Source organism: Rhinatrema bivittatum, chromosome 1 (genome assembly GCF_901001135.1).
Source record: "Rhinatrema bivittatum chromosome 1, aRhiBiv1.1, whole genome shotgun sequence".
In the NCBI taxonomy this organism is placed as follows: Eukaryota; Metazoa; Chordata; class Amphibia; order Gymnophiona; family Rhinatrematidae; genus Rhinatrema; species Rhinatrema bivittatum.
The window spans coordinates 529,759,851-530,852,324 of record NC_042615.1 but is presented as its reverse complement, the minus strand read 5'-3'; the positions used below and the strand labels follow the sequence as shown (position 1 = coordinate 530,852,324).

The window sequence follows — 1,092,474 nt, the reverse complement described above, 5'->3', positions numbered from 1 at the left end:
GCGTACAAACTCTGGCATTTGCTGTCATACCTCCACCACCTTTCTCAATCCAGACTCTCAACACCTGAGTTAAGAGAACACCTGAGCGCCTAGGTGGCACACCATCATCAAGAAAATGGAGCTCAAATCTCCACACGCCGCTAATCTCCTGCTTCACCTTCAGCACCCGGTGAAGGACCCCCGGTTCCTTGGGATATCAGTATAGTATTAGCATCTCTAATGAAGCCTCCATTCAAACCCTTGGAGTCAGTTTCATTGAAGTTCCTCACATGAAGGTGATCTTAGTAGTAGTAACCTCTTCATGAAGAATAAGCAAAATCCAGGCTCTGGTCCATTTTCCACCCTATCTTTAGTTCATTCACAAAAAAGGTGGCCCTCCATCCCTCCCAAAATTCTTTCCAAAGGTGGTATCACCATTCCACTTGAATCACAGCATCCCGCTTCTAGTGTATTTCCCTAATCCACAAAAACATGAAAGGGAAAAACTGCTCCATATACTAGATTTCAAACAGGCCCTGGCTTATTATAAAAGACAGACTCAGACTCTCAGAAAAGGATCCCAGCTGTTCATTTCCTATGATCCAAACAGATTAAGGGTGCCAGTGATGAAGCAGACACTCTCTACCTGGATCATAGCCTACATTAAGCACTGCTACGCATGCACTCCACCTTCTGGACTCTGTGAGAGCACATCAGGTATGTTCAACAGCTGCTTCTATTGCTCACTTGAATAATATTGCAATCGAGGACATATGCAGAGGTGCCACCTGGTCATCCAAACGCACTTTCACATCACACTGTTGCTTGGAGGAAGCAGCTGCAGCTGACAGTTCAGTTGGAACAGCAGTCCTCAATTGCATCACCACATCTTAGTTGGTTGTCCACAAAGAAGACCGAGTTGCACAAAAAAAAAACAAAAAAACTACATACTCATGTAGCAACCTTCAGGTTGGGACTCCCATTGAGCATGGCTAATTCAGCCTGCTTATCAAAGGAAAAAAGTAAGTTTTGCTTATCATATTTTCCCTAGATAGCAGGATGAATTAGCCATGCAAAACCGAACCTCCTCCCTGGACAGCAACTACTGCAAAGAAATCAACTAGCTTTGTTGTAAACTGAAGAAAGTTCTGCAGCTGTCATTCGCACAGGAAGACCCACACTTGCTCAGTACTCAAAAGCTTTAACTGAGAGACAGCTCTGCAATGTGCCACTTGATGAAGTCACCCATTGAGTATGGCTAATTCATCCTGCTATATACGGAAAACACTATTCACAGTAAGCAAAACTTGATTTTCTTCTTGTAACTCCCTTGTAAGTCTTCTATGCTCCATTCTTAGGTCCCATCAAGAGAATCACTGCTATGGCCTCTTGTGACTATGAAAATACTGTTTGCTGGTTAAAATAAGACAGAAGATAATGTTCCCTCTTTTTAAAAAAAAATGGGAACTAAGTTTTCTGTAATTTCACCTAAGTTCTGTTTCTCTATTTTAGCATGCGTTATATAGGAAAACAGATACCAGTTTGCAGAAGCATTCTTCCATGTTTTCTAAATGCTTTGTAAAAGTTTGAGGAAGATTTCTCCAAGAACAATTATCTTGAATGGAGTTTAATTTTTTCCAGAAAAGAATCATGGTCTTCTAACCCATTTTACCTATTAGCATATTCTAATTGAAATAAAGCAAGTCTACTGAAAAGTACAGGACTTTACATGCAATTTGAACTATCAGGGCCCCAGCGCTGCCCATACTGTACCTTAAATGCCAATTCAATTGCTTTTAAAAGATTTATTTAAAGAAATGATTGCATCTACAGGTAGTAAATCATTAGGAGGCCGCATCTCTCTTGTCACAATAGTAAACTATGAGGATGCAGGCATGTTTGGTATCATAAAATGAAACTGAGGGACGTAACTTTCAAAATCAATTTTGAAAACGGGAGTTATGATTCCTGGCTGACTTTCAGACCACAGATAAATGTCAGGGGAAAAAAAAATCAGAAAGCTTAACTGTAGACTTGATGAATTAAATTAATCAGAAGTAAAAGCATTTAGGCTTGCAGGATGTGGAACCGAGGAGCATAGACATTCAGTACTTCACGCCTAAGAGATTGCTGCAGGTAAACTCCAGTCTACATCTGGTAGATTGAAATCAACCACAAGCAGAGTGCCACCTTTGCATGGTATCCTGATGGTATCTATTATTATGTCTGACTCCTCCTTTCCCTGGGCTGGGGATCTGTAAAATACTCCTATGTACATAGAATTTCTTTTAGGTTTTTCCAGGGCAACCCACTGTAATTCAGCATCTCCCTACACTACTTTTATTTCAGTGCCTACTTTTGTGTTCTTAACATAAAGAGCTATTCCTCCCTCACCTCCCCCATCCTTTCCCTTCTCTCTACTCTGTCTCTTCTGAAGAGATTATAGCCTAGAATGGTCATATCCCAATCTTGCTTTCCATTGCACTAAGACTGAGTGATTGCAACTATATCCATCCTCCTATGTATTGTTGGCCTCCATGTCTGTTATTTTATTAACAAAACTTTGAGCATTTGTACACAATGTCATCATTGTTTATTTATTTCATGCTTTTCCCATAACTGAGCTCAGGCAATTTACAGCAGGTCAGTGTTTATATGCATGATGTGTCAAATAATATAAAAGCACAGTGTTACTGCAGGTCAATGTTAACTGTTCAGCGCAGGAGGTATACTGCAGGGGCAACCCCGGGAGGCAGAGCTGCATAGCAAGAGAGATACTGATGCGATGACGTAGGCTACCTTGCGGAGCGGGGAAGCCTGAGTCGGGACTCCATGTAATGATGAAGATAACCCAGAGAAGAGGGGGGGTGTCAGCTATCACCGGCATTGAACGTAGGCACTGCCCCGAGGAGCGGGGAAGCACAGAGATAGGGTCTCCCAAGTGGTGAGGGCGTCTCAGAGGCAACCTGAGGAGCGGGGAGCTGGCGGGTAGAGTTCCTGGAAGTCGCAGGGCTAGCCCGAGGAGCGGGGGAAGCCAGGAGACCAAGTCTCCTGAGAGTGCAAACACAGGCCCCCGAGGAGCGGGTACCTGAGCCAGGTACCCAGGGTCCAAGAAAGCCACCACAGGTCTGAGGAGACAGGAGCTAGTAGAGTAGCGATGGAACTCGTTGTCAAGTTGGCTAGCAGGGGGCGAAGGTGGTGTTTAAGAACCCTGACCCATTGATGTCATCAGTCAGGGCCGCCCCTAAGGTTCCCACCATAGCAACTTCAAAAGAGGATGCGGTGGCGCGCATGCGCACCTAGGAAGGCCCAGAGTCAGTGTAGATGGTGGTGACATCCTGGCTGCCACGAGGGGCCATGGGATACACGGCAGTAGAGGCTGGCTCCTGCTGCGAGCAGGCCAGGAGAGGGAAGCAGAACAGCACAAGACGTGAGTAGATGCGGTCGCAGCCATCTGCGACCGACGGTCATAACAGGCACACTGCAGAGGTATTAAGGCACTACAAGGTAGACCAAAAGAAATAGGAATTTGTGAGGTAGAGCAAATTAAGGAACATATATAGTTACAGTTTTAGTATGATAGAATGATTGATTTGTGTGTTCAGCAAGCTCTTAAAGGTCTAATATCCTGCCTTATTTTAAGGATCCGGGAGAATGACTTGGGAAATGGGCGGGATTAGGTATGTGGCCCAAAAGCCATCTCAAATAACCAGGTTTTAGTAGTTTTCTGACACTAGTAGATTTGGGCTACTCTAGTGTTGGATTGTAAAGTATTCCAAAAGTTTGTGACAAAGCCATAAAAGGTTCTCTGTCTGGTGATTGTGAGGTACAGTTCATTGGGTGTAGGTATTCATAGAAGGGCTTGTGACTGGGAGCTTGGAGAGCCAGAGGGCACATGTGGGGTGAGATGGAAACTAAGGTAAGAGGTGCACAGTCATTTAAGGCTTGAAGGTCGGAACCAAGCTTTGAAATTGGACCTTCTAGAGTATTGGGAAGTAGTCCATAAAGCATAAGATAGGAGTGATGCTTTCAAATTTATGTGCTTTCAGCATCAGTTGAGCAGCAGCATGTTGCATGAGTTGCATGTGCCAGTTAAAATTTTTGGAATTCCAATACAGAGCGAGTTTCAGTAATTTAGGTGGCAGATCACACAGTCCTGAATGACTGTGGCGAATGCAGGGCCATCAAATAAGCGGTGAAGGTGGTGGAGTTGGCATAGATGAAAGAAAGCTGATTTGGATACTGCCAAGGTTTGAGTTTCAATGGGGAGCTTGGAGTCTAGCACAAATGCTAGATTGCTAACATGAAGAACTGTCCCTTTGAGGATCACTTTTGAGTTCAAATTTTCCAGGACATTTTTCCCTAACCAGAGAACTGTCTTTTGTGGATTTAATCTCAGTTTATTTTAGTATATCCAGTCAGATGTGTTTCCCATACATCTGTTCAAGTTTGCTATTGCTTTGGCAGTGTCTGGGCAAGAGGAGCCAGTAGTTGAATGTCATCAATATATAAATAGTAAGGAATTTGGAAACCACCTAGAAGTTCTGATATGTGGGAAATACATTTTGAATGGATGAATAAATAAATCTGGTAGTCTCTGATGATCTTGCCTAGGGGTGCAATGTATATGTTGAATAGTGTTGGCTGATAGCTTAGATCCCTGAAGCACTTTACCAGAGAGAGTAAGGGTGGGATTGTGCTGACCCCAGTGAAACAACCTGGAGTGACTGTGGAGGAAGGAGTTGATCCAGGTTAGTTCCAGGCCTGCTTGCCCCAGGTCTTTTAAAGCAGGTGATTAGGATGTCATAGTCAACATTGTTGAACGCTGCAGAGAGGTCAAGGAGTACCAGTAAGGAAGGCTCCCTGTGATCAGTCCATGCATAGTTGCACTTCATCAAGTAGGCTGCTGGCACAGTGTCTGTGCTAGAATGTGGTCTGAAGCCTGATTGAAATGAGCTCAGACCCTTTGTAGTCTGCAGTAAGTCACATAGCTATACTAGTTTAGATTTCTCAATGATTTCACCTAGAAATGGCAGGTTTGAGACTGGCCGGTAAGTAACTCAGCTCATTTGTGTCCGGCTTGAGTTACTTTAGAGTTAATCTAACTATTGCTCTTTTCTGGCTTTCTGGTAAGTGACCTTCTGTTAGTGATTCATTTACAATGTGCAGGGGATGGTCAAGTAGCCTGAATTTGGCTTTCTTGATTAACTAAAAAGGGCAAGGATCTTCAAGATGCGTTGTAGCTTTACAGTTCAAGAGAAGAGTATCTGTTTTTTCTCTAGTAGAGGGCGAAAGGTAATGAGATTGTGGGAGGGCACAAGCTAGTTTTCCTGAGGTCGAAGCATTTCATGGAATACAGTTCACTAATTCTACATTCATTTGTTTTCAGAGAATACATTATCACCAAAAGCTGACAATTAAAGAATTGCCTTTCAGTTTTGGAGTGTGGTTAATCATTCCATCTTCTAAAAAAAGAACATAAGCTCCTTTGAATGAGCAGACTGGTACTGGCATGCCTTTCTAATGTCTTTACAATCTGATCTTCTTAATGAAAGAGAGTAAAACAAAGCAGAAAAGAAATATTAGCAAAGATTTTCTAGGTTATGCCAATCATTGTTTGTGATAGCTAATAAAAGGTGCTAAATTGACTGTTGTGATTTGCATCAGTTTTGACATTTGCTAAGTATATACAAACTAAAAAGAGACTCAAGATCAATATGACATACATATAGATATAGATATATATATGGCGTTATTTGCCTGCATGTGGAGTGAATTATTTTAGTTGTATCTAGCTCTGGTGTTTGTTAATATTTTTATTATCTTTATACTACAGCTAATCATTTATTTTTTAAAATATGTATTTTGGAATTGTGTTTGTGGGAAAAAAAAACAAACTTTTGTATAATAAATTGTGACTCCTGGCATTTTTGTACCTGTTGATACATTTTCAGATTTACAAAGGTTAATGCCTACATGGAAACCCCATATTCCAAGGCATTTTGGACCACATTTATGAAGCTCTAAGAGCAACACCCAGATCTCTCTTAGCGACTTGACATTAGACACATGCATACAAATTAAGGCTGATTTTGAACCAGCAGGATTTCAGCTTGGTTTGAATTTGTCAGATTTTTTTTTTTTTTTAGGAATATTCCCAGTTTTGCTAAGTAAATTTGTCAAAATGGAGGCATCGCATTCTCCTATAGATTTAACAGATTTTAGTGGAATTTTGATGCCCTGGATGGAAATTCAACATTTGAAAAACTAATTCTTCAACCGGGTTAAATTATTCATTGCTCAATAGCTTTGGACAATGAAAATTGACCACATAAACAGTTTCTGCTCAGTCCTGAGAGAATTTAAGTAGGTGTGATTTAGCTTGTCTGCTGCCAGTGTGTGCAGGGAGAAAAAGAAGAAAAAGATTCTGCAGTCAGTAACTGAGCAAAAGCCTCAGGCTTGTTTGCAGGAACATAAGAACATAAGGCTTGCCATACTGGGTCAGACCAAAGGTCCATCAAGCCCAGTATCCTGTTTCCAACAGTGGCCAAGTCAGGTTACAAGTACCTGGCAGGATCCCAAGGGGTAGATAGATTCCAAGTTGCTTTTCCCAAGATTAAGTAGTGGATTTCTGCAACTCTACCTTAATAATGATTAATGGACTTTTCCTCCAGGAACTTGTCCAAATCTTTTTAAACGCAGCTAAGCCAGAGATTAGGCAACATATGTGTGGTATTGCAACAAGAAAGGAGAATGGACACATTAGATGGACCTTGCAGTTTTTATTTCCTTCATAGGCTATATTGGATAACTTACCTGATAATTTTGTTTTCCTTAGTGTAGACAGATGGTGGCCCAGCAGGAGGGACTAGGCGCGATCTACTGCTCCCGGGTGGTCGGCTGCCAGTAATCAAAATGGGGCCAGTGGCCCTTTGCCCTTACCATGTGACAGGGGCTACTGATGCCATTGACTGGCCCCTGTCACATGGTAGGAGCAATGGACGGCCCCTATCATATGACACAGGCCAGCCAATGGCAACAGTATCCCCTGTCACATGGTAAGGGCAAAGGGCCACCGGTGCCATTTTGATTGCTGGCAGCCGAGGGCCTGGGAGTGGGGGATCACGCCTGAGCCCCTGGCTGGACCACCAGGGAGTTCGGTGAGTCTGGGGGGGTTCGGGAGGGAGGAAGGGAGGGATTTACTGGCAGCCAGCCTGGGAGCAGGAGATTGTTTGCAGGCCCCTTGCTGGACCACCACAGACCTTTTGTCAGTGGGTTGGGAGGATGGGAGGCTGTGCACAACACATGTATAGTATGTGTGTATAAGTCGAGCCAGCTAATTTATGCCGATTTTTTGGCATAAATTTTCTCGACTTATACACGAGTATATACAGTACTCCTGCAGTGATTCCAGCCTGCTAGTATTCTCTTTAAAAGCAATTGTGGACAGGCTAGTGATTAAAAACAGTCAACCATAACTGTACTCAACCAACAATAAACACTGAACTCAAGAAAGATCATAGGTACCCCAAGCTAGGGACTGGATGAACACTTACCAGTAATCCCTTAGGACCCATATCCCCACAGGAGGACTATTGATACAATCACTTGGCAGCCGAGGGTGGGAAGCTGTAGGGATGTGCAGAGGGACCGCATATGTTACATTCGGTATTCGTATTTCCGGGGGGGCAGATACGTTGCATTCGGCAAGGGGGGGCCCCCGATCCGTTCATGCGTTCCATTCTTATTCATTTCCCGGCTAACATTTAATTAACTACAACCCCCCACCCTCCTGACCCCCCAAGACTTGCCAAAACTCCCTGGTGGTCCAGCGGGGGTCCAGGAGCCATCTACTGCACTCACGCCGTCGGCTGCTGGTATTCAAAATGGCGCCTTACTACATCACAGGGGTTACTATGTCACAGGGGTTACCGGTGCCATTGGTTGGCCCCTGTCACATGGTAGGAGCAATGGACGGTCGGCGCAGGTAAGTCTTGGGGGTGTCAGAAGGGTGGGGGTTTTGTTTAAATTCGCTCCTTTATACGGCCGAATAATTCGGTGAAGATTCATTGTATTCGTGGTTATCGCGATACGTTTCACTTCCCCACGAATACAACGAATATGGCCCTATACGTTGTGGATTGCCAATACGTTGCAAATGAATGCACACCCTTAGGAAGCTGACTCCATCTGTCTACACCAAGGAAAACGAATTTATCAGGTAAGTAATTTCTCCATTTCCTAACATGTAGACAGATGGACTCAGGACCAGTGGGATGTACCAAAGCTACTCCCGAACAGGGCAGGAGGCTGCCTGTGGTCCAGTCAACACCGCACATGGAAAAGCTGCATCCTTCCAGGCCTGCACATCCAGACGATAAAACCTGGAAAAGGTAGGTAAGGAGGACCACGGCGCAGCTTGGCAAATGTCAATGGAATATAACAACCTAACCTCCGCCCATGACACTGCCTGAGCTCTAGTGGAATGAGCCCTATCCTGAGTAGGCAACGGATTTTCAGCATCCACATATGCGGACATGACCATCTCCTTAACCCAGCAAGCTATTGTAGCCCATGAAGCTGGTTCATCCTGCTTCCTTGCACCATGAAGGACAAACAGATGATCCGACTATCTGAAAGGTTCAGAAACTTCCAGAAACTGCACAACAAGTCTCTTGACATCAAGGGAACACAGAAGGCGATTCTCCTCCACGTCCTTAACATTATCCAGGGATGGCAAAGAAATGGACTGATTCAAATGGAACTCCGAGACCACCTTAGGCAAGAAGGAGAGAACAGTACGCAACTGTCACACAAAGGTACGGCTCCCAGCAAGACAGGGCCTGCAACTCAGAAACGTGATGCGCATAACATATAGCCACCAGAAACACTGTCTTCAAGGTCAATAACTGCAAGGAAAGGCTATAGAGCAGTCAAAACATAGAGCCCGCTAAATAATCCAGCACCAGGTTAAGACTCCACAAAGGAACTGGCAATTGCAAGGGAAGCCGAAGGTGCTTCATTCCCTTCAAAAAACGGGTCATATCAGGATGGGACGATAGGGAGACACTGCTTACCATGCCTCTGAAACATTTAAGAGCCGCAACCTGAACCTTCAAGGAATTAAGGGCCAGTTCCTTATTCAATCATCCTACAAAAAATTCAGAATATGTGGGATCTTAACTAAATGAGGAAAAACACTGCACTCCTCACCCTAGGCCTCAAACACTCTCCAAATTCGCACATATACTAGAGAAGTGGAGAACTTTTGAGCGTGGTGTAAGGTAGAAATCACTGCAGAAGAATATCCACGCTTCAATAGGCAAGCCCTCTCAAGGGTCAAACAGTAAGACAGAACCGAGCTGGATCCCTGTAAAGAACAGGCTCCTGCTGCAACAGATCCATGCGGAAGATGAAGGGGGTCCTCCACCAGGGGTCTCTGCAAATCCACATACCACAGATGCCTGGGCCAATCCGGAACCACCAGGAGTACTAGGCCCCTGTGGCTGTCAATTCTCTGAATGCCTCTGTCCAGCAAGGGCCATGGATGAAAGGCATAAAGCAGCTCGTCTTCCAACCAGACCTGTACGAGAGCATCGATGCCCAGGGACCATGGATCTCTCCTGTGACTGAAGAATCGAGGAACCTTCGCAATGCGAGAAGTTACCAACAGGTCTAGGGACGGAAGGCCCCAGCGATCCACTGAAACGTCTCGGCAGATAACATCCATTCTTCAGGGTCCAGATCCTCCCTGCTGATAAAGTCTGCTCGAATGTTGTCTTTTCCTGTGATGTGAGAGGCAGAGATCTTCTGAAGATGTCCTTCTGCCCATTCCATAAGTTGGTCTATTTCTTGTGACACTTGCTGAGTCTTGGTTCCTCCCTGGCAATTGATGTGGGCCACCATCAATGCATTGTCCGACATCTCGTGGACCGCTCAACCCAATAGTCTGGCTGAACTGCAAGCACGCCAACCTGACCGCCTGGGCTTCCAAGCGATTGATGTTCCAGAGAGCCTCTTCAGCTGTCCAATGTCCCTGAGCTGTAAGTTCCTAACAGTGAGCCCCCCCAACCCTGCAGACTCGCATCTGTCGTGAGCAATAACCAGTTCAGGAAGGACAAAGAAACTTCTTTTCTCAGATGAGTCTCCTGCAACCACCACTGGAGGCGAGAGCTGATTTCCATCGGCAGGTGGAGCTGAACCGAATAGTCCTGAGACTGCAGGTTCCAAAAAGATAGCAGTGAGCGCTGAAGAGGGACGCATATGCGCCCTCACCTATGGCACCACTTCCAGGGTTGCTGCCATCAAACTGAGCACCTGTAGATAGCTCTACACCGTTGGGTAAATAGTGTTCACAAACTGACGCACCTGAAACATCATCTTTTGGATCTGTGCGTCTGATAGAAAAACCTTGCCCAGCTTCATGTCAAAGTGAATTACCAGATACTGGAATGGATAGGCCCTCGAGGAGCGAGTACCTAGTTCCAGGGAAAGCTCTGAGAGAGTGATGGTAACTCACAGATATAGTAGGCAGCGATGACTTCCAGGAAGAAGTGAATACTGAGCAAGTCTGAGAATGAGGGCGCTTGAGGCGCGAGTACCGGTTCCAGACTGTCACCTGAAAAACAAAGAGGAGAGCGAGGCCCCCGAGGAGCGGGTACCCCTGGTAAGTCCAAGGAGGCAGTGTAGCTTAGGTAGAGTAACCCGAACCCATTCCCTAGCTAATTCGATGTGTTATAGAAACATAGAAACATAGAAATGACGGCAGAAGAAGAAGACCAAACGGCCCATCCAGTCTGCCCAGCAAGCTTCACACATTTTTTCTCTCATACTTATCTGTTTCTCTTAGCTCTTGGTTCTATTTCCCTTCCACCCCCATCATTAATGTAGAGAGCAGTGATGGAGCTGCATCCAAGTGAAATATCTAGCTTGATTAGTTAGGGGTAGTAGGGGTAGTAACTGCCGCAATAAGCAAGCTACACCCATGCTTATTTGTTTTACCCAGACTATGTTATACAGCCCTTATTGGTTGTTTTTCTTCTCCCCTGCCGTTGAAGCAGGGAGCTATGCTGGATATGCGTGAAGTATCAGGTTTTTTTCTCCCCTGCCGTTGAAGCAGAGAGCTATGCTGGATATGCGTGAAGTATCAGTTTTTCTTCTCTCCTGCCGTTGAAGCAGAGAGCTATGCTGGATATGCGTGAAGTATCAGTTTTTCTCCCATGTCGTTGAAGCAGAGAGCCATGCTGGATATGCATCGAAAGTGAAGTATCAGGCACATTTGGTTTGGGGTAGTAACCGCCGTAACAAGCCAATTCTAAGACCTTATATATCCATCGCGGGTGACATCATCTCAGGGGGACGCCCCTGAGGTTCGTGCCATCGCCGGTACTTCAGTCGGGGCTGTGCTGCGCGCGCACCCCTAAGCCTCCAGAAAACTTGGCAGGTTGCAGCGTCTAGCCGGTCCGGGGACGCCAGAGGACTTCGGCAGAAGGACGTCGCAGCAACCAATCTTCCCACAGGCGAAGAGAGAGGCGCCAAAGAGGTAAGGAGGGCGGAGAGAGGGCGTTGGGAACCGACAGACACAACAGTACCCCCCTTCAAAGGGCAATTTCCTCTTCGGGTACCAGGCTTAGGTTTTGAAGGATGCGCAAGGTGGAACTGACAAAGCATCTCTTTGTCCAGGATATTGGTCTGAGGCTCCCAAGAGTTTTCTTCGGGGCCAAAACCTTCCCATTTTAGAAGGTATTCAAAAGTCTTGCCTCTTTTACGAAAGTCCGGGACTTCTTCGACTTTATATTCTAAGTCTTCTTCTGCATTGATGACAGGAAGATCTTGAGTCTTGGAAGAAAATTCACTGAGTATGTTGTTGTAGATGTTAGCAGCGATGGATGATGCTGGGGACGTCACTGAGATCTTCAGTGGAAATGGCGAAGTTGGGGAACGTCCAAAGCCCACTTCAAGTTGTAACACAGTAGTGGATATTCTAATTTGATGAGGGGACTTCTCAGGTCTTCCATTAGACGTCTGAGAATGAAGTTGCCTCCTGCCCCTGAGTCCACCAGGGCAGGAGTCTGAACAGAGATCTGTCCATAGGTCAAAGAGACTGGGAGAGAGAGCGGAGGAAATGTTGCGGTATGGCCTAAGTACAGTCCTCCTGCAGAACTTAGGCCCGCCCGTTTTCCGGACGAATGGAGCATGTAGAGACATTATGACCAGGCTGACCACAATACATGCAAAGGCCGTGCTTCTTCCGAAATCTTCTCTCTTTGGAGGTCAAGCGTCCATGACCAAGTTTCATAGGTTCATCTGTATCAGCAGCAGGGATTACTGGAACCATCTGAGGTGCACAGACAGCACTAGCCTGTTTCAACCCAGGTAACACCTTAGGCCGGAGATCCTTCACCTTGTCCCGGAGCCGGTGATCAATCCGAGTGGCCAAGGCTATTAATTTATCCGGCAAGTCAGGTGTTTGGCGAGCGGCCAGCTAGTCCTTCAAACGGTTATCCAGGCCTCTGCAAAAGAGAGTCTTGAGACATCTGGGGTCCCAGCGGAGTTCTGCCGCAAGAGTTTTGAACTTGATTGCAAATTCAGCCAATGATCTGCTGCCTTGCTTCAATTCCACCAAAGTAGAACCGGCTACAGCAGTTTGAGCAGGGTCATCGAAAACGGATTTAAACAAGTCCATAAATCCTTCTATGTCCTGCAAAATGGAGTCCTTGCGTTCCCACAAGGTAGATGCCCAAGACAAGGCCCTACCATCCAGGTGGGAAAGGATGTAGTTAGTCTTGGAGAGAGCTGTAGGAAATAGAGACGGCTGTAAGGCAAAGTGCATGCAGCACTGGTTCAAAAGCCCCGGGTCTTCTTGATTTCTCCGGAAAAGCAGATAGGAGCCACCAGTGGTACAGCAGTCTTCAAAGTTACCCCTGGTGACTGACCTTCTTGGTTGGAGGCTGTGCCTTGAATCTTCTGTGTGTGTAGCTGATGAAATGCTGCAGTAAGTTTCTCCAAGGCATCTTGCTGCTCCGTAATGCGCTGGGCCAGGCCTGGTATGGCCTGCAAGGCATTGAGTTGTGCCGGATCCATGGAGTTAGCAATCTGTTGTTATTTAAGAGAGTTGTGGGTGGATCCTTGGACCAGTGGCAGATGACCACGCCCCTGGGGGAAGATCCCGAGAGGGACCACTGGTCAGGCTCAGAGTTAGGAGACAGACACACACTAGTTCTTTTATTAGACAGTATACTGAACCACCAGAAGTGGCAGTAGTGAGCTGGAATGCCCAGCTGGGCTGTAGTCCCTCAGATACTGGAACAGCTATCCCTGGAGCCTGAGCTGTAGAGAAACTGAAATATAGTGAGTAGGCAGGGTATGCAGGGTTCATGGATAGAACCTGAAGGTAACACTCACACAATGTCTCATAGAAGCCCAGGAGCTGGAATGGATAGGCCCTTGAGGAGCGAGTACCTGGTTCCAGGGAAAGCTCTGAGAGAGCGATGGTAACTCACAGATGTAGTAGGCAGCGATGACTTCCAGGCAGAAGTGAATACTGAGCAAGTCTGAGAACGAGGGCCCTCATGGAGCGAATACTGGTTCCAGACTGTCACCTGAAAAACAAAGGAGATAGCGAGGCCCCCGAGGAGCGGGTACCCCTGGTAAGTCCGAGGAGGCAGAGTAGCTTAGGTAGAGTAAGATCTAAGTTCTAAGACCTTATATATCCGTCGTGGGTGATGTCATCTCAGGGGGACGCCCCTGAGGTTCTCACCATCGCTGGTACTTCAGTCGGGGCCGCACCACACGCGCGCCTGTAAGCCTCCAGGAAACATGGTAGGTTGCAGCGTCTAGCCGGTCCGGGGACGCCGGAGGATTTCGGCAGAAGGACGCCGCGGCAACCAATCTTCCCATGGGCGAAGAGAGAGGCGCCAAAGAGGTAAGGAGGGCGGAGAGAGGGCATCGGGAACCAATGGACACAACAATTTACTACTCTTTAGTTTGTCAATCTGCTTTATTACATCTTCCAATTTCACAGTGATTTGTATCAGTTCTTCTGAATTATCACCACTGAATACAGTTTCTGGCAAAGTTGTCTCTCCAATATCCTCTTCAGTAAACACTGAAGTAAAGAATTCATTCAGTCTTTACATAATGGCCTTGTCTTCCCTATGTGGTTGCAGAGATGGTATGATGGTTCAGCAGTTTATACAACTTGACAATCTAGTCATAGTGGCATTTATGTAGGCATTAAATGGTTTGGTGTTGCAACAATATGAAGATTTATTTATTTTATCTGTGTGTTTGTATGTCTTATATGTTATTGTTATTTGTTTTACTTGGAGTCTGCTTAGCATGGCAGAGTTATTCTAGGCGGAATACAAATGTCTTAAATAAATAAATAAGGTCCCCTTTAACCCCTCAATCATCTATCAGTCCAATTAACTCCCTCACAGACTTCCTGCTTTGGATATATTAAATGTTTTTATAATGAGTTCTTGCCTCTAAGTACACATTCTTTTCAAATTCTCTTTTAGCTCACCTTATTCGTGTTTTATATCTGATTTGCCAAGATTGACTTTATTTAGAATGGCAACATAAGAATAATATCCTGGCTAACATATTTTAAGTTTCAACATAATCAAGTCCAGTTACTGTGAGGACTTTCATACAAGGGTTTCAGTTCCAAGCAGACATATAAGAGTCCAGTTCACATTACTCAGACAGGTCCCATCCAGGGTCAGAATCTACAGAGCATCAGTTCCTTTGCTTCAGCAAACATACAGAAAACTTACTTCATTAACAAAGACTTCACAGTCCCACCCAACCCAAGCTCATCCCCCAGTCTCCACCCCCTCTTCCCACAATCCATCCACACTCAGTCTTCCCCAGGGCCAAAGTCTGAGAGGGGCCCAGTTTGATCCCCCCAAAAAAACTAAAGAAAGAATAAAATAGTAAAAAACAAAAAGAAAAATGAACGAGAAGGTAAAATTAGATAGGTAACTAACATGCCATATTATTTTCTTTAGGTCTTAACAAGGATCAGCTGAGTCTATGGTTTGTAAATTGCACAAGAAGTTTATATAGTGAGTGGTGGGGAGGGGCCCATTCTAGTGAGGTTTGCCTAGGGCTTCATAGAGGCTTAAAATAGCCCTGGTTCCCCCCTTGCTTCTTTCCACCACTCTCTCTCTCTCTCTCACCCTCCCTGTTTTCTCACATTCTCCTAAACTCTTCTTCCCCCTCTCTCCACCTTATCCTCTTCTTCTACTCCCTTTTCATTTTTTTAATTAATCCCCCCCCCCCCCCCCCCCCCACACACACATGGGCATACTTTGACTTTCATATTTGAGAACATGGGGTTTAATATTCCTCTGCTGGTTCTGCTTTCTGTCCCTCCTTAGCTTGTTCTGCTCCCCTTTCCCCATTGATCCATCCTTCTCTATTTCTCTACAAGTTCCTCTTCCCAGCCCTCTGCTCTCTAGCAGGTTCCTCCTCACCCTTGCTTAGCCAGCTCCCCTCCCCTCCTCTGCAGTCATGGATTGCCCATCCCTTCACTGCTTCCACCCCTCGCCCCTCCTCACCACGTTCAACTTCTCCTCTTTGGCAGGCACAGCTCACCTCTCAATTTGTGATCACCTCTTATTTAAAGATGCGTAGTCCGCCTATCTACATTACCAGGCAGGCTGCAATCAAATACCCATAAAAGCACATAAAAACACAATACAAAATCGATACGTAGTAAGACAATAAACATAAAAACATACAGCTTAGATCACTTTCCTGCTCTGCCCTCCTTGAGTCCAGGTACATTTTTGTTTTTTTCTGGAACTGATCTTGCCTCCCCATCCCCTGCAGCACTTCTCCCAGCACTCAAATCCTAGGCCTGAGCCCATTCCCCTACCTGCAGAATCCACACAAGGCACTCCACCGCCTGCATGCCCTGAGCCCTGGCAGCTCAGCAGTTGGCATCTCCCCAGCTCAACTGCATGTGGTGATTCCTGCCATCAGCTTGGAAACCACAGAGATAATTGCTATCTCCTGTGAGATATAACAGGGGAATGTTTTTTTTTCATTTTTGTGAATAAGGGGAATGATGTTCCCCTCCATTCAGACCCTGAGCGCAGCCCCTCTCAATATTAGAGCTGCTAAGGGGGAGCAATTTTTAAGAGAGAGATTTTCAGCCCATGGCATCGTATGCCACAATCTGCTCCCCTTTTCCCCCTCCTCCTCTGCATCTCTCAGAGCTGCTTTCTCAACCCTCTTCATTTCTCTCTTCCTATCAGCCCCTTCCTCTCTGCCCCACGTAGCTCCTTTCTCAGTCCTCTTCTCTCTCCTTTTTAAGTTCCCTTTGCCTAACCCCTCACCCCAGCTCCTCTTCTTCTCACAGTCCATGTCCCCTTTCAGCTCTCACAGCTACTCTCTTAACCCTCTCACCTTCACAGACTGTGTCTAGTCCTATCCCTTAGCTCTGCTCTCAGCCCCTCGCCTCCTCACCTAGCCAGGATTCTTTTTTCAGTTTCTCTCCCAGACCTTCACAGCAGTAGTCTGTGTTCACCTGTCAGTATCTCCTTTTATAACCAATCTTCCTATCTACCAGCCAGCATTTCCTCTCACCTTCTCCTGGCAGTTCTCTTAGCCCCACTGTCCCTTCCCCAGTCCCTCTCTTGGCAATCCTCCCCATTTCCGTTTCACCTTGTGGCAGACGAAACGCAGCAAAGCCTGTCTGTCCCCACTCTGTTGCTGCTCTCTGGTTTCCCTGCAGCCCATTGGTTATAGATTCCAAAGCCCAGCCCACAGGCTGCGGGAGGAGGCCAGAGCGGTGGCAGGGAGACAGAAGCACTTCCTTTTTGTCCTCCCTTGTAACCCTGCAGCAAGGAGCAGGAGTTCAGGAGACAATGTTGGGGATGCTCAAGCACCCAGAGAACTGGCACCTATGAACTTTCCTGCCTTGCTCAGTGTTAAACTTACTAGAGCCACCCAATGGTCAGTCAGAGCACCAGCCTCCCATCCCAGCAGACTTCTAGTTTGAGGCCAGCCAGAGCATCTGTGCCCTTATAAAGGGGCATTCTGTTGATACCTTGTATGGTTTACCAAACCTGTTCTTTCGTTTTAATAAAAAACTTTCAATTACAAAAAAAATAAAGGGGCATTCTTGTGGGCATGTTTAGAAAGAAGAAGTAAAGTTCACATGCGGAATGGCATTTTCAAATCTGCATGTATACTTTTTCTCCCTTTCATCTGCCGATAGAAAAAGGAGATGCAGTTTGCAGTGACATTTGTATCCATTCACCCATGTAAGCACATTTTGAAAAGAAAAACTATGCATGTCATTTTCTTCGAAAATTGCCCACCAAGTTCACAGGTACAAAAACCACTGGTAGACTTCACACCTAGGTTTTCTACTAAAAATTTCCTTTATGATGTACTCTTTAATGTGGATGTTTTGATAATGAAAAAGCCAATAAAAAATTATTTAAAAAGGTACATTTGAACTTGATTTATATTTATTTTTGTAGACCATCACGTGTGATTTAAAATAATACATATTCAAAGTAGAAAGTGTACAGTAGAAACTATTTCTCCCTCCCCATGGCAGCATGTGAGAATGTGAAGAATGGTAACCTGAGGACTTCAATCAGGGAACTCATTTTCTTGGATCTGTAAAGAGCATATCCCTGGTACTTATGCAAAATATGCCTAATTGCAATTACACAGAAAAATTAGTGTGCGTATTTTTTACACATGGTAACAGACATATAAAAGAGTTGAATTAGTACAAGCTTGAAAATGATGAGCCTTAGCTACTATTCAGTTGTCTGCCTTTCATAAGCAGTTTTATTTCAATTACCTTAAAAATTACAAATAAAAGTATATCATATTCACCTTATTCTTGAAGTGATAAAAAAAAAAAAAAGGATACTAAGCATGCTGGATAGAGTAATTACTTGTAGGAGCTGCATAATATCTTTCATCCAAACTAGACCCCAGCACTTTTTACAATCATGTCCCTTTGAAAGTATACATTTTGGGAAGCTTGCCACAGCAGCTTGCGTAGCTGAAGGACACTGTGTGACAGCTCCTGAAGGGCGAAAGGCAGATGAAACAATTTGTTACGTGGTTTAGAGTCTAAGACTGAAAGGTTCCATTTCAAGATACCACAAATAAGAGCCATTAATTTGAAACTGGAACATTTTGCAACCATAAAATTGAGAAAGTTATTTAAATCCTGTGTTGTCATCGGAAAATTGCACGAAGAAGCATTTCCTGGTTTGCGTTATCCTGAAGAAGCACAACCATGGTTTGAGTATTTCCTCTGTTTTAAATGGGCTTGTATGATGTATTTGAAAATGGGGAGTGGGGAAAAATAATTAATTGTTATTTAGTGGTTAGATGCACTACTGTACTTGTATCTATCTCAGTTTACTTTGTTAAAGGATTGAGCCCTAAGGGTTTTACCATAGGCATCAAGAGATCTATGTATTAACTAGTGTTAAAAGAAAACAGTAACTTTCCACTGATAAGCATGCTGAATTAGCCATGACATGTGGGTAACTTCATCTGGTGTACCAAATGGACTCATCTCTCCTAGCTAGTATTGCTTTTAGTTCTACAGAGCATATGTGGGAATTCCCATGTGAGCATGACCTCGAAAGCCTCTTCACATTTTTTGTCCGAACACAGCATGGATGTGTACTCAGTATTTCTGTTATTTTTCTCAGAATTCTTCAACTTTTTCTCCCTTTTCTTTAGTATATTCAATTTTTTCAGTTGCTTCGCTGCCTCTGCAGCACCCACAACAGCAGTCTTCAGTGCTATTAAAAAAAAAAAAAAAAAGAATTGCCTCCTCAATATGAACCTGCCGCGGAGTAACCAAACCTCGATTCCCCACCAGACAAGAACTTCAACTATCAAATATATAGGGAACTTCTCAATATGTGGTTTTGTGCAGAAGCCCTATACTTGGAATAATCACCATGTGCGTTATCCCTTTGTATAGCTGCCGTTTTTATTCTCAATATAATCTTTTTAAATAAATTTCTTATTTTCTGTTTTTTTGTTTTTTAATTTAAATCAATGCTCAATGTCCACTCCCCTTGGCGGTCTCCTCGACTCCCATGCAACATTCCTGCTTCTTCTGATGAGTACTTATCTCTCTCTAAATGGTGGATCAAAGCCTACTTCACTTTCGTTGACTTTCTCATGAGTCAAGGCCATCTGGGGGAGAAAGTCAATGCCGCCTTGTCCCAATGGGCTGGTTGCGGACCACCCTGTCCCACTGTGCGCCCTATACAGCCCGAGGAGGCTGGTCACGGACCACGCGGAGAGTGGGACAAGCGCAGGGAAGAGTCCAGTTGAGGTGGGACATTGGCGGCGGCTTTGGTCGCACAGAAGGCAGGCAGCAGTCCGCGACTCCTGCCGCATGAAGGGAGGAACAGATGGAGGGCCTCCGGGTCACAGCAGGAAGGCAAGTCTGCAGTTTCGGCCGTGCTGAAGGCCTGACTCCGGCGGCACCAGCCACGTCGGGCAGAAGAAAGCAGCATGGGGTGAGGGAAGCAGGGCCTGCTCGCGGGGGTTAGCTCCGCAGCAGGTTCATAACAGTACCCCCTCCCCAAAGACCCCCTCCTCAAACCTCCTGTCAACAGTCTGAGGAAAAGGGTATCAGTCCATACCAGAAGGAGATATTCGAGGGTCCAAAAAATGGAAGCTGGTATATCCGGGGACAGCATGAAACAGACAAGAACAGCAGAAACACAGGAAGGCAGCAGGAAACTACAAAACACAAAAAGACAACGACGAGAGACCAAGGAGCACGAGACCGAGGGAACACGAGACTGAGGGAACACGAGACCGAGCGAGCGGTGACTGAGCAAACGGTGACCGCGCGACCGACAATACAAAAAACACAAAAGAGGGAGCAAGGGAATGGAGATCAAGGGAACAGAGAGCAAGGGAGCGGAGAGCAAGGGAGAGGAGAGCGAGAGAGCAAAGAGCGAGAGAGCGGAAAGCGAAGGAGCGAAGAGCAAGGGAAAGAAGAACGAGGGAACGAAACACAGGAACGAGGAGGATGGGAAAAACATAACCAGGAAGCAACAAGCGGGAAACAAAACAAACAAGGAACAGAGAACAGGACAAACAAGAAACAACAAAGACCAAAGGCATAAACAAGCAACAAGCAAGACCAAGACAAGAAGCACCAAGAAACACCAAGAAGACCTGGGGGAGGGAACCCAGGGTGGGCAAAAAAAAAAACAAAAAACCAGCAAACCAGTAAGGGTGCAGGTGCCTCCTGCAGGTCGTAAAAACCCCAAACTGGCCAACATGACAAAAAGTCTGGATGCAGGCGCCTCCTGCGGGTCGTAAAAAATCCAGACAACTGGCACCTCCAGCAGGTCGTAACAGTGGCAAAGCTGGTGCCTCCAGCAGGTCATAGCAATGGCAAAGCTGGCGCCTCCAGCAGGTCACAACACAAAGTCCTGAAAAAAAATTTTTTCGGTCCCATAACCAGTCCAGGAACAAAACAAGACTCAGGAACAAGGTGGATCCATCACCAGTACACGGTCGTTGGGCACATGGCCTTGCATTCTGTTGAGAAGGGGGTGTTTTCGTGTGCCCTTGGGCCTCAGCCTGACCCCAGACGGATCCAGGGCCGAACCGAGGGTTGACGGCGTGCTCCAGCATGGCTGACGGTCTTACCCTCTGCCAGGCCTGCAAGCTCCCAAGGCCAACAACATGATGATGTTGGAAGTTGATTGGTCCTCCGACCATTCCGAGCCCTTTCGGACCTGCCGCTTAGATCAGCATGGAGCAGTAGGCCTGGCCTGAGGACGAGGGCAGACGGGCCTTGACATGAAGACATGACACCAAGGTTGATGCAACGGCATCGCAGATGAAGACATGACACCAAGGCTGATGCAGACGGCATCAGAGATGAGGGCTGGAACAAGACATGACACCAAGGTAGTTGAAGACATGACACCAAGGCTGATGCGAAGACATCACGGATCGGGGTCAATGCGACGACATCAGGAACAAGACATTGAAGCGAAGACATGACACCAAGACTGATGCAACGGAATCCAGGACGAGACGAGGAACTTGACGAAGTCCAGACGAGACGAGAAGCTGGGAGGGTAAACATTAGCACTGTCTCTCAGGGCGCCCTACTCAGCCCACCTTCACGGGTGGACTCAATGGGCTGGTCATGGACCACCCTGTCCCACTGTGTGCCCTACACAGCCCGAGGCTGGTCACGGCCCACGCGGAGAGCGGGACAAGCGCAGGGAAGAGTCCAGTCGAGGTGGGACTCTGACGACGGAGCCAGATGTCGTCCGAAGCACCACAAAGGCTGGCAGGACATGACGGCTCAGGAGCCCAGGACAGTCTACCTGCAGGCCACTCCATGCTCGGGAAAGACGTCATCTGAGGGAGCCGGGCCTGACAGGACCAGAAGGCTCGGGAGCGATGAAGACACAGGAACAAGACACCAAGGAACCTGGAACATCAGGAAGCAGAAGATCAAGACGAGACACCAGGACGAGGACCTCAGGCACGAAGACATGACATGACATGACATGAAGACGAAACGATGAGGAGCTCCACGAAGAAGACCTGACGGAGCTCTGGCAGGCAGGAGCCTCCAGAGTGAAGTAACTCCGATGCAAGGCAAGGAACAATGACGAAGACAGCCCTTTTATAGGGCTAGGCAGGAAATCAGTCCAAAGGTGGGGCCAGCACATTTCCTGTGTCTGGCCCTTTAAATTCTGTAGAGAGGCGCGGCCACGCGCCTAGGAGGAAGGAAGCAGGAACTGTGCAGGACCGTGGACAGCGTACGAGCAGGGCTGGGCCTGGAGGCAGGCCCCGATGACGGCAGCAGCTCCAGCCACTAATCCAGGCCAGGGCTTGCAGCCTTCGTGCCGCGAAGATGTAGCAGACGTCGGCGGCGGTTTTGGCCACACAGAAGGCAGGCAACAGTCCTGCCGCATGAAGGGAGGAACAGATGGAGGGCCTCCGGGCCGCAGCAGGAAGGCAAGTCCGCGGCTTTGGCTGCGCTGAAGGCCCGACTCCGGCGGCACCAGCCGCGTCGGGCAGAAGAAAGCAGCATGGGGTGAGGTAAGCAGGGCCTGCTTGCGGGGGTTAGCTCCGCGGCTGGTTCATAACACTATGCATATCTCCTGGCTTTGGCGCGCGCTGGACTTTTAAAATTCACCCCATGGTGTTGTAAATTGGACCAGGAGACTCAGTTTAATCTTTTGGTTTTTTTGTTTACTGTGTATGTTATTTGTAGATCACTTACAGGTCTATCCAGTAAAGTGCGGCCGTGTTTACCCCGCTCCTAACCCGCATTCTACTCGCTTTCCGGCCGTGTTAACCCTTCCTGCAATCCACAACCCCCTTTAACCTACCCTTACCACGTCCTAAAATCCCCGGGCAACCCCTTCCGCACGCGGCATGTATATTGCATGCAAACGAGCGAATTAGCTATTCCCTAGCATCCAGTAACCCGCGCCCCGACTATCGCTATTTTACCCTGTTGTTTTGCCGCGCGTTTAACCTGCTAACTTACCGCCTACCCTTACCCCTGCGTTAGAGGCAGGGGTAAGGGTAGGCGGCAAGCTTTCCCCCAGCCCCTGCTCACCTGCCCTGGCCGCGTCCATGGATACTGGTCTCCGGGGCAGCCCCAGTCCTCTCCCCTCCTCCCGAAGCAAAAAAAAAGCGAAAAAAAAAGTTGCAAGAGAGAGAGGGGAGAGTTGCAAGAGAGAAAGGGCAGTGTGATTAATGTCTAGAAATACTTGTCAGGCCAGTATGTAATCAGTTAAAGCAACAAATTTATATTTTTCAATATACAAAAAATGTGGGGACATACTGTGAAGCTACAATAAAGGGAAAGTGAATCTGATGTATTTAAGACAGCAGTATTTTACTGTTCGTGGAGTAAGGTGTAGAATCTTCCGCCTAGTGAACTTGTTCCTGCCTCATCAGTGGACTCATTGTAAAAGAAATTTAGATGATTTTATGAATACACAAGGTATTATGGATGTGGTTAGGGAGTACCCTCACTGAGCAGAACTGGCGGCATAGACAGCTAGAAGGCTAACCTTGTGGGCACAACTTTTTTTTTTTTCTTTCAATCTAAAAAAATCTATAAATTCAGAGGTATACAGAAATAACATATAGGAGAATAGCTCTGCAAGACAGTTGAATATCCCCCAAGCCAATCTAAATATCTCTTTTTGAAGCATACGGAAAAAATGCTATGGGTTGGGTATCTTTAGATGTTTGCTAAATTCTTCACTTGCACAAATGGCCAAACTTGAGGCCTGTATAATTATGCATAGCCTCTGTTGCACCAGGCTCACTTGGGAATGCTGGGACCCCATTCTGACCCATGCTCTCAATTTCTTTTCTGATATGAGGGGGGGGAGGTAAAGCGGCGAAGCAACTTACTTTTTGCAGCCCCCTCCGGACATCGGACGACCTCTCCTGACTCCAGCTGCTCGCGAAGATGGACGCCTGCATGGCCGCTGAAGACGTGACTTCACATGCCGTGACGCCAAACGTCGTGACGTCACGTCTTCAGCGGCCGTGCAGGCGTCCATCTTCGCGAGCAGCTGGAGTCAGGAGAGGTCGTCCGATGTCCGGAGGGGCTGCAAAAAGTAAGTCGCTTCGCCGCTTTACACTGCCAGTCCCTTCTTCCCTCCTCCCGGAGCAAGGCTGCTTTTCGCGCCCTGCTTCGGGAGGAGGGAAGAAGGGATTGGCAGTGTAAAGCGACCTCTCCTGCCTCCAGCTGCTCGCGAAGATGGACGCCTGCACGGCCGCTGAAGACGTGGCGTCACGGCATGTGATGCCACGTCTTCAGCGGCCGTGCAGGCGTCCATCTTCGCGAGCAGCTGGAGGCAGGAGAGGTCGTCCGATGTCCAGAGGGGGGTGCAAAAAGTAAGTCGCTTCGCCCTGCCAATCCCTTCTTCCCTCCTCCCGGAGCAAGGCTGCTTTTCGCGCCCTGCTTCGGGAGGAGGGGAGAGGAGACTGGCACAGGGGAAGCCACAATGTCCGGAGGGGAGCTGGCAATCCCGACTTCCTGGTATCTGTCAATTCAAATGACATTTGAAATGACAGATACCAGCGTGGCCGTGAAGCGTTAGGCCCGCGCACCCAGGATACTGTATAGGCGCTCTATCCAGTAAAATGGGTTGCGCGGGCCTAACGCTTCACGGTCGCTTCTTAGACGCAGCTTGCATTTGCAAGCTATTTACATACAGGATCGAGCGGTAGGTGAGCTGCACAGTGCGTGCGGCAACCGCGGGTGCGCCGGGCACTAACGCAGCTCTTCCTACCGCTCTTTACTGGATAGACCTGTTAGCTATCTGTAGGTGATTAATAAATAAGTAAATTACTATTTGACAGTTGACAGTAACCCTTCTCAACTCACCCATTGGTTTTGAGATATCTGTAAGGATTATGGCACATTAAACCTCAGGTACAGAAACCTCCAGTACAATGGGACCTGAATGCTATCCTCTCAAGTGATGAAGTCACCTTTTGCACCATTAGAATTGGCTTCTCTTAAATTTTTGACATGGGAAGTAGTGTATGCAGTGACATCAGCCTGAAGAGTCCACGAACTCCCAGTTTTGGTTCCACTATCCACCAGACATGCGTAACCCCCACTTTCCCTGAGCATCACCTTCCCAGCCTTGGGAAGCACTAGGGTAGCTCCTCCTAAGGTACATTAAGAGATCAATATCCAGCGCTATATAGCCGAATAACTACGGACTTATCTGACTAAGTGGTGGCAGCTGAATATCCGGACTTGTTCAGTGGCCACCATTTAGTCAGATACCTACTTATCCAGCTAAGCAGTTAGTTGGCTTAAGTGGTGGACGGAATAGGATGTATCTGGATTACTAAGCTGGATAAGTAGTGAAATTCAAAGTTATCCAGATATGCTATCCGGCTAATTTTAGACCTGCTTTAAACTTATCCAGGTATATTCAGTGGTGCAGCCACACTGCTATATATCCCAGCTACATTAACTAACTATGTTAATCCAGCTATCTAGCTGGATAATATTTGAATAACTACCCCTTAGTCTCTAAGCATGAGCTGGGGACAGGTTTCCTTGTAACACTAAACAGGGCTGAGGACCTTAAGAACATAATAACATAAGACATACCATACTGGGTCAGACCAACGGTCCATCAAGCCCAGTATCCTGTTTCCAACAGTGGCTAATCCAAGTCACAAGTACCTGGCAAGTCCCCAAACATTAAATAGATCCCAAGCTTCTATTCCAGTTTATGGACTTCTCCTCTAGCAATTTATCCAAACCTTTTTTAAACCCAGTTACACTAACTGCCAGAACCACATCCTCTGGCAATGAATTCCAGAGCTTAATTATGCATTGAATGAAAAAGAATTTTCTCCAATTTGTTTTAAATGAGCTACTTGCTAACTACAAGGAGTGCCCCCTAGTCCTTTTATTGTCTGAGAGGGTAAATAACTGATTTACATTTACCTGTTCAAGTCCATTCATGATTTTGTAGACCTCTATCATATCCCCCCGCCCCCCCCCCCCCCCCCCCCAGCTGTCTCTTCTCCAAGCTGACTAGCCCTAATCTCTTTAGCCTTTCTTCATAGGGGAGCCATTCCATGCCTTTCATCATTTTGGTCGCCCTTCTCTGTTCTTTCTGCAATGCAACTGTATCTTTTATGAGATGTGGCGACAAGAATTACACTGTCGTACCCCTTTCCAGATCATTTAAAATATATTAACAAGCACCGGTCCAAGTACAGATCCCTAAGGCACTCTACTGTTTACCTTTTTCCACTGTGAAAACAGACCATTTAATCCTACTCTCTGTTTCCTGTCTTTTAACCAGTTTACAATACACAAAAGGACATCATCTCCTATCCCATGACTTTTTAGATTTCTTAGCAGCCTCTCATGAAGGACTTTGTTGAACAACTTCTGTAAATCCAAATACACCACATCAGCTGGTTAATCCTTGCCCACATGTTTATTTCCCCCTTCAAAAAAAATGTAGATCTGTGAGGCAAGATTTTCCTTGGGTAAATCCATGCTGGCTGTGTGCCATTAAACCATGTGTATCTAAATGTTCTGTGATTTTAATCTTTGTAGCAGTTTCCATGATTTTTCCCACCACTGAAGTTAGGCTCATTGGTCTATAGTTTCCTGGATCACCCCTGGAGCCATTTTTTAATATTGGGGTTACATTGACTACCTTCCAGTAGTCAGTTACAATGGATGAATTTAATGATAGGTTACAAATTAATTGTAATAGGTCTGACATTTCACTTTTGCATTCTTTTCGAACCCTTGGGGTGTATACCATCTGGTCCAGGTGATTTACTACTCTTTAGTTTGTCAATCTGGCCTATTTCATCTTCCAGGTTCACCGTGATTTGGTTCAGTTCATCTGAATCGTCACCCTTGAAAACTGTATCCGGAATAGGAATCTCCCCAACATCCTCTTCAGTAATACCGAAGCAAAAAATGTGTTTAGTCTTTTCGCAATGGCCTTATAGAAACATAGAAACATAGAAATGACGGCAGAAGAAGACCAAACGGCCCATCCAGTCTGCCCAGCAAGCCTCACACGTTTTTTTCTCTCATACTTATCTGTTTCTCTTAGCTCTTGGTTCTATTTCCCTTCCACCCCCACCATTGAAATATCTAGCTTGATTAGTTAGGGGTAGTAGGGGTAGTAACCGCCGCAATAAGCAAGCTACACCCATGCTTATTTGTTTTACCCAGACTATGTTATACAGTCCTTATTGGTTGTTTTTCTTCTCCCCTGCTGTTGAAGCAGGGAGCTATGCTGGAAATGCGTGATGTATCAGTCTTCTCCCATGCTGTTGAAGCAGAGAGCCATGCTGGATATGCATCGAAAGTGAAGTATCGGACACAATTGGTTTGGGGTAGTAACCGCCGTAACAAGCCAGCTACTCCCCACTTTGTGAGTGCGAACCCTTTTTTCTTCTCCCCTGCCGTTGAAGCAGAGAACTATGCTGTATATGCATTGAAGGTGAAGCATCAGGCTTATTTGGTTTGGGGTAGTAACCGCCGTAACAAGCCAGCTACTCCCCTCTTTGTGAGTGTGAATCCATTTTTCCACATTTCCTCTTGCTGTTGAAGCTTAGAGCGATGTTGGAGTCACAGTAAGCATGTGTATGTTTATTGAATAAGGGTATTGTCTCCAGGCAGTAGCCGTCATTCTGGCGAGTCACCCACTCTTCATTGGCGGCCTCTTGACTTTATGGATCCACAGTGTTTATCCCACGCCCCTTTGAAGTCCTTCACAGTTCTGGTCTTCACCACATCCTCCGGAAGGGCATTCCAGGCGTCCACCACCCTCTCCGTGAAGAAATACTTCCTGACATTGGTTCTGAATCTTCCTCCCTGGAGCTTCAAATCGTGACCCCTGGTTCTGCTGATTTTTTTCCTATGGAACAGGTTTGTCGTTGTCTTTGGATCATTAAAACCTTTCAAGTATCTGAAAGTCTGTATCATATCACCTCTGCTCCTCCTTTCCTCCAGGGTGTACATATTTAGATTCTTCAATCTCTCCTCGTACGTCATGCGATGAAGATCCTCCACCTTCTTGGTCGCCCTTCTCTGTACCGCTTCCATCTTGTCTTTGTCTTTTTGTAGATACGGTCTCCAGAACTGAACACAGTACTCCAGGTGAGGCCTCACCAAGGACCTGTACAAGGGAATAATCACTTCCCTTTTCTTACTCGATATTCCTCTCTCTATGCAGCCCAGCATTCGTCTGGCTTTTGCTATCGCCTTGTCGCATTGTTTCGCAGACTTCATATCATTAGACACTATCACCCCAAGGTCCCTCTCCTGCTCCGTGCACATCAGCTTTTCCCCCCCCATCGAATACAGTTCATTCGGATTTCCACTCCCCATATGCATGACTTTGCACTTCTTGGCATTGAATCTCAGCTGCCATATCTTCGACCACTCTTCCAGTTTCCTTAGATCCCGTCTCATTCTCTCCACTCCTTCCGGCGTGTCCACTCTGTTGCTGATCTTTGTGTCATCCGCAAAGAGACAAACCTTACCTTCTATCCCGTCCGCAATGTCGCTCACAAAGATATTGAACAGGACCGGTCCCAACACCGATCCTTGCGGTACACCACTTAAAACCGCTCTCTCTTCAGAGAAGGTTCCATTTACCATCACACATTGTCTTCTGTCCGTCAGCTAATTTGCAATCCAGGTCACCACCTCGGCCCTCACTCCTAAGCTTCTCGTTTTATTCACCAGTCTCCTGTGCGGAACCGTATCAAAAGCTTTGCTGAAATCCAAGTATATGATATCAAGTGCTCTTCCTCGATCCAATTCCTTGGTTACCCAGTCAAAAAAGTTAATCAGATTTGTCTGACAGGATCTTCCCCTGGTGAATCCATGTTGCCTCTGGTCCATCAATTCTCCGGACTGTAGATAGTTCACTATTCTCTCTTTCAGCAGTGACTCCATTACTTTTCCCACCACCGAAGTGAGGCTAACCGGTCTGTAGTTGCCAGCTTCCTCCCTGTTCCCACTCTTGTGAAGCGGGACCACCACCGCTCTTCTCCAATCACTCGGCACCACTCCCGTTTCTAGGGATCTATTGAACAGGTTACACAGCGGAGCCGCCAGAACATCTCTGAGCTCCCTCAATATCCTTGGATGAATCCCATCAGGCCCCATGGCTTTGTCCACTTTCAGGTTCTTTAGCTCTTCCCACACATTATCTACTGTAAAAGGATTTTCATCCATTCCACTTCCCTCCAGTTTCTTGTTTTGTAGAGATGGTCCTTCTCCAGGGTCTTCTTTAGTGAACACAGAGCTGAAGTATTTGTTTAATATTTCTGCCATTTCTTCGTCTCTCTCCACACATTGATCATTACCACCTTTCAATTTCACTATACCACTTTGGACCTTCTCTTTTCGCTGATGTATCTGAAAAATGTTTTGTCACAATTTTTTATCTCCTTGGCAATCCTCTCTTCTGCTTGACTTTTGCCAACTTGATTAATTTCTTTGTCTCCCTCAGTTGATACAAATATTCTTCTTTGTGCTCCTTCCTTTGGGATCTTTTATATTTCTTGAATGCTATTCTTTTAGCTTTAATTTTGTCAGCCACCTCCTTTGAGAACCAGATAGGTTTCAATTTTCTTTTGCTTTTCTTTACATTTCTAACATATAGAGCAGTTGCCTTGGTGATTGCTCCTTTTAGATTGGTCCACTGTTGATCCACATCTCTCTCGTTCTCCCATCCTTTAAGTTCTTCCTCCAGGTACTTCCCCATTTCCTCGAAGTCTGTGTTTTTGAACTGTAAAACTCGGGTCTTTGTGGTTCTTTTCCCTATTCTTTTAGTGATATTAAACCATACCGTTTGATGATCACTACTGCTGAGGTGGGCGCCCACCTGGACATCTGAGACATTATCTGCATTAGTGAGCACTAAGTCGAGTATAGCTCCTTCTCTCGTGGGTTCCAACACCATTTGTTTGAACAAAGATACTTGCATGGCATCCACTATCGCTCTACTATTTTTAGTTTCTGCAGATGGGATTTTCCAGTCTACATCTGGCATATTAAAGTCACCCACGATCACCACTTCTCCCTTCTTACCTATCTTATGGATGTCTTCAACCAGATCTCTGTCCAGCTCTTCCTTTTGGTTTGGAGGCCTGTAAACCACTCCAATATAAATGGACGCTCCGTCATCTTTTTTTAGGTCGAGCCATAGAGCTTCTTCCTTACCCCAACTTCCTTGTAGCTCAGATGCTTGGATGTTGTTTCTAACATAAAGAGCCACACCTCCCCCTTTTCTATCCTCTCTGTCCTTCCTTAACAAGTTGTAGCCTGGTATTGTTGTATCCCATTCATGAGATTCTGTGAACCATGTTTCTGTGATAGCAACAATGTCCAATTCTGCCTCAGTCATTAGGGCCTGCAGATCTGGGATTTTATTTCCCAAACTATGAGCATTTGTGGTCATAGCCTTCCAGGTACTCTCTTTAAGATTATTGCTTTTCCTGGACTCCTTATAAGATATTAGTTGAGATTTGTTATTCACTTCACTCTTTCTTTTTGTAGATGTGCCACTGTTGACAGAGTTATTCATCTCAATTAGATTTTTCTTTTGGTTATGGATCTTGAAATACTGCATGCATTGTATTTCTCTCTCTTTGCTGGTAACACTTCAATGTTTTTCTCAAGAACTTCTTCAGTTTTTAATATAGAGAAGGCTTGTTGTTCTTTTTGCATTTGGTACATTGTGTGTCTCCTCATCACAGGTCTAATTCTACCAGAGCCCACTGTAATCCTGGATTGTAAAGAATTTCTTAATGACCTGTTTGAGTGGGGGGGTGTACCTCTTGGCTGCCCATCTGTCAAGAATGGGTGACTGTGGGGCCTACCTGAGCCTACTGAATCTCCTTTTCTTGACTCCTGGCTTTTTCTGTGATATTGGGGAATTATTTTCTGAGTAATGCAATGTGGGTGTATTACCTTTAATTGAAGCTAATTGATCTTTAATCTCAGTCAGCTCCTTTTTCAAGGAAGAGAGTTGTGCACAAATTGGGCAAGCCCTAAGTTTCCAGATGACTTCCCTGACAATAAATGCTCCACAATGGTTACATTGGATAGTCCTCATTTTGATAAATTTATCTGATGGATAACACCTAAGGAACAACTAAATTACCAATTTATCCTGTTTCCAATTGTGGTTAGGTAGACTATATTAGAACAACCAACCTAGGGGTGTTCCTTTAACCCCTCTATCATGTAACAGTCCAACCAACTCCCTCTCAGGCTTTCTGCTTCCAATATATTTTTTTAAAGTTTTTATTATGAGTTTTTGCTTCTTGGCCAACTTCTTTTCAAATTCTCTCTTAGCCTGTCTTATCAATGTCTTACATTTAACTTGCCAATGCTTATGCTTTAACTTATTTTATTCTGATGGATCCTTCTTCCAATTTTGAATGAAGATCTTTCGGCTAAAATAGTCTCTTTCACCTCACTTTTTAACCATGCTGGCAATCATTTGGCCTTCCTTCCACCATTCTTTATGCGTGGAATACATCTGGACTGCACTTCTAATCTGGTATTTTTTAACAATGTCTATTCCCGTTGCATACTCTTAACCTTTGTAGATACCCCTTTCAGTTTTTTTGACTATTTTTCTCATTTTATCAGTTTCCCTTTTGAAAGTTTAGTGCTAGAGCCATGGATTTATTTACTGTCCCCCTTCCAGGCATTAATTCAAATTTGATCATGTTATGATCACTATTGCCAATCATTCCCACCACCATTACCTCTCTCACTAAATCCTGTGCTCCAATGAGAATTAGATCTAATAATTCTACCTCTCTTGTCAGTTCCTGAACCAACTGCTCTATAAAGCTGTCATTTATTCCATCCAGGAACTTTATCTAGCATGGACCGATGTTACATTTACCCAGTCAATATCGGGGAAATTGAAATCTCCCATTATTACTGCACTACCAATTTGGTTAGCTTCCCTAATTTCTCAAAGCACTTCACTGTCGGTCTCATCATTCTGGCCAGGTGGATGGTAGTATACTCCTATCGCTTTACTTTTCCCCAACACACAAGGGATTTCTACCCATAACGATTCAATTGTGAATTTAGTCTCTTGCAGGATCTTTATCCTGTTGGACTCTATGCCATCCCGGACATAAAGCGCCATCCTGCCACCAAGATGCTCCTCTCTATCATTGCGATATAATTTGGACCCTGGTATTGCCCTGTCCCATTTAAGTCTATGTCATCATTCACTGTTATACAATCTAACTCTCCCATATTCCTTATTAGACTTCTAGCATTACCATACAAACATTTCAAAGTGTGTTTTTTAAAAATTGTTTTAAAACGAAATTTGGGAGTTAGAAGAGTCCCCTGATGCAGGCGGCAGGATAGCCGCTGAAACGCCATGTTGTCGGGCATATTATAATGGCATTAACCATATGAACTACATTGAGGTGTAAATTAATGTGCGGCTTTCTTTGAGGTTGGGCATACTATAGCGGTATCACTTTATGAATTACATTGAGGTGTAAATTCATAGTGCAGCCTTCTTTGAAATGGCAAGACTCTTTGTGATCTGGTACATGAGAATTATAAAAGTAGAGTCAACGCGTCATTTACTAAAGAACAGACATCATTAAAATTGGAACAGGATGATAATGACACTCCATCAGGAATAGGCAAAATTGCTTGGCCAATCGCCAATTAGAGAATATATACAATTGAAAGATGTTTAATATTATGTAGTTTGATATTTTGTATAAGTTTTATATTTTAACGTGTAGCATTGGGGAATGTGGTGAGAATGAAATAGAGGTATGAGTGTTGTGTGTGAGGGGTAACTGATGATTGATTAAATATTTCTAAATTGTATTTAAGATAGTATTTATAATAAATGATAAAAAATGATTTTGAATAAATAAATGATAAAGATTTCATCTTGCATGTAGAAGTTTGAATATATGGTGACTGGGTGAGCATTAGCGTATGGCCTGTTGTTGCTTTACAATTATTTGCATTTCCATCAGCCTAACAACTGCCTATCACCCTCAGGCCAATGGCCAAGTCGAGTGGACCAACCGCTCGCTCAAGAGCTTTCTGCGTGCTTACACCGACGACCGGCAGGATAACTGGTTGGAGTTACGTCTATGGGCGGAGTTTTCCCACAACTCCCACATCACCGCAGCTACTGGAGTCTCGTCTTTCTCCATCGTCTATGGCAGGCAACCCCAGCTTCCATTACCAATTCCACTATCTGTACCCTCACCAGCAGCCCAGGCCACCGCTGATGCCCTCAAGACACTCTGGACTCAAACCAATCTCCGTTTGCATCAGGCTGTGGCTCGGGCCAAGAGATCTACAGATGCTCATTGGTGCCCCGCTCCAGAATTCCAACCTGGTCAAAAGGGCTGGCTGAGTACACACTATATTCGCCTCAAACTTCCTTCTCAGAGATTTGCACCCAGATACATTGGTCCATTCCCGGTCACTCGAGTATTGGACCAGTTACCTATCAGCTACGACTACCTCCAAATCTTGGTATTCATAATTCCTTCCACGTATCCCTGTTGAAACCTGTGGTTCTTACTTGGTCTTCTCGTAAGGCACCTGTGGCATCCCAAGTGGTTGCGGAAACAGATACGTGTATAAAGTCCAAGAAGTCCTTGATGTTTGTCAAAGAGGTCGCAGTTGGGAGTACCTCCTGTCATGGGAGAGCTACGGCCCTGAGGAGAATTCGTGGGAGCCTGCACATAACATCTTGGGCAAAGGGCTTCTCCTCCGTTTTCATCATGCCCATCCAGGCAAACCCAGGCTTCCAAGAGGGGGCATAAGGGGGGGTGGTACTGTTGCGTGTGCCGCCCGTGGCAGGCCCACATCCAGGCCCACTTACCCCGACTGCCAGCTCCTGCTCCCGGTTCGACCTCCCTCGCAGCTGTGAGCAGCCGCCTGCGCACCCGAGCTTCCTCTGTTGTCCCCGGCTCCTCCGCGGACACCCCAGCTCCACAGCAGGCCTCCCCGCGTAATCCGAGGGGAGACGCCGCCATCCAGCGCCATGCTGCTCCTTAGGTGCGCGTGCCTGTTTGACTTTTAAAGCGGTCGTGGCGGGAATCCACCCCGCAGCCCCAAATGATGATGTCACTGGGTCCCGGTATATAAGGCCAGGCCCAGTCAGTGCTTCCTTGCCTTGGCAACAGATCTCCATGCTTGTCGTGTATTCGTTGATTGTTCCTGATCCTGTCTATGTTCCTGGTTCTTGTTCCTGTCTACATTCCTAGTTCCTGCTCCTACCCAGTCCTAGTCCTTTGCCTTCAGATTGACTTCTGGCTTGACCTCTGCTTTGCCTGACCACGCTTCAGATTGACTTCTGGCTTGACCCCCTACTTTGCCTGACCACACTTCTAATTGACTTCCGGCTTGACCCCTGCTTTGCCTGACCACACTTCTGGTTGACTTCCGGCTTGACCCCTGCTTTGCCTGACCCTGCTTCTGATTGGCTTCTGGTTTGACCCCTGCTCTGCCTGACCACCTTTGGATTGACTTCTGGCTTGACCTCTGCTTCGCTTGACCATTCTCGGACTGACTCCTGGTTTTGACCCTTTGCTTGTTTGACTGCCTGTCCTTGTCTGCCGCCTGTTCCAACCACAGCCTGCTCTCCAACACCTCTACTGGTTGTACCCTGGACTTGGCCTTTCAGGCTTTGGCCTTCTACTATTCGGGCGCCACCTCTCTTGCCTCTTGTTCTCCATTGGTGCCCTGGTCTCTGGAACCCTGCCTCATCTGGACTCATCTTCCTCTTCCAGCTACCACTACTGACCTCTGGCTGATCCTGACATTGTACTCTGGGAGTCCTCAGACGGAGGCCCACCTAAGACCAGCTGGCCCTGGCACCCAACGGCTCAACCTGCAGTGGAACGAGGGCTGGTATTGGCGAAGCTCCAGCCGGTCTCCGTCACTCAGCCAGCTCCGCCTACCAATGGTGGGGACCCGTAGTGCTTGCCCTGCGTGTAGTGTCAACCCCACCTTGGGCCAAGGGTCCACCTCCGGGGCAACAGCTATATGGCCTCTTGCACAGCTTACCTCCAGGAGGAACTACTCAAAGATATCTGCAAAGCTGCAGTGTGGTCGTCACTACACACTTGTACATCCAACTAATATCTAGACATCTCTTGAGGACTGACAGTAAATTCTGACAAGCTATTTTGTGTAACCTACTCTCAATGGTGGAGTCTGAATTGCTTACACAGTAAATTCTGACAAGCTATTTTGTGTAGTCTACTCTCAATGGTGGAGTCTGAATTGCTTACACAGTAAACGCCCCATTGCAACTCTCAGCTTGGGACTCCCACATGTCATTGCTAATTCGGCCAGTTTATCAACAGAAAAAGCAAGTTTCCTTGCAATAAACAGTGTTTTCTGTAGATAACAGAATGAATTAGCCATCCCAAAAACCCATCCACCTCCCTAGAGAGTTGACTGGCTAAAAATTAACTCTGATATCAACTGAGGAGGCTCACAAGGCAACGCTCACATGGGAATTGCTGAACATGCTCAGTAGCATTAAAAGCTCTACTAGCTAGGAGAGACAAGTCTGTTTGATGCCACCAGATGATGAACCCACATGTCTTGGCTAATTCATTCTGCTATCTATGGAAAGCACTGTTTATGGTAAGCAAACTTGCTATCCCTACTTAACTCTATAAGGGCAATTTTTCAGAGTGATTTTCACAGGTAAAAATAATTCTATCCATGTAAACCTCCTGTCTAAAATCTGCCCTCCCTGTATGGGGAGAAAATTACATGCATAGCTCCACTGGGCTGAAACATTTTCCCTGCATTGTAATGAAGGCATTCTCGGGGTAGAGTTAGATTAGGGGAGAAAATTGTGTGGGTTTTCCAAACTATATCCCTAGTTTTGTTTGGAAACAATATCCACTTAGAAAGGAAAATCTGTTCTCTGCGAGTACTTTATCCTGGTGTGATTTCCAAAAAAAATGTACTAAAGTTGCAAATCAAACCATTGTTATAATGGCTACATTAAAATGACATAAGAACATAAAAAGTGCCATGTTGGGTCAGACCAAGGTCATTTGAGCTCAGTATTCTGTCTCCAACAGTGGCCAGTCCAGGTCACAAGTTCTCAGCAGATCCACAATAGTTTTTCTATTTTTTTGTATCTCACTCCCAGGGATAAGCGCTGACTTTCCTGGCTAATAATTGTTTATTGACTATTCCTTTAGTAACTTGTCCAATATTCTTTTGAAACTCACTATGTTAGTTGCCTTGATCATGTCCTCTGGCAACAGATTCCACAGCTTTCCACATGGCACTGAGGGAGAAAATGCTTCCTATGATTTGTTTTACATCTGCTGGTAGCTAGTTTCACTAGTCATAGCGTTATTTGTTCTGTATACACCTGTTCCACCCAACTCATGTATTTATAAATCTCAATCATATCCCCTCTCAGTCGTCTCTTTTCCAATTCCACTTTAAATACTCCACTCCTTGTTCCCTGTGCTATCAGAATCAAAGTTAGTTAGTATGGTTAGTATGAGGAATAAACCCTCTACTCCCTGATGTGAACACCCTAATCTCAGAAGTGTAAGTCACTGCACCTGCCAACACCCCCTCTGCCGAAGATAGACAGGAGATGTGGAACCAGGAACCCCTCTTTCTTCAAAGGAGAGGAGCAGTGGGAAAAACATCATGAAACCGGGAGGGAAGGGTGGGCGTGGACAGAGGAGAGATGAGCAGAACTGAGGAGGGAGGAAGGAGAGGAAAGTGATGGGTGAGAACCCTATTATTACTCACCCTCTAATTCTAAAAAGGTTCTTTTTGCCTGTCCCAAACCAAGTAATGGACCTCCTGACACATTCCACCCCCTGATGTAGAGTAAAAGGTCTCTGGGTCCCATGACCATCATTCCCCTAGCAAAACAATCTCTGTAGCAGCAAAGCCACAGACCCTCTGCCCAGACTAAGAATGGGCATCCAACCCTGTCTTCTTCCCTCATTCACCCACCTCACAAAAAAAAAGGGCAGCGATGGTAGTGGCGTCCGTGCCTGCTCACCTCTCCCCACACCGTCCCACCAATGATTCTGGCACGAGGAGGCCTGGGAGACGTGAGGAATGGGAGTTCATGGGCCCAAAGGGTGTTTAACTCTAAATTTGGGGTGAGGGGCAGGAGGAGCATGGATTCGGAGGCCTTTTACTTGGCTCAGGGTAGTAGAAGGTCCTCTTTAAAGCTTGTAGCAAGATATGCAAGTGACCGACCTGAGGAATATTTTCAAAGGTGTTCACCAGCCACAGGACCTATCAGGTGCAAGGATATATAAGTCACTTTGTATGCGTGTACATGTTAGACAGATCGTCTGTAAGGAGTATGTACAGAAGTGCATGCAGACCTTGCAAGAAAGAACATATGCTATTGAATATTTCTCCCCTCATGGAAGAAAGTTAATTCCACCTCAGGAGGTTTAGTTAATTTTTCTACATTTAGTGGACTGCATTAACACTTGTAGTTATTAATGCTAGATAGTGTTAATACCTAACAATGGCATTATAATCTTTTTATCATGCCCTCATCTACATGCGTGATAAAGATACTATTGGGGAATGACAGTAATGCAAATGCACATGTAATTAATGCCCAGTACTAGTTTTGGTGCATAGGTGATAGCAGACACTGTGTAAATATGAACTAAATGTGGCAGTTAAAGCTAGCATGCATTAATATAATACATCTCTAGATTAAAAGGAAAAAGCCCTTAGATTAGCAAAAGAAAAAATAACTTAAGTTTCATGAAAGCTAGAACATCAAGTAGAGCTTATTTCAAGTGTATGGTTAAAATATAAGCATCTCAGTATACTGCTTCTCTGTATCATCTTAAAGTACAAAATGATTTCATCAAGAGCATCATTGCATTCCATGTTACAGGTCAATATTCAAAACTAAATATTTAAATGGATAACGTGGAGTTAGATGGCTAATTTGTGGGCTATCCATCTTAATGGCTTTAAATACTGACCTCTTAATGGAGAAGAAATAGAAAATGATGCATATCTTTATAAACTGAGAAGATGAAGGTCAATATTCGACAGGATTTGTCTGGGTAACTTTTGAGTTACCTGATCAAATTCAGAGCTTTAAATTTCTCGCCCCTCTCATGAGTAAATCATTACAAGGCAAACATTTAGCCAGACAGAAAGATGCAGGATTGGTGAGGGGAGCCTTCTGGGGTCATGGTTAAAATGTATGCAGCTAGAGTCAGAATTCAACCTCAGTCAGATGAACTTGGCTGGGTAAAGTCTGTTCAGGAAAATCACTGTCCTATAGTTAACCTGGGCAAGTTTAGCACCTCCAATGTCTTACTTACACTTCCTGCCACATAATGCTGTGCCCTCGTATAGTTTCAGATTCCATACGAGATATAGATTGAGGTAAAAAAAAATACTCATCCTTTATTAAATGATGATTAGAGGCTTAGCTGTACTAAGCATTGTTTCCTGTAGACACCGGGAGCACAGTTTTGATAATGCCTGCAATGCTTGCATACCTGTGGGTACTTTGCAGGTGCAGGTACAAAGTATGAGCCTGGAAGTGCGGGCGGTGAGTTGACCCAGCCTGGCTGACTTATTTCTGCTGGTGAAAATATGCACACTGTCTCACAGCACAGTTACTTTTACCCAAATATGGGGTGGAGGATGGTAATTTTCAAATCATGGCTTTCCACGGGCAAACATGCATTTCCCATGTAAAGAATGTTTGACCATGGCCCCCAAAATAGGCAAAACCCTTCAGTACATCCGACTCTTCGTCTATTAACTATAAAGGTGACAACAGAGTCCATTCCCCCCCCCCCCCCCCTTTGGTTGTTTTTCATGCATCTCTGCATAAAGAAAAATGTTTTGCACTGTCCAGGCATGCCATAAATAAAATATGGATGGATACAATTGCACCTTGTTTGGGATCATTTCTTGTTATCTCTCTGTTAGAATATTTTAATTGTTGTCATTTTGTTCTCTCTTGCACCTTTGCAAATAAAGAAAGAAGTTGTGATACAAAAAATATTGGCATTTTCAGATGGGAGAAAGGCGAGTGAATCAGTGTATCTTAGAGAGAGGGGTGAGGATCGACGTGAAGGGACTCATCTTCCCTGCTACTGGAGGAGACAGTTGTGCACCAGAGGATGAGTATTACCCTCCATAGACTGCCCAGGTTTTCTTAAGACTGTTATTTCCCTGCTAACTCAGGAATTCATGAGGGAGGAGAAGTTCTGTTTCAGGGCTGCTTTCTGGTTAACCTTGCACTGGTCATTCATTTATTGCATTTGCAAAGTTGAAACTGGATGACCTTGGAAACTCCTGTTGTGTTTCCACATAATCATTAGGTGAAAATTACGTGTAAATTGTTGGAAGACCAAAGTAATCTTGCCTGAAAATTGCTGCTTTGAATGATTGCCTGCTACCATCCCGCTGTGTAAAGTGATTTATAGAAATGAAGCGCTTAGTGCTGTGGTAGAATGCTTTTCACTTCGATGCTCCACACTGCACATCCACTCAAGTGTAGTCTTCCTTTTATTCAGCAATATTCTTACTTAACCTTGGAGTGGGTACAATTCCACCATGCCTACTGTTCAGATACCGACTAAGAGGAAAAGTATGTTACTCTTCTCCTCCAAGCTGAATCAGTAATGCACAAAAGAGCCTTCAATTATTAATGTTAGGTTCAGCTTTGAAATTAAATGCTGCTGTGAATAGTGGGCCACGTAATCCTCAAGGGTTCCAAGACACAAGGTTCACACACATTCAGAACAGCAAGAAGTTATTTCTTAATTAGCTAATTCATAATAAATAAGTTAAACATTACTCAACTGTACATGAGGTAAGCAGGCTATAATAGGCATCAAGGATTTCTGGTGATATTACGAATTACCAGGCCAAAAGCTGATTGGCATGAGAATGCCACAGAAGACAGAGGTGCCTACTATAGCTTGATTATATTTTGAAGCTGATTTTATTATTTATATTGTTGGTAGCCTAACAGTGACTGCATATATTTACTATATATTATATTCTAGTAATAATCATTTGGATTTTTTACAGTGCCTTCCATGTTTCAAACCAGGACCTTTATATATATATATCAGTTTTCCCACTCAAACAGTAGTAGTCGTAGTTCCTAATTACATTTAATTAAACTGAGATCCATGGGAATACAGACAGAGCAAGAAGCAAAATCATAATTCAAACCCAGAAGTTCTTAATCTCTTTTTTTCCCCCGAACTTTCTCTACTAGAATATGCTTCTCTGTCCATCATGTTAATGGTTGCTGCAAATATTTGGTGAAGCATGAGCCATGTTAAACAGTTCTAATTAATCAAACACAACATTAACATTTGGAAATTGTAAACTATTGCATAACTGATACCATTAATTCACAGGCCATTTCAATTGACTGAGATTATTGCCAGCCAAAACAAGCGTGTACATCTAGGCAGCTTTAATAGCTAGATGCCCTTTTATTGAAAGCTTTAATTAAAGCAAACTGATACCAAGGAAACTTATACTAGCTATTCAAAATAACTGTTCTTGTGCAGCTGAACTGAGAGATTTATTGTAGATTAATGTTCCCTATTTTGAGCATATGACAAAAAACAGGTTCTCAAGCTAACCAATAAATACATAAATAAATCTTCTTCCAAATTGCTGCCCCGTTTAATAAAGGGCACCTTTGTATCTCTGCCACATCCCTTCTACTTGAAACAGAGACACAAGTGGCCATGCCTATGAAAGACTATATGAAATGATTGCAGCCTACAGGCAATGGAACATGGGAGGATGGATTATGGAGCTACTACTACTACTACCAAGTATCATGTCTATAGCACTACGAGATGTACACAGCACTGTACTGATACACTTAGGAGAAAGACACTGCTTCGTGGAGATCACAGTCTAAGTAAGATACATAGATAACACAAATAAGAGGCTTCAGGAAATGTATTTATTACAGTGAACATAGTTAAAATTGAGAAGGCTAAGATCTGGAAAGGCCACATTTTAAAATGTGAAAGCAACCTCATAAAAGCAGGTTTAGAAATATATTTTGATTTGACTATCAGAACCACTCAAAACAGTTACAGAACACAACCAATCCCCCACCCCCACCCCATATCACACCTTCCCCACAGGTTAAAATCCTACCCTATCAATCCCCTCTCCGCTCCTCAGCCTCTATCAAAACAGTAATATCAAACCTAAACAACTCAGAACTTGAAACCAAAACCAACAGACCATATCAATATCATCATTTCAGAGGGGACACCTGATCACTTATCCAACTGGGAATGCTTGTTTGAATAGCCCAGATTTGCTTTTTTTTTTTCTGTAACTTAAGTAGGAGGATTCAACATGAATATCATAAGGGATCACCTTCCATAGACCAGAGACAACATTAATAAATGCTGTTTTGCTAGAAATGTCCAACTTCAGCTGTGAAGGAATGCGAAGCAAACCTTGTTGTGATGGACACAAATTCCTGGAAGGTTTATACCAAGACAAAAATTTGTAAAGATATAACAGGCCCAACAAAATGAATGTTCTTAATATAACTTGAAACAACTCTCAAAAAGGGAGTCACATGATCTCTGGCCTGAGCACACATAAGAATTTTACATTTGAGATTTTGAAAATGTTGTAATCGTATTAATCTCTGGGGTAAGCCTGATAGAAGGAATTACAGTAATCAAGTCTACTGGTCACCACAGCATGGGTGACAGGAGCCATTTTTTTTTTTTAGGAAGATATGGACGCAGTTGACAAATTTTCTGTAAGCTGTAGAAAGTAGCTTTCACAACAGCAGAAATTTGTGGTTCCTTAGAAAGTTTATTATCTAATTATACTCCAAGGCTATGAAACACTTTCTTTGACAATAACATCTACTTCTTCAACTTTTACATGACTAACCCACTGTCTATCTGATCGACTAATCCATGGTATCTCAGGTTTAGCTGGATTTAGTTTCCAGCTATGGCCCTTTAACCAACTGGCTACTTCAGTTAAGTAGTTATTAAACCAAGTTACTACCAGGATGTCTTCAGATATGATTTTTCCAGAAAAGGCAGGTTAAACTTGAATTCTCAAGGACTCTAACATCCAGATGTCCTTTTTTAAAACAGGACTGTGGTAACTTGGGTGGTTGTGGCTTGGGAACCAACCAGTGGGATAAAAGGATGAAGACTCTGGCTGTTTCCGTATGTACAATTTTATTACGAAAACAGACAAAATAAACAACTTTCAAAGGCTGTTTACCTCAGCAGTCCTTCCTTGCAGTTACAAAAGCATCAAATATAAGTCATCTGGCAGTACTCTGGTTTCCTGTCTGTCCCTTCTAGGCCCTGACTCCTTACAGTATAGTGAGGGGAGTCTCCCTTCACCCAGAATCCCTTGCAGGGCTAATCCTTAAGGAGAACTGGGCTATATAGCTGTGGCTGGTTCCTTAAGGTGGTTTGAGGGAGTTTCCTGTATAATCCCTCACAAGGAAGAATAATCGCTTGTTTCAGTAAGGGGGAAAATCGCATTGTTGTAAAGTAGTGTAATAATCAGGACTAACCGAGAGTTTATTTACCAATTCCTCCTTATAATAGGTTAGAAGGGATGAGGTCTAATGGAAAAAAAATGAGCACTCAATGAATGAAGACCTGGCATGTCCTGGAGCCGGGGGGTACCTTGGGGGTCAGCCTTATCACCTGTTCTTTTTAATCTATTTTTTAGGGATGTGAATCGTTTTTCAACGATTAAAATTATCGTCCGATAATGTTTATATCGTCTTAAATCGTTATAGAACATGATACAATAGAAATTCTAACGATTTATCGTTAAAAATCGTTAAATCGTGTTAGTGCGCACTAACTCGAGTTAGTGCGCACTAACTCCCCATTAGTGCGCACTAACTCGATTTAGTGCGCACTAACTGAAAATGATACAAATAAACACTTTCCAGGTCACTGAAGGTCAGTTAGGAATGAATATGTGTTCCTATTGGCTGGCTGCCCTCTTATCTATTGATGTTACCAAGGTTACCACTGAGGTGATGGTTGGGGGGATGGGAAATGGAACTGGAAACTAACGAACACCAACAGAAAATGAAACAAAGTGTTCACACTTCCCAGGTCAGTAAAGGTCACTTAGGAATGAATATGTATGTATGTATTCCTATTGGCTGGCTGTGCTCTTATCTATTGATGTTACCAATATGGTTGGGGGGATGTGAAATGGAAACAGTTGGAAGCTTGACAAAAAAAAGTAATGTAATGATCAGCACTCACGTGACTAGAACTTGTTTGTTTATTATTTTTGTTAGCAGGCACCTGAAATGCTAGTGCATGTTGAATTTGCCAATCACTGTGCATTTTAGAAAGGTGGTCCTGGCTGGAACTGTACACAGTTCAAATATATGTAATTGATTGTTGGTAAGTGTATTTTTTAAGTAGCCACACTGGCACCAGTATGTTTACTTTTCCTCCTACTTAACTCACTAGCTCAGCTTTGTAAGAAGGGCTTCTCTGCTTGTGTGTTGTTTTTGTTTGGTGTGAGGAGAGCAGAAACATCAGATCTTTATTCAATCTACTACAGTCATCTCTTACAGTGCCCTATCCCTATTAATACCAGGAGTGTTGTGATCTTCCTGCACACAGTGCCCTAACCCTGATACCAGTCTGAGACAGCTCCCTCTCTGCATTACTAGTGAGAGGCTGGCTTCACAGACAGGGGGGAGCTGCCTGACCCTCACTCCTGACTTCCCCCATGTCCCAGCTAGTGAATGGTGTGTGGGTGAGGGGGGGGGGGGGGAGGATGGTGAAGTCTGAGACAGCTCCCTCCCTGCATTACTAGTGAGAGGCTGGCTTCACAGACAGTGGGGAGCTGCCTGACCCTCACTCCTGACTTCCCCCATGTCCCAGCTAGTGAATGGTGTGTGGGTGAGGGGGGGGGGGAGGATGGTGAAGTCTGAGACAGCTCCCTCCCTGCATTACTAGTGAGAGGCTGGCTTCACAGACAGGGGGGAGCTGCCTGACCCTCACTCCTGACTTCCCCCATGTCCCAGCTAGTGAATGGTGTGTGGGTGAGGGGGGGGGGGGGGGAGGATGGTGAAGTCTGAGACAGCTCCCTCCCTGCATTACTAGTGAGAGGCTGGCTTCACAGACAGGGGGGAGCTGCCTGACCCTCACTCCTGACTTCCCCCATGTCCCAGCTAGTGAATGGTGTGTGGGTGAGGGGGGGGGGGGAGGATGGTGAAGTCTGAGACAGCTCCCTCCCTGCATTACTAGTGAGAGGCTGGCTTCACAGACAGGGGGGAGCTGCCTGACCCTCACTCCTGACTTCCCCCATGTCCCAGCTAGTGAATGGTGTGTGGGTGAGGGGGGGGGGAGGATGGTGAAGTCTGAGACAGCTCCCTCCCTGCATTACTAGTGAGAGGCTGGCTTCACAGACAGGGGGGAGCTGCCTGACCCTCACTCCTGACTTCCCCCATGTCCCAGCTAGTGAATGGTGTGTGGGTGAGGGGGGGGGGGGGATGGTGAAGTCTGAGACAGCTCCCTCCCTGCATTACTAGTGAGAGGCTGGCTTCGCAGACAGGGGGGAGCTGCCTGACCCTCACTCCTGACTTCCCCCATGTCCCAGCTAGTGAATGGTGTGTGGGTGAGGGGGGGGGGGAGGATGGTGAAGTCTGAGACAGCTCCCTCCCTGCATTACTAGTGAGAGGCTGGCTTCACAGACAGGGGGGGAGCTGCCTGACCCTCACTCCTCCGGGGTATTGTGATCTTCCTGCACACAGTGCCCTATCCCTGATACCAGGGGTGTTGTGATCTTCCTGCATGCAGTGCCCTATCCCTATTAATACCAGGAGTGTTGTGATCTTCCTGCATGCAGTGCCCTATCCCTATTAATACCAGGAGTGTTGTGATCTTCCTGCATGCAGTGCCCTATCCCTGATATCGGGATGTGTGCAAGAAGATCACAACACCCCCGGTATCAGGAATAGGGCACTGTGTGCAGGAAGATCACAACACCCCCAGTATCAGGAATAGGGCACTGTGTGCAGGAAGATCACAACACCCCTGGTATTAGGGATAGGGCACTGTGTGCAGGAAGATCACAACACTCCTGGTATTAATAGGGATAGGGCACTGTGTGCAGGAAGATCACAATACCCCTGGTATCAGGGTTAGGGCACAAGTTCTAGTCACATTGACTGATCACATTACTTGTTTTGTCAAGCTACCAACTGTTTCCATTTCCCATCCCCCATATACTGTCAGTAGGAAACTTGGTAACATGAATAAATAAGAGGGCAGCCAATAGGAATACATATTCATTCCTAAACTGACCTTAACTGACCTGAAAAGTGTCAAATTGTATCATTTTCAGTTAGTGCGCACTAACTCCCAGTTAGTGCGCACTAATCGGAAAAAACGATTTTTAAACGATTTTTTAACTAAAAAATCGTGCCTAAGACGATTTTCTTGCCCTGCCACACGATTTCTATCGTTAAGACGATATGGAAAACGATTCACATCCCTACTATTTTTATCGCCATTAGGTCAGAAATTGCAAGAACTTGGGTTGGAGTATTTCATATATGCAAATGATGTTCAGATATTCATCCCAAGTTCAGGTGATGGGGTGGGGGGGTGTGGTTCTATAACAGCTATAGAGAACTGCATGACCGAAACAAAGGACTGGCTAGCCACTAATGGCCTATCATTAAATGTAGCAAAAACAAAGTTAATAGGAATTAGTAACTTCTCCTTTTATGTGCCGGAAATGCTAACAAATATATTGGGGACGACATTATAGGTGCTTCTGGAAATATGTAGCCTAGGGGGTAATGTTAGATTCCCATTCAATCCTAAAAGCACACATGCATCATGTGGCAAAGCTAGCATTTTATAAGTTGAAAATGCTTAAGCCATTGAGACTTTTAATTCCAACAGTCATTTTGCTCTCTCTTGTGATCTCTAGTGTTAGAGCATCTGGATTAGTGTGGCAGTCTCTGTAATGGACTCCTAGAGGTATTGTTGAGGGTGCTGCTGTTGGTTCAACATGCGGAAGCACGAGTTTTGTTCGGTTTGGGGAAAAGAGATCACATTACCTAGCCGCTGAAAGAGTTACATTGGCTTCCTGTAAGATGGAAATTTAAATTCAGGCTTCTAGTTTTAACTCATACATTGTTATATTCAGATAATGCATGTTCACTACAACCAAGAATACAATGGTTTGGGCCAGAAAGAACCTTGCACTCTTGTAATAAGAAATTTCTTAATATTCCAGCTACAAAGGTGTACAATCGTGAAGTGACAAGGTCACGTGCATTTTCATATGCTGCATCTGTACTGTGGAATTCATTGCCTGTAGACTTGTGAGAAGAGAAAGATATAAAAATTTTTAGGAAAGGTCTGAAAACCTTATTTTTTACTGAAGCTTTTAAAATATGAAAGTTGATATTTTAGGTGGTGAAGATTATGCTGGATTGTTTAATTTTTATATGTATAATGTAAAAGTTATGTTGGAATTTGAAGTTGAAATTTTATGAATGTAATTATGTTATCCGCATTGAACTATTTCAGGAAATTGTGGCATGTAAGATTTTAAAATAAATAAATAAGAAGTTTCACCACTTCTATCTCTGTGACCAGTCTAAACTCCATCCTAGTATTAGTATCTGGGAGAACTTGATGTTGGGGTAATCATTATATTGGTATTTGATAATTGCTCATGGACCAAATGGGTCCCAAAGGTTGACATCCTCTGACCTGATACCAATAGATTTCCACTTACCAATCTCATTCATTACATACAGGAAGGTCAATATAATGTACCTATTGTTCCTTATACTCTAACAAGTACATTTTTAAAACCCAGCATGTGGAAATCCCAGGAGATACATGCGTGGCTGCGCCAAGCACATTTTCAAAATGGCCTGGCCACACACGTATCTCCCGGTTCGCATGGAAGGGGCGGAGTTTTGAAAAGGGGCGGGCTGTGGGCAGGGCTTGGGTGGGGTGGGGGCCGGCACATGGAACTTACTTCATCTCTTCACATGGTGTGTCCACGTGCGTGTGCCGGAAACCTTGTACACATGGATGTGTGCGCGGCTTTAAAAATTTACCCCTAACTCTGTCATTTATCCCCTAGGAATCCTTCCTACTTTCTTTAAAAACAGGTGGATAAATCAATCTTTCCTGAAAATGTAAGATATTGTGCTGCAAATATTTAAACTTGGCCATTTTACAATCTATGAAGACAAAAAAGAAACTAGTATAAAATTCAAAGTATTAAAATGTTGGACAATAATATATTTTATAGTGAGGAAATGACTAAGCAATTTGTCTTCTACTACTTGAAACTGTATACATCAGATGTAAGGGTTAATTCACTTGATATTAAAACATTTTTTGGAATCTCAGTATTATAAAGAAACATTGTTTGAATATTTCTATAATGGAAAAATAAATTTAGCTGGCTATCAAATATTTGCACATTCAGAAAACTCCAGCAATGGATAGTTTTTCTGTTGAATTTATATCAAGCTTTAAGCAATCAACTCACTCCTAATCTTAAGCAATAATTTCAGGAGTATTTTTCTAAAAGGTAGGGCAGAAGTATTGGAAAAACCTGGAAGAGACGACCTTAGTTACTTATAATTATAGAAATGTTGATTGCGAAATGTGTGCAAACATTTTAACTCCTAGACTAATGGTTACTGAGGATTTAGCTCACAATGATCAATCAGGCGTTCTAAAGGGCTGATATTCTACACAGTATGCAAGGTTAGCATATAATTTACTATACTTCTCTAAATCACTAGCTTCCAAAAAGACTTTATGAAGATGAATCAGATATTATATGGTGTCCCTAGAGCGTGTTTATTTGGCTACTTGTGAACAATTTATTATCAGATTAATTTGAAGGACATAGAGAAATGAGTCAATGTTGCACAGTGTCAGCTCTTCTTTCAATTTAGGATTAGAGTCTTTAGCTACTAAAATCAATCAGAATAAACTAACTCAAGGTATTCATCTTTAGAATATTGACTGTAAATTGTCCATATATATAGTGATTATTTTATAGTCAAATGTTTTTTTATTGAATAGTAAAAATCACAATAGTAACATGGATACGGCTGCTAATGCGGTAAAGTGTGCCTAGCCTAGCGCACAAGTTTACCCTCATTTGGATGTGCATTTTGGAAGCGCTAGAGTAACAGCTGATGCAATAAGGGGATTAGCATATCCAAAATGCATGCCCAAGCAAACACATAGCTAATAGCACTCATCACGTGTAAATTCCATGTAGATGAGACTATTAGCTATCACCCTGCCATGCAGAAAATTGCCGGTCGCCCAACATGCCATTTTTAACCCAGCTAATATATCACCAGCTCCAGGGCTGGCATTAAGTCATATGGCAAGTCAAGGGCACATGAAAAAAACAAAAAATACTACTCTTTGTAGTTCCTCATAATTAGTATCCTTGCGATACTAAAATCTACTGCTTTGGTGATTAAAAATTAAGGAAAAACGTAAGGGCTTAAGGAAAAAAAAAATTTCTGGCAGCAAAATGTACATGCATATTCTACATGCTCCAGGCTGATTTCACTGCGTGTATATTGTGCATGTAAATTATCTGTGGCGGGATAAAATGGACACTTATATTGAGCACCCGTTTTCCTTATAGGTGCACAGCTATGTCTCCTAGGCGCCCAATGCATTTGAGCGCTAAGGACGCACAATTTTTCCTAGCATATCCTTTTTAACGCAGCAGCTCATTTAAATATTGTATCAGGCATCCAGGAGAGGTGGATCTGCACGCATTAACAAAACAGGTGTTCAATACGAGCTCCAATTTTACTGCATGTGAAATTCTATCTGCCTCACTGTGTTGGGACCCATTACACACCTAATCAATGAAAATAAATATATATCAGCAGATTAACACCACCAAAACAATAACTACCCCTGGTATCAGCATGATAAACAACATGTACATTACATTTAATAAAGTACTATCCACAGGATATGAAAACAAATAACAAAGATCATCTTAAGTTAATTAAAAGTTGGCTCCTCAATCTGTGGGCGAAGAGTCTACATATGCAGGCCAAATACACAGGTATTCAGCCTTCCATCTGGGAGAGTTAAACTATAAACCTTGAAAAAGTAAAACTTAAGAGTTTGGATCCCTATTAAAAAACATTTCATAACCAAAGTTTAACATATTTATTTCCAGGGGAAAAAGAAAAAAAATTGTAAAACAATTCTAATAATGGATTACAAGGAATGTCAATACTCATAATTCTTTTCACATAGGTTACTACCTTCCGCCAAAAGATGGACCACTGCCTAGGCCCAGCCTCGACAGCGGGATTTCAGCCGAGGCCCCTACAAATTTAAAAAAAAAAAAAAAAAAAAAAGAACTTTCTTGATCCGTTGGATTCTGTCTAAGGCCATGTCTCAAGGCCCAGGCTCAACACCGTAACCCAATCCAGAGGATAGGTCTCGGCACCAGGGCCTTGTTCCAAACCCAGTCCCAACACTGCAACCTATCCTGGAGGTCGGATCCCGGCGCTGGGATCTTAGCCCTGACACAGGCCCAATGCTGCGACCTGACCTGGAGGCCGGTTTCCGATGCTGAAGCCTCAACCCAGACCCAGGCCCAACACCACAACTTGACCCGGAGGCTGGGTCCCAATGCTGGGGCCTAGGTCAGTAACAAGGCCTGACAGTGGAGCCTCAGCAGGAGGCCAGGACCCGATGCCTGCACCTCCCTGGTCTGGGAGCTCCTGCTTCTGACATCTTCTTTCTTCAGCTTTTCACTGCCAAGTGATGGCATCCACTGGGATTGTGCCGGAGTAAATTAACTCTGGCATATTCACCCATGCGGAAAGTGCCATGTTGATGTACGGGATGTGCACTGCAATGTTGTACATCAACATGGCATCATCTGCAGGGGTGAATACACTGGAATTAATTCACTCCTGCACAACCCCAATGGACTCCGTCATTTGGCAGTGAAGAGCGGAAGGAAGAAGATGTCAGATGGGAGAGCTCCCAGGCCTGAACAGCGAGTCCTTGGCCTGACCTGAGATGAGGCAAAGGCATCAGGACTCAGCCTCCGGTTCGGGTCTTGGTGATGGGCCTGGGTCTGGGCCTCAGCCTAGGTCTGGACCGAGGCCCTGGCATCGGGATCTAGTCTTCAGGCTGGGTCACTGTGTCAGGCCTGGGTCCAGGCCTAAGCTAAGTCTAGGCCGAGGCCACAGTGTCAGGAACCTGCCTCTGGGTCGGGTCGTGGCATCAGACCTGGGTCCGGGCCAAGGCCTCAGCATTGGGACCTGGCCTCCAAGCCAAGGTTGCAGCATTGGGCCTCGTTCTGAGTCCCAGCCTAGGTCTAAGCTGAGAACAAGATATTGGGACCCATCCTCCAGGTCAGGTCATGGCGTCAAGCCTGGGAACAGGCTGAGGCCCCCACATTGGGACCCAGCCTTCGAGTCTCAGCATTGAGTAGGCCAAGGTAGTGACGAGCTACCGCATCTTTAGCCTATCCAAGGCTGATGCTTCAGCCTGGGCCGAGGTCAAAGCCAGCGGATCCTCACCAGAGCGGATAAGTGGGGTCCAGAGGGGATCCTAGTTCCGGCATTTTTTGTGGGTGAGAGGCTCTGCGTGGCCTTGTTTTCACTTTTTTGCTGGTTTTGAGGGTCTTTTTTAATTGATTGATTCGTATTTTTCTCATGAATAAAAATGAATCAAACAATCCACGAACCAAAATTCGTGGGGGAAAAAACCTCCCAAAAACGAACAGATTAACGAAAATGAAAATTTTTTTTTTCTCTGCACATCCCTAGTAAGGAATTTGTATTGCATTTCCTGCAGTGACATGCTTTTTTAAATTACATGGACATTTAAAACATGGTAAAATTTGTTTCTATTTATTTAATAAAGATGGATAATAAAATTCGTCATCTGACTTAGTCAAAAAACATTTGGAGAAAGGAAAGAGAAAAGTGTGATGGATCCTGGACAACAAAATAATCCATGATAGGAGTCCACCTAGTATCAGTCAGTTTATTGATGTCCAAGCTATGTATGTAATGTCTCAATTTCAAGTATCTATTTATTTATTTATTTATAATCTTTTCTATACCGTCGCTAAGTTATATACCATCGCAATGGTTTACATGTAGGCACATATTTAATGTAGGTAAAAGCGTACTATAGTACATTCTAACAGGTGCCGTCAAAGGTTCGGTTACAATATATCATTAGACAAAATAATTTTTAGAGAAGTGGGTCATGACCGAGTATACTGAAAGTACTTTTACGGGTAAATTTATCATACATAGTGTTATCAATATGCTAGTTGTGATGTGGGGTTCATAGACTACTCTACTGTATCGTCCTAAGTACTGTGTGTCGGTGCTTATCTGCTTATTCCTGAATAATTTCTATTCTCCCGTCTCCTTGTAAAATGCCTGTTTAAAAAGCCATGTTTTTAAACTTTTCTTAAATGCCTTGAGATCACTTTGTAATCTGATCACTGGAGGCATTGTGTTCCAAATTGTGGGTCCTGCTAATGATAAAAAAAATCCATCTGTCATAGCTGGAATTCCTCTTTAAGCTTAGAAAAGGTGAAAATCGATCTATCAGAATCTAGCAGCTGGGACAGTACAAGCAGACCCTTGGTTTCCCAGTTATGAAACACCACTTGAAAGATACCTGGAGGAAAGTGATGGATACCCACAATCAAAAGAAAATGTATACAATAATATGATAAATATAATAATAATAATTACAAAACAATTGCCATGTCTTGATCATCGGCAGTACCAATATAATATTCTTACAGACAGCAGAGAAACAAACTCAGTAACCGACAATCCAGTGGGAGCATTGGAGAAGAGGATCATCATGATGGTGGCTGAAGAGAATCAGTAAGTACTGCTTGGGGAAATTCTAGACCTTAAACGTTTTGGGGAGGAGTAAACTATTGGGGGTATATTCTTTAGTGTGTTTGAGTGTTGTATTAAAAGCTAGTCAGAAAGGCAGGCAAAAACCAGGAGTTTGGGTGTTTGTCTTTCCCTCCCTGCCACCCCTAGCTCACCCTTTGATTTATAGCCAGGTGACACTTTTACATAAAAAAACAACAACAATTTAATAAGCCTTTTAACTTACACTCAGGAATGCCCCAGGCCTCTACTAGAAAAATAGTGAATACACTAATACATTTAAAGGACCCAATTGTATGCATTACCATAGCAACCTAAACCTAACTAGGAACTGAACAAAATTAAGATGAAGGCAGCAGTAAAGCAGCAAAAGGGGGGGGGGGGGGAGGGGGAGGCTTTTAGTCTTTTTCATCGAGTGTCACATGAATGATTTTTTACCCTCCAGTGAGAGGTTGTATGTGTGCACCCGGTGCAAGGAGCTCCTGTCTCTCAAGGAATGAGTCCGATCTCTGGAGGCTAGAGTGGCAGACCTGGAGGAGCTGAGGCAGACGGAGAGGTATATAGATGAGACCTTCAGGGACATAGTAGTCAAGTCCCAACTCCAGTCTGGCAGCCCTGGTGCTGCCTTGGAGGAGAAGGGTTTCCTGGATGGAGAGAATCAACCTGGTACAGCAGGAAATTATCCTGTAGCTAGGACCTGCTCTCCAGGTGGTGCATTGTCCTTTCAAACCGAGGATGTGTCTCCCAGGCCTACTGCCCAGGAGGGAAGGGTTAGGTCGGCCGTCATAGCTGGTGATTCGATTATTAGGAATGTAGATAGCTGGGTGGCTGATGGGCGTGAGGATCGCCTGGTAACATGCCTACCTGGTGTGAAGGTGGCGGACCTCACGCGTCACCTAGATAGGATTTTAGACAGTGCTGGGGAGGAGCCAGCTGTCGTGGTACATGTAGGCAGCAACGACATAGGAAAATGTGGGAGGGAGGTTCTGGAAGCCAAATTTAGGCTCTTAGGTAGAAAGCTGAAATCCAGAACCTCCAGGGTAGCGTTCTCTGAAATGCTCCCTGTTCCACGCGCAGGTCACCAGAGGCAGGCAGAGCTCCGGAGTCTCAATGCGTGGATGAGACGATGGTGCAAGGAAGAGGGATTCAGTTTTGTAAGGAACTGGGGAATCTTTCAGGGAAGGGGGAGACTTTTCCAAAGGGGTGGGCTCCACATTAACCAGGGTTGAACCAGGCTGTTTGTGCTAAACTTTAAAAAGGAGGTAGAGCAACATTTTAAATGAAATCAAAAGGGAAAGCCTACAGCCACTCAGCAGTGCATGGTTCGGAGGAAGGTATCTTCGAAGGATACTAATGAAGCATTAGAGTTAGGGAATCTCAACAGAGAAGTTCCAATAATAAGAAAAGTAGTCCATGTGTCTATAAGTAAAGAATCACCTGAGCTAAAAGATTCCAATTTATCCCTGTCAACTGAAAAGCAGAATTTTAATACAAAGAAAAAACACACTTTGAAATGTTTGGAAGCTCGGCTGGAACTTGTTTCCGGGCGGGCTGGGTAATGTGGGCCCGTGCCGCGGCGAGCAGGGAACAGGGAAAAGGGGGGGGTTAGCGGGGGCCCCGCTTAGGGAGGGTCAACGCGCGGTCAGATAAGGAGGGGGGGGGTTTAGGAGAGGACGCTCAGGAGGGGCTGGCGATTGGGCGGTGGGGGGGGTTACCAGGGGAACGAGGGACTGGGCCGGCAGGGGGGGGGGGGGGGGGGGCGGAGTCGCGGGAGAGGACGAGCTGGGGTTAGGAGGGCGTGCGGGCGACGGGCAGACTTGGCGGCGGCGGAGTGCGGCTGGGGAATTTTGTTGTTTGGTTATTGAGCGGGCCGAAGTGCGAATCGGGCGGCGTTGGGGGGCGCGGTGGTCGAGAGTCGGCAGTGCGCGTGCAATGGCGGCCCGGGAGCGGGTGGAAGACGACCCGAGCGGCGCGGATTCGGAGGAGGCGGCGTGGGTACCTGGCGGCGAGGAGGACAGTGCGGAGTCGGACGGGGAGCCCGTCGGCGTGGCAATCTACAGGCGCGGCATGGCGTCACTGGATCGGGTGAGCAGCGGTGCGGCGGCCTGGGGTGCCGGTGGGGCGCCGGATGGGCCTTCGAGCGGGCTGGGGGGCGGCGCCATTAGCGCTGGTGGGGGCTTGGGGCTGTGGGGCGATGCAGAGTCGGGCCGGCGAGGCTGGGGGCCGGGTTCGCGGGTCTCGCGCTCGCGGGGGCGGGGCCGGGCCCGGAGGCGTTGGGGATTTGGGGGACAGGGGGGCCGTCGGGCGCGGAGAGCCGCGCGGCCGTGGGTTGGGGCAGGCGTGTTTGGGGGCGGGGCCCGGGCGGCGTGCAGGTCGAGAGCGGCGTGTTCTTGGGGCTGCGGATGGTGGGGGGCCGGGGGGGGGCCGGGGGCGTGGGACCCAGGGTGGTGAGAGTGCGGCGGCCGGCTCAGAGGAGCGGGCTGCGGCGGCCGTGGGAGGGGGTAAGGGGAAGAGAGCAGTAGCTCGGCGGGGGAGGGGTGGTCGGAGCAGGCTGGAGGCTGCAGAGGCGGACCCTGGGGCCTTGGGATGGTCGGGGCTGCCAAGGGGGGTCAGTGGGGAGGTGTGGGGGGGCCTTGGGGGGGGTGGCCAGGTAGGCAGGGGAAAGGGGGGGCAGGTCGTGGTCCGGCGGAGGAGTGGGGTGATGGGGCGGGTTGGGCGCCCTCCCCTTCGCTGGCTGTACTGTCATTGCAGGGGACAGCTGCGGAGGAGGACCTCGCGGAGGCGGGGTCGTCCAGTCGCGAGGCTTGGAGGAACGTGGAGCCTGGTGTCGGGCGGCCGGGACAGGAGGTGCGGACCCCTGAGCCAAGAGCAGGCCTGGGGGACCCTGGAGCGGCAGGTGAGTCTGTTCTTTTTCCGCGTCCGCTTGGGGGTGCGGGAGTAGGGGCGACTATCGGCGGGGTGGGGGTTGGAGGAGCGTTGGGGGTAGTGCAGGGTGGTGATGAGGTGCGGGGGTCGGATGTGGCGGCGGTGGGGGGGGCCTCGGGGAGGGGGGGCAGGAAGGGTAGGGGTCGGAAGCGCCGGAGACGGGACAGGGGGAGTTCTACGGACTCCTCGTCGTCCAGCTCCTCTTCATCGTCCTCTTCGTCCTCCTCGCGCGAGCGGGCGGCGGTGGTAGTGGGGGACAAGGGGCCGGCGGTGCCGGGCGCTCCTGCGCTCGTGGCCCTTACGGAGTTGTGGGAGGAGGTGCCCCGGTCGTTGCGGCGTCGTATCCGGCGGCGCCAATTCATAGATATTTTCCAGTTACTGGAGGGGCGTAGGGGGCGCCGGAAGGGGAAGAAGCGGCGCAAGAAGAGCGCCCAGGCGGGGGGGGGGGGTTCGCAGATGGTGGCGCGCAATATCCATAATTGGATGCGCTCGTTCCTACGTTTGGCTAGTGTAGTGGGGCATCGGGATCCTGCGCAGTACGGGCCGCTGCTGGCGTACGCGGATGGGATCTTGGCGGCAAGTAAGACGTACGAGGGCTGGTCGTGGTTAAACTAGGAGGAAAACAGGTTCATGTCCTGGGGTTCCCAGGATGTGGGGCTGTGGTTAACGCAGATGGCTGCCAAGGTGTCGCCGGGGGCTTCCGGTCTGGGAGTGGTGGTGGGAGGGGGAGGTGGGACGCGGTCCTTTCGGAGTGGGACGCCCGCGGCGGGGGGGGGGGCGCGGCCGAGCGCGGGCCGCAGCGATGTCTGCTGGCGTTACAATCGTGCCAATTGCCTCTTCCCGGATTGCAAGTTCCGACACGCGTGTTCCGCCTATGGAGCGAGTCATCCAGCGGTGCGGTGCGGTAAGCGGCCAGCGGAGGGCACGGGAGTCACTCCAGCTGCTAAAGGCTCCGGAAAGTAGCCTGTCGAGACTAGCCGCCACGCCTGTGCGGGTGGCGGCTATGCTTCCCTGGCTTCGGTCGTATCCGGACGGGCGGGTGGCTGCACTTTTGAGGCAGGGGTTCACAGTGGGTTTCCAGATTCCGTGTTCAGAGGGGGGGGTGGAGGGCGGGGGGGCGAATTGTCTGTCGGTCCGGCGGTTGGTGCAGGAGGTGCGGGACAAGTTACGGGGGGAGATCGAGTTGGGTCGGATCGCGGGGCCGTTCGCGGTGGCGCCGTTTCCTAACTTGGTGCTGTCCCCGTTGGCAGTCATCCCTAAGAAGGAGGTAGGGAAGTTTCGGCTGATCCACAACCTTTCCTTCCCTGAGGGGCGCTCGGTGAATGACGGTATTCCGCGGGAGCGCTGTGCGGTACGGTACGCTTCTTTCGACTCGGCAGTGCAGGTGGTGCGGCGTTGCGGTCGGGGGGCTTTGATGGCAAAGGCGGACGTGGAGGCGGCGTTTCGGTTGTTGCCGGTGCACCCGGAGTGTTTTCATCTGCTGGGTTTTCGCTTTCAAGGTGAGTTTTATTTTGATAAGTGCATGCCGATGGGCTGCTCAATTGCGTGCGCGTATTTTGAGGCGTTCAGTACCTTCCTTCATTGGGTGGTGGCGCAGTGGACGGGTTCGGCGGATATTGTCCACTATTTGGACGACTTCCTTTTCGTAGGGGGGGCGTCATCGGGCGTGTGTCAGGAGAGTTTGGGCTGTTTTCAAGCGGTGGCACGGGAGTTCGGGGTTCCGCTTTCAGCGGACAAGACCGAGGGGCCTAGGACCAGGCTGGTGTTCCTCGGGATAGAACTGGACTCGGAGGCGATGGTGTCACGGTTACCTCGGGATAAGGTGGAGAAGTTGCGTGGGGCGGTGCGAGCAGCGATGGAACGGCCTAAGACGACGTTGGTAGGACTTCAGTCCTTGGTGGGCAGTCTCAATTTCGCGTGTCGGGTGATCCCGATGGGACGGGCGTTCCTGCGGCGTCTCTCACACGCGATGTCCGGGGTGCGTCGGAGGCACTATCGGATTCGAATGACGGCGCCGATGCGCGTGGATTTGAGACTGTGGGATACGTTTCTCCAAGGGTTCAACGGGGAAGCCATTTGGCAGTCGAGCCCACTGGCCAATCACGCGCTAGAGTTGTGGACTGACGCAGCGGGTTCGGTGGGGTTTGGGGCGTACTTTCAAGGGGCATGGTGTGCGGCCCAATGGCCGGAGGATTGGGCGAGGGCGGGGGTCACGAGTAATATCACGTTCCTGGAATTGTTTCCTATAGTGGTGGCCCTGCATGTTTGGGGGGAGCGGCTTAGGGGCATGCGGGTGGTGTTCTGGTGCGATAATCGGGGAGTGGTAGAGGTCATTAACAAACGGGCGGCTCGGTGTCTGTTGGTGTCCGAATTGTTACGGGAACTGGTTTTACGTTGCATGATGATTAACGTGACTGTTTGGGCCCGGCATGTGTCGGGGGTGGACAATAGTGTGGCTGACTCCCTTTCTCGTTTCAAGTGGGAGTTGTTTCGAGAACTGGCGCCGGAGGCGGACCTGAATGGAGCTCCAGTGCCTCCTTCCCTTTGGAGGTTTGGTGCCCTGAAGCATGGGAACTGCTGCGGGCCTCGCTAGCCCCGTCGACTTGGTCAGGTTATGTGGGGGGCGCCAGAACGGTGGCGGGGTTCTTTGCTGCCTTGGGGTGGCAGGGGGGACCAGTATCAGACGAGGCGTTGGTGCGCTATGTGGTATGGGCCAGGAGGGGGGGGGTCGCACACGGGCGGCTGTGGGGAGACAGTTGGCGGGCTTCTCCTTTTTTATGAGGGCCCACGGGTGGGGTTCCCCTTCCGGGCGTTTCGTAGTGCGGCGGTTGCTGGCGGGCTGGCTGCACATGGCGGGTCGCCCGAGGGATGGTAGATTACCTATTACACATGACATTTTGGAGCGGCTCTGGGATGCGCTGGCGGGTTTGTGTGTGTCGGAGTATGAATCATTGCTATTCCGAGTAGCGTTTGTGTTCGCTTTTTTCGGCGCCTTTCGAGTTAGCGAGTTGGTGGCCAGGGCAGCGGGGAGTGCGGACAGCCCGGGTCTGCTGGCTTGTCACGTGGTGGTGACCAGCAGCTCGGTGGTGATCCGGATTCCGCGGTCTAAAACGGACCAGCTAGGTAGGGGGATGGCGGTGGCGCTTACAGCGGTTCCCGGCTTACGGACTTGTCCGGTGGTGAACGCGGTGAGTTATTGCCAGGTGCGGCCGGATGCACAGGCAGCATTTTTTGTGCACAGGGATCGGCGCCCGTTGACGCGATATCAGTTTGCGGCGTTAATGCGCCGGGCGTTGGGAGCTGTAGGGCTGGATGCGAGCAGGTTTGGGACTCATTCCTTCCGGATTGGAGCAGCGACTGCGGCGGCGCACGCAGGGCTGGAGGAGGGGGTAATCCGGCGGATTGGGAGGTGGAGGTCGCAGGCGTTCCAGGGGTATATTCGCCCGGGGCCCGGGCCCTCCTGGAGGTAGACTAACGCTTGTTTCCTTGCAGGTGCGGCGGCCGAGGGGACGTCCGTATGGATCTTGGGGCACTCGTATGTGCACTGGGCCTACCGACATGCCTGCGGACGACCTTACGGGCCACACTTGGACTTGACATGCAGAGGGGTGCGGGTGTACTGGTTGGGGCGGCGGGGCATGAGTTGGGGGGAGTTGATTCCTTGTGTTCTTCGGGAGCGCGCGCAACTGGGGTCGCCGCGGGCCCTGGTGGTGCATTTGGGAGGCAACGATTGGGGTTCCGTGTCGGGGAAGCACTTCATCAGTATAGTCCGGAGGGACTTGATGACGGTGTCCATCCTGCTGCCGACCACGGTGTTGTGTTGGTCGGACATCATTGTGCGACCGGCGCTTGGGGACCAGGTTATGTGGCGCAGGAGCCGGTCGAAGGCCAACCAGCAGATAGGGTCCTGGGTGGCCCGGCTGGGGGGCCGGCATATCAGGCATGCGTGGTCGTGGGAGCAGGTCTCAGGGTTGTTCCGGGAGGATGGTGTTCACCTATCCTTTCTGGGGACGGACCTCTTTCTGATCACCATTCAGGAGGTTCTTGAGGACCTGTTCCCGCGTTAGGTGGTGGCCGCATCTTTGGGGGGCACGGGCATGGTATGCCCGTGTCTATGGCGGATGGCCCGAGCCGTAATGTTGTTGTTGTCAGACTATGGGGTTTCAGCTGGTACGTGACGGAGGTTGACAACGAGGGGGCTGTTGTCAACGATGGGGGCTCCTTGCTAGCAAGGTGGCGGGAGACCCCGGGGCCTGGCTCCTTGCAAGTGGGCGGCGGGAGCCCACCCGGGTTCGGCTCCTTGCAAGGAAGTGGCGGGAGTGCGAATCGGGGTGTGAGGCCGGATCAGTGAGCCGGACGGCTGGTAATGACCATCCTGCCGGGAGCGGCGGATGGTCGGGGTGTGGGGATGCTGAAACCTGGATGTAATGTATATTGTTAAATGACGGCTCGGGCCGGTGTATCAATAAAGCTGCGGCCTTATTTAACCCAACTATGTCTATTGGAAATTATTGAGATGTGAATGAAGGGAGACGAGCGAGTGCGGTCACGAGTGCCCATATTATGTATACTAATACTAGAAGTCTAAGAAGGAAGATGGGAGAGTTAGAGTATAAAGCAGTGAAAGATGACATGGACTTAATTGGCATCGTAGAGACATAATGGAAAGGGATAACTAATGGGATAGTGCTATACCAGGATACAAATAATATCACAATGTTAGAGAGGAGCAACTCAGTGGTGGGTGATGCTTTATGTCCAGAATGACATAGAGCCAAGATGAGGAGATGGACAGTGAAATGCTAAGAGAAATTAGGGAAGCTAACAAAACTGGTAGTGCTGTAATAATGGGAGATTTCAATTACCCCAAGTGTAACATCAGGATATGCTAGAAAGATAATGTTCCTGGATGGAATATATGAAAGTTTTATTGAGCAATTGATTCAGGAACGGATGAGAGCGGGAGCAATTTTAGATCTAATTCTCAGTGGAGCACAGGATTTGGTGAGAGAGGTAACAGTGGCGGGGCCTATTGAATATGGAGACAAAGAAGACACATCAGGCAGGTTTCATGGCAGGCAGGAAAAAGAAGGACTGAGCAGTCCCAAGGGTCCTCTTTTTATTGTGCATACATTCAAAAGCAGATGATGTGTCATCAAATGATTGGCTCCTCTCCACATAGCAACAGACGTATCACCACACTATTGGCTTGGCTCAGGGGGTGTGTACGGATCATTTCATTGGCTGCTGAATCCTATACCTCCTGTCTTTGTCCTGCCCCTGACTAGGGACAACTAGCCCTTCTTTCAGGCTATCAGGGTTAATTATAAGCCAGAGAAATACATGATAGTCAGGTATCCTCTCCTAGGCAGAGAGGCTTAAGCACAAGTGATGCTTTATTCAGCGCAAAGGTCAGGGAGAAGGGAAGTTAGTGTTAAACCCTGAAATGGCTTACTGGCAAAGCTTATAATTCCCACAGGGCCAATTAGCAATAGTGATCATAATATGATCAAATATGAATTAATGACTGGATGGAGGACAGTAAATCTACAGCTATAGAATTAAACTTTCAAAATGGAAACTTTGCTAAAATGAGAAAAATGGTTAAAATACTGAAAGATGCAGGTGCACAAAGATTAGATAAGAGTGTGCGATAGGCATGGACATTGTTAAAAATTACTATTTTAGAAGCGTAGTCCAGATGTATTCCACGCATTAAGAAAGGTGGAAGGAAGACCAAACAATTGCCAGAATAGTTAAAAAGTGAGGTGAGCGAGGCTATTTTAGCCAAAAGATCAGGTTATGTGCGTAATTTTATGTCCATTGAGCATGGGACTATTTTATAAGAGCCATTTAAATGTATAAAATCCAATTTCATGTACATAAATGATTTTGATAAATTAGCCTATAGAGTACAAAATCCTTGTTCCTGCCAACCAGGCCAATTAATGTATGAATTATTATTTTGAAAAGATGGATCAAACCATATTGACATCTCTATTTCTTATTCAGAGTCTTTCAAGCTTTGAAATGCTTAACATAAGACCATGAGATTTACCATACTGGGTCAGACCAAAGGTCCATCAAGTCCAGTATCCTATTTCCAGCAGTGGCCAATCCAGGTCACCAATAACTGGCAGGATCTCAGGGATAAGCACTGGATTTTTCAAGTTCATCTTAATAATGGTTTATGGACTTTTCCTCCAGGAACTTGTCCAAACCTTAATTAAACGCAGCTGCACTAACACATTTTACCATATCCTCTGGCAACAAAATCCAGAGTTGAATTATGTGTTACTTCATTTGTTTCCATCTCTAAGTCATTTATAAATATGTTAAAAGGCAGTGGTCCCAGTACAAATCCCCGGGGCACTGTTCACCTTTCTCCACTGAAAATTTTTTTTCTGGGGGCCACTAATAAACGGATGCGTCATAATTGCTTATTTATTTATTTAAAGCTTTTTTTTTTGTACCGACATTCGAAGGACATCACATCGCTTTACATGTAACATTTGGGGAAACATTACAAATGCTTATCATTAAACGTTTCAAGAACAGAGATCATAATGTTGCCTCGGACCGAGGATACACCAGAAACAAAGAATGGATTTGGTGAACACAACATACTTATTGCTGCAACAGTTTGTGACGCAGGGGTCATTCTTCAGCCAAACCTCTCGATGAAGGCTCATATTTAAAATATAATCCGTTCAGGATACATAAAGCGATGGGGCAGATTTTAAAACTGACGCGCGCGGCCTACATTTGTGGGCGCCACCCAGTGCCCACAAATGTAGGCCCGATTTTATAACATGCGTGCGCAGCTGTTTCTCAGAGATTTAAATGGTTTCAATGAAAGCATTGTCTTAGGTCCTGGAAGGCTGATTTTACTGGTTTGCTTCAAGAACAAAACTAGAGGCAACAAATCAGATTCTGGGTTTTATAGGTTATTGAAAACTAAATATGTGCCTAATCAGTGACAGGTTAAGGGGGAGGGTGGATGGGACAGCTGCCTGGTGGGGCATAAGCCTAGCGGAGACCCATGCCAGGTCAAATTAAAGGAAAGGGTTCTGGCACTAGGAAGGATTCGTGGCCAGGATACTGCCTGGGGCTCAAGGCACTTTTAATCCATCCTTGCCCCTCATTGCAAGGGTTCAGTAAATAATTGGTAAATGAAATGAGCTAAAGGATAATTTAGAGCCTGTGCAATGGGATTACTTCTGTGAAAAATGTATGAGTCTCCTTATCAGCACCTTACACAAACTCTATACTTTATTGCGCATAGGGTAATTTGGACATCAGTCAAATCAACTTTGAATTCAAGCAATAAAATCTAATAAATGTTGGTTTTGTTGGTCTGCAGTTGTCGGGCAGCATTTCTGCCACAAAGCAAGAAGCAGAAATGATGTTCTCTTTTAGGGTTTTTTTTTCAGCTTCTACTTTGAAGGTTATCTCTGATGCAGCTATTTTAGTGAAACATGGCCCACATCGGGTTAAGGCTGTATGGATTTCTTAGGGACAGCACATTTTGACATCTGTGCATTTTTGAAATTTGGAAGCTGAGTTCACTTATATTATTAAAACCTAGGAATGAAACGAGTCATCAAGATTGTAGTTCTTTCTCAGACTTCATGATAAGATAAATTATTTTGTCCTTTATAAAATTATTTTGGGTCAATATCGCTCATAGTTATTGCACTTGAATTGTTTCCCCTTAAAGCACAGCAACTATTGAAGGGTGTTTTTGACCAACGATTGGAAGTAACTGCCTTTAAAAATTAAATTGTAGCCTGTCTTTCTGAGGTTTTCTTTTCCCTTCTATATGTTTAATAGAGAATTATTAATAAATTGACAGTAAATGTTCTGTTAGTATGGATTTTTTCTTTCACTGAAAAGACCTTTTTGCTTTTTGGATTTACCTCTGGTAGAATACAGTTTGTCTTATGTATAAACGGAATGGCAATTGCAGAGAAGTATAATAGAATGTGATGTTTTGATGAACTCTGGAACTCAATAAATAGACTTATGTAGAGAACCTAAAGGATCTCTACCAGCAGTAGGGTCCATTTAGTATGGGGGCAACATAGCTAGGTTAGAATGGATTTCTGGCTCCCCCATGCTCTTTATTAATTTCACCTGTTTGTAGAAAGCTGTTTTGAATGTTATTGCTGAAAATGTTTTTCATACAGAAGAGGACCAGAAGGCAAATCTGCATAAAATTTCCAGCCCCCCCCCCCCCAGGAGAGAACTTCAGAGGTCACAGCAAATGATCTAGGCTTTGAACTCCTCAGCCCCAGCTTCCAGAGGTCCTGCAACCCATGCAGCGGAAGAGGACCGGAAGTCTCGTCTGCATACCATTCTCAGCAACCCCCAGGAAAGGTCTCCAGAAGTTGCAGCAAATGATCCAGGCTTTGAACTCTACAGTCCCAGCTTCCAAAGGCTGCATACCCCTTGCAGTAGAAGAGGACCGGAAGCACGCGCCACACCTCAAACTTCCTTACTATATTCTATCCATTTACCTTGCTATACCTTATCTGTTTACTAGACCTTATGCATTTTTATTTGGTTTATATATTTTGATCTGGGTGATGAAGGCAAGGAGGATCTTGGCAGGGTTGATGATTTTCCCAGGAGTTTCTGCAATGTCCTCTGTCTGGAAAAAGAGTGAGAGGGCATCTTCCCAGAGATTCTTGAGAGCTCGACGATACCTGAGTTCAAAATCAAAATGAGCGAAGAATAGGGACCAGTGAGCTTGTCTTGCATTTAGTTGTTGAGCATGGTGAAGGTGTTCAAGATTTTTATGATGTGTGTGGTGTTCAGCACCTTCCAACAAATGGTGCCACTCTTCTAGAGCTAGTTTGACAGCTAGAAGTTCCTTGTCTCTGATGCCATAGTTACACTCTGCAGGTGAAAACTTCTTCAACAAGAATGAGCAAGGATGGAGCACTTCCTTAGCCGAATGCTGGCTGAGTATGGCCCCCTACACACAAGGTGGAAGCGTCCACTTCAAGGATGAATGGGCGTGTCGTATACGGGTAATGAAGACAAGGCTTTTTCAAGAAGGCATATTTTAACTCTTGGAAGGCTGTGATAGTGTTGGTAGGGAGCCAATCCTTTATGTTAGCTCTCTTACGAGTAAGGGCCATGAGTGGTGCTGCTATAGCAGAGTAATATAGAATAAATTGATGATAATAGTTGACAAACCCCAAAAACCTCTCCAGGGCTCAAAGACCTACTGGACGGGGCCAATCCTGGATGCTTTTGATTTTCATGGGGTCCATATGGAAGCCTTTCCTGGAAATAAAGGGTAAACTCTCTTTTCAAATAGGCACTTCTCAAGTTTAACGAACAAGTTGTTTTCTCACAGGTGCTATAGCACTAGACATACATCCTGATGGTGGGTACTGAGATCCTGAGTGAATATGAGGAGGTTATCAAGGTATATGACTACGCAGACATAGAGAAGATTTCATTCGTCATTTTTTGGAAGATGGCCGGGGCATTTCACAGCCTGAAGGGCATCACTAAATACTCATAATGTCCATCACATGTATTGAACGCTGTCTTCCATTCATCACGAGGTTTAATCTGGATCAAATTATAGGCTCCTCAGAGATCTTATTTTGTAAAGATCCTAGCCCCTTGGAGATTAATGGCAGAGGGTACCAGTCTTTCTTGGTGATCGAGTTTAATTTGCGGTTGTCAATACAGGGCCTGCAGATCTTAGGCAGGGGCCTCTGCTGATGAGCTGCATGTCTGTGGAGATGGTCGGGTCACAAGCCAGAGTCCAAGGCAGGCAGATTCAGGCGTAGTTGGAGGCAGGTGGTGGTTGAGGCGGGCAGTGTTCAGACATATTTGTGAGTCAGGCAGTGGTCAATAGCAGGCAGAGTTCAGGCGTAATCATGAGTCAGGCAGTGGAAAGTGGCAGCCAGAATTTGGGCATAGTCATGTGTCAAACAGGCCAAAGTCATAACCAGAGATCCATCCAAGGGAAGGTCAGATGTATAGGCAGACAGGGAGGCAAGGAACAGCACAGGTGGGCAGGTGATGATACCGAAGACACTGAAGAACTAAAGACTGACCATAAGACTGTCTTATGCAGGTTTTTTATTAAAAAAAACAAACCACTCTGTATTTTATTATTTTGTAGTTTGTTTACTTAGATGACATACCTATTTTTAGTATTTTTATTGGGCAATTTTTATTTTATTTTATCTTATTACTCTGATAATTTACAAGTTTTAATGTTTTATCTTTCATATGATTTGTTTTACAATTTTAGTTTCTTAATTTTATTTTTACTTGTTTATTGGACCAGGATTAAAACTTGGTCCTACTTACAATGTAAATGTTCGGTATATAAAAATGTTAAAGAAAGAAAGAAAGACAAGGAGCTGACAAAGAACTGAAAACTGACCATGGGATGAAGACAAAGACAAGGCACTGAAGAATGAAGACCAGGGACTGAAGAGATGAAGACCAGGAACACACTGAGGCAACTTGCTCTACTAAAGTAGTGGATCTTTTGCCGAGGCATGGGTTGCAGGGAAGAAAGCCTTTTTTATGGGACAGAGGCTGTAATGTCATCAGTGGATGCCATGGGGGATTTCCGGCTGCAAGCACTTTAAATTGGCGGAAGTCAGGCGCGCGCGCGCGCCTAGGAGATATACAGGAGAGTTGGCACCATCCAGCCACGTAGCATCAGGCTAAATGTAGCAGCCTGCTGCATCATGGTTTGCCGCATCCGGAGCAGCATCAGAAGCTGAGAAACCTGGCTCGGGGCTGGAGGCAAACATGGCGGTCCGTGGCCTTGCTCCGCAGACCGCCAGATGCAGCACTAATCAATGATTGCATCTGCTGCAATGTGACCTTTTTGGCTGTTCTGATCCTGGAGGGAAAGACAGATTCAGAATGAACCTATATTAGCCAGCCTCTTTATTGGGCACTACCACCAATGTTTTCCTGAAAAGGAAGAGCATGAAACAGACCAGCGATCCTACCCTTTTCCAATTCAGATGATAACAGATGATGTTGCAAAATCTGTGTGATGACCCAGTATTTGACTCCAACCCCCTGAACCTGGGCCCTGAATAAGAAATTGTAATACCCAAATCAAAACCCTCATTCAGAACCACTGCTGTCTCCTTATCGGGGTACCTTTCCAACCAAAAAAGCATACCATTAATTTGAATAGGAGTTGGGGCCCTTGTATTAAGGCATCATTATTTATTCTCCTTTCCATCTTCACTGGGGAAGTGTCTGATGCACTTGGAAGTCAGATAACCTCCTCTACAGAGGAACAAACATGTCTGAACTTGCAATCCAGGAACAAAGAGATAGACTTGTTGAATCTCCAACAAACATCTTGCCTGCCTCCCTAACCTATGGACTGATTTCCTGATTTCTCTGTCTCACATGCTTCTAATGAGGGATGAAAGTAACTTATCAGACCCTGCATTCCTGCCTTAGAAGAATAACCCTTGTTAGTCATCTGGATCAACCACAGATTGATATCTTGTCTATTTCAGGACATAAAATGGTTCTCCTCCATCTTATCCTTAAACCTTTCATCATAATTCAACCATGCTCAGCTCTCATAATCCTTATATACTTTGAGTAGACTGTCCGCATAAACCAACAATGAACCATACTGTGAGAAGCTGTAGTGTCCAACAACAATTGCTGATCTCAAGAAACACCTAACCTAATTTAGTATATTTCTTGGCAGTTTCTCTATGGACTCAGCTTCATAAGAACATGCCATACTGGGTCAGACAAAGGGTCCATCAAGCCCAGCATCCTGTTTCTAACAGTGGCCAATCCAGGCCATAGGAACCTGGCAAGTACCCAAATACTAAGTCTATTCCATGTTACTGTTGCTAGCAATAGCAGTGGCTATTTTCTAAGTCAACTTAATTAATAGCAGGTAATGGACTTCTCCTCCAATAATTTATCCAATCCTTTTTTAAACACAGCTACACTAACTGCACTAACCACATCCTCTGGCAACAAATTCCAGAGTTTAATTGTGCGTTGAGTGAAAAAGAACTTTCTCAGATTAGTTTTAAATGTGCCGTATATTAACTTCATGGAGTACTCCCTAGTCTTTCTATTATCTGAAAGAGTAAATAACTGATTCACATTAACCCGCTCTCATGATTTTAAACACCTCTATCATATCCCCCCTCAGCCATCTCTTCTCCAAGCTGAAAAGTCCTAACCTCTTTAGTCTTTCCTCATAGGGGAGCTGTTCCATTCCCTTTATCATTTTGGTCACCCTTCTCTGTACCTTCTCCATCGTAACTGTATCTTTTTTGAGATGCGGCGACCAGAAATTGAACCCAGTATTCAAGATGCAGTCTCACCATGGAGCGATACAGAGGCATTATGACATTTTCTGTTTTATTCACCATTCCCTTTCTAATAATTCCCAACATTCTGTTTGCTTTTTTGGCTGCCACAGCACACTGAACCGACGATTTCAATGTTTTATCCACTAGGACGCCTAGATCTCTTTCTTGGGTGGTAGCACCTAATATGGAACCTATTGTGTAATTATAGCATGGGTTATTTTTCCCTATATGTATCTTATCCACATTAGATTTCATCTGCCATTTGGATGCCCAATTTTCCAGTCTCAGAAGATCTTCCTGCAATTTATCACAATCTGCTTGTGAATTAACTACTCTGAACAATTTTGTATCATCTGCAAATTTGATTACCTCACTTGTCGTATTTCTTTACAGATCATTTATAAATATATTGATCTTTATCTTACACTTTATCTTTATCTTATCTTTACGCTTCTTCCTCTTCCTCATCCCTTCTTTTGCCCCTCTTGCCCTCCAACAACTTGAAAATATCAGTATAAGTTTTCTTAATTTTCCACTGCAGCCTTCTTGGCACCCCTTCCCACAGTTCCGTGACAGATGCTAAAACTGGGTGGCACAAGTCCTGCTTAAGGCTGGCTACCTGCAACCCATCCAGTCAGCTTGAGACATCATGGGAGATGAAGAGGAAGATGAAGACCAAGAAGAAACAGAAGAAGAACTCTGAGTACTAGCCCTCTTCCTTTTTGCATTCCTATCCCCTCGTTTAGGATTATTACGTCCTGAAATGGCTGTAGTCCTGGCGTTCTTGACCATCCGCTTGGACCTCCTGCCGGCCTATGCTTAGCATTCTCCTGGGCCAGTATGTGCTCCCTCCATGCTCCTGGCATGACATTCCAAGACAATCCATAAAAACCAGGCTCACCTGCAACATAAGGAACACCAGCCCTGCCCTTGCTCCCAGCCTGCTCACTCACATCCAAAATACACTCTCCCCCCTCCTTGCATCATCCCTCAAAAACCCTTAACAATCCCTTGCCTGGGGCCCAGAACATTTATTTAACTCCTCACTCCAAGATTGTACATCTCCCATCCCCTCCCACCCGTACCCACCAGTCCACACTGGCCACTAGCCCACCCAGCCCAGCCCCACCACTGCACCAGGCAGGCCGACCCCATGACCTCTGCCATATCCATTCCTGGCTGGCATGTCCCACCCTGATAACACCAGCAGCCATCTCACTGCTGGTGTTATCAGGGAAACTGCTCCAACCCAAATCCTCTTCAGTTATAGGGTCCTAAGCTGCCGAGTAATCATGGCCCAGGACTCCCTCCTCTACTGCCCTTAGTTGCTCTGCACTAGTCCCAAGGTTCTGTGCACCTGCAACAGGCAAGTACTCTGCACACAAGCTGTAACTACATTCATCACTGCATCCAACACCAACAATCGCCCCATTCCTGACCTGCGCAATTGAGCCTCTGCTCTTACCTCTGTTTCCTTGCTGGGAACCTCTCTCCCATCCCTTCCCTCTCTCACTAGCTATCGCAGACAGATGGCATCTCGAGCCTCTGGGAATGCAGCCAAGCCATACCTTATGCCTTGGCAATGGGCCAAATTGTTGCTTTTCCCTGGTTCCCAACCCTTGTATCTGAAGTTGAAGGAAGATCTGCCGAGACCAGTGGCACCTGCCCAGAATGCCGACCATGCATGACTCCAAGCATGTGGTGATGTCTGATTTGGAGATGGCAGAGACAGATTGAGTTCTATGGCAGAGGCAACACCAATGCAGCATTGATGGTTATGCCATTAGGACGAATCTCTTGAGCCCCTTTGCAGCTATCATCAACACCCTAACTGAAATCACTTGCCTGTTGATCCAGGCCCAGAAGCTAACCTGGAGGCGGGCCAATCCAACAATCCCATGCTAGCTGACTCAGGATCCTGAGATGTCGCCATCGAAACCTACCCCATCTGTGCAGAGCATCTTTCGGACCCCCTCGGCTGCTGCTTTCTGCTGCGCTGCTCTGCAACAAGGTCTGGCCATGAGATGAGCTGACCATTGAAAACCTGAGTGAAAAAATAACTGATGTGGGAGGGAGGGAGGCTTATAAGTCAAAAAAATTTGAAAATCCCTACTTGGCTTGAATTTCCACAAGGAATATGGTGGGAGGGGTCTCTGTGGAGAATGTGTGTGGAATCTATCACCACCCACAGAAAGGCACAGTCCTCTTCAGAACAGAGGTCTGAATGGGTGGGAGGGAGCCCAGCGCCATGCTATTTTAATAATGGTAGGCTGGGGCTCTGCCCGTCCATCCTCACACTTTCAGGCTGATACTGTAAGAATCGCAGGAGAGTGAGCGCTCCATGTTGAGCAAAATGATGGATTTGATTGTCAAGAACAGATTTTAAATGGGCCGTTGTAAATATGGCTTAATGGGAAAGATCCAACATGGATTTAAGAAAGGGAAATCATGCCTTGGTAATCTGTTAGAATTATGTGAGAGTGTAAAGAAGCATGTGAATAAGATTAAGCTGGTAGGGCTATGCATTCATTTAAAATAAATGTACATTCCAAACCAAATGTTCATTGAATACAAAACCATTTGAAAGTGCCTAAACATTTTTGTATGTTTATTTTGGCAAATAGCATGCACTATTTGTAAATAGTCTGCTCTATTTGTTGAAATAAAAAATATGAAAGCCCCCCCCCCCCCACCCTTGCCAACCCTTCCCCTTTGAAACAAACATTATCCAAAAAGCAGACAGAAAACTAATGAAATGAACTGAAAATATTTTGCCTGCATATCCTTACAAGTCAGTCAATATGATAGAATCCTCAGGAAATGAAAGTCATGTGGATTTGTAACTGGTTAAAATACAAGAAACAAAGATTAGAATTAAATGATTAGTTCTCCAAATGGAGAAAGGCCATTAGTGGATTACTACAAGGATCTATACTGGAACCTGGGCTGTTTAACATATTCATAAATGATCTAGAAACAGGAACGACAAGTGAGGTAATCAATTGTACAGGTAAGACAAAAAGTATTCAAAGTTGTTAAAACATCAGCAGATTGAGAGGAACTATAAAAAGATCTTGTGAGGCTAGGAAACTGGCATCTGAATGGCAGATGAAAATTAATGTAGAAAAGTGCAACGTGATGCACATAGGGATTGCTTTCTTGTTCAGTAGTGGCTGCAAGTACTGTTAAAAATTTTCATTTCATATATCAAAGTAAAAAAACATTGTTTTGAAAAGTAAAAATCAGGCTATGCTTAGCTGGGTGTCACTGTAAAAGTCTCAGTTGAGGGTGAATAGACATGTCTGCCCTGTTAATAATGTCCACAATTACACCTTCATATGTGAAAACAGGAAGAAGTAGTCTAGTTATTTTGTATACAGTAAAGATTTGGCAAACTGCAATTAAATTATTGGGATACAGTCCAGAGGGGATTTCTCCTGTCTCATCACTAACAGAAAATCCCTCAGTGTCCACAGTTACGTTGTCTGTACATACATATAAGCGATTAGTATGAGAAGGGCTTTACATTATTAGATCAATTCTGGCGGGGAGGTTAATTTAAATCTTCTGAACCTCTTAAAGAAGAATTTGACATCTTAGATCATACTTGCTATATATACCTGCAATTGCATAGAGATATCAACAGGTCCTGAGGGAATAACAAACTACTGAGATCCCAAACAGGTTTAGAAACACTATGGATGCAAGCCAGTGCCACTTCTAAAAATGATTTCCCGTTTATATAAATATTTGCAGGATGGGACCCAAATTCCCAAGACTACTTACTCCCTTGTAGAGAAGTGAAACACTGATTTATCCTTAAATATGGATGAGGATGACTGGAGGGATATATGGAACTCCATAGGTTATCTAAGTGTAATAAGATTAGAGAATTACACCGGACATATAGATATCCTCTTTACTTTGCTAAATTCAGTGTGGCCAGTCCACTATGCTGGAGGAAATGTGAGATTTCTATTTCTCATTTGCATATGTGTGTTATACGCCCCACTTGTGGTTGTCCCGCGCTCAGGACCGTTCACCTTTGGGGTCACACAACGGGTCCTGGTCCTGACTCCCTCACGGACCTTGCGAGCCCAGCTAGGCCACGGCGTTCCGTGGCAGCAGTCGCTGGGCCTTCGGTCACACGCCAGCCCCATGCCGGGCCTCGGCGTCCTAGCAGCTAGCCACGCCCCTACGCATATGCGCGCGGACCAGCCGCCCTCATAGGGTTCTAGGGTGGGGCCTAGTTCCGCGGCACACCCTGATTGAATGGATGTTAAAAGGAAGTTCCTGGCCTCACTTCCTTGCCTTGGCAATCGGGTCGGTTTGTTCCTGAGATTGCCCTTGCTCGTGTTCCTGCTTGCTTGTTCCTAGTCTCGTTCCAGGATCCTTCTGTTCCAGTTCCGTTCCTGCTTGTTACTGCTTCCTTGCCCTGCTTGTTCCTGTCTTCGTTGTTCGTCTTCCTGGTCTTACCTCGGACTGCCTTTCTGGTAAAGACCTCAGCTGGTTCCTGACCTGCCTGCCTGCCACCTGCCAAAGACCTCAGCTTGTTCCTGACCTGCCTGCCTGCCTGTTGCCTGCCAAAGACCTCGGTTTGTTCCTGACTCGTCTGCCTGCCTGCCCCCTGCCCAAGACCTCTGCCTGTTCTTCGACCCTGCCTGACCTCTTGATCTTGACCCTTGCTTCATTGACCACTCCTTGGACTGATTCTTGGACTTGACCTTGCTCGCCTGACCTTGCTTGATTCTGGCTCTGTCCCTAGCCTTGTCGTCACCAACACTCTTCTGGTTCACTTATCTCCAACCTGTTTCCAGCCTCGAACCTGATAGCACTCTTCCAGTCCCTGTGGGCTCGCCGGGTTCAGACTCTCCCAGGAGACCCTGCGAGGTCCACCTAAGTCCCAGCGGCCCGGGTCCCTACTGGCTCCTCCCGGGGGGACCTCGGGCTTCCAGTGGTGAAGATGTACACTGCCTCTGTCTCCTTCAGTGCTCCGCCCCCTGTGATCAGTTCCTGTACTGCCTCAGGCCAGGGGTCCACCCCCGAGCGCAACAGGTTGCCAAGGCCATGGACTCGGCGGAGTCTCCCGCCTCCAGGGCCCTACCAGGACTGGCCGTTACAGTAAAGCAACACCATCAAGTACTGGAGATGCTGGCTTCCTCAGTGGAGGAACTACACTCCCAGGTACAAGAGACTGCTATGGCCAACTCTGTGGGCCTCCCGACCACTATGGTTCCTAGAGCAGCTTTGGCATTTCCTGCACCTCCTAGATACAATGGAGACCCACGCTCATGTCGTGGCTTCCTTAATCAGTGCTTTATGCAATTTGCCCTCCAGCCTTCCTTGTTTTTGAAGGAGATCACGAAGGTCACCTTCATCCTATTGGAAGGGAAGGCCCTGGCATGGACCTCTCCCTTATGGGAACGCTCTGATCCTATCCTCTCCAAGATGTCCGACTTCCTTACTCTCTTCAAGCAGACCTTTGGGGATCCTGGTCGGATGGCTATCGCTAGTCACAATCTACTCCACCTTCGTCAAGGGGCAAGAACCCTCTTGGAATATACAGTGGAGTTCCGAACCCTAGCCACAAAACTTGAGTGGCAAGAGAATTGCCTACAAGCCATCTTCTAGATTGGACTCTGTTTGGCTCTAAAGGATGAGCTCTCCATCCGTGAGACTCCCACATCTCTAGAGGACTTGATCTCTCTTGCCGGCAAAGAGTAAAGTAAAGGCTCCATGCCCTTCTCCAGTTCGACCTGCAAGATGGTGGGCTCTGCCCTTGCATTGACTATCGGGGTCTTAACGCTATAATGCGTAAGGACCGTAACCCACTACCTCTTCTCAGTGAATTATTTGATTACCTCGAGGGTGCCAAAGTATTTACCAAGTTGGACTTGAGAGGTGCATACAACTTAGTCCGCATTCAACCTGATGACATCTGGAAGACAGCATTTAATACTAGGGATGGTCATTATGAATACGTGGTCATGCCCTTTGGGCTATGTAATGCCCCGGCCATCTTTCAGCATCTCATGAATGAGATCTTCAGGGACCTCCTCTACAAGTTTGTTGTCATCTACCTTGACGATATTCTAATATTCTCCAAGGACATCGAAAGTCACCATGAACATGTTCGTATTGTCCTCCAATGATTACAAGAAAATCATCTCTATATTAAGCTAGAAAAATGTATGTTTAAACGCACTAGTCTACCCTTCCTAGGGTATATCATATCTGACCGTGGTTTTTCCATGGACCCCGAGAAGGTCCAAGGAATTCATGACTGGCCCCAGCCAGTTGGGCTTTGAGCCTTACAACAGTTCCTAGGCTTCACTAACTATTATCAAACTTCATTGCTAACTACTCCTCCATGGTCGCCCCACTTATATTGATGACTAAGAAGGGGGCCAATACCCGAGTCTGGACACCGAAAGCCATTGCGGCCTTCCAGAAACTTAAAGATGCCTTTAGTTCTGGCCCGTGTCTCCATCACCCGGACCCTAAATGTCTATTCATAGTCGAGGTAGATGCCTCAGCTATCGGAGCCGGGGCTGTCTTAAGCCAGCACTCGTCCACAGGCAAATTAACTCCGTGCTCCTTCTACTCGCACAAGTTCACTCCCACAGAACAATGCTATACAGTTGGTGATCATGAACTATTGGCAGTGAAGTTGGCCCTTCAGGAATGGCGCCCCTGGTCGGAAGGGGCACAGTACAAATTCACTATATTCACGGATCACAAGAACTTAGAGCACCTCAAGGAGGCCCAGCTTCTAACCCCCCGGCAGGCCCACTGGGCCTTATTCTTCAAGAGATTCGATTTAAATCTTTGTTTTCAGCCTCGTTCCAAAAATCATTGAGCTGACATGCTGTCTCGTTCCTTTGAACCCGAAAACCTACCAGAGAGTCCCAGTTATATTATCGATCCTCCCTGTATATCCATAGCAGCAACCACTACTGTTCCAATCGGGAAGACTGTCGTCCCTCGCCGACTCCGAGAGCGGGTCTTAAGATGGGCCCATGATTCAAAACTAGCAGGCCATCCTGACCGTGCCAGGACACTAGAGATGCTACGCCGCCATTACTAGTGGTCCACTATGGTACAGGACTCCCAGAGTTATGTAGACTTCTGTCCCACCTGATGCAACAAATACCACCCACAGGGAAGCCCTGGGGCTTGCTACAGCCTCTCCCAGTGCCAACAGAACCTTGGTCCAGTATTTCAACTGATTTCATCACAGATCTTCCTCCATCACAAGGCAACATGGTGATTTGGGCCATAATCGACCGCTTCTCAAAGATGGGGCATTTCATTCCGTTAACGGGTCTCCTGTCCGCCCCAGAACTTGCAAAACTGTTCTTAAAAAATATTTTTCAACTTCACGGGCTCCCCAAGGAGATTGTCTCTGATCGGGGACCACAGTTTGCCACTAAGTACTGGTGCTCCCTATGTTAGAAATTCAATATTTCCTTGAGTTACACATCGGCTTACCACCCTCAAGCCAATGGGCAGGCCGAGAGGACGAATCGGACTTTGAAAGTGTTCCTACGCTCATATGTCAATGACCAACAGAATGATTGGTCAGATCTCCTTCCAATGTAACCCCAATATTTAAAAAAGGCTCCAGGGGCAATCTGGATAACTATAGACCAGTGAGCCTGAGTTCAGTGCCGGGAAAAATAGTGGAAACTATTCTCAAGATCAAAATCGTAGAGCATATAGAAAGACATGGTTTAATGGAACACAGTCAACATGGATTTACCCAAGGGAAGACTTGCCTAACAAATCTGCTTCATTTTTTTTAAGGGGTTAATAAACATGTGGATAAAGGTGAACCGTAGATATAGTGTATTTGGATTTTCAGAAGGCGTTTGACAAAGTCCCTCATGAGAGGCTTCTAGGAAAAGAAAAAAGTCATGGGATAGGTGGCGATGTCCTTTCGTGGATTGCAAACTGACTAAAAGACAGGAAACAGAGAGTAGGATTAAATGGACAATTTTCTCAGTGGAAGGGAGTGGGCAGTGGAGTGCCTCAGGGATCTGTATTGGGACCCTTACTTTTCAATCTACCTTATAAATGGGCTCTGACCGACGGCCCGCAAATGCGCAGTAGAGCACAGCTCTACTGTGCATGTGCGGGCAAGGACGTCAATCTCAGCCAGCGTCAGAAAAAAAAAACCATGGCGGCGTCGAGTGGCGGCGGCGGTAGCGGCCAGTAGCGAGGGAGGGAGGAGAGAGAGGGAGGGAGGGAGGGACTGAGTGAGAGGGAGGGACAGACTGAGTGAGAGGGAGGGAGGGAGTGGGAGGGACGGAGGGAGAGGGAGGGACTGAGTGGGAGGGAGGGACTGAGTGAGGGGGGAGGGAGGGACTGAGTGAGAGGGAGGGAGGGATTGAGTGAGGGGGAGGGACTCAGGGAGGGGGAGGGAGGGACTGAGTGAGAGGGAGGGAGGGGGAGAGACTGAGGGAGGGAGGGACTGAGTGAGAGTGAGGGAGGGGGTGGGGAAGAGTGAGGGGAGACAGGGATGTGAGGGGAGACAGGGATGTGAGTAAGTGGAAGGGTAAGAAGTTGTGGAGCAGAGAAAAAGGGATTGGAGGAGGGCTGAGGGAGAGGGGATGGGATTGAGACAGGGTGGGGAGTGACTGAGGGAAGGGGAGAGAGGTGGGAGTGATTGAGGGAAGGGGAGGGAGGTGAGAGTGAGGGGAAGGAGGCAGTGGGAGACAGAGAGTGAGTAAGACTGAGGGGTGGGAAGGGGGTGAGTGACTGAGGGGAAGGGGGAATGAGGGAGAAAAAGTGTAGGAGGGTGCTGTTTTCGAAAATGGACCGAAAACAAAAATGTAATGTAGCCCGTTGTGACGGGCTTAACGGCTTGTATATTTAAAAATGATCTGGAAAGAAATACGACAAGTGAGGTAATCAGATTTGCAGATGATACAAAATTGTTCAGAATAGTTAAATCACAAGCAGGAAGCCATGAGTGTGGCAGTCTTGATAAGTATATGAGTTTAAAAATGGATGAGTGGGTCGGATAAGCAGCCAGGGAGAAGGGATATTATAAGTAAAAAGTAAAAAGAAAAGAAAAAAAAAAGAAAAAGTAAAAAAGATGAATACAAAGTGTGAATAATAAAGAGCAATATACGGGGCTAGTGAGAGGGATAACTAAAAAGTGGTAATCCTTGAACAGAGCCACCATACAAAAAAATCCACCGAGCAAGGTTTTCCTTGAATTAGGAGGTGTTGTAGAATTAATTGCATCAGTAGCATGGGATCTTCTTAGTGTTTGGGTAATTGCCAGGTTCTTGTGGCCTGGTTTGGCCTCTGTTGGAAAAAGGATGCTGGGCTTGATGGATCCTTGGTCTGACCCAGCATGCAATTTCTTATGTTCTTATGTTCTTGGGCTGAGCTGTCACATAACACGCATCTCGCAGCAGCCACCAATGTGTCTCCTTTCTCAGTAGTCTTTGGAAGGCAGCCCCCATCTGCCTCTTCCTGAAATGGTTCCGTCTCCTGCAGCACAATCTATGGCTCAAACCATTCGCCAAGTATGGACCCAAGTAAGAGAACGTCTCTCACAGGCTGCTGAGCGCGCTAAACGCACCTCGGATCTTCATCGAAGACCTGCTCCACTCTTCCGACCTGGCCAGAAAGTTTGGTTGAGTGCCCGCTATATTCATCTCCGATTTCCATCTCATCGGCTGGCTCCGAAGTATATCGGTCCTTTCCCAATCCTCAGAAGAGTGGGAGCCGTTTCCTATCAGCTCCAGCTACCCTGGTCCATGGGCATCCATAACACGTTTCACGTGTCCCTGCTGAAGACTATTGTCTTGTCATGGCCCTCTCGCAAAGATCCTCCAGCTCCACGCATCTCGGCAGAACCTGATACTTCTCTGCAGGTAAGAGATGTCCTAGATGTCTGACGACGTTGGGTAAATGGGAGAATCTCCTCGCTTGGGAGGGCTATGGGGCCGAGGAGAACTCGTGGGAACTCTCTCAGAATATCCTTGACAAGGATCTCCTGAAAACCTCCCATAGACAGCATCCTGAGAGACCCCAGCCGCGAAGGGGGAGGCCTAGAAAGGGGGGGTACTGTTACATGCCCCACCCGAGGTCGTCCCACACTCGGGACCACTCACCTTTGGGGTCACACAGCGGGTCCCAGTCCTGTCTCCCTCGTGGCCCTCACGAGCCCAGCTAGGCCCCAGCGTTCTGCGGCGGCGGTCGCCGGGCCTTCGGTCACATGCCAGGCCCCCACGCTGGGCCTAGGCGTCCCAGCAGCTAGCCACGCCCCTACACGCATTCGAACATGGACCAACCACCCTGATATGGGTTCTAGGGCAGGGTCTAGTTCCGCGGCGCACCCTGATTGAATGGATGTTAAAAGGAAGTTCCTGGCCTCACTTCCTTGCCTTGGCAATCGGGTCGGTTTGTTCCTGAGATTGCCCTTGCTTGTGTTCCTGCTTGCCTGTTCCTAGTCTCAATCCAGGACCTTCTGTTTGAGTTCCATTCCTGCTTGTTCCTGTCTTCGATGTTTGTCTTCCTGGTCTTACCTCGGACTGCCTTTCTGGTAAAGACCTCAGCTTGTTCCTGACCTGCCTGCCTGTCTGCCACCTACCAAAGACCTCACCTTGTTCCTGACCTGCCTGCCTGCCTGCTGCCTGCCAAAGACCTCAGCTTGTTCCTTACCGGCCTGCCTGCTGCCTGCCAAAGACCTCAGCTTGTTCCTGACCTGCCTGTCTTCCTGCTGCCTGCCAAAGACCTCAGCTTGTTCCTGACCTGCCTGCCTGCCGCCTGCCAAAAGCCTCAGCTTGTTCCTGACCTGCCTGCCTGCCTGCCGCCTGCCAAAGACCTCAGCTTGTTCCTGACCTACCTGCCTGCCACCTGCCAAAGACCTCAGCTTGTTCCTGACCTATCTGCCTGCCGCCTGCCAAAGACCTCAGCTTGTTCCTGACCTGCCTGTCTGTCTGCCACCTGCCAAAGACCTCAGCTTGTTCCTGACCTGCCTGCCTGCCTGCCGCCTGCCAAAGACCTCAGCTTGTTCCTGACCTGCCTGCCTGCCGCCTCCCAAAGACCTCAGCTTGTTCCTGACCTGCCTGCCTGCCGCCTGCCAAAGACCTCAGCTTGTTCCTGACTCGTCTGCCTGCCTGCTGCCTGCCCAAGACCTTTGCCTGTTCTTCGACCCTGCCTAACTTTCTGGATCTTGACCCTTGCTTTGTTGACCACTCCTCAGACTGATTCTAGGACTTGACCTTGCTCGCCTAACCTTGTTTGATTCTGGCTCTGTCCCTAGCCTTGTCGTCACCAACACTCTTCTGGTTCGCTTATCTCCAACCTGTTTCCAGCCTCGAACCCCATAGCGCTCTTCCAGGCCCTGTGGGCACGCCGGACTCAGACTCTCCCAGGAGACCCTGCGAGGCCCACCTAAGTCCCAGCAGCCTGGGTCCCTACGGGCTTCCAGTGGTGAAGATCTACACTGCCTCTGTCTCCTTCAGTGCACCGCCCCCTGTGGTCAGTTCCCGTACTGCCTCAGGCCAGGGGTCCACCCCCGAGTGCAACAATGTGGTGGGATTAGATGACACTTAAAGACTTCTGGGAACAAACACAAATAGAAATACAGGCTATAATCAGCTCAAATATACAGTTAACAACCCCTTTATGCGTGTTAGGTATATGAGGGAACCAGAATCTAATTTAGGTGTTAAAACAATTGATAATACACCTAATTCATGCAGCTCGTTTACCATTGCCTATTACTGGATGGCTACCCCACACCTTAGCCACTGGAGAATGGTGATAGCTGATATTACAGTAATGGAGAGAATAGCTTTTACTCTTAGGGATAATAGGGAGGGCTATGAAAAAATATGGGAAATGTACTGACGTTAGAAACGTTCACATACATAACTGGCTTCAAAGAACAGCTGTTTTTCTGTAGGTGTTTTTTCTCTTTCATTTTAGTATTATAAAAAGATTATTTTCCATTTGTATATTTTGAGATCTGATCCACTGTTGATTGTTGTATGTTGTGATGTTTTAAAATAAAGATATATATATATATATATATATATATATATATATATATCAACCTAATAAATGAAGGTTGACCGACGTGCCGCAAATGCGCAGTAGAGAGCAGCTCTACCGCGCATGTGCGGGCTAGCACGTCGGTCAGAGAGGAGCGTCAGCTCTTAAAAAACATGGTGGCGAGGCGAAGTATCGGCGGCGGCGGCGGCACGTCGGTCAGAGAGGAGTAGCGCCAGGAGGAAATGGAGCCATGTGAGAGCTGTGGTGAGGCGCACACACGAGAGAGAGAGAGAGAGACCCGTGGCTCTGACGGACAGCGAGAGAGCACATCGGTCCGCGGCGCTGGGACGAAATGGAGCTGTGTGAGGGCTGCGATGAGGCACGCACACGAGAGAGAGAGGGAGAGAGAGAGACCCGCGGCTCTGACGGACAGCGAGAGAGCACGTCGGTCTGCGGCGCCGGGAGGAAATGGAGCCATGTGAGGGCTTCGGTGACGCGCGCGTGCACAAGAGAGAGAGAGAGAGAGAGACCCGCGGCTCTGATGGACGTGCATGCAAGGGGAGTGCAAAGGGACAGAGGGTGGAGGGGGAAGAGGATAGTAAGAAGAAAGGGGAGGGCCAGAGGAGGAGAAGTGGGAGAATAAGGAAGAGAAGGGTGCTGGACAGGTGAGGAGCAGTGAGGGAAAGTGGAGTGTAATGGAAGAATGAGGGGAGAGGGGGGCTGCAGGGGCAGACCAGCGGGTGATAGAATGGGAAGGGGCTGAAGGAGAGGACCTGTGGAAGAAAGGAGGAACATTGGGAGAATGAGAGATGAGGAGAAGGGAAGGTGGGAGGGGGTTGGGGAGATGGGGCAGCAGGACAGTAAGAGGGGAGGGGAGCTGGAGGAGGGAGCATTGGGTGCAAAGGGAGAGAGGATGGAGGGGGAAGAGGATAGTAAGAGGAAAGGGGAGGGCCAGAGGAGGAGGAGTGGGAGAATAAGGAAGAGTGAGGAGCAGTGAGGGAAAGGGGAGTGTAATGGAAGAATGAGGGGAGAGGGGGGCTGCAGGGGGCAGACCAGCGGGTGATAGAATGGGAAGGGGCTGCAGGAGAGGACCTGTGGAAGAAAGGAGGAACACTGGGAGGTGAGGAGGAGCAGTGGGAAAGTGAGAGGGGAAGGGGTTGGGGAGACGGGACAGCAGAAGAGGAGAGGGGAGCTGGAGGAGGGAGCATTGGGTGCAAGGGGAGGGCAAAGGGAGAGAGGGTGGAGGGGGAAGAGTACACATCCTGACACCTCCACACACAACACTTGGCTGGCATTTGGAGCAAACATCTCGCCCGTTTTAACGGCCTTAACGGCTTGTATATATATAAAATAAAAATCTATCTAGTTTAAAAAATATTTTAATTACTTTTTTGGTTTATTCTACTGAAAGAGTTATCTCATTTTTTTCCAGCAGTTTCATCCTGATCCTTTGGACTTTCAACTCAGTAGGAATTGACTTGGGGTATGGTACCGTGAGCCTTCATTCACAACTAGGCAGGGATTTCCCCCTTTTTTATCCCCTCCCACATTAGCCTAGTCATTGCACTGACAGGCCTCAACTAGGGGCCATAGACTGGGGCTCCCTCTGGACCCTGATTAGCATGGACCCTAAGTCTGGCCATTAGGTGTTATCATTTTGCAATGGCTGAAACTCCCTTCCTCTAGGAGCTATGGACATTGCCTGCATAGTATCCCTAGCCTAGCTGGCCCAGGGAGAAGAAGCCAAGTTCAGGAATTTTCTGCATGGCAGTATGCATGCAGCACTGTCACTAGTCACTGGATCCACCCCTTTGTTTTTTATTGACATCAGAATTAAAATCAACATCAAGGTACTTCACCTGCTACCATCTAGTGATAGCACAGGTAACCTTAAAAAACAACAGAGAAACTTGTTCTAAGCTGATCCTAATCACTGTTCAGTCCTGCAGATTTGTCTTTGAATGGTTGTGTTATGTGACATTAAAGTTTCATGGTTTGCTGATCCCAAATAGTAATGCCAGAGAATAAATAGAAGACATTTATCATGTCAATTTTTATGGCTTGAAATAACTTATCACAACCTCTGTGGTACATTCTGTTACACTTGGGGCTGTATTTGCAAAAACTGTGCACACTTGTTCCACGTGAAATCAGGGATTTGCTATGACCTGTATAATTAAAGGTCAACGTCCCATTTCTCTCTACTTATATTATTCTATAACACTGAGAAAAAACTGTTTCCTTTTGACTCATTGCTGGGATATGCAACTACAAAAATGTGGGTATTGAAAGAATTCATCATGCACATTTCTTTTTTCCAAAACAGAGCCTTAAATAAAAATGAAGGCTATCTAAAACACCTTTAACTAGGAGGAGAAATATTGTTTGCAGAATTCCTCTCTTCTTCACCTTCCCTGCACATAAACTTTCTTAAAAAAAAAAAAAAAAGAACTTGTTGCATTCATCATATCCCCATAATATCTTTTATATCGCTTAAGATCACTGAATCTATTATATAAGTAAGAAATAGTACATGACAGGGAGTTTGGCAACAATATATTGAAGGAGAGTTTTCAGGGCGAAAGAGAAGCTGGATAATTTCATCTTTTAGAGTACTGTGGTGGTTTGAAGCAAAATAAGTATTGCCCAAAAAGAAATAACATCTTAAAGATATTTCTCATTGGCTGAAGCAGTTTTTCCTACATAAGATGGCTAAAATTATGATTAGATTTGAGCCAACTTGACATCGCTCACCAGCATCATAGCCAGTCATGATGCAACTTTGACTCTGAATTTTGGTCTTAAAGAAATTATCAAAACCCATAAAAGAAAAAACAGTCAGATTTCCAAATCCACTGATTCAAGCATTGGCTGACCAATTGGGTCTTCCAAATTGCAAACCCCCAAAATGGCTTTAAGGAACAACAAATATCACAGTCTTAATACACATCTGTATCAAGATTTAAAAGTGCCAGTTTTTAATGTGCATAAACAGAAAATAAATATTGTTGTTCTCTGTAACATTTTTGCATGGGAATAAACTGCACAAAATGGCAGTTACTACCATAAGCAATTTTCCGGGCAGACTGGATGGAGCATTTGCTCTATATCTGCTGTCATTTACTATGGATGTTATGATTTTGTTCAGATGAAGCATTGTCAAGTGGTTGAAAGAAAAGGATATCCCTGTACACTAAATTCTACACATCGGGTCATGGTTGCTATGACTTCAGAATCCCTCCTTCAGAGATATGCTGGGTGCCTAGGTATCAAAGTGTAAGGAAACTACACCGACAAATGCATAAATACTCTATGTGTGGATTTTGGTGCCTCACAATGATATTGGATATCCCACTTGTAAATACAGTCTTTAAGGAAGCATTTGAAAGAGGAGGTACGTTTCATCTCATCATCCCATTGCACAGCAGTTGACTAATATTTGGTATGATAGCTTTACACATTCATTCCTTATCTGCTGTAAGGCAGCTGACTTTTCCAGGGTTTTGTAAATTACATTCTTGTATACCAGTTGTGAAAATAAACTGTACTAAAGCTTTCCCAGAACTATACACTAAATCATGCGGGAAGGACACCAGGGTACTAAAGCTTCTGTTACACCAATAATTAATCTCTGATAAATGCATCGAGCCTCTAAGAAGACATTAGGGTAACCTGCACTGAGTGACCATTGCTAAAACCTAAACTGTATATTCAATCAGCATGGAGAATCCAGATGTTTTGGACAATGGCTTCACTGGTTTTGCTATCTGTGGGGAAGGGGACCTGAGGGTTGGATTTTGCTCTTGTAAGAATCACAGAGGCTGAAATGGCCTAAAAGTGGAAGAAGAGGGGGCCAGTACTTTAACAGATTCTGGATATGTAAGGGACTGATATGAAAAGCAGCAGTAGGAAAAGGGTTGAAACTTCAGGTGACAGACACTGGGGTGGGAAAGTTGGGGAGAGGGGCACGAGGATGGAAATCTGCATTAACTGCATGTGGCAATCTTCAACGTGAAAGCACACACGCTACTTTTGCTTTGAGAGCTATTGCAAAGCCCACAGGTAGAGTATGTGCAGGTGTTTGTTCCAATGCACTTTGAAATCAGAAATAAAAAGATTGTCAAAATATATACAATTAAGCGTAAAACAAATGAGATAATCAAATAATGGAGATATAAATTATGCTACCACACCTTACTGATAGCATTATAAAAGTTTGCCATTTTTCTTTTGACCAATGGAAAAGTTAAAAAACGGGAAAAGACAGACAATTTTCAGAGGTAGAAAATTAGAAAAGCAAACAAGGTTGAGACATTAAAATTTCAAATGCATCTTTCAGGGCACCCAGAAAATGAGTAAGGCATGCGACTTCTTTGCTACATGGGTGTGAGGTCAGTATTATTTGGACACCGCTGTATCAAATGGTTGTGCCTTTTTCACTTAAGTGGTACGCTAGTATGCAGGGAGAAAATATTTAGTCCTCAGAGCAGCTTTATCAGTGCCTCTCACAAGAGTTTGCCACAACTCCCAAAGGTAATCTCCCATGCTGACATATAATTGCCTGATTTCCTTTCTGACTACGGCCCCCTATGGCTCACTCTCGCCCAGTCAGTAGTCAGGAACTGACTGACATTTCTCTCTTGTTATAAGTACACGTGTTTGTAGAAAAAATAAAATTGTGAGGTGCCCCCCTCTCCCCCCAGTGTTGGAAACACGTCTTCTGTCATTTACAAAGAATATGGTATAGATTGAAGGATTGTTTTAGTTACTGCAATGGATATTGTATCACTATCAAAGTAAAGCAAATTCAGTAGATAAAATGTGGAATTTTGTGATATCCATCTTACATAATAAATTGTTTCTGGTATACAGAAAATGGAATATTTTAAAATAACAGTACTGGAGAAAATGGTGATAATTTAGTTGATAATTAAACAAAATAAGAGCCCTCTTTTTGTTCTAAGCTTTGTTTTGTTTCAGAGGTGATACTGCTGGAACCACTGGGCTGATGGTCCTAGATAGAAGGTTCCAGAAGCCAATTCTCAAATGCATTCATATGATGGCACACTTCCATTAATGTTAAATCAGGTTAATCTCCAGGATTCCCCGAGCGGGGAGAAGATAAATCTTCTAGGCCCTTTTTGCATTTGCAATTACATCTCTTCTCTCACATTCTCCAATTGTGGGAAAAGAGCTTTGAGTGTCCATCCAAACTCCTTTCTCCCGTCTCCTCTTCTTCTCTGGATGGCTGTAAGTTATCCTTCCTCATTTAAGCTGATGATCTTAGGTTCCTTCTCAGTGAAGGGGCCTCTCCCTGATTGATGGATAGAAGACAACAGGTTATGGTAAATGGAACCTACTCTGAAGAGAGAATGGTATTAAGTGGAGTGCCACAGGGATCGGTTTGGGACTGGTTCTGTTCAACATCTTCGTGAGCGACATTGCAGAAGGTATAGAAGGTAAAGTTTGTCTATTTGCGAATGATACTAAGATCTGCAACAGAGTGGACACGCTAGAAGGAATAGAGAGAATGAGATGGGATTTAAGGAAGCTGGAAGAGTGGTCGAAGATATGGCAGTGGGATTCAATGCCAAGAAATGCAGAGTCATGCATTTGGGGTGTGGTAATCCAAAAGAACTGTATGCCTTGGGGGGTGAAGGGCTGATTTGCATGGAGCAGGAGAGAGACCTTGGGGTGATAGTGTCTAATGACCTGAAGTCGACAAAGCAATGTGACACAGCGATAGCCAAAACCAGAAGAATGCTAAGCTGCAAAGAGAGGAATATCTAGTAAGAAAAGGGAGTGATAATCTTCTTGTACAGGTACTTTGTGAGGCCTCATCTGGAGTACTGCGTTCAGTTCTGGAGACCGTATCTCAAAGGAGACAGAGACAGGATAGAGGCGGTCCAGAGAAGGGCGACCAAAATGGTGGGTGATCTCCATCAAATGACTTATGAGGAGAGGTTAAAGAACCTGAATATGTATACCCTGGAGGAGAGGAGGAGCAGGCGTGATATGTTACAGACCTTCAGATACTTGAAAGGTTTAAATGATCCATGTTCGTCAACAAACCTTCTCCATTGAAAACAATTTAGTAGAACTAGGGGTCACTCCAGGGAGGAAGACCTAGAATCAATGTCAGGAAATATTTCTTTACGGAGAGGGCGGTGGATGCCTGGAATGCCCTTCCAGAGGATGTGGTGAAGACTAAAACTGTGAAGGATTTCAATGGGGCATGGGATAAACACTGTGGGGTAGATTTTAAGAAAATGCGCGTTCGCGTACTTTTGTTGGCGCACCAGTCGCAAACAAAAGTACGCTGGATTTTAGCAGATACGCGCGTAGCCACGCGTATCTGCTAAAATCCAGGATCGGCACGCGCAAGGCTGCCGATTTTGGGCAGCCGGCGCACGCCGAGCCGCGCAGCCTGCCTCCATTCCCTCCAAGGCCGCTCCGAAATCGGAGTGGCCTCGGAGGGAACTCTCTTTCGCCCTCCCCTCACCTTCCCCTCCCTTCCTCTACCTAACCCACCCCCCCGGCCCTATCTAAACCCCCCCCCCTACCTTTGTCCGTGGATTTACACCTCCCGGAGGGAGAAGTAAATCCGCGCACACCAGCGGGCCGCTGGCGCGCCGAGACGCGACCCGGGGGTGGTTCCGGAGGGCGCGGCCACGCCCCCGGGCCCGCCCCCGAAACGCCGCATCCCGCCCCCAAAACGCCACGTCGATCGGCCCTGCCCCCCGACACGCCCCCGCCCCGCCCCCGACAAAAAACCCCGGGACTTACGCGAGTCCCGGGGCTCTGCGCGCGCCGGCAGACCTATGGAAAATAGGCACGCTGGCGCGCAAGGCCCTGCTCGCGTAAATCCAGGTGGATTTACGCGAGCAGGGCTTTTAAAATCCACCCCTGTGGATCCCTAAAGGCCTGAGGATGGGAATAAATAAAAAAGCTTGGGGGTAACCTGCACACAGCGGCAGTTACTATCTTGGGAATCTTGCTGGGAAGACTAGATGGACCATTTTAGTCTTTTTCTGCCTTCATTATGTTACTATGATGTTGAAACATAAGACTGAGCCTCTAGATAATGGGGAAACCCAGTAAAAGGTAAAATAAAAGTCCTTTCACAAACAAAAAGGGAAAAATGCATGAACTCAGGAGGGTGGAAAATGCTCCTTGCTCAGCTAAAGAATGACCTTAAAAATGGTTCTTCAAACATAAAATAAGGCTCCCTGACTCCTTATCTGTCCTTGGTCTCATTATTGAGAATCACAGAGGCTTCTCCCTTTCAATATAATCCAAAACAGGGAACAACCATGACATATTGCCTCTAGGAAGGGTAACTAAAATATCCACACAGTAACATGGTGGTCAGTGTATTTATATCAAAGGAACTCACCATGTGCCCTCTCCCACATGAGGGAGCTTCCTCCCCACACAAATGGAATTTTCCAGATGGATACTGGTAGACATCTAACAGGATCTCTACGCTACTATTTAAATTAACATTATAGCTGCCATGCTGATCATTCTGACAGTCCCACCATGCAGGCATCACGATGATACAGCCATTTAAATGGCACAAATAGCTGAAGAAATGAGATTTTAAAATAATGCACTATAACTAAATTAAAAGTAAAAGCTTATTAATCTGAAAAGCGAATGTGAACTTAGTCCTGTTTTTGCCTTTTATCCTATTAAAACAATATCTAAAAGGTGCGTGCAGGAATGTTTCCTTTCGGACACTGCAAACCTGACTTTGTAAAAGATTCATTTTTGCTGGTTAAGATAAGCCTGACTGCTCTCCCCTAACCCTGAAGAAGGAATGATGTGTACAAGTAACCAATCAGGAAGTTGCTTGCTGTCCAGAACCAATCTGGAGGAGAAACAGGCCACACCTGCAGAAGTCCCTGATGTGTGTGAGGGGGTGGGACCAAAGCTGTAGAGAGCCAGGAGAAATGGCACGGTGAGGAAGAAGAAATCCCTTTGCAGTACCTGCCTGACAGGGCCGGTGCAAGGGGATTTGGCGCCCTAGGCGAGCCTTCTTCCTTGCGCCCCCCCCCCGGTCTCGGCCCCGACTCCTTCCTCATTCTCAATCACGCCCGCTGACTGGGGTTTTCTGGGTCGCGAGCAGATTGGGCACTGCTTGCGGCCCGCCAAATCTCCACTCCTCTTTGCCACCACTTGCGGCCCCATATGGCTCGCACCCAGTGGCGCACCAAGGGTCTCCAGCGCCCAGGGGCCAATGCATTTGTGTGCCACAGAAAATCAGTGGCATCTCTAGACAGAAGAATTTGTTTTGGGTGGGGGGGAGCCAAAATGACATTTCTTCATCACACCCACCTCTATAGCATGGATCCTGCTTTAAAATTGGTTATAAAAAAAGTGTTGTTAAAAAAAGTCCAAAGGGTCCTCTGCATTATTTTAAAAAGCTGGCCAGTTTCACACTTCTAGTAAAACTACTATAAAATTATTTGATAGCCTCATTCAACTAATTCTATATGGATTATGAGAGTGAAGTCTGGAATATATAGGAAGGGACAGAATGTCAATATAAATCCTGCACCTCCAGTTCTGTATCTCTGTGCATCCACTGAAATTCCCCCAAACAATGGAGCTTGGATGTTTCCCTTACAGCTCATCATACTAAAAGATATTTTCAAATTCTGGTGTCACCTCACAGTAACAGCAGCACAAACACCTTCCACTGCCAGACACATTGTGAACTAACACAAAGCACCGCAAAAAAGACACCCAAAATCTATACTGCAATCCCATCATAACATAACAGTAATAACACCAAGACTCAAACAACAATAACCCTACCTTTGAAAAAACAAGGGTAAATATTACACTGGGTCCTAGAATACCAATACACCACCTACTGAGGAAACAAAACAAACCCAATTGCTATAGATCTCTATACAGACACTATATGATAGCAGAATCTCTCATCATGGTCACACACCCTCACCAAATACAGAATACAAAATAAAGGAGCACAAATTAGAAAAAACTGAAATGGAAACCCCAAGAAGCCAGACTCTGTGTATTAGCAATGGAAAAACAGAACAACCATTCCTCATAAAACAAATAAAATCAAGAAACAAAGCATCAGTTATAATAGTAAAACGATACTAATAAAATATTTTAAAACTACTGATAAATAGAATTTCTATTAATTAAAATCATATACATTTTTTACAATTTCCCAAACACCAATAAAATATTTCAAAACAGTACATATATCAAATAACACACAATAATTAAAATTAATAAGGATTTTAAAAAGCCCCTGCTGTCCATACATGGGAGCTCTTGATTTCCAGTCACCCTGATATTGTCGAGGATTAGGAGGTTATCCTCTCTCTCTCACACATACTCACATATCCATTCTCTCTCACACATACACTGTCACATACATACACATTCATGCTCTTATACCCAACCATAACCTCTCGCTCTCACAGACACTGACACACTCAGGCTCTAAGGCACTCTCTCCCCCTCCACACACACCCCCACACAAACTCTTACTCCCCTGGATTTTCTCATACACACTCATGCTCTCACTCTCACTGGCTCCCTCACATACACACAAACACACACTCCCAGGCAAGCTCCCACTCGTTCTCACACAGACACAGACACACACAGACAAGCTCCTAGTCATTCTCACACTGAACCCCAGGCAGGCTCCCATTCATTTTCACACCACTCCCTCCCCATCCCCCAGGCATGCACACATTCATTCTCACACACACAGACCCCCAGGCAGGCACCAATTTATTCTCACACACACCCATACACCACAAACAGGCAGGCACCTATTCTCACACATACAAACCCCAGGAAGACACCCATACATTCTCATTCACAGACACACCCTCAGGCAGGCACCCATGCATTCACACACATACACCGCCAGGCAGACTCCCATTCATACACATGCACACACTAAAGGCAGAGACCCCCTCTCTTTCTTTTGCCAGCAACCTCAGAGCCTCTCTCATTCTTCTGCTGCCACTGTCACTGCCGCTGTATGGCTATTGCGGAGGTGCTGGTTGCTGCTATTGGCACTGAAGCCCATTCTGCTGCCTCCTCTGTGCAGGCCCCATGGGCTTCCAGTTCCTCTATGCTGATCTCGTACATTGTGAGATCCGCATAGAGAAAGTGCTACTCTTGCACATTCCCAAAGATTACATGTTCCAATCAGTAAAAAGTAATTTATTTCTTTTTACATTTGCTGTCTGATCTTAGTTTTCTAATCGGTTGGTCACAGGCTTTTTTTTTCCACCTTCCCTTTCTTATTTTTTTGCCAATTCCTTTTATAACATATTTATTTTCTCTCCATCTGTCTGCTTCCCTCAAACACATGGTCAGGTTCTCATTCTCACATGCTTTCTCTCTCTCACATACACAGGCACTCATTCTCACATGCTGTCCCTCATACAATCATTTATACACAGTCTCTCTCTTGCACATGCTGTCTAACTCTCACTCCCACATGCTGTCTTGCTCAAGCACAGGTTCTCACTGTCACATGCTCTCTCTCATACAATCATTCCTACACACAGGCTCTCACTGTCACATGCTGACTCACACACACACAGGCTCTCTCTCACTCCCACATGCTGTCCTGCTCAAGCACAGGCTCTCACTGTCACATGCTCTCTCTCATACAATCATTCCTACACACGGGCTCTCACTGTCACATGCTGACTCACACACACACAAAGGCTCTCCCATGCTGTCTCTGCAAACATTCAGGTCTTCACTCCCACACACACACACAGTCTCTCAACTCATCTCATACACGCACACATACACACTGTACAAACCCTTAGTCTCTCTCTCTCACCTCTGGGCCTCCTCTTCACGGGCCACTGCAGGATGGGCTCTGCAGCGGCCCGGTCTTCTCGAGCCGCGCTGATCCTCTTCTGAACGTGGCAGATGCTCCTCCTCCTTCCGGCAGGCGGCTGATGCTCCTCCTCTTTCCTGCCCGCGCGGCTCCGGCAACATTTTTCTTCCGGGGCCGCGCGGGCAGGAAGGAGGAGGAGCACCAGCATGTTTAGACGCAACTGTACCACGGCCCTGCGATCTTCTTGCTGTGTGTATCTGCCATTGGGATGACGTCCACCGTCGGCCATTGGCCGTCAGCGGCTCGGCGCCCCCTAATGCTCAGCGCCCTAGGCGATCGCCTAGTTCGCCTAGTGCTTCCGCCGGCCCTGCTGCCTGACAAAGGCCAAAAGAGAGCAGAAAAGTATGAAGCTTTCAATGCAGGGCCATCCTTGGGAGGGAGAGGGGCAAATGGGGGGAGAGGGTCCCACGCTGCAACAGTAGCCCCCATCTCAGCACTATAAATTTCTGTCAACTTGGGGAAAGAGCCACACACATTAGCATTTTGAGGCCCCACCGTGACCGATTTGGCCCAGGCCCACATTCCCTAAGCTCAGCCCTGCTCCCATGCCCAAGAGGAGAGGTTTCCCTTTTTGTTGCTTTGAGAAAAGGAGGTCTGCACCAGTTAGTTACCCACCTGGGAGCTGAGAGTCGCAAGGAAGCGTTAAGATCCAGTGGTGAGTCACGCTGCATCTGTCTCCTCCGCCTCACCCCACACACACACACACTCACTAAGTGAAAACAGTTCATAGCTCTAAAAACAGCAAGTTTTAACCCCCTGCTGATTGTTAAAACAGCAGGAGCTGTTCCAGCCTCCATAACTGAGTAATACTAAAGAATGTGTCAGAAACTATTCTGTAAAAAAAGAAGTAAAGTGCTTCAGTCAAGGGAATATCATGAGTCCAATATTTAGTCAGGAGTTTCATCTCTTTCACTTCCCAAGGGGCCGAGACATTGTTGTTTTTTTTATCTACCTAATACACACAGATCTGTTTCTTGTTTCACTTCATTCCTGTAGCAGATTGTCACTAACCTTTTTTCATATTCCTCTTTTGAACATGTTTGGTAAAGAAAGAGGAGAAACATTCATCTAAAGTTTACTGAACTGCTTGTCTTAATTCATTTTATGCTTTATGGTGTTTTGTTTATGTCTGTACTGTGTCATACGTTGTTTTTGTTTTCCCTCTTTTGTGGTTAATGCCCTGTTTCTAACTGTGGATTTGTGAGTTTATTGACTACTAGTGACTGCAGGAATGGAGACACTGAGGACCAGGGTCCTGGCTTATGTATAGGGACCTTCCTTTTTGAGGTTTTTCATTTTTATTTTTCCTTGGAATTTGTCAAGGTCTATTTTCACAAGAATAAAAACGGGAGAAACTCAGTGGAAAAAAATTGTTCATCGTTTTTCCTGGTGAATATCTGAGCTTAGTTTGGTGGACAGAAAAGTGAGGACAGGGAAGTGGAGGTGGGGAAGGGATGTGGGGTGCTGAAGGGAGGATAAGGGGGGATGGAGGAGAGATATGGGGTGCTAAAGAGGGAGATGGAGTGAAAACAAGAAGGAGTGGAGAGAGGGAGAGAGGTGGGATGCTTAGAGAGCAGGGGGATGGGGATAGAGGTGGGATGCTGAAAAGAAAGAGAAAGAGTCTGAAGGGGAGGCAGGAGAGAAAGAGGAGAAAGAAAAGCAATGAAGGCTCTGTGACCCCAACATAATTTATGGTACTATATTGGGCCCTCTGAGCCTTTGTTGTTTTTCTTGTGGACGGTAGGGGGGGTGTGGGTGTGGGTATGGAAAGGAGTGGAGGAAGAAGGGAGAAGAGAGAACAAGAGCAAGAGGAGAGGGTTGGGAGCAAGGGAGCAGGAGGAGGTGGAGAAGGGAGATCCACCCCTAACAAAAACAATGACCAAGCCTCTCTTCTCAGCCCCTTCCTCTTTCTTCCTGCCCCAGCCCCCCCCCCCCCAACACCCCACCTCTCTCCCTGCCCCCTCTTCTTTATTTATTTATTTAAAAACTTTTCTATACCGTCGCTAAGTTATATACCATCGCAACGGTTTACACGTAGGCACATAGACTAAGGTAAGTAAATGTAGGTTATCGTACATTCTAACAGGTGCCAATAAAGTTCGGTTACAATTTCATCAATAAAATTAATATTTGAGTAATGTTGGTCTAGTCCAGGTATATTATTGAGTTACTATCTCTTTGAAGTATTACTTCTTAGATGTGGGATTGAATAAATTCATTCTCATCTGCATTACTCTGTACTTTCATTCTCTACCCTCCAGACTCTTTAGTGAAGGCTTTTTTAAAGAGCCATGTTTTTAAATTTTTCTTAAAAGTTTTGAGATCACTCTGTAGTCTGATTTCAGGGGGCATCGTGTTCCATAGTATGGGCCCAGCCAATGATAAGGCCCTTTCTCTCACTTGGGTTAGTTTTGCTGACTTTACTGAAGGGATTGCTAGTAGTGCTTTGTTTGCCGAGCGGAGGTTTCTTTGTGGAACGTGTACTCGTAAGGCTGTATTTAGCCAGTCTGCTTCTTCATCATATATTAGTTTGTGTATGGTACATAAGGCCTTGTATTTTATCCTGTATTCGATGGGCAACCAATGTAAGTCTGCTAGCGTTTCAGTTATATGGTCCCTCCTCTTTTTTCCCGTCAGTATTCTGGCTGCAGTATTTTGAAGTATCTGGAGTGGTCTTATCGATGTGCTTGGGAGTCCTAGTAAAAGTGCGTTGCAGTAGTCAGTGCTGGAAAAAATAAGTGTTTGTAATACTGTTCTGAAGTGGGCAGGTGTGAGTAATGGTTTCAATCTTCTGAGGATCATTAGTTTTGCGTAGCCTTCTCTTACTGTTATAGATATGTGTTGCTTCAGGTTGATTTCTGGGTCCATTATTACTCCCAGATTCCTTACTTTTTCGGCTAGCTTAATTGTCTGGTTATTTCTTAGAGTTATCAGTGTTTGAATGATTTCAGTATGTTTTCTCTCAAGGTGAAGGAATTCAGTTTTGTCAATGTTGATAACCAGTTCCATTCTGCCCCTCCTCTCTCCACCTAATCCCACATCCGCTTGCTCTCATCCCCTGTCCCATCCTCTCCCCACCTTGTTTTCTCCCTTTGCCCCACCTCCCTTCCCCCAATACCTTCACCTGCACCCTGATTCACGCCCTCCTACACAATCCCCACTCCTTCATTCTGCTCCCCCACACATCTCCTTCACTCCTGCGCCCAACAATCCCCTTACTCTTTTATTTCCACAACCCCTTCACCACTCTCCCCACAATCCCAGAGACAGCTTCCCTCATAATCTGTCTAAATGCAACTTGCTCTCAGAGACCACATAAATCTGATTCTAATCACAGATTACCCTCTTTTTACCCCCATCCAGCATGTACTTAGAGACAAGATCCCTTTTAATCTACATCCAATCTGAGTCGCAGAGAAAGTTTAAACCAAAAATGAATGTCCCTAATTATGAGGAAGGAGGAGCCATGGAAAATTTCTCTTTTCTCCCCATTTTAAGAAATCATTGATACACAATATCTTAAGGAGTGTTGTTTCTTCTTATGCTGATTCCCACCTCCAGGCAGACCTCTTTCATACCCTGAGGGACCTTTGTTTTCAGTTTATATTTTATTTTACCGAGGAATTTATCAGAGTTATACTGAACAAAAGTGGGAGAACTTCAGTGAAAAATACAGGTCATTTTTTTCCAATGATTTTTCTCCCATTTTTCTTCATGAAAATATACCCTGATAAATTCCAAGGAAAAATAAAATAAAAAAGGTGCTACACTCCTGCTCGCGGTTCCAGCTGCGAGCAGGCACTTACCTTCATGGCCCGGAGGCTGCTGATGTATCCTCCTCTTCACCGCGGCAGGGAACCGTGGACTTCGGTACTCTTCTTCGCGGCTTGGATGCCGCCTCTCTCCACCGGGGCCTACTTCCTGCTTTCAGCCCTGCTTCAGCGTCTCAGCAGCGGCATTGCCGCTGTCCAAGATCCTGCTTCCTCTTCCTGTTACCCAGCAGCAGGTCCGAAAGGGCTTGGAGTGGTTGGAGGACTGCTCAGAGACCAACCTTGCATGGTTGGCCTCACTGAGGCTGTGCAGGTCGGTGGGGACGTGAGCTCCTGGTCTCAGCCCAGACGGGACTTCGTCTCGCCTGCCTCAGTACTGCCTTGGAGTTCTCTGGGGTCGTGCTGTGTTCCAAGGGCACACAATCCCATTGGAAATAGGACCGCTCTCCTAGTGCTCCCCAACAAAAGGTCCTAATGTATAATATATCTTCAGCTTCTTCTTGATCTCCTTTGTATTTCTTTTCTTTTGACTTTTCTCATTCTCACTATTGTGTCCATTTTTAATTTAAGCCCTACTTCTTTCTGTGTCTTCTCAAAGATCCACTTTCTTTTTTTGTCATCATCTTTTTTGTGATAACTTCATTCCATAGTCTTAGCAGTTTGTAGATTTTAACTCTAGGAACTTATCTAAATCTTTTTTAAACCCAGTTACACTAACTGCCGTAACCACATCCTCAGGCAATGAATTCCAGAACTTAACTATGCGCTGAGTGAAAAAGAATTTTCTTCGATTTGTTTTAAATGAGCTACTTGTTAACTTCATGGAGTGCCCGCTAGTCCTATTATCTGAGAGAATAAATAACCGATTTACATTAATCTGTTCAAGTCCTTTTATGATTTGTAGATCTCGATCATATTCCATCTCAGCCGTCTCTTCTCCAAACTGAACAGCCCTATCTTTTTTAGCATTTCCTTATAGGGGAGCCGTTCCATCCCCTTTATCATTTTGGTCGCATTTCTCTGTACTTTCTCCAGTGCAGCTATATCTTTTTTGAGATGTGGTGACCAGAATTGTACACAGTATTCAAGGTGTGGTCTCACCATGAAGTGATACAGAGGCATTATGACATCTACCGTTTTATTCAAAATTCTCTTCCTAATAATTCTTAACTTTCTGTTTGCTTTTTTGACCGCCACAGTACACTGAGCCAACAATTTTAATGTATTATCCACTATGTTACGTAGATCTCTTTCCTGGGTGGTAGCTCCTAAGATGGAATCTAACATTGTGTAACTATAGCAAGGGTTATTTTTTTCACGTATGCATCACTTTGTTCTTGTCCACATTAAATTTCATCTGCCTGTTGGAAGCCCAATCTTACAGACTCACAAGGTCCTCCTGCAAATTATCGCTATCTGCTTGAGATTTAACTACTCTGCATAATTAAGTGTCATCTGCAAATTTGATTACCTCACTCATCATACCCCTTTCCAGATCATTTAAAATATATTAAAAAGCACCGGTCCAAGTACAGATCCCTGAAGCACTCCACTGTTTAGTTTTTTCCACTGAGAAAGCAGACCATTTAATCCTACACTCTGTTTCCTGTCTTTTAACCAGTTTGCTGTTGCACTGGAGGTGAAACCTTGGCCTGGCGCAGGATTGGTACGGCCCTCTGGTTGGACCCAGAGAGCGCCTGCCACCAGGAGGCAGAGCACACAAGGAGACAGAGGCTAACTGGAGCTTAAGAACATAAGAAATTGCCAGGCTGGGTCAGACCAAGGGTCCATCAAGCCCAGCTTCCTCTTTCCAACAGAGGCCAAACCAGGCCACAAGAACCTGGCAATTACCCAAACACTAAGAAGATCCCATGCTACTGATGCAATTAATAGCAGTGGCTATTCCCTAAATAAACTAGATTAATAGCCGTTAATGGACTTCTCTTCCAAGAACTTATCCAAACCTTTTTTGAACCCAGCTACACTAACTGCACTAACCACATCCTCTGGCAACAAATTCCAGAGCTTTATTGTGCGCTGAGTGAAAAATAATTTTCTCTGATTAGTCTTAAATGTGCTACTTGCTAACTTCATGGAGTGCCCCCTAGTCCTTCTATTATTGGAAAGACTAAATAACCGATTCACATCTACTCGTTCAAGACCTCTCATGATCTTAAAGACCTCTATCATATCCCCCTCAGCTGTCTCTTCTCCAAGCTGAACAGCCCTAACCTCTTCAGCCTTTCCTCATAGGGGAGCTGTTCCATCCCAATAACAGACCGGTGTTTCCGCAAGTTGAGCCCTTGGGTACCTGGACCTCCTGGACTTGGGTGGGCCTCTGGTGGTCTCCCAGAGAGGTAACGGAGAGGTAGTAGAGGGGTGTGCCCACCATGTGCAAGGGTGCGTGGCTGATGCAGAATGGATGGACTAGACCCAAACTGGAAGCTCCAGAGTCCTCAGGGAGGTAGCAGTGTGAAACTCAGTTTGGGGAGGCTCTCCGGGCGAGACAGGCAGTGCCTGCAGGTCTAGTCAAGCGGAAGCCACGGTTGCTTTCCAAGCAGGTTGGTCTGTTAGTCACAATAGGCCAAAAGAGAGTATCCGAGTGAAGCGCAAGGGTCAAAGCCAGAGTATCAGTCCAGGAATAGTCAGCCAAAGCAGGGGTCAATACAGGGTCAGTTCCAGATGGCAGGCAGGAGAATGGTCAGGCAGGCAGTAGTCGGTTCCAGGTGGCAGACAGAAGAATGGTCAGGTAGACAGTGGTCAGTTCCCGGCAGCAGACAGAAGAATGGTCAGGCAGGCAGAGGTTAGTACCAGAGGTCAGTCCAAAGAGCTACTACCTGAGAAGGCTTCAGGAACACACGGAGACACAGGGAACGAAGAGACGCTGGAACAGGAGACACTGGAACACACGAGGCAAACTAGAGCACCAAAAGTGTCGACCCGATTGCCATATACTGCTATCGTGTGAGGTCATCAGCGGGCGCCACGGACTGACTTCCCGCACTGGGCCCTTTAAAGGGCCGTGCGGTCCGCGCGCGCCTAGGGGTGGGGCTGACACCATGGAGAACGCCGAGCCCCGACACGAAAAGTGCCATGAGACTGAAGGCCCTGATGGACCTGGAGATGCCCGGGGGTGCTGTGGACGCAAGGCACTGGCAGTGACTGCGAGTGAAGGGGAGCAGGAGCTGGTAGACGGAAGTGCTAGGTGAGCAAGCCCAGCCTCAGCGTCAACGCGGCCGGGATGCATAACATTTGCAATCCACAAAAGCCTTTTATACCATGACGTTTTAGTTTTCTTAGAAGCCTTTCATGTGGGACTTTGTCAAACGCCTTCTGAAAATTCAAATACATCAATTTGGTTAGCTTCCTTAATTTCTCTTAGCATTTCACTGCCCTGCTCATCATCTTGGCCAGGTGAATGGTAGTATACTCCTATCACTTTACTCTTCCCCAACACACAAGGAATTTCTACTCTTAAAGTTTTGATTGTCCATTTAGTCTCTTGCAAAATCTTTATCCTGTTGGAATCTATGCTATCCCGGACATAAAGTGCCACCCTGCCACCAAGTTGCTCCTCTTTCTTTGCAATAAAATTTTTACCCTGGTATGGCACTATCCCATTGGTTATCCTCTTTCCACCATGTCTCTGAGATGCCAATTAAGTCTATGTCAACATTCACTGCTATACACTTTCCCATCTTATTTCTTAGACTGCTGGCATTAGCATACGAACATTTCAAAGTGTGTTTTTGTTTGTATTAACATACTGCTTTTCAGTTGACAGGGATAAATTTGAATCTTTCAGGTGAGTCTTTAATTATAGGCACTTGGATTACTTTTCTTATTATTGGAATCTCTCTTTTAGGATGCCCTAACTCCAATGCTTCATTAGTATCCTTCAAAGATACCTCCTTCCGAACCATGTATTGCTGAGCAACTATCAGCTTTCCCCTTTGATTTAGTTTAAAAGATGCTATATCTCCTTTTTCAAGGTTAGTGCCTGAATCCTGGTTTCACCTTGGTTAAGCTTGGATTCCATCCCTTCCCCAAAAGGTTTCCCAGTTCCTTACAAAACTGAATCCCTCTTCCTTGCACCATCATCTCATCCACGCATTGAGACTCCAGAGCTCTGCCTGCCTCTGGGAACCTGTGCATGGAACATGGAGCATTTCAGAGAATACCACCCTGGAGGTTCTGGATTTCAGCTTGGAGAAGAGACGGCTGAGGGGGGATATGATAGAGGTCTTTAAGATCATGAGAGGTCTTGAACGAGTAGATGTGAATCGGTTATTTAGTCTTTCGGATAATAGAAGGACTAGGGGGCACTCCATGAAGTTAGCAAGTAGCACATTTAAGACTAATCGGAGAAAATTCTTTTTCACTCAACGCACAATAAAGCTTTGGAATTTGTTGCCAGAGGATGTGGTTAGTGCAGTTAGTGTAGCTGGGTTCAAAAAAACTTGGCAATGAGTTCCTTCGCTACTCTACGAGCTCCTGTCCTCCTGGACCTGTGGTGACCTTCGGACCCTTCTTGAACTCTGGACCGTGACAGGTACCTGCAACTCGGGGGCCTGCAAGGGTTTCATCAGAGACCTGGTCTCCTGGCTTCCCCCACTCCTCAGGCTAGCCTGCGCCTTCTTGAGGTCCCCCTGGTTTGTTGGCCTTCATTCCTCCCAGTTAGCCCCGGCCCTTAAAATCCTGCAGATCTGCCTAGTTTCCTTTAAATTTGAACTTATACGGCATCCATAGCAGAAGTAAAGTTATGTGGCAGAGGAAATAGGCCCGTCTCAAGGAGCTTGTGGTAATGTGGCCAATTGGTGTATAGGTCAGGAATCAGCCAAGAGGAAAAAGGAGGCAGATTTAGATACCTACAGTTCCTGAATGTAACTCACCTTGAGCTTATAATGAAAAGGCATGAGCTAAATACACTAACTAACTAACTAACTAAATAACTAAATAAATAAATAAATAAATAAATAAATACATACATTGTTCCTTAGGTGCAGTTTATTTACGGTGCACAATCCAAAAACAAATAGTGCAGCTCACCTTAACTTCAGGTAACTCACATTCCTTAAATGTACCAGGTCTGGGCAAACAGTGGGTCTCTGCCTGCTCCCTGGGGCCTGTTTAAACCTTCCAGACCCTGAGTTCTTAAACTCTGGTGAGGGGGGGCTCCTCCCTTCCCCCAGGATTCCCTGTGGATCTGGATCTCAAGGAGGATTGAGCGAGACGGCTGTGCCTGGTCCCTTAAGGAAGTCTGAGGTAGTTTTCTTTTTTTAAACTTTAGTTTAATGGTTTGGGAGGCTGGAGAGAGGTCAGGCGCTATACCAGCAATTATTTTCAAGTGTTTTCTGAGGTAGGAGGCTCGGAGATTGATCCTCAATGCCCCAAAGTTTCAATTTTACGTTCCATTTTGCAGCCACTTAACCAACCAGATTTTGAAAATAGCCAGTGTGGCATTATTGGCCACTAGATGACATTTGGTATCAGAGTTTATCAAAAGAATTAAGCCTAAGTATACAATGTAGACCTTTACAGTCTGTGGATGTCATCTGGAGTGCAAGTAGGTGTGATTGCAGTGTGAGTGACAGGGAGATCCAGTCCAATAAGGAAAGATGTTTATAAGAGTATAAAAGGTAGTGTTCCAGGAAGGTTAAGGATTGGTCACTGAAGAAGGGGTCTCTGGAAGGGATGTGCAAAATAAAAAAATTAATTTCGGTTCGTTCATTCATTTCATTGGGATCCAAATTTGTTTCATTAGTTTCAAAATGAAAAAAAAATTGTGTTTATTTGTTTCTTGAGTTTATTTGTTTTCTATTAAAGTCAATAGGAGAAATATTGCAATCTATTATGGGCATTTTCATTTAAGGAAGAATGTGTGATAGCAAGTTAAGCTGCTCAATAGAATCAAAATAAAGTTGCTCATTCAGAATAGTTGTTTATTCATATTGCTTGGTAATACCAGTTACAGTAAACTATACAGATCCTCGACACAGCCGTGTTTCGCCAAGGGGCTGCGTCGGGAGGTATCAACAGGGAATTCTCACATCTATGAAAGGAAGAGGATTCTAATCAGAAAAGTGGCAATTACGGTAACCAAAATACAGCACTTAATGCAAAATAGGTATACATACCAGTTTTAGAGAAGTTTAACAAGCAGAAGTACAGTTTCATACAGCTATGAGAAGAAGGGTGATTCTAATCAGACCAGCGGCAAATGCAGAAACAAATGAACAATACTAAATAATGCATGAAAAATTCTTAGAAAATTATTTTCATGCAATGCAGCAACATTTTCTGCACTAATGTATGTGAACAGGGCTCAGCAGTGGCATCTTATAGATCAAAAACTGAGCCAAAAGGTTTCAACTACTTAGAGGGGATCACATGAATGAAACAAACCTAAAGAGCAAAAAGAGGACACCAGCAATAGAGACAGGAATGCTTGATGGCATCCCGAGAGGCAAAGTCGCACCAAAAGTGGAAAGAGCAGCCTAACGCACCATGAAGGGGGAACAATGCAGAAAAGGTGGCAGGAAAAATCCCAAGGCACTGATAAAGGGATCAAGAATGAGAAACATTGGTATCAGGTATTCAAAAGCACATGAGAAGTACACAGCAGCCCCCCAGACTGGCAATATCACCTCAGGCTGTAAGCGCTAGAGTATGCCAGGAAGGCACAATGGCAGAAACCCCTAAGGTATAAAATCGGGGCATGGCAGCAAGGCCGAGTCACACAAGCACCATGAAAGTATAACATGAGGGGCACAGCAGAAAGGCAGAATAGCATGGGAGCTGCCAGTCATTCTCTTCAAGCACATTTGCCAAATGTCAGAATCATGCATGTAGGTCCCAGTAGTGGTTGGAGCATTTGAGGCTGAAGCAGGACGTATCTAGCCCCAGTGGTGATGGTTGGAGAATGGCAGGCTGATGGATTCAGTGCATGTAGGCCCTAGTGTGGTGCTTGGAGCATGGCAGGCTGAAGTAGGATGCGTCTGGCACCATTGGCGGTGGAAGGAGCATGGCAGGCTGATGGAGTAAGTGAATGTGGGCCCCAGTGGTGGTGGTTGGAGCATGGCAGGCTGGAGCAGGATGAATCCAGAAACTGTGGTGGTATGAAGGACATGGCAGTCTGAAGCAGGATGTATCTGGCCACTGGTGGTGGTTGGAGCATGGCAGGTTAAAGCCGGATGAATCTGGTTCTTACGTTGTAGTTAGTGACAAGGCAGGCTGAAGCAGGATTTGTCTGACCCCAGTGGTGGTGGTTGGAGCATGGCACACTGATGGATTCAGTGCATAAAGGCTCTAGTTGTGGTGGTTGGAAAGTGGCAGGTTGAAACAAGATGTATATGGACCCAGTGATGGTGCTTGGAGCATGGCAGGTGGAAGCAGGATGTCTAGCAACTGTGGTGGTGTGAGGGGCATGGAAGGCTGAAACAGGATATGTGTGGCCCTAGTGGTGGTTGAAGCATGACAAATTGATGGAATCAGTGCATGTAGGCCCCAGTGGTGAGGGTTGGAGGATGGCAGGCTGAAGCAGGATGAGTCTGTCCCATGTGATGATGTGAGGAACATTGCATGCTGAAGCAGTGTCTAGCACCAGTGGTGATGATTGAAGCATGGCAGGCTGATGGAGTTAGTGCAGGTAGTTCCAAGTTGTAGAGGTTGGAGCTTTGCAGATTGAACCAGGATGTGTCTGGCCCCACTGATGGTGGTTGGATATGGTAGTCTGATGGAATCAGTGATTGGCAGTCTCGGTGGTGTTTGGAGCATGGCAAGCTGAAACAGAATGTGTCTGACTCCACTGGTGTTTGTTGGAGCATGGCAGGCTGATGGCATCAGTGAATATAGGTGTGGGGTGGTTCTTGGAGCAAGGGAGGCTGAAATAGGATGTGTCTGGCCCCAGTGGCAGTGGTTGGTGTATTTCAGGCTGAAGCAGGATAAATCTAGTCAATGTGCTGGTGTGAGGGACATGGCAGGCTGATGGAGTCAGTGCATGTAGGACCAAGGGTGGTGCTTGGAGCATGGAAGGCTGAAGCAGGAAGAGTCTGGCCCCTGTGATGATATGAGGGATATGGAATGCTGAAGCAGTGTCTGGCACCAGTGGTGATGGTTGGAGCATAGGAGTCTGATGGAGTTAGTGAATGTAGTTCTAAGTGGTGGAGGTTGGAGCTTTGCAGGCTGAACCGGGATTTGTCTGGCCCCAGTGATGATGGTTGGACATGGCAGTGAATGTAGGCCTCGGTGGTGGTGGTTGGAGCATGGCAAGCTGAAACATAATGTGTCTGGCTCCAGTGGTGTTAGTTGGAGCATAGTATGCTGATGAAGTCAGTGAATGTAGGACCCAGGGGTGGTGGTTGGTTGTGGTTGAAACATCTTAGAGTGAGATTACTGCCCCAGCTTCAGACACTATTATGAAGCATAAATTCTTCTTGTGTAGATTTCAGCCCAAGGGACAGCAATATACTACTGACATTAAATTGGGTGTGTTCCCATGTGAGCCCTTGTGGACTCAGCTTCAGAAGTCACACCAATTACCCACAGCCTCTTTCAGAGATTGAATGCTGCAGAGGGGGGCAGGGGCAGTTGCCAGCAAAGTAACCCCTTCTGACCAAACCTTAGCAGGTTATCGAGGAAAGTCTATTAAAGCCTCTGGAAACGTATGGCTCACCACCCAGTTAGGAAAAATGACATTGAAGCATTCAGTGACCATTGCCTGGAGTTCAGGAGAAAAATTCTGACTGGGAAATGAACTTCTGAAAAGATTCTCTCCTATCATGGATTATGTCAAAGAAGTCATTTGGACTTGGGACAAACACCCGACTCCTTGTGCTGAGGTTCAGCAAGCAGGGAAGGTCGAAAGTTCTTGATCTGGAGAACGTAAAGACATCTCAATCAGAATTAATTTTCAGAGGTCAGCGGATCCCAATCTCCTAGAGCGCCCATGCAAAGGAGCTGGAGAGAAAGTAAAGGAAACTGAGAATGTTATCACTTACACTTACCGTAGCAGGCCCGAGCCTTGCTACTTTTTCGTTTGTTTTTTTTTTTGCTTCGGGAGGAGGGGACCGGACGGGACCAGGGCGGGTAAGCAATGTTTTTAAACTACACTACACTACACTACACTAACTCCTACTAGGGGGAGGCGGTAAACTAGCAGGTTAAGGCCGCGGCAGAAGAGCGGGTTACGGAGGAGATAATATTAGCGCCCGTTACAGTATCGCGGGGGAATAGCTAATTCCTTCATTATACAGCTTTTTCGTTCATTTACATGCTGGGTGCGGAAAGGGTTTAGGAAAGGGTTTAGGAAGCGCTAAGGACGCGTGAAACTGGAGACTGTATGGCTGGATGGCCTTACTCGTCTGTATTGTGCGCTCCCAGCACGTTACAGACGGGGAATCTTTAACTCAACGTTACTGTATCGACCTGTTAGTAAACAAAGAGCTAATATGTGATATTTTTATTTGTGATGAAAGCCTGAAAATCCTCTGGAAGGAGCCACCGACAAAGAGTGACCAGAGAAAAAAGGCACCAGAGGTCCGCCATGTTATGTTATGAGTAAAGTCAATAGTGGACCCTTGGGCCGGCTGAGGTGGACAGCGTCCACAGGAGTTAGTAAGCCGGGAGGCGGCACTCAGCTGGAGCGGACTGATGGCGTCTTCACCCTGGAAACCCAAGACCCCCCCAGGAGGAGCCCGTAGGGGTCCGAGTCGCTGGGACTTAGGAGAATCGTGAATGAGTCCAAGGTCTGTGGCTGGCTGAAGACAAAGGAGAATCGTGAAGAAGACCAAGGTTCGAGGCTGGCAGAAGACAAAGGAGAATCGTGAAGAAGACCAAGGTTCGTGGCTGGCTGAAGACAAAGGAGAATCGTGAAGAAGACCAAGGTTCGTGGCTGGCTGAAGACAAAGGAGAATCGTGAAGAAGACCAAGGTTTGTGGCTGGCTGAAGACAAAGGAGAATCGTGAAGAAGACCAAGGTTCGTGGCTGGCTGAAGACAAGGAGAATCAGGAACCGGAGCTGGAGTCAGGATATGTAGACAGCAAGTAGAGCCCAGAGCTGGAGCCAAGGCACAGCAGGACCAAACAGAACCTGACCTGGAAGCAAGGCACGGCTGGGACAAGCTGGAACCGGAGCTGGAAGCAAGGCACGGCTGGAACAAGCAGGAACCAGGGCTGGAAGCAAGGCACGGCTGGAACAAGCTGGAACCGGAGCTGGAAGCAAGGCACGGCTGGAACAAGCAGGAACCAGGGCTGGAAGCAAGGCACGGCTGGAACAAGCAGGAACCAAGGCTGAAAGCAACGCTGGGAAGCAACTAAGCACACAGTAGAGTGACCTCGTTGCAAAGGCAAAGCAAGGAAGTCAGACGCTGGTTTAAATAGCCGGCCAGCGTCTGACGTCAGGAACGGGGCGGTTCAGCACTTCCGGGTGCTGGACCTTTAAGAGCCCCCTGCTCGCGCGCGCGCGTTGCCTGGCAGTGGGAGGAGTCTGAGTCGTCCCTCGGCAGCGTCTCCACGTGGAGAGAGATGCTGCCATGCGGCCCTGCAGGCCCCAGGAGCAACGGAACGCGGCGAGACCGGGAGAGGCAGCAGAAAGGTAAGGACCCGGTCGCTAGCCTAGCGACCGGGACAGTACCCCCCCTTTTACGCCCCCTCTTCAGAGGACTAGGCCTGTCAGGATGGTCCAGATGATATTGCTGTAGGAGAGTCTTGTCCAAGATGTTGCGGGCAGGCTCCCACGTATTGTCTTCGTCTCCACAACCTTCCCAGGCCAGCAAATACTCCCAACGTCTGTTGGCGAAACGAGCATCCAGGACCTCTCGTACCTGAAACGTAGGATCCCCATCCGTGGTGGTGGAAGCGTCGTCAAGAGGCCTGGGGTGGAATCTGGAAAGAATTACTGGTTTTAAGAGAGAGACGTGAAAGACATCATGAATGCGTAAAGTGGTTGGGAGTCGTAGACGGTAAGAGACCAACCCTACTCTTTCTGCTACGCGGAAGGGACCACAGAACTTGGGAGAGAGTTTCTTGGAAGGTTGCCTCAAATGAATGTTCTTTGCACTCGATCGCCTGGAAGGAAGGTGAATGCAGGTTTTCGGTGTCGATCATAGTAGCGTTTAGCAGTGCGTGCGACCTTCTGAAGACGGTGTTGAGTTGAGGACCACAATTTACTCAATTGGTCCGCGGACAATTGAGCAGCGGGTGAGGAGGTTGGTACAGGTAGAGGTAACGGTGGTTTGAGCTGTTTACCGTACACAATTTGAAAAGGGGATTTCCCCGTCGCCGTATGTATCTGATTATTATAGGCGAATTCAGCCCAAGGCAAAAGCTCCACCCAATTATCTTGTTTGTGGTTGATGAACGCTCGTAGGAACAACTTTAAAGAACGATTCATGCGTTCAGTTTGCCCATTACTTTGCGGGTGAAAAGCGGAAGAGAAACTCAACTGGATCTTAAATTTTTTGCATAAGGCTTTCCAATACCTGGCTGTGAATTGAGGACCTCTGTCTGAAACAATGTCCTGAGGCAGACCATGAATACGGAATACATGGTGTGTGAACAGAGAAGCCAGTTCAGTGGCGGAAGGTAATTTGGGTAAAGGCACAAAGTGAGCCATTTTAGAGAAGCGGTCCACCGTGACCCATACCACAGTCTTGCCTTGTGAAGGCGGGAGTTCCATCATAAAGTCAGTGGCAATATGTGTCCAGGGTTCCGTGGGTATAGGTAACGGTTGTAGTAACCCTCTCGGGGGGCCATTAAGCGGTTTCTGCAGAGCGCAAGTGGGGCAAGAACTCACGTAAAGGGAAACATCACGTCGAAGACCTGGCCACCAATAGAAACGATTTATAAGATCCAAAGTTCTTAGTCTACCAGCGTGCCCCCCGGTCAAGGAGTCGTGGCCCCAAGACAGGACTTCCCTCCGAAGCCTTTTAGGAACCGTAGTCTTACTTGAGGAACAAATGGAAGTAGTAGTTAGTTGAACACAGGCAGGATCCAGGATGGTTCGTGGAGAGTCGTCCTCTTCCTCCGGCTGACAGGTACGAGATAGAGCATCGGCTCGAACGTTCTTCTCCGCTGGTCGAAACTTGAGGATGAAATTGAAACGACTGAAGAAGAGTGACCATCTTGCTTGCCGCGAGTTTAGTCGTTGAGCTCGGGCCAAGTACAATAAATTTTTGTGGTCAGTGTACACTGTCACCGGATGATTAGCCCCCTCCAGCCATTGCCTCCACTCCTCGAAGGCTAACTTAATGGCTAGGAGTTCCTTGTCTCCGATGCCATAGTTACATTCAGCAGGCGAAAACTTTTTAGAGAAGTAAGAACATGGCATCAATTTGCCCGAAGTATCGTGTTGACTGAGCACCGCTCCAACAGCCAGATTCGAGGCATCGACCTCCAAGATGAAGGGTCGTTGTGGATCTGGGTGTCGTAGACAGGAAGCGGCTAGGAATGCATGTTTTAAGTCTTCAAAGGCAGCCGAGGCGGTAGTGGACCAATCGTGAGCGTTAACCCCTTTGCGAGTAAGCGCCGTGAGAGGAGCTACCTTCTGGGAGTAATGTGGTATAAAATGCCTGTAAAAATTGGCGAATCCAAGGAATCGCTGTAGCGCCTTCAGGCCAGACGGGCGAGGCCAATTGACAATGGCCGCCACCTTCTCTGGGTCCATCTGGAAACCGGACGAGGAAACAATATATCCCAAGAACGGAAGCGACTCGCGCTCAAACTGACATTTTTCAAATTTAGCGTATAGATGATTGTCCCTTAGAGCCTGTAAGACTTGTTTGACGTGTTGGCGATGGGAAGAAAGATCTTGGGAATAGATCAGAACGTCATCAAGGTACACTATGACGAAGGAATGAAGCATCTCCCGGAGTACCTCATTCATCAGATTCTGGAAGACAGCAGGGGCATTACATAAGCCGAAAGGCATTACTAAGTATTCGTAATGTCCATCTCGCGTGTTGAACGCTGTCTTCCACTCGTCACCGGGACGAATACGAACCAAATTGTATGCTCCACATAAATCCAATTTTGTAAAGATCTTGGCCCCCTGAAGTCTATCGAGCAGCTCTGGGATCAGAGGCAAGGGATAGCGATCTTTCTTAGTGATGGAGTTCAGACCTCGATAGTCTATGCACGGCCGGAGGGAGCCATCTTTTTTGGACACAAAAAAGAATCCTGCTCCTGCAGGGGAGTGCGAAGGACGAATGAACCCTTTGGCAAGATTCTCTGTAATGTAGTCTGACATTGCATGGGTTTCTGGCAGAGAAAGAGGGTATACCCTACCCCGCGGAGGAGTGGAACCAGGTAGTAAATCAATGGCACAGTCGAAGGGCCGATGGCATGGAAGCAGTTCAGCCTTTTGTTTGGAGAACACGTCAGCGTAATTCTGGTATGGCAAAGGAAGGTCCAGGGCAGAGTGAGAGAGTAATATCTCCGGTCTAGGAACGGGATCCAGGCAATTCTGGAAACAGGAAGGACTCCATTGCGCAATTTGGAGAGAGTCCCAATGGATCACCGGAGCATGTAGTTGCAACCAAGGGAGTCCCAGGACCACAGGGTGCACCGATTTATCAAGTAGCAAAAAGGAGATTGTCTCAGTGTGAAGCACTCCCGTCCGTAAAGTGAGAGGCATCGTAGTTTCAGAAATGGATCCAGGTAGAGGGGTTCCCTGGATAGAGGTAACCCGTAATGGAGGTATCCGGCGCTTAGTAGGTAGTCCTAATTGGTGTACCAGTTCTCTCCAGATAAAGTTCCCTCCGGCTCCGGAATCAATGAAAGCTAGAGTCTGAAAGGAGCCACCTGGATACTCCAACATTATAGGAACTGTACATTGAGGAGTAGCATTAACATAGCCTAGGGGAACCTCCTCATCTCTCCCTAGACTTGAGCTTTTCCCGGTCTCGCAGGACACTGACCCAGGAAATGACCCTTAGTGCCGCAGTATAAGCACAGGCCTTGAGTGCGGCGACGTGTCTTCTCCTCCTCGGTTAGGGGCGCCCGACCAAGCTGCATAGGTTCCTCAGAGGGGCTGTGGGAGGCTGATGATGTCTTGTGAGATAAAGTCAGAGACCTGGAGAAGGAGGGTGCCAAAGAGACAGGCCGACGAGGAACTCGACCCTCCTTAGCTCGTTGCTGCAATCGCCGGTCAATCCTCCCGGCCAAGTCTATCACCCCGTTCAGAGTGAAGGGCAGGTCGCGAGCCATCAGCTCGTCCTTGATACGGCCTGCAAGGCCTTCCAAGAAAATACCCCGCAAACAGTCATCCTGCCAGCCGAGTTCCATCGCCAGAGTACGAAATTCAATAGCGTACTCCGCCAGAGAACGGGATCCTTGTCGTAGCTGTAGAATTTCAGTGGTAGCGGTGGTAGCACGAGCTGGCTCGTCAAAAGTCTGTTTGAAGTGAGTCACGAAATCCTGTAAATTGTGCAGCATGGCGTCCTGTTTCTCCCACATGGGAGAGGCCCATAGCATAGCTCTCCCATCGAGCAGAGACAAAATATATGCTACCTTGACGGCATCAGACGGGAACTGCCCTGGTAGCAAAGTGAAGCGGATGAAACACTGATTCAAAAACGCCCTGCACGATCTGGCATCCCCGGAGTATCGAGTAGGCGCTGGAAGCTGAGTCTGCGCGGGAGCTAGAACCGCCGGTGGAGGCGGGGGTTGTGCCACCGGAGGAGGATTGGCGTCCAAGCGACTGGCTAGGCGATCCACCGTAGCAGCCAAGACTTCCAGACATTGCTGTTGCTGCTGGATTCTTTGGGCCATGCCAGGGATGGCCTGCATAGGAGCGGAGTCCGCCGAGTCCATGGCCTTTGCAAACTGTTATGTTATGAGTAAAGTCAATAGTGGACCCTTGGGCCGGCTGAGGTGGACAGCGTCCACAGGAGTTAGTAAGCCGGGAGGCGGCACTCAGCTGGAGCGGACTGATGGCGTCTTCACCCTGGAAACCCAAGACCCCCCCAGGAGGAGCCCGTAGGGGTCCGAGTCGCTGGGACTTAGGAGAATCGTGAATGAGTCCAAGGTCTGTGGCTGGCTGAAGACAAAGGAGAATCGTGAAGAAGACCAAGGTTCGAGGCTGGCAGAAGACAAAGGAGAATCGTGAAGAAGACCAAGGTTCGTGGCTGGCTGAAGACAAAGGAGAATCGTGAAGAAGACCAAGGTTTGTGGCTGGCTGAAGACAAAGGAGAATCGTGAAGAAGACCAAGGTTCGTGGCTGGCTGAAGACAAGGAGAATCAGGAACCGGAGCTGGAGTCAGGATATGTAGACAGCAAGTAGAGCCCAGAGCTGGAGCCAAGGCACAGCAGGACCAAACAGAACCTGACCTGGAAGCAAGGCACGGCTGGGACAAGCTGGAACCGGAGCTGGAAGCAAGGCACGGCTGGGACAAGCTGGAACCGGAGCTGGAAGCAAGGCACGGCTGGAACAAGCAGGAACCAGGGCTGGAAGCAAGGCACGGCTGGAACAAGCTGGAACCGGAGCTGGAAGCAAGGCACGGCTGGAACAAGCAGGAACCAGGGCTGGAAGCAAGGCACGGCTGGAACAAGCAGGAACCAAGGCTGAAAGCAACGCTGGGAAGCAACTAAGCACACAGTAGAGTGACCTCGTTGCAAAGGCAAAGCAAGGAAGTCAGACGCTGGTTTAAATAGCCGGCCAGCGTCTGACGTCAGGAACGGGGCGGTTCAGCACTTCCGGGTGCTGGACCTTTAAGAGCCCCCTGCTCGCGCGCGCGCGTTGCCTGGCAGTGGGAGGAGTCTGAGTCGTCCCTCGGCAGCGTCTCCACGTGGAGAGAGACGCTGCCATGCGGCCCTGCAGGCCCCAGGAGCAACGGAACGCGGCGAGACCGGGAGAGGCAGCAGAAAGGTAAGGACCCGGTCGCTAGCCTAGCGACCGGGACCGCAACACGCCAGGTAAAAGTACCCAAGCCTAAGGGCTGACACCTGACACCCCCCAGAGAGCTCACTGACATACACCAGGAGGGAAGACACATTCTGAGAAACACACGGTTAGAATCCAGTCAGGAGGCCCCGGCCTACCTGTTACTGGACAGTCACCATTCACTAATTAGCGAGTCCTTCTTTTGCCAGCTTGAGAGTAAAATAGCATTGGACTCCGACAAAACGAACCAATACCTGGATAAAGATACCAGGGCAAGCTGCCAAGTTACTAGTCGGAACTTGTGGCATTACATTCGAATTAGATGATAAAAGTTTCACACACAGTTTCTCTACTCTGAGAAACCTGAAATTATCACTGTGTCTTGGCTCAGATTGTCTTAATAGACTAGGGAGCCTATGTGGATTTAGTAATTGACATCTTTTGGAGTCGTATGGAAGGTAACCCTGCGGCTTCCTTGACATTTACAAGTCACTAAAATCAGGACAAACTGTTCCACCAGTTTGTGAGGTAATAAGTCCCACTGATGTTTGTGTACCAGGAAGAGTGCAAGATTACTCTCTTAGAGTTCAAATTGCAAAAGGACAACAAATGATAGACTTTTGGCCTTCTTTGTTCCTATCTTTCCTTTTAAAGAGTTAGGTTGTCTGTATGTGTCATGTCCTGCATGGAAGTTAATTGGCACAGATTTGTACCTATTAATCACAAACAAATAACCAAGAGAAATAACTGTAACCAGAGATGAATTTCTTGGGTTTTTGATTGCAGAATCATTCCCTGAACTGGAGCTGAATTTGCTTGCAATAGGCTTGTATCCTATGAACTCTGACACTCCTGCAGATAAGAAAATACCTGAAGTGGTCAGAACTTCTCCTAAAGGCCTTGTTACATTACAATACATTGGGCCTCATGATGACAAATTTCCCAAAGTCCAAATAGGAAAGGACTATAGTATCTGCTATTGTCAAGGGAACTTGACAAAACAGAGATTCCACCTGTTGAAACAGATGATTCCCTCGAAGCTGTCACAGCTATGGGGCATGACAGGTATCTCAGAAGAGGTAGAGAATGAAGTTAAGACTCCTCAGAATCAACCTTTCCCTGGGTTGAAGGAACTGATCAATAATCAGAAGCTAATGCCTGAATCACTGACAGGTGAAGCTGAGAAATCTCAGCAAATGAATTTTATACCAGTACAAAGATTTTTGTTATTGAAGATTATGACTGTGGCTTAATTGACTTAAATGGTATACAAGTGCCCTTGTAGGCCCCACTTCTGGTATTTGGAGCATGTCAGGCAGATGCAGTCAGTGGATGTCACTCAGTGCTGGATGTAGGCCTCACTGTTGGTATTTGGAGCAAAAAATAAGGAACTTAGAAAGTGAAAGAATGACTTGTAAACAATAAATCCAAGATCTCACTTCTCACAATAATCTAGGAAGCATCCATTAACTCACATACTGAAAACTTTTTTTCATGACCATCATATTAACACGGGGCTTACACAACTAAATTCCTATTTTAAATCCCTACAATGTGCTGAAGTGTGTAATCATCAATCATTGAACTATTTGTGAGCTTATACTTTTTAAAGCATTTTTTTCTTGCATGTAAAAACTAAGAAAGTCACTTTAGCATCACATAGTACAATAAAAACTCTGCACTTATCTGGATGCTTATTCTTATGGTCCCAAGAAGCAGAACAAGGTAATGGGCTTAGGGAGAAGGGTAGGGGGTACCAGCCCCCTCTCAGATCACCAAGGTCTTATTTTTAGAGATAAGGGGTGGAGGGAATGGGGCGTCACTAGACACCAGGGTATTTTTTAATTTGGAAGGGTGTTCTGATGGGGTTAGAGTGGAGTGGGGACTATCCTGGCACTTTGCAATTCGAAGGGAAGGGGGTGGAGGGTATGGGTCATTGCCATGCAGGAAGGGTTGTTTTTCCTGGGGGTCACCACATTAGGTGGTGGAGGTGCCATTTGGGAGTTGACATCAACTCATGGGGTCATTCTTGATGCATTTATGAGGTATATTGGGCAACTTGGCCCTTTAAATTTTCCAAGGGTACATCAGGGACCTGCATTAGTTGTCTGATGCTCCCAAGGGAAATTTATCTATACCTCCCTCCATAGCAGGGGCGGATTGGCCTATCGGGGAGCTGGGCATACCACGGTGAGCCGGTCGCCCTGGTCATGTAGTAATCTCAGCTCCTGCTGAGTGATTGCCACGAAACTCAAAGCGGCCTGAGGGAGCTGTTGGTGGGGCCACAACAGAGTCCAACCCGTCGCAGCACGAGGGTAGTGGCACAGCCAGGGGGAGGTTTCAGTGGAGCCACGTGGCCTGAGAGAAGTGTCAGCGTGGCCCGAGGGAGGTCTCGACCCAAATAACGTCCTACAGGCTCAGCAACAGGAAGCATCTGGCGGTTGCAGGGCCGCTTCCTCCCACTTCCCCCTCTGGCAGTAAATGAGCAGCAAGGGCTTGGCCAAGGCCCAGAAGAAAGGAGGACACCTGAGAGGAGTGTGTTTGGGTACTTGCCAGGTTCTTGTGGCCTGGTTTTGGCCTCTGTTGGAAACAGGATGTGGGCTTGATGGACCCTTGGTCTGACCCAGCATGGCAATTTCTTATGTTCTTATGTGTGTGTGTGTGTGTGTGTGTGTGTGTGTGTATGTATGTGTGTGAGAGCAAGCATCAACATGGGTGTATGAAAGAGAGAGAGCCTCAATATGTGCATGAGAGTGAGCCTGCATGTGTGTATAAAAGAGAGTCTGCAAGTGTGTATGAGAGAAAGCCTGAATATGTGCATGAGGGATTGCACCTACATGTTTGCATGAGAGAGTGAGAGCCTGCATGTGTGTATGTGAGAGCCTGCATGTGTATGAGAAGAGAATGTCTTGCTGGGCAGACTGTCTTGCTGGGCAGACTGGATGGGCCATTCGGTCTTCTTCTGCCGTCATTTCTATGTTTCTATGTTTCTATGTTTCTATGTGTGTGAAAGAGAGAGAGAGAGAGAATAAAGATTGTGTGGCCTTCTTCACCCAAATCCACAACAATCTCTGGAAAATAAAAAGATGCCAGGTATTTATTTAATGGTATGGAGAGCTGGAGATTTTTTAATTATTTAATTTTTAATTATTTTACATTTTGGGATGTTATTTCATGTGTCTGCTGTTTTGAAATATTTTATTGGTGATTGGGAAATATTAGAACAAATTTATGTGACTTTTTAAACCATTAAGGGCCCAGTATTGAAAGATGGCCGTTTAAGTAACTTGGCCGGATACAACTTATCTGGCTAAATTACACGATATATTCAATAGCATGGCCTTGTCGCTGAATATATACATATATATATTTGTACTTAACATATCAGTTATAACTGTCTAACGCAGCTGGTAAACTTTGCGGCTAAGACAAAATATCGCTGCTTAGTTGCATAAATTATGCGGCTAACTCGCTCCACCCACTGCCCGCCAACAACTTATACAGCTAACCTTTAAGTCATATAAGGGGCTTATGTGGCTAAGCAGCAGCCACTAAAAGTAAGTGCATATTCAGCGGCCGCTACTTAACCACATAAGTCCTACTTATCCAGCTGAGTAGTGCTGAACGCGCTTTGAATATTGGGCCCCCTATATTTGTCGGCTGCTTTGATATTTTTATTCTTTTCTTGGTTTTAATATTATGAATGATGTCTTATAACTCTTGATTTTAATGCTTGATTTTAATGCTTGAACATGTGCTGCGGCAGTCAAAAAAGCAAACAGAATGTTGGGAATTATTAGAAAGGGAATGGTGAATAAAACGGAAAATGTCATAATGCCTCTGTATCGCTCCATGGTGAGACCGCACCTTGAATACTGTGTACAATTATGGTCGCCGCATCTCAAAAAAGATATAATTGCGATGGAGAAGGTACAGAGAAGGGCTACCAAAATGATAAGGGGAATGGAACAACTCCCCTATGAGGAAAGACTAAAGAGGTTAGGACTTTTCAGCTTGGAGAAGAGACGACTGAGGGGGGATATGATAGAGGTCTTTAAAATCATGAGAGGTCTAGAACGGGTAGATGTGAATCGGTTATTTACTCTTTCGGATAGTAGAAAGACTAGGGGGCACTCCATGAAGTTAGCATGGGGCACATTTAAAACTAATCGGAGAAAGTTCTTTTTTACTCAACGCACAATTAAACTCTGGAATTTGTTGCCAGAGGATGTGGTTAGTGCAGTTAGTATAGCTGTGTTTAAAAAAGGATTGGATAAGTTCTTGGAGGAGAAGTCCATTACCTGCTATTAAGTTCACTTAGGGGTAGATTTTAAAAGAAGCGCGATCAGCCTACTTTTGCTTGCGCATCAGACTCAAGCAAAAGTACGCTGGATTTTAGTAGATACGCGCGGAGCCGCGCGTATCCACTAAAATCCTGGATCGGCGCGCGCAAGGCTATCGATTTTGTATAGCCTGCGCGCGCCGAGCCGCGCTGCCTCCCCCCGTTCCCTCCAAGGCCGCTCCGAAATCGGAGCGGCCTTGGAGGGAACTTTCCTTTGCCCTCCCCTCACCTTCCCCTCCCTTCCCCTACCTAACCCACCCGCCCGGCCCTGTCTAGACCCCCCCCTTACCTTTGTCGGGGGATTTACGCCTCCCGGAGGGAGACGTAAATCCCCGCGCGCCAGCGGGCCTGCTGCGCGCCGGGCCGCGACCTGGGGGCGGGTACGGAGGGCGCGGCCACGCCCCCGGGCCGTAGCCACGCCCCGTACCCGCCCCCAAAACGCTGCCAACACGCCCCCGGAACGCCGCGACAACCGGGCCCGCCCCCCGACACGCCCCCGACACGCCCCCCTCCGAGAACCCCGGGACTTACGCGAGTCCCGGGGCTCTGTGCGCGCCGGGAGGCCTATGTAAAATAGGCTTCCCGGCGCGCAGGGCCCTGCTCGCCTAAATCCGCCCGGTTTTGGGCGGATTTAGGCGAGCAGGGCTCTGAAAATCTACCCCTTAGAGAATAGCCACTGCCATTAGCAATGGTAACATGGAATAGACTTAGGTTTTGGGTACTTGCCAGGTTCTTATGGCCTGGATTGGCCACTGTTGGAAACAGGATGCTGGGCTTGATGGACCCTTGGTCTGACCCAGTATGGCATTTTCTTATGTTCTTATGTGAGTTGTGATTATGTTTCTGTTTTTCCATTGTTGCACTGCATAATACAGTTAGGCTTGTTGTGGTTACCAGAGCATGTTTGTGAGTGAGAAAGAATGAGTTAACCAATGAGTATATGTTTGAGAAAGAGGACTATTTAAGCCAGTGGGCCTGTGTGTGAGTATAAAAGAGAGCAATTGAGCCAGTGAGCATGTGTGTGAGCAAGAGCATAAGTGTGTGACACAGTGAGCATGTCTGTGACAGACAGCATGTGACCATGTACGAGAGACAATGTGTGATCTAGTGAACATGTGTGAGAGAGAATATAAGGGAATTTGTAGGAGAATGAACATGTGTGTTATAGAGAGAAGAAAGTTGTGCATATCTCCTACCCCTTACTAATCCATGCAAATCTCAGGGTGACTGGAATCAAAAGTTCCCAGATACGGAGAGCAGGGGATTTATTTTAGCTTTAATTTAAATTATTGGGGGGTGTTTGCTATGTCTGCTATTTTGAAATATTTTATTGATGTTTGGGAAATTTAAAAAAAACTATGATATATGTTTGTAATCATTGGGTGATTTTTTCATCAGCTGTTTTGAAATATTTATTCTTTTTTAGTTTCATTTTACTATTATTTTTGATGCTTTATATATCTTATTGTTATTGTTTGATGTTTAGTGAGGAATTATATTTGTTTTTCCATTCCATACAGTCTGGCTTGTTGTGGTTTCAAGTTCAGTTTTTGTCTGCATGTTTTTATTTATACTTTATTATCTCTTCATTTTGTATTTGGTGAAGTAGAGAGATAGTGGATGCCCTGCAAGGCGCTCTGTTCAAACAAATGGTAATGGAACCCACGAGGGAGGGAGTTATACTTGACCTAGTACTCACTAACGGGGATAATGTCTCTAATGTCCGGGTGGGTGCCCACCTCAGCACCAGTGATCATCAAACAGTATAGCTTTATATTACAAATAGGATCCAGAGAAGTGTCACAAAGACCCAAGTTTTGAACTTCAAAAAAACAGACTTTGTAGAAATGGGGGCAGAAATGGAGGCAGAACTTGAAGAATGGGAGAAAATGGGAGAGTTCGAACAACAGTGGGCCAAACTAAAAGGAGCAATTGTAAAAGCAACAAATCTGTATGTTAGAAAAGTAAACAAAAGTAAGAGAAATAAGAATCCAATCTGGTTCACAAAGGAGGTGGCTGATGAAATAAAAGCAAAGAAAGCAGCTTTTAAGAAATATAAAGAATCCCAAAAAATGGAACACATGGAGGATTATCTGGCGAAACTGAGGGAGATGAAAAAAGTAATCAAGAAAGCAAAAAGTCAGGCAGAGGAAAGGATTGCCAAGGAGATAAAGTGAAGTGACAAAACATTTTTCAGATATATCAGAGAAAGGAGAAAGGTACATAGTGGTATAGTGAAACTGAAAGGGATAAGGATCAATGGGTGGAGAGAGATGATGAATTAGCAGAAATATTAAACAAATACTTCAGTCCAGTGTTCACTAAAGAAGAGAATGTATGGGAAGAGCTAACAAAACTGAAAATGGACAAAGCCATGGGACCTGATGAGGTTCACCCCAGAATACTAAGGGAACTCAGAGATGTGCTGGCGGGTCCCCTGTGTGACCTGTTCAACAGATCTTTGGAAAAGGGAGTAGTGCCTAGTGACTGGATAAGAGCGGGGTGGTCCCACTTCACAAGAGTGAGAGCAGAGAAGAGGCTGGAAACTACAGGCCAGTTAGCATCACCTCAGTGGTAGGAAAATTAATGGAGACTCTGCTGAAGGAAAGGATAGTGAATTATTTACAATTCAGTGGGTTGCTCGATCAGAAGTAGCATGGATTCACCAGGGGAAGGTCCTGTCAGACAAATCTAATTGATTTCTTTGGGTGACTAGAGAACTGGATCATGGAATAGTGCTCGATGTAATTTACTTGGATTTTAATAAAGCTTTTGATACGGTCCCACACAGAAGACTCATCAACAAAATGAGAAGCTTGGAAGTCAGCTCCAAGGTGTTGGTGTAGATTACAAACTGTTTGATGGATAGATGACAATGGGTGATGGTAAATGGAACCTACTCTGAAGATAGAATGGTGTTAAGTGGAGTGCCACAGGGATCGGTGTTGGGACCGGTTCTGTTCAACATTTTCGTAAGCGATATTGCGGAAAGGATACAAGGTAAAGTTTGTCTATTTGTGGTTGATACTAAGATCTGCAACAGAGTGGACACGTCAGAAGGAGTATAGAGAATGAGATGGGATTTAAGGAAGCTGGAAGAGTGGTCGAAGATAAGGCAGCTGGGATTCAATGCCAAGAAATGCAGAGTCATGCATCTGGGGTGTGGTAATCCGCAAGAACTATATGTGTTGGGAAGTGAAAGGCTGATGTCCATGGCGCAGGAGAGAGACCTTGGGGTGATAGTGTCTAACGACCTGAAGTCGACGAAGCAGTGTGACACGGCGATAGCCAAAGCCAGATGAATGCTGGGCTGCATAGAGAGAGGAATATCTAGTAAGAAAAGGGAAGTGATAATCCCCTTGTACAGGTCCTTGGTGAGGCCTCACCTGGAGTACTGTGTTCAGTTCTGGAGACCGTATCTCAAAGGAGACAGAAACAGGATGGAGGCAGTCCAGAGAAGAGCGACCAAAATGGTGGATGGTCTCCATCGAATGACTTATGAGGAGAGGTTGAAGAACCTGAATATGTATACCCTGGAGGAGAGGAGGATCAGGGATGATATGATACAGACCTTCAAATACTTGAAAGGTTTTAATGATCCATGGTCGTCAACAAACCTTTTCCATTGGAAACAATTTAGTAGAACTAGGAGTCACGATTTGAAACTCCAGGGAGAAAGACTTATAACCAATGTCAGGTAATATTTCTTCACTGAGAGGGTGGTGGATGCCTGGAATGCCCTTCCAGAGGAAGTGGTGAAGACTAAAACTGTGAAGGATTTCAAAGGGGCATGGGATAAACTCTGTGGAGCTCTAAAAGGCTAGAGGATGGGAATAAATAAAAAGCTTAACCGGCACGGAGCGGCAGTGACTGCCTTGGGAAGCTTGCTGGGCAGGCTAGATGGACCATTTTGGGCTTTTTCTGCCGTTATTACTATGTTACTATGTATGTCTAAGGTGAGGTATTCTGCTAAGCAGACTTGTGGGGTGGCCCCAACTGATTTGCATGGATGGAAAGGAGGTCTACAGGTTTGTTTACTCACTGTTGGTCTAGAGTATGCTCTATTTCTTAGTTATTTAGAAAAAATGTGACATTTATTTTGGAGATATTTGGACTTAATTTTGTAGGGTTTCAGAGTTAATTTGGCACGTTGATGCATGTGCTTCAGAGACAATGCACAAGGGAGTAAGATACCTTGGGCTGGTTTTGAAAAAAATCCCCCAGGCTGATATTTTCCTGCAATCCACCCCTGCTCCATAGCGATAAAATAACGCAGCTGACTTTTTTCTAAGTCAGCTGTGTTTTTTTATTTGCCTTGGATTGCTTATGCATAAGACACTTTGCATGCATTAGTCAGTTTTATGCATGCAAATACATGCAAAGTAGCTTATTTCCATAAAGGGAAGATAATCTTTGTTTATATTGCACAATAAATGGTATTTAATTCATGTTAAAATGCCATTTACCGCACAATATCATATCGCAGCTTTGTAAATCTTCCTCCTTCAGGCGAATTTTAAAAACTCTGCGAGTACCAAAGCCGGGAAATACATGAACCAGTCGGGCCGGCATGTGGCAAGCGGATTTTAAAAGCCGCCTGGATCTGCAAGTACTTGCCGCTACGTGCACAAATAAAAAGTTCCCAAAAGTGGCAGGGCGTAGGTGTGCTCCAGGCAGGGAATGGGCGTTCCTGGAATTTAACTTGAAAATAGCGCGTACTTACGTGCACAGGTGAACACCGGGGTCGCCAGCTGCGTAACTTTACTTCTGCTATGGATGATATCTAAGTTAGAAAATAAAGATAAATAGATCTTTCAGCGGGGTTTTAAGGGTCAGGGCTAACAGGGGACAAGGAGGCTAATAAAATAGAGGGTTTTGGAAGTCCTATTCCTTACCTGTGCGAACTGGGAACGAACTGGGAAAACTGGTAATGGCGTCAGTGCACGTCTTTTAAAATCCTCCCACTTACGCAGTAGAAGAGGCATTTGCACGCATATATGTACTTCCACTGAAAAGTGTGCGCATATGTGCATGTGGCCAGGCTATTTTATAACATGCGTGCCAGGAAAAATAGCGAAAAGTGTTCTAAACATCAAAATCACAGAACATATAGAAAGGGGCGGATTTTAAGAGCCCTGCTCACCTAAATCCGCCCAAATCTGGGCGGATTTAGGCGAGCAGGGCCCTGCGCGCCGGTGAGCCTATTTTACATAGGCCTACCGGCGCGCGCAGAGCCCCGGGACTCGCGTAAGTCCCGGGGTTTTCTGAGAGGGGCATGTTGGGGGCGGGCCCGAACCACGCTGCATTTTCGGGGCGTGTCGGGAGCATTCCGGGGGCGGGCCTGGGGGCGTGGCTACGGCCCGGGGCGGTCCGGGGTGTGGCCGTGCCCTCCGGACCCGCCCCCAGGTCACGTCCCGGCGCGCTAGCGGCCCGCTGGCGCGCGGGGATTTACGTCTCCCTCCGGGAGGCGTAAATCCCCCGACAAAGGTAAGGGGGGGTTTAAAACAGGGCCGGGCGGGTGGGTTAGGTAGGGGAAGGGAGGGGAAGGTGAGGGGAGGGCAAAAGAAAGTTCCCTCCGAGGCCGCTCCGATTTCGGAGCGGCCTCGGAGGGAACGGGGGTAGGCTGCACGGCTCGGCGAGCGCCGGCTATACGGAATTGATAGACTTGCGCGCGACGATCCAGGATTTTAGCGGATACGCGCGGCTACGCGCGTATCTACTAAAATCCCGCATACTTTTGCTTGTGCCTGATGCGCCAGCAAAAGTACGCCAAATCGCGCGGTTTGAAAATCTACCCCAAAGACATGGTTTAATGGAACAAAGTCAGCATGGCTTTACCCAGGGCAAGTCTTGCCTCACAAATCTGCTTCACATTTTTGAAGGAGTTAATAAACATGTGGATAAAGGTGAACCGGTAGATATAGTATACTTGGATTTTCAGAAGGCGTTTGACAAAGTTCCTCATGAGAGGTTTCTAGGAAAAGTAAAAAGTCATGGGATAGGTGGCGATGTCCTTTCATGGATTGCAAACTGGCTAAAAGACAGGAAACAGAGAGTAGGATTAAATGGGCAATTTTCTCAGTGGAAGGGAGTGGACAGTGGAGTGCCTCAGGGATCTGTATTGGGACCCTTACTGTTCAATATATTTATAAATGATCTGGAAAGAAACACGACGAGTGAGATAATCAAATTTGCAGATGACACAAAATTGTTCAGAGCTTTGCAGGCTGAACCGGGATTTGTCTGGCCCCAGTGATGATGGTTGGACATGGCAGTGAATGTAGGCCTCGGTGGTGGTGGTTGGAGCATGGCAAGCTGAAACATAATGTGTCTGGCTCCAGTGGTGTTAGTTGGAGCATAGTATGCTGATGAAGTCAGTGAATGTAGGACCCAGGGGTGGTGGTTGGTTGTGGTTGAAACATCTTAGAGTGAGATTACTGCCCCAGCTTCAGACACTATTATGAAGCATAAATTCTTCTTGTGTAGATTTCAGCCCAAGGGACAGCAATATACTACTGACATTAAATTGGGTGTGTTCCCATGTGAGCCCTTGTGGACTCAGCTTCAGAAGTCACACCAATTACCCACAGCCTCTTTCAGAGATTGAATGCTGCAGAGGGGGGCAGGGGCAGTTGCCAGCAAAGTAACCCCTTCTGACCAAACCTTAGCAGGTTATCGAGGAAAGTCTATTAAAGCCTCTGGAAACGTATGGCTCACCACCCAGTTAGGAAAAATGACATTATAGCATTCAGTGACCATTGCCTGGAGTTCAGGAGAAAAATTCTGACTGGGAAATGAACTTCTGAAAAGATTCTCTCCTATCATGGATTATGTCAAAGAAGTCATTTGGACTTGGGACAAACACCCGACTCCTTGTGCTGAGGTTCAGCAAGCAGGGAAGGTCGAAAGTTCTTGATCTGGAGAACGTAAAGACATCTCAATCAGAATTAATTTTCAGAGGTCAGCGGATCCCAATCTCCTAGAGCGCCCATGCAAAGGAGCTGGAGAGAAAGTAAAGGAAACTGAGAATGTTATCACTTACACTTACCGTAGCAGGCCCGAGCCTTGCTACTTTTTCGTTTGTTTTTTTTTTTGCTTCGGGAGGAGGGGACCGGACGGGACCAGGGCGGGTAAGCAATGTTTTTAAACTACACTACACTACACTACACTAACTCCTACTAGGGGGAGGCGGTAAACTAGCAGGTTAAGGCCGCGGCAGAAGAGCGGGTTACGGAGGAGATAATATTAGCGCCCGTTACAGTATCACGGGGGAATAGCTAATTCCTTCATTATACAGCTTTTTCGTTCATTTACATGCTGGGTGCGGAAAGGGTTTAGGAAAGAGTTTAGGAAGCGCTAAGGACGCGTGAAACTGGAGACTGTATGGCTGGATGGCCTTACTCGTCTGTATTGTGCGCTCCCAGCACGTTACAGACGGGGAATCTTTAACTCAACGTTACTGTATCGACCTGTTAGTAAACAAAGAGCTAATATGTGATATTTTTATTTGTGATGAAAGCCTGAAAATCCTCTGGAAGGAGCCACCGACAAAGAGTGACCAGAGAAAAAAGGCACCAGAGGTCCGCCAGGTAAAAGTACCCAAGCCTAAGGGCTGACACCTGACACCCCACAGAGAGCTCACTGACATACACCAGGAGGGAAGACACATTCTGAGGAACACACGGTTAGAATCCAGTCAGGAGGCCCCGGCCTACCTGTTACTGGACAGTCACCATTCACTAATTAGCGAGTCCTTCTTTTGCCAGCTTGAGAGTAAAATAGCATTGGACTCCGACAAAACGAACCAATACCTGGATAAAGATACCAGGGCAAGCTGCCAAGTTACTAGTCGGAACTTGTGGCATTACATTCGAATTAGATGATAAAAGTTTCACACACAGTTTCTCTACTCTGAGAAACCTGAAATTATCACTGTGTCTTGGCTCAGATTGTCTTAATAGACTAGGGAGCCTATGTGGATTTAGTAATTGACATCTTTTGGAGTCGTATGGAAGGTAACCCTGCGGCTTCCTTGACATTTACAAGTCACTAAAATCAGGACAAACTGTTCCACCAGTTTGTGAGGTAATAAGTCCCACTGATGTTTGTGTACCAGGAAGAGTGCAAGATTACTCTCTTAGAGTTCAAATTGCAAAAGGACAACAAATGATAGACTTTTGGCCTTCTTTGTTCCTATCTTTCCTTTTAAAGAGTTAGGTTGTCTGTATGTGTCATGTCCTGCATGGAAGTTAATTGGCACAGATTTGTACCTATTAATCACAAACAAATAACCAAGAGAAATAACTGTAACCAGAGATGAATTTCTTGGGTTTTTGATTGCAGAATCATTCCCTGAACTGGAGCTGAATTTGCTTGCAATAGGCTTGTATCCTATGAACTCTGACACTCCTGCAGATAAGAAAATACCTGAAGTGGTCAGAACTTCTCCTAAAGGCCTTGTTACATTACAATACATTGGGCCTCATGATGACAAATTTCCCAAAGTCCAAATAGGAAAGGACTATAGTATCTGCTATTGTCAAGGGAACTTGACAAAACAGAGATTCCACCTGTTGAAACAGATGATTCCCTCGAAGCTGTCACAGCTATGGGGCATGACAGGTATCTCAGAAGAGGTAGAGAATGAAGTTAAGACTCCTCAGAATCAACCTTTCCCTGGGTTGAAGGAACTGATCAATAATCAGAAGCTAATGCCTGAATCACTGACAGGTGAAGCTGAGAAATCTCAGCAAATGAATTTTATACCAGTACAAAGATTTTTGTTATTGAAGATTATGACTGTGGCTTAATTGACTTAAATGGTATACAAGTGCCCTTGTAGGCCCCACTTCTGGTATTTGGAGCATGTCAGGCAGATGCAGTCAGTGGATGTCACTCAGTGCTGGATGTAGGCCTCACTGTTGGTATTTGGAGCAAAAAATAAGGAACTCAGAAAGTGAAAGAATGACTTGTAAACAATAAATCCAAGATCTCACTTCTCACAATAATCTAGGAAGCATCCATTAACTCACATACTGAAAACTTTTTTCATGACCATCATATTAACACGGGGCTTACACAACTAAATTCCTATTTTAAATCCCTACAATGTGCTGAAGTGTGTAATCATCAATCATTGAACTATTTGTGAGCTTATACTTTTTAAAGCATTTTTTTCTTGCATGTAAAAACTAAGAAAGTCACTTTAGCATCACATAGTACAATAAAAACTCTGCACTTATCTGGATGCTTATTCTTATGGTCCCAAGAAGCAGAACAAGGTAATGGGCTTAGGGAGAAGGGTAGGGGGTACCAGCCCCCTCTCAGATCACCAAGGTCTTATTTTTAGAGATAAGGGGTGGAGGGAATGGGGCGTCACTAGACACCAGGGTATTTTTTAATTTGGAAGGGTGTTCTGATGGGGTTAGAGTGGAGTTGGGACTATCCTGGCACTTTGCAATTCGAAGGGAAGGGGGTGGAGGGTATGGGTCATTGCCATGCAGGAAGGGTTGTTTTTTCCTGGGGGTCACCACATTAGGTGGTGGAGGTGCCATTTGGGAGTTGACATCAACTCATGGGGTCATTCTTGATGCATTTATGAGGTATATTGGGCAACTTGGCCCTTTAAATTTTCCAAGGGTACATCAGGGACCTGCATTAGTTGTCTGATGCTCCCAAGGGAAATTTATCTATACCTCCCTCCATAGCAGGGGCGGATTGGCCTATCGGGGAGCTGGGCATACCACGGTGAGCCGGTCGCCCTGGTCATGTAGTAATCTCAGCTCCTGCTGAGTGATTGCCACGAAACTCAAAGCGGCCTGAGGGAGCTGTTGGTGGGGCCACAACAGAGTCCAACCCGTCGCAGCACGAGGGTAGTGGCACAGCCAGGGGGAGGTTTCAGTGGAGCCACGTGGCCTGAGAGAAGTGTCAGCGTGGCCCGAGGGAGGTCTCGACCCAAATAACGTCCTACAGGCTCAGCAACAGGAAGCATCTGGCGGTTGCAGGGCCGCTTCCTCCCACTTCCCCCTCTAGCAGTAAATGAGCAGCAAGGGCTTGGCCAAGGCCCAGAAGAAAGGAGGACACCTGAGAGGAGTGTGTTTGGGTACTTGCCAGGTTCTTGTGGCCTGGTTTTGGCCTCTGTTGGAAACAGGATGTGGGCTTGATGGACCCTTGGTCTGACCCAGCATGGCAATTTCTTATGTTCTTATGTGTGTGTGTGTGTGTGTGTGTGTGTGTGTATGTATGTGTGTGAGAGCAAGCATCAACATGGGTGTATGAAAGAGAGAGAGCCTCAATATGTGCATGAGAGTGAGCCTGCATGTGTGTATAAAAGAGAGTCTGCAAGTGTGTATGAGAGAAAGCCTGAATATGTGCATGAGGGATTGCACCTACATGTTTGCATGAGAGAGTGAGAGCCTGCATGTGTGTATGTGAGAGCCTGCATGTGTATGAGAAGAGAATGTCTATGTGTGTGAAAGAGAGAGAGAGAGAGAATAAAGATTGTGTGGCCTTCTTCACCCAAATCCACAACAATCTCTGGAAAATAAAAAGATGCCAGGTATTTATTTAATGGTATGGAGAGCTGGAGATTTTTTAATTATTTAATTTTTAATTATTTTACATTTTGGGATGTTATTTCATGTGTCTGCTGTTTTGAAATATTTTATTGGTGATTGGGAAATATTAGAACAAATTTATGTGACTTTTTTAAACCATTAAGGGCCCAGTATTGAAAGATGGCCGTTTAAGTAACTTGGCCGGATACAACTTATCTGGCTAAATTACACGATATATTCAATAGCATGGCCTTGTCGCTGAATATATACATATATATATTTGTACTTAACATATCAGTTATAACTGTCTAACGCAGCTGGTAAACTTTGCGGCTAAGACAAAATATCGCTGCTTAGTTGCATAAATTATGCGGCTAACTCGCTCCACCCACTGCCCGCCAACAACTTATACAGCTAACCTTTAAGTCATATAAGGGGCTTATGTGGCTAAGCAGCAGCCACTAAAAGTAAGTGCATATTCAGCGGCCGCTACTTAACCACATAAGTCCTACTTATCCAGCTGAGTAGTGCTGAACGCGCTTTGAATATTGGGCCCCCTATATTTGTCGGCTGCTTTGATATTTTTATTCTTTTCTTGGTTTTAATATTATGAATGATGTCTTATAACTCTTGATTTTAATGCTTGATTTTAATGCTTGAACATGTGCTGCGGCAGTCAAAAAAGCAAACAGAATGTTGGGAATTATTAGAAAGGGAATGGTGAATAAAACGGAAAATGTCATAATGCCTCTGTATCGCTCCATGGTGAGACCGCACCTTGAATACTGTGTACAATTATGGTCGCCGCATCTCAAAAAAGATATAATTGCGATGGAGAAGGTACAGAGAAGGGCTACCAAAATGATAAGGGGAATGGAACAACTCCCCTATGAGGAAAGACTAAAGAGGTTAGGACTTTTCAGCTTGGAGAAGAGACGACTGAGGGGGGATATGATAGAGGTCTTTAAAATCATGAGAGGTCTAGAACGGGTAGATGTGAATCGGTTATTTACTCTTTCGGATAGTAGAAAGACTAGGGGGCACTCCATGAAGTTAGCATGGGGCACATTTAAAACTAATCGGAGAAAGTTCTTTTTTACTCAACGCACAATTAAACTCTGGAATTTGTTGCCAGAGGATGTGGTTAGTGCAGTTAGTATAGCTGTGTTTAAAAAAGGATTGGATAAGTTCTTGGAGGAGAAGTCCATTACCTGCTATTAAGTTCACTTAGAGAATAGCCACTGCCATTAGCAATGGTAACATGGAATAGACTTAGGTTTTGGGTACTTGCCAGGTTCTTATGGCCTGGATTGGCCACTGTTGGAAACAGGATGCTGGGCTTGATGGACCCTTGGTCTGACCCAGTATGGCATTTTCTTATGTTCTTATGTGAGTTGTGATTATGTTTCTGTTTTTCCATTGTTGCACTGCATAATACAGTTAGGCTTGTTGTGGTTACCAGAGCATGTTTGTGAGTGAGAAAGAATGAGTTAACCAATGAGTATATGTTTGAGAAAGAGGACTATTTAAGCCAGTGGGCCTGTGTGTGAGTATAAAAGAAAGCAATTGAGCCAGTGAGCATGTGTGTGAGCAAGAGCATAAGTGTGTGACACAGTGAGCATGTCTGTGACAGACAGCATGTGACCATGTACGAGAGACAATGTGTGATCTAGTGAACATGTGTGAGAGAGAATATAAGGGAATTTGTAGGAGAATGAACATGTGTGTTATAGAGAGAAGAAAGTTGTGCATATCTCCTACCCCTTACTAATCCATGCAAATCTCAGGGTGACTGGAATCAAAAGTTCCCAGATACGGAGAGCAGGGGATTTATTTTAGCTTTAATTTAAATTATTGGGGGGTGTTTGCTATGTCTGCTATTTTGAAATATTTTATTGATGTTTGGGAAATTTAAAAAAAAACTATGATATATGTTTGTAATCATTGGGTGATTTTTTCATCAGCTTGTTTTGAAATATTTATTCTTTTTAGTTTCATTTTACTATTATTTTTGATGCTTTATATATCTTATTGTTATTGTTTGATGTTTAGTGAGGAATGATATTTGTTTTTCCATTCCATACAGTCTGGCTTGTTGTGGTTTCAAGTTCAGTTTTGTCTGCATGTTTTTATTTATACTTTATTATCTCTTCATTTTGTATTTGGTGAAGTAGAGAGATAGTGGATGCCCTGCAAGGCGCTCTGTTCAAACAAATGGTAATGGAACCCACGAGGGAGGGAGTTATACTTGACCTAGTACTCACTAACGGGGATAATGTCTCTAATGTCCGGGTGGGTGCCCACCTCAGCACCAGTGATCATCAAACAGTATAGCTTTATATTACAAATAGGATCCAGAGAAGTGTCACAAAGACCCAAGTTTTGAACTTCAAAAAAACAGACTTTGTAGAAATGGGGGCAGAAATGGAGGCAGAACTTGAAGAATGGGAGAAAATGGGAGAGTTCGAACAACAGTGGGGCAAACTAAAAGGAGCAATTGTAAAAGCAACAAATCTGTATGTTAGAAAAGTAAACAAAAGTAAGAGAAATAAGAATCCAATCTGGTTCACAAAGGAGGTGGCTGATGAAATAAAAGCAAAGAAAGCAGCTTTTAAGAAATATAAAGAATCCCAAAAAATGGAACACATGGAGGATTATCTGGCGAAACTGAGGGAGATGAAAAAAGTAATCAAGAAAGCAAAAAGTCAGGCAGAGGAAAGGATTGCCAAGGAGATAAAGTGAAGTGACAAAACATTTTTCAGATATATCAGAGAAAGGAGAAAGGTACATAGTGGTATAGTGAAACTGAAAGGGATAAGGATCAATGGGTGGAGAGAGATGATGAATTAGCAGAAATATTAAACAAATACTTCAGTCCAGTGTTCACTAAGAAGAGAATGTATGGGAAGAGCTAACAAAACTGAAAATGGACAAAGCCATGGGACCTGATGAGGTTCACCCCAGAATACTAAGGGAACTCAGAGATGTGCTGGCGGGTCCCCTGTGTGACCTGTTCAACAGATCTTTGGAAAAGGGAGTAGTGCCTAGTGACTGGATAAGAGCGGGTGGTCCCACTTCACAAGAGTGAGAGCAGAGAAGAGGCTGGAAACTACAGGCCAGTTAGCATCACCTCAGTGGTAGGAAAATTAATGGAGACTCTGCTGAAGGAAAGGATAGTGAATTATTTACAATTCAGTGGGTTGCTCGATCAGAAGTAGCATGGATTCACCAGGGGAAGGTCCTGTCAGACAAATCTAATTGATTTCTTTGGGTGACTAGAGAACTGGATCATGGAATAGTGCTCGATGTAATTTACTTGGATTTTAATAAAGCTTTTGATACGGTCCCACACAGAAGACTCATCAACAAAATGAGAAGCTTGGAAGTCAGCTCCAAGGTGTTGGTGTAGATTACAAACTGTTTGATGGATAGATGACAATGGGTGATGGTAAATGGAACCTACTCTGAAGATAGAATGGTGTTAAGTGGAGTGCCACAGGGATCGGTGTTGGGACCGGTTCTGTTCAACATTTTCGTAAGCGATATTGCGGAAAGGATACAAGGTAAAGTTTGTCTATTTGTGGTTGATACTAAGATCTGCAACAGAGTGGACACGTCAGAAGGAGTATAGAGAATGAGATGGGATTTAAGGAAGCTGGAAGAGTGGTCGAAGATAAGGCAGCTGGGATTCAATGCCAAGAAATGCAGAGTCATGCATCTGGGGTGTGGTAATCCGCAAGAACTATATGTGTTGGGAAGTGAAAGGCTGATGTCCATGGCGCAGGAGAGAGACCTTGGGGTGATAGTGTCTAACGACCTGAAGTCGACGAAGCAGTGTGACACGGCGATAGCCAAAGCCAGATGAATGCTGGGCTGCATAGAGAGAGGATATCTAGTAAGAAAAGGGAAGTGATAATCCCCTTGTACAGGTCCTTGGTGAGGCCTCACCTGGAGTACTGTGTTCAGTTCTGGAGACCGTATCTCAAAGGAGACAGAAACAGGATGGAGGCAGTCCAGAGAAGAGCGACCAAAATGGTGGATGGTCTCCATCGAATGACTTATGAGGAGAGGTTGAAGAACCTGAATATGTATACCCTGGAGGAGAGGAGGATCAGGGATGATATGATACAGACCTTCAAATACTTGAAAGGTTTTAATGATCCATGGTCGTCAACAAACCTTTTCCATTGGAAACAATTTAGTAGAACTAGGAGTCACGATTTGAAACTCCAGGGAGAAAGACTTATAACCAATGTCAGGTAATATTTCTTCACTGAGAGGGTGGTGGGATGCCTGGAATGCCCTTCCAGAGGAAGTGGTGAAGACTAAAACTGTGAAGGATTTCAAAGGGGCATGGGATAAACTCTGTGGAGCTCTAAAAGGCTAGAGGATGGGAATAAATAAAAAAGCTTAACCGGCACGGAGCGGCAGTGACTGCCTTGGGAAGCTTGCTGGGCAGGCTAGATGGACCATTTTGGGCTTTTTCTGCCGTTATTACTATGTTACTATGTATGTCTAAGGTGAGGTATTCTGCTAAGCAGACTTGTGGGGTGGCCCCAACTGATTTGCATGGATGGAAAGGAGGTCTACAGGTTTGTTTACTCACTGTTGGTCTAGAGTATGCTCTATTTCTTAGTTATTTAGAAAAAATGTGACATTTATTTTGGAGATATTTGGACTTAATTTGTAGGGTTTCAGAGTTAATTTGGCACGTTGATGCATGTGCTTCAGAGACAATGCACAAGGGAGTAAGATACCTTGGGCTGGTTTTGAAAAAAATCCCCAGGCTGATATTTTCCTGCAAGCCACCCCTGCTCCATAGCGATAAAATAACGCAGCTGACTTTTTCTAAGTCAGCTGTGTTTTTTTATTTGCCTTGGATTGCTTATGCATAAGACACTTTGCATGCATTAGTCAGTTTTATGCATGCAAATACATGCAAAGTAGCTTATTTCCATAAAGGGAAGATATCTTTGTTTATATTGCACAATAAATGGTATTTAATTCATGTTAAAATGCCATTTACCGCACAATATCATATCGCAGCTTTGTAAATCTTCCTCCTTCAGGCGAATTTAAAAACTCTGCGAGTACCAAAGCCGGGAAATACATGAACCAGTCGGGCCGGCATGTGGCAAGCGGATTTTAAAAGCCGCCTGGATCTGCAAGTACTTGCCGCTACGTGCACAAATAAAAAGTTCCCAAAGTGGCAGGGCGTAGGTGTGCTCCAGGCAGGGAATGGGCGTTCCTGGAATTTAACTTGAAAATAGCGCGTACTTACGTGCACAGGTGAACACCGGGTCGCCAGCTGCGTAACTTTACTTCTGCTATGGATGATATCTAAGTTAGAAAATAAAGATAAATAGATCTTTCAGCGGGGTTTAAGGGTCAGGGCTAACAGGGGACAAGGAGGCTATAAAATAGAGGGTTTTGGAAGTCCTATTCCTTACCTGTGCGAACTGGGGAACGAACTGGGAAAACTGGTAATGGCGTCAGTGCACGTCTTTTAAAATCCTCCCACTTACGCAGTAGAAGAGGCATTTGCACGCATATATGTACTTCCACTGAAAAGTGTGCGCATATGTGCATGTGGCCAGGCTATTTTATAACATGCGTGCCAGGAAAAATAGCGAAAAGTGTTCTAAAACATCAAAATCACAGAACATATAGAAAGGGGGCGGATTTTAAGAGCCCTGCTCACCTAAATCCGCCCAAATCTGGGCGGATTTAGGCGAGCAGGGCCCTGCGCGCCGGTGAGCCTATTTTACATAGGCCTACCGGCGCGCGCAGAGCCCCGGGACTCGCGTAAGTCCCGGGGTTTCTGAGAGGGGCATGTTGGGGGCGGGCCCGAACCACGCTGCATTTTCGGGGCGTGTCGGGAGCATTCCGGGGGCGGGCCTGGGGGCGTGGCTACGGCCCGGGGCGGTCCCGGGGTGTGGCCGTGCCCTCCGGACCCGCCCCCAGGTCACGTCCCGGCGCGCTAGCGGCCCGCTGGCGCGCGGGGATTTACGTCTCCCTCCGGGAGGCGTAAATCCCCCGACAAAGGTAAGGGGGGGGTTTAAACAGGGCCGGGCGGGTGGGTTAGGTAGGGGAAGGGAGGGGAAGGTGAGGGGAGGGCAAAAGAAAGTTCCCTCCGAGGCCGCTTCGATTTCGGAGCGGCCTCGGAGGGAACGGGGGTAGGCTGCACGGCTCGGCGAGCGCCGGCTATACGGAATTGATAGACTTGCGCGCGACGATCCAGGATTTTAGCGGATACGCGCGGCTACGCGCGTATCTACTAAAATCCCGCATACTTTTGCTTGTGCCTGATGCGCCAGCAAAAGTACGCCAAATCGCGCGGTTTTGAAAATCTACCCCAAAGACATGGTTTAATGGAACAAAGTCAGCATGGCTTTACCCAGGGCAAGTCTTGCCTCACAAATCTGCTTCACATTTTTGAAGGAGTTAATAAACATGTGGATAAAGGTGAACCGGTAGATATAGTATACTTGGATTTTCAGAAGGCGTTTGACAAAGTTCCTCATGAGAGGTTCTAGGAAAAGTAAAAAGTCATGGGATAGGTGGCGATGTCCTTTCATGGATTGCAAACTGGCTAAAAGACAGGAAACAGAGAGTAGGATTAAATGGGCAATTTCTCAGTGGAAGGGAGTGGACAGTGGAGTGCCTCAGGGATCTGTATTGGGACCCTTACTGTTCAATATATTTATAAATGATCTGAAAGAAACACGACGAGTGAGATAATCAAATTTGCAGATGACACAAAATTGTTCAGAGCTTTGCAGGCTGAACCGGGATTTGTCTGGCCCCAGTGATGATGGTTGGACATGGCAGTGAATGTAGGCCTCGGTGGTGGTGGTTGGAGCATGGCAAGCTGAAACATAATGTGTCTGGCTCCAGTGGTGTTAGTTGGAGCATAGTATGCTGATGAAGTCAGTGAATGTAGGACCCAGGGGTGGTGGTTGGTTGTGGTTGAAACATCTTAGAGTGAGATTACTGCCCCAGCTTCAGACACTATTATGAAGCATAAATTCTTCTTGTGTAGATTTCAGCCCAAGGGACAGCAATATACTACTGACATTAAATTGGGTGTGTTCCCATGTGAGCCCTTGTGGACTCAGCTTCAGAAGTCACACCAATTACCCACAGCCTCTTTCAGAGATTGAATGCTGCAGAGGGGGGCAGGGGCAGTTGCCAGCAAAGTAACCCCTTCTGACCAAACCTTAGCAGGTTATCGAGGAAAGTCTATTAAAGCCTCTGGAAACGTATGGCTCACCACCCAGTTAGGAAAAATGACATTATAGCATTCAGTGACCATTGCCTGGAGTTCAGGAGAAAAATTCTGACTGGGAAATGAACTTCTGAAAAGATTCTCTCCTATCATGGATTATGTCAAAGAAGTCATTTGGACTTGGGACAAACACCCGACTCCTTGTGCTGAGGTTCAGCAAGCAGGGAAGGTCGAAAGTTCTTGATCTGGAGAACGTAAAGACATCTCAATCAGAATTAATTTTCAGAGGTCAGCGGATCCCAATCTCCTAGAGCGCCCATGCAAAGGAGCTGGAGAGAAGTAAAGGAAACTGAGAATGTTATCACTTACACTTACCGTAGCAGGCCCGAGCCTTGCTACTTTTTCGTTTGTTTTTTTTTTTGCTTCGGGAGGAGGGGACCGGACGGGACCAGGGCGGGTAAGCAATGTTTTTAAACTACACTACACTACACTACACTAACTCCTACTAGGGGGAGGCGGTAAACTAGCAGGTTAAGGCCGCGGCAGAAGAGCGGGTTACGGAGGAGATAATATTAGCGCCCGTTACAGTATCACGGGGGAATAGCTAATTCCTTCATTATACAGCTTTTTCGTTCATTTACATGCTGGGTGCGGAAAGGGTTTAGGAAAGAGTTTAGGAAGCGCTAAGGACGCGTGAAACTGGAGACTGTATGGCTGGATGGCCTTACTCGTCTGTATTGTGCGCTCCCAGCACGTTACAGACGGGGAATCTTTAACTCAACGTTACTGTATCGACCTGTTAGTAAACAAAGAGCTAATATGTGATATTTTTATTTGTGATGAAAGCCTGAAAATCCTCTGGAAGGAGCCACCGACAAAGAGTGACCAGAGAAAAAAAGGCACCAGAGGTCCGCCAGGTAAAAGTACCCAAGCCTAAGGGCTGACACCTGACACCCCACAGAGAGCTCACTGACATACAACCAGGAGGGAAGACACATTCTGAGGAACACACGGTTAGAATCCAGTCAGGAGGCCCCGGCCTACCTGTTACTGGACAGTCACCATTCACTAATTAGCGAGTCCTTCTTTTGCCAGCTTGAGAGTAAAATAGCATTGGACTCCGACAAAACGAACCAATACCTGGATAAAGATACCAGGGCAAGCTGCCAAGTTACTAGTCGGAACTTGTGGCATTACATTCGAATTAGATGATAAAAGTTTCACACACAGTTTCTCTACTCTGAGAAACCTGAAATTATCACTGTGTCTTGGCTCAGATTGTCTTAATAGACTAGGGAGCCTATGTGGATTTAGTAATTGACATCTTTTGGAGTCGTATGGAAGGTAACCCTGCGGCTTCCTTGACATTTACAAGTCACTAAAATCAGGACAAACTGTTCCACCAGTTTGTGAGGTAATAAGTCCCACTGATGTTTGTGTACCAGGAAGAGTGCAAGATTACTCTCTTAGAGTTCAAATTGCAAAAGGACAACAAATGATAGACTTTTGGCCTTCTTTGTTCCTATCTTTCCTTTTAAAGAGTTAGGTTGTCTGTATGTGTCATGTCCTGCATGGAAGTTAATTGGCACAGATTTGTACCTATTAATCACAAACAAATAACCAAGAGAAATAACTGTAACCAGAGATGAATTTCTTGGGTTTTTGATTGCAGAATCATTCCCTGAACTGGAGCTGAATTTGCTTGCAATAGGCTTGTATCCTATGAACTCTGACACTCCTGCAGATAAGAAAATACCTGAAGTGGTCAGAACTTCTCCTAAAGGCCTTGTTACATTACAATACATTGGGCCTCATGATGACAAATTTCCCAAAGTCCAAATAGGAAAGGACTATAGTATCTGCTATTGTCAAGGGAAACTTGACAAAACAGAGATTCCACCTGTTGAAACAGATGATTCCCTCGAAGCTGGTCACAGCTATGGGGGCATGACAGGTATCTCAGAAGAGGTAGAGAATGAAGTTAAGACTCCTCAGAATCAACCTTTCCTGGGTTGAAGGAACTGATCAATAATCAGAAGCTAATGCCTGAATCACTGACAGGTGAAGCTGAGAAATCTCAGCAAATGAATTTTATACCAGTACAAAGATTTTTGTTATTGAAGATTATGACTGTGGCTAATGGACTTAAATGGTATACAAGTGCCCTTGTAGGCCCCACTTCTGGTATTTGGAGCATGTCAGGCAGATGCAGTCAGTGGATTGTCCACTCAGTGCTGGATGTAGGCCTCACTGTTGGATTGGAGCAAAAAATAAGGAACTCAGAAAGTGAAAGAAATGACTTGTAAACAATAAATCCAAGATCTCACTTCTCACAATAATCTAGGAAGCATCCATTAACTCACATACTGAAAACTTTTTTCATGACCATCATATTAACACGGGGCTTACACAACTAAATTCCTATTTAAATCCCTACAATGTGCTGAAGTGTGTAATCATCAATCATTGAACTATTTGTGAGCTTATACTTTTTAAAGCATTTTTTTCTTGCATGTAAAAACTAAGAAAGTCACTTTAGCATCACATAGTACAATAAAAACTCTGCACTTATCTGGATGCTTATTCTTATGGTCCCAAGAAGCAGAACAAGGTAATGGGCTTAGGGAGAAGGGTAGGGGGTACCAGCCCCCTCTCAGATCACCAAGGTCTTATTTTTAGAGATAAGGGGTGGAGGGAATGGGGCGTCACTAGACACCAGGGTATTTTTTAATTTGGAAGGGTGTTCTGATGGGGTTAGAGTGGAGTTGGGGACTATCCTGGCACTTTGCAATTCGAAGGGAAGGGGGTGGAGGGTATGGGTCATTGCCATGCAGGAAGGGTTGTTTTTCCTGGGGGTCACCACATTAGGTGGTGGAGGTGCCATTTGGGAGTTGACATCAACTCATGGGGTCATTCTTGATGCATTATGAGGTATATTGGGCAACTTGGCCCTTAAATTTTCCAAGGGTACATCCGGGACCTGCATTAGTTGTCTGATGCTCCCAAGGGAAATTTATCTATACCTCCCTCCATAGCAGGGGCGGATTGGCCTATCGGGGAGCTGGGCATACCACGGTGAGCCGGTCGCCCTGGTCATGTAGTAATCTCAGCTCCTGCTGAGTGATTGCCACGAAACTCAAAGCGGCCTGAGGGAGCTGTTGGTGGGGCCACAACAGAGTCCAACCCGTCGCAGCACGAGGGTAGTGGCACAGCCAGGGGGAGGTTTCAGTGGAGCCACGTGGCCTGAGAGAAGTGTCAGCGTGGCCCGAGGGAGGTCTCGACCCAAATAACGTCCTACAGGCTCAGCAACAGGAAGCATCTGGCGGTTGCAGGGCCGCTTCCTCCCACTTCCCCTCTAGCAGTAAATGAGCAGCAAGGGCTTGGCCAAGGCCCAGAAGAAAGGAGGACACCTGAGAGGAGTGTGTTTGGGTACTTGCCAGGTTCTTGTGGCCTGGTTTTGGCCTCTGTTGGAAACAGGATGTGGGCTTGATGGACCCTTGGTCTGACCCAGCATGGCAATTTCTTATGTTCTTATGTGTGTGTGTGTGTGTGGTGTGTGTGTGTGTATGTATGTGTGTGAGAGCAAGCATCAACATGGGTGTATGAAAGAGAGAGAGCCTCAATATGTGCATGAGAGTGAGCCTGCATGTGTGTATAAAAGAGAGTCTGCAAGTGTGTATGAGAGAAAGCCTGAATATGTGCATGAGGGATTGCACCTACATGTTTGCATGAGAGAGTGAGAGCCTGCATGTGTGTATGTGAGAGCCTGCATGTGTATGAGAAGAGAATGTCTATGTGTGTGAAAGAGAGAGAGAGAGAGAATAAGATTGTGTGGCCTTCTTCACCCAATCCACAACAATCTCTGGAAAATAAAAAGATGCCAGGTATTTATTTAATGGTATGGAGAGCTGGAGATTTTTTAATTATTTAATTTTTAATTATTTTACATTTTGGGATGTTATTTCATGTGTCTGCTGTTTTGAAATATTTTATTGGTGATTGGGAAATATTAGAAACAAATTTATGTGACTTTTTAAACCATTAAGGGCCCAGTATTGAAAGATGGCCGTTTAAGTAACTTGGCCGGATACAACTTATCTGGCTAAATTACACGATATATTCAATAGCATGGCCTTGTCGCTGAATATATACATATATATATTTGTACTTAACATATCAGTTATAACTGTCTAACGCAGCTGGTAAACTTTGCGGCTAAGACAAAATATCGCTGCTTAGTTGCAATAAATTATGCGGCTAACTCGCTCCACCCACTGCCCGCCAACAACTTATACAGCTAACCTTTAAGTCATATAAGGGGCTTATGTGGCTAAGCAGCAGCCACTAAAAGTAAGTGCATATTTCAGTCGGCCGCTACTTACCACATAAGTCCTACTTATCCAGCTGAGTAGTGCTGAACGCGCTTTGAATATTGGGCCCCCTATATTTGTCGGCTGCTTGATATTTTTATTCTTTTCTTGGTTTTAATATTATGAATGATGTCTTATAACTCTTGATTTTAATGCTTGATTTTAATGCTTGAACCTGTGCTGCGGCAGTCAAAAAAAGCAAACAGAATGTTGGGATTATTAGAAAGGGAATGGTGAATAAAACGGAAAATGTCATAATGCCTCTGTATCGCTCCATGGGTGAGACCGCACCTTGAATACTGTGTACAATTATGGTCGCCGCATCTCAAAAAAGATATAATTGCGATGGAGAAGGTACAGAGAAGGGCTACCAAAATGATAGGGGAATGGAACAACTCCCCTATGAGGAAAGACTAAAGAGGTTAGGACTTTTCAGCTTGGAGAAGAGACGACTGAGGGGGGATATGATAGAGGTCTTTAAAAATCATGAGAGGTCTAGAAACGGGTAGATGTGAATCGGTTATTTACTCTTTCGGATAGTAGAAAGACTAGGGGGGCACTCCATGAAGTTAGCATGGGGCACATTTAAAACTAATCGGAGAAAGTTCTTTTTTACTCACGCACAATTAAACTCTGGAATTTGTTGCCAGAGGATGTGGTTAGTGCAGTTAGTATAGCTGTGTTTAAAAAAGGGATTGATAAGTTCTTGGAGGAGAAGTCCATTACCTGCTATTAAGTTCACTTAGAGAATAGCCACTGCCATTAGCAATGGTAACATGGAATAGACTTAGGTTTTGGGGTACTTGCCAGGTTCTTATGGCCTGGATTGGGCCACTGTTGGAAACAGGATGCTGGGCTTGATGGACCCTTGGTCTGACCAGTATGGCATTTCTTATGTTCTTATGTGAGTTGTGATTATGTTTCTGTTTTTTCCATTGTTGCACTGCATAATACAGTTAGGCTTGTTGTGGTTACCAGAGCATGTTTGTGAGTGAGAAAGAATGAGTTAACCAATGAGTATATGTTTGAGAAAGAGGACTATTTAAGCCAGTGGGCCTGTGTGTGAGTATAAAAGAAGCAATTGAGCCAGTGAGCATGTGTGTGAGCAAGAGCATAAGTGTGTGACACAGTGAGCATGTCTGTGACAGACAGCATGTGACCATGTACGAGAGACAATGTGTGATCTAGTGAACATGTGTGAGAGAGAATATAAGGGAATTTGTAGGAGAATGAACATGTGTGTTATAGAGAGAAGGAAAGTTGTGCATATCTCCTACCCCTTACTAATCCATGCAAATCTCAGGGTGACTGGAATCAAAGTTCCCAGATACGGAGAGCAGGGGATTTATTTTAGCTTTAATTTAAATTATTGGGGGGTGGTTTGCTATGTCTGCTATTTTGAATATTTTATTGATGTTGGGAAATTTAAAAAAAACTATGATATATGTTTGTAATCATTGGGTGATTTTTTCATCAGCTGTTTTGAAATATTTATTCTTTTTTAGTTTCATTTACTATTATTTTTGATGCTTTATATATCTTATGTTATTGTTTGATGTTTAGTGAGGAATGATATTTGTTTTTCCATTCCATACAGTCTGGCTTGTTGTGGTTTCAAGTTCAGTTTTGTCTGCATGTTTTTATTTATACTTTATTATCTCTTCATTTTGTATTTGGTGAAGTAGAGAGATAGTGGATGCCCTGCAAGGCGCTCTGTTCAAACAAATGGTAATGGAACCCACGAGGGAGGGAGTTATACTTGACCTAGTACTCACTAACGGGGATAATGTCTCTAATGTCCGGGTGGGTGCCCACCTCAGCACCAGTGATCATCAAACAGTATAGCTTTATATTACAAATAGGATCCAGAGAAGTGTCACAAAGACCCAAGTTTTGAACTTCAAAAAAACAGACTTTGTAGAAATGGGGGCAGAAATGGAGGCAGAACTTGAAGAATGGGAGAAAATGGGAGGTTCGAACAACAGTGGGGCAAACTAAAAGGAGCAATTGTAAAAGCAACAAATCTGTATGTTAGAAAAGTAAACAAAAGTAAGAGAAATAAGAATCCAATCTGGTTCACAAAGGAGGTGGCTGATGAAATAAAAGCAAAGAAAGCAGCTTTTAAGAAATATAAAGAATCCCAAAAAATGGAACACATGGAGGATTATCTGGCGAAACTGAGGGAGATGAAAAAAGTAATCAAGAAAGCAAAAAGTCAGGCAGAGGAAAGGATTGCCAAGGAGATAAGTGAAGTGACAAAACATTTTCAGATATATCAGAGAAAGGAGAAAGGTACATAGTGGTATAGTGAAACTGAAAGGGATAAGGATCAATGGGTGGAGAGAAGATGATGAATTAGCAGAAATATTAAACAAATACTTCAGTCCAGTGTTCACTAAAGAAGAGAATGTATGGGAAGAGCTAACAAAACTGAAAATGGACAAAGCCATGGGACCTGATGAGGTTCACCCCAGAATACTAAGGGAACTCAGAGATGTGCTGGCGGGTCCACTGTGTGACCTGTTCAACAGATCTTTGGAAAAGGGAGTAGTGCCTAGTGACTGGATAAGAGCGGGTGGTCCCACTTCACAAGAGTGAGAGCAGAGAAGAGGCTGGAAACTACAGGCCAGTTAGCATCACCTCAGTGGTAGGAAAATTAATGGAGACTCTGCTGAAGGAAAGGATAGTGAATTATTTACAATTCAGTGGGTTGCTCGATCAGAAGTAGCATGGATTCACCAGGGGAAGGTCCTGTCAGACAAATCTAATTGATTTCTTTGGGTGACTAGAGAACTGGATCATGGAATAGTGCTCGATGTAATTTACTTGGATTTTAATAAAGCTTTTGATACGGTCCCACACAGAAGACTCATCAACAAAATGAGAAGCTTGGAAGTCAGCTCCAAGGTGTTGGTGTAGATTACAAACTGTTTGATGGATAGATGACAATGGGTGATGGTAAATGGAACCTACTCTGAAGATAGAATGGTGTTAAGTGGAGTGCCACAGGGATCGGTGTTGGGACCGGTTCTGTTCAACATTTTCGTAAGCGATATTGCGGAAAGGATACAAGGTAAAGTTTGTCTATTTGTGGTTGATACTAAGATCTGCAACAGAGTGGACACGTCAGAAGGAGTATAGAGAATGAGATGGGATTTAAGGAAGCTGGAAGAGTGGTCGAAGATAAGGCAGCTGGGATTCAATGCCAAGAAATGCAGAGTCATGCATCTGGGGTGTGGTAATCCGCAAGAACTATATGTGTTGGGAAGTGAAAGGCTGATGTCCATGGCGCAGGAGAGAGACCTTGGGGTGATAGTGTCTAACGACCTGAAGTCGACGAAGCAGTGTGACACGGCGATAGCCAAAGCCAGATGAATGCTGGGCTGCATAGAGAGAGGAATATCTAGTAAGAAAAGGGAAGTGATAATCCCCTTGTACAGGTCCTTGGTGAGGCCTCACCTGGAGTACTGTGTTCAGTTCTGGAGACCGTATCTCAAAGGAGACAGAAACAGGATGGAGGCAGTCCAGAGAAGAGCGACCAAAATGGTGGATGGTCTCCATCGAATGACTTATGAGGAGAGGTTGAAGAACCTGAATATGTATACCCTGGAGGAGAGGAGGATCAGGGATGATATGATACAGACCTTCAAATACTTGAAAGGTTTTAATGATCCATGGTCGTCAACAAACCTTTCCATTGGAAACAATTTAGTAGAACTAGGAGTCACGATTTGAAACTCCAGGGAGAAAGACTTATAACCAATGTCAGGTAATATTTCTTCACTGAGAGGGTGGTGGATGCCTGGAATGCCCTTCCAGAGGAAGTGGTGAAGACTAAAACTGTGAAGGATTTCAAAGGGGCATGGGATAAACTCTGTGGAGCTCTAAAAGGCTAGAGGATGGGAATAAATAAAAAAGCTTAACCGGCACGGAGCGGCAGTGACTGCCTTGGGAAGCTTGCTGGGCAGGCTAGATGGACCATTTTGGGCTTTTTCTGCCGTTATTACTATGTTACTATGTATGTCTAAGGTGAGGTATTCTGCTAAGCAGACTTGTGGGGTGGCCCCCAACTGATTTGCATGGATGGAAAGGAGGTCTACAGGTTTGTTTACTCACTGTTGGTCTAGAGTATGCTCTATTTCTTAGTTATTTAGAAAAAATGTGACATTTATTTTGGAGATATTTGGACTTAATTTTGTAGGGTTTCAGAGTTAATTTGGCACGTTGATGCATGTGCTTCAGAGACAATGCACAAGGGAGTAAGATACCTTGGGCTGGTTTTGAAAAAAATCCCCCAGGCTGATATTTTCCTGCAATCCACCCCTGCTCCATAGCGATAAAATAACGCAGCTGACTTTTTTCTAAGTCAGCTGTGTTTTTTTATTTGCCTTGGATTGCTTATGCATAAGACACTTTGCATGCATTAGTCAGTTTTATGCATGCAAATACATGCAAAGTAGCTTATTTCCATAAAGGGAAGATAATCTTTGTTTATATTGCACAATAAATGGTATTTAATTCATGTTAAAATGCCATTTACCGCACAATATCATATCGCAGCTTTGTAAATCTTCCTCCTTCAGGCGAATTTTAAAAACTCTGCGAGTACCAAAGCCGGGAAATACATGAACCAGTCGGGCCGGCATGTGGCAAGCGGATTTTAAAAGCCGCCTGGATCTGCAAGTACTTGCCGCTACGTGCACAAATAAAAAGTTCCAAAAGTGGCAGGGCGTAGGTGTGCTCCAGGCAGGGAATGGGCGTTCCTGGAATTTAACTTGAAAATAGCGCGTACTTACGTGCACAGGTGAACACCGGGGTCGCCAGCTGCGTAACTTTACTTCTGCTATGGATGATATCTAAGTTAGAAAATAAAGATAAATAGATCTTTCAGCGGGGTTTTAAGGGTCAGGGCTAACAGGGGACAAGGAGGCTAATAAAATAGAGGGTTTTGGAAGTCCTATTCCTTACCTGTGCGAACTGGGAACGAACTGGGAAAACTGGTAATGGCGTCAGTGCACGTCTTTTAAAATCCTCCCACTTACGCAGTAGAAGAGGCATTTGCACGCATATATGTACTTCCACTGAAAAGTGTGCGCATATGTGCATGTGGCCAGGCTATTTTATAACATGCGTGCCAGGAAAATAGCGAAAAGTGTTCTAAACATCAAAATCACAGAACATATAGAAAGGGGCGGATTTTAAGAGCCCTGCTCACCTAAATCCGCCCAAATCTGGGCGGATTTAGGCGAGCAGGGCCCTGCGCGCCGGTGAGCCTATTTTACATAGGCCTACCGGCGCGCGCAGAGCCCCGGGACTCGCGTAAGTCCCGGGGTTTTCTGAGAGGGGCATGTTGGGGGCGGGCCCGAACCACGCTGCATTTTTGGGGCGTGTCGGGAGCATTCCGGGGGCGGGCCTGGGGGCGTGGCTACGGCCCGGGGCGGTCCGGGGTGTGGCCGTGCCCTCCGGACCCGCCCCCAGGTCACGTCCCGGCGCGCTAGCGGCCCGCTGGCGCGCGGGGATTTACGTCTCCCTCCGGGAGGCGTAAATCCCCCGACAAAGGTAAGGGGGGGGTTTAAAACAGGGCCGGGCGGGTGGGTTAGGTAGGGGAAGGGAGGGGAAGGTGAGGGGAGGGCAAAAGAAAAGTTCCCTCCGAGGCCGCTCCGATTTCGGAGCGGCCTCGGAGGGAACGGGGGTAGGCTGCACGGCTCGGCGAGCGCCGGCTATACGGAATTGATAGACTTGCGCGCGACGATCCAGGATTTTAGCGGGATACGCGCGGCTACGCGCGTATCTACTAAAATCCCGCATACTTTTGCTTGTGCCTGATGCGCCAGCAAAAGTACGCCAAATCGCGCGGTTTGAAAATCTACCCCAAAGACATGGTTTAATGGAACAAAGTCAGCATGGCTTTACCCAGGGCAAGTCTTGCCTCACAAATCTGCTTCACTTTTTTGAAGGAGTTAATAAACATGTGGATAAAGGTGAACCGGTAGATATAGTATACTTGGATTTTCAGAAGGCGTTTGACAAAGTTCCTCATGAGAGGTTTCTAGGAAAGTAAAAAAGTCATGGGATAGGTGGCGATGTCCTTTCATGGATTGCAAACTGGCTAAAAGACAGGAAACAGAGAGTAGGGATTAAATGGGCAATTTTCTCAGTGGAAGGGAGTGGACAGTGGAGTGCCTCAGGGATCTGTATTGGGGACCCTTACTGTTCAATATATTTATAAATGATCTGGAAAGAAACACGACGAGTGAGATAATCAAATTTGCAGATGACACAAAATTGTTCAGAGCTTTGCAGGCTGAACCGGGATTTGTCTGGCCCCAGTGATGATGGTTGGACATGGCAGTGAATGTAGGCCTCGGTGGTGGTGGTTGGAGCATGGCAAGCTGAAACATAATGTGTCTGGCTCCAGTGGTGTTAGTTGGAGCATAGTATGCTGATGAAGTCAGTGAATGTAGGACCCAGGGGTGGTGGTTGGTTGTGGTTGAAACATCTTAGAGTGAGATTACTGCCCCAGCTTCAGACACTATTATGAAGCATAAATTCTTCTTGTGTAGATTTCAGCCCAAGGGACAGCAATATACTACTGACATTAAATTGGGTGTGTTCCCATGTGAGCCCTTGTGGACTCAGCTTCAGAAGTCACACCAATTACCCACAGCCTCTTTCAGAGATTGAATGCTGCAGAGGGGGGCAGGGGCAGTTGCCAGCAAAGTAACCCCTTCTGACCAAACCTTAGCAGGTTATCGAGGAAAGTCTATTAAAGCCTCTGGAAACGTATGGCTCACCACCCAGTTAGGAAAAATGACATTGAAGCATTCAGTGACCATTGCCTGGAGTTCAGGAGAAAAATTCTGACTGGGAAATGAACTTCTGAAAAGATTCTCTCCTATCATGGATTATGTCAAAGAAGTCATTTGGACTTGGGACAAACACCCGACTCCTTGTGCTGAGGTTCAGCAAGCAGGGAAGGTCGAAAGTTCTTGATCTGGAGAACGTAAAGACATCTCAATCAGAATTAATTTTCAGAGGTCAGCGGATCCCAATCTCCTAGAGCGCCCATGCAAAGGAGCTGGAGAGAAAGTAAAGGAAACTGAGAATGTTATCACTTACACTTACCGTAGCAGGCCCGAGCCTTGCTACTTTTTCGTTTGTTTTTTTTTTTGCTTCGGGAGGAGGGGACCGGACGGGACCAGGGCGGGTAAGCAATGTTTTTAAACTACACTACACTACACTACACTAACTCCTACTAGGGGGAGGCGGTAAACTAGCAGGTTAAGGCCGCGGCAGAAGAGCGGGTTACGGAGGAGATAATATTAGCGCCCATTACAGTATCGCGGGGGAATAGCTAATTCCTTCATTATACAGCTTTTTCGTTCATTTACATGCTGGGTGCGGAAAGGGTTTAGGAAAGGGTTTAGGAAGCGCTAAGGACGCGTGAAACTGGAGACTGTATGGCTGGATGGCCTTACTCGTCTGTATTGTGCGCTCCCAGCACGTTACAGACGGGGAATCTTTAACTCAACGTTACTGTATCGACCTGTTAGTAAACAAAGAGCTAATATGTGATATTTTTATTTGTGATGAAAGCCTGAAAATCCTCTGGAAGGAGCCACCGACAAAGAGTGACCAGAGAAAAAAGGCACCAGAGGTCCGCCAGGTAAAAGTACCCAAGCCTAAGGGCTGACACCTGACACCCCACAGAGAGCTCACTGACATACACCAGGAGGGAAGACACATTCTGAGGAACACACGGTTAGAATCCAGTCAGGAGGCCCCGGCCTACCTGTTACTGGACAGTCACCATTCACTAATTAGCGAGTCCTTCTTTTGCCAGCTTGAGAGTAAAATAGCATTGGACTCCGACAAAACGAACCAATACCTGGATAAAGATACCAGGGCAAGCTGCCAAGTTACTAGTCGGAACTTGTGGCATTACATTCGAATTAGATGATAAAAGTTTCACACACAGTTTCTCTACTCTGAGAAACCTGAAATTATCACTGTGTCTTGGCTCAGATTGTCTTAATAGACTAGGGAGCCTATGTGGATTTAGTAATTGACATCTTTTGGAGTCGTATGGAAGGTAACCCTGCGGCTTCCTTGACATTTACAAGTCACTAAAATCAGGACAAACTGTTCCACCAGTTTGTGAGGTAATAAGTCCCACTGATGTTTGTGTACCAGGAAGAGTGCAAGATTACTCTCTTAGAGTTCAAATTGCAAAAGGACAACAAATGATAGACTTTTGGCCTTCTTTGTTCCTATCTTTCCTTTTAAAGAGTTAGGTTGTCTGTATGTGTCATGTCCTGCATGGAAGTTAATTGGCACAGATTTGTACCTATTAATCACAAACAAATAACCAAGAGAAATAACTGTAACCAGAGATGAATTTCTTGGGTTTTTGATTGCAGAATCATTCCCTGAACTGGAGCTGAATTTGCTTGCAATAGGCTTGTATCCTATGAACTCTGACACTCCTGCAGATAAGAAAATACCTGAAGTGGTCAGAACTTCTCCTAAAGGCCTTGTTACATTACAATACATTGGGCCTCATGATGACAAATTTCCCAAAGTCCAAATAGGAAAGGACTATAGTATCTGCTATTGTCAAGGGAACTTGACAAAACAGAGATTCCACCTGTTGAAACAGATGATTCCCTCGAAGCTGTCACAGCTATGGGGCATGACAGGTATCTCAGAAGAGGTAGAGAATGAAGTTAAGACTCCTCAGAATCAACCTTTCCCTGGGTTGAAGGAACTGATCAATAATCAGAAGCTAATGCCTGAATCACTGACAGGTGAAGCTGAGAAATCTCAGCAAATGAATTTTATACCAGTACAAAGATTTTTGTTATTGAAGATTATGACTGTGGCTTAATTGACTTAAATGGTATACAAGTGCCCTTGTAGGCCCCACTTCTGGTATTTGGAGCATGTCAGGCAGATGCAGTCAGTGGATGTCACTCAGTGCTGGATGTAGGCCTCACTGTTGGTATTTGGAGCAAAAAATAAGGAACTCAGAAAGTGAAAGAATGACTTGTAAACAATAAATCCAAGATCTCACTTCTCACAATAATCTAGGAAGCATCCATTAACTCACATACTGAAAACTTTTTTTCATGACCATCATATTAACACGGGGCTTACACAACTAAATTCCTATTTTAAATCCCTACAATGTGCTGAAGTGTGTAATCATCAATCATTGAACTATTTGTGAGCTTATACTTTTTAAAGCATTTTTTTCTTGCATGTAAAAACTAAGAAAGTCACTTTAGCATCACATAGTACAATAAAAACTCTGCACTTATCTGGATGCTTATTCTTATGGTCCCAAGAAGCAGAACAAGGTAATGGGCTTAGGGAGAAGGGTAGGGGGTACCAGCCCCCTCTCAGATCACCAAGGTCTTATTTTTAGAGATAAGGGGTGGAGGGAATGGGGCGTCACTAGACACCAGGGTATTTTTTAATTTGGAAGGGTGTTCTGATGGGGTTAGAGTGGAGTTGGGGACTATCCTGGCACTTTGCAATTCGAAGGGAAGGGGGTGGAGGGTATGGGTCATTGCCATGCAGGAAGGGTTGTTTTTCCTGGGGGTCACCACATTAGGTGGTGGAGGTGCCATTTGGGAGTTGACATCAACTCATGGGGTCATTCTTGATGCATTTATGAGGTATATTGGGCAACTTGGCCCTTTAAATTTTCCAAGGGTACATCAGGGACCTGCATTAGTTGTCTGATGCTCCCAAGGGAAATTTATCTATACCTCCCTCCATAGCAGGGGCGGATTGGCCTATCGGGGAGCTGGGCATACCACGGTGAGCCGGTCGCCCTGGTCATGTAGTAATCTCAGCTCCTGCTGAGTGATTGCCACGAAACTCAAAGCGGCCTGAGGGAGCTGTTGGTGGGGCCACAACAGAGTCCAACCCGTCGCAGCACGAGGGTAGTGGCACAGCCAGGGGGAGGTTTCAGTGGAGCCACATGGCCTGAGAGAAGTGTCAGCGTGGCCCGAGGGAGGTCTCGACCCAAATAACGTCCTACAGGCTCAGCAACAGGAAGCATCTGGCGGTTGCAGGGCCGCTTCCTCCCACTTCCCCCTCTAGCAGTAAATGAGCAGCAAGGGCTTGGCCAAGGCCCAGAAGAAAGGAGGACACCTGAGAGGAGTGTGTTTGGGTACTTGCCAGGTTCTTGTGGCCTGGTTTTGGCCTCTGTTGGAAACAGGATGTGGGCTTGATGGACCCTTGGTCTGACCCAGCATGGCAATTTCTTATGTTCTTATGTGTGTGTGTGTGTGTGTGTGTGTGTGTGTGTATGTATGTGTGTGAGAGCAAGCATCAACATGGGTGTATGAAAGAGAGAGAGCCTCAATATGTGCATGAGAGTGAGCCTGCATGTGTGTATAAAAGAGAGTCTGCAAGTGTGTATGAGAGAAAGCCTGAATATGTGCATGAGGGATTGCACCTACATGTTTGCATGAGAGAGTGAGAGCCTGCATGTGTGTATGTGAGAGCCTGCATGTGTATGAGAAGAGAATGTCTATGTGTGTGAAAGAGAGAGAGAGAGAGAATAAAGATTGTGTGGCCTTCTTCACCCAAATCCACAACAATCTCTGGAAAATAAAAAGATGCCAGGTATTTATTTAATGGTATGGAGAGCTGGAGATTTTTTAATTATTTAATTTTTAATTATTTTACATTTTGGGATGTTATTTCATGTGTCTGCTGTTTTGAAATATTTTATTGGTGATTGGGAAATATTAGAACAAATTTATGTGACTTTTTAAACCATTAAGGGCCCAGTATTGAAAGATGGCCGTTTAAGTAACTTGGCCGGATACAACTTATCTGGCTAAATTACACGATATATTCAATAGCATGGCCTTGTCGCTGAATATATACATATATATATTTGTACTTAACATATCAGTTATAACTGTCTAACGCAGCTGGTAAACTTTGCGGCTAAGACAAAATATCGCTGCTTAGTTGCATAAATTATGCGGCTAACTCGCTCCACCCACTGCCCGCCAACAACTTATACAGCTAACCTTTAAGTCATATAAGGGGCTTATGTGGCTAAGCAGCAGCCACTAAAAGTAAGTGCATATTCAGCGGCCGCTACTTAACCACATAAGTCCTACTTATCCAGCTGAGTAGTGCTGAACGCGCTTTGAATATTGGGCCCCCTATATTTGTCGGCTGCTTTGATATTTTTATTCTTTTCTTGGTTTTAATATTATGAATGATGTCTTATAACTCTTGATTTTAATGCTTGATTTTAATGCTTGAACATGTGCTGCGGCAGTCAAAAAAGCAAACAGAATGTTGGGAATTATTAGAAAGGGAATGGTGAATAAAACAGGAAAATGTCATAATGCCTCTGTATCGCTCCATGGTGAGACCGCACCTTGAATACTGTGTACAATTATGGTCGCCGCATCTCAAAAAGATATAATTGCGATGGAGAAGGTACAGAGAAGGGCTACCAAAATGATAAGGGGAATGGAACAACTCCCCTATGAGGAAAGACTAAAGAGGTTAGGACTTTTCAGCTTGGAGAAGAGACGACTGAGGGGGGATATGATAGAGGTCTTTAAAATCATGAGAGGTCTAGAACGGGTAGATGTGAATTGGTTATTTACTCTTTCGGATAGTAGAAAGACTAGGGGGCACTCCATGAAGTTAGCATGGGGCACATTTAAAACTAATCGGAGAAAGTTCTTTTTTACTCAACGCACAATTAAACTCTGGAATTTGTTGCCAGAGGATGTGGTTAGTGCAGTTAGTATAGCTGTGTTTAAAAAAGGATTGGATAAGTTCTTGGAGGAGAAGTCCATTACCTGCTATTAAGTTCACTTAGAGAATAGCCACTGCCATTACCAATGGTAACATGGAATAGACTTAGGTTTTGGGTACTTGCCAGGTTCTTATGGCCTGGATTGGCCACTGTTGGAAACAGGATGCTGGGCTTGATGGACCCTTGGTCTGACCCAGTATGGCATTTTCTTATGTTCTTATGTGAGTTGTGATTATGTTTCTGTTTTTCCATTGTTGCACTGCATAATACAGTTAGGCTTGTTGTGGTTACCAGAGCATGTTTGTGAGTGAGAAAGAATGAGTTAACCAATGAGTATATGTTTGAGAAAGAGGACTATTTAAGCCAGTGGGCCTGTGTGTGAGTATAAAAGAGAGCAATTGAGCCAGTGAGCATGTGTGTGAGCAAGAGCATAAGTGTGTGACACAATGAGCATGTCTGTGACAGACAGCATGTGACCATGTACGAGAGACAATGTGTGATCTAGTGAACATGTGTGAGAGAGAATATAAGGGAATTTGTAGGAGAATGAACATGTGTGTTATAGAGAGAAGAAAGTTGTGCATATCTCCTACCCCTTACTAATCCATACAAATCTCAGGGTGACTGGAATCAAAAGTTCCCAGATACGGAGAGCAGGGGATTTATTTTAGCTTTAATTTAAATTATTGGGGGGTGTTTGCTATGTCTGCTATTTTGAAATATTTTATTGATGTTTGGGAAATTTAAAAAAAACTATGATATATGTTTGTAATCATTGGGTGATTTTTTCATCAGCTGTTTTGAAATATTTATTCTTTTTTAGTTTCATTTTACTATTATTTTTGATGCTTTATATATCTTATTGTTATTGTTTGATGTTTAGTGAGGAATGATATTTGTTTTTCCATTCCATACAGTCTGGCTTGTTGTGGTTTCAAGTTCAGTTTTTGTCTGCATGTTTTTATTTATACTTTATTATCTCTTCATTTTGTATTTGGTGAAGTAGAGAGATAGTGGATGCCCTGCAAGGCGCTCTGTTCAAACAAATGGTAATGGAACCCACGAGGGAGGGAGTTATACTTGACCTAGTACTCACTAACGGGGATAATGTCTCTAATGTCCGGGTGGGTGCCCACCTCAGCACCAGTGATCATCAAACAGTATAGCTTTATATTACAAATAGGATCCAGAGAAGTGTCACAAAGACCCAAGTTTTGAACTTCAAAAAAACAGACTTTGTAGAAATGGGGGCAGAAATGGAGGCAGAACTTGAAGAATGGGAGAAAATGGGAGAGTTCGAACAACAGTGGGCCAAACTAAAAGGAGCAATTGTAAAAGCAACAAATCTGTATGTTAGAAAAGTAAACAAAAGTAAGAGAAATAAGAATCCAATCTGGTTCACAAAGGAGGTGGCTGATGAAATAAAAGCAAAGAAAGCAGCTTTTAAGAAATATAAAGAATCCCAAAAAATGGAACACATGGAGGATTATCTGGCGAAACTGAGGGAGATGAAAAAAGTAATCAAGAAAGCAAAAAGTCAGGCAGAGGAAAGGATTGCCAAGGAGATAAAGTGAAGTGACAAAACATTTTTCAGATATATCAGAGAAAGGAGAAAGGTACATAGTGGTATAGTGAAACTGAAAGGGATAAGGATCAATGGGTGGAGAGAGATGATGAATTAGCAGAAATATTAAACAAATACTTCAGTCCAGTGTTCACTAAAGAAGAGAATGTATGGGAAGAGCTAACAAAACTGAAAATGGACAAAGCCATGGGACCTGATGAGGTTCACCCCAGAATACTAAGGGAACTCAGAGATGTGCTGGCGGGTCCACTGTGTGACCTGTTCAACAGATCTTTGGAAAAGGGAGTAGTGCCTAGTGACTGGATAAGAGCGGGTGGTCCCACTTCACAAGAGTGAGAGCAGAGAAGAGGCTGGAAACTACAGGCCAGTTAGCATCACCTCAGTGGTAGGAAAATTAATGGAGACTCTGCTGAAGGAAAGGATAGTGAATTATTTACAATTCAGTGGGTTGCTCGATCAGAAGTAGCATGGATTCACCAGGGGAAGGTCCTGTCAGACAAATCTAATTGATTTCTTTGGGTGACTAGAGAACTGGATCATGGAATAGTGCTCGATGTAATTTACTTGGATTTTAATAAAGCTTTTGATACGGTCCCACACAGAAGACTCATCAACAAAATGAGAAGCTTGGAAGTCAGCTCCAAGGTGTTGGTGTAGATTACAAACTGTTTGATGGATAGATGACAACGGGTGATGGTAAATGGAACCTACTCTGAAGATAGAATGGTGTTAAGTGGAGTGCCACAGGGATCGGTGTTGGGACCGGTTCTGTTCAACATTTTTGTAAGCGATATTGCGGAAAGGATACAAGGTAAAGTTTGTCTATTTGTGGTTGATACTAAGATCTGCAACAGAGTGGACACGTCAGAAGGAGTATAGAGAATGAGATGGGATTTAAGGAAGCTGGAAGAGTGGTCGAAGATAAGGCAGCTGGGATTCAATGCCAAGAAATGCAGAGTCATGCATCTGGGGTGTGGTAATCCGCAAGAACTATATGTGTTGGGAAGTGAAAGGCTGATGTCCATGGCGCAGGAGAGAGACCTTGGGGTGATAGTGTCTAACGACCTGAAGTCGACGAAGCAGTGTGACACGGCGATAGCCAAAGCCAGATGAATGCTGGGCTGCATAGAGAGAGGAATATCTAGTAAGAAAAGGGAAGTGATAATCCCCTTGTACAGGTCCTTGGTGAGGCCTCACCTGGAGTACTGTGTTCAGTTCTGGAGACCGTATCTCAAAGGAGACAGAAACAGGATGGAGGCAGTCCAGAGAAGAGCGACCAAAATGGTGGATGGTCTCCATCGAATGACTTATGAGGAGAGGTTGAAGAACCTGAATATGTATACCCTGGAGGAGAGGAGGATCAGGGATGATATGATACAGACCTTCAAATACTTGAAAGGTTTTAATGATCCATGGTCGTCAACAAACCTTTTCCATTGGAAACAATTTAGTAGAACTAGGAGTCACGATTTGAAACTCCAGGGAGAAAGACTTATAACCAATGTCAGGTAATATTTCTTCACTGAGAGGGTGGTGGATGCCTGGAATGCCCTTCCAGAGGAAGTGGTGAAGACTAAAACTGTGAAGGATTTCAAAGGGGCATGGGATAAACTCTGTGGAGCTCTAAAAGGCTAGAGGATGGGAATAAATAAAAAAGCTTAACCGGCACGGAGCGGCAGTGACTGCCTTGGGAAGCTTGCTGGGCAGGCTAGATGGACCATTTTGGGCTTTTTCTGCCGTTATTACTATGTTACTATGTATGTCTAAGGTGAGGTATTCTGCTAAGCAGACTTGTGGGGTGGCCCCAACTGATTTGCATGGATGGAAAGGAGGTCTACAGGTTTGTTTACTCACTGTTGGTCTAGAGTATGCTCTATTTCTTAGTTATTTAGAAAAAATGTGACATTTATTTTGGAGATATTTGGACTTAATTTTGTAGGGTTTCAGAGTTAATTTGGCACGTTGATGCATGTGCTTCAGAGACAATGCACAAGGGAGTAAGATACCTTGGGCTGGTTTTGAAAAAAATCCCCCAGGCTGATATTTTCCTGCAATCCACCCCTGCTCCATAGCGATAAAATAACGCAGCTGACTTTTTTCTAAGTCAGCTGTGTTTTTTTATTTGCCTTGGATTGCTATGCATAAGACACTTTGCATGCATTAGTCAGTTTTATGCATGCAAATACATGCAAAGTAGCTTATTTCCATAAAGGGAAGATAATCTTTGTTTATATTGCACAATAAATGGTATTTAATTCATGTTAAAATGCCATTTACCGCACAATATCATATCGCAGCTTTGTAAATCTTCCTCCTTCAGGCGAATTTTAAAAACTCTGCGAGTACCAAAGCCGGGAAATACATGAACCAGTCGGGCCTGGCATGTGGCAAGCGGATTTTAAAAGCCGCCTGGATCTGCAAGTACTTGCCGCTACGTGCACAAATAAAAAGTTCCCAAAAGTGGCAGGGCGTAGGTGTGCTCCAGGCAGGGAATGGGCGTTCCTGGAATTTAACTTGAAAATAGCGCGTACTTACGTGCACAGGTGAACACCGGGGTCGCCAGCTGCGTAACTTTACTTCTGCTATGGATGATATCTAAGTTAGAAAATAAAGATAAATAGATCTTTCAGCGGGGTTTTAAGGGTCAGGGCTAACAGGGGACAAGGAGGCTAATAAAATAGAGGGTTTTGGAAGTCCTATTCCTTACCTGTGCGAACTGGGAACGAACTGGGAAAACTGGTAATGGCGTCAGTGCACGTCTTTTAAAATCCTCCCACTTATGCAGTAGAAGAGGCATTTGCACGCATATATGTACTTCCACTGAAAAGTGTGCGCATATGTGCATGTGGCCAGGCTATTTTATAACATGCGTGCCAGGAAAAATAGTGAAAAGTGTTCTAAACATCAAAATCACAGAACATATAGAAAGGGGCGGATTTTAAGAGCCCTGCTCACCTAAATCCGCCCAAATCTGGGCGGATTTAGGCGAGCAGGGCCCTGCGCGCCGGTGAGCCTATTTTACATAGGCCTACCGGCGCGCGCAGAGCCCCGGGACTCGCGTAAGTCCCGGGGTTTTCTGAGAGGGGCGTGTTGGGGGCGGGCCCGAACCGTGCTGCATTTTCGGGGCGTGTCGGGAGCATTCCAGGGGCGGGCCTGGGGGCGTGGCTATGGCCCGGGGCGGTCCGGGGTGTGGCCGTGCCCTCCGGACCCGCCCCCAGGTCACGTCCCGGCGCGCTAGCGGCCCGCTGGCGCGCGGGGATTTACGTCTCCCTCCGGGAGGCGTAAATCCCCCGACAAAGGTAAGGGGGGGGGTTTAAACAGGGCCGGGCGGGTGGGTTAGGTAGGGGAAGGGAGGGGAAGGTGAGGGGAGGGCAAAAGAAAGTTCCCTCCGAGGCCGCTCCGATTTCGGAGCGGCCTCAGAGGGAACGGGGGTAGGCTGCACGGCTCGGCGAGCGCCGGCTATACGGAATTGATAGACTTGCGCGCGACGATCCAGGATTTTAGCGGATACGCGCGGCTACGCGCGTATCTACTAAAATCCCGCATACTTTTGCTTGTGCCTGATGCGCCAGCAAAAGTACGCCAAATCGCGCGGTTTGAAAATCTACCCCAAAGACATGGTTTAATGGAACAAAGTCAGCATGGCTTTACCCAGGGCAAGTCTTGCCTCACAAATCTGCTTCACTTTTTTGAAGGAGTTAATAAACATGTGGATAAAGGTGAACCGGTAGATATAGTATACTTGGATTTTCAGAAGGCGTTTGACAAAGTTCCTCATGAGAGGCTTCTAGGAAAAGTAAAAAGTCATGGGATAGGTGGCGATGTCCTTTCATGGATTGCAAACTGGCTAAAAGACAGGAAACAGAGAGTAGGATTAAATGGGCAATTTTCTCAGTGGAAGGGAGTGGACAGTGGAGTGCCTCAGGGATCTGTATTGGGACCCTTACTGTTCAATATATTTATAAATGATCTGGAAAGAAACACGACGAGTGAGATAATCAAATTTGCAGATGACACAAAATTGTTCAGAGTAGTTAAATCACAAGCAGATTGTGATAAATTGCAGGAAGACCTTGTGAGACTGGAAAATTGGGCATCCAAATGGCAGATGAAATTGAATGTGGATAAGTGCAAGGTGATGCATATAGGGAAAAATAACCCATGCTATAATTACACAATGTTGGGTTCCATATTAGGTGCTACAACCCAAGAAAGAGATCTAGGTGTCATAGTGGATAACACATTGAAATCGTCGGTGCAGTGTGCTGCGGCAGTCAAAAAAGCAAACAGAATGTTGGGAATTATTAGAAAAGGAATGATGAATAAAACGGAAAATGTCATAATGCCTCTGTATCGCTCCATGGTGAGACCACACCTTGAATACTGTGTACAATTCTGGTCGCCGCAACTCAAAAAAGATATAATTGCGATTGAGAAGGTACAGGGAAGGGCTACCAAAATGATAAGGGGAATGGAACCACTCCCCTATGAGGAAAGACGAAAGAGGTTAGGACTTTTCAGCTTGGAGAAGAGACGACTGAGGGGGGGATATGATAGAGGTGTTTAAAATCATGAGAGGTCTAGAACGGGTAGATGTGAATCGGTTATTTACTCTTTCGGATAGTAGAAAGACTAGGGGGCACTCCATGAAGTTAGCATGGGGCACATTTAAAACTAATCGGAGAAAGTTCTTTTTTACTCAACGCACAATTAAACTCTGGAATTTGTTACCAGAGGATGTGGTCAGTGCAATTAATATAGCTGTGTTTAAAAAAGGATTGGATAAGTTCTTGAAGGAGAAGTCCATTACCTGCTATTAAGTTCACTTAGAGAATAGCCACTGCCATTAGCAATGGTTACATGGAATAGACTTAGTTTTTGGGTACTTGCCAGGTTCTTATGGCCTGGATTGGCCACTGTTGGAAACAGGATGCTGGGCTTGATGGACCCTTGGTCTGACCCAGTATAGCATTTTCTTATGTTCTTATGTTCTTATATGCACATATGTCATCAAATGGCCGTGTCCTTGGGTGTGGGCTGACCAAACGAGCACACGTGTGCCCGCATGCTCATTTAAAAGTTACCTCCTAATAACCCATGCTATTTGCAGAATCAAATATGTATTCAAAACTTTATGGATATATTTGGATGAATTAAAATTTTGGTTACCACAACCAAATGGAAAATCAACTCATTTGCTGCATTTTATCCATTTGGGTAAAAGAAATGCACATCCCTACCATGAAGAGTCCTTGTGGAGATCTTGGCACAGTCATGTCTAATATTATTATCCATATGTGCTTAAAGAATATTTCTTGAACTTCTACTTGCTGAACATTTTGCAAATGGAGAACTGAAGCACATTTTGCATCTTAATTGCATAATGGAAAATCATATTTCCTCCATCAAGAAGAATGGTAAGGAATCTTCACGTCAAAATTATCTGAATCTGATCTGAAGTGCCAAAAGGCAGAATATAAAATCAAATCAATAAAATGTAGAATCTATGGCAACTAAAATGTGGTCATGTATTTTGGCATTTAAGCATACAGGGCCAGATTTTCAAAGGGGTACACTCATAAGATACGCACATACCCCCCGAAAACTTGCCCGAAGTTCCCCCTGCTTGTGCCGAGCCTATGTTGAGTAGGCTTGGCGGTGCGCACAAGCCCCGGGACGAGCATAAGTCCCGGGGCTTTCCTGGGGGGCATGTCGGGGGCGTGTCGCGGCAGCATTTCATTTGGGGGCAGGACCGCGGGCGTGATTCCAGCCCGGGAGCATTTCAGGGGTATGGCCGAGGCCTCCAAAACAGCTCCAGGGCCTGGGAATTGTGCGCCGGCAGCTGGCCCAGCGCGCACAAGTTACGCCTGCCTCAGGCAGGCGTAACTTGTGCAACAAAGGTAGGGCTGGGGGGGTGGGTTAGGTAGGGGAAGGGAGGGGAAGGTGCAGAGGGGTGGAGGGAACGGAGGCAGGCTGCGCGGTTCAGCGCGCGCAGGCTGCCAATTTTGCACAGCCTTGCGCGCGCCCATCCCGGATTTTAACAGATATGCGCAGCTACGTGCGTATCTATTAAAATCTCGCCTACTCTTGTTTGCACCTGGTGCGCGAACAAAAGTACGTGTGTGCGCAAATTTGTAAAATCTATCCCTAAATGCAATGAAATGTGCAGCCCCAAAATTTTTGGTTTGGTTCATTTTTCATTGTAAGATTATTTTTTGTTTTTATTCCATTTGCTTTGTTTGCCAAACTGAAAAAAAACAAACCATTAAACAAACAAAAAAAGAAACTGAACCAATAAAGAAATGGGTCTTCTATGGAGCTTGCTGGACCTTTCTAGGCCCAAAAATTGCCCGTACCCAGTCCTAAGGCCTAGGCCCAAGGCAGAGTTGAGGCTGGGGTCCTCTCTCTCTCTCTGTAAAATTGCCAGGGCGAGGGAGTTCCCATCCCAAACCCATTTACCCCTTTCCCAGATCCTAATTGTAAAAGGACAGAAGCAATACCCAGACACTCCTTCCCATGTCCTGCTGCTTTAAAATGGTAATCCAATAAGAAGACATCATAAAAATGGAGGCAAGAAAAGATCTAAAATGCAACGGTCACAATTCCTCCAATAATTGGCACTACCGGCTCTATCAACCTTCGACTTGCCTTATATATAATCATATGGTCATAATGTTAGTCAATTATTTTTTGTTTTTAGATTTTGCAATTAAAACAATGCACTTATCTCTCTTCTGGCAGTGTGTTAATGTTCACAGGTGTTCAGCTCAAATGACATGGTACTGTGTTTCACTCAGGGGGGATATATTTCTTTATCCCCAAGTTACAAAATTACTTTAGGTTAACAACTCCACAAAACTCCATAGCTAGCTGTGCTCAGAGGTAGGCCTCGATGCCGGGCCTGGTTGGGTCTAGGTATTGGTGCTAGGCCTGACTTGGCACTAGGCCCTGGAGCTGGGCCTGGTTTAGCACTAGGTTCTGATATCAGGCCTGGCTTGGTGCCAGGGCAGGTTCAGCATTAGGCACCAGTTCTGAGCAGTTTTATGACTGGGAAGGCCCAGCCAGGGCCACCGGAGAACAGATTTAAAAAAAAATGCTACAAATATGGAAATACCTGAAAATGTTTGGTATTCTTGTAGGAGGCTATTTTCAGATCATTCTATTCAGAACAAACTGAAAATGTTCTCATGTGTTACATTTTTGGCATTTGTTAGAAACAAATGCGCATCTTTAGGGCATAGTGAAGCAGCTGTTTTAATACCGAATGATTTTTCCCTAGTAGGGTATACCTTTGGCCATTAGAGATGTGCTTCGTTTTTAGGAATCGGGTCTTGCTTCGGTCGACCGATTCGTTTAAAAGTTTAGTTTTTCACGTGTGTTTTGTGTTTTTTTACGAACGGAGTTAGTGCGCACTAACGGGGTTAGTGCGCTTAATGTTACCGTTAGTGCGCATTAACTAATGTTAGTGCGCACTGCCAAAAATTGCAACTTTTAAGTAAAACGTATCAATTTTTAAGGAGTTCGTTAGCTAAATGTACGGTTCCCTGCTCCCACTGGTTCGCACCACCTGGAAAACAGGCAATGGGAATGTAGAATCAGTATTTTAAATCATCCGTAGTTAGTGCACACTAACGGGGTTAGTGCGCTCACTGTTACCGTTAGTGCGCATTAACTAATGTTAGTGCGCACTGCCAAAAATTGCAACTTTTAAGTAAAACGTATCAATTTTTAAGGAGTTCGTTAGCTAAATGTACGGTTCCCTGCTCCCACTGGTTCGCACCACCTGGAAAACAGGCAATGGGAATGTAGAATCAGTATTTTAAATCATCCGTAGTTAGTGCGCACTAACGGGGTTAGTGCGCTCACTGTTACCGTTAGTGCGCATTAACTAATGTTAGTGCGCACTGCCAAAAATTGCAACTTTTAAGTAAAACGTATCAATTTTTAAGGAGTTCGTTAGCTAAATGTACGGTTCCCTGCTCCCACTGGTTCGCACCACCTGGAAAACAGGCAATGGGAATGTAGAATCAGTATTTTAAATCATCCGTAGTTAGTGCGCACTATCGCTGGCGAGTGCGCACTACCTAGGGTTAGTGCGCACTACCTTGAGCATGCTCTGTGAGGTCCCCGGAGGCCATTTTGCTTAAAATACACGCACTAATAATTATATTCTTACTACGTGCTGTCTCTCTGAGACAGAGCAGTGAGCTGAGTGAGCAGTGCTGCAGTGCACACACAGTGACAGTACAGTTCAACAGAACAAGAAGAACACAACATTATCGTTGATTATTATCATCAACTCTACCACTGTAAGTGTATAATATAATAAAAACATATAAGATTTTGTTTTAGTTTTTATACAGTATTACTTTAGTTAGCTACTTAGTTGGTTAAGTTAAATAGTTAATGCACTTTTTTTTTCGGTGAAGTAGCATAAAATAATATTAAAATAATATTAAATGAAGTTACTTACATTAGGGGAAATTAAAAGTTTAACACACAAAAGTACTTCATTAAATTTTATGCTAATTTAGTGAAAAAAAAGTTTAACAGAGATTGTCAGTGTCAGACAGCTCCCTCCCTGCATGAGAGGCTGGCTGGCTTCACAGACAGGGGGGGGGGAGCTCAGCTGCCTGACCCTCACTGAACTGAATAGTATATAGGCCAGCAAGCCTCTCACTACGTAATGCAGGCAGGGAGGGAGCTGTCTCAGCCCTCACCCTCACAGGGAGGGAGCTGTCTCAGCCCTCACTGTGAGGGTGAGGGCTGAGACAGCTCCCTACCTGCCTGCATTACGTAGGGGGGGGGGGAGCTCAGCTGCCTGACCCTCACTCCTCCCCTCCCCCCATGTCCCTGCCACTGAACTGAATAGTGTACTGTCACTGTGAGGGTGAGGGCTGAGACAGGGAGGGAGGGAGGGAGCTGTCTCAGCCCTCACCCTCACAGTGAGGGCTGAGACAGCCCTCACTGTGTCTGTGTCTGTGAAGCCAGCAAGCCTCTCACTACGTAATGCAGGCAGGGAGGGAGCTGTCTCAGCCCTCACTGTGAGGGTGAGGGCTGAGACAGCTCCCTCCCTGCCTGCATTACGTAGGGGGGGGGGGGAGCTCAGCTGCCTGACCCTCACTGAACTGAATAGTGTATAGGCCAGCAAGCCTCTCACTACGTAATGCAGGCAGGGAGGGAGCTGTCTCAGCCTTCACCCTCACAGGGAGGGAGCTGTCTCAGCCCTCACTGTGAGGGTGAGGGCTGAGACAGCTCCCTCCCTGCCTGCATTACGTAGGGGGGGGGGAGCTCAGCTGCCTGACCCTCACTGAACTGAATAGTGTATAGGCCAGCAAGCCTCTCACTACGTAATGCAGGCAGGGAGGGAGCTGTCTCAGCCCTCACCCTCACAGGGAGGGAGCTGTCTCAGCCCTCACTGTGAGGGTGAGGGCTGAGACAGCTCCCTCCCTGCCTGCATTACGTAGGGGGGGGGGGGAGCTCAGCTACCTGACCCTTACTCCTCCCCTCCCCCCATGTCCCTGCCACTGAACTGAATAGTGTACTGTCACTGTGAGGGTGAGGGCTGAGGGCTGGCTTCACAGACAGGGGGGAGCTGCCTAGCCCCTCCCTGCATTAGTGTGTGAGCTTCTGAACAAACAACTGTCCTATAGCACATACTTTTTTTCATCTCCTTTTTTATTTTCTCATGGTAGGATGGAACGTGAAAGGGAGTCTGGTGGTGGTGACAGGGGGAGGGAGTCTGACTCCTCCCCACCGTCCTCCTCCAAGGTGGCAGCAAGGTCCAGGAAGCCCCGCTTTACCCAGGCCGACGTGGACCTCCTAGCCCGGCTCATGCTCCTGGATGAGGGGAACCTTTACACCCCCCCAGGCAGCAGGCCTAACCTGCAAAGGGAGACTGCTGCCTGGGCCTCTCTCCAGGAGGAGTTTTGCCGGCAGGCCTCCTACCCTCGTGAGGTGGAAGACCTGAAAAAGAAAGGTGAGAAATAATAATGTTGATCATAATATTCAATTATAAATTATGTATATTATTTTGTCATTGAAAATTAAATAGAGTATGATAGTAATACTAGCTACAGTAGCTACTAGTAGCATACATTGAGTTATATAATTATAATGTAATAATTAACTACTATAAGTAATAAAAGTTATAATGTTAAGTAAATATATTTTAAAAAAACAGAAATACTAGTAGCTAGCTACTAGCTAGCTAGCTACTAGTGTACCACCCTTACCCTATACTATACTAGTATTAATACTTAATAACTAGACTACAAAGGAAATAAAATTATCTGTGGTATATTATTGATATTTATATTTATCGTTTTGAAATGGTGGTATTTGGGATTTTTTTGAAAGCCACATTGAAATATAAATAAAATAGTATTTATGTATAACTAACTTTTGTATGTTGCATAAAAAATAATCTAGTAGGTCAAGGCAAAACATGGGCATGTTGTAAAAATTAATCAATGTTATTCTTTTTCCTGTATATCCCTCTAATTTTCAGGTCGCCATCTGCGATTGCACGAGGGTAGGTGGCTCGAGGAGGTCCGCCGAACCGTGGCCCGTTCCGTGCCTGGTAAGTTGTTTTCAGAATACTACACAAGAACAACACACATTACACAAGTATTCAATTAATTGTAATGGAATTTGTGTTTAAAAATGTTTCTTTACTATAACAGTGAATGAATCATTGTGTCTGATCTCATTCTTGTTTTTAAAATTCTAACTGTTCTCTGAATTTTGATTTGTCTTGTACAGAACCACACCCAGGCAGGGACGAGGCGGGGCTTCCTGGGCCTAGTGGGAGGCAGAGCTGTCACCAGAGGAGGACGGAGGCAGCAACAAGTAGTGGTCTAGGTAGGAAATAATATATCTCTTGGCACGGCCAGTAAAGTAGTATTATCTGAGGCTGAAAAACAAAATCTTTTTTTTTTATATCAATCAGTTTTAGTGGCTGGGGATTGGGAATGGGGGGAAGTGTGTATTTATTTATTTGTATATATTAAATGACACTGAGTGGCTATGATAGTAAACTAAAGAATTGAAGGTGAAAAAAAAGAAGAGGTTTGTAGTGTATCTCCTACCATCATATTCTGTGTAACCTGAGATTGACTATTATTTCTCCTTCCAATCCTTCAAATTATGTATTCTCTCTAATCTATGTTGATAGATTTGATATCCCTCCACTCTCCCCCTCACTCCTTCTCCCCTGCAATGGACTCCTCATTTTTCTATAATCCTCAAGGTCAATAAACTAAATAAGGGGTAGATTATTTTATAAACTTGCTCGCACGCATCCAGTATTTGCTTTTTTATTTGTCATATCTGACTATGTGTAATGTATGTATAATGTATAGTTCTGTGTCTCATGTTGAATTATTATTTTTTTTTAATTTCTTTACAGGCCAAGATAAAGCTGCCACCAGCCAGCGGCCCACCACTTCCACAAGCACCACCACCAGCGCCAGCGCCAGTGCCAGCACCAGCACCAGCACTGCCGTACTTCCTCCAGGATCTCCTCCAACCTGTAAGTGCTGTTGTGCACAATATTCAAAGTTGGAGGAGATCCTGCAGGAAGTACGGCAGTTCAAGGCGAAATATGATGCCGACTTCATGATGTTGCAGCAGAGGGTCGGAGAGGTACAGGCCAGTGTCTGTAATGTGGAGAGGAGGTTGTTAGCCCTGGAGGAGGCCCCTCAGGAGCAGAGGGAAATGGCTTCTCCTCCTCATGAGATGCCTCATGAGGAGGAGGTGCCAGTTCCCTCTGCTTCAGAGCAGGTTTCTCCAGTGGCGGCACCCTCCTCTCCACATGAGCCTGACCCTGCTGCAACATCATGAAGTCAAGGCATCATATTTCGCCTTGACCTGGGCTGCTGGGCTGGTTTTTTTTATTTTAATTTTTTATTTTTGACAAAAATGTTTGTCTATTGAATGTTAATGCTAATAGTTAAATATGTTAAAAAAAATAAATGTTTTAACATTGTGCAAAATGTTTGTTTGTTCTTTTTTATATATTATTTTATTAGTCATTTAACTAATAATAATTATTCAAAAATAATATAGTATGGTACTACTAAATTACAAAGAGCAGACATGTACGGATGTATGTCTATTATAATCCAACATATTTCATTGTTTTAGTAGTAACTAAGTTAGTCATACACTTCCATACAACATTCAGTCTGGCTGAATTAGCACAAGTTGTATACTTGTGAGCAGTAGCGCCAACGTCAAGGCTTCAACCGTGGCTACTGACCATTCACACATCTTTCAACCTGGCCAATACAATATTGTGCACTGTGTGCAGTGTGTGCAGCACTCAAGCTACTGCAATGACTCACACGTCAATGCCAAAAATTGCTCCATGACCAAGACAGCCATTTGAAGCAAAAACTTTAATGCTTGTGATACTAAAGTAGGAGTAAGGACTAGGAGAAAGCAGACTCATGAACAAAAAATCCTTCAGAAATGTACAACTTCTGGGTGCTCAGTTTTCTCTTTTTATTACACTCAAGGGTGTTTGTATATATTTGGTTAATCAATATATTGTTACAGTAGTGGATATAACAGTAACAGTTTATATCCAACTAGTAGCTAGTAGTAGTAGCTACTAGTTGGATATAAACTGGATATCCAAGTAGTAGCTAGTAGTAGTAGCTAGCTAGTAGCTAGCTACTACTAGTACAACCACTAGCTACTTAGTTAGAGTATCAACCTCTCTGTGCACTGTAAGTGCAATTTTATATTGTATTGGCCTGAAATTCTTTCATACTTCATTCACACAATCATGCTGTCGGAGATGGACGCTGAGGCAGAAGAACCCAGCGAGGACTTGCCTGCCTCAGAGGTGGACACTGGGGGAAAGGAGCCTGGGAGTGAGAAGCCTGTGTTGGAGACGCAGCAGGACAGAGTGTTCATGTCTTGTGACTCCCAGACTGGCTTCTCCTGTGGGCCACAAGAGGCAGCAGCGGCAGTGTTGTGGCCGCTGCTGCCTCTTGTGGCCGGGCACCCCAGCAAGCGATGCGGGGAGCACAGCTGCATAGAGCCAAGCCTCTCTTCCACCCCTTGACCTTGGATCTCGGCCCTCGACAAGAGGCTCACTCCTCCCAGTCACAGGGAAAGTTCGGATACCCAAGCTGTGGAAAGTTTGTTTTGATAAAAACCAATTGCTCGACTAAGTCTGGAGACAAACGTGCACGGTGTGGACTCACTATGTTCCCTGTCATTGAAAATACTCTTTCACTTTGCACACTTGTTGGCGGGCAGGAAAGAAAGTGCTGTGCTAGTATTGCAAGATCAGGCCACATTGAAGCTTTCTGTGCCCAATATCTCAAGGGATCTGAGTCCATGCTCTGAATTGGCTCAGACAGAAAACTCTTAACATGCAGTTCTGAAACATTCTCCTGCAGGTAGGACTCAGTAGTAGTAACTCTTCTGCCAACAGCTGATGCGATTGCTTGTGACATGGCAGGCAGTTCATTAAATGTGGAATGACTCATATTTTGATGTGTTATGGAAGGGGTAGGGGAGCAGCTGATCATACTAGTACTTGAGCAGGATGGAGTTGGAGACTGAGAGGATAATACTAATTCTTTTTCATCGTTACCAGTGGAACAGACCCTGTTAGACATTATGTTTTCAACCATTTTAATCAACTTTTTTTTCCAATGTGTAAGAGCATTGTTCTTGAGAGCAATACTGCCTTTCACACGTGGGTCACACATCGTGGCTAACATATAGCAATCCCTTTGCATGAGAGGTTTCAATCTTTTTTCAACTTGCTCTTTTAAGCATTTAACAAGCATTAACACTTCCTTAGAGAAATCTGGATGATGCAGAAATTCCTGTAATACCTCCTCCAGATAGTTTATTACAGGGATGACACCACCCAAAGTGGCATTAGCTGAACTCAATGCATCAGTATATACTTTGAAAGGCTTGAGGACATGCACCATGTGTGCAATGTTTGTCCAGTCCTGACATCCAAGAGGATTTTCCAATCCAATTTCAGTTGCCATTGCCAAATCATGAAGAGGTGTCTGCTGTTCAGACAACCTCTCCAACATAAGATAGGTGGAATTCCATCTGGTAGGCACATCCTGAAGAAGGTTGTGCAAAGGTGCGCCAACTGCTATTTGCCTCTTTCTGAGTTGCTTCCCACTTTTTACACTACGATTGAAATGCCCAGCTATTTTGCGACACTTTTCAATCAACCGCTTCAGGAGTTGACTACTACAACTAGTAGTAGTACCACCTTCCTTGCCACTAAGCCCCAAAGCATCCCTCACTATCAGATGCAGGGTATGTGCAAAGCATCGGATGCCGCTGAATCTGCCATCAGCCAGAGCCTTAATAATATTGGAACCATTGTCAGTAATGAAAAATCCATTTAAGCATTCCATATCACTGCTTCTAAGGAGCCCATTCCATTTTTCCATCATCCCCTGAATTGCGTGTAAGATATTTTCTGAAGTATGTCTCTTGTCTAGCACTTGAGCATGCAGTAAAGCCCAATGGTATCCTGGCGAAACCTTTTTGGAGCTGCTGCCACTGCCACTGCCAATGCTGCTAGTGCTTACAGGTATTAATGCCTCATCCAGCTGCCACCAATGTGCTGTTAGAGACAAATATGCATGCATTGCATTCATACTAGTCCAAACATCAGTGGTGAGATGGATGCTCCTCCCCTTTGCCCTTGCCATCATAATCTGCATTTCAGCACGACATTTTCTGTATAGGGAAGGAAGCACCTGACGGCTAAATGTACTTCTTGAAGGAAGTTTGTAGTAAGGGGCGAAATAATGGAGCATCCGCTTAAATCCCTCATTTTCTACAATCTGCAGTGGCTGATCATCCAAAGCAATCATTAGAGCAATATGTCGTGTACCCACTTTAGACATTGCCTGCTTCCTGCTCTGTGACATTGCAGAAGAACACCACCCCATCTGCTCCATGGTAGCTTGCCGCTGCTGCTGGGGATGAGGAAGAGGAGACTGCTGCTTCTGCAGATGCACACAATCTGTATCTTCTTTAGTACTACTACTTTCCTTCTGTGGCTGCTTCCCTGTTGCTTTACTTGAAGCCTGGGCAAGCACGGTGGGACCAGCTTCTTCTGCAAGCAACAGTGCTCTATGTTCTCTTTCAAGGTGATATTTCATGTTGCTGTTAGTAAGATGTCCAATAATTCTTCCACGGCTCACCATCTTTTTACAATGGATACATTGTCCAAATCTCTGGTCAGCCACAACATGATAATGATTCCAAATCTTTGATGTCCTTGTACTGTTCCTTACTCTAGGCTGGATACTTGTCATTTTCATACTAGTAGTAGAAATAGTAGTAGTAGTAGTAGTAGTCACACGTGGATGTTCAAATGGTGTAGGGGACAGGGTACCAGCAATACTGCTGGCACTGGCAGTAGTTGTTTGTTTTGCAATCTGACTAACATTGTCATTGCTTCTGTTCTCCTCCTCCTCCTCCTTCTCCTCTGAATGTTTACTAGCCAAAAACTCCTGATCATCATCCTCCTCCTCCTCCTCCTCCTCCTCCTCCTCAATATCTGATTCTTCATCATCATCAAATATTTTCTGTATCACCATTCTTTCATCTAATCTTTTCACCTTTCCCTCAAATTTTGCTCGTTCCTTCCCTTGCAACAAGTTTCCTTGCACTTCTACATCCTCTTTCTTCTCAAAAAATCGCAGTTTTTTCCTAGGGACTGGCAGACAGCTCTTTCCAGTAGCACTATCACTAGCAACACGTTTTTTTCCAGAGGGTACTGGTAGGGGCATTATGATCCTGTGGTCAAAGAAATATATAATAAATATAGTACATTAAACAAGTTAATAAATTAGTTTGGTATTCATATTTAAAACTTTATTGAGCTAATAGCATTAGCTAGCTAGCTAGCTATTGCTTGCTAAGGCTACCCCCAGACCACAGGACAAAGAAGGATATAGTGATTATTTTTTATTAGTCAGTGAGTGACACTGACAATTGATAATTTGATATAGTATACTTACTAATATATTATATTGCAATTTATACCATGCATTGGCCAGAGCATCAAACTGCAGCAGACTGAGACTGAAACTAGGCTGCAATACTTCAGTTCACTCATTACATTAGCCTCCTGGCAGGACTGGCTAGGCTTTTCTGTTAATACTACATGCAAGCCAAGCATTGAGGTTAGAGAAGTCCTATTCTTATTTTTTCATATCCTTTTCAGGCCTATTCTGTTCTTTGGACTAAAATAACTTCTCCCTCCCACTTCAAGTCTTACCCACAAATCTCACACACAGGAGCAGAAGCCTTAAGCCAAGCACAAGAAACATAATATAGGATATTGGACAGACTATTGGCCAATTATAGGTTTAGTAGTAGAATTGATTTGATAGTAGTGACTCACTGGCTTTAATAGCTAGCCATAGCCAGTGACACTAGGCTAATAGCCAAGCTAGCTATTAGCCTAGTGTCACTGGCTATGGCTAGCTAGCTATAAACACTATTAGTGATAAATCTAGTAGATTACACATACATCTATATAATATTGATAAATATAATATTATATAATTTTATATATTTATAAATCTATTAAAACTCTACTGCTACAATGTTCAGAAAGCAGTCAAAGCACCTACCTTGTCCTTTATAAGCAAGCACTGCTGCTGGACTGGAGTGCTGGTGCCTGCCTATGCCTAGGCTAGGAATGCTGCGAACGAAGAGCTCACTCAAGAAACAGAAAAAAAGAGTAGAGCTCAGCTCAGCTCACTGGTTGTGGCTATTGGCTATTTTGGCTAGTGGTACTTGGCTGCTAGCAGTAGCTATATGCTACTGTGGCTAGTGGCAATGGCTACTGGCTGGCTGGCTGGCTGGCTAGTATCATAGGCTGATACTAGTATCAGCTAGCAGCTAAGCCAGCTAGCAGCTACCCCTTATTAATAACAATAAAGGCTGTATAATATTAGCTATCAATCAACAGCTGCAGCTAGCTATAATGACTGATTGACTGATGTTTTCTCCTCAAACCCACAAAACAAAAGCAACACATAAGCAGAGCACCCCTTATTATATAGCTATTATAGCTACCTATTGACTAAAAGTAGGAGGGAAAATAAACCTATTAATTTAAGTGGCCAATTCAAAAATGATGCAAATGAATATTATGCATAATATATCAAACAAATTCTAGTCACATGATTGATGACCTAATCACAATATCCACAGACACACTACTACAGTAGGATTAGAACTTCAAGCTAATAGCTCTATCCCCCATTCCCATTCCCCATCCCCCATATAAAACAATCTGTAAAAAACAGCACCTTGGCTGTTGGTAACCTTGGTAATGAATAAAAAACAAGAAGACACCCAATAGGAATACATATTCAACCTTCAATTTAAAAAAAAGTGTCAATTTAGTATCAATTTACGTTAGTGCGCACTAACATATATCACCGCGCACTGCCATGTACCGAGTGCGCACTAATAATCCGTTAGTGCGCAGTATGGTGAGGCGCCATGTACTGCGCACTACGTCCAGCGACTGCGCGCTAACGGATAGTCCATGCGCACTAACATCCGTTAGTGCGCAGTAATAAAAAAACCGACTTTAACCCGAAAATTCGTGGAATTTTGATTCTTTTTCCCAACTTCCCCAACAATGACGATTTAGACAATGTCGTTGGCATTGACTAAATCGTGAAAAACGATTGCACATCTCTATTGGCCATTGCTGTAGAGATCAAGGGTGAGGAGGAGGTGTAATAATCATTTATAATGACAGCTTTTGGTTGTGAAGAGTTGTTATTACAGTCTGATAGATGGTTACTTTGCCTCATTTTTCGCCCACTTAATCTAACAGGAGTCTCATTAGCTATTCTGGCTGGGATTTATATAGATCTTTATCTCTCAAACAAAAACTTAATTGTAATAGGCGATTTTAACATTCATGTGACTAAGCTTCCCCACAGCATAGGGATAAACTACTGCAGGTCATCTCCTTCCTGGGGCTTTCTCAGATAATTGACTTTCTGATCCACCTTGAAGGACATTCTCTGGATTTAATATTCATCCCTGATCCCTGGGTCACTGATGCTCACACAGAATATATGATCTACATGCCTCAGTGATGCCCTGGAATTCAGTTAAGTAGATGACCCCCATCATAAATGAACAAAATATATCATGTCATGGCACTATTGACATAAAGCAATATTTTTGCAGAATGATCCTCTGCCAACAGATAAGGGCATGAAGATAATGGTTGATGTATTCAACTCCACCTTATCTTCTGTGCTAGACAAAACTGCCTATTTAAGACCTATTCATTCTCTTACTAGTTTCCCAAAAGGCACCATTGCTCACCAAGGAAACCTTAGAATAAAAAGCAGAGAGTTTGCATCAAAAGGTGATGGAAAAAAAAACCTCTGAAATAAAATATTGGGAAGAATATCAATGTGCTGAAATACAGTATAAAAAAATCACTACGTCATGCAAAACCAATCCCTTTTTCAAGCTAAATTACAAATTGCCTGCAATAGGCCTCAAGAGCTTTTCAGAGTGACCAGACGCCTTTTTGGAAAACCCTCTTCTAGGGTACTTGCTGAATATCCTGATTGAAAACTGTTCTTGGACCATTTTATGAGGACAGCAATGATTCAAGCTACACTTCCCACTGACCCCACTCAAGAACCACAAGTACAAGCAGTAGTAAGCATTGATCTCTATTAGTGATCATTTATAGAAGTTACAAGTTCTGAGGTGTCCACAAGTTTGTCAATGTTTAAATCTTTGTTTTTTCCATTGAATCCTTGTCCATTTTGGATACTTTGAAGCTTGAGGACAATTTTCTCCACCCCCATCACCAATATAGTAAATAGCCCATTTTCAGAAGGATAATTACTGTCTACAAGATGGCTACTGTATGACTGGGTCCCAAAAAAATCCAGCTCACAAAGTATCAGAATACAGAATTAGCTAATTATCAACATATCTCCAGCCTACGATCTTTGGCTAAAGTAATTGAAAAATGTGTTTTAAAACAACTGTAGCAGTTTCTAGATGAGAAATCAGTGTTAAATGACCATCAATGCAGGTTCAGATTGGGACCCAGAACTGAGACCATATTGGTCTTGGTGATTGATTATCTTCTCCATGAATTAGATCATAAGGTTCTGTAGTGCTAGCCTTGTTAAATGTGTCAGCAGCCTTTGATGTTCTCTCATATTATCCTTCTTACTTGTCTGGAGACCATAAGAGGGGAGAAGATACTATATTAAAATGGTTCCACTCATTTCTACTTCATTGTTCACAGCAGGTAAAAGTGGGGTCAAACTTTTCAATTCCTAAGCTTATAATACCAGGAATGCCTCAGGGGCTGGTTTGTTCAGCCACTCTGTTCAACATTTAATTGCATCCATTGGGGCAAATTATTGAATCCTTTGATAAAGTATACAATATAAGATATATGTAGATGATATCCAAATCTACTGTGCATTAGGGTCCAACCACCAGGCTGTTTTTATTATGTTTAATAGAGTGTATAGATGGGATAGCGAAATGGATGGGGATCACTTGAGACCCCACTATTGTACAATCTCAAGGTGTGTATTTGCATAATCAATTTATTTATTTATTTATTTATTTTATTTATTTATTTATACAGTTTTTATATACCGTTGCACAGAACACGTTCTATCTCTACGATTTACATAGCTCATATTATAAGAACATGATAAAAAGAATAAAATGAAAAAATACAATATCAAATCAAGATCAAATTAAAATAGGAACTAAATTAATATTAAAAGATTAGAACAGATTAAGAACACGAACATACTCATACCAAAAACCCAGATTAAACATCACTGTCCATTTCAAAAGCTTGTTTAAAAAGCCATGTTTTAAGATCTTTCTTAAACCTCTTCAAATTTTCTTGCAACCGTATTTCTGAGGGCAATTTGTTCCAAAGAGTCGGCCCAGCGATCGAGATAGCTCGTGCTCTGACTTCGCTTAAATGTGCAGACCTGACTGTAGGAATTGTCAAAAATGCTTTATTTATCGACCTCAGATTGCGTTGAGGGATATGTAGTTTTAATGTGGAGTTTAACCAAGCAGACATGTCACTATATAAAATTTTATGAATAATACATAAGGCTTTATAAGTGATCCTACTTTCAACTGGTAACCAGTGTAAATCCTTTAAGACTGGTGTAATATGGTCCATTCTTCTAGTATTCGAAAGGATGCGAGCAGCTGTATTTTGAAAAACCTGTAGGGGACGAAGTGTTGCTTTTGGAAGTCCTAACAGGGTAGAATTACAATAATCCAGTCCGGTTAATAATAGAGCCTGGAGTATTGTTCTGAAATTTTCCTTAGAGAGATAATGTTTTAACCGTTTTAGCATCATCAGTTTACTATATCCTTCTTTAACTTTCTTCAAAATATGTGCCTTAAAATTCAGTTCATAGTCAAAAATAACTCCTAGATTCCTGGTCGACTCAACTAATTTATAACTAGTTATATCATTAAGGGTAACAGTTTTCAATTCTGTGTTCACTTTTTTCGGTCTAACACCATAAAAACAGATTTCTCTAGGTTTAAAATCAGTTTCATTTGAGTTAAAAGCTGTTTAATAATGTTAAGATACATGTCCACTAGTTTAAAAGTAGCCTCAATTCCATTTTCAATACGGAATAAAATTTGGATGTCATCTGCATAAATAAAATAATTTAGACTAAGACCAGTTAAAAGATGGCACAATGGGAGTACATAAATATTAAAAAGAGTCGCTGACAAAGCGGAGCCTTGAGGCACTCCTGTTTTTAATTTGATTTTCTCAGAAACTGCATCTTTAATTTATCTGTAAAAGACCGGGATTCTAAAAAGGAAGCGAACCAATTCAAGACGGTGCCCGCTATACCTATATCTTGTAGCCTATCCAGGAGAATTTGGTGATCCACCGTATCAAACGCTGCAGATAAATCTAAAAGGACAAGTAGATAACTTTGTCCATTATCGAAACCTCTAAGAATATTGTCAGTTAATGAGAGTAGTAACGTTTCGGTACTATGTAGTTTCCTAAATCTGTGCTGCGTAGGATACAGAACTTCATTCAGTTCTAAATATTCGATTAATTGTCTATTAACCACTTTTTCAATTAATTTTGCTAAAAATGGTAAATTTGAAACCGGTCTGTAATTTTTCAGATCAGTACTATCAAGATCTTTCTGTTTTAAAATTGGCTTCACAATCGCATTTTTCAACATTGGATGCAGAAAACCTTGTTCAAGGACTTGATTTACTACTGTAGTTAAAAATGAGGTAATAACTTCAGAGCATAATTTAAGAGTACTCGTGTTAATTACATCCAAAGGATGGTTAGTAGGATTTAAACTTCTTAATGTGCATTATCAGACTAAATTAAGAGATCTAGGTACAATCATTAACACTTCCTTCATGATGCAGTTACACTAGCAATTGATTTTAATGTCCACCTTCTACAAACTACAATTGGTGTGTCTTCTAAAGTTTTTATTACCTAAATTCAATTTTCATACCATAGTTCAAGCACTTGAACTAAGCACTTTAGATTATTGTAATGCTCTTTAGGTAGGCAGGCCTACTGAAGTGTAACTTAGAGGCACAAATGTTAATTTAGAAAGCGACGACTCGATTGATCACTGGATGTCAATGAAGGAAGCATGTTACCCCGTATGTGAAAGAGTTCATTGGCTTCCCATCACATTTAGAGTCCAGTTTAAGTTGTTAGTGTTGGTCTTCAAATCACAAGAAAAAGAAGGACCTCTGTATCTAAAGAACTAATTCATATGTACACCCTGGGATGTTTTTAATGCACATTATTACAATGCTTTAATGTGATATTTAAAAGGGCATAGATCTTTTACGGAATAATTTTAAAACTTCGTGGGTAGCTTGTAGGTGCACAAATAATTTGAACCCACAGACTGGACTGCTAATTTTCAATGGGAAACTTCCTGTAGAATTTTCCTTTGTAATTTCAGGGCATATATTGTATTTGAATATTGGCTTGTTATGCAACTTGCTATGCAAGTGTACACACTGCAATGGGGTAGTCCTCCATTGTGTGCAGGTGGCGGGTTATTACTCAATCCTGGATTTGTCAATAGGCACACTTTAGGCCTATGCCTAGGGCAGCAAACATTTAGTGGAAGCGGGCTGGATGATTTGCTGCCTTCCAGCTCTACTGAATCTCATTCAGCAGAGAACAGCCCTCTGCTATCCTGTAACAGCCCCTTAGAGAAGGTGGGGGAAGAGAGTGGTGACAACACCAACAGTACCTAGGGGCAGCAAAATCCTAAATCTGTCCCTGGTACTATCCCAGCAGCCATGACAAGATATAAAAAATAAAAAGCCCCAGAGCAAGGATTGTTTATGAAAGGTCTACATCTCCCAGATGTTCTTGGGAGGAGTTGGACCAATGGGGCTTTGAAGGTGGAGTTCTTAAGTATGTAACGTTAATTAGCTAAGGTCACACTTCAACTGAACTCCATTATTATGTTCGACAAATAATGAGGCAGGTATACGAATTCACCAAAGTTTATTATACAAGCAGCAAACCTTTTGTTATCCTGAATGTCACTAATTAATAGTTACCTTCCAAACTAATTAAAAGACAGAACATTAATCTCACTCAAAATTTTGGTCTGCTAAGGACTCCAATGGCCAGCTGGACTGCTCAGCAGGGTGGCTCAGGTGCTGTCTCTCTCTCTCCAATGTCTTTTGTTCTTAGTACTTCTGTTACGTCCATCGGTGCTAGACGACTTTGCCCAGATTGCCTCACCTTATTCATGGCTCCTCCCGCTTACCTAGGAAAGATGGCTACCGCCACATCTACAAGCCAACCTCTCCGGCGTCCCCGGAACAGCTATAGTGTAGCCTCCCGCCGTGCTCCTCCCAGGTACCTACTAGGGTGCGTGTGTGTGCGTCACTCACGTCTTTATTCCAACCTTGGCGAGAACCTCGGGGGCATTCCCCCTTGCTGACGTCACACCATCCGGGTATATAACCTATTCTAATTTGCTAGCTCGTTGAGTTAGCAAGGACTTGAATCCGTTCCTGTCTACGCTACTCTGCCGCTTCCGTGCTGCCGCTGGAAGCTCTCTCTCTGCTCTACGGGGTAACTGCTAACCTGGGTACCCACTCCTCAGGGGCCCTCTGCTTTATTTCAGGTACCATACAGGGAACAAGTACTCGCTTCTCGAGGGCCTGCTCTCCCTGCCTCGGTGCCTGTACTTTCTTCGACAACCTGGTGGAATCGTATAACTACAGCAAACATCTAGTGAGTACTCTAACTCTCAGTCTATCTCATCCACAGTACTTCCTTGCTGGGAAACCTGCTTCAGAACCATCCAATACCAACGAGGTGAGAAGGGCTCCCTCTGCCGAGGTCGCTGAGACTGCAACTACCAGACTGCCTCACTACTGCCACCTCTGGTGGTACTCTTCAAGCTGTATAATAAAGAACTAACTGTGTTTGTGCATTCTGAGTCTAGCCTAGTACTGTGGCTCCTCACGGGGCTCCTCCCCATGGGCGTGGTCACCTGCCACAGTACCCAAGGATCCACCCAAACACCGCTCAAACATAACAACTTCCTGTTTGTTGTCTGTTGCAAACTGAACTGCAGAGTCTTGGCATTCATATTTTAAAGTTTAAAGTTAGGATTGTCCCACCTGAGCATTTGGGTGGCGTTAAGCCCTGAGCATTGGCTAGTAACTTACTGTCAGTGTCAGGCTATGATTGGGCAGAGTCTCATTGCTGGGCTTTGATAGGCCAGAATCTTGCTGGTGGGACCCGATAGGCCAGTGGGGCACTTCATGCTCATTAGCCGAATTCTGAAGGCGGTCATCCATCGAGTGTTCGTTTGTTCAACTTTATAATTTTTCAGGTGTCTTCTGTGATTATTATGGGCCACTTTTTCAACTCTTGGTATTCTGCAGTCCAAGACTTATAATTACTAATTTTACATCTTCCTAATTAAAAGTTTCCACAAAGCTTGCAAATAAAACAAAAAAGAAAAAGAGAGCAAGGACAGTTTATGCAGGAAATAAGCCAGTTGTATGTATGTATTATATAATGCATTTATTTATATGTATTCTGTTGCTCTGTGAGAAGACTCAGAAAATCTATGAAAATATAAAACTAAGTACTTTGCCCTGACCCCTACTGATTCCTGATTGGAGCTATTAGTGGCACAGAGGAATCACAATTTACATGAGAGTTGAATGAAACAAAATTGCATAGCTATAACAGAATGTAACATACTACATGAAATTGTGAGAATAAGAATAGCTTATATCATTAATAGAACAACAATCTTATTATTAGTTACACATTAAATATATGCATTAAACTATCAAGTGTTAACAACCATTCAGTGATGGCATGTTTCCATGATCTGGGTGATATTAGAAGTGTATGTATAACAAGGAGCTTCAATATTTACTCTCAGGGAAGTTGGTAATTATCTATAAACAAAAAGCGGGTGATGGGACATCGGTACCATTTATTCTGAGAAAAAATTGAAATTATTATAAACAATAGGGAAGTGACTTGGGAATCAGTAGAACACAGAGGTCTAGAGAAAAGGGAGTGGGCCCTCCACTTGTCTGAATTGGGATATGAGACAAGGGCCCAAGACAGTTACTAAGGCAGCGTGGCATAACTATACCGGTCAGGGAAGAATGGGGAAAAGTAATATACTGTAGCACAGCCAGGGGTTACTCTTTGGGTCAGTAAGAACAGCTTCAAAGTTAATTCATATAATCAAGAACATAGGCATGCCAGAAGTATAAGAAAGCAGATTTGTGAGACATCTGATAGGGTCTGTCAGTCCACATCCATCCACAAGGACTTGTGTTACCCATCAGGAGAGGTCAGTTCTTGAAGTGTTGTAAGGGAGATGGTACTGATGATTAATGACAGTACAGTGCTTATAGTTCTCAACTCTGGTAATGAAGAGGGCAATGGAAGTGGACAAAGCATTTGTATAGGCGAAACTGATCAGGATCATCAAATTAGAGTTTGATATTCAAATGCTATTTAGATGGATAACAGAAAATGTATCCGTCCAAATGGCAAAATGGCGATATTCAATGCTGTTTGAAGCTACATTCTAGCCGGATAATGAGTTATGCAGCTAGAATGTAGCCGCATAAGTTAGAGGCAGGCCAGAGGTGTTTCTAAGAGGAGCTCAGTTAGCGACAAAACTCTGATATTCAGAGTCAGCTGCTTAACTTATGCGGCTAACTCTGGTGGGACTGTAGGGCTGAATATATCCTGCTAGTTAGCCAGATATGTTTATCTGGCTAACTAGCTGAGCCGCATAGTGGCTGAAAATGGACCCCTTAAAGAATAACAGTAACAAAGAAAGTAAAGAAACTGGGATTGACGTAACAGAAACATTGACACCTGATTTTGTTTTCTATCTTACTACATATGAAATAACAGAAATTGGTATCCATCTTAGATTACCTTCAGAAGTTCAGTTATGAACTCCTCTTAATTACAGATAGTAACAGTAATAACTAGGGGTGTGAATCATGTGATCGATCGTCTTAACGATCAATTTTGGCTGGGGGGAGAGGGAAATCTGATCGTCGTGTTTTTTGTTTTTTTTTAAATCGTTAAAAATCGTAAATCGGGGGAGGGCAGGAAAACCGGCACACCAAAAAAACCCTAAAACCCACCCCGAACCTTTAAAACAAATCCCCCACCCTCCCGAACCCCCCCCCCCAAATGTTTTAAATTACCTGGGGTCCAGTAGGGGGGGTCCCGACGCGATCTCCAGCTCTCTGGCCACGGCTGCGTTGAGAAATGGCGCCGGTGGCCCTTTGCCCTTATCATGTGACAGGGCAAAGGTAGCGCCGGCGCCATTTTGGTTCCTGGCTCCCAACGTCACGCGTGCAGGAGATCGCCCCCGGACCCCCGCTGGACCCCCAGGGACTTTTGGCCAGCTTGGGGGGGCCTCCTGACCCCCACAAGACTTGCTAAAAGTCCAGCGGGGGTCCGGGAGCGACCTCCTGCACGCGAGCCGTATTGCCAATCTTCAAAATGGCGCCGGCGCTACCTTTGCCCTCACTATGTCATATGGGCGACGGTCGCCCGTATGACATAGTGAGGGCAAAGGTAGCGCTTCTAAGTTCCCTAGAGTTTCTCTGTTCCTGCCAGCACTGGTAACATGATGCTATGTTTTTTTCTCTGCAGCCTGTCACTACCTGCACTTAAAAAACTTATAACACAGTTGCAGAGTCTCTTCCAAGCTGAACCACAACAGACACTTTCCCTCCAAGCCACATACCAGCGAGAGGAAGGGAAAACATGGTACATCCCAGCAATGTTTTCTTACAGCCCCAGGACTCTGGTCAGTAGAAAGAAATTTCTTTACCCTCTTATTTTAGATTTTAACCCAGAGTTACAGAGGGATGGAGAGAAAGAACCTCTCTCTTTCTAAAAATGTTTTGTATAGAAAACAAGTTAATTCATTAAAGCTGAATTACAGCATACATAAATTCCGGTAATGCTGGATGTCCATGAATGCACATATTATTCACACTAATTGTTGAAAACACCTGTAAACAGTTCATTTCTTTCAGAAAAGAAAGGAGTCTGAGACCTGTGCAATTTGAACTTTACAAACCTCCTAACATTGACTGGGTAAATGTAACATCAGGACTTGCTAGAGACATAAAGTTCTTGGATGTAATAAATGATTGCTTCATGGAGCAATTGGTTCAGGAACCAACAAGAGAGGGAGCTATTTTGGATTTAATTCTTAGTGGAACGCAAGATTTGGTGAAAGAAGTAACGGTGGTGGGGCCACTTGGCAACAGTGATCATAACATGATCAAATTTAAACTAATAACTGGAAGGGGGACAATAAGTAAATCTGCAGCTCTAACACTACATTTTAAAAAGGGAAACTTTGATAAGATGAGGAAAATAGTTAGAAAAAAACTGAAAGGTGCAGCTGCAAAGGTTAAAAGTGTTCAACAGGCTTGGACATTGTTTAAAAATACAATCCTAGAGGCGCAGTTCATATGTATTCCGCGCATTAAGAAAGGTGGAAGGAAGGCAAAATGATTACCGTCATGGTTAAAAGGTGAGGTGAAAGAGGCTATTTTAGCCAAAAAAACATCCTTCAAAAATTGGAAGAAGGATCCATCTGAAGAAAATAGGATAAAACATAAGCATTGTCAAGCTAAGTGTAAAACATTGATAAGACAGGCGAAGAGAGAATTTGAAATGAAGTTGGCCATAGAGGCAAAAACTCATAATAAAAACTTTTTAAAATATATCCAAAGCAAGAAACCTGTGCGGGAGTCGGTTGGACCATTAGATGACAGAGGGGTTAAAGGGGCTCTTAGGGAAGATAAGGCCATTGCATAAAGACTAAATGAATTCTTTGCCTCCGTGTTTACTAATGAGGATGTTGGGGAGATACCAGTTCCGAAGATGGTTTTCACGGGTAATGACTCAGACGAACTGAACGAGATCACTGTGAACCTGGAAGATGTAGTAGGCCAGATTGACAAACTAAAGAGTAGCAAATCACCTGGACCGGATGGTATGCATCCTAGGGTTCTGAAGGAACTCAAAAATGAAATTTCTGATCTATTAGTTAAAATTTGTAACCTATCATTAAAATCATCCATTGTACCTGAAGACTGGAGGGTGGCCATTGTAACCCCAATATTTACAAAAGGCTCCAGGGGCGATCCAGGTAATTATAGACCAGGGAGCCTGACTTCAGTGCCAGGAAAAATAGTGGAAACTATTCTCAAGATCAAAATTGTAGAGCATATAGAAAGACATGATTTAATGGGACACAGTCAACATGGATTTACCCAAGGGAAGTCTTGCCTAACAAATCTGCTTCATTTTTTTGAAGGGGTTAATAAACATGTGGATAAAGGTGAACCGGTAGATGTAGTATATTTGGATTTTCAGAAGGCGTTTGACAAAGTCCCTCATGAGAGGCTTCTACGAAAACTAAAAAGTCATGGGATAGGAGGCGATGTCCTTTCGTGGATTACAAACTGGTTAAAAGACAGAAAACAGAGAGTAGGATTAAATGGTCAATATTAGCCGCGATAGCAGCCGCGCTAACACTGCGGCTGTTTCGCCGCACACGATAGCTTTGCATATGCTCCGCCCCAACTCCGCCCCCTGACGAATTTGCATTCGCAAATCGCGATAACAGCTGTTATCGCGATTTGCGAATTTATCGCGCGCGGTAAACTCCTTTGAAAATGAGGCCCTAAGAGACTGCTGAAGCAATTCCTCTGTGCATAGATAGAAGAGAGAGAAATTCAGTTATTTTTCTATTTCACTCACTTAGCTAGCCGAGTTCAATAAGGCTTCTAGACCACAGCTTGAGGAGCGGGTACCCCTGGTAAGTCCGAGGAGGCAGAGTAGCTTAGGAATAGTAACCTTTGCTAACTCGATCTGTTAGCAAATTCTAAGACCTTATATTTCTCACAGGACAAGCAGGATGGTTGTCCTCACAAATGGGTGACATCGAAGGTGGAGCCCACCACGGAAAACTTCTGTCAAAGTTTAAGAGAACTTTGACTGGCCCCTACTGGGCATGCCCAGCACGGCACTGACCCTGCAGCCAGCAGGAGTCTCCCTTCAGTCTTCTTTTTTCCGCGCAGCAGTTGCCACGCGGTGAAAGGAGCTCTTCTACCACGTTCCTGACAGGAATTCGGTTCTTTTCTTTCCAAAGAAAATTTGCCCCTCAGGGGTCTCCCTTCGTCAAATTTTTTTCAGCTTCACGGAACCCGGTAAGTTTTTTGCCATTTTTCATCGACTTCCGTCGATTTTGGCCCTCGAGGCCTGTTGGCAATTGCCGATCCCGCAGCTAAATTTTGGCCTTAAGCCATGGCGACGGGGTTCCGTCGTTGTCCGGATTGTACCCGGACTATGTCAATCACAGACCCCCACAGGGTTTGTGTTTTGTGTTTGGGTAGTGAGCATGATGTCCTGACTTGCACTAAATGTGCCCTAATGACATCCAAAGGTCGCAAAGCCAGGATGGAGAAGATGGGGCTCCTCTTCCATGCATGAAGATTGGGCATCCAAATGGCAGATGAAATTTAATGTGGACAAGTGCAAGGTGTTGCACATAGGCTATTCCCTAAGTATAATTCTTTAATAGCCATTAATGGACTTCTGCTCCAAGAACTCATCCAAACCTTTTTTGAACCCAGCTACACTAACTGCACTAACTACCTTCTCTGGCAACAAATTCCAGAGCTTTATTGTGCGTTGAGTGAAAAAGAATTTTCTCCGATTAGTCTTAAATGTGTTACTTGCTAACTTCATGGAATGCCCCCTAGTCCTTCTATTATTCGAAAGTGTAAATAACCGAGTCACATCTACTCGTTCAAGACCTCTCATGATCTTAAAGACCTCTATCATATCCCCCCTCAGCCGTCTCTTCTCCAAGCTGAACAGCCCTAACCTCTTCAGCCTTTCCTCATAGGGGAGCTGTTCCATCCCCCTTATCATTTTGGTTGCCCTTCTCTGTACCTTCTCCATCGCAACTATATCTTTTATGAGATGCGGTGACCAGAATTGTACACCCTTGCTGTAGTTACACGATGTTAGGTTCCATATTAGGAGCTACCACCCAGGAAAAAGATCTAGGCATCATAGTGGATAATACTTTAAAATTGTCGGCTCAGTGTGCCCTTTCCCAAATTCCACCCCAGTTGTTGTGCCTGTTGCATGCCGTTGGGTGCATTTGGTGCAAGTCAGGACATCCTCAGCTCGGTACTCACCCATTTGTGAGGACAACCATCCTGCTTGTCCTGTGAGAAAGCAAATGTTGCTTACCTGATGTAACAGGTGTTCTCACAGGACAGCAGGATGTTAGTCCTCACGAAACCCGCCCGCCACCCCGCGGTGTTGGGTTCGTTTTATTTTTACTTTTTAGGCACTGCCTGTAGCTTTGAAAATCAGACTGAAGGGAGACCCCTGCTGGCTGCAGGGTCAGTGCCGTGCTGGGCATGCCCAGTAGGGGCCAGTCAAAGTTCTCTTAAACTTTGACAGAAGTTTTCCGTGGTGGGCTCCACCTTCGATGTCACCCATTTGTGAGGACTAACATCCTGCTGTCCTGTGAGAACACCTGTTACATCAGGTAAGCAACATTTGCTATCCGTCGTGGGAGATGTCATCTCAGGGGGACGCCCCTGAGGTTCGCGCCATCGCCAGTACTTCAGTCAGGGCCATGCCATGCACGCGCCCTAGGCCTCCAGGAAACATGGCAGTTTGCAGCGTCTAGCCGGTCTGGGGACGCCGGAGGACTTTGGCAGAAGGGCGCCGCGGCAGCCAATCTTCCCGCAGACGAAGAGGGAGGTGCCAAAGAGGTAAGGAGGGCAGAGAGAGGGCGTCGGGAGCCAATGGACACAACAGCATGTTTATTGAATAAGGGTATTAATCTCCAGGTAGTAGCTGTCATTCCCGCAAGCTACCCCCATGCCTCTTCTCTTCATTCACATTCTCTAGACTTTATGGATCCACAGTATTTATCCCACACCCCTTTGAAGTCCTTCACAGTTTTGGTCTTCACCACTTCCTCTGGAAGGGCGTTCCAGGCATCCACCACCCTCTCCGTGAAGAAATACTTCCTGACATTGGTTCTGAATCTTCCTCCCTGGAGTTTCAAATCGTGACCCCTGGTTCTGTGATTTTTTTCCAATGGAAAAGGTTTGTCATTGTCTTTAGATCATTAAAACCTTTCAATTATCTGAAAGTCTGAATCATATCACCTCTGCTCCTCCTTTCCTCCAGGGTGTACATATTTAGATTCCTCAATCTCTCCTCATAAGTCATTTGATGAAGACCCTCCACCTTTTTGGTCGCCCTTCTCTGGACCACCTCCATCTTGTCTCTGTCTCTTCGGAGATACGGTCTCCACAACTGTGCACAGTACTCCAGGTGAGGCCTCACCAAGGATCTGTACAAGGGGATAATCACTTCCCTTTTCTTACTCGATATTCCTCTCTCTATGCAGCCCAGCATTCTTCTGGCTTTAGCTATTGCCTTGTCACATTGTTTTGCTGACTTCAGATCATTACACTATCACCCCAAGGTCTCTCTCCTGCTCCGTGCACACCAGCCCTTGAATACAGTTCTTTTGGATTTCCACACCGCATATGCATGACTCTGCACTTCTTGGCACTCATACACTCTCTGGTGTGTACTATATTCTTTGCTTCAGTGTTTACTGAAGAGGATGTTGAAGAGATACCTGTTCAGAGACAGTTTTCAAGAGTGATGATTCAGATGAACTGAACCAAATCACGGTGAGCCTGGAAGATGTAGTAGGCCAGATTGAAAAACTGAATAGTAAATCACCTGAACCAGATGGTATACATCCCAGGGTTCTGAAAGAACTAAAAAATGAAATTTCAGACCAATTATAATTAATTTTTAACCTATCATTAAAATCATCCATTGTACCTGAAGACTGGAAGGTGATCAATGTAACCCCGATATTTAAAAAGGGCTCCAGGGGTGATCTGGGAAACCATAGACTGGTGAGCCTGACTTCAGTGCCAGGAAAATTCGTGGAAACTGTTATAAAGAATAAAATAGTCCACAAACAAAAATGGAGAACAACTCTGCACTCAGTGTTCAAGCAACTATTTGAATGCAGAGAAAGATAAGGGTCCACACACATTCCTCTTTGTATTCACAATAGTTTTTACTTGGTTTGGCAACTCCACTGTTTTGTAATACACAATAGGGATGTGAATCGTGCTTCTGACGATTGAAAATATCATACGATATTTTCAAAGTTGTCAGAAATCGGGGGCTCCCTGAAACCGATAGGAAAACCCCACGAAATTGTTTGTGGGATTCTCTTATCGTTTTGGGGGAGGGCGGGAAAAACGGCACACCAAAACAATCCCTAAACCCACCCCGACCCTTCAAAACTGATCCCTTAGCTTCTCCACCCTCCCGAACCCCCCCAAAACTTTTTACAAGTACCTGGTGGTCCAGTGGAAGTCCTGGGAGCGATCTCCCGCTCTCGGGCCGTCAGTTGCCTCTAATAAAAATGGCGCTGATGGCCCTTTGCCCTTACCATGTGACAGGGTATCCGTGCCATTGGCCAGCCCCTGTCACATGGTAGGAGCACTGGATGGCCCGCACCATTTTTAAAGCCATCCATTACTCCTACCATGTGACAGGGGCCGGCCAATGGCACGGGCCATCAGTGACATTTTGATTAGTGGCAGCCGACGGCCCGAGAGCAGGAGATCGCTCCCGGGACTCCCACTGGACCACCAGGTACTTGTAAAACGTTTTGGAGGGGTTTGGGAGGATGGGGGAAGCTAAGGGAACAGTTTTAAAGGATCGGGGTGGGTTTTTTGTTTATCGGCTTGGGCGCAGCCGATAAACAAAACCATGATCGGGCCGCACGAGAAAAAATTAACGCTGTGAATCGGAACCGGAATCGGAGCCAATTCCGGTTCCGATTCACATCTCTAATACACATAATACTTTGAAAGGGTCCCCTGACTCTGACCCCGTGTTTCGCTGCAAGGCTGCATCAGGAGGGAAGATGATAAAGAAGTGCCACATCTAAAAGTTAAATAAACAAAATTATTATAAGATGGGACCAAAAAATTATTAGGGAGGAATAGCCTAGTGGTTAGAGCAGTGGGCTATGAACCAGGAGACCAGCGTTCAAGTCCTGCTGTCGCTCCTTGTGACCTTGGGCAAGTCACTTTACCCTCCATTGCCTCAGGTACAAAACTTAGATTGTAAGCCCTCTGGGGATAGAGAAATACCTACAGTACCTGAATGTAAACCGGTGTGATATCTCAATTGAGATCAAATGTTGGTATATAAAAACAATAAATAAATAAATGATAGGACTTAGCCAATACCCTGAAAATAAGAACATACCTTAGACAGTTTCAACATTGGTAGATAGGGAGCACAAGGATTGAAGAAACAAAGCAGCCATTTAAACACACTGTCAAGGAGGTCACTTGATGCGGTGAACCTGGTGAGACGCGTCTCAGCAGAGCTCCGGGTGCTGGCCCTCCTACACCTGACAAACAAAAGAGTCAAGTCGTAAAACTAGCCTTGGGGAGGGGAGACAGCCTTGTGATACAATCCCAATTCAGTTCCCAGCTGACTGGAATGCAGTGGTGATGTCTGCAAAGCCACAACAGAAGAAGAAAGTGAAACCTGGTAGTGACTACAAAATGGCCAACGGCAGGAGAGCCTCTGACGGAGCGGGCCTCGATGAAGCAGCGTTGGTGCATAAATTTAATAGCATCACTGAGAATTTCACTGTGGTAAAAGAAACACTGGGAGATATAGGCAGGCGAATAGAGATTGCAGAGGGCAGAATCACTGCGGTGGAAGAAGATCAGCAAGCCCTTGTGACCCAGGTCTCCACCTTGGAAAAGGAGGTGAGAGTGGCAGAAGACAAACTCAAAGACCTGGAAAACAGGGCAAGAAGAAACAATTTAAAGTTCCTGGGGATCTCAGAAGCAGTGCAGGAGGGAGAGCTGCAAACTTTACTGGAGCAGTGGCTCCCTGGAGTGCTGAAACTGGAGGCCTTGGAAGGTAAGCTCGCCATTGAGCATGCGCATAGATTGGGCCCCAGGAGGGAATTGGACTGCCGCCCAAGGCTAGTGATCGCTCAGTTTTTGAACTGGGCACAAAGGTCAGAAGTACTCTCCGCTTACAGGAAAAGCAGGGAACTGCGCTATCACGATCATAACATTGTGATTTTTCAAGACTATTCAGCTGCAGTGGCAGCCAAACGGAGGCTTTTCTCCCCGACCTGTAATGATTTGTATAACAAGAACATAAGGTTCGCGCTGCAATACCCTGCAACCTTAAAAATCTGGAAAGAAGGCAAGATGTATTCTTTTGACATGCCAGAAAAGGCAGCCAGATGGCTTGACAATTCAGCTGGCTCTACCTGATATTGGAATACTGATGGATGGCTTTGAAGTTTCTCTTTCACAGGGTCCTGTGTGACATGGGCTCCGAGGATGCCTGCAAGAACTTTGCTGACTTTGCTATGTGGAGGGGACTGGTTTTAATGTATTGAAGCATCCACAGGTTAATGCTGGGGCTCGTTGTTTCGGGACATATTTCTTTCTAGGTTCTGATTTTGGACAGAGGGTGCACTATCCAGAAAGGAAGGGCTGGTACCCGAGCACACCAATTACTGACCTCTTGCCCATTTCCTTGGGCATTTGTAATTATCCCACGATAGGGAGGGATTTGGTGTGGTATTTACTATGTTTTTGGGGGGAGGGAGGGAGGGAGGAATACTGCAGGGCTGGGAACAACTAGATTGGACGGATGCAGAAGGGCTCAGGGTAGAGACACAGGGTGATGGACGGCTGATGATCCAGGCTGGGAGGTCATCGAGCTGGGTGTGGCATGGGGACTTACATTGGTACACCACTCAGATGGTAACGGGATAGATAATGTGAGATTTATATCTTGGAACGTGGGAGGAATAGGAACTCCAATCAAACGACAGAAAGTGCTTAGTGCTCTACAGAGACGTAAGGTGGGAATTGCGGGACTTCAGGAGACTCATCTGTCAGTAGAGGAAAGTAAGAAATTGAAATTGAAATTGAAAAGGCCAATGCTATTTCACACCAGCCAATGGCCGTAAGGCGGGGGTAGCCCTTTTAATTCATAAAAGCCTTAAGTTTGAAATTCATCAACAACTTTCAGACGCCCAGGGTAGGTACATTATCGTAGTGGGCTCATTGCAAGGGTGGGAAATCACGGTATGTAATCTCTATGCCCCTAATTCATATACTCATGCCTTTTTTCAAGGTCTGGTCCAACAAATTCTCCAAGTGCAAAGGGGTCCACTAATTATGATGGGGGATTTTAACTGTATTCATGAGCCCCATCTTGACAGATTCCACCCCCTAGCATCGTGCCAGATTTAACCAGAAAAGATGGGGCGTATCTCTGTGCTGAGCTGCAGTTACTAGACATTTGGCGTACCTTAAACTCGACTGAATGAGATTACACACACGTCTCCTGGGCCCACTCCACTATGTCACGCATCGACTATTTACTAGTTTCGGAGTCCCTACTTACGAAAGTGGGGCAGGTAAAAATTGGGCCAATAGAAATTTCGGATCATGCCCTGATCTGGACGGATATCGGTAGGGGGTCCGGGCATCAATCAGTGCGATTATGGCGCTTCCTCAGTCACATGATGGGAGATTGGAAATTCACAGACTTTCTACAGGAAAAATGGAAAGCCTATGAAACATGCAATTTTGAACATAAATCTGACCCATGGTTGTACGGGGAGACCACAGACCAGTAAGGCGGTCATGAAAGGGGAGATTACATTATATATGATTGCGAGATCTAAAGCAATGTCCAAAAATATACTGGAGCTAGAAAAGAAACTTGAACAGGCTAAAGCTAGGATGGCTCAGAGTAACACTAGCGTGACGCAAACAGATAATAAAGACACCCTTCAGGCCTTGAATTCAATACTTCATGAGCGGGCACAGCAAATGCTTCTCAAGGGGGCTCATAAACTATTTTTGTTTGGAAATAAATCAGGCTGATTACTTGCGAACATGGTGTGCCTAGCCAGGGGGAAAACGGTCATAGAAAAACTGAAGGATAAGTATGGTAAAATACTGCAATTAGGAGGGGAAATTTGCGCAGAATTTCGCTTCTTTTATGAGCGTTTATACATTGAGGACAGGAAAGGGGGACCCCAACAAGAGGCAGAGTTTTTTCAAGATTTGCAGATCCCACAGGTTACAAAAGCGCAGTTAGAACTTTTGAATCAGCCCATATGGCTAGACGAACTATTAAGGGAGATTAGGGGAAGTAAATCGAATAAGGTGCCTGGACCCGATGGTCTTAGCGCTGAATATTTCAAGTGTTTGAAAAATCAGGCTACTGGAGATCTTTTAAATTTTTATCAGGAAGCCCACAGTCATGGTCATTTTCCAGAGGGGGTCACTAGGGCTTACATTAAGGTCCTTGAAAAACCCAGTAAGGACTTGTCCTCTCCGGCGTCTTACAGACCAATCTCCCTACTAAATTTTGAAGCTAAATTGTATACCAAGATTCTGGCGGACAGACTTAGTAAGGTGTTCCCAACCATCATAACCAGGAATCAGGTTGGGTTCATTAAGGGGCATTCCATTAGCACCAATTTGACCAAACTATTTATAGCCATGGAGGAATGTCAGTTACGGGGCTCACCAGCATTGATAGTAGGCTTTGACTCAGAAAAAGCCTTTGACAGGGTATCATGGGATTATATGTTTTCTGCCCTGCACAGTTATGGTTTTTCTGGGGATATTATACATGCCATCTCTCTGCTGTATCAGGCACCACAGTCAGCAATACTGGCTAATGGGCACATATCTGCAGATTACCAGCTCCATAAGGGGACCAGGCAGGGTTGCCCCTTATCCCCACTCCTTTATATTCTATCTATAGATCCACTTCTTCGGAAACTGTGTTTGAGGTAGTTGTGGGTGGATCCTTGGGCCGGTGGCAGATGACCACGCCCCCGGGGAAAGATCCCAAGAGGGACCACTGGTCAGGCTCAGAGTATGGAGACAGACAAATACTAGTTCTTTTATTAAACAGTATATTGAACCAACAGAAGTGGCAGCGGTGAGCTGAGTTGCCCGGGTGGGCTGTAGTCCCTCAGATACTGGAACAGCGATCCTGGATAACTGAGCTGTAGAGAAACTGAATAAAGTGAGTAGGCAGGGTATGCAGAGTTCAGGAACAGAACCTTGATGGTAACACTCACACAATGGTTTCATGGAGGCAGCCCAGGAGCTGGAATGAAGTAGGCCCTTGAGGAGCGAGTACCTGGTTCCAGGGAACGCTCTGAGAGAGAGAAGGTAACTCACTGATGTTGTAGGCAGCGATGACTTCCTGGCAGAAGTGGTATTCAGTAGCAAGTCCGGGAAGAAGGACCCTCGAGGAGCAAGTACCGGTTCCAGACTGCAATCTGAAAAGCAAAAGAGAAAGCGAGGCCTCCGAGGAGCGGGTACCCCTGGTAAGTCCAAGGAGGCAGAGTAGCTTAGGTAGAGAAACCCGTAGTAATCGTATCCCTGATAACCTTTGCTAACTCGATACGTTAGCGATATCAGAGACCTTAAATATCCGGTGCGGATGACGTCATCTCAGGGGTCGACCCTGAGGTTCGCGCCACTGCTGGTACTTCAGTCGGGGCCGTGCCGCACGCACACCCTTCGGCTCCATGGAAACATGGCAGTGTGCAGCGTCTAGCCGGTCCGGGGATGCTGGAGGAGAACGGCAGGAGGACGCCGCGGCAGCCAAACTTCCGACAGGCAAAGACGGAATCACCAATGCGGTAAGGTGGGCTTAGTGGAGACGTCGGGCAGTGACAGTCGCAACAGAAACTCGAGGTGGACCCTCTAATCCGGGGATTCACAATGGGGACTCAGGAATTTAAGGTCTCAACTTTCGCTGATGATATCCTAGTTTTTGTAACCACACCCCAAAAGTCATTAGAGAAGATCCTGCAACACCAAATGCTTTTCAGTGCCTTTGTGGGTTTAAAAATAAATGTTGATAAGTCTGAAGCTATGGATTTGGGAGATTCGGTCCGTAAGAGGTGGGAGGGGTTTTTTCCTCTACGGTGGGTAGCCCAGGAAATGCGTTATTTAGGCATAGAGCTTACCCGGGATACTGCCAATTTACATGCGGCAAATATAGGCCCTTTGTTCAAGATTATGGAAAAAAAATTGAAAACCTGGGGCGCCCTGCCACTGTCGTTAACGAGAAAGATATTCTTGCTGAAAATGATGGAGCTTCCTCGGTGGCTTTACATTTTGCAGCAAGTGCCGTTTTGGCTATTCAAAAGGGAGATTACTAAAATTAATAGTCTGGTCCGCAGATATTTATGGGGGGGGACGTGCCGCCCGATTGGCATTGAAGACTCTACAACTGCATAAGAGCCAAGGGGGATTGGGTTGTCCAAATTGGCAAGACTATAATTTAGCTTACCTTTTAAGGCATATTCAAGATTGACTGGATGGGACAGGAAAATTCACACCTCGCGAGTTTATCCTTGAATGGTTGAAACCGAATACTCCAGAAAATATTATGCAACTCCCAGGTTCCTCAGTCCCGATTTCCTTCCACAGATTTTTGATACTCACATTGGGGAGAAGGGCATGGCGTTTTTTATGCGTTTCTAAACTACGCCTAGGTAGCCAAGTTACGCCGCTGCTGGTCCTGAGGGGGAACCCACAATTTCCGGCGGGTCTTGACAATCAGGTGTTTCAACAATGGAGTAGCAAGGATTGGAAAGAGTCTATCAGTTTTATGATCCTAGTATGGGAGTGTTCTGATGCTTTGCTGATTTCCAAGTATTATATAATCTCCCCCCGAAAGACTTCTTTGCTTTTTTATAGGTGAGACATTATATCAAGGCCTTATTTGGAACGCAACCACTGGAAATACCATAGGAGGGGTTTAGGGAGATTTTTAATCCAGGTCCCAGAAGGGGCAATTCCTTTTCCATGTTCTCGAGGGCCCTATGGAGCCTCCCAGATAAGTCCGCCATGTGGGTCATTCAAAATCAGTGGGTAATACAGGCCAATTTATATCTATCATTGGATGATATTGTCACAATTTGGGGGGAATCTTATAGGGTATTTGAAAATGAAGCAATTCGAGAGACAGGATTTAAGGTCCTTCACTTTATGTATATGCCTAGAACTAGACTGTTTGCAGCTGGATTATGCGATTCTGATCTGTGTTTGAAATGCCAGAAGGAGAGAGGTTCTTACTTTCACAGAATGTAACCAGTTAGTTCTATTCTGGGAGGAGGTGTTGAGCAGTCTGGGGCACGTACTGCGGACGCCAATCCCTAGAGATGCAAAATTATAATTATTTCGACTAATCCATGTCCTGTTGGATGAACTATTGATTCATGAGCAAAGATTTTTGAAGAAGGCTCTGCTGGTTGCCCTACAAACGATAATGCATCAATGGATTACAGGTGACCAACCGATAGGGGATCACTGGCATGCCCAATTGACTCAACTTCTACAGCATGAATACTTGTCAGCTAGGGCCGGGTCGCTGGCTGCCAGACATGACATTGTGCCATATGGAACAAATTTTGGACATCCCTACCACGCTCCAAGCAAGTCCCCATTGCAACCGTTACCAAATATATGTTCAAGAACTCAGCAATGTGTGTCTCCACACCCTGAGAGGGTGAAAGATAGACTCTGGCTCTTGCAGGGGGGGGAGGGGGAGGGTCTGGGAGAGTTCTCTCAGTTCTCATTTTTGTTACGGTTATAGGTGTCATTGTTAGACATCAATATGTTCCGGTGTAATAAAAATCAATAAAGAAAAAAAAATACTGTCAAAAAGGCACGAAAACAGCTAGCCAATCAGAGGAAATCAATAGAAACAAAGTTGGCCAATCACATCACTGCAAAGTATGTAAACAAAAGAGCAGAGTTAAGTGAAATAACTCCACTCAATTTCATTATTTAAACCATTCGGAGAAAGACTGTCAAGGATGTAGATCCATTTCTGCTCTTTCCGAATGAGCATCTCTGAAAAATTCCCTCCATGGGACGGGTGAGATAACACATTGTTCCCTGTACGTGCCCGGATCAGTCCAGATAGTGGGTTGAGCCTCTTGTCCAGCAGATGGAGATAGAGAAAAAATTAAAGGGTATCCTATATCAGGACAGTGCTCACCCTGCATCCCTTCAGTATTTCTCTATCTCCAGCAGATGCAGATGGAAGACCATGCGGCTCCCCTCTAGTCAGCTAGATTGTTTGGGAAAGTCTACGTTCTCCTTCTTTCTGTCTTATTTGGATCAAGCAAGTAATTAATTTCTAATTTCAGTTTGAAAAAAAAAAGATCTTAAAGTTTTCATTTCTTGTAGGGAGCAATAGAGATGTGAATCGGAACAGGAATTGGTTCCAATTCCGGGTTCGGGGACTATCGGGAAATGTTTTGCGTGCGGTCTGATCGTTTTTTTTTTTATCGGCTGTGCCCGAGCCGATAAACAAAAAACCCACCCGGACACTTTAAAACACATCCTTTAGCTTCCCCCACCCTCCCGACCCCCCCAGAAAACTTTTTTAAAATACCTGGTGGTCCAGTGGGGGTCCGAGAGTGATCTCCCGCTCTCGGGCCGTCGGCTGCCACTGATCAAAATGATGCCGATGGCCCTTTGCCTCCTCAGGCGAGTTTGCTGCGTCAAGATCCCCCTCCAAAATGGCCACCATTCCCGCCATTGGCGAGGAAGTGGCCGGCCCGCGCTTCCCGGGCTGGGGGGCGCTGGGAGTGATCCCGAGCCGTTCGCGGCGCCTTCTCCCTCGGGAAGGCACCGCGGGCAAACCCCCTCCCTAGAAAAACGAGACCCCGGCTCGCCGCAGGTCTCGCATCTGGCAAAGCGCGGCATCGCACTGCCGCTGTGAGAAAACGCCTCGGGGGGGGGGCAAAAGAGATTCGCACCGCGGGGGGGCCTAAGTGGCCTTTGCAACCCGCCCAACAAGTCCACAGGCGCCGGCGGGAAAATCCCCTGCCGGCGCGCCCAGGCCCGAGAAAAATTCGCCGGGCCGCGGGACCGTCAACCATCATGCACAGGAGCAGGCTCCACCGGCATACACGGAGCGCCGTTCAGAAAGAGATAGCTGCAAAGTTAAAATCACCAAATACATACACTTACCCCCAAAGTAAGGAGAGGGAACTGCAGGAGAAGGCAGAACAGAGGGAAGGCACGCCTCCTCAAAAATTAAGACTGACAAGACGTCTCCTTTTTTTTTTTTTAAACTAACTTGATCCAAAATGTTAAAGAAGAAATGACAGGGAAGAACTCAAGCAGAAAGAAAGAAAATCGAAAACCTGTCACTCTGGGGAAGCACTGATTTCCCAAACTCACATCTGCTGGAGTCAGAAAGATACTGAGCTCCAGCAGAGGGTGCGCTGGTATATGAGGTGGCGCTCTCGAGCTCTGTTCTGACTCCATCTGCTGGACGGGGGACATAACCCACCGTCTGGACTGATCCTGGTACGTACACGGAACTAGGCATCATAGTGGATAATATTTTAAAATCGTCAGCTCAGTGTGCTGCAGCAGCCAAAAAAGCAAATAGAATGTTAGGAATTATTAGGAAGGGAATGGTTAATAGAACGGAAAATGTCATAATGCCTCTATATCGCTCCATGGTGAGACCACACCTTGAATACTGTGTACAATTCTGGTCGCCGCATCTCAAAAAAGATATAGTTGCGATGGAGAAGGTACAGAGAAGAGCAACCAAAATGATAAAGGGGATGGAACAGCTTCCCTATGAGGAAAGGCTGAAGAGGTTAGGGCTGTTCAGCTTGGAGAAGAGACGGCTGAGGGGGGATATGATAGAGGTCTTTAAGATCATGAAAGGTCTTGAACGAGTAGATGTGACTCGGTTATTTTCACTTTCGAATAAAAGAAGGACTAGGGGGCATTCCATGAAGTTAGCAAGTAGCACATTTAAGACTAATCGGAGAAAATTCTTTTTCACTCAACGCACAATAAAGCTCTGGAATTTGTTGCCAGAGGATGTGGTTAGTGCAGTTAGTGTAGCTGGGTTCAAAAAAGGTTTGGATAAGTTCTTGGAGGAGAAGTCCATTAATGGCTATTAATCAATTTTACTTAGGGAATAGCCACTGCTATTAATTGCATCAGTAGCATGGGATCTTCTTAGTGTTTGGGTAATTGCCAGGTTCTTGTGGCCTGGTTTTGGCCTCTGTTGGAAACAGGATGCTGGGCTTGATGGACCCTTGGTCTGACCCAGCATGGCAATTTCTTATCTTCTTATGTTCTTAAGAGAACCCCACGAACAATTTTGTGGGGTTTTCCTATTGGTTTCGGGGAGCCCCCAATTTCTGATGAGTTTGAAAATATCGTACGATATTTTCAATCGTCAGAAAAATGATTCACATCCCTAGGGAGCAACAGTGTTTCCCCCTTGCTCTTACTGGGTGCCTAGGGGGGCTTTACCTCTTGAGATCCTCAGCCAAGCACCCTACCCGGTGACCTGCCTGGCTAAGAGTGAAACTGGTGGTCCAGTCCCTCCCCCGCGCAGACCCAGAGACGAAGCATACCTCGGGTCTGCTGAAGAGAAGTTCATTCATCCGCTTCTTCAACTTTACCAACAAGTTTAGCAAATGTTGCTTACCTGTACCAGGTGTTCTCACAGGACAGCAGGATGTTAGTCCTCACATATGGGTGACGTCAGTGGACGGAGCCCTGTTACGGAAAACATTTCTGTCAAAGTTTCTATAAAGCTTTGACTGACAGTGGCACACTGAGTGCACTGAGCATGCTCAGCCTGCAATTATCCCTGTGACCACAGGTGTCTCCCCCTCAGTCTCGTCTTAGAGCAAAAAGCGCAAGCGAAACTAAAATAATAAAACGTATGTAGATCCAACTCCATGGGGTGGCGGGTGGGTTTCATGAGGACTAACATCCTGCTGTCCTGTGAGAACACTTGTTACAGGTAAGCAACATTTGCTTTCTCACAGGACAAGCAGGATGGTAGTCCTCACATATGGGTGAATACCGAGCTGAGGATGCCCGAGAGTGCACCAAATGCACCCAAAGATGTGCAAAAGGCACAACGAAGGGGGTGGAATTTGGGAAGGAGGGCATCCTGAAACCCTTAACGGGTTGGTGGAAGGATGTTGGGTAGTTAAACCGAAAAGAAGATGAGTAGATGCACTGGCCAAACATGGAAGCATGCCGGCCAGTCTTATCTAAGCATTAATGGACTGAGAAGGTATGGAGAGAGCTCCAGGTCGCAGCCTTATAAATATGTTCAAGCGGCTCCAGCCAAAGGTGAGCTATTGAGGCTGGTACCGCCCTAACAGAGTGTGGTTACACACGATGTTGTAGTGAAATGCCTGCTTGTTGGTAGGAAAAAGAGATACAGACCGTCAATTAGGAGGAAAAGGTCTGTTTGCCCTGTGGAACTCGCAGCTTGGCTTTCGCCACAGAAGGAAAGAGTTAGATGTAATTCCTATGGAGTGTAGTGCGGTCTAGATAGAATGCAAGTGCACTTTTACAGTCCAAGGAGTGGAAAACCCTCTCGCCCTGGTTAGAGAGAGGTGTTGGGAAAAAGTGGGCAGAGTATATTCTCAGTAAGGTGAGATGCTGCGTCTACCTTAAGAAGGATATGAAATTGAATACGTAAGACCACTCGGTCACGGAGGAACGCAGGATCGGGTAAGTATGTAACAAGGTGTGGAACTCACTGACCCTGTTGGCAGAAGTGATGACTTTGAGGGAAAGAATTTCCCATGCCAGACTGTTAAGTGAGAGGAATGGAAAGGCTTGAACGGAGAACATATGAGTCTTTAAAGCACTAAATATAGGCCCCATTCCGTAACCAGTAAAAATAGAGGCGGCATAATCAGTGGATAACCCATGGTAAGCTGACACAGAAGGGGTTGAACAGTTAATCGGGTATCTCCACTCCCAAGTAGTACGCCAATTGGAACCGAGGTGTACCCAAGTGGAGGATGTCTGGGGAGCAGAATCCGAGGGAGTAAGAGAAGAGTGGTGTAGAAAAAAGGGGGTAATACTCTTTTGTATGCGCCATGTAGTAAATCATGCCATTTTGAATGGTAAGAAGAAAAACAACCAATAAGGGATGAATAACATAGTCTGGGTAAAGCAAATAAGCATGGGTGTAGCTTGCTTATCGCGGTGGTTACTTCCCCTACTACCCCTAACTAATCAAGCTTGATATTTCACTCCATCAATGCTCTCTACATTAATGGTGGGGGTGGAGGGGAAATAGAACCAAAGAGCTAAGAGAAACAGATAAGTATGAGAAGGAAATGTGTGAAGCTTGCTGGGCAGACTGGATGGGCCTTTTGGTCTTCTTCTGCCGTCATTTCTATGTTTCTATGTTTCTATGTGTGGAAGGTTTTTGTGACGCTACCAGTACCTGAGAACATCAGTGAGTCCATGATATGAGACTGACCTGTGAGAAGGTGAATTGGTTATTGGTGTGATAGATTGAGAAGTATGGGAAAGCATACTGGTCTCGGCCAGGACGTGGGTCTGAGAAACAGTGAACCCCATCCCGGTGCAGCATAATAAGAGTGCTGGCTATGAGAGGCATCGAAAGAGACACATATAAGAGGCCTTTGTTGCAGCAAAGGCGTCCAAGGGAACGCATCTGAGACATAAGAACATAAGAAAATGCCATACTGGGTCAGACCAAGGGTCCATCAAGCCCAGCATCCTGTTTCCAACAGTGGCCAATCCAGGCCATAAGAACCTGGCAAGTACCCCAAAACTAAGTCTATTCCATGTTACCATTGCTAATGGCAGTGGCTATTCTCTAAGTGAACTTAATAGCAGGTAATGGACTTCTCCTCCAAGAACTTATCCAATCCTTTTTTAAACACAGCTATCCTAACTGCACTAACCACATCTTCTGGCAACAAATTCCAGAGTTTAATTGTGCGTTGAGTAAAGAACTTTCTCCAATTAGTTTTAAATGTGCCCCATGCTAACTTCATGGAGTGCCCCCTAGTCTTTCTATTATCCGAAAGCGTAAATAACCGATTCACATCAACCGTTCTAGACCTCTCATGATTTTAAACATCTCTATCATATCCCCCCTCAGCCATCTCGTCTCCAAGCTGAAAAGTCCTAACCTCTTTAGTCTTTCTTCATAGGGGAGATGTTCCATTCCCCTTATCATTTTGGTAGCCCTTTTCTGTACCTTCTCCATCGCAATTATATCTTTTTTGAGATGCGGCGACCAGAATTGTACACAGTATTGAAGGTGCGGTCTCACCATGGTGCGGTCTCACCATGGTGCGGTCTCACCATGGAACGATACAGAGGCATTATGATATTTTCCGTTTTATTCACCTTTCTAATAATTCCCAACATTCTGTTTGCTTTTTTGACTGCCACAGCACACTGAACCGACGATTTCAATGTGTTATCCAGTATGACGCCTAGATCTCTTTCTTGGGTTGTAGCACCTAATATGGAACCCAACATTGTGTAATTATAGCATTGGTTATTTTTCCCTATATGCATCACCTTGCACTTATCCACATTAAATTTCATCTGTTATTTGGATGCCCAATTTTCCAGTCTCACAAGCTCTTGCTGCAATTTATCACAATCTGCTTGTGATTTAACTACTCTGAACAATTTTGTGTCATCTGCAAATTTGATTATCTCACTCGTCATATTTCTTTCCAGATCATTTATAAATATATTGAAAGGCACTCCACTGTCTACTCCCTTCCACTGAGAAAATTGTCCATTTAATCCTACTCTCTGTTTCCTGTCTTTTAGCCAGTTTGCAATCCATGAAAGGACATCGCCACCTATCCCATGACTTTTTAATTATCCTAGAAGCGTCTCATGAGGAACTTTGTCAAACGCCTTCTGAAAATCCAAGTATACTACATCTACCGGTACACCTTTATCCACATGTTTATTAACTCCTTCAAAAAAGTGAAGCAGATTTGTGAGGCAAGACATGCCTTCGGTAAAGCCATGCTGACTTTGTTCCGTTAAACCATGTCTTTCTATATGTTCTGTGATTTTGATGTTTAGAACACTTTCCACTATTTTTCCTGGCACTGAAATCAGACTAACTGGTCTGTAGTTTCCTGGATCGCCCCTGGAGCCCTTTTTAAATATTTGGGTTACATTTGCTATCCTCCAGTCTTCAGGTACAATGGATGATTTTAATGATAGGTTACACATTTTTACTAATAGGTCTGACATTTCAATTTTTAGTTCCTTGAGAACTCTGGGGTGTATACCATCCGGTCCAGGTGATTTACTACTCTTCAGTTTGTCAATCAGGTCTACCACATCTTCTAGGCTCACCGTAATTTGATTCAGTCCATCTGAATCATTACCCATGAAAACCTTCTCCATTACGGGTACCTCCCCAACATAACCCATGCTATAATTACACAATGTTGGGTTCCATATTAGGTGCTACAACCCAAGAAAGAGATCTAGGTGTCATAGTGGATAACAAATTGAAATCGTCGGTGCAGTGTGCTGCGGCAGTCAAAAAAGCAAACAGAATGTTGGGAATTATTAGAAAAGGAATGATGAATAAAACAGAAAATGTCATAATGCCTCTGTATCGCTCCATGGTGAGACCGCACCTTGAATACTGTGTACAATTCTGGTTGCCGCATCTCAAAAAAGATATAAGTGCGATGGGAAGGTACAGAGAAGGGCTACCAAAATAAGGGGAATGGAACAGCTCCCCTATGAGGAAAGACTAAAGAGGTTAGGACTTTTCAGCTTGGAGAAGAGACGACTGAGGGGGGATATGATAGAGGTGTTTAAAATCATGCGAGGTCTAGAACGGGTAGATGTGAATCGGTTATTTACTCTTTCAGATAGTAGAAAGACTAGGGGGCACTCCATGAAGTTAGCATGGGGCACATTTAAAACTAATCGGAGAAAGTTCTTTTTTACTCAATGCACAATTAAACTCTGGAATTTGTTGCCAGAGAATGTGGTTCGTGCAGTTAGTATAGCTGTGTTTAAAAAAGGATTGGATAAGTTCTTGGAGGAGAAGTCCATTACCTGCTATTAAGTTCACTTAGAAAATAGCCACTGCCATTAGCAATGGTAACATGGAATAGACTTAATTTTTGGGTACTTGCCAGGTTCTTATGGCCTGGATTGGCCACTGTTGGAAACAGGATGCTGGGCTTGATGGACCCTTGGTCTGACCCAGTATGGCATTTTCTTATGTTCTTATGTTCTTATCCTCTTCAGTAAACACCGAAGCAAAGAAATCATGTAATCTTTCTGCGATGGCCTTATCTTCGCTAAGTGCCCCTTTAACCCCTCGATCATCTAGTGGTCCAATTGACTCCCTCACAGGCTTTCTGCTTCGGATATATTTAAAAAAGTTTTTACTGTGAGTTTTTGCCTCTACAGCCAACTTCTTTTCAAATTCTCTCTTAGCCTGTCTTATTAATGTCTACATTTAACTTGCCAACGTTTATGTTTTATCCTATTTTCTTCTGTTGGATCCTTCTTCCAATTTTTGAACGAAGATCTTTTGGCTAAAATAGCTTCTTTCACCTCCCCTTTTAACCAAGCCGATAATCGTTTTGCCTTCTTTCCACCTTTCTTAATGTGTGGAATACATCTGGACTGTGCTTCTAGAATGGTATTTTTTAACAATGACCACCCCTCTTGGACATTTTTTACTTTTGTAGCTGCTCCTTTCAGTTTTTTTCTAACAATTTTTCTCATTTTATCAAAGTTTCCCTTTTGAAAGTTTAGCACGAGAGCCGTGGATTTGCACACTGTTCCTCTTCCAGTCATTAAATCAAATTTGATCATATTATGATCACTATTGCCAAGCAGCCCCACCACCATTACCTCTCTCACCAAGTCCTGTGCTCCACTGAGAATTAGATCTAAAATTGTTCCCTCTCTCATTGGTTCCTGAACCAATTGCTCCATAAAACTATCATGTATTCCATCCAGGAACGTTATCTCTCTAGGGTGTCCCGATGGTACATTTACCCAGTCAATATTGGGGTAATTGAAGTCTCCCATTATTACTGCACTACCAATTTGGTTAGTTCCCTAATTTCTCTTAGCATTTCACTGTCCGTCTCACCATCTTGACCAGGTGGACGGTAGTATACTCCTATCACTATAGTCTTCCCCGACATACAAGGGATTTCTACCCATAAACATTCAATTTTTTATTTAGTCTCATGCAGGATGTTTATCCTGTTGGACTCTATGCCATCCCAGACATAAAGCGCCACACCTCCTCCCGGGTGCTCTTCTCTGTCATTGCGATATAATTTGTACCCCGGTATAGCACTGTCCCATTGGTTATCCTCTTTCCACCATGTCTCTGAGATGCCAATGTCATCATTCACTGCTATACATTCTAATTCTCCCATCTTACTTCTTAGACTTCTGGCATTAGCATATAAACATTTCAAAGTTTGTTTTTTGTTTGTATTTTCATTCTGCTTTTTAATTGATAGGTATAAGTTAGAATTTTTTAGCTCAGGTGAGTTTTTAGTTACAGGCACTTGGACTATTTTTCTAATTATTGGAACCTCACTGTCGGGATGCCCTAATTCTAATGCATCATTAGTATCCTTTGAAGATACCTCTCTCCGAACCATGCGCTGCTGAGCGACTGTCGGCTTTCCCCTTTGTTCTAGTTTAAAAGCTGCTCTATCTCCTTTTTAAAGGTTAGCGCCAGCAGTCTGGTTCCACCCTGGTTAAGGTGGAGCCCATGCCTTTGGAAGAGACTCCCCCTTCTCCAAAAGGTTCCCCAGTTCTTAACAAAACTGAATCCCTCTTCCTTGCACCATCGTCTCATCCACGCATTGAGACTCCGGAGCTCTGCCTGCCTCTGGTGACCTGCGCGTGGAACAGGGAGCATTTCAGAGAATGCTACCCTGGAGGTTCTGGATTTAAGCTTGTGTAGGGAGTAGAATCTGTCTACCATATGGTTCGATTCAGAAGCAGAGGGCAAGGTCGGTTGACCTCAGAGCTAGAAGATTTTTCTCGCTACACATGTAGTCCGAGACCATCCGAGAGGATGGAAACCTATATGGATAAGGTCTGCTAGTTCGTTCAGTAAGTCTGTTAGATAAGTGGCTCGGGGATGCCTTGGTTTTGGTTCTAGATCTGCAATATGGATTAGGGACAAAAGTGGTTGAGCAGCTTAGATCCACTGATAATTGAAATTTCACTGAATCTTACTCATAGCAAATCTGGACCTATGAGTAAAGTGCATGGTGAAAAAATCCCGTGGCCCAGCAATGAAAGAATTGAGGGGCTGAGGTTATGTTGTATGCGCGTAGAGACATATAGGAATTTGTCAGAATGTCTGCGCGGTTGTTGGACAGGAAGTTCGTTGTGACTGTGGTGTCCTGAAATGTTCTGTATGGGATTTATGGTAGTTAACAGCAATCCCGGGTAGTAGATTTATAGTGAGTCGTGAAGAAGATAGAGCTCCTTGCTTTGATTGACTGTTGTTATGCAGCTGTCCATGCAAGGAAAAGCGTGAATGATGTTTTACTCCATAAAGAAACTGCAGTCACTGCTAGTGATTTAATGAAATACCCAAGTTGCCGAAGCTGGAGTAACCGGCAGAGCTTGGGATTGTAATATTGTTGACTCACCATGAAGCACATAGAAAGATTAGAGGAGAGAGGCAACCTACTTACTGCGGTATGGAAGTATGGTGACGAGAGACACCATTTTTCCTGTCCCTTCTGAAGAAAATTGTTATTTCTGAGGTCCAGGATGGGTGGAGAGTAACTACTTTCTGTTGAAAGAAAGAATAGTGAGATTAAAACTCCCCCCCCCCCCCCATTATGACTCATGAACCCGGCCCTCTTTGCAGCGGCTCGATGTATCGTGACGGCAGTGCAGAATTCCTCGGAAGTCGGTCCGGTCATTCTGGAGCATCGAGGACTGCCAGGACTGTGTGGAACAGTGATGGTGGCTGTAGCGATGTTGCTCGGCCCGGGCATTCTCCAGCACCGAGTAGGTTAGCACCGATGTCTTGGATGACGTCGGTGGCGGATGGTCACTGTGCCGGTGACAATGAGTGCTATGGTGCTCGGCTCGGTCTTTCCCCAGCGCTGAGGTGGATGCCCTCACTGTCTTGGATGGTGAATGATGATGGACTGTCAGCATGCCTGCACTGCTCCTGGCACTATGTAGTGTCATAGGCTGATACGGGGCTTTAGTTAAGAACCCAAAGCATGGAGCACTGTGTTTAGGCGAGGGCATTGCGTGTAGGTGCTATGTCAGTATTGACGGTATCGATGGCGGCATAGAAGCGGCGTCGAGGGTATCGTCAAAAATATAGATGAAAAAACGTCGATGGCCCGGGCAGAGCAACGATAACAGTGAAGGAGGCACCGACAGCATTGGCGTAGGTATCGATGGAAACAATGTGGCATGGAAGAATCGAATAGACATCAATGGCATCGGGAAATTGATACCGGCATTGACGGAATCGATGGCCGCATCGATAGGAACGACGAGGACACCAATGGAAATGGCATGGGTGTCGACGGCATCGATGGATGAAGACGGGCACCAACAGCATCGACGGCATGGCCACGGGCATCGACGGCATCAATGGCACCGACATGGGCATCGACATGGGCATCGATGGCACCGACACGGAAGTCGATGGCATCGACACGTGCATCAACGGCATCATTGATATGGGCATCGATGGCATCAATGGAACTGACCCAGGCATCGATGGCATCGATGGAATTCACCCGGGCATTGGTAGAATCGACGATGGCATCGATGGAACCGACCTGGGCATCGATGGCATCAACCTGGGCATCGATGGAATCGACGATGGAACCGATGGAATCAACCTGAGTATCGATGGAACTGACCTGGGCATTGATGGCATTGATCCAGGCATCGATGGCACCAACAACACCAAGGTGTGCATCGATGGCATCCACCCGGGCATCGATGACATCGATGGAAAAATCAGCGCCATGGATGAAGACATTGATGGCACTGAAAGAGTCGATGCAGGGATCAATGGCATCGACGGACCGCGGGGGAGGGGTGTCAATGGCATTGAGAAAGGCAGGACGGCCTGGATGGGGGTACCGATGGTAGCGATGGGGGCATCGACTGCACGAAGGTACCGAGGAATGAATTCGACAGAGGCCCTGGTGGCAACGGTAACCGTGGAAGTCCCTATCCCACTAGCGCTAATAACCAGGTAGAGGGTTACAGGAGGACATTCGCAGGCTATGTGGGACTAACTGAAAATATAGGGAGAGGGAAGGCCGCAATTCGGTTGGTAGGCCGGGGAACCATAGTGAAGTGACAAGAACCGACCAAAAAACAGGGCATAGTACTCACTGAGCGTCGATTAAATGTACACGAAGGGAGACCTGTGCAGGGAAAAAGCGTTTGTGAAATAAAAGTTTGTGTTTCTGTGTGGAAAAATTGTGAGAATTTCTGACAGAGCTTCTAACTGCTATGCTTACTGCAGAGTGGAAAAAAGAAGACTGAGGGGAGACACCTGTGGTCACAGGGATAATTGCTAGCTGAGCATGCTCAGTGCACTCAGTGTGCCAGTGTCAGTCAAAGCTTTATAGAAACTTTGACAGAAATGTTTTCCGTAACAGGGCTGCGTCTACTGACGTTACCCATATGTGAGGACTACCATCCTGTTTGTCCTGTGAGAAAAAAATACCCCCCAAAAATACCTTCCATCGGTGGAAAGAGCAGGTAGCTGAATTTTCACTTCCCTGCTCTCAGCCAGGCACCCGTGATTATTGCTGTCTCACACGCAGCAGATCTGCCCCTCCCCCTCTCTCCCTCTATGCCTCAATCAGCCTTTTGCCTCGCGTGTGGAGAGCCTGCCTCGGAGGGGACGGCTTCTCTGTGCCGGAGAGATCAACTCGTGGTTCCCGGCCCGGCAGACCCTCTGCAAGGACGGCCCTGTTCCTGCAAACCGCGGGAACGGCGGACATTTTGGCTCCAAACCTCACTGAAGATTCTGAGCATGATGGGGGCAGGGACCTGATTTTTCCTCACTCCCCCCCCCCCAATTTAAGCCCCGTGGACCCCCCCCCCCAGATGCCAGTTCTGACCCAGGCAAATCTCCAGGGCTTTTTTTCAGCTGATTGTGTCTCCTCATGCATAAGGCTTATGTTGCCAGCCTTCTACAACAGGATGACCCACCAGATCCTCAGCTGCCTGCCTGCCCTCCTCCTGCCAAGGTCCCTAGATCAGCTGCAGTGCAGGGGCCCAGGACCCCAGTCCCTCAAGGTGTGAATGGTCCCAGGGATTCCGGTCCCTCCAGCCCCCACTGATCCGCCCGCTCCAATACCGGACCCCGACCCGGATGCCGATGTCCTCGCTCTGAATCCACCAATAGAGGGGGACAACCCCAGGGTGTTGCGTCTCTTCCAGCATGAAGAGCTGGATCCGCTTATATCCCATATTCTGGCAGTTGGGCTTCGATGCCCCTCCAGAGGGCAACATGTCTGCCGCAGGTGCTAGCAATGTCGACCCAGTCCTCGCCGGCCTGAGGGCACCCCTGTGCACCTTCCCTTTCCATCCGATGCTATGCAGATACTGCTACGGGAATGGGAGATGCCGGAAGCCGGTTTGCGTGTAGGCAGAGCCATGGACAAGCTGTACCCGCTTCCAGACCTGGGTCTGAATATGCTCTGGGTCCCTAAGGTGGACGCCTTGGTCTCTGCTGTCACGAAGCACACTACTATCCCAGTCGTGGGGCTGACTGCATTGAAAGATCTTCAGGATTGCAAATTGGAGGTCTACTTCAAAAGAACTTTTGAGGTCCTAGCGCTCAGGGTCCGGGCGACAGTCTGTAGCAGTCTCATGCAGCAGGCAAGCCTTAGGTAGATTCAACAACTACTCAGCACCCAGGACCTCCCATCTGCAGAGGCGGAACAGGCAGAGTGGCTGGAAGACGCCATTGTGTATGGGGTGGATGCCTTCTACGATCTTTTCAGGGTGCAGGCCAGAGCTATGGTTTCCGAGGTGTCCGCTAGATGTCTCCTCTGGCTTCGTAATTGGGCATTGGATTCCTCTTCTAATTCACTCTCCCATTCAAGGGTAAGTTGCTCTTCGAGGAGGACCCGGAGCAGCTCATTAAATCTCTTGGGGACAATAAGGTGCCGGAAGACCGCCCTCGGCAATCCAAATCCTTTTTTCCTTCACGCTCTCGGTTCAGGGGTCAGCGCAGGTACAACAGGCCGAGAGGGGCTACCCAAAGACCCACCTCCACTAGATCCCAGACTTGGTCTCATTCCTTTCGTGGCCGACGGCTGTTCGGGGTGTTGCGACCGTCACTGTTCGACGTCCTCACTCCGCCCTCTTTACCTCTGTGGCGACTCCCTCCGGGTCTGATGGACGACTGGCTGCCATGGCATCTCCATGCCGTCTCCCTCCGGCATCCCTGGACCAGCTCGACGCTGCAGATCTGCCATGTTGCCTGAAGACTTAGGGCGCGCGCATGCGCGCTTGCTCTGATTGAAGTACCAGCAAGGGCGCGAACCTCAGGGGCGTCCCCCTGAGATGACGTCATCCGCTTCCAATATTTAAAGGTCTCTATTTCGCTATCTAACTGAGTTAGCAAGGATAAGGATTCATTCTATCCAAGCTACTCTGCCTCCTCTGCCTTACCAGAGGTACTCGCTCCTCGGGGGCCTCGCTCTTTTGCTTTACTTTCAGATTACAGATAGGAACCGGTACTCACTCCTCGAGGGCCCATGTTCCTGGACACTCTGAAGATTCTCTACTGCTTGGAAGCTATCGCTGCTAAAAACAATTGTGAGTTACCATTGCTCTCTCAGAGCTTTCCCTGGAACCAGGTACTCGCTCCTCGAGGGCCTAAACCTTTTCAACTCCTGAGCTTCTTTGAGACCTTATGTGAGTTTAGTCATCTAATTCTGTTCATGAACTCTGTCTACTCTGCCTACTCACTTTTTCTACAGTTTCTCAACAGCTCAGCCATCCTGGATCGCTGTTCCAGTACCTGAGGGACTACAGCCCTGCCGGGCATATCAGCTCACTACTGCCACCTCTGGTGGTTTAAAAAACCTGTTTAATAAAAGAACTAATGTGTGTCTGTCTCCATACTCAAACCTAGCCAGTGGTCCCTCTCGGGATATCCTCCCGGGGGCGTGGTCATCTGCCACCGGCCCAGGGATCCACCCACAACTCTACATCAGATTCATTACAGATTGCTACTTCTTAGCAAGACAATATCTGAGACACTACAAGATTGCTGACTCCTCCTTCTTTAGGAGCCAATAATAACAGATTGCTACTCCGCAGTCTAACTAACAGCAGATTTACATCAGATTGCTAACTACTATCTGCTTGCTCCTCCCACCAGACAGCAGATTTCTAACAGATTGCTAACTCCTAGCTTGTCAACTAGCTGATTTCTAACAGATTGCTAACTCCAGTGGATCCGGCTTAAACTTGGGATGTTGTTTACTCCACTGGATCTGGCTTATACTTTGGGACGTTGTTAACTCCATGGATCCAGCACATCTCTCTGCCTTGCAGGCTATACCGGGCATGGCCCAATGCATCTCAGAGCATAAAGAAACTTTGGAGAAACTTACTGCAGCATGTCATCAGCTACACACACAGAAGATACAAGGCACAGCTTCTAACCAAGAAGGTCAGTTACAGGAGGTAACTTTAAAGACTGCTGTACCACTGGCGGCTCCTATCCGCTTTTCCAGAGAAATCCAGAAGACCCAGGGCTTTCTGAACCAGTGCTGTGTTTACTTCACCTTACAGCCAACTTTTTTTTCCCACGGCTCTTTCGAAGACCACCTACATCCTGTCATACTTGGATGGAAGAGCCTTGTTGTGGGCATATACCGTGTGGGAATGCAAGGACCCTATTTTGCAGGACATAGAAGGATTTATGGACTTGTTTAAATCCATCTTTGATGACCCTGCTCGTATTTCTGTTGCTGGATTTGCTTTGGTGGACATGAAGCAAGGCAACAGATCACTGGCTGAATTCGCCATAGAGTTCAAGACTCTTGCAGCGGAACTTCGCTGGGACCCCAAATGTCTCAAGACTCTCTTCTGCAGAGGCCTGGATACCTGCTTAAAGGACGAGCTGGACGCTTGCCAGACACCTGACTCGCTGGACGAATTAATAGCCTTGGCCACTTGGATTGATAACCGGCTCCGAGACAAGGTGAAGGAACTCCAGCCTAAGGTGTTACTTGGGTTGAAACAGGCTAGTACTACCACTGTACCTCTGATGGTTCCAGTAACTTCTGCTGCTGATAATGATGAACCAATGCAACTCAGTCATGGACACTTGATCTCTAAGGAGAGAAGATTTCGGAAGAAATGCGGCCTGTGCATGTATTGTGGTCAGCCCGGCCATGATGTCTCTGCATGCCTCATTCGTCCGGGAAACGGATGGGCCTAAGTCCCGCGGGAGGACTGTTCTTGGGACATACTGCGTTTTCTCCTCCGCTCTCTCTTCCAGTCTCCGTGATCTGCGAACCGGCTACGGTTTAGACTCCTGCCCTGATGGACTCAGGGGCAGGAGGCAACTTCATTCTCAGACGTCTAGTGGAAGAAATGAGGAGTCCCTTCGTCAAATTAGAAGATCCATTATTGCATCACAACTTGAAGTGGGCTTTGGACGTTCTTTTACATTGACACTTCGCCTGAAGATCTTAGTGACGTCCATGGCAGTTCAACTCATGGCTACTGATATTCATAGCGCCTTTAACATTCACTTTGGCTCAAAGGCGTTCAACATCTATCCGTATTTACGGATTATAAACTTAGAGATATCTGTCACGTTCCATCCATTCAGAGGATGTGTCTGATGAGCCACAGCACATAATAGATCCGAAGAAGATATCTCTGGCAACCAGCTAGTCTGTTTCCGCTGGTAATACCACCATCTTTTGAAGTGGATTTGGACGTACCCCAACATCGCCACTTCCGCTGAAGCCTCAGTGACGTCCAGAGCAGCTACTTATTACTGCTGAATTCTACTTCATCTCTCATCCAGCAATTTCTACTGGAAAGTCATCTTTAGAAGTGGATTTGGACGTACCCCAACATCGCCACTTCCGCTGAAGCCTCAGTGACATCCACAGCAGTTCAACTCATGGCTGTTGATATTCATAGCGCCTTCTACATTCGCCATGGCTCGAAGGCGCTCAACATCAGATAACCGTCTTCACGGATCATAAGAACCTTGAGTATCTCCGCCACGCACAACGTTTGAATTACAGACAGGCCAGGTGGTCTTTATTCTTCAACCGTTTTGATTTTGTGCTTAAGTATCGACCTGGAGATCGAAACACCAGAGCAGACATGCTGTCTCGCTCGTTTCACTCAGAAGATGTGCCTGTTGAACCACAGAACATAATAGATCCGAAGAAGATATCTCTAGCAACCAGCCAGTCTGTTTCCGCTGGTGAAGCCATCATCTCTCATCCAGCAACTTCTACTGGAGAGTCATCTTTAGAAGTGGATTTTGGACGGACCCCAACATCTTCACTTCCACTGAAACCTTCAGTGACGTCCACAGCAGCTTAATCCATTGCTGCTGATATCATCAATAACACTCTGCAAGATTCTTCCAAATCTCAAGATCCACCTATCATCATTGCAGAAGATGACTTAGAAATTAAGATCAAAGAGATTCTGGATGTTCGTAACAGAGGCAAGACATTTGAATACCTTCTGATTTGGGAAGGCTTTGGCCCCGATTTAATCTCTTGGGAGCCTCAGACCAATATCTTGGACAAAGAGATGCTTCATCAGTTCCACCTCGCGCATCCTTCCAAACCTAAGCCTGGTACCCGAAGAGGAGATTGCCCTTTGAAGGGGGCTACTGTTGTAATCATTGCTGCTCGACGTCCTCACTCCGCTCTCTTTACCTCTGTGGCGACTCCCTCCAGGTCTGATGGACGGCTGGCTGCCGCGGCGTCTCCATGCCGTCTCCCTCCGGCGTCCCCGGACCGGCTTGAAGTTGCAGATCCGCCATGTTGCCTGAAGACCTAAGGCACGCGTTCGCGCTTGCTCTGATAGAAGTACCAGCAAGGGCGCGAACCTTAAGGGCGTCCCCCTGAGATGAAGTTATCCGCTTCCAATATTTAAATGTCTCTATTTTGCTATCTAACCGAGTTAGCAAGGATAAGGATTCATTCTATGCAAGCTACTCTGCCTCCTCGGACTTACCAGAGGTACCTGCTCCTCGGGGGTCTCGCTCTTTTTCTTTACTTTCAGATTACAGATAGGAACCGGTACTCGCTCCTTAAAGGCCCATGTTCCTGGACACTCCGAAGATTCTCTACTGCTTGGAAGCTATCGCTGCTACAAACAATTGTGAGTTACCATTGCTCTCTCAGAGCTTTCCCTGGAACCAGGTACTCGCTCTTCGAGGACCTAAACCTTTCCAGCTCCTGAGCTTCTTTGAGACCTTATGTGAGTTTAGTCATCTAGTTCTGTTCATGAACTCTGCCTACTCTGCCTCCTCACGTTTCTACAGTTTCTCAACAGCTCAGCCATACCTGGATCACTGTTCCAGTACCTGAGGGACTACAGCCCTGCCGGGCATATCAGCTCACTACTGCCACCTCTGGTGGTTTAAAAAACCTGTTTAATTAAAGAACTAATGTGTGTCTGTCTCCACACTCAAGCCTAGTTGGTGGTCCCTCTCGGGATATTCTCCCAGAGGCGTGGTCATCTGCCGCCGGCCCAGGGATCCACCCACAAATCTACATCAGATTCATTACAGATTGCTACTTCTTAGCAAGACAATATCTGAGACACTACAAAATTGCTGACTCCTCCTTCTTTAGGAGCCAATAATAACAGATTGCTACTCCGCAGTCTAACTAACAGCAGATTTACATCAGATTGCTAACTACTATCTGCTTGCTCCTCCCACCAGACAGCAGATTTCTAACAGATTGCTAACTCCTAGCTTGTCAACTAGCTGATTTCTAACACCAGGATACGAACCCTTCAGGTTCCACCTCAAAGTCCTCCCAATGAAATGTGGCTGGCCCATTCCTCCGCTCCCGCCTTAGGTGGACGTCTGTCCCTTTTTCTCGAGGAATGGGCCAACATAGAAACATAGAAACATAGAAATGACGGCAGAAGAAGACCAAATGGCCCATCCAGTCTGCCCAGCAAGCTTCACACATTTTTTTCTCTCATACTTATCTGTTTCTCTTAGCTCTTGGTTCTATTTCCCTTGCACCCCCACCATTAATGCAGAGAGCGGTGATGGAGCTGCATCCAAGTGAAATATCTAGCTTGATTAGTTAGAGGTAGTAGGGGCAGTAACCGCCGCAATAAGCAAGCTACACCCATGCCCATTTGTTTTTACCCAGATTATGTTATACTGCCCTTATTGGTTGTTTATCTTCTCCCCTGCCGTTGAAGCAGGGAGCTATGCTGGATATGCATCGAAAGTGAAGTATCAGGCACATTTGGTTTGGGGTAGTAACCGCCGTAACAAGCCAGCTACTCCCCGCTTTGTGAGTGTGAATCCTTTTTCCTTCTCCCCTGCCGTTGAAGTTATGCTGGATATGCGTGAAGTATCAGTTTTTCTTTTCCCCTGCCGTTGAAGCAGAGAGCTATGCTGGAAATTCGTGATGTATCAGTCTTTCTCCCATGCCGTTGAAGCAGAGAGCCATGCTGGATATGCGTCGAGAGTGAAGTATCAGGTACATTTGGTTTGGGGTAGTAACCGCCGTAACAAGCCAGCTACTCCCTGCTTTGTGAGTGCGAACCCTTTTTTTCTTCTCCCCTGCCGTTGAAGCAGAGAGCTCTGCTGGATGTGTGAAGTAACAGTTTTTCTTCTCCCCTGCCGTTGAAGCAGAGAACTATGCTGGATATGCATTGAAAGTGAAGTATAAGAATGGAGTGATCAAGCTAGTTGAAATGCATCAGGAATAGAGGAAGGTGGAGGTAGTAATTTGGTTATTTGGTTTGGGGTAGTAACCGCCGTAACAAGCCAGCTACTCCCGTCTTTGTGAGTGCAAATCCTTTTTTCCACATTTCCTCTTGCTGTTGAAGCTTAGAGTGATGTTGGAGTCACAGTAACCATGTGTATGTTTATTGAATAAGGGTATTGTCTCCAGGCAGTAGCCATCATTCTGGCGAGTCACCTACTCTTCATTGGCGGCCTCTTGACTTTATGGATCCACAGTGTTTATCCCACGCCCCTTTGAAGTCCTTCACAGTTCTGGTCTTCACCACTTCCTCCGGAAGGGCATTCCAGGCATCCACCACCCTCTCCGTGAAGAAATACTTCCTGACATTGGTTCTGAATCTTCTTCCCTGGAGCTTCAAATCGTGACCCCTGGTTCTGCTGATTTTTTTCTTATGGTAAAGGTTTGTCGTTGCCTTTGGATCATTAAAACCTTTCAAGTATCTGAAAGTCTGTATCATATCACTTCTGCTCCTCCTTTCCTCCAGGGTGTACATATTTAGATTCTTCAATCTCTCCTCGTACGTCATCCGATGAAGATCCTCCACCTTCCTGGTCGCCCTTCTCTGTACCGCTTCCATCTTGTCTTTGTCTTTTTGTAGATACGGTCTCCAGAACTGAACACAGTACTCCAGGTGAGGCCTCACCAAGGACCTGTACAAGGGAATAATCACTTCCCTTTTCTTACTCGATATTCCTCTCTCTATGCAGCCCAGCATTCTTCTGGCTTTTGCTATCGCCTTGTCGCATTGTTTCGCAGACTTCATATCATTTGACACTATCACCCCAAGGTCCCTCTCCTGCTCCGTGCACATCAGCCTTTCCCCCCCATCGAATACAGTTCTTTCGGATTTCCACTCCCCATATGCATGACTTTGCACTTCTTGGCATTGAATCTCAGCTGCCATATCTTCGTCGGATCATGTCGGATCAGTGGGTCCTCGATGTGATCACTAACGGCTTCGCGTTAGACTTTGCTCGGGAACTCCCCGACTGCTTTCTAATCTCTCACTGCGGCTCTCGGAAGCGTCCAGTGGTGTGCCAGACTCTGGACAGGCTACAGGAGCTTGGGGCCATAGTCCCTGTACCCCTGGAGGAACAGGAATCCATCCATCTACTTCATCATACCCAAAAAGGACGGCTCCTTCCAACCGATCCTGGACCTCAAGAGGGTCAACCGAGCTCTCTGGGTGCCCCATTTTCGGATGGAGACCCTGCGAGTGGTCATAGTGGCGGTTCGCTCAGGCGAATTTCTGGCCTCTCTCGACTTGACAGAGGCTTACCTGCATATCCCAATCCGCCACGACCATCAGAAGTATCTCTGCTTTGCCATTCTGAGACACCACTTCCAGTTTCGGGCACTTCCGTTCGGCCTGGCCACCACGCAGTGTATGTTCACCAAGGTCATGATAGTGGTGGCAGCCTCCCATCGTCGGGAGGGAGTCCTGGTCCACCCTTACCTGGACGACTGGCTCATCCGGGTCAAGTCATAGAACCTGTGCACTGCAGCGGTCCACAGGGTCGTGACTTTTCTCTCCTCCCTCAGGTGGATTATCAACTTCTCCAAGAGTCACCTCAAGCCCTCCCAGGTCCTGGAATTTCTAGGAGCTCGTTTCGACACCTGCATGGGCAAAGTCCTACTGCTCGAGCACTAGGCGCTCAAGCTCATGAACCAAGTACAACATCTCTTATCTCTTTTGGTACCCACTGCCTGGGACTATCTCCAGGTCCTGGGCTCCATGGCTTCCACCATAGATCTGGTTCCTTGGCCTTTTGCACATATGCGTCCTCTACAGAAAGCATTGCTGTCCCACTGGAAGCCGGCCTCGCAGGAGTTCCAAACACCCCTACTGCTCTCAGACTCTACCATTGCCAGCATGCAGTGGTGGCTTTCACTTGCCCATCTCTTGAAAGGCGTGCCTTTGGAGATACCCCAGTGGATCATTGTGACGATGGATGCCAGCCTCTCCAGCGGGGGAGCGGTGTGTCCGCACCAGTGTACACAAGGACGGTGGTCTCCTGTGCAATCCCGATGGCACATCAATCGTCTGGAAGCCCAAGCTGTCCATCTGGTACTCAAGACGTTCCTGTCTTTGCTCCATCACAAAGCCGTGCGGGTCCTCTCCGACAATGCCACCACAGTAGCTTACATCGATTGCCAGGGTGGCCCCAGGAGTCGTCTGGTGGGTCTGGAGGCCAGCAAGCTGCTCTCCTGGGTGGAGAGACACCTGGGTCATCTGGCAGCTTTCCACATTGTGGGACGGAGAATATGCAAGCGGACTTCCTCAGCCAACAACACCTAGACCCCGGAGAGTGGGAGTTGGCCGATGAGGCGATGAATCTTCCGGTGTGCAAGTTGGGAGTTCCTCACCTCAACCTGATGGCTACCCTGAACAATGCAAAGGCTCCCAGATTCTTCAGCCGCAGACTGGAGCACTGCTCAGCAGGGATGGATGCCCTGGTTCTTCCCTGGCCTCACGACGTCTTCTCTACGTGTTCCCACCTTGGCCTCTGGTGGGAAAGGTACTCAGAAGGATAGAACTCCACAAGGGGCCGGTCATTCTCATAGTGCCGGAATGGCCTCGGAGACTGTGGTTCGTGGACCTGGTGAACCTCACAACAGATGGTCCTCTTCGCCTCGGTCACCTCCCAAACCTGCTCCGCCAAAGACTAGTATTTTTCGATCAGGTGGATTGTTTTTGTCTATCGGCCTGGCTTTTGAGCGGCGGCGCCTGAGAAAGAAAGGGTATAAGGAGGATGTTATCTCCACTCTCTTGCGGGCACGGAAGACCTCTACCTCTCTCGCTTATGTCTGTGTATGGAGAGAGTTTGAGAATGCATGTGCTGAGTCCGGAGTCCAGACGCGCAATGCTCCAGTGTCTCAGGTCCTTTCCTTCCTGCAGTCTGGTCTCTCCAAAGGTTTGTCTTTCAATTCTCTGTGGGTGCAGGTTTCGGCCCTCGGTTCTCTCCTTGGGCGTATCGATGGTTACGCAGTGGCGACTCCTCCGGATGTCATTTGCTTCCTTAACGGGGCCAAATATTTAAACCCACCTGTCCGGCCTACTTGTCCATCCTGGAGCCTCAATTTGGTGCTTCAAGCCCTTTGCGAGGTGCCTTTCGAACCTCTCCAGCAGGCCACGCTTAACGACCTCATTCTTAAGACAGTATTTTTGGTCTCTATATGCTCAGCCAGGAGAGTGTCCAAGCTCCAAGCCTTGTCTTGTTGGGAGCCCTTTCTCCGCTTTTCTGACTCAGGTGTTTCCCTCAAGATGGTGCCATGCTTTCTTCCAAAGGTCGTGTCTTCTTTTCATGTCAATCAGTCAGTGGAGCTTCCTGCCTTTTCTCCTGAAGACATTGCATGTACGCCTGGCGGGGACCTCAGGCGTCTTGATGTAAAGAGAGTCCTACTCCAATACTTACAGGTTAATAATGAATTTCGCATCTCTGATCATCTCTTTGTCCTATAGAGCAGCCCAAATAGCGGTAACAAGGCCTCTAAGGCTACCATTGCTTGCTGGCTGAAGGAGGCCATTGCGTCGGCTTATATCTGTTGTGGCCAGTTGGTTCCGGAGGGTTTGAAGGCACATTCTTTGCGTGCGCAATCTACTTCTTGGATGGAGAGTCAATCGGTCTCTCCTCGGGAAATCTGCAGGACGGCTAATTGGAAATCTCTGCATACTTTTTGCTCGGCATTATCGCCTCGATGTCCAGGCGCCAGTGTTTGGCTCCTTCAGCAGACAAGTGCTTTGGGCGGGTTTGTCTCGATCCCACCCTCTTTAGGGAAGCTTTGGTACATCCCACTGTCTGGACTGATCCGGGTATGTACAGGGAGAGGAAAATTGGTTCTTACCTGCTAATTTTCATTCCTGTAGTACCACGGATCAGTCCAGACTCCCGCCTGGGCTGTGGTTTCTTTTTGATTCGTCCGCTCGAAGGTTTATTCCTTTTTTGTTTGGTTCTTAACAGCATTTTGGATCCAGTTACTTCCTATCAGAACTTCAAGGCACTGAAAGTCTTTCTCAACTGGATATATATGTAAGAGCGGTTCTTTCACGTGCTTATAGTTCACATTACATGTTGGTTGTAACTTGCTTGATCGTCTACTGGTTAACTTTACCTTTTCTTGCTTTGATAATGTTTATACTGAAGGGATGCAGGGTGAGCACTGTCCTGATATAGGATACCCTTTAGTTTTTTTTCTATCTCCATCTGCTGGACAGGAGGCTCAACCCACTGTCTGGACTGCTCCGTGGTACTACAGGAACGAAAATTAGAAGGTAAGAACCAATTTTCCTATAACAACAAATTTTAGATCAAGTACTGTATGAGAGCATGAAATCCAATGTGTAACCAAAGGAGCATTGTCACGATGATAAGAACATAAGAACATAAGAAATTGCCATGCTGGGTCAGACCAAGGGTCCATCAAGCCCAGCATCCTGTTTCCAACAGAGGCCAAAACCAGGCCACAAGAACCTGGCAATTACCCAAACACTAAGAAAAACCCATGCTACTGATGCAATTAATAGCAGTGGCTATTCCCTAAGTAAAATTGATTAATAGCCATTAATGGACTTCTCCTCCAAGAACTTATCCAAACCTTTTTTGAACCCAGCTACACTAACTGCACTAACCACCTCCTCTGGCAACAAATTCCAGAGCTTTATTGTGCGTTGAGTGAAAAAGAATTTTCTCCGATTAGTCTTAAATGTGTTACTTGCTAACTTCATGGAATTCCCCCTAGTCCTTCTATTATTCGAAAGTGTAAATAACCGAGTCACATCTACTCGTTCAAGACCTCTCATGATTTTAAAGACCTCTATCATATCCCCCCTCAGCCGTCTCTTCTCCAAGCTGAACAGCCCTAATCTCTTCAGCCTTTCCTCATAGGGGAGCTGTTCCATCCCCTTTATCATTTTGGTTGCTCTTTGTACCTTCTCCATCGCAACTATATCTTTTTTGAGATGCGGCGACCAGAATTGTACACAGTATTCAAGGTGCGGTCTCACCATGGAGCGATACAGAGGCATTATGACATTTTCCATTCTATTAACCATTCCCTTCCTAATAATTCCTAACATTCTATTTGCTTTTTTGACTGCTGCAGCACACTGAGCCGACGATTTTAAAGTATTATCCACTATGATGCCTAGATCTTTTTCCTGGGTGGTAGCTCCTAATATGGAACCTAACATCGTGTAACTACAGCAAGGGTTATTTTTCCCTATATGCAACACCTTGCACTTGTCCACATTAAATTTCATCTGCCATTTGGATGCCCAATCTTCCAGTCTTGCAAGGTCCTCCTGTTAGACTCGCTCCTGTTAGTACTCGCTCCTCCTGTTAGACCGATGCTCAATGAGTCGTGTCTTAATCATGTGTTGTTTTTCCAGCGTATAATTTCTGACAGGGACAGATGATGATGTAAATAACACCTGAGGATAGACAGTTGGTAGAAAAACGTAGAGGAAATATTTTTTTAGTCACTGGGTGTTCAAAAGAAGAAAGTGAGAGTGAGAGTGCGAAGACAGAACAGTGTCTGCAGGGTTTATGGCTTCCTAAAAATGTAGTTGGTGAGGAAGGTGTACATAGTTCAGAATGAACCAAGTAATCTCGGAGATTTCTGCCTCAATGGAACGTGAATCTAAGAGGACAATTAAATACTTTGTGTAAAGAAGTTGGGAAGATTCTTCAGTTGCCTCTGGTCAATCGTCTTCAGTTATTTCTTCACTAGCACTGTTACATGCTCACTCTTTGCCATCTTTTTTAGACCCTGCTCAGACTCAGAGAATTACCTGAAATTCTCAATCTTGGGGACGATGTTTACCTCCACAGGTCCTGCATGTAACTCGTACCACCCATCAACTCCAGTATTCAACCGATCCCTGGCATTGACACCACAGTCAACAGGTCTCTTCTTTAATCTATCATCACGCTGTTGTGTCCGTTGGTCTCAGACGGCTTCGACCTCTGTGCCTCACCTTTCTTCCTTCTCTCTCCTCAAGCCTTGAGAAGATGGCTGCTGCTGTGTCTTCATGCCGCTCTCTCTGGTGTCCCCAGAACAGCAACGGCGAAGGTGTTCGCCATGGATTTCCTGAGGGCCTCCTAGGGTGTGTGCGCGCACGCCACCTACGTCTTTATCCATGTCATGGCGGGAACCTCGGAGGCGTCCCCTCCGAGTGACGTCACGCCATCCGGGTATTTAGCCTGCCCTTCGTTTGCTAACAAACTGAGTTAGCAAGGATTGGATACGTACCGGTCTAAGCTGCTCTGCCGCTCCCAGCAGCTGCTGGAAACTCTCTCTGCCCTTCAGGGTTAACTCTAACCTGGGTACCCGCTCCTCGGGGGCCCTTGTGCTTTCTTTCAGGTACCATCCCTGGAGACTGAGTACTCGCTCCTCGAGGGCCTGCTCTCCTTACCTTGGTGCCTACAGTTCAACTACTTCTGCCTGCCAGGATTCTTATCAATACAACTATCTAGTTCAGTGAATAACTAACATTGTCAGCTTGTCTCATCTTCAGCTGCAGTGCTGGAGTCTGCATCCAAGACTCTCTCTTCTATCCTGCGCTGCCTACCATCTATACAAACGTGGGACTGGTCTCCTCTCCTGAGGACCCCTGGACTGACTCTACTAGGTTACCTCACTGCTGCCATCCCTGGCAGTACCACCAAGCTGCATAATAAATATGAATTCTCTTTGTCTGCATATATAGAGTCTAGCCTAGTACTGCGGTAACTCTTGGGGCTCCTCCCCATGGGAGTGGCCATCACCGCAGGACCCAAGAATCCACCTCAAAACCCTAACACATGCAGGGTTTCAGACACTGAATTTAAGGTTTTGGAAAGAGGACTTTCCTTTATACCATTGGTTCCATATGACCCTTTTGATGTCCGTATTCATTTATATCGATTCTTCCATATGTTAAAGTTAAAATGTTTTTTTCAGGGTGTCCCTCAATGCAAAATGGCTCTATTGTGTATAAGAAATCTAGGTGGGTGCCGCAAGGTCCCTTTGACCCAGTGCTTATGATGTTTGAAAAACTTATATGATTGGAGATTGATAAATTGGGGTTTTCCCCTTTCTAAATGAATTACAACATCACTAGGGGAGAAAAGTTGGCCATCAAATTTTAGCGAATGATTATAATATTGTTATCAAACCTGCTGACAAAGGGAGTGGCATTGTTATCCTTGATAGATCTAGTTACAGTGAAGAAATAACATGCCAATTACAAGATTCTAATTTTTACTGTCCTCTTTCATCCACCCTACTCCAGATCTACAAAACACTATTAAAACATTGGTACAGCGCGCTTTGGACCTCAAACAAATTATCACTCAGGAGGCACAATTCTTACTTGTTGCGTTTTATGTTAATCCCAACTTCTTTATTTTGCCTAAGATCCACAAATCTCTCCAAAATCCGGCTGGTCATCCCATTGTTTCTGGGATCGGCTCTCTTCTTGAGCCCCTTTCCAAATTTGTAGACCATTTCCTCCGTTCATTTGTTCCTCTAATCCATTCATTTGTTCATGATTCTGCATATCTTATCACCATTCTCCGCAATTCATCTATTTCATCATCCCCTTTCTTTTTGGTCACATGCGATATTGTTTCTTTATATTCCAACATACCCCAAGAGGATGCATTGTTACTTGTTGAAGAAATACTTGAACGTTGTACTGACACTATTTGTGTCCCTACAGAATATTTACTTTCACCCAGTTGGCTATAACAAAGAATTTTTTCCTATTTAATTCCACCTTTTTTCAGTAGATTAAGGAGACTGCCATGGGTGCTACCATGGCCCCGAGTTTAGCTTGCTTATACGTTACCAATTTTGAGGAAAAATTCGTATATCCGTCATCTTGGTCCTTATTTATCTACTTGTGGTTAAAGTATATAGATGATATTTTTTTGATCTGGACCAAGACAGACATACAGTTTTTTCTATTTTTGGATTGGCTTAACAATTGTAATTGACATTAACAATTTAATTTTAACATACATCAATTGTACATTTCCTTTTTGGATATTCTCATTCCCATGATAATTATGGGCCAGATTTTAATACCTACGCGTGGGCGTACATTTGTGTGCACAACCCGGCACACACAAATGTACGCCTGATTTTATAACATGTGCGTGCAGCCGCGCGTATATTATAAAATCTGGGGTTGGCGCGTGCAAGGGGGTGCACAATAGTGACCCTTGCACATGCCGACCCTTGGGGAGCCCTGCTGGCTTTCCATGTGCCCTCCAAGGCCACTCTGAAATTGGAGTGGCCTCGGAGGGAACTTTCCTTCCGCCCCCCCCACCTTCCCCTCCCTAACCCTCCCCCTAGCACTACCTACCCCCCCAACCTTTATTTTATAAGTTACACCTGCCTCCGGACAGGCGTAGGTTGCGTGCGCCGGCTGCCGGCCGGCCGGTGATCCCAGGCACAGTGGCAAATGGCCGCTGTGCCTGGAGGCTCCGGCCCTGCCCCGCTCCTTTTTTCGAGCCCCAAGACTTACACGCATCCCGGGACTTTACACACACCGCCAGGCCTTTTGAAAATAGGCCCAGCGCGCATAATCCTCCCAGATTTACATGCGTAGGCCTTTGCTCCTATGGTTTTACCACCTGTATCTTTTTGAAAGAGACAGTCTGAAATACCTCTCTGTCATTTGACAGTTATCATCCTTACACCTTAAAAAGTAATATCCCAGTGGGGCAGCTCCTTAGGCTTTGACGGCTGTGTTAGTCGAAAATGGAGTTCCTTACTCAAACTAAGCTGATGTTCACCTGGTTTAAGGAGAGAGTACCCTTATGGTATCATTAAGAAAGCTTTTAAACAAGCGTTATATATTAATCGCGATTTACTCTTTTTGCCACAGTCATGATCATCTGAGGGATATATTAATTGTATTTTACCTTTTTCATCCCACAGTCGTGAGATCACTGCCATCATATGCCGTTATTGGTCTTTAATCTTTTTACATGAAGTATTTAATTGTCCTCTTAAATTCACATTCCATCGAGGCAGAAATCTCCGAAATTACTTGGTTCATTCTGAAGTACGTATGCCTCCCTCACCAAATACATCTTTAGGAAGCCATAAACCCTGCGGACACTGTTCTGTCTACCCCCTCTCACTCTCACTTTCTTCGTTTGAATACCCATTGACTAAAAAATATTTCCTCTGTTTTTCTACCAACTGTCTATCCTCAGGTATTATTTACAATTGAGCCGATACAGTAAAAGTCGCGGGAGAGCTGGTGAGTGCCCGCTCTCCCGACACGTGCACAGCCAGTGTCCTGGGTGCGCGATTCAGTATCGGCCCATATGCAAATGAGGGCCCGCGGTAAAAGGAGGCGCTAGGGACACTAGCGTGTCCCTAGCGCCTCCTTTTTGACAGAAGCGGTCGGCTGTCAGGGGGTTTGACAGCCGACGCTCAATTTTACCGGTGTCAGTTCTCGAACCTGCTGACAGCCACGAGTGTGGAAAACAGATGCTGGCAAAATTGAGCGGGAAGATTTATAATTTTTATTTTTTTTAATTTTTTTTAATTTTTGGGGCCTCCAACTTAATATCGCTATGATACACATTGCGCGGGATTGCAAATGCATGTTGATGGGCCCATCAACATGCATTTGCATGTTGCGGGCGCTATTAGTTTTGGGAGGGTTGGCCGTGTGTTTTCCACGCGCTATTACCACTTACTGTATAAGGGGTAAAAATAGCGCATCGAAAACGCGCAGCCAAATGGGGGATAACAGGGCGCTCAGCTTGAGCGCACTTTACTGCATTGGCCCAAATGTCATCTGTCTCTGTCAGAAATTATACATTGGATTAAGACATGACTCAAGGAGAACCTGTCTAATCATCGTGACAATGCTCCTTTGGTTACACATTGGATTTCATGCTCTCATACAGTACTTGATCTAAAATTCGTTGTTCTTGACGTGTTATCTCCCCCGTCCCATGAAGGGAATTTTTCAGAGCTGCTCATTCGGAAAGAGCAGAAATGGATCTACATCCTTGACAGCCTTTCTCCGAATGGTTTAAATAATGAAATTAAGTGGAGTTATTTCACTTAACTCCGCTCTTTTCTTTACATACTTTGCAGTGATATGATTGGCCAATTTTGCTTCTATTGATTTCCTCTGATTGGCTAGCTGTTTTCGTGCCTTTTTGACAGTATTTAAATGGCTGCTTTGTTTCTTCAATCCTTGTGCTCCCTATCTACCAATGTTGAAACTGTCTAAGGTATGTTCTTATTTTCAGTGTATCGGCTAAGTCCCATCGTTTTGAGTTCCCATCCTAAAATAATTTTGTTAGTTTAACTTTTAGATGTGCCACTTCTTTATCATTGTCCCTCCTGACGCAGCCTTGCAGCGAAACATGGGGTCAATGTCTGGGGACCAACAGTGGAGTTGCCATACCAAGAAAAAGCTATTAATACAAAGAGGAATGTGTGTGGACCCTTATCTTTCTCTGCACTCAAATTGTCTGTTGCATAAAGAATAAAATCACAGAACATTTAGAACGACATGGTTTAATGGGACACAGCCAGCATGGATTTATTGAAGGGAAGACTTGCCTCACAAATCTCCTACATTTTTTGAAGGGGTGAATAAACATGTGGACAAAAGTGAACTGGTAGATGGAGTGTATTTGGATTTTCAGAAGGCGTTCAAAAAAGTCCCTCATGAGAGGCTTCTAAGAAAACTAAAATGTCTTGGGATAGGAGGTGATGTCCTTTTGTGGATTACAAACTGGTCAAAAGACAAGAACCAGAGAGTAGGGTTAAAGAATGTTTTCACAGTGGAAAAAGGTAAACAGTGGAGTGCTTCAGGGATCTGTACTTGTACTGGTTTTTTTAAATATATTTATAAATGATCTGGAAAGGAGCACAACAAGTGAGGTAATCAAATTTGTGGATGACACAAAATTATGCAGTGCAAGGTGATGCATATAGGGAAAAATAACCCTTGCTATACAAGGGTTACCCTTACATGATGTTAGGCTCCATTTTAGGAGTTACCAGCCAGGAAAGAGATCTAGGCATCATAGTGGATAATACAATGAAATTGTTGGCTCAGTGTGCTGAAGCGATCAAAAAAGAAACAGAATGTTAGGAATTATTAGGAAGGGAATGGTCAATAAAACGGTGGATGTCATGCTTCTATATTGCTACATGATGAGACCGCACCTTGAATACTGTGTGCAATTCAGGTTGCCGCAACTCAAAAAACATATAGCTGCACTGGAGAAAATACAGAGAAGGGTGACCAAAATGCTATAGAGGTTGGAATGACTCCCCTATGAGGAAAGGCTAAAGAGGGTAGGGCTGTTCAGCTTGGAGAAGAGACGGCTGAGGGGGGGATATGAATGAGGTCTACAAAATCATTAAAAGACAAACAGGTAAATGTAAATTGGTTATTTACTCTCTCAAACAATAAAATGACTAGGGGGCACCCCATGAAGTTAGCAAGTAGCTCATTTAAAACAAATCAGAGACAATTCTTCTTCACTCAAAACATAATTAAGCTCTGATATTCATTGTTAAAGGATGTGGTTCTGGCAGTTAGTGTAACTGGTTTTAAAAAAGGTTTGGATAAGTTCCTAGAGAAGTCCATAAACTGCTATTAATCAATAAGTAATAGTAGTTTGGGATCTATTTAATGTTTGGGTACTTGCCTTTGGGGCTCACTGTAGATGATAACTATTGGTAGAAAAAAGGCCTGAAATTGTTCAGTTTCCCAGAGAGAGGATCATTACAGTATTTACACTTGTCAGCATTATATGATGAATGAAGTACATGCATAAGCAGCATGCCTACTGTACACACACAGTTTTGATATTAAAATGCCTGTATATAATTTCCAGCCATACCTTTGAAAAATCCCTGGAATCCATTTCTGTGAAGCCAGAAGTATGCATGTGCTTTCTGGCAGCTAAAATTCAACGTAGGTGAATATGGATGATAGGCGGGGGAAGGAGGAACCTTTTTTTTTTTTTTTCCCCCCACATAAAAGGCATCTATGCCTTTGAAAATGTAACCCTGAGAGTATACTAATTTGTAGCCTTGAAAGAGTGTCTGGGGCCCTTCTGATTTCTAGGAAGGACTCTATAATGGAATCATATGATATCAAATGGAGGAGGTCATCAGCTGGCATGAGAGCATTAGATCTTTTCTCTTGCACCTCATAAAAACGGCTCAAATGTTTTCCTCAGTCAAGATTCACTTCCTTCAGCTGGCACATACCACCACCTTGTAGAAAGGAGTTCATTTTCTGTTTTGCCTCTGCTTTTAAGATTTATGTAGGGTTTGTTTCAACTGAAGCCTCCATTAAAGCTTCACACAGTGACATGGACCATCAACATGGCTTTTTTGCAGCTGATGAAAACCCATTTTGAGCCTTGTGAGTCTCATGAACTCAAGTAACTGATCTGAAAAGTCACTTTTTTTGGTGGTTGTTACTTCGGCCTCCAGAAAGTAAACTACAGGCCTCAGTGATTTATCTACTTTGCACTAAATTTCATTAGAATGGAATAATGCTCTGTATTCATCCCAAGTTTCTGCCTAAAGCCTAGATTCATCAATAACGCACGGGTTATCCAAAAAGGGGAATTTATGGAAATTGGCATTATCACACCATACTGTGTTATTGTGTTTCATAGGTATTATTGCATGGTGTACTAACTTAGCGCTTCACATAGTGCAGTAAGCTTAGGGGCGGATTTTAAATGCCCTGCGCGCGTAAATCCGGCCGGATTTACGCACGCAGGGCCCTTGCGCGCCGGCATGCCTATTTTGCATAGGCCGCCGGCGCGCGCAGAGCCCCGGGACGAGCGTAAGTCCCGGGGCTTTGTAAAAGGGGCATGTTGGGGGCGTGTCCTATATGACGCAGTGGGCCTGGGGGCGTGGTGCCAGCCCGGGGGCGTGGTCGAGGCCTCCGGACAGGACCCAGGTTGGGTGATGGCGCGCGCAGATTTATGTCTGCTTTTAGCAGGCGTAAATCATGCAACAAAGGTAAGGGGGGTTTAGATAGGGCCGGGGGGTGGGGGGTGGGTTAGGTAGGGGAAGGTGGGGGGAGGGCGAAGGAAAGTTCCCTCCGAGGCCGCTCCGAAATCGGAGCGGCCTCGGAGGGAACAGGCAGCGCGCGCTGGGCTCGATGCGCGCAGGTTGCACAAATGTGCACCCCCTTGCGCGCGCCTGCTGCGCGAACAAAAGTACGCGCTCGCGCAATTTTATAAAATCCAGCCTTTAGTGCACACTGCAATAATCCCTATAGTTAAGTATTTATATCTCTATAGGAGGGCACCTGATGGGTCAAGGTAAGGTGTTAGTGGTGGTTTAGGGGCCAGACTCACATGTAGACGTATGAACAGCACAGTACACCTTGGTGAACATTTGGCGTCATTTGGAGTGAGGAAAGTCAACCCAATATGGTTTCCGAAAATCTTTAAGTACTGAATCACTTCTCATATCCCTGACAGACTACCTCATCATGGGCCTTGATAAAGGTCATGATTATTTACTGATCCTTCTGGACCTATCAGCAGCCTTTGATACGGTTAACCACTCCACCCTACTAACTCAATTAGCAAACATTGGAATAACAGGTACTGCACTGTCTTGGTTCAAATCATTCCTGGGGAACAGAGGCTATAAGGTCAAAATACACAATAAAGAATCTCAACACAATCCTTCCTCTTTGGGAGTTCCGCAGGGCTCCTCCCTCTCACCCACGCTCTTTAATATTTACCTGCTCCCCCTCTGCCAACTGTTAACCAAATTAAACCTTAAACACTTTTTATACGCAGATGATGTCCAGATCGTCATCCCCCTCAAAGAATCCTACACAAAAACTCTAGAATTCTGGGAAACTTGTCTTCAAAAAATCGACGGACTCCTCTCCAGTCTAAACCTAATACTAAATTCCTCAAAAAGCGAACTCCTTCTAATTTCCTCTGAAAACAGTAACATCTACACAAATCCTCCACCCAACTTACAAATCTCACAAGTAAGAGACCTAGGAGCTATCATTGATAACAGGCTAAGCTTAAAATCTTTTATAAATCAAACCACCAAGGACTGCTTCCACAAACCCCAAGTCTTAAAAAGAATAAAACCACTTTTCCACTTTCACGACTACAGAACAGTATTGCAATCAATAATCTTCGCTAAATTAGATTATTGCAACTCTATTCTACTAGGTCTCCCGTCATCCCACACTAAACCCCTGCAGATGGTTCAAAACACGGCAGCGAGAATATTAACAAACACACGGAGAAGAGACCAAATATCTCCAATCCTCAAAGACCTACATTGGCTGCCAATCCACTACAGAATCATATATAAGTCCATAACTACCATCTACAAAGCCATCCATCAATACTCTCCACTTAACCTTCAAATTCCATTCAGAAAATATACATCCGCCAGACCCATTAGAGAATCCAACAGAGAATCCCTACAAGTACCTCACACCAAAACAACTCGGCACATAACCGCCAGAGACAGGGCTTTCTCCACCGCTGGACCGACTCTATGGAACTTCATTCCACCAGACTTGCGACAAGAACCCTGCCTTCCTACATTTAGGAAAAGACTCAAAACGTGGTTATTTATGAAAGCTTTTCCAGACCCCAACTGAACCTTAATTTCTCCATTAACTAATGCTTAGACCCTTCTTTAACATGATAATTAGTAACTCTACCTCAACAGGGTAATTTCTTCAACGTTGCAAAAGCCGTACCTTATTTCACACCATTAATTGGCATACTTGTTCTCTATGTTAAATTCCTAGCCCCTTTTTCTCTGTTCCAAGTTGGGTAATTCCCTTGTTTTATTGTAACTGCAATTCGTTTTATCAACACCTGTTAATGTTTATTATTATCATTTAAATATTATTATTTTGTGTTCCTGCACCTCTTGTTAATTGTAAACCGGCATGATGCGATTCTCATCGCGAATGCCGGTATAGAAAAACTTAAAATAAATAAGTCTCACAAAGTTGAAGTTTCTACTATGTTCTCTCACCCTAGCTTGATGGACTCTATAATAGGGTACCATCAAGCTAGGAGGAGAGAACATGGTACAAAATTTCATCTTTGTGAGACTTTCCTCACTCTAAATGACATCAAATCTTCACCAAGGTGTACTGTGCTGTTCATACGTCTAACTCTACATGTGAGACTGGCCCTTAATCCCTAAACTACCAACACCTCACCTCAACTTAGCATGTGGCCCTCCTATAGAGATATAAATAGGTGCACACAGTGAGGCCCTCCCCAGAGGCTCTCTCTCTCCACTCCCTCCTCCCTCAAGCCCAGAAATGGGCAATATGCTATTCCCAAAATGTATTACAAATTGTGTTATGGCCATTTTGCACGTATCGCAGAACTTAACGCCACAAAAAAAGATGTAGTTATTTCCTGTGTTAAAACCATGCGATAGCATGCGTTATGCAAGTGGCAAAATAAAAAAGAATTGTGGCATGGAAGGAGCAGATAAATGCTACCTAAACTCGCTGTAAAAACGTACGTCTAGTTCTGGTTGGCCCTCCCAACTGAATCACCTTTCGAGTACAAGTTTGGGATCTACCTCTTCCTCAATTTTGCTCTTTAAAGTTCACATTGGAAACAAAAGCACCTTGTGTCCTGTTGTATTAGTTCAGCTGTACATGAACTGGCCATACATCTGCTGTGATAATACAGATTCTTCCCCACCTCCCAGCTGTAATTCCATGGGAGGAGAAAGAGCGAGCCAAGGAATACAAAAAAGCATCTAGACTTTGTCACCTGCCCTCATAAAGCCTGTCACCTGCCTACTTTTCATTGTTTGAACTTCAGTGCGTAAATTTACAAGATGTACTGGCCAGATCTGCTTGTTCCTTCCCCTCCCCAGCCAAAGAGGGCTGATACCAAAACACAGCAGTAACATGTGACACAGAAGAGAAATGTAAGGGAGTGGAAAGAGACGAGACACTGTGAAGACAATTGTGAGGCAACAATCATGTTATAGCCCCAATATTTACTTGTCATGTTAAGGCTAGAATATAGAGTTTTGAATTAATATGAGATATAGGAACATATGTATGTTTGATCCATTTCTCATTCACATGATTTGTGGATACTGCATGGGCACAGTTTAGTTTCTGGCACATTTGAGTCTATTGGCAAAGCAGAGACAGCCATGAAATACATCTGGATATTGTTTAATCTAATGAGGAAACTCAATTGCATTGGTCTTATGGCATAATAAACTCTCTGGAGTGCAGGGTTTCCTGAGTGCACTGTACTATTGACTTTTCATGCATGTATTTGAAGAAAGTGTGGGAATTTGGAATGTCCTGTTTTCCTTTTAGCGGACGTCTCCTGAAGATATTGAAAGTACCTATAGTACATATTTTCCCATGATACAAAAGTATGTACTTATTTTTAAGAAAACTGCATACTTTCAAGTATAGAACCTTTGGAAAATACATGAGATAGGGAGGGTAATTTTATAACTGTTAGTTGTAGTGAAGTAAGATTGCGTGAACCTTTGACATGCAGACTATATCTACGTTTTCAATGCTAATTTATATGCATAAGTTTTCTTTGAAATTTGTAATTGGCTTGTAACACACACAAACTCACCTAAAGAGTTATGCCTGCTCTGTCAAGTGTGTAACTTGTGCGGATGGACTTACTTTTTAAAATACAAATATCTGTAAGTCCCAACTCCTCCTTCCATCTCCAGACTAGTATAAAAGTCTGCAAGAGATTAGGCTATGTGTAAAAATCTGCATGAGACTGGGTTACGTGCATATGTTTATGCTCACTGAGCCCTGGGCTATTTTATAGCAGCCATTTTATACACTGAGAAAACTGGATTTTATGAACATAAATGACTGAAATTCAAGCCTATAGTGCATCTATGTGAAATAGACAGAACATGTGTGGTGCTGTACCCCACCTGGAAAATTGTGATCAGTGTGGGTTATAAACCTGTTTTAAATAAATAAATAAACAGTGACATTATGCTAGGAGACTAAGAAAAACTGAAAAATCATTAGGAAGTCTCACAAAAATCAGTCTAAAGAAAGCTGCATTGATTTCACCATTTTCATTTTATTGTTGATCAGTTTCTTCTAGAAAAATGTAATGCGTATTAAATAAAGGAATGACAGGGTGATGTTGGCTGTTCTATTCTTTCCTTATGTTTTCACCTTTCTAATCTGCACGCTACATGAGCTTAGTACCTTTTCGCCGAAACTTTCAGATGCATACACTTCTGGCTATGTGGAAGCAATAACAACCTTAAGAGAGTGTTAGACCATATGAGATGTTTGCACTGTATATTGTACATCATGTATCTCAAAAACCCAGACTCTTATTCTTAAAAAGTCAACATTTGGACAAAACAATTCAAAAACATCTTTTCCAGGCAATAAAAGAGATGAGGCAAATTTGTGAACTAATTTAAATTCAGAGGGCAAGATACTTTACTTGCCATTCCTTGTCAAAATGGATTTGAATGAGAGAATGTGCACACAAGTTGGGATTCACAGCACCAATCTTATATGCAATGCCATTTTGGCAAGACATGGCAAGAAAAATTATAGCATAAGCTTTCTTTATGGGCACCTTCAGCTGAACAGTATGGGCCAGATATCGTACCTACGCACGGGTGTAGATTTGCGGTGCACGCAAGGAGGTGCACACTTGTGCGCACCTTGCCCTAGGGGAGCCCCAATGGCTTTCCCCGTTCCCTCTGCCCCACCTTCCCCTATCTAACCTGCCCCCTAACCCTACCTAAATCCCCACCTTTATTTTTTTTTATTTATGCCTGCCTTTGGGCATGCGATCCCCAGGCCCAGTGGCAGTGGAGAGGCCTCTGGCCATGCCCACACCCTGCCCATTTTTTTCAAGCCCCGGGACTTACAAGCGTCCCGGGGCTTGCGCACACTGGCGGGCCTATGCAAAATAGGCTCGGCGTGCGCAGGAGCAGGTTTTCGGGGGTACATGTGTAATATACTCGCAAAAACCCTTTTAAAATCCACCCCCAAGCATTTTAGTGCTGTGCATTTCATTTTGGCATCCTATTCAGCTGTAGGTGCCCACCTCAGAAAGCTTATGCATTGATTTTACTTGCTATTCATTCCAAAATGGCATTGGATGTAAGAATTTGTTCTCTGGAGTGGGCACTTATAGTTAGTTAAACAAAGTATAAACTACCTGGGCATCTACAATTAAACAGTATGCCAAAGTCAGGATGTACAGTGTCAGTGTACTATTCAGCTGTAGGTGCCTGCCCCAAGAACTTATCCTCAAAATTAAACTCCTGGGTCTGACATGGAGTAAACTCACATTTCTGCTGGCCAGTTATTCTGTTGTTGTGCCCAGCCTGGTAGAAGCTGTTGACTCTACCACAGTGGGCACAGCAATAGTATAATATGGCCACCAGAAATGTGAGTTAAGTTTTATTTCTGTTTTGCCCAGGAGATAAATTTCCACCATTAAAAAAATGTGCTTTGTCTGCCCTTTAATGCACCTCTCTGCATTGCTGAGGAATAGCTAATGCCTTCTTTTAAATGGAATTTCCATGTACCTGCACTACTTTTAGTACTGGTGTTTTTACTCATTTTAATGTGCATTTTTTAGGAGTTAACCCCTGTTACAGAGTTAACTTACTATATGCTAATGTGCTAACATTAGCGCTCCTTATTACATTGGCCCCATTGAGCGCATTGTGCTTTACAAAGGAAGACTGCAGGAGAACTCTAAGTGCAAGCTTGATGGGGAGAAAGCAAATGTCGCTTACCTGGAACAGGTGCTCTCTCACAGGACAGCAGGATGTTAGTCCTCACATATGGGTGACATCACAGGATGGAACCCAATCACTGAACACTTTTGTCAAAGTTTCCAGAACTTTGACTAGCTTCTACTGGGCATGCCCAGCATGGCACTAACCCTGCAGCCAGCAGGGGTCCCCATTCAGTCTTGTTTAAAAGCTACAGGCAGTACCGAAAAAAAAAAAGTAAACGTAACGAACCCAACACCGCGGGGCGGTGGGCGGGTTTCATGAGGACAAACATCTTGCTGTTCTGTGAGAACACCTGTTACAGGTAAGCAACATTTGCTTTCTCACAGGACAAGCAGGCTGGTAGTCCTCACATATGGGTGAGAACCGAGCTGAGGATGTCCGAGAAATGCACCAAATGTACCCAGGTGTGCAAGGCACTATGACTGGGATAAAATTTGGCCAAGGGCATCCTGAACCCTAACGGGCAGGTGGAAAGGTGTTGGTACGTCACGTTGTAAATAGGTTACGAAGGACAGACTGGCCGAAGATGGAATCTTGTCGTCCGGCTTTCTCCAAGCAATAGTGGGCTGCAAAGGTGTGGAGAGAACTCCAGGTGGCAGCCCTGCAAATGTCAGGAAGCGGCACCGATCGTAGGTGTGCTACTGAAGTCCCCATGGCCCTCACAGAGTGTACTTTAACACGGTCTTGAAATGGAATGCCTGCTTCCTGATAGCAAAAGGATATGCAGTCCGCCAACCAGGAGGATAGAGTCTGCTTACTCACAGGCTTCCCTAACTTGTTAGGGTGGAAAGAGAGAAACAATTGAGTGCTTTCCCTGTGGGCAGCTGTACGGTCTAGGTAGAATGCTAGAGCCCGTTTACAATAAAGGGTATGCAGAGCCTGTTCTCTTGGATTGGAATGGGGCCTGGGAAAGAAGATAGGTAGTATAATGGATTGATTAATGTGAAACTCCGATACTACCTTAGGCAAGAACTTAGGGTGAGTGCAGAGTACCGCCCGGTCCTGCAGAAGTTTAGTGTAAGGCGGATAGGTAACTAGGGCCTGTAATTCACTAACTCTGCGAGCTGAAGTGATTGCCAGAAGGAAAATCATTTTCCATGTGAGATAGTGAAGATCACAGAAGTGATGAGGCTCGAATGGTGGTTTCATGAGCCAACCCAAAACCAGGTTAAGGTCCCAAGTAGGGGCTGGAGGACGCAGTGGAGGCTTGAGGTGAAGCAAGCCTTTCAGAAAACGTGTTACAAGGGGTTGTACTGATATAGGAACATCCCCGACACCTTTATGGAAGGCGGCTACCGCACCGACATGCATTTGATGGAAGAAGTTTTTAGACCTGACTCTGATAAGTGCCAGAGATAGTCCAAAAACTTCATGATTGGACAGGTAAAGGGGTCAAGGGACTGAGAAGGGCAGCATGACGTGAACCTGTTCCATTTGTAAGAGTAATATTTTCTCGTGGAAGGCTTCCGTGAAGCAATCAAGACACGGGAAACTGGTTCAGAAAGGTTAAGTGGCTGAAGGATTAACCTTTCAACATCCATGCTGTCAGGGACAAGGCGTGAAGTTTGAGGTGGCGGAGGCACCTGTCGTTTTGAGTGATCAGAAGCGGGTCCTTTCCCAGGGGAATGTGCCTGCGAATGGAGAGATCCTGCAGTATTGGAAACCACACTTGGTGGGGCCAGGGAGGTGCTATCAGGATCATAGTTCCCTTGTACCGCCATAACTTCACGAGAGTCTTTGAGAGAAGAGGAAGTGGAGGGAATGCATAGAGTAGACTGGTTGCCCACGATAGGGAGAATGCGCCTCTGGGCTGAGAGTGTTTGCTGCAAATGAGAGAGCAGAAGTTCTCTACTTTGCGGTTGTGAGAAGCAAAGAGGTCTATTTGAGGATAGAAGATGGAGTTCGCTACCGAGGGGTTGAGAGACCACTCGTGCGGTTGAAAGATGCGACTCAGCTTGTCTGCCAACACATTGTCCACTCCCGGCAAGTAGGTGGCCCTGAAGTACATCGAATGGGAGAGAGATTCTGCCCATATCTGTGCAGCTTCCTGACACAGAAGGAAGGAGCCCGTGCCTCCCTGTTTGTTGATGTACTACATGGCCATCTGGTTGTCCGTCTGGATCAGGATAACTTGATTTGAGAGGCAATCCTGAAATGCACTGAGAGCATATCTGATTGCTCAAAGCTCCAGGAAATTTATTTGGTGTTTGGCTTTCTCTGGAGACCAAGATTCTTGTGTCTGCAGATTGGCCACATGGGCTCCCCAGCCGAGGTTGGAAACATTGGTGGTGAGAGTTAGTTGAGGATCTGGAGCCTGGAAGGGCAAGCCTTGGAGGAGATTGACCTGATTTCTCCACCAGGCGAGAGACTGATGGAGTGAGTCGGTTACGTGGACAATGGTTGACAGGGGCTGAATGGATTGAGTCTATTGTGACCTTAAGAGTCCACTGCATGACTCATGGCCAAGCGGGCCATTGAAGTGACCTGAACTGAGGACGCCGTGTCCCAGTAGGATGAGAAAGTGGTGTGCAGTCGTGGAGTGCTGAGACTGCAGCTGGTGTGAAAGAGACACGAGAGTGAGAGCTTGCTGTCGAGGCAGAAAAGCCTTTGGGCTGCAAGGTGTCCAAGTTTGTCCCAATGAACGACAAGTTTGTAATGGGACTAAGTAGGATTTGTCATAATTGACGAGAAATCCTAGCGAGATTAGAGTGTGTAAGGTGAGATGCAGGGACGACAGAGCAGCTTGCTGAGTGGGAGCCCTGATCAACCAATCGCCTAGATAGGGGTAGACGTGAACATCTTGAGTCCTGAGGAAGGCTGCAACTATGACGAGGCATTTTGTGAAGACTCGTGGTGCAGATGCGAGGCCGAATGGAAGCACTCGGTATTGATAGTGCTTGGGGCCTACTAGAAACCTCAGGTATTTGCGATGAGATGGAATTATCGCGATATGAGTGTATGCGTCCTGGAGGTCTAGAGAGCAGAGCCAGTCTCCTGTTTGTAGAAGAGGAAGAAGAGAGCCCAAGGTTACCATTTTGAACTTCTCTCACTGGAGGTACTTGTTGAGGGCACTTAGATCCAGAATTGGACGAATGCCTCCCAATTTTTTGGGGATTAGAAAGTACCGGGAATAGAACCCTAGGCCGTGCTGAGAGTAGGGCACTGGTTCTATTGCCCTGGAATGGAGGAGGAGGGAGACCTCCTGTTCCAGAAGGATGGAGTGATCGGATGCTCTCCACGTCACTAGAGGTGGGGAGTCCGATGGAATGAAGAGAAAGTTCAGATGATAACCCTGAGAAATTATCGCCAGGACCCACTGGTCTGAGGTGATGGAGTGCCACCTGTTGGTGAAATGGCACAATCGACCTCCCACTGATATGTGGGGCAATGGAATCTGGCTGCTGCTGTCTATGCAGGAGTCAAAAACCGGAAGCAGGGCCCGGCTGAGGAGCTGCTTGCGGTTTTTGTTTTCGTGTCTGACGAGACTGGGCTTTTTGAAATGGTCTCGTAGAATGAGTTCTAGATGATGGCGGGTAGGATTTCTTCGGGCAGAAGAATGACTTCTTAGTGTCCTTCCGGAAGGGTTGTTTTGAAGAGTACTCAGAAGGTATCAGAGAGAGCTGTCTTAAGGTCTCATGATGATCCTTGAGTTTCGCCACTGTTCATTGAATCTGCTCGCCAAACAGATTATCTCCTACACAAGGCAGGTCGGATAGTCTGTCTTGTACTTCAGGGCGAAGGTCGGAAGACTTGAGCCAGGCCCATCGTCTTGCCGAGATAGCAGCTGCAGATACCCTGGTAGCAGTGTCAAAGATGCCGTAAGATGATCTGATTTCATGCTTACCTGCCTCAAAACCCCTGTTTACTAGGGTTTGGAGCTGATCTTGAAATTGCTGAGGCAGGGACTCTGTTAAGTCTTGTATCTGCTTAAATAAGACCCTATTATATTGGGTCATATAGAGCTGATAAGAGGCAATTCTAGAGATGAGCATTGCTCCCTGGAAGACATGGCGACCAATGGCATCTAGAAACTTCTGTTCCTTGCCTGGGGGGGAAGGAAGTGTGAGGTTTTGATCTCCATGCTCTTTTCTGGGCAGATTCTACAACCACAGATTGGTAATCCAATTGGAGTTTGTGAAAACCTGGAGCTGACTGGACGAGATAGGTGGTGTCAGCTTTCCTGTGGACTGGGGCCACAGAGCCAGGATGTTCCCAGTTCTTTTTGAGGAGATTCAGAAGAACCTGGTGGATAGGGATGGAGGTTATTTCCTTGGGAGCATCCAGGAATTGTAACAGCTCCATCATTTGATGCCTGTCATCTTGTTCAGTCTGTAATTGGAAGGGAACCAATTCAGACATCTCCTTCACAAAATTTATAAAGGAAAGGTCCTCTGGAGGTGAACGCTTTTTGCTTTCAGTAGGTGAAGGTGGTGAAGGCAAATCCTCCGTGTCTGGTGAAGAATCATCAGTCCAGGTATGGTAGGGATCAGCACCTGTTCCTTTAGGAGCTAGAGAGGATGGGGCAGTGGGATCCCTGAAGGTCCTGGTCTAGGCTCCGAAGGACTGAGTGGAGGCACCGATGAAGGCATCGGCGCAGGCATCAATGGATGGCTCGGTGGCGCCGACGGATGTATCGGCACCGATGGGTGGATCGGTGGCATTGAGGGACGTATCGGCATCGATGGCTGAGGCATCGGCAGAACTCCCGATGGAGGGATGCGGAACGGTGTTTCTCCTCCTGATGACAAAGCAAGCTAGGAGGGCACCGGAGCCATCAGTAACCCGGGGTCCATCGGTGGAAAAGCGGCCATGAGCGCTTCCATCCTCGAGAGCAGCAGTGCCAACGCTGCTGGAATCGGGTCGATGGTCAGTTCCGCAACCGGTACCGGTGTCAGTGCCGGAGGAACCTGGAATCGATGCATCGCCTTGTCGATGGCCTCCTGAACCATCTGGTCCAGTTCTTCTCGGAGACCTGGAGCAAGCAGCCCCGGCTCTGGAACAGAAGAAGGAGGCAGAGGCATAGCCAGAGGGACCACAATTAAAGGCTGAGTCACGGCTCCTGATACCCTGTCGGTTGAGGGTTGCCTCGGTGACCGGGTAGCCGAAAAGGTCAGTGCCTTTTCTGGATGGGATTTCTTCGACGGCGGCTCGGACGATGATTTCGCTCCCTCGATGGTCCGAGACTTTCGATGCCGGTGGCGATGTTTATCTCTACGATCCCCTCGGTCCTGAGGGGGGAGTAGAGGGTGTCGAAGGCCGAGATGTCGTCGATGCCGGACGATCACCGGCCGGTGGTTGATGCTGGTGCGAAGTTGACGGAGCCGGTTCTGATGACGTCGATGCAACAGACAGCGTAGGGGTTTGAGCACGGAAGAGAAGTTCCATCTTCTCCATTCTGGCCTTGCGACCTTTTGGTGTCATTAGGGCAAATTTGGTGGTCAAGACATCGTGCTCTCGTCCAAGGCACATTACACAGACTTTATGGGGGTCTGTGATGGACATGGCGCGATTACAGTCCGGGCACCGACTGAACCCAGACGCCATGGCCATGGAAAAAATTGAGCCACGGTATGGTCGACGGCCAGTAGGCCGCGAGGGCCAAACTCGACGGTAATTGACGGAAAAACGGGTAAAAACTTACTGGAGTACCGCGGCTTGAAAAAGTTAAAGGAGGGACCCCTGTGGGGCAAATTAACTTTTAGTAATTCTGTGAGGAAAATTCCTGTCAGGAATCTCTGCAGAGCTCCTTAACCACGAGGCTACTGCTGTGCGGAAAAAAGAAGACTGAAGGGGGACCCCTGCCGGCTGCAGAGTTAGTGCCATGCTGGGTATGCCCAGTAGAGGCCAGTCAAAGTTCTGGAAACTTTGACAAGTGGTCCGTGATTGGGCTCCATCCTGTGATGTCACCCATGTGAGGACTACCATCCTGCTTGTCCTGTGAGAAAATTATATATTTGAACCTTAATCCTGCTCCTGACTAAATGTCTGTGGAAAGGCCATTACACAGGCCTAGAAATAATTACTCAGAACTGTAGCAAACTGCCCTAATCAGATTTGCGTGAAAGAACATATAATTACTGAAATACCCAGAGAAAACACTTTAGCTGCTTTGTACTCATATTTTACCATACTACAAGGTATCATAGCCACCTAGGGGAAAGCAAAATTGCTTACCTTGTAATAGGTGTTATCCCAGGACAGCAGGATGTAGTCCTCACATATGGGTGACGTCACTCACGGAGCCCTAATGCAGGAAAACTTCTGGCAAAGTTTCTAGAAGCTTTTGACTGGCAGCCTGGGGCTACTGAACATGCCCGGCATGCCATGATATTCCCTGCCACAGGGATCTCACTTCAGTCTCGTATGTAGCAATAAGCGTTAGCAAAATAAAATAATAAAAGTCTGAGGCCCAACTCCACGGGGTGGCGGAGTTGGGCCTCAGACTTGGGGTGGGTTCTGTGAGGCCTACATCCTGCTGTCCTGGGATAACACCTATTACAAGGTAAGCAATTTTGCTTTATCCCAAGACAAGCAGGATGCTAGTCCTCACATATGGGTGATTAGCAAGCTAGAGACTGAGTCATTGTCCATGAAGTTAGCAGGGATGTGTTATTGAGGAAATGAGTCAGCCAAAGGTCACAGTAGAATGGTTGTAGTAGGAGTTGGGATTAAACTGGAAACAAGTTCTTTAAGACAGATTGCCATAGGCTGAATCTTGTCGTCCTTGTTTATCCAGACAGTAATGAGCTGCAAAGGTGTGAAGAGAACTCCATGTTGCTGCTTTACAGATGTCAATGATTGGCACTGAACGAAAATGTGCTACTGAAGTTGACATTGCTCGTACTGAATGTGCTTTTACTCGCCCTTGAAGAGGAAGGCCTGCTTCTTCATAGCAAAATTGTATGCAATCTGCTAACCAGTTGGATAGAGTATGTTTTCCCACTGCTTTACCTGGCTTATTTGGATCGTAAGAAACAAAAAGCTGATTGGATTTTCTTAGGGATGTAGTGCGATTTAAATAAAAAGACAATGCACGTTTACAGTCCAAAGTGTGTAAAGCTCTTTCCCCTTGGTGAGAGTGAGGCCTTGGAAAGAAGGTGGGTAAAACTATGGTTTGATTTAAGTGGAATTCCGTAACTACCTTAGGAAGGAATTTCGGGTGTGTACGGAGAACCACCCTGTCATGTAGAAACTTTGTATAAGGTTCATATGTGACAAGTGCTTGTAACTCACCAACTCTTCTAGCTGATGTAATGGCTATGATGAAGATAGTCTTCCATGTGAGAAATTTGAGATCACAAGAATGTATGGGTTTGAAAGGAGAACGCATTAATGCTGTTAAAACCAGATTCAGATCCCATTCTGTAACTGGAGGTCAAATTGGTGGTTTAAGGTGAGTTAGACCTCTCATAAACCTACTGACAAGAGGTTGTGTGGATATAGGTGCATCTCCCAACTTGTTATGATAAGCTGAGATTGCACTCAAATGTACTCTGATTGATGAAGTCTGAAGACCAGAGTCTGAAAGATGGTACAAATAGTCTAAAAGAGAAGTAGTGGGGCAAGTGAAAGGATCAATATGGTTCTGTCTGCACCACAGAGTGAACCTTTTCCATTTGAAAGAATAATTCTTTCTAGTGGAAGGTTTACGTGAAGCTATAAGCACTTGAGAAACATTTGTTGACAGATTGAGTGGTTGTAAGATTAAGCTTTCAACATCCATGCCGTCAGGGATAGGGATTGAAGGTTGGGATGCCGCAACCGACCTTGATCCTGAGTTATGAGATTGGGAGCTACTCCCAGGCATTTTGGATCCCTGACTGACAGGTCTAGCAGTGTTGGAAACCATACTTGTCGAGGCCAGTATGGGGCTATGAGTATCAAGGTCCCCTTGTCTTGTTGTAGCTTCTCTAGAGTTTTCGTTATAAGCGGTATTGGAGGATACGCATATAGGAGGCCTGAGTTCCAAGGGCGAGCAAAAGCGTCCTTGGCCAGCTGGTTCTGTTGTTTGTGTAGAGAACAGAAGTTGTCTACTTTGTGATTCAGATGCGACGCAAAGAGGTCTGTTGTTGGTTGTCCCCAACTTTGGAATATCTTGGTCGCTGAGGGATTCAGGGACCACTCGTGTGGTTGGAATTGACGACTGAGTCGATCTGCTAGCACATTTTGAATTCCTGCTAGATAAGTGGCCTGTAGGAACATTGAGTGGTTCAAGGCCCAGCCCCAAATTTGTGTAGCTTCTTGACAAAGGAGATACGAGCCCGTACCCCCCTGTTTGTTGATGTACCACATAGCTACTGTATTGTCTGTTTGGATCAGAACAGTCTTGTGTGAAAGGCAGTCCTTGAACGCATGAAGCGCATAACGTATAGCTCGAAGTTCCAGAAAATTGATTTGATATGTGGCTTCGAGTTTTGTCCAAGTTCCCTGAGTTTGAAGAGTGTTTATGTGAGCTCCCCACCCCAAGGTGGATGCATCTGTAGTTAATGTTATCTGAGGGACTGGTTTCTGGAAGGGTAGGCCCTTGCGTAAATTGTCCTTGGTTGTCCACCATTGTAGTGATGAGCGTAGTTGGTGGGTCACTTGGATTGGATAGTGTAATGGCTGAATGGCTTGGATCCATTGTGATCGTAGAGTCCATTGGGTTACTCTCATGGCGAGTTGTGCCATAGGAGTGACATGAACTGTTGAGGCCATGTGGCTTGTAAGGTAAGAAATTGATGGGCTGTCGCTTGTTGTAAGGAAATTGAGTGTGCCAACAGGGACAGTGTGTCTGCATGATCTTCTGGTAGAAAAGCCTGTGCAGTGTCTGTGTTTAATTCTGCTCCTATGAATTGGAGTAGATGAGAAGGAGTCATGTGGGATTTCTGATAATTGATGAGGAATCCCATTCTGTGAAGTATAGCTATTTACGATTCAGTGAAGTTATTGCTCCTTGTTGTGATTGACTTTTGATGAGCCAATCGTCCAGATAAGGAAAGACATGGACACCTTGTTTGTGTAAGTGTGCTGCTATCATTGCCAGGCATTTGGTGAATACTCTGGGAGCTGAAGCCAGGCCGAATGGTAACACTTGGTATTGGAAATGCTGATGTCCTACTGTGAATCGCAGATACTTGCGATGAGGCGGGAATATAGGAATGTGTGTATAAGCATCTTGAAGATCCAGAGAACAAAGCCAATCTCCCTTGTGTAGAAGTGGAAGCATGGTGCCTAGAGAAACCATCCTGAACTTTTCTTTTTTAAAGAATTTGTTGAGATTTCTGAGATCTAGAATGGGACGCAGGCCTCCGGTTTTCTTTGGAATGAGGAAATACCGGGAATAGAATCCTCTGCCCTTCTGACTGTGTGGTACTTGTTCCACAGCTCTTGATTGCAGAAGAGCGGATAATTCTGTTTGTAATTGAAGTATGTGATTTTGATTGAGGTAGGAATAATGTGGTGGGAACTCTTGAGGGAGTGATGTGAAGTCGAGGCGGTAGTCTTGATGGATTATCGAAAGGACCCAATGATCGGATGTTATTGATGTCCACTCCTTGTAGAAATGGGATATTCTTCCTCCAACTGGCAAGGTGGTTTGGGGATTGGAGTATAGGCCTTGTTCTCTGAAGTTCATTTCAAAAACCCGAGGCAGGTCCTGTTTGAGGAGCTGGTTGGGGCCTCGCAGACCGCTGTTGTCTTTGTTGAGGTCTTTGTTGAGACCTTGGAGGTCTTGGCCTAGAAGTGGGAGGATAGTACCTTTTTGGTCTGTAGAAAGGACGTTTTGTCTCCCTACGTGGTGGTCTGCGACTGGTGTGTGATGCAGGGTCATGAAGAAGCATGGAAAGTTGTTTTAGAGTCTCCGTGTGCTCTCGAAGCTGAGCCACGGCGTCCTGAACTTTGGTGCCAAATAAATGATCTCCCTGACAGGGAAGGTCCACCAGTTTGTCCTGGACTTCTGGCCTTAGATCAGAGGCCTTTAGCCAGGCCCACCTTCTGGCACTAATGCCTGATGCTGCTGTTCTTGAAGATGTTTCAAAAGCATCATAGGCGGCTCTGACCTCGTGCTTTCCTGCGTCTAAGCCTTTTTGAATTATGTTTTGTGTTGCCTCTTGGTGTTGCTGAGGCAGAGAAGGTACAAATTCTTCAATCTGTTTCCAGAGATTTCTCTGGTGTTGAGTCATGTAAAGTTGGTATGCTGAAATCTTTGAGTTTAGCATGGCTCCTTGATAGATTTTTCTACCCATCTGATCTAAAAATCTATTGTCCTTGCCTGGAGGGATTGAGGCATGGGTTCTGGTCCAGCGAGATTTCTTTTGTGCAGATTCAACTACAAGGGAATTGTGAGGAAGTTGAGTTTTCTCATATCCTGGTGCAGATTGTACGAGATAGGTAGAATCTACCCTTTTATTAACAGCAGGAGTTGTGCAGGGGTGTTCCCAAATCCTCTGCTGGAGTTGTAGTAGCACTTCATGGATAGGGATGGCCAGATTGTGCTTAGGGGGATCTACAAACTGTAGAATTTCCAGTGTCTGTTGCCTCTCATCTTTTTCAGCTTGCAGTTGAAAGGGTATGGACTCTGACATCTCCTGGATGAAGGAGGAAAATGACAGGTCCTCTGGAGGTGACTGTTTCTTGGACTGAGGTGGAGAGGGATCAGACAGAAAGTCTTCTGATGAGGGCTCAGATGCGGTGTCCGACCAGGTATCAGAAGTTGGTGTTTGATATGGAGCAGGTGTAGGCTTTTGAGGTGGAGGTATCCCAGAAGGGCCCTGTAATGGATCTTATGGGTCAGGTGAAATTTCCTGTTCTCCTCTTCTTGCCCTGGCATAACAGGCAAGGAAGCCAGAAGGTCTTGATATCTTTTTTGTGAGAAGGCTGTGCAATGCTGCTTCAGAGCTAGAAGTGTCTGGAGCTGCAGTAGAAGATTTTGGTAAAGAATGTTTGAATTTTCCCGATGACTTTTCATGGAAGTGGTTTTCCTTTGCAAAGGAGGCTTGGATGGTGCCATTGTATAGAGGGACATCGACTGTGTAGCAGATGGCATCGTTGATGTCATAAAGGAAAACATCGAGATAGGAATCATCGATGTTATAGGCCGAGTTGGCATCGAAGGCATCGAGAAAGGTAAAGGCACCGATGGTATCGATGGGATTAATGCCTGAACTGACTCCGTCATCGATGTTGTCATCTACATTGAGGTAGACATCAGCGGAATCGAAGGCATTGAAGATACCGCTGGCATCGGCGTATACGCCGGCATCGATGGAACCGTCGGCAACGGCTGTGAAGCAGGTATCGATGAAACTTGTATCATCGGCGAAGTCGCCGGCATCGGCTGTGAAGCCGGTATCGAAGGAACTTCAGTCATCGGCGATCCCGCCGGCATCGACATAGGTGTCGGCATCAGCGATGGCGCCGGAATTTGTTGTTTTAAGGCATCAGTGACAATTTGCTTGATTAACGTAGTCAAGTCAGGAATCGAAGTCGATGACTGCGGTAAGGTCGACGGTATTGATGCCGGAACCGAGGCAACAGAAGTCACCGTAGGTGAAGACGATTTATGCTTCTTAGCGATCGGTTCGTCCGGCGGCGGGATAGAACGATGCCGTCGGTGCTTATGCTTCGATCTCGGTTCAGATACCGACCTTGTCGATGAAGTAGAGGGTGTTGGTGAAGAGGCATCGCCCGAACCCTCTGGAAGTCGTTTTTTGAGAAGAATCTTCTTAGTAAGGCCTACCGGAGATGATTTTGTGGAAGTTGCCGGTGAAGGCCCCGATTGGATTTGAAAAATCTGTGCCATTTTTTCTTGGCGGAGTTTTCTGCCTTTTGCAGTCATCTCCTGGCATTCTGGACAGGAAGCAATGTCATGCTGTCCTCCGAGGCAACGAACGCATTCTATATGGGGGTCCGTTACGGACATCGTTCGGTTACAGGCTGGGCACTTTTTGAAGCATGATGCCATTGTGAATCGACGGCCGTCAATGGAAAATGCTAAATTTTTATAGCGGAAACAAATTTCTTTGTCACCGTCCGGTGACAATCACTGTGAGACCCCAAATGGGGCAAAAATATGAAAGTAAAGTTTGACTTTTTTAGTCAACTTGTGAGGAAAACCTCACAGGGCTCCTGTGACCGCGATGTCAATGGCAGCGCGGAAAAACGAAGACTGAAGTGAGATCCCTGTGGCAGGGAATATCATGGCATGCCGGGCATGCTCAGTAGCCCCAGGCTGCCAGTCAAAAGCTTCTAGAAACTTTGCCAGAAGTTTTCCCGCATTAGGGCTCCGTGAGTGACGTCACCCATATGTGAGGACTAGCATCCTGCTTGTCCTGGGATAAAATACTTTATCGTGTCTTTTTATCTTTTTTCCACTATCCATGTTGTCTGTGTGTTATTCAGCACTAAGGATCTATGAAACTATAAATGTTCACCCACACTAGGAGTTATTTACAGCATATTTCACCCCCATTTCTTTCTGAATTGGACTAGTTCCTCCCAGAAAATTGCTATACTACTAATAACTAAATCCTTTGAGGGGGAAGCTCTGGGACAACCACCTGCTTCCAGATAACATGGAACAGATACATTGGTCCTGGATTTTCTACTCCTGTTTCCAAGTTTTGTGGGAATTTCTCATTGTGAAAAACCACAAAAAAACTATAATAACCAGAAGCAACTCACCTAGTCCTTATGACCTGCAATCAAGTGGTGTCTTTAGTAGACATAAAAGCAAAAGAGGGGTTTGGCTGTCACCAGCCGTGCACATGCGAGGGGAAATAACGATTCCACAAAGGATCCCAAATAAGTAAATCAAAGGAGCTCTTCTTAATATAGCAGTTAAAATGCCGTCCAAACTCAATAATATATATCATATATTTATGCTATTTATTCTACAGTTTCATTACAGCCACTATTGTGCTTTGTGCTTACAATGAATGCCACATAACCTGCTATGTTGCTGGACAGTTTACAATAAAACATCCATAAGTTACAATTAAAACAGAGAGAAATGCCAGTAATAACAGTTAAAACAAAAGAAAATGGCAATAATAAAAGTTTAAAACAAACTGCATTAAAAGGCACAATCCATAAACTAAAACACAAACATAAAATTATTATTAAGAATTGCCATATATAAACCTCTTATCTGGATTCTGCGAAACTATTTACAAACTGTATTGCAACATAATAAGACCATTTGTGGTATAAACAAACTTAAAATAAAAGGATTGTTTCCTCACATAGATCTAAAACTAGCCACAGTCTAAAGCCATTCTAAGAAAGTAAGTTTTTAAAATCATTTTAAGTGTTGTTTTTTTTTAGGGAGGGGGGAAGGATTTATGTATTTAAATCCTTTCTTAAATAGTAATAATAATATATTCAATTCCCCAAAATAAAAGATATTTATATTTCACAGATCAGTGAGTTTGTCATGCATGCATGCTGGAATTTATATGTGCTGACCATTCATGTGGTCTAGTAGGGATTTTATATATATATATATATATATATATATATATATATATATAGATAGATAGATAGATAGATAGATTATAGATGTTTTAGGATACAATTTCCAAATCATTACAGTTGCAATAAACATTTCAAATACATTGCAATTATAATACAAATCTCATTAGGTTCTCAGCAAGCCTGTCATTCATCTAAGACCACAACATAACTTGCAGGTGTAGTTCTTCAGGAATATGCTTGCAACTTCTTTGGAGAAAACCAACATGGTGAAATTTTCAGTGCTAGGTGGCTACATCACATGAATGCAAGAGGGAAAAATAAACATTTATTCTTTACATTACAGAATGATTAGAAATTCAATTTTTTTTTGTTTGCCCAGAAGCTTCCTCTTATTTTTTGGGCTTCCAGCTCAATTGCAACTAGTCTGTATTAGGTCATGGTGCCATGAGCCTTCCTTTGCAATTTCCTGGTGGTGGAAGCTTCCCCTCCCAACTCACTTAGCTCAGTCATTACAACAATCCTCAGCCAAAGGTCATGCACCAGGAATTCTTCCAGAACCTTGCAACTGGGAGTGTTGAATCCAGCCATCAGCTGTCATTGTTTCATGATGATAACAGGGATTGCAACTACTGTCTCTGCATCTCCAGCCCAGGAACTTGACCCAAAAACTGAAACCAGATCCTTTGCATGGTCAAGTGCAACACTGCCACAGAACTGAGCCTGAAAAGTTATTTCTAAACGATTCGGAGGTCCATATTCAAAAGACAGATGATTAGCCAACTTGGCCATATACACTTATCTGGCTAATATAAACCCAGATAACTTCAAAGTTAGCCAGATAAGTGTATATGGCTAACTTTAGATCTGCTAAATAGCAGTCTAACTGATCCAGCTAACTTGCAGGGTTATTTATCAAACTGCAATGTGCTATTATCCCGTGTGTTAGGGCGTTATCACACGTAGTAAGGCCCTAATGCAAAGATACCGGCCGCATAACACCACCTTTTCCCGTGGTGCTATGGGAACGATAGTGTGCGGCATGGCTGCACAGCGGTGTGTGAAACTGCACTGCCGTGAAGCAGCTGGCTGTACACTATTCCCGACACCCCCCCCCCCCCCCCCCCCCGCCATCCCCTTTTCTTTTTGCAGGCCATCATTCCACTGTACTCATCCCGGAATGATAAATCCCCCTAGTATCTGGAGAAGTGTGAATACTGCCACTTATTCGGCTAAGCTGTCGCCACTTAGCTGGACAAGTCCCTATTTATCTGGCTGACAATGAATATCAACCTCCTAGTCTATAAATAGGTTGGAGTATTTTGCAAATATAGGCTTGTAGGTATGTTTATGTTCTTTGTATTAAGGCATTTTGGCTAATTTGTGTTATGTTTGTTGATCTATAGGTACAGTCTGTTAATAATTTATAGGCCTCTTCAGCTTTTCTTTCTCCTGCCAGCTTACACATTGGGAAAGGGAATTCAGCCTGCTGTTATTCATGCCTTGGCTTGGAGCAGCATCTTAAAATGAACCTATCCATCATCAGGCTACAAAATAGCATAATGTAGAAGCAAGAAGTGGTATCAAGACAACCTTTTGTTTGCCTGGAAATTAAAGATACATGGATGCTTTTAAGAATTAATTGAAAGCAAATTTAAGTGCATGTTCCCTTCCACCGTCCTTTGGCATCTTGGATTTTAAGTGGTAATCACTGCTCTTTTTCTGCCTGCACAGGCAGGGTGCATAAGAGATGGCTATCCATCTCCTACTACTGGTGAAGGAAGTTGCATAGCATTCAGTGGCGATAACCGCATTGCCTTCCTATTTGGCAGACTCTTTCTGACGGGTCACATATAACTTTACTGCAAACAGGTCAGGTTATTTATTGTTACACTAATCTCACAACATTAGATAATTATTTATCTCTTCATTGTAACACATTTGTTGCCATATTTTGAAGATTACAATTATAAATATGTGTAGTACACATGCAAGGTATAAAAATCAGAAAAGCCGAAAAAGAAAAAAAGCAAGAATAAATATGCTTTGCATACATAAGATAGTATCAGAACCCACAGAATAGGGGTAAATTACACAGTGTATTTAGAGAGGCACTTTACAAACTGACTGCAAAGGAAACGTAGACCTGTTATTCAACAGCTCAAGTAAAGTTATCGCTTCTCAGATTAGCAAAGCTCTGCACAATAACATTTTTATGCTGCATTAGTTTGACATATGGCAAATGATTAATTCACACAGTTTACGGATTATTTTATTGTGCATATAACATACCAGTAATTGTTGCACTTTAGCTTTACTGTTTATCATTCTTGATATTTTAGAGATGTCATTTAAATACAATATTTATAATACAACTTAACCTAAGGTGCATTATATAAAAATGTAAATTGTTGTTTCCTTTTTGTTCTCGCTTTGCAACATTCCCTTTTAAAATAAGATTAATATTTCTGTGTAAGATTCAAATTACAATATATACTGTAATAATCAGTTAGAGCTGTGGTTTCATCCATAAATTTAGATGGTTTCTGATGTAATTGAAGAACAAGTGCTTATTTGGAGGTCAACATAGCATGTTGATGTTCGCAGCTATGTTAACGCTAATGCACATTATGGGCCGGATTTTAAAACATACGGGCACTGCTTACATGTGTGCATGCTACCCTGCGCGTGCACATGTACGCCTGATTTTATAACATGCGTGTACATGTTATAAAATCCAGGGTCGGCGCACGCAAGGAGGTGCACAAATGTGCACCTTGCATGCGCCGAACCCTATCCGAGCCATGCTGCCTTCCCTTGATCCCTCCCAGGCCTCTCCGAAATCGGAGCGGCCTGGGAGGGAACTTCCTTATCCCCCCACCCCACCTTCCCTTCCTCACCCTCTCCCCCCTACCTTTGATGCTTTTTTTTTTTTTTTTTTTTAATTTCAAAACTTACTTCAGCCCTGGGGCTAAAATAAGTTGCGCGCACCGGCTGACTGCCAGCACTTGATCCCCGGCCCAGAGGCCATTAGAGGCCTTTGGCCACGCCCCCGCCTCTTTTGTAAAGCCCCAGGACTTACACGCATCCCGGGGCTTTATGAGCGCCGCCGGGCCTTTTGAAAATAGGCCCAGCGCGTGTAAGGCCGGTTATGCGTGTAAATCTTCTGGATTTATGTGCGTAACCTTTTGAAAATCCGGCCCTTTTATGAGCTTTTATGCACATTATTTAGCTATCACTAACATTGACGCAAAATCTATACAAAATAGGTAATGAGTTGTATAACTATGCAAAACAGCTCATTACCTAGGAACTCATACTAAAATAACACACATTAAGACATACAAACTTTAACGCAGACACATTAATGTGAAACCTCAGGGAGGTGTAGCTGAATCTCTTTTGCATTAACATCAGCGTTAATGTGCAAACTTTGGATGTGAGAAATCTATGTCCAAACTGAATTTCATGTCATTAATATGGTCTGTTAATGCAAGATAATTAACGCACATTAACAGCCCATGTTATTACACTTTAGTACATTGGCTTTCTAGGAAGGGAATGTTTTATAGAGTGAAGGTACGGCAAAAATGTCACCAACTGATTAATTAAAGGTTGGTAATATGGAATGTTTCTGTGCAGAAGCTGATGATAACCATTTTAATGGCAAAATGTATGATGCCAACCTGAATCCTTAAGTAATACCAAGCTACTATCCAGAGTAAGATGAGTTATTTGGTACTTATAATTTAAGTTTATTTTGTGAGAAAGCATTATGGCAATTGATCTTATAGTGTTTTATATTAGTAAACTGACAATATTAAACATTTTGATTATTGGCAACCAGAATGGCTCACTAAGGGCCTCATTTTTTAAAGTATCGCAGGCCTGCGATACTTTAGAAAATCGCGCTAACGGGGGGGGGCTGAAGCAGGGGGGCGGTCCGGCAGCGATCGCACCGCCGCGGTGCGATCGCTGCCGGCATCGCGCCCAATAACTACACCATAGAAGGTGTAGTTATTGGGCGCGAAATAGAGAGCGAAAAGGGCCTTACCTTTCCGCTCGGCGCGCTGTCCTCGCGGAGTCGGCCCCGGTGACGCCCCGACTCCTCCTCTTCCGGGGCCGACTCCGCCCCGATTTCAGTAGCGCAGGCCTGCGCTACTTTCGCTAGCTAGCGCAGGCTCGCACTAACAGCGCGAGCCTGCAATAGCTTTGGAAAATGAGGCTCTAAGAAAGGATTTAGTGATGCACTGCCCATTTCTTGTCAAGGGGGTCTTGCTAGCTTTGCTGCAGTTGGAAATAGTTTTTGTTAAAACATCTTAACAAGGGGGTGACTGGAGACCCAATGAACTTCCTCCAGCTCATGACTGAATGGATAATTTATAGGGTTTTTTTCAAGTAGAACAGATTTTGAAATCAAACTATATACAGAATCTGTGAATGTCTTCCTGGGTAATATTTAACATAAAGCTCAGTGGAAGCCACTGAACAACTGCTTTGCATTCAGGCTGTAATCATTCATATTGTAGATGGCAAACAATCAATCAAATTGAAAATGTTTTCATTTTTGTAAGATCTTATACTATGCTTTAATTCCATCTGACACAGAGCCAGTCACTCTGATTACTAATGATAGTCATACACTATTTCTTACTTTTGCATAAACTCATTGATGTAGACCCCTTGGTGCTAGTGCACATTATAGATGAATATTGATAGTTCAGAGGCAGCAATCAGAGTGAATGTAAAACATGAAAGGATACTTTTTCACTAAAGTTATGCTCAGACGTAATCTATATCATTGGTGAAATCACAATTTAAATAAGTAAACCCAGTTTACAAAGAATATAAAGTAATGTGGTTGCCATGTTAGTCCACTTCAATATGTATAAGATACACAATCAAGATCTAGGTGATACCTTTCAATTTAATATATTTGTGGCTAGTTTTTGAGAGCTAAACCTCCCTCCATCATAACATTGTCACCTACAGTTTGTTTGTGAACCTCTATTTTTACAAAGAGTTCAGAAAGCAATAAACTCCTTCTTAGATGGATTGGTTAGTAACACGGCTGAGAATAGATTAGTGGGAATCCCAGTTATTGTGTACCAGTAACACCCACTGGTCAAACTCAAGGTGCATGTGCACCAGGTTCTGCAGGGAGAGCCATGTGTGACACCTGGTCAAGGACTGTCACTGCAGTGGTTGAGCTAGATTGAAGATGGGGGGGATTGGGAGGTTGGAGGGGGTTAAAAATGGGGTCCTTCTCAAGTAGTTGCAAATGAAGGCGTGTGAAGATGTAGCCTCTGGAGGGCTGATTCTGATTGAGCTGGAGGTTCACAGGATCTGGAGGAAACTGCAGAACCAAAAAAAGTAGATATCATTCTCATTAAAATGATTCACTGCAGTGAAGAGGAATTTGCTAGTAATTAAAAATGCAGAACGTTCTCTATATAACTCCAATTTATAAAAAAAAAATCTGATTTTGCAGGGATGTCGATTTTTTGTGTTACACTGAAATAATTGGTTCCTTACTTGGCATTCACAAAGAAAGGAAGAAAAAGCCAAAATCAGAATATTCTGACTCTGAACATTGGAATTCCTCTTTTCTAATTTCCACAATGCATAACCTTGCCTTAAAACAACTAACAAACAGGCCAATACAGTACAGTGCACTGTTAGCCGGCATTTGGACGCACGTTTTCGACGCGCTAGCTTTACCCCTTATTCAGTAAGGGGTAATAGTGCGTCGAAAACACGCGTCCAACCCCCCCGAGACTAATAGCACCTGCAACATGCAAATGCATGTTGATGGCCCTATTAGTCATTCCCGCACGATACAGTAAGCAAAATGTGCAGCCAAGCTGCACATTTTACTTTAAGAAATTAGCGCCTACCCAAAGGTAGGCGTTAATTTCTGCCAGCGCCGGGGAAGGCGCTCCTACTTAATAACATGGCGAAATTAAGACGGAGGCCCCAAAGTTAAAAAGTTAAAAATTAAAAAAAAAAAAATTTAAAATGGGCCCACAGGTTGAAAACTGGACGCTCAATTTTGCCGGCGTCCGGTTTCCGAACCCGTGGCTGTCAGTGGGGTTTGTGAACTGACGCTGGCAAAATTGAGCATCGGCTGTCAAACTCGCTGACAGCCGCCGCTTCCGTCAAAAAAGAGGCGCTAGGGATATTAATTAGCGGGCCCTAATTTAAATAAATTAAGTTACTGAATCGCGCGCACAGGAGAGCGGGCGCTCACCCGCTCGGTTTACTGTATCGGCCTGAAAGGGAAAAATCTGGCAATTAACAAACATAGCTATTTTGAATACATTGTTGTTTTGAAAAATAAAGGCAAAAATCAGCTGAGCAGAATTATGTATACGAATTGCAAATTTCGAAAAAAGACATAAAAACACAGAGTTGGGCCTGAGAGGGGAACACAGAATATATTTCACTTTACTGGCTCTGATCTCAATGTTAAAGCTAAAACATGCTCATTCTGAATAGACTTTCCAAAGCCTCATCATTAATTAACAATTATTACATATTTTATAACTTCCACTTTTGTTAAACCTGCCCACATGGAGCAAATGTTGTGGATCCAAATAGTGAACAAAATTTGAACTTTGTGTATCAAATACATTCAAGTTATCAACATTTTTAAAATCATCCTTTAGAACGATGTCACATATAGTAGCACCGTCTTTTAATGCTCCATACTGTCCAAACTCTTATGTGTTTTTAAAATTTTGATGTTTGGGTAAAAGATACAGCATCAGATTTATCTACAGCAAAACCCCCATTAACATAGGATTTCTTAGCATCAGCATTCTCCTCTTTAAGTTCTGCTGGCTCTATAGCAAACGGATTGGCAATGTTGATTTCCGCTTGAGTGCCCATCTGTGCCAGTTCCTTTTGGGAAAGCTTCTCTATAATCCCCGTCCCAAAGGCATCACCAAGGACATTCACCATCGTTCTGAACCGGTCCCTGTAGGGAACAAAAATGTAAGGTTATAAAATCCATGAATGTCCCTACATACTAAGAAAACTCCCTTTTCTATGAATAGTGAATTAATAAGAGCATTTGGTTCCATTTAAACTGAGAATTTTTTAATTTGCTCTTTATCTGAACACACAAAGGTCCTTATTCTGAGGGATATAGTCAGATAACTCAGAAATTATATGGCTAAATTAATATTTGGGAACTTATCTGGCTAAATTTTAGCTGGATATCTTATTATCCAGCAAATATTTAGCCAGATAACTTAAGAGGGCTCTCTGGGGATGTTTCAGGGAGGAGTTACGTTTGCCTCCCTGAAATATCATCACACAGAGCTCTACTAACCAATGTGCTGAGCTGCTATAGCGAGCCAAAGAGGGTCTCTTTGGGAGATCTTGGGGAGATTATGATGATGTTTTTAATAGTTCTTACTGGGTTTTATGGAGTGTATGGGTTCATTGATTTTACCAGTTGTGGGTGATGGGTAGCAGGGTTAAAAGGGAGGAGCACCTTTTAATACTGGGATTGTTAGAGGAGGGAAGGTAGGGGAGGTAATTGGGGAGTTTAAATGCTTAAGTCCTAATTTTTAAAGGGCTATACGCGCAAATACTAGCAGTTCCGCTTGTGGCTGGACCCTGTGCGTGCTGCGCGCATTTTCTAAAGGATCCGGCCACATGCATAACCACCAATATGCACACAAGTGCCGGGTCCTTAAAAAGGGGTAGGTTGGGGGGGGCGTGGTCTGGGCAGGGAAGGACGGAGGCCGGCCAGGACCGCAGCCATTAGCCGCTGTTCTGGGTAAGGGCGCGCCAGCAGCCGCTTGGAGATTACTGCTGCTCCAGAGGAGGAGTAAGTAATAAAATAAAAAGTTTTGGGAAAGGTAGGTTAGGTTTAGGGGTGGGGAGAAGAGGAAAAGGGAGGAAGTTTAGGTAGGGGGGGTAGGGAAGTTCCCTCCCAGTCCGTTCCTTAATTGGAGTGGACTGGGAGGGAACTGGGGAAGCCGGCTGGCACGCACAAGTTGCGCCTGCCTTGGGCAGGCGTAACTTTTGGAACAAAGGTAAGGGGGGGGGGGGGGGTTAGGTAGGGCTGGGGGGCGGCAGAAGGAAAGTTCCCTCCGAGGAATGCTGCGCGACTCGGCACGCACAAGTTGCACAATTGTGCACCCCCTTGCGTGCACCGACCTCGGATTGTATAACATGCACGCGGCTGCGCGCGCATGTTATAAAATTGGGCATAGATTTGTTTGCGCTGGGTTGCGCGAACAAATCTACGCTCGCACGCAGGTTTTAAGATCTGGCCCTTTGTTTATCAAGCCAGAATCTCTTTGATATGCCTTCTCCATGCACTGTTTTTCTGACAGAGATCCACAAAGGGGCATTCTCAACAGCAGTCCCCATGTTATGGAACTCTCTACCTCCTCAGATTCGTGGTATCCAAGAATTCAAGGCTTTTAAGAAGGCAATTAAGACATTTCTTTTTAAAAAAACATTTGATACCTCCCCTAAGGCATTTTTACCTCTGCCAATTGTCTGTTTTGCCTCCTTGATTCACAGCTTCTAAAGCAATTAACCCTACTTTTGAGACTTGAATATATCTCAGCAGATTTTGTCTTCGTATGTCGTTAATGTTTTTATAGCATTTTGTATTCTTATGTATGTAATTTTGTACCTGCCCTGAACTTTTGGAGGGTGTGTGCAACAAATATTATAAATAGAATATAAGATTAAGCTGCAGAATAGAGTGGGTAAGCAGGATGATGGGGTAGCATTTATTTATTCTTTCTTTTAAGAGATTATTTTTAGAATCTGTGCAAGGTTGTGAATGTATTTTAATCAAATTGCATGTAAAGTGCCCTATGGTTATATTATTGGGGTACTGCTCTCCCTACCATTCAGCTGATATTATGGATCAGGTGTTAGAGGTTATTATAACCCTATCTTTGCAATATTTTAATTTTTTAGTTTTGGGTGATTTTAATTTATAGGTAGATTGGGATTGTAATTTGAAAACTAAACATTTCACTTTTATGTTGTTGAATAGTCATTTAGTACAAATAGTTCAAGGACCAACGTATGAGAATGGTCATACTCTTGATTTAATATTTGGTTCTAATGAGGTTAGAGAGAAGAGGAAATAGACATTTTTAGGAATAGACTATTCCTCCTGGTCTGATTATTTTTTGGTATATTTTAATTTTATGTTTTTATAATTCAAGGAAGGATACCCAGGTTCTGGAGGATGAAAAGGCATCTGGTAAGAAAATTGCTATAGAACTATTTGAGGAAAATTTGCAAGCTTTAATGGATGATTATTTAGAGATCTCTCAGAAGTTTACCTTGGAGAGTGGTATTAATGGTTGGTATAGTATGTGTTCTGTCAACAGCAGTGGGTACATGTTTGTGTCTGTATATACTGTACTTAATGGAAATACCTTTTTGTAACCCACGATAAAAACCTGTAAGCCTTGCCTTTAAGGGAGCTTGCCCTTAAAAGAAGTTCCCTTCATCCTTTGCTTTCTCTCACTAGGGAGGGGTCTGTATGCCCTCTCAATCTAGCTTGAGTCTTCTTATGTGCCTTATTGGCTCAAGGGACTGCCCTTCATGTTCCCCCCGTGTCACATGGATCCTAGGTTCGCTACCAATGGATCTCGCCCTCTAGCACCAGCTTGTGGGGACGTTTCCTGTAATCACTCTCCAAGACTGATAGTCAGTCTCAGCCATGCTGCTTCAAAGCTAGAAGTGCCTGTAATACAATTACTTTTTTACATTTCTTCTTACCGCTTTAATTCTAAAGATTAATCAGCTTCAGAATCCTTTGTCTTCTCACCCTGAATCCCAAGAAACTCCATCTTCCTTCTCCTACCTATCTCCAGCTACAAAGATCTCTGCCTGGGGCAAATACTTTGGAATGCAACAATTGCAAGTAATGGAAAATTATCTGTACAATACATAATTTCAAACTTAAAAGATCTTTGCCTGAAGACTGATTGGGAAGAGAAGTTAGCTGTGTGGAAGAGGGAAACCCAGGTATTTCTTACTGAGCCAGCACAGTATGATATCTAAGGCTTATGGGCAGTGTGAACTGGGAAGGGGAAGGAAGGGTAATAAAAAGAAAATTTCACCATTGTTTATGCTGGAGCTGGCAGATTGTAAACATAAGTTGTGTCATCTTGAGAGACAATGGAGAAAAATGGGAAAAGTAGAGGACAGAGTGCAATGTAACAAAATTATTTTAATAAGATTATGGAGGTGAAGAAAACAGATTATTCATGAATTAATAGGAAGTCTGATAATAATCTGAGAGTTATGTTTAAAATGATGTGATCTTTGTTGGGTAAGGAAATAGATATTTTGTTAACATTTGCAAATATCCCAGATTGTGGATGCCTTTTTCCAGGAAAAGGTTCTGCAGCTAAAGCATTTGGTTTTTAGTAATTTGATAGGAAGCACCCAGGGGTTGATTGTTTATATGGAAAGATTAGTAGATATATTAGTTGATGGAGGAGATGTACAGCATGTTTTATTGGGAATGTTTCAGAAAACTTTTCTGTTGGAATGAAAGTGTATTCTTAGTCAAACAAAAACCTATATGCCACTGGATCGATGCCCCACTTATTTGGTTAGGGAATTGCCTAACAATATGTTATTTTGGTTGTTGGAGGTGATAAATCTATCTCTGATAGAGGGGATGGTTCCAGCTATTTTGAAGCATGTAATGGTAACTCCTGTTTTGAAGTGTATTAGTTTGGATCTGGTTAATTGTAATCATTAAAGAACAGTTTCTAATCAACTGTTGATAGCAAAATTAATTGAGAAAATGTAACTAAATGGATATAAAATTTTGGCGACAGCAATGAGATTTTGGATGTAGCTCAAGAAGGCTTTTGGCGGATGTATTACATAGACTGCATTGGTCGCACTGTTAGACAAATTAGTACCTAGGATAGAAAGAGGGGAAACACTGTATTTGATGTTATTAGACCTGTACAGTGCATTTGATCTAGTGGATTGCCGACAATATTATTTTCTCTCTTTTAAAACCAATGGTTTCCCTGCCACGGGTGATGTCTATGATAGAGCATTACGGCAGGCTGTCTGGGTGTAGGGTAAATCCCGAAAAGTCCGAGATCCTTCCAGTGCTTGTTATGAAATTGGGCGGGTTGCACGCACAAATGTATGCCCGCACGTAAGTCTTAAAATCTGGCCCTTACTGAGTACTCACAAAAAAAAAGCGAAGAGAACAAGGATACCATTCTGTGGATTGTGAGCTCACTAAGTCCTGATTTATATGACATTTCTTCATTTTTATTTGTAGTACATAATTTTTTTTCATGCTGACAATTGTGTGTTTTTGGACCCATTTAACATACACAGTAGGGTCTTCCTGTATAGCTCACTTTTGTTTAGCTTGCACAAAAGAAAATTATTACTTACCTGCTAATTTTCGTTCCTGTAGTACCATGGATCAGTCCAGACAGTGGGTTATGTCCCCAATCCAGCAGATGGAGTCAGCACAAGCTTTGAGGGGGCGTATCCATATATACTACTACCCCCTCTGCAGGAGTTCAGTATCGAGTATATCAAAGCCAGAGTAGAAACCCCCGAAGGATCAAGTTTGTGGAAACAGATAATGAAAACAATTGTAACCGCAACAAGTAACTGCAAACATCCTACCAACTTGTAGGGAGCTGTGAAAAACAGCGAAAAGAAACGACTGTGAAGACACAGAACACTGCGAGCAAGAAATAGCGCAGAGCTGAGCAGGATCAAGAACCCAAACGCGGTGGGCGTCTGGACTGATCCATGGTACTACAGGAACGAAAATTAGCAGGTAAGTAATAATTTTCTTTTCCCTGTACGTACCTGGATCAGTCCAGACAGTGGGATGTACCCAAGCTTCCCTAAATCGGGTGGGGTCCTGCGAGGCCTGCTCGGAGAACCTGCTCGCCAAAGTGTCCAGAGACTGAAGAGGCGAGGTGCAGACGATAGTGCCTCGAGAACGTGTGTAACGATTTCCAGGTGGCTGCCCTACAAATTTCCTGCGAGGATACCGAGCGAACCTCCGCCCAGGAAGCCGCCTGAGAACGTGTAGAATGCGCTATGATTCCGGGTGGGGGAGTCCGACCCGACCCAATGTAGGAAGCAGCAATGCCGGCCTTCAGCCATCTGGCAATGGTAGTCTTCGAGGCCTGAGACCCCTTCTTAGGACCGGCCCAGAGTACGAAGAGATGGTCAGAGGTCCGGAACTCATTTGTAGCCTCCAGATAGAGGCGCAGAGTGTGCTTGACATTCAAGAGACGGAGAGACTTCGGCTCTGAGGAAGAGAAGGACGGCAACTCCACCGTCTGGTTCACATGGAATGCAGAAACCACCTTCGGAAGGAAGGAGGGAACGGTGCGAAGCGAAACTCCAGAGTCGGAGAAACGGAGATAGGGCTCTCTACACGACAGAGCCTGCAGCTCCGAGATGCGTCGAGCGGAACAGATGGCCACAAGAAATACAGTCTTGAGAGTGAGATCCTTTATCGTTGCGCTGCGCAGCGGCTCGAACGGTGGTCCCGACAGGGAGCGAAGCACAGGTTAAGACTCCAGGAGGGACAAGGGTCCCGTAACGGAGGACGCATATGCTTGACACCCTTGAGAAAACGAGCAATGTCAGGATACTGTAGAAGAGAGCCCCCATCGCTCAACAGCGAGCCAAGGGCGGCCACCTGAACCCGTAGTGAATTATAGGCGAGTCCTTTTTCACCCCCGCCTGTAGAAACTGAAGGATCTGAGGTACAGAAGCCTTAGCGGGTCTCGTGGCTTGGCTGGTACACCACAGCTCGAACATAGGCCGCCGACGTCGATGTCTTTCGTGCCCGCAATAGCATGGATACTACCGCCTCCGGGTAGCCCCGACGCCGGAGGCGGCGCCTCACAAAAGCCAGGCCGCAAGACAGAAGAGTTCTGCCTGCTCGAAAAATACCGGGCCCTGATGTAGGAGCTGGGGGAGGTGCCCCAGCCTGATTGGCCCGTCGATCACCAGCTGTAGCAGGTCCGCAAACCAGACGAAAACCACGGTCCCCTGATGGCTTTCTATTCTGCGGAGCATCCTGCCCACCAGGGGCCATGGTGGAAAAGCGTAGAGCAGAAGATGTGGCGGCCACGGGAGGACCAGGGCATCCACTCCCTCCGCGCCGCGCTCTCTCCGGCGACTGAAGAAGCGTGGAGCCTTGGCGTTGAGAGCGGACGCCATCAGATCCAAGTGGGGGGCCCCCCACCGATGGACGAGAAGTTGCATCGCTTTGTCGGAGAGAGACCACTCTCCGGGGTCCAGCAGTTGACGACTGAGGAAGTCCGCCTGGACGTTGTCCACACCGGCGATGTGCGAGGCCGCTAGCCGGACGAGATGACGCTCCGCCCATTGCATCAGCAGCGCCGCCTTGAGCGCGACCTGCGGGCTGCGCGTGCCTCCTTGTCGGTTGATGTAGGCCACGGTGGTAGCGTTGTCCGATAGGATTCTGACTTCCCGGTTCCGAAGAAGTGGGAGGAAATGTCGCAGAGCTAGCCGGACCGCTCTGGTTTCCAGACGGTTGATTGACCACTTCGCCTCCACCGTGGACCACGTCCCCTGCGTGGCGCTTCGATTGCAGACTGCACCCCAGCCTGCTAGACTGGCATCGGTGGTCACCACCACCCAATTTGGTAGATCGAGGGACACGCCACGGGCCAGGTTCGGCGGATCCAACCACCAGCCCAGCCTGTCCCTGGCATTCTGCGGGAGCGGGAGAATCATCTGGTAGTCCTGCGATACTGGTTTCCAACGGGAGAGGAGTGCCCACTGTAAGGTCCTGATGTGCGCAAAAGCCCAAGGTACAAGGTCGATGGTGGACCCCATCACTCCCAGGAGTTGCAGGTAGTCCCAGGAGGTGGGCTCTGGTAACGCAGAGAACCGTCGTGTGTGATCCCGCAAGGATTGAGCTTTGTCCTGGCGCAGAAAAACTTTGCCCAGTAGGGTTTCGAAGGTCGCCCCCAAAAAAACCCAAGCGTTGCGAGGGCATGAGGGAGCTCTTGGAGAAGTTCACTACCCATCCCAGGGAATGTAGAAACCGTACTACTCGAGTCACCGCTGAGCGTCCATGATCAAATGACTTCGCCCAGAGGAGCCAATCGTCCAGATAAGGATGAACCAGGATGCCCTCCTTCCGGAGAGCTGCCGCCACGACTACCATGATCTTGGTGAAGGTGCGCAGTGCCATCGCCAATCCGAACGGGAGAGCCGTGAACTGAAAATGCTGGTCCAGAATTTTGAAACGAAGGAAACGGTGGTGGTCCGGGCGGATGGGAATGTGCAGGTAGGCCTCCGTTAAGTCCAGGGAGGAGAGGAACTCCCCCCGATGCACCGCCGCAATCACTGACCGGAGCGTTTCCATGCGGAACCGGACGACTCGAAGGGATTTGTTGACTTCCTTGAGGTCTAGGATAGGCCGGAAGGAACCGTCCTTCTTTGGTACGACGAAATAGATGGAATAGTGGCCCGAGCCCACCTCTCCGAAGGGCACGGGCGCAATAGCGCCTATCTCCCGGAGTCTGTCCAGAGTCAGCAGCACCGCTCCTCTCTTGAGGTCCGAGCCACAGGGGGAAAAGATGAACCTTCCCTGCGGGGGGCGGACAAATTCCAATGCGTAGCCGTGTTTTATGGTATCCAGGACCCACTGGTCCGAGGTGATCCGTGCCCACTCCGCGTAGAAATACGTTAGTCGGTCCCCAATCCTGGGGACAGGGGAGTGGGCGAGACTGGCATCATTGTGAAGACTTGGTATAGGGGTTCCCGGTTCCGGGAGTAGTGCGTGCGGGCCGACGCCCGCGAAAGGAGCGCGACCAGGGCTGAGACCTGGGGGCGGATGACCGGGAGCCCGCCTGTCTGTATCCCCTGTAGCGCCGTTGCGCTCTGGCTCTGGTCCGAGAAGAAGAAAATGCTCTGGATGGTCGAAACCTATCCTCCGGCAGCCGATGAACAGTGTTCTCCCCCAGGGACTTGATGATCTGGTCCAAATCCTCCCCGAAGAGGAACTTGCCCCTGAAGGGAAGAGAGCCCAGATTCGACTTAGAGGACGTATCAGCTGCCCAATTGCGTAGCCACAGTAGTCGTCGTGCTGCCACTACCGAAACCATGGATCTTGCGAGGACCCGAAAAAGGTCGTACGAGGCGTCCGCCCCATACGCCACTGCGGCTTCTAGCCGATCTGCCTGGGCAGCCTCATCAGACGGCAGGTTCTGAGACGTGAGGGGTGAGACCTCGAAAACCCGCTTAAGGAAAACTTCCAACTTACGATCCTGTGTGTCCCGCAACGCCGCACCTCCCGTCACTGGGATAGTCGTCCTCTTCGTGACCGCCGACACTGCGGAGTCCACCTTTGGGACCTTGATGAGGTCCAGAAATCTTCGGGGAGCGGGTACAGCTTTTCCATAGCCCGGCTGCTCTTCAGGGAGGCCTCCAGGGTGTCCCATTCCCTGGTGAGAAGTTGTAAAAAACGAGTCATGAATGGGAAAAGCCCGAGCCCTCGGCTGGAGTGCCGCCAGGACAGGATCTCCCTTCCTTGAAGAAGTGACGACAGCGGGAGCTACTGGGGCAGGCGGGTCTGGTGGCGGGTCCAAATCTAATTCTTGGATGATCTGCGGGATGAGGTCGTCCAGCTCTTCCCTCTGGAAGAGGCGTAGGGTACGCGGATCATCCCCCTCCTGCGTGCCGTCCCCTTGTCCCCCGTCCGGGAGGTCAAGTCCATGTCCCGCTGGGTCTGGCACCGCCCCCACTGCCGCGGGCGTGGATTGGACCCGGGTAGGGAGGCCCCCACTCCCGGAGGGTCGGGGGGGGGGGGGCCGGCGTCGAGGGCGACATCCGAGGGATCTTAGGAGGGGGGGGGTCCCACAGGTGCTTCCAGCCCCTGCAGATAAGCGGTATGCATGAGCAGGATAAACTCCGGAGAGAACCCCGGCCTGCTCGGGTGCGCTTCGGGGGCGGCGTGGTTCCTGCTCCCTGGCTCTGGGTGCTTGGTTCCTGCACCAAAATCGGGGGAACACCCCCGCTGGTAGAGTCCTCCAGGGATCCGTTCTCCCTCGTGGCCTGCGCCTCAGGGCGCTCAGAATGTAAAATGGCCGCCGTTCCCGCCAAAAATGGCGGAGTGGCCGGCCTGCGCCGCCCGGGCAAAAAAGAGAAATCAGTCAGGGACTGTGAGGTACCTTCCCCCCCGGGAAGGCATCGTGCACAGATGCCCTCCCGGGAAATCCGGGACCCCGGGTCTCCGCAGGCCGCACAGCGGGACGGCCGCGGCATCGGGATCGCTGTAGGAGAAAAGAAAAAGCCACGGGGGGGGGGGGGGGGGGGGGGGGCACGCGCACAAAAGCGCCGCTGCGGGGGGGCCCAGTCGGCCCGCACTGCCCGCTGTCCGAAAATAGAGGAGGGTGCCGCGGGGGGGGCCTTCCCGGCCACACGACCCGCCCCAGACATCTTTCCCTAAATGGCTCAGCAGCCCATGAGGAGCTGTAAAATGGCCGCGGATGAGGGAGTAAAGAGCGAAGAGGCCGGCTCCACCGGCTTTCACAGGCACCGGGGGCTGAGCTGTGAAGGAAAAAACTACAAAGGAAAAACAAACTTACCCCTGGCTGCAACAAGAAATAAACAGCAAGGCCGCAGAGAAGAGACAAGGAAGATAAGCCACTCCCCAGAAGTTGAAAGAACTCTGCCTTTTTTTTTTTTTTTTAACTTAATACAAACTTGATACAAACTTGATCCACAGAAAAAGACAACAACAAGCCATAATCAAGCAAGAAAGTGAAGAAAAAGGAAAAGGAGGGGAAGCCTGATTCCCCTACTCGCATCTGCTGGAGTCAGAAGATACTGAACTCCTGCAGAGGGGGTAGTAGTATATATGGATACGCCCCCTCAAAGCTTGTGCTGACTCCATCTGCTGGATTGGGGACATAACCCACTGTCTGGACTGATCCAGGTACGTACAGGGAAGAGGACTTTAACATGTGCACTAAAGTTTACTGCATAGGCTCCTATCTATGCATAATACTAGGTTCCACATCAAGAGATACCACATAGGACAAGAATGTTGAGACAATACAAAGATATTCTCAGCTGTGTGCAGCAGTGGTAAAAAATGCAAATCAAATGTTAGGAATTAATCAGAAAGGAATGCAGAATAAATCCTGAGAATATCATAATGCCTCTATGTAAATCCAAGGCACTCCATCTCAAGAAAGATAAAGCAGCTCTAGAAAGGGCACAAAGGCAATAAAATAATAAAGGGGATGGTATGGTTCCTTTATGAAAAAAGTTAAATAGGTTTGGACTCTTCAGCTTGGAAAACAGACAATTGATAGGGGAATATAATAAAGATTTATAAAGTCATGAATAGTGTGGAACAGGTTAATAGGGAAAAGTTATTTATGCTTTTAAATAGTACTATGAAGCTAAGTGGTAGCAGATTTAACTTATTTACGCAAATATTTTTTCAGTCAGCACACAATTAAATTGTGGATTTGTTGCTGCACAATGGGGTAAATTTTCAAAACATAAACAGGCAGATATTAAAAGCGTTGCTTGTGCAAAAATTCCCACATATGAGTGTATATGGGCCATGTGCGAGCAACGCGGATTTTGAAAAGCCAGAAAGTGCGCTCATATGTACCTGTGCATGTGAGATTTAAGGGGGCGGGAAAAGGGGCAAGGCATGGGCATTCGGGGAAGAGCCAACACTTACACGTGTAACTCCATATTTTAAAACCATAAACTGCAGTGCGCGTATACTAGATATCCACGTAACTTTACTGTTGCTCCTACTGAGAAATTCTGTAGATCATGTTTTAGGGCTTATAGACAGGGTGAGGAGTCCAGGTCAATTGGGCATGCTGAAGAACCAGAGGGCTCTGAATGATATTAACTAGACAAACTTGTGGACTAATTGGAAAACTGGGAATGTGCCTCACGCAAGCATGTTTTAAAATCCGCTGACATTTGCGCGTAAAAGCTGACACAGTCCTATGGAAGTCACAAGCGTGCTAGCTGTGCGAATTAGAAGCATATTTGTGCACGATTGGTGTATTTTAAAACATACATGCGCAAATGCAAACACAATTTAAAATTCCAGCATTATTTATTTATTTAAGGGTTTTTATATACTGCGGCACGTTAGCAAACATCACCTCGGTTTACAATGAAACATTAAATTAGCAAAAAGCTTTACAATCCAAACAATTATGTAATGATACATAGCTGATAATGTTGAAACTATAACATAATTAATATCAACTAAATTCCGCAGGGGCGCATAAGGCTAGAGGATCAAGAGCAACAGTACAAAATTAACAGTCCAAATATTTACAATTTGGGAATATAGAACAACAAATGTAGATTTCTTGAGAGTCAGAATTAATTGACAGATAAGTTACAATATTAAGAATATTGCAAGTATAAAGGTCATAAAGGTGTGCTTAGCGTTACTGAATAGTAACTGATTGGTATAGATAGATAATATTGTATAAATGGAATATTAAATATTTTTATCTTAAGGGAAGTGTTCATAGATTGTAGGCTTGTTTAAACAGCCATGTTTTCAGGTTCTGTTTAAATTTCTTGTGGCAAGGTTCCTGGCGCAGATCTTCACTCATGCACCGATATAATGTGTATGGGTGCACACATTCTCATTTTAAAATTACCATCAAAGTGCGTAAAAATGCACGTAAGATTCTATTTTAGAAGATACATGCATAGATTTGCCAACTTAAACTCACGTATGTTGAGGAGTAGAGATACGCATATTTTATAAAACATGTGCCTATCATATGTGTGGGTTATAAAATACTAGCGTAGATCTGCTTGTGGCCATATATAAATGTATATGCAGCTGTGCAGATTTGAAAGTTATTCTCCCTGTATTCAAGGTAAGTAGTATAGCTGGGTTTAAAAAAAGTTTGGACAAGTTTCTGGAGGAGAGGTCCCATATCAACTATTTACATGGGGTTCACCATATCTAGGAATGAGCAACAAGGAATGATCTACCTATTAAAATCTGTTGGGTGCTTCCTAGTGACTTTGATTGCCCACTGTCGGAGACAGTGGGCAACCAAGCATGGCATGTCTTGTATACTTATTAATAATCTTAAAGTAGTTATAAATGAGAAGCTTTTTAAAATGTACTAGTGATATAAATTGCTAAAACAGTGGAAATATCGAAGAGTAGAGATAAACTGTGAGAAGACCTGGATAGATTAAGATACTGGGTTGAATACTGGGAAACAGAGATTAAATATAGGAAATATAAAGTTATACATCATTAGACAAAGCATACCCTATATAAAATCAAAGTAGTAAAAAAAAAAAAAAAAAAAAAATCATACAGTTGTGTACCCCTGGTTAAATTGTATGTTTCAATGAATTTGTAAGTAAACAAAAGATGATAGAACCTTTACGTAGTAAAAAGTTAAACACATCATCTTTCTGCAATTTTTAGTTCAAAATTACTATTTTAACAGATTAAAAATAATAAACAGTGAAAATGCACATGCAAAAGTTGGGGGCACCCTTCCGGTTGATTCATTAGTACTTAAAAAAAAAAAGTTATTAATAAGACCCCAAAAGTTAATTGACTCATTAGGCCTTCAATTAGTCATGCAAACACAATTCTATAGTTGAACAAATACTCTGACCTTTCTAACCTCTCAGGTTGTGATTGTCTACTTTCAATAACCATGGGTTCCTCTAAGCAACTGTCTGAGAATTTGAAAATGTAGATACTGTACTGTAATTCACTCTTACAAAAGCAGGGGAAGGCGATACAAAAATCTATACACACTTTCAGCTAGCAATTTCAATTATCAGAAACATTGTTAAGAAATGGAAGTTACAGTATCTTGAGTAGTTGTGGCTTAATTTTTTTTTTCATCTGTCAAAATCACTTTGTTCCAAAAGGTTTCAGGCTTATCACGGTTTTGTTTTGAATAATTCATATGACGACTTTTGTGATGCAGTGACAGAAAGCAGAGTTGCTTACCTGTAACAGGTGTTCTCACAGGACAGCAGGATGTTAGTCCTCACATATGGGTGACATCATCAGGATGAAGCCCAATCAAGGAATACTTTTGTCAAAGTTTCTAGAACTTTGACTGGCACACACTGGGCATGCCCAGCAATGCACTGACCCTGCATCCAGCAGGGGTCCCCCTTCACTCTTGTCTTATAGTAAAAAGTATGTGCAAAAAATAAAATAAGAAAAAGTAATGAACCCAAATCTGCGGGCTTCGTGAGGATTAACATCCTGCTGTCCTGTGAGAACGCCTGTTACAGGTAAGTAGCTCTGCTTTCTCACAGGACAAGCAGGATGGTAGACCTCACATATGGGTGAGTACCGAGCTGAGGATGCCCGAGCAAAGCACCAAATGCACCCAAAGGCGTGCAACAGGCACAACAACAGGGGTGGAAATTTGGTTAGGAGGGCATCCTGAACAGGTCGGTGGAAGGATGTTGGGAAGTTAAACTGAAAACAAGTTTCGTAGAACAGACTGGCCAAAGATGGAATCTTGCCTGCCAGCCTTATCTAAGCAATAATGGGCTCCAAAGGTATGGAGAGAACTCCAGGTAGCAGCTTTACAAATATCAGCAAGCGGCACCGAACGGAGTTGTGCCACCGATGTCCCATTGCCCTGACAGAGTGTGTTTTTACACGGTCTTGCAACAGAATGTCTGCTTGCTTGTAGCAAAAAGAAATGCAGTCCGCTAACCAGGAGGAGAGGGTCTGCTTTCCCACAGAATTTCCTAATTTGATGGTATCGAAAGAAACAAACAGCTGAGTGGATTTCCTGTGGGCCGACATGCGGTCCAGATAGAAGGCTAGAGCACGTTTGCAGTCCAAGGAATGCAGAGCCTGTTTCTCCTCGGTTTGCATGGGGCCTGGGAAAAAAGTTAGGTAGCATAATAGATTGGTTAATATGAAATTCCGACACTACCTTAAGTAAAAATTTAGGGTGAGTGCGGAGCACTACCCTGTCATGCAGAATTTTAGTGTAAGGCTGGTAGGTAACTAATGCCTGCAATTCACTAACTCTGTGAGCAGATGTGATAGCGAGAAGGAAAACTACTTTCCACGTGAGATAACGGAGATCACAGGAGTGGAGAGGCTCAAACGGAGGTTTCATGAGCCGTTCCAAAACCACATTAAGGTCCCAAGCAGGGGCTGGAGGGCGCAGTGGATGTTTTAAGTGGAGCAAGCCTCTCATAAATCGTGTTACTAAGGGTTGTGTCGAAATAGGAACATCCCCTACGCCTTTATGAAACGCGGCTACCGTGCTGACAAGCACCCTGATGGAGGAAGTTTTCAGGCCTGCCTCCGACAAGTGCCACAGCTAGTCCAGAAACTTCACCGTGGAACAAGTGAAAGGGGTCTAAGGACATAGAGGTGCACCATACTGTGAACCTCTTCCATTTGGAACGATAAGACCTTCTCGTGGAAGGCTTTCATGAAGCTACGTGGACTCGGGACATCGACTCTGAAAGGTTAAGAGGTTGGAGTATTAACCCTTCAACATCCAGGCAGTCAGAGATAGGGCCTGGAGGTTGGAGTGATGCAGGCATCCATTGTTCTGAGTTATCAGAAGCGGATCCTTCCCCAGAGGAATGTGGCGGTGTACTGAAAAATCCTGGAGGATTGGAAACCACACCTGGCGTGGCCAGTGAGGGGCTATCAGAATCATTACGTCCTTGTCCTTCCGAACTTCACGAGAGTCTTCGATATGAGTGGAAGGGGAGAGTATGCATAGAGGAGACCACTGGCCCACGAGAGGGCGAACGCGTCTCTCAGTTGCGAGTGGTGGCTGCGAGTGAGGGAGCAGAGGTTTTCTAGTTTGCGGTTGTGAACTGACGCAAAGAGGTCTATATTTATTTATTTATTTATTTATTTATTTATTTATTTATTTATTTATTTAACGCTTTTTATATACCGGCATTTGTAGGACACATCATGTCGGTTTACAGGTGACTGTGAAAGGAAATTACAATGAACGATGAAAGAAGGCTAACTAGATAATATACGAAAGTACAAAAATAGAGAGTCAACGAGCAGAAATACAACTTGGTTGAACGAAATGGATTTTGCTTATCCATATTAAAATTAGATATGCATATGAACTTATAAACAATGTTAGGGAGGCGTGTGCACTTATGAATTTAGCATATGAACTTATAAACAATATAAATATAAATATAAAGGAAGCATGTGCACTTATGTACAATTAAATGCAGGGGCGGGGGAGCAGGGAGGGAGGGAGCGAGGAGGGAAAAAGGGTGGAGGGGGTGGGGGAATGGTGCGGGGGATGAAAGTGGGGCAAGGGGAACAAGGGTACTTTAAAGCAGGGGTACTTTCGAGGATGAGTTGCTAGGGGGTGAAAGGGCGGGGTGAGGGGAGGCTACGGGGCGCTGGAAAGGGTGAAGGGGAAGGGGCAGGGAGGGTCTTAACTTTGGCGCTGGAGAGGGTGAAGGGGAAGGGGCAGGGAGGGTCTTAACTTTGCAGGGGATGAGGGTGTGGGGGATGGGGCAGAGGAGGGGATGGGGCAGCGAGGGTGCTGGGGTGGTACGGGGGGGTCAGGGAGAGGGATTGTAGGCCGGGCGGGAGCTGAGGTGGTTCAGGGGAGGTCAATGACTAGGATTGAGAGGAGTTGGGGTATGTCTGTTTAAAGAGCCATGTCTTGATTCCTTTTTTGAAATGGCTCAGGGACGGTTCTAAGCGGAGTTTGGCGGGAAGGGAGTTCCAGAGGGTGGGACCAGCAATGGAGAAGGCTCTATCTCTGGTGGTAGTAAGGTGACCAGTTTTGAGTGATGGGGTTTGGAGGGTGCCAGCAAGGGAGTTTCCAGTGGGGCGATTGGCTTGACGGAATTGTGGCATATCTTCAAGCCAGGGGGAATTGTTTTTGTATAACGTGTTATGGAGGATGGTAAGTGTTTTGTATTGGGAACGGAAGGTAATGGGGAGCCAATGGAGTAGTGGAATATTGTGTCCACTACTGTGGGGTTGAGAGACCACTCGTGCGGAAGAAACGTGCGGCTCAACTTGTCCTCCAACACATTGTCCACGTCCAGCAAGTAGGTGGCTGTGAGGTACATTGAGTGGGAAAAGGCCCATGCTTTCTCACAGGACAAGCAGGATGGTAATCCTCACATATGGGTGAGTACCGAGCTGAGGCTGCCCGAGCAATGCACCAAATGTACCCGATGACGTGCAACAGGCACAAGAACTGGGGTGGAATTTGGTAGAGGTCATCCTTAACCCTACTGGGTTGGCGGAAGGATGTTGGTACCTCAGTTCGCAAATAGGTTGCATAGCACAGACTGGCCGAAGATGGAATCTTGTCTGCCAGCCTTGTCTAAACAATAATGGGCCGCGAAGGTGTGGAGAGAGCTCCAAGTAGCAGCCTTATATATGTCAGCAAGCGGCACCGAGTGTAGGTGTGCTACTGATGTTGCCATAGCCCTGACAGAGTATGCTTTAACATGGTCTTGTTATAAATCTGCTGCTCTGAGTTAGAAATCTGTTATCGAGCTCCTTCTGTAGAGGGAGGAGTTAGCAATCTGTTATGGATCTCCTCCTGGAGAAGGAGGAGTTAACAATCTGTTATCAATCCCTGCTGCTAGGAGTAGCAATCTATAGTAACTGCTCCCCAGGGGCGGAGTTAGAATCTGTAATAAATCACCCCGCCACAGGGAGGCGTTGGCAATCTGTTATAAGTCCGCCAAGGAGTTAGCAATCTGTTATGGATCACCCTGCCAAGGGGAAGAGCTAACAATTGTAATACTCCGTAGGCGGAGTTAATGATCTATGGTGGGTTGGCTTCCCACAGAGTGGCAGTCTTACAATACCGCTCTAGTAGTGTAAGGAATGAACACTTGAGGTAAAGTGGTGAATCCCTGGGCCGATGGCAGATGACAGTGCCCCCAGGAGGATATCCTGAGAGGGACCACCAACTAGGCTGGAGTATGGAGACAAACACAGATAGTTCTTTATTAGCCAGGAAGTTGAACCACCAGAGGTGGCAGTAGTGAGCTGATGTGCCCAGCATGGGGCACATTTAAAACTAATCGGAGAAAGTTCTTTTTTACTCAACGCACAATTAAACTCTGGAATTTGTTACCAGGAGATGTGGTCAGTGCAGTTAGTATAGCTGTGTTTAAAAAAGGATTGGATACGTTCTTGGAGGAGAAGTCCATTACCTGCTATTAAGTTCACTTAGAGAATAGCCACTGCCATTAGCAACAGTAACATGGAATAGACTTAGTTTTTGGGTACTTGCCAGGTTCTTATGACCTGGATTGGCCACTGTTGGAAACAGGATGCTGGGCTTGATGGACCCTTGGTCTGACCCAGTATGGCATTTTCTTATGTTCTTAAGTCCCTCAGATACTGGAATTGGGGTCTCTGGGTTGCTGAGCTGTAGAGAGAGACTATAGGTAGTGAGTAGACAGGGTATGCTGGATACATAACCAGTAGTAGATGATACACTCATAATTGTAGATATCTGTAATGGCTTCTATGCAACAGAGAGTCTTCAGTATATTCCGGAACAGCAGCCGTAGGCGAGTGCTGGTTCCTATATGCAGTCTGGAATGAGGACTCACAATATCTGTGTATGAGATGGCTTATGGAATAGAAGAGAGTCTTTGGAGGGTTTTAGGAACATAGGCCCTCATGGAGCGAGTACCGGTTCCTATCTGCAATCTATAATAGTAATTCACAAGATATAGGTATATGATAGTTTCTGATATAGAAGAGAGTTGAGAAGAGATTTAGGAACATGGGCCCTCGTGGAGCGAGTATCTGTTCCTCTCTGCAATCTGCAAGAGCGACTCACGATCTCTGTATCGGCGATAACGTCTTAGACAGAAGGGAGTCTTCGGAGATTAGGAACATAGGCCCTCGTGGAGCAAGTACTGGTTCCTATCTGTAATAGAACTCACAGTGTTGGTTTTCTGGACGCCCACAAGATGGCCGCCTGAGCAGTCGCGTCTGTGGGAAGCTCCCGAAGTTTTACCTTCAACTGGTTTTCTTGAGGAACGTTATGCCCCATACTAAAAGAAAAGCAAGGGTACGGGGGATAGAGATGTCATCTACCCCGTTGGAGTCAAGTCAACCCCGCATCGGGAGCTTTTTCGCGGCGGTCTTGCCTGGAACACCCGGAGAGCAAGTCGCTGTGGGAGCGGATACGGAGCGTGATCTGCTCTCCTTGACTTCCGAAATATCTCTTAGCCCCGGGTCTCCGCGTAAACCGGCACCACCAGGACTCGTGGATGAGAGAGGAATGATGGAAGCTGTAGCCCCCCAGGAGAGGGAAGAAACAGCTGGACGAGAGATACCACCGGAAGGTCATGGAAATCAAGAGCAAACGGCAAAGGTACAGCCCCAGAGGGGTAATGGCGTCCTGGGACTGGAAAGTGCCGTTAGGCTGAGTAATCCGAGCCTGGATATTGGTGCCGGGGATATAGTGGGTGGAGGAGACGAGAGGAAAGATTCACCTAAGACTGAGAGTGTTATAATCCCTGCAACAGAAATTTCTTTAACAATGATTTGGAATGCTTTGCAAGCACTGGAAAAGGCAGTTGTGGGTCTCACTAAAGAAATTCGGGAAGTTAAAAATCAAGTAACAAAAAATGCAATTGAACTTACACAACAAGAAGTGAGAATACAAACAATGGATGGACGTATAAAGGAAGTGGAAAAAATACAACTAAATTTAATTCAGAGTGAATCACTTGCTAATAAGAGGCTTGAGAATATAGAAAATTCCTTGAGATCCCACAATCTGAGATTTTTGAATTTCCCGGTTTTGAAAAATATCTCTCCACTTGATTTGTTCAGACTTTACATAACTCAAATTCTGAAAATGCCTGAAGAGGTGAAACCCGTAGTGACTAAAGCATATTATCTATCAACAGCAGATTCTAATCGTGGAAATATAGATGAACATTTATTACCTGATGTTACCACTTTACTTGAATCTTCACAAGAGATGATTGTGACCCAGAGGAGAACTTTATTGATTTCTTTTGCGTTTCTTATGGATAAAAATAATGTTTCTAAATATTTCTTTAGAAATAGTCAGGAAAAAAATTTTTTTGGTCATAAACTGTGGTGTTTTCCCGATATTGTTAAAGCGACTCAAACTAGGCGTAAACTTTTTATTGATATGAGAGCTGAAGCGATTCAAAAAGGGGCTCAATTTAAACTGCATTTCCCGTGCAAATGTCACATTGTTTACCAGGAACAGAAATATATTTTCTTAGAACCCTCCCAGCTTAGGGACTTCTTGGCTTCTCGCTCCTAAGAAGTCTCACTATAAAGTGGAAATTGAAATAGGCAAGAGTTCTCTCAGTCTGTTATTTTTCATGTTGTAATAGATTACCTCAGAATCGCTCCTTATATGAGGCGTCTCCGTATTTCCTTTATTTCTTTAACATACAAATTAGTATATTGTTTCATATGATGTGATGATTATTGTGTTTCCATTTGTATTTTATAATTTTCAAACAAGTATTGACTTGGATGTATATTAAAATGAGAAATAAAAAAAAAAAAAAAGAACTCACAGTGTTCACGTCTGCGATCGCTTCCAGGTAGTAAGGAGTCTTCTGAGCATTCAGGGACAAGGCCCTCATGGAGCGCGTACCGGATCCCATTTTAGCAATCTGAAATCAAGAAGAGAGCGGGGCCCCCGAGGAGCGGGTACCCCTAGGTAAGGTTGTGGAGGCAGAGCAGCGGAGAAAGAATTCCCCTTGCTAACTCGATTCTCAGTTGCAAGCAAAGACCTTTTACGCTGGAAGCGGATGATGTCACTACGGGGGGACACCCCCGAGGTTCGCACCCTTGCTGGTACAAACTCTGGAGCGTGCGCGCACCCTTACGTCATCAAGAACATGGCGGATCCGCAGCGTCAGGCTAGCCCAGGGATTCCAGGAAGTATGGCAAGGAGAAGCCGCGGTAGCATCTGTCCATCAGACCCGAAGGGAGTCGCCACTAAGGTAGAGAGGGTGGAGCAAGGGTGAGAACATGCACGAACACAACAGGTCTTGAAGCAGAATGCCTGCCTGTTGGTAACAAAAGGAAATACATTCTGCTAACCAGGAGGAGAGAGTCTGCTTATCTACAGGTTTACCCAATTTGATGGGATCGAAGGAAACAACAACTGAGTGCATTTCCTGTGGGCAGCTGTACGGTCTAGATAAAATGCTAGATCACGTTTACAGTCAAGGTTATGCAGAGCATGTTCTCCTGGGTTTGAGTGGGGCCTGGGAAAGAAGGTGGGTAGTATAATGGATCGATTGATATGAAACTCTGATACTACCCTAGGCAAAAACCTGTCCTGTACTTCTGGTTTGAGGTCTGAAGACTTTAGCCAGGCCCATCTTCTCGCACTAATTCCTGCCGCCGAAACTCTGGAGGCAGTGTGAAGATGTCATATGCCGAACGTACTTCATGTTTGGTAGCATCTAGACCCTTTTGTGCTAGGGCATGAAGTTGGTCCTGGAATTGCAGAGGTAAGGCTTCAGCAAATTCCTGAATCTTTGTAAACAGGGCCCTATTGTACTGGGTCATGTGTAATTGATAGGAAGCAATGCGAGAGATGAGCATTGACCCATGAAATACTTGTCTTCCAAACGCATCCAGAAATTTCTGTTCCATTCCTGGGGGAATGGAAGAGTGGGGTTTGGAGCATCGTGCCCTCTTCTGGGCTGACCCCACAACTACAGAATGATGATCTAGTTGAGCTCTCTGGAAGCCAGGGGCTGGCTGAACTAGATAGGTGGCATCTGCCTTATGGTTGACAGGTGCCTCAGAGCCAGGGTGCTCCCAATTCCTCTTTAAAAGGTCCAAGAGGATGTCATGAATAGGGATAGGCATGATTTCCTTAGGAGCATAGAGAAATTGGAGAAGTTGTAACATCTGATGCCTAGAGTCCTCTTCGGTCTGAAGCTGGAATGGAACTGTTTCAGACATTTCTTTAACAAAAAGTTGATGAAGGACTTCCTTTCATCAGGAGGAGAGGGCTGTGAAGGCAAATCATCTGTATCCTGGGATGAATCATCGGTCCAGGGATTGTATGGCTCATCACCAGCTCTCATATGTTCATCAGAAGGGAGTAACAGTGTTATTCCAGAAGGTCCGGGCCTATGCATCGATGGCCTTGGAGGTGGAACTGAAAGCATCGATGGAGGCATCGAAGGCATCAATGGGGACATTGACCGCATCATCGCAGGCATCGATGGAGTCACCGATGGAATCGGTGACATCGATGGATGTGTCGGTGGTAGCACTCCGGAGGGCAGAATGGAGATCAGTGATTCTTCTTCTTCCGATGACAAGGGTATCAGTGAGGAAGGAATCAGAGCCATCGGTTCCATCGGTGGAAGGGCACCGATTAACTTATCCATTCTTGCCAATAGTGGTGCAAGCGCTATGGGTATCGGATCGGTGGCCGGAGCAGGAACCGGCACCGACATTGATGGAGGTTTGAACCCCTGGAGTGCTTTACTGATGGCCTCTTGGATCATCTAATCCAATTCCTCACGGATACCTGGGGCATGGATACCTGGTTCCGGAGTAGGAAGCAGCACTGGCTTAGCTAGAGGGTCCACCGTGAAGGTGGAATTGCGGATCCCGGCACCTGTCCAGGTGGGGAACACCTCGGTGACCCAGAGTCAGAAGAGAATGGGGCCTTTTCTGTTAGGGACTTCTTTGTCGGTGGCTCAGACGACGTCAATGCTGAGGGCTTGCCTGTAACGGTGGCCTGAGCTTTTCGATGGCGGTGTCTATGTTTTTCTCGATGTTTTCCTCGGTCTTTCTCCTGAGGAGGAACAGAGGGGGGTCGACACCCGCGGAGTTGTCGAAGCCGGTCGGGCAGCAGCGGTTTCCTAGTGCTGGAGTGAAGTAGACGGCACTGGTTCAGACGACGTCGAAGGTATCGATGGAGTCAGGGATTTTGGCCGAAAGAGAAGTCCCATCTTCTCCAGCCTAGCCTTGCGACCCTTTGGTGTCATTTGGGCACATTTGGTGCACATAGAGACATCATGGTTGGACCCCAAACACATCTCACAGACCGTGTGAGGGTCAGTGATGGACATCGTTCGAGTGCAGTCAGGGCACCGACGAAAACCCAACGCCATGGCCTTGACAAAATTTAGCTGCGGTGCGGTCGATGGCCGGTAGGCCACGAGAGAAAAACTCAACGGGAATCGACCGCAAGCAGGTAAAAAACTTACCATTCGACCACGGAGCAAAGATATCGAAAAGGGGACTCCTGTGGGGTAAAATGTTTTTGCAAATATTGATGAAGTTCCGTGAGGAAAAATTCCTGTCAGGATTCTCTGATGAGCTCCTTAACCCGCGTGGCTACTGCTGCGCGGAAAAAAGAAGACTGAAGGGGGACCCCTGCTGGCTGCAGGGTTGGTGCTATGCTGGGCATACCCAGTAGGTGCCAGTCAAAGTTCTGGAAACTTTGACAAAGTGTTCCGTGATTGGGCTCCATCCTGATGATGTCACCCATATGTGAGGACTACATCCTGCTTGTCCTGTGAGAATAATTTGCACTGAAATAGGTTGTTTTACTTTAAAGAATTTCTTTTGAAAGCACCACATGTGGCAAAGATGTGGGGAAAGCATGAATAGCAGTATAATTCTTATATAATCAATAATAACCTGTTTGCTATCCACTCATATTTTAAAGACATGCTAAAGCAATCCATTAAAGAAAAACAAGAGCTAAGATGGTGGTATGAGAGACAGCAAATCTGAAGCCATTTGCTGATTAATCTGTTTCTTGATTTTATATGAGTTTTCCTGGGTTATCATGCCATCTAAAAGAAAAGGGAAGGTCAATGTTTTTCTCCTGAAACTCAGACCGCTTCACCTTATTGATCGAGGATTAATTGTTTTGTTGCCCATGCACTTATTCAAGAGGGCTCCTTGGTTCCTATTGTTGATTCTGGAGGAGGAGTGCCAGATTTACCTGGGAAAGAGACATTGTTGATCCCTCTAGATCAATGTTTCCAGCCGTCTGAAAGACGTGCCTTGGATCAAGCTATAGGGGTGCTTTGAAGGGTTTCTTTTTATGAAGCTAGACTAGTTAAATTAAAGAACATTACTGTACTGTGAAATTGCTCTGATCAGATTTATAAAACTATCCAAACTTGCTGAAATGTCAGAATATGCTGAAATGCTAGAATGTATGCTAAAAGTCAAAAAGTATGTCAAGGGTAAGAACATAAGAACATGCCATTCTGGGTCAGACCAAGGATCCATCAAGCCCAGCATCCTGTTTCCAACAGTGGCCAATCCAGGCCATAAGAACCTGGCAAGTACCCAAAAACTAAGTCTATTCCATTTCACCATTGCTAGTAATAGCAGTGGCTATTTTCTAAGTCACCTTAATTAATAGCAGGTAATGGACTTCTCCAAGAACTTATCTAATCCTTTTTTAAACACAGCCATACTAACTGCACTAACCATATCCTCTGGCAACAAATTCCAGAGTTTAATTGTGCGTTGAGTAAAAAAGAACTTTCTCCAATTAGTTTTAAATGTGCCACATGCTAACTTGATGGAGTGCCCCCTAGTCTTTCTATTATCCGAAAGAGTAAATAACCGATTCACATCTACCCATTCTAGACCTCTCATGATTTTAAACATCTCTATCATATCCCCCCTCAGCCATCTCTTCTCCAAGCTGAAAAGTCCTAACCTTGTTAGTCTTTCCTCATAGGGGAGCTGTTCCATTCCCCTTATTTTGTTAGCCCTTCTCTGTACCTTCTCCATCGTAATTACATCTTTTTTGAGATGCGGCGACCAGAATTGTACACAGTATTGAAGGTGCGGTCTCACCATGGAGCGATACAGAGGCATTATGACATTTTCCGTTTTATTCACCATTCCCTTTCTAATAATTCCCAACTTTCAGTTTGCTTTTTTGACTGCCGCAGCACACTGAACAGACTATTTCAATGTGTTATCCACTATGACACCTAGATCTCTTTCTTGGGTTGTAGCACCTAATATTTGGAACCTAACAATGTGTAACTATAGCATGGGTTATTTTTCCCTATATTCATCACCTTGCACTTATCCACATTAAATTTCATCTGTCATTTTGATGCCCAATTTTCCAGTCTCACAAGGTCTTCCTGCAATTTATCACAATCTGCTTGTGATTTAACTACGCTGAACAATTTTGTGTCATCTGCAAATTTGATTATCTCACTCGTCATATTTCTTTCCAGATCATTTATAAATATATTGAAAGGCACTCCACTGTCTACTCCCTTCCACTGAGAAAATTGTCCATTTAATCCTACTCTGTTTCCTGTCTTTTAGCCAGTTTGCAATCCATGAAAGGACATCGCCACCTATCCCATGACTTTTTACTTTTCCTAGAAGCCTCTCATGAGGAACTTTGTCAAACGCCTTCTGAAAATCCAAGTATACTACATCTACCGGTTCACCTTTATCCACATGTTTATTAACTCCTTCAAAAAGGTGAAGCTGATTTATGAGGCAAGACTTGCCCTGGGTAAAGCCATGCTGACTTTGTTCCATTAAACCATGTCTTTCTATATGTTCTGTGATTTTGATGTTTAGAACACTTTCCACTATTTTTCCTGGCACTGAAATCAGACTAACCGATCTGTAGTTTCCCGGATCGCCCCTGGAGCCCTTTTTAAATATTGGGGTTACATTTGCTATCCTCCAGTCTTCAGGTGCAATGGATGATTTTAATGATAGGTTACAAATTTTTACCAATAGGTTTGAAATGTAGAGATTACTTACCTGATAATCTCGTTTTCCTAGTGTATGCGGATGGACTCAAAACAAGTGGGTATAGTGTGCTCGTGCTAGCAGTTGGAGATGGATCTGACGTCAGCACGGGTACATATACCCCCACAGGAAGTGCAGCAATTCAGTAATCTGAATGTAACAATGTAAACCGATATGATGTGTATTTTTTTTTTTTGGTAAATATCTTTATTGGAACAGTCAGTAAATAAACAGTATTAACAATAACAATATCAACATAGGTGGGCAGCAGGGGAGAAATATCACTGCATCAAACGTCGAACAAGTGGGCTAACCATACTCTCCACACTGACTTGCCACCATAGCATAGGTTACACGGTACAACCAACTGTCACACATTTTTGTTTTTACTATTACCCTAGGATACAATAACCCGCTAGGATCCCCTCCCTCCCCCCACCCACCCGTGTGGCACTGGTAACTGCTGTTAAAGAAAAAGAATCATACATAATAATAAAAATAAACATGTGCGATGAGACAAGACTCCCGTATCTAGTGGGTACAGGCCAAGTAGGTAAAGCTCAGACAGAAAGAAAGAAAACAATAAGACGTCAGACCCTATCATGGTAGTACTCCAGAGTCCTCGGTGGGCAGGAGAGCAATATAGGCTTGCCATAAAAAGCGTACTTTCGTATATTTTGCTTGAGAGATAGATTTCGCCATCAACAGCTCCATATGCATAAGTTTATGAAATTTGGCCCTCCACACCTTATTATACGCCGGAACTGGTTGTATCCATTGTGTTAGAATCGCATACCGGGCAATGAGGATGATCTTCCGGAAAAACCATTGTTGGCTACCGGTAAATAGAGAGCCAGTCTTTCTGGAGAACCCCAGTAGCCAAAGGAGAGGGTCCAACGGAGGATGAATTCCCCACATGGAGTGCACCAGCTGCTGCAAAGAGGACCAAAAGACCTGCACCGTGGGGCAGATCCAAAAGCAGTGGTAGAAATCTGGGTGCCCATGAGTACACCTAGTACAATTCCTGTCGACAGTGAGTCCCATATAATAAGCTTGACACTGAGAATAAAAAGCTTGATGCAAAAACTTGTAGGTCTGGTCACGGAGCGTGACATTCGCCACCAGTCGGGGTATAGAAAGAAAACAGTCCTGCAAATCCGTGAGGAATATGTCTTGGGGTAAGCTCTTATTCCATTGGGCGACGACCCTATCCAGGTTCTGTAGTTGAGGCAATTTCGACAGAGCGAGGTAATATTGCGAAGCGGACTGACGTTTCCCATCCTCCCCCAGTAGAAAGTCCCGCATTTTGTAGCCTTGAACGAAAGCCGGATTCACCTTCTGCTCTTCCAAAATAAAATGTCTGAGCTGTAGGTAGCCATAAAAGTCAGTTGTGGGAATATCAAACTTATCCATTAAATCCTGGAAACTGCAGATCTGAAATTGACCATTCACCTGTGTAAAGAATTGCAGCATGCTGTTCAGGCCTTTGGATGACCACTGCCTAAATATCAGTTGCGTCATACCCGGTGGAAACAATTTATAGCCCCTGATAGGTAAACAGGATGACGATCTCTGGGGCACCTTGAGCTGCTTACAGAGGGAGTGCCATAACTGGCGCAGAGGTCGCACCACCACACTACCACTAATTAATTTAGGAAGTAAGGAGTCTGCCAGATGCAGAGTAGCCCCCGGCGCATGCGGTGACAACCAAGCTGTGTAATGTTCAAATGGAGAGTATAGCGCCGTGTAACATACCCAGTCGCGTAGATGACGTGCTAAGCAAGTGTGATTGTAGCGTTCTATGTCCGGGCAGTTGAGTCCCCCCTGACCTTTAGGTAGCATTAACAGTTTCAGGGGTATACGGGCCTTCTTGCCAGACCAAAGATATTGCTGTAACCCCCTGTTGATGTCTTTAAGGTCCTGCTTTCGAAGCCAAACCGGTAGCATATGAAAAAGGTACAGCCATTTCGATATTTCCATCATCTTTACCAACAGGATTTTCCCTGAAAGGGAGAGTGGCAGATCCCGCCAGGTCAGGAGTTTTTTAAGCATTTTCTGTTTCATGGGAATAACATTTAACCCATATAACTGGCTAGGGGAAGCAGGGATGTTAATGCCTAAATACTTTAAAGATGTGGTGACCCACTTTAAGGGAAAAACCCCATACCAGGTGGATTGTAAGGTCCCCAATATATCCAAAGCCTCAGATTTTTCCACATTAATTTTCAACCCCGCAAATTCCCCAAACAGAGCTTGGAAGTGTAAAACCTGGGGAAGCGAAACAACTGGATTGCACAGGAAGACTAACATGTCATCGGCAAAAGCCAATTTCCGTAACAGGGGGTCCAATGTCAAGATATACAATATAGGGGACAATGGGCACCCTTGCCGCACTCCGCGTGCAATACTGAACGCTTCTGAGATGGTATCATTCGCCACAATGTGAGACATTGGCTGCCTATACAGAATTGAGATCGCTTGTATGAGCTGGGAGGGGAACCCAAAGCGACGAAGGACTGAAAACATATATTCCCAGGAGACCCTGTCAAAGGCCTTTTCTGAGTCGAACCCCACGGCCATGGATTCAATATTGTAATAGTGGGACGTTTCTATGGCCGAAAGCAATCTGATGACATGGCCTCCCGCATTTCGACCCCCCACAAAGCCCGCCTGGTAAGGGGAGACTATAGAGGGCAAAACTGAATTCATTCGCAGAGCCAAAATCCTAGCATACAATTTCAAATCGCAATTTAAGACCGATATGGGGCGATAGGACGATGCTAAAGTGGCGTCTTTCCCCGGCTTAGGTAGCACAGTAATATACGCCGTATTAAATTGTGGGGGAAAACTGTTCTGTTTGCGGGCCTGATTATAGAAAGCCGCTAGAGGGTCCACCAGGGAGGAGCTGAGAATTTTGTAATATTCTAAGGTGAACCCATCCGGTCCCGGAGATTTGTGATTCTTCCCCGCCTGAATAACCCCTCAGACCTCGCCGGCAGTAATGGGCCTACTGAGAAAATCCCATTTGTCCTCAGGGACCTGAGGCAGCGTGAGACCCTGGAAAAACGCCTCTTCCTCAGCCTGGCCCCCCTTCCTGTCTTCCATATATAATTTTTCATAGAACTTACACAAAACAGTACAAATATCCTTGCAAGAAGTGACAGAATGGCCCAAATGGTTCTTGAGACCCCCTATAAAAGTCTTCCTCCTTTTTATAGCCACCATACGAGCCAGCAATTTACTAGATTTATTCCCATAGTGAAAAAAGAATTGGTCAGAGGCCTTTAACGATTTCTGTGCCCTGAGATGGAGATGAGAATTTAGCGCAAGAAGGCACGCTTTATAGGTTTCTTTATGGGTCTGAGAGGGGGAATCTGCTAATAAGCGCTGGGCAGCTTGGAGTTGCAAGTCTAATTGCAAAATGTGAGCATTTAATTTTTTCCGCTGCGCAACAGAGTATGCAATCACTTCCCCTCTGAGAACAGCCTTGCTCGTTTCCCAAAACAGTGCGGGGTTGCTTCTATGCTGATCATTAGCCTGAGCAAAATCCTCCCACTTCTGTTGTAAATAGTTGTGGAAATCCTTATCTGCATGCAAAGACCCAGGGAAGCGCCACGTCTTCTGTCCCCCCTTAATGGTAGATAGCCAGAGGTCTACCCACACCGGGGCATGATCTGCAATCACAATAGACTCAATATTCGCTTTATCCACCCTGTCAAACACAGATCTGGAAAGTAGTATATAATCTATTCTTGACAGGTTAGCGTGCGCCCTAGAGACATGTGTATACTCTCTGTCTGTTGGATGTAGCAGACGCCAAACATCCAAGAGACCTAGGCGCATGGAAAACTGACAAACCCCAGATTCTGTATTGTGTTTAAAACTTTTTGGGATGTGGGATTTGTCTAATTCAGCTTGAAATACACTGTTAAAGTCACCAGTAAGAAGAATATCACCCTGTGCGTTAGTTAACAGCAGATTGACCACCTTAGTAACAAATAGTGGATCTGGCACATTCGGGGCGTACAGAGTACCCAGAGTTACCAGTTTACCCGCTAAGGTGCCGATGACAATTAAGAACCGACCCTCTGGGTCCTTAACTTCCCTGACAAGGGTAAAGGGCACATTCTTGTTAACTAGTATTGCCACACCACCTTTCTTTCCTTTGGCTTCGGAGTAATAGCAAGCGGCGGCCCACTCCCTGCAGTTTCCTACTTTCTGCCTCATTTAAGTGTGTTTCCTGAAGACATGCTATCCCCACCTTTAACCGCTTCAAATGCTGGAAAACTTTCTTTCTCTTAATAGGGGTACCCAGGCCGTCCACATTCCAAGATATTATCCTACACTTACTACCCATCTCTGCCAGCAAGACCCGTAAGCCATGATATCATGCTAAGAAGTAGAAGGGCAAGCTCCCAGCCTAACTCACCCTCCCAAACCTGTAGTGGAACTCGCCAAAGCAGGAAGTCCCTCGCACCAACAGACCAGAGAGAAAAAAGAAAAGGATGATTCAAAAACATACACCAAGCAATTAATACCAGTGCCCTATCCCCCACCCCCTCCCCCTTCTTCCCAGTAACAGAGTACCCTCCCAGACACATAGGTCAGGGTAATGGAGTCAAACATGAGTGCTCGGCTTCCCAGGACTCTCTCTCCTCCTCCATAAATTATTACCACCTCCGTGTGAAATTGCTGCTCAAGAGCTGGTATTTAAAGAGTCAAGAAATTTTGTAGCTTCCTCGACGGTGGCACATGTATGCCATTTGCTGTCGTGGTTGATACGCAGCTTGGCTGGGAATTGCATGGTGAAACGCAGATTCTGCTCAATTAGCTTGCTGCACACTGGAGCAAACGCCCTACGCAAGGCCGCCACTCTCGCTGAATAATCCGGCGCTAAACGGACGTTTGCGCCCTGGAACTGCAGCGTGCCGTTTTTCCTCGCAGCTTGCATGATCAGTTGCTTATGGTGGAAATTGAGAATTTTCATAATTACCACTCTGGGTCGCGAATGGTCCGAGCCCCGGGCTCCCATGCGATGTGCCCTCTCAATATCTAGCACCCCCTCCAACTCCGGTAGGCCTAAAGCCTCAGGCAGCCATTTTAGAAGGGAGGGCCGAAGTGAATGCTCTTCCACCGTTTCAGGGATACCCAGGCACCTGATATTGGACCTGCGGGCCCGATTCTCTAAATCATCAGTCTTTATAATCTGGTCCTGAAGCAATTGATCAAGGGTACTCACTTTCCCCTGTAGTGCTGTAATGTCGTCCTCCATCGCGGATGTCCGTTCCTCCACGTGGTTGAGCCGCGGAGCAAAGTCAGTAATGACTTCCCGGAGCGCCCCGATTTGGTCCGATATCCCGGTAAGTTTACAGTCCAAAGCTGCTAAAACCGCTTCTTTAATTTCAGTGACTGTGAGGGATGGCGTTGTATTAGCCTGCAAGTTTCCGTCCGTCAGTTTTTCCGTCGCCGCGAGCCCATCTTGGGATCCGGCCCCTTGCCTTTATCTTTTTCGCGTTTCGCCAGTTTGGGAGGCATGGGTGAGGGCGACTTGGACATGAAGGAGGCAATCGACATAAGCTGAGCGTTTCAGTGCGAAAGAGGCGGCTGTGAAGCGGGTTTGACCGGCTGGTGGAGGAGAAGAGGAGCCTGGTCGACCGGAGCGGGCTCAGAGACGTCCGATCCCGTTCACCACATCACGTGACTCCCATGATGTGTATTTTAATGTCGGTATAAAAAAAAAGTTAAATAAAAATAAATAAATAAATAAATAAATAATCTTCCTTGCAAAAGCTTTATGGATATATGTGTGACTGACCGATCGATTAAATGAACAGGATTACCCTGACCGATTGATAGTAGCTGGAGACCGCCAGTGTTCTCAACCCGAAGGCGTCGACACCCGGCAGGGTGGATGCCCTATATAAGAAAACATGGCTTACCGTGAGTCGGTGAATCCCCATGTATACCGGCAGCCGGGCGAGATGCTGAGTCCATCTGCATACACAAAGGAAAACGAGATTATCAGGTAAGTAATCTCTACATTTCCTAGTGTGTAGCAGATGGACTCAAAACAAGTGGGATGTACAAAAGCTACTCCCGGACTGGGCGGGAGGCTGCCCGAGGTCCGTTTAGGATTGCCCTCGCAAATGCTGTGTCCTCCCTGGCCTGGACGTCCAGACGGTAGAATCTGGAGAAGGTATGGAGGGAGGACCACGTCGCCGCTTTATATATCTCTGCAGGCGACTGCATCCTAGTTTCTGTCCAGGAGGCCGCTTGCGCTCTGGTAGAGTGAGCCTTGACCTGTAGAGGCGGTAGTTTTCCTGCCTCTACGGAGGCCGCTTTGATAACTTCTTTGATCCAGCGGGCGATAGTTGCCCGTGAGGCCGCTTCCCCTTGCTTCTTCCCGCTATGAAGTACGAACAGGTGGTCCGTCTTTCGTATTGCTTCTGACATTTCCAGGTATCTGGACAACAGCCTGCCGATGTCGAGATGGTGCAACATTCGACCTTCTTCCGATTTCTTCAAACCTTCCGTGGTTGGCAAGGATATGGTTTGGTTCAGGTGGAAGTGTGAGACTACTTTGGGTAAGAAGGAAGGGACCGTGCGAAGATGGATAGCCTCTGGAGTGATTCTGAGAAACAGATCACGACAGGACAGCGCTTGTAGTTCTGAGTTGCAGCGTGCTGAGCATACGGCTAGCAGGAACACCATCTTCAAAGTTAACAACCGGAGAGACAGGCCTCGAAGGGGCCTGAAGGCGGATCCCGCTAGAAATTCCAACACTAGGTTGAGGTTCCACAGGGGCACTGGCCACTTCAGTGGCGGGCGAATGTGTTTGACTCCTTTCAGGAAACGTGAGACATCTGGGTGTGTGGCAATGGTGTTGCCGTCCCTCCTGGGACCGTAGCAAGACAGCACTGCTACCTGAACCTTGATGGAGTTGAGGGATAGACCCTTCTGAAGTCCATCTTGTAGGAAATCCAAAATGATAGGGATCTTAGCGGCATGTGGATTGGTGCTGTGAGTGTCGCACCAGGCTTCAAAAACTCTCCAGATCCTTATATATGTTAGTGATGTGGAGGACTTGCGTGCTCGGAGGAGTGTATCTATTACCAGCTCCGAGTATCCTCTTTTCTTCAGTCTAGCCCTCTCAATGGCCAGACCGTAAGAGAGAATTGAGCTGGATCCTCGTGGAGGATGGGACCTTGCTGTAGCAGGTCCCTGTGTGGAGGCAGGGGTAGTGGATTCCCCGCCAGTAGTCTTCTCATGTCTGCGTACCAGGGTCTTCTTGGCCAGTCCGGGGCCACTAGAAGAACTAGGCCTCTGTGCCGCTGAATCTTGTGTATTATGGCGCCCAGCAGGGGCCATGGAGGAAAGGCATATAGCAGGATCCCCTGAGGCCATGGCTGTACCAGGGCATCGATCCCCTGGGATAGAGGATCCCGCCTGCGGCTGAAATATCTGGGTACTTGAGCGTTGGACCTGTCCGCTAGTAGGTCCATGCCCGGCGTCCCCCACTGATCCACAATTATCTGGAAAGCTGTGGGCGACAGCTGCCATTCCCCTGGGTTTAGGCTTTCTCTGCTGAGGAAGTCTGCCGTGGTGTTGTCCTTCCCGGCGATGTGGACGGCGGAGATGTCCTGGAGATTTGCTTCTGCCCAAGTCATCAGGGGAGTTATTTCCAGGGATACCTGTCGGCTTCTGGTTCCGCCCTGTCGGTTGATGTATGGTGGTGGCATTGTCCGAAATCACTCTGATTGCTCTGTTGCGAAGTCTGTGGGCAAATCGCAGGCATGCCAACCTGACTGCCCGTGCCTCTAGTCGGTTGATGTTCCACCCCAACTCTTCTCTGTTCCACCGCCCTTGGGCGGTTAGTTCTTCGCAGTGTGCTCCCCAGCTGCTCAGGCTGGCATCTGTAGTGAGCAGGGTCCAGGTTGGAGTGGACATTTTTGACCCCCGGCTCATGTGGCCGGGCTGCAGCCACCACCGTAACTGATGCCGTACTCTGGCCGGTAGAGGTAGATGCACGAAGTAGTTCTGTAATCGTGGGCTCCACCGAGATAGAAGGGCGCGTTGTAACGGTCTCATATGAGCTTGCGCGCCCATGGTACCACTTCTAGAGTGGAGGCCATTAGGCCGAGGACCTGTAGGTAATCCCAAGCTGTGGGCCGGGTGGCGCTCAGCAAAGTCTGCAAACGATTCCGGAGTTTTGATTTCCTCTTGGAGGTCAGGCTGACATTGTCTCCCTGGGTGTCGAATCGGACTCAGAGGTATTCCAGCGACTGCGAAGGCTGTAGGGAACTCTTGTTTGTGTTGACTACCCATCCTAGGCTTTCCAGAAAAGATATAACTCTGTTGGTTGCCTGGTGGCTCTCCTCCGGTGACTTTGCCCTGATCAGCCAATCGTCTAGGTAGGGATGGACGAGAATTCCTTCCTTCCTGAGTGACGCCGCCACCACTACTATTACCTTGGTAAAGGTCCGTGGCGCGGTGGCTAACCCGAAGGGTAGAGCCCGGAACTGAAAGTGTTGTCCCAGGACTTTGAAGCGTAAGTAGCGCTGATGATCCCGATGGATTGGGATATGCAAGTAAGCTTCTGACAGATCCAGGGATGTGAGATACTCCCCTGGCTGTATGGCACTTCGGACTGACCGCAGAGTTTCCATGCGAAATCCTGGGACCCTTAAGTGCCGGCTGACCGACTTGAGGTCCAGGACAGGTCTGAAGGCGCCCCCCTTCTTGGGCACAATAAAATAAATGGAGTAATGGCCAGAATTTATCTCCCATGCAGGCACTGGGATTATGGCTTTTAGGGACAGGAGCCTTCCCAAGGTAGCTTCCAGCGCCATCCTCTTGAGGGGCGGACAAGGAGATTCCACAAACTTGTCCGGAGGGAGATGAAGGAAGTCCAGGTAATACCCTTCCCGGACAATGGCGAGGACCCACTGGTCCGAAGTAATCTCGACCCACCTGCGGTAGAATAGGGTTAGCCTGCCCCCTATGGCTTCCTCCCCCAGATGGGTCGGCTGATTCTCATTGTGGGGTGCGGCCGGGACCCGAACCCGAGCCGGTTCTCCTCTTGTTGTGCCTGGCCCGAAAGGACTGGTTCCTGGTCTGAGAACGAGGTGCTTGGTAGCGAGCCCTGTAAGGGTTGAAGCGTTGAGAGCTTCTACCTCTGGATGGCCTAGGAAAAGGGCGCTGGTTCCTCCTTGACTTGTCTTCTGGTAGACGGGGCAATGGAGAGGCGCCCCATTTGTTAGCCAGGTTCTCGAGGTCGCTGCCGAACAGGAGGGATCCCTTAAAGGGCATTCTTGTAAGGCGCATCTTGGAGGAGGAGTCGGCTGACCAATTTCGTAGCCAGAGCTGTCTCCTGGCTGCCACTGAGGATGACACTCCCTTGGCTGCCGTACGGACTAGGTCGGAGGCAGCGTCAGTGAGGAACGAGAGGGCTGATTCCATTTCTTCTCCCAGGGTGTTGTTCCTAGCTTGTGATAAACAGGAACGCGTCACCACGGTGCAGCAGGTCGCGATTCGTAGGGACATGGCTGCCACCTCAAAGGCTTGTTTCAGAATGGCGTCCATGCGCCAGTCATGTGCATCCTTGAGGGCCGCCCCTCCCTCCACCGGAATGGTGGTGCGCTTCACAATTGCGCAAACTATGGCATCTACCTTGGGGCACGCCAGCAGCTCCTTGGTTGCCGGGTCCAGGGGGTACATGCCAGACACGGCCCGACCCCCTTTGAATGAGGCCTCCGGTGCATTCCACTCGAGATCGATTAGCTGCTGTGCTGCTTGTAGGAGGGGGAACTGGTGGGCCGTTTGACGAAGGCCTTCCAGCAGGGGGTTCATTCTAGGTTCCCCTGGGGTGCCTTGGCCCGGGATAGCCAGCTCAGACAGGCATTGAGAGACCAGGTCTGGGAGATCCTCCTTAAGAAAGAAGCGTCTCATGGTTCGATATGGCTCTATCCCCGAGGGAAGTTCTCCCTCCTCGGGGGGCTCGCCTTCTTCCTCAGAGCAATCTGAATCCCTATAAGTGGGGCTTCCGGGTGGCGAGTGGCCGTGCCTAGGTCTTGATGGTCCAGGGGCAGGGTCATCCGGTACGTACGGGTCCGTTCGGGGATCAGACTGCATCTTGACAAAGGCGTGAATCCCCTTGAATAATTCCACCCAGGAGAGCAAAGCAGGTTCTAGCCTTAGGGGCACCAGGTCTCTAGGGTTCCCTGGCTGCTCACCGCAGCCTGCTAGGTCCGGGGTGTTCCCTGCGGAACTGGGAAGTACGCTGGGCTGGGACCGGCCCTGGCCTGGAACTCCCAGGGCCTCCTCACATTGGGCACATAGGGAGTCTGCTTCCTCGCTCTGGGTGGCTCTGAGGTGGCATGCTGAATTTAGTCGTTAGAATTCGGAAAAATGCTCAGCGAGCGTGAGGAGCTCCAAACTGCTTTGGAGACGGAAATTACTGAGTTGCTGCACTTCCTGCAGGGGTATATGTACCACGTGCTGACGTCAGATCCGTCTCCAACTGCTAGCCATTTGTTCTCAGTCCATCTGCTACACGCTAGGAAATTAGCAGATGCTTGCACAAGTCAGGCTCGATCGCACCAAGCGGATTTTAAAAACTGCTCAGATATGCGCACACATCTCAAAAGCTTTCAAAATGGGTGGGGTTTGGGCATGGTCTGGGTATTTCTGGGCATGAACCAGAGATGTGTGCATAAATACTTATGTGCCTGGACATGCACCCAGAAGAATCTCTGTTGTGTAAATTTACTTCTGCTATGGAGAAAGTGTAAGTTTTAACAAAAAGAAAACTAGGCAGATCTAAGAGTCAGGGCTAACTGGGGGGAGTGAAGGCCATTAAGATAGGGGGGCTTGGAGGACCTCTCTTAACTGGGGATGAACTGGTAAAACTGGAAATGGCATTGGTGCATGACCCTTTTAAAATCCCCCGACATATGCAGTTTGTGTGACCATTTAAAATTTGGAGCACATATGCGCGCAGCCAGGCTATTTTATAACATGCAAACGTATATGAGCACAAGATATAGAATAGCTGTGTTGCTGGGTGTGGGCTGACGAATTCACGTAAATGTGCGCCTACTCCCCAGTTATTGCCGTCCCTATGTTTGCTGTAAGCTACAAAGGAAGGGATGGGAGGAGGGCAGTTGTAGGGGGGATGTTGAGGTGGGTGGCTTATGCTTACCGAAGGGTGAAAGGGCTTTTTTGCGGGGGAGGGGGGGGGGGAGGAATTGTTTTTTTATGGTATGTTTCAAAATATTATTGTTCAGAGAATTTATTATTAGGTTTTTCCAATTTTAAGGGTAGGAAGGGATGAAATAAAAAAACTGACATGTCACAAGGACTCTAACACTAATATCCATAAATGGTGGAGCACCATGTGATGAAACTTGGGCAGATATTTTTTTAATCTGAGTAGCTCTTGTGTGGTATTTGACCATTCATATTATAAAATGCAATGTTTCTTTTCAACAAAATGGTCTCCTATATGCGAAGAGGATCCAAGATGGCTGACAGCTAGGACGCTGATGTGGGTCGTCCGTCTTACTGTGTCGCTTTCAGACTCAATTCTGAAAGCGCTTACCTGAATTTCCTTTTGCATGGGTAGGAAAAGAAAACCAAGGGTGCCTTTCCCCGCGACTCCCTCGGCACAAATTACCGGACCCATGGATGCCCACATCGCCCGCAGCAGCCCGATACCGGGGAGACAGCCGCTGGCTGGAGGGGGGAGGAGAAGCAGAGCTCCCCTCCATTCTTGGCTCCATGTCACCATTAAGCCCGGTAACAGGATCGCCTCCCATTAATCCGGCTGCTGAAAGGACCCCCCCAGAAGCTGCGGAGACGCCGAGAACTCCGGAAGGTACGTCGGTGAATCTGTTGGGGAGCAGCGGGGTGGAAGAGACAGCACACAGCCCGGCAGACATCTTGAGAGGCACGGATGGGAGGAGTATGCAAGTTGGTGAAGGAAGAAACACAGAGGGAGCGGCACGGGAACCAACATGGCCTGAATTATTAATTCCAGTGCTCCCTACAGTGCAAAGACCGGGTGAGGTTTCCCTAAATTCTATATGGGATGCAATTGCAGAGTTTCGGAGTTCCATTACACAGCAGTTAACACCAATAGTAATGAGGTATAACGAACTGGGTCAAAAAGTTGCTGCGATGGAAAATTTTTCAACAGATATTAACCAGCAAGTATCAAATTTGCGGGTACAAGTAAACTCCATCCAGCAGTCTCAGCAAATACTGATTAAGGATAATGTAAATTTAGTATCAAAATTGGAAGCTTTGGAAAATGTTTCTAGAAACAAGAACTTGAGAATTATTAATTTTCCCAAAGTTCCACTAGTTCCTCCAAAGGAAATGTTTAAAAGGTATCTAGTGGAGATATTAAAGATACCAGAGAATGCTATACCGCCAATCTCTAAAGCATTCTACTTGCCACCTTTTAGGAGGGCGAGAGATATGCAGAGAGAAGGAATGGATATTATTCAGCCTATTGAAACTCCTGTATTGGACTTAACAGCTATCATTGAATCTTCTGACACGGATATTGCAGTTCTGGCTACTTTGATTGTAACCCTGGTCTTGGAACCTGATAGAGACTGGCTGCTGAAATTATTTTTCAGGCATAGAATGGAACTCTTTATGCGATGTAAAATAAATATGTTTCCAGATGTAGCACGTCAGACACAGAAGAGACGTAAACAGTTCCTGTTATTGCGAACTGGAGTACAGCAGATTGGGGGGCTATTTATTTTGAAATTCCCATGTAAATGTCTGGTAAAGTACCAGAATGTTTCCTATATTTTTTTCGATCTCCCCCCAGCTGTCCCAGTTTCTTGTAGGGAAAATTCCGCTGCCCAACTCTGTGGAAACTCCTTTAACTGAAATAACTTGATAAGAAAAAGGATCCTTTAATGTATAAAGTGCTACTGCACCTAACTGTCAATTGCTATATTCTATGTTTAAAGTTTGGAAATTTCCTAAAGTAGTGTATTGGATTCTCTCAATATTGAGGACTAAAGTTGTAAAGCTTATATGATTTCTTATTCTTTCTTCCTGATTATATTATATAAATAAGCCTTACTGTTTTCAGACAAGAATGTTCTTGTATTGTAAATTTAAAATTCAATAAATAATAAATAAAAAAAAATGGTCTCCTATTATAAGAGGACCAGACTTTTACAATTCCTTAAAAAGCAAAGGGGTTCATTTAGCAATTCTTTAGGAAACTCATGTCTAGAACTGAATATGAAAAATTACGAAGGGGTTAGGTGGGCACAGTGATAGCCTCCTCATTTAACACCAAGAGTAGGGGTACTTGTATTTTGATTCATAAAACCTTGCCACTGTCTATTTCAACATCTTTCACAGAACTGAAGGTCATTACATTATAATACAGGAGAAGCTGTATGGTGTGGAGTTACTACTGGTTAATTTATATGTCCCAAACATGGTTTAGAGGACTTTTTTGTCTTACTGGAAGGTGATTAGAATCTGTCTAGTTCCTCAGTTAGAAGATTGCACCTTGTGAGTGATTTTACACCAGTCCTGGTGGGCCTTCAAAACGTAATACAATTTAATAACCTGAAGGACATATGGAGGGAATGGTTCCCTAGTAGCTGTAATTACACTTTTTACTCCCTCAAACACTGAACATACAGCAGAATAGTTTTCTTTCTTTGCAATCTGAATATTTTGAGGAATGTTACTGATTGTGATGTTTGCCTTCTTAATTATTGATCACCGCCCTATTATAGTCACACTGAATTTATTGGGTGACAAAGTATCCTAGAATAGATGGTGTCTCAACCTTTCTTTTCTTAAAAGCCCTGTTTTTTTGTTTTTTTTAAAGTTGGTTACATAAACTATTCAAAAGTTGGTTACATAAACTATTCAAAGCCATCATCTAGAAGCTGATTAAGATTCTAGATTGTGCTGGGAAACCTGGAAAGTAGTATTACGGAGAGAAATTATTACATATGCTAATCACAAGAAAAAACAATTTTTATCTAAACAAAAAGAGCTACCGGTACTTTACACTATTGAGAATCTTCAAAATAAGCATAAAATCTGAATGTTTGTTGAAAACCTTTAGGGCTCTACAACTTGCAAAAGATGATCTTACTAAGTTGCAAACTTTACAAATAGAAAAAATACTTCACTTTACCAAGCAAAAATGCAGGGAAATAAACATGGCATCTTGTTGGCTCGTTTGATTAATACCAAGGGCTCCTCTTTTGCCATAAGTTCTGTTAAAGGGCCGTCTGATCATTTTTATATTCTACAAAGTTAATTTTAAATGCATATAAGGTGCATTTTGAGCAGTTATATAGAGAGCCTATTAGTGTGACAGATAATGAGATAACTCAATTATTGCATACCATTTAATTACCCAAAAGCCCTGAAGAAGTTAGAGATTCTTTGACAGCTCCTTTAACAGAGTTTGAAGTTATCTGGGTCATTAGATCCTTGGCTTTGTAGAAAAGTCCAGGAGCAGATTGTTTTCCTCTGGATTATTATAACCATTTTAGAGAAACTCTGGCTCCTCTTTTAACAGAATTGTTTAATTTATTAGGTAATCTTGTTGCTCAGATAAAGAATTTATTGGATGCCCTTATTACTCTGATCCCTAAACCTGGCAAAGATCCCTTACACTGGTTCATAAAGACTAATTTCTCTTAAATATGATAATTTGAAAATAATGGCAAAGGTTTTACAGCTTTAATTATTTGCCCATGCAAATTAAACCAGAGCAGACTGTCTGAGGTCCTCTATTAATACTGGGAAAAGATAATTATCATTCATTTGGCAAAAAGAATTAAGATCCCTGGAGCAATCTTATCCTTAGATGCCAATAAGGTGTCTGATGAGATTTCATGTCGATATTTATTTTTAGTGTTACAAATTTATGGTTTCCCTCCACAATGGATATAGGTTTTATAAAAGAAACCCTGAGCTCAGATAACCATGAAGAGAGCCTTCTCTGTTTCTTTTAATATTTCCAAGGGCACTAGACAGGAATGTTCTGTTGCGACCCTGCCCGCGGCAGCGCCGCGATCAGGCTCTTATCTCACAGCCCAGAGGCCACTCAAACTGCAGGAACCGCTTGTGCCTCTCCCTCGCGGTCCGGAGACCGCCCATGCCTTTTTTGGCATGGCGGCCCGTGCCGCCAGGAGAGAGCTCCCTTACTCTGCAGTCCTGAGGCCGCCACCTTTGCTGCTCCTGCGGCTGCCCGAGGCTGTGCCTGTCCCCTTAACCGCGGCAGGGAGCCACAGACTTCGGCCTGCACCACGGCCCGGAGGCCGCTGACACCACCTTCTTTCAGGCGGCCCGGAGGCCGCAGTCCCTGGGGTCTTCTTGCGGTAGAAGCCGCCCCCGGACCTTCTCTTCAGCGGCAGGACGCCGCCTTAAGCGTCGGGGCCTGCACGGCCCAGCTCCGGCTCCTCTTTCCTCAGCGGTAGTCCGAAAGGGCTTGGAACGGTCGGAGGACTGTTCAAGAGACCATCATTGCATTGATGGTCTCACCTGGACATGCAGGTTCTGTAGAGGCCCTCTGTTCCCAGTTTTGGACCGTCTCGCTGCAGGGGTACACATCTCTTGTCCTGTGCTGGGGAGTGCCCCCTGGCGCTTCCATCCATCTGCAACGTAACATGTTCTCTCCCTCCTTTGTTTAATTTAGCTCTAGAAACCCTCGCAGAACAGATAAGGAATTCCAAAGATATAGTTTGAAATCAATGTGCAGTCAGTGATGCATAAAATATCCTTTTATGTGGATATTTTGCTATATTACTCAAATGGGGAAATCTACACCTAAATTATTGTCTCTTCTTGACAGATATATTATCTTATCAGGCTATAGGGTGAAATATGGCTGGATGGAGAGATTTCCCATTATTGTTACTAGGTAGGGCTTATTTGCTTAAAATGGTAGTTCTTTCTTGCCTTTTCTATCTTTCTCAACACCTGCCTTGTAACATTCCACAGAAAGCTTTTAAAGAGATCAATGGGGTGATATCATTTCACTGGAAGAGAAATCCCCCCCCCCCCCCCCCCCCGGTATGAAGCAGTCTACTTTATAATTTCCTGCAGATTGTGGCGGTTTGCAGGTCCCTGATTAGTTTTTATATTACCTCTCTGCTCGATTAATAGGGTTAAGGGGGGTGGTTAGAATATAATGGAGCACTTAGTTGGATTTCTCTCAAAAAGCTCCAGTCCCAGATGGAAAAGAATTGATCAACCTGCTTACTATGTCCATGATATTACCTTTGCATGCAAAAACTGGAAGATCCAGTCCAGTCATTTCACATAAATTAAAAATCTGGAGATCCGGCTATATTTGACCCTTATCAGACTAAGTTCTAGCTGAATAAGATGAGGGTGTTCTGTGGGCAGGCAGTTAGCATTCTGGGAAGGAGCAGAATTAGCCAGTTAAGTTAAATGGCTAACACCAATATTTGGAGTTAGCCTGCTAACCTAACTGGCTAGCTCTGGTCGGGGCTGTAGGACTGTCCTAAAGTTAGCCAATTAGACATAACTAGCTGACTTTAAATAGTTGGGTATATTCCGACGGATATGTTTATCTGGCAAACTAGCCAAGCTGCACAGCGACTGTAAATGGACCTCCCGGTGTACTGTGAATAAATTATTTAGATTCTGCTCTGAGGGGCTCTTACCTATTTCATTTTTTAAAGAAAATCCTTCATATCTGCAGTTGCTATGTCTGTAGAGATGAGGGACTGGTATGATAAAGGTTTAAGATAGTTGAACCAAGTTTGGCGAGGAGGTCAAATTAAAACTTTTGCTCAACTCATAGCAGAATTTGGTAATTCTGACTATACATAATGGGATAGATTTTATAAAGTTGTGCGCGCGCGTCCATGTGCACATGCTACCCGGCACACACACATGGACGCATGATTTTATAACATGCGCGGGCATGTTATAAAATCGGGGGTCGGCGTGCGCGAAGAGGTGCACAATTATGCAAGCCGATGCCCACGGCCTTCCCCCATTCCCTCCCAGGCTGCCCCTAATATAACCTTACTAACCCCTTCCCCTAACCTACCCCCCCCCAGTCCTAATCTAGCCCCCCCCAAATTGTTAACTTACCGCTTGCGCCTGCCCCCCCGGAACATCGGCAAATGGCCGCTGTGCCGGAAGCCTCTGACCCTGCCCCACTCCTTTTCCGAAGCCCTGGGACTTACACGCGTCCCGGGGCTTTAAAAATAGGCCCGGTGTGCGTAGGCCTTTTAAAATCCAGGCCAATATATCTTCTTACAATTATGTAGGATCCAGAGGAAGTACTGAGATGTTAGGACCACATATAGTTTTGGAACTACTTTTGACACAGGTTAATTTTCATTCCCATATTTTTTCTCAGTTATAGTAATATTTGCAAGATGAGACTGAAGAACTTGAGATTAGCATTTCTCTTATAGAAAAATGGAACTGTGAGGACTGGCTGAACAAAATCCTCTGGGCTGGAGAGGTAACCACTAACTCCAGCCTTTTCTCTTGCAATTTCACTTTATTAATTTCACACAGCAAAATAAACTTCACAGCACTATCTACCTTTGCAGTCTTCTCTACACACAACTTCCCAGAGTGGTTCAGGAGCTCCTACTCCTAGGACAGGGCCTCTCTATCCCAGCTGGGATTACCCCCTTATTCCCCACTAACTGGTCATGTCTTCTGACCGCCTTCTTCCCTGCAGGATCCTGCCCACGAAGTATTCTCCCTTTAGGGGATTTAAGGTGTACCAGGCTCCTAGCCTGGTCCTGCACAGGTTTATAGGGGAAACTAGGGGCACTCTCTCACATATGTTCACTGGCTAAATGATGCCCTACACTTCCATACCTCGAATAGACCCACCAGATCAGCCTACAAAGGAACCATACACACACACTCACCCAAACTTTCGCATCTCATCTCTACGAAAGAACCTGCACTATTGCCGGTCCTTCAATCTGGAACTCTATGCCCTCTGACCTTCGTCAGGAACAATGCACCCAGACATTTAAGAAAAAACTAAAAACCTGGCTTTTCAAACCGGCCTTTACATAATCCTCTCCCCTTTTCATTGTCCTCGCCAAAGCACTATGGTCCTCCTCCTTAATCAACTCTTAATCATCGCTCATTTCCTCCCCGCCACTGGTCCTTTTCCTCTCCCTTTTGCATTTACACACCATGTTTATTTATTCCTTGCTTTTTTTTTTTAACTTTGTAACCTCCCTTTTACATTTACACACCATGTTTATTTATTCCTTGGGGTTTTTTTTTTTTTCATTCTTTATTTATCAACTTTTCAATTTTACAAATCAAACAAAACGTTTGTAGCAGAAATGTCAGGTCTTACATGAAAACTTTCAATATTTAAACATGAAATATGTGATGCAGTACGACCTGGCCCGGGGCAGAAACAGCTGAGACACAGCCGAGCAGAAGCTAGTGGTACCAAACTTAGCCACCGGAGGGCGCTGAGGAAGGTAGCAAAGACTACACTTCCCAGGTTCCCCGAACCAACACCTGACCCCTGGCTGGAGCCTGAGCAGGAACAGGTGGAGGAAATTGGGACTGATCCCTATGAGTCAGCATGCTCTATGGAGGCTGAAGAAGAGGGCGTGCCCCCGTGGTGGACCTGGCCACAAAAGCCCGGCTCCTCGGAGTCTCTGGAGGAGGAGATGGAGGTAAGCTGGGGAGAGGAAAGCTCCAGCTGTTCCTCTATGGAGGTGGAATAACCAGGAGGTTGGGGGATGGTAAATCCTGTATTGCTGTATGGATGTATGAGACAGGCGGGAAGGGAATTGTGTTTTAAATGCTGTGTACCCTGGGGCTTGTAAGGACAACCCCGCATTAATATAAGGCTGCAGCCGCTGAGCTACAGCACCACATTAAACTCCTTATTGATTAAGATCCTTTTTCTGTGTACTGCTTGGGAGTGCCAGGACTGGGCCTGGCACTCTGACTAGAGGCTGTGAGGAGTCCATAGCAGCGCTATGCTTGAGCTGTGCAAGGGGACAAGACGTGTCATAGGAGCGAAGCCAGAGGCCTGAAGCCCAGCAAAGCCCCACAGCACGCTGAGCGGAGGGACCTGATCGTGACAAATATAAACTTAATATATTCTTTATCTGTAGATACATAATAGTAAACTTAAATCCAATAGACTTTTGCCTGATATTTTTCTGTCAATTATTCAAGATATTTAAAAAAAAAAGAGGCAGATTCTTGGGAGTTATTTTCTAGGTAAAAATCAGAAACTTTAAAGAAAACTAAATGGCTAGCGGTAGCAATACCTGGTATCTATGATATGTTACAATACTGGGGTAGATGTGGTGGGGTTTTTTGAATCTATAAACAGCTTCAGTTGATCTGGGGAAAAAAATATATAGCATTCATCTCTCTTTTTTACAAGACATTTACATGGGGAACGTAGCATAAACGTATAGCCCAGATCAGTCACTTCTTGTCGAAATGCAAGAAAATTCTTGCGTCTCAACTGGGTAACTAAAGCCAAATCAGGAAAAAATTTTTATGGAAATATCCAGGAATGTTACAGGAAATTTTCTAAATAAACTTTCATGATTTTATTAACATCATAGGTAGACAATAGAGAGACCAAAAGCGTACCCTTATCTAACACTACCATATCTGAATTTTCAAGAAAATTAGTCAAGTTGGCTTGCAACTGTTCATTTGGCTCTCTATTTGAATTCTTGGATCTAGGCAAGAAATAGCATGTATTGATTCCTGGCATTTCCTCTTCTATAAATCCTAAGCTTTCCCGAAGAAATCTTTTTAGAGTCACAAAGGGAATTTCCCCTAAGACTCTAGGAAAATTCAATATTCGTATATTCATATTCTTTGCGTTATTCTCCAGCTGTTCTAGACGTCGAGCTAACGTCTCTCTGTCTTTAGCAACCACTGCTTTAAACTCCTGAGTCTTATTATCCTTTTTTTCCAGATCCGAAACTCTGTCCATTATATTTCCTACTTTCTTTTGAGTCTCATCCAACTCCTGTTGTTGTTTGAAGGTGGTCTGATCTAATTTCAAGTTTAAAGTCCTTACTTCAGATGATAACCCAGCCATCATATCCCACAGATTGTCAAGGGTCACGACAGATGGCCGGGGGGGTGTCCCACAAACTGAATAATCCCAGTAACCCTGTCAGTATCTGCTGCAGTCTGAGCACCCGGCTCCTCGATGTTCCCCTGGGCTGAGCGACTCGCGCTCATTATCTCCTCACCAGGCTCCACGAATACCGCAGCAGTACTCCGGGTTTGTTGGTCATCAGGGCATTCAGCATTTTGCGTCTCCCTTATTGTTCCTCCTTCTGCTTCACGATCTTGCACGGAAGTGAGGTCACTTCCTGGTCCCCCCGCAAAGCTTTCCCCGTTCTCTCTCTGTGCCGGTGGCCTCCTTAGCTCGGGACTCAGCGATGTCTCCTCTGCCGGGTCAAGTGGTTCTCCCACTCCACTTGCCACATCAGATTCCTCGGATGCCGGATTTTGCCCAGGTAGGGACATAAACTTCGTGATCTCCAATTGCGTCGGGAAGGGCAGAGTCTCAGAGGGGTATACCCTCACTTTGCCCTTCCTCTTAGCTGGCATATCAGGTAAAATCTAGAGAAATTTTTCACGGGGATCTTACAGCGTCCTGCTTAAGCCGCCATCTTAGTCACGCCTCTTCATCTTATCCTATTTATTCCTTGTTTTTAACTTTGTAACCCCCAGTTATGGTTTTTGTGATGTTGCTTTTCCTTTTTCCATATACTATTAATGTTTTTTTTACTACCTGTTCCATCTAAATCTTCTAAAGTTATTTTATATCCATTCCATGTAAACCGATGTGATGTGCAAATGAATGTCGGTATAAAAAAAGTTTAAAATAAATATCACTCCCTTCAGCTTGAATCTGTTGGGTCAAGCATCCTCACTCACCCTGGATTCTAGCCAGGGAAGTGCTTCATATCGCCAGTCCCCCCTCAACGACCCTCTTGCCCATTAGACTTCGACCCAGGGTTCTAGGGTCATGCTCAGCTCCTCCCTTCTGGGATTACCCTAGACAGCAATACCACCAGTACCCAGTGTGCCGTTTGCGCAGTATGCACCCCAGTCTTTTTTACTGAGTCCTTTGCTGGCTCTATGTTCAAATTCCATGACAGAGCTTCTTGGACTATCTGGAGGACATCAAGTGCTGGTTCTTCTGTTACCAGCTATGAGTGCTTCATAGCATCTGGTGTCTCCTTTGTAGAGCAATTCCTTGGCTCCTCTTTATTTCCAGGTGCTGGGGTCTCCACAGCGCCACCCTCTGGACGCTCCATGGTCTCCTCTGGGTTCTCTGCAGTACCTCCCTCTGGGTTCTCCATGGCTCCCTCCTCTTTAATTTTTACAGTGCCTCCCTCTGGGCTCTCCGTGATTTTCTCCTTTGGGTTGTCCATAGTGCCTCCCTCTGGTGTCCTCACCCTTATCTCCTTTGGGTTCCCTGCAGCGCCTCCCTCTGAAGTCTCTGCAGTTTTATCCTCTGTGATTTCCGATGGAGTCTTTGGTGCATCTCCCTCTAGGGCAGAGCTTTCCAAACTTTCATGTTGGTGACACACTTTTTAGACAAACATAATTTCACGACACGGTAATTCAGTCTACTAGTAAACCAGAGGTTAAAGGTTAAACGAACGAAACATATTTCGACAATTTATGTATGTTTCCTTAAATATATACATAAATAAAATGTTTCACGACACAACCTATCTCATGAAAACCTTACATTTATATTAAAAATATATATTCCAAGATTTATGTTATTGTTATAATTTATGAGAAACAATAATAAAACAAATTGTCTGTCCCCCACACACTCATCTCTCTCCTCCCCCCAGCACATGTCTGGCCCCCACACACTCATATCTCTCCCCCTCAAGCACATGTCTGTCCCCCCAGCACGTTTGCCCCCCACTCACTCATCTCTCTCCCCCCAGCACATGTCTGGCCCCCACACTCATGTACCTCGTCTTTTTGATTGTTGCCATTTAAGTGCTTCACTCCCTTCCATGATCACCAGACACTGCTGCTTGCAGTCAGTACTCCTCATGGCCAGGCCTCATCGGCAGCAGCAGCCAATGCAAGGATGGCTGGGCTCGTTCCACCCACCAAGCCCCCCAAAAAAACGCGATTGACAGCAAAAATCACCCAATAATAAGCAACCCATAAACTGAAAAAAAAAGTGAATCTCTAGAAAAAAAAAAGCCCAAACTCGCATCAGAGTTGACCGGGCTTGCGCGACACACCTGCACACTGCAGGCGACACACTAACGTGTCCCGACACACAGTTTGGAAAGCTCTGCTCTAGGGTCTCTGCCATGTCCGCACTAAGCCAATCAGCACTGCATCCCACAAGCTATTCTATGCCACTCCCTTTCTGGGCACTCTGGGTTGCTGCTTCTTGGTACGGCCTTGAAGCTCCCTCATGAGCTCTCTGTTTCTTCCAACTCAGTCATTGCCAGATCTAGCCCCTAGCATTCCTCCTGCTCAGCTGACTTCTTCATTGTGGGCTTGGGCCCCTCAGGGTTTGCCTTGACTTGAGCCGGGTTGATGCTTCCCCAAGCTCCCTGGCATGGATTCCTGCTGAAGGGTTGAACTGCAGACAGGTATCTCCCTCAGCAGCTGTGCTCCCTGGCAGCGCTGGCTCTCCTATACATCAGAGGCCAATTGGCACAGAGAGCTTCCAGTTTCTTTCGCTCCCTATCCCAGGACAGCTCGCTCTGTCTGCAGCTCTCCTGAAATTTTCTTTGTGACTCCAGCAGCTGCTTCTGCACCTCTAAGAAGCTCTGCTTCCACACTTGCAGCCGTACTTCATTTATGCTTATAGTCTGCTGCATAATGGTGCTTCTCTTTTCTTCACAGCCTGTATTTATTAGGGCCAGGCCGTTTCCCATACTGATCTCTTCAGTCTATAGAGGGACCATTCCCTGTTTCAGCCCAGTGCACAATTGTGGGCTTTTTTTTTCTCTTTTGTGTTCTGCAGTCCTAGAGCACTGCTTGGCTTCAGTGTGCTCTGTGAACTATACCCTTTTGCCTTCAGCTGCCTCTGGTAGGCATCACAGCAAACAAACTTTTCTCTTCTCTGTGCTTTGGTGCACACTACAGTAGTGCTTGCCTTCAAACTTTTGGCAGGCTATGCACACACAAACTTTTCTTCCTTCCTTCTGAAGGTTTTGGGCTTTTCTCTATACCAGGTTTAGAGAAAAAAAATCCCATGAATGACACCATATGTGAGGACCTGCCAAGCAAAATCCTCTGGGCTGGAGCAGTAAACACTCTGACACCAGCCTTTTCTCTTACAATTTCACTTTATTAACTTCACATAGCAAAATGAACTTCACAGCACCACATACCTTCGCAATCTTCTGGATACACAACTTCCCAGAGCAGTTTAGAAGCTCCTACAACTGGATGGATTGGGCCTCTCTATCCCAGCTGGGATTACTCTCTTATTTTCCACTAACTGGCCATGCCCTCTGAGCTCTTCCTGCCACATTGGGTCCCACCCACCGAGCATTCTCCCTTTAGGGGATGTAAGGTGGACCAGCTCCTAGCCTGGTCCTGCACAGCCTTAAAGGGGGAAACTAGGAGCATTCTCTAACAGGAACATTGAACTATCCATAACCGTAGATTAGGATGACTGGAGAACCATATGGAATGCCAGTCTTAAATTGTCTAGGTGTAATAAAGTACAGGAATTGATGTTAATGTCAGTTGTTTGGGGGAGGGGCCGTTATGCAGGTCTTCTCTCTGTTCATTATAAATGTCCAAATTGGGTTTTTTTAACTGAAATTAAGAAAGATGAGATTATGTTTATTATTAATATGATAGATTTTTCATTGTTCTTTATTGATGCAAAAGCTATTAAGAAAAAAAATCCTAATTATTGCCAGTTTTATTAGAGAAGAGAAACATGACGTAATGTATATTACGGAGTCTTGGTTGATGGACTCAGGTACTGTTCTGATGGGTTAATAAACATGTGGTTAAAGATGAACCGGTAGATGTAGTGTATTTGGATTTTCAGAAGGCATTTGACAAAGTCCCTCATGAGAGGCTTCTATGAAAACTAAAAAGTCATGGGTTTAGGAGGCGATGTCCTTTTGTGGATTACAAACTGGTTAAAAGACAGGAAACAGAGAGTAGGATTAAATGGTCAATTTTCTCAGTGGAAAACGGTAAACAGTGGAGTGCCTCAGGGTTCTGTACTTGGACCGGTGCTTTTCAATATATTTATAAATGATCTGGAAAGGAATACGACGAGTGAGGTTATCAAATTTGTGGATGATACAAAATTATTCAGAGTAGTTAAATCACAAGAGGATTGTGATACATGACAGGAGGACCTTGCAATACTGGAAGATTGGGCATCCAAACGGCAGAGGACATTTAATGTGGACAAGTGCAAGGTGTTGCATATAGGGAAAAATAACCCTTGCTGTAGTTACACAATGTTAGGTTCCATATTAGGAGCTACCACCCAGGAAAAAGATCTAGGCATCATAGTGGATAATATTTTGGAATTGTCAGCTCAGTGTGCTGCAGCAGTCAAAAAAGCAAACAATGTTAGGCATTATTAGGAAGGGAATGGTTAATAAAACGGAAAATGTCATAATGCCTCTGTATCGATTCATGGCGAGACCTCACCTTGAATACTGTATACAATTCTGAGAGGTCTTGAACGAGTTGATGTGAATCGGTTATTTACACTTTCAGATAATAAAAGGACCACGGGGCATTCCATGTAATTAGCAAGTAGCACATTTAAGACTAATCGGAGAAAATTCTTTTTCACTCAATGCATAATTAAGCTCTGGAATTTGTTGCCAGAGGACGTGGTTAGTGCAGTTAGTGTAGCTGGGTTCAAAAAAGGTTTGGATAAGTTATTGCAGGAGAAGTCCATTAACTGCTATTAATCAAGTTTACTTAACTAATAGCCACTGCTATTAATTGCATCAGTAGCATGGGATTTTCTTGGTGTTTGGGTACTTGCCAGGTTATTGTGACCTGGTTTGGCCTCTGCTGGAAACAGGATGCTGAGCTTGATAGACCCTTGGTCTGACCCAGCATGGCAATTTCTTATGTTATTATGAATCAACTGAAGTTGAGAATTAACATTTTTTTTTTTTTTTTTTTACCAGAATCACCTAGGTAAGAGAGGAAGGCTACTTGTTTTAGGAAAAAAAACCCTTTAACATGTCTGTAGTCGATATGAATTTAATACTGAATTTTGAAATGTTATCTATTGCAAATTATTTTTGGGGCATTAGTATAGTTTACTCCCCACCTACTAACCTAAACAAGGATCTGACTGCTATTGCTGACATGCTGTCTCCTCTTTTAAAGCTATCTAAATGATTTTTTTGATATTAAGTGATTTTAATCTCTATACTGATGTTGATCCTCCATCTGAAAGCTGTGTAATTTTTCTGAATACTATGGAAGCTTTTGGTTGGAAACAAATTGTACATCAGATAATGCATAGATTAGGGCATACTCTAGATTTAAATTTTGTGAAGATAGATTCATGTGTATTTTCTAATTATCAAGTAGATTGTTCAATGGAATCTTGGTCTGACAAATGTTTTATCTATTTTGACTCTTTGATAGCTGAATTTTGTTTAAATCAAAGAACTGCTCTTAGTTTTAGTAGGAAACATGCTCAGTAGGATATAGAATCACTTTCTGAAGCCTTCATGCCTAAATTAAATGAAGGCTTCACAAGCCGTGGAAAATCTCCTTAGAATCAGCCTTAGATGAGGTAGCTCCCCTAAAACTAAAAACCATTAATAGGATACACAAAGCTTCATGGATTTCACCTGATTTAATTAGCTTGAAGCCGAATTTAAGGCAAGCTGAACATTGATGGAGGAAATCTCTGTTAGCTATTGAAAAGACAATATATCTCACTAAGGGCCTGATTCACTAAAGCAATTTTCCCATTCTGTATCTATGGGAAAACAGCTTATTGAATCAGGCCCTAAATGAGATGAATATAGAATCAAAGTAGACTTTAAATTAGCAATGTTTTTCTGAAAAAATTCAGGCAGCTCTAAATCATCCTAGAGCACTGTCTTACATTGTAAAAAATTTGACATATAAACCAGAATCTTAGCATTCCAAACAGAGTATTGACCCTGACAAAACTGGACAGTGTTTTTATGGACAAAATCGAAACCCTTATCTTCGTTCCCTGATTCAATTTGTGACACTGATAAGAGTTCTGTCCCTCCTATTCTTTGGGACTCTTTTGAAGAAATTTCTTCTGAAGAAGGGACCTCTGTGATAAAGCAGAGTTGCTTACCTATAACAGGTGTTCTCCCAGGACAGCAGGATGTAGTTCTCACATGTGGGTGATGTCACTGGACGGAGCCCTATCACGAAAAACTTTTCTGTCAAAGTTTCTAGAACTTTTGACAGGCACACTGAGCATGCCCAGCATGCCATAATCCCTGTAGCCACAGGGGTCTCCCTTCAGTCTCGTTTGTAGCAAAAAGTGTGAGCGAAAAAATAAAATAATAAAACGTTTCGGATCTAACTCCGCGGGGTGGCAGGTGGGTTTCGTGAGGACTACATCCTGCTGTCCTGTTACAGGTAAGCAACTCTGCTTTCTCCCAGGAGGTAGGATGGTAGTCCTCACATGTGGGTGATTAGCAAGCTACAGGCTGACTCATATTTAACTTGGACCAACAACGTACAATTGTGCAACAGGCACAACAACTGGTGTACTGTTGGTAAAAATGAGGCAGCTTGAAAATCACAGCAGATTGGATGTGGAAGGAGTTGGGATTATACTGGAAATAAGTTCTTCAAGACGGATTGGCCACAGGCAGACTCTTGGCGTCCTTCCTTGTCCAGGCAGTAATGTGCTGCAAATGTGTGAAGAGAGCTCCATGTTGCAGCTTTACAGATGTCAGCAATCGGTACTGAACAATAGTGTGCTACTGAGGTTGCCATGGCTCTCACTGAGTGCAACTTCACTTGTCCCTGGAGAGGAAGGCCTGCTTTGTCATAGCAGAATTCAATACAGTCTGCTAGCCAATTGGAGAGAGTTTGTTTGCCCACTGGAACTCCTGGTTTGTTTTTATCGAAAGAAACAAAGAGTTGGATGGATTTCATATGGACTGCAGTGCGGTTTAGGTAAAATGCAAGTGCACGTTTACAGTCCAAAGTGTTTAAAACCCTCTCGCCCTGGTGAGAGTTGAGCCTTGAGTAAAATGTGGGCAAAACTATAGACTGATTCAAGTGGACGTCAGTAACCACCTTGGGAAGGAATTTAGGGTGAGTACGGAGGACCACTCGGTCATGTAGGAACTTTGTATAGGGTGAGTATGTGACAAGTGCTTGTAACTCACTAACCCTTCAAGAAGATGTAATGGCTACTAGGAAGAGGACTTTCCATGTAAGAAATTTAACATCGCAGGAGTGCAAAGGCTCAAACGGGGAGCATAGGAGCCTTGTAAGTACTACATTCAGGTCCCACTCAGTGACTGGTGGCCGTAGAGGGGGCTTGAGTTGGTTTAGGCCCCCTCTACGGGGCCTAAACCTACTCAAGGCCCCCTCTACGGGGCATAAACCTACTCACAAGGGGCTGCCCTGTTACCGGGGAATTCCCAACTCCCTTGTGGTACGCTGAGATGGCACTTAGGTGTACCCTCACCGAAGAAGTCTGGAGACCAGAGTCTGAAAGGTGTCAGAGATAGTCTAATAGAGACGGAGTGGGGCAGGAAAAGGGGTCGATACCTTTTTGTGTGCACCATATGGTAAACCTATTCCCCTTAGAATGATAAGATTTTCGTGTGGAAGGCTTTTGTGAGGCTACAAGCACTTGAAAGACATCAGTTGAAAGATTGAGCGGTTGCAGGATCAAGCTTTCAACATCCAGGCTGTGAGGGATAGGGTCTGAAGGTTTGGATGGCATAACATGCCTTAGTTCTGAGAGTGGGCACTGTGCCCAGGCAAATGGGTTGTCTGATCGAGAGGTCGAGAAGCATGGGAAACCATACTTGTCGAGGCCAATACGGGGCTATGAGTATCAATGACCCTTTGTCCTGTTGTAACTTCACCAGAGTTTTGGCTATCAGCAGTATCGGGGGATATGCATATAGGAGGCCTGTGTTTCAGGGGTGAGTGAAGGCGTCCATGGTTAACTTGTTTTGTTGCCGGGGCAGGGAGCAGAATCTGTCCACTTTGTGATTCAGTTCGGATGCAAAGAGGTCTATTGTTGGTTGACCCCAGCGTTGGAAGATTCTGGTGGTTACCACAGGATCCAGAGACCACTCGTGGGGATGGAACTGTCAGCTGAGGTGATCTGCTACTACGTTCTGTATGCCTGCTAGATAAGTGGCCCGGAGATACATGGAGTGTGCAAGGGCCCAGGCCCAGATCGGTGAGGCTTCTTGGCAGAGGAGATAAGAGCCTGTGCCGCCCTGCTTGTTCAAGTACTACATTGCAACTGTGTTGTCTGTTTGTATGAGAACAGTCTTGTGTGAAAGGCAGTCCTTGAGCACATATAGAGCATAACATGATGGGCTGAGGCAGTTACTTTTTTTGCGCAGAGACTAAGCTAGCTTGGAGAGTGTGACTGCGTGGTCGTTGGGCAGGAAGGCCTTTGTGACTGTGGTGTCCAAATCTGCTCCAATGAAAGTCAGGAGGTGAGATGGAGTCAGGTGGAATTTTTGGTAGTTGATGAGAAATCCCAAAGAGTGTAGCAGATTGATAGTGAGCTTGAGAGTGTCGAGAGCTCCTTGTTGGATTGGCTCTTGATGAGCCAGTCGTCCAGGTAAGGAAAGACGTGTATGCTATTCTTGCGTAGATGGGCCGAAGCCACTGCTAGGCACTTTGTAAATACACGGGGTGCCAAGGCAAGTCCGAAAGGCAGGACCCGGTACTTAAAGTGTTGGTGTCTCACTAGGAAACGCAGGTACTTGCGGTGATGTGGGAAGACTGGAATGTGAGTGTAAGCGTCTTGAAGATCCAGAGAACAGAGCCAATCTCCTTTTTGCAGAAGGGGAAGTAATGTGCCCAAGGACACCATCCTGAATTTTTCTTTTCGTAGAAATTTTTGAGATTGCGGAGGTCTAAGATGGGGCGGGGGCCGCCTGATTTCTTTGGAATGAGAAAATAGCAGGAATAGAACCCTCTGTCCTGCTGTGCCCAGGGCACAGGCTCCACAGCCTTGGTGCCAGAAGGGTGGACAGTTCTGACTCTAGAACACTTGTGTGATCTTTCTGCATCCACAGTGGATTGGGTGGTGAGTCCGGGGGTACCATGAGGAAGTTTAGATAGTATCCCTGGGTTAGCCAGTTGGTTATGAAATGGTGAATTCGACCTCCTACTGGCAAATCTGGATCTGGATCTGTGGAGCGGCTGCTGTTCTCTGGATAGATCACAAAATCCAGAGGCTTAGCCTGTTTGCGGATGTGGCTGAGGCCTGGATGTCTAGGGCTTTCGAGGATGTGCTCTCTGAGACGGCCTAGTTGGCCTCACACGAGATGCAGGTGGGAAGTATCTGCGTGGGCAATAAAATGGTTTTCTAGGGTCCCTTCTAGTGGATCTTCTTGCAGAAGAAGGGGCCTCGGTAGTAACTGTGGATAATTGCCGCAGGGTCTCATTATGGTCTTTTAGTTGAGCCACTGCGTCTTGTATCTTGTCTCCGAATAGGTTTTCATCGGCAAATCAGCAAGTTTGTCTTGGACTTCAGGTCTCAAGTCAGATGCTTTTAGCCAGGCCTACCTCCTGGCGCTGATTCCCGTCGCTGATATGCAAGAAGCTGTTTCAAAGGAGTCGTAAGCAGCACGAACATCATGTTTCCAAGCCTCAAGGCCTTTCTGTATTATGGCGTTGAGACTATCTTGCTGTTGTTGGGGAAGAGAGTCGGCTATTCCCTGAACCTGCTTCCAGAGATTCCTTTGGTACTGTGTCATGTAAAGTTGGTATGCAGCTATTCGTGACATTAGCATAGAATCCTGAAATATCTTGTGACCCAAGATATCAAGGAATTTTTGGTTTTTGCCAGGAGGTGTTGAAGTGTGTGGTTGTAGTCTTCTGGCCTTCTTTTGTGCAGACTCAACTACCACTGACAGATGGGGTAGTTGTGGTTTTTGGAATCCAGGAATATGTTGGTCCAGATAAGTTGCATCTGTCCTTTTATTTACTGGCTGGACAGCACAAGGATGCTCCCAGAGATGATGTTGGAGATCCACTAGCACTTCGTGTACAGGGATAGCCAAAACTTCTTTTGGAGCATCAACAAATTGGAGAACTTCCAATGTTTTATGGCATGTGTCCTCCTCTGTAATCAGATCAAAGGGGATTATCTCTGACATCTCCCTAACAAAACTGGCAAAGGAGAGATCTTCTGGGGGAGATTTTCTCCTTTCTTCCGGAGGAGATGGTTCTGATAAGATATCCTCCGTGGATGTGTCTGTGTAAACATCTTCCCATGTGTCAGAAAAGGTCTCTAGTTGAGATCCTGAAGGAGAGAAGAAGGTTGGTACTGTAGGACATGTTGGCACCAATGGATCCTTCAATAGCCTTGATTAAAGATGCGGTGGCACCGATGTGGGTTTCGGCAGCACCGGAGGCATCGAGGGAAAATGAGGGCCTCTCAGTCCTGAGAGCCCTGATGGACCAGGCATCGGTTCCGGCATTGGTGAAAGGGGACTGGAGTCCGTGCCTTCATCGTCTGAGGACCCCAGAATGGGAATCGGGGTTTTTAGAGGCTTTGTGAGTTGCTTTGGCATCGGTGGCCTGGGTTGTGTTGGAAGGGCACCGATGAGTGTATCCAGTCTGGTCAGCAACGGTGCAAATATCGATGGCTCCGGTGTCGGTGTGGGGGTCGGCATTGATGGTTGTAAATCTCTGAGAGCATCGAACACTGCCTGGTGGATGAAACTGTCTAGTTCCTCCCTGAAAGCTGGTGCAGATATCGCAGCTACAGGGGGTGGCAGACTAGGTGCTACTGGCAGCTCCACAGGGACCTGTGGGAGCTCAGTATCCGGCACTGATATCGGTGGGGATCGCCTTGGTTTTTTGGGTGGAGAGGGTGTTAAAGGCTCCTCTACCCATGTCCTCTTCACAAGCGGCTCGATAGCCATCGAAGCTGATGCGGTACCGGTGTTGGTGCTTCCCTCGGTGCTTGGTCCGCTCTTTCTCCAGCACCGAGATAGAAGATACAGATGCCTTAGAAGGAGTCAGTGACGGACTACCACCGCTGCCCTGGTGCTCACGGCGAGGTTTGATGACTAATTTCTTCGATGCTCCTACCGGTGACGATTGGGTGGATGTCGATGGAGTCAGCTTGATTTTAAACAGGGTCTCCTTCTTGTCGAGGCGAGCCCGCCTACCCTTTGGCGTCATCTGGGCATAACTTGGGCAGTGAGAAACGTGTGATGAGCCGAGGCACAGCATACAGACATCATGTGGGTCGGTAATCGACATGGTACGGGGGCATTCTGGACATTTTCATAAACTCTTTGCCATGATGGCAGAGGTTCAGGCCCAAAAACTGTTGATGGCCTGCGGACACTGAAAAAGGTAGGGGCAGGAACCAACCGGGGACAGTGAATTTAATCACCGAGCCATGAAAAACAATATTGCGATGGGAGACCCCTATGAGGGAACTTTTTAATGAAGTAATCTTCAAATTTTTTTCCGTGAAGAAAATTGTGTGAGAAAATTCTCACAGAGCTCCTAACCGCGAGGCAAACTGCAGCACGGAAAAAAAAGAGACTGAAGAGAGACCCCTGTGGCTTCAGGGATTATGGCATGCTGGGCATGCTCAGTGTGCCAGTCAAAAGTTTTAGAAACTTTGACAGAAAAGTTTTCTGTGATAGGGCTCCGTCCAGTGACGTCACCCACACGTGAGGACTACCATCCTGCTTGTCCTGGGAGAAATACATTAAAAAACAATTTTTGTCCACTTAACGAATGTTCCAATGCATCTTTCGTTTGTTTTAGGAAAGATATTGCTTTATACACTAGCAAATTAGTGAATTTTTCACTCATAGAAAGCTATATTCCTGTGCTCCTCAAAACTGCAATTGCAAAATCCATTCTAAAAAAAAAGCCAACATCTCGCCCTAGACAATTTAAAAAAACTATCAGCCCATTTCTAATTTGCCATTCACTTACAAAAATTTTGGAGGAAGTCTTCCTAAAACAGCTTTAGACATTTATTGATGATAATTCAATTTTGGATATCCAACAATACAGGTTTAGACCTGGTCATAATACTGAGACTTTGCTTTTATCCTCATTTGACATTTTTAGATGTGGATTTGATAATGGAACTGAATTTTTATTAGTGCTTTTAGATCTAACAGCAGTCTTTGATATGGTCGACCATATTATCATGCTGAGATGGTTGAGGGATACTGGAATTGGGAATGTGACCCTAAACTTGTTTTCATCATACTTAAATAACAGAAGTTATAGGATTATTGAAATGGACACCAAATCAGCTATGTATAAACAAAAAAACGGGGCTCCCTAGGGTTCAGTGCTGTCAGCCTTGTTGTGCAATATTTACCTAGCATCAACTGGTTGTGCTTTTGCCGAGCTGGATGTAGACTACCAAATCTTTCATGACAAAATTCAGTTTTTGGTTCCCTTTAGAGGAACATACAAACATGCCCTTGGTAAAGTTTTGGTATGTCTTGGCTATCTTCAAACAGACTTGTTTAAATTTATCCAAGACAGAGATTCTTTATCTATCCAGATATCCTTCAGACTTAAGATTTTCATTTCAAATGTTCTACGGCTACACATTAAACAAGTGGTCCGTAATGCATAATTCAAGATGCAAATGCTTAGGAGTCTTTGCACCTTTCTAAACAGCATTGACCTAGAAACTGTGATTCACTCATTGGTTATTTCATCAACACATTATTGTAATGTCCTTTACTTGGGCTTACCACAGAGCACTATACGTGCCCTACAGTAAGTTCAGAATTCAGCTGTCAGAATAATTGCACAAATTCCCATTCATCAACATATTTCTCCCAATTTATTGAAACTTTATTGGCTACTGGTTGCCTGGTGGCATTAAATTTAAAGTACTCGTGTCATTTTTATAGGGATTAATTGAATGACTCCTCATAAATTTAATGTGGTCCTGAAAATATACCGACAAACGAGATCTCTTAGATCTGCTTCTCAACAGCTTTTAGATGTGTCTTCTTTTAAAATGGTTTGTTTAGACGAATCACGTAAGCGTCTATTTTACATACAAGACTGAACCTTATGGAACATTCTACCTCTATGCCTCAAAGGAGAAAACACCTTGTTGTGAGTGTGGGGTTGCGGTCGCTTACTTGAGCAAGATGTGAGCCCTTGGACCACGGTGCAGCTCAGGGAGGAGCCCCAAAGCACGCACCATGGGAGGTGAACATGTCCAAGCCCAAGCTGGGGCAAAGCTGGACTTAGATCAAGACGTGGATCATCATAGAAACGAACAAGGCAGGCTCAGACCTCCACTGGACCTACACGCACAGGAGAGACCCAGCAATGCAATGCTGGTCTCAAGAGTAGCCCTCCAGCCACCTGGTAGCCTTTCCGGACCCGCTGCTTGGGGACGACGAGTGTGTGAGGCCACACGAAAGCAGAGGGCAGAAACAAGACTAGACTCGTGGAACTTGGAAGACTCAGATGAAGACTTGTGGAACTTGGGAGACTCAAATGAAGACTCAAGGAAATCAGAGGACTCAGACAAAGACTCAAGGAACTCGGAAGACGTAGGTTCAGATTCAGGATTCAGCTCGGATTCAGATACAAGTACGGGGTGAGTGCTGCCTCGCAGAGTGCCCTACACAGCCGCCCATGGCTGGTCAAGGACCATGCCGGAAGCGAAGCAGATTCCAGGCAAGAAGATGAAGACTTGAAACTGGAAACATGATGAAGATTCAGGAGAGACCTGCGCCGTAGCATGTCCTACACAGCCGTCCGTGGCTGGTTGTTGTCCACGCTGAAGCGAAGCAGGCTCTGGGCTTGGGTATGGATGGATGCAGAAACAAGGAACTCCGAAGACCAGGAACAGGGTTCAAGGATTCAAGACTCAGGATTCAGAACCCGGATTCAGGAATAGACCTCAGTGTTAACAGCAAGGACCTCCTGGAGACTTGTGCTGCAGACATGAAGACAGGCCTTGTGCCACCAAGCGCCCTACACAGCCCCCCCCCCCCCCCCCATGGGCTGGTCATGGACCACGATGGTGGCACACCAGGAAAGGTGGAGAGAAGGAAACTTGGAAGCAGGACAAAGAGCCAGAGGCTGAAACATCAGGACAAGGGCTGGAACATCAGGAACACAGAACATCGAGAATACCGGACAAGCGACGAAGGAGCTCCAATGAACAATAGGAACATCCACGAAAGCCAGGAACATCTAATGAAGAACACGAAAACATCTGGACAGGAGCAGACCATGGAAGACTTTGTTGGATGAAGAGACCATGGGCAACCATGAAGATCCAATACGAAGGCCCCGAGGAGTGGAAGCAGAGCCCTTATATAGGGCTGAAGCAGCGTGATGACATCATCAGTTGGGGCCGCAGGGTTTTTCCCGCCACTGGCCCTTTGAAAGTAAAGCAGAGGCGTGTGTGCCTAGGGGAGAGGAGCAGCAGCGGTGGCGGTGTCCCTGCTGCAAGGAGCAAGCCGAAGTCGGCGGCAGCACTCCTGCTGCAAAACGAGCGTCCCGGCAGCAGCTCAGTGCCGCGAAAAGATGGAGACAGTGGTGGCCCTCCCTGCCTCGGAGGTGAGACAATGGCGGCGGCTTCCCCTGCCGCATGAAATTGGGAGTCAGCAGCGGCTTCCCCTGCAACACGAAGACAAAGGCAGTGGCGTCACCATCCGGGCTGCATGGGGGCAGCCGCAAGGAAGAACTGACAACGGCTCCCTGCCGTGGAGAAAAACATGGGGCCGATGTCAGGCTGGAGCTGAGAGACTGCTCTCGAGCTTATCCTATAGGCAGCATCGCAACACATGTTGCTAAGAGTCAGGAAGATGTTAAAGGCCTTTTTATTCCAACGATCTTTTAACTTAAGATCATGTGTTCAGTTGAGAATTCGAGTTGCAGATTTTAACTGCTTAGCCTGTATTAAAGTCGTAATTTTAAAAAGCCTACGCGTGCAAAATTCGGTGGATATGTGTGTGTCCGGGTGTAAGCTAAGCACATTATAAAAACAACTCAGCCACACACATATCTCCTGATATGTGTAGAAGTGCCGGGCTTGATAAAAGGGGCGGGTGGGGTCTCAGTGGGGAGGGACAGACCAGGAAAACGGCCATTAGGCCCAGTCCCGTGGAGGCGTGCGTTGGCAGCTGGCCGGTGTGCCAAAGTTACTTCTGCTCTAATGAACAGGAAGTATTAAAATAAAAAAATCAGCCTAGCTAGGTAGGGGTTAGAGAGCACAGGAGAAAAGATAGGAAGGGTAGTTAGGGGGATAGGGAAGTTTCCTCCCAGTCCGCTCCTTAATTGGAGCAGACTGGGAGGGAACTGGGGAAGGCCCTATTGTGTCGCCACCCGTCCGCTCATGCGAGCATGGACATTAAAATCTGGTGCGCATGAAAATCTTATTTTATGCACGCACTGACGCGAGCATGTAATAAAATAGGTGCGTCCATGTGTGTGCACCGGGAACCACGGGCACATCGATGCCCGCGCGCATTTTTTAAAATCAACCCATTTAGACCGAATTTTCGAAGGCCCGTGCACATAAAATCTGGGGGATGCGCTCATGGCTGGGCCATGTGCGTGCCGAGTGCATTTTAGAAATGGCCTGGCCATGTGTGTTTCTCCCAATACGCGAGGAAGTACCAGGCCAGAGAAAAGGGGCGGGCTGGGGTGTGGGGTCTGGGCAGTGAGGTGTGGGTGATGAATGAATGTTTTTATGTAAATTGTCTAGCAATGTTTGTAAATTTTAAATAAATAAATAAATGTTATGTTTATTGCATAGGACATATAGATACCCTCTATATTTGCTAGATTTAGCATGGCAAGTCCATGATTTTGGAGAGGGTGTAGTACTCCAACTTATCTACACATATGGTGGGACTGTACAATTGTGCAAATTGTTTTGGGGACAAGTACAACCTGATACACAGGCAACAGTTGAGTCTACTAGTCAACTCACAGTTCCTTTATGGTGGTGAGCAAGTGGGGTGAATAGCCTCTGAATATGTAGTTAATCTTACTATACATGTTTTTCATGCCACCCGTAGCACAGTAGCCTGTTACTGGAAATCTACTCCGTAACTCAATCACTGGAGAATTGTAACAGCTGAAATAGCAGTAATGGAAAGACTGTCATTTGCTCTTAAGGATAAACTGGAGGGTTATGGCAAGATATGACAGCCATATTGGCATTGGAGACATTCTTGTTTACAATCAGTCAAGGGATCTTCAGTATTTATTTTTGTTGAATTTCTAAGTGAACAATTAATTATTCTCTGTGTAAATGGTCCAGGCTGCAACCTGATCTACTGATGAAGAATGTTACATCTTGTATCTTTAAATATAGAGATATAAAATAAATAAACACAGAGATCTGCAAGAAATTTACAGATAGGTGTTATAAAGATATTAAAAATGGTGGTGGACAAAGCTGATCCCTGAGGAACTCCAGTTATTACTGGATACCAATAGGAAACAGCCGAGCCTACTCTAATCTGTTGAGAGCAGTCATTGAGATAAAACCTAAACCACTGCAATACTGTACCTGCAATATCGCATTCTCTCAGTTGATAAATTAAAATCTGATGATCAATAGTATCAAACTGTGCCAATATGTCTAGTAACACTAATACATAACCTTGCCCCCCATCAAAACCATGTCTAAATGTATCAATACATAACAAAAAAATGTCAGTACTTAGACCTTTCTGAAAATCAAATTAAAACTGGTCCAAAATTGAATGTTCCTCAATAAAACTAGTCAATTGGTTTAATATTTCAGACTCAAGTACCTTTGTAAGGAAAGGTAATGAGGAAATGGGATAACCTTCAGTTAGTGAGAGGTTAATAATTCTTGATAATGCTCCAGAAATATTAAGGTCAATTAAAAAAGTCCGCCGTGCACCAAAATTGGGAGATGCGCGCTCACCAAATTTTAAAACCTGCTCAGGTGTGCACGTATTTTCCCACTGCACGTACATCTCACTTGATTTCAAAAAGGGGTGTGCTATGGGTGTGTGGCCAAGAGATGTGCACATAAATACCGGTACACATGCATCCTGGTCCATTGCCACATAGCTTTATTTCTGCTATGGATGAGGTGTAACTTAAAAATAAAAAAAATAAGAAAATTACTTCTTACCTGCTAATTTTCGTTCCTGTAGTACTAGGATCAGTCCAGACGGTGGGTTATGTCCCCCGTCCAGCAGATGGAGTCAGAGTAAAACTTCGAGGGTGCTGGTATATAAACTGGTGCACCCTCCTAGATCCTCAGTATCGAGAATATCAAAGCCAAGCCAGAAAACTGGACAGACCAAGGATGATGGATCAAGCATGAACTCAACCAAAAGATTGAAACTGTGAACAAATTTATGCAACATGCAATGAGAACTGCCAAACATAACAACACACAAAAGCCCACTACCCCCGAGAGGGGGGGGAGCAGCGAACAGAAGGACAGTAGAGAATAGTCGAGCAGGTTCATACCGGGTGGGCGTCTGGACTGATCCTAGTACTACAGGAACGAAAATTAGCAGGTAAGAAGTAATTTTCTTTTCCCTGTACGTACAGGATCAGTCCAGACGGTGGGATGTACCAAAGCTTCCCTACACCGGGTGGGTCCCTGAGAACCCTGCTCGAAGTACCCTGTCCCCAAATGAACCAGACTCCGTCCCCGGTACATGGAGACGGTAGTGTCTGGCAAAAGTGTGGAGAGACTTCCAAGTTGCCGCCCGGCAGATTTCTTGTATGGAGACCAGCTGAGACTCTGCATGGGAAGTGGCCTGGGCTCGCAACGAATGCGCCTTGATACCCACCGGAGGATCCTTCCCGGAACCAATGTAAGCCGCAGCCACCGCCTCCTTGAGCCAGCGTGCGATGGTAGTCTTGGACGCCTGCCGGCCCTTTCTAGCTCCAGACCAGAAGACAAAGAGATGGTCAGAGAGTCGAAAGTCATTCGTCACCTCCAAATAGCGAAGAAGCGCTCGTTTGACGTCCAGGCACCGAAGCGCCGCAGGGGCGTCCCCTGGGAAGGCTGGCAGTTCCACCACCTGGTTCATGTGAAACGAGGAGACCACCTTAGGCAAGAACGAAGGAACCGTCCGCAGGGAAACCCCGGAGTCCGTGAACCGCAGGAAGGGCTCCCTGCACGACAGCGCCTGTAGTTCCGAGATACGCCTTGCCGAGGCTATTGCAACCAGGAAAATAGTCTTTAAGGTGACGTCCTTGATGGAAGCGTGACGCAAGGGCTCGAAGGGGAGCCCCCCCAGGGCTCTCAGTACCAAGTTGAGATTCCAGGAGGAACAAAGAGGACGCACCGGCGGCCGCAAGTGCTTAACTCCCCTGAGGAACCGGGATATATCCGGATGAGATGACGGATCCGGCCTGCCGGAGGCGCGTGCCAAGGATGCGAGGGCCGACATCTGCACTCGGAGCGAATTGTAGGAAAGGCCCTTTTCCAGACCATCCTGCAAAAACGCCAGGATGTGATGGCGGGAAGCCGCGGTCGCGAGGGCTCCCCGCGCCGAGCACCAAACTTCAAAGACCTTCCAGACCCTCACGTAGGCGACCGACGTTGAAGCCTTCCGCGCCTTGAGGAGTGTGTCCACCACGGGAATAGCGTAGCCCTTGTTCAGGAGCGCCCTCCTCTCAAAAGCCACGCCGCAAGACAGAAGGGTTCCGCCTGTTCCAAAAATACTGGGCCCTGGTGCAGAAGACGTGGAAGGTGCACGAGTCGGAGTGGACCGTCCACCGACACGCCGAGCAGATCCGCAAACCACGGACGCCGCGGCCATTCCGGAGCCACTATGATGACCTGACCGTGGTGCCGCTCCACCCTTCGAACCACCTTTCCCACCAGTGGCCAGGGGGGAAAGACATAAAGTAGAATCTGAGTGGGCCAGGGGAGAGCCAGAGCATCGACGCCTTCCGCGCCGCGCTCCCTTCTGCGGCTGAAGAAGCGAGGAGCTTTTGTGTTGGCTGCGGACGCCATGAGATCCATCGCCGGCGTCCCCCACCGGCGGAAGATCAGCGACATCGCCTCGTCGGAGAGAGACCACTCCCCCGGATCCAACGCTTGACGACTCAGAAAGTCTGCTTGAATGTTGTCCACCCCGGCAATGTGGGATGCCGCCAGCTGGTCCAGAAAACGCTCCGCCCACGCCATCAGGCGCGCGGCCTCCCACGCGACAAGTCGGCTCCTGGTGCCCCCCTGTCGGTTGATGTATGCCACCGTCGTCGCATTGTCTGAGAGGACTCGAACCGCTCGCCCCCTGATCAAAGGCAGGAACTGCACTAGGGCTAGACGAACCGCTCTTGTCTCCAGGCGGTTGATTGACCAGGTAGACTGCTCCCCCGTCCACCTGCCTTGAGCCGAGCTCCGGAGACACACTGCTCCCCAACCGGACAGACTTGCATCGGTAGTGACCACCACCCAGTCCGGCATTTCCAGGGAACAGCCTTGAGCTAGGTTCCTGGGGTCCAGCCACCCCCTCAGACTGGACCGGGCGGCTGGTGGAAGTGGGAGAATCGCCTGGTAGTCCTGGGAGACTGGTTTCCATCTCGAGAGCAAGGACATTTGCAGGGGCCGTAGGTGTGCAAAGGCCCAGGGCACCAAGCTGATCGCAAACACCATGGAACCCAGAACTTGGAGATAGTCCCACGCCGTGTGTGACTGAAGAGACGCAAACCGGACGATTAGATCCCGCAGTGCTTGAGCCTTGTCCGGACGCAGGAAGACCTTGCCCAGAGCCGTGTCGAACCGTGCTCCCAGAAAATCCAACTGTTGGGCTGGCTGCAGGCTGCTCTTGCTGAAGTTCACTACCCAGCCAAGGGACTGAAGGAAAGACACCACCCTGTCGACCGCCGCCCGTCCCTGCGACAGAGACTTCGCACGAATGAGCCAATCGTCCAAGTAAGGGTGAACCAGAACGCCTTCCTTCCGGAGCGCGGCCGCTACCACCACCATAATCTTTGTGAAGGTTCTGGGCGCGGTCGCCAGGCCAAAGGGCAGCGCCTGAAACTGAAAATGTTGACCCAAGATTTTGAAACGAAGGAGTCTGTGATGGGCCGGATGAATAGGGATATGTAGATAAGCTTCCGTGAGATCTAGGGAAGCTAAGAACTCCCCTTGATGAACCGCCGCAATGACAGAGCGGAGTGTTTCCATGCGAAACTTGGAGACCCGGAGCACCTTGTTGATTTCCTTGAGGTCCAGAATGGGACGAAAGGCTCCGTCCTTTTTGGGAACCACGAAGTAAATCGAATAATGCCCCGAGCCCACCTCTCCTGAGGGGACGGGCGAGATGGCTCCTAGGGTCAGCAGCCTGTCCAGCGTGTGCTGCACCCCCTGTCGCTTGATACTTGACCCGCAGGGGGAGAAGATGAACCGATCCCTGGGGACTCGCACAAATTCCAACGCGTAACCCTCTCTTACAATATCCAGGACCCATTGGTCCGTGGTGATGTTGGTCCATTCCTCGCGAAACAAAGCGATGCGACCTCCAATCCGGGGCAGCGAGGAGTGGACTGGCCTGACATCATTGGGAAGGCTTGCCCGAGGCTCCCTGAGCCGAGGAGTCCCTGGCCGGTCTGCGACCCCGAAAGGGCCGCGTCCACGTCTGCGACCTGGTGGAAGGTGTCCTAGGGCTCTGTGTTCTGGAGCCTCGGTAACGCCTCTGGGGGCGGTAGCGGTTCCTGGAAGTTCCAGAGTACGAACGAAAACCACGCTGTCGGTCCTCAGGCAACCTGTGGACCGAATTTTCCCCCAGGGTCTTGATGATCTGATCAAGGTCTTCACCAAAGAGAAACCTGCCCTTGAAGGGCAGAGCTCCCAGACTCGCCTTGGAGGAGGCGTCCGCCGCCCAATTCCTGAGCCACAGGAGTCTTCTGGCAGAGACGGCCGATGCCATGGTCCTTGCCAGGACCCTGAGCAGGTCGTGCAGGGAATCCGCCCCATAAGCAATGACCGCCTCCAGACAGTCAGCCTGGGCTGCCTCCTCGGGCGGTAACTGTTGCGAGGTGAGGAGCTGTTGAACCCATCGAAGCCCGGCTCTCTGAGTCAGTGAACCGCAGATAGCCGCCCGGACCCCCAGCGCCGAGACTTCGAAGATCTTCTTGAGGGCGACCTCCAGCTTTCTATCCGAAATATCTCGCAGCGCGGTGCCCCCCGTGACCGGGATGGTAGTTCTCTTGGTGACGGCGGACACCGCTGAATCAACCTTGGGGACCCTGAGGAGATCCAGAAAATCCCCCGGAAGAGGGTAGAGCTTGTCCATCGCCCTGCCGACCCGAAGGGACGCCTCCGGGTTATCCCACTCCCGCACCAGAAGATGGAGAAACGAATCATGGATGGGAAATGTCTTCGCTATGGGACGCAGACCTGCCAAGACAGGGTCACCCTTGGAGGTAGCCGAGGCTACGGAGGGAGCCGGGGGTCCCGGGGGTTCCACAGGAGGGTCGAGGTCCAACTCCTTGAAAACGTGGGGAATGAGCTCCGCCAATTCTTCCTTGCGAAAAATGCGAAGGACCCTCGGATCATCGCATTCCAGGTGCGCTGCTAAGGCCAAATCGTCATCCACCTGTGACACTGGGTCGCCCCCGAGGTTCGGCGAGGGTGATGGTCCCCCCAGGGAGAGTGGTATACTCAGGGGCAACCTGTTGCCGCCCCCTCCGGTCCCCGGTACCGCAGCTGCAACGCCCGAGGGCCTGGGGACCTTGGCGGGAGGAGGAGAGAAAGCTGCCCCCCCCTGAGGGCTCAGGCTCTGTAAATACGCCTGGTGCATAAGCACCACAAAGTCCGCTGAAAAACTGAGCGGGCCCGTTGAGGGAGAGGGCAGGGGGTCCCTGGGGAGTCCGGATGTGGAAGGCAGAGGCCCCGAATCTGAGGTCGGAGGGGCGGCCGGCAAAAAATCTTCCGTGGGCTCCTCCGCGTCGGAGTCCGCGCTGCATTCCAGGTCCAAGATGGCCGCCGCTCCCGCCAAAGACGGGGGCGGGGCTAGCCCTCGAGGCCCGCGGTGCTCCTGGCGCGGCGGCGAAATTGTCGGCGGGGCGCCGCTCGTCTCCCCCCCGGGGAGACAACGATCGCAGGGACCGTCCCTCGAGGCGCCCTGGCCCGGGCCGCCGCAGGACGGACAGCGCGCGCGTTGCATCGCGCGAGGGTCAGAACGAGTGTAGCACGCCGGGAGAAGCCCCCCCCCCCCGGGAAAGCCTAAAATCGCGGCGCGGAAAGAGCGGGCTCGCCGTGCCTTCGGACACCCGCCCAAACACCCTCAACCCCGGGGACGGCAGGGGAATGGGGCCTCCTTGCCGCCTGCGGCCCTGGGGAATGAAGCGTCGCAGGGCCGCGGGGGAGGTGAGACGCCGCAACGGGAAGGAGGGGAGAGGCTGGCCCCACCAGCATCCACCTCAGAATGCGCCCAAACCTGCGCTGTAAGAATAAAAGGAACACAAACCCAAAAAGAACTACCCCTAAGCTTACCCCTGAAATCCAAAGAAGAGGTAAATAAACGAGGTAAGAGGCAGTCCTGATGGCAGGCTGAACAGGGGAGCCAAGCCACCCCGGCTCCCTTCTGACAGGAACCAAATATATATATTTTTTTTTTTTTAAACAACTTGATCCATCAGCAAAAGAAAGAAGGATAATATATATATATATATATATATATATATATATATATATATATATAGAGTAATAAACCCTAAACTTTGGGGAAACACCGAGATCCCCTCCTCACATCTGCTGGAGTCAGAGAGATACTGAGGATCTAGGAGGGTGCACCAGTTTATATACCAGCACCCTCGAAGTTTTACTCTGACTCCATCTGCTGGACGGGGGACATAACCCACCGTCTGGACTGATCCTGTACGTACAGGGAATAGCCATTTCTGCCGGGTTTAAAAGGGTCTGGGGTAACTGGGAGGAGTTCAGGCTATCAAACCGGAGGGGGTTTGGAGGACCTAGCGCTCAACTAGGTGAACTTTGGATGAACTGCACATGTGCCCGTTATAAAAACACCCTGACTTACGCCGTAGAATCGGGATTTGTGTGCCTATGCGTGCACCCACTTAAAACTGTGCACACATGTGCATGCAGCTAGGATATTTTATAATGTGTGTGCATATGTATGCACAAGTTATAAAATGGCGACATATCTGGGCGCACACCAATGCACATGCACCAAAGTGCACCCGCTCGTTGGTTTGAAAGTTACTGTCCCTGTCTCTTAAGGCTTTTGATAAGATTGTGGAACATGGGTATGGAGGGCATGATGATACCTCACTAATCTTGTTCACCTAAAACTCTGTCTCTAACCCAAAATTTCCTATTTCATCTTAATCCCTTCTATCTTTGTTTCACCTTCTCCACTACTGGAGATTGGTCATTAACTAAGTTTTTCAATTGTAAACCAGAATAGTGCAAAAGCATTACACTGAAGACTAGATGGAATTGAGTTTTTACCCAAACCAGCTTTGTTGGATACTTCTGTAAGGCTTTCAATGCCTCTAAAACCTCCTTTGGATTATTCCTAATACATTCAAATTGAGCTGCATAATAAGACTTCTTAGATTCATTTGTCATGTTCCTATATTTTTAAAGCTTTACTTTATAAACATTTAAAATCAGTGACTGACAGATTTATGCCAGCAACTTTCAAACGTATGTAGACAACATCTTGCTTCTCTCAGAGCAGCAGTGTACCAGGGACTATTCTTGGAATGGTGTTGACTAACAAGCTGTATGGGGCAAGGGGATGTGATATTTCAGGTTAAATGAAAAGGCTTGTATGTTTTATTTTTTGCTTTGTTTTTATGCTGGTTTTATTTGAATTTGTTTTCATTCTGTTGTATTATACATTAGAGATGTGCATTCGTTTTTGTGGAATTGGAAAATTACAACGAAATTGTCCAATTTGGCATGGATCGGAGGACCCGAAAAACAATTGGGCTTTCCCCGAAATTTCGGTGAAAATTATTTTTCAGGTTAGTGCAGGGGGAGGGGCACATTTATTAAAAAAAAAAAACAAACAAACCCCAAACCCATCCCAACCCTTCAAACTTACTTAATTACAACCCCCCCACCATGCTGATCCCCCCCCCCAAGACTTACTGAAAGCTCTGGTGGTCCAGCGGGGGTCCTGGGAGCGATCTTCCACTCTCGGGCCATCGAGCCTGCCAGGAATCAAAATGGTGCCGGTGGCCAATTGCCCTTACCATGTGACAGGGGCTACCGGTGCCATTGGTCAGCCACTGTCATATGGAAGGAGCAATGGACGGCCGGCGCCATCTTAGAAAATGGCGTGGGCCATCCATTGCTCCTTCCATGTGACAGTGGCTGACCAATGGCACCGGTAGCCCCTGTCACATGGTAAGGGCAAAGGGCCACCGGTGCCATTTTGATTAGTGGCAGCTGATGGCCAGAGAGGGAGAGATCTCTCCCGGGACCCCGTTGGACCACCAGGGCTTTTAGTAAGACTTGGGGGGGGGGGGGGATCAGGATGGGGGGGGGGGGTATAATTAAGTCAATTTGAAGGGTTAGGGTGATTTTTTTTCGTGGAAAATTGCCAAAAACAAAAAACGAGCCACAGGAAAACAACATTTTCCACGAGGCGCCCGAACCGCAGCCCGACCCGAAAATCTTAAACGATGCATATCTCTATTATACATGTCTATTATGTATGTTTATTGTAACCTGCTGAGGTCTGTGGATCAGCAGGCTATACATTTTTGGGCAAATTTTAAATCCCCAGCGCGCGTAAAATCCGGGGTTATGTGTGTAGATGGGCTTTGCGCGTGCTGCGCGCATTTTTTGAAGGGACTCAGCGGCGTGCGCAACTCCCATTACGTGCAGAAGTGCTGGGCCAAAGGAAAGGGGTGCTCCAGGGGGCGGGGAGGGGCAGGGTTGGAGGCGGCCGGTACAGCAGCCATTTGCCGCTGTACCGGGGAAGGGACTGACGGCGCGCGCAAGTTGCTATTGCTCCAACGGAGCAGTAAGCAGCAAAAAAAAAAGGTAGGGTAAAGGGTTTAGATGGTGGGAAGGACAGGGGAAGAGGGAAGGAGTATGGGCAGGTGGGTAGGGAAGTTCCGTCCCAGTCCACTCCTTAATTGGTGTGCACTGGGAGGGTACTGGGAGAGGCCTGTTCTCGTTGCCGCACGCAATTTTCTAAAATTAGGCCCCCTTTGCGTGCCGCCCACACATGCGTGTGTGGATTATAAAATCTGGTGCACATGTGTGTGCGGTCCACGGATTTTCTAACATGCGGGGGGGGGGGGGGGGGGGGTGTCACGTGATATGGTGAGCCATGGTAGACATGTCTATCTGGGCTCCAGGTGTCACGCTCACCTTATCTTTTTCATAATCTGCATTTTATCCCACAATTGTGAAGTAACAGCTACCAGAGCTGACAAGGCTTATGTCCATTGTCCTTTTCATGCAGAAATCTCCTCAGGGGATGGCTGCTAAAGGTTGTAGATAGCACAAAGAAAAGCCACGCAGGCCTGAGGCCAAAATGGTGTTGATGACTGAATCATCAGGAAACAAAGTGCAGCAGGATGCAATAATTACTGAAATAAAAGCGGTGGTATTGGCAGCGCTGGATGAGAAACTGTCGGGCATTGCTTCTCAGCTTATGGAGGTATAAAATACACTTACCGAACTGAATCCTCATCTCGATCAGTCGGAGGGCCGTATCTCCTTGCTAGAGGATGACTCCATAGCAGTGTCTGCAAAGATGGTGTCCTTGGAAAAACAACTCTCGGAGCAGGCTGAAAAAATAGAAGATTTAGAGAATCGTTCGAGGAGATCGAACCTCCGCTTTCAGGAAATACTGGAGTCAGTGGAAGATCAAAATCTGTGAGAATTTCTGGAGAACTGGTTACTGGAGGTTTTAAATCTTTTGGACATTAAAACTGCGCTTCAAAATTGAATGGGCGCATCGTCTTGGAGCACGAAAAGAAAAAGAGATCAGATTGAGGACAGTGTTTGCTAAAATACAGAACATCGCACACAAAAAGCTTGTGAGGCGAGCATATAGAAAGCCCGAGCTCTCCTATAATGCTCATCGGGTGCATATCTTCCAAGATTACTCAGCTCGCATTTCTACCCTGTGTAGGGGATTCTCTCAGGCTTGCGCGGTGCTGTTCAAGAAACAGATTAAGTTGTCACTGCTGTATCCAGCGAAACTTAAAGTATGGCATTATGGCCAAATAAAAATCTTTGAAACTGCAGTGGAAGCTCAGCAGTTTGTGAGCACTCTTTCACAATGTCTGCCCTGTAGGCATAGTTGGCACCATTGCTTTGGGGAAGATTCATAGCGGCGAAATGTTGTGGCACACAACTTTTGGTGTTTGTTGAACTTTGTCATGCCTGCTATGAAGGTGGTCATGGATATTGTGAGGCACCAATCGGGGGTTTCACAAATTTTGGGAGTCTGATTTATTGCTTGGTATCTCAAGACCAAGACTGCAATCACCTCATTGTGGCTGCAACATGGAGAGGAAATGTTTCTTCAGCGCTTCTAAGTTACCGACTCAAGCTCCTGCGTTTATCCGCATGCTGCTGCAGATTTCAGGGTTTTGTTTTTTTTTTTAGACTTTTGTATTGGAGATGTTATGCATGTTGGATGTCAGCTCTTCCTTATCTACAGTGGAAGCTTCCATGAATCATGAATTGCTCTGAACAGTAGGGGTGAAGGTGGAAGTATTTAAAAGGATCCAAGTGCTAGGTTGGCACTGAGACAGATAATTGGTATTGACAATGTTGGGAGCGTGGCACCCAACCACAGGACTACACATGACTCTTGTTCCTTCCATATAGAAGGGAGAGGCATGTTTTTGGGGCGAGGGGAAGAGGAGGGGAAAGGGGAGGGAAGAGAGAGTGATAGTTTTAAAATATTTTCTGGCAATGATCGATGGAGAGTTCTAGGTGGTAATGTGGAAATGGGGACGGTAGTAGGATTTATATATTGGCATGGCACGGGAGGAGAGCGGAAGAGGGAAAACCTATTTTGCATCTTACATAAGTATGTCCCTATTATATCATTGTAGATGGGTTATGGGTTTCTCTCAAGTACCATATTCAGATTTTTTTTTACTTTTTCAAGGGCTGGGACAGAGATGTGGGGTAAGCCTAGGAACCCTGCATCCAGTTAGACTAAGTTATTGTGTGAGGGGAATCTGGATTCAACATAGAGTAGATGCATAGAATCATATCCTGGAATGTCAATGGCTTAGGCTCTCCCATAAAAAGGAAAAATATTTAAAGAGGTGGAAAGCATCTGTTGCGTGCATACAGAAAACGCATTTGACAGAGTAAGCGAGTAAAAAATTACACAGGGAATGGGTGGGTTCCTGGTTTTTCTCAGCCACTAAAGGAAAAAAGGTGGGGTTGCTATTCTTATTGGTAATACAGCTAATTTCGTAATGCATGACATGATTCAGGATTGGTTTGTTATTCTTGTTGGGAATTGGAATGGGAGGGAGGTCACCATATGCAATTTATATGCGCCCAATTCCTACTCATACCAATATTTTGTAAATATTCTTCATTTATTGGTTTTCCAAATGCAAGGCATTTTGTTTCTGGTAGGCAATTTAACTTACCATGATCCCTCCCTTGATAAATTCCCACCAGTTCGGATGCACAGTACAGTTACAGATAAGGGGGTTGCCTATATTTGCCATCAATTGGGGATTTTAGATATTTGGCGAACCTTACATCCAGAAGAGAAAGATTACACTCACATAGCGAGAGTTTGGGAATAAGGCTGGGAAAATTCTAGCACCGAAATTTAAAGCCAAAGTAGTTCAGGGACAACTTCTTAAAATTAAGGATAAAAATGGAAAATTATATCTATGACTCCACTGAAATGTGGAGATTTATGCAATTTTATGAGGAATTGTACAGTACTGATACTTCAATTCAGGGAGCGGAGGTGGTTAGATATCTGGAAATGGTAGACCTCCCTAGCTTGAGTCAGGATCATCAAAGACTCTTAAATAGGCCTGTAAGCACACATTGCAAAATGCAATGAAGCCTTAACGCAACCTATTGCATGGCTTAACGCTACTGAAAATGATGTAGCTAAAATCGGCATTAAAGCCATGCGATAGAACTTCACAAAATGCTTAACCCAGCCCACTCCCGCCCCTAACTCCTCCTCTTTTTTGGATTTGCATTGCACCATACGTTATGGTGCTATCGCATGTGAAAACGCCTTATAGCATTTTGATAAATGACCCCCTTAGATGGGATATTCAGCAGCACGGCTATGCTGTTGAATATCCCCGTATACGATGTTACATAGACAGGTAAGTCTTTTTTTTTTTTACTTTATTTTTATCATATTTAAACAAAAAAAAACAACCCAAGAAAATACTTCTTGTTAGGAAAAGTGTACAATGACAGATATTAACACCAATTGTTACACATATAAATATAAGAAAAGAGGGAGGGCCACAATTCAAAGAAATTCAAAAGAAAAAGCAAGAAATAAATGGGGGAACTAGATGGGTAAGTCTAATCCGTCTAAGTTTAGACATGCTATTGAGCAGGATCTTAAGTCAAGTTTTAAAATTTCAGAATTTTTAGATATTTTGAGAATAGGGGATTTGAATCAAATAGTGAAGGGAGCAACCCATGTTAAAGGGCATGTATTGGATTTCATTTTTGGCTCGAATAAGGTTATTTCCAAAGGGGAATTGACCTTTGGTGGCATGGAAGAGGTCCCATGGACTGATCATTTTTTGATTAATTTTAGTTTTAAACTTTTAGCAAGTATGAAGGGAAATATCAAAAAGAGGAATGTTTACAATCTTCTTGTAATTTGGGGAAAGATAGTTTCTGAAAAATTTCATGAGTGTGTGGATGTTTATTGGGGGAAAGTAGTTGAGGGGAATGTAGTTGGTTTGATCTGATGGAACAGGCTATGAAAACAGAAAGAGTGGAAGTTCAAAGTGTGAACAAATAGGAAAAATGTTTTATTTCCTTGTTTTACAGCTGAGTTGGCTGAACTTAAAAGACATTGCCCTCACCCAGAGAGGAGATGGCGTAGAACGTTTAGCTTAGATCATAGGAATTCTTGGAGAAAGGCAAATGCTTATTTTAAAGAGATTTTTAGCTAAGAAAAAATATTATATGAGTAGAGTGGTTTTAGTGGAATATAACCCAAGAGCACTTTATGAGGTGGCTAAATCATTGATAGGGCCTCGATCTAAAAATAAAGTAATTTTTGATGAGGTTCCTGATTATAATACTTTTGTAAAATATTTTTAGGAAAGAGTTTACTTACTAGTGAAGGAACAGGAAGAAGTTGGGGGGGGGGGGGGGGCAATTTGTGAAGGATGAGATTGAGAATGCTCCTGGAGGAGAGATGAATTCTCTTATGGAGAACTTTGAATTGTTGTCTTTATTGGAAGTGAAGCAATTGATTGCTCAGGTTAAACCATCCTATTTTTGTTTAGATGCTTGTCCGTCATGTCTGATTAAAGGTTGTTTGGACAAAGTGATCTCGTGTCTTCAGATGCTAATTAATGCATCTTTGGAGTTGAGGACTGTCCTCACATTGTGTAAAATGTTTCTCCTTTATTGAAGAATGAAAATTTGGATTCCAGATTAAGTAACAGCTATAAACCAGTATCAAATCTTTCATTTGGAAGGGGTAGAACTTCTGAATTCAGATGAGGAAGTAGCACAAAGTCTTTGCTAGTTTCTTTGATAGACCATGCCCTCCCCTTATTATCAGGTCGATACAGTAAAGTGTGCTCCGTCGGAGCGCACTGTCAGCCTGCTCTGGACGCGTGTTTTCCCTTACCCCTTATTCAGTAAGGGGAGGAAAACACGCGGCCCACCCGTGGCACCTAATAGGGCCCTCAACATGCAAATGCATGTTGATGGCCCTATTAGGTATGCGCGCGGGATCCAGTAAGTAAAATGTGCAGCCAAGCCGCACATTTTACTCTAAGAAATTAGCGCCGACCTTTGGGTCGGCGCTAATTTCTTCCGGCGCCAGGAAAGTGCACAGAAAAGCAGTAAAAACTGCTTTTCTGTGCACCCTCCGACTTAATATCATAGCGATATTAAGTCGGAGGTCCCCAAAAGTAAAAAAAAGTAAAAAAAAAAAATAAAAAAATTTGAATTCGGCCCGCAGCTGTCGGGCCGAAAACCGGACGCTCAATTTTGCCGGCGTCCGGTTTCCGAGCCCGTGGCTGTCAGCGGGCTCGAGAACCGACGCCGGCAAAATTGAGCGTCGGCTGTCAAACCCGCTGACAGCCGCCGCTCCAGGCCAAAAGGAGGCGCTAGGGACGCGCTAGTGTCCCTAGCGCCTCCTTTCCCTCGTTTGCACCGCGTCGCCTAATTTGCATGCTGGAGCATACTGGATAGCTTGCACCGGCAAAGGGCCGGTGCGTGCGCCGGGAGAGCGGGCGTTCGTCCGCTCTCCCGCGGTTTTACAGTATCGGGCTGTATATAAGGGCGAAGGAGCATCATTAGTTTTATTAGATTTATCGAGTGCTTTTGATCTGATTGATCAACTATTGTTGAATCGATGTGAAGCAGTAAGTATAAATGGATTGGTTTTGAATGGTTGCAGTTTTCTGGATGGGAGGAAGCACATTGAGTCATTTCAAGGGAAATTTTCCAGATTTGTTGATGTTGATTGTGGGGTGCCACAATGATTTTCCTTCTCAGCAATCTTGTTTAATATTTTTATGAGCAAAGTGGGTGAGACCATTTGGGGGGCTGGCTTTTTGCCATACATTTATGCAGATGCATTATGAATGCTATCAGAAATTAGGAAACTGTTTGGATTCCTTGAAAACTTGTTTAAATCAGAATACATTGGTTTCAAATACCAGGAAAACAGAGTTTCTGTATTTAGGAAAGGGAAAGGTGGAAGCCACTTTGAAACTGATGGCTATGAAGGTTCTGCCAAAGGAAGAAGTCAGATGTTTAGGAGTACAGCTGGATTCAACACTGAGTATGGAGAAACATGTTATGTATTTGGTGAGAAGTAGTTATATAAGAATTAAAATGTTAGGCAAACTAGACTTTTTTTTGGATTCTTTTGTGTTAAGATCTGTGGTTTATGCCATGGTTCTCATCTCAATTATTGTAACATGTTATTTTTGGGACTCCCAGCAAAATTAATGCAAAAAATATAACTAATTCAGAACACAGCAGTCTGTATTGTCACCAGAAGTACTAGGAGAACTCTAGCTAGTCCACTGTTACTAAATTTTCATTGGCTTCCAGTGAATGCCAGATATAAATTTAAAAATCTTTCCCTGGCATTCAAATCTTTAAGAGAAATAGGCTCAAAGCAGTTGGAAACCATCTGAGTTGGTATAGATCTAGTAGAAATTTGAGATTAATTAAGGGACAAACGGTGAAAGCATTTATCCATTCTTGCTTGAAAGCTAGATCCTTTTCAGGGATGGTCCTATAGTTGTGGAATAGTCGTCCATTAAGTTTGAGAGAAGAGGGGGAATTTGTTAAAATTCCGGAAGGCTTAAAAAATTTGCCTCATGATTGAGATTATAGAATAAGGATAAAGTGATATGCATCTTTTCTTAAGGTATGATCTTATTGTTGATGTGTATTTTAAATTATATTTGAGCTACGTTGTACATTGCCTAGGAAGATTTTTATCTTTTAGGTGATAAATAAATGATTATAAATAAATAAATTGAGCAGGTCTAACTAAGTTGGATCAGTTATCCAGTTAAGGCTGAATATTGCTACTTATCTGGCTAAGTAGTGCCTCCTTCATCCTCCCACTGCCCGCCCAAATCTTAGTTGGCTAACTAGATAGCTGGATAAGTGACTTATCCAGCTATCTAGTGGATGCTGAGTATAACTGGATATTCAGCGGCTGCTAGATTACTAGATAAGTACTACTTATCTGGCTATATTCTGTTTGAACATCCACCTTGATTTATCTAGTGGTACTTCCTTGTGCTAATTCTTGGAAAAGCAGGAAAATAGTGTCCAAATTATATATGCAGCATACTGGAGACCTACTGATTGCCTGGGAGAGAGCTATAGGGATGTCTTTTGAAGAGCCATTTTGGCTCTTGTTTTGTCAGAGGGATGAAATTCTAGTTCTACTTTATTAGTTGAAAATGGATATAAAGTACTTTATCAGTGGTATTTAATTCTGGAACAACTTCATGAAATGTATGCACACAACACCAGATCGTTGGCACTGTGGGGATGATGTAGGCTCAATGTACCACATTTGGTGGGAATGCACTAGGATACAGAATTACTGGAATCTGATAAAGCGCAGTTGCTTACCTGTAACAAGTGTTCTCCTAGGACAGCAAGATGTTAGTCTTTACATGAGGGTGACATCATCTGATCAAGCCTGGAACAGAAAACTTTTGTCAAAGTTTCTAGAAGCTTTGACCAGCACACTGAGCATGCCCAGCATGCTGCTATCCATGGGTCCACGTGGGGTCCCCCTTCAGTCTCGTAATATAGATGAAAAATACGAGCGAAAAACAAACCAAAAGGAGAACCCAACTCCGTGGGAAGGCAGGCAGGATTCCTGAGGACTAACATCCTGCTGTCCTAGGAGAACACCTGTTACAGGTAAGCAACTGTGCTTTCTCCTAGGACAAGCAGGATGCTAGTCCTCACATATGGATGAATACCAAGCTCCAGACTTCCCCTGGGAAAGCAAATGTTGCTTACCTGATGTAACAGGTGTTCTCACAGGACAGCAGGATGTTAGTCCTCACAAATGGGTGACATCGAGGATGGAGCCCACCACGGAAAACTTCTGTCAAAGTTTAAACAGAACTTTGACTGGCCCCTACTGGGCATGCCCAGCAAGGCACTGACCCTGCAGCCAGCAGGGGTCTCCCTTCAGTCTGATTTTCAAAGCTACAGGCAGTGCCTAAAAAGTAAAAACTAAAACGAACCCAACACCGCGGGGTGGCGGGCGGGTTTCGTGAGGACTAACATCCTGCTGTCCTGTGAGAACACCTGTTACATCAGGTAAGCAACATTTGCTTTCTCACAGGACAAGCAGGATGGTTGTCCTCACAAATGGGTGAGTACCGAGCTGAGGATGTCCTGACTTGCACCAAATGCACCCAATGACGTGCAACAGGCACTACAACTGGGGTGGAATTTGGTAAAGGGCATCCGCACCCTACCGGGAAGGTGGAAGGGTGTTGGTACATCACGTTGGAAAAAGGTTACGCAAGACAGATTGGCCGAAGATGGAGTCCTGTCTTCCAGCTTTGTCCAAACAATAGTGGGCTGCAAAGGTATGGAGAGAACTCCAGGTTGCAGCCCTGCAGATGTCAGGAAGAGGCACCGATCGAAGGTGTGCCACTGACGTCGCCATGGCCCGCACAGAGTGTGCTTTCACACGGTCTTGAAAGGGAATGCCAGCTTGCTGATAGCAAAAAGAAATGCAGTCCGCCAACCAGGAGGAAAGAGCCTGCTTACCCACAGGATGTCCTAACTTGTTAGGATGAAAAGAGACAAATAATTGAGTGCTCTTCCTGTGAGCAACTGTACGGTCTAGATAAAAAGCTAGAGCTCGTTTGCAGTCTAGGGTATGCAGAGTCTGTTCCCCGGAGTTGGAGTGGGGCCTGGGAAAAAAGATAGGTAGTATGATGGATTGATTAATATGAAACTCAGAAACTACCTTAGGTAAAAATTTAGGGTGAGTGCGGAGTACCGCCCGGTCCTGCAGGAGCTTAGTGTAAGGCGGATAGGTAACTAGGGCCTGCAATTCACTAACCCTGCGAGCTGAAGTGATAGCCAAAAGGAATAACACTTTCCATGTGAGATACTTTAACTCACAGGAGTGCAGAGGTTCGAAAGGAGGTTTCATTAGACGACCAAGAACCAGGTTAAGGTCCCAAGATGGGGCCGGAGGACGTAAGGGTGGCTTCAGATGGAGCAAGCCTTTAAGAAAACGTGTTACTAGGGGTTGTACTGAAATAGGGACACCCTGTACACCTTTATGGAAGGCGGCTACCGCACTGACATGCATTCTGATAGAAGAGGTTTTAAGACCTGATTCAGAGAGATGCCATAAATAGTCCAAGAATTTGGAGATTGGACAGGAAAGGGGATCAAGGGACTGAGAAGTGCACCATGATGTGTACCTTTTCCATTTGTATGAGTGAGACTTTCTTGTGGAAGGCTTTCGTGAAGCTATCAGGACCCGAGAAACGGAATCTGAAAGGTTGAAAGGCTGAAGGACTAACCTTTCAACATCCATGCCGTCAGGGACAAGGCTTGGAGGTTGGGATGGAGGAGGCATCCGTCGTTTTGAGTGAGCAGATGCGGGTCCTTTCCCAGAGGAATGTGCCTGCGGATGGAGAGATCCTGGAGTATTGGAAACCATACTTGGCGTGGCCAATAAGGTGCTATCAGGATCATGGTTCCCCCGTCCTGGCGTAGCTTCACGAGAGTCTTTGACACAAGAGGAAGTGGAGGGAATGCATAGAGCAGACCGGTTGTCCACGTGAGGGAAAAAGCATCCCTCGGCCGAGAGTGCTGGCTCTGAATGAGAGAGCAGTAATCGTCCACTTTGTGGTTCTGAGGGGACGCAAAGAGGTCTATGCGGGGAGAACCCCACTTGTGAAACAGAGAGGTCGCTACCAGAGGATCGAGTGACCACTCGTGTGGTTGGAAGACACGGCTCAGCTGGTCTGCCAATACATTGTCTACTCCCGGCAGGTAAGTGGCCCTGAGGTACATGGAGTGGGAGAGGGCTTCCGCCCAGATCTGCGCAGCTTCCTGACACAGAAGGAAGGAGCCGGTGCCTCCCTGCTTGTTTATGTACCACATGGCCACTTGGTTGTCCGTCTGGATTAAGATTATCTGATGAAAGAGATGATCTTTGAAAGTGCGGAGCGCATAGCGGATTGCTCGAAGTTCCAGGAAATTGATCTGGTGTTCGGCTTCCTCTTTGGACCAGAACCCTTGGGTTTGAAAGTCGTCCACATGGGCTCCCCAACCGATGTGAGAAGCGTCGGTGGTTAGGATTACTTGCGGATCCGGTGGAAGAAAGGGTAAGCCCTGAAGGAGGTTGACCTGAGTCGTCCACCAGGTTAAGGATAGGCGCAGCGCTTGTGTGACTGTGACTATGGAGGACAGAGGCTGAAAAGCTTGAATCCATTGGTGTCGTAGAGTCCATTGTGTTACTCTCATGGCTAGTCGGGTCATGGGAGTGACTTGAACCGAGGATGCCATGTGCCCTAGGAGAATGAGGAACTGGCGAGCCGTGGCAGTGTTCTGAGACTGGAGCTGGCGAGCCAGGGACATTAGGGTGTGGACCCTCTGAAGAGGAAGGTAAGCCTTTGCCTGTAAGGTGTCCAAGTCTGCCCCAATGAAGGATAAGGTTTGAGAGGGGACTAAGCAAGATTTCTCGTAATTGACGAGAAACCCTAAGGAAAGGAGTGTTTGAATTGTCAATTTTAGGGAGGATTGAGCTATCTGTTGGGTGGAGGCCCTGATTAGCCAATCGTCCAGGTATGGGTAGACGTGGACACCTTCCTTCCTGAGGAATGCTGCTACCACTACGAGACATTTGGTAAAGACTCGTGGGGCAGAAGCTAGACCGAAAGGGAGGACACGGTATTGATAATGGTCGTGGCCTACTAGAAACCGCAGATATTTGCGATGGGATTGTGTGATCGCAATGTGGGTATAAGCGTCCTTGAGGTCGAGAGAGCACAGCCAATCCCCTCTTTGTAGCAGAGGGAGCAGCGCGCCTAGGGTTACCATTTTGAACTTCTCTTTTTGAAGGTATTTGTTGAGGGCTCGAAGGTCCAAAATGGGACGTAGTCCTCCCGATTTCTTTGGTATTAGGAAGTATCTGGAATAGAATCCCTTGCCTCGTTGAGAGGGAGGAACAGGTTCTATAGCATTTGATTGCAGAAGAAGGGATACTTCCTGTTGTAATTGAGCCAAATGGGTGGATAGACTCCACGCTTGAAGAGGCGGGGAGTCTGCCGGAAGAGTTATGAAGTTGAGGTGGTAACCCTGTGCGATAATTGTTAGCACCCACTGATCTGAGGTGATCTGCAACCAAGGTTGTAGAAAATGGTACAGTCGACCTCCTACAGGGATGTCCGGAAGAGGGGTTTGGCATGTGTTCCCTACAGGGGAGTCTAAGGCCAGCCGCAGGCCCAGGAGGAGGGGCTACAGTAGGCCTTTGTTTCCTAGGCTGACGCGGCTGAGGCCTAGTAGAGGATCGAGCTGGACGAGGCCTAGCCGATGGAGGGTAATAACGGCGTGGTCGAAAGAATGACTTCTTAGAGTCTTTCTTTTGCGGTTGCTTGGAGGTCAGCTCAGGTGGGACAGATGAGAGTTGTTTCAACGTCTCATGGTGGTCTTTCAACTCCGCCACAATCTGCTGAATTTGCTCTCCAAACAAATTATCACCTAAGCAGGGTAAATCAGCAAGACGATCCTGAACCTCTGGGCGAAGGTTGGATGATTTTAACCAAGCCCAACGTCTGGCTGAGATGGCTGTGGCTGAAACTTTTGTGGAAGCATCGAATATGTCGTAGGCAGTCCTAATCTCGTGCTTCCCTGCCTCAAATCCCTTGTGAAGAAGGGCTTGAAGCTGCGGTTGGTATTGGTCTGGTAACGTGTCAGCATAGTCTTGCATCTGCTTAAGGATGGCTCTGTTGTACTGAGTCATATAAAGTTGATATGAAGCTATGCGTGAAATTAACATAGCTCCATGATAGACTTTCCGTCCAACACTATCTAGGAACTTGTTGTCCCTGGTAGGTGGGGTAGAAGAGTGTGGCTTAAGACGCTTGGCCTTCTTCTGCGCGGACTCAACCACAACAGAGCGATGATCCAGTTGAGGTTTTTGGAAACCTGGTGCTGACTGGACAAGGTAGGTGGAGTCAGCTTTTTTATTAACTGGGGACACTGATGAAGGAGATTCCCAGTTTTTCTTGAGTAGATCCAAAAACACCTGGTGTATAGGGATGGAAGCGATGATTTTTGGAGCATCCAGAAATTGAAGTAGTTCCATCATCTGGTGTCTGTCATCAGCTTCAGATTGTAGTTGAAAAGGTACAACTTCTGACATCTCTTTCACGAAATTAATGAAAGATAGATCCTCAGGAGGAGATCTTTTTCTACTCTCTGTAGGAGATGGAGGCGAAGGCAAATCCGTGTCAGAAGATGTATCATCATCACCCCAGGTATCGTAGGGATCAAGTGGGGTTTGTAACCCTGATGGACCTGGCTGAGGCTCTAAAGGCATCGATGGAAACAGAGGTGGAATCGGTGCCGTAGGTGGAACCAGAAATGGCATCGATGGCTTCGGTGCTGTCGATGGAATCGGTGCCTGGCGTGGAATGGATGGAACCGAAGGATATATCGGTGGAGATATACCAGAAGGCACCGATGGAACCACCCCGGAAGGGGGAATCCGGAACGGTGTTTCTCCTGCCGATGAAAATCCAGTCGGAGACGGTGGTGTTGTCGATGGCACTGGAATCACCGATGGAAGGGCCGTCATTAGCGCCTCCATGCGGCTTAGTAGCGGTGCTAGCGCTTGTATCAACGGCTCGGTGGTCGGTTCCCTCCTCGGTGGCGAAGCCGGTGCCGGTGTCGGTGCCGGGGGCGGCACTGGAATCGGTGCCGGAGACGGTGCCGATGGAGGTTGCAATTTCTTCATCGCTTTCTCGATGGCCTCCTGGACCAGCCGGTCCAGTTCTGCCCCTAGACCAGGGGTAACCATACCCGGCTCGACGGGAGAGGGAGGCTGAGGCAGGGCCGGAGGGACCACCGTAACCGGTGGGATCACGGCCCCCGCACCCCGAGAGGGTGAGGGTTTCCTCGATGCCTGCGAACGAGACGTGGAGGGTGTCCGGTCTGTTCGCGGCTTCTTTGTCGGTGGCTCGGCTTGAGCAGAGGTCGATGGCTGTGGATCCTCGACAGGCCGAGACTTATGCCGTCGATGTCGGTGCTTTTCCTTCCGATCCCCTCGCCCATCCGGGGAAGGGACGGGAGTCGACGGCCGAGAAGCGATCGATGGCGGACGGTCACCGGAGGGTTGACGATGATGGTACAACTTCGACGGTGCCGGTTCCGATGAGGTCGATGCTATCGATGGCGTTGGGGTGGGTGCATGGAAGAGGAGCCCCATCTTCTCCATCCTGGCCTTGCGACCCTTGGGTGTCATTAAGGCACATTTGGTGCAAGTCAGGACATCATGCTCACTACCCAAACACATCACACAAACCCTGTGGGGGTCTGTGATGGACATAGTCCGGGTACAATCCGGACAACGGCGGAACCCCGTTGCCATGGCCTGAAGCCAAAATTTAGGCTGGGGATCGGTAAGTGCCAACAGGCCTCAAGGGCCAAATTCGACGGTAGTCGATGGAAAAAGGCAAAAAACTTACCGGGTTCCGTAAGATGACTAAAAATTTGTCGAAGGGAGACCCCTGAGGGGCAAATTTTCTTAGGAAATTAATTTCCAAATTCCTGTCAGGAACGTGGTTAGAGAGCTCCTTTCACCGCGTGGCAACTGCTGCGCGGAAAAAAGAAGACTGAAGGGAGACCCCTGCTGGCTGCAGGGTCAGTGCCTTGCTGGGCATGCCCAGTAGGGGCCAGTCAAAGTTCTGTTTAAACTTTGACAGAAGTTTTCCGTGGTGGGCTCCATCCTCGATGTCACCCATTTGTGAGGACAACCATCCTGCTTGTCCTGTGAGAACAGAAGAGACTAACAGCAACCAAACAAGGTGCCAACAGGCACAACACAGATGTAGTGCTGTGGAGCAGCAGGGGACTGTCTGGTTTCCACAAAGGCACGAAGAATTGGGTTCAGGCCTGAACAGGTTGCGCAGGACAGATTGACCAAAGGCACTGTCCTGACATCCATTTTCCAAGCAATAATGAGCCGCAAACATGTGAAGAGAACTCCAGGTTGTGGCCCGGCAGATCTCGATCACAGGGACTGCATGCAAATGTGTCACTGATGTCTCCATAGCCCACACAGAGTGAACCTTTACTCTGCCAGCGAGCAGAAGGCCTGCCTGTGTATAGCAGAAGCGATGCAATCCACCAGCCAGTTCGTCAAGGTCTGTTTACATACCGCCACACCCAGCCAGTTGGGATCAAAGGATACGAAGAGCTGGGTAGACTGCCTGTGGCCTGCTGTGCGATTGAGGTAGAAAGCCATGGCCTTTTTACAGTCCAAGGTATGCAGGGCCCATTCCCCCGGGTGGGAATGAGGCCTCGGAAAGAAAGAGGGTAAAATGATGGACTAATTGATATGAAAATCAGTCACAACCTTGGGCAGAAACTTTGGATGCATATGCAAGACCACATGATCGTGAAAAAAAACTTGTGAATGGTGCGTATATAACCAGAGTCTGAAGCTCACTGACCCTAGGAGCCGAAGTAATAGCCACCAGGAATATAATTTTCCAGGTGAGGAACTTCAGGTTGCAGGAGTACATCGGCTCGAATGGAGGATGCATGAGCCATGCCAGGACAACATTAAGGTCCCAAGATGCAACTAGAGGCAGAAGAGGGGGCTTCAGCTGGAGGAGGCTACGCATGAAGTGGTCCACTAAAGGTTGGACAGAAATGGGCGTGCCAGCGACACCTCGATGGTATGCGCTGATGGCGCTGAGGTGCGCTCTGAGCTAGTCTGAAGCCCAGACTCAGACAGATGCCACAGATAATCTAACAGCCAGGGGAGGGGGCATGAGAAAGGGTCCAAATCATGGCCTTGTACCAAACAGAAAACCTCTTCCACTTTAAGCTGTAGGACTTCCTGGAGGAGGGCGTTTGGGGCGCCACCAGGAACTGGGAGACACTGTCCGAGAGCTCCAGAGGCTGGAGGACTATACATTCAACATCCAAGCCGTGATGGCCAATGCCCGGAGGTTCAGATGGTGCAGGGTGCCCTGATTCTGCGAGATGAGATCGGGCACCTTCCCCAGTCAAATGGGTGTCTCCATCAAGAGGTCCTGCAGAAGCGGATACCAGACCTGTTGGGGCCAAGAAAGTGCCATGAGTATCATGGTCCTCTTGTCCTGCTGAAGCTTCAGCAGAGTCCTCAAGAAGAGCGGTACAGGGGAGTACACGTACAACAGGTCCTTCCCCAAATGGAGGGAGAAGGCATCGCAGGCCAGATGGTTGTCCCCCGACACCAGGGAGCAATACCTGCTCACCTTGTGGTTGTGAGAGGAGGCAAAGAGATCCACATCCAGCGTACCCCACTGGCAAAACAGTGCCGCCACCACCTCTGTGTTGAGGGACCACTCATGTGGCTGGAAGGAGTGGCTCAAACAGTCCGCTATCACATTGAGATGACACAATAGGTAGGTTGCTCGCAGAGACATACCCTGTGAAAGGGCCCAGGTCCACACTTGCACCGCCTCGTGGCAGAGGAGGAACGAACCCGTGCCGCCCTGCTTGTTGACATACCACATCGCAACTTTGTGTTCCGTCTGAATTAGGACGTCCTTGGACGACAACAGGTCTCTGAATGCCCACAGAGCGTATCAAATTGCTTGCAGCTCCAGGAAGTTTATCTAAGAGCTGGCTTTGGAGGCAGTCCAGAGACCTTGCAAGTGGATACCGTTCACATGGGCTCTCCAGCCTTGAGGAGAAGCATCTGTGGTGAGAATCACCTGAGGCGGAGAAGGTTGGAAGGGAAGTTCTCTTTCTAGATTGGAAAGATCGTCCCACAAGATTAGAGAGATCCTAAGAGGGTCCATGACTGAGACGGGTACCTCAAGATCCTGGGAAGCCTGCTTCCACTGATACCGTAGGGTCCATTGGGCTCTCCTCATGCAGAGGTGAGCCAGAGGGGTCACATGGACGGAGGCCGCCATGTGGCCTAGCAGGCGGAGCAGAAGGTGAGCCAGCACCCTCTGGCTGTTCTGGACAAGGGTAGCCAGAGAGGCAAGGGCGATTGCCCAGTCTCAGGGCAAAAAAGCTTTCACCTGCACCGTGTCCAGCCTGGCTCCCATGAAGTTCAGCTGAGGAGACGGGCAGAGGTGAGACTTGGGGAAATTTATAACAAACCCAACTACCTACAGCGTCTGCTCCGTCAAGGTCAGAGCATGCAAAGCTCCGGAGTGGGAGTTGCTCCTGACCAGCCAGTCGTCTAGGTAAGGGAACACATGCACTGAGCGATGCCTTAGGTAGGTGGCCACCATTGCTGGGCATTTGGTGAAAACACAGGGGGCTGATGCCAGCCCGAAGGGCAGCACTTTGTATTGGTAATGAGCTTTCCCCACCATGAAGCGGAGGTACTTCTGGTGGCTGGGGACAATTGCAATGTATGCGTAAGCCTCCTTGAGGTTGAGAGAGCAAAGCCAGTCTCCTCTTCGGAGGAGCAGGATCAGCATGCTTAGAGAGACCATCTTGAACTTTTCTCTTACAAGAAACTTGTTAAAAGCCCAGAGGTTGAGAATGGGGCACAAGTCGCCATTCCTCTTCGGAATGAGGAAATACCTTGAATAGAATCCTCAGTCCTGCTGATGGCGAGGGACTGGTTCCACCTCGCCCACCACTAGGAGGACAGCGAGTTCGGTCTGAAGTATGACCTGGTGGGCGGATAAACCCCATGATGGACATGGGGGAGAGGTCTCTGGGAGCTGGCTGAAGTTCAGATGGTAGCCCTGACGGACGATAGTGAGGACCCATCAGTCCAACGTGATTTTCTCCCAGAGATGGGCGAAGCCTAATAGTCTGCCCCCGACTGGGGGATCCAGTGTCTGGGGTACGGTCAACTGAACTTTGCTCTCTCGCCGCCAGTCAAAAGCCCGTGGCCGGGGCTGGCTGGGGTGCCGGTTGGGGCCTACGCGCTCGCTATTGACTAGGACGGCCCCTAGAACTGGTACATGGCTTACAAGCCCGGAAGGCTGGAGGATAATATTTTCTCTGCCAGTAAAAGGGTTTCTGGGAACCCGGCCTGGAAGATTTCCTAGCCGAGGACAGGCCTTCAGAGGTGCTAGTGGACAGCTGCTGAAGGGTATCATGATGGTCCTTCAATTGCGCTGCCACATCCTGGACCTTATCCCCAAAGAGGTTTTCACCTGTGCAGGGGAGATCAATCAGCCAATCCTGAACCTCTGGATGGAGGTCAGAGGTCCAGAGACATGCCATTCTCCTGGCACCGATGCCCACTGCTGCTACACAGGCTGCTGTCTCGAAAACATTGTATTTTCCCGTCTTGAGACCCAGCAAGGCAATGGCCAAGAGGGCTTCTTGTTGCTGTTAAGGCAGGCTCTCAGCAAGTCCTGGACTCTTTTCCAGAGACTCGTTATACTGGGTTATGTAAAGCTGGTAGGTGGCGATGTAAGCCACAGCATGGCACCCTGGAAGACTTTCCTGCCTAGTGGTTTCCTGTGCTCACAACCCGGAGGGGTGGAGGCATGGGTGCGGGAGCACCGGGTCTTCTTTAAGGCGGACTCTACAACCATCGACTGGTGGCGGAGGTGCTGCTTCTCAAATCCCACGGCCTGCTGCACCAAGTAGGTGGCGTCGGCCTTTCTATTGATGGGGGAGATAGAAATGGGGTGCTCCCACATGTGGAGGAGGTCCTTAAAAATATAGTGGATAGTAACTGCCACAATCTCTTTAGGAGTGTCGACAAACTGGAGGACCTCCAGCATTTTATGTAGCGCATCCTCCTCTGTAAGGAGCTGAAAGTGAATGGCTTCAGCCATTGCCCTGACAAACCCCGCAAAGGACAAATCCTCAGGGGGCGACAGGTGCTGCTGCTCCAAAGAGGGCTCCGAGAAAGGGTTGGCTGAATAATTCGAGGACGAATCCGTGGAGTCATCACCCTGAGGGTTGTAAGGGCCCTCCTCCCTCACTGGGACCAGCATGCCGAAGGCAAGGTCTGTGAGGGGTATCAACCCTGGGCTCCGATGGCTTTGGAGGCCTCAAGGGGACTGCAGGCATCGATGGTTCCCCTGGCATCGAGGGGACTGGAGGCTGCGGCAGGCCGCAGGGACCCGGCACAGGCTCGGGAAACCGTGGTCTGGGAAACTCGGTACTGGCCGTATCTTCCTCCTTGGAGAACTTGAGAATCGGGATCGCTCCAATGGGAGGGCATTGGTGGCCGCTGAGGAACTGAGGCACTTCGGGCACATTTGCATTGGGAGGACACCCAGGAGAACATCCAGATGCTCCATCAGGAGTGCTAGCATCAAGGGCAAGGGCTCGGTCACTGGTACGGGAGCCGGTGGCACCGGCAGATCAACACTCTGGAGCACTTTGAGCACCGCAGACTAAACCTTGCGGTCCAACTCCTCCTAAACGTCCAGAGTGATTAGGACTGATGGAGGGGGACATGGCATTAATGGCTCTTCCTCAGTTCTCTGAGGTGGCACAGTACCCAGCATTGGTGTCGATAGGGAGATGGGGGCTATGATGGTCTGTGTCACTTTGGAGGCAGCTTGGCAGGCGCCGATGACGTGCCGGAACTGCTGCCATGCATTGATGGCGACCGTGGTTGCCAGATCTTCTCCGGTGCTCGGCCTGGTCTTTCCCTGGCGTCAAAGAAGCAGAGGATCTCGATGTCCAGAAGAGCGGAGAGACCATCGACAATCTGCCACCGTCCCCTCGATCCTTGGAGGTAAAAGCGAGAGGAATAGACGGGAAGCGTATCCGAAGGTTCCCCGTGACCTCTCGGCATCGATGGCATCAATCAGTAGTAGAAGGAGCAGACTTTGGGGCCCCCAAAAAGTTTCTCCATCTTATCTAGGTGTGCCCGACACCCTTTGGGGGTCATCTTTGGGGGTCATCTGATCACACAGACGGCACCCACGTATGTTGTGCGAGGCCCCCAAGCAGAGGATGCAAACCTTATGCTGATCCATGATGGATCCATGATGGACATGATCCGCGGGCACTGGGGGCACCGAGAAAAACTGGTTGACGCCATAAACACACCCGGTGTGCAGTCGATGATCGACGGTCACCATAAGGCGAAAGTCTGGAATCGACCGCAAAGTTGAGAAAAGGGGTAAAAGAAAACCTACCAGGCTGGAGAGGCACTGACCGCGAAGGGGGACCCGACAAGGAAACATGGCAAGAAAACAAAACTTGTTTGAGAAAACAAGAAACTGAAGAGCTCCATAACTGCGAGGCAACTGCACCGCGTAAAAGAAGAGACTGAAGGGGGTTCCCATGTAGATGTGCGGATAGCAGCATGCTGGGCATGCTCAGTGTGCTGGTCAAAGCCTCTAGAAACTGACAAAAGTTTTCCATGCCGGGCTCCATCGGATGATGACACCCACATGTGAGGACTACCATCCTGCTTGTCCTAGCAGAATCCAGACGATTCACAACATGATAAACTGTGTGATTCCCAAAAATCCAAGTTATTTATTGCCAAGTGTTGCGACCGCTGCTGCCCGACGTCTCCATTCCGCCCACCTTACCTCTTTGGTTGATGGAAGTTTGGCTGCTGCGGTGTCATTTTGCCAACCTCCTTCAGCGTCCCTGGACCGGCTAGACGCTGCCTTCCAGCATGTTCTCCTGAGGCCTGCAGCCCCGACTCAAGTACCAGCTGTGGCGCGAACCTCAGGGGCGTCCCCCTGAGATGACGTCATCATTGCCAGATATTTAAGGTCTCTTGTTTTGCTAGCTAATCAAGTTAGCAAAGGGTTTCCTACCTAGCTGCCTCCAGGTATCGCTGCGGATGGGATTCGCTCTCCACATACCTTGCTACTCTGCCTCCTCGGATTTTACCAGGGGTACCCGCTCCTCGGGGTCCTCGCTCTCTCTCTTGCTTTTCAGATCGCAGTCTGGAACCGGTTCTCGCTCCTCGAGGGCCCACGTTCCCGGACCTGCTACTGAATATAACTTCTGCCAGGAAGTCACCGCTGCCTACAACACCAGTGAGTTACCATCTCTCTCTCAGAGCTTTCCCTGGAACCAGGAACTCGCTCCCCAAGGGCCTACTTCATTCCAGCTCCCGGGCTGTTCCAAGAGACTATTGTGTGAGTGTTACCATCAAAGTTCTGTTCCTGAACTCTGCATACTCTGCCTACTCACTATCTCAGTTTCTCTACAGCTCAGCCATCCTGGGATTGCTGTTCCAGTACCTGAGGGACTACAGCCCAGCCGGGCTCTTCCAGCTCACTACTGCCACCTCTGGTGGTTCTCTAAAACAGTTTAATAAAAGAACTAAGTGTGTGTCTGTCTCCCAACTCTGAGCCTGACCGGTGGTCCCTCTCGGGATCTTCCCCCATGGGCTTGGTCATCTGCCACTGGCCCAAGGATCCACCCACAATTATCACAAATAATAACATTAAGTATTCCAGTGCCAGATGTGCCTAAATTGCTTCACATATTAATCCTTCAGATTGCAATAGTGGTCAAGTTAGTGATGGTAGTTTGCTGGAAACAGTTGGAAAGTCCACCGTTTGAATTGATTAGAAAGAAATTATACACTTTTTTATATGGGTCAGTTTACAGCACTATCAGGGTAATTTATCATTTCGCATTAGGGCCTTAATGCATGCCATAACACCGTAATGCATGTATTAAATAGCGCAACGTGTGATAGTATGCAAATGTCACATTTACTATACAAGTGGGAGCAGTTGGGCAGAGTTAATGGTAATGAGCGGCTCGTAACGTCAAGTATGATAGAGTAATGCGGATTTTAATGCCAGAAATAACTGCACTTTGTTTTCTATGTGTTGTGGCTGTGTTCCCAGGCAAAAAGGTTTTTATTCCAGAGAGAGAGAGAGAGAGAGAGACCAATATGTCACTTTACTATTTATACCACTGTAAGAGGGGGCACTTTTAACTTGGTGTAGGGTTTTGGGGGTGGGGGGAGGTTTAGGGGAGCCGTTGTACAAACACAGTAAGAGGTACAAACAGCAAAGTTGACATTTTATGCTGTTTCCACCCCTAGGTAGAGAGTGCATTGTACAAAACAACTCCTCTTATACCTTTCAACGATTCAAACAGCAGAAAATCTTCAATGATGTCAACTTTGCTGTTTGTACCTCGTACTGTGTATCTAAAACGGCCCTCCCTAAACCTACCCCATCCCCCAAACTGAGTTAAAAGTGCCCCCTCTTACAGTGGGATAAATAGTAAAGTGATATATTGGTCTCTACGGAGTCAGTCTTTCTCTTTCCCCCATGGCACGTGCGATTAAAAACCTTGTGCTGTAACGCCTCCACGGTGGATTAATCAGCGCATGAAGTGAAAATTAGTGCAGGTGTGATAAAGGAAATAGGCCTAGCCATGCCGCTTTTTTTTTTTTTTTTTTATTGTGGATGCTGTTTCTGCTATAAATATAGCATTTTGATAAATCTAAGGGTAGGACAGGATACATTGGAGAAATTCAACAAGATATGGCAATCCAAGGGAAGTCTTGCCTAACAAATCTGCTTTCATTTTTTTGAAGGGGTTAATAAACATGTGGATAAAGGTGAACCGGTAGATATAGTGTATTTGGATTTTCAGAAGGCATTTGACAAAGTCCCTCATGAGAGGCTTCTACGAAAACAAAAAAGTCATGGGATAGGAGGCGATGTCCTTTCGTGGATTACAAACTGGTTAAAAGACAGGAAACAGAGAGTAGGATTAAATGGTCAATTTTCTCAATGGAAAAGGGTAAACAGTGGAGTGCCTCAGGGATCTGTGCTTGGACCGGTGCTTTTCAATATACATATAAATGATCTGGAAAGGAATACGACGAGTGAGGTTATCAAATTTGCGGATGATACAAAATTATTCAGAGTAGTTAAATCACAAGCAGGTGATACAAATGCGATACATTACAGGAGGACCTTGCAAGACTGGAAGATTGGGCATCCAAATGGCAGATGAAATTTAATGTGGACAAGTGTTGCATATAGGGAAAAATAACCCTTGCTGTAGTTACACGATGTTAGGTTCTATATTAGGTGCTACCACCCAGGAAAAAGATCTAGGCATCATAGTGGATAATACTTTAAAATCGTCGGCTCAGTGTGCTGCAGCAGTCAAAAAAGCAAACAGAATATTAGGAATTATTAGGAAGGGAATGTTAATAAAACAGAAAATGTCATAATGCCTCTATATCGCACCATGGTGAGACCACACCTTGAATACTGTGTACAATTCTGGTCGCCGCATCTCAAAAAAGATATAGTTGCGATGGAGAAGGCACAGAGAAGGGCAACCAAAATGATAAAGGGGATGGAACAGCTCCCCTATGAGGAAAGGCTGAAAAGGTTAGGGCTGTTCAGCTTGGAGAAGAGACGGCTGAGGGGGGATATGATAGAGGTCTTTAAGATCATGAGAGGTCTTGAACGAGTAGATGTGACTCGGTTATTTACACTTTCGAATAATAGGACTAGGGGGATTCCATGAAGTTAGCAAGTAGCACATTTAAGACTAATCGGAGAAAATTCTTTTTCACTCAAAGCACAATAAAGCTCTGGAATTTGTTGCCAGAGGATGTGGTTAGTGCAGTTAGTGTAGCTGGGTTCAAAAGGGGTTTGGTTAGGTTCTTGGAGGAGAAGTCCATTGATGGCTATTAATCAAGTTTACTTGGTGAATGGCCACTGCTAATGATTGCATTGGTAGCATGGGATCTTCCTAGTGTTTGGATAATTGCCAGGTTCTTGTGGCCTGGTTTGGCCTCTGTTGGAAACAGGATGCTGGGCTTGATGGACCCTTGGTCTGACCCAGCATGGCAATTTCTTATCTTCTTAACCATGTTTTGTATGGCTAAATATGGATCATTATTGAAGTAGATGATTTATACACCTAATAATAATAATAGAGAAATTACTACTTAACTGATAATTTCCTTTCCTCTAAATAAGTCAGGCCAATCCACACTAGTATGTTATGCACTCCAACCAGCAGGTGGAGATGGGAAAAAAGCTGACTCGCTGACATCACTGACATATAGCCCTGCCCCAACATCAGCCTGCCAGTATCTCTAGAAAAGCCAAAACTGTGGACAAACTGACTATTAACAGTCAACCATTCATGCTTCCAACCAACTGGGAAACTGTTGCGTCCATCGAGCGCAGACGGTTGCAACCGCCCTGCCTCACCTGGTGTCCCCACTGCATGACATCAATACCTCTGGGTATTGAAGCCTCCGCTCCACTCCTAACAAACGAGTTAGCAAGGACTTCGGTTTAGCTACTCTGACCGCATCTAAGCTGCACGCTTAGATTCCTCGCTACCCTCCGGGTTATCTCGCTCCTGAAGAAGCTCTAGGCACCCGTACCTCGAGGGCCTCTCGTTTCGAACGACCCTTCGAGGTTTTCTACTAATTCAGACAACCGCTCCTCGGGGATCTCTCTTTTCTTTCAGGATCATCTGTGCTCCCAGGCACTCGCTCCTCGAAGGCCTACCAACTCAGAGTGTCCTGCACCACAGACCTCGGGTCCCACCTTCATCATTCATCAGGAGGATTCCTGCACTACTCTTCAGTGAGTACCTCTATGATCCAGTTCTCCATTTCCACCTACCAGGTTCGGCTTATCCTTCTCTATGGAACCCTACCAACCTTGTACATCTGGGTGATACTTCTAAATCTGAGACTGTCTGAGCGTATTGGCACCTTGCTGGACTTCAGTGCCATTCCTTCCTGCACAATTACCATCTATCTACAGCAGTACAATAAAGCTTTTCATCTCCAGTGTCTGCTCTCTTGAGTCTAGCCTATCGCTGTGGTTCCCCACGGGGTTCCTCCCCATGGGAGGAGTCATCAACACTGTGACTAAGGGTCCACACTATGCCACAAACCCAACAGATTGCTAACTCAATGGACTCGCCTCAGCTCACGGCCTTGCAGGCCATTCCTGGCCTAGCCCAGTGGATCACGGAGTAACAAAAGCCTCTGGAAAGCCTAGCTACTGCCTTCAATCAGTTGCATGCTCAACTGAATACTTCAGCAACTCCAGTGAAAGAATTGCTGTCTCCAGTGGTAACCATCAAGACCACTGTACCCTTATCCATGTCTACCCGCTTCACGGGTGAAGCAAAGATGTGTAGAGGGTTTGTTAATCAATGCAGCATGCATTTTTCTTTACAGCCTACCCTCTTTCCCACAGAAGCATCAAAGACCACTTATATCCTATCTTTTCTAGAAGGACAAGCCTTGGCTTGGGCTTCACCGTTATGGGAATTTGAAGATCCTATCCTGAATGACCTACCAGGATTTCTAAAACTTTTCAAGTCTGTCTTTGATGACCGTCGCTGGATCTGCTTTGCTTAATCTCCAGCAAAGTAATAAGCCACTCACAGACTATGTGATCGAATTCAAGACTTTAGCATCCGAACTACATTGGGACACTGTATGTCTATGTGCTATCTTCATGGAAGGCCTCAACTCTTGCTTAAAGGGAGAATTGGTGGCTCGTGATTTGCCTGATACTCTTGAGTCTCTGATGGAACTGTTGTGTCCGTCACTGTCTGACGTCTCTGTTCCACCCACCTTACCTCGTTGGTGTCTCCCTTCGGGGTTGATGGAAGGCTAGCTGTTGCGGCATCTCCAGGCCGTCTTCCTCCAGTGTTCCCGGACCGGCTCAACGCTGCAAGCCGCCATGTTGACTAGATGCCTAAGGGCGTGCGGCCCGACTGATGTACCAGCATTGACGCGAATCTTAGGGGCATCCCCCTGAGATGACGTCACTAGCTCCAGATATTTAAGGTCTCAGTTTTCGCTAACAAGACGAGTTAGCAAGGGATTGGATTACCTAGCTTCCTCCTGGTTGCTGCGGATGGGATTCTCTCTCCGCAACCCTAGCTACTCTGCCTCCTCGGACTTCATTAGAAGTACCGCTCCTCGGGGGCCTCGCTCTCTCTCTTTTCAGGTCGCAGTCCAGAACCAGTACTCGCTCCTCGAGGGCCCACGTCCCAGACTTGCTCCTGAATACCACTTCTGCTAAGAAGTCATCGCTGCTTACAACATCAGTGAGTTTCCATCTCAGAGCTTTCCCTGGGATCAGGTACTCGCTCCTCGAGGGCCTGGTGCATACTATCTCCTGGGCTGCCTCAAGAGACTATTGTGTGAGTGTTACCATCAAGGACTTGTTTCAGAACTCTGCATATACTGCCTACTCACTTTCTTAGTTTCTCTACAGCTCAGCCACCTGGGGATCGCTGTTCCAGTACCTGAGGGACTACAGCCCAGCCGGGTGCTTCCAGCTCACTACTTCCACCTCTGGTGGTTTACTATATTGTCTAATAAAAGAACTAGTGTGTGTCTGTCTACTACACTAAGCCTGACCAGTGGTCCCTCTCAGGATTTCCCCCGAGGGCATAGTCACCTGCCACTGGTCCAAGGATCCACCCACAACTATTCTAAATAACATCATATTGCTAACTTTCAGCAGAGCTTTAATGACAGATTGCTACTTCCAGCTTTCACCATAGAGAAATAGTAACAGATTGCTAACTCCTAGCAGAAATAGTAACATGAACTGGCTGGGAGAATTGACCGCCATATTCGAGACCGAACTCAGGAGGCTAAGAGTCCACAAAAGTCCACTGCGGGGGCTAACCGTCCTAAACCTGTGCCTATTGCATCAAGTCTACAGTCTGCTCCCTTAGAAGAGGAAGAGCCTATGCAACTAGGCCGAAGCCATTTAACTTCCAAGGAGAGACGTTTTCATGAACGCATGGGGTTATGCATGTACTGTGGCCAATCAGGCCACGCCATCCAAACCTGTCCCATCTGTTCGGGAAACTGACAGATGGGATCTGTAGGAGGACTTCTCCTAGACCTCACCTCTTCTACTCCTCCATTATCTTTACCAGTCTCTCTGCTCTGCGGAGGTCTTGAATTTCAGACTCTCGCTCTCATTGACTCCAGAGCCAGAGGTAATTTTATCTTGAAACGCTTAGTAGAACATCTAAGGATTCCCACCACACCAATAGCTAAGCCATTGCTATTGTCCTCTATCCATGGGGAACCACTTCCTGGGTACTCAATGAAACTTCTCCAGGAAGTGGTTCCCCATGGGTGATTAGCAAGCTACAGGCTGAGTCATTCTTGTATTGGACCAACAGCATGCAATTTGTACAACAGGCACAACAACTGGATTTTCTGTTGGGAAAAATGAGGCAGCCTGAAATCACGAACAGTTGGATGTGAAAGGAGTTGTCGTCCTTTCTTGTCGAGACTGTAGTGAGCGGCGAAGGTGTGAAGAGAACTCCATGTTGCGGCTTTACTTATGTCAGCTATTGGCACTGAACGATAGTGTGCTACTGAAGTTGACATTGCTCTTACTGAGTGAGCCTTTACTCGCCCCTGGAGAGGAAGGCCTGCTTTTTCATAACAAAATTGTATACAATCTGCAAGCCAATTAGATAAAGTTTGCTTGCCCACCACTTTTCCAGGTTTGTTTGGATCAAAAGATACAAAGAGCTGGGTGGATTTCCTATGGGCTGTCGTGCGATCTAAATAGTAAGCAAGCACACGTTTACAGTCCAAGGTGTGTAAAGCCCTCTCTCCTTGGTGAGAGTGTGGTTTCGGGAAGAAAGTAGGCAAGATGATGGATTGATTCAAATGGAATTCCGTAACTACCTTAGGAAGAAATTTTGGGTGTGTCTGGAGTACCACCCGGTCATGGAGGAATTTTGTGTAGGGGGAGTATGTAACAAGAGCTTGTAACTCGCTAACCCTTCTTGCAGATGTGATGGCTATTAGGAAGATAGTCTTCCAAGTGAGAAATTTAACATCACAGGAATCCATGGGTTCAAAAGGAGAATGCATGAGCCTCGTTAATACTACATTAAGATCCCATTCCGTGACTGGTGGACGGTGTGGAGATTTAAGTTGTATTAAACCTCTCATAAATCTACTAACGAGGGGTTGTATTGATATTGGTGCATCCCCAACGGTATTGTGATAAGCTGAGATTGCACTTAAATGTACTCTGACAGATGAGGTCTAGAGGCCAGAGTCTGAGAGATGCCATAGATAGTCTAATAAAGACGATATAGTGCAGGAAAAAGGGTCGACCTTGTTTTGAGTGCACCAGGTGGTAAACAGTTTCCATTTAGCACGATAGTTTTTTCATGTGGAGGGTTTATGTGAAGCTACAAGCACTTGAGAGACGATAGTTGAAAGATTAAGTGGTTGTAAAATCAAGCTTTCAACATCCATGCTGTGAGGGATAGGGATTGAAGGTTGGCATGGCGCAATCTGCCCTGATCCTGAGTTATGAGAGTGGGTGCTGTGCCCAGGCGAATTGGGTCTTTGATTGAGAGGTCTAGAAGAATGGGAAACCATACTTGTCGAGGCCAATACGGGGCTATGAGTATCATGGACCCTGTGTCCTGTTGTAGCTTCACTAGAGTTTTGGTTATTAGCGGTATCGGGGGATACGTGTAGAGAAGGCCTGAGTTCCAGTGGCGAGCAAAGGCGTCCCTGGGTAAATGGGTTTTCTGCTTGAACAGGGACAAGTAATTGTCCACTTTGTAATTCAGTTGTGATGCAAAGAGGTCTACTGTTGGTTGGCCCCAATGTTGGAAGATCTTGGTCGTCACTTCTGGATCCAGAGACCACTCGTGAGGCTGGAATTGACGACTGAGGTGATCCACCACTATGTTGTGAATTCCTGCTAGATAAGTGGCTCGTAAAAACATTGAGAGTGTTAGGGCCCAGTCCCAAATCTGAGCTGCTTTTTGACAAAGGAGATACAAGCCCATACCTCCCTGTTTGTTGATGTACCACATGGCCACTGTGTTGTCTGTTTGTGTCAGTACAGTTTTGTGGGAAAGACAGTCCTTGAACGCATGCAGCACATAACCTATAGCTCGAAGCTCTAGGAAGTTTATCTGAAATGTGGCTTCGAGTCTTGTCCAAGTACCTTGAGTCTGCAGGTGGCCAATATGTGCTCCCCACCCTAAGGTGGATGCATCTGTAGTTAAGGTCATTTGCGTAATCGGCTGTTGGAAAGGTAGTCCTTTGAGCAAGTTGGTCATGGCTGTCCACCATAGGAGCGAGAAGCTTAGTTTCTGAGTGACTTGAATTGGATAAGAAAGCGGTTGGATGGCTTGTATCCATTGTCTTTTGAGTGTTCATTGCGTGAATCTCATGGCTAATCTGGCCATAGGAGTGACGTGAACTGTGGAAGCCATGTGGCCCAAAAGAGTGAGACATTGAATGGCTGTTATTTGTTTGCGTGCACATAGAGAATCTGCTAACGAGGCTAGCGTCTGTGCACGGTCTTTTGGAAGAAAAGCTTTTGCTGTTATGGTGTTTAATTCTGCTCCTATGAATTGTAACAGGTGAGATGGTGTGAAGTGGGATTTCTGGTAGTTGATGAGGAATCCCAAGGAATGGGGTAAGAGTTATTGTGAGCTTGAGAGAATTGAGAGATCCTAGTCTTGTTCGGCTTCTGATGAGCCAATCATCCAGGTAAGGAAACACGTGCACGCCTTTCTTGTGTTAAGTGGGCAACTGCCACTGCCAGGCATTTTGTGAACACTCAAGGTGCTGAGGCAAGGCCGAATGGTAGCACCCTGTACTGGAAATGTTGACTTCCTACTAGGAATCGTAGATATTTGTAATGAGGAGGGAATATTGGAATGTGAGCGTAAGCATCTTGTAAATCCAGAGAACAGAGCCAATCTCCTTTTTGAAGTAGAGGTAACATGGTGCCCAGAGAAACCATCCTAAATTTTTCTTTTTCCAGAAATTTGTTGAGATTTCTGAGGTCTAGGATGGGACGTAGGCCTCCTGTTTTCTTTGGAACGAGGAAATAACGGGAGTAGAATCCTCTGCCCTGCTGAGGTCGGGAAACTGGTTCTACGGCCCTGGCTCTCAGAAGGGTGGATAAATCTGTTTGGAGAAGTTGGGATTGGTTGTTTACTGTCCAAAATGAGATGGGTGGAGTGTCATTTGGTACAGTGAGAAAATCCAAGTGGTACCCCTGAGATGTGATGGAGAGTACCCATTGGTCTGTGGTTATGTGAGACCAATTGCTTTGGAAAAAAGAGATCCGACCCCCTACTGGCAAACTTGGGGTCGGATTGGAAGACAGGCTGCTGCTTTCTGGTAGATTCTCAAAACCCCGAAGTTGCTCCTGTTTGAGGAGGGGGTTGCGTCCTAGGTGCTCTTAGCTGATGAGACTGTGTTCTCTGATTTGGTCTTGATGAGCGTCCCCAGGCCGGAGGTGGATAATAACGCCTTGGCCTAGAATATGGGCGCTTGGATTCTTTCCTCTGGAGTCTTCTTGATACTTGAGACTCCTGAGGGATGGAGGATAGTTGTTTCAGGGTTTCTGAGTGTTGTTTTAGGAGAGAAACCGCTTCTTTCACCTTATCTCCGAAGAGGTTGTCCCCTACACAAGGGAGATCAGCTAATTTTTCTTGAATTTCAGGTCTCAAATCTGAGCCCTTAAGCCAGGCCCATCTTCGAGCACTTATGCCTGTTGCTGATAGTCTTGATTCCGTTTCAAAACTCTCATATGCTGCACGAACCTCGTGTTTGCCTGCTTCCAGACCCTTATGAATTACATCAGAGAAAGACTCCTGAACTTGCTGGGGAAGAGTTTCAGAAAGCTCTTGTATTTGCTTCCATAGGTTACGCTGGTATTGCGTCATATACAATTGATAGGACGCAATCCTGGAGACTAACATAGAGCCTTGAAACATCTTTCTACCTATGTTATCTAGGAACCTGTTTTCTTTTCCCGGTGGAGCTGAGGAATGAGTTTTTAGACATTTCAATTTCTTTTGTCCTGACTCAACTACCACTGACTGGTGAGGTAGTTGAGTCTTCTGGAATCCTGGGATGTGTTGAACCAGGTATGTCGCATCAGTTCTCTTGCTGAGCGGGGGTATGGAGCAGGGATGCTCCCATAACCTATGCATCAGTTCTATGAGTACTTCGTGGACTGGTATGGCTAAAACTTCTTTAGGAGGGTCTAACAAAGTGTAACACCTCCAATGTTTTCTGTCTAGCGTCTTCCTCCGACTGTAACTGAAAAGGAATGGTATCAGCCATATCCTTAATAAAGTTGGGGAAGGATAAGTCCTCCGGAGGGGATTTTCTAAGTCCCTCTGGAGGAGATGGTTCCGAGAGAACTTCTTCGGAAGAGGTATCAGTGTCTGTATCCTTCCATGTATCAGGTGTTTGAGGTCCAGATACCTTGGACATCGATGATTGATCTCTAGGTCTCAATGGAAACAATGGGGATATCGGTGGTATTGACCTTGGAATCTCAGATGGACCCGGGATCGGTTCTGGAATTGGTTCTTCGATGATATTGTCTCCCTTCGGTAGTGGTATTGGCAGTTCTTGAGGTTGTTTAGGAATTGCACCGATAAATGTATCTAACTTTTGCAAAATCGGTGCAAGAAGGGATAAATCAGGCATCGGCATCGGTGGAATCGATGGATGCGGAAATGACATCGGTACTGGCATCGGCGATGCCATTGGACAGGGCCTCGGTACTGGCATCGATGGATCCGGTAATTGCATCGGTATGGGCGTCGATGAATCGATGGAGATAGCACTGGTGTTGGCGCAGGCTTCGAAGGTAGAGTCGGTGCTGGTATGGAGACATCGAGAAGTGCATTCCTGACTGCCTGGCAGATATATCCGTCCAGTTCAACCCGCATCGCTGGTGAGACCAGAGCAGCTATGGGGGGAGGCAGTGAAGGCGATTCCGGTACATCCGCAGAGCCCTGAGGAGGTACGGTTCCCGGCACCGATATCGGTGGGGATCGCCACGGGGTGGAAGGCCTTGATGAAGCGTCCTCTCTCCGAGGTTTCTTAGACGGAGGTGCAGGATCCTTCGATGGACCGCCGGATATCGGGTCGGTCTCGGGATCATGAGGCCTCCGATGCCGATGCTTTTGTTTATGGTCGGTGCCTTTTTCGATGACAGACTATGATTTTATCGATGAAATGGATGGTGTTGGTGATCTATCACCCGCTGCATCAGGTTGTCTTTTCTTTAGGATGACTTTGCGGATCGCTCCAGCCGGAGACGACTGCGTGGACGTCGAAGTTGAAGGCATCAGCTGTAAATGGAACAGGTGTTCCATTTTCTCCATCCGGCGTCTCCTGCCCTTCGGCATCATCTCAGCACACTTCGGGCAGGTTAAGACATCGTGTCTCTCTCCGAGACAAAGCACACACTTCAAGTGTGGGTCCGTGATGGACATTGTTCGACAGCAAATCGGGCATTTCTTTAATCCTGTAGCCATTATGAAGTCGGACAGCCGTCGATGACTTTTCGGCTAAGAAACGGTACAGAACCGACGGGAAAAAGAAAAAACTCACCACGATGGTAAAATAATGGGAGACCCCTGCAGTTTTTGAAGTTTTTTCGTAGTTTGAAAATATGGTGAAAATCACCACAGGACTCCGATTAAACACAAGGCTAACTGCTTCGCGGAAAAAAGAAGACTGAAGGGAGACCCCTATGGCTGAGAATATCATGGCATGCTGAGCATGCTCAGTGGGCACATTGTGCCAGTCAAAAGTTTCTAGAAACTTTGACAGAAGATTTTCCGTATAGGGCTCCATTACTGATGTCACCCATATGTGAGGACTAGCATCCTGCTTGTCCTGGGATAACACAAGCTACTATTGCTTCTGCGACAGTTGTACAGAGAAGTCCTGAAACATGCGCACGGAGATTCCCTGATAGGCCAGATCTTTTTTAGAGCGGGCAGCCTGCAATATTTGTTGTTTAATTGTCCAGTTTAGGATACAGGCGATCACTAATCGGGGCCTTTTTTCTCCCTCCTGACGTCTGCCAAGCCTGTGCGCCCGTTCTACGCAGATTTTGCCGGTCAAGTCAGGGAGAGCTAGCGCCTCCGGCAGCCATTTTTCTAAGAACGGCCCTAAATTTTGATCTTCGATGGATTCAGGTAAGGCTGTGATTCTAATATTATTTCTTCGCGCCCTATTTTCGATATCATCCAGTTTGTCTGCTGTCTCCCGAGCCACCTTCTCTAGTTCTTTTACTTTTTGCTGGAGTGTTGAAGTGTCCTCCTCCAGGCTGACAATTCTGGACTCCGCCTGCTCTAGCCTCGGGGGAATGTCCTCGACCGCCTTTTGTAAATCCTGAAATTTGGCTGCTAATTCAGTAAACCGAGAATCTAACGCGCTCACCACCGCTGCCGTGACTTGTGCCGTAATATCGCTCAGAGACTCCATCGCCGGCGAGCCCTGCGGATTACCTGAAGAAGGAGACGGAGGATCGCGGCTGATCCCGGGCGCCATTTTGTCCGGTCCGTCCTTACTCTTTTCTTTCTCCTTTTTTCCGCCCCGCAGAGACATAACCGGCTGGGACTTCAACATGCAGCGATCAATAGACATGTACCTCCACTAATATGCTGGTTAGATGCGTCTTATCCCGGTATAAAGCTGTTTTCTATTGGGTAAGGGAGGAGGGTGCCCGGAGCTGAGCCGAAACCCGTCTGTTCAGCTGCACCACATCACGTGACCCCCCTACTATTGCTTATTAATTACCATCATAGTAGTTTATGGATTTATCCTCTAGGAACTTATCCAAACCATTTTTAAATCCAGTTACACTAACTGTTGTAACCACATCCTCTGGCAATCAATTCCAGAGCTTAACTATGTGCTGAGTGAAAAAGAATTTTTTTCAATTTGTTTTAAATGAGCTACTTGCTAACTTTATGGAGTGCCTCCTGGTCCTTCTATTATCTGAGAGAGTAAATAACCGATTTACATTAACTTGTTCAAGTCCTTTCATGAATTTGTAGACTTCTATCATTTCCCCCCTCAGTCGTCTCTTCTCTAAACTGAATAGCCCTAACTTCTTTAGCCTTTCCTCACAGGGCAGCCATTCCGTGCCCCTTATCATTTTGGTCGCCCTTCTCTGCACTTTCTACAGTGCAGCTATATCCTTTTTGAGATGCGGTAACCAGAACTGCACACAGTATTCAAGGTGCGGTCTCACCATGGAGCGATACAGAGGCATTATGACATCCTCCGTTTTATTTGCCATTCCCTTCTTAATAATTCCTAACATTCTGTTTGCCACAGCACACTGGGCCAATGTATTATCCACTATGACACCTAGATCTCTTTCCTGGGTGGTAACTCATTAGATAGAACTTAACTGTGTAACTAAAGCAATGGTTATTTTTCCCTATATGTATCACTTTGCATTTGTCCACGTTAAATTTTATCTGACATTTGGAAGTTCAATCTTCCAGTCTTGCAAGATCCTTCTGCAATTCATTACAATCGGCTTGAGATTGAACTACTCTGCATAATTTTGTGATATAGTTGATAAGGGTTGTAGTACTAAATATTATTCAGATTACCTTAGGTAAGGTATTGGACATTATAATTTCTATGAAACTAAAGGTATTTTTGTTTGTTAAATTTGTGGTTGATAATATGTATGATATGTCATATTATGTATGTTTTTATTGATTATCGCCTAGGCCTGTTTGTGTTAGGCGATTAATAAATTTTAATAAAATGAAAATGAAAAAAAAATGAAATGAAATATTGATCATCTTACTCATTGTACCCCTTTCCAGTTCATTTATAAATATATTAAAAAGCACCAGTCCATGTACAGATCCCTGAGGCACTTCACTATTTCACTTTTTCCACTGTGAAAACTGACCATTTAATCCAACTCTGTTTCCTGTCTTTTAACCAACTTGCAAGCTACAAAAGAACATCACCTCCTATCCCATGAATTTTTAGTTTTCTTAGAAGCCTCTCATGTGGGACATTGTTGAATGCCTTCTGAAAATCCAAATACACCACATCTACCAGTTCACCTTTGTCCTCATGTTTACTCATCCCATCAAAAAAATGTAAGAGGTTTGTTTGGCGAGACTTCCCTTGAGTAAATCCATGCTGGCAGCGTCCCATAAATCCATGTCTATCTAAATGTTTTGTGATTTTATTCTTTAGAATGGTTTCCACGATTTTTCCCGGAACTGAAGTTAAGCTCACCGGTCTATAGTTTCCCGGATTGTGGGAAATATGCGCTTGCCAGCAAGCCATTTCATCAGGGTTTAAACACTAACTTCCCTTCTCCCTGACATTTGCCTGAATAAAAGCATCACTTGTGCTTAAGTCTCTGCCTAGGAAAGGATACCTGTTGGCCCTGAATTCCTGGGGGAGGGGCTGGGTGTTCCCTAGTCAGAGGCAGGACAAGGTCAGGAGGTATAGACTTCAGCAGCCAATGATATGATCCGTGCACACCCCCTGAGCCAAAGCCAATGGTGTAATGACTCTTCTGTTGCTATGGGAAAGTAGCCAATCATGTAATGACACATCATCTGCCTTTGTATGAATGTACAATAAAAGGAAGAGGCTCTGAGGACAAACCCTCTTTGCCTTCTTCTCTTCCTGCCTGCGATGAAAGCTGTCTGAGGCCTCTTCATTACTCCTACATCGGATCATCCCTGGATCCCTTTTTAAATGTAGGAGTTACATTGGCCATCTTCCAATCTTCAGGTACACTGGATGATTTTAATGATAGGTTAACATTTTTAGTAATAGGACTGAAATTTCATTTTTTATTTCTTTCAGAACACTGGGGTTTATACCATCCGGTCCCGGTGACTTACTACACTTCAGTTTGTCAATCAAGCCTACCACATCTTCCAGGTTCACTGTGATTTGGTTCAGGTGATCTAAATCATCAGCCATGAAAGCAAAATTGCTTACCTGTAATAGGTGTTATGCAGGGACAGCAGGATGTGGTCCTCACATATGGGTGATGTCACTGGATGGAGCCCTATTACGGAAAACGTTTTGTCAAAGTTTCTAGAAAGTTTTGACTGGCACACTGAGCGCACTGAGCATGCCCAGCATGCCATGATCCCTCGAGCCACAGGGGTCTCCCTTCAGTCTCGTTTGTAGCAGTAAGTGTAAGTGAAAAAATAAAATAATAAAACATTTCTGACCCAACTCCGCGGGGTAGCGGGTGGGTTTCGTGAGGACTACATCCTGCAGTCCTGGGATAATACCTATTACAGGTAAGCAATTTCGCTTTATCCCAGGACAAGCAGGATAATAGTCCTCACATATGGGTGATTAGCAAGCTACAGGTTGACTCATTCTTTAACAGGTCAATGGCACGCAACATGTGCAATACGCACAACAACTGGGGTGCCATTGACTAAGATGAGGCAGCCTGAATCACAGCAGGCGGTTGTGGAAGGAGTTGGTGATCACACTGGAAATAAGTTCTTTAAGACAGATTGTCTGAAGGCTGAATCTTGTCGTCCTTCCTTGTCTAAGCAGTAGTGTGCTGCAAAGGTGTGTAGAGAGCTCCATGTTGCAACTTTACAAATCTCAGAAATTGGTATAGAACGATAGTGTGCAACTGAGGTTGGCATTGCTCTTACTGAGTGTGCCTTTACTCGTCCTTGGAAAGGAAGGCCTGCTTTGTCATAGCAGAACTCTATAGAATCCACTAACCAGCTGAATAGAGTTTGCTAGCCTACTGCCAATCCTGGCTTGTTTTTGTCAAAAGAAACAAAGAGCTGGATGGATTTTCTATGGACTGCAGTGCGGTCTAGGTAATATGCTAGTGCACGTTTACAGTCTAAGGTGTGTAAAAACCTTTCACCTTGGTGAGAGTAAGGTCTTGGGAAGAATGTGGGCAAGACTATGGACTGATTCAAGTGGAAGTCAGTAATCACTTAGGAATTCAGGGTGAGTACGCAGGATCACTCGGTCATGTAGGAACCTTGTATAGGGTGAGAATGTGACAAGTGGTTGTGACTCACTGACTCTTCTAGCAGATGTAATTGCTACTAGGAAGAGAACTTTCCATGTAAGAAATTTAACATCGCAGGAAACAATGGGCTCAAAGGAAGAACGCATGAGCCTTGTTAGTACTACATTAAGGTCCTATTCGGTAACTGGAGGCCGTAATGGGGGTTTTAGCTTAATTAAACCTCTCAGAAATCTACTGACAAGGGGTTGTGATGATATATTGGGACATCTCCAACTCCCTTGTGGTAAGCTGAGATAGCACTCAGGTGGATCCTTACTGACGTAGTCTGGAGACCAGAGTCTGAAAGGTGCCAGAGGTAGTCCAATAAAGATGATGTGGGGCAGGAAAAGGGGTCAATAATGTTATCCGTGCACCATGTAGTGAATCTTTTCCACTTACGATAGGATTTATGTATGGAAGGTTTTCGTGAAGCTACAAGCACTTGAGAGACATTAGTTGAAAGATTGAGTGTTGACGGATCAAGCTTTCAACATCCATGCTGTGAGGGATAGGGTTTGAAGGTTGGGTTGGCGCAACCTGCCCTGATCCTGAGTTATGTGAGTGGGTGCTGTGCCCAGGCGAATTGGTTCTCTGATCGAGAGCTCAAGAAGTATGGGAAACCATACTTGTCGAGGCCAATACGAGGCTATGAGTATCATCGACCCTTTCTCCTGTTGTAGCTTCATTAGAGTTTTGGCTATGAGCGGTATCAGGGGATACGCGTATAGAAGGCCTGAGTTCCAGGGGTGAGCAAAGGCATCCCTAGCTAATTGGTGTTTCTGCGTGTTGGGGAGCAGACATTTTTTACTTTGTGATTCAGTTCGGAGGCAAAGAGGTCTATTATTGGATGACCCCAGCGCTGGAATATTCTGGTGGTTACCGAAGGATCCAGGGACCATTCGTGGGGATGGAACAGACTGAGGCGATCGGCAACTACATTGTGAATGCCTGCTAGATAAGTGGCTAGGAGATACATGGAATGTGTTAGGGCCCAGTCGCAAATCTGTGCCGCTTCTTGGCAGAGGAGATAAGAGCCTGTGCCTCCCTGTTTGTTCATGTACCACATGGCTACTGTATTGTCAGTTTGCATCAAAATAGTTTTGTGTGAAAGGCAGTCCTTGAATGCATGAAGAGCATAATGTATAGCTCGAAGTTCCAGAAAATTGATTTGAAATGTTGCTTTGAGTTTCGTCCAAGTACCTTGAGTCTGAAGATTGTCTATGTGTGCTCTCCAACCCAAGGTGGATGCATCTGTAGTTAAGGTTACTTGTGGAATTGGTTGCTGAAAGGGTAGACCTGTGAGCTAGATGTTCCTGTTCGTCCACCAGAGGAGGGATGAACGTAAATGGTGGGTTATTTGAATTGGAGATGACAGTGGATGAATGGCTTGGATCCACTGTGATTTCAAAGTCCACTGTGCTACTCTTATGGCTAATCTGGCCATAGGCGTGACATGGACCGTGAAAGCCATGTGGCCCAGCAGTGTTAGAAACTGATGGGCTGAAGCCGTTTTCTTTGCACACAGAGATTTCGCTATCTTGGAGGGGGTGTTTGCATGGTCTGTAGGTAGAAAGGCTTTTGATACGGTGGTGTTCAAGTCTGCGCCGATGAACCGTAGACGGTGAGAAGGCTTGAAGTTGGATTTTTGGTAGTTGATAAGATATCCTAACAAGTGAAGCAGGTTGATTGTGAGCTGTAGAGAGTCGAGAGCTCCTTGCATCGATTGGCTCTTGATGAGCCAGTCGTCCAGATAAGGAAAAACGTATATGCTGTCCTTGCGTAAATGGGCCGTCGCCACTGCTAGGCACTTTATGAATATTCTGGGTGCCGAAGCAAGTCCGAATGGCAGGACTCAGTACTGAAAATGTTGATGATCCACCAGAAAATGCAGGAATTTGTGATGATTTGTTTTCTTTGGAATGAGAAAATAGCGGAAGTAGAATCCTCTGCCTTGCTGAGGTTGGGAAACAGGTTCCACAGCCCAGGCTCTCAGGAGGGTGGATAATTCTGCTTCTAGAAGAATGGTATGATCTTTGTGTACCCAAAGAGAGTTTGGTGGAGAATCTCTGGGCACTGTGAGAAAATTTAGACGGTATCCTTGTGTTATAATGGATAGAACCCATTGATCCGTCATGATGTTTGACTAGTTGGGTAGAAAATAGGAAACCCGGCTTCCAACTGGTAAGTTGTGATTCGGGTTTCTTGAAAGGCTGCTGTTGTCTGGAATCATTTCAAAATCCCGATGCTTGGCCTGTCTGAGGGGGAGGCTGAGGTCGGGATGCTTTTGTCTGTCTAAGTTGACCCCGTTGTGATGGTCTTGTTGTCCTACCACGAGGAGCTGGTGGATAATACTTGCAAGGTCTGTAGAAAGGTTTTCTTGTATCCTTTCTTGAAGGCCACCTTGCAGAGGATGGAGTCTCTGACGTAATCATAGAGAGTTGGCGCAAAGTCTCATTGTGATCTTTCAGCTGTGCAACTGCAGCTTGCACTTTATCACCAAATAGGTTTTCACCTGTGCAAGGAAGATCAGCCAACTTTTCCTGCACCTCAGGTCTGAGGTTGGATGCTTTGAGCCATGCCCATCTTCAGGCACTAATGCCAGTCACTGCCATTCTCAAGGATGTCTCGAATGAGTCATAGGCTGCATGGACTTCATGTTTTCCAGCCTCTAGACCCTTGTGAATGATGGAGTTGAAAGAGTCTTGATGCTGCTGAGGGAGGGTTTCTGAAAAGTCTTGCATTTGCTTCCATAAATTCCTTTGATACTGAGTCATATATAACTGGTATGAGGCAATCCTGGATAGTAATAAGGAACTTTGGAACATTTTACGACCTAAGGTGTCTAAGAATTTTTGCTCCTTCCCAGGAAGAGTGGAAGAATACGGTCGAATTCTTTTTTACCTCTTTTGCACAGACTCTACCACAACAAACTGATGTGGGAGTTGAGGCTTTTGAAATCCTGGTATGTGTTGCACCAAGTATGTGGCATCAGTCCTCTTATTTACAGGTGGCACCATACAGGGATGTTCCCAAAGGTGATATTGGAGGTCAACCAAGACTTCATGCACTGGTATGGCAACAATCTCTTTAGGAGCGTCAACAAATTGTAGGACTTTTAAAGTTTTGTGCCTGGCATTCTCCTCGGTGATGAGCTGAAAGGGAATTGTTTCAGACATCTCCTTCACAAAGTTAGAGAAGGAGAGATCTTCAGGAAGCGACTTCCGACTTTCTTCCGGTGGTGAAAGGTCTGATAGTATGTCCTCAGCAGAGGAATCGAAGTCCACATCCTCCCAGGTGTCCGATAAAGTATGTGGACGTGGACTAGAAGGAGAAAAGGACAATGGCATCGATGGTGACTTAGTCTTCAATGGATCCATCAATGATTTGTGTTTTGTCTTTAATGGCAACAGAACTGGTATCGGTGTTGGAATCGGGTGGCTTGAGCCGGAGAGCCCCGATGGTCCTGGCATCGGCTGAGGAGTCGATGGTCAGAGTTGGTGGATTCAGCCTCTGAACAGTCCGGAAAGGATATCTGGTCTCTTGGGTGATTAATTGGAGTCTTCAGCCTCGATGGCACCAGTTGCGTTGGCAGGGCACCGATTAAGGTATTGAGCCTGGACAGCAACGGTTGAAGCATCTATGCCTCCGGCATCAGTGGAGGTATGGATACTGGCACCGGTTGGAGATCTCGAAGAGCTTTGACTACTGCCTGGCAGATGAACCTGTCCAGTTCCTCCCTTATAGCTGGTGAGGTCAAAGCAGCTATAGGGGGTGGCAGAGAAGGCAAAAATGGCTCCACCATAGGTCCTTGTGGGACCACAGTAATCAGCACCGATATCGGTGGGGATTGCCTTGGGTCCTTAGGCGTCGAGGGCATTGATGAGTCTTCGATCCTGGCCTTTTTAGTCGGTGGATCGACTGTCTTAGAGCCTACTTCAGCATCAGATTCGGCACTGGGCACTTCCCATCGATGCCGATGATGGTATTTTTCTCAGTGCTCTCTTTTCTAGTATCGAGGCCGATTTAGTCGACGCCTTAGACAGAGTCGGGGATAGTGGGTCCCCACTACCCTCGTGCCCCCACCAGGTCTTTTTGATTACCTTTTTTGTAACTCCCGTCGGTGACGACTGTGTCGATGTTGATGGTAGGAGCTGGATATTAAAAAGATGCTCCATTTTGTCTAGACGGGACCGTCTACCTTTTGTAGTCATCTCAGCACACTGGGGACATGAAGAGACGTTATGTCCTGGGCCGAGGCACAAGTCACATTTGATGTGGGGATAGGTGATTGACATTGTTCTGGGGCAATTAGGGCATTTTTTAAAGCAGGTTGCCATTTTGAAAAGCCGGACAGCCGTCGATGGCCCTCGGTCACTGAAAAAAATGTAGGAACGGTATTGACTGAAAAAATGTTGTTTTAGTCACAGATCGAAGAAAAATTTAACCGAGACTGGGAGACCCCAATGAGGAGATTTTTCTGAGGAAAATTACTAGTTTTTCCATAAGGAAAGTAGTGTGAAAATCACACAGGGTGCTGCGACTGCGCTGCCCGACAGCTTCACTCCGCCTACCTTTCTTTCTTTGCACCTCCTCTTGCTGTGGAAGGACGCCTGGCTGCCATGGCGTCTGCTTGCTGCCCTCATCGGGGTTCCCGGACTAGCTTTGGCGCTGCCTCCCACCATGCTTCACTAGTACCTTAGGGTGCGCGCGCCGCGCGGCCCTCACTCTTATTTCCTACTTGGTGCGAACCTCAGGGGCGTTCCCCTGTGATGACGTCACGATGCCCGGATATTTAAGCCTACATTGTTTGCTAGCCTTTGAGTTAGCAAGGGGATTCCTTACGGATGGGATTCGCTCTCCGTACCCAGCTACTATGCCTCCAATTTTCTATTGGACTCTTAACGCTAATGGGGTACCCGCTCCTTGGGGCCTCACTTGCTTTTCAGGTCGCTATCAGGGAACTGGTACTCGCTCCTCGAGGGCCCATGTTCTCTGACTCGCTGCCTGCTCATACCTTCTCTTCTGCCTGGAAGGATTCGCTATCTTCAACAAAAGTGAGTACTACCATCTTCACCTCAGAGCTGTTCCCTGGAACCAGGTACTCGCTCCTCGAGGGCCTGCCTCCGTTCCTGCCCTGGTGCCATCTCCTACGTGGAACCGCTGTATGAGTACACCACCTTCAAGCTTCTCAGCTCTCAGGGATCAGGTACTCGCTCCTCGAGGGCCTGCTCTCCCTATCCTGGGGTTCTCCATACTGGGGCTTCCACTGTACTCATTCTCAGATCTTTCCACTACAGCACTGCTATCGGAGGAGTCGCTGTTCCAGCGCCTGAGGGATACTAGCCCAGCCGGGCTACTTCTACTGCTCACCACTGCCACCTCTGGTGGCTTCATCACATTGTCTAATAAAAGATCAATCTCTGTGTTTGTGTGTCCTAAGCTGAACCTGACCTGTGGCCCCTCACGGGACTTCCCCCCATGGGTGTAGTCAGCTGCCACAGTGTTCAAGGGTCCACCCAAACCTCGCTAATTACAACACAGGGATTCTGACCACAAGGCAAAGTGCAGCACGGAAAAAAAGAGCAGAAGGGAGAATCCTGTGGCTCAAGGGATGATGGCATGCTGGGCATGATCAGTGGGCTCAGTGTGCCAGTCAAAAATTTCTAAAAACTTTGACAGAAAGTTTTCTGTAATAGGGCTCCATCCAGTGACATCACCCATATGTGAGGACTATCATCTTGCTTGTCCTGGGATAAAACCTTCTCCAGAATGGGTCTTTCTCCAATATCCTCTTCAGTAAACACTGAAGCAAAGAAATCATTTAATCTTTCCGAAATGGCCTTATCTTCTCTAAGTGCTCCTTTAATCCCTTGATCATCCAACGGTCCAACTGACTCCCTTGAAGGCTTTCTGCTTCAGATATATTTAAAAATGTTTTTCGGAGTTTTTGCCTATATGGCCAACTTCTTTTCAAATTTTCTCTTAGCCTGTCTTATCAATGTCTTACATTTAACTTGAAAATGCTTATGCTTTATCTTATTTTCTTCTGATGGATCCTTCTTCTAATTTTTGAATGAAGATCTTTTGGCTAAAATAGCCTCTTTCACCTCACCTTTTAACCATACCAGTGATCGTTTTGCCTTCCTTCCACCTTTCTTAATGCATGAAATACATCTGGTCTGTGCTTTTAGGATGGATTTTTTTTAACAATATCCATGCCTGTTGCACACTTTTTACCTTTGTAGCTACACCTTTCAATTATTTTCTAACTATTTTTTTCATTCTATCAAAGTTTCCCTTTTAAAAGTTTAGCACGAGAGCCATGGATTTACATACTGTCCCCCTTCCAGTCATTAATTCAAATTTGATCATGTTATGATCACTATTGTCAAGCGACCCCACCATTACCTCTCTCACCATATCCTGCACTCCTCTGAGAATTAGATCTAAAATTGCTTCCTTTCTTGTTGGCTCTTGAACCAATTGCTCCATAAAACTTTTATTTCATCCAGGAACTTTAGCTCTCTAGCATGCCCTGATGTTTCACTTACCCAGTCAATATCGGGGTAATTGAAATCTCCCATTATTACTGCACTACCAGTTTGGTTAGCTTCCCTAATTTCTCTTAGCATTTCATTAACCGTCTCAGCATTTTGGCCAGGTGGATGGTAGTATACTCCTATCACTATTCTCTTCCTCAACACACAAGGGATTTCTACCCATAAAGATTTGATTGTGCATTTAATCTCATGCAGGATCTTTATCCTGTTGGATTCTATGCCATCCTGGACATAAAGCGCCACCCTGCCACCAAGATGCTCCTCTCTGTCATTGCGATATAATTTGTACACCGGTATAGCACTATCCCATTGGTTATCCTCTTTCCACCATGTCTCTGAGATGCCAATTAAGTTTATGTCATCATTCACTGCTATACAGTCTAATTCTCCCATCTTACTTCTTAGACTTCTGGCATTAGCATACAAACATTTCAAAGTGAGTTTTTTGTTTGTATTTACATTCTGCTTTTCAGTTGACAGGGATAAATTAATCTCAGGTGAGTTTTTAATTATAGGCACCTGGACTACTTTTCTTATTATTGGAACCTTTCTGTTGGGATGCCCTAATTCTAATGCTTGATTAATATCCTTTGAGGATACCGCCCTCCGAACCATCCGCTGCTGAGTGACTGTTGGCTTTCCCTTTGCTCTAGTTTAAAAGCTGCTCTATCTCCTTTTTAAAGGTTGGCGCTAGCAGCCTGGTTCTACCCTGGTTAAGGTGGAGCCCATCCCTTCGGAAAAGACTCTCCGTTCCCCAAACTTTTCCCCAGTTCCTTATAAAACTGAATCCCTCTTCCCTGCACATCGTCTCATCCACGCATTGAGACTCCGGAGCTCTGCTGCCTCTGGGGACCTGTCTACATTCCTAACAATTGAATCACCAACTATGACAGCTGATCTAACCCTTCCCTCACTGGCAGAACCCCTGAGACACACTTCCTCGGTGCGAGAGGATGATGCACCACCTGGAAAGCAAGTCCTTGCTACAGGATCATTTCCTGTTGTACCAGGTTGAAGCTCTCTGATCATGAGAACTTCCTTCTCTAAGACAGCATCAGGGATGCCAGACTGGATTTGGAACTTGGCTAATATGTCTCTGAAGGTCTCATCTATATACCTCTGTCTGCCTCAGCTCCTCCAGGTCTGCCACTCTAGCCTCCAGAGCTCAGACTCGTTCTCTGAGAGACAGGAGCTATTTGCATCGGATGCACACATATAACTTCCCATTGGCGGGTTAAAAATCATACATGTGACACTCGATGCAAAAGACTTGAAGGCCCCTCCTGTACCTATTTTATAAACACATAAGCATAAATTTTATGCACACAAAAATAAATCTATGCGTAAAATGTTGATTAATACATGGAGGCAGGTATATTTTACAATATGAGAAGGTATTTGAAATCTCCAGTTTGCCAATACTTTTGTCAGTTCATCAAGACCCTCCTAATACTTCACCCAGAACTCCCACCCAAAAATAGCAGACGATAGATGACTGATATCAATTGTGCTAGATAATTAGCAGGAGTAAAATTTCACAAATAAGTTGCCTAATGTATATGCATAAATCTCTTATAAAATAAGAACTTAGGTGAGTACCTTATGGCCCTCACCTCAGAATGCCCCTAGACTGCCCCTTTTATGCATGGGTACATGTGCTTATGAAACAAAAAATATGCGCATATTTTTGATGTTTACAAAATAGCCTGTACACAAATACAGGCTACTTGCATGCATATATGCTAATTTTTTGCGCATAAGTCCTTTGAAAATTTACTTATATGAGAGAATCTTTAGTCTTAAATACTAGCCAGAAGGAAAATTTTCAGTCACTTACCCTGGTAAACAGAGAAATAGTTAAAATCCTTTTTCAATAAAGGATGTCAGGATAAAGTATAATGTTGACTGAAGCATTTACAAATTGTGGAGCCCAGGAAATAGCGAGAGCATAGTACAAGACAAACACAAATGTATCATCTCCTCTGTGTGATTAAGGAAGGCTCAATCAATAACAAAAAAATTCCCAATAGTAACTGACCTACTGTATGACATCAAACCAAGTTTCATAGCTATCACCGAATCTTGGTTAAAAAAATTGGACATTATCCTACAAAATCAAATTGCACACCGAAATTATAACGTATTCTCAATCCCCAGAATAAATAAACGCGGAGGTGGCTTAGTACTAATTATTGAAAAAAAATTCAAATGTAAACTAATACCAACAACACCCCCTCGTAACCATGAAATCGCAATATTTGACAGTGAACATACTCAAATATGCCTTATCTATTGCCCCCCCAGCTTACTTGAGCTGAATATATCACCACTAATTGAATATTTAACAGTAAATCTAAACCCCTCCAAACCAACCATCGTGCTTGGAGATTTCAACCTTCACATGGACACAAATCCATTATCTAATACATGCCAAACACTAAATGATTTGATGACAGCACTAGAATTCACATTAATCACAGATAGACCTACTCATAAAGCGGGACACTCACTGGACCTCACATACATCAACCATAGCTTCTTTGAACACATGAACACTAAATATAATCAAATTCCATGGTCAGACCATTTCCTAATTCAATCCACTATTTAAATGCATAAAACCAAAAGAAATACAGAAAAATAAAACAGAGTTTAAATATCATCCACCTTTTAACATTGAAACATTAAAAAAAATAAACTAGAAGAAACACTAATACACTTTGACCACAAAGACTGTGTAACCGCAACTACAGAATGGCTGACTAGCACGAGTAAACTGGCTGATGACATTAACCCCACGAAAACAATGCAAATATATGAGCCTAAAACAAAAAACCCAAGGTTTAACGAGAGGATAAAGGAAGTCAAACAAAATCTGAGAAAAAAAGAAAAAAAAGTGGAAACAAGACAAATCAGCAGAAAATTTAACCTAATTTAAGAAACAACTAGCTTATTATAAAAAAGTAATTCTCGACGCAAAAAAACAATTCTTTAGCACAAAAATTGAGAAATTTACAAACAACCCGAGAGCACTATTTAACATAGTAAAAAATCTGACTAATGATAACACAGAGGCACCCCAAACCCCACAAGAAAATAAATGCAATGAAATAGCACACTATTTCTCAGACAAAATCACCAGCCTAAAAGCGAAGATACCGATCTTAACTAAGCAGGAAATTAAGATGCACAAAAGAGATGTAACACCATGGGCCACATTTGACGAGGTATCCCAGAGTGAAGTGGAATCCATGATAAAAAATTTGAACCCCGCCCCACATAAAATTGACGCCATTCCCACCATGGACATAAAAAAACTAGCTGATATAACCTCCTATACCATAGCAAAAATAATTAACCTATCACTTAGTGAAGGACTAATGCCAGACTCTCTTAAAGGTGCAATAATTAAACCAATACTGAAGAAAAAGAACAATTACTCAAATGTCTTAAGTAACTATAGACCTGCTTCAAACCTACCTATGCTTGCTAAATTAATAGAAAAAACGGTACAAAAGCAACTGGCAGAACATTTAGACAACAATAACATACTTTACCCCTCACAACACGGCTTCAGAAAACACTATAGCACCGAAACATTACTAATCTCAGTAATAGATAATGTACTACGAGGGTTTGACAGCGGAAAACACTACATTATGATACTACTAGACCCGTCAGCAGCATTTGACACAGTAAACCACAACATATTACTGAAAAGGCTTGAAGAAATAGGACTACAAAACAAAACAATTGAGTGGTTCCGATCCTACCTAAACAATAGATTTTTTCAAGTACAGATAAAAAACACAATATCAGACAAAATCAAGCTAAAGACTGGGGTCCCACAGGAGTCAGCACTTTCGGCAACTCTATTTAATATCTACATGCTGTCTCTATGCCACCTCTTGGCAGGACTAGGTATCATACATTACATATTCGCTGACGACATTCAGCTAATTCTACCAGTAGAGGAAACAATTGAAAAAATACTAAACTTAGCAATGTTGTACCTAGATATAATTAAACAACTACTAAGCTAAATGGAACTGGTAATTAATATTGAAAAGACAGAATTCATACACCTTGAAAGAAAAACCACTGAATTAATACAGAATCCCATCAAACTTAAAAGGGATCAGATAGTGGAACTAACAGAAAAAGCCAGAAACCTAGGTGTAATAATTGACAATGAACTCAATCTTAAGCAACACATATCAGTGAAAGTTAGGGAAGGCTACGCCAAACTAATGGTCCTTAGAAGGCTAAAACCCCTATTAACCCAAGCGCACTTTCGAACTGTTCTTCAAGCACTTATATTCGCTAGCACAGACTATTGTAACACACTTCTGCTTGGATTACCATATACAACACTAAGACCACTACAAATCTTACAGAATTCTGCAGCCAGAATACTAACTGGAAAAAGCAGAAGAGATCACATCACTCAAACACTCGCCGAATTACACTGGCTGCCAATTGAACAAAGAATGCAATTTAAAACACTATGCACAATCCACAAACTAATCTATGAGGAAAATACTGACTGGCTAAACACTGCACTACGACTACATGTCCCCCAGAGAAATCTAAGATCAGCCAATAAAGCTCTACTAACCATACCCTCTGTAAAGACAGCAAAACTGACGCAAGTAAGAGAGAGAGCACTATCCCTAGCCGGTCCAACATTATGGAACACAATGCCACTCAAAATAAGATTAATGAAAGATTTAAAACTCTTTAAAAAAAGTTTAAAAACATGGCTCTTCAAAAAAGCTTTTCACAGTGAGAGTGGGGAGTAAGGAATACTAACGGACAAGAAAAAGAACTCCGACGCACAGTTATAAGTTAACAAATAGCAGTTATCCCTCCTTTATTATTTTTCTCATACCTAAGGATTAATTTAAGAGAGTACAGTATATCTCATATATGGATATTCTATTAGTCATATAAATGGAATTTCCAATCCACAATCCAGATAGTGTATATTATTTGAATAATGTAACCAAAAATTTACTGGTACCTACTAGCTAATTTATAATCCTAACCAGACTTATGTGCCTGTCTGTAAACCGTTGTGATGGTATACTACTAAACGACTGTTGCGGTCCCGACCGCCCCTCTCCTGATAGGGCTCAGGCCCGTCTACCTCCGCTCCAGTAGTCGCCGGATCCCGCCCGGTCCGGGGTCCGGTGATCTCTCTCCTTCCACGTGGCGGCCGCCATTACGGGCCTGCTCCTCTCCGGTCTCACGCGTGCGAGGATGTCCTTCTTGTGCGCCCAGCTCCCGGAAGCCCGGCCCCACCCTCGCGGCTGACGTCACACCCGACTCCCGATATAACCGGCGTTCAGACGTTCCCTAAACGCCTTGCAACGAGGTTCCCAGCTTCTTAGTTGTTTCCAGTTGCGTTCCTGATTGATCTCCAGTTGCCTGCTTCTGACTCTGGTTTGCTTCTGACTCTGCTTCAGCCCGCTGCCTGCCTCCGACTCCGGTTTGCTTCTGACTCCGCTTCAGCCTGCTGCCTGCCTCCGACTCCGGTTTGCTTCTCACTCCGCTTCAGCCTGCTGCCTGCTTCCGACTCCGGTTTGCTTCTCACTCCGCTTCAGCCCGCTGCCTGCTTCCGACTCCGGTTTACTTCTGAGTCCGCTTCAGCCCGCTGCCTGCCTCTGAGTCCGGTTTGCTTCTGACTCCGCTTCAGCCTGCTGCCTGCCTCCGACTCCGGTTTGCTTATCACTCCGCTTCAGCCCGCTGCCTGCCTCTGACTCCGGTTTGCTTCTGACTCCGCTTCAGCCCGCTGCCTGCCTCTGACTCCGGTTGGCCTCTGACTCCGCTACAGCCTGCTGTCTACCTCAGACCCCGGTTGGTTTCACTCTGCTACAGCCTACTGCTAGCCGCGGGCGCCGGCTTGCTTCTGGCTCCACGCCGGCCTCTGGCCTGCCCTGCCTTCTACCTACCATCTGCTCAGCGCAGCCAGCTCCCAACCCTTCCCGGGTGTCTCGAACTCTTATTTCACTCTGCCTACCCTGGTTCCGGCTTCCTCCCGCCTCAGCCTTTCTGGACATTCTATAACAGCTCCTAAGTCCCAAGGGCCCGGGTCCCTACGGGCTCCTCCCGGGGGGTCCCTGGCTCCGGGTGAAGCCTTGCCAGGTTGTGTCTCCGCCCCCCCGACCTACCCTGTCTCCCTTGGTAGGTCGGCCCAAGGGTCCACTATCCTATCCAGCAGCATCAAACCTCAACAGTTTGCAAGGCCATGGACTCGGCGGAGGCCCCAAGCCTACAGGCCATCCCGGGGATGGCACAACGTCTCCAGCAGCAACAGCACTGTATCGACACTCTTGCTGCCACCATGGAACTGCTGGTCAGTCGTCTGGAGGCCGCTCCCTCGGATCCGCCTCCAGCTCCCTCTCCGGCCCCAGCACCCAGTCCGGCATCGGTGACTCAGTTGCCCACACCGACTCATTATGCCGGGGATATTAAGACATGCCGTGGCTTCTTGAATCAATGCTACATGCGCTTCGCTCTCCTGCCTGCGCAATTCCCCTCAGACGCCGTTAAAGTGGCGTACATATTTTCGCTATTAGATGGCAAAGCACTCGACTGGGCTTCTCCCATGTGGGAGCGTCAGGATCCCTTGCTACAGAATCTTCAGGAATTCGTTCTCAACTTTCGCCTCGCTTTTGATGACCCTGCACGCCAGACCACCGCTGCCTCAGAACTCTTGCATCTCAGGCAAGGGACACGCTCGGTGGCGGATTACACTATAGACTTTCGCACACTAGCTATGGAAGTTGGCTGGCGGGATGATTGCCTTAGGGGGATCTTCCTGGAAGGTCTTGCCAGCCGCATCAAGGATGAGTTAGCAGGCCGAGATCTCCCGGAGGACTTAAATGATTTAATTGACATCGCCGGCAGGGTGGATCGCCGCCTACAGCAGCGGGATAAGGAGACCCGCTCCTACCGTAGAACGCCACCACTGTCCTCGACGGCCGCCAGAACTCCAGCACCCAAAGGACTTCTTGCTTCTGCCAACATTGGAGAGCCCATGCAGCTGGGCAGATCTCCACTAACTCCCGAGGAAAGGAAGAGACGCCGCTTGCAGGGTCTCTGCCTCTACTGCGGAGGCAAGGGGCACTTCCTTGCCAACTGCCCGGAGCGTCCGGGAAACGACCGAGCCTAGGTTACACCGAGGAGCTACTCCTAGGCTTTGCATGCTCAGCTCCTCAATGCACTTTACCAGTGACTCTTAAATATCCCGGTGGGGAACTCCAGATCCGGGCTTTCAGTGACTCTGGTGCCGAGGGTAATTTTATTGTTGCTGATCTGGTGAACCAGTTGTCTCTCCCCACACAGCGCAAGGTTCCCCCATTGCGTATTTCCTCCATCGGGGGCACGCTGCCCCTGGAACCATCACCTGCTGCACGGCCCCCTTAACTCTCCAGACCGGGCTGTTACATTCAGAAGAAATCTCCCTGCTGGTTTTAGAACGGGCCTTGCACCCTCTGGTCCTTGGACTTCCATGGTTACAACGACATTCACCCGTTATTCAATGGGATACCTTTCAGCTAACTCAATGGAGTCCATTCTGTTTTGATCATTGTCTACAGCTTCCACGTCCACCGAAGTCCTTGCATCTGTGCTCGTCTCTCCACTTGCCAGAGCCGTACCAGGCATTCGCTGACGTCTTCTCCAAGGAGATGGCAGAGATTCTCCCTCAGCACCGGCCTTTTGATTGCCCGATAGATTTGCTACTGGGCACCACACCTCCCCGGGGCCGGGTGTATCCTTTGTCCTTGCCAGAGACTGCTGCCATGTCTCAGTACGTGACTGAGAACCTTGCCAAGGGCTTCATTCGCCCGTCTCGTTCTCCCGCTGGAGCCGGCTTCTTCTTTGTGGCTAAGAAGGACGGCTCACTCCATCCCTGTATAGACTATCGAGGCTTGAACGCCATCACCAAGCGGGATCGTTACCCGCTTCCCCTGATCCCTGAACTTTTGGATTGCCTTCAGGGTGCACGCGTATTCACGAAGCTAGACCTCCGAGGGGCCTATAACCTCGTCCGTATTCGTCCAGGGGACGAATGGAAGACCGCCTTTAATACCAGGGACGGGCATTACGAGTACTTAGTAATGCCCTTTGGACTTTGTAACGCCCCGGCCGTCTTCCAGAACCTCATGAACGAGGTCTTACGTGAGATGCTGCACTCTCATGTTATTGTCTATCTCAATGACGTACTTATCTTTTCCAGGGACCTGGAGACTCACCGCCACCACGTCACACAAGTTCTGCAGGCTCTCCGGGACAATCATCTCTATGCCAAGCTAGAAAAGTGTGTCTTTGAAGCTGAGGCCTTGCCCTTTCTGAGATACATCATTTCATCCACAGGCTTCCGGATGGACCCCGAAAAAGTCTCGGCCATAACCAAATGGCCTAAACCCCGGGGCCTCAAGGCTCTCCAAAGATTTCTGGGATTCGCTAATTTTTATAGACATTTTATTCCATGATACTCGCTCGGGTGGCTCCCCTTACTGCCATGACCCGCAAGGGAGCTGACACCAAGAACTGGCCTGACACTGCGGTCGCAGCCTTCACCGACTTGAAGGAGGCATTCCTGGCGGACACCTGCCTTCGCCATCCGGACCCGGCAAGACCCTTCATCGTTGAGGTCGATGCCTCCAGCGTGGCCGTGGGGGCGGTCCTCAGCCAACACTCTGCCTCTGGACAGTTATTGCCTTGCTCATACTTCTCCAGGAAATTTTCCCCTGCCGTGGCGAATTACTCCATCGGCGACAAAGAACTGTTAGCGATCAAGCTTGCATTTGAGGAATGGAGGCAATGGCTCGAGGGAGCAAGATACACAACCACCGTGTACACGGACCACAAGAATTTAGAGTTTTTGTCCCAGGCCCAACGGTTAAACCCTCGCCAAGCCCGATGGGCCCTGTTCTTTAGCTGCTTTGATTTTACCCTACAGTACCGTCCTGCAGCCAAGAATCTTCGAGCTGATGCTCTCTCGCGGACCTCCATGTCCGAAGAGGACCGAGAGCCTCCACAGTACATCCTGGACCCTAGCAAGATCCGCCTATCCGCCCTGACGGTTCTCTCCCAAGACAGGACCGTGGTTCCCCGACGAGACCGTCTAAAGGCCCTGCGCTGGGCCCATGACTCCCTCACTGGAGGGCACGCCGGACGAGAAAGAACATTGGAACTCCTCAATCGATACTACTGGTGGCCCAACATCCGACAAGATGTTCGCGCCTATGTAGGCTCTTGTCCCACCTGTGCTCGACAAAAGCCCAGTTCTGGACCTCCGTGTGGCCTTCTACAGCCTCTACCGGTTCCCACAGAACCCTGGACCCATCTCGCTACAGACTTTATGGTTGACCTACTGCTGTCTCGCGGTCAGACGGTTATCTGGGTCACTGTCGACCGTTTTTCCAAAATGGTGCACTTTGTTCCATTGCCTAAGTTACCCTCTGCACCCGAACTGGCTCTCCTCTTCGCCCAGCATATATTCCGGCTGCACGAGCTTCCTCAAGACATAGTTTCCGACCGCGGGCCGCAGTTCATCGCACGCTACTGGAGGGCTCTCTGCAAATGCTTCAAGGTGCAGCTCAGCTTCTCTACTGCCTTCCACCCTCAAAGTAATGGGCAGTCCGAAAGGATGAATCGTTCTCTGAAAACCTACCTGCGAGCCTTCATCAATGAAAGACAGGACAACTGGTCTGAACTTCTGCCTTGGGCTGAGTTTGCCTATAACAACCAAGTACATGCCGCTACCGGACTCTCGCCCTTCCAGCTAGTGTACGGGAAACAGCTGAGACTCCACTTCCCATCGCTACGCCCAGTGCCTCCCCAGCTGCCCAGTTGACGGTCCAACAATTGCAGACCCTCTGGCAGAAGACCCAAGACAAGCTGACCCTCTCAGCCTCCGCAGCCAAACGAATGGCTGATCGCCACCGATGCCCGGCTCCCACCTATCAGCCAGGAGACCGGGTTTGGCTCAGTACGAAAAACATTCATCTCCGCCTTCCCTCACGGAGATTTGCACCCAGGTTCTGTGGGCCATTCCGGGTCGCCGAGAGGGTGGGCCTAGTCTCGTATCGGCTGAGATTGCCGTCCTCTCTTTGAGTTCACAATGTTTTTCACGTATCCCTGCTAAAGCCCGTAGTCCTTTCCCACTACCACCGAAAGCCTCCGGAATCATCACCCACTTCCTTCGATGATGATCCCACGTATCAGGTACGCGAAGTCCTGTTCACAATGTTTTTCACGTATCCCTGCTAAAGCCCGTAGTCCTTTCCCACTACCACCGAAAGCCTCCGGAATCATCACCCACTTCCTTCGATGATGATCCCACGTATCAGGTACGCAAAGTCCTAGATGTTCGTTTCTACGACCGAAGGTGGGAATATCTACTCGCCTGGGAGTGTTGCGGTGATGAGGACAACACCTGGGAGCTCAGCCGTAACATCCTGGACAAATCCCTTTTGCAACAGTTCCACCATGACCACCCTGAGAAGCCCTGTCCTCTCAAGAGGGGCCGTAAAGGGGGGGGGGGGTACTGTTGCGGTCCCGACCGCCCCTCTCCTGATAGGGCTCAGGCCCACCTACCTCCGCTCCAGTAGTCGCTGGATTCCGCCCGGTCCGGGGTCCGGTGATCTCTCTCCTTCCACGTGGCGGCCGCCATTACGGGCCTGCTCCTCTCCGCGCGCGCGAGGACATCCTTCTTGTGCGCCCAGCTCCCAGAAGCCCAGCCCCGCCCTCGCAGCTGACGTCACGCCCGACTCCCGATATAACTGGCGTTCAGACGTTCCCTAAACGCCTTGCAATGAGGTTCCCAGCTTCTTAGTTGTTTCCAGTTGCATTCCTGATGGATCTCCAGTTGTCTGCTTCTGACTCCGGTTTGCTTCTGACTCCGCTTCAGCCCGCTGCCTGCCTCCGACTCCGGTTTGCTTCTGACTCCGCTTCAGCCCACTGCCTGCCTCCGACTCCGGTTTGCTTCTGACTCCGCTTCAGCCCGCTGCCTGCCTCCGACTCCGATTTGCTTCTGATTCTGCTTCAGCCCGCTGCCTGCCTCCGACTCTGGTTTGCTTCTGACTCCGCTTCAGCCCGCTGCCCGCCTCTGACTCTGGTTGGCCGCTGACTCCGCTACAGCCTGCTGTCTACCTCAGACCCCGGTTGGTTTCACTCTGCTACAGCCTGCTGCTAGCCGCGGGCGCCGGCTTGCTTCTGGCTCCACACCGGCCTGTGGCCTGCCCTGCCTTCTACCTACCATCTGCTCAGCGCAGCCAGCTCCCAACCCTTCCCGGGTGTCTCGAACTCCCGACTCCCGATATAACTGGCGTTCAGACGTTCCCTAAACGCCTTGCAATGAGGTTCCCAGCTTCTTAGTTGTTTCCAGTTGCATTCCTGATGGATCTCCAGTTGTCTGCTTCTGACTCCGGTTTGCTTCTGACTCCGCTTCAGCCCGCTGCCTGCCTCCGACTCCGGTTTGCTTCTGACTCCGCTTCAGCCCACTGCCTGCCTCCGACTCCGGTTTGCTTCTGACTCCGCTTCAGCCCGCTGCCTGCCTCCGACTCCGATTTGCTTCTGATTCTGCTTCAGCCCGCTGCCTGCCTCCGACTCTGGTTTGCTTCTGACTCCGCTTCAGCCCGCTGCCCGCCTCTGACTCTGGTTGGCCGCTGACTCCGCTACAGCCTGCTGTCTACCTCAGACCCCGGTTGGTTTCACTCTGCTACAGCCTGCTGCTAGCCGCGGGCGCCGGCTTGCTTCTGGCTCCACACCGGCCTGTGGCCTGCCCTGCCTTCTACCTACCATCTGCTCAGCGCAGCCAGCTCCCAACCCTTCCCGGGTGTCTCGAACTCTTATTTCACTCTGCCTACCCTGGTTCCGGCTTCCTCCCGCCTCAGCCTTTCTGGACATTCTATAACAGCTCCTAAGTCCCAAGGGCCCGGGTCCCTACGGGCTCCTCCCTGGGGGTCCCTGGCTCCGGGTGAAGCCTTGCCAGGTTGTGTCTTCGCCCCCCGACCTACCCTGTCTCCCTCGGTAGATCGGCCCAAGGGTCCACTATCCTATCCAGCAGCATCAAACCGCAACGACGACAGTATAGAAAAGTTTTTAAATAAATAAATAAATAAATAAAGCTTAGCCTCCCCTGTAAATGTGTTCATTCTCCCACAGTTGCTGAGCCATGTTGGCAACTGCCACCGGGTTCTTAGATCTCCAGGTGACATCAGCAATATTAATTTTTTTCTTCAGTTTACCAGACAACCATCTACGAATATGGCTGTCAGCACTGGACCACCAATGGTCATTTTGCTATGTGTATTAAAAACTGTAGTTAACTTCCCTACATACCCTAAAGGAGAATCCTCTCCCATCCACATCCCCCTTATGTTAGTCCAGTTTGTCCTGGGGGGATAAATTGTTTGCATAAAATAGCGCAAATGGTAATAGACTATTATTTCCTCTGTGTGATTAAAAAGGCTGTGAACCTTGCCTCCTGTAAATGTTTCCAAGGTTAATTTAGTTTTCCCAGAGGTGGGTTAGGAATGTGCACATCATATACCATGTCAATTTGAAATCGGTGCCTCACTGATTTCCCATGCACATGAATAAAGGGTTAACTAAAGAACTTCTAGTCTCTTGCTCCTTGTGGTGTTTGTAACTTTTTTCATAACAGATGATGCATTGACCTGGGAATCAAAGGAGGGACCACGCCAGCTGACCTGGAATGTTACAGCTCCACTGGCTGAGCATCCCTGCTCTCGATCTGGACTAAACACAGACCCTCTGAAGGTATTTAGTCTTTTATCTGTTTTTTTGTGCTGTACCATTTGTGTTGCATTGGGACGGAGACCTTCAACGGCCAACATGCCGTTCAGACGGCATGTTGGCAGGTGACAACTGTATAGTGCACCGCACAGATAATCGCCGTCTCAGAATTTACATACTGACCGGGACACAGCGGAAAATATTTGAAGGCTCATCTTTTCCTGAAGGTCCCTGATGGAGTAACAGACTCCGAAACGCCACGGTGTCGGAGGCCACGCTTCAGGACTTTCTTGCCCTTCTCCTGCGCTCGAACAAAGATAAGTGCACACACACTAGTGTTCTCAAAATTGCACAGTGTCAGTGTCACAGTTTCAGCACCTACTGGTGCCACCAAAGCGTGTTGCAACCTATGATTATACTTGCCCGGAATGTTACAGGCTTCAACCAATAAGCCACAAATATACTGAGGCTATTTATGAAGGTTGCTCAACGCTTCTTCACCAGAGTTCCTTTTCAGCTGAATTTTTGTGTTTTGTACTAATATGGAGACTGGCATGTTCTTCTGAATTAAGAAATTTTTAGTTTAAAAAATTTCAGGGAGGCAAATTCCACTGAATTACAGGGTGATAAAATCCCTGGGTATACAGTCTAGGTAAATAGGCTGGGACAGTCTAGGTAAATTGACTGAGATAAGTATAGGAAGGTAAATCACACTCCTGTAAATGTTTTCAAGGTTAATTTAGTTTTCCAAGTGGGAGGTTACGAATGTGCATGTCTTCACCCTTTTATCTTTAATTAAAAATGCTTATAATCATAGTTTATTTTTGTAAGAAGATATATTTAAAGCTTGCATATACCATGTCAATCTGAAGTTGGTGCCTCACTGATTTCCCATGCGCATAAATAAAGGCTTAACTAATTGCGAACAGTGAATAAGCATGAGGCAAACAGATGCAAAGGGTGGTATAGAATTAATGACTGAGATCTTTCTACCATCAGAGCTGCTGCCACTAATGATCTTAAACATGCAGAAAAGGCAGCTGCTAATATATCTAACTGGGCTAAATAAGAGCAGGTTTGCTTACCGTAAACGGTGTTTTCCGTAGATAGCAGATGAATTAGCCATGCTGTCTGGGTACGTCTTCCGTGCTACTAGGTGGCGGAGCTCTCTAAGCATAGCAAAGTCTTTCAGCCGGGTGCTCCCTCTTATATCCTCTCTGATTCACCTCAGGCTCCTCAGTCAGTATTAAAGCAAGTGCAGGTGATGCTGAAACTGTTCGGGGAGGCAGGTGGGTCCGCATGGCTAATTCATCTGCTATCTACGGAAAATACCGTTTACGGTAAGCAAACTTGCTCTTTTCACATAGATAAGCAGCTGAATTAGCCATGCTGTTTGGAATTTCCCAGCTGAAGTATTGAGCTTTCATGTGGACTGATTTGTTAATTTGTTCAATACAAGTCTTTAGGCGGACAGTTCCTATGAAGGCTGTATATGAGATGAACATGTGCTCTTCTGTAGGATAGTCCTACCCATTACTGCATCATTCACAGTTTGTTTGTCCAAACAGTAATGAGATGTGAACGTGTGCAGTGATGACCATGTTGCAGCTTTGCAAATATCTATGATGGGAACTTCATGGAGATGGGCCATTGAGGCTGCCAGTGCACGAACTTGGTGCGCTGTTGGAGTGGAAGAAAGAGTTTGCGAACGTTGCTGGTAGCAAAATTGAATACAGTTTGAAATCCACGTGGAAAGAGTTCGTTTAGTCACCAGATGGCCTTGTGCGGTCGGGTTGAAAGATAGAAAAAGTTGTGAAGGTCTGTTAGGTGAAATAGTGAGCTGCTTGTAGTAGGCTAGGGCACGTTTACAGTCCAAAGTGTGGAGTTTTCGATCATTGTCATTTGCATGAGGCTTTGGATGAAAAATAGGTAAGGATATGGTTTGGTTAATGTGAAAACTGGAAATAACCTTTGGAAGGAATTTTGGGTGAGTGCGAAGAGTCACTTTGTCATGGTAAAATTGAAAATAAGGAGGATAGTGGACTAGTGCTTGTAGTTTACTTACTCTTCTTGCAGAAATTAAAGCAACTAGGAAAAGAACTTTCCATGAGAGGTATCGAAGGTGACAAGTGTCTAATGGCTCAAAGGGGGAAAGCATTAGTTGTTCGATGACTATGTTAATATCCCATGGTACTGGTGGTTTTTTGCAATGGAGGGCAGTACTCCTTTTATGAATCTGGATACTAGAGTGTGACACAAAATGGGTTCTCCATTAATGTAAGTATGGTAAGCTGCAATAGCACTTAAATGAACTCTGAGTGAGGAAGTCGCTAGGCCCTCATTATAGAGTAAATGTAGGTATGAAAGAAGTTGTTCAGGTGGGCAAGTGAATGGGTCTGTTTCCATTGTTGAACACCAAGATTAGCAGAACCACTTTCTTTTGTAATTGAGTCGAGTTGAAGGTTTTCTTGAGGATACCAATATGTCCTGAACAGCAGGAGAAATATCTAGGTGCTGGTATGCAACCCGTTCAACCTGCAGGCAGTAAGATGTAGGGAGGAATGAAGAGGATGTAGGAGAGACCTGTTGTTCTGGGTTAGTAGCTGAGGGCTGTTTCCCAGAGGAATGGGATTGCATATCGATAGACGAACTAGGTAGCTGTACCATGGTTGTCTTGGCCACGCTGGTGCTATTAAGATCAAATCGTCTTCGATGCATCTCTGTATGGTGCGGGAGATGAGAGGTATTTGTGGAAATGCATATAGTAGGTTGTAAGACCAACTCACTAGAAAAGCATCCGACGCTATCCTTTGCGCGCTTGGGTATATTGAACAGAAGTTTCCCAGCTGTGCATTGTTTTCTGTTGCAAAAAGGTCGATTGATGGGTGACCCCAAATCTTGAATAGGCATTGAGCTACTTCTTTGTCCAACTGCCATTTGTGAGGATGAAATATCCTGCTGAGTTTGTCTGTCCTGGAGTTTTGAATCCCGGGCAGATAAGTTGCTTGAAGAGATATTGTTTGTTGATGAGCCCATTCTAGTAATTGAACTGTTTCCCTGCAGAGGTTCCAAGAACCGGACCCTCATTCCTTGTTTATGTAAAACATCGTGACTTGGTTGTCCATGTGAATCATGACTATCTTCCCTCGTAGAGATTTTTCGAAAGCTCGAAGGGTGTTTCTGACCGCTTTGAGCTCTAATAGGTTGATGTGTTGAGTTCTCTCGAATGTCGACCATAAACCTTGAGTTGTCAATTGGTCTAGATGAGCTCCCCAACCCTTGGGGGAGGCATCTGTGGTGAGGACTAGATGATGTCGTAACGGCCTCAATGGTGCCCCCGTCTGCAGTGTTGACGGAGAAATCCACCACTGAAGGTCTGTTTTCATACTGTTTGTCATGGTAATGAGAGTGGATAATGGATGGAGAAATTGATTCCATTGGTTTTTCAGTCCCCATTGAAGGCGATGCATGTGGAGTCGTGTATGAGGGACTACATATATGGCAGCTGCCATGTGGCCGAGAAGGGTTAGAACATGATGAGTGGATGTTATCGAAGTCTGAAGGAGATCTGTAGCCAGTGTAGAGAGAGCTGCTGCTCTCGGATGGGGAAGGAAAGCCTTGTCCTGTATCGTATTGATAACAGCCCCTATGAATTGTAAAGTTTGAGTGGGCTGTAGATGTGAATTTTCATAATTTATAAGAAGGCCAAGATTGTCTAGGCAAGAAATAGTTCGTAGGAGATTGTCCCATAACAGAGTCTGATTGGAGGCTACTAGGAGCCAATCGTCCAGATAAGGAAATATTTGCACCCCTTGACGACGAAGGTGCGCCACTGCCAAACACTTGGTGAATACTCTGGGGGCAGAGGAGAGGCCGAATGGGAGAACCTTGTATTGGTAATGTTGATTGTCTGCCTGGAAACATAGGTAGCACCAGGAACTGGGGTGTATTGGTATGTGTGCATAAGCATCCTTTAAGTCCAGGGAGCACATCCAATCTTTTGGTTGAAGAAAGGGAAGGATTGATTTGAGAGAGGTCATTTTGAATTTCTCCCTGTAGAGATGTTTGTTCAGGGATCGGAGATCCAATATCGGACGCAGTCCTCCTGATTTCTTGGGAATTAGGAAATACTGGGAGTAGAATCCCAGACGGAATTGCTGGGAAGATAACCTCTGAATGCAGTTGTTTTGTAGAAGATTCTGAATTTCTTTTAGCAGTTTCTTTGTGAGATGTTAATTGTTTTTGTGGAACCCAATGTGGAAGGGTTGGGAGGGATGAGAAATGAAGATTGTAACCATGGGCTATGATCGATAACACCCATTGATCTGATGTGATATGATTCCAGGCAGGAAGAAAATTTGATAATCTTCCCCCTACTGGGGTGTGATGAGATGGTGGCGGCGGAATTCTTAAAAACCAGTCTGAGGTTTGGCGGGCTGAGGGTCTAGGCTGGCGAGGGGTCCTTGTCCTTTGGCAAGGTACTTGTGGTTGGTACAGTTGTTGCCTTGAAGTTTGGTAGAGCTGAGGTTTGTTGTAGGAAAGCTGTTTAAATGGCCTAAAAGGGGGTCTTCTCTATGAACCCGAGGTAGGGTATTGTTGTCGTGAAGTAGATGGCTGATATGGTGAAGTCAAGGAGAGGACAGCCGTCTTCTGCACCTTAATCTTCGATACCGTTTCAGTGAATCTATCTCCAAAAAGGTTGTCTGGACAACACTGCAAATTTGCTAATTTATCATGGACATCGTCTCGTATGGCGCTGGAACGAAGCCATGTGAGACGACGTGCAGCCAGAGCGTTTGCTGAACCCCTGGATGAGATATCAAATCCTTCATAAATGGATCTAAGCAAGTGCCTTAATCCTTCTTCCATGCTGTGGTATTGAGGAGGTAAAGGCATATTGGGAAATTTCTGCTGTAGATCCAACTTAAGTGCCTGCAAATTGTCAAACAGGTACTGAGTAATATAGAATTGGTGATTCTGAATACGCGTGTTTAACACTGATGAATTAAAGGATTTCCTTGCAAACTCATCCAACAGCTTATGGTCTTTATGTGGTGGTGTATTTGCAGGAATAGGAGGTTTTTGTGCCTTCTGCATCACTGACTCAATGACAATCGAGTTATGCGGAAGCTGAGTGGAAGCAAGAAAAGGAGACTCCTTCATTCTGTATTTCATATGTATCTTCCTGGATGTTGGTGTTGTGGACAGTGGAGTCTCCCAGGATTTTTCTATCAGCTGTGTGAGAAAGGAATGCTGAGGTAGGGCTATCGGTTCTGTGGGGGCATCAAACATTCTTAATATGCCCATTATTTCCTGACATGGGTCAGGTAATTTCCTGGTTTCAACTTTTAAGAACTGGCCAACCTTCTCGATGAATTGAGAGTAAGATAAATCTTCTGGGGGTGAAGAGGTATCTCTGTAGGGTCGGATGGGTAACCTGCGGAATTATCTGCAGAGGAATCAGTATCATATTCAATTGGGGATGAGTGTGGTACTGGATGGACCTTGTGTACTGGATCTGGTATCTTAGGGACCACTGGAATCGTTGGTAAGGTAAACGGTTGAGATGGAATATTTGATTTTTCTACTGATTGTAGAAACTGAGATAGAATATTGGTAATTTGGGTCATAGCATGAGTAGCGAGACCTGAAGTTGATGGAGATGGTATTGGCTCCGTACTTGGTGGAAGAGTAGATGGGATTACCTCATCTGAATCATGACCTGGATCCGGTTGATGCTGGCCAGGGCTCAATGTACCAATAGAAACTATGGACTCAGATGAGAAGGTTCTATGTGAAGTAGGAGATAAGGGCGAAACATGAGGAGGTGAAAATTCTGGTTCAGGGTCCAAAATTGGTAGAGGAGATATTTCCCTTGGTCTCTTATGACCCAATGGTGTTTTTTGTGTTGTTTCTGTGTTAATTGCGTCGGCAGTGTGCCGGTATGTGTCGATGATGTACCTTTTAAAAGCAGTACCAATGCAGCAGTGTTTGTGCATTGATGCGTTGGTGATTTTGATGCCGAGGCGTCCTTGCGCTGATGTGCCAGACATCTTCTGGTGTGTCGATGCGTCAAACAGTTCTCAGTGTGTCGAGGCATCGAACGTCCCTCGGTGCGTTGATGCGCCGTACCTCTCCTGGTACCTCGACATTTTTTAACTTCTGAGTCGCATCGGCGCTTCTGACCGTTGATAGTCGATGCACCGCGTGCGGTGATCCCACCGACGCATCCCCAGCACCGTGCCCCGTTTTTTCGCGAGGAAGGAACGGTGGGAGTTCTAACCCCACAGAGTCTACTGAGGAGGCTCTCCTCGATGAAGACCTCTTCCTTCTCTTCGGGCCTGGTGAAGACCTTACCGAGGCCTCAGATGGGGCATGGGAACCCGAAGTCCGCTTGAAGATCCTGTATCCTGGCTGCCCGCTGGGTTCGTGGGGACATACGTCCGCAGTCCTCACAATTTACTTGGTCATGGGAAGGACCCAGACACAAGTAACAGGATGTGTGGCCATCAGTGGCCGACATAATTTTGCCACAAGAGCAAAATTTGAAATCAGGACATGGCATTCTTCTCACTGTTAACGAAATGAAGAAGTGCTGCTGTTTTTTTTCACTGGTCTCTAACATTTTTTTGTTTTTTTTATTTCAGAAAGTTTCTCTCACAGGAGAGACTGACTGAGGAGCCTGAGGTGAATCAGAGAATATATGAGAGGGAGCACCCGGCTGAAAGACTTTGCTATACTTAGAGAGCTCTGCCACCTAGTGGCACGGAAGACGTACCCAGACAGGATGGCTAATTCAGCTGCTTATCTTAGTGAAAATATCAGATAGGGTTTTTTTTTACTCCCCATGATCTTGGAGCACCACACTCCAGAGGCTATAGCTGCAACCTCATGACGCCAGACAAAAAGCCTTTTTGTAGTCTGGGAGCTCTAAAGCTGGGGTATCAGTCAGAGCTGCTTCCTGAGAAAAAATACCGGGTGAATTAATGAAACCTTGTGTTAATCTAGTCCAGGTAAAATGAATACCTTCAAATGTAAATGAGAAAAATATTTGACTTTCTTCTGACAAAGACAGAAAAAAACCAAAACACTGCACTGGCCTATTTTTGTGAAATAGCTAGCCTCAGGGAGTATTTGCCTCAAATTGTTCAAGGGGGGATGCTTGCACAAACCAATATGTTAACAGCATAAATCTTGCACCAACCTGTTTTTTTCCTGATTCTTTCTTGACAGGTAAAAAAGGAGTGCTATCAGGAACTAGCTGGGTTGGTGCAATTTGTCTGAAGACTCCCTGTGCCAATAAATCATTTATAATAGGGGAAATGTCATCTCTTGCTTCAGGTTTTAAATCAAATTGAGCTTAGTCTATTTTTTTCTGTAATGCGGCGGAGGGGAAAGTTTACTGGTTCTACCTGCAGTGTGCCTATATCATTAGTTCCAGAAGATCATAGTGATTACCAGAAATAATTGATTTAGAAACACCAGATCATGATTGCATAATGGTGATGGAGTATGAGCTACAGCTCAGGGAAGGTTTAAAAAGATGTCCTCCTTTCTAACGCTGATGCAGTTTATTTCGTAGATGGCTCTGTTCTCCATGATCACACAGGTTCACTGAAGGTGTGTACCCATAAGAACATAAGAAAATGCCATACTGGGTCAGACCAAGGGTCCATCAAGCCCAGCATCCTGTTTCCAACAGTGGCCAATCCAGGCCATAAGAACCTGGCAAGTACCCAAAAACTAAGTCTATTCCATGTTACCATTGCTAATGGCAGTGGCTATTCTCTAAGTGAACTTAATAGCAGGTAATGGACTTCTCCTTCAAGAAAGCAAATGTTGCTTACCTGTAACAGGTGTTCTCAAAGGACAGCAGGATGTTAGTCCTCACATATGGGTGACATCATCAGGATGGAGCCCAATCATGGAAAACTTCTATCAAAGTTTCCAAAACTTTGACTGGCCCCTACTGGGCATGCCCAGAATGGCACTAACCCTGCAGCCAGCAGGGGTCCCCTTTCAGTCTTATTTTATAGCTACAGGCAGTGCTGAAAAAATAAAACAACAAAACGTTACGAACCCAACACCACGGGGTGGCGGGTGGGTTTCGTGAGGACTAACATCCTGCTGTCCTGTGAGAACACCTGTTACAGGTAAGCAACATTTGCTTTCTCACAGGACAAGCAGGATGGTAGTCCTCACATATGGGTGAGTACCGAGCTGAGGATGTCCCAACATGCACAAAATGTACCCAACGGCGTGCAACAGGCACAACAACTGGGGTGGAATTTGGTAGAGGGCATCCGGAACCCCACCGGGCAGCCGGAAGGGTGTTGGTACGTCACGTTGGAAACAGGTTACGCAGGACAGATTGGCCGAAGATGGAATCCTGTCTTCCGGCTTTGTCCAAGCAATAGTGGGCTGCGAAAGTGTGGAGTGAGCTCCAGGTGGTAGCCCTGCAAATGTCAGGAAGCGGCACCGATCGCAGGTGTGCTACTGAAGTCGCCATGGCCCTCACCGATTGTGCTTTAACACGGTCGTGGAAAGAAATGCCTGCTTGCTGGTAGCAAAGGGATATGCAGTCCACCAACCAGGAGGAGAAAGTCTGCTTACCCACAGGTTGCCCTAATTTGTTGGGATGGAAGGAGACAAATAGCTGAGTGCTCTTCCTGTGGGCAATTGTACGGTCTAGGTAGAACGCTAGAGCCCGTTTATAGTCGAGGGTATGCAGAGCCTGTTCTCCTGGATTGGAATGGGGCCTGGGAAAGAAGGTAGGTAGTATGATGGATTGATTAATGTGAAACTCCAAAACTACTTTTGGCAAGAACTTAGGGTGAGTGCGGAGTACCGCCCGGTCCTGCAGGAGTTTAGTGTAAGGCGGATAGGTAACTAGGGCCTGTAACTCACTAACCCTGTGAGCTGAAGTGACCGCTAAAAGGAAGATCACCTTCCATGTGAGATATTTTAGGTCCCAGGAGTGAGGAGGTTCGAATGGTGGTTTCATGAGCCGCCCGAGAACCAGATTAAGGTCCCAAGAAGGGGCTGGAGGACTTTAAGGTGGCTTGATATGGAGCAAGCCTTTAAGAAAACATGTTACGAGGGGTTGTACCGATATAGGGACATCCCCGACACCTTTATGGAAGACGGCTACCGCACTGACATGCATTCTAATTGAGGAAGTCTTTAGACCTGATTCTGATAAATGCTAGAGATAGTCCAAGTATCTCGGGATTGGACAGGAAAAGGGATCAAGGGATTGTGAAGAACACCATGATGTATACCTTTTCCATTTATAGGAATAAGACTCTTGTGTCCTCATTGCTTCCGTGAAGCAATGAGGACACGAGAAACCGAATCTGAAAGGTTAAGTGTTTGAAGGATTAACCTTTCAACATCCATGCCGTCAGGGACAAGGCCTGAAGATTGGGATGGCGTAGACATCCGTCGTTCTGAGTGACCAGAAGCGGGTCCTTTCCCAAGGGAATGTGCCTGTGGATGGAGTATTGGAAACCACACTTGAGGGGCCAGTGAGGTGCTATCAGAATCATGGTTCCCTTGTCCTGACGGAGCTTCACGAGAGTCTTCGACAGAAGAGGAAGTGGAGGGAATGCATCTCTGGGCTGAAAGCGCTCGCTCCGAATGAGGGAGCAGTAATTGTCTACTTTGTGGTACTGAGGGGATGCAAAGAGGTCTATTTGGGGAGAGCCCCATTGCTGGAAGAGAGAGGTCACTACCAAGGGATTGAGCGACCACTCGTGTGGTTGGAAGACACGACTCAGTATGTCCGCCAAGTCATTGTCCACTCCCGGCAAGTAGGTGGCCCTGAGGTACATTGAGTTGGAGAGTGCTTCCGCCCAAATCTGCGCAGCTTCCTGACACAGAAAGAAGGAGCCTGTGCCTCCCTGTTTGTTTATGTACCACATGGCCACTTGGTTGTCCGTCTGAATCAGGATGATGTGATTTGATAGGCAATCCTGAAAAGCTCTGAGAGCATATCGCATTGCTCGAAGCTCCAGGAAATTTATCTGTTGTTTGGATTCCTCTTGAGACCAAGATCCTTGTGTCTGTAGATTGTTCACATGAGCTCCCCAGCCAAGGTTGGAAGCATCGGTGGTGAGAATGAGTTGAGGATCTGGTAGATGAAAAGGCAGTCCCTGGAGGAGATTGTTCTGATCTATCCACCAGGCAAGAGATAGATGGAGTGCGTCGGTGATGTGGACAATGGTTGACAGAGGCTGAGTCGCTTGAATCCATGTGACCGTAGAGTCCAATGCATGACTCTCATGGCCAGGCGGGCCATTGGAGTGAGATGGACTGAGGACGCCATGTGTCCGAGAAGGACAAGGAATTGCCGAGCAGTTGCTGTATACTGAGACTGCAACTGGTGAGCGAGAGACACGAGGGTTTGCACTCGTTGTTGAGGTAGGAAGGCTTTTGCCTGTATGGTGTCCAAGTCTGCCCCAATGAAAGACAAGGTTTGAGATGGGACTAAATAGGACTTCTCGTAATTGACGAGAAATCCTAGAGAGATTAGAGTGTGTAGGGTCAAATCCAGGGACGATCGAGCTGCTTGTTGGGTCGGGGCCCTGATTAACCAGTTGTCTAGATAGGGGTAGACGTGAACATCTTCTTTCCTGAGAAAGGCTGCGACAACTACGAGACATTTGGTAAAGACTTGTGGTGCCGATGCTAGGCCGAATGGAAGCACCCGGTATTGATAGTGCTTTGGGCCTACTAAAAACCGGAGGGTACTTGCGATGAGCTGGAGCTATCGCAATGTGGGTGTATGCGTCATGGAGGTCCAGAGAGCAGAGCTAGTCTCCTCTTTGTAGAAGAGGTAGAAGCGAGCCCAAGGTTACCATTTTGAACTTTTCCCGCTGGAGGTACTTGTTGAGGGCACGAAGGTCCAGAATTGGACGAAGGCCTCCGGATATTTTGGGGATCAAAAAGTACCGGGAAAAGAACCCTAGGCCTTGTTGCAAGAGAGGAACGGGTTTTATTGCTCTTAACTGGAGAAGAAGGGAAACCTCCTGCTCCAGAAGGACAGAGTGGTCGGCTAGTCTCCACGTTTGTAGCGGTGGGGAGTCCAGCGGGACAGCAAGAAAATTCAGATGAGCGATGATTGCCAGCACCCATTGGTCGGTTGTGATTGTTTGCCACATTCCATGAAAGTGGCATAATCGACCTCCCACCGGTATGCTTGGCAAAGGAATTAGGCTGCTGCTCTCCAAGTGAAAGTCAAAAGCCTGAAGCAGGCCCCGGCTGGGGAGCTGCTTGTGACTTTTGCTGGCGAGGCTGAGATTTATAATAAGTCCTCGTCACCCGGGTCCTTGTTGGTGGAGGGTAGTACTTCCTTGGCCGGAAGAATGACTTCTTAGAGTCCTTCTTGGAGGGCTGTCTAGACGGGAAGTCAGAAGGTATTGATGAGAGCTGTTTGAGGGTCTCATGATGGTCCTTTAACTCAGCAACTATTTGCTGAATCTGTTCACCGAATAGACTGTCACCAATACAGGGCAGGTCAGAGAGCCTGTCTTGTACTTCTGGGCGAAGGTCAGAAGACTTGAGCCAGGCCCAGCGCCGTGCCGAAATGGCAGTTGCAGACACTCTAGTGGAGGTGTCAAAGATATCATAAGCTGTTCGTATCTCATGCTTTCCTGCTTCAAAGCCCTTATTGACAAGGGTTTGAAGATGTTCTTGGAATTGGTCAGGCAGGGTTTCAGAGAAGTCCTGTATTTGTTTGAAGATGACCCTATTGTATTGGGTCATGTACAGCTGATAAGAAGCAATTCTAGAGCTGAGCATGGCCCCTTGGAACACTCGTCGACCAATATTGTCTAGGAACTTGTGTTCCTTGATAGGGGGGTTAGAGGAGTGTGGCTTTGTTCTTTTTGCTTTCTTCTGAGCTGACTCTACCACGACTGAGTGGTGGTCAAGCTGAGATTTTTGAAAACCCGGGGCTGACTGAACTAGATAGGTAGCGTCAGCTTTCCTGTGTACTGGGGTAATGGATCCAGGATTTTCCCAGTTCTTTTTGAGGAGGTCAAGAAGAACTTATGAATGGGAATAGAGGTGATCACTTTAGGGGCATCCAGGAATTGGAGAAGCTCCATCATCTGGTGCCTATCATCTTGTTCCGTCTGAAGCTGAAAAGGGACCATCTCAGACATTTCCTTCACAAAATTAATGAAAGAGGTCCTCTGGAGTAGAACGCTTTCTGCTTTCAGTAGGAGAAGGAGGTGAAGGTAAATCATCGGTGTCTGTGGAGGTATCATCACCCCAAGTGTCATAAGGTTCAGAAGGCTGACCTGTAGGACGAGAAGGGGGTTGGACCCGAAGGGCCCGGCTGAGGCTCCGAGAAAATTGAAGGAATCGCCGGGGGCACCGCGGACACCCTGGGGGGCATCTGTGCTGGCATCGAAGGCATCGATGGCGCCGATGTGCGTATTGCCCCCGATGAATGAATCGGTGCCGAGGGATGGCATGGCATCGATGGCTGAGGCACTACCCCCAAAGGAGGTATGCGGAACAGTGTTTCTCCTCCCGATGAAGCAGTCAACGGGGGAGCGCACCGGAGCCATCGGAGACCCGGGAATCGCCGGTGGAAGAGCAGTCATGAGCGCCTCCATCCGGGAAAGCAGCGGTGCCAGCGCTGCTGGAATCGGATCGGTGACCGGTTCCACTCTCGGTGCCGGTGCCGGAGGGACCTGGAGTCGTTGCATCGCTTTGTCGATGACCTCCTGGACCAGGCGGTCCAGTTCTTCCCGGAGACCTGGGGCAATCAGCTCCGACTCCGTGACGGAAGAGGGAGGCTGAGGCACAGTCGGAGGGACCACCTTTACAGGTGGAATCGCGACTCCCAAACCCCGATCGGGTGAGGGTGGCCTCGATGTCCCGGTCACAGGAGTGGTCGGTGCCGCTCCTGGACGGGGCTTCTTCGACGGTGGCTCGGGCGGTGGCTCGGTCGATGATTTCGCTCCCTCAACGGTCCAAGACTTACGATGCTGATGCTTCTCCCTACGATCTCCTCGATCTTGAGGGGGAGAGAAGGGAGTCGATGGCCGTGAAGTCGTTGATGGTGGGCGGTCACCGGATGGTTATCGATGGTGGTGCAACTTCGACGTTGCCGGTTCCAGTGACATCGATGCGATGGACAGCGTCGGGGTGTGAGCACGGAAGAGGAGTCCCATCTTCTCCATTCTGGCTTTGCGACCCTTAGGTGTCATGAGGGCACACTTATTGCAAATTAGGACATCATACTCACAGCCTAAACACAGAACACAGACTCCATGAGGATCTGTGATAGACATGGTGCGAGTACAGTCCCGCACCGACGAAACCCCGACGCCATGGCTATAGAAAAATCGAGCCACGGTACGGTCGACGTTCGGTAGGCCACGAGGGCCAAACTCGACGGTAACCAACAAAAACGATGAAAAAACTTACCGGAGTACCGCGGTCAAAGAAAGTGAGAGGGGGGACCCCTGTGGGGCGAAGTATTTCTAATTAATTCCGTTAGGAAAAAATTCCTGTCAGGAATCAGTTCAGAGCTCCTAAACCGCGAGGCTACTGCTGCGTGGAAAAAAGAAGACTGAAGGGGGACCCCTGCTGGCTGCAGGGTTAGTGCCATGATGGGCATACCCAGTAGGGGCCAGTCAAAGTTCTGGAAACTTTGACAGAAGTTTTCCGTGATTGGGCTCCATCCTGATGTCACCCATATGTGAGGACTACCATCCTGCTTGTCCTGTGAGAACTTATCCAATCCTTGTTTAAACACAGCTATACTAACTGCACTAACCACATCCTCTGGCAACAAATTCCAGAGTTTAATTGTGCGTTGAGTAAAAAAGAACTTTCTCCGATTAGTTTTAAATGTGCCCCATGCTAACTTCATGGAGTGCCCCCTAGTCTTTCTATTATCCGAAAGAGTAAATAACCGATTCACATCTACCCGTTCTAGACCTCTCATGATTTTAAAGATCTCTATCATATCCCCCCTCAGTTGTCTCTTCTCCAAGCTGAAAAGTCCTAACCTCTTTAGTCTTTCCTCATAGGGGAGCTGTTCCATTCCCCTTATTTTGGTAGCCCTTCTCTGTACCTTCTCCATCGCAATTATATCGTTTTTGAGATGCGGCAACCAGATTTGTACACAGTATTCAAGGTGCAGTCTCACCATGGAGCGAAACAGAGGCATTATGACATTTTCCGTTTTATTCACCATTCCCTTTCTAATAATTCCCAACATTCTGTTTGCTTTTTTGACTGCTGCAGCACACTGAACTGACGATTTCAATGTGTTATCTACTATGACACCTAGTTCTCTTTCTTGGGTTGTAGCACCTAATATGGAACCCAACATTGTGTAATTATAGCATGGGTTATTTTTCCCTATATGCATCACCTTGCACTTATCCACATTAAATTTCATCTGCCATTTGGATGCCCAATTTTCCAGTCTCACAAGGTCTTCCTGCAATTTATCACAATCTGCTTGTGATTTAACTACTCTGAACAATTTTGTGTCATCTGCAAATTTGATTACCTCACTCGTCGTATTTCTTTCCAGATCATTTATAAATATATTGAAAAGTAAGGGTCCCAATACAGATCCCTGAGGCACTCCACTGTCCACTCCCTTCCACTGAGAAAATTGCCCATTCAATCCTACTCTCTGTTTCCTGTCTTTTAGCCAGTTTGCAATCCACGAAAGGACATTGCCACCTATCCCATGACTTTTTACTTTTCCTAGAAGCCTCTCATGAGGAACTTTGTCAAATGCCTTCTGAAAATCCAAGTATACTATATCTACTGGTTCACCTTTATCCACATGTTTATTAACTCCTTCAAAAAAAGTGAAGTAGATTTGTGAGGCAAGACTTGCCCTGGGTAAAGCCATGCTGACTTTGTTCCATTAAACCATGTCTTTCTATTTGTTCTGTGATTTTGATGTTTAGAACACTTTCCACTATTTTTCCTGGCACTGAAGTCAGGCTAACCGGTCTGTGGTTTCCCGGATCGCCCCTGGAGCCCTTTTTAAATATTGGGGTTACATTTGCTATCCTCCAGTCTTCAGGTACAATGGATGATTTTAATGATAGGTTACAAATTTTTACTAATAGTGTTGTGGAGCGCTCGGAGAGCGATCCCACTTCCTGAGAGAGGTGTGTCCTTGGGCCGCGGCTCGACCCCAGAGGATTCCGAAGAGGGCTGCGGGAGGCGTGGCATGCCCGAGCATGGGTAGGACGGAAGCAAGACTGGAGTGATGACCAGGCGACAGGCCCTCCTCCGGACCTGCACGCTTCGGAAGACCCAACAACGCAATGTTGGTCTTGTGAACAGTCCTCCGACCGTTCCCAGCCCTTTCGGACCTGCCGCAGGGTACGGCACGAAGCGGCAGGCCGGACAGAGGCCAGGACAGCGAAGACTGGAACATAGATTCTGACGAGACTCAGGAACAGGGTACTGGAAGTGCAGACAGACTCAGAAGCAGTGTACTGGGAGTGCAGACGTAGACTCAGAAGCAGGGTACTGGACGTGCTGACGTAGACTCAGAAGCAAGATACTGGAAGTGCAGACGAAGACTCAAAGACAAGATACTGGGCGTGCTGGCATAGACTTAGGAGCAAGGTACTGAAGGTGTAGAGGACGATTCAAAGGCGAGGTACTGAAGGTGCAGATGTAGACTCAGGAACAAGGATGAACAAAGGGGATAGATGCCAGATGTCTTGTAAATTCCTTTATTGAAGTGGAGACACAAGATTAGCCCGACTCAGGCCGAGTTTCGCCGTTTGAAAACGGCTGCCTCAGGGGCTACAACATAAATAAAATGTAATGTATAAATATATTAAAACATAATAATATAAATCGAGAAGATGTATTAAAATTATAATAAAAATATATTAAAATTGGTGACATATAGGAAGCTCATTAATGCACATAAAGTACAAATTAAGTTAAACAGCTCTCACAAACACTTATAATTTAAAAACTCACGGTTTGCATAAGAGGATTCAAATCAAATGGACGTGATAGAGACTATATAAAAATTTTTTTATTTATTTAGAAAAAATTCTTTTGAGTATTACCTTATATATGTTCTCTCTGATTCACAATTAAAATTATCTGTATGTCGAAGGTCATATAGATGAGTCTATGACTAACAGCATAATTGGATCTGCAATGGTGTAAAAAAGGATGGCATAGTTATCTAGGACAATGATATGTACTCGATGAAAAATTGTGTTACAAAAGAAAAATGCGACAAACATTAGTTCAAATACTGTACAAATGGGTATTCAAAAAATAAAAAATTAGATTTATTAATTGGATAATGAAGGAATAAATGGAATGTGTATAAGTCTTAAATATTGAATTAAATAATAAATGTGAGGTGCTTAATTTGAATAGGGGAATTGTGGCTCCAATATCAATGCGTTGTTAAATTGGGTAAGCTTAAAAACAATCATATTTGTGTTTAAATGCGATCATTTCATATCCGTGTTCAACCTACAGTAATGAATGAGTCGAATCACAATGGGGGAGAGGAGAATGGAGAGGGAGAGGGAGAGGAAGAGGAAGGAGACCAAGTTACCATTATCATCCACAACAGGATTGGAAAACGTGGAATCAAGATCAGTAAACCCACCTGTACACAATAAAGATAGAATTATCAATATTTCGTCGAGAACCCTTAGTACAGATGAAATCAATATATTAAACAAAGGACTTTCTTTCATTCCTACTCCCACATATAATTCATTTCGCACTAGGATAGAAATATTCAAATTCATACGTAAATTAAAAATAGCAGACTTTTTATCGAATAAACAGATATCGAATTCAGATATTTCGTTAGTGAAGAAACCTAGTACTTGGATTCCGCCTGGTGTGGCTAATCCGGTTATTCAGACCTATGAAACGTTAATCTTACAAGAGATAAATAAACTTGAAGACACAGAACCTAAAACATTCCACAACATTACTCGAAATGAAAGAAAAGCCATACAAGAATTGAGTAAGGATAACAATATCATTATCAAACCCGCTGATAAAGGGGGAGCAATAGTGATAATGGACACTGATAAATACATTGGAGAAATTGAACGTCAACTTTCCGATCAGACATGTTACTTAAAATTAGATCATAACCCTACTATTTCTATAAAAAAAGATATAGATTCACTATTATCTATTGCAAGCGATAGAGGCTTTTTAACCAACAAAGAGGTACAGTTCCTTAAAGTTGATAATCCTATTATGCCGACTCTCTAAGTATTACCGAAAATACATAAATCACTTTCAGACCCACCAGGTAGGCCTATAGTTTCTGCTATAGGCTCTCTGCTCGAACCTCTCTCAACCTTCATTGACAAATTCCTCAGACTTAAGGTTTTAGAGACACCTTCTTATATAGATTGAGTGTATATATATATATATAGTGAGAGACAAGGAGGCCTTACCCCGTCGGGGTAAGGATGGCATAGTTATCTAGGACAATGATATGTACTCGATGAAAAATTGTGTTACAAAAGAAAAATGCGACAAACATTAGTTCAAATACTGTACAAATGGGTATTCAAAAAAATAAAAAATTAGATTTATTAATTGGATAATGAAGGAATAAATGGAATGTGTATAAGTCTTAAATATTGAATTAAATAATTACCCCGTCGGGGTAAGGCCTCCTTGTCTCCCCTCCCCCGGCGAGCCCGGACACCGATCGCGCCTCCAGCCAGCCGAGCCGCCCATCCTCGCGGCTCTGGGATCCGCCCACCACCCAGGGGACATCCAATCAGCAGCGGAGAGGGAGGTTTAAATTTTACTACCTGCAGGCCCCACTTCTGATTGTCCCGGACCTCCGCTGACACTATTGCCGCCGTTGCTGCTGTGCTGTGAGGGAGTGAAGGCCTGCGCGATCAGCGCCCAGACCCGTCGGGGTAAGGCCTCCTTGTCTCCCCTCCCCCGGCGAGCCCGGACACCGATCGCGCCTCCAGCCAGCCGCGCCGCCCATCCTCGCGGCTCTGGGACCCGCCCACCACCCAGGGGACATCCAATCAGTAGCGGAGAGGGAAGTTTAAATTTTAATACCTGCAGGCGCCGCGCGCCAAAGGGGCTTGCCCCTTTGTGCGCCCCTTTGTGCAGCCTCTGAGTCTCAAGAAGAAGTAGATAATAGAAAAAAAAAAAAAAAAAAAAAGTAAAAGTAAGAAGGATATTCATCTCCTGACCTCAACCTCAGTCATCACCCCCTCCTTCGGCTGAGAATCTCCCGACTACAAAGGGAAAGTACCCGCCCTCCTTTTGACCAGAGACCCTCTCTGAATCACAATCCTCTTTCAGAAACCCATAATCAAACCTCCAGCATCCAGCAATCGGACTACACTCAACCTCCAGCTTCCTTCACTCGAACCGCACTCAATCTCTACCATCCATCACTCGGACTACACTCAATCTCTATCATCCATCACTCGGACTACACTCAACCTCCAGCTCCCTTCACTCGGACTACACTCAATCTCTACCATCCATCACTCGGACTACACTCAACCTCCAGCTCCCTTCACTCGGACTACACTCAATCTCTACCATCCATCACTCGGACTACACTCAACCTCCAGCTCCCTTCACTTGGACTACACTCAATCTCTACCATCCATCACTCGGACTACACTCAACCTCCAGCTCCCTTCACTCGGACTACACTCAATCTCTACCATCCATCACTCGGACTACACTCAACCTCCAGCTCCCTTCACTCGGTCTACACTCAATCTCTACCATCCATCACTCGGACTACACTCAACCTCCAGCTCCCTTCACTCGGACTACACTCAATCTCTACCATCCATCACTCGGACTACACTCAACCTCCAGCTCCCTTCACTCGGACTACACTCAACCTCCAGCTCCCTTCACTCGGACTACACTCAATCTCTACCATCCATCACTCGGACTACACTCAACCTCCAGCTCCCTTCACTCGGACTACACTCAATCTCTACCATCCATCACTCGGACTACACTCAACCTCCAGCTCCCTTCACTCGGACTACACTCAATCTCTACCATCCATCACTCGGACTACACTCAACCTCCAGCTCCCTTCACTCGGACTACACTCAATCTCTACCATCCATCACTCGGACTACACTCAACCTCCAGCTCCCTTCACTCGGACTACACTCAATCTCTACCATCCATCACTCGGACTACACTCAACCTCCAGCTCCCTTCACTCGGACTACACTCAATCTCTACCATCCATCACTCGGACTACACTCAACCTCCAGCTCCTTTCACTCGGACTACACTCAACCTCCAGCTCTCTTCACTCGGACTACACTCAATCTCTACCATCCATCACTCGGACTACACTCAACCTCCAGCTCCCTTCACTCGGACTACACTCAATCTCTACCATCCATCACTCGGACTACACTCAACCTCCAGCTCCCTTCACTCGGACTACACTCAATCTCTACCATCCATCACTCGGACTACACTCAACCTCCAGCTCCCTTCACTCGGACTACACTCAATCTCTACCATCCATCACTCGGACTACACTCAACCTCCAGCTCCCTTCACTCGGACTACACTCAATCTCTACCATCCATCACTCGGACTACACTCAACCTCCAGCTCCCTTCACTCGGACTACACTCAACCTCCAGCTCCCTTCACTCGGACTACACTCAATCTCTACCATCCATCACTCGGACTACACTCAATCTCCAGCTTACTTCACTTGGTCCTCTCTCAACCTCAACCTCCAGCATCCATCACTCGGACCCCCCCTTTGTACAGCCCCTGAGAACAGAACCTGCTTCATTGGCTACGTCTTTCTCCTGTCATATCTTGAAAAGAACTCAGCGTTTCACCCTCAAAATTTTAGGTTTACATAGGCAACAAGAGTCAAGACAGCTAAGTTAACATCAACAATCAACATGCTAACTGGTTTCCCAATCCCCTTACATCACCATTTTTGCCATGGTTCATACTCCATTCCAATCATCAGGAAATTACGCAATCATCAAACTAAACCTCTACCACAACATTACAACCGTCAATTCCTATAATGATTTCACCAATCACACAATTCCTGGGCCTTTCTCTTCTATCCCTTACACTTTTCAACGCACAATCGCTTTCGAAAAAAGCACACATCTTAAATGATTACCTTACAGAAGTAAACCCAGATATCTGTGCAATCACAGAAACATGGCTTAAACCCACAGATATAGCTCTATTAAACCAACTACCTACTCAACTTTACAATTTTTTCTCCATCCCTAGACTCAAAAGAAAGGGAGGAGGTCTTTTCCTAGCATCCAAGAAAGAGCTAGGTTTAACTTTACAATATTCAAATATCACATCGAACATAGAGTTTGCAGTTTTTAAATCCGAGCATCTACAAATTGGCCTATTCTACGCTCCTCCTGGAACTATAGACTCTGACCCCTCCCCGGTCATTGAACTTACCGCCAAATATTTCAACCCAGATAAACCTGCCATTTTATTGGGAGACTTCAACATACATGTCGACGCTTCACCACAAACAACAAACTGTGTTACCCTACTCTCATCACTCAGCTATATGGGTTTCACACAAATAATAAAAAGCCCAACCCACAAAGCAGGCCACACATTGGACCTTATTTTCATTAATCAGTGTATCTTGCCCCCGGATTCACCCTCTTGTTTTCCTGTCCCTTGGACGGACCATCAAATTATTAACACGACACTCAAACTTTCAGGACATCCTCCCACTTCATTCCCAAAAACCACTATTCAATTCAGGAAACCCTGTTCCACAGACCTTCTCAGCAACCATCTCTCTAATGAATTATCTCAACTTGATCTCTCCAACGCTTCTACAGCCATATCTTCATGGTGCAACATCACCAATAAAATCGCTGATTTAACCTGTCCTTCAATCACCAAAGTAGTACAACCTTCGCCTGACAACAGGAAACCCTGGTTCACCACTGAACTGAAGCTGCTTAAACAATAACTAAGAAATAAAGAACACACATGGAGAAAAAACCCATCCCCCACAACATTAGCTGTATACAAAACCACTCTCAATGCCTACAGGATCAACATTCTTAAAACAAAGAGAGATTTTTTCTCTAAAAAAATACATCATTTCATCTTTGATTCGAAAGCACTCTTCTCCTACGTTTCTGCCCTCACTAAACCATCCCCTCCTACCATCCCAGATGATCAAGCTCTCAACAAAGCCTCCGAACTAGCTGATTACTTCAAGGAAAAAATTGATAAACTGACTGTCTCTTTCTCTTCATCTAGTTCTTCTCCTCCATCTCCACCCAATACTCCACCTAAACTAAATACGACTCTAGAAACTTTCGAAACCACATCAGCTCTTGAGATTGAAAATATTCTCAAGAAAATGAAACCATCCTCTCATCCCTTAGACACAATTCCAAACAACCTCCTCATCGCTATAAGGAATACCATTTCAAAGCCAATTGCCGATATCATTAATTGCTCTCTTTCCCAAGGTCTAGTTCCTGACCAACTTAAACTAGCAATTCTTAAACCTCTTCTTAAAAAACCGAATCTTCCGGCCACAGATCCAGCTAACTTCCGCCCAATAGCCAATTTGCCAATGATCGCCAAAATTATGGAAAAGATAGTCAATAGACAACTATCAGAGTACCTTGAAGAAAACTACATTCTTGCACCTTCCCAGTATGGTTTTCGTAAATCGTTAAGCACTGAATCCCTACTTATCTCTCTCACCGACAATATTCTAACTAATATGGATAAAAATCAACCTCACCTCCTTATTCTTTTAGATCTCTCTGCAGCCTTTGACACTGTCAACCATTCATCTTTATTACAAGGTCTGATAGACATAGGCATTAAGGGAACAGTACTCAGCTGGTTCAAGTCCTTCCTGGTTAATAGACAATTCAAGGTAAAGATAAACAACAAAGAATCACACCCGGTCCCAGCAAATCAAGGAGTCCCTCAAGGTTCCTCCCTCTCTCCAACCCTTTTCAACATTTACCTTCTCCCTCTCTGTCAACTTCTTAAAAATCTAAACCTAACACACTACATTTACGCGGATGACATCCAAATACTCATCCCAATCTCAGAATCCCTACACAAAACCTTGATTCACTGGAATAATTGCTTGCAACTAATCAATCATCTTCTATCCAGTCTCATTCTCAACAACAACAAAACAGAGATCTTAATTATCAATCATGACGTTAATAACAATCTAATATACCCAGCTATCCCACTCAATTCTATCACTCCTACAATTAATCACTCACCATATGTACGTGATTTAGGCGTCATGATAGATAATCAGCTTAACTTCAAAACATTTATAAGCACCACCACTAAAGACTGTTTCTATAAACTTCTTGTCCTGAGAAAATTGAAACCACTTCTCCACTTCAATGATTTTCGGATGGTTCTACAAGCCATTATACTAACAAAAATTGACTATTGCAACTCGCTCCTTTTTGGCCTACCAACCTCATCCATCAAACCCCTCCAGATGATTCAAAACTCTGCAGCTAGAATCCTTACCAATACGAATAAAAGAGACCACATAACCCCCATACTAAAACTCCTCCACTGGCTGCCTATTAAGCAAAGGATTCTCTATAAAGTATACACAGCAATTCATAAATCTATTTACAACATATCCCCACTCCACTTAAGCACCCAACTACGTTTTCACTCTTCAACTAGACCTATCAGAGGAGCTTATAAAGGCACACTCTATGTTCCTTCAACAATATCCTTACATCAGAAACGTACCATTTCTTTAGCAGGACCCGTCCAATGGAACATGCTCCCGCCAGACATCCGCCTTGAGATCTGCTTCGCTTCCTTCAAAAAGAAAATTAAAACCTGGCTCTTTAGCCAAGCTTTTCCAGAACTTTGATTATTTTTTACCTCCAGCTATCAAGATTTTCTCACCATCGCAATCCCTTTTGCAGATTACATTTATCTTAGACAATTACGCCTTATTTTATGATTTGATTTCTCAGAGACTTTACAACTTTATCAGTGTTATTATTCGAATCTGTTTTCCATGTTTTCCAAGTTCTATAACCTTGTTATATGTACCGCCTCTTGGCATAATTTTTATGTTTCAATGTAAACCGATGTGATCTGTATTTTAATACAGGAACACCGATATATAAAAATCTAAAAATAAATAAATAAATAAATAAATATACGTGATTCGTCACATTTCATTAATATTTTAGAAGCTTTTGCAGAGATAACAGGAGAAATTTTTTTGGTGACACTTGACATAGAGGCTTTATACACAAACATTCCGCAGTTAGCAGCATTAGATATCATTATTCAAGAGTTGGAAAAGCGCACTATACATAAAAGGATACCAGACGAGTTTTTGATTCAAATATCTGAAATAGCTTTGACAAAAATTTTTTCTGCTTCAAGAAACACCGTCTTTCAACAAATTAAAGGGGTAGCCATGGGCTCCACCATGGCCCCCTCTATAGCCAACCTATATGTTGCTAAATTCGAACATGATTTTTTAATGGAACACGAATATAAAGAAAATATTATTCTTTGGAAAAGATATATAGACGACGTCTTTTTAATTTGGAAAGGTAATCTGGAGAATTTACAAAGTTTCTTTATATGGCTCAATACCCTGGATCAGAACTTGAGGTTCACTATGAATTTTAATAAAAATTCCGTTGCTTTTCTAGATATTCAAGTGAACTTTAGAAATGGGTTTTTCCATACTGACATTTACAGAAAACCGACAGATGTGAATAAATTATTGCATTACAAGAGTTGCCACAATAAATCACTACTCAAGAACTTACCGTACTCTCAGTTTCTACGCTTAAGGAGATTATGTGCAGATGATGACATTTTTCATAGTAGATCAAAAGATATGAAGATGAGATTTTTAGAAAAAGAATATCCCATCCAACATATAGAAAGTGGATACATTAAGGCATTATCACAAAAAAGATCAGATTTATTGACTAAGAAAGATAAGACCATTCCGAACCGGATGGTATGTCCACTCACTTACACACATCTTTCACATAATATTATTACAATTATGAAGAAATTTTGGCCAATTGTTCAGGTACTCACTACATTTAAAGACAAAGGACTTATGATAGCTAACAAACGAGATAAGAATCTGAGAGATATGTTGGCACCATCAGCTCTACCTTCAAATTCAGTCCGAGATTGTAGACCACCGGGCCACCGTCCATGTGGTTCATGTTTCGTATGTACAGTTAATTTGAAAACAGACCATTTGCAGATACCCAAACAGAGAATTTTTAAACTCACCTCTTTCACTAATTGTAAGAGTAAGGGAGTTATTTATATAGTTATCTGTCCATGCAATAAATTTTACATAGGGAAAACTATCAGAGAGTTTAACAAGAGGATTATTGAACACAGAAGTGCTATAACACGTAGTGTTCAATCGAAGCCATTAGTAGAACATTCTATCCAAAATAATCACAAATTTACAGATTATAAATTTTGTGTTCTGCAGAAACCAGTGTTGAATTGGAGAGGAGGCAACTTAGATCGACTGCTTTTACAGCTTGAACAAAAGTTCATTTATGATTTTGATACTTTATCACCCAATGGACTTAATGCAGAAATCGATTATTCTGTGTATCTCTAAGAATTCACACTTTTATTAATAATAGAATCTGTATTTTAAACTCACGGTTTTCATATATAAAAATAATTTTTATTTAAAAAAAAGTTTTTTATTGTAATGACAAATTTATTTATTGCAATGATAGATAAATCATCTTTTGACATTTTCTCTTTAGATAAATTCTCTCTGGTTTTATTGTTTTTTATAAGTCTCCACTACAGAAGTTTGATTTTTATTCAATTATTCAACTGTTATATGATAAGTATTAAAGAGTTTTTATTTCATCTTTATAATTATTACATATTTCTCAGTTGATACATTGACCATTTTATAGAGATTATTATACAACAAACGTTTACATATATAGGATGGCATATTTTTTTAGGACTATTTTCTAATTTTTTAAAATAATTTTTTCAATTTTTAATTTTTGAAGAACTTGATTTATTCTTAAATTACTCATCATATTATCTCATCAATAACATTCATGTTGTTTTATATTCTCTGTTTTTTAATTAAATATGGAGATAAATCGGCAACAGAGTCAATATTTTGTGAGTCTACATACAATTTGCTGATTTACGCTATACACAGGCGTCACCTTTTTTAGACGCACCCCTGAGATGATTGACAGTCCATTCCCGACTTTTCTTTTACAATAATCCATAACTGTGGTTAAAAAGTTTTTCTGGTTTTGCCTCATCTCCTTGTAAAATTACATCACGCTATATTAATCTATGTGGTAGACTTTATATATTATGAATAGCTTGTTATGCAGCATAGACACGCCCCCCATTGATTGACAGCTAAGCTTTTTATTAGCTAGTTGTTTAGCATAGACACGCCTTTTATTGATTGACAGCTAAGTTTTTTTTTAACAATAAAGATTTTTTCTAACGTATTTTTTAAGACACTACACTTCAACATATAAAAAATTTTTTTAGTTTTTTCAGTTATACTGATAATAAATTTCCATTAGTTTTGTTTTTCGGATTCGACTGGGTACACTTGACAGCTGGATTTTGGCGCGAAAATCAACTTTTGGTGTGTATATAAGTCTCGTAGACAGAGCAGTCTCAATGTTTGACTGTTCAAGTGGAGAATTCATCGTGAATGCGCTCATGAGGTAAAAAGTTTTTTCGTTATAATAATTACTGTGCCAAGCAATTCTTTACGTTATGTAGTAAGCAACTTAACGGATAGTTTTTTCGATATTAATTTGATTCGGCTTTAAACGCTACTACCATACCGTCTTGATTTTGCTAGGTACGTTAGATGTTGAATCGGCGTGTCTTCAATGAGACTTAGATATCAAAAAGAACTAGCCTTTTTAGACACTGCTAACGGCACGCTTTGGTATGAGCACTTTTGTTTTTCACAATAAGAAATTCAGTAAGCGGCAATGGACACCCTCCTTTATTTGGTATTGACTATTATATACACTAGATCCCTCCTTTGCTTTATCTGTTTAGTTTTCAAGCGATGCGCGTATAGTGATATGCACATGAGACATTAGTAATAAGAACGAACAGCCACATTAAAAATATTTTTTTGTCATTTTTCCCTTTTTTACAATGTATTATCAAGCAATAAAACGGTAGTTCTTTTTAATTAAGATTTTTGATCACCTATCAAGGCGTCTACATAGATACCCTAGCTATGCGTTAGGAGCTCATTATTTGACTATGGGCTTTCTAATGATTTAGTATTGATGTGCAATAAACAATACAATCCCCCTTCATGTAATAAACAAAGAGTTGTTACATTCATTAAACGATATGACACATCTCAGTAATTAAGACACATTGGTTTTGTCGATCTTCAATATCGACGCCATTATAATATTAATCCTTTATTAACCACATATATGCCTTTACACTGTCACTCAAACGTTTCTCCATTATCAATTTGTACACCGATGCACTGTCGCTCTTTGAACCACTCACTTATTCATCGTGCTTCATGTATTCACACATCACAACCTTTTGTTCTTATACATTTTATTAATTTCACATTAGTTATTAGTTTACCATTTCAGAAGTGTTCTATATTTTACATTGTGATTTGACTCATTCATTACTGTAGGTTGAACACGGATATGAAATGATCGCATTTAAACACAAATATGATTGTTTTTAAGCTTACCCAATTTAACAACGCATTGATATTGGAGCCACAATTCCCCTATTCAAATTAAGCACCTCACATTTATTATTTAAATTCAATATTTAAGACTTATACACATTCCATTTATTCCTTCATTATCCAATTAATAAATCTAATTTTTTATTTTTTTGAATACCCATTTGTACAGTATTTGAACTAATGTTTGTCGCATTTTTCTTTTGTAACACAATTTTTCATCGAGTACATATCATTGTCCTAGATAACTATGCCATCCTTTTTTACACCATTGCAGATCCAATTATGCTGTTAGTCATAGACTCATCTATATAACCTTCGACATACAGATAATTTTAATTGTGAATCAGAGAGAACATATATAAGGTAATACTCAAAAGAATTTTTTCTAAATAAATAAAACATGTTTTATATAGTCTCTATCACGTCCATTTGATTTGAATCCTCTTATGCAAACCGTGAGTTTTTAAATTATAAGTGTTTGTGAGAGCTGTTTAACTTAATTTGTACTTTATGTGCATTAATGAGCTTCCTATATGTCACCAATTTTAATATATTTTTATTATAATTTTAATACATCTTCTCGATTTATATTATTATGTTTTAATATATTTATACATTACATTTTATTTATGTTGTAGCCCCTGAGGCAGCCGTTTTCAAACGGCGAAACTCGGCCTGAGTCGGGCTAATCTTGTGTCTCCACTTCAATAAAGGAATTTACAAGACATCTGGCATCTATCCCCTTTGTTCATCCTGACGGCTATTATAGATCGCCTTCCTTTGTGTTTTTTGGACTCAGGAACAAGGACTGAAGGAAGACATGAGCACAGTCCCTCAGGGCACCCTGCTCAGACCACTCCTGGGACTGAGACACGAGCCACCCTGTCCCACGCATCCCCAACACTGCCTTGGAGGGCAGGTCACGGACCACGCAGAGAACGGGAAAATGCAGGAAAGATCCAGGCGAAGCGAACTCCGATGCTGGGATACTGACATCCGAAGCCCCGTCGGCTGGCAGGAAGGGAAGCTCCAAAGCGCAGGGACGAATCCCACCTGTTGGCCACTCCAGGGCCCAACAGGCCAGAAGGCTCAGGAGCCAAACAAAGACGAAGGGCAGCACAATTGGGACTGGATCAGGAACTGGATCTGGCACCGACATCAAGGCAACAGGGAAGAAGCTGGATTGCTGCACACAGGCAGCCAAGGCAGGAGACAGGGTCAGGAACAAGGACTTCTCAGAGACTTAGAAACGAGGTACATGGCTTGCATCACAGATGGCCCTAATCAGTCCGCCCCAAGGGCTGGTCACGGACCACGGCGTGGCTTGCCGCGAGGTACCAGGACATTGGAGGATTGCTGCACAATGGCATCCAAGGCAAGAGACAGGGTCAGGAACAAGGACTTCTCAGACTTGGAAACGAGGTACATGGCTTGCATCACAGATGGCCCTAATCAGCCCGCCCCGAGGGCTGGTCACGGACCACAGCGTGGCTTGCCGCGAGGTACCAGGACATTGGAGGACACAGGATCAAGGTGCTAGCTTTCAAGAGATTCAAGGCAAGGTACTTAGCTTTCAGGCGAGGTTCAGGATCACGGTACAAGGCTTGTAATATCTGGACTGGATCATGGATATCGGATAGGAATCAGACCTCAAGGCAGGAACAGGAACAAGCGAACATCAGGACTGGAACAACTGAAGACATCAGGACTGGAACAACTGGACAAGAAGCTTCAACGGAAAACATGGAACACTGGACCATGCAGAAGGCTGGAACACAAGGCAGCTCCTGGAACGAGGATCTCAGGAGTGACCAACTCCTTGCGAAGGCAAAGACAGACTGAACGTTGAATCCCTTTGCAGAGCTGAGGTGGACAACGCCCAGGGAGGAGCCAGCAGGGGCCACACCTGGCTGGCCCTTGAAGAACAGACGAGAGGCGCGCGCTCGCGCCCTAGGAAGCTGGAGAGATGAGTGCTGGAAGCTGGTGGCGTCCTCGGCCACGTGGAGGAGCCATGGAAGCCAGGCAAGCATGGAGGCAGCCCTGCCCTGAAGCTGGAGAAGTGGCAGGCTGCTGGAGCGGCTTCCAGCCGTGAAGTCAGAAGCAAGAGAGAAGGTAAGGCTGGCTGCAGGGGCTGTAAAGCTGAGTAGACTGCAGGCACAGACAGGGACGGCCTCCCTGCCGGGCGAGGACCCGGACTGCAGCACGGGCACCGGCAGGGACGCCCTCCCTGCCGGCTAAGGACCCCGGGAAGGCAGAGGCACGTCGGGGAGAGCCCAGAAGGACAGCGGGGTTCCCGGCCACGAGGGAGAGCTCGCGGTGGGTCGGCCCTGCTGCACAGAGGAGATGGCAGCCGGGGAGGAGCCCGGACACCGCGGAGAGACCGCAGCAGCAGCGTCGGCGGCTCGGCTAGCCGCGTGAAGGTGAGGGACTGCCCGCGCTCCTCGCTGGCAGGATTGCAACAAATAGATCTGAAATTTCATTTTTTAGTTCCTTCTGAACTCTGGGGTGTATACCATCTGGTCCAGGTGATTTACTACTCTTCAGTTTGTCAATCAGGCCTACCACATCTTCTAGGTTCACCGTGATTTGATTCAGTCCATCTGAATCATTACCCATGAAACCTTCTCCATTACGGGTACCTCCCCACATCCTCTTCAGTAAACACCGAAGCAAAGAAATCATTTAATCTTTCCGCGATGGCCTTATCTTCTCTAAGTGCCCCTTTAACCCCTCGATCATCTAATGGTCCAACTGACTCCCTCACAGGCTTTCTGCTTCGGATATATTTAAAGGCCCAGTTTCCACCACGTCCCACTCTCACTCATGCCTGTTCAGCATAAACAGCGGAATTGGTTTCCCTTCTAGGACCCTTTTAAGGGGAAAGGAGTTTGGCCTCACTGTCTATACAGACTCTATGCTTTTGGGGTGGCTCATGATTATGGCCCTCTGTGGAGAATGAGGGGGTTTTCTAACTGCCTCTGGTTAAATGGTTAAAAATGGGTCATTTGTTAAAGACTTGCTATTTATATATAAATGAAAAACAATTATTTAGAAAATGTCTGTCCCGCTCAATTATCAAAAAATTGTTCTGGCGGTTTCCATAAAAACATACATAATTATAAACAAACATAAAATAATATAAAACACAAGACTGAATTAGCTAAAACAAATTTAAAATTTAATTAAAAGCTTCCTTAAACAGATGGGCCTTAAACTGCTTTTGAAACAATTTGTAATCTTGCATCCGCCAGATAATTATTGGGAGCTCATTCCAAAGCACTGGAACCGCCCACAAAAAGGCTCTATTTCTTTTCTCCTGTAACTCAGCCTTTTAAGCTCTGGCACATTTAATAAAAACATACCTTCTGACCTCCATGCCCGCTGGGGTATATACCAGGAGACAAAAATTTTCAAATATACTGGACCCTTCCCATGTAACATTTTAAATGTTAGTGCAATCAACTTAAAATTTTTTTTAATTTTTATAGGTTTAACAAATATTTTCAAGAAAACACTTCTTGTTTGAAAAATAGAGATACATCATATTAATCCTAACAGGAAAATATAACATTATATTTAAGTGGTAAACATTTTGATCTCAAATCTAAGTCCGCCATACTAGATCTCAAGACTATAACCTCAGGAAAAGAAAATTGTAAATTACATTTTTATTTTAAAGAAAAAGAAGCTATAAGATGTATCTGGGTATGTAGTTTACTCACTATCGGAGCTGACATTCATTCTATAGGAGAGGAAGTTCCTGGTAATATGTTTTTCCCCACCAAAAAAGCAGTAAGTTGATTCGGTTGATAGAAAACATATGACATCCCTTGATATTTTATAAAACATTTACATGGATATTTTATCAGAAACATAGCCCCAATTTCCATTACTCTAGGTCTTAATAGCAAGAACTGCTTTCTTCTTTTTTGAGTAACCTTTGATAAATCTGGAAAAACATTCACTTTAAGGCCCAAAAAATTTTCTGATCTATGTCTAAAGAACATTTTCAATGTCCACTCTTTATCTGCTTCAAGCAGAAATGTAACCACCAACTTAAATTTAACTGAGTAATCTTTGTAATGATCTCAATACTGGGGTAATATGGTCTCTTAAGGGGACCCTAGCTAGGAGATGAGCAGCTGAATTCAGTACTAACTGTAAAGCTTGCAAGTAATACTTGGGTAAACCTACATATAAAGGGGTAGATTTTAAAACCCCTGCGCGCGTAAATCCGGGAAGTGCAGGGCACTCGTGCGCCGGCACGCCTATTTTGCATAGGCCGCCAGCGCGCGCAAAGCCCCGGGACGCGTGTAAGTCCAGGGGTTTCCTAAAAGGGGCGGGAGGGGGCGTGTCCAGGGGGCAGGGGGCGGTCTGGGGCGGGTCCGGGGGCATGGCGACGGTTCGGGGGCGGGCCGGGAGGGCGGTCCCGAGTCCCCAGGCACTGCGGCCTGTGTCGGGGGAGCGCGCGCAAGTTATGCCTGCTTCAAGCAGGCGTAACTTGCCCAACAAAGGTGGGGGGGGGGGGGGGGATTTACGTAGGGTTGGGGGGGTGGGGGTAGATAGGGGAAGGGAGGGGAAGGTGGGGGTTGCGGAAGGAAAGTTCCCTCCGAGGCAGGCTGCGCGGCTCGGTGTGCGCAGGCTGCCGATTTTGCGCAGCCTTGCGCGCGCCGACCCCGGATTTTATAAGATACGCGCGGCTACGAGCGTATCTTATAAAATCTGGTGTACTTTTGTTCGCGCCGGTGGCGCGAACAAAAGTACGCACACACATATTTTTTGAAGATCTACCTCAAAGCGTTACGATAGTCTAAGGTAGAAAATATGAATGCTTGCATAATAGAACTAAAATCATTCCTATCTAACACACATTGCAAACGCCGAAATTTCCTAAGTTTAAAGACTCCTGCTCTTATCACGGTCTGCAGCTGAGACCTGAAATAAAATTCTGTATCCAGACGGATACCCAAGTTCCTTATCATATTCAAAACTGGAAGGCAGACCTCTCCTTAAACCAACTGCAAGGGCATATTATATCCAAAGAGACCTCAAAACCTTTAAAGAGAGTTTAAAAACCTGGCTTTTTAAACAAGCATTCTACAAAGAGTGCGGAGAATAGAAAGTATGCAGGTATAGGCAGAAGAACACCAAGCACACAGTAATGCTCTCAACACATGCATTACAAAAGGATTTTTATATCTCACAGTTAACTTAATAGTATTACGCAGAACATGAGAATTATACCTGTAAAGAAGTAACTTACATGTATATATGGTCAAATCTAACTCACCCTTCAAACAAGTTTTTAATTAGACATGATGTAACCGAACCCTCTGGCACTTGTTAGAATGTACCATTGTGCAATTTTCTTTTTTGTCCCGGCATCATAAAAAGTCATGCTTATTACTACTTTATGAAAGCCTGAGGTTTATTGAATCTGTTAATAATTGTTTCCTGAATGTACTTCTTCAGAAATTTTTGATTAGTGTTTTTCTTATACATTGCTTTGAAATAAAGATACTGGCTCTTGTCTGTGCTGTACCATTGTTAATACCAGTGCTGTCACTGGAAAAATTGTTCTGTTTATCTGCTTTCAAGGTTGTATCAAGGAAATTATCAGGGAAGACTAGATTTTACCTTTTTCTATCCTTTCATGTTTTGTGACTTTTCTTGGCATGTCTTCCTGTTTGTCATTTTTCATTTAGTTGTAGCAGGCACATTTTAACTTTGTAAAGTGTACTCTTGCAATAGTGATGGAAATTGGTTTTGTATTTTTCTTGTTGCTGTTTTTATTTAATACACTAACTTTTTTTTTTTAAGCAGCTGGACATTGCCCAGTACAAAGAACAGCTTTGGCTCTGCTTTGTACTGGTTTTTCTTTTGTCCTAAACTTGTAAACATTTTCTGTAAAGTTGTGAGGTTGCTTCCATGTACATCACACAGTAAACCAGCCTCTACCCTTCTCCATGGTAAAAAAAAAAAAAAAAAAAGAAAAAGGGACAGAACCAAGATGGCCACCATGCTGTGAGGAGGTGAAGGCAGCAGCTCCCGGCGTGTCGAGGTTTTAGGAGATTTCTTCAACAAATTGAGATATTACCTGAATTTAATGCCTCACACGAAGAGTAAGGCGCGTGTGAGAGAGACCCCCTTGCCATCGGGAGTGGATCTTCGGCAGCCAGGGATAGCGGCTGCCCTTGCCAAAATGCCGACAAAACCGCCTGGAGGTGGAGCAGCTGGGGACGGCAAGGAGCAGTTGCCGAGCCCCTTGGCTCTTGAGATATCTTTGAGCCCGGGTGCTCCAACGATTCCCAATCCTCCATCGGGGGTAGAAGATGGAAGCCCTTCCTTCCGAGGGGCTGAAATGGACACCCCCTTGAGAAATCCTGACTTTCAGAGAGGAGCGGAAGGTGTAACCGCTGCCTCGAAGAACCTGGTGATTTCAGGTTCCAGGAGTCAGGATCGAACGGCACAACAATGCCTGGATCAACAAGGAGAAGGACTAGACCAGGTAGAACTAGAGAATGACGATTTTTCTGTTACATGTTCCACCCCCATTGCTTCACCATCGTTGCAAGAAATAAGGAACATCTTGATATCCATGCAAGGTTCCATTAATACTTTAACTAAGACTGTGCAAGAGGCTTTAACTAAGACAAAGAACATGGAAGAAAAAGTGGAGAATGTGGAAAAGCATTTAAGTACAATGGAAGATAAAATGAATGGTTTTGAGAAGGTTCAAATAAACCAGCAGGAATATATGAAAATAAGATTGAAATAATTGAAAATCAAATGAAGAGGGCAAATCTCAGAGTACTGAACTTTCCAAAAATTAAGTTGCTATCAGCAACTGATTTGTTTAAAAATTACCTACTAAACATTTTGAAGTACCCTGAGAACACCATTCCAGCCATTTCAAAAATGTATTATCTACCGCAGCAAATTACATCAGAACAGAATGTCTTAGAACAAGAAGATCAAATGGACATAAATCTAAACTTGACAGATTTTTTGGAGAAATCCCAAGATATGGATGTCAGTTCAAGATCAACCTTATTTGTTCAATTTGTGTTTGTTTCAAAGAGAGATACTGTACTAAGATCCTATTTTAAATATTCTAAAGTGAAGTATTATGGGTACCCAGTGCAAATATTCCCGGATATAGCTAGAATTACACAGACAAAAAGGAAAACATTTATAGCAATGAGGGAGGAGGTAACAACTAGAGGGGCGAAATTCATATTGCGTTATCCCTGTAAATGTTTACTTTTTCATAATGATTCTAGATATGTTTTTAATGACCCCGAACACTTACGTCAGTATTTAGACTCGCATCCTCTGTCCTAACATGCCTAGTCAAGGAGTTGCACTAGATAGTATCGGATAATCCAGCATGGATAGAGATTTAATTTGTTTAATTACTTTATATTCTGCTCCATATATGAATAGTTCTCCCATTACTTAGTATTTGATCAATGTGGTATGGACTAGAATGTTAAAAGAATTTCCTGTAGTTGTAAAGGATCAAGGGACCAAGTTGTTTATTAATATTTGTTAAATCGATATTTTGCTCCTGTATCACCACAGTATGATTATTCTTTATTTTGTTTAAAAATGCAATAAAAAAAAAATTAAAAAAAAAAAAAAAGAAGAATGTACCATTGTACACATTCACCTACTGAATTTATGTGCCTATATGTAAACCGTTGTGATGGTATATAAGTAAACGACGGTATAGAAAATATTTAAATAAATAAATGTCTCCTGTAATACCCAAGATGTCAGTCTTAGTCGATTCTTATCCATCCAGTCTTTTATTTCATTGAACACCCATTGAATGAACGTAACCATTTATTTATTTAGTGAATTTTATATACCTACAACCGTTTGCACATCGTATCGGTTTACATATAACTTATAACTAGTTGGGAATGCCCTTACATAGAACAGGAACAAAATGTACAGAAACTTACAATAACAAGATAAACTGTGTAACTGAGAAACTATTTACAGAATTTGATGGTATATAGACCATAATTTGGTTAGAGAAACAGTCCATAGTGTGTTTGAGTAACAGGGAAGGCGTAAGCATATTGCAGGCGTAATAGTGTTACAGGAAAAGCAGTCCAAGGTATGATTGAGTAGCTGGGGATCGAACAAACTCTTAAAAGAGTAGTGTTTCAGGGAAAGTTATAGCAGGGGGGGGAGGGGGGGGACAGCATAAGAAGTCTAAATGATTGTTGACACAAGGTGAGGAGGCAGGGCAGACCCCTCAATTGAACAAACCAACTGGATGTCATCTGCATATTCCATAAGTCACCCAGTGCCTGCAGCAGCCAACAAAGGGGGAAACAAATACAAATTAAACAGTACTGGAGACAAACAGGAGCCCTGGGGCACCTCAGAGGAGACCAAACTCCAGGGGTCCCTTCCAACAAAGAGCTGAACCAATGATAGACTGTCAGTTGAATTTTAAGTCATCCACGTGTGTAAAAATTGCCACTTAGCGCGTGGCCAGGCCTTGTACGTGCTGCACGCATTTTAAAAAGGGCCCAGCCATGCGCATAAATGGCGATACGCCTGAGAAAGGGGCGGGGTGCGGAGGGACGGAGGCCAGCCGGGACAGTGGAGCAATAAGTAATAAAATAAAAAAAATTGAGGCAAGGTAGGTTAGGTTTAGGAGGAGAGGGGAAGGGGAAGGAAGGTTAGGCAGGGGGTTAGGGAAATTCCCTCCCAGTCCGCTCCTTAACTGGAGCGGACTGGGAGGGAACTGGGGAAAGCCTGATTGCATCACTGCGCAGACTTTGCAAAAATTCAGCCCCCCCTTGCATGTACCGCCCGCACATGCGCGTTTCACATCTAAAGATCTCAAAACATAATTGGACACTGATAACAATAATGTTTCACTTCCTTGCCCCTTTCGAAAATGACTGATGTTCATGTAATATATTACTTTCAACATATTCATTCAACTGATTCAATACAGCCCTCTGTAATACTTTCCCTAATGAAAGAAAGCACCGAGATAAGGTGATAACTACTTGGCTCAATGGGTAAATGTGAAGCCTTTAATCAGTTGAACAATTCCCTTTTTAAACTGAGCTGGCATCAATCCTTCTTTCACGGAACAATTTATTCCATCAGTATTATTTATTTATTTAAAAGTTTTTATATACCGCACTGTGGGGTAGGAGTCTATCCATCTAGGCGGTTTACAAGAAAAACATACACAATATTATAACTTACATCATTTAAAATACATCACTTTTACTTTAAGATACTGAGTCATGCTAGCAGTTTTAGAGTTCAGAGTAATTAGTTCGTTATTGTAAATTGTATGCGCGTGTGAAAAGGTGAGTTTTTATCATTTTCTTAAATTCTCTACTATTTTCTGTTAGTCGAATATAATCTGGGAGTGAGTTCCATAACGTCGAACCTGCAACTGAAAAAGCTCATTTCCGGGTTAGTGCTAAGCTGACAGATTTTACTGAAGGAATTTCCAGGGTACATTTATCTAAGGAGCGGAGCTGTCTGGTGGGCCTGTATATTCTCAGTAATGAGCATAGCCAGATGGAGTTGGAGTTATATAATAAATTGAGAATTATGGACAAAATTTTATATGTCATACGATACGATATTGGAAGCCAGTGTAATTGTAATGTAGGTGTAATGTGGTTTCTGCGTGAAACATTACATAACATTCGAGCTGTTGCGTTTTGCACAAGTTGTAGTGGTTGTATTGTCGATTGGGGTAGACCAAGATATAGTGAATTACAGTAATTTAGGGTGGTAAGAAACAAAGCTTGAGTAACTAAATGAAAATCGCTTGGTAATAATAATGACGAGTTTTTTCAGCATATGTATTTTGAAAAAATATTTTTTTTACTATTTCTGATATATTATCAGTCATTGATAGTCTGGAGTCGATGGTCACTCCTAAATTCTTTGCATGAGATTTTATTGGAATATGTTGATTCTCAAATGTGAAGGTTTGAGGCGGCTGATGGTTTGAGTCTGGTACTGTTGAAAGATAAATTAACTCTGTTTTGTTTGTGTTTAATTTTAACCTGTTGTGAGATTACCTAACAATAAAAATATGGTTGAGTTGTAATAGAGAAAAGGTTTTAGACCAGGATTCGGTGAAAGGAACTGTAAACTGTATATCGTCTGCGTATATTTTAAAGTTTAAACTTAGACTTGCTAGGAGGTGGCATAGAGGTAGAAGGTATAAGTTGAATAGCAGGGCAGAAAGTGCCGAGCCTTGTGGTACACCTGTTTTTGTAGTGTACCAGTCAGATTTAAATTTGCCCATTGTGATTCTTTGTGGTCGATTTGCGATGAAAGAAGAGAACCATTAACTGATCCATTGATGCCAATCTGGGATAAATTCGAGATTAAGATATTATGATTTAGCATATCAAACGCCGCAGATATATCAATTAATACTAATATATAGTTCGTATTGGAGTCAAAATCTCGGATGATAGTGTCAAATGATGAGATGAGCAGGGTTTCTATACTAAGACCTTTTCTAAAACCATGCTGGTTGTTATGTAGAATATTGTTGTGTTCTATGTATTCATAGACTTGATGCAGTATGACTGATTCTATGATTTTAGCTATAGAAGGTAATGTGGCGATTTAGCCTTTTCGATGTGTGACCATAAAGGGCACACATCGAAAGGGCTAAATGAGGTGTTTAATAATGTAAGTTCTTCCTCTACCTCTAGGGGAGTCACTGAAACAAAATCACACCAGAAAAGACATCATTTTCTTCAATCTGAGGGGCCGACTATAATTCAGCCTCAATTTTAAATAGTTTGAACAATAAAATGGAAAATGTTTACAATCTAATATCTGCACATTGGGATACATTTTAAAACATAGTGCGCGCGCGAACAAAAGTACACCGGATTTTATGATACGTGCGTATATATAAAATCTGGGGTCGGCGCGCACAAGCGGGTACACATTTGTGCAACTTGACCGCGCGCCAAGCCCTGCGCGTGCTGCCCGTTCCCTCCGAGGCCGCTCCGAAATCGGAGCGGCCTCGGAGGGAACTTTCCTTCCTCCTCCTCCCACCTTCCCCTCCCTTCCCCTACCTAACTCACCCCCCCGGCCCTATCTAAACCCCCCTACCTTTGTCGCACAAGTTACGCCTGCTCAAAGCAGGCGTAACTTTGCGCGCACCAGTCCGGCTGCCGCGCGCCATGTTCCGGTCCAGGGGCTGGTCCGGAGGCCGCGGCCACGCCCCCGTTAACGCCCCTGGACCGAAACCACGCCCGTGGCATTGCCCCCTGATGACGTGCCGACCGTGTCACGACCTCCTACACACCCACCCCAAGAAAGCCCCGGGGCTTTGCGCGTGCCGGAAGCCTATGCAATATAGGCTCGGCATGCGCAGGGGTGTTTTAAAAGGCTTCGCGCGTAACCCTTTTAAAATCTGGCCCATTATTACTAACATTCACTTGCTCTAAGCTTGAGGGTGATTCAGGGAGTCCTGCAACTGTTTCCTAGAGTACTGCTTATGTAACTCTTCAAATTCCTGTCTATGTTGCTGTCTAATTAAAGCATATTGTTTCCTTTTGTCATTCCTTTTAGTCTTACACCGCTTTCATTCTGCTTTTCGCATCTCCCTTTTTTCTTTACCAAAACCAAGGAATACCATGGAACCCGGTTCCATAAATTTTGGAGACACACTTTTTTTCTGGGATGATTTTATCTAAGATCTTCCCTAAAATAGTTTCTAATTATTCTACATGGTCAGCAGATGAACCATGAACATATAGGGCTCCCACCTCGTCCCATTCTTTCCTAAATAAAACCAAATCAATCTCACCCCTTGTGGTACGATTAATATCTTTCACCAAATCCTTCCCTAGGGCATTCACTCTTGTGAAGGTAAATAAAATCATATAATGGTCAGACTAAATTACTTCATCTACCTATATATCCCTTATTAATTCTTGTGTATCAAATTCTGAGAAAACCAACAAGAGGTCCAAAATATGGCCCCCTCGATGTGTTGGGCTGGAAATTAACTACAATAGCCAGCAGTTTGCATAACATAAAAAAATCCTTAACTGGGCCTTCATCTCCATTATCAATTCTCACATTAAAATCTTTTATCACTAACAATCTAGGGTAAATTAAGTGCAGCATGGCAATAAAATCCACCATGTCTGCTATCGACATCCCTTCAAGTTCTGGGTGTCTATATATTAACTCAACTGCCTATTCTCCTAAGGGCAATTGCTAGATGCAATTCAAATGCCCTCAGAACTGGCAGTAGTTACATGTGCTGAGCACAGCAAGGAAGAATCAGATGCAATCAAGGGCAACAACTTAGGAGATCAGGTAGCTAAATATGCGGCCGTGAAAGATTATACTGTGGAAGATGCTGGACGCCAGCTAATGTTTCAGAAACTGTGTAGTGTCAATGTAGACTTTAATTTTGACAATTTGGTTCTTTGGCAAGCTCAGGATAAGGATAAGGACTAAAGAAGGGGCCACAGTAAAAATTAAAAGGCAGGATAAATTTTGGTTTTGCCCAAATGGTGAGGTAGTGGCCCCCCCCTATTTATTTTTGTTTAATTCTTTTTCAAAAATTTCAATTATAAGTCAAACCGACATTTACAAAGTATTGGACAGCCAATAGATAAGAAAAAATAGAATATAATACATAAGGAAAAATGCTTTGAGGGGAATGAACTCAAAAAAGAAAAAAAATGATTAAGGAAATATTAGCTCTCAAATTTTTTTTAACAATCTGCTGTTATCATAGGCACAGAGGAAAGACTAATCTAAGAGGGAACGGACAAGGATCTCTCTCTATTTGACAAAAGGCCCTTCAACTGATCAGGATTGAAAAAAAGGAATTTGAGTGAACCAAATTTAACAATACATTTACAAGGAAATTGAAGAAGAAAAGGTGCACCTCTTTCAATAACTTGTGGTTTTTTATTAAAAAAATCTTTCCATCTCAATTGGGTCACCTTAGCGACATCAGGAAATAGTGCCAGTTGGTGGCCCAGGAAATGTTTATCAGAAGCATGAAAAAACATTTTTCTAGTCCATATATGATCAGGCTCCAAAGCATATACAAGTAAAATAGCAAAATTTTGTATTACAACCTAAGAATCTTTAACAATAGCTATTAAATTATATACCAAGTTAACATTAGATTTTAAAGGAGGACCTTTGGACAAAGAAACTGTTTCAATGATAAATAAAAGGCCTTAGTAATCAGTGGAATTTAAACCTGAGGTACTTTAAGAAACTCTATATAGAATTTTCTAAGCAATTCAATAGACTTAAGACAATTAATTATTCTCAATTTTAATTTCTTAGAGCTATTTTCTAAAGCTTCTAATCTATGTTGAAAAAGGTGTTGACCCTTTATCAAATCCACATCACATTTTGGCAAAGCTTCACACTGCTTTTCTAAATGAGAAATATGATCTGAGAATATCTAAAATTACTGCCTCTCTCATTGGTTCCTGAACCAATTGCTCCATAAAACTGTCATTTTTTCCATCCAGGAACTTTGTCTCTCTAGCATGCCCTGATGTTTCACTTACCCACAAGGGAGGGTGCGGTCAACAAATCTATTTAAATAAAATACATAAATACCCATAAAGATTCAATTATGCATTTAGAGGTAGATCTTTAAAAAGTACGCCGGATTTTATAAGATACGCGCGTAACCACGCATATCTTATAAAATCCGGGGTCGACGCGCACAAGGCTGCGCAAAATCAGCAGCCTGTGCTCGCCGAGCCACGCAGCCTGCCTCTGTTCCCACCGAGGCCTCTCCGAAATTGGAGCGGCCTCGGAGGGAACTTTCCTTCCGCGTCCCCCACCTTCCCCTCCCTTCCCCTACCTAACCCACCCCCCGGCCCTACCTAAATCCCCCCCCTACCTTTACTGGGCAACTTGCGCGCGCCGCCTTGCATCCCCCGGCACAGGCCGCAGTGCCGGGGACTCGGGACCGCCCTCCCGGCCCACCCACGAACCGTCGCCACGCCCCGGACACGCCCCCTCCCGCCCCTTTTACGAAGCCCCGGGAATTATATGCGTCCCGGGGCTTTGCGTGCACCGACCTATGCAAAATAGGCGCGCCGGCGCACAGGGCTTTTAAAATCTAGCCCTTAGTCTCATACAGGATCTTTATCCTGTTGGACTCTAGGCCATCCCGGACATAAAGCGCCACCCTGCCACCAAGATGCTCCTCTCTGTCTTTGCGATATAATTTGTACCCCGGTATGGCACTATCCCATTGGTTATCCTCTTTCCACCATGTCTCTGAGATGCCAATTAAGTCTATGAAATCATTCACTGCTATACACTCTAATTTTCCCATCTTACTCTTTAGACTTCTTGCATTAGCATACAAACATTTCAAAGTGTGTTTTTTGTTTGAATTTACATTTTGCTTTTCAGTTGACAGGGATAAATTGGAATCTTTTAGCTCAGGTGTGTTTTCTAATTTTAGGCACTTGAACTACTTTTCTTATTATTGGAACCTCTCTGTTGGGATGCCCTAATTCTAATGCTTCATTAGTATCCTTTGAGTATACATCCCTCCAAATCATATGCTGCTGAGCGACTGTCGGCTTTCTCCTTTGTTCTAGTTTGATAGAGCAGCCTACTGAGTGTGCGCAAACAGGTGATTTCGTTTTTCTGAAAAATTTTTGGTGAAAATTTTCTGGCCTTCAGATAGAGGTAGCCCTTTCAGGAATTTTTAATGTTGCATTCTGTTGTGAAATTAGGACACTCTACATGGGTACATCTCTCACACTGTAAGAAAGCCTACAGTGCTGAGTTAACAGGAAGCACCTAATCATTGACTTTGTGTCTCTGGGTCTTTGGCACCGCTTAGAGACATATTCTGGCCCTACAGCAACATGGTAGTGCTGCTTCTCCTGATTTATCTGCATTTCACGGTAACATGGCCACATCTCGGCCCACATGTGCAGACTTACCTGGCCTATACTAAGACACTGCAGGAGTCTCTAAATCTTTCAGACTGCTGGCGATGCTACCATTTGAAGTCGGATGGCCGTGGATTTGCTCCATTTTCTTTTAATGAATCCTCCATCCTTAACAGAGACACCTATCTTGCACCCACTGCTGTCTCTCTCACCCATTCTAATCCTTATGCCTTGCCTCTGCATACCAAAAAGGCAAGTTAATGTTTTCAACCTGAGAATGCTACTCTGGGCAAACTGTACTGACATAATGACAGTAACAACAAGGAAGGGTCTTACTGTATGGTGAAATACTGCTTGTCTACACGATGGAATTTTTTTATATGTGCATTGATCATGACCTAAACATGCTGTCCATTTGTATAAGGTTAACAACAAAATGGTGGCCCTTCCTGGAGGACATCCTTTGTATTGTGGGGACTATTGACACAAGTATCCCATCTATCCTCCTTGCTTTAACAGGACGCTGCCCCATTGTGATTATGATGATTCAGTATATTCCATTCACCAGTTGTGCCCTATGGAAGCTGAAAACCCCATCCAAAGGACATATTCTACCGGTTATGGGCGCAATCTCTGATGTGCTGGTAATTACACTCATGATGAGTATACCCCTTCCCCCATGTCCTGCTTGCCAAGGCTTACATCAAAGCACAGGGCTGCTCAGTGTTGGGCCTCCCTGTTGCCACCGTGGGAAACATCGCCAAAATTTATTTTGCCACTTCTGATGTAAGAGTAAATGAGAGAAAGTTATCTGTTTATAACATTTCAGGACTGTGGTTCTTTGCACCCTAGTGCAACTATTTCCTTTAATACTACTGCTCAATTTTCCTTTGGATATGTTGTCCCTCTGTTTTCCCTGAACAAGCATCATCGGAACTGGCTTACTTCTAAGAGAAGACTGAGGGCTTTATTGAACTTTCAATTGGACTTTCAATTGGACAATGACCACTTTCATCACATTTTAAGGACCTTTTTTTCTGGTTTAGGAGTTTGTGAACTTGAAAATACTTTAAAAATATTTCTGCCACTGTGGAAGTCACTATGAATGAGACAATGAAAATTGTAGGATTAATTTAAAAGAAATCAATTCTCTTGAAGTAGTTTTAGATAATCGTATGGCTTTCGATATGTTACTTGCTGACAAAGGAGGGGGTCTGTCAATTTTTTAACTCTTCTTGGTGCTCCTATGTTAATAATGATGAAAGCATTAGAAATCACATGCAGGCAAGAGATTCTTTGCTATCATGTTTAACCCACTTTGCTGTCACCGAGAACCCCTCCTGGGACATTTTAGATTTAGGTAGAATATTGGGAACTTGCGTTCAAAGGTTACTAATGATGCGTATATTTTTTCTCATCGTACTGCTTCTGACATTTCCAGGTATCTGGACAGCAGCCTGCCGATGTCGAGATGGCGCAGTATTCGACCTTCTTCCGACTTCTTCAAACCTTCCATGGTTGGCAAGGATATGGTTTGGTTGAGGTGGAAGTGTGAGACAACTTTGGGTAAGAAGGAAGGAACCGTGCGAAGATGGATAGCCTCTGGAGTGATTCTGAGAAACGGATCACGGCAGGACAGCACTTGTAGCTCTGAGATGCGGCATGCGGAGCATACGGCCAGCAGGAACACCATCTTCAAGGTTAACAAACGGAGGGACAGGCCTCGAAGGGGTCTGAAGGCGGGTCCCGCTAGAAATTCCAAAACTAGGTTGAGGTTCCACAGGGGCACTGGCCACTTCAGTGGCGGGCGAATGTGTTTGACTCCTTTCAGAAAGCGTGAAACGTCTGGGTGTGTGGCAATGCTGTTGCCATCACTCCTGGGACCGTAACAGGATAGCGCTGCCACCTGAACCTTGATTTGAGGGACAGACCCTTCTGAAGTCCATCTTGCAGGAAATCCAAAATGTTGACTACCCATCCTAGGCTTTCCAGAAGAGATATAACTCTGTTGGTTGCCTGCTGGCTCTCCTCCGGTGACTTTGCCCTGATCAGCCAACTATGGCGTCTACCCTAGGGCACGCCAGCAGCTCCTTGGTTGCCGGGTCCAGGGGGTACATGCCAGACAAGGCCCGACCCACTTTGAATGAGGCCTCCGGCGCATTCCATTCCAGATCAATTAGCTGTTGTGCTGCTTGTAGGAGGGGAAAATGGTGAGTCGTTTGGCGCAGGCCCTCTAGCAGAGGGTTCATTCTAGGTTCCCCTGGGGTGCCTTGGCCCAGGATAGCCAGCTCCGACAGGCATTGAGAGACCAGGTCTGGGAGATCCTCTTTAAGAAAGAAGCGTCTCATGGTTCGATACGGTTCTATCCCCGAGGGAAGCTTTCCCTTCTCGGGGGGCTCGCCCTCTTCCTCAGAACAATCCGAATCCCCATAAGTGGGGCTTCCGGGTGGCGAGTGGCCGTGCCTAGGTCTTGAGGGTCCAGGGGTGGGGTCCTCCGGTACGTATGGGTCTGTTCGGGGATCAGACTGCATCTTGACAAAACATGAATCCCCTTGAATAATTCCACCCAGGAGAGCGAAGCAGGTTCTAGCCTTAGGGGCACCTGGTCTCTCGGGTTCCCTGGCTGCTCACCGTTGTCTGCTAGGTCCGCGGTGTTCCCTGAGGAACTGGCAAGTATGCTGAGCTGGGACCGGCTCTGGCCTGGAACTCCCAGGGCCTCCTCGCATTGGGCACATAGGGAGTCTGCTTCCTCGCTCTGTGTGGCTCTGAGGTTGCATGCTGAGCAGAGGCCTAGAGCTCTTATGCCTGATTCTGGAGGTGCCGGCTCTGCAGACGCATGGGCTCTCCTACGCTCCATCTCATCTGTTATCTCTATGCGGTGCGCTCCCAGCCGGAATATGCGCCTTGTAGTATGCGCGAAAGATGTGCGCCTACTAATATGCACGTATCACCGTGCGCCTATCTACGTGCGCCAATCAACGTGCGCCGATGACGTGCGCCGATGAACGTGCGCCTATCAACGTGCACGTAGCATCGTGCGCTTAGCAGCGTGCGCCTATCCACGTGCGCGTAGCAACGTGCGCCTATCAACGTGCTCCTATCAATGTGGGCTTAGCAGCGTGTGCCTATCAACGTAGGCTTGGCAGCGTGTGCGTATCAACGTAGGCTTGGCAGCGTGCGCCTATCAAGGGGTCTTCAATGTGCGCCATTATCAGATATGCGCCCAATTATTTTTCGGGCGCCCATCATTTGCCCCCGTGGCCTGAGCGCTAGAGCGAGGCGACGAACCAGGGAAATGGTGACGGCGAGCAGGCAGGTAAAATGGCGACCTCCTTGGCGGGCTGCCACGCAGGCAGACCCCCCGCTAATCCTCGCTTCCTCGGAGACCCACAAGTAAAGATGTACGCCTTACCTTGTCTCCGGCGCTTCCCGGCTGCGACCCGGGCGGTCTCCGGCTGCAGGGGGAGAGGGTGATTACCGTCACCGCCGCGCTCGAGGAAATGCACCCGCTGCCTCTAGGCCGCGCCCGAACTCGTCTCGCTCGGGGGCCAAGTCCGCACCAGGACCGAGGCTGCCTCTGTGCCGCGCCCGAGCCCTTCTCACTCGGGGGGTAGGTCCCTGCCGCGAATCGGCCACCGGACCGAGGCTCTTACCTCCGAGGGACCACGGAAATCACCTCGGGAAACTCAACTGGGGGAGGGACCGAATGGTCGGGGCTCGTCTTCAGGTAGGCTTCTTCTATGAATTTAGTCGTTAGAGTTTGGAAAAACGCTCAGCGAGCATGAGGTAGCTCCAAACTGCTTTGGAGACGGAAATTACTGAGTTGCTGCACTTCCTGCGGGGGTATATGTACCCCTTGCTGACGTCAGATCCGTCTCCAACTGCTAGCACGAGCACACTATACCCACTTGTTTTGAGTCCATCTGCTATACGCTAGGAAAATTAAGATTTAAAGCTATTAATTATTAAGAAGGACCAGCCTTCTCTGAACTCTCTGTGAAGCATGGAGTACACAGATAATGATATTTCTATTGAACTCTGCAAAGGCAGATAATGATCTGAAATCCCTGGATTACTCAGCCCCAGGTAATGAACAGTGGCCAACATGACAGTACTTTTAGCAGGGTTAAAAAGGAAAATCCCAGAGGCATGTTCAGGTCGGGGGGGGAGGGGGTGTAAAAGAGTAAGCATGCATTTGATTTTCACCCAGACAAATAGCAGGCACAAAGTATGTAACTGCTTTTAGTGTGCGATATTTTATAGCTGCTCATTTTTCAAGGGAATCTACTTGGATAGCTGCTCTTTGAAAACACATGGCAAATCTGGGGTATTCAAAACTGTCCCTGTAAGTGTTTTGGTTTGGTTCCAGCTTGGGTTCAGTTGTGAATGGAAGTATTCCAGTTTTAATCTGGATCAGTTCAGGTTCACATGCGGAAATTAAAAAATACAGTAAATTTTAATGATGATTTAGAAAGTGGGACAGAGAAAGCTATCAAGTTGAAATTGTTACAACTAGTGTCCGCCATAAGTATTATGAAAGATGCATAAACCCCCAAAAATTCTTATAAGTGCTTAGTAAAACATTTGTGCCTTAAAGAAGCTTTTAGTTCAATCTTTGCCTGATGCTACCCAGATCATGAAGAGATCAGAGTACAGAATCCTGGCCTGGAAAACACCCAAAATGTAAATTCTCTCAGATAGTTTTTTTTATGTGCTCATTCTGATTCCTTCTACTTCTGGAGCCAGTGAATGTACCACAAATATATTTTAAGTCAGACCCTTAATCTGAATTGGTGACCTGCATTTTTTTTCAGATCTGCTCTGATTCAGGTTCTATTCCAATTAAAATAAAGATTCAGTCTGGGTTTTGGTTCAAGTTCAGGTGTGATTTGACTCCCTGATTCCAACAATGCACCTGGCTGAGTTTTACACATACAGCTCACAATCCGTGCCTTAAAAAACACTTGGCATTTAAATGATGCCACCCATTTTCGACACAAGTACAATGAATCTCTTCCCTGAGCAACTTACAATAATCTGAATGGGTACCTGAGATAATGAGAGATAAAGTAAAATGACCAAGTGGCAGATGCAGTGGCAGGACATGAAATCAGGTTTTTCTGATTCCAAGTTCATTATGCTGACCACTAGTCCTCTAACCCTCCTTTAAAAAAGAGTTTCTTGTCCTTGTCGGATCTTTGCTTTTAATAGCATCGGTGCAAAACACTAGGCAGGCATTTTAACCTTAAATTACCCATATATTTATAACCAGAAATTGTAATTACTGGTTCTGTTGTTTATCAAAAATAATAAAAATAACATGTTAAAAAAAGAAGCATGCTAACTGTGAGACTTACAGAAGCCAGTCCACGGCTATGATGAGAGTAACCTCTTCAGCAGGGAGTCCAACGGCACTCAGTACGATCACCATGGTAACCAGGCCTGCCTGGGGCACGCCTGCTGCGCCAACACTGGCCGCTGTTGCTGTTACACTAAATCCATAAAGGATGACAGAAAACAAAGAGAAACAAAAAGTCAAGTTTCCTGCTTTTTTTCAAATATAGCAAATATACTATCAATTAAATAAAAATCCATTGATGCCAATATTTAGTAGGTCATTTAGTGGACAAGTAATCCAGCTACATTTAGGGGTGGATTTTAAAAGGGTTACGCGAGCGCGTACTTTTGTTCGCGCACCTGGCGCGGATATTGTAAAATCCGGGGTCGGCGCGCGCAAGGCTGCGCAAAATTGGCAGCCTTCACGCGCCGAGCCGCACAGCCTGCCTCCGTTCCCTCCGAGGCCGCTCCGAAATCGGAGCAGCCTCGGAGTGAACTTTCTTTCCGGCTCCCCCCACCTTCCCTTTCCTTCCCCTAACTAACCCGCCCCCGGCCCTAACTAATTTCCCCCCCCCCCACCTTTATTGCAAAAGTTACGCCTGCCCAAGGCAGGCGTAACTTGCGCGTGCCGGGCCGGCGCACCATGTTCCGGTCCGGCCCCGCAACGCCCCCGATGATGCGCAGGCCGCGACACCCCCCCCCCCCCCAAGGAAAGCCCCGGGACTTACGCGAGTCCTGGGATTTACGTGAGTCCCGGGGCTTTGCGCGTGCCGGCAGCCTATGCAACATAGTCTCGGCGCGCGCAGGAGGAGCTTGGGGTAGGTTTTCGGGGGGTACGTGCGTATCTTATGCGTGTACCCCTTTGAAAATCTGCCCCATAATATAGCAAAATGTTACAGGTCAGCAGGATGTTAGTCCTCACATATGGGTGACATCACAAGATGGAGCCCAATCACGGAACACTTTTGTCAAAGTTTCCAGAACTTTGACTGGCACCTACTGGGCATGTCCAGGATGGCATAACCCTGCAACCAGCAGGGGTCCCCCTTCAGTCTTGTTTGAAAGCTAAAGTAAGTGCCAAAAATAAAAATAAGAAAACGTAACGAACCCAACACCGCGGGGTGGCGGGTGGGTTTCCTGAGGACTAACATCCTGCTGACCTGTGAGAACACCTGTTACAGGTAAGCAACATTTTGCTTTCTCACAGGTCATGCAGGATGGTAGTCCTCACATATGGGTGAGTACCGAGCTGAGGATGTCCGAATATGCACCAAATGTACCCAAAGACATGCAACACGCATAACAACTGGGGTGGAATTTGGTAGAGGGCATCCAGAACACTAACAGGCAGGCGGAAGGGTGTTGGTACATCAAGTTGCAAAAAGGTTGCGCAAGACAGATTGGCCAAAGATGGAATCTTGTCTTCCAGCCTTGTCTAGACAATAATGGGCTGTAAAGGTATGGAGAGAACTCCGGGTAGCAGCCCTACAAATATCAGTAAGCGGCACCGAGCGAAGGTGCGCTACAGACATTGCCATGGCCCTGACCGAGTGTGCTTTAACAAGGTCCTGAAGTGGAATGCCTGTTTGCTGATAGCAAAAAGAAATGCAGTCCGCTAGCCAGGAGGAGAGAGTCTGCTTACCCACAGGTTGACCCAATCTGATGGAAGCAAAGGAAACAAACAATTGAGTACTTTGCCTATGGGCAGCTGTACGGTCTAGGTAGAATGCTAGAGCCCGTTTGCAGTCGAGGGTATGCAGAGCCTGCTCTCCTGGATTGGAATGGGGCCTGGAAAAGAAGGTGGGTAGTATGATGGATTGATTAATGTGAAACTCCGATACTACCTTAGGCAAGAACCTAGGGTGAGTGTGGAGTACCGCCTGGTCCTGCAGACGTTTAGTGTAAGGCGGATAGATAACTAGGGCCTGTAACTCACTAACTCTGCGAGCAGATGTTATTGCCAAAAGGAATAACACTTTCCATGTGAGAAAGCAAAGATGACAGGATTGGAGAGGCTCGTAAGGTGGTTTCATGAGCCGACCCAAAACCAGATTGAGGTCCCAAGAAGGGGCGGGAGGACGCAGTGGAGGCTTGAGGTGAAGTAAGCCTTTCAGAAAACGTGTTACGAGGGGTTGTACCGAAATAGGAACGACCCCGACACCTTTATGGAAGGCAGCCACCGCACTGAAATGCATTCTGATGGAGGAAGTTTTTAGACCTGATTCTGACAAGTGCCCGAGATAGTCTAGAAACTTTGTGGTGGAACAGGTAAAGGGATCAAGGGACTGAGAAGAACACCTTGGCTTAAACCTGTTCCATTTGCCAAGATAAGATTTTCTCGTGGAAGGCTTCCATGAAGCAATCAGGACACGGGAAACTGGCTCCGAAAGGTTGCAGGATTAACCTTTCAACAGGCCATCAGGGATAAGGCCTAAAGATTGGGGTGGCATAGGCATCCGTTGTTCTGCATGATCAGAAGCGGGTCTTTCCCCAGGGGAATGTGCCTGCGAATGGAGAGGTCCTGAAGAATCGGAAACCACACTTGACGTGGCCAGTGAGGTGCTATCAGGATCATGAGAGCATATCTGATTGCTCGTAGCTCCAGAAAATTGATCTGGTATTTGACTTCCTGTGGAGACCAAGACTCTTGAGTTTGTAAATTGGCAACATGTGCTCCCCAAGCGATGTTGGAGGCATCTGTTGTAAGAGTTATTTGAGGGTCTGGAGCTTGAAAAGTCCGGCCTTGAAGGAGATTGGCCTGATTCTTGCACAAAGCTAGAGATAGACGAAGTGGGTTGGTTATTATTTATTATTTAGCATTTTTATATACCGATTTTCCAGTAACAGAATTACTAATCAAGTCGGTTTACATTTTAACAATAACCTTGACAAAAAGTTGTCTTACAGTAAACAGGATGATAGAACTTGGATACAAATAACTGGGGATAACGATATAAAGTAAACAGTTATGGGGCCTAATGTAGGCTAAATTTAGGAAAGATGTTAGGTTAAAAACTTGGGTTTTAAGATTGGACTGCATAGAGATAAATAGCAAGAGCGTTCTCTTGGAAGGGTTACCAATGGAAAGGAATCATTGGTTGGAGTACTAATAGAATGTTAAAGTTAGGAGAAAGCTTGGTTGAACAACCAGGTCTTGAGTCTTTTTTTAAATGTGATAGGGCATTGTACTAGTCTGAGGTCAGATGGAAGAGAGTTCCAAAGTTTGGGTCCGGCTGTGGAGAAAGCTCTTTTACTTAATGCTGACTTAATCGGTGGGGTCTGCAGATTGTCTCTATATGCTTGTCTCATTGGTCTGGCGGAGGTGCGAGGTTGCAGAGGGATCTTGAGCTCGAGTGGGGCGATGTTATGTATTGCTTTGTGGATTGATGAGAGGGCTTTGAAAAGAATTCTGAATTTGATAGGAAGCCAATGTAAGTTCTTTAAGATTGGTGTTATGTGTTCTCTTTTGTTTGTTTTGGTTATAATCCTTGCTGTAGCGTTTTGCAACAACTGTAGTGGTTTTGTGGAGTTAGCGGGGAGGCCGAGTAGTAGACAATTGCAGTAGTCCATTTTAGTGAGAATGATTGCTTGTAGAACTGATCGGAAATCATGGAAATGAAGTAGGGGTCTCAATCTTTTTAAGACTTGAAGTTTGAAAAATCCATCTTTTACGATGTTGTTGATGAAGGATTTGTAGTTCATTTGGTTGTCTAGAATGACTCCCAGGTTTCTGACTTGGGGGGATAGTATTACTTGGGAGGCAAGGTTTGTGATGGGAAGTGTGTGGTTTCCATCTTGGGAAATGAGTAGGTACTCTGTCTTGTTTTGATTAAGAATCAAATTGAGACTTGTCAGCAGGTTGTTGATGGCTTGTAGGCAGGAGTTCCAGTAGTCCAGTGTTTTTTGAAGTGAATCCGTAATTGGGATCAGAATCTGAACATCGTCTGCGTATAAGTAGTGGATTAGATTTAGCTTGAGGAGGAGCTGGCAGAGTGGGAGCAAGTATATGTTGAATAAAGTTGGAGATAGTGAAGAGCCTTGTGGGACTCCCAAGTTGCAATTGATTGGTTGAGATTCCTCCTTGTTGATCTTAACCTTATAATGCCTGTTCTGAAGGAAAGATTTGAACCAACTGAGTGCGACGCCTTTGATGCCAATGTCAGATAGACGATCTACCAGAGTATTATGATTAACCGTGTCAAAAGCTGCTGTAAGGTCTAGGAGGATGAGTAGACAGGGTTGGTTTTTTTTCGAGGTTTAGTAGGATGGTGTCCGTTAATGAGATAAGAAGAGCTTCTGTGTTACGGGATTGGCGGAAACCGAATTGTGAAGAGGACAGAATGTTGTTGTTGTTGTTCAAGTATTCTGATAGTTGTTTATTTACAATTCTTTCCAGGATTTTTGCGATGAAGGGCAGATTTGCTATTGGACAGAAATTAGCCGGGATATCTGGAGAGAGATTTGGTTTTTTTTAGGAGTGGTTTTATGATGGCCAGTTTGAGAGGGTCAGGAACTAGCCCTTGAGATAGGGAGCAGTTGATAATCTGGGCGATGGGTTTGGAGATGGTTTTAGAGCAGGTGATGAGGAGGTTGGTTGGGATGGCGTCCTGAGGATGAGAAGCTGGTTTAAGTTTTTTTAGAATGTTTTCGATCTCTAAAGATGAAGTCAGCTCAAATTCCCCAAGGCTTGTCTTTGGTTGCGATGTGACAGCTGGGGGTATTGCAGGCATAGTATCTTTGTTTTCCTTGGCGGGAGGCAAAAGGTACGGGATCTTGTTCTTGAAGTAGGTGGCAAGTTCCTCTGCTTTACTTGCCGCTTTATCATCTGGTATAGACGTCATGGGAGGATTGGTGAGGGACGACACTAAAGAGAAAAGCGCCTTAGAATCAAAGAGGAAGTGATGGGTTTTTTGTGAGTAAAAGTCTCTTTTTGCTTGGAGAATGGAGATTCTGTAATGGTGCATCATGGATTTAAAAGCTGTGAGGTTGGTAGTTGATGGGTTTTTGCGCCAAAGATGTTCTCTTTTTCTGAGTTCCTGTTTTGCGGATTTTAGTTTTGATGTGTACCACGGTTTTGTGTCATCTTTATTTGCTTGAGAGACTTTGGTGATGATTGGGCAGGTGGTGTCGGCCACTTTTTTGGTGATGTTAGTCCAGGAGACTGCGGCTGAGTTCGCGCCCTTGAGGTCTAAATGGTTAAGTTCTACAGAGAGGCTTTTACTGAGAATTTCCTGGCTGCAGAGCTTCCTGAATTGGACCGTGGTGTTCTGCTTTTTCAGGGAGGTAGGTTGTTGCATCTTTAGACAACAACCTGATTATGGTGGACAACCTGATTACAGTGGACAACAGCTGATTATGGACAACATAATCAGCTGTTGTAATAATCAGCTGTTGTTATGGACAACATAACATAATCAATCATAATCAGCTGTTGTTATGGACAACATAATCAGCTGATTATGGTGGACAACCTGATTACAGTGGACAACAGCTGATAATGGTTGAGATGACTGAACCCACTGTGACCTTAGAGTCCACTGTAGGAGCCTCATGGCGAGACGAGCCATGGGAGTGACATGTACTGAGGACGCCATGTGTCCTAGCAAGACCAGAACATGACGTACAGTGGAGGGCTGTTGAGACTGCAGCTGATGGGCGAGAGAGGAGATGATGAGAGCTCGTTCTCGAGGAAGAAATGCCTTTGCCTTGAGCGTGTCCAAGTCTGCTCCTATGAACGACAGGGTTTGCGATGGGACCAAATTGGACTTTGGATAATGATGAGAAACCTTAGCGAGATCAGGGTGTGCAAGGTGAGACGTAGGAATGTCAAAACAGCTTGCTGTGTGGGAGCCCTGATCAACCAATCGTCGAGATAGGGGTAGACGTGGATACCTTGAGTTCTGAGGAACGCTGCTACTACAACGAGGCACTGGGTGAAGACTCGTGGAGCAGAGGCTAGGCCGAATGGTAGTACTCGATATTGGTAGAAATTTCTGATGAGACTGAGTTATTGTGATATGTGTATAAGCGTCCTGGAGGTCTAGAGAGCAGAGCCAGTCTCCCATTTGTAGAAGGGGGAGGAGGGAACCCAAGGTCACCATCTTGAACTTTTCTCTTTGGAGGAATTTGTTTAAGGCCCGAAGATCTAGTATTGGGCGTATGCCACCTGACCTTGTTGGAATTAGAAAATACCGAGAGTAGAATCTGAGGCCCTGTTGGGAGTAGGGCACTGGTTCTATCACTCTGGACTGGAGGAGGAGGGAAATCTCCTGTTCCAGGAGTGGTGAATGGTCTGATGTTCCCCACGTCAGTCGAGGTGGGGAGTCCGGTGGAACTGCAAGAAAGTTGAGATGATAAGCTTGAGTTATTATGGTGAGTACCCACTGGTCTGTGGTGACTGAGTGCCAGATGTGGCTGAAGTGGCACAATCGGCATCCCACTAGTACATGGTTTAGTGGAATCTGAATGCTGCTCTCTAGGAAAATGTCAAAAACCAGATGCTGGACCTGGTTGAGGAGTTGTTTGCGGCTTATGCCTGTGAGGTTGCCTGGACTGGCCTTTCTGATGAGGCTTAGTAGAGTGACCTTTGGACGGAGGAGGATAAGATTTCCTTTGGCGGTAAAAGGATTTCTTAGGCTCCTTTCTGAATGTTTGCTTAGCAGGATATTCAGAAGTTAGCAAGGAGAGTTGGCGAAGAGTCTCATGGTGATCCTTGAGTTGCGCCACTGTTTTTTGTATTTGCTCATCAAAAAGATTATCTCCAGTGCAAGGCAAATCAGATAGTCTATCCTGGACCTCAGGCCATAGGTCGGACGACTTTAGCCAGGCCCAACACCTTGCAGAAATGGCTTTTGCTGAAACCTTGGAAGCGGTGTCAAAAACGTCATAGGCAGATCTCTTCTCATGCTTGCCCGCTTCTAAACCCTTTTGAGCTAGGGCGTGTAATTGGTCTTGAGACTGTTGAGGTAGGGACTCAGCAAAGTCCTGTATTTGTTTAAACATGACCCTGTTGTATGGGTCATATAAAGTTGATAAGAAGCTATGCGGGATATAAGCATAGCCCCTTGAGAGATACGATGACCTATAGCATCCAGGAATTTTTGTTCCTTTCCTGGAGGATAGGAAGAATGAGGCTTGGATCTTCGGGCTTTCTTTTGGGCTGACAACAACAACCACTGAATGGTGGTCCAATTGGGACTTCTGGAAACCAGGAGATGACTGGACTAGGTATGTAGTGTCAGCTTTCCGACTGACTGGTGCCGCAGAACCAGGATGTTCCCAATTTCTTTTGTGAAGATCCAGGAAGACATCATGGATGGGAATAGATGTTAGTTCTTTAGGAGCATCTAAAAATTGAAGAAGCTCCATCATCTGATGTCTATCATCTTCTTCTGTCTGAATGTTATTATTTGTGATAAATGTGGGTGGATCCTTGAGCTGGTGGCAGATGACCACGCCCACGGGGGAAAATCCCGAGAGGGACCACCGGTCAGGCTCAGAGTTGGGAGACAGACACACACTTAGTTCTTTTATTAAACTGTTTTAGAGAACCACCAGAGATGGCAGGGTGCATTACACAACCCGAACGGCATTACTAGATACTCGAAGTGGCCGTCTCGTGTGTTGAAGGCCGTTTTCCATTCATCGTCGCTCCGAATGCGAATAAGGTTGTAGGCCCCCTTCAGGACAAGCTTTGAAAATATCTTGGCCCCTTGCAACCGGTCAAACAGCTCCAAGATTAATGGCAAGGGGTAACTGTCTTTGATCGTGATTTCATTTAGACCTCGGTAATCGATAGATGGACGTAGGGTACCGTCTTTCTTCCCCACAAAGAAAAAGCCTGCGCCGGCTGGTGACTTTGATGGTTGGATAAAGCCCTTCTGGAGATTTTCTTCAATGTATTCTGACATTGCTTTATTCTCAATTGCTGACAGAGGGTACACCCGTCCTTTCGGTGGCTCAGCACTGGGCTTCAGTCTTATGGCACAGTCATAAGGCCTATGTGGAGGAAGAATATCAGCTGCTTCTTTGGAAAATACATCCCCGAAGGAAGCATATTAGGGCGGCAGTCCTGGCATCACTGGAGTCGTAGGCATGCAAATGATAGGCGAGATTTCCTTAAGGCACCTCTCGTGACATTCTGGGCCCCAGCGGGAGAGATCCAAGGATGCCCAGTCAAATTGGGGTTGGTGCACTTGCAACCAGGGTAACCCCAGGACGATAGGGTGCATGGCCCTTTCCAGTACAAAGAAGGAGAGTGATTCCGTATGGCGAGCTCCGGTGCGGAGAGTAACTGGTACGGTTTGGCAAGTCACGTCTCCCGGTAAGGGCTCTTCATGAATGGAGGATAAGAGTAGTGGATCTTTCAACTTGATGAGGGGAATCCTCAAGTATTCCACTAGTCATCCACCAGGGCATGAGTCTGAACCGTGACTGGTCCGTAGGTCAAGAAGACTGGGAGAGAGCGCGGAGGAGAGGGCATAGTGAGGTCTAAGAACAGTCCTCCAGCAGGACATTGTCCCGTCTGTTTTCCGGACGAATGGAGCATGTAGAGACGTCATGGCCGGGCTGATCACAGTACATGCAAAGGCTGCGCCTCTTCCGAAGTATTCTCTCTTTGGAAGTCATAGGTCCATGACCAAGTTGCATCAGTTCATCTTTATCAGCAGCAGGGATTACTGGAACCATCTGAGGTGCAGGTATATCATTAGCCTGTTTCAACCCAGGTAGGCCGGAGTTCCTTCACCTTGTCCCGGAGCCGGTGATCAGAGTGGCCAAGGCTACTAATTCGTCCAGTGAGTCAGGTGTTTCACGAGCAGCCAGCTCGTCCTTTAAACGATTATCCAGGCCTCTGAAGAAGAGAGTCTTGAGACATTTGGGGTCCCAGCAGAGCTCTGCCACAAGAGTTTTAAACTTTATGGCAAATTCAGCCAATGATCTGTTGCCTTGCTTCAATTCAACTAAAGCAGAACCGGCGACAGCAGTTTGGGCAGGGTCATCGAAAACGGATTTAAATAAGTCCATAAATCCTTCTATGTCCTGCAAAATGGGGTCCTTGTGTTCCCACAAGGTGGATGCCCAAGAAAAGGCCCCACCATCCAAGTAGGAAAGGATTAGGTAGTCTTGGAGAGAGCCGTAGGAAATAAAGATGGCTGTAAAGTAAAATGCATGCAGCACTGGTTTAAAAAGCCCTGGGTCTTCTGGATTTCTCCGGAGAAACGGATTGGAGCTGCCAGTGGTACAGCAGTCTTTAAAGTTACCTCCTGTAACTGACCTTCATGGCTGGAAGCTGTGCCTTGAAGCTTCTGTGTGTGTAGCTGATGAACACTGAAGTAAGTTTCTCCAAGGTGTCTTGCTGCTCCGAAATGCGTATGGCCTGCAAGGCATTGAGCTGTGCTGGATCCATGGAGTTAGTAATCTGTTATTATTTGTGATAATTGTGGGTGGATCCTTGGGCTGGAGGCAGATGACCATGCCCACGGGGGAAGATCCCGAGAGGGAACAACATTCTGGGATTATGATGAAATTTGGAGATTTTTTTGGAGAAGAATTCCTTTTTTGCATTGTTGATGATGTTTTTGTATTCAGTTAAGCTGGTCCGATAATTATTTAGTGTGGTAGTGTATTTGTTTTTTCTCCATTCCCTTTCTTTTTTCCTGAGCAGTCGTTTGGCAATCCTTATGTTTTCATTATACCATTGGTTCTTGTGTTTGGATTGTTGTATAGATTTAGTGATGATGGGGTTAATGGAGTCTGCCACTTTTTTTGTAATATTTATCCAAGATGAAGTTGCAGTCTCAGAATTTGTTAGGTTTATGTTGTTAAGTTCTTCTTGAAGAGATTTTTGAAGGATATCTGTGTTGAATGGTGGACGGTAGGAGATTAAATTTGGAGATGTTTTGGGAGGTTTAAAGCTGGAGTTGGCGTTTAGAGTCACTTGGATGAGGTGGTGGTCAGACCAGGGTATTTCTTTGGTTTGAATAGAGTTTGCGTGCCAGAAATCAGTGTTGATGAAGATGAGGTCGATAGTGTGGCCAGCTTTGTGAGTTGGTGATTGGATTATTTGGTTTAGATTTATAGTTGAGAGGGCATCGGTGATGGTTTGGCATGCTTTGGATTGCGAGGGTGCATTGATGTGAATTTTGAAGTCTCCAAGGATTATGATGGGTTTGTTGAGGGAGATGTTGTTCATGATATATTCTATGAATGGTGAGCAGTTTTTTTCGAGGGTTCCAGGGGGACAGTAGGCAGATCTGTAGTTTAGGTGAATCAAATAAAGCAATTTCAAATGGTGGAGATATGTTTGATGGGCGAACTTTTAGTTGAAGGGTTTTTTTTTTAGATAAGCATTAAGCCACCTCCTTTTTTGTTTTTTCTGGGAATTGAGGTGGTGTTGTAGTCTTGGTTGGATAGTTGGTTAATTAGTACGGCATCAGTTTTTTTGAGCCAGGTTTCGGTTATTGCGATGAAATCAGGTTTGGAATCGATGAGTAGGTCATTGATTAGAGGGATTTTTTTTTTATTATTGAGCGGGTGTTAAGTATGAAAGAGAGTAGTAAGTACTTTGAGAGTTGGATATTTGAATTGCTTTTGTTTGTTGGTTGTTTTAGTTTGTTGAGGGGTTTGGTTGTGTGTATCGTATGTGTTGAATGGATGTTTGGGAGGGATGTGGGTTGTTTGCTTGAAGGTGGTGTTTTTGTAATCATTTTTATTTTTGCTTGTAGGTGGCAATAAGTTGGGGCTGTGCTGAAGGGCTGCGCGAAGGGGCGCGCAAAGGGGTCTGCTCCTTTGGACGTGCTCCTTCGGCACGCTACGCGCGGCGCCTGGGGTGAGTGTGGATTTAAAATCACTCACCCGGCCCCTTCTGCGAAGTCAGGGGGTTGTCCTAGCAGCAAGTCAGGTGGTAGCGAGGAAGGAACGGAGAGGCCTTTCTGAGGCCTGACAGTAGATTAGTGACGTTGGGTGCAGGTGCGTTCGAGGGGGGTCGGTTCGCTGGGTTCTTCTGTTGGTGAGATGGTTGTGCTGCGGGGAAAGCCCCTGCGGAGTTCGTCGGCGGCTGAGAGGAGAGAGGCGTCCGATCGAGGAACCAGAGGCCGGCAGGGATTGAGGAGTCCCCGAGAGGTGGTAAGTTGTATAAAAGTCAGATAACGGCCCTCTGGTGAGTGAAGATGGAGTAGATGGAGTAGTGGCCCTGTCCCTACTTGGAAATAGGAACTGGTACTACTGCCCATAAGAGCTGTAGCTTCAATAGGGTTTGTGGCACACCCACTGTTTGGCCAGAGAGGAACAAGGAGAGACCGCTGCTCCTACCATGTGACAGGGGCCAACCAATGGCACCGGTAGCCCCTGTGACATAGTAAGGGCAAGGGCTAACGGCGCCATTTTAAATACTGGCAGCCGACGGCCCGAGTGCAGGAGATCACTCCCACACCCCCACTGGACCACCAGGGACTTTTGGCAAGTCTTGAGGGGGGTCAGGAGGGTGGGGGGTTGTAGTTAATTAACTTTAAAGGGTTGGGATGGGGTTTTTTGTTTTGTTTTGTTTCCCTACAAAGAGAACGATAAACATTTTCTGATCCGGGAAGTGGACAGAAATGGCCCTCCCGAGACCCGAAAATGAAATGGGACCAAAAAAAATGTTATGCCCTCCCCTAATTTGCTCCATAAGATGCACAGACGCCCAGGAACAGAGCCGGTTTAGCACACCATTATTATTATTATTATTTTTTTATTTTCCTGCTCTGAATCCTAGGTGCGTCTTATGGAGCGAAAAATACGGTAAATTCCACTACTTGTCTGGATAAGTTCAAATTTGTCCGTTTAAGTAGTGGTAAAGGTGGGAGGAGGTATAACTGGATAAGTGCGTGCAAATAATATACTCGCATATTTGTACTTCAAATTTTAAAAGGATACACGAGTAGATTTTACTTGCATTAATTAGATGCTTTTATCCCCATAAGTTGGCTTTTACATGCTTAAGTTAGGGGATTTTATAACATGTGTGTGGTAATGAAATAGACTAATTGGTAAAACTGATTATCAGTTCGCACAGTCCATTTTCAGCTCGTGAAGATCCACCTGACTCTTCAGCCTGAAAGTCCCCCATTTCATCCAGACCCCGTATCTAGTCATTTTTTCACTTTTAAGCTATTTTTGATCACTTACACTAGATATTAGATATGTGCATCGGGTGCCCGATCGTTTCCGCTTTCGGGTTTGTGTGGCTGCACTAACAAAAAAACATTAGTTTTTGTTATTTTTATTAGTGCGCGCTAACGGGAGGTAGCACGCACTAACGTGAGTTAGCTAACTCCTGTTAGCGTGCACTAAGCCAAAAAACGATTTTTTAACGAAAATTTGGGGAAAATGCAATCGTTTTATCGGTTTCCGGATCCATGACGATTTAGGAAATATTGTATGAATTTCCTAATCGTCAAAAAACGATTGCATATCCCTACTAGATATTGAGCACAAGTAAATATTTGTAAGTAAAAGACTTACGCAACTCGCTCTGGGGCCGATGCAATACAGTGTGCTCAGCCGAGCGCACTGTTTAACCCGCAGTCAGACGCGGGATAAATAGGTGCTAATCCACCTCCTAATGTAATAGGGGGATTTGTGCCTATTTAACGCACGTCGGATGCGGAGTGAATGAGTAATAGCCTCATTCACATGCATTAGCATGTGATGAGCGCTATCTCATTCACTCCAAATGCAAAAAGAGAAATGTGCGTCTCAGATGCACATTTATCGCTCAGATATTAACGCCTGCTTAGAGCAGGCGTTAATAGATGAACACATTGAAAAGAAGTACAGAAAAGCAGAAAAAGGGAAAATTGGTTCCTACCTGATAATTTTCGTTCCTGTAGTACCACGGATCAGTCCAGAGTCCTGGTTTTGCCTCCCCTCCAGCAGATGGAGACAGAGAAATTTTGAAGGACTCTGCCATAAATACCAGGATGCTACCTACAACCCGTCAGTATTACTCAGTCACAAAGCAGAATGGTACAAAACCAAACTATATACAGTAACCTAACAACTAAAACTGGATCACTAACCCCCCAAGTGGGAACAGAACCTGTGAGACACGGAAAATAAGACTCTGTAGCTCACATGAAAGAGAAGAAACTGAAATGAGCGGACTCTCCAATACTTGCAAATGCCAATGGGCGGGACTTTGGACTGATCCGTGGTACTACAGGAACGAAAATTATCAGGTAAGAACCAATTTTCCTTTCCATGTACGTACCCGGATCAGTCCAGACTCCTGGGATGTACCAGAGTTATCTTTCCTGGGATGGGATCCGGAGAGGCCCTGCTCTCAGCACACCTTCTCCAAATCCACCTGCACCGGGATCCTGAACATCCAACCGGTAGTGCCTGGCAAAGGTATGTAACGACTTCCAGGTTGCCACTCTGCAAATCTCCTGTGGTGAAATTTGTTGACATTCCGCCCATGATGCAGCGTGAGCACGAGTAGGATGAACCCGTAGCCCCTCAGGCAAAGATTTACCCTTCATTAAGTATGCTGAATGATTGCCTCCTTCAACCATTGGGCGATAGTGGTCTTTGAGGCTATGTTACCCCTTTTTGGGATACTCCAGAGCACAAAGAAATGATCCGAGAGTCAAAAACCATTGGTAACCTCAAGATAACACAGCAAAGACCTGCATACATCCAATTTCTTCAAGTCCCTGTAGAAAGGATCCAAGCGATCGAAGCCCGAAAAGGAGGGAAGCTCCACAGATTGATTCAAATGAAATGAGGAGACCACCTTCGGAAGGAAGGAAGGAGCCGTTCGCAAGGATAGCCCAGAATCCGAGATCCTCAGGAAGGGTTCCCTACATAACAAGGCCTGAAGCTCAGACACCCGCCGGGCAAACGAAATAGCTACCAAAAACACCACCTTCAACGTGAGATCTTTCAATGTTGCCCTTCTTAAAGGTTCAAATGGTGCAGTACACAAGGCCGAAAGTACCAAATTCAAATTCCAGGACGGACAAGGATGTCTCACTGGTGGACGTAACTGTTTCATGCCATGAAGAAATCAAGAAACATCTGGATGCATTGCTAAAGGAACCCCTTGAATGGTGCCGCGTAAACATCCAAGTGCTGCAATCTGTATCCGCAAGGAACTACAGGACAAGCCCTTAGTCAAACCAGCTTGAAGGAAACACAAAATATCCGAAACAGACGCATGTGTAGGCAGAATCTCCCTGTCCATGCACCAAGTCTCAAACACCTTCCATACTCGTACATAAGACAGAGACATGGAAGCCTTCCATGACCTCAATAGTGTAGATACCACTGCGTCGGAATAGCCCTTGCTCTTCAAACACCGCCTCTCAAAAGCCATGCCGCTAGATAAAAGCGATCGACCTGGTCGTAACAGACAGGCCCTTGATGAAGCACGTCCAGAAGATCTTGAAACTTCAGGGGACCCTGTAGTGCGAGATTGACGAGATCCGCAAACCATGGGCGACGCGGCCACTCGGGAGCCACTAGGCTCACCTTGGACGGGTGCAGCTCTATTCTTCGGAGTACCTTTCTGATGAGAGTCCAAGGCAGGAAGACATAAAGCAACACATCCATCGGCCAGGGGAGTACCAGAGCGACTACTCCCTCTGCCCCTGTGTCGAGCAAAAAAAAACGAGGGGCCTTGGTATTCCGGAATGTAGCCATCAGATCCAAGCAGGACATGCTCCACGTGTCGCAGATGAGTTGAAAAGCCCTCTCGGCTAGTTCCCACTTTCCGGGATCGAGGCGATGTCGACTTAGAAAATCCGCGTGAACGTTGTTGACCCCCACTATGTGGAAGGCCGCAATACTGACCAGATGCTGCTCCGCCCAGCTGATCAGCAGACGAGCCTCCAAGGCCACCAGCTGACTCTTGGTTCCACCTTGGCGATTGATGTAGGCTACCGTGGTCGCATTGTCCGAAAGAACTCTGACCGACTTCCCCTGGATGGTTGGGAGAAAGGCCTGCAACGCCAAACATACCGCCCTGGTCTCCAATCGATTGATGGACCATTAAGACTCCTCGTGGGACCATCGCCCTTGTACTGATTGACAGACAAACCGCTCCCCAGCCGGAGAGACTGGCATCCATAGTCACCCACCATCCAGTGTGGGACAACTAAGGGAACGCCGCGGCTCAAGTTGTCCGAGAAGAGCCACCAGTCCAAACTGGTCCGGGCTGCATCCGGCAAAGGCAACAGCAGATGAAATTGTTCGGAGACCGGATTCCAGCGAGAAAGCAAGGCTGATTGCAACGGCTGCATGTCAGCGAAAGCCCTGGGAACTAGCTCCAGAGTCGAAGCCATGGAACCCAGAACTTGTAAGTAATCTCAGACCTTCGGCGGATATTTGGACAAGAAGGCTCTTACCTGTCCTTGTAATTTGATGATACGCTCCGCCGTGAGGAAAACTCTGCCCCAATAGGTGTCAAACAAAGCCCCCCAAAACTCCAAGGACTGGGAGGGAAGAAGACGACTCTTGGACCGGTTGACCACCCAACCGCGTGCACCCAGCAGCTGAAGCACCCGGGCGATCGCCGTCGGGCAAAGCCCCGCCGACTTCGCACGAATCAGCCAATCGTCCAAATATGGATGCACCAAAAATCCTTCCCTGCGCAGTTGCGCAGTCACCACCATCATGATCTTGGTAAATGTCCTGGGAGTGGTGGCAAGGCCGAAGGGCAGAGCTTGAAACTGGTAATGCTGTCCCAGCACTGAAAAACGCAGGAACTTCTGGTGATCAGCCCTGATCCAGACGTGTATATATGCCTCAGTCAGATCCAGGGATGCTAGAAACTCCCCCTGAAGCAATCACCAATCTTAATGTCTCCATGCGGAAGCGCGGAATCCGAAGACATTTGTCGATCCTTTTTAAATCGAGAATGGGCTGGAAGGTTTACTCCTTAAGAACATAAGAAAATGCCATACTGGGTCAGACCAAGGGTCCATCAAGCCCAGCATCCTGTTTCCAACAGTGGCCAATCCAGGCCATAAGAACCTGGCAAGTACCCATGTTACCATTGCTAATGGCAGTGGCTATTCTCTAAGTGAACTTAATAGCAGGTAGAGGACTTCTCCTCCAAGAATTCATCCAATCCTTTTTTAAACACCGCTATACTAACTGCACTAACCACATCCTCTGGCAACAAATTCCAGAGTTTAATTGTGCGTTGAGTAAAGAACTTTCTCAGATTAGTTTTAAATGTGCCCCATGCTAACTTCATGGAGTGCCCCCTAGTCTTTCTACTATCCGAACGAGTAAATAACTGATTCACATCTACCCGTTCTAGATCTCTCATGATTTTAAACACCTCTATCATATCCCCCCTCAGCTGTCTCTTCTCTAAGCTGAAAAGTCCTAACCTCTTTAGTCTTTCCTCATAGGGGAGCTGTTCCATTCCCCTTATTTTGGTAGCCCTTCTCTGTACCTTCCCCATCGCACTTATATCTTTTTTGAGATGCGGCGACCAGAATTGTACACAGTATTCAAGGTGCGGTCTCACCATGGAGCGATACAGAGGCATTATGACATTTTGTGTTTTATTCACCATTCCCTTTCTAATAATTCCCAACATTCTGTTTGCTTTTTTGACTGCCGCAGCACACTGAACCGATGATTTCAATGTGTTATCCACTATGACGCCTAGATCTCTTTCTTGGGTTGTAGCACCTAATATGGAACCCAACATTCTGTAATTATAGCATGGGTTATTTTTCCCTAAATGCATCACCTTGCACTTATCCACATTAAATTTCATCTGCCATTTGGATGCCCAATTTTCCAGTCTCACAAGGTCTTCCTGCAATTTATCACAATCTGCTTGTGATTTAACTACTCCGAACAATTTTGTGTCATCTGCAAATTTGATTATCTCACTCGTCGTATTTCTTTCCAGATCATTTATAAATATATTGAAAAGTAAGGGTCCCAATACAGATTCCTGAGGCACTCCACTGTCCACTCCCTTCCACTGAGAAAACTGTCCATTTAATCCTACTCTCTGTTTCCTGTCTTTTAGCCAGTTTGCAATCCACGAATGGACATCGCCACCCATCCCATGACTTTTTACTTTTCCTAGAAGCCTCTCATGAGGAACTTTGTCAAACGCCTTCTGAAAATCCAAATACACTACATCTACCGGTTCATCTTTATCCACATGTTTATTAACTCCTTCAAAAAAGTGAAGCAGATTTGTAAGGCAAGACTTGCCCTGGGTAAAGCCATGCTGACTTTGTTCCATTAAACCATGTCTTTCTATATGTTTTGTGATTTTGATGTTTAGAACACTTTCCACTATTTTTCCTGGCACTGAAGTCAGGCTAACCGGTCTGTAGTTTCCCGGATCGCCCCTGGAGCCCTTTTTAAATATTGGGGTTACATTTGCTATCCTCCAGTCTTCAGGTACAATGGATGATTTTAATGATAGGTTACAAATTTTTACTAATAGGTCTGAAATTTCATTTTTTAGTTCCTTCAGAACTCTGGGGTGTATACCATCCAGTCCAGGTGATTTACTACTCTTCAGTTTGTCAATCAGGCCTACCACATCTTCTAGGTTTACCGTGATTTGATTCAGTCCATCTGAATCATTACCCATGAAAACCTTCTCCATTACGGGTACCTCCCCAACATCCTCTTCAGTAAACACAGAAGCAAAGAAATCATTTAATCTTTCCGCGATGGTCTTATCTTCTCTAAGTGCCCCTTTAACCCTTCGATCATCTAACAGTCCAACTGACTCCCTCACAGGCTTCCTGCTTCGGATATATTTTAAAAAGTTTTTACTGTGAGTTTTTGCTTCTACAGCCAACTTCTTTTCAAATTCTCTCATAGCCTGTCTTATCAATGTCTTACATTTAACTTGCCAACATTTATGCTTTATCCTATTTTCTTCTGTTGGATCCTTCTTCCAATTTTTGAATGAAAATCTTTTGGCTAAAATAGCTTCTTTCACTTCCCCTTTTAACCATGCCGGTAATTATTTGCCTTCTTTCCACCTTTCTTAATGTGTGGAATACATCTAGACTGTGCTTCTAGAATGGTATTTTTTAACAATGACCACGCCTCTTGCACATTTTTTACTTTTGTAGCTGCTCCTTTCAGTTTTTTTCTAACAATTTTTCTCATTTTATCAAAGTTTCCCTTTTGAAAGTTTAGCACGAGAGCCTTGGATTTGCACACTGTTCCTCTTCCAGTCATTAAATCAAATTTGATCATATTATGATCACTATTGCCAAGCGGCCCCACCACTATTACCTCTCTCACCAAGTCCTGTGCTCCACTGAGAATTAAATCTAAAATTGCTCCCTCTCTCGTCAGTTCCTGAACCAATTGCTCCATAAAGTTATCATTTATTCCATCCAGGAACGTTATCTCTCTAGCGTGTCCCGATGGTACATTTACCCAGTCAGTATTGGGGTAATTGAAGTCTCCCATTATTACTGCACTACCAATTTGGTGAGCTTCCCTAATTTCTCTTAGCATTTCACTGTCCGTCTCACTATCTTGACCAGGTGGACGGTAGTATACCCCTATCACTTTAGTCTTCCCCGACACACAAGGGATTTCTACCCATAAAGATTCAATTTTGTATTTAGTCTCATGTTATCCTGTTGGACTCTATGCCATCCCGGACATAAAGCGCCACACCTCCTCCCGGGTGCTCCTCTCTGTCATTGCGATATAATTTGTACCCCGGTATAGCATTGTCCCATTGGTTATCCTCTTTCCACCATGTCTCTGAGATGCCAATTAAGTCTATGTCATCATTCACTGCTATACCTTCTAATTCTCCCATCTTACTTCTTAGACTTCTGGCATTAGCATACAAACATTTCAAAGTTTGTTTTTTGTTTGTATTTTCATTCTGCTTTTTAATTGATAGGGATAAGTTAGAATTTTTAAGCTCAGTTGAGTTTTTAATTACAGGCACTTGGACTATTTTTCTAATTATTGGAACCTCACTGTCAGGATGCCCTAATTCTAATGCATCATTAGTATCCTTTGAAGATACCTCTCTCCGAACCATGCGCTGCTGAGCGACTGTCTGCTTTCCCCTTTGTTCTAGTTTAAAAGCTGCTCTATCTCCTTTTTAAAGGTTAGCGCCAGCAGTCTGGTTCCACTCTGGTTAAGGTGGAGCCCATCCCTTCGGAAGAGACTCCCCCTTCCCCAAAAGGTTCCCCAGTTCCTAACAATACTGAATCCCTCTTCCTTGCACCATCGTCTCATCCACGCATTGAGACTCCAGAGCTCTGCCTGCCTCTGGTGACCTGCGCGTGGAACAGGGAGCATTTCAGAGAATGCTACCCTGGAGGTTCTGGATTTAAGCTTTCTACCTAAGAGCCTAAATTTGGCTTCCAGAACCTCCCTCCCACATTTTCCTATGTCGTTGGTGCCCATATGTACCACGACAGCAGACTCCTCCCCAGCACTGTCTAAAATCCTATCTAGGTGACGCGTGAGGTCCGCCACCTTCGCACCAGATAGGCATTTTACCAGGCGATCCTCACACCCACCAACCACCCAGCTATCTTCATTCCTAATAATCGAATCACCAACTATGACGGCTGACCTAACCCTTCTCTCCTGGGCAGTAGGCCTTGGGGAGATATCCTCAGTGCAAAAGGACAATGATTCACCTGGAGAGCAGGTCCTTGCTACAGGATCCTTTCCTGCTGCACCTGGTTGGTGCTCTCCCATCATGAGACCTTCTTCCTCCAAGGCAGCACCAGGGCTGCCAGGCTGCCAGTCTGAAGTTGGGACTTTACTACTATGACCCTGAAGGTCTCATCTATATACCTCTCTGTCTGCCTCAGCTCCTCCAGGTCTGCCACTCTAGCCTCCAGAGATCGGACTCGTTCTCTGAGAGCCAGGAGCTCTTTGCATTGCATGCACACGTACAACTTCTCACCAGTGGGTAAAAAATCATACATGTGACATTCTATGCAAAAGACTGGGAAGCCCCCCTCTTGCTGCTGGACTGCTGCCTTCATCTCAATTTTGATCAGTTCCTAGTTAAGGTTTAGGTTGCTATGGGAGTAGGAATGTGTCTAACGTCCTTTAAATGTATTAGTGAATTCACTAGGTGTCTGGTAGTGGCCTACCGGAGTCTGATCGAATTCTCAATAAAGTTTTTGTTGATTTTTTTTTTTTGTATAAGTGGCACCTGCCTATAAATTAAGGGATGAGCTAGGGGTGGGTGGGAGGGTTGGGAAATACAAACAGTCTAACTTCAGTTACTCAGCCAGAGTGACTCACTGCTCTCTTGATTAACAAATGTTGGTCCCTATTCAAACCCAATCACACTACCTCAACACCTTTCCAAGGTGAGTAACTGAGCTGAACTATTCAACTTTTTTAGTTAGGTATACCCTGCTCCTAGCTTATTTCTAGCTTCTGGCTAATTTTTTTTTGGGGAGGGGGGGGGGGGTTGTGGTTTTTTTTTTTTTTCGATACAAACACTTAGTTTGTATTAAATACAAATACTCAGTTCTTTAAAAGTCTGCAGAACACTCAGTTCTGCAGACTTTTAAAATTAAACACACTACCTACTGCTTACTAGATACCTTATTGACTATTTCAAAATACAAACAGTCTAACTTGTTTATTCACAGCCTGACTATTAAAGGCACAAACACACAAACACACTAAATAATATTCCCAGATAGTTAACTTTGCCCCAATACTTTTAAAAAAGACAATGTCCCAAGCAAAAACTTACTGATTCCTTTCAGCCACCAGCAAGGTGATCCTCTCCTCTCAGTGTTCCCACTGGAACCACGAAGTAAATGGAGTAATGACCCTGTCGATGTTCTGCCGGGGGGACGGGAGTAATGGCTCCAAGTTCGAGAAGACGTTGAAGAGTCTCCCGCACTGCTCGGCGCTTGGTTGGATAGCCGCATGGAGAGACCAGGAACTGAGGGCGCGGCCGCTGTGCAAAATCTAACGAGTAACCATGTCTTATCACAGATAGGACCCACTGGTCCATCGTGAGTTTGGCCCATTCCTCATAAAACAGTGACAGCCTGCCCGCTATCAGCGGTACCGAGGAGTGGACCTTGCTGCCCATCATTGTGAAGGCTTACTGCCTGAAGCAGACTGGGTATTACCAGGTCTACCGAATCAGCGACCGCGAAAAGACTGAGGCCACGACTGTTGCCAGTTGGAGCTTTGACGAAAGGAGGTGGTGGGCGGTCACGATGTCAGACCTTTTGTACCCCCACGAAACCGAGATCTGGAGCCAAAGGACCCTCTAGACCTCAGTCTATCTTCAGGCAAGTGATGATCCTTATTTTCCCTGAGCGATTGGATCAAATCCTCCAACTCCATGCCAAAAAAGCAATTTGCCCTTGAAAGGCAGAGAACCCAACTGGGACTTAGAAGAGACATCCACCGCCCAGTTGCACAGCCAGAGCAGTCGACGTGCCGACACAGCGGAAACCATGGTTCTGGCAGAAGTGCAGAGCAAATCATGGAAAGCATTGGCACTATAAGCAATGACAGACTCCAGGCGTCCCGCCTGGAGGGCTTCTTCCTCTGCCAATGCCTCGTTGGCCAGCAACTGCTGGACCCTGCGAAGGCCCACTCTCAGAGCAAAATTGCTATACATAGCCGCGCGGACCCCAAGCGCTGAGACTTCGAAAATCTTCTTGAGCTGAATTTCCAACTTGCGAGCCTGCAAAACGTTTGAGGGCTGTTGCGCCGGTAACCGGAATGGTGGTCTTCTTTGTAACAGCCGAAACTGCCGAATCCACCTTGGGGAACTGGAGGAGCTCTAAAGCCTCTTCTGGTAGAGGATACAGCTTATCCATAGCTTTGGTCACCTTCAGTCCCAAATCCGGGGTATCCCACTCCCAGAAGAGTAAATCCGTGGCGTCTCGCGCCGGGCGTCTCGCGCAGAAGGAGCGCGACTAAGGAGCCTGCCCCTTAGTGCGCCCCTTTGTGCTCCCCCAGTATCCCCTTCTCAGACCTCTCTTACTGTCCAGCCATGCGCACTCACTCCATTCCCATTATCAAACACTACCCCCCCCACACCATGACCCCTCCCCCCCCGCAAAACCTGCGGAATGCCACAGAAATCTCCTCCCCATCATAGCCACCCCCTTCACTCAAATTCTTGGCCTCACGACATTCACAATTCTCCTACTAAACGCTCAATCTATTATCAAAAAGTCTGCACTCATCAATGACATTCTCCTTGACGACAGCCCTGACATCCTTGCCATCACCGAAACTTGGCTAAAAGAAACAGACACCACCCTTCTCAACCAACTCCCAGGGGAAATCTATGACATCTTCTCTATTCCCAGACCTAAAAAAAGAGGCGGTGGCCTACTCCTGGCATCTAAAAAGGCCCTGAAACTCATCAGGAAACCTATCCCTACCCCCCCTAGACTTGAAATAAGCTACTTTCATTCTGCCAACCTCCAGATCTGTCTAGTTTATGCCCCACCTGGCCTCCTCGAAAATAACCCCTCTCCACTTATTGAATACATCTCTAAAAACATTAATATACATGTCCCGGCAGTCATCTTGGGGGACTTCAACCTCCACGTTGATGCCACCCCGGTCTCATCATCCTGTGACTCACTCCTATCTGCCCTTGAAGCCCTCGGCTTCACCCAAACCATCTCCCACCCTACCCACAAAGCAGGCCACACACTCGACCTATACTCGACTTATTGCTATACTCGACTTATTGCTCAATAATGCAGATAATGTCTCAGATGTCCAGGTGGGCGCCCACCTCAGCAGCAGTGATCATCGAACGGTATGGTTTAATATCACTAATAGAATAGGGAAAAGAACCACAAAGACCCGAGTTTTACAGTTCAAAAACACAGACTTTGAGGAAATGGGAAAGTACCTGGAGGAAGAACTTAAAGGATGGGAGAACGAGAGAGATGTGGATCAGCAGTGGACCAATCTAAAAGGAGCAATCACCAAGGCAATTGCTCTATATGTTAGAAACATAAAGAAAAGCAAAAGAAAACTGAAACCTATCTGGTTCTCAAAGGAGGTGGCTGACAAAATTAAAGCTAAAAGAACAACATTCAAGAAATATAAAGGATCCCAAAGGGAGGAGCACAAAGAAGAATATTTGTATCAACTGAGGGAGACGAAGAAAACAATCAAGTTGGCAAAAAATCAAGCAGAAGAGAGGATTGCCAAGGATATAAAAAATGGCGACAAAACATTTTTCAGATACATCAGCGAAAAGAGAAAGGTCCAAAGTGGTATAGTGAAATTGAAAGGTGGTAATGATCAATGTGTGGAGACAGACGAAGAAATGGCAGAAATATTAAACGAATACTTCAGCTCTGTGTTCACTAAAGAAGACCCTGGAGAAGGACCATCTCTACACAACAAGAAACTGGAGGGATAGTGGAATAGATGAAAATCCTTTTACAGTAGAAAATGTGTGGGAAGAGCTAAAGAACCTGAAAGTGGACAAAGCCATGGGGCCTGATGGGATTCATCCAAGGATATTGAGGGAGCTCAGAGATGTTCTGGCGGGTCCGCTGTGTGACCTGTTCAATAGATCCCTAGAAACGGGAGTGGTGCCGAGAGACTGGAGAAGAGCGGTGGTGGTCCCGCTTCACAAGAGTGGGAACAGGGAGGAGGCTGGCAACTACAGGCCGGTTAGCCTCACTTCGGTGGTGGGAAAAGTAATGGAGTCTCTGCTGAAAGAGAGAATAGTGAACTATCTACAGTCCGGAGAATTGATGGACCAGAGGCAACATGGATTCACCAGGGGAAGATCCTGTCAGACAATCTGATTGACTTTTTTGACTGGGTAACCAAGGAATTGGATCAAGGAAGAGCGCTCGATGTCATATACTTGGATTTCAGCAAAGCTTTTGATACGGTTCCGCACAGGAGACTGGTGAATAAAACGAGAAGCTTGGGAGTGAGTGACAAGGTGGTGACCTGGATTGCAAATTGGTTGACGGACAGAAGACAATGTGTGATGGTAAACGGGACCTTCTCTGAAGAGAGAGCGGTTTTAAGTGGTGTACCGCAAGGATCGGTGTTGGGACCGGTCCTGTTCAATATCTTTGTGAGCGACATTGCGGACGGGATAGAAGGTAAGGTTTGTCTTTTTGCGGATGACACTAAGATCTGCAACAGAGTGGACACGCCGGAAGGAGTGGAGAGAATGAGACGGGATCTAAGGAAACTGGAAGAGTGGTCGAAGATATGGCAGCTGAGATTCAATGCCAAGAAGTGCAAAGTCATGCATATGGGGAGCGGAAATCCGAATGAACTGTATTCAATGGGGGGGGAAAGGCTGACGTGCACGGAGCAGGAGAGGGACCTTGGGGTGATAGTGTCTAATGATATGAAGTCTGCGAAACAATGCGACAAGGTGATAGCAAAAGCCAGAAGAATGCTGGGCTGCATAGAGAGAGGAATATCGAGTAAGAAAAGGGAAGTGATTATTCCCTTGTACAGGTCCCTGGTGAGGCCTCACCTGGAGTACTGTGTTCAGTTCTGGAGACCGTATCTACAAAAAGACAAAGACAAGATGGAAGCGGTACAGAGAAGGGCGACCAGGAAGGTGGAGGATCTTCATCGCATGACGTACGAGGAGAGATTGAAGAATCTAAATATGTACACCCTGGAGGAAAGGAGGAGCAGAGGTGATATGATACAGACTTTCAGATACTTGAAAGGTTTTAATGATCCAAAGGCAACAACAAACCTTTACCATAAGAAAAAAATCAGCAGAACCAGGGGTCACGATTTGAAGCTCCAGGGAGGAAGATTCAGAACCAATGTCAGGAAGAATTTCTTCACGGAGAGGGTGGTGGATGCCTGGAATGCCCTTCCGGAGGAAGTGGTGAAGACCAGAACTGTGAAGGACTTCAAAGGGACGTGGGATAAACACTGTGGATCCATAAAGTCAAGAGGCCGCCAATGAAGAGTAGGTGACTCGCCACAATGATGGCTACTGCCTGGAGACAATACCCTTATTCAATAAACATACACATGGTTACTGTGACTCCAACATCACTCTAAGCTTCAACAGCAAGAGGAAATGTGGAAAAAAGGATTTGCACTCACAAAGACGGGAGTAGCTGGCTTGTTACGGCGGTTACCACCCCAAACCAAAAATCCAAATTACTACCTCCACCTTCCTCTATTCCTGATGCCTTTCAACTAGCTTGATCACTCCATTCTTATACTTCACTTTCAATGCATATCCAGCATAGTTCTCTGCTTCAACAGCAGGGGAAAAGAAAAACTGTTACTTCACACATCCAGCAGAGCTCTCTGCTTAAACGGCAGGGGAGAAGAAAAAAGGGTTCGCACTCACAAAGCGAGGAGTAGCTGGCTTGTTACGGCGGTTACTACCCCAAACCAAATGTACCTGATACTTCACTTTCGACGCATATCCAGCATGGCGCTCTGCTTCAACGGCATGGGAGAAAGACTGATACATCACGAATTTCCAGCATAGCTCTCTGCTTCAACGGCAGGGGAAAAGAAAAACTGATACTTCACGCATATCCAGCATAACTTCAACGGCAGGGGAGAAGAAAAAAGGATTCACACTCACAAAGCGGGGAGTAGCTGGCTTGTTACGGCGGTTACTACCCCAAACCAAATGTGCCTGATACTTCACTTTCGATGCATATCCAGCATAGCTCTCTGCTTCAACGGCAGGGGAGAAGAAAAAAACTGATACCTCACGCATAACCAGCATAGCTCCCTGCTTCAACGGCAGGGGAGAATATAAACAACCAATAAGGGCTGTATAACATAATCTGGGTAAAAACAAATAAGCATGGGTGTAGCTTGCTTATTGCGGCGGTTACTACCCCTACTACCTCTAACTAATCAAGCTAGATATTTCACTTGGATGCAGCTCCATCACCGCTCTCTACATTAATGGCGGGGGTGGAAGGGAATTAGAACCAAGAGCTAAGAGAAACAGATAAGTATGAGAGAAGAAATGAGGGAAGCTTGCTGGGCAGACTGGATGGGCCATTTGGTCTTCTTCTGCCGTCATTTCTATGTTTCTATGTTTCTATATTCACTAACTCACACATACACACTAACCCCCCCTCATGCACACCTATACCATGGTCCGATCACCATCGCATTGACACGACCTGTACACTGAGCAGCAATACCACGCCCACGCAAACTAGAAAAACCATATACTTTAGACGCAACTGCAAACAAGATGATCTCATAGCTGCCATCTCCACCGACATTAACACCTTGGAACTATCAGATGCAGACATGGCACTTGCGTCCTGGAACCACATTACCACTGACATTGCCAATAAAATCTGCCCATTACAAGTGCGTAATATTAACGCCTCTAACAAACACAAACAACCTTGGTATACCCCGGAGTTAAGAAACATGAAGCATACCCTAAGAAAGTTGGAAAGAAATTGGCGCAAAGATCCCTCGCCAACCCAATTGAACAGGTTTAAAACATACCTACACACTTACCGGACAGCAATTGATAAAACCAAAAGAGATTACTACTCACAACGAATCCATCACTTACAATTCAATTCAAGAGCCCTATTCCAGTTAGTAAGCCGCCTCACAAAACCCCTATCCACACACACTATTGACACAGATGAACAGTCCAAATGTGAACACCTAGCCTCTTTCTTTCACAAAAAAATAGATAACATTATGGCTCGATTCCCATCCTCACACTCACCCTCTGACCCCCTGCAATGCCTATCGACTGCCAGACTCTCCACATTCGAAACCACCTCTTCCCTTGAGATCACTGCCATCTTAAAAAAAATCCGACCCTCAACACACCCCTCAGACACCATCCCTACTAAAAACCTCCTCTCCATCCCTGGGTGCATTGCGAAACCTATCTCTAGCATCATCAACCAATCCATCGCTCATGGCAGCATACCCAAAAGCCTCAAACATGCCATTATTAAACCTATCTTAAAAAAACCTTCCCTTGACCCAGCTGATCTCACCAATTTCCGCCCTATCTCAAACTTGCCACTGCTCACAAAGGTCCTAGAGAAAGTAATCAACAAACAGCTTTCAGAGTTCATGGACGAACACAACATACTCACTTCCTCTCAATTCGGCTTCCGCAAACACCACAGCACTGAGACCTTGATGTTATCCCTCTCTGACTGTATCCTTAAAAGCTTGGATAGAGGCCTCTCGCACATCCTAATCCTCCTTGATATATCCGCTGCGTTTGACACCGTCAACCATCACATACTCTTGCAGCGACTCACTGACATTGGCATCGCTGACTCTGCCCTTCAATGGTTCCAATCATACCTCACTGACAGGCAATTTAGCGTGCAAATAGGGAATGCAATCTCCAAACCCTATGACCTTGCACAAGGAGTACCTCAAGGCTCATCTTTATCATCCACCCTCTTTAATATTTACCTCCTACCTCTTTGCTACTTACTATCCAAACTAGGCTTTCAACACTTTATCTATGCTGATGATGTGCAGATACTGATTCCAGTTTCTGACACAATAAACAAAGCCATGCAAACCTGGAACACTGCACTCTCCTCCATCAGCACCTTACTAGCCAACAATTTTCTCGCTCTCAACACTGCTAAAACCAAACTCATCCTCCTAGCTCCCCCCAGCATCACCCATCCCCTAGCACTGTCCACCCCTACCAATATATCCTTCCCCCCACACATACGCAGCCTTGGTGTTACTCTTGACAACCAATTCAACTTCAAAAAATTCATCAACACTATCATCAAAGACTGCTATTTCAAACTTCACACACTCAAAAAACTCAAACTCCTTTTGCATCTCAACGACTTTCGCACTATACTCCAAGCCCTCATCCTATCTAAGATTGATTACTGCAACTCCTTGCTCCTGGGCCTACCCAAAAACACCATCCAACCACTGCAACTCTTACAAAATGCAGCGGCCCGCATCCTCACCAATACACACAGAAACGACCACATAACTCCGGTACTCAAACACCTGCACTGGCTGCCTGTATCAGCTCGTATCACCTACAAAACGCTCACCCTCATACACAAATCCCTACACAACCAAAACTTACATTGGTTCAAAGAAGACTTCACCTTTCATAACAGTAACAGACCCACCAGAAAGCAATATCTCGCTACTCTTCACATCCCATCTCCCAAACTCACTAAACTGCGCTCCACCAAGGAAAGAGCCTTATCCCTCGCTGGCCCCTCCCTCTGGAACAAGCTACCCACCTCACTCCGCCAAGAAACCTGCCCCAAAATCTTTAAACAGAACCTGAAGACCTGGCTCTTCACCCACTCCTACACCTAACCCCCCTCCTCCCCGCTCCACCACCCCCCCCCCACTGTAAATTTGTATAATTATCTATTCTACCTACATATGATGTAAGCGCCACTGCCATTTCTGTAAATATGTAAATTTATCGAGTATATTTAGTTTGCCCTCCCCCCCCCTCCCCAGCTCCCTTGTTATCTACCTCCTCCCTCCCCGCTTCCATGTTCTACTGGTTACTTGTTACATGTAAAGCCTGTTGCTTGTTGCGTTCTCTGTAAACCGACGAGATGTTCCCAACGTGCGTCGGTATATAAATGCCTTTAAATAAATAAATAAATAAAATAAGAAGGCGGTCCTCGTAAGCTCAAAACGACCAGGTCAGTAGCCCCCAGCCGGGACTCCTCCTGAGGAGTCTCGAAAACCCAGCTCACTAAGAATGGCAGGGATGAGAAGGCCTAATTCGTCCTTATGAAAAAGCCTGACAACCTTAGGGGCGTCGCCATCTGCTCCATGAGAGCCCCTCAGACCTCCCTGCGCTAGATCTGTATCTCCCTCAACCTCCCTCGGAGGATGGGAAGGTAACTGCGGATTCTCCTGCTCCTCAGAGTCTGAAGAAAAATCCGCAACAGCCTGAGGTGTTCCAAACCTCAAAGGCTTCTGCAACTGAGGGCGACCCGCCTCCTCAGTGAGCTTAACCTTTTTCTTGGGCCTGGTCTCAGGATCAGGCCTGCCAGAGGTACTGAAATCTCTGTTTTTACCTGCTTTTTGGGCCTTAAATGCCCTGTGCATCAGCAGTACAAAATCTGAGTTAAATGATTAATCAGAGGACAACTCATCAGTATCCCCTGCTGGGATATCCCCCAAGCCCTGCAGACTAGGCCCTCTCGAGTTGTCCCCCTCAGGGGCTGTTGGGATAACTGCGGCGGGAAATTTCCTCCCCCCCCCCCCCCCCCCCCCCCGCTGTATTCACTGCCGCGCTCACTGCCGTGAGCGAATCCAAGATGGCGCCCATTCCCGCGTTCAGCGGGAAGGGGCCGACAGACGGGGGCGGCAGCTCCCCAAAAGCTCCGGAGACAGTCTGTACCCGCATAAGGACCCTCGGACGGGTCATGGAGGCTCCCTTTCCTCCGGAGAGGCACGAAGAACAAAGGCTGTCCCTTGACAGCTGTGCGCGTGCGGCCCCACAGGCTGTTTAACTCCCTCCCACCCTACCCCTCTGCCCACCCACCCCTAGGTTTATTTTTCTAATGTAGTCTGCCTAACTTCATAATTGGCAACAAGATAAATTAGTAAATTGGTTTTAACAATCAAATAATTTACCAAAATGAGGACTATCCAATATAACTATTGTGGAGCCTTTATTCTGAGGGAAAGCATCTGGAAACTTAGAGCTTGCCCCATTTGTGCAGAACTCTCTTCCTTGAAAAAGGAGCTGGCTGAAGTTAAAGCTGAATTAGCTTCAATAAAGAGAATTTCACCCACATTACATTACTCAGGAATTAATTCCCCATTACCACAGAAAAACCAGGAGTCAAGAAAAGAGATACAGTGGGCTCAGGTAGGATAAAACATGTGACCCACAGACACCCGTTCTTGACAGCTGGGCAGCCCACAAGTATACCCCCCCCCCCCCCACTCACACAGGACATTAAGGAACTCAATAAAAACCAGGATTACAGTGGGCTCTGGTAGAATTAGACCTGTGATGCGGAGACACACACTGTATCAAGTGCAACAAGTACAAAAAGCCTTCTCTATATTAAACACTGAAGAAGTTCTTGAGAAAAAGATTGAAGTGTTACCTGAAAAGAGAGAAGAAACCCAATGCATACAGAAATTCCAGATCAGACCAAAGGAAAAAGCTCATTGTGATGGATGACTCTGTCATCAGTGGCACAACTGCAAAGGGAAAGAGTGAAGTGAATAACAAATCTCAACTAAAGTCTCAAAAAGGAGTCCAGGAAAAGCAGTAACCTTAACGAGAAAAGCTGGAAAGCTATGACCACAAATGCTCATAGTTTGGGCAATAAAATCCCAGATCTGCAACCCCTAATGGTGGAGGCAGACTTGGACGTTACTGCTATCACAGAGACATGGTTCATGGAATCTCATGATTGGGATACGACAATATCGGGCTATAACTTGTTAAAGAAGGACAGAGTGGATAGGAAAGGGAGAGGTGTGGCTCTTTATGTCAGAAACAATATCCAAGCATCTGAGCTGCAAGGAAGGTGGGGCAATGAAGAAGCACTATGGGCCGACCTAAAAAAAGATGATGGGGCATCCATTTATATTGGAGTGGTTTAAAGGCCTCCAAACCAAAAGGAAAAGCATGACAGATCTAGTTGATGACATCCAAAAGATGGGAAAGAGAGGAGAAGTGGTGTTCGTTGGTGACTTTAATCTGCCGGATGTAGACTGGAGAATCCCTTCTGCAGAATCTAACAATAGTAGAGAAATAGTGGATGCCCTGCAAGGGGCTTTGTTCAAACAAATGGTAATGGAACTCACAAGAGAGGGAGCTATACTTGATTTAGTGCTCACAAATGGAGATAATGTCTCTGATGTCCAGGTGGGCGCCCACCTCAGCACCAGTGATCATCAAATGGTATGGTTTCATATCACACACAGAATGTGTAGAAGAAGCACGAAGACCCAAGTTTTGCAGTTCAAAAATACGGACTTTTATGAAATGGGGAAGTACCTGGAGGAAGAACTAAAAGGTTGGGAGAACGAGAAAGATGTGGATCAACAGTGGACCAATCTAAAAGGAGCAATCATCAAGGCAACTAATCTATATGTCAGAAAAGTAAAGAAAAGCAAAAGGAAAATGAAACCTATCTGGTTCTCAAAGGAGGTGGCTGACAAAATAAAAGCTAAAAGAACAGCATTCAAGAAATATAAAGAATCCCAAAGGGAGGAGCACAAAGAAGAATATATGGTACAACTGAGAGAGACGAAGAAAGTAATCAAGACAGCAAAAAGTCAAGCGGAAGAAAGGATTGCCAAAGAGATAAAGAGAGGTGACAAAACATTTTTCAGATACATCAAAGAAAGGAGAAAAGTTCAAAGTGGTATAGTGAAATTGAAAGGTGAAAAGGATCAATGTGAAGAGAGAGACGAAGAAATGGCAGAAATATTAAACAAATACTTCAGTTCGGTGTTCACTAAAGAGGACCCAGGAGAAGGACTGTCGCTAGTTAGCAAGAAACTGGAGGGGATTGGAGTAGATGTAACTCTGTTTAGAGTGGAGAATGTGTGGGAAGAGCTGGGGAAACTGAAAGTGGACAAAGCCATGGGGCCCGATGAGGTTCATCCCAGGATACTGAGGGAGCTCAGAGACGTGCTGGCGGGTCCACTGTTTGATCTGTTCAATAGATCCCTAGAAACGGGAGTGGTGCCGAGTGATTGGAGAAGAGCGGTGGTGGTCCCGCTTCACAAGAGTGGGAGCAGAGAGGAGGCTGGTAACTACAGGCTGGTTAGCTTCACCTCGGTGGTGGGAAAAGTGATGGAGACGCTGCTGAAAGAGAGAATAGTAACTATCTACAGTCGGGAGAATTGATGGACCAGAAGCAGCATGGATTCACCAGGGGAAGATCCTGTCAGACAAATCTGATTGACTTTTTCGACTGGGTGACTAGGGAGTTGGATCAAAGAAGAGCACTCGATGTCATCTACTTGGATTTCAGCAAGGCTTTTGATACTGTCCCGCACAGGAGGCTGGTGAATAAAATGAGAAGCTTAGGAGTGAGTCCCGAGGTGGTGGCCTGGATTGCAAACTGGTTAACAGACAGAAGACAATGTGTGATGATAAATGGAACTTACCCTGAAGAGAGAGCGGTGTTAAGCGAAGTGCTGCAAGGATCGGTGTTGGGACCGATCCTGTTCAATATCTACGTGAGCAACATAGTGGACGGGATAGAAGGTAAGGTTTGTCTGTTTGCGGATGACACTAAGATCTGCAACAGAATGGACACGCCGGAAGGAGTGGAGAGAATGAGATGGGATTTAAAGAAGCTGGAAGAGTGGTCGAAGATATGGCAGCTGAGATTCAATGCCAAGAAGTGCAGAGTCATGCATATGGGGTGTGGAAATCCAGAAGAACTGTATTTGATGGGGGGTGAAGGGCTGATGTGCATGGAGCAGGAGAGAGACCTTGGGATGATAGTGTCTAATGATCTGAAGTCGGCGAAACAATGTGACAAGGCAATAGCTAAAGCCAGAAGAATGCTGGGCTGCATAGAGAGAGGAATATCGAGTAAGAAAAGGGAAATAATGATCCTCTTGTACAGGTCCTTGGTGAGGCCTCACCTGGAGTACTGTGCTCAGTTCTGGAGACCGTATCTCCGAAGAGACAGAGACAGGATGGAGGAGGTCCAGGGAAGGCGACCAAAAAGGTGGATGGTCTTCATCGAATGACTTATGAGGAGAGATTGAAGAATCTAAATATGTACACCATGAAGGAAAGGAGGAGCAGAGGTGATATGATACAGTCTTTCAGATACTTGAAAGGTTTTAATGATTCAAAGATAACGACAAACCTTTTCCGTTGGAAAAAAAATCAGCAGAACCAGGGGTCACGATTTAAAACTCCAGGGAGGAAGACTCAGAACCAAAGTCAGGAAGTATTTCTTCACGGAGAGGGTGGTGGATGCCTAGAATGACCTTCCGGAGGAAGTGGTAAAGACCAAAACTGTAAAGGACTTCAAAGGGGCATGGGATAAACACTGTGGATCCATAAGGTCTAGAGGATGTGAATGAAGAGTGGGTGGCTCACGGGAACGACGGCTACTACCTGGTGATAGTACCCTTATTCAATAAACATACACACGGTTAATGTGACTCCAACATTGCTCTAAGCTTCAGCGGCAATGAAGATATGTGGAAAAAAAGATTTGCATTCACAAAAAAGCAGGGAGTAGCTTGCTTGTTATGGCGGTTACTACCCCAAACCAAATAAGCCTGATACTTCACTTTCAATGCATATCCAGCATAGCTCTCTGCTTCAACGGCAGAGGAGAAAGTCTGACACTTCACGCATATCCAGGATAGCTCTCTGCTTCAATGGCAGGGGAGCAAGACTGATACTTCACTTTCAATGCATAGCCAGCATGGCTCTCTGCTTCAACGGCAGAGGGGGAATGAAGAAAGGTGGATCTATATTCAGGCAACAACCAACAAGGACTGAATTACATAGTCTGGATAAACAGATGTAGCTTGCTTATTGCGTGGTTACTACCCCTAACTAAGCTATTTCACTTAGATGCAGTTCCTACACTGCTCTCTACTTTAATGGCGGGGTGGAAGGGAAATAGAATAAAAAAGGTTACTAAGAGCCAAGAGAAACAGATAAGTATGTGAGAGAAAAAAAAAGTGCGAAAGCTTGCTGGGCAGACTGGATGGGCCATTTGGTCTTCTTCTGCTGTCATTTCTATGTTTCTACATGTGGCTCTCCTCAGCATTGCTGAAATATCCTGGTAAGCTTTCCCCAGCACTACCTGACGAAAACGCGGCGAACGGAGCGAGGGAAGCCCAAATCGCACGGAGGGAAAGGAGAGCCCCGACAAGAACGAGCCACTTGAAAATAACATTTTTAATTTTTTTTTTCACTTGCCGCACAGCCTCCGGGTCCCGATCCTACTGGGGGGAGTGAGCCGGGCTCCCCGGTATCACCCCCAGTACTTCAGTGCGCTGAAAATAGGGTTCTCAACCCTGCCCATCAGCGGCCTCTACAACCAGGGGGGATGATCCCCTCAGGACCTAGCAACCTCCTGGGAGGCTGAAGACTGTCTCCTGAAGCCCAAAATTTAAAAGACTTTTTTTTTTTTAAAAACTTAAAAGAAAGAACGTCTTCACCTTAAAACTAACTAGGCTAGCATTAACCCTAAGCCAACACCAAGTAAAATCACAGACTGTAGGTTTTGCATCCACCATCTGCTGGAGACAGATTAATACTGACGAACTGTAGGTGGCATCCTGGTATTTATGGCAGAGTCCTTCAAAATTTCTCTGTTTCCATCTGCTGGAGGGGAGGCAAAACCAGGAGTCTGGTTTTGCAGACCGCCAAGTTATGAAGACAGACGCCTGTAAACTCACCGTCGGTTTTCATAACCGGCTGTCTGCCAGTAATAAACTCGGCGGCTGTTTTTATTACTGGCAGACAGGCAGGTTACGAAAACAGAGGCCGAGTTTACCTGCCTCGGTCTTTATAACCAGCAGCCATGACCCCCTAATTTCCATATTGCTTGGTGCCCCCCTTGCAGGTGCCATGCGTGCATTAAAAAAGTGGGTGCTGAAAAGTCATCACTCGCTTTCAGCACACATAATTGCATCGGCCACTTTGACAGGTTTGTAAAATAGCAATTTACTCCCGTAAATGTTGGCTCCATCCCGAAATGCCCCTGACCCCCCCCCCCTTTTTTTTTCATATGAGCAAATTTACTTGTGGAGCTGATTTATTCTTGTTTGTCGCTGTTTTTAAAATAGCATGCACTCATGTATGTACTATTTTATAGGTGCAACTGCTAATTTTTACATGCACAATGTTTGAAAATTTAACTTTTATGAATGTAATTCCTCTCTCTGCTTACCTGAACTGCCTTTTCTCTCCATGGGTAAAAGAACAACATGGCATATTTTTATCTGCTGATGGGTCAAGCAATATTCAAAGCTCCTGCTTCCACAGGTAAGATGTGCTTTTTACCAGTGGAAAGGGCTTTGAATATTGCCCTCTCCATCTGACAGCTGATATCCTGTATATACAGAAGAAGTGCCTATCAGCTAAAAGACTTCACCATCAATAAATAACACGGGAGTCAACACAATTGTTGAAATTATTATAAAGGAAAACCTCTCATTAGGATCTCAATTTCATTCTCTTGATGCTTAACTTGCAATTTTTATGACTGCCATCATAGGATTTTTGACCATTCTTCCCATATTGTAAAGATCCGATGCGAGTATTGTTTATTGGATTTAAATCTTTGGGGACATTTTTATCCAAGAAATAACTACATCAGGGCAAAGTGGAAACATTTGCACTACCATAATGTGGAAGTAAAATAAGACTAATTAGTTGTCTGTACAATAAATGAAAATGGTTTCTAAGAGATTGAAAGATTATAAAGTTTAAATATTGATAGACAATATTGGAAAAAAAGGTGTTTTTTTTTTTTTTTAGAAAAGTGATGGCAGTCATTAGAATTGCATGTTAAGCAAGCAGAGTTGCTGACCTGCAACAGTTTCCTTCAGTGTCACAAGACAACTGAAAAACCAAAGGAGGCCAGAAAGCCCTCCAAAGAGAAACAGGGCCACTTGCATCTGAAGGACAGAAAGTATTTGCAGAAATACACCAATGATTGGCCAATAGGCACAATGGGTAGAAAAACCCAAGCAGCACTTGGAAGAAGAAGCGGCAACAACAGCCAGGTCTGTGGCAGACATTATCTGCCAAAGTACCAAACAGATCTAACCACCCAGGACAGATATCAAGAATGTCAGGGGATGAAAGGCAATCCCTAAAATGTGATTGCTAGCCTAAAATGCCCTGAGTAGGGAGTTAAGCTAGACCTGCAGCTCACCCATGCTCCACCCTGTCAAGGGTAGGCCTATTCATCCTGTCCACAGGATACTCAGGTGAGCAGAGAGGCACTTTGGTCAACCCAGTGAAGTTTGAAAAGCTAAAAGCAGTACTGGCCAGAACTTGGTGAATAAACAGGGAAAAAGTGGTGTACTGATTCCTGATGGTATACACTAAGATATACCACGAATGGCCTAGCTTTTCTCCCCACCCCCACGGAGGCAAACCCCTGGGCTTCAGGGATAAGAAAAAGCTGCTAGGCTGTATTTATCAACACCAACCAAACAAATCACTGCTGATTCCAGTAGGGAATTACCCTCCGACGCAGACCTCTCAGCATGATATGAACAGCTGAAACTGAAAGTAAACCTCCTAGGGAAGAAATCCACCAAGAAACAGAAAGCACAGAAGCAGCAAGTGCAATTCCTTGTAGAAATAGGATTCCTTTACCAATCTGGTAACCTGAAGGATACCAGAGCAGGGTCGGTCTGATCTCGGAACCGACTGCTCAACAACTTCGTCTAGGTATCAGTACCCAAGGCCATGATTACGTATACTTTCCCCAAGGAATCATGTGCTCCACATGATTACATAAACCAGGATGTCCCTGCCCATAGACAGGGTTATCCCTAAAAAGGGGGAAATATAGCTCGCAAGCCATTGCAATAAAAGAATAGCACCTCTGTTGTGGAGTCCAAATCCCCTAACTCATGCAGCCACTGATATGGCGAGATTGAAAGGCATACCTGCCAACTGGGATGCAAATGGATCAGAACCCTCCTCACTGAAGTAAGATCCCAAATTCGAGAATGACTGGCAAGAACAGACATCTACGAAAACTGAACATTGTGCTCAGCAGTTATCAAACAACTGACTCCCGGGCTGGAGAAACCACTCATCTTCACTGGGGAGCTGCCCAGAAGGGGAGACGCTGGTACAACAGGGAGACCAAATCTGGAATAACTCCCTTGCAAAATAAGGATGACCTAGGAAAGAGTGCTAACACTTGACTTGCTCAAGGATCCCACAGAGAACAGAGAGCAACCACCAGCCAGAGGGAATGAAATCCCTTTTTTGGGAAATGGAGTACGAGGGCCACCCCTTGTAGGGCTGGACAACCAGGCATCCAAGGTGGAACCCATAAGAGTTACCTGTGGGAACCCAGTTGTATCTCCCTTTTCCAATAGGACAGGAAAGCAGTGGGAATCCCAAAAAACGTTCCTATTCTCCAAAGGAGAGTGGGTTATTGTCACTGATCGCTGAGGTTCATAAGTGACCACACTGGCCGCAGGTGGCCATCCAGTCAAACAGGGTAGGCCACCACTGTAATCCATAGACCAGCAAGAAAGGTCCAATGACCACTGCCTCTGTCCCCCAACACCCGCAGGTTCTGGCCTGCAAGGAGGTGCACCAATTCAAAAGGATCAAGGTTCCACTTTGACAAAGGACCTGCAAGAGACTGAATCCCAGAGGTTCCCCCCCAAGGGGATTCAACATAAGATAACATGGGAGGGGTTGAAAGATATGCCCTTCTTCTGTGGGAGGGAAAGACTCCTGATACTTCCCTCCTTGTATCCATGCAGCTAGTGATTCAACCAGGAATGCAGTCTTAGGTCAGTTTTGGGGCAGCAGCACACAACCTGTTGTGCTCCCTGTGAAGGAAACATACCCACACAGACTAACGGGCAACTGGAGGTATAGTGCTCACTTTTAAATGCACAATGACCAGTACTCGTGCAGCGGTACCCCATCTTATGGGTGGCAGCGCACATACGCACCCCATCATTGCACTTGTGGGTAGAATCCCACAGCACAGCTAGGACCACCAAGAGTGCATGATAAAGCCCTCTTTGCTAGTGTCTCATCGCACCCTAAGGTGCAAAACAGAGAAGGAAGCTAATACCTTGACGCAATAATGGTGGTCCTGCTATCTCTGGCACATCAGTGCACAGTACCAACAAAGAGAATACCGCCTGCCAGAGCCTGAGGTTCTTGGAGGAGTAGAAGACCCCACTGTACTGACTGCGCATGAAGTGCTCCACTGTTGCACTAACTCCTAATGGAGTCAGCATATACAGTGTAACAATGGCATCCTCAGTGCCACAAGGATTCTGACTATGGCTATATGTGGTGGTGGGCGGCATTGCCCCCATGGTACCCATGGTACCTGACAACACTCCAAGACACTGATTGCAGCTCTTGAATGGGGTCGTGAATGGTTAACCGCCCTTTCCATCACATAATTGTTGGAGGTGCGCTAGGGAGTGATCCTGCTTCAGAGGAGAGTGGTCTTCCCTTGGACCATGACGCGACTGCAGAGAGGAGCTCCGTGGAAGCGCCGAGGCAGGTGAGACGTATCCCAGCACAGGCAGACAGGCTGAAGACCAGGGACTCGGATCTCCGCTGAACCTGACGCATCAAGAGAGACCCAACAATGCAAAGCTGGTCTCTGGGGTAGCCCTCTGACCACTCGATAGCCCTTTCGGACCTGCCTTACGGGAACGGCAAATGCACCAGGATGGACAGAGGTTGAGGGCAGACGATGGAACTGGAACAAGACGAGACTTGAAGACTGAAGATGATCAGACGAGGACTTGAAGATGAGGATCAGACGATACTGGATAAGGATGAGGCAAGGCTGAAGAGAAGAACATCAAGGACACTGATGAAGACACTTGCTGAGTTGAAAGACGACAGAAGAGTTAAAACTCAGTATGAAGGTATCCGGCCATGACTCGCAAACATCCTGAACTGAGGCTTCGGGAACCCGGCTTGATTGGCACGGCCAACCTTAAGAAGCGGAGGCTTCAGACCCAATGCGGAACACGAATCAGAAGGTCAAACAGAGTGCGGTCCACTAGGAGGTAGATCCGGACCCAGGATATCCGAGAAGAAGGCTACCCTGACGAGGGAGCCAAAGAGTCTGAAGGCTTCCTTGATGAAGGAGCCAAAAGGGTCTTCTTGTGTTTGCGGCATTGTGGACCATTGGTCACAGTGGAGATGACTCCGCTCCATGGGGAGGGGACCCGTGGGGAACCACTCAGATAGCAGACATAGTATGGATAGAGGCTTTATTGTACTGCTGTATATAGATGGTAAAAGCAGGAAGATAAGGCACTGATCCACGAAGTGCCAGTACGTTCAACAGGCTCAGTTGTGTAGTCTCACCCAGATGTTCACAATAGGCTGGAGCCCGCAATGCTGGTAACCCCGCGGCTGATGGCTGGAGCTGGAGCACCGGATCGTACAGGTACTCACAGGAATGAAGGCGTCTTCCTGATGGTGGAATGGTGGGACCGAAGATCCGTGGTGCAGGATATAATGGTTGGTAGGCCCTCGAGGAGTGAGTACCCGATGGTCCGATATCCTGAAATGTAGAGAGAGAGAGAAAGACCCCCGAGGAGCGGTTGTCCTAGTTAGTGAGGACCCCGAAGGATAGTTGGACGCGAGAGACCCTCGAGAAGCGGGTGTCTAGAGCTTCAACAGGAGCGAGGCCCTTGGAGTGATAGCGGCATCTAAGCGAGCAGCTTAGAGCGGTCAGAGTAGCTTAACCGAAGTCCTTGCTAACTCAAGGTGGTAGCGGAAGCGGAGGCTTGTTATACCCGGAGGTACTGACATCATGCGGTGGGGCCGCCCCTGAGGTCCCCCCCCATGACGTGTATTTGAGCATAAGAGATGCGCGCGCTCGCGCCCTAGGAGGCCACAGAAGTGAGCATGGCGGACTGGGATGCCCATGTTAGTTTGGAAATGCCGAGACCCTCGGCATTCGGCACCGGAAGCAGCCATCTTGCCCAAGGAGTGTGAAAGAGGAGAAAAAGAGGTAAGGCAGAGTGGTCACAGCCGTCTGCGACCAACGGACGCAACAGGTCTGAACGCTTGACAGCGAAAGGACTGAAGGTGAAGATGTCAAAAGGATCTGAAGACGAAGACGGGATTTAAAGAAGCTGGACGAATGGTCGAAGATATGGCAGCTGAGATTCAATGCCAAGAAGTGCAGAGTCATGCACATGGGGTGTGGAAATCCGAAAGAACTGTATTCGATGGGGGGAGTAGGGCTGATATGTACGGAGCAGGAGAGAGACCTTGGGGTGATAGTCTCTAATGATCTGAAGTCGGCGAAACAATGTGACAAGGCGATAGCTAAAGCCAGAAGAATGCTGGGCTGCATAGAGAGAGGAATATCGAGTAAGAAAAGGGAAGTGATAATACCCTTGTACAGGTCCTTGGTGAGGCCTCACCTGGAATACTGTGTTCAGTTCTGGAGACCGTATCTCCGAAGGGACAGAGACAGGATGGAGGCGGTCCAGAGAAGTGCGACCAAAAAGGTGGAAGGTCTTCATAGAATGACTTATGAGGAGAGATTGAAGAATCTAAATATGTACACCCTGGAAGAAAAAAGGAGCAGGGGTGATATGATTCAAACTTTCAGATACTTGAAAGGTTTTAATGATCCAAAGACAATGACAAACCTTTTCCATTGCAAAATAATCAGCAGAACCAGGGGTCACGATTTAAAACTCCAGGGAGGAAGACTCAGAACCAATGTCAGGAAGTATTTCTTCACGGAGAGGGTGGTGGATGCCTGGAATGCCCTTCCGGAGGAAGTGGTGAAGACCAAAACTGTGAAGGATTTCAAAGGGGCGTGGGATAAACACTGTGGATCCATAAGTCTAGAGGATGTGAATGAAGAGAAGAGGCAAGGGGTGGCTTGCTTGCTGGAATGACGGCTACTACCTGGAGATTAATATCCTTATTCAATAAACATACACACAGTTAATGCGACTCCAATATTGCTCTATGCTTCAACGGCAAGAGGAAATGTGGAAAAAAGGATTTGCATCCACAAAAAAGCAGGGGAGTAGCTTGCTTGTTATGGCGGTTACTACCCCAAATCAAATAAGCCTGATACTTCACTTTCAAGGCACATCCAGCATAGCTCTCTCCTTCAACGGCAGGGAAAATGAAGAAAAGATAATTTATATTCAGCATCAACCAACAAGGAATGAATTACATAGTCTGGGTAAACAAATAAGCATGGGAGTAGCTGGCTTGTTATGGCGGTTACTACCCCAAATCAAATAAACCTGATACTTGACTTGGAATAAGTATCCAGCGCAGCTCACTGCTTCAGCAACAGAGGGAATTAAGTAAAGAGGATTTTTATTCAGACAACCAACAATGGCTGAATTGCACATGCAGGGTAAACAAACGGGAGTAGCTTGCTTATTACGGCGGTTACTACCCCTAACCAATTAGCTAGATACTTCACTTAGATGCAACTCCAGCACTGCTGTCTGCATCGATGGTGGGGGTGGAAGGGAATTGGAACCAAAAAGTTACCAATAAGGGTCCTGACCTCAGCGGTCAGAGTAACAGATTATGAAAACAAATAGGTGTGAAAGCTTGCTGGGCAGACTGGAAGGGTCGTTTGGTCTTCTTCTGCCGTCACTTCTATGTTTCTACATGTAAGACAACTTGACACAGACATCTGGAACGTCAGGACATCTGGACTTCACCGCCCAGTCAAGAGCATCATGGAGGTTCGAGGGAACTGGAGAATGAGACATCAAAGACATCTGGACATCTGACTTCGGACCCACAGGTCACCCAACCAAGAGCATCGAGGAGGCTCCGAGAGGCAGAACAACTGATGACGGACTTCAGGAAAGACAGGACATCAGAAGGCGAGGACTTCAGGAAGATTTGGAGTTGAGGACATCAGGAGGGTTGGACGACGAAGACATCTGAAGACAAGGACTTAGGATCCGGCGAAAACCAAACATGGAACGAAGATGCAGACGAAGAATCAGGAACCACAAAGGAAGACAAGGGAATTCCCACGAAGAACAGAGTGCCTTGAAGAAGCGAAGCTGGACATCAGGAACTCCTGGACCGAAAAGCTGGAACAGAGGATCCAGGAGCAGTCCGATTCCATGACTGACTTCTTGCGAAGGCGAAGAGAAACTGAAGACTGAGCCCTTTTGTAGGGCTGAAGAGGAAATGACTTGGTGACATCATGAGGAGGAGCCAAGAGGAATGGCCCTTTAAGTAGGCTGAAGAGGCACGGCCCTGCACCTAAGGAGGTAGGCCAGGGACAGCAGCCAAGCTGTGAGGAAGGAACAGGCCTGAGGTGTCGGAGGCGGCTCCTGCCGCGAAGAGAAGACGGCTCCGGGCTGAGCAAACACCGGTGGTGGCCTCCGGGCTGCAAAGAGGAGCTCCAGGTGGCTTCCCGGCAGCAAGAAGAGGAGCGACGATGGCGTTGGCGGTTCCTGCTGCGAAGAGGACACTGGAGGCGGCTCTCCCTGCCGCGGGAGAGTCCTGGCGAGAACAGCTCCGTGCCACGAGGGAGACAGGCTTCAGGGCAGCCTCCGGGCCGCATGGGAACTGCGTCTGCGGCCTCCTGGCCGCGGGATGGAAGAGAGACAGTGGTGGGCCCGCCGCGGAGCACAGCGGCAATTCCAGGCCACGACAGCGGGAGAACGTGGGCGGCCTCCGGGCCGCATGGATGCACGGAGGACAGCGTCAGGGAGTTGGCTGGCAGAAGAAAAGGTGAGAGGCTGCTTGTGGGTTTTTCCCCCACAAGCAGAATCTTAACAATGGTGGAAGGGAAGCTCATAGTAACCGATGGGGCCCATTGTAGTGACCTATAGCATCCAACTGCATCCACTAGTGCCCAAAGTGGCAATGGCGCCCCTGGTTCCAATGTACCCTCGGCACTCACAAGCGATGGATCACATCTATGGCACCAACGATTCCATGCCCAGGGCTCAGACTGTGCTTGACCACACCACAGGCACCCTGCATTCTCAATAGCATGCTGCGCCATCGATGATGCCCAGACACCTGCAGACGATGATAGCTGTGTGGCATCCATGGTGTATATGGTGGCCGAAGGTGCCAATGGCTCGCAAACACTGCAGACCAAATATGTCTGAGAGTTGGCATTGAAGGAGACTGGTACCAGAATGCATTGATGTCTGGCAGTGCCAATGATGCCCACAGTGCCCAAAACAGAGGCTCTGCAACATTGATACTCCACCGGGTGCTCCATGGCAACAACACACTGCATCAGTGGCCAAAGGAAACAATGACAGCCGGCATCCTTGAAGGTTGCTCTCAGCTCAGCTATGCATCCAAGGGCATTGATGCTGCGAGCTTGACAATGTCCATACTAGCCTCGACAGTAACTCTGGGGCTTGGCATCATCAATAGTGCTAAAGGCCCTGCAGGACATCTGATGTCCCACAACTCCAGTGGCGATGTCCTTTCGTGGATTGCAAACTGGCTAAAAGACAGGAAACCGAGAGTAGGATTAAATGGAAAATTTTCTCAGTGGAAGGGAGTGGGTAGTGGAGTGCCTCAGGGATCTGTATTGGGACCCTTACTTTTCAATATATTTATAAATGATCTGGAAAGAAATACAAGTGAGATAATCAAATTTTCAGATGACACAAAATTGTTCAGAGTAGTTAAATCACAAGCAGATTGTGATAAATTGCAGGAAGACCTTGTGAGACTGGAAAATTGGGCATCCAAATGGCAGATGAAATTTAATGTGGATAAGTGCAAGGTGATGCATATAGGGAAAAATAACACATGCTATAATTACACAGTGTTGGGTTCCATATTAGGTGCTACAACCCAAGAAAGAGATCTAGGTGTCATAGTGGATAACACATTGAAATCGTCGGTTCAGTGTGCTGCGGCAGTCAAAAAAGCAAACAGAATGTTGGGAATTATTAGAAAGGGAATGGTGAATAAAACGGAAAATGTCATAATGCCTCTGTATCGCTCCATGGTGAGACCGCACCTTGAATACTGTGTACAATTCTGGTCGCCGCATCTCAAAAAAGATATAATTGCGATGGAGAAGCTACAGAGAAGGGGAATAATAAGGGGAATGGAACAGCTCCCCTATGAGGAAAGGCTAAAGAGGTTAGGACTTTTCAGCTTGGAGAAGAGACGACTGAGGGGGAATATGATAGAGATGTTTAAAATTATGAGAGGTCTAGAACGGGTAGATGTGAATCGGTTATTTACTCTTGATAGTAGAAAGACTAGGGGGCACTTCATGAAGTTAGCTTGGGGCACATTTAAAACTAATCGGGGAAAGTTCTTTTTTACTCAACGCACAATTAAACTCTAGAATTTGTTGCCAGATGTGGTTAGTGCAGTTAGTATAGCTGTGTTTAAAAAAGGATTGGATAAGTTCTTGGAGAAGAAGTCCATTACCTGCTATTAAGTTCACTTAGAGAATAGCCACTGCCATTAGTAATGGTAACATGGAATAGACTTGGTTTTTGGGTACTTGCCAGGTTCTTATGGCCTGGATTGGCCACTGTTGGAAACAGGATGCTGGGCTTGATGGACCCTTGGTCTGACCCAGTATGGCATTTTATGTTCTTATGTTCTTACAGTAGCTCTGAACACCCAAGAGTGTCAGTGCCCATTGCATCCTATGGTCTTTCGCCATTGATAGTACACCTTGATGATCCTCAGTGTCCCTTCTGGACACCGCAAAGGGAGCTCGTCAGCGCCCCCAATGCTCGTTAGCCTTGAGGGCACCAGGCCATGGTGCTATCTGGATGCTTCAGCACTCCAGAGTGCCTCTGGTCAATGGCAACCCAGGCGTTCAATAGCACAACAGCCTTCCTAGGCCCAAAGCACCTGTTGGCTGAGGTCCTCCATGACGCTCGAGAGCTCTCAGGACTCCCACTCCCCAGTGGTCAACATCCTCGAGAAAAATCAGGCACTTGAAGGCAATCATGGTGCACCCTGGCGGCAATGGTGCGCAGCATCATTGAGAGAAGCCATGAATGGCATCGCTGGCAAACATGCCTGTTAGCCTCCATGGCGCTTGATGGCCTCAAGGAAGGCCCTGCATCTCAATGGCCTCGAGGGTGGCTCCAATGGCGATGAGAGTGACCATGGCACTTGATGGCAGTCCTGGTCCCTGATGCGGTCTGGACTGTGATGCTCAAGGTCAGTGCCACTATCCTGCCATTATCTAGGCCCATGGTGCTCGATGCTGCTTGGGTCGATGACGTACCTCTGGTGCATCGAGATCCCATGGCGCTCTATGGCATCTATTGTGCCTGCCGACGCCTATGGCACAGAAGAGCTCCTGCCCCCAGACAGGACAATAGACAACGTTCAAATGTGCTCACTGTTGATGGCCCTTAGCATCTAGGGTGGTACCCTGGCACCTCGATGGTGTCCAGGGTGATCATGGCACTCAGTGGCAGTCCTGGTCCCTGACGTGGCCCTGACATCGACAGGTGTGCATGGGCAACCGGTACCAGGCATGGCACGGAAGCTGCGGCAGCAATGCTGTTTGCCCAGGCTCCTGCTCACCCTCTCTCACAAGGAGACTAGATTGCTATCACTGGCAAGCAGGGGGGGAGGCTTCATCATCTAGGGCTCCTGCCCATGGAAACTAGTTTCTTAGAATATGGGGAGGATGAGCTCTCCCCCCCATACAGGTGCAGTGCGGTCCTCGATCCCTTCACTGTCCTCGCTTCCATCAATGTTGATCAATCAATGATGTCATGAAACTCCTGCTTGGCTAAAACTTAGATGAGCCCCCAGGCTTAGCGGCCTACACGGATCTCCCATGGACTAGCACCAGACAAAGGCACCAAAACCAGACAGAGCAAGGAGAGGACACAGAAACTAAACTGCAAATGCAGTATTTATTTATTAAGGAATATAATTAGTCACTGCCAGGCTGCACAGCGACTAAGGCCTGCCATGTGGCTGGCAGAAAGTTGAAAGGAAGAGAGAAAATAAAAAACAAAAAATAAAAACTACTGTAAAAAAAGAAAAAGAAAAACAGCTGCAGCTCCAGAAAATATCACAACAAAATCTGTGAGGAGAGCAAATACCGTGACCACATGGTTCCTGCGACCACATGGCTTCATAGAAAAAAAGAGACCGAGGCACTCTGCCTATGGGGCAGAGTGATAACTACAGCTGTACATGCTCTTAAGACATGTTTGAAAGCTCTAAAATCTTTGATCAAAGTTCTGGGCCGGGTTCCATCCGATGATGTCACTCACATGTGAAACTGCCATCCTGCTTGTTCTCGGAGAATCAAGAGAATGAAAATGAGATCCTGATGCAAGTGTAGTCTGAGGTTTTCCCTTTGAATAACTTCAACAGTTGTGTTGATCCCACATTATTTATTGATGGTGAAGAGTTTTAGGTAAAAAGTAAAAATGAAAAATTAATTTAATAAAAAATAAAAATTGATTTAGTAACTGGTGTACTTGATGGTATTATTGCATTGTATGATATACACTAGGAGAGTGCATTACATAGAGCAGTGATTTATCAACTAGATCAACCTACCTGATAGCGAGTATTTTTCCAGCATCCATACGCAAGTTATTCAGTTGTGCAATAAATATAGCTGCCACTGCTTCATAAAGAGCAGTCCCATCCATGTTGATTGTAGCTCCAACTGGTAAGACAAATCTTGTGATTCTCTTGTCCACATGGTTGTTTTCTTCTGCACAACGAAATGTGACAGGTAGAGTTGCTGAACTGGACCAAAAAGAAAGCAATGAAAAAACATAAGTAAGACCTGAAGCTTTGAAGCTTTTTTTTTTTTTTTGGAAATTCAAACCACACTGTACACGAACTGAATTTAATTTTAAAATATGTTCATTTAATACCAAATATTTTTCCTCTGGTCAGTTTTATTTGAAATAAGTCAAAAGGTATTCATGATGATGCTTCTTAATGTCTTTTTTTTTTTTTTTTGACCATGTTCATATCAGATATATCCGATGGGCTGTTGAAAAGCAGAGGAAATTTACTGAATGATTGCTTAACATGAAGATTATTTTCTGAGGGTCACTGAGCACATTTCACACTGCACGGGGACAAAAACCACAGATACTTTGTACGAGTTTTCAAAGTGAAAGTACGCAGGTACAAAGTTAGAGCAGTCACTTGCATCTGCTTTTAAGAAGATCTGAGAATATAATCTACTTGTGCACTTTCCCTCGGCCAAGCTAAATACATCCCGAGAAGCCTCCTTCCAAAGCAGACAAAAAACATGCACTTTGCGGAACCTGCAGACTTTTGGCCTCATAGGGGAAAGCAGTTACTTACCTGTAACAGGTGTTCTCTGAGAACAGCATGATATCAATCCTCATACAAAGCTGACATAATCCAATGGCTTTGACTGAGCTTCTCTGAGCAATGCTCAGCATGTATTATACTATGTGGGGTTCCTTTAGACTGCTAACACAGAAGTATAAGAAAAAACCCATTAAGTGGAGTCCCAACTCCAGGAAGGAGGGCAGGTCTCTTGAGGACTAACATCCTGCTATCCTCTGAGAATACCTGTTACAGGTATGCATCTCTGCTTTCTCCGAGGACAAGAAGGATGGCAGTCCTCACTCATGGGTGAATCCCTAGCTACAGGTGCCCCCCCAACAAAAAAAGGGGAACAAAAACTATTGCCAATGGGCACCAACAACAGTATTTTTATTGGCAACAGACCTTTTTTGCAATATGGGAGTCGTTTTCTTACTTTAATTCCTTGGGCAGATCCTTGCTTGACTCATTCTTTGGTTTGGGGTGGTCTATTAAATGTTTGATCATTAAGTTCTAAGTATTCGCATGTCAAAAACCTAATTATTTCCCATTAATTTCAGATTTTGGTTTTAACTGAAACTTGGCTAAAGAATGGTGATACATATTGTCTAGCACAGGCCTGTCCACAAGTTTTCTCGTTTTTTTGTTTTTTATAAATGGCGAAGTAGACGTTTAGGTGGGGGGTGACTTATTTCTGATGAACAGCTGCGTTTGAGAGAACATTCCTTACAAACATTATTCTCATATTGATGTGATTTGGTACAGTCTCATTGTTTGTCTAAACAGTCTTTTTTGATTATGTACAATCCTCCAGACTCTTCTCTTGTTTCTATAACAGAAATTATGGAACTTGTGACCGAAATTGTTACTTCCCACCAAAATTTAATCATTTTGGGAGATTTTAATGTTCACTTTGATAAACTGCATCGCTTATTGGACAATAATTTTGTTTCTTTAGGCTTTGACAATGGATCACTTTTCCAACTCATGATACAGGTCATATTTTAGATTTAATTTTTTCAATGAATTATTATTCTCTGAGTGACTTTTTTTTACTCTGTCAAGTATCCTTGGACTGATCATTGTTTCATTTCATTCTGTCTCAATCAGATTGTCCCAATGTTGTCTTCTAACTCTCATTCATATCCATATAGAGATCTTAAAAATCTTGATATGGATTTATTGGCTGACAATCTGGATTCCTTTCCTGATAATTTTATTTCTCTATTAATGAATAAGTTGATATTGAGAATAGTGCTCTCTCGACTGCAATTGATAATACCACTCCACTTATATAGTGAATCATTTTTTTCATCCATGGTATCATCCAGGCCTGAGAATGCTTAAAAGACAAGTATGCCATTATGAACGGATATGGCAGAAAAATAAGTCATCAGATAATAAAAGGAAATGGTCAGAAGCTATTTAGGCATTATTTTTCAGAGGTTCTTGTGACAAAAAAGAAATACTTTTCCAATAGCATTCGTTCAGCTGAAAACCATCCAAAACAATTGTTTAAAATAGTAAACAAATTGGCAAATTAAGCATCCTTAGCTCTTTCTGCTAAATCTAATCTTTCTGCAAATTATTTTACTTTATTTACAGAAATGGTGGAGAATATTTCTAATTCTTTCTTTACCAGTTATTTCTAGTTGTTCTGCTGCTTTGAGATTTTTTTCATTCAATGAAATTAATAGTTTGAATGTTAGTCTCCATTTGAAGATCCTTCACCTCACTCCATCAAATTCAGATCCTTTCCCTTCTAAGTTATTGGTGAAACCATCTCTTTCTCTCTTTGAGCCAATTTCTCAAATGGTTAATCATTATCCAGTAGTTTTTATTCCTAATCAGTTAAGAACATAAGAACATAAGAAAATGCCATACTGGGTCAGACCAAGGGTCCATCAAGCCCAGCATCCTGTTTCCAACAGTGGCCAATCCAGGCCATGAGAACCTGGCAAGTACCCAAAAACTAAGTCTATTCCATGTAACCATTGCTAATGGCAGTGAGATTCTACAAAAAAAGATTTTCTTGATCCCAGCATTTTGGCTAATTATAGACTGAACTCAAATTTACCAATGATGTCTAAAATCATTGAGAAAGTAGTTTTTCTCAATACATTTGTCGTTAAGACAAATGTGTACATCCTAATACGTCTGATTTTCGATCTACTCATAGTATGGAGTTTGCTTTGCTCTCATTAACTAATGATATTGGACTTCAGTGCCAGGAAAAATAGTGGAAACTATTCTAAAGATCAAAATTGTAGAGCATATAGAAAGAAAAGGTTTAATGGAACACAGTCAACAAGGATTTACCCAAGGGAAGTCCTGCCTAACAAATCTGCTTCATTTTTTTGAAGGGGTTAATAAACGTGGATAAATTTGAACCGGTATATGTAGTGTATTTGGATTTCCAGAAGGCATTTGACAAAGTCCCTCATGAGAGGCTTCAGAGGAAACTAAAAAGTCATGGGATAGGAGGTGATGTCCTTTCGTGGACTACAAACTGGTTAAAAGACAGGAAACAAATCCAAGGCTCTCGTGCTAAACTTTCAAAAGGGAAACTTTGATAAAATGAGAAAAATTGTTAGAAAAAAACTGAAAGGAGCAGCTACAAAAGTAAAAAATGTCCAAGAGGCGTGGTCATTGTTAAAAAAATACCATTCTAGAAGCACAGTCCAGATGTATTCCACACATTAAGAAAGGTGGAAAGAAGGCAAAACGATTACCGGCATGGTTAAAAGGGGAGGTGAAAGAAGCTATTTTAGCCAAAAGATCTTCATTCAAAAATTGGAAGAAGGATCCAACAGAAGAAAATAGGATAAAGCATAAACATTGGCAAGTTAAATGTAAGACATTGATAAGACAGGCTAAGAGAGAATTTGAAAAGAAGTTGGCTGTAGAGGCAAAAACTCACAGTAAAAATGTTTTTAAATATATCCGAAGCAGAAAGCCTGTGAGGGAGTCAGTTGGACCGTTAGATGATCGAGGGGTTAAAGGGGTACTTAGAGAAGATAAGGCCATCGCGGAAAGATTAAATGATTTCTTTGCTTCGGTGTTTACTGAAGAGGATGTTGGGGAGGTACCCGTAATGGAGAAGGTTTTCATGGGTAATGATTCAGATGGACTGAATCAAATCACAGTGAACCTAGAAGATGTGGTAGGCCTGATTGACAAACTGAAGAGTAGTAAATCACCTGGACCGGATGGTATACACCCCAGAGTTCTGAAGGAACTAAAAAATGAAATTTCAGACCTATTAGTAAAAATTTGTAACTTATCATTAAAATCATCCATTGTACCTGAAGACTGGAGGATAGCAAATGTAACCCCAATATTTAAAAAGGGCTCCAGGGGCGATCCGGGAAACTACAGACCGGTTAGCCTGACTTCAGTGCCAGGAAAAATAGTGGAAAGTGTTCTAAACATCAAATCACAGAACATATAGAAAGACATGGTTTAATGGAACAAAGTCAGCATGGCTTTACCCAGGGCAAGTCTTGCCTCACAAATCTGCTTCACTTTTTTGAAGGAGTTAATAAACATGTGGATAAAGGTGAACCGGTAGATATAGTATACTTGGATTTTCAGAAGGCGTTTGACAAAGTTCCTCATGAGAGGCTTCTAGGAAAAGTAAAAAGTCATGGGATAGGTGGCGATGTCCTTTCGTGGATTGCAAACTGGCTAAAAGACAGGAAACAGAGAGTAGGATTAAATGGGCAATTTTCTCAGTGGAAGGGAGTGGACAGTGGAGTGCCTCAGGGATCTGTATTGGGACCCTTACTTTTCAATATATTTATAAATGATCTGGAAAGAAATACGACGAGTGAGATAATCAAATTTGCAGATGACACAAAATTGTGCAGAGTAGTTAAATCACAAGCAGATTGTGATAAATTGCAGGAAGACCTTGTGAGACTGGAAAATTGGGCATCCAAATGGCAGATGAAATTTAATGTGGATAAGTGCAAGGTGATGCATATAGGGAAAAATAACCCATGCTATAATTACACGATGTTGGGTTCCATATTAGGTGCTACAACCCAAGAAAGAGATCTAGGTGTCATAGTGGATAACACATTGAAATCGTCGGTTCAGTGTGCTGCGGCAGTCAAAAAAGCAAACAGAATGTTGGGAATTATTAGAAAAGGAATGATGAATAAAACGGAAAATGTCATAATGCCTCTGTATCGCTCCATGGTGAGACCGCACCTTGAATACTGTGTACAATTCTGGTCGCCGCATCTCAAAAAAGATATAATTGCGATGGAGAAGGTACAGAGAAGGGCTACCAAAATGATAAGGGGAATGGAACAACTCCCCTATGAGGAAAGACTAAAGAGGTTAGGACTTTTCAGCTTGGAGAAGAGACGACTGAGGGGGGGATATGATAGAGGTGTTTAAAATCATGAGAGGTCTAGAACGGGTAGATGTGAATCGGTTATTTACTCTTTCGGATAGTAGAAGGACTAGGGGACACTCCATGGGGCACATTTAAAACTAATCGGAGAAAGTTCTTTTTTACTCAACGCACAATTAAACTCTGGAATCTGTTGCCAGAGAATGTGGTACGTGCAGTTAGTATAGCTGTGTTTAAAAAAGGATTGGATAAGTTCTTGGAGGAGAAGTCCATTACCTGCTATTAAGTTCACTTAGAGAATAGCCACTGCCATTAGCAATGGTTACATGGAATAGACTTAGTTTTTGGGTACTTGCCAGGTTCTTATGGCCTGGATTGGCCACTGTTGGAAACAGGATGCTGGGCTTGATGGACCCTTGGTCTGACCCAGTATGGCATTTTCTTATGTTCTTATGTTCTTAATGGTCAATTTTCTCAGTGGAAAAGGGTAAACAGTGGAGTGCCTCGGGGATCTATACTTGGACCAGTGCTTTGCAATATATTTATAAATGATCTGAAAGGGAATACAATGAGTGAGGTTATCAAATTTGCGGATGATACAAAATTATTCAGAGCAGTTAAATCACATGCGGTTTGTAATACATTACAGGAGGACCTTCTGAGACTGGAAGATTGGGCATCCAAATGGCAGATGAAATTTAATGTGGACAAGTGCAAGGTGTTGCATATAGGGAAAAATAACCCTTGCTGTAGTTACACAATGTTAGGTTCCATATTAGGAGCTATCACCCAGGAAAAAGATCTAGGCATCATAGTGAATAATACTTTGAAATCGTGGGCTCAGTGTGCTGCAGCAGCCAAAAAAAGCAAACAGAATGATAGGAATTATTAGGAAGGGAATGTTTAACAAAACGGAAAATGTCATAATGCCTCTATATCGCTCCAAGGTGAGACCGCATCTTGAATACTGTGCACAGTTCTGGTCGCCGCATCTCAAAAAAGATATAGTTGTGATGGAGAAGGTACAGAGAAGGGTAACCAAAATGATAAAGGGGATGGAACAACTCCCCTATGAGGAAAGGCTGAAGAGGTTAGGGCTGTTCAGCTTGGAAAAGAGATGGCTGAGGGAGGATATGAGGATGTGGTTAGTGCAGTTAGTGTAGCTGGGTTCAAAAAAGGTTTGGATAAGTTCTTGGAGGAGAAGTCCATTAACTGCTATTAATAAAGATGACTTAGGGAATGGCCTCTGCTATTATTGGCATCAGTAGCATGCGATCTTATTAGTGTTAGGGTACTTGCCAGGTTCTTGTGGCCTGGTTTGGCCTCTGTTGGAAACAGGATGCTGGGCTTGATGGACCCTTGGTCTGACCCAGCATGGCAATTTCTTATGTTCATTCTGAATTAGGAGATGCAGGTATTACTGTATTTCTTGATAAAAGTGCAGCTTTTGATACCACCAGTCTTACTCATAAATTGTTTAGGGGAAACTGATCTTGTGGATGGAATTTTTCATGGATCATTCATTTTGTATGGATTGGGCCAATGAGAAATCTGATTTTTAGGCGTCTGCCCATAGTAGTTCCTCAGGTTTCTGTACTATCTCTGCTCTTATTTAATATTTTTATCACACCATTAGCTACTCTTATTCAAGAACATGGATGTCGGTCTTCATTTTATGCAGATGACATTCAGGTTACATTATTTGTTAAAACTCGTTCCAAATTTCATCTCAGTATTCTAAATTCTTACTTAGATTTAGTTGCTTCTTGGATATTAGATCACCATTTGCAAATAAATCCTACAAAGTCTGAGATGCTTTGGTTTAATCTCAGATCCTCTATTCCTTCTGACTCCTGTTATGGTTGGAAATTGTATTTCTTTAAAAAAACACAGTATCTACTTTGGGTGTGGTACTTAATTCTCAACTTTTCATCACATTTGTTCTATTGTTCAGAAAGCTTTCTTTATCTCAGATACATTCATTGGCTAAGGTGTCTTTTGGAGCTACATTATCTAAACACTTTAGTACATGCATTTGTAACATCTAGAATTGATAATTGTAATTCCTTGTTGTTAGGTTCACCTTACTACCAAATAAAAAGATTACAATTACTTCAGAATACATCAGCCATATTGATTTTTGGTCTCAAGAAACATGATCACTTATCTTCTATTTTAAACCAACTAACTGGCTTCCAATTAATTATTGCATTGAATTTTAAGTTCTGTGTCTTACTTTTCGAGCTTTATATACTGGCACTCAGTTATATTTGGCTAAACTTTTTTATGTCCTTGTACTACAATGTGCTCTATTAGTCTTCTCATATGGGTTTGCTTTCTTTACCTTCGCCTTCTGTGATTCATCTAGAGTATACTTGAGATTCCCCTTTTCGTTTCCAAGGGCCTTTGATTTGGAATGCTTTGCCGTTTGAACTTCCTGCTCAGGAGAATTGTGCAAAGTTTAGAAAGGCCGTTAAAGCTTTGATTTTTTCATACATAGGGGTAGATTTTAAAAGGGTGCATGCGGGTGTACATGTGCACATGCTATCCGGCACGTGCACATGTACACCTGATTTTATAACTTGCATGTGCAAGTGTGCGCAACTTATAAAATCAGGGGTCAGCGTGCGCAAGGGGGTGCACAATTGTGCACCTTGCGTGCGCCAAGCAGCGTTGCCTTCCCCCGTTCCCTCCCCCTTAGCCTGACCTTCCCACCCCTTCCCCTAATCTTCACCCCCAGATCTACTCTAACCCCCCAAAATTTTATTATATCTTTTGTGCCTGCCTCTAGGCAGGTGCTAGTTGTGTGTGCTGGCAGCCTGCCCTCACGCGATCCTTCGACACAGCGCTAATGGCCGCTGTGTCAGAGGCCTCTGACCATGCCCCCTGCCCGCCCCTTTTTGCAAGCCCCGGGACTTACACGCGTCCTGGGGCTTTAAGTGCGTCACTGGGCCTTTTTAAAATAGGCCCGGCACGCGTAGGGCTTTTAAAATCCGGCCCATAGTTTTTATTGGAACTTTCAGATAACCTCAAATACAAAATAGCATACCATCTTATTAACAAAGTGATTGCAGAAGAATTCCGAACTGACTTCCACAAGAGTTCCACCATATCCTGCCCCCACCCCATACCCTCCCCTTGTCTCGCAACGCATTATCAGTGCAACACAATAAGGTGAATGGATCCCAAACCGCATACAATATCAAACAACAAATAACATACCAAATATAAAACAAATTATTACACATAAAACAAAATATCACCATGTGTCATGAGTCAGTGGATGATCTAACTAAGTCTTTGGTGCATGATACTTACATTCCAAAGAATACATTTTCGAAGCTCGACTGGAAAAGACCCAATAAAAGGTTTCCAAATAGTAAGAAAAAATTTCACCTGAGCAGGAGGTTTCATCTTAATAGACCGTGACTCCAGGCAGAGCAAGGCCACTGTTACGCCTGTCTGTCGCAGATGGCTGCGACCTCTCATGCTCACCTCTTTTTTCCCTGCACCAGCAATCATTGGGAGAATGGCGGCCTCTGCCAACCAATGTCGACCTCCATGGTATCCCTGGCATGGCATGGGTGCTGTCGACCACCATCTTACTTCTTGAATCACCTAAGTGAGTGCGCAGGGCCTCCTTTTGTATATGTCATGGCGGGAACCTCGGGGGCATCCACTCCCGATGACGTCAGCCCGCTGGTATGCTTAAGCTCACCGGCCCACTGCTAAGACGAGTTAGCAAGGAGTTCTCTCATTGTTAAATCCACTCCACTTCAGGATCTCTGTTCCAGTATCTCTTTGTGGCATTTGGACGCTCCGGGTACCCGCTCCTCGGAGGCCCTTCTGCATCTCGGCTATCCGCTCCTCAGAAGGCCTCTCTGCCTTGGACTTCCTTAACCCATTTCTCGGGTACTTGATCTGGAACTTCCTCAGTGAGTACCTTCTTCAGTTCCTATGATTTATACACTGCTGAAGTCTCCATGGTATACCCCGTGCCTCGGGCCACTACCGTTCTTCAGTAGTTGCTTTTACCTATCCTGAGCTACAGGGTTCTGTTACAACAAGGAGGAAGAACCAATGCAGCTAGGTTGGAGTCTCCTTACGTCGAAGGAGAGGCGTTATCGAAAGAGACTAGGCCTCTGCATGTACTGTGGGGAACCTGGCCACGCATTACCATCCTGTCCTATCTGTCCAGGAAACTTGCAGACCTAGGATCCGCCGGAGGACTCGTCCTAGGTCTAACTTCCCAATCTCCTCCACTGACACTTCCAGTCTCTATTATACCGGATGCCCTAGAGTTTCATACACTAGCCCTTGTAGACTCCGGGGCCAGTGGGAACTTCATACTTTGCCAACTCGTAGAGCACCTACGAATCCCTACTGTTTGGAAGCCCTCTCTACTACTACTGTCATCAATACACGGCAAGCCTTTGCTTGGTGAGGTCTCCTATACCACTCCGCCGCTTCGTCTCCGCACTGGGTCTCTGCACTCCGAGACCATTACATTTTTAGTCCTGGATAAAGCTATACATCCGGTGGTACTTGATATCCATGGCTACAACGTCATTCACCCCAATTCGATTGGAGTACCCTTGAATTATCTCAATGGGGAGAAGCCTGCCACGGAAGATGCCTGAGGCAGTGACTCTTATGCCCTGCCTGACTACTACCACCTCCCTTCCTGGTCTACCTCCACAGTACCAGTCTTATCAGGACATGTTTTCCAAACAGGCGGCCGATATGTTACCACCTCACTGATCCTTTGACTGCACCATCATCTTAGTACCGGGTTCCAAACCTCCTAAAGGAAGGGTGTACCCACGTTCGCTATCCGAGACGAAGGCTATGTCTGCCTACATTCAGGAGAACTTGGAAAAGGGGTTTATTCAGCCTTCAAAATCCCCAGCCGGAGCCAGATTCTTTTTCGTGGGCAAGGATGGATCTCTTTGCCCATGTATATACGCCGGGGCGATGAATGGAAAACAGCATTCAATACCTGCAACAGTCATTTTGAATACTTGGTCATGCCCTTTGGCCTTTGCAACACCCTGGCCATGTTCCAAAACATGATGAATGAAATCTTCAGAGACATGTTATATGACTGTGTAGTAGTGTATTTGGACGAGGTTCTTCAGAGACTCAGAGATAACCATCAATACGCCAAATTAGAGAAGTGTGCTTTCCACCAGGTGTCTGTCCCCTTTTCGGGATATATAGTATCCAGTCAGGGGTTCCAGATGGACCTGCCAAAAACTAAGAGCATTCGGGACTGGCCCCAACCTACTGGTCTAAAAGCTCTATGCTGATTCCTTGGATTCACCAACTACTATAGATCATTCATTCATCACTACTCTACCTTGACCTGCCATGATGCGCAAGGGAGCCAATCCCTCTCAATGGTCCTCTGAAGCAGTACCTGCTTTCCAGGAACTCAAGAGGGCATTTCTCCAGGAGCCATGTTTACGCCATCCAGATCCGTGACCTTTCATAGTCGAGGTAGATGCCTTGGATGTTGGAGTTGATGCTGTCCTCAGCCAGCATAGCGACACCCATACATTACACCCATGCTCTTTTTTCTCTCGGCGCTTTTCCCGTACTGAACGAAACTACGGCATAGGGGACAAAGAGCTACTCACAATCAAGTTGGCGTTTGAGGAGTGGTGCCCATGGTTCGAGGGTGCTCAACACCAGATAATGGTTTTTATGGACCATAAAAACCTTGAATATTTATGTCATGCACAACGCTTGAACCACAGAGAAGCCCACTGGTCATTGTTTTTCAACAGATTCAATTTCCTATTGAGATATCGTCCAGAAGATAAGAACACCCGTGCGGATACTCTTTCCCGCTCATTTACTCCAGAAGACATCCCGGACACTCTGCGTCATATTAATGACCCTGCTAGAGTGATCCTTTCAGCACTCACACAGTTCCAGCTGGAAAAACCGTGGTACCCAGGGCACTCAGGAAGAAAATCCTCAGATGGGCTCACAATTCACTCCTTGCAGGTCACCTTGGACAGTCCAGAACCCTGTCCACCGTGCAAAGGACTATTGGTGGCCCTTGATGAAAGAAGATGTATGGGCCTATGTGGAATCTTGTTCTACATGCGCAAGACAGAAACCACCTGTCGGCCTTCCCTGGGGACTTCTTCAACTCTTGCCCGCTCCAAGTGAACCATGGACCCACATATCCACGGACTTTATCGATGACCTACCCGTGTCTAGTGGAAGCAACACAATTTGGGTCACTGTTGACTGATTTTCCAAAATAGCTCATTTTGTGGCATTACCTAGACTGCCATCTGCTCCTGAACTAGCAAAACTTTTCATCTGACATATCTTCTGTTTACATCGCATTCCTAAGCACATCTTCTCTGACCGAGGAGTACAATTCACAGCCAAATTCTGGAGATCTCTCTGTAAGAAATTTGATATATCTCTAGATCTGTCATCTGGTTATCATCCGCAAGCCAACGGACAGACTGAACGCATGAACCGCACTTTAAAGCAATTTCTCTGGGCCTACATCAACTCCAGACAAAGGGTTGGGCTGAACTGTGTTATACTTGAACTTGGTTTGTGGGCCCTTGGGTCGTGGAGAGAACTGACTCCACCCACAGGGAGGAGCCCTGTGGGGACTCTCCACGACATGTGGGGTCTCAGCAGTGATGGACACAGGATTCAGAGATAAAGCAAATGGTGCTTACCTGTAACAGGTGTGCTCACAGGACAGCAGGATGTTAGTCCTCACATATGGGTGACATCACAGGATGGAGCTCAATCATGGATAACTTCTGTCAAAGTTTCCAGAATTTTGACTGGCCCCTACTGGGCATGCCCAGCATGGCACTAACCCTGCAGCCAGCAGGGTCCCCCTTCAGTCTTGTTAAAAAGCTAAAGGTAGTGCCAAAAATAAAATAAGAAAATGTTATGAACCCAACACCGCAGGGCGGCGGGTGGGTTTTGTGAGGACTAACATCCTGCTGTCCTGTGAGAACACCTGTTACAGGTAAGCAACATTTGCTTTCTCACAGGACAAGCAGGATGGTAGTCCTCACATATGGGGAAGTACCGAGCTGAGGATATCCGAGTATGCACCAAATGTACTCAGGCGTGCAAGGCACTAGGCCTGGGATGAAATTTGGCCAAGGGAATCCTGAACCCCACCAGGCAGGAGGAAGGGTGTTGGTACATCACATTGTAAATAGGTTGCGCAAGACAGACTGGCTGAAGATGGAATCTTGTCTTCCGGCTTTGTCCAAGCAATAGTGGGCTGTAAATGTATGGACAGAACTCCAGGTAGCAGCCCTGTAAATGTCAGGAAGCGGCACCGATCATAGGTGTGCTACTGAAGTCGCCATGGCCTTCAGAGTGTGCTTTAACACGGTCTTGAAGCGAAGATCACAGGAGTGATGAGGCTCGAATGGTGGTTTCATGAGCCGACCCAAAACCAGGTTGAGGTCCCAAGAAGGGGCTGGAGGACGCAAAGGAGGTTTGAGGTGAAGCAAGTCCTTCAAAAAACATGTAACAAGGGGTTGTACTGATATGGGAACATCCCCGACACTTTTATGGAAGGCGGCTACCGCACTGACATGCATCCTGATGGAGAAAGTTTTTAGACCTGACTCTGACAAGTGCTAAAGACAGTCCAGAAACTTCGTGATTGGACAGGTAAAGGGGTCAAGGGACTGAGAAGAGCACTATGACGTAAACCTGGACCATTTGTAAGAATACGATTTTCTCGTGGAAGGATTCTGGGAAGCAATCAGGACACGGGAAACTGGTTCAGAAAGGTTAAGTGGCTGAAGGATTAACTTTTCAACATCCATGCCGTCAGGGACAAGGCTTGAAGATTGGGGTGGCGGAGGCACCCGTCGTTTTGAGTGATTAGAAGCGGGTCCTTTCCCAAGGGAATGTTCCTGCGAATGGAGAGATCCTGAAGTATTGGAAACCACACTTGGCGTGGCCAGTGGGGTGCTTTCAGGATCATGGTTCCCTTGTCCTGACGTAACTTCACGAGAGTCTTCAAGAAAAGTGGAAGTGGAGGGAATGCATATAGGAGACCAGTTGCCCATGATAGGGAGAACCAGTTGCCCATGATAGGGAGATAGGGAGATGGCTGCGAGTGAGAGAGCAGAAGTTGTCTACTTTGCGATTTTGAGGTGACGCAAAGAGGTCTATTTGAGGATAACCCCATTGGTGGAAGATCGAGTTCACTACTGAGGGGTTGAGAGACCACCCATGCGGTTGATAGGTGCGACTGAGCTTGTCTGCCAACACATTGTCCACTCCCAGCAAGTAGGTGGAAGTGGCACCCATATCTGTGCAGCTTCCTGACATAGAAGGTAGGAGCCCTTCCCTCCCTGTTTGTTGATGTACCACATGGCCACCTGGCTGTCCGTCTGGATCATGCTGTCTCGATTGGAGAGACGATCCTGAAATACTCTGAGAGCATATATGATTGCTCGCAGCTCCAGGAAATGTATTTGGTGTTTGGCTTCCTCTGGAGATCAAGATCCTTGTGTCTGCAGGTCAGCCACGTGGGCTCCCCATCCAAGGTTGGAAGCATTGGTGGTGAGAGTTATTTGAGGGTTTGGAGCCTGGAAGGGAAAGCCTTGGAGGAGATTGACCTGATGTCTCCACCAGGCGAGAGACTGATGGAGTGAGTCGGTTACGTGGACAATGGTCAACAGGGGCTGAATGGATTGAGTCCATTGTGACCTTAGAGTCCACTGCATGACTCTCATGGCCAAGCGGGCCATTGGGGTGACCTGAACTGAGGACGCCATGTGTCCTAGGAGGATGAGAAAGTGGTGTGCAGACGTGGAGTGCTGAGACTGCAGCTGGTGTGCAAGAGACACGAGAGTGACGGCTTGCTGTCGAGGCAGAAAAGCCTTTGCCTGCAAGGTGTCCAAGTCTGCCCCAATGAACGATAAGGTTTGAGATGGGACTAAGTAGTATTTGTCGTAGTTGACGAGAAATCCGAGTGAAATTAGAGTGTGTAAAGTAAGATGCAGGAACGACAGAGCAGCTTTCTGAGTGGGAGCCCTGATTAACCAATTGTCTGCATAGGGGTAGACTTGAACACCTTGAGTCCTGAGAAAAGCTGCAACTACGACGAGGCATTTTGTGAAGACTTGTGGTGCAGAAGCGAGGCTGAATGGAAGCACTCGGTACTGATAGTGCTTGGGGCCTACTAGAAACCTCAGGTATTTGTGATGAGATGGAATTATCGTGATATGAGTGTATGCGTCCTGGAGGTCTAGAGAGCAGAGCCAGTCTCCTCTTTGTAGAAGAGGAAGAAGAGAGCCCAAGGTTACCATTTTGAACTTCTCTCGCTGGAGGTACTTGTTGAGGGCACGTAGATCCAGAATTGGATGAACGCCTCCCGATTTTTGGGGGATTAGAAAGTGCCGGGAATAGAACCCTAGGCCGTGCTGAGAGTAGGGCACTGGTTCTATTGCCTTGGACTGGAGGAGGGGGAAGACCTCCTGTTCCAGAAGGATGGAGTGATTCGATGTTCTCCACGTCGGTAGAGGTGGGGAGTCCAGTGGAATGGAGAGAAAGTTCAGATGATAACCTTGAGCAATTATCACTAGGACCCACTGGTCTGAGGTGATTGAGTGCCACTTATTGTTGAAATGGCACAATCGACCTCCCACTGGTATGTGGGGCAATGGAAGCTGGCTGCTGCTCTCTATGCAGGAGTCAAAAACCGGAAGCAGGGGCCAGCTGAGGAGCTGCTTGTGGTTTTTGTTTTCGTGTCTGACGAGACTGGGCTTTTTGAAATGGTCTCGTAGAACGGGTTCTAGTTGGTGGCGGGTAGGACTTCTTTGGGCGGAAGAATGACTTCTTAGAGTCCTTCCGGAAGGGCTGTTTTGAAGAGTACTCAGAAGACATCAGAGAGAGCTCTCTTAGGGTCTCATGATGGTCCTTGAGTTCTGCCACTGTTCGTTGAATCTGCTCGCCAAACAGATTATCTCCTATACAAGGCAGATCGGATAATCTGTCTTGTACTTCAGGGCGAAGGTCGGAAGACTTGAGCCAGGCCCATCGTCTTGCCGAGATAGCAGCTGCAGATAACTTGGTAGCAGTGTCAAAGATATCGTAAGATGATCTAATCTCATGCTTCCCTGCCTCAAAACCCTTGTTTACTAGGGTTTGGAGTTGCTCTTGAAATTGCTGAGGCAGGGAGTCTGTTAAGTCTTGTATCTGCTTAAATAAGACCCTATTATATTGGTTCATATAGAGCTGATAAGAGGCAATTCTGGAGATGAGCACTGATCCCTGGAAGACATGGCGATCAATGGCATCTAGAAATTTCTGTTCCTTCCTGGGGGAAAGGAAGTGTGAGGTTTTGATCTCCTTGCTCTTTTCTGGGCAGATTCGACAACCACAGATTGGTGATCCAATTGAGGTTTGCAAAAGCTTGGTGTTATGAACTTGAAGGTGAACCCCTGTTCTGAGGTAGAGTAAGCACCACCTGAGAGGGAAGGGATCCCCTTAGGGCTCTACTGTCGAAGGGCGAGGCCGTAGGCTGTGGTTGTTGCACGAAGACTTCACCCTGGAAGCTCGAGGTCCCCCCAGAAGAAGCCCGTAGGGATCCGGCCGCTGGGACTTTAGGAGACTCCTTTGAAGACTGACGAGAGGTCTGGATGCAGGCACCTCCTGCAGTTCGTGGGTTCCAGACGGCTGGAGCCTCCAGCAGGTCGTAGTAGTCTGAAGACAGAGTCGCAGAATAATCCAAGCCAGTCTCAGGGTTCGGTACACAAGAGGGGTCGAAGTCCAGTCCAAGATCCAAGCAGGAGAAGGGTCCGAAGCCAGTCCAAGCTCACGCCAGGGAAACACATATGCCAGTCCAGAAGTCAGAAGCCAAGAATCAATGCGGGACGAAGAACCAAGAACAGGGAGCTCAGGAACACACTCAGCCAGGAACCTTGATACCAAGGCAAGGTCTGAGGCTCAGACCTTGCCTTAAGTACAGAAAGCCAGGGGAGGAGTCTCAGGAGGAGCCATGACTACTTCCTGTCATGGCTCCTTTAAGAGTACTCATCAGCCGCGCGCGCAGCTCCTAGAGAAAGCAGAGGGGGAGGAGCCGAATCGTCGCGAGACCACGCTGTCGATGCTGGCCGCGGCAGCGGCTGCTGGAGGAAGAGGAAGAGGGCTGCTTGCGCCCGCAGGAGCCCTTGACGATGCCCGACGCCTCAGGTAATTATATTTTGCGCGACCGCCGGCCCAGACCTGATTGCGGCTGGCAGCCATGACACCCGGCCCTGGTCGCGGCATGCTGCGGCGCTAACAGTACCCCTTCCTTTAGGCCTCCTCCTAGAAGGCTTGGGTTTACCAGGGTGTTTGGAGTGAAAGTCCTTGAGAAGAGACTTGTCCAGTATATTCTTCGCTGGCTCCCATGAATTCTCCTCAGGTCCAAATCCCTCCCATGCTATGAGGTATTCCCAAGTGGTACCCCGTCTCCGGACATCCAGAACGTCACGTACTTGATATATTGTTTCGTCTACTGCTCTATGGTGTACCACTTCGGGAAGTTTCCGCGTAGGCCACTTGAGAACCAATGGCTTCAGAAGGGACACATGGAATGAGTTGTGAATTCTCAATGTGGCAGGTAATCGAAGTTGGTAGGTCACAGGACCTAACTGTCGCAGCACCGAGAATGGTCCAATGTAGCGAGGAGCCAATCTCATAGAAGGAACTCTCAATATGATGTGCAGGGTGCTGAGCCACACCTTTTCCCCTGGATGGAACTGGGGAGCCCGTTGTCGATGTTGGTCAGCAAATCTCTTTGCGGAGTGAGCAGCTTTATGTAACATCTGTTGAGTATGGACCCAAAGCTGTTTCAGTTGTATAGCTGTTAGCTGAGCTGCCGATGACGGGACAGGCAATGGTACCGGCAAGGGTGGCCTGGGCTGACGACTAAAGACAATCTGAAAAGGGGATGCCCCCATAGAGGTGCCAGCATGCGAATTGTGGGAGAATTCAGGCCAGGAAAGAAGTGACGCCCAATCATCCTGTCGTGAGTTGACGTAAAGCCGTAGAAACTGTTTCAACGTACGATTTGTACGTTCCGCCTGACCATTAGCCTGAGGATGGAACGCCGTGGTGAAGTCCAGTAAAATACGGAATTTTTTGCAGAGGTTGAGCCAGTATCGAGCCATGAACCGGGGACCACGGTCAGAGATGATATGCTGAAGTAGTCCGCGAAGGCAGAAAATGTGAAGCATGAATAATTGAGCCAGCCGTGGAGCAGACGGGAGGGAGGGGAGTGGGATGAAATGAGCCATTTTTGAAAAGCGATCCTCCACTACCCATATCACAGTGTTGCCTTCAGATGGTGGAAATTCTACTATAAAGTCTGTGGAGATGTGTGTCCATGGTTTAGTGGGAATTGGTAATGGTTGTAAAAGGCCCCAAGTTTTCCCTGTAGGAACCTTATGTTGCGCACAAGTTGGGCGTGAGTCTACATAAGCTCGTATATCCTTACGCATCTCGGGCCACCAATAGTACTGTTGGAGGAGTGTTTGAGTTCGTACTCGTCTGGGATGACCAGCTAACTGAGAATCGTGACCGCAAGCCAATACTTTATTACGGAGTCTTTTAGGCACCACTGTCTTACCCGGTGGAACTGTGAATGTAGCAGACAGAATAATGCAGGCCGGGTCAATGATATGCTGTACCGGCTCCTCAGTATTGTCCGTGGAGAATGATCGGGATAAGGCATCAGCCTTAATGTTCTTATTGGCCGGTTGGTAGCGTAGTTCAAAATTAAAACGTGTAAAAAAAGAGCCCAACGAGCCTGACGGGGGTTCAGACGTTGAGCTTGTTGAAGATATGTCAAATTTTTATGGTCAGTGAAGATGGTTATGCGGTGTTGCGCTCCCTCCAACCACTGCTGCCACTCCTCCAATGCCAACTTAACGGCGAGAAGCTCCTTATCCCCGGTGGAGTAATTGTGTTCTGCCGGAGAAAACTTCTTGGAGAAGTACGAGCAAGGATGAGATGTTCCCGAAGTATTGGTCTGACTTAGGACTGCTCCAACTCCCTCTGCCGATGCATCCACTTCAACAATAAATGGAAGTTTGGGATCGGGATGTCGGAGACATGGTTGTTGTAGAAAAGAGTTCTTAAGTGCCTGGAAATCTTCAGCCTCTATGGGCCAAGCCTTGATGTTTGCTCCCTTACAAGTCAGAGCCGTGAGAGGTGCCGCTAATTTAGAGAAGTTCTGAATAAAACTATGATAATAATTCGCAAGTCCAAGAAAGCGTTGAAGCGCGTGTAATCCATTAGGCTGGGGCCATTCTTTGATGCATTTCAACTTGGAGGGGTCCATTTGAAAACCCTGCTTAGAGATAATATACCCCAGGAAGGGTAGTGATTCTTTTTCAAAAATGCATTTTTCAATCTTAGCATACAGTCTGTTTTCTCTTAGACGTTGTAAAACCTGACAGACATGTTGCCAGTGTGACTGAAGATTGGACGAAAATATTAGAATGTCGTCCAAATAGACCACTACACAGACATAAAGTAGATCTCAAAAGATTTCATTATGAGGTGTTGAAAAACTGCAGGAGCATTGGTCAATCCGAATGGCATAACGAGGTATTCATAATGGCCATCTCTAGTATTAAAAGCCATTTTCCATTCATCACCTTCATGAATCCTGATTAGATTATATGCTCCTCTGAGATCTAGTTTAGAAAATACCCGGGCTCCTTGTAGACGATCAAAGAGTTCAGCAATTAAGGGCAATGGGTATTGGTCTTTTTTTTTTTTTTTATAATTTGAAATTTTTATTGCCGTGATACACAGAATAAACATGTACATCCTCTAGTACATCAGAACATTCAGCAATAACTAAATGCAAAAGCAAAAAAGAGAACAACATAAGGAAGTAACAACAGCAACCGTTGGGTAAATATCCCCTTCCCCCCACCCCCCATCATGCCATTTAAAGTCCAAGTGGTCGTAAACAGCCGTGAACAAGAATGCATCACTCCAGCCAATAACAACTCAAGAGCTTTACGTAGGTTTGTGAGATGGTAAGTATGTAGAGGATAAATAAAAAACTTTGCAGTATAGCGCATTAAACAGTCGTAAAGGTTAAGGATCTCCATGAGATGTAGGGTTCCCAGATTTGGTTGAATTTCGAAAGGCGGTGATGTTTCAGCGCCGTGAGTCGATAGAGGAGGCATACAGCATCTAAACGTTTGAGCAGCTCGTCTGACGTGGGCGGTTGAGGTCTCTTCCAACGGTAGGCGATCTCCATTTTAGTCGCTGTACATACTTGTTGCACAAGGATTTGAGCATGCAGAGGCAGGGAATCGCATGAGGCGAATAACAACGCCTGCTCCATTGTGAGTAAACAAGGAGTCCGGAGCAGGTCCGACAATAGCCTGGAGACGTAGGACCAAAGAGGGCTAATAAAAACACAGGTCCACCACATATGAAGAAATGTCCCATCTTGGTGGCAGTTCCGCCAACAGTGTCGGTCGACCTGCGGATAGCAGTGATGTAGTCTAGACGGCGATAAATGCCAGCGGTAGAGAATCTTGTAATTGGTTTCTACAATTCGAGTGGACACATTTCCGCGAGATAACTTGGAGAATAAAGAAGTCCAGTCCTCCTCAGAGAGAGGCCGCCGTAAATCAGCTTCCCAGGCCTTCATATGAGTATGTTTGGTAAACGGACGTAGTAGTAGTTGCTGGTAGATTTTGGATATAAGACCTCCAACGGCTTTGGACGAAGCACAGTATCCCTCAAATAGCGAGCCAACAGCCCCTTAGCCTGAACAGATAAAAAGAAATGACGGAGTTGCATGTAGGGAAGAAATTCCGTGACAGGTAGGTGAAACTGCTCTCGAAGGGTGTCGAAGGGCACCAGTCCACCCTGCCGCATTACATGATACAGGCAAGAGATACCTCCAGCTTTCCAAAGTTCGTAGGCCTTTGTAGGAAGGCCAGCTGGGAACTGAGTATTATGGAATAAGTAGGTAAGGGGAAAATAGTCATAGCGTCCCCATAGGCGGGATCCCCATTGCTTCCATATGTTGTACGTGTGCCTGGTGTAGGGTGTAAGCTGGAGCGTAGGTCGCCACGTAGAGGTAGGTTGCCAAAGGAGTGAGGCCAAGGGTACCGGTGCAATCCAGGCCTGCTCCAAAGCAACCCACGGCTTCACGACAGTAGTACAGTGCCAGTCAATGATGGGCCGGAGCTGAGCAGCTACATAATACCATTTCAAATGAGGAAGGCCCAATCCGCCTGCCACTTTGGGCTGATAAAGAATAGACTGAGCCACACGGGGAGGCCGATGACGCCACAAGAAGCGGAGCAGCTTCCGTTGCCATTGAAGTAGCGTGACTCGACTAAGTGGAATTGGTAGTGTCTGAAAGAGGTAAAGGAACCGGGGCAGTAGGTTCATCTTGATGGTAGCAAGTCGTCCGAGCCACGTGAGCGGTAGGGAGCCCCATTTCTCCAAGTCAGCGTCCATTTTCTTGAGAAGAGGAGCATAATTAAGCTGATACAAATCACATACGTTGTTACTCAAATACACCCCTAAATACTTAAGTTTGGTGGACGCCCATCAGAAAGCGTGAGCGTTTTGCAGTTGACATACTATAGCTGGGGGGCAGGTAAGATTCAAAATCTCGGACTTATCCCAGTTTATCTTAAATCCCGAAAGGGCACTAAAGCGGGACAGCTCCAACTCGAGCTCTGGGAGGGAACCCACAGGATTGCTAATGGTAAAGATAATGTCGTCGGCAAAAAGCGACAGCTTAGGCTCACAGGCACCTGTGGAAAATCCCTGCACTTTTGCATTGTGACGGATAGAGATGGCTAAGGGTTCGAGAAAAATGGCAAAAAGCACGGGTGACAAGGGACAACCTTGTCTGGTCCCCCTCTGAACCGGGAAGGGATTAGTGTATCTACCGTTAATTTTTATGCACGCTAGAGGATTGTGATAAAGGGCTTGGATCCAATTGTGAAAAGAAGACCCAAACCCCATCTCCTGTAGAGTTTGAAACAGGAAAGGCCAGTGGACCATGTCAAAGGCCTTTTCCGCATCTATGGCCAGGAGAAGATGGTGGATATCCCGTCGCTGCGTGGCCCCCCAGATGATATTGATAATTTTGCGAACATTGTCGCTAGCCATGCGGCCTGGGATAAAGCCAGCCTGGTCTGGATGAATAATATGTGTGATGAAGGTATTAATCCTATCAGCCAAAATCTTTGCCAAGATTTTTAGATCCAAATTGATTAAAGAAATCGGGCAATAGGATGCGCACAAGGCGGGATCCCTGCCTGGCTTAGCTATAATAGTGATGCCCGCAGTGTTAGAGTTTGAATGTAGGATTCCCCCACTGCGTAGGTAGTTGAAGTGACCTTGTAAATGTGGGGCCAGAACATGCCTAAAAGATTTATAAAAGGTGGCTGTGAGGCCATCGGGACCCGGGGCCCTGCCCACCTTGAGAGTTTTGATTACCTCAAGGATCTCAGGGGTCGTAATTTCCGCGTTCAGCCTGTCGTGCATATCCTTATGGAGTCGGGGGAGGGAAATTTCTCGGAGATATTGACAAATATCAGCTGTCTGGATTTGGGGTTCCGCCGAGTACAACTTCTGATAGAAGTGTAAAAATTGTCGGGTGATAGCCGAGGCAGACGTTTCAATCTGCCCCTGATCATTCTTGATTTTAAGGATGTGATTTTGAAATGATTGTTTTTTCAGCTGGTGAGCCAAAATCTTGCCTGTTTTGTTGCCTCCCTCAAAGTGGAGTTGCCTGGTAAGGTTAAGTGCGTGTGTGATATGATCAAGCTCGAGTCTATGTAGTTCCTCCCTGGTCTGAGTAAGCTGCGACCGCAGGCGCGGAGAGCCAGATTTACTGTGTTGAGCAGTTAAATCCGCAATTTTGGCCCTTAAATGTGAGCAAACCTCCTCCTTCTTCTTTTTAACATAGGAGGAACAGGAAATAAAATGCCCCCTAATATATGATTTAAAGGAGTCCCATACAATGACCGGAGAGGGGACGGACCCAGCATTAATAAGAAAGAAGTCTCGTATCACTTGCATAGTGGACTGCGTGAACTGAGACTCTTGAAGCAGAGAGTCATTGAGCCGCCAAAATTTGGCACCATGATCTCCGATAGGTATACAAAATTGTAGGGAGACTGGAGCGTGGTCTGACCATGTCACTACCCCAACTTCAGGGCCACGGATTCGGTGGAACAGGTTTTTATCTACCATAAGATAGTCAATACGAGTATAGGAATCGTGTGGTTTTGAATAAAAAGAGTAGGAGCGAGAGTGCGGGTAAGTTGCCCTCCAGGAATCAACCAAATTATGCTCTGATAAAAAGTCCTTGAGGGCCCTAGTGTGTACCCGGGCAGTGTGGGTGGTACCCTTTGATGTGTCTAGGGCTGGGGACAAAGGGACATTAAAATCGCCTCCCACAATAAGAGACCCCTGCGCATGTTGAGTGAGGAGGTGGTGGAGACGCCTAAAGAACACGGCCTGCTCTCTATTCGGGGCATACACAGAGAGGAGTGTAAACTCCTGATTAAACATCTTAAGTCCCAGCAGCAAGTACCGACCCTGTGGGTCCGCCACAAACTTCGTACATTCAAACACCACATGTGTTGCAAAAAATATGCCCACTCCTGCATACTTAGCATTTTTGTTTGCTGCAGAAAAAAAACTGAGTTGAGAATTTAGGAGATTTCATGAGGGCTTCATATCTACGTGTTAAGTGCGTTTCTTGCACAAAAATGATATCTGGCCCAGAGGAGACAGCCTCTCTATAAAAAAGGGCTCTCTTCTGAGGGGAGTTCAATCCCTTAACATTAAGGGACAAAATTTTAAGCCAAGCCATGTTGAAAATCGTAGAGCAAACGAGGGACAGGCCACAAAGAACCAATGACCCCCATGACACAAGTAATACCAGCTATGGTAAGATGGAGCATCAGACTTAAAACTGAGGTCAGCCCAACCATCAGTGAGAAAAAATCAAAGATCTCATAGAAGATCCATGAGAAAGGAGACCCTACCATTAGCAAAGAATATGCAGCATGGAGGAGTAACGCATTGACATCCACAATAAAAGCGACAGAACTAGGCATGATCCCCGTGTGGACCCCATTCAAGGAGGGGTCCCCTATGAAAACGCCTGCCATAACCTCCTAGCAGGCTGTCACCCGACCCAAGCAGGGGAAGTAGGTAATATCACGAAAACAAGAAATGGCGCCCTCCCCCCTCCCCCCCCATCAGAACAATCGTATAGCAAAAGGCAACCATACATCCGCCATACATATAGTATACAAACTGAAATACATTCTGTCCCAAATACATCAGCAGCATAATTTTCAGAGCATAGAAGGAAAATTAGCCCTACTAGCTAGAACATAGAATGAGATCAGGTCGGGCCCTGGTCTGAGAAGGGGCCCCCCGGTTGCCTCCGGAGTCGGCTGCTCCTCTTCCCCACTCGCTGCCACGCTGGCAAGGGCGCTCGAGCAAGGAGAGAGCCAGCATTCTTCCGAGGTGTCTGCAGGCCCACATAGCCCATATCGGTGAACCACGGCATGGCCTCCTCCGGTGTCGCGAAGTTATGAGCAACTCCCTCATGGGAAAACGAGAGGCCGAATGGATGTAGCCACCTGTAGCGAACAATCTTAGAGCGGAGGAACGCAGTCATTTCCTTGAAGGTATATCGACTTTGTAGCGTTGCTTGAGATAAATCAGGAAAGATCGAAATGGTTTGTTCATTCCACACCCATTCGTTTTTCTCCCGTGCCACCACCGCGATGCGCTCTTTAACTTTAAAAGAGGTGAAGCACACAATAATATCGCGAGGGCGATTAGGTTGAGGGGCACGCAGAGCCCTGTGTGCCCGATCAAATTGGACATCGGGAGGTTCGAATACCTCCGCAGTATTGGCCTCACGGAGCATAGCGATACAAAAGTCCCTGACCAGCGCGTGGCAGTCCTCGGGCCCGGAAGCCTCCCGGAAGCCCCGAAAGCGAAGATTACTCCGGCGCGCTCTGTTCTCCAAGTCAGCTAGTTTCGCGGTCAGCTGAGCATTCTCGGCCCGCAAGGAGTCACAGGAGGTCTTGTTGGCAGTAATTTGAACGGCGTGCCCCTCCACGCGCACATCGATGTCGCCGACGCGGTGTCCCAGGGCGGTTAGATCTTCCTTCACCTCCTCCACGCGGGTTAAGAGCTCCTGGCGGTATGCTTTTATATCAGCCTGTATACCGGCAAACCACTCCCGAAACTCGGCCCGGGACGGGTGGTCAGAAATAGGATCGGCCGGGGCGGCCGGCAGATTAGTAGTGGGCTCAGAAGGGTCGACACTCGGGGCGCCGCCATCTTGACCTCCACCTTCATCCATCGAGGGAGTGCTCACCTCCTTAGTTCCTTCCTTTTGATAGGAGAAACGTTGGAGATCCGCAGTTTTTTTCCTGCTGGTCATCGCACCCGTGAACTGCACTCGCTCTTGACTAAATTGGGACAGAGGAGATAAGTATGACGCGGATTGCGGCCGATTTAGTTAGGAGGCGGCGGGAGCTCAGGATTCAGGCGGCCATCTCGTAGCGTGACGTCACGCTCCCCCCGGGTATTGGTCTTTTATGGTGATGGCATTGAGTCCACGGAAATCAATGCATGGATGCAGAGTCCCATCTTTTTTCCCCACGAAGAAGAAACCGGCTCTGGCTGGAGATGTAGATCGTCGAATGAACCCCATTCTGTAGTTTCTCTTGAATGTATTTTGTCATGGCTTGGGTCTCTGAGGCGGATAATGGGTAGACTCTACCTCGAGGGGGAGATGCCCCTGGAACCAGATTAATGGCACAATCAAACTCCCGATGTGGAGGTAAGGTATCAGCAGCTGTTTTGGAGAAGACGTCAGCAAATTGACCATACTGAGCCGGCAAACCTTCAAGAAGAGTACAGATATAACTGTCAGCTGGAGTAGTTCCTTTCAGGCAGGTTTCTTGACATGCAGAACCCCAGTGAAGAAGTTTTAATGATGTCCAGTCGAACTGAGGGTTATGAAGTTGTAACCAGGAAATACCCAAAACCACGGGATGTACGGATCTCTGGATGACGTAAAATGATATCTATTCCGAATGATTGGGAGCAATGTGACAAACCAGAGGAATAGTTTGGTGAGTTATCCTCCCCGGTAGAGGATCTCCATGGATAGAAGATATGATCAATGGCCTAGGACACAGACGAAGAGGAATGTGTAGCTGTTCCACAATATCTTGGAGGATGAAGCTCCCTCCTGCTCCTGAATCTACTAAAGCCAGTATAGAAAATCGGAGACCTCCAAGAACCAAGGAGACCTGTAGAGTGAGTGGGGGAACCGGAGAAGTGATGCCTAGGGTTACTCCCCCACAGGAGCCTAGGCTTGAAAGTTTCCCGGACGTGTTGGGCAACGAGCTATGAGATGGCCCGCTCCTCCACAATACATACAGTGACCCGCTCGGCGGCATCTTTGCCGTTCTTCAGGAGAGAGGACACCACGCCCCAATTGTATAGGTTCTTCAACAGTCCCTGCAATAGTGGGCATCGTTCGTGAAGCGGAAGCAACTGGGCGAGAGGGGGTAACTGCCATGGACCTTCTTGTGTTAGCTCCCTCGCGAGCTCTTTCTTGCAGTCGGCGGTCGATCCGGGTTACCAAGTCCACAATAGAGTCCAATGATCGAGGTAACTCTCGGGCTGCCATCTCGTCCTTTATTCTGGATGACAGGCCTTCTAAATATATAGATCGTAGACAATTCTCCTCCCAGTGGAGTTCGGATGCCAGTGTTCTAAATTCAATGGTATAATCTGCAAGAGGTCGACTTCCTTGCCGAAGTTGCAAAAGCTTGGAGCCAGCGACCACCTGTTTCCCTGGGTCATCGAATATGGCTTGGAACAATTCCAAAAATTTCTGAAGATCTTGTAGAACTGGATCTGACCGTCGCCAAAAGGGAGAAACCCAAGCCAGGGCTTTACCCTCTAACAGAGACAGGATATATGTAGTCTTAGTAAGGTCATCCGGGAATAGAGAGGCTTGGAGCTGAAAGTGCATCCGGGAATAGAGAGGCTTGGAGCTGAAAGTGCTGCACTGGTCGAGGAATCCCTGGCACTGGTGAGGATCACCTGGGTAACGAGGAGGGATAGGTAACTGAATAGTGGACCGGGTATTGCTCGGCATCACCAATGGCACTGGAGGAGAGACTGCCTGAGCAGCTGCCATCGAATCAAGACGTGCATTAAGTCGTTCCAACGAAGATGCCATGGACTCCAGTATACGTTGTTGTTTCATGACCTTCTGGGCGAGCCCTGGAATGGCTTGTCGAGCTGAGGCATCCGCCGGGTCCATGGCCTTGATATTCTGTTATGAACTTGAAGGTGAACCCTGTTCTGAGGTAGAGTAAGCACCACCTGAGAGGGAAGGGATCCCCTTAGGTCTCTACCGTCGAAGGGTGAGGCCGTAGGCTGTGGTTGTTGCACGAAGACTTCACCCTGGAAGCTCGAGGTCCCCCCAGGAGAAGCCCGTAGGGATCCAGCCGCTGGGACCTTAGGAGACTCCTTTGAAGACCGACGAGAGGTCTGGATGCAGGCGCCTCCTGCAGGTCGTGGGTTCCAGAAGGCTGGTGCCTCTAGCAGGTCGTAGTAGTCTGAAGACAGAGTCGCAGAATAGTCCAAGCCAGTCCAAGGGTTTGGTACATAAGAGGGGTCGAAGTCCAGTCCAAGATCCAAGCAGGAGAAGGGTCCGAAGCCAGTCCAAGATCACGCCAGGGAAACAAGTCTGGATCTGACCGTCGCCAAAAGGGAGAAACCCAAGCCAGGGCTTTACCCTCTAACAGAGACAGGATATATGTAGTCTTAGTAAGGTCATCCGGGAATAGAGAGGCTTGGAGCTGAAAGTGCATCCGGGAATAGAGAGGCTTGGAGCTATAAGTGCTGCACTGGTCGAGGCTCAGACCTTGCCTTAAGAACAGAAAGCCAGGGGAGGAGTCTCAGGAGGAGCCATGACTACTTCCTGTCATGGCTCCTTTAAGAGTACTCATCAGCCGCGCGCGCGGCTCCTAGAGAAAGCAGAGGGGGAGGAGCCAAATCGTCGCGGGACCACGATGCCGATCCTGGCCGTGGCAGCGGCTGCTGGAGGAAGAGGAAGAGGGCTGCCTGCGCCCGCAGGAGCCCTCGACGATGCCCGATACCTCGGGTAATTATATTTTGCGCGACCGCCGGCCCGGACCTGATTGCAGCCGGCTGTGGCCAGTGGCCATGACACCCAGCCCCGGTTGCGGCTTGCCGCGGCCGGCGTTTGTATCACCTGGAGCTGATTGAACGAGATAGGTGGTGTCAGCTTTCCTGTGGACTGGAGCCACAGAGCCAGGATGTTCCCAGTTCTTTTTGAGGAGATCCAGAAGAACCTGGTGGATAGGGATGGAGGTTATTTCCTTGGGCGCATCCAAGAATTGTAACAGCTCCATCATTTGATGCCTGTCAACTTGTTCAGTCTGCAATTGGAAGGGAACCAATTCAGACATCTCCTGCACAAAATTTATTACGGAAAGGTCCTCTGGAAGAGAACGCTTTCTGCTTTCAGTAGGTGAAGGTGGTGAAGGCAAATCATTGGTGTCGCGCGTATCTTATAAAATCCGGGGTCAGCGCGCGCAAGGGGGTGCACATTTGTGCAACCTGCGCGTGCTGCCTGTTCCCTCCGCCTCCCCTCACCTTCCCCTCCTTTCCCCTACCTAACCCACCCCCCCGGCCCTATCTAAACCCCCCTACCTTTGTTGGCAGATTTACGCCTGCCAAAAGCAGGCGTAAATCCGTGCGCACCAGCGGGCTGCTGGTACGCCATCACCCAATCCAGGGGCTAGTCCGGAGGCCTCGACCACACCCCCGGGCCGGCGTCACGCCCCCGGACCCGCCCCCTCCCCACCCCTTTTACGAAGCCCCGAGACTTATGCACGTCACGGGGCTGTGCGCGCGCCAGCGGCCTATGCAAAATAGACGCACTGGCACGCGAGTGCCCTGCGCACGTAAATCCGGCCGGATTTACGCGCGCAGGCCTTTTAAAATCCGGCCCAATGTGTTTAGGCATGCTGTGCAGGTGGAATATATGCCGCATGAACAGCTTGGCAATTTCTGGGGCAGATGGTAGCCCGGGTAATGCCATGAAGTACGCCATTTTTGAGAAGCGATCCACTGTAACCCATATAGTATTGTTCCCACTTGAAGGCGGTAAATCAACGATGAAATCGGTCGCGATGTGCGTCCATGGTTCGTCAGAACAGGTAACGGCCGTAGGAGATCCCCAGGGGCAACTTGCAGGAGGCTTTTGTCTGGCGCAGGTAGCGCAGGATTCAATGTACGCTTGGACGTCTTTTTTCATAGACGGCCACCAATAGAACACTTCTTAAGCCTCCTTAAGGGCTTGGAAAGCAGTGACATCGTCCGGAGATCACTGTGAAGAGTTGGCTCCTATTTTAGTCATGGCAGTAAGTCGCGCAGTCAGGGTTGAGTATTTCTTGATGAACGTGCGATAATAATTAGTGAAGCCCAGGAAGAGATGGAGAGCTTTAACACCAGTAGGCTGAGGCCAGTCTTATATGCTTTTTGTCTTCTGGGGATCCATTTGGAAGCTTTTGTTGGACACAATGTACCCTAAGAAGGGAACAGACTCCTGGTGGAAAGCACACTTCTTGAGCTTGGCGTATAGACGACTATCTCGCAGCCTCTGCAAGACTTTGATGCCGTCTGCTTGGTGGCTCTGGACATCACTGGAAAAGATGAGGATATTGTCCAAGTATACAACCACACACTGATATAACAAGTCTCGCAGGATGTTGTTCTTCATGTTTTGAAATACGGCCGGGGTGTTGCATAGGCCAAATGGCATCACTAAATACTTGAAGTGGCCATTGCGAGTATTAAAGGCCGTTTTCCACTCATCCCCTTGACGAATGCGGACAAGATTGTAAGCGCCCTTTAAATCCAACTTTGTGAAGATCTTTGCGCCTTGGAGCTGATCAAACAACTCTGAAATTAATAGTAAAGGATACCGATCCTTGATGGTAATTTCGTTCAGACCTCTACAGTCAATGCAAAGGCGAAGGGATCAATCCTTTTTGCCAACAAAAAAGAATCCGGCTCCCGCCGGTGACTTAGATGGTCTGATGAATCCTTTCTGTAGATTTTCCTCGAATATAAGTTGACATGGCCTCAGACTCAGATAATGAGAGTGGATAAACTCTTCCTATGGGTGGTTCTGTATCGGGCTTCAAGTTAATTGCACAGTCAAATGATCTGTGTGGTGGAAGCACATCAGCTGCTTGTTTGGAAAATATATCTTGAAATGACGTCTACTGCGGCGGTAAACCAGGAAGAGCAGTAATGGTGACCATACATGGTAATGGGGTTACTTTTTCAAGCATCTGTCATGGCAGTTCGGACCCCATTGTGATAATTCCATTGAAGACCAGTTGATCTGGGGAGAATGGTCTTGTAACCATGGGATGCCAAGCACTATGGGGTGGATAGCTTTCTTGAGGATCAGAAACGTGATGGTCCCGGTATGCAGGGACCCAGTGCGTAGGTAAATGGGTTGTGTGGTGAGTGATATGTCTCCTGGCAACGACTCGCCGTATATGGAAGAGAGAAGCAGCGGTGTGGGTACTGGTTCGGTAGGAATTCATAGGTGCTCTAAAAAATCTTTTCAGAATAAAATTCCTACCTGCACCAGAATTGACTAGTGCTTGAGTGGCGAATTCGAGAGGCCCAGAGATGATGGAGACCAGAAGAGTCACTGGAGGAGATGGTGCAGTCAGACCTAGGAAGAGTCCTCCGGCAGATCCTAGGTCTGCATGTTTCCCAGACAGATGGGACAGGTTTGGACTGCATGGCTGGTTCTCCCGCAATACATACAGAGGCCCATCTTCTTGCAAAAGCACCTCTCTTTGGCGGTTAAGTGACTACGGCCTAATTGCATGGGTTCATCTTCTTCTTCAGGATTGGGTAATGCCTGGACCGGAGCTGAAGGCAAGAAGCGAGGGCGATTACCTCCAGAGGAATGTCTTTTGAGAGGTTTTACCTCAGCCGACCGCTCTCATAAACGGCGGTCAATCCGTCCAGCAAGGTCAATAAGAGAACTTCTAGTGTCAGGCAACTCACGTGCGGCAAGTTCATCTTTTATACGGGAGTTGAGGCCTTCTAAGAAGATAGCTCATAAACAACCCAAATCCCATAGAAGTTCAGAAGACAGGGTTTTAAATTCGATTACGTAGTCTGGGAGTGGCTTAGTCCCTTGTTGGCGGAGTAGGAGTGCTGAACCAGGTATAGACTGGTGTGTGGGGTCATCAAATACAGACCTTGAAGAGAGTAAGAAAGCCAGGCAAGTCATTCAGGACTGGATCATTGCTTTCCCAAAATGATGAAGCCCAGGCCAGGGCTTTTCCATCCAACAAGGACAAGATATATGTCATTTTGGTAACCGCAGTAGGTTAATACAGCGGTTGTAAGGAGAAGTGCATACAGCACTGATTTAGAAAGCCCCTACACAACAGGGAGTCTCCTGAGAAACGAGTAGGGGCAGGCAAATGAACCGTAGTACGCCCGGTAACCACTGGGGTCGATGCATTCTGGTCAGAAGTAGAAGAAGTATTCAGTCTGGCGTTCAGCTGATTAAAGGCGGCGCCAACGTCTCCAAAGTCCTCTGTTGCTCCGAAATTCGTTGGGCCAGGCCAGGTATGGCCTGTAAGGCTGAAAGCTGAGCCGGGTCCATGGAGTTAGCAATCTCTTATACTTGAACTTGGTTTGTGGGCCCTTCGGTCGTGGAGAGAGCTGACTCCACACACAGGGAAGAGCCCTGTGGGGACTCTCCACGACAGGCGGGGTTTCAGCAATGAAGGACACAGGATTCAGAGATATATTTATTATACAGCAAAGAGAAACCCGAGGAGCGGGTTTGTAAACTCAGTCCTTGAGTAGGAAGACCTGAGATGGATTCTCTAGTAGTGGTCCGCAGAGTGGGGAAGGCCGAAGATAGTTGATGGCGCAGACCCAAGACAGCGTGGATCCGATAGTGGTCCGCAGAGCGGGATAACCTGAGGATCTGCACAGCAAGAGAGAAGCAGAGTTGAAGATCAGACCTAGTACTCACTCTGTAGTGTTGCAGTAGAGATATCGTTGTAGCAGCAGCGGAGACCCAGAGCAAGAACACTGGAGGGTCATCCGTAGAATAGCGAGTGATAGTCACTAAGCTGGAGAAAGGTGAGACTCGCAGAGAAGGCTCTCTGAGGAGTGGATAGCCCTGAATGCAGCAAGACCCCCTAGGAGCGGGTACCTGAGTCACTCAGTCTGGAACGCAGGAACAGCGAGCCTTTACCTCCGTTCCGATGCCATTATCGGTAGCCTCTCCGGCCACCCAAGCTACAGCACAGGAATTGCATCAGCTATGGGAACACACTAAAGGGCTTCTTCAAAAGGCTGGACAACAAGCGAAGAAGTTTTATGATGCCCATCACAGAGCAGCTCCACAGCTTCAGCCCGGGGACAAGGGATGGCTCAGTATCCACTTCCTTCGTCTCAAGTTGCCTTCAGTTCGCTTTGCACCTCGCTATATAGGACCTTTTCCTATACTACTTCACCTGGGTCCAATCACATACAGCTTGCGATTACCACCATCTCTAAAAATCCACAATGCCTTCCACATTTCTCTTCTGAAACCTCTCAACTTATCCATGTTTTCTAAAAAGACACCTGAGCCACAGACCCTCTCCGCTGAAGAGGACATTACATACCAGGTAGATAACATCCTTGATGTGCAGAAACATGGAAGATGTTGGGAGTACCCGATATCCTGGGAAGGATTCGGACCAGAGGAAAATAGCTGGGAATCCGCAAGTTCCCAGGTATTCCCGCCGCCCTGCACTTCCCCCTCGGTTCGGATCGGCCCTCCCCGCGCGGTCGGCGTCGGCCCATCGGGGCCAGGGGAGGTGGACCAGGGACAAGCCTCTCACGAGGCCTCCGAGGTGAGCAGACATAGGAAAAAAATAATAAAATTTTAAAAAAGCGGCTAATTTAAAATCCGGGCGCCAGAAGGAAACAGAAATCGGAAGGGCACTGCTAAGCCCTCCCCGGAAGCCCCGACACCTCCCCAGAGCCCTTTAAAGGGCTGAAACGGCTACAGGCGTCGTGCGCCTGGCGTCGCGCGCCTAAGGAGCGCGACAAAGGGGCCTGCCCCTTTGTGCGCCCCTTCGTGCTCACCAACACATAGAACTAGAAGCTACCCGTGCTATCCTATGTCAATCCACCCTCTCCTACTGCCCGAAATCAGTTCTCCTCAAGCATTCATCCAGCCACTCCAGCTTCCAGAATTCATCCAGCCACTCCAACCTCCAGCATTCATCCAGCCACTCCAACCTCCAGCATTCATCCAGCCACTCCAACCTCCAGCATTCATCCAGCCACTCCAGCTTCCAGCATTCATCCTGCCACTCCAGGCTCCATCCAGCCACTCCAGGTTCCAGCTTTCATCCAGCTTCCAGCATTCATCCAGCCACTTCAACATCCAGCAGTCATCCAACAATCATCTCCACGAGCACTCACTCCAGCACCCAACATCTCCTCCACCCGGCATCCTCACACCACTCATCTCTTCTAGCAGCTTTAATTCTCTCCTTAATCACAACCATCATCCACTTCCTTAAAAAAACATCCTTCCAGCCTCTCCAGCAGTCATCCAACCTCTCCAGCAGTCATCCAACCTCTCCAGTGAATCAACATGATGCAAACCTTCCCTATCCCTATCATCCTGCACTCATCCCTCAACAGGAGTTAATTCTCCCTTTCCCAAGATACAACGTTCTAAGAGATCCCTGATCCCCATTATGATTTCCCCTCTAACTCAATTCCTAGGCCTATCCTTAATCACACTAACCCTCCTCAACTCCCAATCTCTGTCTAAAAAATCTCACCTGCTCAACGACTACCTACTGGACACCCAACCGGACTTGTGTGCTATCACTGAAACATGGTTGAAAAACACAGACAATCCCCTAATCAACCAATTACCGACACAACTATACGACTTTTTCTCCATCCCCAGAACTAAAAAAAGAGGGGGAGGATTACTGCTAGCTGCAAAAAAAGAACTAAGACTAACCCAGCACGCAATTAAAACTTCTACTAAACTTGAAATCGGGCTATTCAAATCCACTCAACTCCAAATCTGTCTCATCTACGCCCCGCCTGGGCTCCTACACTCCGACCCATCGCCTCTCATAGAACTTGTAGCCAAACACATCAATACCAACTCATCAGCGATCCTGCTAGGAGACTTCAACATTCATGTGGACTCCCCATCTCCCTCAGCCAACTGCGAAGCCCTCCTCTCATCCTTCATGGCCATGGGTTTCAAACAAATTATTAACAAACCCACGCACAAAGCAGGACACACGCTAGATCTAATATTTACGAATGATCCGATCTTGACCACCTCTCTTCCTACCTGCACCCCCATCCCTTGGTCAGACCACTCGATTATTGAAACTGAAATATCCATAAAGAAAAAACCTACCACCAACATCACCAAATCCACGATCCAATTTAGAAAAACATGCTCCATGGAAGCTCTCAGCAACACGCTCACCAAGGAACTAACTAACCTGGACCTCACAAATGCGGACACCGCCATGAACTCCTGGATAACTATCACCCACTCAGCAGCTGATAAAATATGCCCCTTGACATCCAAAAATATCAATCTGCCTGTACTAACAAAAAACCCTGGCTCTCATCAGAGGGAGGAGGAATAGCCTAGTGGTTAGAGCAGTGGACTGTGAACCAGGAGACCAGGGTTCGAGTCCTGCTGTCGCTCCTTGTGACCTTGGGCAAGTCACTTTACCCTACATTGCCTCAGGTACAAAAACTTAGATTGTAAGCCCTCTGGGGATAGAGAAATACCTACAGTACCTGAATGTAAACCAGTATGATATCTCAATTGAGATCAAATGTCTATATATAAAAATAATAAATAAATAAATTAAGAACACTTAAACAAAACCATCAACATAAAGAACAACAATGGCAGAAGAATCCCACCAACTCTGCACAAGCCTCCTACAAAACCACAATGAGCCACTATAGCGCCACTATTCTTCGTACCAAAAGAGACTTCTACGCCAAAAAAATACACAGATTCCTATACGACCCAAAAACACTCTTCTCATATGTTACCTCACTCACCACCCCTATTCCTCCAATCATCCCAGAAGAAGAAGCACAAAACAAATCCACCGAGCTGGCAGTCTTCTTCAACAACAAAATAAAAAATCTACTTATCCCACTAGCATCTTCTAACCCCAGTCATAACTCCCAGCCTCCACCTGACCAAAACCACGCCCCATCGACACACAAACAGTCTCTAGAATCTTTTGATACTACATCATCCCTGGAAATAGAATCTATCATCAAGAAAATGAAGCCCTCATCGCACCCGATAGACCAAATCCCAACCAAACTCCTTCTCACAATTCCTAACATCATTGCCAAACCTTTGGCTGACATCATAAACTGTTCACTCACTAACGGAACAGTCCCAGATGCTTTAAAAACAGCCTCGCTGAAACCTTTACTAAAAAAACCCAACTTGGACCCATCTAACCCCACAAATTTTCGCCCCATCGCTAACCTACCTTTCATAGCCAAGCTAATGGAAAAACTGGTCAATACTAGACTAACAGACTACCTCGAATCCCACGATATTCTATATCCATCGCAATTCGGTTTTAGGAAACGCAGAAATACAGAAGCTCTCCTACTCTCATTAACTGACAACATCCTGTTGGGTCTCGACAAAAGTCAATCATTCTTACTAGCTCTGCTAGACATCTCGGCAGCATTTGACAGTCAACCACACAATCCTCATCATCCGTCTGATGGAAATAGGCATCTCAGGTGTTGCACTCCTCTGGTTAAAATCCTTTCTAAGCGACAGATACAATAAAGTAAAAATAATCAACAAAGAGTCTCACCCTGTAGCTGCCAAACAAGGAGTTCCCCAGGGTTCCTCGCTCTCGTCGACCCTATTCAACATATATCTTCTCCCCCTATGCCAACTCCTCAATAATCTCAACCTCACATACTTCATCTATGCGGACGACATGCAGATCCTAATCCCCATCAAGGAACCTGTCTCCGACACTCTAAACTACTGGAATAGCTGCCTCCACGCCATCAACCTCCTTCTCACAAGTCTCTGCCTCGTTCTCAATACGTCCAAGACCGAACTGCTAGTCATTTCCCCTAATGATAATACCCCGCTAGCCTTCAATACTAACACACCTCTAAGTAAACCAAGTGAGAGACCTTGGGGCCTTCCTAGACTCCAGAATGAACTTTAAAAAATTCATCAACACCACCACCAAAGAAGGCTTTTACAAACTACAGGTATTAAAACAGTTAAGACCTCTCCTACACTTCCACGACTACCGTTCGGTCCTTCAAGCCATACTATTCTCAAAGATTGATTATTGTAATGCGCTGCTGCTTGGTCTCCCGGCCTCTTCTACCAAACCTCTTCAAATGCTGCAAAACGCTGCAGCCAGGATCCTCACAAACTCCCGCCGCATGGACCACATCACCCCGATTCTAAAAATACTTCACTGGCTACCCATTCGCCACATAATTCTCTTCAAGACACTTACTATTATCCACAAAACCTTATTTCAGGAATCCTCGCTCCAACTTACCATACCCCTCAAACCACACTTCTCTGCAAAACCCACCAGATCTGCATACAGAGATTCCTTCCAGGTTCCCCCCAAAAAATCCGGTCTTCACAACACGATTGAAAAACGAGCACTATCAATTGCTGGTCCGCATCACTGGAACTCTCTCCCGCCAGATCTCTGCCAGGAACATTGCCATATCACTTTCAGAAAAAAATTAAAAACTTGGCTGTTCGCCCAAGCATACCCGTGAAGAAGCCCCAGGGTCACCCACACAGTCACTTACCCCACGGTTGCGTCCCTTTCCGGAACTCAAAGGAACTGTATTTCGGCTAACTGCACGTTCATATAACTTGCTTAATCATAATACACTATGTAAATTTGTATATAATTCTTACCATGTAAGCACTTGCTCCTGCTTACATGCCCTGCTCTCCAGTTAGAAACTGTTTAACCTATCCTTTTTTTCTAACAGCTTAGTTCCATTTTCCCTGTTATAATGTAACTTTTGCTTTCAATGTTTAACTGGTTCCCCCTAGTTTATTGTAAACCGGTACGATAAGACCTGGTTCTTGAGCATCGGTATATTAAAAGAATTTAAATAAATAAATAAATAAATAAATAAATAAATAAATAAGTAACATATTGGACAAAGAACTGATCAGACAATTTCATGTGGCTCACCCCAGGAAGCCGGAACCCCTGGGGAGAGGCCCTAAGAAGGGGGATACTGTTGCACCCGGTCACAGACGGCTGCGACCTCTCATGCTCACCTTTTTTTTCCCTGCACCGTCAATCATTGGGAGAATGGCAGCCTCCGCCAACCAACGCTGACCTCCGTGGCATCCCTGGCACGGCGTGGGTGCTGCCGACTGCCATCTTACTTTTGGAATCACCTAGGCGCATGCACAGGACCTCCTTTTGTATATGTCATGGCGGGAACCTCGGGGGCGTCCCCTCCTGATAATGTCAGCCCGCTGGTATACTTAAGCTCATCGGCCCACTGCTGAGACGAGTTAGCAAGACGTTCTCTCATTGTTAAATCCGCTCCACTTCAGGATCTCTGTTCCAGTATCTTCTCGTGGCATGCGGACGCTCCAGGTACCTGCTCCTCGGGGGCCCTCCCGCGTCTCGGATATCCGCTCCTCGGAGGGCCTCTCTGCTTTGGACTTCCTTAACTCGTTTCTCAGGTACCTGATCTGGAAATTCCTACAGTGAGTACAATTCCTACGATTTCTACACTGCTGAAGTCTCCATGGTGTACCCCGTGCCTTGGGCCACTACCGTTCTTCAGTGCATCGCTTCCACCTATCCTGAGCTACAGGGTTCTTTTGCAACACGGAAGATCCTCTGCTTGGTTCCTGTATATAGACCTCTGCTACCTTGACATCTACAGTACAGCTATCCTCGGTGTACTCCGCATTTCAGGCCACTACTGTATCTGCACATAGAGGTATCTCCTCCAGCCTATAGGAATCTCTTTGTGTACCCCACGCTGTGGGCCACTACCCGGACCTTCTCATCTACAGTATCACCCTGAATATATGTGCTCAAGAACTGTCTTTTGCATCTCCCACTCCTCGGGTTATGCATTATCTTTTTCTCCCTAATAAAGTCTCTCTCACAGCTGTGTCCTATGTCGCTGAGACCACGCCCACCGATGGTGAGGCCCACGGGGCTCCTCCCTGTGGGCAGAGACATCACGCATCTTAGCCCAGGGTTCACAAATTCCTTCAAAACCATAACAGCCACCAATTTCTTATGCCACAAAGCGAAGGTGGGAACAGATAACTCCAACCAATGTAGCAGAATACATTGCTTCCCAACCAGACAACATTTATATACAATAAGGGCACCTGCCTTAAGCGTTGATTTTTAAACAGGTATTTAACACTTGCCTGTAAACAGGTATTTAATGTCTTCCTGTAAACAATTAATGTTGCTGTGTTATCTGTTTATTGTTGTGGTTGTTGTTTTCATTAATTGTTTTATTTTTATTTTATTTGTATTTTTAGATTTGTTTTTTGATAGTTAATGATTTTAATTACATTTTTTTATATTTTCTTATATACCCTGTTTGTTTCATCCTTATTTTATCTTTCTTATGTTTTTTTGATGTATCCCCGCTTGGTTAACAAGATTTACAAGCTGTATATAAAATTTTAAATTATAATAATAATTACTATATCTGAAAAAGGGACCTGCCTTAACAAAAATACGGGCCCTAGGTGGGGACAGAGTTGGGCTCTAAACCTCAAACAAGTTCTGAAGGACAAATTGGCCAAATCTGCTGTGGCACTGGCCATCCCTATCCAAACAATAATATGATATAAATATATTGAGAGAACTCCATGTCACAGCTCTGCAGATCTTTTCCATGGGAACTGCTCACAAGTTTGCCACCGACACTGCCATGGCTCGAACAGAGTGAGCCTTGACATGGCTCCAAAAATGCAGTCCCACCTAGGGATATCAGAAGAGATGCAATCTGCTAGCCAACTGGATAGTATCTGCTTGGCAACAGCGATCCACAGCTTTTTTGATCAAAGCAACAAAAAGCTGGGTGGACTGTCTATGGGCTTCTGTCTGCTCCAGATAGAAGACTAAGGCTCTCTTGCAGTCCAAAATGTGCAGGGTGTGTTCACCTTTGTGAGCATGAGGCCTGGGTAAAAATGTTGGCAGGACGATTGACTGGTTAAGATGGATATCTGACCGACCTTAGTCTTCGTTAGGCACCCTATCAGGAAAAAAATGTAGTGACTGATCCACCTTACACTAAGGCCTACAGCTCATTAACCCTGTGTGCTGAAGGGACCGCCAGCAAAAATACAACTTTCCAGGTCAGGTACTTCAGGAAACAGGCATGCAGTGGCTCGAAAGGAGCTTTTATCAGCTGAGTTAAAACCACATTGAGGTCATAGGACACAGCAGAAGGCCTTAGGGGAGGCTTTAAATGAAGCAGACTCCGCATGAAATGTACATATATAAGCTGTTCAGAGATGGGCTTACCTTCTACATCATGGTGGTATGCATCAGTCACACTAAAATGAACCCTAACTGAGATGGTCTTGAAACCAGCATTGGAGAGGTGTAGAAGATAGTCAAGCAGTTTTTGTGTTGAGCAGGAAAAAGGGTCTAGGTCCCTTTGCTCTCCCCACACAGAAAATCTCCTCCACTTCAATCCTTAGAACTTTCTGGTAGAAGGCTTTCTGGAGAACATGAGTCACATCCTCTGAGAGGTTGAAGGATCAAACTCTCAACATGCAAGCTGTGAGTGACAGGGCTTGGAGGTTGGAATATCGCAACCTGCCTTGATCCTGAAAGACTAGATCTGGGGAAGTCCTCAGTCTGATTGGTTTCTGGATGAATAACTCCCAGAGGAGTGGAAACCAGATCTGTCTCTGCAAATGAGGGGCTATGAATATTATAGATCCTTTGTTCTCCCTGAGCTTCAACAAAGTTTTCGCTACCAGCAGAGCTGGAGGATATGAATACAGAAGACCCAGGAAAAATGGAGGATGAAAGTACCTGAGGCTAGCTTGCCATGTGCCCTATATGCAGAACAGAAGAGGTTCCTTCCTGTTCCAAGGGGCCACAAACAAGTCCAACTCTGGGATCCTCCAGAGGTAGAATATCTTGTATTTTATTTTTTGATGCAGGGACCATGTTGCATCCGGTCTCAGATGGCTTCGACCTTTGTCCTTCACTTTTCTTCCTTCTCTCTCCTCAAGCCTTGGGAAGTTGGCTGCCACCGCGTCTTCATGCTGCTCTCCCCGGCGTCCCCGGATCGGCAACGGCGATGGCGTTCGCCATGTTTTTCCTGAGGGCCTCCTATGGTGCACACGCACATGCCACCCACATCTTTATCTAGGTCATGGCAGGAACCTTGGGGGCGTCTCCTCCGAGTGACATCAGCACATCCTGGTATTTAGCCTGCCCTTCATTTGCTAACAAACCGAGTTAGCAAGGCTTGGAATTGCTCCGGTCTAAGCTGCTCTGCTGCTTCCTAGCTGCCGCAGGAAGCTCTCTTTGCCCTTCGGGGTAATTCTACTAACTTGGGTTCCCGCTCCTCGGGGGCCCTTCTAATTTCTTTCAGGTGCTTATCCTGGGATCCCAGGTACTTGCTCCTCGAGGGCCTGCTCTCTCTAACCTGGTGCCTGCCACTCTACAACTTCTGCCTGCCAGGATTCTCAAAGATACAGCTTCTGCTTCAGTAAGTACTAACATACCAGTCTATCTTCTCTACAGCTTCAGCGCTCTACATCTGGGACTTGTTCCTGTTCTTCATGTTGTCTCCACCTACTACAGAGTGAGACGGGTCTTCTCAGCCAAGGATCCCTGGACTACCACTGCTGGAGCTATCTACCACTGCTGGCCGCTTCCCAGGCAGTGCCACCCTGCTGTACAATAAAACTATCTTCTCTGTGTTCTATGCAAAGAGTCTAGCCTGGTACTGCAGTTCCTCACGGGGCTTCTCCCCATGAGAGTGGCCATCACTGCAGTACCCAAGAATCCACTCCAACACCTCACAACCATAACAGACCATTCATGGGGTCGGAAGGATCGACTCAGTCTGTCCACTACCCAATTCTCCAGATTGGCCAGATACGTGGCCCTGAGCACCAACCTGTGGGAAAGGGCCTACAACCATATCTGGACCGCGTCTGTACCTTCCTGCTTGTTGACCTAGTACATCGCCACTTAGTTGTCTGTCTGGATCAATACAATTTTGTTGGACAGCAATCTCTGAAAGGCCGCAGTGCTTACCTGATTGCCCGGACCTCCAGGAAGTTGATTTGAAACCGACATTACTGAGTGGACCAAATGCCCTGGGTACGGAGCCCACTACATACACTCTCCATCCCAGGGTGGACACATCACTTGTCAAGGCAATTTGTACTTGAGAAATTTTTAAGGAAACCCCCTGCTCCAAACTGGAAATTTCTTGCCGCCAAGACAAGAGTCCTGGAGTGACTTGGATGCAGTCCTGAAGATCCTGAGTGGCCTGAAAGCACTGGGACCTTAGGGTCCATTGGGCTCTTCTCATGTGTAGGTATGCCATGGGAGTAACATGTACAGTTGTGACCATGTTGCACAGCAGCCTCAACATGTGCCATGCTGATATCTGATGGCTCACTTGGATCTCTGCTGTGATGGCCATCAAGGCGATAGCCCTTGGCCGTGGCAGGAAGGCCTTGGCCTGAGCCATGTCTATCAGGGCTCTGATGAATTCCAATTGAGGTGACGGGCTGAGATGAGACTTGGGGTAGCTGATGTTGAATCGTAGCAACTCCAGCACCCGGATGGTTGAGTGTATGGACTCCTTGGCCACTGCGCGATAGGTGTCCAGATAGATAAACAATTGCACTACCCATCTGTGAAGATGCACCACCACCACACCTAAGCATTTTGTGAAAATGTTCAATGCTGCTCCCCCAAGGGGAGGAGCTAGCAATTTGTAATACTCTGTAAGCGAGTTAATGATCTGTTGTGGGTTGGCTCCCACAGAGTGGCAGTGTAAGGAATAAACACTTAATGTAAAGTGGTGAATCCCTGGGCCGAGGGCAGATGACAGCACCCCCAGGAGGATATCCTGAGAGGGACCACCGGCTAGGCTGGAGTATGGAGACAAACACAGATAGTTCTTTTTTTAGACAGGAAGTAGAACCACCAAAGGTGGCAGTAGTGAACTGATGTGCCCGGCAGGGCTGAAGTCCCTCTGATACTGGAATTGCGATCTCTGGGTTGCTGAGCTGTAGAGAAATACTATAGGTAGTGAGTAGCCAGGTATGCTGGATACATAACCAGTAGTAGATGATACACTCACAATTGTAGATATCTGTAATGGCTTCTATGCACCAGAGAGTCTTCAGTATATTCAGGAACAGGAGCCGAGGCAAGTACTGGTTCCTAAATGCAGTCTGGAATGAAAACTCACAATATCTGTGTATGAGATGGCTTCTGGAATAGAAGAGAGTCTTTGGAGGGTTTTAGGAACATAGGCCCTCATGGAGCGAGTACCGGTTCCTATCTGCAATCTATAATAGTAATTCACAAGATATAGGTATATGATAGCTTCTGATATAGAAGAGAGTTGAGAAGAGATTTAGGAACATGGGCCCTCGTGGAGCGAGTATCTGTTCCTATCTGCAATCTGCAAGAACGACTCACGATCTCCGTATCTGCGATAACGTCTTAGACAGAAGGGAGTCTTCGGAGATTAGGAACATAGGCCCTCGTGGAGCAAGTACCGGTTCCTATCTATAAGAACATAAGAACATAAGAAAATGCCATACTGGGTCAGACCAAGGGTCCATCAAGCCCAGCATCCTGTTTCCAACAGTGGCCAATCCAGGCCATAAGAACCTGGCAAGTACCCAAAAACTAAGTCTATTCCATGTAACCATTGCTAATGGTAGTGGCTATTCTCTAAGTGAACTTAATAGCAGGTAATGGACTTCTCCTCCAAGAACTTATCCAATCCTTTTTTAAACACAGCTATACTAACTGCACGAACCACATTCTCTGGCAACAAATTCCAGAGTTTAATTGTGCGTTGAGTAAAAAAGAACTTTCTCCGATTAGTTTTAAATGTGCCCCATGCTAACTTCATGGAGTGTCCCCTAGTCTTTCTACTATCCGAAAGAGTAAATAACCGATTCACATCTACCCGTTCTAGACCTCTCATGATTTTAAACACCTCTATCATATCCCCCCCCTCAGTCGTCTCTTCTCCAAGCTGAAAAGTCCTAACCTCTTTAGTCTTTCCTCATAGGGGAGTTGTTCCATTCCCCTTATCATTTGGTAGCCCTTCTCTGTACCTTCTCCATCGCAATTATATCTTTTTTGAGATGCGGCGACCAGAATTGTACACAGTATTCAAGGTGCGGTCTCACCATGGAGCGATACAGAGGCATTATGACATTTTCCGTTTTATTCATCATTTCTTTTCTAATAATTCCCAACATTCTGTTTGCTTTTTTGACTGCCGCAGCACACTGAACCGACGATTTCAATGTGTTATCCACTATGACACCTAGATCTCTTTCTTGGGTTGTAGCACCTAATATGGAACCCAACATCGTGTAATTATAGCATGGGTTATTTTTCCCTATATGCATCACCTTGCACTTATCCACATTAAATTTCATCTGCCATTTGGATGCCCAATTTTCCAGTCTCACAAGGTCTTCCTGCAATTTATCACAATCTGCTTGTGATTTAACTACTCTGAACAATTTTGTGTCATCTGCAAATTTGATTATCTCACTCGTCGTATTTCTTTCCAGATCATTTATAAATATATTGAACAGTAAGGGTCCCAATACAGATCCCTGAGGCACTCCACTGTCCACTCCCTTCCACTGAGAAAATTGCCCATTTAATCCTACTCTCTGTTTCCTGTCTTTTAGCCAGTTTGCAATCCACGAAAGGACATCGCCACCTATCCCATGACTTTTTACTTTTCCTAGAAGCCTCTCATGAGGAACTTTGTCAAACGCCTTCTGAAAATCCAAGTATACTATATCTACCGGTTCACCTTTATGCACATGTTTATTAACTCCTTCAAAAAAGTGAAGCAGATTTGTGAGGCAAGACTTGCCCTGGGTAAAGCCATGCTGACTTTGTTCCATTAAACCATGTCTTTCTATATGTTCTGTGATTTTGATGTTTAGAACACTTTCCACTATTTTTCCTGGCACTGAAGTCAGGCTAACCGGTCTGTAGTTTCCCGGATCGCCCCTGGAGCCCTTTTTAAATATTGGGGTTACATTTGCTATCCTCCAGTCATCAGGTACAATGGATGATTTTAATGATAAGTTACAAATTTTTACTAATAGGTCTGAAATTTCATTTTTTAGTTCCTTCAGAACTCTGGGGTGTATACCATCCGGTCCAGGTGATTTACTACTCTTCAGTTTGTCAATCAGGCCTACCACATCTTCTAGGTTCACCGTGATTTGATTCAGTCCATCTGAATCATTACCCATGAAAACCTTCTCCATTATCTGTAATAGAACTCACAGTGTTCACGTCTGTGATCGCTTCCAGGTAGTAAGGAATCTTCTGAGCATTCAGGGACGTAGGCCCTCGTGGAGAGAGTACCGGATCCCATCTTAGCAATCTGAAATTAAGAAGAGAGAGCGGGGCCCCCGAGAAGCGGGTACCCCTAGGTAAGTTGGTGGAGGCAGAGCAGCGGAGAAAGAATTCCCCTTGCTAACTCGATTTGTAGTTGCAAGCAAAGACCTTTTAAACTGGAAGCGGATGACCCCGAGGTTCGCGCCCTTGCCGGTACAAACTCTGGAGCGCGTGCCCACGTGCGCACCCTTACATCATCAGGAACATGGCGGATCCGCAGCATCAGGCCAGCCTGTGGATTCCAGGAAGTACGGCGAGAAGCCGCAGCAGCATCTGTCCGTCAGACCCGAAGGGAGTCGCCACTAAGGTAGATAGGGTGGAGCGAGGGCGAGAACAGGCACAAACGCAACAGTACCCTCCTTCAAAGGGCTGTCTCCTCTTCGGGTACTAGGTTAAGTACCAAGGATGCACAAGATAGAATTGATGAAGCATCTTTTATCCGATAGGTCTGAGGCTCCCAAAGATGGATTCGGGGCCGAAGCCTTTACAGGCAAACAGAACTCAGCCTCTGTTCAAACATCCAGGATCTCTAAATTCTTGAGTTCAAGTACGTAATTTCACGATGACAGATGGATGTTGAGATTTGAAGAATCTAGCAGAATGTATAGTGAAGTCAGCAGCAATGAGAGGGCTGCTGTGGACGTCACTGAGGTTTCAGTGGAAGTGGTGATGTAGAAACTTGTCTAAAATCCACTTCTGATTGGCTCTTCTGCAGGATGCTGGAAGAGAGATGATGGCAATACCAGCCAAATGATCAGGCTGATGGATAGAGATATCTTCATCCCCGGAATCCAACAGTGCTGTAAACCTCCAGCACGACTTCCGAGTAATCCAAACGTAAAGTTGATAGTCAGAGATATCTTCTTCTTCAGAATCAACAGTGTCATAGGTAATAGGGCATGACTTCCGAAAGAACCAATTGTGGAAGCTGGTAGCTAGAAATGTCTTCTTCATTGGAACTGATGGTAGCACCAGCAGACAGCCAGGCTGGTAGTTAGAGATATCTTCTTCGGAATCAACAGTGCTGTACTCCATCAGCACGAATTCCGAGTGGGTAGATCGTAGCAGGTATCTCAAATTTGTAATCCAGGAAGACAATAAAGATGTAGAGCGCCACCTAGCTATGGCACGCATAGCAACCGCTATGAAAACAGCAGGTAACGAAAAACTGCTGGTGATAAGAAAATGCCATACTGGGTCAGACCAAGGGTCCATCAAGCCCAGCATCCTGCTTCCAGCAGTGGCCAATCCAGGCCACAAGAACCTGGCAAGTACCCAAAATCTAAGTCTATTCCATGTAACCATTACTAATGGCAGTGGCTATTCTCTAAGTGAACTTAATAGCAGGTAATGGACTTCTTCTCCAAGAACTTATCCAATCCTTTTTTAACTTATGTTGATAAGATCCTCAAAAGAAGTGGTGGTAAAAACAAACGTCCAAAGCCCACTTCAAATTGCGATACAATAGTGGATCTTTAATTTTGCTGAATGGACTCCTCAGGTCTTCTACAAAATGTCTGAGATTAAAGTTGCCCTCTGCCCCTGAGTCCTTCAGGGCAGGGGTTTGAACTGTCACTGGTTCAGGGATCACAAAGACTGGACGAGCGAGTGGAGGAGATATTGCTGTATAGCCCAAGAACAATCCTCCTCAGGCTTGTCCGTTTCCCGGACAAATAGGGCAGGCAGAAACATCATGGCCTGGCTGACCACAGTACATGCACAGGCCGTTCTTCCTCCTAAATCTTCTCTCTTTAGAGGTCAAGTGACCATGACCAGGTTCCTTCTTCTCCACAGCAGGAGGTGCTGTACCCCTTGGCAGTGCAGGAGCACTGGTCTGCTTCAACCCAGGTAACACCTTAGGCCGGATTTCCTTCACCTTGTCTCAGAGCCGCCAGTCAATCCGAGTAGCTAAGGCTATTAATTCTTCCAGCGAGTCAGGTGTCTGACGAGCAGCCAGCTCGTCCTTTACGCGGATGTCCAGGCCTCTGCAAAAGAGTGTCTTCAGATATCTGGGGTCCCAGCGAAGTTCCGCTGCAAGAGTTTTAAATTTGATGGCAAATTCCGCCAGAGATCAGTTGCCTTGCTTCAAGTCCACCAAAGCAAATCCAGCAACAGACATACGAGCAGGGTCATGAAAAATGGATTTAAACAAGTCCATAAATCCTTCTATGTCCTACAAGATAAGGTCCTTGCATTCTCACAAGATAGATGCCCATGACAAGGCTCTCCCATCCAAATAAGACAGAATGTAACTGGTCTTAGAGAGAACTGTGGGAAACAGTGAAGGTTGTAAAGTGAAATGTAAGCTGCACTGGTTCAAGAAGCCCCGAGTCTTTTGGAGTTCTCTGGAGAATCGAATAGGCACCGCCACTGGAACAGCTGTTTTTAAAGTTACCTCAGGTAACAGCCCTTCTTGTATAGAAGCTGTGCCTTGTGCCTTCTGCGTGTGAAGCTGGTGAAAAGCTGCAGTAAGTTTCTCCAAGATTTCTTGCTGTTCTGAGAGGCGTTGAGCTAAGCCCGGAATAGCCTGCAAGGCAGAAAGATGAGCCAGGTCTATGGCAACAGACATCAAATACCTTTAGCTGAATTCCCAGGAGTACTGCTTCTCTAAATACTTTTAGCCGGATTCACTGGAGTTAGCAATTTGTTCAATACTGTTCCCCCAAGGGGAGGAGCTAGCAATTTGTAATACTTCGTAGGCGGAGTTAATGATCTGTTGTGGGTTGGCTCCCACAGAGTGGCAGTGTAAGGAATAAACACTTAATGTAAAGTGGTGAATCCCTGGGCCGATGGCAGATGACAGCACCCCCAGGAGGATATCCTGAGAGGGACTACCGGCTAGGCTGGAGTATGGAGACAAACACAGATAGTTCTTTTTTTTAGACAGGAAGTAGAACCACCAAAGGTGGCAGTAGTGAGCTGATGTGCCCGGCAGGGCTGAAGTCCCTCTGATACTGGAATTGCGGTCTCTGGGTTGCTGAGCTGTAGAGAGAGACTATAGGTAGTGAGTAGCCAGGGTATGCTGGATACATAACCAGTAGTAGATGATACACTCACAATTGTAGATATCTGTAATGGCTTCTATGCACCAGAGAGTCTTCAGTATATTCAGGAACAGGAGCCGAAGGCGAGTACTGGTTCCTATATGCAGTCTGGAATGAGAATTCACAATATCTGTGTATGAGATGGCTTCTGGAATAGAAGAGAGTCTTTGGAGGGTTTTAGGAACATAGGCCCTCGTGGTGCGAGTACCAGTTCCTATCTGCAATCTATAATAGTAATTCACAAGATATAGGTATATGATAGCTTCTGATAGAGAAGAGAGTTGAGAAGTGATTTAGGAACATGGGCCCTCGTGGAGCAAGTACCGGTTGCTATCTGCAATGACTCATGATCTCCGTACCTGCGATAACATCTTAGACAGAAGGGAGTCTTCGGAGATTAGGAACATAGGCCCTCGTGGAGCGAGTACCGGTTCCTATCTGTAATAGAAATCACAGTGTTCACGTCTGCGATCGCTTCCAGGTAGTAAGGAGTCTTCTGAGCATTCAGGGACGTAGGCCCTTGTGGAGCGAGTACCGGATCCAGTCTTAGCAATCTGAAATCAAGAAGAGAGAGCGGGGCCCCCGAGGAGTGGGTACCCCTAGGTAGGTTGGTGGAGGCAGAGCAGCGGAGAAAGAATTCCCCTTCCTAACTCGATTCGTAGTTGCAAGTAAAGACCTTTTAAACTGGAAGCGGATGATGTCACTACAGGGGGACGCCCCCGAGGTTCGCGCCCTTGCCTGTACAAACTCTGGAACGCCTGCGCCCTTACTTCATCAGGAACATGGTGGATCCGCAGCGACAGACCAGCCCGGGGATTCCAGGAAGTATGGCGAGGAGAAGCCGCGGCAGCATCTGTCCATCAGAGCCGAAGGGAGTCACCACTATGGTAGAGAGGGTGGAGCGAGGGCGAGAACAGGCACGAACGCAACAGAAAACCCATGGGGCTGATGCTAGCCCAAATGGCAAAACATGGTTCTGGATGTGTTGGTTTCCCACCACAAATCTGAGATACTTCTAGTGAATGGGGAAGATCTTGATGTGAGTGTAGGCATCTTTTTGATCAAGAGAGCATAGCCAATCCCCATTTTGTAGAAAAGGGATCAAGATGCCCATGGAAATCATCTTGAAATTTTCTATTTTTAGAAATTTGTTCAAGGTCCTTTGGTCTAGGATGGGATGGAGTTCCCTAGTTTTCTATGGAATCAGAAAGTAACGGGAGTAGAATCCCCCCCCTCTTTGCACTGGTAGAATGAGCATGACCGCTCTGGCCATTGTGAGGGAGGAGAGTCTCAGAGTAGTACCTCCTGATGAGCTGTGAGTCTCCAAGATAGATCCAGAAGGCGATTTGGCAGAACACCTAATAGGTTTAACCTGTACCTTCTGCGAATAATGCCAAGGACTCTCTGGTCCTAGGTTACACTAGGCCACTGGCTTGCATAGAACTGCAGCCTGCCCCCGATAGGAGTGTCATCCAACTGGTACAGGGATCTTGGATTTATTCTAGTGCAGTCAAAACTCTCTTCCTGGAGTTGACGGAGACACCATCCTGGGTCTTAGGAGCCCTCTGCTACCTGGAATGGCTACAAGGGGCCTACTGCCTTCAGAACTGAGACAGAGGAGGATAAGGTCTCCTTGGGTGGAAGAAAGACTTCTTTGGACCTGAACTCGGAGTAATTCTGGAAGAGGATGCCAGGTTGTGAGTGCTTGCAGAGAGCTGTTAGAGCCTTGCACAGTGTTCACAGATCTCTAGCAAGTCATCCTTGCACCTCTGAATGGAGATCCAAAACCCGCAGCCAGGCGAGTCTGCGGGTGCTGATCACTGTGGCAGACCCTCAATGCTACTTAAACATTGTAGATTGAATGGACCCGTATTTCCACACTCCAGACCCTTATTCACCAGTGACTGAAGGATGTCATGCTGCTGCTGAGGAAGCAGCTCAGCCATCTCTTGCACCTGCTTCAGGATGTCCCACATATCTAGACCCATTAAGAGCTAGTAGTCTGCTATGCAGGCAATATGCATAGCTTCATGAAACATGTTTCTCCCAAAAGTATCCATGGTTCTCAGATCCCTCTTAGGGGGCAACGAGGAGTGGGTCCGAGTACATTTGGCTTTTTGAGAAGAGATTCAGTCACTATCGATTGGTATGGCAGTTGGTGCTTGTCGAATCCGGGAGCCTTCTGGATGAGGTACACAGAGTCTACCTTCTTATTTATGGGAGCCAATGAGAGGAGGTTGTCTAACTTCATAAGGAACTCGTGCACCGGGACTACCAAGATTTCCTTAGGAGGCTCCATGTTTTGAAAGATATCCATCATCTTGTGCCTGGTATCTCCTCCATTTGTAAATTAAAGGGGATAGCCTCCACCATCAATTGGACAAAACCTGTGAAGGCAAGGTCCTCCGGAGGAGACTTTCTTCTGCCAGCGGGAGGGGGTGGAAGAAAATCATCCAATGCCTCATCTTCCAAACAATCGGAAGAGCCTCCCTTCCAGTGACAGAGGGGTTCCTCCTCACTTTCACTGACAGAGGAGAGATCCCATGGCGCTCAGTCTCTGGCCATCAGTATAGTAACTGGAGTGGCTAGCCAGCTGAGCCTGGACCCCAAGGCATCCCCCAACTTCAGGGGAGCTTCCTCCTCCGAGGATGATCACCAGACCAGTGGACTGTGGCTCAAAAGCCCGCCGGGCATTGATGCCACAGCAGATACAGACACTGATGGCAGTGTCGGTAGCATACTGATAAGCGCCTGCAGGGAGAAGAGTAGAGGCTTGAGGATCAGCAGTGCCTGTCCTGATACCATCGGTCCTCTGACACTGAGGCCTTGCACTGCCTTCTCCATGGCATGCGGCATTCATTTCTCCAGCTCCTCAAAGATCGCCGATGCTAACACTGACTGGGAGCCAGGAGGAGTGGCCAAATCCTCTTTGGAATAGAAAGGAGGATCGGTGGTTGACATCTGGACCAATGGAAGCTGTAGCGAACCTCTGGGAACCGTGAAGGATGAGCCCTTCACCTCGGGGTTGCTTCGGGGGTTTCTCAACAAAAGCTAAAGCATCCCCATGCCTGACACTGTGCATTGATGGGGACTGATGCTAGTGCTTCTTCAGTTTCCCTTGATGCATGGAATGACCCTTCCCTGCTGCCCAGGCTGAAGAGAAACAGATCCTGACGCCAGCCTGGAGGAGTTAGGTGAAAGCCTGTCTCTGGAGCCCCTGACAGCCATCTATGCTGACGAAGCTGTTGGTCACACTGATGTTGATGGCTCGGTGGCCATCAGTGTGGCTCAGACATCTCTCGATATCGATGCCTCTAATGCTGACGGATTGGTTGTCCTGTGCCTATGAATTGATCCATCTTCACCTGCCAGGGCCAGCGTCCTTTAGAGGTCATCTTGGTGCATTTGTGGCAACCCTGGACTTCATGCGATGCCTCCATCTATCATGAGGATCCGTGACAGACATAGTCCTCATGCATTGAGGGCATCGCTGAAATCCCGGTGACATGATGTCACAAAATAAAAGGAATGCAAGATCAATATCGATGGTGGCGGCTGTCTATGGCCAGCAGGCACAGAGTGCTTCGTCGCCCCAGGAATATGATGCAGAAGGAAACAGCACAAAACACCAAAAAAACCTACATAGGGATAATACAATGGGGAACTGAGGGACCCCGTGTCAATGTGTGCAAAATGATTGGTGTTTTATCTCTTAATCTAGCAATACAATGTTCAGCTTCCACCAACCTGTCATCCTGCAGAGAGATCCGCTGTTCCGCATGGTGGAGCTGTTTAGTGTGGCCTTCCAAACTGGCCTTTATCTCCTTCTTTGTGGCCTGAATTTTTATTAGACGCTAATCAAGTGCCAGAATGATACTATACTATTTGTTATGAACTGAATTACATCCTCAGAAAGACCAGCGGGAGAATTATCTCCTTCAGATGTTGCATCTTCACACAAACAGCTTTCTTTTCACGGCCTCCTTTAAGAGTTTTTGTGCTCATAACCTTTTGTAAACAAAGCACCAAAGACAGGGACGTAGTCCTGCAGTAAAGTTAATCCAGCATGGACTCTTCAACATTGGGTAAAGGCAGAGAAAAGAATATCAGATGGTAGATTTTTGAGAAGAACTGGAGCCCATACTCCTGACATCCGCTCAGGTTCGTGCCATTACTGGAAGTCCTGATTTGTTTTAAATGTGCTACTTGCTAACTTCATGACGTGCCCTCTAGTCCTTGAATTATTATCTTAAAGAGTAAATAAATTTCACATTTACCATTCAAGTTCTTTCATGATTTTATGGACCTCAATCATATCAGTCCTCAGCCATCTCTTCTCCAAGCTGAACAGCCTTAACCTCTTTAGCCTTTCTTCCTAAGAGAACCATTCCATGGCCTTTATCATTTTGGCCATCCTTCTCTGTACCATCTCCTGTGCAACTGTATCTTTTTTGAGATATGGCGACCAGACTTACACATAGTATTCAAGGTACAGTCTCACCATGGAGCAATAAAGAGGCATTATGATATTCTCCATTTTGTGTAAACGATTTTTATTGAATGGAGTAAATAGCAGTACAGAGGAATTAGAGACATATGGTTCCTTCTATATCTCCAATTCCATGAATAACCATAGTAACATCCACAACATTCCTGTATGCATACCACCCCCCCTCCCCATCCCCCAAATTTCCTCAGCAGAGGTCCTAGCTCCATATAACCATGTCTGGTTAAGTCCACAAGTAGATGTCCCTCAGTACAAAAATCGTATCAACAGTTGAGAACTAGGCTACGCGCCCGATGTGCTAAAGCTTGTAGGTATCCATTCCAAATCTGAAGAAACCGTCGACGTCGTCAAGGGCATGTCTTGGAGGCTAAATAGTCCATTTGCATCATGCGATGGAAATGAATTCGCCACAACCAAAAGGAGGGACTGTCAATCTCCTTCCAGGTAAGTAAAATAACCTTTTTCCCCACTGCAAAGGCCTTTCGCAAAAACCAGGGGAGCCCGGGGCCTCCAACCAGCGGTTTGGGAATGCAATCAAATTGAATTATATAAGGAGAAAGGGGACGAGCAACCCCGGACAAACTCCGCAGATACCGCACAATCTTCCCCCAAAACAGTTGGATCCCCGGACATCCCCAGAAAACATGGGAGAAATTCCCAATAGAGTTTGACAACGGGGACAGAACCCAGAATGCATTAGTTTCACATGAAAGGAGAGCTGCGGGGTTATGTATGCCCGGTATAACAACTTAAATTGCATTTCTTTATAGTACATATTACTGGTAGTACGAGTTAGAGATTTCAAACACGCTTTAAATATTCCAATTGGTACCTAAAATATCCCATCTCGATTCCACCTCTCCACTACACATTGAAAAGCATCGGGATTCACCCCTTGGAGGAGGCCTTGGTAGTAACCAGATAAGGAAGGCCCACTGGGACTACCCAGCCTGAAAAATGTCTCGATAGGATGAAGATGTGCTGGATCTTTATAGGATGCAGGAATCGAGGTGAGATAGTGACGGAGCTGCAAGTAACCAAAAAAATGAGTTCCGGCTACCCCGTACATAGTCTGAAGCTCCACAAAAGAAAGGGGTCTACCGGACGTGTCCATCACATGTCCCAACATAGTGATGCCTGCTTCCTGCCAGTCTCGAAATACTCGGGAAGTAGATCCAGGGGTGAAGTCAGGATTGCCCATAATAGGTGCCAGAAACGCACTATAAGCAGGTATCCCCAGCTGCTGCATCAGAAAGCGCCAAGCGTGGCATAGAGGTGCTATAAGCGGATCGCGCCTCACTGTTGGAGCTAGATCCCTGCCAGGGCACATGAGAACAAAATGTAAATCTAGCAGAGCCAGTAATGTCTGTTCTGCCAATAGGGCTATAAAGGTGGAATCCCCTGAAATCCAATCTCGGACAATGCGCAGATTGGCTGCCACAGCAGAACGTTGCAAATCCGGGACACCCATCCTCCCTGATCCCCATTTCAATTTAAGCCAGCGCAATGGGATACGAGTTTTCTTACCCCTCCATAAAAATCGGCAAAGCATTGTCTCCAGAATCCCCAGATCCCTGCGGATAATAAGAAAGGGAAAATTCTGCAGTACATATAACCACTTTGGCAAAATAATTAATTTGAATAAGTTAATACGCCCTCCAAGAGAGAGAGGGAGCTTGCGCCACTGAATCAATTTATCCCGCGATATGTTAATTAAGCGGGTGATATTTAGGGAGTATATTGTGCTCAAATCCGTCGATATAAAAATCCCAAATACTTAAGCATGTCCCCTGCCCAGTGTAACAGAAATGTCCCAGTCCAGCCCGCTCGCAAGGAGGACGGGAATCCCAAAGCCTCAGACTTGTCCCAATTTATAGTCAACCCTGAGAACTCACCAAAGACCTGAAACAATCTTAAAAGAGCCGATAGTGAGCTCTCAGGAGCTGTGAGGAAAACAAGGATATCATCCGCGAAAGCGGAATATTTAAAAATCTCTTTTTTCGTCTGGGAATAAAACTGCACTCCGCGAATAGTCGGGGATGCCTGCAACGCCAGGAGCAGTGGCTCTAAAGTAAGGATAAACAAAAGGGGGGACAATGGGCAACCCTGACGTGTACCCCGCAAAGGGTACACGTCAGGGTTGTTATCATAGGCATGTTATCACCGCCCCGGAAAGGGCGGTGATAACATGCCATTAACAATTATTCTGGCTTGGGGGGAATTATAAAGTAACTGGATCGCCTGAAGGAAAAAACCTTGAAATCCCATTTCAGCGAGCAATTGAAACAAAAAGCCCCACTCGACCCGATCAAACACCTTTTCGGCGTCCAGACTCACCACCAAAAAGGGAAGGTCCGTCCGCCTACAAAGCGCCATCGCTGTAGCCACCCGTCTGATTTTTGTCAAGGCATAATGGTTTTTAACAAAGCACACCTGACCAGGTTGAATTAACGTAGGTTTGAGGGTCCCCAGACGATCTGCTAATATTTTGGCTAAGAATTTGTGGTCTACATTCAACAGGGAAATAGGCCTGTATGCCGTCGGCTCTAATGGGTCTTTCCCCGGCTTTGGGATTAAAGTCACGTGAGCGACATTGCCATATGAGGGAAGGAGCCCCCCTGGATCAACTTTTGAAAGACCAATGGCAATAGTTGTGCTAGTGGTTCTATTAAACATTGGTAAAAACTCAGAGCTGAACCCGTCTGGTCCAGGGGATTTTAGATTTTTAGCCTTCTTATTAACTTGCCGAACCTCCTCCAACCGGATAGGCTCATTCAACCAGCGCTGCTGTGCCACCGTAATAGAGGGTAACTTAACTCTAGACGAAAAATCATCCCACTTATCTTGTGACCACCCCCCCCCCCCCCCGAGTTGTAAAGCTTGGTATAATATTCCTGAAAGGTGGTTAAAATATCTGGGGTACTGTTAACTATCTGGCCGCTCGAAGCCCATAATGCTATAACATGTCAGGGGCCCCCCCCCCCCGACTGCCTTGACCAGATTCGCAAGCATTTTCCCTGGCTTATTTCCAAATTGATACAATTTGAATCGATAGTAGGTGACACTTTTTGTTGCCCTCTGGTGCAACAGAGAATTTATTGCAGTTTGCAGTGAGAGGTAGGTCGAGCGCCTTTGCGGCGACGGTTGGGCTATCAGAGCTCTTTTTGCTTTTTGAAGTTGGGCAGTAAGAAGCAAAAGTCTTTTATCTATAGACTTCCTCCAGTGGGCTACATATGAAATGATGTCTCCCCGTAATACAGTTTTAGCCGTATGCCAAAACAGGACCGGATCCTCTTTATGTTGTGCATTTAGAGTGGCAAAGTCTTCCCACCTCTCCCGTATAAAGGTCTGGAAGGAAACATCCTCCGTTAAAAAATACGGATATCTCCAGTGTCGCCCCTTGGCCTGAAGTGGATCGGCCTTTAATTCTAGCCATATGGGTGCGTGGTCGGATATTATAACACCACCAATCCCGGCAGAGGAGATATGGGAGAAATAGGCGGCACTCACAAAAAAGTAGTCAATGCGGGATTGAGTTGCATGCGCCCTTGCTACATGAGAAAATCCTTTTTCAAAGGGGTGGAGTGTTCTCCAAGAGTCTACTAAATGTAAGGAGTGTACTAAAGAGTGAAGATTTTTATTGGGCTGTCCAGTATACGGCACTGTAGAAATTCTGTCCCACATAGGGTCCCTTAGGGCATTAAAATCCCCCCCCCCCCCCCCCCCACAACCAAGTTCTTGTCTATGTATGGGAGAAGCACCTGCTGCAGAGTTTGGTAGAAGGCGGCTTGCTGGGAGTTAGGAGCATAGACACAGCATAACACTATAGGGGTCTGATAAAATTCAGCTTCTAAAAACAAATATCTCCCATTGGGGTCTTTAATCTCATTGAGCACTTGGAATGGGAAATTTTTCCGAACTAATATTGCCACCCCTGCTGATCTAGGGGTCGCAGATGCAAAGTGAACTTCTCCTACCCATCCCTGGAGCAATTTAACATGTTCCGCATTCGTGAGATGAGTTTCTTGGAGAAACGCGAGATCGGTAGATCTGCGTTTCAAGGCCTGTAAGATTTTGTACCTCTTAATCGGTGAATAGATACCACATACATTCCAGGAAGTTAGAACTGGGCCCGTACTAGCCATTCTCTGAAACAAAGAAAGTGATTACAACAGAATACACTACAGTTGAAACAAGAGTTGGCCGTCCCAGCAAGGACCAACTTCTTAACCACGAAGGCTCACGCACACGTGAACCAAGAACCAGAAATATCCAGAATCCCATCCATCCCAAAGAAAGGAGCAGGACCACTTCGAAACCAACTTTCCCCCCAACTCCCCCCCCCTCTTACCCCCGACTGACCCCCTCCACCCGCCACCTCCTCCCCCTCTGCGTTCCAACCCCCACCCCATCCCTACTCTTACCATATACCCCTCCCAGAGATCACTTAAGATGCTAGAAACTCCCACCGCCGCCCCCCAGCCCCATCTTTGTATACAAACTGCTCACATAAGTGGTCCCGGGATTCTTGAGTCCACCCTCCCTACTATGACAATAATCAATAAAGCACAGCACATAGTCAGAGGGTTCCAAAACAAGAAACAGAAGTGAAACTGTTCCCCCTGAAATCCAGGAGAGTAGAGGTAAATCGTATACATAAACCTGAAAACGGTGCCGGATATGTCCCCCTAACAACAATGTAAAACCCCTAACAACAATGTAAAACCACAGAATAAACAGTGTTGAAAACAGCGCAAGCCTGAAGAATACATGAACTGCATATTCTAGGGAACAAAAATTGTTTCCCCCAAAACATAGGCTAACGCATTATCTGACCGGGGCCCCCGATAGTCCACAGTCCAGAGAGATCCGGATTCAGGCCCTGTAAAGTCCATATCCCGGGTACATGCGGACACTGTGCTCCGAGTCCGTGGTTCCCGGCCCAACAGAATCAAATAAAAAAAAACCTCAGCAAACTGCAATCATGAGACTTCGCGTGGGTGAGAGGGCATCTTGTTAATTGTGGCAATGTACTTACGTAACTCCCCAGCATCATCAAACCAATGCGGTCCGGCCGGTGCCGCCACCCTAACCTTTGCTGGGTATACAATGACGGCCTTCTGTCCTAGATTGTGCAGTTGGGTACAGAGAGGCGCCAGGATGAGGTGTTTAGCTGACAAAGCCACCGAGAAATCTTGAAAAACTAAAATCTTCTGTCCTTCGAAGTAGAGATTCGCCCCCCGATGCAGCGCTTGAAGAATTGCAGTCTTATGCAAAAAATTCAGAATTTTAGCAATAACGGTGCGCGGTTTTTCTCCTGGCGCTCTTTTTTGCCCCAGACGGTGTGCCCTTTCGATGCATAGTGGCCCTTGATCTGAGGATAGGGAAAGTTCTTTGGTAAGCCAACCTTCCAGAAACCACGGTAAGTCCTTGTCTTCCAGGGATTCGGGGAGGCTGATGAATCTCGAATTCGATCGGCGAGACCTATTCGAGATCCTCCAATCGATCTGTGTGCCACACGAGCTCTGCCTTAAGCGTTTCCACTGCAGACCGTGTGGTCTGGAGGCCATCTTTGGCGTCTGACACAAGTTGTTCAATTTCTGTAAATCGGGCCTCGTAACCCGCTACAGAGGAGGTCAGATCTGCTAATTGGGCCGAAAGTTTCTGAAATTCTGGTTGTAGCACCGCTACCACCGCGGCTCTCACCTCTGCCCAATTTGCCGGCACCTGCGACTTCATTGCTCCCCCATCTTCCTCCAGGCCGCTCTCAGCAGGCCGCAATCGCTCCTTTGGGATCTCTTTGTCTTTCCTGGTGATCCGCGTCGACATCGTTCCTGATAATTATGCCTAGGATACAGCACCACCCGAGCTTATCAGGAGGAGTAAACCCGAGTCGATTTAAATGGTTTGATGGGGCTGGATACAGCGGTTAAGGGCTCCCGAAGGCAAGCTACATCTGCTTCCCTTCAAAGCGTCACGTGATCTCCTGATATTCTCCATTTTAGTAACCATTCCCTTCCTAATAATGCCTAACATTCTGCTTGCCTTTTTGACTGCCGCAGTACACTGAGCCGATGATTTCAATTAGTTTCCACTCTGACACCTAGATCTTTTTTCTGGGTGGTAGCTCCAAATATGGAACCTAACGTCATGTAACTATAGCATGGGTTATTTTTCCCTATATGTATCACCTTGCACTTGTCCACAGTAAATTTCATCTGCGCTTTGGATGCCCAATCTTCCAGTCTCGCAAGATCCTCCTGCAATTTATCACAATTAGCTTGTGATTTAACTACGCTGAATAATTTTGTGTCATTTGCAAATTTGATCACCTCATTCATCAGTCCACTTTCAAGATAATTTATAAATATATTAAAAAGCATTGGTCCAAGTAAAGATCCCTGAGGCACTCTACTGTTTACCTTTTTCCACTAAGAAAACTGACCATTTAATCCTACTCTCTGTTTCCTGTCTTTTAACCAGTTTGCAATCCAGAGGATATCACCTCCTATCCCATAACTTTTTAGTTTTCTTAGAAGCCTCTCATGAGGAACTTTGTTAAATGCCTTCTGAAAATTCAAATACACCACATCTACTGGTTCATCTTTAGCCACATGTTTATTAACCCCTTCAAAATATGTAGCACATTTGTAAGGCAAAACTTCTCGTGGGTAAATCCATGCTGGCTGTGTCCCATTAGACCATGTCTATCTATATGTTCTGTGATTTTGATCTTTAGAATAGTTTCCATGATTTTTCCTGGCACTGAAGTCAGGCTCACTGATCTATATTTTCTCGGATCACACTGGAGCCTTTTTGAAATATTGGGGTTACACTGGCCACCTTCCAGTCCTCAGGGACAATGGATGATTTTAATGACAGGATACAAATTACTAGTAATAGGTCTGAAATTTCATTTTTTAGTTTTTTCAGAACCCTGGGTGTATACCATCCGGTCTAGGTGATTTGCTTCTCTTCATTTTGTCAATCTTGCCTATTACATCTTCCACATTCACTGTGATTTGCTCAGTTCATCTGAATCATCATCTTTAAAAACAGTGTCTGGAACTGGTATCTCTCCAGCAACCTCATTAATAAACACTGAAGCAAAGAATTCATTTAATCTTTCCGCGATGGCTTTTTCTTCCCTATGTGCCCCTTTAACTCCCTCAATCATTTAATGATCTAACAGATTCCCTTGTGGGCTTCCTGCTTTGAATATATTTAAAAAAGCTTTTATTATGAGTTTTTGCCTCTACAGCCAAATTCTTATTGCCAATACTTATGCTTTTTCCTATTTTCATCAGATGGATCCTTCTTCCAATTTTAGAAGTTCTTTTGGCTAAAACAGCCTCTTTCACCTCACCATTTCACCATGCTGGCAATCGTTTGGCCTTCCTTCCACCTTTCTTAATGTGTGGAATACATCTATAATGCGCTTGTAAGTTGGTAATTTTAAACAATGTCCATACTTGTTGCACACTCAAACTTTGTAGCTGCACCTTACAGTTTCTTTCTATTTTCTCAAAGTTTCCCTTTTGAAAATTTGGTGCTAGAGCTCTAGATTTACTTATTGCCCCTCTTCCAGTCATTGATTCAAATTTAATTATGTTAGGATCACTATTGCCAAGTGACCCCACCACCATTACCCTCTCTCACCAAATCCTGTGATCCACTAAGAATTAGATCTAAAATAGTTCCCTCTCTTGTTGGTTTCTGAACCAATTGTTACATGAAGCAGTCATTTATTCCATCCAGGAACTTTATTTCTGTTATGATTCCTGCCCGCGGAGCTACTCTCCGCGAGCAGGCCTCACCACCCACCTGTTTCCCGATGCGGCAGGGGGCGCCGCCAGCTGAGTCTCGTCCCACGGCAGGAAGCCGCCGACCCCATCTCCTGCGGCCCGGAGGCTGCAGTGGTTCCTGTCCTGCTCGGCAGGGCCGGCCCCGCTGAGCAGCCACCTTTCCCGATGCCCACGACAGGTCCCATGCGGCAGGGCTGCCGCCGGCGCCATCTTGCCGCAGCCCTGAGCCACCGCCGAGACCCATGGTCTGGAAGCTGGGCTTGTCTGCCTCCTCTTCGCGGCCTGGAGCCGCCCTGGGTCAGCCTCCGTGGCGTTGCTTTCGGGGTCCTCGCCGGACGGCAGGAGACCATCCTGAAGCCTGTTTCTATATCCCCACGCTGAGGTGCAGGAGAGCACCGCTGTCCGTGGTGCTCCATCTCTCTTCAGCTTTCCTTAGGCGCCGGCGCGTGCCTCTTCACAGCATTTAAAGGGCCAGCCACAGGAAGTGTTGCTGGTTCCTCTCGATGATTACTTCCTGCTTCAGCCCTATAAAAGGGATTCTTCTTCAGTCTCTCGTGGCCTTCAGATTGAGTCTCACAGTCGTCTGTGCTCCTTCAAGAATCCAGGTCTTCCATGGTCTCCTTGTTTTGATGGCTTCATGTTTAGTGTTTTCATGTTCCTTGTTTCCAGTCCTGATGCCGGCCAGCTCACCTCTCGTGGTGTGGCTTGGGGTTCCTCCCTGGGTCATGCCGTGGCTCAAGGGCTCACAACCCTGTTTGAGAGACTAGCGCGCCTCCGTGCCTCGGAGAGTAACGGCTGTCGGAGGTCGCGCTCGTAACAGAATCCAAAGGCCTTCAAGGCTTCGGCTCATAACAGAATCCGAAGACCGTCAAGCCTTCGGGTCGGAACAGTTTCTCTACCATGTCCTGCTACTACATTTACCAAATCAATAATAGCGTAATTAAAATCTCCTGCACTGACAAACTAATTAGCTTCCCTAATTTCTCTTAGCATTTTATCATCTGTCTTATCATTTTGCCTAGGTGGATGGTAGTTTACTCCTATTGTTATACTCTTCCCCAACACGCATGGGATTTCTACCCAAAATGATTCTACTGTGCATTTAGCCTCTTGCAGGATCTTTATCCTGTTGGACTATATGCCATCCCGGACATAAAGTGCCACCCACACCCAAACTGATCCTCCCTATCATTGCGATATAATTTGTACCCTGATATTACACTGTCCCATTGATTATCCTACTTCCATCAGGTCTCTGAGATGCCAATTGTGTCACTCTCATCATTATCTGCAATACACTCTAACTCTCCCATCTTACTTCTTAGACTTCTGGCATTCACATACAGACATTTCAAAGTGTGTTCTTTGTATTAACAACCTGCTTTTCAGTTGATAGGGACTGATAGATTTATAACTATCTATCTACTGTATCTATTTGTGTACCTTTCTATCTATCTATATATGTGGATTAGATCTCCAGTTAAAAAAAAAAAAAAAAGATCAACAATGTGGGATTCCCTCTTTCTTCCCTCCTTTCCTTAATAATTATGACCACTCAAATGGCTAATATTAAGGGACTTAACTTCAGGCTATCATGCATTCTAAGACTTTTTATCATGCGCAAAAACAATAGCATTCTGTGCACTAAGGCACTAAGTACTTGCATTTAAATAAAGGAATGTCATATGCTAATTAGGTTTTAATAGACATGTAGAAATAGCATGGTAGGCTGTCCTCTGTGCTCCTGCTAAATCCTAAAATTTAACATCTGCCTTGGACCAGATGTTGTTAAAGTGCTGGCAGGGCCAATGTGCTGGTAAAACTGAAGGGAGGCCATGCTTTCAGGACCTCATTCACCCCCAACCCTTGCAAGAATATGTGCCGGCTTGCTTATCTAAACTATTTAAAGTATATATCACTCTTTGGTTGTTATGTTCCAATGATCATTACCTTTTTGGGGATCTAAGTATTAAGAGTGCTCGACTTCAAGAAACACCACATCATGATTTATCAATAACAGGTCCCATTTTACAGAATAATTTGTTGGATAAGCTTAGGACATTGTCAGATTTTAAATTCTTTCAAAAGAACTTGAAGACCTTTCTTTTTCAGGAAGCCATTTCTGTTTAAAGCTTACAGTTAATTTTTTTATCTTATAAATAGAAATGTTTGCATTTAAATGTGACGTATGTAAGTATTTTATATTACTGTTTTCTGTTGAAAACGAATCTGCTTATCATGACTAGTCACTGTAAGGGTACTATAAACATTCTAAATAAATAAATAAATAAATCTTTTAGCTCGGGTAATACTTTACTTATAGGCACATGGACTACTTTTGCTTTTATTGAACCTCTCTGTTGGGTTGCCCTAATTCTCCTATTTTATTAGTACCTTTTGAAGATATCTCTCTCTGAACCATGCTCTGCTGAGCGACTATTAGCTTTCTCTCTTGTTCTAGTTTAAAAGCTGCTCTATCTGCTTTTTAAAGGTGGGTACCAGCAGCCTATTTCTACCCTGGTTAAGGTGGAGCCCATCCTTTTGAAAAAAAAACTCCGCCTTCCTCAAAAGGTTGCCCAGTTCCTAACAAAACTGAATCTTTCTTCTCTGCATTATAATTTCATCCATGCATTAAGACTCCGGAGCTCTGCCTGCCTCTGGAGACCTGCGCATGGAACAGGGAGCATTTCAAAGAATGCTAACCTGGAGGTTTGGATTTCAGCTTTCTATCTAAAATCCTAAATTTGGCTTCCAGAACCTCCCTCCCACATTTTCCTATGTCGCTGGTGCCTACATGTACCTCAACAGCCGGCTCCTCCCCAGCACTATCTAAAATCATATCTAGGTGATACGTGAGGTCCACTTTCTTCGCACCAGGCAGACCAGTAGTCAAGCTATCTTTATGTCCATCAGCCATCTATATTCCTAAACACCAACTATGACAACCGACCTAAATCTTCCCTCCTGGGCAATAGCTCTGGGAGACTCATCCTCTGTGCGAGAAGACAATGCATCAGCTGGAGAACATGTCCTTGCTACAGGATCACTTCCTGTTACACCAGGGTGATGCTCTCCAAACAGGATACCTTCCTCGAAGGCAGCGCCAGGGCTGCCAGACTAGAGATGGGACATGGTTACTATGTCCCTGAAGGTCTCCTCTATATACCAGTTTCTGGCTCAGCTCCTCCAGGTCTGCCATCTAGCTTCCATAGATCAGATTCATTCTCTGAGGCAGGATCTCTTTGTATTGGGTGCACCTTTCACCGGCGTAGAAGACTGGAAGGCCCCCCTCTTGGTTGCTGGATTGCTGACTTCATCTTAATTTTGTTGAGTTCTTAGTTAAGTTTAGGTGATAAGGGAGTAGCAAAGCGTAAATTACAGTCCTTTAAGTTTATTGGTGTATTCACTATTAATCTACAAGGGGATAATTAAACTCTTGATAAGGGTTGGGGCAAACATATGTTTTAGATAAAAGCCTGATTGATTTTTAATGTGAATGTGTCTCTAGCCTATAAATCATCCTCTTCAGCAACCAGCAAGACGATCATCTTCTCTCAATGCTTCCACTCGATAAGTCAGTTAATCCTTTTCTGCAAGAGAGAATCCTTTGAATGAAGGAAAGCATAGCACATGGGCCCCTGTGTCGCTGTATTGAATGAGAACAGCCTCTGCTTCAAAGGCAGTGGTTTCTACCTCCAGGATGACGGGCTTCAAGGAATCCAGGCAGTCTGCAGAGTTGTGATGCAACAGTGTAGGCTGTTTATAACATAGATTGGTAAGCGTGTACTGGAGTGGCAGAGCTGAAATGTCAGGCAAGTTGGTCCTGGCCACCATAACCAGAGACAGCATCCAAGCGTCACAATACTCTTGGCAGGAAGGGCACCAATGGGTGATCTGCAATGAAGATCAGTCAATAGAAGGTTGATGGAGTTTGAGCCATGGCAACCCAAGAATGATAGGGTTAACTGCCTTGGGGAATAGATAGAATTTGATGCTTTCCTGATGTGATCCAATCTGCATGGTAATGGGTAAGGTGACCTTGGTGAAAAGGCCAGGCTGAGGTCTGCCATAGACTGAAGAAATGGTATGGGCTGTACCCAATGTGGTAGTGGGCCAGCCATACTAACACAATAACAAATCCTGGATAAAATTATCTCCCACTCTGGAATCAGGTAATGCCTCGGTCTAAACAATGTGCTTCCCGAAAATGAGGCATACAAGCACCACCAGCAGAGAGGGGGGTGGGATGACTCAAGATTGTCTTCCCGACTAAGCTCTCATATAGAGGGTTTCCCAGCTTCTTGAGGCAGCGGCTAGCAAAATGCCCCTGTGTGGCACAGTAGAGGCAGAGGTTAAGTTGTCTTTGCCTCTGTTTCTCTTCCTCCAAAAGCCGAGACCTATCCAACTTCATGGGTTCTTTGGAGGCGATAACCATCATAGGGTCTGAGGCGGGCATTTCTAGGGGTGCTGGAAGTCGAAGCCAAATGAATAGATCAGTGGGATGTCTTCTTTTACTAGGCTTGTTCCTGGAACCTTAAATCCATGCAGATAGCCAGGGCTAGGAGTTCTTCCAGAGAGGGTGGAAGATCTCAGCCTGCCAGCTTGTCCTTTTTTTCTACCAGCTAGCCTTTGCCAGAAGATGGCTGTTTGACTTTCTTCACCCCAGCCAAGTTTGGATGCCAGAGTGCAAAACTGTACAGCATAGTTGCCAAAGGTGCAGGCACAATGATAAACAGGCTTATCAAAAATCAGGCAAAACTATCGTATAAATTTGTCAAAGCTTCCAAGGAGTGTATCGTCTTGTTCCCACAAAGGAGATGCCCAGATAAGGGCAGGGTCATCCAATAAGGAGAGTATGTATGACTCCTTAACACGATCTGATGGGAAATGAGCTGCCTGAAATTCAAAAGTGCATCTTACATAGATTGAGGAACCCTTGGCATCCTTTGGGGTCGCCAACATACCTGGGAGGCGGCCCCTCTAGCCTAGTCTGAGCGAGCATGACTGAAAGATTCACCATAGCTGTTGCTGGAGCTGATGGCTGGGTCTGCACAGTGTCCAATTGCTGAGCAAGACTCTGAAATAGTCTGGTCACATGGTTAAGTTGCTGATGGGCTTGCTGGGTTAAACCTTGGAGAAGACTGGCCAAGGAATTCAACTAGTTCTGTTGTTGCTACACCTGGGGGCCGATGCAATAACTTGCATACAAAAAACATGCGTCCATCCTGGACACACATTTTTTGAACACGGACACATCCCCTCTCTTGGGCGCTCAATCTAATATTCTAATGAGTTGGCATGCTAAAAGGGAAGCATAATGGATAATTTGTGCGTTCCTAGCACGCCTATGCCATCAAGCACCCAGGAGAAGTGGCTGTGCACAGGTAAGGAAAATGGGCACTCAATTTTCTGAGCATACGTTTTCCTAACCTGTGTACAGCCACGGGTTAGGAAAATAGACGCTCAAAGTGAGCTTCCCTTTTCCTAACCTGACTGCTGTCAAGTTGTTTTGTTTTTTTTTGTTGCAGCTTTCTGAAGATCCTCCTACTTAGTATGGCAACAATATTAAATAGGAGAAACCACAAAAAAACTAAATTTTTTGCTCTTCTGAGCATGGCTTGGGGTGCCTCAACACCAGCTCTGGGCTGGCTTTAATTTTTGAGTGTTAAAATGTGTGCGTCAGGCACACTGTTAAGATTACTTACCTGGTAATCTCCTTTTCCTTAGTGTATGCAGATGGACTCAAAACACATGGGTATAGTGTGCTCGTGCTAGCAGTTGGAGACGGATCTGATGTCAGCACGGGTACATATACCCCCACAGGAAGTGAAGCAATTCAGTAATCTTCCTTGCAAAGCTTGTTATAGCTATATGTGTACTGACCGATCGATTAATCAACAGGATTACCCTGACCAATTGATGGTAGCTGGAGACCGCCAGTGTTCTCAACCGGAAGGCGTCGACACCCGGCAGGGTGGAAGCCCTATTATAAGCAAAACATGGCTTACCGTGAGTCAGCGAATCCCCCTGTATACCGGGCAGCCAGGCGGGATGCTGAGTCCATCTGCATACACTAAGGAAAAGGAGATTACCAGGTAAGTAATCTTAACATTTCCTAGCGTGTAGCAGATGGCCTTAAAACAAATGGGATGTACAAAAGCTACTCCCGGACTGGGCGGGAGGCTGCCCGAGGACCGTGTAGGATCGCCCTCGCAAATGCTGTGTCCTCCCTGGCCTGAACGTCTAGACGGTAGAATCTGGAGAAGGTATGGAGGGAGGACCACGTCGCCGCTTTACATATCTCTGCAGGCGACAGCAGCTTAGCTTCTGCCCAAGAGGCTGATTGTGCTCTGGTAGAATGAGCCTTGACCTGTAGAGGTGGTGGTTTTCCTGCCTCTACGTAGGCTGCCTTGATAACTTCTTTGATCCAGCGGGTGATGGTCGGCCGTGAGGCCGCTTCCCCTTGCTTCTTCCCGCTGTGCAGGACGAACAGGTGGTCCGTCTTTCGTACTGCTTCTGACATTTCCAGGTATCTGGACAGCAGTCTGCCGATGTCGAGATGACGTAGTATTCGACCTTCTTCCGATTTCTTCAAACCTTCCGTGGTAGGCAAGGATACGGTTTGGTTGAGGTGAAAGTGCGAGACCACCTTGGGTAAAAAGGAGGGAACTGTGCGAAGATGGATAGCCTCTGGAGTGATTCTGAGAAATGGATCACGACAGGATAGTGCTTGTAGCTCTGAGATGCGATGTGCTGAACACACAGCCAGCAAGAACATCATCTTCAAGGTCAATAAATGGAGAGACAGGCCTCGAAGGGGCCTGAAGGCTGATCCCGCTAGAAATTCCAACACTAGGTTGAGGTTCCAAAAGGGCACTGGCCACTTCAGTGGCGGGCGAATGTGTTTGACTCCTTTCAGGAAGCGTGAAACGTCTGGGTGCTGGGCAATGGATTTGCTGTCATATCTGGGACCATAGCAAGACAGCGCTACTACCTGTACCTTGATGGAGCTGAGGAATAGACCCTTCTGAAGTCCATCTTGTAGAAAGTCCAAGATGAGAGGAATCTTAGCGGCATGTGAATTGGTGCCGTGAGAATCGCACCATGCTTCAAAAACTCTCCAGATCCTGATATATGTTAGTGATGTGGAGAACTTGCGTGCTCGGAGGAGTGTATCTATTACCGGCTCCGAGTACCCTCTTTTCTTCAGTCTAGCCCTCTCAATGGCCAGACCGTAAGAGAGAATTGAGCTGGATCCTCGTGGAGAATGGGGCCTTGCTGTAGCAGGTCCCGGTGTGGAGGCAGAGGAAGAGGATTCCCTGGCAGTAGTCTTCTCATGTCTGCGAACCAAGGTCTTCTTGGCCAGTCCAGGGCCACTAGAAGAACTAGGCCTCTGTGTCGCTGAATCCTGTGAACAATGGCGCCCAGCAGGGGCCATGGAGGAAAGGCGTATAGCAGGATCCCCTGAGGCCACGGCTGTACCAGGGCATCGAACCCGTGAGCCCGAGGATCTCACCTGCGGCTGAAATATCTGGGAACTTGAGCGTTGGACCTGTCTGCTAGTAGGTCCATGGCTGGCGTCCCCCAGTGATACACAATTATCTGAAAGGCTGTGGGTGACAGCTGCCATTCTCCCGGGTTTAGGCTTTCTCTGCTGAGGAAGTCTGCTGCAGTGTTGTCCTTCCTGGCGATGGGTACGGCGGAGATGTCCTGAAAATTGGTCTCTGCCCAAATCATCAGGGGAGTTATTTCCAGGGACACTTGTTGGCTTCTGGTTCCGCCCGGTCGATTGACGTATGCCACTGTGGTGCCGTTGTCTGACATCACTCTGACCGCTCTGTTGCAGAGTCTGTGGGCAAATTGCAGGCACGCTAGCCTGACTGCCCGTGCCTCTAGACGGTTGATATTCCACCTTGACTCTTCTCTGGTCCACCGTCCTTGGGCGGTGAGCTCCTCGCAGTGCGCTCCCCATCCGTTCAGGCTGGCATCTGTGGTGAGAAGAATCCAGGTGTATGGTGTAGTCCTGTGATCGTGGACTCCAACGAGATAGAAGGGCGCGCTGCAATGGTCTCATATGAGCCCGCGCCCATGGCACCACCTCCAGAGTGGATGCCATGAGGCCGAGGACTTGTAGATAATCCCGAGCTGTGGGCCTGGTGGCGCTCAGCAGGACCTGCAGATGATTCCGGAGTTTTGACTGTCTCTTGGAGGTCAGGCTGACCTTGTCTTCTTGGATGTCGAATTGGACCCCTAGGTATTCCAGCAACTGGAATGGCTGTAGGGAACTCTTCTTTATGTTGACTACCCATCCTAGGCTTTCCAGAAGAGCTATAACTCTGTTGGTTGCCCAGTGACTCTCCTCCGGTGACTTTGCCCTGATCAGCCAATCGTCCAGGTAGGGATGGACGAGGATTCCTTCCTTCCTGAGTGCCGCTGCCACTGCTACTATTACCTTGGTAAAGATCTGCGGCGCAGTGGCTAACCCGAAGGGTAAAGCCCGGAACTGGAAGTGCTGATTCAGGACTTTGAAGCGTAAATAGCGCTGGTGATCCCGATGGATTGGGATATGCAGGTAAGCTTCTGACAGATCTAGGGAGGTGAGGAACTCCCCTGGCTGTACTGAGTTCTTGACAGACCGTAGAGTTTCCATGCGAAAGCTGGGGACCCGTACGTGTCGATTGACTGACTTGAGGTCCAGGACGGGCCTGAAGGTGCCCTCCTTCTTGGGTACTATGAAATAAATGGAATAATGCCCAGAAGTTACCTCTTCCGCAGGTACTGGGATTATGGCTTTTAGGGCCAGGAGCCTCTGCAAGGTCACTTCTAGTGCCACTGTCTTGAGTGGCGAACAAGGAGATTCCACAAACTTGTTCGGTGGAAGCCGAAAGAAATCCAGTTAATATCCTTCCCGGATGATGGCGAGGACCTACTAGTCCGAAGTGATCTCGACCCACCTGTGGTAGAAGAGGGTTAGCCTGCCCCCTATGGCTGCTACCATAAAGTCAAGAGGCTGCCAATGAAGAGTGGGTGACTCGCCAGAATGATGGCTACTGCCTGGAGTCAATACCCTTATTAAATAAACATACACAGGCTTGACTCCAACATCGCTCTAAGCTTCAACAGCAAGAGGAAATGTGGAAAAAAGGATTCACACTCACAAAGAGGGGAGTAGCTGGCTTGTTACGGCGGTTACTACCCCAAATCAAATAAGCCTGATACTTCACTTTCAATGCATATACAGCATAGTTCTCTGATTCAACGGCAGGGGAGAAGAAAAACTGATACTTCACACATCCAGCAGAGCTCTCTGCTTCAACGGCAGGGGAGAAGAAAAGAGGGTTCGCACTCACAAAGCGGGGAGTAGCTGGCTTGTTACGGCGGTTACTACCCCAAACCAAATGTGCCTGATACTTCACTTTCGATGCACATCCAGCATGGCTCTCTGCTTCAACGGCATGGGAGAAGAAAAACAACCAATAAGGGCTAATAACATAGTCTGGGTAAAACAAATAAGCATGGGTGCAGCTTTCTTATTGCGGCGGCTACTACCCCAAACTCATCAAGCTAGATATTTCACTTGGATGCAGCTCCATCACTGCTCTCTACATTAAAGGTGGGGGTGGAAGAGAAATAGAACCAAGAGCTAAGAGAAACAGATAAGTATGAGAGAAAATATGTGTGAAGCTTGCTGGGCAGACTAGATGGGCCATTTGGTCTTCTTCTGCCGTCATTTCTATGTTTCTATGTTTCTACCCTCAGATGGGTCGGCTGATTGTCATTGTGGGTTATGGCCGGGGCCAGAACCCGGGCCGGTTCTCTTCTTGGTGTGCTTAGCCCGAAAGGGATGATTCCTAGCCTGAGAACGAGGTGCTTGATAGCGAGACCTGTAAGGGTTGAAGCGCTGCGAGTTTCTACCTCTGGATGGTCTGGAAACAGGACGCTGGCTCCTCCTTGACCTGTCTTCTGGTAGACGGGATAACGGAGAGGCACCCCATTTAGTAGCCCAATTCTCAAGGTCGCTGCCAAACAGTAGTGAACCCTTAAAGGGCATTCTTGTGAGTCGAGTCTTGGAGGACGAGTCGGCCGCCCAATTGCGTAGCCAAAGCTGTCTCCTGGCTGCCACTGAGGAGGACACTCCCTTGGCTGCCGTACGGACGAGGTTGGAGGCTGTGTCTGTGAGAAATGCGGGAGCCGATTCCATGTCTTCTCCCGGGGTGTTGTTTCTTGCCTGTGATAAACAGGAGCGCGTCACCACGGTGCAGCAAGTCGCGATTCGAAGGGACATGGCTGCAACCTCAAAAGCTTGTTTCAAAATGGTGTCCATGCGTCGGTCATGTGCATCCTTGAGAGCCGCTCCCCCCTCCATCGGAATGGTGGTGCGTTTCACGATTGCATTAATTATGGCGTCTATCCTGGGGCACGCCAGCAATTCCTTGGATGTCGGATCTAGAGGGTACATGCCTGACAAGGCCTGACCCCCTTTGAATGAGGCCTCTGGTGCCTTCCATTCCAGCTCGATTAGCTGCTGTGCTGCTTGTAGGAGGGGAAAGTGGTGAGCCGTTTGGTGCAGGCCCTCTAGCAGAGGGTTCTGTAAGGAATCCCTGAGGGGTCCTGGCCTGGAATGGCCAGCTCCGATAAGCATTGTGAGACCAGGCCCGGTAGATCTTCTCTCCGAAAGAAGCGTCTCATGGTCTGATATGGTTCTATCTCCGAGGGAAGTTCATTCTCTTCGGGGGGGCTCCTCACTTACCTGTGAATAATCCGAATCCCCATGATTGGGGCTGTCGGGTGGTGAGTGGCTGCGCCTAGGTCTCGAGGGTCCAGGGGCTAGATCAACCGGGACGGAAAGACCCATCCGAGGAGCAGACTGCATCTGGACAAAGGCGTGAATCCCCTTGAATAATTCCACCCAGGAAAGCGAAGCCAGATCTGGCCGCAGGGGTACCAGGTCTCTCGGATTCCTTGGCTGCTCGCCGCGGCCTGCAAAGTCCGGTGGGGTACCCAAGGAACCGCTAGGCTGGGACCGATCTTGTCCTGGAACTGCCATGGCTTCCTCACATTGGGCGCATAGGGAGTCTGCTTCTTCGCTCTGTGTAGCTCTAAGGTTGCATGCTGAGCAGAGGCTTAGAGCGTTCATGCCTGATTCTGGGGGTGCTGGCTCTGCGGAAGCAGAGGCATTCTTATGCTCCATTTGCTTTAAATGCGGTGGCGTCCTACGATGTGCGCCTAACACGGGCGCTCAACAGCATGCGCCTAGAACGGGCGTCTTATCAAAGTGCGCCTATGAACAGGCGTCTTATAAACAGTGCGCCTATAAACGGGCGTCTTATAACGTGCGCCTATGAACGGGGCGTCTTCTAAATGTGCGCCTATAGCGGACGTCTGATAAACGTGCACCTATAGCGGACGTCTGATAAACGTGCGCCTATAAATGTGCGTCTATAAACGGGCGTCTTCTAAATGTGCGCCTATAGCGGGCGTCTTCTAAACGTGCGCCTATAGCGGGCGTCTTATAAACATGCGCCTATAAACGTGCGCCTATAAACGTGCGCCTATAAACGTGCGTCTTAGCCTAACAACATGCGCCTATCGCGTGCGCTAACAACATGCGCCTATCGCGTGAGAGTTTTGCAAACAAAAGTGCTTAATTATAAAAGAGAAGTAGGCAGGCAAAAATGGCGACCTCCCAGGCGGGCGGCCTCGTAGGCAGGCCCAGTCAGTCCACACTTCCTTGGAGACCAAGTAAAGATGTATGCCTTACCTTGTCTTCGGCGCTTCCCGGCTGTGACCCGGGCGGTCTCCGGCTGTGGGGGAGAGGGGAATACCTTCACCGCCGCGCTTAAGGAAGTGCACCCGCTGCCTCTAGGCCGCGCCCGAACCGCTCGGGGGCCAAGTCCACGCCGGGACCGAGGCTGCCTCTAGGCCGTGCCCGAACTCGTCTCGCTCGGGGGCCAAGCCGCGCCCGAGCCCTTCTCACTCGGGGGCTGGGTCCCTGCCGCGAACCGGCCACCAGACCGAGGCTCCTACCTCTGAGGGACCACGGAAGTCAGCTCGGGAAACTCAACTGGGGGAGGGACCGCCTGGTATCATCACAGGAGTGCGGGGCTCGTCTTCAGTAGATTTCTTCTAAGAATTTAGTCGATAGAATTTGGAAACACGCTCAGCGAGCGTGGGTAGCTCCAAACTGCTTTGGAGACGGAAATTACTGAATTGCTTCACTTCCTGTGGGGGTATATGTACCCGTGCTGACGTCAGATCCATCTCCAACTGCTAGCACGAGCACACTATACCCATTTGTTTTGAGTCCATCTGCTACACGCTAGGAAATTATTTATTTATTTATTTTTAGATTGTGAATACTAGCTAATAGCATCATCAACATGGCATTTACATGTGATGAGCACTAATCCTGATATTGCATTGGGTGTATGTCTAACACGTCCAAAACACACGTCCATCTGCATATTTAGTGGCGCTCTGAGCTCAGGGCCCGATATTGCACCGACTTCCTGGAGTGCAAATCCAGCAATGGCCTGAGCTGGGAATGTGTCCACCAAGCTCATGGCCTCAGCAATGTGTATTGACTGTGAGTCCTTGTGCTGTGGTAAGGTTGATGCTTCATAGTAGGTGTACCTACTAGGCCATTGCAGACAGCTAGTGAGCACATCCTGATCTGGGACAAACTGGAGCTTTGTCTAAACCAGCCCTGTTCCCCACAGGTTGAGCCCTTAGTTTCCAGGTGCCACAGGACATAGGTGGTCCTGAGAGCAAACCAAGTGAAAGTCCAGGCATGGGCCGACAGTTAGGGCAGGTAGGGCGTAAGCAGGATACAAGGCAAGGTCAGGTCCAGGCGGTAAGCAAGGAAGTAGTCAAGATCCAAAGCAGAGGTCAGAACCAGAGAATGAAGCCAAGACAGACAAGGCACAGAGGGACAAGACAGGACAAGATGGACAAGGCAAGACAAGTCTCTGAGGGCAAGGAGAAGCCAGGCAAACAGGGAGAGGCAACAGAGACAGGGCAAGGATAGGAACAGGGAAAGACTGGACAGAATATGATGAAGCTGGAAGAGGCAAGGCTTGGGCAAGTCAAGGCTTGGATGAGGTCAGGATGTAAGAGGCTGGAACACGCTGAAGCAACACGTACTGCTGGATAGGCAGCAAGCTCCTTTCTGAGGCAAAGAGAAGTCATGGCTAGGTTTAAATACCCCGCTGCATAACATCATCAGGAGGTACACGTCGAGTGGGCCTTAAAGAGGTGCAGCACAGTGCATGCACCCTCCTAAGCAGGCGGTAAGGTCAGTGGCCCGGGAGCTTTGGCAGGTCTGTGTAAGTGCAGCTAGCCGCAGGAAGGCCGCAGCCAGCCAAATGTGACACCTATAATAGGCCAAAGCTTCCACTTGCAGCTTTAGCATACTAAGGGCTAGTCCCTTATTCGAACCTTCTTGCAGAAATTCCAAAATGAAGGGAATAGCTGCTTTTATAGGAAAATGCTCACAAACTCTCCAGACACGCATGCACCCAAAAGGCGTAGAAAGCTGTCACACTTGCAAAATAGTGTTCACTACCGCAATGGAATAACCCCACTTTAACAGTTGCACCCTCTCAAGGGCCAAACTGGAAGTGTGGTGAATGTCATGCTCTCCCTACACAGCTATTGGGGCAAAGGCAGAGGGCTAGACAAAGACCGAGGAAACTTAGGCATCAGGAACAACCTACATGTCCCAGGTTCCCCGGGTGTTTTGCTGCCAGGGCCATATTGGTATCCAGTGGGTCCTGCGCTTGCAGTTCTTCAGCCTCAGAACCCTCAGAAAGGTTATCCACGCTCACCGGTACGGGCATTCCCCGGAAACACCTAACCCTCATAGACCCCACAGCCTGTGAGGATCTGGCCCCCTTCTCTGGCCATGGATGTACTGACGTTCCTGCTCGACCCTGCACCACTCCGCAGCTTTCCTGGCCCTGTAAGCCCTGTGGAGTAACAGGGTAAAGTCAGAAGAAAAGGTAGAGGAATTGTCTCATGCCTCCCCAAGCAAGTCCTTCTCACCTTCTGACTGAACCCCATGAGCCTCCAGCTGGTGATAGAGGACATCTCCCTCCTCCTCCTCCACAGCCTGCAAAGCTGACAAAATGGCCGCCGTTTCCACGCTTACCAGGAAGGGGGTCCTCCACAGTCTGCAACACACCAGAAAGCCTTTCAGGCTCGCGCCGCCTACTCAATGCTGCGTCGACCATTCCTGAGGTACCCTCTCTCTTGGAGAGGCACAGGGAATAACGGCCTTCACGGGAGAGATGTGCACACGCGCTTCACTACAGATCATGCAGCTCAAACCATGAGGCATGTCACTGAGGCGCCAGGACCGCGACTACTAACAGCTGCTGCAGGATTGGGGAAAAAAAAAACATGAGCCGCTTTAACCTCTCTTAAGAAGAACAGGTTCTGCTGCCAGCCAACAATCAAGCACACATACTGCTTTTCTCTCTTTTTTTTTTTTTTTTTTACAAACTTTAATAAGACCGACAAATCCACAAAGAGAAAATAAAGAACATTTCCCTGCAAAAGGAAGACTGGCCACAGGCTCTGTCTGTGCTCCTGAGGGCGAGAGAACTGGGAACACCAGTTTTCTGCCCCTAATGGTGATCAAGGACTGAGCAATAAAGGGTTCCCAACCCCCTGCTCAACCACCTCAAAAACCAGGGGGATGACCCCACCAGGACCTAACAATCCCCTGGGAGGCCATCTTAGGGAGTCCAAATCCTGTTTCTTTTCTTTTTTTTAAACTAGTTTCAGACTGCAGGTTTTGCACCTCCAGCATCTGCTGGAGGCAGAAATACTGAGGGACTGCAGGTGGCACCTTGGGTTATATGGCAGTGTCAGCGAAACTTTCTCTGTTTCCATTTGCTGGAAGGGAGGCAAAACCCAGGAGTCTGGACTGATCTGGGTACATAAAGGGAACAAGCCCTTATGCATCGGGAGATCTCAGTAGGTTCTGATTCAAACCCATAATAGAAACGTGCATGAAGGAAGACCTCTGATTCAGAGAAAAGGAAAAGCAGCTGATTGCAGAAGAGCTAGTAATGGTCCCTTGGAGAAACTCCAAGATAGCAGACAGTATTCTATCCTCTTGCCTCATGGGAGAAAGCTATGGAGGCCTGCTGGTAGGGGGAAATATCTCACTTGTCAAGGCTGGACTGGTATAGCAGGCCAAGATGGAATAACTCCTATGGACTGAATTTTAAAAGCGTTGCTCGTTCTAAAAAGCTACAAATAAATAAAAACCTCATATATGTGAGCATGCAACTGCATGCAAGCGACGTGTATTTTAAAAGCCGGAAGTTATATACGCGTATATACACGTATACAAGAACCAAAAATGGGCGGAGATCGTGGCGGGGCATGCGCATTCTGGGGCATGGTCAACCGTTACGCACATTAACTCCGAATTTTAAAACCGAAGACCGTAGCATGCAGCAGCTTGTTAGCCACGTGACTTTACTACTGCTCCTGATGAGGAGCAAGTCTGCAGATCTCAACGTTTTTCAGTTTACACAACAGGGTGAGGGGTCTGGGTCAACTGCGGGGCATGCAAGACGAAGAACCAGAGGAGTCTGGATGACTTCAAGATTGACTATGCAAACTGGTGGACTAATTGGGAAAACTGGGCATGTCCCTCACTTGAGCATGTTTTAAAATTCACTTACGTGTGTTAAAGCTGGCAAAGTCCTATGGGAGATAGAAAATGTTGCTTACCTGTAACAGGTGTTCTCACAGGACAGCAGGATGTTTGTCCTCACATATGGGCGACATCATCAGGATGGATCCCAATCACAGAACACTTTTGTCAAAGTTTCCAGAACTTTGACTGGCCCCTACTGGGCATGCCCAGCATGGCACTAACCCTGCAGCAAGCAGGGGTCCCCCTTCAGTCTTATTTGAAAGCTACAGGCAGTGCCGAAAAATAAAACAATAAAATGTTACGAACCCAACACCGCGGGGCGGCGGACGGGTTTCATGAGGGCTAACTTCCTGCTGTCCTGTGAGAACACCTGTTACAGGTAAGCAACATTTGCTTTCTCACAGGACAAGCAGGATGGTAGTCCTCACATATGGGTGAGTACCGAGCTGAGGATGTCCGAACATGCATCAAATGTACCCAACAGCGTGCAACAGGCACAACAATTGGGGTGGAATTTGGTAGAGGGCATCCTGAACCCCACCGGGCAGGCGGAAGGGTGTTGGTACGTCACGTTGGAAACAGGTTTTGCAGGAGAGACTGGCCGAAGATGGAATCTTGTCTTCCAGCTTTGTCCAAGCAATAGTGGGCTGCGAAAATATGGAGGGAACTCCAGGTGGCAGCCCTGCAAATGTCAGGAAGCGGCACCGATCGAAGGTGTGCTACTGAAGTCACCATGGCCCTCACAGAATGTGCTTTAACATGGTCTTGAAAAGGAATGCCTGCTTGCTGATAGCAAAAAGATATGCAGTCCGCTAACCAGGAGGAGAGAGTCTGCTTACCCACAGGTTGCCCTAATTTGTTGGGGTGGACCGAGATGAATAACTGAGTGCTCGTCCTGTGGGCAACTGTACGGTCTAGATAAAAAGCTAGAGCCCGTTTGCAGTCAAGGGTATGCAGAGCCTGTTCCCCTGGATTGGAATGGGGCCTGGGAAAGAAAATAGGTAGTATGATGGATTGATTAATGTGAAACTCCGAAACTACCTTAGGTAAAAACTTAGGGTGAGTGCGGATTACCGCCCGGTCCTGCAGGAGTTTAGTGTAAGGCGGATATGTAACTAGGGCCTGTAACTCACTAACTCTGCGAGCTGAGGTGATAGCCAAAAGGAAAAACACTTTCCATGTAAGATATTTTAGGTCACACGAGCGAAGAGGCTCGAATGGTGGTTTCATGAGCCGACCAAGAACCAGATTAAAGTGCCAAGAAGGGGCCGGAGGACGTAAAAGTGGCTTGATGTGGAGCAAGCCCTTCAAAAAGCGTGTTACGAGGGGTTGTACCAAAATAGGGACATCCCTGACACCTTTATGGAAGGCGACTACCGCACTGTCATGCATCCTGATGGAAGATGTTTTAAGACCTGACTCTGACAAATGCCAGAGATAGTCAAAAAACCTTGGGATTGGACAGGAAAAGGGATCAAGGGTCTGAGAGGTGCACCATGATGTGTACCTTTTCCATTTATAGGAGTAAGATTTTCTCGTGGAAGGCTTCCGTGAAGCAATCAAGACACGGGAAACTGGATCTGAAAGGTTAAGTGGCTGAAGTATTAAACTTTCAACATCCATGCTGTCAGAGACAAGGCCTGAAGATTGGGATGGCGTAGGCACCCGCCGTTCTGAGTTATCAGGAGCGGGTCCTTTCCCAAGGGAATGTGCCTGCGGATGGAGAGATCCTGGAGTATGGGAAACCACACTTGGCGTGGCCAGTGAGATGCTATCAGGATCGTGGTTCCCTTGTCCTGACATAGCTTCACTAGGGTCTTCGAGAGAAGAGGAAGTGGAGGGAATGCATAGAGTAGACCAGTTGCCCAAGAGAGGGAGAATGCATCTCTGGGCTGAGAGCCTTTGCTGCGAATGAGAGAGCAGTAGTTGTCCACTTTGTGGTTCTGAGGGGACGCAAAGAAATCTGTCTGATGATATCCCCATTGTTGGAAGATTGAGGCCGCTACCGAGGGTTTGAGAGACCACTCGTGCGGTTGGAAGACGCGACTTAGCTTGTCTGCCAGTACATTGTCCACTCCCGGCAAGTAGGTGGCCTTGAGGTACATCGAGTGGGAGAGAGCTTCCACCCAAATCTGCGCAGCTTCCTGACACAGAAGGAAGGAGCCTGTGCCTCCTTGCTTGTTGATGTACCACATGGCCACCTGATTGTCCGTCTGAATCAGGATGACCTGATTTGATAGGCGATCCTGAAAAGCCCTGAGAGCATATCGCATTGCTCGAAGCTCCAGGAAATTTATTTGGTGTTTGGCTTCCTCTGGAGACCAAGACCCTTGTGTCTGCAAATCGTCCATGTGGGCTCCGCACCCGAGGTTGGAAGCGTAGGTGGTGAGAATGACTTGAGCATCTGGTAATTGAAAGGGCAGTCCCCAGAGAAGATTGAACTGATCTTGCCACCAGGCCAGAGACAGATGGAGTGGGTTGGTGATGTGGACAATGGTCGACAGAGGCTGAACAGCTTGAATCCATTGTGACCTCAGAGTCCAATGCATAAGTCTCATGGCCAGGCGGGCCATTGGTGTAACAGACTGAGGACGAGAAATTGGCGAGCTGTTGCTGTATGCTGAGACTGCAACTGGTGAGCGAGAGACATGAGGGTTGGCGCTCGTTGTTGAGGTAGAAAGGCTTTTGCCTGCAAGGTGTCCAAGTCTGCCCCAATGAACGACAAGGTTTGAGATGGGACTAAATAGGATTTTTCGTAATTGACGAGAAATCCTAGAGAAATTAGAGTGCGTATAGTCAAATCGAGGGACGACCAAGCAGCTTGCTGGGTTGAAGCCCTGATTAACCAGTTGTCTAGATAGGGATAGACGTGAACACCTTCTTTCCTGAGGAAAGCTGTGACCACCACGAGACATTTGGTAAATACTTGTGGTGCAGACGCTAGGCCGAACGGGAGCCCTCGGTATTGATAGTGCTTGGGGCCTACTAAAAACCTCAGGTACTTGCGATGAGATGGAGTTATCGCAATGTGTGTGTATGCGTCCTGGAGGTCCAGAGAGCAGAGCTAGTCTCCTCTATGTAGAAGAGGTAGAAGCGATCCCAAGGTTACAATCTTGAACTTTTCCCGCTGGAGGTACTTGTTGAGAGCACGTAGGTCCAGAATTGGATGTACTCCTCCCGATTTTTTGGGGGATCAGAAAGTACCGGGAATAGAACCCTAGGTCTTGCTGCGAATGCGGAATGGGTTATATTGCTCTTGACTGGAGAAAGAGGGAGACCTCTTGATCCAGAAGAATGGAGTGTTCGGATGTTCTCCACGTCAGTAGAGGTGGGGAATCCGGTGGCAGGGCGAGAAAGTTCAGGTGGTAACCCTGAGCAATGATTGCCAGTGCCCATTGGTCAGTTGTGACTGACTGCCACATGTTGTGAAAGTGGCACAGTCGACCTCCCACTGGTATGCTTGGCAGAGGAATCTGGCTGCTGTTCTCCAAGCAGAAGTCAAAAACCGGAAGCAGGTCCTGGCTGGGGAGCTGCTTGTGGCTTTTGCTTTCGGGCTTGGCGAGGCTGAGGCTTTTGATAAGGTCTTGTAGTACGGGACCTTGCTGCTGGTGGATAGACCTTCCTTGGACGGTAGAACGACTTCTTAGAGTCCTTCCTGAAGGGCTGTCTTAAGGAGAAGTCTGAAGGCATTGAGGAGAGCTGTTTAATGGTCTCATGATGGTCTTTTAATTCAGCCACCATTCATTGGATCTTTTCACCAAACAGATTGTCTCCTACACATGGTAGGTTAGACAGCCGGTCTTGTACTTCTGGGCGAAGGTCAGAAGATTTGAGCCAGGCCCACCGTCTTGCCTAAATGGCAGCTGCAGACACTCTGGTAGAGGTGTCAAATATATCATAAGATGTTCGAATCTCATGTTTTCCCGCCTCAAATCCTTTGTTGACAAGGGTTTGTAGCAGGTCTTGGAATTGTTCAGGGAGAGATTCAGAAAGGTCCTGTATCTGCTTGAAGATGACCCTATTATACTGAGTCATATAAAGCTGGTAAGCAGCAATTTAGGAGATGAGCATGGCCCCTTGGAACACTCTTCGACCAATGTTGTCTAGGAACTTTTGTTCCTTAGCAGGTGGGGTAGATGAGTGAGGTTTCGACCTTTTTGCCCTCTTTTGAGCCGACTCTACTACAATTGAGTGGTGGTCGAGCTGGGATTTTTGAAAACCTGGGGCTGATTGCACTAAGTAAGTAGTGTCAGCTTTTCTGTGTACTGGAGCAATTGATCCAGGATTTTCCCAGTTCTTTTTGAGGAGATCCAGAAAAACTTGGTGAATGGGTATAGAGGTAATCAACTTGGGGGCATCCAGGAATTGGAGTAACTCCATCATCTGGTGCCTGTCATCCTGTTCCGTCTGAAGTTGAAAAGGAACCAACTCAGACATTTCCTTCACAAAATTTATGAAAGAGAGGTCCTCTGGAGGAGAACGCTTCCTACTTTTAGTGGGAGAAAGTGGTGAAGGTAAGTCATCGGTGTCTGTTGAAGTATCATCACCCCAAGTGTCATAAGGGTCAGCAGACTGACCTGTAGGACGAGAAGGAGGTTGGATACCTGAAGGCCCCAGGCGAGGCTTCGAGAAAATCGAAGGAATCCCCGGGGGCACCGATGATGGCATGGAAGGCATCGGCATCAAAGACATTGATGGCGCCGATGGACGTTATCGGCACCGATGGATGAATCGGCATCGATGGCTGAAGCAAAACTCCAGACCCAGGATCCATCGGTGGAAGGGTGGCCATCAGCGCCTCCATCCGGGATAGCAGCGGTGCCAGCGCCGCGGGAATCGGGTCAATGACCAGTTCCACAGTCGGTGCCGGTGTCGGAGGAACCTGGAGATGTTGCATCGCCTTGTTGATGGCCTCCTGAACCAGCCAGTCCAGTTCTTCTCGGCGACCTGGAGCAAGCAGCCCCGGCTCTGGAACAGAAGAGGGAGGCAGAGGCACAGTCTGTGGGACCACCTTTACAGGTGGAATCGCGACTCCCAAACCCCGAACGGGTGAGGGTGGCCTCAATGACCTGGTCGCAGGAAGGCTCGGTGCCTTTCCTGGACGGGGCTTCTTCGACGGTAGCTCGGATGGTGGCGAGGTCAATGATTTCACTCCCTCGACGGTCCGAGTCTTACGATGTCGATGCTTTTCCCTGCGATCCCCTCGATCTTGAGGGGGAGTAGAGGGTGTCGACGGCCGTGAAGACATCGATGGTGGTCGGTCACTGGTCGTGGTCGATGCTGGCGCCGGTTCCGAAGACGTCGATGCGATGGACAGTGTCTGGGTTTGAGCACGGAAGAGGAGTTCCATCTTCTCCATTCTTGCCTTACGACCCTTAGGTGTCATGAGGGCACATTTAGTGCAAGTCAGGACATCATGCTCACGGCCTAAACACATTACACAGACTCCATGGGGGACTGTGATAGACATGGTGCGAGTACAGTCCGGGCACCGACGGAACCCAGACGCCATGGCCATAGAAAAAATTGAGCCGCGGTACGGTCGACGGCCAGTAGGCCGCAAGGGCCAAACTCGACGGTAATCGACGGAAAACGGTCAAAAATCTTACCGGAGTACTGCGGCTAGAGAAAAGTTAGAGGGGGGACCCCTGTGGTGCAATTTAACTTTAAATAATTCCATGAGGAAAATTCCTGTCAGGAATCTCTTCAGAGCTCCTAAACCGCGAGGCTACTGCTGCGCGGAAAAAAGGAGACCGAAGGGACTGGCTGCATGGTTAGTGCCATGCTGGGCATTCCCAGTAGGGGCCAGTCAAAGTTCTGGAAACTTTAACAAAAGTGTTCCGTGATTGGGCTCCATCCTGATGTCACCCATATGTAAGGACTACGATCCTGCTTGTCCTGTGAGAAAAGCAAAGTAGGTTTGCTTGAGTAACCTCTTAAAATTAGAAACATAATTACATGCGATAGGTGTATTTTAAATCATACACACGTATATGCATGGCTGATTTAAAATTCAAGTATATCTCCACTTGCATGCCAATATGCGTGTGTATGGGTGCACGCGCGCTTGTTTTAAAATTAGCCTGTATGTATGTAAAACTCCGTGAGTAGGAAACCTACGTATATAAATTGTCTGCACATGTGCAGATTGAAAATGGACATATACAGTTGAATTTTCAAAGGAGTTATGCATATAAATGTAACGTATAATCATCCTTATTTTTAAAAATCATCTATGTTAAGTGCATTTAACATGGGAAAAACCTATTGACAATTCAATGGCATATACTGTAGCGATTTTCAAAAGCCCAATTCACAGGTAAAATGCATTTACACATGTAAAATCTATTTTTATGTACGTAAATGCTTTTGAAAATCAAGCCCATAAGGAGTCCAACTTTCAAACCTATTCGCAATACTGGATTTGCACAAGTAAGTAGATGTGCAGTGATATTTCCTAGTATTTTATAAAGTGTGAAGCTGGTTGCAGCACAATTTATAAAATATAGCATAGTTCTGCTCTGAAAGTATACGTGTATGTTTTATTGAAGATAAACAACTTCACATGGCCCCATATAAACACATATGTGGCTGCGTGGAGATCTACTAAACTATTTTATAACCTGCGCACATCAGGTATGCATAGATGATAAAATGCGAATATATAATGATACTGACTGCTAGGTGGTGCCCCTGCCAGCAAGGGCCCTCACTAGGCCACACTTGGACCTATTCTAGCCTCTAACTTGAAACTTGCATGATGCAGTAAGGTCATCCCTTTAAAACCCTCCCTCACAGGTTACTCCCTGAGTCAGCATGGAGTCTCTTCTCTGTTTGTGGCCCCTTGTCCATGTATTATTTCACTAGTGTCCCTGCTCTGAGATTCTTTGTTCTTGTACTCCTTGCCTGGTTCTTTTCCTCTGTCTTGTGTTAGGCCTCCCAGTGACCTTTCTTGTCTGTGTTTCTAGCGTTGCTCAGTCCTGTGTCAGGTCTTCCAGTGGCCCTTTGTTTGTGTGGTTCCCTTGTGCTAACTCTTGTTGTTCCATGCTTTGTCTAGCTCCTTGTTTGGTCTCCTTGTCAATGCTCACCCCTCTTTGTGTTTAGTGTGGCCAGGTCACTATCTATTTTATAAACGTATGCAAATATATTTTACGCACAAAATAATATAAATTGCTCACGTAAAACTGTGATTTATACATTGAAGTTGCTATATTTAAAAAAATGCACATGTAATTGAAATCACCACTTTGAAGATACCTCCATCAGTTCATACACCTTTTTCATTTGTGTAAAGCTGTGTGATAGGGCTTTATTGTGGTTGTGATGTTTTTCACACATGCTGTTTTAAGCTCCTGGAGAGCCAGCCAAGCTATCACGGCCCTCCTGGGGGGGGGGGGGTGGGGGAAGAGAGAGAGAGAGCACGAGCGCTTGATGGACTCTCTACCTGGGTAACATCAAGCTAGGTTGAGAGAACACTGCACAAATCTCATCTTTGGGTGAGTTTCCTCACTCCGAAGGTCATCAAATCTTCACAAGAGAGCACTTTTCTGTTGAAAATTCACAAAGATTTTCAATGTTTATAAAATAGAACATATGCGATTACATGCTACTTATGTGCGTAATTGAGAGAGAGACAAAGCCTCAGAGTTAGCCGCATATTTCAAGAAAAAAATCATCGATCTGATCAGACCTCTAAAAGCCAACAACGCTCCTCTACTGCCACCAGCCCAATACTCTCATTATCAACAGAACACTAGTCTTGAAATGTTCGAGCCGACGTCATCCTTAGAGGATGAAACAATCCTGAAGAAGCTCAAACCCGCCTCTCACCCCACAGACGCGATACCCGCCAACTTACTCATTGCCAGCTCAAAAACAGTCGCCAAACCAATTGCCGACATTATTAACCGCTCACTAATGCAAGGTTCAGTACCTGACCAGTTGAAACTAGCAATCCTAAAACCTCTCCTGAAGAAACCCAACCTGTCTCCAGGTGACCCCTCCAACTAGCGCCCGATCGCTAAACTCCCCTTCATTTAAAAAATCCTAGAAAAAATAGTCAACCAGCAACTCACGGAATACTTAGAAGATAACAAAATACTAGCCTTCTCTCAGTTCGGCTTCCGAAAAACCCGAAATACAGAAACACTGCTAATCTCTCTGATGGACACAATTTTACTGAATCTAGATAAAAAACAACCCGGCCTACTCATTCTCCTCGACCTATCGGCCGCATTTGACACAGTAAACCACACAACGCTTCTGGATATCGGCATCAAAGGCACTGCTCTCAGCTGGTTCAAATCTTTTCTACATAACAGATTTTATAAGGTCAGAGTCAACAATGAAGAATCACACCCAGTTCGCTCATCCTTGGGAGTACCTCAAGGCTTTTCCCTATCCCCCACCCTCTTTAACATTTATCTATTACCACTTTGCCAGCTTCTCTCCAAACTAAAATTAACCCACTATATCTACGCAGACGGCGTGCAAATATTCATCCCGGTTACGAAAACACTACAAAAAACACTAGAATTCTGGAACAACTGCTTCCAAGCCATCAACAACCTACTCAAGAGCCTTAACCTGATCCTTAACTCCAAGAAAACCGAAATACTCCTCATCACACAAGACTGTAACTATGCATCGTCTAACCTACCCCCTACTAGTCAACTATCCTTCTCACCTCAAGTTAGAAACCTCGGAGTCAGCATGGACAATCAACTAAACCTTAAGAGATTCATTAATAATACCACTAAGGATGGCTTCTATAAATTGCAAGTTCTGAAACGACTCAGACCGCTCCTCCATTTCCAAGACTACCGGGCAGTTCTCCAAGCAATCATTTTTTCAAAAATTGACTACTGTAACTCCCTCCTACTTGGCCTACCAACCAACACAATAAAACCATTACAAATGCTCCAAAACGCTTCAGCCAGGGTTCTAACTAAATCTAACAAAAGAAATCATATTATCCCCATCTTGAAAAACCTACACTGGCTCCCAATCAAGTTCAGAATCTCCTACAAAGTACTAACAATCATACATAAATCTATACACAAGCTCATTCCTCTGGAACTCAAGATCCCTCTTCAGCCACATATACCCTCCAGACGGTGAGAACATCCTATAAAGATACTCTCCTCGCCCCAACCATCAAATCCTCATTAAATAAACGTACTCTATCCACAGCAGGCCCCGCGCAATGGAACTCTCTACCACCAGACCTCCGGAAAGAACCTTGCCCTATCGCCTTTAAAAAGAGACTCAAAACTTGGCTATTTGAACAAGCCTTCTATCCATACCAATAATTTTACTCTCAACCTTTCCAAATATGTGCACCTTGTAACATGTCTACTGCATATTTAGCCAGGTCCGTTCTAGTTCTTCATTATTTATTGTATCTTTTTGTTCTTTAATACCCAGTTACTTGATCCAAGTTTTATCCATCTGTTCGATGTAATTGCACCCTGTCTTGCCTGTTTAATGTTATAATGTAAACCGAATTGATATGTAACTTTTGCTACAAGAATTTCGGTATATAAAAATGTTAAATAAATAAAATAAATAAATAATTGCAATTTTTCCACACGTAACCCCTTTGAAAATGTATTCACTAGAGAAAAGCAGTTGGAACTGGAGGCAGAGCGGTGCACAGATATCCATGTAGCAGTCAGATTTGAAAAACATCACATAATGCAATATCGGGCATTCTGCTTAGTGCAGCAGTAAGCATGCAGTTGGATGCACATTTTTTGAGCACAAAAGGAACGCCAATGCAATATCTGGAATAGCGCATCCATAATGTGCACACAAATTCTGTGCGTAGGGAATAGCGCCAATGGCATGCAAATCTTATTGAAATACGACAATTATCTATTAGTAGCCTATGCAGTAATAAGCGCTGAAATTTTGTGCATCCTTAGAGAGTTTTTTACATTTGAAATTTTGTACCTGCCTTACACTGGCGTTATTGTGCTGGAGCTAGTGGTAGCTGGCACTTCCTGAGGGTTTATTTCCTTGTTGTGCTGACCTTCTTCTTGCATCAGCGAGCAAGAATTAGGGTAGCCACACAGGTGATAGCAAATAACCCTGCCAACAACAGAAGATCAGAGGACCATGCAGCCACAGTTTAGCAAATGGCTTTAATCCTTTTAAATCTTTATTAAAAAACTTGTCGATTGGATTTCCAATTCCAGGGCCATCACAAGACACCCTGGACTTCGTCGGTAACATCGACACCTAAAAGTTGAATGTCCATTAATTTGGAATCCATTACTAGAACAATGGATACCAAAGTCCTAAGCCCCAGCCCTCAGGCATCTTTAACTAACAAAGGCCTTTTTAGGAACCCTTTAGTTTTGGGTCTGTTTAAAAACATGTCCTTTTGTATCCCGCCCAGTAGACATCTGTGATGAGCTTAGGATGTGGATGGTATAACTGTTAGAAAAACACCTGATGGACACTCGGTCTGACCCAGTATGGCATGTCTTAATTATTTTATTTATTTATTGTTTTTCTGTACCGACGTTCGTTTGCACATCACATCGGTTTACAGTGAACAAGTATGAACACATGGAACACAAGTGAACAGGTATGAACAAGTATGAACAAGCATGAACACAAGCGAGATAGTAAGAGAAAAGAGATTACATCTCACCATAAAAAGGCAACACTACAATATTTTAGATCAGTTGAATTATAGAGAGAGGGGTGAGGATTAGGGTGAGTAGAGAAAAGGCCAATAACTAACTGTAGTTCCTTATGTTGTTATGTTTTCAGGTGCAGCCCACAGCCATCCATAGACCCTGCAGGCAGCGTGTTATTCGGCCATGCACAACTCTCCTAGGATCTCAGTTGTTCGGATGCCCGAATTTGGCGCCTTTAAGGGACACCATGGACATAGACGTCCATGAGGGGCCGCTTAAGTCCGGGGCATCCCTTAAAGGTGCTGGATTTGGGACATCGATCTCAGGTAGTTGGTATCCTCAAATTTGGTGCCTATAAAGGACACTCTGGACATTGATGTCCATGAAAGGCCGCATCAACTAAGCCTTTGTGAGGGGCGGGGCACTGCAGGATCTGTAAGCACACATTGGCTTACAGGTTCCACACAGTTTTTCACATCTGACTGCTGTTACTTGGAAGATTTGTGTAGCTCCATTTATGTTGTTGTGATCAAGGTGCCCCTGGTTGCACTGGTGCCATATGCCAGAGCCCAGCTGGCACATCCCTAGGGGTGGCCCTGGCCAGCATGTTTGAATTGTTGATGTGTACGGGTCTGTTTGTTCACTTTCGCATCCTACCACTAAGATGATGTATACGCTTACTAGCCTTTTCTTTAGCTTTAGATCTAGGTTCTTTCTAAGAAACTCCGTGTTCAAAAAATTATTTTTTGCTTTCCCAATTCTTTCAACTTCTGTTAAAGATTTTCCATCTTCTGTAATCCAACTATCCGCTTAGATAATGTGAAGTCGATATTAAAAGCGCATTTAGCACTAGAGAGCCGGCTAAATAGGACTTATCTGGCTATGTTGCGGTTGCTGAATACCCAGTTATGTTCAGTGGCCACTACATAGCCAGATAAGTCACTTATCCAGCTATCTAAATAGCTGGAAAGTTGTGGGTGGGCAGTGGGCAGATTGGGGCAACGCTACTTAGCTGGATAAGCCATCATTTCCCTCTCCCAGAGTGAACTAGAAAACCCCAGGGTTGGATTCCCCTGAACTGGAGACCCACAAGACTCCAGCAATAACGTCTTGTCAACTACTTACCGTATTTTCCGGCGTATAAGATGACTGGGCGTATAAGACGACCCCCAACTTTTCCAGTTAAAATATAGAGTTTGGGATATACTCGCCGTATAAGACTACCCCCTTCTGTGTCATTACATAACCATACTGTATGTGGTACCCAGTATACAACAACCAGTCAATCAAGGCAAGCGATGAACCTTACCGGCGATTGGCTGGTTGTTGTATACAAATCCTGCTTGGATTGGTCAGCTCTCCCTGCCTGCCCAGCCCTCCCTGTCTCCAAGACAATCAGAGTGGTAACGCATCCCTCTGGCCCACCCTTGTATCCTATTACCGGTACCTCCTTCTCTGCCTCTCAGATCTCGCTCCTGAGGACTGCAGTGAAGCGGCGCAGACGTGCATGTGCGAGATCTGAGAGGCAGAGAAGGAGGTACCGGTAATAGAGATGTGAATTGGAACCGGAATCGGTTCTGATTCCGGTTCCGATTCACATCGTGTTTTTTTTTTGTCCGGCCCGATCGGTTTTTGTTTTTTTTTTATCGGCTGCGCCCGAGCCGATAAACAAAAAACCCACCCTGACCCTTTAAAACTAATCCCTCAGCTTCCCCCACCCTCCTGCCCCCCCAAGACCTGCCAAATTAATTAAATACAACCCCCACCCTCCTGCCCCCCCAAGACCTGCCAAATTAATTAAATACAACCCCCCACCCTCCTGACCCCTCCACAAGATCTGCCAAATTAGTTTTCTACAAAACCCCACCCTCCTGACCCCTCCAAGACCTGCCAAAAGTCCCTGGTGGTCCAGCAGGGGTCCAGGAGCGGTCTTCTGGACTTGGGCCGTCGGCTGCCAGCAATCAAAATGGCGCCGACGGCCCTTTGCCCTTACTATGTCACTGGGGTCGACCAATGGCAGCGGTAGCTCCTGTGACATAGTAAGGGCAAAGGGCCGTCGGCTGCCAGTAATCAAAATGGTGCCGACGGCCCTTTGCCCTTACTATGTCACAGGGGCTACCGCTGCCATTGGTCGACCCCAGTGACATAGTAAGGGCAAAGGGCCGTCGGCGCCATTTTGATTGCTGGCAGCCGATGGCCCAAGTCCAGGAGATCGCTCCCGGACCGCTCCTGGACCCCCGCTGGACTACCAGGGACTTTTGGCAGGTCTTGGGGGGGGGGGGGTGTAGTAAATTAATTTGGCAGGTCTGGGGGGGTCAGGAGGGTGGGGGTTTTTGTTAGATTTGTATTTTTTTTTATATTCGCTCCATAAGACGCAGACATTTTCCCCCCACTTTTGGGGGGAAAAAGTGCGTCTTATGGAGCAAAAATGCGGTAATTATTCACCCTATAAGACGACCCCCGGCGTATAAGACGACCCCCGACTTTTGAGAAGATTTTCAGGGGTTAAAAACTCGTCTTATACGCCGGAAAATACGGTAATTGAAACAACTTAACTGTTTCAATAGGTAAGAGAAACTCTTCAATATCGAATGGAAGAATACCAGGAAAAATCAGTCATTTGGTAGAAGCACCAGGGCGGGCCCCTGGACTGATCTGCGGTATTACATGAACAAAATTTATCAGGTAAGAACCAATTTTCCTTTCCTGAACATACCCAGATCATTCCATACAAGTGGGATGTACCAAAACAACCCTACACCAGGCGGGAACCTGAAAGACCCACTCTCAAAAACATTTTCACCGAAAACCGCCTCCTCCGGCACCCTAACATCCAATCGGTAATGCTTGGTGAAAGTATGAAGCGAGGACCACACTGCAGCCCTACATATCTCCTGAGGAGACACCAACTGACACTCCGCCCAAGAGGTTGCCTGTGCCCTAGTGAAATGTGCTTTAAGGCCACTAAGGACAACACACCCCTTACAAATATAGGCCAAAAAAATAGCCTCTTTCAATCATCAAGCCAAAGTAGTTTTCAACGCTTTCTCCCCTTTCTTCGCTTCACCGAACACAAAAAGATGGTCTGAACATCTAAAAGAACTGGTAACCTTCACATAATGCATGAGAGCATGCCGGACATCCAAAAGGTGAAGATCTCTACCCATTGCAGCATCACACGACCAATCTGGGAACCCTTGCAATTCCACTGTCCGAGTCACATGGAAAGGTGAAACCACTTTTGGCAAAAAGGAAGGCACTGTACTCAAAGACACCTTATCATGAGAAATACGCAAAAAAGGGTAAAGGGAAGAAATCGCCTGAAGCTCTGAGATACGTCTGACTGAGCAAATTGCCACCAGAAATACCGTCTTCAATGTAAGATCCTTCAAGGAGGCTCGACCTAAAAGCTCAAATGAAGGCTCACAGAAAACTCTCAAGACCAAATTGAGGTTCCAATCTGGATAGACCTTGCGAACTGGAGGTTTAAATGCTTCACCCCCCTTCAGGAAACAGACGATATCAGGATGAGAAGACAAGGGCCTGCCCCGCACCTTGCCCCTGAGACAACCCAAGGCCTAAAACTGAACTCAGAGCGAGCTATAAGCCAAACCTTTGGACAAACCCTGCTGCAGAAAAGACAAAATATTCAGGACATGTGCCAGCAGAGGATCCAAACGCTGCTGACCACACCAAGTCTCAAATACCTTCCAAACTGACATAAGCCATGGAAGTAAGACGTCTAGTCTGGAGAAGGGTAGAAATAACTGGTTCCAAATAACCCTTCAAGTGCAATCGCCGCCTCTCAAAAGCCAAGCCGCAAATATGGGACCTTGCCGCAGCCACCCCTGCAGGTGAGCCAATCGCAGATGACCGTCCATCAACAGATGCACCAAGTCCGCGAACCATGGATGATGCAGCCACTCAAGAGCCACCAGAACCACCTACCCTAATGTGCTTCTATGCAATGTAGCCCTCGCCCTATGAGCGGCCACGTAAGAAAAATATACAGAAGATTCCCCATCGGCCATGGGCACACTAGAGCATCTAGACCCAATGAACCGACTTATCTTCTGCAACTGAAGAACCTTGATGTCTTTGCATTGGCCCTGGTCACCATGAGATCTAGTTGAGGCACTCCCCATCTGGCACAAATGCGATTCTAGGCCTCCAGGAACAGCCCCCACTCCCCAGGATCCAGCTGTTGCCGGCTCAAGAAATCCACCTGCACATTGTCTACTCCTGTTCCGTGAGAGGCTCAATCCCCACAAAGTGACGCTCTGCCCACACAAACAGCAGTTGAGTTTCCTGAGCCACGGTGTGACTCTTTGTAACTCTGTGGCAATTGATGTATGCTACCCTTTGTCGCACTGTCCAAAAACACTTGAACCATTCAACCCTGAACCAGAGGCAGAAACACCTCCAGAGCTCTGTGCACCACTCACATTTCCAGACAATTGATAGACGAGGTTTTCTCCATCACTGACCAGAGACCTTCTGCCAAACGTCCCAGGCATACAGCTCCCCAGCCCTTTAGACTGGCATCTGTGGTCAGCACCACCCAATCTGGAACTTCGAGGTCCACTCCTCTTTCCAAATTGTTCTTCGACAGCCACCATGCCAGGCTGGACTTGGCAACCCTCAGCAGAGGCAAGGGGACAAAATACTTCTCCAAACTCGGATCCCACCGGGACAACAGCGCCCTCTATAGCGGTCGCATATGAGCAAAAGCCCATGGAACCAGATCCAATATCAAGGCTATGGACCCTAGGACATGCAGATAGTCCCAGACTCTCGGAACTGGGAGACATAGAAGTCGAGAAACTTGCTCCTGCAATTTTGCTAACCTGTCCGCTGTCAGATATACCTTGCCCCTCTGGGTATCGAAATGGGCTCCCAGGTACTCCAGAGATTGAGATGGGACCAGGTGGCTCTTTGCCACGTTGATCCCCCAATCCCAAGGAGCTCAGGAGATGCCTCACTCACTGCACCAAATCCGGGTGAAGACTCTTTTGTCTTCACCCAGATGAGCCAATCATCCAGATATGAGTGAACCTTCCCTCCTGAAGGCCGCCACCATCACATTACCTTCGTGAAAGTTCAAGGAGCCATGGCCAGACCGAAAGGAAGGACTCGAAAATGGAAATGCTGACCCGGAACCTTGAACCTCAGGAACTTCATGTGGTCCTTTCGAATGGGAATATGCAGATACATCTCGGTGAGATCCAAAGACGCCAGGAACTATCCTTTGCGGACTGCCACAACTACTGTACGCAGCATCTCCTCCCGGAAGTGCAGCACCTGCAAAGTTAAGTTCACCTTCTGCAAATCCAAGATGGGATGGAAGGTGTCCTCTTTCACTGGAACCACAAAATAGATGGAAATCGTTCCCTGTCCCTGCCTGCTTCGAGGCACCGGAAGGATAGCCTCCAAGCCTATCAATCTTTGCAGAGTCCCCTCTACCGCTTCTCATTTGTTTCAAGAAGAACAATACGATTCCAGGAAGGCATCCCTGACTGGGCGAGAAATACTAAGGCATAACCGTCCCTTACCATCCCTTACCATCTCCAGAACTCACCGGTTGGAGGTAATCTTGACCCACTCCTCATAAAAACGGGACAACCTGCCCCCAAACGTGACAAATTTATTTAGTTTATTTAATTTATTTAAAAGCTTTTTTATACCGCGCCATGGGATAGTAGTCTATCCATCTAAGCAGTTTACATAATAAAACATACACAGTATCCTAACATACATCAAGTTAAAATACAATATAATTACAATACAATACAATAATAGTGGGTACTAATGTTTATAGAAACAGCATTGAGAGATTCATTGAGATAGGTTGTATGCACATGTGAATAAGTACGTTTTCAATGCTTTTTTAAACTCGTTACGGTTTACTATTAAACGAATATATTCTGGAATTGAGTTCCATAATACAGGGCCTGCAACCGAAAAGGCTCGTTTTCTTCTCAGTGCCAAACTTGCAGATTTTATTGATGGGATTTCCAAAATACATTTATCCATGGATCGGAGCTGTCTGGTGGGTTTGTATAATCTCAATATTGAGCATAACCAGATTGAGTTAGGATTATGTAATAGATTATGGATCGTGGACAAAATTTTATATGAGATACGGTACAATATTGGAAGCCAGTGTAAGTGGTACAGTATAGGTGTAATATGGTCTCTGTGCGAAGCATTGATTAGCATTCGAGCTGTGGCATTTTACACAAGCTGCAGCGGTTGTAATGAAGAAAGAGGTAGCCCAAGGTATAATGAATTACAGTAGTCCAACGTAGTAAGTATCAAAGCTTGGGTAACAAGACGGAAATCATTTGGTAGTAATAACGGCTTACGTTTCTTCAACATGTGTATTTTGAAAAAAGATTTTTTTACTAATTCTGAAATGTTGTTAGATAGTGATAATTGGGAATCTATGATCATTCCTAAGTTTTTTGCATGAGATTTAATATGGATATGTTGATTTTCAAATATGAAAAAATGAGGTGGTTGATGAATTGAGTCAGGAACTGTAGATAAATAAATTAATTCTGTTTTGGTAGTATTTAATTTTAATCTGTTATGGGATAACTATGTTTTTATTGTTGATAAGTAGAGTTGAAGCAAATAAAATGTTTTAGACCAGGAATGAGGAGTGGGTGCCCCTGGCTTCATTGGGACGGCTTACTTCCTCCAGCTCCCTGACTGGAACCACCACTGGAGGACCTGCCGGCCTCCTGAAAGGAATGCCGTCGACTCAGCGACTGCTTAGGACCCGAGAAGGAAGATTCTCTACTGGCCCGAATTCTCCTTCACTCTCGAAATCAAGGATGAGAGGGACAGTTTTTCTTAATGTCTTTCTTATCCTCCGGAAGTCTATGGCCCTTGGTTTCCCCCAAGAACTTCATGAGCTGATCTAGGTCCTCTCCAAAGAGAAGCTTTCCCTTACAGGGAAGATTACATAATTGAGTCTTGGACCATGTGTCCACTGACCAATTACGCAGCCATAACAGCCAATGTGCTGCCACCGCCAAGACCATACTCCTAGCTGCAGTGCGTTCTAGATCATATAAAGAGTCCGCCACATGCTTCCCCCCTATCGATAGAGTCGGTGTTTTAGACCGATAGAGACGTTCCATCCTCTCCAGCCAAGCCTTGCGACCTTTTGGTGTCATTTGGGCATATTTGGTGCAAGTTAGGACATCATGGTCAGACCCCGAACATATCACGCAGACCATATGAGGGTCAGTGATGGACATTGTTCGAGTGTAGTCAGGGCACCGAAGGAAACCAGACGCCATGGCCTCGACAAAATGTAGCTGCGGTGTGGTCGATGGCCGGTAGGCCGCGATGGAAAAAACTCGACGGGAATCGACCGGAAGCAGGTAAAAAACGTACTGTTCGACCGCAGAGTAAAATTATCAATAGAGGGACCCCTGCGGGGTAAATATTTTTAAATTTTATTGAAGAAGTTCCGTGAGAATTCCTGTCAGGAATATCTGAAGAGCTCCTTAACCCGCGTGGCTACTGCTGCGCGGAAAAAAGAAGACTGAGGGGGGACTCCTGCTGGATGCAGGGTTGGTGCTATGCTGGGCATGCCCAGTAGGTGCCAAAGTTCTAGAAACTTTGACAAAAATTTTCCATGATTGGGCTCCATCCTGATGATGTCACCCACATGTGAGGACTACCATCCTGCTTGTCCTGTGAGAAACCATAGCTTATCTTTCACTTTTGAATCTAAAGAATACATGGCCACTAGAGCTCTAATCCCTTTGAAGTCAGACTCTGGCAAACTCCATTCTGAGTCCACCAAATCCTGTACCCCCTCATGAAGGAGAAAAAAAAACCCAGGGAGGCTCTCTCAAACTAACCATGATGGGGTCTCCACATGCTTCCTTAGCCCCGGACTTCCATGTCCTCATCCAGCTGCAACATATGGAGTGATTGGGCAATCAAGGCTGGCAGTTTCTCCTTCAGAAAAAGACAGAGCTTAGTTCTATGGGTCTCCCCTTTAAGAGGAATTTCCCCTTCCTCTAAGGCCTCTGGCGCATCCCCCAAGGGGAGGGAGAGACCATCCAGAGAATCCTCCGAAAGAAAAGAATCATCTTCAATTTCTTCAAGCTCCACCTCCGGGTGAGTGCGCTTCACTAGCTCCCGGCTATCCCACTGCTCTTTTTGGGGAGGCAGAGGTGCAGAAGGAGAAACCAGATTTTTTCTAGTCTAATAGAATCCTGCTCTCTGCAAAAAGCCTGCAAGCCCCTAAAGAATACAATCCAACTTGGTGATGAATTATCCAGCTCTGAGGCTGCTGAACCTAGCAAGTGCAATTGGAAGGAGCTCCTTCCCAGTTCCTTCTAAGACTTAGCGAGGGAGGGGGGAGGGACTATCCTCTACCCTTTGAAGCCTCTCTAGCACATGAGCAGCTAACTCATCCACGGAGGAGGGGCTCGATTCTGCCAATGCTGAAACTCCTGCCTGAATGCAATTACTCTGTGTATTTAGGGGGAGAGTTCATAACAACCTAAATACAAGAGCTGGCAAATATGTACATAAGTTACACCAATTTTCAAAGCAAACTTATGCGCATATGTCTGCTTTGAGAATTACCCCAACAAAACTACCCCCTACAATTAAACCTGCTAAATTGTTTGCAGAAATTTATTTGGGAAAATGTATATGAATACTTTTGAAAATCCAAAGTATATTAGTAAGTCCAATCTCTCCTCAATTTTGCTGCTGATAATGCCTTCGCTCTGTCCAGGAAAACTTGCGCACTTACAGGACATATGCACATAAGTTTACCCACATATTGAGTAAACAATTTTATAACAAATCATTTCCATGGAAATGCCTTTGAAAATTGCCCTCTTATCTGTATCATGATATTTTTAAATATTACTTAGTTTTTATGATGTAGTTAGTAAAAAAAAGAAATAGTTTACTTGCTATGTATTGATACTGTTTTTTGCATGGTTATTTTATAGTTCTCCACTCTGAGCACATTTGTTTTGGATCAGCAGAATATAAATATCCAAAAATAAACTGTTATCCCACTTCAAAGGTGACCTAAATTTTGATTATTCAACCACACAATATGACAGTCCATGGAAAAGAAACTTAAAAGTAAGAGGACTAAAACAAAAAAACAAACAAAAAAGGAATATAAATCCTGTTAGGAATGCACTAATCCACTGCAACAGTAAGACTGTTTCCTGATGTAAGCCAAGGTTTAATGGTATATTCCTAAACCACAAAATTGTTCGGATTCCTCAAAAAAATCAACCATGGTGCAACCAATGCAAAACACACTAAACAAAGCAAAAACTATCAGACTGCTTATGGTTTACCTGGACGAGATCATGAGAGCTGTCAAGAGAGCTTGAGCCATCCCCATGGCAAAATGAAAAGGGTTTTTCCTTACAATGAGAAAGTAAATTAATGGCAGAACTATCACAGAATGAATAGCGAGCCTGGAAAACAAAACACATGCATAGATCTCATTGCGATTTGCTCTGTCCACTGAAGAAATAAATACAGAACCCAAATAAATAATAAAGGGCAGCACCTTTTTTGGAGAAATGAAAGGGGAGGTTGGTTTTAATTTAAAAAAATAAAACATTTTTTTAAACAATTTGTAGTCCCCCCCCCCCCCCCCCCTTTATTGTGTTTTAATAGCATTAAGATAACTCTGCTGTGATAAGGAGAAATTATTTACCTGGTAATTTCCTTTTCTTTAGTACAGACAGGTAGATCCAGAACCAGTGGGTTATGCATCTCTATCAGCAGATGAAAACAGAGCAAAGCTGATGTCACAGTATATATACCCTTGCACTGACATCAGCCTGCCAGTATTCTCTGCAAAAGCCAACTGTGGACAAACTAACAAAAACTTGATTATTAACAAATAACCACTCTAGTACTCAGCCAACAGGAAACCACTGTGCTCAGACAAAGAATGCAATAACACTAGTCTAGGGACTGGATTGACACCAGTACACCCTGGAACACACAGCCACGGAGAAAGACCATAGCAGAAACATTCGGCAGCCAAGGGCGGAAAGGTGGATCCACCTGTCTGTACTAAAGAAAAGGAAATTATCAGGTAAGTAGTACTTTCTCCTTTCTTAGCGTTCAGATAGGTGTATCCAGAACCAGTGGGATGTACCAAAGCTACTCCCAAACAGGGCGGGCGTCTGAACATAAGATATGCCATATTGGGTCAGACCAAAGGTCCATCAAACCCAGTATCCTGTTTCCAACAGTGGCCAATCCAAATCACAAGTAACTGGCAAGTACCGTAGTCCAGTCAAAATCGCACGTGCAAAGGTACACCCTCCCAGACTTGCACATCCAGGCGATAATGCCTGGAAAATGTGTGAAAAGAGGACCACATCGCAGTTCGGCAAATATCAATGGGAGACAACAATCTAAACTCCGCCCATGACACTGCTTGAGCCCTAGTGTAATGAGCCCTAACCTGACTAGGCAATGGCTACTCAGCATCCACATACGTGGCCGTGACTACCTCCTTAATCCAGTGGGCTATTGTAGCCTGCAATGCAGGCTTGCCCAGTATACTTCCACTGTAGAGAACAAACAGGTGATCCATCTTCCTGAGAGGTTTAGAAACCTCCAAATGCCTCAAGATATGTCTCTTGACATCCAAGGGCTGTAACAGGCGATATTCCTCCACATCTCTTTCCATGTCTAGAGATGGCAGGGAAATGGACTGATTCAAGTGAAAATCTGAGACCAATTTTGGCAAAAAAGAAGAAACAGTATGCAGCTGTATAGCCCCTGGAGTCACTCGTAGAAACTGCTCCCAGCAAGACAAGGCCTGCAGTTCGTATACTCAATGCGCAGAACAAATTGTCACAAGAAACACCGTTTTCAAGGTCAGTAAACTCAAGGAAAGTTTACGCATTGGTTGATATATAGGGCCCGCTAAAAAATCCAAAACTAGATTAAGACTCCACATGGGCACTGATAACCGCAAGTAAGGACAAAGATGCTTCAGTCCTTTTAAGAAGTGGGTCACATCTGGATGAGAGGACAAGGGTCCACCATTCACCTGACTTCACCACCTGTACTTTTAATGAATTAAGGGCCAACCCTTTTCTGCAATAGTTCCAAAATGAGCGGGATCTTAACCGAACAAGGAAGAACTCCTCGATCTTCACACCAAGCCTCAAACACTCACTAAATGCACACATAGGCTAAGAAAATGGAGAACATTCTCACTTGTAGCAAGGTAGCAATCACCACAGTAGAATATCCACACTTCAAAAACCGAGCCCTCTCAAGAGCTATACTGTAAGACAAGATCAAGCTGAATCTTCGTGAAGAACAGGCCACTGCCATAGTAGATCCCTGTGTGCCGGAAGCCGGAGGAGAGAGTCCACTATGAGCCTTTGCAAATCTGTAAACCAAGGCATCCTGAGCCAATCTGGTGTGACCAGAAGCACCATCACCTTTTGACTCTTGATCTTCCAAATCATTCTGCCCAACATGAGCCACGGGGGAAAAAACATACAGGGGTAGATTTTCAAAAACGGTGTGTTGGCGTACTTTTGTTGGCGCTCCAGGCGCAAACAAAAGTACGCGGGATTTTAGCAGATACGCGCGTAGCCGCTAAAATCCTGGATCGGCGCGCGCGCGCAAGGCTACCAATTCCGTGTAGCCGGCGCGCGCCAAGCCGCGCAGCCTACCTCCATTCCCTCCGAGGCCGCTCCGAAATCGGAGCGGCCTCGGAGGGAATTCGCTAACGCCCTCCCCTCACCTTCCCCTCCTTCCTCTACCTAACCCACCCCCCCGGCCCTCTCTAAACCCCCCTACCTTTGTTGGGGGATTTACGCCTCCCAGAGAGAGAAGTAAATCCCCGCGCGCCAGCGGGCCGCTGGCGCGCAGGGATTTACTGGGGATTTACTGGCGCGCCTAGACGTGACCCAGGGGCGGTTCCGGAGAGCGCGGCCACGCCCCCGGATCACCCCGGGCCGAAACCACGCCCCCGGGCCCGCCCCGAAACGCCGCATCCCGCCCCGAAAACGGCGCGCCGCTCGGCCCCGCCCCCGACACGCCCCCTCGGAAAACCCCGGGACTTACGTGAGTCCCGGGGCTCTGCGCGCGCCGGTAGGCCTATTGAACATAGGCGCACTAGCGCGCAGGGCCCTGCTCGCGTAAATCCGGGCGGATTTACGCGAGCAGGGCTCTTAAAATCCGCCCCACAGCACCTTGCCCTCCAGCCACTCCAGCACGAGGGCATCAATGCCAAAGGACTCTGGATCTCTCCTGCAACTGAAAAAGCGAGGAACCTTCACACTGCAAGAAGTTGCCAGCAGGTCCAGAAATGGAAAGCCCCAATGATCCACTATCAGCTGAAACACCTCGTTTGACAATTCTCATTCTCCGGGATCCAGACTCCTTCTGCTGAGAAAGTCAACTCTTACATTGTCTTTTCCTGCAATATGCAAGGCTGAGATCTCCTAAAGATGCACTTCCGCCCATTCCATAAGTTGGGCTATCTCCTGCGACACTTGCTGGCTCTTGGTTCCTCCCTGCCGACTGATGTAAGCCACTGTCATTGCATTGTCTGGCACTATCTGGACTGCTTGACCCTGCAATCTGTTGCCTAACCGCAAGCATGCCGACCAGACCTAAGGGGTTTCCAGCCTAATGATGTTCCAGAGACACTCTTTTGCACTTCAGCACCCTTGCACTGTCGGCTCCTGACATTTGAGCTCTCCAACCCTGGAGGCTCGCATCTGTCGTGAGTACTAGCCAGTCCAGTGAACTTAGTGAAACCCCCTTTCTTAGATGATCCGCTTTTTACCACCACTGCTGGTGAGTGCAGACCTCGACCGGTAAGTGAAGCCAAATTGAATAGTACTGAGACTGTGGGCTCCAATGAGGCAGCAGAGGGCACTGAAGAGGACTGAATATGCGCCCTTGCCTATGGCACCACCTCCAGGATCACTGCCATCAATCCGAGAACCTGTAGTTAGGACCACACTGTCAGGCGTATTGAGTTTGTCAATAGACACACCTGCGCCATCAGCTTCTGAATGCAGTCCTTCAGCAGGAGCACCCTGCTCTGTTTTGTGTTGAACCAAACACCAAAATACTCTAACGACTTTAATAGCTGAAGATTGCTCTTGGCCAGGTTCACCACCCAATCTAGCTCCTGCAACAAGATCACCTTGTGCGAAATCCCAGGCTCTTTTCCAGACTCTTGGCCTGAATTAGCCAATCATTCAAGTATAGGTGTACCAGGATCCCATCCTTTCTCAACACTGCCACCACCACTACAACCTTGGAAAACATTCTGGGTGCAGTGGCCAAACCAAAAGGTAGCGCTCGAAACTGATAATGATGCCCCGTAACCGCGAAATGCAGAAATAGTTGATGCTCTAATCGGATTGGAATATGCATGTATGCCTCGAACAAATCCAGACGTCAGAAACCCCCCCGATTGTATTGCCATTATGACTGAGAGTAAGGTTTCTATGCGAAAACGAGTTACATGCAAATGACAGTTGACCCCTTGAGATCCAGAATGGGGTGAAACAAGACCTTCTTCTTGGGCACAACAAAATAAATGGAATATTGGCCCATATTTTCTAGAGACATGGGCACTGGAACACAGCTGAGGAGTCTTGACACCGTACAATCCACTGCCTATCTCTTCTGCAGAGAGTTGCAGGGAGACACCATGAACACATCCCAAGGAACGCTGCAAACTCCAGTGCATAGCCATCTCGTATCACCAGCAGAACCCACTGGTCTGACATGATTTCAACCCATCTCCGATAAAGAGAGAGAGAGACGACCCCATCTCCTATTCCTGGGAGTAAGTCAGCACACTTTCAATGGGAGACTCAGGGGGGTTCCATTACCTGAGCCTGCGTCCTGTCTAGACTGCCTGGGACGAAAGGACTGAGACCTACCCAAAGGTTGAGCCTTCTGGAAGGCCGCTCTTCTGTAGGGTCAAAAATGTTTGGATTCCCTAGTCTGACCTCTCATGCTAAAGGAGCGCAGCATCTGTTTATTATCCTCTGGCAAACGAGGAACCTGGGACTGACCCCACCTATTGTGCATTTTCTCCAGCTCCCTCCCAAACAAGAGTGAGCCTTTAAAGGGCAACTTTGTAAGGTTAGACTTTGAAGTTGCATCGGCTGACCAATGTGTCAGCCATAACTGATTCCTGGGTGCTATTACTGAAGTCACCCCTCTGGCCAAAGTGCGGACTAAATCACAACCAGCCTTTGCCATAAAGGTGGCTGCTGGTTCCATCACTGCCCTGGAATTCACACCACATTCATCGACTTCCTGAGAGAGAAGTAAACAAGAGCAAGTCAGCAGGGAACAACAAGAAGTTATCTGCAAATTCATTGTCATTGCTTCAAAAGCTCTTTTTAAGGAGAGCCTCAATTTTCCTATCTTGTGCATTCTTCAAGGCCACTCCCTCTTCTATGGGAGTAGTAGTCTGCTTGGTAATGACACATACAAGCGCATCCACTTTTGGAAAGCACAATTGCTCTCTCGAGGTGGATCCAGGGGTTACTGTCCTTCCAAGACTCATCCCCCTTTGAAATTAGCTTCCAGGGTGCCCCATTCAAGATCAATCAATTCTTGAATGGCCTCTATAATAGGGAAGAAATATGAGGCTTATGCAAAGAAATCAAAATGGGATCTTTCTTTGCCTCAGACATGGATTCAGCCCCAGCTACTCCCAGCATTTTCAATGTCTGGGAAATCAGAGCAGTAACTCATCTCTATGAAAAAACTGCAACAGGACTGCACCTGAAGAAAAGATTGCAGTCCTTGAAAAAAAATCTACCCAAGAAAAGGCAGAGGGATCCATGTTAAAACCAGGGACATCTGTCCTGTGCCCACTGAATTACCTTCCCCTGCTGATGAACCAGCTAGAGGAGCTCCAATGTCAGGCGACCCTTCTGGTAGCTCTTTTCCCAGTCCCGCATCAGGCTAGGAAAAACCCGGGCTTAGTAAAATCAGACAACGGCAATTCCCCCTGAGCCTCCAAGCAACACTGACATAAGTTAGAGGGAACGCCTCTAACTTATGTCTGACTGACTATGTGTTGTGACCTCTATGGAAATGTGGACCCTTGGCCTGTGTTGGTATTGATGCTACCTGGGAGGAAGGCCTGCCGCAGGTTCCCAACGACAGAAGGCGAGGTTGATGGACGACAGGGGCCAGCTGGAGCTTCACCAATACCAATCCTGTTCCCCATGGGTTAAGCCTTTGGGTGCCGGGACCGGCTGGACTTAGGTGGCTCCCTGGGAGGACGGCAGGTGAAGATGAGATGACGAAGCGGTCCGAAATCAGGAAGCCAGAAGAATACACTACAGCCAGTCCGAGGTCAGGAAGCCAGCAGATCAGTCCGAAGGAAGAGGGTTGAGAAGAGGAACGGGCAGGCAGGATCCGGAACAGGAATGCTGGAGCAGGAACGGAGCACATGAGCAGGAGCAGGAACAGGAACGCTCTGGTACAGGAGCCCAAATCAGAACACTGAGGAAGCAGACCTGTAGCCGAGTCGTCTCCTGCAGGAAGGAGCTTGGTTTAAATTCCAGCAGGCTCTGACATAGATAGGAGGAGCTGCTGGTGATTTCCCGCCGCGGGCCCTTTAAGGCCCCCCCCCCAGGTGGCGCGCGCGCGCGCACGCACACACTAAGAGGAAGCATGGAGGGGCGGAGTCGATGGCGTCCCGCGGCAGGGAGGCCCAAGACAGCCCCGGCGGAGAGGAGGACCCAGCGACCGCGTCGGAGAGGCCCAGGAGGCGTGGTTAGTTCTGGCAGAGGGCTGGCACGCTGGAGGGCCGGCCGCGGGCATTAAGTGTAACAATATAACAAGCAGCACAGAGGATAAGGTGCTTAGGCTTCTTTGCTACAAGCGCCATCAGCCTGTCAGTACATTCTAACAGGCGTCTGAGAAGTGTGCGTTCAGCTGTACTCGCGCTGCAAAAATCTAGGTAACCAAAAATCATGCATCCAAAAATTAGGCGCTCAACACCACGCCTCGATGAGCGTCTAAAAATTGAGCTCCCACGAGGCCGCTCAGGCTGCGTGTCTAGATAAGCGTGTGTGTGTGATGTGTGTGAACGCCCAGATAGATGCTCCTAACCAGCTGGAAGCACAACCCGGCACCCAACTAGGAGTCCAACTAGTCGCACAAACTGGATGCACAGCAGGACACAATAGCACAAACCGATGGAACTGAATAGGGCAGGCTACCATGCAGGAAAAAAATGTGTGAAATACCGCCGAGGTTTACCACACGGAGAACAAGAAAAGACTGGGATCAGGGCCTAGCCCAAAGGCTGCTCCACCTGCCAGGCTGTCAATGACCCCTAAGCTCCCCCAGAAGCGGGAAGAAATGTCAGATTGGCACCAAGCACAGATCTCGGAGGGGGGAGGAATCCTACAAAACTCCCTTCCTTCCTCTTTTTTTTTTTTTTTTCCACTCCTTACCTGAGCTCAACCTGTCTTTGCCAAGTACTGAGTCGGTCTCCGGCTGCGAGGGGAGAGGGCATACACCTTCACCATCGTGCTCGTCTTCCTGCACTTGCTTGCCTTTCAGCTTTTAATAGCTAAGTCCACACTGGCTAAAAACTAGCTACTGGACCAAGGCACTCTTCTGAGGGGAGGGATCCAAAGATATCACCTCAGGAATTCTCACCTGAGGGAGGGACCAGTTATCACCACAGGAGAGCAGGGAGAATAAATGTCCTTCTTCTTTTCTCCTTTTATAACTTTAAACAATCCCCAGTAGGGAGATGCACATCCACCATCTGCTGAAGACAGAGAATACTAGCAGGCTGATGTCAGTGCAGGGGTATATATACCATGATGTCAGCTTTGCTCCGTCTCCATCTGCTGGTAGTTGTGCATAACCCATTGGCTCTGGATCCACCTGTCTGAACGCTAAGAAAAATAGGTTTTAAAGGTTTTTTTGTGACTTTTTTTTTTTTTTTTTTTTTTACTTACGGAAGATAAATTGATAGCAACACATGTAGGGCTGAAGTCTGCATTTACAAAGTGGACTGATGAAAATATTAGGTGTTCATGGAATCCTGCGCAGCATATATACTTGCATTTATGCCTGTATGGGAACAGGTATAAATGTACGTGCGAATATTTACCTGCATACATTCAAAAATTGAAAAAGCAAATGTTGCTTACCTGTAACAGGTATTCTCACAGGACAGCAGGATGTTAGTCCTCACATATCATCAGGATGGAGGCCAATTAAGGAAAACTTCTGTCAAAGTTTCTAGAACTTTGACTGGCCCCTACTGGGCATGCCCAGCATGGCACTAACCCTGCAGCCAGCAGGGGTCCCCCTTCAGTCTTATTTTATAGCTACAGGCAGTGCCGAAAAAAATAACACAACAAAACGTTACGAACCCAACACCACAGGGCGGCGGGCGGGTTTCGTGAGGACTAACATCCTGCTGTCCTGTGAGAACACCTGTTACAGGTAAGCAACATTTGCTTTCTCACAGGACAAGCAGGATGGTAGTCCTCACATATGGGTGAGTACAGACCTGAGGATGTCCAAACATGCACCAAATGTACCCAACGGCGTGCAACAGGCACAATAAATGGGGTGGAATTGGTAGAGGGCATCCGGAACCCCACCGGGCAGGTGGAGGGTGTTGGTACGTCACGTTGGAAACAGGTTACGCAGGACAGATTGGCCGAAGCTGGAATCCAGTCTTCCGGCTTTGTCCAAGCAATAGTGGGCTGCGAAAGTGTGGAGTGAGCTTAAGGTGGCAGCCCTGCAAATGTCATGAAGCGGCACCGATCGTAGGGGTGCTACTGAAGTCGCCATGGCCCTCACAGAGTTTGCTTCAAACACGGTCGTGAAAAGGAATGCCTGCTTGCTGGTAGCAAAAAGATATGCAGTCCGCTAACCAGGAGGAGAGAGTCTGCTTACCCACAGGTTGCCCTAGTTTGTTGAGATGGAAGCAGACGAATAATTGAGTGCTCTTCCTGTGGGCAACTGAACAGTCTAGGTAGAACGCTAGAGCCCGTTTACAGTCGAGGGTATGCAGAGCCTGTTCTCCTGGATTGGAATGGGGCCTGGGAAAGAAGGTAGGTAGTATGATGGATTGATTTATGTGAAACTCCGAAACTACCTTAGGTAAAAACTTAGGGTGAGTGCGGAGTACCGCCCGGTCCTGCAGGAGTTTAGTGTAAGGCGGATAGGTAACTAGGGCCTGTAACTCACTAACCCTGCAAGCTGAAGTGATAGCTAAAAGGAAAATCACCTTCCATGTGAGATGTTTTAGGTCACAGGAGTGAAGAGGCTCAAATGGAGGTTTCATGAGCCGACCAAGAACCAGATTAAGGTCCCAAGAAGGGGCTGGAGGACGTAAGGGTGGCTTCATATGGAGCAAGCCTTTAAGAAAACGTGTTACGAGGGGTTGTACCGATATAGGAACATCCCCGACACCTTTATGGAAGGCGGCTACCGCACTGACATGCATTCTGATTGAGGAAGTCTTTAGACCTGATTCCGATAAATGCTAGAGATAGTCTAAAAATCTCGGGATTGGACAGGAAAAGGGATCAAGGGACTGTGAAGAACACCATGATGTATACCTTTTCCATTTATAGGAATAAGACTTTCTTGTGGAAGACTTCCGAGAAGCAATGAGGACACGGGAAACCGAATCTGAAAGGTTAAGTGGCTGAAGGATTAACCTTTCAACATCCATGCCGTCAGGGAGAAGGCCTGAAGATTGGGATGGCGTAGACAACCGTCGTTCTGAGTGATCAGAAGCAAGTCCTTCCCTAAGGGAATGTGTCTGCGGCTGGAGAGATCCTGGAGTATTGGAAACCACACTTGGCGTGGCCAATGGGGTGCTATCAGGATCATGGTACCCTTGTCCTGTGCGGAGCTTCACGAGAGTCTTCGAGAGAAGAGGAGATGGAGGGAATGCATAGAGCAGACCGGCTGCCCACGAGAGGGAGAATGCATCTCTGGGCTGAGAGCGCTCGCTCTGAATGAGGGAGCAGTAATTGTCTACTTTGTGGTTCTGAGGGGACGCAAAGAGGTCTATTTGGGGATATCCCCATTGCTGGAAGAGAGAGGTCGCTACCGAGGGATTGAGCGACCACTCGTGCGGTTGGAAGACATGACTCAGTTTGTCCGCCAAGACATTGTCCACTCCCGGTAAGTAGGTGGCCCTGATGTACATCGCGTGGGAGAGTGCTTCCGCCCAAATCTGCGCAGCTTCCTGACACAGAAGGAAGGAGCCTGTGCCTCCCTGTTTGTTTATGTACCACATGGCTACCTGGTTGTCCGTCTGAATCAGGATGACATGATTTGATAGGCAATCCTGAAATGCTCTGAGAGCATATCGCATTGCTCGAAGCTCCAGGAAATTTATCTGGTGTTTGGATTCCTCTGGAGACCAAGATCGTTCACATGAGCTCCCCAGCCGAGGTTGGAAGCATCGGTGGTGAGAATGAGTTGAGGATCTGGTAGATAAAAAGGCAGTCCCTGGAGGAGATTGTTCTGATCTTTCCACCAGGCGAGAGACAGACGGAGTGCGTCGGTGATGTGGACAATGGTTGACAGAGGCTGAGTCGCTTGAATCCATTGTGACCGTAGAGTCCAATGCATGACTCTCATGGCCAGGCGGGCCATTGCAGTGAGATGGACTGAGGACGCCATGTGTCCGAGAAGGACAAGGAATTGCCGAGCAGTTGCTGTATACTGAGACTGCAACTGGTGAGCGAGAGACACAAGGGTTTGCACTCGTTGTTGAGGTAGGAAGGCTTTTGCCTGTAAGGTGTCCAAGTCTGCCCCAATGAAAGACAAGGTTTGAGATGGGACTAAATAGGATTTCTCGTAATTGACGAGAAATCCTAGAGAGATTAGAGTGTGTAGGGTCAAATCCAGGGCCGATCGAGCAGCTTGCTGGGTTGGGGCCCTGATTAACCAGTCGTCTAGATAGGGGTAGACGTGAACACCTTCTTTTCTGAGAAAGGCTGCGACAACTACGAGACACTTGGTAAAGGCTTGTGGTGCCGATGCTAGGCCGAATGGAAGCACCTGGTATTGATAGTGCCTTGGGCCTACTAAAAACCGGAGGTACTTGCGATGAGCTGGAGCTATCGCAATGTGGATGTATGCGTCCTGGAGGTCCAGAGAGCAGAGCCAGTCTCCTCTTTGTAGAAGAGGTAGAAGGGAGCCCAAGGTTACCATTTTGAACTTTTCCCGCTGGAGGTACTTGTTGAGGGCACGTAGGTCCAGAATTGGACGAAGGCCCCCGGATCTTTTGGGATCAAAAGTTCCGGGAATAGAACCCTAGGCCTTGTTGCGAAAGAGGAACGGGTTCTATTGCTCTTAACTGGAGAAGAAGGGAAACCTCCTGCTCCAGAAGGACAGAGTGGTCGGTTAGTCTCCACGCTTGTAGCGGTGGGGAGTCTGGCGGGACAGCAAGAAAATTCAGATGGTAACCCTGAGCAATGATTGCCAGTACCCATTGGTCGGTTGTGATTGTTTGCCACATTCCATGAAAGTGGCATAATCGATCTCCCACTGGTATAGTTGGCATAGGAATTAGGCTGCTGTTCTCCAAGTGAAAGTCAAAAACCTGAAGCAGGCCCCAGCTGGGGAGGTGCTTGTGACTTTTGCTTGCGAGGCTGGCAAGGCTGAGATTTATGATAAGTCCTCGTCACTTGGGCCCTTGTTGGTGGAGGATAGTACTTCCTTGGCCGGAAGAATGACTTCTTAGAGTCCTTCTTGGAGGGCTGTCTAGACGGGAAGTCAGAAGGTATCGATGAGAGCTGTTTGAGGGTCTCATGATGGTCCTTTAACTCAGCCACTATTTGCTGAATCTGTTCACCGAATAGACTGTCACCAATACAAGGCAGGTCGGAGAGCCTGTCTTGTACTTCTGGGCGAAGGTCAGAAGACTTGAGCCAGGCCCAGGGCCGTGCCGAAATGGCAGTTGCAGACACTCTAGTGGAGGTGTCAAAGATATCATAAGCTGTTTGTATCTCATGCTTTCCTGCCTCAAAGCCCTTATTGACAAGGGTTTGAAGATATTCTTGAAATTGGTCAGGCAGGGTTTCAGAGAAGTCCTGTATTTGCTTGAAGATGACCCTATTGTATTGGGTCATGTACAACTGATAGGAAGCAATTCTAGAGATGAGCATGGCCCCTTGGAACACTCATCGACCAATATTGTCTAGGAACTTGTGTTCCTTGACAGGGGGGGGTAGAGGAGTGTGGCTTCATCCTTTTTGCTTTCTTCTGAGCTGACTCTACCACAACTGAGTGGTGGTCAAGCTGAGATTTTTGAAAGCCCAGGGCTGACTGAACTAGATAAGTAGTGTCAGCTTTCCTGTATACTGGGGCAATGGATCCAGGATTTTCCCAGTTCTTTTTGAGGAGGTCAAGAAGAACTTGATGAATGGGAATAGAGGTGATCACTTTGGGGGCATCGAGGAATTGGAGAAGCTCCATCATCTGGTGCCTATCATCTTGCTCCATCTGAAGCTGAAAAGGGACCATCTCAGACATTTCCTTCACAAAATTAATGAAAGAGAGGTCCTCTGGAGGAGAACGCTTTCTACTTTCAGTAGGAGAAGGAGGTGAAGGTAGATCATTGGTGTCTGTGGAGGTATCATCACCCCAAGTGTCATAAGGATCAGAAGGCTGACCTGTAGGACGAGAAAGGGGTTGAACACCCGAAGGGCCCGGCTGAGGCTCCGAGAAAATTGAAGGAATCGCCGGGGGCACCGCGGACACCCTGGGGGGCATCGGTGCTGGCATTGAAGGCATCGATGTGCGTATCACCCCCGATGAGTGAATCGGTGGCGAGGGACAGCATGGCATCGATGGCTGAGGCACTACCCCTAAAGGAGGAATGCGGAACGGTGTTTCTCCTCCCGATGAAGCAGTCAACGGGGAGCGCACCGGAGCCATCGGAGACCTGGGAATCGCCGGTGGAAGGGCAGTCATGAGCGCCTCCATCCGGGAAAGCAGCGGTGCCAGCGCTGCTGGAATCGGGTCGGTGACTGGTTCCACTCTCAGTGCCAGTGTCGGTGCCGGAGGGACCTGGAGTCGTTGCATTGCTTTGTCGATGGCCTCCTGGACCAGCCGGTCCAGTTCTTCCCGGAGACCTGGGGCAATCAGCTGAGGCTTCGTGACGGAAGAGGGAGGCTGAGGCACAGTCAGAGGGACCACCTTTACAGGCAGAATCGAGACTCCCAAACCCCGATCGGGTGAGGGTGGCCTCGATGTCCCGGTTGCAGGAGTGGTCGGTGCCGCTCCTGGACGGGGCTTCTTCGACGGTGGCGAGGTCGATGATTTTGCTCCCTCGACGGTTCGAGACTTACGATGCCGATGGTGATGCTTCTCCCTACGATCCCCTCGATCTTGAGGGGGAGAGACGGGAGTCGATGGCCGTGAAGATGTCGATGGCGGGCGGTCACAGGAAGGTTGTCGATGGTGGTGCGACTTTGATGGTGCCGGTTCCGATGACGTAGATGCGATGGACGGCGCCAGGGTGTGAGCACGGAAGAGGAGTCCCATCTTCTCCATTCTGGCTTTGCGACCCTTAGGTGTCATGAGGGCACACTTGGTGCAAGTTAGGACATCATGTTCACTGCCTAAAAATGAAACACAGACTCCATGAGGGTCTGTGATAGATATGGTGCGAGTACAGTCCGGGCACCGACGAAACCCTGATGCTATGGCCATAGAAAAACGAGCCGCGGTACGGTCAATGGCCAGTAGGCCACAAGGGCCAAACTCGATGGTAACCAATGAAAAAACTTACCGGAGTACCGCGGTCGAAGAAAATGAGAGGGGGGACCCCAGTGGGGCGAAGTATTTTTAATTAATTCCGTTAGGAAAAATTCCTGTCAGGAATCAGTTCAGAGCTCCTAAACCGCGAGGCTACTGCTGCGCGGAAAAAAGAACACTGAAGGGGGACCCTGCTGGCTGCAGGGTTAGTGCCATGCTGGGCATGCCCAGTAGGGGCCAGTCAAAGTTCTAGAAACTTTGACAGAAGTTTTCCGTGATTGGGCTCCATCCTGATGATGTCACCCATATGTGAGGACTACCATCCTGCTTGTCCTGTGAGAAGAGTGCAATAGCTTCCCTCCCCCCAGGAACGCTTCTTTCAAGTACATATTTTTTATATGCATGATCCCAGGGGCAATTTTTAAACTGTTTTTTATGGTGCGGAAATGCTTTTGAAATTTATCCTCTGAATACATATATTTAAAAAAATAAATCTTCAAAACGCACTCCCTGAGGGTAGTGCCCAGGAGATGGGAAGGGCCCTCAGCGGTGCCTTGAGCTGTGAGTTGTTCCTGAGTCACTGACTACCCAGCAGACACAGGTTCCTGCTTTCTTTGAAACTGCTGCTGATTGACACCCACTGAATGCGCTTCAATTTTTTTCTGTAATAAATAACATACCCAGTTATTACGGTAACCATGTAAAGTCCTAGTTTGCGAAAGATATCCCAGTCTTTCACTTCTATGATTTTCCCAGCAATCATAAACAAAATACCAATAGGCATATACCTAGAACACAGAAAAAAATAGTCCATTAAAGATTCTATTCCAATCAAAAATAAATTATTTTACCCACATCTTGCATATGAATTACATCTGTAATGCCAATTTTAAAATAACAGATAACACTCAAGTCAGAATTAGCAGGAATATTTTCTTTTTATAATTTTTATTTTTTTACTATACCAAATGGAGTTTAGTCAAGTGCCTAGAGAAAACTTCCATAAACAATTATGGACCAGGAAGACTTGGGAAAGCCATCGCTTATATCTGGGAGTGAACATCAAGGAACTGGATCTACTCTTTGGGATCTCCTGGGTATTTTCTAGTAACCTGGACTGACCACTGTTGGAGAAAGGATACTGGGCTCCATGGACCTTAGGTCTGACCCAACATGGCACATCCTTTGTTCTATGATGTATTATGGCACTGTGTTATTGAAATTAAATATAAAGAAGCAACTTGTTTGCTAGCTTTTGTTTCTTGACAATAAAAAAACAGCAATGTTTACAGCAAAGGGGTATTGTTTCTGAGTGAGGACCTCACTAGAGTTGGGTTTTGGTGTTGAGAACTCTCAAGTTATTCTTCAGTCTTGCTCTTCCTGCTCAGTGTTTTAGAAAGAATGAATGCCTACAGAGTCAAGCTAAGATACAGTATGCAAATTTAAATCCTTAAACTAACTTTTCACTCTAACTACTCAGTCATGAGCAGTAGATAGAAATATGATGACAGATAAGAATATCCAGATAGACTGCCCAACTCAATTCCTGCTGCATTACCGTAGACTCCAGTTGATCTTTCACTTTCTTCTCACTTCATAACCAACAGAGGAGATTTGCACAGTGGCTGTTCAACTTGTTTTAGCCTTAACAGTAGCCCAAAATAGGTTTGATTATTATTATTATGATTTTCTTTTTCTGTAAATAAGGAACTTGATTCAAGAAAATGCATCCAGATGAGCCAAGGGCCTCATATGGCTTAGAATCCAACCGGCCAATCTGATTGGCTGATTTGTGCTTATATATGTGCAGGATACTATACATGGCTGATAATTTCTCTGGAAACTGGCAGCAAGACTATAAGCAGTGCTGATTCCAAAAGAAAACATAGGAGTAGCAGCATGGGAGCAACTCTGGAGCACTATCAGAAAGGGACAGATATTAACTGGAGAAGAATTTGTATCACAATTCTATATTATCAGTGAACAGTAAAGGCCAATTGGTTCTCACCTGCTAATTTTCGTTCCTGTAGTCACCCAAATCAGTCCAGATGCATGGGTTTTCTCCCCTACCAGCAGATGGAGACAGAGAAGCAAAGCTTTACTGAACCAGAAGTAATTAGACATCTGCAATTGCTCAGTATGACTTGAACCAAAGTCTAAGAAATAATTTTAATTACAACTATTCTCACTCCCAAACGAGTAGGGAAGAGGTAACTCCATACAAGAGAACACTGTCCCATTAGGAAAGTTGCAATACCAAAACAAAGGAATTCTGATCTATTTATACACAGAATGAAGTGGTCTTCAAAATCCAGAGAGGAATCTGGACTGATCTATGGAACTCCAGGAACAAAAATTAGCAGGTAAGAAGCATTTCCTTTCCTTATCGTCCCCCATATCAGTCCAGATGCATGGGATGTACCTAAACTCACGTAACTTGGGCAGGAACCCAAAAGACCCGCATGTTACATAAACTCGTCAAAATCAGCTGAGTCCATAGCCCGAACATCTAGCCAGTAAAACTTAGTAAACACGTGCAAAAAGAACTATGTTACCACCTTGCAGATATCTTGCGGCGACACCAGCTGACATTCAGCCCAGGACATAGCCTGAGCCCTAAAGGAATGAGCTCGAAGTCCCTCAGGAACCAGAATCCCTTTGGTTATGTATGCAGAAGCAATAGCTCCTTTATCCATCAGGAAATGGTCACTTTTGACACCTTCTCCCCTTTGTCACCACCCACAAAGAGCACAAACAGATGATCCGTTCTATGAAAACTGTTACTGACTTTCAAATAGCACAAAAGCACCCTATGCACATCTAACAAATGAAGCTTCCGGGAATGGGAGAAGACAACTCCAAATTCCCGAAAGAAAGCAATTCCACAGTTTGACTCAAATAAAAAGTAGCAAGCACCTTCGGGGAAAAAAAAAATAGTACTGTAGGCTGGGATACACCAGCATCTGAGAACTGAAGGAAAGGAACTCTGCAAAACCACGCCTGTAGCTCTAAGATACTCCTTGCTGAACAGATTGCTATCCAAAAGACCAACTTTAACGTGAGGTCCTTCAAAGACACTCTCTGCAATGGCTCAAAATGCCTGCAAAACCAAATTAATGTTCCATGGAGGTACCATCCACCTAACCGATGGATGCAAATGCTTTTATCCCCTTGAGAAACTGAACCGTGTCTGGGTGCAATGCGAGGGATGAGTTAAGGACTCACCTCCTGAAATAAGCCAAAGCAACCACTTGCTCCTAAAGAGAACTAAAAGCCAGTCCTTTTTGAAGACAATTCAGCAAAAAGGATAGAATCCGAGGAATAGAAGCTTGAAGTGGAGCAACCCCTGCCTCAAGACACCAGGACTCAAACACCAAAGAAGTAAAGTGCTGTCTCACCTGAAGCAAAGTTGCAATAACCTTGTCCGAATATCCCTTCAATCTTAACTCAAGTGACCCCACTCAAAAGCAGGCCATGAGAAAGAAGCAATCTATCTGATCCAAGAAAATTGGGCCCCAACGCAGCAACTTGGGAAGGTGCCCGAACCATAGGGGCCTGTCCACTGCCAGATTTACCAGATCTGAAACCATGGCCATCAAGGCCACTCTGGAGCCACCAAAACCACCTTTCCGTGAAGAGTCTCTATACACTTGAGAACTCCGCCTACCAGAGACCACGTGGGTAATGCGTACAGTAGGACTCCTTGCAGCCAAGCCTGGGAAAGAGCATCAAGTCCCTCAATACCGATTTCCCATCACCAAACCTTGGCATTTGCTCTTGATGCCATCAAGTCCACTTGAGGCACCCCTATCTCATGTGGATGAGAGACATTACTTCGCTCAATAACTCTCATTCTCTGGGGTCCAGTGTGTGCCTTCTGAGAAAATCCACCTGCACATTGTCCACTCCAGCCACATGAGATGCAGCCAGAACCAGGAAGTGTTGTTCCACCCAATGATACAACTCCTGAATCTCCAAGGACACCGCCTAGCTCTTGGTGTCCTTGGAGATTCCCTTGCCAACTCATGTACGCTACCACCATTGCAATGTCAGAAAGAACCCTCACTGCCTGGATCACTCTGGTTTCCAGACAGTCAATGACCACAGACTCTGGGCTATTTTATCCTAACAGATGGCTCCACAATCCTTCAAACTAGCATCCGTCATTATTATTACCCAATCTGGGATTTTGCAAATGTTGCTTACCTGTAACAGGTGTTCTCACAGGACAGCAGGATGTTAGTCCTCACATATGGGTGATATCACAGTATGGAGCCCTGTATGGAAAACCTTTCTGTCAAAGTTTCTATAAAGCTTTGACTGACACTGGCACACTGAGCATGCTCAGCCTGCAATTATCCCTGTGAGTCACAGGTGTCTCCCTCAGTCTCGTCTTATAGCTAAAAGCGCAAGCAAAACTAAAATAAAAGTAAAAACTTATGCAGACCCAACTCCGCGGGGTGGCGGGTGGGTTTCGTGAGGACTAACATCTTGCTGTCCTGTGAGAACACCTGTTACAGGTAAGCAACATTTGCTTTCTCACAGGACAAGCAGGATGGTAGTCCTCACATATGGGTGAGTACCGAGCTGAGGATGCCCGAAAGTGCACCAAATGCACCCAATAAGCGCAAAAGGCGCAATGACGGGGGTGGAATTTGGAATGGAGGGCATCCTGAAACCCTTAACGGGTTTGGTGGAAGGATGTTGGGTAGTTAAACCGAAAAGAATAAGAGTAGACAGACTGGCCAAACATGGAGCATGCCGGCTAGTCATATCTAAGCAATAATGGGCTACAAAGGTATGGAGAGAGCTCTAGGTTGCAGCCTGATAAATATGTACAAGCAGCAGCGGCCGAGGGGAAGCTATTGAGACTGGGACGGACGCAACAGAGTGTGGTTACACACAGTGCTGTAGTGAAATGCCTGCTTGTTGGTAGGAAAAAAGATACAGACTGTCAATTAGGAGGAATAGGTCTGTTTGCCCACTGGAAATCTCAGCTTGACTCTTGCCACAGAAGGTGGAATTCCTATGGAATGTAGTGCAATAGAATGCAAGTGCACTATTATTGTCCAAGAAGTGGAAAAACCCTCTCGCTTTGGTGAGAAAGAGGTGTTGGGAAAAATGGGCAGAGTATATTCTGAGTAAGGTGAGAAGCAACATCTACCTTAAGAAGGATATAAAGTTAATTACATAAAACCACTCATTCACGGAGGAATGCAGGGTAGGATGAGTATGTAACAAGGTGTGTAACTCACTGACCCTGTTGGCAGAAATGACATTTATGAGGGAAAGAATTTCCCATGCCAAAATGTGAAATGAGAGGAATACAAAGGCTTGAAAGGAGAACGTATGAGACTTATAAGGATAAGATATAGGTTCCATTCCGTGACTAGTGAAAATAGAGGCGGCTTGATCAGTGGATAATCCATGGTATGCTGACTCAGAAGGGGTTTACCGTTACTCGGGTATCTCCACTCCCAAACGATACACCAATTGGAACAGAGGTGTACCTATGTGGAGGATGTCTGGGGAGCAGAATCCGAGGGAGCAAGAGAAAAGAGTGGTGTAGAAAAAGAAAAAGGGTAATACCCTTTTTTATGCGTCATGTGGTAAATCATGCCATTTTGAATGGTAGGATTTGTGTGTGGAAGGTTTTGTGACGCTACCAGTACCCGAGAACATCAGTGAGTCTACGATTTGAGACTGACTTGAGAGAAAGCAAATTGGTTACTGGTGTGATAGATTGAGAAGTATGGGAAGCATATTGGTATCGGCCAGGACTTGGGTCTGAGGATCAGGGAACCCCATCCCAGTTCAACATTAGAAGAGTGCTGGCTATGAGAGGCAGCAGAAGAGACACATTTAAGAGGCCCTTGATGGAAGAAAGGCGTCTATGGGAACGCATTGGAAACATGTATAGGAAGTAGAATCTGTGCACTGTATGGTTCGATTCAGACGCAGATGGCAAGTTTGGTTAACCTCAGCGTTAGAAGATTTTTCCCACTATACATGTAGTCCAAGACCATTTGAGAAGATGGAAACTTACATTGAGGTCTGCTAGTGCATTCAGTAAATCTCTTAGATAAGTGGCCCGAGGATGCATGAAGTGAGCAAGGGCCAAGGGTAGAGCTGCGCAGCTTCCTTGCAGAGCAGCGAAGAGATTGTGCGTGCTTGTGTGTTGGAAAGCACATTGTACCTATGCTGTCTGTATGCACAAAGATTTGTTGCAGAGGCAGTATTGGAAAGCATAAGGGTATAACTCAAGGCTACAAGCTCCAGGAAGTTCATGTGAAACTGTGCCTGGAGTGGAATAGACGCATATTGGGTTGAGAAGCTTTTAGGTCAAACTTTGCAACCCTGAGTAAATGCGAGCATGAGCAGAATCAGACTAGGTTTTGGTTCTAGATCTGCAATATGGATGAGGGACGAAAGCGGTAGAACAGCTTAGACCCACTAATAATGGAAATTCACTGAATCTAACCCATAGCAGTTTTGGATCTATGAGGAAAGTGCATAGTGAAAAAACCCCATGGCCCGACAATGAATTGAGGGGCTGAGGTTATGGAAAATGTGCGTAGGGACATGTAAGAATTTATTAGAATGTCTGCACATATGCTGGACAGGAAGGTCATTATGACTGTGGTGTCCAGAAGTGTTGTATAAGGGATTTATGGCAGTGACAGTAATCCCAGGTAGTAAATGTATAGTGAGTCATGAAGAAGTTAGAGATCCTTGCGTGGACTGACTGTGGTTATGCAGCTGTGCATGCAAGGAAGGCATGAATGATGTTGCACTCCATAGAGAAACAGCAGTCACCGATAGTGATTCAATGAAATACCCCAGTTGTCGAAGCTGGTGCAACCGGCAGAGCTTGGTATTGTAATATTGTTGACTCACCATGAAGCAAATAGAAAGATTAGAGGTAATGTACTTACTGCGATATGGAAGCATGGTGACAAGAGATACCATTTTACCTGTGCCTTCTGAAGAAAGTTGGTATTTCTGAGGTCCAGGATGGGTGGAGAGTAACTACTTTCTGTTGAAAGAAAGAATAGTGTAATTAAAATCGTAATTAGAGGAGGGCCACAATCCCGCACCAATGTCGGTGGGGCATGCCTCGGGAACAGGAGAGCCAATTAACAGCTCGTGAACCCAGCCCTCGTCGCAGCGGCTCGATGTCTCGTAACGCCAGTGCAGAGTTCTTCAGAACTCGTTCCGGTGTTTCTGGAACACCAAGGACTGCCAATACTGTGCGGAACAGTGTCGATAGCAGTGGTAATGTTGCTCGGCCCGAGCATTCTCCAGCATCGAGAAGGATAGCACCAATGTGCTGGATGGCGTCGGTGGCGGACGGTCACCATGTCGGTGAGGATGCATGCCACGGTGCTCGGCCCGGTCTTTTCCCAGCGCCAACATGGATGCCCTCGCTGTCTTGGATGGCGACTGATGACGGACTGTCAGCATGCCTGCACTGCTCCTGGCACTGTGTAGTGTCATAGGCTAATACGTGGCTTTAATAAGAACCCAAGCATGGAGCACTGTGTTTAGGCGAGGGCATTACATGGCTATGTCGGTATTGACGGTATCGATGGCGGCCTCAGCGGCCTCGAGGGTATCGTCAAATATATATATGAAAAAATGTCGATGATCCGGGCAGCAATGATGACAGTGACAGAAGCACTGACGGCATCGGCATAGGTATCTATGAAAACAATGTGGCATCGAATAATCGAAAAAATAACGCTGGTATCGGAAAAATGATACCGGCATCAACGGAGTCGATGACCGCATCGATAGGAATGTCGAAGACACCGATGGAAGTGACGTGGGCGTTGAGGGCATCGATGTATGGAGGCGGGTACCGATGGCATCAGTGTCATGGCCACAGGCATCGACGGCATGGCCATGGACGTCAACGGTATCGTTTGGATCGACTCGGGCACCAATGGCATCGATGCCACTGACATGGGCATCGATGGCACCGACATGGCATGGATGCTATTGATGGAATTGATATTGGCATCGATGCCACCGGTGGAATCGATCTGGCATCGATGCCATGGACAATGGCATCGATGGAAATGTCCTGGGCATCGATGACATTGATTAAATAAACAATGGCATTGATGGAAATGATCCTGGCATCAATGGAAGTGCCCTGGGCGATGCTGGCATCGACCCGGGCATGGATGGCACCGACGACACAAAGTGTGGGTCGATTGCATCCATCCGGGTGAAGATGGCACCAATGAAACCCAAGGAAAAATCAGTGCCATGGATGAAAAACATGGATGGCACTGATAGAAACGATGCAGGGACCGATGGCATCAGTGTACCGTAGGAGGAGGGGTACCGATGGCATCTAAGAATCCAGGACGGTCTGAAGGGATACCGACGGTAGCGATGGGGGCATCAGCTGCGAGAGGGTACCGAGGAAATTGAAGGACCTGAAATTGACAGGGGTCCTGGCGGCAACGGAAACCGTGGACGTCCCTGTCCCACTAGCGCTAATAACCAGGCAGAGTGTCACAGAGGGTCACTCGCAGGCTCTGTGTGGCTAACTGAAAACATAGGGAGAGGGAAGGCCGCAGTAGGTTGGCAGGCCAGGGAGGTGACAGGAACCGACCGAAAAAACAGGGCATAGTACTCACCGAGTGTCGAATAAACGTACGTGAAGGGAGACCCATGCAGGGAAAAGTGTTTGTGAAGTAAAAGTTTAAATGTCTCCTTGTGGGAAAAGTGTTAGAATTTCTCAGAGCTCCTAACCGCTATGCTTACTTCAGAGTGGAAAAAAGAAGACTGAGGGAGACACCTGTTGCTCACAGGGATAATTGCAGGCTGAGCATGCTCAGTGCACTCAGTGTGCCAGTGTCAGTCAAAGCTTTGTAGAAACTTTGACAGAAAAGTTTTCCATACAGGGCTCCATCCTGTCATGTCACCCATATGTGAGGACTACCAACCTGCTTGTCCTGTGAGAATCAGCCCCACGCCTCTAATAGAGCCTCTACTAGAGCCACCAGGATGGACTCGATCTAGCTTCTCCAGGAAGGAGGAAACAGAGCTCATAAACCTCCAAAATAAGGGTTCCAGTGCAACAGCAGTGCCCTCTGCAGTGCTGCTCAAAGTACAGATCCAGCATAGATACAAATAATCCCAGACTCTGGGACTCCAGAGACAGTTATTGCCGAATCTGGTTCTGCAACTTGACTATCCTCTGCGAAGTGAGATACACCTTTCCTATCTTGGCCTCGAACTGCGTGCGCATCTAGGTTTTCCAGTGTCTGAGATAGAACTAAACGGCTCTTTGCCATATTTACAACTCACCCCATGAATTGTAACACCTGTAATACCTGATGGGAAACCGCCCAAGACTTTGCTTGAATAAGCCAATTATCCACATAAGGGTGTACTAGAATGTCTTCTCTGCGGAGGGCTGCTCCCATGACCACCATCACCTTGGTATACATGCGAGGTGCCATAGCAAGACCAAAAGGAAAAGCTCAAAACTGATAATAGTTCCCCAGCACCGTAAACCTTAGGAATCTTTAATGTATCTCCTGAATGAGAATCTGCAGATAAGCCTCCTTAAGATCTCGGGATGCCATACGACTAAGCACGACAAAGTATTACACATAAGGGATGTTTCAACAAGATATTCTCTATTCATTAACTGATAACACACTCAGAGAACATATTTGTGCAAACATAATATATAGATTTATTCACATCCAATATATAAACCTCTATCTAGACAAGTAACCTCTAACTAACCAATACATATTCATACATTCATCATTCATACCAATTTTAAAACCACATAGAACACACAACAAATACATGTAAACATTGTGACTCAAGAAATTTTTGCTCAAAAAGTTATAACATCTTTCATTTGTTTATTCCTTTATTTTCTATCTTCTATACGATATCTTCTATCTTTGACACTCGAATTATATTCTAATCACGAGTTCATATCTTGTGTCTGGTCCAAAGAACTTTGTTTCACCCACTCCTAGGGGCTTATAAGAACATACGTACATGCCATATGGGTCAGACCAAGGGTCCATCATGCCCATCATCCTGTTTCTAACAGTGGCCAATCTAGGCCATAAGAACCTGGTAAGTACCCAAAAACTAAGTCTATTCCATGTTACCGTTGCTAGTAATAGTGGTGGTTATTATCTAAATCAACTTAATTAATAGCAGGTAATGGACTTCTCCTCCAAGAACTTATCCAATCCTTTTTTAAACACAGCTATACTAACTGCACTAACCACATCTTCTGGCAACAAATTCCAGAGTTTAATTGTGCATTGAGTGAAAAAGAACTTTCTGCGATTAGTTTTAAATGTGCCACATGCTAACTTCATGGAGTGCCGCCTAGTCTTTCTATTATTCGAAAGAGTAAATAACCGATTCACATCTACCTGTTCTAGACCTCTCATGATTTTAAACAACTCTATCATATTCCCCCCCTCAGCCGTCTTTTCGCCAAGCTGAAAAGTCCTAACCTCTTAAGTCTTTCCTCATAGGGGAGCTGTTCCATTCCCTTTATCATTTTGGTAGCCCTTCTCTGTACCTTCTCCATCGCAATTATATCTTTTTTGAGATGCGGCGACCAGAATTATACACAGTACTCAAGGTGCGGTCTCATCATGGAGCGATACAGCGGCATTATGACATTTTCCGTTTTATTCACCATTCCCTTTCTAATAATTCCCAACATTCTGTTTGCTTTTTTGACTGCCGCAGCACACTGAACCGACTATTTCAATGTGTTATCCACTATGACGCCTAGATCTCTTTCTTGGGTAGTAGCACCTAATATGGAACCTAACATTGTGTAACTATAGCATGGGTTATTTTTCCCTATATGCATCACCTTGCACATTAAATTTCATCTGCCATTTTGATGCCCAATTTTCCAGCCTCACAAAGTCTTCCTGCAATTTATCACAATCAGCTTGTGATTTAACTACTCTGAACAATTTTGTATCATCTGTAAATTTGATTACCTCACTTGTCATATTTATTTCCAGATCATTTATAAATATATTGAAAAGTTAGGGTCCCAATAGAGATCCCTGAGGCACTCCAATGCCCACTCCCTTCCACTGAGAAAATTGTCATTTAATCCTACTCTCTGTTTCCTGTCTTTTAGCCAGTTTGTAATCCACGAAAGGACATCGCCACCTTTCCCATGACTTTTTATTTTTCCTAGAAGCCTCTCATGAGGAACATTGTCAAATGCCTTCTGAAAATCTAAGTACACTACATCTACAGGTTCACCTTTATCCACATGTTTATTAACTCCTTCAAAAAAGTGAAGCAGATTTGTGAGGCAAGATTTGCCTTGGGTAAAGCCATGCTGACTTTGTTCCATTAAACCATGTCTTTCTATATGTTCTGTGATTTTGATGTTTAGAATACTTTCCACTATTTTTCCTGGCACTGAAGTCAGGCTAACTGGTCTGTAGTTTCCCGGATCACCCCTGGCGTCCTTTTTAAATATGGGGGTTACATTAGCTATCCTCCAGTCTTCAGGTACAATGGATGATTTTAATGATAGGTTACAAATTTTTACTAATTTCATGTTTTAGTTCCTTCAGAACTCTGGGGTGTATACCATCTGGTCCAAGTGATTTACTACTCTTACGTTTGTCAATCAGGTCTACCACATCTTCTAGGTTCACCGTGATTTGGTTAAGTCCATCTGAATCATTACCTATGAAAACCTTCTCCAGTATGGGTACCTCCACAACATCCTCTTCAGGGATTAACTCGAAATAGTAATCTCCATAATATTTCTTCCACACTTGTCCTAAAACAAACTCAATTGTAACTATCAAATGTCAAGAAACTATTTTAAATGGCTCAACCAATTCCCTTAATGCTACCCGGACTAACCTCAAACGACAAAGCCGTAATCCTACAAACTTCAATCCTTTACATCAAAGCGTCCACTCACAACTGCTTATTATCACATTTGTATTTTTCATAACCTTCATATTTTCAATAGCGTTAATCCATTATCTACAAACCAAACAGACAGCTCCATCAGAATGTCAAGCTTAAAAACTCTTACCTTGTAAATCACACCCGACCCACACTGCCATATTGCCTACTTACTTTCTACCGGAACGGACGTCCTCACCACCAATAATCACACGTCATGGCGTACAGGTTCTTCTCCCTTCATTATAAATTGAAACTCATCAACCACACTGAATAAATCATTAATTTGGGTAACACCTGATCTCAATTTCCAAAACTCATCTGAATGCATTCCCAAAAGTTCTAAACACCTGGTTACATACGCTATAGGCACATTAACAATTAAACCTAAAAAAACACGTTCCACTCAATCGGTCCATTGAGACCACCTGGCACAACAGTACCCCAATTAAAAATAAAGCGTTGTTCTGTTCTTCTCAGTATTAAAGACAAATCTCCACCATTCTGCAGGCATACTTTTTTAATCACAAAGAATTTAATATTTTCCACAGTATGTTTCAACTCTACCCAGTGATCTACCCGGGGAGCGTGCTACTTTAAGGATTTAATCCTACTCCTGTGTTCAATAATCTGCACAGGATAACTTTAGCAGTCTGTCCAACATAGATCAAACCACAGGGACAAATAATCGCGTAAACTACCCCACTTGTATTACATGAGAAAAACTCAGGTAATCTATATGGATAAGCCAAATTAGGGTGTTTAAATTCTTTACACTGAAAAACATGCTGACATACAGATCAAGATGCACACAAGATCTGTCCATGGTCCTGATTCTCCTCCAAAATCTGCCTCTGATGTTTCAATTTGTCTCTTAAGGTCTGACGCTTTTTAATTGCAAAAATAGGTTTCTCTGTCGAGTGACAAAGATAGAAGATATCGTATAGAAGATAGAAAATAAAGGAATAAACAAATGAAAGATGTTATAACTTTTTGAGCAAAAATTTCTTGAGTCACAATGTTTACATGTATTTGATATGTGTTCTATGTGGTTTTAAAATTGGTATGAATGATGAATGTATTAGGGATGTGAATCGTTTTAGGACGATTAAAATTATCGTCCGATAATTTTAATATCGTCTTAAACCGTTATGGAACACAATACAATACAGATTCTAACGATTTATCGTTATAAATCGTTAGAATCGTGAGCCGGCACACTAAAACCCCCTAAAACCCACCCCCGACCCTTTAAATTAAATCCCCCACCCTCCCGAACCCCCCCCAAATAACTTAAATAACCTGCGGGTCCAGCGGCGGTCCGGAACGGCAGCGGTCCGGAACGGGCTCCTGCTCCTGCATCTTGTCGTCTTCGGCCGGCGCCATTTTCCAAAATGGCGCCGAAAAATGGCGGCGGCCATAGACGAAAAAGATTGGACGGCAGGAGGTCCTTCCGGACCCCCGCTGGACTTTTGGCAAGTCTCGTGGGGGTCAGGAGGCCCCCCACAAGCTGGCCAAAAGTTCCTGGAGGTCCAGTGGGGGTCAGGGAGCGATTTCCCGCCGCGAATCGTTTTCGTACGGAAAATGGCGCCGGCAGGAGATCGACTGCAGGAGGTCGTTCAGCGAGGGTTCCGGCGCCTCGCTGAACGACCTCCTGCAGTCGATCTCCTGCCGGCGCCATTTTCCGTACGAAAACGATTCGCGGCGGGAAATCGCTCCCTGACCCCCGCTGGACCTCCAGGAACTTTTGGCCAGCTTGTGGGGGGCCTCCTGACCCCCACGAGACTTGCCAAAAGTCCAGCGGGGGTCCGGAAGGACCTCCTGCCGTCCAATCTTTTTCGTCTATGGCCGCCGCCATTTTTCGGCGCCATTTTGGAAAATGGCGCCGGCCGAAGACAACAAGATGCAGGAGCAGGAGCCCGTTCCGGACCGCTGCCGTTCCGGACCGCCGCTGGACCCGCAGGTTATTTAAGTTATTTGTGGGGGGGTTCGGGAGGGTGGGGGATTTAATTTAAAGGGTCGGGGGTGGGTTTTAGGGGGTTTTAATGTGCCGGTTTTTCGATTTTTCAACGATTTTTCACGATATTTTACCCCCCCAAACGGCAACAATACGATTCCCTCCCCCTCCCAGCCGAAATCGATCGTTAAGACGATCGAGGACACGATTCACATCCCTAGAATGTATGAGTATGTATTGGTTAGTAAGATTATAATTGCCTAGATAGAGGTTTATATATTGGATGAAATAAACATATATATTATCTTTGCACAAATAATATGACTAAGCACAGCATCTCCATGTTATGCCTGCCGGCTGCGGCCACCTCAACTCACGTCATATCATGCTTGGCCCTCTACTCCCGGTACACTCGCAGCTGTAGCCAGTTGCTGCCGCCACATTCCTCCTTGCTCCCTGTGCTCCATGTGGCGTCTGGGACACCGCCGACCTGCGTTCTGACCCTGGGCCTCCCAAGGCGTGCGCATGTGCCATCTGTTCTCCCTTTAAAGGGCCAATGGCGAGAACTTCAAGCTCGTCCCCGGCTGATGACATCACTGGCCCGAGATACTTAAGGACTACCTCCATCCACCACTAACCGACTTGGCAACGAGTTCCTTGGTTCCTAACTGGTGCTTGCTCCAGTACTCTGCACCTGTTGTTCCTGATCTACGGATCCCTGCTCTTCTCGTCGGTATCCTGTCTCTGTGCTCCTGCTCTTCAGGAGCTGGCTCAGCGCTTCCACATTCGGGACCCTGACTCGGTGCTTCCCGCTCCTCAGGCCTGGCACAGCGCTTCTAGATTTGAGACCCTGTCTTGGCGCTTCCCACTCCTCGGGCCTGGCTCGGCGCTTCCCACTCCTCGGGCCTGGCTCGGCGCTTCTACATTTGAGACCCTGTCTCAGTGCTTCTACATTTGAGACCCTGTCTCAGTGCTTCTACATCAGGGACCCTGCCTCGGCACTTCCCGCTCCTCGGGGATTGGCTCAGCACTTCTACATCAGGGACCCTGCCTCAGCGCTTCCTGCTCCTCGGGGCCTGGCTCAGCGCTTCTACATCAGGGACCCTGCTTCAACGCTACCACCCTTTGGGACCTGGCTCAGCGGTGCTACAACACGAGACCCTGTCACGGCACTTCCGCCCCTCAGGGTCTGGGCCAGAGCTTCTACGTCACAAGACGCTGTCTCTACGCTTCTGTTCTAGACCTGTCTCAGTGCTTCAACATTACTGGACTGTATCTCTGCATCCCCGCTCCTCGGAGCACCTCACAGCGCTTCTACATCATAGGTCCCTGTTACTGCCCTGCCATTCCTCAGGCACTCCCTCTGCACTTCTACTCTACTCAAACCTTCTACAGCGGATCCCCCGCTCTAGCCCTGCTTCAGCATACCACTATACAAGCCTTTGCTCCTGCACTTCCTCTCCTCAGGGCCAGTCCCACGTGGTCCTGCTCTACTGTCTTTGGAACGGCGGTAGCATCTCACCTCTTGAGGCTCTCTCTCTCTCTCTCTCTCCGAGAGAACTTTTGTCTTGGACTGAACCTAACCTCTCTGACACTCTCTGCTTCCAGCCGCCTACTCTCTCTAGGACCAGCCACACAGAGTTGCACCTAAGGCCTGGCACCCAAGGGCTCAACCTGCGGGAAACGAGAGCTGGTACTGGCAAAGTTCCTGTTTGCCTCTTTCCCGGCCAGCCTCGCCTCCCGACAGTGGGGACCTGCAGGGCCCAACCCTGCAGGTAGCATCAACCCCCACCTCGGGCCAAGGGTCCACATTTCCTAACACTCCATTTGAAAACAGGATACCCACAGAGCAGCATTCACTTTTTTGAGATCTAGGATGGGCCAAAATGTGTCCTTTTTGGGGACTATGAAATAGATGGAATATCTTCCTTGCCCTCGCTCCCCTGCAGGCACAGGGACCACTGTATCCAACTCCAGTAGATGTTCCAGCATGGTTTGTACTGCAAACCGCTTGACCTTGGAGGCACACTGAGACCATGAAGCCTTCGCCTAGCAGACGAGAAAATTCTAAACAGTAACCGTCTCTTATCATGAAGAGGACCCACTGATCCAATGTTATCTTGGCCTGTTCCTTTAAAAATAGGGTCAAAGGACTGCCAATGCTCTCAAAGAATTGGCCAAGTGCATTTCATTGCACTTCTCTGGGATCTCCGGAGCTGGATCCAGAGCTTTCATGAATCGATTTTCTGGATCTCCGAAAGGACTGTGACTTGCCCGAAAATTAACACTGCGTGGAGAATCCCTTCCCCGGCTGATCGCAACACACCTCCCGGTACTTCTATCTACTGGGAAAGTCTTCTTGTTTCTTTTGGGTTTATCCTCTGGAAACGTATGCCCCTTGGATCCTCCGAGATGCTTCACCAGCTATACCAGGTCTTCTTCAAATAACAGCTTACCCTTGAAGGGGAGGCTGCCTAGCTGTGACTTGGACCAGATATCAGCCAACTAATTACATAGCTAGAGATGCCACCTGGCCGAGACCACTGACTTCATATTCCTGACCAAAGTGCTCAGCAAATCATACAGAACATCTGTTATAAAGGCCAAGCTGCTCCTTTTGCAGAGAGAGAAGTGCCTTGCCCCTCCAGCAGAATCTGCTGAATCTAGCGCAAGCAGACTCATGACATAAATCTACTGCATACCAATGCTTGAATACCCAATGACAAGACTTCAAAAATCCATTTCAGATGCAGCTCCATTTTGCAATCCTGCACATCCCCAGTGCCGCAGAACCCACCACTGAAAAGTGGTCTTTTTTGTCACATCCACTTTAGGTAATTTCAGCAGTTCCAGCACATACTCAGGTAACCAATAAAGATTCTCCAAGGTCCTTTTAACTTTTAAGCTCGCCTCCAGGGAGTCCTACTCCCTAAAGGCTGTCTTCTTCACAGTATAATGAAAGGGAAAAGCCCTTGTGGGACCCCTAGGTCCCTCCATGAGTGGATCTTCACCTTCATGTTCTGATTCTTCTACTACCTGCTTAATTCCCAGTTCCTTTAAAACCTGGGAGATGACAGAGTACAAGTTATCCTTACGGAACAGTCGAACCACCTTAGGGTTGTCCCCCTCCACCACTGGGATCTCTCCCTCTTCCAAGGGCTCCTCATCCTCATCCTCCTCCTCATCCCCGGGGATGACTCTGCATCATTTCCAGTACAAGAAGCCGCTTCCTCTTAGTGGGATGAACCGGAAGTCCTGACCTCTCCCCAGGGGCCACTTTCCTCGCTTTGGTCAGCTGTAGAGTTCCTATGGAGAGAGGTCACTTTTCCCCCCACCCCTTTTCTGGACAGGTACAGCAGAAGTCCAAATTCCATCGAAAAGGACTCCAAGTCAGAATCCTCATCAAGGGAGCCTACTGCACCTTCAGAGCCCTCCCCCCACCCCCAGTTACCATCCAAAGCTTCCACTGCAGAGGACAGAGTGGGAGGAGAAGCTGCTCCCTCCCCCAATATCCCCTGCACCACAGGACTAGAAAACATAATGGTTGTGGTTCCCACTCTGCAAGGGAGACTTGCAGTTCCTTCCTTCAGAACCCAGGCTGTCTGCTTTCTTTCTGCAGGCTTCCTCCCCGCTGCAATGGCACTTCCAGCCCCCTAGCTCACCACCGCTCACACAATGCCTAAAGTCTGCAGTTTGGATCTCTTATCCCCACAAGCTCAGCAGCACTTCCCACGCTCAGTGAGAGCTGCCATTGTACTGTCCTATACCATGAGGTCCACTGTACTCATCACAGTCACTACTACTGCCTCTATGCGAGCTGCTCCATGGCCTTGCTCTGCTGCAGAGTCTTTCCTTCTCACAAAGGCTCTTTGACTGGGAAAACCCTGGCCCTGCTGCTTTTTTTTTTTTTTTTTTAACTTAAAGAAACAGTACCCAAATTGACAGATCGGGAAAAAAACCTTCCTGCTGCAAGGTCTTCTTGAATGGCACCCTCCAAGCCAAGAACACTGAGGAAGGAAGAGCAAAAAGCAGACCTGAGGGAGACAGACAAGCAAGTTTGCTTACCGTAAACGGTGTTTCCTTAGATAGCAGGATGAATTAGCCATGCTGTCATGGGATCTGTCAATCAGGTCCGGGAGGCGGAGCTTGTCAAAGCAGAGATCAGAGCTTTGTTCTCTGCGGCTGCGCACGTGTTCCCGCACAGGAAAGTAATGGAATCTCCTCAGTCTGTGATTAAGCTGTAGTGTAGTTGAAGACTTGGTGACTGCCAGGGAGGAGGGTGGGTCAGCATGGCTAATTCATCCTGCTATCTACGGAAACACCGTTTACGGTAAGCAAACTTGCTTTTTCCCCATCGATAGCAGGGCTGAATTAGCCATGCTGTCATGGGAGTCCCAAGCTCCCGATCACGTTGTTTCTGATATATATGTTCGTACGTGATCATTAACAGTATGGCAGTCACCGTGGACAGGAGGATAGAGATTGCAGTATTGCTTGCCCTATCTTCGCATCAGTGGCTGCTTGTTGATCAAGGCAGTAATGAGATGTGAAGGTATGAAGCGATGACCATGTAGCTGCCTTACAAACGTCTGGGTTGCACATTCTTTAGGTGTGCCAATGAGGCTGCCACTGCTCTGACTTGGTGAGCTTTAGGCTCTGAATGTAGCTGTAGTTTCTGTTTATTGTAACAGAATTTGATGCACTGCGCTATCCAGCTGGAGATTGTGCGTTTAGCTACTGGTAATCCAGGTGCCTTTGGGTCAAAGGAGACAAAGAGTTGAGAAACACAGGAGTCCGAGTTTGTCCTTTCTTTGTAGTATGCTAAAGCTCTTTTACAATCTAGTGTGTGCAGTAGTTTTTCCCTATCATTTGTATGAGGTTTAGGGAAAAAGGTGGGTAATTCCATGGTCTGATTGAGGTGGAATTGAGAAACCATTTTTGGTAGGAAGGATGGGTGAGTTCGGAGAACTACCTTTTGGTGATGAAACTGCAAATATGGAGAATAATGGACCAAGGCCTGTAATTCACTGACTCTTCGTGCCGATGTTACTGCAACCAGGAATACAACTTTCCATGTGAGGTATTTAATATGTGCCGAGTCCATGGGTTCAAATGGGAAAAGCATGAGCTGTTCCAGAACTATGTTGAGGTTCCATGGAACTGGAGGCTTAGAGATGGGTGGCCAAAGGTGAGTTAACCCCTTAATGAAACGAGAGAGTAAGGGGTGATTGGATATAGGAATATTGTTAACTGGTCTATGATATGCCCCTATGGCACTGAGATGAACTCTGATGGATGATGTTGCGAGACCAGCTGCGTATAGTGTATGAAGATAGTCAATAAGTAGCTCAGGTGAGCAGTCCAACGGTGATACACCTTTGGAAATGCACCAGGTAGAGTAGCGTTTCCATTTATAGCTATAATTTTTCCTCATTGAGAGTTTCCTGGATTCTAACAAAATGAATTGTGCCGAAGTGGAAACTCCCTGTTCTGTTAAAAGGAGCCTTTCAATCTCCACGCTGTAAAGTGAAGAGATGAGTGTAGCGGGTGTAGAAGCATCCCTTGATCTTGGCAGAGAAGATCTTGGCGATTCGGTAACCGAATTGGATCCATGATGGATAGTCTGAGAAGGTAACTGTACCATGGTTGCTGCGGCCAGGCCGGGGCGATGAGTATCAGTTGAGCTTTGTCTGCTATGCACTTTTGAATTGTCCTTGTTATGAGTGGTATGGGAGGAAAGGCGTACAGGAGGCCTGTCGTCCACGGGATGAGGAAGGCATCTTGAGTGATCCTGAATTGGCTTGGTCTTATCGAGCAGAATTTGGGAACTTGAGCATTGATCTCCATTGCAAAGAGATCTATCAAAGGCATCCCCCACTGCATGAATATGTCTTGGGCTATTTCTGTATTGAGTGCCCATTCGTGAGGAGGAAATATGCGGCTTAGCCTGTCCGCTCTTGTGTTTGCAACTCCTGGTAGGTAGGTTGCTTGGAGATGTATGCAGTTTCGATGAGCATGTTCAAAGATTGTCAGGGTCTCCTTGCAAAGGGACCATGAACCAGACCCTCTTTGTTTGTTGATGTAAAACATCGCCACTTGATTGTCCGTATAGATCATGACCCTGCATCCTTTCAGGTGGTCTTGGAACATTTGTAATGCATTCCGAATCGCTCTGAGTTCCAATAAATTTATTTGTAGGTTTTGTTCCGAGATTGTCCAGAACCCTTGTGTTTCGTAAATCTTGAGGTGTGCACCCCAGCCCTTGCGAGACGCATCTGTGGTTAATACTGCGTTGTGAGGAGGGGAACTGAACAATGCTCCCTTGGATAGGGTGGAGTCTAGGAGCCACCATGTTATACCTTTTCTCATTTCGGCGGTCAATGATATCTTCTGTGTCAATGGTTGCGAGTGCTGTTTCCATTGATGTTTCAAGCCCCATTGCAGGCGTCTCATGTGTAGCCTGGTGTTGGGAACCATGAAAATCACCGCTGCCATGTGGCCCAGGACTACTAAAACCTGTCTTGCTGAAGGTCTCTGAGTATGGTTCAAGGTATGTAAAAGAGGACGGAATTGTGATATTCTGTCACTTGGTAGGTATGCCCTGTTGCATGTAGTGTCCAGGCATGCTCCTATGAACTGTAACTGTTGTGTTGGTTGTAGGTATGGTTTCTGAAAATTGATCACCAATCCTAATTCTTGCAAGCATTGTATCACTCGATGGAGGTGATCGAGCAAGATGTTTGAAGTTGAGGCGATTATGAGCCAATCGTCCAGATATGGAAAGATGGTTATACCTTGTTGTCTGAGATGAGCCACCACCACTACCATGCATTTGGTAAAAACCCTGGGTGCAGCCGATAGTCCAAAGGGAAGAACTTTGTACTAGTAGTGTTGATGTCCGTAGCGAAAGCATAGGTAATGCCAAGAGGATGAATGAATTGGAATGTGTGTGTAAACATCCTTCAGGTCGATGGAACACATCAAATCGTTAGTTTGAATCAGAGGAAGGACTGATTTCAAGGATACCATTTTGAATTTCTCTTTGGTGAGAAATTTGTTCAATTCCCTTAGGTCTAGGATGGGGGGAAGGCCACCCGACTTCTTGGGTATGAGGAAGTATGGGGAATAAAATCCTACTGAATTGATCCCCGGGTAAATTTGTCGAATTGCTTGTTGTTTGCGAAGCAAAGCAATTTCCTCCCCCAGTTGTGGTTGGAAGTTGTGAATTTTGAGAGTGGAGAGATGAGGTAATATGGGTTTTGTGACAAACTGGAGTTGGCAGCCGTGACGTACTATCTCCAAAACCCATTGATCAGATGTTATTCTCTCCCAGGCTGCCAGGCAGGAGTGAATCCTGCCGGGTGGTGCTTGATATTGTGATGGTGGCTGGGTAACTAAAAAGATGAAGTCGCTTTTACTGCAGTAGCCGGCTGTTGTGCCTGTTGTCTCTGGCTACATGGTTTACCTCTACGTTGGCTTGAGGTATTCTGTTGTGGAGCAGGAAGCTGGTAAGCATGGTAAGGTTGTGTACGAAAGGACTGGTAAGATCTGTAGGGCTGGGCGTGCAAGTGTCATCGGCGCCGTGCGCGCAGATTTTCCCTTCATCACGTGCACAGGTGTCTTCGGCGCCGTGCGTGCCGATGTCTTCGGCGCCCTGCGCGCAGAAATCTTCTGCACCATGCGCGCAGGGTCCTTCGGCGCCATGCGCACAAGTGTCTTCGGCGCCATGCGCACAAGTGTCTTCGGCGCCTTGCGTGCAGAAGTGTTGTGCGCCAATAGTTCTTCAGGCGCAGAAGTGTTATGCGCCGTCATAGTTTTATGCGCATAAGGCATCTTAGGCGCAGAAGTCTTAGGCACCGCAATTTTTGGCACCAGTGCTTCTGGCTCTATGGATTGTTTGAAATCCGATGGCCTTTGCCGGCTTGCTACATGCTTACCTCCAAGATTGGAGGATTGAGGATCCCACGAAGATGCCCTCTTTTTTGAGGGAGCTGGTAAAATTGCAGGGTCAGGCGATGAATGAGCCTCCGATGGCTCTGGTGAGGCAAAAAGTTCCTGAAGCCTGTAAGCCCGTTGTTTCAGGGCTCTCAGAGATATCCTCGAACAAAATTCACAATCTTCACGATTGTGATCTGGCCCTAGGCATCTGTAACATCGGTCATGTACATCTGTGACCAACATTACCTTGCCACAATTACAGGGTTTAAAACCCGATTTTGACATTTTATTTAATAACGCTGAGGAGAAGAATAGCTCCGCGTGTTCGTTCCACTCGCAGGATCGAAGACTGAGGAGATTCTGTTACTTTCCTGCACGGGAACACATGCGCAGCCGCAGAGAGCAAAGCTCTGATCTCTGCTTTGACAAGCTCCGCCTCCCGGACCTGATTGACAGATCCCATGACAGCATGGCTAATTCAGCCCTGCTATCGACGGGAAACACTAGCTATCAAAATAAGTATATATGGGGGGGCAGAACCAAGATGGCCACTGCATAGCAGAAGCGTTTCCGCACAGCTCCCGATAAATCCGCGGTAAACTTTAATTATTTCCACTGAACAAGTTTTTCTTTTCTAATAGGGAAATGGAAAGGAGCTGTACGACAAGGGAAGGCGATAAGTTCGCCGGTTCCCCTTCGCCAAACATCACTAACTGAAGCCCGATTTACCTGGAGTTCGGTGATTGAAGCCGGCTTGGTCGGACCTGGGGATGCTAGCCTGTCGGCGGCAGATGTTTCTCTTAGCCCTGATCACTGTTCCACTCCGTGCCCTCCTGCTGAACATGTTGCCTCGGTAGAGGCTTTGTTAGAATCACCGGGGGAGCTGGAAGGCTCTGTTTTTTCATCAGGCCCGGTGTCCACCATTTTGCTGGTGCAAAACCGGCGTTTGGAAGTTGAAGAATGGCCTCAAAAGGAATGACTCACTGAGGACAGTGAGGTCTAATTGCCTTCTTTGACGACAGATTCGCAGAAAGCAAATCTGGCACAAGTTAATACACCTGCAGGGATTTCTTCTATGATTTTTCCTAATATCTGACTGTGTTAAACCTGAAGTTATCACCCTGGATAATCTCTGGACTGTCCTAATGTCAGTAAATAAGTCTCTTACTGATTTGGTCTCTTTAACTACAGATTTATATAACAACTCTCAATCTTTTGAAACGCAGTCGGACTCTGTGGAACAGAAAGTGACTGAGGTGAAAACTAACATAGTGGAAATTCAAAATGAACAAGTAAATGTTATCAAAAATTTGCCTTCTATCTCTCGCAGAATTGAGAATACTGAAAATTCTCTCAGATCTGCAAATTTGAGGATACTTAATTTTCCTCAAATTCCTTTGATTACACCTTTTGATCTATTTTCCATGTATTTAAAAGAAGTTTTGAAACTACCAAAGAATGCTCTCCCTTCTATGTAAAAGATTTATTTTCTTCCAATGAATAGAAGATAATAATGTTGTTGATATTTCCTCTAATCTGACTGATTTCCTTGAAAATTGTGGAGAAGAAAATGTGTCAGATCGAGCTACATTGTTGGTGTCATTTGTTTTTATGCAAGATAGGAAAATTTGGTTCTTACCTGAAATTTTGTTCCTGTAATACCAAGGATCAGTCCAGACTCCTGGGTTTATTCATCCGTGCCAGCAGGTGGAGACAGAGAAAGTAAAACTGACACTGCTTTATATATCCTGATGCCACCTGAAGTTCTTCAATATTAATCTGTACCAAAACTAGATGCAAACAAACTCTCATAAAAAACCATTTGAATCTAAATTTGATGACAAAAAACTTGTGGCATCTGTAATGTACAACAGTTAAGCGGACGACTCTCCATCCTCCGTAATATCTGGGCGGGACTCTGGACTGATCCTTGGTACTACAGGAACGAGAATTATCAGGTAAGAACAAAATGTTCCTTTCCCTGTATGTACCGGATCAGTCCAGACTCCTGGGATGTACCAAAGCTTCCTAAACAGGGTGGGATCTGGAGAGTCCCGCTCGTAACACGCTTTCGCCAAAAGACCGAGACTCCTGATCTGCTACATCCAAGCGATAATGTCTTGCAAAAGTATGCAGCGACTTCCAAGTCACTGCTCTACAAATCTCCTGTGGTGATACCAAGTGAGCCTCTGTCCAAGAGGCCGACTGAGATCAGGTGTAATGAGCCCTCAAGCCCTCCAGTACTGGCTTACCTTTAAGAATATAAGCCGATCCAATAACTTCCTTAAGCCACCGGGCAATGGTGGTTTTGGAAGCTTGAAGGCCCTTCTTCGGACCGCTCCACAAAACAAAAAGATGGTCAGATCACCTAAATCCATTCGTGACCGTCAGATAGCGAAGCAACGCTCGGCGGGCATCTAACAACCTAAGCTCATGAGCGTTTGGTTCAGAGTCTGCCAAATCTGAAAAGGCCGGTAGCTCCACTGACTAATTAATATGGAATGAAGTACTACCTTCGGGAGAAAAGATGGAACTGTCCATAAAGACACACCTCCGTCCGATATCTTAAGAAAGGGATCATGGCATGACAAAGCCTGCAGCTCTGAAATTCTCCTTGCAGAATAAATGGCTACCAAGAAGACCACCTTCAAAGTGACATCCTTAAGAGTAGCCCTGCAAATAGGTTCAAAAGGAGCCTCTCACAAACCTCGAAGTATCAGGTTGAGATTCCAAGGAGGACAAACTCTCCTCGCCGGCGGACACAAAGTTTTGACACCTTGAATAAAACGGACCATGTCAGGATGCGAGGACAAGCGGTAACCATCCAGGTTTCCCCTCAAAGATATCAAAGCCGCCACCCGAACTCTAAGAGAGTTGAAAGCAAGGCCCTTGGCCAAACCGTCCTGTAGGAAAGATAAGATGTGTGCCACAGAAGCGCACAAGGCCTGAATCTGCTTCGCCACACACCTGGACTCAAAAACCTTCCAGACTCGGATGTATGCCACTGAGGTGGATTTCCGTCGAGACTGAAGAAGAGTAGTAAACACCGGACATCCTCTCGACCTTAAACGCTTCCTTTAAAAAGCCATGTTGCTAGGAACGAGCTGGTGATACTTCGCCGACACTGGGCTCCACTGGGCCAGAAGCGCTCTCTGAAGAGGACGAATATGAGCAAAAGCCCACGGCACCAGCTCCAGGGTGGAAGTCATGGAACCAAGGACCTGTAACACATCCCAAGCTCTGGGGACTTGCAACTGCACCAATCACTGAATTTGAGATTGTAGCTTGCGTACTCTCTCGGTTGTCAGAAAGACTTTGCCTTTGCTGGTGTCGAACAACGCTCCCAGATACTCCAGGGTTTGGGATGGAACTAGGTGGCTTTTGGCTAGATTCACCACCCAGCCTAACGACCGCAAAGTCCGAAGTACCGCTTGCACTGCTGTATGGCAACTGGCCTCTGACTTCGCCCGAATGAGCCAATCGTCCAGATAGAGATGGACGAGGACACCCCGTCGTGGTAATACCGCCACCACGACCACCATAACCTTGGTAAAGATAGGAGGTGCTGTGGCCAATCCTAACGGGAGCACCTGAAACTGGAAGTGCTGCCCCAAAACCATAAACCTCAGATAGTATTGATGGTGCCGGGTAATGGGAATGTGAAGATACGCCTCCGTCAGATCCAATGAAGCCAGGAACTCCTGTGTACTGCTGCTATTACTGAGCGTAATGTTTCCATCCGAAAACGGGGAACCTTCAACACCGCGTTCACTCGCTTCAAATCTAGAATAGGTCGAAAGACTCCCTCCTTCTTTGGAATCACAAAGTAAATCGAATATTGCCCCGTTCGAAGCTCGTTCGGAGGCACCAGAATCACTGCCCCCAAAAGCTGCAACCTGTGTAAAGTCTCCCGAACCGCCCTGCGCTTCTGCAGTGAGTCGCATGGGGAGACTAGGAACAGGTCGCATATGGGTCGAGCAAATTCTAAGGCGTAACCGTCTCTTATTACACTGAGTACCCAGTGATTCTGGGTGTTTTTGGCCCATTCCTCATAAAACCACGCCAGCCAACCTCCTATAAAAGGAACGGCAGAGTGGGCCGGCCGCCTTTAATTATGCTGATTTGGGGCCAAGGAACCGGTATTGCCAGGGGCTCTGAAGGGCCGACGACCCCCTCAAAAGGACTGCCACCAGGACTGACCTTGCGGTGAAAAAGACTCTGTGATGTCGCCGCGGGGTGTAGTTGTCTAACTCTGAGTGTCCCGAAAACGCGGCCAAGAGGGAAAACTCCATCTGCTCTGAGGCCTGTCTTCCAGTAAGCGAGGCACCTTAGTGTCTGCTAATTGCTTCACAATCTGATCCAACTCCTCGCCAAATAGAAGATGACCCTTAAACGGCAAAGACGCCAGCTGGGTCTTAGATGAAATGTCAGCGGACCAGTTACGATGCCAAAGCAGGCGCCTTGCTGACACTGCAGCCCCCATAATACAGGAAGATGTCCGAACCACATCATACAATGCATCTGCTACAAAAGCAATAACCGCTTCCAGCCGGTCTGCCTGAGCTGCTTGCAAACCCCCACGCGTCGGATCCTCCTGGGAATGCTGAACCCAGCGTAAGCACGCCCACTGCATGAGACTGGAACAAATAGCCGTGCGGAGACTCAAAGCAGAAACCTCAAAAATCCTTTTGAGATGAATTTCCAGCTTGTGATCCTGAACATCCTTCAGAGCTGCCACTCCCGTAACTGGATTGGTCATTTTCTTTGTGACGGTGGATACCTTAGGAAGGGCAAATAACTCCAGGGTCTGTTCCGGCATGGCACACAGCTTGGCCATAGCCCTACTGACCTTCAGGCCCGCGTCCAGATTACTCTACTCTAGCTCTCTGCTTCAACAGCAGGGGAAAAAAAAAACAAAAACAAAAAACTGATGCTTCACGCATATCCTGCATAGCTTCAACGACAGGGGTGAAGAAAAAAAGGATTCGCAATCACAAAGCGAGGAGTAGCTGGCTTGTTACGGCGGTTACTACCCCAAACCAAATGTGCCTGATACTTCACTTTCAATGCATATCCAGCATGGCTCTCTGCTTCAACGGCAGGGGAGAAAAAAACTGATACTTCACGCATGCCCAGCATAGCTCCCTGCTTCAACGGCAGGGGAGAAGAAAAAAAAACCAACAAGGGCTGTACAACATAGTCTAGGTAAAACAAATAAGCATGGGTGTAGCTTGCTTATCGCGGCGGTTACTGCCCCTACTACCCCTAACTAATCAAGCTAGATATTTCACTTGGATGCAGCTCCATCACTGCTCTCTACATTAATGGTGGGGGTGGAAGGGGAATAGAACAAAGAGCTAAGAGAAACAGATAAGAATGAGAGAAAAAATGTGTGAGGCTTGCTGGGCAGACTGGATGGGCCATTCGGTCTTCTTCTGCCGTCATTTCTATGTTTCTATGTTTCTATGATCCTTCAACGTTTGAATGGAATCATGATATGGAAACTCAGGAGTGGGTCGCCTCGTGCCCTCCAAAATCGGGTCCGCACCATCCTTACGCATGTCCGCAGATGAAGGCTGGACACCCAGCTCCTCCAGAACTTGGGGAATGAGCGTCGCCAGTTCCTCCCTGCGGAATAACCGTAGGATCTTTGGGTCATCCCCCTCCGCTGCCGGCCCTGGATCGAGATCATCACCTTGGCCAGCATCCGCCACGTTTGGGTCCACTCCACACTTGTGACAAGCCAACCCCCTCACTATCGCGTCGCCGGAAGCCTGGGAAAAAGGAAATAAAAAAGTTGAAAAAAATTACCAAAACCGAAAAAAAGCCCGTCGAAAACTGTGCGCAGGGGGAGGGGGAGGAGAGCCAACCCCTACCTGTTCTTACTCTGCTGCAGTTTTTCTTTCTTTCTTTCTTTCTTTTTTTTTTTTTTTTTTTTTTAACTTTACTGCTCTAACAGCAGCCTCACTACAAGTTTCTTCTCCCAGCACTGAATAGAGCTGTGCAGCTCAATTCAGCAAGTAAATTAAACTAGGAGAGGAAAGTGAGGAAAAAAAGACAAATTAATGAGCCAACATGTGAAAGGGAGGGATCTGGACCACCAGATGTACATCTCACGGTTACCTGGGAAGTGGGCTTACAAAAGGGCCGCCGACCCCCAGCTCGTCCACCTCAACTAAACAGGGTACGGGTTCCTCACGAGGAAACCCCGACCCCCTGGGAGGAAGACTCAGAACCAATTCCAAAAAACAAAACTCCAAAACGTCAAAAATACTGAACCAAACTGCAGGTTTAAGCAGTCACCCACCACTGCTGGAGACAGAGAAATACTGAAGAACTGCAGGTGGCATCAGGATATATAAAGCAGTGTCAGTTTTACTTTCACTGTCTCCGCCTGCTGGCACAGATGAATAAACCAAGGAGTCTGGACTGATCCGGTACGTACAGGGAACGTAATAATATTCTACATTTATATTTTTGGAACAAAAGCTCTCTGTTTAGAGGCCAAAAGATTTGGATATTTCCAGATATAACCAAGGCAACACAAGAGCGGAGAAAGCAGAGTTGCTTACCTGTAACAGGTGTTCTCACAGGACAGCAGGATGTTAGTCCTCACATATGGGTGACATCATCAGGATGGAGCCCAATCACGGGACACTTTTGTCAAAGTTTCTAGAACTTTGACTGGCACCTACTGGGCATGCCCAGCAATCACTGACCCTGCATCCAGCAGGGGTCCACCTTCAGTCTCGTCTTATAGTAAAAAGTACGTGCGAAAAATAAAATAAGAAAACGTAAATGGACCCAACTCCGCAGGCTGGCGGGCGGGTTTCATGAGGACTAACATCCTGCTGTCCTGTGAGAACACCTGTTACAGGTAAGCAACTCTGCTTTCTCACAGGACAAACAGGATGGTAGTCCTCACATATGAGTGAGTATCAAGCTAAGGATGCCCGAGCAAAGCACCAAATGCACCCAAAGATGTGCAACAGGCACAACAACAGGGGTGGAAAATTGGTTAGGTGGGCATCTTGAACCCTAACAGGTCGGTGGAAGGATGTTGGGAAGTTAAATTGAAAACAAGTTGCGTAGAATGGACTGGCCAAAGATGGAATCCTTTGTGCCAGCCTTATCTAAGCAATAATGGGCTGCGAAAGTATGGAGAGAACTCCAGGTAGCAGCCTTACAAATATCAGCAAGCGGTACCGAACGGAGGTGTGCTACTGATGTTGTCATGGCCCTGACAGAGTGTGCTTTTATATGGTCTTGTAGCGGAATGTCTGCTTGCTGGTAGCAAAAAGAAATGCATTCCATCAACCAGGAGGAGAGGGTCTGCTTTCCCACAGGATTTCCCAATTTGATGGTATCAAAAGAAACAAACAATTGAGTAGATTTCCTGTGGGCCGATGTGCAGTCCAGATAGAAAGCTAGAGCACGTTTGCAGTCCCAAGAATGCAGAGCCTGTTCTCCTGGGTTCCAATGGGGGATGGGAAAAAAGGTACGTAAGATAATAGATTGGTTAATATGAAATTCCGACACTACCTTCGGCAAAAATTTAGGGTGAGTGCGGAGCACTACCCTGTCATGTAGAATTTTAGTGTAAGGCGGGTAGGTAACTATTGCCTGTAATTCACTAACTCTGCGAGCGGACGTAATAGCAAGAAGAAAAACTACCTTCCAGGTGAGATAGTGGAGATCACAGGAGTGGAGAGGCTCAAAGGGAGGTTTCATGAGCCATCCCAAAACCAGATTAAGTTCCCAAGCAGAGGCAGGAGGGTGCAGTGGAGGTTTTAAATGGAGCAAGCCTCTCATGAAACGTGATACTAAGGGTTGTGTTGAAATGGAAACATCTCCTATACCCTTATGGTATGCAGACACTGCACTAACATGCACTCTGATAGAGGAAGTTTTCAGGCTTAACTCTGACAGCTGCCAGAGATTATCTAGGAACCTCGCAGTGGAACAAATGAAGAGATCTATGGACACGGAAGTGCACCAGACCGTAAACCTTTTCCATTTAGAGCGATAAGACCTTCTCATTGAAGGATTTCGTGAAGCCACCAGGTCTCGGGATACCGACTCTGAAAGGTTAAGAAGTTGGAGTATTAACCATTCAATATCCAGGCCGTCAGAGACAGATCCTGGAGGTTGGGGTGACGCAGGTACCCTTAATTCTGAGTTGTTAGAAGGGGATCGCTCCCCAGAGGAATGTGCCGGTGTGCTGATAGGTCCTGGAGGATTGGAAACCACACCTGGCATGGCCAGTGGGGAGCTATCAGGATTATTAATCCCTTGTCCTGCCGGAGCTTCACGAGTCTTTGAAATGGGAGGAAGTGGAGGGTACGCATAAAGGAGACCCCTGGCCCAGGAGAGGGCAAAGGCATCTCTTGGTTGCGAGTAGTGACTGCGAATGAGAGAGCAGAAGTTATCTACTTTGTGGTTGTGGACCGACGCAAAGAGGTCTATGCGAGGGTAACCCCAGCATTGGAATATCATGTCTGCTATCATGGGGTTGAGAGACCACTCATGTGGATGGAAGGTGCGACTCAGTCTGTCCGCCAAAAGATTGTCCACTCCCTGCAAGTAGGTTGCTTTGAGGTACATCGAGCGGGAAAGGGCCCATGCCCATATCTGTGCAGCTTCCTGACACAGGAGGTAGGAGCCTGTTCCCCCTTGTTTGTTGATGTACCACATCACAACCTGATTGTTGGTTTGAATCAGGATGGCTTTCTTTGATAGGCAATCCTGAAAAGCCTTGAGGGCATATCTGATTGCCCGTAGCTCCAGGAAATTTATTTGGTGTTTGGCTTCCTCTGGAGACCAGGTTCCCTGAGTCTGCAGGTCGCCTACATGTGCACCCCACCAGAGGTTGGATGCGTCTGTTTTTAAGGTAATTTGAGGTTCTGGAGCCTGAAATGGAAGGTCTTGAATGAGACTGGAGTGGCGTATCCACCAGGCTAGTGACAGACGGAGCTGTTTGGTAACCTGGATAATGCTGGACATTGGCTGACAAGCTTGAATCCACTGGTATTTTAAGGTCCACTGCATCACTCTCATGGCTAGGTGAGCCATCGGAGTGACATGCACTGAGGATGCCACATGATGACCCAGCAGTATGAGGAAGTGACGAGCAGTTGAAGATACTCGAGTCTGTAGGTGATGCGCCAGAGATGCTATGGTGAAAGCGTGATCCTGGGGGAGGAAAGCTTTCACCTGTATGGTGTTTAGGTCGGCCACTATAAAGGATAGGGTTTGGGATGGAACTATCTTGGATTTGGGATAGTTGATTAGAAACCCTAAGGAGATCAGGGTGTGGATAGTGAGACGCAGGGAGGCTAATGTGCCCTGCTGAGTTGGAGCCCTTATCAACCAATCGTCGAGATAACGGTAGACATGCACGCCCTGATTCCTGAGGAAGGCTGCGACCACCACCAGGCACTTGGTGAATACTCGTGGAGCGGACGCTAGGCCAAATGGTAGTACACGGTACTGGAAGTGATGAGGGTGACCAGGAATCACAGGTACTTGTGATTAGATGGAGTAATTGAGATGTGTGTGTAAGCGTCGTGAAGATCTAGAGAGCATAGCCAATCTCCTCTTTGTAGAAGAGGAAGTAGAGAGCCCAAGGTTATCATTTTGAATTTTCCTCTCTGCAAAAATTTGTTTAGGGCACGGAGGTCCAGTATCGGGCGTATGCCACTGACCTTTTTGGTATTAGAAAATATCTGGAATAAAACCCTTGCCCCTGCTGGGAGAGGGTCACTGGTTCTATTGCTCGGGATGAGACCTCCTGTTTGAGCAAGGGAGAGTGGTCGGACATCACCCATGTCAGTCGAGGTGGAGAGTCTGCTGAAATAGTCAGGAAATTTAGATGGTAACTCTGAGTGACCACTGCACATACCCACTGGTCTGTGGTGACTGTATGCTAAACACTGTTGAAGTGGCAGAGCCGACCGCCGACCGGTATGGATGGAAGAGGAGGTTGGCTTACACTCTCTAGGAAGAAGTCAAAACCCTGACGCTGATCCAGGCTGAGAAGCTGGCTAGACTTTTGAGGCCGAGTCTGCCTGGATTGACCTTTTTGGTAAGGTCAATCTTACCAAAAACCTTTTCAGCTTTTAGGTACCCTTAGGTACAGTCAATCTGTTTAGCGCTTTATCCTCTGGACAAGTGCAAGGTGTTGCATATAGGGAAAAATAACCCTTGCTGTAGTTACACGATGTTAGGTTCCATATTAGGAGCTACCACCCAAGAAAGATCTAGGCGTCATAGTAGATAATACATTGAAATCGTTGGCTCAGTGTGCTGCAGCAGTCAAAAAAGCAAATAGAATGTTAGGAATTATTAGGAAGGGAATGGTTAATAAAACGGAAAATGTCATAATGCCTCTATATCGCTCCATGGTGAGACCACACCTTGAATACTGTGTACAATTCTGGTCGCAGTATCTCAAAAAAGATATAGTTGCAATGGAGAAGGTACAGAGAAGGGCAACCAAAATGATAAAGGGGATGGAACAGCTCCCCTATGAGGAAAGGCTGAAGAGGTTAGGACTGTTCAGCTTGGAGAAGAGACGGCTGAGGGGGGATATGATAGAGGTCTTTAAGATCATGAGAGGTCTTGAACGAGTAGATGTGACTCGGTTATTTACACTTTTGAATAATAGAAGGACTAGGGGGCATTCCATGAAGTTAGCAAGTAGCACATTTAAGACTAATCGGAGAAAATTCTTTTTCACTCAACGCACAATAAATCTCTGGAATTTGTTGCCAGAGGATGTGGTTAGTGCAGTTAGTGTAGCTGAGTTCAAAAAAGGTTTGGATAAGTTCTTGGAAGAGAAGTCCATTAACTGCTATTAATCAAGTTTACTTAGGGAATAGCCATTGCTATTAATTGCATCAGTGCATCAGTAGCATGAGATCTTCTAGGTGTTTGGGTAATTGCCAGGTTCTTGTGGCCTGGTTTGGCCTCTGTTGGAAACAGGATGCTGGGCTTGATGGACCCTTGGTCTGACCCAGCATGGCAATTTCTTATGTTCTTATGTTCTCCGGAAGAGCCCATCTTCTATTGCCCGGTTGATCCCAGTTAATGTATCCCTTGTTGTGATGTAATGCATTCTTACATGCCAGTTCACTTTCTAATGTAAACCGAAGTGATGTGTAATTTTTTATATGAATATCAGTATATAAAAATGCCAAATAAATAAATAAGGTCTAGAAGGGCTTCCTCTAGAAGCTGGAGGATAAAATGTCCTTGGCTTGTAGGCCAATCGCTTAGAGTCACGCCTGAAAATTCTCTTAGGGGCAGAAGGAAACTTAGTTGGCATAGAAGAAAGCTGGCAAAGAGTTTCATGGTGATCCTTCAACTGCGTCACAGTCTCTCAGATCTTTTCCCAGAAGAGATTATCACCCACACAGGGTAGATCCGCTAACCTGTCTTGGACCTTTTGTCTTGAGCCAGACCCATCTTCTTGCACTAATCCCTGCTGAAGACACTCTAGAGGCAGTGTCAAAGATATCATATGCAGCACGGACTTCGAGCTTTCCAGCATCCAAAACATTTTTAAGCCAGAGTATGAAGTTGAGCCTGGAGATGTTCTGGTAAAGACTCCGAGAAATCCTGGATCCTCTTATAAAGGTCTCTGTTATACTGTGTCATGTATAACTGATAAGAGGCAATGCGAGATATGAGCACTGAGCCATGGAAAACATGCCTGCCAAAAGCATTCAGGGATTTTTGTTCCTTCCCTGGAGGTATGGAGGAATGAGGTTTTGAACGTCGTGCCTTCTTCTGGGCTGATTCAACAACAACAGAGTGATGATCCAACTGTGACTTTTAGAACCCAGGAGCTGACTGCACAAGATAGGTGGCATCTGTCTTGTGGAACAAAACCTGGGTGTTCCCAGTTTCTCTTCAAGAGATCAAGCAGAATTTCATGAATAGGTATAGACATGATTTCCTTAGGAGCATCTAGAAATTGGAGAACTTCCAACATTTTGTGCCTAGAGTCCTCTTCTGTCTGATGAAATTAATAAAAGACAGATCTTCTGGTGGAGAACGACATCTTTCATCTGGGGGTGAGGGCTCTGATGGTAGATCATCTGTATCAGTCCAAGGATCATAGGGCTGGTCTCCAGCAGGGAGAAAAGGTACTAATCCTGAAGAACCAAGTCTAGGCATAGCTGGCACCGGAGGTGGCATCGAAGGAGGCACCGAAGAGGCCGGTGACATCGACGGACGAGTTGGTGGTAAAATCCCAGACTGTGGAATGGGTATCGGTGTTTCCTCATCTTCCAATGATAATGGAAGGCACCGGACCCACCGGTGCTCTTGGTTCCAACGGTGGAAGGGCACCAATCAATGCATCCAGTCTCCCCAGTAGCGGTGCGAGTGCTAAGAGAATCGGATCGGTGACCGGCTTGGGGACCGGTACCGGCGTCGATGTAGGTTGGAAGCCCTGAAGTGCTTTACCGAAGGCCTCTTGGATCATCCGATCCAATTCCTCGAGGAAGCCTGGGGCGTGGAACCCCGGCTCCAGAGTAGGAGGCAGCACTGGCGTAGCCGGAGGGTCCACCGGTGAAGGTGAAATCGCGGATCCCGGCACCACTGGAGGTGGGGAACGCCTCGGTGACCCGGTCACAGAAGGGGATGGGCCCTTTTCTGGACAAAGCTTCTTTGCCGGTGGCTCTGTCGACGCAGATGCCGAGGGCTTGCCTAGATCGGCGGACTGAGCCTTGCGATGACGGTGTCGACGTCTTTCTCGATGATCTCCTCGGTCCTTTTCTTGAGGAGGCAAGGAGGGAATCGACACCTTTGGAATCATCGACGCCGGTTGGGCAGCAGTGGTGTCCCGGTGCTGGCGAGAGGTCGATGGCACCAGCTCGGACGAAGTCGAAGCTATCGATGGAGTCGGGGTTTTCGACTGAAAGAGAAACTCCATTTTCCCTAAACGAGCCTTATGGCCCTTCGGTGTCATTTGGGCACATTTGGTGCAAGTTAGGACATCGTGGTTGGACCCCAAACACAAAACACAGACCCCATGCGGGTCAGTTAAGCACATTGTTCGAGTACAGTCGGGGAACCGACGAAAACATGACGCCATGACTCAGTCAAAAAATTTAGCCGCGGTGCGGTCGATGGCCAGTAGGCCCCGAAGGGATAACTTGACGGGAATCGACGCAAGAAGGGTAAAACCTTACCTTTCAACCACGGAGTATGGATATCGATAGGGGAACCCCTATGGGGTAGAATTATTTTTGAAATTTGTGAAAGAAGTTCTGTGAGGAAAATTCCTGTCAGGAATCTCAAGAGAGCTCCTTAACCTGCGTGGCTATTGCTGTGCGGAAAAAAGAAGACTGAAGGGGGACCCCTGCTGGATGCAGGGTCAGTGCATTGTTGGGCATGCCCAGTAGGTGCCAGTCAAAGTTCTAGAAACTTTGACAAAATTGTTCCATGATTGGGCTCCATCCTGATGATGTCACCCTTATGTGAGGACTACCATCCTGCTTGTCCTGTGAGAAAGCAAAATTGCTTACCTTGTAATAGGTGTTATCCCAGGACAGCAGGATGTAGTCCTCACATATGGGTGATGTCACCGAATGGAGCCCAGGCGGGAAAGCTTTCTGTCAAAGTTTCTAGAAACTTTTGACTGGCCCTGTGAGGCCACTGAGCATGCCCAGCATGCTATGATATTCTCTGCCACAGGTGTCTCTCTTTAGTCTGTTATGTAGCATAAAGCGATAGCAAAAAATAAAATAATAAAAGGTATGAGACCCAACTCCGCGGGGTGGCGGGTGGGTTCTGTGAGGACTACATCCTGCTGTCCTGGGAAAACACCTATCACAAGGTAAGCAATTTTGCTTTATCCCAGGACAAGCAGGATGCTAGTCCTGGGTGAATAGCAAGCTAGAGGCTGAGTCATGTTGTACTGAGGCAACAGTGAAGTATTGTTGTTGAATGAGTCAGCCGACGATCCCAGAACATTGGATGTAGGAGGAGTTGGGATTAAACTAGAAACAAGTTCTTTAAGACAGATTGTCCGAAGGCTGAATCTTGTCTTCCTGCTTTGTCTAAGCAGTAGTGAGCTGCAAAGGTGTGAAGAGAACTCCATGTTGCTGCTTTGCATATGTCTGAGATTGGCACTGAACAAAAATGTGCTACTAAAGTTGACATTGCTCTTACTGAATGTGCCTTTACTCGCACTTGAAGAGGAAGGCCTGCTTGTTCATAGCAGAACTCTATGCAATTTGCTATCCAATTGGATAAGGTATGTTTACCCACTGCTTTACCTGGCTTGTTTGGATCATAAGAAACAAAAAGTTGAGTGGATTTCCTATGGACTGCAGTACGGTTTAGATAGAAAGCAAGTGTACGCTTACAGTCTAGGGTGTGCAATGCTGTTTCCCCTGGATGGGAATGAGGCCTTGGAAAGAATGTGGGTAAATTTATGGATTGGTTCAAGTGGAATTCCGTAACTACTTTGGGAAGGAATTTTGGATGTGTACGGAGAACCACTTTGTCATGTAGGAACTTTGTATAAGGTTCGTAGGTGACAAGTGCTTGTAACTCACTAACCCTTCTAGCTGAAGTAATGGCTATGAGGAAGATAGTCTGTATTAAATTCTGAAGAAGCCCTTGAGAAAAAGATTGAAATGTTATCGGAAAAGAGAGAAAAAACCCAATGCATACAGAAATTCCAAATCAGAAACCAAAGGAAAAAGCTCACAGTGAAGGATGACTCTGTCATCAGAGGCATTAGTATCTTCCCTTGCACAAATGCAAAGAGAAAAGTAGTTAACAAAACTCAACTAAATAGGTCACAAAAGGAGTCCAGGAACAGCAGTAACCTGAGCAAAGAAAGCTGGAAAGCTATGAGCACAAATGCTCGTAGTTTGGGTAATAAAATCCCAGAGCTGCAAGCCCTAATGGTGGAGGCGGACTTGGACGTTGTTGCTGTCACGGAAACATGGTTTACGGAATATCATGACTGGGATACGGCAATACCAGGCTATAACTTGTTAAGGAAGGACAGAGAGGATAGGAAAGGGGGAGGAGTGGCTCTATATGTCAGAAACAATATCCAAGCATCTGGAGATGGGGCAAAGAAGAAGCTGGAGATGGGGCAAAGAAGAAGCACTATGGGCCGACTTAAAAAAAGATGGGGCATCCATTTTGATTGGAGTGGTTTACAGGCCTCCAAACCAAAAGGAAGAGCTGGACAGAGATCTGATTGAAGACATCCACAGGATAGCAAAGAAAGGAGAAGTGGTGATCGTTGGAGACTTTAATATGCCAGATGTAGACTGGAGAATCCCATCTGCAGAATCTAATAATAGTAGAGAAATAGTAGATGCCCTGCAAGTAGCTTTGTTCAAACAAATGGTAATGGAACCCACGAGAGAAGGAGCTATACTCGACTTAGTGCTCACTAATGGAGATAATGTCTCAGACGTCCAGGTGGGTGCCCACCTCAGCACCAGTGATCATCAAACGGTATGGTTTAATATCACAAAAAGGACACGGAAAAGAAGCACAAAAACCCAAGTTTTGATGTTCAAAAACACAGACTTTGATGAAATGGGGAAGTACCTGGAGGAAGAACTAAAAGGCTGGGAAAACGAAAGAGATGTGGATCAACAGTGGACCAATCTAAAAGGAGCAATCACCAAGGCAACTAATCTATATGTTAGAAAAGTAAAGAAAAGCAAAAGAAAAATGAAACCTATCTGGTTCTCAAAGGAGGTGGCTGACAAAATAAAGGCTAAAAGAACAGCGTTCAAGAAATATAAAAGATCCCAAAAGGAGGAACACAAAGAAGAATATCTGGTAGAACTGAGGGAGACGAAGAAATGAATCAAGATGGCAAAAAGTCAAGCGGAAGAGAGGATTGCCAAAGAGGTAAAGAGTGGTAACAAAACATTTTTCAGATACATCAGTGAAAAGAGAAAAGTTCAAAGTGGTATAGTGAAATTGAAAGGTGGAAAGGATCAATGTGTGGAGAGAGACGAAGAAATGGCAGAAATATTAAATGAATACTTCAGTTCTGTGTTCACTAAAGAGGACCCTGGAGAAGGACCGACACTAGTTAACAAGAAACTGGAGGGGAATGGAGTAGATGTAACTCCATTTACAGTAGAAAATGTATGGGAAGAGCTGGTGAAACTGAAAGTGGACAAAGCCATGGGGCCTGATGAAGTTCATCCCAGAATACTGAGGGAGCTCAGAGATGTGCTGGCAGGTCCGCTGTGTGACCTATTCAATAGATCCCTAGAAACGGGAGTGGTGCCGAATGATTGGAGGAGAGCGGTAGTGGTCCCGCTTCACAAGAGTGGGAACAGAGAAGAGGCTGGTAACTACAGACTGGTTAGCCTCACTTCGGTGGTGGGAAAAGTAATGGAGTCACTGTTGAAAGAGAGAATAGTGAACTATCTACAGTCGGGAGAATTGCTGGACCAGAGGCAGCATGGATTCACCATTGGAAGATCCTGTCAGACAAATCTGATTGACTTTTTTGACTGGGTAACCAAGGAATTGGATCAAGGAAGAGCACTCGATGTCATCTACTTGGATTTCAGCAAAGCTTTTGACACTGTCCCGCACAGGAGACTGGTGAATAAAATGAGAAGCTTAGGAGTGAGTGCCGAGGTGGTGGCCTGGATTGCAAACTGGTTGACAGACAGAAGACAATGTGTGATGGTAAATGGAACTCTCTCTGAAGAGAGAGCGGTTCTAAGCGGTGTACCACAGGGATCGGTGTTGGGACCGGTCCTTTTCAATATCTTTGTGAGCGACATTGCGGAAGGGATAGAAGGTAAGGTATGTCTTTTTGCGGATGACACTAAGATCTGCAACAGAGTGGACACGCCGGAAGGAGTGGAGAGAATGAGACAGGATTTAAGGAAGATGGAAGAGTGGTCGAAGACATGGCAGCTGACATTCAATGCCAAGAAGTGCAAAGTCATGCATATGGGGAGTGGAAATCCGAATGAACTGTATTCGATGGGGGGAGAAAGGCTGATGTGCACGGAGCAGGAGAGAGACCTTGGGGTGATGGTGTCTAATGATCTGAAGTCAGCGAAACAATGTGACAAGGCGATAGCTAAAGCCAGAAGAATGCTGGGCTGCATAGAGAGAGGAATATCGAGTAAGAAAAGGGAAGTGATTATCCCCTTGTACAGGTCCTTGGTGAGACCTCACCTGGAGTATTGTGTTCAGTTCTGGAGACCGTATCTCCGAAGAGACAGAGACAAGATGGAGGCGGTCCAGAGAAGGGTGACCAAAAAGGTGGAAGGTCTTCATCAAATGACTTATGAGGAGAGATTGAAGAATCTAAATATGTACACCCTGGAGGAAAGGAGGAGCAGAGGTGATATGATACAGACTTTCAGATACTTGAAAGGTTTTAATGATCCAAAGACAACGACAAACCTTTTCCGTAGGAAAAAAATCAGCAGAACCAGGGGTCACGATTTGAAGCTCCAGGGAGGAAGATTCAGAACCAATGTCAGGAAGTATTTCTTCACGGAGAGGGTGGTGGATGCCTGGAATGCCCTTCCGAAGGAAGTGGTGAAGACCAGAACTGTGAAGGACTTCAAAGGGGCGTGGGATAAACACTGTGGATCCATAAAATCCAGAGGCCATCAATAAAGAGTGGGTGGCTAGCCAGAATGACGACTACTGCCTGGAGACAATACCCTTATTCAATAAACATACACATGGTTACTGTGACTCCAACATCGCTCTAAGCTACAACAGCAAGAGGAAATGTGGAAAAAAGGATTCGCACTCACAAAGTGGGGAGTAGCTGGCTTGTTACGGCGGTTACTACCCCAAACCAAATAAGCCTGATACTTCACTTTCAATGCATATCCTGCTTCAACGGCAGGGGAGAAGAAAAACTGATACTACAAGCATATCCAGCATAGCTCCCTGCTTCAACGGCAGGGGAGAAGAAAAACAACCAATAAGGGCTGAATAACACAGTCTGGGTAAAACAAATAAGCATGGGTGTAGCTTGCTTATTGCGGCGGTTACTTCCCCTACTACCCATAACTAATCAAGCTTGATATTTCACTTGGTTGCAGCTCCATCACTGCTCTCTACATTAATGGTGGGGGTGGAAGGGAAATAGAACCAAAGAGCTAAGAGAAACAGATAAGTATGAGAAAAAAATGTGAAGCTTGCTGGGCAGACTGGATGGGCCGTTTGGTCTTCTTCTGCCGTCATTTCTATGTTTCTATAAGTCTTCCATGTGAGAAACTTAAGATTACAAGAGTCGATGGGTTCGAAAGGGGAGCGCATGAGTCTTGTTAGTACCAAATTCAGGTCCCAGCTTGGGACAGGTTTGCGAATTGGTGGTTTAAGGTTAAACCTCTCATAAATTTACTTACGAGAGGGTGTGTGGCTATAGATGCATCACCTATCTTGTTATGGTAAGCAGAGATTGCACTTAAGTGTACTCGTATAGATGAAGTCTGGAGACCAGAGTTCGAAAGATGGTATAAATAGTCCAATAGAGAAGTTGTGGGGCAACTGAAAGGATTTATATTGTTTGCTGAGCACCACAAGGTGAATCTTTTCCATTTAGAAAAAATAATTTTTTCGTGTGGAAGGTATACGTGAAGCTATAAGCACTTGAGATATATGAGATGAAAGATTGAGTGGCTGTAATATCAAGCTTTCAACATCCATGCTGACAGGGATAGGGACTGAAGGTTGGGATGTCGCAACCGACCCTGATCCTGAGTTATGAGAGTGGGAGCTACTCCCAGACGAATTGGATCTCTCACTGAGAGGTCTAGCAGTGTGGGAAACCATACTTGTCGAGGCCAATACGGGGCTATGAGAATCATGGTCCCCCTGTCTTGTTGTAGCTTCACTAGAGTTTTGGTTATGAGCGGTATTGGAGGATACGCGTATAGTAGGCCTGAGTTCCAAGGGCGAGCAGAGGCATCCTTGGCTGGTTGGTTCTTCTGTTTGTGTAAAGAACAGAAGGTGTCCCCTTTGTGATTCAGATGTGATGCAAAGAGGTCTATGGTTGGTTGACCCCAACGTTGAAATATCCTGGTTGCTACTGCAGGATCCAGGGACCATTCGTGTGGTTGGAATTGACGACTGAGTCGGTCCGCCACTACATTGTGAATGCCTGCCAGATAAGTGGCTTGTAGGGACATTGAGTGATTCAAGACCCAGCCCCAAATCTGTGCTGCTTCTTGACAAAGGAGATACGAGCCCGTACCTCCCTGTTTGTTGATGTACAGAAAATTGATTTGATATGTTGCTTCGAGTTTTGTCCAAGTCCCTTGAGTGTGGAGATTGTCTACATGTGCTCCCCATCCTAAGGTGGATGCATCTGTGGTTAAAGTAATCTCTGGGACTGGTTGTTGGAAAGGTAGGCCTTTGCACAGGTTGTCCATATTGGTCCACCAAAGTAGAGATGATCTTAGTTGGTGGGTTACTTGAATCGGATAGTGTAGTGGTTGAATGGCTTGGATCCATTGTGACCTTAAAGTCCATTGAGTTACTCTCATGGCTAGTCTTGCCATAGGAGTGACATGAACTGTTGATGCCATGTGACCTAGCAGAATCAGAAACTGATGAGCTGTGGTTTGTGTCCGTAAGGAAATGGACCTTGTTAATTGAATGAGGGCCTCTGCCCGTTCTATGGGTAGAATGGCTTTTGTTTGGTTTGTGTTCAAATCTGCTCCTATGAATTGAAGCAGATGAGTTGGAGTGAGATGGGATTTTTGATAATTGATAAGAAATCCCATGGAGTGTAGCAGAGCAATTGTTCGGTTGAGAGAAGTTATTGCTCCTTGTTGAGATGGACTCCTTATGAGCCAGTCGTCTATATATGAAAAAACATGGACACCTTCCTTGTGCAAGTGTCCTGCTATTACTGCTAGACATTTGGTGAAGACTCTGGGAGCAGATGCCAGTCCAAATGGGAGAACTCTGTATTGGTAATGTTGAAGGCCTACTGTGAAGCGCAGATATTTGCGATGAGGAGGGTATATTGGAATGTGAGCATAAGCATCTTGAAGATCCAGAGAACAAAGCCAATCCTTTGCTTGAAGAAGTGGAAGCATGGTGCCTAGAGAAACCATCCTGAACTTTTCTTTCTTTAGAAATTTGTTGAGATTTCTGAGGTCTAGGATGGGACGTAGGCCTCCGGTTTTCTTTGGAATGAGGAAATATTTGGAGTAGAATCCCCTGCCCTTCTGTGTCCGAGGCACTGGTTGAATGGCCTTGGATCTCAGAAGGGTAGATAATTCTGTTTGTAATTGATGAAGTTGAGAGTTTTGTTGTTGGCAGGATGTTGGTGGAAATTCTGGAGGAATTGAAGTGAAATTTAGTTTGTAACTGTTGCGGTCTCTACCGCTTCCCCCTTGCTAGCCGTGTGCAGGACTCACCTCCGAGGCCGGGAACGCCGCCTCCGCGGCTCTGCTGAGCATTCTGGGCGTCCGCCATTGCTGGGCCGTCTCGCTGCCGCCCCGCGCGCACGCGGGGGACGCGCGTTATGGACGTACGCTCATCTGACCCCGCCTGAGCTGACCACGCCACGCCCCAAGCCCGATATAACCGGCGTCCCTCCGTTCTCTCATTGCCTTGCAACGAGGGTCGCTACAGTGTGTAGTTCTTAGTTGCACTTCCGTTGTTCTGCTTCAGCTACCGACCTCTGCTCGTTCCTGACTCTGCTTCTGCCTGCCGCCAGCCACCGACCTCTGCTCGTTCCTGACTCTACTTCTGCCTGCCGACAGCCACCGACCTCTGCTTGTTCCTGACTCTGCTTCTGCCTGCCGCCAGCCACCGACCTCTGCTCGTTCCTGACTCGACCGCTGCCTGCCGCCTGCCTCAGCCCACGGCTTCTCTGCCGCAGCTACTACACTCCTGTCCTCCGGACATTGCCTCCTGCAGGCCTGGGCTGGAACCACTACCAGACTGTCTTGGGTCCCGAGACCTTCTACTTCCTGCCAGGCTCTGGCCTACTCGCTGCTGGCTCCCAGCTTGCACCCTGCAAGTTCCGCTTGCACCCTGCAAGTTCCGCTTGCTCTGTGCTCCCTGGCCTATTGGCTCTTGCTACTGGACTCTGTGCTTACTCCTTGCCCGGGCTTCCTAGAGAGACTACACTGTGCAAAAGTCCCAAGGGACTAGGACCCTACGGGCTCCTCCTGGGGGGTCCTGGTTCCCGGGTGAAGAGCTTAGCTGCACTCCCAAGTCCCAAGGTGCTGGGACCCTACGGGCTCCTCCTGGGGGGTTCCTGGTTCCCGGGTGAAGACCTGTGCCTGTGGCTCCGCCTCCCGAGCTACTCTACCCAGGGTGGTTCGGCTCAAGGGTCCACTCTCGAACCGCAGCTTCCCAGGCTGCAACAGTAACCTCGGGCGACTATTGAAAGAACCTATTGATCTGAGGTTATGTTTTGAAAAAGGGATATTCTGCCTCCCACTGGAAGATTTGGCTTGGGATTGCAAGGTTGAATCTGTTCTCTGGTGTAATCCTCAAAAGCCTGTTGCAGGCCCTGTCTGTGCAGGAGGTTGTGGACGGGCAGGCCTGGATTGTCTGGCTTGAGATCGCTGAGTTGGCCTGGTGGATCTAACCCTATTTGTTGGTTGGTAGTACTTGCGTGGCCTGTAGTAAGAGCGTCTGACATCTCTTCATGGAGGACGACGAGAAGGTTGACTAGCAGGTTCTTGTGGTGTTTGAGACAGTTGTTTTAGTGTCTCAGTGTAATCCTTGAGCTGTTGAGCATCCTCTTGAATTTTATCTCCAAAGAGATTGTCACCAAGACAGGGAAGGTCAACAAGCTTATCTTGTACCTCAAGCCTGAGGTCAGATGCCTTGAGCCAGGCCCACCGGCGAGCAGTGATTCCCGCTGCTGCTGTTCTTGAAGCGGTTTCGAAGTTATCATAAACTGCTCTCACTTCGTGTTTTCCTGCCTCAAGACCTTTTGATATAATTGCTTGAGCAGGCTCTTGGAATTGAGTGGGTAAGGAAGTGATGAATTGTTCCATCTCTTTCCAGAGATTTCTCTGGTGTTGAGTAAAATAGAGTTGATATGCAGAGATTTTAGTACTCAGCATGGAACTCTGGTAAATCTTCTTACCCATTGTGTCCAGGAACCTGTGCTCTCTGCCTGGTGGGATGGAGGAGTGTGGGCGCACATGTTTAGATTTCTTCTGTGCTGATTCCACAACGACAGACTGATGGGGCAATTGTTGTTTGTGGTACCCTGGAGCTGGTTGAACCATGTAGGTGGTTTCCACTCTTTTGTTTACTGCAGGTATGGAAGCTGGGTGTTCCCAGATTCTTTTCTGAAAGTCCAGTAAAACTTCATGTACAGGTACTGCCAAGTACCTGTTTGGGTGAATCCACAAACTGTAATACTTCGAGAGTTTGTGCTCTTGTATCCTCCTCAGCAGTCAATTTAAATGGAATGGAATCAGACATAGTTTGTATGAAGGATGAGAAGGAAAGATCTTCTGGAGGTGACTTCTTTCTTTGGTCAGGAGAAGAAGGATTGGACATGAACTCCTCTGAGGAAAATTGAGAGGGTTCATCATCCCAGGAGTCTTCTGATTCTTCTCTATAAGTTGTTTGAGTTGCTGGTGCTGGTGAGGCTTGCAGCCCTGAAGGTCCAGGTTGTGGATCATCGAGGAAAAAAATCAGCAGATGCCTGTCTTTTTGTGATAGGTGGCAATTTGTTGATGACTTTTTGGTATCTTTGTAGGAGGCGATGGTAAAATGCCTCATCCTGCACCTCCTCTGGTGGATCCGGTGGTAGCAGGGATGCTGTCGTTTGGATCGTTGATGGAATTTGAAAAATCATCGATGTAGATTGAGTTAGTAGCCTCGGTGTGGTAGTTATAGTACCCGCCGAGGATCTTGGGAGAAAAGACATTGTTATCATCGGTGTTATCACCGGCATCGATGTTGTAGGAAGAAGCATCGGCATAGATACTGACGGTGAAGGTATCAGCATCGATGGCAGAGCCATCGGCATCGATGCTGGAGGCATCGGCATTGATACGGAGGGTATCAGCATCGACATCAAGGGTATCGGCATCGAAATCGAGGGTATCGGCATCGACATCGAGGGTATCGGCATCGACCCGGAGGTCGGCATCGACAGGCCTGTCGGAAGTTGTTGCTCTTGTAGAGCTTAGAAAACAGCTTGTCTAATAAATGTAGACAATTCAAGCTGTGGTGTGAGCGAAGACTCCGATGGTGTATGCGATGGTAGTGTAATGGCCATCGATGACGTCGTCGGTGTCAGTGACGGCGAAGGCCCAACTACCGGCGTGTCCTGGTTTTTAGACCGCTTCGGCATCGACTCGTCCTGGGACACCGATGGGGACGATGATCAATGTCGATGGCGATGTTTGGTTTTGGATCGTTCTGTCGACTTTGTAGAGAGTACAGACGATGGCGAGGATGACCGATCCCCTGATCCATTCGGACGCGGTTTTTAAAGTAAAACTTTCTTTGTTGCTCCAGCCGGAGACGACCTCGGTGCTTTTGAGAGAGAAGGAATTAACTGAAGAGAAAATAGGTGTTCCATCTTCTCTTGCCTGGCCTTTCATCCTTTGACCGTCATTTCTGCACATTTGGTGCAGGTACTGACATCATGTTGTTCCCCGAGGCACATTACAAACTCCAAATGCGGATCGGTGATAGACATATTTCGGTTGCAGACCGGGCATTTTTTGAAACCGGTCGCCATTTTCGATCGACGGCCGATGAACGAGCGGGTGTGTGTGTGTGTGAGAAAAAATTTTCGGCCGAAAATTCTTTTAAAACGAGAGTACTCACCAGCCGGCGAGGTAGAGATTTTCCCCGTGACAGAGAATATTTTATTAAATGACTTTTCAGTCAAGAGAGAGATTCCCAACGGTAGGGCTATCGGTCCGCGGTGCGAACGGCAGCGCGGAAAAGTGAAGACTAAAGAGAGACACCTGTGGCAGAGAATATCATAGCATGCTGGGCATGCTCAGTGGCCTCACAGGGCCAGTCAAAAGTTTCTAGAAACTTTGACAGAAAGCTTTCCTGCCTGGGCTCCGTTCGGTGACATCACCCATATGTGAGGACTAGCATTCCTGCTTGTCCTGGGATAAAAAAAGTTTCTTGCAATGAAAGAGTCAGTGCTCTCTTTGGAAGCAACTTGTGTTATTTGTTATCCCTGTAAATGTGTGATAACTTTAGAGTCTGCTAAATTTGTTTTCTTTCAGTTTTGTTCCCAGCGTTTAACCGTGATGCAGGGAACAGGAAGGGAGGGCATGAGGCTGGAGCAGACAGCTTTGCCCCATATGACTCGGGCAAAGCTCATGTAAGGGCCACCGACCCCCTGCTTGCTCCTACTTTACCAAGGGGGGGGGTGGTCCCAAGACAGAGCCTAACACCCCTGGGAGCAATTGTTTCTTCTTCATCCTGACTGCAGGTTTTGCACCTCTACTATCTGCTGGAAATGGAGAATACTAAGCGACTGCAGGTGGCACACTGCCTAATGTACTGCTGGTTCAGTAAAGCTTTTCTTCTCTGTCTCCATCTGCTGGCAGGGAAGAAAAACCATGTGTCTGTACTGATCTGGGGGACAATAAGAAAATACTTTTATAGTTCAGAGTTGGTTAGAGAGGCAATATGAAAACAGGGAGGGTACTGTTTACAGGAGAGTAAAGTCTACACATATCTTTTACACGCAAACTCTACCTCAAATATTCTAAGCAAACTTATTCACTTTGGGGCAAATCTTAAAACTTACGCGAGGGCACAGATTTGTTCGCACAACCCGGCACAAACAAATCTACGCCCGATTTTATAACATGCGCACGCTGCCGTGCGCATGTTATAAAATCAGGGTCAGCGCGAGCAGGGGGTGCACAATTGTGCAACCTGCGTGCACCGAGCCGAGCAGCCTGCCTCCATTCCCTCCGAGGCCGCTTCAGATTTCGGAGTGGCCTTGGAGGGAAAATTATTTTTGTTCCCCCCCATCTTTCCCTCCTTTCCCCTATCTAACCCACCCCCCAGCCCTAACTAAATCCCCCCTACCTTAATTCGTGAAGTTACGCCTGCCAACTTGCGCACGCCGCTGGCTCCCTGCCCCGGCACAGGCCCCACCCCCGGACCGCGACACGCCTCCGGCCCCGCCCCCAGACTGCCGCCACGCCCCGTTCCACCGCCACGCCCAGACCAGCCCCTTATTCGAAGCCCCGGGACTTACGCGCGTCCCGGGGCTTGCGCACACCACCGAGCCTATGCAAGATAGGCTCGGCGCGCGCAGGGGGAGGCTTTCGGGGGTTGTGCGCGTATCTTACGTATCTTACGCACGCAACCCTTTGAAAATCTACCCCATTAAGGGGCAGATCTTAAAACATACTTGCTGGCTGGATTTACGCGCGCAGGGCTTTTAAAATTTACCCCTAAGTTTACTTTGAAAGTGTATTCTTAAGTAACAGAGTATGCATGCAAACCCTGCTGCACAAAGTTATACCTACTCTCAGTGTGGAAGTTTGAATCCCGTCCTTCAGAATGCTTCCTGCCAGTTCTTGCTAATATACCCATGAAACCGATTTACACATGCAATTTTACACAAACTGAGCCTAGACTATTTTAGTGCAGTCATTTATGCGTATAAAAAACAGGGCTGATATATGTAAATGGCTTTGAAAAACAAGCCCATAATACTTGCAGTTTGACTAGCATTGTGGTACTTGAATGGAACATCAACATATAATTATTTTAAATTGAAGTATTAAATAAAACCAATGGGCTTAATGCAAAATATTCATCACTCCTAAACTTCACATTTCTTCAGATTCCTGTCTTATCACTGTAAGATGCTCTAATTTCTTAGTGTCTTTTAATCTTTCCACTTGACATCTCAATTTGATAAAGTACAAATGGACATCTATAGACAGGCATCATGCATGGTGAAATTAATGAAAACACAGAAAATATTTTTCATAAAGTTAGCAATATTAGGTAAGCTGTAGTGACATCAAGGGTAAAAAGACTACTTACTTGATTGTTTCCTTTTCTCTAGAGCAATCAGGCCAGTCCATTACGCATGAGTTGTGTACGCCTATCAGCAGATGGAGATAAAGATCAACAGGCTCATTGATATAACTCCTCATATAGTCTCGTGCTGACACCAGCCTGCTAGTATTGAAAACCAGATACAAAATACACTGGAACATATATACACTTTTATCCCCTTCTTTTATTTTTAAACTTCCAAGAAATCGAAGGACTGGGGAAAGACAGGAAATATCTACCGCCTAACAAACAAATGGGAAGAGGTTTTTTTTTTCTTTTATTACTTACCCAAACGCACATAAATTTCACTCAGTCACGCAACTCTTCTTCTCAATGTGACCTCACTCTAAAAAAGTCTCTCAATACTGAACAAGGCAAGAAATTAGCAGCATTAGGAAGGAACATGGACTGGCCTGACTGCTCTACAGGAAAGGAAATTATCAGGTAAGTAGTAATTTCACCTTCCTCTATGTTTAGTCAAGTCAATTCATTATGAATGGGATGTTTCCTCCAAGGGCAGGAAGCTGCTCAAGCCCCTTGCAAAACTGCCATGGCAAGGAGGCTTCTTCCCTAACTCGGACATTCAAATAATAGTGCCTCATAAAAGTATGAAACAACGACCAGGTTGCCACCTTGCAGATCTCTAGTGGAGACACCAACTGAATCTCTGCCCATTAAGTAGCCTGCTCTCTCATGGAATGAGCTTGTACCTGTTTCAGCAAAGGTGCTTCAGCTTCAATGTACACTACAGTGATCACCTTGGATACCACCTCCCCTTCACACACCCCTCCATGCAACACAAAGAGATGTCAGACCTCTGAAACTCATTAGTGACACTGAGAAACTGCAAAAGTTGACACCACACATTGAAGGGAAGCAAACACACATACTGTTCCACATCCCGATGCTTATCCAAGGACAGCAAGGAAATAGCTTGATTCATATGAAAACACTAAATCACCTTTGGCAGAAAGGAAGGTACAATATCAAGCTGAACCCTATCCTGAGTAATTGTCAGAAAAGGCTCTCTACAAGAAAATGCCATAACTCTGATATCCTACACGCCAAAAATATGGCAACCAGAAACACTCTTCAAAGTGAGCAAATGCAGACACACCCTTTTAACTGGAGCAAATTGAAATGCTTCTAAAAAGGACAGGACCAAATTCAGATCCCACAATGAAAGCAGAATCTGCAGCAGTGACTGAATATGCTGAACATCTCATAAGAATTGAGACATCAGGGTGAGAGGAAAGAAAATGACCCTGAATTCTTCTTCTATAACAGGAGATAGCCACTACCTGCACTTTCAGCGTATTGAGGGCCAAGCCTTTGGTAAGACACTCCTGCAGGAAATCTAAGATCTGTGACATTGAAGCCCATATGGGCATGAACCAATGCTCAGCACACCATAAAAACATAGAAATGATGGCAGAAAAGGACCAAATGATCCACCCAGTCTGCCCAACAAACTTATGCCGGTATCTGCTACACTGTGCAGGTTACCCCCATGCTTATCTATTTCCCAGACTGTAAAAATCAGGGCCCTCTGATGCTGTTTGAATCCAATTTCCCTTAAAGTTGCAGTGGACGCAGAGAGCAATGTTGGAGTTGCATCAAAAGTATCAGGTTTAGGCCTAGATTCATCATTTTGCTATAACTATAGCAAAAATAGCGCCCACGATAAAAAAGAAGCATGGTTAGGAATTTTCCTACAATGCGTTTTAAATTTATCACACCTGTGTTATTTGCACATTGCAAGTTGAAAAGTCCCATTGCATATATGTGAGAGAGAGAGAGACTCTGTAGAGGCTCACCAAAAAGTGAACTATTTATGTCACTATAAGAGGGGGCACTAGTAACTCAGGGTGAGGTTTATGGGGTGAGTTTGGTTTGGGGGGGGGGGGGCAGTTTTATGCCATATGTATGAACAGCATAGTTGCCGTCAGTGAAGATTTAATGCGATTTGGAGTGATGAAAGGTGAAAGATGAGTAAATTTATTCCATGTTCTTTCTATCTTGCTTGATGCATTCCAAATCGCATTAAATCTTCACTGATGGGAACTGTGCTGTTCATATGTATGACTGTGCATGTAAAACTGCCCCCAAAACCCAACTCAACCCCCAAGCCTCACCCCGCGTTCATAATGCCCCCTCTTACAGTGGTATAAAAAGTTCAGATATGTGAGCTTCTACAGAGGCTCTCTCTCTCTCTCCTCCCCTTTCGAATCGCAATTCGCAATAAAAATGTTTTCGGCCGGGAACACACAGCTAATGCAGGCCCAACGCACAGGAAAAAGGTGTAGTTGTTTCCAGCGTTAAAACCTGCGTTGCTGTGCATTACTCTATCGCACACAACACTAACTGACCCTCATTTCCATTTACTCCTCCCAAACCCCTCCCACTTGTATACAAATGATAAATTTGTATAAGCAATTTGCGATGTGGTATTTATCACATGCATGCAGGCATTAGGGTGATAACACCCTAACGGATTTTGATAAATGACCCTGTTAGTGATTAAGGGTAGTAAGCGCTGCATCAGCAAGTTACCCCCACATTTATTTGAAACCTTTTCCCACTGTTGTTGAAGCACAGAACAATGATGGAGTTGCATTAACAATATCAAGGCTTATTTGATAAGGGTAGCAACTGCCACACCAGCAAGTTACCCCCAGTTACCCCCATGCACTGTATTCTTTATGTCCAACCTCTAGACTTTAGGGATCCACAGTGCTTATCCCATGCCCCTTTGAATTATTTCACTGTTTTCATCTTCACAACCTCTTCCAGAAGGGCATTCCAGGTATTCACCACCCTCTCTGTGAAGAAATATTTCCTGACATTGGTTCTGAGTCGTCATCCCTGGAGTTTCATTTCATGACCCCTAGAGTTCTATCGATTTCTTTCCAACACCTATTCTCGAAAACACGCCAAACAAGCTCATAAGCCAATGAAGTGAAAAACATCCTGGCCTTCAGTATAGAGACTAGAGCTTGTGAATAATCTTTCTTCTCCATACACACTCTTTCCAGGGCTAGAATTTATCCTCGTGAGACACAGATCCCTTGTTTAGTAAATTCCTGAGAGGTGGGAAGCATAGATCACTGTCACACAAGAGGCGTGATAGGTCTGAGTACCATGGCCACTGAGTTCAATCTGGAGTCACCGGGTTAACCAGGCCCAGATGTCCTGAAATTTTCTGAATCACCTTGCCTATCATGGGCCAAGAGGGAAATATATATAGGAAAATTAGTTTCTTACCTGATAATTTTCGTTCCTGTAGTACCAAGGATCAGTCCAGGACACCTGGGTTGTGACTCCGCACCAGTAGATGGAGACAGACTAAAACTTGTGGGCGGAGCCATATAAGCCCCTGTGCCAGTCACAGCCCCTCAGTCATACGTAATGTCAAAGTAGAAACCCAAAGAGGCAACCATAGCTAACTAACAAAACTTGCCATTTAATCGGAAACAATTCCAACCCCTGCGGGAACCGGACTCCCCAACCGGGAGAGCGAACAAGCGGTGAGCGCAAGGAAACAACGATGAGCAGACTCTCCGTCAGTGGGCGGGATCCTGGACTGATCCTTGGTACTACAGGAACGAAAATTATCAGGTAAGAAACTAATTTTCCTTTCCCTGTACGTACCAGGATCAGTCCAGGACACCTGGGATGTACCAGAGCCAACTTACCGAGGGTGGGAAGCAGAGAGTCCTGCTCGGAGTACCCTCTCTCCAAACCCTCCGACCTCAGCGGCCTGAACATCCAGACGGTAATGTCTGACGAAGGTATGCAACGACTGCCAGGTAGCCGCCCTACAATCTCTTGGGGCGACACCTGAGAAGACTCCGCCCAGGACGCAGCATGAGACCTTGTCGAATGAGCCCGAAGACCCACCGGCGGAGTCTTTCCCTGTACAAAGTACGCTGAGCCTATGGCCTCTTAGAGCCAATGGGTGATCGTCGTGCGAGACGCTGCAGCCCCTTTCTTGGGACCAGAAAGGAGGACAAACAGATGATCCATTATCCGAAAAGGATTAGTGACCTCCAGATAGCGAAGGAGGGACCTCCTCACATCCAGCTTTCGTAAGTCTCTCGTCTTCGGATCCGACGACTCCCCGACCGCGAAAGCGGGAAGTTCAACGGATTGATTCAAATGAAAAGCCGAGACGACCTTCGGAAGAAAGAAGGGACAGTGCGCAAGGAAACGCCTGTGGCGGAGAGTCGCAAGGACGGCTCCCTACATGACCACGCCTGCAATTCCGAGATACGGCGTGCCGAAGAAATCGCCACCAGAAACACGGTCTTCAACGTGAGATCCTTGACAGTAGAGCGCTGCAAAAGGCTCAAACGGTGCCGAACATAAGGCAGAAAGAACCCAATTAAGATCCCAAGCCGGACAGGAAGGACGCAAGGGAGGACGGAGATGCTTAGCCCCCTTCAGGAAACGGACTATATCCGGGTGAAGAGCCAGAGGGGATCCCCCCGACCTTCCCCCGCAAACAACCAAGTGCCGCCACTTGGACTCGTAGGGAACTGCACGCCAAGCCTCTGGCCAGTCCCACCTGGAGGAAAGCCAGAATATCAGAGACCGCAGCGGCGGTGGGATCCAAACCTCGCTTCATACACCAATCCTCAAAAACTACCCAGACCCTGACATAAGCCAGGGACGGAGACTGCTTCCGGGACCTCAGCAGCGTAGCAATAACCGCGTCCAAGTAAACTTTGCTCTTTAACCGATTCCTCTCAAAAGCATGCCGCGAGACAAAAGTGATCCGCATCCTCCAAACAGACGGGGCCCTGATGAAGCAGCCCCGCGAAGCCGTGGAGACGAAGGGGAGCCCCCACCGACAACTGAATGAGGTCTGCAAACCATGGACGGCATGGCCACTCCGGTGCCACCATGATCACGTTGGATGGGTGCAATTCTACGCGCCGCAGGATCTTGCCGATCAGTGGCCACGGGGGAAACACGTACAGCAGCACATCCGTCGGCCAAGAGAGCACCAGCGCATCGACGCCATCTGCTCCCCGCTCTCGACGCCGACTGTAAAAAACGCGGAGCCTTCGCGTTGTGCCACGTGGCCACCAGATCCAAGTGGGGAACTCCCCACGTCCTGCAGAGGAGCAGAAACGCCTCGTCCGCCAGTTCCCACTCTCCGGGATCTAGACGATGCCTGCTGAGAAATCTGCCTGCACGTTGTCGACCCCGGCAATGTGAGACGCTGCTATGCTGCTGAGATGTTGTTCCGACCAGGCCATCAAAATTCTCACCTCTTCCGCCACCAGTGGACTTCTCGTCCCTCCTTGACGATTGATGTAGGCCACGGTGGTTGCGTTGTCTGACAGTACTCGGACCGCCTGTCCCCGCACCAAGGGTATGAAGGCTTGGAGAGCCAGACAGACCGCTCTGGTCTCGAGGCGGTTGATGGACCATTGAGCTTGCGACGCTGACCAACGACCTTGCACCGACTTCCCTAGGCAAACTGCTCCCCAGCCGGAGAGACTGGCATCCGTGGCCACCACCGTCCAGTCGGGAACGAGAAGGGATACGCCACAGGACAGATGACTTGGATCCAGCCACCAAAGAAGACTGGATCTCGCCGGACCCACAAGCGGGAGCGGTAGGTAGAAATCCTCCGAAACTGGTGTCCAACGGGACAGCAAAGAATACTGCAATGGCCACAGGTGAGCGAACGCCCAGGGTACCAACGCGAGCGTTGAAGCCATAGACCCCAGCACCGTCAGGTAATCGCAGACTCGTGGACGGCGAAGAGACAACAGACGCCGCACCTGAGATTGCAGTTTGCATATCCGATCTTGAGAGAGGATTACCCTGCCCCGTTTCTTGTCGAATAAGGCCCTCAGATATTCCAAGGACTGAGTGGGAGCCAAATAACTTTTGTTGTAATTGACCGCCCAGCCTAGGGACTGCAAGAGCTGGAGGACCCTGTCCACCGCCCGTCGACACTGACTCTCTGACTTCGCCCGAATCAGCCAATCGTCTAGGTAAGGATGAACCAGAAGACCTTCCCGTCGCAGCTGCACCGCCACTACCACCATCACTTTCGTGAATGTTCGAGGCGCCGTTGCAAGATCAAAAAGGAAGCGCCCGAAATTGGTAGTGCCTCCCCAGAACGCAGAACCTCAGAAACTGCTGGCACAATGGCTGAATGCCCACGTGAAGGTACGCCTCCGTGAGATCCAGAGGAGCCAGAAATTCGCCCGGACGCACCGAAGCGATAACTGACCGAATCGTTTCCATTTCGAAGTGGGGAACGCGAAGACATCTGTTTACCCCTTTGAGGTCCAGAATTGGCCTTGAAGTGCCATCCTTCTTGGGAACTACGAAGTAAATGGAGTAACGGCCCGAGCCAAGCCGATCGGCAGGGACGGGGGATATGGCCCCCAAGCTTTCCAGCCGATGGAAGGTGTCCAACATCGCTGCCCTCTTCCTGGGGCCTTGCAGGGCGAGACCAGGAACTCGTCCGCTGGGATGCGAGCAAAATCTAACTCGTAGCCGTGTCTTATCACGTCGAGGACCCACTGGCCCGACGTCACCCTGGTCCACTCCTCAAAATATAAAGTTAACCGCGCCCCTACATTTGGAACGGCGTGCCGCAGGCGCGACGAGAGGTGGACCGGCCGGAGTTCAATGCGAGGGCTTGGACCCCGCACCCGACGGGGCCCCGCCTTGCTACCCGTAACGTTTCCCACGAAAGGACTGCTGCCATTGAGTGATCCGGGAAGAAGATGGTCTATATGAAGAGCCGGCGGATCTTTGAGGGCGCGATTTCCTGGGCCCCCGGAACCGGGCATTGGCCGGAAAGGAGGGCCGCGCCCTGGCCCTATCCTCGGGCAGCTTGAATGCCCTGTTCTCCCCCAGAGAAACCATCAAATCATCCAACTCCTTGAAAGGTAACGAACCCAGGTGGGCTTTGGAAGAGCCATCCGCTGCCCAGTTGCGTAGCCACAGGAGACGGCGCGCCGAAACCGCGGCTACTATGCACCTAGCAGAGGTGCGCAGCAGGTTGTGGAGGGCGTCAGCTCCATAAGCTATTGCCGCCTCCACTCTATCAGCCTGAGACGCCTCCTCCGCCAACAGGCCTGCATTCGCCTGAAGGACCTGGGCCCAGCGTAAACTAGCGCGCATGGCGAAGTTAGTGCAGATTGTTGCCCGCACCCCTAGGGCGGATACCTCAAATATCTTCTTGAGCTGCACTACGAGCTTCCTGTCTTGTATATCCCGAAGGGCCGTCGCCCCCGTGACCGGGATAGTGGGCCTCTTCGTCACCGCGGAGACCGCTGAATCCACCTTTGGAAGTTGCAGAAGCTCCAGCGCCTCCTCCGGGAGCGGGTAGAGCTTATCCATGGCCTTGCTGACTTTCAACCCCAATTCCGGGGTATCCCAGTCGCACTGGATCCATATTGGCCTCCTGGCGGACCACCACTGGTGAAGCCTCTATCCCCAGGTCCTGGAGAATGGCCGGGATGAATGGCGACAGTTCCTCTCTGCGGAACAGACGGACTACCTTGGGGTCATCCCCGTCCGCTGCCTGGGTACCTGTTCCCGCGCCCGGCTGGGTGGAGCCATCCGCCCCCGTCTCCTCAGCCCCCCTCGGGGGCTCCTCGAGACCATCAGTATCCGCCGTGGAGGAATCTTCTGGATCTGACTCCTGAGGTACGCTCCGGGGAAGCCGTTTCCCTTGTGCTGGCTCCTGGGCGAGCATCGCAGTCTTTTTCGCCTTGCGCTTACTCGGTGGGGCCTGGTTGGAGCCCTCCCCAGAGCACCCCCCTCGGGAGCGCTTGCTGCGCTTGTACTTAAGTACCTTGCGCAGCAAGCTCGCGAAATCCTCAGAAAAACGACCCGGATTCGGAAGAATCGGCGTCGGAATCCCCCCGGGGCCGAAGCCCCTCCTCGGCGCCCCCTCCCGCCGCGCCCCGCTGCGGGGATAACGCGGGAGGGAGAGCCGAATCGCCTGCCGCGGTCCGCGAGAATTCCTTGCCGGTGGCCAAAATGGCCGCCGCTCCCGCGCTAAGCGGGAAAATGTCCTGAGGCCTATTTACTGGGCCTACCCCTCGCGGCGGCGAACGCGCGATCCGGGCCCGAGCCCCCCGCGATGCCCCGGACGTTGCTTCACCGTCCTGGATGCAGGCCGAGCAGAGGCCCTCCCTGGAAAAATGCACGCGCCTGAAGAACCGCGCGGCAAGCCGGCGACCGCGGGAAGTAAAAAACTGAGGCGCGTGAAAATTAAAGAAAAAAATAATTCGGCGACCTCCCTCTTGCCTGCGGCGCCCCCCTGCGCGAAAACGACGGAGCAGCGACGCCGAAGCAACGGAGAGCCGGCCGCAACAAAATAAAAACAGAAAACTTTTTTTTTTTTAAACGCTGAGGCCGCTGTCCCAGGTCCTGGAGCCCTAGTCCTGCAGGGGTGAGTGAACCGGGCTCCCCGGTGTCACCCCTGACGCTGCCACTAGACCAGCCGGGTCCTCGACCCTGGCAGCGGCCTCAACCGGGGGAGGGTAGTCCCCTCAGGACCTCTCAACCCCCCTGGGAGGCAGGGCACCCGAGACTAAGGGATTAAAAGAAAACCCCAATTTGGTATATAAACAACTATGCCTAACAAAAAACCTAGCCCAAAAAATTCAAACCTGACTAACACCAACACCAGAATCAGGTCAGGCAGGGCTGTGACTAGACCTGCACCATCTACTGGAGACAGAGTAAGACTGAGGGGCTGTGACTGGCACAGGGGCTTATATGGCTCCGCCCACAAGTTTTAGTCTGTCTCCATCTACTGGTGCGGAGTCACAACCCAGGTGTCCTGGACTGATCCTGGTACGTACAGGGAAAAGGTTTTCGCTCCTGGCCACTCCTGAACTAGAGCATTAATTCTGGAGGATTTCAAATCTCTCCTGTGACTGTCACCATCACATAAAATAATAACAGACCCCATCTGGTCTCTATGAGGTCGAAGGCCCTGTTGGAGAGACACCACTCTCTCGGGTCCAATACATACTGACTGAGATAGTTGGTTTGCACATTGTCTGCTTCCACTATGTGGAATACCAATAAGACCTGAAGATATATTTTCTCCACTCAAGGAAAAACCATGTTCATGAGACCTGTGTTCCTCCTTTATTGCTGATGTACACCACTACTGTGGCATTGTTGGACATCATTCTTACTGCCCTGCCAAGAAACCAGGATGCAAACTGCTAGATGAATCACCTGAGCCTCCACGGTTGATGGACCAGCTCACCTCTGTGCTAGACCACCGACCCTGCACTGTGAGCTCCTGGCAATGAGTTCCCCAGCCAGACAGATTCGCATCCATAGTCACTGCTAACCAAATGGAAGGCATCAACTGTACCCCCTTAGCAAATGCTTGCATGTCAGCCACCATTAAAGGCTCTGCATGACCTCCTTCGGAAGAGGAAACTGAACAGAGTAATCCTGACTCTACGGATTCAATGAGAGAGCAAGGCCCTCTGAAAAGAAAACACGTGAGCTCTTGCCCAGGGATCCAAGTCCAGAGTTGCCACCATGGATCCCAGGATCTGGAGGAAAAGCCATATCGAGGTAGTTCACACCATTAGTAACCTTCTGATTTCATCTTCCAACTTCAGGATTCTCTGTTGTGGAAGATATACCCGTCCAGTGCAAGTATTGAATCGCATGCCAAACAGTAACCAACAAGAGCCCTGACCCTGGCAGTCTGTGAAACTGATAAGTATGGGAGCTTGCTGGGCAGACTAGATGGGCCATTTGGTCTTTTTTCTGCCATCATTTCTATGTTTAAGATACACCAGGTTCTCAGACGGATTCAGATTGCTCTTGGCTAGGATTATAAGCCAACTTAGTTCCTGAAACAACTGCACCATCCTCTGGGAGGTCTATTGAACCTTTGTGCAGATCAACCAATCCTCCAGATATAGATGGACCAGGATTCCTTCTTTTCACAAGGTTGCTGCCACCACTACCATCACCTTGGAGAGTGTCCGTGGTGCTGTCACAAATCTGAAAGGTAGTGCCTGAACTGAAAATGATGACCCAATACTGCAAAACTGAGATACCACCGATATTCCTCTTGAATGGGAATATGCAGATACACTGCTATCAAATCTATCGAAGTGAGGAATTCCCTTTTTTCACAGCTATGATTACCAATCGCAAGGTCTCCAGTCTTACTCCCATCAGATCCAGGACAGGGTAAAATTAAACTTCCTTTTTTGAAACCTAAACCCTTCTGGTATTCCAGCACCGGAATCATTACATTTAATGCAATAAGTCTTCAAAGAGTGGACAACACCCGTGGCTTTCTTCTCATTGGACCAACAAAATGAAATCATAAAAGCATCAGAAATTGGATGCTCGAATTCCAAGGCATAACTATGTCGCACATTCTTGAGAAACTATTGATCTGTTGTGAGCCAGGCCCACCCGTAATAAAATAAGGAAAAATGCTTGTCTACCTCCGGTACCTGTGGGTAGGTATCAAAGTCCTCATTTTGATGATCTGGAGGCAGCAGATCCTGACAAACAGTCCTTGCTGTAATTTTTGGAGCGAAAATACTGGTTATGGGAAATGTTATGAGACCTCTGTCCCGGGATCTGCCAAAATCTTCTGGTTTCCTATGTACAGCCCTGAAAGACAAACGGATGAGAAAAAAATCTGTTCCTATCCTCTGGCAGCCTTGGGTCCTTGGAGTTACCCCAAACTATGGCCATCTTTTCCAACTCTTCTCCAAACAACCGTCCCTTCAATGGAAGTTTAGTTAGATTGGAGTTGGAAATATGGTCAGCAGATCAATGTCACAACCACAGAGGCCAAAAAGCTGCTAAAATGGAAGCCACCCACCTAGCAGCTGATCAGGCTAAATCATAACCAGCATCAGCCAAAAAGCTGACCCTGACTGTAGGGAAGGAGAATCAGGAAGAATTTCCCACTCTTCCAAGGCCTCAGGAACCTCATTAGGGGGAGAGGACTGAAAACCATCCAGAGAATCTTCTGACAGGAAAGGATCCTCTCCTGTTTCCTCAAGTTTCACTTCCTGATGAGTCTGCTTAAACAATTTCCAGCTAACCCATTTGTCCTTACTGGGAGGCAAAGGAGCAGAAAAAACTGGAGCTTCACTAGCTTTGGTTGATTCAAACTTCTTGCAAAAAGCTTGCAACCCTCTAAAAAATTCTATCCAGGAGAGGGAAGAGCCATCTGTCCCCAAGCACAACTGAAAGGAGCTATTTTCTGGCTTCTACCGTGACTCCGGAGTCAGGGGAGGGGGGGCCAACTTCTTCCCCCAAATTTCTCTCTAACAGGTTAGCAGCAGACTCACCTGTGGGGGGAGGGGGCCAATACCAACAACCCAGAGCCTCCAGCATGCATGGCACTCCCCCTCTGGCTGCAGAGCACTCTGCACACAATCATGGGTCGTTTCCTGCCTGTATCAAATGCAGGCCGCAACCAGCACAAAGAAAGGACTTTTTCTCATGAGGAGCCAGGAGTACCATTTTAAGAGTGCCACACAGCAGAGAGGGCCACCAGAGAATCAGACGCACTGTTTCTACTGACTCAGTTGTGCCTCCCCAAAAGCTTCTTCACACCATCTATGGGCCTCCCTGCCACCACTGCTGGACCTCCTCTGCTCCTGCTGTGCTGTCTGCCTCGCTCGCAGCACCTGTTCTCATTTGTTTTGGGTTTTTAAAATATTTATTTATTTAACAGTTTTCTATACCGACATTAAAATACACATCATATCGGTTTACATTATAACAGCAGGTAGAAAGTACATTGAATGGGGAGATGGGGATGGAGAACCAGCAGGAACAAGAGTTAGGGGGGCTCTAACAGGGAGCCCGAGGCAATAGTTAAAATAGAAAAGGGGGAGGGGGGAGGAAGTGGGAGCTATTTACATAGGGAGAGTTGGAAGGGTGAAAAATTAGGGGGCTAAAATACAAGGATGGGGTGGAAGGAGGGGGGGGGCAGATATTTACAGGGACGGAGGGTGAGGGTGGTTTGTAGCAAAGCTAGTCCGGAAAGGCTTGGTGGAAAAGCCAGGTTTTTAGCATTTTGCAGATTTGGGCATGACTCCAGGCGGAGGTTTGATGGCAGTGCATTCCATTGGGTTGGGCCTGCAATTGAGAGGGCACGGTCTCTTGTTGAAGTTAGTCTGGCACTCTTAAGGGGTGGGACTTGAAGGGTAAGGTTGTGGTTTGCTCTGGTGGGGCGGGTGGATTGTGTGAGACGGAACGGTTCATTGAGCCAGTTGGAGTTATCTTTGTATATAGCTTTATGTATGATGGTGAGTGATTTGAAGAGTATGCGTGATGGGATGGGAAGCCAATGCAGGTCTTTTAGGATAGGGGTTATGTGGTCTGTTTTTCTAGCGTTGCTAATTATCCTTGCGGTAGCATTTTGGAGGATCTGTAAGGGTTTAATGGTAGAGTAGGGGAGACCAAGGTATAGCGAGTTGCAGTAGTCTAACTTGGATGACATAGTGGCTTGGATAACGGTTTTGAGGTCATGCGTGTGGAGCAGTGGCTTGAGCTTTTTTATGATGTTGAGTTTATAAAAGCCACCTTTAAGTACAGAGCTAATGTGTTTTTTTAGGTTCAGTAATGGGTCGATTAGGACGCCAAGGTTCCGAACTGCGGGTTGTGATGTGAGAGAGAGGGCCATGGGGTCATTGGTGGGAATGGATTTGAGGGTCTGGTGGTTGTGGATAAGTATGAGCTCAGTTTTGGAAGAATTGAGGGCAAGTTGTAGGGATGTGAGGAGGGAGTTAATGGAGGTGAGGCAGTCCTCCCAGTAGCTTATAGTGGCAGCCAAAGATTCACGTAGTGGGATGATGATCTGAACATCATCCGCATAGATGTAAAATTTGAGGCCGAGTTCATTGAGGTGATGACAGAGGGGGAGGAGGTAGATGTTGAAGAGGGTAGAGGAGAGGGAGGAACCTTGGGGGACACCCTGGGAGAGGGTGAAGTGTGAGGATTCGTGATTTCCGATTTTAACAGAGAAACGTCTGTTTGTCAGGTATGATTTGAACCAGAGGAGGGCTATGCCGGAGATACCTATATCTGCTAGGCGGGAGATGAGTAGATTGTGGCTTATAGTGTCGAAGGCCGCAGATATATCAAGAAAGGCAATGAGATAGTTGTGTCCGTGGTCAAGACCGGTGAGGAGGGAGTCAGTGAGTGATAGTAGGAGGGTTTCGGTGTTCAGGTTTTTTCGAAAGCAACATTGGGAGGAGTGAAGGATGTTATTATCTTCGAGATAGTCCATCAGTTTTGTGTTTACTACTTTCTCCAAGACTTTTGCAATGAATGGGAGATTCGAGATGGGACGGTAGTTTGATGGGTCTTTGGGGTCAAGTGTAGGTTTCTTGATAAGGGGTTTGACAATAGCATGTTTTAGGGAATCAGGAACGGAGCCGGACGCTAGGGAGCAGTTGATGATATCTGCTAAGGGTTTTGCTATGGTGTTGGGAATGGAGAGCAGGGATTTGGTAGGTATGGTATCGGATGGGTGGGATGCTGGTTTGATTTTTTTGAGGATGGACTCTATTTCCTTGGAGGAGGTGAGATCAATGGAGTGGAGCGAACTTTTATGGGATTGCGGGGTTTGATTGTGAGAGGGAGTGTTTGAAAGGTGGGTGGTGGTTTGGGGGAATCTGAGGAGTAGGTTGGCTATTTTGTTGTGGAAGTACAGAGCTAGTTCTTGACATTTGGAGCTGGATTCCTCATCGGTGATAGAGGGGATGATGGGTTTGGTGAGGGCTGCAACGTAGGAGAATAGGACCTTGGGATTAAATGTGTATTGGTGTATCTTGGTGGCGTAATAGTCACGTTTAGCTTTTTGAACGGTAAGGCAATAAGTGTGTAGGTATGTTTTGTAGGATGCGGAGTGCTGCGAGGTAGGGTCTTTGTGCCAGGCTCTCTCTTTTTGTCTGAGGGTGAGTTTCATTTGGTGTAGTTCTGTATTGTACCAGGGCTTGCTGTTGGAAGAAGGTGTGTGTTTGTGGGTAATGAGAGGGCATAAGGTGTTAGCTATGTCCTGGGAGAGTTTACTCCATGAGTTGAGTGCAGTATCAGGGGATGTGCAGTCAAGTTTATTTGAGGAGTCAGTGAGGGCAGCGGTGAGCTCTTCGGATGAGCAGGGTTTGCGGAATGAGAATGAGTTATTTTGGGGCTGATTGCAGGTGGAAGTGGTATTTATGGTGAGATGGGATTCAATAAGGGAGTGGTCAGACCATGGTACAGGGGTACATGTGGGTAGTGAGGGGGCCTGAATGTTAGAGTTGATAAATACAAGGTCTAGGGTGTGCCCTGCTTTGTGTGTGAGGGTGGTTATAATTTGGGAGAAGCCTAAGGCCTGTAGGGCAGATAGTATGGTTTCACAGGATGGTGAGAGGGGAGAGGAGTCAACGTGGAGATTGAAATCTCCCAGTATAATGGCTGGTTTTTCGTTGTTGATATTGTTAGATACAATTTCAATGAGGGGGGAGGGATTGTGTTCTAGTAGGCCTGGGGGGGCGTATACAATGCATATTTGAAGGTCAGTGGATCTGAATAGGCCAACTTCAAGCTTGGGGTGGGGGCAGGTCTTGATGGGCCTGAGGTTGAGGGTTTTTTGGCTATTAGGAGTAATCCTCCACCTCTTTTTTTCGGTCTGGGTTGGGAGAAAATGTCATAAGTGTGTAATGGGAGTTGGTTTAGGATCACAGTATCTGTGTCCTTGAGCCAGGTTTCGGTTATTGCAAATATGTCAGGTTTTTGGTCATGTAGTAGGTCATTGAGGATGTGACTTTTTTTGGCAAGGGATTGGGAATATATTTTTAAAGTCTCTCAATGACCTCCCCATGGCCAAATACCCACACTTCAGGGAGGAGTGAGAGGCAGAAGGCAGAAAAAACAAAAGATAAGGAGAAATGACTACTTACTTGATAATTTCCTATCCTCTAAGGAAGGCAGGCCAATCCACAACAGTGGGTTATGCATTCAACCAGCAGATGGAAATGAAATTGACTCGCTGACATCACTGTCTCAACATCAGCCTGCCAATATCTCTAGAAAAGCCAGACTCTGGAAAAATTGATTATACTTGAACATGACTATTAACAGTAAACCACTTATGCTTCCAACCAACTGGGAAACATTGAGTTCAGCAAAACTTTATCATCAACAACTAATTTTAGGGGCTGGTTATATCACTTATCAGTCCTTCAAACAAATTAAAAGAAATAATACTCTTCATCGTCTGCATATAAAGGACGAACTAAAATCAAATAAGCAGCCCAGGGTGGATTGTGGATTGGTCTGCCTTCCTTAGAGGAAAGGAAATTATCAAGTAAGTAGTAATTTCTCCTTCCTCTGCACTAAGGCAGCCAATCCACACAAGAGGGATGTACCAAAGCTACTCCCGAAAATAGCGGGAGGCTGCCTTCGGTCCAAGCAACACCACACACACGAAAGCCGCATCCTCCTGACATCCAAGCGGCAATGCTTGGAGAAAATTTGTAAAGAGGACCACGTTGCTACTCGGCAAATCTTGACGGGAGACAACAACCGAAGCTCCGCCCACGAAACTGCCTGAGCTCTAGTGGAATGCACCCTGACCTGTCTAGATAATAAGACATCTGCAACCACATAGATGGGCTGTGATGACTTCTTTTACCCAACAGGCTATAATCACCCACTTCACTGGTTCTCCTTGTTTATCTCCACCATAGAGCACAAACAATTGATCAGACTTCTTGAAAGAGCGAGTAATCTTCAAGTACCGCATCAAATGCTGTTTGACATCCAAAGCATGCAACAGACAATAAGCTCCCTGTCCAGCGTGGGCAGGGAAATACACTGATTCAAATGAAACTTCAAAACCACTTTTAGCAAAAAGGAAGATACAGCCCTAAGTTGTACCAACCCCGGAAACATTTGTAGAAATGGCTTACGGCAAGAAAAGGCTTGCAGCTCAGATACCTGCCGTGTCAAACAGATTGCTACCAGTAAAGCAGAGTTGCTTACCCGTAACAGGGGTTCTCACAGGACAGCAGGATATTAGTCCTCACATATGGGTGACATCATCAGGATGGAGCCCAATCACGGAACACTTTTGTCAAAGTTTCTAGAACTTTGACTGGCACCACTGAGCATGCCCAGCATGGCTCTAACCCTGCATCCAGCAGGGGTCCCCCTTCAGTCTCGTTTATAGTAAAAAGATGTGCGAAAAATAAAATAAATCGCAAGTGAACCCAACTCCGCAGGGTGGCAGGCGGGTTTCGTGAGGATTAACATCCTGCTGTCCTGTGAGAATAATTGTTACAGGTAAGCAACTCTGCTTTCTCACAGGACAAGCAGGATGGTAGTCCTTAAATATGGGTGAATAATGAGCTGAGGATGCCCGAGCAATGTACCAAAAACACCCAAGATGTGCAACAAGCACAACAACAGGGGTGGGTTTGGTTAACAGGGCAGCCTGAAATTCCCAGCAGGTGTTGGAAGGAAGTTGGATATTAAGCTGAGAATAAATTGCGAAGAACAGACTGGCCAAAGACTGAATCTTGTTTGTCAGCCTTGTCCAGGCAATAATGAGCTGCAAATGTATGTAGCAGCTCTGCAAATATCAATAAGAGGTACTGATCGAAGGTGTGCTTCAGACGTTGCCATTGCTCTAATAGAATGCGCTTTTACGCGTTCATGGAGTGGAAGACCAGCTTGCTGGTAGCAAAAAGAAATACAGTCCGCCAGCCAGAAGGACAGAGTTTGTTTGCCCACCGGGATTCCCAGTCTAGTTTTATCAAAGGAGACAAATAGCTGGGTGGACTTCCTATGGACTGCAGTGCGCCCCAGGTAAAAGGCTAGCGCCCGCTTGCAGTCCAAGGAATGAAGAGCCCGCTCACCGGGATGTGAGTGGGGTCTTGGAAAGAAAGTGGGTAGTACAATGGATTGATTTAAATGAAATTCTGATACTACTTTAGGTAAAAATTTTGGATGAGTGCAAAGGACCACCCGGATCATGAAGGAATTTCATGTAAGGGAGGTATGTTACCAGCGCCTGTAGCTCACTGATCCTGCGAGCAGAGGTCAAAGCTAGAAGGAAGAGCACTTTCCAAGTAAGATGAAATAACTGGCAGGAGTGTAGAGGCTCAAACGGAGGTTTCATAAGTCGTGCAAAAACTACATTGAGGTCCCAAGCAGGGGCCAGGAGATGGAGAGGGGGCTTGAGGAGTAACAAGCCCTTCATAAAGCGTAGCACTAAGGGTTTGTGGAAATCGAGACATCACCCGTACCTTTATGGAAGGCGGTTACCGCACTGACGTGAACCCTAATGGACGAGATTTGTAGACCAGACTCTGAGAGATGCCAGAGATAGTGTAGAAATTTTGTCGTTGGGCAGGTAAAGGGATATAATGCCTTTAATGTGCACCATGAGGAAAACCTTTTCCATTTAGAGTGATAAGACTTCCTAGTAGAAGGCTTTCGTGAAGCTACCAGGACCTGGGATACTGAGTCCGAGAGATTAAGGGGTTGTAAGATCAGCCTTTCAACATCCAGGCAGTCAGCGACAGGGCCTGGAGGTTTGGATGTCGCAGATGTCCGGCATTCTGAGAGATCAGGGACGGATCTGGCCCAGGCGAATTTGTGGACATACTGAGAGGTCGCGAAGGATGGGGAATCACACTTGTCGCGGCCAGTAAGGGGCTATGAGAATCATGAGACCCTTGCCCCGACGTAGCTTTACAAGAGTCTTGCTTATGAGTGGAAGTGGGGGATAGGCATACAGGAGACCTGTTGTCCAAGAGAGAGCGAAAGCATCCCTCGGTGGAGTCTTGCGATTGCGATGTAGGGATCAGAAGTTTTCCACTTTGTGGTTGTGAATCGACGCAAAGAGATCTATCGTCGGATTACCCCACTGCTGGAATATGTTCTCCGCCACCACGAGGATCAGAGACCACTTGTGGGGGTGAAACGTGCGACTGAGTTTGTCCGCTAGTACATTGTTCACGCCTGCCAGGTAGGTTGCTCTCAGTAGCATGGAATAAGAGAGAGCTGAAGCCCAGATTTGTGCTACTTCCTGACACAGCAGGTAGGAGCTGGTTCCACCCTGCTTGTTGATATACCACATTGCCACTTGATTGTCTGTTTGGATTAGGATTGTCCTATTGGATAGGCAATCTTTGAAGGCTAGAAGGGCATATCTGATTTCCCTCAGCTCCAGAAAATTTATCTGATGTTGTGATTCTGCTGCAGACCAATTACCCTGAGTCTGCAGGTTGTTGACATTTGCTCCCCAACAGAGAGTAGGAAGCATCTGTGAGCTGGTTGGACTCTTGCATCCACCAAGCCAGTGAGAGACGAAGCCGCCTGGTGACAAGGACAATGTTGGACATTGAATTGTGGGCCTGAGACCACTGGGACTTTAAAGTCCACTGTTTAACTTTCATGGCAAGTCGAGACTTCGGTGTAACATGTACTGAGAACGCCATGTGGCCCAACAAAATGAGAACATGACAAGCGGAAGTGTTTCGGCGAGTCTGCATAGCATTTGCAAGTATGAAAAGCGTATGACTGCGGTCCCTGGGAATAAAAACTTTTGCTTGGATTGTGTCGAGATCCGCTCCGATGAAGGAAAGAAGTTGGGACGGAGACAGATTGGATTTTTGATAATTGACTAAAAATCCCAAGGACAGTAGTAATCGCAAGGTGAAAATGAGGGACTGAAGAGCTGCCTCCGCAGACGGTGCCCTCAGTACCCAATCGTCTAGATAAGGATAGACGTGAGTGCCCAGTCGCCTTAAGTATGCTGCTACTACTGCCAGGCATTTCGTAAAGACACTAGGGGCTGACGCCAGGCTGAACGGGAGCACCCTGTACTGGAAGTGCCTGTTTCCGACAAGGAACCGGAGGAATTTTCTGTGAGACAGGGTTATTGCTATGTGCATATACACGACTTGTAGATCTAGAGAGCAACGCCGGTCTCCCTGTTGGAGCAGAGGGAGTAGAGAACCCTAGGTTACCATCCTGAACTTTTCCTTTCGAAGATACTTGTTCAGGGCCTGAAGATCTAATATTGGACAAATGCTTCCCGACTTTTTTGGTATTAAGAAGTATCTGAAGTAGAAGCCCTTTCCCCTTTGTAGAGAGAGAACTTGTTCTATGGCATTGGCTTGAAGAAGGGATGTGATTTCCTCTTCCAGAAGGGAACAGTGGTCGGCGGAACTCCACGCTGGATGAGGTGGAGAGTCCGACGGGATTGAAAGAAAGTTGAGATGGTAACCTTGAGCTACTACCAACAGGACCCACTATCTGTGGTGACCGTGTGCCAGATGTTGATGAAGTGGCAGAGACGGTCGCCTACTGGTAGATGTGGCAGCGGTGGGAGTGGACAATTGCTCTCTAGTGGGCAGTCAAAATCCCGAAGAACGAGCAGGCTGCGGAGGTGGCTGAGTCTTTTGAGGCCTAGGCTGGCGAGGTTGAGACTTCTGATATGGTCTGGATGGGCGAGACCGAGCCGAAGGAGGGTAGTATCTGTGTGCCTTAAAGGTGGTTGGTTTAGCCTCCCTTCTGAATGGACGTTTAGAAGAGGTGGAGAACTCCATGTGCCCAGCTGAGCGGCAACGCAATGTCTCGTTATTATCTTTAAGTTGGGCTACCGTCTCCTAAATTTTCACGCCGAAGAGATTATCGCCTGTACAGGGGAGGTCCGCCACCCTCTCCTGAACCTCTGGATGCAGATCTGAAGATTTCAGCAAGGCCCACATCCTGGCACTTATTCCAGCTGCTGACACCCTGGAGGCTGTGTCAAAGATGTCATAAGCAGAGCGCACCTCATGCTTGCCAGCATCAAGACCTTTTTTAAGAATGGCATTGAGCTGGTCCTGGAACTGGTCAGGAAGGGAATCAGAAAGTTCCTGGAGCTGCTTAAATAGGTTCCTGTTGTATTGCAAGATGTAGAGCTGGTAAGCTGCAATACGGGAAATTAGCATGGCCCCATGGAAGACTCTACGACCAAAAGCGTCGAGGAATTTCTGCTCCTTTCCCGGAGGCGCAGATGAATGAGGCCGTGGCCTTCTGGCCTTCTTTTGGGCGGACTCGACCATTACTGAATGGTGGGACAGCTGGGTTTTCTGGAAGCCAGATGCTGATTGGACCAAATAAGTAGCATCAGTCTTACGGTTAACTGGTGGGACTGTCCCAGGATGCTCCGAGTTGCGTTGAAGAAGGTCAAGGAGGACCTCATGGACCGGTATGGACATTACCTCCTTAGGTGCATCAACAAACTGAAGGACTTTAACATTTTGTGACTAGAATCTTCTTCAGTCTGGAGAGTGAATGGTATGGTCTGTGACATCTCTTTGATGAAATTTATGAAAGAGAGGTCTTCTGGCAGGGACCTCCTCCTCTCTTCTGGAGGTGAAGGTTCGGATGGGATATCTCCTGTGTCCTGGGAATCCGAGGAATCATCAGACCAGGACTGGTAGGATTGATCCCCAGTGTCCATTGTCCAACGGGCCTTCAGATGGTAAAAAAGGTCCTCCTCCAGCCAAAAGAGGTTGGGGCACCGAAGGTATTGCTCCATAAAGCTATCATTTATTCCATCCAGGAACGTTATCTCTCTAGTGTGACCCGATGATACATTTACCCAGTCTATATTGGGGTAATTGAAGTCTAACAAACCAACAGAGCAAGTTACTGCACTTCACAAATATCCCAGCAAAAAGTGCAGAAAAGGAATTTAGTCCAAACCATGAGATTCAGCAAAGCTCTACAGAGCAGGGAGGTTTTTATTCATTTTTAGGCGGCAACTCCACAATTTTAAATTAGCAAGCAGATTAGAATGCGTCCCCCGACACGGTCCCGTGTTTCGCCGAGGGCTGCATCGGGAGGGAGCAAGAATTTTCACAAAACACTGTAAATAAAACATACACTGGTAAGGACATAAAATGGCAGATAGACGACATAAATTACAAATGATTACACACATACCTGAATGCTGAGGAATTCAAAATTGGCAGGGAGCGCGTCCATCTTAGATGCAGACAGGCATTTAAACCACACGGAGTTGGCGCGAACTCAGGTTGACAGGTCACATGGTCAGACGGGGCCAATCACAGTTGCCCCCGTTCCTGAGGCGCAACTAGCAGTGCAAACAGCAATTGACCTAGGTGGCCCTGACAGGTTTTCAAGTGAAGAGATGCCACTCTAATTCCCGATTTAGACCATTAGGAGCAACTGAATCGAGTTGAAAAATCCATCTCTGTTCAATGCGTCCTAGTTGCTCATTGTAGTTGCCTCCCCGAGGGGAACGGGGGACAACCTCAATGACACAAAAGGACAGATCAGAGATGGAATGTGCCTGTTGGACCCAGTGTGTAACTAGAGGCTCATTCTCACGAGTGTTGCGGATGTTAGAGCAATGCTCAATTATGCGAGTTTTAGCCATTCTAGAGGTCTTGCCCACATACACCAAGGGACAGGGGCAAACAATTACATATATTACTCCTTTTGAGGTACAATCTGAGGTGGCCCGGAGGGGAAAGTTTTGATGTGTGATAGGGTGTACAAAAGAAGTGTAAGTCCCTGTGTGTTGACACATAGTACATCTACCGCAAGGTTGATGTACAGCCGCAGAGACGGGGACCTGCAGTTCCGGGTTGATATCTGCGTGCACAAGTCTGTCACGGAGATTACGGCCCCTACGGTATGTAAACCGAAGGGGACCAGGGAAAAGACGATTCAAAGAGAGGGATTGCCAATGTGTACGGACAATGTTGGTAACCTGACGGCTCAAAGTGGAGAATGGTAAAATGCAATTACTGACAGTCTCTGTCGATCGGGAACGTGAAAGAAACAATAAATCCCGATTAACAAACAGTGCCCGTTTAAAGGCATTCTTCACAATCCGTGAGGGATATCCCCTTGATATAAACCTCATAGTCATAGACTTGGCCTGTGACAAAAATTCTTCCCTAGTTGAACAGAGTCTGCGCAAGCGCAGAAATTGTCCAGTGGCATTTAAACCAACTCCGTGTGGTTTAAATGCCTGTCTGCATCTAAGATGGACGCGCTCCCTGCCAATTTTGAATTCCTCAGCATTCAGGTATGTGTGTAATCATTTGTAATTTATGTCGTCTATCTGCCATTTTATGTCCTTACCAGTGTATGTTTTATTTACAGTGTTTTGTGAAAATTCTTGCTCCCTCCCGATGCAGCCCTCGGCGAAACACGGGACCGTGTCGGGGGACGCATTCTAATCTGCTTGCTAATTTAAAATTGTGGAGTTGCCGCCTAAAAATGAATAAAAACCTCCCTGCTCTGTAGAGCTTTACTGAATCTCATGGTTTGGACTAAATTCCTTTTCTGCACTTTTTGCTGGGGTAATTGAAGTCTCCCATTATTACTGCACTACCAATTTGGTTAGCTTCCCTAATTTCTCTTAGCATTTCACTGTCCATCTCACCATCTTGACCAGGTGGACGGTAGTATACCCCTATCACTGTAGTCTTCCCTGACACACAAGGGATTTCTACCCATAAAGATTCAATTTTGTATTTAGTCTCATGCAGGATGTTTATCCTGTTGGACTCTATGCCATCCCGGACATAAAGCACCACACCTCCTCCCGACTGCTCCTCTCTGTCATTGCGATATAATTTGTACCCCGGTATAGCACTGTCCCATTGGTTATCCTCTTTCCACCATGTCTCTGAGATGCCAATTAAGTCTATGTCATCATTTACTGCTATACATTCTAATTCTCCCATCTTACTTCTTAGACTTCTGGCATTAGCATACAAACATTTCAAAGTTTGTTTTTTGTTTGTATTTTTATTCTGCTTTTTAATTGATAGGGATAAGTTAGAATTTTTTAGCTCAGGTGAGTTTTTAGTTACAGGCACTTGGACTACTTTTCTAATTGTTGGAACCTCACTGTCGGGATGCCCTAATTCTAATGCATCATTAGTATCCTTTAAAGATACCTCTCTCCGAACCATGCGCTGCTGAGCGACTGTCGGCTTTCCCCTTTGTTCTAGTTTAAAAGCTGCTCTATCTCCAATCAATTTTGCAGCCACAAGTGGCGCCTTGTCGCTATCACGGAAGCCACCCCTCTATTGACCGCCCGCATCAAGTCACAGCCCGCATCGGCTAAGAATAAGGCTCCCAGTTCCACCACTAATCTGTCATTGGACCTCGCTCATTGTACCTCTTGAGAGAGATGCAAACCAGCCCGTGACATCAGCCAGCAGCAAGAAGCAATTTGCAAATTCATTGCAATGGCCTCAAAGTTCTGTTCAAGGATAGCCTCAATTCTCCTATCCTGAGCATCTTTTAGAGCTGCCCCTCCTTCCACCGGGATGGTAGTTCACTTGGTAACAGTGCATACCAAGGAATATACTTTCGGGAATCATAATTGTTCCCTTGCCTTCGGATAAAACGGGTACAAACCTGCTAAAGCACGCCCCTCCCCCTTAAAATTTGTCTCCGGGGCGTTCCACTCAAGGTTATCTAACTCTTGAATTAGATTCAGGATGGAAAAGAAATAGGATGCTTTGCGTAAAATGACCAATATAGTATCTTTCTTTTGTAAGCCCAGAGCGTCACCCCCATCCACACCAAGGGTGTGAATCAACAGACTTGGCAACTCATCTTTGTGAAAAAAAATGGAGTAGTCTAATGTGGCTCCAAATCAGGTGGAATTTATCCCTCTTCTAGAGGAGAGAAAACCAAGTCCCCATCGGAGTCATCTGAATATTTCCAGGGATAGCCTCTCTGCAGCATCTGCCTGCAGTGGCTGACAAGTGGGAAACCCGAGCACACAATCCCTTATTAGTAGATTGCTTCATCTCCGCTGGGTGCCCCTGCAGATAAGCTTGCAGGCCCTGGAAATGGATCCATATTGGGGGCCATAGGCACAAACTTGGCACTCTCCGACCCCTGTCTCAGGGGAAGTGTCCACTGTGTCGTCTCCCAACCCACTCCACTCCAGAGCCACCATAGGCCGAGGGGATGTCCTAATGTCAGTAAAATCTGTAGTAGCCAAATCACCTTGAGCATCCAAACAGCACTAACACAGGCGTAGAGTGTGATGGCTGGTTTATCCTTATATGGCAAGCCTCATAGATAGCAAGGCTTAAACTTTTTTGTCCCCAGCACTATATTTTTCCTGCATTTGGCTCTAGGTGACCACCTATGTGCACCCCAACAGCATCCAAGTGTATCCATGCGAAAACGTGCTCAAATCTAGGCCTCGGCCTTACACGTACATGTACCTGCACATCCACATCAGGACACCGCCGCTTCCACTCTACACTAACTCCCCAGAGAAGTGAGAGGGAAAAGGGGGTAAGAAATACAGTGGAAAATGCAGAGGGAAGGAGGACCCAGTATTGAAAAAAGTTGGGACCTAAAACTTCCCTACTCTTTTTTTTTTTTTAACCTGAGTTTAGTCCTTCCTGGGTGAAAGCACAATCAGGACACCGGCTACGAGGGGGAAGGGCACAAACCTTCACCGCCAAGCACTCCTTCAACCTCTTCTTTTTTTTTTTTTTTTTTAATTCTACACCTGGTCAGGCTTCTAGACTTAAAGCGCTCAACTGAGGGAAGGACCAAACGGGTGTCACTTCAGGAGCTAGAGTGGTATGTCTGAATATTCTTCTAGTCTTCTATTTTATTTTTTTTTGCTACAAGCAACAAGGGATTTTGCCACAAGCAACAAGGGATTTTTTCAGGTACAGATAAAAAACACTATATCAGACAAAATCAGCTAAAAACCGGAGTCCCCCAGGGATCATCACTCTCGGCAACTCTATTTAATATTTACATGCTGCCCCTATGCCACCTCTTGGCAGGACTAGGTATCATACATTACATATATGCGGACGACATCCAGCTAATTTTACCAGTTGACGAAACAATTGAAAAAACGTTGAACCTAGCAATGTTGTATCTAGATATAATTAAACAACTGCTGTGCCAAATGGAACTAGTAATTAATATTGAAAAAACAGAATTCATACACCTTGAACGAAAAAAAACTGAATTAATCCAGAATCCCATCAAAATTAGAAACGATCAGATAGTGGAACTAACCGAAAAAACTCGAAACCTAGGAGTAATAATTGACAGTGAAATCAACCTCAAACAACACATATCATTGAAAGTCAGAGAGGGGTACGTGAAACTAATGGTCCTCAGAAGGCTAAAACCACTACTAACCCTAGCACACTTTCGAACTGTTCTTCAAGCACTTATTTTCGCTAGCACAGACTATTGTAATACACTCTTCCTTGGATTACCACAGTCAACACTAAGACCACTCCAAATCTTACAGAACTCTGCAGCCAGAATTCTAACTGGAAAAAGCAGAAGGGACCACATCACTCAAACTCTTGCGGAATTACACTGGCTGCCAATCAAACAAAGAGCACAATTTAAAACACTTTGCACAGTCCACAAGCTAATCAATGAAGAAAATACAGATTGGTTAAACACTGCATTAAGACTACATATTCCCCAAAGGAATCTCAGATCAACAAATAAAGCCTTACTAACCATACCCTCTGTAAAGACAGCTAAACTGACACAAGTAAGGGAAAGATCATTATCATTAGCCGGCCCTATATTATGGAACTCAATGCCACCCGAAATAAGATTAATGAGAGACCATAAACTCTTCAAAAAAAGCCTAAAAACATGGCTTTTCAAAAAAGCTTTTCAAAATGAGAATGGGGAATAGGTAGTACTAAGAAACTAGAAAAGGACTTATATACACAGGCAAAAGTCACCAGATAACATATATGCGTTCTTTACCTTTATTTTTATCACACTTAAGTTTTAAGTTAAAGAATTACAGTATATCGCATATATGGTTAGCCCATAAAGGGAATTTCAATACACAATACATATAGCTTATAATATTTTGAATCATGTATCTGAACAACTTCGGCACCCTCTGTTTAAAGTAAAATCTATTTCAAATTTATTCATGTGCCTATTTGTAAACCGTTGTGATGGTATATCACTAAACGACGGTATAGAAAAGTTTTTAAATAAATAAATAAATAAATAAATAAATAGATAAATAAATAAATGTCCACCATCTGCTGGAGACGGAGAATACTGGCCGGCTGATGTTGGAGCAGGGCTATATACAGTGACATCAGCAAGTCAGCTTTACTCAGTTTCCATCTGCTGGTAGGGGTGCATAACCTACTGTTGTAGATTTGCCTGCCTGAATGCAGAGGAAATCTATAACCTTACTCTTCTGGAAGCCTCCCACTCAACTGCCTGATTACAGAGGGAAAGGATGGAAACCATCACCTCTTCTACACCCCCTGCTACTAAGGATTAGCATCAGGTCCCCACTCAACTGAGGGAGTGATAGCCGAGCTGTCACCTCAGGGAGCCCAGAACCTAAGCTCAGCTAGGCCTTAATCCACAGCATACAATCAGTACGTCCACCATCTGCTAGAGAGAGAATACTGGAAGGCTGATGTCAATACAAGGCTATATAAGGAGTGAAATCAGTGAGCTTGCTGATCTCTGTTTCCATCTGCTAGTAGGTGTACACAACACATGCGTAATGGACTTACTGAATGGAGAGGAAACAGGGTATCTGTATAAATGATCCAGAATGTGTATATTTGCATATCGTTTTTTTTTTCACATCTCTCTAGCAACTCAGAGTGACCTTCAAAGTGACCATCACAGAAATGATAATGAATGCTACCTTGTGGCTAGTATAGCTTCTCTTCTTCTGGGGCCTAAGTGTATTATACCTCTGGGATGCTCCCAGCCCTCTCGACTGACAGACCAGGCATCTCAAAGGTCTCCTGCACAATGGCACACAGTGACAGCACTGGTCTCATGCAGGGAAAATAAATGAATGTTTTTTTTAAGTGCTTTTGTCCAGCAATTACAACATGTAGGGAGAGAAATTAGTAACCAAGCTGTATGGGATATGCTTTTATTGAGCTAACTTAAGCTATAGATAAGCTTTTGAGAGATATGTCCTTTTCATCAAGTCAGCTGCAGTTTAACAAGATTTTCTTTTAGGATACAAGCTAAAATTGCACAGGTCACTGTGGTTGTGTTTATACTTTTCTCTATTGTGCACCTTTGGTGGAACTAATATGACTTCCTTATTGTTGTATATACAATAGGGCTTGTTCTGCCAGTTGAGATTAATACATGAACCCTTCTGAAATTTTTGAGAAGCATTGTTTTTTTTGTGGGGGTTTTTTTTTGTTTTTTTTTTACTTACACCATGATGATTTGCACAATTTTCATTGTGGCATCATTCAAGGCATCAAAAAAGTCCACCAGAATTTGTCCTTTTTCTCCCAGTTTCCCAATAACAATTCCAAAGATGAGGCAGAAGGTGATAAGGCCCAGAACATTGACGCCATCTGAATACATGCCCTTGATTCTGTACTGCTTGGTTTTGTTCTATAGAAAATATATTCAGAAAATTAATACACAACCAAATTTACAATGTTCACCTCAATAGCAATGGCACATGTTCAATCTTGTGTAAATTTGGGCAACTTACTATTAAAAATGAATCCATAAATGGTTAAAGGAGCTTGCATACATTCTTTGCACTAGTTACACTATCCCTTTTCCTTTGCCTGGTTTAAGGTACCAGGGTAAGACTTAGTGGTATGTAGAATTCCTATGTATTACACAAAGATGGCAGGGTCTGTACAGTACAGCTAGAATGTGTGCATCCTTTATTTTTCTACTGATTTAAAAATATTTAAGCACTGGAAGGATGACCTTATATTTGCTTGCAGGAAGCCCATATTTGGCTAATTTATTCAACAAATATTAGCTACATTTGTTTTTAAAACCCCACATGTTGAAAAAATTTGATCTCACACTATTATTTTCTATTTGAAAAAGTCACAACTTCTGCTGAAAGTTACTTCAAAAAGGTACAGGGCTATAAAATGAAAGCATAAAGGACCATATTTTAGTACCTACGCAAGGGCGTAGATTTGTGCGCGCAACCCGGCTGGATTTACACGCGTAGGGCTTTTAAAATATGCTAGAGATGTGAATTGGAACCGGAATCGGTTTGGATTCCGGTTCCGATTCACATGTGGTTTTTTTTCCAGCGGGCCCGTTCGCGGTTTTGTTTATCGGCTGCGCCTGAGCCGATAAACAAAAAATCCACCCTGACCCTTTAAAACTAAATCCTTTGCTTCCCCCACCCTCCCGACCCCCCAAAAAACTATTTACAGTGGGGGTCCCGGGAGCGATCTCCCGCTCCCGGGCCGTCGGCTGCCACTAATCAAAATGGCGCCGATGGCCCTTTGCCCTTACCATGTGACGGGGTATCCGTGCCATTGGCTGGCCCCTGTCACATGGTAGGAGCACTGGATGGCCGGCGCCGGCCATCCAGTGCTCCTACCATGTGACAGGGGCCGGCCAATGGCACGGATACCCCGTCACATGGTAAGGGCAAAGGGCCATCGGCGCCATTTTGATTAGTGGCAGCCGACGGCCCGGGAGCGGGAGATCGCTCCCGGGACCCCCACTGGACCACCAGGTACCTGTAAAAAGTGTTTTGGGGGGTCGGGAGGGTGGAGGAAGCAAAGGGTTTAGTTTTAAAGGGTTGGGGTGGGTTTAGGGGTTATTTTTGTGTGCCATTTTTCCCACCCTCCCCCAAAATGATAAGAGAACCCCCACAATCAATATCGTGGGGTTTTCCTATCGTTTCGGGGGAGCCCCCGATTTCTGACGATTTTGAAAATATCGACGATATTTTCAATCGTCCGAAGCCCGATTCACATCCCTAAAATCTGCCCCATAGGCTATAAACAGATTTGAGTCTTGCTTGATTTCCTAAATGAATATGGAGGTTTACTTCTATCACTACCTTTTAATATTTCACTTAAATTAGTAGGTCTGCAAATATCTACTAAACTTACAAGTGAATTTTTGAAGGAGTTCCGCATGCAAATGTAACATACTATTGTAGTAGTTTAAAAGTCCATTTAACTGCATTAAGTGCACTTAACATGAGGAAAAACCCTTTGACAATTAAACGTCATATATTGTAGCAATTTTCAAAAGCCCACTTACACGGGCAAAGTGCATTTACACATGTAAAACCCAGTTTTAAGCATGTAAATCCTTTTGAAAATAAGTCCCTAAATTGTTAAGTAACAGTTAACCAGTAATATTAAAGAACTTTGAAAGTCATTTATAAAGTATGTGGAAAGATGTAGATATCGTCCTATATAACCCTTCATGGAACCAATATGCAGGTTAATCATCAGTGAAGTAGCTGTATTAATGCTTAAAATCAGAAATTTATAGAATGTTATGTTAAAAAATGAGTAACCTGTGCCAGCAACATTCACAACCCCGGGGGGGAGGACAGTCTCACATATCGCTAACCAGTGACTCCTACAGACCAGACTTAGGGTGCTTGTGTACTGGGCTTCAGAGAGAGTCATGGTCTGGGGTCCCTCACCAATGATTTTCACTGCCATTATATGGGCTAGATGGGAAAGTTCTACGATAGGAGAAAATCCCCGAGGAGTTGTGAATGAAAGCTCATGGCACTATAGCCTAGTACAGGCAGGTCCCAATGGAGCTGGAAACCCAAAAGAGCAGAAGGAAACTGCCAGTTCAAGAACAAGAATCCATTACAAGAGAGAACAGGCATGAAAAGGATGGAAACTCTAAACAGGGCAAACCTCACTGTATTCCAGTTTCACACACTTCCAGCATTCTCTGTGATATTTCCATAATGAAACCTTCCAGTCTCACACATCCCAAACCTAGACACCCTATCTCTGGCTCATTGTGCTCTTGTTGCAAGTGAATGAAGAGGCATGCAGGAACATTTGCAGGAATCTGATAGGAACTGCAAAACAAACGCTTCTTCTATGGCCCCTGGAACTGGATTGAGATCACCACCTCATTTCACTTGAGCCATCTTAGCTGGTATTTAACCAGTGTCCTACACCTGAAAGGCTTAGTCATGCTGCGACCACTCCCCTGTGCCATCAAGTCACCACCAACCTGTGTCTTACTCCTCCCATGTGCTGCTGCAAGCATACACATGTTAGGCAGGTGGAACACAGTCATCTGGAAAGCAGAAAGGTGAGATGGACTTTGCAGCCATTATCCCCGCTTCTATTTCTAATTGGCTAGAATCATTACATTAAATTCACAACTCATATTCCAAGCTGTATTATTGCAGCAAAATTAGTAACCAAATTGCCACTGTCATAATACTATACTAAAATTTAAAAAGACTAGTGCTTAAATACTGAGGGCCTGAATTTCAAAAGCATTTACATGCTTGAAACTGGATTTTACATGTATAAATGCAATTTACCATGTAAGTGGACCTTTGAAAATTGCTACAATATATGCCATTGAATGGTCAGTAGTTTTTACCCATGTTAAGTGAGCTTATTGCGTATAAATGGGCTTTGAAAATTGCTACGATAGTATCTTATATTTATACTACATGCCTAACTCCTTTGAAAATTCACCTGATAGCTCTTAAAATCACAACTGCCCACAGTTAATGATGACAGTAGTGGCAAATATTCCAAACCAAACTATTGGCAACATCTCCCCCCACTTTATGGAATCTGAAGATGGTAACTATACAGTTAATCTATACACACTACTCAAACACATGAGGACTATTCTGCTTATCCGCTTTCACGGAATGGTGTTAAAAACTAGAGCGGTTTTTAAAACGAACACAAAAAGATAAGTAATATTAAATTATATAAATATATAAAAATATAATTAAACAGAAAAAATAAAAATTACTACTTAATGGGAATTGGTAAATGAAGTGAAAACCGAGTGCTATTATTGCCATGAAAATGGTTGTAGCCCTGTGTAGGGCAAGAGCCTGAGCGATTGAGCACATATTCTGATACTAATTTCCTGGGTTTTGAAAAATGTGTTAAATTCAAGTGATAAGCAGAATAGTCCTCATGTGTTTGAGTAGTGTGTATAGATATACAGTGTGAGGATATTAGCCCTGGAACATAGAACTATACAGTTAAAACATCCATCAAAATACATCTCACGGAGCACATTTCACTGTTTGTTTTCTCTCCTGTACCGGCATTTAAACACAGTCATTTCATCAAGCTTCATGACCAAAATAAATCTCAGGATTTCTTAACAACTGCAAGTGCCAAATTGCATTCTCTAAAAAATGGTAATAAGAAACACATTTTTACCACCTGTGGCGTTTCCTCCGTGGTACTATTACTCTTTACAGGTTCCTTTGGTATCAGCTCCACGCGCATAGTTTTATACTGAAATGTTAAAATATGAAAACATTCTTAACTTTAGTTTTGATAATGGAAAGCTCAACAAAATGGCACCACTTTGGGTTCTGTAATGACCAACGTGGAGCAGAAGACATTTTTTTTAACTCTTTATTTAATCAGTTTTAATTTACATGTCAGAAAAATCTTGACAAACAAGAATCACTTCAATAAGAAAAAAAACCCAAAAACAATGGAATATCTTCAAATGGAAAATCTATGGAAACTTTAGAACACAATAAAAGAGGGCATTACTCAAAATAAAGAAAATGTACAATTGCTATGACCCAAGAGATATCATATCAATTTATGCTGCAGATCAACTATCAAGGATCTAAACTCACAGCTTGTGGAATCTCTCTATTTGATAGGAAACCTTCCAGGTGGCTGGAATCATAAAAGTCATATTTGTTGCCATTCCATCTCACATGATTCTTACAAGGAAAACGGAAAGAAAATGTATACAAAAGACTTTTGACACTGTGTTAAGAGTGCTGGATTCTGAACACCCGGCATATTTGCATGGAAGGGGGCAGGTTTCTAACTGCCATTGATAATGGCTCCTAAGATTGTACAACAAAATCTCAAGAAACTGTGACAAGCTTTCAAAATTCATAACCACTCAATAAACACTTCCAGGGAAATTTGACCCCAAAATATGTAGAAAACACTGAAGACAGTGGAAATTACTCAAAAGATATCAAAATTACAAAAACCTTTATACATTTTGCAATACACATCTACCCCCAACAACCCAAAACCTACAAATATTTGATGAATGTATGCATAAACTGACAGGAAAATATTCACTTTGATTAACTTTGTACGCAGAGTAATTCCAGAGTTCTAAAGATGAATTTTAGAAGCCCAACATGTGCATTAATTAGGGGATGCGTGAATATGTCAGGCTTGCGTGCTCCAAGCAGATTTAAAAGCTGCCCAAATACGTGCATAAATGCCACCACGCGCAGATCTCAGAAGTTTTCAAAAAGGGGCAGGATGTGGGCATGGTCGTTTTGGGGTGTAACGCTCAGATGTGCACGTAAATGATTATGCAATCCGCCATGCACCGAGGCCCTCTGCCGCATAACTACTTCTGCTAGGGATGCTGTGTAAGTTATAAAATAAAGATAAATGGGCAGATCTGAGGGGTTTTAAGGGTCGGGAATAACTGAGGGGCGCGAAGGCTATTAAACTAGAGGTTTGGAGGACTTTTCTCTTAACTGGGCGAAATGGGGCGAACTGGTAAAATTGGAAATGATGTTGGCGCACACGCCCCTTTTAAAATCCCCCAATTTACACAGTCGAAGCGGCATTTGCGCGCATTTAAAATATGGCATACATGTGCATGCTTACTGTGCCAACGAATGCGCGTGCAAATGTGCACTCACGCGTCAATTTGAAAGTTACTATCCCTGCCATCTCCCCATCTTTCAGCTCAGAAGGTGGGGAAGGAGCCCTTATCAGAGAAGCAATTCCCTTCCTTTAGAGCAGTCAGGTCAGTTCATTACACATGGGTTATATATTTCTGGCAGCGTATGGAAGCAGAGAATAACAGGCTCGCTGATGTCACTCCTTATATGCATCTGTGCTGACAGCAGCCTGCCAGTATTATCTGCAAAAGCTAACTGTGGACAACTTTAAAATGAAAAATAACTGGAAACACCTTATATAAATACATCTATTATCTCCCTCTTTTTTTTTTTTGGACTTCCAGAAGACCAACAAATCAAAGGGACAACAGACAATAGCCATAACAGGGTAAAAGGTAAAGCAAATGTTGCTTACCTGTAACAGGTGTTCTCACAGGACAGCAGGATGTTAGTCCTCACGTATGGGTGACGTCACAGGATGGAGCCCAATCACGGAACACTTTATCAAAGTTTCTAGAACTTTGACTGGCCCCTACTGGGCATGCCCAGCATGGCACTAACCCTGCAGCCAGCAGGGGTCCCCCTTCAGTCTTGTTTTGAAAGCTACAGGTAGTGTCGAAAAATAAAATAAAACGAACCCAACACCGCGGGGCGGCGGGTGGGTTTCGTGAGGACTAACATCCTGCTGTCCTGTGAGAACATCTGTTACAGGTAAGCAACATTTGCTTTCTCACAGGACAAGCAGGATGGTAGTCCTCACATTTGGGTGAGTACCGAGCTGAGGATGTCCGAACATGCACCAAATGTACCCAACGGCGTGCAACAGGCGCAACAACTGGGGTGGAATTTGGTAGAGGGCATCCGGAACCCTAACGGGCAGGCGGAAGGGTGTTGGTACGTCACGTTGGAAATAGGTTACGCAGGACAGATTGGCCGAAGATAGAATCCTGTCTTCCGGCTTTGTCCAAGCAATAGTGGGCTGCGAAAGTATGGAGTGAGCTCCAGGTGGCAGCTCTGCAGATGTCAGGAAGCGGCACCGATCGTAGGAGTGCTACTGAAGTCGCCATGGCCCTCACAGAGTGTGCTTTCACACGGTCTTGGAAAGGAATGCCTGCTTGCTGATAGAAAAAAGATATGCAGTCCGCCAACCAGGAAGAAAGCCTGCTTACCCGCAGGTTGCCCTAATTTGTTGGGATGGAAGGAGATGAATAGCTGAGTGCTCTTCCTGTGGGCAACTGTACGGTCTAGATAAAAAGCTAGAGCCCGTTTACAGTCAAGGGTATGCAGAGTCTGTTCCCCTGGGTTGGAGTGAGGCCTGGGAAAGAAGATAGGTAGTATGATGGATTGATTAATATGAAACTCCAAAACTACCTTGGGCAAAAATTTAGAGTGAGTGCGGAGTCCCGCCCGGTCCTGCAGGAGTTTAGTGTAAGGCGGATAGGTGACTAGGGCCTGTAACTCACTAACCCTGCGGGCAGAAGTGATAGCTAAAAGGAATAACACTTTCCATGTGAGATATTTAAGGTCACAGGAGTGGAGAGGTTTGAAAGGTGGTTTCATGAGCCTATCGAGAACCAGATTAAGGTCCCAAGAAGGGGCCGGAGGACGTAAAGGTGGCTTGATATGGAGCAAGCCTTTAAGAAATCATGTTACGAGGGGTTGTACCGAAATAGGGACATCCCCGATTCCTTTATGGAAGGCGGCTACCATGCATTCTAATGGAAGAGGTCTTTAGACCGGATTCTGATAAATGCCAGAGATAGTCCAAGAATTTAGGGATTAGACAGGAAAAGGGATCAAGGGACTGGGAAGTGCACCATGATGTGTACCTTTTCCATTTATAGGAATAAGATTTTCTCGTGGAAGGCTTCCGTGAAGCGATCAGGACACGAGAAACTGATTTGGAAAGGTTAAGTGGTTGGAGGATTAACCTTTCAACATCCATGCCGTCAGGGACAAGGCTTGCAGATTGGGATGGAGTAGGCATCAGTCGTTTTGAGTGATCAGATGCGGGTCCGTTCCCAAGGGAATTTGCCTGCGGATGGAGAGGTCCAATAGTATGGGAAACCACACTTGGCGAGGCCAGTGAGGTGTTATGAGGGTCATGGTTCCCTTGTCCTGACGTAGCTTCACGAGAGTCTTCGAGAGAAGAGGAAGTGGAGGGAATGCATAAAGCAGACCGGTTGCCCACGTGAGGGAGAATGCATCTCTGGGCCGAGAGTGCTTGCTCCAAATTAGGGAGCAGTAATTTTCCACTTTGTGGTTCCGAGGGGATGCAAAGAGGTCTATTTGGGGATACCCCCATTGCTGGAAGAGAGAGGTCGCTACCGATGGATTGAGAGACCACTCGTGCGGTTGGAAGACACGACTCAGTTTGTCTGCCAAGACATTGTGCACTCCCGGCAAGTAGGTGGCCCTGAGGTGCATCGAGCGGGAGAGCACTTCCGCCCAAATCTGCGCAGCTTCCTGACACAGAAGGAAGGAGCCTGTGCCGCCTTGCTTGTTGATGTACCACATGGCCACCTGGTTGTCTATCTGAATCAGGATTACGTGATTTGAAAGGAAATCCTGAAAGGCTCTGAGAGCATAGCGGATTGCTCTAAGTTCCAAGAAATTTATCTGGTGTTTGGCTTCCTCTAGAGACCAAGCTCCCTGCGTCTGTAGATTGTTTACATGAGCTCCCCAACCGATGTTGGAAGCGTCGGTGGTGAGAATGATTTGAGGATCTGGGGGGTGAAAGGGCAAGCCTTAGAGGAGATTGGTGTGATCTTTCCACCAGGTGAGAGATAGACAGAGTGCGTCGGTGATGTAAACAATGGTTGACAGAGGCTGAGTGGCTTGAATCCATTGTGACCGCAGTATCCAATGCATGACTCTCATGGCCAGGCGGGCCATTGGTGTCACATAGACTGAGGACGCCATGTGTCCCAGCAGGACGAGAAATTGACGAGCTGTTGCTGTGTGTTGAGACTGCAACTGGTGAGCTAGAGACACGAGGGTTTGAGCTCGCTGCTGAGGGAGAAAAGGCTTTTGCCTGTAAGGTGTCCAAGTCTGCCCCAATGAAGGATAAGGTTTGAGATGGGAGTAAATAGGATTTCTCGTAATTGACAAGAAATCCTAGAGAGATTAGAGTGTGAATGGTCAGGTTCAGGGAGGACCAAGCAACTTGCTGGGTTGGGGCCCTGATCAGCCAGTCTTCCAGATAGGGGTAGACATGGACACCTTCCTTTCTGAGAAAGGCTGCGACAACTACGAGGCATTTGGTGAAAACTCGTGGCGCCGATGCTAGGCCGAAAGGGAGCACTCGATATTGGTAGTGCTTTTGGCCTACTAAAAAGCAGAGATACTTGCGATGAGCCGGAGCTATCGCAATGTGGGTGTAACGTCTCGGAGGTCTAGAGAGCAGAGCCAGTCTCCTCTTTGTAGCAGAGGTAGAAGAGAGCCTAAGGTTACCATCTTGAACTTCTCTCTTTGAAGGTACTTGTTGAGGGCTCGTAGGTCCAGAATTGGACGAAGTCCTCCTGACTTTTTTGGGATCAGAAAATACTGGGAATAGAATCCTAGGCCCTGTTGTGAAAGAGGGACAGGTTCTATTGCGTTTGACTGGGCTTGATGGACCCTTGGTCTGACCCAGTATGGCATTTTCTTTTCTTATGACTGGAGAAGGAGGGAAACCTCCTGCTCCAGAAGGACAGAGTGGCCGGTTAGTCCCCATGTTTGTAGAGGTGGGGAGTCCGGTGGAAGAGTTAAGAAGTTTAGGTGGTAACCCTGAGCAATGATTGCTAGCACCCATTGGTCGGTTGTGATTGAGTGCCACTTTTCGTGAAAGTGACCTAATCGACCTCCCACTGGTATGCTTTGTAGACGGAGCTGGCTTCCGCTCTCCCAGTGGAAGTCAAAACCCCGAAGCAGGCGCTGGCTGGGGAGCTGCTTGCAGTTTTTGCTTTCGAGGCTGAGATTTTTGGTAAGGCCTCATCGGTCTGGATCTTGTTGGTGGGGGATAATACTTCCGTGTACGGAAGAATGATTTCTTAGAGTCCTTCTTAAAGGGTTGTTTAGAAGGGAAATCAGAAGGTATCGATGAGAGCTGCTTGAGGGTCTCATGATGGTCCTTTAATTCAGCAACTATTTGTTGAATTTGCTCTCGAAACAGATTATCCCCTAAGCAGGGCAGGTCAGAAAGTCTGTCTTGAACTTCTGGGCGAAGATCAGAAGACTTGAGCCAGGCCCAGCGACTTGCCGAAATGGCAGCTGCAGACACTCTAGTGGAAGTGTTAAAAACATCATAAGCTGTTCTAATTTCATGTTTTCCTGCTTCAAAGCCCTTAGTTACAAGGGCTTGAAGATGTTATTTATTTATTTTATTTATTTAAAAACTTTTCTATACCGTTGCTAAGTTAAATACCATCGCAACGGTTTACATGTAGGCACATATTTAATGAGGGTAAAAGCGTACTATAGTACATTCTAACAGGTGCCGTTAAAGGTTCGGTTACAATATATCATTAGACATAGACATTTCGCGAAGTAGTTCATGACCAGTTGTACCAAAGATACTTACACGGGTAGTTTTATCACACATAGTATTATAGTTATGTTTGTTGTGGTGTAGAGTTCATAGACTAATCTATTGTAAAGTTCTACTTACTGTGTTGTCTGTGCCTTTCTGTTTTTCCTGAATAATTTCTCTCTATTCTTTCGTCTTTTTGTAAAATGCTTGTTTAAAAAGCCAAGTTTTTAAACTTTTCTTGAAAGTCTTTAGATCATTTTGTAGTCTGATCTCTGGAGGCATTGTGTTCCAGATTATGGGTCCTGCTAGTGATAGGGCTCTCTCTCTCACTTGGGTCAGTCTTGCTGTTTTAACTGATGGAATGGTTAGGAGTGCTTTATTTGCTGATCAGAGATTCCTGTGTGGCGTGTGTACCCGTAATGCTGTGTTTAGCCAATCTGATTTCTCATCATAAATTAGTTTGTGGATACATAGGGTTTTGTATTTGATTCTGTGTTCAATTGGTAGCCAATGTAACTCTGCTAAGGTTTCAGTTATATGGTCCCACCTTCTTTTTCCGGTTAGGATTCTAGCTGCTGTGTTCTGTAGTATTTGCAGTGGTCTTAATGTCGTATTTGGTAGTCCAAGCATAAGGGCATTGCAGTAGTCTGTGCTGGAGAAAATTAGTGCCTGTAGTATTGTTCGGAAGTCATTTTGAGTTAGTAGTGGTTTAAGTTTTCTGAGTACCATGAGTTTTGCATAACCTTCCTTTACTTTTAGTGATATGTGTTGTTTCAGATTGATTTCGGGGTCTATAATTATTCCCAGGTTACGTACTTTCCCAGTTAGTTCAATTTTCTGGTTGTCTTTGAGAATTATTGAGGTTTGACTGATTTCAGAGTTTTTTCGTTCTAAGTGTAGAAATTCTGTTTTATCAATATTAATTACAAGTTCCATTTGTGTCAGTAGTTGTTTTATAATGCTTAGATACATGTTGGCTAGGTTTAGTGTTTCCTCTAAAGTGTCGTCTATGGGTAGAATTAGTTGGATGTCGTTGGCGTAAATGTAGTGGATAATTCCTAGTCCTGCAAGTAGGTGGCATAATGGCAGCATGTAGATGTTAAAGAGGGTCGCAGATAGTGCTGATCCCTGTGGAACTCCTGTTTTGAGATTCATTTTTTCTGATACTGAGTTGTTGATCTGAACTTGGAAAAACCTGTTTTTTAGATATGAACTGAACCATTTTAATGTTTGGCCGTGTAATCCGATTTCTTTCAGTCTATTTAGTAGTATTTTATGGTTTACTGTGTCAAAGGCTGCTGATAGGTCAAGCATTAGTAGAATATAGTGTTTACCACTATCAAAGCCTCTCAGGATGTTATCTGTTAGAGAGAGGAGAAGAGTCTCAGTGCTGTAGTGGTTTTCGAAAACCGTGTTGAGATGGGTACAGTATGTTATTGTTATCCAGGTGTTCAGCTGTTTCTGTACTGTTTTTTCGATTAGTTTAGCTATTAAAGGAAGATTTGATACTGGCCTGTAGTTGTTTAGGATAAGGGGATCACTGTTTTTTTTCTTAATTATTGGTTTTATTATTGCTCCTTTCAGTATATCCGGCATTGTCCCTTCTTCTAGGGATAGGTTTATGATTTTAGTCAGCGTATGGGTGACTATGTTAGCTGATTTCTTCAGTTCAATTGTAGGTATTGTGTCAATTTTGTGTGGGGCGGGGTTTACATTTTTTAGCATCTGTTCCACTTCCATTTCAGATACCTCAGTGAAAGATGTCCATGGGTTTACATCCCTTTTTTGCATTGGAATTGTTCAGGCAGAGTTTCAGAGAAATCTTGTACCTGCTTGAAAATGACCCTATTGTATTGGGTCATGTACAGCTGATAAGAAGCTATCCTGGAGATAAGCATGGCCCCTTGGTAGACTCGTCGACCAATATTATCTAAGAACTTGTGTTCTTTGATAGGAGGTATAGATGAGTATGGCTTCGTCCTTTTTCTTTCTTTTGGGCTGATTCAACCACTACTGAGTGGTGGTCAAGATGAGGTTTTTGAAAGCCAGGTGCTGACTGTACGAGATAAGTAGAGTCAGCTTTTTTATGTACTGGAACAATGGATCCAGGATTTTCCCAATTCTTTTTTAGAAGTTCAAGAAAAACCTGATGAATTGGAATGGAGGTGATCACTTTAGGGGCATCCAGGAATTGGAGAAGCTCCATCATCTGGTGCCTGTCATCTTGCTCCGTCTGAAGCTGAAAAGGGACCAATTCCGACATTTCCTTCACAAAATTGATGAAAGAGGTCCTCTGGAGGAGAACTCTTTCTACTTTCAGTAGGAGAGGGAGGTGAAGGTAAATCATCGGTGTCTGTGGACGTATTATCCCCCCAGGTGTCATAAGGATCAGCAGGCTGACCTGTAGGACCAGGAGGGGTTGGATACCCGAAGGTCCTGGCTGAGGCTCCGAGAGAATCGAAGGAATCACCGGGGGCACCGAGAATGCCCTGGCGGGCATCGGTGCCAGCATCGGAGGCATCGATGGCGCTGATGTGCGTATCGCCCCCGATGAATGAATCGGAGGCGAGGGACGACACGGTACTGATGGTTGAGGCACAACTCCCGAAGGAGGAATGCGAAACGGTGTTTCTCCTCCTGATGAAGCTGTCATCGGGGAGCGCACTGGGGCTGTCGGCGACCCAGGAATTACCAGTGGAAGGGCGGTCATGAGCGCTTCCATCCGGGAAAGCAGCGGTGCCAGCGCTGCTGGAATCGGGTCGGTGACCGGTTCCACTCTCGGTGCCAGAGTCGGTGCCGGAGGGACCTGGAACCGTTGCATTGCCTTGTTGATGGCCTCCTGGACCAGCTGGTCCAGTTCTTCCCGGAGACCTGGGGTAACAAGACCCGGCTCCGTAACGGAAGAGGGAGGCTGAGGCAGAGCCGGAGGGACCACCTTTACAGGCGGAATCGCGACTCCCAAACCCCGATCGGGTGAGGGTTGCCTCGATGTCTCAGTCGCAGGAGTGGACGGTGCCGCTCCTGGCTGGGGCTTCTTCGATGGAGGCTCGGACGGTATCGAGGTCGATGACTTCGGTTCCTCGAGGGCCCAAGACTTGCAATGCTGATGCCGATGTTTCTCCCTCCGATCCCCTCGATCTTCGGGGGAAGGGACGGGAGTCGATGGCAGTGGAGATGTCGATGGCGGACGGTCACCGGAGGCTTGTCGACGGTGGTGCGACTTCGACGGTGCCGGTTCCGAAGACGTTGATGCGATGGACGGCGTCGGGGTGTGAGCACGGAAAAGGAGTCCCATCTTCTCCATTCTGGCTTTGCGACCTTTAGGTGTCATCAAGGCACATTTGGTGCAAGTCAGGACGTCATGCTCACTACCTAAACACAATACACAGACTCTATGAGGGTCTGCAATAGACATGGTGCGCGTACAATCTGGGCACCGACGGAAACTCGACGCCATGGGAAAAAATTGAGCCGCGGTACGGTCGACGGCCAGTAGGCCGCGAGGGCCAAACTCGACGGTAATCCACGAAAAACGGCAAAAAACTTACCGAAGTACCGCGGGCTGAGTAAAGAAAGAGGAGGGACCCCTGTGGGGCAAATTTAACCTTAAAGAAGTCCGTGAAGAAATTCCTGTCAGGAATGTGGTCAGAGCTCCTTAACCGCGAGGCTACTGCTGCGCGGAAAAAAGAAGACTGAAGGGGGACCCCTGCTGGCTGCAGGGTTAATGCCATGCTGGGCATGCCCAGTAGGGGCCAGTCAAAGTTCTAGAAACTTTGATAAAAGTGTTCCGTGATTGGGCTCCATCCTGTGACGTCACCCATATGTGAGGACTACCATCCTGCTTGTCCTGTGAGAAAAAGGCATACTCATCCAAAAGATGAAGAATTGATCGTAATTCTGTCAAATTAGGTTCCCAGACCGATCCCAGTGAGAAACCTAGCAACATTTGGAAGGAGCGTGGACTGGCCTGACTGCTCTAGAGGAAAGGAAATTATCAGGTAAGAAGTAATTTAATCTTCCTCTACATTCAGTCAGGCCAGTCCATTACACATGGGTTGTACCAAAGCTACTCGCTCTATGGCTGGGAAGCTGTTCGAGCCCCATGCAACACTGCTGAAGCAAAGGCGGCTTCCTCCCTAACTCAGACAACCAGACGATACAGTCTGGAAAATGTATGCAGGGATGACCAAGTCGCTACCCTACAAATCTCTGATGGCGACATCAACTGAAGCATGTGCGCTTGTGGAATAAGCACAAACCTGTAGAGGCACCTCAGCCTCTACATACACTGATATGATCACTTCTTTTATTCAGGATGTCACCATAGTCCTAGAAGCTGCTTCAATGCTTGTACAGCATAAAAAGATGAACAGAGCTTTGAAATTCATTAGTAACCTTGAAATACCTCCTAAGATGCCTTCACACATTCAGATGGTAAGGACACAGACTGATTCATATGAAAACTGGAAACTACCTTTGGAAGGAGAAAGGTACCATGTGAAGCTGTACCCTAACCTGAGTAATGGTTTGAAAAGGATCTCAACAAGAAAGACCCTGCAACTCAGATACCCTGCGTGCCAAACTGCGATCAGAAACACCAACTGAAACACTCTTGAGAGGAACGAAACAAGGACCGCCAAAAAAAGACAGAACTAAATTCAGATTCCAAAAGAGGAAATGGGATCCAGAGTAGCAGTCAAATGTATTCAACATCTCATAAAAAATGACCCACATGAGGGTGAGAGGATAGGCGTCGACCCTGAACCCATTCTCTACAGCAAGCAAGCACCTTCAAAGTATTGAGAGCTAAAGCCTTACTAAGGCCCTCCTGCAGGAAATGCATAACCGGCGAAACTGAGGCATGGCTAGCCACCTAGACATATCCAGAACCAATCCTCAAACACTGGCCACTCACACACATAACCCAAGGAAGTAGAAAAATTCATGGCCTTCAAAAGTGTAGTGAGACACCCAACCCTGATGAGCAAATTCCCAAGAGGCAGGAAGCAAAGAAAAAGGTCCGATAGATCCATATACCTTGGTCACTGGGGCCAATCTAGAGCCACCAGGAGGACTAGGCTCAGATGTCCTGCTATCTTAAGAACCACCCTCCCTATCATAGGGCATTGATCCATGAAGACTTCAGATCTGTCCTGTGACTGAAAAACCAGCGAAACCTTTGAATTCTTGCCCATCGCCATCAAATCTATGAATGGCCAACCCCGCCTGCTGACATTAAGGTCGAAAGCCCCCTCAGAGACACACCACTCCCCAGGATCCAATATGTGATGACTGAGATAATCGGCTTGCACGTTGAATACTCCCACTTTGTGAGATGCTGACAAGACCAGAAGATACGCTCTGTATATAGGTTTCCCTAAATATCAGCTAAAAGCCTTACAACTGGTGATGAACGCAGCTGCCCGCCTCCTCATTGGAACCCCTCCTCCCCTTAGAGCGCATATCAGCCCAGTTTTGAAAGCATTGCATTGGCTTCCTGTCATCCAGAGAGTTAAATTTAAATTGATGAAATTAACATTTAGAGTGCTACTGGAAGATGGCTCAGCATATTTGAAAAATGTAGTTTCTTGGTATGATCCTCAACGTATGTTGAGGTCTGAGGGCATCTTCTTAAGTGTGCCTAGGTTAAAACAGCTAAACTACAAGAGACTAGGAACAGGGCTTTCTCTTGTGTAGCACCAGTCCTTTGGAATGCACTTCCAGTGAGTATTTGCCAGCCACAGGATTAGAAGACTTTCTGAAAACAGATACAAACACATTTTTTTCAGGAAGCTTTTAATTAACTCTGTTATGAACAAGTTACTGCTTTTGGGAAGTTTTATTTGGAACTTTTAACTCTATTTTATGTTGTTTGTTCTTAAATTGTGTATGTTATGTTGAGAACCGCCCAGAACAGTTTCTGGTAAGTGGGCAGGGCAGAAATATCCTTAAATAAATAAATATATAAATAAGTTGATTTTCCATCCAAGGAAGAAGCATGTCCACTCCAAAGAGACCTGCTGGCTTTGGCTTCCCTTTTGATGATTTATGTACACTACTGCTGTAGCATTGTCTATCATCACTCTCATCACTCTTCTGAGTAAATGGGGTGTGAATTTGAGGAATGCCAGATGGATCATCTGAGCCTTCAAGACAGTTGATGGGCCACTTTGTCTCCACAGTGGACTACTGATCTTGCGCTGGGAGCTCCCCATTCAAAGAGGCTCGCATCCATGGTAACTCCCATCCAAATGGGAGGTATCAAATCCATCCCCTCATCAAATGCCTGTGATCCCGCCTCCACTGCAGGACCTACACAACTTACACTGGAAAAGGTAACCTCACTGAGTATTCTTGACTGTGGGGATTCTACTGAGCCAGTAATATTCTCTGTAAAGGGTGCATATGCGCCCTCAACCAAAGAACCAAGTTCAATGCTGCCACCATGAAACTCAGGGCCTAAAGGTAAAGCCATATCGATGTAGCCCAAACTGTCCTCTACCTTCTGACCTGATCTTGCTACTTCCAAATCTGCTACTCCAGGAGATATACCCATCCAATGGATGTATTGAATCGAGATTCCAGGTACACATAGAGGTACATTTTAAAAAAGAGCGCAGGCGCGAACAAGAGTACGCGGGATTTCAATAGATACACGCGTAACCGCGTATCTATTGATACGCATAACCGCACGTATCCATTAAAATCTGGGGTCGGCGCGCGCAAGGCTGCCAAAAATCGGCAGCCTGCACGCGCAGCCTGCCTCCGTTCCCTCCGAGGCCGCTCCAAAATCGGAGCGGCCTTGGAGGGAACTTTCCTTCGCCCTCCCCCTCCCTTCCCCTACCTAACCCACCCCCCCCCCCCCCGGCCCTATCTAAACCGCCCCCCTACCTCTATCACAAAAGTTCCGCCTGCTCAAAGCAGGCGTAACTTTGCGTGCGCTGGGCCGGCTGCCGAGCTCCATGTTCCGGTCCGGGGGCTGGTCCGGAGGTCGCGGCCATGCCCCCGGGCCGAAAACACACCCACGGCGCCGCCCCCAGAAGACGCGCTGAACGCATCACGCCCCCTCGACACGCGGATCGCGACACGCCCTCCGAAACGCCCCCCCCCCCCCAAGGACTTACGCGCATCCCGGAAGCCTATGCAACATAGGCTCGGCGCGCGCAGGGGGTGTTTGGGCCAGATTTTCGGGGGGTACGCGTGTTTCTTACATGCGTACCCCTTTGAAAATCTGGCCCTAAGTGTTGAGATAGTTGCAGATTGCTCTTGGAAAGACTGACAACCCAACACAGCCCTTGTAACAACTGTATCACCTTCCAGGAAGCCACCTGACTCTCCTTGAAGGACTTCACATGGATCAACCAATCATCTAGGTATGGGTGGACCAAAAATACTACTTTTCGTAAAGTCTCTGCCACTGCTACCACTACCATTACCTTGGAAAATGTCTGAGGAACTGTTGCCAAACCAAAAGGCAGCACTTAAACTGAAATTGCAACCCAGCACTGCAAAGCAAAGTTACCATCGGTGTTCTTCTTGGATTGGAATGTGAAGATACACTTCCATCAAATCCAAAGAGGGAGAAACTTCCCTTTCTGCACTGCCATATTCACAGACCACAAGATTTCCATTCTGAGGTGAGTAACCTTTAAGAAATTATTTACCTGCTTCAGATCCACAATAGGTAGAAAGAAGCATTCCTTTTTTGGAACCACAAAGTAAATGGAGCAGTATCCTATCCCCTTCTGGACTTCTGGCACCTGAATCATTACCTTTAATGCAATATGCCTTTGGACAGCAGTTAACTACAGCTTTTTTCTTGGCAGACAAACAGGCGAAACCATAAAAGTGTCTGAAACTGAATGCTTGTGTTAGGATTTGCGGGTATGTGGGCCCTGGGCCGAGGTGAGAGATGGTACCGCCCATGGGGAGGAGCCCCGTGAGCCTCACAGTCGGGAGGCTAGGTCTCAGCTGTGAGGTGCATAGAGTAACAGGTGCTGGAGAGAGAGAGATGAGAGGCAGAGCTGACGTCAGTACTAGCTTGAGAGTCCTTGAAAGTTTATTAGAGAAGTAGAGTGACACTGCCCGCGGAGCGGTGATGTGGCAGGAAGACACATAGGTGCTGGGGAGCCCCAGGGTCTGTGAAGTGGGGTATACCCTCAGAGAAGTCCTCAGTAGTGAAGATATGGCAATGGTCCGCAGAGCAGGGTATACCAGTGAGGGTCCTCAGTAGTGATGGTACGGCAAAGGTCCACAGAGTGGGGTACACCGATAAGGGTTCCTCAGTAGCAATGGTACAGCAATGGGCCGCAGAGCAGGGTACTCGCTGTGGCAGAGTGAAGGTTCCAGAGAAGGCCCCGGGGAACGGGGCAGGCTAGGCGGAAGGCCCTCCAAGGAGAGGATAGCCAGAGACAGGAAGGGCCCCCGAGGAGCGGGTACCCGAAACATCTCACGCCACGGAAGCAGGAGCTGGAACAAGAGTCTGAAGCGAGCAAAGCGGATTCAGCAATGATGAAACTCATTGCCAAGTTGTAGGTAGACAGGGCCAGCCAGCTTAAGAGTCCTTGAAGAATGACGTCATCCGAGGGGGATGCCCCCAAGGTTCCCGCGATGACGTGCATAAGACTGGCCATGCAGGGCGCCTAAGGGACTCAGAGGGCAAGATGGTGGTCAGCAGCATCCACGCCGTCCAGGAGGGCCTGGGAACCAGGGTGTATAGGCTGGCAAAAGCTGGCGGAGGCCGCAAGTCGTCCATTGGTCGCAGCCATCTGCGACCAATGGATGTAACAGCTTGAACTCTAGGGTGTAAATATGCTGCACATCTTGAGGACCCATTGACTCGTTGTCATTTAGACCCACCTGTGATAAAACAGAGAAAGACATCTGCCTATCTCTAGCACCTGCAGGTAGGCCCCCAAATGCTCATTGTGTTGATCTGGAACTTTCCTTGCCATTCTTCTTACAGTGAAAAGACTGGTAATGGGAAAAAGTACATGACCTCTGTCTCGTAAACCTCTAGGCCTGCTGAAAAATCATGAAATCTCTCATATGGCCCCAGAAGAAAAAGGGCCAGAAAGAAGCCCTTATCCTCTGACAGACTGGGGACCTTTGAATCCCCACAAACTGTCACCATCTTTTCTAACTCCTCTCCAAACAAAAGCCACCCTTTAAACAGTAGCTTAGTTAAATTGGACTTGTAAATATTATCCACTGACCAATGGCAGAACCAGAGAAGCTGCCGGGCCGCGATAATGGAGGCTATGCCTTTAGCAGCAGAAGAGGCCAAACCATAGCCAGTATCTGGCAAAAAGGTGGATCCCAGTTCCACAGAAGGGCAATCATTCCTCAATTCCACTTGCACTTCCTGCACTAAGCACAAACCTGAACATGCCACAATACAGCAGCAGGCATATATTTGGAGATTCATCACTACTGCCTCAAAGTCCTGCTTCAACTATTCTATCTTATGCATCCTTGAGTGTAGCACCTCCTTCTACTGAATGGTAGGTTTTTTAGACACAGAACAGACCAAGGGGTAAACCTTCGAAAAACAAAGCATATCCTTTACCCAAGGGTCTAGAGGATACATCCTGGACAAAGCCTCTACCCCCTTAAAATTAGCCTCCAGCAAGCTCCATTCTAAATCCACTAAGTCCTGCACCACCTCATGAAGAAGAAAAAAAACAGGAAGGATTTTCTGAGACTAACCATTATGGGATCCCCCTTGGTTACCTTAGTCCCATCTTCTGTGTCTTCATCCAACTGCAATGTACCACAGGGACTGGGAGATCAGGGCAGGGAACTCATCTTTGTGAAATAGACACAGCATGGTCCTATGGGCTTCTCCTTCAGGAGGAATTTCTCCCTCCTCCAAAATCTCTGGGACCTCACCTGGAAAAAAGACCTAAAATAATCCAGGAAATCCTCTGACAGAACAGGATTTTCCCCCTTTTCCTCCAGGACTAGCTCCAAATAACCTTGCTTCAACCCTCAAGAAGGCACTGGAACAGGAGATTCCCAAACCCTGGAAGTCTCTTGCTCTCTACAAAAGGCCTGCAACCACTTAAAAAAATGTACCCAGGAGAGGGAGGAGACATCCACCCCAGAACTGAGAATTTAATGAAGACTGGGCAAGAGGAGTCACCCTCTGACCCCTGCCAATGTTCAGGTGATAGATGAGGTGGTCCATTCTCCTGACAGAAGCCTCCTAAGCCTCCTTCTAAAATAGCTGATAATATCCTTCCTCTGCACCGCCCCCCCCCCCCCCCCCGGGGGGCAGGGGGCAAAAACTGCTGACCCAGAGACTTCAGTTTTCATAAACTTGTCTGGTACTCCCCCTGAGCTATGGAGCACTCCCGACACAGTCACTGAGCATTTCCTGCCTGCACTAACCGAAGGCTTCAGGTAGAGCAGAGCATTGTTTTTCTCTCGAGCTGAATCGCAAGTGCATCTTAAATGCATCAAACAGCTGAGAAAGGTAATGCGACTAACTTAAAAAAGCTTCCAGATGCTCCAAACACTCCCTGGAGGCTTGCCCGGCTGAAATCACTTACCTGGAGCAGCTCCATTACTCTGAAAATACTTGCCGACAGTCCTCAATTGCTGCTTTGTTTTTTTGCTTATTTTTCCCGCAGAACAAATAGCATAGTCCTCAATACACCCTTATGCCCTCTGTTCAGAGCTAAACAAGACGGCACAAAAAAGGAAGGGGGGGGGGGAGAAGGAGGGGAAGCATGGAATGAACGAAAGGCAGAAATACAAAACAGGCACAGAAAAGGAAAATTAGGTATTACCTTCGATAATTTTCGTTCCTGTAGTACCAAGGATCAGTCCAGACTGCTGGGTTATGCCTTCCATCCAGCAGATGGAGTCAGAGAGAAACTGAAAAGCACCTCCCACATAACCCGGGGTGCCACCTGCGATCCCTCAGTATCAATGATATCAAAGCAGAATGAATAGCCCTTGAGACCAAAAAATATATTGTACTGTAGACCATTAAGCGGAATCCGCTTTAAAAACCCAATGACTAGATCAAGTTAAAAACTAAACTGGTACAACATGAAGAACAAAATGAACAACACCACCTGTAAAGGTACTGAGAACCACGAACTGGTGTTACCACCTGTTGAGAAAAGAACATGAATAGCTGAGCGGACTCTCCTGCGTACGGGCGGGCGTCTGGACTGATCCTTGGTACTACAGGAACGAAAATTATCAAGGTAAGACCTAATTTTCCTTTCCCTGTACATACCAGGATCAGTCCAGACTGCTGGGATGTACCCGAGCCGTCCTAAATGGGGTGGGACCTGGAGAGTCCCTCGCGAAGCACACTGACGCCAAAGGAACCCACAGCTGGATCCCTTACATCCAATCGGTAATGCTTAGCAAACGTGTGCAAGGATTTCCATGTGGCCGCCCGACAAATCTCTTGAGGGGAGACACTCTGGCTTTCTGCCCATGAAGCCGCCTGAGAGTGAAGAGAATGCGCCCTAATACCCCCTGGAACCGGGCGCCCACAACATATATAGGCAGAAGTGATTGCATCCTTCAACCAGCGTGCGATAGTAGTTTTGGAAGCCTGTGCCCCCTTTTTGGGCCCTCCCCACAACACGAAGAGGTGATCAGACAACCGAAACGGATTAGTAACCTCCAAATATCGCAATAGGACCCGACGAACATCCAACTTTCTCAGATCCTTATCCGCCGGTGACAAAGCCGGTAGCTCAACTGTCTGGTTGACATGAAAAGTTGATACCACCTTGGGCAGAAAGGAAGGTACCGTACGAAGAGAAATCCCCGAGTCCGAAATACGCATGAAAGGCTCTTGACAGAACAAAGCTTGGAGTTCTGACACCCACCGAGCCGAAGTTATAGCAATGAGGAACACAGTTTTAAGCGTCAATCTTTAAGCGTTGCTTGCTTCAAGGGTTCAAACGGAGGCCCACCGAGGGAACGGAGAACCAAATTTAAGCTCAATGAAGGACAAACTGCTCGCCATGGGGGTTTCAAATGCTTGGCCCCCTTCAAAAAATGCCTCACGTCCGGGTGAGCCGAAATGGGAATACAGTCAATTTTACCACGGAGGCTACCCAAGGCCGAAACCTGAACCCGGAGCGAGCTGTAGGACAGACTCTTTCGCAATCCGTCCAGCAAAAAAGACAGGATATGAACAATCGTGGCCCGCCGCGGGGACAGATCGATCTTGTGACACCAGGAATCAAAGACCTTCCAAACCCGAACATAGGTAAGCGATGTAGAAGTGTTCCTGGCTCGCAGAAGAGTGGAGATAACGGCTTCTGAATAACCTCTCTCAACCGCCTCCTTTCATAAGCCAGGCCGCTAGACAGAAGCGATCTGCCTGCTCTAAAGGTACTGGACCCTGCCGTAGAAGATTGAGCAGGTGACTGAGTCGCAGCGGACCGTCCACCGCCAGGTTGATCAGATCAGCGAACCATGGCTTTCGGGCCCACTCGGGAGCCACTAGAATCACCGGGCCCCGATGAGACTCTATGCAACGTAATACCTTTCCGATCAGCGGCCATGGAGCAAACACATAAAGAAGGACGCGCGGCAGCCAAGGAAATACCAAGGCATCCACTCCCTCGGACCCGTGGTCCCTCCTGTGACTGAAGAAGCGAGCCGCCTTTGCGTTCCGACAAGTCGCCATCAGGTCGAGGTGAGGAGTCCCCCAGCGTCTCAATATCATGCCCATTGCTTCCTCCGACAATTCCCATTCCCCAGGATCCAATTGCTGTCGACTGAGGAAGTCCGCCTGAACGTTGTCGACCCCGGCGATGTGCAACACCGCGATACGATCGAGGTGGTGCTCCGCCCACCTCATCAGCCTGTCGGCCTTGTCAGATACAGGACAACTTCTGGTGCCTCCTTGCCTGTTTATGTATGCCACCGTGGTCGCATTGTCGGAGAGAATCCGTACCGCCTTGTTGTGCACCATGGGGAAGAAGTGCTGCAGAGCTAGCCGGACCGCTCTGGTCTCCAGCCTGTTGATGGACCACTGAGCTTGAGACGGAGTCCAAAGACCCTGAGCCGACTTTGACTGGCACACCGCTCCCCAACCGGAGAGGCTGGCATCAGTCGTTACCACTGTCCATTTGGGGCTCTCGAGGTCCACCCCTTTCAGTAGGTGCTCCGGGATGAGCCACCATGCCAGGCTGGACCTGGCCGGTTCGAGTAAAGGCAAAGGGATCTGGTACTCTTCCGACTTGGGATCCCAATGCGAGAGTAGCGCCCTCTGCAACGGTCTCAGTTGCGCGAAGGCCCAAGGTACTAGCTCCAGGGTAGATGCCATATATCCAAGAACCTGCAAATAATCCCACACCACTGGGGAGGGGAGCGACAACAGCCGCCGAACTTGAAACATCAATCGGTCCATGCGTTCGGGTGGTAAGGAAACTTTGCCCACCAGAGTATCGAAGTGAGCCCCCAGGAACTCTATCACCTGGGTTGGGGTCAGCTGGCTCTTGGCATAGTTGACTACCCAGCCCAACGACTGCAACAGACACACCACCGACCGGACCGCCGCCCAGCAGTGCTCCTCCGATTTCGCTCGAATAAGGCAGGGATGAACCAAATGCCGTCCCGACGTAAGCTCGCCGCTACTACCACGAGCACCTTGGTGAATACTCGAGGTGCAGTCGCCAACCCAAAGGGAAGGACACAAAACTGATAGGGGCGGATTTTAAAAGGAGCGCGAACAGCCTACTTTTGTTTGCGCTCCAGGCGCAAACAAAAGTACGCTGGATTTTAGTAGATACGCGCGGAGCCGCGCGTATCCACTAAAATCCTGGATCGGCGCGCGCAAGGCTATCGATTTTGTATAGCCGGCACGCGCCGAGCCGCGCTGCCTACCCCCATTCCCTCCAAGGCCGCTCCGAAATCGGAGCGGCCTCGGAGGGAACTTTCTTTTGCCCTCCCCTCCCCTCACCTTCCCCTCCCTTCCCCTACCTAACCCACCCGCCCGGCCCTGTCTAAACCCCCCCTTACCTTTGTTGGGGGATTTACGCCTCCCGGAGGGAGACGTAAATCCCCGCGCGCCAGCGGGCCCCTAGCGTGCCGGGACGCGATCTGGGGGCGGGTCCGGAGGGCGCGGCCACGCCCCCGGGCCGCCCCGGGCCGTAGCCACGCCCCCGGGCCCGCCCCCGGAACGCTCCCGACACGCCCCAAAAACGCCGTGCGGTTCGGACCCGCCCCCGACACCCCCCCCCGACACGCCCCCTCCGAAAACCCCGGGACTTACGCGAGTCCCGGGGCTCTGCGCGCGCCGGTAGGCCTATGTAAAATAGGCTTACCGGCGCGCAGGGCCCTGCTCGCGTAAATCCGCCCGGTTTTGGGCGGATTTACGCGAGCAGGGCTCTGAAAATCCGCCCCATAGTGTTGATCCAGGATCATAAACCTGAGAAAACGCTGATGGCTTTTCTGGATCCCTATGTGAAGATACGCCTCCGTCGGATCTAAAGAAGCCAAAAATTCTCCCTTGTGGACCGCCGCAATGACCGACCGTAACGTTTCCATACGGAATCGAGGCACCCGCAAGGCCTTGTTGACCTGCTTGAGATCCAAAATCGGGTGAAAGGACCCATCTTTCTTTGGCACCATAAAGTAGATGGAATAGCGACCGGTCCGGTGCTCCGATGGGGGAACTGGCGTGATGGCTCCTAGCGCCTGCAAGCGACGCAGAGTCTGAAGGACCACCTGCTGCTTTTGTGGTGGCCCACAAGGTGACATCAGGAAAAGATCCCAGAAGGGACGAGCAAAATCCAAAGCGTAACCTCGACTTATAATATCTAGGACCCATCGATCCGATGTAACCTTGACCCATTCCTCTAGAAACAGGGAAAGCCGGCCCCCTATCCTTGGGACAGAAGAATGGGTCGGCGTCTCTTCATTGGGCAGGCTTGTTGCTGGAGGCAAACGCATGGGTCCCGGCCCACTGAGGCCGTCTGCCCCGAAAGGAATAAGACCACGACTGTGCTCTGGAGGCCTGCTGTCTAGGGTTAGACCCCCCTCGACCAGGCCGAAAATGACGCTGCCCCCGATAACGGCCCCAAAAGGCACCCTGGGAGCGGCCTGTTCTGGGCTTGTCTTCCGGCGCTTATAAACTTTGTTGTCACCCAATGCTTTGATGAGCTGTTCCAGCTCATCCCCAAACAGCAACTTACCCCGAAAAGGGAAGGACCCCAGCTGAGATTTTGACGAAGCATCCGCGGACCAGTTCTGTAACCATAACAGACATCGTGCGGCCACTGCCGAAGACATAGTATGTGCTGAGGTACGCAAATGGTCGTAGAGAGCGTCTGCGGTATAAGCTACTGCGGACTCCTGTTCAGCTTCCCCCGGGGGGAGGTCAACATCTGTTGTACCCAAAGCAACAAAGCCCGCTGCAACAAGCTGCTGCACGCCGCAGCCCATATACCTAAGGCGGAAACCTCAAAAATGTGCTTGAGCAGTACCTCCCAACTTCCTATCCTGAAGGTCCTTAAGCGCTGTGCCTCCAGTCACAGGGATAGTAGTATGTTTGGCTACAGCCGTGACCGCGGAGTCCACCTTCGGGACCTTAAGGAGGTCTAGCAAGTCGATGGGAAGAGGATATAACTTATCCATGGCCCTAGTGACCCTCAAGGAGGCCTCCGGGCTCTCCCACTCATGAGACACAATTTGCACGAGCTTCGGATGGAAAGGAAGAGTCTGTGGCGGGTCGTGAAGTCCGCTAGGGCCGAATCCCCGGTAGACACCTCTGACGAAACTTGGGACAGAGGGAGCTCCAGCTCCTGGAGCACATGTAAAATCAAAGGGTCTAGTTCCTCCCGCCAAAACATCGGAGGACTAGGGGGTCATCCCCTTCCACCTGTGATGCACTATCCCCCTTGTCACCCATATCGGGAACTGACAAATCCTGTAAACCTGAATCCCCCAGGTCGGGCAGGTCAGGAGACCTACCCCTCGGGAAAATTGGGGGAAGGCAAGAACCTCCCCTAACCTGGTCCTTAGAGACCTTCGGCACCTTAGTAGGGCTAGGGGACTGAGAATCCCACTCAGTCTCCGCTTCCATATAAGCCCTATGCATGAGGAGTACAAATTTGGATGAAAAAGGTTGCCTCCTCTTTAAGGGCCCTGCCGGGGGTGGAAACGGGGGAGGAGCTGTGCCTGGGAGCGAGTCACGTGGTCTATGCTGCGGGGAGAGGGGAGCTCCTCCTCCTCCTCATCGCTAGCGTCTCCCTCCGAGGCCGACAAAATGGCCGCCGCTCCCCGCGCGATTCGGGAGCGGGCCAGGCCTCTGCTCCTCGACCTCGTGGCCGCCGCGCGAAGACCTGCGCCGACTCCTGGGCGCCCCCCCGGCCGAAACGGGCGGTTGCGAAGGCCCCTCGCCCCCGGGGAGACACCGGGAGCAGAGGCATTCGCGGGAGAGCCGGAGCCCCGGCTCTCCACAGGATTGACACACTGTCCCCCTCGGCATCCCGAAAGCAGCTGGGTGAAAAAAATCCACCCCCTCCGGAGGTCCGGGAGAGCATCGGCAGGCACGCTGAGGTAGGGAAGAAATCAATAAAAAATAATGCTGCAAAATAAAAACTGCGCCTGTCTTTCCCTATGTTTATTTTATTTATTTATTTTTCTCAGCTCACAGGAGGACGGCTCTGGGGGCAATCTCAGAGGAAAAAGTAAAAACCTCTCTGAGGGAGGGGCAGAGTGACCGGCCCACCGGTAAATCCTCCCCCTCTTCTCACCGGGCAATGTGTGCCAAAGTCTCCGGGAACTGGCTATAGGGCAATGCCCTGCCTCGCCTGCCAAACACAGCTGCTAGAAACTGACAAAACTTTGTTCTTTAGGTTTTTTTTTTTTTGGTTTTTTTTTAAATGATCCAGTCAAAAAGGGAAAAGCAAGAATAAATGGTCTCTGTTGTCTGCTCTTTTTTTTTTTTCAAACCTGGAGGGGCAAGGCCCCAGAATTTAGAGATCAGGACTGCAGGTTATGCCTCTCAATCTGCTGGAGTCAGAGAAGATACTGAGGGATCGCAGGTGGCACCCCGGGTTATGTGGGAGGTGCTTTTCAGTTTCTCTCTGACTCCATCTGCTGGAAGGGAGGCATAACCCAGCAGTCTGGACTGATCCTGGTACGTACAGGGAAAATCAGACCTTACCTCCTAGAAGCCCTTCAGCAATAAACTACCTGCACAACCAATAGTCACCTCTAGCATTCCCCCAATCGCTATACATAGCAGCAGGGATTTGCCCAACTGACAGGCCGATACAGTAAGGAGCGGTAGGAAAAGCTGCGTTAGTGCCGGGCGCACCTGCGGTTGCTGCACGCACAGTCCGGCTCACCTACCGCTTGATACTGTATTTAAATAGCTTGCAAATGCAAGCTGCGTCCAAGAAGCGTCCGTGAAGCGTTAGGCCCGTGCAACCCATTTTACTGTATAAAGCGCTATACAGTATCCTGGGTGCGCTGGCCTAACGTTTCACGGACACGCTGGTATCTGTCATTTCAAATGACAAGTACCAGGAAGTGGACGGTTCTCCTATGCTCGGGATTGCCAGTCCTCTCTCCCCTCCTCCTGAAGCAAGGCGCGTAAAGCAGCCTTGCTTCGGGAGGAGGGGAGAGAGGACTGGCAGTGTAAAGCAACGAAGCGACTTACTTTTGTTGCAGCCCCCCTCCGGAGACGGACATCGGCGGAGACGGACCGCGGTTCCCCTGCCTCCTGGGGGGGCAGCCGGTTGTGAAAGCGGCCGTGCCGGCGAAGATGGATGCCTGCACGAGCGAAAGTGGCCCCTGTGCGTGCAATTGGGCCGCTCAAGACGTGACGTCACACGCCGTGATGCCAAACGTCGTGACGTCATGCCTTGAGCGGCCCAATTGCACGTACAGGGGCCGCTTTCGCCTGTGCAGGCATCCATCTTCGCCGCCGGCTGCCCCCCCCCGGGAGGCAGGGGAGCCACGGTCTTTCTCCGCCGATGTCCGTCTCCGGAGGGGGGCTGCAACAAAAGTAAGTCGCTTCGTTGCTTTACACTGCCAGTCCTCTCTCCCCTCCTCTCGAAGCAAAGCTGCTTTACGCGCCTTGCTTCGGGAGGAGGGGAGAGAGGACTGGCAATCCCGAGCGTAGGAGAACCGTCATTGCTACTTTTTTTTTCGTTTTTTCGCTTTTTTTCTTTTCGCTTTTTTCCGCTTTCATTGCTTCGGGAGGAGGGGAGAGGACTGGGGCTGCCCCGGAGACCAACACCCATGGACGCGGCCAGGGCAGGTGAGCGGGGGCTGGGGGAAAGTTTGCCGCCTACCCTTAACCCTGCCTCTAACGCAGGGGTAAGGGTAGGCGGTAAGTTAGCAGGTTAAACGCGCGGCAAAACGGCAGGTTAAAAAAGCGATAGTCGGGGCGCGCGTTACTGTATGGGAGGGAATAGCTAATTCGATCGTTTACATCTAATATACATGCCGCAGGCGGAAGGGGTTACCCGGTGATTTAAAGAGGCGGAAAGAATGGGTTAAAGGAGATAGTGTATCGCGGGTTGGATTAACGCGGCCGAAAAGTGAATAGAAAGCGGGTTAGGAGCAGGGTAACGCGGCAGCACTTTACTGTATTGACCTGTGAGGGAGTGAGAGCTTAGCTATCACAAATAAGAGCCCAATCTGTAACTAGATGAAGCTAGACTGAAAAAAACAAAAAAAATAGGAAAGCACATCTACCATCTGCTGGAGACAGAGAATATTGAAAGGCTGGTGTCAGCATGGATACATGAGGCCCATCAGAGAGTCTGTTGTTTTCTGCCTTCATCTGCTGGTAGGTACTAGAAGTGTATTACCCATGTGCAATGGAGTGGCCTGATTGAACGTACTAGAGGAATGAAGGTTGCTAGTATATTCCTAATGAACTCCAAAAACAAGTACTTCAGCTATTTACATTTTTTGATATGCTGGGTTTTTAATCCGGTTTAAGTCTCTGAAGCAATTACCACATTTCAGTGCCCAGGGTTGGACAGGCAGACACCTGTACTTTTTAAGGTCCTTAAAGCTGCAGAGAAGGCAATTAGCAAGATCAAAAACACAAAATGCAAACGGCTATTAAAACTCATTCACACCTTGAGGCCATGCTGTTTCTGCTCCTAGTTGTAACACAGCTGCTGGAATAGGCCCCTGGGCAGTATCAAAAGGAGATCAGGTTTTTAAACTTGGCTTTCATGTAGCTCAATTCTGTGCGGTTCCAGAGCAGACTGCACAATAATCAGCAGGTTGTGTCACACAATTTGTTTAATCTATTTATAGTGACTTGGAAAGAACTCTACACTTAGAGCCTGCGCTACCTACATCGGGGCGGAGTCGGCCCCGGAAGAGGAGGCGTCGGGGCGTCACCGGGGTCGACTTTGCGAGGATGGCGCGGACAGCGAAAAGGTAAGGGCCTTTTCGCTGCCTATTTCGCGCCCAATAACTACACCTTCTATGGTGTAGTTATTGGGTGCGATGCCGGCAGCAATCGCATTGCGGAGGTGCGATCGCTGCCAGCTAGCGCAGGACCGCCCCCCCCCGCCCCCCCCCGTTTTGGCCCCCCGTCCGTCATTACCGCAGTTTTCTAAAGTACCGCAGGCCTGCGGTACTTTAGAAAATGAGGCCCTTAGTGGTGAATTTTCAGTTACACATGTAAAAATTAGCATATATGTGACCAAGTAGCCTGTACTTGCATAACCGCTATTTTAGAAGATTTGAAAATACGCATGTATTTTATATTTCATGCGCATATATATGAGTGGAAAAAAGGGGCTGTTCAGGGGTGTTTCATGGTGGAGGGCTAATGATTATGCACATAAAGTGCTATTTTAAAAAACAAGCGTATACATTTGGCAACTTACATAATTTTACACCTGCTAATTATCTTGCATAATTGATATCAGACTTGTTTATTGCATATAATTGGCTGGGTAGGAGGTCTGAGTAAACTGAGGAGTTCAGGCTGAAGAACCTGAAGGGTCTCGATGACCTGGAGAAGGACTGGGTGAACTACTGGATTAACTGGTAAACTGGTTATTTCAATTATGCACAGTATTTTAAAATATACCACTTAGGTTCTACTTTATTTTCGAATGTACAATATATGTGTGTATATTTTTAAAATAGGTAGGAAAAGTACGCATATTCAATACACTGAAATACTCGCTTTCATTGCATTGCATGCAGTTGTCCATAAGCATACATACATGCATATGTTGCGGGTTACAGAAACTTGTATTTTATAATATGCACTTATGAGATACTGTAGAGATTACTTACCTGATAATCTCATTTTCCTTAGTGTATGCAGATGGACTCAAAACAAGTGGGTATAGTGTGCTCGTGCTAGCAGTTGGAGACGGATCTGACGTCAGCACGGGGTATATATACCCCCACAGGAATTGCAGCAATTCAGTAATCTTCCTTGCAAAAGCTTTATGGATATATGTGAGACTGACCGATCGATTAAATGAACAGGATTACCCTGACCGATTGATAGTAGCTGGAGACCGCCAGTGTCCTCAACCGGAAGGCGTCGACACCTGGCAGGGTGGATGCCCTATATATGAAAACATGGCTTACCATGAGTCGGTGAATCCCCATGTATACCAGCAGCCGGGCGGGATGCTGAGTCCATCTGCATACACTAAGGAAAACGAGATTATCAGGTAAGTAATCTCTACATTTCCTAGCGCGTAACAGATGGACTCAAAACAAGTGGGGATGTACAAAAGCTACTCCCGGACTGGGTGGGAGGCTGCCCGAGGTCCGTTTAGGATTGCCCTTGCAAATGCTGTGTCTTCCCTGGCCTGGACGTCCAGACGTAGAATCTGGAAAAGGTATGGAGGGAGGACCCACGTTGCCGCTTTACATATCTCTCTGCCGGCGACAGCATCCTAGTTTCTGCCCAGGAGGCCGCCTGCGCTCTAGTACAGTGAGCCTTGACCCGTAGAGGTGGTGGTTTTCCCCGCGTCTACGTAGGCCGCCTTGATAACTTCTTTGATCCAGCGGGCGATGGTTGCCCGTGAGGCCGCTTCCCCTTGCTTCTTCCGCTGTGAAGGACGAACAGGTGGTCCGTCTTTCGTACTGCTTCTGACATTTCCAGGTACCTGGACAGCAGCCTGCCGATGTCGAGATGGCGCAGTATTCGACCTTCTTCCGACTTCTTCAAACCTTCCGTGGTTGGCAAGGATATGGTTTGGTTGAGGTGGAAGTGTGAGACTACTTTGGGTAAGAAGGAAGGAACCGTGCGAAGATGGATAGCCCCTGGAGTGATTCTGAGAAACGGATCACGGCAGCACAGCGCTTGTAGCTCTGAGATGCGCCGCGCTGAGCATACAGCCAGCAGGAACACCATCTTCAAGGTTAACAAACGGAGGAACAGGCCTCGAAGGGGTCTGAAGGCGGGTCCCGCTAGAAATTCCAAAACTAGGTTGAGGTTCCACAGGGGCACTGGCCACTTCAGTGGCGGGGCGAATGTGTTTGATTCCTTTCAGGAAACGTGAAACGTCTGGGTGTGTGGCAATGCTGTTGCCGTCACTCCTGGGACTGTAGCAGGATAGCGCTGCCACCTGAACCTTGATGGAATTGAGGGACAGACCCTTCTGAAGTCCATCTTGCAGGAAATCCAAAATGATAGGGATTTTAGCAGCATGTGGATTGGTGCTGTGAGTGTCGCACCAGGCTTCAAATACTCTCCAGATCCTTATATATGTTAGTGATGTGGAGAACTTGCGTGCTCGGAGGAGTGTATCTATTACCGGCCCCGAGTATCCCCTTTTCTTCAGTCGTGCCCTCTCAATGGCCAGACCGTAAGAGAGAATTGAGCTGGATCCTCATGGAGGATAGGACCTTGCCTCAGCAGATCCCTGTGTGGAGGCAGGGGCAGTGGATTCCCCGCCAGCAGTCTTTTCATGTGTGCATACCAGGGTCTTCTTGGCCAGTCCGGGGCCACTAGAAGAACTAGGCCTCTGTGCCGCTGAATCTTGTGTATAATGGCGCCCAGCAGGGGCCATGGAGGAAAAGCATATAGCAGGATCCCCTGAGGCCATGGCTGTACCAGAGCGTCGATCCCGTGGGAGAGAGGATCTCGTCTGCGACTGAAGTACCTGGGTACTTGAGCGTTGGACCTGTCTGCTAGTAGGTCCATGCCCGGAGTCCCCCACTGATCCACAATCATGCTGGAAAGCTGTGGGCGACAGCTGCCATTTCCCCGGGTTTAGGCTTTCTCTCTGCTGAGGAAGTCTGCCGTGGTGTTGTCCCTTCCCGGCGATACGGACGGCGGAGATGTCCTGGAGATTCGCCTCCGCCCAAGCCATCAGGGGGCGTTATTTCTAAGGATACCTGTCAGCTTCTGGTTCCGCCCTGTCGGTTGATGTATGCCACCGTGGTGGCGTTGTCCGACATCACCCTGACCGCTCTGTTTCGAAGTCTGTGGGCAAATCGTAGGCAGGCTAGCCTGACTGCCCGTGCCTCTAGTCAGTTGATGTTCCACCCCGACTCTTCTTTGCTCCACCGCCCTTAGGCGGTGAGTTCTTCACAGTGTGCTCCCCATCCTTTCAGGCTGGCATCTGTAGTGAGCAAGGTCCAGGTTGGGGAGGACATTCTTGACCCCCGGCTCATGTGGCCGGGCTGCAACCACCACCGTAGCTGATTCCGCACTCTGGCTGGTAGAGGTAGGTGTACGGTGTAGTTCTGGGATCGTGGGCTCCACCGAGATAGGAGGGCGCGTTGCAATGGTCTCATATGAGCCCGCGCCCATGGTATCACCCTCCAGAGTGGATGCCATGAGGCCGAGGACCTGTAGGTAATCCCAAGCTGTGGGCTGGGTGGCGCTCAGCAGGCCTGCAGACGATTCCGGAGCTTTGATCTCCTCTTGGAGGTCAGACTGACTTTGTCTCCCTGGGTGTCGAATCGGACTCCTAGGTATTCCAGCGACTAAGAAGGCTGTAGGAAACTTTTGTTTGTGTTGACTACCCATCCTAGGCTTTCCAGAAGAGATATAACTCTGATGGTTGTCTGGTGGCTCTCCTCCGGTGACTTCGCCCTGATCAGCCAATCGTCCAGGTAGGGATGGAGGAGAATTCCTTCCTTCTGAGTGACACCGCCACTACTACTATGACCTTGGTAAAGGTCCGCGGCGCGGTGGCTAACCCGAAGGGTAAAGCTCGGAACTGGAAGTGTTGGTTCAGGTCTTTGAAGCGCAAGTAGCACTGGTGATCGCGATGGATTGGGATATGCAAGTAGGCCTCTGACAGATCTAGGGATGTGAGAAACTCCCCTGGCTGTATTGCACTCTTGACTGACCGCAGAGTTTCCATGCGAAAGCTGGGGACCCGAAGTGTCGGCTGACTGACTTGAGTCCAGGATGGGCCTGAAAGTGCCCTCTTTTCTTGGGGTACTATGAAATAAATGGAATAATGCCCAAAATTTATTTCCCATGCAGGCACTGGGATTATGGCTTTTAGGGACAGGAGCCTCCGCAAGGTCGCTTCCAGTGCCGCCCTCTTGAGGGGTGAACAAGCAGATTCCACAAACTTGTCCAGAGGGAGCCGAAGAAAGTCCAGGTAATACCCTTCTCGGATGATGGCGAGGACCCACTGGTCCGAGGTAATCTCGACCCACCTGGCGGTAGAAGAGGGTTAGCCTGCCCCTATGGCTTCTACCCTCAGATGGTTCGGCTGATTCTCATTGTGGGGGGTGCGGCCAGGACCCGAACCCGAGCCGGTTCTCGTCTCCTATCGTTGTGCTTGGTCCGAAAGGACTGGTTCCTAATCTGAGAACGAGTGCTTGGTAGCGAGCACTGTAAGGGTTGAAGCGCTGAGAGTTTCTACCTCTGGATGGCCTAGGAAAAGAACGCTGGCTCCTCCTTGACCTGTCTTCTGGTAGACGGGGTAATGGAGAGGCGCCCCATCTATTAGCCAGTTTCTCGAGATCGCTGCCGAACAGGAGGGATCCCTTAAAGGGCATTCTTGTGAGGCGTGTCTTGGAGGAAGTGTCGGCCGCCCAATTACGTAGCCAAAGCTGTCTCCTGGCTGCCACTGAGGATGACACTCCCTTGGCTGCCTTATGGACTAGGTCGGAGGCTGCGTCAGTGAGGAACGAGAGAGCTGATTCCATTTCTTCTCCCGGGGTGTTGTTGCTAGCTTGCGATAAACAGGAACGCGTCTCCACGGTGCAGCAGGTCGCAATTCTTAGGGACATGGCCTGCCCCTCAAAGGCTCGTTCAGAATGGCGTCCATGCACCGGTCATGTGCATCCTTGAGGGCCGCTCCTCCCTCCACCCGGAATGGTGGTGCGCTTCACAATTGGCGCTAACTATGGGCGTCTACCTTGGGGCACGCAGCAGCTCCTTGGTCGCTGGGTCCAGGGGGTACATGCCAGACAAGGGCCCGACCCCCCTTGAATGAGGCCTCCGGCGCATTCCATTCCAGAATCAATTAGCTGCTGTGCTGCTTGTAGGAGGGGAAAATGGTGAGCCGTTTGGCGCAGGCCCCTCTAGCAGAGGGTTCATTCTAGGTTCCCCTGGGGAGTCCTGGCCCGGGATAGCCAGTTCTGATCGGCATTGAGAGACCAGGCCTGGGAGATCCTCTTTCCGAAAGAAGCGTCTCATGGTCCAATATGGTTCTATCCCCGAGGGAAGTTCTCCCTCCTCGGCGGGCTCGTCATCTTCCTCAGAACAATCTGAATCCCCATAAGTGGGGCTTCCGGGTGGCGAGTGGCCGTGCCTAGGTCTTGAGGGTCCAGGGGCCGGGTCATCCGGTACGTATGGACCCATTCGGGGATCAGACTGCATCTTGACAAAGGCGTGAATTCCCTTGAATAATTCCACCCAGGAGAGCGAAGCAGGATCTGGCCTTAGGGGCACCAGGTCTCTCGGGTTCCCTGGCTGCTCACCGCAGCCCGCTAGGTCCAGCGTGTTCCCTGAGGAACTGGCAAGTACGCTGGGCTGGGACCAGTCCTGGCCTGGAACTCCCAGGGCCTTCTCACATTGGGCACATAGGGAGTCTGCATCCTCGCTCAGTGTGGCTTCTGAGGTTGCATGCTGAGCAGAGGCTTAGAGCTCTTATGCCTGATTCTGGAGGTGCCGGCTCTGCGACGCATGGGCTCTCTACGCTCCATCTCGTCTGTTATCTCCTCCCAGCTGGAGTATGCGCCTTGTAATATGCGCGAAAGCTGTGCGCTTATCCACGTGCGCCTGTCCACTTGCGCCAATCAACGTGCGCCTAACAACGGGCGCCAATGGACGTGCGCGCCTAGCAACTGGCGCCTATCAGCGTGCCTTAGCAACGGGCGCCTATCAGCGTGCCTTAGCAACATGTAACAACATGCGCCTAGCAGCATGCGCTTAGCAACGTGTAGCAACGTGCGCCTATCAACATGAATCAAGGTGACTTCAATGTACGCCTTTACTGAATATGCGCCCAAGTATTTTCGGGCGCTTAACATATACTCCCGTCGCCGATGCGCGCAGTCTGGCCTGAGCGCTAGAGCGAGGTGACAAACCAGGGCAGATGGCGTCGGTGAGCAAGCAGGCAAAATGGCGACCTCCTTGGCGGGCTGCCACGTAGGCAGACCCCGCTAATCCTCGCTTCCTCGGAGACCAGCAAGTAAAGATGTACGCCTTACCTTGTCTTCGGCTCTTTCCCGGCTACGACCCGGCGGTCTCCGGCTGCAGGGGGGAGAGGGTGATTACCGTCAACGCCGCGCTCGAGGAAGTGCACCCGCTGCCTCTAGGCCGCGCCCAACTCGGCTTGCTTCGGGGGGCCAAGTCCTCACCGGGACCGAGGCTGCCTCTGTGCCGCGCCCGAGCCCTTCGCACTCGGGGACTAAGGTCCCTGCCGCGAGTCGCCACCGGACCGAGGCTCTTACCTCCGAGGGACTCACGGAAATCACCTCGGGAAACTCAACTGGGGGAGGGACCAAATGGTATCACCGCAGGAGTGCGGGGCTCGTCTTCAGGTAGGCTTCTTCTATGATTTAGAGTCGGTTAGAATTTGGAAAAACGCTCAGCGAGCGTGAGGTAGCTCCAAGCTGCTTTGAAGACGGAAATTACTGAATTGCTGCACTTCCTGGTGGGGGTATATTACCCCGTGTTGACGTCAGATCCGTCTCCAACTGCTAGCACGAGCACACTATACCCACTTGTTTTGAGTCCATCTTGCCACACGCTAGGAAAATGCAGGTTATAAAATGCTATCGTACAAATATATGCGGCCATATACAAGCATATATACCACTGTGTAGAGTTGTTTGAAAGTTATCCTCTTAGGTGGCAATTTAAAAAAAATAAATAAATAAGGCACCTCTGAGTCAAAATATATATTTCTCTTACCTGCTGAAAACAGGCCTGGACGAGGTTTTCTGGAAACATATTTCTGTAAAAGAGATAAAAATCATTGTGCTGTCTGCTACAGCATATTGTAAATGGACTTGGGAACACAGTAGTACAGTAGGTGGACCTTGAAATATAAATTCTCTTTTTCATGAGTCTGCTAGACTGCAATTGGGAATAAGCTTGAAATATATAGGGCACAATAAATTGCAGATAGATTTAATACAAAATTCTGGGGGCAGGTTTCATGACCCAGTGACAGTGCTACAATAGAGAAGTCCAAGTTTGATTATAGATTAGAAGTCCCAACAGAAGAGGAGAAAACTATAGGGCAAAAAAAAAAAAAACCCCTCCTCAAATGAAGTTTTCCAGTTCTTGTACTGGATATTAATGTGTATGGCAATTTTATGTTATGTTCTGCTGTACTTAGGATGAGAGATGAAAGACATTATTATTGCACTGAAGAAGACAACTGTACGTTGTTTCAATCATTGGATACGGATTTGTCATGTTATGAACACTTTGTTGGTACATGTTTGAGAAATGCTTATAAAAATGTAATTATAAAAAAAGCAGACCCTCACAAATTATCTGATAGATTAAACAAGTTTACTTACCATAAATGGTGTTTTCCAAAGATACTAAGATGAATTAGCCATGACATGTGGGTGATATCATCCGGCGGCTCTGAATGGTCTCCTTCTCTCCTAGCTAGTAGAGCTTTACTTATACTGAGCTTGTGTAGGAATTTCAGTGCGGTTGTTGCCTTGTGAACATCCTCGGTCGATATCAGAGCTAATCCTAGCTAGGTAGTTGACTCTCCAGGGAGGCTGCGGGTATTTAGCATGGTTAAGTCATTGTGCTATCTACAGAAAACACTATTTATCGTAAATAACGTGCTTTTTCCTTGGATAGCAGACTGAATTAGCCATGACACGTGGGGAGTCCCAAGCTAAGAGTTGCAACAAATCATATTGAATAAGCAACCTGGACCCCACTGTGGACAGTAGACTACTGGGAGAAAAGATTATGTAGAACAGCTTGTCCAAATTTTACTATCAGCCCTTGAGAGATTGTCCAGACCAGCGATTCTCACCAGTGTCTTGCGACACACCACTGTGTCACAAAGGCACAAGCTAGTGTGTCACCACCTCTGCGACCAGAATACTGTGCTCCCTGGACTCTTGCTGATGTGGCTATGTTCCTTCCCTTCCTCTTTTCCAGCGGAATGCAGAGATCTCCTCCTTCACCTAGGCAGTCAGCAATTTTCAAGCCCAGGCAGAACACTAACAGCAGAGATGATTGCAGCATTGAGTGGCCATCTAGAAAGAAGATATGGGGGTGGGGTGGAGCCACATGGGCAGTATGGCCTCCTTATCAGCAGGGCACAGAAGAGGAAGTGAGGTAGACCCTCGTAGGAATAAGAGAAGGAGCAATGCGAGCTAAATTTGAAGAGGCTCAATGGCAGGCCCCGCAGCCCCAATTGCTGCTGCTATTACTTGTGCTTTCGGGAGGAGAGAAACATTGTGTGTGTTTGCCTGGGTGAGGCTGAGCACATGAATAAGAGACAGCCTGTGTGAGACTGAGCATGTGAGAGTGAAAGACAGCCTGTGTGTGCATGTGTTTGGGTAACTGAGCACAAGAGAGTGAGAAACAGCCTGCACGTGTGTGTGCAAGCGCGTGCAAAATTAAGTAAGAGTGAGTGAGCGAGAGCCTGTGTGTTTGTGTAAGTGAGACTGAGCATTGTCCAATGCTGGCCTATCTCACTGGAACTCAATGCCCCCTGACTTATGATGTGAGCCCTGCACTCAGAAATAAAAAAAAAAAATGAAAGCCTTGGCTCTTCAAGCAGGCCTTCACTTAACACCCCCGCCACTTCCATATTGCTAATATTCAATCACAATCATCTGTACATAATTCCTTACTAATTTATTGTTATATTGATTTGTTTTAATTGTGCCACTGTTTCCTCCCCTTTCCTTGCCTTTCCTTCCTCCCTATCTTTCCTCAAACTCTAATATTAGAACCATCTACTTGATGGCATGTTATACAACTAGTTTATTTGTTTAACTGTAACTTCTACTACTTACTCCTTTCCTCCTCCTTCTTCCTCTCTATCCGTTCTTTGTAAACCGATATGATATACATACGAGCTTCAGTATATAAAAGCTTTAAATAAATAAATGTGAGTGAGGGAGACAGTATGTGCATATATGAGAGAGAAAGAGGAGAAAGTGTAACAACCCCCCTTCTCTCGCTAAGCCAAAGAATCTCAGAGCACTGTGAAATTAAAAGTTCCCAGGTATGGAGAGCAGGGGATTTTTTTTCCCTTATTAGTTTTAATTATTGGATGTTTGTGTCTGCTGTTTTGAAAACTTTTATCGGTGTTTGGAACATTTTTATGAGTTTTTAATTGTTGGATGTTATTCTGTTCTTTAGCTGTTATGAAATATGTATATTTTTATTAGTATGATTTTATTACTATTGATTTTATATTTTTTGATTTTTTTATGAGGAATGGGGATTTTATTTTTCCATTGTTGTGCTGTTGTGGTTTCCAGTTCAGTTTTTGTCTGTACATTTCTATTCATATTTACAAAAAGCTCTTTTTATTCTGTATTTGGTGAGGGTCTGTCTGTATTCTGCATCTATGACCGAGGTGAGGTATTCGCCAGCATGTAGTTTCTGTATAAGGATCTAAAGCAACCTGGCTTGCTCGGCTTTCCAAATATGAGGTATATTGTATTTTAGAGCCTGATGTAACATTAGCACTTTACCTTTTCATAAGTAGTGTTGTTACTGTTTGCGTGCTGGCAGTGTTGTTTTTGTATGGAGGTTTTACTATATTGTTGTTCTAATTCTTTTACTTGTGACTGAGTGCTAAGCTCACACTGAACACAAGCCTAATGACATATGGGTTCCAAGTATCTTTTTTCGCTTTTTTGCAGGGTTTTCCAGTTGGCACCACAATAGTGCATGTAAATATAATATACATGTTGTAAGTGATTTTTTTTTACCTCAGACTGTACTTTCAATGTTATTTTTCATACAAAATCAAATGCATACATTTTAATTGTGTGGGGAGGGGAGGATGCACAAGGCTGTACGGTTCACAAGGCAGACTTCTTCACCTACTGGGCCCAACAGAACACAGTTCTTGTCCTCCATTCCTGCCAGAGCCCAGCGAGAAATGTCAATTCTCTTTCTCTTCCAGGTCAGTAATAACTGATTCTATCTTTCCTGCTGGACCTGAAAGTGACAGCAGAAGAAAAAAGGATGGTGGTCCCACAGGGATAAGGAATGCAGCTTGTACAAACAATTTATGTTACTTCTGTTCAGAGAGAGTACTCATATTTCCCTTGTGTCATTCTTAACAATAAAAGTAAAAAACCTCAAGTGGAGTGATAGAAGGTTTGGATGGAATAGAGTACCTTCGTGCTGAGTTAACAAGGCAGGGTATGTGCTGAGATGGATGAGAAGACTGCTTGAAAACTGTATGAGATATGCAATCACACTGGAGCTATGAGGATCAGCCAAGCTCGATCTTGTACCGTAGCACTTTCCACACTGTTCTGGTGATCAGTGGTATTGATGGCATAGTGTACAAGAGACATGCATAACAATTGAGCAGGAAAGCGCCCTGAGCTAATCTGAGTTTGCTGAGCAGAACTGAGCAAAATTTTCCAGATTTCTCTTCTGTTCCAATATGAACAGGTTGAGTATTGATAGATCCCATAAGTTAAACAGTGCGTCGCAAGAGACCACTTGTGAAGATGGAAAACTCTGCTTAGACGATCTGCTAGTGTACTGGGAGATTCGCAGAAGTTAAGTAGCAAGTACGACAGCTTGATTCCTGTTTGCCCATCGCTAGTTCTTTAGCACTTCCTGGCAGAGAGTCTATGACCTTGTGCCTCTCTGTTTGTTGACAAACATGGCGACTTGATTATCCATCTGAATTAAAATGCTCTTTCCTCGGAGAAAATGCAGGAACGTCGCCAGAGGATCTCTGACTGCTTTCAGTTCCAGCAGATTGATTTGAAAGTGACTTTCCTTGAGAGACCAAATCCCTTGGGTTCAGAAAGGTACTGTGTGGGTGCCCTATCCTTTTATGGAGATCTCTGTCACTAAGGTTACCTGATGAGGGACAGCGTGAAGTGGAACTCCCTCTTGAAGAACGCGGGGGTTCAACCACTAGTGTAATTCCTGTTTCATGTCTCTGGAGACTTGTAGTGTGGTTGTCAAGGACTGAATCAGTTGGTCCCATTGAAAGCACAGACCCCACTACAGGTGATGGATATAAAGATTAGTGGAACTATATAAATAGACTTCACAATAAGAACTAAAATTATGAGAATCGCTCTGGCCATCAAGCATTGCAAGATTAGTAGACTGTGAATGAGCAATTCATGCCCCAAAAAATTTTGAAGCCAATATTCAGTGGCCATTTAGTGGGCATGTTTTCTTGCTAAAGTTAGTCGGATAACTTTTCCTGGATATTCAGTGGGATAAATGTCCCACTGAATATCCCAGATTAAAATTATCCGGCTAACCTTAGCCGAATAACTTTAAAACATAACCGGATATTCTTCTGAATATCACTGGTTATGTATAAAGTTATTTGGCTATGCTTAGCTGGATAACTGTACACTTAACCAGCTATATTCAAAAGAATATAGCAAATGAAGTAGTGTTCCTGATTAAAAAAAAAAAATCACTGGCCTACAAATCCAAACCAGTCCCCTGTCTCTTTCCCACCTGAGCTCCAATGGACCTCCGGGTCCGAATCTACTGGCCTCTGCCACATCTCCATTTTCATTAAAAAGTATTAGTGCCATGAGTCATAACCAGTTAATCCCCTCTACTCTTTTTTTTTTCAAAATTATCATGCTCTCCAAATGCCCCCCGCTTCCCGCCCAACACCCATCCCATATCTTTTCTTTCCACCCACCTTAATGTGTAGCATTTCTTCAGCCTGGATCATGCTAGCAGCCTACTGCAGTCCAGGTCCTGTGCTTCTGCCGCTGCTAGGCTACTCCACACAAAGCCAGATAACTTTAGACCTGCTCTGAAACAGGTCTAAAGTCATCCAGCTAATATAGCCCCAGATTCATCAATGCTATAAATATAGCGGAAATAGCGCCTGTGATAAAAATGAGGCATGGTTAGGCTAATTTCCCTGCTACCGCATCGCATAGGTAATTTCCGCAATGCATGATACACTTATCGCACTTGTGCTATTTTTCACATTGCACGCTGAGTAATCCACTGCAGGCACATTACTGACTGAAAAGATTTTTTATCACAAATGGTGGTTCGAGCAGGAGACACAGAGAGACCAATCTGTCACTCTACTATTTATACCACTGTAAGAGGGGGCACTATAAACTCAGGGTGAGGTCTGTGGGTTGGGGTAGATTTTGCGGGGGTTTTAGATACACAGCTGCAGTCAAGCTAGGTAGAGAGTACATTGTACAAATCAACTCCTCTTTTACCTTTCATCACTCCAAATGACACAAAATCTTCACTGATGTCAACTTTGCTGTTCGTACCTCTGACTATCTAGAATTGCCCCCCAAAACCTATCCTACCCCCAAACCTCACCCTGAGTTAATAATGCCCCTAAGGGGCTCTTTTTTCACCACTATTTGCAATTAATCCTGTTCAGTCGGTAACACTCAGCTAACGTGGGCACAACGCACAGAAAATAGGTGCAGTTATTTCCGGTGTTAAAACCCGCTTTGCTGTGCATTACTCTATCACATTTGATGTTAGGAGCTGCTCCTTTCCATTAACTCCACCCAAACTCCTCCCACTTGCATAGCAAATGTCACATTTGCATACTAATTTACGATGCGCTATTTACCATGCGTGTTACGGTGAAATGATAAATGACCTTGTTAGCTAGTTATAGTTGAAAATCATCTGAGTTAGCCGGATAACTTTGTCATGCACAGGAACGCCCCTTTATTATCCAGCTAAATTATAGTTGGATAATGACTTATCCAGCTAGAACTTAGCTGGACAAATGGCTGAATATCCCAAACCTTACCATTTAGATGGATAACTTTCAATTATCCATCTAAATGGCTTTTGAATATCTACCCCTTTATTTTCTGGGTTAGAACAAGATTTGATTTCACAAAATTCACCAGAAAACCCATCTTCTGCAGAAGCTAATCTGTCTTTTGAAGGAGAAACTAACATGTCTTCCCAGGAGCTGGCTGTGACTAGCCAATCGTTCAGGTACAGAAAGACTTACTCCTTGACGCTGTAGGTGTGCCGCTACTACAAGCAAGCATTTGATGAAGATTCTCGGAGCTGCCAATAGCTAAAAGGAAGTATTCTGTATTGATCATGGGAAGAAATCCACCTTGAAATTAAGGTAGCCCCAGTGGATAGGATGGATGGGTATGTGAACATAAGCATCCTTCAGATCGAGAGCACACGTCCAGATGTAGAGAAGAATCGTGCAGAGGGAATTCATTTTGAATTTATCTCAGAGTAAATGCTTCTTCAGGTCTTTCAAATCCAGAATGGGTTCTAGTCCTCCAGATTTTTTGGAGATGAGAAAATACCAGGAGTAGAATCCCTGTTCATGTTGGAGCACAGGGACACTCTATTGCTTAGTGCTGAAGAAGTGATTCCACTTCCAAATGGAGATGCATCAAGTGAGTCAGATCTGGCCTGAGGGTTAAACAATGAGAAAGAGATGGTAGTTGGGAGAAACCCAAATTGTAATCAGATTCCATGATCTTGAGGACCCAGTGGTGCTTGATTATCTGATGCCACTCCTCCAGGAAGGCCTGGATTCTGCCTCCCACCAGAGAGGGTGACTGTTGAATATTCATCAAGATCAAAATCTAGATCCAGGTTTGGGTTGATGGTGTTCATGATGACAAGCTTGAGCCAAAAGTTCCTGCTGTTGCTCAGCTGGAGGAGGAGGGATCCTGTACCTTTGAAAAGGACTGAAAGGGCATCTCTGGAAGTATGGCCTCTTTCGAGTAGAAGGATCGCCTCAAAGAGGGCTGTTTAGGCATTGTTGAGGACTGGACCACCACATTCTGTTCCTTTATTAAGCAACTGTTTCTCTGAGTTTTTCTTCAAAGAGGTGCTCCCCCAGACAAGGCACATCCATCAACTTTACATGAATGCCATTGCAAATGCTACTGGCTCTTAACCAGGCCATGTGTCGAGCTCCAATGGAAGCTGTTGAGGTATGCAATATGGAGTCAAATGATTCATAGACTGAGAGGAGAAGGTGTTGTATATATTCTTCTGTGTCCAGAAGCAGTGGAGGATAATATCCGCCCTCAGTTTTAGTTTCTCTATACATTCAAGACAAGACACTTTTTTAGCTATTTAAATTTAAGTTTAACTCTGGGTTCGGACTTTGAACACTTGCAGTGTCTTGTTTTTTAATGAAAAATGAAAATACGAGAAAATTAGTAAATCCGAAAGCATGGGCTGTTTTTGGACTAATGATTAAAGATGACCCCATAGCAGTCAAAATTGGAGCAGAAAAGCTTGCTCACCGTAGGGTGTTATGATGGTCTGTGAAGTATCAACAAAAAGACATATATAAAGTGATCGGGATTTTGGTGAAGAAATAACCTGTTGTTAACGTTTTGTTTTCTAATCAATTTCTTTAAATTTATCCATCAACTTCAGAGAAAGCTATTTTTTGAGGAATATCTGACAGTTTCTTTTAATTTGTCAATCGTGAAAAATCTATCTAATTGGACTCTCTGGCCCCTTGGACCCCTTGTTACATATTTTTCAACAGAAGGTCTTAGGTGATGTTGAACAAATCAAAAACATGCCATCTAGAGGCATTGACTATCTCGGTAGAGAGACTCCGGTCTCAACTTGAAGAATCCGCCCTAGATAAGCCAGGGACTCTTGCCATCAATGCTTCCTCTGCTTCGAAGCCCTCACGGGCACTGCTGGCCCTCCCAGCTCTTCCCCGTTTCAATGGGGATCCTCGTCTCTGTCAGGGTTTTATCAACCTGTGTTATATGCAGTTTGCACTCCAGCCTTCGTTGTTCCCAGATGAAGTGACAAAGATCACTTTTATCCTATCCTGTTTGGAAGGGAAAGCCCTGGCATGGGCCTCCCTGCTTTGGGAGCATTCTGACTATACACCAGCAGCTCCCTCAATTCATCTCCTCGTTCCGACGCACCTTCGATGACCGAGGCCGACAGGCAGTCGGCCTGTCGGCCGAATTGGGATGGCAGGAAGACTGCCTGCAGGCATTCTACCTTGAGGGCTTGTCATCCGCCATGAAGGACGAATTAGCAGCCCGAGAGATCCCCACGTTGTTGGAGGACCTCATCGCCTTAGTTGGACGGATTGACCACCACCTCCGGGAACAGCACCGGGTAGTAACACCCAGCAGACGACCAGCCCTGGAACCACCTCGGTCTGTTAGCCCCAGATCAAGGGCACCTTTGGCGGCTTCCCAGCCAAAGGAAGAACCTATACAGATAAACCGCGATCACCTTACTCCCGAAGACGGAAATCCGGCCTCTGTCTCTATTGTGGAGGTCCTGGTCACCTTATCCAGGCATGTCCGGTGCGTCCAGGAAACTCCAGAGTCTAAGCCCGGCAGGGGTCCCGAGCTTGGGCACTACAGTCACTGGCCTTCAACTTTTGTTGCCTGTCTCCCTCCTCAGGGAGGCACACTCCTTTTCCATTACCACCCTCGTGGACACTTGGGCTGGTGGGAATTTCATTCTCGAAGAACTCGTTACACTTCTCCAAGTTCCGACTCAACCCCTAGAAGTGCCTTTACAGATTGCCTCCATTCATGGAGAGCCTCTTCCTGACTGCATCACTCATCGCACGCTACCCATTCGATTGACCATAGGAACTCTCCATGAAGAGAGGAAATAACCCTCTTGATCCTCAAGCAGTCAAGTAAACCTTGTTGTCTTCGGCCTACCATGGCTACAATTACACTCCCCACATTTTACTTAGGAGTTGCTTCAACTCACCCAGTGGGGGCCCCGGTGCCAGACCCACTGCCTACGATGGGTGTCCCCGTCTATTCTGGTATTAACGTCTACGCCCCTTCCGGGGCTACCTACACCCTATGCTGACTACCAGGACGTGTTCTCCAAACAACAAGCAGACATCTTACCTCATCTCGGAAGTTCAACTGCCCAATCGAACTACTACCTGGCAGCACTCCTCCCAAGGACAGAACCTACCTGCTTTCACTTCCTGAGACCCAAGCGATGTCCACATATATTAAGGAAAATCTAGCTAAAGGGTTCATCAGACCCTTGATGTTTCTTTTTTGTGAAGAAAAAGGACAGTACCTTAAGGCCTTGTATTGATTACCGAGGACCAAGACCAATACCCACTCCCGTTCATCAGCGAGCTGTTCTACCGACTTCAGGGAGCTCGCATCTTTACCAAGTTGGATCTATGTGGGGCCTACAACTTGGTCAGAATACAACCCGAAAATATATGGAAAACCGTGTTTAATACGTGGGATGGACACTATGAGTACGTAGTAAAGCCCTTTGGGTTATGCAACGCCCCTGCCATTTTCCAGAGGATGATGAATGAGATCTTCCAAGACCTCCTCTACTCCTTCGTCACAATGTATTTGGATGACATCCTGATCTTTTCCAGAAAGCTGGAGTCCCATCGCTCTCATGTCCAGACTGTTCTTCTGCGACTCAGGGATCATCATCTCTACGCCAAACTTGAAAAATGCCTTTTTGAGCAGTCTAGTCTCCCGTTCCTGGGATACATCATTTCCAGCCAAGGATTCACCATGGACCCAGACAAGCTCCAAGGTATTCTTGACTGGCCTCAGCCAGTCGGTCTGCATGCCTTACAAATGTTCTTAGGATTCACGAACTATTACCGCCACTTTATTGCAGACTAGTCCACGCTGACAGCTCCACTCACCGCCATGACTAAGAAGGGATGTGATTTTCGGGTGTGGAGTCTCAAAGCCTAGTCCGCCTTCCAAGCACTTAAAGAGGCCTTTTGTACTGGCCCATGTCTCCGCCATCCAGACCCGAACCGCCCCTTCATCGTTGAGGTTGACACATCTGCTATTAGCGCTGGGGCGATCCTCAGTCAATACTTCTCTAAGGGAACCCTTGTTCCATGTTCATTTTACTCCAAGTTTTCACCTACCGAAAGCAACTATACTATTGGGGACCACGAACTCCTGGCCGTGAAGTTGGCCCTCCAGGAGTGGCGCCCCTGGCTCGAGGGAGCCCAGCATAGGTTCAGCATTTACACCAATCATAAAAACTTGGAACACCTGAAAGAGGCCCAACTACTAAATGCCAGACAGACCCACTGGGCCCTCTTCTTCGCACGTTTCAACTTTGAACTAAGTTATCATCCGGCTGAGAAGAATCTCCGCGCTGACGCACTCTCACGCTCAGTGGAGCCAGAGGATACTCCTGAGACATCAGCTCACATCATAGACCCTGCCTGTATTTCCATCACAGTTACCACCACCATTCCTGCTGGCAAGACGGTGGTCCCTCACTGCCTCCTAGAGCGAGTCCTTCGTTGGGCCAAGGACTCCTGCCTTGCCAGCCATCCCAGCCAGACTCAAACCCTCGAGATGCTACGCAGACACTACTGGTGGGCTACTATGGCAATGGATTCCCGAGACTACGTAGACTCTTGTCCTGTCTGTGCACAACAAAAGCCTCCCACGGGACGTCCGTGGGGGCTTCTTCAACCTCTCCCGGCACCTACTGAACCATGGACCAGTCTTTCCACAGACTTCATTATGGATCTGCCCCCCTCCAAGGGGCACACCGTAATCTGGGTCATAATAGACTGCTTCTCCAAAATGGCCCATTTTGTGCCTTTACCTGGCCTACCGTCGGCCCTAGAACTTGCACGACTATTCCTGAATCATATCTTCCATCTCCACGGACTGCCACAGGAGATTGTCTCAGATCGTGGCCCTCAGTTCGCTGCAAAGTATAGGAGATCCCTCTGCAATAAATTTGGCATCACCTTAAACTTGACCTCCGCCTACCATCTGCAGGCCAAAGGCCAGGCCGAGAGGTCCAATCACTCCCTGAAGGCCTTCCTCCGGTCCTACATTAATGACCAGCAGGATAACTGGGTCAACCTTCTTCCGTGGGCGGAGTTGTCACATAATACCCACATCACGTCCACCACTGGGATATCTCCATTCGCAGTAGTTTTCGGTTGGCAGCCCCGCCTGCCTCTACCAGTTCCTGCAGCACAAGCCACTGCTCAAACCATCCACCGCTTATGGGACCTAGTCAAGGAACGCCTGTGCCAAGCTGCCGAGCGTGACAAGCGGGTAACTGACACTCACTGCCAGGCCGCCCCAGTATTCCTTCCAGGACAGAAGGCCTGGCTCAGCACGCGGCATATCCGCCTCCAGCTACCCTCACAACGACTGGCTCCTAGATACATCAGACCGTTTCCTGTCCTATGCCGGGTAGGAGCAGTGTCATACCAGCTAAAGTTGCCTGCGAGCCTCGGGATCCACAATACGTTCCACATATCACTATTAAAGCCATTAGTCTTGTCTTGGCCCTCGCGGAGACCACCGCAACCCACTCAGCTGGCAGCAGAATCTTAAGATACTCTCCAAGTCAGGGAGGTTTTGGACATGCGCTGCCATATAGGGTGCTGGGAATACCTCCTTGCATGGGAGGGCTTCGGTCCGAAGGAGAATTTGTGGGAGCCCTCCCACCACATCCTTGACAAGAACCTCCTCCATACCTTGCATCAACAACACCCTGAGAAGCCAAAGCCGATAAGGGGGGAGGCCTAGAAGGAGGGGTACTGTTGTACGTCCTGGCCACACTGGCGCCATGTCCGGGCTTGCTCACCTCGCGTTTCCCTCCACGAGCTCTGGGCACTCCTCTCTTGCGGATGCTGCCAGTTCTCGGCGTCAACTACGCCAAGCTCGCTCTCCTCCTTCCTCGCAGGCCCCACAGCAGAGCTTCCATTGGGGCTCCGCGTCCTTGGCCCCGCCCCTAAGCGCACACGCAGCCCGCCCTCCCACTTTTATAGGGCCCAGGGCAAGAACCTCGGCCCTGACGTCACCTGAGTCTCACCATTAAAGCGAGGGCCTTTTCCCCAGACCCTCGCCTTGGCAAACGGGTGGTCTCATATGAAAAGCTAGTTGCCGTCCTGTGTTCCTGCGCTCCTTGTTCCATGCTCGTTCCAGAGTTCCTGCATTCCTGTTCCTGCGTACTTGTGTTACTGTGTCTTCCAGTGCTCCTGCGTTCCTGTGTCTCCAGTGTTCCTGCGTTCCCGCATCTGTTCCTGTTCCACTACCCTGGTAGTACCTTCTCAAACTGATTTCACTGACCTCAGCCAGCCCTTGACTACACTTGGACTGATTCACGGTATTGACCTCTGCTTGCCTCTGACCAAGTTTGGACCGGTACCGGGAACTGACCTCCGTTTCCTACGGACCACGTTCAGACAGATACCTGGAACTGACCCCTGCTTGCTACTGACTACGCTCGGATGGATACCTGGAACTGACCCTTGCTTTGGCTGACCACCCTTGGATGGATACCCTGGCTTTGACCCTTGCACTCCATAAGGTCACTCTCTTTTCTACTCCCATGACCACTAGGTCTGCCTGTTCGGACGTCACCCGCAGCCTTCTCCAAGCTAGACCAATAGGCGCTGCCTATCCTGACCAGAGGACCTCCAGTTCCTGATTTGTTCTCTTGGTCTCCGGTACACTCTGCTCAAGTCTAGCTCATCTGTACTCCACTAGCCGCAGACCCTTGCTCGTGGTGGGCACACCTCTCCGCTACCTCTCCGGTAGACCCTCAGAGGCCCACCTAAGCCCAGGCGGTCCGGGAATCCAAGGACTCAACCCAAGGAACTCCCGGACTGTTATTGGTGAAGCTCCAGCTAGCCTCATTCTCCTAGTGTGCTCCGCCTTCAGAAGGCCGTTCTCCTAGAGAGGGAATCCTGCGCCAGGCTAAGAGTCCATCTTCAGCGCAACAAAAGGTATTTCAACATCTCAAAAAGTGAGAGGCAAGCGCTCGTTGAATTACAACAGCAATGGGACATTATCATAAAACCCGCAGTCAAAAGGGGGTGGTGGGATTGTGGTCATGGATAAAGAGTAGTATGAGGCAGAAATGAGCCAACAATTGAATAATTGTTTAATTTTATGTTGTAAATTGCTTAGGAAAATATTTTTCTGTTAAGTGATACATAAATGATTATAAATAAATAAATAAATAGCCCCCGATTTTATCAGCCCCAACACCTTCAAGTTTTGCTAGATAGCATTGTGCGGTGTGGTTTTGAAACCAGCTTCCTGATGGAGAAAGAGAAAGCTTTCTTAATTAAGGAACACCCTTGTGTACCTGTACTGTCATCTTACTAAAGATACATAAACTTTAAAGAACCCGCTGGTAAGACATATTGTGTCAGCTCAGGACTCAGTCCTTGAAACAATATGTATCTTTTTGGATCACCTACTAAAACCCTTTGTGCCTACTGTGAAGTCATATGTTAAAGACAGTACCCAATGCTTAAGTTTTTTGAAACCATACAGATTGATAACGATGTATTTACTTGTCACCTTTGATACAGAATCACTTTATTTAGTGATTCCTCAAGAACAAGCACTACATGAAATTAGATCATTTTGGCCCAGCATCCACTATCACAGAGAATTCCTAGTGAATTCATTATGGGGCAGATTTTCAAAGATTTATGTGTGTAGTGGGGTTACGTGCTCCGGGCCTATTTTCAAAAGGCCCAACAGCACGCGAAAAGCTCCGGGACGCGTGTAAGTCCCGGGGCTTGAAGAAAGGGGCGGGGCGTGGGCAGTGGCTCCTGGTACAGTGGGCATTTGTCGGTGTCCGAGATCGTGTGCCGGCAATCAGCAGGCGCAAAAGGTAAAGCATAGGACTGCAGGATGTTAGTCCTCACATATGGGTGACATCATCAGGATGGAGCCCAATCACGGAAAACTTCTATCAAAGTTTCCAGAACTTTGACTCGCCCCTACTGGGCATGCCCAGCATGGCACCAACCCTGCAACCAGCAGGGGACCCCTTCAGTCTTATTTGATAGCTACAGGCAGTGCCGAAAAAATAAAACAACAAAATGTCACAAAACCACCACTGCGGGGCAGCGGGTGGGTTTCGTGAAGACTAACATCCTGCTGTCCTGTGAGAACACCTGATACAGGTAAGCAACATTTGCTTTCTCACAGGACAAGCAGAATGGTAGGCCTCACATATGGGTGAGTACCGAGCTGAGGATGTCCGAATATGCACCAAATGACCCCAACGGCTTGCAAGAGGCACAACAACTGGGGTAGAATTTGGTAGAGGGCATCCTGAACCCCACCGGGCAGGCGGAAGGGTGTAGGTACGTCATGTTGGAAATAAGTTACGCAGGACAGACTGGCCGAAGATGGAATCTTGTCTTCTGGCTTTGTCCAAGCAATAGTGGGCTGCGAAAGTGTGAAGAGAACTCCAGGTGGCAGCCCTGCAAATGTCAGGAAGCGGCACCGATCATAGGTGTGCTACTGAAGTCGCCATGGCCCTCACAGAGTGTGCTTTAACACGGTCTTGAAAATGAATGCCTGCTTGCTGATAGCAAAAAGATATGCAGTTCGCCAACCAGGAGGAGAGAGTCTGCTTACCCACCGGTTTGCCCTAATTTGTTGGGATGGAAAGAGACGAATAACAGAGTACTCTTCCTGTGAGCAGCTGTACGGTCTAGGTAGAACGCCAGAGCCCGTTTACAGTCAAGGGTTTGCAGAGCCTGTTCCCCTGGATTAGAATGGGGCCTGGGAAAGAAGGTAGGTAGTATGATGGATTGATTAATGTGAAACTCCAAAACTACCTTAGGTAAAAACTTAGGGTGAGTGCGGAGTACTGCCCGGTCCTGCAGGAGTTTAGTATAAGGTGGATAGGTAACTAGGGCCTCTAACTCACTAACCCTGCGAGCTGAAGTGATAGCCAAAAGGAAAATCACTTTCCATGTGAAATATTTCAGGTCACAGGAGTGAAGAGGCTCGAATGGTGGTTCAATGTGTCGACCGAGAACCAGATTAAGGTCCCAAGAAGGGGCCGGAGGGGAGGCACTATATAACCTCCCTTCCCTTGCCTCAATCCTCAGTAATCTAGACTAGCAAAGCCAATAAGAGAAGAGACAGAGGGATCAAGTAACTAAACGCCCAACAAGGCAAAGATAAAGAATTTGAGAACTGCCTTAAAAACACCCCAATGGGAACTTGCAAACAGAACTGCGAAACAAACAAATCCTGAGGACCCAGGGCGCAGAGAGGTAAGGCAAAAAAGGCACTCGAGCGGAGGCGTATCCCAAGAAAACCCCCAAGATCAGGGAGGGCGTCTGGACTGATCCATGGTACTACAGGAACGAAAATTAGCAGGTAAGGAATAATTTTCTTTTCCCTGTATGTACCAGGATCAGTCCAGACTGTGGGATGTACCAAAGCTTCCCTACTATGGATGGGCCGTAGACAGCCCCACTCGAAGGACGCTATCCCCAAAGGAACCGAACACTGGCGCACTTACATCCAGACGATAGTGACGCGCAAAAGTATGGAGAGACTTCCACGTGGCCGCCCTGCAGATCTCCTGCGAAGACACCACAGAACTTTCCGCCCAGGAAGTAGCTTGAGAGCGAAGTGAGTGCGCTCTAACAGACATCGGAGGCTGCTTTCCGGCACTGATATATGCGGCTGCAATCGTCCACTTCAGCCAACGGGCAATGGTTGTTTTGGAGGCCATACAACCCTTCTTAGGTCCCGATCAGAGGACGAACAGATGATCCGAAAGGCGAAACTCATTAGTGACTGCCAGATATTGCAGCAAACATCGCTTAACATCGAGTTTGCGAAGATCCCTGGGATCCATTGGAGAAAAGGAAGGCAATTCGTCGGACTGGTTGATGTAAAAAGCCAAGACTACCTTAGGAAGAAATGATGAGACAGTGCGCAAGGAAACTCCCTCATCGGTAAATCGTAGATATGGCTCTCGACAGGACAACGCCTGAAGCTCGGAGATGCGACATGTAGAGCTGATCGCCACCAGGAAGATCGTCTTGAGGGTGATATCATTGATGGTGGCCGACCGGAGAGGCTCGAAAGGTGGACCGCCAAGAACACAGAGTACCAAGTTGAGATTCCAGGAAGGGCAAGGTGGTCTCAACGGCGGCTTCAGGTGCCTAACTCCCTGTAGGAAACGCAAGATATCCGGGTGAGCTGAGAGACTCGAGTCCCGCCCATTGTGAAGAAAAGCTCCCAACGCCGCCACTTGTACCCGAATGGAGTTATAAGCGAGGCCCAAATCCAGACCGGCTTGCAAAAACGAGAGAACCTGTGCCACAGAGACGTGGGATGGCAAAATAGTACGTGCCTGGCACCATATCTCAAATACCTTCCAAACCCGCACATAAGTGACGGAGGTGGACGTTTTTCGCGCCCGCAGAAGAGTAGAGATCACCTCCTCCAGGTATCCACGACACCTCAGCTTGCATCTCTCAAAAGCCAAGCCGCAAGACAGAAGCGATCTGCCTCTTCGAAAAATATGGGTCCTTGACGTAGGAGATGTGAGAAATGACTGAGCCGCACCGGCCCTTCCACCACCAGGTGAAGTAGGTCCGCGAACCACGGCCGACGGGGCCATTCCGGTGCCACCAGTATGAGCGGACCCTGATGGCTCTCTATACGCCGGAGTACCTTGCCCACCAGGGGCCACGGAGGGAAGACATACAGTAGAATCTGCCGGGGCCTCGGGAGTGCCAGGGCATCGACTCCTTCCGCTCCGTGCTCTCTTCTGCGGCTGAAGAAACGAGGGGCCTTTGCGTTTTTTGGCTGTGGCCATGAGGTCCATGTGGGGAGTCCCCCACCGTCTGACTATCAGGCGCATTGCTTCTTCCGAGAGCTCCCACTCTCCGGGATCTATGCGCTGCCGGCTGAGAAAGTCCGCTTGGACATTGTCCACGCCTGCAATGTGGGAGGCTGCCAGACGGCTCAGGTGGAGTTCCGCCCACTGCATCAGCTTGTCCACTTCCAACGAGACGTGATGGCTCCTCATGCCCCCCTGGCGATTGATGTACGCTACCGTGATCACGTTGTCCGACAGGATTCTGACCGCCCGGTGACGGACCAGGAGAAGGAAGCCCTTCAACGCTAAGCGTACCGCTCTTGTCTCCAGGCGGTTGATTAGCCATCTTGACTGATCCACCGTCCAACGACCCTGAATGGAGCTCGACCCACAGACCACTCCCCAGCCGGCTAGGCTGGCATCCGTGGTGACTACCACCCAGTTCGGAACTTCCAGAGAGACCCCCTGTGCTAAGTGGCGAGGGTCCAGCCACCAGCGGAGACTGAGTCTTGCAGCTGCCGGGATCGGTAGAACCACCTGAAACTCCCGCGACACTGGTTTCCAACAGGATAGCAAAGGCCCCTGAAGAGGGCGCAGCTGCGCAAAGGCCCACGGTACCAGGTCGATGGTGGATGCCATGGTTCCCAGGACCTGCAGGTAATCCCACGCTGTGGGGGCCGGAAGCACCAGGAAACAAAGGATCTGCTTGCGCAACGCTCGTGCCCGGTCCGGACGCAAGAACAACTTGCCCACCCTGGTGTCGAAGTGTGCTCCCAGAAAATCCAACGATTGAGATGGAGTGAGGTGGCTCTTGGAAAAGTTGATGATCCACCCCAGGGACCGAAGCAACTGCACCACCCTGTCGACCGCCTGAAACCTCTCAGTTCGAGACTTCGCCCGGATGAGCCAGTCGTCCAGGTACGGGTGCACCAGGACCCCTTCCCGACGTAAGGCTGCCGCCACCACTACCATAACTTTCGTGAAGACACGTGGAGCTGTTGCCAAACCGAATGGAAGGGCTCTGAATTGAAAATGCTGCCCCAGAATCTCGAAGCGAAGATAGCGGTGGTGTGCCCGGAGGATCGGGATATGAAGGTACGCCTCCGTGAGATACAGGGAGGCGAGGAATTCCCCTTGATGGACTGCTGCCAAAACCGAGCGCAGTGTTTCCATACGAAAGCGTGGAACCCTGAGGGACCGGTTGACCGTCTTGAGGTCCAGGATGGGTCAAAAAGTGCCTTCCTTCTTGGGCACCACGAAATAAATGGAATAATGTCCCGGCCCAGCTCGGAGGCAGACACCAGGACTATCGCCCCTAGGGAGAGTAGACTGTCGAGGGTCTGCCGAACGACCCTTTGCTTGTGAAGGGAGCCGCATGGGGAGAAGAGAAATCTGTCCCTGGGCGGGCGGACAAAATCCAAGGCATAGCTGTGTCTTAGAATAGCACTGATCCGACGTGATTTGGGCCCATTCTTCGTAGAAGAGGGCAATGCGACCTCCTACCCGGGGAATCGGATCGTGGGTCGGCCTGGCATCATTGAGCTGATTTCGAGGAGGTACTCGGGCCCTGCCCTTCCCTGACGGGCCTGCGACCCCGAAAGGACCGGTTCCAGGTATGCGCACGAGACAACGGAGTCCGGGACTGCTGTTGCTGCTGCTGCCGTGGAGGCCGGTACCGGCACTGATTGCGGGACCGGTACCTGGTGGAATTGAAGGATCTAGTAGAGCGCGGCCTGTCCTCAGGAAGCTTGTGCACCGCATTCTCGTTGAGGGACTTGATGATCTGGTCCAGATCCTCCCCGAAGAGTAACTTGCCTTTAAAGGGGAGTGAACCCAGGCGTGTGTCTTGGATGAGGCATCCGCCAACCAGTTCCGTAGTCACAGTAGACGACGGGCTGAGACCGCAGCCACCATTGATCGGGCCTGGATCCGAAGGAGATCATAAAGGGCGTCCACTCCATAAGCTATCACGGCCTCCAACCGATCCGCCTGCTGGGCCTCCTCCTCCGGTAGAGCCTGGGAAGTGAGCAACTGTTGCACCCACCGAAGACCTGCTCTTTGGGCTAGTGAAGTACAGATAGCCGCCTGAAGGCCCAGCGCCGAAACCTTAAAGATTCTCTTGAGATAGACCTCCAACTTCCTGTCCTGAAGGTCCTTCAGCGCCATGCCGCCTGTAACTGGAATGGTGGTACTCTTTGTGATTGCCGAAACGGCGGAATCCACTGCCGGGACCCTGAGCAGCTCCAGAAGCTCCTCCGGCAGGGGATAAAGCTTGTCCATTGCCCTACTGACCTTGAGAGAGGCCTCCGGTGAATCCCATTCCCTAGAAATTAGTTGTAAGAAGGCGGGATGAGTTGGGAAAGCTTTCGACAGTGGACGGAGACCTGCCAGCAGGGGATCCCCTTCCCCCCCCCCTGGGGGGTGGCCACCACCGGTTCCGGGGGGGCTTCAATGTCCATCTCCTGCAGCATGTGGGGAATGAGGTCATCCAGCTCCTCGTACTGAAAAATGCGGAGGATCCTTAGCTTGTCTCCCTCCTCCTGGGAAACCAAGACGGGGTCGCCCCCGTCGTATCCTGGAGAGGGTCCATCTCCGGAGTGGTGTTGGATCCACAAGCTGGTGCAGGGGGGACCCGGGAAGGCCGCGGCACTCCTCCGGCTGGTTGAGCACTACCCTGAGGGGGGGGTCCCTCCAGGGGTGGTACCATGCGCGCCAGTTTGAGGGGAGGGGATCCCACAGGAAAATCCATAGACTGAAACCTGCACTGCAGGAAAGCCCGGTGCATCAGCACAACAAATTCTGGAGAAAATGAGGGCGCCCCCGAGGGGGGGCAATCCAGGGCCTCCCCTTCCCGACCAACTGGCTCCGGTTCCGAAACAGCGCTAAAACGGGAGGCGCTGAAGATATAGGTCCCTCCGTGTCCTCAGAAATGCCTGCTTCCGAATCGGAGAATAAAATGGCCGCCGTTCCCACGCTCAGAGGGAACGGGGCCTGCCGCTTTCTAGCCGCACGGTCCTCACTGCGAGGGCCTACGGTGTCCCCCTGCCGAGGGCTGTCCTCCCCGTTGGGGAGGCAGCTCGCGCAGAGCCCTCCCACGACAGCCGACCTTCCTGCCTGCCGCATGAAGAACAATCCGACAAGCGCGGCATGGCGGGATCGGCAGGGGAGGGTTGTGATCAAGGACGGCGAAAGCCTCACTGCCGAGCTCCGAGGGCACACAGACCCCCCCCCCACACCGACCCGAGAGAAGCGCCGGGGAATGGGACCTTCCTGCGTCCAGCGGCCCCGGGGAATGAAGCATCGCGGGGCCGTGGGTCAGTAGCGGCAGAGACAAGGAGAGGGAGGAGAGGGAGGAGAGGGAGGAGGGGGAGAGGCTAGCCCCACTAGCGTGCACCCCGGGTCCGGCCCAAAACACATCAAAACGGAGAGGAAGTAAGCCTGGAAAAAGAACTAAACACACAACAACACACCAACACCCCCCCCCAAAAGACTGAGGGGGGGGGGGGGGAATGAACAGACCTGTCAGCAAGCCCTTCTGTCTCCCTAAGACAGGAAACTCTCTGAGTCCCTCTTTTGTTGTTTTTTTTTTTTACACTTGATCCCTATAGAAAAAAAGGATAGAGAAAGCCTAAGCTCCTGTACTGGGGACTGCACAGTCCCCTGCTCACATCTGCTGGAGTCAGAAGATACTGGGGATTGAGGCAAGGGAAGGCAGGTTATATAGTGCCTCCCCTCGAGTTTTTTTCTGACTCCATCTGCTGGACGAGGGACATAACCCACCGTCTGGACTGATCCTGGCATGTTCAGGGAACCTGCAATTATCCCTGTGACCACAGGTGTCTCCCCTCAGTCTTCGTCTTATAGCAAAAAGCGCAAGCGAAACTAAAATAATAAAAACGTATGCAGACCCAACTCTGCAGGGTGGCGGGTGGGTATCGTGAGGACTAACATCCTGCTGTCCTGCGAGAACACCTATTATAGGTAAGCAACATTTGCTTTCTCACAGGACAAGCAGGATGGTAGTCCTCACATATGGATACCGAGCTGAGGATGCCCGAGAGTGCACCAAATGCACCCAAAGACGTGCAAAAGGTGCAACGACGGGGGTGGAATTTGGTAAGGAACGCATCCTGAAACCCTTAACGGGTTGTTGGAAGGATGTTGGGTAGTTAAACCGAAAAGAAGATGAGTAGACGGACTGGCCAAACATGGAAGCATGGCGGCCGGTCTTACCTAAGAAATAATGGGCTGCGAAGGTATGGAGAGAGCTCCAGGTCGCAGCCTTACAAATATGTACAAGCGGCACCAGCCGAAGGTGAGCTATTGAAGCTGGCACGGCCCTAACAGAGTGTGGTTACACACGGTGTTGTAGTGAAATGCCTGATTGTTGGTAGGAAAAAGAGATACAGGCCTTTAATTAGGAGGAAAAGGTCTGTTTGCCCACTGGAACTTGCAGCTTGGCTTTTGCCACAGAAGGAAAGAGTTAGGTGTAATTCCTATGGAGTGTAGTGCGGTCTAGATAGAATGTAAGTGCACTTTTACAGTCCAAGGAGTGGAAAACCCTCTCGCCCTGGTGAGAGAGAGGTGTTGGGAAAAAGTGGGCAGAGTATATTCTGAGGAAGGTGAGATGCTGCGTCTACCTTAAGAAGGATATGAAGTTGAGTGAAGACAGACCACTCGGTCACAGAGGAATGCAGGGTCGGGTGAGTATGTAACAAGGTGTGGAACTCACTGACCCCAATGGCAGAAGTGATGACTACGAGGGAAAGAAAGAATTTCCTATGCCAGACTGTTAAGTGAGAGGAATGGAAAGGCTCGAACGGAGAACGTATGAGTCTTGTAAGCACTAAATATAGGCCCCATTCCGTAACCAGTAAAAATAGAGGCGGCTTAATCAGTGGATAACCCATGGTAAGCTGACTCAGAAGGGGTTGAACCGTTAATCGGGTATCCCCACTCCCAAGAGGTACGCCAATTGGAACCGAGGTGTACCCATGTGGAGGATTTCTGGGGAGCAGAATCCAAGGGAGTAAGAGAAAAGAGTGGTGTAGAAAAAAAGGGGGTAATACCCTTTTTTATGCGCCATGTGGTAAATCATGCCATTTTGAATAGTAAGATTTATGTGTGGAAGGTTTTTGTGACGCTACCAGTACTTGAGAACATCAGTGAGTCCGTGATATGAGGCTGACCTGTGAGAAGGCGAATTGGTTACTGCTGTGATAGATTGAGAAGTATGGGAATGCATACTGGTCTCGGCCAGGACGTGGGTCTGAGAAACAGTGAACCCAGTCCCGGTGCAGCATAATAAGAGTGCTGGCTATGAGAGGCATCGAAAGAGACACATATGAGAAGCCTTTGTAGCAGCAAAGGTGTCCATGGGAACGCATTTGAGACATGTGTAGGGAGTTGAATCTGTCCACTGTATGGTTCGATTCGGACGCAGAGGGCAATGTCGGTTGACCTCAGCACTAGAAGATTTTTTTTCGCTACACATGTAGTCCAAGACCATCCGAGAGGATGGAAACCTATTTGGAGAAGATCTGCTAGTGCGTTCAGTAAGTCTGTTAGATAAGTGGCCCGGGGATGCATAGAGTGAGCAAGGGCCAAGGGTAGAGCTGCACAGCTTCCTAGCAGAGCAGCTAAGAGGTTGCGCGTGCTTGTGTGTTGGAAATACCACATTGTCACTATGCTGTCTGTCTGTATGCACAAAGGTTTGTTGCAGAGGCAGTATTGTAAGGCATAAAGGCATAACTCATGGCTCAAAGCTCCAGGAACTTGATGTGAAACTCTGCATGGAGCGAAATAGACGCATATTGGGTTGAGAAGATGTTAGTTCGAACTCTGCAACCCTGAGTAAATGCGAGCATGAGCAGGACCAGCCTAGGTTTTGGTTCTAGATCTGCAATATGGATCAGGAACAAAAGCGGTTGAACAGATTAGATCCACTGATAATTGAAATTTCACTGAATCTTACTCATAGCAAATCTGGACCTATGAGTAAAGTGCATGGTGAAAAAAATCCCATGGCCCAGCAATAAAACAATTGAGGGGCTGAGGTTATGTTGTATGTGCGCAGAGACACATAGGAATTTGTCAGAATGTGTGCGCGGTTGTTGGACAGGAAGTTCATTGTGACTGTGGAGTCCAGAAGTGTTCTATATAGGATTTATGGTAGTTAACAGCAATCCCAGGTAGATTTATAGTGAGTCGTGAAGAAGATAGAGCTCCTTGCTTGGATTGACTGTTATGCAGCTGTCCATGCAAGGAAAAGCGTGAATGATGTTTTACTCCGTAGAGAAACAGCAGTCACTGCTAGTGATTTAATGAAATACCCAAGTTGCCGAAACTGGAGCAACTGGCAGAGCTTGGGATTGTAATATTGTTGATTCACCATGAAGCACATAGAAAGATTATTTTATTTATTTATTTAACACTTTTTTATACCGACCTTCATAGTAAATGATTAGATTAGATTAGAGGAGAGAGGCAATCTACTTACTGCGGTATGGAAGTATGGTGACGAGAGACACCATTTTACCTGTCCCTTCTGAAGAAAGTTGATATTTCTGAAGTCCAGGATGGGCGCGGAGAGCAACTACTTTCTGTTGAAAGAAAGAATAGCAAGATTAAAACTTCCCCCCTCCCCTGCGCCCCCCTGTGCTTTGTAGCGTCCGGGGGACTGTGCCCTGAACCTTGGTACCAAGTGGGGTGGCCGCTCTGATATCCGGCAAGTTGAGAGACCAGGAGGTGTCCAACTGGCGGGGCTGATGTAATCTGGATATCATGTAATCTCCCACGGGAGCGTGAGCGGTAAAGGTCTTACCCGCATTTGTGTGTGCTGTACAAGAAAATGTTGAGACCTGTCGCCAGGCCTCGAGGTGGATTTGCAATTGAGGCAGTGTTTGCTGGATCTTGTGTTTAGCAGATCAGCGAATGCATCTGGGATTTCGGTCCTTAATTAGGAACCAGAAGCCAGAGTATTAATCAATACAGAGTCCCGTTGCTGACAATGGGAGGATGTCCTGATGCAATCCCAAATGATTGGTAGAGAAGTTCTCTTGGTATTGTGTCCGACATAGCTGGCAATAGCGATATGTGACACTAATACGGTTCTTGGAAGACAAGACGACCTAGAACCTTTCGAACCATAGGGCCCGATATAGAGAACAGGTCTCAATGGGATTGTCGCTGAAGCGGGATTAGAGTACTTACTATCCGTCGTGGATCGCAGAAGGACGAGCCGGTGAAGATAGATGGCTCCGTGGATTTCAGGAGGCATCGAGGGACAGCCTGAAGGACATAAACGTCCGACTCAACTCTGTAACCTGGTATGGTAGCACAGGTAGAGAGGAAACAGGCTGAGCGTGTCTGGCGCTACCACAGTAATTTGTGGAGGGTCAGAACCCCGCACCGGTGTCGGTGGGGAACGCCTCGGGTACAGGGGAGCCATTATGACTCATGAACTCAGCACTCTTTGCAGCGGCTCGATGTATCGTGACACCAGTACATAATTCCTTGGAACTTGGTCTGGTCATTCTGGAACACCGAGGACTGCCAGCACTGTGTGGAACATTGGCGTTGGCAGTAGTGATGTTGCTTGGCCTGGGCATTCTCCAGCACCGAGTAGGATAGCACCGATGTCTTGGAAGGCGTCCGTGGCGGATGGTCACCGTGCCGGTGACAATGAGTGCCACGGTGCTCGGCCCGGTCTTTCCCCAGCGCCGAGGATGATGCCCTCGCCATCTTGGATGGCGAATGATGACGGACTGTCAGCATGCCTGCACTGCTCCTGGCATTAAGTAGTGTCGTAGGCTGATACGGGGCTTTAGTTAAGAACCCAAAGCATGGAGCACTGTGTTTAGGCGAGGGCATTGCGTGTAGGTGCTATGTCAGTATTGATGGTATCGATGGCGGCATAGAAGCGGCCTCGAGGGTATCATCAAAAATATAGATGAAAAAACATCTATGGCCCCGGCAGAGCAATGATAACAGTGACGGAGGCACCGACGGCATCGGCGTAGGTATCAATGGAAATGATGTGGCATCGAAGAATCGAAAAGACATTGATGGCATCGTGAAATTGATACTGGCAACGACGGAATCGATGGCCGCATCAATAGGAACGATGAGGACACCGATGGAAACGATGTGTGCGTCGACGGCATCAATGGATGGAGATGGGCGCCGATGGCATCGGTGGCATGGCCACGGGCGCCGACGGCATTGATGGCATCGACCCGGACCATTGATGGTATCGATGGAATCGATGATGGCACCGATGGAACCGATCCGGGCATCGATGGCATCCACCCAGGCATTGATGGAAAAATCAGCGCCATAGATGAAATCATTGATGGCACTGAAAGAATCAATGTGGGGATCGATGGCATTGACGGACCACGGGGGGAGGGGTGTCGATTGCATCGAAAAAGGCAGGACAGCCTGGATGGGGGTACCGACGGTAGCGATGGGGGCATCGACTGCACAAAGGTACTGAGGTATGAATTCGACAGAGGCCCTAGCGGCAACGGTAGCCGTGGAAGTCCCTATCCCACTAGCACTAATAACCAGGCAGAGGGTCACAGGAGGACACTTGCAGGCTATGTGGGACTAACTGGGAAAACATAGGGAGAGGGAAGGCCGCAATTCAGTTGGTAGGCCGGGGAAACCGTAGTGAGATGACAGAAACCGACCGAAAAACAGGGAATAGCTCTCACCGAGCGTCAATTAAATGTACGCAAAGGGAGACCCGTGCAGGGGAAAAGCGTTTGTGAAGTAAAAGTTTAAGTGTTTCCGTGTGGAAAAATTGTGAGAATTTCTCACAGAGCTCCTAACCGCTATGCTTACTGCAGAGCGGAAAAAAGAAGACTGAGGGGAGACACCTGTGGTCACAGGGATAATTGCAGGCTGAGCATGCTCAGTGCACTCAGTGTGCCAGTGCCCGTCAAAGCTTTATAGAAACTTTGACAGAAACGTTTTCCGTAACAGGGCTCCGTACACTGACATCACCCATATGTGAGGACTACCATCCTGCTTGTCCTGTGAGAAAAGGCCACAACCTGCATCTGTGAGAAAAGGCCACAACCTGCATCTTCAATGTAGGGCTATAGCCCGTCCCCCCTCCTCTCTCTTCTAACTCTACACAATTGTCTTTCTATGGCATTGCTGTTTTTAGGAATACTTTGTATATATTGATACTCTATATATATTTGTAAATTTTGCTCATAAGTTTTGTTTGATTAGTTCCCGCCTTTATATAAATAAATAAATAAATTCAGGGCGAAACCCTTAGCGAGTCCTCCTTGAAGAAATTCCATGACCACTGGCACCCACTGATGCCTGGCACACCAATCCCCGAAAATTCTCCATATGTGCATGTAAGACAGAGAAGTAGGAAATTTTCATGTCCTCAGTAGCATTGCTATTACCACTTGAGAATATCCCTTCTTCACTAAACATGCCCTCTCAAGGGCCAGACTGTAAGAAAGAACCAAAACTGGATCCTTGTGAGCCCACCGGACCCTGACACAGTATGTTCCATATAGAAAGGAACTGCAGAGCACTCTCACACAAGGGGCAAGATAGCTTTGTAAACCAGAACCTCTGTGACCCATCTATAGCCACCAGTAGAATCAGCCCCAGGTGTCCTGTAATCTTTTGAATTATTCTGCCTATCACTGGAGTTAATAGTCACGCTGCTTTCCCAGCAGGGAAATTCTGGACTGGATTCCTCCAGGTACAGCCAGAAGCAGACCTAGACAGCAAAGGCACAGGAGGGACAAGAAAGAAACTAAATTTCCCAGACTCTTAGAATCTCTTAAGGACCAATGGAAATGGGGAGAGAGGGCTGACCACTCACCGGAGGGTGTGACCCTGGGGAATTGGACACACACACCTGAGAATCACAGAGGAGAAGAGAGATTACACGGAGCCATGGGGGAGATTTAATGGCCAATCAGGTCCACGAAAGAGGAGGAGAACATGGAGGTGGATTACCCAAAAAAAAAAAAAAAGATCCAAATGGATATGGAACAGGACTAAGGGTATAGTACTTTGACTGCAATTATAAATATTTTTCAGTGCGGCTGGCCCAGAGTTTGCTAGCTAGCTAGAGGTAGCCGAAGACATCCTGTTACTGGGTTTTTTTGGTTTTTTTTCTTTTGGAGGATGGGGAAGGCTGTTTCCTAAAAGCACAACAGTGGCAAGTTGGGGCAAATTGTGCTAGAGCCCGAGGCCTAAGGTGTTTTGGGTGCAGAGACTTTGTTTGAATATGACTCCTGTGAACTTAAACAAGTTTGTGTGTGAAGGTTTTTTTTCTTTTTCCCTGTCCTTGCATGTTTGTAAATTGAGTGGGAATAGGCACAAGAATATGAGTAGAGATGCTGGCCTGTAGACAAGGGAGCATTAACTACGATGCTGTAGCATTTGCAATCAAGGAGAAATGTTTTTCCCTAGTGAATGCTTGAAAGGTGGAAAATACACTAATTATGAATTTCTTGTGTTTTGGGGGGGGGGGGGGGGTTGTCCTTTTGCCCCTGTGAACTGCTCCTTGGGAGGACTGCTAGAAGGGGAACTTTACCTGAGTGGCCTACTTGCTAATCAGGCCAATTCTTCCCCCTGCCTGGACCCAAGGAACATTGCTTCTGACACTCAGATTGGGGAGTACTGCAGAGCAGAACCACTTACAGAAGTTTGGAATACCTACAGGGAAAGCTAGCTGCTCAGCTTTCTTTGAAGGATTTTACGTGAATCAACCAATCATCCAGGTATGGGTACTTTAGGACACCCACTTTTCATAGGGCTGCAGCCACTACCACCATTACTTTGGAAAATATTCGTGGGGCCATTGCTAGCCAGAACAGCAGTCCCTGAAACTGAAAATGGCAAAATGCAGGAACCTCTCGAATCAGAATATACAGATACACTTCCATCAAATCCTGAGAGGTGAGGACCTCTGCCTTCTGCACCACCATGATCCATCCTGAAGCGTACAACCTTCAAAAACTTGTTTACTTGCTTGAGATCCAAAATAGGGCAAAAGTTGCCCTCCTTCTTTGACAATGAGAAATAAATGGAGTAATGGCCCTGTCCCTCCTGGTCCTTGGGGTCCAGGAAAACGGTTTTATATACAAGAAGCTGATCGAGAGTGGGTTGGATAGCTGCTCGTTTGTCTGCAGCAAAAATGGGACAAATGTCTGCCAATCTTTAGCACTTGCAGATGGGCCCCAAAGTTCTAATTGAGAAGCTCTGGCGAAAGAGGCTCCCACGGAACCGGGATTCTTCTTGTAACAAAAGGATTGGAGATGAGTAAAGATGACAAAGATATGCCGATACTGTCTTGGATCTGCCGATACTGTCTTGGATCTCGCTACCAGCCTTGCAAAACAGATGAATGCCAAAAAGACTTGACTCCATCCTCTGGCAATCTGGGAACTTTTGAGTCTCTCCATATCTTTGTCATCTTCTCCAACTCATTTCCAAACAGCAGCCATCCCTTAAAAGGCAGGTTGGTTGAATTGGGTTTGGTCTGCTGACCAGTTGCACAACCAAAGAAGTTGGCTGACTGCAATGATGGAGGTCACTCTCCAGGCAGCAGAGCACACTAAATCATATCCTGCATCCACCAAAAACATTGCTCCTGGCTCCAGAGATGGGGAATCCTCCCCCCAACTCCTCCTGTGCCAACTGCAAGCCAGAGCATGCCACTATACAACAACAGGTCAAGATCTGAAGATTCATGGCCATGGCAAAGGCCTACTTAAGCTTAGCCTTTATCCTCCTATCCTGTGCATCCTACATGACAGCCCCTCCCCCTCTACAGTGATGGTTGATCGCATTCAGGTCAATTTTAAAAGCGTTGTTTGCGTGAAAATGGTCAAAAATGCACATATGTGGGCTGCACATGAGCAGTGCAGATTTTAAAAGCAGCAAAGTACGCATGTAGATGCACGTGCTCAAGCAATGGCATGCACCTAAAAAATGGGCGTTAGGAGCATGGTCTGGGCGTGACTATAAGTAAGCGCATAATGACGTGTTTTAAAGCTGACATGTGCGCACTTATGTACACGAATTTGCTACAGCTGATTTACATGCACAGCCACCAGACAGACTTTAGATTACCCACTTTGCGTTTGCCAGGCCATCTTCTCCCACCAAGTGGAAGCAGGAATTGACAGTGTGTGTGTGTGTGTGTGGGGGGGGGGGAGGACCTCCAGTGCCTACTGGGACCCACTGGGGTACACTGGGAAAGCCTTGCTCATCATCGTGGGAACAAGGACAAGCAGAGGAGGAATGCCCTCAGAGTATCAGGAATACACCTACCGATCAGATTGTTACTTGCAACCTCCTGCATTCCATTGGGCCTTAGAGGAACAAACTGAAGCAAACAGGGACCTTTTGGACTATTGGGGGATATTTGGAGGGAAAGTAGCAGTCACATTTTGAGGGGGTGTAAGACACTGGGTCACACTTTCATTTGAAAATTATTCTAATCACCATAAGGTTTCTCATGGCTTTAAGGCAGATGAGAGAGAGGAGAGGAGGAGGAGATACTCCGCACAACAAGTTTTTTGGTCAAGGACTCAGTTTTTAGATTTGTCAGAGGAGGAAGCCATGTGTAGGTTCAGATTTAATAAGGAAACCATACAGTATCTCTGCCAGCAGTTAGAGCCAGACCTACAACCCACCAGCCAGATGGGCCATGCCTTGCCCACACATCTCAAGATCACATAGCCTTAAGAACATAAGAAATTGCCATGCTGGGTCAGACCAAGGGTCCATCAAGCCCAGCATCCTGTTTCCAACAGAGGCCAAAACCAGGCCACAAGAACCTGGCAATTACCCAAACACTAAGAAGAGCCCATGCTACTGATGAAATTAATAGCAGTGGCTATTCCCTAAGTATAATTGATTAATAGCCATTAATGGACTTCTCCTCCAAGAACTTATCCAAACATTTTTTGAAACCAGCTACACTAATTGCACTAACCACATCCTCTGGCAACAAATTCCAGAGCCCTAGCCTTTTTTTTTTTTTTTTTTGCTAACGGCACCTTCCAAACTCTTCTTGGGGTCACTGCTGGCATAGGCCAGTCTGCCACCTCCATGTGATTCAATCAGGTCCTAGCCGCATTACTAAGGAGAACACACCAGTATATATCCTTCCCTCAGAGCAGATGGCAGCAAGAACAAATCTTGCAGGATTGCTATCTAGTGGCATGGTGTCCCTCCGTCCTGGGGGCAATCAATTGCACACATCCCTATAAGGGCACCAGGGGGCGATGAGGTCACCTACCACAACCAAAAAGCCTTCCACTCCTTCAATATGCAGGTGGACTGTGACGCTAAGGGCCTCATCCTGGACATTGTGCCCAAGTTTCCAGGATCCACATCCTCTCTCAGTCAGGAATTCAAGACTACTTCCAGGAAGGACACATCACTGGGAGCTGGCTACTAGGTAGGAAAGCATCCAACACTAACACCACATCACAAAGAATCCGTGGGTCTCCCTTATCTCTACCTGGCCTGCCTACCCAGGAGGACAGCTTAGACCTAGCCTAACTGCTTAAGGTGCAGTCCAACCACAAATCCTATCCTAATATTCTCCTCTGGCTTCTCCCTTACAGGTGATAGAGGCTATCCACTCAAAACCTGGCTCATGATCCCTGTGGTCAACCCACAGAGCGCCGCGGAAGTGCAATACAACAGGGCCCAATGGCAGACCACAGCTGTCATCGAGGGAACCTTCGGCCTATTCAAAACATGCTTCTGCTGTCTGAACAGATCTGGGGGACGCCTCCTATACAACCCATCTAAAGTCTGTGAGATCTTCCTAGCCTGCTATATACCTCAAAGTTTGGGAAAACCAGAAACATGCCCCCTCCAGATGACGGGGAAGAGGAGGAGGAAAAAGAGTTCAGTCAGAAGAAATAGCATGTGATATATTGCCACAGTCAAAGACAGGCTATAGAGGAAGGGAACACTGATTCAAAGATATTTTCGTTGGTGAAAGTGCATGTATTTATATGTGCTCAGAGAAGTTCTGTACAATAAGCAAAGTTAATGGCTCTTTCCACTTCTGTTTCCCTTGGGTGGGCCACGTGCAGGGACTTGGGCTGCCCTTGAATAGAGCTCCTCCGCAGTACAGGTCCCTCAGAGGGCACAGGACCTGGCTGCTCTGAAAGGTGGTTGCAGGAGGGTCTGCCAGGAGGGGAAGGTACAGATGGTGTCGCTGGCAGTGGTTGTGGCTTGCCAAGAGGGCATCCATTGGAGCAGCTTCCTCCAGACAGATGTCTGATCCTGCATCACCTTTCGAAGGCCCCGGATCTTCTCCCTCAGAGCCCTTCCTTCTTCACACCTGGCCACCTGGAGGCTGTGGAGTTCTGGGTGCAATGCACCCACCTCCTCCAGGACACAGGCTTCAGTTGGATAAGGAGGCGCTCGACTGGCCTGACCTCCACATGCGGGTGTTCTGCAGCTTCCTCTTCTGTGTCCAGCAGCTGTTGTATGTAGTGGCAAGCCTTTGGTCCCTGCTTGGCCCTGTCCATTCTTCCTGTTGCCTCCCTGCAACAGTAAAAATGGTTCATCATGTTTTAGTTCCATAGGTATGTATGTATCTCAGGAATTGCAATCTAACAATCAATATGGTCCCCAAGCCCTCTTTCAGCACTTCCTGCTACTATGGTGAAAATCTCAAATGTGTACCTCTTCCAAACATATATTCTCTGGAATCACAAGCCATTACTCAGCCTGCCTGCTGCTGAGAGCAACAACTAACATACATTATTGAAAAGGGTTGCTTATTAGTTCTAGATGTGGCACCTACAAGCTCAGCTCTCCAATTCAAGTCATAGGTTGGAAAAGGAAATGTGCCTATAAACTGTCCATTTAGTTGGCACCAAAGGTGAAAGGAAAGTGGACAACATTAGGTCATGTGTCCATGCAGATATGGAAACAACAAAATATATGCCATGTGCCTGTCTACAACTAGGAAGGCAAGTCCTCTATAAAGGATGCCATGTACAGACCTACTATAGATCCTTCTATGCTATCATAGTACATACAGCAAACAGATCCACCTACCTTATAGTGCAGTGGCCTTCATGCCAGACCTGCTGCTCTGGAACCAAGGGATGATTCTAGTTCTGTGTGCAAATGTGCCCTGGATCATTATAATAGAAGGACCTGGGATAGCCACACAAACTATACACCATGTAGAAACCAACCTATTTATATACACTAAGACAAGGTATCTTATAGACAGTGCTCATCTTGCTGCTGGTCTGGTTGGGAGGTGTCCAGCTCCACCACAATAGACTCTGAAATGGTGGTCAACACCAGCTGCTCTGCCACCGTCAAGGTGACCTGTTTGTTTGCCTCCTCGAAATGCATCCAGGTCTGCTTGCATTTGACCACCCGGTACAAGCCATGCCACTTGTGGCATAATTCTGCCACACTTCCTATTCTTGAATATAGCATTCATCTGGCGAATGGTCTCTCACATTTGTTTTTTGGTATGAGCCGACCTCCAGACTCAGCACCATACACAACACTATGAATTCTCATAACTTCCTTCACAAGGAGGTCAACCTCCCATAGCAGAAAGTTGGGCTTCCTCATATGACCTGGATAGTCATGAGACATGTTAGCGATGGAAAGACAAATACCTGCCTCCCTCCTTTTATCCTCGCAAAGGCACATAGAGGGGCCGATGCAATACAGTGCGCTTAGCCCAGCGCACTATATAACTTGCAGATGGACACGGGTTGTATAGGTGCTAACTAATCCCCTTATGTAATTGGTCCCTTCACTGTCACATGTCAGTGAAAGGACCAATCACCTTTCAGGACAGCCTTCTGTAAAGGGACCAATCGGCAATAAGTGAAGGAGTGAATAAATTAATATTAAGTGCCCGACACTTTAATATTGATTTATTAACTCCTTTTGGTGCCCATAGTCAGGTTGGGAGAATGGACGCTGAATTTATCAGCGTCCATTTCCTAATCCCTGCATGTGCGCTGGTTAAGAAATCGGGACGCTGATAAATTCAGCGCCCGTTTTCTTAACTGGCAGACAGCCACCTCTCTCCAGCTTGCGGTCAAGGAGGCGCTAGGGGCACGCAATTGCCCCTAGCACCTCCTTGACAGCACGAGCCCTAATTTAAATATTGCATCACGCCCCCAGGAGAGGTGCCTAGGGACACGTTATGAAAGCGGGCGCTGATAAGAAAATTATTCCTTACCTGCTAATTTTCGTTCCTGTAGTACCACAGATCAGTCCAGACAGTGGGTTATGTCCTCCGTCCAGAAGATGGAGTCAGACCAAGCTTCAGAGGGCGGTCCCTTATACACCAGTGCACCCTCTGGAAAACCTCTGTATATAGAGAATATCCAAGCATAAACAAAAACCAAATGGATGGATCAAGGAAAACTACCCAATTAAAATGGTAGAACATAGTAATGCAAAACAGTTGCACAACTGCGCAATGAAAACTTGCAAAAGGAACAATGAGTCCAGCCTGAGAGACTGTGAAAAACAGAGTAGCAAGTGAAGAACATTTGAGCAGGGATAGCCAACCCAACAACCTCCAAATCCTTAGGGAGAGCGTCTGGACTGATCCGTGGTACTACAGGAACGGAAATTAGCAGGTAAGGAATAATTTTCTTTTCCCTGTACGTATTCGGATCAGTCCAGACAGTGGGATGTACCAAAGCTTCCCTACGTAGGGTGGGCCCCAGATAGCCCTGCCCGAATGACTCGATCGCCAAAGGAGCCAAAGAACGGTGGTTGAAGGTTCAAAAGATAGTGCCTAGTGAAAGTGTGCAATGACCTCCAGGTTGCCGGAAGAGACAGAGCCGCTTTCCGCCCAGGAAGCCGCCTGAGCCCGGAGAGAATGGGCTTTGATGCCTACCGGCGGCTACTTACCTGATCCCAGGTAAGCTGCTACGATAGCTTCTTTCAGCCAATGAGCAATTGTGGTTTTCGACGCCTTGGACCCCTTCTGAGGTCCATCCCAGAGAACAAACAGATGATCGGACAATCGGAATTCATTAGTAAGCTCTAGATAGTGAATCAGGATACGCTTGACATCCAATTTACGTAGCTCTCTTGGATCAGAATCCGCGAAGGATGGAAGCTCCACAGTCTGAGTCACATGAAATGCGGATACCACTTTAGGAAGGAAAGACGGTACCGTGCGCAAAGAAACTCCCGAGTCCGAAAAACGCAAATAAGGCTCCCGGCAGGAGAGTGCCTGTAGTTCAGAAATCCGACGGGCGAAACAGATAGCCACGAGAAAAACCATCTTAAGGGTGAGATCCTTGAGAGCAGCAGATCGCATAGGCTCAAACAGAGCGCTCCCCAAATTCCGAAGGATTAGGTTGAGGTTCCAGGAAGGAAACGGGGCGCGCACCGGCGGATGTAGGTGTTTCACTCCCTTGAGGAATCGGATGATATTCTGATGCGAGGAGAGAGGAACTCCCTCACGACAATGTAGTAGAGATCCAAGGGCTGCTACCTGAACCATCAGAAAATTGTAGGCCAATCCCTTCTCCAGCCCCTGCTGTAGGAAAGACAGGATCTGAGCTGCCGAGGCAGTACGCGTAGACGTTGCTATCAAAGTACACCAGGATTCAAAAACCTTCCAGAACCGAACATAGGCCACGGACGTAGAGGTCTTCCTTGCCTGGAGGAGGGTGGAAACCACGGCCTCCGGGTATCCATGCCATCTCAAGCGGTGCCTCTCAAAAGCAAGCCGCAAGACAGAAGTGTTCTGCCTAGTCGAAAAATACAGGATCCTGGTGCAGTAGGTGTGGGAGATGGCTCAGTCGAAGAGGCCCGTCCACCGCGATATTGACCAAGTCCGCAAACCATGGCCGACGAGGCCATTCTGGAGCCACCAGGATCACCGGTCCCCGATGGACTGCTATTCTCCGGAGAACTTTCCCAACCAGTGGCCACAGTGGAAACACATAAAGAAGAATGTGAAGAAGCCATGGAAGGACAAGGGCATCCATGCCTTCCGCCCTGTGCTCTCTTCTGCGGCTGAAGAATCGCGGTGCCTTGGTATTGCTGAATGTGGCCATCAGGTCCAGGTGCGAGAGACCCCACTGCCGTACCAGGAGCTGCATCGCATCCTCGGAGAGTTCCCACTCCCTTGGATCCAGATGCTGCCGGTTGAGGAAGTCGGACTGAATGTTGTCCACTCCAGCAATGTGGGAAGCCGCCAACCGGGAAAGGTGAACCTCTGCCCAAGCCATCAATTTGTCCGTCTCCAGAGAGACGTGACGACTTCTTGTACCCCCTTGCCAGTTGATGTACGCCACCGTGGTTGTGTTGTTGGAAAGTACCCGAACCGCCCGACAATGGAGAAGGGGAAGAAACTGCTTCAACGCAGGTCGCACTGCTCTGGTCTCCAGGCAATTGATCGGCCAACTTGCTTGCAATGGCATCCACTGCCCCTGGACCGAGCTCACCTGGCACATTGCTCCCCATCCGGAGAGACTGGCATCCGTAGTGACAATCACCCACTCCGGCATTTCCAAGGGCATCCCCTGTGACAGATGAAGAGGGTTGAGCCACCAAGACAGACTGCCCCTGGCCTCTTGTGGAAGAGGGAGGACAGTGTGGTACTGCTGAGACACCGGCTTCCAGCGGGAGAGTAAGGCTCTCTCTGTATGGGTCGCATATTCGCAAACGCCCATAGCACGAGATCGATAGTGGAAGCCATGGAGCCCAGCAGCTGGAGGTAATCCCAGGCAGTGGGAAGGAGAAGGCAACTGAAGCGCTAGACCTATGCTACAAGCGACTGGGCCTGGTCCGGGCACAGAGACACCATGCCCCTCTCCGTGTCGAAGCGGGTTCCCAGAAAGTCCAGCGATTGAGAGGGAGTCAGGGTGCTCGTGGTGAAATTGATGATCCAGCCCAGGGATTGGAGAAGGTGCAACACCCTGTTGAGCGCTTGATGACACAGACTGAGAGACTTCACTCGAATGAGCCAATTGTCTAGATAGGGGTGGACTATTATGCCCTCCCATCTGAGGGCAGCCGCCACCATCACCATCACCTTCGTGAAGACTCGGGGAACGGTAGCCAGACCGAAAGGAAGCGCCTGAAACTGGAAATGTTGCCCCAGAATCTTGAAGCGAAGAAACCGTTAGTGAGGCTTGTGAATGGGGATGTGGAGATAAGCTTCTGTCAGATCCAGAGAGGCCAAGAACTCCCCTTGATGCACTGCCATGATCACGGAGCGCAGGGTTTCCATTCGGAAGCGTGGAACCTTGAGCACTCTGTTGACCATCTTGAGATCCAAAATTGGACCGAAGGAATCCTCCTTTTTGGGAACCACAAAGTAGATTGAATAATGACTGGTCCCCACTTTGCGAGGAGGAACCGGTAGGATGGCCCCAAGCGCGAGGAGTCTGCCGAGTGTCTGGCGGACAATGAGTTCTTTTTGAGCCGAACCGCAGGGAGAGAAGAGGAACCTGTCTCTAAGAGGACGAGCAAAATCTAAAGCATAACCATGTTTTAGGATGTCCAGGACCCACTGGTCCATCGTGATCTTGACCCACTCCTCGTAGAAGAGGGCGATCCGTCCCCCTATCCTGGGAACCAGGGAGTGGGTCTGCCTGGCTTCACTGAGTCGACTTGGAAGGCCCCCCCCTGGGCCGGCCCGTCCCGAGCCTGCCTTCGCCCGCGAAAGGAGCGCGACCAGGTCTGGGAGCGCATAGAGGGCTGGCGAGGAGTTGACTGTCTTTTAGGACGGGACCGACGTTGACCACAATAGTGACTTCTGGAGGCACTGAAAGTCCCAAAGGCCCGAGGTCTGTCTTCCGGCAATTTATATACCGAATTTTCTCCCAGCGATTTGATGATTTGGTCCAGATCGTCACCAAATAGGAATTTTTCTTTAAAAGACCCTAAACGTGACTTGGAGGAGGCATCCGCCGACCAGTTGCGGAGCCAGAGAAGTCGTCTGGCTGAGACTGCCAAGACCATTGACCTGGCCAAGACTCAGATAATGTCATACAGAGCATCCGCCCCATATGCTATTACTGCCTCCAGACGTTCGGCCTGCTGAGCTTCCTCCGGAGGTAGCACCTGCGAGCTGAGTAGGTGTTGTGCCCAACAAAGCCCTGCCTGCTGCGCCAGGGAGCTGCAGAAGGCCGCCCTAAGTCCTAGAGCGGACACCTCAAACACCCGCTTGAGATAGACTTCGAGCTTTCTGTCCTGAAGATCCCGGAGTGCTGTGCCCCCCCGTCACCGGGATTGTTGTCCTTTTAGTAACGGCTGAGACGCTGCGTCAACCCTGAGGGCCTTAAGAAGCTCCAGGAAATCATCCGGCAGTGGATAGAGGCATTTCATCGCCCTACAGACCTTAAGTGATTCCTCAGGGGAATCCCATTCCCTGGACAAAAGCTGCAGTAGAGTAGGGTGGGTAGGAAAAGCCCTTGTTGGAGGCCGCAGACCTGCTAAAACAGGGTCTCCCTTCTTTACTTGAGGCGTGGTCACCGGAATATCCTGCGGAGCGTCAATGTCCAGCTCTTGAATGATGAACGGTATGAGAGGGTCCAACTCGTCCCTGTAGAAGATACGAAGGACTCTCGAATCGTCCCCTTCCGCCTGAACCGTTGGTAAAACTCATCCAGGTCGGGATCCGGATTGGAATCCACCCCACCCACCGGTGGATGCACTACTCGGATCCTAGAAGTGCCCAGAAGGGTCACTGGGGCCGGACCTCCCTTGCCCCGGGAATCCCCCGCTGATGAAGGGTCCGCAATCCTAGGGATTTTGGGAGGAGGAGGACCTGGTGCTGGCTCCTGAGTCTGGCTCATCCTAGCCAGGTAAGCACTATGCATTAAAAGAACAAAAACCGTGGTTAATGGTATAGCCCCCACAGGAGGCCGAATCGGGGGGTCCCCAGCCAGAGGAAAGGTTCCTAGAGGCAGTACCGGTGTTAGAATAGGTGGTAGTGTCACCAAATCGCCGTCCTGATCATCCCCTGTCTGTGAGCGGGCATCCGGCTCCTCAGTCAAAATGTCCGCCGTTCCCGCGCTGAGCGGAAACGGCGCTGAACTCTGCACCTCAGAGCGCGATTGGGAGCGTGAAACCGGGCGCTCCGGCGACAGCGAGGGACCCTGCCCCCCGGGGAGGCACCTCGAACACAGCCTCTCGCGGGAGAGCCTCGACCCGGGCTCCCCGCACGCACTACACCGGGAGGATCGCGGCATCGGGAGTGGAGGAGGGGCACCGCATGGCTTTCAGCTGATCTGCCAAGATGCGCTGGAAGCGACGGGAAAACTCGACCGCCACTGCAGGGAGGCTCTGCCACACTGTCCGACCAAATAACGGCGACCACAGGGGTATGGCGCGTCCCTGTGTAAACTGCCCCGAGGAAAGCGTCTTCTCAGGGGCAGCGGGTTGGATCATGACAAGGTGGGGGAGAGGCTGGACTACCAGCATGCATCCCCGAGAGGAAAGCCAGGGATATCACCTGTAAATAAATACAAAACAAACTTACCCCACATACAACAGAGCAAGGGATAGAGACAATAAAAACTTGTTCAGGCTGCAAGTCAGGTGCTGAGAGTCAGAAGCAATTGAACTTTTCCCTTTTTTTTTTTTTTTAATCACCCAACTTGATCCATCCAGGAACAAATACAAGATAAATTAAATAAAGTCAGTGAAAGTTAAAGTATTCTAATGTGGAACCAGAGGTTCCACACTCGCATCTGCTGGAGTCAGAAAGATAGAGGTTTTCCAGAGGGTGCACTGGTGTATAAGGGACCTCCCTCTGAAGCTTGATCTGACTCCATCTGCAGAACGGGGGACATAACCCACTGTCTGGACTGATCCGGGTACATGCAGGGAACACACAGCACCTGCTTTCAGCGCAACTATTTTGCATCAGCCCCAGTGTGTACACTTACACACATAAGCACATAATGTGCGTGTACTCGCATGAGTGAGTGGCCACAATTTACACAGGTAAATGTTACGCACATAACTAATTAAATTACAAAGCATTATAACGCATGCATATGGTGGTTCACATTATTGCATAATCTTACCCGCACAACTTCAATGGCTGTGTAGTGATGGCAAATACTAACTCCTCAATGTCTAGGCCAACCCCCCCCCCCAAAAAAAGCTATCTGAGGTTCCTAATTTAAACAGTGCTATTGCAGATGATGCATTTCCACACAATGGCCCATTGCCTGATAGCTGAATTCCTGCAAATTAAAAGTTTTAAATAAAAACACCTGAGTGCCTAGCTATATCCAGTATGATTGGGTGAAGAGTGGTTGTTTAATTGGTAGGATGCTAGCTATGTGTAACTTTTCTGCAATTTCGCCCTCCACCACAGGGTTCTATTGGTGAGAAAGCTACGTGGACTACACCAGCAAGCTTTCTGTCTCTACCAGCAAATACAACCTCATGTTGAGAGTATGTATCTCCTAGCCCTTTATCACAGACTGGTATCCCTTGACATATGCGGCCCTCCTTGTGTTCTCTCCAAGTGTGTGCTCCTGCTCCTTCCCATTCCTCTTGCCTCGTTAAAATGTTAGGATGTGAAAGAGATGCTGCCAATGACATTTCACATCAACCTCCAGCTGTGAGGCTTGCTGTCAGGATTGGCTTCAATCTGGTAACTTGGCACTTCCTTGCGTTTTACTATATATAGAAGAGCTTAGATGTGCAGGTCACAAGACCAGCAAGGAATGGCAGCTATAACAGGCCAAAATAAGCTTTGAATGCTACATAGTTTGCTCCTCCAGTATGATACAGGTTGACCTGGAACAGTACATTTTTCACAACTATTATTTTAGTTTCTGTTGTATTGTTAGAACTTTGCATGAAGGCAAGCCCTTGTGAGGCAGGAGAGATAGACTGCAACTATTCCTTTATAGCAACTAGGCCTAGCTACTGAATTGAAACTAAACTGTTGCATTGATTAATTGTGACATGTGTCACTCAGGGGATACTGACTATACTTTATAAACCTTTACTAATAGCCTTACCCATGCAGCATAGTAAGACTGCTGGTGGATGGAAATGTAGAATGTGTGGGTTCAGGGGGAGAAAGACAACAGGGGGAAAGGTGTGGTGTGTTTTCTACCACTCCTCCTCCTTCTCTATTATCTCGAGTACACATATGCCTCCACAATCATCACCAATTTTAATTGCCAGTGCTTCAGATTGCTACCATCTCAATAGTGGGTCTATGGCCCCTAAGTGTGGTCCCATATTCCTGGACTGCTGTCCTATGCTCTCCTTCTTTCCTTAATCTGTCTGCTTGACCACTTCACCACCACACTAAATCGTGTTCCTTCTAATCATTCCTAGGACATAAAGCACAACAAATACCCTACCTGGTAATCTTCTTTACATTTCCCCAGCCCCCTTCTGTTACGTGTGCCATACACAGCAGTCCCACGGCACAGCCCCCCCCCCCCACCTTTCCACAAGGACTCCAACCTCTGGTTCCTCCTCGCTGGTGGCGGTGGGCCGCCAGCTCCGTCCTCTGGCCTCCCCCTGTGCCTCTGGCCCTGCCACAGTCCCCGGCGTTCCCGGTCCTGATGCCACTGCTCGTCGGGCCTCTCCGCATGGCCCGCGGAGAGACGCCACCATTCGCACCACGCCCCTTCCTAGGTGCGCACTCATTGCTGATCCTTAAGTAGGGACCATGGCAGGAACCTAGCCACGGCCCTGGATGATGACGTCAACCTATTCATAGTATTTAAGCTCAGGCTCCACTCCGTAGCGTTGCCTTTGCAACAGGTCTCCTCGCTGGTCGAGTACTCGTTGCTACTTAGAGATTCGTCTCATCCCTGCGTTCCTGCTCCTCGTTGTTCCTGATTCCTGTTTCCTTGTTCCTGCCCTGATGCTTCGGATTGACTACATGGACTTTGATTCTGCTTCGCCTGACTACGCTCCAGCCTATCTCCAGACCCAGACCTCCGCTTTGCCCACCTACGCTACAGCCTATCCCCAGACCCAGACCTCCGCTTTGTTCCACTACGTCTTGCCTATCTCCAGACCCAGACCTTTGCTTCGTCCGACTACGCTATTGACTATCTCCGTGATCAGACCTCAGCCTTGCTTGCCACTGCCTCTGGATCGCCGCCAGCCCTGACTCAAGCCTACCTTTGGACGCCTCTTCTGCCTACTCCCTGGATGTGGATTCATCAGGCTTCGGCCTATCTTTGCTCGAGCACCCTCTGTCTGCCTTTGTTCCATTGGCGCCCGAGTTTCCAGGACATTATCCAGTCCGGAGTAAGACTGTACCATCTCTCATCTACTATCTCTGGGCTGAACTAACTTCTCCTGCAACTATATACAGAGGCCCGCCTAGGTCCTGCCGGCCCTGGCACCCAAAGGCTCAACCCGTGGGGAATGAGGGCTGGTATAGGTGAAGCTCCAGCGGCCTCTGCCTATGAGCCCACTCCACCTTCCGACAGTGGGGACCCAAAGGTCCTTAACTACGGATTGCGTCAACCCCACCTCGGCCGAAGGGTCCTCCTCCGACGCAACACCTTCTTCATATGTACTATCCTTTTTTCACTCTCAACCTCATAGTTACCGGCAACATAGACAGCAGGGCCTGGTATGCTAGCTTGAAAAACATGTAGGCCACACACCCAGATTAACTGAAGCTGTGGCACTGACAAATAGTAACTTCCTTCAAAGTTGCAGAGTAAAATGAAAGATATCCCTTGGTATTTAAGATCTGTCCTTTGCAACACTCTATAACCACATTCCTCTTCTGGGCCCAGCCATGCAGAATGAGAATCTGTGGAGAGGGGGAACATGAGGGAAGAACTTGAAGAATAACACCCTTTCTGCTCTACATCTTAAGCATGAAAGGAAAGTGTGTGAACTGCCATCAAGGCTATACCCACACAAAAAATGCCAATAGAAATCAATATTCAAAGCCACTTAGAGGGATAACTCACAAGTTATCCATATACCTCCGTTATCCATTTAAATATTTAGCTTTGATTATTGACTAAATGGAAAAAATAAACATTATACAGTTATACAGACAAATGTGTTCAAATTTTTTTTTTTACATTTTTATAAACAATTATCTTATTAACATTTTAAAATGTTTTACACATGATAAAAAAAAAAAAAAGTTGAGACGGGATGGAAAAACTAGGGAGCAAAGAAGTCACAAATGAAAAAAAACAACCTGGGATTTAGGAACACCTACAAACCCAGACTTAGGAGGGTACTCGGGGTGGTGGGAATGTGGCTGCTAGTATTTGGGTCTCCACAGTCGGGCTCTATTGTCTGACCATGGACTGTCAACAACCTTAGCACCCTCCTATGGTATGCCTATGTCACCCTCTTTTCCTCTGCCACCTGCTGTATCACAGCATAAAAGTTGTGCCTTGTAAAAGGCTCATTATCGGGAGCATGTGTCCTCAATGATGAGCCTCTTGGTTGCTGTGGTGGTGGTGGGGTGGGGGCAGAGGAAGCCCAGAGGGATGCAGGCCTCCCCTCAGCCAGAAAAGTCTGACCAGTCTAGGTTGCCTGATCACTAACTCCCTGAGCAAACTGGGGAGGAGACACAACATGAATGGGGAGAGGATCTGTAGCCAGAGGCCCAGGGTGCACCTCATGGGGGCAATGGGGTGAGACCACTGCCACTTCTTCCCTTGTGGGACCTCGCAGCTGCTGTCCACTGCATCTTCTTCCTCCTCATACGAGGAAGACAAGGAGGAGGAGTTATTTATCCTGTGAAGACAAAAACAAGTGTGTGTGATGTTGTGAGCTCACATGCTTCAGAATATGATGCACAGGATAAGAGAGACTCAAAGAAATTGCCTTTTGAGGAAGAGGTGAAGACAAAAGGGAGCGTTGTAAGGTAAGGGTCAACCCTGTCATCAAGGTGCTGGCTTCCTTATTGATAGTTGAATTGACTATCAGATTTTTGAGATGAGCTGGATGTAATTTGATGGAAGCTATTATGTGGTAAGGGGTGAGGGTAAGGAATGTGTGACAGGGTTAACAGTAGCCCTTATTGGACAAGGGCCATGTTGTTTAGATGGAAATGCATGTTGGAATGGTAGTAAAGTTCCTCAAGGCATGCCAGGAAGGCTAGAGGGTGTTTTTCCCTAACATCTTCAGGATGGTGGAGCGTGACAGAAAGATATGTGACGGAGGGTTAGTGTAAGGAGAAGGCAAAGACTGGGTGTTGCAGGGCTGGGGATAATTAATGGAGAAAGGACATAGATGGAGCTTGGTGAAAGTTCCCAGTTGGCCTGAGGAATATCTTACCTCCAGCCCCAATCCACCAACCACGCAGTGAGTCCACCCACTGCTTCCTCTTAAAGCACAGCTTCCGGGCCTTTTTCTTCAGGTCCTCGATCTAAAGGGGCAAAGAGGATGAATGGATGCTATTAGGTCACTCTCCCGCTCCAACAAGCAACCCCCCTCAGTAGCCCCATCCACATGGTCTGACTATCTCCACACTCTCAAACCCCCGCCCCCCAATAGTCCCCCACATGCATGTCCTGACCCTCTCCCATCCCACCACTAGCCCTCCTAGTTCCTCCCCATGCATAGCCTGACACTCTCCACCCCCATCACCCCCATTCTACTTACCCACACTGGTATGAAGCACTGCAGTTGAATGTGGTGCAGAGCTCCCTCTATGCATTTTTATTGCGCCTTAAGTCCTGGCGCAAAAAATAGGTCGTGTTCATTTTCTACCACCAGAGATGCCAGCCATTGGATGTCCCTGGTGGTAAAATTGAGCTGATGTGCAGGCTTCAATGTTTTCTTGTCCAATGCCCCTGTGGATCCGGAAGTCATGCGTTGTTGAAACAGATGCGTAACCAGCTCTCACATAAGAAGTGTTATGTGCAAGCCTTAAGGAGGAAGCTTGCTTTCTTCCAAAACTTCAGGACCATCCCCAGTGGAATATCCCTGAAATTCAACCAGGAAGTCATCCAAATGAGGGGGCTCTTCCCCTGATATGTTAGGATCCAGATCCCCTTGTTACTTCTTCCCTCCCAGGGGATTCGCAGTGCCCACAGAAACAAAGGACGATCCCCCTGGATGAAAGAGCCCTTGCCGCCTGCAAAAACGCCTGCAGACCTTGAAAAAACTCAATCCAGGACAAAGAAGGTCAGGTGGACATTTTATGGTAGGGTTTAGAGCAGGGGGATGGCCCCCCTCCTCTGAAGCTGGAGAGCAGACAACAGGACCTAGTGGGTACGCAGGGCTGGGTGAAGGAGCATACCCACTAGGTTCTGTCTGCCCTCCAGCATCAGAGGAGGGGGGGCCATCCCCCTGCTCTAAACCATGCTGTAAAATGTCCACCTGGCCTTCTTCAGAAGCAGAGACAGCAATGCCAAACAACTCCTTAGCCAATACTCCCGAACCCCCCACTAACACAAAGTTGTGGATAGCTATCCCCTTTTGGCAGCAGAGCCCTCCCAGCACAATTTTAACACTCCACCAGGCACAATCAGTCAGAGGCCACAGGCAGAACGCAGTGTGGACCCACGTTTACCGGCTTCCTATTCCAAGTCTCTGGGTCCCCCAGATCAGCTGCTCTTCCCCACAACATCCTGTTGCGGGCACAACTGCAGAAACTAGGGCCTTCTGAACCAGCGCAGCAGCTGCTAGCTGATGCTTCTCAGCTGACTTTTTGTTTTTTTATTGTTTGCTCTCCTTTGACAACCCTTAAAGGCACAGCCCTTAATGTTCCGGGCCTTAAACCCCTAATCACACTGCCTTGGGTTTGGGTGGAAGAGAGACAGGAATGAAAAGGTTAGCACTAATAGAAGAGGATCAATAAATCATCTCCTTACACTCCTGGAAGTTCTCCTTAGCCTGCTCAACAGAGGGAGGGGGACAGAGCTATCACCTCTGGAGCTCCCCCATAATCCAACTCCATCTTACTGGCAGGGCCACATTCAACTGAGGGAGGAAACTCAGCTGTCACCTCAGAAGCCCATTTAAATTTAGGCCGCTAACCTACGTCCACAGCACAGATTAGCACATCCATATCTGCTGGAGACAGAGATTACTGGCAGGCTGAAGTCAGTACAGAGGTATATGATGAGTGACATCAGCAAGACTTTGATATCTGCTGGTTGACATTCATAACCCACTTGTAATGGATTGGCCTGACTGGAAAAAAGGGGAAAGGGAATTCAGAAGCAGTGTGAAGAGGACACAAAATGAGTAAGATACAGTAGGAAGCATCAAACCATGAAGACTTTCAAATACACGCATAAGAAGCTGGCAGTGAGAATGAGAGGAGACAGAAGTCAGTAAAGATGAGAGTAACAATGACCAGATCCAGGAGCCTGAAACAAGAAAAGCAGTGGAGCTCAATAAAAGTTTAAAAGGAAAGCTTGGTGAATATAGTCAGACAGCAAAGAAGGTGAGACAACAATCAGGACATGAGAGCAAGAAAGTCTTGGAAAGTAGGAGAGCAGAATACAGAGATGGAAAAGAGTGGCTGAGAATAAGTGAGAAGATGAAAAAGGTAACCTTTGCCAGTTTTACTAAAAAGACATAGGAGGGGGTAAGAGTCAATGACAATACATCTTTCAAGATGGGTAAGAAAATCTCAAAGGGATTTTCCCAACTGGATTGCCCTGGCTGAAAACTCTCCCCTTCACAGTAGCTAAAAGCACAAGTAGGCTTCCACAGCGCCTCCATTTTTAGATTGATTTAAAAAAGGCATTTCTAGGTGGGCAGGGGAAAGGGATTTCGGTTGGGAAAATAAGCAGCACACCGATAAGGATTTTGAAATGAGCACACATTTTTTTACCACATGAATATATGTAAATGCATATGGGTACTTTATGTGCACACATCTTGCAGATAATTTTCAAAGAGAAAGCTACCCAGATAGGTTTCCCTTTCAAAATCAGCTACAGGGTGTGTCCAAAGGAAAGCAGAGTTGCTTCCTGTAACAGGTGTACTCAGAGGACGGCAGGATGTTAGTCCTCACACATAGGTAACATCATTGAATGGTGCCCCACTCCGAAACATTGATCTCAAAGATTCTAGAACTTTCAAACATGCCCTACTGATCATTTGCAGTTGTAGTTATCACCCTGCCCCCAAGGCAGAGTCCCTCAATCCATGACATAGCTCATACAAGGAGAAGCCAACTCCTAGGGGAGGCGGGTGGGTTTCATGTGAACTAACATCCTGCTGTCCTCTGAAAACATATGTTACAGGTTAGCAACTCTACTTTCTCTGAGGACAAGCAGGATGATTCCCAAGCTATAGGCTGTCCAAACAGGACAAAAGCAGGAAACCGCACAGTGCTCCCTTTTACCTGTAAGGCAGCAGACCCACAAAGGGGTCTAGGTGGGAAAAGATTTGGGTTCTACAAAAAGAAAACCATAGAATAAACTGAGACACAAATCCCCAATGCATAGCAGAGACGCCTAAGGCAGTGGAGTGATGCAAGTGCCAGAAAAAACATATTCCGCATCACGGAAAATGTTACAAGCAGGGTTTCAGATCAGTAAACCCCGACACCAACAATAGGTCTAGAACCTTCTGGATAGGAAAAAGTCTAGAGATGTAAACAGAGGACTCTTGGACGAAGACCGCATAGTTTCCTTCAGTGTTACAAGACAGCTAAAAACTGAACTGGGGACCAATAGCTGCCCAGAAAGAAACTGCGGTCCACTGGCATCTGAACGACAAAATGCATATGCAGAAGAGTGCCCATGTTTGACTGATAGGCACAATGGGCATAAAAACCCAAGCAATGCTTAGAAAAATAATCAGCAACAACAGCAGGGTCTGTGACAGACCCTATCTGCCGAAATACCAGACATAGCTGACTATGCAGGTCAGCATCAAGAGTTTCGGAGGATGAAAGGCAATCTCTGAATGGGATCGCTAGCCCACATGCCTGAGCAGGAAGATAAGTTGGGCCTGAAGCTCACCCACACTACACCCTGTCAAGGCATCCTGTCTACAGGATAGTTCAAGGGAGCAGGAAGGCAATTTGGACAACCTAGTGAAGTGAGAAAAGCTAAAGGCAGTACTGGCCAGAACTTGACGAAAATAGGGGAACAAATGGTGTATCTTTCCCTGCAGGAATATAGCAAATGTTGCTTACCTGTAACAGGTGTTCTCACAGCACAGCAGGATGTTAGTCCTCACATATGGGTGACATCTCAGGATGGAGCCCAATCACGGAACACTTTTGTCTCAGTTTCTGAGAGTGAATAGTATTAGTTTCTGACACAGTGTATAATGTAGGGTTCTCTTCTTCTTTCAAGTGAAGCACAGTCCCATTGAGAAAATATATTAGGGTTACATTTATAGATTTTGGAGCTCAAAAGGCAACTTTTTGGGTACTTGCCAGGTTCTTATGGCCTGGATTGGCCACTGTTGGAAACAGGATGCTGGGCTTAATGGACTCTTGGTCTGATCCAGTATGGCATGTTCTTATGTTCTTATGTCAAAGTTTCTAGAACTTTGACTGGCACCTACTGGGCATGCCCAGCATGGCACTAACCTGCAGCCAGCAGGGGTCCCCCTTCAGTCTTGTTTAAAAGCTACAGGAAGTGCCGAAAAATAAAATAAGAAACGTAACGAACCCAACACCACGGGGACTAACATCCTGCTGTCCTGTTAGAACACCTGTTACAGGTAAGCAACATTTGCTTTCTCACAGGACAAGCAGGATGGTAGTCCTCACATATGGGTGAGTACTGAGCTGAGGATGTCCGAGTATGCGCCAAATGTACCCAGGTGTGCAAGGCACTAGACTGGGGTTGAATTTGGCGGAGGGCATCCTGAACCCTAACGGGCAGGCGGAAGGGTGTTAGTACGTCAAGTTGTAAATAGGTTGCGCAACACAGACTGGCCGAAGATGGAATCTTGTCTTCTGGCTTTGTCTAAGCAATGATGGGCTGTAAAGGTATGGAGAGAACTCCAGGTGGCAGCCCTGCAAATATCAGGAAGCGGCACCGAACATAGGTGTGCTACTGAAGTCGCCATGGCCCTCACGGTCTTGAAGTGGAATGCCGGCTTGCTGATAGCAAAAGCATATGCAGTCCGCTAACCAGGAGGAGAGAGTCTGCTTACCCACAGGCTGCCCCAATTTGATGAAGTGGAAAGAGACAAACAATTGAGTGCTCTTCCTGTGGGCAGCTGTATGGTCTAGGTAGAACGCTAGAGCCCGTTTACAGTCAAGGGTATGCAGAGCCTGTTCTCCTGGACTGGAATGGGGCCTGGGAAAAAAGGTAGGTAGTATAATGGATTGATTGAGATGAAAGCAAAATTGCTTACCTTGTAAAAAGTGTTATCCCAGGACAGCAGGATGTAGTCCACACATATGGGTGACATCATTGATGGAGCCCTATTGCGGAAAACTTTCTGTCAAAGTTTCTAGAAACTTTTGACTGGCCCTGTGAGGCCACTGAGCATGCCCAGCATGCCATGATATTCTCTGCCACGGGGGTCTCTCTTCAGTCTCATATGTAGCAATAAGCTTTAGCAAAAAATAAAATAATAAAACATATCGGACCCAACTCCGCTGGGTGGCAGGTGGGTTTCATGAGGACTACATCCTGCTGTCCTGGGATAACACCTATCACAAGGTAAGCAATTTTGCTTTATCCTAGGACAAGCAGGATGCTAGTCCTCACATATGGGTGATTAGCAAGCTACAGGCTGAGTCATTTTGTAGTGAAGCAGCAGTGAAGTATTGTTGTTGAAAATGAGGCAGCCGAAGATCACAGCAGATTGGATGTAGAAGAAGTTGGGATTAAACTGGAAACAAGTTCTTTAAGACAGATTGTCCATACGCTGAATCTTGTCGTCCTTGTTTGTCTAAACAGAAATGTGCTGCAAAGGTGTGAAGAGAACTCCATGTTGCTGCTTTACATATGTCAAGAATTGGCACTGAACGATAGTGTGCTACTGAGGTTGACATTGCTCTTACTGAATGCGCCTTTACTCGCCCTTGGAGAGGAAGGCCTGCTTTTTCATAGCAAAATTGTATGCAATCTGCTAGCCAATTGGATATAGTATGTTTACCCACTGCTTTTCCCGGTTTGTTTGGATCATAAGATACAAAACGTTGAGTGGATTTCCTGTGGACTGCAGTACAGTCTAAGTAGAATGCTAGCACATGCTTACAGTCCGAGGTATGTAAGGCCCGTTCCCCTTGGTGAGAATGAGGCCTTGGAATGAAGGTGGGCACAACTATGGACTGGTTCAAATGGAATTCCGTAACTACCTTGGGGAGGAATTTTGGATGTGTTCAAAGAACCACTCTGTCATGTAGAAATTTTGTATAAGGTGAGTACGTGACAAGTGCTTGCAACTCACTAACCCTTCTAGCCGATGTAATGGCTATAAGGAAGATAGTTTTCCATGTAAGAAATTTAAGATCACAGGAATTCATGGGTTCAAATGGAGAACGCATGAGTCTTGTTAAGACCAAATTTGGGTCCCATTCTGTGACTGGTGGCCAAATTGGTGGTTTAAGGTGAATTAAACCTCTTAAGAGGATGTATGGATATTGGTGCAACTCCCATCTTGTTATGGTAAGCTGAGATTGCACTTAAATGTACTCTTACAGATGATGTCTGGAGACCAGAATCTGAAAGATGGCATAAGTAGTCTAGTAGAGAAGTTGTGGGGCAGGAGAAAGGGTCAATGTTCTTTTGTGTGCACCACAAGGTAAATCTTTTCTATTTCGAAGAATAGTTCTTTCGTGTTGAAGGTTTACGTGAAGCTATAAGCACTTGAGCGACATTAGTTGAAAGATTGAGTGGTTGTAAGATCAAGCTTTCAACATCCATGCTGTCAGGGATAGGGATTGAAGGTTGGGATGGTGCAGCCGACCCTGATCCTGAGTTATGAGAGTGGGAGCTACACCCAGGCGAATTGGTTCTCTGATCGAGAGGTCTAGAAGTGTGGGAAACCATACTTGTCGAGACCAATATGGGGCTATGAGTATCATGGACCCCTTGTCCTGTTGTCGCTTCACTAGAGTTTTGGTTATGAGCGGTATCGGAGGATACGCGTATAGAAGGCCTGAGTTCCAAGGGCAAGCAAAGGCGTCCTTGGCTGGCTGGTGTTTCAGTCTGTGCATGGCGCAGAACTTGTCCACTTTGTGATTCAGGTGTGAAGCAAAGTGGTCTATTGTTGGTTGTCCCCAACGATGAAATATCCTGGTCGCTACTAAGGGATCCAGGGACCATTTGTGCAGTTGGAATTGACGACTGAGTCGATCCACCACTACTTTGTGAATGCCTGCCAGATAAGTGGCCCGGAGAAACATGGAGTGTGTCAGGGCCCAGCTCCAAATCTGTGCGGCTTCTTGACAAAGGAGATACGAGCCTGTACCTCCTTTGTTTGTTGATGTACCACATGACTACTGTATTGTCCGTTTGGATCAGAACAGTCTTGTGTGAAAGGCAGTCATTGAATGCATGCAGAGCATAACGTATATCTCGAAGTTCCAGGAAATTGATTTGAAATGTTGCTTCGAGTTTTGTTCAAGTACCCTGGGTTTGGAGATTGTCTATGTGAGCTCCCCAACCTAAGGTGGATGCATCTGTAGTTAAAGTTATCTGTGGGACTGGTTGCTGGAAGGGAAGGCCCTTGCGCAAATTGTCCTTGTTCGCCCACCAAATTAGAGATGAACGTAGCTGGTGGGTTACTTGAATTGGAGAAGACAGAGGTTGAATGGCTTGGATCCATTGTGATCTTAAAGTCCATTGAGTTACCCTCATGTCTAGTCTTGCCATAGGGGTGATATGAACTGTGGAGGCCATGTGGCCTAGTAAGGTCAGAAACTGATGTGCTGTTGCTTGTTTCTTTGAGTGAAGCAAGTTTGCCAGTAGGGAAAGTGTGTCTGCTCGATCCCCGGGTAGAAAAGCTTTTGAAAGTATGTTGTTCAATTCTGCTCCTATGAATTGAAGCAGGTGAGACGGAATGAGATGGGACTTTTGATAATTGATGAGAAAGCACATGGAGTGAAGTAGAGTAATGGTTCGACTGAGAGAATCCAGAGCTCCTTGTTGAGATTGACTTCTGATGAGCCAGTCGTCTAAGTAGGGAAAGACATGGACACTTTCCTTGTGCAAGTGTGCTGCTATTACTGCCAGACATTTGGTGAATACCCTGGGAGCAGAGGCAAGTCCGGATGGTACTACACTGTACTGGAAATGTTGATGACCCACCATGAAGCGCAGATACTTGCGATGAGGAGGGAATATTGGTATGTGAGCATAAGCATCTTGAAGATCCAAAGAACAAAGCCAATCTCCTGTTTGAAGAAGTAGAAGCATGGTCCCAAGAGATACAATCCTGAACTTTTCTTTCTTCAGAAATTTGTTGAGATTTCTGAGGTATAGGATGGGACGTAGGCCTCCGGTTTTCTTTGGAATGAGGAAATAGAATCCTCTGTCCTGCTGAGTCCGGGGCACCGGCTCTACAGCGCTGGTTCTCAGAAGGGTGGATAATTCTACTTGCAATTGGATGATGTGATTTTCGCTTAGAGGAAGAGGTCTTGGAGGAGAATCTCTTGGAATTGAGTGGAAATTGAGATGGTAACCTCGAGATATTATTGCAAGTACCCATTGGTCTGTTGTTATTTGTAACCAATAGTTGTAGAAGGAGGATACTCTGCCTCCTACCGGAAGTTCTGGTTGAGGATTGAAGAGATGGCTTTGGTCTCTGGGAAAAACCTCAAAAGCCTGCAGCCGGTCCCGTCTGCGGCAGAGGTTGAGGCCTAGCTGCCCTAGGTTGTCTGGGCTGAGCTCTTTGCTGCAGCCTAGAAGATCTGCCCCTTGATGCTGGAGGGTAATACCGCCTCTGTCGATAGAAGGGTCGTCTAGATTCTTTTCTTGGAGGCCGGCGAGATGACTGGGTAGCAGAATCCTGTGGAGCTAACGATAGTTTGCGCAGGGTTTCTGTGTGTTCTTTTAATTGTGCTACAGCATCTTGCACTTTAGAACTAAAAAGGTTGTCACCAATACATGGTAAGTCAACTAATTTTTCCTGGACCTCAGGCCTGAGATTTGAGGTTTTAAGCCATGCCCAACATCTTGCACTTATACCAGAGGCTGCTACCCTGGAGGCTGTTTCAAAACCATCATAAGCAGCTCGGACTTCGTGCTTGTCAGCTTCAAATCCTTTGTGAATAATTGTTTGGGCTGCTTCCTGATATTGCTGTGGTAATGAAGTTGAAAATTCTTGCATTTGTTTCCACAGATTCCTCTGATATTGAGTCATGTATAACTGATATGATGACATTCTTGTATTTAACATGGCTACTTGATAAATTTTCTTACCCAGGGAATCCAAGAATCTATGATCCTTGCCTGGAAGAGTGGAGGAATGCGGCCTTATCCTTTTTTATTTCTTTTGCGCGGATTCCACAACCACTGATTGGTGTGGAAGTTGTGCTTTTTGGTAGCCGGGAACAGACTGTACCAAATAAGTAGTGTCCACTCTTTTATTGATAGCAGGTACTGAGCATGGGTGCTCCCAGAGTCTATGTTGTAAGTCTAGGAGGACTTCATGGATAGGTATGGCTAATACTTTTTTGGAGGATCCACAAATTGGAGGACCTCCAGTGTTTGCTGTCTAGCATCTTCCTCAGTTACCATGGTGTCCGCCATATCCTGAACAAATTTTGAGAAGGATAAATCCTCCAGTGGAGATTTCTTCCTTTGTTCTGGAGGGGAAGGATCTGACATAAATCCTTCAGAGGAAGTGTCTGTATGCCCCTCATCCCATGTATCATATGGATCTTCATGATGTGGAGACATTGGAGAAGATCTTGGTGGATGAGTAAGTCCAGAAGTACCTGGCTGCGGATCATCTATAGGTATCCATCCAGGAATGTCATCTCGTGGCTTGGATGGAATGGCACAGACGATTTCATCGAATTTTTTCATGAGAAGTTGGTAAAGCGCAACTTCAGGATGTCCTGGAGCCCCAGGAGACATCAGCATCGATGGCATCGGGTCAGGCATCGGCGATGGAATCTGTGTCTGTATCGATGGTCGCCTCGGCATCGACTTAGGCTGTGGTGCCGGCATCGGTGCAGGCACTGGCATCAGCGTGATTGTCTGTATCGGTGTGGGCACCGGCATCGGTACAGGTACAGGTACCGGCATCGGTTCGGGAACTGGCATAGACATGTGTTGATCCTTTAAGGCCTGAAGCACCGCTTGACGGATGAAATCCGACAATTCCTGCGTAACAGCTGGTGCAGGCAGAGCAGCTGTACGCGGTGGCGGTGTCGATGTTCCTTCTACAGAGCCCTGTGGAAGTTTCACAACTGGAGCATCTCCGTGGGATGAAGGCCTCGGCATCGGAGGTACCGGTGTTTCCTGGATTCTAGGCCGTTTCGCGGTCAATTCCTCCGGGGAGAGAAGCGCCTCTGGTATCGATGGGTGTCGGTGCCAATGGCGGTGCTTCGAACGGTTTTCGGTCGCTGACTTCGTCGATGCTATCGATGATGTTGGCAATGGATGGTCCCCCGACCCTTCCGGACGATGTTTTTTCAAAATTATGCATTTTGAGACTCCAGCCAGAGATGATTTAGTCGATGTGGAGGGAGCGGCAGAGGTTGTAGATGGAATAAATGCTCCATCTTTTCTTAGCAGGCCTTTCTTCCCTTCGCGGTCATTTCTGCACATTTGGTGCAGGTTGTTACGTCATGTTTTTCCCCTAAACAAAGCAAACACTCAAGGTGTGGGTCTGTAATGGACATGGTCCGATTACAGATGGGACATTTTTTAAATCCTGTGGCCATTTTAACGTAGACAGCCGTCCATGAAATGAGAAGAGATGTGAGAGGAAAAAATTTTACTCAAAGAGTAAAAACGAGACAAAGATTTACTCACCAGCCGGTGGAAACCTGAGAGATCCCAATGTGGGAGAAAATGAATATGAAATCTGATTTTTAGTCAGACAAAAAACCGTGAGGAAACTCACAAAGGCTCCTGCTCCGCGATGCCTAAAGCAGCGCGGAAAAACGAAGACTGAAGAGAGACCCCTGTGGCAGAGAATATCATGGCATGCTGGGCATGCTCAGTGGCCTCACAAGGCCAGTCAAAAGTTTCTAGAAACTTTGATAAAGTTTTCCATAATAGGGCTCCATCAATGATGTCACCCATATGTGAGGACTAGCATCCTGCTTGTCCTGGGATAAACTCTGATACTACCTTAGGTAAGAACTTAGGGTGAGTGCGGAGTACTGCCCGGTCCTGCAGAAGTTTAGTGTAAGGCGGATTGGTGACTAGAGCCTGTAACTCACTAACTCTGCGAGCCGAAGTGATTGCCAAAAGGAAGATCACTTTCCATGTGAGATAGCGAAGATCACAGGATTGGAGACGCTCGAATGGTGGTTTCATGAGCCGACCCAAAACCAGGTTGAGGTCCCAAGAAGGGGCCGGAGGACGCAGCGGAAGCTTGAGGTGAAGCAAGCCCTTCAGAAAACATGTTACAAGGGGCTGTACTGAAATAGGAATGTCCCCAATACCTTTATGGAAGGTGGCTACCGCACTGACATGCGTTCTGATGGAGGAAGTTTTTAGACCGGATTCTGACAAGTGCCAGAGATAGTCTAGAAACTTCGTGGTAGGACAGGTAAAGGGGTCAAGGGATTGAGAAGAACACCATGACTTAAACCTGTTCCATTTGTAAAGGTAGGATTTTCTCATGGAAGGATTCCGTGAAGCAATCAGGACACGGGAAACAGGTTTCGAAAGGTTAAGTGGCTGAAGAATTAACCTTTCAACATCCAGGCTGTCAGGGACAAGGCTTGAAGATTGGGGTGGTGTAGGCACCTGTCGTTTTGAGTGATCAGAAGCGGGTCCTTTCCCATGAGAATGTGCCTGTGAATGGAGAGATCCTGAAGTATTGGGAACCACATTTGGCGTAGCCAATGAGGTGCTATCAGAATCATGGTTCCCTTGTCCTGACGTAACTTCACCAAAGTCTTTGAGAGAAGTGGAAGAGGAGGGAGTGCATATAGGAGACAGGTCGCCCATGAGAGGGAGAACGCATCTTGTGGCTGATAGTGTTGGCTGTGAGTGAGAGAGCAAAAGTTCTCTACTTTGCGGTTTTGAAGTGACGCAAAGAGATCTATATGAGGGTAACCCCATTGTTGGAAGATCGAGTTAGCTACTGAGGGGTTGAGAGACCACGCGAGCGGTTGAAAAGTGCGACTCAGCTTGTCTGCCAACACATTGTCCACTCCCGGCAAGTAAGTGGCCCTGAGGTACATCAAGTGGGAGAGGGCCTCCGCCCATATCTGCGCAGCTTCCTGACACAGAAGGTAGGAGCCCGTCCCTCCCTGTTTGTTAATGTACCACATGGCCACCTGGTTCTCTGTCTGAATCAGGACTTGATTGGATAGGCGATCCTGAAATACCCGAGAGCATATCTGATTGCTCGAAGCTCCAGGAAACTGATTTGGTGTTTGGCTTCCTCTGGAAACCAAGATCCTTGTGTCTGCAGTTCCGCCACATGGACTCCCCAGCCGAGGTTGGTGGTGAGAATTATTTGAGGATCTGGAGCCTGGAAGGGCAAGTCTTGGAGGAGATTGATCTGATTTTCCACCAGGCTAGAGACTGACGGAGTGAATTGGTGACATTGACAATGGTCGACAGGGGCTGAATGGATTGAGTCCACTGCATGACTCTCATGGACAAGCGGGCCATTGGGGTAACCTGAACTGAGGACGCCATGTGTCCCAGCAGGATGAGAAAGTGGCATGTAGTTGTGCTGTGCTGAGACTGTAGTTGATGTGCGAGAGAGACTAGAGTGAGAGCTCCCTGACGAGGCAGAAAAGCTTTTCCCTGCAAGGTGTCCACGTCTGCCCCTATGAATGATAAAGTTTGAGATGGGACTAAAGGATTTGTTGTAATTGACGAGAAATCCTAGCGAAATCAGAGTGTTTAAGATAAGATGTAGGGACGACAGAGCAGTTTGCTGAGTGGGAGCCCTGATCAACCAATCATCTAGATAGGGGTAGACGTGAACACCTTGAGTCTTGAGGAAGGCTGCAACTACTATGAGGCAATTTGTGAAGACTAATGGTGCAGATGCCAGACCGAATGGAAGCACTCGGCTTGGGGCCTACCAGAAATCTCAGGAATCTGCAATGAGATGGAGTTATCGCAATATGTGTCCTGGAGGTCTAGAGAGCAGAGCCAGTCTCCTCTTTGCAAAAGAGGAAGAAGAGAACCCAAGGTTACCATTTTGAACTTTTCTCGATGGAGGTACTTGTTGAGGGCATGGAGGTCCAGAATTGGACGAACGCCTCCTGATTTTTTGGAGATTAGAAAGTACCGGGAATAGAACCCTAGGCCGTGCTGAGAGTAGGGCACTGGTTCTATTGCTTTGGACTGGAGGAGGAGGGAGACCTCCTGTTCCAGGAGGAGGGAGTAGTCGGATGTTCTCCACGTCGGTAGAGGTGGGGAGTCCGGTGGGATGGAGAGAAAGTTCAGATGATAACCTTGAGTGATTATCACTAGGACCCACTGGTCTGAGGTGATTGAGTGCCACCTGTTGTTGAAATGGCATAATAGACATCCCACTGGTATGTGAGGCAGTGGAAGCTGGCTGCTGCTCTCTATGCAGGAGTCAAAAACCGGAAGCAGGGCCCGGCTGAGGAGCTGCGTGAGGCTTTTGTTTTCATAGTTGACGAGACTGGGTTTTTTGGAAAGGTCTCTTAGAACGAGCTCTAGACAGTGGTGGGCAGGATTTCTTCGGACGGAAGAATGACTTCTTAGTGTCCTTTCAGAGAGGTTGTTTTGTGGAATACTCAGAAGGCATCAGAGAGAGCTGTCTCAGGGTCTCATGATGGTCCTTGAGTTCCACCACCGTCCGCTGAATCTGCTCGCCAAACAGACTGTCTCCTACAAAGGGCAGGTCGGACAATCTGTCCTGTACTTCAGGGCGAAGGTCTGAAGACTTGAGCCAGGCCTATCTTCTTGCCGAAATAGCAGCTGCAGATACCCTGGTAGCAGTGTCAAAGATATCGTAAGATGATCTTATCTCATGCTTGCCTGCCTCAAAGCCCTTGTTCACTAGGGTTTGAAGTTGATCTTGGAACTGTTGAGACAGGGAGTCTGTCAATTCTTGTATCTGCTTAAATAAGACCCTGTTGTATTGGGTCATATAGAACTGATAAGAGGCAATTTGGGAGATGAGCATTGAGCCCTGGAAGACATGGTGACCAATGGCATCTAGAAATTTCTGCTCCTTGCCTGGGGGAAAGGAAGAGTGGGGTTTCGATCTCCTTGCCCTCTTTTGGCCCGATTCTACAACCACAGATTGGTGATCCAACTGAGGTTTTTGAAAACCTCGGGCTGACTGTACCAAATAAGTGGTGTCAGCCTTCCTGTTGACTGGAGCAACAGAGTCAGGGTGTTCCCAGTTCTTTTTGAGGAGATCCAGAAGAACCTGTTGAATAGGGATGGAGGTTATTTCCCTGGGAGCATCCAGGAATTGCAACAGCTCCATCATTTGATGCTTGCCATCTTGTTCGGTCTGTAATTGGAAGGGAACCAATTCAGACATCTCCTTCACAAAATTTATGAAGGAAAGGTCCTCTGGAGGAGAACGCTTCCTGCTTTCAGTAGGAGAAGGTGGTGAAGGCAAGTCATCGGTGTCTGGTGAAGAATCATCAGTCCAGGTATCATCGGGATCAGCACTTGCCCCTCTAGGAACCAGAGGAGGACGGGGCGGTGGAATTCCTGAAGGTCCAGGTGTAGGTTCTAAGGGAATCGAAGGAAGAACTGTAGGCACCGATGAAGGCATCGAAGGCACCGATGCAGGCATCGAGGGCATCGATGGATGGATAGGTGGCATCGGACGCATCGGCATCGATGGCTGAGGCATCTGTAAGACTCCCGGTGGAGGGATGCGGAACGGTGTTTCTCCTCCCGATGACAAAATAAGAGGAGAGGGCACCGGAGCCATCGGTGACCCGGGATCCATCGGTGGAAAAGCGGCAATAAGCACTTTCATCCTTGAGAGCAGCGGGGCCAACGCTGCCGGAATCAAGTCGGTGGTCGGCTCCACGATCGGCACCGGTGTCGGAGGAACTTGTAGTCAAAGCATTGTCTTGTCGATGGCCTCCTGAACCATCTGGTCCAGTTCTTCATGGAGACCTGGAGCAATCAGCCCCGGCTCCGGAAGGGGAGAAGGAGGCAGAGGCTTAGCTGGAGGGACCACCATTAAAGGCGGAGTCACGGCTCCCGATACCCGTCCGGGTGAGGGTTGCCTCGTTGACCCGGTCGCAGAAAAGGTCGGTGCCTTTTGTGGATGGGGTTTCTTCGACGGTGGCTCGGATGATGGCGAGGTTGATGATTTCGCTCCCTCGATGGTCCGAGACTTCCGATGTCGATAGCGATGTCTCTTTCTACGATCCCCTCGGTCCTGAGGGGTAGTAGAGGGAGTTGAAGGCCGAGAAGTCGTCAATGCCGGATGGTCACTGGCTGGTGGTCGATACTGGCGTGAAGTGGACGGTACCGGTTCTGACGACGTCGATGCAATGGATGGCGTCGGGGTTTGAGCACGGAAGAGAAGTTCCATCTTCTCCATTCTGGCCTTGCGACCTTTTGGTGTCATTAGGGCACATTTGGTGCAGGTCAGGAAATTGTGCTAACAACCGAGTCACATTTCACAGACCTTATGAGGGTCTGTTATGGACATGGTGTGGTTACCGTCCGGGCACAGACGGAACCCCGATGCCATGGTCTTGAAAAATTTGAGCCACAGTACGGTCGACAGTCAGTAGGCCGCAAGAGCCAAACTCGACGGGAATCGACCGAAAACAGGTAAAAAACTTACCAGAGTACCGCGGCTTGAAAATATTGAAGGAGGGACCCCTGTGGGGTAAGAAAGTTTTCAGTAATTCCGTGAGGAAAATTCCTGTCAGGAATCTCTGCGGAGCTCCTTAACCACGTGGCTACTACTGCATGGAAAAAAGAAGACTGAAGGGGTACCCCTGCTGGCTGCAGGGTTAGTGCCATGCTGGGCATGCCCAGTAGGTACCAGTCAAAGTTCTAGAAACTTTGACAAAAGTATTCCGTGATTGGGCTCCATCCTGTGATGTCACCCATATGTGAGGACTACCATCCTGCTTGACCTGTGAGAAACTAAGATATACCATGAATGCCTTAGCTTTTCCTCCCCTCCCCTTGACATTCCAACTATAAGTCAGAAGGAGAAAAGAACACAAGGAGGCAGACCACTGGACTGCAGGGGTAAGAACAAATCGCTAGATTTTATGTTTCAACCCCAAGTGACTAACTCACTACTGATTCCAGAAGGAAGTTACCTACCAAGGCAGAGCCTTCAGCCTGCTTGGAGCAGCTGAAACTTAGGGCATTTCCCCCAGGGAAGAAATCAAGAAACACTCCACCTAAGGGTACCAGGGCAGTGTCAGTGTGATCTTGGAAAAGATGGCCCACGAACCTGGCTTAAATATTTCTGCCTCTGCCATGATTACATATACTTCCCCCAAGGAAGCACACGATCCAGTAAATGGCACAACCATTGCATGAACTAGGAGTCCCCTGTCTGCAGACAGGGTTATCACTAAAACGGAGAGGATAACTTGCAAGCCACTGAAACCAAAAAGTAGCACCTCTGCTGCGGGGTCATTCATCCCCCAACACCCTCAGGCATGGATATGGTGATAGGCTGAAAGGCACACTTGCCAATTAGATGGACTAGAACCCTCCTCACTACAGTAGGGTCCCACAGGCGAGAATGAGTGGCAATAGTGGTCCTCCATGAAAAATGCCTATTGAGCTTAGCAGGTATCAAAGGTGACTCCTGGACTGGAGAAACCCCTAATTTTCACCGGGGAGCTACCACGAAGAGGAGACTTCTACTATGATAGGAAGACCAAGTATGGAATGGTTCCCTCATGATGACTTAAGGAGATCGCTACTGCCCGACCAGCTCTCAGATCCCACGAGGAACTGAGAGTGACTTCTAGCCAAAAGCAGTGACAACACTTCTCCGGGAAACGGTGAATGAGGGACATCCTTGAAGGGATGGCAACCAGACATCCAGAGAGGAACCTATAAGGGTTGCTATGAAAACCCAGTCATATCTCCCCTTCCTAAAGGGACAGAAAATGGGAATAAGGGCCTCATGATCCCAAAAAACCTTTTAACCATCCAAGTGAGAGTTCAGTTACAGTCACTAATTGCTGAGGTTCAGAAGCGACCAATCTGCCACTGACAGCCACCCTTAACGGAAGCACCCCAGCAAAAATGGTCCAATGACCACCGCTGCTGTCCCACGGTCCTGGCTTACAAGGAGATGCACTGAGGCAAAAGAATCGAGGCTCCAGTTCAACAATAAAACTGAACGGGACAGAGCCCCAGGGGTTTCCCTACAAAGAGGATTTCTAACACGGGAGGGGTCAAAAGACATATTTCCTCTTCTGAGGAAGGAGAAAACTCCCGACACTACCTTCCTGTTATCTACTCCCATAGGGGTTCGACCAGGAATGCGGTCTTAGGTCAGTCCTATGGCTGCGGCGCACAACCTGTTGTGCTTTCCACGAGGGAAACACAAACACAACCATACAGTAAACGGCAACTGGAAAAATAGTGCCCTCTGCTGTAAAAACATGCTGACTAGTATTTATACAGTGCTATCCCATCCTATGGATGGCGGCACACCTACGAACCCATTCACCATGCTTGTTGGTAGAATCCCACGGCACAGCAAGACCGAGCACCACCTGTTAAGAGTTGGTGGCAGAGCACTGCCAAAAATCAATCATAGAGTGTATGATGGCACTTCCTTGCCAGTTACAAAACAGACAAGGAGGCTGATACCTTGACTCAACAATGGCAGAACTCTGACATGGCTGTGTACTGCACAGATAGGGAGAATGCCGCCTGCCAGCGCCAAGTCACTTGGAGTAGATACCCTGCCATACCTGACCATGCATGTTGCACTCAACTGTCACACTAACTCCCCATGGAGTGAATAGGAACAGTGTGATAATGGCTCTCCAGTACCTCTGGGGTTCTGATTATGGCATGGTGGTGGGTGGTGTTCCATGGCGTTGCCGCCATGGTACCCCCAGTACCTAAAATGCTCCAAGAGGCTGGACACAACCCTTGAAATTGTGTCGGGAATGGCTCACTACCATTTCTCTCATGGAACGACAGCAGCGAAGTCCATAGTGACCGACGGTGCCCCTAGTGCTTTGCAGTCGTGTCCTGCAGTGTCTAACAGTCTACTGGTATCCACCTAGGTGATGGCCCCCGGAGGGCCCACAGCTCTCTCGACTCACAGATGATGGATAGCATCAATGTCACCAAGCAATGCTGCACCCAGGGCTTCGAATGTGCTTGACCATGTCTTGATCAGTTTGACGATATATATAGCACCATCCCTTGCATCAGAGGCGCCTGAGGTTATTGACAGCCCGCCGGCACAGATGAAGACCCTGGTGCCTGAAGGCATTGATGGACCGGCAGAACCAAGGATGCCAGGGACACCTGCAAGCAGAGGCTCTGCAGCCCCCATACTCCTCATCTGTGCCCAAAGAAACCAATAACTGCTGGCACCATCGATGGTTCCCCTCAGCTCACCTGTACATCCGAGGGTGTCTGCTGCAAGCTCGATGGCATCCCTCACCAGTGGCTATGGCTGACAATAGCCTCACTAGCGCTCATTAGCACCAATGGCACATGACGCCAGGCGGGGCCTCCAATGCCCCACAATTCCAGTGGTTCAGGGTCCCTGAGATCATCGGCATCCATGGTGCCTGATACCCATGGGCCATTAATGGGACAGCCCAATTCCCCTCGGTGTCCCATCTGGACACCAAAAAGAGCCTCAAGGGCACCGAAATACTGTGCCTGGATGCCTTGGCGCTGCAGGGTGCCTGTAGTAGAAGGCGACCCCAGTGCTTGACAGCACCATCCAAGGCTGAAACCCCTGTCGCCTGAGAGCTTCAATGGAACTCAAGGGCTCTCAGGCACCGGAGGTCGATGGGCTCGAGGGTGACTGGGTGCTCAATGGCAATCCCAGTGCCTCGATGATGATGCTTGACATTGCCGAGACCGGCAAGGAATGGCATCGCTGGCTAAAACGCACAATGGCCTCCATGGTGGCCCCGCACTACAATGGCCTTGAGGCCACGCATCACGACGGCCTCGAGGGTGGCCACGGCTTTGAGGCCATGCACCTCGATAGCGTCAAGAGTGACAATGGTGCTCACTGGAAGTCCTGGTCCCCGACGTGTCAGATCATCGGTGCACTGGTCACAGATGTACATAGGCAATTGTATCTGGGCATGGCACCGAAGGTGCAGCAGCAAAAGCTGGTTTCTCAGGCTCATGCTCACCTTCTCTCACAAGGAGACTGCATAGCCTCCCCTCCTGCTTGCCTGTGATGGCAATGTCATCTAGAGCTCCTACCCGTGAAGACTACTTCCTTTGAATGTGGGGAGGATGAGCTCTCCCTCCCCACAGGAACAGTGTGGTCCTCGAACTGTTCACAGTCTGAATCTCCATCGATGCCGATCGATCAGTGAAATAACATGGACCTCATGCCCGGGTAGAACTCAGGCGAGTCCCAGGCTCAGTGGCCTACACGGATTACCCACAGACTGCATTCTGTCAATCCTGCCAGCACCTGACAAAGGTACAAAAAGCAGGCAGAGCAAGTCGAGGACACAAATATCAAACTTCAGGTGCAGTATTTATTTGATAAGGGATAGTATTAGACTCTGCCAGGCTGCTCAGCGGCTAAGGCCCGCCATGCGGCTGGCAGACAGTGGAAAGAAGAGGAAAAAAAGAAAATAAAACTCCCATAAGGTAAGGAAAATGAAAACAGCTACAGCTCTAGAAAAGCAGAGTTGCTTACATGTAACAGGTGTTCTCACAGGACAGCAGGACATATGGGTGACATCATCAGGATGGACCCCATCACGGAATACTTTTGTCAAAGTTTCTAGAACTTTGACTGGCACCTACTGGGCATGCCCAGCATGGCACTAACCCTGCATCCAGCAGAGGTCTCCCTTCAGTCTTATGTATAGCAAAAAGAGCATGCGAAAAATAAAATAATAAATCGCAAGCGTACTCAACTCCGCGGGATGGTGGTTGGGTTTTGTGAGGACTAACATCCTGCTGTCCTGTGGGAACAACTGTTACAGGTAAGCAACTCTGCTTTCTCACAGGACAAGCAGGATGATAGTCCTCACATATGGATGAATAACAAGCTGAGGATGCCCACACATTTACCAAAAACACCCAAAGACGTGCAATAGGCACAACAACAGGGGTGATTCTTTGGATAACGGACAGCCTGAATATCCCAGCGGATGTAGAAGAAAGTTGGATATTATGCTGAGAATAGATTGCGTAGAACAGACTGACCAAAGATATAATCTTGTGTACCAGCTTTGTCTATGCGTAGTGGGCTGCAAAGGTATGGAGAGAACTCCAGGTTGCAGCTTTGCAGATATCAATAAGAGGTATAGAACGAAGGTGTGCAACCGACGTTGCCACTGCTCTAATGGCGTGCGCTTTAACGCGTCCCTGGAACGGAAGGCCTGCTCGTTGATAGCAGAAGGAAATACAGTCCGCCAACCAGGAGAACAGGGTCTGCTTTCCAACTGGGATTCCCAGCTTAAGCTTATCAAAGGAAACAAAGAGTTGGGTGGATTTCCTATGGCCTGCAGTGCGTTCCAAATAAAAGGCAAGCGCACGTTTACAGTCCAAGGAATGCAGAGCCCACTCAGCAGGAAGTGAGTGGGGCTTTGGAAAGAAAGTAGGCAGCACTATGGATTGATTTAAATGAAACTCAGATACCATTTTCGGTAGAAATTTAGGATGAGTGCGAAGGACCACCCGATCATGAAGAAATTTCGTGTAAGGGAGGTTTCTCACAGAACAAGCAGGATGGTAGTCCTCACATATGGGTGACATCACAGGATGGAGCATGTACGGAAAACTTTTCTGTCAAAGTTTCTACAAAGCTTTGACACTGGCACACTGAGTGCACTGAGCACACTCAGCCTGCCATTATCACTGTGAGCCACAGGTGTCTCCCTCAGTCTTCTTTTTTCCACTCTGCAGTAAGCATAGCAGTTAGGAGCTCTGTGAGAAATTCTAACACTTTTTTCTTCACGGAAACACTTAAACTTTTACCTCACAAACACTTTTCCCTGCACGGGTCTCCCTTCGCGTACGTTTATTCGACACTCGGTGAGTAGTATGCCCTGTTTTTTCAGTCGGTTCCTGTCACCTTCCTGGCCTGCAAACCAACTGCAGCCTTCCCTCTCCTTAAGTTTTCAGTTAGCCACACATAGCCTGCGAGTGTCCCTCTGTAGACACTCTGCCTGGTTATTACCGCTAGTGGGACAGGACTTCCACGGTTTCCATTGCCACCAGGGACCCTGTCGATTTCCTCGGTACCCTCGCGCAGTCAATGCCCCCATCGCTACCATCGATACCCCCTTCAGACCATCCTAGATTCTTAGATGCCATCGGTACCCCTCCCCCTGTGGTACTCTGATGCCATCGACCCTGCATCGTTTCTATCAGTGCCATCCATGTTTTTCATCCATGGCACTGATTTTTCCTTGGGTTTCATCGGTGCCATCATTGCCCGATGGATGCCATCGACGCTCACCTTTGTGTCGTCGGTGCCATCAATGCCCGGGTCCATTCCATCGATGGGCCATCGATGCCCGGGTCCATTCCATGGGTGGCATCGATGCCAATGTCGATTCCATCGATGCCAAAGTGGATTCCATCGATGCCAATGTCAATTCCATTGTGGCATCCATGCCAACATCAATTCTATCGGTGCCCATGTCTGTGCCATCGATGCCCATGTCGGTGGCATCGATGCCATTGGTGCCCGAGTCGATCCAATCGATACCGTCGACGCCTGTGGCCATGCCGTTGATGCCCCTGGCCATGCCACCAATGCTGTCAGCGCCCGCCTCCATACATCAATGCCCTTGACGCCCAAGTCATTTCCATCGGTGTCTTCGATATTCCTATCGATGCGGTCATCGACTCCGTCGATGCCGGTATCATTTTTCCGATGCCAAAGATGTTTTTTCGATTATTCGATGCCACATTGTTCCCATAGATACCTACGCCGATGCCGTCAGTGCTTCCATCACTGTCATCATTGCTCTGCCCGAGTCATCGACGTTTCGTCATGTATATATTTTTTACGATATCCTCGAGGCCACTTCGGCCGCCATCAACACTGTCAATACCGACATAGCACCTCCACGTAATGCCCTCGCCTGAACCCAGTGCTCCATGCTTTGGGTTCTTATTAAAGCCCCCGTATTAGCCTATGACAATACATAGTGCCAGGTGCAGTGCAGGCATGCTGACAGTCAGTCATCAGTCGCCATCCAAGACAACGAGGGCATCCAGCTTGGCCCTGGGGAAAGACCAGGCCAAGCACCTTGGCATGCATCGTCACCGACACGGTGACCATCCGCCACTGATGCCACCCACCACATCGGTGCTATCCTTCTCGATGCTGAACAATGCTCGGGCCAAGCAACATCACCACTGCCATCGATACTGTTCCGCACAGTATTGGCAGCAGTCCTTGGTGCTCCAGAAACACCAGAACGAGTTCCGAAGAATTCTGCACTGGCGTCACGAGACATCGAGCCACTGTGACAAGGGCTGGGTCCACAAGCTATTAATTGGCTCCCCTGTTCCCGAGGCATGCCCCACCGACATCGGTGCAGGATTGTGGCCCTCCACTAATTACGGTGGTAGAGCCAGCCACGCTCAGCCTGTCTCCTCTATACCTGCGCCACCATTCCAGGCAGAGTTGAGACGGGCGTCTACTCCCTCGATGACTCCTGAAATCCACGGAGCCAGCAATCTTCATCGGCTCGTCCTTCAGCGATCCACGTCGGATGGTAAGTACCCGCTTCTGTGGCATTCCCATTGAGATGTGTTCTCTAATTAGAGCCACATGGTTCGAAAAGTTCTAGGTCATGTGCCTTCCAAGAACCGTATTAGTGTCACATATCGCTATGCCAGCTATGTCAGTCACAATACCAAGAGAACCTCTCTATCTTTTCTTTGGGATTACATCATGACATCCTCCTGTTTTCAGCAACGAGGCTCTGTACTGATTAATGCTCTGGCTTCTGGTTCCTGATTCAGAACCAAAGTTCCAGGTGCAGTCACTGATCTGCTAAACATGAGATCCAGCAAATACTGCGTCAAATGCAAGTCCACCTCGAAGCCTGATGACAGGTCTCAGTGTCTCCTTGTACAGCACACAGAAATGTGGGTAAGACTTTACTGCTCACACTCCCGTGGGAGGTTACATGATATCCAGAGTACATCAGCCCCTCCAGTTGGACATCTCCTGGTCTCCCAACTGGCCGGATATCAGAGCGGCCACCCCACTTTGTACCAAGGTTTCCGGTACACTCCCCCAGACGCTACAGAGCGCAGGAGGGAGGGGGGGTTGGGGAGTTTTAATTTCACTATTCTTTCTTTCAACAGAAAGTAGTTACTCTCCGCCCATCCTGGACCTCAGAAATACCAACTCTATTCAGCAGGCACAGGTAAAATGGTATCTCTCGTCACCATGCTTCCATATCGCAGAAAGTACATTACCTCTAATCTTTCTATGTGCTTCATGGTGAATCAACAATATTACAATACCAAGCTCTGCCGGTTGCACCAGCTTTGGCAACTGGGGTATTTCATTGAATCACTATCGGTGACTGCTGTTTCTCTACGGAGTGCAACATCATTCACACTTTCCTTGCATGGACAGCTGCATAACCACAGTCAGTCCACGCAAGGAGCTCTAACTTCTACATGACTCACTATAAATTACTACCTGGGATTACTGTCACTGCCATAAATCCCTTATACAACACTTCTGGACACCACAGTCACAATGACCTTCCTGTCCAGCAACCGCGCAGACATTCTAATAAGTTCTTACATGTCCCTACGCGCATATTCCATAACCTCAGCCCCTCAATTCTTCATTGTCGGAGCATAGGGTTTTTTACTATGCACTGTCCTCATAGATCCAAAATTGCTAAGGGTTAGATTCAGTGAAATCCTATTATCAGTGGGTCTAAGCTGTTCAACCACTTTCGTCCCTCATCCATATTGCAGATCTAGAACCAAAACCTAGTCTGCTTCTCCTCATGCTCACATTTTCTCAGGGTTGTAGAATTTGACCAAAAATCTTCTCAACCCAATATGCGTCTAGTCTGCTCAAGGCACAGTTTCGCATGAACTTCCTGGAGCTTGTAGCCATGAGTTATACCCTTATGCCTTCCAATACTACCTCTGCAACAAATCTTTGTGCATACAGACAGACAGCATAGGGACAATGTGCTTTCCAACACACAAGGACACACAACCTCTTAGCTGATCTGCAAGGAAGCTGCGCAGCTCTACCCTTGCCCTTGCTCACTCCATGCATCCTCGGGTCACTTATCTAAGAGATTTACTAAATGCACTAGCAGACCTTCTCCATGTAGGTTTTCATCCTCTCGAATGGTCTCGGACTACATGTGTAGCGGTAACATCTTCTAACGCTGAGGTTCACTGAACTTGCCCTCTGCATCTGAATAGAACTATATAGTGCACAGATTCTACTCCCTACACATGTATTACCCTTTTTCTTCTTTCTACACCACACTTTTCTCTTCCTTCCTCGGATTTTGCTCCCCAGATATCCTCCACATAGGTACACCTCTGTTCTAATTGGTGTATCATTTGGGAGTGGGGATACCCGATTAACGGTAAACCCCTTCTAAGTCAGCTTACCATGGATTATCCATTGATCAAGCCACCTCTATTTTCACTAGTCACGGAATGGAACCTAAATCTTTTCCTTATAAGTCTCATACATTCTCCGAGCCTTTCCATTCCTCTCATTTCTTTCCTTCATAAATATCATTTCTGCCAACAGGGTCAGTGAGTTACACACCTTGTTACATACTCATCCGACCCTGTGTTCCTCTGTGACCGAGTGTTTTTACGTATTCAACTTCATATCCTTCTTAAGGTAGACGTTGCATCTCACCTTACTCAGAACATACTCTGCCCATTTTTCCCCAAAACCTCTCTCTCACCAAAGCGAGAGGGTTTTTCCATTTCTTGGACAGTAATAGTGCACTTGCATTCTATCTAGATCGCACTGCATTCCATAGGAATTCCACCTAACTCTTTCCTTCTGTGGCGAGAGTCAAGCTGCGAGTTCCAGTGGGCAAACAGACCTATTCCTCCTAATTGACAGTCTATATCTCTTTCCTACCAACAAGCAGCCATTTCACTACAACACTGTGTGCAACCACACTCTGTTGCATCCGTCCCAGCCTCAATAGCTTCCCCTCGGCCGCTGCTGCTTGTACATATTTATCAGGCTGCAACCTGGAGCTCTCTCCATACCTTCGCAGCCCATTATTGCTTAGATACGACTAGCCGGCATGCTCCATGTTTGGCCAGTCCGTCTACTCCTATTCTTTTTGGATTACCTACCCAACATCCTTCCACCAACCCGTTACGGGTTTAAGGATGCCCTCCGTTCCAAATTCCACCCCCGTCAATGCACCTTTTGCGCGTCTTGGGTGCATTTGGTGCACTCTCGGGCATCCTCAGCTCGGTACTCACCCATATGTGAGGACTACCATCCTGCTTGTCCTGTGAGAAAGCAAGTGTTGCTTACCTGTAACAGGTGTTCTCACAGGACAGCAGGATATTAGTCCTCACAAAACCCACCCGCCACCCCACGGAGTTGAGTCTGTATACATTTTTACTTTTATTTTACTTTTGCTTGCGCTTTTAGCTATAAGATGAGACTGAGGGAGATACCTGTGGCTCACAGGGATAAGAGTAGGCTGAGCATGCTCAATGCACTCAGTGTGCCAGTGTCAGTCAAAGCTTTGAGGAAACTTTGACAGAAAAGTTTTCCATACAGGGCTCCATCCGGTGATGTCACCCATATGTGAGGACTAACATCCTGCTGTCCTGTGAGAACACCTGTTACAGGTAAGCAACACTTGCTATGTAACCAGCGCCTGTAGCTCACTGATCCTGCATGCAGACGTTAAAGCCAGAAGGAAAAGGACCTTCCAGGTGATATGCTGCAACTCGCAGGAATGCAGAGGCTCAAACAGAGGTTTCATGAGCTGCGCTAAAACCACATTAAGGTCCCAAGACGGGGCCGGTGGACAGAGAGGAGGCTTCAGGTGAAACAAGCCCTTCATAAAGCGCACCACCAGGGGCTGTGTCGAGATAGAGACATCCCCTGTACCCCTATGGAAGCTGGCCACCGCACTGACATGCACTCTGATGGAGGAGGTTTGTAAACCCAACTACGAGAGATGCCAGAGTTAGTCTAAAAATTGATTTGTGGGGCAGGTAAAAGGATCTATCTCCTTTGAAGTTCACCACAACGAAAATTGATTCCATTTAGAATGATAAGATCTTCTAGTAGAAGGCTTTTGTGAACTTGGGATACAGAGTCCGACAGATTGAGCAGTTGCAAAATCAACCTTTCAACATCCAAGCTGTCAGTGATAAGGCCTGAAGGTTGGGGTGGCGCAACTGACCATTCCTCTGATATATCAGGGATGGATCCATGCCCAGAGGAATCTGCGGAAACACAGAGATCCCAAAGGATGGGAAACCATGCCTGTTGTGGCCAGTAGGGGGCAATAAGAATCATCAAACCCTTGTCTGTGTGTAACTTCATGAGAGTCTTGCTAATGAGAGGAAGTAGTGAGTAGGCATAGAGGAGGCCCTCCTTCCAGGATAGGGTGAACGCATCCCGAGGCAGAACTTGGCGACTGCAATGTAGGGAGCAGATGTTGTCCACCTTGTGATTGTGAGATGACAAAGAGGTTGATGCTCAGATATCCCCTCTTCCGAAATATCCAGTCTGCCACTACAGGGTTGAAACTCGTGGGGCTGAAACTCTCTACTGACTTTGTCCGCCAGAACATTGTCCACACCCACCAGATAGGTCGCTCTCAGATGCATGGCCTGAGATAGAGCAAAAGCCCAGATTTGTGCCACCTCTTGACAGAGAAGGTAGGACCCGGTGCCTCCCTGCTTGTTGATGTACCACATCGCTACCTGGGTGTCAGTTTGGATCAGGACTGTTTTGTTGGACAAACAATTCTGAAACGCAGAGAGAGCATATCTGACCACTCGGAGTTCCAGAAAATTTATTTGATGTTGCGACTCCTCTGCCAACCAGGTTCCCTGAGTCTGCAGGTGGTTGACATGCTTTCCCCAACCTAGAGTGGAAGCGTCGGTCGTTAAGATTATGTGAGGTTCTGGAGCTTGAAATGGTAGACCTTGAAGCAGGTGGGACTCCTGGATCCACCATACCAGTGAGAGGCGAAGCTGCCTGGTGATGTTGACAATGTCAGATATTGGATGATGTGCCTGTGACCACTGGGACTTTAATGTCCACTGCGTTACTCGCATGGCCAGACGAGCCATTGGGGTATCATGGACCGAGAATGCCATATATCTCAGTAAGACTAGTAGATGACGAGCAGTCGTGGTTCGGCGAGACTGTATAGCAAGTGCCAGTGACGCCAGCGTGTGAGCTCGGTCCCTGGGAAAAAAAAGCCCTTCCTTGGATCATGTCGAGATCCGCTCCAATAAAGAGAGAGAACTGAGACAGAATCAGGTGAGATTTCTGATAATTGATTAGCAATCCCAATGATAGTAGTAGCTGCACTGTAAGATGAAGGGAGTGAGGAACTACTTTCGATGATTGAGCTCTCAGTAACCAGTCGTCAGGTAAGGATAGACGCGAGTGCCTAGTCTTCTTAAGTATGCGGCTATGACTGCCAGGCATTTCGTGAAGACACGAGGGGCCGATGCAAGGCCGAAGGGAAGTACTCTGTACTGGAAATGTTGGTCTCCGACAATGAAGCGTAGATACTTTCTGTGAGACAGGGTAATCACGTTGTGCATGTTCGCTTCTTTCAGGTCTAGAGAGCAAAGCCAATCCCCCTGTTGGAGAAGTGGAAGTAAGGAGCCCAAGGTTACCATCCGAAACTTCTCTCTCCGAAGATGTTTGTTTAGAGCCCGAAGGTCTAATATCGGGCGAATACCTCCTGTCTTTTTTTGGATTAAAAACTATCGGGTGTAGAATCTGAGCTCCCTCTGGGAAAGAGGAACCGGTTCTATGGCATTTTCTTGAAGAAAAGAAGTTACTTACTTCACAGATGAAGATAGTGGTTGGAGGAGGTCCACCCCGGCCAAGGTGGATTGTCCGACGGGACGGAGATGAAGTTTAGATGGTAGCCTTGAGCTACAACCAACTGTACCCACCGGTCTATGGTGATGTTTAGCCACATGGTGGTGAAGTGGCATAGTCGGCCGCCGACAGGCAGAAGTGGCAGAGGGGGATGATCTTCGCTCCCAGGTTGGAAGTCAAAATCCCACAGCAGGACTAGGCTGGGTGGGAGGTTGTGTTTTCTGAGGCCGTGGCTGGCGTAGTGCAGACTTTGGAATGGGCGGGATGGACGAGCCCATGCTGATGGGGGATATCATCTCCGGGCTTTGTATGCTGTTTAACTTCTCATCTAAACGGGCATTTGGAGGGAGCTGAGAATTCCGCATGAGCGGCTGAGAGCTGACGGAGTGTTTTGTTGTGGTCCTTCAGCTGGGCTACCATCTCCTGGATTTTTTCACCAAAGAGATTATCCCCTGTGCAGGGGAGCTCAGGCAGACTATCTTGCACCTCCGATCGGAGATCCGAGGACTTCAGCCATGCCCAACGACGAGTGCTGATGCCTGCCGCTGACAACCGGGAGGCTGTATCGAAGATATCAAACGCCAATCTGACCTCATGTTTACCAGCATTGAAGCCTTTTTTAATGAGAGTTCAGCTGTTCTTGAAACTGCTCTGGGAGAGACTCACCAAAGTCCTGCAGTTGTTTAAACACGTTCCGATTGTACTGCGTCATATATAATTGATACGACGCAATATGTGAAATGAGCATTGCTCCGTGAAACACTCTGTGGCCGAAAGTGTCAAGCAATTTCTGCTCCTTCCCAGATGGTGCTGAGGAATGAGGCTTTTGACGCTTGGCCCTCTTCTGGGTGGACTCCACCGCAACCGACTTATGCGCCAATTGTGTCTTCTGGAAGCCTGGAAATGGCTGCACAAGATAGATTGCATACGTCTTGCGGTTCAGGGGAGGAACCGACCCAGGATGCTCCCAGTTCCACTGCATTAAATCCTGTAGAATTTCATGGACGGGGACGGACATGATTTCCTTTGGAGGATCCAGGAAATGAAGTACCTCCAGCATTTTATGTCTGGAGTCCTCCTCTGTCTGCAGCATGAAGGGAATAGACTCCGCCATCTCCTTGATGAAGCTTATAAAGGAGAGGTCTTAAGGCGGAGATTTGCGCCTTTCCTCCGGAGGTGACGGCTCCGACGGAATTTAGGCTGAGTCCTGGGAATCAGATGTATTGTCTGTCCACGGATCATATGATTGATAGCAAGTGTTGCTTACCTGTAACAGGTGTTCTCACAGGACAGCAGGATGTTAGTCCTCACATATGGGTGACATCATCAGGATGGAGCCCAATCACGGAAAACGTCTGTCAAAGTTTCCAGAACTTTGACTGGCCCCTACTGGGCATGCCCAGCATGGCACTAACTCTGCAGCCAGCAGGGGTCCCCCTTCAGTCTTATTTTATAACTACCGGCAGTGCCGAAAAAATAAAACAACAAACGTTACGAACCCAACACCACGGGGCGGCGGGCGGGTTTCGTGAGGACTAACATCCTGCTGTCCTGTGAGAACACTTGTTACAGGTAAGCAACACTTGCTTTCGCACAGGACAAGCAGGATGGTAGTCCTCACATATGGATGAGTACCGAGCTGAGGATGTCTGAACATGCACCAAATGTACCCAACGGCGTGCAACAGGCACAATAAATGGGGTGGAATTTGGTAGAGGGCATCCTGAACCCCACCGGGCAGGCGGAAGGGTGTAGGTACATCACGTTGGAAATAGGTAACGCAGGAAGGATTGGCCGAAGATGGAATCCTGTCTTCTGGCTTTGTCCAAGCAATAATGGGCTGCAAAAGTGTGGAGTGAGCTCCAGGTGGCAGCCCTGCAAATGTCAGGAAGCGGAACCGATTGTAGGTGTGCTACTGAAGTCGCCATGGCCCTCACCGAGTGTGCTTTAACACGGTCGTGAAAAGGAATGCCTGCTTGCTGATAGCAAAAAGATATGCAGTCCCCCAACCAGGAGGAAAGAGTCTCCTTACCCACAGGTTGCCCTAATTTGTTGGGATGGAAGGAGATGAATAGCTGAGTGCTCTTCCTGTGGGCAACTGTACGGTCTAGATAAAAAGCTAGAGCCTGTTTACAGTCAAGGGTATGCAGAGCCTGTTCCCCTGGATTGGAATGGGGCCTGGGAAAAAAGGTAGGTAGTATGATGGATTGATTAATGTTAAACTCCAAAACTACCTTAGGCAAAACCTTAGGGTGAGTGCGGAGTACCGCCCGGTCCTGCAGGAGTTTAGTGTAAGGCGGATAGGTAACTAGGGCCTGTAACTCACTAACTCTGCGAGCTGAAGTGATAGCTAAAAGGAAAATCACTTTCCATGTGAGATATTTTAGCTCACAGGAGTGAAGAGGCTCGAATGGAGGTTTCATGAGCCAACCGAGAACCAGATTAATGTCCCAAGAAGGGGCTGGAGGACTTAAGGTGGCTTGATACGGAGCAAGCCCTTTAAAAATCGTGTTACGAGGGGTTGTACTGATATAGGGACATCCCTTACACCTTTATGGAAGGCAGCTACCGCACTGACATGCATTCTGATTGAAGAGGTCTTTAGACCTGATTCCGATAAATGCCAGAGATAGTCCAAAAATCTTGGGATTGGACAGGAAAAGGGATCAAGGGACTGTGAAGAACACCATGATGTATACCTTTTCCATTTATAGGAATAAGACTTTCTTGTGGAAGGCTTCCGTGAAGCAATGAGGACACGAGAAACCGAACCTGAAAGGTTAAGTGGCTGAAGGATTGCGTCTGTAGATCATTCACATGAGCTCCCCAGCCGAGGTTGGAAGCATCGGTGGTGAGAATGAGTTGAGGATCTGGTAGATGAAAAGGCAGTCCCTGGAGGAGATTGTTCTGATCTTTCCACCAGGCGAGAGACAGACGGAGTGCGTCGGTGATGTGGACAATGGTTGATAGAGGCTGAGTCGCTTGAATCCATTTTGACCGTAGAGTCCAATGCATGACTCTCATGGCCAGGCGGGCCATTGGAGTGAGATGGACTGAGGACGCCATGTATCTGAGAAGGACAAGGAATTGCCGAGCAGTTGCTGTATACTGAGACTGCAACTGGCGAGCAAGAGATACGACGGTTTGCACTCGTTGTTGAGGTAGGAAGGCTTTTGCCTGTAAGGTGTCCAAGTCTGCCCCAATGAAAGACAAGTTTTGAGATGGGACTAAATAGGATTTCTGGTAATTGACGAGAAATCCTAGAGAGATCAGAGTGTGTAGGGTCAAATCCAGAGACGATCGAGCGGCTTGCTGGGTTGGGGCCCTGATTAACCAGTCGTCTAGATAGGGGTAGACATGAACACCTTTCCTGAGAAAGGCTGCGACAACTACGAGACATTTGGTAAAGACTCGTGGTGCCGATGCTAGGCCAAATGGAAGCACCCGGTATTGATAGTGCTTTGGGCCTACTAAAAACCGGAGGTACTTGCGATGAGCTGGAGCTATCGCAATGTGGGTGTATGCGTCCTGGAGGTCCAAAGAGCAGAGCCAGTCTCCTCTTTGTAGAAGAGGTAGAAGCGAGCTCAAGGTTACCATTTTGAACTTTTCCCGCTAGAGGTACTTGTTGAGGGCTCGTAGGTCCAGAATTGGACGAAGGCCCCCGGATTTTTTGGGGATCAAAAAGTATCGGGAATAGAACCCTAGGCCTTATTGCAAAAGAGGAACGGGTTCTATTGCTCTTAACTGGAGAAGAAGGGAAACCTCCTGCTCCAGAAGGACAGAGTGGTCGGTTAGTCTCCACGCTTGTAGAGGTGGGGAGTCTGGTGGGACAGCAAGAAAATTCAGATGGTAACCCTGAGCAATGATTGCCAGCAACCATTGGTCGGTTGTGATTGTTTGCCACATTCCATGAAAGTGGCATAATCGACCTCCCACTGGTATGCTTGGCAAAGGAATTAGGCTGCTGCTCTCCAAGTGAAAGTCAAAAGCCTGAAGCAGGCTGGCGAGGCTGAGATTTATGATAAGGCCTCATCACTCGGGTTCTTGTTGGTGGGGGATCGTACTTCCTTGGCCGGTTCCGGCACGGGCACCGGCGCTGGTGTCTGTGATCTTGAGAGGCTTTGGACAGCCTGGACCACTGCCTCTTGTACCATCCTGTGCAATTCCTCTCGGAGCGCTGGGGTGGTGAGCCCCAGGTCTGGAGTGGGAGGCATGGCGGGCAACGCCGGAGGGTCCACCGATCCCGGTGGAGTCTCGGTGGCCGCACCCACCGAAGGCAAGGGATGCCTCGGTGCATCCAGCTTCGAGAGCAATTCATGCTCCTCAGCTCGGGTCTTCTTCTTCGGTGGCTCGAGACTCGATGAGGGTGCCATCGGTGCTCTGGAAGTCAAAGGCACCAGTCTCCTATGTTTGTGCTGGTGCTTCTGGTGGTCCAGAAGCACCAGCTTTCCCCGACTCCAGCATCAATGACAGGGATGCCGAAGATCGTGACACCGATCAGGTTTCTCCAGCATTGGAAAGAGGACGATGCTTCGCCGGAGACGGTGTCGATGGCATTTGTGGAGACGGACGCTGAAGTAAAAGCGCCATCTTCTCCAAACATGCCCAACGTCCTTTTGGAGTCATTTGGGCATATTTGGTATGTCTCCACGTCATGCAACTGTCCGAGACATAATACACAGACCAAATGGGGGTCCATGATTGACATAGTCCTTGGACAGTCAGGGCACTGACAAAAACCCATCACCATCATGGCCATCGAAAAATTTAGGCCGGTCGCGGACGGTGCCAACAAGGCCCCGAGCGGTCCCCACCTGGAACCGACAGAAAAACGGGGCTACGTACCATACGGATGCGGGAATTGATGGCGGAGAAGAGAGACCCCTAGGAGGTATAAACTTTTGCAAGTTTTGAAAAGAAATTTCCTGAGGAAAAATTCCTGTCAGGAACTGTGAAGAGCTCCAAAAATCCGCATGGCTATAGCTGCGCGGAAAAAAGGAGACTGAAGGGAGACCCCTGCTGGATGCATGGTTAGTGCAATGCTGGGCATGCCCAGTAGGTGCCAGTCAAAGTTCTAGAAACTTTGACAAACGTATTCCGTGATTGGCTCCATCCTGATGATGTCACACATATGTGAGGACAACCATCCTGCTTGTCCCGTGAGAAAAGCACTTACAAAAACTGTGAGGAGAAAGCAAACCCGAATACCGTGAGACACGGCTCCCGCAACATGGCTCCATGGAAAAAAGACTGAGGGACTATGCCTGGGGGCAGGGTGACAACTATAGCTGCACATGCTCAGTAGTGCATGTTTGAAGGTTCTAGAATCTTTGAGATCAAAGTTGTAGACGGGGGATCCATCTAATGATGTCACCCATGTGTGAGAACTACCATCCTGCCTGTCCTCAGAGAAAGTGCCTGTGTATCTTCCAAAAGCATGGGTTATTCAAAATTGTTTCCAAAATCTGAAGTAATCACAAAAACACATAGGGAAAAGGTAGCTAATGAATGTTTAGGGTGCAAGCTTTCTAGACTACTAAGGTACCCAAACCAGTATCTGATGAATAGACTTGAGTAGTTCTGGAGTGTCAGTTCAGGCTATGTTTCCCCTGCTCATCATTGTGTTACTGTCTAGGGATGTGAATCGTTTATCTGACGATTGACAGGGGCTATCTGTGCCATTGATCGGCCCCTGACACATGGTAGGTGCACTGGATGGCCCGCGCTATTTTTAAAGATGGCGCCGGCTGTCCATTGCTCCTATCATGTGACAGGGACCGGCCAATGGCACGGATACCCTGTCACAAGCTAAGAGCAAAGGGCCATCGGCGCCATTTTGTTTACTGGCAGCCGACGGCCCGAGTGCGGGAGAATGCTCCTGGGACCCCCGCTGGACCACCAGGTATTTAAAAAAACATTTGGGGGGGGGGGGGAATACTAACAAACTCATTTTAAAGAGTCGGTTGTATTTTTTTGGTTATCGGCTCGGGCTCAGCCGATAAAAAAAAACCCGATCGGACTGCAAGATAAAAATTTCACGATGTGAATCGGAACCGGAATCAGAACAGATACCAGTTCGATTCACATCTTTATTACTGTCCCATGATGCCATGAGCAGGAAGGACACAATCTGAACCAGACAATCTGATTTTACTGATCTGTAACTTAGACAGCAGAAAAAAAGTAGAGAGATAACAGAGAAGAGCTGAACTGCAAGCTACTGGGCAAAGACACAACTGGACATCAAATCTTCTATTTACACCATGTGATTCCAAGAAATGTAGGTTGATAGGGTTCATCTGTGAAGTGTGCATGGACTATTTCTCTTTGATTTAACTGTTTAGTGAAAACAGATGACCTACAAAGCCCCTTTTTCCAAATATTTCTACAGATCAGATCCAAGTCATTTCTGTGTGGCTTTTATGCAACAGAAATATTCAAACCTCACCTGATCAGGTCTAGCATGGCATCCACTGTGGTGACCTCAGGCATGCTGCCTGTCCGGTCAATATCCTCAGCTTTTTGTGACGCTCCAGGCTGGATGGACACTACCAGCACGATCCCTTTAATTAACAGATACTCGCATTATAAATATGAGTAGTGGTTAATTATACATCAAGTTAAACTGAACTCAGACTTGGCAGTGTCAGCTGGAAAGCTGACCGTTCATTGGAACACTTCCCTAATCCTTGTTTAGGGAAGCTTATCTCTAGAGATTCTGGATGGCTACTAAGATTCATCCTTCAATTAAATTACAAAAAAACCCCAAAACCTTCCTGCACAAAAGGCAGGAGAGTTTAATAGCAGCACTGTGTCAGCACTCTAGAAAAAGTGACGACCACTGTGATGGTCCATTTATCAAATGTATAAAAGCATTGGGGCCAGTCTTAAATCACCTACACAGATTATTATACACTACTGACTCATAAAATTCAGAGCTTTGATGCCATAAAATTCAGCACAGACTGACAGTGAAATGAGAAGCATGAATGCATCACATAGATTTATACAATTTTTGTGAAAATAGCATTTGTTTTCATCCTTTCAACTCACTTTTTAAGAAAGAGAAGAATAGCTAAATGTAAACTTGATAATGTACATAACGAGTAAAACTATCACAATAGCAATACTCATCTATGAGTTTACTCTTTGGAGGAAGTACTATATTCTTTTCTGATCGTCCCTAACAGATTCTGTGCTCTGATCCATTCCTTGCCTGTTGATGAAATAATCTATTCAGATCCTGCACTGTCAATGTGTTTTGTCTGAGGTTCACTAACTTCTATGTAAACACAGAGGGGACAGGTTGATAAAATAAAGCATATGCTAGGTGCATGCCTTATAAATATGACTAGCTACGCTTCTGTTTATAATATAAAAAGAACTGGAAGGTCCATCTGCATACCTTCACCCAGCAGCCCCCAGGAGAGGATTCCAGAGGTAACCGCAAGCTATCTAGGCTTCAGTCTCTACAGCCCCAGCTTCCAGAGGCCCTGAACTCCTTGCAGCAGAAGAGGATTGGAGTGCTCCCAATGGCGCACATGCCTCAGAACTCCTTATTATACATTTACTACTGGTTTGATATAGAAGGAATTTAATTCAAAACAAGAGTCAATAAGGTGGGTAAGTATTTATAAATAGATTACTGTATTTTGCAGTCCATAAGACGCCTCTGACCATAGGACGCACCTAGGATTTAGAGGAGGAAAATAAGAAAAACAAATTCTGTCCCCATGACGGGCTCTGTACGGAACTCCCCCTGGAGCAAATGTAATGTCTCTACCTCTCGCGCGCCATCCCCCCCTCCTCCTCCTCCCAACTCAGCCCAATCAGTATGGTGGCGCAGGTCAAATGATTTTCTATTATACCGGTATCTAAACAAATGAGAAGGAAATGGCCTGTACTAACTTTGATGCTATGTATCGTCTTCTGCCGGCAGAGCTTCAGCTCCCTGCTGGTCTGCTGTTTCCGGGGTGCATCTTACTGCGAAGCTCGGCGAGGCGCAAGTTAAACATCAGCTGTTTGAACTGCACGCATTACGGAGGCCCCTCCAGTTCAAACAGCTCCCTGCCAGTCTGCTGTTTGAACTGGAGGGGCCTCCGTAGTGCACGCAGTTCAAACAGCTGATGTTTGACCTGTGCCATACTGATTGGGCTGAGTTGGGAGGAGGAAGAGGAAGAGGAGGAGGGGGACGGCATGCGACAGGGAGAGACGCTACATAAGACGCACAGACATTTTCCCCCCACTTTTGGGGGAAAAAAAAGTGAGTCTTATGGAGCGAAAAATACGGTAATTGTAAAGGTTTGAGGGTCACTGACACAAATGTAAAATAAATCAATAGACTAAAAGTACTTTAGATTAGCTTTACATCCCTACTTCCCTTAAAATGTTAACTCAAAATTAAGATGCAGATAGTAGTCCAGCAGAGAGAGGGAGGGTATCCAGTCTTTTGCACTCAGTGCCACATGTATCATTATCTCTCAGTTGGCATGGGGCTGTATGTGTGCACTAGATGCAAAAAGCTCTAGCTCTCAGAGAACAAGTCTGATCTCTGGAGGCTAGAATGGCAGATCTGAAGAAGCTAAGGGAGACAGAGAGGTATATAGAGGAGACCTTCAGGTACAGAGTAGAGCAATCCCACCTCCAATCTGGTAGCCTCTGTGCTGCCTTAGAGGAGAAAGGTCACCTAGAAAGAGAGCATCACCTTGGTGAGGCAGGAAGCAATCCTGTAGCTAAGACATGCTGTCGAAGTGATGAACTCTCCTCGCACACAGAGGATATGTCTGCAAGGGCACGTGCCCAGGAGGGAAGGGTTAGGATGGTCGTTATAGTTGGTGATTCAATTATTAGGAATATAGATAGCTGAGTGGCTGCTGGATTTGAGGATTGCCTGGTAACTTGCCTACCTGGCGTGAAGGTGGCGGACCTCGCAAATCACGTAGATAGGATTTTAGATACTACTAGGGAGAAGAATGCTATATTGTTACATGCAGGAGGGAGGTTCTGGGAGCCAAATTTAGGATTTTATGTAGAAAATTTAAATCCAGAATCTTCAGGGTAGCACTCTCAGAAATGCTACCCATTCCATTGCAGGACCCTCAATTACTACTTATCTGATAATCTCCTTTTCTTTAATGAAGGCAGATTAATCCACGACCAGTAGGTTATGCACCTCTACCAGAAGATGGAGATGGAGCAAATCTGATGTCATGGTATATATACCCCTGCATTGACATCAATCCACCAGTATTCTCTGCAAAAGCCAACTGTGGACAACTAAACAATACATTAACAGACAACAATTCAAGCACTCAGTTAACAGGAAAATATTGAGCTCAAACAAGAAGTGTAAAATCACTAATCTGGGGAGCGGATCTGACACTTACCAGTAATCCCCGGAAACACAGCCACGCAGGAGGACAATAGCACCACCATCCGGCAACCAAGAGAGGAAGATGGATTAACCTGTCTTCATTAAAGGAAAGGAAATTATCAGATAAGTAGTAATTTCTCCTTTCTTAGAATTCAGACAGGTTAAACCACAACCAGTGGGATGTACCAAAAAGGTACTTCTGAACAGGGTAGGAGGCTGCCCGTGGTCCGATCAACATCACACGCACAAAGGCTGCGTCTTTTCGGGCCTGCACTTCCAGGCAGTAATGCCTGGAAAAGGTGTTTAGGTAAGGACCACGTCGCAGCTTGGCAAATCTCAATGGAAGACAACAATCTAATCTCTGCCCATAACACTGCCTGAGCCCTAGTGGAATGAGTTCTCACCTGACTAGGCAATGGCTGCTCAGCATCCACATAACTGTGATAACCACTTTAATCCAGCAGGCTATTGTAGCCCGAGACACCACCTCGCCCTGTTTACCTCCACCGTGGAGTATAAACAGCTGGTCCATCTTCCTGAGAGGATTAGAAACCTCCAAATCAGGTCACGTGGGGTGATGTGCTGAGGTAGACGCGTCTCGCCTCAGCTCCGAGCTCCCCGCTTGCTAATTACCGGCTTTCACTACCGTTCCGGCTTTTTTGGGACTTTTCTGAGCAGTTCCGGTACTGGCACATGTCTATAGTCCAGTATATGAAAAAATCGCCGCAGTCCATGGCCTCCAAGAGCGTTCGTAAAGAGAAGGAGAAGGAAAAAGGTAAAACGGGGACGAGCAAGATGGCGGCGGAAACGGCTAATGGCGAATCGGAGCAAGCACTACCCGGCGCGCTCACTGTAGACACACTGCGGGATTTAATTGCGGCGGCCCTTGACGAAAAACTTGCCGGGATTCATGAAAAACTAACCGGAATGAATGAGGCTCCTGGGGCCACGACTTGACCACGTGGAATCTAGGGTAAGCGCTGCAGAGGACGATCTCGCCGCGGCAACACAGAAGATTAAAACCCATGATGCTATAATTCAAGAATATAAGGAAAAAATTGACGACCTTGAAAATAGGTCTAGAAGGGCCAACCTCCGATTTCTTGGGTTGCCCGAAGGGGTGGACGATAAAGGCCTCGCGGATTTTTTGGAATCATGGCTGCCGGAGGCGGTAGGGCTCCCGGAGCTCAAAGGTTCCCTGGTAGTGGAAAGAGCCCACAGGGTGGGCCCCAAGCGTGATAATGACCCGCGTCCAAGGAAAGCTATTGCTAAAATTTTAAATTAAGCCCACAAGCAGAAAATATGGATCGCGTCCCGGAAACTTAAGGGCCTGCCCTACAACAATCACTCGATTAGACTCACGCAGGACTATTCCGTTAGAGTCTCACAGCTACGACGGCAGTTCTCGCCAATATGCACGCAACTAGTGGACTCTGACATAAGATTTGCGCTTCAATACCCTGCCATTTTAAAGGTTTGGAAAGAGGGCAAGGTGCACACTTTTCAGACTCCTGATGCGGCTAAAGGCTTTCTCCAGCCCAACTCCTCCTGAGGGCCAGTGTGGGAGACCTAAACGTTTAGCCAGGAGTGGACTTTGAGGATTCCACGCTCGTCCAGCCGGAGTGGACTGAGCCTTCTCAGCCGGTGACGACTAAACTCTTTAACTATACTATACATGGACCATGGTTTCAAATGTTCCCTGATGTTTTGTTTTTTATGGTTTTTGTTTTTTCTTTGCTGATTATTGCAGTATTTTTCTCTGCATCCTCTGCCGAGGATCATCGGAGAACTGATCGCACAGATTTCAGATGGGCAGCAGGAATCCGTGAACTTTTTGGTGAACCAGCAAGTTTGCTTTTACCCAGCAAGGCTGCCGTTTCAATATTTTATGGCGGGGAGCTCGTACATCCGGAATCGGACCCCAGAGCTACCGCTCGTGCAGCGGCAGCAGGACTATGTTCTGTTTAGGTTGAGGGGAGGGAGGGAGGGGGGGCAGGGGATCAAGGGAGGGGGAGGGGGGGACGGCTTGTGGTTTAACGGGATACTGCTTGTGGCGCTAGTAGGGCTGATCAGTATGGGGTATGGGCGAAGGAGGAAACGATTAAGCATGTGGACACCTGGGGGAAGGTGGGGGCTGGGCGCCTTTCCCCTGAGCATCTGTACTTCTAATGTTAGCTGTGGTGCACAAGGCATAGGAGTAACATGAATAAATTGGTATCATGGAACGTTCACGGCCTAGGCTCTCCTATCAAACGAAAAAAAATTCTGAATAATCTTAAAAAACTGGGTACTGAAATAGCCTGTCTACAGGAAACCCATCTAAGCTCAGCGGAAAGTCTCAAGCTGAAAAGGGATTGGGTGGGCGAGTGTATTTTTGCACCAGCGCAAGGGCGCAGAGCGGGTGTTGCGATCCTGTACCATAAATCTTCCGATTTCAGCATTACTCAATCGGATGCAGATGAGAACGGTCGATATGTCCTTGTTAAGGGGTGCTGGAAAGGGGTGAAGGTAACGATATGTAACATCTATGCCCCCAGTACTAACTCGACAAAGTTTTTCCAGTCTATATTAGCCACAATCCTAACCCATTTAGAAGGTCAATTAATAGTAGCAGGAGATTTCAATTGCATATCGGACCCAGCTATGGATAAAAGTCCCCCAGGCTTGACTCCAAGATCCAAAATGCCTTCGGGAGTGGACTTTCTGTGCCGCAACTTAGACCTCATTGATGTTTGGCGCACTCTGCACCCTACAGAGAGAGACTTCACTTTCTATTCAGCTCCACATGGATCCAGGTCCAGAATTGACTATATTCTCACCCAGCGGCAACTTTTTTCCAATACGCAGGCAGCTGACGTTGAACCCCCTGTTATTTCTGACCATTCTCCGGTATCGTTGACCCTCCGCTTGGGAGCTAGAAGTTCTCGACCTACCACTTGGAGGTTTCCCATGGGATTGGCTGAGGATCTGGAGTTTCACGCCTATTTAAAAGATAAGTGGAGGGATTACCAAAAAGTCAATGCCCAACATCAGACAACCCCGCTTCTCTTTTGGGACGCTGGGAAAGCTGTTTTACGGGGGGAGATAATTGCTTACCTCAGTGCTAAAAAGAAACATATAGATGCTGCTATCTTGAAGCTCGAAGCGAAGCTGAAGACCCTCAAAGAGGTTTGGAGTACTTTCCCAAATGATGTCAACAGGAAAAATTACTTTCATGTATTGGCACAATTGAACACGGAACTACATAACAGGTCTTATAAAGAACTTCAAGCTGCTAATCATAATTTTTTTAGGTTCGGCAATAAGATAGGCCGCCCTCTGGCAAATTTGGTGAAGGGGGCACGAAAACGATCGTTCATTCATAAAATGATGACCAGCTCAGGCAAAGTGGTTACCAATACATCTGAGATGGGAGACATATTTAAACGCTTTTATGAGGCCCTATATGCTGATGACCTAAAGCCTGCTCCGAATCAAGAACAGGTGTTTTTCTCGGATATCGATCTCCCTTGTCTATCGGAATCGCAACGGGTCTTTTTAAACAAACCCATACAACCCCAGGAAGTCCTCCAAGTTATCAGAAAAGTGTCTAAAGGGAAAGCACCGGGGCCAGATGGCTACTCTTACGACTTTTATAAAATTTTACAGGACCTCATAACCGCACCCCTCACAGAATACTACCGCGCTGGTCTGGCACAACATGCTTTCCCAGCGGACTTTAACAGTGCGACTATTACAGTTCTTCCAAAAGAAGGGAAAGATCCTTGCTTCCCGGCATCTTATCGGCCAATATCCCTCCTCAACAGTGACCTTAAACTGCTTGCAAAAGTACTGGCAGACAAATTAAACGCACTGCTTCCATCATTAATCTCTGAACACCAGGTTGGCTTTGTTCAAGGGAGAAGGGCCACTAGCCACATTATTAAATTACTAACGGCAATGCAATTCTCTCAGCAAGAGCACATTCCTTCTTTGGTTATAGGATTCGACTCAGAGAAGGCATTCAACAGAGTTTCCTGGTCGTATATGTTTTCTGTCCTACAGAAGTATGGCTTCTCGGGAGCCTTCCTGGACTATATCGCTTTACTATATCGCCAGCCAACGTCTAGAATTTTGGTCAACGGCCAACCATCGGAGAAATTTTATCTGCATAGAGGGGTCCGACAGGGTTGTCCGCTCTCCCCGCTTTTATATATTTTATCTATTGATCCCCTGTTAAGGAAGATACACGAGCACCCCAATATTCACGGGTTTCTGCGAGGTCGGAAAGGGTTCAAAGTTGCGGCGTTCGCAGATGACGTGCTGGTTTTTTTGACCTGACCTAAAGTGTCTCTCCCCATTCTCCTGGACATTCAGTCACACTTCGGGGCCTTTGCGGGTCTGAAGATCAACAAAGATAAGTCTGAAGCTTTAGATGTTTGTCAACTGGTTCGAGCGGAATGGATGGAATCGTTTCCCCTACGGTGGGCAGGGGACAAATTAAAGTATTTGGGAGTTATTATTCCACGGGATTTGCATTCGATTTACGACAGAAATGTGAAACCGAAGATTAAACAAACGCTGGACACCCTGACTAAATGGTCTTCATTACCTCTCTCGTTGAGGGGCCGTATTCATTTATACCAAATGGTGCTTCTCCCAAGATGGATGTACATTTTACAAATGCTCCCACTTTGGCTCCGGTTTCACGATATCCAAATCCTTAACAGGGCTTTATCTGGATTTCTCTGGGGAGGGAAAAAGGCGAGAATAGCTCTGCGCACGTTACAATTGGCAGAACAAAGGGGAGGGCTTGGGTGCCCGAATATCTTTCGCTACAATGTCGCCTGTAATCTTCGTTTTCTTCAAGACTGGCTTTTTGGGACGCAGTTCTTTACCCCGGGGTCGTATTTATTGGAGTGGTATGACGTGGCCTCTCTGAATGGACTGCTTCATGCGGAATCCGGGGCTATCTCACCACAAATAAAGTCACACCTACTTCTCCTAACGTGCCGATCCACTTGGAAATTTGTCTGTAAGAAGTTGGGGTTCCGTTTTTACATCACACCTTTACTCAGTATTACACATAATGAGCGGTTTACCCCAGGTCAGGGGCGTTCCATTTTTTCCAGATGGCAAGAGAAGGGTCTGTGATACCTATATCAAATGGCGCACGCTGACACGGGGTCTATTTTAAGTTTTCAAGATTTACAGCACACTTATAATCTCCCCGCGTCCGATTTTTTCGCGTTTTTGCAACTTCAACATTTCTTAAACACGTTAGGAGAGGATGTGGAGCGCTGGTTTCAACGGACAGACTTACCCACTCATGACAGCATGCACGAGGAAGGGACCCAGCATCTCTCGATTTTACCGTGAGTTACAGATGGCACCAGAGGATGGAACTTTGGTCTCCCTGTACTTGTCATGGAAAAAATGGCCGGCCTTCCACCTCACTCTTCAGGACTTTCAATCCACTTTCAAGACTATTCGGTCCACATCTACCAATGAAGACTTGAGAGAGACTCAATTTAAATTCCTGTGGAGAAGTTATATTCCCCCGACCTCTGCCTACAAGTTTAATCTTTGTGATTCCCCGAACTGCAGAAAGTGTGGTACCCAACTTGGAACCTATGCTCATTGCTTCTGGGAGTGTCCTAAAGTTTCCATCTTCTGGAGAGATATTCGACTGTTTTGTGAGCGGCTATGGGGCTGTTCGCTTTCGTCTACCCCAGATGGATGGTTGTTTGCCATCTGGCCTGACAATATGTTACAGAATGATAACATGGTGGCTTTTCTCTCCAAAGCAGCATTGGTCGGTAAGAAAGTTATTTTATCCGAATGGCTGGAGGATCGAGCACCGCATGTGGACCATTGGTTTCAACGCCTGATAACCCTTTACTCACATGAGTATCTACTGGCAACTAAGTCTACCGTCAAGAAAAGAGAACTTATGCAGTAGGATTTGGGGTCGTTCACCTCCTACTTACAGCCGACCTTTGGATGATTATTACGTCTGACCTGACTCAAAGGGGTTTCTCGTTGAGAAGTCCTGCACGAAACAGCTGACTATTCTGTATGGAGAAAGGCATACCCGCCACACGTCACAGTATTCATATTTTTATCCCAAACTTACAGGGCTCCAATTAGGGATCCCCTATTCCATCAGAGATTGTAAAGGTAGCAGGTTGCCTTAAAAGTCTGTCCCCTCACAGCTTCTTTTATATATCAAACCCCACTTTATCCTTACTAATTGTATGCAGTGGGTGGGGTCCCTGTCTGACTGTACTCTCTTCTAAATTGATGGGTCTTGATCTCCACAATAATTGTCTACCAGCTATGTTCTCCATTATTGATATCAATGGGGTTCCACTATTGGCTACCCATTGCCAGAACCACTGGGTTGCCAAAGTGCTAGCTTGCCTCAAGATGCTTGATTGCCCATAGACTATTAGAGTCACGTGCTTGAGTACCCACAGCTTGGTGTTGTTGAAATGTTTGCCCTCTATGCATTATTACCTTTGATATGCACCGTTCTCTTGGATATACTTAGGTTGCATCTTAATTACAAGCAAGGTAGGGAAGGGAGGGAAGGGGGGTAAGGAGGGAGGGGGAAGGGGACTTAGTTTAGTTAGTTATGAAACTACAAAATGTGAAGTTGGTACTGTGTTTATTGTAGTACGCTATGGGGCGGATTTTCAGAGCCCTGCTCGCGTAAATCCGCCCAAAACCGGGCGGATTTACGCGAGCAGGGCCCTGCGCGCCGGGAAGCCTATTTTACATAGGCCTCCCGGCGCGCGCAGAGCCCCGGGACTCGCGTAAGTCCCGGGGTTCTCGGAGGGGGGCGTGTCGGGGGGCGGGCCCGGTCGTCGCGGCGTTCCGGGGGCGTGTCGGCAGCGTTTTGGGGGCGGGTACGGGGCGTGGCTACGGCCCGGGGGCGTGGCCGCGCCCTCCGTACCCGCCCCCAGGTCGCGGCCCGGCGCGCAGCAGGCCCGCTGGCGCGCGGGGATTTACGTCTCCCTCCGGGAGGCGTAAATCCCCCGACAAAGGTAAGGGGGGGGTGTAGACAGGGCCGGGCGGGTGGGTTAGGTAGGGGAAGGGAGGGGAAGGTGAGGGGAGGGCAAAGGAAAGTTCCCTCTAAGGCCGCTCCGATTTCGGAGCGGCCTTGGAGGGAACGGGGGGAGGCAGCGCGGCTCGGCGCGCGCAGGCTATACAAAATCGATAGCCTTGCGCGCGCCGATCCAGGATTTTAGCCGATACGCGCGACTACGCGCGTATCTACTAAAATCCAGCGTACTTTTGTTTGCGCCTGGAGCGCAAACAAAAGTAGGCTGTTCGCGCTTGTCTGAAAATCTACCCCTATACTTATACCCAACTGAAATCTGACGGTTATTGCGTAAGATTTTGGGCATTGTAAAACTGTTTCTAGGGTATTGCTCTTTACTGTATGGATCCTTAAAGGGCTGTTCTTTTTTTTTATCTTTTTGTACCTGTTCCAGTTCTGCTTCACAATAAATAAAAATAAAAAATAAAAAAAAAAGGAAACCTCCAAATACCTTATGATATGTCGCTTGACATCCAAGGTCCGTACAGACGATATTCATCCACATCTTTCTCCCTGTCCAGTGTTGGCAGGGAAAAGCAAGTTTGCTTACCGTAAACGGTGTTTCCGTAGATAGCAGGATGAATTAGCCATGCTGTCTGGGAGCGTTGCGACCGGATCAGTAGGCGGGGTTTTCTCAAAGAGTACAGAGTTTTGAACTCTGTACGGCTGCACGGTGAGGTTCCCGCGCGATTGCCGATTTACCTCAGTCTCTTGTTACAAAGCGAGGTTCGTGGAAAAAAGATAGATTCTGTTTATGTGTAGACTGTCTAGGGAGGTGTGCCGGGAATGCATGGCTAATTCATCCTGCAATCTACGGAGACACTGTTTACGGTAAGCAAACTTGCTTTTTCCCAGCGATAGCAGGCTGAATTAGCCATGCTGTCTGGGAGTCCCAAGCTCCCATGTGGTGCCTAGGTATTTTGTTCTTTAGGTCAGGACACTACCCTTTAATCCAAAAAAGGTAGACAGTCTTATTTAAGTGCAATGGTTGACAGGATTGCCGAACCCATGGCTGCATCAGAAGAGCTCTGCTGTTCTAGACAGTAGTGTGCTGTGAAAGTGTGGAGAGAAGACCAAGTTGCCACTTGGTCTTCTCTCCACACATGTCTATCAGTGGAATGTCTATCAGTGGAACGTTTCTGAAATGTGCAACCGACTTTGCTGTTGCTCTAATTTAGTGTGCTTTTGGTCTTGTATTCAATGGCATGTTGCGCTTATTGTAGCAAAACGTTATACATTGGGACAACCAACTAGACAGAGTTCTCTTGGAGACAGGTTGGTTCGGAGAATTTGGATTGAAGGAGAGGAACAGTTGAGATGGTCTGGATTCAGAATGTGTTCTTTGTTTGTAATAAGCCAGCGCTCTCTTACAGTCTAAGGAATGGAGAAGTTAATCTCTGTCATTCGCATGAGGCTTAGGCTTGAAGATTGGAAGAGTAATGGACTGGTTGATGTGAAAGGCTGATACCACCTTAGGAAGGAAGGTAGGATGCGGCCTAAGTGCTACTTTATTATGAAAAAATTCTAAGTAAGGGGAGTAGTGAACCAAGGCTTGAAGTTCTCTTACTTTCCTTGCTGATGTTATAGCCACCAAGAATATTGTTTTCAAAGTAAAGTATTTGATATGACAGGATTGTAGAGGTTCAAAAGGAGGTAACATTAATTGTTCCAGGATGATATTGAGATTCCATGGTATAGGCGGTTTCGTGACTGGTGGTCTAAGATACAGTATGTCACGCATGAATCTGGAGATTAAAAGGTGGTTGGAATTGGGTAGTCCGTTATGAGCATGATGGAAAGCTGCAATTGCACTAACATGCACTCGAACTGAAGTATATGCTAGACCAGCTGCAAAAAGAATGCGGAGCTACTCCAGGAGATGTGTTACCGTTGTAGACTAAGGGTCTAGACTTTTTGGTCTGCACCATTCTGAGTAATGATGCCATTTCCCGGCATAGTTACGCCTGGTGGGCGGTTTTCTGGATGCAATGAGAACGTCCTCAAGTTGAGGTGGAAGTCCTAGATGGTTTAGTATGTGCCATTCAATCTCCATGCCGTCAGATGGAGGGATCGATGCATCGGATGAAGAAGGGATCCCCCCTCTTGAGTTAGGAGTTGGGGATGGTTTTCCAGTAGAATTGGTGGGCGAATGGATAGTCGCATGAGATACGTATACCATGGTTGCCTTGGCCAGGACTGGGCTATGAGAACCATGTCTGCTGCATTTCTGATGTATTTTTGTATTGTTTTTGATATTAGTGAAATGGGAGGGTAAGCATCCATGGAATGAGGAAAGCATCTGGAGCGTAACGAAGTTTGCTTGGGTAGATGGAGCAAAATGTCTGTTTGCGCTGGTTGCTCTCTGTGGCAAAGAGGTCTATGGTTGGAAAGCCCCACTGTTGGAATATGCTTGATGCCACATCCCAATTCAAGGTCCATTCGTGTGGATGGAAAATTCTGCAGAGGCGGTCCGCTGTTACATTTTCTAGTCCGGGATGGTAAGTGGCTTGTATCGAGACTTGGTTCGATATCTCCCAAGTCAGTATGCAAAGCGCCTCCTGACAGAGAATCCAGGAACCTGACCCTCCTTCCTTGTTTACATAGAACATGGCTACCTGATTGTCTGTATATACCATGAGATATTTTCTTCGAAGTTGGGTAGAGAAGGTTTGAAGTGCTTTCCAAATGGCTCGAAGTTTCAGGAGATTGATCTGATAGTTGGTCTCCTGAAGAGACCAGCAACCTTGAGTTTGTAATTCGTTTAAATGGGCTCCCCAACCCTTTTGGGATGCATCCGTGATGAGAGTGATTTGGTGAGGAGGCAACTGAAATGGTGCTCCCGAGGACAGGTGGTTGGTGTTCATCCACCATTGAATGTCGGTGCGCATTTGTCTGGTAAGACATACTCTGGTCGAGAGTGGTTGCCAGAACTGTGACCATTGATTCTTGAGTCCGCATTGTAGGGGACACATGTGGAGTCTTGTGTATGGGACGACGTGGATGGCTGCTGCCATATGACCCAGCAGTTGAAGAATTTGGCGTGCCGATGCATGCGATTGATTGAATAGACGTTGAGCAAGAGAGGACAGAGTTTGAATCCTGTCTTGTGGTAGGTAAGCCCTCTGTTGCGCTGTATTGATGAGCGCCCCAATGAACTCTAGAACCTGTGTTGATTGCAGATGGGATTTTTCGCAATTGATTATGAATCCCAACGTCTGAAGACAAATGATTGTTTGGAACGCGTGAGTCTTCAGGGTAGTCGGATCCGAAGCTACCAACAGCCAGTCATCGAGACAGGGAAAAATCTGTATCGTCAGCTGTAGGAGATGAGCCACCACCACCGCTGAGGAAAGGCCAAAGGGTAGAACCTTGAATTGATAGTGATTGTTCTGAACTTGGAAGCAGAGGTAATGCCAGGAGGAAGGGTGCATGGGTATATGGGAATAAGCATCCTTCAGGTCTATGGAGCATAGCCAGTCGTTAGGCTGTAGAAGAGGAAGAATACTCTTGAGAGGGGTCATTTTGAATTTTTCTTTCTGAATGTGTTTGTTGAGGTTTCGCAAATCTAAGATTGGTCAAAGACCTCAGGATTTTTTTGGAATGAGAAAATATGGGGAATAAAAACCTCGATTTTTTGATGAGATTGGGATTGTTTGAATTGAGTTCTGCAACTGTAGAGTGACTAACTGTTCTTGCAGGTCCCAGGAGTGTTGTGATGTATTCCTTAGAGGGGAAACTTGAGGGAGGGTTGGAAGAGTCAGAAAATTTAATCTGTAACCTTCTTTTATGATGTTTAGTACCCAGCAATCTGAAGTAATCGCTTCCCAACTGGCATAAAAGTGTTGAAGACGGCCCCCCTATGTAGTGCGGTGGAGGTGGCTCAGGGTAGCTAAAAAAGATGGAGTTTATTTTGGAGTTGCTGCTGGAGTTTGCTTTTGAGCCAGTGGTTGGCGTGGACGTCCACGTGAGGGATGAGATTGTGGTTGGAAATGCTGTTGGGGGTAATACTGCGTTCTATACATGTTGTAAGGTTTGAAATGTGCCCTTGCATAAGGTCTTCTTCTGAATGAAGGGTAGAATCTTCTAGAAGTGGCAGGTGGGTCTGTTGGTGATGCCAAAGATTGAACCGCAGTATTCTGTTCTTTCAAAAGGGTAACAATTTTCCCAAATTTGTTACCAAAAAGATTGTCTCCCAGACAAGGTATATCAACCAACTTGTCATGGACATCGTCACGTATTAAACTAGCTCTTAACCATGCCATGCGCCGTGCTGCTATTGCCATAGCTGAGGATCTAGCCAATGATTAAAATTATTCATAAACCGAACTAAGTAAATGTCAAAGACCTTCCTCCATGTCTGTAAATGGCTGTGGTAAGGAGTTATCCGAAGCCAGACATATGGGACGTAATCTCTGGAGACATTCAAATAGGTATTGGATTATGTAAAACTGATGGTGTTGGATTTTTTTGGCCAGCATGGACGAGTGGTACACCTTACAGCTAAAATCATCCATTGATTTATGATCTTTGCCCGGTGGTGAATTTGCATGAAGTTTTGATCTCTTGGCTCGTAGTAGTGCAGATTCCACTACTACGGAGTTGTGGGGTAATTGTGTGGACTCATAGATCGCGGAATTTCGCATACGGTATTTTAAGTCCGTTTTCCTTGCAGCTGTGGTGGTAAAGGGATTCTCCAACATCTTATGCAGAACCTCATCTAGTACAGCATGTGGTGGTAGAGCTGTGGGCTCTGGCGGCATTTCAAAAATCTTTAGAATCCCTAGAACCTCAGCACGAGGATCGGGAAACTTTCCTGTTTCAATATTTAAGAGATCCTACTTTTTCGATGAATTTCGCGTAGGATAAATCTTCTGGAGGGGAATAAGGTTCCAGAAGGCCCTCGGGAGGATCTGACTGAAATCCTGTAGATGAGGATGGTGACGACGTAGATCATTGTGAGTGCGGAGAATCTGGTCGATCTGGAATTGGGATTGGTTCTTCCGGTTGAGTTGGAGGTGGAAGAATTGGCATCCCTCGAGGAAAGGTTGGTGAAGTTGGACCTCGAATCTGAGGATGTGCGGCCTCTAGATCTTGGAAGAAAGCATTCAAAGCAAAAGGCTATGTTGTGAATGTGCTGGAAGTGGAGTTGGAGGTGGAGGCAGCACTCCCAGACACAAGTCCTCAGAAGGCTGGCGCGGTTCTGGGAGATGGAGTTAATGAGATCTACTAAGAGAAGACCAACCAGAATGAGAACTATCAGCACCTGAAGAATTGTGGTTAGAGTGTGAGATCACTTCTACGTCAGAATCAGTTTGTGGAGATTCAGACGTTTGGAGATAGCAAATGTTGCTTACCTGTAACAGGTGTTCTCACAGGACAGCAGGATGATAGTCCTCACATATGGGTGACATCATCAGGATGGAGCCCAATCACGGAAAACTTCTATCAAAGTTTCTAAAACTTTGACTGGGCCCCTACTGGGCATGCCCAGCATGGCACCAACCCTGCAGCCAGCAGGGGTCCCCCTTCAGTCTTATTTGATAGCTACAGGCAGTGCCGAAAAAATAAAACACCAAAACGTTACTAACCCAACACCGTGGGGCGGCAGGTGGGTTTCGTGAAGACTAACATCCTGCTGTCCTGTGAGAACACCTGTTACAGGTAAGCAACATTTTCTTTCTCACAGGACAAGCAGGATAGTATTCCTCACATATGGGTGAGTACCGAGCTGAGGATGTCCAAACATGCACCTAAGGTACCCAACGGCGTGCAACAGGCACAACAACTGGGGTGGAATTTGGTAAAGGGCATCCTGAACCCCACCGGGCAGGTGGAAGGGTGTAGGTAGGTCAAGTTGGAAATAAGTTACGCAGGACAGACTGGCCGAAGATGGAATCTTGCCTTCCGGCTTTGTCCAAGCAATAGTGGGCTGCGAAAAGTGTAGTCAGAACTCCAGATGGCAGCCCTGCAAATGTCAGGAAGTGGCACCGATCTTAGGTGTGCTACTGAAGTCGCCATGGCCCTCAAAGAGTGTGCTTTAACACGGTCATGAAAAGGAATGCCTGCTTGCTGATAGCAAAAAATATGCAGTCCGCCAACCAGGAGGAAAGAGTCTGCTTACCCACAGGTTGCCCTAATTTGTTGGGATGGAAGGAGATGAATAGCTGCTCTTCCTGTGGGCAGCTGTACGGTCTAGGTAGAACGCTAGAGCCCGTTTACAGTCAAGGGTATGCAGAGCCTGTACCCCTGGATTGGAATAGGGCACGGGAAAGAAGGTAGGTAGTATGATGGATTGATTAATGTGAAACTCCGAAACTACCTTAGGGTGAGTACGGAGTACCGCCCGGTCCTGCAGGAGTTTAGTTTAAGGCAGATAGGTAACTAGGGCCTGTAACTCACTAACCCTGCGAGCTGAAGAGATAGACAAAAGGAAAATCACTTTCCATGTGAGATATTTCAGGTCACAGGAGTGAAGAGGCTCGAATGGTGGTTTCATGAGCCGACCGAGAACCAGATTAAGGTCCCAAGAAGAGGCCGGAGGACGTAAAGGTGGCATGATATGGAGCAAGCCCTTTAAAAAGCATGTTACGAGGGGTTGTACCGATATAGGAATATCCCCGACACCTTTATGGAAGGCGGCTACCGCACTGACATGCATTCTGATGGAAGAGGTCTTTAGACCTGATTCCGACAAATGCCAGAGATAGTCCAAAATCCTTGGGATTGGACAGGAAAAGGGATCAAGGGACTGCGAGGTGCACCATGATGAGTACCTTTTCCATTTATAGGAATAAGATTTTCTTGTGGAAGGCTTCCGTGAAGCAATCAGGACACGAGAAATCGAATCTGAAAGGTTAAGCGGTCGAAGGATTAACCTTTCAACATCCATGCTGTCAGAGACAAGGCCTGAAGATTGGGATGGCATAGGCATCCGTTGTTTTGAGTGATCAGATGCGGGTCCATTCCCAAGGGAATGTGCCTGCGGATGGAGAGATCCTGAAGTATGGGAAACCACACTTGGCGTGGCCAGTAAGGTGCTATCAGGATAATGGTTCCCTTGCCCTGACGTAGCTTCACGAGAGCCTTTGAGAGAAGAGGAAGTGGAGGGAATGCATAGAGCAGACTGGTTGCCCACGAGAGGGAGAATGCATCTCTAGGCGGAGAGCGCTCGCTCCAAATGAGAGAGCAGTAGTTGTCAACTTTGTGGTTCTGAGGGGACACAAAGAGGTCTATCTGGGGGTATCCCCATTGTCGGAAGATTGAGGTCGCTACCGAGGGGTTGAGAGACCACTCGTGCGGTTGGAAGACGCGACTCAGTTTGTCTGCCAAGACATTATCCACTCCCGGCAAGTAGGTGGCCCTGAGGTATATCGAGTGGGAGAGTGTTTCTGCCCTAATCTGCGCAGCTTCCTGACACAGACCCCTGTGGGGCAATTTAAGTTTAATTAATTCCGTGAGGAAAATTCCTATCAGGAATCTCTTCAGAGCTCCTAAACCGCGAGGCTACTGCTGCGCGGAAAAAAGAAGACTGAAGGGGGACCACTGCTGACTGCAGGGTTGGTGCCATGCTGGGCATGCCCAGTAGGGGCCAGTCAAAGTTCTAGAAACTTTGATAGAAGTTTTCCATGATTGGGCTCCATCCTGATGATGTCTACCTTCCTGTTTGTCCTGTGAGAAATTTTGTTTTTGCCTTTCGATTGGCATGGTGTTGGCCTTGTAGTGAAGCCTGTACAGAGGCAGATGGTGGAGCTGTATGGGATCATGGTGTTTTGCATGTTTTGCGTCACCATGTTTGTGATGTCTGAAATGTTTTTTTTGTGAACATCATGATGAGATGGCCCAGATAGTGATACAGCTCTTCCAGATGCACTGTCAGACGCACCCTGCATCGATGTGTCGTGCTTTGATGCGCCGTGCGCTGACTTCAGCGTTCTTGCACCGTGCATCGATGAGCTGTGCTTCGATGCACCGTGTGTCGACGCGTCGTGCGCCGGTCTCTATGTCGATGCACCTTGTGTCGATACGTCGTGCACCGGTCTCTGTGTTGATGCGCCGTATACTTCAGCTGCCTTGTTTCTCCATGCTCCGAATGCTTCAGCGTCGAGGAGCGGGCACGAACGGGTACAGAGCCCTGTGTCCTGCGCGGCGCATGACTGGACTTCTTCATTGAAGGAGTCGAGGCCTCGACATCATTCCGCGGCCCTGGTGGTGGTACCGACCTGGCCGAAGCACCTTCCAGCGACGCCTATCTTATTGCTGGAGTCTTCTTAACTTTCTTCGCCAGGCCTGACGAAAAGTGAGGAGATCGTAGGTGCGCAACTTTTTTGGCGCGCTGTCTTCAGGCCCGGGGCGACATCCGACCACAGTCTCGGCAAGAGGCTGGGTCATGCTCCGGGCCTAAACAAATATAACAATAATTATGTCCATCTATTATGGACATAATTTTCCCGCATTGGCAGTATTTGAAACCTGATGGCTTCGGAGCCATCCCTGCCAAAAAAAACGGGAGAAAAATTGAAAAATTGCAAAAAAAATGTGAAGAGACAAGTTGAGAGAAAAACCCCGCATGCAGTCCTTCTCGCGGAAAAAAAGAGAATAAGGTAAATCGGCAATCATGCGGGAACATCACCACGCAGCCGTACAGAGTTCAAAACTCTGTACTCTTTAAGAAAACTCCGCCTACTGATCCGGTCGTGATGCTCCCAGATAGCATGGCTAATTCAGCCTGCTATCGCTGGGAAAAAAGATTGATTCAAGTGAAAATCTGAGACTGCCTTCGGCAAAAAAGACAGAACAGTTCACAGATAGACCGCCCCCGGAGTCACTCGTAGGAACAGTTCCCGGCAAGACAGAGCCTGCAGTTCGGAAAACTATGAGCAGAGCACAGTCTTCCAACTTCAAGGAGGCGTTACTCGGTGCTCGAAAGGTGGGACCTGCCAGAAAATCCAGAACTAGATTAAACCTCCACAAGAACACCGGCAACCACAAAGGGGGACGAAGATGCTTTACCCTTTTCAAGAACAGGCCACATCCGGATGTGCCAAGGGTTCACCATTCACTTTACCTCAGAAACAGGCAAGAGCCGCCACCTAAAACTTCAAGGAATTAAGGACCAAGCCCTTAATCAACCCATCCTGCAAAAAATCCAAAATAAGCAGGATTTTAACCAAATGAGGATGAACCTCTTGTTCTTCACACCAAGCCTCAAACACTCGCCAACCTGAATATAGGCTAAGGAAGTTTAGAACCTTTGCACTCAAAGCAAGGTGGAATCAATGCAGTAGAATATCCACGCTAAAGAAACTGAGCCCTCTCAGGGGCCATACTGTACGACAAAATAGATTTGGATCTTCGTGAAGAATAGGCCCTGCCGCAGCAGATCCCTGTGGACCAGTAATCGGAGAGGACAGTGCACCAGGAGCCTCTGCAGATCTGCATACCACCACCTCCTGGGCCAATCTGGCGCCACAAGATGCACCAACCCCCATGTGTCTCTCAATCCTCTGAATCATACTGTCCAACATGGGCCACAGGGAAAGGGCATATAGAGGCTTGCCTTCTGGTCACTCCTGCATGACAGCAATGATGCCCATAGACTTCAGATCTCTCCTGCGACTGAAGAAGTGAGGAACCTTCACATTGTGTGATGTCTCAACAAGTCTAAAAACGGGAGGCCCCAGCGGCACACAATGAGATGGACGCTATGTTTGACAATTCCCATTCTTCTGGATTGATACTGTCTGCTGAGAAAGTCACTCATACATTGTTTTTTCCTGCAATATGTGAGGCCGAGATCTCCTGCCTCTGCCCATTTCATGAGTTGGGCTATTTTCTGCAATACTTGCTGGCTCTTGGTTCCTCCCTGAAGACTGATGTAAATCACCATTGTTGCATTGTCAGACATCATTCAGACTGCTCGACTCTGCAAGAGGTAGACGAATTGCAAGCATGCTAACCGAACAGCACAAGCTTCCAGCCAATTGATGCGCCAGAGAGACTTCTCTGTTCTCCAGAGCCCCTGGCGAGTCAACTTTTGACAGTAGGCTTTTGCAAATTCATTGCCATCGCCTCAAAGGCCTGCTTAAGAATAGCCTTAATTTTCCTATCTTGCGCATCCTTCAATGCCGCTCCGCCTTCTACTGGGAATGTCATCAGCTTGGTGACGGCACACATCAGCACATCTACTTTTGGAAAGTGCAACTGCTCTCTCACCGCTGAATCCAGGAGATACAGCGCTTCCAAGGCTTGCCCCCTTTAAAATTGGGTTCCGAGGTGCCCCATTCAAGATCAATCAATTCTTGAATAGCATCCATAATGGGGAAGAAACATGATGCTTTACGCAAATAAACTAAAATGGGATTCTTCTTTGGCTCAGACATGGAATCAGCACTCAGCACCCCCAGCATCTTCAGTAACCAGAAGATCAGAGCTGGCAACTCATCTCTATGAAAGAAACGCAACATTGTTCTCTATGGCTCCAACCCCAGAGGAATTTCCCCATCCTCCCAAGAGTAAGGATCGCCTTCATCATCCATGACATCTAGGTCCCTATCAGCGTGACCCGCAACAGGTCTAAGTATATTCTGACGATTAACCGTGGCACCAGGCATGTGGGGATCCACAGACTGTATTCCTGAATTCTTAGGTTTGGCCAGCTCCATCGACTGTGTCCAAAGAAAGGAATGCAACCCTTGAAAAACTTCCACCCAACAAAGGCAGAAGGATCCATATCAAAACCAGGGGGAGTCAGTCCTGTGCCCACTGAGTTGCCTTCCCCTGCTGACAGCTCAGTTAGGGGAGCCCCAAAATCAGGCCCAAAACCTCTGACAGGTCCCCTTCCAGTCCCATTCCCACATCATGCTGGGAAGGACCGGGCTCAGCAAAACCAGATGGAGACAATTCTCCCTGAGCCTCCAATCAGCACTGACACAAGTTAGAGGGGACGCCAGGCTGCGATGCCCGAAAATGGCAAGCAGCACAAATGGTAAGGTGCTTAGGCTTCTTTGTTAACGGTGCCATGATTATAATCACCTTCTAGCAGCGTGCTTCCAAAGGCATCTGACAATTATGCGTCCATTTGTACATCCACACAAGCTCACATGGACCGGATGCCTAAAAAAAACTTTCTCCAATCAGTGCACACTACAGATGCCCAAAATGTAAGCGCCCAATACACAGTCCAGGTAGGTGCCCACCTGGGTGTTCACCTGATCACCCACCTAAGCACCAACCTGGGCACGCAAGCATGAACGGACGTCAGATACTATTTCATGGCAACTTGCATGTAGAAAAGCAAATGAACGCCGCCAAGACCTACCATGCGGCGTATGAGCAAAGTCTGAAAGCAGGCCTAGCCAAAAGGCTGTTCTACTTGCCAAGCTGCCATGACTCCCCAAACTCCCCCAAAGGCAGGAACAGATACCTGATTGACACACCAAGGCTCGGAGACCAGAAGGGGAATGAAATCCCTAAAATTATCTCCCCCTTCTTTAAAAAAAATATTTAGTCTTTACCTGAGCTCAGCCCATCCTGGCCGAGTATAGAGTTGGTCTCCGGCTATGGGCGGGAAGGGCAAAGGCCTTCATCGCCACACTCAGCTTCCTGCACATGCTAGACTCTCAGCTGTTTCTCTCTCTACAGCTAAGTCCACGCCAGAAAACCAGCTACTGGACCGAGGCACTCTATTGAGGGAGGGATCTGCAGATATCACCTCAGGAAAACTTGACTAAAGGAGGGACCATAAGGTATCACCACAGGAGAGGGGGCAAATTAATTTCCTCCTTCTTTTCTCCTTCTAAAGTTTTTTTTGTTAAGCAATCCCCAGTAGGAAGATGCATGTCCACCATCTGCTGGAGTCTGAGAATACTGGCAGGATAATGTCAGTGCAGGGGTATATATACCATGACATCAGCTTTGTTCCATCTCCATCTGCTGATAGAGATGCATAACCCACTGGTCGTGGATTAACCTGTCTGAATGCTAAAAAAACTCCAGAGTCTCAATGCCTGGATGAGATGATAGTTTAGGGAAGATGGTTGTAGGATTGTTAGGAACTGGGCATCATTTTGAGGAAGAGTGGCATTTTCTGAAAGGATGGGCTCTACCTTAACCAGAGGGGAACCAGACTGCTGGCACTAACCTATGAAAAGGAGATAGTGCAGCTTATAAACTAAATGATAGGGGAAAGCCAATAGTTGCTCAGAAGCGTATGGATCGGAATGAGACATCTTTGGAGGATACTACCAGAACAGAGAAGTTAGGGCACCTCAGTAGAGAGGTTGCAATAAATGCTAGTGCACCAGGTGCATTTAAGTAAAATGCGGACAAAGCAGAAAGATTCCAAATTACCTCTGTCAACTGACAAGCTGGATGTTAATACAAACAAAAAACATACTTTGAAATGTCTACATACAAATGTTAGAAGTCTAAAAAAACAAGATGGAAGAGTTAGAGTGAAGAGGTAGATATAATTGCTATCTCCTGGTCAATGGAGGATAACCAATGGGACACTGATACACTGGATCAAACTGGTGGAGGGATGGCATGATATTTCACAGAGGGCAAACCAGGATAAAAGTCAAATTGGATAAAAGTTTTGCAGGAAACAAAATGCAATGTTGAATCTTTATGGATAGAAATTCCAGGTGAAAAGGGGAATAAAATAGCAGTGAGGGTATCTTGCTGTCCCACATGGCTAGAATGAACAAATAGACAATGAAAAACTAAAAGAAATCATAAAAGCTAAAAAAAAAAAAAAAAATCTGCAGCTCAGTAATAATGGATGATTTCAATTGCCCCAGAAATGACTGGATGGATGTCACATCAGGACATGCTAGAGAGATAAAGTTCCTAGATTAAACTAAATCACCGCTTCATGGAACAGGTACAAGAACCAACAAGAGTGAAACTTTTTTAGACCTAGTCCTTAGTGGAACACAAGCTTTGGTGTGAGAGGTAACACTGTTGGAGCCACTTGGCATCAGTGATCATAACATGATCAAATTTGACATAATAACTGAATGGAGGACACTGAAGAAATCTACCGCAACAGCATTTAACTTTCAAAAGGGTGACTATGATAAAATGCGGGAAATGATTAGGAAATGACTGAAAGGAGCAGCTACAAAGGTTAAGAGTTTACATCAGGGATGACCCTTGTTTAAAAATACCATCTTGGAAGTCCAGACCAGATGTAATCTATGCAATAGAAAAGGCAGAAGGCTAAATGACTACCAGCATTGTTAAGAGGTGAGGTGAGAGAGGCTATAATAGCTAAAAACATCTTTCAAGAAATGGAAAAGGGATCCAAATGAAGAAAACAGTAAAGCAAATGTTGCTTACCTGATGTAACAGGTGTTCTCACAGGACAGCAGGATGTTAGTCCTCACAAATGGGTGACATCGAGGATGGAGCCCACCACGGAAAACTTCTGTCAAAGTTTAAACAGAACTTTGACTGGCCCCTACTGGGCATGCCCAGCAAGGCACTGACCCTGCAGCCAGCAGGGGTCTCCCTTCAGTCTGATTTTCAAAGCTACAGGCAGTGCCTAAAAAGGAAAAACAAAACAAACCCAACACCGCGGGGTGGCGGGCGGGTTTCGTGAGGACTAACATCCTGCTGTCCTGTGAGAACACCTGTTACATCAGGTAAGCAACATTTGCTTTCTCACAGGACAAGCAGGATGGTTGTCCTCACAAATGGGTGAGTACCGAGCTGAGGATGTCCTGACTTGCACCAAATGCACCCAATGACGTGCAACAGGCACTACAACTGGGGTGGAATTTGGTAAAGGGCATCCGCACCCTACCGGGAAGGTGGAAGGGTGTTGGTACGTCACGTTGGAAAAAGGTTACGCAAGACAGATTGGCCGAAGATGGAGTCCTGTCTTCCAGCTTTGTCCAAACAATAGTGGGCTGCAAAGGTATGGAGAGAACTCCAGGTTGCAGCCCTGCAGATGTCAGGAAGCGGCACCGATCGAAGGTGTGCCACTGACGTCGCCATGGCCCTCACAGAGTGTGCTTTTACACGGTCTTGAAAGGGAATGCCAGCTTGCTCATAGCAAAAAGAAATGCAGTCCGCCAACCAGGAGGAAAGAGCCTGCTTACCCACAGGATGTCCTAACTTGTTAGGATGAAAAGAGACAAATAATTGAGTGCTCTTCCTGTGAGCAACTGTACGGTCTAGATAAAAAGCTAGAGCTCGTTTGCAGTCTAGGGTATGCAGAGTCTGTTCCCCGGAGTTGGAGTGGGGCCTGGGAAAAAAAATAGGTAGTATGATGGATTGATTAATATGAAACTCAGAAACTACCTTAGGTAAAAATTTAGGGTGAGTGCGGAGTACCGCCCGGTCCTGCAGGAGCTTAGTGTAAGGCGGATAGGTAACTAGGGCCTGCAATTCACTAACCCTGCGAGCTGAAGTGATAGCCAAAAGGAATAACACTTTCCATGTGAGATACTTTAACTCACAGGAGTGCAGAGGTTCGAAAGGAGGTTTCATTAGACGACCAAGAACCAGGTTAAGGTCCCAAGATGGGGCCGGAGGACGTAAGGGTGGCTTCAGATGGAGCAAGCCTTTAAGAAAACGTGTTACTAGGGGTTGTACTGAAATAGGGACACCCTGTACACCTTTATGGAAGGCGGCTACCGCACTGACATGCATTCTTATAGAAGAGGTTTTAAGACCTGATTCAGAGAGATGCCATAAATAGTCCAAGAATTTGGAGATTGGACAGGAAAGGGGATCAAGGGACTGAGAAGTGCACCATGATGTGTACCTTTTCCATTTGTATGAGTAAGACTTTCTTGTGGAAGGCTTTCGTGAAGCTATCAGGACCCGAGAAACGGAATCTGAAAGGTTGAAAGGCTGAAGGACTAACCTTTCAACATCCATGCCGTTAGGGACAAGGTTTGGAGGTTGGGATGGAGGAGGCATCCGTCGTTTTGAGTGAGCAGATGCGGGTCCTTTCCCAGAGGAATGTGCCTGCGGATGGAGAGATCCTGGAGTATTGGAAACCATACTTGGCGTGGCCAGTAAGGTGCTATCAGGATCATGGTTCCCCCGTCCTGGCGTAGCTTCACGAGAGTCTTTGACACAAGAGGAAGTGGAGGGAATGCATAGAGCAGACCGGTTGTCCACTTGAGGGAGAACGCATCCCTCGGCCGAGAGTGCTGGCTCCGAATGAGAGAGCAGTAATCGTCCACTTTGTGGTTCTGAGGGGACGCAAAGAGGTCTATGCGGGGAGAACCCCACTTGTGAAACAGAGAGGTCGCTACCAGAGGATCGAGTGACCACTCGTGTGGTTGGAAGACACGGCTCAGCTGGTCTGCCAATACATTGTCTACTCCCGGCAGGTAAGTGGCCCTGAGGTACATGGAGTGGGAGAGGGCTTCCGCCCAGATCTGCGCAGCTTCCTGACACAGAAGGAAGGAGCCTGTGCCTCCCTGCTTGTTTATGTACCACATGGCCACTTGGTTGTCCGTCTGGATTAAGATTATCTGATGAAAGAGATGATCTTTGAAAGTGCGGAGCGCATAGCGGATTGCTCGAAGTTCCAGGAAATTTATCTGGTGTTCGGCTTCCTCTTTGGACCATAACCCTTGGGTTTGAAAGTCGTCCACATGGGCTCCCCAACCGATGTGAGAAGCGTCGGTGGTTAGGATTACTTGCGGATCCGGTGGAAGAAAGGGTAAGCCCTGAAGGAGGTTGACCTGAGTCGTCCACCAGGTTAAGGATAGGCGCAGCACTTGTGTGACTGTGACTATGGAGGACAGAGGCTGAAAAGCTTGAATCCATTGGTGTCGTAGAGTCCATTGTGTTACTCTCATGGCTAGTCGGGTCATGGGAGTGACTTGAACCGAGGATGCCATGTGCCCTAGGAGAATGAGGAACTGGCGAGCCGTGGCAGTGTTCTGAGACTGGAGCTGGCGAGCCAGGGACATTAGGGTGTGGACCCTCTGAAGAGGAAGGTAAGCCTTTGCCTGTAAGGTGTCCAAGTCTGCCCCAATGAAGGATAAGGTTTGAGACGGGACTAAGCAAGATTTCTCGTAATTGACGAGAAACCCTAAGGAAAGGAGTGTTTGAATTGTCAATTTTAGGGAGGATTGAGCTATCTGTTGGGTGGAGGCCCTGATTAGCCAATCGTCCAGGTATGGGTAGACGTGGACACCTTCCTTCCTGAGGAATGCTGCTACCACTACGAGACATTTGGTAAAGACTCGTGGGGCAGAAGCTAGACCGAAAGGGAGGACACGGTATTGATAATGTTCGTGGCCTACTAGAAACCGCAGATATTTGCGATGGGATTGTGTGATCGCAATATGGGTATAAGCGTCCTTGAGGTCGAGAGAGCACAGCCAATCCCCTCTTTGAAGCAGAGGGAGCAGCGCACCTAGGGTTACCATTTTGAACTTCTCTTTTTGAAGGTATTTGTTGAGGGCTCGAAGGTCCAAAATGGGACGTAGTCCCCCTGATTTCTTTGGTATTAGGAAGTATCTGGAATAGAATCCCTTGCCTCGTTGAGAGGGAGGAACGGGTTCTATAGCATTTGATTGCAGAAGAAGGGATACTTCTTGTTGTAATTGAGCCAAATGGGTGGATAGACTCCACGCTTGAAGAGGCGGGGAGTCTGCCGGAAGAGTTATGAAGTTGAGGTGGTAACCCTGTGCGATAATTGTTAGCACCCACTGATCTGAGGTGATCTGCAACCAAGGTTGTAGAAAATGGTACAGTCGACCTCCTACAGGGATGTCCGGAAGAGGTGTTTGGCATGTGTTCCCTACAGGGGAGTCAAAGGCCAGCCGCAGGCCCAGGAGGAGGGGCTACAGTAGGCCTTTGTTTCCTAGGCTGACGCGGCTGAGGCCTAGTAGAGGATCGAGCTGGACGAGGCCTGGCCGATGGAGGGTAATAACGGCGTGGTCGAAAGAATGACTTCTTAGAGTCTTTCTTTTGCGGTTGCTTGGAGGTCAGCTCAGGTGGGACGGATGAGAGTTGTTTCAACGTCTCATGGTGGTCTTTCAACTCCGCCACAATCTGCTGAATTTGCTCTCCAAACAAATTATCGCCTAAGCAGGGTAAATCAGCAAGACGATCCTGAACCTCTGGGCGAAGGTTGGATGATTTTAACCAAGCCCAACGTCTGGCTGAGATGGCTGTGGCTGAAACTTTTGTGGAAGCATCGAATATGTCGTAGGCAGTCCGAATCTCGTGCTTCCCTGCCTCAAATCCCTTGTGAAGAAGGGCTTGAAGCTGCGGTTGGTATTGGTCTGGTAACGTGTCAGCATAGTCTTGCATCTGCTTAAGGATGGCTCTGTTGTACTGAGTCATATAAAGTTGATATGAAGCTATGCGTGAAATCAACATAGCTCCATGATAGACTTTCCGTCCAACACTATCTAGGAACTTGTTGTCCCTGGTAGGTGGAGTAGAAGAGTGTGGCTTAAGACGCTTGGCCTTCTTCTGCGCGGACTCAACCACAACAGAGCGATGATCCAGTTGAGGTTTTTGGAAACCTGGTGCTGACTGGACAAGGTAGGTGGAGTCAGCTTTTTTGTTAACTGGGGACACTGATGAAGGAGATTCCCAGTTTTTCTTGAGCAGATCCAAAAACACCTGGTGTATAGGGATGGAAGCGATGATTTTTGGAGCATCCAGAAATTGAAGGAGTTCCATCATCTGGTGTCTGTCATCAGCTTCAGATTGTAGTTGAAAAGGTACAACTTCTGACATCTCTTTCACAAAATTAATGAAAGATAGATCCTCAGGAGGAGATCTTTTTCTACTCTCTGTAGGAGATGGAGGCGAAGGCAAATCCGTGTCAGAAGATGTATCATCATCATCACCCCAGGTATCGTAGGGATCAAGTGGGGTTTGTAACCCTGATGGACCTGGCTGAGGCTCTAAAGGCATCGATGGAAACCGAGGTGGAATCGGTGCCGTAGGTGGAACCAGAAATGGCATCGATGGCTTCGGTGCTGTCGATGGAATCGGTGCCTGGCGTGGAATGGATGGAACCGAAGGATATATCGGTGGAGATATACCAGAAGGCACCGATGGAACCACCCCGGAAGGGGGAATCCGGAACGGTGTTTCTCCTGCCGATGAAAATCCAGTCGGAGACGGTGGTGTTGTCGATGGCACTGGAATCACCGATGGAAGGGCCGTCATGAGCGCCTCCATGCGGCTCAGTAGCGGTGCTAGCGCTTGTATAAACGGCTCGGTGGTCGGTTCCCTCCTCGGTGGCGAAGCCGGTGTCGGTGCCGGGGGCGGCACTGGAACCGGTGCCGGAGACGGTGCCGATGGAGGTTGCAATTTCTTCATCGCTTTCTCGATGGCCTCCTGGACCAGCCGGTCCAGTTCTGCCCGGAGACCAGGGGTAACCATACCCGGCTCGACGGGAGAGGGAGGCTGAGGCAGGGCCGGAGGGACCACCGTAACCGGTGGGATCACGGCCCCCGCACCCCGGGAGGGTGAGGGTTTCCTCGATGCCTGCGAACGAGACGTGGAGGGTGTCCGGTCTGTTCGTGGCTTCTTTGTCGGTGGCTCGGCTTGAGCAGAGGTCGATGGCTGTGGATCCTCGACAGGCCGAGATTTGTGCCGTCGATAGCGGTGCTTTTCCTTCCGATCCCCTCGCCCATCCGGGGAAGGGACGGGAGTCGACGGCCGAGAAGCGATCGATGGCGGGCGGTCACCGGAGGGTTGACGATGATGGTACAACTTCGACGGTGCCGGTTCCGATGACGTCGATGCTATCGATGGCGTTGGGGTGGGTGCATGGAAGAGGAGCCCCATCTTCTCCATCCTGGCTTTGCGACCCTTGGGTGTCATTAAGGCACATTTGGTGCAAGTCAGGACATCATGCTCACTACCCAAACACATCACACAAACCCTGTGGGGGTCTGTGATGGACATAGTCCGGGTACAATCCGGACAACGGCGGAACCCCGTTGCCATGGCCTGAAGCCAAAATTTAGGCTGGGGATCGGTAAGTGCCAACAGGCCTCAAGGGCCAAATTCGACGGTAGTCGATGGAAAAAGGCAAAAAACTTACCGGGTTCCGTAAGATGACTAAAAATTTGTCGAAGGGAGACCCCTGAGGGGCAAATTTTCTTAGGAAATTAACTTCCAAATTCCTGTCAGGAACGTGGTTAGAGAGCTCCTTTCACCGCGTGGCAACTGCTGCGCGGAAAAAAGAAGACTGAAGGGAGACCCCTGCTGGCTGCAGGGTCAGTGCCTTGCTGGGCATGCCCAGTAGGGGCCAGTCAAAGTTCTGTTTAAACTTTGACAGAAGTTTTCCGTGGTGGGCTCCATCCTCGATGTCACCCATTTGTGAGGACAACCATCCTGCTTGTCCTGTGAGAAACAGCGTAACACTTAGGGATGTCAAGACCATAGCAGAGATATTAAATGCATTCTTTACTTCAGTCTTCACTGAGGAAGATATAAAAAAGAGATACCCATGCCAGAAATTATATTGAAAGGTGTCAATTCAGAGGAACTGAAACAAATCTGTGTACCTGGAAGACGTAATAGGGCAAGTAGACAAACCAAAGAGTAGCAAATCACCTGGACCAGATAGTATACATCCCAGAGTGCTTAAAGAACTGAAACATGAAATTACAGATTACCAATAGCAGATCAGCAAACTATCAATAAAATCATCTCTGGTACCTGAAGACTAAAGGGTTGTCCATGTAATGCCAATTTTTAAAAAGAGATCCAGGGCTGATCCAGGAAACTACTGACCAGTGAGTCTGATGTCTGTGCCAGGCAAAATATTAGAAACCTTAATAAAGAACAAAATTACTGAACACATAGTTAGATGGATTAATGGGACAAAGCCAACATGGATTTAGCCAAAGGAAGTCTTTCCTCACCAGTCTGCTACATTTTTTTGAGTGTGTAAATAAACATTTGGATAAAGGTGAGACAGTTGATTTAGTGTATCTGAATTTCCAGAAAGCATCTGATAAAAGTTCCCTTATGAGAAACTTCTTAGAAAAGTCATGAGATAGGCAGCAATGTCCTATTGTGGATTGAAAACTGGTTAAAAAAGAGAGAAAACTAAGAATAGGGCTAAATGGTAAATTTTCTCAATGGAGAAAGGTGAATCGTGAAGTGCCCCAGGAATCTGTTCTGGGACCACTCCTTTTTAAAATATTTATAAACAACCTGGAAATGGGAACAGCGAGTGAGGTGATCAAATTTGCCGATGACACAAAATTATTCAAAGTTGTTAAATCATAAGAGGACTGTGAAAAATTGCAAGAGAAGCTTGCAAAGCTGGAAGATTGGGCATGCAAATGAAATTTAATGTGGACAAATGCAAAGTGATGCACTTAGCGAAGAGTAACCTAAATTATTGCTGCACAATGCAATGTTCCACATTAGGAGTCACCAATAAGGAAAAGAATCTAGGTATCATCGTTGATAATTCACTGAAATCATCTGCTCAGTGTGTGCAGCAGCAGCAGCTATTTAAGCAAATATAATACTAGGAATTATTAGGAAAAAAGAATGAAGAATAAACGAGAGAATAATATAATCCCTCTGTATTGCTCCATGGTGCGACCTCATCTTGAATACTGTGTGCAGTCCTGGTCACCACAGCTCAACAAAGATTTAGCAGAATAAGTAAAGGTACAAAGAAGGGCGATCAAAACGATATAGGAGGTGGAACATTTCCCCTATGAGGAAAGGCTAAAGAGTTCAAGACTCTTCAATTTGGAGAAGAGACAGCTGAGGGGAGATATGATAGATGTCTGTAAAATAATGAATGGCATGGAACAAGTAAATATGAATCCGTTGTTTACTCTTTCAAAAGTACAAAGACTGGAGACATACAACGAAGATATTAACTGTTATACTTAAAACTAAGAAGAGAAAATATTTGTTTACTTAGTGCACAATTAAGCTTTGGAATTTGTTGGTAGAGAATGTGATGAAAGCTGAAGTATAGCAGTGTTTAAAAAAGATTTGGACAAGTTCCTGGAGGAAAAGTGCATAAAGCATAATTAAAGTGACGTTGCAGAAATCCACTGCTTATCTCTAGGATAAGTAGCATGAAATCTATCTACGCTTTCGGATCTTTCCAGGTACCTATCACCTGGATTGGCCACTGCTGGAAACAGAAACCAGAGTTGCTTACCTGTAACAAGTGTGCTCAGAGGACAGAAGGATGTCAGTCTTCACACATAGGTGACATCATTGGATGGAGCCAGGCACGGAAAACTTCTGTCAAAGTTTCTAAAACTGACAGAGCCTCATCGAGCATGCTTACACATGCAATACAGCATGCGCCCTCCTGGTGTCTCCTCACATGTAGATTTTAAAAGCGTTGCTCACGCAAAAAACAGCCCCATACACGCATATGTGGGCCATGCACAAGCAATGCAAATTTTAAGAAGCTGGGAAGTAAGCTCATATATACCTGTGCGCATGCCAAGAATAAGGAAGCCGAAAAGGGGTGAGGAATGGGTGTTCCAGAGTGGGGCCAAGATATACATGTGTAACCCCCAAATTTTGCAAGGTTGAACATGGCAACATATGCCATGTTACCTGCATACCTTTACATTGGTCCTGATAAGGTGCAAGTTTGGGCTAGAGGGGATACTGAATACCGGGGGGGGGGGGGGGGGGGGGGAGAAAGAGAGAGAATCTGAAACTCTATATATCTCCCACTGTAAGAGGGGCATTTTCAACTCAGGTTGGGTTTTGGGGGAGCAGTGTTACATTAGTCTGTAGATGCTTGCAACACTGTCCCCCAAAAAACCACCCAGAGTTGCAATTGTCCCTCTCACAAGGGGCCTTATATAGAGTTTCTCTCTTTCGCTCTAAAATAATATAGGAGAAAACCCCATAAAGTAGAAACCCAACTGCATGAGGTAGCGGGTGGGTCTGCTGTCCTCCGAGAACAGCTGTTACAGGTAAGCAACTTTGCTTTCTCCAAGGACAAGCAAAATGGAAGTCCTTACACATATGAGTGAATCCCTAGCTACAGGCTGTCCCCAACATAGAAAGGGACCACCAAAATAAGTGCCAACAGGCACAACAACTAGTTTTGTTGGTAACGGGTGGGGGCGGGGGGCAGCCTGAACAAAAACCAACAGGCCTTAGGCAGGAACAGAGTTGGGTTCTATACGTCATACAAGTTCTGTTGGTACCGGGGGGCGGGCAGCCTGAACAAAAACAACGGGCCCTAGGCGGGAACAGAGTTGGGTTCTATACCTCATATAAGTTCCGAAGGACAGATTGTCCAAATCTGATTTCGTGTCGGCCATCTCTCTCTTAACAATAATGTGATGTTCTTGGGAATCCCGGATGCGGCAACCCGCGACCGGGTCCCCTTACCTGCGCTGGCAGGGACCTGTTCCAGGCTCCTCCTCCAACAGCGCGGGACAGCCTGGCCCTAAATCTTGTGGAGGCGTCTCGCCCACGTGGCTTAGGACGCCGCCAACTTTCTCCCAGCGTGCGCTCCCATAGGCACGAGCGCGCGTCACTCGCTTCTACTTAAAGGGGCCGCAGCAGGAAACCTCAGCCCGGCCCCCGAAAATGACATCACAACTCTCTCCAATTTAAGGCCGGCTCAGCTTCCTGCATTTCGCCTTGGCAACAGGTCGTACTCGCTCTGAGTGTTGTTGCTGCTGCATTCCTGATCCTGAGCTTCTACCAGTATTCCTTACCCTGAGTTCTTGCTTGTGTTCCTGATCCTGAGTTCCTGCCTGCCTCCCTGCCTTCCGGTCTCGCCCTTCTGTTCCCGTGCTCCTCGGACTGACTACCTGGTTCTGACCCTGCCTTGGCTTCCCGTCTTCGCTTGTCCGCTGCCTGTCCTGACCTCTGGCTTGTTTCACCGTGCTGCTTGTTTGCTGCCTGCCCTGACTCCTGGTCTGCTCACGGCATCTTCTGACTTCTGCCTACCTCGACCGGACCTCCTGACGCTGCCTCACCTTCTCTTTGGACTCCTCAATGTGAGAAGACCTGCACCTAGGTCCTGCTGGTCCCGGCACCCAAGGGCTCAACCTGAGGGGAACGAGGGATGGTATAGGTGAAGCTCCAGCTGGGTCTTCTCCACCAGTACCACCTCCCAGCGACGAGGTCCACTGGTAGCCGCCCCTCGGTGGTGGTTCCAAGTTTCGTCCCGGTTCAAGGATCCACACGCCCAACAGATGTGAATGTGTGGAGAGAATGCCACATTGCAGCTCTGCAGATCTTCTCCACGGAAACTGCTCACAAGTGGGCCACAGTCATTGCCATGGCTTGAACAGTGTGAGCTTTGATATGACCCCCAGGATGCAGTCCCTCCTGGTTATAACAGAAGGAGATGCAGTCCACTAGCGAAATAGAAAGTGTCTGTTTAGCAATAGTGATACCCAACTTATTCCTATCAAAAGAAACAAAAACTTGAGTGGACTGTCTATTAGCTTCTGTTCGCTCCAGATAGAAGGCTAAGGCTGTTTTGCAGTACAAACCATGTAGGACTTGTTCACTTTGGTGCGAATGGGGCCTGGGAAAGAATGTTGGCAGGACAATGGACTGGTTAAGGTCGAAGTCTGACACAACCTTAGGCAGGAACTTAGGGTGAATACGTTAGACCATCCTGTCATAAATAAACTTAGTGTAAGGTGGATAAGTCACTACGGCCTGGAGCTAGCTGACACTGCATTCTGAAATGACTGCCACTAAGACCTTCCAGGTGAGGTACTTCAGGTCACAGGAGTGCAGTGGCTCAAAAATAGTTTTCATCAGATGAGCTAAAACCACGTTGAAGTCCAAAGACACAGCAGAAGGCCTTGGGGGAGGCTTCAACTGAAGCAGACCCTGCATGAAACGTACAACTACAGGCTGTACAGATATGGGCATACCATCTATACTATGGTGGCATGCGCCAATTGCACTTAGATGAGCTCTAACGGAGGTGGACTTCAAGTCAGCTTCTGATAGGATAGTCAAGCAGTTTGTGTGTAGATCAGGAGAAACAACCTAGAGCCTTCTGCTCACACCACACGGAAAACCTCCTCCACTTCAGTCTGAAGGATTTTCTGGTGGAAGGCTTTCTGGATGCCACTAGGACTCAGGACATATCTTATGAGAGATCAAGTGGTTGCAGTATTAACCTCTCAACATTCAGGCTGAGAGTGACAGGGACTGGAGGTTGGGATGTCATAACCTGCCTTGATCCTGGATGATGAGATATGAGGAAGACCACAGCCTGATCGGTTTCCAGATGGACATTTCTGTGAGGATTGCAAACCAGACCTCTCTTGGCCAATGAGGGGTTATGATGATCATTCTTCCTTTGTCCTCATGAAGTTTCAAGAGTGTCTTCACTACCAGTGGAGTTGGAGGATATGCATAGAGGAGACCCTCTCCCCCAATGGTGGGCAAAGACATCTGAGGCTGGTTTGCTGCGTGTCTTGTACAGGGAGCAGAACTGAGGAACCTTCCTGTTCCAAGGCGCTGCAAAGATATCCACATCCGGGCTTTCTCAGAGGCGGAAGATCCGATTCGTGATCCCTTGGTCCAGAGACCAATCATGGTGTCTGAAAGCACGACTCAGTCTGTCTGCAATGACATTCTCCATTCCAGCCAAGTACATGGCTCTGAGCACAATCCTGAGGGAAAGGGCCTACCACTAGATCTGGACTGCTTCCTGTCACAGGAAATATGATCCCGTACCTCCTTGCTTGTTGACATATCACATTGCCACTCGGTTGTTTGCCTGTATCAGAACAATTTTGTTGGCAGCAGACCTCAGAAAGCCCACAGGGCATACCTGATCGCCTGGAGCTCCAGGAAAGTTTGACAGAGACATTCCTGGGTGGACCATAGACCCTGGGTGCTGAGTCCATCTATATGAGCTCCAGAGTGGGTGGGAGAATTTTGGACAAACACCTTCCTTTCCAAATTTGAAATTTCCTGCCACCAGGACAAAAAGTACCAGAGAGATGGAGTGACTTGAATGTGATCTTGGAGATCCTGAGTGGTTTGCCGGCACTGTAACCTCAAGGTTCACTGGGCCTTTGGCATATGTGTATATGTGCCAAGGGAGTGATGGGTACTGTCATAGTTGTTATGATATCGAGGTATTTGGTGTATTCTCAGGGGCAACAGTGATGGTATCTCCTATGGGGAGGAGCCCCGTAGGGAACTGAAGCACCGGCTAGACTCAGATGCACAAACACAGAGAAAATATCTTTTATTATACAGCTAGTGTGGTCCACCAGAGGTGGCAGTAGAGAGTAGATTAGATAGCAACAGTCTGTGATCCTTGGCGTAGGAGACCCGTCCCACAACGGTGGTGTAAGGACCTGGTGCAGATGTCCAGTAAGGCACTGTAGGAGAGACAGACTGGCAGATGTTATAACACACTCCCTGGTAGCTGAGTAGATAAAGTTCCAATGAGCAGTAGAGAGAGGATAGGTATTAACAGTCTGTAATCCTCAGCAGAGGAGACCTGTTCCACAATGGTGGTGTAGGGCCCAATGCAGATGAGCAGCGAGGAGCTGTAGATGGACAGACTGGGAGAAGTTGTATTCACTCTCTGTAGCTGATAGGTAGTGTTCCAGCAGGTTGAAGAATTGTTAGCAGGCACTAGGATAGACACACAGGCCCTCGAGGAGCGAGTACCTGTATTTAGGATTGGCACCTGTAAATAAGCAAAGGGCCCCCAAGGAGCGGGTACCCAGGTTAGTAGAACCCCAAAGGGTGAAGGTGGCTTCCAATAGTGTAGAAGCGGCAGAGCAGCTTCAGACCGGAGTGAATCCAATCTGATGCTAACTCGGCGAGAGTCAGCAAATGGGCAACCTTTTGAATACGGAAGCAGTGACGTCACTCGAGGGGGACGCCCCCGAGGTTCGCACCAACACTGCTACAAGACGTGAGGCATGCGCGCCCTAGGAGAGCTCAGGTCAACATGGCAGGACGCCGCACCAGAGCTGCTCTGGGAAAGCCAGAGGGTGCGGCAAGGAGAAGCTATGGACGCCATTCTCCCGAGGCTGGTGGAAAAGGCTGAAATAGAGGTGAGACATGTCGAGCGAAGCCGTCTGAGACCAACTGACGCAACACTAGCCATATGGCCTAACAGCCTCAATATGTGCCAAGCTGATGCCCACTGGGTCTGTTGAAACACTGTCACAATGGCCATCAGGTTGATGGCCCATTGCCAGGGCAGGAAGACCTTGGCCTATGCTGTGTCTAGCAGGGCTCTAATGAAATCCAATTGAGGTGATAGACTGAGATGGGACTTGGAGTACTTGACAACGAACCTTAGTGCCTCCAACACCCAGATGTTCGAGCTCATGCACTTGTCGGCCCCCGCCCGAAAGATGCTGTTGACCAGTCAATCGTCCAGATATGGGAAAACGTGAACTCCCAGTCTGTGAATGTGCGCCGCCACTATGACTAGGCATTTCATAAAGACACATGGAGCTGACACTAGCCCAAACGGCAGAACGCGATACTGGAAGCGCTGTTTTCCTACCACAAATCTAAGTTTCTTCCGGTGATCTGGGAAGATCTTGATATGAGTGTAAGCATCAGTTGGCGGATGTTCTCTGGTGGGAGAATGGGTAGGGCTTCAACTTTACCAGCTTCTTTCCCCGCAGGTTAAGCTCTTAGGTTCCATGGGCCAGCAGGTTTTAGGGAGAGTCTTTCAGAGAATGGGGTAGGTGATAGCCCAGGGCCAGGCCAGAGTAAAAGGCAGGCAGCAAGCAACAAAGTCGATATCCAGGCATGAAGTCAGTGGCAGGGGGCAATCTAGGGTAATCGGTGTCCAGGCAAGAGGTCAATTCCAGTAGTGAATCCGTAGAGGAGAAAAGGATAAGGCAAGACAGCCTGGAAGGATGAGGCGAGGCTGAACAAGCAGCCTGGAAGGACAAGATAAGGCTGTCAGGACGAGGTAAGGCAGGCTGGGATGACAAGGCAAGGCTGGAACGCGGTATGGCAGGAAGGAAAGCAACATGCACTACACTAGGTAGGAGGACCTGTTGCTGAGGTGAGGTATTTAGGCTTCCTATGCCATTTTATAGAGCTGAAGGCAATATCATCCTGGGGTGCTGCAGTAATTTCCTGCTGCAAGCCCTTTAAATGAAGCAGAGTCAAGCACAGTGCACACCTAAGCAGAGGCTGGAGATGGTGGTTCCGGCGGCATCCTGCTGAGCATGGGGAGATTGGTGGCACATGCTGCTATGGGAGGTGCCGGCAGCTTTGGAGTCAATGTAGCGGCTTGTAGACCCTGCAAGCTGCCAATTATAACACTAATCCCTAGAGTTGACCGAGGCATCAGCTGGGGTTTCGGGGTTCTCTGTTGCCTGGGATGGCCGCGAGAGTCCTGGTTTTGCAGGCTGGAATGAGAAGGAGGAGGGTAGTACCTCTTCAGGCGGAAGAAGGATGTCCTAGGCCCAAACTTCGATGACTTCCTAGATAAGGGTGGATCCTGGGTGCCAGTGGAAAGCTGCTGTAGGGTTGCATGGTGGTCCCAGATTTGGGGCACTGTATTCTTTATCTGTATTCTTTATCTCTGAAGAGATTTTCTCCTGTACACGGCACATCAGTGAGTTGCTCCTGCACCTCAGGTCTGAATCTGAGGTGCATGCGAGCGCCGATTCCTGCTGCAGAGATCCTCATTCTCATCTCGAAAACATCTTCAGTTGAACAGACCCTGTGTTTCCTGCAGTCCAGTCCCTTATGCACCAGCAACTGGATTGCGTCTTGCTGCTGCTGAGGCAGTTGCACAGCATGTCCTGCACCTGCTTCAGGATGACCCACATGAATTGGCTCATATAGAACTGGTAGGCTGCAATGCGAGCAATAAGCATAGTGCTCTGGAACACCTTTCTCTTAAGAGCATCCATCACTCTTTGATCCTTCCCCGGGGGTGTCAAGGAAAGGGTCAGAGTGTGCTTGGCCTTCTTTAAAGGGGATTCAATGACCATCGATTGATGGGGCAGCTGATGCTTGTCAAGTCTAAGAGTCTTTTGGACAAAATAAATCACGTCCGCCTTCCTATTCGCGGGAAGCACTGTGAGGAGTTGTTCCCACTCCTCATCAGTAACTCCACAAGGATCTCATGTACTGGGAGTGCCATAATCTCCTTGGGAGGCTTCACGTACTGGGTGATATCTGGCATTTTCTGCCTGGTATCCTCTTCAGTCATCAACTGAAATGGGATGGCATCCGCCATCACCGAACAAAACCTGTGAAGGAAAGATCCTTTGGCTTGGACTTTCTTCGAGCATCTGGAGGAGATGGTTCCAAGATAAACCATTTGAAGCGTCATCAGAAGCTATGGAGGAGCCATCCTCCCTAGGGATCAGCTCGTCTCTGCTGTCATTGACTGGTGATGGGGCCCTAGGCATGCAGCCCCTGACCAGCAGTGCAGGCACTGGTGGAACTAGTCGTTTGGCCCAGGTCTCAGTGCCACCTTCATTATCGGGGGGGGGCTTCTTCCTCTGAGGAACCAGGGATGACAAGATTGAGTGGTGGCGGCGTTGGTGCCCTGCAGGGCATCGATACTGCCCCAGGAACCAACACTGGCTGGGTAGTAACACGCCAATAAGCATGTGCAAGGATTCCAGCAGCAGCTCGAGCAGTGACTGTGCTGCTTTCAGTGCTCAGATGCCAAGGCCACTCATCGCCTTCTCCACAGCCAGCTGCACACACCTCTCCAATTCCTCCTTGAACATCGTTGATGCCAGAACAGGGTGGAATGCAGGAGTTCTAACCAGATCTTCGGAACTGAGAGGAGGATTGGTGGATGGCATCAGAACCGATGGAGACCATGGCACACCCCTGGCATCGCAGACGAAGCTGGTGCATCCCTGAGCTTGGCACTGTGCATCGATGAGGACCGATGCCAATGCTTCCTCAGCTTCCATCAGTGCTCAGTTCAGTCCTTCCCTTGTGCCAAGGTCGAAGTCGATGGACCAGATATCCTAAGCCTGACGGAGCCCAATGATGGCTGGTCTTCGACATACCTCTCAGCCAATGACCTCAACAGAATTGGTGACCCTGATGATGTCGATGGCTCAGCATCCATCCATGCGGCTCCAAGGTCCCTCAATGCCGATGGATCAGTCTTCTCCGGCCTGAAGAGGCACTCCATCTTGTCAAGCCAGATTTTATGTTACTTTGGAGTCTTCCTGGCGCACTAGCTGCAACCTTGGATGTTGTGCAATGCCCCAAAGTAGAGGACACATCTATCATGGGAGTCCATGATAGACATGGTTGTCGTACATCTGGGGCACCACTTGATACCCGAAGTGGACATGTTGTTGCGAAACAAAAGGAATGCGAGATTGAAATTGATGGCGGTGACTGTCTATGGTTATCAGGCACTGAGCGCACCACAGCTCCAGGGATATCGACAAAGAAAAGAAACATATCCAAACATGCCGAAAAACCTATATAGGATGCCAATGGAATAACTGGGGGGAACCCCACATCAACTGCGTGAGGACCACAGAAATAAAAACACTTTGAGAACAGCACAGAAAAATTGTGCCCAAAGTTGAGGCTCAACCCGACTGGGAGACGTGAGGCTCCGCAGAAAGGAAGAGACTGAGGGGACCCTACTTGGACACATGGTATATTGCACGTGTAAGCATGCTCAATGAGGCTCAATCAAATTTCTAGAAACTTTGACATAAGTTTTCCATGTTGGGCTCTATTCATTGATGTCACCCATGTTGTGAGGACTGCCATCCTGTTTGTCCTTGGATAATACTGGGTTTGATGGACCTTTGGTCTGACCCAGTATGGTAAATCTTATGTTCTTATTTATTTACTTCTATACCACACACACCATTGCCCAAAATAAAACATACACAATTAGTTAAAAACATCAACAGTTATAGTACAAATGAATAAAAAAAGACAATCATCAGCCAAAAAGAAGTTATCACTAAGTACAGAGGATAACACATACTGAGAAGTGGATAACCAAGCCATGGAGGCCTCAAGGGTTTCTGGGAACTATAAATCCATGACAATGAACTGTCAGACTGAACAGAACTTGAAATGCTTCCTGGATTGTTTTTTCCTTTTTTCTGCTGCTTTTTTTCTCTCTAAACTTGTGTGTTTCATCTTTTTTTCTTGGTTTACACTTGCACAGTCTCACTGTTCTACTTCCTGCAGTATGATCTACTTTTCCTATGATACAAGTGTTTTCATTTTGGTAAGGCTCCTAGAGCCTGTGAAAATAGAAGCCCATTAAACAGCTAATTAAAGGTAATGAACCCAGTAGATAATTGCTTACATCTGAGCACATACCTAGGGCCACAGCCATCAAAGTGGTGCTGAAGTAGTACACCATTGCCCGCAAACCGATCTTCCCAGAAACAGTGGCATCCAGAGCAGCAACTCCTGAAAAGAAAAAACGGTCAAATTATTTGATTTCTTGGCAAAAAATAAATTCCTTGCATTATAACCAAAAGCTTTTTTTTTTTTTTTTACAGTACAGATCTTTGAGGGGATCCCTTACAAACAAGAAAATATTTTCTGCAAATCAGAAGGGTAAAAGTAACATCGTTATACTTTTCATTAACCCATATGACAGTAGGGTATCTCATAGTCTCACAGTAATATCCCTGTAATATCTTGGTAAAGGCGAATGCTGAAATGCTGACACAGCAGGCTTAGAAAACCCACATAACTTTAAACTGATTATTTTGTATTGAAGACCAGTGTCCATATACACACTAGAAGAAATGATATGCAGTTGGACTAAAAACATATTAAACACAATGAAAGAAAATAAGATGTTTATTAAATTGTTCATGTACACACAATTTCACTTGAAATATTCTGCCTCCTATGGAATGACTTTAAAATTACAATTATTTATGTATTTATTTATTTAAAACTATTTTTATACTATTTTTATACATGAACATAATCAAAGCGGTTTACAATAAAAAACATACATACCATAGACAAAATAAACAGATCAGGTAGGAGGGGTAACAGAGGAAGTAGGCTAGGTGAGGGGAGAGGTGGATAAGCCACATAGTTGGGATTGAAAGTACATTTAAAAAGAAAAGTTTTTAAATTCTCTTAAACTCTTTCATATTGTCAAGGTGTCTCAAGTTATCTGGAACAGAGTTCCAGGGTTGGGAGCCCGCAACTAAGAATGCATGTCTTCTAGTAATGTCAAGGCGGGCAATTTTAAAGGTGGGTAGTTGTAAGAGATTTTTTTTTTAGCCAAACGTAAACTTCTGTTAGGTTTGTATATAAAAAGTTGAGAGCTGAGACAGGTCGATGAGTCATCATAAAGAAGATTATGAATTGTAGTGAGTATTTTGAATTTTAACCTGAATTCAACCGGTAGCCAATGTAAAGAGTAAAGAACAGGGGGAATGTTGTCTCTACGTGATTTGCCTGTTAAAATGCGAGCTGCAGCATTCTGAATTAGTTGTAGCAGGTGGATTCATTATCGTGTAGACCAAATAACAGAGCATTGCAGTAGTCGAGGCTACTGAAGATTAGAAATTGTAAAATGGTTCTGAAATTCTCCAGGTGTACTAAAGGGAGTAGTCGTTTCAACATATGAAGCTTAAAGAAGGAATTTTTTTACAATTAAGGAAACATGATGGGTCATAGAGAGACTAGAATCGATTATGACACTGAGATTACGAGCCTTGGATGTAATAGGCAACAAAGTACCATCAAGATCTAAATGTGAAGGGAGGCTGCAGGCGGAATGAGGGATAAACGATAGATGAATAATTTCAGTTTTTGTTGTATTATAATAACAATATTTATCATGCACTTGAAGCTGCTGACTCTCCCTCTTCAGGAGAGAGAGACTCATGTTCTTATGCCTAAGAGTCAATGAAGAACAACATAGTAACACTACTTACAAGTTTCAAACTTGTGCTAATTAGATCGGTTTTTGGTGTCAAAAAATGTCAGTGTTTCCTTTTCCTCCCTCCTAACATATGCTTTATTATGATGCAATTCCATGAAAAGTTAAAACATCTGCTTCTTTAGCAAATGCTGAATCTGAGTAGTGTATCGCATTTAAGGCAGAAAAATATGCTGAAATAAAGGTGAACAAATAGGGGCAGATTTTCAAAGGGATACGTGCGTAGCCACCAAAAACCTGCCCCAAGCTCTCCCTGCGGGCAGGCATAACTTTTGCAATAAAGGTAGGGGGGGGAGGAATTAGTTAGGGCCAGGGGGCGGGTTAGTTAAGGGAAGGAAAGGGAAGGTGGGGGGCGCCAGAAAGAAAGTTCCCTCCGAGGCCATTCCGATTTCGGAGCAGCCTCGGAGGGAATGGAGGCAGGCTGCGCGGCTCGGCGCGCGCAGGCTGCCGATTTTGCGCAGCTTTGCGTGCACCGATCCCGGATTTTAAAAGATATGCGTGGATGCGCGAACAAAAGTACTTTTTAAAAATTTGCCCCAGAGGTTGGAGATGATACTTTTTTACTGGACTAACAATACATTTGAGACTAGCTTTCGAGTGCTATGTTCCCTTCCTCAGATAAATCCAGAATGAGCTAAAGATGTTCTCTTGTTGGTGATATGCCGCTATTGTACTGAGATGTATACGAATGGGGAAGATTGTTAACCCTCTTTGGGATAAGTGAGGAGATCTGAAAGTAACTGTCAAGGCTATGCACCGGTTAGGAGAGGGGGTAGGGCTGTCAGGGTTCGAGATATCTGGGTTGATAATTGGGTTTGCGCATATCTAGGAGGTAAAGAACAATGGGTTTGGATGGATAAATGGCTCATCAGCCACCAATTCTTGAAAATTCAAGAATTCGTTTCAGTCAAAAATTGTGGCTGATGAGCGGCTGAATTGGCTAAGTATTCCAGTTTCAAGACAGAGACATTAGGTCTATACTATTTTAATAGATGTGTTAATAAAGTATTGTTAAACAACTGAATAATATATTTTTTAGTAGCAGTACAAGAAACAATAAATGATTACAAAAGAACTGCTCAGAAGGTTGATGACTGCCTGAGGCCCATTGCGGGCCTATGATACTGTCTCTTGTTTGAGGCCCATTGCGGGCCCATGATACTGTCTCTTGTTTGAGGCCCATTGCGGGCCTATGATACTGTCTCTTGTTTGAATTGGTTTGTGGTAATAGGATTGCATTCTATTTCCCTCTCTTTGGTGCTTGTTGGACTATTAACATTGAGAGGAGTTGGCTTCTGTTTTTGGTGATTTAATAGCTTATTTATTGCAATGTGCACTATCATAGCACTTCGCATAGGTATTACTGCAGAGTGCAATAACTTTTCACACTTTGCAATAAGTGCCACAACTGCTGTAATTCCTACCAATAAGCACGGGGGGGGGGGGGGGGGGAGAGAGAGAGACTAGCCATAATGCCCTCATACTAGGTAGGTATTTATACCTCTATATGAGGCCCACATAGTTACTTGAGGTGAGGTTTAAGTAGGAGTGTAGGGGTTAGGGACCACTTTGACATTCAGAGTGAGACACACGAACAGAACAGTGCTCTCCTGTGAAGATTTGATGAATTTTGGAGTAAGGAAACTCACCCAAAGATGAGATTGGTGCAATGTTCCTTTCAACCTAGCTTGATGTTACCCAGGTAAAGAGTCCATCAAGCTAGGTTGAGAGAACATTGCACCAATCTCATCTTTGGGTGAGTTTCCTCACTCCAAAGGTCACATGTATCAGTGGAGTCTCAGATCCCAGCACCAGTGCCAGTGGAGAACGCCTCGGTGTCCCGGGTCCAGAGGGGGATGGGGCCCCTTCTCCCCAGGATGTCTTGGCCGGTGGTTCTGTCGATGCCGATGACTTTCCAGTGGCGGCATCGGAAGAAGTCTCACGTCGATGGCGGTGAAGGTGTTTTTCCCGATGCTCGGTCCGGTCCTTCTCCGGCACCGAGGAGGAAGATGTCGATGCATTAGAACTTGAAGAAGCTGGTGAAGGACGGTCACCGGTGTCTCGATGGTGCTGAGTCTTCGATGGCGATGGAGTTGTTGAAGAGGAAGGCTTTCAACTCAGTTTAGCCTTGGCTGGAGTAAACGGAGACTTTTACTTAAAAAGGTTCTCCATCTTTTCCAAGTGGGCCCTGAGGCCTTTTGGCGTCATCTGGGCATAGCTAGTGCACCGTTGGACGTCGTGGGTGGGCCCCAAGCACAAGACACATACGTTGTGAGGGACCGTAATGGACATTGTCCTAAGGCACTTTCGGAACACGGTCGCCATGTTTTTGGAAAAAGTAAGGGCGGCGCACGGTCAATGGCTGGACACCGAAGAAAGCACCGCCGGGAACTGACCGCAAGGGACGAGGCAAACTTACCAGCATCAACGGAGGTCGGTGGTCGATGGGGGACCCCGGGATGGGGGAACATTTTTTAATTTATGAAGTAAGTTTCCGTGAGGAAAGATTGTAAGGAATTCTCAGAGCTCCAGAAATCCACGAGTCTACTGCTGCATGGAAAAAAAAAAGAGACCAAAGGGAGACCCTGCTGGTTGCAGGGTTGGTGTCATGCTGGGCATGCTCAGTGTGCCAAAGTTCTAGAACCTTTGACAAAAGTGTTCCTTGATTGGACTCCATCCTTATGATGTCACCCACATGTGAGTGTTGCGTCCATCGGTGCTAGACGGCTGCGCCCCGTTTGCCTCACCTTGTTCATGACTCCTCCCGCATCTCTAGGGAAAATGGCTGCCGCCGCATCTACAAGCCAACCTCTCTGGCATCCCCGGAACAGCTATGGTGCTGCCTCCCGCCATGCTCCTCCCAAGGGCCTACTACTAGGGTGAGCGCGTGCACGCCACCCACGTCTTTATTTATTCCAGCAATGGCGCGAACCTCAGGGGCGTTCCCCCTCTACTCTGCCACTTCCGTGCTGCCGCTGGAAGCTCTCTCTCTCTGCCCTTCGGGGTAAATGCTAACCTGGGTACCCGCTCCTCGGGGACCCTCTGCTTTATTTCAGGTGCCTTACAGGGATCAGGTACTCGCTCCTCAAGGGCCTGCTCTCACTGCCTCGGTGCCTGTACCATCTTCTTCAACCTGGTGGAATCGCATACCTACAGCAACCATCTAGTGAGTAATCTAACTCTCAGTCTATCTCATCCACAGTACTGCCTTACTGGGAGATATACTTCAAGCTGTATAAATAAAAAACTAATTCTGTGTTTGTGCGTCCTGCGTTAGCCAGTACTGTGGCACCTCATGGGGCTCCTCCCCATGGGCGAGGTCATCTGCCACAGTACCCGAGAATCCACCAACACCACTTAACCATAATAGTGAGGACTACCATCCTGCTTGTCCTGGGAGAACGTGATTTCAGAATTAAATGTAGGTAATGTCCCAGGTCTAGATGGATACACTGCCAAATTCTACAAGACCTTTAAGCAGGTACTGACTAGACTGCTAGTGACCATGTTTAATTATTTGAGGGAAGAACAGTTAGCTCAGGGGAAAATGTGGCCAGGATCACTGTATTGGCAAATGGGGGCCAAGATCCCATGCTTTGTAGCTCTTATCAGCCCATACCACAAATTAATTTGGATTTGAAAATTTTAACAAAAATATTGGCTTTGCCGTTTATTTATTTATTTTAAAAATGTTTGTATATCGCCTTTACAAATAGAAATTTAGTCAAAACGGTTTACAGATTTAAAACATACATAATTTAAATTAAAATTCATCATTAAAACGATAATCAGACAAAAATCTTAACACATCAATTTCATAAATAAACAAAAACAGACAAAGAGCACCTCAGGGATGGAATATTGGTATGAACTGGTGGAGAAAATTGAGGTGATAATTATAAATGAGTGTATTGTGAATGATCATTTTGAGAGGAAATACTGAAAGCTTTTGGAACAAATAGTTTTTAAAGATTTCTTAAATTGTTGCAATGATGGTATAAGTCGCAAGGAGTTAGCTAACCTAGCGCCACTACTCATACATGGTAATCAGTCAGGGTTTGTTCCAGGAAGATTAGCAGCAGGCAATGTGAGGAGAGTATTAAATCTTGAATGATGGGTGAAACAGCATGAGTTTCCAGCAGTTATGCTGGCAGTGGATATAGAGAAAGCATTTGACAGAGTTCATTGGCCTTTTCTGTTTCGGGTATTGGATAAGATGAATTTGGGATTCCACTTCACTACTTGGATTCAGGCTCTATACAATCAGCCTAAGCATGCATCAGAGTGAGCGAGGGATATTCGGATACATTTGAAGTTGGGAGGGGCACATAGCAGGATTGCCCCCTTTCACCCTTGCTATCTGCGCTCTCGTTAGAACTCTTTGCTGAAAAGGCTAGATTTAACTTGTATATAAAGGGGGGGAGGGGGGCTGTGACAGTAGGAGAGCAGTCATACAAACTGACTATTCGCAGATGACTGACTGCTCATGCTTAGAGAGCCAACCCTATCTTTAAAGATTTTATTAGAGGAAATGCGAGGGTATGGTGCTATCTTGGGGTTAAAGGTCAACAAGAATAAATCAGAGGTATTAAATTTAACATTGCAGAGTGAATGAGTGTCTAGTTTGCGTGCACAATTACTCTTCAGGTGGGCTAAGGAAAGTGTGAAATATTTGGGAATACAGAGTGGGGCAAATTTGGATAAATTCCTCAGATCTAGAGTGAAGGGACCGGTTACAGTTGTCCTGGTTGGGAAATCAAAATGAACATCCTCCCCAGGTTTTGCTACATATTTCAGACTCTACTGATTGCTGCTCCTGATAAGATGCTGAAAGTTTGGCAGAGGAAGCTTTCCTGATTTATTTGGATGAGGAGTCAGCCTCGGATGGCCATAGAGGTCTTGTACCAACTAAAGAGTCAGGTAGGTTTGGGGATACCAAAACTTGTTTATTATTATGGGGCGGCTCAGTTGAGAGCGGTAATAGAATGGCACAGTAAGATGAAGCGTAAAATTTGAATAGGTTTGAAGTAGGAGATGGCTCTTGAAATGGTTTGCTTAAGAAAGTGTCAACCTGCACTCAAACAACAGTAGCGTTATGGAACAAATACGAGAGGGGCTTGGTAGGAGATAAGCTTTGCTGGCACTGTACTACTTTTTCATTTAATAGGGATTTCCCACCAGGGAATAATGTGGAGGCAGCAACCCAGTGGCTTGCCTTGGGACTTGAATGACTGGAACAGGTGTGGGATGGCAGAGGTATTTACTCGTTTGATGTTTTATATAAGACATATTTCTTGGAGGAAAAAGATAAATTCCCTTATTTACAATTAACATCTTATGCTCATCTAGGGGAATTGTAAAATCTCTGCAAATGAATAAAACAATGTTTGAAGGATACTGTGCACGAGCAGATGGAATAAGCAAGATTATATCCAAAATATACATTTTGCTGGAGAATAGCAATCTAAAACAAAGTTTGTTTTGGCCTGGGAGCATGATTTTGTGCTTCATTAGAAGTAGCTTGGGTTTTGTGCTACCAAATGACGGGAAGGAGCTCTCTCATCTTATATTGTAGAAGATACAAGCTTCTTTACAGATGGTATTTGACCCCAACTAAATTGCAAAAAAATGTTTTCAGGTGTTTCAGATCTCTACTGGCATAAGTGTGGAGGGAAGGGTCATTTTTACCATATATGGTGGGAATGTCCAAAGGTTGCTGGATACTGGGACAAGATCACTGACTTAATACATAAGATCACAGGCTATAGAATAGTAAAGAACCCAATGATCCTATTATTACCATGAAAATGGCTGAACTGGATGAGAGAGTTCAGTGCTTGATTTTGCAAATTATTATTGCGGCAAGGTGTGAGCTCACAGCTTGGTGGCATAGAGTTGAAGAATCATCAATGGTTAATGACAATTGAGATTAGCTAGAGTATATAATATGTTCAAATGTACTGCTTATATAGGAAAATTAGGTTCTTACCTTTGCTAATTTTCGTTCCAGTAGTACCATGGATCAGTCCAGACAGCTGGGTTATGCCTCCCCTCCAGCAGATGGAGTCAGAGAGAAAACTGAAAGCACCCCCTAGATATACTGGTGTGCCTCCTGCGGTCCTTCAGTATATGTGATATCAAAGCAGAAGGAATGACTTAAGCACTACACACAAAGTCCCCCCCAAATTTTTTTTTTTTTTTTTAAACAGTGACCAGATCAAGTAGCAACATCCTTGAAAACAGGTAAAAAACCAGAAACAACAAACCGGACACCACAAGTGTACAATAAGAACACTATAAAATGGCAACCGGCCCCATGACACTGTGGCGACCGGCACAAGAAAAAACTGCAATGGAAAAGATAGAATACGAGCGGACTCCCAGAAGCACCAAGGGCGGGCGTCTGGACTGATCCATGGTACTACTGGAACGAAAATTAGCAAAGGTAAGAACCTAATTTTCCTTTCCCAGTACGTACCAGGATCAGTCCAGACAGCTGGGATGTACCGAGCAGTCTTAACTGGGGTGGGACCCTGAGAGTCCCGCTCGAATCACACTGCTCCCAAAGGACTCTGTAAGAGGGCCACGGACATCAAGTCGATAATGCCTGGAAAAAGTATGCCAGGATTTCCACGTGGCCGCCCTGCAAATCTCTTGACAAGAGACCAAGTGATTCTCCGCCCACGAAGTTGCCTGAGAACGCAGAGAATGAGCCTTTAGTCCAGTGGGAACCGGCTTACCACAGGCAACATACGTAGACGCAATAGCACCCTTTAACCAGCGTGCAATCGTAGCCTTGGAAGCTGGAAGCCCCTTCCTGGGACCGTTCCACAACACGAAAAGGTGATCCGACTTTCGAAAATCATTGGTAACCTCCAAATAGCGCAAAAGAATCCGTCGAACATCGAGACATCTCAAATCCCTACCTTGAGAAGACTGGAGGTCCTCGTCCGAAAAGGAAGGCAATTCCACCATCTGGTTGACATGAAACGTGGAGACCACCTTAGGCAAGAAGGAAGGAACAGTTCGTAGAGAAACTCCCGACGCCGAGATGCGCAAAAATGGTTCCCTACAAGAGAGAGCCTGAAGCTCCGAAACCCGGCGAGCCGAAGAAATGGCCACAAGAAAAATCGTCTTGAGAGTCAGATCCTTTAAGGAAGCCGCCTTGATAGGTTCAAACGGAGCCGCACACAAACCACGGAAGTACCAAGTTCAAGTTCCAAGACGGACAGGGAAGCCTGACGGGAGGACGCAAGTTTCTAACCCCTCGCAAAAAACGTGCCACATCTGGATGACTCGCAAGGGAAGAGCCTTCGACCTTACCCCTCAAGCAGCCCAAAGCCGCCACCTGAACTCGCAGCGAATTATACGCCAACCCCTTCTTCAGGCCATCCTGTAAAAACATAAGGACATCCGCCACGGACGAACGTCTGGCCGAGACACCCGCCGTGTCACACCAATCATGGAAAACCTTACAAACCCCCGCGTAGGCGAGCGTAGTGGAAGACCGACGCGCCCGAAGGAGAGTAGACACCACCGCATCCGAATAACCTCTCTTCTTCAACTGCTTCCTTTCATAAGCCAAGCCGCCAGACAAAAATGATCCGCCAGATCGAAAAATACTGGACCCTGACGAAGAAGATTGGGAAGATGCCCGAGACGCAGTGGTCCGTCAACTGCCAAGTTGACCAGATCCGCGAACCACGGACGCCGCGGCCATTCCGGAGCCACGAGAATCACCGGACCGTGATGGGACTCTATGCGTCTTAGCACTTTCCCTACCAGAGGCCACGGAGGAAACACATAAAGAAGAATGTGACGAGGCCACGGAAGGACTAGCGCGTCCACCCCTTCTGACGCGTGCTCTCTCCTCCGACTGAAGAAGCGCACCACCTTTGCATTTCGACGGGTCGCCATGAGGTCCAAGCACGGAGTCCCCCAACGCCGCGTGATGAGAGCCATCGCCTCCGACGAGATCTCCCATTCTCCTGGATCTAGGTGCTGCCAGCTGAGGTAATCCGCCTGAACGTTGTCCACGCCGGCAATGTGGGTGGCCGCGAGACGCTCTATGTGCCTTTCCGCCCAGGACATCAACAGTGCCGCCTCCGTCGCTACTGCTCGGCTTTTCGTGCCTCCTTGTCGATTTATGTACGCCACTGTGGTCGCATTGTCCGACAGAACTCTTACTGCTCGTCCGCGTACCAGTGGAAGGAGGCAACGCAAGGCCAGGCGGACCGCTCTGGTCTCCAATCGGTTGATGACCAAGTCGCTTGGAGTGCTGACCAGGTGCCCTGGACTGCACGGGACTGGCAGACCGCTCCCCAGCCCGACAGGCTGGCATCCGTTGTCACCACCAACCAAGACGGGGGTTCGAGGTCCACCCCCTGTAGGAGATTGTCTGGAGTCAACCACCAAGAGAGACTGGAGCGAGCCGGCTCCAGCAAAGGCAATTCTATCCTCCGAGCGGGGATCCCACCGAGACAGAAGTGCTCTTTGTAACGGACGCATATGCGCAAAAGCCCATTGTACCATTTCCATAGTAGACACCATATGACCAATGACTTGTAAATAATCCCAGACCGTGGGAATCTCGAGCTCCAACAGGCGCCGTACCTGAGTCATGAGATTGAGCATGCGTTGCTGCGGAAGAAAAACCTTGCCCACCAAGGTGTCGAACCGAGCTCCCAGGAACTCCAGCTGTTGGGTCGGTTCGAGTCTGCTCTTCGCGAAGTTGACTACCCAACCCAACTCCTGCAGCTGGTGAACCACTAAGGAGACCGCCCGGGTGCAGGCCGCATGCGACTTTGCTCGAATGAGCCAATCGTCGAGATAGGGATGCACAAGGACGCCTTGTCGGCGGAGGGAAGCCGCTACCACCACGAGAACTTTGGTGAACACCCTCGGCGCGGTGGCCAACCCGAAGGGGAGGGCGCAAAACTGGTAGTGGTCCCCCATCACCATGAACCTCAAGTACCTTTGATGCCGTTCTCTTATTCCGATGTGTAGATAGGCCTCTGTCAGGTCCAAAGAAGCCAAGAATTCTCCCTTGTGGACGGCCGCAATAACAGACCGGAGGGTCTCCATTCGGAAGCGGGGCACACGCAACGCCTTGTTTACTCCTTTGAGATCCAGAATGGGTCGGAAGGTGCCCTCCTTCTTGGGAACCAGGAAGTATATGGAATACCGACCCGTCCGGAGCTGGTCCCGCGGAACCGGAACCACCGCCCCCAGAGCCTGTAGATGAGCGACCGTTTGGGCTATAGCTACTTGTTTTTCTACCGGGCCGCACGGCGATACCATAAAGAGATCCCGGGGGGGACGTACAAAATCCAACTCGTAGCCGTACCGAACCACGTCGAGGACCCATTGATCCGAAGTAATTTTGACCCACTCCTCCCAGAACCGGGACAGCCGACCTCCGATAACGGGAACGGAGGAGTGGGCCCACGCACCTTCATTGTGCAGGCTTGATGGCAGCAAAACCTTGGGAAGAGCCTCCGCGTAGAGGCCTCCTGCCGCGAAAGGAAGAAGACGACCAGGCCTGGGATCTTGTCGCCTGCTGCCGCTGGGAAAAGGAACCCCCTCTTCCCCCACGGAAACGCCTTTGCCCCCGAAAGCGAGCCCTGGCGTTACCAAACGACCGAGGTTGCCGAGGCTTATCCTCAGGCAGCTTGTAAACTTTGTTGTCACCCAGGTCCTTAATGAGCTGATCCAGCTCCTCGCCAAACAGCAACTTGCCCTTAAAGGGGAAGGAACCTAACCTCGCCTTGGAGGTGGCATCCGCCGACCAACGACGGAGCCACAGCAACCTCCTGGCTGAGACCGCCGAGGACATAATGCGAGCCGATGTGCGCAACAAGTCATACAAGGCATCCGCTGTATAAGCGACCGCCGCTTCAACACAATTTGCCTGCTCAGCCTCGCCCGGAGGGAGCTCCTGCATGGTCAGCAGCTGCTGAACCCAGCGGAGGTTGGCCCTCTGCACAAGGCTGCTGCAAGCCGCCGCTCGGACCCCCAGTGCCGCCACATCAAAAATGCGCTTTAATAAGACTTCAAGCTTGCGGTCTTGGAGGTCCTTCAACGCTATACCCCCCGTCACGAGGATAGTCGTATGCTTGACCACAGCCGTGACAGCCGAATCTACCGCGGGTGTCTTCAACAGCTCCAATGAATCCTTAGGTAAGGGATATAACTTTTCCATGGCTTGATTCACACGCAGGGAAGATTCTGGCAGTTCCCATTCCTTCGAGACAATCTGCAAGACCTTGTGGTGGAAAGGAAAAGTCTGAGGGGGGGCCCGAAGCCCTGCCATCGCGATATCCCCCGTGGACGAGTCCGCCTCCTGAGGCGGCGTCGTTAATTCCAGCTCCTGCAGCACGTGGAGAATAAGGGAACTTAACTCCTCCTTACCAAACAAACTGAGCACCTGAGGGTCATCCCCCTCTACGGACCCCTGCTCGTCCGTCGTCAGCAAATCCGGAGCCCCCGGGGACTCTGGAGCGGCTCCTGTATCTCTCAGGTCCTCAGCTCCCCCCCCGGGCGGGGAGACGTAGCCCCGGCGGACCCCACCCCCGGCGGACTCCCCCGGGGCAAGGAAGTTGTTTTGGGAACCTTCGGGGGAGGGGGCACCTCCGGCTCCCAGCCGGATTCTGCCTGTAAAAAAGCCTTGTGCATTAAAAGCACAAAATCCGACGAAAACGGCACTGACCTTTTTAAGCTTTTCTTCGGGGCATCCGATGAGGGGGGGCCTCGAGGAGACCCCAAATCGGGCTGGGAGCGCGGGCTGCGTGCGTCCGGCGAGGGAGGAGGGGAGTTTTCCTCCTCCGATACTGAAAAATCATCCTGCCGCGTGGCCAAGATGGCCGCCGCACTCCTCCCCGATGGAGGAGGGGCCGAAGACCGGCTGCCGGAGGCGCTGCTGTGCCGCGACGCAGAGGGGCGAGGAGAGCGGCTGCGGGCAGCGCTCGGCCCCCCCGAGGGTCCCTCACCCCCGGGAATACATCGGGGGCAGAGACCCTCTCGGGAGAGTCGCGCCCCCGCCTCCCCACATGTCAGGCAAGCCGAGGATCGCGGCATCATGAGAGGGAGCCCTGAACTGTCGGCGAAAAGGCGCCAAAGATCTGGTGAGGAGAAATCCTGAACGCTAACGCGCGGCCAGGTGAACTAGCCACCCCCTCCGGGGTCCGAAAGGCACAGGCAGGCCGGGGTTAAACAGGGTGAGCTCACTGCCCTGTCCCCAACAGGTCTTAAATGACTCTACAACAACAAAACCCAAACTTCAGTTTAACTTTTTTTTTTTTTTTAAACCCCCTTCAGGGTCAAATCCCCGGTATTGGGGGGGGAGGGTGACCGGCCCACCGGTAAGCTCTCCCCCAGCCACACGGACACTCTATCCCGGGAATAAAAGGAGGGTATTACCCTCCGAGCCTGCCCCACACTGAGCTACAAACTCGCAGCACAAGACAAACTAACAGAGACAAACAGGCAGACAGAGGACAGAAAAGACGAACCAATTGATCTTGTCCCCTGTCTCCCTTTTTTTTTTTTTTATATTTCCCAGTACCGAGAAACTGACCAGACCAGAACCGCAGGTTATGCCTCTCAATCTGCTGGAGTCAGAGAATATACTGAAGGACCGCAGGAGGCACACCAGTATATCTAGGGGGTGCTTTCAGTTTTCTCTCTGACTCCATCTGCTGGAGGGGAGGCATAACCCAGCTGTCTGGACTGATCCTGGTACGTACTGGGAACCATGATGTCATCCTGAAATTTGAAAATCCTAGGCCTTGTATATGACATGGAGGAGGGACAAGAATCTGTACATGAGACTGGAATCCAGGGATAAGTTTGGATAATTGCACACCAATTGTTCATGGATTGCCCAAGTCAAGGTGGGGGCTTTCTGGGGGGTTAGGAGGGCAGGTGCAAAGAGGGAGGGGGCAGGGTGAAAATACTTAAACGAGGGATATAGCCTTGTAATCACTGTGTACTTTCTAAAGATTTTTCTATTTTTTGGAAATGTGTTATGCTAATTTTGTAGTGACACAGTTTTATATGCTGTTGGAGGGCTTTGTTCTTATTTAATAAATTTAATTTTTTTCACTTTTTCATCACTGGTAGTTGATGATTAGGCCCAACTGATTGAGGCAACGAATCATATCATGAAGGTTTTGTAGCAGCGTCTAAGCTAAGTGATACAGCACTAAGCTAAGTAAACAACAGGAAAATATATTTAAATACTTAAGGAAGCACTTTGCTACATTGAAATAAATTCAAAAAGAAATAAATGGGATTTTTTAGATTTTGAATAAAAAAAAAAAAAAAGAGCATGGTAGGGTGGAATGTCAATGATTAAACACATGAACTAGACCAACATTAACTCAATGGATTTGAAGTTAATTTAGAGGGTCATTGAATGAGACATCCACCTCCATATTTAAAAACATTTTTTGCTTTAAAAAAATAAAAAAATAAATATTGGTGAGGTAAATAGAAAAAGAAAAAAATCGGGATCCCATAGAAATAGCTTTATGGATAATTTAGGATAAGGGGGTTGAATGGGTATTTTCTGGTTGTGGCAAAAGCATCAAGGCTTATTGGTTAAGGATAGTAATTGCTGCATTGGAGATGCCCAGTAGGTAGGTAGCTTGCAACTGAATTGAGTGGCGGTTGGCCCATAGCAGAATGGCGAGGGCTTCCCTGCAGAGGACCCATACCTTACTACACCCCCCCCGATTTCCAAACAGTGCTCCAAACCACCATCTTCGCCAAAACAGACTACTGCAACTCCCTTCTCCTCGGCCTTCCTAACAACGCCATTCACCCCATTCAAATTTTACAAAACACAACAGCCCGAATCTTGACCAACTTACGCAGACACGACCATATTACACCTGTTCTAAAAGATCTACATTGGCTCCCAATAGCTTCCCGTATACAATATAAGACTCTCTCTCTCATCCACAAGGCTTTATACAATCCTGAAATGAACTGGTTTAATGAATCCTTCCGCTTACACCAGTCTAATAAGCCTACTAGACACGCACATCTCGCAACTATGCCCATCCCTTCCCCTAAACTCTACAAACTAACATCTACCAGAGCCCGTGCAATATCGATAGCCGGGCCGACCCTTTGGAACACAATGCCAGTTGAACTACGGCAAGAGGAATGCCTCAAATCGTTCAAGTGGAAACTCAAGACCTGGCTCTTCGCCAAGGCATACACCTAATTTCTCCCTTCCTCTCCACTGCCCACCCTTCCTCTCCTCTGCCCCCCTCTTCTGGCCCTCTATCCCCTCACTTCGCCCTTCTCCTACCTTTTTCTCCCCCCCCCCCCCACCTCATACCTTTTTCTCCCCCCTCACCTCGTTCCCTTCCCTCTGCTCGCCACTCCCCCCTCTCCTTCTAGCACTCCTAAATTGCTTATCTCTTAGTGTCTTCCTTTTGTACATATGTATATATTTACAAACCTCGTTGATTATTTAATGCAAATTTCCCCTTGTTATTCACACCCTCATTTATTCATTTGTTAACTTGTGTTATTTGTTCAATGTAAAGCGCCATGCCTGGCGTTTGTTTGTGTTACACTGTAAACCGATGTGATATCCTGGATGAATGTCGGTATATAAAAATTTTAAATAAATAAATAAAATAAAATAACGCGTAGCGTATTGCTCGGAGTTACCATCTCTCTCTCAGAGCTTTCCCTGGAACCAGTTACTCACTCCTTGAGGGCCTAAACCTTTCCAGCTCCTGAGCTTCCTTGAGACCTTATGTGAGTTTTGTCACCTAGTTCTGTTCATGAACCTTGTCTACTCTTCCTACTCACTTTCTACAGTTTCTCAACAGCTCAGCCATCCTGGATTGCGGTTCCAGTGCCTGAGGGACTACAGCCCTGCCGGGCATATCAGCTCACTACTGCCACCTCTGGTGGTTTCCAAAACCTGTTTAATAAAAGAACTAATGTGTGTCTGTCTCCATACTCAAGTCTAGCCGGTGGTCCCTCTCGGGATATCCTCCCGGGGGTTTGATCATCTGCTACCGGCCCAGGGATTCACTACTACCATCTCAGATTCATAACAGATTGCTAACTACCAGCATAGCGGAATATAACAGAATCTGAGACACTACAAGAGAGCTGACTCCTCCTTCTTAGGAGTCATTCATTCAGATTGCTCCTCCCATCTATGCCCAGCTTTCTTAACAGATATAACAGATTGCTACTCCTCACGGAGAACCCCAACAGATTGCTAACTCCCTAGCAGATTTCTAACAGATTTCCAACAGATTGTCTCCTTTGCAGGGCAAATTGGCCAGTTTGTCATGCACATCTAGTCTGATGGTGCTAGCATGAAGCCATGCGACTAAGCGCCGCAATAGCCGCTGCTGATACTCTGGAGGAAGCCTCAAAGCCATATGTAGTAAATGCCGTTTGGCTTCTTCGACGTCTTGCATCAAGACCGGATCTGCGGGCGTCAGAGCCTGCAATTCTGAGCCTTGTTTAAGGCGCAGTACACATTCGTATATATATTGAATGATGAAGAATTGATGATGGCCGATGCAGGTAGCTAACATTGACGCCTGAAAGGTTCTCTTAGCGAAGTCATCCAAAGATTTCAGGTCTCGACCCGGGGGAGTGGATGAGTATAGCTTGAACTTTTTGGCCCGTGCCATGGCGGATTCCACCACTAAGGAGGCATGGGGCAATTGAGTAGGCCTGTAGTAGGACTTTTGCATCTTAAATTTAAGGTCCTTTTTCCTAGAGACTGCCGGTAATGTGAACGGTGACTCCCAGGACTGTTCAAGAACCGAATCTAGAACCTTATGTGCCGGGAACGCTGTTGGTTCTGCCGGAAGGTCAAAGATTTTGAGTAATCCTAAGGTTTCAGCTCTAGGGTCTGGTACCCTTTGTATATCTAAGTTGAGTATCTTTCCCATTTTTTCCAAGAATTTGTGATAAGTGAGGTCCTCGGGCAGAGAGTACGGTTCAGCAGGTTGATCCTCTGGCTCTGAGGAGTATCCCGTAGATGAGTCAGGAGTGTGACCCGTAGGTGACGTGGGATGGAACGGAAAGTCCTGATGTGTCCTTGATGGGTACTGGAGAGTGAACCGGGCTCGGTGGTGTAGGTGAATGTATCAGTGAGGCATGTACCGACTGTTGCGGAGACGGCGGTGCAGTACTTGGAGAACTGATCGGTAACTTGTAGGATGCTTGCATGACTTCAAAGAACCCTGCCAGAGCATGAGATAAGGTGGAAAACGCCTCCTGTGTCTGTGGAGGCATGGCCGGTCACTGTGTTGCGCCTTGTCGTGGCAATGCAGCTAACAGTATATCGGAGTCCGGATGGGGCATATGAGTATCTTGGGTGTCGGGGGAGTCAGACACCTTTCGTTTCTTAGAAAGCGGTTCCTGTAAGCCAGTCCCGCTAGTGTGGTTTTTAGAGACTGAAGACATGTCTGAGTAGACCTTGAGAGACAAGGAGGATGAGGAGGGAGAGCAAGGAGTTGGTACTGGAACGAGTTCTTCACTCGAGTCCAGGGAGGAAGGAGCTCTGAACTCCAAGGGCATAAATCCCCAGCCATGGGTTGTGTGATGTCTTGCCCGAGAATGAGGGGCAAGAGAGTGTCGGTCCCCATCCCTTTCCCTCATCTTGGTGGCCAAAAAAGGCATTTGTGTCTGTGGGGTTGAGGAGTCAGTGGTGCCCACCAGCACCTGCGTCGTCCGCATCGTGTTCTTTTTCGATGCAGACTCAGTGGGCTTCTTTTTGCTTCGATGCGTCGACGTCATGAGATGCATCGACGGCGCCGATGTGACTGGCGTCAGTCGATGCATCGGCGTCAAGGCCAGCGCATGGTGCGGTCTTTTTCCTTCCGGCGCCTTCGATGCATGCGTCAGTGGACGAGATGGTGCAAGCGTTGTCGTGTGCTTCACATCGATCCCAGAAGGGGTAGATGCGGCCTGTGCCATGGTACTCTGCGCCGAAGGCCTGTGAGCACCAGATTCCATTGTTGGCCGCCCATTCGACGCCAACGACTCTTTATGGTTCTTTTCTCTATCCTGAGTAAAAGCAAGTTTGCTTACCGTAAACAGTGTTTCCGTAGATAGCAGGATGAATTAGCCATGCTATCATGGGAACTGCCAATCAGGGCCCGGGAGGCGGAGCTTAAGTAGCAGAGTTCAGATTTTTGTAGTCTCTGCGGCTGCGCGTGTGTTCCCACGCAGGAAGTAACAGATTCTCCTCAGTCTGTAATTAAGCTTGAGCGTAGCTGTCTGACATGCGGCTACCAGGGAGGTGGGTGGGTCCGCATGGCTAATTCATCCTGCTATCTATGGAAACACCATTTACAGTAAGCAAACTTGCTTTTTCCCGTCGATAGCAGGGCTGAATTAGCCATGCTGTCATGGGAGTCCTAAGCTTACTATCATGCTTAACATTACCTTCGCGTGTTGGGTGAGTGTGGTAGTCGCTGGTTTAAGTAGGCAATGTATGCAGAATCGCCTGTCCCAGTTTCGCATCTGCTGCTGATTGTCTATGCAGTAATGAGAAGTGAATGTATGCAGGGAGGACCATGTAGCCGCCTTGCAGATGTCCACTGGTTGTACATTTCTGAGATGTGCAATTGAAGTAGCCATGGCACAAGTTTGATGAGCTCGTGGAAGCGAGGGGAGTGTTAAATTCCTCTTCTTGTAACAAAACTGGATACTCTGTACTATCCAGCTGGAAACTGTTCTTTTTGCCACCGATAGTCCCGGGGCATTCGAGGAAACGAATAGTTGAGAGACTCAGTTTACGGAATGAGTTCTTCTTTTGTAGTAAGCTAGTGCTCGTTTACAGTCCAGGGTGTGCAACAAACGTTCTCTGTCGTTGGAATGAGGTCTTGGGAAAAAGATGGATAACTCGATTGATTGATTGAGGTGGAAGGCCGAAATCACTTTGGGAAGGAAGGCTGGATGAGGGCGCAGAATTACTTTATTGAGGTGGAATTGTAAATATGGTTCATAATGTACGAGTGCCTGTAATTCACTCACTCTACGTGCCGATGTTATTGCTACTAAAAGTACTATCTTCCAAGTGAGATATTTAAGATGTGCAGATTCCATCGGTTCAAATGTTGGGAGCATCAATTGTTCCAGAAGAACATTGAGGTTCCAAGGAACCGGAGGCTTTGCTATAGGTGGACGAAGATGTAGTAACCCTTTGATAAACCTGGATAACAAAGGATGTTCAACACATTTAAAGCATCGGGTAAGTCAGGCTCTTCCTTTACGTCCTTTGTGTACACAAGTGGAGATCGAGTGTGACTGTTACATGCATATAGTAAGTATTCGCAATGTCTATTTTCCTAAATAGTTGAATGTTCTTTTGATAATTAGCTGCCCACAAAAGTAGCAATAAGTTTGCAGTAGGTTTAAATTCATTTCTTACCTATGTTTTTCATAGCGCTTTCGGTCTGCCAATATCAAATTTCTGCATGTTAAATTATTGAGCAATTAACTTGCCAGTGTTATCAGATGTTGGTTTGCAAGTGATTTTTTGTATTTGTAAGGAGTTCTCCGCTTTTTCTGTGCAGTGGTCTAGCCCAGATCAAAGTCAATAAGTAGCGCCACTATTTGAGTAGTTTCCATACACATTCTTGCTATGCAGAGGTGTCTTTTTACAGTGCCTGGTGGCGTTTTTTCAGTTTGTTTGTTTTTTTATTATTCAGTTGGCTATCACCGCTCTAAGTTCTTAGCTATGTACCTCGGCAGAGGTAGAAATTTTTGCTGACATTCAGATTTTTTGTAGTCCCATGGTGGGACATATTTGTTTCCGCGGAGAGCACTGACAATATTTCGTTTTTTTTTGGCGTTTCATTTCAGTGGCTAGTTGTGATTAAATCGAGCCAAAGTAGTAATGCTATCTGAATTTACATTCATGTTACGCTGATGTTTATTAGTAACCTTCTTTTTGGAATACAGTCTCATATTTCTAAATCAGCCATCGTCCTGTAATGTATCTCGGTAGGGGGAAGTATATTGCGTTCGTAATCACTTTTTAAAGGTTTTTGTTTGAATAGTTCGATGTGATATTTTGGAATATTTTTTCATTTAGCTAATATTCGAATTGGTTCCCTCAACATTAGTGACTTCACTTTATGCACCATTTGTTTCTCCATTTTTTGATTGATTATCCGACTTTATATAAGTATTTCATTACCATATGAGTATTCCTCAGACTAGTTGTAATTAATTCATTGTCTTTTTTCAAAATATCCCTCACTTATTCCCATATCCATACATTTTTTCACTTACATAAGTTTCCCTTTTTTTTGAAAATTCACACCAGTTATTTTACAGAGCATTTGTTATATTCATAATTTAAGAGTTATTTTTAAATTAAGTTTACATAAATTTAGATCAAATTTTACTTAAGTTCACATCTCATTTTATTTTGTTCTCAGTCACAGTTAAAAATCTTTCTGTTTGGTGACCTATGAAAAGTTTTTATTATTTATTTCAGAAGCATCTGACCACTAGACATTCTCAATTAAGAACATAATTGGTTCTTAATTATTGCTTTGCAACATATACAGGTAATAAGCACCATGTTACATTGTCTCTCATTTTCTCACTTTGTTCGCATTCTTATCAAATATTGCCCTTCAACACATACAGTTAATAAGCACCATGTCAATACTATTTCTGAATCTTTCATTTTGTTTGTATTTTTGTTTACCTCATTTAATGTGGTTGGTTAAAAACCGATATCTATGTGTTACCTAGGTTCACACATTTTTATGTTTTTAATTATGATTTTATTATTTTTTTCAATTATGTATGTCCTGTATTGTTTACACGATTTATATTTGTTTATTCTAGCCCCTGAGGCAACCCCGGTGTGGGGCGAAACTCTGGCCTGAGTCGGGCACATACAAAATCTAATGGTCTCCATCTGTTAATAAAGTTGTACTTGGACATTTTATTGGCGTCCAATCTCCATATTTGCCCCCACGGCTTTTTTAGATAGCCTACCCTCCTGCTTTTTTGCCCAGCAAGCTATGCACATTTTTTTCTCATACTTATCTGTTACGCTTGGCTCTTAGTAACCTTTTGGTACTATTTCCTTTCCACCTTCACCATTAATGCAGAGAGACGTGTTAGAACTGCATCTATGTGAAATATATAGCTTAATATTTTAGGGATAGTAACCACTGAATTAAGCAAGCTACACCCATGCTTGTTTGTTTTCCCAGACTATGTAATTCAGTCCTTTTTAGTTGTTGTCTGTATATAGATCCTCTTTTCTTCATTCCCCCTGCCGTTGAAGCAGAGAGCCATGCTGGTTATGTGTGAAGCATCAGTCTTTCTCCCCTATCGTTGAAGCAGAGAGCTATGCTGGATGTGTGTGAAGTATCAGTCTTTATCCCTTGCCGTTGAAGCAGAGAGCTATGCAGGATATGCATTGAAAGTGAAGTATCAGGCTTATTTGGTTTGGGGTAGTAACCACCGTAACAAGCAAGCTACTCCCTGCTTTTTTGTGAATGCAAATCCTTTTTTCCACATTCATTCACGTCCTCTAGACTTTATGGATCCACAGTGTTTATCCCACACCCCTTTGAAGTCCTTCACAGTTCTGATCTTCACCACTTCCTCTGGAAGGGCATTCCAAGCATCCACCACCCTCTCCGTGAAGAAATACTTCCTGACATTGGTTCTGAGTCTTCCACCCTGTAGCTTCAAATCGTGGCCCCTGGTTCTGCTGATTTTTTTCCGACGGAAAAGGTTTGACGTTGTCTTTGGATCATTAAAATCTTTCAAGTATCTGAAAGCTGTATCATATCACCTCAGCTCCTCCTTTCCTTCAAGGTGTACATATTTAGATTCTTCAATCTCTCCTCATAAGTCATTCGATGAAGACCTTCTACCTTTTAGGTTGCCCTTCTCTGGACCGCCTCCATCTTGTCTCTGTCTCTTCGGAGATACGGTATCCAGAACTGAACACAGTACTCCAGGTGAGGCCTCACCAAGGACCTGTACAAGGGAATAATCACTTCCCTTTTCTTACTCGATATTCTTCTCTCTATGCAGCCCAGCATTCTTCTGGCTTTAGCTATTGCCTTGTCACATTGTTTTGCCGACTTCAGATCGTTAGACATTATCACGCCAAGGTCTCTCTCCTGCTCCGTGCACATCAGCCTTTCTCCCCCCATCAAATACAGTTCATTTGGATTTCCACTCCCCATATGCATGACTCTGCACTTCTTGGCATTGAATCTCAGCTGCCATATCTTCGACCACTCTTCCAGCTTCCTTAAATCCCGTCTCATTCTCTCCACTCCTTCCGGCGTGTCCACTCTGTTGCAGATCTTAGTGTCGTCTGCAAAAAGACAAACCTTACCTTCTATCCCGTCCGCAATGTCGCTCACAAAGATATTGAACAGGACCAGTCCCAATACCGATCCTTGCTGTACCCCACTTAACACTGCTCTCTCTTCGGAGAGAGTTCCATTTACCAACACACATTGTCTTCTGTCCTTCAACCAGTTTGCAATCCAGGCCACCACCTCGACACTCACTCCTAAGCTTCTCATTTTATTCACCAGTCTCCTGTGCGGGACCGTATCAAAAGCTTTGCTGAAATCCAAGTAGATGACATCGAGTGCCCTTCCTTGATCCAATTCCTTGCTCACCAGGTCAAAAAAGTAAATCAGATTTGTCTGACAAGATCTTCCCCTGGTGAATCCATGCTACCTCTGGTCCAGCAATTCTCCTGACTGTAGATAGTTCACTATTCTCTCTTTCAACAGTGACTCCATTACTTTTCCCACCACCAAAGTGAGGCTAACCGGTCTGTAGTTACCAACCTCTTCTCTGTTCCCACTCTTGTGAAGCGGGACCACCACCGCTCTTCTCCAATCACTCGGCACCACTCCCGTTTCTAGGGATCTATTGAACAGGTCACACAGCGGACCCGCCAGCACATCTCTGAGCTCTCTCAGTATCCTGGGATGAACTTCATCAGGCCCCATGGCTTTGTCCACTTTCAGTTTCTCCAGCTCTTCCCATACATTTTCTACTGTAAATGGAGTTACATCTACTCCACTCCCCTCCAGTTTCTTGTTAACTAGCGAAGGTCCTTTCTCCAGGGTCCTCTTTAGTGAACTCAGAACTGAAGTATTCGTTTAATATTTCTGCCATTTCTTCATCTCTCTCCACACATTGATCCTTTCCACCTTTCAATTTCACTATATCACTATGAACTTTTCTCCTTTCACTGATGTATCTGAAAAATGTTTAGTCACCTCTTTTTACCTCCTTGGCAATCCTCTCTTCCACTTGACTTTTTGCCATCTTGATTAATTTCTTTGTCTCCCTCAGTTCTACCAGATATTCTTCTTTGTGCTCCTCCCTTTGGGATCTTTTATATTTCTTGAACGCTGTTCTTTTAGCCTTTATTTTGTCAGCTACCTCCTTTGAGAACCAGATAGGTTTCATTTTTCTTTTGCTTTTCTTTTCTAACATATAGATTAGTTGCCTTGGTAATTGCTCCTTTTAGATTGGTCCACTGTTGATCCACATCTCTCTCATTCTCCCAGCCTTTTAGTTCTTCCTCCAGGTAATTCCCCATTTCATCAAAGTCCGTGTTTTTGAACTGCAAAACTTGTGCTTCTTTTCCGTATCTTTTTTTGTGATATTAAACCATATCATTTGATGATCACCTGTGCTGAGGTGGGCGCCCACCTGGACATCAGAGACATTATCTCCATTAGTGAGCACTAAGTCCAGTATAGCTCCTTCTCTCGTGGGTTCCATAACCATTTGTTTGAACAAAGCTACTTGCAGGGCATCTACTATTTCTCTACTATTATTAGATTCTGCAGATGGGATTCTCCAGTCTACATCCGGCATAATAAAGTCTCCAACGATCACCACTTCTCCCTTCTTTCCTATCTTTTGGATGTCTTCAACCAGATCTCTATCCATCTCTTCCTTTTTATTTGGAGGCCTGTAAACCACTCCAATAAAAATGGATGTCCCATCTTTTTTTAGGTTGGCCCATAGTGTTTCTTCATTGCCCCATCTTCCTTGCAGCTCACATGCTTGGATATTGTTTCTGACAAAGAGCCACTCCTCCCCCTTTCCTATCCTCTCTATCCTTCCTTAACAAGTTTTAGACTGGTATTGCCATATTCCAGTCATGAGATTCCGTAAACCACGTTTCCGTGACAGCAACAACGTCCAAGTTCACTTCCATTAGGGCTTGCAGATCTGGGATTTTATTGCCCAAACTACAAGCATTTGTGCTCATAGCTTTCCAGCTTTCTTTGTACAGCTTTCTTTGTACATTTGATGATGGCAAATGCGAGATGTTAACATAGCATTTTGGTAAACCCTTCTGGCAAAATCATCCAAGCATTTATTATCCCTGCCCGGGGAGTTTGAGGCATGCGTCTTTGACTTCTTAGCCCTTTGTAATGCTGACTCTACCACAATGGATTCATGTGGCAATTGTGGGGTGGAGTATGTAGATGGTTTTTGCAACTTAAATTTCAAGTCCGTCTTCCTAGAAATCGCTGCGATCGTAAACGGTGTCTCCCACGATTTCTGAAGCACGCTATGCAACACATTGTGCAGTGGCAGCGATGTAGGCTCCCCCGGTGTATCAAAAATTTTTTAAAGTCCCAGGGTTTCTGCTCTGGGCTCCGGCAATTTTTGTACATCCAATTTTAAGATGGCTCCCATCTTTTCTATAAACTTGGGGTATGAAAGATCCTCAGGGGGAGAATATGGTTCGGATGGTTGTTCTGGTTGGTTTGAGGGGTAGCCCGTGGAAGATGAAGGTGAAGATTGTGATGCTACTGATTCATCTTGTGAGGTTTGTGAGCGAATTGGAGACGAAGGATTCGGTGGCATTGAATCCGGTTTTGGGCTCACCGGCGGTATTGACGGCTGTGCCGATGGTTCCTTTTGATTGTCTTCAGGTGATAAAATAAATGAAGATTGCAGGGATTCGAAAAATCCCGCTAGGGAGTGTGATAAGTCCCAAAATGCCTTTGTGGTTTGGGTAGGCATGGCCCGGCGGGAATGAGATGTGTCCAATCATGGTGATACAGCCCTTGGTTGGATTGGTTGCTGAGTGGGCGGTCTGGAACCAATATCTCCTTCAAGTGATTCATCCTTATGTCTTGAATGTCTTCCCGAGGATTTGTTAGAAGACTATGAGAGGGAACGAGAGGAACTAGAGGATGAAATTGGAATTGTTCGCTTCTCTGACCGTGTTGACTTTCCCGTTGGAATAGAAGAAGATGATCTTGGCGACCTGTCTGCTGTATCATCTGATGACCTGTGCCGTCTAGGCCTATGAATATGTCTGGAGGATGATGAACTGCTATGCCTTGACCTCTGACCTGCATGTGAGTTGTCACTATCTTTAGGAGAATCCCTTGCGGATAGTGAACTCTTAGAGGATGATAGACTTCTATCCTTTGAAGATCCCAAGTGTGGTTCTATATGTTTACTTAGATGTCTTCGCTTGTGCGAAGCCCGGTGCGACCTCTTGTCTGGAGAGAGGTGCGGCACCGGTTCCAATGTAGACTGCTTCGGCATCCGCTCGAGAGATTGCAGTGTCGGGTCCGGCCCCAACGGCGCCGGGCATTTCGGTGCCGGTTCCGACCCCGACGGCGCCGGTTCCGACCCCGACGGCGCCGGCGCCGGGCGTTGTGGTGCCGTCTCTGATCCTGATGGTGTCGGGCGTTTCGGCTTCGGTGTCGGCTCCTTCGGCGCTGGTTGTTCCGGCTCCGGTCCCATTGGCGCCGAGTGTGGTGTCCTCGGCATCGGCTCCGTCGGCTCCGATTGGGTTCTCAGTACCTGAGTCGATGTTTTCAGCAACAGTTTCGACCCTTTTTGGCCCGTCGAGCGATGTCACTTGGAGTCTCCATGTTTCGAGTGGGATTTCCATTCCGGTCTGGAATGTTTTCTGGAGTCACGGTGCACTCGTATTTTTCCCGAAGATCGTGCGCCCCGTGTATCAATATGCGACTCGGATCCGTGAATATTTTGATGATTGTTGGTCCTACCTCCGGTCCCGGAGGTTTGGTCACAGGAAGAAGATCTTCTTTTTTGAGGTGGCGTCCTCACCACCTGCCCTGGAGAAGACTACGTAGTTGATGTCCTATTGGTGAGCTTGAGCTAAAGCATTCTATAGGCCCTGTGTCGCCGGGCTCTTGGAGAAATTTTTCTACAAAAAACACAGTCGAAATGGAGTCTCTGCAACAAGACTTTGTAAAATCAGAAAACGCTATAGAAAGAAGACTGGAGAAAGTAGAAAATAGTCTCAGAATGTTAAATTTGAGAGTGATTAATTTCCCAGTAGTGAGATTAATTTCTCCAATAGACCTATTTAAAACTTACATGAAGGATGTCTTAAAAATACCTGAAACTGTATTCCCTGTGTGTACTAGGGCATACTATCTGCCCCAAGGGGCCCCTCAGGCTGTACAAGATAATTTACCAGTTATGGATATTTCTGATATATTGGAATTATCCATAGAGACAGAGGTCAAAGAAAGGAAAGCTTTACTAATTTCTTTTGCGTTCTTATCAGACCGCAATTTTTGTTGAAAAAGTTCCTTAGGAATAGAACAGCTTTATTTTATGATGCAAGATTGTGGATTTATCCCGATATAGTTAAAATAACTCAGCAACGTAGGAAGGAATTCCTCATTATGAAACAGAGGGTACTAAATATAGGTGCCCGATATGTTTTAAAATTTCCATGCAAGTGCTGTATAAGCTACCAAGGGAACAACTATGTTTTCTTCGACCCTAAACAGCTGAGGGATTTTCTATTGGGTCACCCCGCCGAAATACCTGTAGTGTGATCGGCTAAGTTAGAATGGTTGCTCACCTATCTTTTCTATCTATTAATGCATGTTTGCAAATATTGTTCACTTCGTTCAATTTAGCTCTTGCCTCAATAATTCTTATATTTAGGAATGTATATGGAAGGTAAATTTCTCTTTTTTCCTGTTATTAGAAAATTCTTGTTATACTTGATTCCAGATTATGTACCGTATTTCCCTTTAAGAAATGATTCATGATGTTTAATTGTGAAAATTGAAAAAAAAAAAAAAATCATCCGGTCCCAGGCAGCGGTAGCAACAATCATGCCCGTCAGTGACGGACATGATCTTACCGCAGGGACACGGTTTAAACCCGGACGGTTTCTTCGACATTGTTACCAAAAACAAATTTGTGAGGAGAAAGAAGCTCCGCGTGCGCTCCCGTGCACAGAAAAAACAGCTGAGGAGAATCTGTTACTTCCTGCGCGGGAACACACGCGCAGTCGCAGAGACTACAAAAATCTGAGCTCTGCTACTTAAGCTCCACCTCCCGGGCCCTGATTGGCAGTTCCCATGACAGCATGGCTAATTCAGCCCTGCTATCGACTGGAAAGGTCTCTGCCTTGGGACGTCTCCGGACAACTTTTATGCCCATGAGGACCTCCAGGCCTGGAAGTAGAGGGCTCAATAGAGGCCACTCGGCGCTACTGGGGAGGTGCCGTTGAGGCCGCCCCGGCAACAATCGTGCCTCAGAGGGGGGGGGGGGGGGGGGGGGGGGGCGGCATACAACCCCCCTCGGCCTAGTTTTAAGGCCTGGATTTTGTCAGCCCTCTGCCGGCTCGCCCACGGGGACATCCTACAACAATGGGGAACAGGTGGCAATCGGGTGGTCTAGGCCTAGACACCGATAGCACCTATCATGTCCATCCGTCCAAGACATGACCTTCCCCACAGGCGCAAGGCTTGAATCCGGAGGGTCGAGGGTCCTTTCTTCTTTCTTTCATCGTTTGATTTTTTTTTTTTTTTTTTTACACAAAAACTGAGGAGGTCTGGAGCATCGCGTGCGATCCCACGCGCAGATAAAACAGACTGAGGAGAGTTGATCCGAGCGCAGGAAACCACGCGCAGTCTCAAAGCAAATCTCTGACATTGCTTTGGAAGCCCTGCCTCCCGGGCCTGATTGACAGTTTCCATGAGACCATGGCTAATTCAGCCCTGTTATCGACAGGGGAAAAAAAAGATTTCTGCCTCCAAATGCTGGAGGAGAGGATATAACCCATAGGTTCGGTATTAGTGGAGCAGAAGGAAGAAAAATTACCAATGTTTTAGTTCCACGTGAACCTTCATCCTTTATGAAACTGAAATGACAAATTTATTCTTCCTTTCTTCCATTTTTTTGATGAAGCAATGCAGCTGAGTTACTGGTTTTATCGCATTTTTTCGATATATTTGGAGGGCAGAGACTCTCTACTCTTGTCAGTGTTCCAACTTTATTTCTTATTTATAGAAATTAATGTACATTAATGGACATCTTCCGGACCACAGCCATCAAAGGAATGAGAAGCACCTAAGCAATCATCCTGAGGTATCATCATTTTTGGCAGGAGGCAAGGGTAGAGACATGAAAAAATAGCAGCGACATAAATCAAAGTGACTTGATTAGAAGAAGCAAACTGGACATTCAAACATGTAATACAGTAGAAGTGCAAATATCTTATGTATCTGTGAGCAGACAACAAATAGGAAGGTACCATTCTGTAAGCAATGTATGTCAAAAAACTATGTTGATCAAACTAATTTGTAAAGATACCTGTAATCATGCTCGATATGACCAAGGGTAAAATGACAAGTTTCAGCAACCTCATTAGAATCTCTCCAGGAAAGGCCATGTAGATCTTGTCCAGGTTTGAAAGCCTCCCATATTGCCGTACCAGCAAACCCAAAATAATACCTAGAGAAGACACACACACACACAAAAATGAATACAATATAGTAATCAGTCTTGAAGGACAATTTGTAATACAAACTTGGAAAAGCAGTATTAGTGAAACCAGACAGGCAATGGGTTAAGAAACAGATTTGCTTACCTGTAACAGATGTTCTCCAAGGACAGCAGGATGAAAGTCCTCACACATCAATGACATCATCCGATGGAGCTCGGCACAGAAAACGTATGTCAAAGTTTCTAGAACTTTGACTGAGCCTCTCTGAGCATGCTCAGCCTGCCATTATACCATGCATCCAGATGGGGTCCCTTCAGTCTCATAATAAAGAATTCAGGAATAACCCATGAAGTGGCAACCCAACTCTACGGGGTGGTGGACAGGTTTTGTGAGGACTGGTATCCTGCTGCCCTCAGAGAACACCTGTTACAGGTAAGCAACTCTGCTTTCTCTGAGGACAATAAGGATGGCAGTCCTTACACATGGGTGAATCCCCAGATATAAGTTGCTGCCTAACATAAAGGGGATCAACAAAACACCAAAACAAGTGCTAATGGACACATTAATAAGCAGTTTTGTTGGAAACAAGGGGGGGGGAGGGGCAGCCTGAACAAAAACAGGCCATAGACAGGAACGGTGTTGGGTTCTAAACCTCTAACAAGTTCCAAAGGACAGACTGGCCAAACCTGCTGTCATGTCGGCCATCCCTATCCAGATAATAATGTGATGTGAATGTGTGGAGAGAACGCCTCATCACAGCCACCGTGTCCTTCACTTTATCTCCAAAGAGGTTATCTCCTGTATAATTCACATCTGCAAATCATTCCTGCACCTCCATTCGGAGGTCTGAGGCCCACAGCCAGGCAACCAATCCCCGCTGCTGACACGCTTGATGCAATTTCGAAAACATCATAGATCGACCGGACCTATAGTTTCCCAAACTCCAGGCTCTTGTGCACCAGCGACTAGAGTGTATCCTGCTGCTGTTGAGGCAGCTGCTCGGCTACTTCCTGCACCTGCTTTGGAATGTCCTGCATATACTGGCTGCTCTGTGGCCAATATTCATAGCTACTTGAAAGACCTTCCTCCCAAGAGCATCCATGGACCTCTGATCCTTCCCCAGGGGTGCAAAGGAATGGGTCCGAAGGAACCTGGCCTTCTTCAGAGCGGATTAGAAGACCACAGATTGGTGTGGTAACTGAGGTTTGTCGAATCCGAGAGCCTATTGGATGAGATTTATTTGAAAAATTTTTTTTTATTTATTTTATTTATTTATTTTATTTAAAATCTTTTCTATACCATCGTTAAGCTAGTTGCAGTCACAACGGTTCACAATAAGGCACATAATTCAAAAACTTAAATGAGTTGAGTTATATTAAACAGGTGCCATCAAATACTGTAACAGTTTCATATTAAATAGTATTCAGTGGTTGTGATAAGTCATGTCTACTTTAAGTATATCAGCTGTAAGATAAATTAACACTTAAGTCTGGTCCTCCGTTGTTGCAATCTAATAGAGGTAAAGTAAAATAAAAATATACACACACACACCATTCGAGTAAGCTGATGTGTGTGTGTGTGTGTGTGGGAGTTCTTCGGACTGCATCATACAATTCCCTGGATTCTACTCTTCATTCCCTTTGTGGTATGTTTGCTTAAATAGCCATGTTTTTAAACTTTTTTTGAATGCTTTGAAGTCTCTGTGTTCTGATTTCTAAAGGCATTGTGTTCCATATTATAGGTCCAGCCAGGGATAGGGCCCTATCCCTCACTTGAGTTGTCTGGCTGTTTTTACTGAGGGAATAGTTAGTAGGGCTTTGTTTGCTGATCTCAAGTTTCTATTAGGAACGTGTACGTGAAGGGCTGTGTTCAGCCATTCTGCCTTTTCGTCGTGTATTAATTTATGTATGGTGCAAAGAGTCTTGTATTGAATTCTTTGTTCAATGGGTAGCCAGTGTAGTTCAATCAGGGTTTTGGTGATATGGTCTCTTCTACTTTTACCAGTTAAAATCCTTGCAGCTGTGTTTTGTAATACCTGTAGTGGTCTTATTGTGGTGTGGGGTAATCCTAGTAGAAGGGCATTACAGTAATCAGTGCTTGAAAAAATTAATGCTTGTAGTACTGACCGGAAGTCATTTGGTGTTAGTAGTCATTTGGTGTCAGTAGTGGTGTTAGTAGTGATTTGGTGTTAGTAGTGGTTAAACCTAGTTTGCCTTCCTGTTAATAGGCACTGAGAGAGGGTGTTCCCACATTGTCATCAACAGTTCCACAAGGATTTCATGTATTTGGACTGCCACAATTTCCTTCGGCTGCTCCATATTCTGGAGGCTATCCAGCAAACTTGTGCCAGGTATGCTCCTCCATCTCTAAGTGAAAGGGAATTGCTTCCTCCATCAACATAAACCCTGCAAAGGAGAGGTCTTCCAGTGGAGACTTCCTTCGATCAAATGGAGGAGATGGTCCAAGGGAAGACCATCTGATACATCAGTGTCGGAAGCAACAGAGTCATCATCCCCCCTGAAGTCAAAGTGGCATCGTCATCACTGTCTTCCACAGGCGATGGGCCACATGGCACTTAGTCCCCGGCCAGCGGTATGGGAACTGATGAAACTGACAGTTTGGCCCAGGCCCCGAGGTTGCCCCCCATCTCTGAGGGAGTTCTCGGGCCCCCCCCCCCCCCTCTGGAGAAGTGGGGTTGATCACTGATTGGCCAGTGGCACTTTCCATGCCCCAGGCATCAATGCCACAGGCTGTATTGGTAGCATGCCAATGAGCAGTGGCATACCTAAAGTATTTCGCACCCGGGGCAGATACTTCCTTTGGTACCCCCCCCCCCTCCATATAATTTAAAAATTTCATAAACATTTATAAAATATTTCAAAACAGCAGACACATCAAATAACACCCAATAATTAAAACTAATAAGGATTTTAAAAATCTCCAGCTCTCCATATTTGTCATTCTAAGATTGTAGTAGACTGGGGATGCACACGCACACACAATATGCTCCCTCTCTCTCACACACACACACATATATATATGCTTGGTGCGAGACAGAGGGAGAGGTGTGTGTGTGTGTGTGTGTGATAGAGAGAGAAAGAGAGATTAGAGGAAGCCTGTGTGTGTGAGACACACACACATACACACACACGTCCTCTGTATCTCTCTCACAACACAGACACGCTTCCTCTATCTCTCACCCACATACATGCTGCCTCTATCTCTCTCTCTCTCACACACACACACACACACACACACACACAAAAACTGAACTGGAAACCACAAGCAGCCAGATTCTGTATGCAGTGCAATAATGGATAAGCAGAACACCACTATTCCTCAAAACAAAACAGTCAAGAAATATAAATCAATCAGAATAGTAAAACCATACTAAAAAAAATATACATATCAAAACAGCTGAATAGAATTACCAAACACTAATAAAATATTTCAAAATAAGACATCACATACTACATTAATAATTAAAATAAGGATAAAAAAAATCTCTCGCTCACTATATTCCCTGGAACTTTAGATTTCTAGTCATCCTGAGATTGTCCTGAATTGGAGGAAGCACACAAACTTTAACCCCTTTCACTCACATATATACAGGCACACATACATAGGCACTCTCTCAGAAACCCACACAGCATACTCTCACAGAAACCTACACAGGCACCCTCACACATGCACTCTCTCATACACTCACACACACCCTCATATACACACAAGTGCCCTCTCAAACACATACACAGGTGCCCTCTCAAACACATACACATCCTCTCATACACACACACACACACACACACAAACACCCTCACAGGGCTAATCTCTCGCTCTCTCTCACCCACATTTAGACCTCTGCTTCGGCGGCTGGCTGCAAAGCAGGGCTCTTCTTCTACCGCTGGTTCCGGGGAAAGGCCAGCAGCACTGCAGAGCCTCTACATCTGCCGCCGGCTCAGGGGAAAGCTGGGCGGCACCACAGGGCCTCTGCATCTGCCGCCGGCTCCGGAGAGGTCGGCGGCACTGCAGGGCCTCCTCATCTGCTGTCGGCTCCAGGGAAAGGCCGGCAACACTGCTGGGCATCCACATCTGCCACAGGCTCTGGGGAAAGGCCGGCAGCACCGCTGGGCCTCTTCTTCTGCCGCCAGCTTGGAAGAAACGCCAGCAGCACCTGAGGGCCTCCTCTTCCGCTGCAGGCCTCACTTTTGCTGGTGGGGAATAAGAACCCTGCCAGCATGTTACTTCTCCGTGCCACCACAGGACCGCAGTAATGGCACCCCTTCCCCTGTTATCACCCGGGATGGATCACCCCCTTAGTAAGCCACTGCCGATCAGTGCATGTAGCGATTAGAGCAGATGCTCAAGGTATGTCAGTGCTGGCCTCAATGCTGTCGGTGCCCCATCACCAGCGCTACATACACTGCCTGCTCCATGGCCACCTGCATGTGCTTCTCCAAATCCTCCTCAAACATCACTGATGCCAAGACCGTCTGGGAGCAAGAAGGCATAGCCATATCCTCTTTGAAACCGAGAGGAGGATCAATGGCAGACATCTGGACTGATGGAGGCTGTGGCAAACCCCTGGGCATTGTGGATGATTGGCTTTCTTCCTCACAGGGTAGCTTCAGAGGCATCACAGCATCCGCTGGTGCACCCTGTGCCCGCACTGTGCATCAATGGGGACTGAGGCTGATGACGATGAACCCAACATCTTCAACCTGGAGGAGCTAGGCGAATGCCTGTCTCCAGCATCCCTATAAGTCTTCGGCACCAATGGTATCAACGATATTGAGGGCTCAATGGCCATAGTTGTAGCACCAAAGTCCTTTGCTGTCAATGCCCTTGATGCCAATGGCTCGGACTTGCTCTATCCAAAGAGTCGCTCTCTCTTCTCGTATCGGGCTCAATGACCTTTTGGCGTCATCTGGGCGCATCTGCTGCAACCCCGGACATCATGCAATGCCCCCTAGGAAGAGGACCCTTCACTCATGTGGAAATGTGATAGACATGGTCCTCATTCATTTAGGGCATCACTTAAATCCCGCAGAGGACATGGCATCGTAAAATAAAAGGTATGCTAAATCAAAATCGATAGCAGCATATTAGTCCTTCTATTATTCGAAAGTGTAAATAACCGAGTCACATCTACTCGTTCAAGGCCTCTCATGATCTTAAAGACCTCTAACATATCCCCCCTCAGCCGTCTCTTCTCCAAGCTGAACAGTCTTAACCTCTTCAGCCTTTCCTCATAGGGGAGCTGTTCCATCCCCTTTATCATTTTTGTTGCCCTTCTCTGTACCTTCTCCATCGCAACTATATCTTTTTTGAGATGTGGCGACCAGAATTGTACACAGTATTCAAGGTGTGGTATCACCATGGAGCGATATAGAGGCATTATGACATTTTCCGTTTTATTAACCATTCCCTTCCTAATAATTCCTAACATTCTGTTTGCTTTTTTGACTGCTGCAGCACACTGAGCCAACGATTTTAAAGTATTATCCACTATGATGCCTAGATCTTTTTCCTGGGTGGTAGCTCCTAATATAGAACCTAACATCGTGCAACTACAGCAAAGGTTATTTTTCCCTATATGCAACACCCTGCACTTTTCCACATTAAATTTCATCTGCCATTTGGATGCCCAATCTTCCAGTCTTGCAAGGTCCTCCTGTAATGTATCAAAGTCTGCTTGTGATTTAACTACTCTGAATAATTTTGTATCATCCGCAAATTTGATAACCTCACTCGTCGTATTCCTTTGCAGATCATTTATATATATTTTGAAAAGCACTGGTCGAAGTACAGATCCCTGAGGCACTCCACTGTTTACACTTTTCCACTGAGAAAATTGACCATTTAATCCTACTCTCTGTTTCCTGTGTTTTAACCAGCTTGTAATCCACGAAAGGACATTGCCTCCTATCCCATGACTTTTTAGGTTTTGTAGAAGCCTCTCACGAGGGACTTTTGTAGCTGCTCCTTTCAGTTTTTTTCTAACAATTTTTCTCATTTTATCAAAGTTTCCCTTTTGAAAGAATAGTACGAGAGCCGTGGATTTACATACTGTTCCTCTTCCAGTCATTAATTCAAATTTGATCATATTATGATCACTATTGCCAAGCGGCCCCACCACCGTTACCTCTCTCACCAAATCCTGTGCTCCACTGAGAATTAGATCTAAAATTGCTCCCTCTCTCATTGGTTCCTGAACCAATTGCTCCATAAAGCTATCGTTTATTCCATCAAGGAACGTTATCTCTCTAGTGTGTCCCGATGATATATTTACCCAGTCAATATTGGGGTAATTGAAGTCTCCCATTATTACCGCCCTACCAATTTGGTTAGCTTCCCTAATTTCTCTTAGCATTTCACTGCCCGTCTCACCATCTTGACCAGGGGGACAGAGGTATACTCCTATCACTATAGTCTTCCCCGGCACACAAGGGATTTCTACCCATAAAGATTCAATTTTGCATTTAGTTTCATGCAGGATGTTTATCTTGTTGGACTCTATAGCATCCCGGACATAAAGTGCCACACCGCCTCCCGGGTGCTCCTCTCTGTCTTTGCGATATAATTTGTACCCCGGTATAGCACTGTCCCATTGGTTGTCCTCCTTTCACCATGTGTTGTGGAGCGCTCGGTGAGCGATCCCACTTCCTGAGAGAGAGGTGTGTCCTTGGGCTGCGGCTCGACCCCAGAGGATTCCGAAGAGGGCCGCGGGAGGCGTGGCATGCCCAAGCATGGGCAGGACGGAAACAAGACTGGAGTGATGACCAGGCGACAGGCCCTCCTCCGGACCTGCACGCTTCAGAAGACCCAACAACGCAATGTTGGTCTTGTGAACAGTCCTCCGACCGTTCCCAGCCCTTTCGGACCTGCCGCAGGATACGGCACGAAGCGGCAGGCTGGACAGAGGCCAGGGCAGCGAAGACTGGAACGTAGATTCAGATGAGACTCAGGAACAGGTACTGGAAGTGCAGACGTAGACTCAGAAGCAGTGAACTGGGAGTGCAGACGTAGACTCAGAAGCAAGGTACTGGGAGTGCAGATGTAGACTCAGAAGCAAGTTACTGGGCATGCTGACGTAGACTCAGAGACAAGATACTGGACGTGCAGACGTAGACTCAGGAGCAAGGTACTAGAGGTCGATTCAGAGGTGAGGTACTGCAGATGCTGAGGTAGGTTCCGAAGCAAGGGACTGTAGATGCAGAGGTAGATTCAGAAGCGAGATACTATAGATGCAGAGGTAGATTCAGAAGCGAGATACTGTAGGTGCAGATGCAGACTCAGGAATATGGACTAAAGGAAGACTTGAGCACAGTCCCTCAGGGTACCCGGCTCAGACCACTCCTGGAACTGAGACACGAGCCACCCTGTCCCACGCGTCCCCGACACTGCCTGGAGGGCAGGTCACGGACCACATAGAGAACGGGATAATGCAGGAGAGAACCAGGCGACGCGAACTCCGATGCTGGGATACTGACATCCGAAGCCCCGACGGCTGGCAGGACAGAACAAAGCGCAGGGACGAATCCCACCTGTTGGCCACTCCAGGGCCCAACAGACCAGAAGGCTCAGGAGCCAGACAGAGACGAAGGGCAGCACAAGTAGGACCGGATCAGGAACTGGATCTGGCACCGACATCAAGGTAACAGGATCAGGAACAAGGACTTCACAGAGACTTAGACACGAGGTACATGGCTTGCAACACAGATAGCCCTAACCAGCCCGCCCCGAGGGCTGGTCACGGACCACGGCATAGCTTGCCGCGAGGTACCAGGACATTTGGAGAACACAGGATCAAGGTGCTAGCTTTCAGGAGATTCAAGGCAAGGTACTTAGGTTTCAGGCGAGTTTCAGGATCAAGGTACAAGGGTTGTAATATCTGGACTGGATCATGGATACCGGATAGAGATCAGACCTCAAGGCAGGAACAGGAACAAGCAAACATCAGGACTGGAACAACTGGAAACATGGAACACTTAGACCTTGCAGAAGGCTGGAACTCAAGGCAGCTCCTGGAACGAGGGTCTCAGGAGTGACCAACTCCTTGCGAAGGCAACGACAGACTGGACGTGGAAACCTTTTGAAGAGCTGAGGTGGACAACGCCCAGGGAGGAGCCAGCAGGGGCCACACCTGGCTGGCCCTTGAAGAGTAGACGGGAGGCGCGCGCTCGCGCCCTAGGAAGCTGGAGAGAGCTGAGACGTTGGTGGTGTTCTCAGCCACATGGAGGATCCATGGAGAAGCAGAGAAGGTGAAGCTGGCTGCAGGAAGACAGGAAGCTGTAGCAGGCTGCAGGCGGAGAGGTAAGGCTGGCTGCAGGGGCTGTGTAGGCTGCAGGCACCGGCAGGGACGACCTCCCTGCCGGGTGAGGACCCAGACTGCAGCACGGGCACCGGCAGGGATGCCCTCCCTGCCGGCTAAGGACCCCGGGAGCGGCAGAGCACGCCGGGGATGGCCCGGAGAGTCAGCGGGGTTCCCTGCCGCGAGGGAGAGCTCGCGGTGGGTCAGCCCCGCTGCGCACAGCACAAGGCAACCGGGGAGGAGCCCAGACACCGCGTGGGACCCGCAGCAACGGCAGCAGAGGCTCGGCCAGCCGCAAGAGGTGAGGGGCTGCCCGCGAGGAGCGCGGGCAGGACCGTAACAGTACCCCCTCCTCAAGACCCTCCTCAAGCCTTTTGGTCAAGCTTGAGAGGGAGGCGATATTTCATATCCTTCGATGTCAAGCGAGGATGGAAGGACAAGCTGGTACTTCTTTGGCAGGAAACTGTAGCGAGAAGAATACTGAAGCAGAAGACAAGGCAGAAGTGGTCAAGGTCCAAGCAAGACAAACACAGAACATGGGCTGCAGAAGGCGAAGATCAGGCAGGATACAGAATGCTGAACTGCTGGCGGCATCTTGGTTTAAGTGGTAGAGGCTGGAGTGCTTTCAAGGCTTTAACTTTAAACAGACGGCCTTAACGTTTCTTAAGGCTGAGGCTGTAGTGCAGGCTGGATTACTAGCAGATCGATACTCTAAGGCCGCGGTAGAAACAGTGCGGCAGTGTCAGGCGCACCCTCGTTCCCCGCACGCACAGTTCTCTTCACCTACCGCTCTATACTCTCTTCTAATTGCATGCAAATGCATGCCGCGGCTGCGAAGCCTTAGGCAAGCGTTAGGCCCGCGCAACCCATTTTACTGTCATTTCAAATGACATTTGAAATGACAGGTACCAGGAAGTGGACAGTTATGTTCCCCGATGCTTGGCAAACTATCCCCCAGCCCCCGCTCACCTGCCCTGGCCCCGTCCGGTCTCCGGTGCAGCCCCAGTCCTGTCTCCTCCTCCCGAAGCAAAAAAAAAAAAAAAAAAAACACTGCTCAAGGCGACCGGGTGGGCGTGCATTCATCCAGGCAGAGGGAGCCGGCGGCGAAAGCGGCCTCCGGCTCCCTCTGCCTGGATGAATGCACGGCCCCCGCCGGCAGTGAATGAATGCCCGTGCGATTTCGGCGCTCAAGGCGTGACGTCACGCCTTGAGCGCCGCTTGAGATATAGTGGTTGGAAGGTTGAGTGGTTGTAAAATCAAGCTTTCAACATCCATGCTGTCAGGGACAGGGATTGAAGGTTGGGATGGCGCAACTGACCCTCTTCCTGAGTTATGAGATTGGGAGCTACTCCCAGGCGAATTGGATCCCTGACAGAGATCTAGAAGTGTGGGGAACCATACTTGTTGAGGCCAGGATGGGGCCATGAGTATCATGGTCCCCTTGTCCTGTTGAAGCTTCACTAGAGTTTTGGTTATGAGTGGTATCGGTGGATACGCATATAACAGGCCTGAATTCCAATGGCGAGCAAAGGCATCCTTTGGCAGGCTGTTGTGCTGCCAGAGGAGAGAGCAGTAGTTGTTCACTTTGTAGTTCAGATGGGATGCAAAGAGATCTATTGTTGGTTGACCCCAGCGTTGAAATATCTTGGTTGCTAGTGTTGGGTCTAGAGACCACTCGTGTGGTTGGAATTGACGGCTGAGGCGATCCGCTACTGTGTTGTGGATGCCCGCTAGGTAAGTGGCCCGTAGAAGAATTGAGTGTGCTAGGGCCCAGTCCCAAATTTGAGCTGCTTCTTGACAGAGGAGGTAGGAACCTGTTCCCCCTTGTTTGTTGATGTACCACATGGCTACTGTGTTGTCCGTTTGGATCAGAACAGTCTTGTGTGAAAGGCAGTCCTTGAACGCATGTAGCGCATAGCGTATAGCTCGAAGCTCCAGGAAGTTTATTTGAAAGGAGGCTTCGAGTTTTGTCCACGTGCCTTGTGTCTTTAGATGACCAATGTGTGCTCCCCAACCTAATGTGGATGCATCTGTAGTTAAAGTTACTTGTGGAACTGGTTGCTGGAAAAGTAGGCCTTTGAGCAAGTTGATCGTTGATGTCCACCAGAGAAGGGAAGATTTCAGATCTTGTGTTATCTGAATGGGAGTGGACAATGGTTGAATGGCTTGAATCCACTGATCCTTGAGTGTCCATTGCATTAGTCGCATGGTCAGTCTGGCCATGGGAGTGACGTGAACTGTTGAGGCCATGTGTCCGAGTAGGGTGAGGCACTGATGAGCTGTAACTCGAGACTGATTGCGAATAGAGTGTGCTAGGAGAACGAGCATTTGAGCACGGTCTCTTGGAAGAAAAGCTTTTGCTGTGATGGTGTTGAGATCTGCACCAATGAACTGCAACTGGTGAGATGGTGTGAGATGAGATTTCTCGTAATTGATGAGAAACCCTAAGGAGTGAAACAACTTCATTGTGAGCTGGAGGGAAGTGAGAGCTCCGCTTTGTGTTTGACTCCTGATGAGCCAGTCGTCCAAGTAAGGAAATACATGCACTCTTTGTTTGTGAAGATGTGCCACCGCTACTGCAAGACACTTTGTGAACACTCGAGGTGCTGAGGCCAGGCCGAATGGTAGCACTCGGTATTGGAAGTGTTGACCTTCCACCAGAAATCGCAGGTACTGTCGATGAGGAGGAAAAATGGGAATGTGAGCGTAAGCGTCTTGAAGATCCAGAGAGCAGAGCCAATCCCCTTTTTGAAGAAGAGGTAGCATGGTGCCTAACGATACCATCCTGAATTTTTCTTTCTTTAGAAATTTGTTGAGATTTCTGAGGTCCAGGATAGGACGTAGGCGGTTTTCTTTGGAATGAGGAAATATCGGGAGTAGAATCCTCTGCCCCACTGAGGCCTGGGAACTGGTTCTATGGCCCTGGCTCTCAGAAGGGTGGATAATTCTGCTTGCAGGATTGTGGAGTGATGAGACACTGTCCAAGATGAAAGAGGAGGATTTTCGTTTGGTACAGTGAGGAAATCCAAGCGGTACCCTTGAGCTGTAATTGAGAGTACCCATTGGTCTGTTGTGATGGAGGTCCAAGTTTGATGGTAATAAGCTATTCGACCTCCGACTGGTAAGTGTGGAAGAGGATTTCGAGAATGGCTTCTGTTCTCTGGCTGGTTTTCAAAAGCCGGATGTGGATGCAGTTGGTGCAGGCTGCTGAGGCCTAGTAGGCCTCTGTCTAACCTGAGAACGCTGAGTAGGGCGTGGTTGTCTCGCTCTGGTAGCAGGAGAGTAGTATCGTCGAGGGCGATAATATGGTTTTCTCACTTCTCTTCTAGGAGGCCTCCTAGAAGTTTGATGTGTCTCCTGAGGAAGTTGAGACAATTGTTTAAGGGTTTCTGTGTGGTCTTTTATGGTCGCCACTGCCTCCTTGACCTTCTCAGTGGAAAAGGGTAAACAGTGGAGTGCCTCAAGGATCTGTACGTGGACCGGTGCTTTTCAATATATATATCAATGATCTGGAAAGGAATACGATGAGTGACGTTATCAAATTTGCGGATGATACAAAATTATTCAGAGTAGTTAAATCACAAGCAGACTGTGATACATTACAGGAGGACCTTGCAAGACTGGAAGATTGGGCATCCAAATGACAGATGAAATTTAATGTGGACAAGTGCAAGGTGTTGCATATAGGGAAAAATAACCCTTGCTGTAGTTACACGATGTTAGGTTCCATATTAGGAGCTACCACCCAAGAAAGAGATCTAGTCGTCATAGTAGATAATACATTGAAATCGTCGGCTCAGTGTGCTGCAGCAGTCAAAAAAGCAAATAAAATGTTAGGAATTATTAGAAAGGGAATGGTTAATAAAACGGAAAATGTCATAATGCCTCTATATCGCTCCATGGTGAGACCACACCTTGAATACTGTGTACAATTCTGGTCGCCGTATCTCAAAAAAGATATAGTTGCAATGGAGAAGGTACAGAGAAGGGCAACCAAAATGATAAAGGGGATGGAACAGCTCCCCTATGAGGAAAGGCTGAAGAGGTTAGGGCTTTTCAGCTTGGAGAAGAGACGGCTGAGGGGGGATATCATAGAGGTCTTTAAGATCATGAGAGGTCTTGAACGAGTAGATGTGACTCGGTTATTTACACTTTCGAATAATAGAAGGACTAGGGGGCATTCCACGAAGTTAGCAAGTAGCACATTTAAGACTAATCGGAGAAAATTCTTTTTCACTCAACGCATAATAAATCTCTGGAATTTGTTGCCAGAGGATGTGGTTAGTGCAGTTAGTGTAGCTGGGTTCAAAAAAGGTTTGGATAAGTTCTTGGAAGAGAAGTCCATTAACTGCTATTAATCAAGTTTACTTAGGGAATAGCCACTGCTATTAATTGCATCAGTGCATCAGTAGCATGGGATCTTTTAGGTGTTTGGGTAATTGCCAGGTTCTTGTGGCCTGGTTTGGCCTCTGTTGGAAACAGGATGCTGGGCTTGATGGACCCTTGGTCTGACCCAGCATGGCAATTTCTTATGTTCTTATGTCTCCAAAAAGGTTTTCACCTAGACAAGGTAGGTCTGCCAATCTTTCTTGCACTTCTGGCCTTAGCTCAGAGGATTTTAACCAGGCCCATCTCCGAGCCGTGATACCGGAGGCTGATAAACGGGAGGCCATCTCGAAGCAATCATACGTGGCTCTCACCTCGTGCTTGCCTGCTTCTAGGCCCTTATGCATGAGACGGAAGAAACCCTCTTGGAATTGGTCTGGAAGTTGCTGAGAAAGAACCTCAACCTGTTTCCACAGGTCACGCTGATACTGGTTCATGAATAATTGATAGGAATTTATCCGTGAGACCAGCATTGCTCCTTGGAAGATCTTTCTTCCTAAACTGTCTAGGAAACGACTGTCTTTGCCTGGAGGTGTGGAAGCATGTTGTTTCAGTCTCTTAGCCTTTTTCTGGGCTGATTCAACCACTACAGATTGGTGTGGCAACTGAGATTTTTGAAACCCTGGAATGGGTTGGACGAGATATGTGGCATCAGCTCGTTTGTTAACTGCTGCCACAGAGCCAGGGTGCTCCCACATCCGGTACATTAGCTCTTGCAGGACTTCGTGCACTGGAATAGCTAGTATCTCTTTAGGAGAATCCACAAACTGAAGGACCTCCAAGGTCTTCTGCCTAGTGTCTATTTCCGAAAGGAGTGAGAATGGAATAGTGTCAGACATCTCTTTGATGAAGTTAGAGAAGGAAAGATCTTCTGGTGGTGATTTCCTTCTGTCTTCTGGTGGTGAAGGTTCAGATAGGATATCTTCTTCAGATGAAATATCATTCCCTGAGTCCGTACCAGTATCCAGTGGATGACCTGATGGTCTAAGAGGCTTAAAAGGAACCTCAGATAGTGGTGTATGTGGTCTCATAGGTGGGATAACCCCTGATGGACCAGGTACTGGTTCTGGAAGTGTATCTGAATCCAAACCCTGAGGTGAAGTAGAAAAAACTTGAATTAGTGAATCCAATTTATCCATTAATGGTTGAAAAATGGAGGATTCTTGACCTGGCATCGATGGTGGTATCTGTGCCGGTGGCCGAATGGGAATAGACGGCATCGGCGGTCCATACGCAGGAACCGGCGACATCGATGGTTGTGGTGATGGTACGGCCGGAATCGGCATCGAGGGTACCGGTGCTGGAACGGGCGATGTCATCGGAATCGGTGTCGATGGCATCGCTGGCGTAGAAGGCTGAGGTCGTGGCATCGCCTCGATGAATGCGTCTCTGACCGCTTGACGTATATATACATCAAGTTCCGCCTGCATGGATGGTGAAAACAGAGCACCCATGGGGGGAGGCGGTAATGGCGATGCCGGTACCTCCTCAGGGCCCTGAGGAGGCACGGTTCCCTGCGCCGGAATCGGCGGGGATCGCCCTGTCGACAGCTCCGAAGCCTGATCCTGGAGCCGAGGTTTCTTAGCAGCTGCACCGCTTTCTGTCGATGGCTCGCCGGGTATCGAGGTAGCAGATGCCGTATGCGGCCTACGTTGGCGATGGCAATGCTTTTCCTTTTCGAGGGCTTTTTCACTGCCCGATGTCGATGCCCTGGATGATGGTGAGGGGGAGGAAAAAGGAGCATCTCCCGACTCACCTGGTAGACGCTTTTTGAACACGACTTTTCGAATCGACCGGAGACGATTGTGTTGAGGTAGATGGAGCTGATAAGAGCTGTATTTTAAACAATTGCTCCATTTTTTCTAGTCGGAGACGACGGCCCTTTGATGTCATCGTTGCACATAAGGGACAAGCCTTAACATCATGGGATTCACCAAGACAGAGGACACAGTCCTGGTGAGGGTCCGTAATGGACATGTTCCTGTTGCACTTGGGGCACTTTTTGAAGCCTGAAGCCATTTTGGGGCCGGACAGCCGTCGACGGCCAATGACCAGGGACAACAAAGTTGTCAAAAACGGAATGGAACCGCGAAAATCTAAAAACTTACCGCGACGGTGTTTACTAAGGGGAGACCCTTTGTGGCTGACGTTTTCTAAACTTTTTTTCAAAGTTAAAGTTGTGGAGAAATTCCACAGGACTCCTAGAGACCGCAAGGCTAACTGCTTCGTGGAAAAAAGAAGACTGAAGGGAGACCCCTGTGGCAGGGAATATCATGGCATGCTGGGCATGCTCAGTAGGCACTCTGGTGCCAGTCAAAAGTTTCATAGAAACTTTTAAAGAAGTTTTCCGTACATAGGGCTCCATTACTGATGTCACCCATATGTGAGAACTAGCATCCTGCTTGTCCTGGGATAAAATAAAACCACCGAAAACCTGACAAAATACAGAAAACACCTAGCTTACTATAAACAAGTAATTCTCAATACAAAGAAGCAGTTCTATAGTTCTAAAATAGAAAAATATGCAAACAACCCAAGAACATTATTTACCATAGTAAGAAATCTCACTAATGCAAATCCGAAGCTCTGCAAAACCTTCCAGGAAATAGATGCAATGAAATAGCAACATTTTTTTAATGACAAAATTAAGAACCTAAAAACAAAAATCCCAAATACTACAAAACAAGAAATTAAAATGAATAAAGGAGATGTTAAACAATGGTCGACATTCAATGAGGTATCGGAACTGGAAATCGAAACTATACTAAAAAAAAAACTAAATCCCGCCCCCACATGCATATGACACAATAACAACCGTGGACATAAAAAAAGTAGCCAACACTGTATCCCCGACATTGGCAAAGATCGTTAATCTATCCTTAGAGGAAGGATCCATGCCAGATGCACTACAAGGAGCTATCGTAAAACCGATTTTAAAGAAGAAAAACAGCAACCCACTTAACCTGAGCGACTACAGACCAGTATCAAACCTACCCTTAATTGCAAAATTAATAGAAAAAACTACACAAAAGCAACTAGCAGAACACCTAGATAGCAATACTATCCTATATCTCTCAACACGGATTTTGAAAACACTATAGCACAGAGACACTTCTGCTTGCGCTGACAGATAACATGAGAGGATTCGATAATGGTAAACATTACATTCTAATGATGCTAGACTTGTCAGCGGCCTTCGATACTGTAAATCACAACATACTTCTAAATAGACTAGAAGAAATAGGACTAAACAACAAAATATCAAATGGTTCAGATCATATCTAAGTAACAGATACTTTCAAGTACAAATCAAAGACGCTATGTCAGATAAAATAAACTTTCAAACAGGAGTTCCACAGGGATCCGCCCTATCTGCTACACTTTTTAATATATACCTACTCCCATTATGCCACCTGCTAGCTGGTCTGGGAATCACACACTATATATACACTGACGATATTCAGTTAATATTACCCATTGACAACACAATTGAGAAAACATTAAACATAGCTAACATGTATCTAGATATCATCAAACAGCTACTAAACCAAATGGAGTTAGTAATCAATATAGAGAAGACAGAATTCCTATATTTAGAACGAAAAAATATGGAGATCACACAGAGCCCAATCATACTTAATAACAACCAACAAATAATACTAGCAGAGAAAGTACGGAATCTAGGAGTAATAATTAACACAGAACTAAGTTTAAAACAACACATATCTCTAAAAGTAAAGGAAGGATATACCAAACTCATGGTTCTCAAAAGACTAAAACCACTTCTAACAACTGCCAACTTCCGATCAGTACTACAAGCGTTGATATTTGCAAGCACAGATTATTGTAATGCCCTTCTACTAGGTCTACCATACACCTCAATAAGACCACTACAAATTTTGCAAAACACAGCTGCAAGAGTTTTAACTGGCAATAGTAAAAGAGAACACATCACCGAAACACTGGCGGAATTACACTGGCTTCCCATTGAACAAAGAATACAATACAAAACGCTATGCACCATACATAAACTAATACATAACGAAAACGCAGACTGGCTGAACACAGCCCTTCACGTACACATCCCCAACAGAAACCTAAGGTCAGCCAACAAAGCACTCATAACTATTCCATCAGTCAAAACAGCAAGACTAACACAAGTAAGAGAAAGGGCGTTATCCTTGGCAGGCCCCATATTATGGAACTCCATGCCCTTGGAGTTAAGATTACAAAGAGACAGCAAAGCCTTTAGAAAAAATGTAAAAACCTGGCTCTTTAAACGAGCTTTTCAGAAACAGAGGGGAGAACAGAAGCCAGGGAAGTGCAAGGTACGAACAATTGAACACCCACACACACTATAGTAATCACTAAGGGCCGGATTTTAAAAGGGATACGCGCATAAGGTAAGTGCGTAGCCCTTTTAAAACCCCCCTGCGTGCGCCAAGCCTATTTTGCATAGGCTCGGCGGCGCACATAAGTCCCGGGGCTTCACAAGGGGGGGCGTGTCGGATGGGCGGCGCAAATTTTGGGGCGTTCCGGGGGGGGGGGGACGTGCCGCCAGCCCAGGGGCGTGGTTGAGGTCTCCGGACCAGCCCCCGGGTCGGGTGATGGCGCGCCAGCAGCCTGCTAGCGTGCACAGAGTTACGCCTGCCTCTGGCAGGCGTTACTTTAACAACAAAGGTAGGGGGAAGGTTTAGATAGGGCCGGGGGGGGTGGGTTAGGTAGGGGAAGGTGCGGGGGGTAGAAGGAAAGTTTCCTCCGAGGCCGCTCCGATTTCGGAGCGGCCTCGGAGGAAACGGGCAGCGCAAGCAGGTCTCGGCGCGCGCAAGTTGCACAAATGTGCACCCCCTTGCACACACCGAACCCGGATTTTATAAGATACGCACAGCTACGAGCGATTCTTATAAAATCTGGCGTACTTTTGTTCGCGCCTGGTGCGCGAACAAAAGAACGCGCGCGCGTATATTTATAAAATCTACCCCTAAGTGTGTAGTTTTTAATAGATAGCTCTTCACTAAAGAAAAGTTACAATTATAAAACTAGTGTTATTCTCAAAACTGATAGAAAGAGACCTGGACATGAATTATCACATTTATCAATTAACACTGAATACAAACTATGTTACCGAACCTTATGGCACCTATGTAAACTGACAGATTTTAGTATCATTACTTTTATGTGCCTTATTGTAAACCGTTGTGACTGTACCCACCTTAACGACGGTATAGAAAATATTTAAATAAAATAAAAATAAAATAAATAAATAAAATATCTAATGTGCTTCTAAGATAAATTAATGCAAAACAATCCCTTTGGAGATTTACACTACAGTTAGTTTTCCTGAGTGACTCACTGCTGTCTGATTAACAAACAATGGTACCTATTCAAATCAAACACACAACCTTAACACTTCAGTTAGTCAGCCAGAGTGACTCACTGCTATCTTGATTATCATATGTTGGTACCGAATCAAACCAAATCACACTACCTCAAAACCTTTCCAAAGTGAGTAGCTGAACTGAACTTTTCAACCTTTTTACTTAGGTATACACTGCTCCTAGCTTATTTCTAGCTTCTGGCTACTTTTTTTTTTTTTAAATAAAAACACTCAGTTCTGCTTACTAGTTGCCTTACAGACTGACCATTTAAAACACAGTCTAACTTGTTTATTCGCTGCCTTACTGACTATTAAAAGCACAAACACACAAACACACTAAATATTCCCAAATAGTTAACTTTGCCCCAATTCTTTTGAAAAAGACAATGTCCCAAGCAAAAACTTACTGATTCCTTTCAGCCACCAGCAAGGTGATCCTCTCCTCTCAGTGCTCCCACTGGAATGTAGTGTTGCCTTTTCATAGATAGGGTTGTTACTGGTTGAGTGCATTCCATAATACAGGTGTAACTGTGTGCGGATTAGTTTATGTACATAGCTGCAGATCCTGGGACTATGTTAGGTCAATTCTGTGTGTGTTACTGAAGTGAGATATTTTACTAGCATGTAAGTGTTTATATCAGTCTTATTTGTTGTGTTTTTCAAGAGGACATGCATTGGTGGTAAACTGCTGTCTTTTCATAAGTAGGGCTATTGAGCCTGGTAGTAGAAGGAGTTTAAGTTGCTGTTACTGAGATGACACCAGAACCAGAATATCTTTTTTGTAGGATGAGTTGTATGGGGAATGTCGTAATTCTGCTTTACATCCATTATTGTGGGTCAGGGGGGGGTTCCCGTGGATGCAAACTGTACTTTTACATCTAGCCCCGTGACGATCATGGGTTCAGTGTGTCATGCATGTGAGAACCATCTGTCAGGTGTGTCCTGACAAAAAAAAGGTTGAGAACCACTGGTCTAGACAGTAGCGGAACATAAAGGTGTAAAGGTGTAAAGGGATTACCAAGTTGCATCTTTATAAATGTCCTCTAAGATGTTTACAAGATGAGCTTCAACCAAGTGCATGATCTGCCAGCCTACTAAGGTATAGTATTGGCAAAGCCATTCCACTATCCAGGTAGAGAACGAAAGTTTGGTAACTGAAATGTCAAGGTTGTTGGGGTCGTATGTGATGAATAATTGCAAAGTCTGGTAATACAGTAGAATTCAGTGGTTTATATGGGCACATGCAAAGTTGCTACTGTATTTTATAACCTACATGAATACAATATGTGCAGGATATAAAATACGAGTATATATGCATGCACAGATGCTTGCATATATAAAAACTACATGCCAAGAAAGTTTGGACTTATCCAGAAAAGTAGTGCTAGTCGCCACTGTTTTGTTTGGTCTTACTGTGGTCGTTTTTTTTATTACATGTATTTTGAAAGCGATTATGTTTGTACCATTTTAAATGGCTCAGAGCTCTGTGCACTGAGAGATTTATAAATTTTAATAAAATTAAATTAAAGTGAGTGGCAGTTGTCCAGATTAAGTCTGAAAAGCACTACTTGTCCATGTAAGTAGCACTTTTCAGACTTATCCAGGTATATAAGATAGTCTGACAAATCTAAAAAAGTGTTATTTATCCAGATAAGTTCAAATTTGTCTATGTAGCGGCAAAAGCACTACTTAGCCGGATAAATCGGAATTTAGACAGATAAGTGTGAGCAAATGATATAACCGCGTATTTGTACTTCACATTTTAAAGGAATACATGAGAAGATTTTAGCTGTATAATTTAGACACATTTACCCCACACAAGCAAGACAGGGAATTTTCTAAGATGCAAGTGGCAATGAAATAGCCAGTTTACTAATTAGTCTACCAGTTTGTCCAGTCCATCTTCAATTCATGACAACCATCCTGGCTCTTTAGCCTGAAATCCACCCATTTCACTCAAATACCCCCATCCAGTCATTTTTTTCATTTTTAAGATGTTTACGATCACTTACACCAGATATTGACCAGATGTAAATATATGCAAGTACAAGACTTATGCATGTCACTTTGGCAGGTTGTAAAATAGCAGCTTGCTCGCATAAATGTTGCCCATCCTGGAATGCCCTTAGCCCGCTCTTTTTTTTAACACACACAAAGTTAACTCGTGGACCCTGATTTGCACGAGTTTATGTTGTGGCTTTTTAAATAGCATATACTGGCATTTATGCTATTTTTTGCATGCTAGTGATATTTTTCACACATACAACTTTTAAAAATTCACCTTTAAGGTTCATAGACCTCTGTTTCCTTCATGGAAATGCAGTCACAGAGAAATGGTTGATAGTATGATGAATTGATTGATCTTGAAATCCAAGACAACCATTTGGTAGAAAGTACAGGTGACTGGAGAGGACTACCCAATCATGAAGAGGTGCACATACGGCATACAGTACTCATTGACTCATAGCTGAGGGAACTGTGATGAGAAACGCTGCTGTTCATATCAGGATCTAAACAGAATCCACCTGTAGTGGTCCAAAAGGCAATTTCATGAGTTAAAGGACAGCAACCAAGCCCCAAGGAAGTGGAGATTATTGTGTTGGAGGCTTAAAGTGGCACAAGCCTGTAATAAATATCAACATCAATGGATGATTAGATATTAGTTTAGCATGTAGTCGAACGTGGTAAGCTGCTAAGGTACAGAAATATATTTTCCCCAACAACATGGCGAGATCCGAGTCAGAAAGGAGGAGCCAGTAGGTTAGCAAGTGCTAGGGCTCCTAAGAAAATGGGACCAAGGTTTTTTTTATAGGTACCATTTGGGATATCTGGTCTATGTGAAGGTACAGCCCTTTCTGGTAGATGGCTTTCTAATGGGAACCAAAATGTCTTTAATCCTGCAAGATAAAGGAGATAAGCAAATACTGAACGCGCAACATCCATGTTGTAAGACTGAGGTATGGAAAGTTTTGATGGAAAAGTGGGTTTTACATCCTGAGGTAACAATGTAAAGTCTGTGCCCAGATGTATTGGGGGGGGCACTACTGGAAAGCTGTACAAGGTATACAAGCTACAGCTGTCTTGGCCATGCTGAGGCGATAAGATCCAAACAAGCATAGTCTTGCAGCTGCTTTTGACCTGCTCTGGCAATGAGCAGTAATGATGCAAAAGTGGTCATGAGGCTTGTTCCTCAACGAAAAAAGCGACCTGAGCCAGTTTGAGATCGCTGGGTAGAAATAAGGAAAAACTATCTAGTTTTCTGTTCTTCTTTGAAAACAGAACAAATTGACTGTTGCGCTCGGGGGTAGACCCTTGTCCTGGAGCAGTGGAGAACGGCTCCCTGGTAGGGACCAGGAAGCACCTGTCCCCAGGGGGCGGTGCACTGGAAGAGACAGAGGCTAGGATGAGCTTCACCACTGGAAGCCCAAGGTCCCCCCGGGTGGAGCCTGTAGGGACCCGGGCCGCTTGGACTTAGTTGGGCCTCGCAGGGTCTCCTGGAGAGATGGTAGACTGGCATGCCCACAGGCAGGAAAGGAGCGCGGTCGGGTTCGAAGTTGGAGGTCAGATGGAGCAAGGTAGACCAGAACATCGTAGGCGATGACAAGGCAAGGGACAGAGCCAGAATCAGAAGACATGGTCAATCAAGCAGGGGTCAGAATCCGAATGTCAGTCTGAGGAGTAGTCAACAAGCAGAGGTGAGATTCCGGAGGTCAGACGAGGTCACAGGCAGGCGGCAGGCAGAGTGGTCAAGGAACAAGTCGAGGTCAAAAGGCAGGCAGCAGGCAGAGTAGTCAAGAGACAAGCCGAGGTCAGTACCAAAGACATTCCGAAGGTACTACCTGGGGAGACGGACAGATGAACACTGGAACAGAAGGACGCTGGAACAGTAGGATGCAGGAACAAGGCTAGAACAGTAGGATCCTGGAACAAGGCTTGGAACGCAGTGACAAACTAGCACACAATACAATGCCAACCATATTGCCAAGGCAAGGAAGTGCAGGCAGGAACTTCCTTAAGTAGTTCCTTCAATCAGGGCTCACCGTGGAGCTAGGACCCGCCCCTGGCCCTACAAGAAGCTTGGCGGTCCGTGCGCATAGATGCATGGCCAACACCACAGACGACGCTGAACTCCGGCGTGAGGCCTAGTGTGCAGTGGAAGGCCCGGCGACCGCCGCCACAGGACGCCAGGGCCTGGAAGAGCTTGCGGCTGCCGCTGGGGAGGCCGACCCGGGACCTGCCGAGGAACCAGAGAGGTGAGCAGGCCTGTGCGCGGGTTGGACGCGGACAGGGCACGCAACATCGACAGCCAAGCCCGTAAGTCGAATAGTCGTTTGGCTGTTGAATGTTACAAAGACTTACTTCTAGGGAATTCTGCACACAAAAATTTAAAATTCTGCAAAAGTCTGCATGCTTTATATTGGTCAAAATAACGCAATATATATGATAGTCTTTAATTCATTTAAAATGTAATACAGAAAAAAGTTATTAAAGATGAAGAGTTTTAAATATTTTGAGAATTTCTCTAGCAGTACACTGTGAGAGTGATCCTTCCTCTTTCTCTCCCTACTCCCCTAGCCAGTTTCCTTTCACTTTGCCCTCTCAGGCACCAAATCCTCCACCCTCCACTATCTCCTCCCTCCCCATCTAGGCTCAACCCTTTCCACTTTATCTCCACTCCCAGAGTTTGACCCTTCTCTCAGTACTGGCCCTCACACACGATCCCTCTGTCCCTCTCTCTCACACACATTTACAGGCTCCCTCTCTCGCGCAGACACACACACACACGCACCAATATAGGCTCCCCCTCTCTTTCTCGCACACACATCCCCTCATACAGGCTCCCTTCCCTCCCTCACAAACACATACTCACACAGGATCTCTTTCTCTCATACACACACCCACAGGCTCCCTTTTTTTTTCTCATGCATACACCCTTACACAGGCTCTCTTTCTCCCTCTCTCTCACCCCTGCACATTGGTTCCCTCTCTCCTTCCCTCACACACACACACACACACACACACACTCTTGCCGGGGGCCTGCTCCATCTTCGCTGCTAACAAGGCCTTTCCATTTTCTCCGTGAGCGGGATGGGCTCCGCTAACAGTCACCAGAGCTTGCACCATCTTCACCGCAAGCAGGATGGGCTCCGCTTGCAGCTACTGGGACTTGCACCATTTTTGCTGCAAGTGAAACGGGGGGCTCCACTCACGGCATGCCGAGGCCTGCTCGAAATTCTGCACAAGAAGGGAATTCTGCACAAATAGAGCACTCTGCAGTGGTGCAAAATTCTCCCAGGAGTAAAAGACCACTTGTGCAGTTGGAATACTCTGCTTTTCCTGGAAGACAGGTGGCTTGTAGGACAGGCCACTGCCTGATTGTGCACCCTCAATATCAAACGCTTCCTTACAGAGAGGTCATGATTCCGTATCTCCCTGTTTGCTGACATAAAACATAGCCACCCAGTAGGCTGTTTGATTTAAAAAGCTCTTCCCTCAGAAAAAGATGTGTAAATATAGAGAGAGCGTATCTGATCATCCTTTACTCCAGCAGATTGATCAGAGGCTAGCTCTCCTCACGAGACCAGGTTCCCTGGGATCAGAATGATCCCTTGTGAGCACCCCCTCCTATCAAAGAGGTGATTGACGCTGGTCAGACCTGGATGAAGAGAGCGAGTCATGGGCTTCTAGTGTAACTGTCGCCCAAGAAAGCAAAATTGCTTACCTTGTAATAGGTGTTATCCCAGGACAGCAGGATGTAGTCCTCACATATGGGTGATGTCACTGAACAGAGCCCTATCGCAGGAAAACTTCTGTCAAAGTTTCTAGAAACTTTTGACTGGCAGCCTGGGGCTACTGAGCATGCCCAGCGTGCCATGATATTCTCTGCCACAGGGGTCTCACTCCAGTCTCATATGTAGCAATAAGCTCTAGCAAAATAAAAGAAGAAATAAAAATCTGAGACCCAACTCCGCAGGGTGGCGGGTGGGTTTCCTGCTGTCCTGGGATAACACCTATTACAAGGTAAGCAATTTTGCTTTATCCCAGGACAAGCAGGATGCTAGTCCTCACATATGGGTGATTAGCAAGCTAGAGGCTGAGTTATTTTGTATTGATGCAACAGAGTAGTGTTGCTGTTGAAATGAGTCAGACGAAGATGTTAGCAGGTTGGTTGAAGAAGGAGTTGGGTTTACACTGGAAACAAGTTCTTTAAGACAGATTGTCCATAGGCTGAATCTTGTCGTCCTTGTTTGTCCAGACAGTAATGAGCTGCAAAGGTGTGAAGAGAACTCCATGTTGCTGCTTTACATATGTCAATGATTGGCACTGAACGGAAGTGTGCAACTGAGGTTGACATTGCTCTTACTGAGTGTGCTTTTACTCGCCTTTGGAGAGGAAGGTCTGCTTTTTCATAACAGAACTGTATGCAATCTGCTAGCCAATTGGATAGAGTATGTTTACCCACTGGTTTGCCTGGTTTGTTTGGATATTAAGATACAAAGAGCTGATTGGATTTCCTGTGAACTGCAGTGCGGTTTAAATAAAAGGATAGAGCACGTTTACAGTCCAAGGCATGTAAAAAGCCTGTTCTCCTTGGTGAGAATGAGGCCTTGGGAAGAATGTGGGTAAAACTATGGATTGGTTCAAGTGGAATTCCGTAACTATTTTGGGGAGGAATTTTGGATGTGTTCGCAGAACTACTCTGTCATGGAGGAATTTTGTATAGGGTTCGTACGTGACGAGTGCTTGTAGTTCACTGACCCTCCTAGCTGATGTAATGGCTATGAGGAAGATAGTCTTCCATGTGAGGAATTTAAGATCACAAGAATCTATGGGTTCGAAAGGGGAACGCATTAGTCTTGTTAAAACCAAGTTCAGGTCCCATGCTGTGACTGGTGGCCAAATTGATGGTTTAAGGTGAGTTAAACCTCTCATGAACCTCGTGACGAGAGGCTGTGTGGAGATTGGTGCATTTTCTATTTTGTTATGGTAAGCAGAAATTGCACTTAAATGTACTCTCACAGATGAGGTCTGGAGACCAGAGTTTGAAAGATGGTATAAGTAGTCTAGCAAAGAAGTGGTGGGGCATGTGAAAGGATCTATGCTCTTTTCTCTGCACCACAGAGTAAATCTCTTCCATTTAGAGGAATAATTTTTTCTAGTGGAAGGTTTACGTGAAGCTAGAAGTACCTGAGATATGTCGTTGGAAAGATTGAGTTGTTTTCTTGAATGGATAATAGAAGGACTAGGGGGCATTCCATGAAGTTAGAAAGTAGCACATTTAAGACTAATTGGAGAAAAATTCTCTCTCACTCAACTCACAATTAAGCTCTGGAATTTGTTGCCAGAGGATGTGGTTAGTGCAGTTAGTGTAGCTGGGTTCAAAAAAGGTTTGGATAAGTCCATTAACGGCTATTAATCAAGTTTACTTAGGGAATAGCCACTGCTATTAATTGTATCAGTAGCATGGGATCTTCTTGGTGTTTGGGTAATTGCCAGGTTCTTGTGGCCTGGTTTGGCCTCTGTTGGAAACAGGATGCTGGGCTTGATGGACCCTTGGTCTGACCCAGCATGGCATTTTCTTATGTTCTTATGTTCTTAAGCTTTCAACATCCATGCTGTCAGGGATAGGGATTGAAGGTTGGGATGGCGCAACCGACCCTGATCCTGAGTTATGAGAGTGGGAGCTATTCCCAAGCGAATGGGATCTCTGACTGAGAGGTCTAAAAGTGTGGGAAACCATACTTGTCGAGGCCATTATGGGGCTATGAGTATCATGGACCCCTTGTCTTGTTGTAGCTTCACTAGAGTTTTGGTTATGAGTGGTATCGGAGGATACACGTATAGTAAGCCTGAGTTCCAAGGGCGAGCAAAGGCGTCCTTGGCTGGCTGGTTCTTTCGTTTGTATAGAGAACAGAATGTGTCCACTTTGTGGTTCAGATGTGACGCAAAGAGGTCTATTGTTGGTTGTCCCCAACGTTGGAATATCCTGGTCGCTACTGAGGGATCCAGGGACCATTCGTGTGGTTGGAAGTGACGACTGAGTTGATCCACCACTACGTTGTGAATACCTGCCAGATAAGTGGCCCGGAGGAACATTGAGTGGTTCAGGGCCCAATCCCAAATTTGAGCGGCATCTTGACAAAGGAGATACGAGCCCGTACCTCCCTGTTTGTTGATGTACCACATGGCAACTGTGTTGTCCGTTTGAATTAGAATAGTCTTCTGTGAAAGGCAGTCCTTGAACGCATGCAATGCATAACGTATAGCTCGAAGCTCCAGGAAATTGATTTGAAATGTTGCTTCGAGTTTTGTCCAAGTCCCCTGAGTTTGGAGAGTGTCTGTGTGAGTTCCCCAACCAAAAGGTGGATGCATCTGTTGTTAACGTTATTTGTGGGACTGGTTGCTGGAAGGATAGGCCCTTGCGCAAATTGTCTTTGTTAAGCCACCAATGTAGAGATGAGCGTAGTTGGTGTGTAATTTGAACTGGAAAACGTAGTGGTTGAATGGCTTGGATCCATTGTGATTTTAAAGTCCACTGAGTTATTCGCATGGCAAGCCTTGCCATAGGAGTTACTTGTACTGTAGATGCCATGTCACCCAGCAATGTTAGAAGTTGATGAGCTGTGGCAGTTTCCTTTGAGTAGATGAATTTTGTTAACAGAGAAAGAGTTTGTGCCCGATCGTCGGGAAGAAAGGCTTTTGCGAGGATGGTGTTCAATTCTGCTCCTATGAATTGAAGGCACTGAGAAGGAAGAAGATGGGACTTTGGATAATTGATAAGAAAACCCATGTTGTGAAGGAGTGTAATGGTGAGTTTTAAAGAAGTTAGAACTCCTTCTTGAGACTGACTTCTGATGAGCTAGTCGTCTAGATATGGAAAGACATGAACACTTTGTTTGTGCAAGTGTGCTGCTATTACTGCCAGACATTTGGTGAACACCCTGGGAGCAGAGGCGAGGCTGAATGGCAGAACTCTGTATTGGAAATGTTGATGACCCACCATAAAGCGCAGATACTTGTGATGAGGAGGGAATATGGGGATGTGAGCATAAGCATCTTGGAGATCCAGAGAACAAAGCCAATCCCCTTTTTGAAGAAGTGGAAGCATGGTTCCTAGGGATACCATTCTGAATTTTTCTTTGTTGAGAAATTTGTTGAGAGTTCTGAGGTCTAGGATGGGACGTAGGCCTCCGGTTTTCTTTGGAATGAGGAAATACCGGGAATAGAAACCTCTGCCCTGCTGAACCCGGGGCACTCGCTCGACAGCCCTGGTCCTCAGAAGGGTGGATAATTCTAGTTGAAGTTGAAGAGTGTGATCTTCGTTGAGATGAGAGTGTTTCGGTGGAAAATCTGGAGGGATTGAATTGAAATTGAGCTGGTATCCTTGATGTATTATGGCGAGGACCCATTGGTCCGATGTGATTGATGTCCAGTTGGTGTAAAAGTTGGACAGTCTGCCTCCCACTGGTATTTCTGAGTGGGGATTGATGTAGAGGCTTTGTTCTCTGGATAGACTTTCAAAAACCAGTTGCCGGGCCAGTTTGTGGAGCTGGCGGAGGTCTTGTTGTCCTTTGTTGTGGTCTCTGTTGAGACCTAGGTTGTCGTGGCCTAGTGGTGGCGGTGGTATAGTATTTTCATTGTCTATAAAAAGGACGTCTGTAGTCTCTACATGGAGGCCGCCTGGTGGTATGTGTAGTAGAGTCATGTGGAAGTGAGGACAATTGTCGTAAAGTTTCATTGTGATCTTTCAACAGTGAAACTGCTTCCTGCACTTTAGAGCCAAATAGATTATCTCCTTGGCAGGGTAGATCGACAAGTTTGTCCTGTACTTCAGGACATAATTCAGAGGCCTTTAACCAGGCCCAGCATCTGGCGGTGATACCAGATGCAGCTACTCTAGAAGCGGTATCATAGCTGTCATAGGCTGCTCTAACCTCGTGCTTTCCTGCATCCAAACCTTTATTTATAACAGATTGTGCAGGTTCCTGGTACTGTGTGGGAAGATGTGGTATAAATTCCTCCATTTGTTTCCAGAGGTTCCTCTGGTACTGGGTCATATATAAATGATATGCTGAGATCTTGGAGTTCAACCTTTGACCCTTGGAAAACTTTGCGCCCCAATTGGTCGAGAAATCTGTTATCTTTCCCTGGAGGCATTAAGGAATGAGTTTTTGATCTTCTGGATTTCTTTTGGGCGGATTCTACCACCACAGAATGGTGGGGTAGTTGAGTTTTCTGGTATCCAGCTGTAGGCTGCACGAGGTAAGTGGATTCTATCCTCCTATTGACTGCAGGGATTGTACATGGGTGTTCCCATAATCTTTGCTGCAGTTGTAAAAGAATGTCGTGGACAGGAATAGCCATAGTGTGCTTTGGGGGATCCACAAACTGGAGGATCTATTAAAGTCTGCTGCCTTGTATCTTGTTCTGTATGTATTTGGAAGGGGATAGACTCCGCCATTTCCTGAATGAAAATTGGAAAGGAAAGGTCCTCTGGAGGCGACTATTTTGTTGCAGCAGGTGGAGAGGGGTCTGACATGAAGTCCTCTGAAGAAGTGTTAGTGTCTGTGTCAGACCAAGTGTCATAGTGAGTCATCTGTTGAGGAGGCAGAACTTTGGGTGGAGGTGGAATACCAGAGGGTCCCGGAATTGGTTCTTCCAGTGGAGTTTCCTGGTCTTGTTCCAATTCTGGACAAGATGGTAATGAAGATAACAAATCATGATACTTTTTTGTTAATATATCATGTAGTGCAGTTTCAGCTGAGGTTGGAAGCTGGCTGGTCATCGATGATCTATGTTTTGATGATGACTTGAGCTTTGATATCTTCAATGGCGGTATGGTGGGCGCTGTAGTATAGATGGACATTATTCCTGATGTTGAGGGAATGTCCGATGTTAAAAAGGAAAACTGAGAGATGGGCATCAAGGAAATTGCTCTCGATTATGTTTGCATCGAGGTAGGCATTGAGATTGCTGTCATTACAGGCTCGATTGATGGTATTGTCGTCGGTGCCACCGCCGGCATCGACGATGTCGTCGGTATCAGTGGAACTGCTGGCCAGCACGATGTCATCGATATCAGCGGATCCGATGGCATGGCGGACGTCGACGGCATCGGCAGAACCGTTGGTATGGTCGACTGAAGTGAGACCCCTGTGGCAGAGAATATCATGGCATGCTCAGTAGCCCCAGGCTGCCAGTCAAAAGTTTCTAGAAACTTTGACAGAAGTTTTCCCGCGATAGGGCTCCGTTCAGTGACGTCACCCATATGTGAGGACTAGCATCCTGCTGAGGGAAAAGATGATGAACTCCTCTCAAACCATATACTCAGTCAAGGATGTGAGATCTATCATGGATGTGAGATCTATCATGGGCCCCAGTTTGCTTGATTACTCGAGGATGATGAAATATTGGAAGTTGAAACCCCCATTAATGGGGTCCGCTGTGTGACCTGTTCAACAGATCCCTAGAAATGGGAGTGGTGCCGAGTGATTGGAAAAGAGCGGTGGTGGTCCCGCTTCACAAGAGTGGGAACAGAGAAGAGGCTGGTAACTACAGACCGGTTAGCCTCACTTCGGTAATGGAGTCACTGTTGAAAGAGAGAATAGTGAACTATCTACAGTCGGGAGAATTGCTGGACCAGAGGCAGCATGGATTCACCAGGGGAAGATCCTGTCAGACAAATCTGATTTACTTTTTTGACTGGGTAACCAAGGAATTGGATCAAGGAAGAGCGCTTGATGTCATCTACTTGGATTTCAGCAAAGCTTTTGATACGGTTCCGCACAGGAGACTGGTGAATAAAATGAGAAGATTAAGAGTGAGTGCCAAGGTGGTGGCCTGGATTGCAAACTGGTTAACAGAGAGAAGACAATGTGTGATGGTAAATGGAACTCTCTCTGAAGAGAGAGCGGTTTTAAGCGGTGTACCGCAAGGATCGGTGTTGGGACCGGTCCTATTCAATATCTTTGTGAGCGACATTGCGGATGGGATAGAAGGTAAAATTTGTCTTTTTGCGGATGACACTAAGATCTGCAATAGAATGGACACGCCGGAAGGAGTGGATAGTATGAGACGGGATTTAAGGAAGCTGGAAGAGTGGTCGAAGATATGGCAGCTGAGATTCAATGCCAAGAAGTGCAAAGTCATGCATATGGGGAGAGGAAATCCGAATGAACTGTATTCGATTGGGGGGGGGGGGAGGGCTGATGTGCACGGAGCAGGAGAGAGACCTTGGGGTGATGGTGTCTAATGATCTGAAGTTGGCGAAACAATATGACAAGGCGATAGCAAAAGCCAGAAGAATGCTGGGCTGCATTGAGAGAGGAATATCGAGTAAGAAAAGGGAAGTGATTATCCCCATGTACAGGTCCTTGGTGAGGCCTCACCTGGAGTACTGTGTTCAGTTCTGGAGACCGTATCTCCAAAGAGACAGAGAAAAGATGGAAGTGGTCCAGAGAAGGGCGACCAGAAAGGTGGAGGGTCTTCATCGAATGACTTATGAGGAGAGATTGAAGAATCTAAATATGTACACCCTGGAAGAAAGGAGAAGCAGGGGTGATACAATTCAAACTTTCAGATACTTGAAAAGTTTTAACGATCCAAAGACAACGACAAACCTTTTCCATCGGAAAAAAATCAGCAGAACCAGGGGTCACGAGTTGAAGCTCCAAGGAGGAAGACTCAGAACCAATGTCAGGAAGTATTTCTTCACGGAGAGGGTGGTGGATTCCTGGAATGCCCTTCCGGAGGAAGTGGTGAAGACCAGAACTGTGAAGGACTTCAAAGGGGCGTGGGATAAACACTGTGGATCCATCAAGTCTAGAGGACGTGAATGAAGAGTGGGTGGCTCACAGGAATGAGGGCTACTGCCTGGAGATTATACCCTTATTCAATAAACATACACACGGTTAATGCGACTCCAACATTGCTCTAAGCTTCAATGGCAAGAGGAAGTGTGGAAAAAAAGGATTTGCATTCACAAAAAGCAGGGAGTAGCTTGCTTGTTACGGCAGTTACTACCCCAAACTAAATAAGCCAGATATTTTACTTTCAATGCATATCCAACATAGCTCTCTGCTTCAACGGCAGGGGAGAAAGTCTGATACTTCACGCATATCCAACATAGCTCTCTGCTTTAACAGCAGGGGGAACGTAGAAAGGTGGATCTATATACAGACAATAACCAACAAGGACTGAGTTACATAGTCTGGGTAAACAAAGGCACGGGTGCAGCTTGCTTATTGCGGCGGTTACTACCCCTAAATATGGTAGATATTCACTTGGATGCAGTTCCAACACTGCTCCCTACATTAATGGTGCGGGTGGAAGGGAAATAGAACCAAAAGGTTACTAAGAGCCAAGAGTAACAGAAGTATGAGAGAAGTATGAGAGAAAAAAAAGTGCATAGCTTGCTGGGCAGACTGAATGGGCCGTTTGGTCTTCTTCTGCCGTCGATTCTATGTTTCTATAATGGTGAGATGCAGGGATTGGTTCTATCATTTACTGATGAAGAGTGATTGCCTTTCTTGGTGAAGCTGTGTCAAGTTAGACACATGTGGATCAAGAATCATGCATTGTGGAAGGAATGATAGCTGGGAAAACCGCAACTGGTATCCAGACTCCACAGCTCGGGGGACCTAGAAGTCCTTGGTAATCTGACACTATGGCTTCAAGAAGAATTGAATTCCGTCCTCCTCCAGATCGGAATTCAAAGGGAGCAATGACTGGGGCCAGAGTTATATTGGGCCAGTTAGATAGCCTTAGACTGACAAAGCTCACACTGCCAGTGTCTGACTGGAAGTGGTTGTTGATGCTAGGCCAGAAGAAGCGGAAAGCGGTACTGCTGAAAAGGCCAGAAAGGTTGGAGACCCTCAAGAGGGTTATACCACCACATTCTGATCCCGAATTTGTCATTGAGACCAATGTAGTAACTGTCCATGGAACTCAGCTGGGCTGCTTCTCAAACAGAGCCCGTTATACACCAAGCACTCAGTGCAGCTGAGGAGCCTTTAAAAACAGTTGTGAGTAATAAGACCAACCTTTCACAGGGTGTAGAAAAAACCTTCAGAATTTGAATAGTCATGAGGACATTGCACCAGATAGAACCGGTGTGTAAAGATTTTGGCAATAAACATGGAGTTTTGATAGACTGTCTCGGCGAAATTGTCTAGTGATTCTCACATGGAATGACGGAATATAAAACATATAAATAAATAAATAAATAGCAGCCTTTTACAGGACGGAATCAATGATGATCGACTGATACAAGTGGATGGCTCCGAGATAAGTGGACTGTATTTGAGAGTCATCCTCATAGTCATAGGAATGCCAACTATAAGTGTTTCCCCACATTCTCATCTATAACCAGTTCAGACTGTTGTGGACTGGTACAGATGCGGAGTCCGACAGGATATCCAATATCTGGAAAATCCAATGACCTCTAAATAGGGGGCTTCAATGCAACTTGTTGTTCCCAATTTTTATTTTTTTTTTACAAATCTGGAATATGTCAAGGATTTCAAGAGAATTATACAGCACTCGGAATATAAGTAGAAGGTATAGCTGAAGACCCATCTTGTGAATGTGAGGTTTACTAACCCAGGACACCAAGGATGAAAAAGACCAATTGGAGCTGTTCTGGTTGCCTCAGAGGAGAAAAACAAAAAATCCTGAGCCACCGGCTCCAAGCAACTTGACTCTGCTGCTACTGAGTGGGATGGAAAGAACCCCATAAGAAGGGTGCTGATCATGTGTTCACCCCAAGGAGTGACAATGGGACTCTGGTCTGAAGTAGTTCTACAGAAATGCTGGAGAGAAGATACAGGATTCTTTCCTCCATCTATTTAGATAAAAATTTAAAGAAAAATCTTACGAGACCTGTAATTTGGCCAAGCAACTGATGTGTCCCCCAACCTAGTATAGTTATTGGAATATCCTCTTCAGGGTCAGGGATAGGGTTCCTGCACCACAACAGGAAGATTTTCTTTTTTTTTTTTTTGGAGGTGAGCAACAGTATGAAATTTAACAGAAAAGGAGTCTCTAATGGAGTGCATTTATTTAAAAATACTTCTATCCGCCCTCTCTACAATTACGCGACGGTATACAAAAATAACCATGCATAATAAATCATAACATACTTAGAAATGAGGGGAGGAGGATCACAGACAAAAATATGTTGGGGAAAAAAGAGGGAAGGGAAAGGTCATTGCATTATGGAGTAACCAAAAGTTACAATTTGTTTCAGTCATTTGTGGAATATTGGGGACAAAATTGAGTTCTCTCTATTTCCGGATTGGTCTTGATTCATAGTAACATAGTAATGATGGCAGAAAAGGACCAGATAGCTCAGTCTGTCCAGCAAGCTTCTTATGGTAGTATCTGTAACTCCATGCAGGATACCCCTTGTTTCTCTCAAGGATAGTAACTGCCACTCTGTGCAGTTACCCCCAAGACTTATGATAAGAATAATAATATTTGCAATCAATCAAAACCAAGCAACTGTCAAGCCCATAAATTACTGCTTGCTTGAACAAAAAGGTTTCCAGTGCTTTTTTAAAAAGCTCTTTAGATCATGGATCTCACATAGATATTCCAGTATAGAGTTCCAAAGTCTAGGGCCTGTGACCAAAAAGGCTTGGTTTCTTGTGATGTCAAAACTTGCTGTTTTTATAATGGGTACTTCCAAATGATTTTTAGTAGCAGATCGCACATGCCTAGAATAGGCCTGTAGTTCCTAAGGTAGGTGCTTAGCAAGATGGATAATTCATTATGTATCAAATTAAAAATAACTGATAGAAATTTAAACTATAGGATGACATCAGTGCTAGGGTTATAAGATCTCTTGCACTTAAACCGGTTATAAGATGAGCCGCACTGTTCTGGATTACTTGGGGGTTATGGATGCTACTTATTGGTAAGCCAAAATATAAAGAATTGCAGTAATCCAATTTATTGAGTATCAGTGCCTGTAGAACAAAATAAAAATCATGAGCTTCAAGCAGTGGCTTCAGTCATTTTAATATGTGTAGTCTGTAAAAAGAGGATTTTACCAGTGAAGAAATATGAGATTGCATGGAAAAATAGGAATCCATTATTATGCCTAGATTTCTGGCTGCAGCAAAATTTCTGTTTTAGCAATGTTTAATTTCAATCAGTTACGAGATTACCATTGTTTTACAGAATTGATGCACAAAATAACAAGATCTAACATGTTGGACTGGGAGGAGTTGTAAGGGACATAGAATTGTATGTCATCTGCACAGATTTTACAATGTATGCCTAGACATGCCAATAGTTGACAGAGGAGGGCTAAGTAAATGTTGATGCATGTCTGTTTATAATTGTTGTGAGACTTTGAATATTTATGTACAATGTTTATATTTTTGGAAATACCGAATAAACATTAAATTGAAAAAAAAAAGTGTAGCAGATAGTGCCTAGGCTTGGGGAACTCCCGAGGATTTAGCATTCTAATTTGAATAACATGAACCAATTTTTATTTGCCAAGTTCTTTCTTTTAGAAAGGAAGAAAAGCCATTAAGTATTGTTCCAGTAATGCCAATGGATTGCAAATACATGAGAAAAATACTGTGATCGAGAGTATCAAAAGTTGCAATTATTTTGAGTAATACAAGAATGTAATCAATATTTGAATTGAATCCACAGATTATAGTATCAGATGAAGAGAACAACAGTGTTTCTGTACTGAAACCTTGCCAAAAACATTCTGTTGCTGATCAAAAATGTGGTTGTCATTGATGAATTCAGTGAGTTGATAACATAAGAAACATAAGAAAATGCCATACTGGGTCAGACCAAGGGTCCATCCTGTTTCCAACAGTGGCCAATCCAGGCCATAAGAACCTGGCAAGTACCGAAAAACTAAGTCTATTCCATGTTACCATTGCTAAAGGCAGTGGCTATTCTCTAAGTGAACTTAATAGCAGGTAATGGACTTCTCCTCCAAGAACTTATCCAATCCTTTTTTAAACACAGCTATACTAACTGCACTAATCACATCCTCTGGCAACAAATTCCAGAGAGAACCATGGATTCAATAACTTTTGCTAGAGATTTGAGGGATGAGATTGGCCTAAAATTTGTGAAATCTGAGGGGTCATCTGATGACCTTTTGGAAACTGAAGTCACAGATGCACATTTTAAACGTGTGGGAAGTTTATCTGTTGACAGGGACAGATTCATAATCTTGGAGGCAATTTACAGAAATTACATCCCTGGACAGCTTCAGCATGAATAAGAACATAAGAACATGCCATACTGGGTCAGACCAAGGGTCCATCAAGCCCAGCATCCTGTTTCCAACAGAGGCCAAAACCAGGCCACAAGAACCTGGCAAGTACGCAAAAACTAAGTCTATTTCATGTTACCATTGCTAGTAATAGCAGTGGCTATTTTCTAAGTCAACTTAATTAATAGCAGGTAATGGACTTCTCCTCCAAGAACTTATCCAATCCTTTTTTAAACACAGCTATACTAACTGCACTAACCACATCCTCTGGCAACAAATTCCAGAGTTTAATTGTGCATTGAGTGAAAAAGAACTTTCTTCGATTAGTTTTAAATGTGCCACATGCTAACTTCATGGAGTGTCCCCTAGTCTTTCTATTATCTGAAAGAGTAAATAACCGATTCACATCTACCCGTTCTAGACTTCTCATGATTTTAAACACCTCTATCATGTCCCCCCTCAGACGTCTCTTCTTCAAGCTGAAAAGTCCTAACCTCTTTAGTCTCCTCATAGGGGAGCTGTTCCATCCCTATCATTTTGGTTGCCCTCTCTGTACTTTCTCCATCGCAACTATATCTTTTTTGAGATGCGGCGACCAGAATTGTACACAGTATTCAAGGTGCAGTCTCACCATGGAGCGATACAGAGGGCAGGGATTCAGATAAACAGAAGTCAAATTCATTTTTGCCAGTATTAGCTTAACTATCTTTGCGGAAACCATACTAAAGGAGTCCCATTGTTGCTCAAGGATGGTAACATTAGCAATTATTGGTAATTTTAAATTGGCAAAACATTTTGATTTTTTTTTCTGAGAAAAAGGAGGCTGGTTGCAGAACTGCAATGAAACTGTGTTCAAGGTTTTTTGGTTGTGTGATGTCAATGATTTTACTATGCTAAATAGTTGAGTTGGATTACTGAAACAGTCTTACATTTTTAATGAATAACAGTTTTTCTTTGTAATGTTAATTTCTTTCCTATATTTACCGTGCTTAAATAGGCTTGGAAAGCAGCTTTCCTAGGTGGAATAGGATTTCCTTTTCATGTTTAGTAAGTGAGGGGTAGACCATGGTGCATTATGCTTTCTGGTAATTTGGATTGTTTTTATAAGTGCAACTTTGTCCATTACACTGGTAAGAGGGGTTTTTTTTGCCATTCATCAACAGCTTATTCTCTATCAGCAGATGGAGAACTAGGTCTGGTTGCAGTCAAAACAGTTTTAAAAAATTGGTGGGGAAGGTGTTTCTGTACAACATCTTCTCTGAATCACAGTGATAGGCCATTCTGGATTATTATTACATAAGTTTAGTGTATAACATAATAAGAGAAGATGATGATTTGACCATGGGATGGCAGTGTGTGCAAATTGTAAAGATAATGGAGGATAATGAAAATGAGGTCTAATGAATGGCCGTGTTGATGAGTGAGAAGTTAATTAATTGTTCCTATCCCAGACCAGACATAACATCCAAGAGTATAGCAGTAGACTGAGGTAGTGGTATGACATCCAGATATAAATTGAAGACACCAGCTACAACTGTATTTCGTAAATTAACCAGTAGATTAGAGATTTTTTCAATTAGTGGGGATACATCACTAAGCAGTAATCCAGGAGGACAGTACACTAGATAAAAATTGGTAAGTGTTACTTCATATCTGTTAAGAGATTCAATCTTTTTTTTTTAATAGGAGAGAGTGAATTTTTATGAGTGATAGTAATCCGCCACTATGTCAATTGGGACGTGGTTGTGAAATGGGTCGATAGCTGTCAGGACATAGGTTTAAGAATACAGTATTGGTTTCTAATACCCAGGATTCAGTTATGAACATGTAGTCAGGCTTATTGGCACAAACAAGATCATAAATCAATGGCACCTTCTTTGTTACAGATTGGGCATTGAGAAATAGAAGAGAGAGGGTTGAGGCAACAAGTAGTAATGATATGGAGTTATGTGATTCACATTTTATCTGACAGATTATGGTGGAGGGGGGCTAGTGACTTTTTTCCTCAGTATTCTCCCATACCTTCCTTGACCAACAATGGAAATATCCATGATGAATGGAAAATTGATAAAAATTAAATAAAGTTAGCAAGTAGCTGAAAGTACAGGCAAATAGGCGCAGGTATAAGCAGTAAGTATCAAGTTGAAATACACAATAGGGTGAATGAGGCTGATGCAAGAAGAAAAACAAACAGGGTTTTTAGTAGCGATGGTCTTGTGGAATCCACAAAAAAAATCATACAAAAATTGAATAAAGGGGTGCGACAAAGGGGGTGCCCCTGAGGCACACGTTGCCTCAGCACAGTGCCTCCAGTATCGCATAGTGCCTTTTAGCTCGGCATCCCATGGGGCTAGGAGAGCTACACGATGGACAAAAACAGTAACAATCCTTAGAGAACAGGTCTTGGCAGGTGAAATGGCTCCCTTGATGGTCACAAGGATCTGGCCTGGTGCAATTGGAGTAGTGCAGGCTCCGGTGTTGCAAAGTGCCTCTTAGCCCTACGCACTGTTGACATCGCGGGGGTCAGAGATAGCATCCCACCAGGCTAGGAGGGCTGCGAGATGGACAATAGCAATAAAATGAGGTTTGTTTTTTTTCATGCACACATTTGTTGCATTGATGTGATAGGCAACTTCCAGTGTGCTTACTGCACTTATCTGTGCTTTTGTTGCACACTTGTATGCTTCTTCTACACTACTGGTGCAATTCCTGCGTGCTACCAGCATGCACTGACATGTTTCCTGTGCACTATCAGCATGCTCCCTAAGCACTTCTGGTGCACTTCCTTGCACATATTGGCACTCTTCCCTGCTCACATCGTCTTCTCATGCATCGCGTGTATCAATGTGTCAAGTGCTTTGACAGTTTTGATGCATCCAATGCTTCAGTGCTTCAAGTTCTTCGATGCTTCAAAATTTTAAGTGCTTCAATGCATGCATCAGCACTCTGTGATTAGAGCGCATAGGTGCACTGCTCATCAACGGTGCCCATGCTGACTCATATTCCTTTATAAGTGTTTTTTTTAGCACTTAGAAATGCTGCCTTAATTCCATCTTGGCGGGCTCAGACTTCACACTGGATGCCAACACGGCAGGTATCACTGTGTTGGCTAAACCGGGCAGGGATCCCGAGCTTTGTAGTTCCTATAGGCCGATATCCCTCATTAATATCGATATGAAGCTCCTCGCCAGGGTTTTGGCTGCCAGGTTGAATGGGGTGCTGCCCGGGCTTATACATAATGATCAGGTGGGATTTGTGCCTGGAAGGTTGGCGGCCGACAATGTCCGTCGGATAGTAGATATTATTGATCTAGCGCACAAGGAGGTTCTTCCAGCCATCCTTCTGGCACTTGATGCGGAGAAGGCCTTTGATCTTGTTCATTGGGACTTTCTCTTCCGCACCTTACGGATTATGGGTTTTGGTGATTGCTTTATTGAATGGATTCGTAAAATGTATGCTAACCCAGTGGCCAGGGTAAAGGTTAATGGGACCTACGGCCCCCAGTTTTCCATCCAGCGTGGAACTAGACAGGGGTGTCCCCTTTCCCCCCTTTTATTTGCTATATTTTTAGAACCTTTTGCCAGACGAATCCGAGGCAATACGGCTATCTGTGGCATTGCCAAAGGTAAAGATAATTTTAAAATATCGTTATTTGCAGACGATGTCATGTTTACTCTGGCTGAACCTGAGCAATCATTGCAGGGGGTTATGAAAGAGTTGGATGAGTTCACGTCCAGGTCTGGTATGAAAATTAATTTTGAAAAGTCCGAAATCCTTAATCTGACTCTGCCTGCTGAGTCAGCCTTGGTTCTCCAAAAGAAGTTCCCTTTTAAATGGGCCGAGACTTCTCTTAAATATTTGGGGGTTCACCTGGGGAAGCATAATGACTCCCTATACGACTTGAATTATCGCCCTTTATTGGCCAAAATACAGAAGGACCTGGATAAATGGCTAGTCCACTCACATTCCTGGTTAGGTAGAATAGCCATTATTAAGATGAATGTGTTGCCCCGCTTTCTGTATTTCTTTACCACGATTCCTATCTATCTCCCTGATATGCTCCTTCGCAAATGGCAACAGATTCTAGGACACTTCATATGGCGGCGTCGGCCCCCCAGGATAGCTAGGGCTGCCCTATATCAGACTAGAGCTCGGGGTGGTCTACAGGTGCCCAATCTAGCATGGTACTATACCGCTGCACAATTGCGGGCGCTGGTTGCCCTTCACTCTAGTGCCGAGGTACCGCAGTGGGTTAAGTTGGAGCAAGCTCTTCTGGGTCATATTCCTGTGGATGCCCTCCCGTGGCAACCCCCATCTACCTGGGGCAATCACACTACGTTGCCATTTGCCCTGCGTACTACCATGCGGGTTTGGAGTAGATGGAAACAGGTGTTAGTAGGGCCAGAGTGTTACTCTATGATGACCCATCTATTCGCCAATGTTGTGATACCCTTGCAGGCACGTACTGGGGCTTCTCAGCAATGGGTGAGGGCGGGGATCTATCAGTTGGGTCAGGTTTATCAACAGGGTGCCATATTGTCGTGTGAACAGTTAAAAGAGGTATATAGTTTAGAACGAGTTGATTTTCTCACATATGCCAAAGTATATCATTTTTTCAAGAAGGGGCTCCGTATTGGCACGATTAGAACTAAGGGTACCCTTTTTGAAATGTTTTGTAAATCTGCCAACTCTCTGCGGGGTGTGATTTCTAAGATATATGGACTCATGAACGCTCGTAACCTGGGTACCCTCAGACATCGATCTTTATGGGAAAATGACTTTCAAATTTCTTTAGCAGATGAGGACTGGGAGAGCATTTATACAGCAGCCCATAAGTGTTCCATATCTACGGGCCTACAAGAAAATTGCTACAAACTTCTCTACAGGTGGCATTATACACCCGTCGCACTTCATAAATTTGCTCCTGATATCTCTGACACTTGCTGGAGAGGTTGTGGCAGCACGGGCACTTACTATCATCTATGGTGGCTCTGCCCCATCATAGCTCAATGCTGGAAAGTGGTGTTGGTGTGGTTGTGCCAGATCCTAAACCAGAATTTCACCATTGAACCTTGGCATGCCCTCTTGGGTTTCACCCTTTCCAATACATCACCATCTGTTCAAAAGCTAGCTCTGCAAGTTTTTATTGCTACCCGAGCGGAGATTGCACTCCACTGGAAACAGAAAACTGGACCATCTCTAGCCAACATTCAACACCGTCTTCATTCTTATTACCAGCTGAACCGGCTTACAGCGTTACATCAAGATCGCCTTCCTGCTTTCCAAAAGCTATGGTCTCCCTATTCCGACTGGTTAGAGACTCAGAAGGACTGTACAGAATGACTGTCAACGGATATAGAGGAGCGGTCAAGAGGCTAACACAGATGTTGCTTCTCTCTCTACGTAACTAACCATGGTGAATTCGTGTTACCTATCTGCCTTAGCGGAATTTTACCAGTCTGCTGGACTACCAAGCTGGACCTCATACAGTTTTTGTGCCCCAACCATACTATTGGCTTCCGGCTTTCCGTTCACTACAAACTTAACTCAGTATTGCCGCCTGATTACTTTTTATGATGAAAGTTGCCCTGTGATCTGGTCATGGAGGAATGGGGGGAGGGAGGGAATACGGGGGATGTTTTTCATGAGGGTTTAAAAAAAAACTTTGGTACGACTATGGCGCTCATTAGCCCAGGGTATTATTACCTATTGTTAACACTGGGTGCTTTTCTTTGTGGACATGTTATAATGTACTTGGTTGTGTTTTACCTGATATGCTGTTCATTAATGGTTACCAATAAAAATTGTTTATATACAAAAAAAAAAAAAAGAAATGCTGCCGTGGGTACTGCAGTGCAGCAAGGCAACTAAAAGTAGAAAAGAAACAAAGGAAAAAAGAAAAATTTCAAAAAAATGTCTAAAGAGACCAAGTACACATCGTGCTCTGCTCAGAGAAAAAAATGCCTGAAAAGGCTCTCGAGGCTTAGTAGAGCTCTACAAGCTAGGACAGACAAGGCCATTAGATGCCACCAGAAGATTTCACCCACTTGTAATGGCTAATTCAACCTGATTATGGATGGAAAAAGGTAAAATAATCTTAGAAGAATTATGTAATGAATCCATCCATACTCAAATGAACTAAATGATAATATTTCTGGAATAGGTAGTACAATATACTTACTGATAAAATTCCAAGGACAAGAAGTCTTTATGACATTTTACATCCATTTCCACGAAAACAAGTAGAGAAGGTACTGCAAAGTACCAGCAAAAGAAAACTGTACATAATTAAGTTTGTAATTCAAATTAGAGTCCAAGTTTTGCTTGGATTTATATTATATTCCTGAGGAAAATTAGTACTTAAAGATTTTTTGAAAACGAATTGTACAAGCAAGTTTGCGTATCATAAACTGTGTTTTCCGTAGGTAGCAGGATGAATTAGCCATGCTGTCTGGGATGTCCCTCCGGGGCAGCTAGGCAAAGCTTGTCAATGATGACAGAGCTTTGCTCTGTGTGCGGCTGCACATCCTTTCCCATGTGGCTCCATTTCTCCTCAGTCTATTTCAAAGCATGTCTGCAAAGCATGAAGTGGAGACTATGTGGAGAGGTGGACAGGTCAGCATGGCTAATTCATCCTGCTAACTATGGAAAACACTTTACAGTAAGCAAACTTGCTTTTTTACCCCATAGATAAGCAAGCTGAATTAGCCATGCTGTCTGGGAGTTCCCAGCTGAAGGTTGTGAGCACAGTCTGAAGGGTGCTTGTGTGAACGTGGCACAGTTCCAGAGACTGAGTGTGACATGCCACCTCCAATCTAGTCCAGAGCAGCAGAGTCTCTTGATGTGGTCCCTGATTGGAGTATGGATCTGCCTATCACCGCACCCGCAGCGGCTTGCTGGCTGAGGCAGTAATGGGAAGTGAACATATTTATTTAACTTTGTTTTATATACCGGTATTCGTGGTGACATCATATCGGTTTACATATAACTTGTAACAAGAGAGAAAGTACATTGAACAGGGGAATACAACTTGGAAGGGGAATAGAAGTGTTTAAGACAATAACAATGCAACAATTATGTACAGCTGGCAGGGGCTGGTTCTTGCTAGCATTAATGAGTTAAAGGGGTGATAGAGGGAGGGATGGGGGGGGGGGCAAGGGAGAGAAATCCTTGTTACCAATCCGATAACATATGGCGCGAGGACCACATAGCAGCTTTGCATATGTCCATTATTGGGACCTCAAGTAGGTGAGCTACTGACGCTGCCATCGCTCTCACCTGATGGACCTTTGGCGAACTGTTCAGGGTCTCTGATCTTTTATTTTAACAGAACTGAATGCACTGTGAAATCCAAGTCGAAAAAGTCCTCTTGGAGACTGGCAGACTCAAAGCATTTGGGTTGAAAGAAACAAATAACTTTGAGGCTCTAGATTCGGAGTGCATTCTACACTTATAACAGAACAAGGCTAGCTTGCAATCTAGCGTGTGGAGCAGTCTCTCACCCTCGTTTTTGTGCGGCTTCGGAAAGAAGGAAGGCCGGCAGGGTAATGGTTTGATTGATCTGGAAGGCCGAAACTACCTTGGATAGGAATGAGGCATGTGTCCATAAAGTCACCTTGCCATGATGATATTCAAGGTAAGGTGAGCAGTGGACCAGAGCCTGCAACTCGCTGACTCTCCTTGCAGAAGACAGAGTGACCAAAAACAAAACTTTCCATGATAGATATTTCATATGACTAGTCTCCAGAGGTTTGAAGGGTGGAAGTGTCAGCTGTTCCAGAACTAGGTTGAGATCCCATGGAACAGGTGGTCTGTGAACTGGTGGTCGCAGGCATAGTATGCCCTTCATGAACCGGGAGACTAGAGGGTGATTGGACATCGATAGGCTGCAACGGCACCGACGTGGACCCTCACTGAAGCTGTCACCAGTCCCGCTTGATAAAGGGAATGGAGATACTGTAAAAGGAAATTCAATCTTTTGGTTTTGGTTCGAGATGATTTCAAGGACGTGCTACGGGAAGCCATTGGACAGTTTTTTTGAGATTCATTCAGCTGAGACCTATAGTCTGGTGATGGTATAAGAAACACTGAAATTGGTATTATGTGGGCACATATTTAATTTCACTAGTCATCTTAAGCGAGAGAGGTCTAGCAGTATCACAGTCTCATCACAACAGAGGCATGCTCAAGAAGGCAAAGCTCTGCAGTCTTGAAGAGATTGCTCCACCCCGTGCCACCGGATTACAATACACAGAAAGCATGGCTAATTCAGCCTGTTTATCGATGGCAAAAGATATCTTAGACAAATATAGGAATTGGGGAATAAGCACAAGAGATTGTGTTCTAAGAGATATGGAAAATGCTACAGCAGTGAAGGCGGGAATTGGAGGCCCTGCAGGCATATCAGATTGAAAAGTTTTTAATTTACTAGACAAAACTTTTATGAGCATGGGAAATATGGCTGGGAGACTTTTGGCTAGTATGCTGTGGAAGAAATCTTGGAATAATTTGATTATTGCCATCAGAACTCTCTCCATAAAGGTTTCTCATGCTTTTTGGGATACTAATGTGGCTTTCAAGAAGTTTTATTCTCAGATGGGGGAGGGGGGTGTCGAGCCCTCAAAATCTCATTGAAGATTACCTATCTAAGGTACTTTGCTTCAGGTTTCTGATGCTTAGAATGAGAAATAGGGGGGCCCGGTGCGGATGCCCAAAGCCCACCCTTAACGGCGGCACCCCCAGGCGGCGCAGGACGCAGTCTCGGGGAATTTAGGGGAGGGAGGGCGCCTACATAGCGCAGGGCAGAAAACAAACACCGCCCAACACAGCCCCTAACAGCCCCACTTACTCGCTGCTTCCTCACGGAGCGCCGCACCGAGTACAGCCAGGACACAAAGGGAGAGACGTCATCAGGAGCGACGGCGGCGCGCCCGTGACGTCAGCCCCACCTTAAAGGGACCTGACGCCGGGCTCGCAGCCTTTTGCATCGCCCATCTGAATGAGACCCACCCACCCACCCATGAGCGGTACACGCAGGGGACAAGCAACAGTTACAAAAAAAAAAAAAGCGCATATCAGTCAGAATACGTTGTTAGAGTGTTGAATTGTTGTTCAATAATGACATGTTTGTCACAGCTTTGTGTGAGGCGGGTACCCGGGCCGGTTGGGCAAGAATCGGAAATGGTGCTGGTGTCACCACGTAAGGGCACGTAGCCGGTGGTGCCGGAAGGCGAAAGTGATGGCCCCCTTGCTAGGAGCACGGCGGGGGGCGGACTGAGACAGGCTGCCTTGCTCGGTTACGGAGGCGGGCAGCGAGGTTTACAAGCCACCGGCCCGGTTATCCAGGAGAGTTGTCTAGTATGTTTAAATAAAAGCTGTGGCCATTTATCTACCAAAGAAGGCGTCAGACTGAGTTATTAATGGGAGGACCGGGGTAACAAGAAAATTTGAAGTTGAGCAGTAGATGCCGGGACGAGGATCGAAGGAGCCAGTGGGCGTTGCAACATTAACTAATAGTTCCACTTTCAGTTCCTGAGATTCAGCAGGTGGTCCAGCATTTGTCCTCTGGAAAATGCTTTGGTTCTGATGGTTTTCATCTCAATTTTTATAAGATGTTTCTTGCTGAGTTAGGTCTTCAACTTACTCCTACTTTTCAATTTTTGAAAGCCAGCGCTTCTCTCCCACATCTTCTCACAGAAGCTACAATCGTGCTTATACATAAGAAAGGAAGAGACAAATCAGACCCTGGGTCATATCGCCCTATTTCACTTTTGAAAACAGGCAATAAGATTTGGGCTAAAGTGTTGCAATTCAGGCTGGAACGAGTTAACGTAGATCTGGTTAAGGAGGACCACACAGCGTTCATTAAGGGACAGTTATCTACAGCTAATACAAGGAGACCATTTAACATAATTGTATTAGCAAAGAGATACAAAATGCCCGGTCTGATGGAGGCAATGGACATAGAGAAAGCCTTTGACAGGTTGAGCTGGTCTTTTATAGTTGCAGCGCTTAAAGTCTATCATAATTATGATGGTTTTGTGGACTGCACAAAGGTCCTAAATACCTAATCCATTGCCAGAGCTCTGACTAATGGATCCCTGTCAGACTCCTTCCCTCTATTTGAGGGCACTAAATATACTCTCTCTCCTCTGTTATTTGATCCAGCAATAGAAGTGTTAGAACAGGTAATTAGATCTGAGGAAGCTATTAAGGGCTTCCATTGTAATGGGATGTCTCACAAATTTTCACTATATATGGATGATGTTTTATTATTTCTCACTAATTTGAAAACTACCACCCTGAAATTTGTACAGGTACCAGAGGATTATAGCAAAGTATTTGGGTATACTATTAATTATCACAAGTCTGAATTGTTTTGTATAGGGGGATGTGGTGTCACAGATATACTGACCCTATATGTCCCGTTTCAGGTTGGTAAGGAGGCTTTTAAGTACCTCAGAATCTTTATCTCTGCAATCTGATCTAATTTATATAAAACTAATTATGCCCCAGTGCTCAAGGACTTCAGAGGATATGCAGAGATGGGAGGATTTTTTTTTTTTTTTTATCTGGGCGGGTAGGATAAATGATCTCAAGATGAACATTTTACTCTAACTCATCTACTTATTTCAGCATCTCCCCATACACTTACCAATGACATTTTTTGCAAAATCTCAATGGCTCTATATCATGGTTTATCTGGCACAAATTCTCTCTTCAACTGAAACAGAGTATCTTTTGGAGAACCAAGCTGAGTTGAGAAATGGCAATGCCTAACTTGCTCGGCTATTATTGGGCTGCTAGATTGCCATGTCTTAAATTCTGGTTAAATAGAGACTACATGCTGCCTGACGGTCTCTGTACTGCTTCTAAGCTGTGCTTGCTGGTCCTTCCTCACTCAGTCTTTTTGAAACACAGTCCGCAGTGAAGAACCATTTACCTGGATTACCTAAAATATTTTGTTTGCCTAAAGAGCTATTAATAAAGTATTTTGAAAAATTCCTTCTTTAGAGATAGACAAGCTAAGTTGTTTATCATTCCTTCTTTGTTGGACTAAACAGAGTGTTGCGAGCGTAGCAGTGGACCCTTGGGCCGGCCTAACGGAGTGAGATGGTAGTAGAGGAAGAGTACTCCGCTGTGAAGAGATAGGCCGGGAGGCGGTGACGAACCGGACGTGGAGTTGGAGTCTTCACCCTGGAAGCCTGAGGACCCCCCGGGAGGAGCCCGTGAGGTCCCGAGCCACTGGGTCTTAGGCGACTGAGAAACCAGAAGAGAAGGAGACGTCTTCACCCTGGAAGCCCGAGGACCTCCCGAGAGGAGCCGGACCACTAGGACTTAGGCGACTGAGAAACCAGAAGAGAATGAGACGTCTTCACCCTGGAAGCCCAAGGTCCCTCCAGGAGAAGCCCATGAGGACCCGGACCGCTGGGACTTAGGCGAAGGCTTGAGAACAACAGTGAATACAGACCAAAGTCGAGGCAGGCGGCAGACATGGAGAGTCGAGAGCAGGCAGAAGTCAGGAACCTGGGGAGCAGTCAAGGGAGCTCCGAAACAGAAGCAGAAGAACTGAAGCTGGAACTGAAGATCAGGAGCTGGAGCTGAAGACCAGCAGCTGGAGCTGAAGATCAGGAGCTGTAACAAGCACGACAGGGAACAAGAACAAGAGATCCAGGTGAAAGCCAAGACAGCACTCTGCAACAACCTCCAAGCAGGAACCTTGTTGCAAGGCATTTAACTCAGGCGTCCTGCTGCCGGCGCACCGACGCAAAGAGCGATGGCCCGAGCCGCAGGCCCCGATGCTGATGCCCCGAGAGAAAAGGTAAAGACCCAGTCGCACAATTTGCGACCGGGACCGCAACACAGAGACTATAACCAGCCTTGACTCTCGCTGGAATCCAGGGCTGGACCTATCAATTGTTATCAACTGGTATGTTTGTAGACCCTGGATCGTGGTGAGAGCTGACTCCACCCACAGGGAGGAGCTCTGTGGGGACTCACCACGATAGGTGTGGCCTCGGCTGAGATGGACACAACAGTAAAGAGACTTTATTGTACTGGAATGTAGAGAAAACCCACCAAGTGGGAAGAGAGACAAAGTCCAGAGGTGAAGGTAGCTTGATGATATCCCCGGTAGTGGCCCACGAAGCGGGGTACTCCAGAGAATTCCTCCTAGGATGGAACTTCTCTCTGTAGATCCAGTAGTGGCCTGCAGCGCAGGGTATGCAGAGAATTGGAGGTGAAAGTTAATAGAAGAGCTGGAGGTCAGCAGAGCTGAATGGAAGATGGTACTCATTCTGAAGTGTGGCAGGAAGGTTGCTGAGGCGAGCAAGGTAGTGGCCCAAGGCACGGGGTACACCAGAGGTTCCGCCCGCAGAAGGTAGCGAACTCACAAGGCTAAACCAGGCAAACCCAGGGTCGATGAAGAATGTCTCCAAGCTGGAAGGCCCTCCGAGGAGCGCATAGCCTGAACGTGACAAGGCCCCCAAGGAGCGGGTACCTAAGGCATTCGAGTCTCTGGGTCAGGAACAAGTTCAGCATAGCGAAGTGGAGCGTCTCCGAAGCAGTGGAATTCAGCAGGAAGGAAGGCCTTGTTAACTCGTAGGTAGCTTGGACCAGCTGACATCATGCGAAGGGGATGCCCCCGAGGTTCCCACCATGATGTGTATAAGATGGGGCCTGGCACGCGCGTGCTTGCCCTAGGTAATCCCCGAATCAAGATGGCAGACGAGAATGCCCACACTGTCCCAGGATCGCTGAGAACAGTGGCATGTAGAGGCAGAGGTCGCCAATTGTCCGAGAATTACTGATGCAGGGAAAAAGGAGGCGAGCAACAGAGGTCGCAGCCATCTGCAACCGACGGGCGCAACAGAACCACCCTTTCTTAGGGCCCCTCCCAGGAGGTTTCGGCTTCCTTGGATGACTTAGGTGAAACTGATTAATCCTTGTCGAAGATATTTTTAGCAGGCTCCCAGGTATTTTCTTCTGTCCCGTATCCTTCCCAGGATATGTGGTATCCTCTTCTGCATCAAGAGGTTGAGGATCTGGAGTCTTGGTAGAAAACTCTGAGAGGATGAGTGGCTTCAAGAGAGAAACATGGAAGGCATTGTGTATTTTCATGGAAGTGGGTAGTTGCAGGCTTTAAGTTACTGGTCCCAGACAGCGTAGAATGGAGAAAGGGCCAACGTAGCTTGGAGCGAATCGAACAGAAGGCAGCTTGAGACGGAGGTACTTGGTGCTGAGCATACTTTGTCTCCTGGTTGAAATTGAGGTGCTGCTCTGTGATGAGCATTGTAACATTTCTTGACCAGCCTTTTAAAGGAGGCCCTTGGTCTGGTTCCAGAGACGATTGAGTTCTTCAGCCAAAGCATGGGCTGCAGGTGATAAAACTGACAGAGGTATCAGTAAAGGAGCTAATGGCTGACGGCCATACACGATCTGGAAAAGTGTAGATCCAGTAGCGGCTGAGGGATGTGAATTCAAGGTGAATGCTGCCCAGGGAAGTAATTCCGCCCAGTCGCTTTGTCGAGAGTTGACATAGGAGCAAAGGAACTGCTTGAGTGTGCGGTTTGTTCTTTCGGTTTGGACATTTGACTCTGGATGGTATGCTGACGTTAGGTGTAAAGAAATATCGAATTTCTTACAAAGGGCTCTCCAGAATTTAGACATAGACTGTAGACCTCTATCCGATAGGATATGCTTCGGCATGCCGTTCAGGCGTAATATGTGTTGTATAAACAGCTTTGCTAATTCTGCAGCAGATGGCAACCCCGGCAAGGCCACGAAGTGTGCCATTTTTGAGAAACGATCAATTGTTACCTATATGGTATTGCTTCCACTTGAGATGGACAGGTCAACGACAAAATCCGAAGCAATGTGCATCCAAGGTTCCTCTGGGGCTGGTAAAGGCTGGAGAAGGCACCAAGAGCAACCGGCCGGAGGCTTCGGTCTTGCGCAGGTGGCGCAAGATTCCAAGTACGTACGTCCTCCTTCATTGAAGGCCATCAGTAATAACGCTGTAAGGTGGATAGCGAACAGAATTGCCCAGGGTGACCGGCTGAGCGGGAATCATGAGTCCATTTCAGAAGTTTGTTTCTCAGGCCCTGGGGGTACCACAGTCTTCCCAGCTGGGACAGAATGTGTAGCAGCCAGAATCACCTTCTCAGGGCTGATGATATGGCGAGGTTCATCTGGAACATCTTCTGGAGAGAAAGAGCGAGAGAGGGCATCTGCGCGGACATTCTTGTCAGCAGGACGGTACTTGAGCAGTAAGTCAAACCGGTTAAAAAACAAGGATCATCGGGCTTGTCGATGATTCAGTAACTGCGCATGATGCAGATATTCCAAATTTTTGTGGTACATGCAAACAGTTATTTGATGTTGTGCCTCCTCTAGCCACAGGTGCCACTCTTCAACTGCTAGCTTAATAGCCAATAGCTCTTTATCTCCTATACCATAATTCCTCTCGGCTGGAGTAAAACGCCAGGAAAAAAAAGAGCAAGGGTGCAGTGTCTGGGGATCGCTGTTCTGGCTGAGCCCGGCTCCTACTCAGACGTCGGAGGCATCAACCTCATCGCCACCCGATGAGGGTCCGGGTGGCAAAGACAAGGTTTTTTGAGGAAAGCCTCTTTGAGGGTCTGAAAGGCAGCAACTGCTTCAGGCGACCACTGAGAGGGGTTGGCTCCCTTCCTAATCATGGCAGTGAGAGGTGCCGTCAAGGTGGAGTAGTGCGGGATGAATGCGCGATAATAATTGGTGAAGCCGAGAAAGTGGCGGAGTGCTTTAAGACCAGTGGGTTGAGGCCAGTCCTGTATGCTTTTGCTTTTTTGTGGATCCATCTAGAACTCTCTGCTGGACACCACGTAGCCCAAAAAGGGAACAGACTCTTGATGGAAGGCACATTTTTCAAGCTTAGCATAGAGACGGTTATCCCGTAGTCTCTGTAGGACTCTGGTGACATCCACTTAATGGCTTTGCAGATCTTGGGGAAAAAATCAGTATGTCGTCTAAATTCTTCTCTCAGTACAGGTACAATGCCTATGATGTTAAAATCTGCATTGGTTAAACCTTTGTTAAAAAAACCTGCCTTAGATGCCACTAAAGTAGAAAATTATAGACCGATTTCGTCGCTTCCTTTACCTACTAAAGTTATCGAAGGGATAGTGTTACAACAACTTACTGATTTCCTTGAGAAACATGATATTTTAAGTCCCCACCAATTTGGTTTTCGGCGGGGTCTTAATACAGAGCTTCTTCTGATTTCTTTGGTTGATTCTATCAAAAGGGGTCTTGATAGTGGTGAGCAATTTATATTAGTTTCGCTTGATATTACTTCAGCATTTGATTCCATAGATCATAAAATATTGCTGTGTCGTTTGAGAGAATGTGGCATTACTGGAACTGTATATAGTTGGTTTGAGAATTATCTTTCTGAACGCTCTCATATGATCAAATTTAATAATCGTTGTTCTGAAGTCCAGCCATTGAAGGTTGGGGTTCCACAGGGTTCAGCCCTTTCTGCCATGTTGTTCAATGTATATCTTGCTCCAATTACTAAACTTCTGGCCATCATTACTGATGGCTTTAAGTTATATGCAGATGACATTCAATTTTATGTCAAAGTTAAAAATTCATGGCAGGAAACAGTAGATTCTCTGACCCTTTGTCTAGATAATATCAATCGTTGGTTGAAACACAATAAGTTGTTGCTTAACACTAATAAGACTACAATGTTGTTAATTCATCGATCATTATCATTTCCGATTCAGAATTCTTTGACGATTAATAACATGTCGTTTTCTCTTTCTGCTCCGATTAAGAGTTTGGGTTTTCTGTTAGATTCTAATTTATCTTTTAAACCACAAATCAGAATGCTAATTAAAACAGGTTTCTTTAAACTACGATTGTTGGTTGGATTACGTCATCTGTTATATGAAAAATATTTCTTGACTGTTGTTCGTGCACTCATTTTTCCGCACATTGATTATTGCAATGGTCTTTACATTGGGTTACCGAAATGTCAAATTCAGCCTATTCAGTTATTATTGAATTCTGCTGCTAGGTTGGTGTCTAACCTAAAACGTTTTGATAGGATATCACCGGTTTTATGCAAACTCTTAAAGATCCCGGAGGAAATGATACCAACCCCGAAGAAAATTCTTTTCCTAAAACAGAGACAGAGTCCAATCCAAATATCCCCCGTAGGGGCTACAGGAGGTTTTGAGAATCTGTCTGAATACTTAGAAAGCTCAGGCCTGGAAGTAATAGAGAGATTGGTGTTGTTTGTTTCACTGTATTCAGAATATGATAAATCATTGATTATGAAGTATTACTTCAAAGCTTTAAACGTTACTTATTTGGGAGAGCTTGTCCGTATATTTCCTGATTTGTCTAGAGTTACCCAGTTGCGCAGGAGAGATTTCTTGAAAATGCGCCCAGAGGTTCGTACACTGGGAGCAGAGTTTCTGCTAAGATATCCGGCTAGGTGTGTAATTAGGTACTCAGGAAATGTGTATGTGTTTTATAATCCTGATCACTTAAGGGATTTCATAAACGCCAAGAAGTCCACTCCACTATCTAATGTAGTCGCGTAAAAGTATGAAAGAGGGTACTAAAGAGAGTCTTTCTAATTTGATTATTTTCCTTGAGTTTTCTCCTTTATGTTTCCTCTCTCTCTCTCCATATTTCTTTGGAAAATGTAAAAGGAAATGTATTGCTTTTCTTTTTTTGATATATTGCAGAAATGTTTTGCTTATACAATAACCTTTACTGTATTTCTATACAAAGTTATCTTTGTGTTATTATAAAAATCAATAAATAAAAAAAAAAAAAATAGGGTTGATTGTTTTCAAACTTCGCATGTCCAATTCTCCATATTGGTTCAATGCTCTTTTGAGAATTCATAAACCAGCTAGATGTCTGAGATCTTCACAGTTAAATTTTCTTGAAGTTCCTTCTATTCGTCAGGCTCATTTGTTCAGTACTAGAGAGGCTTCCTTTTCAATTGCGGCACCCTCTCAATGGAATTTAATTCCTTTGGACTTAAGATCTCTGGAAGATGTTAAGAAATTCAAAACATCTTATAAAGAATTTCTCCTTGCCCATGCATTTAAGATATAATACAATGAAGTGAATGTCATCAGACTTCATATATAGATGTGACAGTGATTTGTTTTTTTTTTTATGATGACCTTTATTTATAATATTTTGTCAGTTTGTAATTTTATGTTTGATTTTAGTTTTTGTCAAATTTTGTGATTTCATTGTTTTAATTTTGTGTATGTAATTATGTATATCGCTTAGGCCAATTGTGTTAAGCGATTAATAAATTTTTATAAATTTATTTATTTTTAGTTTTTATATACAGATGTTCCTGTATAATATACATATCACACCGGTGTACAAGGAAGTAAAACTGTCGCCTCATGGGCGGCTTACATTGTAACAATTAACAGAGAAACATAAAGGAGCTTAAAGGAGCATAAATGAGCTTACAGGAGCTTACAGAAACAATCATGACTAATTAAGTTTCAATAACGAACTCTTCAGGAACTTATGTACAGAGGGGAAGGGGGTCAAAAAACTAAACTGTCAGAGACTAAACTGATATTGTAAATCTTCCTGCTCTTAATTCTCCGGGAATGCTTGTGTGAAAAACAAAGTCTTTAGTTTCTTTTTGAATGTATTATGGCAAGGTTCAAGGCGAAGGTCTGGAGGGAGCGAATTCCAGAGTGTGGGGCCCGCTGTGGATAGTGCGTGTTTCCTCAGGGAGGTTTTTGCCGGCTGGGTGATTAGCATGTTCTTATACGCACTTCTAGTCGGTTTCTTGGAGGTGTGTAGCTGGAGTTGATAAGTTAAGTTGAGAGGAGAGATGTTATGTAGGGCTTTGTGTATCATCATAATGGTTTTAAAGTGAATCCTGTATTTAATCGGTAGCCAATGAAGGTGCTGGAGGATGGGGGTGATATGATCCCTTTTTTTGGTGTTTGTGAGAATTCTGGCTGTGGCGTTCAGGACCATCTGAAGTGGTTTGGTGGTGCAGGCGGGCAGGCCCAGAAGGAGAGAATTGCAGTAGTCCAGTTTCGGGAGTATGATGGATTGTAGAACCAGGCGGAAGTCTCTGTAATGTAGTAGTGGTTTTAGTTTCTTTAGTACTTGCAATTTAAAGAAGCATTCTTTCGTGGTGTTATTTACGAACTTATTGAGGCTGAGTCTATTGTCTAGAAGTACACCCAGGTCTCTTACTTGTGGCGAAGTGGAGGTGACAGGACATTGGCTAGCAGTTGGAGAGATGGGTGGGACGTAATTTTCCGGAGCTATAATGAGGATTTCAGTTTTGTTTGTGTTTAAAACCAGGTTGAGGCTGGCGAGTAGATTGTTGATTGCTGCGAGGCAATTATTCCAATATGACATAGTTTGTGTGGAGATTCCACTGTAGGGATGAGAATTTGTTTGTCATCTGCGTATAGGAAGTGTATTAGCTTGAGGTTGGTAAGGTGGTGACAGAGCGGGAGAAGATAGATATTGAAAAGAGTGGGTGAAAGGGAAGATCCTTGCGGTACCCCCATCTTGGATTCAATGGGGTGAGACTCTTTGTTGTTTATCTTGACCTTGTAAAACCTGTTTTCTAGAAACAATTTGAACCAGTTGAACGCTGATCCTGTGATGCCAATGTCAGTAAGACGCTGAAGGAGGCACGCGTGGCTCACGGTGTCAAACGCTGAGGAGAGATCCAGAAGTGAGAGGAGGCAAGGTTGACCTTTTTCCAGATTAAAAAGAATAGTGTCTGATAGTGAGGCTAATAGCGATTCGGTGTTCCGGGTCTTACGGAAACCGAATTGGTTTGTGGTGAGGATGTTGTTATCGTCGAGGAATTCTGAAAGTTGTCTATTTACAATTTTCTCCATAATTTTGGCAATCATTGGAAGGTTTGCTATGGGTCTGAAGTTGGCTGGGTCTGTGGTGGAAAGGTTAGGTTTTTTGAGGAGAGGCTTAAGCATTGCCAACTTGAGTTGATTGGGGACTTGGCCTTCAGTGAGAGAGCAGTTAATGATGTCTGCAACGGGTTTAGCAATGATATTAGGGATGGAGCTCAGCAGATTGGAAGGAATGTGATCCACAGGATGGGATGAAGGTTTTATCTTCTTAAGGATGTTCTCTATTTCTAAGGAGGACGTGGGCTCGAAGGTATCGAGAGCCGCTTGGGTTGTATTAGGTTGTTGGCAGGTTGGGTACAATGGTTGAGAACTGTAGGTGATTGAGTAATTTGAGTGCGGAGACGGCCCATTGAGGGGGGCGACGAGTGTGGAGATTTTTTTTGTCAAAGAAGTCTGCCAGTTCGTTGGCTTTGTTGAGAGCTTGTTCATCTGGTATGATGGGCGTGGATGGTTTAGTGAGGGCTGATACATAAGAGAAAAGGGCTCTTAAGTCGAATATGAAGTGGTGTATCTTTTTGGAGAAGAATTCTTTCTTGGTTTTGTTGATGTCGTTTCTATATGCGTTTAGGCACGATTTGTAGGTAAATACAATACAAAATACAACCACGCATTGGTACAGCATATCTCGCAGAATCTCATTCATCATATTTTGGAATACGGCCGGAGCGTTACACAGGCCAAAGGGCATGACCATATACTCGAAATGGCCATCTCGGGTATTAAAGGCAGTTTTCCACTCGTCCCCTTGACGAATACGGACCAGATTATACGCCCCTTTTAAGTCCAGTTTTGTAAAAATCTTGGCTTCCTGGAGTCTATTGTATAACTCTGAAATCAGAGGTAGGGGGTATCGGTCTTTGATGGAAATCTCGTTAAGTCCTCTGTAGTCTATACATGGGCAAAGGGAGCCATCCTTTTTGCCGACAAAAAAGAATCCTGCGTCCGCAGGTGACTTGGAAGGCCAGATGAATACTTTTTGCAAGTTTTCTTGAATATAGGCTGACATGGCCTCAGTCTCTGATAAAGAAAGGGGATACACCCTTCCTCTTGGGGGTTCCGAGCCTGGTTTCAGATTAATAGCACAGTCGAAAGACGATGTGGTGGTAATACATCAGCTGCTTTCTTTGAAAACACGTCTTGAAAGGACGCATATTGAGGAGGCAAATTTGGGAGAGAAGCGGTGGTAAACATGCAGGGTGTAGATGTTATGCTTTTCAGGCACTTATCGTGTCAAGCTGTACCCCATTGTAAAAGTTCCATGGTGCTCCAGTCAAACTGGGGTGTATGGTCTTGCAGCCAAGGGAGGCCAAGTACTACAGGATGAATGGCCTTGTCAAGGACCAAAAGTGAGATGGTCTTAGTATGAAGGGCACCGGTGCGCAGGCAAATTGGTTGTGTGGTGAGGGATACCTGGTAATGGTTTGCTGTGTATAGAAGAGAGAAGCAGCGGAGTGGGAGTTGGAATGGTAGGGATCCGCAGATGTTCTATCAGCCTGAGTATAAAATTGCCACCGGCTCCAGAATCAACAATCGCAAGAGTCTGGAATTCAAGGGTCCCGGAAATGATCGAGACTGGGAGTGTCAGTGGAGGAGACGGTATAGTAAGACCTGAGGAAGAGTCCTCCGGCGGATCCTAGGTCTGCATGTTTCCCGGAGAGATGGGACAGGATTGAGCCGCATGGCCTGGTTGACTGCAGTACTTACAGAGACCCATTCTCTTACGGTAGCACCTCTCCTTGGCGGTTAGATGGCTGTGGCCTAATTGTATGGGTTCATCTTCTTCAGGGATTGGAGTAGGCAGGGTCTGTGCTGCAGGTGTGGCATGTGGACGCATACTCACTGAGGGGTGTCTCTTAGGGTTCTTACCTCTTGTGTCCAAAGTGTCAGGTAATTCACGTGCAGCCAATTCGTCCTTGATACAGGAGTTAAGGCCCTCTAGGAAAATCACACATAACACTCTAGATCCCAGTGAAGTTCTGAAATAGGGTCTTAAATTCAATCACGTAGTCCGGGAGTGGCTTGGCTCCCTGTTGAGGTTGTAGCAGAGTGGGTCCGGCGACTGTCTTGCGTGCAGGGCCGTCAAATACTGACTTAAAGAGAGCAAAAAAACCTGGTAAGTTGCTAAGATATCGGGTCATAGTGTTCCCAGAGAGGTGAAGCCCAAGCCAAGGCTTTCCAGTCTAAAAGAGACAGGATATACGTAATCTTGGCTACTGCAGTAGGAAAGTACGTTGGTTGTAATGAAAAGTGCATACAGCACTGATTGAGGAAGCCCCTACAAAACAGGGAATCTCCTGAGAAGCGAGTAGGGGCTGGTAGTGGTAGTACAGTTCATCCTGAACCCACAGACGATGAGGCATCTTTGTCAGAAGTAGTTGGAGTGTTCAGTCAAGAATTAAACTAATTAAATGCATTAGCCAAAGTTTCTAAACTCCTCTGTTGTTCAGCAATACGTTGGGCCAGGCCAGGGATGGCCTGAAGGGCTGAGACCTGAGCCGGGTCCATGGAGTTAGCAATCTATTATCAACTGGTATGTTTGTAGACCCTGGATCGTGGTGAGAGCTGACTCCACCCACAGGGAGGAGAACCTGTGGGGACTCACCACGATAGGCGTGGCCTCGGCTGAGAAGGACACAACAGTAAAGAGACTATTGTACTGGAATGTAGAGAAAACCCACCAAGTGGGAAGAAGAGACACAGTCCAGAGGTGAAGGTAGCTCAATGATATCCCGGTAGTGGCCTGCAAAGCGGGATATGCTGAGGAATTCCTCCTAGGATGGAACATCTCTCTGTAGATCCAGTAGTGGTCCACAGCATGGGGTACGCGAGAATCGGAGGTGAAAGTTGAGAGAAGAGCTGGAGGTCAGCAGAGCTGAATGGAAGATGGTACTCACTCTGAATTGTGGCAGGAAGGTTGCTGAGGCGAGCACGGTAGTGGCCCGAGGCAAGGGGTACACCGGAGGTTCCATCAGCAGAAGGTAGCGAACTCACAAGGCTGAAAAAGGCAAACCCAGGGTCGATAAAGAATGACTCCAAGCTGGAAGGCTCTCTTAGCAGCGGATAGCCTGAACGTGACAAGGCCCCCGAGGAGCGGGTACCTAAGGCGTTCGAGTCTCTGGGTCAGGAACGAGTTCAGCATAGCGAAGTGGAGCATCTCAAAAGGAGTAGAATTCAGCAGGAAGGAAGTCCTTGCTAACTCATAGGTAGCTCGAACCAGCTGGTTTAAATACACGCAAGCAGATGATGTCATGCGGAGAGGACGCCCCCGAGGTTCCCGCCATGACGTGTATAAGATGGGGCCTGGCGCGCGCAAGCCCTAGGTAATCCCCGATTCAAGATGGCGGATGGGAGTGCCCACGCCATCCCAGGAATGCTGAGAAGTGCAACATGTAGAGGCAGAGGTCACCAACTGACTGAGAATTACTGATGCAGGGAAAAAGGAGGTGAACAACAGAGGTCGCAGCTGTCTGCGACCGACGGGCGCAACATCAATCTTACTTTTTTTGCCTGGTTTCAATTCAGATGTGCAAAGTGCTTCGCTCTTGTCCTATTTTTGTATACACAATTAAAATATGGAAAGCACTGTGTAAACAATTGACTATCCCAGTGAAAATGTTTTCCCTGCTAGTCAAGCTTAAGCAGAATCTGAGTTTAATGATAGAAATCTTTTGTCCTGAGATTGAAGGATGGTGGCAGAATGGACTCAAGCTTTTTGAGCAGCTTTATGATGAGGGATGGCATTCATTTGAGTCACAAAAGAGGGAGTATGGTCTAAACCTTGAATCATGGGATGTTTATGAAACCATTAAAATCAAACTAGATAGAGTCGAGGGAGCTTCAGTGATTCAAAGGAAACTTTCATGGGTACAGCAGGTCTTGCTTCTGGCTGAGGAGAGTACCAAAATTATTTCTCCTTTGTTCAAGCTAGCACCCTTACATGTGAGGGTCATGATCCACTGATGGCAGCTGAGACGTCAATGGAATGAAGATCTTTGTATTCATCTTACGGATGAAGGTAAGCAGAGAATCTGGAGAGGAACCCATAATGTTTCTATTTGTTATAGACAGGTGGAGCTCATGTACAAAGCTGTATGCAGGTTATATAGATGCCCACTATATTATACTAAGTTTTCCTTTACATCTTCTAAACTTTGCTGGAGGGGGTATGGGGAGGAGGGATCATATATTCATGTATGATGGGTATACAGCCTGGTTAAGGTTTTTTGGGGACAAGTGGTATTTAAAATCAGTTATATCCTATCCTAACATGTACATTTCCCATCCTGAGAAATGCCTTCTGGGGAAATGGAGAGATGCAGCTTTAAATATGTACCAATGTAAACTATGTACACAAATTCTACAATTTACACTTGCTTGTCATTGGACATCAATATCATTGTTACTGTACTGGACTAAACAAGTGCATAAAATAGCTTTAACTGAAAAGTTTACTTATAATTTGCTTTAGAATGTTACCATGTACGATAAAATATGGGATGTCTATTGGGAATATATGTTACAAAGGAGCTGAGAGCTCTCTACAGCCTTCCTTTTGATGTTTAAATGTGTATTGGGGAGTTCATATATGGAATTCTCACCTGTTATGGGATGATATTGTCTGTCGTCTTTGATGTATGAGTGTAACTAGTTTATGAGTGGACTGTCTGCGTATCTGTTTTCTTAAAGAGTTTTTAAAAAGATAGCATATACAGTACTTGCATATGCACCATTTTATGTACAAGTGCTATTTTTTACATGCACAACTTTTGAAATTTCACTTTCAATGGACAAAATGTATTTATAAAACGTATAACTTGCTTATCAATAGTATTTTTCTTTGTAATTTAATCTGTATTGACTTTTGTATATATACAATAAAAAGAACAAGAATAAATGACTTGTCACAGGAAATAAAAAATATAGAAAGAAAATTTGCAAGCAATAATAAACACAAAAGTCATTTTACAGCTCACATTAAGGGGGGATATAATCAAAGGAGAATAAAACCAAATATTAGAGGATTAGAGAACAATTCTTATCTTATTTACCATTTATTCCACTCTAAATTAAGACTCCAAATTAACTCCTTAGGTCTTCTTGAAAATAAAATGTCTCTAAATGCAAAGGATCAAGAAATGCATACTTATTTTGAAATGTAATTAAATATTTTCAGAGAAATTTTAGGAAGAAATTGGCTCCAAAAGCCAACACTTTACTTTTCAACTTCAATAATTGATTCCTTCAGGCCTGTGTGACCCAGGAAACATCTAGAGAAACTTGAATCCTTTGTCCACAGAAAGTAAAACCTCTGTTTTTTAGATATTTCAGAAAAAACAGCTCTCTGCCTTGTTCAGCACAGAAGGATACAAACCAAGTAGCAGTAGCTGAAATGATGTCTATTGAAGACTCAATAAAATTAGTTACACCAGGACTTCCAACAGTAGAAGTTTCTAAGCCATCCCCTACAGGGTCACAGCCCTCTGCCTTAATAGATAATATATTTTAGATAATGCTACCATTTTCTTCTTCAGTATGCAAAAACTCTAAGATATTTTTTAAATATGTCATTAACTGATAGTCTAGTGTAGAAACAATTGAAAAAACATAAGTTTTTACCGCTTAAATGATTTAAGGATTCCAATTTATTAAGGACAATGAAACTGCCTTTATGAGCTGACCCAACATTTTGTAAAGATAATACTTGAGGATTCAAGATGGAATTTTCAATCTCGTTTAAATGTTTCTCATGAGCCTCAAACATAGACCAAGTTTCTGACATGAAATTGCAAAGTTGAGAAATTGAGAGTCATATTTTTGCCCAGTTTAGCTATCATCCTTCAAACATCCATAAGAGTTACATTCACAGACTCATAGTTATCCCTACTTTCTTCAATTACTGGGGAAATAACAGATGGAAAAAGAGCCAAGGTGGGCTTTGAGGAGGCTACAACTAGTTCCAATGCTGCTACTGAAGGAGGTGATAAACCACTTCACTTTTGTTGCCCACTTGTATTACCAAAGGGGGAATTGGAACCAACCATGCAGCTGATTACAAAATAATGACAACCCTGTTAGGTGAGTTGGAGGCTGGTTATTGCCAGAACTCAAGAGATTTCCAATAATATGGAGTCCCCATTGCAGTCACTCAATGGCAGTTCAGCTGGTTGATGTACATGACTATCCATAGGCCCCTGAATTGAACTAGGAGCTGGAGACGAAGTAATAACTTTGCTCTTCCTTTTCCCTCTCATTGACGTAAAAGGGTTGTTAAGATTCGTAGGTTAGTAGGCCCTTGGCCCGAGGTGCGAGATGGTACCACCCACAGAGAGAAGCCCCACTGAGCCTCACTATCGGGAGGTGAGGTCTGAGTTACAGGTGACACAGCCCAGCGAGTACAGGAAGGGTTGGAGCCTGGGGTGTGGATGTGATTAGCCAGATAGGTCCCGCTAGTGGTGGAGTGCTGAACAGGCCATGAGGAGCGGGGAATGCAGGCAAGGTATGGAGGAGAGGGTGACTCCTGGGAGTGGAGCCACAGAAGGAGACAGCACAGGAAGAATGATGTAGGCTTACCCGAGACACGGGGAAGCCTGGGGATCTCTGGCAGTGCAAGAGAACACTACCCCGAGGAGCGGGGGAGTTCGCTACAGTCTCAGAGATAGGCAGGACGCTACCCCAAGGAGTGGGGAGCAGAATACAGTAACAGAGGAAGCAAGGCGCTGCTCTGAGGAGCAGGGGAGCACAGCACAGTCCCAAGTTCACAAGCGCTACCCCGAGGAGTAGAGGGCGCGACTTTAGTCACAAACGATGGCAATAGCCCGTGAAGTGGGGAACACCAGCGCTAGGTCTCCACTGAGCAGGGCGAAGAGGCAGTGGCCCGCAGGGTGGGGTACACCTAGGTAGGTCTCCACAAGGCAGAGTAGCACGGCAATGGTCCGCAGAGTGGGGTACACTGAAGTAGTGTCTCACGAGTAGAGTAGAACAGCAATGGTCCGCAGAGCGGGGTACACCAAAGTAGTAGAAGAGTAGTTCCTGGAGAAGCCCTAAGACGCAGGGCCCTCCAAGGAGCGGATAGCCAGAGACAGGAGAAGGGCCCCTGAGGAGCGGGTACCCGAGAGTGTCTCACGCCAGGAGAAGCAGGAACCAGGAACCAACGTCCGTAGCGAGAACAGCAGGATTCAGCAAGGAGGGAATTTGTTGCCAAGTTGATTAGAGCCAGACCCCGATGGTGCTTAAGAGTCCAGGGCTAGTGATGTCATCAAGGGGAGACGCCCCTAAGGTTTCTGCCCTGACATCCTTAAAGGAGGGCCATGGAGGGCGCGCGTGTGCCTAGGAAGGCCCGGGAGAGACATGGCGTTCGGCGGCATCCACATCGCCCTGGGGGGTCCTGGAACGGAGCCATGAGGGGAGGAGGCGGCTAGCCACAGCCGCAAATCTTCCCAGAGGGGAGAGGACAGCGATGAACAAAGTGAGTAATAGCGGTCATAACAGCACCCCCTCTCTTAAGCCCCCCCCCCCCCCCCCGGGGAGGTTTGGGTTTTCTAGAATGTGTGGCATGAAACTGCCGAATCAAATCCTTGTCAAGGATGTTGGCCGCAGGCTCCCAGCTGTTTTCTTCAGGCCCAAAGCCCTCCCACGAGAAGAAATATTCCCAACTCTTTCCACGCCAACACATCTTGCACCTGAAAAGTAACATCCGCTTTGAATTTATTTAAGACTTATATGCAACAAGTCCTAAAAATTCCTGAATCGGCATTACCAGTTGTTAAAGCTTTTTATTTGTAGCAGTCTAATCAGATGGAGGAGCAAAATATTTCCTTAAATCTAACAAATATATTAGAGATGTCTCTAGATACCGAGATTGATCAAAGAAAACCATTACTTATTTCTTTAGATTTTCTATCAGAAAGAAAGCAAAATGTTGCTTACCTGTAACAGGTGTTCTCACAGGACAGTAGGATGTTAGCCTCACATATGGGTGATATCACAGGATGGAGCCCAATCACGGAACACTTTTGTCAAAGTTTCTAGAACTTTGACTGGCACCTACTGGGCATGCCCAGCATGGCACTAAACCTGCAACCAGCAGGGATCCCCCTTCAGTCTTTTTAAAAAGTCTTAGTAAGTGCCAAAAATAAAATAAGAAAACGAAACGAACCCAACACCGCGGGGTGGCAGGTGGGTTTCGTGAGGACTAACATCCTGCTGTCCTGTGAGAACACCTGTTACAGGTAAGCAACATTTTGCTTTCTCACAGGACAAGCAGGATGGTAGTCCTCACGTATGGGTGAGTACTGAGCTGAGGATGCCCGAGAAATGCACCAAATATACCCAAAGATGTCCAACAGGCACAACAATTCCCGACCTGGCTCGCTATAACTTAGCTTGTAATCTGCGGCTTTTACGTAATTGGCTTTTGGGGACATCGCACTATGCTTCTCCGTCAGTAGACCACGCTCTTATGTATCCTCGGACCCCCTCTTACGTGGTGCAGGCGGGCTCTGGTCGCCTTCCTTCGTGTCTCACTCAATCCGCACTCCTTAAACCTTTGCGACAGTCTTGGGTACGTCTTACCAAGCTCTTGCGGATCCATCCGATTTGTGCTTATCTCCTACCACTCCGTGGGAATGACGACTTTCCGTCGGGCTCACAATCTGCCCTGTTTAGGGGATGGGAGACCAAGGGCATTACTCACTTGGGCCACTTGTGGACTCCGGAGGGGACTTTCATGCCATTTCCTGATTTTCAGGCCGTCTACCACTTGGGGGCTAGTCAGGTTTTCCCGTACCTGCAGGTGCGCCACTACACCCGATCTCTGCCGGAAGCTTCTAAGACCATCACCCAGTTTCAAACGTTGGACAGCATTTTCCATTTTGCCAGTGCTCGTGCCCCCTCCCTTTCCGGTTATCACGGGGCCTTGCGGCGTCGCACGGAGGTGGACGTCGCTTCGTGCCTTGTGGCCCGCTGGAATCGGGATGGGGATTTTTGTTTAACAGTTCGTATTTTACGCACCTGTTTTCGGCGTATCACCAGGATCTCGGCCACCATGTACTTTCGGGAGATGCAATTTAAATTTTTAAGCCGGGCCTACGTGTCTCCCCAAGTGGCCTTTAGGCCGACTATTGCCCCCTCACCTTTGTGCACTCGTTGCCAGGGAGTCGTGGGTACCCTTTCCCACGTTTTTTGGACGTGTCCCAAGGTTTATAGATTCTGGCGCAAGGTGATCGCCTATTTGGAAGATCTTCTAGATATAGTGTTACCCGTCTCTCCCATGTGGTTTTTATTTGGCTGCATCTCCCCGATTAGAGTCCGGGATCCTGGTTCGCGCCTGTTTTTACAGAAGGCGAGCCTTGTGGGAAAGAAGTCCATATTGTTGGTTTGGCGCTCCCCGGATGTCCCGTCTTTCTGGGTGTGGAGGAACCAACTGCACTCGTTGATGACGATGGAAAGCATGGCGGCGCGAGGCTCTCCACAGCGACGGCGTCTCTTCTTAAGTGTCTGGACCTTATATCTTCAACAGCTATCTCCCAGGGCGCGAAGTCTTGTGCTGAACGATTTATAGGTCACAGGTGTGCACAGACCCGGCGGCTCTCGGTGTTCACCTGGATTGGCTCTTCTCTTTTATCCACTCATCACTGTGACCTGCTAACTGTGGGGGTTGGGGGGAGGGGGGGGGAGGGGTTGGGGGAAAAAAAAACTGCTGTATCTGTTGAGGCTTGGGGTGGGGGGGGGGATCTGAAACCACCCTCCCCTACCAATGTTGTTCTTTGTTGTTCTGTGCAAACTCAATAAAAACTGTTTAAACATAAACAGGCACAACAACTGGGGTGGAATTTGGTAGAGGGCATTCTGAACCCTAACAGGCAGGCGGAAGGGTGTTGGTACATCAATTTGCAAATAGGTTGCACAAGACAGACTGGCCGAATATGGAATCTTGTCTTCCAGCCTTGTCTAAACAATAATGGGCTGTAAAGGTATGGAGAGAACTCCAGGTAGCAGCCCTACAAATAATAGGAAGAGATACCGAGCATAGGTGCGCTACTGAAGTTGCCATGGCCCTGACAGAGTGCGCTTTAACTCTGTCTTGAAGTGGAATGCCTTCTTGGTGATAGTAAAAGGGTATGCAGTCCGTCAACCAGGAGGAGAGAGTCTGCTTACCCACAGGTTGACCCAATCTGGTGGAATGGAAAGAAACAAACAGTTGAGTGCTTTGCCTGTGGGCAGCTGTACGGTCTAGGTAGAATGCTAGAGCTCGTTTGCAGTCAAGGGTATGCAGAGCCTGTTCTCCTGGATTGGAATGGGGCCTGGGAAAGAAAGTAGGTAGTATAATGGATTGATTAATGTGAAACTCCGATACTAACTTAGGCAAGAACTTAGGGTGAATGCGAAGTACTGCCCGGTCGTGCAGAAGTTTAGTGTAAGGCGAATAGGTAACTAGGGCCTGTAACTCACTAACCGTACGAGCGGATGTGATTGCCAAAAGAAAAATCACTTTCCATGTGAGATAGCGAAGATCACAGGATTGGAGAGGCTCGAATGGTGATTTCATGAGCCGACCCAAAACCAAATTGAGGTCCCAAGAAGGGGCAGGAGGGCACAGTGGAGACTTGAAGTGAAACAAGCCCTTCAGAAAATGTGTTACAAGGGGTTGTACTGAAATAGGAACTTTCTCGACACCTTTATGGAAGGCCGCTACCGCACTGACATGCATTCTGATGGAAGAGGTTTTTAGACCTGATTCTGACAAGTGCCAGAGATAGTCTAGAAACTTTGTGGTAGAACAGGTAAAAAGATCAAGGGATAGGGAAGAACACCATGATTTAAACCTGTTCCATTTGTAAAGATAACATTTTCTCGTGGACGGCTTCCATGAAGCAATCAGGACACGGGAAACTGGCTTCGAAAGGTTGAAAGGCTGAAGAATTAACCTTTCAACATCCAGGCAGTCAGGAACAGGGCCTGAAGATTGGGGTAGCGTAGGCAACCTTCGTTCTGTATGATCAGAAGCGGGTCCTTCCCCAGGGGAATGTGTCTGCGAATGGAGAGGTCCTGAAGAATCAAAAACCACACTTGGCGTGGCCAGTGAGGTGCTATTAGGATCATGCTTCCCTTGTCCTGACATAGCTTCACAAGAGTCTTCGAGAGAAGTGGAAATGGAGGGAAAGCATAGAGGAGACCAGTTGCCCATGAGAGGGAGAACGCATAGAAACATAGAAATGACGGCAGAAGAAGACCAAACGGCCCATCCAGTCTGCCCAGCAAGCTTCACACATTTTTTCTCTCATACTTATCTATTTCTCTTAGCTCTTGGTTCTATTTCCCTTCCTCCCCCACCATTAATGTAGAGAGCAGTGATGGAGCTGCATCCAAGTGAAATATCTAGCTTGATTAGTTAGGGGTAGTAGGGGTAGTAACCGCCGCAATAAGCAAGCTACACCCATGCTCATTTGTTTTTTCCCAGACTATGTTATACAGCCTTTATTGGTTGTTTTTCTTGTCCCCTGCCGTTGAAGCAGAGAGCTATGCTGGATATGCATCGAAAGTGAAGTATCAGGCACATTTGGTTTGGGGTAGTAACCGCCGTAACAAGCCAGCTACTCCCCGCTTTGTGAGTGCGAATCCTTTTTTCTTCTCCCCTGCCGTTGAAGCTATGCTGGATATGCGTGAAGTATCAGCTTTTCTTCTCCCCTGCCGTTGAAGCAGAGAGCTATGCTGGATATGCATTGAAAGTGAAGTATCAGGCACATTTGGTTTGGGGTAGTAACCGCCGTAACAAGCCAGCTACTCTCCGCTTTGTGAGTGCGAACCCTTTTTTTTTCTTCTCCCCTGCCGTTGAAGCGGAGAGCTCTGCTGGATGTGTGAAGTATCAGTTTTTCTTCTCCCCTGCCGTTGAAGCAGAGAACTATGCTGGATATGCATTGAAAGTGAAGTATCAGGCACATTTGGTTTGGGGTAGTAACCGCCGTAACAAGCCAGCTACTCTCCGCTTTGTGAGTGCGAACCCTTTTTTTTTCTTCTCCCCTGCCGTTGAAGCGGAGAGCTCTGCTGGATGTGTGAAGTATCAGTTTTTCTTCTCCCCTGCCGTTGAAGCAGAGAACTATGCTGGATATGCATTGAAAGTGAAGTATCAGGCTTATTTGGTTTGGGGTAGTAACCACCGTAACAAGCCAGCTACTCCCGTCTTTGTGAGTGCAAATCCTTTTTTCCACATTTCCTCTTGCTGTTGAAGCTTAGAGCGATGTTGGAGTCACAGTAACCATGTGTATGTTTATTGAATAAAGGTATTGTCTCCAGGCAGTAGCCATCATTCTGGCGAGTCACCCACTCTTCATTGGCGGCCTCTTGACTTTATGGATCCACAGTGTTTATCCCACGCCCCTTTGAAGTCCTTCACAGTTCTGGTCTTCACCACTTCCTCCGGAAGGGCATTCCAGGCATCCACCACCCTCTCCGTGAAGAAATACTTCCTGACATTGGTTCTGAATCTTCCTCCCTGGAGCTTCAAATCGTGACCCCTGGTTCTGCTGATTTTTTTCTTATGGTAAAGGTTTGTCGTTGCCTTTGGATCATTAAAACCTTTCAAGTATCTGAAAGTCTGTATCATATCACCTCTGCTCCTCCTTTCCTCCAGGGTGTACATATTTAGATTCTTCAATCTCTCCTCGTACGTCATCCGATGAAGATCCTCCACCTTCCTGGTCGCCCTTCTCTGTACCGCTTCCATCTTGTCTTTGTCTTTTTGTAGATACGGTCTCCAGAACTGGACACAGTACTCCAGGTGAGGCCTCACCAAGGACCTGTACAAGGGAATAATCACTTCCCTTTTCTTACTCGATATTCCTCTCTCTATGCAGCCCAGCATTCTTCTGGCTTTTGCTATCGCCTTGTCGCATTGTTTCGCAAACTTCATATCATTAGACACTATCACCCCAAGGTCCCTCTCCTGCTCCGTGCACATCAGCCTTTCCCCCCCCCCCCCATCGAATACAGTTCATTCGGATTTCCACTCCCCATATGCATGACTTTGCACTTCTTGGCATTGAATCTCAGCTGCCATATCTTCGACCACTCTTCCAGTTTCCTTAGATCCCGTCTCATTCTCTCCACTCCTTCCGGCGTGTCCACTCTGTTGCAGATCTTAGTGTCATCCGCAAAAAGACAAACCTTACCTTCTATCCCGTCCGCAATGTCGCTCACAAAGATATTGAACAGGACCGGTCCCAACACCGATCCTTGCGGTACACCACTTAAAACCGCTCTCTCTTCAGAGAAGGTTCCATTTACCATCACACATTGTCTTCTGTCCGTCAACCAATTTGCAATCCAGGTCACCACCTCGGCACTCACTCCTAAGCTTCTTGTTTTATTCACCAGTCTCCTGTGCGGAACCGTATCAAAAGCTTTGCTGAAATCCAAGTATATGATATCGAGTGCTCTTCCTTGATCCAATTCCTTGGTTACCCAGTCAAAAAAGTCAATCAATTTGTTTGACAGGATCTTCCCCTGGTGAATCCATGTTGCCTCTGGTCCATCAATTCTCCGGACTGTAGATAGTTCACTATTCTCTCTTTCAGCAGTGACTCCATTACTTTTCCCACCACCGAAGTGAGGCTAACCGGTCTGTAGTTGCCAGCCTCCTCCCTGTTCCCACTCTTGTGAAGCGGGACCACCACTGCTCTTCTCCAATCACTCGGCACCACTCCCATTTCTAGGGATCTATTGAACAGGTCACACAGCGGACCCGCCAGCACATCTCTGAGCTCCCTCAATATCCTTGGATGAATCCCATCAGGCCCCATGGCTTTGTCCACTTTCAGATTCTTTAGCTCTTCCCACACATTTTCTACTGTAAAAGGATTTTCATCTATTCCACTTCCCTCCAGTTTCTTGTTGTGTAGAGATGGTCCTTCTCCAGGGTCTTCTTTAGTGAACACAGTGCTGAAGTATTCGTTTAATATTTCTGCCATTTCTTTGTCTCTCTCCACACATTGATCATTACCACCTTTCAATTTCACTATACCACTTTGGACCTTTCTCTTTTCGCTGATGTATCTGAAAAATGTTTTGTCACCATTTTTTATCTCCTTGGCAATCCTCTCTTCCGCTTGACTTTTTGCCAACTTGATTAATTTCTTTGTCTCCCTCAGTTGAATCAAATATTCCTCTTTGTGTTCCTCCCTTTGGGATCTTTTATATTTCTTGAATGCTGTTCTTTTAGCTTTAATTTTGTCAGCCACCTCCTTTGAGAACCAGATAGGTTTCAATTTTCTTTTGCTTTTCTTTACATTTCTAACATATAGAGTAGTTGCCTTGGTGATTGCTCGTTTTAGATTGGTCCACTGCTGCTCCACATCTCTCTCGTTCTCCCATCCTTTTAGTTCTTCCTCCAGGTATTTTCCCATTTCCTCAAAGTCTGTGTTTTTGAACTGTAAAACTCGGGTCTTTGTGGTTCTTTTCCCTATTCCTTTAGTGATATTAAACCATACCGTTTGATGATCACTGGTGCTGAGGTGGGTGCCCACCTGGACATCGGAGACATTATCTCCATTAGTGAGCACTAAGTCGAGTATAGTTCCTTCTCTCGTGGGTTCCAATACCATTTGTTTGAACAAAGATACTTGCATGGCATCCACTATTGCTCTACTATTTTTAGTTTCTGCAGATGGGATTTTCCAGTCTACATCTGGCATATTAAAGTCACCCACGATCACCACTTCTCCCTTCTTACCTATCTTATGGATGTCTTCAACCACATCTCTGTCCAGCTCTTCCTTTTGGTTTGGAGGCCTGTAAACCACTCCAATATAAATGGATGCTCCGTCATCTTTTTTTAGGTCGACCCATATTGCTTCTTCCTTGCCCCAACTTCCTTGCAGCTCAGATGCTTGGATGTTGTTTCTGACATAAAGAGCCACACCTCCCCCTTTTCTATCCTCTCTGTCCTTCCTTAACAAGTTATAGCCTGGTATTGTTGTATCCCAATCATGAGATTCTGTGAACCATGTCTCTGTGACAGCAACAATGTCCAGTTCTGCCTCAGCCATTAGGGCCTGCAGATCTGGGATTTTATTTCCCAAACTATGAGCATTTGTGGTCATAGCCTTCCAGGTACTCTCTTTAAGGTTATTGCTTTTCCTGGACTCCTTATGAGATTTTATTTGAGATTTGTTATTCACTTCACTATTTCCTTTTGCAGTTGTGCCACTGTTGACAGAGTTATCCGTCTCAATTAGATTTTTCTTTTGGTTATGGATCTTGAAATTCTGCATGCATTGTGTTTGTTTTCTCTTTTCTGGTAACAATTCAATGTTTTTCTCAAGAACTTCTTCAGTTTTTAATATAGAGAAGGCTTTTTGTTCTTTTTGCATTTGGTACATTGTGTGTCTCCTCGTCACAGGTCTAATTCTACCAGAGCCCACTGTATTCCTGGATTTTAAATAATTTCTTAATGACCTGTTTGAGTGGGAGGGTGTACCTGTTGGCTGTCCATCTGTCACGAATGGGTGACTGTGGGTCCTACCTGAGCCTAATGAATCTCTTTTTCTTGACTTCTGGTTTTTCTGTGATGTTGGGGAATTATTTTCTGAGTAATGCAATGTGGGTGTGATTCTTGTAATTGAAGCTAATTGAGCTTTAACCTCATTCAGCTCCTTTTTCAAGGAAGAGAGTTGTGCACAAATTGGGCAAGCTCTAAGTTTCCAGATGCTTTCCCTCAGAATAAAGGCTCCACAGCAGTTACATTGGATAATCCTCATTTTGGTAAGTTTTGACATTTGATGAATAGCAATTATGGAAATACTAATTTACCTTGTTGCCATTTATGAATCTAGGCAGGTTATTTATTTATTTATTTATTTAAAGAATTTATATACCGGGGTTCCTGTATAGTATACATATCACCCCGGTTTACAAGGAACCATAACTATCGCTAAGGAACTGTAACTATCGCTTCATTTAGCGGTTTACATTGAACATTTAGTGGTTTACATTGAACATAGTTAATTTGAGAAAACATAATAAAACATAAATAAACATAAATAAACATAAAATAGTTAATTTGAGAAAAAGTATATAATATGGTTAACCAGTTAATAACTAAAAAGCAGGTTAATAAGTAAATAAGTAAGTAAATAACATTGAACTTGAAGGTTATATAAGAAACTTGAAGGTTATATAAGAAACACAAACCTAGGGGTGGGTGGGTAGAGGGGTAGGGTGGGAGGGTGTGAAACAGTTAAAAGCAGACTACAGCCCTCCCAAATATCTCTTTCAGTTGTGCTTTTTTTATTTTTAAAAGACAGTGCACTAGTTTTGGCAGATATATGCCCTACTTCTAAGCACAGATAACAACAGATAACAACCAAAATGGACTTAACTTTAGCAGGAAAGGTTCTGGTTCAATGAAGATCCCAGCTCCAAGTGAATTCAGTTCCCAATGCACATGAGGCTCTGGCAACTTAATCCAATTACTGCCCCCCCTTACAAACCCAGGCTGAGGAGGAAGGAACTGCTTTTGGAAGTGAGTGTTGGCTGCGAGTGAGAGAGCTAAAGTTCTCTACTTTGTGGTTTTGAGGTGATGCAAAAGGTCTGTGTGGGGATAACCCCAACGTTGAAATTTAGAGTCCACCACTGTGGGGTTGAGGGACCACTCGTGCGGCTGAAAGGTGAGACTCAGCTTGTCTGCCAACACATTGTCCACTCCTGGCAAGTAGGTGGCCATGAGGGACATCGAGTGGGAGAGGGCCTCCGCCCATATCTGTGCAGTTTCCTGACACAGGAGGTGGGAGCCAGTTCCACCTTGTTTGTTGATGTACCACATGGACACCTGGTTGTCTGTCTGAATCAGGATGATCTGGTTGGAAAGGCGATCCTGAAACACTCAGAGCAAATCTGATTGCACGTAGCTCCAGGAAATTGATTTGGTGTTTGGCTTCCTCTGGAGACCAGGACCCTTGAAGTTTGTAGATTGGCAACATGTGCTCCCCAGCCGAGGTTGGAGGCATCTGTTGTAAGGGTTATTTGAGGATCTGGAGCTTGGAAAAGAAGGCCTTGGAGGAGATTGGTCTGATTTTTCCACCAAGCCAGTGACAGGGGAAGTGGGTTGGTAATGAGGACAACAGCTGACAGTGGTTGAGATGACTGAATCCACTGTGACCTTAGAGTCCACTGCATGACTCATGGCGAGATGAGCCATGGGAGTGACATATACTGAGGACGCCATGTGTCCTAACAGACTAGAAAGTAACGTGCAGTTGAACATTGTCGGGACTGCAGCTGATGGGCGAGAGAGGAGATGGTGAGGGCCCATTCTCGAGGAAGAAATGCCTTCCCTTTGAAGGTGTCCACGTCTGCTCCTACGAACAACAGGGTTTGTGATGGGATCAAGTTCGACTTTGGATAATTGATGAGAAACCCTAGGGAGATCAGGGTATGCAGGGTGAGACGTAGGGATGTCAAAGCAGCTTGCTGGGTGGGAGCCCTTATCAACCAATCGTCGAGGTAGGGGTAGACGTGGACACTTTGAGTTCTGAGAAATGTTGCTACTACTACGAGGCACTTGATGAAGACTCGTGGTGCAGTCGCCAGGCCGAATGGTAGCACTCGGTATTGGTAGTGCATTTGGCCTCTGAGGAATCGCAGAAATTTGCGATGAACGGAGTTATTGCAATGTGTGTGTAAGTGTCCTGGAGGTCTAGAGAGCAGAGCCAGTCTCCCCTTGTCAGAAGGGGAAGGAGGGAACCCAAGGTTACCATCTTGAACTTTTCTCTTTGTAGGTACCTGTTTAAGGCTCGAAGATCTAGTATCAAGCAAACACCACCTAACATTTTTGGTATTAGAAAGTACCGTGAATAGAATCCGAGGCCCTGTTGGGGAAAAGGCACTGGTTCTATTGCTCTGGACTGGAGGAGGAGGGAAACCTCCTTTTCCAGTAGTAGTGAGTGGTCAGATGTTCCCCACATTGATTGAGGTGGGGAGTCCGGCGGAATGGCAAGAAAGTTGAGATAACCTTGAGTGATTATGGCTAGAACCCACTGGTCTGTGGTGACTGTATGCCAGATGTCGCTGAATTGGCATAATCGACCTCCCACTGGTACATGTATTAGTGGAGGCTAAATGCTGCTCTCTAGAAAAGAGTCAAAAACCAGAAGCTGGACCTGGTTGAGGAGTTGTTTGTGTCTTTTGCTTGCGAGGTTGTCTGGATTGGCCTTTCTGGTAAGGCTTAGTAGAGCGACCTTTGGACAGAGAAGGATAAGATTTCCTTTGGCGGTAAAAGGACTTCTTTGGCTCCTTCCTGAATGTTTGCTTAGCGGGATAATCAGAAGGCAACAAGGAGAGCTGGCGAAGAGTCTCATATTGATCCTTGAGCTGTGCCACTGCCTTTTGTATTTTCTCACCAAAAAGATTATCTCCAAGGCAAGGCAAGTCAGATAGTCTGTCCTGGACCTCAGGCTGTAGGTCCGATGACTTTAGCCAGGCCCACCTCCTTGCAGAAATGGCTATTGTTGATACCCTGGAAGCGGTCTCAAAAATGTCTTAGGCAGATCTGATTTCATGTTTGCCCGCTTCTAAGCCCTTTTGAGTCAGGGCATGTAATTGTTCTTGGGACTGTTGAGGCAGGGATTCCACAAAGTCCTGTATTTGTTTAAAGATGACCCTGTTGTACTGGGTCATATAAAGCTGGTAAGAGGCAATGCGGGATATAAGCATTGCTCCTTGGAAGGTACGCCGACCTATAGCATCCAGGAATTTTTGGTCCTTTCCTGGAGGGAAGGAAGAATGAAGCTTGAATCTTCGGGCTTTCTTTTGGGCTGACTCAACAACCACTGAATGGTGATCCAATTGGGATTTCTGGAAACTTGGAGTTGACTGGACCAGGTATGTGGTGTCCACCTTTCGATTTACTGGTGCCACGAAACCAGGATGTTCCCAATTTCTTTTCAGAAGATCCAGGAGGACATCATGGATAGGGATAGATGTGATGTCTTTAGGTGCATCTAAAAATTTAAGAAGCTCCATCATCTGATGTCTATCATCTTGTTCTGTCTGAAGTTGAAAGGGAACCACTTCAGACATTTCGTTCACAAAATTAATGAAGGACAAGTCCTCTGGTGGGGAACGCTTCCTGCTTCCAGCAGGAGAGGGTGGTGATGGTAAGTCATCGGTATCCTGGGATGAATCACTGGTCCATGTATCGTAGGGATCATCTCCAGCACCCCCAGTATCCTTAGAGGGAAGGAAAGTCGGTATTCCTGAAGGTCCCGGGCGAGGGGGTTACCGGTGGCACCGATGGTGGCACCAAGGGCATCGATGGATGGATCGGTGGCACCGATAGAAACAAAGACGCAATTGGTGAAACCGAAGGCCCAGGCATCGGAAGGACTCCTGATGGAGGGAGGAACGGTGTTTCTCCTTCTTCTGTCGATGAAAGAGGAATCGGAGAGAAGGGCACCGGGGCCATCGGTGTCGTTGGATCTATCGGGGGGAAAGCAGTGATCAGCACTTCCATTCTCGTGAATAGCGGTGCCAACGCTGCAGGAATGGGATTGGTTACCGGTTCAGGCATCAGTATCGGCATTGGCATCAAAGGAGTCTTGAAGCCTTGCATCGCTCTGCCGATGGCCTCCTGAATCATCTAATCCAGTTCCTCCCGGAAACCTGGAGCATGGAGCCCCGATACTGGAGGAGGAGGAGGCGGAGGTGTAGCCAGCGGAACCACCATTGGAGGTGGAATCGTGGTTCCTATCACCGGTCCCAGTGAAGGTTACCTCGGCAACCCTGAACCAGATAGGGACGGTGCCTTTTCTGGACGGGCTTTCTTCAATGGCGGCTCAGCCAATGATGACGTCGAGGCCTTGCTGTGTCGACGGTATGAGATGCCGATGTTTTTCTCAATGGTCTCCTCGATCCTTTTCCTGAGGGGGAACAGAGGATGTCGATAGCTGTGGAGTCGTCGATGCTGGTCAGACACCAGCCGGTGCTCAATGCTGGTATGACATAGACGAGTTGGCTCGGACGACGTGGATGCAATAGATGGCATTGGGGTTTTTGACCGAAAGAGAAGTTCCATTTTCTCCATTCTGGCCTTGCGACCCTTAGGTGTCATAAGGGCACATTTGGTGCAGCTAAGGACATCATGCTCGCTACCTAGACGCATTACACATACCTGGTGAGGGTCAGTAATGGATATTGTGCGAGTACAGTCTGGGCATCGACGGAACCCCGACGCCAAGGCCTCTGAAAAAATTTAGCCGTGGTGCGGTCGATGGCCAGTAGGCCGTGAGGGCCAAACTCGATGGGAATCGACCGGAATTGGGTAAAAAACTTATCGGGCCACCGTGGATGTAAAAATTAAAGAGGGGGACCCCTGTGGAGTAGTAAATAAAGTAGTAATTCCTTGAGGAAAATTCCTGTCAGGAATCTCTGTGGAGCTCCTTAACCCGCGTGGCTACTGCTGCGCGGAAAAGAGAAGACTGAATGGGGACCCCTGCAGGCTGCAGGGTTAGTACCATGCTGGACATGCCCAGTAGGTGCTAGTCAAAGTTCTAGAAACTTTGACAAAAGTATTCCGTGATTGGGCTCCATCCTGTGATGTCACCCATATGTGAGGACTGCCATCCTGCTTGTCCTGTGAGAAACCATGTACTCCGATTATTTTTCAAACATAGACAAGTTAAATTTTATGGCCACCCTATTTGGGTTTTTCCAGATGTTGTAAAAATTATGCAACATCGTCAAAAAGAATTTCTGTCAATGAGATTAGATGTAATTAAGTTGGGAGCCCGATTCACACTGAAATATCCATGTAAGGCTGGTATATGTTTTATGAATACAGGAGCCTGTCCAATTAAGAGAGTTTCTGGCAGCACAACCCCCCCCCCCCCCCCCCCCCCAGTAACCACAATAGAACCGGAGTAAGATAAGAAATGTTGTTCTCAGCACTAATCAGTACAGTTAAAAATCAATGCGTTTAATGCGTATAGTTAATATAATTTTCCTATGGTAGATGCTCTTTACCCACCTCCTTATTATCTTATAATTTGACGTCTAACAACAATTTCATGGAGTTGCATGTATGTATTAATTACTATTTGAATGGAGTATTTCTTTTGTTTAAGACATTGATATTTGCTGTACAAGAGTTTATTTTCTTTGGATAAATTTTCAAAAAAATTGAAAATAAAGAATTTAAAAAAACAAAAAAGTCCGCTTCCGACGACAGAGGTTGAGTCTCAGGTGGTTTCTTAGAGAAATCGGACAGTACCAGAGTTTGAGTAGCGAAATATGAAAAGCATTATGGATTTTAAGAGATGTAGGCAGTCGAAGGCTGTAGGTAACTGGGCCCAAACGGCGGCTCGGGAAAAGGTCCATTGTATCTGGGGACGAAGCGGGCCGATGGCAGTTTTAGATGAATAAAACGAGTGCTGAGACAAACTTGGTCTCCCAGGTTGAATTGTGGAGCTTCTCAATGATGGGCATCGTAGAACCTTTTAGATCTTTGGGCAGACTGTTGAAGAAGTTGTTTGGTGTGGTCCCAAAGTTGATGCAACTCCTGAGAGGTAGACTGTGCCTCTGGGGATGGCACAGGAAGCAGCGGCTAGCATCCATAGACCACCTGAAAGGGTGATGACCCGATGGATGCGGACTGGTGGGAATTTAGAGCAAACTCGGCCCACGGCAGAAGGTCAGACCAATCATTCTGCCGGGAATTTACATAAGCTCGAAGGAATTGTTTTAAGGTCCAGTTTGTTCTTTCTGTCTGACCATTGGCTTGGGGATAATAAGCCAATGTGAGGTCCAAAGCGATGTCAAACTTCTTGCAGAGGGATTTTCAAAACCGGGCAGTAAATTGCACTCTTCAATCAGAGAGAATATGTCTTGGGAGTCCATGGAGGTGGAATATGTGGCGAATGAACAGACTCACTAGTTCTGGAGTGGAGGGAAGGCCAGATAACGCCACAAAGTGAGGCATTTTCAAAAATCGGTCCATGGTGACCCAAATCGTATTGTTGCCGCTTGAAAGAGAAGGTCCACAATGAAATCTGTGACTATATGCGTCCACGGCTCACTGGGCGCAGGAAGCAGTTGCATGAGACCCCAAGGACGACCCACCGGAGACTTATGACGAGCACATGTGGGGCAAGATGCAACATAAGCTTGTGCGTCCTTTTTCATAGTGGGCTACCAATAGAACCGTTGGAGAGTGGAAAAGGTTCTAGACTGTCCCGGGTGGCCTGCTGTTAAGGAGTCGTAAGCCCAGCGGAGAATTTTCCGTCAGAGTTGTTGGAGAACTACCATCTTCCCAGGCAGCACAGTGAACGTGGCAGAAAGGAGAACTTTGGTTGGGTCAATGATGAGCCATGGAACGTTGGGAACATATTCTGTGACAAAGGACCGGGAGAGTGCATCAGCACGAACGTTTTTATTGGCTGGCCGATATCATAACAGGAAAGTAAATTGAGTAAAAAAAAAAAAAAAAAAGGCCCAACGGGCCTGTCTATGATTTGGGGGGTTGCGCACGGTGCAAATACTTGAGGATCTTGTGATCGGTATATACTATAATCGGGTGCTGTGCCTCCTCGAGCCAGGGATGCCACTCCTCGAAAACCAGTGTAATTGCCAACAGCTCCTTATCCCCGATTGCATAATTACGTTCCACTGGAGAAAAACATTTTGAAAAAAATGAGCAAGGGTGTACGGTATGGGTGGCTGAATACTGGCTGAGTACTGCTCCTACGCTGACATCAGAGGCATCAACCTCGACGATAAAGGGCCGTTGGGGGTCTGAATGGCACAGGCATTGCTCCTTAAGGAAGGCAGCTTTAAGGTCCTGAAAGGCAGTCATGGCCTCGGGCAACCACTGAGACGGATTGGCACCCTTACGAGTCATGGCCGTGAGCGGAGTAGTCAGCGTAGAATAGTGATGGATGAATGATCTGTAGTAATTGGTGAAGCCAAGAAATCTCCACAGGGCCTTGAGGCCTGTGGATTGAGGCCAGTTGCGGATACTTTTGGATTTTTGGGGATCCATCCAAAAGCCTTGGCTAGAGATCACATAGCCCAAGAAGGGAACAGACTCCTGTTCAAATGAGCACTTCTCCAATTTGACATACAACTGGTTGTCCCACAGATGCTGAAGAACACTGTAGACATCCTGGTGATGGCTCTGAAGAGCTTGAGAAAAAACCAAGATGTCATCCAGGTAGACTACGACACATCGGTAGAGCATGTCTCTGAAGACCTCGTTCATCATATTCTGAAAATCCGCTGGAGTGTTACAGAGGCTGAACGGCGTCATAAGGTATTCAAAGTGGCCGTCATGCATATTAAAAGCGGTGTTCCATTCGTCACCCTGGCAGATTCGGACCAAGTTGTAAGCTCCTCTAAGATCTAATTTGGTGAAGATCTTGGCTTCCTGAGGTTTGTCAAAGAGTTCCGAAATTAACGGTAGAGGGTAGCGGTCCTTCAGAGTGATCTCATTTAAACCACAACAGTCGATGCACGGCCGGAGGGAGCTGTCTTTCTTCCCCACGAAGAAAAAGCCTGCCCCAGCTGGAGACTTGGAGGGCTGGATGAAGCCCTTGGCCAAATTTTCTCGTATATATTCAGACATGGCTTGCGTTTCGGTCAAGGACAATGGGTAAATCCTACCCCGAGGAGGTTCAGTGTTAGGCAGCAAATTTATTGCACAGTCGAATGAGCGATGCGGGGGTAGAGGGTCCGCAGCCTTTTAGAGAAGATATCTGCGTATGAGGAATACTTCGGCAGGAGGCCCGTAAGGGAAGCAGAAGTGGTTAGGCAAGTTACAGGTTATACGACCTCCAAACATTTGTCGTGGCAAGAGTCACCCCATTGAGATAGTTGTAATGTGACCCAACCAAACTGCGGGGTATGCAGCTTTAAACATGGCAGTCCAAGGATCATGGGATGTATAGCTTTATCCAGCACAAGAAAGGATAAGGTCTCTACATGTAGAGAGCCGGTGCGGAGCTGGATAGGGACCGTGGAATGAGTAACTTCACTAGGTAGAGGTTCGCCAAGAATGGACGAAAGTAAAAAGGGCACTGGGGAACGGATGTTGGAAATCTGGAGATGTTCCACAAGTTGTCTCAAAATAAAGTTCCCACCGGCCCCAGACTCCACCAAAGCCAGTGTATGAAACTCTTGAGCGTCAAGTTAAATGGAAACGGGCAAGGTTAATGGAGGAGAGGGTGAAGTCAGGCATAGGAGCAGTCCTCAGACAGAACCTAAGCCTGGGAGTTTCCCGGACAGATGGGGCATGAAGCTATGGCATGTCTGGGTTGGCCACAATACAAGCAAATCCCAGCTTGTTGGCGACAGCGTTTTTCTTTCGGGGAAAGTCGACTTCGACCCATCTATATAGGTTCTTCCCCTTCTTTATTCTGAGCGGTGTTGGGCTTAGGAGAGGGCACACGTCGAATGTGGGGTGCGCTCCTTCTGGATCCTCTAGCCTCTTGAGAACGTTCTCGAAGGCGGCGACCGATGCGACCGGTGATATCTATCAGAGAATCCAGGGATTCAGGAAGTTCCTGGGCCGCTAGTTCATCCTTGATCCGTGGGCTTAGACCTTCGAGGAAGATAGCACATAGGCAGTCAGAATTCCAGTGAAGTTCAGACGAAAGGGTCCTGAACTCGATGATGTAATCGGTCAAAGACCTGGAGCCTTGTTTATTTTTATTTATTTATTTTTAATTTTTATATACCGAAGTTCTTGTAGGGACTACAAATCACTCCGGTTTACATAAAACAATGAACTGCCCAACAGAGAGCGGAGCTTTACATAGAACAGTAGAACATAGCTTTACATAGAACAGTAGAACATAGCTTTGGAGATGAAGGGGGGAAGACCCGGATATGGTTTTCCGACCTGGATCGTCAAAGACAGAGCGAAATAGGGAGGAGGAGGAGCACTGCCCGAGATTCACCTGTCAGTTCGAACTGGGTTAAGTCCATGCTTTGCCGATACTAAGGGCTTGCAATAATGTTCTCCCAGCTCTCAAAGAACTCCCCCCACTTACCAATATTATTAAGTGAAGTTCTATATGTCTGAATTTCTGGCTTTAAGCCCCTTGACCCTGTGTCTGCTTGGACACCTCAACAACGCTATAAGCTGTAATTTAAGACTAACTTGTGAATTACCCTTGTTGTGAAATTATCTTTGTGGGTCCCTCCCAACGTAGCCTCTGCGGCGAAACACGGCCGTGTTGGGGGACTGAATTCCTGTATGAGACTTGTTAATAAAAACTTGAAAATAAATGTCTTTTTGAAGACATTGAAAATTAGAGAAGTATCTCTTCATTAATCTGAAACAATACCCACCAGTCACACACCCTACCTTGCTATGACTTCTTGTGTGGTTACATTACTCCACACTTCCTGTGTACAAATAAACATACATAATCAATAATAACAAAGACAAATAAAAAACAATAAAAATCACACAAAAAAGTAATCAGTTGGGTGTCTCAACCAATATCAGGTCTTGATGACATCATCATACCCCTTAATGTGAAACTGGGCAGGTTTCTTTATACAACTCCGAAGCTCAATCATCCTAATTTTAATGGACCTCTTGCTTCTTCCTACAAAGAGTAACTTGCAAGGTCTAAATAAGACATATAAATGTACTCTATTCTCTGATCACAATTCCCTTCTTTTTGAAGATAATTCTGTACACACATAAGTTACACCAATTTTCAAAGCAAACTTGTGCGCATAAGTTCACTCTAAAACTGATGTAAAATAACATGCACAAACTCATCTATACAAAGTTACACATGCTCTTTGCAGGGCATAACTTGTGAGTGTTAATTTACACACAGGGAGGATAATTTTAAAAAGAAGCGTACAGGTGCACATAAACACAGGTTATTTGTGTGCGAGTGGACAAATGCTGGAATTTTAAATCATGCAAACATATGATTTAAAATACGTCTAAGTATCTTCCTTAGGATTTTGTCGGATTTAACACACGCAGGTAAGTAGATTTTGAAACATGCTCACGCGAACGACATTCCCAGTTTTACCAATTCGTCTACCAGTTTGTCCAGTCTATCTCAAGGTCATCCAGACCCCTCTGTTTCTTCAGCTTACATTCCCTCAACTTGACCCAGACCCCTCACTCTCTCATGTAAGGCCAAAAAAGCAATTTCTGCAGACTTATACCTCATCAGGAGCAACAGTAAATATACGTGGCTAGTAAGCCGCCATGCATTGCGGCCTCCGGTTTTAAAATACGGATTTAAGCATGTAACTATTGGCCCCACCCCAGAACACTCATGCCCTACCCCCCTTTTCTGCCCTTTTTTTGCTCAAGCATGTGCATAATTGCAGCTTATAAAATCCACGTTGCTCACACACAGCCCATATACTCGCATATATGGGCTGCGTGTGAGCAACGCTTTTAAAATTCAGCCCATACTTTCTTTTATGCTTATAAAAGTATGCAGGAAATCGGGTTACATGTGTACTTTTATGTGCACCAAACCTGGGCAATATTATAACAATGAAATGAAATGTGAGTCAATATTATAACAAGCCATTTATGTAAATAGCTTTGAAAAATACCCACTATTGTTTTTAAAAGGGAAAAGAACCAATGAAGTATGGGGGATAATTTTGAAATTGTCCAGGGAGCTTGCAAATTAATGGGTACTCTGTACCATAGCCTTACGGGCTAATTTTCAAAATTCAGGTTAGCCAAAGACTGTGGGATCAAAAGTTCCTGTGGGCTTTGCACCTGCTTTTCCACTGGTGCAAAGTATATGTGGAAAGTATGCATGGTATTTCAGACAGGGAAGTATAGCCTTATTAATCATTATTAACATGGCTGGATGCCTTTGAAAAGTGTCCTGCCCATGCACCATGAAGAACTCTATGGTTGTGAAGTTCCATGAGGCAATGCATAAACACCAGCATATCTTACAACTTGGTGATGGGGTTTTTTTTCCACATCATTTTCTCATTGCCTTTTCAGGTGGGTGAAACATCAAGGACAGAACATTTTCCTCAGCCCTTCATGCCTTACACACCACTTGATTTATAAATTCTAACAGTGGACTTGCAGGACATTTTTGTTATAATTGTTTCATTTGTCCCCAATTTCCAGTCATCAAATACTTCCAACTTTTTAATAGTGATAACACTTTAGATGTACACTTCCTTTAACAACTCTAACTCTACCAATGACATTTATTTGCCCTATTGTTCTTGCAAGTGACTATCATAGGAAACATTAAGAAGGTCATTTAAATTTGGATAGATGAACATTGGAATTGTATAAAAGCAAAACTGAAGCACCCATAATTGAACACTGTAAAGTTTTACCATAAACATGAAGATCTACATTTCATATTGGTTCAAGTATGGATTGATTGGTGTACGGAAGACTGGGATGTTTTACTATCTAGTGTTGAACAATGAATTAGCCTTATAATTATATAAAATGTAATATTTTTCTTTGGATTTGTAATTTACAGGTCCAATATGGGAATTATCCTTTCTTGGTTCTTAGTCTTCTTTATTTCACTTATTTTTGAGAAATTTCAATTTATTAGTGACTTTTGATTTTTTTTGTAGGTTATTAAAAAATCTCTTATATTTAAGAGAAGCTTCAATATTGGGTCTTTATAATGATCCCAGGGCTCTCTTTTTCTCTGTTGTAGTGTTTTATTTGGAGGGATATGCTTGAGTAGATCTGTTTGATTTTTACCATAACAAAGCTGTATGATGTTTCAGTTGAACCCTTTGGTTCTGTGATCATGCACTGTGATATCTCCAGAAAGGCATGGTACATTGCAATCTCCACATAGATATAAATATTTGAAGAAAGCTTTTATTTTTATGTACCTGGGCGATTGCTTAGATTTGGCTTGCTGCCTGCTTTCACGATAAGGTCATGATGGTATCATCAAGCATAGACATTGCTCAGGGCACATAACTGATGATGTGTGCATGTTGAATGGCATGGTGTTCGGCTGAGAACAGTACGAAGGAGGCTTCTAGCCAGTGAAGTTAATTTAGCCTCTCTCAACATTTCAGACCCAGAAGCATTGTGCTGCAAACATTTTGTGCCAAAAACGTAGTCCATATTGGATGACTGCACTTTGACTCAGATCTTTGAAACTTGGTTTGTCTTCAAGCTAAAAATTATTTTTGAATATTCTGAATGGTTGTTTGCAACACATAAGTTTTTGAGAAAATTCTGATAGTAGTTGGACTGTTAGTCATTGCACAATAGCCACTATAGAAGATGCACTCCTTTTATATTCCTATATACTTTCATGATATAATAATCTCTCCCCTAAGGAACAGCAAAGGAGAGCTATGATTTAAAAAAAAACAAAAAAAAAACAATAGAGGGTAAAAGAGAAACCAAGAAACAGGCAAGTGATATTTTTAGGACTGTAGTTAATACCACTTTAAGGAGGTCAAAGTAACTCTGTAGCTGTAAAACTTAAGATTTATTTACTATTAGTGCAAAGTAGAAGATTAATAGATAGCAACAGAGTTAGTGAGTGTGTATAAGTGTGTGTTGTAAGTCAAGCATCACCAGGTCTACAGGCTGATGACCTGAGTTCTCCCTGCCTTTATTAAATAGTTTACACATTACATCTCACTGCTATACAGTGCATGAAATTCACACAGCTGGGCTTCTAATCCTTGGAAGACCAAGAGATAGATTTATCAAAGTCTGCACTGTTAAAAGATCTCAGAAGTTAAAAATTAATTTTAAACAGATCTTTTATGCCTGATGGACTGAAAATTGCATAGATCAACAGTGACATAAATACTATAGTCTCCTGACATTAAGAGACAACTGCTACATCAAAATTAACCTATTTCCACTGGCTTCTGACATCCACTAAATTAGTAATTCAGGATATTTAACGTTTTGGCACTTTGAGCTCAGAAAACTGTCCATTCTGGGTTTCTTGGTCTTGCCATTGCATAGTAAGTGTCAGTGGAAATGTCCTTAGCCCTAATCACCATAAGACACTGCACCATGGTATCACTTGATGAACCCAAATAGATTCTAAAAAATGTTCTAAAAAGTTAAAATTGTGAAGGTCCATGTTTAGTGAGTGGCAAGTTCTGTGTGAGCCCTTAGTGCTGCAGGGCAGTTGACTCAGCCTTGAGGGCGAACCCTTGAGGCCTACGCTAGCAACTGGCAAACAGACTTGATAAAGGGCTAAACTGGAGCTTCACCTATGCTGCCTTCCCCTTGGGTTGAGCCCTTGGGTTCTAGCGACCGGCAGGACTTAGACAGGGCCCTGGGGCAGAGGTCGTAGCTAGAATCCAGAGACACAGAGTCAGAGTAGGCCAAGGTTGGGAAGTTTGCAAGCAAGAGTAGTCAACTCTAGGCTAGGAGTCAGATCCAGGCGACAGGCAATTGTAGTCAGATCCAGGCAAAAGGTCAAGATCTGGAGCAGCAATCCAAGGGAGAACAAGGAAGGCTGTCAAATGTAATATTACCTGGCTGAAATTATCCAGGTAATTCTGCTTGGATAACTTAAAATCTATCCCACTATATTCAGAATACAGCCTGTTAGGTTTACAATTATCCAGGTAAACTTGAACCTTAACCAGCTATATTCAGCAAGGCAAGCAGGACAGTCCCCACCCTTCCAGCTCCCAAAGTAAGTAAAACAATGTTTGAGTTAACACCCACCCAATCCCTCTCCAAATACCCATCTTCCTAAATTAATTAAAAAACAGGATAGGATGGAAGGAACCTTCCTTTTTGGCACCACAAAATAGATGGAATATCAGCCCCTGCCTCATTCGGAGGTGGGTTCAGGGACCACGGTCCGTAACACCTGCAGCTTCAAGAGAGTGTTGCAGTCAGCCTATTGCTTGGCTGGAGCAGAACAAAAGGAGACCATAAAGGTGTCGGTAATAGGGTGCTGCATATTCAGCATGTACCCAGAGCAGATCAACTCTTAGCACCCACACATCTGAAGTTATCTGGGTCCACTCTCTGTAAAATCCCTGCAAGTGCCCATCCACCGGTGTTACTTGGAAGTGAACCCATGGCAACTCATTGTGCACACCATTTGGAACCAGAGGAAATGCCAGAGTCAGACCTCACTTCTGGAAGCCTTGAAAAGACTGGCCCCTCCCCCTTGAAGACAGAAAATTGAGGGACGATTAAGAAAAGGATTGTTTCCCCAGCTTGTAGCGCCTGGAATCTCAGAACTGTGCTTGATCCTTGCCAGTCATGTAAGAGGACTGCCCCTTATCCTCTGGAAGGTGCTGGGGCTTTCGATCTCCCAGATTTTTCACTAACTAATCCAGGTCATCCCTGAACAGTAGCCTACCTTAAATGGCAGTTTACCCAAACAGGATAAATCCACTGCCCAGTTGCAAAGCCAAAGAAGTTTACAGAAAGCAATAGTCAGAGCCTCCAACTGAGAAGCACTGTAGAGCAGATCATGAAGAGCGTCTGCCAACAAGGCAGTGGCAAACTCCATCCTAGCCAACTCCTCATTCTCTGGTAGCTGCAGAATCCAGCGTAGAAAAGCTTAAACCACCAAGGCTGAATAAACAGCGATTTAAACTGCCTCAGCTGAAGAAGTAAACAAATGTTTTTTAAAAAGCTCCAACTTCCTTTCCTGGCAATCCTTCAGAGACATACTCCCTTCTACTGGGTGCACCAAGTAACCACCATTACCAAAGCATCCACCATAGGCATCTGGAAAAATCGCTGGATAGTAGCCTGCAGAAGGGAATATAGTTTTTGTAACAGCTTCACCCCTCTAAGCATAGACTCCGGGGTTTCCCATTCAGCCAGCATCATCTCCTCTACCTGCGGGTAGAACAGAAATGCCCTAGTGGATTTATGAACCCTTTTAATAATGAGATCCCAAGCTAGGGCCTCTTCTACCTTTGTCTCTTTGAGACATGCCAAAACTTGACCAATGAAATCCCAATCTCATCCCTATGAAAAAGCAAGTTTGCTTACCATAAACGGTGTTTCCGTAGATAGCAGGATGAATTAGCCATGCTGTCATGGGAACTATCCATCAGGGCCCAGGAGGCGGAGCTTCCGAGTAGAATACAGAGCTTTGCTCTGTATGGCTGCGCGTGCCTTCCCGCACAGAAAAACAGTCTCTCCTCAGTCTGTGATTTAGTAGTGTATATACGTAAGTCGTTGACTATCCAGGGAGGTGGGTGGGTCGGCATTGCTAATTCATCCTATCTATGGAAAGCAAACTTGCTTTTTCCTGTTGATAGCAGGGCTGAATTAGCCATGCTGTCGGAGTCCTAAGCTCCCGATCACGCACACAGGTGTTTTGTGAGATATCAAGCATGATCTAAGTTTGTGGATAGTCAAAGAAAACTTCAGGTGGACATAGTTTGCAAAATAACTCGTCCGAGTTTAGCATCGTCAGTGGTCTGTTGATCCAGACAGTAGTGAGATGTGAACGTATGTACAGATGACCAGGTGGCCACCTTGCAAATGTCTATGGCTGTCACATGTCATAGATGGGCCAGGGAGGCTGATACTGCCCTCACTTGATGTGCATTAGGTTGCGAGGGTAAGGTTAGGTCATGCTTTGTGTAACAGAATTGGATACATTGGGTGATCCAGCTAGAGATGGTCCATTTTGCTACCGGTAAACCTGGAGCATTCGGGTTGAAAGAGATGAATAATTGGGAGGCTCTTGATTCAGAATGTGTTCTTCATTTATAATATGCCAGTGCTTGTTTGCAGTCCAATGTGTGCTGTAGTCTCTCTTTATCATTCTGGTGAGGCTTGGGAAAGAATGTGGGTAATTCGATGGATTGGTTCAAGTGGAACTGGCTGACCACTTTCGGAAGGAAAGAAGGATGTGTGCGAAGTACCACCTTGTACTTCGCACACATGTATATATGGGCTGTAGTGTACCAGAGCCTGCAGTTCACTGACTCTGCGTGCGGATGTTAAGGCAATGAGAAATACTACTTTCCATGTAAGATATTTAATGTGTGCCTCCTCCATTGGTTCAAAGGGGGCTACCATTAGTTGTTCCAGTACGACATTGGGATTCCATGGTACCGGCAGCTTGGAAATCGGAGGCGAGTTAGGCCCTTCAGAAAACGGGAGATACAGAGATGGGTTGTCCTCTATATGGTCGGTGATAGGCCGCTATCGCGCTAAGATGTACTCTGATCGAAGAAGTTGCCAGTCCCGTAGTGTATAAGGAGTGAAGATAGTCCAACAATATTTCTGGTGAACAGTCTAATGGAGGTATTCCCTTCGCAGAACACCAGGATGAATATCTTCTCCATTTGAAGCTATAATTTCTTCGTGTTGATGGTTTTCTTGAGGCGAGAATTATAGTTTGCGTGGAGACGAATATTCCCTGTTCCGTCAATAGGAGCCGCTCAATCTCAATGTTGTCAAGTGTAGTGATTTTTGCATGGGATGGAGCAATGTTCTTGTGTCAAGAGATCCCTGCGGACTGGCAGCATTATTGGCTGCGCTATGGAGAGGTGCAGGAGGTGGGTATACCACGGTTGGTGTGGCCACGCCGGCGCTATCAGAATTAACTGTGCTGCATCGTTTATGCACTTTTGCAATGTTCTTGTAATGAGGAGTATTGGAGGAAATGCACACATCAGAGGTTCTGTCCATGGAAGGAGGAACGCATCTTGAGACGTTCGACGAGTGCTGGTCCAGGCTGAACAAAAACGAGGAGTCTTCGCATTGAGTTCTGTTGCAAAGAGGTCAATCGTTGGTTGTCCCCATTGCTCGAACAGCGTATTTGCCACTTGTTGATGGAGTGACCACTCGTGAGGGTAGAATACACGACTCAGATGGTCGGCTTGAGTGTTGACAGCCCCCAGTAGATATGTCGCTTGTAGGTAGATTGAGTGGCATGACGCATGTTCCAGAATCTGTAAGGTTTCCTTGCAGAGGGACCATGAATCAGAGCCTCCTTGTTTGTTGATGTAGTACATGGCCACTTGATTGTCAGTATAGACCATAACTCGCCGGCCTCTTAAGTGCGGAAGGAATGTTTGGAGAGCTCGAGCAGGTTGATTTGTAGATTCCTTTCTTCTGGGGACCAGAGGCCTTGTGTTTGTAAATGGTTGAAATGAGCTCCCCAACCCTTGCGAGAGGCATCGGTGGTAAGAACTATGTTGTGGGGTGGCATTGTGAACAATGTCCCCATCTTGAGTGTTTTTGGCTATAGCCACCACGCTATATCTTGCAGCATGGAGTGAGTCAGTTGCACTCGGGTGGTTAAGGCTTGTGAGTGCTGTTTCCACTGTCCTTTGAGACCCCATTGTAGTCGACGCATGTGGAGTTGAGTGTTCAGAACCGTATGAATGGCCGCCGCCATGTGACCCAGGAATATGAGTATCTGTCGCGCTAAGGGTTGTTTGAGCAACCGGGTAGAGCAGAAAAGCAGTGGCATCTCTAGCCTCCGCTCTATCGGTAGAAAGGCTCTAGTGCTGAGGGTGTCCAGATGTGCCCCAATGAATTGCAGAGATTGTGTCGGTATCATATTGGATTTTTGATAGTTTATCATGATTCCCAAACATTGAAGGCAATGTAACGTTTGGTGAAGGTAGTCCCTGAGGGGCTGCGGCGACGATACTACTATGAGCCAGTCGTCAAGATAAGGAAATATTTTGATGCCCTTCTGACGAAGATGTGCCACCACTACCGCCATGCACTTGGTGAAGACCCTGGGGGGGCTGACGAGAGGCCAAAGGGTAGTACTCTGTATTGGAAGTGTCGTTCCCGAAACTGGAAAGAGAGGTACCGCCACGAAGAGTGATGGATAGGGATATGTATGTAAGCATCTTTCAGATCTATTCAACACACCCAGTCCTTGGGTTGTAGAAGTGGTAATATGGTCTTTAGCGAGACCATCTTGAACTTTTCCTTGATTAGGTGTTTGTTCAGCTCCCTTAGATCCAAAATTGGTCGTTGTCCCCCTGTTTTCTTGGGAATCAGGAAATAAGGTGAATAAAATCCCTTGTGTCAAGCATGTAGAGGAATCCGCTGGATCTCTCGTTGTTGAAGTAGGGATGAAATTTCCAGTGTTAATTGCGCTTGGTGAACTCAATTGGGAATTAGGTGCGGTAAATTGGGTTTGGTGCGGAAACGAAGTTGATATCCCTGTCGTACAATTTCTAGAACCCATAGGTCTGTAGTTATGGTCTCCCAACATGGAAGGCATAAGGTGATCCTCCCCGGAGGGTGCAGTGGTAGTGATGATGGTGGAGGCACTAAAAAGATGAGGCAGGTTTGACTGCTGGTTGAGGTTGTTGTGCCAGTGTTCTCTGTTGTGCCCTGCCCCTCCTTGCCTGAAGAGGTGGTGGTGTTGTCCTCTGAGGTGGACTGTACAAAGTAGAATGAAACTGTTGATATTGCCTATAGGGACGTCGTTGATATTGCTGTCTGCAGTTGGCCGAGTAATACCTCTGTTGTGTGGCAAAGGATGAGGAATGTGTTAACGATTGGACAGCTATTGCCTGGTCCTTCAAACTCACGACCGTTTCTTGGAATTTGTCCCCAAAAAGATTGTCACCCTTGCATGGTATGTTCGCTAGACGCTCATGAAGTCTCTAATGGTGCTGGAGCGGAGCCAGGCTATTCGATGGGCGGCAATGGCTGATGTGGACGTATGAGTTGATGATTCGAACGCCTCGTACACCGTTCAAGAGAAGGTGCCAAATGCCCTCCTCAAGATCTTGCATCGGTTGAGGAGGGTTGGAGTCTCTGGATCAGGTAAAGCTGTCTTTAAGGTCTGTAGATTCTCATACAGATATTGGACTAGGTTGAATTGATGTTGACTAATCCTGGAGGAGAGCATAGACGATTGATACGCCCTCTTTCCGAATTCATCCAGGAATCGTTGGTCTTTCCCTGGAGATGTTGACACATGTAGTCTAGATCGCTTGGCTTGCTGCATTGCGGATTCCACAACTAATGACGAGTGGGACAGTTGTGTTGTAGAATAGAATTTTGACTTCTGCATTCGAAATTTTAGGTCTGTCTTTTTGGAGACTGGTGGGATAGTATATGGCGTCTCCCAGGACCGAATCCAAGACACTGTGGGATGTAAGGAGGTGGGCTCAGCCGGAACGTCAAATATCTTAAGAAGGCCGAGCGTTTCCGCTCTAGGGTCTGGTAATTTTTGGACCTGTAGGTAAGAACCTTTCCCATCTTGTCCAGGAACTTGGGATATGATAGGTCTTCCAGAGGCAAGTAAGGTTTGGGTGTATCCTCTGGAGGATCAGAGGGGTACCCCGTTGATGATGCGGGCGATGATGGAGGGGAATCCGAATCAGTCCCTACTGGGGAGTGTTCCCGTTTTGTAGGTGTTGGTGTTGACGGTCCCGATGGAGAAGGGTTCCGTACTCTCCCAGGTGATGACCCCTGTTGAGGTGAAGGTGGCACAGTACTCGCAGGGGATGATAGAATTTGAAATGAGGATTGTAGCATTTCAAAAAGGCCCAATAGGGCTGATGATAACTGAAAGAATGCCTCCTTGGTAGGTGGCGGCATCCCCTGTTTGCTATGTATATCCCCATGAAGGGGTGACGGGCCTTCCCCGCTTACACCTGTTTTCCTCCATTTCTTTACTGGCGGTGTGGGTGATATATCCCCCTGTTCTTGAAGAGATCTTGATGAATGATGTTGTCTCGGGGAGGAGGAGGATGAGGACGTGAGTCTTACATAGTCCCCTTCCGACTGCGGTCCCGAAGTGTGTGTCTCACTCCTGGGGGATAAGGATTGGTCCGAGAACCGGGAGCCATGGAGTCTCGTGGGGGGGGAGGGTGGGAGGTAAGCACCCCTCCTCTCTCTGAGGATGTTGAAGACTGTAGGTGGCTGTCCTTGGGTCTTTTTATTTTATGACTGTGTCTTTTCTCACTTACTGTATGGGTTACCTCTCTGGATAACTGCTTCGAGGTGTGCGGTGGAGTGGTGTCCGATGTAGGCATTAAGCGTGCCTGTTTGGATTTTCCATGTGTCGATTTTGACGGATGCGGTGTTGATGGGGGACATGTGTCGCCGTTATCGGTTGTTGTATCAAAGCCAACACTCCTTGCGCCGAACTCGACGCTTCCTGCGTTGGTTTTTGGGGTTCCTGCGTCGATATGGACGCCCCCATGCGTCGACTTTGACGCTACCGGCATCGATCCCCCTGCGTCCTGCGTCGATACCGAGCTTCTCATGTCAGCTTCGAGAGCTTCTGCGGCGCCATCGACGCTCTTTGCGTCTGCTTCAATGTTATATGCTTCGGTAGTTGGCAGCTCGACGCAAATTCCTTGGATGGCGTCGAGGCGTCGGAGTACGCCGATTTTTTCGTCGATGTGGATTGCTTCAGTCGGGTCCCCGAAGCATGCCGTGATGGCTTTGACGCCGATGATGTACTGGAGTCCCCTGCTCCTCGCGGCCTCGGCTCTGGTGATCTAGGTAAGATATGCCTCGTCGAGTCATGGCTATGAAGGCCTTGACTCCGTGCTTTCTCTCTCCCTTCCGATCCCCCAGTCCTGGAGGTGGAGGGTTCCATGGATGCCGTCCCTTTTACCTTGGGGGTCTTGTGCTTCCTGGGACCCGGCAACGAGTGTGCCTCCGAAGGTGGGGCATAGGACCCCGATTGCGCGTCCCTCTGGGCCTAAATCTTTTGGGCCCTCTGTCTGGCGCGCAGCGACATCCTGCCACAATGCTTACATGCAGCCTATTGGTGAGTCGGCCCCAGGCAATGGTAGCAACCACAGGGTTTGAACCCTGGAAGCCTCGGAGCCAGATTTTGGAACATTTTTTTTCTTCTGTTTTTGAACTAGGTCTGAGGAGAAACTAGCTCCGCGTGCGTTCTCGCGCGCTGAAAAAAACAGACTGAGGAGAGACTGTTTTTCTGTGTGGGAAGGCACGCGCAGCCGCACAGAGCAAAGCTCTGTATTCTACTCAGAAGCTCTACCTCCTGGGCCCTGATGGACAGTTCCCATGACAGCATGGCTAATTCAGCCCTGTTATCAACAGGAAAAAGCTGAATCACAGCATCATCCTCTGGTCCTGGAGGAACTTTGCACTCTTCTACTAAGATGGATCTAGCTCCGTCCAACTGTTCCTCCCCCCAAGCTGGCACAGCTGCCTTAGGAGTCCCTCTAGCCCTCTTTAGAGAGATCTCCAGAGCCAGCAACAGATGAGTGGCCTCCATGGATTTGAGAATGTCAGACGAGGAACCCTCCCCAGGCCATTTGATAGCACAGAAAGCCTGATGCAGAAACTGGAAGAACTCCAGTATAAAATCCCCCAAATTACCAGAATGGGAGGAAGCAGCCTGGCCCAAAGAAGAATTTACTGACACTAAGGTTTGAGAAAAATCAGCTTCCCCCCCACCCAACCACCACCGCTGCTCCCAGGTCCAGACAATTCCATGTCAAGATGGCTGAACAAAGTGGGAACTGCTGAAAAGATGGTAGCCCCCTCTGGGTTTCCCAAAGTCTCCGTGGCCAGCCAACCATCGCATGGGGGAGAGGCAGACTCACCAGCCATAGTGCCCTTTCGCAAGCATTCACCAGGAACTTTCCCCATGCGCACACTTGCTAGGCACAAAGGCCCCTTCTTCTCCGCTGCCATGAACTGGACCCCACAGGCACCGCATTTGGAGCATGCAGTCAGTTTTCTTCATAGGTCCTCTCCTCAAATGCCTAGCCACAAAGCCACACCTCAGGTACTCATCCTGCAAAGTCTTCCTGCCCCCACAGAGTTGTCTTAATTATTTAGGGTTTTTTTATTTACTGACATTCGTAAGTACATCATGCTGGTTTACATGGAACAGTATTAACAGGAAAGAGTTACATGAAACTGGAGCATTGATAACAAAGGAGTTAAATTACAATACAGGGTAAAAGCAGAAACTGATAATGTGAGAACAATGAGAAAGGAGAACCAACTGCGATGTTACAAAACAAAGGTTTAGACATCAACCATGGTCTTGTGCTCAGGTTGCGCTATTGCTGCCAGGGATGAGTCAGCTCTTTTTTGTTTTTTTGCTTGCTTGCTCTTGAGGGAAGGAGAAATGGGTGGGTTGAGGGAAAAGAGGGAAAAAAGGAGGGAGACTGAGGATATTCCCCTCCTTAAACTTTAAAAACCAGCTCACACAATGCCCACCAATTACTCTCATTTTTATTAATTTATTATTAATTAAGAGATTCCCCCCCCCCCCCCCCAAGCTCTACCTAGACACTTCTGGGACCTAGAGATGGCCAAGAGGGCAAACACTGCTAGCTGGAGCCAGTGGCCTGGCACAAGCTCTGAAAAGGATTGGGATCCATGAAAGTCCTGTTGCACCACAGTTCCTACCATCTGCTGGAGGCAGAAAATACTGACTTCCTTCCAAGTTGCACTACACCTAAGTAATGGCGATGATATCAAGCTGGTAAAATGATGTTCTCTGCTTCTATGTGCTGGTAGGGGAAAACAACCCACCCGTGACTGACTGGACAGGTATAGCAGGACAAAGTGGAATGGGTCTTATTTGAGCTTCCCCCGCCAATGAAGAGTGGGTGACTCGCCAGAATGACGGCTACTGCCTGGAGACAATACCCTTATTCAATAAACATACACATGCTTACTGTGACTCCAACATCGCTCTAAGCTTCAACAGCAAGAGGAAATGTGGAAAAATGGATTTACACTCACAAAGAGGGGAGTAGCTGGCTTGTTACGGCGGTTACTACCCCAAACCAAATAAGCCTGATGCTTCACCTTCAATGCATATACAGCATAGTTCTCTGCTTCAACGGCAGGGGAGAAGAAAAAAGGGTTCGCACTCACAAAGTGGGGAGTAGCTGGCTTGTTACGGCGGTTACTACCCCAAACCAACTGTGTCCGATACTTCACTTTCGATGCATATCCAGCATGGCTCTCTGCTTCAACAGCATGGGAGAAGACTGATACATCACGCATTTCCAGCATAGCTCCCTGCTTCAACAGCAGGGGAGAAGAAAAACAACCAATAAGGACTGTATAACATAGTCTGGGTAAAACAAATAAGTATGGGTGTAGCTTGCTTATTGCGGCGGTTACTACCCCTACTACCCCTAACTAATCAAGCTAGATATTTCAATGGTGGGGGTGGAAGGGAAATAGAACCAAGAGCTAAGAGAAACAGATAAGTATGAGAGAAAAAAACGTGTGAAGCTTGCTGGGCAGACTGGATGGGCCGTTTGGTCTTCTTCTGCCGTCATTTCTATATTCCTTTGGCCAGGCTCCTCTGCTTCTGTTTCATTACCTCTTCCTTCTCCACCTTCCTTCTTACAGCTTTCCCTTTCTTCATAGCACTACTACTCTTCCTCACTCCTCCCCATTAGACCTATCCACATTGCCATCTTTGGTTTCTTTCATGCCTTCCCACATAAACATGGTTTCATCAAGCACTTTCTCTCAATTTGTTCTTTCAAGACACTCACTGTATACAGAAGACTGATGGAAAACACCAGGTACTCACTCATCCTCTCACCAACAGACATTAAACAATGGACAAACAAAGGAAAGATCATACACATAAGGAGTACAAGTCACAACCCAAGCCATGTAGCTGTCCGATTATTCTTTTCCTAAACACTCCTCTCTCAAGATGTAGTTGCTGTCTCACTTCTCCTCTCAGCACGAACAACCAGCTCCATATGCTGGGCTAACTTTTATACAGGTTTGAAGCAAAGAGACAGAGCCATGAAAAAAAGGGAATGCACAAATTGGCATGCTTATCCTGAAAACCCAACTGGCGAGAAGTGAGACAGCAACTACATCTTGAGAGAGGAAGGTAAATGAGAGAGGAGTGTTTAGGAAAATAATAACCGGGCAGCTACATGGCTTGGGCTGTGACTTGTACTCCTTATCTGTATAATCTTTCCTTTATTTGTCCATTGTGGATATCCTGAAAACCCAACTGGCTGTGGGGGTTCCCAGAACAGGTTTGGGAAACCCTGATGTAGACCCTACACTTCTTTTTTTTTTTTTTTTTTTTTTTAATTAGTAGCGTGCATGCTAATTGAATGTGTACTATGAACTCTACATTTCAGTGAGTGCACTAAAAACATCTGAGACTATCACCCAAGAGTTACTTTAGTGTGCATGCTAAAATTGTCACTGTTTAGACACAAACTCTTTAGCAAAATGTTTTAGTGAATAGGCCACATTGTGTGTATTTATGTAAAAGGAATATTAAATCACAGCAATTGGGAAAGACAGCATATGCAATGTATTTCAAGAAATAATACAAACTATAAGCACACAAAAATAAAAATATATAGAATATCAATGCCTGCTCAGTTTTTCACTTTAATACCCCACTACACCCACATGCACATAAACAAACCCCTTTTTAACACAAGATACCCATTCTTCTATTGATGAATATTGAATTTTGGAAAGCTTGCTCTATTTGTCTTTAAGTATCGTGCACATAACATATCAGTGAAGGCAGTGTGAAAAGTAACTTCAGCTAGAAATCTTAAAATTAAATATGCATCTATCAAGGGAATGGTTTGCAGACTGGCTTCTTAGTCCTAGAATTCCCATGTCACGATTATTTGGGGGGGGGGAGTGTGTGGAGTGTGGAGTGTGTGTGTGTGTGTGTGTGTGTCTGAGACACTGATTGTTGGCCCAAAGGAAGAGGACCAGCAAGGAAAGAGCTTCAGCAGCCACTGCTGCTTCTGGTTGTGCTATTGTCCTGAAAGGGAAAAGAATAGGAGAGTTGCTGGAGAGGGGAAGTAAAAGTCGCTTTTTAGGTTTATTTTTCTAGATTGTCATTTTAATTATTGAGTATTATGTCATCTGTCTGCTGTTTTGGAATATTTTATTGGTATTTGGAGAATTTTAAATTTTTATAAGTTTTTAAATGTTTGATGTTATTCTGTTCATCAGCTGTTTTGAAACATTAGTATAGTTTTACAGTTATTTCTGTGTGGGGATCTACAGCAGCTTGGCTTGTTCTGTTTTCCTAATAGAAGGTGTATTAATGTTTAGGGCATGGTTTAATATTTGTAATGTTGCCTTTTCATAGATAGGGTTGTTACTTTTTGAGTGCATTCTATAATGCAGGTGTAACTTTGTACAGAATATTTTGTGAGGATTATTGCAGATCCTGAGAGTATGTTAGGTGCATATTTCTGTTTCCATTTCTCCAGTTTTGCACTGCATTCAGAGATGGCTTTTTTGGGTTTCTATTCGAGTTTCTGTCTCCATATTTGTAATTTGTGGTCTCTCTGTATTTGGTGAAGGTTGGTTCTGTGTGTGTAATGGAGGCGAGGTATTTTATTAGCATGTAGGCATTCGTATCACTCTTATTTGTTGTGTTTTCTCAATAGGACAGGCATTGGTTGTAAACTATTAAGAGAAATTCAAAGTGCATCTCAAGCTTGGTAGTCATATGGATGTTTACTGGGGAATGCTAATGTCCACATTGACTTTAATTGTTGTCATTGGGCAATGTGGGTACCTAGATGTTGAATTTCTGCTGCATTGCATTCACTTTGGGTTTGTTTTGAAAATTCCATTTAGCTCATTCTTGGTGACAAACTGCAGTTTGCTTAGAAGAATAATTGACAGCATGGTAGGTTTGGGCAGACTCATGAAAGTTCAGGACTGGTTCAAGAGAGAAGAATGCGACAGTAGACAGAAGGAAGACAGGGAGGAATAAAGCAGGAAGTTCTGGTATAAGGAAGGGATAGGAAGATGAGGTAAATGTTTGAAGGTTGGATAGTGAGTCAAGAAGTAGAGGAACAGGGAGGGAAGTGAGATAAAAGAAAAAGAGACATATATACAGCAGCCAACAGATAATAAGTGGAGAGAGAATGAGAAAAAAAAATAGCCTAAATCAGTGGTTCTCAACCTTTTTTCAGTTGGGTCACACCTAACAGATGTTTCTCACATGGGTGACACACCAAAAACATGACTGTCAGGGGGCTAAATGTAAACATACACTCTGCATCCACAGGAACGCCCCCTCCCCCAGCTCCCAACAATGGGTGCAGAACCGAACTAGGGCATTACCTGTACAACTGACCATACAAAAAAAGATATTCATCTCAATAACAGGAAAATAAACTCCCTTTGCTACCAGGTGCAATAGTTCTCCTTATGAAAAGATAAACACCATAAAACTCATTTTGGTGGTTTTTGACAGTAGACAGTTAAAAAGCTCAATAAAGATTTTTCTTCCTCTGTGTTCACTGTTACATTCCAGCGCTTGATACAAAGGGATCAGCCAGGGCCAAAAGAAATGGAGCTAGATAGCATGCAGTGCCTTGCCTGCCCATCCATATGATGGCTAATGTGACAAGCAGTGAAGAAAAACATTCACCACAAGAAAAACTACAAAATTTATAAAGAGCGTTGGGAAGACAAACCCTGCACCCAGTCTTGCCACAGTAAAAGCAAGTTTGCTTACCGTAATTGGTGTTTCCGTAGATAGCAGGATGAATTAGCCATGCTGTCATGGGATCTGTCAATCAGGTCCGGGAGGCGGAGCTTGTCAAAGCAGAGATCAGAGCTTTGCTCTCTGCGGCTGCGCGTGTGTTCCTGCGCAGGAAAGTAACGGAATCTCCTCAGTGTGTGATTAAGCTGTAGTATAGTTGAAGACTTGGTGACTGCCAGGGAGGAGGGTGGGTCAGCATGGCTAATTCATCCTGCTATCCTCGGAAACACCGTTTACGGTAAGCAAACTTGCTTTTTCCCCCGTTGATAGCAGGGCTGAATTAGCCATGCTGACACAGGAGTCCCAAGTTCCTGATCATGTTGTTTATGATATATATATTTTGTGAAGGCTCACCGCCCATGCTGCCCTGGGTGCCGCTCTTCTGCCTCTGGCTCGGGCCTTCCGTGAATCCTAGATACCCTTGGAGTCTGTCAGCTGCATGTAACTCCCTGGGTCCGGATCTCAGCTGGCCCTGTCTTTGCTGGGCTTCTGGGTTCCCTTCATATGGAGTTGGGGGTGAGACAGCCCCCAATCCCCCAAAGACAACACAGAGAGAGATAGTTTCTTCAAAGCAGTTTATAAACCAATAGAGGGGTGTATTACATTTGCTCCGTCACCTCCCCCATCCTGGGTAGCCCCAAGGCTTGAGCAAATGACCCTGCCCTCGCCCCAGCACTCCAGTTCCCTTACAATCCGTACTGGGTCAGAGGTACTTTCCAAGTCTTCACAAACGGCCCTACTTAAACAGCAACCCACCATGCTCTTTGGAGCCCCAAGCTACAACTTCGCTTAAGGTATCAGTTATACCTCTTCCGTTTCTGGCTACTCTGTTTCCATGTGATAGCCCAAGGATTCCTCTCCCCCAGAACCTACCTCCATCTCCTCCTCCTCCTGCTTCCTGGCACTGGCTTTTTCTGTCACCACGGAGATGCAGGAAAAGTAAGTCAGTCCCAGAAATTCCAAATTTTTAAATATGCAAATATTTTTGTTCATCAAATCGGCAACTCCATTGCTCAAAAGGTACAGAATTTATTTAACACAGGGTCCCCCGACACGGACTCGTGTTTCGCCAAACGCGGATGCGTCGGGGGGGAACAGTATATTCTTTGTGGCATTCAAACTAAAATTAAAAGAAAAAGCAATAAATTAATACTTAAAGTTAGGGGCTGATTACAAAAGTAGATCCTATATTGTCAAAACAATGGATATAATATACCATATAGGTCCAATATAGGTACCATATATATATATATATTATAGACTTTCAAGTCTATACCTATATGGTATATTATATCCATTGTTTTGACAATATAGGATCTACTTTTGTAATCAGCCCCTAACTAAGTATTAATTAATTCTCAAAAAAAACTAAGTATTAACTAAGTATTAACTAAGTATTAACTAACTAAGTATTAACTAATTCTCAAAAAAAACTCACATAATCAATGACTATCTCCAGGACACACAACCGGATATATGTGCTATGACAGAAACATGGTTGAAACCCACAGACCTACCTCTAATTAACCAACTACCCATTCACATCTACGACATCTACTCCATACCCAGACCCAAAAAAAGAGGGGGAGGACTTTGCTTAGCTGCAAAGAAGGAGCTCAGACTAACCCTACAGACCACTATTCACTCCTCTCGACTGGAATTTGCCCTCTTCAGCTCTAAACAGCTCCAAATTTGTTTAATATATGCCCCTCCCGGTCTCCTGGATTCAGATCCATCACCACTCATTGAACTCATCGCCAAACACCTAAAAAATGACACCCCAGCTGTCATCCTAGGAGACTTTAACATTCACACAGACGTGATCCCTTTATCCGCCAATTGCGATATGCTACTATCTTCTTTTAAGGCTATGGGCTTCTCTCAAATTGTTAAAGGTCCCACGCACAGAGCAGGGCACACTCTGGACCTTATATTCATCAACTCAGGCCTTTCACAATCTTCCCCACCACAATGCTCCCCTATCCCATGGTCAGATCACCTGATGATAACAACTAATCTCTGTATCAAGGACAACCCCATATCTCCAAACACCAAAACCACAATTCACTACAGGAACTCATGCTCTAGAGAGGACCTCACCTCTCTCCTATCTTCGGAACTCGCCAATCTTGACCTTTCAGACGCAGAAACAGCCACCTCGTCATGGCACAACATTACGAACAAGGTGGCAGAAAAACTTTGCCCTCAAAAAACCAAAGAGATCAACCCAGCCTGCAAAACCAAAAAACCATGGTTCACGCAGGAACTAAAAACCATCAAATTAGAATTGAGAAAAAAAAGAACACGCATGGTGGAGAAATCCTTCCAACACTACACTGAATGAGTACAAAACCCTCATGCACAACTACAGAAACAACATCCTTCGCACAAAGAGAGATTTTTATGCCCACAAAATTCACAATTTTTCCTTTGATCCCAAAGCACTGTTCACATATGTCTCAGAGCTCACAAAACCCACCTCACCAACTATCCCAGATGATCAAGCACAATCAAGATGCACAGAGCTTGCTCAATTTTTTGAAAACAAAATTCTCAAGCTAATGGCCCCTCTGGCAACCAGTAACACAGTACCTCCTTCTATCATCACTCCTTCACGCAACCAGAACATAAACCTTGATTCATTCGAACCTATCTCCTCACTTGAAATCGAAATGACTCTCAAAAAGATGAAACCCTCCACTCACCCGACAGATTCCATCCCTTCTAAACTCCTACTCACCATCCCGAACATCAGAGCGAAGCCCTTAGCAGAGATAATTAATAGCTCGCTAACCCAAGGACTAGTACCAGACATCCTGAAACTAGCCACCCTCAAACCTCTCCTCAAAAAACCCAACTTGGACCCTACAGACCCAGCTAATTTTCGCCCCATAGCTAACCTTCCATTTGTAGCCAAACTTATGGAGAGGATAGTCAACAAACAGTTATCTGAATACCTAGAAGAGCATAAAATACTCACAACAGCCCAATTCGGATTCCGCAAATCCCTTAGTACGGAATCCCTCCTAACCTCTCTAACTGACAGAGTCCTCGTAGGTCTGGAGAAAAAGACCCCATACCTCCTGATTCTCCTCGACCTATCAGCTGCGTTTGATACCGTAAAACACTCTATCCTGATCGACCGGCTCTCAGACATAGGCATCTCAGGATCAGCCCTGGAATGGTTCAGATCCTTCCTACACAATAGGACTTTCAAGGTCAGAATCAGCAACAAGGACTCCCTCCCGGTCAAATCCTCTTTCGGAGTTCCCCAAGGATCCTCTCTCTCCCCCACCCTCTTTAACATCTATCTTCTCCCCCTATGTCATCTACTCTCAAGTCTTAAGGTCACACACTTCATATACGCAGACGATGTTCAGATTCTGCTGCCAATCACTGACTCCATCTCCAGCACCATCAACTTCTGGAACAATTGTCTACAGTCCATAAACTCACTCCTATCTAGCCTTAACCTAGTACTTAATACGTCAAAAACAGAACTTTTGCTTATCACTCCAGATGAGAACCTTCAGCCTACCAACAACCTAACCTCACCACCAATGATCAATTCCACTCAAGTAAGAGACCTGGGGGTCACCTTAGACAAAAGGCTGAACCTCAAAGAATTTGTCAAGAACACAACGAAAGAATGCTATTATAAACTACATATTCTGAAAAAGCTGAAACCTCTCCTGCATTTTCAGGACTTCAGAACAGTCCTCCAAACAATACTATTTTCCAAGATCGATTACTGCAACTCTCTGCTTATAGACCTTCCAACCATAACCACAAAACCTCTACAAATGTTGCAGAACTCCGCCGCAAGGATTCTTACTAACACCAGCAGAAGTGAACACATAACACCCATACTAAAACACTTACACTGGCTCCCCATCAGATCCAGAATCATTTTCAAAGTGCTAACTATAACACACAAGAACATCCATTCACAAACGTCGCTAGATCTAAGCCTTCCACTTCGCCTACACGAGTCTTCAAGACCAATCAGAAACAGATACTTAGGCACCTTACACGTACCTTCAGCCAAGTCCTCACTCAAGAAACGTGCATTCTCGACTGCCAGCCCCCTTCATTGGAATGCCCTCCCCACGGACATTCGCCTCGAAACGTGTACTCGAACATTCAAAAAGAAACTCAAGACCTGGCTCTTTACAAAAGCCTACACTTAAAGGTCTAGCTCAGAACCACATCCCAGAACTTGAATCATTCTCGCTTTTATAATCATATCAAACAACTCCTAATTTTATCCTTGGTCTCACAATTCCAAATCATTAAATATTTGAGCATGCTACACCAATACCTCTTAATCCAGATGTAACCTCAGTTTTTGAAGTCTTCACTCCTATAGAAATAACCGCCAGTTCTTATTTACTTAACCCTATTCTGTAGACGTAAACTTTTCATGAAGACTGTAATCTGTAAACACCTGTATTTATTATAAGAATTTGTATTTACTATTTATATTTATTATTTAGCCATTAACATTGTTCTGTTACCACTTGGTACTATTTCTCCCCTTTACCTCAAACTCTAAGTTCCTACTAAGTTAGCCATGTTATTTATACCCAATTGTTGGATGTAATTGTATATTTGTTTAATTGTTCAATCTGTTTGATGTAATTTTCTGTTCCTTGTTCTGTGTAAACCGAAGTGGTATGCACAAGTGCATGAACTCCGGTATATAAAAGCCTTTAAATAAATAAAATAAAATAATTTATTGCTTTTTCTTTTAATTTTAGTTTGAATGCCACAAAGAATATACTGTTCCCCCCCGACGCAGCCGCGTTTGGCGAAACACGGGTCCGTGTCGGGGGACCCTGTGTTAAATAAATTCTGTACCTTTTGAGCAATGGAGTTGCCGATTTGATGAATAAAAATATTTGCATATTTAAAAATTTGGAATTTCTGGGACGGACTTAATTTTCCTGCATCTCCGTGGTGACTTAAATATTGATTGTGGAGAGCAGCACTTGCTCCTTTGGACGTTTATGGACTGGCTTTTTCTGGCCATTGCCACCACGCAGGCACGCCCTCCTCCTCTAGCTCCATAGGTTCAGCTGTGTCTGACTCATTAGTCTCAAAGTCTGCCAGCTGCTCACCTCCCGGCTCTCCCCCCAGGTCAGGTGGTGATTCTAGGAACCTGGGACTTGTAGTTTTTCTCCCCTTCACCTGCTCCCCCTGCTGTCCGGCTCTAGTATTACCTGCCGCCTTGTAGTGTCTTGTCTGTCCCTGCCCCCGGCAGTGCTGCACTGCATCACAATTTGTACGTGATCTTTGACAGTGTGGTGGTCACCGTGGACAGGAGGATAGAGATTGCAGGATTGCTTGCCTTATCTTCGCATCAATGGCTGCTTGTTGATCAAGGCAGTAGTGAGATGTGAAGGTATGAAGCAATAACCATGTAGCTGCCTTGCAAATGTCTATGGGCTGCACATTCTTTAGGTGTGCCAATGAGGCTGCCACTGCTCTGACTTGGTGAGCTTTAGGCTCTGAATGTAGTTGTAGTTTCTGTTTATCATAACAGAATTTTATGCACTGCGCTATCCAGCTGGAGATTGTGCGTTTAGCCACTGGTAATCCAGGTGACTTTGGGTCAAAGGAAACAAAGAGTTGAGAAACACGGGAGTCCGAGTTTGTCCGTTCTTTGTAGTATGCTAAAGCTCTTTTACAATCTAGTGTGTGCAGTAGTTTTTCCCTATCATTTGTATGAGGTTTAGGGAAAAAGGTGGGTAATTCCATGGTCTGATTGAGATGGAATTGAGAAACCACTTTTGGTAGGAAGGATGGGTGAGTTGGGAGAACTACCTTTTGGTGATGAAATTGTAAACATGGAGAATAATGGACCAAGGCCTGTAATTCACTGACTCTTCGTGCTGATGTTACTGCAACCAGGAATACAACTTTCCATCAGGTCAATACAGTAAAGTGCGGCCGCGGTTACCCTGCGCTTCTAACCCGCCTTCTACTCACAATTTGGCCGCGTTAGTCCAATCCGCGATTCACTATCCCCTTTAACCCATTCTTACCGCCTCTTTAAATCAACTGGTAACCCCTTCCGCCCGCGGCATGTATATGAGATGTAAACGATCGGATTAGCTATTCCCTCCCATACAGTAACGTGCGCCCCAATTATCGCTTTTTAAACCTGCAGTTTTGCCGCGCATTTAACCTGCTAACTTACCGCCTACCCTTCCCCCTGAGTTAGAGGCAGGGATAAGGGTAGACGAAAAACTTTACCCCAGCCCTCGCCTCTGGGGCAGCCCAGTCCTCTCTACCCTCCTCCCGAAGCAATGAAAAGCGAAAAAAGCGAAATTTGGGCGCTCAAGTGACATTTGAAATCCCCTCGCGACTCGACATGTAAAGTTTAACTTACTTTTCTTGCAGCCCTCCTCCGGAGACGGACCGCGGGTGTGCGCTTTGCTGGCTTGGGGGCCCAAATTGACGTCACTGCGGAAGAGCGAAGAAGCTTCGGAGGAGAGGCCGCGCTTTAGTAAAGAATTCGCCCGGGAGCGATCGTGGCAGAGGGCCCGTGCAGGCATCCATCTTCGCCGGAGGCAGGGGCCGCTTTCTCCGCCGGCTGCCCCTGGGAGACAGGGGAGCCGCGGTCCATCTCAGGGAGAGGGCTGCAAGAAAAGTAAGTTAAACTTTACATGTCGAGTCGCGAGGGGATTTCAAATGTCATTTCAAATGTCATTTGAAATGACATTTGAAATGACAGGTACCAGCACACCCAGGATACTGTATAGGCGCTGAATATAAGCACCTATACAGTAAAATGGATTGCGCTTCATGGACGCGCGTTGGACGCGGCTTGAATTAGCATGCAATTTTAATATAGTATCGAGCGGTAGGTGAGCCGGACTGTGCATGCGGCAAACGCGGGTGCGCCCGGCACTAACGCAGCTCTTCCTACCGCTCCTTACTGTATCAGCCTGCATGTGAGGTATTTAATATGTGCCGAGTCCATGGGTTCAAACAGGAAAAGCATGAGCTGTTCCAGAACTATGTTGAGGTTCCATGGAACTGGAGGCTTAGAGATGGGAGGCCGAAGGTGAGTTAACCCCTTAATGAAACGAGAGAGTAAGGGGTGATTGGATATAGGAATATTGTTAACTGGTCTATGATATGCGCTATGGCACTGAGATGAACTCTGATGGATGATGTTGCTAGACCAGCTGCATATAGTGTATGAAGATAATCAATGAGCAACTCAGGTGAGCAGTCCAATGGCGGTACACCTTTGGAAGTGCACCAGGTCGAGTAACGTTTCCATTTATAGCTTTAATTTTTCCTCATTGAGAGTTTCCTGGATTCTAACAAAATGAATTGTGCCGAAGTGGAAACTCCTTGTTCTGTTAAAAGGAGCCTTTCAATCTCCTCGCTGTCAAGTGGAGAGAAGCATTCCTTGATCTTGGCAGAGAAGATCTTGGCGATTCGGTAAACTAATTGGATACATGATGGATAGTCGGAGAAGGAAACTGTACCATGGTTGCCTCGGCCAGGCCGGGGCGATGAGTATCAGTTGAGCTTTGTCTGCTATGCACTTTTGAATTGTCCTTGTTATGAGTGGTATGGGAGGAAAGGCGTACAGGAGGCCTGTCGTCCACGGGATGAGGAAGGCATCTGGAGCGATCCTGAATTGGCTTGGTCTTATCGAGCAGAATTTGGGAACTTGAGCATTGATCTCCGTTGCAAAGAGATCTATCGGTGTCCCCCACTGCATGAATATGTTTTGGGCTATTTCTGCATTGAGTGTCCATTCGTGAGGATGAAAGATGCGGCTTAGCATGGTAGATAAGTTGCTTGCAGATGTATGCAATTCCTGTGAGTGTGTTCGAAAATTATCAGGGTCTCCTTGCAGAGGGACCATGAACCGGACCCTCTTTGTTTGTTGATGTAAAACATCGCCACTTGATTGTCCGTGTAGATCATGACCCTGCATCCTTTCAGGTGGTCTTGGAACACTTGTAATGCATTCCAAATCGCTCTGAGTTCCAATAAATTTATATGTAGGTTTTGTTCCGAGATTGTCCATAACCCTTGTGTTTTGTAAATCTCGAGGTGTGCACCCCATCCCTTGTGAGACGCATCTGTGGGTAAGACTGCGTTGTGAGGAGGGGAACTGAACAATGCTCCCTTGGACAGGGTGGAGTTTAGGAGCCACCGTGTTATATCTTTTTTCATTTCGGCGGTCAATGATAACTTCTGTGTCAATGGTTGTGAGTGTTGTTTCTACTGGCGTTTTAGTCCCCACTGCAGGCGTCTCATGTGTAGCCTGGTGTTTGGAACCGTGAAAACAGCCGCCACCATGTGGCCTAGGACTACTAAAACCTGTCTCGCTTAAGGTCTCTGAGTATGGTTCAAGGTATGTAGAAGGTGACGGAATTGTGATATTCTGTCATTTGGTAGGTATGCCCTATTGCAAGTAGTGTCCAGGCATGCTCCTATGAACTGTAACTGTTGTGCTGATTGTAGGTGTGATTTCTGAAAATTGATCACTAATCCTAATTCCTGTAAGCATTGTATCACCCGATGGAGGTGATCTAGTACGATATTTGGAGTTGGGGCAATTATGAGCCAATCGTCCAGATATGGAAAGATGGTTATACTCTGTTATCTGATATGAGCCACCACCACTACCATGCATTTGGTGAAAACCCTGGGTGCAGCCGATAGTCCAAAGGGGAGAACTTTGTACTGGTAGTGTTGATGTCTGTAGCGAAAGCATAGGTAATGCCACGAGGATGGATAGATTGGGATGTGTGTGTAAGCATTCTTCAGGTCGGTTTGTCATGGGAGATGTTTGAGGTTCCACCGACGGGTCTCCATTAGTCTGTGTTTTAGGTTCGGGAGAACTTACAGAGGCAATATTAGTCATTCTGAATGATGACTGAAGGGTTTCATAAAATCCTGCCAAGGATTGAGACAATTGATAAAATGCCTCTTTTTTGTTCGAGGGGGCATTATAAGAAAATTATTCCTTACCTGCTAATTTTCGTTCCTGTAATACCATGGATCATTCCAGACGGTGGGTTATGTTCCATGTCCAGCAGATGGAGTCAGAACACAAAATTCCCAGGGGAGGAACCATATAACCACACCTCCCCTGTAACAGCTCTCAGTAACTAGACTAACAAAGCCAAAAAGAGAGAGACTAAAAACAGAGGGATCAAGTAATCAAAGAAGGAATTGAAATAACCGCTGTCCAAATAAACAGCAACTAAATTCAGAACAGTGAACTTGCGAACAGCAGTGCGTGAACAAAAAAGACACGCAGTATTCGAAATACAGAGTAAAAGATTGTTAAGACAGGTAGGCAGGGATGTCCCACAAGCAAACCCCCAAACCAAGGGAGGGTGTCTGGAATGATCCATGGTATTACAGGAACGAAAATTAGCAGGTAAGGAATAATTTTCTTTTCCCTGTACATACCAGGATCATTCCAGACGGTGGGATGTACCAAAGCTTTCCCATCACGGGTGGGCCGCAGACAGCCCTGCTCGTATTACCTTGTCTCCAAGCTGACCGCCCGACGGAGCACCGACATCCAGGCGATAATGTCTCGCAAAAGTACGGATCGACTTCCAGGTGGCCGCCCTACAAATCTCCTGAGTGGAGACGGAGGAGCTCTCCGCCCAAGATGTCGCCTGGGCTCGAAGAGAATGAGCCTTGACAACCAGCGGAGGGGACTTACCTACGCCAAGGTATGCCGCTATGATCGCTCCCTTCAACCACCGCGCTATAGATTGTTTGGAGGCCATGCAACCCTTCCGGGGTCCGGACCAGGAGGATAAACAGATGATCGGAGAGCCGAAAATCATTAGTCACCTCCAGATAGCGTATCAGAGACCGCCGTACATCCAGTCTACGCAGGTCTCCAGACTGAGAAGAGGCAAAAGATGGTAATTCCACCGATTGGTTGAGGTGGAATGCCGAAACCACTTTAGGGAGAAAAGAAGGAACCGTCCTCAGCGAAACCCCTTCAGGCGTGAAACGAAGGTATGGTTCACGACAGGATAGGGCCTGCAGCTCGGAAATACATCTTGCTGAACTGATTGCCACGAGAAAAATGGTCGAGAGTGACGTCCTTGATGGTAGCCGAGCTTCCACAGAGGACTCTGAGCACCAGATTCAGATTCCACGATGGACAAGGTGGGCGAATCGGAGGCTTCAAGTGTTTCACTCCTTTAAGGAAACGGGAGACGTCCGGATGCGAGGACAGAAACTCCTTATTTCCACTGCGAAGAAAAGCCCCCAAGGCCACCACCTGAACCCGAAGAGAATTGTAAGCAAGACCCAAAACCAAACCTGCCTGCAAGAAGGAAAGGACTTGTGGCACTGAGGCCTGCATGGGAAGAATATCATTCGCTCCACACCAGTCCTCAAAGACCTTCCAGACTCGAACATAGGTAACAGAGGTGGACATCTTACGTGCTTTCAGTAGCGTTGAAATAACCGGCTCCGGATAACCGCGCCTCCTCAACTGATGCCTCTCAAAAGCCAGGCCGCAAGACAGAAGCGATCTGCCTCCTTGAAAAATATTGGTCCCTGGCGTAGAAGACGTGGCAGCTGACCGAGACGAAGTGGACCCTCCACCGTCAAATTGCGCAGATCCGCGAACCACGGTCGTCGGGGCCACTCTGGCGCCACAAGGATCACCGGCCCTTTGTGTGTCTCTATCCTGCGGATTACCTTGCCCACGAGGGGCCACGATGGGAAAACATATAGGAGACAGTGGCGCGGCCAGGGCAGGACCAGCGCGTCCACGCCCTCGGCGCCACGCTCCCGCCTGCGGCTGAAGAAGCGGGCAGCCTTTGCATTTCCGGCGGTTGCCATTAGGTCTACGTGCTGTGTCCCCCATCGCCGTACTATTATCCGCATCGCCTGCTGCGAGAGCTCCCACTCTCCGGGATCCCAGTTTTGTCGGCTGAGAAAGTCCGCCTGTACGTTGTCCACTCCTGCTATATGCGAGGCCGCTAGTCGTTGGAGGTGAAGCTCTGCCCACTCCATCAATTTGTCGGTTTCCAGAGAAACCAACCGACTTCTCATGCCTCCCTGGCGATTGATGTACGCCACTGTAGTCGCATTGTCCGATAGCACCCTGACTGCTTGATGGCGTACTATGGGGAAGAAACCCTGTAACGCCAGACGGACCGCCCTGGTCTCCAAGCGGTTGATGGGCCACTTCGACTGTTCCTCCGTCCATCGACCCTGGATTGAGCTGTCCCGACAGACCGCTCCCCAGCCTGTGAGGCTGGCGTTCGTGGTGATAATCACCCAATCCGGGTCCTCCAGCGACACCCCCTGAGCTAGGTGCCGCGGTTCCAGCCACCAATGGAGACCGATGAAGGTTCCTCTCGGAATCAGAAGGATTGCCTGAAAATCTCGACACCGGCTGCCACCGGGAGAGTAGGGATCTCTGCAGAGGCCTCAGATGCGCAAATGCCCAAGGAACCAGATCGATGGTCAAGGCCATGGTCCCCAGTACCTGCAGGTAGTCCCAGGCAGTGGGCGTCTCGAGCGCCATAAATCCTTGAATCTGCTGACGCAGAGAATGAGCTCTGTCCGGATGCAGAAAAACCCTGGCATTCTTGGTGTCGAAGTGAGCTCCCAGAAAATCCAACGACTGGGACGGGACCAGGCTGCTCTTGGTGAAGTTGACAATCCATCCCAGAGATTGGAGAAGTTGTACCACTCTGTCGACTGCGAAGATACACTGCCCTCGTGACTTTGCATGGATGAGCCAATCGTCTAGGTAAGGATGCACAAGGATGCCTTCCTTGCGCAAGGTTGCCGCCACTACCACCATGATCTTCGTGAAAACCCGTGGAGCTGTGGCCAGGCCAAAGGGAAGAGCGCGAAATTGGAAGTGTTGACCCAAAATTTTGAAGCGTAGGTAACGCTGATGAGCTTGACAAATTGGTATGTGGAGATACGCCTCCGTGAGATCCAACGAAGCCCGGATGAACTGCCGCTAACACTGAACGGAGTGTCTCCATGCAGAAACGAGGAACTCTGAGGGACCGGTTGACCTGCTTGAGGTCCAGGATAGGACGAAAAGTACCTTCCTTCTTGGGAACCACAAAGTAGATTGAATAATGCCCCCAGCCCAGTTCGGCGGCTGGCACCGGCACTATGGCCCCCAATTGAAGGAGACGATCGAGGGTCTGCCGCACGGCTCCCTGTTGGATTACGGACCCGCAAGGGGAAAACAGGAACCGGTCCCGAGGAGCGCAAACAAAATCCAAAGCTTAACCGCGTCTTAGAATATCCAGAACCCATTGATCCGACGTGATTTGGACCCACTCTTCGTAGAAGATAGCAAGGCGACCCCCCAGTCGAGGGACCGTCTGGCATCATTGGGTAGATTTAGCGGATGTACCAGCACCCTGCGCTTCCTTACCCTGGCGGCGCCCACGAAAGGGCCGGTTCCAGGAGTGCGAACGAGAAGAGGGAGCCCGAGGTGGCTGTTGCCTCTGAGGACGCGCTCTCCGCTGGTTACGATAACGGTTTCTGGAGTAATTATATGATCTTGACGAACGGGGTCGATCTTAGGGCAACTTGTGCACCGCGTTCTCATTAAGGGACTTGATGATCTGATCCAAGTCTTCACCAAAAGGATACCTACCCTTAAAAGGAAGGGACCCCAAACGTGTCTTGGAAGAGGCATCAGCCGACCAATTGCAAAGCCAAAGGAGCCGACACGCTGAGACCGCTGCCACCATGGTTCGGGCTAGGACCCTTAAAAGATCATATAAAGCATCCGCTCCATAGGCAACCACGGCTTCCAGTCTGTCCGCCTGGTGAGCCTCAGCGTCTGGTAAGAAGCTGCTGCACCCACCGAAGACCCGCTCGCTGTGCGAAGGAACTGCAGATAGCCGCCCGCATCCCTAAGGCCGAGACCTCAAAGATACGCTTGAGGTAAACCTCCAGCTTCCGATCCTGCATATCCTTCAACGCTGTCCCTCCAGTGACAGGAATAGTGGTATGCTTTGTGACCGCTGATACCGCAGAATCTACGGCGGGAACTTTGAGAATTTCCAAAAAATCGGCCAGCAGAGGATACAATTTTTCCATGGCTCTACCGACCCTAAGGTTGGCCTCCAGGGAATCCCATTCCCGAGTGATCAACTGCAAGATCTTGTGATGAATGGGAAAAGACTTGGCTAGAGGCCGCAGTCCTGCTAGGAGGGGGTCCCCCCTTCTTGAGAGCCACGTCAGGCCCCACCGGTTCCGGAGGGGGATCAATATCCATTTCCTGGAGGATGTAGGGAATGAGGTCATCTAACTCCGCCGCTTGGAAGATGCGGAGGACCCTAGGGTCGTCGCCCTCCACCTGGGCCGCCAAGGTGGGGTCGTCCACGTCAGGGTCCTGGGGATTGCCCTTCCCCCGACGAAGTCTGTATTATTGATGGTGTCCCGGTAGGTCGTGTCCCTGTGCATGAGGACTATGAATTCAGGGGAAAAGACCTGGCATCCTGAGGGGTCACCTCCCTCCCCTGGGGATCCCCCCTCTGCCTACCAGGATTAGACTCGGAGTAAGGGTCCAAAACGGGCCTAGAAGTGGGGAACGGATTATCCGTGTCCTCCTCAGAAAGCGCGGCATCAGAATCTTGCAACAAAATGGCCGCCGTTCCCGCATTGAGAGGGAACGGGGCCTGGCGCTTCCTTCCCACGCAGTCTGCCGCTCGAACGTCCTTGTTAGTAGCTGGCGCACATTCCCCCTCGGGGAAACAGCCTGAGCACAGACCCTCTTCAGAAAATAATCCGGCCCTGTCGGAGCCCTCACAAGGCGCCGTGGACTGCATCGCCGCAGGGAGAGAGTGGGGGGGAGGCTCTACAGGTGGCTCGCGCCTAAAATGAGCGCCGACCCGGCAACGGACGCCGCGGTCCCCCACCGACCTGAAGAAGAACTGACGGGGAATTACCCTCCCGACAGCAGGCGGCCCTGGGGAATGGTGCTTCGCGGGGCCGCAGGTCGGGACGGCCGGCGCTACCGACTTTCACCTCAGAGAGCCGAACGGAGTCCAAAAAATTGCAGTCTTCTGCTGAAAAAGAAGATGAAACAAAAATACACTTACCCCAACTGAGCCCTCAGTGAGGAAAATGAGAAAAGAAAGAAAGAAAACAGGCAACAGCCTGTCAGCAAGTCACCAGGCTAGAGAGCGATGAGCCAGCACTAGCGGAGAGCTCTCCCCCTGCTGTAAGAGGAGCCTTAGCAAAGTGACCTAAACTGTAAATTTAAAACTTCCTATTTTATTTTTTTTTAAACTTGATCCCCCTGAGGAGGTAGCCTTAAGCACCACAAGTCCCCTGCTCACATCTGCTGGAGTCAGAACGTTACAGAGAGCTGTTACAGGGGAGGCGTGATTATATGGTTCCTCCCCTGGGAATTTTGTGTTCTGATTCCATCTGCTGGACATGGAACATAACCCACCGTCTGGAATGATCCTGGTATGTACAGGGAATGTACAATCATCTGCTTATTGTGACTCACAAGCTTTAGGTTGCATTGGAGTGTTCTGAGGTAAAGTAGTGGATACTTTATGGTCTCTCTGTTTTTTGTCACATATTATGTCCATCGAATCCTCTGAAGCTGTAGAAGCGATAGAGGAAGCAACTTGTATTACCTCTCTGTGGGAGAAGGTATTTGAAGTTGGTACCTGAGATGATTTAGAAGTCGAAGGGCTTACTTCCCATGTTGCACTCCTCTTTGCCGACTTTTTGTGGTGGGAATGTCGTGAGTGCTTATGATAATAGTGTGACGACGAGTCTGTAGGACTTCTACGTGAAGACAGTGATTGCTTTCTCCATTTTATTGTAAACTCTGTCGAAGTAGCTCTCGAAGAAAGGGAAGTACCCGAACGATGTGGAGTTATTGATGGAGAGGAGGAAGAAGACATTTGTGGGGGTCCACGTCGTCATTTCAACTCATGATGTAGTACATGAGATGGGTGCTCATGTGTCTTGTGCGCCGATTTAGACTTGTGCGCGGATCTAGACTTGCGCGCATATCTTTTTGTTTCCATGCGCGCAAGAGTTATCGGCGCCGATGTCTCCGGCGCCGTGCGCGCAGATATGTTTGGCTCCGGATGCGGAGGTAGTATCTGCGCCATGCACGCAGGTGGTTTCGGCGCCATGTGCGCAGATGTGGATGGCGCCATGCGCGTAAGTGACTTCGGCGCCATGCGTGCAGAGTTTTCTTGGTCGTGCTCACAGAAGTCTTCAGCACCTTGTGCGCCGATGTCTTCGGCGCCCTGCGTGCAGAAATCTTCTGTGCCATGCGCGCAGGGTCCTTCGGCGTCGTGCGCACCAGTGTCTTCGGCGCCATGCTAGTAGAAGTATTGTGCGCCAATACTTGCTCAGGTGCTGAAGTGTTATGCACCGACACTGTTTTATATGCAAAAGGCGGCTTAGGCGCAGAAGTTTTAGGTGCCGAGATTTTTGGAACCACTGTCCCCTGCGCCGGCGATTCTGGCTCTATGAATTTTTGAAAATCCGATGGCCTTTGCCAGCTTGCCATATCCTTACCTCCAAGATTGGAGGATTGAGGATCCCACAATGATGCCCTCTTTTTTGAGGGAGCCGGTAAAATCGCAGGGCCAGGCGACGAATGAGCTTCCGATGGCTCCGGTGAAGCAAAAAGTTCCTGAAGCCTGTAGGCCCATTGCTTCAGTGCTCTGAGTGACATCCTCGAACAAAATTCACAATCTTCCCGATTGTGATCTGGTCCTAGGCATAGGTAACATCGGTCGTGGCCATCCGTGACCGACATTACCTTGCTGCAATTTCAGGGTTTAAACCCCGATTTTGACGGGTTTTTTTTGTTTTGTTTTGGGGTTTTTTTAAACACTGAGGAGAAGAATAGCTCCGCGTGCGATCCCGCGTGCGGAAAGAACAGAATGAGGAGATTCTGCTACTTTCCTGTGCGGGAACACACGCGCAGCCACAGAGAGCAAAGCTCTGATCTCTGCTTTGACAAGCTCCGCCTCCCGGACCTGATTGACAGATCCCATGACAGCATGGCTAATTCAGTCCTGTTATCTACGGGAAAAAATTGAGTACTAAAGGCTAGAGAGATAAGGGATGTTTCAAAAGATGAATTTATTTAATTTGGCTCTTCAAAAAGCCAAATTAAATGAAACCAGTTGTTTACAAGATAGTGTATTCTGGTTCCAAATGTTTGCACTGGGCTCATTATAACAGCATTATTAGTATAAAAACAATGAATTAGCCATATTAAAATACAATATTCCTGCATGGAAAGAGACTTCCAAGAGAATTACCAGAAAAATATTCTTCTCTAGATAATGTGATGTTTTATAATCTAAGATTGTAGGATAAGTGATGTTCGGATAAGTAATTGTTTCTGCGTACAGAGTATAAATGTGAAACACTTTGTAAAATTTGTTCAAGATGTACAGCTCAGCAGTTAAGATTGTCTAGAATTTGTGAAGACAAAGGATACAGTATGTGCAACAAAGAACGGTTTCATGGCAGAAGAGTGGACCTCTCCCCCCTTCCACCTCTTGTTATGGGTTCAGTTTGTTTTGTATTGTTTCACCTTGGATTAGCTTTCTTTCATTATTAAAAAAAACAAAGAGACATGTTGTGAAAATAAAGAGGCTCCTAATTTTGCCCTATAGAAGAATACATTTCTTGATACTGTTTGTGCTGAACTATAAACAATACCATGCCCTTTAAAGCAAATTAATTCTTCTCTGAAGTTACCTATCCAAACTTGTATTTTCCACTTGAAGCTGAAAAAAAATTGCTATCCACCCCCCCTCCACCCCGCTGAAAAAAAAAACAAAACAAGACACTGCCATTGTGATTCTTTCAGTTCTGGTTGCACTACTTCAGTGACAGGTTTAGTTTTCTTTCAAAAAACACAAGTACAGGAATTACCAAAGATAGAACATCTACAATGAAAATGCCTTGTTTTCATGACATCTGATCCAAACGTTTTGTCATCCAAACCTGACCAAACTCCATGTTACTTGAATAACTTTCCACTGCTTCTCACTAAGCTGCTTCCAGCACACAATCAGGCAGATGTAGAAAGGGGCATTCTGGCCAATGCACTGCTTTGCCTACATTTAAATGCTCATTTTGTGAGCATAATCTTTACTGCCAATGCAGCAAGGAATTTTATGCTCACAAAATGAACGTAAAGTGGAAGTACTACTTAGCGCCTTCGCACTGAAATCCCATGCAAATTAGGGTATTCAGTATTACTCCTTGATGCAGAGCAGTGTGTTAGTCTGGCCAGCATTTTCTTAGCGCTGAAATCTTAACTTCAAGGTCAGAGATGGAGTTACGTTTCCAGCACTACTGCACTGGCACTTAAAACTCGTTTAAAAAAAAAAAAAAAGTGTAAGAACTTTTAAAAAAGAAACACACTTCACAAATAAGTACCAGCTATCTGATGATTTCACTGCTGCCACTTAGCCATACAAGTCAGTACTTATGTATGATCTGCCTTTCAGGGACTGCCCCTGCCCCCCCCCCCCCCCCGAATGACGATGTGCATTTGGCATCTGCCGAAAGCACATTTTATATGTAGCCTGCTTTTTTAGATTACCGATGCATTAGCACACCATTAGCTTACTGCATCGGGAGTTAAAAAAAAATATTAATCTGTGCTTTAGGGAACTGAGAGTAGGACTGCAGCACACAGTTTTAACACCTAGGTTTCTGCACAGGCCTCAATGCGCCGGGGCAAACTTTGCAAGTGCTAAGAGGTCAGTATAGAGATAGACTGCCAACTACATTAGGGACTTAAGCCAGACAAGAGGATTTGAAAATGTCACTGTGGTGATTGGGTCTGATTTATCTGGGTACATTTTTAGCCACATAAAACCTACCTAGATAAATTGGGGGCAATCTGGGGAAGTTGTGAAGTGGACCAAGGGCCTGATTCAATATTCACCAAATTTTAAAAACATAAGAACATAAGAAAATGCCATATTGGGTCAGACCAAGGGTCCATCAAGCCCAGCATCCTGTTTCCAACAGTGCCCAATCCAGGCCATAAGAACCTGGCAAGTATCCAAAAACTAAGTCTATTCCATGTTACCATTGCTAATGTCAGTGGCTATTCTCTAAATGAACTTAATAGCAGGTAATGGACTTCTCCAAGAACTTATCCAATCCTTTTTTAAACACAGCTATATTAACTGCACTGACCACATCCTCTGGTAACAAATTCCAGAGTTTAATTGTGCGTTGAGTAAAAAAGAACTTTCTCCGATTAGTTTTAAATGTGCCCCATGCTAACTTCATGGAGTGCCCCCTAGTCTTTCTACTATCCGAAAGAGTAAATAACCGATTCACATCTACCCGTTCTAGACCTCTCATGATTTTAAACACCTCTATCATATCCCCCCTCAGTCGTCTCTTCTCCAAGCTGAAAAGTCCTAACCTCTTTAGTCTTTCCTCGTAGGGAAGTTGTTCCATTCCCCTTATCATTTTGGTAGCCCTTCTCTGTACCTTCTCCATCACAATTATATCTTTTTTGAGATGCGGCGACCAGAATTGTACACAGTATTCAAGGTGTGGTCTCACCATGGAGCGATACAGAGGCATTATGACATTTTCCGTTTTATTCACCATTCCCTTTCTAATAATTCCCAACATTCTGTTTGCTTTTTTGACTGCCGCAGCACACTGAACCGACGATTTCAATGTGTTATCCACTATGACACCTAGATCTCTTTCTTGGGTTGTAGCACCTAATATGGAACCCAACATTGTGTAATTATAGCATGGGTTATTTTTCCCTATAAGCATCACCTTGCACTTATCCACATTAAATTTCATCTGCCATTTGGATGCCCAATTTTCCAGTCTCACAAGGTCTTCCTGCAATTTATCACAATCTGCTTGTGATTTAACTACTCTGAACAATTTTGTGTCATCTGCAAATTTGATTATCTCACTCGTCGTATTTCTTTCCAGATCATTTATAAATATATTGAAAAGTAAGGGTCCCAATACAGATCCCTGAGGCACTCCACTGTCCACTCCCTTCCACTGAGAAAATTGTCCATTTAATCCTACTCTCTGTTTCCTGTCTTTTAGCCAGTTTGCAATCCACGAAGGACATCGCCACCTATCCCATGACTTTTTACTTTTCCTAGAAGCCTCTCATGAGGAACTTTGTCAAACGCCTTCTGAAAATCCAAGTATACTATATCTACCGGTTCATCTTTATCCACATGTTTATTGACTCCTTCAAAAAAATGAAGCAGATTTGTGAGGCAAGACTTGCCCTGGGTAAAGCCATGCTGACTTTGTTCCATTAAACCATGTCTTTCTATATGTTCTGTGATTTTGATGTTTAGAACACTTTCCACTATTTTTCCTGGCACTGAAGTCAGGCTAACCGGTCTGTAGTTTCCTGGATCACCCCTGGAGCCCTTTTTAAATATTGGGGTTACATTTGCTATCCTCCAGTCTTCAGGTACAATGGATGATTTTAATGATAAGTTACAAATTTTTACTAATAGGTCTGAAATTTCATTTTTTAGTTCCTTCAGAACTCTGGGGTGTATACCATCCGGTCCAGGTGATTTACTACTCTTCAGTTTGTCAATCAGGCCTACCACATCTTTAGGTTCACCGTGATTTGATTCAGTCCATCTGAATCATTACCCATGAAAACCTTCTCCATTACGGGTACCTCCCCAACATCCTCTTCAGTAAACACCCGAAGCAAGAAATCATTTAATCTTTCCGCGATGGCCTTATCTTCTCTAAGTGCCCCTTTAACCCCTCGATCATCTAACGGTCCAACTGAGTCCCTCACAGGCTTTCTGCTTCGGATATATTTTAAAATGTTTTTACTGTGAGTTTTTGCCTCTACAGCCAACTTCTTTTCAAATTCTCTCTTAGCCTGTCTTATCAATGTTTTACATTTAACTTGCCAATCTTTATGCTTTATCCTATTTTCTTCTGTTGGATCCTTCTTCCAATTTTTGAATGAAGATCTTTTGGCTAAAATAGCTTCTTTCACCTCCCCTTTTAACCATGCCTTCTTTCCACCTTTCTTAATCTGTGGAATACATCTGGACTGTGCTTCTAGAATGGTATTTTTTAACAATGACCACGCCTCTTGGACATTTTTTACTTTTGTAGCTGCTCCTTTCAGTTTTTTTCTAACAATTTTTCTCATTTTATGAAAGTTTCCCTTTTGAAAGTTTAGCACGAGACCTGTGGATTTGCACACTGTTCCTCTTCCAGTCATTAAATCAAATTTGATCATATTATGATCACTATTGCCAAGCGGCCCCACCACCGTTACCTCTCTCACCAAGTCCTGTGCTCCACTGAGAATTAGATCTAAAATTGCTCCCTCTCTCGTCGGTTCCTGAACCAATTGCTCCATAAAGCTATCATTTATTCCATCCAGGAACGTTATCTCTCTAGCGTGACCCGATGATACATTTACCCAGTCAATATTGGGGTAATTGAGGTCTCCCATTATTACCGCACTACCAATTTGGTTAGCTTCCCTAATTTCTCTTAGCATTTCACTGTCCGTCTCACCATCTTGACCAGGTGGACGGTAGTATACCCCTATCACTATAGTCTTCCCTGACACACAAGGGATTTCTACCCATAAAGATTCAATTTTGTATTTAATCTCATGCAGGATGTTTATCCTGTTGGACTCTGTGCCATCCCGGACATAAAGCACCACACCTCCTCCCGAGTGCTCCTCTCTGTCATTGCGATATAATTTGTACCCCGGTATAGCACTGTTCCATTGGTTATCCTCTTTCCACCATGTCTCTGAGATGCCAATTAAGTCTATGTCATCATTCACTGCTATACATTCTAATTCTCCCATCTTACTTCTTAGACTTCTGGCATTAGCATACAAACATTTCAAAGTTTGTTTTTTGTTTGTATTTTCATTCTGCTTTTTAATTGATAGGGATAAGTTTGAATTTTTTAGCTCAGGTGAGTTTTTAGTTACAGGCACTTGGACTACTTTTCTTATAATTGGAACCTCACTGTCGGGATGCCCTAATTCTAATGCATCATTAGTATCCTTTAAGGATACCTCTCTCCGAACCATGCGCTGCTGAGCGACTGTCGGCTTTCCCCTTTGTTCTAGTTTAAAAGCTGCTCTATCTCCTTTTTAAAGGTTAGCGCCAGCAGTCTGGTTCCACCCTGGTTAAGGTGGAGCCCATCCCTTCGGAAGAGACCCCCCCTTCCCCAAAAAGGTTCCCCAGTTCCTAACAAAACCTAATCCCTCTTCCTTGCACCATCGTCTCATCCACGCATTGAGACTCCGGAGCTCTGCCTGCCTCTGGTGACCTGCGCGTGGAACAGGGAGCATTTCAGAGAATGCTACCCTGGAGGTTCTGGATTTAAGCTTTCTACCTAAGAGCCTAAATTTGGCTTCCAGAACCTCCCTCCTACATTTTCCTATGTTGTTGGTGCCCACATGTACCACGACAGCCGGCTCCTCCCCAGCACTGTCTAAAATCCTATCTAGGTGACGCATGAGGTCCGCCACCTTCGCACCAGGTAGGCATGTTACCAGGCGATCCTCACGCCCACCAGCCACCCAGCTATCTACATTCCTAATAATCGAATCACCAACTATGACAGCCGACCTAACCCTTCCCTCCTGGGCAGTAGGCCCTGGGGAATATCCTCACTGCGAAAGGACAATGCATCACCTGGAGAGCAGGTCCTTGCTACAGGATCCTTTCCTGCTGCACCTGGTTGGTGCTCTCCCATCATGAGACCTTCTTCCTCCAAGGCAGCACGAGGGCTGCCAGTCTGAAGTTGGGACTTGACTACTATGTCCCTGAAGGTCTCATCTATATACTTCTCTGTCTGCCTCAGCTCCTCCAGGTCTGCCACTCTTGCCTCCAGAGATCGGACTCATTCTCTGAGAGCCAGGAGCTCTTTGCATCACATGCACATGTACAACTTCTCACCGGTGGGTAAAAAAAATCATACATTAGACACTCGATGCAAAAGACTGGGAAGCCCCCCTCTTGCTGCTGGACTGCTGCCTTCATCTCAATTTTGATCAGTTCCTAGTTAAGTTTTAGGTTGCTATGGGAGTAGGAATGTGTCTAACGTCCTTTTTTTTTTTTTTTGTGAAAGTGGCACCTGCCTATAAATTAAGAGATGAGCTAGGGGTGAGGGGGTGAGTGGGCGAGGGGTGGGAGGGTTGGGAAATACAAACAGTCTAACTTCAGTTAGTCAGCCTGAGTGACTCACTGCTCCCTTGATTAACAAATGTTGGTCCCTATTCAAAACCAATCACACTACCTCAACACCTTTCCAAGGTGAGTAACTGAGCTGAACTATTCAACTTTTTTACTTAGGTATACACTGCTCCTAGCTTATTTCTAGCTTCTGGCTACTTTTTGGGTTTTTTTTTTTTGTGGGTTTTGGTTTTTTTTTTTCAATACAAGCACTCAGTTAGTATTAAATACAAACACTCAGTTCTTTAAAAGTCTGGAGAACACTCAGTTCTGCAGACTTTTAAAAATAAACACACTACCTACTGCTACCTGACTAAAAATACAAACAGTCTAACTTGTTTATTCACTGCCTACCTACTGCTACCTTATTGACTGACTAAAAATACAAACAGTCTAACTTGTTTATTCACTGCCTACCTACTGCTCCCTTATTGACTATTTAAAAATACAAACAGTCTAACTTGTTTATTCACAGCCTGACTATTAAAGGCACAAACACACAAACACACTAAATAATATTCCCAAATAGTTAACTTTGCCCCAATACTTTTAAAAAAGACAATGTCCCAAGTAAAAACTAACTGATTCCTTTCAGCCACCAGCAAGGTGATCCTCTCCTCTCCGTGTTCCAAGCGCATAAAAATTGCTACTTATGCGCATGGCCAGGCCCTGCACACACCACGCGCATTTTCAAAAGGGCCCGGCTCCACGTGGTGTGTACAGGGCCTGGCCATGCGCATAAGGGCCGGGCCAGGGGCATGTTCTAGGCGGGGAGTTATTTTATTACTTGCTGCTCCTAAGGAGCAGCAAGTAATAAAATAAAAAATTTCTGGCAACGTAGGTTAGGTTTAGGAGATGCAATCGGGCGATGCATCTCCTAAACCTAACCTACCGGGTGCAATCGGGCCTTCCCCAGTTCCCTCCCAGTCCGCTCCTTAATTGGAGCGGACTGGGAGGGAACTGGGGAAGGCCCGATTGCATCGCCACACACTGGAAAAATTCACCCCCCCTTGCATGCGCTGCCCGCACATTTATCCGCAAATTATAAAATCCGGCAACCATGTGTGTGCGGCCAATGGAAAGCGGCACCGGCGCACACATGTTCTAAAATAGGCTAGTATGTTTGAAAATCTACCCCTAAGTGTTTTCCCCATAGACACAGAATGTGAATAAAGCTTTAGTAAATGGGGCACTTAGCTGGGTAATTTATCCAGATAGCTCAGATAGTAAACAGTTGCCCGGGTAAGTTATCTGGACAAGTTTAATCAAGTTGTGATGCAGTCCTAAAGTTATCCAGATAAGCTTACCCAGATAACTTTGGGTTTGTCTGCATTTAGGGGTAGATTTTATAATGTGTGCGCACTTTCCAGCACACACACATGGATGTGCCGATTTTATAACATGCGTGGGCCGGCACTCACAAGTTATAAAATCAGATGGCCATGCGCACATGTGCGCTGGATTTTATAATCCGCCTACATGTGCACAGAGGGGACAAATTTTCTAAGAGTATGCGTGACAATGCAATGGCGCCTCCCCAAGTTCCCTCCCAGTCCACTCCCTCCCAGTACGCGCCAATTAAGAAGCGAACTTCCCAACCCCCCCTAACTAACCTTCCTTCCCCTCTCCACTCCATCCCAATTTTGAACCAAAGGAAAGATGGGAAAATTTAGAAAGAAATCATAGCTATCTGAGTAGCAATAACAAGGCAATAAAGAAACTGCTCACAGAATACCATACCTGCAGCCCTCAAATGTGAAGTTTCCCTTTGAAAAATGCTAACTAGCTACTCCTAATTTTTTTTTTTTTTTTTTTTTTTTTTACTTACTGCTCCTTGGCAGCAGAAGCAATGTCCGTGCACCAGCTGGCTGCCGGCGTGCGCTTCCCCGGGACAGCGTAAAATGGTGCTGTCCCAGCCTGCCCCCTTGAAGAGGCATGTGTGCATACTGGGATTTACGCACATGGCCGGGCCTCTTTGAAAATTCGCACAGCGCGCACAAGGCCCAACCACGCACATAAATCCCAGGATTTACGCGTGTAGGCCTTTTAAAATCCGGCTGATACTAAGCAGTGTGACTGCTGAATATCCATTTTAATTATCTGGGTAAGTTTATCCTGTTAACTTACTTGGACATTCCACTGCTAAATATCAACTTCTAAACCTAAAAGTATTTGCTAGCTCCCAATTATGTAAAGCAGTAGAGATGAAAATATCATGCTAGTCTAATACAACGGTATATAAAAGCCTAAAAAATAAATAAATGTGCAATTTTGAACCAAAGGAAAGATGGGAAAATTTAGAAAGAAATCATAGCTATCTGAGTAGCAATAACAAGGCAATAAAGAAACTGCTCACAGAATACCATACCTGCAGCCTACAAATGTGAAGTTTCCCTTTGAAAATTCAGGCACCCATGAGAAAGGAGATGGCAACGCACACTGGCATAAACTATCTGATTTCAATCAGGTACAAAAGTGCCTGTGTGAAAATATGCAGGCACTTTCAAACTAAAATCCCACCCCTTCCCATCAATACTCTCCCTCCCCTAACATAAAACTGCCCCTTCTTTTCTCAGGGAAATGAACATGCATTGCAACAGCACAGTACTTTTAACCTTAATCTGTGCATGCAGGGGGAGGTGTAAATTTTCAAATACCCCAAGCTCGGGGTTGAGGGACACTTTTTAGGGATGTGAATCGTTTTTTGACGATTTAAAACAGTCGTCAGATATATTTTAAATAGTCATAAATCGTTAAGAGTCGCGATACAATAGAAATTTCCCCGATTTATCGTGAAAAAATCGTAAATCGGGGGAGGGCAGGGAAAACTGGCGCACCAAAAAAGGCCCTAAACCCACCCCGACCCTATAAAACGAATCCCTTACCTTCCCCACCCTCCCGAACCCCCCCAAAACTTTTTACGAGTACCTGGTGGTCCAGTGGGGGCGCGGGGACCGATCTCCCGCTCTCGGTCCATCGGCGCCATTTTGGCTGCCACTCAAAAATGGCGCCGATGGCCCGATAAAAAAAACCAAACCACCTGACCCTTTAAAAACAGCCCCTTAGCTTCCCCCACCCTCCCGATCCCCCCAAAACATACCTGGTGGTCTAGTGGTGGTCCCGGGAGCGATCTCCCGTTCTCAGGCCGTCGGCTGCCACTCATAAAGATGGCGCCGATGGCCCTTTGCCCTTACCATATGACAGGGTATCCGTGCCATTGGCGCCGGCCAGCCAGTGCTCCTACCATGTGACAGGGGCCGGCCAATGGCACGGATACCCTGTCATATGGTAAGGGCAAAGGGCCATCGGCGCCATCTTTATGAGTGGCAGCCGACGGCCTGAGAACGGGAGATCGCTCCCGGGACCACCACTAGACCACCAGGTATGTTTTGGGGGGGATCGGGAGGGTGGGGGAAGCTAAGGGGTCGTTTTTAAAGGGTCGGGTGGTTTGGTTTTTTTTATCGGGCCATCTGCGCCATTTTTGAGTGGCAGCCAAAATAGCGCCGATGGCCAGAGAGCGGGAGATCGGTCCCCGCGCCCCCACTGGACCACCAGGTAATCGTAAAAAGTTTTGGGGGGGTTCGGGAGGGTGGGGGAAGGTAAGGGGTTAATTTTAAAGGGTCGGGCCTCACTACAAAAAAAAATAACGATGTGAATCGGAACCAATTCCGATTACATCACCCACTATCAGATGTTTTCCCCCCTCTAGCCGAACCCGATCGTTAAGACGATCGGGCACACTATTCACATCTCTAACACTTTTTGTCTTCAGAAATTGCTTTGAAAATTGCCCAGTCATTAAAGTATATATCCATTAATTAAATATTTTGCTTGAACTATTATGAAGTAATCTGATGCAGAAAATTATATCAAAAGCAATATAACAAGAATGAACAGACATAAAATGTATGACATTTTTAAAATGCCTCAAGGAGTTAATGTTAAAAGGATCAGCAAGAGGAGGAGAGCATGAAACAATTGAAGTGTTCCTTACTAGATGTAGTAGTGCAAACAATTAATCTTTATTACAATGGTGAAACTCCATAACTTCTTGACATAAAACAAGGTCCATTAAAACAGAGTAATGCCCCCCCCCCCCCCCCCCCCGTCTTGCAACTGAGCGTTGAGTTTTTTTTCCGAGTGACTGTTAAAATACATGCAGAGACATTCTCTGTCCTGCCCTTGCCCCCAGGACCACCTCTGCCACTCGCAGATAAAAGTCTGCACATTTCTGAAATATGCACAGACTTTCAACCTCGTATTGTGCAAGCAATAACCATTTGCAGAAATGCCATCGATTACTGCCATCTAAGAGGCTTATGCACCAAAGTGTGTTAACGCATTAAACCTGTTTCAGCTTCTAACATGCATTAAACAGTGTTCATGGTAATGCACAGGTTTGCATTACCATTAATTTTAAAAAGAAAAAACCCATAGCACAGAAAAAATTTACTGGGAAATTTTTAAAGGCCGGCACGCACAAATCCCGGGAGATGCGCTCCAAGTGCATTTTTAGAGTGGCCGGGCCACATACGTATCTCTCGGTACATGCGGAAGTGCCAAGTCTTTAAAAAGGGGCGGGCCAGCCAGGACTGCTCCATTTTGCGATGTCCCAGTGAGCACGCGTTGACAGCTGGCTAACGCACACAATTTACTTCTGCTCGGAGGAGCAGGTAAATTGAAAAACAAAAAAAATAGGGTAGGTAGGGTGGGTTTAGTGTAGGGTGTGTGTTTATAAATCCCCCCCACCCCCCACGCGAGTGATTGAGCACCCGCACACATGTGCGTGCGGGTACAGGGTTTTATAACATGATTGCAAGTTATAAAATCAACGCATCCATGTGTGCGCTCCGGGAACCGTATGCACATGGGCAACCACGCGGGCTTTTAAAAATTTACCCCTTAATGAGCTACGCTGCATGACAACCTATACAAAGCAACTCATTAAACAACTTTAACGCAATTTGAGTTAGCCCAAAAACTTTAATACATAAATGAAGTGTATTTAAGATTTGCCGAGATCATCTTCAGTTAGCCAGGGTAAACTACATGTGTGTACACAATATTTGAATATTCAATATACCTGTGTAGTTTTCTCATCCAACCATTTGGAGGGTAATTTTCAAAGTTAATTCCACGTGTAAGGGTTCTTGGAAAATTGCCCACCCTATCTGCGCATAAAAGTACACATATGGGGTGATGTTTCAAAGAGTTACGCAGTAAAAATAGCAGAAGTTGCTTACCTGTAACAGGTATTCTCCCAGGACAGCAGGATGTTAGTCCTTATATATGGGTGACATCACAGGATTGAGCCCAATCACAGAACACTTTTGTCAAAGTTTCTAGAACTATGACTGGCAACTACTGGGCATGCCAGCATGGCACTAAACCTGCAGCCAGCAGGGGTCCCCCTTCAGTCTTGTTTAAATCCACAGGAAGTGCCAAAAAATAAAATAAGAAAACGTAACGAACCTAACACCGTGGGGTGGCAGGCGGGTTTCATGAGGACTAACATCCTGCTGTCCTGTGAGAAAACCTGTTACAGGTAAGCAACTTCTGCTTTCTCACAGGACAAGCAGGATGGCAGTCCTCACATAAGGGTGAGTACTGAGCTGAGGATGTCAGAGAAATACAACAAATGTACCCAAGATGTGCAATAGGCACAAGGACTGGGGTAGAATTTGGTAGAGGGCATCCTGAACCCTAACGGGCAGGCGGAAGGGTGTTGGTACGTCAAGTTGCAAAAAGGTTGCGCAAGACAGACTGGCCGAAGATGGAATCTTGTCTTCCAGCCTTGTCTAAGCAATAATGGGCTGTAAAGGTATGGAGAGAACTCCAGGTAGCAGCCCTACAAATATCAGGAAGCGGTACCAAGCGTAGGTGCGCTACTGAAGTTGCCATGGCCCTGACAGAGTGCGCTTTAACTCTGTCTTGAAGTGGAATGCCTGCTTGCTGATAGCAAAAGGGTATGAAGTCCGCCAACCAGGAGGAGAGAGTCTGCTTACCCACAGGTTGACCCAATCTGGTGGAATGCAAAGAAAAACAATTGAGTACTTTTGCTGTGGGCAGCTGTATGGTCTATATAGAATGCTAGAGCCCGTTTACAGTCAAGGGTATGCACAGCCTGTTCTCCTGGATTAGAATGGGGCCTGGGAAAGAAGGTTGGTAGTATAATGGATTGATTAATGTGAAACTCAGATACTACCTTAGGCAAACACATAGGGTGAGTGCAGATGTTTAGTGTAAGGCGGATAGGTAACTAAGGCCTGTAACTCACTAACTCTGCGAGCGGATGTGATTGCCAAAAGAAAAATCACTTTCCATGTGAGATATCGAAGATCACAGGATTGGAGAGGCTCGAATGGTGGTTTCATGAGCCGACCCAAAACCAGGTTGAGGTCCCAAGAAGGGGCCGGAGGGCGCAGTGGAGGTTTGAGGTGGAGCAAGCCCTTCAAAAAGCATGTCACAAGGGGATGTACAGAAATGGGTACATCCCCAACACCATTATGGAAGGCGGCTACCGCACTGACCTGCATCTTGATGGAAGAAGTTTTTAGACCTGACTCTGATAAGTACCAGAGATAGTCTAGAAACTTCATGGTGGAACAGGTAAAAGGGTCAAGTGACAGTGAGGAACTCCATGACGTAAACCTGTTCCATTTGTAAAAATAAGATTTTCTCGTGGAAGGCTTCCGCGAAGCAATCAGGACACGGGAAACTGGCTCCGAAAGGTTGAGTGGCTGAAGAATTAGCCTTTCAACATCTAGGCAGTCAGGGACAAGGCCTGAAGAGTCGGGTGTCGAAGGCAACCGTCGTTCTGGATGATCAGAAGCGGGTCCTTCCCAAGGGGAATGTGCCTGCGAATGGAGAGGTCCTGAAGAGCCAGAAATCACACTTGGCGTGGCCAGTGAGGAGCTATGAGGATCATGGTTCCCTTGTCCTGACGTAACTTCACGAGAGTCTTCGAGGAAAGTGGAGGGAATGCATATAGGAGACCAGTGGCCCATGAGAGGGAGAATGTGTCTCTTGGTTGTGAGTGAGCAAAGGTTTTCTACTTTGCGGTTGTGAGGTGACACAAAGAGGTCTACGTGAGGATAAGCCCAACGTTGGAATATTGAGTTCGCTACTGTGGGGTTGAGAGACCACTCATGCGGCTGAAAGGTGCGACTCAGCTTGTCTGCCAACACATTTTCTACTCCCAGCAAGTAGGTGGCCGTGAGGTACATCGAGAGGGAAAGAGCCTCTGCCTATATCTGTGCTGCTTCCTGACACAGTAGGTAGGAGCCTGTTTCTCCCTGCTTGTTGATGTACCACATGGCCACCTGGTTGTCTATCTGTATCAGGATAACCTGGTTGGACAGGCGATCCCGAAACATCCTGAGAGCATATCTGATTGTTCGAAGCTCCAGGAAATTTATTTGGTGTTTGGCTTCCTTTGGAGACCAAGCTCCTTAGATTTGCAAATTGGCAACATGCGCTCCCCAACCGAGATTGGAAGCATCGGTGGTAAGAGTTATTTGAGGATTTGGGCCTGGAAGGGTAGGCCTTGGAGGAGATTGATCTGATTTTTCCACCAAGCTAGAGACCGACGAAGTGGGTCGGTAATGTGGACAATGGTTGATAGTGGTTGAACGGACTGAGTCCATTGTGACCTTAGAGTCCACTGCATGACTCTCATGGCCAAGCGGGTCATTGGGGTAACATGTACCGAGGACGCCATGTGTCCTAGCAGAATGAGGAAATGGCGTGCAGTTGAGCGATGTTGAGACTGTAGCTGGTGTGAGAGAAATGAGAGCGAGAGCACGTTGTCGAGGCAGAAATGCCTTTGCTTGCAAGGTGTCCAAGTCTACCCCTATGAATGATAAAGTCTGAGATGGGACTAAGCAGGATTTCACTTAGTTGACGAGAAATCCTAGTGAAATCAGAGTGTGTAAAGTAAGACGTAGGGACGACAGAGCAGCTTGCTGAGTGGGAGGCCTGATCAACCAATCGTCGAGATAGGGGTAGACATGGACACCTTGAGTCCTGAGGAATGCTGCTACTACTACGAGGCACTTGGTGAAGACTCGTGGAGCAGATGCCAGGCCGAATGGAAGCATTCGGTATTGATAGCGCTTTGGGCCTACCAGGAATCGCAGAAATTTGCGATGAGACTGAGTTATTGCGATATGTGTGTAAGCATCCTGGAGGTCTAGAAAGCAGAGCCAGACTTCTCTTTGCAGAAGAGGAAGGAGGGAACCCAAGGTTACCATCTTGAACTTTTCTCACTGGAGGTACTTGAGGGCACGCAGGTCCAGAATTGGACGAACGCCACCCAACTTTTTGGGGATTAGAAAGTACCGGGAATAGAACCCGATGCCCTGTTGGGAGTAGGGCACTGGTTCGATTGCTCTGGATTGAAGGAGGAGGGAGACTTCCTGATCCAGGAGTAATGAATGGTCTGATGTTCCCGACGTCGGCCGAGGTAGGGAATCCGGTGGGACGAGAGAAAGTTCAGGTGATACCCTTGAGAGATTATGGCTAGGACCCACTAGTCCAAGGTGATTGTGAGCCATATGTTGTGGAAATTACACAATCGACTTCCCACTGGTACATGCGGCAGTGGAAGCTGGCTGCTGCTCTCTATGCAGGAGTCAAAAACCAGAAGCAGGGCCCGGCTGAGGAGCTGCTTGTTTGCTTACGAGGAGTTTGCTTACAAGGTTGTCTGGACTGGGCCTTTTGGAAAGGTCTTGTAGAGCGAGCTCTAGATGGTGGTGGATAGGACTTCTTTGGACGATAGAACGACTTTTTGGAGTCCTTCCTAAATGGTTGTTTGGTCAAATATTCAGAAGGCATCAGAGAGAGTTGTCGAAGGGTCTCATGATGCTCCTTGAGTTGCACCACCATTTGCTGGATCTGTTCACCATACAGATTGTCTCTGATGCAGATTGGAGACAATCTATCCTGGACTTCAGGGCGCAAGTCTGAAGACTTAACCCAGGCCCATCTTCTTGCAGAAATAGCAGCTGCAGAAACCCTGGAAGCAGTGTCGAAGATGTCATAAGAGGACCTTATTACATGTTTCCCTGCTTCAAAACCTTTGAGAACTAGGGCTTGCAGCTGTTCCTGGAATTGCTGAGGGAGAGACTCCACAAAGTCTTGTATTTGCTTGAATAGGACCCTGTTGTACTGGGTCATTTAAAGCTGGTAAGATGCAATCCGAGAGATAAGCATTGATCCCTGGAAGACACGCCGACCAATGGCATCCAGAAATTTCTGCTCCTTGCCTGGAGGGAAGGAAGAATGGGGCTTTGAGCGTTGTGCCCTCTTTTGGGCAGATTCCACCACCACAGATTGGTGATCCAGTTGAGGTTTTTGGAACCCTGGAACTGACTGGACCAAGTATGTGATATCTGCTTTCCGGTTGACTGGCGCTACCGAACCAGGGTCTTCCTAATTCTTCTTGAGAGGATCCAAAAGTACTTGATAGACAGGGATGGTGGTGATTTCTTTGGGAGCAACAAGAAATTGTAACAGCTCCATCATTTGATGTCTATCGTCTTGCTGAGTCTGTAATTGGAAGGGAACCAACTCAGATATTTCCTTCACAAAATTGATGAAGGATAAGTCCTCTGGAGGAGAACGCTTCCTTCTTTCAATAGGAGAGGGTGGTGATGGTAAATCATCGGTGTCTGGAGACGAATCGTCGGTCCAGGTGTCATAGGGATCAGCACCTATCCCTCTAGGAACCTGAGAGGGACGGGTCAAAGGTATTCCAGAAGGTCCCGGTCTAGGCTCTGAAGGCATCAAGGGAGCTACTGGAGGCACAGATGAAGGTATCGAGGGCTCCAATACAGGCATCGAGGGCATCGATGGACGGATCGGCGTCGCCAATGGCCACACCGGCATCGATGGTTAAGGCATCGGCAGGACTCCCAAGGAAGGAAGACGGAATGGTGTTTATCCTCCCAATGATAGAGCAAGTGGAGAAGGCACTGATGCCATTGGTGACCCAGGGTCCATAGGTGGAAAAGCAGCTATAAGCGCTTCCATTCTCGAGAGCAGCGGTGCTAGTGCTGCCGGAATGGGATCGTGATCGGAACCGCAATCGGTGCCGGGGTCGGCATAAGAAGAACCTGGAACCTTTGCATCGCCTTGTCGATGGCCTCCTGAACCATCCGGTCCAGCTCTTCCCGGAGACCTGGGGCAACCAGCCCCGGCTCCGCATGGGAAGAAGAAGGCAGAGGCATAGCCGGAGGGACCACCGTTAAAGGCGGAATCGTGGCTCCCAATACCCGTCCGGGTGAGGGTTGCCTCTTTGACCCGGTCACAGAAAGGGTCGATGCCTTTTATGGACGGGGTTTCTTCGATGGCGGCTCGGACGATGGAGAGATCGATGATTTTCTTTCATCAATGGTCCAAGGCTTTCAGTTTCAATGCTTCTCTCTAAGATCCCCTCGGTCTTGATGGGGAGTAGAGGTAGTCGATGGCCGGGAGATCATCTACGCTGGACGGTCACCGGTGGTGCCCGATGCTGGCGCGAAGTGGACGGCGCCAGTTCCGACGACATCGAAGCAATAGACGGCTTCAGAGTTTGAGAACAGAAGAGAAGTTCCATTTTCTCCATTCTGGCTTTGCGACCTTTTGGTGTCATTAAGGCACATTTGGTGCAAGTCAGGACATCATGCTCATACCCGAGGCACATTACATAGACTTTATAGAGGTCTGTTATGGACATGGTGCGAGCACAGTCAGGGCACCGACGGAACCCCAACGCCATGGCCTTTGAAAAATTGAGCCGTGGTGCGGTTGATGGCCAGTAGGCCCCGAGGGCCAAACTCGACGGGAATCGACCAGAATCGGATAAAATAAAAAACTTACTGGAGTACCGCAGATGTAAAAATTCGAGAGAGGGACCCCTGTGGGGTATGAAAGTTTGCAGTAATTCCATGAAGAAAATTCCTGTCAGGAATCTCTAAGAGCTCCTTAACCCATGTGGCTACTGCTGTGCGGAAAAAAGAAGACTGATGGGGCACCCCTACTGGCTGCAGGTTTAGTGCCATGCTGGGTGTGCCCAGTAGGTGCCAGTCAAATTTCTAGAAACTTTGACAAAAGGTTTCCTTGATTGGGCTCCATCCTGTGATGTCATCCATATGTGAGGACTACCATCCTGCTTGTGCTGTGAGAATAACACATACACACAAAGGGGGGTCATTTTCCAATGATATTGCACGTGAAATGTCCCTTTTCGCCTGCGATATCTAAATCGGGGCGGGTTCTGGGCGGCATCCATACTGGAAGGGGAGGAGTCGGGGTGGTACTGGGGCAGACGCCGCGAAGACATCGCTGACGGTGAAAGGGTAAGGAGCCTTATCACCATCAGTAATGTGGCCAATAGCAGCACCACCTTTTACTGTGGCGCTATTAGTTTGCGAAAGCCGGCAGCGATCGCACGGCGGTGGTGCGTTCGCTGCCGGCTTCTGCAGGCCCTCCCCCGCTCCCCGTTACAGCCAGATTTTCTAAGTTCTGCAAACTTAGAACATCCAGGCCAAAGGTAGGCACGTACTTTAGGTTCGCACAAATATATACACACAAAAATAGGGAAGGTCTAGGGTCATTCCGGGGCAGGGCTGACATTTACACACATAAATTGTTATTTTATAAGACACTTAAGCATGTATATTTGCCAACTTTCTTGTGTAGTTTTACACTTGCTAATTATCTTGCATAATTGACAACAGACTTGTTTATGGTATACTACTGGTCTGGGTGAACTGATGGGAATTCAGGCTGAAGAATCAGGAGGATCTCAATGACAGAGAAGGACTGGGTGAATTGGTGGAAGAATTGGAAAACTGGTAATTTCAATTAATCATGCATATTTAAATGTAAGTCCTATTTTATTTCTGCATGTAAAATATACACACGTATTTTTAAAATAAGAAGGAAGAATACACGTGTTCAATGTATTTAAATATTTGCTTTCAATGCACTGCAAATATTCATGCATAAGCACACATATGCACATATGTTGGGGGTACGATTATACGCATATCTGATATGTGTGCATTATAGAATTGGTGCCTCTGATGATTGCGTTTCCTAGCATAATGAGCTTAGTCTGATGGTTACTGTTTGTATTTTGGAATTTTTGCATGTACTAGGTTTCTTCCTTCTTGTCAAATGCTTCTTCAGTCTCCATCACTTTAGCTTCTTCATTGTGTAGTACAGAGAAGACATTTTGTATTTGTCTCACTTGAGAGGGCGTTTGTCTCCTCATCGTAGATCTTACTCTACCAGGGCCCACAGTAATCCATTTGTCCCTGGGTTGCTGAACGCTACATGTAAGTGGGGGAGGGAGGACATATGGGCTTCTGACTTGTGAAGGATAAGTGTCTTTGGGTCACATGTCTTGTCCTACCTGTACCCACTGTAAACCACTTTTTTATGGGCTTTTGAGTTCTCCTTGGTAATGGTGAAACAGTTCCTGAATTATACTGTAGAGTGGGTGTGGATTCCTTGTTAGTTTCTGATATTCTCTTTATTGCAGCTAATTCAGCTTCAAGGTGAGCCAATTCCTCTTTCATGGAAAAGAGTTCTGAACAAATGGGACAAGCCCTAAGTTTCCAGATGGTTTGCCGCAAAATAAAGGCTCCACAATTGTTACATTGATAGTCCTCATTTTGTTCAATTGATGTGATGGAGAACCTAAGGAATTGCTAAATTTCTAAATGATCTTGTTTCTAATTCTTTACCCAGATGAACTATATTAGAAGAACAAGCCTGGGGTGGGTAATTAAACAGTGGACGCTTTGGTTTCAAGTTACTTTCAACAGCACCCCCAATTTCTAGTAGAACCAATATTCTGAGTTCCTCAGTTCAATAACAGACTTGTAAATTAGAACAACAACTCACTTATCTGCTGCTGAGCTCTTTTTAAAAGCCTCTGGTCAGTCTTGCATCCAGGACAACATGTGCTTAGAGAACCAGTCTCCAATACAGCTGTACACTACTCCCCCAAATAATTAGATGGAACCAGTGTTTTAGGGCACCCAGTGACTAAGTTTTGATTTTAAAAATTTAAAGCAAATGTCTGTTTACTGAGCAGCATTTCCATGTAAAAGAATAAGTAAATTTAGTAGATGGTTTTCTACCTGAGAGAAGCTCATTTTGAGTCGGCTCCAGAAGGGACCAACGCTTTAAGATCGTGCATTCAACATCCATGCAGTTAGATTGAGGGATGGTAGCATAGGGTGCAGCAGAACACCATCTTCTTGGAAAAAAAAAAAAAGGGAGGGGTCGTCTTCCAAATGTATTGGGGAAAACTGAAAGAGATACACATACCATGCTGATCTTGGCCATGTCAGCATAACAAGAATCATTGTTGCTTGTTCTCATACCAGTTTCTGTACATTTCTCGAAATGACTGGTATTGGAGGAAAAGTGTACATAAGGCCTGTGCTCCAAGGTATCAGAAAGGCATTAGGTGCTTTGCACAGAAGACTGGGTTGGATGGAGCAGAATTAATTTAATTTTTGGTTCTGCTCTGTTGCAAAGATGTTGATCCAAGGGCATCCCCATAATCTTAATAGTTGATCAGCTATGTTTTGGTTTAATGACCATTTGTACAGATAGAATATTCTGCTGAGCCAGTGTTCTGAATGCCTGGCAAGTAAGATGCCTGGAGAGTTCCTTTGCTCTGAATATTCCAGTGCCATGTGTGTAAGGCTTCCTGGCATAGTATCCATGAACCAGTTCCTCCTTGTTTGTATACATAGAACATGGCTACTTGGTTGTCCATTTGTATCATGCTTTTCCCTTTGAGAATGTGACTGAATGCTTGAAGGGCATCGTGCATTGCTCAGAGTTCTAGCAAACTGATTCGGAAACATCTTTCTTGAATAGACCAGAGATCTTGCGTTTAGAAAGGTCCAGTGTAGGCACCCCAATCAACAGTGGAGTCATAGGTAACTAGTATTACCTAATATAGTACTGGTTGTACAGAAGCACTCTCCTGTATTAAGGAGAGTTGTAATCACGAGTATATTTCCTCCATTTGTGAGGTGAGTGATATTTTCTTGTGAAGTGGCTAAAAGATTTTATTACACTGTAATCTTAGTCCCCATTGAAGACGTCACATATGTAAGAGCATAGGTGGGACAACATGAATCACAGCAGCCATGTGTCCTAGAAACACAATGACTCAATGGGCTGTCATTACCATTGGTTTCAAGAACATATTGACTGTTTATACATGTTTTGCACCTGTTACAGAGTCAAGAAGGCTCGAACTTGTATGCTGCTATAATGGTTCCGATGATTTGAAATCATTGTGTGGGTTGCAGAACTGACCTTTAGAAATTTATTATGAATTTGAGTGAATGAAGAGTATTGATCGAAAATTGGAAGTGTGTTTAAAGTGTTTCCTTTGATGGGGCTAACAAGAGCCAATTGTCTAAGTAGGAAAAAACTCAAATGACCTAACATCATAGATGGGCCAACTTCCACTACAATGCATTTCGCAAAGACTCATGGGGCTACAGATAATCCAAAAGGAAGAACTTTGTACTAGTAGTGGCGAGTTCTCATCTTGAAGCACAGGTACCACCAAAAGGAAGGGTGTATTGAAGGCTTCCCAAAATGTGGGTCGGGACACCAAATGGGATCACAAAACCTTCAGCAGGGGGCACAAGTGCCTCAAACAGCTGGGTGCCTCATGTACCAGCAGCAGCAGCAGCAGAATGAGTAGTGGAAGGAAAATCAGTTTGGGGCCTGTGAATCCCCACACACTCAGAAAACCCTGCAGTAGCAGTGCCCTTGCATATATTTCTGTGGAAATAGAAAAGTCTGAATGAGGAGGGATCGGGGTCATTGTAGGGCTTGTTACTTTGCACTACCTTACAGGACCCATGCTGACTTTCATTACTAATGCTGATACTTACTCCTGGGGTAATTCTGCACTACTGCGGAATGCAGAATTTGTGCAGAATTCCCCCTTCCCGCAGATTTCCTCCCTCGTCGCGCTTCCTGCAGATTTTCACCGTCGCCTCGCAGATTTCCTCCCTCCAAAACAGGAAGCGCATGGACAGTGGCCATCGCAAGAGTGGGAGCATCTCAGCACAGCAGAAAATAGCAGAGGAGACCCTGGCATGCGAAAAGGGAAGGCCCCCATGTGCCGCTAACGGCACGCCCGGGCCTTCATCTTCGCCGCGAACGGAGCGCATCCCACGGCATGCCGGTGAGAGAGAATGTGTGTGTGAGAGAAGAGGGTGACAGAGAGCATGGTTGGTGAGGGGGATGGGGAAGGCGAGAGAGAGCAGGAGGGTGTGAGAGAGCATGGTTGGTGAGAGGGGCGGTGGGGAAGGTGAGAGAGCAGGAGAGTGTGAGAGCATGGTTGGTGAGAGGGGGTGGGGTGGGGGGATGCTTGAGTGTGGGTTTCAGAGAGAGGGAGCCTATATGAGAGGAAGGTGATGCCGGTGAGAGAGAATGTTTGTGTGAGAGAGGAAATGGAGTGTGGGGGAGGGTGAGAGACAGCTTGGTTAGTAAGAGGGGGATGCTTTTAGGTTTCAGAGAGGGAGCCTATGTGAGGGGAGGGGAGGGTGACAGAGCAGGAGGGTGAGACAGAGCATGGGAGGTAAAAGAGGGAGACTGGGGAGATGCTTGAGTGTGGGTTTTAGAGAGAGGGAGCCTCTATGAGGAGATTGTGAAGGAGTGTGTATGTGTATGTGAGATTGGGAGCTTGTGTTATGAAAAAGATTTGTGTGTATGTGAGGGTGCTAGCCTGTATGAAGGGATTGTGTATGTGAGGAAGCCTGTATGAGGGTGTGTGTATGTGTACTAGAGAGAGGGAGCATGTGTGTGAGAGAGGGAGGAACAGAGGGAGCCTGTGTGAGGGGGCAGTACTGAGAACAGGGTCAAAGTCTAGGACTGGCAATAGAGTGGAAAGGGTTGAGCCTAGAGGTGAAGGGGAGAGATATTAGCATATGGAGGAGTTGGGGCCTGAGAGGGCAAACTGGCCAGGGGAGTAGGGAGAGCGAGTGGAAGGGGCACTCTTACAGTGAATTTCTAGGGAAATTCTGCTCAAAATATTTAAAGTTCTGCAACTTTTAAATAACACCTTTTTTCTGTAATAATTTAAAATGTAGTTACTTAAAGACTGTGATGTAAATTGTGTTATTTTGACCAATATAAAGTTTGCAGAATTTTCAGTTTTTGTGCGCAGAATTCTCCCAGGAGTAGATACTGCTTGTAGATCACCATCAGGTGTGGGACCAGCCATGAGCAGAATGGGGACTAAATGTGCATGAGCCAGTGGAGATTACCACTGCTCCTTTCCATTCATCCACCACTGAACCCTACCAAAGAAAAAAATGTTAGCCCTATCCCTCTCTTCCCACCAGTTGTCATCCACTTTTAGCCTGGGACACAAAAGAAATTGCTGCTTCTGACCTTAGCCAGAGGGATATTTGAAGGATGGAATCAGATAAAGAAGAGGTTTGAGAGTTGGATCAGGTGGAGAGGGATGACTGTGGAGGACTAGAGAGAAGGAAAAATAGAAGGCTGACTAGAAGATGTAAGAAAGTTAAGGAGTGTGAGAGGGGATTAAGTGGAAGTTTGTGAAAGAAGAGTTGGAGGGGAGGAGGTGAGAGGGTATGGGAATGAGAGATGGGGTAAGAGGAATTAAATGACAAAAGATCATTTGGGGGTTATAATAAGGCTTGGGGGTGAGAGAAACTGGGTGATAATAGAAAATCAGCTACAGGGTGGAGGTTGATGGGGGGGGGGGGGTCCTCTGGAGAGAAGGAGGTTAAGAAAGGAGATCTTCTGAAGGGGTGGAGGTTGATAAAAAAGGATCAACTGGAGAGAGTGGAGGTTGAAAAAGCGAATTAGTTGGAATGTGGGGAAGTTGAGAATGGAGAGAATGGTAGATGAGACCTCACTCCTGCTACTTTGTTTTGGTTGTCCTCTGGGATCATGTGAATTTTCTTGTGCTAAAGTGGAGTCACATTGGCTAAAGGTTTAGGAAGCTCTGGCATAGAGAGTGTATCTGGATTTTCAGAAGGCATTTGACAAAATGCCCCATGAGAGATTCCTGAGAAGTCAGCGTGGGGCTTGTGAGCCAGCATGCACTCAAGGTACTGTAGTGTCACTGCCCTTGCATGAGATTCTATGGTAACAAGAAGTGCTACATGAGGACGAAATCAGGCCACTGCAGAGCCTGGGAGCTTGCACAAGCCTACAGGTCCTGTACTGACTTTCATTATTAAGGCTGCTGCAATTGCAGATCACCACTGAGCTTGGGACCAGCCATGAGGGGAGGGGAAAGCTAAGCATGTATGAGTCAGTACAGATAGCTACTGCTTTTCTCTTCTCACCCACCACTGAATCTACCCAAGAGAAAGCAAACATTGCTTACCTGTAACAGGTGTTCTCACAGGACAGCAGAATGTTAGTCCTCATATATGGGTGACATCACAGGATGGAGCCCAATCACGGAAAACTTCTGTCAAAGTTTCCAGAACTTTGACTGGCCCCTACTGGGCATGCCCAGCATGGCACTAACCCTGCAGCCAGCAGGGGTCTCCCTTCAGTCTTATTTAAAAGCTACAGGCAGTGCCGAAAAATAAAATAATAAAAAACATTACGAACCCAACACCGTGGGGTGGCGAGCAGGTTTCGTGAGGACTAACATCCTGCTGTCCTGTGAGAACACCTGTTACAGGTAAGCAACATTTGCTTTCTCACAGGACAAGCAGGATGGTAGTCCTCACATATGGGTGAGTACAGAGCTGAGGATGTCCGAACATGCAGCAAATGTACCCAAAGGCGTACAAAGGCACAACAACTGGGGTGGAATTTGGCAGAGGGCATTCTGAACCCCACCGGGCAGGCGGAAGGGTTTAGGTAAGTCACGTAGGACAGACTGGCCAAAGATGGAATCTTGTATTCCGGCTTTTTCCAAGCAATAGTGGGCTGCAAAGGTGTGGAGAGAACTCCAGGTGGCAGCCCTGCAAATGTCAGGAAGCGGCACCGATAGCGTGCTTTAACATGATCTTGAAATGGAATGCCCGCTTGCTGATAGCAAAAGGATATGCAGTCCACCAACCAGCAGGACACTCTCCTGCTTACCCACAGGCTTCCCTAACTTGTTAGGGTGGAAAGAAACAAACAATTGAGAGCTTTCCCTGTGGGGAGCTGTACAGTCTAGGTAGAACTCTAGAGCCCGTTTACAGTCAAGGGTATGCAGAGCCTGTTCTCCTGGATTGGTATGGGGCCTGGGAAAAAAGGTAGGTAGTATGATGGATTGGTTGAGATGAAAATCCGATACTACCTTAGGTAAGAATTTAGGGTGAGTGCGGAGTACCACCTGGTCCTGCAGAAGTTTAGTGTACAGCGGATAGGTAACCACGGCCTGTAATTCACTAACTCTGCGAGCTGAAGTGATAACCAAAAGGAAAATCACTTTCCATGTGAAATGTCGAAGTTCACAAGAGTGAAGAGGTTCGAATGGTGGTTTCATGAGCTGACCTAAAACCAGATTAAGGTCCCAAGAAGGGGCCGGAGAATGTAGTGGAGACTTGATGTGGAGCAAGCCCTTCAAAAAATGTGTTACAAGGGGTTGTACTGATATAGGGACATCCCTGACACCTTTATGGAAGGCAGCTACCGCACTGACATGCATTCTGATGGAAGAAATCTTAAGACCTGACTGATAGATGCCAGAGATCGTCCAGGAACTTCAGGATTGGACAGGAAAAGGAGTCAAGGGACTGAGAAGAGCACCATGACGTGAACCTTTTCCATTTGTAAGAGTAAGATTTTCGCGTGGAAGGCTTTCGAGAAGCAATCAAGACACGGGAAACTGGTTCAGAAAGGTTAAGTGGCTGAAGAATTAACCTTTCAACATCCTTGCCATCAGGGACAAAGCGTGAAGATTGGGATGGCGTAGGCACCCGTCGTTTTGAGTGAACAGAAGCGGGTCTGTTCCTAAGGGAATGCGCCTGCGAAAGGAGAGATCCTGAAGTATTGGAAACCACACTTGGCGTGGTCAGTGAGGTGCTATCAGGATCATGGTTCCCTTGTCCTGACGTAACGACACAAGAGTCTTCGAGAGAAGAGGAAGTGGAGGGAATGCATAGAGCAGTCCGGTTGCCCATGAGAGGGAGAATGCATCTCTGAGCTGAGAGCGTTTGCTGCGAATGAGAGAGCAGTAGTTCACTACTTTGCGGTTGTGAGGAGATGCAAAGAGGTGTATCCGAGGATATCCCCATTGTTGGAAGATGGAGTTTGCTACCGAGGGGTTGAGAGACCACTCGTGCGGTTGAAAGACGCAACTCAGCTTGTCTGCCAACACATTGTCCATCCTGGCAAGTAGGTGGCCCTGAAGTACATCGAATGGGAGAGAGCTTCCGCCCATATCTGCGCAGCTTCCTGACACAGAAGGAAGGAGCCTGTGCCTCCCTGTTTGTTGATGTACCACATGGCCACCTGGTTGTCCATCTGAATCAGGATGACTTGGTTTGAGAGGTGATCCTAGAAAGCCCTGAGAGCATATCTGATTGCTCGAAGCTCTAGGAAATTTATTTGGTGTTTGGCTTCCTCTGGAGACCAAGATCCTTGTGTTTGCAGATTGGCCACATGGGCTCCCCAGCCGAGGTTGGAAGCGTCGGTGGTGAGCGTGATTTGAGGGCCTGGAGCAGATTGATCTGATTTTTCCACCAGGCAAGAGACAGACGGAGTGAGTCGGTGACGTGGACAACGGCCGACAGGGGCTGAATGGATTGAGTCCATTATGACCTTAGAGTCCAGTGCATGAGTCTCATGGCCAAGCGGGCCATTGGTGTGTCGTGGACTGAGGACGCCATGTGTCCCAGGAGGATGAGAAATTGGCGTTGAGTCGCAGAGTGCTGAGACTGCAGCTGGTGAGCAAGAGACATGAGAGTTAGTGCTCGCTGTCGAGGCAGGAAAGCCTTTGCCTGCAAGGTGTCCAAGTCTGCCCCAATGAACGACAAGGTTTGAGATGGGACTAAATAGGTTTTGTTGTAGTTTATGAGAAATCCTAATGAAATTAAGGTGTGTAAGGTGAAATTGAGGGACGACAGAGCAGCTTGCTGAGTGGGAGCCCTGACTAACCAGTCGTCTAAGTAGGGACAGACGTGAACACATTGGGTTCTGAGGAAGGCTGCAACTACTATGAGGCATTTTGTGAAGACTCGTGATGCAGATGCTAGGCCGAATGGAAGCACTCGGTATTGATAGTGCTTGGGGCCTACTAGAAATCTCAGGTATTTGCGATGAGATGGAGTTATCACAATATGAGTGTATGCGTCTTGGAGATCTAGAGAGCAGATCCAGTCTCCTCTTTGTAGAAGAGGGAGAAGCGAGCCCAAGGTTACCATCTTGAACTTCTCTCGCTGTAGGTACTTGTTGAGAGCCCGTAGGTCCAGATTAGGACGAACACCTCCCGATTTTTTGGGGATTAGAAAGTACCGGGAATAGAATCCTAGGCCGTGTTGAGAGTATGGAACGGGTTCTATTGCTCTGGATTGGAAAAGGAGGGAGACCTCTTGATCCAGAAGAATGGAGTGATCGGATGTTCTCCACCTCGGTAGAGGTGGAGAGTCCGGAGGCAGGGAGAGAAAGTTCAGATGGTAGCCCTGAGCAATTATTGCCAGTAGCCATTGGTCTGAGATGATTGAGTGCCATATGTTGTGGAAGTGGCACAATCGACCTCCCACTGGTATGTGAGGCAGTGGAATCTGGCTGTTGCTCTCTAGGTGGAAGTCAAAAACCTGAAGCAGGCCCTGGTTGAGGAGCTGCTTGTGGCTTTTGTTTACGTGTTTGACGAGACTGTGGTTTTTGATAAGGTCTCGTGGCACGGGATCTGGCTGGTGGCAGATAGGACTTCTTTGGGCGGAAGAAAGACTTTATAGAGTCCTTTCTGAAGGGCTGCTTAGAAGAATAGTCAGAAGGCATCAGAGAAAGCTGTCTTAGGGTCTCATGATGGTCCTTAAGTTCCGCCACTGTCCGTTGAATCTGTTCTCCAAACAGATTATCTCCTACACAAGGCAGGTCAGATAACCTGTCTTGTACTTCAGGGCAAAGGTCAGAAGATTTGAGCCAGGCCCACCTTCTTGCCAAAAATAGCAGCTGCAGATACTCTAGTAGAAGTATCAAAGATGTCATAAGATGTCCTGATCTCATGCTTGTCTGCCTCAAAACCCTTGTTTACTAGGGTTTGTAGCTGTTCTTGAAATTGCTGAGGCAGGGAGTCCGACAAGTCCTGTATCTGCTTAAAAATGACCCTTTTATATTGGGTCATATAGAGCTGATAGGCAGCAAACCAAGAGATGAGCATTGACCCTTGGAAGACTCGGCGACCTATGGTATCTAGGAACTTTTGTTCCTTGCCAGGAGGAACAGAAGAGTGAGGTTTTGACCTCTTTGCTCTCTTCTGTGCAGATTCCACCACTACAGAGTGGTGATCCAATTGTGATTTCTGAAAGCCTGGAGCTGACTGCACCAAATAGGTAGTGTCAGCTTTTCTGTGGACTGGAGGAATGGAGCCAGGATGTTCCCAGTTTTTCTTCAGGAGATCCAGAAGAACCTTTTGGATAGAAATGGAGATTATTACCTTGGGGGCATCCAGGAATTGGAGAAACTCCATCATTTGGTGCCTATCATCCTGTTCAATCCGCAATTGGAAGGGGACCAATTCAGACATTTCCTTCACAAAATTTATAAAGGAGAGGTCCTCTGGAGGAGAACGCTTCCTACTTTCAGTGGGTGAAGGTGGTGAAGGTAAGTCATCGGTGTCTGGAGAGGAATCATCGGTCCAGGTGTCGTAGGGATCAGCACCTGTCCCTCTAGGAATTAGAGGTGGACAGGGTGGTGGAATACCTGAATGTCCTGGTCTAGGCTCCGAAGGAATCGGAGGAATTATCGGAGGCACCGACGCAGGCATAGAGGGCATCGATGGATGGCTCGGTGGCACCGGACGTATTGGCACCAATGGTTGGATCGGTGGTGAGGGACGTATCGGCATCGATGGCTGAGGCAGAACTTCCGATGGAGGGATGCGGAACGGTGTTTCTCCTCCCGATGACAATGTAAGTGGGGAGGGCACCGGCGCCATCGGGGACCCACGATCCATCTGTGGAAGAGCGGCAATGAGTGCTTCCATCCTGGAGAGCAGCGGTGCCAGCGCTGCCGGAAGCGGGTCGGTGGATGGTTCCACAATCGGTACCGGTGTCTGTGCCGGAGGAAACTGGGGTCGTTGCATCGCTTTGTCGATGGCCTCCTGAACCATCCGGTCCAGTTCTTCTCGGAGACCTGGAGCTAGCAGCCCCGGCTCCGGAACAGAAGAAGGAGGCAGAGGCATAGCCGGAGGGACCACCGTTAAAGGCAGAGTCGCGGCTCCCGATCCCCTGTCGGGTGAGGGTTGCCTCGGTGATCCAGTTGCAGAAATGGTCGGTGCCCTGCATACTTCTGGCTTCCGCGGCCGGAGCCACGGCCGCTGCCTTCTTTGGGGCTGGGACCACCCCCAACGCTGACTTCCTCTTCGCGGTGCTAAGGCCGCAGCCCCGGGCTGGAGTAGCGGCTGGAGCCGTTCCTGGGGCCTCCTACAGTGGCTGGAGCCGCTGCCGACGTCAGGCCTGCGTCCCAGGCCAGCCCTGCCTCGTTTGACGCACTACGTCGGTGCAGGCCGCTGTCCGCGGTCCTGCACAGCTTCCTGCTCTTCTCCTAGGCGCGCGGCCGCGTCTTTCTTCAATATTTAAAGGGCCAGACACAGGAAGTGTCTGAGCCCCACCTTGATGACTGTTTCCTGCTCAGCCCTATAAAGGGCTGCTCCGTCTGTTGTTCCTGGCTTTGCATCGTCGTGGCGTCTTCGCTCTGGAGGCTCCTACCTGCCAGAGCCCTTGTAAGGTCTTCCAGTCTTCTAGGAGCTCCTTGTTTCGTTCAGCTGTTCCATGTCCAAGTCTTCGTGCCTGAGGTCCATGTCCAGGTGTCTTCGTGATCTCCTTCGTCCTGGTGTTCCTGCCTTCCGTGATGTTCTTTCCTAAACCTCGCCTCGTCTTCGCTCTCGAGCCTTCTGGTACCGGTAGGCCAGGGGTCCCTCAGATGCAGTACTCCTGAGTGGACTAGCCTGCCGGTGGACGGTTGTCCTGTGCTCCTGAGCCGTCAATTTCCGGATGTGTGTTCCTGTGCTGTCCCGCTCCCGTAGTGGTCCGTGACCAGTCTGCCAGGGCTGTGTAGGGCGCGTACTGGGACAGGGTGGTCCGCGACTCAGTCGCGCGGGTGGCCTGAGTAGGGCACCCTGAGAAACAGTGCCAATGTCCATGCCTCCTGTTGCCTTTGTGGATGTCAAGAGTCTTGTCCCTGGATGCCGTTGCATCAGCCACGTGTCTTCGTCCCTGGATGCCGTTGCATCAGCCACGTGTCTTCATCCCTGGATGCCGTCGCATCAGTCATAGTCATGTCAAGGCTCGTCTGCCCTCAACCTCAGGCCAGGCCTGCTGCTCCATGCTGCTCACAGCAGGTCCGAAAGGGCCCGGAATGGTCAGAGGACCATTCACCTTCCATCATCCTTGGATGTTGGCCATGGGAGCTTGCCGGCCTGGCAGAGGATAGATTGTTCAGCCATGCGGGGCCACAGTCAACCCTTGGCTCGGCCCTGAAGGTCTGGGTCGGGCTAAGGCCCATGGGCACACGAAAACCACCGTTCTCAACAGGGAGATGGATGGCTTCTTACTAAATATGTTCTAAGGTTAGAGACAGTGACATCTAGTGGCCAGACCGAGGGCATCTACCACAATAATATCAGATATAAACAGATGCCATGATTTTACTGAAGTATTCATATTTTCAGTTGACAATTCACAAAAGACAAGGATTCAAATGATCTAAATACACTGGCATCTGTATGACCTTGCCTAGTTACAATATTGTTTAAGACTTGGTTATTCAAGCAAGCTTTCCAAGACACAATTTAATGACACAATCCAAGGACACAACCCAAGGACTCCTCAAAACATTCAGCCATTAATCATGCCATTTGTACATAACTTGTAATGTGACTTGTATATCGTTTAACCATTTATTCTTTCCTTTTTCTTCCTCTTCACCAAGTTCTGCCACCCTTGTTAATTGTAACTGTACTTTCGGTCACCTGAGTTCTAGTTTGATGTATTTAATGCACTCCCGTTTCATGTAAACCAGCAAGATATGTTCTCATGATTGCCGGTATATAAAAACCTTAAATAAATAAAATAAATAAATAAATATTGTTTATAGTTATTGATGCAGCCTGAGGTTTTAGGGTGCAAATGCATTTAATCATGTGGTGATCAGACCATGGAATGTTTGTTATGGTAAGTTGTGGTGGTAGTATAGAAAACAACCCTGGGATAATGAATATTAAATCCAGAGTGTGTCCATATCTGCGTGGCACTTGTTACGAGCTGTTCCCAGCCCAAACCAGTCATAGTAGTAATTAAAATTTCATCTACTACAGGGAGCAGAGTTTGATCTAAATATACATTAAATTCCCCGAGCATGATAGTACCCTGTAAGGATATTTTTAAATTTAGAAAGAGTCTATTAAAGGTAAAATGTTATGATTAAGTAAACCTGATAGACAGCATACTAGGCAGAGGTTAGTTACAGAAAAAGACCATCAACATTTCGTATTGAGATAGGGAGTCAACCTTGATATTTGACAGATTATAAATTTCTTTTAGAACTATGAGTAGACTGCCATCCCTGCGGTTCAGTCGAGACTAGGAAAAAAATGGCTTATGCAGAAGAAGCAATCTGTTTAATAAGGATGGCATCAGTCTCCTGGAATTTCTCACCATACACTTTTACATTTCTTTATTACTATTAATGCTCAAAAATACAATCATAAAATCAAGCCATTCACTCCACATTCATACCATAAAATTATCAAATGACAATATACCAATATAGCACATATTGCGACATCAATAAATATGCAAATAATGAACAGTGATGCTATATTAATCAATGCCCGTTGATTGTAACATTTAACACATATCTAAATAATGTACTAAACACAAATTAGCCACATCTGTAATGAAAGTAACATTCCTATGCGTCAGTACTGTCACTATCATAAATTTTATAAAACATATCTATGCATAATGTCCCCATTCCTTTTGCTTATTTGTATTCTTATGTTCACATATTTAAATGTTTAATGTGATGCTAATTCCAATATTAGTCCTTCCAATAGTTCACATTCTCATATTAGCTTTCTCTCATGTTCATCTTCCCATATTCATTCGCGGTTCATGTTTTTATATTCACTTCCTTTCATACTCCTATATTCTCCTTCCTTGGTGGTAGATTTTAAAAGGGTTACGCGCATAAGTTATGCACATAACCCTTTCAAACCCCTCCCTGCGCGTGCCGAGCCTATTTTGCATAGGCTCGGCGGCGCGCACAAGCCCCAGGACGCACGTAAGTCCCGGGGCTTTCCTGGGGGGGGGGGGGGGGGGGGGCGTGTCGGGGGTGTGGCTGAGGCCTCCAAAATCGCTCCCGGGCCGTGGAATCGTACAGCGGCGGCCGGCCAGTACGAGTTACGCCTGCCTGGGACAGGCGTAACTTTCGCGATAAAGGTGGGGGGTGTAGCTAGGGCTGGGTAGGAGGCCGAAGGAAAGTTCCCTCCGAGGCCGCTCCGATTTCGGAGCGGCCTCGGAGGGAACTGGCAGCGCGCGCAGGGCTCGGCGTGCGAAAGGTGCACAAATGTGCATCCCCTTGCACGCGCCAACCCTGGATTTTATAAGATACGTGCGGCTACGCACATATCTTATAAAATCCGTCGTACTTTTGTTTGCGCCTGGTGCGCGAACAAAAGTACACGCGGGCATAGTTTTATAAAATCTACCCCTTAATGTCCACGGGTCTCATGGTTTTCCCTACAAAGGGACCCCTCGTTTTGCCTGCTCAGGCTTCGCCAGGGGAAACAGCTATCTAATTACCCGATTTCATCAACCGGCCTCCACAAGGAATCGCAGTCTGTAGCACCTGGCAGAGGACCATTACTGTGACAGAATGGGGGGGGGGGGGGGGGGGGGGGGGGGGGGGGGGTGGGGGGGGGGGGGGGGGGGGGGAGAAAATGGGCACTGTAGAAGGGTTGGAAGCCCAAAAGAACTGGAAGAAACTGCAGCGGGACTAACTTGATGCTTCAAAATATCATTATCATCTGTTCTTGTTTCTTTTGCTTCCTCGTTTGTTCTTATCCTTAGGTCTCCATTTCTATTTATTTGATCTCTCATATTTTCAGATTTATTTTTTTTAAGGAGCGGGGGGGGGGGGGGGGGGGGGTACAGGAGACAAAGTGTATGCTTTTTATTATAGTGATAACCCTTGTTTTAAAAATCTTCCTTCCCCGAGTCTCCTCTCCAACTATTTTCACTGATATCAAGCTGTACATGTATCAATGAAGCATCTGCAAGGGGCTGCAATTAGGACCAGCAGTAGAGCATCCAGAATAGAGAAAGAGGGGCCAGGCAGAAAGATCTTTCAAAAGCTGAAAAATGCTCCTCTCTCCTTGGGAGGTAGCGTGCTGGAAAGCAAAGTTCAGGAGGGATCTTCTTCTAAAGGTTTTATCATTAGCTAGTACAGCCTTATTGTCTCACTTCAGTCTGCTCCTGAAAGACACATCCAGCTCCAGAAGAAAAGTACCTTCTGTCCTCTCTCATGCAATTATCCTCAGTTTATATCATTTTCCTCAGTTCTGTAACTGAATGTATAAAATCATTTTTTAATTAAATCAAATTTGACACAGCCTCTCCCCTCAAAAGTAACAGAACCATAGCTCAAGGGCAGCATGAGGGCCTCGGGCTTTCATTCAAAACATTTTTAACAGTGATCATACACTTTGTAGTCTAATTATAGCTTTATGTTTATTCTATATTTAAGGTGCAACAACTGACTGAGTAATCTGTCTGCATGTTAGGCAACAGGGCCCGATAACGTAAAATAGAAATGCCTTGTGTACAATTCATAGGATTATGAAGGCCCCTTATGGTGGGAAGAATGGTAGGGAGGGATAATGCCATATGAGCCCTTTACTTCTTGTACTAGGGGTGGAGGAAAGGATCAGATGCCAGCCCCTTACTTCTTCCATCAAGGAAAAAAGATAGGATGGGGCACATTGGTCCCTTGTATCAAGGTGGAGGAGGAATGATTGGGGCATGCGAGTCCCTTACTTTTTGTGTTGAAAGGCAGAGGGATCAGTGCTCAGATGCCTTTTGATCTGGTAGTTGGAAGGGAATGTCCCAGGTCTGAAGGGAGGTTGGTTGGAGGCTCCAAGTGCATGGCCAGTATAAAATGTTAAAGGTATATAATACACAGGGTAATTTATCACAATATCCCCTCACACATTAATAATACAATACCCAGAGAATATATTAAACAATAAAAACTCTCTATTCCACACATCCATACACATTCACACAATACTAAAAACATTTAAAACATAAATCTTGTAAACATAGTGACCACTAATACATTTCACCAATCAGTTTTATATCATTATACAATAGACATGAAATCACATAAATATAACAATAAATTATTTATTAAATGCTTCAAATCTCTTGCTGTTATTTCCTTGATACAGTGGATACACACCACTGCTCACCTCAATCTATTCGCAACCAGCTGTCCATTTATTTCTCAGATGTTTTTGAATTTATCGATTATTTCCTCAAGTATTGATTTCATGTCTATTGTACAATGATATAAAAATGATTGGTGAAATGTATTAGGGGTTTTTATTGTCTAGATAGAGTGAGGATCGTGATACGATTTAATAAAGTTTGCACATTATTTGGTATTGTTTAATATATTCTCTGGGTACAGTATAAAATGTTAGCATGCCAGACCTGCATAAAAACTAATATTTAACATTAGGTCTGAGGCAAATGTTAAATTTTAGGCTTTAGTGGGCTCATGATAAATAGCATAAGGAGGACAGTATACCACAGTAATTAGCGTGTACCTGCTAAAACCTAATGAGTGAATTTTAGAAGAGTTGCTCACGTTAAAAGGCAGATATACACAAGTATATGGGCAGAGCACAAACTCTTATTTTAAAATCAGAAATTTACACGCATATATGCACATGCAACAAAGCGTGCGAAAAAAAGGGGCAGGTTTGGGGCAGGGCCAACATTTATGCTCACAAATCCTGATTTAAAACCGGCAAATGCAGCACACATTAGGAAGTTACTGTTACATTTGGTGGTTTGCGTGCTCCTCCCATGGACTGCCACACTCACCTCCTTCGCTGTCCAGCCGCCCTGGTCTCCTTCCGTCACAGTGAATGCCGCAAATTAACCAAGAGGCAGGATTCTGCCACCAGGATGCCGCCAACAGGCCATGCCATGCCTCCCCCTGGGCACGCGCATACCAGCTCTGGGAATTTAAAGGAGCCATGATGGGAAAGTCCCCGCAGCCCCTAAAAATGACATCAGCTGCACTGCCCTATATAAGGGCAGCTCCCCGGAAGCAACTTGCCTCAGCAACAGGTCCTCTACTCTAAGTAGTGCAAGTTGTTCCAGCGTCTTGTCTCTGTCTTTTTGTCTCCTTCCATGTCATCCTCCTATTCTTCTCCTTGCCTGTCAGCCCTGCCTATCCGCCCCTCCTTTCAACTCAGATACCTGGTTTGACCTCGGCCAGATCTCTGACACACTTGACCATTGCCTGCCACTAACAACAGTCTGCCCCTGGATACACCTGACCGCCACCTGTCTCCAACCATCACCTGAACCTTGGACCCGTCTGACCTCCACCTGCCTATGACCCAGCTATCCAAGGACTACCTCCACTGGCTTCAGTAGAGACCCCACCTAAGACCTACCAGCCTCAGCATCCAAAGTCTCAACCCAAGGGGAATAAGGGCTGATATAGGCAAAGCCCCAGCTGGGTCTCTGCTTTGTCCGGGTCCACCTGCCAACGGCTCCTCTTGCAGATGACACCAACCCTAGCTCGGCCTAAGGATCCACGAATGCAACAGTTACCTGCGCATATTTACTTCTGCTGTTTATCAGGTGCAACCACAAATTGACTGGATGAGAGGTCTGGGTAAACTGGGGATAATGCAGGCTGAAGAACCAGAGGGGTCTTGATGACCTAAAGATTGTCCACCAGTTTGCCCAGTTTAAGTGGTCAAGCTGGTAATTTCTTTCACACACGCATGTTTTAAAATGTACTCACTTGTGCATATAAAAGCCAACAAGTCCTAAGGAAGCATATGCAAATAATGTTTCCTCACGTAACCGCTTAAAATTAGGAGCATACATATGCAAGCTAGGTATATTTTTTATTATAAGCAAGCACTAGCGTGGACGATTTAAAATTCCAGTGTATGTATGCTCGCATCTGCTTGCTTTAAAGTTACCTGCAAAATTTGCATACAACTTGCCCTCGTTTACGTGCAGGTATCCTCTAATATACTCTGACCTTGGTTAACATGCACACTAGGGCTTAGAGCATAGTTAAATATTCAGGATGTGCTAATCGGCCTTAGTGAGCTCTCTTATGCTTTCTGAGCCACAAGTCTGTGCCGCATTGTGATTTAAAAGCTAAGATGTATCTGCTTTGTTTTGTTTTAATTGCAAATTTATTGGGCCTCAAATTTCTCTAAACTGTGTGGGAACAAGCGGCGATTTCCACAGGCCTGGAGACAAACTAGACTGACTCCAGCCTTCTTAAAACAGTAACTCTGTATTATATCTTCACAAATGCACAACCATAGACTGACTTCTCCTCAGACAGTGTACACTCTTTACTTATAGTGTGTTGCTTCATCACAGCTCAGGGTTTGGACAGTATTGCATACAGGAGCTGCCTTCCTCCCAGAGAACTTAGGCCTAGTCTGATTATCCCCACTTGGATCCCAGCTCTTATTACTCCCTTGTTGGGCTCCTCCCACAGAGCTCGCTCTCTCTCTCAAGGGGAATTAAGATGGATCAGGCATTCAGACTGGTCCCACACAGGTTTAAGGGGGAAAATAGGGGCACTGCCTTACATACCTCCCTCCTCAACTTGGACCCATCGGTCTGAGCGTCTTCATTTCCTCTGGATCCCATCCAAGGAAGTAATTCACATCTCCACCCCCATTTCTCTGTCTTCCTGCCAGCCATGCTTGGGGTCAGGGTCTTAGGGTTAGGCTCATCCCCACCTACCAGGGTTACCCTAAACAAAACGCGTTGATGTATTGTGTTTCTTTATAGTTGATGCTTCCTGCGTCAAGTGCTTCGATACCTTTTGCATTGAGTGTTGCAATGCAGCGCATTGCGCATCACATCAATGCTCTATGCAACAAGTGGCTGGGGTGCATCGATGCATCATGCGTCAGTCTATCTGATGTTGTTTACAAGGATGACGCCTAGAGTACCTTCTGGGACTTCAGCGCTTTGAATGTTTTGGCAGCACCAGAGCATCTGCCAGTTTACCTTGATGCTGCAACAATGCTTTCTTCTTTTTCAATGGCATTGGGGCCGATTGCACAGAGTGCATTGAAGAGTGTTGATGCTTTGATTCACGAGGCTCTCCTACCAACTAAGATGACCATGGTCGCTTTGAACTCTGTGCATGAAGGGCTATTCAGTCTGGATGGTCTCTGACCCCTGGATTCAGTCCTTGACTCTCTGCTGTGGCCGCTTTTTCATAAAGAAGAAAAGTGGTAGCTCCCTGAAGCAGACCTGCTTCTGCACTGGCTCTCAGGCCAGCTATCTTCACTGCTCTGGCTCTCTGTTCACATACTAAACAGTTGGGCTGGTTGTGCTCAGGTCCCAAGCATCGATAGCAAAGGTCATGGCCGTCCATTTTTTATATAATCTGGCTGCAGGGTCAGGCCTTGAAGCCATTGATTATTTTCTTCAGAATGGCGAATAAATGTAAGTTTTCCTTCTTTTCACCTCTTTTTTTCCTTTTTTTTTTTTTTTTTTTTTTTTTTTTAACGGGTAACATAAAAATGCTGCTGTGGATCAAGTCTAGCAAGACATTTTTTGGGGTTTTTTTGTTTGTTTTTTTTAACTAAGGAGAATATTACAGAGAGTCTGTGAAAAGCATCCATGGGAAGCTCAGATGAAAACAAACAGATTCAGTGGCAATGCCCATGCAGGAGTCCTGCACTTGCTCAATAGAGCTCAAAAGCTCTACTAGCTTGGAGAGACAGTTTCATTCAGCATCACTGGACTATGTCACCCACATAACATGTCTAATTCAGCTCTGCTTATCGATAGGAAAAGAGTTAGTTGTAGTTAAAACCCTTGCATAACTTTAGGTTCTCCGGGCTAGCCCCCTGCTTTGTATCCTGGTTTAAAAGCTAGAATCCCACCCTCCCTATTCCCTGCTTTGCTTATATAGATTGTTCATATGGCAGACTTCTACTTTCTTACAGCCTTATTTAGTTAAAGTGGCCTCCATCCTTAACGAAACCCCGTCTATTAATCCATGTTTTAGACTTTAAATCTTAAAAATCTTAGGGAGGAGGTAGGGGTTAGAGCAGTGGACTATGAACCAGCAGACCAGGGTTTGAGTCCAGCTGTTGCTCCTTGTGACCTTGGGCAAGTCACTTTACCCTCCATTGCCTCAGGTACAAACTTAGATTGTAAGCCCTCTGGGGATAGAAAAATACCTACAGTACCTGAATGTAAACTGGTGTGATATCTCAACTGAGATTGAATGTCGGTATATAAAAATAATAAATAAATAAAACCTGGCTCTGCACAGACACTCTTATTTGTATTGTCTATCTGGCTAAACTAGACTGTGAGCTCCATGCAGAATGGACTGTCTCTTATGTGTTATCTTCACAGCACTATCTATGCCTCGTAGCACAGTTGCAGTGGTAGTGGTAGTGTGCACACTAGCTTGTAGTGCATATAACCCATAATTAGGCCCGATGCCAGTTTAACCGGCACCCTTATAATCCAAGGCAGAGAGTGGATCCCTCCAAAATTCGAGTCACCTTGAAGGGAGGGGAGGATCCCCTTCTAATGGTGTAGCCATAAACTATTGGATGGCTGGGGTCACCCTCTGATGACGCAACCACTAGTGTGTGGCTGGGTCATCAGAGGGGAATCCTAACTGGCTGCTACTGTCAGCCAAGTCATCAGAGATGGTCCCTTTCACCTACCCCATTGCAAGAACTTACAAAAGAGTGGCACAGCAATATGGCCTCTTCCAACGGCCCTACACCCGATTTTTTGTTTGGCACTTACCTTTCTCTTCAATATCCCTTTAATCTCATCTTCCATGCTCACCTCTGCCTAGGGTTCCACATTTCTTTTGAAGCTTTTAACCATTCCCCATCATTTTTATCCCCTTCCTTCTCACAAAGCTTCCATCAACTCTTTCCTATGCTCTGCCTTCCACATTTTGGGCTCCCTTTCTCTTCTCCAATACCCTTCCATAGATGCCGCAAAACATGCTACCCACACACATAATGCATTCTGACATCTGCAACCAAAACTTGCTTGAATTATAAATTCCAAAGGCAGGAGTCTATCAAGCCCCAGTGTTCTAGCACTGGATGCTACCTACCTCTGCCACCTCTACATTGTTAATTCAACAATGAGAGAACTCACAAATGTATCATCATTTAAATTTTCCCAAATTTATTCATAAATTATATATGTATAAGAAAATCCTATCTAGACATTAATTGCTCTCTACCTCAATCATACCACCCATATAAAAATATCATATTATAATGTAAAACCATCACCAAACATATATTTCCAATGCCAAAAACGATCTAAAATGGCTATCGCAGTATCATAAACACCCAAGTTAATACGTTATCATATATTCCCAACTATAAATGTATATCACATCACGTTACAACTTTATTTTCTGGATGTTTACTACTTCATCAGTTCATAACACAGCGTTAAACTTCTGTTTTGATTCTCCAAACCAAAACGGTGACATCGTCCGCTAGACCTGTCCGACAAGGACTCCTTGTTTCGCCCCCTCATCCGGGCTTCATCAGGGAAATTCACGTCACTGCTACCTTTAATACAATCTATCAGAAACAACACCATCAATATAAAATTAGTTAATCCTCACCCATTAAACCCATAAAACAACCCACTAATACCCAACACTAACCCTAGAAAGGAACTGCTTCTACACATCATATGCTATCTTCTCGATGTTTGAAATATGCAATCTTCATTACCATGTCCAAGTAACCATTATTCCGTTTATTTTTCAAAATATGGCGAAAGTCATTCCACATTATATATATAACTTCGCTACTTCCGGAAGCATACCCTGCAACCCAAAAAAAGTAGCGAAAACAATTCAATTAATTAATAGCTTAAAAAATATTATTGTTATTTCACCAAACTCCAGAACAGGACGCTCAACCCATAACACACACAACCGATTCCGTACTTACATTTCCTCCGGAACTGACGACATCACGTACAACGGCATGATGTAAAACCAGAGACCAGAGATGAGTTCTTTATAAGGCTATCAATTAACATATTGAATAATCATCATTGATAAAACCATTATACTCACTTGATGCACAAGCCAGTGATCACTCCTTAGAAGCCTATGAAAATAATGCCGCACATATGTGTCACTACATATCAATCACAAAAATGCTTGCCATTCGATTGGTCCATTAAGTCCATTAGGTGCACTGGTATTCCAATCAAAAATAAATCTCTGTTCTACTCTTCTCAAAATCGCAGATAAATCGCCTCCCCATTGTAGGGTAATTCTTTTGATAACAAAAAAACGTAACTGTTCAATCTCGTGTTTAGCCTCTATCCAATGTTTTACCAATGGAGCATTTGTTTTCTCCATCCTAATTCTACTCTTGTGTTCAATAATACGCAATCTTATAGATCGAACCGTCTGTCCGATATAGATTAAAGAACACGGACATAAAATTACATATATTACTCCTGCTGATTCGCAAGTGAACCGTTCAGAAAGAGTATAAGGATATTTTAAATTCGGATGGTTAAACTGTTTAATCTGCAAGACATGATCACAAACTGAACAATTACCACACTGTAATTGTCCTCCCGTATTGTCATCCTTCAGATGTAAATTCTTAGAAGCTTTTAAACTGTCCCATAAATTCTTCCGTTTTTTGATGGCAAAAATAGGGCATTCATCAAAGATTTTCAAAGGGGACAAAATCCCCCAATGTTTTTTTACTAGATCTTTAATACTGGAAGACTTAGCTGAAAACGGAATGGAGCAAATGGTTCTAAAAGGAATCTCCTTCTGTGCTTTAATCAATAGATTCTCTCTATTGGAATATAAGGCTCTTTTATAAGCTTTTTTGATAATTGATCTGGAATATCCTCGGGCCATAAACTTATCACTCAAAATTTGAGACTGATATTTAAAATCTTCAACAGACGAACAAAGTTGTCTGTATCTTAAAAATTGGCCCGTTGGTATATTATCTTTTAATTGTCTGGAGTGAAAACTGCGAGAGTGCAACAAATTGTTTTTATCTGTAGGTTTTCTATATATCGTGGTTGCAATCTTGTTACCCACGAGATATACATTCATATCTAAAAAAGATATTAATGTGGAATCAATGTTGGAAACAAATTTTAAATGAGAATTTCCTCCATTAATTTCTTGCCAAAAAATCTGTAACTCTTCCAAAGTCCCCCTCCAAATTAAGAAAACGTCATCAATGTATCTGGCCCACCACACCACTTTCTCCCACCTTAAAGATGTGTATACCACCTTACTCTCAAAATCTGCAACGTATAAACAAGTGACCGTCGCTGTGTTATGAACTGATGAAGTAGTAAACATCCAGAAAATAAAGTTGTAACGTGATGTGATATACATTTATAGTTGGGAATATATGATAACGTATTAACTTGGGGGTTTATGATACTGCGATAGCCATTTTAGATCGTTTTTGGCATTGGAAATATATGTTTGGTGATGGTTTTACATTATAATATGATATTTTTATATGGGTGGTATGATTGAGGTATGAAAGGATGATTGTGCTAGAGAGCAATTAATGTCTAGATAGGATTTTCTTATACATATATAATTTATGAATAAATTTGGGAAAATTTAAATGATGATACATTTGTGAGTTCTCTCATTGTTGAATTAATTACTTAGAGAAAGAGAACCAGTAATTTGATAGTACCCTCAGTATAGTGTACCTCTACATTGTTATCATTTATCATGCAGAAGTGCTAACATAAAATCAGGACAATGAACAATTCTTTCTTTATGACTGATATGCTAGTGATAACTAAGATATGCCTCTAAATATGAAGTTTTGTTCCTCTTTATCTTCTTTGCTAGAAATGCTGTTGATTAGCTCCTAGCACTACCTTTAAAAAAATATCCCACAAATTATGACACTATGAAGCCATTTTCCCGTGCACAGTGCTATACAGCAAAGCACAAAAATCAAGAATTTTCCTCTCTTAATATAACACACTGTTCTGCCAACCTAAAGTGTTTCAGTTGTCCTTTTCCTTCCTCACAGCATTTTATCCTTTCAATCAAATCATTTTATGTGGAAAGACATAGGATGTAATTTTAGCCCTCGAGTGAGGTTTGGGGTTCTTGCATTTATAAATTAGCATTCATCCAATCATAATTCATCTCTCTTTGGAGTCTGGTGTAACATATCCAAGAGTTATCATGAGAAGAGAATAAGTGTATTAGGAAATACAAATCAATTAATCTGTTATTTCTTTGGCTATATTGACAAACTGCATGAAAACTGAAGCAGGGGAAAGCCCAAAAAGGAAACTCAGATCCCCAAGATCAATTGTAATAGACGCTATTAATCTACTAATTGAACTGTCATTTACAATTTTAAAAAAATTGTTTTGGCTTAAACATGCGGTTGGTTACAGTAATTGGTTTGATTATTCCAAAGCCTCTGTTCACACAGAACATTCCTGGAAAGGCATCCATGTACCATCACTATATATACTGGTTGTATCTGCTAATCTTTGCTTCAGATCACAAGCCATACCTTGTAAATGTGATCGTCATACATTGCTACATATCCCTATCCTGATTATTAGTGAACAAAAAATGTCAAATGGGCAAAGTGAACAGCTAAAGGTAACACACTGCTTCAAACAAGACATAATAGTCATGAAACAAGCTTAATGTAATCCAAGGCAAAAGATTTGCCAGTAACCTTCGTACAATTAAGTGCAAAAATTGCTCTGAAAGGTCTTGTTAGTTTAGTATTTTGCCTCCAGGTTCAGGTTCATTAATGGAATCAGTTACCTTTGGATGTTCATTCAGCAAGGGCTGATTAGTCTGAGACAGCAAAGGGCTGGCAGGGATCAGTATTGGAGGAGCAAAGATTTTGCTACACATCATTTAAAGAATGGAGTTGACGAAAGGAAAGTGGAATGAGAAGTGAGAAATGTTGGGGTCATTCCTGTTGTTCAGTCACCTCACACCTAATGTTTCATGTTTTTTTATTTCCTCTCTCATCTCTTTATTTTATCCTTTTCTCTGTGCTCTCTTCTCTTGTGTTTGTATTTTTTAAAAGCACTCAAAATAAAAGTCTAATTTTAATAAATAATAAAGTTTGAGCAGTACAACTCTAACAAAACCGGAGCCACCATTTTTTTTTAGGAATAAGAGAAAGCATTAAAGGATACACACGCCTCTCAACAGCTCTGTAAAGATACAGGGATGTCCTATAATCACCTCATTCTTTTCATCTACATGTAAATATTCTAAGATCTGGATGAAAAATAAAGTTGGAGCGATATGGCTATATACTAGATCTGGTTTTACATTATACAGCCATCTTTGAAAAATTATTTTTTGAGACTTTGTTTTCCTTTCATTTGGGTTGCCTGGTCATTCTATACAAACACATCATTATCCAAGAGTTAACACTACTGTTTTCAATCACACATTTATCTACTGCAGCTATCATCAAAAACACTTTTCAGCACAAATAAAGGCAATGACAAATTCCATCACGAAATTCCAAGAAACAGCTACATTTCAATAATATTCACATGATTTCTTTAGGTTTCAGACTCTGCAAATAATAAAAATTCAACCTTCAACCTGATGAATGAGTGAGTTTCACAGTGAAGCAAGATTCAGTCTCAGTTATTCTTAGGGACCTTGGTTTTCAGTTTTGATTTTATTTTTCCTGGGAATTTCTCTGTGGTTGTTATAACAAACGTAAGTAGAAGAAAATCAGTGGATTTTCCTCACTGATTTTTTCCCCCCATTTTGTTTGCTATAATAAACACTGAGAAATTTCCTAGAGAAATTAAATGAAAACAAGGTTCCAAGTTTTTCTACATACTTTCAAAACCCAGAATTAGAGTAGATCTCGGGAATGAATCACTAAGCAAAGGAAATAAAACATCTGGGGAGGACCTCTCTGAAGACTGCTCTCCCAGAAGTAAGATCAAGAATCGATGTCTTATTCGTAACCAAAGACACCACATTAAAAAAAAATATATAGAAAATCAGTTGCCAAAAAGTTCACTCATACGGGACTCATCTGTTTGTTTTCAGATAAAATGGCTCTGAACCTGAAAGAGCCGAGGATGAGTGAACAACAAACGGACGGAATTTCAGGTGAACGTTAGCCTTGAGCCTTCTGAAAGCAGCAGGACAGTGGGGGTGGCCAAGGCGGGAACGGGCTCTTTGGGGGGCCGAAAAAAAGCCGTTTTCCTTCTTCCGCGACTAACTGCTCAGGCAAACATTTCCGCGCTTCCCCTTGCAACACGGCAGGGCCGCTCTTAAGTCTCTCTAGGCAGAGGCTTCTCTATAAGGCAATGCCATCCCCAGGCTTAGGAGGACACGAGGAAGAAGTATTGACACTTACAACTCGACAAATACCTATTAGGACCCATTGCGCAAGAAGCCCGTCGGTTTCCTAGGCGAATACTCTACTCACCACGGACTAGTTCCTCATGGTGAAATCATGACATCGTTTGAAAAATACAAATAAAAAACGTAATCCACCCAATTAATTATCCGTAAATTCACCAGTGTCAGTTTCCAAGGAGACGTGCTCCGGAAGCATACATTTTCCTGTAAGTCTGATGGAATTTTGTTGTTTTTGTGCCAGGTTATATTTCGGCTGGACCAAGTCATTTTTTGGTTTCCACTTAAGGTTATTTCATTTTCTCTTCACGCCCTCCATCACACACACACACACACACACAGTCCCCCCTTTCCCGCTCCCACACGCAACAGCGCAGCACCAAGGGTGAGGGGAGGCTAAAGCGCGCATCACCAGACACGCAGTTGAAATAAACAAATACATACAAATCTGAGAAAACTGGCAGAAGCAGATCACAGCTAGACGCTGCCCACCCCGCAGCAAAGCGGCTCACCTAAAATCACGGTGACTATGGTGCTGATCAGCAGCCAGTTGGTCCGTATGAAGCGCCTGATGCCGCAGTCCTGCCTGAAGTGCTTGCCCATGGCGAGGACTGCTGGGAAGGGGCGAACCGCAAAACGGTGAAAGAGTTCAATGGCTGAGCAGGTGTGGACAACTTTAACTCGAAAACCGTCTGTCAGCGAATGACAGAAAAGCGCCGGGCAGCGGCATAAAACTCGGGCTCTCTCCGTCGTCTCCTCCTCCCGTCCCGCCCAGGCTCAGAACCTCGCACCTTGCCACAAGCGCTGGGAGAAGGCTCGGGCTGAGCTGTCAATCAGCGGCTCGGCCCAACTCACTTCCACGCGAGGCGTCGCGAGCCAGAGCCGCGGCGGGATTGGTCGACGGCTTGCAAAGCTTCGTACTATTGGCCGCTCCTGGGTTGGCAAAAAATCAGCGAACGGTCGGACAGGGATAGATTAGTGAGATAAGTTATGCGAGTAGTGTGTGTATGTAACGGTTTCAGTTTTCTAATATAAGAGTTCCCCTCATTTTGTGCTTAGGGGGGAAAATGCTTAGTGCTTCTGGCCTTTCATTCTCTGCTACCACCACCCCCCTTTCCCCCCACCCTAGTAGACCCTGTTCTGTTTGATTGTAGCTGGTGCTTAGGTCTGGGGTATAGTTGCTAAGGACTAGAGGTACTAAAGGGTTTGTTTCCCATTTTTTGTCTATAGGGAAAATGCTTAGTACATGGGACTCTTAGTTTCCCCCTAGTCTTGCGAAGAAGATAGGCAGGACAAATAAAAACATGCCATACTTGGTCAGACCAAGGGTCCATCAAGCCCAGCATCCTGTTTCCAACAGTGGCCAATCCAGGCTACAAGTACCGGGCAAGTACCAAAAAACTAAGTCTATCCCATGCTACTGATCCTAGTAATAGCAGTGACTATTTTCTAAGTCAATTTGTTTAATAGCAAGTAATGGACTTCTCCAAGAACTGTTTTAATCCCAGCTACACTAACTGCACTAACCACATCCCCTGGCAACAATTTCCAGAGTTTATTTGTGCGTTGAGTGAAAACAGTTGTCTCCGATTAGTTTTAAATGTGCTACATGTTACTTCATGGAGTGCCCCCTAGTCGTTCTACTATCCAAAAGAGTAAATAACTGATTCACATTTACCCGTTCTAGAGCTCTCATGATTTTAAACATCTCTATCATATCCCCTCTCAGCCATCTTTTCTCCTGTTGCGCCAGAGGTGGACCCTTGGGCCGAGGTGGGGTTGACGCTACCCTTAGGAGGGGTCCCCATCGTCGGCAGGCAGAGAGGGCTGAAGGACGGAGGCCGGATGGCGCTTCACCAATACCAGCCCTCATTCCCCGTGGGTTGAGCCTTTGGGTGCCAGGGCCAGCTGGACTTAGGTGGCCTCCATCAGTGGTCGACGATGGGTGAATCAAGGTCCAATACCAGCCCTCATTCCCCGTGGGTTGAGCCTTTGGGTGCCAGGGCCAGCTGGACTTAGGTGGCCTCCATCAGTGGTCGACGATGGGTGAATCAAGGTCAGCCTAGAGGCAGCAACTAGTGTAAGTATCAGTCTGTACTAGACAAGGCAGAGTCCCGGAGACCTGGGCACCAATAGGAACACAGTCTGACAGAGGGCGCCCGAGCAAGAGCAGGCCAAAGCCTGAATGAACCACGTCCAGGACAAAGGCTGAAGAGGCGTCTTTAAACAAGCTGGGATCAGGGCTGGCGGTAGTCTGGAAGCAGTGGCAAGTAAGGCTGAGCTCTAGACGAGAGAGTCAAAAGGATGGTCAGACGAAGCAGAAGTCCAGGGCTGGAGAGAAGCAATGACGTGGTCAAGTGAATCAGAGGTCCGGGGCTGGAGAGAGGCAACAGAGTAGTCAGGCAATGCAGAAGTCCGGGGCTGGAGAGAGGCAACGGAGTAGTCAGGCAATGCAGAGATCAAACCAGGTTAGCAATCCGAAGGAGAGACGAAAGAACAGGAACACAGGAACAAGGAAACAGGAACAAAGGCAATCAGGATCGGGAACCAGGAACTGAAGAGGCAACGAGTACTCGACTAGCAAGGGGGCCTGTTGCAAAGGCAATTTGAGAGAGCGGAGCCCGGGCTTATATACCGGAGCTTTGCTGATGTCATCATCCGGGGCTGCGACCAGGTTCCTGCCGCGGGCCCTATTCAAGGACTAGCTGTGTGCGTGTGCGCACGCCTAAAAGGTGGCGGCACTGGTCGGGATGGCATCTCTCCGCAGGCCATGCAGAGAGACCCGACGTGGAACATCAGGAGCTGCAGCAGAGCCGGAGGCCCCAAGGGCGGCCCCAGGATGGAGCCAGCAGCCCACAGCCACCAGAGATGATGGACCAAATACTGGATCACTTTGAAAGAGTTGAGGGGGCCGAGCCGTGGGTCTGCTGCGGCCGCCGCGCGTAACAGTACACCCCCCTCTATGCCACCTCTAGGAGGTCTGGGTTTGCCCGGATGGGCACGATGAAACTGGAGGAGGAGTTTCTTATCCAGGATGTTACAGGCTGGCTCCCATGAATTTTCTTCAGGGCCGTAACCCTCCCAGGAAAGGAGGCATTCCCACTGGCAGCCCCTATGGCGGACATCAATGACTTCGTGGACCTTATAAGTGATGTCGGTCTCAGCGACCAGCGGAGAGGTGCAGGAGCCTTTCGTGAAGGCCAGGATAGGACCACAGGTTTTAGGAGTGATACGTGAAACATATTGTGGATTCTCAATGTAAGCGGCAGCCGGAGTTGGTAAGTTACCGGTCCGACACGAATGATTGGAAAAGGTCCAATATACCTTGGTGCAAACCTCTGAGAAGGTATCTCGAGTCGAATATAACGTGTGCTTAACCAGACTTTCTGGCTAGGAAGGAACTCAGGAGCCAAGCGTCGATGGCTGTCAGCAGATCTCTTGGCCCGGGAAGCGGCTTGGCGTAAGCGAAGATTCATCTGGTTCCAAAGTGCCTTGAGGGCATCGGCAGTAGCTTGTGCAGCAGGAGAAGGCACTGACAATGGTATGGGCAGCGGTGGTCGCAGTTGTTTCCAGTAAATGATGGAAAAGGGCAATGTACCTGTGGCAGTGGCAATGTGGGAGCTGTGGCAGAACTCTGCCCAAGGAAGAAGCTCCGACCAATTGTCCTGACGATTGTTTATATATGCGCGGAGGAAGGACTTCAAGGAGCGGTTTGTAAACTCGATTTGTCCATTGGCTTGAGGATGGTATGCTGTTGTTAAACTGATGTTAATGCCAAACTTTTTACAAAGGGCGCACCAATATCTGGCGATGAATTGTGAACATAAGAACATGCCATACTGGGTCAGACCAAGGGTCCATCAAGCCCAGCATCCTGCTTCCAACAGTGGCCAATCCAGGCCATAAGAACCTGGCAAGTACCCCAAAACTAAGTCTATTCCATGTAACCATTGCTAATGGCAGTGGCTATTCTCTAAGTGAACTTAATTAATAGCAGGTAATGGACTTCTCCTCCAAGAACTTATCCAATCCTTTTTTAAACACAGCTATATTAACTGCACTAACCACATCTTCTGGCAACAAATTCCAGAGTTTAATTGTGCATTGAGTGAAAAAGAACTTTCTCCAATTAGTTTTAAATGTGCCATATGCTAACTTCATGGAGTACCCCCTAGTCTTTCTATTATCTGAAAGAGTAAAAAACCGATTCACATCTACCCGTTCTAGACCTCTCATGATTTTAAACACCTCTATCATATCCCCCCTCAGCCGTCTCTTCTCCAAGCTGAAAAGTCCTAACCTCTTTAGTCTTTCCTCATAGGGGAGCTGTTCCATTCCTCTTATCATTTTGGTAGCCCTTCTCTGTACCTTCTCCATCGCAATTATATCTTTTTTGAGATGCGGCAACCAGAATTGTGCACAGTATTCAAGGTGTGGTCTCACCTTGGAGAGATACAGAGGCATTATGACATTTTCCATTTTATTCACCATTCCCTTTCTAATAATTCCCAACATTCTATTTGCTTTTTTGACTGCCGCAGCACACTGAACTGACGATTTCAATGTGTTATCCACTATGACGCCTAGATCTCTTTCTTGGGTAGTAGCATCTAATGTAGAACCTAACATTGTGTAATTATAGCATGGGTTATTTTTCCCTATATGCATCACCTTGCACTTATCCACACTAAATTTCATCTGCCATTTTGATGCCCAATTTTCCAGCCTCACAAGGTCTTCCTGCAATTTATCACAATCTGCTTGTGATTTAACTACTCTGAACTGTTTTGTATCATCTGCAAATTTGATTACCTCACTTGTCGTATTTCCACCCCTTTATATCCTGCCTGTGCTAATGTATGCAAAAGCACTTCAGTTGCTTTCATGCATGCAGAACGCGTAGATGCTGAAATTAACAAGTCATCCACTTACTGGATCAGAGACACACCCACTGGAAGTTGAGTACGTACTGCCTGAAGATCTTCAGACAAGATTTTAGAAAAAATAGAAGGACTTTCTACATACCCTTGCGGTAATCTAGCCCACTGATAACTCTGCTTATCGTATTGGAAAGCAGTTAACTCCCTACTTTGCCAAGCAAGAGGCACACAATAATATGCATTTGCCAAATCTAAAACAGTGTACCATTTTCCTAATGGCTCAGTTTGTAAAATAGTAGCTGGATTTGTAACATTAGGATATTCTACCACTACCATTTCATTAAGTGCAACTTAGTCATATTGCTATTATTTGTTAATTAGAGAATGCGTGTCTGTCTATGAATCTCATTTACTTTAGTGGGGATCTAGAGGGATCACTATGCACACAAAAAGTTCTTAGCCTACACGCTTTAGCCCATTTGTCATACTTCTTACCAGAGAGGAGGTTCTGTCCTGTATATATTACCTGACTGTGTAAATGGCGCTTCTCTGCTACAGGACACACAAGGATATCACAAGGAATTTAGTTGAAGCAAATATAAATTTATTATTGCATATCCTTGGAAGACACAGACCGCCAGACCTTCAATATAGGCAGGGCATTACTGTCTCTTCCAGTATCTTGTAAAAGCTGTATTATATAGGTTTAAACCATACACAGAATGCCTGTGTCGAGGATCACGTACGCAATCTGACAGTGAAATAAGCTAACCTTCTTTAACCTGAGAACTCTCCACCCATATGAAGGTCCCTTTGTTTTAGCTTTGCTTTTGATGTGCCCTGCTTCTCCTGGGTTCCTTTGTTCTGTCGATAGATCAATCATTTCATCTCCAGGGGGCAGGGAGAAACTCTGATTTCAGTTGGAGTCTCTTGCAGCCAGATAAGCCAAGAATGCAGCCTCAGCCATCTGCCATCGATAACCTCATGACCTTTAAGTATAGGCTTTGCAGAGCCTAAAGGTATTCCAGATATCTTCCAAATTCTTGAATCTGAGGTCAGTTAAAAGTTTTTCTCTATGACCAACATTGCAAGCAGGCCACATCCTGAAGGATTCTGGGAACTGAGTGAGCAATAGTCTTAGCATTAGGCTCCATATATCATTTCCCTCTTGTGCCACCTTCAATGGCAAGAGTGGCACACCAACAGGTCCGCGACGATGGGCCATAACAAAGGGGCCTAAAAAGTGTGTCCTAACAACTAACCTTGGTATTTATCAGGTGTAAAGCACAATTGTGTGTGTCCCTCTAGATTCCTAATGAGTGTAAGTGATACTTATATAAGCATTCACTAGTTAATCAAACAATACCATTAAAACTGAATTACAATAGAAATCATTCAGTTCTATAGTTAAACTGCAAGTGTAATAATAATATCAAAACTTTAGTCTTAAACTAGAAATTACATTGCATAAGGAAGAAATACCATATTTAAACTAATAGTCTAAAGAGAAAGATTTGTTCCTAATAGAAAACAGTCTGTATGCTACAAATCACATATTATTAAATCACATACTAGTATAACTAGCATAAAGATAGGCGAGAACTAAAAAAAATTATTAAAGAAGAAAGTATGTATATTCTTGTTGCACTGTTCATGCTGGGTGAGTCTCTGCAAGGAGAACTGTTTCATACTGAGAACCAGGGATAGAAGTAGATAGGTATAGCAGAGAAGAAGGAGTACGAATAGATGATAGAAGAGATAAAGAACATTGAAAACAACAACAGCTAAAAATCAGTATAAAGAAGATAGCAAATACGGAAAATAGTAACTTACTCAGCCAAGAAATTGAAGGAAGCCATGAAAATATAGAGTCAAGCCATGAGTCAGTAGCAGAATTTATACCACCTTGTGCATACATAACATGAGATAGATTACGAAGGTGTTGGAAAACATATGACATGTTATGTTCGTAAGCTGCAGTGGGAATATGTTGCGAACAGCCTTGAAAGGCCTTGCATTCTGTTGAGAACGGGGGGTTTAGTGTGCCCATGGGCCTCAGCCCGGACCCAGACCTTCAGGGCCGAGCCAAGGGTTGACGGTGGCTCCGCATGGCTGACGGTCTACCCTCCGCCAGGCCGGCAAGCTCCCAAGGCCAACATCCGAGGATGCTGGAAGTTGAATGGTCCTCCGACCATTCCGGGCCCTTTCGGACCTGCTACGAGCAGCATGGAGCAGCAGGCCTGACCTGAGGTTGAGGGCAGACGGACCTTGACACGAAGACAAGAAGATTGATGCAACGGCATCACATGACACGAAGACTTGGGTTGATGCGACGGCATCACATGACATGAAGACTTGGGTTGATGCGACGGCATCACATGGCACGAAGACTTGGGTTGAAGATATGACACCAGGACTATGGAGACGTAACACCAGGATTGATGCAACGACATCTCAGATGAGACTGTTACGAATGGGCTCCGGTCAGGAGTCGTGAACACCACTAACAGGGGTGTCTCAGGGTGGAGAAAGGCAGGACTGCAGAAGAGTCTAGATGCTGGCTGGTGCAGGCAGGAATGAGTAAACCCTATGGGCAAGTGGGAAGGTGGAATAGGCAGACTGAGTCTAATACTGGCTGGAGATACCTGATACCAGATGCATGAAGGTAAGGGTGAACTTGAATACTGGAACAGCATGGAGGTATGTGTGAGCGTGAATGTAGGTAAAGGTGTACAAGAAACTGGAACTGGGTGCTGGTAAGGATGAATTCAGGAAGCGTGTAGGTAAGAGTGATAATGGCAGGAGGTATAAGTGACTGGTTTGAGGAAACAAGACTGACAGAGAACTGAACAGACAAACCAGGACAGCACTAACATTGAACATGAAACACATAAGCCCGAAGGCAGCAGAGCGGAGAAAGCCCGTGGGCCACAGACGGCAGGCAGAGAGCCCGTAGGCCACACACACACAATAGGCAGAGGTCCGTAGGCCACACACACACAGTAGGCAGGGGGCCATAGGCCAGACACACAATAGCAAGGCAAGGCAGGTCAGAAGGCCGTATGGCCGGCGCCATTTTGCCATACAGCCATATGGCCACATTGCCGTACGGCGCCGGCGCCATTTCTACAAGCACCGGAGGTCCGAGAGTAAAAGATCACACCGGGACCCTTCCTCTGGACCCCAGGTAATTTAAGGCATTTTGGGGGGGTTCGGGAGGGTGGGGGATTTATTTTAAAGGGTCGGGGTGGGTTTTAGGGATGTTTTAGTGTGCCGGTTTTCGATTTTCACAATTTTCACGATATTTAAAAAACCCAAACGGCGACAATCCGATTCCCTCCCCCTCCCAGCCGAAACTGATCGTTAAGACGATCGATCACACGATTCACATCTCTAGTACACTGGGCTCTAGAAAAGCAACAATATACTTCCCAGCTGGAAAAAAACATAGTGGCCTAGTAGTTAGAATAATGGACTGAGAATCAGGGAAAACACATCTTCAACTGACACTCCTTATGAACTTGAGTAAGTCGCTTTCTTTCCCATTGCCTCAGGTATCCACTCAGGAGGTAATTTTCAAAAGGATTTATGTGTATAAAACTGGGTTTTACATGCATAAATAAGCTTTTGAAAACTGCTACTTTTATGCACATAACTCCTTTGAAAATTCACTGCATTGATCTGAATTTTCAGAAGGTTTTACCGTGTAAATGGGCTTTGGAAATTTTCTATAATATATGCAACTTTTATACACATAACTCCTTTGAAAATTCACCCCTCAGATTGTAAATTCTTTGGAGTAGAGATTTATTGTACTTGAATTCTAAAAATGTTATAAACCACCGTGCATTATTTGGAAAGGCTGGCAAAACACTGAAATTTATTATTAGAAAACAGTACAAGTTGAAGTACATAGAAACTACGTTAGCAGAATACATCATGTTGGACACCACCAGTTACAGAATAAGTGACCACAAATTATACATAGAAATATGCAGGCAAAAACTGAACTCTTGTCAACTTCAGCCACACCCCGCTCCCTTCCACTTCCCTGAAAGACAAGAAGAGAGCAGGGAGAAAAGAACCGGAAGGGAGGTGCTGGATTAGGAAGCAGAATGGCATTTCTTTGCTCTGCTCGGAGCTCTGTTCCAGGCTCAGTCCACTCTTCCTGTTCCCTGCACACTGCCTGAGAGTGGAGAGTCTGGAGCAGGAAGCAGAGGTTTGTTCACTGATACCTGGGATTAAGGGCACTGGCCAAAACGTCCTGTTTACGTATGCATATGTGGGCAGGTTAACAATTCTACCTATGAAAAGGCAATACTACAAATATTACATTAAGTTCTAAAACACCACCACACTACACTTCTGTGGCAATATGAGCAGTCTTTGGAGTGGCCAGAGAAAAGATTTAGGCTGGACTCTGGCAAATGTCTCATAAACTTCTTTATTAAAGACAAGAAACACTACAAAAGCAGATCTGCTATTTTTTGCAGTTCACAAAACAAAGGCAGAAATACAACATATAGTTTAGCAGTATTCTCTTACTCTAGGCTTCCTTCTCTCCCTGAGCCTCCTTTCCCCTCCTGGGTCCAGCTAGTTATACTCCTTTCCTAAGGACCTCTGCCCAGGACTAGGATTTCCTGCTGTGCTGGGTTTAAGGAGGTCTGGCCCAGATACCCTTTAAGGTGTTCTGGGGTTTTCTCCTATATAGCCCCTCACAACCTCCTTGTGACAGAATATATGCCCAGGGGTTCCGGAGTAACTTTAGGACTGGTACAAGACAGCTGACTCCGGTCCATCTTAAAACAGGGAACTGCAGGAGCAGGGTGACTCCTCTGAGCAGAGTTACAACAAAGGCTCAGAGGGGAGCAGAGAGAGGCTCCAGGACTCCAGGAAAAGACAGCTCCCTAACAAAGATAACCTGTGTTGCGTCCGTCGGTCTTCGATGGCTTCGCCCTGCTTGTTGCACCCTTATCTCAGCTCCTGCCGCAAACCTGGGCAAGAGGGCTACCGCAGCGTCATCAAGCCAACCTCTCTGGCGTCCCCGGAATGGCTATGGTACAGCCGTATGCCATTGCTCCTCCCACGTCTAAGTACGCCCAGTGGCGCAAACCTTGAGGGCGTTCCCTCTTCTGACATCACGCCAATCTGGGTATATCTACTTCTCAGGATTGCTAGCTCATTGAGTTGGCAAAGGCTCGAATAGACTCGTATGGACATGAACTGTTCCTGTCTGCGCTACTCTGCTGCTTCCCTGCTGCCTGCAGGAAGCTTTCCTTCTGCCTTCGGGGTTTGCTACTAATTTGGCTACTCGCTTCTCAGGGGCCCTCTTTTCTATTTTCAGGTGCCATTCAGGGAACAGGTACTCGCTCCTCAAGGGCCTGCTCTCCCTCCCTCAGTGCCTGTACCTACAACAACTATCTGGTGGAATCGCATCCATAACAGCTAACACCGAGTGAGTACTCTAATATCTCATCTGTCTCATCCACAGTAACTCCTTGCTGCAGAACCCCCCTGACGTCACCTAGGAGAGAAGGGCTCCCTCTGCTGAGGTCCCTGAGACTACAACTCACCACTGCCACCTGGAGGCTATCTTCAAGCTGTATAATAAAAGAGTTCAATTCCGGTGTTTTGTGTATAGAGTCTAGCCCAGTGCTGTGGCTCCTCACGGGGCTCCTCCCCGTGGGCCTGGTCATCTCCACAGCACCCAAGGATCCACTAAAACACACGTAATTTATTTATTTATTTATTTATTTATTTAAATGATTTATATACCGGAGGTTCCTGTATAATATACATATCACCCCGGTTCACAAGGAACAGTAACTGTTGCTACATTTAGCGGTTTACATAGAACAGAATAAGAATAAAACAGGAGTTTTTACATTGAACATTGAAAATTAAGTAAACAAGTTTTAACATTGTACAAATTAATCGAAGTAGTAATAACAACAGATTGCCAACTCCATGGATCCGGCTCAGCTCACGGCGTTGCAGGCCATTCCAGGCCTGGCCCAGCGGATCGCCGAACAGCAGACTACGCTGGAGGGACTGACCACTGCATTTAACTTGCTAACCCAACAGATGAACTCGCCTTCCAGCTCAGGTAAAGAGGCTAAACTGTCAGAGGTGATGGTAAAGACGATTGTACCTCTAGGAGCTCCTACCTGCTTCTCGGGAGAAGTATGGATATGCAGAGACTTCATTAACCAGTGCTGCATGCACTTTGCGTTACAACCTGGACATTTCCCCACAGCTTATGTGAAAACTACGTATATCCTATCATACTTAGATGGACGAGCCCTGTCCTGGGCATCTTCGCTGTGGGAACACGAGGACCCGATCCTTCACAACATTGAAGGATTCCTTGAACTGTTTAAATCAGTTTTTGATGACCCTGCCCGATATTCTGTTGCAGGATCTTCCTTGGTTCACCTAAAGCAAGGGAACAAGACCCTAGCTGAGTTCGCTATTGAATTCAAGACACTGGCATCTGAATTATTCTGGGACCCAAAATGCCTGAAGACGCTGTTCTTCGAAGGACTGAACACTCGCCTGAAGGATGAACTCTCAGCAAGAGAGATGCCTGAAACCTTGGTTGAACTGGTGAAACTGGCAACTAGAATCGATTGCTAGCTTCGAGATAAAGTTCAAGAAACCAAGACTTCCAGGAGATCCTTTCTGAGTGAAGTCCGAGTCAAGACTGCATCCAGGGCTGCCCCTATCGTCCCAGCAGCCGGCAAAGATGAACCGATGCAATTAGGCTGCAGCCACCTGATGTCAAAGGAGAGAAGAATGCGGAAGAAATTAGGGCTGTGTATGTACTGTGGACAAGCTGGCTATGCTGTCCAAAATTGCCCTGTATGTCCGGGAACGGACAGACCTAGGTCCTGCAGGAGGACTCTTCTTAGGTCTCACCACTTCTTCTCCTCCGCTCCCTCTTCCTGTATCTCTCATCTGCGGTCCTCTACAGTACCAGACTCTTGCCCTAGTGGACTCAGGGGAAGGAGGCAACTTTATTCTTCAAGGACTAGTGGAACATCTACGTATCCCCACTTCCACTTTATCGCCTCCTCTACTTCTTTCATCCATCCATGGAGAACCCTTGCCAGGAGAAGTAACTGTTGGATTCGTGGACCCTTGGGCCGATCGGAACCAGAGGAGAAGTTGCTGTAGATGGTGGCAGCAGTGGCCCCGACCGGGAGGCGGCAAAGACAGGCTCGGAACTGGCCGAAGGAGGAGCTCTGGAAGCCCTATGCGACCAAGGGCTTTGGCGAGGAAGGTGGAGTCGACGGAGCCAGTCCAGTAGTGGGAGGATCTTCGCCCTGGAAGCCGATCCTCCCCCGAGAGGAGCTCGTAGGAGTTCAGCCGCTGGGACTTAGGAGATTCACCCTGGAAGCCGGAGTCCCCCCAGGAGGAGCCTGTAGGGACCCGGCCGCTGGGACTTAGGCGGACCCGCGAGGGTCGAATCGGATGAAGTCCAAGGTCAATTGCCGAAGGGTCGTCGCTCGCCAGTCCAGGGTCAGGAACCAAGGGATCACCGTAAGCCAGTCCGAGGTCAGGAGCCAAAGTGTCAACGTAAGCCGGTCCGGGGTCAGAAGCCAGAGGATCACCGTAAGCCGAACCAGGGGTCAGAAGCCAGGGAAACGTTGTAAGCCAGTCCAAGGGTCAAGAGCCAGGAATCACCGTCAGCCGAACCAGGATCAAGAGTCAGGAAGCGCAGGGAAGCTCTGGATGAAGCAACTGGAGTCAGGAGAACCTGGGAACCTCGTTGCAAGGCAGGGAAGCATCTTGGTGCAGGGTTTAAATACCCTGAGCGTCTGACGTCATCCGGAGGGCAGTGCATAGGTTTCCCGCGCTGGCCCCTTTAAGAACTGAGGCCTGTCGCGCGCGCGCGTCTAGGGGGCGGAGTCAACCATGGAGGGACGCCGGCGGAGCGGCAGAGGCCGAGACGCGGTGCCAGAGGGCCCTGCAGGCCCAAGCAAGGTCGGGGCGCGCCGGGAACGCAGCGCCCAAGGTCCCTGCACCCCCGGAGGACCGGAGCCCGCGGCGAAACCGCGCCGGGGTGAGTGCCGATCCCGGGGCCGCCCCGGGATCGCAACAGTACCCCTCCCCCTACGCCCCCTCCCGGGGGGTCGCGGCTTGTCCGGATGCATCACGTGAAACTGGTAAAGAAGACCCTTATCCAGAATGTGCGAGGAGGGCTCCCACGAATTCTCCTCAGGACCGTACCCCTCCCAAGAGAGAAGATACTCCCAGTGATGGCGACGGAACCGGATATCCAAGACCTCTTTAACCGTGTATGTGGCTCCAGGATCAGTAGCAACCGTAGTGGGCTCCGGAGGCAGAGGTCGAAAGTGGGAGAGGACTACCGGTTTGAGGAGGGAGACATGGAAGACGTCATGAATGCGCAGGGTAGAGGGAAGACGTAAGCGGTAGGACACCGCGCCAACACGTTCGGCTACCCGGAAGGGTCCAATGTAGCGAGGGGCTAGCCTCATGGAGGGGATCCTGAGCTGGATGTTCCTGGTAGAAAGCCAAACCCTGGAACCGGGTTGAAATACCGGAGCGGGTCGTCGGGACTTGTCTGCATAGGCTTTGAACTGGGCGGCCGTACGATGGAGCTTCTCTTGAGTGGTGTGCCACAGCTGGTGAATCTGCCTGGCCGTCAGTTGCGCCGCAGGTGAGGAGGTAGTCACTGGTAGAGGTAGAGGAGGTCTGGGGACCCTCCCGTAAACCAACCGGAAAGGGGATTGGAGCGTGGCGGAGTGTCGATGTCGATTGTAGGAAAACTCGGCCCAGGGAAGAAGCGTGACCCAGTTGTCTTGCTGTTCACTGACAAAAGCCCGGAGGAACGCCTTCAGGGTACGGTTCGTGCGTTCAACCTGGCCGTTGCCCTGGAGGTGGAATGCTGTGGTTAAGTCTAGCTGAACCCCAAATTTCCTGCAGAGTGCCCGCCAGTATTTGGCCGTGAACTGAGGCCCTCAGTCCGAGGCAATATGTCGAGGCAACCCATGCAGCCGGAAGATATGCTGGATGAATAGTTCGGCCAACTCAGGAGCTGTAGGCAGCTTGGCAAGCGGGACAAAATGGGCCATCTTCGAGAAGCGGTCGATGGTAACCCAAACCACAGTCTTCCCTTGAGACGGAGGCAACTCCACGATGAAGTCTGTGGAGATGTGGGTCCAGGGCTCCGAGGGTACAGGGAGTGGTTGGAGGAGTCCCCAGGGGCGGCCAGGTGGGGGCTTCTGCTGCGCACATGTAGGACAGGATTGTACGTAAAGATGAACGTCCTCCTTGACTCGTGGCCACCAGTAGAACTCCGTCAGTAATTGAAGAGTTCGAGCGATCCCGGGATGACCTCCCGTCAGGGAGTCGTGAGCCCATGCTAGGACCCTCCTTCTAGCACGGACTGGAACTACCGTCCTCCCCGCAGGAGCGAGTTCAGTGGCTGCCAGTTGGACCTTAGCTGGATCCAATATGTATTGCGGGGTCTCGGAATCCTCCTCAACCTCCGTCGTGCATGACAGGGCATCCGCCCTGGTATTCTTGGCCGCCGGTCGGTACCGAAGAGTAAAGTCGAACCGACTAAAGAAGAGGGACCAGCGTGCCTGTCTGGGGTTGAGCCTTTGCGCATGGGACAAATATTCTAAGTTCTTGTGGTCCGTGTAAACCACAATGGGGTGTTGGGCCCCCTCCAACCACTGGCACCAAGCTTCAAAGGCCAGCTTAATGGCCAATAGCTCCTTGTCCCCGATGCCGTAGTTCTTCTCGGCAGGGGAAAACTTTCGGGAGAAGTAGGAGCATGGCCGAAGTTTGCCATCCTTAGAGACCTGGGACAGGACGGCCCCCACGGCTATGTTGGAAGCATCCACTTCTACGATGAATGGGCGCAAGGGGTCCGGGTGTCGAAGACAGGTGTCCTGGAGGAAGGCCTCTTTCAGCTCCTGGAAGGCCTGCACTGCAGTGGACGGCCAAACTCGTGCATCCGCTCCCTTGCGTGTGAGCGCCGTTAATGGTGCCACTAACGAGGAGTAACGCGGGATAAAGTGGCGATAAAAGTTAGCGAACCCTAGGAACCGCTGGAGCACCTTTACTCCCACAGGCTGTGGCCAGTTCCGGATGGCAGCGACCTTATCGGGGTCCATACGGAAGCCGGTGGAGGAGACGATGTAACCCAAGAAGGGCAACGACTCCTCCTCGAACTGGCATTTCTCCAGCTTAGCGTATAATTGGTTCTCTCTTAGTTTAAGCAAAACTTGGCGTACGTGTTGCCGATGTTCTTCAAGGTTCCGGGAATAGATTAATACGTCGTCGAGGTAGACGATGACCGAGGTGTATAGAAGATCGCGGAGGACCTCATTCATTAAGTTCTGGAATACCGCTGGGGCGTTGCAGAGACCGAACGGCATGACGAGGTATTCATAATGACCGTCCCTGGTGTTAAAGGCGGTCTTCCACTCATCGCCAGGTCGGATTCGCACAAGGTTGTACGCCCCTCTAAGGTCCAGCTTGGTGAAAACGCGGGCTCCTTGTAAGCGATCCAGGAGCTCCGGAATCAGAGGCAAAGGGTAGCGGTCTCGTCGGGTAATCTGGTTCAGGCCCCGGTAATCGATACAGGGCCGAAGAGACCCATCCTTTTTGGCCACAAAGAAGAATCCGGCCCCAGCCGGAGAGTTAGAAGGTCTTATGAACCCTCGGTCCAAGTTCTCTTTAATGTAGGCGGACATAGCCTTAGTATCTGGTAAGGATAGAGGGTATACTCTCCCACGAGGGGGCGTGGTATCAGGAAGCAAGTCGATTGCACAATCAAAGGGACGATGCTCGGGGAGTAATTCGGCCTTTTCTTTAGAGAAGACATCCTGGAAGGCCTGGTACTGCGCTGGTACCGTGAGGGGAGTAGCCAGAAGTGGGAGAGTCTGTAGCGGGCGAGCAGGAAGGCAATGGTGGGCGCAGCCTGGCCCCCACGAGGCTATCTGGAGTGAAGACCAGTCGATTACTGGCGAATGCTTCCTTAGCCAGGGTAGACCTAAAACTAGTGGATGAATAGACCTCTCCAGGATGAGGAAGGAGATCTCCTCCTTATGAAGAAGTCCGACCTGAAGCTGGACTAGTTGTGTACGAGTGGTAATGGTCCCTGGGAGGGGAATCCCTTGTATGGATGATACCCGCAAAGGTGGCTCTTGCGGCACTATTGTAAGTTGCAGTTGTTGTACCAGGTCTCGGAGAATGAAATTCCCCCCGGACCCGGAGTCAATCAGTGCCAGGGTATCGAACCCTCCGCCGGGAAGGCATAGTCTCGCTGGGACAGTACATGGGGAGTCCGGAGAGGTACTGCCTAGAATCAGCTCCCCAGTTGATTCTAGGTTCGGCCGTTTCCCGGCCGCTCTGTACACCGAGCCAGGAAGTGCCCCTTACCACCGCAGTAGAGGCATAGACCCTGTGCGCGACGGCGCCTCCGCTCCTCAGCGGATAGCGGCCCGCGACCCAATTGCATGGGCTCTTCAGGCGGAGGGACAGCCGCCGCCGCCGATGGTGGAGCTCGGGCCCGAGGTGGTGTGGTTTGGCGAGTGCCGTGCCCTTGGCTGGCCCTTCGCTCCCGGAAGCGGCGCTGAATGCGTCGGTCCACCCGTCCGGCCAGTTCCACAAGTTCTTGGAGATCGTCTGGAAGATCTCGGGCAGCGAGTTCGTCCTGGAGTCGTGGAGACAGTCCCTCCAAGAATATCCCATGGAGGCTGTCCTCCCCCCATGCCAATTCAGTGGCAAGGGTCTGGAATTTCATCGCGTATTCTTCCAGGGGACGATTGCCTTGCCTCAGCTGGAGAAGTTCGGAGGCAGCCGTAGAAGCACGGGAGGGCTCATCAAAAATTCTCCGGAAGGCCTTGACGAACTGCACGAGATTATTCAGGCGGGAGTCTTGTCGTTCCCAAAGGGAGGAGGCCCAAGCTAGAGGTCGCCCGTCGAGAAGGGAGATAATGTAGGTCGTCTTGACCCGGTCGGTCAAGAACTGTGCAGGCAGAAGATCAAAGCGGATATAGCACTGGTTGAGAAACCCCCGACACATCTTTGGATCCCCAGAGTACCGAGGCGGGGATGGCATCTGTACTGGAACTGAGGAGCTCGCATGGAGTTGTGATGAGGAAGAGGCGGGGCGAGCCGCGGAGGCTCCTTCAACTCGATCCGCCAGGCGTTGGACAGTGGACATCAGGGTATCGAGGCAAGACTGTTGCTGCTGAAGCTTCTGGGCTATGCCTGGAATAGCCTTGAGGCCGGCAAGATCCGCCGGGTCCATGGCCTTGCAATCTGTTGGATTCGTGGACCCTTGGGCCGATCGGAACCAGAGGAGAAGTTGCTGTAGATGGTGGCAGCAGTGGCCCCGACCGGGAGGCGGCAAAGACAGGCTCGGAACTGGCCGAAGGAGGAGCTCTGGAAGCCCTATGCGACCAAGGGCTTTGGCGAGGAAGGTGGAGACGACGGAGCCAGTCCAGTAGTGGGAGGATCTTCGCCCTGGAAGCCGATCCTCCCCCGAGAGGAGCTCGTAGGAGTTCAGCCGCTGGGACTTAGGAGATTCACCCTGGAAGCCGGAGTCCCCCCAGGAGGAGCCTGTAGGGACCCGGCCGCTGGGACTTAGGCGGACCCGCGAGGGTCGAATCGGATGAAGTCCAAGGTCAATTGCCGAAGGGTCGTCGCTCGCCAGTCCAGGGTCAGGAACCAAGGGATCACCGTAAGCCAGTCCGAGGTCAGGAGCCAAAGCGTCAACGTAAGCCGGTCCGGGGTCAGAAGCCAGAGGATCACCGTAAGCCGAACCGGGGTCAGAAGCCAGGGAAACGTCGTAAGCCAGTCCAAGGGTCAAGAGCCAGGAATCACCGTCAGCCGAACCAGGATCAAGAGTCAGGAAGCGCAGGGAAGCTCTGGATGAAGCAACTGGAGTCAGGAGAACCTGGGAACCTCGTTGCAAGGCAGGGAAGCATCTTGGTGCAGGGTTTAAATACCCTGAGCGTCTGACGTCATCCGGAGGGCAGTGCATAGGTTTCCCGCGCTGGCCCCTTTAAGAACTGGGGCCTGCCGCGCGCGCGTCTAGGGGGCAGAGTCAACCATGGAGGGACGCCGGCGGAGCGGCAGAGGCCGAGACGCGGTGCCAGAGGGCCCTGCAGGCCCAAGCAAGGTCGGGGCGCGCCGGGAACGCAGCGCCCGAGGTCCCTGCACCCCCGGAGGACCGGAGCCCGCGGCGAAACCACGCCGGGGTGAGTGCCGATCCCGGGGCCACCCCGGGATCGCAGCAGTAACATTACGTACCGAACCAGTGTGTCTACGTACAGGTGCTCGCCATATGGAGACCATCTCCTTCTTTATTTTAGAGAAGGCTATGCACCTCATAGTACTGGGATTACCGTGGCTACAACAGCATATGCCCCAATTCGATTGGGTCACTCTGGAACTGTCAAGTTGGGGTCCAGACTGAGATGCCTGACTGAGGTTAAGCCATTACCTTGCATGCCTACCACCCCAGTAATGCTGGGCTTGTCGCCTCAATACACATCTTTTCAAGATGTCTTTTCAAAAGAAGCTGCAGATATACTTCCGCCTCACAGACCCTATGTAATCTATGCAAGGATGCAATGTGCTGTCCTTTTGCATAGATTACATATGGAGACCATCTCCTTCTTTATTTTAGAGAAGGCTATGCACCTCATAGTACTGGGATTACCGTGGCTACAACAGCATATGCCCCAATTCGATTGGGTCACTCTGGAACTGTCAAGTTGGGGTCCAGACTGAGATGCCTGACTGAGGTTAAGCCATTACCTTGCATGCCTACCACCCCAGTAATGCTGGGCTTGTCGCCTCAATACACATCTTTTCAAGATGTCTTTTCAAAAGAAGCTGCAGATATACTTCCGCCTCACAGACCCTATGACTGCGCCATTCGTCTGAAGCCGAATACGGAGCCACCCAAGGGCGGAGTGTACCCCTTGTCTGTGGCAGAGAACAAAGCCATGTCTGAAATCATTCAGGAGAATCTCAACAAAGGCTTCATTAGACCGTCCAAGTCTCCTGCGGGCGCAGGCTTCTTCTTTGTGGGCAAAAAGGACAGCACATTGCATCCTTGCATAGATTACAGAGGCCTTAACAAAATAACTACCTCTGATTTCAGAACTTTTTGATAGACTACAAGGAGCCAAGATCTTTTCAAAACTGGATCTGAAAGGAGCATACAACCTGCTTCCCATTAAAGCTGGTGCTGAATGGAAGACGGCCTTCAACACTCGAGACGGCCACTTCGAGTACTTAGTGATGCCGTTCGGCCTATGCAATGCGCCGGCTGTCTTTCAAAATTTAATGAACAATATCTTCCGAGACCTCCTCTGTAAGTGTGTTGTTATCTACTTCAGTGGTTCTCAACCTTTTTCCCATCATGACACACCTGACAGGCCACGCTCACATGTGTGACACAATTCATGGCGGAAATAAAAAGTAAAGGTCCGGTAATTATTTTTATTGTTTAAAATGACAAGGAAAAAATACGTATTCTGTCCGAACAGAAACTGCATAAATAGTAAACATCCCACACCAAAACAGCACCAATTTCCAGCACTTAAACAGTAACCACCTTACTTACGAAAAGGCAACACTGTAAATATTACACCAGGCCTTAAGACACCAATACATCTCCTATTAGGAAAACGGACCAAGTCATGCTGCTATAGAGCCCTACACAGAAACTACACGCCAGCAGAATACCTCACCTCAGTCACATGTGCCGACCCTCACCTAACAAAGAATAAAGAGACCAAAACGCATAACTAGAAGCATGCAAAAAAACTGAATTGGAAACTGCAACAAGCCAGAGTCTCTATATGCAGTGCAACAAAGGAAAAAAAGAAACATCACCCATCCTTATAAAACAAATCAAGAAATATAAAATCAGTAGCAGTAAAACCATGCTAACAAAATGAACAGATTATTTCAAAACAGCTGATGAGTGGAATATCCAATAATTAAAAACTTATATAAAAAATTCTAGATACCAATAAAATATTTCAAAATAGCAGACACAAAGACCAAATAATGAAAAATAAGGATACAAATTTTTTTTTCCTCTGCATACCTGGGAACGTTTGATATCCAGGTCTCCTGAGATTGTTTTGAATTAGCAGGAGGCGGGGTGGTTTACTTTCTCCTCTCTCTCAGTCATAAACCAGCGCTCTCTCTCACTGGCTCTCAATTACACACCTATACACACATGCTCTCAGTCACTCACATATACACATGCTTTTTCTCTCACTTATATAGGCTTTTAATTACATATTTACACACATGTTGTCTATCTTTTCACGCTTACACACACACACACACATACATGCTGTCTTTTTCTCTCACACACAGACTCTCATTCACATGCTTAAAAACATGCTCTCTCTCTTTCTCTCAGTCACATACTCACATGCTCCCTCACCTAACCCAGCTCTCAGTCACACACAGACACACATGGTCTCTCTTTCTCTCACTTTCACACAGGCTCTCAATCACATACTGAGATACTTCCTCACCTAAACCAGCTTTCAATCACACACAGACACACATGCTCTCTCTTTCTCTCATTTACACACAGGCTGACAATCAAATAATCAGATGCTCCCTCACCTAAACCAGCTCTCAATCAGACACAGACACACATGCTCTCTCTCTTACTTATACACCCAGGCTCTTAATCATACATACACATGATCTCTCTCACACACAAAGGATCTTAATCACACACACATACTCTTTCACACAAACAGGTTTTCAATCATAAACTTACACATACAGGTTCTCAGTCATACACTTCCATTCATGCTCTCTCTCATACACAGGCTCTCAATCATACACACAGGCCTCAATCATTCACATACATGCTATCTCACTCACACACACACACACACACAGGATCTCAAACACACATGCTTGCTTGCTCAATCACTCGCTCTCCCTCCCCGGAACTAGCGGCAGCAGCAGCCTCCTCCCAACCCTAACCTCCTTCGTTTTCAGCCCTGGCGGAGCAAGGAGTCCCATCGGCTGCGAGGGTTGACGTTCTTCTTCATTTTTCTGCGTGCCGCGCTGCTCTTCTGTTCTTCGGGCCAACGCTGACCACACTAGCATGGTCTATTCTTCCCGCGCACACACCCACTGCTCACCACTTCCTCTTCGGGGCCGCGGTGGGGGGGGGGGGGGCGGGAAGAAGAGACCATGCCGGTGCCTCTGACTCCACCTGTTCTGCCGCGTTCTGCCCGGGCTGACAGCATTTTAAGCCCGGGCGGAGGAGGACCGGGGAGCAGCTGGGTCAGCGGGGGACCGGGAAGTGTGGCGACACACCCGCGTGTTCTTGGCGACACACTGGTTGAGAACCACTGCCCTAGGTCATAAAAGTATTTTTTAGTTGGACTACTTTCTTCATCCTATCCCTTCTCTCTGCAGATCCCAGGGAAAGAGTTCTTGCTGTGGGGTGGAATGAAATCCTTCTTGGCCCAGGTGATGGAGGGTTTCTCCTTAAATGTGTGTATTTCTCTGATATTGTATTCTCCTCATGAATAGACAGGCTGGATACAGACTGGGTGTTCAAATAAAATGTTCTGATTATTTCCAAAACATCAATGACTGACCCACATACTTTCCACAAATGAAACTATATATTTGCATATTTTCACTGCTAGGGTGCTCGTGTCCATCGCCCTAGCTCCTGGGAGAGAGCTTGCCACTGTTTCCTCATTACGGTATAAACAGCCTAGTCAGACGGGGTAATCCTAGGGGTCAACCCCAAATCATGAAAAGATCCTACCTGAGCCCAAAGTTCTGTCTTTTTCCCACAGCATGTCCTGGTCCTTTTGGGGTGGAGATTCGGTTAGGGAGTCTCCAGATCATGTTGTTTTGTCCTGCACTTTCTTTCAGTTGTGTGTGACTTCTTTGGTGGGGGTGGGGGGAAGTCTGATATTTCCAGCCTTGACTTTCTCACATTCCTGTCTCCGTTGTGAGGAAGGGTTGGAAAAAAACACTCCACATTAACAAAAATGGGCAAAAAATCCAAATTTCTCTAAATCCAAAAATATTCCATGCTGGGTAATGCTGTCACTCGTTTTGCTTCCTGTAGGGACTAGAAGGATAGCTCACAGGTCTCCAGCCCTGCTCTCTGGCTGGGGGGGGGGTTCTCCCACTCCATAGGGTACAGGGTGTTCCCCAGAATAAGAAAAAACGTCACCAGGGGCAGCTCCGACCGTTGAAAGGCGCCCTGCCACCAGGCGCCGTGCGCCGAAGGGGCGCGACAAAGGGGCCCTCCCTTTTGTGCACCCCTTAGTGCAACCTTTAGTGCAAATGCCAGTTAATATCTTTGCAATTGAATATCTATCCTTTGTTTAATATACTTCCTGTTATCCCTTTTTGCTCAATTGTTAAAAATCTTGCATTTTGAGCTTTTGTAAACCGTTGTGATAGCTTTTCCGAATGACGGTATATAAAACTCAATAAATAAATAAATAAATAAATGAAAATGAGACAGACCCTCTAAGATACGCAGTGTACTGATGAGAAAAAACAGCAGGTTGGGTTAGTGGGCCCAAACTCAGCAGGGGAAAAGAGAAAAAAGCTCCTTCCTTTTCAAGAGCCAACTCAAAATAACCACGCAATATATACCTCTAACTCTACCTTATGCCTTAGTGATAACAATCATGGTCAACCTCACTAGCGACTGAAAAAGAATGGAAAATCTCATTAAATTGTGACTAGTCCTGACGGTAAGGGACCTAGGGCCATCTAGTGGCTGTTTGAAGGGTTGACATCAGTTTATATTCTGCAGGTTCCTGTATGAATCAGGAAAGCATGATTTGGTCATTACATACACAGCTCACCCTACAGCCAGAGGGAATTTTGACATTTTATCCTAGATTAGTTGAACCTAGTCTGAGCTGTGTCTCAGATCATTGAAGAATTTTGCTAAATTAGGTTCTGATTTACTATAGAATAATTAAATCCAGGGCTTTTTTTTTCAGGGAGTACTTGCCAGTACTGGGTACTGACACATTTTTCCTCCACTTTCTTGATGTTCCGTGTCCCTCACAAAAAAAAAACCAAACAAACAACAAAAAACATGTATCCTGCATGTGAGTGCCATCACTTTTTTGTTCCAGAAAGACAGCTCTGATTAAATCCAGTTTTAGGCCACTTATTAGTATACATCAGAATAAGCAATTACCAGTAAGCTCTGTAATTACTGTAATTACTTATAAACAGTATCTGAATTGCAGAAAGCTTGGGATAAGAACAGAAGATCCCTAGTTGCAAAGAAATGATGGAAAAGTCAGAGATCAACTGGGGTCTATGGCACAGAACCAGAAATGAAACCGAGAAGAGTTGATGTGCCTTACAGTCCTTTTCCGCCCTCATATTCTATGCTTCTATTTCATAAAGATAAGACAAATCTTTTTTTTCACATTATTTTAGGCTACTGGTGAGAAATATAGCAGGGGTAGGAAGTATGTAGGAAGTGCTGTAATTCCATAGCAGGGGTAGGAAGTGCTGTAATTCCCTCTATAAAAGTACTATGTTAGCTGAGTGAGCAATAAGGACCCAACAACGTAAAATGTATTTTTATTAGAATCAGAATCTGTAGTTGCTGTTGTGTCAATCTAGAAAATTATGAATATGTACTTGATTATATATTTCCTGATGTGTTGACCTAGAATATGTACGTATGAATGAGAATATGCTTTTGCTGTTGTGTTTGCCTAGAATATGAATGCTGACAAAGATGTGAATTCTGACCAAGAATATTAAAGCTGACTTTGTAAACCACTGTGATCTTCTGTTGGAACGAAGGTATATAAAACGCCTAAATAAAATAAATAAATAAACAAATACTTCAGAAAACAATGGGGCCGAAGCAATATTATTCACGGAAAGCGGGCGCTGACTTTTCAGCGCCCGCTTTCTTAACACACGCATGGGGCCCGCAAGAGGGGCACCATGCAATAGGCAAATTAGGGGGTTGCGCTAGCAAGGAGGCGCTAGGGTCGCTAGCGCAACCTTAGTGCCTTCTTGCTAACATGACCCCGCGGTTACCGGCGATCTGCCGGTTATGAACACCGACGTCGATAAACTCGGCATCGGTTTTCATTACTGTAGCCGGCTGGTTATGAAAACCGATGCTGAGCATATCAGCGTCGGTCTTCAAAGCAGCCAGCAGAGAATTTTTTTTCTTTTTTTTCTAATTTTAAAAAAGTACAGAAAAGCAGTTTTTTCTACTTTTCTGTACTTTTTTCAGTGCGCTCAGCTATTAACGCCTGCTCCAGGCAGGCGTTAATAGCTGAGCAATACATGTCCATCTGAGATGCACATTTATTTTTTTGCATTTGGAGTGAATGAGTAATAGCCTCACTCACATGCATTTGCATGTGATGAGTGCTAACTCATTCACTCTGCGTCAGACGCGCGTTAAATAGGCGCTAATCCCCCTATTGCATTAGCGGGTGGATTAGCGCCTATTTGACCCACGCCCGACAGCGGGTCCTGTATATTTCCTACACAATTTTTTTCATGAGAAATAGGTCTAAAGAAATAGCCACAGTTCTCATGCAAAATGTTCTTATTTCCTACTTGCCAATGACATGTGGGATTTTCTGTAAAATACCATTTTCACTTATGATTTTCTCCCTTTTTTTTTAAACAAAGAATCTCTTTCTAATTTGGGAAAATCAGAAATATTTTTGACCATTCGTATTTGCATTTCCATGGAGGTGATATAATGGAAGAAAATCTATTTTTTATAGCACTTTACTTATGCCATATATTGTTTGCATTTTTTTTTTTTGTAGCAGAGTTCAAATAAGTTAAAATTGTGCAAGCTGGGGATATGACTCCCTACATATGAACAATCAAGCACCAGGGAAATAAACAGAAATCCGTTGGTTGAAAGATAAATTATGGTGACCTTCAACTTCATAGTTTTCTCCTACTGTCAAAAATATGGATTTTACACAGAAAATTCATTTTGCAATGGTCTTCTGAATAAGGTCGTTCCCTTAGTTGTGTTCTTTTGGCAATGGTGGCATCTTGTGGCCATTCAGGTTATCTACAAATTGCTGTTCCCTACTGATGTTCTGCTGGTATTGTGTTTTTTACTTTTTGTGCTCATGAACAGTAGAGCCAGTAATCAAACCATTCACTTGTCTTTCATAAGTATTCAAAAGTCAATTACATGAAAAAAATTTCAAAAATCTATCAAAAGTAAAAGAAAATCTTTCATTCACTCACCTCTTGCTTGGATCTATAAGAAGAGATGGACAAATTGGCTTACTGGCTCTGTGGTCCTTATAATCTTTATTAGAAAAATTACATATCAATGGGAAAAGTGATAATGTGATTATATCAGGAGAGGGGCAGTGTGCTAGGAAAAAAACACAGTTTTTTAAAAATCGAAATTTTATAAAGCAATCATTAGATACAATATGTTGTAATTAACACAAAAGGCAGTTCAAATACATAAAAATAATTAACATGGTATTAGAAAGTTTGCAATAAGAGACACAGATGGAATAAGAATCTGGGTGTTTATCTCATGGAGGAGGATTGGCAAAAGTTCTGGAGAGCTACACAGAGTCTCTATTTGTTGTAGATGGGTAGAGCTCATGTGCAAACTTGTATGTAGACTATATCACTGCCCATTATATTAAGTTTTCTTCTACTTTGTTTTTAATGTAACAGAAAAAATGGACTGAGACCCAGGCCAAACACCTGGGCTTGTCACGAAACCAGATCCCATTGATAAAGCCTGGGCCTGGGCTTATGCCTATGCCAGGGCCTGGCCTGAGGCTGGGATCTGGTCACTGAAGCCTAGGCCCAGGTCCAACACTGGCGATTTCTGAGAGTGTGGTCCAAGTCTGGTTTCTGATTGCCGAGGACCATGCCTAGGCTGAGGTCTAGGCCTTGATCCTAGGCCTGGTCCAGTCACTGAGGCCAAGGCTGGAGCCTTGCCAAAATCTGGGTCCTAGTTGCTAATGCCCAGGTCTAGGCCTAAGGCTTAGTCCCAGGTCCAACACTGGGGTTTGGCTGAGACTGGGTCTCGTTGCTGAGATTTGGGCCTAGGCTGGGCCCCAGTCCAATGCTAGGTCCCATTCACTAGCCAGGCCTGGGCTCAGATCTCTTCACTGAGTTTCAGACCTGGACCTAATTCTATGCCCAATGCTGAGGCTCTGCTTGAGGCCAGGTCCCTTTCACTGAAGTCTTGCACTTCAATGTGAATTATTTTTCCTCTTACATTTTGAATTAAACTTTACTTCCATGCAAACTGAGATGTAAGCATGCTACATGAACACAATATTGCTTCTGTGAAGTTTTCACAAATGCAGTTTACAAAAAATGCAAGTTTCATTTCTCTGTAATTCATTCCTGCTTTATCAACTAGTCCCATCTTTTCCCATCAAAATACTTATCTCCATTCCTTTTTTTTTTTAGCTCTGACTTGCTAATGCAGGAAAAGTTTAGTCCTCTGCAAGACCATGGCCTGTTTTACTTCCCCAAGAAATCAGAGCCCATTTGTGCCCTTACAGCTGCTCTGTGTTTTTCAGCACAGTCAACTAATAAAATATTCCACAGCTTCAGCATTACTCATTCCCATGTTGTGTATTAAACTGTTCTGGTATAAAGTAGTGTACACAAAACTCTGTCTCCTTCATAAGTCCTTTTCCACTAATCACCATTAATGCAAGGGCTGTCTCTATTAGAGAGCATAAAATTAAAAAAAAATCTATTTGGCTTAATTGTTGCGGAGTGCTCGTAGAGCGATCCCACTTCCTGAGAGATGTGTGTCCTTGGGCCGCGGCTTGACCCCAGAGGATTCCAAAGAGGGCCGTGGGAGGCGTGGCATGCCCGAGCATGGGTTGGACGGAAGCAAGACTAGAGTGATGACCATGCGACAGGCCCTCCTCCGGACCTGCACGCTTCGGAAGACCCAACAACGCAATGTTGGTCTTGTGAACAGTCCTCCGACCGTTCCCAGCCCTTTCGGACCTTCCGCAGGGTACGGCACGAAGCGGCAGGCCGGACGGAGGCCAGGACAGCGAAGACTGGAACATAGATTCAGACGAGACTCAGAAGCAGGGTACTGGAAGTGCAGACGTAGACTCAGAAGCAAGGTACTGGACGTGCTGACGTAGACTCAGAAGCAAGGTACTGGACGTGCAGACGAAGACTCAGAGACAAGATACTGGGCGTGCTAACGTAGACTCAGAAGCAAGGTACTGGAGATGCAGAGGTAGGTTCAGAAGCGAGGTACTGAAGGTGCAGAAGTAGACTCAGGAACGAGGGCTGAAGGAAGACATGGGCACTGTCCCTCAGGGCACCCCGCTCAGACCACTCCTGGGACTGAGTCAAGGGCCACCCTGTCCCACGCGTCCCCAACACTGCCTTGGAGGGCAGGTCACGGACCACGCTGAGAACAGGAGAATGCAGGAGAGATCCAGGCGAAGAGAACTCCGATGCTGGGATACTGACATCCGAAGCCCCGTCGGCTGGCAGGAAGGGAAGCTCCAAAGCACAGGGACGAATCCCACCTGTTGGCCACTCCAGGGCCCAACAGGCCAGAAGGCTCAGGAGCCAGACGAAGACAAAGGGCAGAACATCTGGGACTGGATTAGGAACAGGATCAGGCACCGACATCAAGGCAACAGGGTAGAAGCAGGTTGCTGCACACCGGCAGCCAAGGTAGGATTGCTGCACACCGGCAGCCAAAGCAGGATTGCTGCACACCGGCAGCCAAGGCAGGTAACAGGGTCAGGAACAAGGACTTCTCAGAGAGTTAGAAACGAGGTACATGGCTTGCATCACAGATGGCCCTAATCAGCCCGCCCCGAGGGCTGGTCACGGACCACAGCGTGGCTTGCCGCGAGGTACCAGGACATTGGAGGACACAGGATCAAGGTGCTAGCTTTCAAGAGATTCAAGAGCAAGGTACTTAGCTTTCAGGCGAGTTTCAGGATCAAGGTACAAGGCTTGTATTATCTGGGCTGGAACATGGATACCGGATTAGACATCAGACCTCAAGGCAGGAACAGGAACAAGCAAACATCAGGACTGGAACAACTGGAAATATCAGGACCGGAACAACTGGAAACATCAGGACTGGAACAACTGGACAAGAAGCTCCAACGGAAAACATGGAACACTGAACCTTGCAGAAGGCTGGAACACAAGGCAGTTCCTGGAACGAAGATCTCAGGAGTGACCAACTCCTTGCGAAGGCAAAGACAGACTGAACGCAGAGCCCTTTAGTAGCGCTGAGGTAGACAACGCCCAGGGAGGGGTCAGCAGGGGCCACACCTGGCTGACCCTTGAAGAGGAGCAGAGAGGCACGCGCCCGCGCCTAAGGAAGCTGGTGGCGTCCTCAGCCACGTGGAGGACCCATGGAAGCCAGGCAAGCATGGGGGCAGCCCTGCCCTGAAGCTGGAGAAGTGGCAGGCTGCTGGAGTGGCTTCCAGCTGCGAAGTCAGAAGCAGGAGAGAAGGTAAGGCTGGCTGCAGGGGCTGAGTAGGCTGCAGGCACCGGCAGGGACGCCCTCCCTGCTGGCAGAGGACCCCGGTAAGGCAGAGGCACGTCGGGGAGAGCCCGGAAGGACAGCGGAGTTCTCGGCCGCGAGGGAGAGCTCGCGGTGGGTCGACTCCGCTGCACGGAGGAGATGGCAGCCGGGGAGGAGCCCGGACACCGCGGAGAGACCGCGGCAGCAGCAGCAGCGTCGGCAGCTCGACTAGCCACGTGAAGGTGAGGGCCTGCCCGCGCTCCTCGCGGGCAGGATCGTAACATTAATATCTTTATAACCTGGATTTTCCTGCATTGGGGGTGGGGATTTTCTTTAGCAATGTTTATAGGTCATTTTAAAGAAAAAGATTTTTAATATCTGGCTTAATTACTGAGATGGCAACATTTAAAGTAATTTCTCACAGGATGGGAGGCTCTTCCTCTGCAGTTTCTTGCTCCATAATCAGCACTCTCCTAAGCTGTTTTTTGCACTAGGACTGGTCACTGTTTCTGCTCGTCGCTCCCTGGTCTCCTCCTGCAGCAACAGCCTCTCCTTTTTTACAGCTGGGTAGGCTACTAATGCTATGCTGATGACTCCACTTTGTTATGTCAGTACGACGCTGGACCCCTTGCTCGAGGATGGACCCCTTGCTCGAGGTGGAGTTGACGCAACCTGAGAGGGCGAACCCCCTCAGGTCCCCACCATCAGTAGGCGAGGTCGGGCTGATGCAGGGGCCGGCTGGAACTTCGCCAATACCAACCCTGTTCCCCGCGGGTTGAGCCTTTGGGTACAGGGGCCAGCTGGTCTTAGGTAGGCCCCTGTGAAGATGGATGGGTAACAGCCAGAAGAATCATCTCAAGTCAGTCCAAGATCAGCAGCCAGAGGATCACTGATAGCCAGTCTGGGGTCAGAAGCCAGAGGATCGTCGATAGCCAGTCCGAGGTCAGAAGCCAGAAGAATCACCAAAGCCAATCCGAGGTCATAAGCCAGAAGATCCGTCCGCAAGAACCAGGACAGGAAGCAGAAGCAGGACACGGAAGGCAGGAATAGGGCTCGGAAGGCAGGAACAGGGCTTGGAACAGGAACATGACTCTCAGAACACCACCAAAACAGGAAGGCTCTGCCGAAGCAAATAGACTAGTTGCCAAGTTGTCCTAGGACCGTCGTGAGTGAGGCTTTAAAGGGCCGAGCCCTGACGTCAAGGAGGGAGGGCCAGCGGCATTTTCCCACCGTGGGCCATTTAAATCTTTTCAGAAGGCATGCGTGTACGCCTAGAGCCAGAGGATGCAGGGAGCTGTGCCGGCAGCATCCTGCGCGCTGGTAGGGTCTTGCTGACACCAGCAGGAGTGGAGGCCCTCCGGGTTCGGGAAGTAGCGCGGAAGGGATGCCCGGTCCGGCCCTGGGATGTCAGTATAACAGTACCCCCCTCCTAGGCCCCCCTCCAGGGGGTTTGGGCCTTTTGGGGTGAGCAGCGTGGAATCGAAGTAATAGATCTTTGTCAAGAATATTGGCTGCCGGTTCCCAGCTGTTCTCTTCGGGACCGTAACCTTCCCAAGATAGGAGGTACTCCCATCTCTTTCCACATTTCCTGATATCTAGCACATCCTGAATCTGGTATGTGACGTCCGCTTAAGAAGATACAGCCTGAGGTTCCGGTGGCGTTTGCAAGAAGACGAATAGGACCAGAGGTTTCAGGAGTGATATGTGGAAGGCATTGTGGATTCTGAGGGATGAGGGAAAGCGAAGACTGTATGTGACCGGACCCAGCTGGCGAAGAACTGGAAAAGGCACAATGTATCTAGGCACGAAACGGACCGATGGTAGTTTGAGTCGAATGAAGCGGGTACTTAACCAGACCATGTCCCCTGGTTTGAAGTGTGGCACTTCATGATGATGAGCATCATAAAACGTTTTGGAGGTCTGAGCGGCCTTTTGAAGCAGTTGTTTGGTGTGATTCCATAATTAGTGTAATTCCTGAGCGGTCGCCTGTGCCATGGGTGATGGAACCGTTAATGGAAGTGCAGAGGAGGCAGTGGTTGACATCCATACACCACCTGGAAGGGCGAGGATCCTGTAGAGGCGGATAGGTGCGAACCCAGAGCAAACTCTGCCCAAGGGAGGAGGTCAACCCAGTCGTTCCGCTGCAAATTCACATAGGATCGAAGGAACTGCTTGAGCGTCCTATTGGTTCTTTCCATCTGACCATTAGCCTGGGGATGGTACATGGAAGTCAGCTCTAAGGAAATGTCGAACCTCTGGCAGAGGAATTTCCAAAAACGAGCTGTAAATTGGACTCCGCGGTCAGAGAATATGTGTTTAGGCAGTCCATGAAGCCTGAAGATATGCCAGACGAACAAGTTGGCTAACTCGGGGGCGAATGGCAGACCCGGAAGTGGCATTAAGTGTGTCACCTTTGAGAAGCGGTCTACCATGACTCAAATTGTGTTGTTGCCGCCCGAGAGGGGGAGGTCCACAATGAATTCTGTGGTTATATGGGTCCACGGTTCATCTGGTGCAGGAAGTGGCTGCAGAAATCCCCAAGGACGACCAATGGGAGGCTTGTGCCGAGCGCACATAGGACAGGCTTCCACATACGCTCGTGTGTCTTCTTTGATCGTGGGCCACCAATAGTACCTCAGCAGGGTAGAAAGCGTTCGGGCCTGACCAGGATGCCCTGCCATTAATGAATCATGCGCCCACCGGAGTAGTTTTCGCCGGAGCTGTCAGGGAACCACAGTTTTCCCTGGGAGTACGGGAACGGTAGTGGAGAGCAGTATTCTAGTTGGGTCGATGATATGCTTAGGAGCCTCTGGGACGTCCTCTAGGACAAAGGAGCGAGAGAGGGCATATGCTTGAGTATTCTTGTCACTCGGACGGTATCGTGACACAAAATTAAATCGCGTAAAAAACAGCGACCACCGTGCCTGACGGTGGTTCAGTCGTTGGGCATTATGGAAATATTCTAATTTCCTATAATCGGTATACACCGTTATTTGATGCTGAGCCCCTTCCAGCCAGGGGCGCCATTCTTCAAAAGCTAGTTTTATAGCCAGTAGTTCCTTGTCTCTGATTGCTTAGTTGTGTTCAGCTGGAGTAAAGCGTCAAGAGAAGAAGGAGCAGGGATGTAATGTGTGATTAGTTGAGAACTGACTAAGTACAGCCCCAACTCCGACATCAGAAGCGTCCACCTCGACGATGAAGGGACGTCGTGGGTCTGAGTGGCGAAGGCATGGTTCTTGAAGAAAAGCCTCTTTGAGGTCCTGAAAGGCGGTCATAGCTTCAGGGGACCATTGAGAAGGATTGGCCCCTTTGCGTCTCATGGCAATAAGTGGGGCAGTCAAGGTTGAGTAGTGTGGAATAAATGACCTATAGTAGTTCGTGAAGCTGGGGAATCTCCGTAAGGCCTTGAGACCAGTAGGTTGAGGCCAGTTGTGGATGCTCATAGTCTTCTGGGGGTCCATTTGAAAGCCTCGACTGGAGACTATATATCCGAGGAATGGATCGGTCCCCTTTTCAAAACAGCATTTCTCCAATTTGGCATATAAGTGATTCTCCCGTAGTCGATGAAGAACTCGGCTGACATCTTGGCAGTGGGTTTGAAGATCGTGAGGAAACACCAAGATGTCGTCTAGGTAGACTACGACACATTGGTACAGCATATCCCTAAAGACCTCATTCATCATGTTTTGAAACACTGCTGGGGCGTTACAAAGGCCAAATGGCATGACCAAGTATTCAAAGTGTCCATCACGTGTATTGAATACTGTTTTCCATTCGTCTCCTTGACGGATGCAAACTAAGTTGTAAGCTCCCCTGAGGTCCAACTTAGTAATTATTCTTGCCCCTTGGAGTCTATCAAAAAGTTCTGAAATTAGAGGCAGCTGGTAGAGATCTTTGATGGTGATGTCATTTAGACCACAATAGTCGATACATGGTTGGAGGGAACTGTCTTTCTTGCCCACAAAAAAAAAAAACCCGCACCGGCGGGTGACTTAGAGGGCCAGATGAAGCCTTTTGCCAGCTTCTCCTGAATATATTAAATCATGGCTTGGGTTTCTGAGACAGACAATGGATAAACCTGGCCCCGGGAAGGTTCCAGATTAGGTAACAAATTGATCATGCAGTCGTATGAGCGAGGAGGAGGCAGAACATCCGCAGCCCTTTTCAAGAAGACGTTTGCAAATGAGGAGTATTGAGGAGGAAGGTCTGGCAGGGATACTATAGTGGAAAAACACTGTATTGGTGTGATGGACTCCAGGCATTTGTGATGGCAAGAAGGGCCCCAGCGAGAGAGTTGTAGATTGGCCCAATCAAATTGTGGGAAGTGCTGCTGAAGCCATGGCAGACCAAGGACCACTGGGTGTATGGCTTTGTCTAAAACAAAAAAGGGTAGGGCGCCGAGACTTAGGGGGCGCCGCGGCAGGCAGCCAGCCTCCGATGCGCCTAGGTGGAGACAAGCGCTGAGACTTAGGGGGTGCCGCGGCAGGCAGCCAGCTCCCGACTCACTCTGCCTCCCCGCCAGTGCCACCCTCCCGACACCCCCCTAGTGGTCCAGCGGAGGTCCCGGGAGCGATCTGCTGCTCCCGGGGCTTCGGCTGCCACTAAGCAAAATGGCACCGGTAGCCTTCAGCCCTTACCATGTGACAGGGGCTACCGGTGCCATTGGGACCGGTAGCCCCTGTCACATGAGCTCCCGGTCCCGGGCACCGGTAGACCGGTGCCCGGGACCGGGAGCGATCTGCTGCTCCCGGTCCCGGGAGCAGCAGATCGCTCCCGGGATCTCCGCTGGACCACTAGGGGAGTGTCGGGAGAGTGGCACTCGGGGGGAGGTAGGGCAAGTCAGGAGCTGGCTGCCTGCCGTGGCGCCCCCTAAGTCTCAGCACCGATCTTCTTTCTGTGAGTGTGTGTGTGTATGTGAGAAAGGAATCTGCCAGTTTAAAAAAATAAAATATGATAATACATATACCTGAACTTTTGAAAAGTTGGATGAAAGATGAAATTACTGAATTTTAAGCATCCCTCTTCTGGAAAATAAAATTTAACTTAAAGTGGGTAGAGACAAATACTAAAGCAAAAAAAAAAAAAGTATTTAAAATGTTCATCTCAGCAAAATCACAAATTTAAGATATTGATGCCAGGTGGGGTATTTTTTTTTTGAAGCATAATTTAAGTATGAAGATTAGAATAGAATCTGAAACGGTTTTTCTTTTTTTTTTTTTAAGCCTTTAGAAAATGTATATTTTTAAATTACTAAGACGGGAATCATTTAAAAGGGAAGCCGACTAAGGATGTCTTTCTGTTCCATATCTCCCACATGAATAATCATACGACAGATAGTTTGAAGAAAGGCACTTGCTTTATTGCCTGAAAGCGTAAAACAAGAGAAGCTGTACGATGTGGGTGGCTGTCCCTTGGGAGGACAGAACCTGAAGGAAGGGTGTCATTTCGCCTTTTGATAGGAATGTGGTTTTCTTATTTAACGGTTGGGAGCATCACTTTCACTTTTAGTAAAAGTGAAAAATGCTGCAAGTCTGAAAGCAAGGTGCTTCTGTGAGAGTTTAATGTATATGTGAGACAAGGAGGGTGCTTCATGTATGTGAGTCAGGGAGGGTGCTTCTGTATGTGTGTAGTGTAAATATGAGTCAGGAAGGGTGCTTCTGTGTGTCAGTGTGTGTGTGTGTGCGAGAGAGATGGAGCATGTTTTTGGCTGGCTTGTGGCTGTGAGAGAGAGGGCATGTGTGTGATTGAGCCTGTTTGTAAGTGAGATATAATATGTGTGTTTTGAGAGCTTGTGTGTAAGTAAAATAGAGCATGTGTGTGATTGAAAGCCTGTGTGTAAGTAAGAGAGAGCGAGAGCATTGTATGATTGAGAGAGACTGGCCAGAGAGGTGACGTGTGTATGTGTGAGACTGATCAGGAAGATGACTGGTGTGTGTGTGTGTGTGTGTGTGTGTGAGAGAGAGAGAGAGAGAGAGAGAGCGAGACTGGTTGGGGAGATGATTGGTGTGTGAGAGACAGAAACTGGTCCTGAGGGTGTGACTGGTGTATGTGTGTGTGTGTGAGATAGAGAAGAGACTGGTTGTGGTCCCTAAGGAAGAGGACTGGGAGGACAGCTTCAGCAACTACTGCTGCTTCTGGTGTGGCCTGCAAGGGAAAAGAGTAGGAGAACTGCTGGAGAGGATAAGTAAAGGTGGCTTTTTAAGTTCATTTTTCTTGATTGACTACCATTTTAATTATTGGGTAGTATGTGATGTGTCTGCTGTTTGAAATATTTTATTGGTGTTTGGTAAAGCTTTCAAAATTTGCATGAGTCTTTAATTATTGGATATTCTGTTCATCAGCTGTTTTGAAATTATTTTATTTGTATGATTTTATAATTATGATTAATGATGCATATATCTTTATTTTATTGATTTGTTTCACGAGGAATGGTGACATTTTTGTTTTTCCATTGTTACACTGTGTAAAGTCTGGCGTGATGCGTTTTACAGTTCAGTTTTTGTCTGCACATTTCTATTTATACTTTATGTGGCTTTATTCTGTATTTGGTGAGGGTTTGTGTTCTGCATGCAAAGACTGAGATGAAGCATTCTTTTAGCATGTGGTTTTCTGTAGGGATCTGTAGTAGCTTGGCCTGTTCTGTTTTCCTGATAGGAGGTGTATTGATATTTTAGATTCTGATGTAATATTTTTGGTATTCTTTTTCATAGGTGGGGTTGTTGTTCTTTGAGTGTTGGCAGATAGTACTGTGTTGATATGGGAGGACCATGCCAAAACATATCACAATAGGTATGATGCCATATGAATTCCAAGATGCAAAGTTTTCTTGTTGGTATCACAACAGTGCATGAAATTATCACAACGTGTATATTAATTTTACCTCAGAATGTCATTTTTCATGTAAAATATGTTATAAATGCATAATTTAAAATTGTGTATGGGGAGGGGGCGCCAGACTGTAAGGTTTGCCTAGGGTGCCTAATACCCTTGCACCGGCCCTGCTTTGCCCTACTGTTAACTCAGGGTTAAAGCAACTGGGAAACATCCAGCCCTTTCAGCAAGCATTTACTAGTCATCTTTTCAGGAACTGATCAAAATCTCCAAAAATCTCACTTTTTCCACAAAACTCTTCAATTTCATTAGTCATGGGACCTATCAGGTATGCTCCTCAAAAATACCCCTTGCTTCAAGGTGGCTCACTTTGAGAGCTTCTCCTCCAAGCCTCTCCTCGAGAGCTTGCCTAGAGCAGTGGTTCTCAACTGGTGTGTCGCGACACACCAATGTGTCGCCAAGAACACGCAGGTGTGTCACCACACTTCCCGGTCCCCCGCTGACCCAGCTGCTCCCCGGTCCTCCTCCGCCCGGGCTTAAAATGCTGTCAGCCCGGGCGGAACGCGGCAAGACAGCTGGAGTCAGCAGGATTGGCATTGGCATGGTCTCTTCTTCCTGCCCCCCGCGGCCCGGAAGAGGAATTGGTGAGCATCGGGTGCGTGCGCGGGAAGAAGAAACCATGCTAGTGTGGTCAGAATCGGACCGAAGAACAGAAGAGAGGCACGGTCTGAAGAATGTGTAGCGCGGCTCGGAGGAAAATGAAGAAGGGCGTCAACCCCCGTGGCCGATGGGACTCCTCCGCAAGGGCTGAAAATGAAGGAGGTTAGGGTTGGGAGGAGGCTGCTGCCACTTCCTTTGAGAACCATATAGGTTTCATTTTTCTTTTTCTTTTATTTACTTTTCTAACATATAGATTAGTTGCCTTGATAATTGCTCCTTTTAATTTGGTCCACTATTGATCCACATCTCTCTTATACTCCCAGCCTTTTAGTTCTTCCTCCAGGTACTTCCCCATTTCCTCAAAGTCCGTGTTTGTGAACTAAGAAAAAGAGGGAGTGCCAGTATTTGCAAGATGAAGACAAGGATGCTAGTACTGAAGATGAGAACATTGACCACAGAAACTGAAGGCGAAAACAAGGATGCTGGAACTGAAGATGAGGACAAGAACCACAAGATCCACAAGAACCAGAATGCTGGAGCAACTCACACTACTAATAAGTAGGGAGACCTGTTGCCAAAGCAAGGAAGTGGTTTCTTGAGGAGCCTTTTATAGTTTAGTTGTCTGAGGTCATCAGCCTGCACCATGGGGCTCTTTCCCACCACAGGCTCTTTAAATTTAGACACGTTGGCCACGCATGTATCTAGGGGGAGGTGCGGCGGCAGGGAGTCTGTGGCATCCAGCTGTGCAGCCAATCGGCGGCTTGCTGCTGGGAGAAGGCATGGGGCCAAACATGTAAGAGAGAAGCATCCCGCCACACGAGTGTCATGCTGGAACCGGGGTCAGGCCTGGAAGGTAAGGGTGGTTGTCTGAGGGTTAGCCCGCGGATTACCGAATACAACAATACCCCTCTGCTTAAGCCCCTTCCCTGATGCTCTGGGCTTCCTTGGATAAGATTGATGAAACTCCTTTATGAGGTCATAGTCCAAGATATTGGAGTCTGGCTCCCAGGATTTCTCATCTGGACCATAGCCCTTCCAAGAAATGAATTATTCAGTCTTCTTGCCCCTACGGAAAGAGTCTTTAGACTTCATATATTGAATCTCTTTGGTGGTTACTTCCTGTGGTTCCAGTGGCATCCTAGAGGGCCAGGAGAGTGCCAGAGGTAGAAATACATGAAATATAACTGTGAGCTTTAATTGAAATGTAACAGGCTCCAGTTGTCAGAGTACAGAGAAAAGTCCAATGTAGCATGGGGCCAAGTGCATGGAGGGAACCCACAGGCGTAGATGCCATGTGCTCAGCCTCACTCTCTCTCCAACCTTAAATTGTGGCGCTGATCTTCTGTGAGCATCCGCCAATTCTCTTGGCCCTGTCAGCAACTTTCTGAATTAGAAAATTGGCCTGTGTCCATAGTTTTTGCAATTCCTGGGCAAACAGTTGGGCCGCTGGTGAGGGCACTGTCACAGGTAGTGGCAGCAGAGGCAATGGTTGTTTCCCGTAGACCAGTTAAAAGGGAGAGTACCCAATGGCTATGTTAATGTGAGTATTGTGAGAAAACTCAGACCAGGGTAATAGGGTGGACCAATTGTCCTGACACTCATTGACATATGAGTGGAGGAAGGTCTTGAGAGTCCATTTGGTACACTCTGCATATCCATTTCCTTGGGAGTGATAGGTGGTAGTGGTCTAGCGTGATGTCAAATTTTTTTCCAGAGGGAGTGCCAGTATTTTGCGGTAAATTGTACTCTTCTGTCCAACAAAATGTGCTTTGGCAGGCCATGCAGATGAAAGACATGAAGAGTAAAGAGGCGTGCCAAATCTGGTGTGGACGGAAGGCCTGGTAGTGGAATAAATTGTGCCATCTTGGAGAAATGATTGATGACCACCGAGATCACTGTGGCACCATCTGAGAGGGGAAGGTCCACTATGAAATCTGTGGACAGGGGGGTCCAGGATTCCCTGGGGGCTGACCACAGCTGTTACAGCCCCTGGGGTTAGCCATGCAGCATTTTTTGATGTGTGCAGATAGGGCATGAGTCAACATAGGCCTTGATATCTTGCTTCATTTGGGCCACCAGTAGTATTGCTGAAGTAGTTCAAGAATTTGAACGCATCCAGAGTGACCTGTGATACAGGAGTCATGGCCCCATCTTAACACCTTCTCAGGTAGTCTGGAAAGTACGATCATCTTCCTTGGGGGGATGGCCACTCTGGTAGCCAGAAGTATTTTAGCGGGACCAATGATATGCTTGGGAGTTCTGGAGCATCCTTGGTCTGGAAGGAGCACAAGAGAACATCCACCTGTTGATTCTTGAGCACAGGACGGTACCACAGTTCAAATTCGAAGCAAGCCAAAATAGAGGACCAGCGAGCCTGTCTTGTATTTAATTGCTGAACTTGGTGAAAATGTTCAAGGTTTTTGTGATCTGTATATATTGTGATATGGGGTTGAACTCCTTTGAGCAGGCAACACCATGCCTTGAAATCTAATTTAATGGCCAAGAGCTCTCAATTTCCAGTATCATAGTTACACTTCATGGCTGAGAACTTCCTTGAAAAGAAAGAACAGGGATGAAGTATTCATTCTGAAGAATGTTGGCTTAGAATGCCCTACTGCCAGGGTAGAAGTGTCAACTTTTAGGACAAAAGGCTGCATGGAATCTGGATGAAGCAGACAGAGTCCATCCAAAAAAGCGTTCATCTTTTGGAATGCCTCTACGGTTTTAGGGGGCTAGTTCTTTGTGTTGGTGCCCTTAGGGGTAAGAGCAGTGAAAGGTGCTGCCACGGTGGAATAATTTACGATAAACTGACAATAATTTGTGAATCCCAAGAATCTCTGCAGGGTCCAAAGCTCCAACAGTTGGGGACAGTCCCTGAGGGCCTTTATTTTGGCAGGGTCCATGAGGAACAATGTACCCCAGGAAGGGGAGTTTTTCTTGTTCAATCTCTTCTTTCCAGCTTGGCGAAGAGATTGTTCTCTTACAGGCATTGTAGGACTGTGAGAATGTCTTGATGGTGGCTGCTGAGGGTTTGAGAGAAGATCAATATGTTGTCTAGATACATGACCACACAAGTATAAAGTGAGTCACAAAAATTTCATTGACCATCTTTTGGAAAACTGCTTATGCGTTGCAAAGCCCAAAGAGCATAACTAGATACTCGTAGTGACTATCACAAGTATTAAAAAAGCTGTTTTCCACTCATCACCAGCCTTGATTTGGATGAGATTATATGCCCCCCCCCCCCCCCCCCCCGAGGTCCAGTTTGGAAAAAATCTTTTCACCTTGTAGGCAGTTGAAAAGCTCTGATATCAACGATAAGTGATAGTGGCCTTTCTTTGTGATCCCGTTCAAGCCCGGTAATCAATGCATGGCCTGAGGGAGACATCCTTCTTCGCAATGAAGAAAAACCCAACCCCATCTGGAGAGGAAGAAGGGCGGATGAAGCCACGATCCAAGTTTTCCTGGATATAGTATGATATGGCTTGAGTCTTGGGGAGCACAAGTGATAGACCATTCCCGATAGAGGTTTGGTATCTGGGAGGAACTCAATCCCACAACTGTTTGAATGGTGAAGAGGCAGAGTTTCAGGCTTTTTTTTGGAAAAGACATCTTCGAAGTCTATGTACTGTGGGGGAAGCTCCAGAAGAGCTATAGCCATGATCAGGTAGGGAGGAGGTTCTATCAGCTCCAGGCAGGAATTCCTACACTCTTGACCCCACCTGGTGAGTTTTTGGGTAGCCCAATCAAATTGGGGATGATGCTGTTGAAGCCAGGGTAGACCCAGGACAATGGGATGGATGGCCCTGGGAATCACATGGAAGCTGAGTCCTTTCTGGTGGAGGAGACCCATGTATAAGGTCACCAGTGTTGTTGACAAGGTGATCTGGCCAGGAAGTGGGTCTCCATGGATGGAAGAGATTATCAAGGGAGCGCTTCTTTGGAAGTGGGCATGAGGAGCTGATCCGTTAATTCCTTCATCATTAAGTTCCCTCCGGAACCTGAATCCACAAATGCCTGTGTGGAGAAGCTTATGGAATTCAACTCTAAAGTCAAGGGAAGGAGTAATTGGGGAGCTAGGATGAGAAGGTCTAAGGCAATCTCTCCACTGGATCCTAGGCGCTGGAGTTTTCCATTTTCAATGGGCATTGGGCCACGAGATGTCCCCAGCCAGTGCAATATAAACATAAGCCTTGCTGTTTACAGCAGAGCCTCTCCTTGGGGGCCAGTCAACTGCAACCCTTCTGCTTGGGCTCCATGGAAGAGGCCGAGGTAGCAGGAGCCAGATGCAAAAATGGGTGCTGGAACCTGGGTGCCAAGATAATGTTTCTTTGTAGAGGTGGACCTCTCGTGCCCTTTGCTGGAGTTGGCAGTCAGTCTTCCCGGTAAGCATGATAATTCCTTCTAAGGAGGCTGGGAGGTCCTGAGCAGTGAGCTCATTCTTAATCCTAGGGGAGACGCCCTCCAAGAAGATGGTGATGAGACAGTCTTCCCACCAGATGAACACAATTGCCAGGGTCCTAAACTCGATAGCATATTCTGCCAAAGTGCTGGAACCCTGTCGAAGGTGAGGTAAGTCAGATCCTATGGTGGCAATACGGCGAGGCTCATCAAACATTATCTTAAACAGGTCTGTGAATTGCTCTAAATTTTGCAGCAAAGGATCCACATGCTCCCAGATGGGGACAGGCCATGCTAGAGCTGTGCAGTCCAACAGTGAGAGAATATAAGTTTTCTGAGTCAGGTCATCAGGAAATAAGGGTACTTGTAAGTCAAAGTACATGTGGCACTGATTCAGAAACCCCCTGCATTGCTTGGGATCCCTGGTGTACTGGGGTGAAGCAAGTAGCTGGGGCATGAGATGGCTGGGGGCTACAGAAGGTAGCGACACTGATGCAGGAGGTGGTGGACTGCTGCAGTAGAGAATGTGTCTAATCACGTGGACAGTCGATCCATGATGGCCACCAGGATCATCAGTATTTTCTGCTGGTTTTGTAGCTTATGGATGAGACCCGGGATGGCCTGCAGGGAAGTCAAGTCTGCCAGATATATGGCCTTGACAATGTGTTGGATTCATGGTCCCTTAGACCGAGGTAGAGTTGATGCAACCTGCAGGAAGGAGCCCTGAAGATCCCCACTATCGGCAGGCAAACCTGGATGAGGCAGAGGCCCAACTGGAGCTTCGCCTTTACCAGCCCATATTCCCTTGGATTGAGCCTTTGGGTATCAGATCCAGCAGGTCTTAGATGAGGGTCTCTGCTGATGGAGGAGAGATCCATCGATGTTGCTGGATCGGAGTAGAAATAGATCAGAATCTAGCAGCAGGCAGTGGTCGGTGGCAGGCAGTGGTCAGAAGTATCCATGGCCAGGCAGTGGTCAGTGGCAGGCGGTAGTCAAGAGAATTCAGAAGTCAGGCCAAAGTCAACATCTGGTATCCATCTGAAGGGAAGGAGGGATAGATAGGCAGGGAAGGAGCATGAGGAGAAGAACCAGGCAGGTAACAAGGAGACAAATATAAGGAAACTGGAACTGAAGTCGAGGCTAAGGACCACAGGAACTGAAGATGAAGAACTCTGGAGCAAATCACCCTACTAATAATTAGGGAGATCTGTTGCCAAGGCAAGGAAGTGGTGTCCTGAGGAACCTTTTATAGTGCAGCTGTGTGAGGTCATCAGCCTGCACTGCGGGGCTCTTTCCTGCCGTGGGCTCTTTAAATTTGGATGCCTCGACCACACGTGCAACTAGGGGGAGGTGCGGTATCAGGGAGACATGGGTATCCAGCTGCGCAGCCATTCAACAGTATGCTGCCAGGAGAAGGTGTGGAACTCAATACGGAAGACAGCGGCATACTGCCGCATGAGTGTTGCGCTGGAACTGAGACCGGCCAAGCGCAGCATAAAGATTCCAGTATCAGAATTTATCATACAAAGTAACCTTGTCTCTTAACATGATGGTCAGTTTTTCAATCAAAGCGATAGCATGCACCTGTCCCCTCCAATGCTCAAGAGTAGGTGCTGACTTCCACTTAGTTAAATCTCTAGGGAAACCTCATATAGAGCCACTAAGGGCTACAACCTGTTATGCACAGCTCTAGAAGCACTAGGGCTTTTTAATCATTGGAATCCTAGAGAAAATGATTCTTTGAAAAGCTATCATATGCACTTGGGACCCAAGTGGGCTTTTTGCACCTATGCATATGATAGCTTTTCAAAGAATCATTTTCTCTGGGATTCCAATGATTAAAAAGCCCTAGTGCTTCTAGAGCTGTGCATAACAGGTTGTAGCCCTTAATGGCTCTATATGAGGTTTCCCTAGAGATTTAACAAACATTCCCTTGCTTTGTCTTTTCAAGCTGAATCTCTTGCATTTTGATATTTAAATATTTTCAGCGATACTGGATTTCTTATTTTTTGACTTCCACTTAGTGGCAATAGAAAACTGGCTGCATGAATCATCTGCTGAGCCAACAGCTTCTGGTATTTGCCCATCCTCTGGCTCTCCCACCAACCCAATAAGCACAGAGCCGGAATAAGGAGCACCTGGCATTCAAGCAGCTGTGCTGACTCACAATCCTCCCCACCCTCATCCAAAAGGAATAAAATCAAAGGGAATTCCCACCAAGCATGCATGTGTTTGCCAACTTGCCCACAGCCCTCCAGCAGAATGACAACGATGAGGCAGATATTCTGTGAAAGAAAAGGGGTTATCTCTAGCTACATAACAGAAATTTCACCATCAACTCTGCCCTGTGAGTACATAGTGAGATTTTATGTGCTCTCATCCAGATCCCTCTCCATTCCCTGGTGTTTATATTGATGCCTAAGTCTCTGCTCCACTGAACTTCCACCAGAAGAACAACTCCACTTCGAAGTAACACTGAATGATTGCTTTATAGAGAAGGGAACTAGCTTTTTTGAGGGGGTGTCATCCTTTAGTAAAACCCCTTTTAACAGCGTGGGCTTAACCGAGGTCCTCCCCCCAACTCAAAGTCTAGTGATCACTCCCATCACTGTCTGTCATAGTAAGTATGAGACTGTTCAGGGATGTCAAACTCCACCTGAAGATCTACAAAGGATTTAACTGTTCCGTCTTTAAACAGCTGGCCCAATAGTTTGAGTCATTTATCCCACCAATGCTTAGCTTCTGCACTGAATGAATGCACAGTTAAGGCAAGTCTGCGCCACAAAGAAGCAAGAGACAACGCAGAGCCCATTAAATTCCCCATGCCTCTAATCATTGAATTTCAAACCTTTACAGTGCTAGCTATAATGGGGCTTATATAACCCCCCCTTTAGTGAGCGAGGCGACTAGGTTATCAAAGACGCCAGCTCCATTTCCCCAGCAAGCTCCTCCTCTAGGGAATACCAGGGGGCTATTTTATCCTTGTACAGCCAAGTAAATATTCCCACTAGTCCTGCAGTCCAAAAGTATGCCTAGAGATTCAGGAAGGCCATAACCCACTCTGTCCTTGGAATACCAAAGGGTCCGCAGTCTGACATGCAGAGGTTTATTGTCCAATAAAAACCCAGAAGCATGCTATTAACTGTCGCAAAGAACTTACCAGGCAGGAAACAGAAACATGCTGAAATAGACAAAACAGCCGTGGTAAAATATTTATTTTAACAACATTCACTTTGCCTGCCCAAGAAATATAGTAACCCTTCCACTAATGCAAATCTTGTTGCAGTTTAGTAAAAACTGGTGCAAAATTAAGTTTGTACCAATCCTTCACGTCATGAGGAACACAGATTCCCAGATATTTAATACAGGATGAGGCCTGTTTTGAAAGAAGCAAAACAGGGGGGAATGTCCCTCGGGATACAAGTGCCAATAGTGAATATTTCAGATTCATTATCGTTAACTTTATATCCGACAATTGCTTTGAAGTGACAGCAGCTGCGGCCCACAAATTATGATTTTATAAACTGCAAATGCAGCGCGCCTACGACATTTTACCCTCGCATATTTACTTCTGCTATTTATCAGGTGTAAGTCAGAACAAAACTCTTTATAGCCAAATACAGGGTGAGGGGTCTGGGTAAACTGGGGGAGTGCAGGCTGAAGAATCAGGGGGTTCTTAATGACTTGGCGATAGATTGATCAAATTGGAGGAGTAATTGGTCAAACTGGGAATTTCCTTTACATGTGCATGTTATAAAATGTGCTCACTTGTGCTTGTATAAGCTGACAAAGCCTAAGGAAAATACGTGAATAACCTTTCTTCGTGTAACAGCTTAAAATTAGGAGCACACATATGCACAAATAGACATATTTCATGTAACTCGTGCACACTGACACATATGATATAAAACACTTGAGTGGAAGCAACTCTTATTTTAAAACTTTCAAATTATGGGGCAGATTTTCAAAGGGGTACACGCGTAAGATACGCGTGTACCCCCCGAAAACCTGCCCCAAGCTCCCCCTGCGCGTGCCGAGCCTATGTTGCATAGGCTGCCGGTGCACGTAAAGCCCTGGGATGCGCGTAAGTCCTGGGGCTTTCCTGGGGGGCGTGTTGGGGGGTGTTGGGGGGGCGTGTCGCGGCCGACGCGTCATCGGGGGCGTTCCAGGGGCAGGGCTGCAAGCGTGGTTCCGGCCCGGGGGCGTGGCCGCAGCCTCCGGACCAGCCCCCGGACCGGAACATGGCACGCCGGCAGCTGGTCTGGCACGCGCAAGTTACGCCTGCCTCGGGCAGGCATAACTTTTACAACAAAGGTAGGGGGGGTTTAGATAGGGCTGGGTGGGTGGGTTAGGTAGGGGGAGGGAGGGGAAGGTGCGGGGAAGGTGCGGGGGGTGGAAGGAAAGTTCCCTCCGAGGCCGCTCTGATTTCGGAGTGGCCTTGGAGGGAACAGAGGCAGGCTGCGTGGCTCTGCGCGCACAGGCTGCCGATTTTGCGCAGCCTTGCGTGCGCCGACCCCGGATTTTAATAGATACGCACATATCTTTTAAAATCCGGTGTACTTTTGTTTGCGCCAGTCGTGCGAACAAAAGTACGCGCGGGCGCAGTTTTTTAAAATCTACCCCTATGTGTGTATATGCGCTTGCAAGCAACAGAACATGCAGAAAAAGGGGCAGATTTGGGGTGAGTCAGGGGTGTTCTGGGCAGGGCCAACATTTATGAGCATGAATCCTGATATTAAAACCAGTGACTGCAGCGCACGTCGGGCTGTTTCCTGTGCAAATTTACTTCTGCTCTTTATCATTTACTTCTGCTCTTTATGAGGTGTAACTGCAAAAAAATTGTTATAGCCAAAACCTGGCTGGGTGAGGGGTCTGAGTAAACTGGGAGGGGGGGGGGGGGTGCAGGCTGAAGAAACAGAGGGGTCTTGATGATGTAGAGATAAACTGGAGGACTAATTGGTAAAACTGGTTATTTCCTGCACATGTGCATGTTTTAAAATGTGCTCAAGTCTTAAGGAAAGATATGCTAATAACGTTTCCTCATGTAATCGCTTAAAATAGGAGCACACATATGCACGCTAGGCTTATCTTAATTTTAAGCACGCACTTGCGCAAATGGTGTTTATTCCGCCCAATATACAATTTATCACAAGGGCAGATGATAAGATGTATTATATTAGGAAACATGTGTTGTTCCTCCACCAGCGATACTGCCATCAGATTACTGGATGGTTACAAATCAGACTTGTTAAAACCTGAATTCAAAATGTGCACAAGAACTGATGGAATGCCATGGTTGTTTGGATACTTCTAAACAAGCTCCTGTGGTGGCTCACTGCATGCAATTTCATCATACATTTAAAGTGGACAATATTGGAGTGTTGCGCCCGTCGGTCGCAGACAGCTGCGCCCTCTGTTGCTTACCCTTTTTCTGCCTAACTCCGTTCACCTTGGGAAGATGGCTGCCTCTGCTTCTCTACACCGACCCCTCCGGCATCCCCAGACCGGCATGGGCAATTGCGTTCGCCATCTTTCTCCCGGGATCACCTAGGGCCCACGCGCGCGCGCGCAGCTCCATCCTTTACTTGCATCATGGCGGGAACCTCGGGGGCGTCCTCACCACATGACGTCACAAGCTCAGGATATTTAAACCCATTTCACAATTCCAGCTACGGGTTAGCAAGGAATCCTCTATGCTGATCTCTCCTCGTTACCAGACGCTCCCGCTCTGTGTACTTTTGCTCCAGGACGACTTAGGTACCCACTCCACAGAGGCCTTGCCTCGCTCCTCTTTACCCTCCGGGGTATCTGCTACCAACAAGGACGCCTAAGGTACTTGCTCCTTGAGGGCCTTGCCTTGCTCCTATTTACCCGTCAGGGTTGCCTACCAATTACCAGGACACCTACGGTACCCGCTCCTCAGGGCCTTGCTTGTCCAAGACCTCCGCTCCTCGGGGCTCTCTCCTACTACAACTACCAGCATCAGAGTGAGTACTGCTGCTCCTGTTCTGTCTTTGCTTGTCTCATCTCTCTCTCCATAGACTCCTGATCTACCCTGCACTGCGGGCCTGGTGAGACTGTGGAACTGCCATTCCACTCTGCTACATATAGATGGAACATTATCATCTGCTTCTCCTCTCCTAGCTGGAATCCATCTATGTAGCAGTACAATAAAGATATATCTCTGTGTCTATCTCTGCCTAGAGCTAGCCTATCGCTGCAAGCCCCCACAGGGCAGAGCCCTGTGGGAGGTGTCATCTCTTACAGCGACCAAGGGTCCACGCTTCAATGTCCAAAGTACAACATGGAGCAAGTAAAGCCAACATTTAGAGGAGAAGATTTTTTGGCTTATTTAAATTTCTGTGAGTAGTTTTGGCATTTTCAACTTGAAACAGTCTGTTCTTTTGGATTAAATGATGAAGTGGAATAGTTCTCTTTGATTTAATTATTGTTCTCACATTCATTTCATTTTTCAGTTTCATGTGGCATACATTTTGAGGTTCAGATAACGTGACTATGGTTCATTGGCTGCTTAGTGTTTTAAAATGTACATTGTTTGCATTTTTTTTCAGAAACGCTTAACACGAAGAGGCAAGAGACAATGCCTGCCCAATCGCGCTAACAGTGTATGTGAGTGTGTATGTTTCAAAAGGAAAAAATTTGATAAAATGAGAAAAATAGAAAAAAACTGAAAGGTGCAGCTACAAAGGTAAAAAGTGTGCAACAAGCGTGGACATTGTTAAAGAATACAATCTTAGAAGCACAGAGCAGATGTATTCCATGCATTAAGAAAGGTGGAAGGAAGGCAAAACGGTTACTGGCATGGTTAAAAGGAGAGGTGAAAGAGGCTATTTTAGCCAAAAGATCTTCATTCAAAAATTGGAAGAAGGATCCTTCAGAAGAAAATAGGATAAAGCATAAGCATTGGCAAGTTAAATATAAGATATTGATAAGACAAGCTAAGATAAAATTTGAAAAGGAGTAGGCATTAGAGGCAAAAACTCACAATAAAAATGTTTAAAAATATATACAAAGCAGAAAGCCTGCAAGGGAGTCGGCTGGACCACTGGATGATCAAGAGGTTAAAGGGGCACTTAGAAAAGATAAGACCATCGCAGAAAGATTAAATAATGTCTTTGCTTCAGTGTTTACTGAAGAGGATGTTGGAGAGGTACCCGTTCTGGAGAAGGTTTTCTTGGGTGATGATTCAGATCAACTGAACGAAATCATGGTAGGCCTGATTGATAAACTGAAGAGTAGTAAATCACCTGGACTGGATGGTATACATCCCAGGGTTCTGAAAGAACTAAAAAATAAAATTTCGGAACTATTAGTAAAAATGTGTAACCTATCATTAAAATCATCTGATAAACCTGCAGATTGGAAGATAGCCAATGTAACCATTATATTTAAAAAGGGATCCAAGGGAGAACCGGGAAACTATAGACCGGTGAGCCTGACTTCAGTGCCGGGAAAAATCGTGGAAACTGTTATAAAGAATAAAATCTCAAAACATTTGCATAGACATGGTTTGAAGGGACACAGCCACATGGATTTACCCAGGGAAGTCTTGCCTCACAAATCTCCTACATTTCTTTGAAGAGGTGAATAAACATGTGGACAAAGGTGAACTGGTAGATGTGGTGTATTTGGATTTTCAGAAGGCATTCAACAAAGTCCTGCGTGAGAGGCTTCTAAGAAAACTAAAAAGTCATGGGATAGGAGGCAATGTCCTTTAGTGGATTGCAAATTGATTAGAAGACAGAAAACAGAATAGGATTAAATGGTCAGTTTTCACAGTGGAAAAAAGTAAACAGTGGAGTGCCTCAGGGATCTGTACTTGGACTGGTGTATTTTAATATATTTATAAATGATCTGGAAAGGGGTACGATGAGTGAGGTGATCAAATTTGCAGATGACACAAAATTATGCAGAGTAGTTAAATCTCAAGTGGATTTTGATGAATTGCAAGGACCTTGTGAGACTGGAAGATTGCGCTTCCAAATGGCAGATGAAATTTAACATGGACATAGTGGATACTACATTGAAATCGTCGACCCAGTGTGCTGTGGAAATCAAAAAAGCAAACAGAATGTTAGGAATTATTAGGAAGGGAATAGAAAATAAAATGGAGGATGTCATAATGACTCTGTATTGCCTATGGTGAGACTGCACCTTGAATATTGTGTGCAATTCTGGTTACCGCATCTCAAAAAGGATATAGCTGCCCTGAAGAAAGTGCAGAGAAGGGTGACCAAAATGATAAGGGGCTTGGAATGGCTGCCCTATGAGAAAAGGCTAAATAAGTTAGGGCTGTTCAGTTTGGAGAAGAGATGACTGAGGTGGGATATGATAGAAGTCTACAAAATCATGAAAGGACTTGAACAAGTTAATATAAATCAGTTATTTACTCTCTTAGATAATAGAAGGACCAGGGGGAGCTCCATGAAGTTAGCAAGTAGCTCATTTAAAACAAATCGAAGAAAATTCTTTTTCACTCAGCACATAGTTTAGCTCTGGAATTCATTGCTAGAGGATGTGGTTACAGCACTTAGTGTATCTGGGTTTAAAAAAGGTTTGGATAAGTTCCTCGAGGATAAATCCATAAACTGCAGACATATTGCCTCAAAATTCAGCAGTTCTATTAACCCTTTTGTTAGTATCTCCTCCATTGCCACCTCTATATATATATTGAGCTTTATTATAGCATTTCATAGACCTTCTGTGCCTATTAAATTTGGTTTTATTTAGCTATATCTTGCATTATTCTATAACATAGTTTTGTAGCATTGTTCATTTTAAAGTCCCAATGGCTTTCTTTTCTTCAATACAGAGCTATGTGAATACAGAACTATGCTTTTTATGTAACAGAAGTGCAATTCGCATCCTCAGGGTGCTAAACTAGTCTGCTTTTCAGAGTAGCTATAATATGCAAATTAATCTTTATTTTAGGTCAAATACATGCAAACCTATTTCATGAATATTCATTCTGGATATCCTGAAAATCAGACCTGTTTGAGGCCCTGCAGGGCTGAATTTCTACACCTTTATTATACTAATCATAATATTAGTTTTGGTAGTTGTTTCTTGTCCACTAGATGGCATTCTTCTTCTTTCAAAACATTACTGATATTTTGCTCATGATCAGATGGCTTTATAGACAGCCTATTATAAAAGCAGCACGTTCCTGGGATGTAAGGATGTTGACTTCAGTGTTGCATTCCTGAATATTCTAACTACAGATAAAAAAAAAAATAGTGACATAGGGTTACAAAAAGGAATGATATAATATTTCAAACCCTGGTACCTGGTATTGTAGGCAGAGAAAATTTTGCTTTAAGAGGTAGATTTTCAAACGGATCTAGCCAGTTAATTAAAGAGTTAATCAGCTAGATTTGTCAGATGTGAAAATATTTGTCCAGCAGAACAGCTAAAAAAATACATGTGTATTTCACTGCGTGCTTACTTTTTGGCACATAAAAATATTGTCATTTCTAGGCAGGAGGTTTTGGTTAGAGGTGGAGAAATACATGTGTAAATTCAATTTTCAAATATATATGTATATTTTTCAGCATGTAAGTCTATTTACAATTATACAGGTGCAAGATTTTGTACCCATATCAGGATTCAGTGACTTTTCAAAGATAAAAATTATTTGGGTAGTTTCTTTTTTGAAAATTTGCTAAAGGTTATGTGCGTACAAAAGTAATGCAATATCTTGCTAATAAATGGCTTCCTGAAAATTGCTCTGTTAGATGGTAGCTTTTAAACAGGCATGTGGGCGCACATGTGCACCTGTTCATCAGCCCATGTCCTGGGATGCAGCCATTTTATAAGATAAATTTTATACATACGTGCATATATGCTTTTTAAAACCTGCTCACTGCGCACTGGCCTGATATATTCACGTATCTTCCAGTTTTGGCACATTCCAGGCTTTTAAAATTCACCTTTAAATGTCTGGGCTCCTACTGTATAATAAGATATGTGGTTCAGTTGAAAGGCCATTACGTACCCATTACGCCTGTGGGGAAAGGTGACCCGCTAATCTCAACATAGCTGGCTGAGCATAAGCCATCCTACTACATTTCAAAACAAAAAGACTTTGCCAGTAGTGCAAAGTAATTGTTATAATTAGTGAGGTTTGGGTGGACCCTTGGACACTGGCAGCTGCCCACGCCCACGGGGGGAAGTCCCGTGAGGGGCCACATAAGAACATAAGAAAATGCCATGCTGGGTCAGACCAAGGGTCCATCAAGCCCAGCATCCTGTTTCAAACAGTGGCCAATCCAGGCCATAAGAACCTGGCAAGTACCCTAAAACTAAGTCTATTAGTTTGTGTGTCCTCAGCTTAGGACACACAAACACAGAGATTGATCTTTTATTAGACAATGCGATGAAGCCACCAGAGGTGGCAGTGGTGAGCAGCAGAAGTAGCCCAGCTGGGCTAGTATCCCTCAGGCGCTGGAACAGCGACTCCTCCGGTAGCAGTGCTATAGTGGAAAGAACTGAGAATAATGAGTACAGTGGAATAAGCACAAAGCCCCAGTATGGAGAACCCCAGGATAGAGAGAGCAGGCCCTCGAGGAGCGAGTACCTGATCCCTGAGAGCTGAGAGGCTTGTAGGAGATGTACTCACACAGTGGTTCCACGTAGGAGATGGCACTAGGGCTGGAACTGAAGCAGGCCCTCGAGGAGCGAGTACCTGGTTCCAGGGAACAGCTCTGAGGTGAAGATGGTAGTACTCACTGGTGTTGAAGATAGCGAATCCTTCCAGGCAGAAGAGAAGGTAGGAGCAGGCAGCAAGTCAGGGAACATGGGCCCTCGAGGAGCGAGTACCGGTTTCCTGATAGCGACCTGAAAAGCAAGTGAGGCCCCCGAGGAGCGGGTACCCCGTTAGCGTTAAGAGTCCAATGGAGGATTGGAGAGGCAGAGTAGCTGGGTACGGAGAGCGAATCCCATCCGTAAGATTCTCCCTTGCTAACTCAAAGGCTAGCAAACATCGTAGGCTTTAAATATCCGGGCAGCGTGACGTCATCACAGGAGGACGCCTCTGAGGTTCGCGCCAAGTAGGAAATAAGAGTGAGGGCCGTGCGGCGCACGTGCCCTAAGGTACTAGCGGAGCAAGGCGGGAAGCAGCGCCCAAGCCGGTCCAGGGACGCCGGAGAGGACGGCAGGCAGAAGCCGCGGCAGCCAGGTGTCCATCCATAGCGAGAGGAGGTGCAAAGAGAGAAAGGTAGGCAGAGTGAAGCCGTCGGGAAGGGACGGTTGCAACAGTAATCCATTCACTTTCACCGGATTTTCTCTGAGATTTGTAAAAGAATGTTTTCAACTTTCATTTTCTCCCTGTGGTTCCATAGAGTGGAAAAAAAAAAAGAATATGGTAAAAACAAAGCAAGAGAATTACAGTCTTCTCAGTATACTGATTTGCACTTCTTTTGTCATATTTCTTCATTAGTGGATCATAATATTTTGAAATATTCCTAGATCTTCTTGTTTTCTCCAAAAACGTTTCTTCTTTTAAAGCCTTCTTCCCCCCCCCCATCACCATTTTGAATAAAAGGTATGATTTTCCCTGTGTTTAAAAATCTTTCTGAAATGGTTCTGTTTATCTATTCATTTTCTGGTTATACTCTGAATCAGTGCAGTAGCTAATGGTTTTCCGCTGCTTATCACTTCTTACAGCTCAGTCTATGCCCATTTCAGAGATGTACTCTGTGCTACTGCATGATCTGCAGCCCTCTAGCTATGTCCCTACTCTGGATATATCCCTATGTTGGTGGTAAGGCTAAGTAGGGGAAGTATTGAAAAGAAATTAAAAAAAATATATCTTAGCTTAACCAAAAGCACTACTTATACTTATCCAGATATCTGGATAACTTAAAAACTTAAATGGCTATATTCAAACATAGCCGGTAAAGTTTTTAAGTTATCCAGCAACATGAAGCCAGATAACTTTAAGCACATATATATAGTGGATCCCCCATTTCGGTACTTTATCCTTGACTAAGGATGCCTCAAGTCCAGCTTCAGGTGCAGGCAGGGAGGAAGACTTCTCTTCTGGGGCCCCTGGCACTGTCAATTACAATCTCAGTGACCACTTCATGTCAGAAGATGACAGATAGTGAAAAATAACACCAAGGAAGCCAAAATTAGCAAAACAGGGAGAAACCAGGAATCACAAAAGGGTCCATCCATCCCCTCGCAAATCCACACTGGGGTACACTCAAAGAAAACACTGGAGACCATTGTTGATGTTCAAAGAAAGCAAATGTTGCTTACCTGTAACACGTGTTCTCATAGGACAAGCAGGATGTTAGTCCTCACATATGGGTGACATCACAGGATGGAGCCCAATCACGGAACACTTTAGTCAAAGTTTCTAGAGCTTTGACTGGCACCTACTGGGCATGCCCAGCATAGCACTAAACCTGCAGCCAGCAGGGGTCCCCCTTTAGTCTTGTTTAAAGCTACAGGAAGTGCCAAAAAATAAAATAAGAAAACGTAACGAACCCAACACCGCGGGGTGGCGGTCGGGTTTCGTGAGGACTAACATCCTGCTGTCCTGTGAGAACACCTGTTACAGGTAAGCAACATTTGCTTTCCCACAGGACAAGCAGGATGGTAGTCCTCACATATGGGTGAGTACCGAGCTGAGTATGTCCGAGAAATGCACCAAATGTACCCAAGATGTGCAATAGGCACAAGGATTGGGGAGGAATTTGGTAGAGGACATCCTGAACCCTAACGGGCAGGCGGAAGGGTGTTGGTACATCAAGTTGTAAAAAGGTTCCACAAGACAGATTGGCCGAAGATGGAATCTTGTCTTCCGGCCTTGTCTAAGCAATAATGGGCTGTAAAGGTATGGAGAGAACTCCAGGTAGCAGCCCTGCAAATGTCAGGAAGTGGCACCGAGCATGGTGTGCTACTGAAGTTGCCATAGCCCTCACAGAGTGTGCTTTAACATGGTCTTGAAGTGGAATGCCCGCTTGCTGATAGCAAAAGGACATGCACTCCCTTAACCAGGAGGAGAGAGTCTGCTTACCCACAGGCTGCCCCAATTTGGTGGAATGGAAAGAGACAAACAATTGAGTGCTTTTCCTGTGGGCAGCTGTACGGTCTAGATAGAATGCTAGAGCACGTTTACAATCAAGGGTATGCAGAGCCTGTTCTCCCGGATTGGAGTGAGAACTGGGAAAGAAGGTAGGTAGTACAATGGATTGATTAATGTGACACTCCGATACTACCTTACGTAAGAACCTAGGGTGAGTGCGGAGTACTGCCCGGTCCTGCAGAAGTTTAGTGTAAGGCAGATAGGTAACTAGGGCCTGTAACTCACTAACTCTGCGAGCAGATGTTATTGCCAAAAGAAAAATCACTTTCCATGTGAGATAGCGAAGATCACAGGATTGGAGAGGCTCGAATGGTGGTTTCATGAGCCTTCCCAAAACCAGATTGAGGTCCCAAGAAGGTGAAGTAAGCCCTTCAGAAAACGTGTTATGAGGGGTTGTACTGAAAGAGGAACATCCCCAACACCTCTATGGAAGGCGGCTACTGCACTGACATGCATTCTGATTGAGGAAGTTTTTAGACCCGATTCTGACAAGTGCCAGAGATAATCTAGAAACTTTGTGGTGGAACAGGTAAAGGGATCAAGGGATTGAGAAGAACACCATGATCTAAACCTTCTCCATTTGTAAAGATAAGATTTTTTCGTGGAAGGCTTCCGTGAAGCAATCAGGACACGGGAAACTGGCTCCGAAAGGTTAAGTGGCTGAAGAATTAACCTTTCAACATCCAGGCCATCAAAGACAAGGCCTGAAGATTGGGGTGGCTTAGGCACCCATTGTTCTGAGTGATTAGAAGCAGGTCTTTTCCCAAGGGAATAAGCCTGCGAATGGAGAGGTCCTGAAGAATTGGAAACCACTCCTGGCGAGGCCAGTGAGGTGCTATCAGGATCATGTGTCCCTTGTCCTGACATAACTTCATGAGAGTCTTTGAGAGAAGTGGAAGTGGAGGGAATGCATATAGGAGACTGGTTGCCCATGAGAGGGAGAACGCATCTCTTGGCTGAGAGTGTTGGCTGCGAGTAAGAGAGCAAAAGTTCTCTAATTTGCGGTTCAGAGGTGATGCAAAGAGGTCTATGCGGGGGTAACCCGAACGTTGGAATATTGAGTCTGCTACAGTGGGGTCGAGGGACCCCTCATATGGTTGAAAGGCGCGACTCAGCTTGTCTGCCAACACATTGTCCACTCCCGGCAAGTAGGTGGCCCTGAGGTACATCGAATGGGAGAGGGCCTCCACCCATATCTGCGCAGCCTCCTGACTCAGTAGGTAGGAGCCCGTCCCTCCCTTTTGTTGATGAACCACATGGCTACCTGGTTGTCTGTCTGAATGAGGATGACCTGGTTGGAAAGGTGATCCTGAAATACCCTGAGAGCATATCTGATTGCTCGAAGCTCCAGGAAATTGATTTGGTGTTTGGCTTCCTCTGGAGACCAAGTTCCTTGTGTCTGCAATTCGGCGACAAGGGCTCCCCAGCTGAGGTTGGAAGCATCGGTGGTGAGAATTATTTGAGGGTCTGGAGTCTGGAAGGGCAGGCCTCGGAGGAGATTGATCTGATTTTGCCACCAGGCTAAAGACTGACGAAGTGAGTCGGTGATGTGGACAGTGGTCGATAGACGTTGGACGGACTGAGTCCATTGTGACCTTAGAGTCCACTACATGACTTTCATGGCCAAGCGGGCCATTTGGGTAACCTGTTCTGAGGACGTCATGTGTCCTAGCAGGATGAGGAAGTGGCGTGCAGTCGTGCGGTGCTGAGACTGTAGCTGGTGTGTGAGAGAGATGAGAGTGAGAGCTCGCTGTCAAGGCAGAAATGCCTTTTCCTGCAAGGTGTCCAAGTCTGCCCCAATGAATGATAAAATTTGAGATGGGACTAAGCAGGATTTTGCGTAGATGACGAGAAATTCTAGTGAAGTCAGAGTGTATAAAGTAAGCCGTAGGGACGACAGAGCAGCCTGCTGAGTGGGAGCCTGATCAACTAATCGTCTAGATAGGGGTAGACGTGAACACCTTGAGTCCTGAGGAAGGCTGCTACTACTATGAGGCACTTGGTGAAGACGCGTGGTGCAGATGCCAGGCCGAATGGTAGCACTCGGTACTGATAGTGCTTGGAGCCTACCAGAAATCTCAGGAACCTGCGATGAGATGAGTTATCGCAATGTGTGTATATGCGCTTGGAGATAGAGAGAGCAAAGCCAGCCTCCTTTTTGCAGAAGAGGAAGGAGGGAACCCAAGGTTACCATCTTGAAATTTTCTCGGTGGAGGTACTTGTTGAGGGCACATAAGTCCAGAATTGGACGAACGCCACCTGAAGTTTTGGGGATTAGAAAGTACCGGGAATAGAATCCTATGCCTTGTTGGGAGTAGTGCACTGGCTCTATTGCTCTGGACTGGAGGAGGAGAGAGACGTCTTGCTCCAGGAGAAGTGAGTGGTCGGATGTTCTCCACGTCAGTAGAGGTGGGGAGACCGGTGGGATGGAGAGAAAGTTCAGGTGATAACCTTGAGAGATTATGGCAAGGACCCACTGGTCTGAGGTGATTGTGTGCCACCTGTTGTTGAAATGGCACAATCGACCTCCCACTGGTATCTGAGGCAGTGGAAACTGGCTGTTGCTCTCTATGCAAGAGTCAAAAGCCGGAAGCAGGGCCCGGCTGAGGGGCTACCTGCGGCTTTTGTTTCCTCGGTTGACGAGACTGGGCCTTTTGGAAAGGTCTCGTGGAACGAGTCCTAGACTGTGGTGGATAGGACTTTTTTGGATGGAAGAATGACTTTTTAGTATCCTTCCTGAAAGGCTGTTTGGAGGAATACTCAGAGGGCATCAGAGAGAGCTGGCGAAGGGTCTCATGATGGTCCTTGAGTTCCGCCACCGTCCGCTGAATCTGTTCGCCAAACAGATTGTCACCTATGCAGGGCAGATCAGATAATCTGTCTTGTACCTCAGAGCGCAAGTCTGACGACTTAAGCCAGGCCCATCTTCTTGCTGAAATAGCAGTTGCAGATACCCTGGAAGCAGTGTCGAAGATATCATAAGAGGATCTGATTTCATGCTTCCCTGCCTCGAAGCCCTTGTGTACTAGGGCTTGAAGCTTTTCCTGGAATTGCTGAGGCAGGGACTCTGCAAAGTCCTGTATCTGCTTGAATAAGACCCTGTTGTACTGGGTCATATACAGCTGGTAAGAGGCAATCCGGGAGATAAGCATTGATCCCTGGAAGACACGTTGGCCAATGGCATCTAGGAATTTCTGTTCCTTACTTGGGTGAAAGGAAGAGTGGGGTTTTGATCTTTTGGCCCTCTTTTGGGCTGATTCTACAACCACAGATTGGTGATCCAGTTGAGGTTTCTGGAATTCTGGGGCTGACTGGACCAAATAAGTGGTATCAGCTTTCCTGTTGACTGGAGCAACAGAACCAGGATGTTCCCAGTTCTTTTTGAGGAGATCCAAAAGAACCTGGTGAATAGGGATGGAGGTTATTTCCTTGGGAGCATCCAGGAATTGTAACAGCTCCATCATTTGATGCCTATCATCTTGCTCAGTCTGTAATTGGAAGGGAACCAATTCAGACATTTCCTTCACAAAATTTATGAAGGACAAGTCCTTTGGAGGGGAACACTTCCTACTTTCAGTAGGAGAAGGTGGCGATGGTAAATCATCGGTGTCTTGAGATGAATCGTCAGTCCAGGTGTCATAGGGATCAGCACCTGTCCCTATAGGAACCTGAGAAGGATGGGATGATGGTATTCCTGAAGGTACTGGTCTAGGATCGGAAGGCATCGAGGGAAGTACTAGAGGCACCGATGAAGGCATCGAGGGCACCGGTGCAGGCATCGAGGGCATGATGGGAGCATCAGCATCGATGGTTGAGGCATCGGCAGGACTCCCGATGGAAGAATGCGGAATGGTGTTTCCCCTCCCGATGACAGGATAAGCGGGGAAGGCACCGGAGCCATCGGTGACCCAGGATCCATCGGTGGAAAACCGGCTATGAGCACTTCCATCTTTGAGAGCAGCGGTGCCAATGCTGCCAGAATGGGATCGATGGTTGGTTCCGCGACGGCACCGATTTCGGCGCCGGGGGACCTTGGAGTCTGTGCATCACCTTATCGATGTCCTCCTGAACCATCCGGTCCAGTTTTTCACGGAGACCTGGAGCAAGCAGCCCCAGCTCCGGAAGGGAAGGAGGCAGAGGCATAGCCGGAGGGACCACCGTTAAAGGCGGAGTTACGGCTCCCGATACCCGTCCGGGTGAGGGTTGCCTCGGTGACCCGGTTGCAGAAAGAGTCAGTGTCTTTTCTGGATGGGGTTTCTTCAATGGTGGCTCAGACGATGACGAGGTCGATGATTTTCCTTCATCGATGGTCCGAGACTTCCGGTGTCGATGCTTCTCTCTACGATCCCCTCGGTCTTGAGGGTGAGTAGAGGTAGTCAAAGGCCGAGAAGTTGTCGATGCCGGACGGTCACCGGCCGGTGGCCGATACTGGCGTGAAGTGGGCGGTTCCGGTTCAGACGACGTCGATGCAATAGATGGCGTCGGAGTTTGAGAACAGAAGAGAAGTTCCATTTTCTCCATTCTGGCCTTGCGACCTTTTGGTGTCATTAAGGCACATTTGGTGCAAGTCAGGACATCCTACTCGCACCCAAGACACATGACACAGACTTTATGCGGGTCTGTTATAGACATAATGCGAGTACAGTCCGGGCACCGACGGAACCCCGATGCCATGGTCTTTGAAAAATTTAGCCGCGGTACGGTCGACGGCCAGTAGGCCGCGAGGGCCAAATTCGACGGGAACTGACCAAAAATGGGTAAAAACTTACCGGAGTACCGCGGAGTTAAAAATTCAAAGGAGGGACCCCTGTGGGGTATGAAAGTTTTTAGTAATTCCGTGAGGAAAATTCCTGTCAGGAATCTCTGTGGAGCTCCTTAACCCGCGTGGCTACTGCTGCGCGAAAAAAAGAAGACTGAAGGGGGACCCCTGCTGGCTGCAGGTTTAGTGCCATGCTGGGCATGCCCAGTAGGTGCCAGTCAAAGTTCTAGAAACTTTGATAAAAGTGTTCCGTGATTGGGCTCCATCCTGTGATGTCACCCATATGTGAGGGCTACCATCCTGCTTGTCCTGTGACAAAATATAATTTTTACTGTAACTTAAAGATGAGGATCCAGGTCAAGATGACAAAATTTAAAATCCAATGATCAATAAAAAATAAATGGCTTCCTCCGGTCACTTCCTTTCCTGCTCTTGCTCCTTCATTCTCACCAGAGTGGGATGATTAGAGTGCAGTTCCGTTCTGACATTAACTGGGCTAAAAGAAGAAAAATATCCCCAAGCAAAAAAGTCAAGAAAACAGATTTTAAAAAGCCAAACTCTTCAACTGTAATTCAACTCTCAAAAATACAAGTCTTTTTATTTAATGGCTCAAAAGGCTACATCCTTCTCTTCACTCAATCTGTTAACTGGTTGAATGTGTCAAAAGATCTTTGTCCCAGCCCTTTGGGATACCGGGGGCATGCCCTTCCCTCAGGCACTGGTCAGTCAAAATCCAAAAAGTCTTCTCAAAACTTCTTCCTCAAAACCTCTTTGCCAAATGCTTGAATTATCTTCTGTGAGATCCAGGGGGAATTTCCAGCTCTCCAACCACCTTGCTTTGAGATCTTGGGGAAACCTCTTGCTCTTTAATTCTCTCTCTATTGAAACTCCTCACCCTTCCTCTAGCTTCTTTCCACTCTAACCCACTATAGGACTGAGCATGCTCCATAGGTCTTAAATACAGAAACAGAGAAACATAGAAATGACAGCAGAAAAGGACCAAATGATCTGCCCAGCAAGCTTATGCCAGTATCTGCTGCACTGTGCAGGTTACCCCCATGCTTATCAGTATCCCAGACCATAAAAGGCAGGGCCCTCAGATGCTGTTTGAATCCAATTTCCCTTAACCGTTGCTGTGGAAGCAGAGAGCAATATTGGAGTTGCATCAAAATTATCAGCCTTAGGCCTGGATTCATCAAAGTATCACATGTAATAGGAAAAGGGTATGTTTTATGGTAATAGCTTATTTATTGCAAAGTGTACTATCTTAGCACTTCACATAGGTATTTCCACAAAGTGCAAAAACCTAGCTTGATGGACTCTCTACCTGGGTAACATCAAGCTAGGTTGAGAGAACACTGTACAAATCTCATCTTTGGGTGAGTTTCCTCACTCTGAAGGACATCAAATCTTCACAAGAGTGTGTGTACACATCTGTTCATACATTTCACTCTGAATGTCAAAGTGGCCCCTAACCCCTACACTAATACCTAAACCTCACCTCGAGTAACTAGGTAGGCCTCCTATAGAGGTATAAATACCTAACTACTATGAGAGCCTTATAGCTCATCTCTCTGTCTCTCTCTCAAAACACTATGTGCAACTAAGCCATGTTATACAGCTTAATGAAAAAGGTGTAGTTATTTCCTACAAAGCCACCCACTTGACCAGAAACCCCTCCCCTTTTCTAAATTAGCATTGCATTATGGGTGCATGGAAAATAACCTCCTTACGGGCCAATACAGTAAAAATCACGAGTGAGCGCGCACAGGCCACTCTCCTGTGCATGCGATACAGTAAATAAATTTATTTAAATTAGGCCTGGCGGTAAAAAGAGGCGCTAGGGACACTAGCGCGTCCCTAGCGCCTCTTTTTGGACAGGAGTGGCGGCTGTCAGCGGGTTTGACAGCCGACACTCAATTTAGCCGGTGTTGGTTCTCGAGCCCGCTGACAGCCACGGGTTCAGAAACTGGGCGCCGGCAAAATTGAGCGTCCGGTTTTCAAGCCGCAAGCCTATTTCAAATTTTTTTTTTTTTTTTTTTACTTTTTTAAACTTTTGGGACCTCCGACTTAATATCGCCATGATATTAAGTCGGAGGGTGCACAGAAAAGCAGTTTTTACTGCTTTTCTGTGCACTTTCCCGGTGCCCGGAAAAATGAGTGCCTACCTTTGGGTAGGCCTAATTTCTGAAAGTAAAATGTGCGGCTTGGCTGCACATTTTACTTACTGAATCGTGCGAGAATACCTAATAGGGCCATCAACGTGTATTTGCATGTTGCGGGCGCTATTAGGTTCAGGGGAGTTGGACGCGCGTTTTGGACACGCTATTACCCCTTACTGAATATCGGCCTGTTAGTGATTAAGGGTATTAAATGTCATACCTCATTGTTTGCTGTCTGAATCCAATTCCCCTTTTCTCACTGCCATTGAAGCAGAGAGCAAAAATGGAGTTGCATTAATAGTATCAAGGTTTATTTGTTGAGGGTAGCAACTACCACACCTGCAAGTTACCGCCAATTACCTTCATCTACTCTTTTCTTTTTTTCCATCCTCTAGTCTTTAGGGATCCACAGTGTTTATCCCATGCCACTTTGAATTCCTTCACTGTTTTTGTCTTCACCATCTCTTCCAGAAGGGCATTCCGGGCATTCACTATCTTTTCCATAAATAAACATTTCCTATCATTGGTTATGAGTCGTCCTCCTTGGAGTTTCATTTCATGACCCCTAGTTCTATTGATTTCTTCCCAATAGAAAAGATTTGATGACTGTGCATCATTAAAACATTTCAGGTATCTGAAGGTTTGTATCATATCTCCCCCTACTCCTCCTCTCTTCCAGGGTATACATATTCAAATCCTTTAGACTTTTCTCATAAGTCTTTGCAGTCAAAAAAGCAAACAGAATGTTGGGAATTATTAGAAAGGGAATGGTGAATAAAACGGAAAATGTCATAATGCCTCTGTATCGCTCCATGGTGAGACCGCACCTTGAATACTGTGTACAATTCTGGTCACCACATCTCAAAAATGATATCATTGCGATGGAGAAGGTACAGAGAGGGGCTACCAAAATGATAAGGGGAATGGAACAGCTCCCCTATGAGGAAAGACTAAAGAGGTTAGGACTTTTCAGCTTGGAGAAGAGACGGCTGAGGGGGGATATGATAGAGGTGTTTAAAATCATGAGAGGTCTAGAATGGGTAGATGTGAATCAGTTATTTACTCTTTCAGATAATAGAAAGACTAGGGGGCACTCCATGAAGTTAGCATGTGGCATATTTAAAACTAATCGGAGAAAGTTCTTTTTTACTCAACGCACAATTAAACTCTGGAATTTGTTGCCAGAGGATGTGGTTAATGCAGTTAGTATAGCTGTGTTTAAAAAAGGATTGGATAAGTTCTTGGAGGAGAAGTCCATTACCTGCTATTAATTAAGTTGACTTAGAAAATAGCCACTGCTATTACTAGCAATGGTAACATGGAATAGACTTAGTTTTGGGTACTTGCCAGGTTCTTGTTGCCTGGATTGGCCACTGTTGGAAACAGGATGCTGGGCTTGATGGACCCTTGGTCTGACCCAGTATGGCATGTTCTTATGTTCTTATGTTCTTAATCTGACCCCTCACCATTTTGGTTGCTCTTCTTTGAACCATTTCTATCCTGTCTATCATTTTTGAGATATGGGCACCAGTAGTGAATGCAGTACTCCAGGTAAGACCTCACCAAGGGCATTATCATCTCTTTTTTCTTACTGGTTATTTTTCTCTCTATGCATCCTAGCATTCTTCTGGCTTTAGCTATTGCCTTTTCACATTGCTTCACTGCCTTCAGATCATAAGACACTATCACACCAAGGTCCCTCTCCCAGTCCTTGCACATTAGTCTTTCACCGCCTATCACATAAAGCTCTTTTGGATTTCTGCATCCCAGATGCATGGCTCTGCACTTCTTGGCATTGAATCCTGGTTGCCAAATCTTTGACCGCTCCTTTGTAAATCCCTTTTCATTCTCTCTACTCCTTCAGGCGTGTTCACTCTGTTGCAGATCTTGGTATCATCCACAAATAGACAAACGTTACCTTCTGTCCCTTTCGCAATGTCGTTCACAAAGATATTGAACAGACCCGGTCCCAATACCAATCCCTGTGGCACTCCACTTAACACTGTGCTTTCTTCAGAGTAGGAACATTTACCATTACACGCTGTCTCCTGAGAGTCAACCAGTTTGTAATACATGCTACTACCTTGGCACCCGCTCCCAAGCTTCTCATTTTGTTCACGAGTCTCCTATGTGGGCCTGTAACAAAAGTTTTACTAAAATCCAAGTAAATCACATTGAGCGCTCTTCCCTGATCCAATTCTCTAGTTAGCCAATCAAAAAAATCAAACAGGTTTGTCATACAAGACCTTCCCCTTATACCCCAAAAAGCTTATCCACCCAAAAGGTAAGGTTATAGCAATGGAAGGAATAAAACATATCAAAAGCCTTCCTAGTTCCCTTAAGTAGAAAAATCACATAGTGATAATGATAGTGACTGGCATAGCCTTGTCACATATATTCAGTGGGAAGTTTATCCCACTGAATATACGGGACAGATTATCCAGCTAACTTTAGCTGGATAACTTGTCCACTGAATATTGGTCAATAAAATGTTTATGCTCCCAACCTTTGGATTTATGCTTCTAAATTGGCCTTTTGAAAACATACTACAGCTGAATTCCTAAATTTAGGATCCTAGTTTCATTAGACTCCTAAATATAGGAGCTTAAAAAGTGGGTGGCTATGTAGGCAGAGTTAAGGCAGGAAAACAAAGGAGCTTAGCACAGATTTTCAGAATGAGGCACCTAATTTAGATGCCTAAATGTAGGAAAATGAACAGCAGCCCTAAATTTGGGGCTTTAAATGTTAGGGTCCTAAATTTATATGAATTTTCAGCTGAAAAGCTCCTAAGTTCAGCTGAAAATCGGTGCCTCATTAATGAACCTTAATTGTACAAGCTCAATTGGTCCTTCAGTCTACAAGAATATTGGTCCTTCAATCTACTGAATTTCACCCTGTTTATCATAGTGAATGCGTTCTGTAGGATGGAGAGGGTGGGGAAGTAGGGTGGACTTTAAATGCAACATTGAATATCTACTCTTTTGTTTTTTTAGGTATGCTGAGAGATGAACTGCAAAGATATCTGATACACTGATTTGGGCAGAGTGCAAAACCTAAATTGTTTAGCATTTGTTTTCTCTTTGTTGTTCTAGGAAATATCTAGAGTTCTTCCTCTGTCCTTTCCCACCTGACTACGGGATTAACCTTCAGCTGTCAGAGTCATCTATTATGATCCTATTATATTTCTTTGTCCAGGTTGAAGATATTCGCCTACCAGACTTATGAAGAGCAAGCATCCAAAAGCATGGGCATTATTCTGTGTTTGAAGTCTTCATTTTCCTGTTCCAAATATAGAGGAATGTAGATTAAAAAAATAAACCTTAAAAAATATAAATTTTACAGTGATAATTAATTACATTGTAATTAATACAAAGAGGTCTGGAAGGGTTGTAGGAGGACAATCTTTAAGAGATGATTTTTAGAGAGTCACAAGATGCAATGTAGGGGGAAGACGTGATTCCCTTCTCAGTGCTGGCCCTCCCGAATCCAGCCACATCCATACGCCGAATCGCAGCGTTTCTTTTACTGGGAACCACTTCAGAGACTGCCTCTGTATAGCAGCATTACACGGTCAGGCTGATGGCGTCCCGGCTGACAAAAAAGGACAAAGAGCAGGAACGGCTGCGAGCCCCCGATGCAGCGCCCAATATGACGCTGGTTTCCCCGGCGCAGCAAGGTACGGCGGTGATTGTGGATGTTAAAGTGGCGATCTCGGAGTTACTGACGCCTGAATTGAAAGCAATATCAAAAAAACTTACCGAGCTTAATACGGCAGTCGCCAGCTTTGAGACCCGGTTCTTGGAGATAGAACAGCGCTTGTCCGATAAACAAGATGGCTGCCGGGTCTCCCAGGATGACATCATGGAGATTAAAGCCATGCTTGAAAAGCACACGGAAAGACTGGAAGACCTTGAAAACCGATCAAGAAGGTCTAACCTCAGATTTTTGGGACTCCCGGAGACACTAACCGAGCGGGAACTGCCTGCTTTCTTGGAAGGTTGGTTAGAGAAAGAGCTAGGCCTATCGTGAGGGCATGGGCCTCTCTGTACAGAGCGGGCACATCGCCTGGGCCCAAAGCATGACTCAGATCCCTGGCCTCACGTAGTGATCGCGAAAGTTTTCAACTTCACCCATAAAAGTCAATCCTGCGAGTAATCCGAGCAGGGACAGCCTTACATTATGACAATCGCAAGATTCTAGTTTTTCAGGACTTTTCTGTAAATTTGGCAGCCAAACGTTGCATCATGCGTAGCTTTGCACAAAATTAATTGAGTCCAGATTTTGCGCCACACTGGTCTATCCTGCTCGACTTCGAGTGATTACTAAGGCTGGAGTTCATTGGTTCACAGAGGTGGAGGCAGCCCGGACCTTTATGTACACCTTAACTCCTATGGCACCGAGGAGTCCCCAATCGCCGAGTGATGACCCGACCTAATACGGACGCTGAAGTGAAACCGTGGCTCAAACCTGGCCCTGCTCTATGGTGTTGGAAAGATGGCACGTTGGTTTTATGCCGTCTCTCTGCGTTTCAATATTGGAAGTTTCAGCCTTACTTACGGGTACAGCCCATTGGCAGCAGTTTCCTCCTATAGTCTGAGCACGGGAGATGGTATCCCTGGAACATGGCTTGCTGCCATGGTGGACTTAATGTTATTTGCTGCTAATCTGCTTTTTGGGGTTCTTACCCATTGTTAATGTATCAATGGCGTTTATTATTCAATGTTTTTTTTTCCTCCTTGAATTTCTTGTTGTGAATGGGGCTGGAAGAAGGGGGGGGGGGAAGGGAGGGTGGGCATCTGTTTGCGTAGTGGTGACTCTCATGAGGTTACTTGAGAAAATGAGGGGGGCTGGAAGGGGGCAGTGGGGGGGACAGGGATGGGGGTGGAGGGTGGGAAGAGGGGAGGGAAGTTTTCTAGTGTTTTGGGTTTATCTCATGTTGTGTGTGTGTGGTCAAAGCTGAGGAATAGTACCTGTGCTATATCCTTTTTTGGGAGCCTCTGCTGGGAAGGGTCTCATATTCTCAACATGCTGTTGCCAGGCAAGACACATCTTGATAGAATAACTGTCTCCTAATATTGGTACTAGAGTCTTGTCTTGGAACGTTTGTGGGATCAATTCCCCTATTAAGAGATCCAAAATTCTCAGTCATCTAAAAAAGAAACAAGTTGATATCACCCTTTTACAGGAGACCCATCTAACGGACAGTGAGCACATGAAATTATACAGGGGATGGGTGGGAGACATATATTTTGCCTCAGGTCGATCCAAAACTGCTGATGTGGCGATTCTATTCAACAAACAGTTACCCTTTCAGGTCTTACACGAGTTTAAGGACCCCCAAGGGCAGTATCTCCTTTTAGTTACTCAGATACACAATCGCAAAATCGTGATTTGCGACATGTACACCCCTAATGTTTATAACCCCACTTTTTTTCAGGATCTCCAATGTATGTTGCTTCCATACCTGGATGATTTTCTTATCCTAGGGGGTGACTTCAACGCTATTGGGGACTTGCAACTAGACAAATCCAAAGCTACTGCCAGAGATACTGGGGCTAGCAAAGGTCTACAGCAATTAGTGAGGTCCCTACATCTGGTAGATGCATGGAGGGTGCTTCACTCTGATGAACGGGAGTTTACGCATCTCTCTCGAGCACATGACATGTGGTCTTGTTTAGACTACTTGTTTTTAAGCACCCACCAATTAACGCAGCTTGGAGGTGCATGTATAGGGGAGATACTTTTATCAGATCATGCTCCCATATGGCTGGATTTGCAGCTTACACCCAGTCTAGCCCCCAGCCGCATGTGGCGGTATCCATACTTTTTAGCAGACGATCCCCAATTTCAGACTTATCTATGCTCCCGGTGGCAGGATTATGCCAGCCTGAATAAAGGATATGAGACCGATTCTGTACACAGCAAAGACGGTAATCCGTAGTGACATCATTTTGTATGTGGCGCACAGGCGTAAAACCATGAATAAGCGGCTTCTAGCCTTAAGCAGTCAATTGAAGACCACCCGGATTCGATTGACCCATACAAATCACCCAGTGGGGAGAGAGTGGCTTAGATGTTCCCGATCTCGGACTGTATAATTTAGCAGGGAATCTTCGCATTCTCTGGGATTAAATAGTGGGGAAGTCCAGTCATGTGCACATCATGGCAGAGCAGGCCCTGGTAGCTCCTTTGGTGTTAACCTATATTATGCAAGCCCCCTACACTGCTCTCCCATCCTTTCTAGTACAATCTCCCTCCATCCGACCTTTGCACCTTGCTTGACAGACTGTGACTAAACTATTGCAAACACCTCGGCTGTGCGCATGCTTGTTGTCCTTACAGGGGAATGGAGACTTCAGTCCCGGCTCCCAAACAGCAGGTTTTCGCCAATGGAAGGCTGCAAGCATTACACACTTGGGACATTTACTTAACGCAGAGGGACAACTCCTCCCTTTTTCAGAGTTGCAGGCACTATACCAACTGGGATCCGGACAGATGTTTTGCTACCTACAGATTCAGCACTACATCCGGTCCCTACCAGCGGAATCACGCTCTTCTGAGGTTTTTCACTCCTTAGACAAGATTTTTCGCTTTGACAATCAGGAGCCTCCCTCTGTCCCGTTATTATAAAAGGCTTCACGGCCTTACCAGGCGAGAGTCCTATGCCGTTTTGGTTGACCGATGGAATGGCGATGGGGTGTTTGAGATTACAGTACCAGTCCTCCGAGCATGCTTTCGGCGGGTGTCTCAACTTATGGTCAGCATATACTATCGTGAAATGCAGTTTAAATGCGAGCCTATATATCAGTACAGGCCGCTTGCCATTCTGGTCTTTCTGCATCTGGCCTCTGCGGCAAGTGCCATAAGGTCAGCGGTACGCTATCCCACTCCTTTTGGTCATGCCCCCCCATAAGAAGATTTTGGGGACGTATTGCTACTTATCTCATGACCTTATTGGTGATTTTACTCCCCATAACTCCCCTGTTTTTTTCTTTTTGGCTCTTGTTCTCACCTGCCAGTGAAGAGAGGCCATCGCCTATTTATTTTGAAAGCATGCTTAGTTGGAAAGAAAGTGATTTTGTTGCATTGGAGGTCCTCTGAAGGCCCTTACTTTTGGACTTGGTATAATCATCTCCATCACATGATGCGAATGGATGATCTTGGTTCGCAGACGTCACCACAGTTGCGCAGGAGGTTTCTGCTGATTTGGGATCCTTGCTTACAAGCTTTGCCACACCATTCATGAAGTCTGATATTGAATGACTGAGCATTTCCTTGTTGCCTTGAACTGGGGTCGTCTCCGGATGAGGCTCTAAAGTCTGCTGACTCACCACAACATGTTCTTCTTTGTTGCTACTTTTGGGCGGGGGGGGGGGGTGTACTGCTGAGGGGTTTACTGTGGTTCTGAGAATGTATGTGGTCTTAGTCTGGAGAGGGTTAAGTACCCGGCTCTCCTAAACAGTTTATTTGTGTGTGTTCTGCTCAAAAATCAATAAAAAATATTTAACATTAAGAGATGATTTTTAAAAGATTCCACTTTGGCTCTAATAACTTCTTTTAACAGCACCATTTAGCCAAGTTGGCAGATATTGTGTCTTCTTTTCCCCTTTTTGTAACTTGTCCAATACATTTTATCTGGGCTTCTAAGATGTTTGTGTTAAATAATCTCCATGCCTCATGTAGACTTACCGTATTTTTCGCTCCATAAGACGCACTTTTTTTCCCCAAAAAATGGGGGGGAAATGTGGGTGCGTCTTATGGAGCGAAGGTAGTGTCTCTCCCTCTCGCGCGCCGTTCCCCGCCCCCTCCCAATCAGCATGGTGACGCGGGTGTGTCATATTCTGCCGGCGGAACTTGAGCTCCCTGCCCGTCTGCTGTTCCCGGGGTGCATCTCCCTCTCGCGCGCCGTTCCCCGCCCCCTCCCAATCAGCATGGTGACGCGGGTGTGTCATATTCTGCTAGCGGAACTTGAGCTCCCTGCCCGTCTGCTGTTCCCGGGGTGCATCTCCCTCTCGCGCGCCGTTCCCCGCCCCCTCCCAATCAGCATGGTGACGCGGATGTGTCACATTCTGCCGGCGGAACTTGAGCTCCCTGCCGGTCTGCTGTTCCCGGGGTGCATCTTGCTGCGAAGGCCGGCGCCGCGCAGGTCAGGCATCAGCTGTTTGAACTGCATGGGCTATGGAGGCCCCTCCAGTTTGGATGGCTGGCATTTGACCTGTGCCGCGCCAGCCTTCGCAGTGGGATGCACCCTGGGAACAGCAGACCGGCAGGGAGCTGTTTGAACTGGAAGGGCCTCCGTAGCCCACGCGGTTCAAACAGATGATGACTGACCTGCGCCATGCCGATCTTGCAGTGAGCTGCACCCCGGGACCGGCGGGGAGCTCGGGCTCTGCAGGAGGACCTCTCTTGCAGTCCAGAGTAAGAACTTCACTCCTTGTGGTTTGGATGTATTGGAGGGTCATGGGGGTGGTATACTGCCTGGGATGGAGGACACATGACACAGACCAGCAAATAGAATTACTGCCTGTGCTGATTAAGTGGCTACCTGTTGAAATATTAGGAGCAATTGCTCTCCTAATCAATGTAATATAGCCCTGACTATTTATTATTGAACTTTGGAGCAGTCATGAAAGTTTAAAATAACTGGTGTGAGAAAGCTGTGTGAATGAGGGAGAGAGTCTGAGTGTGTGATTGTCTGTGGGTATGTGTATATGTGAGGGAGAGCCAATGAGTTGAGTGGGGGAGAGTGCTAGTGAGTGTGAAAGAGCCTTGTATGATTGTGAGGGAGAGAAAAGCAGCAAGTACCTGTGTGGATGTTCTCTGCCTTACTATAAAAAAACAAAACCAAAAAAATATCCCATGGACTGCCACCAGCGGGGAGCTCCGTACAGAGCCCATCAAGGGGACAGAATTATTTTTCTTAATTTTCCTCCTCCAAATCCTAGGTGCGTCCTATGGTCAGGTGCGTCTTATAGTGCGAAAAATACGGTAAGTTTATAACTTCTCATTTTAGTTTCCTTCTAAATAATTTTCTCAAGTAGTTTTATATATCATTCTCCCTCTGGTATTTATCTCAAATTTGATTTTATTGTGATTACTATTGTCAAATGGATTCACCATTCACTAGATCCTGCTTTCCATAGAGAACTAGATCTAAAGTAGCTCCCTCCCAGTTCCAGAACCAGCTGCTCCAAGAAACAGTTATTTATGTCATCTAGAAATTTTACCTTCATAGGATGCTCATTCACCCATATAATATAAAAGTAATTTAAATCTCTTATTATTATTTTGTTTCTAACTTTTGTAGCCGGTTTAATCTCTATTAGCATTTCACAATCTGTCTCACCATTCTGTCAAAGAGTGTCATTTTCCTTTTTATTCTTAAAAATCCTATATTTAATCCCAACACCCAGACCTCCTCCCATGTTTTATCACCAAGCTTTGTAATAATGCAAATAAGTCACTAAAACAAGTGAGGCTGTTGAATGAAACATCTAACCACCCCATGCACACTGATGTCAGAGTTATAACTATGGCCACATCATGTAGGTTAACCTAGCCTCCTTGGAAGGCTTATGCAGTCATACTGCTGTTGATGAGAGTTATACCCATGCCGTGCAGGTTACCCCATCATTCTTGGAAACCTGATGCAATTGTAAGTCTGACGTTAGAGTTGTAGCCATGGCCACTCCATGCAAATTGCCATAGCCTTCTTGGATGCTTAAGGCAGCTATACTGCTAATGTTAGGATTATAGTCATGGTTATGTTATGCAGGCTACCACAGCTTTCTTAAAAGCTTAACACAACTGCACTGCTTATGTTAGGCTTGTAACCATGCCTGTTCTACCTAGGTTGCACCAGCCTTCTTAGAAGCCTGATATAGTTGAACTGTTACTCTATGCCCATTGGCTTGTATTTTCTCCACTTTGACGTCATCAAGCTCCCTGTGACTGAGAAAACACTTAAGTCTCCTCCCTCATTTCTTTTACCTGTTATCCCCATCTAAAGGCCTGATTTTCAAAAATATTTACATGCTTAAAACTGGGTTTTACATGTGTAAATGCACTTTACCAATGTAAGTGGGCTTTTGAAAATTGCTACAATATATGCCATTGAATTGTTCATAGGTTTTACTCGTGTAAAGTGCACTTTATGAAAATTGCTATGATAGTATGTTACATTTTACATAATAACTCCTTTGGAAATTCAACTAATAGTATGCAGAACTGCACAGATACACATAACAGACTATCTCTGAGAACCTCCTAAATATTATGGAATGAAAGCAGTATTTGATTGTGTACAGATATAAGAATGCTTAGTGATCTTATCAGTAGTTGAAGCATGGCCTGGCCCCCAAAGTTTAAATCTTGATATAAAAAGCACCTACTGACCCAGTGGGGCAGGAGTGCCTAGGGATTGTCACTACCCATATGGACCTATGGATTCTGTGGATGAGGCAAGATTCATCCTGGGAGGTGAGAGGAAGCTTTGATGGGTGGGCTTTAACTTTAATATTTTGAGGCTCCATCACTGGGCTTTTTTTCATGGAATTGGTGCTGGTGCCAAATTGTCTGAAAGTGAAATAAAACTAAATAAAATGTAATTTGTTTTCTTTTGTTTTTGAAATGGAAATGAAACAAAACAGGAAGTTTTATTTGAAATTCCTGTTTCATATCAAACAAATGCATATCCCTATTGTCATCTAATTCACAAAAATTATCAGAAACCACCACGGGTGTTGAGCAGTTTAGTAAAATCTAACTTTGAATTGAGTCAGCCACCCTTTTCCCAGTTGTTATAATTACTATTACTACTAATTTGCTGCTTTCAAACATTTGACGAGACAAATTTCACTTTCACTTAAAAACAAATTAGCAAAAATTTAAACAGAAACTTTCTCACCCACACTGTGTGTACATTGCATCAGTTACAAAGTCTAAAGTGCAAGGGGTTTAAAAAAAGAATTTTTTTTCAGCAATGTGTACAATAGAAATTCTTTGCAGGTTGTGCAACCTTTTATTGAACCAACATGAATATTGTACAAAAATGCTAGGTACTAGTACATCAGCATATGAGAACATGCAGGTCAGATTCCTTTTTTCAGATGTGGCCCTACTCCAACATCTTTTGTCATCCTAACAAAAGGTATTGCAACCTGCAAAGCGTCTGGTACTCTCCAGTACCAGCATGGCTAGTAATACTCCACTGATGGAGAGAGCAGAAAAACGGAATGGAAAGCTTGCATTTTATAAAATGTAGACAAAAATGTGGAAGTGACTGAAGCAAAGAATTTAAAACAAAAACCTCTTTAAACAAAAAGCCATGCTTCAAGGAGTAACAGGAAGAAAGCTTACTTCACAATTAAACTCACTCGTAAAATTAAAACAAGTCAATTACATCTCTGACGTTAAGTGTTAAGCATGCAGACCTTGATTAAAAGTTCCTTCTCCAGTGACCACTTTCCTTTTTGCCTAGGTAACCCTCAAACATCATCACCCAGGAAAGGTAACAATGATGTTGCTATGGCAGCACTAGCTATGCAAACAGGTTCATGAGGCAGCCAGCAGGCCTACTGCTCAACCACAAACAGTTACAGCACAGCATGGAACAAGGCATGGGTAGAGTTGTAACTCAGTCACACTGGCCTGCCAAGTCTCCCGTTCTTTTCAGACCTCTGGTTTTACTAGAAGCTGGGTTGAATACTAGAATCTGCTTTCTTTTCCAGGGCATTTGCCAATACATACTTTTAAAGGTTTGCTAGGGGCTGGCTGGTGGTTCAGCAGTACTTTGCACTGTCATGCGAGAGGGATCTGGAGTCATCCCAGGTGTCATGTCTTCCTCTTCCTAGACAGGAGAGGGTGGGAGAGGGGAGGGAGCAAGGGAACACTGAGGATACAGCAGGCTGCATAACTCTTTATTGAACCAGCAGAACATTATACAAAGAAGCTATAGCATTCAAGTTTACAAAATCAGATCAGGTGAGGTTTCTCTTTCAGATGTGGCCCTACTAGTCATTGCATAATGGTGACACTTAGTGGCTAAATTTAGGGCTGATGACTGCAGGGTTCTAAAAAGAAGCCTGAAGCATAGACCCCCAAACAAGAAGTGCCGCTGTGATGACTGGTCTAAATTATGTTGCAAGAGGATGTAAAACAGAAAAAATATTTCCCAGATAGGTGCAAACAAAGGTTTATGGCAACAGATCCCAGCCTTGGTTCCAACTGAACTGGAGACCTAAACAAGCAGGAGGAAACTACCAATTGAAAAAAATGGGCTTATAGACTGCTAAAAGTTGTTTTGTTTATAAGTGCCTTTTTCTCTGGCTTACAAATTAATAGCAAAAAACCCCCAATTCCTTCCTAGCATTTAACATTCAAATGTTGTGTGAGCATTATACACCAGGGGAAAAAAGAAATGTCTTCTCTTTAACTTTCATAACTATTCAGTGAATTCATTAAGCAACAAAATGTAACCTCAAGCTAGGGGTTCTCTCCAAGGAGTCCATGGGCAAATTTTCAACACTGGAACTATTGCACTCTTCACAATCCATTATAGACCAAATAGTCCCAAGGCTACAGGATTCTTCTGTGGGGTGGGGGTGTGCTGGGGAGGGGAAGGATAACCTTCTTGCCCCCTGGGCATTTTATATAGTCTCTATAGTAGGTAGTAATAATTACATTGTAAACAGGGTGTTTCAACACAACTTTACTGGAAGGTGTTTTAAAGATAAAACATAAAGAGGTCCATATTCAGTCATAGTCTGGCTAGCAAAGTTAGCCGGATAAACATATCCGGCTAACTTTGCAGGTATATTCAATAATGAAACAGCACCATTGAATAAAGCCAACTATCTTATAGTTAGCCTGTTAACTATAGCGCCTAACTTTAGGACAGCTCTTTGGCCCAACCAGACAGCCTGCTAAGTCATCCGGCTAACTCTGAATATTGGAGTTAGCTGGTTAACTTAGCTGGCTAACTCAACTCCTCCCAGTTATGCCCCTGGAATGCCCCTAACTTAGCCAGCTGATTTCTAGCCGTGTAAGTTATTGGGCGGCTAGAATTGAGCTGGATATGTGCCCAAATATTTATTTAGCTGGCTAACTTCTGAGGGTAGGTGGGTATCCCTCATTTTCCATTCCTTGACTCAGATGTCTTGGTAATCACCTTTCATTTTCATTTAATGTATTAAAATTTATTAAACCCCTAACATAAGGTCTAGGCGATTTACAACGTACATACACAATATCATTAAAACAACAACATGACAAACGTATCAAAAACAAAAATCATCAAGTTTCATAGAAACCATAATCTCAACAATATTATGTAAACACATAATGCAAATGTAATCAACAAAGGTAAATCCTAAATCATACCTAACAAAAAGGTATAAACATCTGTCAAGGTCATAAATTCTAGAAAATACTGAAGACACGATGGAGCAGAAAATATTTCAAAAGCCTCTTAAATTTCTTTACGTTGTCCAAAGAACACAGCTCAAATGGAATGAGATTCCATAAAGATGGAGCAATAATTGAAAACGATGTCTCTCTTGTATAGAATAGACGCGCTTACCGCACAGAAGGAATATTGAGCAAGTTTAGTTGAGAAGATCTTAAACCTCTGGTTGGTTTGTAAATACGTAGCAATGCATTTGCCCAGTGAGAACCATCCAGACTGAGAAGCTTAAACATGATCATTACAACTTTAAATTCAATGCGTTCACGCACAGGTAACCAATTCAATTTACAAAGGATTGGTGAAATATGTTCGGTCCGTTTCGTATGAGAAACCAGCCGAACAGCAGCATTAAGTAAAAGTTGCATAGATTGCAGCATGATCTTAGGTAACCCTATAAAGAGGCTGTTACAGTAATCTAGATGTGGAAACATTATAGAATGAACTACAGTCAGAAAATCATGATCATAGAGAAGATGCCTTAAACCAGCGATCAATCGAAGCTTAAAGAAACCAGTTTTAATAACCGCTCTAACCTGTGGTTTGAAAGACAAGGACGCATCAAGCAGAATTCCCAGACTCTTTAGGGGCTTAGTAATAGAAAATGAGATATTGTCAATCGCAATAAACTCTTGATCGGGTTTAACATGAGGAGAATGAATTAACAATATTTCGGTTTTCTTAGTATTTAAAGATAATTTGTTTTCTTTTAACCAACGCTTTATTGAATCAATACACAATTTAAGCAGATCTACAGTTTCTTGCCAAGACTTCTGCACCTTGATATAGAACTGTATATTGACGGCGTAGAGTTTATACCCGTCCGTGATAATAGCCGACAGCTTTGTGATAGGGGCAAGATATACATTGAATAATGTGGCCGACAAAGCCGACCCTTGTGGGACCCCTGTTTTTAACTGTTGTGGGGCAGAAGATTGTTGATTCAGCCTAAATACTTGGTTCTGGTCAGTGAGATAGCTCTTAAACCAAGAAAGAACTAAACCTGTTATACCGCATTCACGAAGGCGGTATAATAAAATCTCATGATCAATAGAGTCAAAAGCAGAAGAAATATCTAATGATACCAAATGAAACTGTTGTCCCTGATCTAATCTACGTTTAATAGAATCGATCAATGAAATAAGAAGAAGCTCAGTACTTAAGCCTCGTCGCAAACCGAATTGATGAGGATTTAATACTTCATTATTTTCAAGAAACTCTGCCAATTGTTGTTACTCTGGTGGTACCTCTTCACTCCAACACCTGGATACCTGATGGTTATTTGAGTGGTCATTAACTAGATGGGTTTCGCTTCACTCCTTTCTCCGGGGCACTTTCATTCCCCTTAGATACTTGATGAATGCTTCAGACTGATTCGGTTAAATGAAGGATGTAACTCTCAATAGGAGAAGAACAGGAAACTATGAAAATTCTCCCAATATGCAAAATGAATGGAAGGGTAGAAACAACTTCCTTCAAAGAAAGTCCAAAATAACCCAGTTTTTTCCTCCTTCAAAAAGAAAAAAAAATATATCATAAAAAGAAAAATCCATGACGTCTGCTAATAATCCAGGCCAATAATCCAGGCCACCAGGTATGGGGCCTAGATTGTCTTTCCAACCAGAAAGCAGGCACTCAACCAAACACTTCTTACCCTTGGAAATCCAACTAAATATCCAGTGTACTTATATAGGAACAGGCAGCAATCATTACAACAGTCTTATAAGGAAGGAGGTGCTGTGAAATAGATGGCATGTTCCTCCAAAGCTATATCTTCCTAACCTGGCTACCAAGTTATACTTTAGTAGTGAACCCAGTGGGGACCGTTATTAGTAAATCCCAAAAATTATTTTAAAAAGTAGTAAATACCTCCCTTAAAGGTGAATTTTAAAAGCTGGGTGCATACCAAAATTGGAAGATGTGCGTGCATCTAGGACATGCGCGTCCACCCGATTTTAAAAGCCCTTGTATGCGAATATCTCACAGTGAACAAAAAAGGGGTGGAATGTGGACACGGTGTGGTATGTTCTGGGGCAGGACAAAGAGAACACACCATAAGTAACATGGAATAGAAAGAATTTAGCTATTTTAGTAGTTGCTTTGTTATGGGGGGGGGGAGGGGGGTTGTATTTTAGACTTCAATATCTGTATTGTTTTTAATTTCTGAATGTATTGGTCTCTATAAACCACCTTGATTGTATTTTATAGAACGATGGCATCCAAACAAATAAATAAATAAATAAATAGACAAATAAATAAATGGCACGTAAGTACCTACTCACCTGGGCATGTGCCCAGGTCCAGTGCTTCATAAAACTATTTTTAGGCATCTGTGAAGGGTTTAAGGGATCTGGGGTAATTGGGGGGAATGCAAGCTATAGAACCAGGGGAGTTTGTAGGACCTAGCTCTAGAATGGGCGAACTGGTGGATAAACTGGTGAAAATGGTCAGGTGTGCCCCATCTGTGGTCATGTGTCGATGCACACACATGTATGTGTGCCCATGCACCCATCTGAAAGTTACCGTCTAGCTGTGCAACATTTGCATGCAATTCAGTTTCATCACAAACTTCATTGAACCATAAAGGGGCAATCCACATTTTGACGAAGATTTCTGTAAAACAAAAAAAAAAAAAGGGGGGGGGCCCCCACTAATGTTTATGCTTTTCCCAGTGGAAGACATAGTGAGGTATCAGAGTAGTGAAGGGACTGAACCATTTGCTATGGCTCTCCTTTCTATGAATGGTCACAATAATGCAGTCTAGGGTGTTGGTCAGAGAAGACCAAATGCTCTGGTTAAAGGGTTTGGAGCTGAGAGGGAAGCCTGGTCTCTCATCTTTCTCCAAGAGTATGGAGTTTGTTGGAGTGGGAAAGCCTGCCTTCTGTTCCAGTGTCATCAGAGTCCTTTAATGCAGTGGTCCCCAGTCCTGTCCTGGGGGCCCACCAGCCAGTCGGGTCTTCAGGATACCCACAATGAATATGCATGAGAGAAATTTTGCATGCACTGCCTCCATAACATGCAAATTTTCTCTCATGCATATTCATTGTGGGTATCCTGAAAACCCGACTGGCTGGTGGGCCCCCAGGACAGGGTTGGGGACCACTGCTTTAATGGGTATGGAGGGTCACACAGACAGTTCCCTGTAATGGTGCATCTAATACTTTAATCAACAGTATAGAAAGAAGAAAGGAGAAAGCTGCCCATCTTGTGCTTTGATCAAGGAATCTAGAGGAGAGAAGTATGCAGGAGAAAGATTCATGGATTAGAGAATCATTACCAAAGAGGGTCCCTTGGAGTCAGAGAGCCAAATGTCTGTCCAAGGGAGCCTTAAACCCCAAGAAAAGGAGTAAGGGGATCCCAGGAGAATGCCTCAGCAAGGATTAATAATCCCCTTACAAAATCTCAGTACCTGCTTTTGGATTTTCAATACTGAAAGATTAACTTGCACCTTTCTAATTTGACCTATTAGTAAAGATTTACTTTGGATCACCAAACCTTGTGTACCATTTCTCTTTGGTGCTATTCCATTAAAACATCTTGGACCCTGTAGGAAATTTTTTTCTGTGTCAGAGGTAGGACTGGATCCTGGTATATAGTGTGCTCCCAGCTTAAAGATGTACTAGAGGAGCAGGGGACTATACTTTGTTTCCTTAAAACTGCTTTAGGCACAAAAATTGAATATCACACACATTTCAATGCTATTGCATTTGATATTTTTTAAAGAGCAATTTTATAATGGACCGCAAAACTTTGTGGGCTATTATGTGCATAAGTTTCAAAGCGAACTAACACGTGTAAGTTCACTTTCAAAATTATCGTGGCAAAATTACCTGAACATAATTACACCTGCTATTTGAGTTGCATAGTTTTTCTGAGAAAATGTGTATGCATTTTTTGTAAAATCAAAAAATATGCATGTAAATCCCAACCCTGCTTAGGCTTCACCCCTTAGAACCCCTCTCCTATGCATGTAAAAGTATAAATGCAGAATGCAGCAGCTCGACTAATCACCAATACCCGCCACCATGATCACATTACACCAGCTCTCATGTTCTTGCATTGGCTTCCAGTAGCATCTAGAATTATCTTTAAAGTTCTCTCCCTTATTCATAAGTCGGTCTATAACCAAGAAATGCAATGGTTCTCGGAGCAGTTTGTGTTCCGTACCTCTAAGAGACCCATAAGAAATATCCATCAAGCTAAATTTGCAACCGCTCCAACTAAACATATCAAACACGTGACCACAAGCGTGACCACAAGAGACCGCGCTTTCTCCATAGCAGGAATCAACTTATGGAACAAGATGCCCACTGACCTACGTCTGGAACCCTGCCATAAAAAATTCAAACAAGGCCTCAAAACGTGGTTATTTGAACTAGCTTTCACACAATGAGATCCAATTAAACTGAAATGCCATTCAAATTGCTACCCCCATTTATCCCCCTGCTCCTTGTCCCTCCTACCCTCTATCCCTCCTCAAAATGCTTCCTCTCCCTATTTGCCCGCTCTATCCCCGATCATGATTTTTAATTAGCTTTATATAACAGAAATTTCCTCTGTTCAATATAGATCTTATATTCCCTCTCAGCACCGTTATTGTATTATATGCTCTATGGTTTTAGTGTTGGTTCGTAAAGGTTTATTAGTTACTTCAATATCTTAATTATATGTTAAATACTAATGGATGGTCCACGGGCTGTACAGCCTGTTTTCCGTCAATCCTGTTATTTGTAATTTATTCTAATTAACACTTATTAATAATGTCAATTGTAAAGCCTGTTACTAAATTATTGTTAAATGTAAACCGCGGTGATGTATATCTATAAGTACTGCGGTATATAAAAATCTATAAATAAATAAATAAAATAAATAAATAAACATACAGGCCTGGATTTTCAAAGTCATTTACACTCATGAAACTATGTTTTAAAGTTTTTAATACCCCAATCCCCAGGTCAACATAATAATATCATTCATCATCAAAAAAAGGATATACTTCTCTCTCAAAACATATCATCTCAATAAAAACCAGACCAATCCAAATCTATACTCCAGCCCAAAGGTGCTATGGTATTTAAAGAAAAAAATCCACCTTTAATCTAACTGAATAAAGCCCCTCCTACCTTTATATAAAAAAATCCAGTTTCCCTTTGATAATATGGACATCCATGACTTCACTCGCTCGCCATTCTCCTTCCCCTGCCCCAATAAACACATTGCACCATTCTTTGGGTAAAATAAGGCCGCAGCTTTATTAACCTGGAGACCCGAGCCCCCACAACATAACAACCATATTAACACTTTGTTAACAATATATTAACACTATATTCACAGTAGCAGTTTCAGCTTCCCCCCTTTTCTGACCCTCCGCCGCTCCCCCGGCAAGAGTGGTCCCCCTCCAGCCTTCGGCTCAACCAACCGGCTTTTCCCCCACCGGGTTCAGACTCCCACCGCCATCCTGCAAGGAGTCCCGCCGGCCAGCTCCCGCCACTTCTAGCAAGGAGCTCCCCCTTTTGACAACAGCCCCCCTCAGTTGTCACCACCATCTTCTGCTGAAACCCCGCTTTTTAACAATGAACCAAATATGCAACTCAGGCTCGGGCCCTCCGCCAACTCCCCCACCCCGCTGCGAAAACAAGCCCCGACCATCTATACATAAGGGAAGGAGGGAGGGAATTCGCTCTGCTGCTTTCTCCTGCTGCTGCCCCGAGCTTTCTGGCGCACGTTCCCGTGCCCGCACGCCTTCCTAACTTCCCACAACCCCATTGGCCAGCCGGCCAATCAACTCCTCAGGGACCATGGCAACCAGCCCTTCCCCCAATCTCTGCCTTCCTTTATGCGTCCCCTTAACTCCACGCTCCCTAGCCTCCCCCTGACCTGCCGTTTGTCCTTTTGACCCCCCCCCGCTTTCTCCACGAGACTCCCGAGCGGCCTGGGTCCACATTATCTGGCCCGACCGATCATGGGGCCCAGTCGGGCGTCCAAAATTCAGGCTAGCGGGGGGAATGTGGGTACTTTGTACCTGTGTGCTTTGCACCAGCTCTGAAATAGGTGAAAAATAATGCGCATCAATAGTGCACGCGAGGATTTAAAAATCTGCTATGAATGATGTGCATACTGTTACCCACACTGAAGGAGGAAGGGGATGGGGGTGCAGTTCTCAAGCATGCATTAGGTTGAGAGAACACCTGTTTACCTATTTCAAAGCAGTTTTGAAAATTATCCTCCGAATGCGTGCCAACTTTGCCTCTGTAGGAAGTGATGGAAGTAGTATGGGTTGTGGTAGCGCTACGACGCAGAGTTTCCTCTGACCTCAGGCAGGTGTACACCTGTATTTAGGTTTGAGGTAAGTAAAAAGGATAAATATGTTTTGGGTAAGTAGATAGATACGTGTGTGCCTGTCTGTTAATGAGGCGTATCTTGCAATTCTCACTATTGCACGTCTCAAATATCTTTTTGTAAGTCGTGACAAGTATTTTCTTTGTTTGTCAAATATTTAATTACAATCTTCTTCTATGACTTGCTACTATTAAGCAAAATCTTAAAAGTGAATTTTAAAAGCTGGATGTGTGCCAAAATTGGTAGATGGGTGCGCATGTAGTACAAAAGCACATGGGTGTGTCCACCCAATTTTATAAGCTGCCCACATGCACGCATAAATCCTGATGCACGAATATCTCGCAGCGGAGAACAAAGGGGCGGAATGTGGGCAAGGTGTGGGTGCTCCAGGGTGGGGCTAAGAGATGTGCACGCAAGAACCCACACGCTTGGGCGTGTACCCAGGTATAGTTGATTGTAAAAGTTACATCTGCTCTGGAGGAGGTGTAAGTCTAAATAAAAAATCTCCAGGCATCTAGGAAGTGTTTGAGGGCTCTGGGATAACTGGGGTAGTGCAGGCTAAAGAACTGGGGGGAGGTGGAGGGGGTGTTGGAGGGCCTAGCTCTTCGCTGGGCAAACTGGTGGACAAGCTGTTGAAACTGGTCATTGGCTAGATGCATACCCGTTATAAAATATCCTCACTTGCTTGTCCATAAGCTGACTTATGCTGATGGGCCCACACAAGCTTAAAATTAGGTACACATAAACATGCCTGGGTTATTTTATAACATGTACTGTGCGCACATGTTATAAAATTGCCGCATGTATGGCCACGTGCCCTTATACACACATATACAGTATGTGCACCCATGCTCCCCTTTACAAGTTACTGTTCCTGTATTTCTCATTCTTGGTTCTCCAAAGGCAAGAAAGAATTTGGGTAAATTGAGCTTAGAATCAGCAAACACATAATAATGATGCTCAAAATCCTTAGAGCATCTTCAGTATCATATGGGGGCAAAGCCTCAATAATTTAAAGGAAACTATAATCTTATTTTTCTAAAATGTAAAGTCTATCTATGCTTCAGATGTCTAGTAAAAATACACACTTAAGTTGTTTTTTTATTTAATTTAATGATTTTGGCTGTTGTATTATCTCACTTTTAGAAATCTGGTTCAAATTTGTATATTACTGGCTTTTGCTCATTTGATTCTGGTTATCTGTATTTTTTTTTAGCAATGGCTATTTACTATGCTGAGGCAGCTTAAATCATTTTGATGTAATCAATGTAGTAGTTGATTACTTCATGCTTGTCACTTGTATTATTGTTGTTGTTCTTTGCACTGGGCATTTTGGCCTGGAAAGGCAGGCTCCAAATTTTAATAAATAAGGAGGTTTAATTTTCCCAGTTTGAATAAGATCCAAGTGTTTTTTGCCTCACCCCACCCCACCCCACCCCAGTAGGGTTGGGAAGCAAGGTATTAATTCATATATTATGCAGGTTCTCAATGTGAGCTAAAAGATAAAAGAAAGGGCCACCATCAGTTTAAGACTCATACCTTGTACTTGATATTGTTTATTCTTTTAAACAAAATAAACTTTATTTATAAAAGAAATAAATCATTTTGTAAAAGTGATCATTAATGCAGCATCAGATGCATTACAATTAAAAAGAAACACCAACTACTTATTATAATTGGAAGGTTACATAAAACATTTACATATATGATCTAAATAACTATGCTCCCATTTATTTAAATGCATTTGTAATCCCCCTCAGTCATAGTAGGGGGGGGGGGGTCACCTTCCCAGCTCTGGAGAGCATGGAACTGCTCAGCCAGAATGGGGAAAATGTTCTAGGATTCTGTGAAATGGAGACAGGACATTCCTGCAAGACCACCAAGAAGATTCTACCACAAGAAAAAAAACAGTCCACTCAAAGTTTGTTGCTCTAAACAAAGTTTACTAAAAAAAAAAAAAAAAAGCTTAGTTTAAGCAAATACAACAAAACTCAAATCCAGAAATAAAGTACAGATGTGAAAAATAGGTTTCCAAAAATTATTTCCACACTAACAGTCTTTATGCAAAATAAGTCTCTTCTAGTATTTCAGCCCTGTTTATTCTCAAAGATTTTACATTGAATTCCCAAGGAAAAAGTTACAGAGATTCTCTTAACCTTTCTCACAGTACTCACACTCAGTAGGCTGACCCATAGAAAATCATTTTATTTGTGTCTACTGGACAGAGATTTCTGGTACAATCTTTTACTCTCCACACAAGGGTTCTTTTTCTTCCCTGCAAAATCCAGGCACTGAAAAATCAGGCTTGGACAACCTCACCTTGTTGCTTTTCCCTGCCTCCCAGCTTCTTGAACACTTCAAACAGCTTCTCGGTAACTTCTTCCAACCTCCTCCACAGCTTCTTGGAAGGCATGTTTTATACCCCTATGGATCCATCCCCTTGGAGGGAAGAAGAACCAACCTGTCACTCAGCTAAAAACATACCCACCCTTTGACCACCTCTTGAACCCTCCATTGCTGGAAGAGTCACACTAATATACATACATTGCACTCAATTTAGCCTTTAGTAGGACTTAAGATGTCCTATGCTCTTCCCCCAGTTGACGAAAAAAAAAATTGAAGAACCCACAGGGAAACATTTTTTTCTGACACATAACATATTTCATAGACAATTAAGGACAGGCAGCACAGCTTGAAGATGGAAAAGCATGAGTGATACTAAGCAAACAACATAGGTTACCTCTGTTCAGCACACCTAGAAAACGCAAGAGATCTGCCACCTATTGATAAAAAGGGGTTAACACATATCATGTACCACAAGATATTTTCTTTAGCTAAGAAAATATAACAACAGGTAAACAGATAAACATTGCGAGGTCGATATTCAAAAGTCATTTAGAGGGATAACTGAAAAGTTATCCCTCTAAATGGCCAAACCACGATTTTAAAATTTTTGCCTAGAAGATAGCTGGTTAAGTTGGAGCGTTCCTGTAGGGCAGATCTAAAGTTAGCCAGATATTCTTATCTGGCCAACTTTAAGATAGCTGGGTATATTCAGCAGCACAGCCATGCCGCTGAATATTCCGGTTAAGTTAGCTAGATAGGTGTACACAGATAACGGCTGAATATTGCTCCCTTTATAATTGCTTCAGTCTTAGACCACACAAGAGAATCTGTTTCATAATATTCCAGTAATCAACAAGAGTCCATTAATAACTCATGACACTATTAAAATTCTTCAACCCACTGCACATAGAGTTGGTATTCCTAAACTCATTTCAAGCTCTGCCTGGTCACTCAAGGGATCATAATACATTAACTTAATACTTCTGGCAGTGATTTCCATGAGGAATACTAGGTTGGAATACTTACACACTTCCATACCACCACTCTAAAGTCGTCTGGATGAAGCACTCCTTTTTCTCTTCTCCCAGCTGCTAGCCAAAGGCTGAAAGAATCAAAGGGGTGAATTTTAAGAGATGCCCATGTTAAAAAGCCTATAAACGCAAGTATATGGGCTGAGTGCGAGCAACTCTTATTTTAAAACCAGCAAATTATGTACATATATGTGCATGCAACAGAACCCAGAAAATGCAGGCCCTCAAAAATCAGACTTGGACAACCTCAAACTTGTTGCTCTTCCCTGTCTCCCAGCTCCTTGATCAGTTCAAACAGCTGCTCAGTATCTCCTTCCAGCCTCCTCTGTAGCTTCTGGCCTGTGCTTCATGGAGGCATTTTTTTATACCTCTATGGATCCATCCCCTTGGGAGGAAGAAGAGTCAACCTGTCAGTTAGCTAAAAACACACCCACCCTATGAACTTCTCTTGCACCCTCCAATGCTGGAAGATTCTCACTAATGCACATCGCACACGATTACCCTAAAGCTACACTACATATTAGTTACCTAATTGGAGAAAATGGCTCTAGGTAACTTACAGTCAGCATTATGTTTATGTTTATTATGTTTATGTTGATTCTGATTTAATATACCACCCTTATAAACATATGGATGGTTTACAATAAAAAACATTAATAATTCATGAAGTAGATATTCACTCAATGTCACAGTATCAGATAAATTTCAGTTATAGAAAATCAGATTATCTACCTGTTCTGTAAGACACATTATGGAAAGTATTCACATAATGTACATTAAATGATAACATAATAATATCATAATGTAGATGGTACCTCACCAATACCAATCTGCAGTACCGAGTACCAACTCACTTGCTTTCTGGGGAGAATTATAGTTTGTTGGTACCAATTTGCCTTTCTGATGGTTTGCAGTATTGCTAGATTAAACTACTTATTTTAGAATTCTTCATTTCTTTCCTTACGTTTTGGGCCTGTAAATAATGGCATAGTCACAGAGCAAGCTGTGGATCATTTGCAGCAGGCCTGGATGAACATTGTCTCCATGTGGAGTACGAGGTGGTTCCTGGCATGCAGGAGAATGTCCATGATATGAAAGGAACCTCCAAGTGCCCTGAATTACTCTTTTCCTGTGTGTCTTTGGAAACAATCGTTATAACATTAACTGTGGGTTATATATTTCCTTGAGATGCAATCTGATTTTGTTGTTCACGGTCTTTAGTAATTCTGTGCTAAAGAGTTCTCTGCTGTGCAACCCCTTGAGCAATGCCTGTACTGCTGAGGCTCTCCATGCATGAATGCTCTTACAAGCAGGCTGCCCCATATAGCCATCCATGCAATGTATCTCTACTTGTTTGTCAGTCACTGGGCTGTGAAGTTTGCCACATTATGGTGCAGATAGATTCTGGTAGGTTGCTCACAGGTTCCCTAGTGTCTTTGTTGCAATGCTGCCCGCGGACTTAGCCTCGAGCAGCCTCTTACTTTCATTGCCAGTCTTCCTGCTGCCATTCCCTCACAGTCTGGAGGCCGCTAACCTTACCACCGCTGCTGCTGCCTTCTGCAGTGGGCCGCTGCTTGCTCTTCTTGCAGCCAGAGCCACCGATGCCGTCCCTGTGTGGCCGAAGCCGCTGCCCTTCAGCCTTCGCGGCCAGGAGGCCACTGCCAGTGCTTTGGGCGTTCCGAAGACCTCCCTCGTTCTGCTTCTGCAGGGCGGGCCTTGCCGCCATGCCTCCATGCGGCCCGGAGGCTGCCGACATTCTTTGTCTTCTTGTGTGGCATGGAGCCACCCTCAGCTTCCTCTTCTGCGACTGGGAGGCCGCCCTGGAGCTCCTCTTCGCGGCCCGGAGGCCACCAATGCCGTGTCCTCACCTGCGAGGGGATCCTCAGTCTTAGGTTCTCCCTTCACGCACCCTGGAGCCGTCTTCAGCTTCTCTTCGCGGCAGGAGCCGCCCTGATGCCTCAGGCCTGCTCCTTCCTCTTCTCAGCATGGCTGCTATCTCTGGTCCTGCCTCCTTAAGCTCGGGGCCACGCTTCTCCTCAGGATTTAAAGAGCCAGTCTTCTTGGCTCCTCCTAATGATGTCATTGAGGATTCAAATCCCACTGCTAAATCTTGTGACATTCTGTTATTTTTACCCTCTATTGCATCAGCTACAAATATAGGGAGGCATTCACTAATCTGTGTCAGGCCATTTACTGTGCAAAAAAAGCTGTTTTTCAAGTGGTAAATGACTTAATCTGGGGATGACACAAGATATTTCAAATATCTCGTGATTTGCCAGCCCTGGCATCATGCATATTTAAATGAGCTTATTAGCTTGTAAATGCATGCTAATGAGCTCATTCATAACCTAATCAATGCAAATCAAATAAAGCGGTTTGCTGAAAAATTCACAAGCTGCGTTATTTGATTAGAAGTTAGCTACAACTCTGGAATTATAGCTAACGCCCTCCAAAAACCTTGGGAAGTTAATGCATGTCCCAAGGCTCCCAGGACCCTGTCTTAAAGGGACTGATGGATCTGAGTAACCCTTCCACCCCCAAAACTGGATGCAACCTTCAGGGATCTGTACAGACCCCTTTTCTCACCCCACCCCTGCCACCTATAGAGGTAGCTGTTGTGTAAAATTAAAAATAAAGTAACTTTTTAGTCTCAGAACAAGCCCAGCCCTCCAAAAGCAACCCCTTTCCTTCAATAAAATTATCCAGTCCTAGAGATCAGGGCCCCACTCCCCACCCTAGCCCACTCCCCAGCCCTCCCTCTTATACAGGAAGGTAGTCCTGGTGGTCTAGTGCCCCCCATCTAGTTCATCTCCTTACCCCCCCCCCCCCCTTATTTTTGACAAAAATCCCTGGTGCTCTAATGGACCACTAGCCTAGTCCACACCCCCTCCCAGACCCATCATCTCACCAAAATAATATAGAAATAAGAATCAAATAAAATAAATGTAACATTAATACATGAAATTACTTATAAAAGCTAGGTTTAATAGTAATGTTTAAAACAGCTTCTGAAATGTTTATGCTACTTAAATAAATATGAACATTAAGAACAAGCAAATTACTCATGAAAAGCTATACATAGATTTCAACTGTGGGGTTATCACTGCCTGGGTTATTCTTGGCCTGAAGGATTTGACAGTCTGGTGCAGCTGTTGTGTCGGAGGTGGACCCTTGGGCTGAGGAAGGGTTGACGCAACTCGTAGGTGAGGACCTATGGTTCCCACCATTGGCAGGTGGAGTGGGCTGAAGGCAGAGGCTGTTGGAGCTTCTCCTATACCAGCCCTCGTTCCCCGCAGCTTGAGCCTTTGAGTGCCAGGGCCGGCACGACTTAGGTGGGCCTCGAAGTTGGTCAGATAGAGAGGTTGAAATAAGAATCAATGATAGGTGGCGTAGTCCTACCCTGGACTGGGTACGGTACAAAAACTCGGGTGCCAATGGAATGAAGACTGGCTGGGGGCGCTCGAGCAAAGGTAGGCCGGAGCCTAGTAAGTTCAAGTCCAAGGAGTAGGCTAGAAGAGGTGTCAATAACAGGCTTGGATCAGGGCCGGCAGCAAAGCGGAGGTTGTGGCAAGCAATGCTGAGTTCTGATCACGGAGAAGTCAATAGCGTCGTCAATCAAGGCAATGGTCTGATCACCGAGAAGTCAATAGTGTAGTCAATCAAGGCAATGGTCTGATCGCGGAGAAGTCAATTGCATTAGTCAGGCGTAGCGGAGGGCTGGGTCTGGAGATAATCAGTAGCATAGTCAGGTGTAGCAGAGGTCTGGGTCTGGAGATAGGCAGCAGCGTAGTCAGGCGTAGCAGAGTCTGGTTCTGGAGATAGGCAGTAGCGTAGTCAGGCGTAGCAGAGTCGATATCCGTAGAGTCCGTCCAAAACATAGACAGGACAGGAATGTCGAAGACAGGAACCGGGAACATCGAAGGTCAGGAACGAAGAGTAGAAAGGATTCTCTAGCAGCATCGAATACTCGAATAGCGAGGAGACCTGTTGCAAAGGCAGAGCTATGGAGCGAGGCCTGAGCTTAAATACACTGGAAAGTTTGACATAATCATCCAGGGCTGCGGCCAGGTTCCCACCGCGGGCAGTTCATAAGGATCAGCAATGCGCACGCGCGCGTGCCTAGAGAGGTGCGCGGCGCGGGTGGTGACATCTCTCCGCAGGCCACGCAGAAAGGCCCGACAAGCAATGGCATCTTGACCTGCAACACTGGGGACCATGGCAGAGCCGGAGGCACAGGGGGGCAGCCCGAGGTTGGAGCCGGCGGCCCACCGCCGCTAGCGAGGAGGAACCAGGAGCTGGAGACTGTGTAAGAAGGTGAGGGGGCCACGCTGCGGATCTGCCACAGACAGCACACGTAACAGCAGCTCCCGCAGCATGAGGGGTTAGTCCGTGGCAGCTCTTGCTGTGGATTCTACAGTCATGCTAATTCCCTCCAAAAAACTCTCAGCCTGAACTGAATTAGATTGCTTCATCATGTTTCTCACCCCTGAAGGTTCCATTCTTTTTTCACAGCTCTGTCTCTGTGGCGTGCGAAAGAAGGAAGGGAGGTGTATATGGAATAGAGCTTCATAAAGAAAAAGGAATTACATTTCTTATCCTTCTCCAAGTGCTTCGTTTTGGATAGGAGATATTTTTTTTGGATTCCTCTTTGAAATACTTTAACAACTTCTTCTTTGTTTCCTCTAGGTCCTCATCCATGTTCCATCCATGGCATTGCAACTTGAACAGGGTCTGCATTTTCTGGTGCACAGCTCTCAATTTCAGTTGCATCTCTTGACCAAGAAACATAAAACAAAACCCGGGATCTTGTTGCCTACCTGTCGGGGCTGAGCTAGTTGGAGTTGTTCATTATTGCATACTATGTTGCATTAATGGTTGACAGAAATGTATGCTTGTTTTCAAATATAAAATCCTAAGTCTCCAATCAAAAAAACACATAACATTATAAAACAAAACACTGAAAGCAAAATAACACAAATACATGTTCACAATGAAGAGACATTTCAATTACTTGCAAATCCTGTAGATACATATAAATGCAAGTTTTTCACTCTTGCTAAGCCTAACTTTTGTAGCATAAAACCTTGATTTGCCCAGGAGAGGGCCTCGAATTACAGCATTTTATTCTAATTCTAGGTTTTGCATGTTATTATTTTGTAATTTTATTTCTCCTTAAAAAGATATATATATTCATTTGCTTATAATTTAGCTTATTGGTATAGTTGGGTTTTTTTAAAGCAGATTTATGAAAGACAACACTGATTTAATGATTTAATGTTCCCATTCTACAAAATCAAAACCAGATACAGAAGAACACGTATCATTCTAAGAAGCATTCCCAGTTTGCAAGCAGAAAAATCCTTAACAGTTTAAACCTGTTTACGAGTACACAAAACCAGAGGTGTATGGCAGAAGTGTGCCTTTTTTTTTAATTCCAGTAAACACATATGCACAAGTGTTGAATTTTACAAAATGCAAATAAAATGTTCCCACCCTTCCCCATTTACAAAAGATTACTAAGCACTGACACACTCACAGGCTGATACAGTAAATACGTGTGTAAAACAGGCACTCAGTATTGAGCACCCGCTTTCCTAATGCACACCCAGCCATCTCTCCTGGGCGTGCGATACAATATATAAATGAGGAGTTGAGTTAAAAAGAAGGCACTAGGACAGCTGCATGCCCCTAGTACCTCCTTGGCAATGAAAGCCCAGGAGAGGTGGCTGTCAGTGGGTTAGGAAAATAGATGCTCAATTTTACTAACCTGACCATGGTACACTTCATATTTTTTTACTATTTTTTTTTTTACCTTTTGGTTCCTTCAACAATATCGCCACAATATAAAGTCAGAGGATGTACAGGAAAACAGTGATGAGTGCTATTAGTTTCTGGGAGGGGGGGGGGGGGGGGGTTGGACACATGTTTTGGACACGCTAAACCCCTTATGGTTTCTTAGCAAGATCTTTCCTTCTTTCTTCAACCTTAGAATCAGGATCACTTCTTGGATCTGGACAAAACAGGATTCACACAAAACTCTCTTTAACCTTAGAAATATAGAGAGAAATCCAGCCCTCTCACTTTCTGGAGTCCATTGAAAGCCACAACCTAAGATTTTTTCTCTCCCGCTTTCTTCAAAGACAAACTCCTCACTCCTCAGAACATTCAAAGAAATCCTACCAATGACTCAATGAGTCACCATTTATACCACTAATTCCCACCCCATTGGGGGTTTGACCAGCCTATCATTCATAAATGACCACTAATCCCTTGGAACTTCCCACTTCTGGAAGTTTCCTCACTTTAACATATAGTGGGACCTAGTCAGCCCTATATCTGTCCTCAATAGAAAAAGGAAAAATGAGGAAGTTATATATAAATGCATATTTTCCATCATGTACATAATAGATAAAGTCACAGCAAGAAATAAAAAACATTAAACATTCACAACAGTAAAATTCACTAGATAGAATCCTCCACTGAGATGCTATACACTGAGTGTTGCCTCCAGTTCTCACTCAGTGCCTCTGAGGTCAGCACTGAAGCTATACCTGGAATATATGAGAATGCTGCCACCTGGTAATAAACAATGGTTAAGACACACAAAATACTTTTCTTAACAGACATTACTTTTCTGATATCAAAAGAAGCAGAATGAATAAAAGAAGGTCTGGAGGACTTTCAGATAAAGAAATGAAGTTCTGAGAAGAAAATGTTCCCAGTGAATCAAAAAATAGTTAATGGCAACAAATGTATACCCCAAAATGTTTGAAGCTGATCCATATTACCATGCACGGAAAGGAGAGCAACACAGCTGCCTCAGAAACCCAAGCCATGAATCTCTTGAGTAAAACATTCTACCAGTTCTCACAATAGACAAGAAATCACATTTCACAAACTCCCTTGACAAAATCTCCTAGGGAGAGAAAATGCACCCCCTTAGACTCTGTAAAAACTATGAGTTAGAGAAATGACCACATTAGGATCCCTGTATGATCTCCAGGTTAAGACTTAGAAAAATAAGAGCATAGCTTAAGACATGCTGCCTCCTTGAAAACAAAAAGGATCCATGAGAGCAAAATAGTGATCTCTCTAGAAAACACTGGGGACACTACCATTGCCAGCTGCCACATGGGGAAGCTGCAAACCCAGTAAACATCAACCTGTTTCTCCCCATCTTAAAATGGTATACTCCTATTCAAGTATTAGTAGGGGACTAACAGATCCCTACATGCACTATGTACCCAATCTGCTTCCCAGGATTCTGGAAATCTCTCTATATGCTTTGGATGATGTTTCTAGCAAGGTCATTGATCCCCAGATGGATAATTAAATTGATTTTAGAGTCCTTACTTTCTTCTTTAATTGCATTGATTATCTGGTTTGCATTTTTTAAAATATATTTCTACCAGCTGAGGATCCTGGAAGGCATTTCATTATTTTGTTCCCCTCAAAATGAAGTCCCAAATTAGTGCCTCTAATGAGAGAGTCTTCCCCCAAAACTTTATTGAAGGCATCCTGATATTCCCAATACTTTTCTGGTAAGAGATCCCACTCCTTGTTAACTATAGTGCATCATTGATTCTCCATGGGGGCTTTCTACAGAGTCTGCCTCCTGGAGTCTCCCTCCTGGAGTCTTGTGTTAGGTATAGAGTGGAGCTTGAATAAAATCAAACTGGAAGAGTTCTTGATGACCATGAACTATGGTCAAGATTAGGCTTCCTTTTTCAGAAACCACTGGACTTGATGCTAAGAGGAAGCATGCAATTGTCTCGACTACACTGTTGCCCCTTTCTGGCGCATGGAAACCTGGTGTTGTTGAGCAACATCAAGGTCTATAAAGCAGACAGACACACTGGAATCAATCATGCCACATAATTCAGCATTCCTCCTTCCTTCTACAGTGGGTCCTAGTCTACGTTCGACTAGGCAATTTTGCTGGAAATGGCTGCGGAGGCTGTAACACAAGCACAACCTGTCTCATTGTCACCTCTCTTTCTCCTTAGACAATTGTCAGAGTCTGGCACCTTCTACCATCATGGACTCCTCAAACAGTAGTGGTGGCTTGATCAGTATGAACCTGCTCCTTGAGATGAATAACTTCAAGCTGTTTTCCAGTGATGTTTCCTCAGCCTTCTCTTGATTCTAGTGCTCAGGATAAGCAAGTCTTTGAGGCTGGCCAGAGAGACCACATGGGTTAATGCATTTTTTATATACAGGGAAAATCCCAATGGAAATTAGCACACACTGGGGGTTCATTCCAATCCATTTCTGCAGCAAGCTGCTGTAACTCGGTTGTACACTCTGTGAAAGATCTCTGCCCCTGTAGTAGCATCTGACTCTCTACCCAATGAATCCAGTCTTGCTTGCCAATGTGAATAGGGGTATAGAAAAGATATAAAATAAATTACCTGCCCAGCTGAAGCCTGCTGGTGCTGAAATAGAGGGGCCTGTAGATGGCCTATTGTGTCCTGGAGTCATGGGCTTGTAGTTGTGGGCCCAGAGATTAAGGAGGCACCATAAGGAAGTGGCAAGAGGCCTCCCATGGTGCTCCAACAATGAGTTGAGGGCCTGGAAGAAGAAGCAGCATGGCGCTGCAGTGAGCAGCCGTCAGCCGCAATCTGCAGGGCCACAGAGATTGTGAAGGCAGCAGCTGGGGCAGGGGCCAGAGCAAACAACTGATTTTGCTACCACTGTTACTCCTGGCCTGCCGCTAAGAGCAGGGCTGTGGCGGTCAATAATAAATGTAAGTGCTGCCACGGGTGAGGCCTGAATGAACGTTGGGGAAGCTGGCATTGCAGATTGGTGGTATATCAAGGTAATAGAGGCTTGGGAAAGTCCACTGGCACGATGTGGAGGAGCAGGCCATGTCCCGCAGACATCACTGATGTCCGGCTCGAGCTTAATTTCAGAAGTTAAATAAAAAGCAGAAAACAGCAAAAACAAAAATGTTAAAATGCCACATTTCAGGTGGGGAGTCCTACAAAGTTTGAGTATCCAGGAAGCACTTGGCAAACCTGCCACCATAATCATCTAAACCTTATTAGAAACATTACATTTAAATAAATTGATGGTTGGGGGTCAGGAAAGGAGAGGGTAAGGACCCGGATTGAACCCTGATTTGGATTTAAAATTGAATTTTAAAGTTGCAATTTGATCCATTTTCTATGGAGTGCATTTTAGGTTTAAAAATACAAAAAATCAGAAACTTTTAAATAAAGGCTGGGAATATCTGAGAAGATGTTAAAAACCACTATTTAACCATTATTTGGGGTAAATTTATTGACTTTTTTAAATTATAGACATGGGTGTTTTGAGGTGTTTTTGGTGGCTTTTGTGGGTGTTTTAGTGGCACTGGATATCTTTTGTTGATGTTTGATTGAGGTGGAATGTGTTTGCACTGGTTTTGGGGGTTTAGAACTAGGATTTTTGGTGGTTTTCGACTCTATTTCAGTGAATTTTTAAATACATTTTGGGATTTGCTCTACTGAACCTGGTAAAAACAAGGTCTGTCAGCTCAAGAAAACAGAAAAAAAAACCCCAACCTATCAACATTCTGAAGCCATTGCTATGGAGATGTCATGGAAATGGAATGTTACCTAAAAGAAAGTATGTTAGAAGGCTAGAATAATTATACATCTCTGGTCAAAGTACAGTAATTATTAATTAATTAACTTTCTTGGAGAAAAGGTTTAAAGTGATTAAAAATATCTTCACATTAAAACAACCTGGAACAGAAGGTTTATAAGTGGATCCATGGATATTAATTAGGGAATTTCGACAGGGCAAGAGATATTTCTTAATGACATCGCTAAAGTAGGAATCTATCTGACAGAAGAAACTGACAGTGACAGTTTTAGAACTGAGAGAAACTGTGCTGGAAACTAGCCAGAGAAGAAGTGCTTCACTTCTTTCTTTCTCTGAAGCCTGGTTTAAGTTAAAAACATTAAAATAGTGAGGGAATACTTATTTATGTGTGAATGGATGTATAAAAAAGTGTTTGTGGCAAAAATAAACCTAAAAAAGGAAAGAAAAGATAATCAGTCAGTTAAAAATTAAAGAAGAGCTGATCCACAAATTTTTATTGTATTTATGCTTTTTATTGATATTAAAATATATTTTATCTTACATGTTTTTGAATATTTACTTTTCATATAGTTATTTAAGTATGTATTTATCACTCTTGTTGTTTTCCTATTTGTGTAGTTTACCCACCTCTCTTTTATTTTTTTTTCTGCCTTACCCGAGGCCGGGTCCCATTGTAAGGCTCAGACTCAGGCCTTCCACCATCTTCTTTCTTCTGTCAATGAAAAATGACATTGTCTGCCTGAAGGATGCACCCAGTGAGGCCACTGCAGCACCTTCCTCCTGAGTAGATTGTGCCATTTTGATGTTCGGTCATACATTTCAATGACTGTACAAAAAAATGTCACCATCCGCTCAAAAGGAAGGTGCCGCAGTAACTTGTAACAATATTTTATGCAAATAAAATACCTTATGTTTGATGCCTCTTCAAATTCATCTACAGTTTCTGATCTAACACCTGACACAGGTCTGTGTTTCAAACTAAGGGGGTTATTTTCTAAGGCTTTCGCACACGAAAAGGGACTTTTTGCGTGTGATAGCTTGCTGGGGGCGGAGTCGGGGCGGAGTAGGGAGGAGTAGGGGCGGCAAGGAGGCAGACGCGGCGCTATCTTCACTGGCAGCGATAAGGTAAGACACGTTATCACCGCCAGTAGCGCGCCCAATAGCACCTCCTTTCACGATGGCGCTATTGGGTGCGAAAGCTGGCAGCGATAACACTGCGGTGGTGCGATCGCTGCCGGCTTTCGCAGGCATGCCTCCCCACCCCCTGTTACCTCCAGGATTCACCATTCCCTGAGAGAATGGAAAATCCCGGCCTAAATCTTGCATCAGGGGAGCTGATTATTTTATAGAGCTGTATGAAGCCACCCATTTATTATTTAATAAGTGCTTCTTTGGCTTCATTTCATAGCTAAGATAGCATCTTGATAGGAATCTTTAACATAATAGCTGAAAAAAAAAAGATATAAACTATAAAGGTAAAAATATATTTGCAATGGCATCTGCAATAATTTCAATTATTTATATGATTTACTTAATTCAGCCAAAATTAATTTTACACTTAAGTCACTGCCTCTTGCAGGGGAGGATCATTTCCAAAGGGGTAAACAGGGCACTGCGGCTGTGGTAGCTATTGAGAGTTGGTGGGTGGGTCCTATATAGACTGATGCTATGGGATGGATTGTTTATTATAAATTACTGTTATATGAAACTGTTTTTAGAATTTTATTTAATTGTTATAATTGTATTTATTCTTGTGATCTGTTTTATCCCTTGGCAAGAGCAGGGGATGGTATTAGGATCAAGCCTGTATCATGTAAACTATTTTTATATTTATGTATTTTTATGCTATGTCCAAACCAGCTCCACTGCTGAAGGTGCTTTTGCTTGGTTCAGGAGAGAATACACAGGCATTTGTTTCATTTGTTTAGGTTTCCCATAGAAAAGCATTTGCTGCATTCAAGTGCATTGTAAAGAATAGATCCTGTCTGAGGCTGGTCATGTGTGAGTTTCCATAGCAACCAGTCTATACACCTATGACACATATGTGAGTCAGAGAGTAACCTGGATCTATTGGCAAGGACACCATACTAACAACATAAGGGAAAGTATCAGAGTGAAACATTTTTCTAAATCAGCGAATCACTGCTCTGTCTATTCTTATGGTATGTGCAGACTGTTTGAAAATACATTTGAATCTTTCTCTCAAGGAGAAACATTGCTAGCTGTTGTGTGAGCCTTATTGTTCTATACTCCACAGTTCTCAATCAACAGTGTGCTCTTGTTCAAAATCAGAAACATTGCATTCCAATCCTTTTGGCTGTTGTTCATCTACACAAGTTTTTAATTTTTATTTTCTGTAACATCTCACTGTCATTGCCACTGAAGAGGAAGGTTTGTGTATCAAACCTTTTCTCCCCTGTGGAGGAAAGGCTGAAGGCTGCAACTTCAGTCTGCAGTGCAGTAACTGATTTTAGTTTGGACCTGTTGCAGTAAACCAGCAGCTGTGCCGAATAGGCAGCTAGACAGTGCTATGCACAAGACTCACCGCATCTACAAAGAAATCAGGCACTTGCTGTCACAGGTACAGCCAGCCTTTTTGTAGATTAATTTTGTTACTGCCGTACAAGTGCATGCACAGCTGCACTCATGCACATATTATAGCATTATTCATCATTCTCTGCTTTGTGTGTATGTGTTGTCAGTGCACTAGTCTGAAGAGGTAAATAATATAGTATATTAAAATAGTACAGTAGTGCATTCTCTCTGTGTGCTGTTCAACCATATAGTCAGAGTGATCACTCAGTTTAGTAGTCTTTCGTCCAAACCTGTAAATCTGTAAATAGCTGTAAATAATTCCACCCCTGTTTGATATATTATACTGTTATCTACTTTTCCCTCCCTGCTGTTGTGGTTTCGAGGTGTTTGAGTGGATTCTTGGGTAGTGTGGAAGATGACCATGCCCACGAGGAGGAGCCCTATGGGGAGCCACAGTACTGGGCTAGACTCAGGACGCACAAACACAGAGTTTTGTCTTTTATTGTACAGCTGATGTATACCACCAGAGGTGGCAGTAGTGAGGTGATCCAGAGGTAGCAGTCCAGGGACCCTCGGCAGAGGGAACCCATCTCACCAAGATTTATTTATTTATTTATTTTTATTTATTATTTTTATATACCAATATTCGATCTGAGATATCACATTGGTTTACATTCAGGTACTGTAGGTATTTCCCAGAGGGTTTACAACCTAAGTTTTGTACCTGAGGCAATGAACGGTAAAGTGACTTGCCCAAGGTCACAAGGAGCGACAACGTGACTCGATGTATAGGGAGATCCAAGTGTAGGTTTCCCAGCATGGCAGAGTGTTTAGTGTTATAAATCTGCTCCTCCAGAGGGGAGGAGTTGGCAATCTATTATAATTCTGCTGCTCAGAGTTAGCAATCTGTTATTGTGCTCCACCTGTAGGGGGAGGAGTTAGCAGTCAGATATGGATCTCCTCCTGAAGAGGGAGGACTTAACAATCTGTTATCAATCCTTGCTACTAGGCATAGCAATCTGTTATAAGTCCACCAGGGAGTTAGCAATCTGTTATGGATCACCCTGCCAAGGGGAAGAGCTAACATTTATAATACTCCATAGGCGGAGTTACTGATCTGTGGTGGGTTGGATTCCCACAGAGTGGCAGTCGTATAATACCACTCTAGTAGTGTAAGGAATGAACACTTGAGGTAAATTGGTGAATCCCTGGGCCGATGGCAGATGATAGCACCCCCAGGAGGATATCCTGAGAGGGATCACTGGCTAGGCTGGAGAATGGAGACAAACACAGATAGTTCTTTATTAGACAGGAAGTAGAACCACCAGAGGTGGCAGTAGTGAGCTGAAGTGCCCGGTAGGGCTGAAGTCCCTCAGATATTGGAACTGCGGTCTCTGGGTTGCTGAGCTGTAGAGAGAGACTATAAGTAGTGAGTAGACAGGGTATGCTGGATACATAACCAGTAGTAGATGATACGCTCACAATTGTAGATATCTGTAATGGCTTCTATGCAACAGAGAGTCTTCAATATATTCAGGAACAGGAGCCGTAGGCGAGTGCTGGTTCCTATATGCAGCCTGGAATGAGAACTCACAATATCTGTGTATTAGAACATAAGAACACAAGAAAATGCCATACTGGGTCAGACCAAGGGTCCATGAAGCCCAGCATCCTGTTTCCAACAGTGGCCAATCCAGGCCATAAGAACCTGGCAAGTACCCAAAAAAAGTCTATTCCATGTTACCATTGCTAATGGCAGTGGCTATTCTCTAAGTGAACTTAATAGCAGGTAATGGACTTCTCCTCCAAGAACTTATCCAATCCTTTTTTAAACACAGCTATACTAACTGCACTAACCACATCCTCTGGAAACAAATTCCAGAGTTTAATTGTGCGTTGAGTAAAAAAGAACTTTCTCCGATTAGTTTTAAATGTGCCCCATGCTAACTTCATGGAGTGCCCCCTAGTCTTTCTACTATCCGAAAGAGTAAATAACCGATTCACATCTACCCGTTCTAGACCTCTCATGATTTTAAACACCTCTATCATATCCCCCCTCAGTCGTCTCTTCTCCAAGCTGAAAAGTCCTAACCTCTTTAGTCTTTCCTCATAGGGGAGTTGTTCCATTCCCCTTATCATTTTGGTAGCCCTTCTCTGTATTTTCTCCATCGCAATTATATCTTTTTTGAGATGCGGCGACCAGAACTGTGCACAGTATTCAAGGTGCGGTCTCACCATGGAGCGATACAGAGGCATTATGACATTTTCCGTTTTATTCACCATTCCTTTTCTAATAATTTCCAACATTCTGTTTGCTTTTTTGACTGCCGCAGCACACTGTACCGACGATTTCAATGTGTTATCCACTATGACACCTAGATCTCTTTCTTGGGTTGTAGCATCTAATATGGAACCCAACATTGTGTAATTATAGCATGGGTTATTTTTCCCTATATGCATCACCTTGCACTTATCCACATTAAATTTCATCTGCCATTTGGATGCCCAATTTTCCAGTCTCACAAGGTCTTCCTGCAATTTATCACAATCTGCTTGTGATTTAACTACTCTGAACAATTTTGTGTCATCTGCAAATTTGATTATCTCACTCGTCGTATTTCTTTCCAGATCATTTATAAATATATTGAACAGTAAGGGGCCCAATACAGATCCCTGAGGCACTCCACTGTCCACTCCCTTCCACTGAGAAAATTGCCCATTCAATCCTACTCTCTGTTTCCTGTCTTTTAGCCAGTTTGCAATCCACGAAAGGACATCGCCACCTATCCCATGACTTTTTACTTTTCCTAGAAGCCTCTCATGAGGAACTTTGTCAAACGCCTTCTGAAAATCCAAGTATGCTATATCTACCGGTTCACCTTTATCCACATGTTTATTAACTCCTTCAAAAAAGTGAAGCAGATTTGTGAGGCAAGACTTGCCCTGGGTAAAGCCATGCTGACTTTGTTCCATTAAACCATGTCTTTCTATATGTTCTGTGATTTTGATGTTTAGAACACTTTCCACTATTTTTCCTGGCACTGAAGTCAGGCTAACCGGTCTGTAGTTTCCCGGATCGCCCCTGGAGCCCCTTTTAAATATTGGGGTTACATTTGCTATCCTCCAGTCTTCAGGTACAATGGATGATTTTAATGATAAGTTACAAATTTTTACTAATAGGTCTGAAATTTCATTTTTTAGTTCCTTCAGAACTCTGGGGTGTATACCATCCGGTCCAGGTGATTTACTACTCTTCAGTTTGTCAATCAGGCCTACCACATCTTCTAGGTTCACCATGATTTGATTTAGTCCATCTGAATCATTACCCATGAAAACCTTCTCCATTACGGGTCCCTCCCCAACATCCTCTTCAGTAAACACCGAAGCAAAGAAATCATTTAATCTTTCCGCGATGGCCTTATCTTCTCTAAGTGCCCCTTTAACCCCTCGATCATCTAACGGTCCAACTGACTCCCTCACAGGCTTTCTGCTTCGGATATATTTAAAAAAGTTTTTACTGTGAGTTTTTGCCTCTACAGCCAACTTCTTTTCAAATTCTCTCTTAGCCTGTCTTATCAATGTCTTACATTTAACTTGCCAATGTTTATGCTTTATCCTATTTTCTTCTGTTGGATCCTTCTTCCAATTTTTGAATGAAGATCTTTTGGCTAAAATGGCTTCTTTCACCTCCCCTTTTAACCATGCCGGTAATCGTTTTGCCTTCTTTCCACCTTTCTTAATGTGTGGTATACATCTGGACTGTGCTTCTAGAATGGTATTTTTTAACAATGACCACGCCTCTTGGACATTTTTTACTTTTGTAGCTGCTCCTTTCAGTTTTTTTCTCACAATTTTTCTCATTTTATCAAAATTTCCCTTTTGAAAGTTTAGCACGAGAGCTGTGGATTTGCACACTGTTCCTTTTCCAGTCATTACATCAAATTTGATCATATTATGATTACTATTGCCAAGTGGCCCCAACACCGTTACCTCTCTCACCAAGTCCTGTGCTCCACTGAGAATTAGACCTAAAATTGCTTCCTCTCTTGTCGGTTCCTGAACCAATTGCTCCATAAAGCTATCACTTATTCCATCCAGGAACTTTATCTCTCTAGCATGTCCCAATGATACATTTACCCAGTCAATATTGGGATAATTGAAATCTAAAAACACCACAGAGCAGAAATACTTCACTTCAATAATATCCAGACACAAGAGTGCAGAGAAAAGTTAGTCCAAACCACAAGGGAATTCAAAAAGCTCTAAGGAGCATAAAGTTTTTATTCTTTTTTTCAAGCGGCAACTCCACTGACTTGCAATCACACCACAGTTTAGACCGCGTCCCCCGACACGGTCCCGTGTTTCGCCAAGGGCTGCATCGGGGGGGGAGCAACAAAGTTATCAAAGGCACTGTAAATAAACATACAAAGGTTAGGACATAGAGCTGCAATATGCCGACACATGAATTCTATTATGATTTCATCGCATACCTGAATGCAGAACAGTTTCAAATTTGGCAGGGAGCGCGTCCATCTTGACTGCAGACAGGTATTTAAACCTACCGGAGTGAGCGCGAAACTCAGGTTGACAGGTCACATGGTCAAAAGGGGCCAATCACAGTGGCCCCCATTCCTGAGGCGCAACTAGCAGTGCAAACAGCAAGTCATCTCTGGTGACCCCACACTCTTTATGTGAACATATGCCATTCGAGTTCCCGGTTAAGCCCTTTCGGGGCTACCGTGTCAAGGCGGAAAATCCACCTCTGCTCAATTCTATCCAGCTGCTCATTATAGTTTCCACCGCGAGAAGAGCGGGGGACAACCTCAATAATGGAAAAGACTAAGTCGGACAGAGAGTGTGACTGTTGAGCCCAATGTGTTACTAGGGGTTCATTTTCACGAGAATTACGTATATTTGAGCAATGCTCAATAATACGTGTTTTTATCATTCTACTGGTTTTTCCCACATAAATTAAGGGGCAAGGGCAAATAATAGTATAAATCACCCCCCTTGAAGTACAGTCCGAGGAAGCCCGAAGTGGAAAAACCTCTTGTGTGATCGGATGTATAAAAGATGTACAGGTTACAGTGTGTTGACACATGATACAACGCCCACAGGGCTGATGTCCAATTGAGGATGGAGAAGCCCCCAGTTCCGACTGTAAGTCCGCATGAATCAATCTATCACGGAGGTTACGACCCCTGCGATAGGTAAACCTTAGTGGACCTTGAAAGAGACGATTCAGAGAGAGGGACTGCCAGTGTCTACGAATAATGCTCGTGACCTGACGGCTCAGGATAGAAAAAGGTAGAATACAATTATTGATACTCTCAGATGACTCGGAACGTGGGAGAAATAGCAGATCCCGATTCGCAAACAGGGCCCGTTTAAAGGCTTTCTTTATTACTAAAGAGGGGTAACCCCTTGATAAAAACCTCCCCGTCATTAACTTGGCCTGGGAAAAACCAGTAGAATGACAAAAACACGTATTATTGAGCATTGCTCAAATATACGTAATTCTCGTGAAAATGAACCCCTAGTAACACATTGGGCTCAACAGTCACACTCTCTGTCCGACTTAGTCTTTTCCATTATTGAGGTTGTTCCCCGCTCTTCTCGCGGTGGAAACTATAATGAGCAGCTGGGTAGAATTGAGCAGAGGTGGATTTTCCGCCTTGACACGGTAGCCCCGAAAGGGCTTAACCGGGAACTCGAATGGCATCTGTTCACATAAAGAGTGTGGGGTCACCAGAGATGACTTGCTGTTTGCACTGCTAGTTGCGCCTCAGGAATGGGGGCCACTGTGATTGGCCCCTTTTGACCATGTGACCTGTCAACCTGAGTTTCGCACTCACTCCGGTAGGTTTAAATACCTGTCTGCAGTCAAGATGGACGCGCTCCCTGCCAAATTTGAAACTGTTCTGCATTCAGGTATGCGATGAAATCGTAATAGAATTAATGTGTCGGCATATTGCAGCTCTATGTCCTAACCTTTGTATGTTTATTTACAGTGCCTTTGATAACTTTGTTGCTCCCCCCCGATGCAGCCCTTGGCGAAACACGGGACCGTGTCGGGGGACGCGGTCTAAACTGTGGTGTGATTGCAAGTCAGTGGAGTTGCCGCTTGAAAAAAAGAATAAAAACTTTATGCTCCTTAGAGCTTTTTGAATTCCCTTGTGGTTTGGACTAACTTCTCTCTGCACTCTTGTGTCTGGTAATTGAAATCTCCCATTATTACTGCACTACCAATTTGGGCCTGGATTTATCAAAATGCACTAAATACTGCATATGATAGAAAAAGGGGTGTGTTTATTGCAATAATACCTATGTGATATACTATGAGAGAGAGAGAGAGAGAGTGAGAGAGAGAGAGAGAGAAAAACTAGCTGTAATACCCTTACACTAGGTAAGTATTTATATCCCTCTGTGAGGCCCACCTAGTAACTCGAGGTGAGATTTAGGTATTAGTGTAGGGGTTAGGGGACACTTTGACATTCAAAGTGAGACGTACGAACAGAACAGTGCTCTCTTGTGAAGATTTGATGACCCTCGGAGTGAGGAAACTCACTCAAAGCTGAGATTTGTGCAATGTTCTCTCAACCTAGCTTGATGGACTCTCTACCTGACAACATCAAGCTAGGTTGAGAGAACATTGCACAAATCTCAGCTTTGGGTGAGTGTCCTCACTCCGATGGTCATCAAATCTTCACTAGAGTGCACTGTTCTGTTCGTACATCTCACTTTGAATGTCAAAGTGGCCCCTAACCCCTACACTAATACCTAAACCTCACCTTGAGTTACTAGGTGGGCCTCCCATAGGGATATAATACCTATCTAGTGTGAATGTATTGTAGCTAGTCTCTTTCCCCCTCCTCCAAACCAGAATTGGAACAAAATATCATAACAGGTGATATAGCCATAACACAAGCTATCACACAGTTTAATGCTGCTGAAAACATTGTAGCTAAAATCAGCATTAAAGCTGCCCAATAGGGCCTTACAACTTGATAAACCCAGCCCATGCCTTTTCAGATTTGCATCACACCATACCATATGGTGCTATCACATGCATTAACAGGGCTTTTTGCTTGCAAAAACATCTTAGTGCATTTTGATAAATATGGGGGGGGTTGGTTAGCTATCCTAATTTCTCTTAACATTTCACTGTCCATCTCACTATCTTGGCCAGGTGGACGGTAGATACTCCTATCACTTCACTCTTCCCCAACACACAAGGGATTTCTACCCATAAAGATTTGATTGTGCATTTAGTCTCATGCAGGACATTTATCCTGTTGGGCTCTATGCCATCCCGGACATAAAGCTCCACACCGCCTCCCAGATGCTCCTCTCTGTCATTGCGATATAATTTGTACCCCAGTTTAGCACTGTCTCATTGGTTATCCTCTTTCCACCATGTCTCTGAGATTCCAATTAAGTCTATGTCATCATTCACTGCTATACATTCTAATTATCCTATCTTACTTCTTAGACATCTGGCATTAGCATACAAACAATTCAAAGTGTGTTTTTTGTTTGTATTTTCATTCTGCTTTTTAATTCAGTTTTTTTCTAACTATTTTTCTCATATTATCAAAGTTTCCCTTTTGAAAGTTTAGCACTAGAGCTGTGGATTTGCTTACTGTCCACCTTCCAGTCATTAATTCAAATTTGATCATATTATGATCACTCTTGCCAAGCAGCCCCACCACCATCATTGGAATTTTTTAGCTCAGGCAAGTTTTTAGTTACAGGCACTTAGATTACTTTCCTTATTAATGGAACCTCACTGTTGGGATGCCCTCATTTTAATGCATCATTAGTATCCATTGGAGATACCTCCTTCCGAACCATGCGCTCCTGAGCGACTGTCGGCTTTCCCCTTTGTTCTAGTTTAAAAGTTGTTCTATCTCCTTTTTAAATGTTAGCGCCAACATCTGGTTAAGGCGGAGCCGAACCCTTTGGAAAAGATTCCCCCTCTGGAATTTCACACCCTGGCACTGGTGAACTCCGGGGCCAGTGGAAATTTTATATTCAGACAAGTCATGGAACACCTTCGGATCCCCACCGTCCAGACACCTACGCCACTGCTACTTTCTTCTATTCGGGGCGAATCGTTACCAGGCGAAGTTACCCTCTCCACAGTCCCCATTCAACTTCGCACTGGGTCACCGCCCACAGAGACCATTTCTTTCTTGATACTGGATAAGGCTATACACCCTGTGGTTCTTGGACTGCCATGGTTACAACTGCACACACCATAATTCAATTGGAGCACTTTACAGTTATCCCACTGGGGCAACTCCTGCCATGGAAAGTGTTTGGAGGTCGGGTCCCCGAAGCCTTGCCTAACTACAACAACATCCATTCCGGGTCTTCCACTACAGTACTCCTCCTTTAAAGACATGTTCTCCAAGAA

At 46.4% G+C, this 1,092,474-nt stretch overlaps 1 protein-coding gene across 4 annotated transcripts; it reads right to left on the bottom strand.

The window, feature by feature from the left end:
• Positions 1-246,307: 246,307 nt before the first annotated feature.
• SLC1A1 (solute carrier family 1 member 1) lies at positions 246,308-1,052,029 on the bottom strand. 4 transcript variants are annotated; one of them, XM_029613493.1, is made up of 13 exons: positions 988,918-989,214; positions 831,445-831,585; positions 803,217-803,309; positions 762,947-763,061; positions 685,363-685,405; positions 653,064-653,141; positions 649,100-649,284; positions 574,634-574,741; positions 560,516-560,638; positions 465,484-465,678; positions 419,300-419,434; positions 317,843-317,955; positions 247,033-247,125 (listed from the first exon to the last, which is right to left on the bottom strand). In XM_029613493.1, exons 1-12 carry the CDS (start codon positions 989,006-989,008, stop codon positions 317,889-317,891), a joined length of 1,374 nt encoding a protein of 457 aa, XP_029469353.1. In that variant the 5' UTR covers positions 989,009-989,214; the 3' UTR covers positions 247,033-247,125; positions 317,843-317,888. The 4 variants fall into 4 exon arrangements, with proteins under 4 accessions (XP_029469346.1, XP_029469331.1, XP_029469340.1 ...); XM_029613486.1 differs by lacking the exons at positions 317,843-317,955; positions 988,918-989,214 and adding an exon at positions 1,051,969-1,052,029 and having other exon boundaries at positions 246,308-247,125; XM_029613471.1 differs by lacking the exon at positions 317,843-317,955 and having other exon boundaries at positions 246,308-247,125.
• Positions 1,052,030-1,092,474: the final 40,445 nt, after the last annotated feature.

What these genes read in the sequence shown, in the direction of transcription:
- SLC1A1 (XM_029613471.1), bottom strand. Translation starts at nt 989,008, where the DNA reads ATGGGCAAGCACTTCAGGCAGGACTGCGGCATCAGGCGCTTCATACGG. An exon ending in TTTGATGGCTGTGGCCCTAG is followed by an intron (nt 763,062 to 803,216) that starts GTATGTGCTCAG and finishes TGTTAATTAAAG; the next exon opens with GGATCGTGCTGGTAGTGTCC. An exon ending in ATAGCCGTGGACTGGCTTCT is followed by an intron (nt 247,126 to 419,299) that starts GTAAGTCTCACA and finishes TGTTCCCTACAG; the next exon opens with GGACCGGTTCAGAACGATGG.